The 1,153,433-nt window shown below is 46.1% G+C and overlaps 1 protein-coding gene across 1 annotated transcript; it reads right to left on the reverse strand.

Annotated features, from left to right (window-relative positions):
• Positions 1–77,066: 77,066 nt before the first annotated feature.
• On the reverse strand, positions 77,067–687,275 carry LOC139279662 (ethanolamine kinase 1-like). Its single transcript, XM_070898767.1, has 8 exons — positions 687,132–687,275; positions 532,588–532,847; positions 509,226–509,366; positions 340,141–340,289; positions 332,487–332,570; positions 296,094–296,254; positions 154,096–154,169; positions 77,067–77,245 (listed from the first exon to the last, which is right to left on the reverse strand). Exons 1-8 carry the CDS (start codon positions 687,273–687,275, stop codon positions 77,173–77,175), a joined length of 1,086 nt encoding a protein of 361 aa, XP_070754868.1. The 3' UTR covers positions 77,067–77,172.
• Positions 687,276–1,153,433: the final 466,158 nt, after the last annotated feature.

The following is a 1,153,433-nucleotide window of genomic DNA, read 5'->3' on the forward strand; positions in this document are numbered from 1 at the left end:
AGCACAATTCAATCAAGCAGAGTCAGCATGGTTTTATGAAAGGGAAATCATGTTTGACAAATTTGCTGGAGCTCTTTGAGGATGTAACGAGCAGGGTGGATAAGGGGGAACCAGTGGATGTGGTGTATTTGGATTTCCAGACACCATTCGATAACGTGCCACATAAAAGGTTACTGCATAAGATAAAATTTTACACGGTTGGGGGTAATATATTAGCAAGAATAGAGCATTGGCTAACTAACAGAAAACAGAGAGTCAGCATAAATGGGTCATTTTCCGGTTGACAAACTGTAACTAGTATGGTGCCTCAGCGATCGGTGCTGGGGCCTCAACTATTTACAATCTATATTAATAACTTGGATGAAGAGACTGAGTGTAATGTAGGTAAATTTGCTGATGATACAAAGATGGGTGGGACACAAAAAATCTGCAAAAGGATATAGACAAGCTAAGTGAGTGGGCAAAAATTTGGCAGATGGAGTATTATGTGAGAAATGTGAAGTTATCCACTTTGGCAGAAAAAATAGAAAAGCAAATTATAATTTAAATGGAGAACAATTGCAAAGTGCTGCAGTACAGAGGGACCTGGGGTCCTTGTGCATGAAACACAAAAATTTAGTATGCAAGTACAGCAAGTAATCAGGAAGGCAAACAAAGAAACATAGAAATTAGGTGCAGGAGCAGGCCATTCGGCCCTTCGAGCCTGCACCGTCATTCAATAGATCATGGCTGATCATTCAACCTCAGTATCCCTTTCCTGCTTTCTCTCCATACCCCTTGATCCCTTTGGCTGTAAGGGCCATATCTAACTCCCATGTCTAACGAACTGGCCTCAACAACTTTCTGCGGTAGAGAATTCCACAGGTTAACCACTCTCTGAGTGAAGAAGTTTCTCCTCATTTTGGTCCTAAATGGCTTACCCCTTATTGTTAGATTGTGAACCCTGGTTCTGGAACTCCCCAGCAATGGGAACATTCTTCCTGCCTCTAACCTGTCCAATCCCATCAGAATGTTATATGTTTCTATGAGATCCCCTCTCATTATTCTAAACTCCAGTGAATACAAGCCCAGTCGATCCAGTCTCTCCTCATATGTCAGTCGTGCCATCCCGGGAATCAGTCTGGTGAACCTTCGCTGTACTCCTTCAATAGCAAGAACGTCCTTCCTCAGATTAGGAGACCAAAACTGAACACAATATTCTAGGTGTGGCCTCACCAAAGCCCTGTACAACTGCAGTAAGACCTCCCTGCTCCTATACTCAAATCCTGTAGCTATGAAGGCCAAAATGCCATTTGCCTTCTTCACCGCCTGCTGTACCTGCTTGCCAAACTTCAATGACTGATGTACCATGACACCCAGGTCTCTTTGCATCTCCCCTTTTACTAATCTGTCACCATTTAGATAATATTCTGTCTTCCTGTTTTTGCCACCAAAGTGGATAACCTCACATTTATCCACATTATACTACATCTGCCATGCATTTGCCCACTCACCTAACCTGTCCAAGTCACCCTGCAGTCTTTTAGCATCCTCCTCACAGCTCACACTGCTACCCAGCTTAGTGTCATCTGTAAACTTGGAGATATTACATTCAATTCCTTCGTCTAAATCATTGATGTATATTGTAAATAGCTGGGGTCCCAGCACTGAATCCTGCGGCACCCCACTGGTCACTGCCTGCCATTCTGAAAAGGACCAGTTTATTCCGATTCTCTGCTTCCTGTCTGCCAACCAGTTCTCTATCCACGTCAATACATTACCCCCAATACCATGTGCTTTAATTTTGCACACTAATCTCTTTTGTGGGACCTTGTCAAAGGCCTTTTGAAAGTCCAAATACACCACATGCACTGGTTCACCCCAGTCCACTCTACTAGTTACATTCTCAAAAAATTCTAGAAGATTTGTCAAGCATGATTTCCCTTTCATAAATCCATGCTGACTTGGACCGATCCTGTCACTGCTTTCCAAATGCGCTGCTATTTCATCTTTAATAATTGATTCCAACATTTTCCCCACCACCGATGTCAGGCCAATTTGGTCTATAATTCCCCATTTTCTCTCCCTCCTTTTTTAAAAAGTGCTGTTACATTAGCTACTCTCCAGTCCATAGGAACTGATCCAGAGTCAATAGAATGTTGGAAAATGATCACCAATGCATCCACTATTTCTAGGGCCACTTCCTTAAGTACTCTGGGATGCAGCCTATCAGGCCCCGGAGATTTATCAGCCTTCAATCCCATCAATTTCCCTAACACAATTTCCTGACTAATAAGAATTTCCTTCAGTTCCTTCTTTTCGCTAGACCCTCGAACCCTTAGTATTTCCGGAAGGTTTTGTGTGTCTTCCTTAGTGAAGACAGAACCAAAGTATTTGTTCAATTGGTCCGCCATTTCTTTGTTCCCCATTATAAATTCACCTGATTCTGTCTGCAAAAGACCTACATTGGTCTTCACTAATCTTTTTCTCTTCACATATCTATAGAAGCTTTTGCAGTCAGTTTTTATGTTCCCTGCAAGTTTCCTCTCATACCTTATTTTCCCCCTCCTAATTAGACCCTTTGCCCTCCTCTGCTGAATTCTAAATTTCTCCCATTCCTCAGGTTTGCTGCTTTTTCTGGCCTATTTATATGCCTCTTCCTTGGATTTAACACTATCCCTAATTTCCCTTGTTAGCCACGGTTGAGCCACCTTCCCCTTTTTATTTTTACTCCAGACAGGGATGTACAATTGTTGTAGTTCATTCATGTAATCTATAAATGTCTGCCATTGCCTATCCACTGTCAACCGTTTAAGTATCATTGGCAGTCTATCTGAGCCAATTCAAGTCTCATATCATTGAAGTTACCTTTCCTTAATTTCAGGACCCTAGTCTCTGAATTAACATTGTCACTCTCCATCTTAATAAAGAATTCTACCATATTATGGTCACTCTTCCCCAGGGGGCCTCACACAACAAGATTGCTAATTAGTCCTCTCTCATTACGCAACACACAGTCGAGGATGGGCAGCTCTCTAGTTGGTTCCTCAACATATTGGTCTAGAAAATCATCCCCAATACACTCCAGGAAATCCTCCTCCACCGCATTGTTACCAACTTGGTTAATCCAATCTATAAGTAGATTAAAGTCACCCATGATAACTGCTGTACCTTGATTGCACACATCCCTAATTTCTTGTTTGATGCCATCCCCAACCTCACTACTACTGTTTGGTGGTCTGTACAAAACTCCCACTAGCGTTTTCTGCCCTTTGGTATTCCGCAGCTCTATCCATACAGATTCCACATCGTCCAGGCTAATGTCCTTTCTTACTATTGCGTTAATATCCTCTTTAACCAGCAACGCTACCCCACCTCCTTTTCCTTTCTGTCTATCCTTCCTAAATGCTGAATACCCCTGGATGTTGAGTTCCCAGCCTTGGTCATCCTGGAGCCATGTCTCCGTAATCCCAATTATATCATAATCGTTAACAGCTATCTGCGCAGTTAATTCATCCACCTTATTACGAATACTCCTCGCATCGAGACTCAGAGCCTTCAGGCTTGTCTTTTGAACACTCTTTGTCCCTTTGGAATTTTGCTGTATTGTGGCCCTTTTTGATTTTTGCTGTGGGTTTCTCTGCCCTCCACTTTTATTTTTCTCCTTTCTATCTTTTGCTTCTGCCTCCATTTTATTTCCCTCTCTCTCCCTGCATAGGTTCCCATCCCCCTGCCATAGTAGTTTAACCCCTCCCCAACTAGTAAACACTCCCCCGAGGACATTGGTTCTGGTCCTGCCCAGGTGCAGACCGTCCGGTTTGTACTGGTCCCACCTCCCCCAGAACCGGTTCCGATGTCCCAAGAATTTGAATCCCTCCCTCTTGCACCACTCCTCAAGCCACGTATTCATCTGAGGTATCCTGCAATTCCTACTCTGACTAGCATGTGGCACTGGTAACAATCCTGAGATTACTATCTTTGAGGCCCTACTTTTTAAATTAACTTCTAGCTCCCTAAATTCAGCTTGTAGGACCTCATCCCACTTTTTACCTGTATTGTTGGTACCTATATGCACCACGACAACTGGCTGTTCACCCTCCCCCTTCAGAATGCCCTGCAGCCGCTCTGAGACATCCTTGACCCTTGCACCAGGGAGGCAACATACCATCCTGGATTCTCGGTTGCGACCACAGAAATACCTATCTATCTCCCTTACAATAGAATCCGCTCTCACTATAGCTCTTCCACTCTTTTTCCTGCCCATGGTGCCATGAACTTGGCTGCTGCTGCCTTCCCCTGGTGAGCCATCTCCCCTAACAATATCCAAAGCAGTGTATCTGTTTTGGAGGGAGATGACCGCAGGGGACTCCTGCACTACCTTCCTACTCCTGCTCTGCCTGGTGGTCACCCATCCCCTATCTGCCTTTGTAACCTTTACCTGCGGTGTGACCAACTCACTGAACGTGCTATCCACGGCATCCTCAGCATCGCGCATGCTCCAGAGTGAATCCATCCGCAACTCCAATGCCGTCATGTGGTCTAACAGACAAATGGAATGTTGGCCTTTATTGCAAGGGGGATAGAGTATAAAAGCAGAGATGTCCTGCTATAACTGTATAGGGTTTGGTGAGGCCACACCTAGAGTACTGCGTATAGTTTTGGTCTCTGTATTTAAGGAAGGATATATGTGCATTAGAGGCTGTTCAGAGAAGGTTCACTAGGTTGATTTCAGAGATGACCGGGTTGACTTATGAAGAGTAGGTTAGGCGTATACTCATTGGAGTTCAGAAGAATGAGAGGTGATCTTATCGAAACTAATGAGGGGACTTGACAACGTGGTGTAGAGAGGATATTTCCATTTATAGGGGAAACTAAAACTAGGGGACATAGTCTCAGAATAAGGGGCCGCCCATTTAAAACTGAGAGGAGGAAGAACTTCTTCTCTCAGAGGGTTATAAATCTATGGAATTCTCTGCCTCAGAGGCTGGTCATTGAATATATTTAAGGCGGAGATAGACAGATTTTTAAGCGATAAGGGAATAAAGGTTCATGGGGAGCGGGCAGGGAAGTGGAGCTGAGTCCATGATCAGATCAGCCATGATCTTAATAATTGGCGGAGCAGGCTCAAGGGACAAAATGGCCTGCTCCTGCTTCTATTTCTTATGTTCTTAGCATCAACCCCTGTACATGGCCTTCTTTGACCTCACAAAGGCCTTTTTTACACTGTCAACCACGAGGGACTATGGAGCGTCCTCCTCCGTTTCAGCTGCCCTCAAAAGTTTGTCGCCATCCTCCGCCTGCTCCACGACAACATGCAGGCCGTGATCCTTACCAACGGATCCACCGCTGACCCAATCCACGTCCGGACTGGCATCAAGCAGGGCGGCTTCATCGCGCCAACCTTCTTCTCGATCTTCCTCATTGCAATGCTTCATCTCACTCTCAACAAGCTTCACGCTAGAGTGGAACTAAACTACAGAACAAATGGGAATCTGTTCAACCTCCGCCACCTCTAGGCTAGATCCAAGGTCGTCCCATCCTCTGTCATCGAACTACAGTATGCGGACGGCGCTTGTGTCTGTGCTCACTCAAAGGCTGAACTGCAAGCCATCTTCAGCACCACCAAGGTGTACAAAAGCATGGGCCTTACTCTAAACATCCGTAAGACAAAGGTCCTCCACGAATCTTACCCCCCCCCCCCAACCCGGTCATCAAAATGCATGGCGTGGCCTTGGACAACGTGGACCATTTTCCATACCTCGGGAGCCTACTATCAGCAAGGGCAGACATCGATGACGAAGTCCAACACAACATCCAGTGCACCAGCGCAGCCTTCGGTCACCTGAGGAAGAGAGTGAAGACCAGGACCTCACATCTGGCACCAAGCTCATGGTCTACAGGGCAGTAGTGATACCCGCTCTCCTATATGGTTCAGAGACATGGACTATATACAGCAGACATCTCAAAGCGCTGGTGAAGTACCACTAGCGTTGCCTCCGCAAGATCCTGCAAATCCACTGGAAGGACAGACGCTCCAACGTCAGTGTTCTCGTTCAGGCCAACATCCCCAGCGTTGAATGCACTGACATCACTCAACCAGCTCCGTTGGGTGGGCTGCATCGTCCGCACGTCCGACATGAGACTCCCAAGGCAAGCGCTCCACTTGGAACTCCTACATGGCAAGCGAGCCCCAGGTGGGTCGAGGAAATGTTTCAAGGACACCCCCTCAAAGTCTCCTTGATTCGTGCAACATCCCCACCGGCACCTGGGAATCCCTGGCCAAAGACCGCCCAAAGTGAAGGAAGAGCATCCGGGAGGGCGCTGAGCACCTCGAGTCTCATCGCCAAGAACGTGCGGAAACCAAGTGTAGACAGCAGAAGGAGCGTGCGGTAAACCAGTCCCACCCACCCTTTCCTTCAACCACTGTCTACCCCACCTGTGACAGAGACTGTAATTCCTACATTGGACTGCACAGCCACCTGAGAACTCACTTTTAGAATGGAAGCAAGTCTTCCTTGATTTCGAGGGACTGCCTATGATATAGAAACATAGAAACATAGAAAATAGGTGCAGGAGTAGGCCATTCGGCCCTTCTAGCCTGCACCGCCATTCAATGAGTTCATGGCTGAACATTCAACTTCAGTACCCCATTCCTGCTTTCTCACCATACCCCTTGATCCCCCTAGCAGTAAGGACTTCATCTAACTCCTTTTTGAATATATTTAGTGAATTGGCCTCAACAACTTTCTGTGGTAGAGAATTCCACAGGTTCACCACTCTCTGGGTGAAGAAGTTCCTCCGCATCTCGGTCCTAAATGGCTTACCCCTTATCCTTAGACTGTGACCCCTGGTTCTGGACTTCCCCAACATTGGGAACATTCTTCCTGCATCTAACCTGTCTAACCCCGTCAGAATTTTATATGTTTCTATGAGGTCCCCTCTCATTCTTCTGAACTCCAGTGAATACAAGCCCAGTTGATCCAGTCTTTCTTGATAGGTCAGTCCCGCCATCCCGGGAATCAGTCTGGTGAACCTTCGCTGCACTCCCTCAATAGCAAGAATGTCCTTCCTCAGGTTAGGAGACCAAAACTGTACACAATACTCCAGGTGTGGCCTCACCAATGCCCTGTACAACTGTAGCAACACCTCCCTGCCCCTGTACTTGCTATGAAGGCCAACATGCCATTTGCTTTCTTAACCGCCTGCTGCACCTGCATGCCAACCTTCAATGACTGATGTACCATGACACCCAGGTCTCTTTGCACCTCCCCTTTTCCTAATCTGTCACCATTCAGATAATAGTCTGTCTCTCTGTTTTTACCACCAAAGTGGATAACCTCACATTTATCCACATTATACTTCATCTGCCATGCATTTGCCCACTCACCTAACCTATCCAAGTCGCTCTGCAGCCTCACAGCATCCTCCTCGCAGCTCACACTGCCACCCAACTTAGTGTCATCCGCAAATTTGGAGATACTACATTTAATCCCCTCATCTAAATCATTAATGTACAGTGTAAACAGCTGGGGCCCCAGCACAGAACCTTGCGGTACCCCACTAGTCACTGCCTGCCATTCTGAAAAGTACCCATTTACTCCTACTCTTTGCTTCCTGTCTGACAACCAGTTCTCAATCCATGTCAGTACACTACCCCCAATCCCATGTGCTCTAACTTTGCACATCAATCTCTTGTGTGGGACCTTGTTGAACGCCTTCTGAAAGTCCAAATATACCACATCAACTGGTTCTCCCTTATCCACTCTACTGGAAACATCCTCAAAAAATTCCAGAAGATTTGTCAAGCATGATTTCCCTTTCACAAATCCATGCTGACTTGGACCTATCATGTCACCTCTTTCCAAATGCACTGCTATGACATCCTTAATAATTGATTCCATCATTTTACCCACTACCGATGTCAGGCTGACCGGTCTATAATTCCCTGTTTTCTCTCTCCCTCCTTTTTTAAAAAGTGGGGTTACATTGGCTACCCTCCACTCCATAGGAACTGATCCAGAGTCAATGGAATGTTGGAAAATGACTGTCAACGCATCCACTATTTCCAAGGCCACCTCCTTAAGTACTCTGGGATGCAGTCCATCAGGCCCTGGGGATTTATCGGCCTTCAATCCCATCAATTTCCCCAACACAATTTCCCGGCTAATAAGGATTTCCCTCAGTTCCTCCTCCTTACTAGACCCCCCGACCCCTTTTATAACCGGAAGGTTGTTCGTGTCCTCCTTCGTGAATACCGAACCAAAGTACTTGTTCAATTGGTCCGCCATTTCTTTGTTCCCCGTTATGACTTCCCCTGATTCTGACTGCAGGGGACCTACGTTTGTCTTTACTAACCTTTTTCTCTTTACATATCTATAGAAAGTTTTGCAATCCGTCTTAATGTTCCCTGCAAGCTTCTTCTCATACTCCATTTTCCCTGCCCTAATCAAACCCTTTGTCCTCCTCTGCTGAGTTCTAAATTTCTCCCAGTCCCCAGGTTCGCTGCTATTTCTGGCCAATTTGTATGCCACTTCCTTGGCTTTAATACTATCCCTGATTTCCCTTGATAGCCACGGTTGAGCCACCTTCCCTTTTTTATTTCTATGCCAGACAGGAATGTACAATTGTTGTAGTTCATCCATGCGGTCTCTAAATGTCTGCCATTGCCCATCCACAGTCAACCCCTTAAGTATCATTCGCCAATCCATCTCAGCCAATTCACGCCTCATACCTTCAAAGTTAGCCTTCTTTAAGTTCTGGACCATGGTCTCTGAATTAACTGTTTCATTCTCCATCCTAATGCAGAATTCCACCATATTATGGTCACTCTTCCCCAAGGGGCCTCGCACAACGAGATTGCTAATTAATCCTTTCTCATTACATAACACCCAGTCTAAGATGGCCTCCCCCCTAGTTGGTTCCTCGACATATTGGTCTAAAAAACCATCCCTTATGCACTCCAGAAAATCCTCCTCCACCGTATTGCTTCCAGTTTGGTTAGCCCAATCTATGTGCATATTAAAGTCACCCATTATAACTGCTGCACCTTTATTGCACGCACCCCTAATTTCCTGTTTGATGCCCTCCCCAACATCACTACTACTGTTTGGAGGTCTGTACACAACTCCCACTAACGTTTTTTGCCCTTTGGTGTTCTGCAGCTCTACCCATATAGATTCCACATCATCCAAGCTAATGTCCTTCCTAACTATTGCCTTAATCTCCTCCTTAACCAGCAATGCTACCCCACCTCCTTTTCCTTTTATTCTATCCTTCCTGAATGTTGAATACCCCTGGATGTTGAGTTCCCAGCCCTGCTCATCCTGGAGCCACGTCTCCGTAATCCCAATCACATCATATTTGTTAACATCTATTTGCACAGTTAATTCATCCACCTTATTGCGGATACTCCTTGCATTAAGACACAAAGCCTTTAGGCTTGTTTTTTTAACACCCTCTGTCCTTTTAGAATTTTGCTGTACAATGGCCCTTTTTGTTCTTTGCCTTGGGTTTCTCTGCCCTCCACTTTTCCTCATCTCCTTTCTGTCTTTTGTTTTTGCCTCCTTTTTGTTTCCCTCTATCTCCCTGCATTGGTTCCCATCCCCCTGCCATATTAGTTTAACTCCTCCCCAACAGCACTAGCAAACCAACTACTTGCATTTATATCGCACTTTTAGCATAGTAACAGAAACAGTTGGCAAGCAGCAAGAGAAGAGATAAGACAGAAAACTGAAAGTATAGTTTTGAAGAATCTTTTAAAGGTAGGGGGAGGGAATGTAGGAATGTAGGAATGAAGGAATTCGCCCCTGCCTCAACCTTTCTGCTGCTGAAACCCTCATCCATGCTGTTGTTACCTCGAGACATGACTACTCCAACTCACTCCTGGCTGGCCTCCCACATTCTACACTAAACTTGAGGTCATCTAAAACTCGGCAGCCCATGTCCTAACTTGCACCAAGTCACAATCACCCATCATCCCTGTGCTCGCTGGCCTACATTGGCTCCCGGTTAAACAATGCCTCAATTTCAAAATTCTCATCCTTGTTTGCAAATCACTCCATGGCCTCGCCCCTCCCTATCTCTGTAATCTATTTCAGCCTCACAAGATGTCTGCGCTCCTTAAACTCTGCCCTTTTGAGCATCCCTGATTTAACTGCTCAACCATCGGTGGCCGTGCCTTCAGCTGTTTGGGCCCTAAGTTATGGAACTCCCTCCCTAAACCTCTCCACCTCTCTACCTCTCTTTCCTCCTTTAAGGCTCTCCTTAAAACCTACCTCTTTAAACAAGCTTTTGGTCATCTGCCGTAATTTCTTCTTATGTGGCTCGGTGTCAAATTTATTTGTTTTGTCTTTTAACACTGCTGTGAAACGCCTTGGGACGTTTTACTATGTTAAAAGCGCTTTATAAATAAAAGTTGTTGTTGTAGTGTGGAGGAACCTAGGGAGAGAGTTTCAGACAATACGGCTGGCATGGTGGAGTGCAGGAAACGTGCTTGCACGGAGTTGGAAGATCCAAGGGATTGGGCTGGGCCATAGGGCTGCAGGAGGTTGCAACGCCACGAGGAAAATGGGAAATGAGAATGCAAATTTTGAATTCAGTGTGTTTGGAACAGGGAGACAAAAAGGTAAGCAATGATCAAGGTGAGTGGACCACAGTTTTTGATAAATTGAAGTTTGTGCAGGGTGGAGATTGAGAGACGAACAAGGAGAAAAGTAGAGAAGTCAAGTCTGGTGCTAGTAAGAGCATGGATAAAAGTTTCAGTGCTGGTCGGCGTGAGGAGAGGCGTGTGTTGTGGTTAACGTACTTTGTCATAAGATATGGGGTTTGAAGCTCAGCTCAGACTCAAGGTTGTGCATGGTCTGGTTCAGCTTGAGCTAGCAGCTGCATAGAATTGGGGGTAAAGGCAGCAAGTTTTTAACGGGAGAAAAATAAGTTTTTATGGGTGGAAGTTCTGACCATTCCACGACCTGATGTCAGGCTGACAACACAGATGCGATTGTGGAGTTAAGGGTGGTCTTAGAGAGGTAGAGGAAGGTGTTATTAGCATTTACATGACAAGTGATTCAATGCCTGTGGATAATATTGCTGAAGTGCAAGATGTAAACAAGGGAAAAGAGAAGGCCAAGGATGGAACCTTCGTGTACTCTGGAAATGACTGTGTAGGAAGGAGAAATTATTGCTGTAGATATGCTGGTTACATTGGGACGGGTGGAACTAAAGTAGGGCTGAGGTGAGCCACAGAGGTGAGGCAGTGAATGAGGATGTACTGGTTGATCAAGCTGAATGCTTGATTACTGATTACACTTACTGTTGCAATCACAAAGCACGCAATTGGTGACTTTGATGAGATAGCCTCAGTTCTGTAAGCAGGATAGAAGCCACACTGAAGGGGCTGGACAGCAAAATTGTGGGAGAAATGAGCAAAGAGCTGGGTGGTGATGACATGCTAAAGGACCACCCCTGTCTTTGTTGACTTCCATTCGCTTCCTGTTCCTAATGCACTAAAATGTAAACATATAAAATTCTGATGGAATTGGACAGGTTAGATGCAGGAAGAATGTTCCCGATGTTGGGGAAGTCCACAACCAGGGGTCACAGTCTAAGGTTAAGGGGTAAGCCATATAGGACCGAGATGAGGAGAAACTTTTCCACCCAGAGAATTGCGAACCTGTGGAATTCTCTACCACAGAAAGTTGTTGAGACCGGATCATTGGACATATTCAAAAGGGAGTGAAATGTGGCCCTTACGGCTAAAGGGATCAAGGGGTATGGAGAGAAGGCAGGAGTGGGATACTGAAGCTGCATGATCAGCCATGATCATATTGAATGGTGGTGCAGGCTCGAAGGGCCGAATGGCCTGCTCCTGCATCTATTTTCTATGTTTCTATGTTTCTAATCAAGAGGAAAGGGGATGGTTACAGATGGAGTGCTATTGCAGAGTGCAGAGGGTTCAAAGGTGAGTTTTTGAAATTGGCAGTGACTACTGTTTTGAAGGAGAAGAGAATGTGACATTGCAATTACTCAAGGAGTGGTCAGAGTTTGGGTGGGAAGGAATCAAAGGCAACAAGGAGATGAGCCTGATAAGGACTGGGGCAGAGATAGAGAAGAAATTAGAATTATATGGAATCAGCGCTGCGATGAGGGAGCATTAGAATTGGGATGCAGAGTAGAGAGAGCAGCAGCTGAAACAACCGTGTAGATAACACTGTTCAAGTGTCTCCCCAACTCCTGATCCAAATGTGTATTGCCTTGCCTTGACATACTCATCAGCATTATAATGAACACAATGGCAGGCCTGTGACAAAATAAAAGCTCAAAAAGCATTGTAATACATATGAGGATTGAATGTATTATAGTGAGGGTGAAATAACAAGGGTAGGGTTCATCTGGATTAAACAGACTAGTTAGTTGAGTAGATAAAATGCAAACCATGTTTATATGTAAAATCCCATCGTCATTTCCATTCACGTAGCCAATGAATTTGCTTTTTATAGCCTAGCTAGCTGTGGAGCCTTGACAGAACAGGAGTTCAGAAGTAATCCCTCTCAATTTCTTGCTGTTCGAGAAGAGAAAATGAGGGAATGCTATGAAGAGCAGGGTTACCCCAGCATCAAGACAGCAAGTCAAAGGGCTCCATTAAAACCACAGAACCTCCACGCCCCTGTGCTCTAAAGTGAAGTGTGTTGGAAAGCTATTGAGAATGACCCTTGAGTGAGATGCTGCGTGGGCTTGTGATCCTTGAGAAAACACTTGTCCCACCTCACACGTGAAGAATGACCAATTGAGAGGGTTCCTGGAGATCCACTAGGATCCATTGTACCGGGATCCTAGCAGGATATAGCAACTTCAGGAAAGGAGGGCAGAAAATTAGGGAAGAAATAAAGTGCCATTCTTTTGTGTGAGTGTTCTGAGTGCACGGGAACATTAAGTATTATGATTCTGTGTCCAATACTGACAACTGCTGCTGGCACAGAGACTGACCAAAAACAGAGTAAAACCCCCACATAAAATGAAAACAGTACATTTTATAAGTAAGAACAGATACCAGGCAGTGATCTCAAGACTATAATCTAATCTTGTGGTTCAGCTGAAGGCCCCAAACTACTTGAGCTACGCACATGCGGTTTACAACGTCATCTGAATGCCTTGATCCGACCAGTGCCTTGTAATCACTCCCAGGTATTCGGTATTCTGTGTGTTGTATGTGCTGCTAAACTCCATTCCTGCTATTTAATGAGGATTACTCTGCCTGTTAATTAACAGCAGCTTTTCTGCTTGTGATTTTTTTAAAAACGTATTACTGTTACCAATCCTGGTTGGAATATCTTTGCTTCTGTCCCAATATATTATTTTCAGTGCTAGACTTAAGTGATCTGGGATGTGCAGAATCCATCAATATAAGTCAATTCAAGGGTCTTAATTCCATATAAACAAGGACACACAGAACCAACTTGTAAACTCTGCACTGTGTCCCTTCAGTGTACTCAAACTACTATCACCAATGATTAAATCATTATAAAATATTTTAAAACTATTTAAAAACCATTTTTCTTTCCAAAAATTGAAACATTAATTAAAGCATTTTATGTGTCTGGTTTATTTAGGGTTTTTTTAATTTATTTTTTTTATTTCAAAATATACTTTATTCATATAAAAATTTGCACAATACATTGGAAAGCAGTTCAGTACATTTGGATGCAGTCAGCAATTCGATACAATACATTTGGATGCTGACGGCAGTTCCGTTCAATACATTTGCTTGCTTTACATTTCGAGGTACAATTCAGTAATACAGTCATCAAATTACGTCACATGTGGCACTTTACGGTAGACGGGATGGGTGAGAGTACAGTTACATTTCTTTGCAACATACCTTACTAAACACAACTTTAGGGGTTTTTTTTATGGTGAGTGTCAAGGTGTGATCTGCCGGTGTATGGAATGGAACAATATCCCATATCAAGAACAGTATATGAGAACGAACCACTCCTAGGTCAGGTAGCGAGCAGTCAGCTGTCGAGTAAAACTGTCTGTACTTGGCCCCAATAATGTGCCATTTCCTTTGTTGAAGTTCAGGCTTATCCCCAGGACTTTGTCTCATGCTCATGGGGAAAAAAAATCAGTTTCTATAAGCAGGCTAAGTCTTCTATTAAGTAAACCCTTGACGTTATGCATGCGGTGAATGGGATAACATGCCATGGGATTAAGAATGACACTCTTATTATGGTACATTGTGCATCAGGAATCATGTGGGTCGGTCACCAGGCTCCCATTTCTTCTCTGAAAGGTGATAAATACCACATTAATCCAGTGCACATAGGTTAATAATCATAGATTTACTTACAAGTAAAATAATATAGCGAGCAATAAACACAGCATGAAACTAATATTATAGTGCTTTGTAATGTCTGTAGCTCCACACGGTGGATGTGGACGTATTGTGTTACTGCAACGAAAGGGAATAAAGAGTCCGCTTGCAAGAACCAGGAAGTTCCGGAGACTTCTGAAGCGGCATCCATTTTAGGAAGCTGTGTGCGCTTGTGGTCTGTGAATCTATCACATTTGGCGAGATGGGATTTTTCGGATGACTTAAAGCTGAAATTTTGTTGCTGAAGGATTCAGCCAGTTGGAAGCGTCTCTGTCTTTGGAAATAGCTACAACATCCGAGGGGAAAAAAAAACGAGCACACTAGTTTAAACTGCAGAGTCAAAAACGGCTGCACCTGTAGGGGTCATGAGGCATTTAGGTGAACATAAACGCGACTAGGAAGGTTTAAAGCGTGTGTGGATCGGCTAGAAATGTATTTCACTGCAAATAATATAATCGAAGTTCCATAGAATGCAGATCAGAACCGGGCTGTGTTGGAATGGAAGAGAGCTATCTTCTTACTGGAAGGGGATCCGGAATTATATGAAACGCTGATAAATCTGCTTGTGCCTGATGAGCCAAAGGACACAACGCTTAAAAAGATTTTAATGAAGCTGGAGCAGCACTACAACGCGGTACCGTTAGAAATTGCTGAAAGCTATAATTTCACTATATGAAATCAAAAGACTGATGAAAATATCAATGAGAGAGGCGGGAGTCGAGAGAGGCAGCGGCCTATAAAAGGCTCAGCAGTCCGGGGAGCGTCGAGAGAGGCGGGAGTCAAGAGAGGCAGCGGCCTATAAAAGGCTCAGCAGTCCGGGGAGCGTCGAGAGAGGTGGGAGTCGAGAGAGGCGTACTTGTGCAGCTCCAGCTGGGAGAGAAGGCAAAAAAGAAGTAGAAAGAAATCAAAAGGTGACGTCACAGCCAACGTGGTAAGTGATTGGCTGCTGATTGGTGAGTAGTTTTTCTTTTTCTTTTTCTTTATTAGTCAGTAACTTTTAACATTGTTGTCGCCAATTTAAATGTATCTAAGGGTTAAGTCATGGCAGGACAGCTCGGTCACGTGATATGCTCCTCCTGTACCATGTGGGAACTCGGGGACAACACCAGTGTCCCTGACGACTACATGTGCGTGAAGTATATCCACCTCCGGCTCCTGACGGTCCGCGTTGCGGAGTTGGAGCTAAGGGTGGATTCACTCTGGAGCATCCACGATGCTGAGAATGACGTGAGTAGCACGTGTAGCGAGTTGGTCGTACCACAGGGAAAGGGTCCACAGCCAGCGAGGGAATTGAAGACCAGCAGGAAGAGTAGTGCAAGGAAGGTAGTGCAGGGGTCCCCTGTGGTCATCCCACTGCAAAACAGATACACTGCTTTGAGTACTGTTGAGGGGGATGACTCATCAGGAGAGGGCAGCAGCAGCCAAGTTCATGGCACCATGGCTGGCTCTGTTGTACAGGAGGGCAGGAAAAAGAGTGGGGGAGCGATAGTGATAGGGGATTCAATTGTAAGGGGAATAGATAGGCGTTTCTGCGGCCGCAACCGAGACTCCAGGATGGTATGTTGCCTCCCTGGTGCAAGGGTCAAGGATGTCTCGGAGCGGGTGCAGGACATTCTAAAAAGGGAGGGAGAACAGCCAGTTGTCGTGGTGCACATTGGTACCAACAACATAGGTAAAAAAAGGGATGAGGTCCTACGAAATGAATTTAAGGAGCTAGGAGCTAAATTAAAAAGTAGGACCTCAAAAGTAGTAATCTCGGGATTGCTACCAGTGCCACGTGCTAGTCAGAGTAGGAATCGCAGGATAGCTCAGATGAATACGTGGCTTGAGCAATGGTGCAGCAGGGATAGATTCAAATTCCTGGGGCATTGGAACCGGTTCTGGGGGAGGTGGGACCAGTACAATCCGGATGGTCTGCACCTGGGCAGAATCGGAACCAATGTCCTCGGGGGAGTGTTTGCTAGTGCTGTTGGGGAGGAGTTAAACTAATATGGCAGGGGGATGGGAGCCAATGCAGGGAGATAGAGGGAAACAAAAAGGAGGCAAAAGCAAAAGACAGAAAGGAGATGAGGAAAAGTGGAGGGCAGAGAAACCCAAGGCAAAGAACAAAAAGGGCCATTGTACAGCAAAATTCTAAAAGGACAGAGGGTGTTAAAAAAACAAGCCTAAAGGCTTTGTGTCTTAATGCAAGGAGTATCCGCAATAAGGTGGATTAATTAACTGTGCAAATGGATGTTAACAAATATGATGTGATTGGGATTACGGAGACGTGGCTCCAGGATGATCAGGGCTGGGAACTCAACATCCAGGGGTATTCAACATTCAGGAAGGATAGAATAAAAGGAAAAGGAGGTGGGGTAGCATTGCTGGTTAAGGAGGAGATTAAGGCAATAGTTAGGAAGGACATTAGCTTGGATGATGTGGAATCTATATGGGTAGAGCTGCAGAACACTAAAAGGCAAAAAATGTTACTGGGAGTTGTGTACAGACCTCCAAACAGTAGTAGTGATGTTCGGGAGGGCATCAAACAGGAAATTAGGGGTGCATGCAATAAAGGTGCAGCAGTTATAATGGGTGACTTTAATATGCACATAGATTGTGCTAACCAAACTGGAAGCAATACGGTGGAGGAGGATTTCCTGGAGTGCATAAGGGATGGTTTTTTAGACCAATATGTCGAGGAACCAACTAGGGGGGAGGCCATCTTAGACTGGGTGTTATGTAATGAGAGAGGATTAATTAGCAATCTCGTTGTGCGAGGCCCCTTGAGGAAGAGTGACCATAATATGGTGGAATTCTGCATTAGGATGGAGAATGAAACAGTTAATTCAGAGACCATGGTCCAGAACTTAAAGAAGGGTAACTTTGAAGGTATGAGGCGTGAATTGGCTGGGATGGATTGGCGAATGATACTTAAGGGGTTGACTGTGGATGGGCAATGGCAGACATTTAGAGACCGCATGGATGAACTGCAACAATTGTACATTCCTGTCTGGCATAAAAATAAAAAAGGGAAGGTGGCTCAACCGTTGCTATCAAGGGAAATCAGGGATAGTATTAAAGCCAAGGAAGTGGCATACAAATTGGCCAGAAATAGCAGCGAACCTGGGGACTGGGAGAAATTTAGAACTCAGCAGAGGAGGACAAAGGGTTTGATTAGGGCAGGGAAAATGGAGTATGAGAAGAAGCTTGCAGGGAACATTAAGACGGATTGCAAAACTTTCTATAGATATGTAAAGAGAAAAAGGTTAGTAAAGACAAATGTAGGTCCCCTGCAGTCAGAATCAGGGGAAGTCATAACGGGGAACAAAGAAATGGCGGACCAATTGAACAAGTACTTTGGTTCGGTATTCACGAAGGAGGACACAAACAACCTTCCAGTTATAAAAGGGGTCGGGGGGTCTAGTAAGGAGGAGGAACTGAGGGAAATCCTTATTAGCCGGGAAATTGTGTTGGGGAAATTGATGGGATTGAAGGCCGATAAATCCCCAGGGCCTGATGGACTGCATCCCAGAGTACTTAAGGAGGTGGCCTTGGAAATAGTGGATGCATTGACAGTCATTTTTCAACATTCCATTGACTCTGGATCAGTTCCTGTCGAGTGGAGGGTAGCCAATGTAACCCCACTTTTTAAAAAAGGAGGGAGAGAGAAAACAGGGAATTATAGACCGGTCAGCCTGACATCGGTAGTGGGTAAAATGATGGAATCAATTATTAAGGATGTCATAGCAGCGCATTTGGAAAATGGTGACATGATAGGTCCAAGTCAGCATGGATTTGTGAAAGGGAAATCATGCTTGACAAATCTTCTGGAATTTTTTGAGGATGTTTCCAGTAAAGTGGACAAAGGAGAACCAGTTGATGTGGTATATTTGGACTTTCAGAAGGCGTTCGACAAGGTCCCACACAAGAGATTGATGTGCAAAGTTAGAGCACATGGGATTGGGGGTAGTGTGCTGACATGGATTGAGAACTGGTTGTCAGACAGGAAGCAAAGAGTAGGAGTAAATGGGGACTTTTCAGAATGGCAGGCAGTGACTAGTGGGGTACCGCAAGGTTCTGTGCTGGGGCCCCAGCTGTTTACACTGTACATTAATGATTTAGATGAGGGGATTAAATGTAGTATCTCCAAATTTGCGGATGACACTAAGTTGGGTGGCAGTGTGAGCTGCGAGGAGGATGCTGTGAGGCTGCAGAGCGACTTGGATAGGTTAGGTGAGTGGGCAAATGCATGGCAGATGAAGTATAATGTGGATAAATGTGAGGTTATCCACTTTGGTGGTAAAAACAGAGAGGCAGACTATTATCTGAATGGTGACAGATTAGGAAAAGGGGAGGTGCAAAGAGACCTGGGTGTCATGGTACATCAGTCATTGAAGATTGGCATGCAGGTGCAGCAGGCGGTTAAGAAAGCAAATGGCATGTTGGCCTTCATAGCAAGGGGATTTGAGTACAGGGGCAGGGAGGTGTTGCTACAGTTGTACAGGGCATTGGTGAGGCCACACCTGGAGTATTGTGTACAGTTTTGGTCTCCTAACCTGAGGAAGGACATTCTTGCTATTGAGGGAGTGCAGCGAAGGTTCACCAGACTGATTCCCGGGATGGCGGGACTGACCTATCAAGAAAGACTGGATCAACTGGGCTTGTATTCACTGGAGTTCAGAAGAATGAGAGGGGACCTCATAGAAACATTTAAAATTCTGACGGGGTTAGACAGGTTAGATGCAGGAAGAATGTTCCCAATGTTGGGGAAGTCCAGAACCAGAGGTCACAGTCTAAGGATAAGGGGTAAGCCATTTAGGACCGAGATGCGGAGGAACTTCTTCACCCAGAGAGTGGTGAACCTGTGGAATTCTCTACCACAGAAAGTAGTTGAGGCCAATTCACTAAATATATTCAAAAAGGAGTTCGATGAGGTCCTTACTACTCGGGGGATCAAGGGGTATGGCAAGAAAGCAGGAATGGGGTACTGAAGTTGAATGTTCAGCCATGAACTCATTGAATGGCGGTGCAGGCTAGAAGAGCCGAATGGCCTACTCCTGCACCTATTTTCTATGTTTCTATGTTTCTATGAGTACATTATAGCATTAAAAAATCTATCCATTCACTTTAATTTCGGAAACTTTCAAAACTGAGCATTGCGGGACTGTTTTGTTTGTGGGATGAGAAACGATGCGATCAGAAGAAAGTTATTGACGACGGATGACTTGACTTTTGAGATTGCTTGTCAGACAGTGAGGTCAATGAGCATGGCCGAACAGTATTCCTGAGAATTTCATAATAATTACGGTCGTCAGACAACCGAGGTGAATCGCCTGCAGATTCAAAATAAAAGGCAGTGGGGGCCCAAAGTCTCAGAAATTCTAACAGAGCACCAAAGTCATGCTATAGGTGCCTGGGACAACACATTGCTCAAAGTTGTCCATATATGAAGGCAGAATTTTTCTTCTGCAGAAAGATTGGGCATCTTGTGAAGGCATGCCGACTGAAGGGTAAATCAGCTTTTAAAACTGAGTCCAGCGTTCAGAGCTATGAGTAGAAATCCCCAGAGACTACATAGCATGGAAGAACAACAACAGGACTTGGAGATGTTAGAGTTACACGTCATCAGGAGCACGAGGTTAACGGACAGCGATTCGAAAAGTATCAAATTCCACATAGATGTTGCAGGATTCAAGATACCAATGGAATTCGACATTGCTGCATCCGTGAGTGTAGTACTGGAGTCACTATGCCTTGATCAATTGCGTGATTTCCCATTGGAGAAATCCAAGATGGAACTGCGAGGCTACTCGGGAGAGAAAATTCCTGTGGTAGGTCATATCACCGTACCGGTGAAATACAGGATCAGTTTCAGAATTTGTCTCTAATAGTAGTGAAAGGAGACAAGCCTGCCTTACTAGGAAGAAATTGGCTGAGATCACTGAAGCTAGATTGGAGTGAGATTTTTCGTGTTGAAGCGAGATTTGCATCAACGGATGATGTTATCAAGAGTTATCTGAAGGTGTTCTGCGAAACGGGCAGTCCGATCCAAGGCTTCAAGGCAAGTGTCAGGGTACAGAAGGACGCTAGATCGGTTTACTGCAAGCCACGTTCCGTACCATATACACTCAAGGAGAAAGTTGAGCAAGAACTCAAAAGACTAGAGACTGAGAACATTATTTCTAAGATAGATCGATGTAATTGGGCTAAACCCATTGTTGTTGTACCTAAGTCCGATGGTAAGGTAAGATTGTGTAAGATTATAAAATAACCGTAAACCAGGTTCTAAAGGGTAATGTCCCCAATACATTGCTGAATATAGAAGATTTGTTCACAATACTGATAGGTAGTCAGATTTTCTCAAAACTGGATCTTACGAATGCCTACTTACAGCTTGAACTAGATGAGGAGTCCAAGTCATGCTTGACTATAAATACTCATCTCGGCCTATATCAATTTAATAGGCTACCGTTTGGAGTGTCTTCCACCCCTGCCATATTCCAAGGGGTGATGAACCAGATTTTGCAAGGTATTGAAGGGGTAGTATGTTATTTGGATGAATGCTAATTTCAGCACCAAATAGGCAAATCCATAATAACATCTTGAATGAAGTCCTCAAATGGCTGAGAAGCAGAGTATGAGTGTCTGCTCATAAGTGTGAGTTATTTAAAAACTCAGTGGAGTATTTAGGGTACAGAGTGGACAAAGATGGTTTACATCCTACCATGGGAAAGCTGGATGCAATCAGAAATGCACCCACTCCCAAGAATGTCACTGAATTTCAATGATTTTGGGGTTTTTTGAACTATTATGGGAAGTTCCTACCAAATTTGGCTACAGTATTAGATCCACTGAATGAACTATTGAAAAAACAGGTCCATTGGAAGTGGTCAAAAGAATGCGATACAGCATTCAAGGAGTGTAAAAGCAAATTGGTAGAAAGCACCATGTTAGTTCACTATGACGTATCTAAGGAGATTAAACTAGCATGCGATGCCTCTCCATATGGAGTTGGGGCAGTAATCTCTCATGTATTATGTAGTGGGGAGGAGAGACCAATTGCTTTCGCTTCATGCACTCTCAATGCCAGTGAGTGTAATTATGCGCAAATCGAAAGGGAAGCTTTGGCATTAATTTTTGGGGTCAAGAAGTTTCACAAATACTTATATGGTCATAAGTTTACCATCGTTATGGACCATAAGCCCCTAACAGCAATCTTCCATCCCTGAAGAAATCGTTTTGGATAATGGACGACAATTTCATTCAGAAGAATTTGCACAGTTCACGAGCAAAAATGGCGTGAAACATTCCAAGGTTCCACTATACCAGCCTGCTTCAAATGGTGCAGCAGAGTGCAATTAACAAATTATAAAACATGCCGTCATAAAACAAATGTTAGATCCAAATCCAAAGAAACGACAGTTGTCATTGGATCACAAATTGGCTAATTTTCTAATAACGTATCATAATACTCCTCATACAACTTCTGGTAGAACACCAGCAGAGTTGTTTCTCAAACGACAACCATGAACCAGATTCTCTTTGTTAAAACCAAATTTGGCACAGTCCGTAGAAGAGACACAATTAAGTCAGAAAGAGAATCATGATAGAGGTAGAGTAAAAGAGAGAAGTGTGAAATTAAATCAGAAGGTGAGAGTGAATTGTAAAGTAAATGGGTAAAGTGGTTACTAGTAAGAGTAGTGAAGATATGTGGTCCTTGCACATATTTGGTAAAGATGTTTGATAATGAACAGGTTAGGTTTGTTCACATTGATCATATTTTACCTACAGACATGGAAGGAGTTGAAGATTCAATTATTTCTGACTCACCAGATAGTTTTGATACACCAGTAGCATATCCTACCTCTAATGTACTGGAAACAAATCCAAGAGAAAGTCAGAATGAAAGTCTGAGTCCGAGTCAGGAAAACAAACAGTCTGAAGGTAGAGTGAGTTCAAATGAAAATCAAAGAAATCCCTTGGAGGAAAATCCCAGGATGAGCCTCGAATGAGTTTAGATTCGACACCATGTTTGGAAGGTTCTGTTCGAGAGTGGAGATATCCTCTTCGAAACAGAAAACAAGTGATTAAGCTAAATTTGTAAATATGGCAAAATAATTCCATAGCCTCTGTTATGTATAAACATGCAAGTTATGTTTGATGTTTGTTATAATAACTTCTTCATTAAGGAGGGAGAAGTGTAATGTCTGTAGCTCCACACTATGGAGTTGACGTATTTTGTTACTGCAACTAAAGGGAATAAAGAGTCAGCTTACAAGAACCAGGAAGTTCCGGAGACTTCTGAAGCTGCATCCATTTTAGGAAGCTGTGTATGCTTGTGGTCTGTGAATCTATCACATGCTTGAAACAGTAAAGATAAAATCAGCCCACAAGGGGTTAAAATATCCCTTTCAAATGCATTTCTTTCACAGTTAATTAATTGACAAAGCTTTTGAATGAAGCAGTTGTAGACCTTCAGGATGTGATGTACATGGGTGAGGTAATCCTGGTGAACTGCACAGAGATCCGATGTCAGTTCGGAACTAAAATAAACGATGTAAGCGCCGTCTCAGGAATATATTTCAGACGGAAGGTAAAAGTTTAAAAGGAATAGCAGGGCAGAGAGGCATCGGGATTCAGACACAAGAAATAACAAGTAAGGAAAAGCATATGGTATCCTAGGTTTTATAAATAGGAGCATAAAGTACAAAATCAAAGATGTAGGTTCATTATCATCAGTGAGAATGATGATTAAAAACCTCTACCTACACATAGTGCAACTTAAAAAGTCCAATGAACATCTTAAAATTATATACAGCAACTCAAATGTCATTATTTCAGTCAATTTCTCATCCATAAAGCCACACCAACTTACAACTTGTGTAAAAATGGTTGATATTCGATAGGTCAACTCTTATAAACTCCAATTTTGCTGAAAGGAAAATTGGTGGGGCGTATAACAGGTGGCCAATCCACTATCACCCGTTTAATATTCTCACTGAAGCTGAACGTTCCACCGGTAATGTTAAACCTATACACGTCATTGTTCTAACTGTAGTTAGAATAATGTGTCCTATATTGAGCGTCTTACTTTAGGAAGGATGTCAAGGCCATGAAGGTATGGAATAGATTTTCTAAGCTGATATCAGAGATGACAGGTTTTAGTTATGAATGATGAGTAGAAACTTGGGCTTTTTTCACTCGAAGAAAGAAAGCTGAGGAGATCTGATAGAGGTGTTAAAATATTCTGGAGTATTTTGAGTTTTTAGAGATAACTGTAGAGAAGGCATTAGTTCTGTAAAAAATGAGCTGAACTCAAGTTGGATACGTTATGTAAGATGGCATGTACTCCAGGTTGTTGCTGCAAGTCAGAGAGAAGAGAGCAAAGATTCTGATCACATTTTTTTCAGTCCTCCTTAGATATGCAAATTGAACTAGGGGCTGGAGTGCAACCTGTATAACACGTCTGTTCAAGAGGGAGAGACAATAAACAGGGTAACTATAGACCAGTTAGTCAAAGGTCAATTGTGGCCAAACTTCTAAAGAATTTCTAATCGGAGGTCAAATTAAGAAGCATCTAGAAGTGTATGAGACAATCAATGTTGCCAACGTGGACTTGTTAATGTTTGATCATTTTTGACAAATTTAATAGATTTATTTGAAGAAGTGACCAATGTAATAGATAAAGCGAATACAATAGATGTGACGTATATGGATTTTCAAAAAGTGTTTGATTAGGTGTCTTGTTACAAAAATCCAGGCATATGGTAAGAAAAAAAATATAATAGCGTGACAGATATGGAACAAAGGATTAGAATTAATGGGTTATTTTATGTGGGTTGAAAATCGGATATTTAACTGTTGCCTGATCCATTCCCAAAACAGCCAAAATTACTTCCTGAACGATACTTTTTGTATCTTAAGTTAGTTTGTTGTCCACTGGGGTTAGCCGCATGGTAGGTCTCTTGAAGCAGAATACCTACTCTTCCTCCTTTTATCTTCTGCAATCTCTTATTCCAGTCTGTACTTAATCAATTACTGTTGGCCCTCCCCCGTCAGCAAAGAATCCAGTGTCGTGGATTTAAAAAAAATCATCGATTGGTGATACTAAAGATTCCACAACCAACTACGCAGATCCAGCTCCTGCCTTCTCCTTTGATCCTGCCAATACCCTCTCTCTACGATAACTAGTCAACAAGTGCTAGTTTCTCATGCCATAGTATGGGGCAGATTTTCAAACAGGCATTGTGTATCGACTGCCCAATATAGAGACCCTCCAATCTTCCTTTTCATTGAAATCAATAGCAATGAAAATCAGACAGTTTCTATAATGGGTGGCAGATCCACAATGCCAGTTTTATGCCCGAGAGGCAAATTGAAAACGAACCCCATGTATGTCACCTAGTAGAGCTTCAATCACTTAACCCTCCTTAAGGATTAATCATTCAGCAAGTGCAGCCTAAAAGATAATTAAAGAAAAGATCATTATTTTTTAAATTTATAAATAAAGGGTACTCGTCACCAACATTCTTTTACTATAAGGCCAGCTGTAATGACTGCACCTTATAAATTACATAGCCAGGCTCACATGTTCAATGAAAAAGTTTTAATCTGTTACATGTTCATTTTCTGCAATTTATTGGACAATGGACCCTGAGGTTGGATTTACTGATGTGTTTAGATTTCATAAAGTAACATTTTAAATTGGGATAAGAACATTTCAAAGCCTCAAGGAGCAGATTAGAAAAAATGAGAAATTGGCTGGATATTAAGTCTATTTATATTTTACATGTCCCCATTCTTAAGACTACACAAGAGAAGAAATGTTGCTTTACACCTTGCGCATGGATAGTTATATGTGCCTAACTTTTTTTACTGAAGCCATTTGTAAAGGCTTTTCAGTCAATAGGGGTATAACTGCACAAAACACACACACACACACACACACATACACATATCTCAGCTGAGCCTTGTTAGCCAAGCTGCAAACTCCAGATGATATTTCATTTTGAATTTGGACAATTTTGTGATGTCTTAAAGCTCCAATTTGTTATTATGTTTATCACGACTGATTCTACATTCACAATCTAATCTAACTGGGACGTTGTAACATTGTAATGTATTCTACTCTTTGACGCACTTTATTTGCTGTAAGTCTATGGCAGTGGGCTCTGAATGATGGTGTGTGCTGGACATATAACAGATATCCGGCAAAATCCCAATTGGCGGTGGGTGGGGGGGTCTAACCTGTTTTTAATGTATTTGTACTGCATTACGTATGGTACAGTAGACACCAATTAATGGCCACATTCATTTAAAGGGTACACTTGTACAGTTACTAGTTCTTTCACCAAACATCCAGCATTTTCTGTTTAAAGAGGATCCTTTATGAGTAACAGGTAATGATACACACCCTTACAGGTAAGGATTTATGTAAAAATAAGTATAGCTCATTCCTAATAGGGGCATGAAGTAGGTACTGACATAAACATGTCATTTGTTACAGGGATACAGGAGTACATCTTTCCATATCATTTACCCCCAACTTAAAATTTCCGTTAAATGAGGGAAAAGTGACTCAGTACATTTTCTGGTATGGTACTGAAAGACAAGAAAGAACCCAGGTTTGATTCCCTGATCTATATTAGCTCATCTTTGCTGGGGTTCTACGACTGGCTCCAGCACAGAATGGGGGGGATATACCTTTGAGTGCACTGAGGAGCTCTTGATATCACTCTGGGCAACGGCCACGCACAGAACAAGAGACAATATACGCACAACTGATACTGTACGGAAATGATATGACCTAACATTTTAATGGAGCTCTTTCGTGTACTCTATGACTGTGATTGCACTGTTATTTCTTCTTGTTGTCCTTGGTTTCTTAACAACAACAACTTTAACACAGTGAAACATCCTAAGGCGTTTCACAGAAACAATTATCAAACAAAATTTGATACCGAGCCAATAAGGAGATGTTAGGACAGGGGGCCAAAAGCTTGGAAAAGAGATAGGTGTTAACGAGTGCCTTAAAGGAGGAAAGGGGGTCAGAGAGGCGACAAGATTTAGGGAGGCAATCCCAGACCTCAGGGCCTCAGCAGCTGAAGGCGCAGCCGTCAATGGTGGAGCGAAGAAAACTGAAGGTGTGCAAGAGATCAGAATTGGAGAAGCGCAAAGATTTTGGAGGGTGGGAGGGTTGGAGGAGCTTACCACGATAGTTGGAGGTGGCCATGGAGGGATTTAAGAACAATATAAATGCAAGGGTTGTTTTAACAAGGATGAGAATTTTAAAATCGAGCCATTCCTGGTCTGGGAGCCAATGCGGGTCAATGAGCCCAGGGGTGATGGGTGAACGGGACTTGGTGTGAATTATGATACAGGCAGCAGAGTTTTGGATGAATTCAAGTTTATGGAGGGTTCAAGGTGGGAGGCCAGCCAGGAGAGCATTGGAATAGTTCAATATAGAAGTAACAAAGGCATGGGTGAGGGTTTTGGTAGCAGAAGAGCTGAGGCAGCACCATAGTGTTTGATGTGGCTGACTACACATTCTTCCTCCATCACCTCTTCTACATTGTCTAAATTTGTGGGACTGCCTTTATATGATTCAGCTTCTATCTGCTCAAGCACATCTTCTGCCATGGCTTCTCGCCCTGCCCCACACTATCATCCTGGAATCTCCCAAAGATTTATCCTTGGCCCCTTGTTCTTCCTCAACTAAATGCTACTTCTTGGTGACATCGTCCAGTGCCATATATATATCCTGATGATACCCACTCTGCCTTTCCACAACTTCCCTTTTTTGAGCAGGGTATGGGTTGTCCATAAATTTCAAAAGGTGTCAGCCTGGGCTCAGTGGTAGTATTTCTACCTCTGAGTCAAAAGGTTGTGGGTTCAAGCCCCACGCTGCAGACTTGAGCACTTAATCTAGGCTGACACTGCTGTGAAGTAGTAAGCGAGTGCGACACAGTCAGAGTTGTCGTCTCTCAGATGAGACATTAAACTGAGGCCCCATCTGTCCTCTCAGGTGGGTCGGCCATTTATGACTGAGACAAGAAGACATTTCTTCACTCAGAGGGTGGTGAATCTTTGGAATCCTCTACCCCAGAGTACTGTGGAGGCTCAGTCTTTGAGTATATTCAAGATGGAGATCGAAACATTTTTGAATATTAAGGGAATCACGGGATATGGGGATAGTGCAGGAAAGTAGAGTTGAGGTAGAAGATCAGCCATGATCTTATTGAATAGCGGAGCAGGCTTGAGGGGCCGAATGGCCTACTCCTGCTCCTAATTCTTGTGTTCTTATGTTCTTAGAAGATCCAATAGCATTTTTCAAAGAAGAATAAGCGAGTTCACATGGTATCCTAGAAAATATTTGTTCTTCAACCAACATTACTAAAACAGATTATCTAGTTATTTATCACATTAGTGTTTGTGGCAGCTTGCTGTGCTGAAATTGGCTACCCATGTTTCCCTCCATCACAACAGTGACTACATTTCTAAAGTACTTAATTGGCTGTAAAGTACTCTGGAATGCCTTGTCATTGTGTGAGGTTTCATATAAATGCAAATTATTTTTTTCCTTTGACTTCATGACCAACTCTGTGCTGTCAGACAGCATGTCTGACATCATGGATAAATCAATGTTTCCCCGAACTTAGCATTGGAAACCAGCACCTCCAGAACAGATGTCATCTATCTCATTGCTGTTTGTGGGACCTTGCTTTGCGCAAATTGGCTGACACATTTGTCTACAAAACAACAGTGGTTATATTTCAATATTTATTCATTGGCTGTAAAGTACTTCAGACCATCTTGAAATCATGAAAGATACTCTATAAATATGCGGTCTTTCTTTCTTTAGAACCTGCTCCTGATGTCTTATGGTTGCAGAAATCGCCTGCACTGCCACTCTCACCAGATATTCTGCATGCCCTGACATTGTTTTGCTGATGCAGGGTGTGGACACCTCCAACTTGTCTGCAGCACATGAGAAGAAATTGTCTCCACTGCCTACATATGAGATCTATGCTCCTGAATCATACATCTTTTAAGATTTGGCCTCTTCAGCTGAGATCAATCATTTCGAACTCCCTGGGAAGAGGTGGCTAGTTCCTCATCATCTCCTCCCAGTTCCTCTGCACTGGTGTCTTGTGTTTCATCCTGTGATATACCTTCTGTCTTACTAATTACAGCCTCTCAAGTAGCTGCATCTGGTATGATGCTTGAATAAATAAAGTGCCTTGACTGGATCTGGTGTAGGAATGTGTTCCCTGGAGCTGCCAGGCTGCTTATCAGATCCTACAGATCAGAGCCAACACTTGCGAGAGATACAAAGGTCATTCACTTTAGGAGGGAGCACTGTCATTTGTGATTCAGTAGAACTGACTGAGCCATGATCGGAGGCCTTTCAGTTTCTCAGAAGGTTCAAGAATGCGATCGCTCACAGTACTGCAAGCACGTCACTCCCTTGCCAACCTGAACCTCGACAGCGCTCCTTCAACTTCTCCATCTCCCACTGCCTCCCTGATGTGTCCGTCCAGGAGTTGTCGAGATTCCTCCTCCTTTGTGCTAAAAGGTCTGACAGTTGCCCTTCCTCCACGTGTGGCACTTTGACGATGGCTGACCTTTCCCTTTGCAAAGAGCGTGAAGATATACAAAGGCTAGGGATTAATTCATGATTGAATGTCACCAAACAATTCCATTGTGATCATGCTTTCAGGTGCAGGCCAAGCAGCAATTATTTTTCACTCAACCACCACCGGCCTTGCTCTTAAAGTGGGATAAGGAACAGCGACAAAACAGGAGGGGAATTTGTGACTGTGAGAGGGAATGTTGATGAGCTGTCTGATGCACATCATCTCTTGATTTACACTGATGGACGTGAATAGTGTGGAGGTGAATCACGGGTGGAATTTTAACCCTCCCAACCATCAGAAACGAGGGGGTAATTTTTAACACCTCAAAACAGATGGGTATGGGTCGGGTCATTAAAATTGAAAAAATCTCAAACCCGAACCCTACCCATCTCGAACCTGCCCACTTTTGGTTTTAACGGATGCAGGATGGGGCGGGGGGGGGGCGGGGAGGGGGGGGCGCGCAGGTGATCAACCCTCTCCCAGGAGGTGAGTTGCTCATTTAAATAACTAAAATGAGGCTGCATACCTCAGATTTTATGCCTCTTTCAGCTTAACGCTGGCTGGCCGGGTTCCCCGGACCTCGGAAAACCCAGCACTTAAAGGGAGACAAGGACTGTGCATGGAAGAGATAAATGCTATTCCAGCACTGCTTGAGGGCCAGGAGAAGCGGGAGTGCTTCCCCTGGCCCCCCTCCCAAGCTAATCTACTTCCCTCCCTACGATCGTTCTACACTCACGGATTCTCCAGTGTCGATTTCCATGGGTAGCGTGGTTCCTGCAACGTCTACTTGGATGGCGATACTTCGCAAATCGCTGTTAGATACCTTTATGTTCCGGATGACATCCATCTCTAGAACCTTCTCGTCCTGTTGCTCCTCTTCAATGCTATGTAGTGTCTGACAATTTCTACTTCTCGCATTGAAAGCTGGTTTATTCTTCAGTCGGCACACCTTTGCAAGATGCCCAGTTTTCCTGCAGCAGAAACATTCTGCCTTCACATATGGACAATTTTGAGTAATGTGTTGTCCTGGGCACTGATAGCATGACTTGAATGTACTGTTACCTTGGCCAGTTGTTGAGCCCTTGGGGCCCAACTGCCTTTTACTTTTAGCCTGTAGCCAATTCACCTCAGTCTGACGACTGGAAGTGGCATGAAATTCTCGGGAGTACTGATCGGCCATATCCATTGTCATAGCTGTCTGACAAGCTAAATCAAAAGTCAAGTTAGGGGTTGTCAACAATTTCCTTCTGATTCCTTCATTTTTCACCCCACAAGCAAAGGTGTCATGCAATGCGCGGTCCTAAAAGTTTCTGAAATGAGAGTGAATGTATAGCCTTTTTAATGCTACAACGTAATCATTGATACCCTCATCATTTAATTGATTTTGTGTTCCGAAATGATAACTCCACCTATTTCCAGAGGCTCAGGGCTGCAGTCCTGTTCTAACCGGGTTAGGATCTCCATCAGTGGTGTGTCCTTTGGCTTGATAGGAGCAAACAAATTTTTTAGGGTTTCATACACCTCGAGGGTCTGCTTTAGTCAAGAAAATAGCCTGTTTATTTTCTAAAATCACTCGGTCACGGTTCACATCATCGGGGACTTTGACGATACTATTTGCGGTGAAAGTCTCTCTGTCACGATGGAACACACACAACGCACTATTATTCCCATAGGCATGGCCATCTGGACTCTGCAATGTCGACAGTTCAACCAAGTGTGCTTGTAACTTACCTTGGATTTTTAGCTGTTCTGCAAAACAAAGAACGTCTCAAAGTTTCTCCGTCAGATGACAGGATTATGCACCCACATAAATATCAGCTAGGGAATCCAAAAATCACATCCTTGTGGCCACTCTGTGATATCTTTGACCCAGTTACACAGGCACACACACTACAAGATAGCTCCTAACAGAACTGTAATCTCATAAACTTGTCACATGACCGTTTATTGTTATGCCATTAGTAGTTGTTATTACATCAGTAGTCCACTAGGTGGAGCGCTATTTTATATATATGCATACATGTTTAACATCACAAAACTAAAACCAAATAGCCAGCTTTTAAAGCTTGGCACAGCTCCCATGATGCTTTTCTGCAATGGCACCATGATGCTGAGCCATACAGATTAAAAAGGTTCCAGGTTTGAACCCTGATCTATGCTGAGGTAGCTGACACCAGCAGAGGTGATGGTAAGGGCATTACAATTGCCCTCAGTATACCTGGGCGAGGGAGGGGAAAAAATTTGAGCAAGTTTCCCAGTCTGATTTCTGTCCATTTTCCCCTACTGTCTACGTGCATGTATATCAGGTTGGGACACGATTGGGTTGAGCTCTGATGCTCACAATGCAGGAATAACTTGTTGATACTCGCTGTCGAGGTTCACACCTAGGAAGAATACCTATTTGTGCAAGGTACCATCATCATCATCATCATAGGCAGTCCTTTGGAATCGAGGAAGACTTGCTTCCACTCTTAGAAAGAATCCTTAGGTGGCTGAACAGTCCAATACGAGAGCTACAGTCCCTGTCACAGGTGGGACAGATAGTCGTCGAGGGTAAGGGTGGGTGGGACTAGTTTGCCGCACGCTCTTTCCGCTGCCCTCGCTTGATTTCTGCATGCTCTTGGCGACGAGGCTCGAGGTGCTCAGCGCCCTCCAGGATGTACTTCCTCCATTTAGGACGATCTTTGGCCAGGGACTCCCAGGTGTCAGTGGGAATGTGCACTTTTTCAGGGAGGCTTTGAGGGGGTCCCTGTAACCCAGCTATTTACAATATACATTAATGATTTAGACAAAGAAATTGAGTGCAATATCTCCAAGTTTGCAGATGACACTAAGCTGGGTGAGAGTGTGAGCTGTGAGGAGGATACGAAGAGGCTACAGGGTGACTTGGACAGGTTAGGTGAGTAGGCAAATGCATGGTAAATGCAGTATAATGTAGATAAATGTGAGGTTATCCACTTTGGTGGAAAAAACAGGAAGGCAGAATATTATCTGAATGGTGACAGATTAGGAAAAGGGGAGGTGCAACGAGACCTGGGTGTCATGGTACATTAGTCATTGAAAGTTGGCATGCAGGTACAGCAGGCGGTGAAGAAGGCAAATGGTATGTTGGCCTTCATAGCGAGGGAAATTGAGTATAGGAGCAGGGAGGTCTTACTGCAGTTATACAGGGCCTTGGTGAGGCCTTAAATATTGTGTTCAGTTTTGGTCTCCTAATCTGTTGAAGGACATTCTTGCTATTGAGGGAGTGCAGCGAAGGTTCACCAGACTGAGTCCTGGGATGACAGGACTGACATATGAAGAAAGATTGGATCGACTAGGCTGATATTCACTGAAGTTTAGAAGAATGAGAGGGGATCTCATAGAAACATAGAAAATTCTGATGGGATTGGACAGGTTAGATGCAGGAAGAATGTTCCTGATGTTGGGGAAGTCCAGTAACGGGGTCACAGTCTATGGATAAGGGGGTAAGCCATTTAGGACTGTGATGAGGAGAAACTTCTTCACTCAGAGAATTGTGAACCTGTGGAATTCTCTACCACAGAAAGTTGTTGAGGCCAGTTCGTTGGATATATTCAAAAGGGAGTTAGATGTGGCCCTTACGGCTAAAGGGATCAAGGGGTATGGAGAGAAAGCAGGAATGGGGTACTGAGGTGAATGATCAGCCATGATCATATTGAATGGTGCTGCAGGCTCGAAGGGCTGAATGACCGACTCCTGCGTCTACTTTCTATGTTTCTATGTTTCCTCTGCCCACCTTTGGCTCGTTTGCCATGAAGGAGTTCTGAGTAGAGCGCTTGCTTTGGGAGTCTCGTGCCTGGCATGCGAACGATGTGGCCTGCCCAGCGGAGCTGATCAAGTGTGGTCAGGGCTTCGATGCTGGAGATGTTGGGAGAATAGGAAGAAAAGGGAGAATGCTGATTTGTACAAGGCATCAAGAGAGATGGGATAAGCGGGTGGGGATGGGGAGTGAGCACGCGGGCAGTGGGAACTGGAGGTGAAAAAAGCACTTTGTTAGCGGTCCTGGATGTGAACAAACCAAGCTATTTACTTTTGCCATATTTTTTAAAACACCTGTTCAGCATCTGAACTGCAGAAATAACTATACATTTTTCCAGAGCTCTGCTAAAAAGATTGACATTTCAATGAACTAATGATAATTACCAACACTTTGATATGCAGAGTTGTACAATGGCTGTTGCTACATACCAGAGCTGGTGGCTTTTCAAAAAAAAAAATCATTTGCTGCTTCTGGGTGATCTTTGTTCTGAAGAAGCTGTTCCTCTGGGCACAATTTACTTTTATTTCAAATATAATTTTTTTAGCAGCAAATTTTCCTTAAGTTCAAGGGAATTTTAAATCATTTTTACACAGCAAGACACTTCAAACATTTTGTCAAAGCTTTCAGTGCACTGAGCATCAGAGGCAATCCTGCAATTCATGGTTGTAACACTGGCTTCTATCCATTCATTAGTTCTTTAAAGATTTCTGCCATCATATTATTAACATGCCTCTTAACTTACAAGGTTTCTACTTAATTAAATTATTTTTCTTGAACCAGTAAGGAGCTTTCTTTAACAGTGTAAATAAAATAATTGATATTAATTTAAGAAAGAGACACATAAGCATGCCTTCTAGAACATTTAGAGCATTTATTCATTAAGACAAAGACTAAAATTCCATGTGCACGGGAATTTCACCTTTTACTTTGTTTACTGCAGTAAGACTTAGTGCTAAGGGAACTGTACCACAGCGAGAGTCAGTGCCAGGGGAATCGTACCACAGCGAGAGTCAGTGCCAGGGGAATCGTACCACAGCAAGAGTCTGCACCAGGGGACCCGTACCACAGCGAGAGTCAGTGCCAGGGGAATCGTACCACAGCAAGAGTCTGCACCAGGGGACCCGTACCACAGCGAGAGTCAGTGCCAGGGGAATCGTACCACAGCGAGAGTTAGTGCCAGGGGACCGATACCACAGCAAGAGTCTGCACCAGGGGACCGATATCACAGTAAGAGTTAGTGCCTGGGGAACCATACCACAGCAAGAGTCTGCACCAGGGGACCGATATCACAGTAAGAGTTAGTGTCTGGGGACCGATATCACAGCAAGATTTAGTGCCTGTTGAACCCGTGCCACAGTAAGAGTCAGCACCTGGGGAACTGTACCACAGCAAGAGTTTGTGCCTGTTGAACCCGTACCACAGTAAGAGTCAGTGCCAGGGGATCGATACCACAGTAAGAGTCAGTTCCTGGGGAACTGTACCACAGTAAGAGTTAATGCCAGGGGAACCATACCACAGCAAGATTGAGTGCCTGGGGAACCCATATCACAGTAAGAGCCAGCACCCGGGGAACCGTACCACAATAAGAGTCAGTGCCTGGGAGCCATACCACAGTACGAGTTAGCACCTGGGGAACCCATACCACAGCGAGAGTCAGTGCTAGGGGAACCTTACCACAGCGAGAGTTGGTGCTAAGGGAACTGTATCTCAGCGACAGTTAGTGCCTCCCAGGGAAGGGGGGAAAACATTGGAGAAAAGTACCAAAAGAAGCAAACAGAAATGGTCTTGGGAAGCAGAAGTATTATATTGGGGAAAACTAATTTTCTCTTTGAACACTGGGCTAATTACATAATCGCTGTCCCTTTCGGAGCCGTTGGGTTGCTGACTTTTCTGGTTTGTGGTTAAAAGCGTTCATCTTGTGTCTCAGGAGCTGAAAGCCACTGAGTTAGATTGAATGGTCCTTCACTCAGATTGAGTAAGTCTGTTTAAATTTGAGGTGGAAGGCCAGCCGCAGAAATTCCCTCGTGTCTCTGAGCCACCTTTGTGATGTTGAAGAATGCCTTTTAGCTGCACAAGCTATTGGGCAAGCAGACCCACACCAGAAGCAGCGGTATGTCCCGTCGTTGATGCGCAGCATGGCCTCCACGTTCCAACTTCCCGCGGGCACAACTAGAGGCAGCCCGAGAAGTGAAAGTGCGCGGGTGTGAAGTGCGCCAGGGATGAATCTTTGATTCCAGGAGACTCACAGGCTATTCGGGAGGGTTGGCAAATCTAATACCTCAATAAAGATTAATGGGAATAGTTGAAACGCAGAGATAAATGAAAAACTATAGAATCCTATGGTACAGAAACAGGGCATATAGCCTTTCAAGTCTACGCCCGTTTTTCTTGACATGTGCCACCTAGTATAATCCTACTTTGTTGCCTGTTCCTCAAGCCCTTCAACATCCTCATTTTCAAGCACTTGTCTAATTCATTTTAGAAAGATTTATGCTTCATTAACAGCAGAGAATTGCACATTTTAGCCACCCTCTGTGAGGAAATGTTTACAACTTTCCCTCTAATCCTTTCCGTGATTATTTTAAATGTGCGCCCTCCTGTTACCATCTTGCCAACTAGTGTGTACAATCTATCAACCCACTTGCCCCTTTTCACAGCACTTCACAATCTTGAAGATGGGTGGGAATCCTTCACGAACTCTTTGGCGTGAGGCCCAGGCCGTTTTAACTCCCGGGCTTCATTGAAATTTGTCTGGACTGTCTCCTGCCCGAAGTCGGCAAAGGGGAGTTGGAAATTGGGCAGCAGGCCGACGCTGCTTGGGAGCCGAGGGAACCTTTTCCAGCATAAGGTTAGTGCTGGGAGGGGCGCCGCTAAAGAGCTGCTGGTGGTGGGAGGGAGAGGGAAGGCTGGATTTGAGGCAGCCCAAGGATTCCGTGGGGATCCCAGAGGAGTATTCCTATTCCTTCTCGTTCATAAGCAATCCTCACAAACATGTTAAAAATCAAACTTAACTTGGCCTCTTCTGGCCACGCTGCTTAAGGTTTCGCTGGCTGGTTTGGCACCATGTGGGCCTCCCAATATCTTTTAGTTAAAATGGGGCTGCAATGCCAGTGATGCAGCTTTTCCATTTAAAGTAGGCCCCTGCTTGCCCGGTACGGGTGGTACATTCCTGTGCCTGATCTGAGATCAGTTAAAATGGCGGGGGGGCATGGGAATGTGTCGGGAAGGTGGTGCCATTCCTCTCCCACCATCTTAACCCCAGCCCTGTGCCCGCACCTTTCCTGCCAGGCAGCGAGGGATAACATTGATCCTCTAACCCCGCTACTTTCTCACCCTCACTGCGGGCCTCTCATTCCTGGTAAAAATATCAATGCTGTGAGATGAAACACGACTGCCCCACTTCCGTCTTCCACCACCAAGTGCTAACAAGTCATCATCATCATCACAGGCAGTCCCTCGGGATCGAGGAACACTTGCTTCCACTCTTAAAATGAGTCCTTTGGTGGCTGAACAGTCCAATACGAGAGCCACAGTCCCTGTCACAGGTGGGACAGATAGTCGTTGAGGGAAGGGGTGGGTGGGACAGGTTTGCCGCACGCTCCTTCCGCTGCCTGCGCTTGATTTCTGCATGCTCTCGGCGATGAGACTCGAGGTGCTCGCCTTCCTCCCGGATGCACTTCTTCCACTTAGGGCTGTCATTGGCCAGGGACTCCCAGGTGTCCAGGTGGGGATGTTGTACTTTATCAGGGAGGCTTTGAGGGTGTCCTTGTGACGTTTCCTCTGCCCACCTTTGGCTCGTTTGCCGTGAAGGAGTTCCGAGTAGAGCGCTTGCTTTGGGAGTCTCGTGTCTGGCTTGCAAACAGTGTGGCCCTGCCCAGCGGAGCTGGTCGAGTGTGGTCAGTGCTTCAATGCTGGGGATGTTGGCCTGGTCGAGGACGCTAACGTTGGTGCGTATGTCCTCCCACAGGATTTGCAGGATCTTGTGGAGACATCGTTGGTGGTATTTCTCCAGCGACTTGAGGTGTCTACTGTACAGCTAAAGAGTAATCCTCCGCTAGGTGTAGCATGGGCAAGATACAAACCTAAAATATTGCCTCCTCTTTCCCAACAATGTGCCTTATTAAGAAGCTCAGCAAACTGCCACCCAATGTAATATTGTGGCATTCCAAACTTCACACTGGCCATACTTATGGAGTGTCTGAAAGAGATTAAAACTTGGTTCAGAATTGGCAACAGGTTGCTGCTGTGGACTTCCAGCCAGCCAAATGGGAAATTGTTTGAGACTAACCCACCACACTGCACATGGGACAGTAACAACAAACAAGACTCAAGACCGCAATTCACCCCCTGTAAAACTTTATTGTTTCCTATAATAACTATTGGAACCTTTTCCATTTCATTTCCATTCCTGGGAAATGGCGAGCGCAAAGTGTCTCTGAAGTGAGGAGTGAACTTCAAAAATTTGGGGGCTTAGCAAAAGAAATAGGGGTTAATTTTCAGCTCCGAGATGGCCAAGTTGGGGTCTTGAGCTGAAACACCATCTTTGTAAAGAAGTTGAAGCTTGCACTAGGAATGTTTGCCCAGAGGCCCGTTAAAGAGCTGATTGCCTCGTAAAATGCCTGTTAGCACTCATTAAGGAGGCTGCACAGGATTTTGGTGGCTAGTGCTTTTCCTAAAGCCCTCTCCCGACAGCGGACAGCTGATTGGGAGTAAACTAGTCATTGGAGAGGATTTTATTCACTACTTACTGTTCACTTGCTGCTGAAGGTTTGAAGGGGACTTTTGAAACACATCGGGAGACTTTCTGGGACCCTTTATCAAGGCTTCACCAGCACTCTATCAACATTTATTCTGGAAATTCTCTGAGGACCTCACTCTGAGGATTGAGCCGGCAGGAATCTCTGCTGTGAAGCTGTGTGGCTGCAGCGTGGCGATCGTTCTGAATTGCCACCTGTTGGCTCCAGCTTGCATTTGCACGGTTATTGTCTCGTCGCAGCTATGGCTCAGTGGTTGGAACACTCAGCCTCTCAATCAGGAGGTTGTGGGTTCAAGTCCCACTCCAGGAACTTGAGCACAAAAATCTAGGCTGACACTCCAGTGCAGTGCTGACGACGTTAAACCGAGGCCCGTCTGCTCTCTCAGGTGGATGTGAAAGATCCCTTGGCACTATTTCGAAGAAGAGCAGGGAGAGATATCCATGGTGTCCTGGCCAATATTTATCCCTCAATCAGCATAACAAAAACAGATTATCTGATCATTATCACATTGCTGTTTGTGGGAGTTTGCTGTGCGCAAGTTAGCTGCCACATTTCCCACACTACAACACTGACTACACTCCAAAAGTATTTAATTGGCTGTGAAGTACTTTGAGACGTCTGGTGGTTGTGAAAGGTGCTATATAAATGCAAGTCCTCTTTCTTTCTAAAAAGAGTATGCACTGTGCTACTCTACCTTATTGGGCACCTTATAGGAGTCACCAGGAGAAAGCGAGTGCTTGGTCATCGGCATCTTGCTAGGGGTCCCCCTTGCTCTGGAGGGGAACATGAAGCCAGGCAGAGTAGCACTAGATGCTGCAGGCGAGAGGGACAGGAGGGCAAGGTTGTCACCTCTCCTCCTCTGGACCTGCACTGCCACGTCTGAGAACCTGTGCGCCCTCTCACTCAGTCCCTGAGCCATCCTGAAACGTGCTGCTACATCTCAGCCAGCGCACTCCACCTTCAGTGGAAGTGAATGAGTGGAACCCACATATGCAGCTCCACAAAAATTGAGTCTAGTCAGGACTTGAGTGCTAAACCTGCAGCGGAGAGGGACAGAACGGCAAGGGTGGACTCCTTCCTCCCTGTGGGTACAGGACATCCCTCCTTCTCTGGACCTCCTCCACCACGACCTCCAATGTTGCATCTGAAAACCTGCGCACCCTCTCCCTTGGTCCCTGAGCCATCCTGAAACCTGCCGTTGCCAGCCAGAGTACTCCATACCTTCAGTGGAGGTGGGTGCGAGGAGCTAACATATACTACTCCACGAAAATTGTGTCTATTCAGCACTGCATGCTAATGCCGCAGGTTTCTGGTTGAGCACATTATGGTATTCAGTAATTAGGACCAAAATTGTGTGCTAAATCCAGACTTCCAAACAGGTGTGTCTTATTAGCATTGCACCCATTTAGCACTTGTTTTCACCCTTTGACTAAAATAACCCCTTTAGCATTTTATATAATCCCTAATTATATGCCCTTTCCCTTAATTACCATAAAACAACATGTGCTTTCCCCCCTATTATCTGATAACTTATTTAAAATGTTTAATTTGTGTAAATTTTTGATTCATGGGGGAAAGTCTATTTAGTACTGTCTATTTACAAATTAGTACTGGATATGCAATTTAGATTTAATTTGCATATTAATTCATATATTATATCATTAGCATGATAACATTGCCCCACGCTCAGTGAAACTAGGGCTCCCATCTTTTGAGTTAATGTGGAAAGTCTATTTCTAATTAAACTAGTCTGCATATGTAAATTAGCATAATTAGCATTATTAATGTATTATCTCTAACAGCATAATGGTTGTACCCAAACATTGTAAAGATAGGAGTTTCCTCAGTTGTGGGAAAAAGTCTATATTCTAATTAACTATTCAGAGTATGCAAATTATATCCAATTAGCTTAACTGATTAATATGGGTCCTATGCTGCACAAGGAAAAGGAAATATTGTCTAGAGAATGTAGTGTTGTGAAGATGAATAACTATTCTGTAGTTTTGCTCAATTGACTTTAGGGATCAGGGGTATTTATGCAGAACATACCCCAAGGAGATTATGTGGGTGGGTTAGAGTTCATGATAAGATAGGTTCTATATGGTCTGTGGAAGAACTGAACTTAATGGACTGAATGACCTTTTCATACTCCATACATTATCGGATGAAAATTAATCCTTGAACACTGTACCCAGGCTAGGGTACTACCAATGTTATTTTTTGGGTCACAGCACATATAGTGCTGCTGGGCCCAATTTCTACTCCAGAGGTAATGAAAGGAGGTCATTGAAAGACTTACTTTATTTTTAAAGGAATGAATCTCACAAAACAAATTCACAGAATAAATGATTTACATGATGGACAACTGTAAAATACAGAGCTCCCACAGTCACAAACCATGACATAGCCTATTGACAGTGTTGTTGTGTGTGGATTTTGGGATAGCGTCATAAGAGAATGCTTTGTAAATTGTTTTGTGTAACAAGGTATCCCCTACATTGCTAGCATCAAAGTATGCATAAATTGTAGAGATTAGGCAGCACAGTAGAAAGGCAAGCAAAGGTTTATTTTTTGAGGCCGTGGTTGACGGGGATGCAAATTGGGTGTTAGAGGTTAGTAAATGGAGTTGGGAATCAATAGTGCCGATCCAGAGGGCCAATTCTCTCATTTGTGCTCCTGTTGAGTGAAGATACGCACACTGGAACTAGAGCCTTGCAACATTTACCTTACTATCCTTTTCACCTCGAGGATCTAGTTTAAAACCAGTGCCAGTGCCTGAGGTGATTTTTATTTCTCTGCTGGCTGTGAAGGACTGAGTAGTAGGAATTTGAGCGATCTCAACCTACTTTCTAATGGGTAAGGAACCATGGCACAAAACTGCCTCTAATTAGGAATGAAATTGGCAATCTCACTCAGAAAGATGGCTGATATGGGAAATGGAAATATCTCGCAGAGTGCTGATGTGAGTTTGGGGCTGGTCCATATTGATGTAAAGTAGAGCGAGCCTTATTCAATCCATTCTATACGTGAACAGGTCGTGCTTGATGCTGACACAGGGTGCCTGAAATGTGAAAGTGTTCCATTTCCCTGGGCTAACATACCCCAATTTTTTTTAAAAGGAAAGGCTTATGTTTTTTTGATTCAATAAAGAAAACTTGAAACGTGTCCCATCAACACCTCATTCCACTCCTGGGCTCTAGGCTTTGCCTTTTTAAACAGGCAAAGTCAAAATTATATGTTACAAGCTAAGCATGAAGCAACATTGGAAACGTTCCAGGGTACAAGGAGTAAACATGTAACAGTACAAAAAAAATTGGCTCAGGTAGTTGGCAGCACAAGCTTACGTGTAAAAAGGTAAGCTAGAAAAACAGTGATTGAGTGTCTGGGATTGGGCTCTGCCTCTGGAAGAGAGCTTTGGATTGTCCTGCAGGCAAAGTGAAGTTCATTGTTGTTGAAGCTCAATCTGAATTTCAGACATTCTTGAATGAACTGGCTCTCCGAACACTCAACTTTGGAAACATGCTGAAACATGGTGGAAACCTGAATATGCTTCCATAGAAACATTACATTGGCTTGAGTTCGCATTAGACCTGCAAAAATCTCTTCACGAGTTGACAGTGGAGTTATTTTCCAGTTTAGTCCATAACAAAGGATTTAGTTTGCAAGTGACCTGGTAAAAGGCACACATTGCAATAGAGAGTAGATACAAAAGGATTCAAATTTGGGTCTTTCACAATCTGTCCTCCCGTTTCCTGATTTGATTCTGATCATCTCTTCTTTGCCAGGATTTTTGATATGGCAACCTATCCTAAGTTTCCCTTTCTATAGATTTCCTGTCACCTCCTGTTGTTCACCATTCTGTTACTGCACCTTTCCTATCAGATATAATAATTCTCCCAGTACTTCCACATATTTTTCAGCCACCTCTGATAAAGGAAGTGAGGAGAAAAGGGGGAGGAAAGAGAAATATAGGAGGTAAAGAAATATGCAAGGTGAAAACAAAACAGATAAAAATGAAAGACAAAGCCAACAAAAGCACTACTGTACACTGTACTTTTTTCCTCCAAATTGTACCAGTGATGGTGCAGGGAATCCTTTGTAGGAACGTACTTATTGGTAATGGTACTGGGCAAACTCTGATCAATAAAAAGTTCCTTTAAGAGAAGGTGGACATGGGCAGGAATAAAGGTTAGAAATAATTGCTGGCACTATTAGCAGAAGAACAATTATACCTGATTTTAAACTAACCTGCCCAACGAAAACGGGGTGGGTTCAGGTCGGATGCCCGATTTATACACCGCCCGATCTGTCGCTCCATTGAAATCAGTGGAGTGTAAAATGGGGTGGGGCATAAATCGGGGCTTTAAGATGTGTTTGCATGACATTCCTCCATCTGTTATTTTAACAGAGATATGAACCTACTTAAAATAAATGGATATTCCGTCATCTACAGAACCTTTATGTGTACATCATCTCACACAGATCTCCTTTCCAACACCTCATTAAAGCCACTGCCAAACTAATGTCTGCATGGAAAACAACTTTAGTGCAATTGCCAGCACTGGCCTCAAATTCAAATGAACAGATTGTGACATCAATCGGTGTGCAACACCTGATTTGACACATGACTGCTATTTTTGACGTCGCCGCACAGCATAACGCCTTCTCCAAATCATGCATGGAAGAAAGTGTGTGTAGCAGCGCTTTTTAAAGGTATACACTTAACTTTCAGGTAAGTTTGGATTTCAGCTTTTGGACTTTTAAAATATTTTATTGAAGTACTGGCTTGGTGCAAAACATTTAAAAAGTTGTTAAAAGGTGCAGGGAGTGAGGCTGGATGCTTGCAAAGCTTTGGATGGTAAAGGAAAACCTCTGGGAAGAAAGAAAATGCTGGAAATACTCAGCAGACCAGACAGCCTCTGCGGACCAAGAAACAGAGTTTACATTTCAGGTTGAGATGCTGCCTGACTTGCTGAGGATTTCCAGGTTTTTTCTGATTGTATTTCAGATTTCCAGCATCTGCAATATTTTGCCTCTGCGAAGACCACTTCCTCACAATCATGGAGGGCACATGGAGATGAAGTAAAGGCAGCAAAGGGGACAAGCTGCCCACAGAGGGAAAAGGAAGAAGCAGAGGGGGAAGACGCAGAAGAGGAGGAAGTGGAAGGAAGAAAGCAACCTAGACATCCCCTTTCTGGTCTGGAAATCCGGGACCGAATCATTTGCCTGCAGCACCAGTGACTACAACCCAAATACCACATTCAACATTTGTCTCACACCTTACCTTCCTGCTGTTACGACCATCACAGTGTTCTATAAACAACATAAGAACATAAGAAATATGAGCAGGAGTAGGCCACCTGGCCCCTCGAGCCTGCTCCGCCATTCAATAAGATCATGGCTGATCTGATCATGGACTCAGCTCCACTTCCCTGCCTGCTCCCCATAACCCTTTATTCCCTTATCGCTCAAAAATCTGTCTACCTCCGCCTTAAATATATTCAATGACCCAGCCTCCACAGCTCTCTAGGGCAGAGAATTCCATAGATTTACAACCCGCTGAAAGAAGAAATTCCTCCCCATCTCAGTTTTAAATGGGTGGCCCCTTATTCTGAGACTATGTCTCCTCATTTTAGTTTCCCCTATGAATGGAAATATCCTCTCTACATCCGCCTTGTCGAGGCTCCTCATTATCTTATATGTTTCGATAAGATCACCTCTCATTCTTCTGAACTCCAATGTGTATAGGCCTAACCTACTCAACCTATCTTCATAACTCAACCCACTCATCTCCAGAATCAACCTAGTGAACCTTCTCTGAATAGCCTCCAATGCAAGTATATCCTTCCTTAAATACGGAGACCAAAACTGTATGCAGTACTCTAGGTGTGGCCTCACCAATACCCTGTACAGTTGTAGCAGGACTTCTCTGCTTTTATACTCTATCCCCCTTAGAATAAAGGCCAACATTCCATTTGCCTTCCTGATTACTTGCTTTCCTGCATAATAACTTTTTGTGTTTCATGCACAAGGACCCCCAGGTCCCACTGCACTGCAGCACTTTTCAATTTTTCTCCATTTAAATTATAATTTGCTTTTCTATTTTTTTCTGCCAAAGTGGATAGCCTCACATTTTCCCACATTATACTCTATCTGCCAAATTTTTGCCCACTCACTTAGCCTGTCTATATCCCTTTGCAGATTTTTGTGTCCTCCTCACAATTTGCTTTCCCACCCATCGGTCGGTCCCTTCATCCAAGTCATTAATATAGATTGTAAATAGTTGAGGACCCAGCACCGATCCCTGCGGCACCCCACTAGTTACTGTTTGCCAACCAGAAAATGACCCATTTATCCCGACTGTCTGCTTTCTGTTAGTTAGCCAATTCTCTATCCATGCTAATATACTAACCCCAACCCCGTGAAATTTTATCTTGTGCAGTAACCTCTTATATGACACCTTATCGAATGACTTCTGGAAATCCAAATACACCACATGCACTGGTTCTCCCTTATCCACCCTGCTCGTTACATCCTCAAAACCTCGAGCAAATTTATCAAACATGATTTCCCTTTCATAAAACCATACTGACTCTGCCTGATTGAATTATGTTTTTCCACATGGCCCGCTACTGCTTCCTTAATAATGTATTCCAGCATTTTCCCAACGACAGATGTTAGGCTAACTGGTCTATAGTTTCCTGCTTTTTTTCTGCCTCCTTTTTTAATTAGGGGCGTTACATTTGCGGTTTTCCAATCCGCTGGGACTACCCCAGAAACCAGGGAATATTGGTAAATTACAACCAATGCATCCACTATCTCTGCAGCCACTTCTTTTAAGACCCTACGATGTAAACCATCAGGTCCTGGGGACTTGTCCACCTTTAGTCCCATTACTTTACAGATGATAGTGATTGTATTAAGTTCTTCCTTCCCTATAGCCCTTTGATTATCTACTATTGGGATTTTTTAGTGTCTTCTATCGTGCAGACCGATACAAAATATTTGTTCAACATCTCTGCCATTTCCCTGTTCTGCATTATTAATTCCTGAGTCTCATCCTCTAGGGAACCAATATTTAAGTTAGCCACTCTTTTCCTTTTTATGTACCTGTAGGAAATATTTTCATATTTCGTGCTAGTTTACCTTCATAATCTATCTTCCCTCTCTTTATTTATTTCTTTAGTCGTTCTGAGCTGGCTTTTAAAAGTTTCCCAATCCTCTGGCCTCCCACTGGTCTTGGCCACATTGTACGCCCTTGTTTTCAATTTGATACCATCCATTATTTCCTTAGATAGCCACGGATGGCTATCCCTTCTCTTACCGTCTTTCCTTCTCATTGGGATATATTTTTGTTGCGAGTTATGAAATATCTCCTCTTGGCACAATGCTGAAATAAAACCCACTACAAAGCAAACTTTCCGAATCCAACTTTATCCATATATTATTCCAACATGAAATCAAGAAATCAACCAATCACCCTTGTGCATTCCCTTAGTGACTGTCTTGCGTATGACTTTGGCTTTCATAGTGATGTCACACAGTGCTACCGCAGTGGCTGGTGGAAGTCTGCTGATTTTTAGTGGGGGAGACTGCATACAGCTTTGCAGGACCATCTCGAGGAGCAGGTGGCTGGGAGTGTCAAATCGAGAGACGGTGTTTCCTTTTCTTCTTCTTCACCACTCTCCTCTTCCTCTTGATCAACCACTGGCTGGGCAGGCTTGCATTTCTTAGGTGTCTGAAATGAGGAAGGCACAAGGGTGGAGTTTTGGTGAGGGGAGGGTGTGAAAACAAGAGCTGCATGCTTACACCATGCGCAGTGTCTACATCAGAAGATATTGTGGGGTGAGAGGGAAGCGGGATGTGAAAAGGGGATAACGTACGAGAATAGCAGCATCTTGTGTCCTGTCAGCCCCGCCACTGGCCAAGGGCACAGCCATGTCCATGCCAAGAATGGTCAGCATTGTCTCCCCCAAGGGGGTGAGGTGAAGCTAGGAATGTGTGATGTGCCTTGTGTTTTGTAGAGATTGTTGATGGGGGTGGGTGGGTTGATGTTGTTCATTGAGCAGTGTTTGAAGCTCGTGGTGCAGTTGGTAGGAGATGGCTTTTGAAGATGCATTCCCTGATCTTGACCACTGATCTGAGGTCATGAAACCTCTTTGGGCACTGGAGCCAGGTGGTGGGAGCGACACAGTGATGGCTTCAGCAATCTCGTCCCACATTCTTCTTTTCTCCTGGCCCCCTGTGGGTAGAGCACCACTCTTCCACGTTTAACCTCCTGCACAAAGCTGGAGTGCTGCCTGCAAGACCCTGGGTGCCCTTTCCCTGGCCTGTCAAGTCATTTATGTTAGTGCTCAAGCACTTTTACCATTTTCACCAGCAGAAGGCAGTTCAGCTTTAAGAGCAGAACACTGTCATTTTGGAAGTTTTTTTTCTTCAGAAGGCAGTTGAGCTCTAAGGACTCGAGACTGCCTATTTTTAAATTTTTTTTTTTAGAAGACAGTTCCCCTTTAAGGGCTGGAGACTGCTTTCTAAAATTACGGCCTTGTTTTAAGAAAATGCTGTCTCGCTTCTGGGACCCTATGGCCGCGTTACGTTGGGCTTCCTGCAGAGCGCACAGCCTGAGGCAGCGTGTTCCTCGCTGTGCTGTGCACTCCGATCATTCAAATCGGCACCAAAATAACAGCGCTGCCTGTGATCTTTTTACAGACGTGAGCAAGCCTCGCCCCTCGGTGGCACTGCCCCATTTTCGGGTCTTATCGGATTTCTAGGGCACAATAAATGCAAGTCTTTCCTTTTTCCCTGAACCATTTGTATTCACAGCATCTGTGTTGGTTTAGTTACTCAGGATGATGCCTGAACAGAGAGGTGAAAAGCTATAACATATAATACAGCCAGGAACGATAACTTGCAGCAGAAATGCAAAGACAAGTTTTTATCTATTATTTACTGATAGAAGAATAATTTATGAAGTATTTGATCATTAATATTACTGTGCAAATTTTTGTACATTTTGAAATGCTCCCAATATTATAAATTATTCTACTAAAATAAACTGGCAACTGCATGCTCTGGTTAAAGGAATAGCAATTGGAAAGCAAAAATAATTCTTATTAACTGAGTATCTTTGACTATAAATTCCATTATGCATACCACTCTTTTAAGCATCGATTTCACATTTGATCTTATGTAAGTCCCAAATTACAGACATTCGCACACTGTTGCTATGGTTGGCATTTTGTTAAATTTGCAGCAACATGCAGGAAGCAAAAAATAAAGATTACAGCATTTTCTTTTTATGTGTATAGAATAAACCTTTAACTGGAGTTGAAAGCAAGTCAGCAATTTACTGCAGAACACACAAATGAGTATTTCAGCACGAACTTCTACTAAGTGATTTTTCCTGATAAATCATTAAACATTTTTCAATAAATGTTGCATACACCTAATGGAAACAGAAAGTACATAAAAAGGTTGTAAATGTACTTTGTATTTTGTTTTGAAGGTGTAGGTTGTCTGTGAGGTTTTAGCCAAACACTGGCTGCTACCCAATGACAACAGAATGTAACAAAGGAAGGTTAGGCAAACAACAATAAAACTCTTTAGTTACGGGGTCGAATGAATTCTCTTTGACATTGGAATTTATTAATGGTTGTGCAATTAATATGAGAAAAAGCCAACTGAAAATAATCAGAGTTTGGTGAATAGGTTCAATGAAAGTGGTGCAAATGAGGCTCAGTCTAGTGACTGATGAAACCTAAAGCTTACATTCTTGGTAGGAAGAATGAGGAGAGACAATTATTGGGCGAGAAATTCAGTTTTGGTTTATGGCGTTTTTCTTGGCGGAAAAAAACCGCTCTGACTCCGCTATGATTTTGAGACGGAAGATTCGGGAAACAATGGGGGAAAAAAATCCGTCCGGCGCGAAAAATCAGCGTTGCACAAAGATTCGTGTCGTAAACCGTAAATTTTATGCAACTTTTCTCCGAAGCGGATACCGCTGCGAGTTTTGGCCGAGGGAGGGGCGAAAACACCAAAAAATGTTTTTCCAAAAAATAAAAAAAATTGCTAAACATTCACAGGACCCTTTTCTAATGAATCGCTGCAAAAGGATTTAGAAGTAAACTTTAACTTGCCTTGTTTTGCAGGTTTTCATACCTACCGCAGTTTCCGAGGGCTGCACCAACAGGTTTTGCCTCGCCGTTTTTTTCTACCCTATCTACGGGTCACCCGTTGTGGCCACACTCGGGCGAAAGCACTTTTCCCAGTCTTGCACGCCGACGGTCCGCTCCCCAACGGTATTTCAAGACCGCCGGTGGAAGACTTCAGGGACTTTCCCCGCTGCACCGTTTTACGCCCTAAACGGCGAGATACCGCCGAAAACCATGGTGGAAGGTGAGTGAATTTCCAGCCCAAGACATGCTAAATGGGACAATTTTACAGGGGGTGCAAGGAGAGGCAGACCTAGGAGTGCTTGTGCACAAAACTTTGAAAGTGGCTGGATAGGTTAACAATGCAGTTAATAAAGCACATGGGATCCTGGGCTTTTTAAGCAGAGGCATAGAATACAAAAGCCTGGAAGTTTCGCTAAACCTGTACGAAACACTAGTTCTTACCCCAGCTGGAGTATTGTGTTCAATTCCGGGCACCAGGAAGAACGTGCAGGCTTTGGAAGGGAGGCAGAAGAGATTTACTAGAATGATCTAGAGATGAGGGATTACAGTTAACTTGTGAAGCTGGGGTTGTTCTCCTTGGAGCAGAGAAGTCTAAGAGGAGATGAGATAAAGGTGTTTAAAATCATGTCATTTTTAGATATAGTAATAAAGAGAAATTGTTTCCAATGGCTGAAGGGTCGATAACCAGAGGGCATAGATTTAAGGTGATTGGCAAAAGACCCAGCGGCAACATGAGGAAAAAAAATGTAACGCAACAAGTGGTTAGGATTTGGAGTGCACTGCCTGACAGGGCGGTGGATATAGCTTCAACAGTAGGCTTCAAAAAGGAATTAGATAAATACTTGAAAGAGAAAAAAAAATAGAGGAATATGGGGAAAGAGTGTGGCAGTGGGCCTAACTGTATTGCTCTTTGAAAGAGCTGGCGCAGACTCGATGGACCAAATGCCTTTCTTCTGTGATGTAGTATTCTATGATTCCATGATTGTGTCAGCTCAGGTGCTCGCACTCTCGCCTCTGGGTCAGAATGTTGTGGGTTCAAATCCCACTCCAGAGACTTAAGTATAAAATTGTAGGTTGACACTCCAGTGCAGTACTGAGTGTCAGAGGGCCCGTTTTTTGGTTGAGACTTTAAACCGAGGCCGCGTCTGCTATCTCAAGTGGACGTAAAAGATCTCATGGCACTATTTTGAAGAATAGTAGGGGAGAAATCCTGGTGTCCTGACCAATATTTATCCCTAAATCAACTGTTGGGGTAAAAAGAAGACTTCTCTTCTTCAAGATGGACTCCCTGATATAAGGAATCGATCCCCGCCTGTATAGCGAGCACGAAATCACTCAGACGAAACTCGGTTCAACCGGTCTTTATTCAAGCATGCAGGGGAAGTGTTCACGGATGAACCTTTTCAGAACAGAGGTTTTTACACCTACAGTTATACATTTGTCGAGGTGTGCGGCCCTCCTACAAAACCACCGATTGGCCGACTGCTATCTGCAAAGTTACATTGATTTGTTGACCCTTATCAGACTGGCTCTGACTGAATGGTTCCCTCCACCTGTCCATCTCCCATCACATGTCAGTCTTGTGGAATGTGTGGTTCAGTGGTGTCAACTTTGCCTCAGTTCCTCATGACGTGTTGATCAACCTTGTTTCCCAGGGTTTGCTATCTTGTTCCCAAACACCGGCTTTCTTATCCTGTTCCAAAGAAAACTCCAGTCAAAATGTTCTAGTTCTCATGAGATCCCATGAGATTCAGATGCTGTTACAATCTATGTTCTAGACTGTTGACTCTCCACTGCCCTTGGGGGATGTTATTCTGTACTGAATGTAAGTTTCCCTCAGTCTGTATTAAGGTTAACACAACAGATGGTTCATTAACCATCAAGCTTTGCTGTATAGCAAGCTTTGTTGCTTCCCTTTCTTAAAACTCCATTGTAAGCGAGTGTATAAGTGTGCTTTACATACAAAAGCAAGTTTTACATACAATTGGTCAATTTACGATTACAATCCCTACCGTAAGACAGAGGAACTCCAGATTCCTCAGAACCTCTCAATACTGATAAGCCTTACAATCTGGACCAGGGGTCAGATCAATTAATTACCTTCACTATCCACTTTAGTGACAGTATTTTATCCCCTTACATCAACCATCACTAAAGAAACAGATTATCTGGTTATTATCTGTTTGTGGGAGCCTGCTGTGCACAAATTGGTGGCTGCTTTTCCTACATTACAACAGTGACTACACTCCAAAAGTACTTCGTTGGCTGGAAAGTGCTTTGTGGTCATGAAATGCGCTATATAAATGCAAGTCCTTTTTCTTGAGGCTGCCGCTGAATAAAGCATTGTAAGGTAAACATGACATCATACTGCTTGTTGCTCATTGTCAAGTTGGGAGTGCAGGGAGCGGTTGAAGCGAATAGTATAAATGCATTTATGGGGAGGCAAGTATGTGAGGGAGAAGGGAATAGAGGGTTATGCTGATAGAATCAGATGAGGAAAGACGTGAGGAGGCTCGAGTGGAGCATAACCGGCGGAATGGACTGGTTGGGCCTGTTTCTGCGCCGTATATTCTGTGTAATACTATGTAATCCTCTGTAAGTTTTGTCAGTAAATGGACAGCCAGGAAGTGTTAACTCCAGATGACAAGCACCTACTGGAGAGCAGGACGAGGTGTAGGTGCCAAGTTCTCAGCAGATAGGCTATATGCTACAATCTTTAATTGTTAGATGCGTGCATCTTGTGATGAACCACAATCTCAGTAGTACCCAAACAAGTTTGGCACTTTAACATTTTTCATTATTGAACCTGTTCATTCACCTAGCACAATAACAAAAAGGTAGAATGATGTGAGATTTTTCCATTCCTCCTTTAGCTATGATAAATTAAATGGATACAAGCTTCTCATACCTCCACTTTGCTGCTCTAGAATGGCAGCATAATGGTTATGTTACTGGACTAGTAATCCAGAGGTGCCTGGACTAATGATGCAGAGTCGTGAGTTCAAATCTTACTATGGCAGCTGAGGAATTTAAATTCAGTTCATTAAATAAATCTGGAATAAAAAGCTAGTATTAATAATGGTGACTATGAAACCACTGGATTGTCATATAAAACCCATCTGGCTCACAAGTGTGCCGTCCTTACCCGGTCTGGTCGACACGTGGTACCAGACCCACAGCAATGTGGTTGACTCTTAACTCCTCTCTGAAGTGGCCTAGCAAGCCATTCACTTGTGCAAACTGCCATGGCAAAGTCACTGTGAGAGTACCTTCACCACACGGACTGCAGCGGTACAAGAAGGCGGCTCACCACCACTTTCTCAAGGGCAATTAGGGATGGGCAATAAATGCCGGCCTTGCCAGCAACACCCACATCCTGTGAATAAAAAAACCACAACAGTGCAATTTTCTCCTACAGGAATGGAGGTAACTTCATCCTGGGATGGTAAGTTTAAGCCACAACGAGATAGTTCTTTATTCTGAAGTTAGACTTTGAATTCTCTCGTGTGTTCTTTTGCTTTTAATGTATCAATTTTCTGTTCCATGACATGCCGCTAGTAGAATTGCAATCTATAGGTGGCTAGAATGTAAAAACGAATTGATCATAATTTCAAATAATAGGCAGCACTCAAATTACAGATTTACTGAATTATATACCAAAACATCAAAAAGAAAGAGGGAAAAAAGTAATTGTAAACATATTGTGAAGTGTATTTCTACTAATTCTTTTATTTATTTCACTCTTATATTCAGTTGCTATCTCTTCTGGTATTTATTAAAATACCGGTTGAATTGTAGAGTCAGCTTCCTCTCGGCGAGTTAATTACAACTTGTCTCTTTTGTTCCAATTTCAAATGTTTTAACTTGTGTGCTCAAGTCGCCTTTGATTTGTCCCTCACCAATGACTCGCCCCTTAACTTGCAGGCAAAGTTTGAGGAGACAGGGAGTGACGAGTGACTGGGGGTCAATAAACAAAGAAAAGGTTAAACAGCCATCAAGGACCTGGTGGAAATAAGTGGAAATGGCCAACTAAGAAGAGAAAAAGCACACCGCAAGGCAATTCGTTTCAGGGATGCAGAGGTGCAGCATCTGGCTGAAGAAGTACTCAAATAGCTCAAATCAGAACCGCTACAGAACACAAAACTGCCTGGAGGGGCATTGCAAATACAATACGCGTAGTGTCCCCAGTGAAACAGGATGGGAAAGACTGAAGGAAACATCTGAATGATGTTAAGTAAACAGAATGGGAAGTGTCACAGCAAATAAAAAGCCTCAGAAAGCCAGTGAGGATATAGGCTGCCTGCTGAGGGGGGTTATAGTCAATGTAATGTACGGAATGAAATAAACATGCGTATGAAACCAAGAATGAAAAAGGAATCGTATAAGTGCATTCAAATAGTTGCTTATCAGAGGATATAACAATGCAGCCAGCAATAATTTAAGTGTATCCACCAAGGAAAATTAGGGATTGTGTTAAATCCAAGGAAGAGGCATATAAATTGGCCAGAAAAAAGCAGCAAATCTGAGGACTGGGAGAAATTTAGAATGGCAAATGGCATGTTGGCCTTCATAGTGAGAGGATTCAAGTATAGAAGCAGGGAGGTCTTACTACAGTTGTACAGGGCCTTGGTAAGGCCACACCTTGAATATTGTGTACAGTTTTGGTCTCCTAATCTGAGGAAGGACATTCTTGCTATTGAGGGAGTGCAGCAAAGGTTCACCAGACTGATTCCCGGGATGACAGGACTAACATATGAAGAAAGACTGGATCGACTAGGCTTGTATTCAATGGAATTTAGAAGAATGAGAGGGGATCTCATAGAAACATATAAAATTCTGACGGGATTGGACAGGTTAGATGCAGGAGGAATGTTCCCGATGTTGGGGAAGTCCAGAACCAGGGGTCACCGTCTAAGGATAAGGGGTAAGCCATTTAGGACTGAGATGAGGAGAAACTTCTTCACCCAGAGTGTTGTGGGCATGTGGAATTCTCGACCACAGAAATTTGTTGAGGCCAGTTCGTTAGGTGTAGTCAAAAGGGAGTTAGATGTGGCCCTTATGGCTAAAGGGATCAGGGGGTACGGAGAGAAAGCAGGAATGGGGTACTGAAGTTGCATGATCAGCCATGATCTTATTGAATGGTGGTGCAGGCTCGAAGAGCCGAATGGCCTGCTCCTGCACCTATTTTCCATGTTTCTATGTTTCTTTGTTTCTATGATCACCTGTAGAAGTGAAATACCCTATAAATATTGTCAAAACAGTTTGTGATATCTGCCAATAGCCGCATGGATTTTCAAAATGTGGCACCCACCCACAGCCAAAGCCGAAGTACAAATACTGTTCCTCAGCTGTCTACAAATGAAATTGATCTGTCAGGGTTTTCAGAAAGGTTCCTTCCAATACAGAGGTGTATGTAAGGGACTTGATCAGGGAGATCAAGGGTACTGGGAGGAAGTCTGTGTCACCCGAAATCATTTTTAACTGTTAAGGAATAGGAGGACCAACAGAAGAGTTACAACAAATACTTTCAAAAGAAGAGCAGCTTTCACTGAGACAGGAGACACACTCAATGGGAATTTCCCTTTAAGGTATAGCTGTGACGCCCGTAAAGTCACCAAATAAACCTGGAAAACGAGGAGAGGGACGAGGTCAGCACACAATGGGCTGGATAAGCAGCAGCACATGAGTGGCAGTGCATTGCAGCACCAGGTTGCTGCACTGCCTATATGTGCAATTGTTTGAGGAAAGAGACTTCGGTAAGAGAAGTAGCCAAACACCTTGCTGCAATTGAATTCCAGCCTCACCATCTCCAATGCATTGCATCATCCCTGTGCCAATAATCTCCTCCCTTGGACTAAGGACTTGGATGGTGGCTGGATGGCCCCTGGTTCTTGTCCTCTCTCTTCTGTTGCTCACCAGCTTGCCCCGCCAGAAGAGTGAAAGCAAGTTAGGGTGTAGTTCTTTGAAAGAGTTGCGCAGATGTGCGATGGTAGCTTCATATAAAGTGGGCATGGTGAAAGGGAGAAGCAGCAGGTTGTGGGCAAGATGGGGAAGTGGCTATGTGCAAGGAAGTGGCTGTAGTGTGAAATGTGAGTTAGCATTCCAGTTGTCACCATGTAAAAGCAGAATGCTGTTTGTGCCTGTTCTGAGGACTGGCAAGTGTGTGATTATAATCAGGAGGGTTGGAGCAGTATCCTGTTGTGATTGGAGGAGAAGCGGGGAAAGGAAGGGTTGTGAGAGCTGGGGAGGAGGTGGAGGTAGGGGGTTGGCGGGGCGGAGGGGGCTGAGTATGACGTGTTGTGGCAAATCGTCATTCTGAGAAAAAGACAAATGAACAAATCATTCTCACCTTTGCTGTATGTATAAGGTCATTAAATATTTTTCAGCATTGCAGCCAGGTCCTTGAGATTATGCTGCAGGCATTGATATTCTCTGCTATATTTTTCTAAGCCTGCCTGGGCACACGTATGCCATCTGAGGGATACACAAGCTCTCCTCAGCCACTTCCTCAGCTTATACAACCACCCAGCATTGCTGAAACAGGGTGCCCTGGTAGTAGACATTCTTCCCCACAAATTCAAAAATCCCACCAACAAGACTTCTGAAATGAAAAAACACCTCTGCTTTGCGAGGTGCAATTTCACATTGAATATGCATCAGGAATTCAGGAATTCCCGCTCTTCCAAACAGTGAGATGCCTATCAGTACTAGAAACATGCCATAAAATTTAAATGAAACCCGATCATAAAAATGGTTTGGGCCTCTCGATGTTAACCACCCACCCCATGTGCACCACAGATGAAAATCAACCCCAGGGTGTTGCCTAGTGCCTATGATTAATTTTATGTTTTGATCTATCAAGATTTGAAAGCCTGGTTTAGTTAGTTTAGAATATTGCAACAGGGATTAAAGAGGAAGTATCCAATTTTGCAAACAACGTGAATTACATATTAGAAAAGTCACAAAAAGTTCTGACACTTGGATTGAAATCCCATTGTGTAATATTAATGACACAGATTCTAATGTGTTCATCTGAAATTCCTTCAGCCATTATTTTAACAAAGGAACTCACTCATTTAAATTTAAAATAGGGTTAGATGAATTTTACTGAATGCGTTAACACATTAGTTACTCGTATCACAATGACAATTTCAATGCCTCATATTTCTAAATTTCAGCTGTCACAACCAAATAAAATAATGGAATTAGAAATTGTTACATTATTTGTATAATGGATTTGTATGTTGGAAAACAATTTGAGCTGAGCAAAAAAAAAAATTGGGTTAGAAATTGCACAGCGCCCCGTTTGGAGTGATAACTTTTCAGGGAGCGCAAAAATATTGGCAGGCGAAAAATAATTTTTGCTGCCGGGAACTTTCGCCTGAGCACTCTAAGAAGGAGGTGGGCAGTAAATCAAGCACTATCACTTCCCTGAGAGTGCTAAAGCGAATGAGAGGGGCAGTAGTGGCAGAGCGCACCACAATGTTCCGTGCAGCACTGCTGTCTTTGGCGATCCTCCCCTCGCTTACAGGGGAGGGCCAATGTTGGTTTGAATCAATCCTCGTGCTATTGCCGTGGGGTCACGGGACCTGTGCTATGTGCAGGGCTGAGGAATCATGGCATCAAAACTAATCAGGAGGCTCCAGATTGGGGAGATGAATACATTTTGTTCTACCTGACCACCCACAGCGCTCCCCAAGTGGCCAGCCGAGGTGACAACGCCTCTTGCAGCTGCTGTTGCTGATGTCCGGGGCGGGAGCGAATATTACATCGGGGGCTGTGCACCGGAAGGCGTCACGATCTCCGGGGCACAAGAGAGCGAGGCGGTAATATTAGCGCCAGCGCAAAACCGGCGGGGAAGTTCACGGGTGCCGGTGAATGCGCTGTGCCAGGTCGGTACTCCCTTACCGCCCAGTTACCGCCCTCCGCAGGCACTAACGAGAGGCGCAAACCAGGCCAATTTCTCCCGCTATGAACACTCAAGCGTTCTGAAATCTTAGTTTAATCTCACTGCAAAGTGATGTGACATGGCAACTTTAAAAAGAGTTGTTTTCACATCATTCTGGAAAGGTTGAAAATCTAACTGTTCCTTATAAACAGCAGCATTTGTCACAAACCAATCATCAAAAAAAAACACAAGTAATGAAACTTTTAAAATGAGCAAATTAAGAAAACAACCAAACTCCCCCTAGACAGGCATGGAATTCCTCTGGAATGTCAGTGAGGAAGGCATGTTTAGGAGATTGAATTTTTGATTGTCCTAAATTGCATCCAGGGTTGATAAACAAATGGATGCTGTTTCTTTTAAGAAATTGGCACAATTTATGAAATTTAAAGCACCAAAAGATGTGATGTATACCTTTTAAAATTCATGATTTTGGCAGAACCAAGTAATATGAATTTTAAAATAAAAGTTGTATTTTTTCCCAAACTTTTATTTGCAAAAGCCAATAGAACTTAAAACATATAAAATAAATCATTTCAAAGTCTCCAGCCTTATTACCTGCCATTGGCCCTCTGCCCTTCCTCCTCCTGTCTGCAATTAAAGGGCAACAGCTCATGGGGTGGAACTGTTGAGGAGATGTGGTCTGCAGTCTGCCTTCCTATCACATCCCCCCAATCTCTTTTGCTTCTCCCACCATACTCCTTACACCTTTAACTTCCTATTACCCATTCCTCTTCCAACGAACCCCCCCACCCTCGCCCCCTCCCCCGCTGCCCCTTTGACATACCCACTCAAAATCTGTATCCATCCCTTCCCCTTGCTTTGCTGTTAGGCACTCATTTGTCACTCAAATCTGGAACCAAACTTATGGTCTACAGGGCTGTAGTGATACCCGCCCTCCTGTATGGCTCAGAGACATGGACCATATACAGTAGCCACCTCAAATCGCTGGAGAAATACCACCAGCGATGTCTCCGCAAGATCCTGCAAATCCTCTGGGAGGACAGACGCACCAACGTTAGTGTCCTCGATCAGGCCAACATCCCCAGCATCGAAGCACTGACCACACTCGAACAGCTCCGTTGGGCGGGCCACATTGTTCGCATGCCGGACACAAGACTCCCAAAGCAAGCGCTCTACTCGGAACTCCCTACACGGCAGGCGAGCCCCAGGTGGGCAGAGGAAACATTTCAAGGACACCCTCAAAGCCTCCCTTACAAAATGAAACATTCCCACCAAAACCTGGGAGTACCTGGCCAAAGACCGCCCTAAGTGAAGGAAGAGCATCCAGGAGGGCGCTGAGCATCTCGAGTCTCGTCGCCGAGAGCATGCAGAAAGCAAGTGCAGACAGCGGAAGGAGCGTGCAGCAAACCAGACTCCCCACCCACCCTTTCCATCAATGACTGTCTGTCCCACCTGTGACAGAGACTGTACTTCCCATACTGGACTGTTCAGTCACCTGAGAACTCACTTTTAGAATGGAAGCAAGTCTTCCTCGATTTCGAGGGACTGCCGATGAATGATTGTAATCTTTCATCCACTTTTCCTCACTCACTTTCCCAAGGGGTTGTTCAGAGAGGCCAGCGACACCCTCACCATCAACTCTCTGCCCCATTTTCTCTCCTTTCCCATCTACTTAAAAAATTAAACATCCTTTTTCAAAAAAAATCTATCTAGAAATCCTATCTCTTTCTCTTGTCTGTCTGCCTCATAGGTGTTAGAATTAGCATCTTTGCCACATGGGTGTAAGGAATTAGCAATTACCGATTCCAACTGTCAGCAAAACACTGGTGGATAATTACCGAAAATGCTGCAAACACTCAGCAGCGCAGGCAACCTCCGTGGAGAGAGGATTGTGCTAACTTTTCAGTTTAGTGACCTTTTGTCATCAGAGTTCTGATGAAAGGTCATCAACCTGAAATGTTAACACTACCCTCCTCTCCCCACAGATGCTGCCTGCCTCCTATGTGTTTCCAGCATTTTCTGTTTTTATTTCCGATTTCCAGCATCTGTAGTAATTTTGTTTTGGGCCTGTGGATAATTAGTTGGTTTCAGATGTTGTTTTCTTTGCCCGCTGTCTCTCAATACCACCCCTCCACAGTCACTCGCTCTTACCTCCCTTCCTGTCAGCTTAATGCACTTTTTGAAATTTATAGAACATACAACAAAAGCTACTACATGTATATCGTTAACAAAGTCATTTTATTTTACACACCGCTACAGATACACAGACAGCCATTCTATTTTATTAATTTAAAAACCACCATTTCAATTTTACCTCAATTAAGCTTTTGCAATGTGTCCTCTGTATTTCAAAATTGTTTGAAGAACATATATTGAGTAGAAAGTGCGAGAAGCCAATAAACAATTCCATCAGTACAGCTGCCACTGGTTGCATCCTAGTAAATTAGGCATAATGCAGATGCTCAGGCCACACAATCAGAGCCACAGCACTCGGCAAAATGTCAGGTCCAAGCCCAAGTTTTTGGAAGAGGATGAGGGCATCAGGTAAAAAATCTTTAAAAAAAGCATTGAAAGAGTAGTCAATGGATAGATTTAATCAGTTTATTGCAGGGAATACAGATATGCCGAATTATATTTCTCAGTAGTAAATAAAAAATTAGTAATAGATGCCATTGTTGGGCATATGAACATAAGAACATAAGAATTAGGAACAGGAGTAGGCCATCTAGCCCCTCGAGCCTGCTCTGCCATTCAACAAGATCATGGCTGATCTGGCCGTGGACTCAGCTCCACTTACCCGCCCGCTCCCCGTAACCCTTAATTCCCTTATTGGTTAAAAATCTATCTATCTGTGATTTGAATACATTCAATGAGCTAGCCTCAACTGCTTCCTTGGGCAGAGAATTCCACAGATTCACAACCCTCTGGGAGAAGAAATTCCTTCTCAACTCGGTTTTAAATTGGCTCCTCCGAATTTTGAGGCTGTGCCCCCTAGTTCTAGTCTCCCCGACCAGTGGAAACAACCTCTCTGCCTCTATCTTGTCTATCCCTTTCATTATTTTAAATGTTTCTGTAAGATCACCCCTCATCCTTCTGAACTCCAACGAGTAAAGACCCAGTCTACTCAATCTATCATCATAAGGTAACCCCCTCATCTCCGGAATCAGCCGAGTGAATCGTCTCTGTACCCCTCAAAGGCTAGTATATCTTTCCTTAAGTAAGGTGACCAAAACTGCATGCAGTACTCTGCTATAACTTCCGCCATCTCTTTTAATACCCTAGGATGCATTTCATCAAGACCAGGGAACTTGTCTACCTTGAGTCCCATTAGCCTGTCCAGCACTACCTCCCTAGTGACAGTGATTGTCTCAAGTTCCTCCCTTCCCACATTTCTGTGACCAGCAATTTTTGGTATGGTTTTTGTGTCTTCCACTGTGAAGACCGAAGCAAAATAATTGTTTAAGGTCTCAGCCATTTCCACATTTCCCATTATTAAATCCCCCTTCTCATCTTCTAAGGGACCAACATTTACTTTCGTCACTTTCTTCCGTTTTATATATCGGTAAAAGCTTTTTCTATCTGTTTTTATGTTTTGCGCAAGTTTACTTTCGTAATCTATCTTTCCTTTCTTTATTGCTTTCTTAGTCATTCTTTGCTGTCGTTTAAAATGTTCACAATCTTCTAGTTTCCCACTTACCTTGGCCACCTTATACGCATTGGTTTTTAATTTGATACTCTCCTTTATTTACTTAGTTATCCACGGCTGGTTATCCCTTCTCTTACCGCACTTTTTTTTCACTGGAATATATTTTTTTTGAGCACTATGAAAGAGCTCCTTAAAAGTCCTCCACTGTTCCTCAATTGTACCACCATTTAGTCTGTGTTCTCAGTCTACTTTAGCTAACTCTGCCCTCATCCCACTGTAGTCCCCTTTGTTTAAGCATAGTACGCTCATTTGAGACACTACTTCCTCACCCTCAATCTATATTACAAATTCAACCATACTGTGATCACTCATTCCGAGAGGATCTTTTACGAGGAGATCGTTTATTATTCCTGTCTCATTACACAGGACCAGATCTAAGATAGCTTGCTCCCTTGTAGCTTCTGTAACATACTGTTCTAAGAAACAATCCCGTATGCATTCTATGAATTCCTCCTCCAGGCTACCCCGTGCGATTTGATTTGACCAATCGATATGTGGGTTCAAATCCCCCATGATTACTGCCATTCCTTTTTCACATGCCTCTATTATTCCCTTGATTATTGTCCACCCCACCGTGAAGTTATTATTTGGGGGCCTATAAACTACGCCCACCAGTGACTTTTTCCCCTTACTATCTCTAATCTCCACCCACAATGATTCAACATTTTGTTCATTAGAGCCAATATCGTCTCTCACAACTGCCCTGATATCATCCTTTGTAAACAGAGCTACTCCACCTCCTTTCCCTTCTTGTCTATCCTTCCGAATTGTCAGATACCCCTTTATGTTTAATTCCCAGTCTTGGCCACCCTGCAACCACGTTTCTGTAATGGCCACCAAATCATACCCATTTGTAATGATTTGTGCCGTCAACTCATTTATTTTATTTCGAATGCTGCGTGTGTTTAGGTAGAGTGTTTTAATACTAGTTTTTAAACCATGATTTTTAGTTTTGACCCCTCCTGCAGCCGCTTTATATTCATACATATTGTCCCTTCCTATCACCTTGTGGTTTACACTTACCCCAGTGCTACTCTGCTCTGTTGCCTCCTGCCTTTTGCATTCTTTCTTGTGGTCCTGTTCATCTGCGCTCTCCCCCACTCTAACTAGCTCAGAGCCCTCTCCTGGGTTCCGAATACTCCTCGCATTGAGGCACCGAGCTTTCAGGCTTGCCTTTTTATTACACTTTGACCCTTTACAATTTTGCTGTACATTGGTCCTTTTTGTTTTTTTGCCTTGGGTTTCTCTGCCCTCCACTTTTACTCATCTCCTTTCTGTCTTTTGCTTCTGTCTCCATTTTTTTTCCCTCTGTCTCCCTGCATTGGTTCTCATCCCCCTGCCATATTAGTTTAACTCCTTCCCAACAGCACTGGCAAACACTCCCCCTAGGACATTGGTTCCAGTCCTCCCTAGGTGCAGACCATCCGGTTTGTACTGGTCCCACCTCCCCCAGAACCTGTTCCAATGCCCCAGGAATTTGAATCCCTCTCTGCTGCACCACTGCTCAAGCCACATATTCATCTGAGCTATCCTGCGATTCCTACTCTGACTAGCACGTGGCACTGGTAGCAATCCTGAGATTACTACTTTTGAGGTCCTACTTTTTAATTTAGCTCCTAGCTCCTTAAATTCGTCTCGTAGGACCTCATCCTTTTTTTATCTACGTCGTTGGTACCAATGTGCATCACGACAACTAGCTGTTCACCCTCCCTTTTCAGAATGTGCTGCACCCGCTCCGAGACATCCTTGATCCTTGCACCAGGGAGGCAACATACCATCCTGGAGTCTCGGTTGCGGCCGCAGAAACGCCTATCTATTCCCCTTACAATTGAATCCCCTATCACTATCGCTCTCCCACTCTTTTTCCTGCCCTCCTGTGCAACAGAGCCAGCCACAGTGCCATGAACTTGGCTGCTGCTACTCTCCCCTGATGAGTCATCCCTCTCAACAGTACTCAAAGCAGCGTATCTGTTTTGCAGGGGGATGACCGCGGGGGACCCCTGCACTACCTTCCTTGCACTGCTCTTCCTGCTGGTCTTCCATTCCCTAGCTGGCTGTGGACCCTTCACCTGCGGTAAGACCAACTCGCTACATGTGCTACTCACGACATTCTCAGCATCGTGGATGCTCCAGAGTGAATCCACCCTCAGCTCCAAATCCACAACGCGGTCCGTCAGGAGCTGGAGGCCGATACACTTTCTGCACACGTAGTCATCTGGGACACCGGAAGTGTCCCTGAGTTCCCACATGGTACAGGAGGAGCATATCACGTGACCGAGCTCTCCTGCCATGCCTTAACCCTTCGATACACTTAAATTGGCGACAACAATGTTGACAGGTTACTTACTGATATAAAAAAGAAAAAGACAAAAATGTTAACGGCTTACTTACTGATATAAAAAAGAAAAAGAAAAGCTACTCACCAATCACCAGCCAATCACTTACTCCTTTGGCTGTGACATCACCTTTTGATTCCTTTCTACTTCTTTTTTGCTTTTTCTCCTGGCTGGAGCTGTACAAGCTGGGCCTTTATAGGCCTCACTCACGCTGCTCCCTCTCCACACACCCCGGACTCGCGCTGCTCGAACTTCCGCTCCTCCTCCGATGTTGGGCCTTTATAGGCCTCTCCACGCACCCCGAACTCACGCTGCTCGAACTCCAAATACTGTATCATATTTGGACAGCATATGCATGTGTACTTTAACCTTTTTGTGCGTTTGTTAGTAAGATGATAAGATGAAAAGCAGAGTGTGCTAGCCAGGTGACCTTTGGAGCAATTGGAATAGAAATTGACACGCACTGTACCCGTTTTTCAGGCCGACAACGGGTGTAAAGCAAACCAATTTCGCACTGGAATGATTTGTGCCCATTCTTGCAACAACAACAACTTGTATTTATATAGCGCCTTTAACATAGTGGAACATCCCAAGTCGCTTCACAGAAGTATTGTGAGATAAAAAATTTGACACTGAGCCGCATAAGGACAAATTAGAGCCGGTGAAGAAAAACTTGGTCAAAGAGATATGTTTTAAGGAGTGTCTTGAAGGAGGAAAGAGAGGTAGAGAGGCAGAGAGATTTAGGCAGGCTAGTCCAGAGCTTAGGACCTAGGCAACAGAAGGTACAGCCACCAATGGTTGAGCGATTATAATTAGGGCTGCTCAAGACGGCAACATTAGAGGAGCGCATACATCTCGGGGGGGCGGGGGGAGGGTTGTGGGTTCAGCCTCAGACAGAAGTTGGGGAGAGGGATTGGGTCAGTGGCTCGGGAATGGAGTTTGTGGCGGGGACAAAAAAACAATGGCTTCAGTCTTCCCAATATACATTTGGTGAAAATTTCTGCTCATCCAGAACTGGATGTTGGACAAGCATTGGGGGGGGGGTCGAGAGAAATGGTAGTGAGGTGGATCTGGGTGTCATCAGTGTACATGTGGAAACTGACGCTGTGGAGAAGGCAATAGAGCAGGGTAGCAATGGGAGAAATGAAAACCAGAGCTTGACGGGAAAGGACAGAATGTATAAACATCAAAGTGTATCAGAAAGTGGGGTCAAAGCAGGAAAAAATGGCAAAAAAACAAATTTAAAAGCTCTTTATCTGAATCCACACAGCATTCGTAATAAATTAGGTGAGTTAACGGCACAAATAGACACAATTGGGTATGATCTGATAGCCATTACGGAGACATGGTTGCAAGGTGACCAAGGGTGGGAACTAAATATTCAGGGGTAGTTGACAATTTGGAAGGACAGACAGAAAGGAAAAGGAGGTAGGGTAGCTCTGTTAATAATGAGATCGGTGCGTTAGTGAGAAACGATATTGGCTCAGAAAATCAAGATGTTGAATCAGTTTGGGTGGAGATAATGAATAATAAGGAGAAAAAGTCGCTGGTGGGCGTGGTATATAGGCTCCCGAATAGTAGCTACACTGTTGGACTTTGTATAAATCAAGAAATAATGGAAGCTTGGAATAAAGGAACAGTAATAATCATGGGCGATTTTAACCTTCATATTGATTGAACAAAACAAATTGGCCAAGGTAGCCTTGAGGAAGAATTCATAGAGTGTATCCGGGATAGTTTCCTTGAACAGTATGTTGCGGAACCAACCAGGGAGCAGGCTATCTTAGTTCTGGTACTGTGTAATGAGACAGGATTAATAAGCGATCTCTTAGTAAAGGATCCTCTAGGAATGGGTGACCATAGAATGGTTTAATTTTAAATTCAGTTGGAGGATGAGAAAGTTGGATCTCAAACGAGTGTCCTAAGCTTAAATAAAAGAGACAACAAAGGTATAAGGGCAGAGTTGCCTAAATTGGACTGGGAAAATAGATAAAAGTGTGGGACAGTTGATGGGCAGATATTTAAGGAGATATTTCATAACTCGCAACAAAAATAAATCCCAATGAGAAGGAAAGACTGTAAGAGAAGGGATAACCATCCGTGGCTAACTAAGGAAATAAGGGATGGTATCAGATTGAAAACAAGGGCATACAAAGTGGCCAAGACCAGTGGGCAATAACTTTAAAAGTCAGCAAAGAACGACCAAAAAAATAATAATGTGAGGGAAAATAGATTATGAATGCAAACTATAAAAACAGATAGTGAGAGTTTCTACAGGTACATAAAAAGGAAAAGAGTGGCTAAAGTAAATGTTGGTCCCTGAGAGGATGAGACTGGGGAATAATAATGGAGAACAGGGAATGGCAGAGTCTTTGAATAAATATTTTGTATCGGTCTTCATGGTAGAAGACACTAAAAACATCCCAATGGTGGATAATCAAGGGGCAATAGGGAGGGAGGAACTTAATACAACCACTATCACTAAAGAAGTAGTATTCGGTAAAATAATGGGACTAAAGGTGGAAAGGTCTCCTAGATCTGATGGCTTGCATCCTAGGGTCTTAAAAGAAATGAATGCAGAGATAGTGGATGTATTGATTGTAATCTACCAAAATTCGCTAGATTCTGGGGAGCTCCCTGCAGATTGGAAAACCGCAAATCTAACGTCTCTATTTAAAAAAGGGGGCAGACAGAAAGCAGGAAACTATAGACCAGTTAGCCTAAGATCTGTTGTTGGGAAAATGCTGGAGTCCATTATTAAGGAAGCAGTAGTGGGACATTTAGAAAAGCATAATTCAATCAAGCAGAGTCAGCATGGTTTTATGAAAGGGAAATCATGTTGGACAAATTTGCTGGAGTTCTTTGAGGATATAATGAGTAGGGTGGATAAGGGGGAACCAGTGGATGTGATGTATTTGGATTTCCAGAAGGCATTCGATAAGCTGCCACATAAAAGGTTACTGCACAAGATTAAAGTTCATGGGTTTGGGAGTAATATATTAGCATGGATAGAGGGTTGGCTAACTAACACAAAACAGAGAGTCGGGATGAATGGGTCATTTTCCGGTTGGCAAACTGTAACTAGTGGGGTGCCCACAGGGATCAATGCTGGGGCCTCAACTATTTACAATCTATATTAATGACTTGGATGAAGGGACCGAGTGTAATGTAGCCAAGTTTGCTGATGATACAAAGATGGGTGGGACAGCAAATTGTGAGGAGGACACAAAAAATCTGCAAAGAAATACAGACAGGCTAAGTGAGTGGGCAAAAATTTGGCAGATGGAGTATAATGTGGTAAAGTGTGAGGTTATCCACATTAGCAGAAAAAATAGAAAAGCAAATTATTATTTAAATGGAGAAAAATTGAAAAGTGCTGCAGTACAGAGGACCTGGGAGGCCTTGTGCATGAAACACACAAAGTTATTATGCAGGTAAAGCAAGTAATCAGGAAGTCAAATGGAATGTTGGCCTTTATCGCAAGGGGAATGGAGTATATAAACAGAAAAGTCCTTCTACAACTTTACAGGGTATTGGTGAGGCCACACCTGGAGTACTGCGTACAGTTTTGGTCTCCGTATTTATGGAAAGATATACTTGCATTGGACACTGTTCAGAGAAGTTTCACTGGGTTGATTCCGGAGATGAGGGGGTTGACTTATGAAGATAGGTTGAGTAGGTTGGGCCTATACTCATTGGAGTTCAATGAGAGTGATCTTATCAAAACATATAAGATAATGAGGGAGCTCGACAAGGTGGATGCAGAGAGGATATTTCCACTCATAGGGGAAACTAAAACTAGGGGTCATAATCTCAGAATAAGGGGCCGCTCATTTAAAACTAAGATGAGGAGGAATTTCTTTTCTCAGAGGGTTGTAAATCTGTGGAATTCTCTGCCCCAGAGAGCTGTGGAGACTGGGTCATTGAATATACTTAAGGCGGAGATAAACAGATATTTGAGTGATAAGGGAATAAAGGGTTATGGGGAGCGGGCAGGGAAGTGGAGCTGAGTCCATGATCGGATCAGTCATGATCTTATTAAATGGTGGAGCAGGCTTGAGAGGCCAAATGGCCTACTCCTGCTCCTATTTCTTATGTTCTTATGTTTTTGGATGATGTCGCCAATGGGCAACATGTCGATAAGAAATGGGAGGGTGCCAAGGATTGATCCTTGGGGGACACCAGAGGTGAAGATGGCAAGGTTGAGGGGATGGCCATGGATATGGATTGGGGAGTTTACATGCAGGCAGAGATTAAGGCATTGGTCCCACTGCTAAATGTATGAGGACAATGTTTTAGGCATCCTTGGTGGATGGCTAAAACAGGTGTTATCTCCCGGAATATGGAATTTATGGGCCTAATGCCTGTTACAGGAAGGGCATCAGGCCTGCCCTGCTCAGGATTCTCCAGTGGCACTCGCAGTCGCCAATGACAGGTAAGTTATACATTTTGTTTTTTAACAAACCCTCGCTGTGAAGCCAGGAGGAGCAGGAACGCTCCTCTGACTCCACAGGCATTGCGATTCCAACCCCCAACCCGTAGCCCACTCCAACTCCACCTCCTGGGAGTTACCCGAGGGCCATTGCTGATGTCGCAGTGCCCCACATTAATGTCTGCTTCGTCGCGAGCTGCCGGGCGACACGCAGCAGACGTCAGCAGCTCACCGGGATCGTTCCCTGCACTCAGTTCTCGGCACGGGCCAGTGCTGGGCCGTTGCCTCTGGAGGTGGTGACAGGAAGCATGATGGCGTCAATAGCAGACTGACTGAGGTCGGAGCAGAGGGTGCCGGTGTTTATGGAGATGGAAGTAGGCTGTCTTTGTGATGGAGGAGATATGGAGTCAATGAGGATGGTGAGATTGCAAAGAGTTTGGGTCAGCCTGAGACAAAGGCCATAAGAACATAAGAAATAGGAGCAGGAGTAGGCCATACGGCCCCTCAAGCCTGCTCCACCGTTGAATAAGATCCTGGCTGATCCGATCATGGACTCAGCTCCACTTCCCTGCCCGCTCCCCATAACCCTTTATCCCCTTATCGTTTAAGAAACTGTCTATCTCAGTTTTAAATCCAATCAACGTCCCAGCTTCCACAGCTCTCCGGGGCAGCGAATTCCATAGATTTACAACCCTCAGAGAAGAAATTCCTCCTCATCTCAGTTTTAAATGGGCGGCCCCTTATTCTAAATTCTAGTCTCCCTCATCAGTGGAAACATCCTCTCTGCATCCACCTTGTCAAGCCCCCTCATAACCGTTTCCCAGGTTGGGGAATGGAGTCTGTGGTGGCGGTTCAAAGGTGATGCTTTTGGTCAGTCCAATGCAGATTAGTAAAGTCCCAGGCTGGGATGTTTTTGTCTATACTGACTGGGTGTTAAGCACTGCCTGAACAAAGCGCAAAAGCAAAAAGGTGGTGTGGTGTGCGGGGCAGTTTCTGTGCTCCTTTGGAACCCACCGGATTTTTTTTCTTCCACGCAAATTATTAAAAGGAATATTTGGCAGGTTCTGTAAGGGCTGTGCAGTCCTCTCTGCCAGATTATCCTTTCTACCCAGGTGTTGAGGACAGAAATCTAGCCCAAGGTCTGTGCTGAATGAGCTGGTCTCAGCCAGAGCAATAGTGGATCACTTATCTTCATCATCCCTGAGCGAATGAGGGAAAGCATTTGCCAGGGCTCTCGCTTCTGATTATCATTGAGTGACCTGAAGGAAAGTGTATGGGTGTCAGATGAGAACAGCACTGGGCTGGGCTGGGCTGTGATGTCCTCTCCCTGTCAAATAGCCTGTCAGCACTCACTGTCTGGGCTTACACTTCAAGAACAATTAGTTGGGTAAGGCAGCAAAAGTTAGCTGGCACCTGTGGTGCATGCACACAGCATGACCTGGGAGAGAAAATTGAGAGGAACTACAAATCTTAGCTGGAGAATGGTTACCGAATCTAACAACATTGTCCTTTTATAGTGTGATTACTCACCAGGAACTCAAGATAAGAAAGCATGGTGAAAAACCATCCATAAAGGCAGCTCCTAATATGAAGCCCATCACCTGTGGTGCTGAATGTAAAGGCCAGCTGAGGAAGTCTCACTTGACAAATCAAGATTCACAACCTGGTGTATTCGGGATCCACTGTTCAATCAGTGGACGCTTATTCTGACCAAAAATAGGTCCCATCCGTCAAATGAGATGACAATCGGGCTTTCTTCTTCGATATCGAAGGAGGAGCGACAACTTACAGACACAGTTCATTTCCATTCAGCTCATCACAAGAAAAATGTTGCAAAATCACGGTATGCTATTTCACAGTTTGCAGTCCATCTACTACCAGTCCATAAGAGCAGGAATCGATCAATCTGCCCCTCGAGCTTGTTCTACAATTCAACGAGACCATGGCCTAACTCCATTCGTGCATGACCATTGCTCCATATCCCTTAATACTCTTGGCTAGCAAAAATCTTAGCGATCTCAGATTTAAAATTATTAATTGATCCAACATCTACCGTTTTTTGTGGGGGAGTGTTCCACACTTCTGCCATCCTAACTTCTCTCCTGAATGGCCTGGCTCTGATTTTAAGATTGCGTCCCCTTGTTCTAGACACCCCCAGCAGCGGAAAAAGTTTCTTTCAATCTACCCTATTAATTCCTTTCAAAATCCTAAAATCCTCAATCAGATTACCCTTAACCTTCTATATTCCAGGGAATACAAGCCTGGTTTATTTAATCTCTCTTCCTCATCTAACTCTTGGGGGGACTGGTGAACATGTTCTAAATAAATATGTTTAATTGCAAATATTGAGTACATTTCATTTCCAGCAATGGTACTATTCAAAGCGAGGATAGCCATGATTGGATAAGTGGCTAACTGTACAAGCTCAGGATTGCAATGAACTACATCATGTTCCATTAACTCCTGTTTCACAGAATTACCAATCCAAACCATCCAGTTTTTATTGCTCAGTGCAACAGATCAATCAATTTACTGTTACATAGAACCAGCACCCCATTTCTGAAATCTAAGTACTCCTAAGATATATATATAAAACTGTTTCCTGTTTTTTGTTTCAATTGAATTACAGTGATTAAAGGGGCTACAAAGATTTTCAAATTGCACAATTTTATCTGCAGATTATAAAAATCTCGATTCTTGGCAAAATAAGTTACAGGTTAATTGGAATAAAGCCTTATATTTCAATTATTGATAATGGATCCCAGTCCACAGCTACCAAAACCTGTGAGAAGAAAAATATCAACTGCAAAATCGGAAATGTAACTTTCAATTTTGTAGAAATTCAGATTTTAAAAGGACACTAATGGACTGAAATCATACTGAGTGACGTTAGTAATAGGTGCGCCTGAATGGACTTGGTCTGTCTGCCGTTTTTACCAATTCGATGTATTTGTTAAAATAGTGGACAGAGGAATTTTATACAAATGAGTTCAAGTGTCCATCACAAATATTGCACAGCATCACTTCAACCCATGAAGCATTTGAGTTAATAAAAGGGTTGAAAAATAATGTTTTAAAGTTAGCCGTAGATTTGTTGTGTATGGAGAAAGAGTCAGACTGAACACTGTGAACTCAAAGTAAAGTGTGACCTTAGTCTTTTATTGCAGGTCTCCAGAGTGCCTTGCCAACCTGTGAAGCCGACTTAAATACCCCTGTTCCCAAGGGATTATGAAATCCCTTGAGATTCCAGGGGATGAGCCCTCTGGTGGCTGTACAGAGTAAATACAAGTCCACATATATAACAACACTACCCCCCTCCAAAGTCAGTAGTGTAACTATTTACAATGTGAGTCGAACTGGGGCCCTTCTTGCCCTGGTTGAGCGTCTCGGTGTGAAAGCTGGTGTTGTTGAATCATTTGTTGGGCCCTCGCTGGGCTGCTGAGCAGCTGGCCTTGCTGGGCTGCCAGGTGTGTTGAGCCTGCAGGGTTGTTGTGGATGATGGGTTCTGCTTCGTGGTCAACCGTGGTGCCGGTTGCCACTGGTGTGTATGTTGGGGGATCAAAAGGTTAGGGTCCAAGGTGGGATGTTCAGGATAGTCCGTGAATCTGAGTTTGATTTGGTCCAAGTGTTTCCGGTGAATGAGTCCATTTGAAAGTTTGACCCGAAACACCCTGCTTCCCTCTTTGGCCATCACAGTGCCAGGAAGCCACTTGGGACCTTGTCCATAATTTAATACAAATACAGGATCATTGATTTCAATCTCGCGTGACATATTTGCACTATCATGGTATGCACTTTTTTGAAACCGCCTGTTCTCTACCTGTTCATGTAGGTCAGGGTGAACTAACGAGAGCCTTGTCTTAAGTGCTCTTTTCATGAGCAGTTCAGCAGATGGGATCCCAGTGAGTGAGTGTGGTCTCGTGCGGTAGCTAAGCAGGACTCGGGATAGGCGAGTCTGCAGTGAGCCTTCAGTTACCCTCTTCAAGCCTTGCTTGATGGTTTGCACTGTTCTCTCTACCTGACCATTGGACGCTGGTTTAAACGGGGAAGTTGTGACATGTTTGATCCCGTTACAGGTCATGAATTCTTTGAACTCAGCACTGGTAAAACATGGCCCGTTGTTGCTCATGAGGACATTGGGTAAGCCGTGAGTGGCAATCATGGCCTGCAGGCTTTCAGTAGTGGCAGCGGACGTGCGAGCTGACATTATCTCACATTCAATCCACTTGGAGTATGCGTTTACAACCACAAGGAACATTTTACCCAAGAACGGGCCTGCATAGTCAATGTGTACCCTAGATCAAGGTTTGGAGGGCCAAGACCATAAACTTAGCGGCGCCTCCCTGGGTACATTGCTTAACTGCGAGCATGTATTACATCTGTGAACGCAGGACTCTAAGTCCGCATCGATACCGGGCCACCACACATGGGATCTGGCTATCGCTTTCATCATTACGATGCCTGGGTGGGTATGTGGAGGTCATTGATGAAGGTGTCTCTGCCCTTCTTGGGGACCACTACCCGATTGCCCCACAGAAGGCAGTCTGCCTGTATAGACATTTCATGTTTGTGCCGCTGGAACGACTTTATCTCTTCCTGCATTTCCACTGGGACACTGGACCAGCTCCCGTGAAGCACACAGCTTTTGACTAGAGATAATAAGGGGTCCTGGCTTGTCCAGGTTTTGATCTGCCAGGCAGTGACGGGTGATTGATCACTCTCAAATGCTTCCATAACCATGGCTAGATCTGCGGGCTGCACCATTTCCACACCCGTGGTGGGTAATGGCAGCCTACTGAGAGCATCGGCGCAGTTTTCTGTGCCTGGCCTGTGGCAGATGGCGTAGTTGTATGTGGACAACGTGAGCGCCCATCTCTGGATGCGGGCCGATGCGTTGGTATTTATCCCTTTACTCTCGGAAAACAGGGATACAAGTGGCTTATGATCAGTTTCCAATTCGAATTTTAGCCTAAACAGGTATTGATGCATTTTCTTTACCCCATAGACACACGGTAACGCTTCTTTTTCAATCATGCTGCAGGCTCTCTCAGCCTTAGACAGACTTCTGGATGCATAAGCAACCGGTTTCAGTTTCCCGAAATAATTAGCTTGTTGCAATACACACCCGACGCCATATGACGACGCACCAAGATGCTAGTACAAAACGCTTGCATGGATCATACAACACAAGCAATTTGTGTGAGCATAACAATTTTATCACTTTCGCAAAGGCATTTTCTTGGCTTTTGCCCCAAACCCATTCGCCCCCTGTTCGTAGTAAGACATGTAGAGGTTCTAGCAGTGTGCTGAGACCCGGTAAGAAGTTACCAAAGTAGTTCAAGAGTCCCAGAAACGACCGCAGCTCCGTCACATTCTGTGGCCTCGGTGCGTTCTCGATTGCCTCCGTCTTCGCGTTGGCGATGCTGTCCACCGCAATCCTCCTTACTAAGAACTCAACTTTAGGCACCAGGAAAACGCACTTCGAGCGTTTTAACCTGAGCCCAACACGGTTGAGTCGACTAAGAACCTCCTCCAGGTTCTTGCAGATGCTCGACTGTGTTCCAACCTGTGACCAAGATGTCATCCTGGAAGACCACGGTGTGCGGGACTGACTTCAGTAAGCTTTCCATGTTTCTCTGGAATATTGCTGCCGCTGATCGGATTCCAAATGGGCATCTGTTATAAACAAAAATACCCTTGTGCGTGTTGATGCAGGTGAAGGCCTTCGATGATTCCTCCAGTTCTTGTGTCATGTAGGCTGAAGTCAGATTCAGCTTCGTGAACGTCTTTCCTCCCACCAGCATTGCAAAGAGGTCGTCGCCCTTTGGTAGTGGGTATTGGTCCTGCAGGGAGAAACGATTGATAGTGACTTTGTAATCGCCACAGATTCTGACGGTGCCATCTCCGTTGAGGACTGGGACCATAGGACTGGCCAACTCGCTGAACTCGATTGGTGAAATGATGCCCTCTCTTTGCAGCCGGTCTAGCTCGATCTCTACCCTCTCTCTCATCATGTGCGGTACTGCTTTCGCCTTGTGATGGATGCATCGCATCCCCGGAATTAGGTGGATCTGCACTTTTGCTCTTTGGAATTTCCCGATGCCTGGTTCAAACAGCGAAGGAAATTTGTTCAAGACCTGGGCACACGAAGTGTTATCAGCGGGCGATAGCGCTCGGACGTCGTCCCAGTTCCAGTGTACCTTTCCCAGCCAGCTCCTGCCGAGCAGCGTGGGACCATCGCCCGGTACCACCCAGAGTGGTAGCTTGTGCACTGCTCCATCATAGGAGACCTTTATGGTAGCACTGCCGATTACAGGAATCAGTTCTTTAGTGTAAGTTTCTGGTTTCGTGTGAATTGGAATTAAGACTGGCCTTGAGGCCTTGTTGCACCAAAACCTTTCGAAAGTCTTTTTCTCCATGATGGACTGGCTCGCCCTTGTGTCCAGCTGCATTGACACCGGGAGTCCATTTAGTTCAACATTCAGCATTATGTGTGCACCCCATGTACCTCTGCCTCCCCTATCTGAGGCTCTGGTTCATCGTGATCCTCTGTTGATCTGTCCTTCTCTGCAACATGGTGGTTTGCAGGTTTAACAGGCTTAGCAGTTCGCCTGCACACATATTGGAGGTGTCCAATTGTTCCACAGCCCTTGCAAACGTATCCTTTGAATCGGCATGAATGGAAACGATGATCACCCCCGCAGCACCAACAAGGTGTTAATGGCCTTGTATTCATCACCCTTGATGGTGGACTCTGAGACATCTGCGGACGTGTAGCTGCAGGTATGTGTGACCTGCCCTGTACGTTACGATTCGAAAACAATATTACTTTGTTCACAGTACTTGTAGCAGCACTTGTGTGCTGAGAGATTTGCTTCGTATTGTCACTGGTGGCAATGAACACCTGGGCTATCGCTATGGCCTTACTCAAGGTTGGGGTCTCTACAGTCAAAGGTTTGTGAAGTATGGTTTCGTGGCCAATGCCAAGTATGAGCTCCAAATGTCCTTCAAATTCGCAATGTCCTGCGAGGCATCTCAGCTCGGCGACATAACTTGCCACTTCCTGGCCTTCAGACCTTTTGTCAGCATGGATTTGTGAAAGGGAAATCATGCTTGACAAATCTTCTGGAATTTTTTGAGGATGTTTCCAGTAGAGTGGACAAGGGAGAACCAGTTGATGTGGTATATTTGGACTTTCAGAAGGCTTTCGACAAGGTCCCACACAAGAGATTAATGTGCAAAGTTAAAGCACATGGGATTGGGGGTAGTGTACTGACATGGATTGAGAACTGGTTGTCAGACAGGAAGCAAAGAATAGGAGTAAATGGGGACTTTTCAGAATGGCAGGCAGTGACTAGTGGGGTACCACAAGGTTCTGTGCTGGGGCCCCAGCTGTTTACACTGTACATTAATGATTTAGACGAGGGGATTAAATGTAGTATCTCCAAATTTGCGGATGACACTAAGTTGGGTGACAGTGTGAGCTGCGAGGAGGATGCTATGAGGCTGCAGAGTGACTTGGATAGGTTAGGTGAGTGGGCAAATGCATGGCAGATGAAGTATAATGTGGATAAATGTGAGGTTATCCACTTTGGTGGTAAAAACAGAGAGACAGACTATTATCTGAATGGTGACAGATTAGGAAAAGGGGAGGTGCAAAGAGACCTGGGTGTCATGGTACATCAGTCATTGAAGGTTGGCATGCAGGTACAGCAGGCGGTTAAGAAAGCAAATGGCATGTTGGCCTTCATAGCGAGGGGATTTGAGTACAGGGGCAGGGAGGTGTTGCTACAGTTGTACAGGGCCTTGGTGAGGCCACACCTGGAGTATTGTGTACAGTTTTGGTCTCCTAACCTGAGGAAGGACATTCTTGCTATTGAGGGAGTGCAGCGAAGGTTCACCAGACTGATTTCCCGAGATGGCGGGACTGACCTATCAAGAAAGATTGGATCAACTGGGCTTGTATTCACTGGAGTTCAGAAGAATGAGAGGGGACCTCATAGAAACGTTTAAAATTCTGACAGGTTTAGACAGGTTAGATGCAGGAAGAATGTTCCCAATGTTGGGGAGGTCCGGAACCGGGGGGCACAGTCTAGGGATGGGGGGGGAAGCCGTTTGGGACCGAGATGAGGAGGAATTTCTTCACCCGGAGAGTGGTGAACCTGTGGAATTCTCTACCATAGAAAGTTGTTGAGGCCAATTCACTAAATATATTCAAAAATGTGTTAGATGAAGTCCTTACTAATAGGGGAATCAAGGGGTATGGTGAGAAAGCAGGAATGGGGTCCTGAAGTTGCATGTTCAGCCATGAACTCATTGAATGGCGGTGCAGGCTAGAAGGGCCGAATGGCCTACTCCTGCTCCTATTTTCTATGTTTCTATGTTTCTAGAACCGGTACCTCGCCATCAGAACGCTTTCCTTCGGGTTCAAATCTTCTTGGACCAGTGTGCACAAATCGTCGTACGATTTCTTCGTGAGTTTCGCTGGAGTGAGCAGATTTTTCATGAGGCCATATGTTGGTGCCCCACAGACGGTGAGGAGGATCGCCCTTCGTTTGGCAGCGCTTTCTTCCCCATCTTGCTCATTGGCCACGAAGTATTGGTCGAGTCGCTCCACAAAAGTTTCCCAATCATCTCCCTCCAAAAATTTCTCCAGGATGCCCACTGTTCTCTGCATCTTTGGGTTCGCTATCTGTTTCTCGTCGCCAGTTGTTTATGGAGAAAGAGTCAGACTGAACACTGTGAGCTCAAAGTAAAAGTGTGACCTTAGTCTTTTATTGCAGGTCTCCAGAGTGCCTCTCCAACCTGTGAAGCCTCCTTAAATACCTGTGCTCCCAAGGGATTATGGGATCCCTTGTGACTCCAGGCGATGAGCCCTCTGATGGCTGTACAGAGTAAATACAAGTCCACATATATAACAAGATTGCTTACAGAATTTAACAGCATTATCCTTTTATAGACTCATTATTCATTTAGAGACCGGCATTCCTCTGTGCGCTACTTTTCGTGCATCGATTAACGAATTCGCATGAAACTTTTGTGTGTCTTACTTTAACAATGTCATTAACCCATTAATTTTAAATGAATCAAAAAACCAAAAGTAGTGCACGCAGGAATTTGAAGTCCGAACACAACTCGCATCCTTTCAGTGTTACAAAGTGAAAATGCTGCAGTCACTGTATATTATTTTACAGTTTGCTGTTCTTCAACTGACAGTATGTTATAAATATCTATAATGCTAATATTGAGTCAGCTTCATTTCCAGCTTTTAATATTTTCATTCTGTTAACCTGAATAGAAGTGAATTTGATTAGTGAATAATAAGGGGAATGGTGTTATATTCTAGTCAATCCACAGCTAACTTTTTAAAAACATTATTATTTTTAATTATTAGCAAAATAATTTTTTTTAACATTCATTTTTAACACCTTAAATAACTCAAATATTTCAGTGTCCTTGTGGATTTGACTGATAACCCATTCAAAAATCTCAAAAGAGCACAGAACATTTCAGGGATTGTATTTTTTTGCAATATCAAAGATTTGAGCTGTTTTAATATAAAAGCACAAAATATGATTTGAGACCAGTGCACTTGCAGCATAAATTATGCTTTTAAGTCTATCTAAAGCTATAAGTTATTTTAATTTCTAAAAATCTTTAAATTAATCAATACCAGTGATAATGACACAGTACACAGTATACTTTCCATAGCTAAATTTAGCAAAATTATTACAGCATTTATGAACAGAATAAGGAATGTCACAGAGCAAAAGAGTGGAATAGTGAATAATAAACTGCATGTATCTGGAGTATTGAGGCTTGCAACAGCATTTGTGTCAAATTCAAAACTGCAGCCGGATAGACTATTATAAAGAAAGGGTAATGTTTTGGGTAGGATCTTGATGGAAGGATGAATCTGAGGAGGGACGTTCTTGCTATTGAGGGAGTGCAGCGAAGGTTCACCAGACTGATTCCCGGGATGGCAGGACTGACATATGAGGAGAGACTGGATCGACTGGGCCTGTACTCACTGGAGTTTAGAAGGATGAGAGGGGATCTCATAGAAACATATAAAATTCTGACAGGATGGGACAGGTTAGATGCAGGAAGAATGTTCCCGGTGTTGGGGAAGTCCAGAACCAGGGGTCACAGTCTAAGGATAAGGGGTAAGCCATTTAGGACTGAGATGAGGAGAAACTTCTTCACTCAGAGAGTTGTGAACCTGTGGAATTCTCTACCGCAGAGAGTTGTTGATGCCAGTTCGTTAGATATATTCAAGAGGGAGTTAGATATGGCCCTTACGGCTAAAGGGATCAAGGGGTATGGAGAGAAAGCAGGAAAGGGGTACTGAGGGAATGATCAGCCATGATCTTATTGAATGGTGGTGCAGGCTCAAAGGGCCGAATGACCTACTCCTGCACCTATTTTCTATGTTTCTATGTTAAAGATCTGATGCAGTGTCCAATGTTCCCTTTCAGATGCCGATCGACTTGCTGTGCATTTCCAATTTTTGGTTCAGATTTCCAGAATTTACATATTTTTAGTATTTCTAGGACATTAGAAGTTGAGATTTTTGAGCACTTTAAAATTTTCACTTATAAAAGCCATTGCTATAAAAAGGATGGCTGCAGAGCATTAATGAAAGAAAATATGAGCATAGTTTGCACTGAGTTTTTCCTACAAGAGGGCTAAATATGTAACAGTTAACAACATTCCAATAATTATTTCAAATGGCCAATCACAAAACATTTGTTTGAAGATAACACAAAACTTGTCAACTGAAGTATTTGCCTCAAGTCGTTCCAACATCAGTACATAAATGAGAAATGTGAATGATACAATGATCTGCAGCATTAATGATTATCTTATTGATCCACTTATAATAATTTACTTGTCTTGATTATGGCTAATTATCCAAAGTGAATCTCACTGTCCAGTTATGAGGCTAACAATAGTAGTTGAATTGCACTGATGCTGTATGACTACAGAAACATACAACTGGTACATTAAATGTTTAGTAGTTTGTCATCTAGTAGCTTTAACTGTTCCCTGTTTCCAGCTTGTGCCAGCTTTCCCATAGCAGTGAATGAGAATCCAGCTGTTCTCCGTCATCAACAAGGAAGCTGCAAGGCCAGGATTTCATCCTTCTTCTTGAAGTACTGTTTGAAACGTTCCCTGGCATACCTGTTCATTACAAAATTGTACATCATTAGCCAATCATTTATTTTTCCTTTTTTTATGATCTATTTGTTAAACCACTATTCAAGAAAGTGGAAAGGGACAAACCAGGAAAGTACAGGCCAGTCAGCCTAACATCAGTGGTGGGAAGTTTTTAGAAACCATTATCAGGGATAAAATAAACTTTCATTTGGTTAATCAAAGAGTTTGTTAAAGGCAAATCGTGTCTGACTAACTTGATTGAATTCTTTAATGAGGTAATGGAGTAGGTAGATGCTGTAATTATGGGCTTTCAGAAGACATTCGATAAAGTGCCACACAGGAGGCTTGTTAAGAAGGTGGAAGCCCATGGAGTTAAGAGGAAAGTGGTGACATGGATATAAAATTGCCTCAGTGACAGGAAGCAGAGTGTGATGGTGGATGGATGTTTTACAGACTGGGAGATGGTTTACAGTGGTGTTCCCCAAGGGTCAGTTTTGGGTCCATTAGTTTTTTCAATTTTTTAAAACAACCTAGTTTCGGGTGTAGGGAGCAGCATTATAAAGTTTGCAGATGATACAAAACTTGGCAAAGTAGCAAATTATGAGGATAGTTACATGATTCAGGATGATAGAGACAAGATGGCAGATGGAGTTCGATCTTTGGGAGGACTAATATGGAAAGACAGTATACTATAAATGGCACGATTTTGAAAAGTGTAGATGAGCAGATAGACCTTGGTGTCCATAGCCACAAATCGTTAAAGGTGACAGGGCTAGTTGATAAGCTGGTTAAAATAGCATATGAGTTACTTGGGTTTATGAATAGAGGAATTGAATATAAAAGCAAAGAGATCATGCGAGAGCTTTATGAACCACTGGTTAGGCCTCAGCTGGAGTATTGTAGACAGTTCTGGTCATCACACTTCAGGGGAGATATAAAGGCCTTAGAAAGGATACAGAGGAGGTTTACCAGGATGTTCCCAGGGATGTGGGACTTCAGTTATAAGGAGAGGTTGGAAAGGTTAGGGATGTTCTCCTTGGAACAGAGAAGGTTAAGAGGTGACCTAATATAGGGTTTCAAGATAATGAGAGGTTTTGATAGAGTAGGTAAAGAAAAATGATCCCTTCTGGTGAAAGGGTCAATAACCAGAGGTCATGGATTTAAAATCATTGGCAAAAGATCTAGAGGGGAGATGAGGAGAAATGTTTTCACTCTGAGTGTTATCGGGATCTGGAATGCTCTCCCTGAAAAGGTGGTGGAAGCTGATTCTATAAATAATTTTAAAAGGGAGTTGGACAGGTACTTGAGGATGATGAACTTACAGGGTTACGGACAAAAAAACGGGAATTTGGGACTAAGCATGACAGCTCTTTCAAAGAGCCAGCACAAGCATCATGGGCCGAATGGCCTCTTTCTGTGCTGTAAGTTTACATGATTCTATAATTTGTTCAGAGTACAAAGGCAAAGGTGCAGCTTCTTATTTACAGTGCTCACACTGAAATGTTGTACTTAAAGTATTGTAAAATCCTATGGGGGTTATTTTGGGGAACGGGTGAAAACTAGCACTATGTGGGTGCTGTGCGAATCAGATACGCCTGTTATCTTGGGGCAATATTGGGGATAATTGATGATTACCAAGATTTAACCATTCCTGGCGGCGCTAAAATGGACACCTGCATGTTCAGCACTCAAAATGCTGATTAGGAGCAATTTTTGTAGAGTGGTATATGTAGCCTCCACGCACGCACTTTCACTGAAAGTGCAGAATATGCTGGCTCACAGACAATGGCATATATCAGGATGGCTCAGGGTTCTCGGACATGGCACTGGAGGTCCTGGTGCAGGAGGTCCAGAGGAAAAAGGATGTCCTGTATTTGCAGGAGGGGGGGGGGAAGGAAACCACAGAGGAAAATAATGCAGCGGATGTGGGAGAAGTTCGCCAAGGAGGTCACAGACTGGAGCACTGCCCCCAGGACATGGCTCCAGTGCCACAAAAAAATTAACGATTTGACAGGAGCAGTCAAGGTAAGATCCATATCACTTCTTAATAACTGCATCATCAACACCAGCATCAGAACCTCAACACACTTCATCCAAAACTGACTATACACTGACATTGACACACCCTACACTATTGCATCCTCCAGAGGCACTACTCGCACCTCAGACACATCTCACAGCTCTTCAACCCTGTGAGGCACCAAATACACACAAAACACACCTGCCAATACATTCATTCACAATCACTACTCTTTCTCTACCAGGACAAGATAGCACATAACAGGCAGGAGCCAGATCTGATTGGGGGAGGGAAAGCATGACTCCATGAAATCACTCGCCTTGAGGATTCAGCGCTGGTAGTGATCGGAAGAAGGGTGGCAGACACCGTGGCCACAGGCAGAGCAGGGGACCTCTCGCCCAGAGGTATGTGGCCACTCCAGATTGCTTACATATCCACACCTATTCCTGATCCCTAATCCCCAAACTTATCCTCACTCACAAGCTCCATATGGTCTCATCACACACATCATCCTATAGCGGCCACAAGCACTGCACCCCAACCTTTCTAGCTTTATCAGTGTAGGCTCCCAGGAGCAAGGTCCACCTCGGCCCCCCCCCACCCCTGGATGAACTGGAAGAGGAGGCCATCATAGCCCACAGCCTCCGGCGGGCATCTCAGGAGGTCATCCGAACTGCCCTCTTCAGATTCATCTTGCGTGCTGCTGCCATGTGTGTTGCGCTTTGTAGGATCACCATAGCAGGCAAGAACACTTATAGAATAGCCACTAAGGGTAAGCACCAGGCTGAATAGTTTAATATTTGTAATAGCTGTTGGTTGTGTCGTGTTTATATTGTTTGCTTTTGCTCCAGATAAAGACTGATTATGGTAATTGGGTAGTGATGGAATTGGTGCTCTTTCTTATTGTGTTGTTCATGGGGAAGGGGTTTGAAAGGATGAGGTGCAGATGGTGGATGTATTGAGGGATCCTCAGTCATGGAAGGGAGGACATTTGGCGACAGTGCTCCGGAGTCTGATGGTGGAGGAGGTCTCTCAATAGTGGTCTTCAATTAGATGGCCGAGGGCTTCCCTCCCAGGTGTGGGCCATCTACCTGGAACCCTCTGGTGCTCCCCCTGGTCCCCCTCATCTTCCTCATCCTCCTCCTCCTCTTCTTGTAACTCCCGAGCTTTACCCACTGGCACAATTGTTGGTGGCAATGGCTGGTCTCTGTTGATTGGCAGATTGTGCGGTATGCAGCAAGTCACCACGAATCTGGAGCCCGCGTTTCCCTGCTGTCCCTTTCTCCTGCTCTGCTTGGCCTCATCTCCTCCTCCCAATCCTTCTCCAGACCAAAGGGGATCCCAAGCACGATCCCCATGAAAAAGCACTCCCTTTCTCCTGGTGACTCCTTTAAGGACTCCCATAAGTAGCGCAGCACTCACTCTCTTTAGGTGAAGTCCTCAGAGAATTTCTCGAATAAATATTGATAGAGTGTTGGTGAAGTCTTGGCAAAGTGTCCCAGAAAGTCTCCCGATGAGTATCAAAAGTCCTTTTCAAATGCAGTGTAGTCAGTCCCGCTCCAACAGCAAGTGAACAGTGGAAGCTGAGCATGGCTTTAAGCGGCGCTCTCAATCCTCACCAACGTCTTCTTTACTCCTATTCAGCAGGTCGCTGTTAGGAAAGGTCATTAATTGTAGTGCTAGCCCGCAAAATAGCATGCAACCTCTTTAATGAGCATTAGGAGCCAATTTTAATTGGTCATCAGACCCTTAATCAGCCTCGGGGCAGCTGTTCCGAGCACGCACTTCAACTCCTTTACCAAGATGGCATCTTGCGCTAAAGGTGGGCTAACCAGGCGTTGCAGTTCAAGACTCCATCTTGGCCACCTCAGAAACTCTTTAGTGCCTAAAGTATTTGGGGAAAATAGCCCACTATATGTCTCCTGAAACTGCACATTCTAGATTATCTTTATATCTTGCAACAGCATCCCCTCTCCCTTCTCTTCAGTCACAACCGAAAAGGCCTCAGAATATTATTAAAGTCCATTCCATCGTACCAGTAACACACAGCACATCAGCTACATCCAGTGTCCTAACTGGAACGATTAACTTGGATGACTGTTATGTTTTTGGGCCTTTTCCAATCTTTGCATCTTAGACATTTCAGCTCCAGTATCTTAGATCATTCGCACAGACGAGTCCCAACTCTCTGTATCTTGGAGAGTCTCCATCCTTGTGTTAAGATCTGGGTAAACTTTTGATAACATGCCAGAAAATGAACAATAAATCCTGTTTGGTAATTGCTTCTAACTACTGGGCTTACTGTATCCCTCCAAGGGCTTGCATCGCTTCCCAGAATTTGAAACTGATCAGATCCTTCTCTGATATTTTTAAATAGACTCCTTCATTTGAACAGAGCAGATATTTTGAAATCTTGCAGAAGAGTGACTCAAGTTTGATAATCCCACCACTTAAAAGTCAAAATGAACTGTCAGTAACATACAAACAGAGCAAATCATGTTCATGCTGAATTAATCCTCTCTTCAGTTTGTAATCCACAAAATTTACAACATTCTATCAAAATAAGCCTTTTAAGTTGCTTATGAAGATGCACTGAAACAAAACTAGACAGAATCATTTACTTTATGTCACAATCACCAATCTGTTGATTGGTTACAAATATTTAAGTAAAAAAATTGCAGGCACAAAGACTGTTGAGATGTACAGCAAACAGGCAACGCGGATCTTTTAAAACCCAGCCCTTAGTAATTGAGCTATTTCATTGCTGGGTGAGTCAGAAATCATCCAGCAGGCCTTTTCTCCAATGGTTCAATGGAGACATGGATGACCCAGTGTGACATTTAGTGACAGGGACTGAGAACGTTCCATGTTTTGTCTTTGATGGGCTTGTCCCCAGATGAGCTTTTCAGAAAGCCACATCCTTCTCAAACATGGATGCTGATCTTCATATGTAAAGGTAGGGGCTGAATTTGCCCCCCCTTTTTAAGGCCTGTTCCCACCTCGAAGAGGTAACCCTAACCCTAACCCGCCTTTAAGAGTCAGTACCGACCAGGAGGAAGGCAGATGATGCAACCCATCCGCAATTGCCCCCGGGCCTGGGGCGGCGCAAACGGGTTTCAGCTGCGCCCTGACTTTCCACCCAAGCGACGTTCCGACCCCTTGTTGGCCTCGCGCCGACCCCTTACTGCCCGGTGGTGACCCCCTTTCCACAGCGCGGGGGAAATTGCCTCGTCTGAGCGCGGCCATCGCCGGTCGGTGTCCCCTGACAGCTTCACGAGGTGGGAACATAAGAACATAAGAAATAGGAGCAGGAGTAGGCATAAACGGCCCCTCGAGCCTGCTCCCACCATTCAATAAGATCATGGCTGATCTGATCATGGACTCAGCTCCACTTGCCCACCGGCTCTCCATAGCCCCTTATCCCCTTATCGTTTAAGAAACTGTCTATTTCTGTCTTAAATTTATTCAATGTCCCAGCTTCCACGGCTCTCTGAGGCAGCGAATTCCACAAATTTACAACCCTCAGAGAAGAAATTTCTCCTCATCTCAGTTTTAACTGGGCGGCCCCTTATTCTAAGATCATGCCCTCTAGTTCTAGTCTCCCCCATCAGTGGAAACATCCTCTTTGTATCCACCTTGTCGAGCCCCCTCATAATCTTATACGTTTCGATAAGGTCACCTCTCATTCTTCTGAATTCCAATGAGTAGAGGCCCAACCTACTCAACCTTTCCTCATAAGTCAACCCCCTCATCCCCAGAATCAACTTAGTGAACCTTCTCTGAACTGGCTTCAAAGCAAGTATATCATTTTATCAATATGGAAATCAAAACTGCACGCAGTATTCCAGGTGTGGCCTCACCAATACATTGTATAACTGTAGCAATACTTCCCTGCTTTTATACTCCATACCCTTCGCAATAAAGGCCAAGATTCCATTGGCCTTCCTGATCACTTGCTGTACCTGCATACTATCCTTTTGTGTTTCATGCACAAGTACCCCCAGGTCCCGCTGTACTGCAGCACTTTGCAATCTTTCTCCATTTAAATAATAACTTGCGCTTTGATTTTTTTTCTGCCAAAGTACATGACTTCACACGTTCCAACAATATACTGCATCTGCCAAATTTTTCCCACTCACTTAGCCTGTTTATGTCCTTTTGCAGATTTTTTGTGTCCTCCTCACACATTGCTTTTCCTCCCATCTTTGTATCATCACCAAACTTGGCTACATTACACTCAGTCCCTTCTTCCAAGTCGCTAATATAGATTGTAAATAGTTGGGGCCCCAGCACTGATCCCTGCGGCACTGCACTAGCTACTGGTTGCAAACCAGAGAATGAACCATTTATCCTGACACTCTGCTCTCTGTTAGTTAGCCAATCCTCTATCCATGCTAATATATTACCCCCAATCCCGTGAACTTTTATCTTGTGCAGTAACCTTTTATGTGGCACCTTGTCAAATGCCTTCTGGAAGCTGCCGTTAGCTGGGCGGTGCGGCCGCCCCTAAAGGGGAGGGCACACTGTCGCGGCCGCCATTTTGTTTTAATTGTCGGTGGCCACTGGCCAGGCCGAACCTATGCCTGGTGGCCAAGGAGGCCTCACGAGGCCTCACAGCATCCCTCCCCTTTAAGCGAAGGGGAGGAATGTTGCTATGCGTCAGTGCTCAGCATGGCAGTGAGGGAGCAGTGTGCGGCGGCCCGGCCCAGAAATCGGCATGGTCCCGGCCTGCAAGACCATCATCAGGCTGGGGCCACTGCAGGGAGCAGCGCGTGCTGCTGCAGGAGGGCAACGGCTACGAAGCCAGGTCGCTGATTGCAGTGCGGGCAGGTGCAGCAGGACCAACGGGGTTGGGGCGAAGGAGCGGCACGAGTTCGTAGAGGGATGTGATCGGGGCCCAGGAGAGGTGAAAGCTCGGGGCCCAGAAGAGGCGAGGGCCCAGGGGCAGCACGGGCCCAGCCCACACTGCGATATGTGCGCGCACTGGGTCCGTGCAGCAGAGCTGGTCTCCGGTCGTCTTGGGTAATCCTTGCCACTGGACCAAGACAAAGCCCGTGTGGTGGCTGGGGTGTAACGGCCGCCACACGTTAAAGAAAGTCCACTCGCAGGCGTCTTCCACCCTTCAGGATGTAGTTCGGGATCCGGAATATCATTGAAACACCTGTGAGCTCATCCGTTCTCGGCATGGAAGCAAGTCATCCTCGTTTCGAGGGACTGCCTATGATGATGATGATGAGAGACACCGCCCCACTCCCGACCACAAACCCGCTCCTACACCACCTCAAGCAGCGCCCCAAAACGCTAGGAATCGGTGGCAAAGTTTAAGATTCGAATTTCCCGCCTCATCCCTCCAACTCCCGCCGGATGGTCATAATCCGATTTATCCGCCCCAAACGGGACGGAAGGCAATTTCCAGCCGTAGTGTTTTCACCTGGTACTGGACACAGGGCTCTGATAATTGTGCGGATCCTCACTAGGGGTAAGCACAAGTTGCATTTTATGCTGAAGAAAAATCCGTACATTTTCAGCACTATACATAGTAATTTCAAGTGACTTTGTCTCTCGATGATGACTTCCTTGCAACTTTCTCAGCGGAAGCACTACTCTTTGAAAACGCTGTGTAGATGGCCGGGAATGTAGAGGCAGTGTTCTTAAACATGAAGTACATTTTTACATTTTTAGTTGACAGGCTACATTTTCTCTCTTTGGTTATTATATTTCTTTATCCACACTTTTAATAGTCCATTAAATGTTGTTGCTGTTTAGGCCTGATTTTTCCATTGTATAACATTTATTTCCAACTCCATTACTTGCAATCGTCTTACTTTCAGCTACAATTTTCCTTTCAAGAAAGTGGACAGGATGGGAATTCTTATAGAGGTTCCTTTGTGTTCCTGGATTTGGAAGTTGAAAAGCAGTTCTTGCGGGAACAAGAAAGACAGGTGTGACTTTATCACACAAATTTCGTATCTTACTCTAAGACCAGCAATTATTCAATCAGTAAGTCTGTCCTTAACATGCCAGAGGAGATTGCCTTCAGCAACTCCATTTCACAAAGGGCGCTGCCATATAGCTATGCTATACTCTGGAGGAAAATATACAGAGAATTTATATGCAGAGAATTTATATCAAAAGGGTGGCTCCTCTCATGGATTTTACAGTCACTACTGCATTTAGTTTTTATACCACTGGAGCATTCCAAACCACCACTACTGATGTATGTCAGTCAGTTGGTAGTCCAGAGATGCATCACGCAAGTGACAGATAATTTTAAGTGGGAAGACTTCAGCTCTAAAGAGCATAGAGCTTTGCTTGAATTGTAAGGTTCCCAAGAATAGAGAGCATCATAGATAACAACAACAACTTGTATTTATATAGCACCTTTAACATAGTAAAATGTCCCAAGGCGCTTCACAGGAGTATTATAAGACAAAAAATTTGACACCGAGCCACAAAAGGAGAAATTAGGACAGATGGCCAAAAGCTTGTTCAAAGAGGTAGGTTTGAAGGAGAGCCTTAAAGAAGGAAAGAGAGGCAGAGAGGTTTCGGCACAGAATTCCAGAGTTTAGGGCCTAGGTAACAGACGGATAGCCACCAATATGAGTGATTATAATCAGGGATGCTCAAGAGGGCAGAATTAGAGGAGCGCAGATATCTCGGGGGCTGGAGGAGATTACAGAGACAGGGAGGGGTGAGGCCATGAAGGAATTTGAAAACAAGGATGATAATTTTGAAATGGAAGGCAATGTAGGTCAGTGTGCACAGGGGTGGTGGGTGAATGGGACTTTGTGTGAGATGGCACCAATTTACTGATGGACCATGGAGCTTCAATCGCACATCCTCGTTAGCAACCTGCTTGGAAGAGCTGGAGCACTAAACATAGCAACCCTCCTCACACTCAGCTCCTGCAGCCGTGTGTCCATTTTGCCAGCCATCAAATATTGTATTGGGCATTGGGCTGCTCCATCACGTCCACTGACTCTTTTTGTGCCGTCACATTGGATTTCCTTTCATTTTATTTTCCATAGTTTAAGCAACTGAAAATATTTTGAATCCATTTGAATCTTCATAATGACTTGAAAAACCACACTCATCCCCATTTGTATCTTCAAGTGACCACATCCCATTACTCTTGAGCTGCCAGCCATATTTTCCACCTTTCCTATTAGGCTAACTACTGGCACAAAGCTAAAGTTTAGGCTAATTATTGAATTAGCTTCACCATGCTAGATTGTACACAGTCAGCACAACTGTGGACCAACTTGGCCTTGCCAGGCAGCCATACCTAGCAGACATTTTTCAGGGCATGCTAAATCTGGGCTTGTGTGGCCATGGGGGTCTTCATGTGGTTACTTTAACACGAGCTAAAATATCTCCTTTCAGGGAGGGGACATTCTTTTTTTTTATTTGTCCACTGGCAAGACTGGAATTTATTGCCCATCTCTAATTGCCCTCAAGAAGATGGTGTTGAGCCGTCTTTTTAACAGAGGGACAATGAAGAGTCAATCACATTAATCACGGCCAGACCGGGTAAGGGCGGCAGGTTTCCTTCCCTAAAGAACATTGGTGAACCAGTTAGGTTTTTATGACAATCCAGTAGATGCATGGTCACCATTACTGATACTAGCTTTTTAGTCCCGATTTATTTAATTAACTGAATTTAAATTCCCCAGCTGCTGTGGTGGGATTTGAAGCCACATCTTCAGATCATTGGACCAGACCTGCTGGATTACTAGTGCAGTAACATAACCACTATGCTACTGTACCACGAATCATCCTACCACAGTACAAACCAGGTTAGAAACATAGAAACATAGAAACATAGAAAATAGGTGCAGGAGTAGGCCATTCGGCCCTTCTAGCCTGCACCGCCATTCAATGAGTTCATGGCTGAACATGCAACTTCAGTACCCCATTCCTGCTTTCTCACCATACCCCTTGATTACCCTAGTAGTAAGGACTTCATCTAACTCCTTTTTGAATATATTTAGTGAATTGGCCTCAACAACTTTCTGTGGTAGAGAATTCCACAGGTTCACCACTCTCTGGGTGAAGAAATTCCTCCTCATCTCGGTCCTAAATGGCTTCCCCCTTATCCTTAGACTGTGTCCCCTGGTTCTGGACTTCCCCAACATTAGGAACATTCTTCCTGCATCTAATCTGTCTGAAGCCATCAGAATTTTAAATGTTTCTATGAGGTCCCCTCTCATTCTTCTGAACTCCAGTGAATACAAGCCCAGTTGATCCAGTCTTTCTTGATAGGTCAGTCCCGCCATCCCGGGAATCAGTCTGGTGAACCTTCGCTGCACTCCCTCAATAGCAAGAATGTCCTTCCTCAGGTTAGGAGACAAAAACTGTACACAATACTCCAGGTGTGGCCTCACCAAGGCCCTGTACAATTGTAGCAACACCTCCCTGCCCTTGTACTCAAATCCCCTCGCTATGAAGGCCAACATGCCATTTGCTTTCTTAACCGCCTGCTGTACCTGCATGCCAACCTTCAATGACTGATGTACCATGACACCCAGGTCTCTTTGCACCTCCCCTTTTCCTAATCTGTCACCATTCAGATAATAGTCTGTCTCTCTGTTTTTACCACCAAAGTGGATAACCTCACATTTATCCACATTATACTTCATCTGCCATGCATTTGCCCACTCACCTAACCTATCCAAGTCGCTCTGCAGCCTCATAGAATCCTCCTTGCAGCTCACACTGCCACCCAACTTAGTGTCATCCGCAAATTTGGAGATACTACATTTAATCCCCTCGTCTAAATCATTAATGTACAGTGTAAACAGCTGGGGCCCCAGCACAGAACCTTGCGGTACCCCACTAGTCACTGCCTGCCATTCTGAAAAGTCCCCATTTACTCCTACTCTTTGCTTCCTGTCTGACAACCAGTTCTCAATCCATGTCAGCACACTACCCCCAATCCCATGTGCTTTAACTATGCACATTAATCTCTTGTGTGGGACCTTGTCGAAAGCCTTCTGAAAGTCCAAATATACCACATCAACTGGTTCTCCCTTGTCCACTCTACTGGAAACATCCTCAAAAAATTCCAGAAGATTTGTCAAGCATGATTTCCCTTTCACAAATCCATGCTGACTTGGACCTATCATATTACCTCTTTCCAAATGCACTGCGATGACATCCTTAATAATTGATTCCATCATTTTACCCACTACCGATGTCAGGCTGACCGGTCTGTAATTCCCTGTTTTCTCTCTCCCTCCTTTTTTAAAAAGTGGGGTTACATTGGCTACCCTCCACTCCATAGGAACTGATCCAGAGTCAATGGAATGTTGGAAAATGACTGTCAATGCATCCACTATTTCCAAGGCCACCTCCTTAAGTACTCTGGGATGCAGTCCATCAGGCCCTGGGGATTTATCGGCCTTCAATCCCATCAATTTCCCCAACACAATTTCCCGACTAATAAGGATTTCCCTCAGTTCCTCCTCCTTACTGGACCCTCCGACCCCTTTTATATCCGGAAGGTTGTTTGTGTCCTCCTCAGTGAATACCGAACCAAAGTACTTGTTCAATTGGTCCGCCATTTCTTTGTTCCCCGTTATGACTTCCCCTGATTCTGACTGCAGGGGACCAACGTTTGTCTTTACCAACCTTTTTCTCTTTACATATCTATAGAAACTTTTGCAATCCGTCTTAATGTTCCCTGCAAGCTTCTTCTCGTACTCCATTTTCCCTGCCCTAATCAAACCCTTTGTCCTCCTCTGCTGAGTTCTAAATTTCTCCCAGTCCCCGGGTTCTCTGCTATTTCTGGCCAATTTGTATGCCACTTCCTTGGCTTTAATGCTATCCCTGATTTCCCTTGATAGCCACGGTTGAGCCACCTTCCCTTTTTTATTTTTACGACAGACAGGAATATACAATTGTTGTAGTTCATCCATGCGGTCTCTAAATGTCTGCCATTGCCCATCCACAGTCAACCCCTTCAGTATCATTCGCCAATCTATCCTAGCCAATTCACGCCTCATACCTTCAAAGTTACCCTTCTTTAAGTTCTGGACCATGGTCTCTGAATTAACTGTTTCATTCTCCATCCTAATGCAGAATTCCACCATATTATGGTCACTCTTCCCCAAGGGGCCTCGCACAACGAGATTGCTAATTAATCCTCTCTCATTACACAACACCCAGTCTAAGATGGCCTCCCCCCTAGTTGGTTCCTCGACATATTGGTCTAGAAAACCATCCCTTATGCACTCCAGGAAATCCTCCTCTACCGTATTGCTTCCAGTTTGGTTAACCCAATCTATGTGCATATTAAAGTCACCCATTATAACTGCTGCACCTTTATTGCACGCACCCCTAATTTCATGTTTGATGCCCTCCCCAACATTACTACTACTGTTTGGAGGTCTGTACACAACTCCCACTAACGTTTTTTGTCCTTTGGTATTCTGCAGCTCTACCCATATAGATTCCACATCATCCAAGCTAATGTCCTTCCGAACTATTGCCTTAATTTGCTCCTTAACCAGCAATGCTACCCCACCTCCTTTTCCTTTTATTCTATCTTTCCTGAACGTTGAATACCCCTGGATGTTGAGTTCCCAGCCCTGATCATCCTGGAGCCACGTCTCCGTAATCCCAATCACATCATATTTGTTAACATCTATTTGCACAGTTAATTCATCCACTTTATTGCGGATACTCCTTGCATTAAGACACAAAGCCTTCAGGCTTGTTCTTTTAACACCCTTTGTCCTTTTAGAATTTTGCTGTACAGTGGCCCTTTTTGTTCTTTGCCTTGGGTTTCTCTGCCCTCCACTTTTCCTCATCTCCTTTCTGTCTTTTGCTTTTGTCTCCTTTTTGTTCCCTCTGTCTCCCTGCATTGGTTCCCATCCCCCTGCCATATCAGTTTAAATCCTCCCCAACAGCACTAGCAAACACTCCCCCTAGGACATTGGTTCCGGTCCTGCCCAGGTGCAGACCGTCCGGTTTGTACTGGTCCCACCTCCCCAGAACCGGTTCCAATGCCCCAGGAATTTGAATCCCTCCCTGTTGCACCACTGCTCAAGCCACGTATTCATCTGCGCTATCCTGCGATTCCTACTCTGACGATCACGTGGCACTGGTAGCAATCCCGAGATTACTACTTTTGAGGTCCTACTTTTTAATTTAGCTCCTAGCTCCTTAAATTCGTTTCGTAGGACCTCATCCCTCTTTTTACCTATGTCGTTGGTACCAATGTGCACCACGACAACTGGCTGTTCTCCCTCCCTTTTTAGAATGTCCTGCACCCGCTCCGAGACATCCTTGACCCTTGCACCAGGGAGGCAACATACCATCCTGGAGTCTCGGTTGCGGCCGCAGAAACGCCTATCTATTCCCCTCACCATTGAATCCCCAATCACTATTGCTCTCCCACTCTTTTTCCTGCCCTCCTGTGCAGCAGAGCCAGCCATGGTGCCATGAACTTGGCTGCTGCTGCCCTCCCCTGATGAGTCATCCCCCTCAACAGTACCCAAAGCAGTGTATCTGTTTTGCAGGGGGATGACCACAGGGGACTCCTGCACTACCTTCCTTGCACTGCTCTTCCTGTTGGTTACATTCTCTATAACCTTATCTATCTTGTATATCTTCAAATCACCTCTCAGATACCTCCTCTCCAGACTGAATAGCTCAAGTTTCTCAAGTCTTTCCTCATAACTCAATCCCTGACATTAGAGATTAGTCTTGTGCCTTTCCTTTGCATTGCCTCCAGCACTTGAATGTCTCTCTTGTTTCTTGGTGATCAGAACTGGGCACATGTGCGATCTAACTCGAGTATTATAAAATGCGGTCACTGGTTATATTGTGCTGGTTATATTTGACTATTTAACAACAACTTAATTCAAAATGTTATTATCTTTGCTGCTCTGCATTGGTTGAACATATCAGTCTCGAGTCTACTAGATCTATTTCAACTTCATCCTCAGCTATTTTAACACCATTCATGAAATATGTATGCCATTTACATTTTCTCTATGTTCAGCATTTGTACACTTTATACTTTGGGTTAAATTGAATCTGCCATTGCTCTACCCACTTCCATATTTTACTTTGTTCAATTCATTCTGTAATTTCTCAGCTGCCTTCTCCCATCTCCTCCTAAGTCTCTCTCAGAATCCTGGGATAAATACTATCTATGCCATGAGATTTATGTGTTTTGAGCCCATTTCACCTGTCGAGGTCTTCTATCTTACTCGTTACGAAATGACTGATTTTCTTTGGGTTATCTTTGGTTAGAGAGCAATACTAGTTCCAACAAAATGAATGTTCAGGCAGTGCACTATATCTCAATACATGCAATTGTCACATCTCAACTAAAGCTAAAGAATACAACACAGTGAACCACGGGTCCGGGGCGGTCGGGATCAGTAGCGGAATGTGACCCCGTTCCTGGCTCCAGCCCGCACTGTGAAAAGAATCTTCTCGAGATTGGGCTTGTTAAGCCCACCCTGCAAGGTTCCTGACCAATTAAAAAGAAGCGGGTCTGATGACATCATTTGATGAAGTGTCATCAGCTGGTTTCCTTAAAGGAACCATGGCCGCATTGAGATGTTGCAAACACTGACAAGCATTGCACAAAGGTGCACCCAGGCTCTCCCATGACTGCCTGCAGATGCTTATGGAGGGAGTCACAGCACACAGGGAGGTCAGGGAAGTTATTTCCCTTCCAATGAGCGGAAGAGACCGCCCCAGGACACCAACGCAGCCTGTGTGCACATTGCACAGGAGGACACAAGCAGGGATGTCGTCAGGAGGACCAGGCTGCAGTGGCACAAACCTTTTAATGATCTCAGTAGATCACGAAATGTTACTGCAAAGCCACACTCAACCTCATCCTGCTGTGCCACTCAACACATCCCCATCACTCTGTCTTCCCTCCCCTACTCCTGCACATCCTTACTCACACCAACTTACCTTGCACCTCTACCCATCCTCTCTATGGACATTATCACATCCCCATCTAACTAGCCACATCTCACACTCACCCTCATCCTTGTCCAATTGTACCAACTAACAACACACAAGGGTAGGCACTTGGATCTTTTAGCCAATATTCATGTAGAGTTTTTACTAATGTGTTGTCATATATTGAAATTAATATTTTGAACACTTTGCCTTCTTGGACAGATGTGTGTGCACCTTTGGAAGTGGCTTAGTGAGTTGTAGTGAATGGTGAGACATAACGGTACCCCCCCGCGATGGTGATGAGTGGGAAAGGAATGGCTTGGGTATTGCAGGGATGTTTTATGGAGCTGGTGTCGGGTGGTGCCAACCTGGTGCATCATGTGGCAGCCAGGGTGTGCAGCATCAAGTGAAGTAAATCTGCCATGGTGAGGCCACCACTGGCATCCCGGGCAACAATGTGGTTGGGTGCTGATGCTCTGTGTCCTCTGCAACATCAAATGATTGTGGAGGAGGTTGGTGTTGTTGTTGGTGATGCTGGTGTGCCTGATGCTGCTGGTGTTGGGGCTGATTGTACTGGGATTCTGAGGTCCAAGGTAAGATTTTTTTCAAGGGCTGATCAACGCTGATGGAATAGATGGCAGCTGAAGTTGAGATGGATGACAGAAGCAATCTGTCAATGGTGAGAGAGATTGCTTGAAGAGGTGACACTGGATAGAGAGTTCACTGCAAACACTTCCAACCACAGGCAGTTCAAATGTGTCTTCCAATTCCTGAAGACTTCAGCTTCTGAGATTCGAAAATGAACAGCTGTGAAATGGTAGCTTTTATATCACTTCTGCAGCTGTCAACCAGCCAAAGCAATAGTGAGTCATTGAGAACCCGACTCCACTTTCCTGATGTGATCCCCAAGGGACGTGAACTGCCTTAAAAGAACTTGGAAAAATGGTAAGTATCTGGTTAAGGTATCTGGTTATTCTAACAGTTAATGTATCTGCATGAAACTTCTTTGCTTTTTAATACATCTGTTAATCCATTTACATTAAACATGTTAACCACTGTGTTAAAGTTAAAGAAAATAGAATTATATGCATTATATATTAATGATGTTAATTGGCTGATCCGCCGCTTGGTTTCGGATCTGAAAACCACAGCCAGATCCGGCACTTTGGAAACTTACAAGGAGGTGGGTTCAGTGCAGGCTCCCGCCCTGCTGTCAATCACGGCCATTTTGACAGCGGGACCACCTCCAAACCTACCCCACTCGCAGGGCTGGTAAGATTCCGGCCATAGTGTGGGCCTCCTATTTAAAATGGAAACATTTTTTATAGGTTTGTTTTCTCAACTATAAAGACAAGATCAATGGAAAGTTCCATTTTTAAAGAGAATTCAATAGGCTGTAATTTTGGAGCAGTTTATTCTACTTCCTGAAAAGGAAATTTAAATTGAACCTAACAACTTAGTTCTTGGCTCCACCTAAGTGCTGCCAACAGTTCCAGACTAGCTCTAGGTTTAATTTATTCTAACTGGTAATTTATCTGCATGAAATCTCTTTGCTTTTTAATACATTTGTTCACCCATTTACATTGAACATGTTAATGACTGTGTTAAATTTATAGACAATAGAATTATATACAGCATATATTAACTGGAGTGCTACCACAGGAAATTAAAGCCTTTGGAGTCAAGTTATGAGTTGGAATCATTGCTCCCAGATCAGAGTTGATCAAGGCATTTGAATCCATCTCAATAACTCTTAAAGTTTCTTTGGCTAACATTTCAGAGAAGGCCTAACAGGCATATCCCGTAGGAGTAGGGAATAGTTGTTTCATAGGCTGACAATTACACAAGTTAACTGGGACCATTTGACTAATTGTATGAACATAGATTGGAGAGCCGCCCAGTTGCCCATATAATTTTTCCACACACCTCAGAGATGCTGCCTGCCAGACGTCATAAAATAGCTAGATAAACATTAGAGAAAAGTTAGAGATTGCTCCATCTTATTTGGTCATAAATGTACATTATTATAGATACAAATGTATTTGCATTAACTTTTGTGATCGTTAAAGATGAGGATGACAGTGTTGGGGAATGGAATATCTGAGGCCAAAAATACACTTTCCAGCATTTTTTCTTTTGATTTCAGGCTCAAGAGGATTTTCTGCACCCCACCCCTTCATTTCATCAAATCTTCTCAGATCATGAACATCATGGCCAGATGCCAAGTGCTGTACCCTCTCTATCACCCCAACAAATGTATCTTTTCAGCTCTCCAGAAGGCAAATTGATTGCAGCATTAGAGGGACCTGGCTAATCTTGGAGATCTTTCTCAACATGTCCTTCACAAGCACAAAATGTTTAAGGAGAAAATTTGTCATTGTTCTGGTACCAACGGTACCAAAACGATTTAACTCATTGACGATAATCTACACTTAAAGTTTTTTTAGTTTAGATAGAGAAAGCCCGCAACAGTATTAGTTACTCATCATCATCATAGGCAGGCCCTCGGGATCGAGAAAGACTTGCTTCCACTCTAAAAATGAGTCCTTGGGTGGCTGAACAGTCCAATATGGGAACCACAGTCCCTGTCACAGGTGGGGCAGATAGTCGTTGAGGGAAAGGGTGGGTGGGACAGGTTTGCTGCACGCTCTTTCTGCTGCCTGCACTTGGTTTCTGCACGCTCTTGGCGATGAGAGTCAAGGTGCTCAGTGCCCTCCCGGTTGCACTTCCTCCACTTAGGGCGGACTGGTCTTTGACCAGGGACTCCCAGGTGTCGGTGGGGATGTCGCACTTTATCAGGGAGGTTTTGAGAGTGTCCTTGTAACATTTCCTCTGCCCACCTTTGGCTCGTTTGCCGTGAAGGAGTTCCGAGTAGAGCACTTGCTTTGTTACTGTATACTTGGGTTCCATCCCTGCAAACATACATAATCTGGACATGCAGAAAAAATGTGTAGCCATCTCATTACCTCAGTATAGGAATTTTGAATCAAGTTTAGAATGGTTAACAATACTGGCCCACCTCTCAACTATTGCAGCACAGTCTCACACGTTTAGCATGGGTTACAGCACTTAAAAGGCACAGTGAATTTGATGCAAGTGAATTCATGGCTGACTCACAAAAGCTCTTAAAGTTTTGAATTTCAGGTTACCTGACAGCTCAGTTGATCTAAGTTATACAGACCAGGAAGGCTGCAGGTTTGATCCTTGATCTGTGCTGAATTGCCTGATCTGCGTCAGGATGGTGGTAAGGCGATTACATTTGACATTGGCTACCAGAACTAAGGAGGGGACATTTAGTGATTGTTATGTAGTGCCCCCTACAGGGAAATTTGTCCTGCGTGGAAGTTGGGTGACTGCAGCATCGGGAGCAGCTGTGATTCTCCCTCATGATCAAACAGACTGCTGACAGTCTCTCTCTATAGTCACAATGGGCACTTGGGTGAAATACCAGAGCAGGGGCAACATCTGTGGAATCACATTCCAGCATTCGTCCTTCAAGAAAGGAGGAGATTGGAATGAAATAAAATAAACTGAAATATCTTTGTTTGTATGAAAGATGTGTAATCTCCCGCCTGCCTTCCACTTCAAACAACAATTCAATGTGACATAGATCAGCGTCATAGTCTTGAAATTGTGCACTTTTGTTTCTGAAGACTTTTAACTTTGACTTGCCATCTAAACTTTTCCATTTCAGTGTCAGCTTAACACAGCGCTGATCTCAGTTCCGTGCTGAGAACGTGAAATGAGCAAGGTGGCTGTGTGATTGAATACTAGCAAAGAAGAAATCTGTTACAACTTTATTAAGGCAGAAACAATATTTGGTCTATTCAATATTGTTAATAACATAAATTTGAAGATTAAGGTGGGATTAAGCTAAACCCGAGTGATGAAAGAAAAGCTGAATCTAATCAAAGCTAAGACAACAATGAAAATACTTCAAGGAAGCAGAAGGACACACCCAAAATGCTGTTTGAATTTTCTCCTTGCTACAGTGATTACCGTTAAAAGTACTCTGGAATAGGATACTCCTTAATAAAGATAGTAATTAGTGTAAAACAATTCTGTCGCTCGGTTTGCCATGCAGACCAGCTTTAGTCCCAGGTCTGTGCTGAATTAGCTGCTCTCTCAGCTGGGATAGCCAGAGAAGTGCTGCAATTAGCATGGGGAACACAATTAGCCAGGCTTCTCAATCCTGATTTCTATTGTGGATGTTGGGTGAGGGCTTACATATACAATGGTAACTTGAGCAAGTACTGAAGAGCTTTGATATCTGTGGTATGGTGTTCCAGCATAAGTCAGTACCTTCAGGAAAGGAGTGAGAAAATCCAATGAGGAAAAAAGACAGACTTGCATTTATATAGTGCCTTCCACGACCACTGGACGTCTCAAAGAGCTTTACAGCCAATGAAGGAAGGGAAAATATAGTTTGTAGAAATATCTTTGAGAGGCTCTTTGGTTTTTATTTCCTCTCGACCTTTGTCTCCTAATCTGTATAACTGCCCTGGACAGAAAAATAGCTGATCCCAGACTGCCACCATTGCTGCTCTGACCCAGTTACTCGGAGATACACAGTGGCACATTGACCAAATCAAGAACTGGGTGAGTGGAGGCCACAGGCTTCGCCATGATGAGAGCTATTCATGGGCATGTCCAACATTGGTGGAGGTCTGGAGTAGGTTGCCTGATTGGCCTATTCATTGCAGTTGATGAACGCCCCTCCCTCCCCCACCCTCAAGAACACTTATGAATGGCAAGAACATAGTTGTATTCTTGAGCAATCATTTTAAGAAACCTGCAGTGTGAAAATCATAAAGCAATGATAGCATCAGCATTGAGAGCTGCTGCTCACACTAAACCAAAGCTGCATCAAAACTGCCACATCTGGATTTCAAAGAGGACTACAAACTTTGCTCTCTGGAGTCATTTACCATCTGACCCACTCGATAAGATTACTTGCTTTTGTTATAAGGAGTACAGTGTACAATTTCATTATTCACCAACCGAAATAATCTCGTGGTGTCCTACGCAATGCCCCATGGAAGCCGTGCAGCTTAGCGGGAACATTCGGCCTATGTCAAGTGGCAGATACCAAAAGCAAAGTTATAAATATTGGTGCTGTAAAATGACTTACTATAAAAAATATGTTGCTGACCTCTATATATTGCATATCAAAACCAGCACATGGATCGCAACATTCCATTTCAGAATACATTGGAGAGTCCTATGCCATCCTATCTCAATGGGAAAAATATCAATATTTACTTGCAGTACCAGTTACGCCTGTAGGTGTTCCAGCAACTGCTATCTATAATGGTACAAGGCCCATTAGGTAATGTCAGCTCAGCAGCACCTTAGCTCCAGCCTTCCTCTCAGAGCCTGTGTTAGTATGCAACGATCCCCCCCCCAAAAAAACTGATGGTATAAAAATCTCCCTCAGTGCTTTTAATAATCAAACCTCCCAAAGGATCGATCCCTGAACCCACTCCTTTTCTCAACTAGGATGGGTGCTTTCCAACAATGAACAGCAAGTTGTTAACTTGCCACCAAATCTCTGCATCTCACCTGGATCTAATTTGTGAGCCAGGTGAAGATGACTGTGGCACCTGGACAACTGACAGCACTGCACTCTCTCCTGTCTGCAGACTGAAGCAGGAATGAATCTTAAGCCCCATTGCATCTTCTCACCAGCAGACATACTTCAATGCCTCAACCCCAGCCTGCCCACTCCCCCCATTCTTTTGAATGTAATTTTGGGCTGGCAGCTTCTAACTGCGTCCCACAACATACAGTATTTGTTGGATGGTCAAAGACCGCCCCCCCTCTCTGTCTGAACAACTTTTTGGGGCTGACAACTTAACTCTCTCTCCTACCGCTCTCCTACATCTCCCTGTCCCCTCCTGCTTTCCATTTCCTCTGACTCTCACAGTCCCCCTCTGCACATCCTCTTGCTTGCCCTCGTTCACTGTCCCCCTCTCAAGTCTCATTTCATACTTCTCTTCCTTTCCTCTCATTCTTCTTCTCAATTCCCTTGCGTTCTCCTCTTTTCTCCACTCCATTTCCCTCCGCTCACCTCTCTCCATCTTCCCTTTCCCCTCCATCCTCATTCCCCCACTCCTCCATTCCCATCCATTCTTCCATCTCCTACTCACCCCCCTCCCCCATTTTTCCCTCTCTCCTTCTTCCATCTCTTACGTCCCATCTTCCTCCTCTCCCTCACTTTGGTCCAGTCATGTCCCTACCCTCTAACCCTCCATGTGCAATATCTTGGGAGACAGACGAGTATAATACAAATACCTGTATATAATATAGACTAGAAGGCACTCAGTGAATTACAACCAGTAACCCAATCGCAGAGTTCAGCTGATTAACAAAGCAAATGACCTTTGCCTTTGTGGTTTACGACATTGTACAAACTCCTTGATTGGGCTACGTCATGTAACATGCTGATAGCAGTCCAGAGTCTTCTGGATAATCGCCTCCAGGTATTCATTATTTTCCAGTTAACCACTTCAGTGCTGATTTAAATTGCATTTTAAAAGTAATTTATTACACCCTTGGCCTGTCCCTGCTAAACATGATTAACTAAAGAGTCGTCATGGTTTAGAAAAACAGTTTTTAACTATTGACGGCTACTGCAGTGGTCAACAGAGTTCTGTGAGCAATATTAATGGTTAATAAAATAAAAATGATTGCTCACTGAGGTCACAAACCGCAGGTGTGCTTGGATTTTGTGCTCATTATGGTGAGGGATGTCAGAGCTGAACAGTGGAACATTTTTCCATTAATTTGGACATCATGCACTCCCAGGTCAGCGTTAGCAGGGATGAGATGTAGAATAAAGCAGCATGAGCTCCTCGGCTGTATGTCCACCTGCGACTGGAGCAGCAGTGACACTTTAATCCCCCACGTTAGCAACCCTTGTGACATCGAATTGAACTTTCCAAAAAAATGTCCTTGTGTCCTTTCTGAGTGAGACTGCCGTATTACAGAAACATAGAAACATAGTATTGTGTTCCTGACACACATGATGCTGCACACAGGGAGGTTAAAGTAACAGTGACCTCAGTCTTTAACAAGACACTCTAGATGCTGGGATCCCTTGGGACTTCAGGGAATGAGCGGAACATGGGAGTGCATGCTTTACAGATACACATCACTCCTCCCGCAAAGTCAAAGTGAAAACTATTTACAAGGTGAGGCGGTTGGGAGCCTTTCTTTCCCTGGTGGACCGCCTCGGTACAAATGTCTGTTCTGGTGTGTTGGCTGTGCCCTCGCTGGGCTGGCGTGTTGTTGGCCCTGCAGGGCTGCTGGGTGAGCCTGGCCTTGCTGGGCTGTTGAGCATGATGGGTTCGATTTCCTGGTCCGGCGTGGTGCCATTGATCCTTTGGGGTGTGTTGTGGGCTCGAAAAAGGTGGTGTCTGCTGTGGGTTGTTCAGGGCAGTCTGTGAACCGCAGCCTCGTTTGGTCCAGGTGCTTTGTGCAAATTTGTCCATTGTCTAGTTTGACTACAAACACCCTACTCCCTTCTTCAGCTTTCACCGTGCCCGCGATCCACTTGGGACCATGTCCATAGTTTAGCACATACACAGGGTCATTCAGATCAATTTCCCGTGACACAGTGGCGCGACCATCGTTTACATTTTGTTGCTGCCGCCTGCTCTCCACTTGATCATGCAGGTTGGGGTGAACCAGCGAGAGTCTGGTTTTAAGTGTCCTTTTCATGAGTAGCTCAGCCGGGGGCACCCCTGTGAGCGAGTGGGGTCTCGTGCGGTAGCTGAGCAGTACTCGGGACAGGCGGGTTTGGAGTGAGCCTTCTGTGACTCGTTTAAGGCTCTGTTTGATGGTTTGTACTGCCCGCTCTGCCTGCCCATTGGAGGCTGGTTTAAACGGGGCCGAGGTGACATGTTTGATCCCATTGTGGCTCATGAATTCTTTAAATTCAGCACTGGTGAAACATGGCCCATTGTCACTGACCAGTATGTCAGGCAGGCCGTGGGTGGCAAACATGGCCCTCAGGCTTTCAATGGTGGCGGTGGTGGTGCTTCCCGACATTATTTCACATTCAATCCATTTTGAAAAAGCATCCACCACCACCAGAAACATTTTACCGAGAAACGGGCCCGCATAGTCGACATGGTCTGGAGGGCCAGGACCACAAACTTAGTGGTGTTTCTCTGGGCGCGTTGCTCAACTGAGCACATACGCTGCATTGCCGTACACAGGACTCGAAGTCAGAGTCGATACCGGGCCACCACACGTGGGATCTGGCTATCGCTTTCATCATTATTATACCCGGGTGTGTGCTGTGGAGATCCGAGATGAAAGTCTCCCCGCCCTTTTTGGGTAGCACTACGCGGTTACCCCACAACAGGCAGTCTGCCTGAATGGACAGCTCGTCCTTTCGCCGCTGGAACGGCTTGATTAGCTCTTGCATTTCAACGGGGATGCTGGCCCAGCTCCCATGTAGTACACAGTTTTTTACTAGGGACAGCAGAGGATCTTGGCTGGTCCCAGTCCTAATCTGGCAGGCCGTGACAGGTGATTTATCATTTTCAAACGCTTCCATGACCATCAACAAGTCTGCGGGCTGCACCACCATCAACAAGTTTGCAGGCTGCGCCATTTTCACCCCCGTGGTGGGCAATGGTAGTCGACTGAGAGCATCTGCACAGTTCTCGGTGCCTGGCCTGTGGCGGATGGTATAGTTATACGCTGATAGCGCGAGTGCCCACCTTTGTATGCGGGCTGAGGCATTAGTATTTATCCCCTTGTTTTCAGCGAACAGGGATGTGAGGGGCTTGTGATCGGTTTCCACCTCAAATTTGAGGCCAAACAGGTACTGATGCATTTTCTTTACCCTGAACACACACGCTAATGCCTCTTTCTCAATCATGCTGTAGGCCCTCTCGGCCTCAGACAAGCTCCTGGAGGCATAGGCGACAGGTTGCAACTTCCCCGCAACGTTAGCTTGTTGTAATACACACCCGACTCCTTACGACGACGCGTCACATGCTGGCACAAGTCTTTTACACGGGTTATACAATACAAGCAGCTTGTTAGAGCATAAAATGTTTCTGGCTTTCTCAAAAGCAATTTCTTGGTTTTTTTCCCCATACCCAGTTCTCACCTTTGCGCAATAACACATGTAGGGTCTCTAAGAGGGTGCTTAACCCCGGAAGGAAGTTACCAAAATAGTTGAGGAGTCCCAGGAACGACCGCAGCTCCGTGACGTTCTGTGGCTGGGCGCATTCCTGATAGCCTCTGTCTTGGCATCTGTGGGCCGAATGCCGTCCGCCGCGATCTTTCTCCCCAAAAACTCCACTTCTGTTGCCATGAAGACGCATTTCGACCTCGTCAGCCGCAGCCCTACGCGATCCAGTCGCTGGAGGACCTCCTCCAGGTTTTGCAGGTGCTCGGCGGTGTCCCGACCCGTGACCAATATGTCGTCCTGAAAGACCACCGTGTGTGGTACCGACTTGAGTAGGCTCTCCATGTTTCTCTGGAAGATCGCTGCAGGCGACCGAATACCAAAAGGCCATCTGTTGGAGATGAACAGTCCCTAGTGCATGTTGATGCAGGTGAGGCCCTTCCAAAACTCCTCCAGTTCCTGCGTCATGTAGGCCGAAGTCAGATCGAGCTTCGTGAACGTCTTGCCTCCTGCCAGCGTCGCAAATAGGTCGTCTACCTTAGGTAGCGGGTATTGGTCTTGTCGCGAGAAACGATTAATAGCTACTTTATAATCGCCGCAAATTCTGACTGTGCCATCACTTTTGAGTACTGGAACAATCGGGCTGGCCCACTCGCTGAATTCCACTGGAGAGATGATGCCCTCGCGTTGCAGCCTGTCCAGCTCGATTTCCACTCTCTCCCTCATCATGTGAGGTACCGCTCGCGCCTTGTGGTGTATGGGTCGTGCCTCTGGGACCAAGTGGATCCGCACCTTCGCCCCGGAAAAGTTTCCAATGCCTGGCTCAAAAAGGGAAGAAAATTTGTTAAGAACCTGGGTACATGAGGCCTCATCGACATGTGATAGCGCTCGGATATCATCCCAGTTCCAGCGGATTTTGCCCAGCCAGCTCCTTCCAAGCAGTGTGGGGCCATCGCCCGGGACAATCCAGAGTGGCAGTTCGTGCACCGTGCCCTCGTAGGTGACCTTGAACACGGCGCTGCCCAGGACAGTGATGAGCTTTTTGGTGTACGTTCTCAGTTTCGTGTGAATGGGGCTCAGGGCTGGTCTGAGTGCCTTGTTGCACCACAGTCTCTCAAACATCTTTTTACTCATGATGGATTGGCTAGCGCCAGTGTCCAGTTCCATGGCTACGGGTAAGCCATTCAATTTTATGTTTCGCATTATAGGTGGACATTTCGTCGAAAATGTGTGTACCCCATGTACTTCAGCATCTGCCTCCTCTCTCTGAGGCTCGAAATTGCTTTGATCGACCATGGACCGATCTTCCTCTGCCACGTGGTGGTTCGCAGGTTTTGCAGAGCTTTCAGCTCATTTGCAAGCTTGTTGGAGGTGCCCCATTGTTCCACAGCTCTTGCAAACATACCCTTTGAAGCGGCATGAATAGGCTGAATGGAAGCCTCCACAACGCCAACAAGGTGTGAATTGCCTTGTATTCATCCTTTGTTGCGGACTCTGAGTCTAATAGGTCACCTGAGGCCTGCTGGCAGTTGCAGACTCATAGGTTCTGCCCTTTACATTTCTGCTCACAAACACAGTTCCAGTTAATTTATGAACATTGCTAGCACTTGTATGCTGAGAGATTTGTTTGGTGTTATCACTGGTGGACATAAACGCCTGTGCTATTGCAATGGCCTTACTGAGGGTCGGTGTCTCTACAGTCAAAAGTTTTCGTAGGATGGTCTCGTGGCCAATGCCCAGTACAAAAAAGTTTCTGAGCATTTGCTCCAGGTAGCTATCAAACTCACATTATCCTGCAAGGCGCCTTAGCTCGGCGACGTAGCTCGCCACTTCCTGAACTTCAGATCGCTGGTACGTGTAGAACCGATACCCCGCCATCAGCACGCTCTCCCTCAGGTTAAGATGCTCCCGAACCAGTGTACACAGCTCCTCATACGACTTATCTGTGGGTTTCACCGGAGCCAGAAGATTCTTCATGAGGCTGTAAGTCGGTGCCCTGCAGACTGTGAGGAGGACCGCTCTCCTTTTTGCAGCGCTTCCTTCTCCGTCCAGCTCGTTGGCTACAAAGTACTGGTCTAGCTGTTTGACATAGGCTTCCCAGTCCTCACCCTCCGAGAACTTCTCCAGGATGCCCACAGTTTGCTGCATCTTTGCGTTGGATTCGTATACTCGTCGTCAGTTATTATGTTCTTAACACGGATGAGGTTACACACAGGGAGGTTAAAGTAACAGTGACCTCAGTCTTTAATAAGACACTCCAGAGTGAGGAACAGGCCTTAGGAGTCAGCTTATATACAGCGCTTCCAAGGGATGCTGGGATCCCTTGGGACTTCAGGGGATGAGCTCTCTTGTGGCGGAACATGGAAGTGCATGCTTTACAGATACACAACACATAGAAAATAGGTGCAGGAGTAGGCCATTCGGCCCTTCGAGCCTGCACCACCATTCAACAAGATCATGGCTGATCATTCACCTCAGTACCCCTTTCCTGCTTTCTCTCCATACCCCTTGATCACTTTAGCCGTAAGGGCCATATCTAACTCTCTCTTGAATATATCTAATGAACTGGCATCAACAACTCTCTGCAGTAGAGAATTCCACAGGTTAACAATTCTCTGAGTGAAGAAGTTTCTCCTCATCTCAGTCCTAAATGGCTTACCCCTTATCCTTAGACTGTGACTCCTGGTTCGGGACTTCCACAACATCAGGAACATTCTCCCTGTCCAGTCCCATCAGAATTTTATCTGTTTCTATGAGATCCCCTCTCATTCTTCTAAACTCCAGTGAATACAGGCCCAGTCGATCCAGTCTCTCCTCATATGTCAGTCCTGCCATCCCGGGAATCATTCTGATGAACCTTCGCTGCACTCCCTCAAAAGCAACAACGTCCTTCCTCAGATTAGGAGACCAAAACTGAACACAATATTCCAGGTGAGGCTTGTACAACTGCAGTAAGACTTCCCTGTTCCTATACTCAAATCCCCTAGCTATGAAGGCCAACATACCATTTGCCTTCTTCACCGCCTGCTGTACTTGCATGCCAACTTTCAGTGACTGATGTACCATGACACCCAGGTCTCATTGCACCTCCCCTTTTCCGAATCTGCCGCCATTCAGATAATATTCTGTCTTCACGCTTTTGCCCCCAAAGTGGATAACCTCACATTTATCCACATTATACTGCATCTGCCATGCATTTGTCCACTCACGTAACCTGTCCAAGTCACCCTGCAGCCTCTTAGCGTCCTCCTCACAGCTCACACTGCCACCCAGCTTCGTGTCATCTGCAAAACTTGGAGATAGTACTCTCAATTCCTTCATCTAAATCATTAATGTCTATTGTAAATGGCTGGGGTCCCAGCACTAAGCCCTGTTGATTACTACTAAATAATGTCTAGTTCTTTATCTTGGATTTACCAGGAATTACGTAGGGACTATTTAACCTGTCTTTCTGCCTCATGTGCTGACCAACTTACTGTGCATTTGCAGCATGTTCTGTTTCTATGTCAGACCACTTCAATTCATATCAGGGCCCTTGCAGCCAGCAAAACGGAAATCCCTTTCATCCCACATGTCCAGCTGAAGTTTGAATACATATCGCAGAGGTTAAAGGACAGTGTTTTGACCCAATGCATGACTAAGGCAGTAGGAATTCCTCTGGCTGCTGTGTGTGGTTGCATTGTAAATTAATTCATGAAGATTTCCTGTTTGGTGTTTTCAGCAAAGTTGTAAACATGTTCCTTCAGAACATGCTTAAAATATCGCTGGAAATACCAAACAGAGGAAGTCTTCACAACTCATAGGGACAAGAGGAATTCTTACCCCCAGCGTTCTTTCAGCATTTCATATTGCATCAAATGAAACTCAGCCAAGGGCATTATAAATCAGACAGCGACTGTAATCTTTAGGCCACAGTTGGCTAACTGATGTACTAAGGGTTACAAAGTGACTGTACATTAATTCTTTCAGTCTTTAGTTTCAAGCACTGTAATATATTTGTTGTTTTTGTAATACTTTCAGGGTATCAATTTAATGATATAGCCACACAATACCCCTGAACTGCAGTCAATAGCATATAATTATTTTAATTTAGAGTACAGTTCTCGCCCACTCCCTTTAAGGCTCTTCTCCACAATGCAGTCTTATTTGTAACACGACTGATAGTTAAATCTCATTTGTCCTTTTGATTTTTTTGTACATATTTAATAGCAGGGCCGAATTTTTAAAATATGCATAATCACATAACATAGTAAAGTTTTGTGGCAGAAAATTGCTTGTAGCAGTAGGTTTTTATATAGAATAGAGAACATTAGTTTGTCAATCTTTGTTTTCAGATGTTTGCGAGTAGAGAATTAACTCTAGAATAAATTGATAATGCAAAATATTGAGTGGAATTAGCAGGAGTAGAGCAGGTAAAAAATATATTGTGGACATTAAAGAATGGTGATTATTCCTTTTGCAACTAGAGTGTATCAAGTTCTGTCGTGTGTATCTTAATAGCCATTCTGTTCCCTCACTCGTACAATGCCAGTGTTTAAAGTTCAGAGTTGTACTGCCTGCAGTTTAAAAAAAAAGGTTAAATGTGGCACACAAGAGGTTGAGTTCAAACAGAAAAAACAGGCAAAGAGCAGGGAATATAAATCGGGCCCAAAAGGTTTAACAGTTGTTGGCTCCAGGAGAAAATACTAATCATGAAGAAGTGGGGGCATATGAAATGACAAGACCTGTAGAAGAGACAGGCTGGCAGGTACAAAGCACAGAAAAAGTGAGATAGGCCAGGGAGTAGGAAGATTAAGAAACACGCCAAGAGGTACCAAAGATATTAGGACCAAAGACAGAAGTACAGGCTGAGGTCTGAACAATGGCAGCAGGGCATTTTTTCTTTTGGCTGCATTAATTTCATGTTAATATATGGCCATTCTCTGTCATCGAACCGCGGTACGCGGACAATGCTTGCGTCTGCGCGCACTCAGAGGCCGAACTCCAAGCCATCGCCAACATCCTCACCGATGCGCACGACAGCACAGGCCTTAAGCTAAACATCCACAAGACAAAGGTCCTCATCGAACCGGCCGCATTACACCCACACACATAGGGAAAATCAGCCACCACATGTCTTGCTGGCTGCGTCCAGGCAACGAAATGCGAACAAGCTACTGTTCTGTTGCCCCGATTTATACATGGTGAGGGGACGGAAGGAGCTCCTTATAGAATAGCAAGAAAGGTGCCATACCAAATGAAAAAAAGGAATGTCGTTTCGATAATGCATGTGCTGAGCTGTTGGAGATAGTGGTATCATTTCTTCTGGTGGGGCACTGCTTAACATTTAAACAGGATAATGACTGTGTTAAAATAATGCACAAAGGAATTTTATGCAATTACATTTACCAGTGCGCTACCAGAGAAAATTAAACCCCTGAGTGTGTAGCCTTCAGGAGCTCCATTCGTAAATTAATTTAAAAGTTAATTTGATACTTCTTAATGCTCATGAAATTTCCTCTGGCATGCCAACAATATCTAGTGGTAGAAAACTGATACTGCATGAACTATATCTAATTCCTCGCTGGGAGCTCGACAGATCACTGCTCCTGTGAGAAGAGACATGCCTGTAATGTTCAAGGCCCAGCTTATTTGCACGGCCAGGCACACTCCTGCCACAAGCCATTCCCTGGCAGGGTCTTCCGCTAGGTTTGGTGGGTGGAATTTGGAGCGCAGCTGTGGGCCCGAGCAGCCTACAGCTGTGCTCCTGGCCTCGAGGCCCAAAGTTCATCCCGGGACAGCCTTGCCACCAGAGTTTCTTTGTGCGCACCTCCGCTTGGATGAATGATGAGGAGAGTGAGGTGGAAGTCTGAGATTGTTACCTCCTGGCTCAGTTGGATGTTTATGCTGGGCCTGGAACTACTGCAGATCCAGGTGCAGTTACATTTAGTCGGGGAAGCCCCAGCAATCTCAGGAGAACATAGTGGAGTTAGAGACCTGACACTTTGGGTCTCCAAGTAAGCAAGGCCATTCATCCATTTCAGCTCAGCCATTCAGAAAGAACCTACAGTTTGCCCAGCTCTATTTACCACCAGCCGAGCCCTGGAACATTGTGGGCCGTCCCGAACTGTGTGAGAACAGCACCGCAGGTCGGGGCTATAAATAGAGCTGGACGCCGGGCCCTGGAACATTGTGGGAGAAGGTGCGGCGAATGAGGGTACGGGGCCCAGAAGAGGCGAGGGCCCAGGGGCAGCACAGGCCTGCCCACACTGCGATAAGTGTACACACTAGGTCCGTGCAGCAGAGCAGGTCTCCAGTCATCCTGGTTCAACCCTTGCCACTGGATAAAGGCCTAGCTCTGTCGAGCCTGTGTGGTGGCTGGTGTGCAATGGTCATCACACGTTAAAAAAATCCACACACAGGAATCTTCCACCCCCTCAATTGGAGTTCAGGACTGGAACATTGCGTCCTTCATCGAAACATCTGTGGACTCATGTGGAAGCAAGGCATCCTCGTTTGGGGGACTGCCTATGATGATGATGATGATGAGAGTTCCCCAGCACACCATGCAGGCAGCTGTCTCTTAAGATTTATTTTGCATCTGTTACTATATCATTACAATCAAGGTGTTAAAATGATGCATATAAAGATGTACTACTTTGGCAGCACATCCCAAATCTGCAACCTCCACCAACTAACCACCAGGCTATTACACAAGATAAGAGATCATGGGATTGGAGGTAAAGTATTAGCATGGCTAACAGACAGAAAACAGAGAGTAGGGATAAACGGGTCTGTTTCAGTTTGACAGGCTGTAACTAGTGGGGTGCCATAAGGAAGGACCAGTGCTGGGGCCTCAGCTATTTACAATCTATATTAATGACCGAGATGAAGGGACCGAGTGCAATGTATCCACGTTCGCTGACGATACAAAGCTCGGTGGGACAGTAAGCTGTGAGGAGAACACAAAGCGTCTGCAAAGGGATATAGATAGACTAAGTGAGTGGGCAGTAAGGTGGCAGATTGAGTATAATGCGGGGAAATGTGAGGTTATTCACTTTGATAGGAAGAATAGAAAACAGAATAGTTTTTTAAAATTGTGTGAAACTTTTAAATATTGGTGTTCAGAGAGATTTGGGTGTCCTTGGACATGAAACACAGAAAGCTAGCAAGCAGTAAGGAAGGCAAATGGCATGTTGTCCTTTATTGTAAGGAATATAAGAGTAAGGAAGTCTTGCTATAATTGTATAGGGCCTTGGCGAGACCACACCTGGAGTACTGTGCACAGGTTTGGTCTCCGTATCTAAGGAAGGACATACTTCCCTTGGAGGCGTGCAATGGACCTTCACTAGATTGATTCCTAGGATGAGAGAGCTGTTTTATGATGAGAGATTGAGTAGAGTGAGCCTATAATCTCTGGAGGTGATCTCATTGAAACATACAAGATTCTGGAGAGGACTGACAGGGTAGATGCTGAGGGGTTGTTTCCCCCTGGCTGGAGTGTCCAGAAATAGGGGGCACACTCTCAGAATAAGGGGAAGGCCATTTAAGACAGACATGATGAGGTACTTCTTCACTCAGAGGGTTGTGAATCTTTGAAATTCTCTGCCCCAGAGAGCTGTGGATGCTGAGTCTCAGAGTCTATTCAAGGCTGAGATAGATTGATTTTTGGAGTCTAGGGGAATCAAGGGATATGGAGATCGGGCAGAAAAGTGGAGTTGAGGTCGATGATCAGCCGTGATCTTATTGAATGGTGGAGCAGGCTCAAGGGGCCATATGGCCTACTCCTGCTCCTATTTCTTATGTAACTAGAAGGGCAAGTGAAGCAGGTGCTTAGGAATACCACCATCTCCAAGTTCCCCACCATCCTGACTTGGGCGGCATATATTGCTGTTCCTTCATTATTGCTGGGTCAAAATCCTGGAACGCCCTACCTAATAGCCTTGTGGGAGTACCTTCACTGCATGAATTGCAGCGGTTCAAGAAGAATGCCAACCAGCACCCTCTCAAGAGCAATTAGAGAGGGGCAATAAATACCAGCCTCATCAGCGGTGCCCACATCCGAAGAATGAATTAAAAAAAACCTTAACCTGTCCAGCCAGGAATGTGTTTGTAAATGAAAGCTGACAGCAGCAAAAATAGTTTACATGCATATTGGCAAAGGATCAAGAGTAGTTGTGAGGGTGGGTAGAACAGTCTGTAACAGTTACTGTGATTCTGATGACGCCCCATACCACCCTTACTGTAATCTGCCAGTAGTCTAGTTCTTTTTGGCATGTAATACTAAACATGCATGCAACATTGAGGGAATGCATATAATGTCTGCTTAGCATCTTAGTGGTACTGCTGATCATTTTTGTTGTAACTTACCACAGAGATGTTAATGCTAGTTATAATAAAACATGAAAACCACAAAATATATCTACATTCTATCTGTAGCATGTAGCCTAGGTGTTGAGCAATCGGCACTTGCACTTCATCCTGTCCTCCAATAGGTGCTCGTCACTATCTCTCTGTCCATTTACTGTCCTCCAATAGGTGCTCGCCACTATCTATCTGTCCATTTACTGTCCTCCAATAGGTGCTCGTCACTATCTCTCTGTCCATTTACTGTCCTCCAATAGGTGCTCGTCACTATCTCTCTGTCCATTTACTGTCCTCCAATAGGTGCTCGTCACTATCTCTCTGTCCATTTACTGTCCTCCAATAGGTGCTCGTCACTATCTCTCTGTCCATTTACTGTCCTCCAATAGGTGCTCGCCACTATCTCTCTGTCCATTTACTGTCCTCCAATAGGTGCTCGCCACTATCTATCTGTCCATTTACTGTCCTCCAATAGGTGCTCGCCACTATCTCTCTGTCCATTTACTGCCAGAACTTGACAATGAGCAACAAGCGGTCTGATATGCTTTCTTCAGTGGCAGCCACAACAAGTGAAAGACTTGCATTTATATAGCGACCCTGGGATGTCCCAAAGCTCTTTGCAGCCAATGAAGTACTTTTGGAGTATAATCAATCTTGTAATGTAGGAAAAGTGACAGCCAATGTGCGCACAGTAAGCTCCCACAACCAGCAATGTGATAATAACCAGATAACCTGTTTTTAGTGACGTTGTTTGAAGGATCAATATTAGCCAGGGCACTGGGAATAGCTCACCTGCTTCGTACTGCGTATAGTTCTGGTCACCACATTACGGCAAGGATGTGATTGCACTAGAGAGGGTACAGAGGAGATTTATGAGGATGTTTATCAGACTGGAGAATTTTAGCTATGAGAAAAGATTGGATAGGCTGGGTTTGTTTTCTTTGGAACACAGGAAGATGAGGGGGACTTAATTGAGGGGAATAAAATTATGAGGGATCGAGATAGAGTGATAAGGAAGTACCTATTTCCCTTCGCAGAGAGGTAATAACCAGGAGGCATAGATTTAAAGTAATTGATAGGAGGATTATAGGGGAGTTGAGGAGAAATGTTTTCACCCAATGGGTGGCGGGGGTCTGGAACTCACTGCCTGAAAGGATCATTGAGGCAGAAACACTCATCACATTTTAAAAGTGCTTGGATGTATACTTGAAGTGACTTAACCTACAGGGCTACGGACCAAGAGCTGCAAAGTGGGATTAGGCTGGGTAGCTCTTTTTCAGGCGGCACAGACACGACAGGCTGAATGGCTTCCTCCTGTGCCATAAACTTCAGTGGGCCCCCGAGTTTGGTCAAACCTAAATTCCGCCCACATACCGTCGAAAGGACTGCTAAGGTGCTGACGGTACTTTTGGCGGAAGTTTGGTGGAAAAATGGGGAAGAAACCGCCCGGCGGAAATAAATGGGTCTTACACGCCGATTCTGGGAGGCAGCGGGCGGTAGGTCGTACTCTGGGCGGCAAATGCGATTCTCGGCAAAGTAAAGGCGAGGATAGAGTCGGGCCAAGGGAAGGGGGAATGGGAAAAGAAATTCTCAACAATTGGAAAAAAAACTTTTACAAATCCTTCAGAGGACCTTATCCATCAAAATCGCTGCAAAAACAAATGAAGAAAACAAGTGCACTGACCCTTTCTTGCAGGTCTTTATATTTACCGTTCAGGTAAGACCTGCCTCCAAGCGGCGTTCTCTTCTGCTGCTGAAGCGGAGCACTGCCCGGACCAATCTGGGGAGTGAGTGGGCGGGAGGACCTCTGTCGGTGTCGCACGCCGGCGCACGCGACCCAGCGGTCTTCCCTCCCCGCCGCCATGAGGAGCACACCAAACTCGCTCTGAGGGGAGAGCGCCCAGAAACCAGGGAGACCGCCGAGAAAACTCGGCGACAGCCAGCTGCAAGTCCACCAAATTCGGGTCCATATACGATCCTCTGAAATAGTGCGTTGGGAGCTCAGGTTTCTGGAGTCGGACTTGAACCCACAACCTTCTGCTGCAGAGGCGAGATTATTACGATTGTGTTCCGAACACAGATGAGGCTGCGCACAGGGAGGTTAAAGTAACCGTGACCTCAGTCTTTAATAAGACACTCCAGAGTGAGGAACGGGCCTTAGGGGCCGGCTGATATACAGTGCTCCCAAGGGATGCTGGGATCCCTTGGGACTTCAGGGGATGCGCTCCCTGGTGGTGGAACATGGGAGTGCATGATTTACAGATACACAACATCACTCCCCCGCCAAAGTCAAAGTGAAACTATTTACAAGGTGAGGCGGTCGGGAGCTTTCTTTCCCTGGTGGACTGCCTCGGTACAAATGTCTGTTCTGGTGTGTTGGCTGTGCCCTCGCTGGGCTGGCGTGTTGTTGGTCCTGCAGGGCTGCTAGATGAGCCTGGTCTTGCTGGGCTGTTGGGCGTGATGGGTTCAATTTCCTGGTCCGGTGTGGTGTCGTTGATCCTGTGGGGGTGTATTGTGGGCTCAATAAGGTGGTGTCTACTGTGGCAGTCTGTGAACCGCAGCCTCATTTGGTCCAGGTGCTTTCTGCAAATTTGTCCATTGTCTAGTTTGACTACAAACACCCTATTCCCTTCTTTAGTTATCACCGTGCCCGCGATCCACTTGGGACCATGTCCATAGTTTAGCACATACCAGGGTCATTCAGATCAATTTCCCGTGACATAGTGGTGCGACCATCGTTTACATTTTGTTGCTGCTCTCTACCTGATCATGCAGGTTGGGGTGAACCAGCGAGAGTCTGGTTTAAGTGTCCTTTTCATGAGTAGCTCAGCCGGGGGAACCTCTGTGAGCGAGTGGGGGTCTCGTGCGGTAGCTGAGCAGTACTCGGGACAGGCGGGTTTGGAGTGAGCCTTCTGTGACTCATTTAAGGCTCTGTTTGATTGTTTGTACTGCCCGCTCTGCCTGCCCATTGGAGGCTGGTTTAAACGGGGTCGAGGTGACGGTTTGATCCCATTGCGGGTCATGAATTCTTTAAATTCGGCACTGGTGAAACATGGCCCGTTGTCACTGACCAGTATGTCAGGCAGGCCGTGGGTGGCAAACATGGCCCTCAGGCTTTCAATGGTGACCGTGGCAGTGCTTCCCGACATTATTTCACATTCAATCCATTTTGAAAAAGCATCCACCACCACCAGGAACATTTTACCGAGAAACGGGCCTGCATAGTCGAGATGGATCCTCGACCATGGTCTGGAGGGCCAGGACCACAAACTTAGTGGTGCCTCTCTGGGCGCGTTGCTCAACTGAGCACAAACGCTGCATTGCCGTACACAGGACTCTAAGTCAGAGTCGATACCGGGCCACCACACGTGGGATCTGGCTATCGCTTTCATCATTACTATACCCGGGTGTGCGCTGTGGAGATCCGAGATGAATGTCTCAATGCCCATTTTTGATAGCACTACGCGGTTACCCCACAACAGGCAGTCTGCCTGAATGGACAGCTCGTCCTTTCACCGCTGGAAGGGCTTGATTAGCTTTTGCATTTCAACGGGGATGCTAGCCCAGCTCCCATACAGTACACAGTTTTTTTACTAGGGACAGCAGAGGATCTTGGCTGGTCCCAGTCCTAATCTGGTGGGCCGTGACAGGTGATTTATCATTTTCAAACGCTTCCATGACCATCAACAAGTCTGCGGGCTGCGCCACCATCAACAAGTTTGCAGGCTGCACCATTTCCACCCCCGTGGTGGGCAATGTTAGCCAACTGAGAGCATCCGCATAGTTCTTGGTGCCTGGCCTGTGGCGGATGGTTTAGTTATACGCTGATAGCACGAGTGCCCACCTTTGTATGCGGGCTGAGGCATTCGTATTTATCCCCATGGTTTCAGCAAACATGGATGTGAGGGGCTTGTGATCGGTTTCCAGCTCAGATTTGAGGCCAAACAGGTACTAATGCATTTTCTTTACCCCGAACACAAATGCTAATGCCTCTTTCTCAATCATGCTGTAGGCCCTCTCGGCCTTAGACAAGCTCCTGGAAGCATAGGCGACAGGTTGCAACTTCCCCACAACATTAGCTTGTTGTAATACACACCCAGCTCCGTACGACGGTACGTCACATGCTAGCACAAGTCTTTTACATGGGTTATACAATACAAGCAGCTTGTTGGAGCATAAAATGTTTCTGGCTTTCTCAAAAGCAATTACTTGTTTTTTTCCCCCATACCCAGTTCTCACCTTTGTGCAATAACACATGTAAGGGCTCTAAGAGGGTGCTTAACCCCGGTAGGAAGTTACCAAAATAGTTGAGGAGTCCCAGGAAGACTGCAGCTCCGTGACGTTCTGTGGCCTGGATGCGTTCTTGGTAGCCTCTGTCTTGGCATTTGTGGGCCGAATGCCGTCCGCCGCGATCTTTCTCCCCAAAATCTCCACTTCTGTTGCCATGAAGATGCATTTCGACCTCTTCAGCCGCAGCCCTACGCAATCCAGTCGCTGGAGGACCTCCTCCAGGTTTTGTAGGTGCTCGGAGGTGTCCCGACCCGTGACCAATATGTCGTCCTGAAAGACCACCGCGTGTGGTACCGACTTGAGTAGGCTCTCCGTGTTTCTCTGGAAGATCGCTGCAGCCGACCGAATTCCAAACGGGCATCTGTTGTAGATGATCAATCACTTGTGCGTGTTGATGTAGGTGAGGCCCTTCGAAGACTCCTCCAGCTCCTGCATCATGTAGGCCGAAGTCAGGTCGAGCTTGGTGAACGTCTTGCCTCCTGCCAGCGTCGCAAATAGGTCGTCTGCCTTAGGTAGCGGGTATTGGTCCTGTAGCGAGAAACGATTAATAGTTACTTTATAATCACCGCAAATCCTGACCGTGCCAACACCTTTGAGTATCGGCCTGGCCCACTCGCTGAATTCCACTGGGGAAATAATGCCCTCGCGTTACAGCCTGTCCAGCTCGATTTCCACTCTCTCCCTCATCATGTGAGGTACCGCTCATGCCTTGTGGTGAATGGGTCGTGCCTCTGGGACCAAGTGGATCCGCACCTTTGCCCTGGAAAAGTTTCCAATGCCTGGCTCAAAAAGGGAAGGAAATTTGTGAAGAACCTGGACACATGAGGCCTCAGCGAAATGTGATAGCGCTCGGATGTCATCCCAGTTCCAGCGGGTTTTGCCCTGCCAGCTCCTTCCAAGCAGTGTGGGGCCATCGCCCAGGACAATCCAGAGCGGCAGTTCATGCACCGTGCCCTCGTAGGTGACCTTGACCATGGCGCTGCCCAGGACAGTGATGATCTCTTTGGTGTACGTTCTCAGTTTCGTGTGGATGGGCCTCAGGGCTGGTCTGAATGCTTTGTTGCACCACAGTCCCTCAAATATCTTTTTACTCATGATAGATTGGCTAGCGCCAGTGTCCAGTTCCATGGCTATAGGTAAGCCTTTCAAGTTTACGTTTAGCATTATAGGTGGACATTTCGACGAAAATGTGTGCACCCCATGTACTTCAGCATCTGCCTCCTCTCTCTGAGGCTCGAAATTGCTTTGATCCACCATGGACCGATCTTCTTCTGCCACATGGTGGTTAGCAGGTTTTGCAGAGCTTGCAGCTCGTTTGCAAGCTCGTTGGAGGTGCCCCATTGTTCCACAGCTCTTGCAAACATATCCTTTGAAGCGGCATGAATAGACTGAATGGGAGCCTCCACAACGCCAATAAAGGTGTGAATTGCCTTGTTTTCTTCCTTTGTCGGGGACTCTGAGTCATCTGGGTCACCTGAGGCCTGCTGGCAGTTGCAGACTCGTGATTTCTGCCCTGTAGATTTTTGCTCGCAAACACAGTTCCAGTTCATTTATGAACATTGCTAGCACTTGTGTGCTGAGAGATTTGTTTGATGTTATCACTGGTGGACATAAATGCCTGTGCTATCGCAATGGCCTTCCTGAGGGTCGGTGTCTCTACAGTCAAAAGTTTTCGTAGGCTGGTCTCGTGGCCAATGCCCAGTACATAAAAGTCTCTGAGCATTTGCTCCAGGTAACCATCAAACTCACATTGTCCTGCAAGTCGCCTTAGCTCGGTGACGTAGCTCGCCACTTCCTGACCTTCAGATCGCTGGCACGTGTAGAACCGATACCTCACCATCAGCACGCTCTCCCTCGGGTTAAGATGCTCCCGAACCAGTGTACACAGCTCCTCATACGACTTATCTGTGGGTTTCACCGGAGCCAGAAGATTCTTCATGAGGCTGTAGGTCGGTGCCCTGCAGACCGTGAGGAGGACCGCTCTCCTTTTTGCAGCGCTTCCTTCTCCGTCCAGCTCGTTGGCTACAAAGTACTGGTCTAGCTGTTTGACATAGGCTTCCCAATCCTCACCCTCTGAGAACTTCTCCAGGATGCCCACAGTTTGCTGCATCTTTGTGTTGGATTCGTATTCTCGTCGCCAGTTATTGTGTTACAAACACAGATGAGGCTGCACACAGGGAGGTTAAAGTAACAGTGATTTCAGTCTTTATTAAGACACCCCAGAGTGAGGAACAGGCCTCAGGGGCCGGCTTATATACAGTGCTCCCAAGGGATGCTGGGATCCCTTGGGACTTCAGAGAATGAGCTTCCTGGTGGCCCAACTTGGGAGTGCATGCTTTACAGATACACAACAATTACCCACTCCGTCACGGCTGTCACTGACTCTGGCGGCAGCGGTGCAGTGTAGACAAAGTGGTGGTGTGACTTCGAGATGGCTTCTCTTTCAACGCCAGAGATGTAATACCACGAGCCGGAAATGTAAACGAGTGCTGTGAAACCACCTGCTGCCATTTTGGCCAACGCTCAGGTTATGTTAATTAGCTTTATCTCCCACAGTTAAGGATTAGAAAATGTGTGTTCGTTTGCTCAGTGGCACAACTTGTGCCCGACGTGGTGTGAAGCAGTACAGACCAGGAAATTCTCACATTCAATCTCCGGCCTGTGCTGAGTTAGCCGAGCTCAGTCCTGCAGGGCAGGAGAGGTGTTAGAATTGGCTTCCAAGATCCTCTGTCAAAAAAACACTCAGCCAGGATTCCTGCTGTCAAGGTCACCTGTGTACAAGCCGGCAAAGTTCTTTTTCAATTCCTAAGATTCACTGGGGAAAGTTTGCTGCCAGGAAATTGAAGTCGTGAATGGACCATTTCAACAACACCTGGCACAGACTGCAGAACTGCAATATCGATGTAGCATAAATGGCACTCCTGTTGATGGCCACACGATCGCAGGGTGTTGCCTCTTTGAATTTTATTGGACGTTATGCTGAGGTGAGTCTATGGGGGGGATTTTAACAGCCCCACGACGACCAGTTTGGTAGCAGAGGGTAGGTTAAAATATCAAAACTGGGAAACTAGACTCCAAGTGGCCTCCACCACGTCCACTTCCGGTTTTAACGCAGGCGGGTTTGGGTACGGCGGAGTAATCCGACCATGTGAGGCGGGTCTGCCACTGAATATTTTAATGAGGGTCCTCCCCTCAAATTTTGACTGCGATTTGAGATTAAAGGCCTCCAGCACACCAGCTGGGACCCAGGAAACTCGGCAGTAAATTGGGAGCGAGATTGAGCGGCACTTCGTGGGGATGGTTAAAGGGCAGGTGTCCTGATGTGAATAAAGGCTCCTTGCTCACAGCTCTTTCTCAGTTCTCTCTGGAAAACGATTTGCCGAGAGTACACATGTTGACAGACGTGTTAGTAAAGTTTGGAGATGTTCACACAGAGAGCATTAGGATGGATGCTGCTGTTGCAGCGTAGAAACATAGAAAATAGGTGCAGTAGGCCATTCGACCCTTCGAGCCTGCACCACCATTCAATAAGATCATGGCGGATCATTCAACCTCAGTACCCCTTTCCTGCTTTCTCTCCATACGCCTTGATCTCTTCAGCCGTAAGGGCCACATCTAACTCCCTCTTGAATATATCCAATGAACTGGCATCAACAACTCTCTGCAGCAGGGAATTCCATAGGTTAACAACTCTCTGAGTGAAGAAGTTTCTCCTCATCTCAGTCCTAAATGGCTTACCCCTTATCCTAAGACTGTATCCCTTGGTTCTGGACTTTCCCAACATCGGGAACATTCTTCCTGCATCTAACCTGTCCAGTCCCATCAGAATTTTATGTTTCTATGAGATCCCCTCTCATCCTTCTAAACTCCAGTGAATAAAGGCCCAGTCGATCCAGTCTCTCCTCATATGTCAGTCCTGCCATCCCGGGAATCAGTCTGATGAACCTTCGCTGCACTCCCTCAATAGCAAGAACGCCCTTCCTCAGATTAGGAGACCAAAACTGGACACAATATTCCAGGTGAGGCCTCACCAAGGCCCTGTACAACTGCAGTAAGACCTCCCTGCTCCTATACTGAAAACCTCTAGCTATGAAGGCCAACATACCATTTGCCTTCTTCACCGCCTGCTGTACCTGCATGCCAGCTTTCAATGACTGATGTACCATGACACCCAGGTCTCGTTGCACCTCCCCTTTTCCTAATCTGCCGCTATTCAGATAATATTCTGCCTTTGTGTTTTTTCCACCAAAGTGGATAACTTCACATTTATCCACATTATACTGCATCTGCCTTGCATTTGCCCACTCACCTAACCTGTCCAAGTCACCCTGCAGTCTCTTAATGTCCTCCTCACAGCTCACACCGCCACCCAGCTTAGTGTCATCTACAAACTTGGAGATATTACACTCAATTCCTTCATCCAAATCATTAATGTATATTGTAAATAGCTGGGGTCCCAGCACTGAGCCCTGCGGCACTCCACTAGTCACTCCCTGCCATTCTGAAAAGGCCCGTTTATCCCGAATCTCTGCTTCCTGTCTGCCAACCAGTTCTCGATCCACATCAGTACATCACCCCCAATACCATGTGCTTTAATTTTGCACACCAATCTCTTGTGTGGGTCTTTGTCAAAACCTTTTGAAAGTCCAAATACACCACATCCACTGGTTCTCCCTTGTCCACTCTACTTGTTACATCCTCAAAAAATTATAGAAGATTTGTCAAGCATGATTTCCCTTTCATAAATCCATGTTGACTTGGACCGATCCTGTCACTGCTTTCCAAATGAGCTGTTATTTCATCTTTAATAATTTTCCCCGCTACTGATGTCAGGCTAACCGGTCTATAATTACCAGTTTTCTCTCTCCCTCCTTTTTTAAAAAGTGGTGTTACATTAGCTACATAGGAACTGATCCAGAGTCGATAGATTGTTGGAAAATGATCACCAATGCATCCACTATTTCTCGGGCCACTTTCTTAAGTACTCTGGGATGCAGACTCTCAGGCCCCGGGGATTTATCGGCCTTCAATCCCATCAATTTCCCTAACACAATTTCCCGCCTAATAGGATATCCTTAGACCTTGGACGAGGAAGACAATCGCCAACCACAGCAGCAAGGTCATGCTCTGGTGGGAGTCGCAGCTGGACAATAGAGAGGTGGGCAAGAGAGGGGAGAGCAACAGAGAGGAGAGTAACAGAGGGGCCACTACCCATCCAACAGTGTCTACGGACAGAAGCTCAGCTGAAGAGCAGTGCTTCTGGAGGATCAGATTGACAGGTCAGGTGGTCACAGAAATCTGCAGCCTTCTATACGTGCTGCTCCTTACTGGACCTGTTGGCTACACATTGCCCGTCACTGACCTCAATTTCTCGGCCTCTGGGTCCTTCCAGGGCCACACCGGAAACATATTGAGCGTCTCCCAGTCAGCTACACACCAATGGATGGATGGGTTGTGTACCAGAGCTGCAGGTTATGTCAACTTCCCCAGCGACAAAAGTAGCCAAAATGAGCAAGCACTCTCATTCGCGTCTGCGGCTGGCTTCTGACAGGTGCAGGGTGTCATCGACTGCACCGTGTCGCCGTGGCAATCTGAGCACCTCCAGCTCAAGCAGCAACATTTGTGAACAGCAAGGAATTTCATACCATCAACAGCTGGTGTGCATCCACAAGGGAAGGTTCATGCAGATGTGTGCCAGATTCCTGGGGAGCTGGCATGATGCTTTCATTCTGCGGCAGTCCAAGAAATCCTGGGGATCTTCGCGCCTGCAAGCAGACTTAAGGGATGGCTGTTCGGAGACAATGGATGCCCGCGCCGAACTTGGCTGGTGACACCCATGAGGAACCGCATCAATGAACCCCAAGAGTGGTAACAACAACAGCCCATACGAGCACCAGATGCGTCATGGAGCAAGCCTTCGGCATGTTCAAGGTGTGCTTCAGGTGCCTGGTCAGGTCTGGAGGTGCCCTTCACTACTCGCCAGGAAAGTCTCTCGATCGATTGTGGTGTGCTGTGTTCTGTACAACATTGTGCAGCTGCGAGGATTAGAGCTGGAGGAGGAACCAGGCGCTGGGCACACATCGTCTGCAGACGAATCCAAGGAGGCGGACAAGGAGAAGGATGTGAAGATGGCGCCCCCAACGACAGATCAGCCATTCACATTGCTTCTCAGTTAGTCGCTCATATTGGACCAAAGCAACTATCACGTTTCTCCCCGCTTCCCCCCCCCCCACCTCACCCACCCAAAGCAGCTCTGTAACTAACCACACACCCACTGCACATTCCCCAATTCGTCCCATCAATTCATGTCTTCACATTCATCACCGAGCAACTCAGAGGGCAAGTTGCCACTTGGCACACAAGAATGGGCAGCAAAGGGAAGTGGTGTGGATGAGTACATTTTATGGGAACCAGTAGCCAAAAGAAACTTAACAACATAACACTTTCAGAAACACCCATGTGCATACCCTTGGTGAATTACAATGGCCCCGATTTTGTGGTCTTAGAAATGGACAGCAAGATCGGGATTGCACAAGCGCTAAATCCTGAACTTGCGATCTGTGAAGTTCCAACTTGACAGATGCTCCACACCAACATGGAAATCTTAATTGCTGGTGCAGATTTGGGCTAATTGTCTACCAACTGCCCAGAAATTATGCCTGAAAATTTTACGGCTGGTGCAAACTGGCGTAGCAGCCTGTCTGCACAGCATGAGGGGAAAGTCTTCATTTTGGTGAAAATCTTTTCCTTTAATGGTTATTTAGCTGTCTGCAGACTTTGACATTTAAAGAGGATTTGGAGAAAGAACACAGATCAGCAATGGATATTATTGCATTGTATGAATTGTTTTATTGTGAGGACTTCACAGTAATCTTACTTTGTCCCATTTTCCAAACTGGAACCAGCTGGCCATCAACTATGTACAGCCAAGAGGCCAGACAAGTGACTTGCTCCCTGGCCTTTCTCCAAAGCCACTCCGCTTGAGTCACTGGGAGATGTACAAACTGACCGGTGCATGGTCCACGTGATCCCAGGTACGCTTCCACACATGGTGCCCCGCTGGGATCCCGGGGCCACTATCATCACCCCCCAGGATCTATGGGCCACGATCCTCACTCCCTGGATCAGTGGGCCATTATCCTACCCACCCCCCCCAGGATAACTGGGCCACTATCCTGCCCCCCTGGATCCCTGGGCCATTATCCTCACCCCTCGGGATCCCTGGGCCACGATCCTCACTCCCTGGATCAGTGGGCCACTATCCTGCCCACCCCGCCCAGGATAACTGGGCCACTATCCTGCCCTCCATGGATCCCTGGGCCACTATCCTCGCCCCTCGGGATCCCTGGGCCACGATCCTCACTCCCTGGATCCCTGGGCCACAATCCTCGCCCCCTGGATCCCTGGGCCATGATCCTCACTCCCTGGATCCCTGGGCCATGATCCTCACTCCCTGGATCCCTGGGCCACGATCCTCGCCCCTTGGGACCCCTGGGCCACTATCCTCACTCCCTGGATCAGTGGGCCACTATCCTGCCCACACCCTCCAGGATAACTGGGCCACTATCCTGCCCCCCCTGGATCCCTGGGCCACTATCCTCATTCCCTGGATCCCTGGGCCACTATCCTCACTCCCTGGATCAGTGGGCCACTATCCTGCCCCTCGGGATCCCTGGGCCACAATCCTCGCCCCTCGGGATCCCTGGGCCACTATCCTCGCCCCTTGGGATCCCTGGGCCACTATCCTCACTCCCTGGATCAGTGGGCCACTATCCTGCCCCTCGGGATCCCTGGGCCATGATCCTCGCCCCTTGGATCCCTGGGCCACTATCCTCACTCCCTGGATCAGTGGGCCACTATCCTGCCCCTCGGGAGCCCTGGGCCACGATCCTCGCCCCCTGGATCCCTGGGCCATGATCCTCCCCCCCTGGATCCCTGGGCCACTATCCTCGCCCCCTGGATCCCTGGGCCATGATCCTCACTCCCTGGATCCCTGGGCCATGATCCTCACTCCCTGGATCCCTGGGCCACGATCCTCGCCCCTTGGGACCCCTGGGCCACTATCCTCACTCCCTGGATCAGTGGGCCACTATCCTGCCCACACCCTCCAGGATAACTGGGCCACTATCCTGCCCCCCCTGGATCCCTGGGCCACTATCCTCACTCCCTGGATCCCTGGGCCACAATCCTCGCCCCCTGGATCCCTGGGCCATGATCCTCACTCCCTGGATCCCTGGGCCATGATCCTCACTCCCTGGATCCCTGGGCCACGATCCTCGCCCCTTGGGACCCCTGGGCCACTATCCTCACTCCCTGGATCAGTGGGCCACTATCCTGCCCACACCCTCCAGGATAACTGGGCCACTATCCTGCCCCCCCTGGATCCCTGGGCCACTATCCTCACTCCCTGGATCCCTGGGCCACTATCCTCACTCCCTGGATCAGTGGGCCACTATCCTGCCCCTCGGGATCCCTGGGCCACAATCCTCGCCCCTCGGGATCCCTGGGCCACTATCCTCGCCCCTTGGGATCTCTGGGCCACTATCCTCACTCCCTGGATCAGTGGGCCACTATCCTGCCCCTCGGGATCCCTGGGCCATGATCCTCGCCCCTTGGATCCCTGGGCCACTATCCTCACTCCCTGGATCAGTGGGCCACTATCCTGCCCCTCGGGAGCCCTGGGCCACGATCCTCGCCCCCTGGATCCCTGGGCCATGATCCTCCCCCCCTGGATCCCTGGGCCACTATCCTCACTCCCTGGATTAGTGGGCCACTATCCTGCCCCTCGGGATCCCTGGGCCACTATCCTCACTCACTGGATCCCTGGGCCACTATCCTGCCCCTCGGGATCCCTGGGCCACTATCCTCACTCCCTGGATCAGTGGGCCACTATCCTCACTCCCTGGATCAGTGGGCCACTATCCTGCCCCTCGGGATCCCTGGGCCACAATCCTCGCCCCTCGGGATCCCTGGGCCACTATCCTCGCCCCTTGGGATCCCTGGGCCACTATCCTCACTCCCTGGATCAGTGGGCCACTATCCTGCCCCTCGGAATCCCTGGGCCATGATCCTCGCCCCTTGGATCCCTGGGCCACTATCCTCACTCCCTGGATCAGTGGGCCACTATCCTGCCCCTCGGGAGCCCTGGGCCACGATCCTCGCCCCCTGGATCCCTGGGCCATGATCCTCCCCCCCTGGATCCCTGGGCCACTATCCTCACTCCCTGGATTAGTGGGCCACTATCCTGCCCCTCGGGATCCCTGGGCCACTATCCTCACTCACTGGATCCCTGGGCCACTATCCTGCCCCTCGGGATCCCTGGGCCACTATCCTCACTCCCTGGATCAGTGGGCCACTATCCTGGCCACACCCCCCAGGATAACTGGGCCACTATCCTGCCCCCCCTGGATCCCTGGGCCACTATCCTCACTCCCTGGATCCCTGGGCCACGATCCTCACTCCCTGAATCCCTGGGCCACAATCCTCACTCCCTGGATCCCTGGGCCACTATCCTGCCCCCCCTGGATCCCTGGGCCACTATCCTCACCCCTCGGGATCCCTGGGCCATGATCCTCGCTCCCTGGATCCCTGGGCCACGATCCTCACTCCCTGGATCCCTGGGCCACGATCCTCACCCCTTGGGATCCCTGGGCCACTATTCTCACTCCCTGGATCAGTGGGCCACTATCCTGCCCCTCGGGATCCCTGGGCCATGATCCTCGCCCCTTGGATCCCTGGGCCACTATCCTCACTCACTGGATCCCTGGGCCACTATCCTGCCCCTCGGGATCCCTGGGCCACGATCCTCGCCCCCTGGATCCCTGGGCCATTATCCTGCCCCTTGGGATCCCTGGGCCACGATCCTCGCCTCTTGGATCCCTGGGCCACTATCCTCACTCCCTGGATCAGTGGGCCACTATCCTGCCCCTCGGGATTCCTGAGCCATGATCCTCGCCCCCTGGATCCCTGGGCCACTATCCTCACTCCCTGGATCAGTGGGCCACTATCCTGCCCCTCGGGATCCCTGGGCCACGATCCTCGCCCCCTGGATCCCTGGGCCACTATCCTCACTCCCTGGATCAGTGGGCCACTATCCTGCCCCACGGGAGCCCTGGGCCACTATCCTCACTCCCTGGATCAGTGGGCCACTATCCTGCCCACACCCCCCAGGATAACTGGGCCACTATCCTGCCCTCCCTGGATCCCTGGGCCACTATCCTCACTCCCTGGATCCCTGGGCCACGATCCTCACTCCCTGGATCCCTGGGCCACAATCCTCACTCCCTGGATCCCTGGGCCACGATCATCACTCCCTGGATCCCTGGGCCACTATCCTGCCCCCCCTGGATCCCTGGGCCACTATTCTCACCCCTCGGGATGCCTGGGCCATGATCCTCACTCCCTGGATCCCTGGGCCACGATCCTCACTCCCTGGATCCCTGGGCCACGATCCTCGCCCCTTGGGATCCCTGGGCCACTATTCTCACTCCCTGGATCAGTGGGCCACTATCCTGCCCCTCGGGATCCCTGGGCCATGATCCTCGCCTCTTGGATCCCTGGGCCACTATCCTCACTCACTGGATCCCTGGGCCACTATCCTGCCCCTCGGGATCCCTGGGCCACGATCCTCGCCCCCTGGATCCCTGGGCCACTATCCTGCCCCTTGGGATCCCTGGGCCACGATCCTCGCCTCTTGGATCCCTGGGCCACTATCCTCACTCCCTGGATCAGTGGGCCACTATCCTGCCCCTCGGGATCCCTGATCCATGATCCTCGCCCCCTGGATCCCTGGGCCACTATCCTCACTCCCTGGATCAGTGGGCCACTATCCTGCCCCTCGGGATCCCTGGGCCACGATCCTCGCCCCCTGGATCCCTGGGCCACTATCCTCACTCCCTGGATCAGTGGGCCACTATCCTGCCCCTCGGGATCCCTGGGCCACGATCCTCGCCCCCTGGATCCCTGGGCCACTATCCTCACTCCCTGGATCAGTGGGCCACTATCCTGCCCCACGGGAGCCTTGGGCCACGATCCTCGCCCCCTGGATCCCTGGGCCATGATCCTCGCCCCCTGGATCCCTGGGCCACTATCCTCACTCCCTGGATCAGTGGGCCACTATCCTGCCCCTCGGGATCCCTGGGCCACGATCCTCGCCCCCTGGATCCCTGGGCCATTATCCTCGCCCCCTGGATCCCTGGGCCACTATCCTCACTCCCTGGATCAGTGGGCCACTATCCTGCCCCTTGGGATCCCTGGGCCACTATCCTCACTCCCTGGATCAGTGGGCCACTATCCTGCCCCTCGGGATCCCTGGGCCACTATCCTGCCCTCGATTCCACAGCATGTGAGAGGAACTTTTCGTTTGAGGCCTGGCAACAGGTAAGTGTGCATTCAGTTCGGATGCTGGCGGTGAAATCCTCAAAACCGGAGCCAATGTTTTTATCTTCCTTTGCCTACCGCTCCGACATCGTGTAAACCCTGTGGCTTCAGCAGAGGTAGGGAAAGGCTGCTCAGATCTCAGCTTTGACTGCTAAGCTGCTCTTGGCCGAGGACCTTTGGGTTTTGGAGCCTGTGAGGGCCCAGCAAGGACTGTTCCACCTGCAGGGGCAGACTCGGCCTTTGGGAGATAAGGCAGCACTGGGGGGTCACTCACTGTGGGAAGGCGCAACGAGCGGGACATGGGATCGCTTTGAGTAGACCACTTCCATCAGCCCATTCGCCATCATCCTTCTGGGCCAGTGGCACATCACGCCTAACTCTCTGCTGGGGGATTAGCTTGGAGCAGATCAGTGTCACGTTGCAATGCCACGGATAAGGTATCCGTCATTCTGTTTAAGACACGCTGCTATCCAAAGTCTGCATGGCTGTGGTCAAGGCCTACATGAACTGGTTTGATAGCCATGAGTGACGTTCCACACAGGCAGCCACTAGCTCCCTGGCAGACATTCTTGCAATGGTCTGTGACCTCACTCCACAAGTGTTAGAGCTGGAAACCACCAGCCCCTGTGCTACCGTGGAGAGTGTGTGTGGCACGGTCTGCTTTTTATCGATGGCTCTGGGGTTCAGCATGTGTCCAGCTGAGCAGTGGTTGGAGAGGATTGTGCCTCCCAATGTGGAGTCTCCACAGCTGCCTCTGCCACCAGTGTCTGCTCGTACTCACTTGTAAACTGTGGCTCACCAGGTAAAATCTCAACTAGCAGTCTAACAGGACCGACTGTAGTGAGAGTACTTGCACTGGTGCCTGGTAGTATGTCCTGTGATGGTGCACCCTCAGAAGAAAACAGATCCTCTGAGGTATTGTCGTCAGGAAAGTCAACAGACTGCTGCTCTTCACATGAAGGCCCTCGAGGATAGAAGAAATGGATATGAAGTAGTAACAACAATGTAAATATGTTACCACTCACCATAATTACGCTTATCATTTTTCATTTGTTGCTGAAATTAAGTCAGCGTGACTGAGTCTTGTCTGAGATGTGGATCAGAGATATTTAATTCTGTCACCAAGCAGCTGTAAATCTCCGATGGTCAGGGGCGCAGAAGTGCCACTGATATTCATTGCCTCTTCCTCTGCAGCCGTAAGCTACAGAATCTGTGGCAGGCTTCTACCAGTCCTCTCCCTCGTGTTTTGTGCAACGGACCGACGAGTGACTGTTCGGGTATGTGCTCACCCGATAGACGTGGTGTATTCGGTGAGGGTGACTATCGGGCAGATGCGTCACATCGCGTAAGGATTGGGGTGAGTGGCAGTGGTGGATGGATAAATGGGGATGTGAGCGAGTGCATAGAAAGTGAACGATTGGTGTTGTTGAAACGTAAGTCGGTGTGAGGATTGATGTGGACAGAGTGAGGATGGGAGCGTTAGTGTGCACTGCAGGATGGATATCAATCTCGATCTGTACTCCTACCTGTCCTGACCTGGTAGGACGTTGACGCACTTCCTGCACTGGATTCAGAAGTGCACTGGGTTATGTTCTGTGGACGGTGACAGCTTTGTGGAAGCTCAACCGTTTTTCACATACGAGTCTAGGCAATGAGGACTGGCAGGCCATTTGACTATGGGGGGGCGGTACAAGACTCTAATCCTGCCCTCATCTCAGGTTCATCATCATCATCATCATCATAGGCAGTCCCATGGAATCGAGGAAGACTTACTTCCACTCTTAAAATGAGTCCTTAGGTGGCTGAACAGTCCAATACGAGAACCACACTCCCTGTCACAGGTGGGACAGAGAGTCGTTGAGGGTAAGAGAGGGTGGGACAGTTTGTCGCACACTCCTTCTGCTGCCTGCGTTTGATTTCTGCATGCTCTCGGCGATGAGACTCGAGGAGCACTTCCTCCATTTAGGACGGTCTTTGGCCAGGAACCCCCAGGTGTCAGTGGGGATGTTGCACTTTATCAGGGAGGCTTTGAGGGTGTCCTTGTAATGTTTCCTCTGCCCACCTTTGGCTCGTTTGCCATGAAGGAGTTCTGAGTAGAGCACTTCCTTTGGGAGTCTCGTGTCTGGCATGTGGACAATGTGGCCTGCCCAGCGGAGCTGATCAAGTGTGGTCAGTGCTTCAGTGCTGGGGATGTTGGCTTGGTCGAGGACACTAATGTTGGTGCGTCTGTCCTCCCACAGGATTTGTAGGATCTTGCGGAGACTTCATTGGTGGTATTGAGGGCCGGCAGGCTATTTGACTATGGGGGCCGGCACAAGACTCTAATCCTGCCCTAATCTCAGGCTCACACAGGTGAACTTGACAACAAGGATCCTGGCTGTTTTTCCACCCCTCTTTGGCACAGTGTCTTGGAGGTCAATTGCAACACCTCCACTGCCTATTAAGACTGAGATTGGTTAACTCAGCACAGACCAGAGATTGAACATAAGAACTTCTGTAGTGCTTCATACCATGTTAGATGCGTAATTATAAGTTCTGCCACTGAATAATTGAACAAACATTTCTAAACATAGAATCATAGAATGATACGGCACAGAAGCAGGCCAATCGGCCCATCATACCTGTGTTGGCTCTTTGAAAGATCGATTGATTAGTCCCACTCACCCGCTCTTTCCTCAGAGCTCTGCAAATGTCTCCTTTTCAAGTTATATATCCAATTCCCATCTGAAAGTTGCCATTGAATCTGCTTCTACCACCCATTCAGGCAGTACATTTCAGATCATAGCAACCAGCAGTGTAAAATAAATCCACCTCATCTCTCCCTTTGATGTTGGTAGATAAAACCAGTCTACAATGGTATTAACATAGTCTGAGAATTGTCCATATTCTTGCACCGAGGTCTTTCCTTACCAATAAGTAATCCATACCACAGGACCATCTGCAAGGGTCTTTCCTCTGATTGCTAATGCAAGAGAAAATACCATAAAAAAAACAGGAGAACATCGTTTGTAATGCATGCCATTTTCCCTCATACTGGCAACTGAAGAAAGTATACCTACTGGAGTTTAACGGCATTAAGCTAATTATAACCAGTTGCTGCAGCTTAAAGTAATTGCCTGATTTTCTTTAGCTAAGTTTCAAACAATTTCCTGAGTGCATTGTCCCAATATAGAGTCTCGTCTGCCAAGAGCAAACATCTTCAATGGAATATCACATGCACCTGTGATTGGACAGAAAATCACCTTTTTGGAAATTTGGCTTTTAGAAACATTAGTCGGAATAACCGCATTTTCAGAAGCATGTTTAATCATGTAATTAGTATGAAATGCAAAATGTTGATGCTTCTTAATCCAGCAAAGGTACTAGTTTTCTGGAAGTGGATTACAAGCAGCAATCCAATCAAGGGGTTCCGATTACACTATAAACCACATGCCCGTGGTTTGTTCATCAACTGAACCAAGAAACTGAATCACAGGCTTAATCCTCTGCCACCCATCCACTGTTCTATTTATTATATGGAGTCAAACATTTTTTTTAAAAACCGCTGCTTCTTTTGATGCCCCAATTGGGGCCGTGATTCAGGACCTCACAGGATGTTGAGTTGTGAGGTGACCCAACCCGCACAGAACAGCTCAGCTTGCGGGGCCGGTATTTGCTGTCATGGAGGGTTATATTGAATGCGCTAGAACCTAGCAGGTATTGAATCATCATGCCTGATTTTGCAGCATATTGTTTCATGATGCAGGGCCATGGCCAATACAGGATTCTGTCGCAGGGCCCCACAATGTATTGGACCATGATACAAAGCTACGAAACTGGGAGACCTGCACTGCAGGACCTCCTTCTTCTTAGGCTGTCCGTTGTATCGAGGATGACTTGCTTCCACACCAAAAAGGGATGAGCTCTCGGGTGTTTCAGTGAAGGACCTAATATTCCAGGTCCCGAACTACATGTTGAAGGGTGGAAGATGCCTGTGCGTGGATTTGTTTAATGTGTGCTGGCCACCACACGGGTTTGACAGAGCTAGGTCTTGGTCCAGTGGCAAGGATTACCCAAGAGACCAGCTCTGCTGCATGGACTTAGTGAGCACGCATATCACAGTGTGGGCTGGGCCCGTGCTGCCCCTGGGCCCTCGGCTCTTCTGGGCCCCGAACTCACGCCTCTCCTGGGCCCCCATCACGTCACTCTACAATCTCTCACCGCTCCTTCGCCCTGATCTTGCCACTCTTCTATTGCTTGCTGCGGGTCCTGCTGTACCTGCCCACGCTCCAATCGCTGACCTGTATTATGGTGATGTCCAAACCAGTCGCCCGCTTCACTGCCGTCGCCCTCCTGCACCAGCTCGCACTGCTCCCTGGAGTGGAATGCTCTTTTTAAGGCCCCCTGACCTGCTGCAGATGTTTCTTATTGTTCCTCCACAGATGTAGGATGGCACAGGTCACAGGTCCACCTTGCAGAGCCATGGTGCAGGGCACAGAACTAATTATACAATGAATTATGGAACAATTTTTCATAATTCACTCTTAAATGAGACTTCTTTATATCGGCCTGGCATTTCATGGCGGTTCTCCGGCGGGAGCCTCACAGAACCTTTGGAGGAACGGCGTCAAGTCCTAAAAACCATCACTTAACGCCACTTCTCCAGGGTTTGTACCGAAATTATGGTGGGAGCGATCGGTAGACCCTCCCATGGAAATCAGGTAGCCAGGAGACTACAGCTCACATCTTACCTACTTAAGTTAGAAATAGTTAAATTCTTAATCGGCTGACCATTCAGAAGAATTTGTTCGATCATACTTTAGATTGCCCGAATATCAAAGTAAAGGCAGACATAATTGAGCAGCATCGCTGTGGTCCCCATTTCCCTGCTTTACACGACTAATAATTTATCGTTCAGTTGTAAGCTGCTGAAAAGAACTACAAAGGTTTTTTTGGACATTTTCTTTTGAAAGAGTTTATTTATTGTGAAAGTCAAACAATGTACCATTAGTTCCTGCAGTGTAGTTCTGGTTCAGTGTCATTATCTTATTTGGAAATAAAACTGACTACTATTGTTACCAGAGTATAATATCCTGACAATATGGTATTTACCACCTTGTGGAACACACAAGAAAACATGGTGGGCATCCCACACGGTCTCCAGTGTGTTCTATCATAATTAGGGGGTAATTGTTACTCCTACGACATGCTACCTGACACATAGCATGCGTAAGGGTGCAGGTTTCCATTCATAGAAGCCTTGATCGTTTTTTAGAAAGAAAGAACTTGCACTTATGTAGCATCTTTCTCAACTTCATGATGCCCCGAGTGCTTTTTAGCCAGTGAAGTACTCTTGAAGTGTTGTCACGGTTGTAATGTAGGAAACGCAGTAACCGGTGTGCACACAGCAAGCTCCCACAAATATGGTAACGACCAGATAATCTGTTTGTTTTTAAGTGATGTTGATTGAGGGATAAATATTGACCAGGGCACCGGGACAATTCCCCTATTCTTCTTTCAGTAGTGTGAAGTGATCTTTTACTTCCGCTTACGAGGGCAGACAAGGCGTCGGCTTAACGTCTCGTCTGAAAGACAGCACCTCTGGCACCCCAGCACACCCCTCAGCACTGCATTAAATGTCAGCCTAGATTATGTGCTCAAGTCTTTGGCGTGGGACTTGAACCCACAACCTTCTGACTCAAGAGACAAGAGTGCTACCCACTGAGCCATCGTTGGCACCTTTATGGAAACTGTCTCCCTGTCATGACTGCTGGATAAAATTACTGGGAGAAAGCTCAAACCATAACAAGTACACTTTCCGATGTTGCTCGCAAGCAGGCACCTGTCCATTCTCCCTGTTCCGAGTCATAGGTAAAATCTTGCTTCCCTGTTGGAAGGAACTGGCTTTTTGGGTAGAGTCAGCTTCATTTCAATTATTATTGTTCCTAGATGTCATTCTCCATGGTGGTATAACTCCCACACATCCAGGCACATCTGACTGCCACAGGGGGGCAGCTAGTAAACACTAGTCTATATGGCTTCAAAGGGGTCGATTCTGCCTGAACTGCCTCTTTGACCACTTTGAGGAAGTGACAACCCAGGTGGACTGTGGAAAACCCTACCCTCTGCTGTAACCCAACTTCCAAAAGGCATTAGATCCACGTGAAATTAATCTCAAAGCTGTGGTGATTCATGATAAATCTTATGAACAGGTAAGAAATTGGCTGAAGATGAGAGAACAAGAGTGTGTTAGTGGAGTTATGTCTCGGCAAGATCCTACAAATCCCCTGGGAGGACAGACGCACATTAGCGTCCTCGACCAGGCCAACATCCCCAGCATTGAAGCACTGACCACACTTGATCAGCTCTGCTGGGCAGGCCACATCGTTTGCATGTCAGACATGAGACTCCCAAGGCAAGCGCTCTACTCGGAACTCCTTCACGGCAAACGAGCCAAAGGTGGGCAGAGGAAACGTTACAAGGACACCCTCAAAGCCTCCCTGATAAAGTGCAACATCCCCACTGACACCTGGGAGTCCCTGGCCAAAGACCGTCCTAAGTGGAGGAAGTGCATCTGGAAGGGCACTGAGCACCTCGAGTCTCATCGCCGAGAGCATGCAGAAATCAAGCGCGGGCAGCGGAAAGAGTGTGCGGCAAACCAGTCCCACCCACCCCTTTCCCTCAACGATTATCTGTCCCACCTGTGACAGAGACTGTGGCTCTCGTATTGGACTGTTCAGCCACTTAAGAACTCATGTTTAGAGTGGAAGCAAGTCTTCCCTCGATCCCGAAGGACTACCTATGATGATGATATGGCGGGTAAGGGGAAGTACTATGTGGGGTGCCTCAGGGCTCAGTGTTGGGACCACTACTGTTTCTAATTTACGTAAGTGATTTGGATTCAGAAACTCAATGCAAATTAGTCACATTTTCAGATGATATCAAACTAGAACCATCAGTGGAATCAAAAGAGGCAGCTCATAAATTAAAGAATGAGTCGGAGAAAATGTGTAAACGGGCTAAACAATAGCAGATGAAATTTAATGTAGACAAGTGGAAAGTACTGAACATAGGAAGGAAAACTGAGCAACACGTACTCCAGAAGTACTGTTGAAATATTATGGATGAATTTGAAAGAGAAGAAGTCTTAATAGACTCGACGCTCAAGATGTCCAGAAGTATTTAATAAACCCAACATAATGTTGAATTACACGGCCAAATCTGTAGAATACAAGTCAGAGGAATCTATGATCAAACTGTACAATGAGTAACAAGGGAGACATTCCAAGTACTGAACACCGTGCAGAAAAAAGCCACGAGGCTGATTCTTAATGCCAAAGGACTGAGTTATGAGGAAACTTAAGCTTTTCAACCTGGAACAGAGCCAGTTGAGAGGTGATCTTACACAGGTTTACAAGAGAGATAAATCCAGAATATTGGCCCAGAAATTCCGACGTCCCGAGCCCATACAAAGTTTCTACGGATCCAGGAAGGCATCGGAAAAGCCAGTTTGCAGCACGCAATGCGCATGCGCTGAAAACCGGCTTTTCTGATGTGTCAAGTTGGAATTTGACGGATCCCAGACATATCGGGAGCGAGGACATTTGCATGGGCAAGATTGCGGGATTTACCCATATCTTGCCCAGCAAATGTCCTCAAAAATCTTGCGCCTGATAAAAGCAGGCGCATAGCCTACTTTTACAGGCGGAAGTGTTTTAAAATACATAAAAACATGTAAAAATAAAATTATAAATGCATATTTTATTGTTAAAAACCCTCCCCACTATGGAAAGTTTATTTTTAACCATTAAAAAAACTTTTTATAAGATCAGAAAAATATTTTTTTTATAAGACATTATTAACATTAATTTAAAAGAATCTTAAATATATAGTCTATTTTCTATTTTTGTTAGTGTTTTGGGTGTTTGTGAGGGGGGTGGGTTCTCATTCACAGTAATAGGAGTTCCAGACTTACGGCCGGTACACGTCCCGACGTGCACGTGCTGCGATGCTCAGTCATGAGAGGCCTTAGGACCAGGATCTCAAGCGGGCCTAGCAGCTTAAGATAAGTGCGCATTTTCTGTCCTTTCTACAGTGGTTTGCCCAGGGAAGACCTCGAGAGGAATTTCTGGGTCATTACTTCAAATTAAATTACAAGTCTGGGACAAGAGGATATAGATTCATACTACCTATAGAAAAAGGTAAATTTAAGACTGATATCAGGAAGCTCTTCACACAAAAAGCGATCAGAAAGAAAGTCCTGTATTTATATAGTTCCTTTTGTTAAGAACTCCACAAGACTGAGTACTGTGAGCTAAAACTGATGTGACCTCAGTTTCTTTAATACAACTCCAGAGTGCCTAAGCAGCATGGCAGACAACTTTTTATAGTTCCTTGCAGGTGACCCTTGGACCTCCAACAGTTGCGCCCTCTGGTGGCAAGTCTTACACAGTTACAATGTTTACCTACATAACATCACTCCACCATTCCCCCCCCACCTCTGCAAGTCTTTGATACAAATTATTTCCAAGTTGAGACGATCCGGGGCCCTACGCTCCCTGGTTGATCGTCTGAGTTCAAACTCCGGCATGGGTGAGTTGGTCAGACCATTGCTGCACTGCAGCGCAGCTGGTCTGACAGGACGGTTGGGAATGGTGGGTTCATTCTCTTGATTGACGGTGAGGTCGATTGCTGGTTGGGTGTGTGCTGGTGGATCGATGATGGTGATGTCCTCTTCAGGTTGTTCCTGGTTGTCGGTGAACCGCAGTTTGGTCTGATCCAAATGCTTTCTGCACGTTTGTCCATTCAATAGTTTGACAATAAACACTCTCTTCCCCTCCTTGGCCAAAACAGTGCCAGCAACCCATTTGGAACCATGACCATAGTTCAGGACAAACACGGGGTTGTTAACATCAATGTCACGCGATACAGCCGCGCGATTGTGGTACGTTTTGCCGGTGACGCCGGGTTTCCACATGATCTTTTAGATCCGGGTGGACTAGGGAGAGCCTGGTTTTGAGTGCTCTCTTCATTAACAATTCTGCAGGGGGAACCTCAGTGAGCAAGTGGGGTCACGTCCAGTAGCTGAGCAGAACTCGAGATAAGCGGGTCTGCAAGGAGCCTTCCGTCATGTGTTTCAAGCTCTGTTTGATAATTTGGACTGTCCATTCCGCTTGACCATTGGATGTGGGCTTAAACGGGGCAGACCTGACATGATTGATGCCATTGCAGGTCATAAACTCGTTGATTTCCGAGCTGGTATCACATGGTCCATTATCACTGACAAGGACTTTGGGCAAGCCATCAGTGGCGAACATAGCCCGGGAGCTTTCAATGGTGGCAGTGGATGTGCTGGATGACATGATTACGCATTCAATCCATTTAGAGTAAGCGTCCACTACAACTAAAAACATCTTTCCGAGAAAGGGGCCAGCAAAATCTATGTGGATCCTGGACCACGGTTTTGAGGGCCATGACCACAGACTCAATGGAGCCTCCCTTGGTGCATTGCTCAGTTGTGAGCACATGTTACATTGGTGTCGGAGGAGTTCAGGCAGTCCGGGGAGCGTCGAGCGGCCTATAAAGGCCCAGCACGTCAGTGAGGCGGCAGTCGGAGGAGTTCGGGCAGTCCAGGGAGCGTCGAGCAGCCTATAAAAGCCAACCGGTGCAGCTGCAGCAGGGTGAGAAGGCAAAAAAGAAGTAGAAAGAAATCGAAAAGTGACGTCACAGCCAAGGGGGTAAGTGATTGGTAAGCAGTTTATCTTTTTTCTTTTCTATATCAGTAATTAACCTTTTAGCCTTGTTGCCAAGTTAAGTTTATCTAGGGGTTAAGTCATGGCAGGACAGCTTGGACTCATGTTATGCTCCTTCTGTACTATGTGGGAAGTCAGGGACGCTTCCGGTGTCCCTGACAACTACGTGTGCGGGAAGTGTATCCGGCTGCAGCTCCTGACGGACCGCATTGCGGCACTGGAGCTGCGGGTGGATTCACTCTGGAGCATGCACGATGCTGAGAATGACGTGAATAGCACGTTTAGTGAGTTGGTCTTACCGCAGGAAAAGGTTACTCAGGCAGATAGGGAATGGATGACCAACAGGAAGAGCAGTGGAAGGAAGGTAGTGCAGGGTTCCCCTGCAGTCATCCCAGTGCAAAACAGATATACCGCTTTGGGTACTGTTGAGGGGGATGACTCATCAGGGGAGGGCAGCATCAGCCGCCAAGTTCATGGCACCGTGGCTGGCTCTGCTGCACAAGAGGGCAGGAAAAAGAGTGGGAGAGCGATAGTGATAGGGGATTCAATTGTAAAGGGAATAGATAGACGTTTCTGCGGCCGCAATCGAGACTCCAGGATGGTATGTTGCCTCCCTGGTGTAAGGCTCAAGGATATCTCGGAGCAGGTGCAGGACATTCTGAAAAGGGAGGGTGAACAGCCAGTTGTCATGGTGCATATAGGTACCAACGATATAGGTAAAAAAAAGAATGAGGTCCTACAAGACGAATTTAGGGAGCTAGGAGCTAAATTAAAAAGTAGGATCTCAAAAGTAGTAATCTCAGGATTGCTACCAGTGCCACGTGCTAGTCAGAGTAGGAATCGCAGGATAGCTCAGATAAATACGTGGCTTGAGGAGTGGTGCAGAAGGGAGGGATTCAAATTCCTGGGGCATTGGAACCGGTTCTGGGGGAGGTGGGACCAGTATAAACCGGACGGTCTGCACCTGGGCAGGACTGGAACCAATGTCGTAGGGGATGTGTTTGCTAGTTCTGTTGTGGAGGAGTTAAACTAATATGGCAGTGGGATGGGAACCTATGCAGGGAGACAGAGGGAAGTAGAATGGGGGCAGGAGCAAAAGATAGAAAGAAGAAAAGTAAAATTGGAGGGCAGAGAAACCCAAGGCAAAAGGCAAAAAGGGCCTCATTACAGCAAAATTCTAAAGGGGCAAAATGTGTTAGAAAGACAAGCCTGAAGGCTCTGTGCCTCAATGCGAGGAGTATTCGGAATAAGGTGGACGAATTAACTGCGCAGATAGCAGTTAACGGGTATGATGTAATTGGCATCACGGAGACATGGCTCCAGGGTGACCAAGGCTGGGAACTCAACATCCACGGGTATTCAACATTTAGGAAGGATAGACAGAAAGGAAAAGGAGGTGAGGTGGTATTGCTGGTTAAAGGGGAAATTAATGCAATACTAAGGAAGGACATCAGCTTGGATGGTGTGGAATCGGTATGGTTGGAGCTGAGGAATACTAAGGGGCAGAAAACGCTAGTGGGAGTTGTGTACAGACCACCAAATAGTAGTAGTAAGGTTGGGGACAGCATCAAACAAGAAATAAGGGATGCATGTAATAAAGTTACAGCAGTTATCATGGGTGACTTTAATCTACAGATTGATTGGCCTAACCAAACTGGTAGCAATGTGGTGGAGGAGGATTTCCTGGAGTGTATTAGGGATGGTTTTCTAGACCAATATGTCGAGGAACCAACCAGGGAGCTGGCCATCCTAGACTGGGTGATGTGTAATGAGAAAGGACTAATTAGCAATCGTGTTGTGCGAGACCCCTTGGGGAAGAGTGACCATAACATGGTAGAACTCTTTTTTAGGATGGAGAGTGACACAGTTAATTCAGAAACTAGGGTCCTGAAATTAAGCAAAGGTAACTTCGATGGTTTGAGGCGTGAATTGGCTAGAATAGACTGCCAAATGATACTTAAAGGGTTGACGGTGGATAGGCAATGGCAAACATTTAAAGATCACATGGATGAGCTTCAGCAATTGTACATCCCTGTCTGGAGTAAAAATAAAACAGGGAAGGTGGCTCAACCGTGGCTAACAAGGGAAATTAAGGATTGTGTTAAATCCAAGGAAGAGGTACATAAATTGGCCAGAAAAAGCAGCAAATCTGAGGACTAGGAGAGATTTAGAATTCAGCAGAGGGGGACAAAGGGTTTAATTAAGAGGGGGAAAATAGAGTACGAGAAGAAGCTTGCCGGGAACATAAAAACTGACTGCAAAAGCTTCTGTGAAGAGAAAGAGATTAGTGAAGACAAACGTAGGTCCCTTACAGTCGGATTCAGGTGAATTTACAATGGGGAACAAAGAAATGGCGGACCAATTGAACAAATGCTTTGGTTCTGTCTTCACTAGGGAATAGACAAATAACCTTCCGAAAGTACTAGGGGACCGAGGGTTTAATGAGAAGGAGGAACTGAAGGATATCCTTATTAGGTGGGAAATTGAGTTAGGGAAATTGATGGGATTGAAGGCCGATAAATTCCCGGGGCCTGATAGGCTGCATCCCAGAGTACTCAAGAAAGTGGTCCTAGAAATAGTGCATGCATTGCTGATCATTTTCCAACAGTCAATTGACTCGGGATCAGTTCCTATCGACTGGAGGGTAGCTAATGTAACACCACTTTTAAAAAAGGGAGGGAGAGAGAAAGCGGGTAATTATAGACCGGTTAGACTGACATCAGTGGTGGGGAAAATGTTGGAATCAATTATTAAGGATGAAATAGCAGCGCATTTGGAAAGCAGTGACAGGATAGGTCCAAGTCAGCATGGATTTATGAAGGGGAAATCATACTTGACAAATCTTCTGGAATTTTTTGAGGATGTAACTAGTAGAGTGGACAAGGGAGAACCAGTGAATGTGGTGTATTTGGACTTACAAAAGGATTTTGACAAGGTCCCACACAAGACATTGGTGTGCAAAATCAAAGCACATGGTGTTGGGGGTAATGTACTGATGTGGATAGAGAACTGGTTGGCAGACAGGAAGCAGAGAGTTGGGATAAACGGATCCTTTTCAGAATGGCAGGCAGTGACTAGTGGAGTGCCGCAGGGCTCAGTGCTGGGACCTCAGCTCTTTACAATATATATTAACGATTTGGATGAAGGAATTGGGTGCAATATCTCCAAGTTTGCAGATGACACTAAACTGGGTGGTGGTGTGAGCTGTGAGGGGGATGCTAAGAGGCTACTTGGACAGAGGGTGACTTGGACAGATTAGGTGAGTGGACAAATGCATGGCAGATGCAGTATAATGTGGATAAATGTGAGGTTATCCACTTTGGTGGCAAAAACACAAAGGCAGAATATTATCTGAATAGCGGCAGATTAGGAAAAGGGGAGGTGCAACGAGACCTGGGTGTCATGGTTCAGCAGCCATTGAAAGTTGGCATGCAGGTGCAGCAGGTGGTAAAGAAGGCAAATGGTATGTTGGCCTTCATAGCTAGGGGATTTGAGTATAGGAGCAGGGAGGTCTTACTGCAGTTGTACAGGGCATTGGTGAGGCCTCACCTGGAATATTGTGTTCAGTTTTGGTCTCCTAATCTGAGGTAGGACGTTCTTGCTATTGAGGGAGTGCAGCGAAGTTTCACCAGACTGATTCCCGGGATGGCAGGACTAACATATGAGGAGAGATTGGATCAACTGGGCCTTTATTCCCTGGAGTTTAGAAGGATGAGAGGGGATCTCATAGAAACATATAAAATTCTGACGGGACGGGACAGGTTAGATGCGGGTGGATTGTTCTCGATGTTGGGGAAGTCCAGAACCAGGGGACACAGTCTAAGGATAAGGGGTAGGCCATTTAGGACTGAGATGAGGAGAAACTTCTTCACTCAGAGAGTTGTTAACCTGTGGAATTCCCTGCCGTAGAGAGTTGTTGATGCCAGTTTATTGGATGTATTCAAGAGGGAGTTCGATATGGCCCTTACGGCTAAAGGGATGAAGGCGTATGGAGAGAAAGCAGGAAAGGGGTATGGAGGGAATGATCAGCCTGATCTTATTGAATGGTGGTGTTGGCTCGAAAGGCTGAATGGTCTACTCCTGCACCTATTTTCTATGTTTCTATGTTTCTATGTTCGCATGACTCTAAGTCCGAGTCAATGCCGGGCCACCAAATATGCGACCTGGCTATAACCTTCATCATGACTATGCCTGGGTGGGTATTGTGTAGGTCGCGTATAAATGTTTGCCTGCCTTTTTTTGGCAAAACCACGTGATTACCCCATAAGAGACAATCCGACTGGATGGACATTTCATCTTTGCGTTGGTGAAACGGCTTAATTTCATCTTGCATTTCCCCGGGAACGGCCGACCAGCTCCCATTGAGCAGCTTTTTACAAGTGATAGCACAGGGTCCTGGCTGGTCCAGGTCCTGATCTGGCGAGCAGTGACCGGTGACCCCTCGCTCTCAAAAGCATCCATAACCAGAAGCAAGTCTGCGGGCTGTGCCATTTCCATCCCGGTAGTGGGCAATGGAGCCGACTGAGGGCATCAGCACAGTTCTCCGTGCCTGGTCTGTGGCGGATAACAGTCATAGGCGGACAATGTTAGTTAGTGCCCATCTTTGGATGCGGGAGAAAGCATTGGTGTTTATACCTTTGCGCTCTGAAAACAGCGAAATGAGTGGCTTGTGGTCGGTTTCAAGCTCAAACCGAAGTACAAATAGGTATTGGTGCATTTTCTTAACCCCATATACACATGCTAACACCTCTTTCATGACCATACTGTAGGCTCTTTCAGCCTTAGACAGACTTCTAGACGCGTATGCAACCGGTTGAAGTTTGCCCGATACATTGGTTTGCTGTAACACACAGCCGACCCCATATGAAGATGCATCACAAGCTCGCACTAATGGTTTACACAGGTCATACAGTACAAGTAACTTATTAGAACAAAGTAGGTTTCTGGCCTTCTCAAAGGCTGTCTCTTCAGATTTACCCCAAACCCAGTCATCACCCTTAAGTTGCAACATGTGCAACAGTTCTAGCAAAGTGCTTAACCCGGGTAGAAAGTTACCAAAATAGTTGAGGAGTCCCAGGAACGAATGCAGCTCCATCACATTCTGTGGTCTGGGTGCATTCTTGATGGTCTCTGTCTTTGAGTCTGTGGATCTGATGTCGTCTGCCGCAATCTTTTGCCCCAAAAATTCGACCTCTGGCGCCAGGAAAGCACACTTGGAGCGTTTCAGCCTGAGTCCCACTCTGTCTAGTCGACTTTGAACCTCCTCTAGGTTGTGCAGGTGTTCGGTGATGTCACGACCAGTGATCAGGATGTTGTCTTGAAACACAACTGTGCGCAGAACTGATTTCAGCAGACTCTCCATGTTCCTCTGGAAGATGGTAGCAGCCGAGCGAATCCCCAAAGGGCACCTGTGGTATATAAACAGTCCTTTGTGCGTGTTGATGCATGTCAATCTTTTTGAAGATTCAGCCAGCTCCAGTGTCATTTAGGCAGAGGTTAGGTCCAACTTGGTGAACAATTTCCCCCTGCTAACGTTGCGAACAGGTCATCCGTCTTGGGTAGCGGGTACTGGTCCTGTAACGAGACTCGGTTGATCGTTACCTTGTAGTCTCCGCAGATTCTGACTGTGCCATCGCTCTTCAACAGCGGAACAATCGGACTGGCCCACTCGTTGAACTCGACTGGCGATATGATTCCCTCTCGTTGAAGTCTGTCCAGTTCGATCTCGACTTTCTCCCTCATCGTATATGGAATCGCTCGAGCCTTGTGATGAATGGGCCTTGCGTCGGGCACTAGATCGATCTGCACCTTGGCGCCTGTGAAATTGCCGATGCCTGGTTCAAATAGCGACGGAAACTTGCTCTGCACTTGGGTGCACGAGGCATCATCCACTGAAGATAGGGTTTTCTTGTCGTCCCAGTTCCATCGAGTCTTTCCCAGCCAGCTTCTGTCGAATAGCGTTGGGCCATCGCCTGGTACAATCCACAGTGAGAAATCATGCACAGCTCCATTGTACGATACCTTAACTGCTGCACTGCAAATGACTGGTATGAACTCTTTGGTGTAGGTGCACAGCTTTGTCTGAATCGGGCTCAGTTTGGGCCTTTGTGTCTTGTTGCCCCACAGTTTCTTAAAAGCCTTCTAGTTCATAATTGATTGATTTGCCGCCGTGTCCAACTCCATTGATACCGGAATACCGTTCAATTTGACTTTCAGCATGATAGGAGGGCTCTTGGTGGTGAAGGTGTGTACCCCATACACTTCTGCCTCGGGTTGAGTTGCCTCTCGTTTGTTCTGCGTGATCTGCGCGGATCAATCATCCTCTGCCGACTCTGCCCCGTGGTGAGTCGCAGCTCTCTTGCACATTCGCTGGAGGTGCCCCTTTGTTTCGCAGCCTTTGCACACGTCGTGCTTGAATCGATATTGATGGGCTCGATGATTACCCCCGCAGCGCTAACATGGTGCTAATGGATTTGCATTCACGCCCGATGGCGGACTCGGAGTCATCCTCGGTCTTGCAGCTGCAGATGTGTAGGCCCTGCCATATGCAGTTCTGCCTGCTAGCGACGTTATTTTATGCACAGTACTTGCCGGTGAGCTTCGATGCTGGGAAGATATCTGGCTGGTATTATCGCTCGTGGATAAGAATGCCTGGGCTATAGTGATGGCCTTGCTCAGGTCTAGGGATTCGGCGACAGCAGCTTGCGGAGAATGACCTCGTGGCCGATGCCAAGCACAAAAAATGTCCCGTAGCATTTCCCCCAAAAATCCAGCAAATTCGCAAGTTCCCGCAAGGCATCTCAGGTCGGCGACATAACTCGCCATGTCCTGGTCTTCGGAGCGGTGGTGCGTGTAGAAGCGATACCTGGCCTTCGGCTTGAGGTGTTCCCGAACCAGCGTACACAGCTCTGTATACGTCTTCTCCGCTGGTTTTTCCGGTGCTAGCAGATTCTTGAGGCCGTATATTGTGGACCCACACACAGTGAGGAGAATCGCCCTGCGCTTGATCGCTGTATCGTCCCATCCAGCTCGTTGGCCACGAAGTACTGGTCGAGACACTCAACGAAGGCTTCCCAATCATCACCCTCTACAAATCTCTCTAGAATATAAACGGCAGCCATGACCGCGTGAAAGTTCGTAATCTGTTACTCGTCGCCAATTGTTAAGTATGGAAGAACTCCACAAGACTGAGTACTGTGAGCTAAAACTGATGTGACATTAGTCGCTTTAATACAACTCCAGAGTGCCTAAGCAGCATGGCAGACAACCTTTTATACTCCCTTGCACGAAATGTGCAAGTGACCTTTGAGACTCCAACAGTTGCGCCCTCTGGTGGCAAATCTTACACAGTTACAATGTTTACCTGCATAATACCTTTAATGACCGCAAAGCGCTTTACAGCCAACAAAGTACTTTTTTGAAGTGTAGTTACTTGTAATATAGGAAACACAGCAGCCAATTTGCACACAGCTAGGTCCAGCAAACAGCAATGTGATAATGACCAGATAATCTGTTTTTTTTAAGTGATGTTGATTGAGGGATAAATATTGGCCAGGACACTGGGAATAACTCGCCTGCTCTTCTTTGAAATAGTGTCATGGGATATTTTGCATCGACCTCAGAGCAGACGAGGCATTGGATTAATTTATTATCTAAAAGACAGTGGGGCCGAAATTCAGGCCAGCCCGAAACCTGGCGCACTGACCATTTTTGAAGTGTTTTCGCCTCCGTGTCGGATGTGGTCGCCTCGTTCACGAAATTCAGCTCCTTGTTGTTTTTTTTTTTCAGGCGGACCGGAAATCAAATCACAATACGGGCGGAAATGGGGCGGTAAGCAGCAGATTGCCAACAAGAGGGGCGGAAGTAGAGGCGGGACAGAGTCACCGCCGCTGTCAATCATTAGCGGAGCGGTGATGATGTAATGACGGGTGTGCGTCACCAGGTCCCTCCCCTTCGCTTAAAGGGGAGAGCTGCTGCGAGCTCTGCGATTCTTTTAGTTTGGTCCACCAGGCCACCAGGAAGGGCTTCAGCCGGGCCAGCGGCCTGGCACCCAAGGAGGGGTTGCCAGCAGGCTGCCTGTTGGCGGCCCGGCCCGAACCCAGGGGCATATTTGTCCGGTCGATCTGGAAGTCAGCCGGCAAAAAAAAAAATAACATGGCGACCGGCGCAGTGCGCCCTCGCCTTTAATGGCCGCAGTGCGACCATGCCCCACTCACAGAGAACAAGGTGCACCGACAGGAAAAGCTGTCGGGGGGCCCCGCTCGGCGGATCGAAGATTTTTCACGCTGAGTTTGGCTGGAGGTGCAGTGGATCGACGGTGCACCCTTTGATGATGCGCTGAGGACCAGTCGGCAGTGGGAATCGCCGGAAAATCCACCAGGGTGAATTTCGCTAGCGGTGGCCATTCGACCGCAAATCGGCGGCCACTGGACTCCGCCGCTTTCTGGCGGTAAGAGACCTGTTCGGGAGGCTGAATTTCATCTCTGACAGTGCAGCACTCCCTCGGTCCTGCCCTAGAGTATCAGCCGAGATTTTTGTGCTCGGGTCTCTGGAGTGGGACTTGAACCCACAAGCTTCTGACTCAGAGGCAAGAGTGCTACCCACTGAGCCACAGAAATGGACTTCCAGACAGAACAATGCAGCGGGAAAGTCTGGAGTCATTTAAGAAACAATTAGATGCTGCAATGGGAGGACTGAGGGGTGTTTCTGGATAGATAAATAAGATGGTTCATTCATAATTACCTTGTGATAAGGCGACCCGCATCTTTATCAGATGTCTGATTCTGATCTGTTGACTTCTGAGGAGGCAGGGATTCAAACTTTAAATAAATCCAAGTGGTCACACTTAAAGAGTGTTAGTTCCCCTTCGCTTATTCTATTTAAAGGTAATGTCAGTAACTTCAGAAATAAGGGGCGGGATTTTCAGTTTTCAGCAAAAACTGTAGTTTTACGTGAAAATTACAGTTTTTGCTACACTGCCGTTTTTTGGTCGATCTTTCGGCCTTTACGTCTGCACGGTAAAGGAGGCATTGCACAACTATATTCGCGGCGCACAACGCAAATTTAATTAACCTTAATCCGTGGTCATTTGTGCTGCGATAGAGGCCTTGGGGGGGGGGTGGGCCGGGGGGGGAGGAAATTTGCAAAAAACTTTCCAAAAACATTCATAAAACCCTTAGCTACTAAATCGCTGAAAAAGAATCAAAAAATAAAAACTTTAACTTACCTTTGTTGCAAGTTTTCATACTTACCGCTGCTGGCAGGGCTGCACCAACAGGTCAGTACGCTGGGCGCTGCATACAGGTTGGGAGTGTGCCAAAAGTACGACGGTAACACAATCCGCGCCTCTCCCCGGCGGTATCGCAAACAGCGAGCCCAGTATCCCGCCCGGGCTCCGTGACTGTGTCTTCGCCGTAGGAGGGTCAAACGGCGGTGAAAACCCGTGTCGCAAACCAGCCAAAAATCCGGCCAATCTATTATTTTACTTGCGGGCATCTTCAAGAACTTGCGATGGTTTTAGTTAAACTGATTTTTTTTTTGTTTCTGAATCCGGACACAAGATTGAAATTTGATCCCAGTTGGCCGAACGAAAGACGCAGGGCTAAAAATGAGTTAGCGGCCATTTTGAGGCTCCAACATGGATTGTTCAGTAGGTTTAGCGCTTGGCGATAATTAGCGCCGTCGGCGCGATATTCAGTTTTAGCGCCTCGAGAGGGAAGAGTGCTAAATCAAGCCTTACTCCCTCCTCTTAGGGCGATACAGTCGGCAAGCGGAGCGCTATGGTCACAGCGCTAATGAAGTCCAGGCGCGCCAATCAGAGAGTCATCAGACATAATGGCGCCATCCGATTCTTAAAGGGGAGGATCAATGTTGCTGCACAGCCTCATTCTCATCACGGCAGCCTGTGCACTGGTCTTGCAATAAGCAAGTGCAGAGGCTTCACCAGTGTGCCCACCGGTTTTCTGAGCCCAACCTGGAAGCTCTGATTGAGGCGGCGGAAAGGCAACGGGCTCTGTTATTTCCTTACACTGATAGGAAGCCACTGCCCAACATGTTTCGTTGTCGATGGGGGGAGGTGGCACAGTACGGTGCCGGCCAGAAGCGCGGTGCCCAGAACTCCCACGCAATGCCGCAAATAAATTCCAACAACCTCTCTCAGGTCGTCAGGGGGAGAGTACCTTCTTCAGAAAGCTCAACACTCCACGATCTCAACCTCACTGTCTCACACACTGTATAAACCGTAACGTCTCAGCGCTCACGCACCAACTGTGTCCACCTCGTGAAAGCAACATTGACATCTGACGCTTCCCGTACAGTAACACAGCTAGCCAACTGTGGTCGGCACATCTGACAACGTGTAGCTGCACACTCACTCACACGTCCTGGTTTTTTCCTGCAGGCCAAGCTTGCTCACAACGGGAGGACTTGCAGCCCTTGACCGACCTCGAGGAGCGAGTGGCTGCAGTCATCGGGGCACACGTGACGGGTGTGGTTGCCGTGGGAGAAGTCGACACCCCCTGGGGACCACAGCGGTATTTTCATCACCGCTCCCTCTTCTATCAGACCACTTTCCCCTTCACACCACAACCCTTTCCCACTTTACATCTAACTGTGCTGTCCCAATACCTTGCTGCCCCCCTCTCCTGCACTTAGCCACAACACTTCTGCCTTTATGCTTTCAGATAATGAGCCAGCAGCCCAGGGTCCTGTCTCTCAGCCTTCGAGTGCCAGCGACGTAGGAGAGGAGGAGGAAGGGGAGGACTCAGTACCTGCCTGTGTCAGACCAGCCAGCTGCCTCTCAGAGTGCGGACACGACGTCGGTGGGGGAGGCCATGTTCTGGGGGTCTGATGTGGGTGAAGCTTTGGGACCCAGCAGCAGGCAGCAACGCCCGGGGAAAGGGAAGCTCGGGGGCCAGCTCCCGAGAGGGTGAGTTTGCGTGTGAATTCTGCTCGGCGGGACTCAAATGAGGACCTCGATGTTGAGGCTGTGGCCAAATGGTCAATTACGATACACAGCGAGCTTCTGGATGCAATGGGCAAGGGTGCTCGAGAGCATGGACGCACTTGCTAGGAGTTTGGAGGAGTCCACCTCCAGCATTGCGCGTCTCTCCCAGCACACCTTCGAGCCCATCCTTGACAGCTGACAAACGATGGTGGGCTCGCAGATGGTACGTGGGGACCTGGACTTCATGCTGCGTGTCATGGGTGAGGTGGCAGCAGCTATTGCAGCACAGGCCGAAACAACGCAACCGCTTAGTGCTGTAACGGAGTCAGTGCTTGGTGGCATCCAATCTCAGACGCTCTCGTGCAGACTCAGATTGATGCCACTGCAAACACTGCCTGCTGCCATTGTCTCTGGGTTCCCCGCAGTAAAACGGGGAAGGCACGGTGCCGGAGCAGGCCAGCAATTCTGTGCTCCAGCAGATTGCTCCGGATGCTGAGGCTCGACCCCGGGGGGAGTGGCAGTGTGTCGGGTCGAAATGGAAGGTGCTGCCCTCTCTCTCAGGGTGACAGCATTCCGGCTCCCACCACTGCCACTTCCCCATTGCACTTGGCACTGTCTGCACCCCAGCCATCCGAGACTGCTGCCGCCCAGCCCGAGGTGGTGCAGTCTGCAGCCGGGCCTTCCAGGCCCAGAGCTGGTCGAGAGCGTCCTGCAAGGCCATCTGTAGTCTCTGTGTCGCAGAGTGAGCGGTCTTGCTGCAGGCACTGGGGCCCCGTTAAGGAGGAGCAGTAGGGCGGGGAGAGGGAGAAGCAAAGGGAAGGGAAATAATGAAAAAAGGCCCAATCAATCAGAGAGAATTTCTTTTTGTTCTTTCTTATATTTCAAAGGGGAGGACTGTTTGTTTGTATATTGTAGGTCTGCTTTGCAGGTAGTTATGCTTAACAGGAGATAGTTGTGCATGAAATTAAATTTATCATTTGCCATTTCTGTTTTGGTCATCTTTCTCATTGGACCTTTCCAAGGTGATAGGGCTTGCCACCTGCAGATAGCCAGGTCTTTATGCTTTTTAATCGCCATCTCAGCGTTGATTTATTGGAAGCGGTGCCTGATGAGCCACTCATGCACGGCCATTACAGCTCCAATATTGCCATGGTCCTTCCTCTGTGGCTGCTGCACCTCCTTCTCTGCATCGTCATGCTCTGTCTCCTGCTCCTCCTCTCCCTCTTCCTCCTCCTCCTCCTCCTCCTCCTGAGGTGGACCTGCAATCCATGTTGGCAATGGCTGGGCCCTCATAATGGCCAGGTTGTGCAGCGTGCAGTAAACAGCGAAGAAGAGGGAGACTCGATCAGGGGAGTACTGAAGGCTCTCTCCAGGGCAGCCAAGGCAGCGGAACTGCTGCATCAGCACCCCGACAGTCTGCCTGATGGAGTTCCTGGCGGCGACAGGGCTCTCATTGTAACAGTGCTCAGCAGGGGTGTCATCAGCCAGGTGGCGAGAGGATAACCCTCCTCCCCGAGCTGCCAGCTGCGAATTTCATGTGGTGGCTGGAAGAGTGCTGGCATAGTGGTCTCTCGCAGGATGAATGCATCGTGTCTGTTGCCAGGATGGTGGGCATTGATGGAGAATATGAGTTGCCTGTGGTCGCTCAGAGGGTGGTAGCCTTTGCGGTTATGGAAGACCTCTGCATTCCGCTGAGGTGACCGCAATGCCACGTGGGTGCAGTCAATGGTGCCGTGAACCATGGGGTAAGGGGTAAGCCATTTAGGACCGAGATGCGGAGGAACTTCTTCACCCAGAGAGTGGTGAACCTGTGGAATTCTCTACCACAGAAAGTTGTTGAGGCCAATTCACTAAATATATTCAAAAAGGAGTTAGATGAGGTCCTTACTGCTAGGGGGATCAAGGGGTATGGCGAGAAAGCAGGAATGGGGTACTGAAGTTGAATGTTCAGCCATGAACTCATTGAATGGCGGTGCAGGCTAGAAGGGCCGAATGGCCTACTCCTGCACCTATTTTCTATGTTTCTATGTTTCTAAACCCGCAATCCTGGCAAAGCCACATGAGCGCTCCCTCCTGTTTCTCCCTCGTCATGCTGAAGGTGATGTACTTCCTTCTCTTGCGGTACAGAGCCTCGGTGGCTTTCCAGATGCAGCAATGGACTGCAAATTGGGAGATGTTGGAGATGTGGCAGAGCTCTGTGACGAGCTCCTTGCTGAAGCTCAGCCTTCTTAGGCACTGCTCTTCCAACAGATTAATGTAGGAGAAGTGCTCCCGGCAAACCCTGGGAGGTGGGGTAAGGCGTCCTGTTGTGACCTTTATGGGCCCTCCTCAACCCTCGGCCCACATTTCCCATATTCTCTCCCTACAAAGTAGTTGGCGCGTTGGCAAGGTGCAATACCAGTACAGCCCCCATCAATGTGGAAAGGGACGAGGTGCAAATGGGTTGGTAAATGCCGAGGAAAGCAATTTAACAGCCGCAGCAAGGCAAGAGCTACAAATTGTGCGTACATACTAGCTAGCACTCACTATGACCTCTCAATGACCCGGTTGTGCAGCGGCAATCAGAGGTATGAACGCCAGCTTTCTGTGGCGTGTTTAGCGCCAGGCGGTAAGTGAGGCGAAGCAACTGAAGTTCACGTCTCGGGCGCTAACGGGGCATTGCACACTCAGTAATGTCACGATCTGGGCGGTGATACAGGGTGAGGCACAAACTGTTAGTGCCACTGCTAACACGCAACTGAAGTTCATGGGCGGTGCTAAATTCGTCACGCCTGGGCGGTAAGCCATTAGCGACCCTTTACCGCCCCGCCCGGGCGCTAACCAACTGAATTTCTAGCGCACTGTTTCTTTACATTAGAACATATACTTGGGCAATTGGAACATTTTTTACAAAAGCATTCTCCAGCAGTTTTTCGAATTGAATATACACTTTCTTTAGTTTAATGGGATACATCAGACAGAAGCATGCATAGACCTTAAAAGCGATGACCACATTGTCCTTACTTTTTTTTTTGCTAAAGTCTAACTCATCTTATTTAAGGCCCAAATCAAAGCAAGGGGCAAAGAACAAGTCTGCCACATACAGTAATAAAGTATTTCATCAGCAAATCTAAATCAGTATCAAGACACATGCACAAAAATCCCTGCTGGGTTTGAACCCTGCCTGATGAAATAACTCATGACAGGGTGCCCCATTATATTTTTAAATGAATGATAAATGCTCATTCAAATCTAAAGTGTAACTGCATACCTGCCAATGTTCAGAAACTCAGCAACTGGTAATGGTCCTGATGATGGGCAAGTGCTCGGAGAAATGTCGGGAGAGTTTTTTTCTGAGTCTGTGCATGCCTGCAAAGGAAGCCACACTATTTTAACTTCCATTTCAATGAATGGAAGGAAGATTGGGCACTTACAGGGTCGTGGTATGAACTGCCCGATGTTCTGATATTCACTGTTCCCAGGCAATCCAGTGTGTGCTGGACAACGCATACAAATAAAAGCCCTCCCCCTTAATATCTGGAGATTGCTCTGTTGCGCTCCCCCCACCCCCCCGCCCCCCGCCCCCCTGCTTCCTACCGTCTGTGAAATCTAACTCACACCTCAGTGTCCCCAGTTTTGATACAGGTCACTGCTGGATGATTCAGAAGTTTTCATGTTTATTGCTGCAGGTAGTAACGTTGAACATTTGTGCAAGTCAATCTTGCTATCTACAAATAAGCCAATAATGACTGAGAAAGCCTGCATACAATCAAGAATGGTACCACACCTGGGATTGCTTTGGCCAGAAGTAAACTGAACACTGAAGCAATTGTTGAGCTAAAGCCTCAATATACACATACCTTAAGTTAATTACTGCCACCAGCAATATTCTTCATCATATCCTGTTATATAATTATTTTGCAATATAGTTATTGTGCAATAAATGAGTTGAAGTTAAAACTAAAAAGATGTAAGATACTCGACCACACGAGCACTGGGAACAAGAGGTGAGCAGAGAAGTTGACTGAAGTTGATTTGACAACACTGTAATGGGCCGGCATTGCATTTTGGGGTTGCTTAGCATGTGTTTCCTATTTTTCTTTCCTATGTGCCGCACTTTATACTTGCCCAGAATAAATTACACCTGCCATTCCTCTACCCACTTGCATAGTTCATCCAAGTCATTCTGTAAGTTCTGAGCTGCCTCCTCCAAGGTGTCAGGGGAGGACAGAATTCAGTTCGGCAGTGATGGCCCCACAGCTGAATATTGGCCGACAATCCCTAGACCTACACATGAGGAATGATCATTTTGGTAAGGTGCCAGGAGGCTAGTGGCAGCAATGGAACCATAGCCCATACAATTACGGCTCCGGATTTGATCCCCGGCACCACTCCATGCTTACAGGAAAGGAAAAACAATCGAAAAGAATAAAAGAGTAGGATGGGAAGTGTCTCGTCATTTTTCTGTTCAGCCCTTCCTGCAGCCCTACAAGGCCTCGCAGACTTTCTGACACCTAAGGGAAATGGTGGAATTGGAGGAGACAATACATGAAAGTGAGCAGATCAATGGCAAATGAAATTTAGTGTAGACAACTGTAGAGCACTGCACATCGATGACTAGGTTCAACACCACCTGCAGTGCGCCAGCACAGCCTTCGGTCGCCTGAGGAAGAGAATGTTCGCAGACCAAGCCCTCAAATCTGGCACCAAGCTTATGGTCTACAAGGCTGTAGTGATACCCGCCTTCCTGTATGGCTCAGAGACATGGACCATATACAGTAGACAGCTCAAAACGCAGGAGAAATACCACCAACAATGTCTCGGCAAGATCCTACAAATCCCTTGGGAGGATAGATGCACTAACGTCAGTGTTCTCGATCAGGCCAACATCCCCAGTATCGAAGCACTGACCACACTCAACCAGTTCCGTTGGGCGGGCCACATCGTCCACATGCCTGACACGAGACTCCCAAAGCGAGCGCTCTACTTGGAACTCCTACACCGCAAGCGAGCCCCAGGTGGGCAAAGCCCCCTTGATAAAGTGCAACATCCCCACTGACACCTCAGAATCCCTGGCCCAAGACGGCCCTAAGTGGAGGAAGAGCATCCGGGAGGGCGTTGAGCATCTCGAGTCTCGTCGCCGAGAGCATGCAGAAAACAAGCGCAGGCAGCGGAAGGAGCGTGTGACAAACCAGACTCCCCACCCACCCTTTCCTCCAACCACTGTCTGTCCCACCTGTGACAGAGACTGTAATTCCTGTATTGGACTGTTCATTCACCCGAGAACTCATTTTAGAGTGGAAGCAAGTCTTCCTCGATTTTGAGGGACTGCCTATGATGATGATGATGACTGCACATAGGATGAAAGAATAAGTGGCTGACAGACTCCATGAATAGTGTTGAAGCCAAATGAGAACTAGGATTCTTAGTAGACTTGATAGTAAACATGTCTAACCAATGCAGAGCAGCAAGCAACAAAGCCAGTAGATAGTTGATCAATATAACCACAATACAAGTGGGAGGTAGTTATGATTGAACTGTACAATGCTCTGATCAGGCTGCACCTTGATTACTGTGTCCAGTTCTCGCTGCTGAGAATTTTAAGCAGTAGAGGCAATGCTGAGTAGAGTCACGAGGCTGATCCCAAGTGCGAAAGGTTAGAGTTATGGGGAAAGGCAGGAAAGGTGAGAGGTGATCTTATGGAGGTATGTAGGATAGTTATAGGAATGGAAAAGGTACACCGAAGTAACAGATTAGAGTTTACAGACAGCTTGAGACACACACTGAAAGTGCCGTGGGATAGAAACAACAGCCTAACAATATAATAAGAAACTAAAAATGTAATAAAAAAAAAATTTATATAACACTTAGGCCTGGATTTTCGGCTGTGCTCATTTCGGGGCGGTAATGGTGTTGGGGCGGTAAAGTTTGCGCCCGGGAATAGTTTGCGTCTCAGTCAGCAAAATTGGGCAGCTGGGCCCCGAGTGTGGGGCGGAGCGTTAAGGGAGGAGTTACACACCACTTAGGGCGCTCGGCCAGCTGAACATGTGAAATTCCGGATTTAAACAGCCGGCTTGGGAGTGCTCTAAGAGAGGCCTGGGGAGAAACAAAATCCCGGAAAAACTCCCCCCACCAAAAACATTTCCAATACATAGCCCAACGCCACCACAACATAAATCTCAAAAATAAAAGATAAAACAATCACACTTCCCTGAGGTAGACATTACTTTACCTCACTGTTTTCACAGGCGGTCCCAGCAAGGTACATTTCTCGGCGCTATGGGTCGGGCGGGAGTCAAAAATCGAACCGGTGTCACAACCCCAGGGCCGTGTTGCTCGCCCCTTCCGGGCGGTAATGCTCCGTGTCCCACCGAGACCGACCCTGAAAACCCCGGCGGGGCACTAGAAGCTGGCAGCCCGCCCGGAGGAACATATACTGAGAGAGTTGAAAGAGACCATTTGAATGGCTCAGGGTGTTTGACAGAATCTTTTATTATCTTGCCTGCTTAATATTAAATGCATTCACAAAAAATAAAATTAAACAATGGTTACATTTGTAATTAAATATTAATTTACCACATGAATTAAATGAATTGGCAAGAAGCAAATACTTTTAAGTGAGGCACTAAACTGTAAATGGCAACAATTATGAGGGGCATCGCCACATTTTGTACAGTTGGGAGAGCACTACATTAGTGCCAAACCTTGTGCACATACTAACCATATTTCATGCCACTGGCGTAAGTGCCACTTTAGTGATATATTGGTACACCTAACCTTTTAAAAGAATTGCTGAATTGAAAACCATACAAGATAAAATAATAGGGAAATAGTAAAAAACATTTACATGCTTTAAAGTAAAGTTTTACAGTAGCCAAACCGAGTGTCGAACTTTGCAGCATCTTTTGCTGTACACAGCTGAAACATTAATAAAAATCTATGTACTTACTGCAGGGTAGGTTTGACAGTACACTACATTCATCCAATAAAAATTTTGAGATATCTGATAGTCTAAGTACCCATTTAGCCCTGTCATTATTAAAGGTTTGGCACACACACATCCAAACTACAAGTGAATTATCAGTTCCTCCCTTAAGTGTAGTAAGTATATTGAGTTTATTTTTATAAAAGAAATAAAGTGATCGAATGGAGAATTTTCCATGCTTCTCCATGATTGTTCTATTGTCACGTGCATGTGGATTTAATTATGAGCTTGCCCGAGGCGCCTTTAGACTTATACCTAAGCCAACAGTAATTCGGTTTATGGAGATCATATGGCAGTGAAACAGAGCTTGAAAGACAGAACTCCAAGAACCATATTTGATGAATTTCCTATGATTTGAGTCTGGGTTTATTCTTTCCTGTTGTGGAACAGACACCCTACAGCACACGCGCCGAACTTGGATGAGCGACAGTAAGAGCCAATTAAACTACAATATACGCACTGTTTTCGCACGTCTCATATTGCATTTCCTATCAGGAAAAAGACCCTGTAAATGATCCAAATGTGGGCAGGAAACCACACAGAGTGAAGGTTGCCTTTGTCATTAACAATTAATGTAACCACCAAAGCTGGAAAGAACTACTGGAACAGTACTGTGCGTTGAGTGGTTACGTTAGAAAAAGATGAGTTATGAGCAGGACAATACATGAAATGTATTGCAAAATAAATCAAATAGGCCGCTTCGAACGATTACATTTTTTTTTTGTTGAGTTTTTAATCAAAGCATTTAAATATTCAAATTATATTTTTAAAGTTTTTTAATATACTCCTAAAAAGGAGGTTGGGCATAGGGAGAGAAACACACCAGGGTATTTCAATCTTTTGATTGATTTGTCCTAATCGGTATAAATGCCAGTTTTCATTAACGTGACCAAAATGTCATCAAGTAGTTTAAAGTGCTTTAATGCTGTTTTATCGTTTACATTTTTGGAGCAGGGTGGAAATGAATCCCATCTGTGGGTTACAAAACATTAAAGAAAACATGACAGACTATTTAGACGTACTGCTTCCAATTGCATTAGAGTTCACATTGTCAGCAACAATGAGCCAGACACAGGCTAGGTTTTGTTTTCTTTCACTTTGTCTAAAAAAAGCAGGGCACTTACCTCAGGAAATCAAAGTCAATGGTGGAATATCTGGCCTGGAGAATTGACCAGAGGCCCCAGGAAAAGTGGGAAGCCTAAACAGAGAAGAAAATGATTCAGGCAATAAAAATAAAATCAAGCTTCAAAAAATAGTGACCAATGTTACACTACAGGTTTATTAAAAAAAATGCACTTTTAAATTCCAAACTGTGAGATAGCAAACTATTTTTCTTTAGTTAATGTCCATCTTGGACAGCGACTACACGTGCAGCCAACGTAGAACTTTATACTTTATATTAGAAAACGATTAAACTCTTGTTGATACAGCCTGACTTGGCAAAACATTTACTGTCTCCCCACTATAAAACCAGACATTGTTACAATATGACATTTCCTTTCCCTCGATACCTCATAGATTTATTTCCTATTTTAAAAATAGTAATAATCCAGGTTCGAAAGCAAGATATTGCACATGCTGGAATCTGAAATAAAAACAGAAAATGCTGGAAATCTCAGCGGGTCAGGCAGCGTCTGTGGAGGGAAACACAGAGTTAACGTTTTGGGTCTGTGACCCTTTGTCAGAACTGGAAAAGTTTGAGATGTAACAGATTCTTCAGTAAGTGCCGGGGCAGTGAAAGGGGGAAGAGGAGGGAAGAACAAAAGGGAAGGTCTGTGATCGGGTGGAAGGTAGAAGAGATTTAAGAGACAAAAGGGATGATGGACAAAAGTGAGATGATAATGGAACAAGTTAAGAAACAAAGGATGAGTCTAGACAGGGTGTGAATGGCAGAATCATCACCAGTTGCCATAGAAAAGAGAAAAAAAGGCGGCGGTTGTTTAAAAAAAAGGAGTAAAGAGAAAAAAAATATGGCCAGAGGTTATGGTCTGAAATTGTCGAACTCGATATTGAGTCCAGAAGGCTGTAAAGTGTCTAAATGGAAGATGAGGTGCTGTCCCTCGAGCTTGCATTGAGCTTCATTGGAACAGTGCGGGAGGCTGAGGACGGAGAGGTCAGAATGGGAATGGAGCGGGGAATTAAAGTGACAGGCGACTGGAAGCACGGGGTCACGCTTACAGAATGAACAAAGGTGTTCTGCAAAGCTGTCACCCAATCTGCGTTTGGTCTCCCCAGTGTAGAGGAGACCACATCGTGAGCAGCGAACATAATATAGTAAATTGAAAGAAGTACAGGTAAATCGCTGTTTCACCTGGAAGGAGTGTTTGGGGCCCTGGACAGTGGGAAGGGAGGAAGTAAAAGGGCAGGTGTTGCATCTCCTGCGCTTACGAACATACGACCAATGATGGACGGGTAAAGACCATTTGGTCCATCAAGTCTGTCCCACACAATTTCCTGCAGTACCTACCTTCTGTAAGAGGTCATCTCTGCCGCAGCCAGAAACAAATCCAACTTTCACTTGAAGGAATTCAGTGAATCTGCATCCACCACATGAAATGGCAGCTTGTTCCAGAGATCTACTATTCTCTGGGAAAAAACCCACCTCCTGACATCTCACCTAGATCTAGCCTTATACAACTTAAATTTGTGCCCCCTGGTCCTGCCTAACCTATTTAATTGAAATAAACTGTCAGCTGGAACACTGTCTATTCCCTTCATTATCTTATAAACCTCAATCATATCCCCCTTAAGTCTACGCTGCTTTAAGGTATAGAGTCCTAACTCTTTTTACCTATCTTGATAACTAAGATGCTTTAGACTTGGAATTAGTCTAGTGGCCCTCTTCTACACCCTTTCCAGAGCCTCAATATCATCCACCATGTGAGGAGACTGAAACTGGACACAGTATTCCAAGTGCGGCCTAACAAGGACAAAACAGTACCCCTCGTCTTACTCAATTGTCCTATGGATACAGCCCAACATCCTATTTGCTGCAGCTATCGCTGCACGGTATTGCTCATGTACCTTTAAGGATGTATGCACTAGAATGCCCAAATCTCTTTCCATCTCCACCATGTTTAATGCCTTTCCCTGGAGGGTGTATGAATGTTGAGCATTTGCCCTGCCCACATGCAGAACATTGCACTTATCTACGTAAAACATAATTTTCCAGTCTTGAGCCCAATCTCCCAACATTACGTTCTGCCTCAATCAGACGAGCCTCTTCTACAGTTCTAACACTTACACACATCTTTGTATCATCTGCAAATTTGTAAATTGTGCCACTAACCCCTGAATCCAGATCATTAATAAAAATAGTAAAAAGCAACGGTCCAAATACAATACCACTGCTGACAGGTCTCCAAACAGATCCAAATCCATCCATAATTACTCTTCACCTGCATCCTGCCAGCCAGTTCTGAATCCAGTTCAATATATTTCCACTAATACCACAGGTTCCGATCTTATAGAGAAGCCTCTTAAGAACATAAGAAGTAGGACAGGAGTAGGCCATTTGGCCCCACGAGCCTGCTCCGCCATTCAATAAGATCATGGCTGATCTGATCTTGGGTTCAACTCCACTTCCCTGCTTGCTCCCCATAATCCTTAACTCCCTTATCTCTCAAAAATCTGTCTATCTCCATCTTAAATATATACCATGATCCAGCCTCCACAGCTCTAGGGCAGAGAAATCCACAGATTTACAACCCTCAGAGAGAAGAAATTCCTCCTCATCTCAGTTTTAAATGGGCGACCCATTATTCTGAAACTATGCCCCCTAGTTCTAGATTCCCCCATGAGGGAAAACATCCTCTCTGCATGTATCTTGTCGAGCCCCCTCAGTATCTCATATGTTTAAATAAGATCACCTCTGATTCTTCTAAACTCCAATGAATATCGGCCCAACCTACTCAACCTTTCTTTATAAGTCAACCCCTTCATCTCAGGAATCATCCTTGTGAACCTTCTCTGAAATGTCTCCAATGTAAGTATATCCCTCCTTAAATACGGAGACCAAAACTGTACACAGTACTCTAGGTGTGGCCTCACAATACCCTGTACAGTTATAGCTGGACTTCTCTGCTTTTATACTCCATCCCCTTTGCAATAAAGGCCAACATTCCATTTGCCTGCCTGATTACTTGCTGTACCTGCATGCTAACTTTTTGTGTTTCATGAACAAGGACCCCCAGGTCCCTCTGTACTGCAGCATTTTGTAATCTCTCTCACATTATACTCCACCTGCCAAATGTTTGCCCACTCACTTAGCCTGTCTTTGCAGATTTTTTGTGTCCTCCTCACAACTTGCTTTCCCACCCATCTTTGTATCATCAGCAAACTTGTTTACATTACACTTAGTCCCTTCATCCAAGCCATTAATATAGATTGTAAATAGTTGAGGAGCCAGCACTAGTTACCGTTTGCCAACCGGAAAATTACCCATTTATCCCGACTCTCTGTTTTCTGTTAGTTAGCCAATCCTCTATCCATGCTAATATATTACCCCCAACCCCGTGAGCTTTTATCTTGTGCAGTAATCTTTTGTGTGGCACCTTCTCAAATGCCTTCTGGAAATCCAAATACAGCACATCCACTGGTTCCCCCTTATCCATCCTGCTCGTTACATCCTCACAGATCTCTGTCAAATTTGTCAAACATGATTTCCCTTTCATAAAACCACGCTGACTCTGCTTGACTGTATTATGCTTTTCCAAATGTCCTACGACTGCTTGCTTAATAATGGACTAATTTTCCCAATGACACATGTTAGGCTAACTGGTCTATAGTTTCCTGCTTTTTGTCTGCCTCCTTTTCTAAATAGGGGTGTTACATTTGTGGTTTTCCAATCCGCTGGGACCGCCCCAGAATCCAGCAAATTTTGGTAGATTACAACCAATGCATCCACTATCTCTGCAGCCACTTCTTTTAAGACCCTAGGATGCAGGCCATCAGGTCCAGGGGACTTGTCCACCTTTAGTCCCATTATTGTACCAAGTACTTTTTCTTTAGTGAAAAGTAATTGTTTTAAGTTCCTCCCTTCCTATAGCCCCTTGATTATCCATTATTGGGATGTTTTTAATGTCTTCTACCGCGAAGACTGATACAAAAAAAATTGTTTAAAGTCTCTGCCATTTCCCTGTTCCCCGTTATTAATTTCCCAGCCTCATCCTCTAAGGGACCAACCTCTTATGCAGTACCTTATCAAAAGCTTTTTGCAAATTTAAGTAGATAATGTCTATTGTGCTTCTTTCATCCAATAATTTAGTAACTTTTTCAAAAATGTAATGAGATTTGAGAGATATGACCCCTTTTTTATGAAGACATGTTGGGTGCCCCTAATACGTCCCTACCTATCCAAGTATACATATATTGCATCCCTTATGATTCTTTCAAACATCTTATCTATTACTGATGTTAAACTGATGGGCCTATAGTTACCCGGGTCTACCTTGTCACCTTTTTAAAAAATGGGGTTAACATTACCCTCTTTCCAATCTGTAGGAACCAGTCCAGAGTGCAGTGAGCTGTTTAACATACAGGCCAGGGGCTCGCACAGCACATGTCCCATCTCCCGGAGGGGCTCACATAGCACATGTCCCATCTCCCGGAGGGGCTCACACAGCACATGTCCCATCTCCCGGAGGGGCTCACACAGCACATGTCCTATCTCCTGGAGGGGCTCACACAGCACATGTCCCATCTCCCGGAGGACCCTTGGATGGATATCATCCAGTCCTGCTGCTCTATCTAGTTTTGTTCTTAATTCTTTCTAAAACAATATACTTATCTATGTTAATGTTATTGATAAAACTGGTATTATTAAATTCTAATATTCGAGCATCATCTTCAAGGGTGAATACTGATGCAAAGCACGCATTTAATATTTCCGCCATGCTCAGTGTGTCATTTGCAACCTGTTCTTGAACATCCTTCAATGGCCCAATACTGTCTTTGATAGTTCTCTGACTCTTCACATAGCTAAAAATGCTCTTCCCATTACTGCCACAATCCTTTTTCCATTAGCCTTTTTGCTGATCTAATAGCAGCCTTAGTTTTCTCGATCAGGCCAACATCCCCAGCATTGAAGCACTGACCACACTTGATCAGCTCCACTGGGCAGGCCAAACCGTTCGCATGCAAGGCACGAGACTCCCAAAGCAAGCCCTCTACTCGGAACTGCTACACAGCAAGTGAGCCCAAGGTGGGCAGAGGAAACATTTCAAGGACACCCTCAAAGTCTCCTTGAAAAATGCAACATCCCCACCAACACCTGGGAGTCCCTGGCCAAAAACCGCCCTAGGTGGAGGACGTGCATCCGGGAGGGCGCTGAGCACTTCGAATCTCGTTGCCGAGAGCATGCAGAAAACAGGCGCAGGCAGCGGAAGAAGCGTGCAGCAAACCAGTCCCAACCACCCTTTCCTTCAACGACTGTCTGTCCCACCTGTGACAGAGGCTGTGGTTCCTGTATTGGACTGTTCAGCCACCTAAGAACTCACTTTTAGAGTGGAAGCAAGTCTTCCTCGATTTCGAAGGACTGCCTATGATGATGGGAAGTAAATCTACATTGAAACATAGAAACATAGAAACATAGAAACATAGAAACATAGAAATTAGGTGCAGGAGTAGGCCATTCGGCCCTTCGAGCCTGAACCACCATTCAATAAGATCATGGCTTATCATTCAACCTCAATACCCCTTTCCTGCTTTCTCTCCATACCCCTTGATCCCTTTAGCCATAAGGGCCATATCGAACTCCCTTTTGAATATATCTAACGAACTGGCCTCAACAATTTTCTGCGGTAGAGAATTCCACAGGTTAACAACTCTCTGAGTGAAGAAGTTTCTCCTCATCTCGGTCCTAAATGGCTTATCCCTTATTCTTAGACTGTGACCCCTGGTTCTGGAACTCCCCAGCAACGGGAACATTCTTCCTGCCTTTAACTTGTCCAATCCCGTCAGAATTTTATATGTTTCTATGAGATCCCCTCTCATTCATCTAAACTCCAGTGGATACCTGCCCAGTTGATCCAGTCTCTCCTCTTATGTCAGTCCTGCCATCCCGGGAATCAGTCTGGTGAACCTTCGCTGCACTCTCTCAATAGCAAGAATGTCCTTCCTCAGATTAGGAGACCAAAACTGAAGACAATATTTCAGGTGAGGCCTCACCAAGGCTCTGTACAATTGCAGTAAGACCTCCCTGCTCCTATACTCAAATCCTCTAACTATGAAGGCCAACATGCTATTTGCCTTCTTCACCGCCTGCTGTACCTGCATGCCAACTTTCAATGACTGATGTACCATGACACCCAGGTCTCGTTGCACCTCCCCTTTTCCTAATCTGTCACCATTCAGATAATATTCTGTCTTCCTGTTTTTGCTACCAAAGTAGATAACCTCACATTTATCCACATTATATTGCATCTGCCATGCATTTGCCCACTCACCTAACCTGTCCAAGTCACCCTGCAGCCTCTTAGCATCCTCCTCATAGCTCACAACTCCACCCAGCTTAGTGTCATCTGCAAACTTGGAGATATTACATTCAATTCCTTCATCTAAATCATTGATATACATTGTAAATAGCTGGGGTCCCAGCACTGAACCCTGCGGCACCCCACTGGTCACTCCCTGCCATTCTGAAAAGGACCCATTTATTCTGACTCTCTGCTTCCTGTCTGCCAACCAGTTCTCTATCCACGTCAATACATTACCCTCAATACCATGTGCTTTAATTTTGTACACTAATCTCTTTTGTGGGACCTTGTCAAAAACCTTTTGAAAGTCCAAATACACCACATCCACTGGTTCTCCCTTGTCCACTCTACTAGTTACATCCTCAAAAAATTCTAGATTTGTCAAGCATGATTTCCCTTTCATAAATCCATGCTGACTTGGACCGACCCTGTCACTGCTTTCCAAATGCGCTGCTATTTCATCTTTAATAATTGATTCCAACATTTTCCCCAACAGTAACCGGTCTATAATTCCCTGTTTTTTCTCTCCCTCCTTTTTTAAAAAGTGGTGTTACATTAGCTACCCTCCTGTCCTTAGGAACTGATCCAGAGTCAATAGAATGAGTCAGCATTGAGTAATGAAGCTAATTTCTAAATAGGTGGACTACAAAATATTCATGTTTTATTTGCACAATTAGGCATCTTACCAATTAAAGTAGCTCGCACAAACTGAGAGAATTTCTAATGCTCTGCCTAGGATGTGAGCAAAGAATGTAAGAGAGAGTATGGTCGGGTAATTGTTGTGCTAATGGACTAGTAATCCGAAAGCCAGAGAATATGGCCAGAATGTTTTGCCGTCTGTACAGGCGCAAGTGGAGGCGGGTCCGGTGGGAAATTTTGAAATAAGTTGGATCGGGTCGGGAACCCGCCATAATCCCGCCCCCACGCACCTTTCCCTCCGGCGCGTTTTCCAGCACAGCCGCTACCCAACCGGCAGAGACCGAGCTAACTCAAAAGGATTATGAGGTACTTGTCAGGACCTTATGAGTCTTTTTAACTTTACCTTACACATTTCCGTGGATGAGCACGGGAACCACATAGATTGCAAACTTCGTCTGTGAACCTGAGGTGGAAGTTGAGTGGCCATTGATCCAGCTGATTCGTGCACAGCATGGAAATTAAAATAACAACTCCCACCTGACACCTGGTCACTTTCCCAAGGCAGATACTTTTGCTGACTGCATTGCTGGCACAGATTTACCTTTCTAGAGGTTGCAAGTCTTTTCAGTAAAGTCGAGATCCACTGCCACCTCATTGGTACCACCCATCACACCATTGACAGATTGCTTCCGTCATCTCTACTTAACCTGCCATCTATTAAATCAGCATAGGTGCTATCTATACTGATTCACCTTGGTCCTCAGAATCAGACCACGATGAGCCCCAACACCAGCAGCAACAGGCACACCAGCAGCACCACCAACCTTCTCCTCAACCACCTGATGCTGCACAGGACAGAGGATAGGGTTGCACCCAACACAGGGTATACAGGCTGAGGTTGAGCTTCCTCAACATGACTGGGCAGCAGTGCCAAAGGAGGCTCAGGCTATTGTGTCAAGTCGTTGCAGATATTCGTAGCTTGTTGGAGCAAGTCTTGTAGCCTAGAGGAATGGGTGGACACGCCTTACTAGTGGCTGTCAAAGTCATCAGCATCCTCAACCTCTTCACCTCTGGCTCCTTTCAGAGATCTGCAGCAGACATTTGTGGTACACGCAGTCGGCCACCCACAGATGCATCAACAGGTCACCGATGCCATGTTTGAAAAGTCAGTCAATTATATCAATTTTGCCACTGATGAAGCCAGACTTACTGAGTGGGTGCTCAACTTTGCCACTCTGGCTGGCTTCCCACGGGTGCAAGGTGTCAACGACTGCACACATGTGGCCATCAGGGCACCCCGTCATCAGCCAGGAGTCTTTGTCAACCGCACGTGCTTCCACTCCCTCTATGTGGAGCTGGTCTGCAACCGTAGTAAGATCATCATGCATGCACCAAATTTCCTGGCAACTGACATGACTCTTCCATCCTGCACTAATCCACCCTTCCACAGCTCTTCGCTCCTCCAAAAACACTTTCCGACTGGCTGCTTGGAGACAAGGGCTAGCCATTGAAGACATGGCTCATGACACCTGAAGGGATGCAAAATTCACAAGAAACCACCCCCCCTCCCCAGTGTTTGGGCTCATTCAAAAGGAAATTTAATTTGGGACTATCTACCGAAAAGTTTGGAACTCTAAAGTGCTTATGGAAGAAACTACGAACTTTAATAACATTTTAGATTTTAAAAGACAACCTCAAGACTGTGGGCGGACCTATGGAACTAGCAAGAGACAGTCTAATTAAGTGAAGCTACCTGGATGTGAGGACTAAGTTAACCTGTCTGGAAGAATGAGTATTCGAAAATCCTTCCCCCACAAGAGACATTAACATCACAAAATCTACCCATCAACATGGGTCTGGACAACCATTTCAGCATATACATTACAAATAGGCCCAAACCAGCCTGTATGCGAAAGACTAAACACAAAAGGACATTGCAATTACCAAACTAATATTTCCATCAGGAAACAGTTTTCGAACATCAACTCACCCAAAACATATCAACTTGTGACGAGCCCACCAAAATATTACAAAGAAGAACCAAGCCTGCCAAAATTATACAAAGGGTTTTGAAGAGATTTGGCGCCAAAATTAGAACAGTGACATCGTATAACTGGCCCCTGTTTTCAATAGAGGTTAGGTGGTTGCTAAGTAGCTACAAGGCTGCTACTACCTCAGGTGCCATACTACACCAGGTGCTATGCTGCGAGTATGTCATCACGACAAGGAGAGAAACCAACGCGACAGTTGTCAACTAACTTCTCCAGCTTCGAAGTCCTGAAGTCCTGAAGGAAGGAAGAACATCACCATCGCAGCAGCGACGGACCACAGTCAACATGGCATCAAGGGAAAAACAACCGCAATTTACAGTTAACTATCAAAAGAATTGGTAAGCATAGTCCCTGCATGCCCTGGAGTCCGACCTAGCTAGATTTAGGTATTGGGAGGTGGGAGGTATAATTTTACTGTAACCCCCTTTGAATATGTAGTATATGGTTCTTTATTAGAGTGATTTTAAGTTTGACCTTGTACCTTTCCTTGCATTGTCCTTTATTAGAGTGATTGTAAGTTTGGCCGTGTATTTTCTTACTAGAGTAATAAGCCTGTATTACTTTGACTGTAATAAAACTAAAAGTTCTTTTGCATCAAACCAGAGTCACCCCCCCCAAATAAATCCAGAGTACAGAACCCAAGGGAGTGGGAGTGATTCGAGCTGCTCAAGTTGGTCAGAAGGGAACCTGACCCCCTCATAGAGACCACCCCCTTACAAAATGGCAACCGCAGCAGGACTCTGGTACAAGGGGTGCGATGTGGGGGAGTGCTGGTTTGGGGCAAAGAACCAAAAGGGAAGAGAGGATTTCTTCTTATGTGTACAAGGTCAATGTAACTAAAGAATGGGTGCTTAGTCTATTGCGCGCTGAGCGCCCAGCTGACGCTGCAGCCCAGTGGACAGCAAGCAAAGATCACAAAGAAGCAATAGAGAAAGCAATTTGTCTGGTCTGCCTACAGCATCAGGTCCAAGTCCGAGACAGAATGAATGAAACATTACAGACAGAGTTATGGGAATGCGCAGAGGATTACCAGGAAAGGGTTATGTCAGAAGAAAGATTATCAGGAGAACTCCGCAAGCTAAAACAGGAAAGGATCCAAATAATGGAAAGGTTTAAAAACAGTCAGGACTATTTTCAATGTCAGGTTACCGACGCCAAGAGTAATGAAAAGACACTGAGGGAGGAAAGCACTCGCCTCACCCTACAAGTAAAAGAGCTCCAGGAAAGATTAAAAGATGTGCAGGCAGCGTATAAAGTAGCTAGCACTAATGGGTTTGAATCGGGAGACCACGGTCCCTGCCAGCAACAAATCAAGAGTTTAACCCTTGCTCTGTCCAAGGCAAAAGGCATGGTACGCCTAATAAGCCCGGGTATGCCCCAGGTAAACCTGGAAGAGAAGGAAGAAACTACCTGGCCACCACCTGTGGCACCGGTGACTACACCGGTTCAGCAGCAGGACGGGCAAATCAGTTGCGGGGTGGACAGAGATAGTGAAACAACACTACCTGTAGCACCGAGTTTCAGCTCGGCTTGGCCGCAGGGAGGTGAGGGAGGTGAGCCAGAACAGGGAGAGCCAGAACCAGAGCCAATGTGCCCGGTCCGGCAACAGAAGTTTGGCCCGCCCACCCTTAACGGGGGTCCTGGGCCCCTGGAAAGTCAGTTTGTGGTCCCCCACACTGTCCACCAGCTTAGGGCTATGATAAGCCACCTGGGAAAGCTCACTCCAAAGGGAGACCCCTCGGTTCACTTTGTGGAAGTGGAACAGGCAGGGGATATTAATGGGTGTGCGATGATGCAGAAATGGCAAAGATTCTTCTCAAATCCCGAGACTGCAAACTGTACCAGTGCCTCTCTACTTAGAGCAAAAGAGGACAGAAATCAAACACTTGCTGCCGTCCAAAAGGACATTTTAGAAGCTATGGGCTGCAATGACAGGAGTCCCCTTCTCTAGAATAGAGAAAACGGTGCAGCTCACAGGAGAAACCCCACAGGTTTTCACAGACCGACTGTGGCCGGTGTACAAAAGCGCCTGTAGTGGAGACATAGACAGAGATCACTTAAACCCGGACGAATTAGCACACTGGCTCCGAAGCCTAGTAGCTAACAGTTTACCCAGAATAAGAACCAAGGCTGAGGCCTGGTTCGACCCCAGAGATCCCCAAGCCACAGAACAAGGAGTGCTTAGGTAACTGACCCTAGCTTACAGAAACGGCAGAGGGACAGAAGAGCACCCACAAAAGGGAAGGGTGCACGAAATCCGACCTAACCAAGATAAGAGGGAATGGCGCCATGAGGGAGCCAACCCCTCCAATACAAAATGTACCTGCTTTGGGTGCGGAAAGAGTGGGCACTGGAGAAAGGATTGTAAAAATCCATGGAAGAATAGTGCAGGAAAGAGTTCTCCAGCCCCGGCCAAAAAGGCCGAGACCGAGAAGCCAGTCCCTCCCCACTTATTTGATATCCTTTTAACTGCGCTCTGAGCCATGTTAGATGGCCCGGGAAAGGTAGCCACCGCCACCGGTACCGAGATCCCATCTGCCCCCTCCCAACCAAAACCGTGACTAGGACAGGCACAGTCTGTCCACCTGTGTGCCCTCGAGTATGATACGTGGGGGAGACCGACCGTACAGATGGAAATGGAAAAGGTGAAAGGGACTTACCTGCTGGACACCGGGGCCTCAAGCACCCTTGTCTATGCAGCTAACCCCGCCGCCTCACCTCTGTCTAACGGGGTCCCCTACAGCTTGGTGGGTTTCACAGGCACTGAACAGACTGGCTCATTCTCCGTTCCGCTCTCCATTCATTTAGGTACACTCCACACTAAGTGAACTTGTGTCCTGATGAAGTGGGAGCAGGAAGGGAGAGGGATCCTCGGGGCTGACTTCATCCTAGGCCACGGGATCCTGGTGGATTTAAGAAACCACTGTATTTGGGGGTCAGTCTGTACGGGACAGGAGAGTGAGGTGATGGTTATCCTGGGAAAACAGGGAAAAGGGACGGTGTGCACCATGAAACGAAAGGAGGGTTACGACCTTGAATCACTGGTCAGTAACACCCCTGAAGAATATCAAGAATATGTGAGGAATACCTTGCAGCTTTTGCCACTCACAAACACGACTGTGGGAGAATAAATGGGGTCGAGGTTAGTATAAATGGGGACCCCATGACCCGGCCACAGAAACAGTACAACTTCCCCAGGGAGGTGGAGGCAGACATGGAAACAGCCTTGGGTTCGCTGGTTAAACAGCGGATATTGTGACCAATAGCCACCCATGTGAACTCTCCATTGTGGCCGGTTAAGAAACCAGACAACTCCTCGAGAGCCACGGTGGGCTATTGAGTATTGAACCGTAACATCCCCGCTTGTGCACCCACCGTTGCTGCTGTCGCCGACCTCATTGGAAGTATCCCAGCCTCCGCGACCATCTTCATGGTGCTGGATATTTCCAACAGGTTCAGGTCCATCCCTTTAAGAAGGGAAGATCAGTACAAGTTTGCTTTTACCTTTAAAGGGCAGCAATACACTTGGAACTGTCTCCCTCAGGGCTTCCACAACAGCCCCAGTATTTTCCACCAGTGTATGGCCAACTGTTTAAAGAGTTTCAGCAGACCCCAGCAGTTGGTGCAGTATGTGGATGACCTGCTCCTGTTCACCGATCAGGGGGAGGAACATGGCCCACTGCTGGCTGAACTGCTGGAGCTGCTGAAAGAAGAAGGATTTGAAGTAAACCCCAAGAAGGCACAGATCGGCCTGAAGGAAGTAAAATTCCTGGGACTGGCTGTGCGCGCTGGGGAAAGAGCCATGGACAAAGCTAGAAGGGAAGCAGTGCAGAAGTTACCCGCCCCCAACACAGTGACAGGAGTAAGATATTTTCTCGGGCTAACCGGGTACTGCAGAGATTTCATTGAGGATTATGCAGCCACCGCAGCCCCTCTGCTCCGAGTCCTACACAAGGGAGTGGAGTGGGAATGGGACAAAGGTTGCGAGGCAGCATTTATCCAACTCAAGAAAGACCTGCAGGCCTTGCCAGCTCTAGGGGCCATCAATGGGGGTAAAGAGTTTTTCCTGGAGGTAGCAACCAGTGGGGACAGCCTGAGTGCAGTACTGCTCCAAGAGCGGCATGGCCGGCTGAGACCAGTGGTCTACTCCTCCAGGATATTACCGGATGTGGAGAAGGGATACTCCAACTGTGAGCGGCACCTCCTAGCCACTCACTGGGCTGTGAAAAGATCACTGATCTTCACAGGGGGGTCCCCGATCACACGCCTTACCCACCATACACCCACCCAAATGCTCCTGGATGGGAGAATCAAGGATGGCATAGTGAGCAGTGCCCTCTTGCTCACTGGACCCTGCTCCTCTTTCAAATGGACTTACGGGTAAGGGTCTCTGCGAGCCAGGACTCGCAGCCAACATGATTTATCCAGGGACAGCCCACCGGTGTTCCATAGAAAGGGTATGGGAAATTAACATAGGCTTTCGGGCTGGGTTACACCCCACAGCCTGAGAAATCTACGTGGATGGGTTCAAGCACGGTATCTGCAGGTGAACGACTCACAGGCTGCGGTGTTTATGACCCCGGGGCAGGCAGTGCCCTGGCGATTAAACTCCCCAGTACTATGAGCACCCAGCACGCTGCACTGTCTGCGGTGGTGTACGTAGTCACACACCCCGAAGAATCCCCTACCCCATACACGATTTGCTCAGACTGTATGTTCACATGCAATTCGTGTACGGAGTACCTGGCTATTTGGTCCCGCCGCGGATACACATCCGCAGACGGGAGACCCCTGGCAATTAAACCCCTACTGGAAAAGATCATAAAAGCCGTAGGGGAGGAAGGGAATATCTACATACATAAGGTGAAGGCACATTCCACCACCGAACCCTGTAGCGAGGGAAACCAGCAGGCTGACATGTTAGCCAAGCAGGGAGCCTGCACGGGCAAGCTCTGGGATCCGTACAACTCAGGACCCATAGCAGCAATCAGGGGTAGGATGGGGACGGCAGGGAAGGCAGGGATAGCTTTGTCCCCAGTCCTAAAGACGGTCCAGAACCAAGACTCCGTCCTCAAAACTGTCCTGAACAGGTTAGCTAAAGGTGAAAGGATAGACGGCCCGTACGGCACCGCAGCGATTGCCATTAAAGAAGGCATGCTGTTCAGGGGGGAGCAATGGGTAGTACCGCAACAACACCGGAGAGAATTCCTCCAGCTGGCCCACGAGGGTCCAGGAGCAGGACACCCCGGACCTCAGACCACTTGGCAACGAGTGGAACAGGCAGGATGGTGGCCAGGACTCAGGGAAGACGTCCGCGAGTTCTGTGCTAGCTGTCTGGTGTGCATGGCCAACAACCCCGACCCCCAGAAAAGAAAGGTGTCTATGGGACGTATCAGGAGGGTAGAGGGACCCTGGCAATCGATCCAGATCGATTACATCGGGCCCCTATCCACTGCCCAGGGAGGTTACAAGTACTGCCTAGTATTGGTGGATGTGTTCACCAAATGGGTGGAAGCCTTCCCATGCCGAACAGCCACTGCCCTGGGAACAGCTAGGATTCTGGTCAGAGAAGTGTTCTTTCGATGGGGACTACCACAATATGTGGAGTCCGACCAAGGGAGTCACTTCACCGGGCAGGTGATGCAGGAGACACTTAAGATACTCGGCATCAAAGGGAAATGGCATGTCGCCCACAACCCGCAGTCATCTGGGCCTGTGGAGCGTTTAAACCGCACCATCAAAAAAAGGCTGCGCAAAGAGACAGGGGACTCACCCAAAGGGGTGGGTAGAGGTCCTACCACTGGTCCTCATGGGGATCCGGGCCAGCCAGTCAAAGAGCACGGGGTACTCCCCGTACGAGCTCATGACCGGCAGAGCCATGCGAACCCCTACCCATGTATTAGCCCCGGTACTCACGGAAGGTCAGCTTAGGGAAGCGAGCCGGGACAGCTTTGTCAGGAATCTGTTTGAACACCTTAAACAGATTCACTGACAGGCTGCTAACAACATGGGAAAACAGCATCGGAGCAACCGACTGCTGCTAGAACCCCGCAAGCACCATGAATGGGAGATAGGGGACCAGGTCATGGTGAGGGACTGCACTAGAGTAGGGGTCTTTGAGACACTGTATATGGGACCGTACCACATTGTCGACAAGGCAAGCCTCATGGTCTATGCCATAAAACTGCCCCACCGTACAAAGTGGTTCCACATAAATCAGTGTAAACTTTTCAACCCAGGGACAGCAGCTAAACGTAAGGGACAGCCAAAAACTGTAAACCGTGCTAAAGACAGGGACCCCCAGCCAACAGCCCCCGACTGTGGAAATCCCACAGGGGGCGTGTCAGACCCACAGACTGCACCTAGAGGGGTGGTGGACTGTGTTACTGGAGGAGCTGACCCCCCACTCATTTGGGACTCGGACGCACCCCCAGCAGCCGGAGCCTTAAGAAGGACTCCCCGCACACCACGGCCAAAGGCACCGTGGTCACCAGCGCCCCAGTTTAAATGGTTCAGCCCCGGGAAAGGGACCAGCCGCAAAAGGGTACCTAAGGTCAGAGACCAGCCCGCGAGCAGGGATGCCCAGCCGGTAACCTTGGGCAACGAGGGACTCCCAGAAGAGATAGCGATGGACCAGCCACCAAGTGCCAAGTCCCTGTCTGCCCTCAACCAGGCAGAACCCCCAGGGGAAGAAAGGAACCAGTCAGCCACCCCCAAAGGAGCGGTGTGCTGCAGCACCGGAGGGAACGTTCCCCCGATAGTGTGGGACTCAAACCCACATCCAGTCAGGGTACTTAGGGTTAGTGGGTGCAGACCGACCTATCACCTACCTCGCTGGACACCCAGCGAAAGAAGAAAGAAAGAGAGCAGGAATTAACCTGGCCACCCGGAGACGGGTGGCAGATGTACATATATAGCGATATGGATTTAAGAATGTTTAGTAATAAGTTAGAATAGAGTAAGATTATCTGTGAAATGATAAGTGTATATGTATTAGTTACTGGAGTAAGGAAAAGAATCTACCTGTGGAGCTGTTAAAAGAGGCATAGGCCGAGTAATCCCTGGGGAGTTGGAAGAATCTACCAGTATGGCTATTAAGGAAGCACCGGTGAGATAACAAGCAGAACAACTGTGAGATAAAGTTAAAAGCAATCAGTCCACAAGGAACTGAATAAGACAGCCAGTCAATTAAAGACTATGAGCCCAACTTGGAACTCGGTCACCTTTGTCAAGCCAGAGAATTTCTCAGGGCTAGACAATCTGTTTTATGTGCCCCGACAGGAAAAAGAGAGCAGCATGAGAAGGATCCTGTTCCTGCTCGCCCTGATAAAGGATGAGCAGCGGTGATTGAGGAGATGTGGAAGAATCCCTCATCGGGAAGATGGCCAGGATGGCTGGGATCTAACTCTACCCGCTACTCCAGCCAGGAAGGCTTTACCTACGGGGAGGCCTCACTCCCATGCTCCCGGATGCGGATCATCGCTGCCCGAGTCAGTGTTACAGAGGGGAAAGCGTGTGTGTTTGACTTGCAAAGGGAACATTCCCCTGGGAAGATGATGGTGGCTCAGAAAACTTAACAAGGACGCATGGGACCAGGATTCGGACTGGGAAAGACTGGGTGATGATACGTACCGCACCATCACGGGGACACGGGGAGGAGTAACAGTGTGTTGGGACAAATGGTGGGAATCCGAACAAGGAATTTGTTTGCATGTGTGGATCAGAGAGTATTTGTCCCGCAGGCATATCGATCGCCTTCGCCAGGCATTGACAAGATGATGGGGAAGGGATGGGGTGGGATTCTAGCCTACACAGGTGCACGGTTCCACACTCCCCACTCCCAATTAACACCACCGAACTAAGAGCACACATTAAGAAACCGCTGTCCACAACCCCACCAATACGCACAGTAATAGAAAGGTGTCCTACCAGCACCAAGGGACCTGGGAACGGATTAGTATTGGTCCCGACCAAAAAGGTGTTATATCAGGGGGTACATTATGCAGTAGCTTCAGTAATATTAAACCTTACCGAGGTACACCTATCTGCATGGTGTCCGAAGGAAACAGAGCTGCTATACCAGGCCCTACTTAGAGACATGTTTAAGAAATTTTATGAGTTAGACTGTGGAAATGTAGACAAAGCAGACTTATACACCCTAAACACTAGGGACACCATGGGCTCAGGGAGACCTAGAAGGGGAATCATGAACGACTTTTTCACTACCTACAATAAAGCATCCTCATTCATAAATAGCCCAGATGACATAGAACTGCAAACATAGATAAACAGTTTAAAGACCCAATTGAGAAAAATCCTGAAACGAGAACACTGTAGTGGGTTCAGAACTACACAAAGACCAGGCTATGACTGTCCATTTAAAAAAAATAGTGGGTGAGCTGGAAAAACATGCACAGGCAGTGAATGCACTCATACAGGAGAATAGAAACGCTTCTGACCAGGCTGCACAGAACGAGGTGTGCGTACTATATGGTGGCATGGTTGTTGGGTGAGGGCCGCAACAACCTGGAGGATTTAAAACAAGGTGTGGTCCCCTCTTGGATCAGGAACAAGCACCTCGCAGCCCTCCACCTGTACAGCAATTCACTAAGCCCGTGCCAGCTCCGCCTAGCCTCTGAAGCCTACCCTGTCCCAATAGACTGTGGGAAATCTAACCACACTATTATGGGGATAGTATTAAGGATGCCGGTCATGGGTGGGACAGCCCGACCCGCACCGGTATACCGGGTGGAGAACATTGGAGTTATTCAGGGAGGTGCACACATTCGTTTTGCAGTGGTCCCACCCTGTGTCATAAAGTGGGAGCACCCTGTGACGGGTACTGAACTCTCCGTGTGCCGGAGCCGGGATGCACATGTAATACTATGTCCCCAGTACTTGAGTGCCCATTCAAAGTCAAAGCTGCTGGAGCACAGCCTGCTAACTGCACCATGGAAGTAACGACACAAGACCAGGTCCCTCCACAGGTAGCATACATAGGGGCTGGGACATATTGTGTCACCACCAGTGCGCCCCACTACCAACATGGACACTTCTGGTGTCCAGTGAGTGACAGCAGTTTTTGCTTCAAACCTGAGGCATCAGTTCAAGTGGCCCAGGAACGGATTGTCCCCATTCCTGAACCATCCACTTTCCACCTCACTGTGAAGGAAAACATTACAAACCTGCAGGATTATGTTGTACATTTTGGCTATGCAATTTCCCCCTCTACCCGAACATCTCACCGCTCTGCTAAAATCTGTAATTATCTCACAAAAACACTTCTACACTCGAGAACAAAAAACAATTGAGATAGGTGATACGTCCTTACGATACAGTATAAATGCACACGAGGCCCATGCTTGAGAGAAGGTCAGTCTGTGACCTGTCCTTTATTTCAAAGCACTCAAGTGCAGGAAGTGGGTGGAGCTTCCCTTTTATATCTGAAGGTCGAGGTTAAGAGTGTCACCCACAAGTTCACCACCTAGTGGTCAGTGTTCTCACAGTGTACAACTTAGGTCAGTTTATACATGGGTTACAATGCTGGTTGAATACATGACATCACCTCCCCCCCCCAAAGTCTTATTGGGATCACAGGTTGTGTCTCTCTGGTGGTTTACGTTCCCTTGTAGAGCGCCTGAGTTGGGGCTCCGGTTGTTGGGCGCTGGCCTGAGTGTCTGCTGTTTGCGGTGCCTCAGGCCTGTCCGGACTGCCCACAGTGACTGGGCTCTCCTCCCTTTGGTTCTGGTGTTCGATCACCTGTGGTGGAGTGAACTCTACATCGTGTTCTTCCTCTGCTTCTTCTATGGGGTTGCTGAACCTCCTTTTTGTTTGATCCACATGTTTGCGGCAGATTTGTCCATTGGTAAGTTTAACTACCAGAATCCTATTTCCCTCTTTGGCAACCACAGTGCCTGCGAGCCATTTGGGCCCTGCAGCGTAGTTGAAGACAAAATCAGGGTCATTTACATCAATACATCGCGCCCTCGCATTCCTGTCATGGTAGTCATATTGTGACTGGCGCCTGCTCTCGACAATTTCTTTCATGGTGGGGTGTATAAGGGATAACCGGGTTTTGAGCGTCCTTTTCATTAGCAGCTCTGCGGGTGGAACCCTTGTGAGCGAGTGTGGTTGGGATCTATAGGCCAACAGGAGGCGTGATAAGCGGCATTGTAGGGAACCTCCTTGGATTCTGAGCATCCCCTGTTTGATTATCTGCACTGCTCGTTCTGCCTGGCCGTTTGAGGCCGGCTTGAACGGCGCCGTTCTAACATGGTTAATTCCATTGCCTGCCATGAAGTCCTAGATTTCAGTGCTTGTGAAGCACGGGCAATTGTCGCTGACCAAGATGTCCGGTAGACCGTGGGCGGCGAACATTGCCCGTAGGCTTTCTACCGTGGCAGAGGATGTGCTTGAATTTAAAATGTCACACTCGATCCATTTGGAGTAGGCGTCTACTACAACCAAAAACATTTTCCCCATGAAAGGACCTGCGTAGTCCACATGGATGCATGACCAAGGCTTGGCGGGCCATGGCTTGGGGCTAAGGGGGGCTTCCCTGGGCGCATTGCCCAGCTGGGCACACGTGTTGCACCTGTGAACACAAAGTTCCAGATCTGCGTCTATCCCTGGCCACCAAACGTGTGACCTGGCAATTGCCTTCATTGTGTCAATGCCCGGGTGCCCATTGTGGAGTTCTCTGATGAACACCTCTCTGCCCATCTGGGGCATGACTACGCGGTTTCCCCACAGTAGGCAATCGGCCTGAATCGAGAGTTCATCCTTGCGCCTGTGAAATGGTTTAAATGCCTCAGGGCATGCCCTGTACGTGGCTGCCCAGTCCCCATTCAGGACACATTTTTTGACTAGAGACAATCGCGGGTCTCTATTTGTCCAGACTTTGATCTGACGGGCTGTCACGGGTGAGCCTTCGCTTCCGAAAGCTTCAATAGCCATGACCATCTCAGCAGCATGCTCGGTAACCCCCTCAGTGGTGGCTAGTGGGAGCCTGCTGAGTGCATTGGCGCAGTTTTCGGTGCCCGGTCTGTGCCGAATTGTGTAGTCATAGGCGGCTAAAGTGAGTGCCCACCTCTGTATGTGGGCCGATGCATTTGCATTTATGGCCTTGTTGTCGGCCAAAAGGGATGTTAGGGGTTTGTGATCTGTCTCCAGCTCAAATTTCCTGCCAAACAGGTACTGGTGCATTTTCTTTACCGCACATACACATGCGAGCGCCTCCTTTTCTACCATCCCGTAGCCCCTTTCTGCCTGGGACAGACTTCTGGAGGCATAAGCTACCGGCTGTAACTGACCCTTGGCATTGACATGCTGCAACACACACCCGACACCATAGGACGACGCATCGCACGTTAACACAAGTTTCTTACATGGGTCATATAGCGTTAACAGAGTGTTGGAACATAACAAATTGCGTGCTCTATTAAAAGCCCTTTCCTGGCTGTCCCCCCAGACCCATTCGTGACCTTTGCGTAGGAGCATGTGTAGTGGCTCTAGCAGCGTGCTCAATTTTGGAAGAAAGTTACCAAAATAGTTCAGGAGACCCAGGAATGAATGCAGCTATGTCTTGTTACGGGGTCTGGGTGCTCTCTGGATCGCTTCTGTCTTGGACGCAGTAGGGCTGATCCCGTCTGCAGCTAGCCTCATCCCCAGGAATTCTACCTCTGGAGCTAGGAAGACGCACTTCGCCTATTTCAGTCGCAGCCCTACCCGGTCCAGTCTGCGTAGCACCTCCTCCAGTTTGTGGAGGTGTTCTTCAGTATCGTAACCCATAATGAGGATGTCGTCCTGAAAAACCACCGTCCCTGGAATCGACTTGAGGAGGCTTTCCATATTTCGTTGGAAAATCGCGGCGGCTGAGCGAATCCCGAACGGACATCTGTTGTACTCAAACAACCCCTTGTGTGTCGTGATGGTGGTCAGCTTCTTCGACTCACTCGCCAGCTCCTGGGTCATGTAAGCTGAGGTCATGTCCAATTTTGAAAAAAGTTTGCCACCGGATAGCGTCTCGGTAGCGGGTACTGGTCTTGGAGTGACACCCGATTGATGGTGGCCTTGTAATCGCCACATATCCTGACCAACCATCCGCCTTGAGCACCGGCACAATCGGGCTCGCCCAGTCACTGAATTCGACTGGCGAGATGATGCCTTCCTTCAGCAGGTGGTCCAATTCGCCTTCTATCTTTTCCCGCATCACGTACGGCACCACTCTGGCCTTGTGGTGTACTGGCCTGGCGTCCGGGTTTATGTGAATCACTACCTTGGCCCCCATGAAAGTGCCAATGCCGGGTTGAAATAATGAGTCAAATTTGTCCAGGACCTGTGAGCATGATACTCGCTCCACAGAGGAAATTGCATTGACATCGCTCCATTTCCAGTTCATCACAGCAAGCCAACTCCTCCCCAGTAGTGCGGGACCATCCCCTGGGACAGAGTGGCAGTCTGTTCTCTGAATCTTTGTGGGTCACGACTACCGTGGCGCTGCCTAGCACTGGAATGATCTCCTTTGTGTAAGTCCGTAGCTGTGCGTCAATCGGCGATAATTTTGGCCTCCTGGCCTTGGACACCCACAACGTTTCGAACTGTTTGATACCCATCAGGGACTGGCTGGCCCCCGTGTCTAACTCCATTGATACTGGGGTGCCATTGAGGAGCACTTTCTTCATTATCGGTGGCATCCTGGTGTATGAACTGTATACGTGCTCCACATGAACTCGCTGAACTTCAGCTTCCAGCGATTTTCCCCAGCATTCATTTCTGCAATTTCTGCAGGTATTTTGCTCACCTCTGTAAACTCCGGCTGAGTGTGTGCCTCCATGCCTCCAGCATGAGCTGCGGTTTGAAACAAAAGGTCCCTTGCCAGTCGATCGTCCCTGACTGCCCCTGTTATTGCTAGTAGCCATGCTCGCGTGGTTTAAATCCCAGTTTCTTGTCGCCATTGATACGTCCTTACTATACAGTATAAATGCACACGAGGCCCATGCTTGAGAGAAGGTCAGTCTGTGACCTGTCCTTTATTCCATAGCACTCAAGTGCAGGAAGTGGGTGGAGCTTCCCCTTTTATATCTGAAGGTCTAGGTTAGGAGTGTCTCCCACAAGTTCACCAGCTAGTGGTCATTGTTTTCAGTGTACAACTTAGGTCAGTTTATACATGGGTTACAATGCTGGTTGAATACATGACACTAGGGAAAAAGATTCTCGAGATCACCATTCCGCCTTGGTGGGACCTTTTCAGAAATATAGAAGTCCCAGTCTGGATCAGAATCACTCCCCACACTTTAGTCACCTGCCAACTCGCGATTATACTTTACTTATGGTGTCTCACTTGCCAAGTGAAACACAGAGGCCGTCAGGTCAGGCACCAAAGGGTGCTATACGCTCCTTGACCAAACTTGGGAATCGCGCAGAGAGGGGTGACACCATACTGCTATGTTTAATTTGTGTTTGATTTTACCTGCTGTAAACCGCAAAAATCTTGAGTGTTGTGAGAGTGTTACTTGAAATGTTTTAACTATGTACTGAACTTAAAATGTGTCTGACTATGGACCTTTCTGTTACCTGAGAATGTGTTTGACTATGTGCTTTTACTTGTTTTGCTTTGAACTGTGTTTGGTCATGTACCGTTTTTCCACTGTGAAAATTAAGTAAAAGAGGGGCAGCATACCCCCTCTATACCGCAACCGAATTGTAACCACTGTATTCGCCTGTAAATTGCATTTGCTTTTCAACGGGGGATGCAGGTTAATGTTTAGCCAGTGTAAATGCAGGGAAGGTTGACTCTCGGGAGCAGGAATTTTGCTTACCTTGATTGACACTCAAGAGTGTGAAGTGTCAACAGGGGGAATGAAGGGGTGCAAAATTCACAAGAAACCCCCCCCCCCCCAGTGTTTGGGGCATTCGAAAGGAAATTTAATTTGGGACTATCTACCGAAAAGTTTGGAACTCTAAAGTGCTTATGGAAGAAACTACGCACTTTAATAGAATTTTGGATTTTAAAAGACAAACTCAAGTCTGTGGGCGGGCCTACGGCACTAGCAAGAGACAGTCTAATTACGCGAAGCTACCTGGGTGTGAGGACTAAGTTAACCTGTCTGGAATGAGTATTTGAAAATCCTTACCCCACAAGAGACATTAACATCACAAAATTACCCAGAGATAGCTAGCCACCTGGACAACCATTTCAGCATATACATCACAAAGAGGCCCAAACCAGCCTGTATGCGAAAGACGAAACACAAAAGGACATTGCAATTACCAAACTAATGTTTCCATCAGGAAACAGTTTTCGAACATCAACCCACCCAAAACATATCAACTTGTAACGAGCCCACCAAAATATTACAAAGAAGAAACAAGCCTGCCAAAATTATACAAAGGGTTTTGAAGAGATTTGGTGCCAAGATTAGAACACTGAAATCGATTAACTGGCCCCTGTTTTCAACAGAGTTAGGTGGTTGCTAAGTAGCTACAAGGCTGCTACTACTTCAGGTGCCATACTACACCAGGTGCTATACTGCGAGTATGTCAGCACGACAAGGAGAGAAACCAACGCGACAATTGTCAACTAACTTCTCCAGCTTCGAAGTCCTGAAGCAGCGACGGACCACAGTCAACATGGTATCAAGGGAAAAACAACCGCAATCTACAGTTAACTATCAAAAGAATTGGTAAGCATAGTCCCTGCATGCCCTGGAGTCCGACCTAGCTAGATTTAGGTATTGGGAGGTGGGAGGTATAATTTTACTGTAACCCCCTTTGAATATGTAGTGTATGGTTCTTTATTAGAGTGATTTTAAGTTTGACCTTGTACCTTTCCTTGCATTGTCCTTTATTAGAGTGATTGTAAGTTTGGCCGTGTATTTTCTTACTAGAGTAATAAGCCTGTATTACTTTGACTGTAATAAAACCAAAGTTCTTTTGCATCAAACTAGTGTCCTCTGCACTTTTGTCACAACCCCCAAATAAATCCAGAGTACAGAACCCAAGGGAGTGGGAGTGATTCGAGCTGCTCAAGTTGGTCAGAAGGGAACCTGACCCCCTCATAGAGACCACCCCCCCCTTACACACCCTTGAAAAGGCCAAATATTGAGGCACAGGAGAGATATAATGAAAGCCACGTTTCCAGCAGATGTGTCATAGAGCAGACAATAGGCATGCTGAAAATGCACTTCAGATGCCTTGACAGTTCAGGAGGACCCCTTCAATTTGCACCATCGCATGCAACATGGTCTTCTGGGGAGGTCTCTTCCGCTCGTCGGAAGGGAAGATGATGTTGCTGCCTGCTCTCACTCCATCCACAAGCATATGGAGGGAATGATCTGAGAACCTGAGTGCAGCCCTTTGTCCCTGTGCAGTCATCTCTGGCACTGTTTGGAACACTCCAATGGTGCAGTGTAGTGGCTGCACACTCCTAGATGAACCTTCAAATGTAATGTGTGTTATATATGTGGACTTGTATTTACTCTGTACAGCCACCAGAGGGCTCATCCCCTAGAGTCCCAAGGGACCCTATAATCCCTTGGGAGCACAGGTATTTAAGGAGGCTTCACAGGTTGGAGAGGCAGACCTGCAATAATAGACTAAGGTCACACTTTACTTGGAGCTCACAGTGTTCAGTCTGACTCTTTCTCCATACACTACAACTGGCGACGAGAAACAGATAGCGAACCCAAAGATGCAGAGAACAGTGGGCATCCTGGAGAAATTTTCGGAGGGAGATGATTGGGAAACTTTTGTCGAGCGACTTGACCAATACTTCATGGCCAACGAGCTAGATGGGGAAGAGAGCGCTGCCAAACGAAGGGCGATCCTCCTCACCGTCTGTGGGGCACCAACGTATGGCCTCATGAAGAATCTGCTCACTCGAGCAAAATCCATGGAGAAATCATACGACGATTTGTGCACACTGGTCCGAGAGCATTTGAACCCGAAGGAAAGCGTTCTGATGGCGAGGTACCGGTTCTACACAGACAAAAGATCTGAAGGCCAGTAAGTGGGGAGTTATGTTGCCGAGCTAAGACGCCTTGCAGTACATTGCGAATTTGAAGGACATTTGGAGCACATGCTCAGAGACTTTTTCCTACTTGGCATTGGCCACAAAACCATACTTCGCAAACTTTTGACTGTAGAGACCATAGGCCATAGCGATAGCCCAGGTGTTCATTGCCACCAGTGACAATACGAAGCAAATCTCTTAGCACACAAGTGCTGCTACAAGTACTGTGAACAAAGTGATGTTGTTTTCGAATCGTAACGTACAGGGCAGGTCACACATACCTGCAGCTGCACATCCGCAGATGTCTCAGAGTCCACCATCAAGGGTGATGAATGCAAGGCCATTAACACCTTGTTGGTGCTGCGGGGGTGATCATCATTTCCATTCATGCCGATTCAAAGAGTGTGTTTGCAAGGGCTGTGGATCAATGGGACACCTCCAAGGAGTATGCAGGCAAGCTGCTAAGCCTGTTAAACCTGCAAACCACCATGTTGCAGAGGAGGACAGATCAACAAAGGATCATGACGAACCAGAGCCTCAGATAGAGGAGACAGAGGTACATGGGGTGCACACATTCACCAGAATTGTCCCCCGATAATGCTGAATGTGGAACTAAATGGACTCCTGGTGTCACTGGAGCGGGACACGGGCGCGACCCAGTCCATCATGGGCAAAAATACTTTCGAAAGGTTGTGGTGCAACAAGGCCTCAAGGCCAGTTTTAACTCCAGTTTGCACGAAACTAAGAACTTACATGAAAGAACTGATTCCTGTAATCGGCAGTGCTACTGTAAAGCTCTCCTACGATGGAGCGATGCACAAGCTACCATTCTGGGTGGTACTGGGCGATGGTCCCACGCTGCTCGGCAGGAGCTGGCTGGGAAAGATACGCTGGAACTGGGGCGACGTCTGAGCACTCTCGCTCACTGACGGCACTTCGTGTGCCCAGGTCTTAAACAAATTTCCTTCGCTGTTTGAACCAGGCATCAGGAAATTCCAAGGAGCAAAAGTGCAGATCCACCTAATTCCGGGGGCGTGACCCATCCATCACAAGGCGAGAGCAGTACCGTAAATGATGAGAGTAAGGGTAGAGATCGAGCTAGACCGGCTGCAACGAGAGGGCATCATTTCACCGATCGAGTTCAACAAGTGGGCCAGCCCGATCGTTCCTGTCCTCAAGGGAGACGGCACCGTCAGAATCTGTGGCGATTACAAAGTAACTATCAATTGTTATTCCCTGCAGGAGCAATACCCACTACCAAAGGCCGACGACCTCTTTGCAACGCTGGCAGGAGGAAAGACTTTCACGAAGCTGGATCTGACTTCAGCCGACATGACGCAGGAACTCGAGGAATCATCAAAAAGCTCTCACCTGCATCAACACGCATAAGGGTCTTTTTGTTTATAACAGATGCCCGTTTGGAATACGATCAGCGGCAGCGATATTCCAGAGAAACAAAGTTTACTGAAGTTGGTCCCGCACACCGTGGTCTTCGAGGCCGACATCTTGGTCACAGGTCAGAACAGGTATTGATGCATTTTCTTTACCCCATAGAAACACGCTAACGCTTTTTTTTCAATCATGCTGCAGGCTCTCTCAGCCTTAGACGAGTACCTGCAGAACCTGGAGGAGGTTCTTAGTCGAGTCAACTGCTTGGGGCTCAGGTTAAAACGCTCGAAGTGCGTTTTCCTGGCGCCTGAAGTGGAGTTCTTGGGAAGGAGGATTGGGCGGACGGCATCAAACCCACCAACACGAAGACAGAGGCAAGTGAGAGCGCACCGAGGCCACAGAACGTGACGGAGCTGCAGTCATTTCTAGGACTCTTGAACTACTTTTGTAACTTCTTACCGGGTCTCAGCACATTGCTAGAACCACTACATCTTACTACCAAAAAGGGGGCGAATGGGTTTGGGGCAAAAGCCAAGAAAATGCCTTTGTAAAAGTGAGAAAATTATTATGCTGAAAGAAATTGCTTGTGTTGTATGATCCATGTAAGCGTTTGGTACTAGCATGTGATGCGTCATCATATGGCGTCGGGTGTGTATTGCAACAAGCTAATGGTTTCGGGAAACTGCAACCGGTTGCTTATGCATCCAGGAGTCTGTCTAAGGCTGAGAGAGCCTGCAGCATGATTGAAAAAAAAGCGTTAGCGTGTTTCTATGGGGTAAAGAAAATGCATCAATACCTGTTTGGGCTAAAATTCAAATTGGAAACTGACCATGAAAACTGCGCCGATGCTCTCAGTAGGCTGCCATTGCCCACCACGGATGTGGAAATGGTGCAGCCCGCAGATCTAGCCATGGTTATGGAAGCATTTGAGAGTGAGCAATCACCCGTCACTGTCTGGCAGATCAAAACCTGGACAAGCCAGGACCCCTTATTATCTCTAGTCAAAAGCTGTGTGCTTCACGGGAGCTGGTCCAGTGTCCCAGTGGAAATGCAGGAAGAGATAAAGTCGTTCCAGTGGCGCAAAGGTGAAATGTCTATACAGGCAGAATGCCTTCTGTGGGGCAATCGGGTAGTGGTCCCCAAGAAGGGCAGAGACACCTTCATAAATGATCTCCACAGAACCCACCCAGGCATCGCAATGATGAAAGCGATAGCCAGATCCCATGTGTGGTGGCCCGGTATCGGTGCGGACTTAGAGTCCTGCGTTCACAGATGTAATACATGCTTGCAGTTAAGCAATGTACCCAGGGAGGCACTGCTAAGTTTATGGTGTTGGCCTTCCAAACCGTGGTCTAGGGTACACGTCGACTATGCAGGCCCGTACTTGGGTAAAATGTTCCTTGTGGTTGTAGGCACGTACTCCAAGTGGATTGAATGTGAGATAATGTCGGCCAGCACGTCCACTGCCACTACTGAAAGTCTGCGGGCCATGTTTGCCACACACGGCTTACCTGATGTCCTGGTGAGCGACAACGGGCCATGTTTTACCAGTGATGAGTTCAAAGAATTCATGACCTGTAACGGGATCAAACATGTCACATCTGCCCCGTTTAAACCAGCGTCCAATGGTCAGGCAGAGAGAGCGGTGCAAACCATCAAGCAAGGCTTGAAGAGGGTAACTGAAGGCTCACTGCAGACTCGCCTATCCCGAGTCCTGCTTAGCTACCGCACGAGACCCAACTCACTCACTGAGATCTCACCTGCTGAACTGCTCATGAAAAGAGCTCTTAAGACAAGGCTCTCGCTAGTTCACCCTGACCTACATGAACAGGTAGAGAGCAGGCGGCTTCAACAAAGTGCATACCATGATAGCGCAAATGTGTCACGCGAGATTGAAATCAATGAAACCAATGATATTTTTTTCAATTATGGACAAGGTCGAAATGGCTTCCCAGCACTGTCGTGGCCAAAGAGGGGAGCAGGGTGTTTTGGGTCAAACTTTCAAATGGACTCATTCACCAGAAACACTTGGACCAAATCAAACTCAGATTCACGGACTATCCTGAGCAACCTACCTTGGACCCTACCTTTTTTGATCCCCCAACATATACACCAGTGGCAACCGGCACCACGGTTGACCACGAAGCAGAACCCATCATCCACAGCAGCCCTGCAGGGCCCAACACACCAGGCAGCCCAGCAAGGCCAGCTGCATAGCAGCCCAGCGAGGGCCCAACAAATGATTCAACAACACCAGCTTTCACACCGATACACTCAACCAGGGCAAGAAGGGCCCCAGATCGACTCACATTGTAAATAGTTACACTACTGACTTTGAGGGGGAGTGTTGTTATATATGTGAGAACATAAGAACATAAGAATTAGGAACAGGAGTAGGCCATCTAGCCCCTCGAGCCTGCTCCGCCATTCAACAAGATCATGGCTGATTGGCCGTGGAATCAGCTCCACTTACCCGCCCGCTCCCCGTAACCCTTAATTCCCTTATTGGTTAAAAATCTATCTATCTGTGACTTGAATACATTCAATGAGCTAGCCTCAACTGCTTCCTTGGGCAGCGAATTTCACAGATTCACAACCCTCTGGGAGAAGAAATTCCTTCTCAACTCGGTTTTAAATTGGCAACCCCGTATTTTGAGGCTGTGCCCCCTAGTTCTAGCCTCCCCTATCAGTGGAAACAACCTCTCTGCCTCTATCTTGTCTATCCCTTTCATTATTTTAAATGTTTCTATAAGATCACCCCTCATCCTTCTGAACTCCAACGAGTAAAGACCCAGTCTACTCAATCTATCATCATAAGGTAACCCTGTCATCTCCGGAATCAGCCTAGTGAATCGTCTCTGTACCCCCTCCAAAGCTAGTATATCCTTCCTTAAGTAAGGTGACCAAAACTGCACGCAGTACTCCAGGTGCGGCCTTACCAATACCCTATACAGTTGCAGCAGGGCCTCCCTGTTTTTGGACTTGTATTTACTCTGTACAGCCACCAGAGGGCTCATCCCCTGGAGTCCCAAGGGATCCCATAATCCCTTGGGAGCACAGGTATTTAAGGAGGCTTCACAGATTGGAGAGGCACTCTGGAGGCCTGCAATAAAAGACTAAGGTCACACTTTGCTTTGAGCTCACAGTGTTCAGTCTGACTCTTTCTCCATACATTACAATGTGGACGTGGCTCCTTTAAATATCCCAGCTGATAACGTGTCATGGGTGACTTCATCAGACCCGCACCATTTATTTGGGCTGGGTAATGTGCAGGGCAGCCTTAATAGACGCCACTGATGGAAAGTCGATCTCAGCAGTGGAATGGAATGAAGAATGGGGTCACGACACGCCACGGCAACCATCCGGACCCGACCCACCCAGGTATAGAAAATTCTGGCCTATGAGATCAAAACACATTGTACGATGGGAAGTTGAATTCAGTTTTTTTTAAATTCTACAAATAAAAAGCTGGTACAGGTTGCACTTCCCTTATCCGGAACCCTCGGGACCTGGCCTGTTCTGGATAAGGGATTTTTTTTTCAGACAGGGGTGGTCACATTAAATTGGATGGTATAGGTACTGAGCAAGGGGATAGCGGGGCTGGCTGGCTTGGGGCTGGGAGTGTGACAGAGAGATCAAGGGCGGGGCAGCGGTGGAGGTGGATCGCGGGGTCAGGCCAGCGTTGCGGGAGTCAGCAGCGAGGAAGGACTTCAAATTGTTCAATCTGTTCATGTTGGACTGCTGCGCATGCGCCACCCGGTGGTCGGGAATGGTTCTGGATGAGGGGTGGTTCTGGATAACAGAGTTCTGGATAAGGGAGGTTCAACCTGTATCAGTAAAAGTGACCCTGAAGCTGTCGGATTGTCGTCAAAACCCAACTGGTTCACTAATATCCTTCAGGGAAGGAAACTTGCTGTTATTACCTGATCTGACCTCCATGCGACTCCAGTCTCACATCAATATAGTTGACCTATAACTGCCCTCTGAAATGGCCTCGAGATTGCAGTGGTTCAAGAAGAAGGGTAACCAAGGCTAGGCAATAAATACTGACCTTGCCAGTGACACTCATATCCAAGAATGAATTAAAAAAGGAGTAAATCAGTGAAGGAACGAAGCTACACAAAATATTAACTAGTGAGTGAGGAAATTGGCCAAAGCTGGAAAGTCAAAGATCATATTCTGTATAAATGACCTGCTGCTCCACACTACAGTGCATGCTCCAACTGCACTAAGGTGGAAGGCCAGCCAATGTTAGGTTTTTAGGGGAGCAGATGAGACAAATCTAGTTAAACACCAGGGGGCCGAGATTGGTCGAACAGATGGTCTGCCGGTTTTTTGGCGGTCTGCGAGCTGGGCGTTGGTTTTTACCGCCCGGTACCGCTGGGGCGGAGTGTGCGGGATTTTGATAAATGTTTTCTCGCAGGTAAGCCGAACGGAGTGCAGCCGGTGATGTGCGACGGAGAGGCGTTTTCCCTCGGAATCTTCGGCTCCCGAATCGTGCGCACGGAGCATGCTGCTGTGAAGCTCCGCCCCCCCGAGAGGCATTGACAAGAGGCCAGAGACTGTTTGGAGTTCCTGATACACAGGAATGAGTTTAACCTTAAATACATTGCCCTTTCTTAATGTAGTTCTCCAAATTATTACCTATTTTAACAGTGAATGTGCTTTCAATGCATAGAGGACAGCATGTTGGTGTCTGATCCCACACTGCATAACATAACGCCCACAGTTGGTACTTTTAATTGTGTGTCCATTATTTGTATATCTCCCATTCACCAGACAATCCTCTGAAAGATCAAAGCTACAGTGCATCTTAATGTTTCTCTACTCTCTCCCCTACTCATGACATTGTGGGGCGGCCTGAGATTGCTGTGTGTGTGTGTTTGTGTGTGTGTATGTGTGTGGGGGGGGGGGGGGGTGAGATCGGTGCCGAGGGAGAGATCGCTACGGGTGGGGGTGGGGTGGTTGAGATCGCTGCAGTGTGTAGGGATCGCTGTGGTGGGGAGGGGGGGGGGGGAAGAGACTGGGCGGGGGGTGGGGGGGTGGGCAGTGAGAGAGACTGGGATGTGGGAGAGACTATGGTGTGTGAGAGACAACATTTTTATTAAAATTAAAGATGACCTGCCAGCTGTGTCTACATACCGCCCACTGAAGATTGACTTAAAACCACCTTTTCCAGGACGGTCTGCAGCTCCGGTGGTAAGTCACGAATTTTGTAATTTTGGGCGATATGTTGGCAGTCTGCATGGGTGGGCGGTAAGCGCCCCTGATGAATTTTCCGCCGGGCGGCATGTGGGCGGTATGTAGGTGTTTTGTGATGAATTTTGTCATTTTGGGCGGTATGCAGCAGTATGTCGACCAATTTCAGTCCCCATAGTTCAATCATCGAAGACAGATGATAAGAGTTTTGACTGAGACAAGAACAGCTTAGTTAATAACATTTTTAAAGGTTAATGCAGTTTTTCTAGCTGAAACTAATATTAGTCAAAAATTGATCTGTGATTGAAGCACTTCCAGAGCCTTCATAAATTTGCCCTTTTGCAAAATAACTAAAAATAAAACTTTACATTTTTTATACTTCTTGTACAAAGATGAAATTTGTTTAAGGGGAGTAAGGAATAATTTTTAGCTAAAATAAATACAATTTTTAATTATATCATGCAGGTTTTATCCAGGATATATCAACAACAACAACAACTGACATATATAGAGCACCTTTAATGTAGTAAAACTTCCCATGGTGCTTCACAGGAGCGTAATCAAACAGAATTTGACACCAAGGCATCAGGGCAGGCAGCCAAATGTTTGGTCGAAGAGGTAATGGGGTGGGGGTTGTGAAGGAACATTATGAGAAAATTGCATGGTAAAATGTTCACAGTGGTGATATGCCCCACCTTTACGTCTGACGTTCATCAATAACTTCCCAATGTCACTGCTGGAAATGTAATGGTGTTGTTTCTTTTGCTGAGATTCTCTTAAAGCACAGATGTTAAGTGTGCTGAAAGGGACACTCACGCGTCAAACAGACAAACGAGGAAGGCTCCCTGTTTCAATTGCTGGTATGTGCTGAGTTAGCTAATCTGATCCAGGGAGGCAGTGCAAGGCTGAAGTCTAGGTATCCCCGCATGCAAGTGGAGATTCAACTCCACAGAATGCATCTTTTAGCACTGACAGGTTCCCCGCCCGGAAGTTAGCACCGGGACCTGGTAGGTTCGATCACCAACCTTGCGGGTGGGGTGGGGTTTCGATCCCAGGAAGGGTCCGATCCTCAACCCCGGGGAGGAGGGGGTCCAATCCTGGGGGGAGGGAGTGGGGCTCCAATCCTAGGGGGGGGGGGGCAATCCCCAAACCCAAGGGGCTTGGTCCGATCCCAGGGAGGATCCAATCACCGACTCTGGGGAGGGGAATCCGGATTCCGGGGTTGGGGATTTGTATGTGGGGGAGTGGGGGGTGGTGGGGTCTGATGGTGGGAGAGCTTGGGGGGCCGGGAGGAAGCATTCCTGCTCCTCCTGGCCCACAAGGAGTGTTGCCCGAAACTGTCTTCTCCTCACTGCAGCTACTGGGTATCCCAAGGTCAATGAGCCCGAGCTGGTCACAGGTAAACCGGGAAAGCAGGCTAAATCCAAGGCCTCCAGCCTCATTAACATATTCCTGGGGGCAGTGGGGGGGAGTTGGCTGCCTGCCCCTTGTCCCGCCTGAATAAAAGCCAGAAGTCAACGGGTTGGAACTGGCTTCCTGACATGCTTCCATTTTATTGCCCATTTAATCCCCCCCCCCACCCCCCACCCCACCTGCACCCAATCACACACGCTCCCCCATGTTAATTTCTCCCTCACTGTCCAGGCTCATATGTGAAAAATGGCCTCTTGGACAAGGCAGTGGAGGTTTGCCATCATCCATGGAACTGTATCCTGTCATGTATCTTACATTATTATATATAAACATAGAAACATAGAAACATAGAAAATAGGTACAGGAGTAGGCCATTCAGCCCTTCTAGCCTGCACCGCCATTCAATGAGTTCATGGCTGAACATGCAACTTCAGTACCCCCTTCCTGCTTTCTCGCCATACCCCTTGATCCCCCGAGTAGTAAGGACTTCATCTAACTCCCTTTTGAATATATTTAGTGAATTGGCCTCAACAACTTTCTGTGGTAGAGAATTCCACAGGTTCACCACTCTCTGGGTGAAGAAGTTTCTCCTCATCTCGGTCCGAAATGGCTTACCCCTTATCCTTCGACTGTGACCCCTGGTTCTGGACTTCCCCAACATTGGGAACATTCTTCCTGCATCTAACCTGTCTAAACCCGTCAGAATTTTAAACGTTTATATGAGGTCCCCTCTCATTCTTCTGAACTCCAGTGAATACAAGCCCAGTTGATCCAGTCTTTCTTGATAGGTCAGTCCCACCATCCCGGGAATCAGTCTGATGAATCTTCGCTGCACTCCCTCAATAGCAAGAATGTCCTTCCTCAAGTTAGGAGACCAAAACTGTACACAATACTCCAGGTGTGGCCTCACCAAGGCCCTGTACAACTGTAGCAACACCTCCCTGCCCCTGTACTCAAATCCCCTCGCTATGAAGGCCAACATGCCATTTGCTTTCTTAACCGCCTGCTGTACCTGCATGCCAACCTTATCCTAACATGCTATACATGACTGTAATAAGATATGACCTGTAACCACCAGTATACCTTACCACCAGGGGTGCACTTGCAAGAGACAGGTATATAAGGACAGGTCTCAGGCAAGTGCAGCATTCCAGAGCTGTGAAATAAAGGTGCAGGTCCAGAGTGACCTTGACTTCACTACATGCCTCGTGTGAATCTGTACTGAGGGGACAGGACTTTACATATCCAAAACAGAGTCGGTGCCTTCAGGAGTGGAGAAGAGAACATTGAGGAAGAAATACTGTTGGTTTTTACAATGGACATAACCAGCCTGCAGCCTGCCACAAAATGGTATTACATTCTCTCACCAAGGCAGCAACCAAAATGAAATACAAAGCACCATGGTCTCTGTAATGCTGAAGCAATATTAAATTTCAACTAAAATCTGAACCTATCAACATGCTGAATAAAACCTCAAGCACAGAACAAGAAATATTAGATGGCAATGAAATAACAATGTTCCCGAGTGCTTTTGGCTCATGCATTTGGTAAAAAATAGAACCCGTAAAGGGATATTGAGAACAAATATTGGGCAAAACCACCAAAGCTTCTGATTGCCCAGCTTGGTGAGAAAAGGTGATGCCAGCACAGTAATCGGAAATGAATCTGTCATCCACAGATGGTATTATAGGAACAAAGACGATGGGAGAATTTTCCAAATGCTTGGCCTAGTGCAAAGAGTTTAAAAAAAATGTTTATTCTGATATAAGGGCTGATTGTAACTCTCTTCATCCTGCAGAAACCGGGCAGTAGCAGAATTAAAATCATAGTGGTGGACTTATCGCCTCACTTCCTGTCTATCGCCATCGTGCCTCCTGTGTTTTCATGGACAGCCAAAGCCACCAAAAGCCTATCTTTCCTCTCTAAGGTCCTCGAACCTCACCTCACTGGTTCTATGCCCATCTCGCCAAAAAATCCCTATTCAAATCCCTTCAGTCTGGCTTCCAAAATGCATTCAGCACCAAGACCACTCTAGCCAAAGTTACAAATGAAATCCTCTGTGATGGTGATGGCCCTGAACTTTCCATTATTTTCCCATGTTGACTCTAAAGGATTGGTGTCTAATAATTTTGGGCACCAGATAATCAATCTCACAACAAGAAGTTAGTTCAATAATGTAGTCAAAGTATAGTTGACCAGTGCAGAGAACAGAGCTACAGTGTCTTTGGAGCTTTAGATTCGATTTCTTCAATGCCCTCTTTGCTGGACTCTCATCCTCTATCTGACATAAACTATAACTTATCCAAACTCAGCAGTCCTGATCCTGTCCCACACTAAATCCTGCTTTCCCAACACTGCTGCTGTCCTTGCTGACCAACACTGGCCTCCTGCCCAATACAGCAAATGTAAAATCTTTGTCCGCACCTGCAAATCAGTCTAATATAGTGTTGTCCAAGAGAAATCACTGACTGTGGCTACAGTGAGACCATTTTGGTTCGCAAGCAGACTGAAAAATTTTGTGAGCGCATGAATTCGGTGGACAGCAGGATGATGGTGGAGACATCTGACTGAAAAGGAGGAGTGGAGCTACAGAACCCAAGGTCTCTAAGTTAAAAGACACGAGAGCAGACCTGCAGGACATCAAAAGGAACGGACACAGATAAAGGTAGACCAAAGAGCCCAGAGGCGATTTTATTCTTCACATAGATTTTCCAAATCAAATTGTCAAAGGTAGCTTTGAAGATGAGTTCAAAGAGTGTATTCGGGATGGTTTCTTAGCATAATATGTTGTGGAACCAACCAAGGAGCAGGCTATTTTAGATCTAGTAATGTGCAATGGGGTAGGATTAATTAATGATCTCATAGTAAAGGATCCTCAAGGGAAGAGTGATCCTAGCACGTTAGAATTTCAAAATCAGATTGAGGCTGAGAAACTTCAGTCTCAAACTAATGGCCTGAACTTAAATAAAGGCAAGCACAAAAGTATGAAGACAGAGTTGGCTAAAATGGGCTGGGAAAATAGATTAAAAGGTAAGACGGTAGATAAGCAGTGGCAGACATTTAAGAAGATATCTCAGCACTCTCAGCAAAGATATATTCCAGTGAGAAAGAAAGAGTCTAAGAGAAGGATGAACCATCCATGGCTAACTAAGGAAGTTAAAGATGGTATCGAATTGAAAACATAGGCATACAATGTTGCGACGATTAGTGGTAGGCCAGAGGATTGGGAAAATTTTAGAAATTAGCAAAGGCAACTAAAAAATAATAAACAGAGAGAAGATAGATTATCAGGGTAAACGAGCAAGAAATATAAAAACAGACAATAAGAGCTTCAACAGGTATATAAAAAGAGAATAGCTAAAGTAAACATTAGAGAATGAGACTGGGGAATTAATAATGGAAAACAGAGAAATGGCAGAGACTTTGAACAAATATTTTGTATTCATGGACAAGACACTCAAAGCATCCCAATAATTGATAATCAAAGGACGATTGGGAGGGGGGAACCTAAAACAATTACTATCACGAGAGAAAAAGTACTAGGCAAACAAATGGAACTAAAGGTGAACAAGCCCCTTGGACCTGATGGCCTGCATCTTGTGGTTTTAAAAGAAGTTGCTGCAGAGATAGTGGATGCATTGGTTGTAATCCATCAGCATTCCCTGGATTCTGGAGAGGGCCCAGCGGATTGGAAAACCGCAAATGTAACGCCCCTATTCAAAAAAGGAGGGAGTCAGAAAGCAGGAAACTATAGACCAGTTAGCCTAACATCTGTCATTGGGAACATTCTGGAGCCTTTATTAAGAAAGTAGTAGCAGGACATTTAGAAAATCATAATAGAATCAAGCAGAGTCAGCATCGTTTTATGAAAGGGAAATCAAGTTTGACAAATTTGCTGGAATTCTTTGAGGATGTAACAAGTAGGGTGGATAAAGGGGAACCAGTGGATGTAGTGTTTTTAGGTTTCCAGAAGGCATTCGATAAGGTTACTGCACAAGGTTAGAGCTAACGGGGTTGGGGGTAATATATTAGCATGGATAGAGGATTGGCTAACTAACAGAAAATAGAGAGTCGGGATAAATGGGTCATTTCCAGAGCGAATCCACCCTCAGCTCCAACTCCGCAACGCGGACAGTCAGGAGCTGGAGGTGGATACACTTCCTGCACACGTAGTCGTCAGGGACACCGGAAGTGTCCCTGAGTTCCCACATGGTACAGGAGGAGCATAACACCCGACCGAGCTCTCCTGCCATGTCTTAACCCTTAGATACACTTAAATTTGCTAATGATAGAGAGATGTGTGGGAAAGAAAGTTGTGAAGAGGATACAAAGAATCTGCAAAGGGATAGAGATGGGTTAAGTGAATGGACAAACATTTGGCAGATGGAGTATAATGTGGGAAACTGTGAGGTTAATCCACTTTGGTAGGAAGAATAAAAAAGCAAATTATTATTTAAATGGCAAGAGACTACAAAATGCTGTAACACAAAGGGACTTGGGGGTCCTTGTGCATGAAAAACAAAAGGTTAGCATGCAGATACAGCAAGTAATCAGGAAGGCAAATAGAATGTTGGCCTTTATTGCAAGGGGGATAGAGTATAAAAGTAGGGAAGTCATGCTGCAACTGTACAGGGTATTGGTGAGACCACACCTGGAGCATTGCATACAGTTTTGGTGTCCGTATTTAAGGAGAGATCTACTTACATTGGAGGCAGTTCAGAGAAGATTCACGAGGTTGATTCCTGAGATGAAGAGGTTGTCTTATGAAGAAAGGTTGAGCAGGTTGGCCCTATACTCATTGGAGTTTAGAAGAATGAGAGGTGATCTTATTGAAACATATACGATTCTGAAGGGGCTCGACAGGGTAGATGCAGAGAGGATGTTTTCCAGAACTAGGGGGCATAGTTTTAGAATAAGTGGTTGCACATTTAAAATGAAATTTCTCCTCACAGAGGGTCACGAATCTTTGGAATTCTCTGCCACAGAGAGTTCTGGAGGCTGGGCCATTGAATATATTTAAGGTGGAGATAGACAGATTTTTGAACAATAGGGGAGTCAAGGGTTATGGGGAGTTGGCAGGAAAGTGGACTTGAGTCCATGATCAGATCAGCCATGATCGTATTGAATGGCGGAGCAGGCTCGAGGGGCCAAATGGCCCACTCCTGCTCCTATTTCTTATGTTCTTATGTTCAAGATGACATAGACAATGGGTGGACATGTGGCAGATAAAATTTAATGCAGAAAAGTGTGAAGTGACACATTTTGGTAGCAAGAATGATGAGAGGAAATATAAACTAATATAAACTAAAGTACAATCCCAAAGGGAGTGCATGAACAGAGAGACCTAGGGGTATATGTGCACAAATCATTGAAAGTGGCAGGGCAGGTTGAGAAAGCGGTTAAAAAAGCTTATGGGTTCCTGGGCATCATGAATACAGGTATAGAGTACAAAAGCGTGGGAATTATGATAAGGGATGAGAGACTTCAGTTACGTGGATAGACTGGAGAAGGTGGGATGGTTCTCCTTGGAGCCGAGAAGATTGAGAGGAGATTTCATGGAGCTTTTCAAAATCATGAGGGGTCTGGACAGAGTAGATCGAGAGAAACTGTTCCCATTATCAGGAGGGTCGAGAACCAGAGGACACCGATTTACGGTGATTGGCAAAAGAACCAAAGGCGACGTAAGAAAAAATGTTTTTACACAGTGAGTGTTTAGGATCTGAAAAAGTGGTGGAGACAGACTCAATCACTGCTTTCAAAAGGGAGTTGGATAAGTAACTGAAGGAGAGAAATTTGCAGGGCTACAGGGAAACGGCAGGGGAGTGGAACTACCTGAAGTGCTCTTGCAGAGAGCCGGCACGGGCTCAACAAGCCGAGTGACCTTCTTCCCTGCTATAACCATTGTATGATTGTATTTTCTATGATTTTAGTCACATGCACTAATTTTAGTAGAAAGCACCTCAAACGCAATCTAGGTAAATTTATATCACACATATATTCATGTGATCTCATTGGTGGTATCTTCTGCTGAAAATTTACTGATCAAAAATGTATTTAGCCATACCCCTTGATCTCCCTAGTAGTAAGGACTACATCGAACTCCTTTTCGAATATATTTAGTGAATTGGCCTCAACAACTTCCTGTGGTAGAGAATTCCACAGGTTCACCACTCTCTGAATGAAGAAGTTTCTCCTCATCTCAGTCCTAAATGGCTTACCCCTTATCCTTAGACTGTGACCCCTGGTTCTGGACTTCCCCAACATTGGGAACATTCTTCCTGCATCTAACCTGTCTAAACCCGTCAGAATTTTAAACGTTTCTATGAGATCCCCCCTCATTCTTCTGAACTCCAGTGAATACAAGCCCAGTTGATCCAGTCTTTCTTGATATGTCAGTCCCGCCATCCCGGGAATCAGTCTGGTGAACCTTCGCTGCACTCCATCAATAGCAAGAATGTCCTTCCTCAAGTTAGGAGACCAAAACTGTACACAATACTCCAGCTGTGGCCTCACCAAGGCCCTGTACAACTGTACTAACACCTCCCTGCCCCTGTACTCAAATCCCCTCGCTATGAAGGCCAACATGCCATTTGCTTTCTTAACCGCCTGCTGTACCTGCATGCCAACCTTCAATGACTGATGTACCATGACACCCAGGTCTCGTTGCACCTCCCCTTTTCCTAATCTGTCACCATTCAGATAATATTCTGTCTCTCTGTTTTTACCACCAAAGTGGATAACCTCACATTTATCCACATTATACTTCATCTGCCATGCATTTGCCCACTCACCTAACCTATCCAAGTCACTCTGCAGCCTCATAGCATCCTGCTCGCAGCTCACACTGCCACCCAACTTAGTGTCATCTGCAAATTTGGAGATACTACATTTAATCCCCTCGTCTAAATCATTAATGTACAATGTAAACAGCTGGGGCCCCAGCACAGAACCTTGCGGTACCCCACTAGTCACTGCCTGTCATTCTGAAAAGTACCCATTTACTCCTACTCTTTGCTTCCTGTCTGCCAACCAGTTCTCAATCCACGTCAGCACACTACCCCCAATCCCATGTGCTTTAACTTTGCACATTAATCTCCTGTGTGGGACCTTGTCGAAAGCCTTCTGAAAGTCCAAATACAGCACATCAACTGGTTCTCCCTTGTCCACTCTACTGGAAACATCCTCAAAAAAAGTGGGGTTACATTGGCTACCCTCCACTCCATAGGATCTGATCCAGAGTCTATGGAATGTTGGAAAATGACTGTCAATGCATCCGCTATTTCTAAGGCCACCTCCTTAAGTAATCTAGGATGCAGACCATCAGGCCCTGGGGATTTATCGGCCTTCAATCCCATCAATTTCCCCAACACAATTTCCCGACTAATAAGGATTTCCTTCAGTTCCTCCTTCTTACTAGACCCTCTGACCCCTTTTATATCCGGAAGGTTGTTTGTGTCCTCCTTAGTGAATACCGAACCAAAGTACTTGTTCAATTGGTCTGCCATTTCTTTGCTCCCCGTTATGACTTCCCCTGATTCTGACTGCAGGGGACCTACGTTTGTCTTTACTAACCTTTTTCTCTTTACATATCTATAGAAGTTTTTGCAGTCCGTTTTAATGTTCCCTGCAAGCTTCCTTTCGTACTCTATTTTCCCTGCCCTAATCAAACCCTTTGTCCTCCTCTGCTGAGTTCTAAATTTCTCCCAGTCCCCGGGTTCGTTGCTATTTCTGGCCAATTTGTATGCCACTTCCTTGGCTTTAATACTATCCCTGATTTCCCTTGATAGCCACGGTTGAGCCACCTTCCCTTTTTTATTTTTACGCCTCGTTAAAACCCTTCGGGCTAGAATCTCCATCTTTTGTATGCATGCTTAATGCCCACTTAATGCCCATTTTACTGCTGAAATGATGTATAACGTCCATGTATCGCCCATTTTGGCACAAAATGGAAACTGACTGGCATTTTTCAGAAACTTATCGGCGAGCGTTACTTTCCCCATGTGCTTAACGGCAGGAAAAAATATAACCACCTGCCCACTTTTTTTGGGCGGCATCATCAGAATGGGCTAAATCAACGCCCATAATATCACCCAGCATTACTTTCCGCACAGATTTAATGCTGATATTCAATATTAACGCCCGCCTAATGTTTTTTGTCGTAAAGAGCATATTTACTGAAACTAGCGCCCATGAGATCGCACAGCGTCAATTTCACCACCTCGCACACAAATCGCCCACAATATCGCTTGCCCACAAAAACGCCCAGAAAAAGTGGAACTAACCGGAACTACTCACAGCGGTATGGACGCCATGTTCTAGATCACATGTCGCGTCCTTTAAAAGGCCGCTGTGCTTCAACCTCGGGGGAGTTTGGATATACTCTGCGGGTCGTTGGAGTTGATGTGAACATCTGTAAAAACATCTTGACCATACTGTGACCGACTGAAATTGAAGAGGTGTATTCGTCGGGACATTCCTTGTTTATGACCAATCGGTGGAAAACAGAGAGCTATTGCAAGGGGACCTGTCCTTCTTCACCCTCTCTTGGTGACCAATTACATGCAGCAGACTCGAGATCGCCGAAGGAACGCTCCACTGCATTATATGCCCAATGTAAGACATGACAGACTGATGAGGATGACCAGACGTTACACCCCCCGCAAGTACAAGGAGAAGCATTCTTACCTCGACTTGCCCGACATCACCTGCCTTCGGAGACTGCACTTCCACAAAGAGGTTATCACTGAGGTATGCCAGCTGATAAAGGGAGATCTGCAGCCTGCCTCCACCATCAATACTGCACTGTCCGTCGAGGTCAAAATCAAATAGGCACTGTCGTTATATGCCTCGGGTTCTTTTCAGGCCACAGCTGGAGACATTTGCGGACTTTCTCAGCATGCCACACATCGCTGCATTAGACAGGTCACTGAAGCCCTGTAGGGACTTGATCAGCATGCAGGAGGGACTTGATCAGCTTCCCTATGACCAGTGAAGCACAGAGTGAGAGGATTCTAGAATTCTCCAGAATTGCAAACTTCCCAAGGTGCAGGGAGCAACAGACTGTACGCACATCGCGATGTGGGCACCTTTTCAGGATGTTGCGGTTTTCAGAAACTGCAAGGGATTCCACTCCTTGAATGTCCAACTGATTGTCAACCACCAGCAAATTATGCTGGCAGTGAATGCTCATACCATCGAACAACACACAAGGGTAACCACTTGGGTGTTTTATCCAATGTTTATGTAAAGTTTCTGTTAATGTGATGTTAAACGTAAAAATCTTTATTTTCAAAACTTCCTGGTCTTGGACAGATTTGTGTGCATTTTTGGAAGTGACGGAGTGAGTTGCAGTAAATGGTGAGACATAACCGTACCCCCGCAATGGTGATGAGTGTGGAAATAAAAGGCTTGGACATTGTCAGGATACTTTATGGGGTTGGTATGGGGTCGTGCCAACCTGGTGCATCATATGGCAGACAATGTGCACAGTGTAAAGTTAACTAAATCTGGCCGTGATGAGGCCATCCCTGGCCTCCCAGGCAGCAGTGTGCTCAGGTGCTGATGCCCCCTGTCCTGTGCGGCAGCAGGTGATTGTGGAGAAGGTTGGTTTTGTTGCTGGTGCTGCTGGTGTGCCTGATGCTGCTGGTGCTGGGGCTGATTGTGCCCGATTCTGAGGACCAAGGTGAGAGAGTATAAATGCTACCCATGTTGATGGAATAAATGGCAGGTGAAGTATAGATGATTGAAGCAATCTGTCAATGGTGAGAAATTTCTTCCAATCAGGTGAGTCTGGATGGAGACTTTGCTGGAAACACTTGCAGCCTGCAGAATCTGTGTTGGAAATGAACTGAGGATTCCGTTGAGGAAAGTCATTCTCTGTCATGTGGGAGCTTTTCCTGTACATTTGATGCTGTCAAGTAATCAGCTGGAGCAATGGCCACTGAACTCCCGTCTCAGGTTGACAGATGTGGTTCCCAAACTAAGTGAATCCTGTCGCTATGCTCTTAAGTGCCTGTAAACTACCTGATAATGATTTCAATTGGTTCCTGACCCATTGTCAAAAATAACAACTTTCCACCTGACCCACCACCACTGCCACCAGAGAATTCCGGCCACTGTGTCAGACTAAATATGGGACACTTTTAATTATCCCCCATTTTCTACGTCTACTGCAGACACTAAAATCTACTGTTACCATCTCATTTAAATACACACATACGGAATGTTTACAGCAATACAATAAATAATTCAATTATCCTTAAAGTAGTGAATGTCCCAACTAGCTGCTAACACAATGATGCAATTCATGTCACTGACGCATTGAAAGATTCCTTCCATCTCTTAAATTGAAGGGCCATTGATGCAGGCTCTGCTAAAGAAGACTTACCTTCTCCCGATCAACGCCTCCTGCAGCTGTCAGTATTTTCTCCCGATGACGCTGCAGCAGGCAGAATGCATGTTTTGTTCCGGGGCATTACCGGGGCGATGTGCACGCTGATGACACCCCAATCTCCGAGTGCAGGAGATCGGGGTGCAAAATTCCTGCCAAATTCAGCGGAAGTCGCTACGGCCATTTGCTCCCTATTATCGCCCCCCTGGAGGCGCTAATGGGAGGCACAAAGGAGACCAATTTCTGCCCCCATGTCTTTACTTTTCCACAGGTCAAACAAGAGCCCCCCCCCCCCCCCCGTCCCCACTGTCCAACCGAAGCAGGAAGACAACTCCTCAGAGGAGTCTCCAGCCTCTGAGGGTGCACCGTCAGCAGACCCAGCATCGGTACAGATATGCACACCTCGGCAAGATAGAGTAGAGTTGTCACCCGGTAACTGACACTTCACAAGTGAGCAAGAACAGGTGGTGTTGACAGTAACAGCAGTGGAGACTCCTCGCCAGAGGGCCAGGACATTCCAAGCTCTGCTGAGCTGCATGCAGGTGCTGAGTCTCGGGGGCCATCGAGAAAGAGGGCGATCTTGGAGGGGCAACAAGAAATTCAGGAGGTTTTGGCAGGTTTTGCGATGTCTGAAAATGTGCAGAGAATGGAGGAGTCCACCTCCAACATGAGCACCACAATCTCGCAGGCAATGGCGAGAATATGCTCTTCCATGGAAAGGATGGACACTTGCAAGGCGTATCTAATGTGCCACTCACATGAGCACAGGCTACATATGGAGCTGGCAGAGGCTCATAGACCTCACTTCCAGGAGGTATCTAAATGTAGACTTGGGTCATCATGGCCCCACTGCTATGCAGCAAGGTGCTCTCCAGCTCCTTGCTAGCAGGGTAGTGCTGGTGGCCAATGAGAGGGATGATGGTGAGAGGGGACATAGAAGTGGGGGCTCATCACAAAACGCTCACACGTCTCCTCTGTTGCCACCCCCCCCCACCCCCGCCTCAGTCAAAGCCCCAGATGCTTCCTCGGATTGCCAAGGCTGAGTCTACCCCTGCACAATCGCAGGAGGAGCAGACTTTGACGGGCCATCACAGAAGATGTCCGCCAAAAGTGTCTTTGCAGCCGCAGCAGGGAAGTGAGCAGCCTGTGGCTGAAGCCACAGGGGCTGTGACTGCGAGAAGCATGCGTAAAAGAAAAATGACAGATTAGTAGATGCACAAGGGTAAGCACAAAAGAGTGCTATTTTTAAGGTTGTGTTACATGATATTACCCATTTAAAACCATTTATTTTCACTACTTTCTGGTAAAGCCCATTTTTGTCTGCTACTTTGGAAGTGGCTTAGTGAGTTGGAGTGAATGGTGAGACATAACGTTACCTCCAGCAATGGGGGTCATGAAAAGAATGGGTTGGTCATTGTTGGGATGCTTTATGGTGTTGTTGGGTGTTTGGGGGGTGCGGGGGGGGGTGTGTGGTTGGAGACTTGGCACAGCATGTGGCAGCCCTATAGGTACAATGCAGGAAGTTACGTATATCTGGCCATGTTGAGGCCATCCCTGGCCTCCCGGGCAGCTGATGCCCTCTGGACCTCAGGTCCCTCCTGCTCCTCCTCCTTGTCCCTCAACTGATGCTCCTCCTCCTCTGAGGAGGCTGTGCACTCTGCCAGCCTTCCCTCCTTGCTTCTCCTGCAGCTCTAATCCTCGTTGCTGAGCTAAGTTGTGCAGCACGCAGAAGACAACGATGATTCTGGAGACCCTGGCTGGTGCGTACTGAAGGGCTCCTCCAGATCTGTCAAGGCATCTGAAGCGCATCTTCCAAGACATTTGAAGCTCATCTTCAGGATGCCTATTGTTTGCTCCATGACGCATCTGGTGGACGTGTGGCTCTCATTATAACACTCCTCGGCCTCATTTCTTGGCCTCCTCAAGGGGGTCATGAGCCACGTCTTCAGCGCATAGCCCTTGTCTCCGAGCAGCCAGCCGGTAAATCTGTTTGGCGGTTCAAAGAGCTGAGGGAGGGTGTACTGGTGCAGCACGAAAGAGTCATGACAGCTACCAGGGAATCTGGCGCACACATACATGATTATCTTTTTATGGTTGCAGACCAGCTTCACATTGAAGGAGTGGAAGCCCTTGGGGTTCACAAACATTCCTGGGTGATGTGGGGGGGGGGGGGGGCGGGTGCCCTGATTTCCACATGCGTGCAGTCGATGTTGCCCTGCACCTGTGGGAAGCCAGCTAGAGCTGCAAAGCCGAGCGCCCGCTCAGTAACACTGGCTTCGTCAGCGGCAAAGTTCACATAATTGGCTGACTTGTGAAACCATGGCATCAGTGACCTGCTTTGATGCATCTGTGGGCGGCCACAAATGTCTGCTGCAGGTCCCTGGATGGAGCCTGAGGTGAAGAAGTTGAGGGCGCTGGTGACTGTGACAGCGACTGGTAAGGAGTGTCCACCAGGTCCTCTGGGCAGCAGGTTTTGCTCCAGAAAGGTGCAAATGTCTGCAATGACCTGGCACCATAGCCTGAGCCTCCTTTGGCACTGCTGCTCAGACATGTTGAAGAAGCCCATGCTCTGCCCGCTGTCCTGTGGAGCATCAGGCTATCGAGGAGAAGGTTGGTGGTGTTGTTGTTGTTGGTGGTGGTGGGGCTCATCTTGGTTTGGTTCTGAGGACCAAGGTGAGACAGTATAAGTGGCACCCATGTTGATGTAATAGATGGCAGGTCAAGTAGAGAGCAGAAGAGCAAAAGAACAATCTTTCAATGCTGTGATAGTTACTAGCAATGTGGTGAGAATGACTTCTGAGGTTGCAGACTTGCAAACTCTAGACACCTAAATCTGTGCTCAAAATGCACTCAGCAAGAGTCTTTCCCTTAGGTACGTAATGAGGTATCATGTGGGAGTATTTATTGGGATTTCCATGCTCTGCATTAATGACCTCGATCAATGGCCACTGAACTGCCGCCTCAGGTTGACAGACGTGATTCCTGCGGTCACCCAGTAAATATCAAAGATCAAAATTAAAATCCCTGCTAAGGGTCTCACAACAAGGATTTAATGAGCTTAACCAGGTCGCCCGCCTCTGCTGTTCGGGTTCGTGGCGGATTGGCAAACACGCCCGCGTTTACGGCATGAGGAGGTGGGATGACGGCGTATTCCCAACCCGCCCACAATTTCTGCATCTTTTATCGCCGACCGCTCTCTAAACCCGCTCACACGACAGAGGGAAAATTCTGGCCATTGTGTTGTATGGAAACATAACCATGCCAGGTTTGTCTGATGTAATAGTATCACTAATAACGGCACCCAGCTGCGTTACTTCTTTTGCTTTCCCTGATACCGAATGCAGTATCTCTTTAATATGCCATGCAGTTGCTTTGTTGTCAAAAACGTAATACCAATTATATATGATTTTGAATTCTCCATATGCAATGCTTGAAATTTTTCTTCATTCCAGCCAGTTTGCCTTGTAGTTGAGGCTATTTCACGAACAGGAATACTATACTTCAAACACTGGCTCTGTAGGATATAAACATATTGATCTTTGTCACAGTTATGTTCAGTGCACATTTTCAGAGACAGATGCAAACAGAAGATCTAATGAAGCATAATTGAGTTCCCAAGTGATAAATTTTAAGGGAGCGTTCCTTCATAACTAGGGTTCCAGATAATATAATCACAACTCGAGCTATCTGAAAACAAGTTTTGAGCATAATTCATCAGTTTCATTCTCATTGCTGCAAATGCTCCATTTATTATATAGAACTGCTATATATTTAAACCAAAGTGACTCACCCACTGGCAAAAGCAGCTGAGGTTGAGATAATTAAATCCTTTAAAAATATAGATAAATGGAATGAGATTGGAATAGTCTGAGATGATGGAGTACTCCATGGGATACCATGGAGGAGAATGTTGTCTAGAACACACTAAGGCCGAGTTTAGTGGTAGAGATGTGAAGATGAATGGATATACTGAGGCTTCACTCGATTAGCTTTATCGATCAGGCAATATTCATGCAGCATTTTCCCTTTGGAGAGTAAATGGGCGGGGATAGAATCCCTAAAAGGGCAGATTACGGTCTCTGAAATGAGCAGGCTTGATAGATTGAATAGCCATGTTTTTTTTATTTTCTTATGTCAGAAGGTCTGTCATTTTATGCAGAGCACTAATGTCGAACAGACTCTATGCATTGCGAGCACAGAACTCACACACACCAATCCATTGCAACCACTGCACAATGTCTCAAATATTCAAAATGGCATATCCAGGGTTAATTCATGAATTTGAGTTGCACTGCGGAAAAACATTTTTAAAACTTTTCAAAGATTAATAACATATTCAGGTTCCTGTGTAAAGCCTCTTAAAAGGGAGGGGGAAATTGTATATTCTACTAGGATCAGTTGGAATGTCCTACCATTGGATCAAGACAGGGCGTGTGATGCATACTCTCAGATTTAGACTTCCAAGTTTTATTTTTTATTATTATATTCATCTGAAACTATGAAAGCGTATAGTCTCAGATAACTAGTTGTAACAAACACTGGCCCTGAAATTCCGACCTCGCCGGGTCGGTATGAAGTGTGCACGGATCCGGCGAGGCTTCGCAAAAGCCGGTTTTCGAGGCGAGATGCACATGTGCAAAACACCAGCTTTTCCGATCTGTCAAGATCCTCCGCATCCCCAGGAGAAGGACATTCGTATGGGCGAGATTGGGCTATTGGCCCTTCTCTTGTCCAGAGAATGTCCTTCAAACTTTTACGCCTGGTAAAAGCAGGCGCATAGCTTACTTTTACCAGCGTAAAAGTTTTATAACATATAAAAATAAAATTTAAATTACATTTTTATAATAAAAACCCTGTCCACTAAGGTAAGTTTATTTTAAACCCTATTAAAACACATTTCTAAAACATTAACTTTAATTTTAAATATGTGTGGTGTTTTTTGTATTTATTATGTTGTGTTTTGGGGCTAGAACTTCTACTTTTTTAGACTGCTTAACACCCACTTAACACCCATTTTACTTCTGAAATGACGAATATCACCCATTCTGGCACAAAATGGAAACTGACAGGCTTTTTTCGGAGACCTATCGGCGAGCGTTATTTTCCCAATGGGCTTAATGCCGAGAAACAATATGACCTCCCGCCCCCTTTTTTTGGGCGGAATCAGCAGAATGGGCGAATTCAACGCCCATAATATCGCCTAGCATTACTTTCCGCGTGGAAATAACAATAGTAACGCCCGGCGACTGTTTTTTGTCGTAAACAGCGTTTTTACCCAAACTGGCGGCCATGGAGATTGCCCATCTTCAATTTCACCACCTTGCACACATATCGCCCACAACATCGCTCGCTCAAAAAACCGGCCACAAGAGGTGGAACTAACCGGAACGAATCACCGCGTTATGGACGCCATGTTGTAGATCACATGTCGCGTCCTTTAAAAGGCCGCTGTGCTTCAACCTCGGTGGAGCTCGGATGTACTCTGCAGGTCGTTGGAGTTGATGTGAACATCTGTAAAAACATCTTGAGCACACTATGACCAATTGGAATTGAAGAGGTGTGCTCATCGGGTCATTCCTGGTTTGTGAGCAATCGGTGGCAAACAGAGAGCTACTGCAATGGGGCCTGTCCTTTCTCACCCTCTCTTGGTGACCAGGTACATGCAGCAGAGTTGACATCGCTGAAGGAACGCTGGACTGCATTATGTGCCCAATGAACGAAGCGACAGACAGATGAGGAGGACCAGACGTTACAACCCCGCAAGTACCAGGAGAAGCATTCTAACCTCGACTTTCCCGACACCGGCTGCCTTCGGTGACTGCGCTTCCACAAAGAGGCTCTCACTGAGGTATGCCAGCTGATAAGGGCAGACCTGCAACCTGCCAGCACCATCAGTACTGCACTGTCCGTCAAGGTCAAAGTCACCGCGGCACTGTCGTTCTACGCCTCGGGTTCTTTTCTGGCCACAGCTGGCGACATTTGCAGACTTTCTCAGCATGCCACACATCGCTGCATTAGACAGGTCACTGAAGCTCTGTACGCATGCAGGAGGGACTTGATCAGCTTCCCTATGATCAGGGAGGCATCGCGTGAGAGGGCTCTAGGATTCTCCAGAATTGCAAACTTCCCCAAGGTGCAGGGAGCAATAGACTGCATTTACATCACGATGCGGGCATCTTTTCATGCTGAGGTTTTCAGGAAATGCAAGGGATTCCACTCCCTGAATGTCCAACTGGTTGTTGACCACCAGCAAATTATACTGGCTGTGAATGCTCAATTTACGTGCAGTATCCAAGATGCTCACGTGCTGCATGAGAGCACTGTATCTGACTTGTTGAACAATGAGCCACAAGGTCAATGCTGGGTGCTTGGGGACAAAGAAAATGGCCTCGCCACCTGGCTGATAACCCCCTTGCATGACACCCACACCGAGGCCGAGAGGCGAAACAATGAGAGCCACAGAGCAAATCGCAATATCGTGGAGAAAACCATTGGAGTGCTGAAGCAACACTTCAGACGCCTGGACCACTCAGGAGGCGAGCTCCAATACTACCCTGAACAGGTAGCTCAATTCGTGGTGGTGTGCTCCATGCTACACAATTTGGCTATCAGGAGGGGGCAAGAATTGCCTGATGAGTCTGACAGTCCATCTCACCTGAGGGAGGAAGAGGAGGATGAGGAGGCGGACGCTGACATCGACCCAGACAATCAGGCTGACGCTGAAGCCATGCCCCCGCCCCCGCTGTAGACCGCATGAAAGGGCCCATGGTGGCATGATAGCTGCAAGAGCCTTATGCCAGGAGCTCATCAATAATCGCTTTGCCTGAAAGGACATTGGCATTAATTCCAAGGCTGACACACTGCTGGGTGTGCAGATCATACATCAATGGTGGGCATCACCTTGGTGACAGTGAAAGTTTACATTGGTTGAAGTTAAGTGCGATTATTCCCTTTGATGATAAGGAATCACTAGCGTGTAATGGTGCAGTTATCTGAGCCAATGAGCTGCAAGGTTTTGTAAAATAATAAACATTTAAACCGAACATTAGTCTGAAATCATCAGTATTTCAGTACAAACCAGCCCTTCCCCCCCACCCTCTCTCTTCTCTTCCCCACTTCTAACCCTTCCCCTTCCCCAAGCCGCCTGGCTGAGGAGCTCCTCAGGCGATGCTTCATTGGTGGGGGGCTGGGGGGAAAGGGGTGATGGCTGAAGCGCTGCTTGGACAGATACGGGAGAGGACGGTATTGAGGTGGGAACGTGCTCCGAGCAGAGGCAAGATGTTGCTGCTGGCTCTCATGTGTGGTTGGCAATGGGGGTGCGTCACCTTGGGGTGCAATGCCACACTCCGGGACCACTGGGAGCCCTCTGCCACCAGTGTTCCTGGCTACCAGCTCCAGGGCCTCCTCCATCCCTTCCATTTTATATCTTATTTGTTGGACAAAAACTCGGTGCCAACTATGTTCTTGGTGCTTAGTAGGCTTTTTGCTGCTGGTGAATCTCCGTCGTGCCTCCCACAACAGCCAGACGAGCACACACCACAGCCACACACACTTTCATTGCCTCTGAGCTCCCTCTCTCTCTGTCTCCTCTTCTGCGCATGTCATGATGGTCCTTGAACTCCTGAATTGCGGGAATCGAGCGTTGCCATGCCGTTGCTAAGGACGGCGACACTTTACGGCAGAAGGTCAGCAAAATTTAACGCTACTGCCCATTTAATATCACTCACGGTAACGCCCATTTTCAAAAATGTAAACTAGGTGTTTTGAGAATGGGTGAGAAGCCGACGATCTGAAAATCCTTTTTTACCGCCCACGCTGGAAATAACGCCCATTTTTGGGCGATAAGCACAGAAGTGGGGTTTCTAGCCCTTGGTATTTTAGGGAGTTATTCTCATTGATAGCAATGGGAACTCTTAAAAACGGAGTTCCCTTTACTATCAATGAGAGTACTGCAGAGTGATTGGTGGTCCAGGCTCACGTGACTCCAGTTTCTCCATCCGTATCTAGAAGACGTGAACGGGCTACGAAGCGCGGGGAAAGAAGACCTCCGACCGGAATCCAAGGCACCTCCAGGACTATCAGGTACATTCATAGAGAAATTTCAGGTCGGAGGCGTTTGTCCGAAGGAAGCTCTGACCGGAATTTCAGGACCAATAGGTCGTAGGAACAGAGATGTTCATAGGACCGAGCATGGTCAACCATCCAAGAGAACCCCCGGCTACTATTCTAACCGTCTTCTTAAACCCCTCTCCCCTGTCTCCATCACATTCACCTCCAACAAGAAGTGCAAGGAGCTCATGGACTTCTTTGTCTCAAAGATTGAGACCATCCGATCAACTGCCTCTGTCACTTCCCGTCCTTCTCCTAGCCCATCGGGCCAAACTTCCTCTGCGGTTTCCCCCTGCCCAAGCCCTGAACTCGCATCTTTCTTCAGCCTCTCTCTGATCTCCCCTCTTGACCTCTCCACTCTCATCTTGTCCATGAGACCCACTTCCTGCTCCCTTGACCCTATTCCCACTAAACTGCCGACCACCTAACTTCCGTTTCTGGCTCCCATGTTAGCCGACATTGTTAATGGTTCTCTCTCCTCAGGTATGGTTCTCCTCTCCTTCGAATGTGCTGTCACCACCCCTCCCCTCAAAAAAACAACCCTTGACCCCCACTGTGCTTGCAAGCTACCGGCCCATCTGCAGCCTCCCTTTCCTCCCCAAAGTCCTGAAAGAGTTGCTGCTTCCCAAATATATGCCCAGCTTTCCCGCAATTCCATGTTTGAATCCCTTCAATCTGGTTTCCGCCCCTGCCGCAGTACCAAAACGGCTCTCATCAAAGTCACAAATTACATCCTTTGTGAATGTGACAAAGGTAAACTATCCCTCCTCATCCTTCTCGACCTGTCTGCAGCAGTTAACCTCTCCATCCTCCTCCAACACCTCTCCACCATTGTCCAGCTGGGTGGGACTGCACTCACCTGGTTTCATTCTTATCTCTCTAATCTTAGCCAGAAAATCACCTGCAACGGCTTCTCTTCCCACTCTCGCATCATTCCCTCTGGTGTCCCCCAAGGATCTGTCTTTGGCTCCCTCCTATTTCTCATCTATATGCTGTTCCTTGGCGACATCATCCGAAAACGCCGTCAGTTTCCACATGTGCACTGACGACATCCAGATCTACCTCACCCCACTTCTCTCGACCGCTCCACGGTCTCTAAATTGTCAGGCTGCTTGTCCCACATCCAGTTCTGGATGAGCAGAAATTTTTTCCAATTAAATATTGGGAAGACCGAAGCCATTGTCTTTGGCCCCCGCCACAAACGCCGTTCGCTAGCCACCGACTCCATCCCTCTCCCTAGCATCTGTCGGTGGCTAAACCAGACTATTCACAAACTAGGTGTCATAGTTGACCCAGAAATGAGCTTTCGACCACATATCTGCAGCATAACTAAAAGCGGCTATTTCCACCTCCGTAACATTGCCTGTCTCCGCCCCTGCCTCAGCTCATCTGCTGCTGAAACCCTCATCCGTGCAGTTCTTACTGCTAAACTTGACTACTCCAATACACTCCCGGCTGGCCTCCCACATTCTACCCTATGTAAACTTGAGATCATTCAAAACTCGCACCAAGTCCCGCTCACCCATCACCCCTGTGCTCGCTGACCTACATTGGCTGCTGGTTCAGCAATGCCTCGATTTCAAAATTCTCATCCTTGTTTACAAATCCCTCCATGGCCTCGCCCCTCCCTATCTCTTTAATCTCCTTCAGCCTCACAACACCCCCGAGATATTTCCGCTCCTCAAATTCTGCCCTCTTCAGCATGCCTGATTATAACTGCTCAACCGTTGGTGGCCGTGCCTTCAGCTGCCTGAGCCATAAGCTCTGAAACTCCCTCCCTAAATCTCTCCGCCTCTCTTTCCTCCTTCAAGACGCTCCTGAAAACATACCTCTTTGACGGCGCTTTTGGTCATCTGCCGTAATTTCTTCTTATCTGGCTCGGTGTCAAATTTTTTTTTTGTCTTATAACACTGCTGTAAAGCGCCTTTGGATATTTTACTATGTTAAAGACACTACATAAATGCAAGTTGTTGTTGTTGTCTATAGCTTCTCTAGAAAAGCCAAAAATAATGTGGCTGTCACCATAACCAGATTAATGCATTTACGCATAAACGCATGGGTAATAACTAGACCAATTATCATAGGATTATTTTGTATAGGATTTCATATATATACTTTCATATAGGATGCTGCACATCCCATAATTTTCATTATTTTCGCATAGTAATAACTTTTTAAAAAAGTGTTATGCTTTGATTAATTTTTTAACAATAAAGAAAAATGCTGAACACAACTAAGCTCAGCTTTTTCTCCAGAGCACAGATAGGAGAGCTGATTGAGGAGAGGAAATGGGTCATCCTTCTCTGAATGAACACTTTTAGGGGTAGAAATGTGTCAGGGCCCATTTACTGACCCAGACTGGGCATTGCAAAGACAGCACAATCAAAACAAGGTGTCCGAGGATCAATAGAAATTGTCCGCTCACTCGGGGCAAGCTGTCGGCACTGGCCTTGCCTCCACAGGCTGCTCGCCCCCATGGGAGAACCAACTCCGGCCATCAGGTAAGTCCCGGGATAGGGACAATCACATATCCTGTCCTCCTGGCTCCATAGGAAGTTGTTTTTGAAAAGAATTTTCAAAAGCTTACATTTTTGATCGGCTGCTTAGAAATCCTGAGCGGGGCAGGTCCGACACCTGCAACTAATGTCTATCCCTTTCTATCCTTAAATTAAATTTACTCCCAATCTAGGCGTCTCCGTCTAAGCTCAGCTTTCATGTTATTTTAGACTTTCAAAACTGAATCAGAACTTACTGCAGCTTTTTTTCCCTTTTATTCCAGAATGTCATTGCAAATCAATTCTTCTAAGTATTACAGATTTTATTTCAAAATGCATCTCAAAATAAGCTAATCTTTTCATTGGAACATTGCTTCGAAATCTACAATCATTTTTGTGCCGTAAAAACATAAAATGTTATAAATGCAGTCAATCAGTGACTCAAAGAAAGATAGATTAACGTTTTGGGTGGGACCCTGCATCAGAACTCGCACACTCAAAATATTAAATTAACTTTCTTTTTTTCAAACACTCATCAACCTGCTATGCAATACAAGCATTTTCTGTTTTAATTCCAAATTTCCAGCAATTGTGGTTTTCATTTTACTTCTACATTTTCTTTGTCCACAGACTTGGCCAAATATGATTTTCTTTTTGTGTCACAGTTAAGCTGTGCTGGCTTTTTGTCGAAATGCAAGCACTGTGCTACTCCGTGTGGGCTGGCCTGACAAAAAAAGGAAACAGACCAACTACTAGTGGCCACGGTCAAGATCATTTCTGTGTGTTGAGTTTTGGAGAGCTTTGCATGATCTGCAGTTGCATTCGACAGGAGAACCCAGGTATGAATCTACCTCCAAAACAAACAAGGAAACAAACTGGCTAACAACACTATAAATGAAAACATATTTAACACCACTGAATCTTCCATGATGTGGAAAATGGCATAACTTTGGCAAAACAATCTTCAGCCAAATTATAATGTTCATACTTTGCATGCTACAAAAACAGAGATATAGAGCACATAAATTCTGTACTGTTGGAATCTAAATAAAGAACTGAAAATTGCATCTTTTTGGCACGATGCAAACTTGTCACCAGAGAGTAAGTGAAGGTTAATCTGTTCAAAGTATTTAAATCCTCCCACAGACAGTGTGTTGCATACTTATTCAAGAAGCAGCAAGAGTTTAGGGCAGCTTTTATTTTGTTCTTTTTAAAATTTGAATTCTGAGAGACTGATATCTATAAATGCGCTGTTAATACCATTAAGTCCATTTTCTGTAGCCTGCCCAGTAAGAGCATAGACTCAGTCCATGATCTAATATGTCACTGGGCTGCAGAAAATGGAGTGGATGAACAGCATAAATGACTCCTGGTGCTGGGTTCCTGACTGAAAAGAACAGCATGAAGACTGCTTAGGTTTTCTGATATTATTTATGTTGAATGCTTGCAAAATCTTCAACCTAGCAACATTTATACTCATTTAAAAATAAAAGAAAGAATGAAAAAGAAAAGCTTGCATTTATATAGTATCTTTCACAACCTTCAGGTGCTTTGCAGCCTATTAAGTTACTTTTGAAGTGCAGTCACTGTTGTAATGTGGGAAACATGGCAGCCAAGTTTCCACAAACAGCAATATGATAATGACCAGATCATTTTAGTGCTATTGGTTTAGGGACAAATATTGGCCAGGATACCAGGGAGAACTCCCATGCTCTTCTTCGAAACAGTGCCATGGGATATTTTATATCAACCTGAGAGGACAGACGGGACCTGGGTTTAACATCTCATCCAAAAGAGGGCACCTCCGACAGTGCAGCACTCTCTCAGTGTTGCACTAGAGTGTCAGCCTAGATTTTGTGCTCAAGTCTCTGGAGTGGGACTTGAACCCACAATCTTCTTGACGCAGAGGTGAGATTCCTACCACTGAGCCATGGCTAGCATCATAAATAAAAATTATATTTACTATTAAAAACTGAAATGGCTTGCAATAACGTGGTGGAATAATAGGGGCCGAAATGACCCACCGCTGGAAACGGGGCGCACTTACCCGGTTTTTACTGGTGCGGTGTTTATGGTGGCCTCCTGAGCGAAATTCTGCTCTTTGACTTGTTTTTTCCAGTGGACCGGAAGTTGGTCATAATAGGGGCGGGCGTGCGGAGGTGAGCGGAAGTTCGCAGTCTAGCGGGGCGGAAGTTGGGGGTGGGCGTAGCGCTGATGACGTCATCATGGTGCTGCATCACCATGGCTCCCTCTTCACTTAAAGGGGAGAGCCTGGGCAATTTTTTAAGTTCGATCCACTGGGCCACCAGGGAGGGTTTCGTTCAGGCCAGCAACCTGGCACCCGGGCGTATAATTGTTGACCCGACAAAACTAACATGGCCCCAGTAGGCCCTCTCCTTTAATGGGAGCCGCACCGCCATTTTAGAAGGATTCCAAGCTCAGTGCACTGCCACAAAAAGCTGCTTTTGGCACCGCACGGCGGGCGCGAGATTTTTTCGGCAGAAGCCCACCATCGGGGGGGGGGGGGGGTGGGGGGGGGGTAGGGAAATCGGCGGTGCATGCTCTAATGACGCATTCAGGATGGATCGGCAGCAGCGGAGCAGTAGGAGGAGAGCGGGTCTACTCCGGCATACCGCAGGAGTGGAATTTTCAAAATGGCGGCCATTACACGAAGAATCGGCGACCATTGCACTCCACAACATGGCCGCCAATTTCCAGTGGTAACAGGTCTTAAGGGAAGAGGCAATTTTGGCCCCATAGTGTATAAACTCGGTGCATAGTGCCCAATTATCGCCCCGGATGTAAGGTTCGTTTCCGCCTCCTGTATTATCGCCCGGGGTCAACAACGGCAGCTGCAGGAGGTGTTGTCACCTCGGCTGGCCATTTGGGAAGCGTTAATTAAAGGCAGTGGTGATCAGGTAGGCTAAAATCTGTGTGCTGTGTTTTGATTTGTTTCCAACCCATGATTGATCAGCCCTGCACTCTCTTCGAGTGTTTGGGGCTGCTATGCTTGTATCGCAGGTGTTGTCAACAACCAATTCCAGCCTTCGCCTTCAATGGCCGTAGCTTTGGCCCTTCCCTTTAACATCGGGAAAGAGCCTGTGAAATCGGCAGTGCTCTGCTGATATTATCCCTCTCGTTCCCTTTAGCGCTCTAAGGGAATGGTAGCCATTGATTTTATGCTCCACTTCCCTCTTGGAACGCTAAAACAGAAGTTCCTGTTGGAATCAACCGTTGGCGCCTGGCAATACTTTCGCGCTCCAGCAAAAGTTATCACCCCAAATGGGGCACTACGCAATATCGAGCCCTTTGCATGTTGGTCAGAAATTCCTTTTCTCCCTATATTGGTTGAGGCATTAGCCCACTTTATTTAAGTGGATGAAACCCTTTGCTAAAATGGGAGAAAAAAGGAATTCAGACAAATATGTTGGAAATATAATTTCAGGATCCAAATGTGATAAAGTTGAATACAAGCAGCAAAGGGATAGTATGCAGGTACAGCAAATGATCAGGAAGGCAAATGGTATCTTGGCCTTTATTGCAAAGGAGTATAAAAGCAGGGAAGTCTTACTACAGCTATATAAGAGTATTCCAGGTGAGACCACACCTGGAATACTGCGTGTAGTTTTGGTTTCCATATTTATGAAAGGATATACTTGCTTTGGAGTCAGTTCAGAGAAGGTTCACTGGGTTGATTCCGGGGAGGAGGAGGTTGACTTTTGAGTAGGTTGGGCCTCTACTTATTGGAATTCAGAAGAATGAGAGGTGATCTTATCGAAACGTATAAGATTATGAGGGGGCTTGACAAGGTGGATGCAGAGAGGATGTTTCCACTGATGGGGGACACTAGAACTAGAGGGCATGATCTTAGAATAAGGGGCCATCCATTTAAAACAGAGATGAGGAGAAATTTCTTCTCAGAGTTGTGAATCTGTGGAATTCTCTGCCTCAGGGAGCTGTGGAAGCTGGGATATTGAATAAATTTAAGACAGAAATAGACGGTTTCTTAATTGATAAGGGGATAAGGGGCTATTGGGAGCGGGCAGGGAAGTCCATGATCAGATCAGCCATGATCTTATTGAATGGTGGAGCAGGCTCGAGGGGCCTTATGGTCTACTCCTGCTCCTATTTCTTATGTTCTTATGTAAAGTTTGAGAAACATTTTGGAGAACATTTTGAAGGTTTCAGACAGTTCCTAAAAAAAAATCTGAAAAAAAAACAAAAAGCAATTTGATTCCTTGCTTTTAGCATTTTTGCAAATTCTGGAAAAAATGAATGTGCCACCACAATATAAATCTGTAAAAAATTATTGCATGTGGAGTGTTCCATCTGGGCTGCTCGTGGTGGTTTTGTTGCATATGGGCTGCTTTTAAAAGCACTTCATCATAATTTACTTGTAATTTAAGGCAACTGGCTTGAAATGCAAGGGGGGTCCATAAGACAATTCAATACATTGTACACATGGTGAAGGAGGAAAAAAACACTTTGGAATGGAACAAACCATGACACAGGATTCCAAAAAAGGAAGATAGATCTTCAGACCAGATTATTACTTGTGGGTGAATTGAACTTTCAGCACTGCATTTCCTATGTGCTTTAGTGAGACCAAAATTGATTATAAAGAGAAGCATGGTATTTATGCAGAAACATTCAATTAAACTAGCATAAAGGCTAAAAGCTACACTTCACCTATTAACTAACTTCCAGCACATGTATGACATGTCATTCACTGCAGGAAATTAAGCTCTTAATGCAACTGAAGACTTTAAATTGGGATTCTTTTGTGGGAATTAAATTGACTCAATTCATCATATTGCCCACATTAAGAAAATCCCACGAGTACTGAATTAAACACAGTGTGTAATAAAAACAGAAAACACTGCAAATATATAATAGATCTGTCAGCATCTGAAAGGAGAAAGACAGATCAATGTTTTGATGGATAGGGGTCTAATGTCGTTCAGGAGGATCACATGGAGAAAATATTTTGATGGCAACCCTGCTTTGGAATAGACAAATAATGTCCACCTGACATGTTAATCTATCTTTTCCCATTCAAGATGCTGAGGGGTTCACAATCCACTTTCAGGATTCTATGTTATAATTTCAGATTTAAGCATTTACAAATTCACAAATTGCTCTTAAAAACATTTTTTATAAGTAAATATAGAATCTGACAGCAGTCATTTAATCACTTTCAATAATAATCTGATAAAAATTATTTAAATTATTGAGAGGGGACTGGTCTGGTTCAGGAGGGTCATATGGACACAACAATGTTCAAAACAGCATAAAATACAAGCCTCCAGAAAGACTTTTTAAAATAAATGTGTTAGTGAAAGATTCTAAATTATATCGGGCTAAAAAAATGTAACTTGCTGTAATAAGAGTTCGGGCTCGGACATAAAATATTTCCTCAATTACTGAGGTCACAGATTAGTGTTGAAAGGTTCAGTGTGTATGGACACACGGTTGGATGTACTGATTGGATGCAGCAGCCTTGTTTATTTAAGCTACTTGGACAGACAGACAAACCCATATCATAATCCCTCCCACCACATTGCTTGCATAGATTGGGGAGAACAAAAATGTTTCATGCAAATTTTCCAAGCCAGAAGTTTTTTTTTTTTTTAAGGACCAAAAAATGTACTTTATTCCACTGCCCAACATTTCTCATCCTCTTCTCAAAGGGTTCAGTCTTGCTGGGGTAAGATTTAATGAGCAGGAGTCCTTCAGCACCTCCACCCAAGTAACCATTCTTTATGAGCACAGGTATTGAGTGTTGGCAGGCCATTCATTCATGGGGAACATTACAATGGAGTCACTCATGCACACTTTGAATAAGGTGGCATTATATGGCAAGCAGACCATGAATACACAGCTGTATTTGCCTCTCTGATCAAATAATCCTCCAGCATTCACTGACACAAGGGTCACATGTGAATAATGATTAGTTGGGCAATGTAGATCATTTGGCGCCCATGGAACTGTACCCAGCAAGGAGTCAGTGCCTTCAGAAGAGGGAAGAAATTTGGTGAGAAATGGAAAATTAAATCATTTCGGTCATTAAACAGTGCCAGTGCTAATCCTGGTTACAAATTGTGGTAATCTCTCAGAACCTGGAGTGAAAAATCCGCCCTTTCATTTTTAGGTGTGGTGTGAAGGAAAGCTTGTTTAGTATGAGTGTATGAAAGGAATTCTTTTCTATTCAAAACATGATAAATGTCTGTGGTCCACTTGTGAATGCAATACTCTGTCCAGTGTACTGAACTAACTGCTGCATGTTTTTAGCATTGTGTTTGAGGACACCGTTGCTGCTTCTTCATTCAACAACAACACATCTTGCATTTATATAGCACCTTTATTGTATCACTGTGGCATAATCAGACAAATATGGACTCCAACACAAAGAAGGAGATATTACGTGGGATGACTAAAACCTTGGTTAAAGAAATGGGTTTTAAGGAAGGTCTTAAAGGAGGAGAGGGAGGTGGAGAGGCAGAGGGGTTTAAGGAGGGAGTTCCAGAGCATGAGGCAGGGCCACCAATGGTGTGGGGGGTGGGTGCATTTAGGCATCACCAATGGTGGGGTGAAGGGAGTGGGGGTTGCATATGTAGGTGATAAAGGCATAGACAAGATTTCAGCAGTAGGTGGGCATAAATTAGAAATGTTATGGAGGTGGAAGTAGTCAGTCTCTGTGTGATGGAAGTTATGTGGGGTTGGAAGCTCATCTCGGGCACGAATAGTATGTTGTGATTGCAAATGGTCAAGTTCAGCCTGAGACAGTGGCCGGGGAGGTGCACAGAATCGGTGGTGATAGTACAGAATTTGTGGGAGAGACCAAAAGCGATGGTTTCAGTATTTCCAATATTCTAATGTTGGAAATCACTGAAACAAGAACAGAAAATGCTGGAAACACTGAGCAGGTCAGTCAGCGTCTGTAGAGCAAACAGACAATTTAATATTGTAGGTGTGAACCTCACACCAGCAACATTAACCTGTCTGACATTTTTGCATTGTCACTTGTTCAGTTTGAATGCCAGGACAGTGGTGTCTGTGAATTGGCAATCTGCGGATACATTGCTAAAACTTATACCCCTACAAACTTATACCTGCGTGAGAACACCAGCGGCAGGTTGGGGCCATAAAAGGAGCAGAGGTGCAGCGTGGAGGCATGCCACTCCAGGGAGCAGCGTGAGCTGGTGCAGGAGGGCGACGGCAGCGAAGAGTGACGTCATCAAGGCCCAGGTCAGTGATTGGAGCGTGGGCAGATACGCAGGAGCGGCGAGAGACTGTGGGGGGATGTGATTGGGGCCCAGGAAAGACGTGAGTTCGGGGCCAGGGACCCAGGGGCAGCATGGGCCCAGCCCACACTGTGATATGTGCGCGCACTGGGCCTGTGCAGCAGAGCAGGTCTCCAGTCGTCTTGGATAACCCTTGCCACTGGACCAAGACCGAGCTCTGTCAAGCCCCGTGTGGTGGCTGGTGTGCAACGGCCAACGCACGTTAAAAAAATCCACCCTTCAACATGTAGTCAGGACCTGGAATATTAGGTCGTTCATTGAAACACCTGTGAACTCATCCCTTTTTGGCGTGGAAGCAAGTCATCCTCATTTCGAGGGCCTGCCTATGATGATGATGATGAACCACACAAAAATGCGAATTTAGGTTAAGAGAACCAGCTTTTGCATTGTATATGCAGGTGCATTGACCCTATTCCCTGCCAATCTGAATCAAACAAGAGCCAACATAACTGTGCCTTAAGAGTTAATGGCAAATTAGGTTTATGATAACTAATTCTGCTCTTGACTCCAATGTTCTGAGCATTTCACCTTTTCTGTATTACCAATTGATCAGAAAGCCAGTGCTTGGGTGTAAATTGCCATTAAGTGACTTCCTCATTAGCAGAGTCATTTGTAAAAGGTAAAACAGAATTCGGAAAAAGAAGCCTTTATTTAAAGGTCTCAGCTAGTTGCCGAATTAAAGAAGGAAAACAATTGTGTGCCATTGACATAAGCTGCCGGAACTACTCCTTCTCACCTTTTAAGAATAGCTATTACCACATTATAAGGCTTGAATCTGGATGATTAATGTAGAAAGGAATGAGGTCCCTTGATAATCAGAGTTAGCAAAACATAATTGGTTAAAAACTGGAAGGTGTAAGAGTCCCATCTTTCTTACCTCCGGCCAAACCCTGTATCCCCAATTTACATTCCTGCATTAAAACAGTTACTTCAAAAGTACTTCATTGGCCGTAAAGTGCATTGGGATATCCTGAGGTCTTGAAAGGAGCTACAAAAATGTAAGCTCTTTCCTTCTGTCTTTAAAAGTAGTTGTGGAAGGTTCTTTTACTCCACATGAACACAATTAATTACAGGTGTGCAGGTCTTCCTCCATTGGCTGGCTTCCAAATTGTAGATAAGCTCAAGCTCAGGTTCCGGAAACTTACAACATCATAGAGCTATTAAAATGTGGGTTTTCTGTACACCAGCCCAGGGAAACATTGGAGTCCAGCTCCTGACTTTGGGCTAGAAATTCCATTTTTGGGCATTTTTCTGCCAAAAATAACGCCATGACTCTGCTTTGATTCCGAGGCCTAACATTCGAGAGAAAATGCACCCAGCGGTAAAGATCGGTGTTGCACAAGGATTCGCGCCGCAAACTGCGATCCTCGCCAACTTTAGTCCGAGGCCAATACCGCTGCAAGTTGGGCCTCGGGAGAGCGGAAAAACACCTGAAAATAAATTGGAAAAAAGAAAAAAAAAATCACAAAAAAAAGACACTTATCTAGCAAATCGCTGCAAAATAATTAAAAAATATAAATATTAACTTACCTTTTTTTCAGATCTTCATACCTATTATCCACGTTGGTGGCAAAAACAGGAAGGCAGATTATTATCTGAATGGTGACAGATTACTAAAAGGGGAGGTGCAGCGAGACCTGGGTGTCATCAGTCATTGAAGGTTGGCATGCAGGTACAGCAGGCAGTAAAGAAAGCAAATGGCATGTTGGCCTCCATAGCGAGGGGATTTGAATATAGGAGCAGGGAGGTTTTGCTGCAGTTGTACAGGGCCTTGGTGAGACCACACCTGGAGTACTGTGCACAGTTTTGGTCTCCTAATCTGAGGAAGGACATGCTTGCTATTGAGGGAGTGCAGCGAAGGTTCACCAGACTGATTCCCGGGATGACAGGACTGACATATGAAGAAAGACTGGATCGACTAGGCTTATACTCACTGGAACTTCGAAGAATGAGAGGAGATCTCATAGAAACATATAAAATTCTGACGGGACTGGACAGGTTAGATGCAGGAAGAATGTTCCCGATGTTGGGGAAGTCCAGAACCAGGGGACACAGCCTAAGGATAAGGGGGTAAGGGGTAGGAGCGAGATGAGGAGAAACTTCTTCACTCAGAGAATTGTGAACCCGTGGAATTCTCTGCCACAGAAAGTTGTTGAGGCCAGATCGTTGGACATATTCAGAAGAGAGTTAGATGTGGCCCTTACGGCTAAAAGGATCAGGGGGTATGGAGTGAAGGCGGGAGTGGGGTACTGAAGTTGAATGATCAGCCATGATCATATTGATTGGCGGTGCAGGCTCGAGGGACCGAATGGCCTACTCCTGCACCTATTTTTTATGTTTCTATGTTTCTACCTCTGTTACAAGGGCTGCAACGCAGGTTTTTCCCGGGTGTTTTTTGGTCCTATCTATGGGTGCACTGCGAGCCAAATTTTAGGCAAAAGCGCTTTTTCGAGTCTTGCACACCGGCAGTCCGCTCCCCAGCGATATTTAAAAACCACCGCCGTAAGATTTCAGCAAATTTTCCGATTCACCGTTTTTCGCCAAAAATGGTGAAATATCGCCGAAAAACCCAGCGCAAAGTTGGGAAATTTCTAGCCCCTAGAGTCCAAAAGCAGAGAGCAGGGTGGCTATTGTCCTGGGGAATAAATCAAAATGCCGAAGGATTTTCTTGAGGCATCCAAGAAGTGACCAAATGTATCATAGTACATACAATGTGAGAAGCCAAAGTCACATTGGTCTCGAGGCAAGGATTGAGCCTTCCCAACAGTTTATGGATGCAAGATTTCCTGGAACTGGCAATCTGCTATTGGATTCAGCGCCTTCATTTCTGCCTCACTAAAGGCACTGAGTTGATTCAGTGAGCTTGGCTCATGGGGCACACAACTGGCTCCACCTGAATTTCCAGACATAATGTAACTTTTCCTAACTTTGGTTCCCAGAGCTGCACCCCCACCATGACTCAGCATTTGGCCATTGCTGCAGTAAAATAAATCCGGATTTGTAATGCCCTGTGCATAACATAGTTCTCTCTATTTTGCATTGCAGCATATCAGGCCGATGGCACCCAATTTTCCCCAACCCCTTTTTTCAGCGCACTTACCCTAAATGCGGCGATTTTGCACGCTGGAAATGGCAGCGAAAAAAAAAGTGGCCCCCATCCTGCCCGCTTTGCCGAGTCTCCCGTGTCCTAGCGCGGCGTACATAGTGAATTGGGGGGGCGGAGCAACAGCCCAACGCAGAAAACACTGCCGGCAGCTGTCCGCATGCGCAGTGGAGTCTGCGCGCATGCTCCTCACCCTCCCAGTGTGTCCTGCGGGCTGTGAGCAGGACCCGATGCTCGCAGCCCCTATCCCTGACCAAAGGGACACCCTGACGTTCGCCGCACCCTATCCCCGGCCAAAGAGATGCCCAGATGTTCGCCTGGTGAGTGGGCAATATCCTGCAGTATTTATTCAGGGTCGTACAGAGTTGTCAGAAACGGAGTGCAAAAGTTGGGAATTTGGTAAGTGGGAATTCGATGCAGAGAAGGGAAGCAGGTTCTGTTTTTTGGCTTCAATATTTGTAGTGGTTCATGTTACATATTTAAATATTTCATATAATCTACCTATAACTTAAACTTGATCAAGTTATGAGTTAAAAAAAATAAGCTAAGTTGATTAAGTGTTGAAAGATTGTTTCTCCTGGCTGAGATTATCCACTTTGGACCCAAGAAATAAACGGTGTGAAGCTTTAAATGTACTAACCTGCGCTGAGTTCTTAACTGCCCGCAATGTTTTTCAGAGCTGGCCACATACGCTGACCTAAGTCGATTTGGAGTAAGTTTTAGCTGGCCAAAGTGGCATAAATGGCCAAAACTGACGTAAGTGTCTGGGAACGCCCACTTTTGGAAAAAAAACTCAACTAAAAAAAATCGTAGCCGACTGAGTTACTCTGGACCAAGTTTATTGGGGAAAATGGCGTTTTTTAACTTACGGCAGAAAAACCAATTAACTCCAAAAAAATTGGAGCAAGTCATGGCCAAAATTGGGCCCCATATAGAGTCCGGTACTGACCACAAAGACGATGGAAGAAGATTGGCACATCGAGGACTCTCTCCTGAGACAGGAACAAAACAAAGGTCAAGTAAAAGTGCCTTCAGATGTTAAATTTGAAGGGATAATTGCGTGCTTCTATAAAAAATAAGGGATAGAATTTCTGCTTTGGGCGCAATCGGCAATCTGGGCACAAATTCCGCTTGAAAATACACTGGTTTTCCAAATTGATTTTATGGTTCAAGTTTCCGCTCAAACTTATTTGCATAATCACAAACGGAAAATCTTCCATGAACCAGCACAATCGGGCAGCGTAATAAAATGTAATTTTTTTTTTTGTCCTTGTATTAAAAACTATTAATTGAGTGGTAACTTGGTGCAGTTTTATTAATACGGCTGAAAATGGGATTATCACAAAAAAAAAGCATTTTTAATAAGAGTGCCTAGTCCACCACCTTTGGGTAACCCAATTTTAAATCACTGCAAATGACTTTAAAAAAAAAACTATACTGAACCATTTACTGGTTTCATTGGTGTATACCAGTCAGTTTCTATCCGGTCTAGCCCAAATATAACTACAGTCACACACGGTATGATTGACTCTCAGTGCCCCTTCAATGACCTAGCAAGCCACTAAGTTGTACAAACAATTGTAACAAACCAGAAGGCAACTAGGGATGTGGCCTTGACAGTATCAGTCACATTCTGCAAACAAATCAATTAAAAATAAAATAAATAGGAAAAGTCCTTTGGTTTATTTTTAAAATGAAAAAAAAAGTTAACCTACTGGTGTTATCTCCCACCTTTGGTGGTGGAGTCATCAGCGGCCATGATGTTGTCTCCGTACACCTCGCAGCCTCTCCACCTCTTTCTCTATCTTTAAAAATCTTACATTGCAAAAAACTATTGGCCACCCTTCTTAACCACTCCCTCCAGGGCTCGGCATCCATTTCCTCGCTCTCCATGGAATGCTTGGGGCACTCTCTACATTACAGGCGCTATTTGAAAGAAGGTGGTTTTGTTTTCCATGGTTGGATGTACCATGGTCCAATGACTGTTGTTTGGTTTCTTCAGTCGATAAGTTTAACTCCTTAACAATCTAGTGGGGGAAATCAGTCTGACTTCGTGGGTGGTCTAGTGGGTACATTCAATCCTCCTTCCCTTCATACAACCTTTGGCTTTAGTGGTGAGGCGATTAGAACTAAAACCCAGATTAATCCAAATTCTCATCGCCAGCTTCCACTGTGGGTTTTGCTAGTTGAAAGATCAGACACACTTTATATAGAAAATATGGAAAGTAACATAAATAACTACATGTTTTTGTGTCAGTCCCTTACAGTTTATTGTACAAGTAGCTTGAGAATTCAATACTAACTAATAAAATAAAGGTAAAATAAAACATGGCTACTAAGAATTGGCATTGATGAGTGGCCTGGTAGCCTCCCTGTATGGCTCAGAGACATGGACCATGTACAGTAGACACCTTAAGTCACTGGAGAAATACCACCAACGATGTCTCTGCAAGATCCTACAAATTCCCTGGGAGGATAGATGCACCAACATTAGCGTCCTCGACCAGGCCAATATCCCCAGCATTGAAGCACTGACCACACTTGATCAGCTCCGCTGGGCAGGCCACATAGTCCGCATGCCAGACACGAGACTCCCAAAGCAAGCGCTCTTCGCGGAACTCCTTCACGGCAAACGAGCCAAAGGTGGGCAGAGGAAACGTTACAAGGACACCCTCAAAGCTTCCCTGATAAAGTGCAACATCCCCACTGACACCTGGGAGGCCCTGGCCAAAGAACGCCCTAAGTGGAGGAAGTGCATCCGGGAGGGCACCGAGCACCTCAAGTCTTATCGCCGAGAACATGCAGAAATCAAGCGTGGGCAGCGGAAAGAGCGTGCGGCAAACCTGTCCCACCCTCCCCTTCCCTCAACGACTATCTGTCCCACCTGTGACAGGGACTGTGGCTCTCATATTGAACTGTTCAGCCACCTAAGGACTCATTTTTAGAGTGGAAGCAAGTCTTCCTCGATTCCGAGGGACTGCCTATGATGATGATGAATAATAAACTGCTAGGCTCCTGAAAAATATTCAAATTAGAGTACTGACCAACATCCATGCTTAGCTAATTCCTTTGGGAAAAGTTTTGCCTGTAGAGAGCACTTTTCAGGTCTGATTGAGCACATCTACTGGTGGTTCAATCGAAGAATGGCAGCGTTTAAGAAGGTGTCTCTAGAATGAACCTATATGCCTACAACTCACACCCAGACACTCACACTTCCAGCTCTCCCTATTCCAAGGATGCTGAGGTCAATTCTGCTGTGAGATCTAGTAGCTTAGCACTGACCATCAATCAAATTCAAGAGCTTCCTCGTCCAAATGGCTCAGTACTACATCAGGTAGTGTTTTAATCAATGAGCTATCAGACATGACATCGAACAAAATCTAAAATTAAAAATAATGACTGCATTTAAAATGTTTATACGAACATAAGGACATAAGAATGGCCTGCTCCTGCACCTAATTTCTATGTTTCTATGTTTCTATGAAGTAGGCCATTCGGCCCCTCGAGCCTGCTCTGCCATTCAATAAGATCATGGCTGATATTCTAACTCCACTTTCCTGCACTGTCCCCATATCCCTTGATTCCCTTAATATCCAAAAATCTACTGATATCAGTCTTGAATATCAAAGACTAAGCCTCCACAGCCCTCTGAGTGAAGAAGTTTCTCGTCATCTCAGTCCTAAATGGCCGACCCCTTATTCTGAGACCCTGACCCCTGCTTCTGGACTCCACACCCTTACAGCTAAAGGGATCAGGGGATATGGAGAGAAGGCAGGGGTGGGGTACTGAAGTTGCATGATCAGCCATGATCATATTGAATGGTGGTGCAGGCTCGAAGGGCCGAATGGCCTGTTCCTGCACCTATTTTCTATGTTTCTAAACATCCTCCCTGCATCTACCCTGTCAAGCCCTGTAAGAATTTTATATGTTTCAATTAGATCACCTCTCAGTCTTCAAAACTCTAGAGAATATAGGCCTAATCTGCTCAATCTCTCCTCATAGGACAATACCCCCATCTAAGGAATCAGTCTGGTGAACCTTTGTTGCACTCCCTCTATGGCAAATATATCCTTCCTTAGGTAAGGAGACCAAAACTGTACACAATACTCCAGGTGCGGTCTCACCAGGGCCCTATATAATTGCAATAATATGTCTTTACTCTTATACTCAAATCCTCTTGTAATAAAGACCAACATGCCATTTGCTTTCTTAATCACTTGCTCACTGCAGGTCAACTTTCAGTGATTCGTGTACAAGGACACCCAGGTCCCTGTGAACACCAACATTTCCCAATCTCTCACCATTTAAAAAATACTCTGCTTTTATATTTTTCCTACCAAAGAGTTTACTTCACATTTCTCCACATTATATTCCATTTGCCATGTTCTTGCCCACTCACTTAGCCTGTCTCTATCCCCTTGAAGTCCCTTTGCATCCTCCTCACAACTTACATTCCCACCTAGCTTTGTATCATCAGCAGATTAGATGGTCCCCTCATTCAAATCATTGATATAGATTGGGAATAGCTGGGGCCCCAGCACTGATCCTTGTGGCACTCCACTAGTTACAGCCTGCCAACCCGAAAATGACCCATTTATCATGAAGTTGTAGCTAGATTACAATTTCTACACACTTTCTGCTTATATTTTATAACTTACAGCAACAAAACATATCGCCAAAATTGCTGAATAATATTAATGCTCTCATTATTAATGTACCATACAATGCAAAAAATTGTCCTACAATTAGATTAGCTATAACATTCAGTTGAATAAATAGCTTTTTAAATTAAGCATGAATCAGTAAACATGTGGCTAATTAGCTTTTAACATTTGTCTTTGCAATATTCAACAGTACTTGTAATTTTAAAATTCTCATCCTTGTTTTGAAATCACTCCATGGCCTCAACGCTTCCTATCTCTGTAACCTCCTCCACTACGCTATGGTAAATGCGCTGTATAAATACCAGTTATTGTTATTAAAAATGTGAAGAGATTCTACCTTAACTCACATGTAGTCTATTGCTTTTAAACATACCGGGGTAGAAATTGCCCTCTGTCCGAAACGGGGCGCACCTAGCGTTTTTGAAGTGTTCTGGCCACCACAATGGTTGCAGTGGCCTATCCATCGAAATTCAGCTCTTCATGATTTTGTTTCCAGCGGGGCGGAAGTGACCTCATCATTGAGCGGAAGCAGGGGCGAAGCGGAGTGGCCAGCACTAGCGGGGCGCAAGTGTGGGCAGGACGGAATAGCTGAGGCTGTCAGTCATTGCGCTGGCGCATCACAACGTCTCGAGATCCCCTTCAGTTAAAGGGGAGGGCCGCTTCGAAGGTCCACTGGGCCACCAGGGAGGATTTTGTCCAGGCCAGTGGCTCGGCACCCAAGAGCGGGTGCTAGGCTGCCGATTGGCCATGCCGCCATTTCACAGAGAGTGTACCGACAGCAAAAGCTGTCAGGGGCACTGGCCAGTGCCGGCTTCACTCTGGCGGGGCAATTTCAGGTACGGGGCAATTTCAGGTACAGCGACAATTTCAGGTACAGGGGCAATTTCAGGTACAGCGACAATTTCAGTTACAGGGGCAATTTCAGGTACGGGGCAATTTCAGGTACAGCGACAATTTCAGGTACAGGGGCAATTTCAGGTACAGCGACAATTTCAGGTACAGGGGCAATTTCAGTTACAGGGGCAATTTCAGGTACAGGGGCAATTTCAGGTACAGGGGCAATTTCAGGTACAGGGGCAATTTCAGGTACAGGGGCAATTTCAGGTACAGGGGCAATTTCAGGTACAGGGGCAATTTCGGGTACAGGGGCAATTTCAGGTACAGGGGCAATTTGAGGTACAGGGGCAATTTCAGGTACAGCGACAATTTCAGGTACAGGGGTAATTTCAGGTACAGGGGCAATTTCAGGTAGAGGGACAATTTCAGGTAGAGGGACAATTTCAGGTACAGGGACAATTTCAGGTACAGGGACAATTTCAGGTACAGGGGCAATTTCAGGTAGAGGGACAATTTCAGGTAGAGGGACAATTTCAGTTACAGGGGCAATTTCAGGTACAGGGGCAATTTCAGGTACAGGGGCAATTTCAGGTACAGGGGCAATTTCAGGTACAGGGGCAATTTCAGGTACAGGGGCAATTTCAGGTAGAGGGACAATTTCAGGTAGAGGGACAATTTCAGGTACAGCGACAATTTCAGGTACAGGGGCAATTTCAGGTACAGGGGCAATTTCAGGTAGAGGGACAATTTCAGGTAGAGGGACAATTTCAGGTACAGCGACAATTTCAGGTACAGCGACAATTTCAGGTACAGGGACAATTTCAGGTACAGGGGCAATTTCAGGTACAGGGACAATTTCAGGTACAGGGACAATTTCAGGTACAGGGGCAATTTCAGGTACAGGGACAATTTCAGGTACAGGGACAATTTCGGCCAGGCAATTTTACGAGGGGGTCCCCGCCAGACGGTAAGGGGTTGGCGCATGCATGCCGTGGTGGGAAAATGGGCAGAGCGGTCCCGGACACTGCTCCGTTCCTGATGAAGGGCAATTTACAAAATGGCGGCCCCTCCACGGAGATTCGGCGGCCATTCCGCGCTGCCCCGTGGCCACCGCTTTTGGGCGGTGAGAGGCCCAGTGGAGGAGGCAATTTCGGCCCCACCATGTTTTGCGAATACTTTATCCTGATGACTCAATAAAAAGCTCAGTGTTTACACGATTGAGATCTTTCATCTCAATCATGTTTGAGGAGTTCCAGCTATGTAGTCCTCTGATTGTATTACTCCTCCTTTCCTGTCTGCTGGTCTACCACCTTATAGAAGCTTATAAAGCGGCTATTCTCCATATGTACACCGAAACCATGAGTGTTAGCAGGCTATTTGACCATAGCAAGAGTCACAACCAAACCCAATCCTGTTCTCACCCATAATCCACAAATGAACACCACACAATAGCATCATTGGATAGCAGTCTCTAGTGGGATACTTGGTTGACTTTTCTTTTCCTAGCCAGGGTGCTGAGGCCAATTGTATTGGCCCTACAACAGCCCCCCAGAATCATAGAATCAAAGATATTTACAGCACAGAAAGGGGCCCTTCAGTCCATCGTGTCCATGCTATCCGACAAAGAGCTATCCAGCCGAATTCCACTTTCCAGCTCTTGGTCCGTAGCCCTGTAGGTTACGGCACTTTAAGTACTTTTTACATGTGATGAGGGTTTCTGCCTCTACAACCCTCTCAGGCAGTGAGTTCTGGGTGAAAACATTTCTCAAGTCCCCTCTAATCCTTCTACCAATTACTTTAAAGCTATGCCCCCTGGTTATTGACCTCTCCACGAAGGGAAATAGATCCTTCCTGTCCACTCTATCTGGGCCCATCATAATGTTATACGCCTCAATTAAATATTCTCTCAGCCTCCTCTGTTCCAAAGAAAACAACCCCAGCCAATCCAATCTCATCTCAGATCAGGGATCTCAACATACACCAGGCATCAATCCTAATGTGCCTCAGTTCCACACTGAGCAATACACACAGCAACAGAGCCATTGGGGGAATCTTACAATTCCTAGTGAGAATTCATTTGAGACTGCATCTTTCTTCTCCTGGGAGTCTACTGGTTTACGTCCTAGATTGTGGACTGAAGTCCTGGTGCGGGACTCAAACCCACACTCTGCTGCAGTCATGAACGTGCTATTAACTGAGTAAAGCTGACACACAGGCAAGTTAGATGCGGGAAGAATGTTTCCGATGTTGGGGAAGTCCAGAACCAGGGGACACAGTCTTAGGATAAGGGGTAGGCCATTTAGGACTGAGATGAGGAGAAACTTCTTCACTCAGAGAGTGGTTATCCTGTGAAATTCCCTACCGCAGAGAGTTGTTGATGCCAGTTCATTGGATACATTCAAGAGGGAGTTAGATATGGCCCTTACGGCTAAGAGGATCAAGGGTATGGAGAGAAAGCAGGAAAGGGGTACTGAGGGAATGATCAGCCATGATCTTATTGAATGGCGGTGCAGGCTCGAAGGGCCGAATGGCCTACTCCTGTACCTATTTTCTATGTTTCTATGGTACAGTAAATTTTACTATAGTACAGTTTTGCCAAATGTATTGTATGCCAGGCAAGTGCAAACTCATATATTCAGCATATTTCTCAGCTCTTACTTTTCTTGACTCTTGCTCTACACTTGAGAGAGAATGTGGTTAAAAGAGCTAATTAATTGTACCAAAAAGATGAACTGTCAAAAGCTACGAGACTGTTTTCAGCAGTGAAATTAAGAGTACAGCTGTGCATTTAATTTTTTTTTCAAATAAAACACCTCAGAGTTTGTGCTGACAGGGAAATGGTTTGGAGAGTGAATACATGAGATTCCAAAGAACACATAGCATTGTTCAATGCATCTGTTCCAGCCTGCAGCTAGATTCCGAGGTATCAGATAATACTGTGTCAGCTTCTTGGTGGAATTGCCAACACAAAGGAATTAGTGGTCAGGGAGTATGTTAAATGCAACATGCCTAGAGAATGCCCTTTGTCCTTCCTAATAGCTTCATACATTCAGACAAATACCTATTCACTGTTAGTTGATGCAGTTTATTTATGATACCAATTTTTTTTTTTTTAATTCGTTCTGGGATGTGGGCATCGCTGGCAAAGCCAGCATTTATTGCCCATTCCTAATTGCCCTGGAGAAGGTGGTGGTGAACCACCTTCTTGAACTGCTGCAGTCCTTGTGGTGAAGGTACTCCCACAATGCTGTTCGGGAGGGAGTTCCCGAATTTTGACCCAGCGACGATGAAGGAACGGCCGATATATTTCCAACTCAGGATGGTGTGTGACTGGGAGGGGAACGTGGAGGTGGTGGTGCTCCCATGCGCCTGCTGCCCTTGTCCTTCTAGATGGTAGAGGTTGTGGGCTTGGGAGGTGTTGCCGAAGAAGCCATGGTGAGTTGCTGCGGTGCATCTTGTAGATGGTGCACACTGCAGCCACGGTGTGCCGGTGGTGGAGGAAATGAATGCTTAAGGTGATGGATGGGGTCCAATCAAGCGGGCTGCTTTGTCCTGGATGGTGTCGAGCTTCTTGAGTGTTGTTGAAGCTGCACTCATCCAGGCAAAGTAGAAAGTATTAAATCAAACTCCTAACTTGTGCCTTGTAGATGGTGGAAAGGCTTTGGAGAGTTAGAAGGTGAGTCACTTGCCGCAGAATACCCAGCCTCTGACCTGCTCTTGTTGCCACAGAATTGATGTGGCTGGTCCAGTTAAGCTTTTGGTCAATGATGACCCCCAGGATGTTAATGGGGGTCTGGATTCGGCGATGGTAATGCCATTGTATGTCAAGGGGAGATGGTTAGACTCTTGAGAATTGAGAATTGAGGTACTGACATTTGTGCAATAAAATGAAATATCAATTAAATGCTGCAAGTTTCTCAAAAACATGGTCTTAATATAGCCTGTTCTTCATAGGAACAGGAGTGGGCCATTTAGCCCCTCGAGCCTATTCCATCATTCAATTAGATCATGGCTGATCTGTATCTTAATTCTATTTACCCTTACCCAACAAAAATCTATTAGGTAACTGTGCTCTGCCTAATACGATAATATTCCAGCAGTTACCGAAGAATTTCCCTTTGGTATTCAACAGGTCAATAATTATTAAGTTCAGCTCTGTTTAAGTAATGGCGCTGTTTGTGGCAGTTAGCTGTTTTAAAGTGGTGCAACCCAGTAGCGTTGAGTTATACTACCACTTTCGGTTTGCTTTCTAGCCAGGCAAAACTGGATATTTTATTAGACACGGAGCTCCACTCATCAGTATACAAATGCCGGCTAGATATTTAATGTTACAATAGAGCATTTCGTCCTTTACTGAGATTAAGAGCCCTTATTTTCCACTTCCTGTGTGCATGTGAATAATTTGGTCAAACTTCTTCCAAAGTACGAACTGCATCAAATTCCTACCTTCTGCTTGCCACAAAGATGGGCCCTGGCCCCAGTGGATTTTCTTGCTTTGTTGCCTTGCAGGCATTTGCATAACATTGGCAGACCCCCCAGTCTCCACCAGGATTTGTGTTTGTTTGTCGGGATGGAGAATGACTGCGGTAGGCCTCAGAGCCTGCCAGACGCAGTGTTGCCTGCAGCATCCAATGATCCCACAGTGTTTGGCTCCATTCACAACTTCCTTGATAATGCAGCAGCTTGAGCCAGCCCACAACAGGACCTAGATAATTGGGTTGACAGTTGTAGGCAACAATCACACTTCAATAAGTGACCAATTAGAGCAAGAGAAGGACCTGCCATCTCGTCTTGATTTTGCACGGCGTCATTTTCACCGAGACCTCTGTCATTCATGTCTTAACGGGTCACCATTGACCAGAAGCTTAACTGGGCCAGCCATATCAACATTGCAACTACAAATGCAGGTACTCTGTATGTAATGTATGTACATAAGGTCTGCCCACCAACAGGGGGCACTACCGTCGGAGGTCCTAGGGTCATAGGTACACTGGGCCCGGTATATAACCTGAACTTCACCTTTGTATCTTCACTTCTGGAAGCCATTAAAGACTGACCAGGTTACACCTAGCCACTGGCTCACAGTACGGAGTTCATTGTATCATTTCATACACTACACTGTGATAATTGGCTCACCTCTTGACCTCTCAAAATCTATCCAGCATCTACAAAGCTCAAGTCAAAGAGTGTGAGGAAACACTCACCACTTGCCTGGTTGAGTGCTGCCCTGCCACTGGACTCCTTACCTATCACCGACACACTGTGCTGCAGTATGTACGATCTATCAGATGCACTGCAGCAACTCACTAAGTTTACTTTGACAACACCTCCATCTCCTGTGACCGCTGTCACCAAGAACAAGAGCAGCAAAGTTGTAGGAAGATCAACTCCTTCAAGTCACACACTGCCCTAACTTGGACATATGTCACTGTTCCTTCATCAGCGTTGGGTCAGTGTCCTGGAATCTCCAACCTGCCAGCACCATTGGTGCACCGTCACCATCAGGCTTGCAATAGTTCAAGAGAAGACCCACCACCATTTTCTTAGGGTCACTCGGGATGGACAATAAATGCAGCCTGGCCAGTGTTGCCAGGCAGCCGGAGAAATTTTTAAAAACTTGATCACTCCCATTAAATTTTAAATGTGCCCATGTAGGAACATTGCACAGCAGACACCAGCAAACGCCCTTTGCACCCAGCATTGCTATCGTGCAAATGGAGGAAAATATGTCATACGAGTAGTTCTGGTGTAACTTTACAATACACCCACCCGTAAATTACAGGTGCATTGTACAACAGTGGTCCTGCCTGTGTAAAGTCAGGGGGATATATAAATAGGCGGTGATGCAGCAGATCACACTCTTGGCCCAAGTCCTGCCTCCAACCAGCCTAATACCACAAAATATTCAGCTCAAAGAGGGCAGAAAACTCCTGTTAATAAGTTTAACAATAACATTTATAAGTACAGTCTAGTTCATGGAGAGCTTTGATAAAAAATAATATAATACAACTTCTGAATGTATATACAATATACTCAAACTTTAAAAGGAAGGAGTAAAGAGTATTTTTTTTTAAATGTTGTATGTTTTTCAGACTATAGAGATGATTTTAGGAAATTGTGCTCCCAATGCAAAGCCTACCGCTCTGGGAGAATCAATCATAGAATCATAGAAGTTTACAGCACAGAAGGAGGCCATTTCAACCCATCGTGTCCATGACGGCCAACATGCCTAATCCCTCTTTCCAGCTCTAGGTCCATAACCCTGCAGGTTACAGCACTTCAGGTGCACATCCAAGTACTTTTTAAATGTGGTGAGGGTTTCTGCCTCTACCACCCTTTCAGGCAGTGAGCTCCAGATCCCCACAACCCTCTGGGTGAAGAAATTTCCTCTCAAATCCCCACCAAACCTTCTACCAATTACTTTAAATTTATACCCCCGGTTATTGACCCCTCTGCTAAGGGAAATGGGTCCTTTCTATCCACTATATCTAGGCCCCTCATAATTTTATACACCTCAATGAGGTCTCCCCTAAGCCTCCTCTGTTCCAATGAAAACAAACCCAGCCTATCTAATCTATCCTCATAGCTTAGATTCTCCACTCCCGGCAACATCCACGTAAATCTCCTCTGTAGCCTCTCCAGTGCAATCATGTCCTTCCTCTAATGCAGTGACCAGAACTGCACGCAGTACTCCAGCTGTGGCTTAACCAGTGTTTTATACATTTCAAGCATAACCCCACTGCTCTTGTGTTCTATGCCTCGGCTAATAAAGGCAAGCATTCCGTATGCCTTCTTAACCACCTTATCTACCTGGCCTGCTACTTTCAGGGATCTGTGGACCTGCACTCCAGGGTCCCTTTGTTCCTCTACACATCTCAGTGTCCTACCATTTAATGTCTATTCACTTTCCTTGTTAGCCCTCCCCAAATGCATTAATTCACACTTCTCTAGATTAAATTCCATTTGCCACTGCTCTGCCCACCTGACCAGTTGATTGATATCTTCCTGCAGTCTGCAGCTTTCTTCTTCATTATCAATCATACAGCCGATTTTGGTATCAACTGCAAACTTCTTAATCATACCCCCTATATTTAAGTCATGAATTCAGGTACATGCTCCCCGATGATTTTCCATCCATTAAAATTGATAAAATCAGCCCTTATATGCAAGCTGTTCTTATGCTGTGCTGTTTATATTTTAACCTGGTGAGTAACCTTGTCTGCATTAATTTTTACAAAATGTCTGATTTCAATTTTCAGGCTTGAAAGGGGATTGAAAAATTACACCAAGCAGACCATCTATGTTGCTCCCCAGGCATGGAACAAAAGCAATCAGGCAATCTTCTTCTCAGCCTACAGAAATGCTACTCTGGATTAGCCCCTAAGAGATATTTTATTTTTCTTTGCCAAGCTTCTGTACAACGCCCTTTTTCCTCTGAAAACGTTGGCTCTTTGCTGGGGGATGGTTTCTGAGGTGCCGAGTCTTCTCTGACTTTGGCAGGTGGCCATTATTCACACGTGAGCCTCAACAGTGGCTGTTGGCAGGCTATTCGACTGTTGGGGGCACCGCAGCCGAGCCTGACCCTGTCCTCAGCCAACATCCACGCCTGTGCCATCCAGCACTCGACAGTAACCCTGACCAATTCCCCCTCCCTAAACCAGATTGTTGAGGCCAATTGTTGACCTCTTCATCAAGGTGGCTTTTACCTTCTGTTGATTTAAGAGTGACAACAGGTAAATTAAAATACAATAAAATTAGGAAACCCGTTGTATAAAGTTTCAATTCTAAAGCCTAGCATTTACCGCTGCTGACAGTAAGCGACAAACGCTGTATGCATTCAAACGGCATTCCTCTATCTGCTATTTTAATCGAGGAGTTTATTTAAAATGGATTAATGTCTCTGTTAAATAGCCGGCAGAGGAATGCCCTATGAATGCTTTAAGCACTTGTCCTGGAGTATCTAGTTGTTAACTCTGAACCTTCTGCCTTTCTATCTCCCCCCCCACCCCCCACCCCCAGCCCCCCTTGTTATTTCCCATTGTTAGAAATTGCCGTTCTGATTCCTTCCATCAGAAGGGAGGGCAAGATGGTCCGTACCAGGCGTATCACCATGATGCAAGTAAATGCACCAGTCAACAGCTGATAGTCAGTGTGCTTATATCCCTTCCCCTTCCGTCCTGTCGCAGATGGAACACCCACCATAGCCACATACTCCACCTACTGGCCTGGCATAAAACTTGTAAAAGTCAATCCTTGATGGTTAGAGCTCCGGGACTTGAGCCCACAAAAAAAAATGATTTGGTATGTTGTCATTCTCTGTCTCAGCTACTGCACTATGTATATCTCAGTGACCTCTGTTACAAATAGGATCTTCGTGATTAATATGAACTGCCTTCTTATTTTCTGGAAATCTCAGATCACCGGTTACACTCATTGCCGAGTGAGTGGCGATTTACACTTTCAAGGATATTGAAAGTTTTGCAAAACAACAAAAACTTGCATTTATATAACAAACAAAATTTGACACCGAGCCACATCAGGAGATATTAGGACAGATGACAAGTGGTAGTTTTAAGGAGCATCATAAAGTAGGAGAGTGAGCGAGAAAGTCGATGGGGATTGGAGAGTGAATTCCAGAGCTTAGGGCCTTGGCAACTGAAGGTACTGCAGGCAATAGTGGCGTAATGAAACTCAGATATGCGCAAGAGGCTAGAATTGGAGGAGCACAGAGATCTCGGAGGGCTGTAAAGCTGGAAGAGGTTACAGAGATAGGAAGGGGCGAGGGCATGGAGGGATATGAAAACAAGGGTGAGAATGTTAAAATTGAGGCGTAGCCGGACTGGGAGCCAATGTAAGTCATTGAGCACAGGTGTGATGGGTGAATGGGACTTGGTGCGCGTTAGCAGAGTTCTGGATGAGCTCAAGTTTATGTAGTGGAAGATGGGAGGCCGACCAGGAGTGCATTGGAATAGTCAAGTTTAGAGGTAACAAAGGCATGGATGAGGGCTTCAGCAGCGGATGAGCTGAGGCAGGGGCGGAGATGGGTGGACGAAAATGCAAGTAGGCGGTCTTAGTGATGGCACAGATATGTGGTTGGATGCTCATCTCGGGGTGAAATCCAACACCAAGGTTGCGAATGTTCTGGTTCAGCCTCAGACAGTTGCCAGGGAGAGGGACGGAGTGGGTGGCTTGGGGATGGAATTTGTGGCGGGGACAGAAGATAATGGCTTCAGTCTTCTCAGTATTTATTTGAAGGAAATTTCTGCTCATCCAGTCGGACAAGCCACGTGCCAATTCAGAGACAGTGGAGGGGGTCAAGAGAAGTGGTGGTGAGGTAGGTGACACTGGGTGTTATCAGCGTACATGTGGAAGCTGATGTTTTGTTTTGGGATTATGTAGCTGAGGGGCAGGTGAGAAATAGGATGGGTGGTCACTTTGGGCGACTCCAGAGATAACGGGACAGGAGCGGGAAGAGAAGCCATTGCAGGTGATGTTCTGGCTCTGACTGGATAGATGAGAATGTAACCAGGCGAGTGCAATCCCACCCAGCTGGATGACGGAGGAGAGGTGTTGGAGGAGAATGGTATGGTCAACCGTGTCCAAGACTGCAGACAGGTTGAGAAGGACGGGATGGATGGTGTGCCTTTGACAGTCACATCGGATGTCAATTGTGACTTTGATAAGGACTGTGGCGGGGCAGAGACCTGATTGGAGGGATTTAAACCTGGAGTTGTGGGAATGATGAGCAGGGAACATGTAGTTTTACAGCAACAATTTCAAAATAGCATTCAGGACAGAAAATGGTGGAAATATAAAGAAAACTAATCAATCTTTGAAAGGTTCTCCAGTTCCACTTCATTCCTTGTGGACTTCAGTTAAAATGTTACCTCTCTATTTTGGGACCACTGACATCTGATGTATTTAATGCTGTTCTTGCGACTGTGCTTACTGTGGATCCCTCCCATGCAACTTACTTAGCTTATTCTTTCAGATGTTAACTTACCTGCTGTGCAATTTCCCTCCATTCCCGGTTTTTGTTTTGGATTTTGAACATTCATGGTCATGTCTGAAACTATAAGGGTCAATTTTAACTCCCTTGGGCCAGCAGAAAGCAGGCGGAGCAGGAGTTAAATCCCAGGCTTCTTAAGTGCCCATGATCATATTAATGCTGTTATTTTCTTGGGCAGTTGAGACGCCTGCTTGACTCGGGCAGGAACCTCACGTAAACATTTCAATCAGGGCCCTGTGATGTCTGTAGGACCTTGGAGCTATTTTAATGGCCCTCTGCTCAGTAAAATCCGGTGGACAAGGAGACCTTTACAGGCAAGTGTGAACATTGTGCCAAAGGTTCCCGCCTCGCCGGGTCCGTAAGGAGTGCGCACGGACTCGCAAAAGCGGGTTTTCAGGGCGCAATGTGCAGGCGCCAAAATCCAGATCTGTCAAGACATTCGTGCGGGAGAGATTGCTCATGCCCAGCGAATGTCCTTCAAACTCTTACACCTGGTAAAAGCAGGCGCATAGCTTACTTTTATCACCATAAGTTTTAAAACATATAAAAATTAAATTTGATCAGACATTTTTATGTTTAAAAACCCATTAAGGTAAGTTTATTTTAAACCCTACTAAATACACAATTAAAAAAATCCCCCAAATATATTTTTTTCTAAACCATTTAATTAACTTTAATTTCAATCAATTTTAAATATGTGAGGTGTATTTTTAATTTATTATGTGGTGTTTCTTGTTTTAGGGGGTTATTCTCATTGATAGTAATGGGATCTCGTGTTCCCATTATTATCAATGAGAAGGCCTCAGAGTGATTGGTTGTCTAGGCCCACGTGACTCCAGCATTTTCGTACGTACGGGGAAGTCATCTTCCTGTGCGCTACGCAAGGAATGAAGGTCTCCGACCGCAATCGAAGGTGCCTCCGGAACCACCATGTATTTTCGTAAAAAGATTTTGGGTTGGAGGCGTTCGTCCGAAGGAAATCTCCGACTGAAATTTTCTCCCCATTATTTTTGCAGGGCACAAATGCTCCTCTCGGCCCCACACTGGATGGTTGGGCCACTCCTTCCCTTGCAGATTGACAAATCTCTTCAAAACTTCCTCCACCCCTGCCCCCACCGATGACTTACCCAAGTGTCGGCCTGGTGGGACGTTCACTCGATATTTGCCCGCCAGAACCGGGCCCCAGTTATGGGCAGACAGCTTACCACATCTATACTTATGAGGGCCGGTTGTAAAAATGGACCCCAGATCACTCGCTGCATCGCTAGGGCGACAGGGCGCGTTCTGAGGGCCCATCGCCATGGAGAGTTAAAATTGCCCCGATAGTCTGCAGCTGTGACCACCAGCACTGTCACAGAATATACCCTGGAACAGGCAGTTAGCCCTGGTGGGTGAAATAAAAAACAGAAGATGCGCAAAATATACAGCAACTGCATCAACATCTAACAAAAAAACAATTGCTTACAGTTTCAGGTGTACACCCTTTGGCAAGAACTCTACTCTGGTTACAACTGCAATCTGGTTCTGAATCTTTCAATAAGGTGCACAGTTAACCAGTTAGACTTAAAAGCTTTAGTTGCGGCACTGAAACCATTGAACTAAAAGCTTTATACTGTAATCTATCAAGAACATGCGATTCCCATTTTAGCATTTGATCCTTTTTGCCCACTGGACAGAGAAAGAAACTGATAAAATTTTACTTGATATTTGTTTCTTCTGAATGAGTGGCCATTTTCTACATGCATCCAGCAGCACACCTCCCCTGTGCTTTCATCCTCACAACTGCATTTGCAGGAGATGTGTTTACTTGGCTGTTTGCTCTACTCTTTGATAAATGTTAAAGGCACACGTTTACTTAAAGTGTGAACTGTTGGTAAGAACTAAAGTGCCAGGATCAAAATGTAAACTCCAGACAAACCCCCACTTTAATAAAAACATCAATAAAAAAGCAAGTTCCCCATATGACTCAATGAGAGTAATTTTGACTTTGGTGATAGTGTGATATCAGATTGACCACCCCTCCTGATTTTAATATCCAAGGCTTCAATCGAAATGAAAATCAGGAGAGGATTTTGATGGGCAGCTGAGCCAATAGAGCATGATTTACTCCATTGGCAAATGTTATCATTACCCCCAGTGGGTAAATGCACCTGGTGTGGAACTAGCCAACTAATCCACAAAAGTCCCAAGTTTGATTCCCAGTCAGCATTAAGTTAGCTGCTCTCAGTTGAGCTGTCAGTAGATGCAATACATATTTGGCTCAGCCCCCTCGGATATGGGAAGGGGAAAACCGGACAGGAATCTTCCTCCTCGTCGCGATCGAGGGCCTCTTGCTGAAGACGGAATCAGGCTCAATTGTGAGTTCCACATGGTCGAATAACCTGCGGATATGAAAAATGGCAACTTGGACAAATTACTCATCATCATCATAGGTAGTCCCTCGAAACGAGGATGACTTGCTTCCACGCCAAAAAAGGATGAGTTCACAGGTGTTTCAATGAAGGAACTAATATTCCAGATCCTGAACTACATCCTGAAGGGTGGAAGATGCCTGTGCGTGGATTTTTTTAACGTGGGCTGGCCGTTGCACACCAGCCACCACACGGGCTTGACAGAGCTAGGTCTTGGTCCAGTGGCAAGGATTAACCAAGACGACTGGAGACCAGCTCTGCTGCACGGACCTAGTGCGCGCACATATCGCAGTGTGGGCTGGGCCCATGCTGCCTCTGGACCTGCCCGACAAAGTACGAGAGGGCTGCTGACCTCGCAGAATCATACCCCAGCACGAGTAAATGGGGGGGAAATTGTGGTCGGAGGCTTCCTGCGGCCTCCAACTGAAAGTTTTTAACAAAAATACCCGGTGGTCATGAAAGTGTGTAGGATTGCGCTCCGAGGCCTAGTTTCGCAGTCCAGCGTACAGGAACCTGTGTTCCATGATTGTAAGCGTATCCTGGGATCGCGTGGACCTGCACCACCAATTATTGTGTCGTATTCGCATTCATAGTAATGGGATCTCCAAGCTCCCATTACTATCAAAGAATACACCTAAAATCAAATAAAACACAAACATGAATAAAAAAAACACTTCACTTTTAAAAAATTGATAGAAATTCCATTAAATTAAATGTTTTAGAGAAAAAAATATTTTTTTGAAATTAAAAAAAATATATTTTAATCGTGTTAAAAATAAACTGTTATACAGGGCTTTAGTGAGGCCTCACCTGGAATATTGTGTTCAGTTTTGGTCTCCTAATCTGAGGAAGGACGTTCTTGCTATTGAGAGAGTGCAGCGAAGGTTCACCAGACTGATTCCCGGGATGGCGGGACTGACATATGAGGAGAGACTGGATCGACTGGGCCTGTATTCACTGTTGTTTAGTAAGATGAGAGGGGATCTCATTGAAAAATATAAAATTCTGACGGGACTGGACAGGTTCGATGCAGGAAGAATGTTCCCGATGTTGGAGAGGTCCAGAACCAGGGGACATAGTCTAATGATAAAGGCCATTTAGGACCGAGATGAGGAGAAACTTCTTCACTCAGAGAGTTGTTAACCTGTGGAATTCCCTACCACAGAGAGTTGCTGAGGCCAGTTCATTGGATATATTCAAGAGAGAGTTAGATATGGCCCTTATGGCTAAAGGGATCAAGGGGTATGAAGACAAAGCAGGAAAGGGGTACTGAGGGAATGATCAGCCATAATTTTACTGAATGGTGGTGCAGGCTCGAAGGGCCGAATGGCCTACTCCTGCACCTATTTTCTATGTTTCTATGTAAACTTATCTTCATAGACAGGGTTTTTAATATGAAAATAAGTAGTAACATAACATTTTTCTATGTTTTAAAACTCTTACGCTAGTAAAAGTAGGCTATACGCCTGCTTTTATCAGGCGTAAGAGTTTGAAGGCAAGAGTTGGGCAAATATCCCAAATCTCCGCCTGTGAATGTCCTTCCTCCTGCGGATGCTTGTGATCTGTCGAAACACATTTGGACAGATCGTGAAAGCCAGTTCTTGCTGCATGCGCATCGCGCGGCGTTTGCGGGGCCTCTCCGGGAGCGTGTGCACATCGTCCGCACCCAGAGAGGCTGCAAGCTTTGGCCCAATGTCTTTAGCAGAGGTAGGGAGAAAGTGAACTCAGTCAGGTGCAGCTTAAAATAACAACAGAGCAAAAGAAAAATGGGATCAAATTAAAGGAACATTCCAGGTTTAGAACAAATTATATTTAATCCTTTGTAACCTAGTTGTTAATGTTGTTTCATTTCTGTGCTTTCATCTTAGAGTAAAAACAGAAGCTGATGTATCATTTACCTGTTAGCAGCTATTAAATGCTTAAACATGCTTAGATAAAACAATTCAAATGAGTTCCCGCAAGGAAAGTGACATCAAAAAAGTGTTCTATTTACTAAGTCAAGTTGCTTCAAACCAGATTTTTTAAAAGTAATAATTTGCCAAGAAGAAATTTGCTACGTGCAAACAGCAACAAAAATAAATTCATTTCTGTAATTGCCATCTCATTTAAATCATGTAATGCACAGCAAGGGATTAACCCATTTAAAATAAACAGGTTGACAACTACATTCAAATAATGCAGACAAGATTTTAACAAACTCATTAACCCAGTGCATTAGATATAGCACACAAAGTAAATTTGTGTAATAATGTGCAACGCATTTGCATGGAATTCCTTTGTCTTCCATTTTAATAGAGGCTTTAATGGATATTTGAGTACAAGTGCTTTAAGATCTCACAGCAAAATTGCACACTTTATAGCTGCTGTCATCACAAATTGGTTTAAAAGGGACCTACGGGTTAGTTCACGCACATGGGAAGTTGTGTGTCTTTGCAAAGAAAAGCCTTGAAGAAAATAACCTCACAACTGTCCATATATAACGGCCTTCAAATCGGTACAGCATCATTTCAACTTTGGCCTACAAGTACAAACCACCCTGGAATGAAGAGATGTTTCAGTCCAAAATGGGAGGAAGGAATGAACAATATGTGGAGGAAATGGTTTATCTGAAGACAGATGGTTACTGATGATTAACCTTTCCTTTCGTTTTTACTTCAAGGTCTCTCCCACAGAACTATGGGTCATTCAGTACCAAAGCACTCCCAAAGCCCATGAAAGGAGCCATATTTTTTAACTCCTCTTGCACTGCAGCCTGATGAGAAACTGTGGACAGAGTTGTTTTTCTGAATGAACAATCTCTTGGTTTTGACATGTACAGGTAGCAGTATTTTGTGACAGTGAGCTTGATATTTTAAATAGACTGCCGTATAAATTATAATGATCAGGATGGAACAAAGATTTGATCAAGTGGGGTGAGGTGGGAGTGCTTTTCACCCCTTGAGTGCTGCTGGAGTTCAAGTCCCACTGAGATCAGCTCAGTCAGTACAGATTAAACTGGATTCCTTTCTTTTATGTATGTCTCAGTTCCACACTGGGTAAGTGCATTTACTCACTAGGCCAAGGGGCAAGATTTTTAAAGTTCAATCACATAGGCAATGAATTTCCATCAATTGAAAGGGGAAAATACTCATACTTTGTGTACGTTTATATATATATATGTGAGTGTGTGTTTGCATGTGTCTGTGCAGTAACAAGTGAGCAAAGGAGTCACATCACATTATAAGTTATTTTACCTTAATTAAAACCTTGCGAAGCAGCCGATAATATTTCAGTCAGTGAGTAACTTCTTTGTTTTTTTGTCTTATAAAGGAATAGATATATCTGTTTACATGGAGAACTCCTCCAAAAAAGAGTGATTTGTAAAACTGATGCTGCCCTTAGGAAAAACATTTATCCCACTTAGCACCACGTTTCATTGTTGCCATGTCAGCAGTTACATTACTGCAGCAGAAAAAAAACATTAAAAAAATAACACTGCACCTGTTCTTTATTAAGCAAAACAAACTTTCCGAGTCCCCACGCAGAGCAGAGCAATGCAAACTATTCATCTTGAGAACAAGTTCTCAGCCTTCTCGATGTCAAGGAAATGGGCCAAGTTCTGAATGAAATAGAGCAATGATAACAAAGCATCTATAATTTAATATAACTGATCAGAAGTCTCTTCTCTTGAGCTATATTTAGTTTAGCAATTGTATCTTTAGTCACTGTGGGGTGGAAATCCTTGTGAATGAACAATGGAGGCAATGCCTGCTTGTCTCTGTAATTAAGGGCCCACCAATGAATGTACAGTTCACATTTAACAGCAGCACATTCCTGTAATTGTTAATTACAGAGGAAAGCAAGTAATCTCCTGTTTTTGACCGAATGAGGAATTTCAGGCCCAATGACTTTTCCTTATTAAAATTAAAATGTGTGTGTGTATTTTTACAAAGGCGGGGAAGGGGATGTCATCTCTGATCACATCACAGGTTTAGTGATGCTCAAATCCCAATCCAGGGACTTGAGCACGTTAAATCCAGGCCAACACTCCAATGCACTGCTGAGGGAGTGCTGCACTGTCGGAGGTGCCGTCTTTTGGATGAGACATTAAACCGAGGCCCTGTCTGCCTCTCTCAGGTGAACGTAAAAGATCCCATGGCACTAGTTCGAAGAAGAGCAGGGGAGATATCCCCGGTGTCCTGGCCAATATTCATCCCTCAATCAACATAACAAAACCAGTTTATCTGGTCATTATCAGCTGTTTATGGAAACTTGCTGTGTTCACATTGGCTGCTGCATTTCCCACATTACAACAGTGAGAACACTCCAAAAGTACTTCATTGGCTGTAAAGCGCTTTGCGACATCCTGTGGTTGTGAAAGGCGCTATATAAATGTAAGTCTTTCTTTCTTTCTTTACAATGTCACCAGTATATAGTAACTAGAGGAGAGTGTTGCCTATAGTGGCTTCGATATACACACCCCAATTTAAATTCAAGTTGCCATGTTATGGTATTGGTATAAATAAAGATTACCAATGATCAATAGCCGCGGTTTAAAGGTGGCAGTAAAATTATGGCAAAAGCGTGAAATGAGTTTCAAAATAAACTACAGATCCTGCGCAAAAATAAGTGATAAAGCTTTACCAACATGATTAAACACATGCTATGTCCATCCTGTAGCGAAATCAAATACAGGTTGAACCTCCTTTATCCGACACCCTCGGGATCTGGCCGGTGCCGAATAAGGGATTTTGCTGGATGAGAGGTGGCCAGCAGCCCGAGCTCAGGGAGGTAGGGAGGAGTTCGGCGCTCTGGGCGGGCCCATAGTGTCGACGGGCCGAGTGTCGGTGCGGCCCCAGTGGGCCGCGTGTCAGCGGGCTCCAAAGTCGGGGTGAAGGTCGGTCGCGTTCTGCTCATGCACCCCCAGCTGCCGGAATCATGCCGGACGAGGGGTGGTGCCGGATAAGGGAGTCCCGGATAAGGGAAGTCCAACCTGTTTACTTATAGTTGAGTATCTAACGGTATGAAGGAACAGACAATATGGTTTCTCTGGTTAAAATGTTTGATATTTTGATATGGTACTCTCTAGCTTTTAATTATTTCATCCATTTCCCAAGACTCCAAATCATTCTGTTCATTAACATCCATGAAAGCTAATGTTACTTTGAGAACACTTCACAACCCAATGGTCTTGACCTACATAAATTAAGAATGTCAGGCTATGTCACTGGAAAGCACTAAACATTGGCCACCTCAGGTTGGATGTGAGGATTTTATTTATCCTTGTGTAAAGTAGGGTTAAAACATATTAAAAGCATGTGTCATATATTTTGTTGTAATATAAATATATATATATATATATACACATACATATATTGAGGAATGAGATTATGGAATATACAGATGTAGAACCAACTCCCCAATGGGAATTACAGGAAAATCATTCACCATGGAAACTTATCTTTTTTGAAAAATTATTTTAACATTAATAGCTTTGCCTGCTGGAGGCAATTTATTTTACCAGAGTTGGAAAGCTCATCACTCAAAACTACAATTGTGTCGACTGATTACATTTTGAGCTGATTATTATCACTAAATATTAAAATGATTCCTTTAACATTTGTTCCTGGACTTTTTTCAGTGTGACACGTTATGCAGTGTGCACAGGAGATCAGAGAGTGGTACAAATGGGTCATTGGTCTTTGGAATACAGTCTCCACTGCTTATAGCGGACACATCGGTGCTAATACAATTTGCCCACTATACCCATTGGACTGTTTACCCCCTCCATCTACAACGCCCATGATGTTTAGAAGAACTGAAATATCAATGGAATAGATTTAATGCTAAAATGTTGACAGTTATGTATATATAAAAAAAAGTTCTTGAGATTCAGCTATTCCTTTGTAGAGGAACATGAGAATTTGGGATATTTCAGAATATTCCTGAGGTAAATATAGTCAGAAAGCTGAAAAACAAATGATGATAACTGAAGCACAGTAGCAATGGCCGTACAACAGAGATGGAAGAGTACCTTCCGGCTACTTCATACTTTGGACCTTAACGAGATACTATTTACTTTGTTACTGGGGTCAGTGCTGAAAGTGCAAGCTGTAACCTGACACCAGTTAGAGGTGATTAAGGATACAAAGAAACTGCACCTGGTCAAGGTGCGAACTACTGAGTAAGCACCTGTTTCTGCCCAAAATACACCGCGCATTTAACATGCTGTGAACCCCAACTTTGTAGTCGACTGTAAAGGCAATGGAAAGTGGTTGGCGCTTTTTGGCCGATTTGAATGGTTGCCCAATGTAAGCGTGGGTAGTTTAAATGGGGACTATGTTTTTTTCAATCAATATATAAGTTGATTGTCCAGTGAGTGAACAAGACTAAAAGATAACCACTGATTTTCAGCTGTTAATTTTTTTCCCAAAATTTGGGGTAAAAGAAAAGATCAGGCAGATCAGGTCATTATCTCATGGTAAAGGGCAGGGTTGAGGTGCTCCCAGAGAGAGGAGCGAGGGGAGGGTGATCTTACACAACTTTCAGCAGATGGAGGGGTGTAAGCAGGTTGTCGACCCACCTTCTAGATTGGGTATGGTACAGGCAGACCCAAGAAAAGATAACAGGTAATACTTATTCTGAAAGCAAACATACAAAAAATACTTGCCAGTCTTAACAGAAGAATGGTTTAGATGGGAAGATGGTATCCATGAAATGATACCAAAGTGCGCATGATGGAAGATATGGATTTTGATCCACGTAGCAAAAAGAACATGTTTCGCAGGATAAAGATAAGCAGTTGAATTGTACCCATCCAGCATAATCAATCTTAATCTTGGATGTCAGGCCTATTCCCTGAATGTACATAACTCCTTAAATGTTCACCCATAGAATCTGCGTAATAAAGGATAAGAATGGAATAGTTATAAAAGTGAGACAAAGAAGCAAATTGTTGATTTTCTAATGTGGTAGGATGCAGTTTCATGTTCATGAATCCCCCATTTCTCAGTTGTAGGGCCCCCCAAAATAAATCAAAATGCAACAGTTGCCTCCAAAAGTAAAAAAGATAATTGATCACAGGATAGAACATTTCAGTCATCTAATGTGAAACATAGCCATGGGCCATCTGTTCTGACACAAGTATTAGCAGCACAATGCCACAGATCTCACTGTGAAGACAGAAAGCTTATGTGAACAATCTCCAGAGCTGTGAATGCCAAAAATGGAAAAGAAACAGACTCAGCTCAGATCTCACTCAACCATCCTAAAACAAGAGGCGATGTCATGGTGAAGAACATGCAAATTTCTATATTTATTTTACCTGATTTTATAAATAACTTATCATCATCATAGGCAGTCCCTCAAATCGAGGATAACTTGCTTCCATGTCAAAAAGTTCACAGGTGTTTCAATGAAGGACCAGATCCCGAATTACATCCTGAAGGGTGGAAGATGCCTGTGCGTGAATTTTTTTAACGTGGGGTGACCGTTGCACATCAGCCACCACATGGGCTTGACAGAGCTAGATCTTGGTCCAGTGGCAAGGATTAACCAAGACGACTGGAGACCAGCTCTGCTGCATGGATCTAGTGCGCACACATATCGCAGTGTGGGCTGGCCCGTGCTGCCCATGGGCTCTCGCCTCATCTAGGCCCCGAACTTGTGCCTCTCCTGGGCCCCGATCACATCCCTCTACACTGGCCCAGCAGTCTGAGCGGCCCCCAGCCTGCAAGCACCATCGGAGCAGGCCGGGGAGCGGAAGGAACAGTGTAGCAGCATACCACTCCAGAGAGCAGCACGTGCTGGGGCAGGAGAGCAACGGTAGTGAAGAGTGACAACACCAAGATCCAGGTCGGTGATTGGAGCGTGGGCAGGTACAGCAGGAGCGGCGAGATAAATAACTATGGTTAGGATGGAAGGTGCACTCTCTTCCACTGATTTTCAAAAAGAAGTCCGAAGACTGCCTTTAAAGAACGGGAAAAATGCTTTTTGTTCAGAAATCAATTAAGGTAAAGATTGTTCATCGCCTGGTGACAGGCTTAAAAGGTATTGATGCATACAGATTTGCAAATGAAAACATAATTTGTATGGGTACAGTAGCATCGCGAGATAACTGCTAAATACAGATGGTCCTAGGTTCCATGAACACTGAGCAATTAGTGATCCATTGGAAAATCTGATTTAGGATTGTGGTCATTATCACAGGGCAAGACGCCATTGTTGCTTTGAAGTCTAATGCAATCCAAACGGTTGTCATCTTCAGAAAATGTGCCTGAACTTCAAAGGAAAAGGCACCTGTATAATCTAGGGACCCTCTTTGTATTTGGTTAGCCTCTTTAGTGTAGAGGAAATAGGAAGAAATAAATCTTATGGGTGTACACTCATAGACAGCGTTTCTAAGAACATGTTGAGCAGAGTTGTAAGAATTTTTGATGTTGCATTTATTTTTGAACAGTCCACGCAGTTTGTGTAAAGTATATGTTTGATTATTGTACTGGTAACATGGTACTGATCTTTCTGCTTCTGTATATTATGTTATCTTAAATTAATCTGGACAAGTAGTTTGGCCTTCATGCAGTGGTTTGGCAGTGTGCTATTTCTCAACCTTCTGGGGGAGGAGATTTTTGTCGCATTAACAATCATTATGCAGGACACAGACTAACATGACACTTCTATTTAAAATGGATGACAAATCAGACACAGGCCTTACTTCAATCCCTTGTAAAATGTGCAGGTGAAGATTTGCTGCACAACAATAACTGAGTTAACAGAGGTCAATATAGATTCACAAGGGGAAGATCCTACCTGACCAACTTCCTTGACTTCTTTGAGGAACTGATATCCCAAGTCGACTGTAGTAGCTCGAAGATGTGTTGTGCCTAGACTTCCAAATGATGTTTGACAGTTCCACATGTAAGACTCAAAGCTATGTGTATTCAGGATAGATCATGGACGTGAATAAGTAATTTAGCTGAAGGATATAAAACAATGGATATTTGCTGGAGGAGTTACATCAGATTGGGTCTAATTACTGAATGGGATAGCTCAGAGATGAGTGTTGGGACAAATATTTCTATTTATATCAATGACTTGGACTCAGAAACTCAATACTAATTGGTTCAGTTACAGATGATAAACCAGGGAGGGGAAGTTGAATTGCAGATTACAGAATGAAGTGGACAAAATATGGGAGTGGGCATAAAATGTTTGAGGAAATTACTGCTGATAAGTGAAAAATAGGAAGAAAAAATTGATATTACACACATTTGATGAATGGTGTTGAAATAGCTAAGGATGGAGTTCAAAAAGATCCGAGGAGTCTTAATGGATGTGATGATTAACATATGCAACCAATGCAGAGCAGCAATCACCAGAGCCAATCGAAGGTTGAACGAACAGAAAACAGAGAGTTGGGATAAATGGGTCATTCTCGGGTTGGCAATCAGTAACCAGTGGGGTGCCGCAGGGATCAGTGCTGGGACCCCAACTATTTACAATCTATATTAACGACTTGGAGGAAGGGATTGAGTGTAACATAGCCAAGTTTGACGATGATACAAAGATGGGAGGAAAAGCAATGTGTGAGGAGGACACACAAAATCTGTAAAAGGACATAGACAGGCTAAGTGAGTGGGCAACAATTTGGCAGATGGAGTATAATGTTGGAAAGTGTGAGGTCATGTACTTTGGCAGAAAAAAAATCAAAGAGCAAGTTATTATTTAAATGGAGAAAGATTGCAAAGTGCTGCAGTACAGTAGCACTTGGGGGTACTTGTGCATGAAACACAAAAGGTTAGTATGCAGGTACAGCAAGTGATCAAGAAGGCCAATTGAATCTTGGCCTTTATTGCAAAGGGGATGGAGTATAAAAGCAGGGAAGTCTTGCTACAGTTGTACAAGATTTTGGTGAGGCCACACCTGGAGTACTGCGTGCAATTTTGGTTTCCATATTTATGGAAGGATATATTTGCTTTGGAGGCAGTTCAGAGAAAGTTCACAAGTTTGATTCCGGAGATGAGGGGGTTGACTTATGAGGAAAAGTTGAGTAGGTTGGGCCTCTACTCATTGGAATTCAAAAGAATGAGAGATGATCTTATCGAAACGTATAAGATTATGAGGGGGCTTGACAAGGTGGATGCAGAGAGGATGTTTCCGCCGATACGGAAGACTAGAACTAGAGGGCATAATCTTAGAATAAGGGGCCGCCTATTTAAAACTGAGATGAGGAGAAATACATTTCTTCTCTCTGAGGGTTTTAGCTCTTTGGAATTCGCTGCCTCAGAGAGCTGTGGAAGCTGGGACATTGAATAAATTTAAGACAGAAGTAGACAGTTTCTTAAACGATAAGGGGATAAGGGGTAATGGAGAGCGGGCAGGGAAGTGGAGCTGAGTCCATGATTGGATCAGCCATGATCTTATTAAATGGCGGACCAGGCTCAAGGGGCCGTATGATCTTCTCCTGCTCCTATTTCTTATGTTCTTATGTACATAGCCAAAACAATTGAATACAAATTGGGCAATGTCCTGACCAGACTGTACAGTGCTCTAGTCAGATCACAAATCGAGTACTATGTCCAATACAGAGATACAACGGAGACATTCAAATTTTGGAGGCAGTGCATAGAAGGTCTATGAGGCTGATTCCCAGTCTGAGAGGTCTCAGTTATGAGGAAAAACTGGAGTAACTTAGGTTTTTCAGCCTGTAAAGGAAGCATTGGAGAGGTGATCTTATGGAAAAGTTCTATCTGGAAAATTACTTTAAATTAAATTGGACTGCGGGACAAGCGGCCAAAGGCTCAAATTTAGAACTGATATCGGGAAGTGCTTCTTCTCACAGAGTGATCAACAATTGAAATGGTCTCCTCGATAGAGCAATGGAGGGAAATTCACTGGAATCATTTAAGAACCACCTTGGTGCTGCAATGTTGGGAGTTTAGGGTCATTCTGGATGGTCTTCCTCAACCAAAATGAACTAATGATCTTATTGGCTTGGCTGCTGTCACCTTAAGGGCACTGCACAACTTTGTGAACGTGTGATAGAAGACCATGGTGGGCGTCCCACATATTTTCCACCAAGCAATTTACTGTGATTTGAATTTGTTGATAGATCTGGACAATACTAACCCATACACGGTGGAGAATAAGGATGCAGTTGTCAGTTCACAAGAGGCTTCAACCCGCTTGTGAAAACTGTAGTCTCATTGCAACACCAACAAGGTGTGGAGAAAAAAGCTCAAGTACTAGCAGTCTTGATTAACATTTTTGCATATCATTATTATCCACAGGATCGGTGATAAACAACAAAATGTAAATTGTGAAGTTTTCTGCCTCTTTTCACAATTAGGGTCCGAAATTCATCGACATACCGCCCAAAAATACAAGTTTCATCAAAAAAACAGGTACATAGCGCCGGCATACTGCTCGGTGGAAGATTCATCATTGACATATCGCTGAGCGGTATGCATACCGTTCACCATGTAGAACCGTTCGCATACTGCCCAAAAAATGCAAGTTTCATAACATACTGCCGACATATCACCGGAGCTGCATACCGCCCTGGAAAGGGTGGTTTTACTCGATTTTAAGTGGGCGGGAATGGGCAGTAGTGCTTGGTGCCACCATTTTGAAATCGGGAACAGTCAACAAAAGCAACACCCCAGTATTTCAGAGGTGAACAGTAATTTACAGCGCGATTTACAGCGCGGTTTACAGCGCGGTTTACACTGCGATTTACAGCGCGATTTACAGCGCGATTTACAGCGCGATTTACAGCATGATTTACTGTGCGATTTACAGCGCGATTTACAGCGCGATTTACAGCATGATTTACAGCGCGATTTACAGCGCGATTTACAGCGCGATTTACAGCATGATTTACAGCGCGATTTACAGCGCGATTTACAGCATGATTTACTGTGCGATTTACAGCGCGGTTTACTGTGCGATTTACAGCGCGATTTACAGTGGGAAAGGTATTTTTATTTGTACTGAGTACATTATTAAGATAGAAGGCATTTGAGTTAATATTTTTTTCATTGAAAATTCATTTCAGTTTATCTCAGGATATTTGAGGAGATTCTGGAGATTTAAAAAGAATGGGCCTCTACTATCTCAGCCTGTATTGCTGACTACTTGTCTAATGCAGGATCCAGATGGGAGAAGGTTCATTGAGCAGAGTTATCAGGGTAATGGAGGAGGTTGCAGACTGTTGAGGAGGCCTGTTCCCCAAAGGATTTTCAGGGAGAAGCGCTCATACTTGGACCTGACCGATCGACAGTGCGTTTGAAGGCTGTGATTCCAAAAAGAGGTGATCAATGAGATTTTCCAGCTCATTAATGCTGACCTGCAGCCCAGTACCACCAACACTACTGCACTCTCTGTCGAGATGAAGGTGACTGCAGCACTTCCCTTTTATGCATGCGGCTCTTTTCAGGGATCAGCTGGAGACATATGCTGCATTTCCCAGCATGCTACTCATCGCTGCATTCGACAGGTAACCGAAGCACTGTATACACGCCGGATGGAATTTATAAACTTCCCAATGACCAGGGAGGCACAGAGTGAGAGGGCTTTGGGTTTTGCACGCAATGCCAGCTGCCCCAAGGTGCAGGGTGCTATTGACTGTACCCATGTTGCCCTGCGAGCACCATTACAGGAGGCGGAGGTGTACCGAAACCACAAGGGATTCCACTCCCTCAACGTGCAGCTCGTCTGTGACCATTCACAGCGCATAATGGCAGTGAATGCCTACTATCCAGGGAGCATCCATGATGCGCACATCTTGCGTGAGATCACTGTGTCTGACCTGTTGCAGTCTGAGCCACAAGGTAAATGCTGGATGCTGGGGGACAGAGGATACGACCTCGTCATCTGGCTCCTGACCCCCCCTGCAGAACCCTCAGACAGAAGCTGAACAACGATATAATAAGAGCCATATAGCCACACGTAATATTATCGAACAATGGGAGTGCTGAAGCAGTGCTTTCGATGCTTGGACCACTCGGGGGGCAGGCTGTAATAGCACTCTGAGCAGGTTGCTCAGTTCACAGTGGTGTGTTACATGTTGTATAATTTAGTAATCATGCGGGGACAGGAATTGTTACAGGGGACTGCGGGACCACCTGAGGAGAGAGTGCAGGAGACGGAGGAGGAAGAAGAGGACAATGAGGGGGAGGAGGATGAGGAAGAGCTTCCAGCTGAACCCATGACACCCCCCCACCCCCCCCGAACACCACAGCGGAAGGCACGCGGAGCGTATGCCACTGCAAAATTGTTACGTCAGCAGCTCATAAATAAACACTTTGCTTGAATGTGGAGAGCTGCATTGTGGGATCCTGATGACTGTTAGCCCAAAAGTTTGACCCTGTACAAACTTAAATTCAAACTTAAATTAAATTCAATTCAAACGTTTAAGTAAAAATGTAAAAAATATAGAACAATTATAAAACTTTGTAAAACTTATAACGATAACTTTGAACAACTGTAACAACTTTAACAACTTGAAATAAACTTTTAAAACTCAAACTTCAACTATTTTAAATTAACAATGAACAATTCAGTACAACAAAATACCCTTTACTGTCCTCGACCTCAACTGTATACTCCCACACCCTTCGGACTCACCCCCCCACTCCCCTTCTTACTCCCAGCCTTCCCTTTCCCACTACCTCTGAGCCTGGACCTCTCCATGGTGGTACCAAGCCAGTGTGCAGCAGTGCACCCCGAGTGCTGTTGCTGTTGTTGGGGGTCAGACATTGCAGGCGCAATGAATGGGGCCTCAGGAGAAGCTCGTGATCCGGAAGGCATGGCTTCAGGGCTGGAATCTTCTGGCAGTTCCCCATCCTCAGGTACTGTCAACCCGACTACTAAGGCACAAGGGGATTCCATGCCATATCCTGATCCCGTCGATTGCCGCATAGCATCGATAGAGTCGTGGGTTCGCTCCATCGCCGTGATCTGACGCAACATGTCCTCCGACTGTCGTTCTGATAGCGCTGCAATGTTTCCGGCTATCGTAGCCATGACCTTGAGCAGCTCTCGAACCATGTCGACGCTGGCCTGTGACAGACACACCATGTCCTGGTGCGCGCCTCTCTGACTTACAGCAACGGACTTTTTGTGCACCGACCTCCGTCGCTGCGGCAAAGGCGCTGCAACACTGAGGGTGCATTACTGCGCACTGCTTGGTCCCGCAGAATCCGAGGATACATGGGGGAATCCCCTGAATACAGACTCTGTGGTGGGGGATGTTCCAGCTGGCCCACATGGAGCTGGTGTAACCTCCTCTGTCCCCACCCCCCACCTCCACCCTCACTGGCTCCAGGATCAGCGGCTCTTCCTCTTCCTCTTCATCTTCATCATCTCTGCCAGGGGTGAAGCCGGGAGAGGGCTGGGTGATGCCAGAGGTGGAGGCAGTGGGTCTGTTGTCTGGTCCCTTTGCGGAGGTCTGGTCTGAATTCTGGAAGTACAAAACAACATTTAATAGTGCTTGCCACCAGGGGCGGGGTCAGGGTTACATGAGTAAATGAGTACAGTGACGTAGCGTAGTCTTACTTAAATGTCCACCACTGCTGCATTACTGCATTACATATCGCAGACAGACAATACATATATACATTGCGTTACATGCCCCAACATTGCAGTACATCACATGAGCCCAAAATTACAGTGCAATAAACTTACATTACATTACATGAGGCCATCATTACAGTTACATTACAGTTACATTATAGGACCGCAACACAGACCGGAGATAGTATTGAACTGACCATCCTGTGTGGGTGGGTCAGCCCCAACGCCGGTGGTAGTACGGTTGCTATCGCTGACCAGTGACAGGGCACGGATCTCCATTTCTTTCAAGGGTTCTTGCATTGGGGGTCTTCCCCCCCCCACCCCATACGCCACTGATCCGCTGCTATTACAGATGTCTTCTTCTGCAGAAAGTAAGGTATCTGGGCTCAAATTTCCCCAGTGTTTTGCGCTGTTTGTTGGAGCAGGCTGCATTTTTTGGCCTAAGTTTGAAAAAAAACACAGTTTTCCCGATCAATTTGCACCAGCGTAACTCAGTTAGTTACGATTTTTTTTAGGTACATTTTTTTTCAGGCAAAGGGGGCGTAACCTGCCACCCACGCCAATTCTGGCCATTTAGGCAAGTTTGGCCAGCTGAGAGTTACTCCAGTTCTGTTTAGACTGGCGTATGTGGCCTCTGCAGAAAAACCTTCTGAAGACGTAAAGAAATCGGCGCAGGTAAGTGCAGCAGATGACCTGACAGCAGCAGCAGGAAAGGTGAGGGGGGGGGTGAGAGAGAGAGGTGGGGGGGAAGAGAGAGGTGGGGGTGGGGGGGGGAAGAGAGGGAGTGGGGGGAAGTCTTTCGGGTGTAGTTAGGTGCGGGGACCGGGAGGGAGGAGGCCATTCGGCCTGGGCTAGGGGCGGGAGAGGCTTTACTAATTGGAGGTAATTTGCTACAAAATATTTTAACGTGTTTTTAAATTGATGTAATGTATTTTAATGTGTTGGGAGCTGGCTGTATATTTCACTTTGCAGCCTCAGCTCGCATTGTGTCCCTGGTTACCGTGGCAACACGATCTTTTTGGTGCAGATCAAGGCTCCACCCCCAAAACTAAAGGACAGGTTAGGCCACGCCAAAATGAAGAAATCCAACGGGGAAACTTAGAACATTTTTTTTGGGATACTTGGGCCCCCAAAAAATGAGCGTAACTCTTCAAGTACGCCAAAAAAAAATCTTTGTGGAAAATTGAGCCCTATGAAAGTAAAAATCTTCGATCCATTTAACATCGCACACACACAGGTTCACACACACACACACACACACACACGCGCGCACACATACACACACACACACACACACACACAGGTTCACACACACACACACACATACACACCCACACACACACACACACACAGGTTCACACACACACACAGACACACACACAGCTTCACCCACACACGCACACATACACACACACACATACACAGACACACACACAGCTTCACCCACACACGCACACATACACACACACACATACACAGGTTCACACACACGCACACACACACACACACACGCACACACACACAGGTTCACAGACACACACACACGTTCACACACACACACACACACACACACAGGTTCACACATATACACACACACACTCACACACATATACACACACACACACACATACATACACACACACACACACACATCAAAACACTGCGTTGATCCTCTTGTCATTGCCTGAAAGCGCAAATACATCGCCGTAACCTTGGGATAAATAACATAATTCCTGTGTCACTGAACCTACATTTACACGGTACATGGCACATGGGAGGGTGCATAAATAAAAGCATTACTTACTCTTGTTACCCTCACCAGGTCGTTCCGCCTCCTTCGACACCTTTCCCCGGTGCGTACCATGGAACTTGTGGAGGAGACAGCCTCCCCGATCTCGTCCCATATTCTGTTCTACTCCTTTGTGGGCGGACTTTCCACGACCATCCTTCGTTAGCTCAGAGTATCTCTCCGTGACGTTCTCCAGCAGGGCAGGTAGCTCCGTCTCGTCGAAGGTGGGCGCCCTCAACCTCCCGTCCTTCTCGCTGTTCCTGCGCTTAGACTTCTTTTTCAGCATTTCCATTATATTTATATTTATTATAATAATTGCATGATTTTTTATTTATAAAATATGTATTATTATTGTTGCTATTGTATTATTATTCTTTGTTATTAATATTATTTGACTCTGGAATCTCTGATGAAACCAACTGACCCTCGAATACTTTGCTGCTCCTTCTCACTCTCTCTCCCTCCCCCGACTTCAACTCTCTGCGCACGTGCAGGTGACCCCTGACCCCCGAAATCGCGGGAAAAAAAGCATCTGTGCACAAACGGCAAAAAAAAATGTTGCGCATGCGCAGTACAGTCCCACACCGTCCATCAACAAGAAAGTCGATCTCGATTGACTACTATGTTGCATACCGCCCGCTGCACACCACTCGCATACCGCCAAAAAGCTTTTCACCAAACTAGCGCTCTTCGGTTTCAGCGGTATTCTGGCGGTTTTAAACGACACACCACCGGGATACCCACCGAGAAATGGGCGGACCTTATATCCTGATGAATTTTGGGCCCTTAGGCTTTTTGGCAATGCCTCAGGGGCCAGTAGATAATCAACTGCGCTTCAGACTTCTCAAAAATCTTAGGCCCCTTTCTGATAATCATCAAAGCAACCACATTCCAACCAACAGCAAAGTACTTGACTTTCAAGCAAACCTTCAAATTTGGTGTGTCCTGAAAAATATTGTTATGTACTCAACATAGAACATAAGATCATAAACATCAGAACATAAGAAGTAGCAGCAGGAGTAGGCCATTTGGCCCCTCATGGCTGATATGATCATGGGCTCAGCTCCACTTATAAGAACATAAGAACAATAGAATTAGGAACAGGAGTAGGCCATCTAGCCCCTCGAGCCTGATCCACCATTCAACAAGATCATGGCTGACCTGGCCGTGGACTCAGTTCTACTTACCCGCCCGCTCCCCATAACCCTTAATTCCCTTATTGGTTAAAAATCCATCTGTCTGTGATTTGAGTACATTCAGTGAGCTAGCCTCAACTGCTTCCTTGGGCAGAGAAGTCCATAGATTTACAATGCTCTGAGAGAAGAAATTCCTCCTCATCTCAGTTTTAAATGGATGACACCTTATTCTAAAACTATGCTCCCTTGTTCTAGATTTTCCCACGAGGGGAAACATCCTCTTTGCATCTACCTTGTCGAGCCCCCTCATTATCTTATATGTCTTAATAAGATCACCTCTCATTCTTCTGAACTCCAATGAGTACAGGCACAAGCTGCTCAATCTTTCTTCATAAGTTAATCCCTTTATCTCAGGAGTCAACCAAGTGAACCTCCTCTGAACTGCATCTAATGCAAGTATATCCCTCCTTAAATAAGGAGACCAAAACTGCACGCAGTACTCTAGGTGTGGCCTCACCAATACCCTGCACAGTTGTAGCAGGACTTCTCTGCTTTTATACTCTACCCCACTTTGCAATAAAAGTCAACATTCCATTTGCCTTCCTGATTACTTGCTGTACCTGCAAACTGACTTTTTGTGTTTCAACACAAGGACCCCCAGATCCCTCTGTACTGCAGCATTTTTGTAATTTTTCTACAATTAAATAATAATTTGCTTTTTTATTTTTTCTGTCAAAGTGGATAACTTCACACTTTCCCGCATTATACTCCACCTGTCAAATGTTTGCCCACTCACTTAGCCTGGCTATATCCCTTTGTAGATTTTTTGTGTCCTCCTCACAGCTTTCTGACCCATCTTTGTATCATCAGCAAATTTGGTTACATTACACTCGGTCCCTTCATCCAAATCATTAATATAGATTGTAAATAGTTGAGGCCCCAGCACCGATCCCTGTGGCACCCCATTAGTTAGTGTTTGCCAACTGGAAAATGACCCATTTATCCCACCTCTCTGTTTTCTGTTAGTTAGCCAATCCTCTATCCAGGCTAATATATTACCCCCAACCCCGTGAGCTCTTATCTTGTGCAGTAACCTTTTATGTGGCACCTTATTGAATGCCTTCTGGAAATCCAAATACACCACTTTCACTGATTCCCCCTTATCCACGCTGCTCGTTACATCCTCAAAGAGCTCCAGCAAATTTGTCAAACATGATTTCCCTTTCATAAAACAATGCTGACTCTGCTTGGCTAAATTATGCTTTTCCCAATGTCCTGCTACTGCTTCTTTAATAATGGACGCCAGCATTTTCCAAATGACAGATGTTAGGCTAACTGGTTTATAGTTTCATGCTTTCTGTCTGCCTCCTTTTTTAAATAGGGGCATTACATTTGCGGTTTTCCAATCCACTGGGACCTTACTAGAATCCAGGGAATTTTGGTAGATTACAACTAAGACCCTAGAATGCAAGCAATCAGGTCCAGGGGACTTGTCCACCTTTAGTTCCATTATTTCTCAGAGTGTCAGCTCACTACTGCTTGGTCTCACTGCTTTAACAGGCATGCTGTCATCAAATTACCAGTGAAGAAGTATTTTATTAACTCTACCAAATTAATTTACTAATTAGACAGATTGTGAAAATTCAATGTTACTGCTTTGGTCATGTGTTGAGCAAGATGAGTGATAGATTAACAAGGGTTTATTGCAGGCAAAAGGAAAGAGGGCTGACCCAGGATTTCCTGGATTTTAAACATCAAAATTGTGACTGGAAAGTCTTGTGATGAATAAAAAAATTTGGTTTAAGACCACCCAGTATGGAAAGGCAATGATAAAGACATTCTTAAATGGATGAGTATAATTAAGTGCTATAATCAGCAAGAATTTACTGGGGGTACGGGTTTAATAATGAAAATGTTTTACTTGTCCTGACTTAAAAATGGTTCTTGTTTTGTTTGAGCTGAATTGGCAGGTGCAGTGAGAGAGTTGGCTGGTCACAAAGAGCATTGAAGTCAGTGGGGTATATCGCAACAGAAGTCTGATGAATGAATTACAAAATTACAGTCAAACTGATCTGCATATTATATGTAAGAACTGTAAATCAAAGATATAATTTTCAAAAAATGCAGTGTTAATATAAATGAATATTCTGCCAACTTTATTCTGTAAATATCACAATAATCTAATGTATAAGATATTATGTTATCCAAGAGAAGGTTAAAGTAAAAAGAAGGAACCATTTTTAGGTATTAATTACACAGAATGTTCAGACTATAAGTTATTTCATTATGTATAGTACAAGTATACCTTGCTATAAAATCAAATAATAGGCCTCTAGGCTATAATTAAACTGAATTGAGATTTAACAATGAAGCCTTAATAATGTAATTGAAATGTAGCGAATGTAGCTATGTACTTACCTTAAAAAGTGTGATCACATCTCCCAATGTAACTATATTTTAGTTATCGGCACTATTCATCATTGCATGTATAGTGGCAAACTGTTGCTATCAAAGCCCAGTTTGGAAGATGTTTCCTTGTCTGATGACACTGTGCCATAGGTGTTGAAAATGACAGAAATGCCACCTTTATTGCACTGCGGTGATGTGTTATTGAATCTATCATGTCAGTACTTAGGAAAAAGAGTTTGGTTTTCCACCTTATTAGATATCATGAATATGGCAGCACACTCAATCAATAGCTGTAGACCAGAAATATTTTTAAACCCCCACAGCAAAGGATTAATGAGTTAACATGCTGCATGGTTTAGTACAAATGCCATGTAGACCAGAATATCGCTATAGTCTGTTGTGTGATTGCTGGAGAAGCGCTGTAGTTCACCCAAGAGGGCGGGGAAACAGCGGACTGCTCCGTTCTGATTGCTGGAATTTCGGAGTTTTCTTCACCTACTGCACAATGCTACCAGACAAGAAAACGTATGCCTGTGTGCATATCAGCTGAAGACAGATTTAAGTTCGCCAGTGATTCCCTTCACAAGCGAATAGCCTGCCAACACTTGAGCTGCCAGAGGGCAAACGGCCGCTTCGGAACAATACCCCAGCAAGAATCAGCACCTGGAAAGAATATTATCACTTACACTTCAACTATTAGTGACCCAATGCTAAATTTACTGGAGTTGGTCTTCGTTTCAAATCCTGCTCTTGTAAATGAGTCAATTTTCCAGCCACTGAAATAGTTGGGAATCTGTCACTCAATTGGAAACAGCTATTTGTATAACCAAAAGCAGAGTACTGGGGAGGAGTTCCAAGCACAGTTCGTGAAACTCACAGCGTGCTTATTTCCCAGTGGTGATGGAACTGAGAACTTTAAAATCGGGCTGGCTCAGAGTGGTGGTCATTTTCTCACATTGGCTGACAACCTAAGGAATTGGTAATTAAAAAGATATGTGTATTTCTTTGTTTCAAAACATTTCTGGGGTGAAAAGCAAAAACTTTAACAGAACAGAACTCTTTTTAAAAAAAAAAGACCAGAAATCTATGCATTGTCAGAGAATCCTATCAGCCTGTGATGGATAGAGCAAATGATTTGCTGCAGCAAGTGACTTATTATGGCCCGGGTTCATCTGAAACCTTAATTTTCAGTAACTTTGTGACTTCTAATGCAAACCTGTAGCCCTCAGCCCACACACAATAATTACAGAAATATACAGGATTTGACATGACAAATTGTGCAGCACCAATCGCTTTCCTTAATAATGAACAACAGTAAAACAAGGTGCCCCAGTAAACAGATCAGCATCTTTTGAGATAAATAATCAAATGCCTTGTGACAATCTATAGATACTACATCTACTTCATTCACTTTATATATACACTCAGTCACTTCTTCAAAAAAACTTAACAAGCCTTTAACAAGTCCATGTAGGCTGTCTTTGACCAACCCATTTATTATATCTGTGATGTACTTATGAATGACTCCACGAGGCAATGTGTTGTACTCAAACTGTAGAGACCGTGGTCCTTTATTCCTAACTCCAGAGTGAGGCACAAGCATAGTGGGCAGCCTTTTATACTGGGCCCGGCCACCAGGGCAGGAAACGCTGGTCCCCACCAGTTGCACCCTCTAGTGGTGCCAGCATGTATATACACAGTGTAAACCTTATTGAAAGTACATCAGGCAAACAAGTCTCCATCTTATGCAACCACACATTGACTACACAGAGAGTACATCCATAGTCTGCATATACAACACCATTAATTTCCAAATGCTTACTAATTTTATCTCAATTTAAAGATTCTAATCGTTTGTCCACATCTGATGTTAGACCAAGTGGTTTATAGTTACTCGGTTTATCCTTCTCTCCTTTCTTGAACATTCTTGTTACATCAGCCACTCTCCAGTCCTGTGACAATTTACATATTTAAAGAAGGAAGAATTGCAGCCAGAACCTCTGCTATCTCTTCTCTGGCTTCTTTCAAGAGTCGAGGTTGCATAATTACAGACTTATCCATCTTGTGTTCTGCTAATTGTTTTAGAATCAATTCATTTTTGGAAGTTAGCCATCAATTATTCGTATCCTATTTTAGTACATTCGGTGTCAGCCGTGGCTCAGTGGAAAGCACTCTCACCTTTGAGCCAGAAGGTTATGGGTTCAAGTCCCATTCCAGAGACTTGAGCACAAAATCTAGGCTGACAGTGCAGTCCTGAGGGAGTGCTGCACTGTCGGAGGTGCCGTCTTTCAGATGAGTCAATAAACTGAGTTCCCTTCAGGAGGACATAAAATATCCCACAGCATTAGAAGAGCAGGGGAGGTCACCTGCAGGATCTTTCTTTTCTTTTACATCCATGTTTTCACTTCCAGCATCAGTTGTAAATGCTTAAATATAGAATCACAGAATGGTTACAGAACAGAAGGAGGCCATTCGGCCCATCGAGCCCGTGCTGACTCTCTGCAAGAGCACTTCAGCTTGTCCCACTACCCTGCCTTTTCCCTGCAGCCCTGCAAATCTTTTTTCTTCGGGTACTTATCCAATTCTCTTTTGAAAGCCACGAATGAATCTGCCTCCACCACCCTTCAAGGCAGTGCATTCCAGTTCCTAACCACTTACTGCATAAAAAAGTTTTTCCTTATGTCGCCTTTGTTTCTTCTGCCAATCGCCTTAAATCTGTGTCCTCTGGTTCTCGACCCTTCCACCAATGGGAACAGTTTCTCTCTATCTACTCTATCGACACCCCTCATGATTTTGAAGACCTCCATCAAATCTCCTCTCAACCATCTCTGCTGTAAGGAGAACAACCCCAGCTTCTCCAGTCTATCCACATAACTGAAGTCCCTCATCCCTGGAACCATTCTTGTAAATCTTTTCTACACCCTCTCTAAGGCCTTCACATCCTTCCTAAAGTGCGGGGCCCAGAATTGGACACAATACTCCAGTTGAGGCCGAACCGGTGTTGTATACAGGTACACCATAACTTCCTTGCTTTTGTACTCTATGCCTCTAGTTATGAAGCACAGGATCCCAGAGGCTTTTTTAACCGCTTTCTCAACCTGCTCTGCCATCTTCAACGATTTGTGCACATATACCCCCAGGCCTCTCTGTTCATGCATCCTCTTTAAAATTGTACCCTTTAGTTTATATTGCCTCTCCTTGTTCTTCCGACCAAAATGTATCACTTTGCACTTTTATATTTATTTGATATCACTGCCATTTTTAATCTTCCACAAGTATAGTATGTTCTTCATCTTTAAGTGATCCCAGCCACCCTTTAACCTTTTGGCCCAGAAATTGGGCTACTTACCACCATCCGTTAGCGTTGGAATCCTGGCGAAAAATGATGGCCGCCACTCGAACACCTTTCTGTTGTGTGGGATTTGGTGGCCACCATTTTGGTGAGGATTTTAGCACTGTCGATAGCAGCATGCGCCCTGGAGATGCAAATTACGAGAGCGTGATGTCAAATGTCAAACGTCACGCTCTGCGAACTTTGACCTTAGCACTGAGTTTAGCACTGGGTCCTAAACTTGCTTTGAAAAACAAGCATACAGCAGACTGACAGAGATGCTGTCAGCACTTCTAAAAGGGACACATACATCTTTCAGGTAAGTTTGCATTTAAGCTTTTGGACTGGATTAAAAAAAATTATATTGAAGTAGTGGCTTGGTGTTAAAAGTTTTTTAAGTGTGCAGGGAGCGCTGCTAGATGTTTGCAAGGCCTCAAATGATAAAGGAAAGCCTCTGTGAAGACAGAAAATGTTGGAAATACTCAGCGGATTCGGCAGTGTCCGAGGGGTAGAAACAGAGTTCACATCTCAGGGTGAGATGCTGGCTGACCAGCTGATTATTTCCAGTATTTTATGCTTTTATTTCACATTTCCAACATCTGCTTGCAGACCGAAGAGGTAGACACAGAAGAGGAAGATGCAGAAGAGAAGGAATCAGAAGGAAGAATGCAACCCAGACAGACCCTTTTCTGGCCAGGATGGAATTATCTGCCTGCCATACCAGTGACCATAAGCCCAATTCCCCTTTCAACATTTGTCCCACTCCTGACCTTCCCTCTGTGACTGACCACCATGGCATCCTCTTGGCCACAATGCTGAAATAAAAGCCACCACAAAGCAAACTTTCTAATCCAATTTTATACATCTATCCATCCAATAGGACATCAAGAAATCAACATGTGATGCTTATGTATTCCCTTAGTAGCTGTCTTGTGTGTGCCTTTGCCTACCGTAAATAGGCCTACTGGCTGTAGCATGACTGGTGGAAGGTGGCTGAATGGCCTTGCTGGTCAACCTTAAGGAGTTGGTGCTGGGACTGTGAAAATGAGTGATGGTCATCTTCGTCATCTTCTTCATATTCTTCTTCTCTCCCGCTTCTTAGTAAGCCACTGGCTGGGCAGATTGCATTTTTTGGGTGTGTGAAATGAGGAAGGCAGAAGGGTAGAGTTGTGGTGAGAGGAGAGCGGGAAAGCAAGAGGTGTATGTGAGAAAGAGGATAACCTATGAGGGTACCAGCATCGTGTATCCTTTCAGCCCCACTGCTGGTCAGGGGCTTAGCCATGCCAAGAATGGCCTGCACCGTCTCCTCCAAGGGGGTGAGGTGAGGCTAGGAATGGGAGGTGTTCCTCGTGTTTTGTGCAGATTGTTGGCAGGTGAGTGATTGGGGTGAGTGGGGGGGGGGGGCGGGTACAATGAGCAGTGTGTGAGTCTAGTGATACAATTGGTAGGAGATGGCCTTTGAAGATGCATTCACTGACCTTGTCCATTGGTCTGAGGTCATGAAGCTTCTGTGGGCACTGGAGCCAGGTAGTGCAGGTGATACTGCTGGCAGTGACGGCCTCGGCATTCTAGTCCCACATTGTTCTTTCTGCAGGGTCTCCTGGCCCCTGTGGGTAGAAGACCTCTCATGCACTGTTGACCCTCTGCACAAAGTCGGAGTGCTGCGTGCGATACCTTGGGCACCCCTGGCTTGCTAAACAATTTGTTTCAGTGCTGAGCATTTTATTTTAAGTGTGGAAGGCAATTCAGCTTCAAGAGCTGAAGACTCCCACTTGGCAATTCATTTTAACGTTAATTTTTTTTTCCTAGTCGGCAGTTAAGCTGCATGGGCTAAAAACAGCCTATTTTGACATGATTTTTATTTTTTTCATTGAGGAAGGCCTCTTTCTGAAATGTCAGCCTTGCTTTAAGAGAAGGCTGTTCTTGCTGCAATGCTGCTATGACCAAACTACTTTGGGGCTTCCTGTCAGAACGAATGCCACCTGAAGGGCATTGAACAGTAAGTTTTGCGTTGGGCTAATGTTGCCCCAACTTACCAGTCCTGCCAGCGCCACCATTTGCGACGGTATTGGCAGGCTTTTACTGATATCGAATTTCTAGGCCATTATTTTTATAGAATCATAGAAATTTATACCATTCAGCCCATCATGACTGCACCAGTCAAAAAAGAGCTATCCAGTTTATCCCACTTTCCAGCTCTTGATCCGTAGCCTTGCCGTTTACAGCACTTCGAGTGCACATCCAAGTACTTTTCAAATGTGATAAGGGGTTTTTGCTTCTACCACCCTTTCAGGCAGTGAGTTCCAGACCCCCACCACCCTCTAGGTGAAAAAAGTTCTCCTCAACTCCCCTCCAATCCTTCTACCAATTACTTTGGAAATAAAGACTTGTCAGTGACTGCAGTCAAGGCTCTGGCATTCTCTCCTTTACAAGCTGGTTATCCGACTTTTACAGGGCCTCCCTCCCCAGCTTACTCAATGTGAGTTGCTTGTGCCAGCAGCACCTCCTCAGCCAGCTCGCCCCAGGAACAAGATCAATGTCAGGCTGCTTGCCTTGCCATCAGTGGCCCTCAGGTAAGTCCTGGGTTGAGGGTTTGGAGGCACTGATGGGGGTCGCGGGGAATTGATCGTGACTCCTGTGGAATCGGTGAGGCAGTCCTGCTCCTCCTGATTCCACAGGAAGGGCTTTAAAAGAAATGTTTTTAAGCGTACCTTTCATTGACAGCCGCAGGGACCACTGAAGAATCAATGGTGGGGTAGGCCTGACCCCGGCCCCACTCATCGCTGACTCATTTTGAAAAAGGGTCCTTTAACAGGGGTTGGGTTCTAATTTACACATTGGAGGGCCCTATTGTCTGTTTTAGACAGCCGCCTCTGACACCTAAAATGAGGGCCCCACAAATTTAGCCCTCCCACCAATAAATTGATATGCTTTGCACCTATCTTGCACCCTAAAAGTCGGTGCCAAGCTTACCAATTTTGATCTCTTCGACTGCTTGCTGTGCTATTTTTTAAAAAGAGGGAGAGAGAAGACGGGTAATTATCGACCGGTTAGCCTGACATCAGTAGTGGGGAAAATGTTGGAATCAATTATTAAAGATGAAATAACAGCGCATTTGGAAAGCAGTGACAGGATTGGTCCAATTCAACATGCATTTATGAAAGGAAAATCATGCTTGACAAATCTTCTGGAATTTTTTGAGGATGTAACTAGTAGAGTGGACATCAGCCCCGGATACTGCCATTAACGACCATCTGTGACCCTTGACCACAAAAGCTGATAGGCCATTCCACTGTCCACTGCATCAGAGCCAAATCTGTTCCTATCCTCGCCCAGCAAACAAATAGGGTGTTTCAACGAGGGTTGCTGATTAACCAGTAGGTGTTAGAGTCCTGGATAATTTCCTTCATTTTCAATGAGGGCTGCTGAGAGCAGCTGGAGCATCCCTAACTCAGCACAGATCGGGGAATCTGCCTGGAACTGGATTTAACGGCCCGAAAACTGTGGTCGGAGGCTTCCTACAGGCGGATGCCTCTGACTCAAATTTTTTTAACGAAAGTGCTGGTGATCCCGGAGGAACGTAGACTTACGCTCCAAGGCCTAGTTGCATAGTACAGCGTAGGGGCCCTCATATTCCAGGAGCATATGCTGATCTTGGGGTCACGTGGGCCTGGACCACCAATCACAATGTAGTATTCTCCTTCATAGTAATGGGATCTCCAAGTTTCCATTACTATCAATGAGAATACCCCTAAAATCAAATAATATACCAACATAAATTTTTAAAAATTAATAGAAATTGCATTAAATTAAATGTTTTAGATAAAAATGGATCTTTTTTCAAATTAAAAAAAAAATGTTTTAATAATGTTAAAAATAAACTTATCTTCATAGACAGAATTTTACTAATAATTTTAAAAATAAGTAATGACATTTCATTTTTCGATGTTTTAAACCTCTTACCCTGGTAAAACTAGGCTATACGCCTGCTTTTACCAGGCGCAAGAGTTTGAAGGACATTCGCTGGGCAAGAGTTGGGTAAATAGCCCAAATCTCCACCCGCGAATGTCCTCCTCCTGGGGATGCGCGCAATTTGACAGATTGCAAAAGCTGGTTCTTGGCACATCGCACGCCGAGAACCAGCATTTGCGAGGCCTCTTCGGGAGCGTGTATATCGTACACACCCGGAGAGGCCTCAATTTTCATGCCAATAGTTCAGCTACTCACTAGATTAAGTCTTTCCGCCAGCCGGAGCATCCAAAGATCCCTTGCATTGTTAATTTCTGACCTAAATGGAGATAGACTACAAATAGAATGGACATCCTGCTGTCCTTTGTATATTGTATAAGGCATGATATTTATAGGCATGATGTTTATACACAATTACTATCTATTTGAAGTTAATTCTCAAGACGAACATACTTGTTTTGTAAAGATGTAAAACATGAGGGCTTAATGCAGTTCTATTAAATGTACTTGTAGAATTGGGATTAAAAGCATAAAAGTAACATATCTGTGACACAGGGCAGCAAAAAAAAAACCATTGTGCCATTCACTATAAAGAAGAGCCTTAAGTGAACATCACATTTTATATCCTGGTCCACTGCAGTCATAACTGCATCAATTTCTGACAAGAGATAATGGAGCATCTTTATGTTTGGTCACCATTCAACGTAACAAGCCCTGCATAAGGTGCACTATGGTCAGGAACAGACACAAAAGTAACAACAGCCAACCTGATGAATTGAGCTTTGAAAGATGTTAAGGTCACTGTCAGCAAAAAAGGCCTTTTGTAGTGGATTCCTTTGTTATGAAAGGTAAAAAGCAAGTTGCTTAGCAACTTTTCCAATAAATGAAAAGCGTTTTACACGGCACTTGCATTGCTTTCCTCTTTTCTTTATATAGCTTTAAAATCCAAATGACTGTCTCCAATGTTGCCACCATGTATTCTGGGAATGCACAAAACCACATTAACCAGGACAATGTCACACTACAGAACCTTGTCCTGCAACCTTCTTTTTTTCTTGGGTACAGACTATCAGCTCCCGCACTTGGTGGTTTTGGCTCCTGTTGCAAGCGTTAATAGATGCCTTGGGCCTGCAGGCATAGATTGCTCTGAGTCTAACTGGCATCGTCACCGGTGTAGTGTATGCAGGCACCTTTAGTAATGACTCCACGAGACAGGGTATGGTACTTAAACTCTGCAGACTTGCAGTCTTTTATTAGCAGCTCCTGAGTGCCAACAACAAGCTGTGTGTTCCTTTTTATACTGGGTTACCTGCCGTGTGCAGGCAACCCCCTGGGTCTCCAGCAACAGCACCCTCTAGTGTACCGGTAAGGTGTGTATAGTACAAGGGTACATTCAATGTTGCATACAGTGTTACAGACATCACACAGCAAACAGGCATGCATACACAACAACCGAGAAGCCACTGCTACTGCACCATGGCAGAACTAGGCTGGAGGAATGTATGAATGGAATGGAATGGGGGTGGGGAGGGTGGGAGATGGGGTGGAGAGGAAGTCCATGGACCCACCTTTCCTAGTGGGTGCAAAGAGGGTGAATTTGGTCTTTAACAATACAAATTGCTCAAAATACAAGTTAAGTCCAGAAAAATAATGTTAAATGTCTCATGAAATCATTTATGCTGCCATCTCTTCTCGTCCCATCTGTATTTAGTTTGCATAACTCTGACTGCAATAAATACAGCAGGTGGGTGGGCAGTTCTGGCACTCATTGTGCAGTAGAACAAGCACAGATGCAGGCTTCCTAGTTGAGTCCCTGATCGGAGCTGTGTCAAACAAAGAGACTATATCCATGGTGATTGCGGCAAGGCAAATGGCCCGAAATACGTCTATGTGTTGGCAGCTCGCCCAAGTTATCGAAATGAGGCCCAAAGCCCAATTTTGGATAGTTTACTATAAAGTTTCAGGCTAATACCAACATTTCATGGATGCAGCAGCAAAAGTAAAAAAAAAACAACCGTGTCACACAAATCTCTCCCACTCCTTCTGGGTCTCTCACTGCACATTCTGCCACTTCCTCTCCTGCTGCTGATTCTGCCACATCTAAAGCAAAGGAAGTATCGGTGGGGTAGGTGACTGAGGCAAGTGCATGCTGATGCTCACAGCTACCAAAATATCAGCAGATATTCCCATTCAAAAATTAAGGTGAGTAAATACCAGCAGATATCTTTCACCACCCCCGCCCCCCCCCTACCTATCAGACGTTCAAAAAGGAGTTAGATGAAGTCGTTACTACTAGGGGGATCAAGGGGTATGGCGAGAAAGCAGGAATGGGGTACTGAAGTTGCATGTTCAGCCATGAACTCATTGAATGGCGGTGCAGGCTAGAAGGGCCGAATGGCCTACTCCTGCACCTATTTTCTATGTTTCTATGTTTCTCAGTAGTTGGGGTGTTCATGACGATATAAGCGATTGCCCATTTTAAAAGAAGCTGTTTTAAGTGGTGGAGACTGCATTAAGGGAATGAAGGGAGAAACCGATGGCAATGTAGGAGCAGAAGCTGTACGTAGCACCTTGAGAGGCAAGAGGGGTGAAGCTTGGAGTGAGGAAGAAGAAGAATACTCGCAATAAACTGGGAGGGGTGAGAAAAGTGCTGACTTCAATTCAGGACGTGGAAGAGAGGAGTCCTAGCTATAGTATACTGAAGACAAGTGGAACACATTTACAGGTATCATGCTGAGCATACATATATTCCCAAGATCAACAAGTGAGAATCTCATGATATTAATTGGATTAACAAACAAATTAAAGTTCAGCCTATACTTTGAACCGATACACTTTGAGATGTCCGGTGGTTGTGAAAGACGCTATAGAAATCCACATCTTTCTTTCTTTCTTTCTTTCTTTCTTTCATCACAGTGAGCACCTTCCCCTTTCTCTGAGGGATTTATATCGGCAACCTTTCTTCGTTATAAGAACATAAGAACTAGGAGCAGGAGTAGGTCATTTGGCTCTTCGAGCCTGCTCCGCCATTCAATAAGATCATGGCTGATCTGATCATGGGTTCAGCTTCACTTGCCTGCCCACTCCCCATAACCCTTTACTCACTTATCGCTCAAAAAGCCATCTGGGGCAGAGAATTCCATAGATGTATAACCCTCTCAGAGAAGAAATTTCTCCTCATTTCAGTTTTAAATGGGCGGCCCCTTATTTTGAGACTATGTCCCCTAGTTTTAGTTTACCCTGAGTAGAAATATCCTCTCGGCATCATCCTTGTCGAGCCCCCTCAGTATCTTATATGTTATATTCTTCTGAATGCCAATCTGCCCAACCTACTCAACCTATCTTCATAAATCAACCCCCTCATTTCTGGAATCAACCTAGTGAACCTTCTCTGAACAGGGTCCAGTGCAAGTATATCCTTCCATAAATATGGAGACCAAAACTGTATGCAGTTCTCCAGGTGTGGCCTCACCAATACCCTGTGCAGTTGTAGCAGGACTTCTCTGCTTTTATACTCTATCGCCCTTAGAATAAAGGCCAACATTCCATTTGCCTTCCTGATTACTTGCTGTACCTACATATTAACTTGTTGTGTTTCATGCACAAGGACCCCCAGGTCCCTCTGTACTGCAGCATTTTGCAATTTTTCTCCATTTGAATTATAATTTGTTTTTCTATTTTTTCTGCCAAAGTGGATAACCTCACACTTTCCCATATTATACTCTATCTGCCAAATGATTGCCCACTCACTTAGCCTGTCTATATCCCTTTGCAGATTTTTTGTGTACTCCTCACAATTTGCTTTCCCATCCATCTTTGTAGCATCAGCAAACTTGGCTACATTACACTCGGTCCCTTCATCCAAGTCATTAATATAGATTGTAAATAGTTGAGGACCCAGCATTGATCCCTGCGGCACCCCACTAGTCACTGTTTGCCAACCGGAAAATGACCCATTTATCCCTACTCTCAGTTTTTTGTTAGTTAGCCAATCCTCTATCCATGATAATATGTTACCCCCAACCCTGTGAACTTTTATCTTGTGCAGAAATCTTTTATGCGGCACCGTATCGAATGCCTTCTGGAAATCCAAATACATCACATCTACTGGTTCCCCCTTATCCACCCTGCTCCTTACTTCCTCGAAGAACTCTAGCAAATTTGTTAAACATGATTCCCCTTTCATAAATCCATGCTGACTCTGCTTGATTGAATTATGCTTTTCCAAATGTCCCGCTACTGCTTCCTTAATAATGGACTCCAGTATTTTCCCAACGATAGATGTTAGGCTAACTGTTCTATAGTTTCCTGCTTTTTGTCTGCCTCCTTCTTTAAATAGGGGCATAACACTTGCGGTTTTCCAATCTGCTGGGACTTCCCCAGAATCCAGGGAATTTTGGTAGATTACAACCAATGCATCCACTATCTCTGCAGCCACTTCTTTTAAGACCCTAGGATTTAAGCCATTAGGTCCAGGGGACTTGTCTGCCTTTAGTCCCATTATTTTACTCCATTCTATGTAAAATAATGGAATCGATTATCACGAACAAGCTGGAGGGTCAATGTCCATCAATAGCCTAGTTAACAGCAATCAACATGGACTCAGAGAAGGAAGGTCCTGCCTGACTAATATTCTTGACTTGTGGAAGTGACAACCCAAATGAACTGTGGTAAGCTCCATGATGTAGTGTACCTCAACTTCCAAAAAAGTTTTATGATAAAGTTCCATATAAAAGGCTATTTATTCAAATCAAAGGCCTAGAAATTGACCTCCTTATTGCCTCCCGTTATTGCCAATAACAATTAGTCCCGCCATATTGGGTGGGAGGTTTGCAGTAGCGGTGTGGCATTGTGCCATGAGTACAAGGCATCCTGGCAACACCGTCGCTCCAAGCATTGGCATCTGCTTGACTACGTCTTCGTTCGAGCGAGGGACCGCAAGGACGTGCGCATCACCCACGCCATGACAGGAACTGACGACTGCTGGACGGACCACCGCCTAATCCGTTCTATCATCTCCATCAAGGTAGCCCCATAACAGCGGTGGCAACAGAAACAATGCCGCAGGAAAATCAATGCTGGGGCACTCAAAGAACCTGCTAAGAAAGCCACATTCAGCCAGCGCCTCACAACCAACTTGCCGATCCTCAATGACCCTGAGACGCAAAGTGTCCACAGTGCCTGGTCTGCCCTCAAGGCCTCCATAATGAGCACCTGTGAAGAGACGCTCGGTCACTCGACCAGGAAACACCAAGACTGCTTCGACAAGAATGACCAGAAAATCCAGGAGCTAATATGCTGCAAACACAAGGAATTCTTGAACTGGAAACTGCAACACAACTCGAGGGCACGAGAACAACGCTACAGGCGTCCGAAGGCCGAGGTCCAACAAAAAACGCTTGACCTAAAGAACAGATGGTGGGTGGAGAAAGTGCTGGAGATCCAGCAACTAGCCGACAACCACAACATGCGGGATTCTTCAGCGCAGTCAAGACCACCTACGGCCCAAGCATTCAAGGCCCTACCCCATTGCGGGCCAAGAACGGAGATGTGCTCATCAAGGACCGAGAGGCAATCAGTGTCCATTGGAAGGAGCACTTTGAAGATCTTCTTAACTGAGACTCTGTCTTCAATGCAAGTGTCCGCGACTCCATTCCGCAGCATGCTACCCGCCACCATCTCAGCACAGCCCAGCCCGGCAGGAGGTTGAGAATGCCATCCGACAACTGAAGAACAGGAGCAGATGAAATCCCCGCCAAAGCAATAAAACGTGGCGGAGAAGCACTACTGGCACGAATACACAAACTCATCTCTCTTATTTGGAAGGAGGAGAGCATGCCAGGGGATCTCAGAGATGCCGTAATCGTGACCATCTTCAAGAAAGGTGACAAGTCCAATTGCGGTAATTACAGAGGAGTTTCCCTGCTGTCTGCCACAGGGAAAGTCATCGCAAGAATCCTGCTCAATTGCCTTCTCCCAGTGGCTGAAAAGCTCCTCCCAGAGTCGCAATGCAGATTCCGCCCACTAAGGGGCATAGTGGACATGATCTTCACCGCACGTGAAATTCAAGAAAAATGCAGGCAACAGCACCAACCCTTGTACATGGCTTTCTTTGACCTCACAAAAGCCTTCGACACGGTCAACTGTGAGGGGTTATGGAGTGTCCTCCTCAAGTTCGGCTGCCTTCAAAAGTTTGTCACCATCATCTGTCTGCTTCATGATGACATGCACGCCGTGATCCTGACCAACGGATCCATCACAGATCCAATTCACAAGCGGACTGGGTCAACACCAATGCTTTTCTCCATCTTCCTTGCTGCAATGCTCCATTTTACCTTCAGTAAGCTCCCTGCTGGGGAGCTAAGCTACAGAACAAACGGGAAACTGTTCAACCTCCATTGCCTTCAGTCCAGATCCAAGGTCATCCCATCCTCTGTCATTGATTCACAGTGTGTAGGCGACGCTTGCGCCTGCGCACACTCGGAGGCCGAACTCCAAACCATCGTCAACACCTTCACTGAAGCGTAATGAGAGCGTGGGCCTTACACTAAACATCCGTAATATAAAGGTCCTCTATCAACCTGTCCCCGCCACACACCACTGCCCCCCCCCGATTATAGAAATGCACGACAAGGCCCCAGACAACGTGACCCATTTTCCATACCTCGGGAGCCCACTGTTAACAAGGGCTGTCGTTGATGATGAAGTCCAACACCGCCTTCAGTGCACCAGTGCAGCCTTCGGGCATCTGAGGAAGAGAATGTTTGAAGACCAGGACCTCAAACCCGGCACCAAGCCCATGGCCTATGGAGCAGTAGTGATACCCGCCCTCCTATATGCTTCAGAGACATGGACTATGTACAGCAGGCACCTCAAAGCACTGGAGAAGTACCACCAATGCTGCCTCCGCAAGATCCTGCAAATCAATTGGCAGGATAGGTGCACCAATGTCAGTGTTCTCGCTCAGGCCAACATCCCCAGCATCGAAGCATTGACCACGCTCGACCAGCTCCGATGGACCGGCCGCATTATCCGCATGCCCGATATGAGGCTCCCAAAACAAGCGCTCTACTCGGAGCTCCGACACGGCAAGCAAGCCACAGGTGGGCAGAAGAAATGCTTCAAGGACACCCTCAAAGCCTCCTTGAAAAAGTGCAACAACCCCACCATAACTTGGGAGTTCCTGACCCAACACCACTCAAAGTGGAGGAGAAGCATCTGGGAAGGCGCTGAACACCTCGAGTCTCTTTGCCGGAAGCAAGCGGACGCCAAGCGCAAACAGCGAAAGGAGCACCCCATCCACCCATCCCTTCAAGCAGCGTCCCTTCAACCACCATCTGCCCCACCTGTGACAGAGACTGTAGGACCCGCATCGGATTCTTCAGTCACCCGAGAACTCACTTTTTGTGTGGAAGCAAGTCATCCTCGACTCCGAGGGACTGCCTAAGAAGGAGAAGAGGAGAAGAACTTGTTTGATGATGAGTATGAAGATATGAATTGATGGAGACCGATAAGGGGATGTTCAAGGGTGGTTGGTTGGTTGCATGACTGCTTTGTTTCAGTGGCATTAGAGGTGTTGGTGGTGGGCATAGAAACATAGAAACATAGAAAGTAGGTGCAGGAGTAGGCCATTCGGACCCTCGAGCCTGCACCACCATTCAATATGATCATGGCTGATCATGCAACTTCAGTACCCCATTCCTGCTTTCTCATCAAACCCCTTGACCCCTTTAGTCATAAGGACCACATCTAACTCCCTTTTGAATATATCTAACGAACTGGCCTCAACAACTTTCTGTGGAAGAGAATTCCACAGGTTCATAATTCTCTGAGTGAAGAAGTTTCTTCTCATCTCAGTCCTAAATGTCTTACTCCTTATCCTTAGACTGTGACCCCTGGTTCTGGACTTCCCCAACATCGGGAAATTCTTCCTGCATCTAAGCTGTCCAATCCTGTCAGAATTTTATGTTTCTATGAGATCCCTTCTCATTCTTCTAAACTCCAGTGAATATAAGCCAGTCTTTCTTCATATGTCAGTCCTGCCATCCCGGGAATCAATTTGGTGAATCTTCGCTGCATTCCCCCAATAGCAAGAATGTCCTTCCTCAGATTAGGAGACCAAAACTACACGCAATATTCAAGGTGTGGCCTCACCAAGGCCCTATACAACTGCAGTAACACCTCCCTGCTCCTATACTCAAATCCCCTCGCTATGAAGGCCACATGCCATTTGCCTTCTTCACCGCCTGCTGTACCTGCATGACTGATGTACCATGACACCCAGGTCTTGTTGCACCTCCCCTTTTCCGAATCTGTTACCATTCAGATAATATTCTGCCTTCCTGTTTTTGCCACCAAAGTAGATAATCTCACATTTATCCACATTATACTGCATCTGCCATGCATTTGCCCACTCACCTAACCTGTCCAAGTCACCCTGCAGCCTCTTAGCATCCTCCTCACAGCTCACACTGTCACCCAGCTTAGTGTCATCTGCAAACTTGGAGATATTACTTTCAATTCCTTCGTCTAAATCATTCATGTATATTGTAAATAGCTGGGGTCCCAGCAATGAACCCTGGGTACCCCACTAGTCACTGCCTGCCATTCTGAAAAGGACCCGTTTATTCCTACTCTTTGCTTCATGTCTGCCAACCAGTTCTCTATCCACGTCAATACATTACCCCCATAATGTATAATGTATTTTTACCATGTGCTTTAATTTTTCACACGAATCTCTTGTGTGGGACCTTGTCAAAAGCCTTTTGAAAGTCCAAATACATCACATCCACTGGTTCTCCCTTATTCACTCTACTAGTTACATCCTCAAAAAATTCTAGAAGACTTGTCAAGCATGATTTCCCTTTCATAAACCCATGCTGACTTGGACCGATTCTGAAGCAGGGTGGTGATTGCATTTTCTGGTGGCAATGGGGGCACTGGTGCAATTTAAGTGAACCTTGTTTTACTAAGGGCACACCTGCATCCCTGGCAGCAACATGAGCCCTCAGCACCCTCCTCCTCTTCTTCCTTCTCCACACCAAATCATCCAAGGAGGATCTTTGCTTCTTCCTCCTGTAAGTCCAAGCCTCCCTCGTTCGGTGATGTTGTGCAGAGCACAGCAAACTCCGACCATTCTGGAGACCCTGGCTGTTGTGACTTGAAGGGCGCCTCCAGATCTGTCAAAGCACCCAAAGCACACCGATGACCTGTTCAATCACACATCTCGTGGTGATGTGGCTGTCACTGTAGCTCTGTTGGGCTTAGGTTTTTGGTGTTCCCGACGGGTGTCATGAGCCAAGTTTGCAGTGGGGTATCCCTTGTTGCCGAGCAACCACCCGCCATGTCTGCTTCCAGGTGCGAAGACATCGGGGAGCTTGGATTGCCACAGGACAAAAGCATCAATGGCAGCTGTGCACAAACCTTGCGCACACCTGCAGAAACATCTTTTTGTGGTTGCACACCAGCTGCGCATTACTGAAGTGGAAGCCCCTGCTGTTGTTCTGGGGATGCTCGGATTGCTGCGTGTGTGCAGTCGATGGCGCCCTGCCCCTGTGGGAAACCAGCCAGAGCCGCAAAGCCGAGCCCCCACTCGTTCTGACTGGCATCACCAGTGGCAAAGTTGACATAATTGAGGGCCCTGGTAAACAACCCATCAGTGACCTGTCTGATGCATAAGAACATAAGAATTAGGAACAGGAGTAGGCCATCTAGCCCCTCGAGCCTGCTCCGCCATTTAACAAGATCATGGCTGATCTGGCCGTGGACTCAGCTCCACTTACCCGCCCGCTCCCCATAACCCTTAATTCCCTTATTGGTTAAAAATCTATCTATCTGTGACTTGAAAACATTCAATGAGCTAGCCTCAACTGCTTCCTTGGGCAGAGAATTCCACATATTCACAACCCTCTGGGAGAAGAAATTCCTTCTCAACTCGGTTTTAAATTGGCTCCCCCGTATTTTGAGGCTGTGCCCCCTAGTTCTAGTCTCCCCGACCAGTGGAAACAACCTTTCTGCCTCTATCTTGTCTATCCCTTTCATTATTTTAAATGTTTCTATAAGATCACCCCTCATGCATTTGTGGGTGACAGACTGAGAGATCCTGGACATGTCTGTGACAGGGCCCTGGAAGGATCTGGATGCAAAAAGGTTGAGAGTGGTGGTGACTTTGACAGCTCCTGGTAATGTGTGGCCACCAGGTCCAGCAGGCAGCAGGACTTCCTCTTGGAGCCTGCGGATGTCTGCCACCACCTGACGTGACAACCTGCGCCTCCTGGCACACTAGTTTTCAGACATGTCGAGATAACTGAGGGCCCGAAATTCAGTACCACTGGAAAACTGGTGCTGCCCCCCACCTCTTCGTATCTATTAACGCCAACATTTTTTTCGTGGCTGGGCCACCCCATATTCAGCTCCAAAAGTGAACAAATGGGTTCCAGCGCTAATGAACCCTTCCAAAGTGGATTTTTCAGCGGTGTGCCTGTCTTAATTTGAGTGTTATCACCACTGAGAAATTCAGCATGCAGTTAAGGGTTTCTAATGAGCCAGCTGCTCCCTGGCCTGAGGGGGGAAGGAGGATGGAAGGATGGCGGGTGTAAGAGGTGCAAGGAGAGCCAACAGGTTCACTGATACGAAGCTGGAGACAATGATGGACGGTGTGGAGGACAGAAGAAGAATACTACTTCCTGACGTGGGGAGACCTGGCAGACTGCCAGTACGTAATGCATGGAGGGAGATTGCAGGGGAGGTGTCAGGCACCTCCATATAAGTGAGGACGCACCCTCTCAGGAGGGTGCTGGCCAGTCTGTACCCGGCCCTTCCAGGCTCTGGGGCGACAGGGATCCTCCTCCTCCACCTGCACCTCCTCCTCCTCAGGTGGTACTGCTGGCTCGAGCTCCAGCCGCTGTCCCCTCATGGTGGCCAGGTTGTGCAGCATGCAGCAGACCACGACGATGATGGAGACCCGTTGAGGCGAGTACTGCAAGGTGCCGCCAGAGTGGTCCAGGAAACGGAATCTCTGTTTAAGGATGCCTATGCACTGCTCGATGAGGCACCTGGTGGCACAATGAGCGTCATTGTATGCATGCTCTGGCACTGTCCTGGGGTTCCACAGAGGAGTGAGCAGCCAAGTGGACAGGGGATATCCCTTGTCCCCAAGCAGCAAACTGCAATCCTGATTCGGACCGGTGAAGACGGCGGGCACACTGGTCTGGTGCAGAATGAATGAATCATGGCCGCTGTCTCCCTTGCCCGCTGCCTGTCTGCACGGTGCTGATGCCTTCTCCTGACGTGCTGCCCTGCTTCTGAACAGGTGTCCCAGGAGAGTCGGGATAAATGGGTCCTTTTCAGAATTCCACAGATTTACAACCCTCTGAGAGAAGAAATTTCTCCTCATCTCTGTCTTAAATGGGCAGCCCCTTATTCTAAGTGTTATGTATGCAACCCTTGTAACCAGTATTCTACCACCATCGGAGGGCGTATCTGTTGGAGTCCCAAGGGATCCCAGCATTTCTTGGGAGCACTGTATATAAGCAGGCCTCCCATGCTGTACCGGTACTCTGGAGTTAGAATAAAGAGACTATGGTCACACTTACTCACATCTGCAGTACTCAATCACATTACTTTATTATGGACGCAACAACTGGCGACGAGATAATGAACCATCACACGGAAATGCAGAGAACTGTTGTATTCTGGAGAAATTCTTAGAAGGGGACGATTGGGAGACCCTCGTGCAGCAACTCGACCAATACTTCATGGCCAATGAGCTGGAAGGGGATGAGAACGCTGCCAAACGAAGGGCGATCCTCCTCACCGTCTGCGGGGCAACAACCTATGGCCTCATGAAGAAATTTCTCACTCCGGTGAAACCAACAACCAGATCATATGAAGAACTGTATACGCTGGTCCGGGAGCACTTAACTCCGAAGGAGAGCGTTCTGATGGCAAGGTATCGATTCTACACATGTCAACGGTCTGAAGGCCAGGAAGTGGTGAGCTATGTCGCCGAACTAAGGCGCCTTGCAGGACATTGCGAATTTGATGGATTCCTCGAGCAAATGCTAAGAGAGTTTTTTGTGCTTGGCATTGGCCATGAGGTTATCCTTCACAAACTATTGACTGTTGAAACACCGAACCTGAGCAAAGCCATAACGATAGCCCAGGCATTTATGTCCAGCAGCGATAACACCAAACAAATTTCGCAGCATAAAGGTGTTTCGGCAAGTACTGAACACAAAGTAACTTTGTTTTCAGGCAGGAATGCATATGGCAGAACGTACACGCCTGCAGCTGCACGACCTCAGATGACTCAGAGTCCGCCATCAAGTGTGAATGTGAGGCAATTAACATCTTGTTGGTGCTGCGGAGGTGATCATCGAGCCCAACAATGCAGCTTCAAACACTATGCGTGCAAAGGCTGTGGAACAATGGGACACCTCCAGCGAATGTGCAGAAGAGCTGCAAACCCTGCAAACCACCACGTTGCAAAGGAAGATCGATCCATGGCAGATCAAACTGAACCAGAGACTCGAACCGAGGAGGCAGAAGTGTACGGGGTACACACCTTCACCACAAGATGTACACCGATCATGTTAAAAGTCAAACTGAATGGAATTCCAGTATCCATGGAACTGGACATGGGTGCAAGTCAGCCTATCATGAGCAAAAAAACCTTCGACAGGCTGTGGTGCAACAAGGCACACAGGCCCAAGCTGAGCCCTATTCACACCAAGCTGAAAACTTACACTAAAGAACTGATCCCTGTTATTGGCAGCTCAGCAGTAAAAGTCTCCTATGATGGAGCAGTGCACAAACTACCACTATGGATAGTACCAGAAGATGGCCCCACATTGTTCGACAGAAGCTGGCTGGGAAAAATCCACTGGAACTGGGACGACATCCGAGCGCTTTCGTCTGCCGCCGACGCCTCGTGTGCCCAGGTTCTGAGCAAGTTTCCATCATTGTTTGAGCCAGCTTCAGAAGTTTCTCGGGGGCGAAGGTGCAGATCCACTTGACTCCTGGTACACGACCCATCCACCACAAGGTATGGGCGGTATTGTATATGATGTCAGAGACAGTGGAGATCGAGCTGGGCAGGCTGCAATGAGAGAGCATCATTGCGCCGGTGGAGTTCAACGGGTGGGCCAATCCGATTGTTCCAGTTCTCAAGGGCGATGGTACAATCAGAATTTGTGGGGACGATAAAGTAATGATTGATCATTTTTCGCTGCAGGACCAGCACTCGCTACCAAAGGCAGATGACCTATTTGAGAACCTGGCTGGAGGAAAGACGTTCACCAAGTTGGACCTGACCTCGGCCTACATGATGTGGGAACTGGCGGAATCTTCGAATGGCCTCACCTGCATCAACATGCGCAAAGATCTGTTCATCTACAATAGATGCCCATTTGGGATTCGATCGGCCGCGGCTATTTTTCAAAGGAACATGGAGAGTCTGCTAAAGTCAGTTCCGCGCACCGTGGTTTTCCAGTACGACATATTGATCACAGGTCGGGACACCATCGAACACATGAAGAATCCGGAAGAGGTTCTAAGTTGGCTAGATCGTGTGGGACTCAGGTTGAAATGCTCGAAGTGTGTTTTCCTGGCACCAGAGGTCAAGTTCTTAGGGAGAAGAATCGCGGCAGATGGCATCATACCCACCGACGCCAAGACGGAGGCCCATCAAGAACGCGCCGATACCACAGAACGTGATAGAGCTGCGGTCGTTCCTGGGACTCAATTATTTTGGTAATTTCCTACCCGGGTTAAGCACCTTGCTAGAACCCCTACATGTGTTGCTACGCAAGGGAGATGACTGGATATGGGGGAAATCACAAAAGGCTGCTTTTGAGAAAGCCAGAAATCTGTTAGGTTCCAACAAACTGTTTGTTCTGTATGACCCATGTAAACGTTTAGTGCTAGCTTGCGATGCTTCTTCGTACGGGGTCGGGTGTGTGTTACAACAAGCAAACGAATCGGGAACATTGCAACCAGTTGCCTATGCGTCCAGGAGTTTGTCCAAGGCCAAGTTCTTGGCACCATGGGTGGCTTTGCTGCACAGTAGGCCAGGAAAAAGAGTGGGAGAACTACAGTGGTAGGGGATTCTATTGTCAGGGGAATAGATAGATGTTCCTGCGGCCGCAATCGAGACTCCAGGTTGGTATGTTGCCTCCCTGGTGCAAGGGTCAAGGATGTTTCGGAGCGTCTGCAGGGCATTTTGGAGGGGGAGGGTGTGCCTCAATGTGAGGACTATTCGTAATAAGGTGGACGAATTAACTGCTCAGGCAGCTATTAACGAAAAGATATAATTGGGATTACGAAGACATGGCTCCAGGGTGACCAAGGCTGGGAACTCAACATCCAGGGGTATTCAACATTTAGGAAGGATAGACAGAAAGGAAAATGAGGTGGGGTAACATTGCTGATTAAAAAGGAAATTAACGCAATAGTGAGGATGATGTAGAATCGGTATGGGTAGAGCTGTGGAATACCAAAGGGCAGAAAACGCTAGTGGGAGTTGTGTACAGACCACCAAACAGTAGTAGTGAGGTTGGGGACAGCATCAAACAAGAACTTAGGGATGCGTGCAATAAAGGTACAGCAGTTATCATGGGCGACTTTAATCGACACATAAATTGGGCTAACCAAATTGGTAGCAATACAGTGCAGGAGGATTTCCTGGAGTGTATTAGGGATGGTTTTCGAGACCAATATGTCGAGGAACCAACGAGAGAGCTGGCCATCCTAGACTGGGTGATGTGTCATGAGAAAAGACTAATTAGCAATCTTGTTATGCGAGGCCCCTTGAGGAAGAGTGACCATAATATGGTAGAATTCTTTATTAAGATGGAGAGTGACACAGTTAATTCAGAGACTAGTGTCGTGAACTTAAGGAAAGGTAACTTCGATGGTATGAGACGTGAATTGGCTAGAATAGACTGGCGAATGATACTTATAGGTATGATGGTGGATAGGCAAAGGCAAACATTTAAAGATCACGTGGATGAACTTCAGCAATTGTACATCCCTGTCTGGAGTAAAAATAAAACGGGGAAAGTGGCTCAACCGTGGCTAACAAGGGAAATTAAGGATAGTGTTAAATCCAAGGGAGAGGCATATAAATTGGCCAGAAAAAGCAGCAAACCTGAGGAATGGGAGAAATTTAGAATTCAGCAGAGGAGGACAAAGGGTTTAATTAGGAGGGGGGAAATAGAGTATGACAGGAAGTTTGCTGGGAACATGAAAACTAACTGCAAAAGCTTCTATAAATATGTGAAGAGAAAAAGATTAGTGAAGACAAACGTAGGTCCCTTGCAGTCAGATTCAGGTGAATTTATAATGGGGAACTAAGAAATGGCAGACCAATTGAACAAATACTTGGGTTCTGTCTTCACGAAGGAAAACACAAATAACCTTCCGGAAATACAAGGGGACCGAGGGTCTAGCGAGAAGGATGAACTGAAGGAAATCCTTATTAGTCAGGAAATTGTGTTCGGGAAATTGATGGGATTGAAGGCCGGTAAAGCCATGAACTCATTGAATGGCGGTGCAGGCTAGAAGGGCCGAATGGCTTACTCCTGCACCTATTTTCTATGTCTATGATCGTCTGCATCCCAGAGTACTTAAGGAAGTGGCAGTAGAAATAGTGGATGCATTGGTGATCATTTTCGAACAGTCTATCGAATCTGGATCAGTTCCAATGGACTGGAGGGTAGCTAATGTCACACCACTTTTTAAAAAAGGAGGGAGAAAGAAAATGGGTAATTATAGACCGGTCAGCCTGACATCATTAGTGGGGAAAATGTTGGAATCAATTATTAAAGATGAAATAGCAGCGCATTTGGAAAGCAGTGACAGGATCGGTCCAAGTCAGCATGGATTTATGAAAGGGAAATCATGCTTGACAAATCTTCTAGAATTTTTTGAGGATGTAACTAGTAGAGTGGACAAGGGAGAACCAGTGGATGTGGTGTATTTGGACTTTCAAAAGGCTTTCTTTCGACAAGGTCCCACTCAAGAGATTGGTGTGAAAAATTAAAGCACATGGTATTGTGGGTAATGTATTAATGTGGATAGAGAACTGGTTGGCAGACAAGAAGCAGAAAGTCGGGATTAGCGGGTCCTTTTCAGAATGGCAGGCAGTGACTAGTGGGGTGCCGCAGGGCTCAGTGCTGGGACCTCAGCTATTTACAAAGTACATCAATGATTTAGATGAAGGAATTGAGTGTAATATCTCCAAGTTTTCAGATGACACTAAGCTGGGTTGCAGTGTGAGCTATGAGGAGGATGCTAAGAGGCTGCAGGGTGACTTGGACAGGTTAGGTGAGTGGGAAAATGCATTGCAGATGCAGTATAATGTGGATAAATGTGAGGCTATCTACTTTGGTGGCAAAAGCGTGAAGGCAGAATATTATCTGAATGGCGGCAGATTAGGAAAAGGGGAGGTGCAACGAGACCTGGGTGTCATGGTACATCAGTCATTGAAGGTTGGCATGCAGGTACAACAGGCGGTGAAGAAGGCAAATGGCATGTTGGCCTTCATAGCTAGGGGATTTGAGTATAGGAGCAAGGAGGTCTTACTGCAGTTGTACAGGGCCTTGGTGAGACCTCACCTGGAATATTGTGTTCAGTTTTGGTCTCCTAATCTGAGGAAGGATGTTCTTGCTATTGAGGGAGTGCAGCGAAGGTTCACCAGACTGATTCACGGGATGGCAGAACTGACATATGAGCAGAGATTGGATCGACTGGGCCTGTATTCACTGGAGTTTAGAAGAATGAGAGGGAATCTCATAGAAACATATAAAATTCTGATGGGACTGGACATGTTAGATGCAGGAAGAATGTTCCCGATATTGGGGAAGTCCAAAACCAGGTGTCACAGTCTAAGGATAAGGGGTAAGCTATTTAGGACCGAGATGAGGAGAAACTTCCTCACTCAGAGATGTTAACCTGTGGAATTCTCTACCGCAGAGAGTTGTTGATGCCAGTTCATTGGATATATTCAAGAGGGAGTTAGAGATGGCCCTAACGGCTAAAGGGATCAAGGGGTATAGAGAGAAAGCAGGAAAGGGGTACTGAGGTGAATGATCAGCCATGATCTTATTGAATGATGGTGCAGGCTCTTAGGGTCGAATTTTCTAATCATGCACCTATTTTCAATGTTTATATGTCTCTATGCAAGGGCCTAATGCATGATTGAAAAAGAAGCTGTGGCATGTGTTTACGGGGTATAAAGAATGCAACAGTGTCTGTTTGGGTTTAAGTCTGAGTCAGAAACTGACCATAAGCCGATCGTATCGCTATTCGCAGAGAGCAAAGGTATTAATATCAATGCCTCTGCTCACATCCAAAGATGGGCGCTCACGCTGTCTGCATATAACTGCGTAATTTGCCACAGACCAGGCACAGAGAACTGCGCTGATGCTCTCAGTTGGTTACCATTGCCCACCACCGGGTTGGAAATAGCACAGCCTGCAGACTTGCTCTTGGTGATGGATGCATTTGGAAAATGAAAAGTCACCCGTTACGGCCCGCCAGATCAGGACCTGGACCAACCAGGATCCTTTATGGTCCCTGGTAAAAAAACTGTGTCCTCCATAGAAGCTGGTCCAGCATCCCAGTGGAGATGCATGAAGAGATCAAGCCGTTCCAGAGGCGCAAAGACGAAATGTCCATACAGGCGGACTGTCTTTTGTGGGGTAATCGCGTGGTTTTGCCAAAGAAAGGAAGGGAAATGTTCATACGTGACCTACACAGTACCCACCCAGGCATCGTAATGATGAGAGCTATAGCCAGATCCCATGTGTGGTGCCCGACATCGACTCAGATTTGGAGTCTTTCGTGCACCAATCCATCACTTGCTCTCAACTGAGCAATGCACTTAGGGAGGCACTGCTAAGTTTATGGTCACGGCCCTCCAAACCTTGGTCTAGGATCCATGTTGACTTTGCTGGCCAGCTTCTAGGCAAAATGTTTCTGGTTGTTGTGGATGCTTATTCAAAATGGATTGAGTGTGTAATAATGTCTGTAAGCACGTCCACGGCCACCATCAAAAGTCTACGAGCCATGTTTGCCACTCACGGCCTGCCTGATGTCCTTGTCAGCGACAATGGGCCACGCTTCACCAGCGCTGAATTCAAGGAATTCATGACCCGCAATGGGATCAAGCACGTCATAACTGCCCCGTTCAAGCCCGCATCATTGACTTTGCGGAGGGAGTCATGTTATGCATGCAACCCTATGTAACCAGCATTCTCCTGCCACCAGAGGGCATATCTATTGGAGTCCCAAGGGATCCCAGCATTCCTTGGGAGCACTGTATATAAGCAGGCCTCTTATATGGTGTACCGGCACTCTGGAGTTAGAATAAAGAGACTAAGGTCACACTTACTCACGTCTGCAGTACTCAATCACATTACTTTATTATGGACGTAACACTAAGATTGTGCCCTCTAGCTCTAGTCTCCCCCATCAGTGGAAACATCCTCTCTGCATCCACCTTGTCAAGTCCCCTCATAATCTTATACATTTCGATACGATCACCTCTCATTCTTCTGAATTCCAATGAGTAGAGGCCCAACCTACTCAACCTTTTCTTATAAGTCAACCCCCTCATCTCCGGAATCAACCTTGTGAACCTTCTCTGAACTGCCTCCAAAGCAAGTATATCCTTTCGTAAATATGGAAACCAAAGCTGCACACAGTATTCCAGATGTTGCCTCACCAATACCCTGTATAACTGTAACAAGACTTCCCTGCTTTTATACGCCATCCCCTTTGCAATAAAGGCCAAGATTCCATTGGCCTTTCTGATCACTTGCTGTACCTGCATACTAACCTTTTGTGTTTCATGCACAAGTACCCCGAGGTCCCGCTGTACTGCAGCACTTTGCAATCTTTATCCATTTAAATAATAACTTGCTCTTTGATTTTTTTCTGCCAAAGTGCATAACCTCACACTTTCCAACATTATACTCCGTCTGCCAAATTTTTGGGTACTCACTTAGCCTGTCTATGTCCTTTTGCAGATGCTTTGTTTTCTCCTCACACATTCCTTTTCCACCCATCTTTGTATCATTGGCAAACTTGGCTACGTTACATTCGGTCCCTTCCTCCAAGTCATTAATATAGATTGTAAATAGTTGGGGTCCCAGCACTGATCCCTGCGGCACCCCACTGGTTACTGATTGCCAACCCGAGAATAAACCATTTAGCCCGACTCTCTGTTCTCTGTTAGTTAGCCAATCCTCTATCCATGCTAATATATTACCCCCAACCCCGTGAAATGTTATCTTATCTGCCTGACCGAATTTTGCTTTTCCAAATGTGATTGCATATAATAGCATAATTGCATATGAACATCTAGCACATCATTTGAATGCAATGACTCCATCTGCTATTTTACTGGAGAGGTTAAGCTGTGTATTTTAGTGACATTGAACTCATTCAAAGAAAAATCAAACTGAAAATGAACTTGAAAATGAATCTTGCCTATATCTTAATTCTATGCAAATTGACTTGACTAAATTTCATAATGACGTCAGCGATTAAAAACCAGCACCTTGTAGTCGTGTGCAATGCCCGTCACAGCAAACATTATAAATTCCCTGTAGCCAGATTTTCAGTTAATTGCTAAATGAAGAAAATGTTCTGCTTTATTATGAAAAACAATAAAAATCGACAATGAAAAGGTGACTGTTAGGCTTTTATGGGCCCTTAAGGAGCTCTTTGGAAATGAAGAGTGTACTTACACCCAAGAGTGTCGCCAGCACCCATGAGTTCATTGTGATTTTCACACATTTGTTGACAGACAAAGGCAACCTTTTATAGCATTCTCGAGGAGAAGGAGTGCTCAGCTGTGGAGGTCCAAACACAATGCAGTCATTGTATGCTCTGGCAGAATTGAGAAGGGCCTCTCAGAGACTATATTGCATCAAGCTAGATTTCTATATTTACAGCTGTTTCTCCTAGCGTAATAGATTTACACTTGGCAATTAAAGAAGGGGCTTATTCCTGGATTCCCAGTGCTCACATCAGGACTCCTGCTTCTTGCAAGCGGATGATGGTGAAAAAGCAAGGTATTGTTCTTGTCTGATGAGAGTTTTATATTGTGTACACTAAGTTTGAGACTCAAACTAATTATTACAGTGCTCTCAAAATATGCGTCCTGAAGATACTGGGAGCAATCAGACTAATTACCAGATAGATAACGCTAAGTACTTCACCTAAGGATTACCAAAACAGTTCATGACAAACAAGCTCACAAGGAAGATACGGATCAGTACAGCTATACAGCCCATCCTAACTCATCCGTCCAGAAAACACCCACAGTTCCCACATCACAACATCCAATCGTTTGTTGTGCCTCCATCACCCACCTATTTCAACTATTGATCACTCTTTATGTGGAAAAACTTCTGCTATCACACCTAATATTGTCTTTCATCACCAAGAATTGGGTATCCAATACCCAGGAGCAGTTCAGCGCTGTTGCTTACCAAGAAACTTGACATCATTCTATCTATCACCTCATAAAACTTTTGCTGGGGGATTTTGCTAACAAGCAAATCTGTTTATTCACTACCCTCACTGGAAGCCTTATTGCGTAAATGTTGTTTCTTGACCTCAAGATGGCCTAATGTGACTTTGATGAGACAATTCATGGGCTGAGTATACCCCCCCCCAAGTAAGGTAGAAAAGAGTTGAGTCAATCTTGGCAGTTTTCAACTCGTTCCTAGAACTCTTCATGGAGCCAAGAGGGTTTCAAGGTAGGAAAGTACGAAATCAAACCCTCTATAGATTTGGAATGTGGAATCACATTAATGCTTTGGCCGTATATTAATATATTAGTGCGTTAAAAGCTATTGCACCATCAAAGAAATGAATACTCAGATTGGATGTCCCTAATGCAGTCTGACTGCAGGACTGGTATCTCCGACACCCACTGAAATAACCCACTGAAGTAAAACTGGTTCTCATGCAATATAGCACCATAGAGTCATTATAAGCGCTTCTGTTATTTTCATGTAGGAAACATGGACACAAGCCTTCTGTGTGACTACTTGTGGGCAGGCTGAATAGTGAGGAAGGAGCATGAGTGTTCGAGTCAGAATCAATTAACTATACTTTCTGGATGATCGACTGACTGAGCAACATGCTGCAATTGATCTATTATTGATATTAAGACAGCACAAAACTTTGGAATCATTGGAAGAGCATTCTCTTTAAGAACATTTCCAGGTCCATTTGAGAGTTGCTCCAGCAACCTTTTAATAGTGCCTTCAGACTTCTAGGAAGAATCTATGGGCTAGAAATTTGGCAGGTTTGAGCACATTTATCGGCATGGCGAATCGGAAAATGTACATTTTTGGGGCGCAAAACGAGTCGCACAAAATTTAATGCCCTGGCAGAAAATTCAGCAGTAGTTTTGTGACGGTGCTAAAAATGATCGCCAGTGTCATGTATCTTACATTATTATATATAACTGTATCCTGACATGCTATACATGACTGTAATAAGATATGACCTGTAACCACCAGCATACCTTACCACCAGGGGTGCACTTGCAAGAGACAGGTATATAAGGACAGGTCTCAGGCAAGTGCAGCATTCCAGAGCTGTGAAATAAAGGTGCAGGTGCAGAGTGACCTTGACTTCACTACATGCCTCGTGTGAATCTGTACTGAGGGGACAGAACTTTACAGTGGCGACAGGTTAAGGGATTACAGAATCCACAGAATGCCGAACAACGGATCAGATGAAAAGTACAATGCGGGAGACAATTGGTAGAACTTTATAGAAAGGCTCCAGCAAAGCTTTGTAACCAAAGACTGGTTAGGCGACGATAAGGTAGACAAGAGAAGAGCCCATCTCTTGACCAGCTGTGGCTCGAAAACATACGCTTTAATGAAGGATCTGTTGGCACCCGAGAAACCAGCAAGCAAGTCGTTTGAAGAATTGAGCACACTGGTAAGAGACTACCTGAAGCCAGCGAGCAGCCTACACATGGCCAGACACAGGTTCTACAACTACAGACGCTGTGTGGGCCAGAGCATACCCGACTTCGTGGCGGAACTTCAGAGGTTGGCTAGTTTATGTGAGTTCGCCGATGAACTGAGGGGAGAAATGCTGAGAGACTTTTTCATTGAAGGAATAGGCCACGCAGGCATATTTCGAAAGCTCATAGAGACCAAGAACCTGACCTTAGAGGCAGCAGCACTGGTTGCACAGACATTCTTGGTAGGGGAAGAAGAAATGAGGTTGATTTACAATGCAGGTATGAAAACTAACGAAATATCGGAACAAGAAGTTCACAGCACTAAACAAGCCGCTACCCCCACACACAGACAAAACTGGGAGAACAGGCTCTCAACAGTATGCAGAAGCCATCAAGGGCCACAGGAACGGCCGTTCACACCTCATCAACCCACAATGCGAGCAATCAACTACAAACTGAGAGAAGCTCAAGAGAGATCAGCCAGACGCAGCTCATTCTTTGGGAACACTTTGAACAATAGAACAGGTCTGTGCTGGAGGTGTGGGGGTGGGCACTCGTCAAGGGGATGTCGATTTCAACAGGCTGTTTGCAGAAATTGTGAATGTACAGGGCATTTGGCCCGCATGTGCAAAAAAATGGCAGCTCGGCTGGTATACGAATCGGATGGGTCGGAAAGCGGACCAGAAGATGGTGGGGACAGTACCCGGGACACCGATGTACAGCAGGTCAACACGATCAATGGCCGCTGCTCCTACAACAGGCGTCTCCTATAATGATGAGGGTCCTACTCAACGGGATATCTGTCAACATGGAGCTGGATACGGGAGCGAGTCAATCTCTCATGGGCGCTCAACAATTTGAACAACTGTGGCCGCATAAAAGAGACAGACCAAAACTCACAAGGGTCGACACCAAACTAAGGACCTATACCAAATAAATCATACCAGTCCTCGGCAGCGCCATGCTCTCTGTCACACACAAAGGGACAGTGAACCGACTTCCCCTGTGGATTGTCCCCGGAGACCCCCAGCACTGCTGGGGAGAAGCTGGCTGGCAAAACTGAAATGGAAATGGAATGATGTCCATGCCATGTCATTAGAGGAATGGACCTCCTGCTCAACAGTTATAAAGTGATTTGAACATCTCTTTCAGCCAGGTGTGGGCACTTTCAAAGGGGCCAAAGTCAAAATCTACATCACACAGGATGCTAGACCGGTCCATCACAAGGCCAGAGCTATACCCTATGTGATGAGGGAAAAGATTGAACACGAACTAGACAGGCTTCTGCGGGAAGGCATTATATCACCTGTGGAATTTAGCGACTGGGCAAGTCCCATCATCCCAGTCATGAAGCCTGATGGATCCGTACGAATCTGTGGGGACTACAAATCTACCATAAACAGAGTCTCCCTACAGGACCAATACCCGCTGCCCAGAGTGGAGGACTTATTTGCCACATTGGCTGGAGGTAAACTTTTCTCAAAATTAGACCTCACATCTGCGTCTATGACGCAAGAATTGACCGAGGAATCCAAGCTACTCACCACCATCAACACACATCGAGGCCTTTTCATGTACAATCGATGCCCATTCGGCATCAGGTCGGCAGCTGCCATATTCCAGCGCAACATGGAGAGTCTGCTCAAGTCCATCCCGGGGATGGTTGTATTTCAAGACGACATACTTATCACGGGTAGGGACACCGACTCCCATATCCGTAATTTGGAGGAAGTACTAAAGCGGTTGGATCGGGTAGGCCTACGAGTCAAGAAATCCAAGTGCCTGTTTCTCGCACCCGAGGTTGAATTTTTGGGCAGAAGGATTGCCGCTGATGGAATCCGCCCAACAGAGTCCAAAACAGAAGCAATTCGCCTGGCACCCAGGCCCCGGAATGTCTCAGAACTGTGCGCCTTTCTCGGGCTACTCAATTACTTTGGGAACTTTATGTAGAACTTAAGAACGCTGCTAGAGCCTCTCCACGTGCTACTCAGGAAGGGGTGCGATTGGTTTTGGGGGGACGCCCAGGAGCGTGCCTTCAATAAGGCATGCAACCTTCTTCGTTCCAACAGTGTTTTGACTTTCTTTGACCCAGGTAAAAAGTTAGTTCTCACATGCGATGCGTCAGCGTATGGGGTCGGGTGCGTTTTGCAACATGTCAATAGTGCGGGCAAATTACAACCCATAGCTTATGCCTCCAGGTCACTTTCGTGGGCAGAGCGCAGGCACGGAATGGTAGAGAAGGAGGCGCCCGCGTGCGTGTACGGTGTCAAAAAGATGCACCAATACCTTTCCGGGGCCAAGTTCGCATTAGAAACTGACCACAAGCCCCTCACGTCCCTCCTATCCGAGAGCAAGGCAATAAATGCCAACGCCTCGGCGCGAATTCAACGGTGGGCACTCATGCTGGCGTCCTACGACTATACCATAAGGCACAGACCAGGCACAGACAACTGTGCCGACGCGCTCAGCAGGCTACCCCTGGCGACCACGGAAGGTTCTGATGAACAGGACTGTGAGATAGTCATGGCAATCAATGCCTTTGAGTCCACAGGTTCGCCCATGACGGCTCGCCAAATCAGACCCTGGACGGCCAGCGACCCCACGTTATCCTTAGTAAAAAGATGTGTCCTAACCGGTGACTGGGCAGAGGCTCGTGATGCCTGCCCCGAGGAATTAAAACCCTTTCACAGGCGCATGCATGAGCTATCACTACAAGCAGACTGCCTGATGTGGGGCAGCCGAGTAGTTATGCCTCTGCGAGGCAGAGGCATTTGTCCGGGAGCTCCACCGCGAGCACCTGGGGATCATTCTCATGAAGGCCATAGCCAGATCCCACGTCTGATGGCCTGGTATTGACGCGGACTTGGAGCTCTGCGTCCGAAGGTGCACCATTTGTGCCCAACTCAGCAATGCCCCCAGGGAGGCTCCACTGAGCCCCTGGCCCTGGCCTAGCAAACTGTGGTCACGGGTGCACGTAGACTATGTGGGCCCATTCATGGGCAAAATGTTCCTCGTAGTTGTAGATGCATTTTCAAAGTGGATCGAATGCACCATTTTAAACTCGAGCACAACCTCCACCATTGTGGAGAGCCTCACAACCATGTTTGCAACGCACGGAATCCCTGACATATTGGTCAGTGACAATGGTCCGTGCTTCACTAGTGCAGAATTCCAAGACTTTATAATTGACCACGGCATAAATCACGTCAAGACGGCACTGTTCAAGCCGGCCTCCAACGGCCAGGTGGAGAGAGCAGTGCAAATCATTAAACAAGGCATGCTTAATATCCAAGGTCCCACGCTGCAGGGTCGCCTGTCTCGACTGCTGCTAGCATACAGATCTTGTCCGCACTCACTGACTGATGAAAAGGACTTTAAAAACAAGGCTTTCATTTATCCTCCCAGACATGCACGAAATCATTGAGGCAAAGCGCCGTAAGCTGACTGAGTACCATGATAGAAATTCGAGGGGGAGATGGAATGTGATAGGGGACAAAGTATTTGTACTAAACTATAGCAGGGGTCCCAAATGGCTTTCCGGGACAGTAATGGGCAAGGAAGGAAACAGGCTACTGGTAGTACAAATGGACAATGGCAAAGCCCCCCGGAGACATGTAGACCAAGTCAAAAGCAGATTTACCAACAACACTGCGGAAGCAGAGGCAGACTACAATGTGGAACTCGCACCACACCTGGTGGACAGACAGAGGGAACAACCTGAGGAAAGGGCAATCCCAACAGACAGCCCAGGCGAGTCAACAACAATCACACCAATTGAAACAGACAGCCCAGGCGAGATACCAGCAACCACACCCAAAGAAAAACAGACACCAAGGCAAACAACTGAACCACAACTCAGACACTCCACGCGAGAGCGTAGACCACCTGAGAGACTGAACCTATAAAGACAATAAGACCTTGGGGGAGAATGATGTCATGTATCTTACATTATTATATATAACTGTATCCTAACATGCTATACATGACTGTAATAAGATATGACCTGTAACCACCAGCATACCTTACCACCAGGGGTGCACTTGCAAGAGACAGGTATATAAGGACAGGTCTCAGGCAAGTGCAGCATTCCAGAGCTGGGAAATAAAGGTGCAGGTCCAGAGTGACCTTGACTTCACTACATGCCTCGTGTGAATCGTGTGAGCCATTTTTATGATGTCAATTGGCGTGCAACACTGCGCTATTGCCGGCACGGAAAATTCACCGATATCGCCATTTTTACCGCCTGCCCAAAAGCATGCCCGAAAAAAATCAAGCCTTATCAGGTCAGATCCAGGGAGCACTTGGCGTGAACGGTGCTATCTTGAAAAACGGAGCAGAAGTTCATTGCATAAAAAGATTACACAATGAGCTTTATGTGAGTTTATAGTTCACAGAAGCCTTAGCAGTGCTGGGAGGGTTTTACTGACACCCCTCCTATTAAAATCCCCCCAGCTACTTTGCACAGCAAAGATGAGGGCCTCATTTGCCTCATCACTGAACTTTTCGCTCTCTGCCTGCTGGAGTCCCCTTCCATCGTGGATGCTTGCTCTGTGAAAATTAGCGGACTCAGCCCTGGAAGTCCTGGAAGTTCATGTGTGGACAGCTGACCAGAATCACGGGAAGAAAAAAAAAAATCGGGGAAATTAAAAAAAAAAAATTTGCACATGCGCAGAATGTCAGTTTTATTTAGATCGCAAATTTCAGCTCTGGCACACAAATTCACTCGTGCAAGGCTGGATTTACCACTATCGCTGGTCAGCGTTTGGTGAATTTTGCGATGTCCAGCGATAGCAGTACCCTGGCGGTAAAAAAAAATTACTCTGCAATTATCGCTCAAAAATGGGCAAAATTGCTAAAATGCGAATTTCTCGTGTGGATTTTAACTATGCTTGATTACATAAACTGCAATTTCTGGTCCAGTTCCAATTTGCCAAAATCCAAATTTGACATAGCTTGAATTCATGTTCAACTAATTCTATTTAATGAATGTAACTCCCTTCACACAGTACTTAATTAACTTATATCTGCAGTTATTTATTTATGCACAATATCATTTGCAGTTGAAGTGAAGGTTTGGCACTTTTCACATGTCCATGGTCAGTTAGTTGAGAATAACTACAAAATATTGTTCCATTTGTACTCCACATGCTATGATATATTCTATGATCTAACAAACATTAACTGTTGCTCAACAGCAAGTCACTAAAGTACTATCTAGGGTCTTAGTGGAATCTTAGCCTGAGGTGATTTGTAGCCTGGTCCTCTGTTAGGAACACACATTGCCCACTGCTGGAAGTGGGGCATACCTACCCTGTTTCTGTTGATTTTACCGGTGCAGTGGATGCAGTGACCTCTTGAGCGAAATTCTGCTCTTTGGCTTTTTTTCCGACGGACCGAAAGGCGGCCATAGTGTGGGGCGGTAAGCGGAAGTTCAGAGTCTAGAGGGGCAGAAGTTGGGGGCGGGGGGAGTGGCCGCTGTTGTCAGTCATCAGCGTAGCGCTGATGACATCATCACGGTGCCGCATCACCAAGCTCGCCCCTTCACTCAAAGGGGAGAGCCTGCGCGATTTTTTAAGTTCAATCCACTGGGCCACGAAGGGAGGTTTTTGGTCGGGCCAGCGGCCTGGAACCCAAGATGGGGTGCCAGGCTGCCTGTTGTTGGCTCAACATGGCAGTCAGCTGACAAGAAAAACATGGCGGAGCGGCAATAGTCCTCCCCTTTAATGGGAGCCGCACCGCAATTTCACAAGGACTACGACCTCACTGCACCGCCAGAAAAAAGCAGCTATTGGCACCGCTCGGCGGTGGCAAGATTTTTTCCGGTGGAATTTTGCCATCCGGGGAGGGGGACATCTGTGGTGGGCACTCTGCGGATCTTAGGACGGATCGGCAGCAGCAGAGCAGCGGTGGGGTAGCGGGTGACCACCGGGATACCGCAGGAGCGCAATTTTCAAAATGGCGACCATTGCATAAACAATCGGCCACCATTCCACTCTGCAGCATGGCCCCGGCGGTAACAGGCCTTCTGGGAAGGGGCAATTTCAATGACAGAAAATGTGAGATTAACTCTTTTTGTGCTCAGACAAAAAACAGCAAAACGCCATGGACCTTTCCTTGACTACAAGCAAATTCCAACACATGAGCCACTAAATCAACAAAGAATTTGAATAGATAAATTCTCTATTCCCTCCCCTTCCTCCCAATCCCAACATACACACTAAGGAATTTGAATTAAACTGTGAGAATTCAGATACATCTCGCTCAAGCCCAAAAGAAATTGGCAATGGACTAAGATGTTTCTACCTCCCAATTTTCTGGGGTATACTATTGGGTTTGTAGTCAATTTTCAGGTAGTCCACTCTGTGTGCCTGGAGGGGTGGGGTGGTGTTTCTTAATTTCCTTAGTCTAGTCCACTATTTTAAACGCATTAAAATTCTTTATTTGTCGATAGAGACTCCTTCCATCTTGCAATTTTGGCAACTCCAAATCCAGATGTAAAGTTCAAACTGATGCCAATGCTCATGTAACCTTACAGCATTAGCGTCTTTGTAAAGAAAAGGGAAGTGATGAATTCGACCTGGAACAGCATGGGAGTCCAAGGAAATGTGGTAAATGTGACAATGCGAGAAGTTAAATTGAATATTAATATGGGAAGCGAGGTTATATTTGACACATGATAAGGAAATGATTGTGCCTGTGGCTTAGATGACATGTAGTGTTTGTTGAAAAAATGTTTAACTGAAAACACAAGTGTACTCCCATTTCCAGTCTGCTGATGTCATGATCCATCCGTGTGTGGAGGAGGCCAATAAATTGCAGAAAACAACTCAATCATTGTATACTACAGGACCTGTTCCAAATGGATTGATGAGTAATATGGTAATTCAATATTATAATGTGAAATAATGTGATTAAGACTGCAACTAAAACATTTTTCACCTCTCGGGAACTCATCATCATTATAGGCAGTCCCTCGGAATCGAGGAAGACTTGCTTCCACTCTTAGCATGAGTTCTTAGGTGGCTGTACAGTCTAATACGAGAACCACGTTCTCTGTCACAGGTCGGACAGATAGTCGTTGAGGGAAACGGTGGGCAGGGAATCTGGTTTGCCGCACGCTCCTTCCGCTGCCTGCGTTTGATTTCTGCATGCTCTCGGCGATGAGACTCGAGGAGCTCAGCGCCCTCCCGGATGCACTTCCTCCACTTAGGGCGGTCTATGGCCAAGGACTCCCAGGTGTCAATGGGGATGTCGCACTTTATCAGGGAGGCTTTGAGGGTGTCCCTGTAACGTTTCCTCTGCTCACCTTTGGCTCGTTTGCCGTGGACGAGTTCCGAGTAGAGCGCTTGCTTTGGGAGTCTCGTGTCTGGCATGTGAAATATGTGGCCTGCCCAGCGGAGCTGATCAAGTGTGGTCAGTGCTTCAATGCTGGGGATGTTGGCTTGGACAAGGAAATTAATGTCAGTGCGTCTGTCCTCCCAGGGGATTTGTAGGATCTTGTGGAGACATCGCTGGTGGTATTTCTCCAGCGACTTGGTCCACGTCTCTGAGCCATACAGGAGGGTGGGTATTACTATGCTCCTGTAGACCTTTTAAAAAAGTACTCTTTTAAAAAAAACTTTTTTCTAAAGTGCAAAGCTACCCTGAAGTCAACACATCATTTATCAGTCTTAACCGTAATAACACTAGGAATGTACATTGTTAAATAAATACTTGTCATACAGTACAGTAAAGGGCACATACTGTGATATCATCAGAACAATGTGATAAGCCAAGTGATACCAGATAGCTGTCCAGTGTCCTTGTCAACATTCCATCAACCAATACCACCAAAATAAATTCAGTTCATTGCTGCTTGCGGGATGTTGTGGATTTATCTTCATAATAATAGTTACTGTAAAATTATACATGACTTGTCAAAATTATGATGTTTATATTAAAATGGTTCAACAGCCAGAAACAAATCTGAGAAACATCTAAATTTTAAAGATTAATTCAATTGCTTCTTACTTATTAGGAGTTCAATTAGTTTTAATGAAGGTTATGCAGATAGGATTAGATGGTGAGGTGCGAGGAAGCTTGTGTGGAGCATAAACACCAGCCTGGATCAGTTGGGCCGAATGGCCTGTTTCTGTACTGAACCTTCTATGTAATTCTATGCAAGCTCTGATGTTGCGGGACTGTACTCACTTTTGATAGATCCTTACTATACAGTATAAATGCACACGAGGCCCATGCTTGAGAGAAGGTCAGTCTGTGACCTGTCCTTTATTCCTTAGCACTCAAGTGATGAAGGTGGGTGGAGCTTCCCCTTTTATACCTGAAGGTCCAGGTTAGGAGTGCCTCCCACCTAGTGGTCATTGTTCTCACGGTGTACAACTTAGGTCAGATTATACATGGGTTACAATGCTGGTTGAATACATGACAACTTTCACTGTGGGCACTCTCACACCGCCGGTGCAAGTGGGTGGGGTCGGGAGTTGTTGGTCTTGCTGAGTTTTTCAAGGCAAGCCTCTCACCTTCGATAGAATAGGCTCCTTGTGCATGCAGTATTTGCACAGAATGTCAGACCACGAGTGCTATTGGCTACCAGTCACAAAAATCAGCTAGCCGGCACCTCTTAATGGGCTGCTACCAGCCTTTAAAAGGCAAATAATTTCTGGATCTGCAAATCAACCTTGTGTAGAAAGGAGAAAAGTGGTGAATGAGTTCCTTCTTTGATAATGGGTGGAACTTTCACATTTGGGGGAAAGCGCAAAATGGGCTGATATACAACCCGTCCGATTTACTGCAGCTCGTTTTACACCCCCATCACAATTGAACATTGCGGCCAAAGTTTTGGAAGTCCTGCTACAGGTGCAGAAAAGGAGGGTGCATCTTGTTGGAGAATAAGATTACTCTCCTGTTAAGACAGAAGTGCAAGTTGAGTGGACGGAGGTGGCAAACATCCTTTGGTATCTTGAGACGGGCCAAGATAAGCGTACCGTACTTTTTATATATGCTTGCTTGTCCTCCATGAAAGGCGTGGCCCCAATACAGATGCTTCTCTCCTGCATTCTCAGAGAACAGCATTCACAGAACATGTACCAATCGTCATAGTGCTCTTGCATACAACGGTAATGTGAAGGGTGTAATCGCAGTGCAATATAATTGCACAATAATACCTCGCCCACAGCAGTTCATTGAGAACTGGCTGCAGAAATACCATGCTAGTCATTTGCAAATCTTGGCCTCAGGAGGAAGGTGGTCTGCGCACAGGGGTGTTCAGCGACTTCCTATCATCTGTTAATGTGTTCTGTTTACAAGCCAGCTGCACACAATCAGGCAGGGACCAGTAAAGTAGGGGAGCCCCTAACTAAGAGAGTTAGCGAACAATTCCAGAAGAGCATTCTCTCATATTCACTGTGCCTGGTGCTGTTGAGATCTTGGGTGCCCAGTTATACGAGTACATCATTGGTGCTTTATATAGAATGGCACATCATTTTGGAAAAACAGTGCAGCTGGCTTTGCCCACATTGGCCACACCCTGTAGGCAGCTCTCATGGTGACCCCTGGCCTGTAGCTGTGGCCAGCGAACAACATGGAAACACCATTTTGCAAGCAAGTATGAAGCATGCAATCAAATTGTGTTGCCTAAGGCAGTCAATTATTTTTAATATACTGCAAGAGTCACTTTGTACGTAATTAATTTAGTTGGCTGAAGTAAGAACAATTACTTTGACAACAATTACTCTCCAAGCGTTCTCACATATCAAAGAGTATTTGCATCTGTATGCAACCATGAATATGTGTTATATAAATATGAATGTTTTCTTTCTTCTTTCTTATATATTTAACATATCAACACATCCTCAAGATGTCCCAAAGCAGTTCACCACTAATGAATTACTTTTGAAGTGCAGTCCTTCTTCTTATTTAAGCAAATGTAGACAACTAATGTGATTTAAAAGGAATGGATAATGTAAGCTTTCAAGGAATATGGATGCTAATATCTTTCTAATGCATCCTATTACAGAACAGTGACCAACGTTTAAATATCTATGCCGTCACACACAATCAAATAAAATATTTCTTATAAAGAATGCGTTCTGAGCCACAAATGTGATTCTGTTCCATATTTTGCCTTGTGATTCTAATTTGTTCATTTTCTGTTGACAGTGCCATATACTACTGCCAACACCGCCTGACAATGGAAAGGAGAAGAACCCAGAACCTCTGATAGTGACCAGGGCTTACATTTGTGTAGGCCCTGAACACTGTTGTTTGAGGCAGTGCAAACCATGGTCCTCCATCCCTACTGGATCTCCCTCAGGCCCAGCAGCATACTGCAAGCAAAATACGAGAAGGCTTATAGCTTCTCGATTTCCACTTGAAAATCATTCTCACACAGCCCAAATCTAAAACGTAAAAATGGCATTAAGCACTTGTTACTCACCAATGTAAATTTGTTCACTTGTACATACAGCTTCTGCACTTCCAGTTGGGTCGCCACAGGTTCACAGCCAGTACATTCTTTATATACCTCCAGGTAGGACTTGAGCCACTCCAGCTGCATTTCCTGAGGCGGGTACATGCTGAAGTCCAATTCACTCACACCTAAATGGAAGCAAAATTTTTATTCCTACAGTCATTAAAATGGATAATTATGCCTGGAAGAGGCTGGAATTTTAGGAGTGAAATTTATAACTGAGTCATGTAAACCATCATTGCTTCGATTCCAGGAGCCAGCTGTTACTCATTCTACCAACCGAGATCCTATTTCAGGGCCTAATGTGTTCATTTTCACCTTTTTCCTGCACAAGGTGGTTTATAATAAGAACGTAAGAAATAGGAGCAGGAGTAGGCCATTCGGCCCTTCGAGCCTGCACTGCCATTTAACAAGATCATGGCTGATCTTCTACCACAACTCTACCTTCCTGCACTATCCCCATGTCCCTTAATTCCCTTAGTTCCCCAAAAGATTATCGACCTCTGCCTTGAATATACTCAACGACCGAGCATCCAGCTCTCTGGGGTAGAGAATTTCATTCTTTGAGTGAAGAAATTTCTCCTCATCTCAGTCTTAAATGGCCAACCCCTTATTCTGAGACTGTGACCCCGGGTTCTAGATTCCCCAGCCAGGGGAAACATCCTCACAGCATTAACTCTGCCAAGTCCCTATATGTTTCAGTTATAATGCTATTGGTGCCCTCTCATGGTCTATTATCTTGTACTGCAGACCAACCATTGTGGCATCTAATAAAGGCACACTTCTGCAATGGTCATGTTTGTTTCTGTCACAGCCACATTTTGTTAATTGAATCAAAGTAAAACAGCAGCAAATTAGAACTGAAGAGATAGGGGACGTGTGGATCAAAACGACTAGAAAACCACCAACCAGAAACTACTAAGGCCTTATGCAAACAACCAATCCTGAATAACTAGTCAGGAAGGTCGAGCAATAATAAAGATAAAATAAATAAATGGAATCAATGGAATCACGCAATATGCTTTGTGAAAAAAAATTCCCTCAGCCAATTTTTTCCTGAGTAACTGAAATTTCTAACATCCCAAATAAAGTTATAAACAAAATAAAAACATAAAAAAATTTATATTTCGTAATAACATGCTTATATATACGCACACAGATTGTCTTTGCGTTTTTACTTCAAGGCATCAGCCTAACTCAAAAGCCTCGTGAATATTTTCTTGCAGCAGATCATCATCATCATAGGTAGTTCCACGGAATTGAGGAAGACTTGCTTCCACTCTTAAAATGAGTCTTTAGGTGGCTGAATAGTCCACTATGAGAACCACAGTCCGTGTCACAGGTGGGACAGATAGTCGTTGAGGGAAGGGGAGGACAGGTTTGCCGCATGATCCTTCCGCTGCCTGCGCTTGATTTCTGCATGCTCTCGGCGATGAGACTCGAGGTGCTCAGCGCTCTCCTGGATACGCTTCCTCCACTGAGGGCGGTCTTTGGCCAGGGACTCCCAGGTGTCGGTGGGGATGTTGCACCTTATCAGGGAGGCTTTGAGGGTGTCCCTGTAACGTTTCCTCTGCCCACCTTTGGCTCGTTTGCCATGTTGGAGTTCCGACTAGAGCGCTTGCTTTGGGAGTCTCGTGTCTGGCATGCGAACAATGTGGCCTGCCCAGCGGAGCTGATCGAGTGTGGTCAGTGCTTCAATGCTGGGGATGTTGGCCTGGTCGAGGACGCTAACGTTGGTGCATCTGTCCTCCCAGGGGATTTGCAGGATCTTGTGGAGGCATCGTTGGTGATATTTCTCCAGCGACCTGAGGTGTTTTGCAGCAGAAAGTTAATGGTAGTTACCAACCAGACCCCTGCAATCTGAAAATGTGCAGATTGTAGAATTTCGCAACGTACAATCTGCACATCCGGATCATATGCAGTGTCCATGCTTCAGTAGATTTCTGAGTTGAAGCAGAGGGTTGTAGCCCCTCATCTTGTGAGAATTTGCAAGTTTCTTTGCTTTTTCCAAAAAGATTTCAAAACAAACTGGAGTATGAATTCTCAGGGCCTTATTTTGTGAATGTTTCACATTTGAAATATTAACATCTATACCATTTTGTTGTGAACTGATCAAATTTAGCTTCGAAAAAGTTAGACAACACGGGCCCGAAATTCGGGGTCCCGTTAAGGCCCGTTAACGTGGGTTTGCGGTGGCCATGCGGTGGAATCGAGTGGCTGCCACGTTGCAGTTGATTGGCCCCCGCGACACGTATTCAACGCGGGGGGATTTTTGGGGCGGAGTCAACTTCCGCCCCAAACCGCTGACTTCCGCTGCGGTGTGGGGCTTGCGGCCGTGATGACATCATTCGAATGCGCACTGCTGCTACGCGGTCGCACCACCTATATTCGCTATAAAAAAAACAGCTTTTTTTTCCTGCCAGTGCCCCCACCAGCTTTTTGGTCGGTGCACTTTGCCAGGCTGCTTGAGAGCGCCAGAAGAGGAGAATGGAGGTTTTGTGCGATCGGGTATTTTTTGTCCGAACTTTTTCGGATTTCTCTGCGGGGATTTGGCAAACCCGCAGCGGACTTTTCAGAACTTTCTGTGAGTTTAGAAAACTTTTTCACTCTCACTGATTAATCGAGGCCGCTGGGCCTCGTTCTCTGCTCCACCAAGGTCTGCTTGTGAGGGTCCAGCCTTCAGACAGAAAGGGCTCAGTGTTGGCAGGGCAACGCCTTGTGCATCTTGTGAGAGGCAGGGACGCACACAGGAGAAGGTGGCACCGTCAGCAACGGGTACAGAGGCAGCGGGCAAGGGAGGCAGCAGCCCAACCTGGAGAAGGGGCCTGCAGATGGCCGCAGACCTCAACGAGGGTGGCCAGGAGGGAGATGGCATGAGGAAGAGGCTCAAGTACGCTGACCCCTCGCACCACAAACTGGGCCAAGAGCCTTGCCAGCAGCAGCCTGCAGAGGCTGAGGAACATCAGCAGGAACAGGGAGAAGGTGATCAGCCAGCTGCCATTGGAGGAGCCCAGCACAGGCCTGGGGGAAGGGTGTACTGACATCAGTTTTCCTTCCTGGAGTTCAGTGATGATCAATATTTGCGAAGGCTGTGGTTTAGAAAGGACGTACTGAGGGAGCTGTGCAATGTCCTGATCTACAGCCTCACACAAGGCTCAGGACAGCTCTGACTGTTGAGCCAAGGTCACCATAGCTCTGAAGTTTTACGCGACGGGGTCTTTCCAGTCTGCAACTGCAGACATATCGAACATCTCCCAATTCTCTGTCCATCGCGCCATCCAGCAGGCGACCAATGCTCTGTATAGGAGAAGAGTCGAAGATATCTCCTTCCCCATGACCAGAGAGAAGCAGGTGGAGTGGTAGGCTGGATTTGTCTGGATTACGGGGTTCTCCAGGGTGCAGGGTACCATCGGCTGCGCACATGTTGGCCTGAGGGTGCCAATGAACAATCCCAAACTCTTTATCAACAGAAAGGGATTCCACTCCCTGGATGTGCAGCTGGTGTGTGATCACCAGCGTAGGATCCTGGCAGTTGATGCTAGGTATCCAGGCAGCAGCCGTGATTCCTTCATCCTGCACCAGAGCAGTGTGCCCGCTGTCTTCACTGGCCAAATCAGGATTGTGGTTGGCTGCTTGGCGACAAGGGATATCCCCTGTCCACTTGGCTGCTGGCTCCACCAAGGAACCCCAGGACAGCGGCTGAGCATGCTCACAATGACACTCATTCTGCCACCAGATGCATCATCGAGCACTGCATCGGGATGCTCAAATAGAGGTTCCATTACCTGGACCAGTCTGGTGGCACCTTGCAGTACTCCCCCTGAACGGGTCTCCATATTCATGGCGGTCGGCTGCATGCTGCACAACCTGAGGGGCCAGCCGCTGGAGGTTGAACCAGCAGTACCACCTGAGGAGGAGGCGCAGGAGGAGGAGGAAGAGGAGGACCAGGAGGAGGCTCAACAGGAGGAGGAGGAGGACCAGAATCCCCGTCGCCACCCAGCCAGGAGGCATCATCGCCATCGCGACTCTGCAAGGGAGGTGCAGACATGACTGATTGGTGCTCGATTCACATAATCTCATCTCCACATGACCCTTCAGCCCCTCTTTTCCATGGCCATCCCAATGAGTGCCTTCACACATAATTGCCCACTTCTAAATGAAATACCTGCCCGGATATACGTGCAACAAATAAAGATTTATGACATCATCCAAATCAGTGCAAAAAGCCAACAATACAAAAAACAGTCCAAAAAACGTACACAAAAACATCATTTCTCACCCTTGTGCATCTCCTTATAACCCCTCATACGCATGCCTAACCTACTACTTCACCTCAGTGTCTCCCCTGTGGCTGCCACATGGGTCTGGGAAGCCTGCTATGTTTCTTGTGTGGAAGTTACAGATGTCCTTCTAGTACCAGCTCTGGCCCTGAAAGGGCTGTCTGCAGACTGATCAGTACCTTCCTGGGAGCATTCAGTCTGGCTTGGCTTGGGCGAGTCCTTGGTTGGATGCAATGGCGGAGTTACAGGTCTGGGGTCAGGAATGGTGTGACCCTGAGAGAGCGCTTCATCCGTATCCTGGTCCGAGGAGCCTGCATCACTCCCACCACCACCAATCTGAGGGAGCTTAGGTCGGTGCTGTGGCACCACACCAGAAGGTCCCCCATGGCCTGTAGTGGACCCAGCCGTGAAGGCAACACGAACGTTTTGGGTGGCATTGAGCTGAGACTACAGGAGAACATCCAGAGTCTCGATGCCAGCAGACATGACAGCAGTTTGACGCTCCGTAGCAGCACTAAGATGCTCCGTGGCCTGTTGCCTAGAGTGCATATGAGCATTCTGAGCTTACAGGACCACGGCCATCCTCTCCAATCCAGCATCGATGCACTCGTTCCCTCGCGCCTGTGCTGAAATGGCAGCTGCCACATCACCTGCAGGTTGCAGCATCACAGCTGGATCCACACGGTCACTCTGGGAGTCCACCATCGCCTGCACACTGGCAATGATGGGCTCCATGGAGTGCATAGAGTTGTCAACTATGCGGGAGGCACGCTCCTGACCACTTCTGACAGCCTCTCCGGCACCCTTGACAGTGCCCCCAACATCTGGCAATGAAGGCCTGCACCCTTCTCTCATAAGCCGCAACATCGATGGACTCGTCTGAGTCCCCTTCAGCAGAACTCTGGTGCAGACTTGCTCCCCCGGAGAGATGGCACCCGAGATTCCCTTTGCCCATCACAATGCTGCAGCCCACTAGGCCCCGGTGCAGACCCCTGTACTATCTGCGCTAGATCGGACCGCGCACTCCCAGGCGTGTGTGGGTGGAAGTGGTGACCCAGTGTTGCCGGCAGTATCCTCCTCTTCCTCTTCCTCATCACTGAGATCTCCACTCCACAGTATCAGCACATCTGGACCTCTCAATGTCCTCAATGATCTCATTAGACATCTCTGTGTCGTCAAGGGTTTCATCAAGACCTCTCTCTCTCCTGTGCTGCCTGTGCTGCCACTCAGACTCTCATCTGCAAGCATAAATGGGAGAAGGGCTGCCGTGAGGGGAGATGGGGAATTGACGCATAGAGGCTGCAACTAGCAGACTTCCAGAAGGAAAGGCACAGTAAGTACTGGAGCATTCAGGGAGAGATAGCATTAAATGAGGGCCCTCACTTACCCACATCGGCATCAGCAGTACCCTGGCCCACGTGGGAGGCACCATGTCTGCCCATGAGCGCCTCGACCCTCTCCTCCAAGGGTGTGAGGACCTGTATATGTGCCCCGCCACCCCCAGTTCTCCTTTGCTCCATTCTATTGTCAGCCAGTTTGGCCTGCAAAACAAAGCATGGTTGGTGAGCACCACTGTGATGGTGCATCAGAAATAAGTGCACAAGTGTTTGTCCCTGACATGCAGCTGTAAGTGTCAGATGAAAGGGAGCCTCCATTGCGAGAACACACACAGATATATATATATATATAGAGAGAGAGAGAGAGAGAGAGAGGCATCAACAATGAAATGCTGCTTCAGTGACTAAACAATGAAGATGGGAAATAAGAGAAGGATGAAGGAGAAGCTTGCAAATGCAAAGTCAGCAGTTGTTGAAACAGGTACTCACTTTCATCAGATGGATGATGTCACTGAACGTTTTCTGCACTGTGTCACGACCCGGTTATGAATGGAGGTTCCTGAGACCTCCACACCAATTTCCCTCCATTCATTCATGAACACCTCACGAGTGGGTCTCCCCATGTCTGGATAAAGCACTTGCCTCCTGCCCGCGACAGCCTGAATCAGGGTCTCCAGCTCTGCGTCGGAAAATCGGCTTGCTCTCTTTGGTAGAGCAGCACCAGCCATCCTTCAAGCCAACTCCTTCCCTCCTCAGGGCCTAGCGGCAAACCGTGGCCTTTAAGGCCAGGGAGCAGCTGGTTCGTTATCTGCACATGACCAGAATGCTTAATTTCTCAGAGATTATCCCGCTCCAATCAAGCCACCTACACCGCTGTAAACTCCCAATTCCTGCCGCTCATTACCGCAGGAAACCATTTAAAAATAAATGACTGAATATGGATCAAGTGGCTGCCGCAAATATAGCGGCGGTAATGGGCCAAAAAAGTCGGTGTGTACGCCAGGTTTCTGGCAGGCCTGAATTTCAGCCCTCACGTATAATTTAAACAACAGCTCCTGTCGTCTCTTTTGCTGCTCCTGAGAAAATCAAACAAAGCTTGTTTCAAGCATGGATTTTTGTTTTTCTCAATGGAAAAGCTGAACAAGGTCTCAATTACGTCCTCCAAGTACTTCAAACCTTGCTGGAAGATAAAGTTGAATTAGTGTCTTCCTCCTGAATGGCCAATATCTGTGGCAAACACAGCAAGGGCCCTCTCATCTTTGTTTTGGGTCCGAATTCAGTTGAAAAATCTTTCTCTTCTGGAAAAAGTTATTTTTTTTCCTGCACGAAAACTGGGAAACTGTTAAAATAACACACTGCTACGCATTTTGTGAGGTATTTTTGTTTGTTTATGGAAATTTGTGTTTATTAAAGACTTTGGCCTTGATTTTGCCGGCCAAGGCGGCTTCGGTGTGGCCAGGGTCCGTAGAGAGGTCCCAGCCCAGTGCCCGCTCCATCCCACCCTGTACCAGTCATTTTGCCCTGATGGGGCCGGTTAAGCCGGCCCAGTGAGGTGTCCGACCAATTAAAAGGAAGCGGGTTTGATTACGTCATTTGATGACACATCATCACCCAGTTTCCTTAAAGGGACCCATGTACAAATTGATTTTGACAGTTATGCTTCAATGTGCTACTGCACAGAGGTGCATGGTTACACCCAGGCTCTCCCATGACTCACTCCATATGCTTATAGAGAATCACAGCACGCAGGGAGGGTCTCTTCCCTTCCAATGAGCGGAAGAGACCTCCCCAGGACACCAACGCAGCCTGGTTGCACATTGCACAGGAGGACACAAGCAAGGATGTGGTCAGGAGGACCAGGCTGCAGTGGCACAAACCTTTCAATGATCTCAGCAGATCACAAAACGTTACTGCAAAGCCACACTCAACCTCATCCTGATGGGCCACTCATCACATCCCCATCTATCTGCCTTTCCTATCCTACTCCTACACATCCTTACTCACACCAACTTACCTTGCACTTCCAACCATCCCTCATTCTCTATCTACATTATCTCTTTCCCATCTCACAAGCCACCTCTCACACTGACCCTCATCCTAGTCCAATCATACCAACTAATAACACATCAGGGTACGCACTTGGGTGTTTTCAGCAATGTTCATGTAAAGTTTCTGTTATTGTGTTGTCAAATATTGAAATCTTTATTGTTAACACTTTGTGTTCTCAGACAGATTTGTGTGCACCTTTGGAAGTGGCTTAGTGAGTTGCAGTGAATGGTGAGACATAAGGGTACCGCTGTTTTGTATGGAGAAAGAGTCAGACTGAACACAGTGAGCTCAAAGTAAAGTGTGACCGTAATCTTTTATTGTAGGTCTCCAGAATGCCTCTCCAACCTGTGAAGCCTTCTTAAATACCTGTGCTCCCAAGGGATTATGGGATCCTTTGGGACTCCGGGGAATGAGCCCTCTGATGGCCGTACAGAGTAAATACGTCCACATATATAACAACATTCCCCCCCCCCCAAAGTCAATAGTGTAACTATTTACAATGTGAGTTGATCTGGGGCCCTTCTTGCCCTGGTTGATCGTCTCGGTGTGAAAGCTGGTGTTGTTGAATCATTTGTTGGGCCCACGCTGGGCTGCTGTGCAGCTGGCCTTGCTGGGCTGCCTGGTGTGTTGGGCCCTGCTGGGCTGCTGTGGATGATGGGTTCTGCTTCGTGGTCAACCGTGGTGCCGGTTGCCACTGGTGTGTATGTTGGGGGTCAAAAAAGGTAGGGTCCAAGGTGGGTTGCTCAGGGTAGTCCATGAATCTGAGTTTGATTTGGTCCAAGTGTTTCCGGTGAATGAGTCCATTTGAAAGTTTGACCCGAAACACCCTGCTTCCCTCTTTGGCCACAACAGTGCCGGGAAGCCACTTGGGACCTTGTCCATAATTTAATACAAGTACAGGATCATTGATTTCAATCTCGCGTGACACATTTGCGCTATCATGGTATGCACTTTGTTGAAGCCGCCTGCTCTCTACCTGTTCATGTAGATCAGGGTGAACTAACGAGAGCTTTGTCTTAAGTGCTCTTTTCATGAGCAGTTCAGCAGGTGGGATCTCAGTGAGTGAGTGTGGTCTCATGCGGTAGCTAAGCAGGACACGGGATAGGCGAGTCTGCAGTGAGCCTTCAGTTACCCTCTTTAAGCCTTGCTTGATGGTTTGCACCGCTCTCTCTGCCTGATCATTGGATGCTGGTTTAAACGGGGCAGATGTGACATGTTTGATCCCGTTACAGGTCATGAATTCTTTGAACTTAGCACTGGTAAAATATGGCCCGTTGTCGCTCACCAGGACATCGGGTAAGCCGTGTGTGGCAAACATGGCCCGCAGGCTTTCAGTGGTGGCAGCAGACGTGCTAGCCGACATTATCTCACATTCAATCCACTTGGAGTACGCGTCTACAACCACAAGGAATATTTTACCCAAGTACGGGCCTGCATAGTCGACATGTACCCTAGACCACGGTTTGGAGGGCCAAGACCATAAACTTAGTGGCGCATCCCTGGTTACATTGCTTAACTGCGAGCATGTATTACATCTGTGAATGCAGGACTCTAAGTCCGCATCAATACCGGGCCACCACATGTGGGATCTGGCTATCGCTTTCATCATTACGATGCCTGGGTGGGTACTGTGGAGATCACTTATGAAAGTGTCTCTACCCTTCTAGGGGACCACTACTCGATTGCCCCACAGAAGGCAGTCTGCTTGTATCGACATTTCATCTTTGCGCTGCTGGAACTGCGTTATCTCTTCCTGTATTTCCACTGGGACACTGGACCAGCTCCCATGAAGCACACAGCTTTTGACTAGAGATAATAAGGGGTCCTGGTTTGTCCAGGTTTTGATCTGCCGGGCAGTGACGGGTGATTGCTCACTCTCAAATGCTTCCATAACCATGGCTAGATCTGCGGGCTGTGCCATTTCCACCCCCGTGGTGGGCAATGGCAGCCTACTGAGAGCATCTGCGCAGTTTTCTGTGCCTGGCCTGTGGCGGATGGCGTTGTTGTATGCGGACAATGTGAGCGCCCATCTCTGGATGCGGGCCGATGCGTTGGTATTTATCCCTTTGCTCTCGGGAAACAGGGATATAAGTGGCTTATAGTCAGTTTCCAATTCAAATTTTAGTCCAAACAGGTATTGGTGCATTTTCTATACCCCATAGACACACGGTAATGCTTCTTTTTCAATCATGCTGTAGGCTCTCTCGGCCTTAGACAGACTCCTGGATGCATAAGTAACCGGTTGCAGTTTCCCAAAATAATTAGCTTGTTGCAATACACACCCAACGCCATATGACGACGCATCACATGCTCGTACCAAACGCTTACATGGATCATACAACACAAGCAATTTGTTTGAGTATAACAATTTTCTTGCTTTTACAAAGGCATTTTCTTGGCTTTGGCTCCAAACCCATTCGCCCCCTTTATGTAGTAAGACATGCAGTGGTTCTAGCAGTGTGCTGAGATCTGGTAAGAAGTTACCAAAGTAGTTCAAGAGTCCCAGAAATGACCGCAGCTCCGTCACGTTCTGTGGCCTCGGTGCGTTCTCGATTGCCTCCGTTTTCGCGTTGGTGGGTTTGATGCTGTCTGCCGCAATCCTCCTTCCCAGGAACTCCACTTTAGGCACCAAGAAAACGCACTTCGAGCGTTTTACCGGAGCCCCATGTGGTTGAATCGACTAAGAACTTCCTCCAGGTTCTGCAGGTGCGCGACTGTGTTCCGACCTGTGACCAAGATATCATCCTGGAAGACCACGGTGTGTGGGACCGACTTCCGTAAGCTTTGCATGCTTCTCTGGAATATTGCCACCGCTGATCGGATTCCAAACGGGCATCTGTTATAAACAAGAAGACCTTTGTGCGTGTTGACGGAGGTGAGGGCCTTCGATGATTTCTCCGGTTCCTGCGTCATGTAGGCTGAAGTCAGATCCAGCTTCGTGAAAGTCTTTCCTCCCGCCAGCGTTGCAAAGAGGTCGTCGGTTTTTGGTAGTTTGTATTGGTCCTGCAGGGAGAAACGATTGATAGTTACTTTGTAATCGCCACAGATTCTGATGGTGCCTTCTCCCTTGAGAACTGGGCCAACTCGCTGAACTCGATTGGTGAAATGATGCCCTCTCGTAGCAGTCGGTCTAGATCGATCTCTTCCCTTTCTCTCATCATGTACGGTACTGCTCTCGCCTTGTGATGAATGGGTCGCGCCCCCGGAATAAGTTTGATCTGCACTTTTGCTCCTTGGAATTTCCCGATGCCTGGTTCGAACAGCGAAGGAAATTTGTTTAAGCCCTGGGCACACGAAGTGTCATCAGCGGGCGATAGCGCTCGGACGTTGTCCCAGTCCCAGCGTATCTTTCCCAGCCAGCTCCTGCCGAGCAGCATGGGACCATCGCCCGGTACCACCCAGAGTGGTAGCTTGTGCACCGCTCCATCATAGGAGACCTTTACGGTAGCACTGCCAATTACAGGAATCAGTTCTTTTGTGTATGTTCTTAGTCTCGCGCGAACTGGAGTTAAGACTGGCCTTGAGGTCTTGTTGCACCACAACCTTTCGAAAGTCTTTTTGCCCATGTGGACTGGCTCGCACCCGTGTCCAGCTCCATTGACACCGGGAGTCCATTTAGTTCAACATTCAGCATTATCGGGGGACAATTCGTGGTGAATGTGTGCACCCCATGTACCTCTGCCTCCTCGGCCTGAGGCTCTGGTTCGTAGTGATCCTCCGTGGATCTGTCCTCCTCTGCAACATGGTGGTTTGCAGGTTTAACAGGTTTAGCTGCTCGCCTGCACACTCCTTGGAGGTGTCCTATTGTTCCACAGCCCTTGCAAACGTATCCTTTGAATCGGCATGAATGGAAACGATGATCACCCCTGCAGCGCCAACAAGGTGTTAATGGCCTTGCATTCATCACCCTTGATGATGGACTCTGAGACATCTGCGGACGTGTAGTTGCAGGTATGTGTGACCTGCCCTGTACATTACGATTCGAAAACAACATCACTTTGTTCACAGTACTCGTAGCAGCACTTGTGTGCTGAGAGATTTGCTTCGTATTGTCACTGGTGGCAATGAACGCCTGGGCTATCGCTATGGCCTTACTCAAGGTTGGGCTCTCTACAGTCAAAAGTTTGTGAAGTATGGTTTCGTGGCCAATGGCAAGTACGAAAAAGTCTCTGAGCATGTGCTCCAAATGTCCTTCAAATTCGCAATGTCCTGCAAGGTGTCTTAGCTCGGCGACATAACTCACCACTTCCTGGCCTTCAGACCTTTTGTAGGTGTAGAACCGGTACCTCGCCATCAGAACGCTTTCCTTCGGGTTCAACTGCTCTCGGACCAGTGTGCACAAATCGTCGTACGATTTCTCCATGGGTTTCGTTGGAGTGAGCAGATTCTTCATGAGGCCATATGTTGGTGCCCCACAGACGGTGAGGAGGATCGCCCTTCATTTGGCAGCGCTCTCTTCCCCATCTAGCTCGCTGGCCACGAAGTATTGGTCGTGTCGTTCCACAAAAGTTTTCCAATCATCTTCCTCCGAGAATTTTTCCAGGATGCCCACTGTTCTCTGAATCTTTGGGTTCGCTATCTGTATCTCGTCGCCAGCTGTTGTGTATGGAGAAAGAGTCAAACTGAACATTGTGAGTTCAAAGTAAACTGTGACCTTAATCTTTTATTGCAGGTCTCCAGAGTGCCTCTCCAACCTGTGAAGCCTCCTTAAATACCTGTGCTCCCAAGGTATTATGGGATCCTTTGGGACTCTGGGGAATGAGCCCTCTGGTGGCTGTACAGAGTAAATACAAGTCCACATATATAACAATCCCTTCTCCCCATCCCCCACCCCCACAATGGTAATGAGTATGAAAGGAATAGCTCGGGCATTGCAGGGATGCTTCATGGTGTTAGCATGGTCAAACCTGACACATCATGTGGCAGCCAGAGTGTACAGTGTCAAGTGAAGTAAAATCTGACCATGGTGAGGCCATCCCTGGCAGCAATATGGTCAGATGCTGATGCCCTGTGTTCTGTACAGCATCAGGTGATTGTGGAGAAGGTTGGTGTTTTTGTTGGTGCTGCTGATGTGCCTGGTGCTGCTGTTGTTGGGGCTGATCGTGGTGGGATTTTGAGGCCCAAGGTGAGAGTTTTTCAAGGGCACTGATGCCGATGGAATAGATGGCAGCTGAGGTTGAGATGACAGAAGCGATGTCAATATTGAGAGTGGTTGTTCCAATGAGGTAATACTGGATAGAGTGTTTCCTCCAAATACTTGCTCGCTGCATAAATCTCAATCTGTCTACCAAATGCAGTAAGCAACAGCTTCTAACCTTGGACAGTGAACATGCATGAAATGGAAGCTTTTATAGGCCATTTGCAGCTGTCAAGTTAAAAAATCAACCCATTCTGACACAACACCCGATCTCCTTACCTGACATGATCCCCGAGGAGTGGGGAAGCCATTGCCGAACACTTAAAATCTAAAGGTGAGCTTAAACTATTTTTAAGTACCTGTTAACAAGCTCTTAATTATCCACACTGCTTCCCCTGCCGCTTGGTGTCGGGTCTGTTCAGTGTCACACCCGACACCTGGGAGATTAGTTTGGGGGCGGGTTGACAGTCATTTCAAATTTCACAGCTGAACCCGCCTCCGATTCCGTCGACCCAGCGCTGGTAAAGCTCCAGACTTTAAACTCACTAATAGTACATGGAATGACTTAAGACAGGGATTGACAATAGGAAAGCATTTGAAGGGGTGAGTGGCCAAAAGGGGCATTGGATGGGTCAGAAAAGAAAGCCGAGAAGCAGGAAGCTAGTGGCAGGGGAGGTTGATGGTCTGAAAAAGGCCATGGGCATTTTAGTTCCATTCTCCTGTGCCCTCTCCCCCTCGAGGCTGATAAACTCTGTACGGCGGCACTACTAGGCTCTAGCAACCCCCAATTAAAGCCAGTGTGTTTGGCCCCACCAATGCTCAAAGAACTTCTGGACTCCACAATTTTTTTCCCTTAGGGCTCTGTTCCCGCACTTCAGGAACCCACGACTCTCTCCCAGTGCCCACAAATACCTAGACTGTTCTCTCAGAGGAATTCCAGACCTCAGAGCCACGACAAATGCTTCTGGACCCCAGGACATTCCACCCCCAATGCTCCCAGATCACAGAGCTCCTACCAGTGACACCAGACCTCAAGTATCTGTCCCAGTGTTCCGGAACTTTTCTGTGCAGTGATTTTAGATCCCAATGTCACCCTCTCAGAGCTCCCAGATCCAAAGACCCTTCTCAAAACATTGCTCGGTCCCCAGTGCTGCTATTGGTGGTCCCACTTCCCAACGCTCTCAAATCCCAGGGATGCCCGAAAGCTGCTAAATCAATATCGCTAAACATAATACTCGGTTCTCATAAAACTGTGCGCAAAGCCAGGGGACATCCGCGGATGTGTACAGTTAGGTTCAGTGCTTAAGCGTAATTATTTAAATGATAAAAGGAAAGAGCATTTATCTGTGTTATATTTAGCAAAGTTACTAGTGCTTAAGGAAGTCCTGCAGAAAAACCTGGCAGGAAAATACTTATTTCACTTAAATATCATTTATCTTTGTAAAAATGCAAAAGTTACAGGGATACAGAAGTTTGGCAGACTGCCATTCCAGAATCAGTAATCCCGAGGTGGGAGCTAACTTGATGTCAAGATACCGGTGTCGAGAATTCCTTTTATCACTTGCTCTTGACTTTCTAAACATTTCACATGTATTTTTCCTCATTAGTGTCTGAGCTTTGTATCGTGACAATTAAAAATGAATGTCTGACACAATGTAATATTAATGACAGGTGGATCTGTAACTTCTTGCAAATTCAGCTGGCTTTTTGTATCAATTGTTTTATCTTTCACCATCAGTTTAAAATGTTTCTTCCAAAAATACAAAAGGATAAACATTACAAAATGCTTTTGTGTTTCATCATTATTCTGATGTCAGTGCAGAACCATTCAGAATTTTTCAAATAGTAAGATAGAAACTCTACATCCAAAAATCTAAATGGACCTGAAATCCCGGGTCCGTACGGAGTGTGTACGGTCCCAGGGAGGCATCACACAAGCCGGTTTTCGGCACCCAATGCACATGCGGCATAAACCGGCTTTTCCGATCTGTCGAGTTCTGGCTTGACAGATCGCACGCATCTCGGCAGCCAGGACATTCGCATGGGCAAAATTGCGGTATTTGCCCAACTCTTGCCCAGCGAATGTCCTTAAAACTCTTGTGCCTGGTAAAAACAGCGTAAGAGTTTTAAAACATATAAAAACATATAACAATACAATTTAAAAACACATTTTTATATTAAAACCCTGTCCACTAAGGTAAGTTTATTTTAAACCCTAAATTACAAAACTTTTTTTTTAAATCGGAAAAATATTTTTTTTTCGAACGCATTTATTAACTGTAATTTAAATCAATTTTATTTATGTGAGGTGTGTTTTTTATTTTTTATGTTGTGTTTAGTGTGTCTGGGTTTGTTTCCTCATCAATCGATACGGAGTTCTCATTGCTATTAATGAGAATACTGTACCTGATTGGTTGTGCGGTCACACGTCCAAACGTTAAGGACAATACGGGGGGGGCCAATTTAAAACCGAGTTGAGAAGGAATTTCTTCTCCCAGAGGGTTGTGAATCTGTGGAATTCTCTGCCCAAGGAAGCAGTTGAGGCTAGCTCATTGAATGTATTCAAGTCACAGATAGATTTTTAACCAATAAGGGAATTAAGGGTTACGGGGAGCAGGCGGGTAAGTGGAGCTGAGTCCACGGCCAGATCAGCCATGATCTTGTTAAATGGCGGAGCAGGCTCGAGGGGCTAGATGGCCTACTCCTGTTCCTAATTCTTATGTTCTTATGACAGGAGCGCGCTCCGATGCACGGGAAGAGAAGGCCTAACCACCGGAATCGCAAGCGCCTCCGGAACCACCAGGTAAATTCATTAAAAATTCTCGGGTCGGAGATGTTCATCTGAAAGAAGCCTCCGACCAGAATTTCAGGCCCAATATGTATTTTGTTGTGGATAGAGAACATGAATCTAACTCCAGAGCAGTCAGTGTAGCCTAGTATTCTTTAGAAACACTTGAAACCCTTTTGCATCCCTGATTTTCATCACTCAACCACTGGCGGCCATGCCTTCAGCTGCCTCAATCTAAGCTTTGGGATTCCCTCCTTAAACCTCTCCACCTCTCTTCATCCTTTAAAATGCTCCTTCAACCTTTGACGCAGCTTTTGATCACCTGTTTATCTGGCTCAGCGTCAAATCTTATTTGATAGCATTCCTGTGGAGTGCCTTGGGGCGTTTTACTACGTTAAAGGAGCTGCAAGAATGCAGTTTGTTGTTGTTGTATCATTCACAATTTTTCTTATTTATTTAACTTCACCATCAGCAATTGCGATCTGCTTCTTCTCATGACTTGGGGCATGTTAGAATGAGGTCAACTGTGTTAGAAATCACACTCAGTAACGTCTCCTAACCCCATCTTGTGATAGGAATCATAACAAGTAAAGTTCCCCATCCCCACCTCATCTTCCAATGCAACAAAGACTCAGGAAATTCCCTGTGAAGCTCAGTTAAATTGTATTAAAGTAGCAATGCACACAAGACTGATTACAGCATTTTTCTGCATTAAGACCAAAAGTGCTGGACCAACACAAAGCAGTTTAAAACAAGATACATTGGAGACAATTTGATGTTGGCCCTACATTTGTACCCATGTCGGGCGATGCAATGCTAGCCTGCACCTGACACATAGCGGGAATTTTAACCTAAAAGAAAATGGGTGGGTTGGGGGCATGGGGATAGTTATATTGTTAAAAATGGAATTCCTGAACTGAACCTGCCCCCAAGCCGTCCACTTTGGTTTTAACGGTGGGGGTGGGTTGGGTCGGGCAACCAATCCGCTCCCAGGAGGCGGAATGGCAATTTAAATATTATAATGAGGATGGAAGCCTCTTTTTTAACCTCCATTTTGTTTTTAACTGCATGTGGCCGGGTTTTGCACACTTTGTAAAATCTGGCAGTTACAACAAGATGGGGACTGCTGGATCCAAGAGGTAAGTGCCTTTATACCTGTTACGTATGCAACACCTTGTAACCAGCATTCCACCGCCACCAGAGGGTGCATCTGTTGGAGTCCCAGGGGATCCTAGCATCCCTAGGTAGCACTGTATATAAGCAGGCCTCCCATGCTGTGAAGGCACTCTTGAGTTACAATAAAGAGGCTTAGGTCACGGCAGCTCAAGCACAGCACTAGGCCTCGTGGAGTTATTCTGCAGATAAGTGGTGACATATTAACTGGCGACGAGAACAGATCACGGACTTACATGCAGAGATGGCTGCCATTGGTAGTTTAGAAAAGTTTACAGAGGGTGAAGCCTTTACTCGGGTTTCGCTGGCCAGCTTTCGCTTCTACACACATCACCGCACCGAGGGCCAGGGTTTAGCGGAATATGTCGCAGACCTACGAAGGCTCGCGGAACCGTGCGAATTTGGTGAACTCCTCAACAATGTGTTGCGGGACGTTTTCACAACAGGACGGGACGTGATGCAGAACATCACCTTAAGCCAGGCGTTCACGACCTCAACGTTGAGATTCTCCCGGAATCAAAACTCACTGGCAAGTACTGTGCAGAAAATAACTGTTGATCAAAAAATTAGTCCGACTCAGAGTCCGCCAAGGGGTGTAAATGTGAATGGTTTAACATGCTGGCGTTGCAGGGGTAACGATCGGGTCCGTCTGTGTCGATTCAGACACTATGTTTGCAAAGGCTGCGGCCAAAATGGCCACCCACAGCGAATGTGCAGAAGAACTGCGACTCAAAACGTGGCAGAGGAGACAACTGGATTTGGGGTCAAAATCAAGAGGCCGCCTTCAAAAAGGCCAGAAATTTGCTGTGTTCGAACAAGCTTGTGTTGTATGATGTCTAGTTTTAGCATGTGATGCATCGTTGTACGGTGTCGGGTGTGTTTTACAGCCAGCAAATGCAGCGGGCAAACTCCAACCGATTGCATATGCGTCTAGAAGTCTATCCAAGGCCGAAAGAGCCTACAGTATGGTAGAGAAAGAGGCTTTGGCCTGTGTCTATGAGGTAAAAAAAAGCACCAGTATTTGTTTGGATTCAGGTTCGAGTTAGAAACAGACCACAAGCCCCTAATCTCACTATTTTCGGAAAGCAAAGGCATAAACACCAATGCTTCATCGCGAATCCAAAGATGGGCACTTACACTGTCAGCCTACGATTATACAATCCGCCACAGGCCAGGCACTGAGAACAGCGCCGATGCCCTCAACCGGCTACTGTTGCCCACCACCGGGGTGGAAATGGCGCAGCCCGCAGACCTGTGCCTGGTCATGGATGTCTTCGAAAGCGCAGGGTCACCCGTAACGGCCCGCCAGATCAGGACCTGGGCCAACCAGGACCCTGTGTCATCTCTTGTAAAAAGTTGAGTCCTCAATGGGGGCTGGTCAGCGGTCCTAAGAGAAATGCAAGACGAGATAAAGCCGTTTCACGGTCATAAAGATGAAACGTCCATCCAATCGGATTGCCTCTTATGGGGGAAACCGTGTCGTCCTGCCAAAAAAAGACAGGGCAACCTTCATACGCGACCTGCACAGTGCCCATCCAGGCATAGTCATGATGAAGGCTATCGCCTGGTGGCCTGGCATTGACTCGGATTTGGAGTCGTGCGTGCGCCAGTATAACACTTGCTCATAATTGAGCAATGCCCCCAGGAAGGCTCCACTTAGTCTGTGGTCCTGGTCCTCAAAACCATGGTCCAGGATCCACAAAGATTATGCGGGCCCCTTTCTAGGAAAAATGTTCTTTATTGTAGTGGACGCTTACTCGACCTGGATCGAATGTGTAATAATGGCATCCAGCACGTCCACTGCCACCATTGAAAGCCTCAGGGGCATGTTTGCCACCCACGGCTTGCCCGACATTCTGGTCAGCGACAATGGTCCGTGGTTCACCAGCTCAGAATTCGATGAATTCATGACCCGCAATGGCATCAAGCATGCATCCAACGGCCAAGCGGAGCGTGCAGTCCAAACCATCAAGCAAAGCTTGAAACGCGTGTCGTAAGGCTCCCTGCAGACCCGCCTGTCCCGAGTCCTGCTCAGCTACCGCGCAAGACCCCACTCGCTCACCAGGGATCCCCCTGCCAAACTGCTCATGAAAAGGGCACTCAAAACAAGGCTCTCTCTAGTTCACCCTGATCTCCATGATCATGTCAAGGGCAGACAGCATCAACAAAGCATGTACCATGATCGCGCAAATTTGTCACGCGATATTGAAGTCAATGACCGTGTATTTGTACTCAACTATGGACATGGTCCAAAATGGCTTGCTGGCACTGTCATAGCCAAAGAAGGGAGTGGGGTCAAACTCGCAAATGGACTAACCTGCAGAAAGCATTTGGACTAAACCAAACAGCACAGACAGCCACGAGCAACCTGAAGAGGACACCACCAACTTCGACCCTCCGATACACACACAAGTGGCAACCGACATCACGGTTGATCATGAAGCTGAACTCACCATCCCCAGCAGCCCAGCAAAGCCAGCTGTGCAGCAGCCCAGCGAAGGCCCAACCAGCTCACCTGCACCTGTGTTTGTACCGGGACGATCGACTAGGGAGTGGAAAGCACCAGATCGACTCACCGTGTAAGTAAGTGTACTATTTACTTTGGCGGGGGGGGCGGGGGGGAGTGATGTTATGTAGGCAACACCTTGTAACCAGCATTCCACTGCTACCAGAGGGCACCTCTGCTGAAGTCCCAAGGGATCCCAGCATCCCTTGGGAGCATTGTATATAAGCAGGCTTCCCATGCTGTGCAGGCACTCTGAGTTACAAGAAAGAGGCTTAGGTCACAGCAGCTCAAGCACAGCATTAGGCCTCATGAAGTTATTCTACAGATAAGTAGAGACATATTAATACCAAACCCCTGGATCCAGGGTCCCGACGTAACCCACCTCCCGCAATCGCAGACCCACTCACGAGGCCTCCGATCACCCCCCGCCCCCCCCACCCCCAGCCACTGCTCGGGCTTTTGATCATCCCCCCGAGGCCCCTCCCCCCCTCCCCCATTCCCACTGATGATGCTGAGGCCGGCCATGATCCTCCGGTGGCTAACCATTATCTTCCCTTCACCACTCCGAATATCGACCCGACCCCCCACCGCCCCCCCCCCCTCTACGCTGATCCTTTTAATGGCACGGCCTTACCCCTGCCCGACCCCCCCCCCCACCCCACCACCCTCTTGGGATGTGTGGGCCTGTGCGGTAGGCTGCACATCTAGGCCTCGGAGCGCAAGTATTTGTTCCTCCGAGACCACCAGGTACTTTTGTGATTTTTTTTTTTCCAGTCAGAGGCGTCCGCCTGCAGGAAGCCTCCGACCACAATGTTTGGCCCGTTGTTTACAAAACCTGGCAGAGAGCGTGAAGAGGCCAAGCGCCGGCAGCGGAAGGAGCGCGCGGCAAACCAGCCCCATCCACCCCTTCCCTCGACGAATGTCTGTCCCACCTGTAACAGGGTCTGTGGTTCTCGTATCGGACTGTTCAGCCACCAAAGAAATCACTTTGGGAGTGGAAGCAAGTCCTCCTCGATTCCGAGGGACTGCCTTTGATGATGAGAGCGTAATGCCCGATAAGCACATTCCTCCTTTCATGGAATCCAGCTTGCTTTGCACCCTCCTCCTCCTTTTCTTTGTCCAGGTCGCGCAAATAAAAAAGGTTTCCAATAGCGAGAGCAAGCATCGCAAGGGGTAGGTTGCCATCAATATTGGTCCAACAAAATCCTGCCTAAAAATCTCTTCACCCACAGAGTTGACCACTCAAAAAAAATAAGATCAGTAAAAGTTTAAAAAAACATCACACCTAAAGGTTGCTGCCTGTCCCTTTAAATACCATTTTATTGACAGGCACAGCTGAATGACCCTGTGCACTCATAGAATCATAAACATTTACAGCGCAGAAGGAAGCCATTTGGTCCATCATGTCTGTGCTGGCCGAAAAAGAGCTTTCCAGCCTAATCCCATGTTCCAGCTCAGTCCGTAGCCCTGCAGGTTACAGCACTTCAAGTGCATATCCAAGTATATTTTAAATGCAATAAGGGTTTCTGCCTCTATCATCCTTTCAGGCAGTGAGTTCCAGACCCACACCACCCTCTGGGCGAAAAATGTCTTCTTAACTCTCCTCAAATCCTATGAATTACTTTAAATCTATATCCCCTGCTTATTGAGATCTCTGCTCAGAGAAGTAAGTCCTTTCCACCCACTCTATCTAGGGCCCTCGTAATTTTACACACCTCAATCAAATCTTCCTTCAGCCTCCTCTGTTCTAAAGAAAACAATCCTATCCTCGTAAGTCTCCTCTGTACCATCTCTGGTGCAGTCTGTAATGTGGTGACCAGAACTGCACACAGTACTCTAGCTGTGGTCTAACTAGTGTTTTATACAGGACAAGCATAACCCCCCTGCTCTCACATTCTATGCCTCACGTTTATACGGTAAGATTAAGTTGTGCACTTTCAGCAGAAAAGATGGAAATCACGTCGACCACTAAATGATCTCACTCACTTCCCTGCCATTAAAATATATTAATGAAGCCCCCAGCTATTTCTGGCAGGAGATTTTGGTGCTTGAACTAGAAATGTGCACCATTTGCAAACTCATCAGAGATTGGGTAACATCACGCAGCGCACATTATCTGTTCCATTGTTCTGTGTGTGTGTGTGTGCGCCTGTTTGTGGGATATAATGGATACAAATGTAGGAATGTTCACCTAAAAAAAAAGGTATGGGTTTGGGGGCGTGGAGGTAATTAAAGTGTTAAAAATCACAATCCCGACCTGAACCCGCCTCCAACCCGCGCTCTTCCGGTTTTAATGGAAGTGGGATAGGAAGCGGGATGGGGTGGCCGACCAATCTGCTGCCAGGGGGGCAGGCTGTCTATTTAAATATTATAATGAGGCTGGAAGCATCTTCTTTAACCTCCATTTTGTCTTTAACTTTAGCTGGTTGGATTGTACACACCTCGTGCCTTTACACTTACCTCCTGGATCTAGGGTCCCTTCTTAACCCATCCCCCGCGATCGGAAACCCCCCACAAGGCCTCTGATCACCTGCCCAGGCCTCCAATTACCCCTCCTCACTAAGCCCACCAATTCCCCCTCTCCCCTGCCCAGGCTTCTGATCCCCCCCCTCAGGCCTACGATTCCCCCCCCCCCCACCCACCCCCATGCTGGTACCAATCCCCAATTCTCCTCACATCCCCCCACAACCCCCCCCCCCTCCCCGAACCTTAGCTGGCCGCCGATCCTCCTCACACCCTCCTGATCCTTAGCGACCCCATCCCCCCACCCCCCCCCCCTGTGCTGGTCCCGGCCCACCCTGTATTCCTCCCGAAGCCCCCTATCCGCAATGCTCATCTGAATGCCCCCACTTTGTTGGCCCAGCTCCCCCCCCACCTCCCCCAGCCCCCCACGTGAACCCTCCTCCCTCCTCTAGTGCGGCCTAGTGCTGCAGGCCTTCCTGCCCACAGCCAGCCAGCCTCTCAATTTGACTGGCTGTGGGTGGGAAACAGAGGGATCCCATTCAAATCAGTCCGCTCTCCTGGGTTTTCCGATTGCCTCAGTGCCTCCTGCCCCCAACCTGCCTTCCCCTTTAAAATTCAGCCCAAACATTGTCGCCATTTTAAACTAAAAATATGATTGAAATGTTTGGTGCATAAACTCTGTATTCTGTGTTGTTTGTGATTCAACATTCTCTTTCACTAATAAAATGCCATGTTCACCCTTGTTACTCCGAACCTGCAAATATCTCAGAATGTATGTGCTCTTTCATGCTGTCCTTCTTTTGATAACTGCAGTACTCCTTACTTCGCTCAATCACCCCTTCCTTTTACATGCTTTTTTAAACCTAGGTTTGGCATTACCTAACCACTGTTTCTTGGTTTCTCTCCTACTCTGGTCAACCTTGGTAGTGTCCTGCACTCTGACCCTCGGCCTTGCCTTCGTATCTCAACAGCAACAAAAATGAATGCCAGCACCATTTTATCCACAAAGAGTAAAAGTGGATTATAATACTTGCAGCAAAATAAGGAATTTATTTTCCTTTAGGAAACCATTAATTAGTGATGATTTCTGTTTGCACCAAGATAACTATTTGCCATTACAAGTCCTGTCAGTGTTGAGATTACTTCAGACTTAACAAGATGCTGTTGTGGACAGTGATTTGTCTGAATCATACAACTGACAAGAATAAGTCCGGCTGGTCATAAGCCACCAGCCTGGAGACCACACATGTGGGCCATAAACGTAGTTATCAACAGGCTTACTTTATCATATTTTTTAAACAAATCGCACTGCATTTGTCTGTGGAGGTAGCAGTGTTGCACTCTCTCTCCCCAATTGTCATTTTACAAAGCAGCCTGGTTTCGTTTTGTTGAATGCGAGCACAGTGCTGAGGCCAAATGGTTAATAACACAAAAAAACTCACAACTCTAGCAATCACTGTCACTATTCATAAAGCTCATACACACTTATAATAATTAAAAATAAAATAGAAGATAATGACTGCATGATTAATGATTCATGATTAATTACAGGAGGCAACTTCTGGATGTCACGTCAGTGAATTGTATGTCATAACAATGCTGTCTTCAATCGTTTAAATATATTCCATAAATTATGATGTTAGTCATAAAAAGAATGGAGGGGAAACAATGCTGTTAAATGGACAACCATGGCATAATTTCATTTGAGGTCATATTCATTATCATGTTAAAAATGGTGACTGAATGATTCACTGTGTTATCCATTACTGTCCATTAAACATCTATCCATGTTCGTCCTGTAGCAATATCCAAGGTAAGTCAAAGATATGCACAGCTTCCCTTAGATTAGATTCATAAATCTGCTTGAATCTTAACCTCTCTCTTAATTAGTTTGCAGGTGCAGCAGGTAATCAGGAAGGCGAATGGAATGTTGGCCTTCATTGCGAGAGGGATGGAGTACAAAAGCAGGGAGGTCCTGCTGCAACTGTACAGGGTATTGGTGAGGCCGCACCTGGAGTACTGCGTGCAGTTTTGGTCATCTTACTTAAGGAAGGATATACTAGCTTTGGAGGGGGTACAGAGACGATTCACTAGGCTGATTCCGGAGATGAGGGGGTTACCTTAATGATAGATTGAGTAGACTGGGTCTTTACTCATTGGAGTTCAGAAGGATGAGGGGTGATCTTATAGAAACATTTCAAATAATGAAAGGGATAGACAGGATAGGGGCAGAGACGTTGTTTTCACTGGTCGGGGAGACTAGAACTAGGGGGCACAGCCTCAAAATACGGGGGAGCCAATTTAAAACCGAGTTGAGAAGGAATTTCTTCTCCCAGAGGGTTGTGAATCTGTGGAATTCTCTGCCCAAGGAAGCAGTTGAGGCTAGCTCATTGAATTTATTCAAGTCACAGATAGATAGATTTTTAACCAATAAGGGAATTAAGGGTTACGGGGAGCGGGCAGGTAAGTGGAGCTGAGTCCACGGCCAGATCAGCCATGATCTTGTTGAATGGCGGAGCAGGCTTGAAGGGCTAGATGGTCTACTCCTGTTCCTAATTCTTATGTTCTTATGTAAATGGACAGGCAGAGGTTTGCTGCTCTGCATACTCTGTATCTTTTTTTTCTCCCTTGTGCTGTGGTACAATTCCTCAGAGACTGACAACCCTCCATGACTGTGCCCGAGTGCCCATCGTACATGTAGACGCTGTGTCAACAACAGGCATAGGGCAGAAATTACTCTGATCCAGGTTTCAGCACAAATTGCTCCCCCTCAGTGTGTGCCAGCCTTAGAGGAGTCCACTATTCATATTTGTGCAGTGATGATTGACTACCTAACTGAGCCATCGGGAGAGAATGGCCAATCGAGGGTCACCTGCAGTGATAGAAGTCCTGAACCCAAGTGTAGTCTTTCTGATAAATGTGCTGGCTGGGGCTATAGCTGCCGTAGATTTGAATGTACAGTTGTCTCTCTTGTCTAATTTCAACATGCTGATCCATAGGACTAAGAGAGCTACAATTCAGGGCTTCAACATCTTCATTTATGTTCAGCAATCTGCTCCAACACAGACATCCCGATGGAGTTCCCAGTATCAAGGGAATGGCAGGAGTTGGCATATATCTTGGAGCTGTCTCAAGGTGACTCCACATCTATCCCAGACAGTCACTCCACACAAATGAATTGCAATATGCCATATAGTGTGTGGGACCAGGCAGAGACAGCACTATTAGATGTAGCACCAGCAGTTGTAGGACCATCTCAAGACCCAGCACAGGAAGTTGAGAGACCACTTTCATGTCAAGCGACACATACTGACATCAAGTAGGTGGCTACAACATTTCCTTCTTCCAACAGAGAATTACTTAGATAGAGCATTAGGTTGGGTAATAAAAAACATGCAACTTACACTTTAAGAATGGGGAAGATAGCAAAATAATGCATTGCATCCATGGTCATTGAGGGAAAAGGTGTAGCTAGTACATTAGTCCACTTTATTGGGCAAGTATGGACAAGAATGGCTGTGTATGGTGTGGATCAGACACAGGTGAAGGGATCATTGATAACAGCCCGCCTTAGGACCCTTTCAGCCTTTAACGAAGATTCAGCAGGTGTGCGCCTTCTCCCGAAGTTTTATTGTCCTGTGCCAATGGTGCTGGATAGGCCTCCTCTTCGATCATGGTAATGTTTCTTTATATGGTGGAGGTTCTGCACCAGGCAACAGAAAGCAATGGGCCACAAATTGCGACCTCTCTTGGACTATTCGCCCAAATCTTGCCAAGCGAATGTCCTTAAAACTTTTACACCTGGTAAAAGCAGGCGTAAGGTCAGCTTTTACCACCCCAAGGGCTAGAACCTCCACTTTTGTGGTTATCGCCCCAAAATGGGCAATATTTCCAGCGTCGGTATTAAAAAAAGATTTTCAGATCATCGGCTTCTCGCCCATTCTCAAAGCACCTAGTTTCCACTTTTGAAAATGGGCGTTAAATTTTTTTGACCTTCTGCCATAAAGTGTGGTCGTCCTTGGCAATGGCATTGCAATGCTCGATTCCCGTGATTCTGGGGGTCACGAGTCATCATGACATGCACAGAAGAGGAGACAAAGAGAGAGGGAGCTCAGAAGGATTGAAGGCGTCTGTGGGTTTGGTGTGGCTGCTTTGGGAGGAAGGAGACTTTAGAGCTTCACAGCAAGTAGACAAACAAAAAGTAGCTGTTACCTGCCACATATTTGACCGAATTTGGCCTACAATGGAGAGAGAGGAGGAGGCATCACAGCACGCTGTGGAGACTGACGCTGGAGAGAGCAGTGAGGTGGGAGAGGAGCTAATTGGAGGGTGCAAAAGAGCCAGGAGGATCTCGGACAAGGCAAATGCCTCCCCCCTGTCAATACGCTGGGGTGATTTGACACAGGGAGGTCGTGGGAAGCCCACCCCAAAGGCTTACCAGGAGATATGGACCGAGATAGCAGAGGTGGTCTCGTCGGCGACAAAAGAGGTGCGTGAGGGCAACCAATGTCTCAAACGATGGAACGAACTTGTGGAATCCGCAAGAGTAAGTATTACATTGATTTACATGTATTTATGTATTTACATAATTTGATTAGTAACAGTCATGAGTGACCATCATCAGATGTAAGTTCTTTCACTTTTACCGGGAATGTTTTGCTCAAAGCCTGCGGTCACGGTGTACATCTTTAGGCAAAGTATGAAAATGATCATAATAATCATGTCGGTTATGTGTTGTATCAGTGTCTGTGACAGTGCCTAGCGATGATATCATGCAATGATCTCATGCCATGTCGTCCTGTCACCTTTTACAGAAGAAGCTATCGACGATGAAGTCCGTGCAGAGGCGAACGGGTGGGGGGCCACCAGTCCCCAGCGACATCACTGAGATGGAGGAGCGGGCGCTCGCACTCGTGGGGAAGCACCCCCGGACAGCCACGGATGCATCTGCAGATCCTGAAGTGATGCCACGCGAGTAAAGCTTACACCATTGTGTGATGTAAAGTCAAGAGATGCCGCACCCACTCATATTCGAATAATCATTTATGATCGATGATTTCTAAAATTGTCTGAGTAATAATGATGGCCTAATGAAAATCATTGCAATGCAAATGTGCTGATGGTCATGAAATGTGATGTCTGCGATGATTTTGATAGTGGTGGTGCTTTTGTCGTGTATATGCTGCGTGTAGCGGCGTTCTCACCTTGTCACCCAAGCACCCCCTTCTCCTCTAATAACCTCATTTGTGTTTTGCAGCTCAGCCAGCAACACGTCCCAGGGCAGGACCACAGAGGCCAGAAGGTGGGGGCGCGGGGCAGGAGTCGACGGACGATCCTACTACATCTGGTGCTGAGGGGCTCCGATTCTCACCCGTCAATCCGCTGGGTCTGTTCTCCATGGATGAGAGCGCGGACTTCGAGGAACCTGCAGCACCACGCTCCAGAAGCCATTCCACCCCAAGGCCATCTAGTGGTCCTCCGGTCATTCCCACCTTCACTCTGGAGGTATCGGCCCCAAGCACCTCACCACAGGGCACCCCATTTGTCCCCAGGACAGCGCCGACCCCGCGGAGGTCTCGTGGACGCGGCAGGTCTGTTCCACGAGCGCCACATGAGAGCGGAGAGAGGGTACAGTTGTCCAGGAGGACTGTAGACATTGGTGACCAGCTCATCGAAACATTTGGGGGGCATATCCCGACAGCTGGCCACCATGACTGAGTACATTCCGCGGATGGCGGAGGCCCTGGATGCGATAGCCAGGAACACTGCTGGCACAGGCCTCCCAGTGGTCCCCGAGCGCGGCACTCCACCCCTCGGTTCCGCACCACCACTGCAAGCGACAAATGAGAGCAAGGACCAAGATCCTGCTTCTGCATCAGAGAATGTTGCCCCCTCGGCACCCCCCACTCCCGTAACCGTGCAACCACCGCATCTGCCTTCATCCCCCCCAATGAGGGGCCGCCTGAGGAGCTCCTCGGCCAGGCATTGTGGAGTGAGGAGGGGAAGGGGTAGAGTTGGGGAGGGGGGAAAGAAAGTGAGGTGTATGTCCACAGGTGATGGCTGTGTTATATCTCCATCAGGGTGAATGTAATTTGTTGCAATGTATGGGGGCTGGGGACCATGCTCCTGCTTTGCCTTTGTATTCTGTGTGCTGGACACGTTGAACATGTGATTTATGTCAATGGTGGAAAAAGTGGGGTGTGAGCGGGGGTTGGGTGTTATTGCCTGTGATGCTTATGATTTCAGACCAATGTTGGTATAAATTTTTTGTTATTGAACATAACCTTGTTGCGCATTGTCTCAGATAGCTGGACCGTTACACACTGGTGATTCCTTAACATGAAAGGGTTAAATACAACTTAACATCAATCAACGTAAACTTTAACTGACACCAAGGAGATGGGCACCATTGATGTCTGAGCTGCACACACAGCAGTGTGTCAGCGTTGTCACTCACATTAATGCTCTTTCAGACAAATCGTTCAGATATCAGCTCCTCATGTAAGAGTGGGATTTAAAAAATGCCAGCCACACCGCTGGCGTTCGTTCAGAACAGTTCCACTTTTTCTGGGCGGTTTTTTGGGCGAGCGATATTGTGGGCGATATGTGTGCGAGGTGGTGAAATTGACGCTGGGCGATCTCATGGGCGCTAGTTTCGATAAATATGCTCTTCATGACAAAAAAAAGTGGGTGGGCGGTATTATTGAATCTTGGCATTAAATCAGTGCGGAAATTAACGCTGGGCGATATTATGGCCGTTAATTTAGCCTATTCTGATGTTTCCACCCAAAATAAGTGGACCGGCGGTAATATTTTCTCCCGGAGTTAAGCACATTGGGAAAGTAATGCTCGCCGATAAATTTCCAAAAAATACCCGCCAGTTTCCATTTTGTGGCTAAATGGGCGATATCTGGGCGTTATATGTTATTTTAGCGGTAAAATGGGCATTAAGTGGGCATTAAGCATGCAAACAAAGTGCAGGTTCTAGTCCTAAGAGTTTTAAAAGATAGAAAAAAGAATGTAAGAATAAATTTTATATTAAATACCCTGTCCATTGAGGTAAGTTTATTTTTAACACTATTAAAACATATAATGTAAAAAAAAATTGTTTTCTAAAACATTTAATTGAATTAAATTTCTATTCATTTTAAATAAATTAGGTGTTTTTTTAAATTCATGCCAAGTGATTTCTTTGTTTTTGGGGAATTCCCATTCATAGTAATGGCAGCTCCATACAACAAGACTGTGGAGTTAAAAAGAAATCGGGGACGTGACCTATTCAGGTGATCTTTTTTGACGGGTCTTGTGGGCGGTACTATTTTCCGACCGAAGCCACAGGCTTTCCAGAGCGGCGTGATGTCATGCACTGCCCAGGACTCTGCCGGTTCAAACCGGAATTCTCTGTGTGCGTAAGGACTGCAGGTCGGTGGGCATCGTATTCGGTGGGCAGAGGTGGGCAGAGGCTTGCATCTGCGGGAAGCCAACAACTGCAATTTTTGGGCCATTGAGTTTTGAAGATCTTGGTAGGACTATTCTGCAATACTCTCCCCACTTGACCTGTCTCAATCTTTGTTTCATCACTCTGCTAGTCATAGATTGTAGAAACTTATTACACTGTAGGAAGCCATTCGGCTTCTGTGCCAGCTGAAAAAGAGCTGTCCAGTCAAAACCCACTTTCCAGCTCTTGGTCTGCATATCCATCTACTTTATAAATGTGATGAGGGTTTCTGCCTCTATCACCATTTCAGGCAGTGCATTGCAGACCCCCACTGCCCTTTGGGTGTAACAAGTTCTCCTCAACTCCCCTCGAATCCTTCCACCAATTAATTGGAATGTTGGCCTTCATTGCGAGAGGGATGGAGTACAAAAGCAGGGAGGTCCTTCTGCAACTGTACAGGGTATTGGTGAGGCCGCACCTGCAGTACTGCGTGCAGTTTTGGTCACCTGACTTAAGGAAGGATATACTAGCTTTGGAGGGGGTACAGAGACGATTCACGAGGCTGATTCCAGAGATGAGGGGGCTACCTTCTGATGATAGATTGAGTAGACTGGGTCTTTACTCAGAGTTCAGAAGGATGAGGGGTGATCTTACAGAAACATTTAAAATCATGAAAGTGATAGACAAGATAGAGGCAGAGAGGTTGTTTCCACTGGTCGGGGAGACTAGAACTAGGGGGCACAGCCTCAAAATACGGGGGAGCCAATTTAAAACTGAGTTGAGAAGGAATTTCTTCTCCCAGAGGGTTGTGAATCTGTGGAATTCTCTGCCCAAGGAAGCAGTTGAGGCTAGCTCATTGAATGTATTCAAGTCACAGATAGATAGATTTTTAACCAATAAGGGAATTAAGGGTTACGGGGAGAGGGCGGGTAAGTGGAGCTGAGTCCACGGCCAGATCAGCCATGATCTTATTGAATGGCGGAGCAGGCTCGAGGGGCTAGATGGCCTACTCCTGTTCCTAATTCTTATGTTCTTATGTTCTTATTACCAATTATGGTTATTGACCTCTATCTATAGTCTATTCAACCAGGAACTTGTGCCTCATGTTATCAAGTTTCAGCTCTGGTTCATGGGTATCTCAAGTGCATATTTAGAAAGGGCTGTAGAGATTTTCTTGGTTGCTAATGCGCCAACCACCCAGTTTTTAAGCTCTTTCAACAAATAGTGGCATCACAGATTGTAAAATGAAGGAGTCATAACTGCTCGTGGGTAGGAGATCATGCCAGAAGATTTCAGAGACGCTGCATTCGTGACCATCTTCAAGAAAGGTGACAAGTCCGACTGCGGTAACTACAGAGGAATCTCCCTGCTGTTGACCACCGGGAAAGTCATCGCAAGAATCCTCCTCAATCATCTTCTCCCCATGGCTGAAGAGCTGCTCTCAGAGTCGCAATGCGGATTCTGCCCACTGAGGGGCACAGTAGACATGATCTTTTCTGCTCGACAACTACAAGAGAAATGCAGGGAACAGCAGCAACCTTTGTAAATGGCCTTCTTTGACCTCAAAAAAGCCTTCGATACTGGATTATGGGAGCGTTCTCCGCAGATTCAGCTACCCTCAAAAGTTTGTCACCATCCTCCGCCTGCTCCATGATGATATGCAAGCTGTGATCCTGACCAACAGATCCACCACAGACCCATTCCACGTACGGACCGGGGTCAAGCAAGTCTGTATCATCGCACCAACACTCTTCTCGATCTTCCTTGCTGCAATGCTCCATCTCACCCTGAGCAAGCTCCCCGCTGGAGTGGAGCTAAATTACAGGACAAACGAGAATCTGTTCAACCTCTGCCGCTTCGAGACCAGATCCAAGGTCATCCCATTCTCCGTCAGCGAATTACAGTACACAGATGATGCTTGCTTCTGCACACACTCGGAGGCCGAGCTCCAATCCATCGTCAACACATTCACCGAGGCGTACAAGAGCATGGACCTTACATCATCATCATAGGCAGTCCCTCGAAATCGAGGAAGACTTGCTTCCACTCTAAAAGTGAGTTCTCAGGTGACTGTACAATCCAATACGGGAATTGCAGTTTCTGTCACAGGTGGGACAGACAGTGGTTGAAGGAAAGGGTGGGTGGGGAGTCTGGTTTGCCGCACGCTCCTTCCGCTGCCTGTGCTTGTTTTCTGCATGCTCTCGGCAACGAGACTTGAGGTGCTCAACGCCCTCCCAGATGCTTTTCCTCCACTTAGGAAAGTTTTGGGCCAGGGATTCCAAAGTGCCGGTGGGGACGTTATCAGGGAGGCTTTGAGGGTGTCCCTCAAATGTTTCCTCTGCCCACCTGGGGCTCGCATGCCATGTAGGAGTTCCGAGTAGAGCGCTTGCTTTGGAAGTCTCGTGTTGGGCATGTGGACAATGTGGCCCACCCATTGGAGCTGATCGAGTGTGGTCAGTGCTTCGATGCTGGGGATGTTGGCCTGAGTGAGAACAATGACGTTGGTGCATCTGTCCTCCCAGTGGATTTGCATGACCTTGCGGAGGCAGTGCTGGTGGTACTTCTCCAGCGTATTGCGATGTCTACTGTCTATGGTCCACGTCTCTGAGCCATACAGAAGGGCGGATATTACTACTGTCCTGTAGACCATAAGCTTGGTGTCAGATTTTAGGTCCTGGTCTTCAAACACTCTCTTCCTCAGGTGACCGAAGGCTGCGCTGGCACACTGGAGGTGGTATTGTACCTCGTCGACACTGTACATCCATAAGACAAAGGTCCTCTACCAACCTGCCCCCACCACAAAGCTCTGTCCCTCGGTTATCAAAATTCAATATGAGGCCTTGGACAACGTGGACCATTTTCCATACCTCAGGAGACTACTGTCAACAAGGACAGACATCAACAACGAGGTCCAACACCGCCTTCAGTGTGCCAGCGCAGCCTTTGGTCGTCTGAGGAAGAGAGTGTTTGAGGACCAGGACCTCAAACCTTGCACCAAGCTCATGGTCTACAGAGCAATGGTGATACCCGACCTCCTATATGGCTCAGAGACATGGACTATGTACAGCAGGCACCTCAAAGCGCTGGAGAAGTACCACCCACGCTGCCTCCACAAGATCCTGCAAATCCATTGGCAGGATAGGTGCACCAACATCAGTGTTCTTGCTCAGGCCAACATCCCCAGCATCGAAGCATTGATCATGCTCGATCAGCTCCTCTGGAGGGGCCACATCGTCTGTATGCCTGACATGAGACTCCCTAAGCAAGCGCTTTACTTGGAGCTCCGACACGGCAAGCGAGCCCCAGGTGGACAGAGGAAACATTTCATGGGCACCCTTAAAGCATCCTTGAAAAAATGTAACATTCCCACTGACTCCTGGGAATCCCTGGCCCAAGACCGCCCAAAGTGGAGGAAAAGCATCCGGGAAGGCGCTGAACACCTCTAGTCTTTTCGCTGAGAGCAAGCTGAAGCCAAGCGACGACAGCAGAAGGAGAGCGTGACAACCCAGGCCCCCCACCCACCCGTTCCTTCAACCATCATCTGCTCCACCTGTGACCGAGACTGTAGGTCCCACATTGGACTCCTCAGTCACCTGAGAACTTACTTTTGGTGTGGAAGCAAGTCATCCTCGACTCCGAGGGACTGCCTAAGATGATGGTTGAGGGTAAATCTTGGCCTGGACATCAGTGATAATCCCTCAGGTTTTCTTTGAAACAGTGCCTCTCAAGTCCACCCAAAAGCACAGGTGGGGCCTTGGTTTAGCATCTCATCTGAAAGACAGCCTCTCTGGCAGGGCAGCGATACCTCATTATTGCACTGGAATGTCAGTCTTACTTTTGTGCTCAAATCTCCTGAGCAGGATTATGAACCCACAACCTTCAGATACATAGACGAGCTTGCTACCAACTGAGTCACGGCTTACACCCTGAACGCATAGCACTAAAGCACGATTGCCCTCTTCTCTTAAAATGCAGTATGGTACAGAATGCTCGCCTTTGTGTATCAGGCGAGAAACAAGCCTATGGCTTGTACACCTGATCGGTGCTGGTACTAGAGTTGTACCAACTGTATAATTGGTCCTCAATTATCTAAGGACAGTCCAAAATTGAACCAAAAACCTTCCTGATCTATTTGACTCAGTGCCACACAACATTTACTCAGTAATTGGGATTCCTCCCCCCTCCCCACCTCCCCCCGCTACAAATGTCCTCAACCCCTGTTGTACATTTGAGTGACTGACCAACACTAACAAATGTATGTTGTTGCCAAACTGACAATATTTTGTACTCTGGACACATCCACAAGAAGCTGGAGCGATCCTTTGACAACTCCTTTTATATAGGATACAAAACAACCCAACTCGTTACCCATTTTACCAGTGGTTCTATTCCATGGATGGTAGTGATTCAGAATTTACAATGCAACAAACATTTTACTATTCAGTAATAAACGGGCAGCAATAAAGACAGTCATAAAACTTGGCACAATAAATTTTGTCCATCAGAGATTATTACATTTATTTAAGTGATAAAGTCTGTTATGGGACAGGGTACGAGGTAATAAAAGTTGATTTCCACTAATCAAACAAATAAATAGTTAATTAAACAATAACATTTTAAAATAAAAACTGTAAAGACTACAGTGGCAATGCCAAGTGAACCACATTTTTCCAATCCTGCTTTTTGTGTTAAATCCTGATGGAGTTGTTATATTACAATGGCCGCTGAACCTGTCACAAGCCTAACGATATACAACATGCTCACAAGTTGAATTTTACAGGCTCTCTTCCATTTTACAGATGACAATTTCTTGAGCAAATGAAATGGAATCATGCGACGTATTTCTTGAGTTGCGAATGACGGATTTGCATGTTCATGTAACTTTAGAACAAAAGTACTATCTTACTATTCTCTGCAACACTGGGAACTGAATTTCCCTTCCTTACACGTTTTGGGAAATTAAAAGTAAACAGCCAAGGTTACTTATTTTGTCATAGGGCACTAGGAGATAAAATTGGAACATTATGATATGTAAATTGGATGTTTGGTGGCCATCTCTGATCTGTGAATGGGAGAAAAGCTAAGTGTCAGTTTTGCCATCAATATTTCTGTTCTTAAAGACTAACTAGGAATTAGCTAGGGTAATATCGTTGGTCTCACTGTCCCTGTGCTAGGGAGTAAAAAATCGACCCAAGTTCCCATATTTTAACTGCGATGCAGTGACTACTGCAGGAACGTGTGCATGTGTGGCAGTTGGATGAGGGTAGGATACAGGTTGGTTACAAAGCCCTTCACAGTCTAACAACCTACCAGAATGCAATGTCTGGGTTCACACATGGCCACTTGGCAAAAGCTACCAGAGGCCTGCTTGCTCCCATGGAACCAACAACTTGCATTCATATAGCGCCTTTAATATAATAATGTCCCAAGGCATTGCACACAGGGCGAGTTAAAATTTGACACTGAGCCACACATTGAGATATTAGGTCAGGTGACCAAAAGCTTGTTCAAAGAGGTAGGTTTTAAAAAGTTCCATAAAAGAGAGAGAGAGGTCAGGCTGGATTTTAGGCTATTATTATTTTGGGGTGATAATGGCGGCGGGGCGGGAAAGTTAGCAGCTGGGAATAGTTTGCGCCATTTTCGTTAAATTTGGCCATCTGGGCCCGGCTGCTGGGGGTGCAGCATTAAGGGAGGCACTGTACATCTCTCTTGGCCCGTACTGCTCAGACTGCGATATGTGTGTGCGCTAGGTACGTGCAGCAGAGCTGGTTTCCAGTCGTCTTGGGGAATCCTTGCCACTGGACCAAGACCTAGCTCTGTCAAGCCCGTGTGGTGGCTGGTGTGCAACGGCCACCCCACGTTAAAAAAATCCACGCACGGGCATCTTCCACCCTTCTGGATGTAGTTCAAGACCTGGAATATTAGGTCCTTCATTGAAACACCTGTGAACTCATCCTTTTTGGCATTGAAGCAAGTCATCCTCGTTTCGAGGGACCGCCTATGATGCTGACATCTCTCTTGGTGCAAGGATGATAAAATCCCAAGCTAAGGAGCCGGGCCGGGAGCGCGTCAAGAGACGTATGGTGGGGGTTTAAGGCTAAAAGCAACCTTTTCCAAACCTTCGGGCGCTCAAAATTCCTCACATTGTATCAGCAAACACTGAAACACCGCATAATAAATAAATAAAACACCTCACATGTTTAAAATTAATTGAAATTAAATGTAATTAAATATTTTTGAAAAAAATAAATATTTTGGAATTTTTTTTACTGGCGGTAAAATCCTTGCCTTGCCGGGTCGGTATGGAGTATATGCGAGCCTGGCAAGGCATTGCAAAAGTCAGTTTTTGGTGCACAATGCGCATGTGCCAAAAACCGGCTTTTCCAATCTGTCAAGCAATGGAGCAGAAGTTTGAAGGACATGCGCTGGGCATGAGTTGGGCAAATAGCCCAATCTCTCCCGCGCGGCTGTCCTTCTACCGGGGATGCGGAGGAACTGTCTAGAGAAATCGTGACAGATCGGAAAAGCCGGTTTTCGGCGCATGCGCATCACGCCCCGAAAACCGGCTTTGGCGAGGCCTCGCCGGGTCCATGTGCACTTTGTACACACCCGGCCAGGCCGGACTTTTCGGCCCGATATGTTCATTCCTTTTTAAATATTGAAATATTTTTAATGATATTAAAAAGAAACTGTGTGATACAGCGTTGCATTGATCTCACTGTACTTATTTCAACACTAAATTTCCCTTTGAAATAGGGCTTTTTCCGTAGCAATTACCTTGCTTCCTTTCTGCATTTCTCTTCTCAGTTATTTTTTTGGCTCTTTTCTGCTCCATTGAAATAATGTCCATTTTTGCCTTTTAAACATTTAACAGGGCCTGGGGTAGACTTGGATCTTTCTGCAATACTGTGTGCAGGAGATAGATGTAGCATTCAGTTGTAGCCAGGTGTGGAGTCAGCCACGTACCCTCTCAAATGTAGTCAACTGACTTGTGTGTGTGACCTCCTGTCACAGGTAAAAGAAGGGAAAGGAAATTGGTTGAAGTGTGCACGAGTCGTATGATATTGGCACATAAGAACGGTTGGGATATCATCCTGTATCGATGCACAATTCCACTTACCGGTAACTCATTTCTTAGGGCCTCGGTTTAAAATGATAGCTCTATTCAAATTGGCAATCTGTATCTTACCTGCAAATTCATTAAAGTGGTTTCCGATGTCATATGCTTGGTAGTTGTAGCCAGTATATTCATAATCAATGAATTTTACAACTCCTAAGAAAGAGTGAATATTTATCAGTTATTATTTCGAAGACTGTTGTGCAACCTTCAAGTACTAATTCCCTTTATATACAATGTTCTCTGAGAGTAATGCAGCATGTAGGCACGTAGTTCTGAGTTCAACAAAAAAAATTAATTTCCAAGAGCTGCAGCCAATCTCGTGATATGGCCAAAAGTCTCCTCAAGCAAGCTCACTTCAGCAGTTTCCTTTTAGTTAATACACTGAGACATATAAACTGACATGCATGATTCACAGGGCAATATGTAATATATGGGTCAAGAAACAGAGAGGGAAACATAATCCCTTAATAGCCGATTATGATGGGAATTTAAATATACAAGTAACCTATCTTTCCAGTCATGGTACAAACTGTGTTCCTTGTTACTTTACTGTCTGTTCAGATAAAATGTTGTGTATAAACAAAGGCTGGGAATGCACAGGCTAAGCTGCTAACTAGTCAGATCACTTTGGGATAGATCCCTTGAACCAGTGATGATACGCAGACCATGTGAACAGCTCATTGTATAGGGTAGAGTTTCCTGTACAGCAATGAGGTGTGACAGCCTGGCAGGGTGGTAGGGCTTATTGCAAACTTGGGCACAAGTTGCTCCAGAGTATCCATTCATTGGAATTAAGATGCTGCTTTGACTCTGTGGTCGCATTTTCCCCTGAGTTAGAAAGTTGTGGGTTCAATGCTTTCCTTCAGTATTGAAGTACATAATCACCACTGACACTTCAGTACCGTACTGAGGAAGCACTACCTCTCCGATGAGATGTTAAACCCAGGCTCCATCTGCCTGTTGAGGTGGATGTAAAGGATTCAATGATTTATTTTTCGAAGAGGAGCAGAGAATGTCCCCAGTGTTCAAGTCAATATTTGTCTTTCAACCAACACGACTAAAAGCAGATTAACTGCTCGCTGATCCCATTGCTGTTCGTACCACTCCTTGCGCTGTGCAAACTGGCACCCGCGTTTATCTATAAAACTACATTTTAAAAGTAATTCATTGACTCTGAAGTGCTTCAGCGCATCCTGAGGATGTGAAAGGTGCCATTTATATTTAAGTTTTCTCTTTCTTTAACGTGGCTCAATACTATCAACTTTCAGTTTCGATCACTTTGGTGTTTACCCGAGTTAAATATGAATCCTCTGGACCGATATGCCAGTCTTGCTACTCTTTAAATGAAGCCCGGCTAGAAACTTGAATGCATGCGCTGTGGGACTGGGATACAACAACCCCTTTTGCCCCTCCCCATCCCCAGGCCAACATGACTTGGACAAAGATCAAAACAGGAGTCAAACGTCAGTATCTCTTTAACAACAGCAACTTACCTTTAATGTAAGGCTCACAGGAGCCTTATCGAACAACATTTGACACTGGGCCACATAAGGAGATATTAGGACCAAATGCTTGGCCAAAGAGGTAGGTTTTAAGGAGCATCTTAAAGTAGGAGAGAGATGTAGAGAGGTGGAGAGGTTTCGGGAGGGAATTCCAGAGCTTAGGGCCCAGATAGCTGAAGGCACAACCACTAAGTTGAAATAAATTCTTATTAATTCAGAGGGTTTCTGTCTGCATGAGAAAATGATAGAAAAAAACGAATCGTTTACCAATGAGATAATGCAGTGCTGTGTTTTGATGCCATTTTGCATTAATTGCATTATTTCCATGCAACACCTTTCTGATGAAAGTGACACATGGCTCATCTGATTAGGATGTTAAAGTTAAAGACAGATAAAAGGCATTGAGCGGAAAGCACTCACAATGTACGTAATCGGGTCCCTTCCGCTTTTGGTTTCTTCTGCTTCGGTTGGGAAACCCATAACCTTTGACCACATATCCACACCATCACTAAGACCACCTATTTCCACCTCTGTAACAGTGTCTCCTCCCCTGCCTCAGCTCATCGCATGCTGAAGCCCCCATCCATGCCTTTGTTTCCTATAGACTTGACTATTTCTGGCCGGACTCCTATCCTCCGCCCTCCATAAACTTGAGGTCATCCAAAACTCTGCCCACATGTCCTAACTCACGCCAAGTCCTGTTCACTCATCACCCTTCTGCTTGCTGACCTAGATTGGCTCCTAATTGAGCAATGGCTCCATGTCAAATTTCTCAACCTTGTTTTCAAATCCCTCCATGAACTTGCCCCTCCCTATCATTGTAATCTCCTCAATCTCTCCAATGCGCACCTCCAATTCTGGCCTCTTGCACATTCCCCACTTTTAATTGCTCCACCGTTGGTGATCATGCCTTCAGCTGCCTGGGTCCCAAGCTCGGGAATTCCCTCCCCAAACCTCTCCTCCTCTCTTCCCTCCTTCAAGGTGCTCCTTTAGTCATCTGCTCCAGTATAGCCTTACGTGGCTTGGTGTCAAATTTTGTTTGATAACGCTCCTGTGAAGCACCTTGGGATGTTTTCTGACAGCGTGTGTCTTTTTTATCTACAGGATTCCCGTCCGGAAGTCAGCCTGATTGACAGGCTTGGCTCCCTGTTGAGCAGGGAGCATTCCAGAGGAAGATGTAGGCACAGGAGCAGGTAACGAGTGTGCTGCTGGATTAGTGGGAGCGCGGAGGGCATGTCCAAACTCCCATCCAGCAGGGGAGGGTCCAAATCTCGATCTGGGATGGTCTGATTTTTGATCCTGGGGAGCAGAACAATTCCAGAGGCCGGTCTGGTCACCGTTCTGTGGGCGGGGTCTTTGGATGGAGGGGATTTCAATGGCCAGGACAAAGGGAAGCTTGGGGGGCTCGGGGAAAGTATTCCTGCTCCCTCTGGCCCACAAGCAGGGCTGTAAATGCACTTACCTTTCCCCAAGGCTGTCTTCGCTTCCCTTGAGCTGCTGAGTTTCCCTCGTTATATTATTTAAATAGTCACCCCGTCCCCTGTCCTGCCTTCAGTAAACTCAGAAGTGAGCGCGTTGGAATTGGTTTGAGATTTTTTGACAGAAGCAGAGTACAAAAGCAAGGAAGTTAGGTGAAACTTTATGAATCACTGGTTAGGCCTCAGCAGGAGTATTGTGTTCAACTCTGGGCTCCACACGTTAGGAAGGATATCAAGGCCTTGGAAAGGGTGCAGAGATTTACTGGAACCAGGAAAGAATGACTTCAGTTACTAGCGAAGCTGGGATTGTTCTCCTTAGAGCAGATAAGGTGAAGGGAAGATTTAATAGAAGCATCCAGAATCATGAAGGGTTTAGATAGAGTAAATAAGGAGAAAGTGTATCCACTGGCAGAAGGGTTGGTAACCAAAGGACACAAATTTAAGGTCATTGGCAGAGCGAGATATTATGCTCTGGAATGCATTACTTTTAAGGGCAGGAGAAGCAGATTCAATGTAACTTTCAAAAGGGAATTGGATAAATACTTGAAGGGAAGAACATTTCAGGGCTGTGGGGAAAGAGCAGCGAGGTAGGACTAATGGGGTAGCTCTTTTAAAGAGCCAGCACAGGTATGATGGGCCGAATGGTCTCCTTCTGTACTGTCAGATTCTATGATTTATCTCAAGACTTTGCGCCCAAATTTGACCCACCCGTTTTTTCGGCACACTCAAGTGAGATGCGCCAACTTCCTGGGCTCAAAATGGCGCCAAAAAGATGTCCCTGGATTCTGGCTGCTCTGTTGACTCTCCCGGGACTTGGGGTGGCATGGCGATTCCATTGGGGGTGGGGGGGGGGCGGAGCTAGGGCCCTGCGCGTGAAAGAGTGCCGCCAGCTGTCCGCATGCGCATTAGAGCATTTGCGCATGCGCAGTAGCTCCTGCCGATGATGATGATGATGATGATGCGTGCTGCAGCATGGGACCTGATGTGTCCCACCCCTATCCCGGGCCGAGTGGCTTGTTGCACCGTAACGAGAGAAGCCTGCCTTCTTGGTTCTTTTGTTGGCTGTCTGCATTATATTCTACACACAACTTGAAGACTTGAGGACATTGCCATGCAAAGGTTCAGGTAGAATTGTCTCTTTTGAAATCCATCTCCAAAGTTTGATGGGGGGGGGGGGGTGGCGGGGGGGGAGAGTTTTGATTGGGTGGGGGAAGAGTTTTGATCCCGGGGGGAATTTTGATCGGGGTGATAGGGTGTGATAACTGTGTAGCCAGTAATTTTAGTGAGTTTACTCAAGATTTTCCTTAACCCTATTGATGAAAATATTTTCCTACATAAGAGCAGGAAGTACTTCTATTTTTTATTTGGATATTTTGAAAAAATTATGTAAATAAGTTTTGTCTCTTTACTTCTTTTACTTTTGTAGTTTAAGCTTCCATGAATGTTTCTGTTGTACAGTAAATTAACTTTGCAAAGTTTGTCATATGATGTCCTAGATAGCTGTTTGATCCTATTCACATTCTTTAGTCAAGTCATTAAGTACTTACCTGCACTGATTTTTTAACTCTCCGCAAAGGTTTTCTGTGCGGCCACAAGTGGCCACATATGCTGGCCTAAGTTAGTTTGGAGCAACTATTAGCAGTCCAAACTGGCTTAAATGGCCAAAACAGGCATAGGTGGCTGGTAATGCCCCCTTTTGAACAATACAAAACAAAATGTAAAAATCCTAACTAACTCACACAATGGCGCAAATTGAATGTGCAAAACGGGGATTTTTAAGGTACTCCAGAAAAATCAAGTTGCTCCAAAAAAAATGGAGCAACTCCTGGGCAATTTTGGGCCCTATATGTGGGATTTTGCTGTGTACAAAATGTCTGTCATGTTTCCCATCATAACAACACCTTCTGTACTTTGACCGTGTCCATGAAACACTTATAAAAATGATCAAACACTTGTGAACTCATCCCTTTTTGGCGTGGAAGCAAGTCGTTCTCGCTTCGAGGGACTGCCTATGATGATGATGATATAAATTATCGAATCATGGAATCATAGATTAGTACAGCACTGATGGAGGTGATTCGCCCCATCGCTTTTACAAAGAGCTATCCCGTTAGTCCCACTCCCCAGCGCTTTCCTCATATCCCTGGAATTTTTCACTCGTTGCGTAAAAATGTTTTTCCTCCTGTCGCCTCTGGTTCTGTTGCCAATCACCTTAAATCTGTGTCCTCTGGTTATCAACCGTTCCAGCCATTGGAAACAGTTTTTCTTTATTTACTCTATCTAAACCCTTCATGATTTTAAATACCTCTATCAAATCTCCTCCTAGCCTTCTCTGCTCTAAGGAGAATAACCGCAATTTCTCCAGTCAGTCCACATAAGTGCAACTCCTCATCCCTGGAGCCATTCTAGTAAATCTCTTCTATACCCTCCCCAAAGCCTGCATGTCCTTCCTAAAGCGTGGTGCCCAGAATTGGACACAATACTCCAGCTGTGGGCAAACTAATGTTTTATATAGGTTTAACATAACATCCTGGTTTTTGTACTCTATGCCTCTATTTATAAAGCCCAGGATCCCATACATATTATTAACCTCTCCTGCCATCTTCAAAGACATGTGCACAAACACACCCAGGTCTCTCTGTTCTTGCACCCACTTTAAAATTGTACCATTTAGCTTATATTGTCGCTCCTCATTCTTCCTACCAAAATGTATTACCTCACACTTTTCTGCAGTGAATTTAATCTGCCATCCTCCCATTCCACCAGCCTGTCTATGTCTTTTTGAACGCTATTACGATCTTCCTCACTGTTTGCTACACTTCCAAGTTTCGTCTCATCGCAAATTTCACAATTGTGTCCTGTACCCGCCCCCACCAAGTCCAAGTCATTAATGTATATCAAAAACAGCAGTGGTCCTAGTACTGGACCCAGGGTAACACCACAGCATTCCGCCCTCCAATCCGCAAAGCTATTCGCCACATTGGTGCCTCTGGGGGACACTAATGGTGTGCAAGATACTCCTCACCTGGGGCTGGGGGGCTCGGGAGGTATGGTGGTACTACCGGCTCCTGGGAAATTCCCCGGGAGTTTTGCGGAGGCGTAGCACCCCGGGCCGCCATGCAACCGCCGATGACATCATTGCCGTGCGCATCATTACCCCTCCACGCTGAGGGCCAACCCCTTACCGCCCCGCATGGGAAATTGCCCCGCGGCACGCCATCGAGCAGGTCGACACTCCGTTTTGGGCGCTGGGCTGCAGGCCCGGTACCTCGCTGCCCTGGTGGGGTAGTGGAGGCCACCAAAGGCCTTGCAGAGTGCACACTGTGGCCCTCCCCTTTAAGCGAAGGGGAGGGGCGTTGAAGTGTGTCAGCATTACAGGGAACATCCGCGTAGCGCTGCACTATTGGCCCCAGCCTCGCCCCGGGACCGGCCCCTAAAGGAAGGGGAGTGCGCGAGATTGCGCTTCACTTTCTTTGGGGGGGGGGGGGGGGATAGAGGGGGGATTTAAGCCCAATTCAGCGGCCGGGGCTGGACTTCTGTGCAGGGCAGAGGAAGTCCCGGCCCCAGCAGGTTACCGCCCCCAATCTCGCAGGGCAATTTCGCCCCATTGTTTTCTATCCCTTAGCCAATTTTGTATCCATGCTGCTACTGGCTCCTTTATCCCATGGACTTCAATTTTGCTAACAAGCCTAGTATGTGATACTTTATCAAACGCCACTTGAAAGTCCATATACACAACATCAGCTATACTGCCTCATCCACCCTCTCTGTTATCTCATCAAAAAACTCAATAAAGTTAATACATTAAACAATTAGGGGGTGTAAACCCTGTGCCCCCATTTGGGGGAGGGTAATCTTCTGGGGCAGGGACTTTAAGTCCGTGGTGCAAAATTCCCACCCCGCCGTGGAATTGCCCTTACCGCCACAATCTCGTGCACTCCACTTCCTCTGGGGGCGGTAACCGGCGTGCTGAGGAAAGCGCTACGCGGATGATCCATGTCGCGCTGACGCGCTTCAACGCCCCTCCCCTTCGATTAAAGGGGAGGGCCACGGCACACTCTGCACGGCCTCTGATGGTCTCCGCTGGGGCCCCCAGGGGCAGCGTGCGACTGGCTGCCAGCTCGGCACACAAGGCGGAGTGGCGGGCTGCACCGTGGCGGCCGGGTCCATACTCGAGGGCGTCATCGTTGAGCCAATCCGAGAGTCGGCAGACAAAAGAAAGATGGCGCCAGCCCTTTAAGGAGAGCGGATGTTGGCCAGCTCACGCCAGTCTCATGGCACTTGGGGCAATTTCCCCCATGGGGCATTAAGGGGTCGGCGCAGGGCGCTGAGAGGTCATCGCGCACGGCGATTATGTCATCAACTATTGTGCAGCGGCCTGGAGCACTAACCGCGGGGCACGGTGCTACTGTGGCACTGCCTCCACAAACTCCCGGGGAATTTGAGAAGGTAGCGCCCCCCCCCTCCCTCAGGCGAAAAGTGTCATGCCCCCCGGAGGCGCCAATGGGGCTTTAAAAAGGGGCAATTATGCCCCCTTAATTTCTTTCCATAACAGTACCCATGTTCAACTGTTAACATTTCAGGTGTTACTTAGCAAAAGTAAAGCTTTAACATTATTTTCTGTAATAGTCACTGCACTTCAAAAAATAATTTATTATGCGTAGAGCTTTGAGACAGTTTGACATAATAAGGCACTATATCAATACAAGTATTATTATTTTTATTTAAACATTTTAAACCTACCTTTTGCTTCAGTGTAGATTATATTCTTACACAGTAGATCATTATGACACAGGACCACTGGGGATTTAATTTGGGAAAGGTGTTCTTTGAGTCCTTCAATTTCACTGACAAGAATGTCAAAACTTGGCATGTCAGTCATTTCCATGGAACTGGGGATAAAATATATATATATATATAGTCAAGTGCAAAAAAATCGAATAACTCTAGAGGTTTATTTTATGGGATTGCATAAAACATTTAAGAAATATTAGCTAACTTAAATTTTCCAGTCAGAAGGCGCTCTTACTAAATGAAGTGTGGGAGGCATATATTCATTAGCAAGCAGAAAATAACAAATACACAGTGATTTTTGGCAGTGTTTTTTTTATATAGGAAATACTATGCCAACTCTTGATGATTTTACCATGGTTACCATGGTCCACCACAGAAAGAACTGGATTTTATTTTATCTGCTTCAGTCTGCTCCATGGTCAATATTCTCCTTTTTCTTAGTATGGTGCGTGTATTTTTAGTTGTTGTAATAGTTCTTCAGCTGCAACATAGTTATACATCCATTCATTCATACATATGGCAAGCTGTATTATCCTCGAAATGAAATGTATCTATATCTATCAGTCTTACTGTCTATCTAACACAGAACAGTGACTGTATAATAGTCTACCTAATTTACAATATGTGTTATTTTTCCATAACATACTGGCAAACATATTCTTGAATCACTGACCCTTCCTGTCACGTTATGTGATAGATCTCATGACCCACCTACATTACACGTTCGCTGTCAACAGCACTGCGAAAATCAGTGGCAAATTCATCGTATCAACCCAGTTGCAAAGAAACGGTCCCTCGAAATGTTGGAAGCCTGCACAGCTGTTATTTAGCAACAGAGGCCATGTGGAAACATGGTGGGCATGCTGCTAATGTACAGCATTTATAAACCGCGAGGGTAAACCAGCCGGGTGCAGCATGGGTGCTGCCCCTTGGAACAGTTCCCACCCCCAGCTGGGTATGTAGAAATGCATTCTCCGGTTTCTGCCACTGCTTCTGTTCCACCACCTCATCCTGTAACATAATGCTGCATCTACTTCCAACCTAACATGATTGATATGGAAGATAATTGCTGGTCAGGCTTCATTCCATAACACCACAGGGCTGAACTTTCGGTCTTCTGCTACCTCTGTTAGACCCCCGGAGGGGGCAGCAATGGGGGTGGTAAGCACTTGTGCCCGGGCAGCCAGCTTCCGGCGCCCCGCTGGGACATTCGGTGCCGGTTTCGAGGTGGCGGGGAGCATTACCGCCTGGAAGTAGCGAGCCGGTGTGCAACGCCCCTGGTTGCGACATCGGCTTGATTTTTGGCTCCAGCTCCGATCCGTCGCGCTCCATCGGGCGCCCTGGTGGGACCGCCTGTGAAAGCTGGTGTCCTGAGCTGTCGCGGTCTCAGTGAGGTAAGTAATGCTGGCCACGGGTAAATGTGATTGTTTTTTTTTTTGTGATTTATGTTGTGGTGGCGTGAGTTATGTATTGGGAATGTTTTTGGTGGTTTTTTTTTCAGGGTTTTTTTCCTGCCGAAGCATCTCTTATGGCGCCCCGAGGTCAGCTGTTTAGCTCGAGATTTTTGCTTGCTCAGCCGGTCTAGTGCCCTAAAAGAGGTGTGCAATGCCCCCCTTGGCACTCCAATCCAAACTCTGGGCCCAGCTGATGAATTTTGCGGCTGCAGACGCAATCAATTTGCCGGCGCTAAATTTACCGCTCCGCGCAGGACAATGCTGCAACAAAAACGCGGCTGAACTTCCCCCCCATTACTCTAACCAGTGACATCATCACAATATAGCAGAATTTTGAGGGCTTCTGTTGCTGCTAGTAACTGCTCGAGCTTTTCTCTCCTGAAAGTTACCTGAACCTCTCCATTGCATAACAGCTTTGAAATATACTCCAATCTTCCTGTTCTTTCAGGTATAGTCCCGCTGAACAAAGTATTACATACCATGTTAAAATTACTGCAGTAATTGCTATCAGAAGATACAGCAATGTAAAGGACTATTACCAGTGTAGTGGTGTTCAAACATTTCCTCAGGAATTATGCAATGGAGATATATAGGACAGAGAGGCTCTCAGTAAAGCATTGGTGCTTTCACTGTTTCCAGATAAATCATATAAACAAATGCGCAGGGCTGATTAAATTGTTTAGGACTGATGGCACCAGGAAGACATTACTGTGAAACAACGTTTTATTTAAATACCAAAGCAAAATTCTGCAGATGCTGGAAATCTGAAATAACAAGAGAAAATGCTGGAAATACTCAGCAAGTCAGGCAGCATCTGTGGAGAGAAAAACAGAGTTAACATTTCAAGTCTGATGAAAGGTCATCGGCCTGAAACGTTGGGCTAAATTTTACCTGGGGTGAAGCGTGGGTTTGGGGGCCGGGGGGGTGGGGGGGGGTGGTGTTTGCGGGGAAGGTGTGAGAGGGTGGGGTTAAAACTGGCAAAATTGACAGCGCATGAGGAGGCTGGCTCCAACCTGCCGACTTCTGCATTTCACTCGAACACGTCAGGCTGCGTGCACGCAACCCCCCTCGGGAGAGACGGGTTGTCATTTTCCATATGCTAATCACTCAATTAGAGCGATATTGAGGCACTGTTTTCAGGTTAACGTCGGGTCCATGGGTTTCCTGGGCTTCCTGAATGTCGCCTGTGAAACCAAGGCAATTGCACAGCGGCAATTGAGGGGACAGCAGCAAACTCAGGCAAAGGCGCCAATAAATGCTCAGTGCTCACAGCTGCATTCTTATTTGCTAGTGGGAAAGGGTTTGTACACGGTACCTTTGCTGAGAGGTTATTTGTACAACCAAGGCTCTGTCACAGACATACGCAGGATTTCCTGGTCGGCTGCACACAAATGCATAAGACAAGTGACTGATGGGTTATTTGCCAGGGCCGGTAATTATGTCAACTTTGCCGTCGGTGATATCAGTCAGAATAAGCGGGCGCTGGGCTTTGCAGCTCTGGCTGGCTTCCGACATGTGCAGGGCACCATCGACTGCACACACATGGCAATCCGGGCACCCCCAGAAAGCCAGCAGTATTTGTCAAGTGCAAGGGCTTCCTCTCCATCAATGTGCAGCTGGTGAGCTACCATAAAAAGATCCTTATGCGAGTGTGTGCAAGATTCCCGGGCAGCTGCCGTGATGCTTTCGTCCTGCAGCAGTCCAAACTCCCTGATCACTTTGGGCCTGAGAGCAGACTTAAGGGCTGGCGCCAAGGGGCACCCCACTGCAAACTTGGCAGATGACACCCATCACAAACCAAACCACTGAAACCCAACAGTGCTACAGTGAATGTCGCCATCAGATGTGTGACTGAATAGGCCAGCAGCATGCGGAAGGACCACTTCAGGTGCCGGACAGATCCGGAGGCACCAATCGGGATCTCTAGAATGGTCAGGGTTTGTGGTGCTCTGCACAATATTACGCAACAGTCAGGCTTGGACCTGCAGGAGGAACCAGGCGACGAGCTCAGATCCTCCTCGGACGATTCGGAGGGGAGGAGGAAGGAGAGGAGGAGGGTGTTGAGGGCAGTGCACTCCCAGCTGCTCACATTGCTGCTCAGGATGCCATTATCAAAACAAGGTTCACTTAGGTTGCACCAGTGCACCTATGTCACCAGAAAATGCAATGGCCACTCTCCCCTCTCCCTGCCCTCCCATGACGCTGACACCAAGAGATTCTGCAACCAACCAACCACACCTTCAGCATCCTCCCATTTGTCCCTCTCAACTTATGTCCACTATTCATCACCAAACAAGTTAGAAGGCCACTTACCACCAAGCACCCAAGAACAGACGGGAAAGTGGTGAAAAGAACATGTACGTGAGCTAAATAAAGAACGAAAACTTACCAAAACAACTTTTGCTCCATACCCTTGTGCAGCTACAAAGTCTTACTCTGCCTTTTCCTGCTACTCCCGTGTTGTGCAGCCTGTGTGGCTCCAGCAGAGGTAGCGGTAGGCTACTCAGATCCCTGGCCTGACTGTTGAGATGCTCTTGGCCGACGCCCTCTGGGTTTTGGACCCAGTGAGGGCTCCGCCAAAGACTGCTCCACCTGCACCTGTGCAGGGGTAGACTCGGGCATCGGAACACGAGGCAGCGTGTGGGCTACTGACTGAGAGGTGGGCTGTGGGTGAGCAGTGGAAGCGCTTTGAGTAGAGTCTGTGACCCCTTTTGCCATCATCCCACTCATGGCCCAGCCATACTTCACTGCTAACACAGTGCTGGTGAGCACTTTTGGTGCAGATCAAGGCTGATGAATCGGTCAACCTATTTAAGGTGGCAGACATGTTGGCATCCAGAGTCATGTTGTCATGCTGAAAGCGTGCATGTTCTCAATTAATTGGCATGTATGATGGCCCATGGCACTGGCCACTCTATCCATGGAAGAAGACATCATTTCAATAGCCTGTGACATCAACCCCTCATGCTTGAAGTGGATTCCTCCAATCTCACTGCAATCATGGTGATTCCACTTTGCAGGCCCGTCAGTTCATCACACATTATCTGCTACTGCACAATGATTCTCATCGATGGCCCCCGAGGCACAGCATCTGTGCCCAGCTGAGCAGAGCTTGAGGGCTGTGCCCTCCAACTCAGGACTCTCCACTGTCCCTGTCTCCATCATCTGCTCTTGCTCACGTGTGAAGCTTCAGTCATCAGGTGACAACCCAACTCTCTGCGCTGGTGCATGGTCTGCATGAGTTCTGCGATGGTGCACCCTCAGAGAACTCAGCTCCTCTGAGGAATCGGCGTCAGCGACCTCCACCGACTGCTGCTGCATGTGTGAAAACCCTGGCGGAGATACAAGGACATGAATTAGTCCTGGGTAAGGTAAGAATATAGTACAAGTTATCATTATGAAAATGATAATTTTCAACTCGATTTTGAAATCTAGTCAATCTGCCATGTGGGTGGCTGTTATGCAAATGTGTCACCAGGTAGCTTGGAGCTCCTCATCTCCCGATCTCCAATGGCCAGGGTTGCCAAAACTCGACTGATGTCCAATGCCTCCTCCTCTGTGGTCGTCAGTTGCAATATGTTTCGAGGACCTCCTCCGATTCTCTCCCTCTCCCTGGTGTTCTGTGCTCTTTTTGCCTGGACAATGTCCTTGCTCTTCTTCCAATAGTACCATTGGATCTTATATGTCCACCTGAGAGAGCAGAGAAACCCTCAGGTTAACATCTCCATAATATAGAGCTCCACCTCGTGGACTAGTTTGGTAATGCAATTGCTGACGTAAATACAATAAAAGGGTCATGATGGCAAGTTCCTGTAGAGCCACTTTGTGTAATGTGTGTGTGAGTGATGTCATAAAGAATATATCACGTTGGCGAAGTAGGCTAGGATAATCGGATTCCCAGCTGAAATTCTTGTTGGTGGATCATTCAGCCAAACAACAGAGAGATTTTGAGAGGTTCTTTGTTTTGAAGCACAGCTAAAAATCCAAGGTAAATTTCAAGCACACTGTTGACATTGCCAGAGTCCAGATGGCTGTGCCTATGGGAATAATGCAGTGCTTGGGTGAGTTCCAATGTGACCAAGAGAATTTTAGAGTATATGGAGAGCGGCTCGAAATGTTTTTCACTGCACATAGTATCGTTGATGTCCCCGATGATGAAATCCGTAACTGGGTTAGAAAGAAAATGGTCTATTTTCCTGACTGAAGCAGGCCCCGAGGCCTCAGCAACTGGCCATGGTAACAATACATTGAAGTCGTGCTATCGGTGCCTAGGGCAACACATCGCTCAAAGCTGTCCCTATGTGAAGGCAGCATGTTTTTTCTGGAAGAAAACTGGGCACCTTGCAAAGGCATGCTGAGTGAAGAATAAATCGATGTTCAATGCTAGAAGTAGAAATCGTCAGAGACTACATAGCATTGCAGAGAAGCAAAAGGATGAGGAGGTTTTGGAGATACACGTCATCAGGAGCACGAGGGTATCTAACAATGATTCGCGATGTATCGTCATACAAGTAGATGTTGCAGGAACCAGGATACCCATGGAAATCGACACTGGTGCATCTGTGTGCATAGTACCGGAATTGCTATATCTTGACAAGTTGCGTGATTTTCCACTGGAGAAGTCGAAGATAGAGCTGCGAGGTTACTCAGGAGAGCAAATCCCTGTGGTAGGATGTATCGCCATACCGGTAAAATACAAGGATCAGTTTCAGGGCTTGCTTCTCTTAGTCGTGGCAGGAGACAAGCCTGCCTTGATAGGTAGAAATTGGTTAGGATCACTGAAGCAGGATTGGAATGAGATTTTTCGTGTTGAAATGAGATTTGCATCGAATGATGATGTCATCAAACAGTATTCAAAGGTGTTCCGTGAAACAGGCAGTTCAATCCTAGGCTTGAAGGCGAGTGTCAGAGTGCAGAACAATGCTAAACCAGTTTACTGCAAGCCATGTCACATACCATGCACACTCAAGGAGAAAGTTGAGCAAGAACTCAAAAGATTAGAAACTGAAAACATTATCTCTAAGGTTGAAGAAGTGTTCTATTTTTCATACATTGCTGAGCTGCCAGTCACAGCTGAAGAAATTGATAGAGCAACCAAACGTGACCCAGTTATGTCAAAGGTGTATGATTACATAGCAAATGGTTGGCCAAACCAGGTATCAGAGAAAGATATTCATCCATACTTCATTCATAGGAATGAATTATCAGTGGATAAAGATTGTATCATGGGGTGCAAGACTGGTTATCCCAAATAAGTTCAGGTCCAAATTGTTAGGAGATCTTCATGACCAGCACCTGGGAATGTGCTTGACCAAGAGTTTTGCAGGTAGTTACTTATGGTGGTCAGGTCGAGATAAAGATATAGGGCCCAACTTGGTGGAAGCCCAAGTGCCGTCCAAACGACAGCCGATGGCCGCTGAGAGGCTGGGCGGTCCTTTGCCAGGAAGATCCCTCAAAAAGAGATGGCAGTACAGCCCGATGACAAAATGATGGCTCATGCCGTCAATCTGGGCGGTAGGGGCGAGAGCTCACAATCTTGACGGCAAATGCATTCCTCGCCAAAGTGTCGACGAGGGATTGAGTTGGCCCCAGGGAGGGGGGGAACACTGAAAAATAAAAATCTTCACAAAAAAAAAAAAAATCACCGGAGCACCTTCAGGGGACCCCTTACAGATAAAATGCTGAAAGAAAAAAAATTGAAAAATTATCACTAACCTTTTTTTGCAGGTCTTCTTACTTACCGTTGGGGTTAGACCTACCTCCATGCAGCAGTCCTTCCCCCTGCTGCCGCTGACTCCCGCACGCACCAATATGCCAGCTTGGTGAACGGGAAGTCACTTACGTGACTTGTTTGCCAGAGGCTGTCAGCGGGCATCATCGGCCAATTCCCGGCGGTACTCCTCTCCCACCGGACGCAGACCTGGAGAAATCTGTTACTGAGTGAACAGTGGCTATAAAACTTGGTGTTGGCAGTAAGGCCACCAATTTCGCCCCCATAGAGTACTTTGTTCGTCAGTGTACAACACTCTAATCAATAAGCAAGAAACCACCATCAGTACCATTACTGCCATGGAACTGGCCTCCTAGGGTGTGGCAAAGTTTACATCTAGATTTTGCTGAGCAGAAAAGACAGCAATTGTTCATTGTGATTGATAGCCATTCGAAATGGGTAGAGGTGTTTCTGATGCGTAAAATAACACCAAGTAAAACACTAGACAATGTGCAAAGTTTGTTTTCTTCATATGGTCTCCTCGAAGAAATTGTGTCTGATAAGGGGCCACAATTTTAGTCAGAAGAATTTGCACAGATCATGAGCAGAAACGGTGTGAAACATACCAAAGTTCCACCATACCATCCTGCTTCAAATGGTACAAATTAAAAAACATGCTCTCATCAAGCAAATGTTGAATCCAAATTCAAAGAAACGGCAGTTGACATTGGACCACAAACTGGCAAAAATAATTCTGATTACTTATCATATTACTGCTCATACAACTACTGGTAGAACACCAGCAGAGTTGTTTCTCAAATGACAGCCACGAACCAGGTTCTCGTTGTTAAAGCCAAACTTGGCACAATCAGTAGAAGAGAAACAATTAAGACAGAAAGAGAATCATGATAGAACAGAATAAGAGAGAGAAGTGTGAAATTGAATCAGAAGGTTAGAGTGAAGAACCATCACCATAAATGGTTAAAATGGTTAGCAGGAAGAATAGTGAAGATATGTGGCCCTCGCACATATTTGGTCAAGATGTTTGATCATGGAAAGGTTAGGTTTGTTCATATTGATCATATTTTACCTACAGATGTGGAAGGAGTTGAACATTGGAATGATTCAATTATTTATTATGAGTTAGATAGCCTTGTTACAAATAGAGTACCAATAACAAATCCTACATCAGATGTACTCGAAACAAGTCCAAGAGAAAGTCAGAATTTAAGTCTGAGTCCGAGTCAGACAGACAAATAGTCTGAAGTTGTAGAGAATCCATATGTAGATCAAAGATTGCCCTTGAATTCTCCTCAGGCTCAGCCTAGAATGAATCTAAGTTTGACACTGAGTTTGGGAAGTTCTGTTCAAGAGCGAAGGTATCCTCTTCAAATCAGAAAATGAGTCATAACGTTTGATTTGTAAATATGGCAAAATAAGTCCATATCTTTTGTTGTGTATAATCATGCAAGTTATGTATGATGATTATTTTGTTATGATTACTTCTTCATTCAGGAGGGAGAAGTGTAATATAGAACTCTACCTAGTGGACTATTGCTCCGCCTAGTGGACTACTGTGGCAATGCAACTGCTGATGTGTAACAATAAAAGGATCATGTCACATGATGATAAGTTCCTGTAGAGCCATCTTGTGTAAGTGTGTTTTAGTGATGTCGACAAGCATATATCACAATCTCACCACAAAGACAATGCAGCATTCCCTTAGTTCTGCACGGGAGTGTCAGTCCAGATTGTGCACTCAAGTCTTTGAGTAGGCCTTGAACCGCACACACTTTTGACTCAGAGGTGAGTGTTACAATTGGGTCAAGGGTTAAACAACATTCCCAAAACATATTTCAAATCGAAAATCGCAAAATTTTGGTTCAAATTTACAACTCGTCATGTGAAGTATTTTCTTCAAAACATATAAATTTGTGGAATGTCAGTACATAACTGTGCTGTGCAAAGGAAATGTCTTTTCTTTTTTAATGAGCACATTCTAGTTCTATTCCTTTCCCTGTTCTAAGGCATTGTACCGAAGTCAGAAACTGGAACAGTTGCTTGTTATGATCAAAGTAACACAGATAATTGCAGATAAGGGTGGTCATTTGGTCCATTTGGTTCCACTATCATAGAAAGCTACTAACTTTCTCATGAAAGTCAAGAGTTTTTGCCTGCACTGTCCTACCTAGCAAACCATTGCTGTGATCAACCTCTTTTATATAAACAAGTGTTTGCTGATATCCATCATATTTGTACTTATATCCTTTTGTCCTGCAGTCAAGGCTTAACTTAAAACAGTGCCCTGAATCTATCTGCTTAGTTCAGTATGAATTAAATTTTGTGTAGCGTGGAAACACAGATGATTTTTGTTTAAACTATAATGCTAATTTGTATAAATAGATCAGTGATGTATTTCAACAGCTTGCCAATGTAATATCAAATGGGTCAGGTTGCTTATGAAAATTGTTTCATCCATATATTATTTCCCTTTAAAATTCATCTTAAAGCTTGAATAACAAGTTGGTTTACAAAAACAGAAAAGTAAAACTAAATACATGAAAGTCATGGGATTGATGTTTACAGGTAGCTCTTTCAGGATGACAGGAGAGGGCTAACATTTTGCAACCAATTACATGGTTGTTTGCTTCCAATATATATTTTGTGAATCTTATTTTAGGAATTTTTGGATAAAACTGCTACAGCATTAGAAAAAGAATTGCAATCTTCACATATACACACGAATCACTGACTAAACAAGAAATCTGACTCTCGCTAACAACGTCAGTCACATATTCCTTAATAAATTAAAGGCATACAAACCAAGAAGGTGCTGGGCTCGATCCCTGGTTAGTGCTGAGCTAGTTGTAGTCTGTGTCATGACTCACTCACCTTAATACCAATGAGTTAGGGAGAACAGAAAAAAAATGAGCTCATGTTTCCATTCCTCATCGCTATCTAGTGACGTCAGCTGTTTGCTGGATGAGGAGAGTAATGCGCTTGGCTGTGTGGTCCTCCACTGTTGAATAGTCTGCTCTCATGTCTTCTGAACCCGTATATGTGCGTGGAACCATACTTGGACCAGCGTCAGTGGCGGTCATTTGTGTCTTCACCGCTTGAGCGGTAAACGGATGGGGGAGGCCAGCTAGTTATAGAAACCACCTGATTGTCACTTCCATTCAAATCATCGGAAATGAAAGTTGGGGCAGTTGCTGTTGTGAGCTGGCGATCCACCCGGTTTCCTTACCGCTCATGCCATGAAGACGAAACCTGCCCCCACCCCGGCCTCTCCAAAAGTGAAGGGAAAAAAACTGAATACAAAGATAAAAGCACAAAGGGCAAAATTCCCTCTCTTCACTCACACAAACCTGAGTGCTACAAGTGCAGAGGGAGTTCTGCCCAAGATATCACGGTACCCCAAACGAATGCAATAAAAATAGGGGGTGAGTCTTTAAAAAAAAAAACGTATCATTTTAAATTCCATTAAAATTATTTACAAGGCAACTTGCTAACCTGGATATGCCAGACTGGCAGTTTATTACACTGCAGCTAGGTTTACTATGATTTTACTGTACTTTTTAAATTTTTTTTTTTCAATGGCAATTGAATCAAAGGACCATTGCGGTGTTATGCGCTCACTTTTAAGACACAATAAAAGATACCCTACTGTGCCAGCATTGTTCCCAAGCCTTGTTATCCTCATTACTTTTTATGCCTTTCCCCTTTAAGCAAAAATATCAGACAGCAATTTAAACCTGTAAATGCTTTCAATATTTATATTTGGAACAAACATTTTAAAAAGTATTATATACAGATGTCTGAATAACATCATCCACAGTCACTAGAGGGAACAAAAATATATCTTGCACATTCTGCTGGATTTTATAGAGATTATACACGCAACCCCTTGAGTTGAAATAAAACTGTAGGTTTGATACATGGTTTGAAATTAAATCTTCAGGCCAAAAAAGAGAATTTGCAGGAGAATTCAAAACCTTCATTTCAACTGGTGAAAATATGAAGGCCGCTCTCCAAACTGTGTTTTGATCCTTGCATAGTGAAACAGTGGTACCAAAAACCTATTGTGTGTCTCAGCATCACCAATCTGTGACTTAGCATGTGAACCTTCGAATTACACTGCGAACGAACCCCGCTTTGGCATGCCCTAATAAAATCCCGTGGTCTATTTTAGTGCAGTTTTTAACCCGTTTGAAATAAATTACCCCTGTTAAAATAGCAGGCAAAGGAATTTCACATCAACAGGTTAAACATTCGTATGTTAATCTTCACTGCGTTTCATTATGAGGTCACTGGAACAAGCTGAGTATCATTCGGTCAAGTCATGGGAGATGTTAATAGGTATCTGTGATGAAAACTGTTTGGATAATTACTTCAGTCACAGAATGTTCCAGGAAGATTCTGACAGGAAATGTGGAAGTTTTACCGAAGTTTCTCAATAAATTCTGGCTGACTACAGCCCCAGGTTTGGTTATTCTAGTTCAATAATATAACTGTTCCATAAAAAAACCTTCAGTATAGAAGTGCTTTAAAGCACAAGCTCTTATATACTGAAGGATTTTTTTATTCCAGTGTTCCCTTAAGTAACTCAAGGGAATAATTGTGGGATGCAAGTGACCTATGAACTTATTTTTGTGATTGTAAGCATGATTACATACTGGAAAATGCCCCCGATAAAGGATTTGGGTTTATAATTTTTGTGGGTCTAGTGATCCACAATAGGAATAATGACCTGGAATTTGTAGTGACAGCAATATTGGCAAGGGATGCCATAGGTTAGACCGTTGTGCTCCCTGAGTGAGCACAGCGGTCAGTTCCGGAGTCGCACGGCCAATGTCTGATACACATCCAAGGTATCAGGGCCTGATACAGAATGAAACAATACGTTTAATGGCAACGGCTCTGATCTGATAACATGGGGATCGGCTGAATTCTGTACAGAGGCCAGAATTTTATGTACCTGGGCGGGTCAGGTGCGGGCACTCGCCATGGCAGGTCGCGACCCCATTCATCATTCCATCCTGCTCCCGAGATCGATTTTCTGTTAATGGCAGCCCTGAGCATTACCCGGCCCTATTAAATGATGCGGGTCTGATGACGTCATCCATGACACGTTTTCAGCCGGGATATTTAAAGGAGCCATGGCCACGTTGCATTTGGAGGTTCATCTAGGATAGTGCAGGTATTGCACTGCACCATTGGAGTGCTGTACTGAGTTGCAAACATGACTGCACAGAGACAGAAGGCTTCACCCAGGTTCCCAGATGAATCCCTCCATATGCTTGTGGAGGGAGTGAGAGCATGCAGGGAAGCCCTCTTCCCTTCCAATGAGCGGAAGAGACCTCCCCAACAGACCAAACGAGCCTGGCTCCAAATAGCAGAGAATATCAGCAGCAGGGATGTGTTCAGGGGGACCTGGCTGCAGTGCTGCAAACGTTTCAATTATCTCATTAGATTGGGAAAGGTGTGTGCAAAGCCAAACTCAACTTCATCCTGCTGTGCCTCTCATCACATCCCCATCACTCTGCCTTCCCTACCCTACTTCTGCACATCCTTACTCAAGCCAACATACCTGGCATGTCCACCCATCCCTCTCTCTCTATCTACATTGTCACTTCCCCAGCTGACTAATCACACCTCACACTCACCCTAATGCAATTATACCAACTAACAACACACAAGGAGGCTATTTGGTATTGCCATCCCACTCCATCATAGTCAGCCACTAAAGATGTAACCCATCCATTCTTACACTCATTCCATCAGTCTCACTCAACCTTCTCTTCTTTCTCTCTTTGCAGGAAAAGAGAGCCCACAACAAGAGGGAAAGGGAGACAACTGGAGGTGGCCCTTCATCATTGGCCACATTAACAGCTGCAGAGGAGGTTGCCTTGGTAGGCTCTGGAGTCGCAGAGCAGCTGGCAGTAGTAGACAGGAGAGAGGGGGACATCTCAGCAACCTGGTGACAGAATTACATTGCATACAGCCACATAGCATACAACAGTCACTCATATGGGGATTGATGTCAGCAGCTAGTGAGTGTTCATCATGTGTATACTGGTATCTGTACCCATTCTTGATATGACATATCTATCTCATCTCGTTACTCTCACACAGGTCCAGCAAGAGCCTCCCCTACTGTCCAGGAAGACAGCTCCTGAGAGGAGCCTCCAGCCTCTGAGGGCGCACCATTATCAGACATGAGCACACCCAGCACCAGCGCATAGACACACAGCTCGGTGGATCCCAGGCGAGATAGAGTAGGGTTGTCACCTGGTGTCTCACAACTCACAAGGGAGCAAGAGCAGATGGTGGAATCAGGGACAGCAGTGGAGACCCCTCGCCGGAGGGCACAGGATGCTCCCAGCTCTGCTCAGCTGCAGGCAGACACTGAGCCTCGGGGGCCATCCAGAAAGAGGGCAATCCTGGGAGTGCAGGAAGAAATGCAGGAAGCTTGGACAGGTTATGTGGCCACGATGTCTGCAAAAGTGCAGAGAATGGAGGAGTCCATCTCCAACATGAGCAGCACCATGTCACAGGTGATGCCGTTTGTAGGCTCTTCCATGGGAAGGATGGTAACCAACGAGGAGCAGCTAATGCGCCACTCACAGAAGCACATGCTATCTATAGAGAATAGAGGACAGGTGTTCATAGGCCTTCTGTCTAGGAGGGATGTCAACATAGACGTGGGTCCTCATGATGTGCAGCAAGGTGCTCTCCAGCTCCTTGCTCGCAGTGAAGTGCAGGTGGCCCATGAGAGGGATGATGGTTAGAGGGGACATTGAAGTAGGGGCTCCTCTCACTTCTCCTCCGATCTCCCCCCGCCCCCCCGCCCCCCCATCCCTTAGTCAGAGCCCCAGATAGCTGCTTGGATCGCAATGACACAGCCGCAGGAGGAGCAGACTTTGGCGGATGCCTGCCACAAGTGTTTATGCAGTCGCAGCAGGGAAATGAGCGGGCTGCTTGTACCTCTGCTGAAGCCACAGGGTTAGGACCTCATAGAGGCACGGGGAAGAGAAAGAGGAAACACAAGTAGATGCACAATGGTAGCCACTTGGGTGTTTTGTTAAATGTTTGTGTAAAGTTTCCGTTGCTGTGATGTCAAAACTATTTACTTTCACCACTTACCAGTCATGAACAAATTTGTGTGCAACTTTGGAAGTGGCTTGGTGAGTTGGAGTGAAGTTAATGTAATGCAAGAAGTTAAGTATATCTGGCCATGATGAGGCCATCCCTGACCTCCCAGGCAGCAATATGCTCGGGCGCTGGTGGGATCCTCCAGCTCTCGCTCATCCGAGTCGTCCAGCTGATGCTCCTCCTCCTCTTGCTCCGCCTCCACTGAAGAGGCTGTGTGCTCACAGCCGAGCTCCTCACGCAGCGCTAATCCTCGCTACTGCGCTATGTTGTGCAGCGCGGCAGACCACAATGATTCTGGAGACCCTGGCTGGTGCGTACTGAAGGGCAAGATATCTGAAGCGCATTTTCAGTATACCTATTGCTTGCTCTATGACACATCTGGTGGAAATGTGGTTTTCACCATAATGCTCCTCGGCCTCAGTACTTGGCTTCCACAAGTGTGTCATGAGCCACGTCTTCAGTGGATAGCCCTTGTCTCCAAGCAGTGAGCTGGGAGGTCTGTTTTGAGGAAAAAAGAGCTGAGGAAGGGTGGACTGGCGCAGGACTAAAGAGTCATAGAAACATAGGGCCCAAGTTTCCACATGATTCGCGCCTGATTTTTAGGAGCAACTGGTGGAGAACGGACTATTTTAGAAATCGCAATTCTCCACATTTTTTTTTCTGCAGTTCCAGTCAGGTAGAACAGTTCTACTTTAGAACAGAATTTTTTCTTCAAAAGGGGGCGTGTCCGGCCACTGACGCCTGATTTGAAAGTTTCCACAGTGAAAATGTACTCCAAACTAAAGTAGAATGGAGCCAGTGAAGATTTTTGTGGAACTGAAAAAACCTGTTCTACACATTAAAAAATCAGACGCAGGTTACAAATTAGGCGTCCAGAACGAGGTGGGGGGAAGGGAAGTCATTAAATTCGACAATAAATCCTTATTTATACTTCTACAAATATTATACAAATAAATCCAACCTGAATAAACATTTATAAGCCAAGAAAAGATTAAATAAACCAGCTTCCTACCTGTGTGAAAGTGCTTCAGCCAGGGAGAATTCTGCAGCCGTTCGTGCCGCTGAGCGGGAGGGGGAGAGAGAGAGAGAGAGAGTGTGGGGGGGAGGGAGAGAGAGAGGGGAGGGGGGGAGGGAGAGAGAGAGAGGGGGGGGGAGGGAGAGAGAGAGAGGGGGGGGGAGAGAGAGAGAGAGAGAGGGGGGGAGGGAGAGAGAGAGATGAGAGAGAGGGGGAGGGAGGGAGAGAGAGGGAGGGGGAGGGAGAGAGAGAGAGAGAGGGGGAGGGAGAGAGGTGGGGAGAGCGGGTGTCGGGTCCGGCCAGGGGCGGGGGGGGGGAGCAGGAGTCGAGTCGGGTCGGCAGGAAGCAGGAGCTGGCCGTGGGAGGAGCCTTATTCACGCAGCCCCAGTGAGGCCATTGGGCCAGGGCTAGGGGCTGCGTGCTTCGGGCCCCTCCCACACAGTTCGGCGCCTGGAGCTACTGCACTTGCGTGCCGACTGTAGCGCGCAATTGCAGAGGTCCCGGCACTGTTTTCAGCGCCGGGACCTGGCTCCGCCCCCCCACAGCTCGTGCTGGCTGCGCCGAGGGCCAGAGGACCTGCAGGGAGGTGGAGAATACCGAGGATTTTTTTAGGCGCCGTTTTAGGCGCGAAAAACGGGCGCCCAGCTCGGAGGGGCGCCCGTTTTTTTTCTTGTGGAAACTTGGGCCCATAGAAACATAGAAAATCGATGCAGGAGTAGGCCATTCGGCCCTTCGAGCCTGCACCACCATTCAATATGATCATGGCTGATCATGCAACTCCAGTATCCCATTCCTGCTTTCTCTCTATACCCCTTGATCCCTTTAGCAGTAAGGGCCACATCTAACTCCATTTTGATTATATCTAATGAACTGGCCTCAACAACTTTCTGTGGTAGATAATTCCACAGGTTCACAATTCTCTGAGTGAAGAAGTTTCTTCTCATCTCGGTCCTAAATGGCTTAACCCTTATCTTTAGACTGTGACCCCTGGTTCTGGACTTCCCCAACATCGGGAACATTCTTCCTGCATATAACCTGTCCAATCCCATCAGAATGTTATATGTTTCGATGAGATCCCCTCTCATTCTTCTAAATTCCAGTGAATATAAGCCGAGTCGATCCAGTCTTTCTTCATATGTCAGTCCTGCATTCCGGGAATCAGAATGGTGAACCTTCACTGCACTCCCTCAATAGCAAGAATGTCTTTCATCAGATTAGGAGACCAAAACTGTACACAATATTCAAGGTGTGGCCTCACCAAGGCCCTGTACAACTGCAATAAGACCTCCCTGCTCCTATACTCAAATCCTCTCGCTATGAAGGCCAACATGCCATTTGCCTTCTTCACCGCCTGCTGTACCTACATGCCAACTTTCAATGACTGATGTACCATGACACCCAGGTCTCATTGCACCTCCCCTTTTCCTAATCTGTCACCATTCAGATAATATTCTGGCGGCTGCCAGCGAATCAGGTGCACACATGCATGATGATCTTCCTATGGTTGCAGACGAGCTGCACATTGAGGCAGTGGAAGCACTTGCGGATGACAAAGGCACCTGAGTTATGACGGGGTGCCCTGATGGCCACATGCATGCAGTTGATGATGCCCTGCACCTGTGTGAAGCCAGTCAGAGCGGCAAAGCCGAACGTCCGCTCAGTAACACTGGCTTCATCAGTGGCAAAGTTGATATCATTGGCTGACTTGTCAAAGGGGGCATCGGTGACCTGTGTGATGCATCTGTGGGCAGCTGACTGCGAGATGCCGAAAATGTCTGCTGCAGATCCCTGGAAGGAGCTTGAGGCGAAGAAATTCAGCGAGCGGGTGAGTTTGACCATCACTGGTAAGGTGTGTCCACCCGATCCTCTGGGCAGCAGGTCTTGCTCTAGCAATATGCAAATGTCTGCCACGACCTGGCGCGATGGCCTGAGCCTCCTGAAGCACTGCTGCTCCGTCATGTTGAGGAAGCTCATCCTCTGCCTGTATACCCTGTGTTGGGGGTATCGCCTCCGGTGTAGTGCAGCCCTGTGTCGATGCCCTCTGTCCTGTGCAACATCGGGTGGTTGAGAAGGTCGGAAGTGTCGTTGTTGGTGCTGTTGATGTGCCTGGTGCTACTGGTCATAGAACCATAGAAATTTACAGCACGGGAGGAGGCCATTTCGGCCCATCATGTTTGTGCCGGCCGACAAAGAGTTATCCAACCTAATCCCACTTTTCAACTTTGGTCTGTACGCTTGTCGGTTACGGCATTTCAAGTGCACGTCCACACACTTGTTAAATGTGGTGAGGGTTTCTGCCACTACCACCCTTTCAGGCAGTGAGTTCCAGACCCCCACCGCCCTCTGGGTGAAAACAGTTCCCCTCAAATCCCCTCTAAACCTCCTCCCAATTACTTTAAATCTATACGGCTGGTTGTTGACCCCTCTGCTAAGGGAAATAGGTCCTTCCTATCCATTCTGTCTGGGCCCCTCATAATTGTGTACACCTCAATATGGTCTTCCCTCAGCTTCCTCTGCTCCAAAGAAAACAAACCCAGGCTATTCAATCTTTCCTCATAAAAGTATCTAGTCCAGGCAACATCCTCATAAATCTCCTCTGTACCCTGTCTAGTGCAATCACATCTTTCCTGCAATGTGATGACCAGAACTGCATGCAGTACTATAGCTGTGGCCGAACTAGTTTTTTATACAGTTCAAGCATAACCTCTCTGCTCTTGTATTCTATGCCTCGGCTAGTAAAGGAAAGTATTCCGTATGCCTGTGTAACCACCTCAGTATCCCTTTCCTGCTTTCTCTCCATAGCCCTTGACCCCCTTAGCCGTAAGGGTCATATCTAACTCCCTCTTGAATATATCTAACGAACTGGCATCAACAACTCTCTGCGGCAGGGAATTCCACAGGTTAACAACTCTCTGAGTGAAGAAGTTTCTCCTCATCTCGGTCCTAAATGGCCTACCCCTTATCCTAAGACTCTGTCCCCTGATTCTGGACTTCCCCAACATCGGGAACAATCTACCCGCATCTAACCTGTCCAGTCCCGTCAGAATCTTGTATGTTTCTATGAGAACCCCTTTCATCCTTCTAAACTCCAATGTATAAAAGCCCAGTTGATCCAGTTTCTCCTCATATGTCAGCCCAGCCATCCCGGGAATCAGTCTGGTGAACCTTCGCTCCACTCCATCAATAGCAAGAACGTCCTTCCTCAGATTAGGAGACCAAAACTGAACACAATATTCCAGGTGAGGCCTCACCAAGGCCCTGTACAACTGGAGTAAGACCTCCCTGCTCCTATACTCAAATCCCCTAGCTATGAAGGCCAACATACCATTTGCCTTCTTCACCACCTACCGTACCTGTATGCCAACTTTCAATGACTGATGAACCAGGACACCCAGGTCTCGTTGCACCTCCCCTTTTCCTAATCTGCCGCCATTCAAATAATATTCTGTCTTCGCGTTTTTGCCACCAAAGTGGATAACCTAACATTTATCCACATTATACTGCATCTGCATTGCATTTGTCCACTCACCTAACCTGTCCAAGTCACCCTGCAGCCTCTTAGCGTCCCCCTCACAGCTCACACCACCACCCAGTTTAGTGTCATCTGCAAACTTGGAAATATTACAGTCAATTCCTTCATCCAAATCATTGATGTAGAAACATAGAAACATAGAAAATAGGTGCAGGAGCAGGCCATTCAGCCCTTCTAGCCTGCACCGCCATTCAATGAGTTCATGGCTGAACATGAAACTTCAGTACCCCCTTCCTGCTTTCTCGCCATAACCCTTGATCCCCCGAGTAGTAAGGACTTCATCTAACTCCCTTTTGAATATATTTAGTGAATTGGCCTCAACTACTTTCTGTGGTAGAGAATTCCACAGGTTCACCACTCTCTGGGTGAAGAAGTTTCTCCTCATCTCGGTCCTAAATGGCTTACCCCTTATCCTCAGACTGTGACCCCTGGTTCTGGACCTCCCCAACATTGGGAACATTCTTTCTGCATCTAACCTGTCTAAACCCGTCAGAATTTTAAACGTTTCTATGAGGTCCCCTCTCATTCTTCTGAACTCCAGTGAATACAAGCCCAATTGATCCAATCTTTCTTGATAGGTCAGTCCCGCCATCCCGGGAATCAGTCTGGTATATTGTAAAGAGCTAGGGTCCCAGCACTGAGCCCTGCGGCACTCCACTAGTCACTGCCTGCCATTCTGAAAGGGACCAGTTTATCCCAACTCTCTGCTTCCTGTCTGCCAACCAGTTCTCTATCCATGTCAGTATATTACCCCCAATACCATGTGCTTTAATTTTTCACACCAATCTCTTGTGTGGGACCTTGTCAAAAGCTTTTTGAAAGTCCAAATACACCACATCCACTGGTTCTCCCTGTCCACGCTAGTTACATCCTCAAAAAATTCCAGAAGATTTGTCAAGCACGATTCCCCCTTCATAAATCCATGCTGACTTGGACCGATCCTGTCACTGCTTTCCAAATGTGCTGCTATTTCATCCTTACTAATTGATTCCAACATTTTCCCCACCACTGATGTCAGGCTAACTGGTCTATAATTACCCACTTTCTCTCTCCCTCCCTTTTTAAAAAGTGGTGTTACATTAGCTACCCTCCAGTCCATAGGAACTGATCCAGAGTCGATAGACTGTTGGAAAATGATCACCAATGCATCCACTATTTCTAGGGCCACTTCCTTAAGTACTCTGGGATGCAGACTATCAGGCCCTGGGGATTTATCGGCCTTCAATCCCATCAATTTCCCTAACACAATTTCCTGCCTAATAAGGATATCCTTCAGTTCCTCCTTCTCACTAGACTCACGGTCTCCTAGTACTTCTGGAAGGTTATTTGTGTCTTTCTTCGTGAAGACAGAACCAAAGTATTTGTTCAATTGGTCTGCCATTTCTTTGTTGCCCATTATAAATTCACCTGAATCCGACTGCAAGGGACCTACGTTTGTCTTCACTAATATTTTTCTCTTCACATATTTATAGAAGCTTTTGCAGTCAGTTTTTATGTTCCCAGCAAGCTTCTTCGTGTAATCTATTTTCCCCCTCTTAATTAAACCCTTTGTCCTCCTATGCTGAATTCTAAATTTCTCCCAGTCCTCAGGTTTGCTGTTTTTTCTGGCCAATTTATATGCCTCTTCCTTGGAATTAACACTATCCGTAATTTCTCTTGTTAGCCACGGTTGAGCCACCTTCCCCGTTTTATTTTTACTCCAGACAGGGATGTACAATGACTGAAGTTCATCCATGTGATCTTTAAATGTTTGCCATTGCCTATCCACCGACAACCCTTTAAGAATCATTTGCCAGTCTATTCTAGCCAATTCACGCCTCAAACCATCGAAGTTACCTTTCCTTAAGTTCAGGACCCTAGTTTCTGAATTAACTGTGTCACTCTCCATCCTAATGAGTAATTCTACCATATTATGGTCACTCTTCCCCAAGGGGTCACGCACAACAAGATTGCTAATTAGTCCTTTCTCGTTACACATTACCCAGTCTAGGATGGCCAGCTCCCTGGTTGGTTCCTCGACATATTGGTCTAGAAAACCATCCCTAATACACACCAGGAAATCCTCCTCCACCGCATTGCTACCAGTTTGGTTAGCCTAATCAATATGTAGATTAAAGTCACCCATGATAACTGCTGTACCTTTATTGCATGTATCCCTAATTTCTTGTTTGATGCTGTCCCCAGCCTTACTACTACTGATTGGTGGTCTGTACACAACTCCCACTAGCGTTTTCTGCCCCTTGGTATTCTGTAACTCCACCCATACCGATTCCACATCATCCAAGCTAATGTCCTTTCTTATTATTGCATTAATTTCCTCTTTAACCAGCAATGCCACCCCGCCTCCTTTTCCTTTCTGTCTATCCTTCCTAAACGTTGAAGACACCTGGATGTTGAGTTCCCAGCCTTGGTCACCCTGGAGCCATATCTCCGTGATGCCAATTACATCATACCCATTAACTGCTATCTGCGCAGTTAATTCGTCCACCTTATTCCGAATACTCCTCGCATTGAGGCACAGAGCCTTCAGGCTTGTCTTTCTAACACACTTTGCCCTTTAGAATTTTGCTGTAATGTGGCCCTTTTTGCTTTTTGCCTTAGGTTTCTCTGTCCTCCACTTTTACTTTTCTTCTTTCTATCTTTTACTTCTGCCCCCATTCTACTTCCCTCTGTCTCCCTGCACAGGTTCCCATCCCCCTGCCATATTAGTTTAACTCCTCCCCAACAGCACGAGCAAACACTCACTATGCTGATGTGATAGATGGCAGGTCAAGTGGAGATGACAGAAGGAAGTTGTCATAGGCTCTACCAATGAGGTGGCAGACTTTGCTGGAACCACCTGCAACCTCGAGAAAGCTAAACCTGTGCTGACAATGTACTCAGCAACAGCACTTGCTTTAGGACAGTGGCCAGCTGTCAGCTGGGAGTTTTTATTGTACTTTCCATGCTGTGCACTAATAAGCTGGATCAATAACCACTCAGTTTCCACCTCAGGTTCACAGACGAGGTTCCCAAGCTGCGTGATTACTGTGCTCATCCATGGAAATTTGTACGGTCGGGTAAAAAAAGACTCCTAAGTTTCTGACAAGTACTGAAACTATAAAGATATAAATCAGAGTTAACAAGAGACCCGTGTGCATTGGCTTGCCTCCCGAACTGCGATGATTCCTAGTCATATTCCAATATTTCAATGAAGTTTCTAGAACATGTCAGTAAAAATGGTATCTTCGAGCAAGATGCTGAGTGATTGAATATTCTGCTGATTCCGAGCTCACCAGCGTTGTTCTGTAACGGTCGAAGTGGCTGTGGCAACTGGCAATCACAGTGGCGTTAATTCAGCAAACTCAATCTCACCATTGATGCAGGAGCGGAGCTATGATAATTTGGCATTGAACTTTTTCGAAGACGGGCTCTGTGATGCAGTGCAAAAGTCCCAGCAAATGACGGCAGGGTGTAAGTAACACTCACGCCATAACTTCCTGGAAGTTCTGCACCATATAGGAGGGCAGGAAAAAGAGTGGGAGAGCGATAGTGAGAGGGGATTCAATTGTAAGGGGAATTGATAGGCGTTTCTGCGGCCGCAACCGAGACTCCAGGATGGTATGTTCCCTCCCTGGTGCAAGGGTCAAGGATGTCTCAGAGCGGGTGCAGGACATGCTGAAAATGAAGGATGAACAGCCAGTTGTCGCGGTGTACATTGGTACCAACGATATAAGTAAAAAAAGGGATGAGGTTCTACGAGACGAATTTAAGGAGCTAGGCGCTAAATTAAAAAGTAGGACCTCAAAAGTAGTAATCTAGGGATTGCTACCAGTGCCACGAGCTAGTCAGAGTAGGAATCACAGGATAGCTCACATGAATACGTGGCTTGAGCAGTGGTGCAGCAGGGAGGGATTCAAATTCCTGGGGCATTGGAACCGGTTCTGGGGGAGGTGGGACCAGTACAAACTGGACGGTCTGCACCTGGGCAGGACCGGAACCAATGTCCTAGGGGGAGTGTTTGCTAGTGCTGTTGGGGAGGAGTTAAACTAATATGGCAGGGGGATGAGAACCAATGCAGGGAGACAGAGGGAAAAAAAATGGAGACAGAAGCAAAAGACAGAAAGGAGATGAGTAAAAGTGGAGGGCAGAGAAACCCAAGGCAAAAAACAAAAAGGGCCATTGTACAGCAAAATTCTAAAGGGTCAAAGTTTATTAAAAAGGCAAGCCTGATAGCTCAGTGCCTCAATGCGAGGAGTATTCGGAACCCAGGAGAGGGCTCTGAGCTAGTTAGAGTGGGTGAGAGCTCAGATGAACAGGACCACAAGAAAGAATGCAAAAGGCAGGAGGCAACAGAGCAGAGTAGCACTGGGGTAAGTGTAAACTACAAGGTGATAGGAAGGGACAATATGTATGAATATAAAGGAGCTGCAGGAGGGGTCAAAACTAAAAATCATGGTTTAAAAACTAGTATTAAAACACTCTACCTAAATGCACGCAGCATTCGAAATAAAGTAAATGAGTTGACGGCACAAATCATTACAAATGGGTATGATTTGGTGGAGATTACAGAAACGTGGTTGCAGGGTGGCCAAGACTGGGAATTAAACATACAGGAGTATCTGAAAATTTGGAAAGATAGACAAGAAGGGAAAGGAAGTAGGGTAGCTCTGTTAATAAAGGATGACATCAGGGCAGTTGTGAGAGACGATATTGGCTCTAATGAACAAAATGTTGAATCATTGTGGGTGGAGATTAGAGATAGTAAGGGGAAAAAGTCACTGGTGGGCGTAGTTTATAGGCCCCCAAATAATAACTTCACGGTGGGGTGGACAATAATCAAGGGAATAATAGATGCTTGTGAAAAAGGAATGGCAGTAATCATGGGGGATTTTAACCGACATATCGATTGGTCAAATCAAATCGCACGGGGTAGCCTGGAGGAGGAATTCATAGAATGCAGACGGAATTGTTTCTTAGAACAGTATGTAACAGAACCTACAAGGGAACAAGCTATCTTAGATCTGGTCCTGTGTAATGAGACAGGAATAATAAACGATCTCCTCGTAAAAGATCCTCTCGGAATGAGTGATCACAGTATGGTTGAATTTGTAATACAGATTGAGGGTGAGGAATTAGTGTCTCAAACAAGCATACTATGCTTAAACAAAGGGGACTACAGTGGGATGAGGGCAGAGTTAGCTAAAGTAGACTGGGAACACAGACTAAACGGTGGCACAATTGAGGAACAGTGGAGGACTTTTAAGGAGCTCTTTCATAGTGCTCAACAAAAATATATTCCAGTGAAAAAGAAGGGTGGTAAGAAAAGGGATAACCAGCCGTGGATAACCAAGGAAATAAAGGAGAGTATCAAATTAAAAACCAATGCGTATAAGGTGGCCAAGGTTAGTGGGAAACTAGAAGATTGGGAAAATTTTAAACGACAGCAAAGAATGCATAAGAAAGCAATAAAGAAAGGAAAGATAGATTACGAAAGTAAACTTGCGCAAAACATAAAAACAGATAGTAAAAGCTTTTACCGATATATAAAACGGAAAAGAGTGACTAAAGTAAATGTTGGTCCCTTAGAAGATGAGAAGGGGGATTTAATAATGGGAAATGTGGAAATGGCTGAGACATTAAACAATTATTTTGCTTCGGCCTTCACAGTGGAAGACACAAAAACCATGCCAAAAATTGCTGGTTACGGGAATGTGGGAAGGGAGGACCTTGAGACAATCACTATCACTAGGGAGGTAGTGCTGGACAGGCTAATGGGACTCAAGGTAGACAAGTCCGCTGCTCCTGATGAAATGCATCCCAGGGTATTAAAAGAGATGGCGGAAGTTATAGCGGATGCATTCGTTATAATCTACCCCAAAATTCTCTGGACTCTGGGGAGGTACCAGCGGATTGGAAAGCAGCTAATGTAACGACTCTGTTTAAAAAAGGGGGCAGACAAAAGGCAGGTAACTATAGGCTGGTTAGTTTAACATCTGTAGTGGGGAAAATGCTTGAAGCTATCATTAAGGAAGATATAGCGGGACATCTAGATAGGAATAGTGCAATCAAGCAGACGCAACATGGATTCATGAAGGGGAAATCATGTTTAACTAATTTACTGGAATTCTTTGAGGATATAACGAGCATGGTGGATAGAGGTGTACCGATGGATGTGGTGTATTTAGATTTCCAAAAGGCATTCGATAAGGTGCCACACAAAAGGTTACTGCAAAAGATAAAGGTGCGCGCAGTCAGAGGAAATTTATTAGCATGGATCGAGAATTGGCTGGCGAACAGAAAGCAGAGAGTCGGGATAAATGGGTCCTTTTCGGGTTGGAAATCGGTGGTTAGTGGTGTGCCACAGGGATCGGTGCTGGGACCACAACTGTTTACAATATACATAGATGACCTGGAAGAGGGGACAGAGTATATTGTAACAAAATTTGCAGATGACACAAAGATTAATGGGAAAGCGGGTTGTGTAGAGGACACAGAGAGGCTGCAAAGAGAGTTAGATAGGTTAAGCGAATGGGCTAAGGTTTGGCAGATGGAATACAATGTCGGAAAATGTGAGGTCATCCACCTTGGAAAAAAAAAACAGTAAAAGGGAATATTATTTGAATGGGGAGAAATTACAACATGCTGCGGTGCAGAGGGACCTGGGGGTCCTTGTGCATGAATCCCAAAAAGTTAGTTTGCAGGTGCAGCAGGTAATCAGGAAGGCAAATGGAATGTTGGCCTTCATTGGGAGAGGGATGGAGTACAAAAGCAGGGAGGTCCTGCTGCAACTGTACAGGGTATTGGTGAGGCCGCACCTGGAGTACTGCGTGTAGTTTTGGTCACCTTACTTAAGGAAGGATATACTAGCTTTGGAGGGGGTACAGAAACGATTCACGAGGCTGATTCCAGAGATGAGGGGGTTACCTTATGATGATAGATTGAGTAGACTGGTTCTTTACTCATTGGAGTTCAGAAGTATGAGGGGTGATCTTATAGAAACATTTAAAATAATGAAAGGGATAGACAAGATAGAGGCAGAGAGGTTGTTTCCACTGGTCGGGGAGACTAGAACTAGGGGGCACAGCCTCAAAATACGGGGGAGCCAATTTAAAACCGAATTGAGAAGGAATTTCTTCTCCCAGAGGGTTGTGAATCTGTGGAATTCTCTGCCCAAGGAAGCAGTTGAGGCTAGCTCATTGAATGTATTCAAATCACAGATAGATAGATTTTTAACTAATAAGGGAATTAAGGGTTATGGGGAGCGGGCGGGTAAGTGGAGCTGAGTCCATGGCCAAATCAGCCATGACCTTGTTGAATGGCGGAGCAGGCTCGAGGGGCTAGATGGCCTACTCCTATTCCTAATTCTTATGTTCTTATGTATAATGATGACATACGCCGTGCGCAAGTTTTCACCAAATTCAGGCCCGATATTCAATGGAAAACTTTCTGCAGCTCAAGTCTGGTTTTCCTTTGAGTCGAATGTATTATCACACGGTTTGGTATGAGCATGCTCAGTTCACTCTGGCTTAATAAAGCAAGCACATGGAGAAGCAACTTATTGTGTCTCTCTACTTCAGTATTTCTCCCCGACCAAGTGTGTTACATTTTGGCGATGAGGACGGGATCCCAAAACCATTTTTTGATCATGGAAGGACAGGGTGTTCAACCTTTGAGTGGACAAGTTTGATGAACTTGTGACACCTAAGCTGATATTTTGTGATGTTTTTCCATCACTGCCCATGCAGAATCATCTGTGCTTCACCTCTGCGTGTTTGTATACACAGCAACATCGGTGTTGATTCTCACAGGGACACAGGTAGCGTGCTGAGTCACTTGTTTGATGGGACCGGGACAATCATGGCCGCGCCTATGGGATTCATCCGAAACCTCGGCATGTATGACCGAGCTCGCGAACCATTTAGTTCTTACATTGAGCAGATGGAGATGTTTTTAGGTCCAATTACATTACTGAGACCGAAGGTGCAGATGAGAATGTTCAAGCTCAAAATAAAGTAATTCGTGAACAGAAGAAAGCAATTTTTCTGACGGAGATTGGGCCAGATATCTAATGTTTGACATAGCATGCAAACTTGCCCTAAAGCTGTGAGACCGAGTCAAAAGCATGTCGGTGAAAGCAGTTCAGTGAATTGTTATCACTGCAATAGAAATCACTCACCACAGTCCTGCCAATACAGAAATGTGAAGTGTTTTCACTGCCAGAAGCAAGGCCATATTTCAACAGCTTGCAGAGCTAGATCTAAAGCAGGAATTAAGAACTGTTCGAGAGGCAATGTAAAGCAGTGACAACAAAAGGGAGGAGTTCACAATATTGAAGTGAACATACCTGATGTTGAAGAACTGGGCATCTACAGTATGTATGCCACTAGTGGCAACTCTAGCAGTCATGAGAAAGACTTCCATGCAAAACCTTTGATCAACGAGCAATATATTGATATGTGTATTGACGTGGCAGCAGACTGCTGAAGGACGTAGATGAGAGTAGGTTTAATCTGGTACCACTTACAAGTCCAGAGAAATCCTAGAGACATATGGACAAATAGAATGTGCAGTTCAACATAATAGCCAGTTAGTAAAGCTGCCCATTATTAAAGCGAGCTACAACAACAGACCAACTCTCATGAGCAAAGACTAGGTGAGAAAGTTAAAACGAGGCTGGATGCATAAAGAAGTGACTCGACACAATGCTGAACAACTACAAAAGCATGTTGACAGACAGTTATGACGGCATCACTGCATATAACGCGCATATCTGCATCAAGTGCGACACAAAGCCTATCTATTGTAAGGCAAGGCATGAAAAGGCCTTGAATGGATGGACTGATCAGTGTATGGACATAGAATTGAAACCATTCCATAACCCGTTGTACTGAATTGTCTTGTGAGCAAGCTTGTGTCATGTGGGGAAACAGAGTGGTGGTACCTACTTCTTTGAGAGACAGAATTCTGGCCGAACTTCATACTGAACAGCCAGGGCTTGTCAGTATGAAACCAATTGCAAGAAGCTTTGTTTACTGGCCTGGATTGGACAGTGATCTTGAATTACTTGTCAGCAAATGCAGCATTTGCCAAAATTGCAGAAACAAACCACCCCAAACTCCACAATAACCCTGGTCATGGCCAAGTAGACCTTTTCAGAAAGTACATGTAGACTTCTGTGAGAAAGCAAATGATTATTTCCTTGTATTTGTAGATTGTCACTCAAAGGGTATTGAAGTGAAACACTTGGGTTCAAATACTACAACTGAACGTGCCATGGATGAGTTGAGGTCTATCTTCGCATGTCATGGCTTACCTGAAGAGCTTGATTCAAACAATGGCCCTCATTTCCATTCTGCCCTATTCCAAGAATTCATGGAGCGGAATGGTATCAAACACACTCTCGTTCCACCATAGCATCTAGCTTCAAAGGGAGTAGCCGAAAGATCAGTCAGAATAGTGAAAAAAACTCTCAAATAGCATGACTTGTAGGGTTGTTCGGGACTCAGCATGAAGTAATATTTGGCAAATTTCTTGCTGAAGTACAGCACTACTCCACACACTACAACTGGACATACCTCAGCAGAACTCTTGATGAAAAGGAGATTGAGAATACGATTGAGTCTTGTTCAACTGAATTTGGCCTCAAGTGCTAAACAGAAACAGTTGAGCCAGAAACATTATCATGACAGCAATCAGAAAGAATGCATTTCAAACAAAACAAGTGTGTTTGTGTTCTCAATGCCCCTGGCAAGTTGCGTTCACACAAGTGGGATGTAGGAACCAGAAACACATAGATGTTTGTGGAACCAAGAGATATTTGGTTGAAATTGGTGAAAAATCTGAATTGTTCATGTAGATCAAATGATGTTTGCTAGAGATTAACCAAGGCATAATCATGATCGACTTGATCATGAACACAAAAATGAGCGTTATTTCCGGTGTGGGCGGTAAAAATGGATTTTCAGATCGCTGGCTTCTTGCCCATTCTCAAAGCACCTAGTCTCCATTTTTGAAATTGGGCGTTACCGCGAGCGATATGAAATGGGCGGTAGTGTTAAATCTCACTAACCTTCTGCCGTAAAGTGTCGCCGTCCTTGGCAACGGCATGGCAACGCTCGATTCCCGTGATTCAGGAGGTCAAGTGTCATCATGAAATGCGCAGAAGAGGAGACAGAGAGAGAGGGAGCTGAGAGGGACTGAAGGCATGTGTGGATGTGGTGTGACTGCTTTGGGAGGAAGGAGGGAGAATTTGGAGCTTCACAGCAAATAAGGAAACAAAAATTAGCTGTTACCAGCCACATATTTGCCCGAATTTGGCCTATAATGGAGGGAGAGGAGGAGGCATCACAACACGCTGTGAAGACTGATGCTGGAGAGAGCAGTGAGGTGGGAGAGGAGCACATTGGAGGGCGCAAAAGAATGAGGAGGTTCTCGGACAAGGCAAGTGCCTCCCTCCTGCAGGAGGTCGAGTTACGCTGGGGTGATTTGACACAGGGAGGGCGTGGGAAGCCCACCCCAAAGGCTTACCAGAAGATATGGACCGAGATAGCAGAGGTGGTCTCGTCGGCGACCAACGAGGTGCGTGAGGGCAACCAATGCCGCAAACGATGGAACGACCTTGTGGGATCCGCAAGAGTAAGTATTACATTGATTTCCATGTAATTATGTATTTATATAATTTGATTTGTAACAGTCATTAGTGACTATCAGCAGATGTGAGGTCTTCCATTTTTACCGGGAATGTTTTACTCAAAGCCTGCGGTCATGCTGCACGTCTTTAGGTAAAGAATGCTAATTATCATAATAACCATGATTCCATCTGTCGGTTATGTGTTGTATCAGTCTCTGTGACAGTACCTAGCGATGATATCATGCAATGATCTCATGCCATGTCGTCTTGTCACTTTTTACAGAAGAAGCTATCGATGATGAGGTCCGTGCAGAGGTGAACGGGTGGGGTCCACCAGTCCCCAGCGATATCACTGACACGGTGGAGTGGGCGCTCGCACTCGTGGGGAAGCACCCCCGGACAGCCATGGATGCATCTGCAGACCTTGAAGTGATGCCACGTGAGTAAAGCTTACACCATTGCGCGATGTAAAGTCAATAGATGCCACACCCACTCATATCCAAACAATCATATATGATAGATAATTGCTAAAATTGTCATAGAAATAATGCTGGCCTAACGAAAATCATTGCAATGCAAATGGGTTGATGGTCATGAAATGTGATATCTGCGATGATTTTGAGAGCGGTGGTGCTTTTGTCGGCATATGCTGTGTGTAGCGCTGGACTCACATTGTCACCCTAGCACCCCTTTCTCCTCTAATAACCTCATTTGTGTTTTGCAGCTCAGCCAGTAGCGCAGCCCCACGCAAGATCACAGAGGCCAGAAGGTGGGTGCGCGGGGCCCGGCTCTCCGAATGATGTTACATCTGGTGCTGAGGGGCTCCGATTGTCGCCCGTCAATCCGCTGGGTCTGTTCTCCACGGATGATAGCGCGGACTTCGAGGAACCTGCATCGCCACGCTCCAGAACCCAGTCCACCCCAAGGCCATCTAGTGGTCCTCCAGTCATTCCCGCCTCCACTCTGGAGGTACCGGCCCCAAGCACCTCTCCACAGGGCACCCCATGTGTCCCCAGGACGGCGCCGACCCCGCGGAGGTCCCGTGGACGCGGCTGGTCTGGTCCACGAGCGCCACATGAGAGCGGAGAGATGGTGCAGTTGTCCAGGAGGACTGTAGACATTGGTGACCAGCTCATCAAAGCATTGGGGGGCATATCCCGACAGCTGGCCACCATGACTGAGTACATTCCGCGGATGGCAAAGGCCCTGGATGGCGATAGCCAGGAACACTGCTGGCACAGACCTCCCAGTGGTCCCCGAGCACGGCACTCCATCCCTCGGTTCCGCACCACCACTGCAAATGACAGTAGAGCAAGGACCAAGATCCTGCTTCTGCATCAGAGAATGTTGCCCCCTCGGCACCCCCCGCTCCCGTATCCGTGCAACCACCGCATCTGCCTTCAACCCCCTCAATGAGGCACCGCCTGAGGAGCTCCTCGGCCAGGTGCCATGGAGCGAGGAGGGGAAGGGGTAGATATGGGGAGAAGAAGGGGAGGGGGGGCGGAAAGTGAGGTGCATGTCCGCAGCTGATGGCTGTGTTATATCTCCATCTGGGTGTATGTAATTTGTTGTAATGTATGGGGGGAGGGGACCACGCTCCTGCTTTGCCTTTGTATTCTGTGTTATTGAACATGTTGAACATGAGGATTTATGTCAATGGTGGAAAAAGTGGGGTGTGGGCGGGGGTTGGGTGTTATTGCCTGTGATACTTATGATTTTAGACCAATGTTGGTATAAAATTTTTGTTCTTGAACATAACCTTGTTGCGCATTGTCTCAGATAGCTGGACCATTACATACTGGTGTTTCCTTCACATGAAAGGGTTGAATAAAACTTAACTTCAATCAACGTAAACTTTAACTGGCACCAAGGTGATGGGCACCATTGATGTCTGAGCTGCACACATACAGCAGTGTGTCAGCGTTGTCACACACATCAACGCTCTTTCAGGCAAATTGTTCAGATATCAGCTCCGCACATAAGAGTCTTGCAGCTATGTAGCCACCACGGGCCCTTCCCTGCGGTCTGGTAGGGGTCGTGGGTATGGTTGCATAGCCAGCCTGATTGTCTGGCCCTAGGTCAGCGTCCAGCCTCTCATCGTCCTCTTCCTCTCTCTCCTGAGATGGAACATCAGTCCCTTCTGGCAATTCTTGGCCCCTCCTGATAGCCTGGTTGTGCAGCATGGAGCACACCACCACGAATTTACCGACTTACTCAGGGTTGTATTGTAGCTCCCCTCCTGAGTAGTCCAGACATCTGAAGCTCTGCTTAAGCAAGGTTATTGTTTTGTGGACCACATTGCGTGTGTCTCTGTGGCTCTGGTTGCATTGCTTCTCGACCTCGGTGTGTCTGGTTTCTGGACTACTCAGGAGGGGAGCTACAATACAACCCTGAGCAAGTCGGTAAATTCGTGGTGGTGTGCTCCATGCTGCACAACCTGGCTATCAGGAGGGGCCAAGAATTGCCAGAAGGGACTGATGTTCCATCTCAGGAGAGAGAGGAAGAGGACGCAGGGGGGTCATCAGCCAGGTGGCTAGGCCATATCGGTAATCATCAAGCATCCAGCATTGTCCTTGTGACTGACTCTTAAAGATGTCAGAGACAGCGCTCTCATGCAGGATGTGAGCCTCATCGAAGGTGCCCGGACATTTGGCATTCACTGCCATTATGATCTGGTTGTGGTCGACAACTAGTTGGACCTTCAGGGAGTGAAATCCTTTTCTGTTATGAAAACGCTCCGGGTCCTGAGAAGGTGGCCGCATGGCGATGTGAGTGCACTGTATTGTTTCCTGCACCCTGGGGAACTTAGCAATGCAGTAGAATGCTCCAGCCCTGTCAGTCTGAGCCTCCATGGTCATGGGGAAGTTGATAAAGTGCATCCTTCTCGTGTAAAGGGCTTCTGTGACCTGTCTAAGGCAGCGATGGGTTTCATGGTGATACAGAGGGCAAATCTCGACCACAGAGGCCCGAAAGGAACCGGACGCGTAGAAGGACAGTGCCGCGGTGACCTTGACCTCAACCGACATTGGTGTCCTGATGGCAGGCTGCATATTTGGCCGAATGAGCTCACATATTTCTGATATGTCCTTACTATACAGTATAAATGCACACAAGGCCCATACTTGAGAGAAGGTCACTCTGTGACCAATTACCTTTATTACCAAGACCTCAAGTGATGAAGGTGGGTGGAGCTTCTCCTTTTATAGCTGAAAGTCTAGGTTAGGAGTGGCTCCCATAAGTTCGCCCCCTTGTGGTCAATGTTCTCAAGGTGTACAGCTTAGGTCAGCTTATACATGGGTTACAATGATAGTTGGATACATGACATCACCTCCCCCCCCAAAGTCTTATTGGGATCACAGGTTAAGTCTCTCTGGTGGCTTACGCTCCCTTGTAGAGCGCCTGAGTTGGGGCTCTGGTTGTGGGGCGCTGGCCTGAGTGTCTGCTGTTTGCGGTGCCTCAGGCCTGTCCGGACTGCCCACAGTGACTGGGCTCTCCTCCACTTGGTTCCGGTGTTCGGTCACCTGTGGTGGAGTGAACTCGACATCGTGTTCTTCCTCTGCTTCTTCTATGGGGTTGCTGAACCTCCTTTTAGTTTGAGCCACGTGTTTGCGGCAGATTTGTCCATTGGTAAGTTTAACTACCAAAACCCTATTCCGCTCTTTTGCAATCACGGGGCCTGCGAACCATTTGGGTCCTGCAGCGTAATTAAGGACAAAACCAGGGTCATTGACATCAATACATCGCGCCCTCGCATTCCTGTCATGGTAGTCACATTGTGACTGATGCCTGCTCTCAACAATTTCTTTCATAGTAGGGTGAATAAGGGATAACCGGGTTTTGAGCGTCCTTTTCATTAGCAGATCTGCGGGTGGAACCCCTGTGAGCGAGTGTGATCGGAATCTATTGGCCAACAGGTGGCGTGATAAGCGGCTTTGTAGGGAACCCCCTTGGATTCTGAGCATCCCCTGTTTGATTATCTGCACTGCTTGTTCCGCCTGACCATTTGAGGCCGGCTTGAACGGTGCCGTTCTGACATGGTTGATTCAATTGCCTGCCATGAAGTCATGGAATTCAGTGCTTGTGAAGCATGGGCCATTGTCGCTGACCAAGACATCCGGTAGACCATGGGTGGCGAACATTGCCTGTAGACTTTCTACCGTGGTAGAGGATGTGCTTGAATTTAAAATGGCACACTCAATCCATTTGGAATAGGCGTCTATCACAACCAAAAACATTTTTCCCATGAAAGAACCTGCGTAGTCCACATGGATGCGTGACCATGGCTTGGCGGGCCAGGACCAAGGACTAAGGGGAGCTTCCCTAGACGCATTGCCCAGCTGGGCACATGTGTTGCACCTGCGAACACAAAGTTCCAGGTCTGCATCTACCCCTGGCCACGAAACGTGTTACCTGGCAATTGCCTTCATCATGACAATGCCCGGGTGCTCATTGTGGAGTTCTCTGATGAACACCTCTCTGCCGATCTGGGGCATGACTACTCGGTTTCCCCACAGTAGGCAATCAGCCTGAATCGAGAGTTCATCCTTGTGCCTATGAAACGGTTTAAATTCCTCAGGGCATGACCCGTACGTGGCTGCCCAGTCCCCATTCAGGACACATTTCTTAACTAAAGACAGTAGCGGGTCTTTATTTGTCCAGACTTTAATCTGATGGGCTGTCACAGGTGAGCCTTCGCTTTCAAAAGCTTCAACAGCCATGACCATCTCAGCATCATGCTCGGTAGCCCCCTCAGTGGTGGCTAGTGGGAGCCTGCTGAGTGCATCGGCGCAGTTTTCGGTGCCCGGTCGTTGCTGAATTGTGTAGTCATAGGTGGCTAACGTGAGTGCCCACCTCTGTATGCGGGCCGATCCATTCGCATTTCTGGCCTTGTTGTCAGCCAAAAGGGATGTTAGGGGTTTGTAACCTGTCTCCAGCTCAAATTTCCTGCCAAACAGGTACTGGTGCATTTTTTTTACTGCATATACACATGCGAGCGCCTCCTTTTCTACCATCCCGTAGCCCCTTTCTGCCTGGGACAGACTGCTGGAGGCATAAGCTACCGGCTGTAACTGACCATTGGCATTCACATGCTGCAACACACACCCGACCCCATAGGACGACGCATCTCACGTTAAAAAACAAGTTTCTTACATGGGTCATATAATGTTAACAGTTTGTTGGAGCATAATAAATTGTGTGCTCTATCAAAAGCCCTTTCCTGGCTGTCCCCCCAGACCCAATCACGACCTTGTCATAGGAGCATGTGTAGCGGTTCTAACAGCGTGCTCAATTTGGGAAGAAAGTTACCAAAATAATTCAGGAGCCCCAGGAACGAACACAGCTCCATCGTGTTACGGGATCTGGGTGCTCTCTGGATCGCTTCCGTTTTGGATGCAGTGGGTCTGATCCTGTCTGCTGCTACCCTCCTCCCCAGGAATTCTACCTCTGGAGCTAGGAAGATGCACTTCGCCTTTTTCAGTCGCAGCCCTACCTGGTCCAGTCTGCGTAGCACCTCCTCCAGGTTGTGGAGGTGTTCTTCAGTATCGTAACCCATGATGAGGATGTCGTCTTGAAAAACCACCGTCCTTGGAATTGACTTGAGGAGGCTTTCCATATTTCGCTGAAAGATCGTGGCGGCCGAACGAATCCCGAACGGACATCTGTTGTACACAAACAACCCCTTGTGTATCGTGATGGTGGTCAGCTTCTTCGACTCACTCGCCAGCTCCTGGGTCATATAAGCTAAGGTCAGGTCCAATTTTGAAAAAAGTTTGTCACCAGATAGCGTCGCAAAGAGGTCCTCCGCTCTCGGTAGCGGGTACTGGTCTTGGAGTGACACCCGATTGATGGTGGCCTTGTAATCACCACATATCCTGACCGATCCATCCGCCTTGAGCACCGGCACAATCGGGCTCGCCCAGTCACTGAATTCGACTGGCGAGATGATGCCTTCCCTCAGCAGGCGGTCCAATTCGCCTTCTATCTTTTCCCACATCACGTACGGCACCGCTCTGGCCTTGTGGTGTACTGGCCTGGCGTCCGGGTTTATGTGAATCACTACCTTGGCCCCCATGAAAGTGCCGATGCTGGGTTGAAATAATGAGTCAAATTTGTCCAGGATCTGTGAGCATGATACTCACTCTACAGAAGAAATTGCATTGACATCGCCCCATTTCCAGTTTATGACAGCAAGCCAACTCCTCCCCAGTAGTGCGGGACCGTCCCCCGGGACAATCCGGAGTGGCAACCTGTTCTTTGAATCTTTGTTGGTCACGACTACCGTGGCGCTGCCTAGCACCGGAATGATCTGCTTTGTGTAAGTCCGTAGCTGTGCGTCAATCGGCGATAACTTTGGCCTCCTGGCCTTGGACGCCCACAACTTTTCGAACTGTTTGATACTCATCAGGGACTGGCTGGCCCCCGTGTCTATCTCCATTGATACTGGGATACCACTGAGGAGCACTTTCATCATTATCGGTGGCATCCTGGTATATGAACTGTAAATGTGCTCCACATGAACTCGCTGAACTTCAGCTTCCAGCGATTTCCCCCAGTATTCATTTGGCCTCGTAGGGCTTACATCGGGCCCATCCTCCTCGTACATCAACCTGGCTGCAGGCTTCCTGCACATACGCGTCAAGTGACCGCTGACGTTGCAGTTTCTGCAGGTATATTGCTGATATCTGCAAGCTCTGGCTGGGAGTTTGCCTCCACACCTCCAGCATGAGCAGGAGGCCCCATTGTTGGAAACAAAAGGTCTATTACCAGTCGATCGTCTCTGACTGTCTCTGTAACTGCACTTAAGCGCACCATTAACAGGTGTTGATGGCTCCATTACTGGCCGCATTTTCCATTGCGATGGCATGAATCGCCGTTCAGCTAGCCATTGTCTCTGTTGAATTCCCCCTTTGGGTTCGACTACATGCTGGGGCATGTCCGATTGCCCTTGTCTGCCGAGAGAACTGTGTGTCGCATTAACAATGTTGACTCCCTGGTCGTTTGCCGCATTTGAGCCAAGATTTTTGTCATACATCATTCTGGTCTCTTCCTCCCCGAGATAAATGTCTGGGCTATCAGAGCCGCTGCTTCCAAGGTCAAGTCTTTGGTCTCAATCAGTTTCCTGAAAACCCCAGCATGCCCTCAATAAAAAAAGTCTCGCAGCATCTCCGCTCTGCGTGCATCTGGGAACTTACATAGGCTCGCCAGTCGCCGGAGATCTGCCACGGAGTCTAGAACACTTTGCCCTTCTCGCCGCTGGTGCGTGTAAAACCGGTGTCTCACCATGTGCATGCTGCTCGCCGGTTTAAGGTGTTCCCCGATCAACTTACTGAGCTCTTCGAACGTCTTGTCCGCCGGCTTCTCTGGCGTTAGAAGGTCCTTCATCAGGGAGTACGTTCTGGATCCACAAACCGTCAGGAGATGAGCCCTGCGTTTGTCGGCCGAATCCTCTCCCAACCATTCTTTAATGACAAAACTTTGCTGTCGTCTCTCAATAAAGTCGTCCCAATCATCACCAACACAGTACCTCTCTTCTGTGCTGCTCGTGGCCATGCTCGCGTGGTTTAAATCCCAGTTTCTTGTCGCCAATGATATGTCCTTACTATACAGTATAAATGCACACGAGGCCCATACTTGAGAGAAGGTCACTCTGTGACCAATTACCTTTATTACCAAGACCTCAAGTGATGAAGGTGGGTGGAGCTTCTACTTTTATACCTGAAAGTCCAGGTTAGGAGTGTCTCCCACAAGTTCGCTCCTTGTGGTCAATGTTCTCAAGGTGTACAGCTTAGGTCAGCTTATACATGGGTTACAATGATAGTTGAATACATGACAATTTCATTGATCACCACCTTGTGGAAGCGCAGTCTCCGAAGGCAGGTCTGGTCGGAGACGTCAAGGTAAGACCTCTTTTCTCTGTTCGTTCCGGGTGTGGCCCTCCTCCTCATTCTTGCATGTCTTAAATTGGGGACTTAATGATATGCAACACACATTGAGCCATCTGCACTCTGCAGCATCTGCGTATTAATCGATGCAGGCTGAGAAATGGCTGGCCCCATTGCAGTGAAAATATAATAGCGCTTGATCAGAAGCAATAATTTCCTCACTAAAATACACCTACAGTGAACCCCCAATAGTCCAGAGTCTGAAAATACATCTGTTGAGACCTGAGAAGAACTCCAGAGTCAATGCAAACTCCCCCATAGTTGAAGCAACCTTTTGAATGAAGCGACCTGCGATTTTAAAACTGGCAGCCATATCGCTGGCTTTAGTTCAGAGTAGTTCCACTTTTTCTGGGCGGATTTTTGGGCGAGCGATATTGGGGGCGATATGTGTGCGAGGTGGTGAAAGTGTCGGAGGGCATTAGTTTCGCCAAATGTGGTCTTTACGACAAAAAAAAATAGGCGTGCGGTATTATTGAATCTCGGCGTTAATTCCATGCGGAAAGTAACGCTGGGATATATTATGGGCGTTGATTTCGCCCATTCTGATGATTCCATCCAAAAAAAGTGGGCGGGCGGTATTATTTTTTTCCCGGCGTTAAGCACATGGGGAAAGTAACACTCGGCGATAAGTTTCCGAAAAATGCCCGTCAGTTTCCATTTTGTGGTTAAATGGCCGATATATGGGCGTTATACGGTAGTGCAGCGGAAAAATGGGCGTTAAGTGGGCGTTAAGCAGGCAAACAAAGTGGGAAGTCTAGCCCCATGAGTTTGACTCAGTTCAGGCTTCAGTAACTGAAGTACCAGGTTCAAATTACTCTGAGATAGAAACAGGATCATCTTTGAGTTTGGAACCAAAACAAAACAGCCCGAAAATTGGTTCAACACCAACACCTCTATAAAGAGATCAGGAAGGCTCGGCCCAACATAAGAACATAAATAAGAACATAAGAATTAGGAACAGGAGTAGGCCATCTAGCCCCTCGAGCCTGCTCCGCCATTCAACAAGATCATGGCTGATCTGGCCGTGGACTCAGCTCCACTTACCCGCCCGCTCCCCATAACCCTTAATTCCCTTATTGGTTAAAAATCTATCGATCTGTGACTTGAATACATTCAATGAGCTAGCCTCAACTGCTTCCTTGGGCAGAGAATTCCAAAGATTCACAACCCTCTGGGAGAAGAAATTCCTTCTCAACTCGGTTTTAAATTGGCTCGCCCGTATTTTGAGGCTGTGCTCCCTAGTTCTAGTCTCCCCGACCAGTGGAAACAACCTCTCTGCCTCTATCTTGTCTATCCCTTTCATTATTTTAAATGTTTCTATAAGATCACCCCTCATCCTTCTGAACTCCAACGAGTAAAGCCCCAGTCTACTCAATCTATCAACTGTTACTAAACTGGGTTTGTCGGTCATTTAAAAGAAAAAAAGCCAGGAGTTTGCGTTATGTGGTACATGTAATGCTGGGAAAGGTGGGACCATAGTTTTGTTGTATTTGAGAGGGGAATACATACATTTTTTTGAGGGGAAATGCAGTGTAATGTATTATCACATGGTTTGTTACATGATTTGGTATGAGCATGCTCAGTTCGCTCTGGCCTAATAAAGCAAGCACATGGACTGGCAACCCATTGTGTCGCTGTCCTTCATTCGTTCTACCCAAGTATATTACATTGAGGAACTCAGGACTAAAAGCAGCTACATATTTTATTTTACTTTAAGTAATTCTAACAAACATCATATTATAAAAACACTACCTTAATTGTACTTTATAGCTAATGCAGTAACAGTTTATCTTTAATTACAATATCCAGTCTGTTATGTATTTAACCCTTGGCAACCTGTATCACACCACCACCAGAGGGCCTACCTGTTGGAGTCCCAAGGTATCTCAGCATCCCTTGGGAGCACGGCCACCCACACTGTACCTGCACTCTGGAGTCTAATTAAAGGAGCTAAGGTCACACTTACTCATTGCGTGCAGTACTCAGTTTCATCCTTTATTATGAAAGTAATAGTCAACAGCACATAACACCCAGCTAGATACGTACGCAGGTGACTAGGCCTTTTAAATTAATGAAACATGACAATCTGGGAATTTATTGCCTATTTGGGTGGAGGGTAGTTACACAAGTGCTTTTGAAGCCTGAGCATCAAAAACAAAGCTTTCTCTTTCTTCTTTTTTGATTAATTTATGTGCTCGAGATGAGAGATATTGGTGCTGGGAGTGGAAAGCTTTTTCCAGTTTTAGCACCCAGTATCCATATAAGGCACTCCCAGGTCAGGCCAGGTCAGAGGTCAGATGCAGGGTGAGGTTTTCTTTGCTGCCACAGAAATGTGCCTCAACCACCACCCTCTCCTGAGTAACATTTTCATTTTCCAAGCTAGCCATGCTTATAGTCTTTGAGCAAGACTGGGATTTAGTGCCAAACTACAGCCACTTTAATTCTGTGCCCAGGAGAAAATCAGTAGTGAAGAAGTGGACCACGGTGACCCAAGTCACCTGATGTGGAGCCACTATCTCCCCAGTGTCTCTCAAAATGCTGCTTGGACTGGCACTTGATTTTTATCACCTAATAAAGAAGTATTCACCTCAGTGCTGTCAGTTTTAACTTTTTTTTTGTATCCAATTTTGTTGATATACTTTGCCTACTTCAGATTGATGCCTTTACCCAGTAAACTATTTGGACAAGAGGACAGATGAGAGATTGGTGCCTTTGTCCACGAAACACACCAAGACAAAGGACAACTTCTGTTGGATTTGTAAGCCTTACTTTACAGATTGATTTCGTGTTTGGAGAGATTGTTGATGCAGTGAGGTTTTGTTGATTAATTGGACATTGTAACATTTATTCATAACAGTAAAGTATCAAAGGTTCTTAAGCGTAACAACGGCTTGTACTTTGCGGTCAGTAGCGAAGCAAAGGTGTTCGCCACTGGCCACGAATTAAGCTTTGCACAAAGCTCTCGTGATCTTTGTGGCGAGAAGTTTGGGTTTTTCGACGCCTAATTGAAATCCCATGAACAGCTGCTGTGACATCACCGAGCTGTCTAAGCAGCCAATCACAATGCAGAATTCTCACAGACAGCGAACCAAGAAATGAGTAAACTCCTTTTGATTCTAACTTTTTTTTAAATGTTAGAGAGAGAAAAGCAAAGATTGGGGCTCTGACATGGGGAAAAGGCAAACCTGAAATAAAGATGAACAAACAAAAAAATAAATATATTTTTTAAAGATTCTTAAAAATTTTAATTTTTTTATCAAACGGATAAATTTGACACTCCTCAACATTAAAATGCATTTTTCAGGGCCATTACCTTTGTCTAGCAATCATTATGTTGTTAAAACCCCAGTTGCACCTAATGCAAAAGGGTCGAACTTTTATTGGGGTATTTAACAGCGATATTACCATGGAAGAGCTAAAGATTTTGTCAGTTTCTGTGATTTGATAAGTTACACTGATTGCCAGCGCTGTGGGGGTGGGGTATACAGAGTAATGTGTGGAGGAGCAGTCAACAAAAGGCCACAACTTCAGGATTTCCATGTTAGGCTGCACAGGCGCTAAATCCTGAAGTTGCGGTCAGGTTCATCATCATCATCATCATAGGCAGTCCCGCGGAATCGAGAAAGACTTGCTTCCACTTTAAAAGTGAGTTCGTAGGTGACTGAACAGTCCAATACGGGAATGACAGTCTCTGTCACAGGTGGGACAGACAGTCGTTGAGGGAAAGGGAGGGTGGGACTGGTTTGCCGCACGCTCCTTCCGCTGCCTGCGCTTAATTTCTGCATGCTCTCGGCGACGAGACTCGAGGTGCTCAGCGCCCTCCCGGATGCACCTCCTCCACCTAGGGCGGTCTTTGGCCAGGGACTCCCAGGTGTCGGTGGGGATGTTGCATTTTATCAAGGAGGCTTTGAGGGTGTCCTTGAAACATTTCCTCCGTCAGGTCCAAAGGCGAAATGACAGCGAACGCTGACAGTTCATTGCCATCAGGACTGCAAATTCCGGGGGCCAATGTTTATTCCACCTGATACAAGGCACCTGAAGCAAGGGGGGTGGTTCTATGTTTACAACCAGGATATGTCTCTTCTAATACAAAAGCAAAATGCTGTGGATGCTGGAAATCAGAAATAAAAAATAGAAAACACTGGAAATATTCAACAGGCCAGGCAGCAGTTGTAGAGAGAGAAACAGAGTTAACGTTTCAGGTCGGTGACCTTTCAACAGAACATCTCTCTCCACCGATGCTGCTTGATCTGCTGAGTATTTCCAGCATTTTCTGTTTGTATTTGACGTCTCTTCTAATCTCTGCCATGCCTGTGTAACCGATTACTTTGATCTCCGTTTCCTTTTACTCTTGGACCCTCTCGGGCTCTACTCTTCTGCCTCCTCCTATCACGTCACCTTTAATTTCACTCCTCTTGCACCCTAAGTGCTATCCCAGCCCACCACTACTCATCCTTGACGCCTCCCAAATCCTTCTCCACCTTTCCTGCATCTCCATGTTTGAATCTTTCCAATCAGGTTCCTTGCCCCTGCACTGACAAGGCCCTAATCAAAGTCACAAATGGTCTCCTCTGTGACGGTGACCATGGTGCATTATCCCTCCTCATCCTCTCTCTTTGCGGGCTTTGATACGGTCGTTAGTCTTCCGAGTGGACTGCCCTTGCTCGGTTCCACACTTACCTAACCAATTGTAGCCATAGAATTTCTAGAAAAAGCTTCTCGTTCCGAAGGCAGTATTGTTCATTTGGGTGTTCCTTTTTTACTTTGGGATCAGAGTGGAGAAACTCAGACAGAAACACACACAAAATAATTTTCTAATTTGAACTAAATTGCAGTGGATTCGTTACCTCTATACCAAGCTTCTCCACTAAGTCCTCAGGAGTTACTACTGAGATCAAGGGCTAGAACCACCACTTTTTCTGCCTGCTTAACGGCCACTCAACGCCCATTTTACCGCTAAAATTACATATAACGCCCATATATCGCCCACTTTGGCACAAAATGGAAACTGCCGGGCATTTTTCAGAAACTTATCGCCGAGTATTACTTTCCCAATGTGCTTAACGGCGAGAAAAAATATTACTGCCCGTCCACTTTTTTGGGGCGGAATCATCAGAATGGGCAAAATTAACGCCCGTAATATCGGCCATCGTTACTTTCCGCACGGAATTAACACCGAGATTCAATATTAATGCCCACCCACTGTTTTTTGTCGTAAAGAGCATATTTACACAAAGTAGAGGCCATGGAGATCGTCAATTTCACCACCTCGCACACATTTTACCCACAATATTGATCGCTCAAAACACCACCCACAAAAAGTGGAACAAACCGGAACGAATCACAGCGTTATGGACGTCATGTTGTAGATCACATGTCGCTTCCTTTAAAAGGCTGCTGTGCTTCAACCTCGGGGGAGTTCGGATGTACTCTGCAGGTCATTGGAGTTGATGTGAACATCTCTAAAAACATCTTGACCACACTGTGACCGATTGGAATTGAAGAGGTGTGTTCGTCGAGACATTCCTGGTTTGTGAGCAATTGGTGGAAAACAGAGAGCTACTGCAATGGGGTCTGTCCTTTCTCACCCTCTCTTGGTGACCAAATACATGCAGTAGACTCAACATCACCAAAGGAAACCTCCACTGCATTATGTGCCCAATGTACGAAGTGACAGACAGATGAGGAGGACCCCCACAAGAAAGGGCCCATGGTAGCATGATAACTGCAAGAGCCTTACATCAGGAGCTCATCAATGATCGCTTTGCCTGAAAGAACGTTGGTGTTATTTCCAAGGCTGACACACTGCTGGGTGTGCAGGTCATACATCAATGGTGGGCATCACTTTGGTGACAGTTAAAATTTAAGTTGATTGAAGTTAAGTGTGATTATACCCTTTGATGTCAAGGAATCACCAGCGTGTAATGGTGCAGCTATCTGAGCCAATATGCTACAAGGTTTTGTTAAATAAAAAACATTTAAACTGAACATTAGTCTGAAATCATCAGTATTTCTGTACAAACCAAGCCTCCCCAACCCACCCCCCCCACCGCCACCCCTTCCCCGCTTCTCCTCCCGACCTCTACCCCTTCCCCTTACCCTCCTGACTCCAAGCTGCCTGGCCAAGGAGGTCCTCAGGCGATGCTTCATTGGGGGGGGTGGAATGACCGAAGTGCTGCTTGGACGGATACGGGAGCGGACGGTCCCGAGGTGGGAATGTGCTCCGAGCCATAAGCAAGATGCTGCTGCTGGCTCTCATGTGCGGTTGGCAATGAGGGTGTGTCACCTTGGAGTGCAGTGCCACGCTCTGGGACCACTGGGAGCCCGTGTTCCTGGCTACCAGCTCCAGGGCCCCCTCCATCCCTTCCATGTTCTTTCTTATTTGTTGGATAAAAACTCGGTGCCAACTATGTTCTTGGTGCTTAGTGGGCTTTTTGCTGCTGGTGAATCTCCGTCGTGCCTCCCACAACAGCCAGACAAGCACACACCACAGCCACACATGCTTTCAGTGCTCTCTGAGCTCCCTCTCTCTCTGTCTCCTCTTCTGCGCATGTCATGATGACCCTTGATCTCCTGAATCGTGGGAATCGAGCGTTGCCGTGCCATTGCTAAGGACGGCCACACTTTACGGCAGAAGGTCAAAAAAATTTAACGCTACTGCCCATTTGATATCGCTCGTGGTAACGCCCATTTTCAAAAATGTAAACTAGGTGTTTTGAGAATGGGCGAGAAGCCGGCGAACTGAAAACCCATTTTTAATGCCCACGCTGGAAATAATGCCCATTTTTGGGCGATAAGCACAAATGTGGAAGTTCAAGCCCCAAGTCTTTTTTCCTTTTAAAAAACTGTCCAAATTGCTCGCTTTACAATTGCTCAACTTTCGTTGGACGAGTGATGATCTATTCATATCACTGGTTAAAGATGTGCAAGTATCCTAAAAATATGAGCTGAGCACATACTCCTTCAGATGTTACCCTCCAAATTGTTCATACAATATTTCTCATCTGCTTCCCATTTTGTATTTGATTAATGTTCTGCGCCATTCTAATTCAATACAGTACGGTGCTAATTCTGAATGTCAATTCATCAGAATCAATAAAATACTTAAGCTGTGATAGAACAGGTATACAGTCCCATTCTCAAATAACAAAATGATTTGCAACAATAGCCAAACAGCCACCTCTCTTAATATGATCCTGAGAGCCTGTGTTTCATACATTGTAGATCTATATATTTAAACTTGAGGTAAGAGTTATATGTCACTTGTGTAACGTGAGTAGCAAAAAACACACAATGAAGAATGCATGCCCTATCTGGAGTATTGGTTGGGTTACTAACTAGAAATTCTGCATAACATCTGTTACCAGTTACTCCACTCCCTAGTCTTAACTGTCCAACAGCTTTGAAGGAGAGGAAAGTAGGATGTAGGTATGTGTAGGAGATCTACACACAGAAAATGAGGATTGATCTCTGCACGATAAGTAATCTATCTTTCTACTTCTTTGTCTGGTCTCCTCCACATACCAAGGGTTACCTATAATAAAGCAGTGTCTCATCAGGAGCAGGGCACATTTATCTGCTTTAAAGTGTTGGCCTAGAAGGTCATGGAAGACAAAAAAGTTCTACCACATTCCAAGTCCCTAGAGATAAATAAAGGCAGTGGTACTACAGACCGCACAGGAAGTAGCCCTGCAAATGTGTCCAGGGTGGACTGCTTTGAAACTCATCAAAAGGTCACACAGTGGAGCTCGACTTGTTGACTGATAGCAATGAAGAAGACATTCAACCAGATCCCGAGCAATTCGCCATTTGGAAAGGAGACATCCAAAGCTGTTTGGCATTCTTCAGTGTCATTTGATCTCTGGCCCAGAGACACACGTCAACATAATAGAAACTTCTGTATCCATCTTATGAGAGGCAGAAAAGAATGATAAACCAGTGGTGTCCTGCACCAGATCGAACAGAGAGGTGTCCATCAGTTACTGCAAAGAAGGCTTGTGCTTACTACGGTGCCTTCTATGGGAGTGATCAAAACTCTTATGGGACATGTCATGCTTGATGCTAAAGTTCTGTGCACTTATAGGAGGCACTTCAAATCCTGTATAGTATTTTAGCCTTCCATCCGTATTCATTCATCATTCAGTTCTTCTCCCAACCAGAACATCTGAAACATCACAGCCTGTTTTTTGCCTTTTTAAAGATGCTGACTGACATAGAAACATAGAAACATAGAAAATAGGTGCAGGAGTAGGCCATTCGGCCCTTCGAGCCTGCACCACCATTCAATATGATCATGGCTGATCATTCACTTCAGTACCCCTTTCCTGCTTTCTCTCCATACCCCTTGCTCCCTTTAGCCATAAGGGCCACATCTAACTCCCTTTTGAATATATCTAACCAACTGGCCTCAACAATTTTCTGTGGTAGAGAATTCCACAGGTTCACAACTCTCTGAACGAAGAAGTTTCTCCTCATCTCGGTCCTAAATGGCTTACCCCCTTATCATTAGGCTGTGACCCCTGGTTCTGGATTTCCCCAACATTGGGAATTCTTTCTGCATCTAACCTGCTGTGTGTTTCCAGTATTTATTGCTGTGACAGGAATGTTCTGTTACATGGTCAGATTTAGGCACGGAACAAATCACTGTTGACTCAATGACTTGGGGACATGTTTTACTGCAGCAGCCAATGCAAACCTTGAAACCGCTGCTGTTCAGCATTCACAGACGCACAGTTCCTTCCTGGGACCAAAAGTTGAAAAAGCCACAAAAAGATTTGCTAATTGTGCTGCTTGTGCTATATGCAGAAAATTTAAACATGAAACTGTAAAGTCATTAAAGGAGTTGGGCTAGTCGGTCTGAGGCGAATTTTCTCAAGTCCTGATACACAATGGTGCCGGAATTCATGGTCCGGATAAGGCCCGTTACCGGCAGAAAGCAGCGGCCAGGCAGCAGAGTCCAACAGCTACCGACTTCCGGTCCATTAGCCACCACAGTGGTTCTTCAAGGGGAGGGCGCACTGCCGAGGCCGCCATGTTGTTTTTTTTGCCAGCTGACTTCCCGATCGGCTGGACAATTATGCCCCCCGCGTTCGGCCGGACCGCCAACAGGCAGCCTGGCTCCCCCTCTTGGGTGCCAGGCCGCTGGCCAGGCTGAAACCCTCCCTGGTGGCCCAGGGAGGCCAATCCTAATTATTCGCTGCTTCTCTCCTCTTTAACGCAGGGGAAAGATGTGGTGACGCAGACACGCGCTGATGTCACCATCGCTCCGCTGGTGAGTAACAGCGGCGAAGAATTTGTCCCACCTCCACTCCCGCCCCTCACCAGCACTTACCGCTGCACTTCTGCCCCCATTATGACCGGCTTCCGGTCCGAAAAACGGCAAAGAGAAGAAAATCCATCGAGAGCCCGCCTCATCGGACCCGACGTTAATAACCTAAAAAAAACGGAATGAGCCCCAGCTTTCTGGCGGACAAGAATTTCAGCCCAAATGCCTCCTAATCTGTACGCCCCTTTCTCTCTGTCATTCCACAGGACTGCACATCTGCACTCACTTCCTTGTTCATCAACCATCAGCCTCACCCCATTTAACAACAAGTAGCATTTATACGGCACTTTTGATGAAGTGCGCTGAAATGAGCTACCGACCACAGATCCACAGCATAACTAAAACCACCTTTTTCCACCTCCGTAACATCGGCCATCTTCAACCCTGCCTCAGCTCATCTGCTGCTGAAACCCTCATCCATACCTTTGCTACCTCTAGACTTGACTACTCCAATGCTCTCTTGGCTGGCCTCCCACATTCTACCCTACGTATACTTGAGGTCATCCAAAACTCGGCACCCCGTGTCCTAACTCGCACCAAGTCCCGTTCACCCATCACCACTGTGCTCGCTGACCTACATTGGCTCCCGGTTAAGAACTGCCTCATCTCATCTTTGTTTACAAATCTCTCCATGGCTTCACCCCTTCCCTAACTCTGTAATCTTCAGCCTCACAAACCCCCGAGATGTCTCCGCTCCTCAAATTCTTCCCTCTTAAGCATCCCTGATTATAATCGCTCACCCATCGGTGGCCATGCCTTCATCTCCAACTTCCCTTTCCACTCCAAAGTCCTCGAATGTGGTGTTGACTCCCAAATCCGTGCCTATCTTTCCCGCAATTCTGTGTTTGAATCCCTCCAATCCGGTTTCCGCGCCTGCCACAGTACCGAAACGGCTCTCATCAAAGTCACAAATGACATCCTTTGCGGCTGTGACAAAGGCAAACTATCCCACGTTGTCCTTCTTGACTTGTCTGCAGCCTTTGACACAGTTCACCACTCTATCCTTCTCCAACACCTCTCCACCGCCATCCAGTTGGGTGCGACTGCACTTGCCTGGTACCATTCTTATCTATTTAATCGCAGCCACAGAATCACCTGCAATGGCTTCTCTTCTTGTCCCCACATCATTACCTCTGGTGACCCCCTTGGCCCATTCCTATTTCTCATCTACATGTTGCCCCTTGGCGACATCATCCCGAAAACACAGCCTCAGTTTCCACATGTACGCTGACGACACCCAGTTCTACATCACTACCACTTCCCTCGACCCCTCCGCGGTCTCTAAATTGTCAGACTGCTTGTCCAAAAACATAAGAACATAAGAAATAGGAGCAGGAGTAAGCCATTTGGCCCCTTGAGCCTGCTCCGCCATTTAATAAGATCGTGGCTGATCTGATCTTGGGCTTAGCTCCACTTCCATGCCCGCTCCCTTATTGTTCAAAAATCTCCACCTCAAATATATTCAGTGACCCAGCCTCCACAACTCTCTGGGGCAGAGAATTCCACAGATTCACAACCCTCTGAGAGAAGAAATTCCTCCTCATCTGAGTTCTAAAAGGGCGACCACTTATTTTTAAACTATGCCCCCTAATTCTAGATTCCTCCACGAGGGGAAACATCCTCTTTGCATCTACCTTGCCGAGCACCCTCAGTATCTTATATGTTTCAATAAGATCACCTTTCATTCTTCTAAATGCTAATGAATATAGGCCCAACCGGCTCAATCTTTCTTCATAAGTCAACCCCTTCATCTCAGGAATCAACCTAGTGAACCTCCTCTGAACTACCACCAATGCAAGTATATCCCTCCTTAAATACGGAGACCAAAACTGTACACAGTACTCTAGGTGTGGCCTCACAATATCCTGTACAGTTATAGCTGGACTTCTCTGCTTTTATACTCCATCCCCTTTGCAATAAAGGCCAACATTCCATTTGCCTTCCTGATTACTTGCTGTACCTCCATACTAACTTTTTGTGTTTCATGCACAAGGACCCCCGGGTCCCTCTGTACTGCAGCACTTTGTAATCTCTCACTCCATTTAAATAATCATTTGCTTTGTTATTTTTCTTGACAAAGTGGATAACGTCACACTTTCCCACATTCTACTTTAACTGCCAAATGTTTGCCCACTCACTTAGCCTGTCTATATCACTTTGCATATTTTTTGTGATCTCCTCACAATTTGCTTTCCCACCCATCTTTGTGTCATCAGCAAACTTGGCCACATTACACTCGGTCCCTTCATCCAAGTTATTAATATAGATGGTAAATAGTTGAGGCCCCAGCACCGATCCCTGTGGCATCCCACTAGTTACTGTTTGCCAACTGGAAAAAGACCCATTTATCCCAACTCTCTGTTTTCTGTTCGTTAGCCAATCCTCGCTCCATGCTAATATATTACTCCCAACCTCGTGAGCTCTTACATTGGGCACTAACCTTTTATGTGGCACCTTATGGAATGCCTTCTGGAAATCCAAATACACCACATCCACTGGTTCCCCCCTTATCCACTCTGTTTGTTACATCCTCAAAGAACTCCAGCAAATTTGCCAACATGATTTCCCTGTCATAAAACCATGCTGACTCTGCTTGACTATATTATGTTTTTCCAAATGTCCTGCTACTGCTTCCTTAATGATGGACTCCAGCATTTTCCCAAGGACAGATGTTAGGCTAACTGGTCTGTAGTTTCCTGCTTTCGGCCTCCTTTTTTAAATAACATCCAGTTCTGGATGAGCAGGAATTTTCTCCAATTAAATATTGGGAAGACCAAAGCCATTGTTTTCGGTCCCCGCCAAAAACTCCGTTCCCTAGCCACTGACTCCATCCCTCTCCCCAACTTCTGTCTGAGGTGGAACCAGACTGTTTGCAACCTTGGTGACATATTTGACCCAGAAATGAGCTTTCAACCACATATCTGCAGCATAACTAAGACCACCTGTTTTCACTTCTGTAACATCGCCCGTCTCCGTCCTTGCCTCAGCTCATCTGCTGCTGAAGCCCTCATTCATGCCTTTGTCACCTCGATTAGACTTAACTATTCCAACGCACTCCTGGCTGGCCTCCCACATTCTACCCTACGTAAACTAGAGGTGATCCAAAACTCGGCTGCCTGTGTCCTAACTCGCACCAAGTCTCACCCATCACCCCTGTGAAACACAAAAAGTTAGTATGCAGGTACAGCAAGTAATCAGGAAAGCAAATGGAATGTTGGCCTTTATTGCAAGGGGGGTAGAGTATAAAAGCAGAGAAGTCCTGCTACAACTGTACAGGATATTGGTGAGACCACACCTGGGGTACTGCGTACAGTTTTGGTTTCCGTATTTAAGGAAGGATATAATTGTATTGGAGGCTGTTCAGAGAAGCTTCACTAGGTTGATTCCAGAGATGAGGGAGTTGACTTATGAAGATAGGTTGAGTAGGTTGGGCCCATACTCAGTGAAGTTCAGAAGAATGAGAGGTGATCTGATCGAAACATAATGAGGGGGCTCGACAAGGTGGATGCAGAGAGGATATTTTCACTCATAGGGGAAACTAAAACTAGGGAACATGGGGCTCAATTTTCCCCAGTATTTGCCCCAGTTTTTTTGGAGTAGGGGCTGCTTTGTTTGCTCAACTTAAAAATTCCCAGTTTCCCCAATCAATTAGCACCAGCATAACTGACTTAGTTATTTTTTTTAGGTACTTTTTTTGCTCAAAAGGGGGCATTACCAGCCATCTATGCCAATTCTGCCCCTTTAGGCAACTTTGGCCAGTTACTCCGTTTCTACTCAGGCCAACGTATGTGGCCACTCGAGAAAACACTTCAGAGAGTTAAAGAAATCGGCACAGGTAAGTGCAGCGGATGCCTGGACAGCAGCAGCAGCAGGAAAGGTAAGAGGCGGGGGTGAGAGAGAAAGAGAGAAGGGGCAAAAGAGAATGGGGCAGGGGTGTGGGGGAGGGAGAGAGAGGGGTGCAGTTAAGTGCTGGGACCGGGAGGGAGGAGGCCACTCGGCCTGGGTTAGGGGCTGGAGAATGCACCAGGGGGCCAACTCGGCCTGGGTTAGGGGCAGGAGAATGCACCAGGGGGCCACTCGGCCTGGGCTAGGGGCTGGAGAATGCACCAGGAGGCCAACTCGGCCTGGGTTAGGGGCTGGAGAATGCACCAGGGGGCCACTCGGCCTGGGCTAGGGGCTGGAGAATGCACCAGGAGGCCAACTCGGCCTGGGTTAGGGGCAGGAGGGAGTGAATTGGCCGGCATCGGGGGCCACAGGGCGGCGGCAATTCAACGGAGGGGCTGCGGGGGTGGGGAGTGCGGGGAGGGAGTGCGGGGAGGGAGGGGCGGGTGGAGGGTACTCAATGCAAGAACAAGTATCATTATTAACTGAGTAAATCATACCTTCCTCTTGTGGACTTAAGCTCTTCTAATCCTCTGGTGTGGGGATAATGGCCAATTGCCAACTTGGAGCGCTACTGCGCATGCATGGCCATATCAGTGACATCAGGAACGTCACCTTTTTCCACTGCACTTGTGCAGACGTCCCGGCACATTTTCCAGCGCAGAACGCAGGCTCCACCCCCGCGAGGCGATTGGCCATGCTGCGCAGCTGCAGAGTAGAGGCCAAATAGCGACGAAAGTACGAAGATTTTTTTTCTGGAGCATCTACTGACGTAATGAAGCGCCGCAACTCGGGCAAGTACGCTAGAAATCGGGCTCGGGGAAAATTGAGCCCATAGTCTCAGAATAAGAGGTCACGCATTTAAAACTGAGATGAGGAGGAATTTCTTCTCTCAGAGGGTTGTAAATCTATGGAATTCTCTACCCCAGAGAGCTTGAAGGCTGGGTCATTGAATATATTTAAGGCGGAGATAGACAGATTTTTGAGCGATAAGGGATGAAGGGTTATGGGGAGCGGGCGGGGAAGTGGAGCTGAGTCCATGATCAGATCAGCCATATTGAATGGCAGAGCAGGCTCAAGTGGCCAAATGGCCTACACCTGCTCCTACTTCTTATGTTCTTAGGTTTTGTGCTCGCTGACCTACATTGGCACCCGGTTAAGCAATGCCTCAATTTCAAAATTCTCTTCCTTGTTTTCAAATCCCTCCATGGCCTCGCCCCTCCCTATCTCTGTAATCTCCTCCAGCCCCAACCCCACCCCACCCTGCCACCCCGAGATGTCTACATTCCTCTAAATCTGCCCTCTTGAGCATCCCTGATTATAATCGCTCAACCATTGGTGGCCGTGCCTTCTGTTGCCTCAACCCCAAGCTCTGGAATTCTCTGTCTAAACCTCTCCGCCTCTCGACCTCTCTTCCCTCCTTCAACACGTTCTTAAAACCTACATCTTTGAACAAGCTTTTGGTCACCTGACCTAATTTCTCCTTATGCGGCTCGGTGTCAAAATTTTTTATCTCATAATACTCCTGTGAAGCGCCTTGGGACATTTCACTCTGTTAAAGTTGCCACATAAATTCACATTGTTGTTGTTGTAGTTGTTGTAGGCATGTTTTAAAAGGTTTTGATTGTCATTTTTTTAATTTGCTAAGAAATTACCGACTGTACCCAATACAATTAGCAAATGGTTCTCTATATTTTTTTGAGTAATTTTCAATCATTTGAAATCAGGTTAGTCACAGATTGACAATCTGATTAAAAACACGTAGTTTTTTGATAAACCCATTTTCAGCTGTGTAAATCAAAATGCACCAAGTTGTGGCTTAAATATATCAAGGAATATTTTTTAAAGCAAAATGTTTTCTTTTTAAACGTTGCCCAATTGCGCTGGTTCATGGCACCTTCTGCCTTCGGCAATATGCAAATGAGTTAGAGCAGAAACTCAAGAAAAAAAAAACACTTCTCAAAACGGGCGCAGTTTTTGGGCGCACTTTGCACCCGGATCGGCAATTGTGCCCAAAGCAGAAACTGTACCCCGTTATCTTTTCTTCCCTCCTCTTCTTACACTGTGGAGCTGAAACTATTTGGGTACATTGATCAAACTGCCCTACTTGTACTGAGCAGATTATATTTCCTGCGGTGAGCTTGCCCAAAACATCCGAAACATACAACACCTATTGTGCGCATTCGGGCACGTACCCACTGCGTGCCTTTTGGTGTGGGTTTGAGTTTCGGTGGAAAGGCGAATGCCTAGCAGAAGTGTATCCAGGTTAACCGATTGCAGTGGTCTGACTCATGCCGGGAAATATCAGACGAGCTTTAATGCACATCACAGCATGCTTTGGTTTTTTTGAAATGCGACTGTGGCACTAGGGAGTCTTGGCGGGGCGGAGCAGGGTGGTTTAGTTACCCTAAACTTGCAAGCTTGGGCTGAACTCCCAATAATACACACAAGGATAACAAAAGCGGCTTAATATTGAGCTCTCCTCGGCATGAACAGCAACAGAATGACTGAAGACTTGCTGTAATGTCTAGTGAAAATAAACCAAATTTAATATTTGTGGTACTGCCGTCAATAATGCAAGAAAGGTCTAGTCTGTTCTGCATACTTTTTTAAGCGGGCAGGTATATAGTTTTTCCCAGTTACAATACTGAGATAAAATATGCTGAAATGGCCTTACACTGAACCAGAAGGTTACTTTTAGCATGTGGAAAATCATTAGTGGCCTCTCAATGAATATTAGCTCTGTGAATATTAGCATTTGAATACTTACCATGTTCCTATGGAAAACCTTTAGTCATTATTTAAACAGACACTAACCCATTAAAATGATCTACATTGTGGGGTGGAAATAACATTGTGCAATATTAGTACTGAGCACATTAGTATGGAATTGCTTTGTGTTTTAATTTTAACAAAGGTTATACTGTTCCGCTAGTAAAGTAGTCGACAAACAAACTGCATTCTAATGTATTAAGTGTTCATAGGCTAATATTCGTAGAATGTCACTTCAAGGTGTTCGTTCTTAATATCATGCAAATTTCAACCTTATACTGTAGATAAATACACACTATGTGCACGGTCATCTCCACTTTGAGTGTTATACACAGTAGGGGAGAGTTTCCACTTTGGCCGCAATTGGCAATTCCGATCCAAACTGCGCCCAAAATTGCGCCCATTTTGAAAAGTGTTTTTCTTCTCCCAAGTTTCGGTTCAAACTCATTTGCATATCACCAAATGCAAAATCTGCCATGAACCAGTGCATTTGAGCAGCGTTTTTTAAAACGCAATTTAAAATTAAAAATTTGCTTTACAAAATTTTCCTTGATATATTTAAGAGTTTGATTAAAACAGTTGAAAATGGGTATATCATGAAAAATAGGCATTTTAAATCAAAGTGTCAATTTGCCACCTGTAAGTCACCCGATCGTAACTGACTGAAAATGGCCTTTAAAATATATACAAAACTATTTTCTCATTAGATAGGGTACAGTCGTCAGTTCCTTAGTAACTTTTCTTAAAAAAGTAATTCAAAAGTTTATAAAACGTGTCTATTAGTGACGTTGTGCCCAAAAGATCCAGCTTAATTTTTTTGGAGAATCCTCGAAGGCCTGCAAACGAATGAAATGAGAGGAAATGGCCAATGGTGATTTAATCACCCTGGTGGGGGAGGGGGGGGGGGGGAAGGCGTGGTCAGTGTGGTGGGCGGGGCCTGCTTCGAGATGTTTTTTAAATTAGCGCAAATGATCGTGGAAACTCGAGTTGCACCGAAGACAATTTGCTCTTAAAATTCCGCAGTCTTTTGCGGGGTTATGCCGATATCGAGGGAATTGTGCCGAAAAAAACAGCACGATCAAGCGGCAACTCGGGAGCAGTATTTTTCACCAGGCAATAGGCTATCCATTGTGCGCACACACAGTACTTTCCCGTCGTGAGTGTCTGCAATTGCTGTTTGCGCTGCCGTCTAAACGCAAACAGATTTTAATCAGTTTGGACGATGGGGGGGGGCTTCGATTTTAATTCCAGGTATGGAATGGGCAGGCAGCAGGCAGTACGCTGGCCCATTCTTGCCAGCAGGAGGCCCCGGTCCATTGCGAGGGTCAGGCCTCGTTACCATAACACCAGGGAGGAGGACTGGGGCAGCACTATTCTGGTGGAGACCGGAGGAGCACTCTTACTCCTCTTGGCCCAACAAACACAACTCTAAACTTAACACTGTGGGCCTTTTTTTTGCTTCACTGCCCAGTATAACTGAGCGAAACATGCATGGCACATGCTCCGTCCAGTGGCCCCACAAAATTGCATCAAGGCCCGACGTACATCTCAGCAACTCGATTTACATGCAGGAACGAGGCTACTGCCTGTTTCAGTCAGCGTCCGAACTCCCCTGCAGAGGGCGGTGGGGGGGGGGGGGAGAATATGGTGGTGGGTGGAAACCGAATGCGGAGGGAGTGCAGCACAGCTATTTTAGAGGTTGCTTCTGACCCATTTCCGAAGGGCGGCTCTGTTTTAATTCTCACTTAACAAGTCCCATTTTATCCATATCCATTTCAGTGCAAGGAGACAAAAGTAATAAAATTGCATTTTGCTTCACATAACAGATTCATTTGATCCTAAAAAATGTGAACATAGCAAATTCTCTCTAAAATTGTTATTCTGTCATAGGCAATAATTACATATTTAACACCACGTTTAAGTTTGGTATACTGGTTTCTTTTAAACACGCTATAATAATTTTTTTGATACTTGGGAGCCTTGTCGGCCCTGAATAAATCAAGCCATGTACAGTAAGCTGCCTCTCTGTGATGACTAAAGCCCTTGTATTTGCAATACAAAAGCTTCATTTTCTTGAGTTGCCCATAGTTACTGCAGTGTAAACAAAAAACAAAAGAACGGAAATTTTTCCAAGTCAAACAAAATGTCAGATTGCTAACGGACTAGCTTAGTTACTTCAATAGCAGTTAATAATGGTTTTGTTTGTCAGTAAAATAATACTAATTAAGAAGTAACAAACTCACTGACATTCAGTATGCAATATATGCTGCACACCTAAAACTCCGTCAATGCAATTGGTTTGTTTATCTGAAATCCCTTTTAATAGCTTTGTTCTAATCAGATTTGAAATCCTAAACAGGAAAAAAATATCCTGGGATTATGCTTATGTGGCCAGAATATAAAGCTGGAATACATTAGCCTGGAAATTATAACGTGCAATAATAGCGCATGATGCATGCTCATATCAAATTCCTCTATTCGCTATTTGAACAAAGTTTAACATGCTCATTTTAATGCATTCATTAAAATAGTGAATAGGGATGAGAGTTAATGAAAAAACGACAGGCCATCCAGTTTTAATTAGGAATTTATAGCTTACCTATTTTGTAATATGTTTAAAAGTATCTTCTGTGACTGTGACCAGAACACTTTCATGGGGAAGATGCGAAATATCTTTCTGCTTGTCTAGCTTCTTTTCAAAAATAGTGTAACTTTGTTTTTTTGTTCTTCTCTGCTGACTCTAGCATGTGGCTTGAATTTCCTCTACGCCCGATTTTACACCCACTTGTACGACAATTTTGCTGAGATCAGCTTACGGCAGAATTCCCTGTGCATCGAATTAGACTACGCCCAGTCGTAAAAAACCAGCCTGATTACAACTTAATGTAAAAAATGTCTTCTAGCATTGTCGCGACATGCACTGATCTATTACAGCTCTTCATTTCTCCTAATGACCAGCCAGTCTCTGTCAAAGGTACAGTTAGTGCTTTTTTAATGATTTATTTATCTGGCTAATATTCACCAGAGAAAATAGAATTTAGTCAAGTTCCAAATCACCCAACAGAAAGTAAAGTGTTTTCTAAAAACTGCTTTAAACAATTAATAGCAATGCTGTCAACTTCGCTGAATTAGAAAGGTCTATCGCTAGTTCCAAACACTATTAACTTCAATTCAACACACTTCAATCAAACTAACTGAAATAGAAGGGAGAATATAGACTTTTTTTAAAACCTTGGTCATTCAGCACAAAAACCTCATTTCACTTTTTTTGATTTGTGAAACCTATGCAAAATGGTCTCTCAGAGAAATACTGTTTCCTAGTTTCCTCATTTCATTGCACCGGTCTCCTGAGATTTACAATGGCAGCCATACATGCCAGAGTCTTCAACCAGGATTCTGACCCTCTGCATTTCAGCATCCAAAATCCGAAGCAAAGAATGTGCAGAACCAATAAACGCAACTCCTAAGGAAATCTTACACTGTGCTCTTACCCACTTCCTCCTCAACATATTGGGCTAGTAATATGAAGATCACTTGCTGACTCTTACACTTTGTCTGCTTCTGATTTCTTTACAAACATGTATTATTTACGTAAAGAGATCAGCAGCAAACCAAGTTTAAGGGCAGGCAAGTGATCTTCATATTAACCCAATGGGCTGAAAATTCCGACCTCGCCGGGTCCTTACAAAGTGCTTACGGACCCGGCGAGGCCTCGCAAATGCCGGTTCACGAGGCGCGATGCGCATGCGCCGAAACCCGGCTTTTCCGATCTGTCCAGATTTCTCTAGACAGATCCTCCGCATCCCCGGGAGAAGGACATCCGCGCGGGAGAGATTGGGCTATTTGCCCAAATCATGCCCAGCGAATGTCCTTCAAACTTTTACGCCTGATAAAAGCAAGCGCTTAGCTTACTTTTACTAACATAAAAGTTTTAAAACATATAAAAATTTAATTTGAACACTCACTTTTATATTAAAAACCATGTCCATTAAGGTAAGTTTATTATTAACACTATTAAAACATGTTAAAAAAAAATCCAAAAAATACTTTTTTTTCTTAAACATTTAATTACATTTAATCTCAATTAATTTTAAATATGTGAGGTGTTTTATTTATTATGCTCCGTTTCGGTGTTTTAGGGGTATTTCTCATTGATAGCAATGAGAGTCCGTACAAATAGAGCTCCCATTTTTATCAATGAGAATACTGCATAATGATTGGTGGTCCAGGCCCACGTGACTCCAGCCTATATGTACGTACCTGAAAGGCATCTTCCCATGCACTACTCAGCAAATCTAGGCCTCCGACCTGGATCCTACGTTCCTCCAGGACCACCAGCTACTTTCGTAGATTTTTTTCGGGTCGGAGATGTTTGTACAAATAAATCCTCCCACCGCTATTTTCCCCCCAATAACACGTTGAGGAGGAAGTGGGCATGTATTGTTTCCCATTATGAAGGGGCATCTAGTCTGATTGGTTTTGATTCAAATTACTTTGTGTTTTATATGCCACTGAACTATTATTCTGACAATCACAACCAGTTCTCAATAAGCATAAATTAAAAGGAGGCCTGTGCCCCTAAAAATGTTGGTGCAAATTTATAGCTGCACTGAACTTGCATAAATGATGGAAATTCACATTGTCTTCTGCTTCGGATGGGCGAAGGCTATGCTGATGAATGTCTGTGCGAAGATTTCAAAGAACTAGCACAAAAGATCAAGGAAATTCAAACATAGAATAAGTAGGACCATTAGTTACCTATGTACAAGTTTCCCTTTGCATCGGAAATTGGCATTGCACTGGCATTGCACTGTGATTCTGGTGTTTTATGGCCACAAACTGACAGGAAATTGTCGGCCCTTCGATATGTTTACCAGCTGCGTGAACTGGAAGTTTTCTCATCCTATTCTTTTCAAGGTGATGCCAGAGACAGGAAGTTTGTTCTGGTAATTAACAAGGTAAGAACGAGAGAACAAGCAACCAGCCATTCTCAAACCAGAACAATGCTACTATTTAAAAGCTTTAATTACCAGAGTGCCAATGTCCTAAATCCTACAGTTGAGGACTCTGATGCCTTGTAATCTATTTTGGTTGACAGTTTTGATTAACTGTAAAGGTATCTTTATCTGTAATCTGTTACTTGTACGAGCCTGATTTTAAAGATAAAGGTAGAATATAATTGACAGAGCAGGCAGCATCTATGGAAAGAGAATGGTAGGGTATATGTTTCACATCTTATGATGAATAATAGGTTCTGATTCAGTGAGATAAAACCTCATCCTAGTAGCTCACTGCTGGAACATAATCAGTCGGAGCTGGGAAAGGTCCAGTATTTAATGCTTCACCATTCTTAAACGGATTTCAAGGTGGCAGCCATTCACTTCTGGAGTAAGAGATAGATCACATGACCCATTGAGTACTGCTATGTGTACTTAGCAAAGTTCTCACTAATGTAAACCAAAAATACCTATAAAAAATTACACTTCAAAATGTATTTAGACACAAGTAATCTAAAGGTAGCATTTACAGGGTGTGCATTTTCGATAGCTTGCTTCAGTCTTGGACTAAATGACTATCTCTGCAACTCATTGACACTGTAAAGATAAATATATTTGAAATTGGCCATTTGAGAAGTAATTGAAGTGGAGAGTATGTTCCCATTACTACTGGTTAGAAATCATCAGTATTTATATTCTCGTTAAATCACTATACATCCTATACCCAAGTTGTCTTGGGTAACCCTTGCCACTGGACCAAGACCTAGCTCTGTCAAGCCCGTGTGGTGGCTGGTGTGCAACGGCCACCACACGTTAAAAAAGTTCACGCACAGGCATCTTCCACTCTTCAGGATGTGGTTCAGGTCCTTCATTGAAACACCTGTGAACTCGTCCTTTTTTTTGGTTTGGAAGCAAGTCATCCTCGTTTCGAGGGACCACCTGTGATGATGATGAAATCACTATCATTGCTAGGACTACAGTTGTGTTACCTGCAGAATATACCTGGTCAGCATGGTAGATATATGTTAAAAGGCTGCTTCAAGGTATATATACAGAAGAAAATACCATCCTTACCAGATATTTCTTCGACTCTCTTTTTCATGCCAATTTTAGTGCCAGTATGAAGACCTTTGAGTCAGATGTCCTGCTCTACTGCTGACATCAATTTATGGGGAGTGTCTCAGAGAGGATTGATCCAGATAGCAAGGATGTGACTTCAGAGCAGACAGAGAGATGCTCTATAGCCACCTGACCCCGGAAACAACCTTCAAGGGCAATCTCCACTGCAGTAATGCTGCTCAATGGCACAAAAGATTGTTCCTCATAATTAATGTCATGGAGTCGCCTAACAGAGAAGGGCAGCCTAAGGGAGGGCTGCCAGGCAGCCCTATATTTAAAAATAAAGTTCAAAGACATTTTTGGTAAGCATAGTAGTTCATTCTACAAAAATAGGAGCACCTTGAATAAAAAGTACTTCTCCTAGTACTTTTCCTTCCCCATTAATATTGAGTTTTCATTATATTTTGGCGCCTGGTTGAAATTTCATTGCTTGTTGGATGCTTCTTTCAAGAGATTGAATGAATGGCTGTTTCTCTTTCCATACTCCCTCTTACTATTTTCAGGTGGAACTGGATCTATTCATTGGCTGAGAATAGTTGGGTCTCAAATGAAACTGATGTGAAACAAACTTTCATTTTGTTGCATCAATGACCGTTGCGTTATTGTCAAAGAGCAAAAGGTCTCTGACATTACAACACAAACTGAAAGAGTTGGGGAAGCGGTGGAGGAAATGAGAGAATGTTTATTTTTCTACCATCCAAGATGGACGATACAATTAGGCTGTCTGTTAACAGATATTTGTAACTGTTTATTTATAAAATTATCATGGAGCAGTCAAGCAAAATACTCTTCCCCCTTCCCCATTTTATTTTTGTTGCCTCTTGCTAAATTTCTTGGTGGCAAAAGCAGATCTTACCTCACGTGGACTCTTTAACGTTTCATTAAACTCTACATTATAAAGAGACAGAATTTCAAGCAAATACATTTAGTGTAATAAGTTCTAAGAGTTAAAAAAAATGGATGAATAATTGTAGCAATTTATCAAGTCCATGAAATATAAGAAAATAACATATTCACAGGGTGGGGGTTGTGATTAGTTCCCTCTATATTCTCCATTTTTAGCAGACTGCAAAGTGGGTTCATATGAGTTTCTGTCTTCACTACTTTAATACAGATGTTAGTTTGAAGGACACTGGAAAATACTTGTATTACAATAGTCCGGACAGCAAATATATTAATGAGTGCATTAAAAATAGCACAGAGAGGAAATGAGACCCACAACATGCTGACCAATGGTGAATTATAGACATATATTGAACCTCTCCATCACTTTCTGGTTGTGTGAACCTAGATTATACGACTAGATTGAGAAAGGTCACTATCCTGTTGGACCTCCGCCTTCCAAAATAGACTGTACAAACTTGGCTGTCATAGACTCTCATTTATTTCATCTCTTGAGGGAGACAAGTAGCCACACATAAAACTTCCATGAAGCAAAATAAATTCCTCCAACCCCCAAAGGTGAAAACTGAAGGATATGTATCTAACACCGTCATGTATATTATTCAAACGTGACTGCTTCCATACTAGGCCGAAGTCAATTCAGGGCTGAATGCACATCTGTAAAGCACCCACGAGCCAGTCCTTCTCTATATACAAACATACAAATTGGCCAGAAATAGCAGCGAACCCGGGGACTGGGAGAAATTTAGAACTCAGCAGAGGAGGACAAAGGGTTTGATTAGGGCAGGGAAAATAGAGTACGAGAGGAAGCTTGCAGGGAACATTAAGACGGACTGCAAAAGCTTCTATAGATATGTAAAGAGAAAAAGGTTAGCAAAGACAAACATAGGTCCTCTGCAGTCAGAATCAGGGGAAGTCATAACGGGGAACAAAGAAATGGCAGACCAATTGAACAAGTACTTTGGTTCGGTATTCACTAAGGAGGACACAAACAACCTTCCGGATATAAAAGGGGTCAGAGGGTCTAGTAAGAAGGAGGAACTGAGGGAAATCCTTATTAGTCGGGAAATTGTGTTGGGGAAATTGATGGGATTGAAGGCCGATAAATCCCCAGGGCCTGATGGACTGCATCCCAGAGTATTTAAGGAGGTGGCCTTGGAAATAGCGGATGCATTGACATTCATTTTCCAACATTCCATAGACTCTGGATCAGTTCCTATGGAGTGGAGGGTAGCCAATGTAACCCCACTTTTTAAAAAAGGAGGGAGAGAGAAAACAGGGAATTATAGACCGGTCTGCCTGACATCGGTGGTGGGTAAAATGATGGAATCAATTATTAAGGATGTCATAGCAGCGCATTTGGAAATAGGTGACATGATAGGTCCAAGTCAGCATGGATTTGTGAAAGGGAAATCATGCTTGAAAAATCTTCTGGAATTATTTGAGGATGTTTCCAGTAGAGTGGACAAGGGAGAACCAATTGATGTGGTGTATTTGGACTTTCAGAAGGCTTTCAACAAGGTCCCACACAAGAGATTAATGTGCAAAGTTAAAGCACATGGGATTGGGAGTAGTGTGCTGACGTGGATTGAGAACTGGTTGGCAGACAGGAAGCAAAGAGTAGGAGTAAATGGATACTTTTCAGAATGGCAGGCAGTGACTAGTGGGGTACCGCAAGGTTCTGTGCTGGGGCCCCAGCTGTTTACGTTGTACATTAATGATTTAGACGAGGGGATTAAATGTAGTATCTCCAAATTTGCAGATGGCACTAAGTTGGGTGGCAGTGTGAGCTGCGAGGAGGATGCTATGAGGCTGCAGAGTGACTTGGATAGGTTAGGTGAGTGGGCAAATGCATGGCAGATGAAGTATAATGTGGATAAATGTGAGATTATCCATTTTGGTGGTAAAAACAGAGAGACAGACTATTATCTGAATGGTGACAGATTAGGAAAAGGGGAGGTGCAACGAGACCTGGGTGTCATGGTACATTAGTCATTGAAGGTTGGCATGCAGGTACAGCAGGCGGTTAAGAAAGCAAATGGCATGTTGGCCTTCACAGCAAGGGGATTTGAGTACAGGGCAGAGAGGTGTTTGGTGAGGCCACACCTGGAGTATTGTGTACAGTTTTGGTCTCCTAACTTGAGGAAGAACATTCTTGCTATTGAGGGAGTGCAGCGAAGGTTCACCAGACTGATTCCCGGGATGGCGGGACTGACATATCAAGAAAGACTGGATCAACTGGGCTTGTATTCACTGGAGTTCAGAAGAATCAGAGGGGATCTCATAGAAACGTTTAAAATTCTGATGGGTTTAAAAGACAGGTTCGATGCAGGAAGAATGTTCCCAATGTTGGGGAAGTCCAGAAGCAGGGGTCACAGTCTAAGGATAAAGGGTAAGCCATTTAGGACCGAGATGAGGAGAAACTTCTTCACCCAGAGAGTGGTGAACCTGTGGAATTCTCTACCACAGAAAGTTGTTGAGGCCAATTCACTAAATATATTCAAAAAGGAGTTAGATGTAGTCCTTACTACTAGGGGGATCAAGGGGTATGGCGAGAAAGCAGGAATGGGGTACTGAAGTTGCATGTTCAGTCATGAACTCATTGAATGGCGGTGCAGGCTCGAAGGACCGAATGGCCTACTCCTGCACCTATTTTCTATGTTTCTATGTTTAGAAACATAGAAACATAGATACCTGGGATTTTGTACTTTCTGTAAATAACATTTGCCACAGAAATCCAAAGAGTTTTCGACTTTTACAATAATCAGGTGTTTTTCTTCAGAATATTACTTCATAATGCATGTTAGATGTGGAACGCTGTAGGAAAACGTGTAATCCAGTAATGGAGAGAAAGAGAAGAATAAAATTCTCTTGTAAAGCAGACGTTGTGTATTTTCATTACCCTCCCTATGAAGTCCTTATTTGTAAACCCAAATATAGCATTACATTGTCTATCCCCACAAGCTGCTGGGTATAGGTTGTCCCTCGCTCCCTCGCCTGAATGCTTTGGAAATAAAGCCTGCTGTTCTGCTTGCCTTTTCAATACTATCTCAGTGGCACAGAACACATTGGCCGCACGCTATTCCCACACCCACTCGAACAGCCCTGGGGATAAGCACAGCACAATTGATAGAAAGTGTATTCTTTTCCATAGGTTCCCACCAGCATGTAGCTAGCAATTTCCTGGGTTTTATCTGAGAACAAATACTTTGAAAACTGAAAACAAGACGTCCAGCTACATTGTTATATGGAGTTGATTAGCATCCAGCTTCATTGTTACATTCACTGAATTAATCTGTGTTTTCCATCACTGCTGAAATACAGCCTACAGGCTCCGCTTAATAGGGCGACGAACAACTGGTTCACAGGATGCATAAGCTTATCGATAAATATATTTAAGCCCTTTTAATAAAATACAACCTTATAGACTTAAAAAAATATATTTAACTTGTTTCATTGTGCTGGATGTTATTAACCCACAGTCTCCCACACATACAGGAAGTTGCCTGGTTACTGTAACTAAGGTTTTCAATCTGGAGTCAGAGGACCCAAAACAGTCTGTAATGATATGCCATAAAGTTTCCACAGTCATCAGACCTCTATATTTTTTCTATATTGGCATGTTGTTGCTGTTGTTAGACATAATTTTTTTTTTCAATTCTGTTTTCCTTTGAGTAGCTGACATTGGGCTGTAATATTGCGGCCTCTGTGGGTGTGTGCGATGTGCGATGTGCGCACACACCTGAAGAGGCCCCGCACGTTCTGGGTTTAGGCGTGCACGGCACATGCTCCGAAGCCCGGCACTTGCAATCTGTCAAAATTTCTTTTGACAGGTCATACGACTGCAAAAGTAAAGGGCCTCCGCGGGCAGAGAGTTGGGCTATTTGCCCAACTCCTGCCCAGCGAATATCCTTAAATCTCTTGCGCCGGGATAACAGCAGGCGTACGGCCTGCTTTTACCAGCGTAAGGGTTTTAAAAGATAGAAACAATACATGTTTTAACCAATTTTTACATTAAGATAAGTTTTTTTTGTAACAATTAAAACACATTGGGGGAAAATTGTGGTTCGAGGCTTCCTTTGGACAAACACCTCCGACCCGAAAACATTTACGAAAGTACCTGGTGTTCCCGGAGGAACGTAGGATTCCGGTCGGAGGCCTCCGTTCACTGTGCAGCGCACGGGAACATGTCCTCCTGGTACATATTGGTATCACGTGAGCCTGGACCACCAGTCACGATGCAGTATTCTCATTGATAATATTGGGAGTTCTGTTTGTGCAGACTCCCATTAATATCAATGAGAACCCCCCCCCCCCACCCCAAACAAACACAATAAATTAAAAAAAACACCTCACATATTTAAAATTAATTGAAATTGAATGTAATTAAATGTTTTAGAACAAAAAATATATTATTTTTTTGTGTTTTAATAGGGTTAAAAATAAACTTAACTTAATGGACAGTGTTTTTAATATTAAAATGAATGATTAAATTTAATTTTTCTAAGTTTTAAAACTCTTACACTGGTAAAAGTAAGCCACATGCCTGTTTTTACCAGGCATAAAAGTTTGAAGGACATTTGCTGGGCAAGAGTTGTGCAAATAGCCTAAATCTCTGCCCGCGGATGTCCTTCCTGCGGGGATGCGTTAGATCTGTCAAAATCACAGAAGCCGGTTCTCGAGAACCAGCATTTGCGAGGCCGCGCCGGGTGTGTGCGCATATCGTACGTACCCCGCGAGGCCTCAATTAAAAAAAAGTCAATAACATTTTATTTTCTAAAACATTTCATTTATTTCAATTATTATTAATTTTAAATAAGTGAGGTGTTTTTTTTATTCATGGAAAGTGTTTTTTTTTGTTTTTGGGGGTATTCTCACGATGAATGGGAATATGACATTTTCATTGGTGGTCCAGGCCCACGTGATCCCAGGATGCACTTGCGTTCCTGGGATGTGTGGGCCTCTGCGCTGGGCTGCACAGCGAGGCCTCGGAGTGCAAGTGTTCGTTCCTGTGGGACACCCAGGTACTTTCCCAATTTTTTTTGCAGTCGGAGGCATCCGCCTGCAGGAAGCCTCCAACCGCAATTTCTGGGCCGTTGTCTATTGATACTAAGGACAGTGGGCCCAAAGCAGGGTATCCATATTGATTGGGGGGTGGGGGGCTAGTGGGAGGCCTCAGAAGAGTGTCTATATTTATCGTAGGTCTCGGGAGAGTGTCTATATTTATGGGTGGGGTCTCGGGAGAGTGTCTATATTTAATGGGGGGGGGGATTCTCAGGAGTGTCCATATTTATGGGGGGGATCGGGACAGTGTCTATATTTATGGGTGGGGGATTCTCAGGAGAGTGTCTATATTTATGGGGGGTCTTGGGACAGTATCTATATTTATGGGGGGGTCTCGGGAGAGTGTCTATAGTTATTGGGGGTCTCGGGAGAGTGTCTATATTTATGGGGGGGTCTCGGGAGAGTGTCTATATTTCTGGGGGTTCTCGGGAGAGTGTCTATATTTATGGGGGGGTCTCGGGAGAGTGTCCATATTTATGGAGGGGTCTTGGGCAAGTGTCTATATTTATGGGGGATTCTTGGGAGAGTGTCCATATTTATGGGGGGGTCTCGGGAGAGTGTCCATATTTATGGGGGGGTCTCGGGAGAGTGTCTATATTTATGGGGGATTCTTGGGAGAGTGTCTATATTTATGGGTGGGTCTCGGGAGAGTGTCTATATTTATGGGGGGGTCTCGGGAGAGTGTCCATATTTATGGGGGGGTCTCGGGAGAGTGTCTATATTTATGGGGGATTCTTGGGAGAGTGTCTATATTTATGGGTGGGTCTCGGGAGAGTGTCTATATTTATGGGGGAGGGGATTCTCAGGAGAGTGTCTATATTTATGGGGGAACCTTGGGAGAATGTCTATATTTATCGGAGGGGTCTCGGGAGAGTGTCTATATTTATGGGGGTGTCTCAGGAGAGTGTCTATATTTATCGGGAGTGTCTTGGGAGAGTGTCTATATTTATTGGGGGGTCTCGGGAGAGTATCTATATTTATGGGGGTGCCTCAGGAGAGTGTCTATATTTAAGTGTGGGGTCGGGGGAGGGGAAAGGTGCCTCAGAAGAGTGTCTATATTTATCGGGGGGTGTCTTGGGAGAGTGTCTATATTTATCAGGGGGGTCTCAGGAGCGTATCTATATTTATGGGGGTGTCTCAGGAGAGTGTCTATATTTGCTGGTGTGTGGATGCCTTCAATAACCATTATGCCTTATGGATGTTGGCCGGTAAAGTAGAGTAGTTAAACATTCAAGTATTACTAAGCTTAGACAATGCAACAAACCAAAGGGAAGAATTAATGGCCCAGAAGTTCCCCATCTTACTGCCACAAGTTAGCGCCCCAATACTAACAAAAAATGGCAGCAGCCACGCTAACACCCTTTCTGGTGCGCGACTCAGTGGCCGCCATTTTGTTGAGAGCCTTAGCGCTGCTGTTCGTAGCGCTGGCCCTAGGAGATGCAAATATGGGGAGCGTGACATCAATCGCAGTGCAACGATGACTTAACATCATGCTTTGCGAACTGCAACATTAGTGCTAAGTTTAGCACTGGCTCCTAAGCTCGCTCTGTAAAGCGAGCGTGCAGCAGACTGACAGAGATGCTGTCAGCGCTTCTTAAAGGGACACATTCATCTTTCAGATACGTTTGCATTTAAGCATTTCCACTGGATTAAGAAAAATGTTTTGTTGAAGTAGTGGCGTGATTTTATTTGTGCAGGAAGTGCTGCTGGATGCTTACAAGGCTTCGGATGGTAATAAATAATAATAATAACTTTTAGTTATATAGTGCCTTTAATGTAGTGAAGTATCCCAAGATGCTTCACAGCAGTGTAACAAGATAAAACAGATAAATTTGACAACGAGCCACAGAAGAAGAAATTAAGGCAGATGACCAAAAGTTTGGTTAAAGAGGAAGTTTTGAAGGAGAACCTTAAAGGAGGAAAGAGAGGTCGAGAGGCGGAAAGGTTTAGGGAGCTAGTTCCAGAGCTGAGGGCCCAAACAGCTGATAGCACGGCCACCGATGGTTGAGCAGTTTACAATATGGGATGTTCAAGCGGGCAGAATTTGAGGAGCGCAGCCCTCTTGTGGGGTTGTGAGGCTGGAAAAGATTACAGAGATAGGGAGGGACAAGGCCGTGGAATGATTTGTAAACAAGGATGAGAATTTTGAAATCGAGGCATTGTTTAACCGGGGGAGCCAATGGAGGTCAGCGAGCACAGGGATGATGGGTGATTGTGACTTGGTGCGAGTTAGGACACGGGCTGCTGAGTTTTGGATGACCTCAAGTTTATGTAGTATAGAATGTGGGAGGCCAGCCAGGAGTGAGTTGGAGTAGTCGAGACTAGAGGTAACAAAGGCATGAATGAGGGTTTCAGCAGCAGAAGAGCTGAGGCAGGGGCGGAGGCGGGCAATGTTACGGAGGTGGAAATAGGCGGCTTTAGTCATGCCGCAGATATGTGGCTGGAAACTCATTTCGGGGTCAAATATGACACCTCTGTTATGAACAGTCTTGTTCACCCTCAAATTGATGCTCGGGAGAGGTATAGAGTCAATGGTTAGGGTACGCAGTTTGTGGCGGGGACCAAAGATAATGGTTTCGTTCTTCCCAATATTTAATTGGAGAAAATTTCTGCTTATCCAGTACTGAATGTCGGAGAAGCAATGTGACAATTTACATACTAAGCAGGGGTCGTGAGAAGTGGTGGTGAGAGTGTCGTCAGCGTACATGTGGAAACTGACTCCGTGTTTTCGGATGAAAGTGCCAAGGGGCAGCATATACATGAGAAATAAGAGGGGGGGGCCAAGGATAGATCCTTGGGGAACATCAGAGGTAATGATGCGGGAATGGGAAGAGATGCCATTGCAGGAGGTTTTCTGGTTACGATTAGATAGTTAAGAAAGGAACAGATGCATATAATAATAAACAAATGCATCTGAGAAGAGAGAAAATGCTGGAAGTACCCAGCAGGTCAGGCAGTATTCAGGGAGAGAGAAACAGAGTTAACGTTTCAGGGAGAGATGCTGCCTGACCATTTAATGCTTTTATTTCCAAGTTACAGTATCTGCTCACAGAGGGAAGAGGAAGATGCAGAAGAGGAGGAAACAGACGGAAGGATGCATCCCAGAAAGTCCCTTTGTGGCCGGAATATGTGGAATGGAATCATCCGCCTGAGGTCCCAGTGACTACAGCCCCAAATCCCCTTTCCCCATTTGTCCCACACCTTAACTTCCCTCTGTTATTGACCATCACAGCATCCTCTTGGCCACAATGCTGAAATTAAAACCAGCAAAAAGCAAACTTTCCAATCCAACTTTATAAATCTATCCATCCAATATCACATCAAGAAATCAGCTAATCACCCTATGCATTCCCTTAGTGACTGTCTGGTGTGTGCCTTTGCAACCCTAGATGATGTCATGAAGTGCTACCCCAGTGGCTGCAGCAAGGCTGGTGGGAGGCTGCTGACTGTCAATGGGGGACACTACAAATGGCCTTGGTGGCCGACCTTGAGGAGCTGGGAGTGCGAAATCGAGTGACGGTGTTTCTTCTTCTTTTTCACTCTCCTCGCCCTCTTCTTGGCCAACCGGTGCATTTCTTGAGTGTGTGAAATGAGGAAGGCACAAGGGTGGAGTTGTGGTGAGGGTGGGTGGGGGAGGATGGGAAAGCAAGAGGTGTATGCGAGAAGGAGGGTAACCTGTGAGGATACCAGCATCGTGTATCCTTTCAGCCTCGCGGCTGGCCAGGGACTTAGCCGTGCCCCTGCCAAGAATGGCCAGCACCGTCTCCTCCAAGGGGGTGAGGTGAGGCTAGGAATGGGAGGTGTTCCTCGTGTTTGGTACAGACTGATGGTAGATGAGTGATGGGGGGGGGGGGGGTCATGCATTGAGAAATGTGTGAGGCTGGTGGTGCAGTTGGTAGGAGACGGCTTTTGAAGATGCATTCACTGATGTTGACCAGTGGTCTGAGGTCATGAAGCTTCTTTGGATACTGAAGCCAGGCTGTGAGGGCGACACTGCTTGTAGTGAGGGCCTCGGTGATCTGGTCCCACATCATTCTATCTGAAGGGTCTCCTGGCCCCTGTGGGTAGAGGACCTCCCTTGCAGTGTTGACCCCTGCACAAAGCTGGAGTGCTGCGTGCAACACCCTGGCTGCCCTTTCTCTGGCCTGCTGAGCCATTTGTGTTAGTGCTGAAGCACGTTGCTCATTTTCTTTTTCAGGCAATTCAGTTTTACGAGCTGAAGACTTCCACTTGGGAATTCTTTCTGATGTTAACTTTTTTCCAGAGGACAGTTGAGCTGTATGGGCTAAAACCTGGCAATTTTTATCTGATTTTAATTTTTTTTCATTTTAGAAGGCAGTTCCCCTTTAAGGGACCGCACTGCTCTCTAAAATGACAGCCTTGCTTTAAGAGAAGATTGTTCTTGCTGCAGTATTGCTACATTGGGACCTCCTGATGGGATTAGCGCACGAAAACGGCCTTGCACAGTAAGTTTAGCGCTGGGCTAATGTTAATTAGCAACTAGCGCCAATTTACCGGTCCTGCCAGCGCCATCAATTTGGGCGGCCATTAACCCTGGCCTGCTGTTGGCACCGACAGGTTTTTAACGATCTCCAATTTCTCGGCCAGTATCTGCACAAATGCTTTGTTTCAAACTTGGTTGTTCGATCTTGGAAGAACTATTGCTGTACCAACCAGCTGTAGCAATATTATAGATTCACTCAAAGTGAGGGTGCACAGTTAGCAAACAGAACAGTTCTTCCTCCTTCTCCACCCATTTAGCATTTAGCAACAATTGTTAGTTTTAAAAATTACAATTTTTCAAAATTATGCAGAACAAATATTAGTGCACGTTTCAACTTTTTAAAATTCTTTATTGTTACATGTGACTTTCCGTTATTTTTCAGTGTACAATAAGCCTGTGCGAGGTTGAGTTAACAAAACACAAGGCGTGAAGTTGGTCTTCCATGGTATCACAAAACTTGCAAAAGCAAACCTTTTACAAGGAAATGAAAGTTGGCTGGGTTGTAAAACAGGCTGCGATTTCCTCTCACCTGTTAGGTGGTTAATGCCACTGATGTTCCCTGTAATGGTTTTTGGGATGCAAGGCTCCTTTAAGTGGCTGCGCAGCCCATTCACCTGTTCGCGCATGCGCAGTTTTTTCAACTGGAAAGCCTGCAAGCAGCCTGTGTGGGAGCTCCAGATCGCTGCCTGGCCATGCAGCCGCTCTGTGTAACGGCAACATTGCTCAAGGCCAATTTCAGCCCTATAGAATTTTAGTTTTTCGACTGGAAAATAACTAGAAACTAAACAGAAATGAGAAAAAAAGATTTTGTGCAATTTCCAACCAAGAGCCCTCCTTATATGTCATTGAAGGAAGTAGTTGGCTGTGATGCAGATTTATCTGCGCTTTTCAGGTTACCAAATCCTTCTATTTTCTGTCCAAATTCTTTGGGTTCGACAGGCAGCTTGAACACAGTATCACTCTCTTATAAGTTGTCGGCTGGGAGATGTACCGGTGTCTGTCTGTGGCAAGCTAGCCAAACTCCACTTAGCAGCTCAATTCTGATTAGAACCTCAATGCCACACGCAGGGGAAACATTGAACCAGTGCTCGCCACTGGCAGGGAACATCTGTCGGAATGACTTGCACATTCAATGTTCTTGTTTTGCTACAGCATATTTACCACAGCATATGCAAAGCATCATTTTTTTATTCCAATTTTCCCCCTCCTCAAACAAAGTACATTCCCATGGATACTGGGCATCCATGTAGTCTGGTAACATAGAAACATAGAAACATAGAAAATAGGTGCAGGAGTAGGCCATTCGGCCCTTCTAGCCTGCACCGCCATTCAATGAGTTCATGGCTGAACATTCAACTTCAGTACCCCATTCCTGCTTTCTCGCCATACCCCTTGATCCCCCTAGCAGTAAGGACCTCATCTAACTCCTTTTTGAATATATTTAGTGAATTGGCCTCAACAACTTTCTGTGGTAGAGAATTCCACAGGTTCACCACTCTCTGGGTGAAGAAGTTCCTCCGCATCTCGGTCCTAAATGGCTTACCCCTTATCCTTAGACTACACCCAAGGGTCCATGATTGGTGAGGCTTGATTGTAAGCACTTGTTATCCATTGAACTGTGGAGGATCTCATAGCAGAGTTGAACCTTGTAATGCCATGACGTGCACCCATTAGTATTGTGTATGTAGGCACTCTGTTAATGACTCCATGAGGCAGGGTATGGTATTAAAACTGTGAGGACTATCGTCCTTTATTGCAGCTCCTAGAGTGAGGACACCAAGAGGTGAGCTCCATTTTAGACTGGGTTACCTGCAGTGTGCAGGTGACCCTTGGGTCTCCAGCAGCAGCACCCTCTGGTGTACAGGTAAGGTGTATACAGGGTGAAGGTACATTCAGTGTTACAGTACATCATAACCATCAACCTCATCCTCTGGTGAGCTGGAACCTGTGCTATCTTTGCCTCCTGCCCTGGCTGCAGCGAACTTGTGCCCACTGTCACACTATGTGCAGATCCCGCCTCGAATCCAGCCTCTAAGATATGTGCAATGTCAGTATCTGGGCCATAAAAGTAGCAGCGTGTGGAGGCCCAGAGAGCAGCGTGGAGGCATACCACTACAAGGTCCGGCGCGAGCTGGTGCAGGAGGGCGACGGCTGTGAAGAGTGACGTCATCAAGATCCAGGTCGGTGATTGGAGCGTGGGCAGACACAGCAGGAGTGGCGAGGTCGGGGCGAAGGAGCGGCGAGAGACTGTAGAGGGACGTGATCGGGACCCAGGGGAGACGTGAGTTCTGGGCCAGGGGCCCAGGGGCACCATGGGCCAGCCCACACTGCGATACGTGTGCGCACTAGGTCTGTGCAGCAGAGCTGGTCTCCAGTTGTCTTGGATAACCCTGGCCAGTGGACCGACACCTAGCTCTGTCAAGCCCGTGTGGTGGCTGGTGTGCAATGGCCACCACACGTTAAAAAAATCCACGCACAGGCATCTTCCACCCTTCAGGATGTAGTTCGGGTCCTTCATTGAAACACCTGTGACCTCGTCCTTTTTTGGCGTGGAAGCAAGTCATCCTCGTTTCGAGGGACTGCCTATGACGATGATGATGACATCATAACATTGTAAGCTTGCATACATAACAATTAGCACTTCTAATCATTGGATAATGAGCAAGAATGAGAATCCAGACCAATTTTCCTCTCCCAAATCCTAGCACCCTGACTACAGCCTCACCTGAGCTCAGCTAAAGCAGCATCAACCAATGATTTAACCTGGGACTTTTCTGTCATGAGAAGCATTAATAAATGCTCATCATGTTAGGAGATACTATGAAAACATCTTCAAATGGATAATGTAAATTCAATCAGCCTAATTTGTTCTATTTTTGTCCACAACTTGTCTTCTTGCACCAGAGTTACAATACATTTGTTACCAATGCAGTACCAGCAATAACAAAGCGACATCATGGTACTTTACAGCATAAAACCAAATGCTACAGAATACTGTTCCCCTCCTTCTCATCAGTAATAGATGAGGATTTCTGCACCATGTTGCTGTGGAGAGTGGACAACAATGGACAATTGCCCAGAGTTGTGAAAATCCTTAGCAGCTAGATGGGCTTTAGAAGCAACATGGTTATTAAAAAAAAGAATTTGTTCCTGGGATGTGGGCATCGCTGGCAAGGCCAGCATTTATTGCCCATCTCTAATTATCCTTGAGAAGGTGGTGGTGAGCCGCCTTCTTGAACCGCTGCAGTCTGTGTGGTGAAGGAGTTCCAAGATTTTGACCCAGCAACAATGAAGGAAGGGCGATACACTTCCAAGTCAGGATGGTATATGACTTGGAGGGGAACTTGCAGGTGATGGTGTTCCTATGCCTTTCTAGATGGTAGAGGTTGTGGGTTTGGGAGGTGCTGCCGAAGAAGCCTTGGCGAGTTGCTGTAGTACATCTTGTAGATGGTACACACTGCAGCCACGGTGCGCCGGTGGTGGAGGGAGTGAATGTTGAAGGTGGGGGATGGGGGGCCAATCAAGCGGCTGCTTTGTCCTGGATGGTGTCGAGCTTCTTGAGTGTTGTTGGAGCTGCACTCATCTCGGCAAGTGGAGAGTGTTCCATCACACTCCTGATTTGTGCCTTGTAGATGGTGGGAAGGTAATGGCACTACTATCAATCTCACAGCAAATGTGAAAGAACAGAAAAGTCAATACGTTATGGGCCACTAACCCTGAAGGAGATGCATTCCAAACAATCTTTCTAAAGCAAGGGAAATTAGGGATAGTGTTAAATTCAAGGAAGACTCAAATAAATTGGCCAGAAAAAGCAGAAAACCTGAGGACTGTGAGAAATTTAGAATTCAGCAGAGGAGGAAAAAGGGTTTAATTAGGAGGGGGAAAATAGAGTATGAGCAGAAGCTTGCTGGGAACATAAAAACTGACAGCAAAAGCTTCTATAGCTATGTGAAGAGAAAAAGATTCGTGAAGACAAACGAAGGTCCCTTGCAGTCAGAATCAGGTGAATTTATAACGGGGAACTAAGAAATGGCAGACCAATTGAACAAATACTTTGGTTCTGTCTTCACGAAGGAAGACACAAATAACTGTCCGGAAATACTAGGGGACCAAGGGTCCAGTGAGAAGGTGGAACTGAAGGAAATCCTTATTAGTCAGGAAATTGTATTACGGAAATTGATGGGATTGAAGGCCGATAAATCCCCAGGGCCTGATAGTCTGCATCCCAGAGTATTAAGGAAGTGGTCCTAGAAATAATGGATGCATTGGTGATCATTTTCCAACAGTCTATCAACTCTGGATCAGTTCCTATGGACTGGAGGGTAGCTAATGTAACACCACTTTTTAAAAAAGGAGGGAGAGAAAACAGGGAATTATAGACCGGTTAGCCTGACATCAGTAGTGGGGAAAATGTTGGAATCAATTATTAAAGATGAAATAGCAGCGCATTTGGAAAGCAGTGATAGGATCAGTCCAAGTCAGCATGGATTTATGAAAGGCAAATCATGCTTGACAAATCTTTTAGAATTTTTTGAGGATGTAACTGGTAGAGTGGACAAGGGAGAACCAGTGGATGTGATGTATTTGGACTTTCAATAGGCATTTGACAAGGTCCCACACAAGTGATTGGTATGCAAAATTAAAGCACATGGTATTGGGGGTAATGTCTTGAAATGGGTAGAGAACTGGTTGGCAGGCAGGAAGCAGAGAGTCAAGATAAATGGGTCCTTTTCAGAATGGCGGGCAGTGATTAGTGGGGTGCAGCAGGGCTCAGTGCTGGGATCCCAGCTATTTACAATATACATCAATGATTTAGATGAAGGAATTGAGTGTAATATCTCCAAGTTTGCAGATGACACTAAGCTGGGTGGCAGTGTGAGCTGTGAGGAGGATGCTAAGAGGCTGCAGGGTGACTTGGACAGGTTAGGTGAGTGGGCAAATGCATGGCAGATGCAGTATAATGTGGATAAATGTGAGGTTATCCACTTTGGTAGCAAAAACAGAAAGGCAGAATATTATCTGAATGGCGACAGATTAGGAAAAGGGGAGGTGCAACGAGACCTGGGTGTCATGGTACATCAGTCATTGAAAGTTGGCATGCAGGTACAGCAGGCTGTGAAGAAGGCAAATGGCATGTTGGCCTTCAAAGTGCAAGGATTTGAGTATAGGAGCAGGGAGGTCTTACTCCAGTTGTACAGGGCCTTGGTGAGGCCTCATCTGGAATATTGTGTTCAGTTTTGGTCTCCTAATTTGAGGAAGGACATTCTTACTATTGAGGGAGTGCAGCAAAGGTTCACCAGACTGATTCCCGGGATGGCAGGACTGACATATGAGGAGAGACTGGATCAACTGGGCCTGTATTCTTTGGAGTTTAGAAGAATGAGAGGGGATCTCATAGATACATATAAAATTCTGACGGGTCTGGACAAGTAAGATGCAGGAAGAATGTTCCCGATGTTGGGGAAGTCCAGAACCAGGGGTCACAGTCTAAGGATAACGGGTAAACCATTTAGGACTGAGATGAGTAGAAACTTCTTCACTCAGAGAGTTGTTAACCTGTGGAATTCCCTGCCGCAGAGAGTTGTTGATGCCAGTTCATTGGATATATTCAAGAGGGAGTTAGATATGACTCTTACGGCTAAAGGGATCAAGGGGTATGGAAAGAAAGCAGGAAAGGGGTACTGAGGTGAATGATCAGCCATGATCATATTGAATGGTGGTGCAGGCTCGAAGGGCTGAATGGCCTACTCCTGCACCTATTTTCTATGTTTCTATATTTCCATATGTGGTGCTAGTGTGGTGTTGGTGGTGATGATGGTGGAGAGGATTGATGATGCTTTAATATCTGATGTAATTTCCTATTCCTTCCTTATGCTGGAGCCAAAGCAAAATACTGAATATTTATGTCACACCAGAAAAAAATGACACAATAAATCAAACTGATTTTAGTGTTGGGATGTACTAATTCCCTTTAGTGCCTGCACTATAAAACAGTTAAACTGAAGTTAGCTCACTTCACTTTAAACAAGCAAAAGTGTTAAAATCTAATGTGTTACACTTCAACATTACATATTTCAGAAAATACAATACCCCCCCTTACAGGAGAAGAAACTGGCACGCTTTCTGGTATTTGAATAAATTCTTTATTGGCTACAACGTGTCAGAGAAATTTTAATTTTGCAAAATAAATTACATCATACAAATGGAGTGTTTTAACTTACAACAGAGATCCTTAGTCACTGAGTTGCAAATCTGTCTTCCTCCACTCAGACATGATGTCAGTTACATCATAACAATGTTCTTGTCATAATATTTTAACAGGACTGTGATCAGACACTCCAAATCTCAATAAAAGATTTACATCCATTTGCTGCTTGAAAATAATTCTGAAAACAGAAATCAGAGATGTTTGGTTTCTGCAGCAATGAATCTGCAGTCTCACAGAAGGAGGCGAGAAATACTAGTGTAAGGTTCGAAAATCCAAAGCCGCATTTTATTGGAACACCCTAAGGACAAGAAAACTAAATGGGATCGTTCTATACATTTTAAATGAACATTTTTGACCAAGTAAAATCCTCAGACCAGGCAGGCTGGGACACGTGTGGGCGGATACAGATATTGTGGAGTCTGGCTCACAAGCGAGACAGAGGCTCTGACCAATGGGGGAAAAGTGCATTCTGGCAGGCCAATCAGGGGTCGAGTCGGCCCTGAAGCGGGGAAATTCTCAACCAATGGGGACTACCCGGCCCAGTTTGAAAATATGACTCACCCCTAATCAAATTATGAATGTGGACCATTATCTACCTAATCAATATGGACAGTGGACAATCGCCCTGAGATCACTGCAGTGACTGACTCCCAGGACTGTTACAATGGGCCAGCAGATGTTGAGGCACCAATGTGCACGGAAACAATACCCCTGTCCTCACACCTACCTGTACCTGTGACATCTTCTAATTACATTGTGGAGTCTGGCTCACAAGCGAGACAGAGGCACTGGCCAATGGGGAAAAAGTACATTCTGGCAGGCCAATCAGGGGTCGAGTCGGGCCTGAAGTGGGGAAATCCTCAACCAATGGGGACTACCTGGCCCAGTTTGAAAATATGACTCACCCCTAATCAAATTATGAACATCTTCTGATTAAACATTCAAAGCTATCTCCCTGCCCAAACTTACACAATTGGGTACAAATATAGGACCTAGAGAACCACTGGGAGAACAGAGAGGAAGCCGCTGGAACAGTGAGGAAGGAGAGAAGCCGCTGGAGAAGTAGGAGAAGGAGTCGAGGAGCAGCAGCAGTCACAGACAGACAGAAACCGAGAGAGAACGGAGACGGACTGTTACCGGCTGGGAAACCTACCATGGAACGGGCCCTGGACTCGACTTGTGTGCAGAATATACAACCCAACTATCGAGAGGCCCAACATCGTCTCAAGAAGCCGAGCCGCACACCGAACAACGCTCCGAGGCCAACCAGCTGAAGAACCGGAGACCGAAGTAACTGGGAGAGGCAACATTCACTCTGGCTACCCCGTAAACCAACCATCCTAAGGCTAAAAAAATAACTGTCAAAAGGGATCGTAATTATTATCCTGGGGTTTTCTTTTCCCAACTGTCAGCCTCGGTCAGTCAGGTAAAAAGGGGGGTGGGGGTGGTGTTAGAACTGTCTTGCAAAGGTAAAATTGTGTAAGGTTTTCGTTGTGTCCGTTTCTTCCCATAGATTTTCATAGTTTATAAGTGTGCGTCAGATATGTGTTTTGATGAAGTTTGACCGATTTGGAAACTTACCGTGGTTAATAAATGGGACTTAGCAGGTTTTTTTTGTTCCAAGGACCACTTGTCTCTGAGTGTTTTGTTTTCCCTTGTGGAAGCTCATAATCCACCAAAATTCTGAGCTTAGAACCAGATAGGGGTGCTAGGGCGCTTCGAAACCGCCAGTTTAGTGGTCAGCGAGCCATAAGCTGCTGGACCGTCCCCTAGAAGGGACAGAGAGGCCCAATACACCAACAGCCACCAAAGGCCCCCGTAATTGGGCAGAGCAAAAAACCCCTACACTAACAATATATAATAAATCTTTTGAAACTCTGCAACAGAAAATACATGAATTGTAAACTGATTGAAGAGAGTGCAAACACAATAGTGACGATGTACTCGTCTTGGCATTAAAACATTAAGACTGAATGTTCAGTGGCCTTTCTGCTCTCAGGCACAAAGCTAGAGGCTTACTTCAAACTATGGCTTTATATATCCTGTTCTTATTTCTTCCTCATCTTCTCACTTAGTCCTATGCAGATATGCACATAAACCACATACATAGTAATCTTACTATGTTAATGGCGTCATATTAATCAAAGTTGTTATTGCACCCCCCCGACCGCCCCCATTTACAGATTCCAGAACTTCCCTTGCAGTGCTCCCAACCCCTTCGCCACCCTCGCAGCACTCCAAAACAGCAGGACCACCCCCAATGATCTCAGAACCCTCGTTCTCCAATGCTCCCACTTTGTGGGGCTCTCTCCCAGTGATCAGAGATACTGGGACCTGTCCCAATGTTCCTTGAGTCCATCTCTGCCGTGCTTCTAGACCCTGCCCCCTACCACGGTGTTTTCAGATCACAGGGCCCCCTCAAATTAATGCTAGACATTTTAGTCCCATTCCAGTACTGCTCGACCCCAGACCCTCTTTCCAGATTGCAGGACTGCCCTTTATACCCTGTACTACTACTTTGCATAATATCCCTGTTCTAATAAAACTCAAACTCATTGTAAGTAATTCCATGGGAGTATATATAAAAGCAGTCACTGCACTTCAAAAATAATTAATTTGATGAAACGATCCTTTTTGACTTAACAATATGCTATATATATATTAAGTACCGGTTTAAGGTAGCAATGTACCTCAATGTTTAAGCTTCTTGTGGCTTAGAACATGATCTGAACTCCTCAACTGGACCACTGTTGTGTTGCTAACCAAGGGATAACCATTATCCTCCAAATATTTTAGCTAAACATATTTAAGGTAAGCTGTATCAGTAACAATGCAGCAAGTCACGTAAAGGGAGGACATATTTAGAACAGAACAACACAGGAGGTTCAACAGCCATTGGTCTTCAACAGATACATCAGTCCTGTAAACTAACAACTAGGATCTTCTGAGACCGAATCTCATTGTTCGCTTTCAAAACAATTTAATCCACAATTCAGATATGTTTGAAATCATTATTATGCATTTATTTACCAAAAGAACACGAGAATAAGTGGTTCTTTTAAAAGGCGCATTTGTTACAGTTTAAACTACAAAGTTCTTCGGCTCCTGAAGTTTTATGGCATGTGTTCCATTCTTTCAGATCTTTGATTTGGTATAGAATCAATGTACTTTTCAGTGCCATGACATTGATGTATTTTGAAGTGCTCTTGCTAGAAACCATTTGCTCAACATTTTCTGAAATTGAGTTTAGTCATTCAGTACTTTTTCCTTGGTACAAGTATTGTAATTTTTTTTTAAAGGTTAAACGTTCATTTTTGATGCCATTATATTGCACAGACCAGTTTGAAATTGCTACCTATTTACAGTGATATAGATCTGATTTGTACTGCTGACTCTCTCACCATTAAATACAATTTACATTTTCAACATTAGCAGAGAGTTGGCTGTCCTGTCAACTCCGTGCTAACAGTAAAAGGATTACTAGGCGATCCCACCTGGGAAACTATTTAAACTTCATTTCACACCGGTTACTGTTATGCTGCAGGAAGTGTGAAGCTGAAGGGATGAGATACTAACCTCTTGAGATGGCTGTACCACTATCCCAATGTGAATTCAGGCAATTTGACACCTGAATTACACTAGACAATTTTCATTGATGCCAAGGTGAAAGTTGCCTCCCATTGATGGTGTCATGTATGTATGCTGGGAGTTACTAGCCACCAGGTGGCGCCAATTTTGGAGGTCATTGGGCTGTACGCACGTGTGTGCGGTACCAGGTATAAAAGGCAAGCCATCATGTAATGCAATCACTTTGGGCCCTAATAAAGCAGAGCCAGGTGTGTACCTGTGTTAGTTTACAGTATTCAGTCTATCGAGTTATTACATACATAACATTTGGTGATGAGGTAACTTAAGAACCTCTGCATGCAAAACTGAGCACAATCGGAATTCTGGAGAGATTCTTGGAGGGAGAGGAAGAGGCAGATTTTGTAGCTCACCTGGACCAATACTTCATAGCCAACAAAATGGAGGAACACACTGACGCAGTTAGGCGGAGGGCGGTCTTCCTCATGGTTTGTGGTCCGAAAATCTATGGATTCATAAAGAATCTTCTCTCGCCTGCAAGTCCAACGGACAAGGACTATGAGGAATTGTGTGGTCTGGTACATGACCATCTCAAACCAGAAGAAGGCATCATCATCTCACGATATCGATTCTACACGCACGTTCGTTCTGAGGGCCAGGATGTGTCGGAATTCGTTGTTGACCTAAGACGTCTAGCTGGACCATGTAAGTTCGAAAACACGTTGGGAGACATGCTGCGGGAATCTTTGTAATCGGCATCAACCACAAGGTGATCCTGCATAAGCTACTGGCGGCGGAGACACTGGATTTGAGCAAGGCCATCACGATTGCCCAGGCATGCATGACGACAGACAAAAACTTAAAGCAGATATCATCGAAAAATTGGAACTCGGCAAGTACTGTAAACAAGATTGTATCGTCGTTTGGCGGAGCTGCATATGGCAGGGCCTACTCGACTGCGTATGCGAAACCTGTGGCTGCCCAAAGTCTGCCAATGGGAATGAATCCGATTTCACCACATTAGCATTGTGGGGGCAATCATCAGCCTCATCAGTGTTGGTTTGTAAAGGCTGTTCGAGACTGGGGCATCTCCAGCGCATGTGTCCGTAACTGAGTAAGCGTGCTGCGACACATCATGTGGAGGATGATGAGCAGTATAGCACGGATCCAGATATGCAATCCGAGATACCAGAGGAGGAAGTGTATGGACTGTATTCGTTCCTAACAAAGAGCCAACCGCTAATGATTAATGTGAAACTTAACGGTGTGCCGGTACTGATGAAATTGGACACGGGTGCGAGTCAATCAATAATGAGCCAGAGGACATTTGACAAGCTGTGGGATACTAAGGCTGTGAGGCCTAAGCTGAGTCCAGTCAATGCCAAGTTGCATACGTACACTAAAAAACTCATAACGGTGATTGGCAGTGCAGTAGTCAAGGTGTTGTATGATGGTGCGGTTCATGATTTACCATTATGGATTGTTCCAGGCAATGGTCCAACGCTGTTTGACAGGAATTGGCTCGAAAAAATCAAATGGAATTGGAACGATATCAAAGCATTGTCATCAGAGGATATTACTCCATGTGCTCAAGTGCTGAGCAAGTTCCCCTCGCAGTTTGAACCAGGCATCGGCAATTTCACGGGAGCCAAGGTGCAGATTAACATGGACTCGGATGAAAGACCCATTCATCATAAAGCTCGGGCAGTTCCGTACATGTTGAGGGAGGAAGTCGAAATTGAACTGGACAGACTCTAGCATGAAGGGTTCATATCACCGGTCGAATTTAACGAATGGGCCAGCCCCATTGTTCCTGTGTTGAGGAGTGATGGCACTGTCAGGATTTGTGGAGATTACAAGGTTACGATCAACCGAGTTTCGAAACAGGATCAATACCCTTTACCGAAGGCTGATGACCTGTTTGCAATGCTAGCTGGGGGGAAGTCATTCACTAAACTAGATCTGATGTCGGCCTACATGACACAGGAGCTGGTCGAGACGTCGAAGAAACTTATGTGCATCAACACTCATAAAGCACTGTTTATCTACAACAGGTGTCCTTTTGGAATTCGCTCAGCTGCAGCCATATTTCAGAGGAACATGGAGAGTCTACTGAAGTCCGTCGTGTTCCAAGATGACATCCTGGTCACAGGTCGTGACACCACTGAACATCTGAACAACCTGGAAGAGGCTCTACATCATCTGGACAAAGTGGGACTCAGACTGAAGCGTTCGAAGTGCATCTTCATGGCACCGGAATTTGAATTCCTGGGGAGGAAAATTGCTGCTGACGGCATCAGGTCCACGGACTCGAAAACCAAGGCCATCAAAAATCCACTCAAGCCTCAGAATGTGACGGAGCTGCGTTCGTTCCTTGGTCTACTCAACTACTTCGGTAATTTCTTACCTAGATTGAGCACTTCATTAGAGCCATTGCACATGCTGCGAAAAAAAGGCGACAACTGGGTTTGGGGTGCATCTCAAGATAGAGCTGAGAAAGCTACTAATCTGCTTTGCTCTAACCAGCTGCTGGTACGTTATAATCCGTGTAAGCGTCTAGTATTGGCCTGTGATGCTTCGTCATATGGAGTTGGTTGCGTGCTCCAACAAGCTAATGAGTCGGGTAAACTACAACCTGTTGTGTATGTTTCTAAAAGTTTGTCAAAGGTGGAAAAAGCCTACAGCATGGTAGAAGAAGAAGCATTAGCCTGTGTATATGGGGTTAAAAAGATGCATCAGTACCTGTTTGGTCTTTGGTTTGAACTGGAAACAGATCATAAGCCACTCATTTCATTGTTTTCAGAAAACAAAGGTATAAATACCAATGCATCGTCCCGCATCCAGAGGTGGGCACTGACATTATCTGCCTATGATTATGTCATTCGCCATCGACCTGGCACCGAGAATTGTGCCGATGCACTGAGCCGTCTGCCATTGCCCACACCGGAGGTGGAGAGGCCACAACCTGCAGACCTACTGTTAGTTATGGATGCTTTTGAAAGTGAATGAACCCCTGTCACGGCTCAACAAGTTAAAACCTGGACCAGCCAGGACCCGATATTATTGGTTGTGAAATGTTGTGTCCTTAGTGGTGATTGGTCTGCCATACCCAAGCAAATGGGTGATGAGACCAAATCTTACAACCGTCGCAAAGATGAACTTTCCATTCAGATTGTTTACTGTGGGGTAATCGTGGTGTAATGCCTAAGAAAGGCAGAGAGAAATTTATACATGATCTATATAGCATTCATCCCGGTATTGTCATGATGAAAGCCATTGCCAGGTCTCATGTATGGTGGGCTGGAATTGACTCTGATCTGGAATCATGTGTGCATCAGAATCACTGCTGAGTCTGTGGTCATGGCCATCTAAACCATGGTCCAGGATCCACATCGACTTTGCAGGTCCCTTCCTGGGAAAGATGTTCTTAGTTGTGGTGGATGCATATTCCAAGTGGATAGAGTGTATAATCATGTCATCCAATACATCCACAGCTACCATTGAGAGCGTTCGTGTCATGTTTGCCAGGCATGGTCTGCCCGACATCGTTGTAAGCGACAACAGACCTTGCTTCACTAGTCTGGAGTTTCAAGAGTTAACGTAACTCAATGGTATCAAACATGTGAGGTCAGCACCATTCAAACCAGCAGCTAATGGTCAAGCAGAGCGTACTGTCCAAACCATCAAGCAGAGTATGAAACGTGTAACTCAAGGTTCACTGCAAACTCGCTTGTCATGCATATTGCTTAGTTACAGGACAAGATCCCACACGCTTACCGGGGTCCCCCCTGCTGAACTATTGATGAAGAGAGGACTCAAGACCAACCTCTCTCTTGTCCACCATGACTTGAACGATCATGTTGAATACAGACGTCGAAGTCATCAGTGGCATCGTGATCGCGCTGCTGTGTCACGTGACATTTCTGTTAACGATCCTGTGTATGTACTAAATTATGGTCAAGGTCCCAAGTGGATCGCCGGTACTGTTACGGCCAAGGAGGGTAACAGAGTATTTATCGTCAAGCTCAAGAATGGGCAAACATGCAGGAAACAAGTTGATCAGATAAAGCTGCAGCACACGGATGAATTGGAACAGACTGAGGAAGACACAATCAGTGACCAACCAACCTACCCTCAGTCATCAGAGGACTCCGCTGTCAGCAATGAATCTGGACTTTCAATCCCTGACATGGTCATTGCCACTCCCATCAGATCGGCCCCAGCCCCCAGTCATAACAGACTCGGAACACTCGCCCAAGGCTGGAGTTGAACTGAGACGATCAACTCGGGAGCGGAAAGCCCCGGACCATCTCAATTTGTAAAAAGACCGTTACTAATATCTTAAAGGGAGATATTGTCATGTATGTATGCTTGGGGTTACTAGCCACCAGGTGGTGCCACTGTCGGAGGTCATTGGGCTGTACCCACGTGTGTGGCCCAGGTATAAAAGGCAAGCCATCATGTAATGTAATCACTTTGGGCCCTAATAAAGCAGAGCCTGGTGTGTACCTGTGTTAGTTTACAGTATTCAGTCTATCGAGTTATACATACATAACAGATGGAAACTATGCCACATAACTTTCCTGCATGATAGTGTTCAATGGTGCAGGCTTGTGTATCACAGTCAACTACAAACCATTTGCTTATGAGGAAAAGATTGCTGTAGACAAATAGCGATTTAGTGAAGGTGATCAGAATGACAATCATTGTTTTCATTGAGAGTACAACCGGCAGAGCCAAAAGGGGAATGAAATTCATAGCAAATTCTTTTTGATTGAATCTGATGTTGCTTGTTAAGATCTTGTTAATGGGTGTTCAGTGAAAAGTGTTTCAGTTTTCCAGTGAAGAATATTAGAATGTTGAAGTATTAGTTACCTTACTCAGTGAGCTGCAATGAATTCAATGATGGGGCGGTTAAACTCTGGCATATTATCTGCTCAGCATGGAGTTTGTGTAATATTGTAATAACTGGCTCAGTGTCAGCAGCTGTGGGGGAGTTCTCCTGGGAAGCAGGCGCCACCAAAGATTAAGCACTCACATCACCCACTGATTGTTCAGTAAACAGTTTAAAAACCTTCATGCACTGTCCAACTGCATATTTAATTTTCCATCATGAAATAATTTTGATGTCTTTAGCTCACTCAAAGTTGCCAGTGATGATATCAGCACCACGAATCAATCCGTGGTTCATAGTCATCATCATCATAGGCAGTCCCTCAGTATTGAGGAAGACGCTTCCACTCTTAAAATGAGTCCTTAGGTGGCTGAACAGTCCAATACGAGAAGCACAGTCCCTGTCACAGGTGGGACAGATAGTCGTTGGGGGAAAGGGGAGGGTGGGACTGGTTTGCCGCACGCTCTTTCCGCTGCCTGCGCTTGGTTTCTGCATGCTCTCGGCGATGAGACTCGAGGTGCTCAGCGCCCTCCCAGATGCACTTCCTCCACTTAGGGCGGTCTTTGACCAGGGACTCCCAGGTGTCGGTGGGGATGTTGCACTTTTTCAGGGAGGTTTTGAGGGTGTCCCTGTAACGTTTCCTCTGTCCACCTTTGGCTCGTTTGCGGTGAAGGAGTTCCGAGTAGAGCGCTTGCTTTGGGAGTCTCGTAGGTGTATCAAGCAGGAGTTTAATTGTGACATCCTGTGTGTGGGTACTACTCTGAAACCAGAAGACAGGAACTTGGACAGAGCTTGGCCATGCAATAGGAATGACCTTTGATGCAGCATTAGATCTTGCTTTCACTCCGCGAGGCTCTCCACCATTTCCCCCAGCGAGTTAAAGATGGTCTTGACATCGTTAGAGACTCTGTTGCGCAATGCATAAAGCAAAGTTGTTGTGGAAATCCTGGGCTTGCACAACTTGTACCTGTGCTCTTGGAGCCGAGCATAATGTGTATTGTGCCAGCTTGCTGCATGCTTTAGGATAGTTGCCTATATTGGTGGACTTCTGAATCATGCACTCCCAACATGCTCTATGGAATTGAAAGACCTTTCCTCACTCGCAACATGCATCACCATCCTCTGTTCCAAGACCCTCACTGAGGTCTCCATCCATTTGCATCATCATCACAGGCAGTTCCTCGAAATCGAGGAAGACTTACTTCCACTCCAAAAGTGAGTTCTCAGTTGACTGTACAATCCAATACGGGAATTACAGTCTCGGTCGCAGATGGGACAGACAGTCATTAGAGGAAAGGGTGGGGGGAGAGTCTGGTTTGCCGCACGCTCCTTCCATTGCCTGCGCTTGTTTTCTGCATGCTCTCGGCGACAAGCAATCCAGGAGTGGCAACAAGTAAATTGAACTTCTGCAACGGGCCTGCTCCCATCACTCAAGCCTGCCTTGGATACACCTCCTGTCTTGTGCAGTGCCACCAGCACTGGTTGAAGACTTGTTTGCAAAGTGAGGCACCGTAGGGCCCAAGGGAAGTACTCTACGAAAGACACAGTGGCAGTGACAGTTGTTCAGTGGATGAGTGAGGCTTTTCAATCCCAGCTTCCTGGCCTGGACTGCGCCGGTGGGGCCCACGTACATCCTAGTGTCAGCCAGCACGTCTCCACTCACTCAGTGTACCGGCCGCCCACGGAAAACTCTGGATCACACCAGCGCCTGAGGCGTGGCAACGTCTGACTTAGCGAGCTCCCGTCCCCAGTCCTTAGCCCCAGCTGCCATTTGCTTTGTAAGTGGTGGACTAATGTTCTAACCCATACAAGGCATAGTGGTAACTCACGGAAATGATGGAAGACCAGCATAACCATATCTCTGCCGTTTTCCTAGTAATTGTGCTAGATTTGCAGCAAGATACCAGCAGAAACACTCCCACCCCTGGAATTCTGGAGCCAATGCATCTACACGATCCAAAATAGTGCAGAATAGAAGTTTACATAAGATGCCCTTTGGTGACCTTCTGATTGTCTGGACATTTCTTCTGGCCTCCTCAACTATCCTCCTGGTTTGTAACAGTATTCCTCGGTATGTCACCTCCTCTCACCCTTGCTCTCAGCAAGCCTTGGTGGATGTGTTAAACACTGACCCAAAGAAAACCTGCTGTTTGAGCCAGCACTTCATCCACAAATGCTTTTTTGCAGCCATGGCCCTGAAGTGGGCTTTCATGCAGGATTCAGCCATGACGACACTAACACTGAAGTGTCTGCTTCTCACAATTATTTCCTGACCACAGCCGCTTTAATTCCAATTATGAAGGAATTTAATAGATGCTTAACAACTGCCTTCTCATTCCCTTTTGCCCCTAACATGTGACATAGTGTGTTAAATGATGCCAAAGCAGAGGTCAAGAATATGATCAGTTCCTGCTGGTCAAAATTTTGTTTTAACTTTTAATGGCATCAGTACCACTGTTGTCTTTAGACAGAGTGAACTTAGCCCAGATCTCTGCACTTAACTCTTCAACACTGCGATACATTTTCCTCAATTCACTAATGTTAGCAAAAATGTTGGCAGGATTGTAAAAAGCAAAATATAAGTCCAAAAAATGTAGTAGCTAATTGTTAATTGCACTGGCAAAAGCTGAATCTTACACATGCTGTACAGAAATTAAATGAGACATTGGCAGTATGGTTATTTATAAGTCACTGTAATACAAATGGCTGCCATTTTGGTGGGTGGAAACAAGTTTTGACCGGTATATCTTAATACAAACTTCCAGCATTCATGATTCCTTTGATCCAATGTTCTCCCTACATTTTCTTTCTTACCCTACTTAGGGCAGAGAAAGATTACTGAATTATTTTAGAAAACAATGAGAAAACAACAACCTTTTATCCAGGAAAATATGGCAAAACTGAATTTATAAACAGTCAAGGAGGCTTTCTGTTCCTTTAAATGTTCTCTTCTACTCTCCAGTTAGCAGTAAGGCCTAGAAATTCGATTAAGCCCGAAATTGCGTAGTGCCTCTGTGGGCCAAGGTTAACGGCCGCCTGCAAAACGAGCGCAGGCGGGTATTTTGGTGCTGCCCGCTGATTTAAATGATTGCAGCGCAGAAGATCCCTTGCAATGCACTCTTTCTGGCGGAGGTCAAAGCTCGGGTCCAAAGGATCTTCGAGCAGTGTACTCGGGCAGCCATTTCCAAGTGAAAGAATGTGGCATAGATGCCAAACGGAGCAGAACATGTTTGAACTAATGCTTTAATCACTTCGTACAGTTTGCAATTCAAGACATTAAGTGGGGCCCACCAATTAGGTTATCACAATACAAAACAATGTTGAACCTGCACTGCCCCCTCCCAATTCCCCAGACAATGCAAATTGCTATTTCCCATCTTTATGAGATATGGGGCTCGTTGAGGTTAAGATTTTCAATACGAACAAATAAACCCTCTATAAATGTTAATATTTCTTTGTTTAGCAGACTCATCAGCATTTTCTTGATGTAAACTGGATCTTGATGAAAAAAAAAACAAAAAAATAAATTAAATTAAGCAACAACGAGAAAGAAGTCAGCTCGATCTGGATCATATTAAAGAATGTTTGCAACAAACTGAAAGACAATTGAAGTCAGTTATTTGTGTGTAACTTATTTAAAAGCAGCACAGTAAATGTGAATTGTACAGATTGTTCATAAGTAAGTTTCTCGCTCACCGCCGTTTTCTCCCAGCTCTCGCCCCTGTTGACGGCTACACGCACGGGAATGCTTAAGAGAGGAGCGGCAAAGACCAAAATTCGCTGAGTGTGCGTCAATTTGGTGTTGCACGCCGAGTGACGTCACGCTTCCGGTAATTAAAATACTTGCCGGTGAACGCACGCAATGGCAGCACTGCCGGACTGCCCAGTATGGCGGCTGCAGTGTTCCCTGCCAAATGCGGGTGTAATGAGGCGCTCGCCATTTTGCCTTCAAAACTGGCCTTAACAGCCGGCGCTAAAGGTTCAAATTTCTAAGCCGAAAGCTTTACATTTGCTGCTCAACAGTTCTTCATATAAAATGCAATAGCAGTATTAATTTAAACTTGGACTGTGGGTAGAGCTTTCACAATTTGATTTTCTTGGCAGTACAAGAATATGGGCATAATCACGGTTTCCACTGGAGTTTAAACTAAAGCCCATAGAGTTAAAGCATGTCTAAGATTCATTTCCCATACAATTAAAGTCACATCCGAGGAAAGATTGGCCTGGATATTAACAGGGGCGGGTTGCGTAGGTAAAGGGTGGGGGAGTGGGGGTAGAGTTCGGAAGGGAATCCCGAAAATCCGGGTTGCCTCACATGCTGTGATATTTTGACTTACGGGGGTTGACTCCCAACTTTGGATTATAGGCACCGATCGGCTTTCATTGCTATTGAAACCACTAGAAATGAAAATCAAACATAGTTTCCATAAAGGGGGCCCATCCACAACGTCAGTTTGACGCCTGGGAGGCAAGTTGAAAATCAACCCTCTGCCTTTTGATGGTTGCGTCATTTTTGAAATTTTCCGGCTGTTTTCCCTTTTCCTTTTCTCAAAAAGCCTTAAAAATGTGAGCAAGCATTTTTTATCTTTATTCACCTTGCTAGACCAATTGAGTTCATTCCAAACACGTATGAATTGACAGCAATTAATTCAGGCAACCCAAACATTAATCTGGAATCAGAGTGAGTTCAGATAGTCTCATAGGAAACATGCATTCAGGGAAAAGCAAAACCTGGAGTGCAGAGAAGGAGAAGGGAGTTAAAGACTCGAAGCATTTTAGAAACATAGAAACATAGAAAATAGATGCAGGAGTAGGCCATTCGGCCCTTCGAGCCTGCACCGCCATTCAATATGATCATGGCTGATCATGCAACTTCAGTACCCCTTTCCTGCTTTCTCTCCATACCCCTTGATCCCTTTAGCCGTAAGGGCCACATCTAACTCCCTTTTGAATATATCTAACGGACTGGCCTCAACAACTTTCTGTGGTAGAGAATTCCATAGATTAACAACTCTCTGAGTGAAGAAGTTTCTCCGCATCTCAGTCCTAAATGGCTTAACCCTTATCCTCAGACTGTGACCCCTGGTTCTAGACTTCCCCAACATTGGGAACATTCTTCCTGCATCTAACCTGTCCAGTCCCGTCAGAATGTTATATGTTTCTATGAGATCCCCTCTCAATCTTCTAAATTCCAGTGCATACAGGCCCAGTCGATCCAGTCTCTCCTCATATGTCAGTCCAGCCATCCCGGGAATCAGTCTGGTAAACCTTCGCTGCACTCCCTCAATAGCAAGAATGTCCTTCCTCAGATTAGGACTACATTAAGGAGTGCAGACAAAAGTAAAACTCTCTCACATCAAACCAAGCATGTTCCCATAAGGAGGAAAGACAGAGCGTCCAAAGATCGAGCTCCCTGGACGGCAAAGGAACTAGAGGTTAAAATAAAACAGAAAAAGGAGGCTTATGGCAAATGTCAAGTACAGAATACGATCAAAAACCAGGCAGAATACAGAGAGTGCAGGAGGAAATTGAAAGAAGAAATAGGAAGGGCAAAGATTAGCAGGTAACATAAAATGGAACCCCAAAATATTTTATGAACATATAAAAAAGTAAAATAATAGTTAAAGGAATGGTGGGGCCAATTAGCGACAAAAAGGGAAATATCCTTGTGGATGTGGAGAGCTTGACTGAGGTACCGAATCAGTACGTTGCATCTGTCTTCACAAAAGAGGATGACATTAATTTCACAGTAGTGATGGAGGGAATAGAGATATTGGATAGGATAAAAATAGATAGAAAGAACGTGCTAAATAGGCTGGCATCACTCAAAGTCAACAAGTCATCTGGTCAGATGCTATGTATCGTCGGTTGCTGAGGGAAGCTAGGATGGCGATAGCAGAAGCTCTGACAACAATCTTTCAATCCTCCTTCGATATTGGAGTGATGCCGAGGACTGGAGGATTGACAATGTTATACCTCTGTTCAAAAAAGGAGAGAGGGATAAACCTGGTAACTACAGGCTAACCAGTCAAAGATCAGTGGCGGGAAAACTACTAGAGACCATTATCAAGAACAAAGTTAATTCTCACTTGGAGGAGCATGGGTTAATAAGGGCCAGCCAGCCAGTTAAAGGCAAATTGTGTCTGACTCACTTGATTGAGTTGTTTGATGAAGTAACAGAAAGAGTTGATGAAGATAACGCAGTAGATGTTGTATTTATGGACTTTCAAAAGACATTTGATAAAATACCGTATATCAGACTTATTTGGAAAATAGAAGTAACTTGGGTACGAAATTGGCTAAGGGATAGGAGGCAGAGCGAAGTGGTTAATGGATGTTTTTCTGACTGTAGAGAAGTATACAGTGGGGACTTCCAGGACCATTACTTTACTTGTTTATGGTCTCGCCGCTGAGAGCATGCAGAAATCAAGCGCGGGCAGCGGAAGGAGCGTGCGGCAAACCAGTCCCACCCACCCTTTCATTCAACGACAGTCTGTCCCACCTGTTTCAGGGACTGAGGTTCTCGCGTTGGACTGTTCAGTCACCTAAGAACTCATTTTTGGAGTGGAAGCAAGTCTTCCTCGATTCCGAGAGACTGCCTGTGATGGTGACTTGGTATATATAAGTGACCTGGACTTGGGTGTAGCGAGTACAATTTTGAAGTTTGCAGACAATACAAAACTTGACAACTTGACAACGTAATAAATAGTGAGCATGATAGTAGCTGACTTCAAGAGGACATAGCCACCCTGGTGGAATGGGCAGATACAATTTATTGCAGATAAGTGTGAAGTGATGCACTACAGGAGAAACAACATGGATTAACAGTATAATCCTAATCATACTATTTTTAGGGGGTGCAAAGGCAAAGGGACCGGGGGTGCATATTCACAAATCTTTGAAGGTGGTAGCGCATGTTGAGAAGGTGTTAAGAAAGCATATGGGACAACTGGCTTTGTAAATATGGGCATTGAATACAGAAACAAGGAAGTCATGTGAAACCTTAACAAATCTTATTCGGCTTCAGCTGGAGTATTGTGTACAATTGTGGGCACCACACCGCCTGAAGGATGTTAGGGCCCTAGAGAGAGTGCAGAGGAGGTTTACCGGAATGACACCAGGGATGAGGGAATAGAGTTATGTGGAGAGATTAGAGCAGCTGAGAAGGTTAAGGGGAGACCTTAACCTTCTCATAGAGGTATTCAAAATTACGAGGGGTTTTAATAGAGCACGTAGGGAGAAACTATTTCCACTGGCAAGTGCGACAGTAACCAGAGTCATAAAATAATTGGTAAAAACACTAGAGGAGAAATGAGGAGACAATTCCTCACACAGAGGGCTGTTAAGATTGAAATGTATTGCCTGAAAGTTAAACCTTTTCAAAGAATGGGCACAGGCATACCGGGCTGAATAGCTTCCTGTTGTGCTGTCAGAGTCAATGGGCCCAAGTTCCCACAAGAAAAAAACGGGCGCCCCTCCGAGCTGGGCGCCCGTTTTTCGCGCCTAAAACGGCGCCTAAAAAAATCCTTGGTATTCTCCACCTACTTACAGGTCCTCTGGCCCTCGGCACAGCCAGCACGAGCTGTGGGGGGGCGGAGCCAGGTCCCGGCGCTGAAAACAGTGCCGGGACCTCTGCACATGCACGCTACAGTCGGCACGCAAGTGCAGTAGCTCCAGGCGCCGAACTGTGTGGGAGGGGCCCGAAGCACGCAGCCCCTAGCCCTGGCCCAATGGCCTCACTGGGGCTGCGTGAATAAGGTTCCTCCCACGGCCAGCTCCTGCTCCCCGCCCGACCAGACCCGACACCCGCTCCCCCCCGCCCCGACTGAGACCCGACACCCGCTCCCCCCCGCCCGAGACCCGACACCCGAGACCCACTCCCCACCCCGACCCGACCCGAAGCCTGCTCTCCCCCCCCCCGACCCGACCCGACACCCGCTCTCCCCCCCAACCCCCCCGCCCCGACCCGACACCCGAGACCCGCTCCCCCCCCGCCCCGACCGACACCCGCTCTCCCCCCCCCGACCCGACCCGAGACCCGCTCCCCCCCCCCCCGCGACCCGACCCGACACCAGCTCCTGTTCCCCGACCCCCCCTCTCCCTCTCCCTCTCCCTCCCTCTCTCCCTCTCCCCTTCTCTCTCTCCCTCCCTCTCTCCCCTCTCTCCCTCCCTCTCTCCCCTCTCTCCCTCCCTCTCTCCCTCTCCCTCCCTCTCTCCCTCTCCCCTTCTCCTTCTCCCTCCCTCTCTCCCCTCTCTCCCTCCCTCTCTCTCTCTCTCTCCCTCCCTCTCTCCCCTCTCTCCCTCCCTCTCTCTCTCTCTCTCCCTCCCTCTCTCGCTCAGCAGCACGAACGGCTGCAGAATTCTCCCTGGCTGAAGCACTTTCACACAGGTAGGAAGATGATTTATTTAATCTTTTCTTGGCTTATAAATGTTTATTCAGGTTGGATTTATTTGTATAATATTTGTAGAAGTATAAATAAGGATTTATTGTAGAATTTAATGAGTTTCCTTCCCCCCACCTCGTTCTGGACGCCTAATTTGTAACCTGCGCCTGATTTTTTAATGTGTCGAACAGGTTTTTTCAGTTCTACAAAAATCTTCACTGGCTCCATTCTACTTTAGTTTGGAGTACGTTTTCACTGTGGAAACTTTCAAATCAGGCGTCAGTGGCTGAACACGCCCCCTTTTGAAGAAAAAATTCTGTTCTAAAGTAGAACTGTTCTACCTGACTAGAACTGCAGAAAAAAAAATGTGGAGAATTGCGATTTCTAAAATAGTCCGTTCTCCACCAGTTGCTCCTAAAAATCAGGCGCGAATCATGTGGAAACTTGGGCCCTATGATTCTATCATGGTCTATCAATCCCACCTCAGTTTCTTTACTTGTAACTGTGTCTCCTTCTCCACATTCAAACACCTCACCCTCCTTCAAGATCTTTCTCATTTACTGTGTGCCACCACCCTCCAGACCACAGGTGCCTTTATCACTCAATTCTCCTCTTGGCTCCCAGTCTGTGCACCGTGACATTGCTCTTTCTCAGTGACTTCAACCTCCACCTCAACTCACCCTACTCTGGCATGGTTCATTTTGTTGCCTCCTTGTCTACTTCACATTTAGCCCTCGCGTGAACCCCCGCCGAACCCAGATACATGGCTACTCTGTCGCACAGGGCCTTGAGATCTCGGAGGTCTCCAAACAACTTAAATCAGTTCCCCATCATCTTTCTCCTACCTATCTCCTTGCCCGCCCCAGGAAAAACTTGACAACCAAACTCTTGCACAGAAGGCTTCTCATGCTGCAACCTCCCTAAACCGTGGCTCTCGACTCAGGAGGGCACCCCCATTCCATCGCCTGACTATTCAACTTCTCCTTCTCAATCGTACGATAACTGAACCATTAAGCTATCCTTATCCTCTCGCTCAGTCACTCTGGCCAAAACGTTCCTTACCTCGGTGGGTCCGGTCCGGCTGGGGTCGGTGGTGGTTTGCGGCCCTACTGCGAGATCCATCCCGCTCTGGAAAGTGAATTTCCGTTGGTTGGGCTTGTTCAGCCCGCCCAGCATGGTTTCCCGATCCAATTAGAGTAAGCGGGTCCGGCGACGTCTGGGTCTGGGAAGTCCCGCCCCGCCACGAAATTGTGGTTACCGCCCCTCACGGGAATCCCGCACGTTCCACTTCCTGTCGGGGCACTTCTGGGGGCGCGTTGGTCAGCCCGACGCAGCTGCTCCACATAGCGCTAATGCGTTTCAATGCTCCTCCTCTTCGGTTAAAGGGGAGGGCCACTGCATACTCTGCCAGGCCTCTGACAGCCTCCACCGGACCACCAGGTGCTAAGTCCGCAGCCCGACACCCAAAACGGAGCGCCGGGCTGCAATGATGGCGGCCCGGACCACGCAACAGAGTGAGAGGTCGGGCCGACCGGCGAGTCGACCAGAACGGCGCTCCCGACCTCTTTAACTTCTGCCCCGCGAACGGATGACGGCCTGGGTCCGCGACCCGCAGAGGCTGGGGCTGACACCGCTCGCGGGGCACCGGCTTATATCCGCTGCGGGGTGGAAAGGGGTTGGCACATGGCGCTGTGGGCTCGCCACGCACGCCGATCACATCACCAGCGGTTGCACGCCGGCCCGGTGCGCTACCGGTGGGGCACGGCGCTACTGTAGCAGCGCACCCACTAACTCCCGCGCAGCAGCTGGTAACCCCCACCCCGGGTGAAAACTGTTTCATGCCTCGGTAGTGCCCCCCAGAGGCACACACAGGCAATTTCAACTATTTGTTCCAATGGTTTCTCCTGCCATGCCCACACTGTCACCTGTGGTGTACACCAGGACTGTTTTTTCGGCTCACTCTTTTACATCACTTACATGCTAGCCTTGGAAATGTTAAATGGAAGCTTGGGATCAGTTTTTGCATACACACTTTCTGATCTTCGCCATCTCCTCGGTCAACCCCACAGCTGTCGCCACCAGGATAAAGCAGAACCTCCTTCAGCTTAATGTAGAAATAAATGCTATCGTCTTCACTTCACCACAAGTATCTGTGTGCTTCCAGCCTGAACTCTCCCTCCACCCCAGACTGCCAACTCAGGCTCAGCCAAGTGGTGAGGGACCTTGGCTTACTGCTCAACTCCAGGCTCAGCTTTCTCACTGAATCTGACATGTCACCAAGACCATTTTCTTTTATCTTTGCAACACAGCCCGCCTCCACCCTTTCCTCTTCCCCTCCACTGTCAAAACCCTAATCTATATTTTTATCACTGTTGCTGGAAATATCAGACTAATGAATTACAAACATGTGCAAGTATTTCTTGGGATTCTCCCATTTGGCCACAGTGACTATGATGGAAGATCGGCAGAAACCCCAATATACTGCGTAAACAGTTCTTCTTCCGATCTTCTAAGCTATGGCAGCTGAACTGGAACCCCACCAATCCCCACCCCACCCAAGGAAATTCCCGGTGATAATATTGCATTGATATGCTAATATCGCACCGCATGATTTCACTCCATTACAAATTCATTGAAGCCTCATGACAGATCAGCCATGAACAAACTGAATGGCAGAACAGGCTCGAGGGCCTGAATGTTCGACTCCTGTTCCTAATGTTCCTATTAACATTTTGTATTTTTTGTCAATTTTTACCATTACCACATTTAAATTTTATTTAAACAGTATAACATTTTCATGTTCTTATATTAGACTGCTTTTTTGTACCAAGACGGCTAGAATTTTGGTATCGCCCATTTTGAGGTGTTCATCTTTTCAGGGCGGTAACTGTAGCGCCCTCTGAAAATGTGCACTTCCTACCGTGAAATTAGGTTTCAGCGCCCCAAGAGGGAAAGTGAGCACAAAATCAGTCGTTGTACAATTCTCTTAGGGTTGTGGAACCGAAAATCTCAGCAATAAATTTCAAGAACGAATGAGCTTGCTGCGAAGGCCGCGATACATCCCGTGGACAGCCGATTCTTCAAGGCGTGGTAAGATAAGTATGCACTCGCGCAGTTCCAACTTTTCAGTCTGCTCAGAAAATGGAGGAGCAAGCAGGTCACCATCGTGCCCACCGTTTCTCGCCCACAGCCGTCGAGGAATGAGTGGAGGCAGTGGAGAGGAGGTGGAATGTTCTGCAACGTCCCAGTGGAAGGAGGCCTGCACCTAGAGTATTCAGGAGGCTATGGAAGGAGGTGACCCAGCACACCTCCGCCAGGAACACGGTGGCCATAACTGCCACGCAATGTCACAAGAAGTTCAACGACCTCACTGGGGTCATCAGGGTGAGTACCCTTTCTATGTGAACCTCACTGTCTCACACAATGTCAAGTCTTTGCAGTACCTGCTCCTTCCCTGCGTGTACCAGGCCATGGTCATCATCGGTGAAGCCACCATAAAAGTTCAGGCTCAGTTCGGCAGCCATGCCCTGGCCATCCAATCGTTGGTGACCTGCTTGTTCCTGACTCAGCCTGACCCCTCCTCGCACTACTGTTTCACTCTCGATATGTGTTCGCAAGACTTCAATCTCATCCTTCATCTTAGGTGGTCGTCACCTAATCCCATCGTTCACACAGCCACTCTGTGCAGTCACACAGATTCAAATGGAGATTTCCACACTTCCATGCAGTAGCAGCTATTCAACTATGGAAGGCACATGTGGCACACGATGAGCTGCACACTCACTCACACCTTGTGTATGTTATTGCAATTATCAAAACTGGCCCACAACAGGCGCGAACAGAGGCGCACTGCAGGAGGGGAGCCTGACATCCAGGACCTCACGGAGGTGGAGGAGTGAGTATCCGCCCTCATGAGCACACCAGTTGGTGCAGTAGCAGTCGGTAAAGCCAATCCCCCCGGGGACAGTGATGGTATGTTAATGCTGTTTGTGTTTTATGTGAGACCCTTTGCCCTTGATACCACATGCCTTACCCCCTTTTACATATAAATGTCCAATGCCACCTCCTTCTTCCCTTCCTGCCCCCTCCCCTGCTGCTAACCACAGTTCTCTTGCTTTGAGCTTACAGATGATGAGCCAGAAGCACAGCAGCCTGCCCGTGAGCCGTCGGCTTCGAACGATGGGGGTGACGAGGAGGAAGGGGACAAAAGTCCTGCGACAGAGCGGGACCCTCCATCAGCTGCACCGAGTGGGGACACCACATCGGTGGAAGACACGCCGTTCCTGGGCTTTGAAGAGCCTGAGGCTCCTGGCCCCAGTAGCCTGCAGCAACGCCCAGCGCGAGGGGAGGCTCGAGGGCCAGCTCCCCGGAGGGTGTCGGCCCATGAGTCCTGCTCAGAGACACCCAGGTGTGGACCTGGACTTGGAGGCTATGTTGAGAGAGCCCATGAGCTTGTGGGTGCATTGGAAAGGGTCCCACAGAGCATGGCTGCACTTGCTGTGAGGTTGGCGGAGGGTGCCTCAAGCATTGCCCGTGCCTCTCAGCAGCCCATCGAGCCCATTCTTGCCCGGTTACAGAGGGAGATGGGCCCAACGAGTGACAGTGGAATCCCAGAGGTGATGGCGCGTACCATGGTTGATGTGACAGCAGCTATCACATCACAGGCCAAAGCCACGCAAGGCCTTCGCGATGTGATACAGTCACTGGTTGCTGGCTTCAACTCTCAGACTATGATTCAGACTCAGTGTGCTGTGAGTCAGTCTCAGGTTGATGCCATGCAAACGCTGACTGCTACCATTCTTTCTGTGTTCCCCACAGTCCAATGGGGAAGTGACAGTGACGAAGGAGGCCAACAATCTGTGCTCACACATATTGCCCCGGATGCTGAGGCTCTGCCCCGGGGGAGTGGCAGTGGGCCCCTGGAAATGGAAGGGGCTGTTCTTGCTCAAGATGACAGCATTCCAGATCCCACCACTGCCACTCCGCCTTTGCACCTGCCGCAGTCTACACCCGAGCCATCCCAGACTGCTGCCACCGATGCTGAGGCGGTACAGTTCGCAGCTGGGCCTTTTAGGCCCAGGGCTGGCCCAGGGTCTCTTGCTCGGACGTCTGTAGTGTCTGCCTTACAGACACAGCTGCCTTCAAGCAGGCACTGTGTCCCCATTAAGGAGGAGCAGTAGGTGTGGGAGGGACATTAAGGAAAGGGGTGGGAAATCAGAGGGAAAATTGTGAGAGGGGGACACAAAAAATCTGCAAAGGGATATAGACAGGCTAAGTGAGTGGGCAAACATTTGGCAGATGGAGTATAATGTGGGAAAATGTGAGGTTATCCACTTTGGCAGAAATAATAGAAAAGCAAGTTATAATTTAAATGGAGAAAAATTGCAGAGATACCTGAGGGTCCTTGTGCATGAAATACAAAAAGTTAGTATGCAGGTACAGCAAGTAATCATGAAGGCAGATGGAATGTTGGCCTTTATTGCAAGGGAGATAGAGTATAAAAGCAGAAAAGTCCTGTTACAACTGTACAGGGTATTGGTGAGGCCACATCTATAGTACAATTTTGGTCTCCGGCTGTTCAGAGAAGGTTCACAAGGTTTATTCCGGAGATGAGGGGTTTGACTTATGAGGATAGGTTGAGTAGGTTGGGCCTATACACATTGGAGTTCAGAAGAATGAGAGGTGATCTTATTGAAACTTATAAGATAATGAGGGGGCTCGACAAGGTGGATGCAGAGAGGATATTTCTTAAGGGAAACTAAAACTAGGGGACATAGTCTCAAAATAAGGGGCTGCCCATTTAAAGCTGAGATGAGGAGAAATTTCTTCTCTCAGAGGGTTGTAAACCTGTGGAATTCTCTGCCCCAGAGAGCTGTGGAGGCTGGGTCATTGAATATATTTAAGGCGGAGATATTTTGAGCGATAAGGGAATAAAGGGTTATTGGGATCGGGCTGAGTCCGAGTGGAGCTGAGTCCATGATCAGATCAGCCATGATCTTATTAAATGGTGGAGCAGGCACGAGGGGCCAAATGGTCTACTCCTGCTCCTATTTCTTATGTTCTTAAGTCGCAATTAATGCTTTGGCCACCATGGACAGATGTCGTCATCCTGTAAAAATCATTGTAAACATCTCGTTACTGTTGTTTGACGCCTGCTATTGGTGTATTGGTCGGGGCCATAAAAGGAGCGGAGGTACGGAGGCCCGGGAGCAGCGTGGAGGCGTACTACTCCAGGGAGCAGCGCGAGCTGGTGCAGGAGGGCGACAGCAGCGAAGAGTGACGTCATCAAGGTCCAGGTCAGTGATTGAAGTATGGGCAGGTACAGCAGAAGTGGCGAGAGACTGGGAAGGGACGTGGTCGGGGCCCAGGGGAGGCGTGAGTTCGGGGCCAGGGGCCCAGGGGCAGCACGGGCCCAGCCCACACTGCGATATGTGCGCGCACTAGGCCCGTGCAGCAGAGCTGGTCTTCAGTCGTCTTGGGTAACCCTTGCCAATGGACCAAGACCTAGCTCTGTCAAGCCCGTGTGGTGGCTGGTGTGCAATGGCCACCCCACGTTAAAAAAAATCCACGCACAGGCATCTTCCACCCTTCAGGATGTAATTCGGGACCTGGAATATTAGGTCCTTCATTGAAACACCTGGGAACTCATCCTTTTTTGGTGTGGAAGCAAGTCATCCTCGTTTCGAGGGACTGCCTCAGATGATGATGATGGCGTATGGGTCTGGGCCTAATATGGAATGTGGAAGCTGTTGTGGAATTTCAACTGGTCGGGGCGTTTGTACACATATTGCTGAAGTTGATTATGTGTTATGCTGTTTCAAGGGACATTTATTGGTTGCTGGTGAGGAGTTGTTGGTGTGCTGTGTGAGGCGAGACTTTTAATGGAGTTATTAAAATGTTAATTTGATAGTTTGTATTCCCGCCTTGTGTATTAATGTGGAATGTCACCGAGATGTGCCCATTATCGTAGCACATAGCCCGGGTAATATCAGCTGCATCCGTCAGCACACCACAATGAATAGCAACAGCTGTTAAGAGCAATATTGAAGGCTGCCTCCAGACTGGTCCAGGTGTCAGAAATACTGCTTGAGCACCCCTACTATCTGCACGATGACGTTGCAGGTGGCTGCATGGCTGTCGTTGTAGCGATGCTCCGCTTGAGTAGTGGGGTTGCGGAGGGGGGGGCGGGGGTCATTAGCCAGGTGGCTAGACCGTATCCTTTGTCCCCGAGCAGCCAGCCGTGCCCTTCCTGTGGTGGCTCAAACAATCGTGGCACAGTGCCCTCATGCAGGATGAACACATCAGGTGCTCTGCCAGGATAGCGGGCATCCACTGCAAGGATGCACTGCGTGTGGTCGCACAGCAGCTGCACATTCAGGGTGCCGTATCCCTTTCGGTTTCGGAAGACCTCGCTATTCTGGAATGGTGCTCGCAAGGCCAAGTGTGTGCAGTCAATTGCTCCTTGAACCCTTGGGAAGCCCGCTATCCTGGCAAAGCCACATGCCCACTCATCCTGTTTATCCCTGCTCATTGGGAATGTTATGAACTCCATTCTCCGTCTGTACAGAGCCTGTGTCACGTGGTGGACACAGCGATGTGTTGCGAATTGAGAAACACAGCGTATGTCCCCTGATGTGGCCACAGTGACCTTCACTGCGACGGGCAGTGCAGCCCTGGTGCTGATGTTAGACTGCAGGTCTGCTTGCAGGTGATGGCATATCTCTGTCAGGACCTCCTTTCAGAAACCCAGCCTTCTGACACATTACTCTTCCAACATGAGCGATGCTCCCAGTAAACCCGTGGGGGGTAAGGCCTCCTATCCCGATATCTATGGGGTCTCCTCAGTCATGGGCCGACACGGTTAATGGGGGCCCTTCCATCTTGACATCGCCTGACAAGAGCATGTAGAAGGCAATGCTGGCGTGCTAGTCATGCACCCAGTTAATTCTTAAACTCAAGTTGCCAGGAACCTGTATGGTCAGATAAGTCTGCCGCTGCAAAGTCAGAGGTTCACGCACAATGCTTCGTCGAAACATTGCACTCACAGTGATCTCCGATTAATCCTGTTGCTTCTCCCTTCAAACAGCCTCCTGCTACGGCCTAAAGTAGGTGGGGCCGCCTGGTTTCTCCGGCATGTTCAGTGGCGAATGCTAAATGAGGCAGACACACCTAATTTTGCGACGCCATGATCTGACTGAAGTTAGACGACGAGACGGTAACGTTCTGTCCCGCTGGGAAACCCCAACCAAATTTCCCAGCGGGACGCTACAACTCATGTGGCCGGGTGGTGAGCCATTTGAGACGCATTACTGCCTCTCTGGGCCGCGAACTGAGGCAACCAAATTTCTCGCCCAATCAGTTTCAATGTTTGTACCCCACAGTTGAATGAAAAACATGATCAAAATCTCCACAAGGTTTTAGTACCAGTCAAGAGAAAAGCAACTTACTAGCTACATACAGTAGTAAGCATTTTGACGGAATCACTTTAAACCTTTTTACTTACTGACACTTACTGTTACTTGATCTGCTGGCAAATTTAAAAAGCCAATATCAGAAATTCCCCTGTATAGTGGAGCATTATAATAGTCCCTGCAAGAATGGACAGAATAGATGTGAAATTTTATTATTATGATACCACAGCTCCAGGCTGCACCAGTTTCAAATTCACGCTGCCCCCTCTATTTCTTGTGTACTGCACTGCAGTTATTTATTAAATAAATTGAAAGAATTTCAGGCATATCTGTAACACAGAATCCTCTTTAGCAATGACCTTTAAACAGTCTTGTAAAATAATGATCTAATTATGTGGAATAATCTGAAAGTGAGCTAATAAATGAAAGCGCTACTGTGACCACTAGTTTGCCTATATTTACCTCATTAATGCAGCACAATCAGAGGGAAAAGGAAACGGCAATGTAATATTATAGGAAAGATAACAGTAATATAGCTATGTACACGAGTACAACATTGCTAATTGCAGCGTAGGTGATACATGTTACAATAGGTCACGGGTAGTTATGTTGTCAAAATATACAATACAACTGAATGGCATGTAGTAAATTTGAAATTAAAGGAACGATTACTCACCAGAAGTTCTCTGAAGAGAAAGGGCTTCTCCACATACCATGGGTCACTGAATCCTATCAGTAATCATCACATGAGAAGATGCATGCTTGCACTTTTAAATTTGAGCGTACCCAAATGCTCTCAGGAGACCCCACTCAACCACACTCTGGTAAATGGATATAAATGCACACTCACCATTTTCAGTTAAACGCAACCAATGTAGGCAAGTTCTCATAGGCTTGTTTAAATTGAAGTGTTCAGCCATAGGTTTTTAAATTGGGATCCCGAGACACCATGGGGACTTTTTAATCATTGGATTCCTTCATTTTTTTAAATGTTTGTTTGGAAACATGTTGGCCTCGATATTAACCCTCCCCACGATGGGCGGGAGAGAGTTGAGTGGGAGGGATGGGTGGGGGCAGGGGACGGGGGTGGGGGCAGGGGACGGGGGTGGGGGGGAGGGTGCGGGGGATTAAAAATATTTTAAAAATGGGGAGTCAGAAGATGCTGGCTAATAATGCTAAGTGCCTTTTACAGAACAATGTGTGAACCAGGGGTGGGAGTGCTCCCCCTGACCGTCAAGGAAGCCTGCCGATTGTGTCCTCCCTCCACCCAACCCCCCCCCCACCATGATCGCAGACCTCCCCCCCCCACCATGATCACAGACCTCCCCTCCACCCCACCATGATCACAGACCTCCCCCCCCCAACCATGATCACAGACATCTCCCCCCTCCACCTCCACCATGATCACAAACCTCCCCTCCCCCTCACCATGATCACAGACCTCCCCTCCACCCCCACCATGATCACATACCTCCCCTCCCCCCCACCATGATCACAGACCTCCCCCCCCCCCCCAACCATGATCACAGACATCTCCCCCCTCCACCTCCACCATGATCGCAGACCTCCCCCCCCCCACCATGATCACATACCTCCCCTCCCCCCCACCATGATCGCAGACCTCCCCCCCCCCACCATGATCACAGATCTCTCCCCCCACCATGATCACAGACCTTCCCCCCCCCCACCATGATCACAAACCTCCCCTCCCCCCCACCATGATCACAGACCTCCCCTCCCCCCACCATGATCACAGACCTCCCCTCCCCCCACCATGATCACAGACCTCTCACCTCCCCACCATGATCACAAACCTCCCCTCCCCCCCACCATGATCACAGACCTCTCACCTCCCCCCACCATGATCACAGACCTCCCCTCCCCCCACCATGATCACAGACCTCCCCTCCCCCCACCATGATCACAGACCTCCCCTCCCCCCACCATGATCACAGACCTCTCACCTCCCCCCATCATGATCACAAACCTCCCCTCCCCCCACCATGATCACAGACCTCTCCCCCCCCCACCATGATCACAGACCTCTCCCCCCCACCATGATCACAAACCTCCCCTCCCCCCACCATGATCACAGACCTCTCCCCCCCCCACCATGATCACAGACCTCTCCCCCCCACCATGATCACAGACCTTTCCCCCCCCCACCATGATCACAGACCTCTCCCCCCCCCACCATGATCGCAGACCTCTCCCCTCCCCCCCACCATGATCACAGACCTCCCCTCCCCCCCACCATGATCACAGACCTCTCCCCCCTCCCCCCATAATCACAGACCTCTCTCCCCCCGCCCCCCACCATGATCACAGACCTCCCCTTCCCCCCCACCATGATCACAGACCTTTCCCCACCATCGCCCCCCCACCACTACCTATGTCCTCTCCCTGGGCAATTGTGGCCAACCTCCCCCACCTAAGCTCCGATCTCCGGCCTTCTCCCCTCCCTCGATGGCCTCTTTCTCCCCTCTCACACACCCAAGCCCCGATCTCCAGCCTTCCCTCCTCCTCCCGTTGGTTTTCCCCGCCCAGTAGCCAGCCAGACTGTCAATTTGCCTGCTATCTGGCAGGAAGCTGAAGAAAAAAATTATCACGATTACCTGCCATTAAATTCGAGGGACCTCCCCATCTTTGGCCTTCACTCGTTCCCCCATTGTTTCCTCCCTCCCCCGCATCCTCCCTGCCTCCCCAATAATACCAGGGCCTTTGTTTCTGCTGCTGTGTATGATAAAAATAATTTCTGTATTAAAAGTACTGTACTATAATTTTTTTGGATGGCAAACTTTTTAAAAACTACTTAGCATTGGGAGGAGGGTGTAGGGGAAGGGGGATAGAAATGTGCCAATATTCTCATGGGGTCCCTCACACAAAGCCACTGTAGCAGACTGTATTTAGACACACTGAAACATTCACTTGCCCAGAAGATGCCATTCGGTGAAAAGAGCTCCGCCTGGAGTGACCACTGTCCTTGGACAATGACTTTTAATGAAAGATTAGTAACTGCAATTGTGTTGAGCTCTCACCACCAACAATTTTTTCCTATCTCCTTTTGGCCGCTGGTTGACCTAGAGTACACGTTCTATAGTGATGAACAAATGTTTGGAAATTTATGTCCTATGCATATTCATCATATCATAGGCAGTCCCTCGGAATCGAGGAGGACTTGCTGACACTCCCAAAGTGAGTTCTTTGATGGCTGAACAATCCGACAGGAGAGCCACAGACCCTGTTACAGGCGTGACAGACATTCGTTGAGGGAAGGGGTTGGCGAGGCTGGTTTGCCACACACTCCTTCTGCTGCCTGCGCCTGGCCTCTTCACGCTCTTTGCGCAGGTCCAAGATCACCCCAACCTCTGTCGTTGAGCTGCAGTATGCGGACAACGTCTGCGTCTGCGCACATTCAGAGGCTGAACTCCAGGATATAGTCAATGTATTCACTGAGGCATGTGAAAGCATGGGCCTTACGCTTAACGTCCGTAAGACAAAGGTCCTCCGCCAGCCTGTCCTCGCCGCACAGCACTGCCCTCCAATCATCAAGATTCATGGTGTGACCCTCGACAACGTGGACCATTTACCATATCTCGGGAGCCTCTTATCAACAAAGGCAGACATTGATGCTGAGATTCAACATCGCCTCCAGTGCGCCAGTGCAGCCTTCGGCCGTCTGAGGAAAAGAGTGTATGCATATTCAACCAGCTATAGGACTGTACATTTAACCTCTGACTTGAAAGATCAATGCGATCAAAATCTTGTGAACCAAATGGAAGTTTGTAAACACCATGGGCACAAAACAAAGGGCCAAGCCTAAAGCACTGCCACAAATATAACATCTTGGGCATCTGCTATGACAGCAAGTTTGAATCAATGAGTGTCCTGGCCAAGACTAAGGCTGCTGGAGAAGTTATTTTCCTAGATTGGAACAAAATGTTGCTTGTGGGCACTGGCAACATGAAGTTCCAATCATGTATCCTTAAATCTTTCCATCAAGAAGCTTTCGTCTCATAGAATTGCATCACAGTTTAAACAGTCCACAAGCTGTACCACCAGAGGGTCTGTGCTCATGTACTACCATTAATTGGTAAATGAAAGGCTGATATTGCTGCCATTCTTAATTCTGCTTGACTTTTTAGATATTCTGGCACTACTAGGATCCCACACGTCCTTCAGTTAGCTCCATGGTTACAGCAGTAAAGGTCAAACCTCACCCACATCACATGTTGGGAGGCTACTTCAGACCCATTGGAATGTCATTTACCCGAGTGAGCAAGCCTGGGACACTCCGCTCTGTCAATCTATCTCAACTGATACAGAGGTTGTCCTGGTCTGGTAAAGAAATCAGCTGCTTATTGTAACCAGGATGGTTTGCTCTGAGCTGTTTCTAATTTATGATTTGATAAATGGGCAGTCAAACTTGAAAAGATACATCTAATACCAATTTATATAGTATGAAGAAACTAAGGCGGGTTCCGACTCGATGCTGTCTCCATCCCGGCCTCTGAAATGAATTTCCCTTGATTGGGCTTGTTACGCCCACCTAGCAGGTTTGCCAGCCAATTAGTGGAAGCGGTTCTGATGACGTCATTTGATGATGTGTCATCAGCCAGTTTCCTTAAAGGGACCGTGGCCAACTTTATTCTGACAAGTGTGCTGTCAGTTTTATACAGCATTGAGGTGCTGCAAACACTGACCAGCATTGCACAGAGGTGCACGGCTGGACCCAGGTTCTCCCATGACTCCCTCCATATACTTATGGAGGGAGTCACAGCACGCAAGGAGGTCCTCTTCCCTTCCAATGGGCAGAAGAGACCACCCCAGGAGATCAACACAGCCTGGTTGCACATTGCACAGGAGGGCACAAGCAAGGACGTGGTCAGGAGGACCTAGCTGCAGTGCTGCAAACCTTTCAGTGATCTCATTAGATCAGGAAACATTATACAAAGCCACACTCAACCTCATCCTGCTGTGCCACTCATCACATCCCATCACTCTGCCTTCCCTACCCTACTCCTGCACATCCTTACTCACACCAACTTACCTTGCACCTTCACTCATCCCTCTCTATCACTACATTAACACATCCCATCTCACTAGCCACCCCTCACACTCGCTCTCATCCTAGTCCAATCATACCAACTAACAGCACACTTGGGTGTTTTATGCAATGTTCATGTAAAGTTTCTGTTAATGTGCTGTCACACATTGAAACCTTTATTTTTCAACACTTTGCATTCTTGGATAGATTTGTGTGCACCTTTGGAAGTGACTCAGTGAGCTGTGGTGAATGGTGAGACATAAGGGTACACCCCACCATGGTGATGAGTGCGAAAGGAATGGCTCGGGCATTGTAGAGATGTTTATGGTGTTGGTGTGGGGTAGTGCCAACCTGACACATCATGTGGCAGCCAGAGTGTACAGCGTCAAGTGAAGCAAATCTGGCCATGGTGAGGCCATCCCTGGCCTCCTGGGCAGCAATGTGGCCGGGTGCTGATGCCCTGCATCCTGGCCAACATCAGTTAATTGCGGAGAAGGTTGGTGTTGTTGTCGGTGCTGCTGGCTTTGGGGTTGATCGTGGTGGGATTCTGAGGACTCAGGGGAGAAAGTGTAAAGGGCACCCATGCTGATGGAATGTGTTATGTATGTATGTAAACCTCCCCAATATATAAGACTTGCCACTAGGGGGCACACTTGTGGGAGACCTAAGGGTCACCTGTGCACCCTGGGGCAAACAGGTATAAAAGGTGATTCACCATGCTGCTTCCTCACTCTGGAGTCTGAATAAAGAGACCAAGGTCACAACAGTTTGAACTTACAATACTGTCCGGTGGATTTATTCTGAACATAACAGAATAGATGGCAGGTGAAGTAGAGGTGACAAAAGAGATCTGTCAATGATGAGAGGTAATGAGGTCAGATGGGATGGAGACTTATATAAAGACCTGCAGCATGGTGAATCTGTTGTGGAAATTAAGTGAGAAAGAGCTTGTGGCTGAGGGAAAATATCTCTGTAAGGTGGGAGTTTTCACTTTACATTTGAAGCTGTCAACTCAACAGCCGATTCAATGGCTTCCAAACGCCCGCCTCAGCTTAACAGATGTGATCCCCGAGCAGAGGGAACCCCGTGGGTGAGGACGTAAAAGCAAAAGGTGAGCTGAAATGTGCTCTGAATCATCTCTAAGCAAAGAACTGAATTGGGTCGCTCGCCAATGTGTGTCTGGTCTGCCCAGCGCTGACTGACCCGACATCGGGGAAAGGTGCGTGGTGGCAGATTCACAGCGGGGTCCCGACCTGCTGGGGGAAAAAAAACACTTTCCCATTCGACCCGCAAAATACAGCCCGAAGAATAATGGCAATTTGCCACTGCTTCCAAAGTGACTCTATTTGTTTAATTGGAGTTTGTGTGTGTCCAACTAAACCTTCTTCACCCTTTCATTTGTGGAGTTAATGCTACCTCATCTTAGTGACAAACTTCTGCCCATTAAGAAGGTCAAAGCTACTTGAAAAGAGGACGCCATCAGGACACCACTGAAACTCAAATGATTATAAAGAATCCTAATTAAAACAAATTTCCTTTACCTTTGTTGATTTTTTGATGATTTTATAAAGTTTATAACATTTTTGAATTTAAAAAAAAAATCAATCTGCGAGTGTTGATGACATCATTGAGGTATTGGCTAGAGGGAGTTACTAAGGCTGACAATTCAGCTGACAAGGGCTGAAATGAATCATAAGTGATAGAGATATAGTTATAAACCATGGGATTGTTTATCATTTGACCAGGTACATTAATTTATCCCATCATACTGTCAGATTCAGTGCCAGCAGCACTCCCAGCTCAAACAAAAGTAATAACAAAATGAGAAAACGTCAAGGATCTATTAGTCCATCAAGCTCCTCCCTTTAGCATTTCCAGTCACCCAATCTAACATCCCGGACTCCCCTAACATATTTGATTCCGTTATTTTACCTGACGGTTTATTCCAAATATTTATTATCCTTGCAGTAAAAACATGTTCAAGCATTTGTTTTAAATTTACTAATTTAAATTTATGCCCCCTTGTCCTACAAGCCTGAGTAATCTTTGTGATATTTTGGGTTTGCTTTATTTAGTACTTTATGTTGCCTCTTTAACCTTCTCATAACTAGGCTGGATAATTTAAGCTTCTCTGATCTTTTTCCTGGCTCATCCCCATTTGATCATTTTTGTTCATCTCTGCATCCACTGAATGCATTGATGTCCCATAGGTTCATTTAAAAACATGATTGAATGAGACAGAATGAAATAAAAAGTATGTTATTGTGGGTCTGACTCTCTTTGTAACATTTGATTTTTAAAACTTTTCCAAGGAATGAGAGGAAATGCGGAGGAGAACGCTGGCTAGAAAGTGGTAAAAAAGAGAGACTATAATGTTCACAGATGCTGGTGCATGTTAAAAGCAGTTTTAAAGTTTTGTTTTATATTGTATTTGTAACCCTTTAAGTTTTATTACACATATATTTAAATATTACAGCATAGTAAACCATTCAAAAGAGAATTATAGCGTGGCTTAAGGTAACAACATTTATATCAAATAAAACCACAGTAGAGGCTTAGATGTCATTATATGCAGCAGGATTAAGTTAAAGCCTCCACTGATAAACATCATCAAAGAGGAGCCAATAGGAGATAAAAGACCATCAGGTATTTGTACTTTATTTACATAGGACACGCTTACGATGTAGATCACTAAGGATTAACAGATGCATGATGCTCTATATTACTCACATATCACTAATCATTAAAAATATAATGTGGCAGATGAAATAACGTAATAATTCCTAAAACTTGTTTGTTTTTGTTGTAGAGACTGGAGCTTTCTCCAGATTCTCCAATAATTAGTACATTCAGTTTACCCACCCTGTTAATCCATTCCTGTTTCTCATCTCTCCCAGTACCTGTTCTGCTTTGGTCATATTCCCATTGATACACCAACAAAAAAAAAAATGAAGCAGAACAAAAAAATAGCTTTTTGGGGAAAGAAATTGACCTTTTCACAATATGAGCTTTATATGGCATGCTATGAATCTGCCATTTACACAGCCTTTCAGTGTGGACATGAGAGATATTTCACCTTGCACCATTTATCACTGCTGCTCTTGAAAATGAGAATAAACATGGCAACAAAAATATAGATGATACGGGGGTGAAATGGCTCCGCGCCCCCGATTAGGGGTGGTAACATTGCGGGGCCGGGACTTTTATTGCCCGGACGGAAGTCCCGCCCTGATGTGGGACCGGGGTCAGCAGTCCAGCGCCCAAGACGGAGTGCCGGGCTGCACGATGACAGCCCAGTCCACGCTCGGGCTGCCATGGTCGGGCTGACCCAAGAGTCGACCGACCAACAAAGATAGCGGCCCCGGGGCATTGTAGGCTTCCCCTTTAAACAGCACCCCGGGAGCGGCATTGACATCTGCCCAGATTTCCCCGACAATTCCCCCCCCCGCGGAGTGTTAAGGGTCGGCCTGGGGTGGTGAGTGTTCACAGCGCATGTGTTGACCTCATTGCCGGTTACATGGCAGCCCGGGGTGCTAACTGCGGAGCACGTCACTGCCGGGACAGCGCCTCTCAAACCTCCAGGGCAATTTCCCGGGAGGCAGTCGTGCCCCCTCCCCAATGGTGAAAAGTGCCTTGTGTCCCACTAGCGCTCCCAGGAGACGCTAACGTAGCTATACAGAGAGGCAATTTCGCTCCATTCTTCTTTAAACACGCAATGCTATTCTTTCATTTTTTTAAAGTACTGCAGATGGGTCTGCCACAAAAAATGTGTTTTGCTTCACCTGTTAAAGGTTTCTGATTTAATATATTTAGACATCAAATACGTACATTACAAGGAGTATTTGTTTTCCAAGTAATGTGTTTTGCAACCACTTTATTCTTTTAAGCCTTTATTCAGCCCATTTGGATGACTTTGAAGCTCCAACAGACAGCAAAACGCGATTCTCGTCCCTCCCACATTGGGAGAGCTTTCCAATTGCAACCAAAACTTGGGCAAGCGATGTTGCTGCAGTGCAACATCCTGCAAATTTCGAACAGATTTGGGCCAAGTACTGCAATTATGTATATGGAGTCCCAGGGCCAGTGAAAATGCCAGTTACTGAGTGGATCAGAGTTATTACAAATCCCTTGCCTTAATAATAGCCACTAACCATGTCCCATTGGTTCCTGAATGGGAAATATGGCGGATATTAAAAGTCACACGGGGAGGAAAGAAAATAAGCCAAATGCCAAGGTCGATAGTTCAAAAGCTTACATGCCATTTTCATCCTAACACTTTCCCCACATACTTAAATCAAATGAATTACAGAATAAAAGTGATTAGTATTTTTGGATGGATAACTAAAAAAATAGACTGCATGCGTTTGACAGCTTCTATTTTCTACATTAGTTTCTCCATTATTTACATGCACTGCTGATTGTCACTGGAGCTGCCCTCTTTCCCAGCACTGACTGCACCTATAAATAACACACATTTAAAATAAATGTAGCGCACATTTCTGTAACCTATATCCACACAATTTGAAAGTCTAAACACACTAAATCACTGGTAGCTTTACCATAGGCATTGTTCTTAATTCTAAACAATCATCATCAGTTTCTTTGTGGCATGAGTGAATGATTGCATACCATTTTGTTCCACCTTGACCACTGAACCACATCACACAGAAAGCTACACAAGTGTCAGGATTAGAACCAGCTGTATCAGCAAAGAAAACACTCTGGGCTGAGTGATATTGAGGATATGCAACAAGGAACCGTGGAATGCACAGGGTGTCATACTCGTCAGATGATCCAGTGACTTACAAGTAATGAAGTTAGAAGACAGTCCTGAAGATTCACACACCCTTGGAGTATTCTCTTTATTTCATTGTGAATATTTGTTATACCAAAAATACACCTATTAAAACTTTTGCTGAATTCAAATTTAAAGCGAAATAATTTGTGAAGCCATTCTGCTATTTTGAATTGGTTTGATTTATTTACTCCAAAAAATCCTTACATACATTTATGTACACTTATGTTACACTGTCATTCCAGGAGATTACAATGACACATTGAAGTTGTTGTTATTTAAAAGGAGACTACAGAATTCTGCAGTACAGAAGGATCTGGGTGTCCTCGTACATGAAACACAAAAAGTTAGCATGCAGGTACAACAAGTAATTAGGAAGGCAAATGGAATGTTGGCATTTATTGCAAAGGGGATGGAGTATAAAAGCAGGGAAGTCTTGTTACAACAGCACAGGGCGTTGGTGAGGTCACACCTAGAGTACTGCGTGCAGTTTTGGTCCCCTTATTTAAGGAGGGATATACTTGTATTGGAGGCAGTTCAGACAAGGTTCACTCGGATGATTCCTGAGATGAAAGGGCCGTCTTATGAGGAAAGGTTGAGCAGGTTGGGCCTATATTCATTGGAGTTTAGAAGAATGAGAGGTGATCTTATTGAAACATATAAGATTCTGAGAGGGGGCTTGATAAGGTAGATGCAGAGAGGATGTTTCCGCTCATGGGGGGATCTAGAACTAGGGGGCATCGTTTCAGAATAAGGGGTCGCACATTTAAGATGGAGATGAGAAGGAATTTCTTCTCTCAGAGGGTTGTAAATCTATGGAATTCTCTGCCCCAGAGAGCTGTGGAGGCTGGGTCATTGAATATATAGAAACATAGAAACATAGAAAAATAGGTGCAGGAGTAGGCCATTCGGCCCTTATAGCCTGCACCGCCATTCAATGAGTTCATGGCTGAACATGCAACTTCAGTACCTCCTTCCTGCTTTCTCGCCATACCCTTTGATCCCCCTAGTAGTAAGGACTTCATCTAACTCCCTTTTGAATATATTTAGCGAATTGGCCTCAACAACTTTCTGTGGTAGAGAATTCCACAGGTTCACCACTCTCTGGGTGAAGAAGTTTCTCCTCATCTCGGTCCTAAATGGCTTACCCCTTATCCTTAGACTGTGACCCCTGCTTCTGGACTTCCCCAACATTGGGAACATTCTTCCTGCATCTAACCTGTCTAAACCTGTCAAATTTTAAACGTTTCCATGAGGTCCCCTCTCATTCTTCTGAACTCCAGTGAATACAAGCCCAGTTGATCCAGTCTTTCTTGATAGGTCAGTCCCGCCATCCCGGGAATCAGTCTGGTGAATGTACACTGTACTCCCTCAATAGCAAGAACGTCCTTCCTCAGGTTAGGAGACCAAAACTGTACACAATACTCCAGGTGTGGCCTCACCAAGGCCCTGTACAACTGTAGCAACACCTCCCTGCCCATGTACTCAAATCCCCTCGCTATGAAGGCCAACATGCCATTTGCTTTCTTAACCGCCTGCTGTACCTGCATGCCAACCTTCAATGACTGATGTACCATGACACCCAGGGCTCTTTGCACCTCCCCTTTTCCTAATCTGTCACCATTCAGATAATAGTCTGTCTCTCTGTTTTTACCACCAAAGTGGATAACCTCACATTTATCCACATTATACTTCATCTGCCATGCATTTGCCCACTCACCTAACCTATCCAAGTCACTCTGCAGCCTCATAGCATCCTCCTCGCAGCTCACACTGCCACCCAACTTAGTGTCATCCACAAATTTGGAGATACTACATTTAATCCCCTCGTCTAAATCATTAATGTACAATGTAAACAGCTGGGGCCCCAGCACAGAACCTTGCGGTACCCCACTAGTCACTGCCTGCCATTCTGAAAAGTACCCATTTACTCCTACTCTTTGCTTCCTGTCTGACAACCAGTTCTCAATCCATGTCAGTACACTACCCCCAATCCCATGTGCTTTAACTTTGCACATTAATCTCTTGTGTGGGACCTTGTCGAAAGCCTTCTGAAAGTCCAAATATACCACATCAACTGGTTCTCTCTTGTCCACTCTACTGGAAACATCCTCAAAAAATTCCAGAAAATTTGTCAAGCATGATTTCCCTTTCACAAATCCATGCTGACTTGGACCTATCATGTCACCTCTTTCCAAATGTGCTGCTATGACATCCTTAATAATTGATTCCATCATTTTACCCACTACTGAGGTCAGGCTGACCGGTCTATAATTCCCTGTTTTCTCTCTCCCTCCTTTTTAAAAAAGTGGGGTTACATTGGCTACCCTCCACTCGATAGGAACTGATCCAGAGTCAATGGAATGTTGGAAAATGACTGTCAATGCATCCGCTATTTCCAAGGCCACCTCCTTAAGTACTCTGGGATGCAATCCATCAGGCCCTGGGGATTTATCGGCCTTCATGGTGGAGATAGACAGATTTTGAACTGCAGGGGAGTCAAGGGTTATGGGGGACAGGCAGGAAAATGGACTTGAGGCCAAGATCAGATCAGCAATGATCTAATTGAATGGCAGAGCAGGCTCGAGGGGCTAAATGGCCTACTCCTCCTCCTATTTCTTATGTTCTTATGCTGTTAAGACTAGCTGGGAACCATAATCTCCGGGGTCAGGCAGATCTCTCGTGTCCTGCCTCAACAGTGAGTCACAAGGAGCTGGGTCATTAGCCTGTATGGGGCTTTCATGGCCTAGTTGAGAGAAGGACAACTCTTGATAGCTTGCAAATCTGCTCCAAGTTAAGCCATTCTTACCATCCTGTGGAGCAGTCGAGGTGTGTGGTGGGGATGTCTGGATAGAGGTAATTTCCAGGAAAAGACTCCACACTGTGCAGTGCTTCCAAAGTGCTTTTTTGAGCAATGGCTGAAAAAACACTTCGATGCTCCCAATCACTTCAACTGTGATTCTATTTACGTGTCCCAAAGGTTTGGCTGCAATATTAAGCAGTTATTTCACAAGGAGTATTATTTTAATTTATTTTGGATTATTTGCTCTGCTGCTTATTTAAATATATTTAAAAGGCCGGGAAATTCCTTAGAGCTGCTCCTGTCACCCTGTCACTACTTTGGCAGGTCTGCAGTGGAAACCCTGTAAAGGTCGTCTCCCCCATAGTTCCAGCAAAGTAACATTGGTGAAGCAGGAGCAGCCTCGAGGAATTTTGCAGCCAATGACTCCTCTGGGAGACCTAAGCTTTCCTTGTGGTCGTTCCTTTTTAAAGCTATTAATAATTTTTTTCCAAATCCTTTCTGTGGAGGAAAAGGTCAAAAATCCTTGACAGCCTCAAATTTAAAATTCTCAATATTCTGTTTAAATCCCTTCATGGGTTCATCCTTTCCTTTCTATGCAACTTACTCCAGCTCTACAAACCCTCCCCCTAACTCTCCGTTCCTCTGACTCCAGTCTCTTGTGCATCCCTCCCCTCCTTTCACCAGGCCAATGGCAGCCAAGTCTTCGGTCACCGAGGCCCGATGCTATGGCGTTCCCTCTCTATATCCTGCCAACTCTCTCTCCTTCTTTAAGAACACCCCCCCCCCCCACCTTAAATCACAAATCTTTGAACTAGCTTTTGGTCTTTCTTTGACATGGGATCTGTTTGTCTTTGTGCCTCTGGGAAACAACTTGGGATATTTTTCCACATTAAAGGTGCTATATTAGCACCTTTCTACATAAAAGGTGCAAGTTATTATTTTTCGCCAAGGGGAGGCATAGTGGTAGTCAGTAGAAACATTATGTAAATATCACCTAATAAATTTTGAGCACTTTATTTGGCGTGTACCTGTTGGGAAGTGCATGTTAAGGCTTCAAATCAGGATAGGGTGGTATGAGACAGTAGATGGAAACGTATAGCATATTGGGGTAGACTTTTGTCTTTATGACTTGAGCAGCAATCTGAAATGAATGGAATGAAAATCAGGCAGGTTCTATAAAGGGCAGGTGACCCAGCGCAACGCTGCTTTATCAGAGAAACTCTTGCTAAGCTCACCATCTGCTCCTGTAAGAGATCGCAACAGGGGAGACCTAAAATTTCCTTGTGAGTTCCGAAGGAGCAATCCTGCTCATTGTGTCTCCACAAGGATAGTTAAAAACATGTAAAACTTATCTTTTTGGGCCTCTTCTGGGCCTGATCCACTCCTCGCTTAATTAGCTCAGGCCATTGGCGGGTGCCAATGACGTCATCAAGACCTGACAGGCATATGTAAAACAGGACTTTGGATGGGTCTGCTGAAGAGGTTAAAATAGCAATCATTCGGTTGCCGGCAGATAACTAACTTGGACGATTTGACCTGCCCTTTCTGCTCGGCGGGCTGAGTTACCACCCTCACACTTCTGCGTGGTAAAAGAAACAAATGCAGGGAGTTACATGCAACTAAATAGCAATGCTGCTACCAAAGAAACAGATGCACCCCATGAATAAACTTTGGGAATGATAAATTAGTTTGAAGAATCCAACTTCAGCATACCAGGCCAGTGGATTAGTCAGGGGGTGAGATGAACACTTGGAGTAGGGTTCACCAAACAGAGCTTTGCATGGGACCTCATTACCTCCACTCCTTCTTCACCAGGAAGTTGGTGCTGGCCACCAGAACAGCCTTTCTTTGGTATAAAAACAGAGTGGGCTGGAAATCTCAGCATGTCAGGCAGCATTCTGTGGAAGATCCATTGAACATGGAGGTGGTGGGGGTGAAAGGTGAGGACAAGGGGAGCCCTGTCATGGTTCTGAGAGGAAGGGGAAGCGGTGAGAACAGAAGTGTGGGAAATAGAGCGAACATGGTTGAGCGGACACAGTCAAGGGCCATGTTAACCACGGTGGAGGGGAAGCCTCTCTTTGGTTTCCTTTTTTGATGGTTATAAATTGTAGCATGCACCAACTCGCGCACCTAAAATGATGACCTTCACGCACCCACATCATTGCTGAGCTGAGAGCATAGCATTTCAGGGCCATCATTTCATACGTTTTTATTTATGCATTTGTATTTTGTTTTTGTTTTTGAATATTCTTCTTGTTTCACATTTGGCATCGATTTTATGCTTGAAATAATATATTCAGATTTACCAAACAATCAAAAAGCCTAGATTTGGGAAACTTTCAACGACCTAACTACCCAATACAAGCTCTCTCATGTAAAGGGAAGTTCTGGCTCTCAAATACACATTCTTCTGGCTGGAGGTCAAAGGCTTACTTATCACAGCTACTGATTCAACATTTTTATTTTATTTTTATCAAAAAGAAAGACCGGTCTTTTAAGAACTTCTATCTCTGTCTCATTTACTGCTTCACTTAAGTTTTGCTTTGCTTCCACTTGTCCTTCAGAATTTGTAACCCCTCCCCTCCCACGTCAGGGTCTGTTTGAAATAGAGGAGCAAAGAAGTTGTTTTTAATGGCTTAGTCTCTTTTTCCTCAAATACTCAATACACATAAGGTAAACATCAAATCTTCAAAGGTGTCTTCACTAGTGATTGCAACAAGATCAAAAACATGGAATGCTTCTCTGAACGCTTTTGTTGTTGCAGATTACACAAGGGTAGCCTGGTTTACAGCGATATAACTAGCAGCACACCATTTATACTGGAACAATGTATTGCAGTACAGAGAGCAGCTCACTGGAAAACCTGACACTTCCCCAGCTTTGTTTTGAAGCTCTGCCTGACCAGCTGATATCATTAATAAAAGATGCAACATTTTTAATTTCTAACAAGAACTTACTTGCAATCTTAAATTTAAAAAATAAAATAACCTGCCATTTCCCTTTAATTAACGCAGAAAGCAAATGATTCCAGCTTTAAAACTTAAGCAGGTTGAAAAATCTTTTGATGGCCTGGAAAAACTTGACAACCATAAATTACTCTTAAATCCAGACTCCTTTTTGTCATTAAAATCCCAAACTGTCTGGATCTGAATTAGCATCAGGGTCAGTAAGATCTGTCTCAGGAAGGGGCCTCATCCCCAGATCCATTCAGATGCAGATGGCCTTGTTCCAGCGAATATTTATCTCTCAATCAACGTCACTAAAAATAAAACAGATTATCCTGGTCAATCTTTATCCCTCAATCAACATCACTAAAAAAACAAATTATCTGGTCATTATCACACTGCTGTTTGTGGGAGTTTGCTGTGCGCAAATTGACTTCCGCGTTTCCTACAGTACAACAATGACTACACTTCAAAAAGTACTTCAATGGTTGTAAAGCGCTTTGGGACGTCTAGTGATCGTGAAATCATCGTCATAGTCCCTCGGAATCAAGGAAGACTTGCTTCCACCCTTAAAATGAGTCCTTAGGTGGCTGAACAGTCCAATGCGAGAACTACAGACTCTGTCACAGTTGAGGGAAAGGGTGGGTGGGGAGTCTGGTTTGCCGCACGCTCTTTCCGCTGCCTGCGCTTGGTTTCTGCATGCTCTCGGCGATGAGACTCGAGATGCTCAGCGCCCTCCCGGATGCACTTCCTCCACTTAGGGCGGTCTTTGGCTAGGGACTCCCAGGTGTCGGTGGGGATGTTGCACTTTTTCAGGGCGGCTTTGAGGATATTCCTGTGACGTTTCCTCTGCCCACCTTTGGCTCGTTTGCCGTGAAGGAATTCCGAGTACAGCGCTTGCTTTGGGAGTCTCGTGTCTGGCATGCGGACGATGTGGCCTGCCCAGCGGAGCTGATCAAGTGTGGTCAGTGCTTCAATGCTGGGGGTGTTGGTCTGGTCGAGGACGCTAACGTTGGTGCGTCTGTCCTCCCAGGGGATTTGTAGGATCTTGCGGGGACATTGTTGGTGGTATTTCTCCAGCAACTTGAGATGTCTACTGTACATGGTCCATGTCTCTGAGCTACACAGGAGGGCGGGTATTACTACAGCCCTGTAAACCATGAAAGGTACTATATAAATGCACGTCTTCTGGCATAAACTGCCAGGTGAATTCACTAATGAAATCGTAGTGATTTTTAAAAACATTTTTTTTGTTTAGATTTTAAATTTACCTTGCCAAGAGGAGAACTGGTAGACAAAGAACAAAACTGCCTAGTGGGAGGGTAGAAACAGCCGGTGTTAAGGGGACACTATTTAGTGTACTCTGATTCACAGTTGTGCACGACTTTATTAAAAAGGCAGTTTCACGAAACAAAAGGCTCTTTGAAAGAGGAAACCTGACTTCAGTTTCAGTTTTATTTTCTGGATCTGGTCTGATAAAATATAATTCGCCCAACTTTATTAACTGCAAAGGTGAACAGCAACATTACAGGGATAATGCCAATCAGAAAAAACCCAGACTTTACAAAAACCATATTAATCTAGGTGTCTACACTGAGATCATTAAAATTCTAACCTACACTAATGACCAATCGGATCATTGTATTTCCTGTGCCTTTTTTTAACGTTACAATAAAATGATTTGCCGTTCCATTAAAAGAAACCTACCATCTGGTATAAAGCAACCAATGGTGCATCACATTGGTGCCAGACACGAGACTCCCAAAGCAAGCGCTCTACTCGGAACTTCTTCATGGCAAACGACCGAAAGGTGGGCAGAGGAAACATTACAAGGACACCCTCAAAGCCTCCCTGATAAAGTGTAACATCCCCACTGACACCTGGGAGTCCCTGGCCAAAGACCGCCCTAAGTGGAGGAAGTGCAACCGGGAGGGCTCTGAGCACGAGTCTCATCGCCGAGAGCATGCAGAAATCAAGCGCAGGCAGCGGAAAGAGCATGTGGCAAACCAGTCCCACCCTCCCTTACCCTCAACGACTGTCTGCCCCACCTGTGACAGGGACTGCGGTTCTCATATTGGACTGTTCAGCCACCTAAGGACTCATTTTAAGAGTGGAAGCAAGTCTTCCTCGATTCCGAGGGACTGCCTATGATCCTGACATCGAATGGTAAGAAGTAACTGTAGTTTTAGGCTTGTCTTTGATTGCAAAAGTTCTACAAGGCTTACTGTTAAATATCTCAACAATTCTACAGATATTTTCAGAGTGATTCAGGTAAACCTGCTCTAAAGCAGGATTGGGAACTGTAACCAGATGGCAGAGGGAAACATCACTGGAAAAAAATAGATTTCATGCAAAGCAAGTCCAAGCCAACGGGACTGCTGTTGATAGTAGGAAAGTGGCCTCCAACCGCAATGATTTAACAAGCGGCCTCTAACCACACTAATTTGACAAATATAACCCAAGTGCTGTGGATTTTGTACAACACCAAGATGAGATAATTACATTTTTTGGAGAATATATGCAACAACCCGGAGGAGTGTGAATGCACTGCAGATCTCATGGGCAATCTCCACCCTGCAGGAAACATAAACCTCCGGTCTCCTTTCCAACAAGTGATTTGGTTCAAAGCAACCTGGGAAATGAATGGATAGCCTTATTCATGTTTAGACACTTTTCTTACAATTAAGAAAACATCTAATTAATCAAGCAAATGGATTTGGGCTCTTAAATGCCGACAAATTGTTCAATTATATGCAAACTTATGCATTTGTAAAATATACCTCCAGCCTTACATACACTGTGTAATTTAATATTCTACTCAACAGCATCGCTGCAAATTTTTAGTTTCTTTTTATTTATGAAAATGCCTACACTGTGGGGGGGGGGGGGCACTAGCTTCAACTTTACAACTTTAGTTACAGTAACACTTAGAAAAAGGATATTAAGGGTAGCTCGGATGGAAAACCTTCCGAGGACCACAAATGTAACTGATTCTAGTTCTTGGCTCTCAATATTCCACAACACAAAACAGTAATCATATTTGGCACTTACAGGCACTGTTGATCAATCTCACTGACAGTGCTGTAGTACTGGTTGAAATTAAGATGAATTATTCTATGAGAAGCAGCTTGTTGCATCTATCTGTGCCAAACCTGTACTAATCCCATGATGTAACTGGATGTAAAGTGGAAAAAGGTCCCATTCCTCAGAACTAATCAACAACAGAAATACACAAAATAAAAGTCAAATGAGACTGGCGGTGAATGGGCCAGTGAGGACGTAAGACCTGGGTTATAATATTGGAAGATATTTACGTTGGAAGCTCACACAATCAGTCCAGGTTGGCAGATGCAGGAGCAAAAACCAGTCATTGGCCCTGTTATGTATGCAACACCCTGTAACCAGCATTCTACCACCACCAGAGGGCGCATCTGTTGGAGTCCCAAGGGATCCCAGCATCCCTTGAGAGCACTGTATATAAGCAGGCCTCCCATGCTGTGCCAGCACTCTGGAGTCAGAATAAAGAGACTAAGGTCACACTTACTCAAGTCTACAGTACTCAGTCACATTGCTTTATTTGAGACATAGCAGGCCCGGCTGAAACCCTCCCTGGTGGCCCAGTGGACCGATGTTTGTGAATGCCGAATGCTCTCCACTTTAAGTGAAGGGGCGAGCATGGCGTCGTAAACGCACCGTGACGTTATCTCTGCCTCGCCGCTGAGTGACAGCGGCAGAGACTCGGTCCCGCCCCTCAACAGGACTTACCGCCGCACTTCCGTCCCCACTATGTAGTCCTAGACTCGCGGTCCAACGAGAAAAACATTTTTGTTAAGTTGAAAAAATCTCTCGGCAGGCCGTCTCATCGTACCCGGCGGTGAATAAAGGTAAAATATCGTGGGTGTGCCAGCTTTCTGGCATGCCTGAATTTCAGCCCCCTTGGTCTCAGGAAGGAAATACTTGCAGAAGAGAGTGCAACAAATGGTTCACTAGAATGAGATGGCTGTCCTATGAGGAGAGATTGAGTAGAATGTGCCCACATTCTTTGAAGTTTAGAAGAATGAACGATGATCTCATTGAAACATAGGACATTAGTAGAGGGCTTAACAATCAATCAATCAATCATAGGCAATCCCTCATATCAAGGATGACTTGCTTCCACGCCAAAAAGGGATGAGTTCACAGGTGTTTCAATGAAGGACCTAATATTCCAGATCCCAATCTACATCCTGAAGGGTGGAAGATGCCTGTGTGTGGATTTTTTTAATGTGGGGTGGCCGTTGCACACCAGCCACCACACGGGCCTGACAGAGCTAGGTCTTGGTCCAGCGGCAAGGGTTACCTAAGACGACTGGAGACCAGCTCTGCTGCACGGGACCTAGTGCGCGCACGTATCGCAGTGTGGGCTGGGCCCGTGCTGCCCCTGGGCCCTCGCCTCTTCTGGCCCCGAACTCACACCTCTCCCGGGTCCCGATCACGTCCGATCAAACTAACAAGTTCAACGGCTATCACTCCAGTACTTCTGGCCTCCCAAGGATGTAAGAAATTACTAACAGGTCAGCAATTATGTGCAGAAACACAGCCAAATGTATCATCCCATAACCATGTAGACCAAGTCAATATAATTCCACATGCACTACAGACAACATACTCAACTGCTGACCTCAAACAGGGTAGATGCTGAGAGGCTGTTTCCCCTGGCTGGAGTCTAGAACTAGGAGTCATGGTCTCAGGATAAGGCGTCGGCCATTTAGGACTGGGATGCGGAGAATTTTTTCACTCAGAGGGTTGTGAATCTTTGGAATTCTCTACCCCAGACTGCTGCAGATACCCAGTCATTGAGTATATTCCACACTGAGGTTGATAGATTTTTGGGCACAAAGGGAATCAAGCAATATGGGGATAGGACAGAAAAGTGAAGTTGAGGTCGAAGATCAGCCATGAACTATTTGAATGCCGGAGCAGGCTCGAGGGGCAGCATGGCCTAATCCTGCTCCTATTTCTTATGCTCACCCTACACAACTCTAACTTAACTTGGCTGCCCAAATCATATCCTGCACAAATTCTCACTCACCTATATTTACTATTCTTATCGACCTCTGCTGGTTCCTTGCGTCTTAGTAGTGACCTCAGAATTCTCATCTGATGATCTCATTCCATCCGAGATGTGAATTGTCTCCAGCCCGATGTCACAGCTCACACCCTCTGCATTACTGTGCAACTTTGCAATCCACTTCCCTGCACTCTGAAATTCTCTTCCTAAACCTCTTCACCTTGCTACCTCTCCCGTCACCTTCAAAAACCTGCTCAGAACTTGTCCCTTTCACCATTTTTTCAGTCAACTCACCTAATCATTCCGCCTACTGAGGATCTGGATCTGCCTTCCCCCAGTTATATGGATTGGGACCCTTTATCACATGGATTTGAAAATAATAGTGGGTTGAGATTCTGGTGCAGATTTTCACTTGTACTACGACATACTGAACTGCAGTGACTGCTGGAAGGGCCATTATAATATATGAAAATATATTTCCAACTTCCTGCCGATTTGATGTCAGCATAAATTTACTGGTGAATGAGTATTGCAATCTGTTTATTGTAATGATTGGCTTCTTGAACTTAAATCTTTCATATAAAAAAAAGAAAGAAAAATGTCTTAACCGAGATGTCACAGTAGATCAGAGATTTATGGGTGAGTGGGGTTAACCTTGTTTGCAAAACGCTAAATAGATGGTTATTGAAGGCCTGCCATCAAAACTTGAATGCTTTCTCGAAAAGAATAAAGAGAAGGAAACACTTTGTATCCAAATATATGCATGATCGTGACAGACTATATGAATAATTTCTCCAGCTCAACCAGTCAACGATGGCCAATTGATATGGAGTAGACTGCAACCCAGGAAGATGGTGTCACATTTGCAAGGGTCTGCTTAGGGCAATGGAAAATCTAAGATTTAAATTCATTCAGTTAAACATTTTCAAACAGATTCCATCTAACCCCGAGCAGCCTAAACGAGATGAGTACTGTGGACCAGTCCAGGTGATGGATATACATCATCATTATCATAGGCAGTCCCTCGGGATCGATGAAGACTTGCTACCATTCTTAGAATGAGTCCTTAGGTGGCTGAACAGTCCAATATGAGAACCACAGTCCCTGCCACAGGTGGGACAGACAGTCATTGAGGGTAAGGGAGGGTGGGACTGGTTTGCCGTGCGTTCCTTCCGCTGCCTGCGCTTGTTTCCTGCATGCGCTCGGCGATGAGACTCGAGGCGCTCAGCGCCCTCCCGGATGCACTTCCTCCACTCAGGGTGGTCTTTGGCCAGCAGTGAGGAGATTCAACACCGCCTCCAGTGCACCAGTGCAGCCTTCGGCCACCTGAGGAAAAGAGTGTTCGAAGACCAGGCCCTCAAATCTACCACCAAGCTCATGGTCGATAAGGCTGTAGTAATACCTGCCCTCATGTATGACGGATATACAATACCTCTAAGGGCAGCTTTTTCCAGCTCCCATTGGGAATACTCACTAAATCATAAAACGGTACAGATCTTAAACAACTGCTGCTTAACATGGCGGTGCAAAATGAAACAATGCTGCATGCTCCCAATGGTGACTATGGTATTCATATTGGATTTCTGAACTTCAAGGAAGTTCTCAATAAGCAGCTGGAAAAGCTGACACTCATTTCTTCTCTTGTTGAGAACCGTGAAGAATTGCGGTGCGTAAGCTTAACCCAGAGAGATGATGCAACAGATGTGCTAGGTGTTTTGTTGGTGAAATGATACAAGAAGCCACATTGCAGTAACTGATTCATAAATTTAGTGCTGCTCCAGGGAGAGTGAGAGGGAGGTGTGTAATTCTCAGAGACAATGCCATCAAACCAACTGGTTGAGAGTTCAGGACCTAACTCTACAAGGCTTTCAACATTCCCCAGTATATTGGCCCTGAAATTCCGAGGAGGGTTTCCCAGGGGTAAATCCTGAAAAAATAGAAATAAACTGTGCACTTACCTGGAGCTGCTGCACGCGTTGGGACTTCTGATTCACGGGCCTCCTCTCCCAACGACACGCAGCTTGTGCACGTCGGGATGTCCGCAGGAGTCACGTGGGCCTGGACACCCAATCACAGATAAGTATTTTCTCATTCATAGTAATAGGAGATTCGCTCTTATACTATGAATGAGAAAAACCCTAAAACGCACAAACACTATACAAAACATTTAAAAAACACATCACACAATAAACTAATAGAAATTAAAAATGTTACACGTGTTTTTTAAATTAAAAAAAATTTCCCGATTTTTAAAAAAAGTTAGGGTTAGGGTTTAAAATAAAATTATCTGAGTGGGCAGGGTTTTAACATAAATGTGTTTTTTACATTTTTATTTTAATCATGCTTTTTCTATGTTTCTAAACTCCGACGTCTGTAAAAGTAGGCTATACGCCTGCTTTTTCAGGCACAAGATTTTAAAGGACATTCGCAGGGCAAGATATTCCTAAATATCGGAAATCTTGCCCTGCAAGTGTCCTCGCTCCCGAGATATGGAGGATCTGTCAAGCCAGAAACTTGACAGATCGGAAAAGCCGGTTTTCAGCGTATGCGCATTGCGCGCTGAAAATTGGCTTTTCCGATGCCTTCCCGGGTCCATAGAAACTTCGTACGGACCCAGGACGTCGGAATTTCGGGGAATATGTAAGGAAAGTATTTGTTCTAGAACTTTACTGATCATGGACATAGAAAGTGCTCTGATTTATAAGATACAGGCCCAGAAATAGGTTTGTGCCAGAAAGCGGATGAAGCTGGGATACTCCTGTAAAACGGGAAAGGCAGCCATATTCCTGTAAAACAGGTGAGCTGGGATATTCCTGTAAAACGGGCAAGCTGGGATATTCCTGTAAAACAGGAAAGGCAGTGATACTCCTGTCAAACGGGCGAGGCTGAGATATTCCTGTAAAACGGGCGAGCTGGGATATTCCTGTAAAACGGGCAAGCTAGGATATTCCTGTAAAACAGGAAAGGCAGTGATACTCCTGTCAAACGGGCGAGGCTGAATATTCCTGTAAAACGGGCAAGCTGGGATATTCCTGTAAAACGGGAAAGGCAGTGATACTCCTGTCAAACGGGCGAGGCTGAGCTATTCCTGTAAAACGGGCGAGCTAGGATATTCCTGTAAAACGGGAAAGGCTGAGATACTCCCGTAAAATGGGTGAATTTGAGATAATCCTGTGCAACGGGCAAGATGGGATACTCCTCTAAAACAGGCATGCTGCAACCAATTCCACGAGCATGTTCTTTATTCATAGTTTCCCGTTTTGTAACCTCCAATGGTGCCAGTATGTCTGCATATGGCAGCAAACAACTGGCTTGCATTGTAAGATGAACTGAAACAGAGGAACACGGGAACACCTGTTTAAAAATGAACTATGTTTATTTGAAATGCTGCATGTATTGCTGTAAATATGCACATTTACCAGTGCCTCACTGTCGTCCTTGTTCTTGTGTTTAAAAGTTTGAAACTTGTCGGAGTTAATCTCGGAAATGGAAAATGTGTGTAGCACTCTCCCCTGCATTGAACCCACCGCTGAGGTCAGCTGGTTGCAGGCAATGCTACCATTGTGTAGTTGCTGCAGGGGGACTCCATATAAAATGTCTGTTACAAAGCTGACTCTGAACAGATGGCAGCAATGCCTCTGAATCAGAAGGTTGCCGGTTCATGTCACGCTGCAGAACTTAAACACAATCCAGGCTGGCACACGGTACAGTACTGGCGGAGGTGCCATCCTTTGGATGAGACCATAAACTGAGGTCCTTTCTTCCTATTCAAGTAGACAATGAACATCCAGGTCACTACTTGAAGAAGATCAAGACGTTCTCACAGTCTCCTGGCTAATGTTCCACTTTACAATGTACCCGTGTCCAGAGATAAGCTCACTCCTGGCTGAGCTATGCAAGTGAGAGCTCCCACCATGGGGAATCACCACCTCTGATGAGATTTGCCTTGTAAGAGATGATTAGAGGGTCCGGCCCTTAGAAGGTTATAACTCTTAGAATCTGAAAAGTTGTCTCACAGGAGACCGTCAGAGCTTCTGCAGATTTTTGGGGCCTGTTATCTTCTCATACTTTCCCATCAGAATTAAATGGGAAAGTGTTGTGTATGGAGAGTCAGACTGAACACTGTGAGAAAGCAAAGTGTGACAGGTCCCCAGAGTGCCTCTCCAACCTGTGACGTCTTCTTAAATACCTGTGCTCCCAAGGGATTATGGATCACTTGGGGCTCCAGGGAGTGAGCCCTCTGGTGGCTGTACAGAGTAAATACAGGTCCACATATATAACAGAAAGTCAATTAATTCTGTAGGGTCATGCATCACATTATACACCACGTGTGCACATGTAAATTCATTTTTCATAGGAATGAACCTGTTCAACTTTCGTCATCTCCAGGCCAGATCCAAGGCCGTCCCATCCTCTGTCGTCGAGCTACAGTACGTGGACGACGCTTGCGCCTGCGCACATTCAGAGGCTGAACTCTGAGCCATCGTCAACATCTTCACTGAGGCGTACGAAAGCATGGACTTTACACTAAACATCCGTAAGACAAAGGTCCTCCGCCAACCTGACTCCGCTACACAGTACTGCCCCCTCCCCGGTCATCAAAATCCACAGTGCGGCCTTGGACAATGTGGACCTCTTTCCATATCTCGGGAGCATACTATCAGCAAGGGCAGACATCAAAGACGAGGTTCAACACTGCCTCCAGTGCTCCAGCGCAGCCTTCGGTCGCCTGAGGGTGTTCAAGAATCAGATCTGGCACCAAGCTCATGGTCTACAGGGCAGTAGTGATACCCACTCTCCTGTTTGGCTCAGAGATGTGGACCATATACAGCAGACACCTCAAATTGCTGGAGAAATACCACCAACGATGTCTCCGCATGATCCTGCAAATTCCCTGGGAAGACAGACGCACCTACATCAGTGTTCTCAATCAGGCCAACATCCCCAACATCGAAGCACTGACCACACTCGACCAGCTCCGTTGGGCGGGCCACATTGTTCACATGCCCGACACAAGACTCCCAAAGCAAGCGCTACCTGGCAAGCGAGCCCTAGGTGAGCAGAGGAAGTGTTTCAAGGACACCCTCAAAGCCTCCTTAATAAAGTGCAACATCCCCACCGACACCAGGGAGTCCCTGGCCAAAGATCGCCCTAAGTGGAGGAAGAGCATCCGGGAGGGCGCTGAGCACCTCGAGTCTCGTCGTCGAGAGCATGCAGAAAACAAGCGCAGGCAGCGAAAGGAGCTTGCGGCAAACCAGACTCACCACTCACCCTTTCCTTCAACGACTGTCTGTCCCACTCGTGACAGAGACTGTAATTCCCATATGGGAATGTACAGTCACCTGAGAACTCACTTTTAGAGTGGAAGCAAGTCTTCCTTGATTTCGAGGGACTGCCTATGATGACACCAGGTATGCACATGTAAGTTCATTTTTGCAATTTTCTTAACTGGCAAGTTCCCAATCTCAGTCACATCATTAATGGAAGACAAGCATAAACCAAACAATCAACTATAGGAAAGAGCAGGCACTGAAAATTTATATTTTCATTCCAATCTATTCTTATGTCTCTTCATATGACTAGCTAAAGTTCAACATTGATACAGATATTGGCACACAATGGGGAATGCTAAAGAGGAGATAAAAGGACACAATGGTGGAGAAAAATGTGAAGGAATTGAAGCTTCCTGTATAACCTTCAAAAGCCTCAAATCCCTGCCAATGCACAAGTGCACTTTGAACATTCAGTTAATCCTCTAAAATATGAAAGTTGAAGCTCTGGTAAAAAACAGACACCATTTTTTTTTTTACTTCCCATGACATTAGTGTTTCCAAGTATTCATTTGCATGAAAGCTAGCTGGTGTTTTTCAAAAGAATCAAAGGATTATAAACAGCACAAACAAATGCAGAAACTAATGGCTTTTTTCTTAATAATTGTCAAAGCTACAGACATATTGCAACATCACTTAAAACCATCTTACTTTGAACCTAATTCTCTACAAAGCAGCAGAGCGGGGAAACAAGACAGACTTTGGGCACGGAATCTCACCCAAAAGATAGATAAATACACTATATTCTTCAAACAGTTTCAAAAGCACCATTTCATCAAACTGAACTAGATAAAGCAGTGCAACTTGGAAAGTCTAAATACAACAGCTACGGAAAATTAGCAAACATTGACAAACATCTTCAAAGAAGTCGCAAACTGCCCTGATTAAAAACCTCTGACATATAAAAGCAATTAGTTAGACTGAAAGTGCATGGGGACATGCACTTATAACTCAACAGCATGCCAAAAATACCTGTACTTTAAGTATATGAAAGCCAGAGAGGTGTTACATGGGGGAAAAGGACAAGGGGCATTATGCCCCTTAGAAAATGTTGCCTTTGACATTTGTTCATTTGCTGCATTTTCCAGAACTTTGCAATCTACAATGAGGAAAGTAAAAAGGCTTCCATTTATATAGTGCCTTTGATGACCTCAGGATGTCCCAAAGCACTATACAGTCAACAAAGTACTTTTGGAGTGTACTCAATGTGGTAATGTAGAAAACGTGGCCCCCAATTTGTGCACATCAAGGACCCACAAACAGCAATGTGATAATAAGCAGATAATAAATATTACTGGTGCAGGTTGAGCGATAAATATTGGCCAGGATCAAAGAGAACTTCCCTGCACTTGTTCGAAATTCTGCCGTGGGATCTTTTACATCCACCTGAGAGGGCAGATGGGGCCTCGGTTTAACGCCTCATTGCAAAGATGACACTTTAGACAGTGCAGCACTCCCTCAGTATTGCACTGAAGTGTAAGTCTAGAGTTTGTGCTCAAGTGCCTGGAGTGGGACTTGAACCCACAACTTTCTGACTCAGAGACGTGTAACAAAGGCATTGCATGTTTTCTAGCTGCCATTCTTGATATTAATTATTCAGATTATAAAACTTCTTTCTTCAAGTTGCAGCCAGATGATCCATTTACTTTCATAAAAATACTGCAGAATACAAGGGAATTCCAACCCAGTCTTATTGACCATAGAATAATTTCAGTCAGGGCTGTAGGCAGCAAATTTAATATTCGAACAGTCCGTGGTTGTTCTTCCTTCTTTTAAGATTAAAAAGCGAAGACCTTTGGGTTTTCAATAAATCAACCAGACCCAGCTTTCCCAAGTCCTGATTCCCAAAGCCCCTTCAACACATCCCTAGGAACCAATCTCCTCGGGGGAGTGTTTGCTAGTGCTGTTGGGGAGGAGTTAAACTAATATGGCAGGGGGATGGGAACCAATGCAGGGAGACAGAGGGAAACAAAAAGGAGACAAAAGCAAAAGACAGAAAGGAGATGAGTAAAAGTGGAGGGCAGAGAAACCCTAGGCAAAAAACAAAAAGGGCCACTGTACAGCAAAATTCTAAAGGGTCAAAGTGTAATAAAAAGGCAAGCCTGAAAGCTTGGTGCCTCAATGCAAGGAGTATTCGGAACACAGGAGAGGGCTCTGAGCTAGTTAGAGTGGGTGAGAGCTCAGATGAACAGGATCCCAAGAAAGAATGCAAAAGGCAGGAGGCAACAGAGCAGAGTAGCACTGGGGTAAGTGTAAACAACAAGGTGATAAGAAGGGACAATATGTATGAATATAAAGGGGCTGCAGGAGGGGTCAAAACTAAAAATCATGGTTTAAAAACTAGTATTAAAACACTCTACCTAAACGCACACAGCATTCGAAATAAAGTAAATGAGTTGACGGCATAAATCATTACAAATGGGTATGATTTGGTGACCATTACAGAAACGTGGTTGCAGGGTGGCCAAGACTGGGAATTAAACATACAGGGGTATCTGACAATTCGGAAAGATAGACAAGAAGGGAAAGGAGATGGGGTAGCTCTGTTAATAAAGGATGATATCAGGGCAGTTGTGAGAAACGATATTGGCTCTAATGAACAAAATGTTGAATCATTGTGGGTGGAGATTAGAGATAGTAAAGGGAAAAAGTCACTGGTGGGTGTAGTTTATAGGTCCCCAAATAATAACTTCATGGTGGGGCGGGCAATAATCAAGGGAATAATGGAGGCATGTGAAAAAGGAACGGCAGTAATCATGGGGGATTTTAACTTACATATCGATTGGTCAAATCAAATCGCACGGGGTAGCCTTGAGGATGAATTCATAGAATGCACATGGGATTGTTTCTTAGAATAGTATGTTACAGAACCTACAAGGGAGCAAGCGATCTTAGATCTGGTCCTGTGTAATGAGACAGGAATAATAAACGATCTCCGAGTAAAAGATCCTCTCGGAATGAGTGATCACAGTATGGTTGAATTTGTAATACAGATTGAGGGTGAGGAAGTAGTGTCTCAAACGAGCGTACTATGCTTAAACAAAGGGGACTACAGTGGGATGAGGACAGAGTTGGCTAAAGTAGACTGGAAACACAGACTAAACGGTGGCACAATTGAGGAACAGTGGAGGACTTTTAAGGAGCGCTTTCATAGTGCTCAACAAAAATATATTCCAGTGAAAAAGAAGGACGGGAAGAGAAGGGATAACCAGCCGTGGATAACCAAGGAAATAAAGGAGACTATCAAATTAAAAACCAATGCGTATAAGGTGGCCAAGGTTAGTGGGACACTAGAAGATTGGGAAAATTTTAAACGACAGCAAAGAATGATTAAGAAAGCAATAAAGAAAGGAAAGATAGATTACGAAAGTAAACTTGCGCAAAACATAAAAACAGATAGTAAAAGCTTGTACAGATATATAAAACAGAAAAGAGTGACTAAAGTAAATGTTGGTCCCTTAGAAGATGAGAAGGGGGATTTAATAATGGGAAATGTGGAAATGGCTGAGACCTTAAACAATTATTTTGCTTCGGTCTTCACAGTGGAAGACACAAAAACCATGCCAAAAATTTCTGGTCACAGGAATGTGGGAAGGGAGGACCTTGAGACAATCACTATCACTAGGGGGATAGTGCTGGACAGGCTAATGGGACTCAAAGTAGACAAATCCCCTGGTCCTGATGAAATGCATCCCAGGGTATTAAAAGAGATGGCGGCAGTTATAGCAGATGCATTCGGTGTAATCTACCAAAATACTCTGGACTCCGGGGGGGTACCAGCGGATTGGAAAGCAGCTAATGTAACGCCTCTGTTTAAAAAAGGGGGAAGACAAAAGGCAGGTAACTATAGGCCGGTTAGTTTAACATCTGTAGTGGGGAAAATGCTTGAAGCTATCATTAAGGAAGAAATAGCGGGACATCTAGATAGGAATAGTGCAATCAAGCAGATGCAGCATGGATTCATGAAGGGGAAATCATGTTTAACTTATTTACTGGAATTCTTTGAGGATATAATGAGCATGGTGGATAGAGGTGTACCGATGGATATGGTGTATTTAGATTTCCAAAAGGCATTCGATAAGGTGCCACACAAAAATTTACTGTGGAAGATAAAGGTACGCGGAGTCAGAGGAAATGTATTAGCATGGATCGAGAATTGGCTGGCGAACAGAAAGCAGAGAGTCGGATAAATGGGTCCTTTTCGGGTTGGAAATCGGTGGTTAGTGGTGTGCCACAGGGATCGGTGCTGGGACCACAACTGTTTACAATATACATAGATGACCTGGAAGAGAGGACAGAGTGTAGTGTAACAAAATTTGCAGATGACACAAAGATTAGTGGGAAAGCGGGTTGTGTAGAGGACACAGAGAGGCTGCAAAGAGATTTAGATAGGTTAAGCGAATGGGCTAAGGTTTGGCAGATGGAATACAATGTCGGAAAGTGTGAGGTCATCCACCTTGGAAAAAAAAACAGTAAAAGGGAATATTATTTGAATGGGGAGAAATTACAACATGCTGCGGTGCAGAGGGACCTGGAGGTCCTTATGCATGAATCCCAAAAAGTTAGTTTGCAGGTGCAGCAGGTAATCAGGAAGGTGAATGGAATGTTGGCCTTCATTGCGAGAGGGATGGAGTACAAAAGCAGGGAGGTCCTGCTGCAACTGTATAAGGTATTGGTGAGGCTGCACCTGGAGTACTGCGTGCAGTTTTGGTCACCTTACTTAAGGAAGGATATACTAGCTTTGGAGGGGGTACACAGACGATTCACTAGGCTGATTAAGGAAATGAGGGGGTTACCTTATGATGATAGATTGAGTAGACTGGGTCTTTACTCGTTGGAGTTCAGAAGGATGAGGGGTGATCTTATAGAAACATTTAAGATAATGAAAGGGATAGACAAGATAGAGGCAGAGAGGTTGTTTCCACTGGTCTGGGAGACTAGAACTCGGGGGCACAGCCTCAAAATACGGAGGAGCCAATTTAAAACCGAGTTGAGAAGGAATTTCTTCTCCCAGAGGGTTGTGAATCTGTGGAATTCTCTGCCCAAGGAAGCAGTTGAGGCTAGCTCATTGAATGTATTCAAATCACAGATAGATAGATTTTTAATCAATAAGGGAATTAAGGGTTACGGGGAGCGGGCGGGTAAGTGGAGCTGAGTCCACGGCCAGATCAGCCATGATCTTGTTGAATGGCGGAGCAGGCTCGAGGGGCTAGATGGCCTACTCCTGTTCCTAATTCTTATGTTCTTATGTTCTCCCCCTCACCAATTGCTGCTTGTTTTTCTTCCATCTCCCTCAAAGTCATGCTGGTTTGTCTCTCTCTCTCTTCCCTCCGAATAACGCTGTCTTCTCTCTCCCGCTCTCTGCGACATTCTCCTAAAAAAAAATACTGGCCCTGCTAATTCCCGCTCTGCCACCAAAATGTGCTGCTCCCACTTTACCCCTCTCGTTGCACTCTCGATAGTCACCTCTCCCCCTTCCGAGGGCTGGCCAGGGGCTCCTCACTGCTCACACTTCTGATCACACTGTGACAGGAAATTCCTGACCTCGTAAGGATGCCTGTCACGATGTACAGCAGCTTCAATGACAGCAGGAGTCAGAGTCAGAACTGGATCAGTTGCAGTGCTCAGGGGAGGGACCCGGTCTGTGCTGGTTGTCGCCTACAAAAGTGGACACAGTGACAGACCACCTGGAACGCTCACTGCCTGCATCAAATGTGGACGCTAGCATGCAGGTGGTTCTAACTTCCCTTCACTTTATTTCCTCCTTTCCCCCAACCACCTTGTGGTTTCTAGTTTTGTATTACCTCATCATTATTGTCTGATTTACCTGATTTTCATCGAATCTTGTAGCACTGGATTAGTGAAGTTGTGTGCCCCCTCCCCACCATGGAGACTCCCAGTCAGCTGGCTCACCAGCCTCCCGCTCGCAGTTAAAATTCCCTCTTAAATAGCAACATTGGTCGAAACACTATTTACCGGCAAGCTCTAAATAACTGAAACAATTAAACCGTTAAAAATGCAACTGAAGTGCGCTGCTGTAGTTATAGATCAACCTGCTACATAATACTGTGTGCTTTGTCATCGTCATCATCATCACAGGCAGTCCCACGGAGTCAAGGAAGACTTGCTTCCACTTGAAAAGTCAGTTCTCAGGTGACTGTACAGTCCAATGCGGGACCTCCAGTCTCTGTCACAGGCGGGGCAGACAGTGGTTGAAGGAACGGGTGGTCGGGGAGCCTGGGTTAACACACGCTCCCTCCGCTGCCTGCGCTTGGTTTCTGCTTGTTCTCGGTGAAGGGACTCGAGGTGCTCAGCGCCCTCCCGGATGCACTTCCTCCACTTTGAGCAGTCGTGGACCAGCGATTCCCAGGTATCAGCGGGGATGTTACACTTCATCAAGGAGGGTTTAAGGGTGTCCTTGAAGCATTTCCTCTGCCCACCTGGGGCTCGCTTGCCGTGTCGAAGCTCCGAGTAGAGCGCTTGCTTTGGGACTCTCGAGTCGGGCATGTGGACGATGTGGCCCTGCCCAATGGAGCTGATCTAGCGTGGTCATTCCTTCGATACTGGGGATGTTGGCCTGAGCGAGGATACTGCCGTTGGTGCATCTATCCTTCCAATGGATTTGCAGCATCTTGCGGAGGCAGCGCTGGTGGTACTTCTCCAGTGTTTTGAGGTGTCTACTGTATATGGTCCACATCTCTGAGCCATACAAGAGGGCGGGTATCACTACTGCCCTGTAGAACACAAGCTTGGTGCCGGATCTGAGGTCCTGGTCTTCAAACACTCCTTTTCTCAGGCGACCGAAGGCTGCGCTGGCGCACTGGAGGCGGTGCTGGACCTCGTTGTCAATGTCTGCTCTGGCTGACAGTAGGTTCCCGAGGTATGGAAAATGGTCCACATTGCCCAAGACCTCGTCATGGATTTTGATAACCGGGGGGGGCAGTGCTGTGCGGCGGGATCAGGTTGGTGGAGGAACTTTGTCTTACGGATGTTTGGCGCAAGGCCCATGCTCTCGTGCACCTCGGTGAAGATGATGACGAAGGCTTGGAGTTCTGCCTCCGAGTGTGCGCAGACACAAGCGTCGTCTGTGTACTGTAGTTAAATGATCGAGGATGGGATGGCCTTGGATCTGGCCTAGAGGTGGCGGAGGTTGAACAGATTCCCATCTGTTCTATAATTTAGCTCCACTCCAGCTTTGCAAAACCATTATGGCAACTGCAGGCCTGATACCATATTAAAGGCTGCAGCCAACAAAACCATGTTATTTTAATTTTACCAATTTAATGTGAACTAAACTCCGTTTAGTGATTTTTTTGCCATACCAGTTTTTATTATTAACAACATATTATAAATTCTGTTGACAACCATGACAGAAGCATTCTTCATAACTCCATATGTTCCTAATTCAGTTATTTATGGTTTTTATACAGAACGGTGCAGGGATTTTTATTGTGTCTACTAAAGACTCGTCATAATCCAGACTCCTGATGTTAGAATGATAAAATATATGAAGACTGGTTTGAATATTATTTTAAAACTAGGGCTAGATATGATCAAAAAATTAGTTCACAATATTGTACATAGTTATGGTTACATTACATTCATATTTTAAAACAAGCACATCTCCTGTGGCGTTGCTCAAGGTGAGGGCCAGCTTCTGTCATTGTAAGGGTGGATGCTGAGCAGGAATGAACATGGCTGTTAAAAGACTTTGGAAGGAGGTGTATGTGAAGCTCAGTAACAGTAATTGCCTTTTCATTGCCTCACTGAGATGATCTTTAGTATCTTTTCATAGGTTCCTAGTTCTATAATTAAGCAATTGGCTGGTCATTCAACTTAGTAACCTTGTCTCAGTGACTGGTGTATCGGCTGTAACTTTTCCTCCCCCGCTTTCCATTTTCTCTTCCTTCCACCCTGCAAAGAGGCTGGTTTATCTTTCAGTGTCCAGTTCTGAAGGAGACCACACCAAAACAGTTACCAATACTTCTTGCAGCTACTAGTTGACCTGTTGCATATATCCAGTAACATCTGTTTTGTAGTGTATGCAGGCACCTTTAGTAATGACTCCATGAGGCAGGGTATGATACTTAAACTGTGCAGACCTGCAGTCCTTTATTTGCAGCTCCTGAGTGCCAACAACCAGCTGTGAGTTCCCTTTTATACTGGGTTGCCTGCTGTGTGCAGGCAAACCCTGGGTCTCCAGCAACATCACCCTCTGGTGTACCGGTAAGGTATCTACAGTACAAGGGTACATTCAACGTGTTACAGACACCGCACAGTGAACAGGCATGCTTACACAACATGTTTTTAATTCCAATTTCCTCTATTTGGAGTTTAAATCAGCTTTGTGAGAAAGCAAGATGGCAGCCAAAACGATGTTCAAACACTGCTTGAAGTGATTTCTTTGGTTCCAGTTCTCCACCTTGCTTTGTTTTATTGATAACCATTTTCTTCCTGCTGATTTTGATTGGCTGTTTTCATAAGTTTAGATTGGGTGCTGTTTTATGAATATTAAAGTTGAGCCAGTCAGGTGCAAGTGTAACACAGAAATCTGAATGTGTATAAGTTTGATATCCAAAGTACAATCGATACGAGGATGCAAGATGTTTTTACAAAAAGATGCTACAATTTCTTTTTTGACAACAGGTATATAAAAAGGAAGAGAGTAGCTAAAGTAAATGTTGGTCCCTTAGAGGATGAGACTGGGGAATTAACAAGGGAAAATAGGGAAATGGCGGAGATTTTGAACAAATATTTTGTATCGGTCTTCACGGTAGAAGACACTAAAAACATCCCAATAATTGATAATCAAGGGCTATTGGGGGGGCGGAGGGAAGTTAAAACAATCACTGTCACTAGAGAAAAAGTACAAGGCAACCTAATGCGACTAAAGGTGGACAAGCCCCCGACACCTGATGGCCTGCATCCTAGGGTCTTAAAACAGGTGGCTGCAGAGACAGTGGATGCATTGGTTGTAATATACCAAAAGTTCCTGGAATCTGGAGAGGTCCCAGCAGATTGGAAAACCGCAAATATAACACCCCTATTTAAGAAAGGAGGGAGACAGAAAGCAGGAAACTATAGACCAGTTAGCCTAACATCTGTCATTGGGAAATGCTGGAGTCCATCATTAAGGAAGTAATAACAGGACATTTAGAAAATCATAATACAGTCAAGCAGAGTCAGTATGGTTTTATGAAAGGGAAATCATATTTGACAAATTTGCTAGAGTTCTTTGAGGATGTAACGAGCAGGGCGAATAAAGGGAAACCAGTGGATGTCATATATTTGGATCTTCAAAAAGCATTCCATATGGTGCCACATAAAAGGTTACTGCATAAGATAAGAGTTCACGGAGTTAGGGGTAATATATTAGCGTGGATAGAGGATTGGTTAACTAACAGAAAACAGAGAGAGTTGGGATAAATGGGTAATTTTCAGGTTAGTAAACTGCAACTAGTGGGGTGCCACAGGGATCAGTGCTGGGGCCTCAACTATTTACAATCTATATTATTGATTGGATGAAGGGACTGAGTGTAATGTGGCAAAATGTTTTGATGATACAAAGATAGATGGGAAAGCAAGTCGTGAGGAGGATGCAAAGAATCTACAAAGGGATATAGACAGGCTAAGTGAATGGGCAAACATGTGGCAGATGGAGTATAATGTGGGAAAATGTGAGGTTATCCACTTTGGTAGGAAAAATAAAAAAGCAAGTTATTATTTAAATGGGAGAGATTACAAAATGCTGCGGTACAGAGGGATCTGGGGATCCTTGTACATGAAATACAAAAAGTTAGCATGCAGCTACAGCAAGTAATTGGGAAAGCAAATGGAATGTTGGCCTTTATTGCAAGGGGGATGGAGTAAAAAGTAGCGAAGACCTGCTACAACTGTACAGGGTGTTGGTGAGACCACACCTGGAGTACTGTGTACAGTTTTAGTCTCCGTATTTAATAAAGGATCTCACTCTCTTAGGCAATCCTTCGGAATCGAGGATGACTTGCTTCCACAATAAAAATGAGTTCACAGGTGACTGAAGAGTCCAATGTGGGACCTACAGTCTCTGTCACATGTGGGCAGACGTTGGTTGAAGGGACGGGTGGGTGAGGTGCTTGGGCTGTGCACTCCTTCCGCAGTTTGCGCTTGGCTTCCGCTTGCTCCCGGTGAAGAGACTCGAGGTGCTTGGTGTCTTCCCGGATACTTCTCCTCCACTTTGAGCGGTCTTGGGTTGGGGATTCCTAGGTGTCGGTGGGGATGTTGCACTTTTTCAAGGAGGCTTCGAGGGTGTTCTTGAAGCGTTTACTCTGTCCACCTGGGGCTCGCTTGCCGTGTCGGAGCTCCGAGTGGAGCGCTTGTTTTGGGAGTCTCGTATCGGGCATGCGGACGATGTGGCCATTCCATCGGAGCTGATCGAGCGTGGTCAGTGCTTCGATGCTGGGGATGTTGGCCTGAGCGAGAACACTGACATTGGTACACCTATCCTGCCAATGGATTTGCAGGATCTTGCGGAGGCAGCGTTGGTGGTACTTCTCCAGTGTTTTGAGGTGCCTGCTGTACATAGTCCATGTCTCTGAAGCATATAGGAGGACGGGTATCACTACTGCCCTGTAGACCATGAGCTTGGTGCTGGGTTTGAGGTCCTGGTCTTCAAACACTCTTTTCCTCAGGCGACCGAAGGCTGCACTGGTACACTGGTGGTCTTGGCAGGATATACTTCCATTGGAGGCACTTCAGAGAAGGTTCATGAGGTTGATTCCTGAGATGAAGGGGTTATTATATGAAGAAAGGTTGAGCAGGTTGGACCTATACTCATTGGAGTTTAGAAGACTGAGAGGTGATCTTATTGAAACATATAAGATTTTGATGGGCTGGACAGGGTAGATGCAGAGAGGATGTTTCCCTTTGTGGGGGAATCTAGAACGAGGGGACATAGTCTCAGAATAAGGGGTCGCCCATTTAATATGGAAATAAGGAGGAATTTCTTCTCTCATACGGTTGTGAATCTTTGGAATTCTCTACCCCAAAGAGCTGTGGAGGCTGGGTCATTGAATATATTTAAGGTGGAGATAGACAGATTTTTGAATGATAAGGGAATCATGGGTTATGGGGAGCGGGCAGTGAGGTGAAGTTGAGGCCAAGATTAGATCAGCCATGATCCGACTGAATGGCGGAGCAGGCTCGTGGGGTCAAATGGCCTACTCCTGCTATTATTTCTTATGTTATGTATTCACACATTCACAGGCAGGAATGCCCTTCACTAACCTGTCCAATTGGGCATTCTTCACCTGCGACTCTAGAATCTAGATAATGAGTGTAATCTGTCTATTTATTCATGGAGAGCATCATAGTTGAGAATTGAGTCCAGTCCTGTCACACATGCTCACATTTTTGCAGGAATTACTGGATAGCTTTCAGAAGTAGGGACCCTGATTTGTTTCCCGATCCTAATACAGATGCATTTAGACCAATTGTAGCGCTCAGCAGATGTAAGTTAACTCAGTACAGACCAGAGAACAAACCAAAGCTTGGCTCTGTGGCAACACTCTTGTGTCCAAGTTAGAAGGTGTGGGTTCAAGTCCCATTCCAGCACTTGAGCGCATGATCTATCTGACACTTCATTGCAGTACTGAAGGAGTGCTGTATTCCTGGATGTGCAGTCTTTTGGATGTTAAAGCGAGCTCCTGTCTGCCTGTTCAAGTGGATGTAAATGATCTTTGGGACTATTTGAAGCAGAGTTTCTCTGATGTCCTGGACAACAATTATCCCTCAATAAACAACTACAAAAACAGATTGAGGAGAATTCCTACAAGGTTCTCCCATAAATCTTCCAGAAGACGCTGAAATCCAGGGTTTCCGTGGCATTATAACAGACGAGAGGAGAACACCTGTGGAAATTCACTCATGTTGGATCACAAACTAGCAGATTTTCTGATTACTTATCATAATACTCCTCATACAACTACTGGTAGAACACCAGCAGAGTTGTTTCTCAAACCAAGTTCTCGTTGTTAAAGACAAACTTGGCACAGTCAGTAGAAGAGAAGCAATTAAGACAGAAGGAGAGTCCTGATATAGGTAGAGTAAGAGAGAGAAGTGGGACATTGAATCAAAAGGTTAGAGTGAAGAACCATCACCATAAATGGTTAAAGTGGTTAGCAGGAAGAGCAGTGAAGATATATGGTCCTCGCACCTATCTGGTCAAGATGTTTGATCATGGAAAGATTAGGTTTGTTCACATTGATCATATTTTACCTACAGATGTGGAAGGAGTTGAAAGTTGGAATGGTTCGATTATTGCTGATGAGTCAGATAGCCTTGTTACAAGTACAGTACCAGTAGTAAATCCTTGCTATTGAGGGAGTGCAGTGAAGATTCACCAGACTGATTCCCGGGATGGTGGGACTGACCTATCAAGAAAGGCTGGATCAACTGGGCTTGTATTCACTGGAGTTCAGAAGAATGAGAGGGGACCTCATGGAAACGTTTAAAATTCTGACGGGTTTAGACAGGTTAGATGCAGGAAGAATGTTCCCAATGTTGGGGAAGTCCAGAACCAGGGGTCACAGTCTGAAGATAAGGGGTAAGCCATTTAGGACCGAGATGAGGAGAAACTTCTTCACCCAGAGAGTGGTGAACCTGTGGAATTCTCTACCACAGAAAGTAGTTGAGGCCAATTCACTAAATATATTCAAAAGGGAGTTAGATGAAGTCCTTACTACTCGGGGGATCAAGGGTTATGGCGAGAAAGCAGGAAGGGGGTACTGAAGTTGCATGTTCAGCCATGAACTCATTGAATGGCGGTGCAGGCTAGAAGGGCTGAATGGCCTGCTCCTGCACCTATTTTCTATGTTTCTATGTTTCTACATCAGATGTACTAGAAACCAGTCCAAGAGAAAGTCAAAATTTAAATCTGAGTCCGAGTCAGGCAGACAAACAGTCTGAAGTTGTAGAGAATCCAAATATAGATCAAGGGTTGCCCTTGAAGAAAAACTCTCCTCAGGATCAGCCTAGAATGAGTCTAAGTTCGACACCAAGTTTGGAAAGTTCTGTTCGAGAGTGAAGGTATCCTTTTCGAAAAGAAAACCAGTGGTTAAGTTTGATTTGGAAATATGGCAAAATAAGGCCATATCTTTTGTAGTGTATAATCATGCAAGTTAAGTACGATGATTATTTTGTTATGATTACTTCTTCATTAAGGAGGGAGCAGTGTATTATAGAACTCCACCTCGGAATTAGAGCTCCACCTAGTGGATCACTGTGGTAATGCAACTGCTGATGTAGAACAATATAAGGGTCATGTGACAAGTCACATGACAAGGTTCCTGTAGAGCCATCTTGTGTGTGTTTATGTGTGTGAGTTCGTAATGAATATATTACAAAAATGGTAAGATGCAGCTTGCAATTGCTATTCTTAAGTAATGAAATAACCTGGCTTGAAAGGCGAAGGTGACAAGCTGAGGCAAGCCAGCATGTAAAGAGGGAGGCAGAGTCAGAACACTATTGCACCCAGGCTGCAATGAAGTATCGGCTGAATTAAAACAAAGTTAAGACAGGAGGCGCGGGAGTGCTGAAGCGGAATGTCACAGAACAGGATGGATGCATGTTCTAGCTCCATTCAGTTCCAGATCTAAGCCACACTGAGGGGGGAGAGCAGGGACTTCAGTGTCTCTCAGTGAGAGAGGGAAGGAAGGGAGACTCTGACCTGGGTGGTCCCCAGTCTCCTCTGAATGATTGTTATATTGAGTTTTGGTCACAGCCTAGGTGGCGACGGTATGAGATTTTAGGCCAGGCTGGTTAACAATAAAAAAAACAGAAAAAGGGGGGAAATCACCTCTAAAATATCCTCATGAGAATATGTTTAAAAAAGTCGGAATACAGCTTCCGTCTCGCCTCCCGCACTGGACTGAAAATCATCTGAACAGGGAGTTGAATTAAATGCAGCTCAAACATGATGGTTTAATGTTCGTCCCAGAGTTGGTCAAACAACCATGTCAGGAATTTCCTCAAATGGAGTCCCACTGCTGTTGCAGCTGTGGGAAGTGTTGCGTTTGCCAGTGGCCTCGAGAGACGAATGCATGCTAGTTTCCTGGCTCTGCTCATTTGCATTCCCATCGCTACCAGTAACGGCAAAAGCATCCCGCCTCGCTGGGAGGTGAGTTTCATCAAGGTTTCTCCCTCTCCGCTGCCGTAACTTTGACGGAAACCCTGCTTCAGAAGGAAATTCACCCTCCCCGTGGAAACTTCTGTGCGGCCTCGAAAAAGACAGCTGCACGATATCGCTGCCTCTCGTGACCTGTCTGCACATGTCTGGCCCCCAGCTGTCCCACTCAGAGCGCTGCACCAGTGAAACATGGGGGAGGGGGCAGGGGGGGGGACCAAGCTGCCCAAGGACAAGCTGACATGAGATAAGGGCCACCTCAGTCCCATGAGCCTTCTGTAGTTCATGGGTAGCCAGCCACCTTGTGCGATTTTGACCCTCAGGTGGCACCTTGAGGAAGCACGAGATTAAGTGCCCAGAGGGAATTGTTATTGTATGAATAAAGAGTCTGACCAGATACTGTGAGCTCAAAGTAAAGTGTGACCTTAGTCTTTCATTACAGGTCTCCAGAGGGCCTCTCCAGCCTGTGAGGCCTCCTTAAGTACAGGTGCTCCCAAGAACTTAGAAAGGTGGAACGGATTTTTAATCAGTATATTTACTTTTGCTGTGTAATGCTGTGCAGACAGAGCTGAAAGTTTTCATCATCTCTATGACCAGCAAGAAAACCATTGTAATCTTTTAACTTGCAATATACAACCCAAATTTTCACTCAGTCGGCTTTCAAACAGGCAAGCACTTTTGCAGAACACATACATTCCAAGTGTCAGTATTTGACACTACAGTCAGTGTTTTCAGGGTCCAATCAGCATGACGGTGCTTTCTGACAAAAATAAGTGTAGACTGGACCCCTGTTTATCCGTTACTGCCATTCAATCTGTTCTATTGCACTGGACTGCGACCCCCCCAGATCCCCGTGAGCTGCCCAGCACCTGTCTAAGTCTAGCTGCTAATAGACTTGAACTGGAGCCTCTGTCTCCTCAATGCCACTCCAAACACCAGTGATCTTGCACAATGTAGACGAGAACTCTTGTGCGAACAGGAATTCCTACCTCTGGAGTAGAGAGTCTGTGAAGGGATGTCGAGGAGATAGGGGCCCTAGTTTACTCCATCTTTAGCTGAACTCAAGTAGGAGCGGCTGAGGGGCAGGAGAATGGGTGGCAATTGGGGGGGTGCATTCGATGGTGTTGAAGGGGGAAAATTATTTTAATAAAGGGGGAAATGAATGGTAATTAAGTGGAGAGGAGAGATAAAGGGAATAGGGAAGGGAAGAAACCAAGACAAATGTTTTGGGGTGAGGAGGAAGGAGAATGCCAGCATTAATGGGAATGGAAAAAGGGAAGATTGTTGGCTTAAACTAACGGGAAAAAGCTTCCAGCATGAACGGGAAGGGGATGAGGGGGGGAGATTGCCAATTCGGAGAATATCCAAAGAAGACTTTTAAAAAAGTATTAAAAATCTATTAATTGTGAAATATTAAAGTACTTTAGATGAATCAGAAAGCATCATTTTTCATGTAAAAATGAAACATTTTCTGGAAGAGCCCACTCCAAGAAACACACCTTCAATGTTGTGCATTTAACATTTGGATTAACCCCTTCAAGCTTTCATTTACAATTTAATCGTTTTAATTGGAGATCACTGGATTGAAGTTCCTTAGCACTTTGTTCCCACTTTGCTGTGTTATTTATGTTTTGAGATCATTCTAATTTTTTGGCTCTAACAATGAATTCTGTCTAGTTCCTTTCACTCCACGTGAAGGAATGTTGGGTATACCTACAGCCTAAATGACAAAGCCTCATGTAACTACTTGCTTTCACATGCCATAGGCTTATAATTAGAGCCATTCTCAAGTTGTCAGTTTTGTTGAAGCTGTTGAGAAGCTATTGTTGAGTTTCTCGATTGGCATGTATAAAAGAGTTGGAAAAAGTTTCATATGACATGGACACGGTTAAAGCAATCTATTTAGTAATAATAATTATTTTGTTCCTAACACAGATGAGACTGCACACAGGGAGGTTAAAGTAACAGTGACCTCAGTCTTTAATAAGACACTCCAGAGTGAGGAACAGGTCTTAGGGGCTGTTTTATATACAGTGCTCCCAAGGGATGCTGGGATCCCCTGCGGCTTCAGGGGATGCACTCCCTGGTGGCGGAACATGGGAGTGCATGCTTCACAGATACACAACATCATTCCCCCGCAAAGTCAAAGTGAAAACTATTTACAAGGTGAGGCAGTCGGGAGTCTTTCTTTCCCTGGTGAACCGCCTCGGTACAAATGTCTGTTCTGGTTTGTTGGCTGTGCCCTCGCTGGGCTGGCGTGTTGTGGGCCCTGCAGGGCTGCAGGGTGAGCCTGGTCTTGCTGGGCTGTTGGGAGTGATGAGTTCGATTTCCTGGTCCGGGGTGGTGTCATTGATCCTTTGGGGTGTGTTGTGGGCTCGATAAAGGTGGTGTCTGCTGTGGGTTGTTCAGGGCAGTCTGTGAACCGCAGCCTCGTTTGGTCCAGGTGCTTTCTGCAAATTTGTCCATTGTCTAGTTTGACCACAAACACCCTACTCCCTTCATTAGCTATCACCGTGCCCGCGATCCACTTGGGACCATGTCCATAGTTTAGTACATACACAGGGTCATTCAGATCAATTTCCCGTGACACAGTGGCGTGACCATCGTTTACATTTTGTTGCTGCAGGTTGGGGTGAACCAGCGAGAGTCTGGTTTTAAGTGTCCTTTTCATGAGTAGCTCAGCCGGGTGCACCCCTGTGAACGAGTGGGGTCTCGTGCGGTAGCTGAGCAGTACTCGGGACAGGTGGGTTTGGAGTGAGCCTTCTGTGACTCGTTTAAGGCTCTGTTTGATGGTTTGTACTGCCCGCTCTGCCTGCCCATTGGAGGCTGGTTTAAACGGGGGCCGAGGTGACATGTTTGATCCCATTGCGGGTCATGAATTCTTTAAATTCGGCACTGGTGAAACATGGCCCGTTGTCACTGACCAGTATGTCAGGCAGGCCGTGGGTGGCAAACATGGCCCTCAGGCTTTCAATGGTGGCGGTGGCAGTGCTTCCCGACATTATTTCACATTCAATCCATTTTGAAAAATCATCCACCACCACCAGGAAAATTTTACCGAGAAACGGGCCCGCATAGTCGACATGGATCCTCGACCATGGTCTGGAGGGCCAGGACCACAAACTTAGTGGTGTGTCTCTGGGCGCGTTGCTCAACTGAGCACATACGCTGCATTGCCATACACAGGACTCTAAGTCAGAGTCGATACCAGGCCACCACACGTGGGATCTGGCTATCGCTTTTATCATTACTATACCTGGGTGTGTGCTGTGGAGATCCGAGATGAACGTCTCCCCGCCCTTTTTGGGTAGCACTATGCGGTTACCCCACAACAGGCAGTCTGCCTGAATGGACAGCTCATCCTTTTGCCGCTGGAACGGCTTGATTAGCTCTTGCATTTCAACGGGGATGCTGGCCCAGCTCCCATGCAGTACACAGATCTTTACTCGGGACAGCAGAGGTTCTTGGCTGGTCCAAGTCCTAATCTGGTGGGCCGTGACAGGTGATTTATCATTTTCAAACGCTTCCATGACCATCAACAAGTCTGCGAGATGCGCCACCATCAACAAGTTTGCAGGCTGCGCCATTTCCACCCCCGTGGTGGGCAATGGTAGCCGACTGAGAGCATCCGCACAGTTCTCGGTGCCTGGCATGTGGCGGAAGGTATAGTTATATGCTGATAGCACGAGTGCCCATCTTTGTATGCGGGCTGAGGCATTAGTAATTATCCCCTTGTTTTCAGCGAACATGGATGTGAGGGGCTTGTGATCGGTTTCCAGCTCAAATTTGAGGCCAAACAGGTACTGATGCATTTTCTTTACCCCGAACACACACGCTAATGCCTCTTTCTCAATCACGCTGTAGGCCCTCTCGGCCTTAGACAAACTGCTATAGGCATAGGCGACAGGTTGCAACTTCCCCGCAACGTTAGCTTGTTGTAATACACACCCAGCTCCGTACGACGACGCGGGTTATACAATACAAGCAGCTTGTTAGAGCATAAAATGTTTCTGGCTTTCTCAAAAGCAATTACTTGTTTTTTTTCCCATACCCAGTTCTCACATTTACGCAATAACACATGTAGGGGCTCTAAGAGGGTGCTTAACCCCGGTAGGAAGTTACCAAAATAGTTGAGGATCCCAGGAACGACCGCAGCTCCGTGACATTCTGTGGCCTGGGTGCGTTCCTGATAGCCTCTGTCTTGGCGTCTGTGGGCCGAATGCCGTCCGCTGTGATCTTTCTCCCCAAAAACTCCACTTCTGTTGCCATGAAGATGCATTTCGACCTCTTCAGCCGCAGCCCTACGCGATCCAGTCGCTGGAGGACCTCCTCCAGGTTTTGTAGGTGCTCGGTGGTGTCCCGACCCGTGACCAATATGTCGTCCTGAAAAACCACCGTGTGTGGTACCGACTTGAGTAGGCTCTCCATGTTTCTCTGGAAGATCGCTGCAGCCGACCGAATTCCAAACGGGCATCTGTTGTAGATGAACAGTCACTTGTGTGTGTTGATGCAGGTGAGGCCCTTCGAAGACTCCTCCAGCTCTGCGTCATGTAGGCCGAAGTCAGGTTGAGCTTGGTGAACGTCTTGCCTTCTGCCTGCGTCGCAGGTATTGGTCCTGTAGCGAGAAATAATTAATAGTTACTTTATAATCGCCGCAAATCCTGACCGTGCCAACACTTTTGAGTACTGGAACAATCGGGCTGGCCCACTTGCTGAATTCCACTGGGGAGATGATGCCCTCATGTTGTAGCATGTCCAGCTCGATTTCCACTCTCTCCCTCATCATGTGAGGTACCGCTCGTGCCTTGTGGTGAATGGGTCGTGCCTCTGGGACCAAATGGATCCGCACCTTCGCCCCGGAAACATTTCCAATGCCTGGCTCAAAAAAGGAAGGAAATTTGTTAAGAACTTGGGTACATGAGGCCTCATCGACATAGCGCTCGGATGTCATCCCAGTTCCAGCGGATTTTGCCCAGCCAGGTCCTTCCAAGCAGTATAGGGCCATCGGCTGGGACAATCCAGAGTGGCAGTTCATGCACCATGCCCTCGTAGGTGACCTTGACCATGGCGCTGCCCAGGACAGTGATAAGCTCTTTGGTGTACGTTCTCAGTTTCGTGTGGATGGGGTTCAAGGCTGGTCTGAGTGCCTTGTTGCACCATAGTCTCTCAAACATCTTTTTACTCATGATGGATTGGCTAGCACCAGTGTCCAGTTCCATGGCTACGGGCAAGCTATTCAATTTTACATTTAGCATTATATGTGGACATTTCGTCGAAAATGTGTGCACCCCGTGTACTTCCACATCTGCCTCCTCTCTCTGAGGCTCGAAATTGCTTTGATCCACCATGGACCGATCTTCCTCTGCCACGTGGTGGTTAGCAGGTTTTGTCGAGCTTGCAGCTCGTTTGCAAGCTCGTTGGAGGTGCCCCATTGTTCCACAGCTCTTGCAAACATACCCTTTGAAGCGGCATGAATTGGCTGAATGGAAGCCGCTACAACACCAACAAGGTGTGAATTGCCTTGCATTCATCCTTTGTTGCGGACTCTGAGTCATCTGGGTCACCTGAGGCCTGCTGGCAGTTGCAGACTCGTGGTTTCTGCCCTGTACATTTCTGCTCGCAAACACAGTTCCAGTTAATTTAAAAACATTGCTAGCACTTGTGTGCTGGGAGATTTGTTTGGTGTTATCACTAGTGGACATAAATGCCTGTGCTATCGCAATGGCCTTACTGAGGGTTGGTGTCTCTACAGTCAGAAGTTTTCGTAGGATGGTCTCGTGGCCAGTGCCCAGTACAAAAAAGTCTCTGAGCATTTGCTCCAGGTAGCCATCAAACTCACATTGTCCTGCAAGTCGCCTTAGCTCGGCGACGTAGCTCGCCACTTCCTGACCTTCAGATCGCTGGCACGTGTTGAACCGATACCTCGCCATCAGCACGCTCTCTCTCAGGTTAAGATGCTCCCGAACCAGTGTACACTGCTCCTTATACGACTTATCTGTGGGTTTCACCGGAGTCAGAAGATTCTTCATGAGGCTGTAGGTCGGTGCCCCGCAGACCGTGAGGAGGATCGCTCTCCTTTTTGCAGCGCTTCCTTCTCCGTCCAGCTCGTTGGCTACAAAGTACTGGTCTAACCATTCGACATAGGCTTCCCAGTCCTCACGCTCCGAGAACTTCTCCAGGATGCCCACAGTTTGCTGCATCTTTGCGTTGGATTTGTATACTCGTCGCCAGTTATTGTGTTCCTAACACAGATGAGACTGCACACAGGCAGGTTAAAGTAACAGTGACCTCAGTCTTTATTAAGACACTCCAGAGTGAGGAACAGGCCTTAGGGGCCGTCTTATATACAGTGCTCCCAAGGGATGCTGGGATCCCTTGGGACTTCAGCGGATGCGCTCCCTGGTGGCGGAACATGGGAGTGCATGCTTTACAGATACATAATAATAATAACCACTGAAGTTAAATTAAAAGATTTCCCCCTAATTTTATCCCCTTTTCTGAAGGTGTTGATTCACAATCAGATACAGTTCCACAAGTACCAGCAGTCCTCACCCCAATAGCCATGCTTCATGTTTAAGCTTAGTGTTGGCAGGTCATTGCATCATGGGGAGCATCATAGCTGAACTCAATACTTTGCTCACTGGACCTTGAAACATACGCACTTGCCAACAGGAATTACTGGATAGTGGGAACTCCGGCTGATTTTTTTCCCTACCTTAGCCCAAGGGCGCTGAGGCCAATTGTACTGCTGCTACTGCCAAACTGCTGAAATCAATGATCTCAACACAGACCAGCAATCAAACCTAGGTCTTGCTTGGTCTGCATGGCTCAGCCTTCACCCTCTGACCCATGAAGAACGTTCTTCAAAAGTTATACCCACCCTCCTGTATGGCTCAGAGACATGGACCACGTACAGTAGACACCTCAAGTCGCTGGAGAAATGCCACCAACGATATCTCTGCAAGATCTTACAAATCCCCTGAGAGGACAGATGCACCAACGTTAGCGTCCTCAATCAGGCCAACATCCCCAGCATTGAAGCACTGACCACACTTGATCAGCTCCACTGGGCAGGCCACATTGTCCGCATGCCAGACACGAGAATCCCAAAGCAAGCGCTCTACTCGGAACTCAATCACGGCAAACGAGCCAAAGGTGGGCAGAGGAAACATTACAAGAACACCCTCAAAGCCTCCCTGATAAAGTGCAACATCCCCACTGACACCTGGGAATCCTTGGCCATAGACCGCCCTCAGTGGAGGAAGTGCATCCGGGAGAGCGCTGAGCACCTTGAGTCTCGTTGCCGAGAGCATGCAGAAATCAAGCGCAGGCAGCGGAAAGAGCGTGCAGCAAACCAGTCCCACCCACCCCTCCCCTCAACGACTGTCTGTCCCACCTGTGACAGAGACTGTGGCTTTCGCATTGGACTGTTCAGCCACCTAAGGACTCATTAAGAGTGGAAGCAAGTCTTCCTGGATTCCGAGGGACTGCCTATGATGATGATGAAAAGTTAAGTTAAAAACAAATTACTTGGATAACTATGGAAAAACCTCTTTTAATCCAAGCCATCTGATTTTCATTTCCATTCAAATTAATAGAAATTAAAATCTGGGGGAGGGGGTGTTCTCTAATGGATGGCACATCCACAACACCAGTTTTACGGTTGGCGTTAAGTTGAAAGTTGACTCCAATAGCTTTGCCCAGCTTCCTCGGGAACGACCTGAATTCTACAGTGGTGTAAACGGCATATGTCTCAGATGGGTTCCTGGTGCAAGCTTGGATCAGAGCAAGTGGAAATGCCGTGATTTATGTTGTGCATGACACATTGCACTTTCACACAACTTCCACAAAGCCAGTGCCATCTGCTGCAATCCCAAATGTATTACACCTGAACTTGTTTTAGGCTACAGAGCATATTTTACACACAGAGAAGCTGGAATTTGTAATGCAGATCCAGTAACACTTGTGCAATGATTAATCAGTTGAAACCACAATCAGTGCACTGAAAGCTCAGTTTTATTTTACATTCATGATCTGTCAATTATTAAACGATTGAACAAAAAATGACTGCAGCACAACCATTAATTCAACTCAATGAGACCTATCTGACTCAAAACATAATATAACGACTCCCAACAAGGTTCTCAGAAACTTACTTACAATAGAAGCGTTATATGCTAATTACTTCAAGGCTGGAATCACAGTTTGGAATTCAGATGATGATAAATTGCTTGAGCTTTGCTCTTGAAGTTTCTGATGTTCTTTAAACTGTCTTGTTTAAGTTGCTTAGAGCATTCTTGGACTGGTACTTTAAGTTAAAGCACAACATAAGAATAATGGGGCACAGGATCAAACTAACAAATGGAAAATTTGGGACTGATGTCATAAGGTTCTTCCTCACACAATTTCCCAATATCAGGATAAATGGAATGGAGCTGACCCAATGTCCAAGTTCACCTGAAGTACAGAGGATAGGTGTGGCCCAATATTCTGACAGGAGTCTCACTCCCTAATTTGAATAGGCTATAGGCAAAGAAAAACGCTTGTTAGAGAGTTTGTCCTGGAGCACACTCGGTTGAAGATCGAAAAGTCCAGTGAAGCAGTAGCTTTTAAAGGGCTGCAGCTAGTCCTTAATGGGGAAATGATACTGATGACAAAACATTGGAGAAATTGATCACAATGGCACAGTGGAGACATGTGAGCAATATTGGTGATGAATAGTTGGAGATCCTACTGTGGAAGAAAGGAGCTAAAGACCAATAAAATCACTGGTGTAAGCTGCACGGAGAGAAGTTGTCACCTGCGTCAATGCAGGTTCCTTGCATCTGGCTGAAACAAGGACATATTTTTCTAACATCAGGGGGAAAGTGATGGCATGGCAACAGACCTATGACAGAACTCTCACATCCTCCGGAAGGCACCATTCCAAGCACTGTACACACTCACTGCCTTTTTGCACACACTCTCTCATTGTGCCAAAGCTGGATGACACATTTATCCTGTCAGTGGAGGTGGTGGACGTGGAACAGTTTACACTTCCAGTATGAGACTATCTACTACGTCCTTACTATACAGTATAAATGCACACGAGGCACACGAAGAACAGGTTGCTACTCTGGGTTGTCCCGGGGGACGGTCCCGCACTACTAAGGGGAGGAGTTGGCTTGCTGTCATGAACTGGAAATGGGGCGATGTCAATGCAATCTCCTCTGTGGAGCAAGTATCATGCTCACAGATCCTGGACAAATTTGACTCATTATTTCAACCCAGCATTGGCACTTTCATGGGGGCCAAGGTAGTGATTCACATAAACCCGGACGCCAGGCCAGTACACCACAAGGCCAGAGCGGTGCCGTACATGATGCGGGAAAAGATAGAAGGCGATTGGACCGCCTGCTGAGGGAAGGCATCATCTCGCCAGTCGAATTCAGTGACTGGGCGAGCCCGATTGCGCCGGTGCTCAAGGCGGATGGGTCGGTCAGGATATGTGGCGATTACAAGGCCACCATCAATCAGGTGTCACTCCAAGACCAGTACCCGCTACCGAGAGTGGAGGATCTCTTTGCGACTGAAGGTCGAGGTTAGGAGTGTCTCCCACAAGTTCACCACCTAGTGGTCAGTGTTCTCACAGTGTACAACTTAGGTCAGATTATACATGGGTTACAATGCTGGTTGAATACATGACACTATCCTCTGCTATTAAGGGGATTTTTCATGAGGTCAGCAACCATGAACAAAGAGGGAAGCTCTGATCTCCTCGGAGCCACTTCTCATAATCAATTCCCCATGTTCTTTTCTCATCTAAGAATTCAACCACATTGATTCTCACTTAATGATGATATCAAGACTGCTTCCTGCACAACAGTCATTGATGTGTACAATGACATTTCTGTCCAGATGCCACCTGAAGATTACTATGCAAAGCCACTCTCGGTCATGGGGTTGACATGAGGCACTCTGATGCCCACATGAGTATAATCTACAAAACGTCACACTGGAGAGAAACGATTTGCCTGGCGAAAGCTCAGCTGATGCTTGCTTACCACAGTGAAAGCGATGAAGATGTTGTCCCTTGTAAACATCACTTGCTATCAATGGGTGTGCACTACAGAGTGCCTGATGTGGTAACTGTCCGTGGGTGACTTATAAGAATCCAGTACCATGAAAGTTTCTTGCTGCCTTAACCTTCACTTCTACGTGAAGAGCTGTCCTGTCCCAGATGTAGGTCACCTTGCAGCAAATGGCACAATTGTGTGACAGCCTGTCTTATGAAACATTGGTCGTGAAGACAACTGACCTCTGACATGCTTTAGATACATGGCGAAGAGCCTGTAAATACGGTTCCCAGGGCAATGATTGGTGCGGACAAAATGCCTCAACCTTTGCAACCTGCACTTGTTGGCACCTCATGAACTCCTTTTCCTCATCTAAAGCAATTAGCCTATTTGGAACCCTGAAAGGAACGCCCATACTCCACATTGCATACAGTGTGATTTAAATGGCAGCAGCCAAGAATAATGAAGGAATGTTTTGGCAGTAACAAAACCCCCAAATTAGCAGAGTTCCCAGCAAAGCCAACATGGAGCAAATGCAACAAAAACAAATATTGCAAAAAAAAACTCTACATAACAATAGTATAAAAGTAATCTACCTTTAAGAAGCCAACTTGAGCAAATAGGCCGCATCTTACCCCTTCCATTTTCTCATTAAAATACTGAAGTTATGATGACAGAGCGGATACTCCTGGGCAAAAAAATGCCATGATAGGATAATGCACTCTGGATTTACACCCTAACCCTACAATAATAACTTGCAATATGTTCATTCTCACTGCACAGACTCATGTGTTATTTAATACAGATGCACTGATATTTTTCTGCGCAGTTTAATACTGGTTGGTACAAACGTTAGACAAAGTACTCTTTCCCTGTCAGCTCTGTGCTTTCACTACAATATAACTGCTGCTGGTGTTAAGTTCACTGTTTAACACTGAGGTTTGCACTACACTGATGTTCAATTTTAGTAACAGAAACAAGCTGACTATCAGCCATGTGGTACTAGACCACATGAACCAGGCAGGTCATTGGCATAATAACTGTTTATGATAAGTTAGCTGATCTCAGCCAGGGTGGTAATGAAGTTGCTGTAATTGCCCTGAGCGAGGGAGGGGTAAAATAAACAAGGGCTCCAGCTGTGATCATTATCCAGAGAGCCCTGCTGGAAAGTGTGGGCGTGAAAGTTGGGCGAGGACAGGATTAGGTCAGAAATGATGCCCCACAGTCCCTCTAGCCTAATCCAAATGTCACCCATCATCATGCGTACATTTTCCAGGTCACTATTTGGCCTTGCATGTGAACAATGATTACATGAGTGAAGTAGCAGAGGGCTGCTGGCATCTGTGAAACCACATCCCAGTATGAATTCGCAACTGCAGGGGAGCAAATCAGAAAAATGAAAAAAATAAAATGGCTGCCAGTCAGAAACTGGTCAATAATGGCCCAACCCTAACCCTAAATGCAGAGCACACACATTCAACAATGATGGGAGAACTCAAGATATTGAGCGTAGTTTCTGTTTCTACTGGTGCGAGTGCAATTTCAATTACAATTCTGGCTAAATTCCATCCCCGTCCAAAATAATAGCTTTCAGCCTAGTGCATATAAATAATGGTCCAAAAATTGCAGTCGGCACATAGCTACAGAGTACGCTGCCAACCTCCGAAAAGAATATGAACTTACCTTGAACGAGGCCCAGAACGTAAAGTTGCTGTTCTGCACTGCAGAGTTGTGCACAGCTTATTAAATCTTGAAGGCCAGGAGTGCAGCGCACATGTAAGGCAAGACGCACCCACAAAATCTATCAAATCTAAGCCACACCAAGGAAACTTCTTTCAAGTCTCTTCCATTGAAATTACATTTAAAAAAAATGTTTATAAAAAATTAAAAACTTTTAATTAATCTGACATTTGGACTTATTTCAAAATTATGTAACAAATAGCAACAATAATTTGGTATCTGTTTTCCACTTTGAAGGTTAAAAAAGATCATTTGAGGACAATAGAAATATTCTCGTCCTTTGTTTACTAAAGTGAAATAAATTGTTTCGCTGTTCAACCTTCGATTGAGATTAAAACAGTTTCTATCACTTGCGAAGTGTATTAAATGTTACATTATTTATATTTCATACCAAGAATCATGTTCCTTTTCTTATTTGCAATAAGGAGCATTGCAGAATGTTGTTGGGGATTTTGCTAGCCCAAAGAATTACCTGTGCTGTACTTCAGACATCCCCGCTTTTTAAATTAAGGATATGTTTGGATTTATTTTATGTAAATCAGGTAAGTTTTTTTATTCTTATGAGTCTAGCATTTAATATTCTGTCAAAGGTCCATTACGACAGATTGCGATTCAACAGCACTGAAGCACATGGCACACCAGCTGTGGGGCAGCTTTAAATGTATTATATAAAATAATTAAATAGCAAAATGGTTTTATTTCATACATTTGGAGGCAGTCGAGATGATCTGTGCCGACTGCTCAGTTCTTGATCATACCATTGGAGTGCAGAAAACATTGATAATTTTAAATATTAATTGTCATATTTTATAATTTGAATGTTTCTAAATGTTGCCACTAGGTCCATGTATTTCAGTGTGACGTGATACCAGAGCAGTTAACAATCCTTTCAGCCGCACTCCACTGGGTTCCTTTCACAGTGAAACAGGTTCCTGCGTCTGCTTTCACTAACCGTAAAATCTTCGGGCATAATTGCTGGGCTGTTGCTGGGCAATTAGCCTAATTCTGCAGCAGCAATGAGTACTTCCCAGTCGGTGTGGATCATCTGTCAGGGTGTACCTTAACAGATCGCAAGTTTGGGGTTTAGCGCAAGCACGTGCGGAAATCCCGAACTTGTACTCAATTTCAAAGATGGTATGACGGCGAAGTACTCTGGGAGTCTCATCGCCGAGAGCGTGCAGAAGCCAAGCGCAGGCAGCGGAAGGAGCGTGTGGCAAACCAGTCCCACCCTCCATTTCCTCCAACCACTGTCTGTCCCACCTGTGACAGAGACTGTAATTCTCTGTATTGGACTGTTCAGTCACCTAAGAACTCATTTTTGGAGTGGAAGCAAGTCTTCCTCGAATTCAAGGGACTGCCTATGATGATGTCTCTGGGAGTACACCGTCATAGCCACCACAAAATCGGACTCATTTGTAACTGGTGATAATCTCTACTGGTATGTCTGTGGTATGTCTGTGGGAAATGTCGTGGTGAAGTAGCCTACAACAGGTTACTTTCTGATCCCATAGGTTGTTCCCTCGCCCCATGTCTAAAATGTGGTGCAGTACTCTTGTTAGATCACATAATATCTAGTGATATTCACAATTCCAAATAATCACTAATGCACCCGAAAGCATTCTTGAACTAGTCGAACAGGGTCCTCATTGGCAGATCAACCACAACTCGAATCTACTCAATACTTTCCGATTGCACCTATACAGCATCTGTTTTGCCCAGATGTTTGCAGGTTGTTAAATGTATTTGATCCTTCAAACTATTCAGGCTTAATATAACTGCATCGCTATTTCTGCTCATCTAGCACTGGTTTCCAAGCTGGGATTCACTGACCGCTGATGTTCCATGAATCATCGGATTTCTGTGCATTGAGGGCCACTGCCAGCAGAGTCTCAAGAATTCTGTATTTTTTTTGTATTTATTGCCTTGTTTCCACATTATTTCTGTTGCTGTATATCTATCATATACAATATATTGAAAATCTTAAGTCTGTATGCACTTCCTGTATGAAAAATGTGCTTCTTATTGTCAACTTTATCCATTATAAATTTTAATTAAATATCCATATTTAAAATGGAAAATACCGATGTAAACTAGTCATACTGCAGAGGAAAGAGCCAGTACTGGTGCTGTAATGCTGCAGTTTAGTATCTCCCAGCTCTTCAGCCTATACTATAGAGCAACTCTGCTGCTCCAACTAACACTACTTCTCTGTTTCCCAGATTGCCATCAGTTTTGCTATTTAACGATAAATGATAAGAGAAAATCAAAGAACGATATAAAAATAAGGTCAGAATATACATGCTTGATTTTTATCTTGAGCATTTACTGAGCGGGCGATAGCCACAATGATCAGAACGCTCCCCAGATGTCACCAGTGACAGGATTGAGCCATTTGTGATGGTTGGACTCCTTTTGGATACTATTGGCAAAGTCCTTGCACGTTTCCTGCACTGATAGGCAGCTCGCCATTTGGGAGGGCAGAAAATCTAATGGGGCAACTACACAGCATAAGCCTGCAGCATCAGATTAAAGGGGTAGGCTGGGCTAACTAGGGGGGGGGGGCGCGGGGTGTGGGAGGGGAGGGGGGAGGAAAGAGCATGAGACAGCATTACAAAAAGGACAGAGGATTATGAGCAAGGAGCAGGGAGGACAATTATACTAAAGCCAAAGACCCAAAACTGTCTAATACTTTAAGCGACAATGAACCTGGCCGTGGTTAGTGGGTAGGTCCAACATGTAATGGGCGCTGCGTTGAACCCTACCAAAATGGCATTGGGGTTTTAACAATGTCATTGGATCCTAATTTTCATGTTTTAATGAAGCTTGTGCCTTTTTCTGGCGGGAGTACCAGCTGCATAAATCGTGGCTTGCTCGAAAATAGCAGTAGGCCAGAAGTTAGAGGTAAGTGTTTTATTTATGTAAGCGTGCAAATATTTGCAGGGGTTTCCTAGGAGTGTTTCAATATTTGCAGGTTTCCCTGAGAGTGTGTCAATATTTGCAGGGGGTGCCTGTGAGTACGTCAATATTAGCAGGGGGGTCCTAGTGTTAATTTTGAAGGCCATTGATACAGAATTATCACCTACAGTACCATATGCACCAAGCACCACTATAACTTCATTAATTTAACACTTCACTTTTTATCTCTATCTGTGTCAAAATATCAATGTAATTATGGTACCAGCAGTTTAAAAAAAAATATGGTCACATGCTAACAAGCTCTGGTAAAAAAAAAATGTCAAGGGGAAAAGCGTGTTTTCATTTCCATTATGGTTTCGAAAATGATTGTGCAGATTCAGTTGTGTTCTCATTTTTTCATGTGACATTATCATGCAGCTGGTGATATGCAAAATAGACTCATTGTAATCCCTCAGCTCACATCAAAGTTTATCCGCATGACTATTAAATAGCTTCAACTTGGGCTTGAAATTGAATTAAAGTGTTTCTATGCTACTTCTTCTATTTTTACTAATAGTTAAAGACAGTTTTATCTTTGTAGAAAGTGACTCAAGAGATGTTTGATGGTTTCCCAGTTGACAACTTAATACACTGAATGACACAATGGCCACAACCAGTAAGATAACAAAATAGACAGCAATTTTGAAAAAATAAATCCAGTTATTCAGACTGTTTGGGACTAAATTGACATAAAATCCAACTTGACAGTTATTGGTGTACAGCAGCCTAATGCAACCCTGCTGGCCCAGTCCTCTCTTGAAACATCTGCTATCAATATTGTAGGTGCTGCTAACTGTATCTGTTAGTCTGTAACTGTACAACTTTTGTGAATTTCTTCTGTAAAGTTCACGCTACCAGCGTTGAACTCTTTTAGAACAAGTCGCGCATGGAAACAGACTGAACTACACTATGCCAAGAGTTTCAAACACAAGCACACAAGTAACGTTTAGATTAAGTTTTCACTCAAACCACAATAGAGTTGCAGAGGAATGTGGACAGTATTAATGGATCCGAGACACAATGAGAACTGTTTCTGGAGAGAGATAAGATGTGGTGAGAAGGTGGATAGGTAAGGTTGATTTGACAGAAAGGGCTATTGATCACAGCTTTTCCTGTTCAGTCTTATGTACAGGTGAATGATGGTATCAATAAAGCACAAACATCCAGATTTATCCAGCTTCCTTGAACTCATTTACTACTTATTTATCAATTATAATAAATATGCCTTGCATATGGTGCACACTTCTTGTACGCATTACCCTTACTTCCTCTATCATGATTTTTGAGTTAGACTTTTATGACAACATTTATACTGAATAAACCCAATGTCAACATGGGCTCGTCACATTGTACTTGCAAGCCTTCAGTTACTTGCTGGTTCCCCAATCATGCATCCACCTCCTCTAGCTCTAATACAACACAAACCTGCTTTTCCTCCCTCTACCCAGCTCTTGTCTCACAACTCTGGACCTTCCCATTCTTTATTGGGATGTTTTAGACTCTACTCCCTTTTCATCTTACAGTCTTTGCCTGATCTCAGGCACTTTATGCCCTATTCTTCCTTCTGCCTTGCTGGTTCTACCATTCTCACCTGCATAAAGGCCACTTCCATTTCCCCTCTTGCTGCTCTCATGCTGCAACTTGCTACTTTATATCGCATTCCCCTTCTTCTCCACTCCCAGCCATTCTACCCCTCTTGTGGCCATTTCCGATTAGGTCTTCAACCATTTCCTACCCAGTTCCCGTATGCCAGTGATCTACTTCCTGCTCCTGCTTCTTTGCCACTGATGACCAGTCTGTTGCACTGTTCGCCCTTTCCTTCTTCATTGCCACAGTCTTATCTGTTTTCGCTACTCTCCCCTTATCCTGCCCTCCTCCTCTATCTTGGGAAAAATCTTTAGTATTTCTGTCCTTCAGCCGCTCCCGAAGGTGGAGGCATCAGTGGACCAGCAAGTAACTGAAGGCTTGCAAGTACAATGTGACGAGCCCATGTTGACATTGGGTTTTTTCAGTGAAAAATACAGCCTTACTGCTGAGTCTTACCAAACTTCAACTAAGACATGTTCTAAGAGTCATCCAAGATATTCGAAGTTTAATGCTGTGTTTATAATAAAGGCAATTCGACAGTTTCCAATTCTCCTGCCCCTTTGCATTCCATATCTTAAACATTTTATTTAACATGTTTCCAAGATGGTTTTAAGTTGATGTCTTCACAGATTTAGAAAGGCAAGTAAAAGAGATTCATCAACATCTTTCATGAACAAGATACAAACTGATTTGTGAATGGTGCTTTAAAGAAAATATCTTACTGGCTGCAATTCAATCTGAGAGGATATGAACACTACAGGATTTTAAACTCAGTGTGCATCACTCCGTTTTTTTTTTCTCTATCGCTGGAATCTGGACCAAGGCCCATAGTGCTGAAAACAGTACAGATAAGACTAAGTAGAAAGGATAAACTGAAGAAGATATGAAGTTCACAATCTGAGGTTGTGAGCAAGAATGACCGGCTAATTGGGCTGGATATTTCCTTGCGCAATTGCGAATCAGCTCACATCTCAGTAAGATGCAACAAAAGGGTAGACAGATGTAACATAGCTACAACAGGTACTTATGGAAGAAGCAACAAATAGGGAGTTGCAAATGGCTTGCTAAAATCTGTAAGCTGCATTTTTCCCACACCCACCAGAAAAGCAACCTTCAGCACTCGACAGCTCGATCTCTTCCAGATTAGTAAATCAATGTCAGTAAATGTTCAATGACCTGAGCAGATCAGGCAAGGTAACAGACCAACCACTTTGCCTTTTCTGACTTGGCATTAGTACACTGTTCATCCTCGAAATTGAGGAGTTGGGAGAGGGTGAATATGTGCCAGCTTCCCCATAGAAAATGCTGCCCTGACTTTGGAATAGTGGGCCATAAATCTTATGTGTACTGACCTGAAAAGAAGGATGTTCAAGGACCATCCATCTCCGTGGATGTGTGGCAACAGACACCTGTGACTCTAGAATCCACTGACTTCATTTAGGGAAGAATCATAACATAAAAACATAAGAAATAGGAGCAGGAGCCTGCTCCGCCATTCAATAAGATCATGGCTGATCTGATAATGGACTCAGCTCCACTTCTCCGCCCGCTCCCCATAACCCCTCATTGGCCCATCACTCAAGAAACTGTCTATTTCGGTCTTAAATTTATTTACTGTCCCAGCTTCCACAGCTCTCTGAGGCAGCGAATTCCACAGATTTACAACCCTCTGAGAGAATAAATTTCTCCTCATCTCAGTTCTAAATGGGCGGCCCCTTATTCTAAGATCATGCCCCCTAGTTCTAGTCACCCTCATCAGTGGAAACATCCTCTCTGCATCCACCTTGTCAAGCCCCCTCATAATCTTAGATGTTTCTATAAGATCATCTCTCATTCTTCTGAATTCCAATGAGTAGAGGCCCAAACTACTCAACCTATCCTCATCCCCGGGATCAACCTATTGAACCTTCTCTGAACTGCCTCCAAAGCAAATATATCCTTTCGTAAATATGGAAACCAAAACTGCACGCAGTATTCCAGGTGTGGCCTCATCAATACCCTGTACAGCTATAACAAGACTTCCCTGCTTTTATATTCCATCCCCTTTGCAATAAAGGCCAAGATACCATTGGCCTTCCTGATCACTTGCTGTACCTGCATACTATCCTTTTGTGTTTCATGCACAACTACCCCCAGGTCCCGCTGTACTGCAGCACTTTGCAATCTTTCTCCATTTAAATAATAACTTGCTCTTTGATTGTTTTTCTGCCCAAGTGCATGACCTCACACTTTCCATCATTATACTCCATCTGCCAAATTCTTGCCCACTCACTTAGCCTGTCTATGTCCTCCTGCAGCCCCTTTATGTCCTCCTCACACATTGCCCTTCCTCCCATCTTTGTATCGTCAGCAAACTTGGCTACGTTACACTCAGTTCCCTCTTCCAAGTCGCTAATATAGATTGTAAATAGTTGACATCCCAGCACTGATCCCTGCGGCACCCCACTGGTTACTGATTTGCCAACCAATGGAAGGTTGATTGCAGGTATGAATGGATGATGGGGAAGCTTCATTGGAATCTTTGCCAATACCCCCCACCATCCCACCCTCCCACCCACAGACCACTGCCTCCTCCTCTAGGTAATCACAGACCACTACTCTTGTGGCGTTTGGGGACAGATTAGGCAGCACATTGTGCACCAGCTTTCAGGCACTTGTGGCTGGGATGCAGGCAGCTGGTACCAATTAAACTGTACTCCACGGGGCCGAACTTGGTGAAGGCCAAGTCCCTCCCAAGTGCCGCCCAAAAGACCGCCGATAGCTGCCGAGACACCGGGCGGCACTTTGGGCGGGAAATTGATGAAAAATAATTTAAAAGTTGGGCCGTCGGCAAACGAGAGACGTACGCCATCAAACTGGGCGGGAGCGGGCGGGAGCTCTCAATGTCAGCGGCAAAGGCTCTTGTCGCCGAAGTGCCGCCGAGGATAGAGTCGGGCCCACGGAGGGTCGAAAACGTTCATATAAAAATGATTGGAAAAAAACATTACCCAGAAGACCTTCAGTCGCCGTGAAAAAAAATGTACTAAAAAGTTCAGTAACCGTTTTTTTTCAGTTTTTTAAACTTACCATGGGGGTTAGACCAGCCTCCTCGCGACGATCCTTCCCCCTGCTGGCACCGACTCCCACCGACTCCCGCCCACACCAATCTGGCATCTCAGCGGGCAGGAGGTCACTTGGGCCACTTGGCCATCCGCTGACATCAGCGGGCGGATCCCAGCAGTTCTCCCCTCCTGCCCGCTCCAGCCCAAGTGCAAACTGGCACTGGGCGCGATCCGGAGAGGAATGTCAGCGGAGGCAGTGGGCAGTAAGGCCATCAATTTCAGCCCCCATGAATTTGCAGTTTCAAGAGAGCAGGGCTGTAGTGTGCAGTCATCCGTGTTCTTTGCTACAACAGGGTAAAGTGAACCCACTGCTAAATGTTTTAATTATCTCAAAAGGTGGTTTTCTCCAGCAAAGAACAAGTACAATTGCAAACTGTACCCATTAGTGCAGAGTTCAAAATACCCATGGTACCAATTTGAAATTCAAATTGCGTTCTGAGAAAGTGGAATTAGTCTCTGCTCATTAAGCATGCGATCACTAGATTTTCAATATCTGTTAATCTGTAATGTTAATTGAGAAAGAAGGCAAGATCTTAACTCTTTGCAGCTCCGGTCCTATCTAAACTGAACCTGGCATTATAGCAGTAATTCTCCAAATTTGCACTGTCAGAGGAGAGGCTTGGCTGACGGGGGCACAGAGCAGGGCGATTTTAACCCGACCAGCAGAAACCAGGCAGGTGGGCAGTTAAAATTGCCCTGGCTCTTACATGTCTGATAGCCACCATGATACCAACATCTGCAATTTTAATCTGCTCTCCTGAGCAAGCGGCAAGGACCCAGAGCCAATCGGTTCCTTCTTTACAGATGCATGTTGCGGCCCGATGACATAATTGAGACCTAACTGTAATTTTAACTCAGGCCTGAGTGGGGAATCAACGTGGAGTTCAAATCGGGGCCCAGATATTTGGGTGCATGCTATGCATAAACTTCCACAGAAAATTGTCTTGATTGCACTCCTGGTAGCTGAGGCTACCTGTTGGGAGCACGAATTCAGAAAATGAGGCCTGTGTGTACAAGTCCAGAGCTCACCCAAAGGTGCATTGGTACAGAATTGAGTCATACAGACCAAGAAGGTGCTATTTTAATTGCCATCCATACTGATATTACTGACGTTATTTGAGGCAAAAGTCGGAAGTCTACAATTAACCTCTGCATTCCGGGGCTACGGAGTGGTAAAGTTAAAGGTTACTCTTGATTGTTAACTATTGACATCCATTAGAAAGACCAATTAAGTGTATGCAAAATGAGGATGGATTCAGGCTTGACAAGAATGCCCCTCTCTCACAGTCAGATAGCTTATTGACACTCACAGTCTAAGCTCTCAGAGCACTCATTTCAGCAAAATACTCAAAGGTCACTGGTGCCCATGGAATGATAGTCCAGCATGAATCAGCCCTTCAGGAGAGATGGGGGTGCGGGGCAGGGGTAAAATCAGGGAAATAGTGCAAAGATGTGATTTAATGACTTGCAACATATCTATACAAAAGCAAAATACTGCGGGTGTTGGAATCTGAAATAAAAACAGAAAATGCTGGAAATCTCAGCGGGTCAGGCAGCATCTGTGGAGAGAGAGACGGAGTTAACGTTAATGTTAACTCTGTTTCTCTCTCCACAGATGCTGCCTGACCTGCTGAGACCGGCAGCATTTTCTGTACAACATATCTTTAACTCACGAAAGGTACTTGGGTATTTGTGGCCACTGTGACAAACTTAATAATCCACTAGGGCCGGAATTTTCACAGGTAAGAACAGGTGGGATGGAGGCATGGGGGCGAACTGAAAGTTGTAAAAATGTAAAACACGACCCCAACGCACCATTAGCCCGCTCACGTTGACCTTTCGATCGAGCGGCAGAGTGTGACACGGTCCTGGTGGAGTTGGTGCTGGCAGCAAGCCCCAATATGGCGTGTCCAAGTGACTTTGCTGCTTCAACGGCCTCTGATAGTGAGGCTGCGATTTCACAAAGCATCTGAAAGGGGCAATAAATTGTTGTTTTCTTAAAAGGGCCTTCTGAAATGAAAAATAAAAATTATGTTTTTTTTTTAGCCCATATAGGTCAACTGTGTTCTGAAAATAAATTAACATTAAAAGGAATTCTAAATTGGAGTCTTCATCTCTTCAAGCTGAATTGCCTTCCATACCTAAACAAAATGGTCGTTCAGCACCAACACAAATGGCACAGCAAGCCAGGGAATGGACACCCAGCGTCTCGCACACAGCACTCCAGCTTTGTGCAGGGGGTCAACACTCCTCTGTTGAGTTTCTGTTGAACTGTGCACAATGGCTGTGGCCACTCTGACCTCTCTGACCTCTCCTCCTTCCACGAAGTGGACCTCTGACCAAGCCAATGCCTGCCCTCAGACAGGCCCAGGTTTTCTCACCACCTCACCGAAGGTGCGCGGCTCAGCTTACGGGTCGCTACCCCCCCGGTAGCCAACTAGGCCCCTACAGCAGTGCCTGGTCTCCAGTCGTCTTGGACCTCCTTGCCACTGGACCAGGATCTTGCTCTGCTAAGCCCGTGTGGTAGCTGGTCTGCAACGGCCACCCCACGTTAAAAGAACTCACGCACAGGCATCTTCCTCCCTTCAAAATGAAGTTTGGGACCTGGAACGTCAGGACCCTCATGGACAACTCCCACAGCGACAGGCTGGAATGCTGCACTGCCATAGTTGCCCAGGAACTTAGACGTTTCGATGTCGAAATCGCCTCCCTAAACGAGACCCGGCGGGCAGGGGAAGGCCATCTCAAAGAACAAGTTGGAGGTTGCACCTTCTTCTGGATAGGCAAACCAGACGAAGAACGCTGCCTCCATGGAGTTGGTTTGGCCATCAAGAACGAGCTGGTCGACTGCCTCAGAGACTCACCCTGCGGGATTAGCGAATGTCTCGTGTCTCTCCGACTCACCCTATCCTGGAACCAGTGCGCCGCAGTTATCAGTGTGTACGCCCCAACACTCGAAGCAACAGATGAGGCCAAAGAGGTATTCTCCTCCAGCCTCGAACAATCCCTGTCCTGCGTCCCCGCGGACAACAAACTGATCCTCCTTGGCGACTTCAACACCAGAGTCGGTAAGGACACAGCCCTCTGGGGAGGCGTGATCAGCAGAGAGGGGGAAGAGAAAACCAACTCCAGCAGTACCCTGCTCCTGACAAAATACCTCGAACACGACCTTGTCATCACTAACACCTTGTTCCACCAGAGGGACAAGTACAAGGCATCGTGGCAACACCCTCGCTCCAAGCACTGGCACCTGCCCGACAACGTCATCATTCGAGCGAGGGATCGCAAGGATGTGTGCATCACCCGCGCCATGACAGGAGCCAACGACTACTGGACGGACCACCGCCTAATTCGTTCCATTATCAACATTAATATAGCCCCAAAGTGATGACGTCAACAGAAGCAATGCCGCAGAAAAATCAATGCTGGGGCACTCAAAGACCCAGCTACAAGAGCCCTGTATAGCCAGCGCCTCACTGCCAAACTGTCGACCCTCGATGACCCGAGATGCAGAGTGCCCACTGCGCTTGGTCTGCCCTCCAGGCCACCATAACCAATGTTTGCGAATAGACGCTCGGCCACTCAACCAGGAAACACCAGGACTGGTTTGATGAGAATGACCAGGAGATCCAGGAGCTAATAAACTGCGAGCACAGGACATTTCTGAACCTGAAGCAACAACCCAACTCGGGAGCAGCAAAGCAGCGCTACAGAAAGCTGAAGGCCGAGGTCCAATAAAACCCGCGACCTAAAAATAGATGGTTGTTGGAGAAAGCACAGCAGATTCAGCAGCTGGCTGACAGCCATGACGTGCGAGGATTCTTCACCGCACTCAAGTCGACCTATGGCGCAAGCACCCAAGGCCCCACCTCCACTGCTGGCCAAGAACGGGGAGACACTTATCAAGGACACCGAGGCAGTCAGGACCCACTGGAAGGAGAACTTCGAAGATCTCCTTAATCGAGACTGCCTTTGACTCGAGTGTCCTCGACTCCAACCCGCAGCATGATACGCTTCACCTTCTCAGCAAAACCCCAGCCCTGCACAAGGTAGAAAAGGCCATCCGCCAGCTTAAGAACAACAAGGCATCGGGAGCGGATGGAATCCCCGCTGAGGCACTAAAGTATGGCGGAGAGGCACTGTTGGCGCGGATACATGACCTCATCTCTCTCATCTGGAAGGAGGAGAGCATGCTGGGAGATTTCAGAGATGCAGTAATCATGACCATCTTTAAAAAATTGGACCAGTCCGACTGCGGCAACTACAGAAGAATCTCCCTGTTATCAGCCACTGGGAAAGTCAATGCTAGAATCTTCCTCAACCGTCTTCTCCCTATGGCTGAGAAGCTCCTCCCAGAGTCACAGTGTGGATTTCATCCATTACGGGGCACAACGGACAGGATCTTCACGGCGCGACAACTGCAAGAGAAATGCAGGGAACAGCACCAACCCTTGTACATGGCCTGCTTTGACCTCACAAAGGCCTTTGACACTGTTAACCGCAAGGGACTATGGAGCATCCTCCTCCATTTCGGCTGCCCCCAAAAGTCTGTTGCCATCCTCCGCCTGCTCCACAACGACATGCAGGCCATGATCCTTACCAATGGATCCACCACAAACCCAGTGCATGTCCGGGCTGGGGTCAAGCAGGGCTGCGGCATCGCCCCAACCGTCTTCTCGATCTTCCTCGCTGCAATGCTCCATTTCATGCTCAATAAGCTCCCCGCTGGCATGGAACTAAACTATAAAACCAGTAGAAACCTGTTCAACCTTTGTCGCCTCCAGGCTAGATCCAAGATCGACCCATCCTCTGTCGTCGAGCTACAGTACGCGGACGACGCTTGCGTCTGCGCACATTCAGAGACTGAACTCCAAGTCATTGTCCACATCTTCTCCGAGGCGTACGAAAGCATGGGCCTTACACTAAACATCCGTAAGACAAAGGTCCTCCACCAACCTGACCCCGCCACACAGCACTGCCCCTCCCCCGGTCATCGAAATCCTCGGTGTGGCCTTGGACAACGTGGACCACTTTCCATACCTCGGGAGCAAAGGCAGACATCGACGACGAGGTCCAACACCACCTCCAGTGCACCAGCGCAGCCTTCGGCCGCCTGAGGAAGAGAGTGTTCAAAGACCAGGAGCTCAAATCTGGCACCAAGCTTATGGTCTACAGGGACCATATACCGTAGACACCTCAAATCACTGGAGAAATACCGCCAACGATGTCGCTGCAAGATTCTGCAAATCCCCTGGGAAGATAGACGCACCAATGTCAGTGTTCTCGATCAGGCCAACATCCCCAGCATCAAAGCACTGACCACACTCGACCAGCTCCGTTGGACGGGCCACATCGTCCGCATGCCCAACACAAGACTCCCAAAGCTTTGATGCTGGGGATGTTGGCCTGATCGAGAACGCTGACGTTGGTGCGTCTATCCTCCCAGGGGATTGGCAGGATCTTGCGGTGACATCGTTGGCGGTATTTCTCCAGTGATTTGAGGTGTCTACGGTATATGGTCCCTGTAGACCATAAGCTTGGTGCCAGATTTGAGCTCCTGGTCTTTGAACACTCTCTTCCTCAGGCGGCTGAAGGCTGCGCTGGTGCACTGGAGGTGGTATTGGACCTCGTCGTCGACGTCTGCCTTTGCTCCCGAGGTATGGAACTCCCACACTGCAAGTGAGCCCCAGGAGGGAAGAGGAAAAGATTCAAGGACCCCCCCCCAAGTGGAGGAAGAGCATCCGGGAGGGCGCTGAGCACCTTGAGTCTCGTCGCTGAGAGCATGCAGAAATCAAGCGAAGACAGCGAAAGGAGACTCCCCACCCACCCTTTCCTTCAACGACTGTCTGTCCCACCTGTGACAGAGACTGTAATTCCTGTATTGAACTGTACAGTCACCTGAGAACTCACTTTTAGAGTGGAAGCAACTCTTCCTCGATTTTGAGGGACTGCCTATGATGATGATGATGTATAATTGTAGTAAGGCTTCTTTACTCTTATACTCTAAATGTTGAAAGGGGAATTGTGGTTGTGGTCACTAGTTCAGCAGGTGGATGATTCCATCCCGCATATCCCGGCCAGAAAGGTGCTGTTTGGGATGCATCCTTCCTTCTGCTTCCTGCTCTTCTGCTCCTCCTCTTCTGCGTCTTTCTCTTTTGCTACTTACTCTTCCTGCTGCAAGCAAATGTTGTAAATCTGAAATAAAAGCATAAAATGCTGGAAGTACTCACCAGGTCGACCTGAGACATGAACTGTTTGTCTCTTCACAGATGTTGCCTGACCTGCTGAGTATTTCCAGCATTTTCTGTCTTCACAGAGGCTTTCCTTTATCATTTGAGGCCTTGCAGACATGCAGCAGTGCTCCCTGCACACTTAAAAAAAACTTTTAACATGTAATGCACCAAGCCACTACTTCATTAAAAAAAAAGCCCCAGTCCAAACACTTAAATGCAAACTTACCTAAAAGATGTGTGTGTCCCTTTAAGAGGTGCTGACAGCGCCTCTCTGTCAGTCTGCTGAATGCTGGGTTTTCACGGTGAGCTTAGGACCTAGCACTGAATTCAGTGCTAAAGTCAAAGTTCACTGAGGTGACATTAAGTCAACATGCGATGCCATCCTCTTTTAATTTACATTTCCAGAGCCCTCGCCAAATTGGCGGCCAACGAGTCATGCACTAGTGAAGGGTGCTGGAGTGGCGGCTGCCATTTTGAGACTAGATCGTGGCGAAAACTCGTGGCGGTAAGAGGGCGAATTTCTCAGCCAGCGTATCTTGTTTAACTCAAGAAGGCTAAATTTGACAATGAGTATTCAGAACATGGTAAAACTTATATAGACCACAAATTCTAACAAACCACTTTTTAATATTGAATTATTTTCTTAAACTATTCCCTGCTCGTCTATAAAACAAATTCATTGCCATTTAGAACTGTAACAGTGTATTTGAACAGCTTGCATTAGCCATCATCTTTTATTTTCCATTAATTCTTTATTTCAATTTTTTTTGCCCTTTCTTTCCTTCATTTAGTATTCATTTCTACTGTCTCTCTCTGTTAATCATTTTAGTTCTGGCTTTGTTCCTTTATCAAGTTTTAATTATTTAAACAAAATGCTTCCATACACGTCCCTTCTTCTCACTTTTATTATTTCTAGGACCTGAATGGACTATCTTTATTGTCTTGCTAACTGGATGCCTTGTGGCAGTCGTATTGAATGCGATTTTCAATGTTTTCTCAGCATACAGAAAGCAGGTAAGTTCTGCTGCACTATAATATTACAGGTCGCATATCACTATGCACATGACATAGTGTGATGATCAGAGGCTTGCTTTGTGAAGTCAGTATATGGTCAAATACCAAAATAACCCTATGTAAATCATACACGCTCCTTCAGTCTATTGAAATAAAACAGACATAGATACTGCTCAGTCCTGACTTTAATCAGATGATGGCATGAATATTTCAAAAGAGCCGCTAAAGTAAATAAAAGTGAACATTTTAACTGATAAAGCTATCATCTGAGAAAGCCTCAGAAAATATTCATTTTGTGCTGTCTGAAGGATCACTTTAGTTTTCCCTCCTCCCAGAAGTGAAAAGTGACCCATCATTGCTCCTTATCCAATATTGGCATCCACCACTGATCTTTTAATCTACATCCTGTTTCATTTAACTTACCATTAGTTTTTAATTGCCGCAACAATTTTCTTTTCCTCTGTTTTTGACTTTTGTTAATTAAAATACCTTTCACTCTCCAGTTAAACAGTTTGCACTATATGTAAACATATCTGCAACATTTGTATGAGAAATGGCTTGAAGTTAGGCGTTGCAAAAATTACTACAGGAATTCTCAGTGTTTATGCAATTGCTTTGTTTGCTACTTCTATTGAGGCACTAACCCATTAAAACAGTTGAAAAAGAATTTTGACATGAATGCATTAAGTAGTACATTAATATTTAAAGAGCTGCATTTCAGGGGAAAAAAATATTGATTTTGCTCCTACCTCACATCTGCCGTTGGTTTAGACTGGCTGTTATTAAGTAAAGTCATGTACTTGGAGAGGGTCTTCCACAGGACAGGTTCAGAAGGATAGCCATTATCAAGTTGAACAGAATGAAATTGAGCCATTGCCTTTGCGACAAGTCTGCAGAGAACAAAATAAAATAATGCATGTATTATTAATTTATATATTATTCATGTATTATTAATTAGTGTATTAATACTATTATGAATTATGTTTTGAGCTTCTAAATCTTTCACAAAAATATGGAAAAAAATCAGTACTTATTTGTATTTTGTTGCTAATGATGACGCTTTAAAGTACTGCATTTTCAGGCCTATCACATACACACCTTTACTGTTAGTCCAGACGAACAACATGCAATTAAAGGGACATTATACAGATCACTTCATTAAATGCACACCGTATGGTATAAGTGCTTTGATGAGTATCTGTGTGTGCCACAACAGCAGAAGGCCCCTCTCTTAAAAATATCTATTGCCATCTTTGCAGAGAAGGTTGCCCGAGAACCAGCGACAGCAGCGGAAAACTGGTAAGGGTCCGGCAAGACTGTTCCCAATCACAGCCCTGGAAAGTTGAATTGCAGGTCTCACTGGGGCGTCGCAGAGATCGCCCACCTGAGCGGGTGCTGAGCCCAGGTTCGAGAGAGAGGGTAAGTCCTGCAAAATCCACAATCTGGGTTGGCTCGATGTTAAGTACTGTGTGGGCTACCCGTCGGCTTATGTGATGTACTCTCCGTCGGCTCGGCTTCGGTTTATGCGATGTACTATCATTCACTGTGGTCCTTCAAATGAGCCTGCGCTATGGCGAGCCTGCCCCCTCCCCTTGCTGCTAACCATTTGTCTGTTCTTTTATATTTTGCGGATGTTTCAGATACATCCAGTAACGGAGAAGACCCCGCCACAGCTCGCCACAAGCGGTAATGGATGACACCGAACTCAGCCATCCTGCAGAAGCTCCACAGGAGGAGGAGGAGGAGGAGGAAGATGCTTTTGGGGGGGGGGGGGAGGAGAATGATCAGTCGGTGGTATTGAATTTGGAGGAGGTCGATGCCACGGAGGGAGAAAGGGTTTTAGCCTGCCCTACGCAAGAGGAGACATATGTCGGTTATGCACCATCCGAGGTCCCGGGTCCCAGTGGGTTGAAGGATCCCACACCCAGGGCAGCAACAGGTCCATCGGTACAGAGGCAGAGATGTGAAGAGCGCTCTCGCAAGATGCAGGCTCCACGGGAGGTGGTAGAGCTGACAGGAGTGACTGGGGAGAGCGTCCGGCTCACCAGATCACTCCTTGTGGGCCATGGGTGGGATCTCGGCAAGCACAGCAGCACTATCTGCTGACATTCGGGAGCGCAGGTCTGAGATGGTCACTGCAACTCGGGGAAAACACCGAGGCTGGGCGGCAATTGACGGTCTCGAGTGATGTGACTCCAATCCCCAGACCAACCTCACCAGTCAGCATGTAGATCGATCCACAGGCAGGAGAGTCCGAGGCCAGAGGTTTTCAGGGGCTTCCATTGGCGTCTCCTTCGTCTGTCCCCCAACATGCAGAGGGCCGCACCTGACAAACTAATAAGAAGCTTGGGCTCACTGGGACTAGGGCTAAGCCGGCGGTAATGGGCAAGGCTGATGGCAAGGGCAAGCAAGACGGGCAGCACAGCGGTGTTTAAATAAGGGGGTGGGGGAGAGGTGACTGCAGCTGCTGTCCTTCTTGTTGTTGGTGTTACCGTCATTTTTCTGTTCTTTTGTTCTTCTTTCATGTTGTTGTTGTGGTTGGTTGTTTGCATTATTGTTATTTATGTGACGTTAATGTAAAAGTTTAATATAATACCAAAAGTTTTTATGAAGGTTAAGTACAAGTGTACAAATGTTTAATAAATTTCAACTTATTTTTTCAAAGAAACCAAACTTCTGCAGTGTCTCATTCGCAGAATAACTGGGGGAAATAGTCAACGTGGTGGGATACAATGGGCACTCCATGATGAAATGGCCATTCAGCCTTCATGCAAAGCAGTGAAGTATCAGCTGCCGATGTAAGGCTCTTGCAATGGCGTAAGGTCCATGAGGCCCCCTCCTGTGTCCTCCTGGGGATGGTCATGGTGGCATGGGTTCGTCGTCCTCCTCCTCCTCCTCCTCATCCTCCTCCTTCTCCTCCTCCTCATCCTCCTCCTTCTCCTCCTCCTCCTCCCCCCCTCTCTCCTGAGGTGGTTCTGCAATCCCCATTGGCAAATCCTGTTTCCTCATGCTGGCTAAGTTGGGTAGCATGCAGCACACCACAGTGAACTCATTGTGCTGAAGGGAGTATTGCAGGGAGCCGGCAGAGTGGTCCAGGCATCGGAAGCGCTGCTTCTGCACTCCAATTATCTTTTTGACAGTGTTGTGTGTGGCTATATGGCTGCTATTGTAGCGATGCTCGGCTTGTGTCTGAGGGTTGCGGAGGGAGGTCATGAGCCAGGTGGCGAGCCTGTAACCTTTGTTCCCCAGCATCCAGCTCTGGCACTCTGGCCTTCCATTCTGGTGCAAACAGCTGTGAGACACAGCTCTCACGCAAGATGAAAGCATCATGGATGCTCCCTGGAAATTTTGCATTTACTGACATGATGCACCGAGTATGGTGGCAGACAACCTGAACGTTCAGTGACTAGAATTGCTTTCGGTTTCGGTAAATCTCCGGATCCTTAAAATGTGCTCGCAAGGCGATATGCGTACAGTCAATGACCGCCTGTACCTTCGGGAAGCCAGCAATTCATGCAAAGCCTGCAGCCCTCTCATTCAGTAAGTTGATGAAATCCTTCCTGCGTTGCAAACAGAGCATTAGACACCTGCCGAAAGCAGCCGCAGGCATAGAAGGCAAGTGCCGCAGTCACCTTGATCTCGATGGTCAGTGCAATCCTCCTTACGCTTGTAAGCTGTATGTCTGCCTATATGAGCTGGCATATCTCTGTGACCACCTCTTTTTGAAAGCACAGCCTTCTAACGGACTGTGCCTCAGTCAGGTGGAGGTATGGCGATGTTCCCTGTAAACTCGTCGGGGGTAATGCCTCCTCCCCATAAGTCTGCGACCTCTTTGATTATGCTGATAATGCTGTCGAATAAGCCTTCTTCTATGATTATCCTGGATAGCATAAGCAGTCACTAAATATAGCACAGATAGAATAGGCCCAATTCTTATAATGTCCTTAAATGCTCTTAAATGTCCCTAGAAACGAATTAAAAACTCACTAATCTCTAAATGCAGCCTTCCCTCCAAAACCTTCAACTCAGCTCCATTTTCCAAGGTGGCACCATTATATCCGATTTCGATCCGACTCGACCAGGTAAGACAAGCTTTTTCAGATCGGTATTTATCACTGTCCTTAAAAATGTCGTTATTGGCCAAATTCACAAAAACAGCGATATCGTTATTTTTGACGCCAAGTGACGTCATAAAAACGGTTCTGAAAAAAGGCGGTCGTTATTTTTTAATGACGGCGTTAAACCACTGGCCAAATTTGAAAGATGTCCTTAAATTTTTTTCACGGCAAAAAAAACATTTTAACGTGAAAAGATGCGTTAAAATGTGCGATAGGCTGGGGAATTTCTAGCCTAAGAGATTTGCAACACGGGGCAGGAGAAATTTCACATAGAGAATTAGAATGCTGTGAAATTCACTTCTAGAGTCAGCGATTGAGGCTGAAACTGTCAACGTTTAAGCTTAGACTCTATAGTTAGATGAAGCAAAATGGGTTGAAGGGATATGGGTGCAGGATGGATAAATGTAATTCAGTATTTACTTGCACGGAGGGCAAATGCAGAAATGGATTAGTTGGACCGAATGGCCTGTTGCTGTGCAGTAGTTTCTATGTACAGCCCTGGAGGACATCACTTCCAACCCTTGTCAAAATCTTCTCCAATAAGATCAATACGCATTATTCCTAAACAAGGGTTGTATAACAACTGGATCATCAGATTGTGATCAGGGCTCCAAGCCAAGATCAAGGAGGCAATTTTCATCGAACTCACTTGGGAGGAAACTGACAGGACTGGATTGGCCACCCATTTTATAACACAGCTCAATTTTGCTATCAATTGACTTCACTAGGCAGTAAGGTTGGCGGGGTGTTAAACAGGCAGCTGCTCTGAGTTTGTCAGTTTCTTCCTGAGCGGGTTAGGTTAAAATGACCCCCCAACTGTTGTGCCTCAGTTTAAATAATCTCATCATCATCATCATCATCATAGGCGGTCCCTCGGACGAGGATGACTCGCTTCCACGAGAGTTCACAGATGTTTCAGTGAAGGACCCGATGTTCCAGTCCTGAACTCCAATTGAGGGGGTGGAAGATGCCTGTGCGTGGATTTTTTTAACGTGAGGTGACCGTTGCACACCAGCCACCACACGGGCTTGACAGAGCTAGGTCTTGGTCCAGTGGCAAGGATTAACCAAGACGACTGGAGACCTGCTCTGCTGCACGGACCTAGTGCGCACACATATCGCAGTGTGGGCTGGCCCGTGCTGCCCCTGGGCCCTCGGCTCTTCTGGGCCCCGTACCCTCAATCGCCACACCTCCGCCACGATCTCTCGCCGCTCCTCCGTCACAAACATTCACCGCATCTCACCACAAGCACTCACCTCTTATCCGCTCCGACCTTCCCACTCCTCCGTATCTGGGCCCTGCCGATGCTCCTGCCCACACTCCAAAACGGTGACCAGATAGCATTTACTCACTGAGCTATCGGTGGAGCTAATTTGATCTTTTTATTTGATGAATGGTGAGATCGACCAATACCGGTTCTGACGAAGTGTCATCAACCTGAAACGTTAACTCTGTTTCTCACTCCACAGGTGCTGCCTGACCTGCTGAGTATTTTCAGCATTTTCTGTTTTTATTTCAGATTTCCAGCCTCTGCAGTATTTTGCTTTTGTGTTCGACCAATACCTCTGTTGGGTGTAAAGCATTGCTAAATTTCCTCCTCTGGGTGATGTACGCAGACCTGCCAGGTGTAACTCAATAGCAGTGATGACTGTATATATTAATTTGACATGGCAACCTCGTTGTGATGATATTATTAGATTTAACTTGTCCAACCAAACCAGCGGTGCTGAAACTGTAATCTCATAGAAACGTTTAAAATTCTGACGGGTTTAGACAGGTTAGATGCGGGAAGAATGTTGTCAATGTTGGGGAAGTCCAGAACCAGGGGTCACAGTCTAAGGATAAGGGGTAAGCCATTTAGGACCGAGATGAGGAGAAACTTCTTCACTCAGAGAGTGGTGAACCTGTGGAATTCTCTACCACAGAAAGTTGTTGAGGCCAATTCACTAAATATATTCAAAAAGGAGTTAGATGAAGTCCTTACTACTTGGGGAATCAAGGGGTATGGTGAGAAAGCAGGAATGGGGTACTGAAGTTACATGTTCAGCCATGAACTCATTGAATGGCGGTGCAGGCTCGAAGGGCCGAATGGCCTACTCCTGCACCTATTTTCTATGTTTCTAACCACGTTATAAAGGGGCTAAATTTGCAAAGATGGCAGATGACTTGAGCAAGATTGATTGAGTTGTGCTGCTAAGCAGGGTTAACAACATTGGCAAAAAGTGGAATGCTTAAGCAGAAAGAAACCATGTTTGTCTCTTAGTTAAAAGAAGGGCACATAGTAAAACCAAACCAAATTGGCCATCTGGTCATGTCCAAATATAAATTAGACTAAAGCATAAATATTTCTACTGGGAAAAGGAAAATAGCCCAAGAGAACAAGGGTAGGTATCAAATTCAGCTGAGGACAATGAAAGGTGCTATCAGAACAGTCAAAGAACACTGGGAAAGAGAATGGGTGTGGTAGTAATAGTCTTTCCCAGCTATGTTAGGTGTCAGATGGCCATTAAGAACTGTAAAAGGCCATTGAAGGATTGCACAGGGCCAATTAAGGTGCAGTTCCAAGGTATAGCAGATGCTTTAAATGGCTACTTTGCGTCAGTCTTCACTACCAATAACATAACATGGGATTACTGCTGCAATTCAGTATGTTAAAATAGATGTGGATACAGTCCTTGTTAGATTTAATGATCACAAAATGGATCGGGCTGCTGGCCCCGATGGCATTCACGCTCATCGAAGTGGGAGGTGTGCTCTGTGAGGCACGTGCTCATGTAGCTAATGGCCAAGAAATACCAGCCTCCCCGGGTCCGTACGGAGTGTGTACGGAGTGTGTACGGGGCGTGTACAGAGTGTGTACGGAGTGTGTACGGAGTGTGTACAGAGTGTGTACGGGGCGTGTACAGAGTGTGTACAGAGTGTGTACGGGTACGGAGTGTGTACGGAGTGTGTACGGGGCGTGTACAGAGTGTGTACGGAGTGTGTACGGAGTGTGTACAGAGTGTGTACGGGGCGTGTACAGAGTGTGTACAGAGTGTGTACGGGGCGTGTACAGAGTGTGTACGGTGTGTGTACGGAGCGTGTACAGAGCGTGTACGGAGTGTGTACGTGTGTACAGAGTGTGTACGGGGCGTGTACAGAGTGTGTACGGAGCGTGTACGGAGCGTGTACGGAGCGTGTACGGAGTGTGTACGGAGTGTGTACAGAGTGTGTACGGGGCGTGTACAGAGTGTGTACCGAGTGTGTACGGGGCATGTACAGAGTGTGTACGGAGTGTGTACAGAGTGCGTACCGAGTGTGTACGGAGTGCGTACAGAGTGTGTACGGAGTGTGTACAGACCCGGGAAGGCATCGCAAAAGCCGGCTTTCAGCACACAACGCGCATGTGCTGAAAACCGGCTTTTCCAATCTGTCAAGCTCCAGCTTGACAGATCCTCCACATCTCCACATCCAGGACATTCGCATGGGCAAGATTGCGGTATTTGCCCATATCTTGCCCAGTGGATGTCCTGAAAACTCTTGTGCCTGATAAAAGCAAACGCATAGTCTACTTTTACAGGCATAAAAGTTTTAAAACACACTTAAAACACAAAAGATAAAATTAAAAAAACACATTTTATTTTTAAAAACCCTGCCCACTATGTTAAATTTATTTTAAAGCATAATTTAAAAAACTTTTTAAAAAATCGGAAAAATATATTATTTTAATAATACATAAATAACTTTAATTTAAATTAATGTTAAATATGTAGTGTATTTTTTCTATTTTTTATTACTGTTTTTTGTGTTTGTTGGGGGGGGGGGGGTTCTCATTCATAATAATGGGAACTCCAACTTACGGAGTTCCCATTGTGATGAATGAGAACATACTGTACCTTGATTGGCTGCCCAGAGCCATGTGACTGCAGCTGCAGCCCTGGCCTGTCCCGATGTGCACGCGCTGCGACGCACAGTCAGGGGAGGCCTCAGGACTGGGGTCGCTCGTGGGCGCAGCAGCTACGGGTAGGTGCGCTTCTTTTTTCTCGAATCCAGTCGAACGCCCGCGGGAAGGAGAAACCGGGATTTCTGGGCCAATAACTTGCTGGACTCTGGGATTGTTCCCATGGGCCGGGCAGAGGCCCATGTGGTAGCTGTATTTAAAAAGCTAAATAGGTCAGAACCAGGAATCTGTACACCTATTAGTTTGACTTCAGTTATAGACAGTTTATTAGACAGGATCATTCGAGATGCAGTGTATAATCAGCTTGAAAGAGAAAGGGTTATTTGGGAACAGGAGTAGGCCATCAAGCTCCTTCAGGCCTGCTGTGCCATTCAATTAGGCCATGCACCTGTACCTCAACTCCATTTGTTCCATGTCCCTTCCATAAACTTACCTAATAAGAATCAGTAGATCTTGAAAGTTTCAATTGACCCAGCATTCACAACCTTTTGGGGGGAGAGAGTTCCAGATTTCCACTCCTTTAGTGTGAAAAATACTCACTCCTGGATGGCCGAGATCTAATGTTAAATTTGTGCCCCTTGTTCTGGAATCCCCCACCAGAGAAAATCGTTTCTCTGTACCTATTCTATTAAATCCTCATATCATTTTAAACACCTCAATTAGATCAACCATCAACCTACTAAACACAAGCAAATACAAACCAACTTTATACAATCTGTCCGCATAACTTAACTCCTAAAGCCCCAGTACCATTCTGGCGAAAGGCCAATATATCTTTCCTGAGGGGCAGTGCCCAAAACTCAACGCAGAACTCCAGACGGGATCTGATCAAGGCTCTGTTCAGCTGAAGCATCACTTACTCACTTTTGAATTCCAACCCTCTTGAGACAAAGGCTAATATGCCATTTGATTATTTTTTTGTGCCTATGCACTAGCTTTTATTGATTTGTGTACATGGACACCCAAATCCCCTTGCGTCAACTGGTGGAAGGCAAGTCACCTGTCCAACTGTGCTCATGGTTTGTGCTGAACTCAATTACTTACAGTAGAAAATAGCAGCCACATCACAATAGCAGTGGTTCACTGCCTGGCTACTGATTCTGGTCAAATCCCCAATTTAAGCTGAGAAGGTCTGGTGTCAAAGACATTCAGAACAGTGCTTGCCTTGAGTTCAGACAACAGTGTTAATGCTCCTTGTTAACCTTGGCTACAGATATTCCTGTATTGACCTTCTCTCCTTGTCCTGAGCCTTGTCAAATTTGATGTGTTATCAGTATGGTATAAACAAAATTATTAAAGTATTGAAAGTCCAAAATTTGACACCCAGTATTTGTTACGTTAGAGAACTCGGTCAGGATTGCAATACAAACCCCAATTTTCCACTGCATCTGATGTTAGAGAAGGAAAAATAGCCACTATATCCAGTGTTCCTGGCTGAAAACGTGTACATGATGAGGTCAAGTTGGGCTTGGATGTGAGGGCCAACAAGGAACGCTACAAGGACACGTTCAAAGCCTCCCTGATAAAGTGCAATATCCCCACTGACACCTGGGAGTCCCTGGCCCAAGACCGCCCTAAGTGGAGGAAGTGCATCCGAGAGGGCGCTGAGCAGCTCGAGTCTCAACGCCGAGAGCATCCAGAAATCAAGCATAGGCAGCGGAAAGAGCGTGCGGCAAACCAGTCTCACCCGACCCTTCCCTCAATGACTATCTGTCCCACCTGTGACAGAGACTGTGGCTCTCGTATTGGACTGTTCAACCACCAAAGGAGCGGAAGCAAGTCTTCCTCGATTCCAAGGGACTGCCGATGATGATGAGTAGAATAGCCTACTGGTGCTTACTGGATAAGCTCACACATGAAGAACGTCCTCTTGTTGCAGTACTGGAAGGCGACTGGCACCTATGGAATCATCGGGCAGATTCCACGCTCCCACGATCCCAGCCAGCAGCGGCGCTCACAGGGAATGACTGGTTCGAAATCGCATTCACGTTAATAGAAGGAAAACCATGGCCTGTGCACACCTGACTTTCTGCCATACCCTCCCTGCCTGCCCTGCTCCCTGCTGGATTTTTGGGAGCATGGAATTAACCCTCATGTCCTGGCGAAGATTCAGCACCTTCAGGGGAGGGGGAGAGAAAATTGCAGATGGTGGTGGGGGAGGTAGAATTTGTGCTGAGGAATCCTGCTATCTTGCTTTACACAGAACTGAACCAAATATGCTTTGTGTTTTTTTGATCGTCCCACGTCAAAAGAAGAATACAAGAAAGAGTCTTGGATCCTCAGCGCGTACACTTTATGTAGTAGCGTGAGTGGATGAAGGATATCGACCATAAACACTTGTGACCTCTGACCCTGCTTTCAAAGTAAACTTTTCAAGACCCCTTTTATAGCAATAACTTTTTTTTTGAACAAAATACATTAAAAGTGTTCTGTTCTGTCTCAGTGCAAGAATCCGTGGTTTTACTGATTCTCTCAAAAATGTAAGGGCACTCATAACCCCAGTCATTAGGTTTTCTTTCATTTCCAGAGATTTTAGGGTTATTAGGGTTTAAAGAAAACACATTAATAATGATTGTTGATTTACTGGAAAAGAATATTAACCGAACGTACATTTAACCTTTTAAGAACAGCAGGGACATTATTGCACTGCAAGAAAAAAGCAATTGGTGCTTCATCTGTCATTAAAGCTTACAGTAAAACATTGATTGATGAACACAGACAAGCATGCATTTTCATGGACATCAAATTATTGTTGAATGCTACTATTGTGTTCCTAACACAGATGAGACTGCACACAGGGAGATTAACGTAACAGTGACCTCAGTCTTTATTAAGACACTCCAGAGTGAGAACACAAGAACATAAGAATTAGGAACAGGAGTAGGCCATCTAGCCCCTCGAGCCTGCTCCGCCATTCAACAAAATCATGGCTGATCTGGCCGTGGACTCAGCTCCACTTACCCACCCGCTCCCCGAAACCTTAATTCCCTTATTGGTTAAAAATCTATCTATCTGTGATTTGAATACATTCAATGAGCTAGCCTCAACTGCTTCCTTGGGCAGAGAATTCCACAGATTCACAACCCTCTGGGAGAAGAAATTCCTTCTCAACTCGGTTTTAAATTGGCTCCCCCGTATTTTGAGGCTGTGCCCCCTAGTTCTAGTCTCCCCGACCAGTGGAAACAACCTCTCTGCCTCTATCTTGTCTATCTCTTTCATTATTTTAAATGTTTCTATAAGATCACCCCTCATCCTTCTGAACTCCAACGAGTAAAGACCCAGTCTACTCAATCTATCATCATAAGGTAACCCCCTCATCTCCGGAATCAACCGAGTGAATCGTCTCTGTACCCCCTCCAAAGCTAGTATATCCTTCCTGAAGAAAGGTGACCAAAACTGCACACAGTACTCCAGGTGCGGCCTCACCCATATCCGATACAGTTGCAGCAGGACCTCCCTGCTTTTGTACTCCATCCCTCTCGCAATGAAGGCCAACATTCCATTTGCCTTCCTGATTACCTGCTGCACCTGCAAACTAACTTTTTGGGATTCACGCACAAGGACCCCCAGCTCCCTCTGCACCGCAGCATGTTGTAATTTCTCCCCATTCAAATAATATTCCCTTTTACTGTTTTTTTTTCCAAGGTGGATGACCTCACATTTTCCGACATTGTATTCCATCTGCCAAACCTTAGCCCATTCGCTTAACCTATCTAAATCTCTTTGCAGCCTCTCTGTGTCCTCTACACAACCCGCTTTCCCACTAATCTTTGTGTCATCTGCAAATTTTGTTACACTATACTCTGTCCCCTCTTCCAGGTCATCTATGTATATTGTAAACAGTTGTGGTCCCAGCACCGATCCCTGTGGCACACCACTAACCATCGATTTCCAACCCGAAAAGGACCCATTTATCCCAACTCTCTGCTTTCTGTTAGCTAGCCAATTCTCTATCCATGCTAATACATTTCCTCTGACTCCGCGTACCTTTATCTTCTGCAGTAACCTTTTGTGTGGCACTTTATCGAATGCCTTTTGGAAATCTAAATACACCACATCCATCGGTACACCTCTATCCACCATGTTCGTTATATCCTCAAAGAATTCCAGTAAATTAGTTAAACATGATTTCCCCTTCATGAATCCATGTTGTGTCTGCTTGATTGCACTATTCCTATCTAGATGTCCCGCTATTTCTTCCTTAATGATAGCTTCAAGCATTTTCCCCACTACAGATGTTAAACTAACTGACCTATAGTTACTTGCCTTTTGTCTGCCCCCTTAGAGGCCGGTTTATACACAGCGCTCCCAAGGGATGCTGGGATTCCTTGGGACTTCAGGGGATGCGCTCCCTGGTGGCGGAACATGGGAGTGCATGCTTTACAGATATACAACATCACGCCCCCCCCAAAGTCAAAGTGAAAACTATTTACAAAGTGAGGTGGTCGGGAGCCTTTCTTTCCCTGGTGGACCGCCTCGGTACAAATGTCTGTTCTGGTGTATTGGCTGTGCCCTCGCTGGGCTGGCGTGTTGTTGGCCCTGCAGGGCTGCTGGGTGAGCCTGGCCTTGCTGGGCTGTTGGGCGTGATGGGTACGATTTCCTGGTCCGGTGTGGTGTCGTTGATCCTTTGGGTGTGTGTTGTGGGCTCGAAAAAGGTGGTGTCTGCTGTGGGTTGTTCAGGGCAGTCTGTGAACCGCAGCCTCATTTGGTCCAGGTGCAAATTTGTCCATTGTCTAGTTTGACTACAAACACCCTACTCCCTTCTTTAGCTATCACCATGCCCACGATCCACTTGGGACCATGTCCATAGTTTAGTACATACACAGGGTCATTCAGATCAATTTCCCGTGACATAGTGGCGCGACCATCGTTTACATTTTGTTCCTGCCGCCTGCTCTCTACCTGATCATGCAGGTTGGGGTGAACCAGCGAGAGTCTGGTTTTAAGTGTCCTTTTCATGAGTAGCTCAGCCGGGGGCACCCCTGTGAGCGAGTGGGGTCTCGTGCGGTAGCTGAGCAGTACTCAGGACAGGTGGGTTTGGAGTGAGTTCCTTGACTTGTTTAAGGCTCTGTTTGATTGTTTGTACTGCCCGCTCTGCCTGCCCATTGGAGGCTGGTTTAAACGGGGGCCGAGGTGACATGTTTGATCCCATTGCGGGTCATGAATTCTTTAAATTCGGCACTGGTGAAACATGGCCCATTGTCACTGACCAGTATGTCAGGTAGGCCGTGGGTGGCAAACATAGCCCTCAGGCTTTCAATGGTGGCGGTGGCGGTGCTTCCCGACATTATTTCACATTCAATCCATTTTGAAAAAGCATCCACAACCACCAGGAACATTTTACCAAGAAACAGGCCTGCATAGTCGACATGGCTCCTTGACCTTGGTCTGGAGGGCCAGGACCACAAACTTAGTGGTACCTCTCTGGGCGCATTGCTCAACTGAGCACACACGCTGCATTGCCGTACACAGAATTCTAAGTCAGAGTCGATACCGGGCCACCACACGTGGGATCTGGCTATCGCTTTCATCATTACTATACCCGGGTGTGTGCTGTGGAGATGACAGATGAACATCTCCCCGCCCTTTTTTGGTAGCACTACGCAGTTCCCCACAACAGGCAGTCTGCCTGAATGGACAGCTCGTTGTTTCGCCGCTGGAACGGCTTGATTAGCTCTTGCATTTCAATGGGGATGCTGGCCCAGCTCCCATGCAGTACACAGCTTTTTACTAGGGACAGCAGAGGATCTTGGCTGGTCCAAGTCCTAATCTGGTGGGCCGTGACAGGTGATTTATCATTTTCAAACGCTTCCATGACCATCAACAAGTCTGCGGGCTGCGCCACCATCAACAAGTTTGCAGGCTGCGCCATTTCCACCCCCGTGGTGGGCAATGGTTGCCGAATGAGAGCATCCGCATAGTTCTCGGTGCCTGGCCTGTGGCGGATGGTATAGTTATACGCTGATAGCGCGAGTGCCCACCTTTGTATGTGGGCTGAGGCATGAGTATTTATCCCCTTGTTTTCAGCGAACAGGGATATGAGGGGCTTGTGATCGATTTCCAGCTCAAATTTGAGGCCAAACAGGTACTGATGCATTTTCTTTATCCCGAACGCACACGCTAATGCCTCTTTCTCAATCATGCTGTAGGCTCTCTCGGCCTTAGACAAGCTCCTGGAGGCATAGGCGACAGGTTGCAACTTCCCCGCAACGTTAGCTTGTTGTAATACAGACCCAACTCCATACGACGACGCATCACATACTACCACAAGTCTTTTACACGGGTTATACAATACAAGCAGCTTGGTGGAGCATAAAATGTTTCTGGCTTTCTCAAAAGCAATTACTTGGTTCTTTCCCCCATACGCAGTTCTCACCTTTACACAATAACACATGTAGGGGCTCTAAGGGTGCTTAACCCCGGTAGGAAGTTACCAAAATAGTTGAGGAGTCCCAGGAACGACCGCAGCTCCGTGATGTTCTGTGGCCTGGGCGCGTTCCTGATAGCCTCTGTCTTGGCATCTGTGGGCCGAATGCCGTCCGCCGCAATCTTTCTCCCCAAAAACTCCACTTCTGTTCCCATGAAGATGCATTTCGACCTCTTCAGCCGCAGCCCTACGCAACCCAGTCGCTGGAGAACCTCCTCCAGGTTTTCTAGGTGCTCGATGTTGTCCTGACCCATGCCCAGTATGTCGTCCTGAAAGACCACTGTGTGTGGTACCGACTTGAGTAGGCTCTCCATGTTTCTCTGGAAGATCGCCGCAGCCGACCGAATTCCAAACGGGCATCTGTTGTAGATGAACAGTCCCTTGTGCGTGTTGATGCAGGTGAGGCCCTTCGAAGACTCCTCCAGCTCCTGCGTCATGTAGGCCGAAGTTAGGTCGAGCTTGGTGAACGTCTTGCCTCCTGCCAGCGTCGCAAACAGGTCATCTGCCTTAGGTAGCGGGTATTGGTCCTGTAGCGAGAAACGATTAATAGTTACTTTATAATCGCCGCAAATCCTGACCGTGCCATCACTTTTGAGTACTGGAACAATCAGGCTGGCACACTCACTAAATTCCACTGGGGAAATGATGCCCTCGCGTTGCAGCCGGTCCAGTTCGATTTCCACTCCCTCCCTCATCATGTGAGGTATCACTCGTGCCTTGTGGTGAATGGGTCGTGCCTCTGGGACCAAGTGGATCCGCACCTTCGCCCCGGAAAAGTTTCCAATGTCTGGCTCAAAAAGGGAAGGAAATTTGTTGAGAACCTGGGTACATGAGGCCTCATCGACATTCTGAGTCATCTGGGTCACCTGAGGCCTGCTGGCAGTTGCAGACTCGTGGTTTCTGCCCTGTTCATTTCTGTTCGCAAACACAGTTCCAGTTAATTTATGAACATTGCTAGCACTTGTGTGCTGAGAGATTTGTTTGGTGTTATCACTGGTGGACATAAACGCCTGTGCTATCGCAATGGCCTTACTGAGGGTCGGTGTCTCTCCAGTCAAACGTTTTCGTAGGATGGTCTCGTGGCCAATGCCAAGTACAAAAAAGTCTCTGAGCATTTGCTCTAGGTAGCCATCAAACTCACATTGTCCTGCAAGTCACCTTAGCTCGGCGACATAGCTCGCCACTTCCTGACCTTCAGATCACTGGCACGTGTAGAACCAATACCTCGCCATCAGCACGCTCTCCCTCGGGTTACGATGCTCCCGAACCAGTGTACACAGCTCCTCATACGACTTATCTGTGGGTTTCACCAGAGCCAGAAGATTGTTCATGAGGCTGTAGGTCGGTGCCCCACAGACTATGAGGAGGACCGCTCTCCTTTTTGCAGCGCTTCCTTCTCTGTCCAGCTCGTTGGCTACAAAGTACTGGTCTAGCCGTTCGACCCAGTCCTCACCCTCTGAGAACTTCTCCAGGATGCCCACAGTTTGCTGCATCTTTGCGTTGGATTCGTATACTCGTCGCCAGTTATTGTGTTCCTAACACAGATGAGACTGCACACGGGGAGGTTAAAGTAACCGTGACCTCAGTCTTTATTAAGACACTCCAGAGTGAGGAACAGGCCTTAGGGGCCGGCTTATATACAGTGCGCCCAAGGGATGCTGGCATCTCTTAGGACTTCAGGGAATGCGCTCCCTGGTGGTGGAACATGGGAGTGCATGCTTTACAGATACACAACAGCTACATCTCCCCTCTTTCCACATCAAATTATTGCAGAATGCTCCATCTCCCCTCTCTCCACGCTGCATCGTTACGTCTGGTGTCCCCCAAGGATCTATCCTTGGCCCCGTCCAATTTCTCATCTGCATGATGCCCTTTGGCAACATCATCCAAAAACACAGCGTCAGTTGCCACATCTACATGTACCAGCTCTACCTCACTACCATTTCTCTCGACCCCCGTTCTCCAAATTGTCAGACTGCTTGATGGACATCCAGTTGTGGTTGTGCAGAAATTTTCTCCAATTGAATATTAGGAAGACCGAAGCCATTTTTTTTGGTCCCCTCCACAAACTGTGCTCCCTAGCCACTGACTCCATCCCTCTCCCCAACTTCTGTCTGAGGCTGAATCAGACTGTTCACAACCTTGGTGTCATATTTGACCCTGAAATGAGCTTTCGACCACATATCCGCAGCATAACTAAGACCGCCGATTTCCACCTCCATAACATCGCCCGTCTCCGCCCTTGCCTCAGCTCATCCGCTGCTGAAACCCTCATCCATGCCTTTGTTTCCTGTCGACTTGACTATTCCAACGCTCTCCTGGCTGGCCTCCCACATTTTACCCTCCATAAACTAGAGGCGATGCATAACTCGGCTGTCCCTGTCCTAACTCGCACCAAGTCCCGCTCACCCATCACCCCTGTGTTCGTTGACCTATATTGGCTCCCGGTTAAGCAACGCCTCGATTTCAAAATTCTCATTCTTATTTTCAAATTCCTCCATGGCCTCGCCCCTCCCTATCTCTGTAATCTCCTTCAGACCTACAACCCCCCAAGATGTCTGCGCTCCTCTAATTTTTCCCTCTTGAGCATTCCTGATTATAATCACTCAACCATTGGTGGCCGTGCCTTCTGTTGCCTCGGCTCCAAGCTCTGGAATTCCCTGCCTAAACCTCTCCGTCTCTCTACTTCTCTTTCCTCCTTCAAGACGCTCCTTAAAACCTACCTCTTTGACCCAGCTTTTGGTCACTTGCAATTATTTCTCCTTATGCAGCTCGGTGGCGATTTTAAAAATCTCATAATACTCCTATGAAGCACCTTGGGACTTTTCACTATGTTAAAGGTGCTATATAAATCAAGTTGTTGTTGTTATTGCAGAAATCAAGCGCAGGCAGTGGAAGGAGCGTGCGGCAAACCTGTCCCACCCACCCCTTCCCTCAACGACTATCTGTCCCACCTGTGACGGGGAGTGTGGTTCTCGTATTGGACTGTTCAGCCACCTAAGGACTCATTTTTAGAGTGGAAGCAAGTCTTCCTCGATTCCGAGGGACTGCCTATGATGATGATGCTGTTGTTCCGAGGGATTGCCTATGATGATGATGCTGTTGTACCTCTACAAAATGAACTATAGTCTGAACTGACAAACACACCAACTGTAGTGTGAACTCCACTCAGACACATCAAACAAAATCTTAAAATTGATCAACAAGACTTTATTAACTTTCAGTGATTGTGTTGCACATTTTCTGGACAGTCTGATTTGTGTGATCAGTGTTCGTCTTATTAACATTACATTACTCAGATGCAACTGCATCATTAATGACATCATCCTCATTGATTGCAAACTTTCCTCTCTTATTCTTCTTAAGTTCCAAATATGCCTTCTGACACTCCGTCCTATTTCTCATGTGGAGTTAAACACCGGCTTAGACCAGTTGGGCTGAATTGTCTGTTTCTGTGCCGTACATTCTACGTAATTTCTCACTACCCTGATTCCATTGTCTAACTCATTCTTTCCCAGGGTAGAAAAAACTCCTTCGTTCCCTCAGTTTTTGCTTCCTTCGCCAATCAATAGGCTCTTAAGACAGTAACTTACCCTAATGCAGAACCTTTGTATATAGATGTAGTGAAATCCCTCAAGGTGCTTTAGTGAGGTGAGTGGGGGAGACACTGAGCATGAGAGTTCGGGAAGAGATGTAGTAAGATGATGAGGGTTTGAATGAGTTCCAGTGAATATGCCCAAGTGACTGAACAGTCTATTCCTGATGTTGCAGCAGAACATAAGAAATAGGAGCAGGAGTAGGCCTTTTGGCCCCCTCGAGTCTGCGGGAAGTGAGCGGGAAGAGAACATGTGCAATTTACGAAAGGATATACCTGCTTTGGAGGCAGTTCAGAGACTGTTCACTAGGTTGATTCCGGAGATGACTTATGAGGAAAGGTTGAGGAGGTTGGGCCTCTACTCATTGGAATTCAGAAGAATGAGAGGTGATCTTATCAAAACATATAAGATTATGAGGGGGCTTGACAAGGTGGATGCAGAGAGGATGTTTCCACTGATCGGGGAGACTAGAACTAGGGGGCATAATCTTAGAAAAGGGGCCACCCATTTAAAAATGAGGTGAGGAGGAATTTCTTCTCTCTGGAATTCAATGCCTCAGAGAGCTGTGGAAGCTGGGATACTGAATAAATTTAAGACAGGGATAGGCAGTTTCTTAACCGATAGGGGATTAAGGTGTTATGGGGAGCGGGCAGGGAAGTGGATAATCGTCCATGATCGGATCAGCCATGGTCGTATTAAATGCTGGAGCAGGCTCAGGGGGCCATATGGCCTACTCCTGCTCCTATTTCTTATGTTCTTAATTTGCACTCAGAGGGGCGGTGGGTGAAAGCTAACATGTAGGATTGGAGGTGGTTGATGAGGTAGTGTGGAGTGAGGTCATAAAGGGATTCATAAAAGAGCAAGGATTTTGAAATCAACACGTTGGAGGATGGGAACCCACAGGAGGACTGCGATGATAGGTGAGCAGATCTTAGTCTTCTTCTTTCGTATGGTAGTAGCAGAGCAAATCAAATGTCAATATTTAAGTCAGATATCCAGGCCGAAGCTTCCGGTGTAATAGCATGAATATCTTGTAGGCTGCCTGAGAATTTCCTCGGAGGGCAGTGCTCAATGATGTGCTCCAGGGTCTGATTAGAAGCTCCACAGTCACATGATCGGGGTGCTTTAATCTTCCATCTATGAAGAATGTGGTTTTGACGTGGTTGATGGTTGTCCACTGTTTGCAAGGCAAGTTTGATCCTTCAGGTTGTCCTGTGGGGTCCTCTATAAGGGATCCGTTCGGTACGGCACAGTTCTTCCAAGCATTTCGCCACCGGACATCAAGGCTGAGGGGAGATCACTGAAGGGCTTCGGCAACAGTCCAAAATGGCCTTCTAGATTTGAGACGGGTTGGCGGTAGGTTGTTCAAGTCGGCCTGGATCGGCATGGCTTTGCTGGTGTAGCGGTTGTATTCTCTGGAGACTGTATATTCGCGGTGTAGGTATGGTGATGCGATGTTTGCAAGCACGGGCTGCCAAGGTGTTGGTGTCGCTAAAAGCGTACCGGTGATAATTCTCACAGTACATTTCAGCTGGACATCAACGGATTTGACATGCGGACTTGATAGCCATGCTGGAGAGCAGTACTCAGCTGTAGAGTACTACCAGGGAGAGTGCTGTTGTACGGAGGGTTCGAGCGCCTGCTTCCCGTGTGGATCCGGCGGGTTTCTCGAGGCTGAGCCTCTTGTACCAATCCAGCAACCAATTACACTTCACCATGCTGTCTCTCAGATGGTAGCTAGATGCAGCAGCGATATTAATAAAGCACTTCTCGGTACCCAGGGCACACACCGTGACATGCTGCAAATTTGACCAATTATTGTTAAACACATAGGCTGGATTTTCGGTTTGTTGCCGCCTGTTTTCGCCCCGGAGGAGTGGTAATGGTGGCGGAAAGCATTTCTGGGTGGATGGCCAGCTTCCAATGCCCCACTGGGACATTCGGTGCAGGGTTTACGGGGGCATAGAGCAGTACTGCCCGAGAGAGGCGAGCCGGTGTGTGGAACATCCCTGGTTGCAACCAGCTTGAAATTTGAAACTCGCCTGATCCATAGTGCCGCCCGAGTGGGACCGTCTGTGAAAGCTGCCGGTTCCAGCTGTACCGGCAAGCGTGATGTGATTTAAAATATATACATATATATATATATATATTTGCGATTTATGTTGATGTGTTGGGAATGATTTTGGTGCATTTTTTCCAATTTTCTTTTTTCCACGGAAGCCTCTCTTCAGGCGCTCCGAGGCCGGCTGTTTATCTTGGGACGTTCAGTCGCTCAGCCGGCCTAGCTCCCTAAAAGAGGTGTAGAACGCCTCCCTTAGCACTCCGCTCCACACTCAGTGCCCAGTTGGTGAATTTTGCAGCTGGAGACACAAACCGTTTCCCGGCGCACAATTTACCGCTCCGCCCGGATCAATGCCACAGCAGAGGCACAAACAAATTTCCACCCCGTATCTTGTTGTGCTTTGACTTACCTCTTGGATACCTTCTTGGATTCAGTGACACTAAATGCTCCGGTAAGTGGTCTGAGCATCTTACTTTATTTAAACCAGTGTGAATTCATGTTGTTTCAAAATGCAAGACTTAAACATAGCTCAACCCCAGTACGAGTTCAATCGCCCGGTGGTTATGGCATAGGACCGGCTGAAGTCAGAAACTCAAATCCCACCATGGCAGGTTATGAAACTGAATTCAATAAATCGGACCCTTTCTGGGCTGGCAGCAGAAAGCCTGACATAAAAACCCAACTGGTTCATTGATGTCTTCCATGAAGAAACGAATGCTCAAAAATCTTGGTTATAATGCTGAAGGGAAAATAACAAAAGTAGGGAAGAAAAAAGTATATAACCTGTGTTAAGGGATCTGACAACTTAGGTTTGCCAACATTTTGCTCAGCTGTTGACAAAACCCTCAGAGGCCCTCTCCTAAACACAGCTGGTTGTACTTCCTTGTTGTCTTTCCCACAGTAAGTGGATCATTAGCTGCGTGAGAAGTGGGAAAGTGATAATCATTGCAAGTGCATACTGATTGACCGCGTTCTCACAAGAAAGACTTACAACCTGGAGACCCCCAATCGGAAACCGGGGGCAACCGCCAGGTTGATTGAGAAGTGCATTGGTTCTGACTTCTCCCAAAAATGGGGAAAAATGTCACTGAAAGACGCACGAGTTTCATTTCCTTTGCGTTTTCTTTTTACATTTTAACCCAGAATATAAATCAGAAAGGTATTTGCTTTGGTACTGTGGGTTGTAGAATGATTGAAATTCCAAACCTATTTGTGATTGTGTTTCAGACTGCTATATTTGAACTTGTTTTCTTAAGAACTGCGCTACACGATTTGTGGAAAGTTGGCGCGCAGTCATTTCTTGGCAACTGCTCCCACGCAAAACTGTAGCAAGATGTGGCAATCTGCACAGTGGTTTGATCATTTATTGCCAAGCATATGTGTAAAAGAGAGTGGCATTTACCAGCGGATGACAATTTTCAGTTTTCAAAACACCATATTTTTGTTTATCATAGATTTTATTCCTTTTTCAGTGGTAAACCAAAGGAATCCAATTCAATAGTAACTCTAGTACACTCATAAAGTGACCCAACATCAAATCATAGTTTCCAATGTGCAATACACTGGAACAACTTCAGAATCAACGCTCTAAAGCAAGAGTACAATAAATACTCCTTTTGGCATGGAACACAAAAAAGTGAATAAATTCTCTTTTGCTCCCCAGAGGTTAGCATGCTAACCAAAAAATGCACACTTAAACCCAGGTCAGCAAAAGGATTAATTTGCCAACCAAATTGCCACACCCTGTGACTAAAGTCTACATTTCTGTCGTACCTTTAAAAACCTCAACGTATTGTGGAAACTTACGATTTCAAGATTACATTGTCATTCATACTACAATTTTGAAATGGTATCTCAAATTTCAATTCAAGGCAATGACACAAAGTACATTTTAAAATTTTGCCCACAAAAGCAATAGAAAAGTACTCCGTTTCTCTTTCTATACTTTTTATTCTACTACAACAGCACTGTATTATATTTCTTGGAGCATAGCAACATAATATTTTCATGCCTTTGAAAAGGTAAATATAACCCGATGGTGGGGAATTCATAAAATAATGCAATAAGCCTTTGGCTGCATTATAAAACTTCAATTGTGTTCTTTATTGGCTATGTGATTCCAAGTGGCAAATGAAGTGGAAGGACTGCAGGCAGTTGATGACAACTACCAAACACTGTGGAATATGTAAGCAAAAGCAAAATACTGCGGATGCTGAAATCTGGAATAAAAACAGAAAATGCCGGCAATCTCAGTGGATCAAGCAACGACTCGAAACGTTAACTCTGCTTTCTCTCCACAGATGCTGCCTGACCCACTGAGATTTCCAGCATTTTCTGTTTATATTACTGTGGAATACGTAATGTGCAAAAAAGCTTTTTGTCGCACATATTGCATCGTATTCTGCTACAACGTATATATATGTACATACTTGTAGATTGTAGATTCGCTTTTCCAGCAGGTAAATATATTGGACTGGATTTTCCAGGGCCTATGTGTGTACGTGGTGGTAAGTGCCCCGCAAGCTCTGGGTTTCTGCATGCTCATGTGCAAAAACCCGTAACTTGTGATCTGTCAAGTTTAAGCTTGGCAGATCGTACCCATCCTCAGGAAATGGACCTCCGCTGGCAGAGAGTTGGGCTATTTGCCCAACGACTGCCCAGCAAATGCCCACGAGACACTTACGCCTGGTAAAAACAGGTGTAAGGCCTTCTTTTACCAGCGTAAGGGGTAAACTAAATATTAAATCAACATATTTAAATGCTTTTAACCATACAAAAACTTAAAAAATTAGTTTAGGTTACTTTTTGGCCCCTTGAAAAATCTTGAAATGTATTTTTCAAAAAATTTAATTTTTGTTTTAAATGTTTAACTAAATTGTATTTTCATTAATTTTGACCATATGGTGATTTATTTTTATTTAAGTGCTGTGAAATTGTGTTTTTTAGGGGATTCCTATTATGCTTATGGGGATTTTGTACGTAAATAGAATCTCCCGTAAACGGAAACATAATGGGAGTCGCCCTTTGTGATTTGTTGGACTGGCCCACGTGATCCCAGGGACACTTGTGAACTGCATGCACCCCTGGGATACGTGGGCCTTTACCCCTGAAGGCCCAGGAGCACGAGTCTTCGAAGATAAGGATGCACCATGTAGGCATGGAGTTTACTTGCGGTTCAGAGGTATTCGCCCGCGGGAAGACTCCGACCGCAATTTCCAGACCATAGTTTCCAAGTGTAAAGTGTTAAATTATGAAAGGATGGGACAGGGTAGATAGAAGAAGTTTCCATTAGTTGAGGGGTCAAGAACAAACAGCCACAGGTACAAGATTAAAAGTAATAGATTTAGAGCACAGGGCAGGAAAAACCTCTTTGCACAGACAGCTGTGAGACTCTATAATTCACTTCCAGGGTTAGTGTTTGAGGCAGAAACATTCAATATGAGATTGGATAGATGGATGATGGAAAGAGGTTGACGAGATATAGGAACAGTACATGTGATTAGAACTATTTGCTTGCATGGAGGGTAAATGCTGACACGGATTGGTTTGGCGAATGGTCTCTTTCAGAAAGAGACCATCAAAGCAGCTGCCTCTGCCGGTTTTGTTCTTCTCCTTAGCCACTAAGCAAAACTTCCCCTGAGGTCCTCCTATCCTATCCTTGAACTCCCATCTCTCTCTAGCTTCTCTCCCATCTCCCACAAGCTCTCTCCAAGCTCATCTCATCCATGAGAGCCAATTCCGCCTCCCTTGATCACATTCCCATTAAACTACTGATCACCCAACATTACTGTCTGGCTCCCAAATGACTCTGTGTGGAAGCCCTAATCTGAAAGGAAACCACATAAATATTCAAACTAGATTATGCTAGTTTCACCCCTGTAACAGCTGGAGTGGAAGATTATACAATGTCTTAGCAAAACAATATTATTAGCTGCAAAAAGACAATATGATAATTTAACGTTTGTTACCTGTAAATGGAAGGCTCCCTGAGCAGCCTCATGTCTAAGACTGTTCCTTGGATGAATTCATAGCATATTCCATTCTGAAAAGTACAGTAAAGTTCTGGAGCACAGTGGTGATCGTGAAGAACCTGAAAGCTTTTCACCTCATTATCGCGGTTTACAAAGAGTTCCGTCATGTTGCCATACATTCTGACTAGAACAACATCTTCCATAGATGAATCCACGTGACAACCGACAAGCTTGTTTGTGATTCCATCTGTGAAAGTCTAGGAACAAAAGTCAAAGAGGTCAGTTTCTTCTGAAGTTCTGGACTCAATGCCGAGGGTTACATTTCCACAGGTAATGACCACCCTTTGCTATCTGTTCAAGTGAGTCTATGTAAAGCAAGACAACTATAACTTACTAGAAAACACCTAAACTTAACAGTAGGTGAGTAGAAATCGATTCATCTGATTGTTTGCAATTACTGAACCAAAATAAACAGAGCAATTTATACAAGTTGGAAATTAGAATGAATCTTAAATGTACAAGTCCACACTTCAGATGTAATATTCAACTATTTTTGAGCCACACGCAGCATATTACCTTTTACACGACTGCCATCACTTTCCTGTACAGTTAACACAAAAAGGAAAACAAAATAATCCTTAATTACAAAAACACTGTTCTAATACAGAAGTACAAATGAAATGTAAATGAATGGTCAGAGAATCGTGGACAGTCGGTGACAAATTTCCGATTTGTGCTACAAATGGGTCTCCAGTGGCAGCAAAGACTGGTACAATTATCCCGACCCTCTGACTGTTGTAGTACTGTAAGAATTTCACTGTACAATTGAGGGCATTCTCTCTCTGCATTTAAACCAGAAAGCAGATATTGTGTGTTATTAGTGTCTGGCACGGTGTAAAATTACAAGCCCAGTATGTAAGCGTCACTTATAATTGATGAATATCAGCCATTAAAAACTCAGTTTTGAAAGCTACATTTCCAAGAAAATTCTTATTCTTAAATTCTGATGATAGTTGATCACATGGGATTTAATGAGCACAACACTCACGCTCCAGAGGCATTGTAGTGTAAGCTGTAAGTTCGATGTGCAAATGGTGAATCAAATGAAAAGCCTTACTTAGGTCTACGGAAACATACACAGCGCCAAGATTCTTTCAACTTAAGCAGCTTAGACAGTAGTCAGCTTTATGATTACAATTATATACTGTCACAACTTTGGTCAGATTGAGAATTAATGTCTCAACCAGGTGCTCACATACAGTCTTTGAAATATCTTCAATATTTTGACAAACAGATAATGGGCATGAAAATCACGTTACTCAAGGTCTTTCTTCTTCAAAGAATGTGGTGTTGCAAATTGCTTTCTGATTGGTCCATGCTAACCATGTGCTCATGTGAGGCAAGATCTTAACTTTGGGCAAGTTTCAAGCGGATGGGTTACACTTTAGTTTACACAAACCTTAATATAACTGTGTTCTTTTCCAGAACCTTCATTATATTTAGGGGTTGAAATTGCCCCCTCTTTAAGGCCTATTACCGCCTCTAAGAGGTGGCAATGGGGCGGTAAGGCCTTTCCAACCAGGATGGGGGGGGGGACGACAGGTGGATGGTCTGAAATTGCCCCCCGGGCTGGGGGGGATGGCAGAAACGGGTTCTGCCGTGCCCCGTGTTCCCGCCACATTGGGCACGCGCCGACCCCTTACCGCCCCCGGCCAGTGCTCCCGACAGCTTATCCCAGCAGGAAGTTGCCAGTGGCTGGGCAGTGCATCCTGATCTCTTGCTGTACCTGCATACTATTCTTTTGTGTTTCATGCACAAGTACCCCCAGGTCCCGCTGTACTGCGGCACTTTGCAATCTTTCTCCATTTAAATAATAACTTGCTCTTCGATTTTTTCTGCTAAAGTGCATGATCTCACACTTTCCAACATTATACTCCATCTGCCAAATTTTTGCCCACTCACTTAGCCTGTCAATGTCCTTCTGCTGATTTTTTGTGTCCTCCTCACACATTGCTGTTCCTCCCATCTTTGTATTGTCAGCAAACTTGGCTACGTTACACTCAGTCCCTTCTTCCAAGTCGTTAATATAGATTGTAAATAGTTGGGGTCCCAGCACTGATCCCTGCGGCACCCCACTAGTTACTGGTTACCAATCAGAGAATGAACCATTTATCCTGGCTCTCTGTTCTCTGTCAGCTATTAAACCAACACTTACACAACTAACCCTTCACAATGCTCTCTGGATATGGGCACCACTATCACCCTATCCTGCACTATGGCTACACAACTCCTCCAACATACAGCAACTGCCTTGCACAACTCCAAAACATCTTCCACCGGTGTAACATCCTCACATCCCCACATCTCTGACTTCATCTCCCCATGGCAATAGCCAACCACTCCTTAACTGCCGGCCTTACCCTCACTGACTTATCTCTTTGCAGGAAAAGATAGCATATAATGAATGCCCAGCAAAAGGCAGGCAAATGGAGGGGGCACCCCTAGCTTCAAACCCCTCACCCCTCATGAGGATAAGGCCATGAAGCTCATGACGATGCATTCAGCTATTGAAGAGTTTGGTGATGCCAGGGTAGGCAAGGAGGAATGAGACAGTTAGCTTGCTAAACCTGGTCTACAGTATTATCAGGTTTGCAAACGATCCTCTGTAATGAACTATAATGTCACTCTGCCAGCCCTTTCCATTTTATATGAGTGAGCTTATGATTATTATTCCGGTGCAAACTCATCAGGACTCATTATATGCTGCAACTGGGAAACTGCTGGCTAACTTCAGTTCTACTTGAAAACCCAACGGAGATGTTAATTGGATGTGGATGTGGCATAAATGATTTCTATCCATATTTCCAATTGGTTATGCCGACCTTACATCTAGTTATCACAGAATCTAACATCGTGGGGCTGAATTTGCGGTCAGAAACTTCCTGCGGGCGGCTGTCTCCGACCTGCAAAAAATCTATGAACTTACCCTTTGGTCCCGGAGGTTGGGACACTTACCAGGCTTACGCATAGAGGCCCAGGTATCCCAGGGACGCACACAGTTCGCAAGCGCCCCAGGAATCACATGGGCCAGCCCAACCAATGAAAAATGAGGGATCCCCATTCATACTTATGGGGATTCTGTATGTACGGAACTCCCATAAGTATGAATGGGGATCACATAAAAAATACCTCTACACATCAAATAAATGAAAAAACATTACATATTTAAAATTAATTAAAATGGCATTTAATTAAATATTTAAAACAAAAATTTAATTTTTTTGAGAAATGAATTGATATGTTTTAATGGGGCTAAAAATAAACATATCTTATTGAAGAGGGTTTTTAAATGATTGAAACAAAATTATTTTTATGGTTTTTTAAAACTTTAACGCTATCAGGTGTAAGAATTTCATAGGCATTCGCTGACCAAAAGTTGGGCAAATAGCCCAACTCACTGTCCCCGGAGTCCCTTTCCCGAGGGATTCGTACGATGACAGATCTCAAGTTCTGGGTTTTAGCGCATGCACAGCGCATACCTAAACCAAGAACTTGTGCGGGGGCCCCTAAGGGCGTTTGGGTGGGGGCTGCAAATTCAGCCCCTGTCTATCCTAACTCTGGTTAAATAATCCATTTGAAAATCTAGCCAATTTAAAAAAAATTATTTAAAAGCAAAATGAGCTTTACTAAAAGCACTATTTTTGCAAGTCATACAAGGCTCACTAGCATTATTGCCGTAACATCCCATCAAAGTAGAGCAGTGTTTTAAAAATGTTGATTATGGTACTGTATGAGCCAGGACCACACCGGTTATGAATAATTGAAAGCCAGTGAGTGTTTCTATATTTCTTTTGTACATGTTCTAACTGTTTTTTTTTGCATTAGACTGCAAGCATTGAAGCCACTTGTACATTTACAGTGTAGGCAGCTTCAAATAACTTGATAGAGAATCCTATATAATTAAATACCCAGCAAATGTGACACAAATTAAAATGTACTGCAGGTATTGTGAATTAGGATTGTGCTGGAAACTGAACTCTTGTGCATTTCATCTGTGACCCAGCCTTCCGGACGTTCTTCTGCCTGGGCCAAGCAGTACAGTTGTGAAGAATATTTCGGAGAGCAATGGGAGACTAGAGCCATGATTGTACTGCCAGCTTCCATCCTGTTGAGAGAAGCCAAACTCTGCCATTCATTTAATGCATGGCTCAGCTCTATTTACTGGTTCTGGACTGTTGGTGCAACTTCCAACATTGGAAAGAGCTAGCACGATAGCTCCTTACTGTAATTTATGGGAATTCCTCTGGATCCTCGCATTGTTTTTTATACTTTAAGTTTAGAAGTCACCTGTGTGCAAGGCTGCAGGGACATGCATCACCAGTGGATAGGATTACCAAATTAGGGGTGGGGGGAGGAAGATTTCTTCTAGTCACTATGGAAACAACGTAAACACAGCAAGAATGTTGCTGGGCTGGCTTTTCAGTTGGAGGCTTTTTCAGGCGAACATTCATCAGCTGGGTCCTGCGTGCGGAGCGGAACGCTAAGGGAAACATTTCACACCTCTCTTAAGGCACTAGGCCAGCTGAGAAACTGAAAATCTATTGCTAAACAGCCAGATTTGGAGTGCCCTAAAAGAGGCTTCACTGAAAATGAAATCGCCACAAAAAACATTCCCAGTCCCTTGCTCACCCCCGATAAAGATAAATCGCAAAAAAAAAAAAAACCCCAAAACAATCACACTTACCTCAGGTAGTCATTCCTTCCCTCACCGTCACCGGGACAGCTCTGACCGCCTGGCCTTTCAGGCGGCTTGGCTACGGGGCACTACTGGATCAGCGCAAAACAGATTTCGGGATTGGGGTGATAACGGTGGTGTTGCACACCGGCTCGGCGCTCCCGGGCCGTACTGCTCAGCGCCACCGCAATACTGGCAGCAAATTTCCCGGTGGAGCGCCAGAAGCTGGCCGCCCGTGTAGAAATCATTGGCAGACACGTTACCGCCTCTCCGGGCCACTAACAGAGGCCCAAGCCCAACAAAAGTCCAGTCCACTGTACACTAAAAGGACATAGGATTCTTCCTACTATCTTTATGATGTTGCCAACATGCAGCGATCAAGAATAATCTTGGACAGCTAACATTGCCAGCCCTCTAGGATTGACCTGCAGTCTCCATCAATTGAAGATTAGTCTCCAGGAAAAAGCTGCACACAACCCTGGAGAACAAAAATCATCGTGGCATTTTTACACAGAGTGTATTTTTCATTTTCTTTGAACACTTCTGTTTATCAGTTAGAAAAATATTGCAGATGGGTAAAATGGACGTATCACTGACAATCATCCAATTGGGTAATGAAGGGTCTATTTGAATCATAGAATGGTTACAGCACGGAAGAAGGCCATTCGGCCCATCGAGCCTGTGCCAGTTCTCAGCTAGTCCCACTCCCCTGCCCTTTTCCCGTATCCCAGATACTTATCCAGCTCCGTTTTGAAAGATGAAATTGAGTCTGTCTCCACCACCCTTTCAGGCAGTGCCTTCCACATCTTAACCACTCGCTGTGTACAAACGTTTTTTCTGACATCGCCTTTGGTTCTTTTGCCAATCACCTTAAATCTGTGTCCTCTGGTTCTCGACCCTTCTGCCAATGGGAACAGTTTCTCTCGATCTACTCTGTCCAGACCCCCTCATGATTTTGAACACCTCCATCAAATCTCCTCTCAACCTTCTCTGCTCCAAGGAGAACAACCCCAGCTTCTCCAGTCTATCCACGTAACTGAAGTCCCTCATCCCTGGAACCATTCTCGTAAATCTCCCTCTGCACCCTCTCTAAGGCCTTCACATCCTTCCTAAAGTGTAGTGCCCAGAATTGGACACAATACTCCAGTTGGGGCCAAATCAGTGTTTTATACAGGTTCACCATAATTTCCACACTTTTGTACTCTATACCTCTATTTATGAAACTCAGGATCCCATAAGCCATTTTAACTGCTTTCTCAACCTGCCCTGCCAACTTCAACGATTTATGCACACGTACCCCCAGGTCTCTCTGTTCGTGCACTCCCTTTAATTTGTACCATTTAGTTTACATGTCCTCTCCTCATTCTTTCTACCAAAATGCATCACTTCACACTTTTCTGCATTAAACATCATCTGCCACATGTCTGGCCCATTTCACCAGCCTGTCTATGTCTTCCACACTGTTCACTATACTTCCAAGTTTTGTGACATCTTCAAATTTTGAAATTATGCCCCGTACACCCACGTCCAAGTCATTAATATATATCACGAAAAGCAGTGGTTCTCGAACCGACCCCTGGGGAACATCACTGTATACCTTTCTCCAGTCTGAAAAGCCACCGTTCACCACTACTCTCTGTATCCTGTCACTGAGCCAATTTCGTATCCAGGCTACCACTGTCCCTTTTATTCCATGGGCTTCACCTTTGCTACAAGCCTATTATGTGGCACTTTGTCGAATGCCTTTTGCAAATGCATGTACACCACGTCAACTGCATTACCCTCAACAAACCTCTCTGTTACCTCATCAAAAAACTTGATCAGGTTGGTTAAACACGATTTGCCTTTAACAAATCTGTGCTGGCTTTTCTTAATTAAGCCACCCCTATCCAAGTGACTGTTAATTTTGTCCCTGATTACTGTTTCTAAAAGCTTCCCCACTAACAAGGTTAAACTGGCTGGGTTTATCTTTATTCCCTTTTCTGAACAATGGTGTAACATTTGCAATTCTCCAGTTTTCTCATACCACCCCGTATCTATGGAGGATGGAATATTATGGCCAGTACGTCTGTGATTTCTGCCCTCAATTCCCTCAGCATCCTAGAATGCATCCCATCCACTCCTGGTGATTTATCTACTTAAGTACAGCCAGCCTTTCTAATACCTCTTCTTTATCAATTTTTATCCTATCAAGTGTCTCCACTATCTTCTCCTTCACTATGCCTATGGCAGCATCCTCTTCCTTGGTTATCATCATAGGCAGTCCTTTGAAATCGAGGAAGACTTGTTTCCACTCTAAAAGTGAGTTCTTAGGTGATTGAACATTCCAATTTGGGAATTACAGTCTCTGTCACAGGTGGGACAGACAGTGGTTGAAGGAAAGGGTGAGTGGGGAGTCTGGTTTGCCGCACGCTCCTTCCGCTGCCTGCGCTTGTTTTCTGCATGCTCTCGGCGACGAGACTCGAGGTGCTCAGCGCCCTCCCGGATGCTCTTCCTCCACTTAGGGCAGTCTTTGACCAGGGACTCGCAGGTGTTGGCGGGGATGTTGCAAAGGAGGCTTTGAGGGTGTCCTTGGTGAAGACAGATGCAAGGTGCTCATTTTGTACCTCAGCCATACCCTCTGCCTCCATGCATAGGTCTCCTTTTTGGTCCCTAATCGACCCCACCTTTCCTTACTACCCTTTTACTATTTATATGACTATAGAATACTTTTGTATTACCTTTTATGTTGCCATTCTATTCTCATACCCTCACTTTGCCCCTTTTATTTTCTTTTTCACTTCTCCTCTGACCTTTCTATATATAGCCTGTTTCTCAGATGTATTTACAAACTGACATTTATCATATATGCTCTTTTTCTGCATCATCATATTCTCTATCCGTTTTGTCATTCAGGGAGCTCTGACTTTCGTTGCCCTACCTTTCCCCCTCGTGGGAATGTACCTCGACTGTACCCAGACTATTTCCTCTTTAAAGGTAGCCCATTGTTCCACTACAGTTTTGCCTGCCAATCTTTGATTCTAGTTTACTCAGGCCAGATCTGAACTCGTCCCACTGAAATTGGCCTTCCCCCCCAGTTAAAAATGTTTTACTCTAGATTGCTCCCTGTCCTTATCCATAGCTAATCTAAACCTTATGATACTCTGATCACTGTTCTCTAAATGTTCACCTATTGACACTTGCTCCAGTTGACCGATCTCATCCTTCAGAACCAGATCCAGCAATGCCTCCTCCCTCGTCGGGCCGAAACATATTAATCAACGAAGTTCTCCTGAACACACTTCAGAAATTCTTCCCCTTCTCTGCCCTTAACACTATGACGATTCCAGTCTATATTAGGATAGTTGAAGTCCCCCATTATTACGACTCTTTGGGCCCGAAATTGGTGAAAGCTAAGTTCCGGCCAAGTACTATCCAAAGGACCGCTGAGATCCTGATGGTACTTTGGGCGGAAGTTGAATGGAAAATTCTGGGCAAGACTGCCCGGCGGCAAAAATGGGACTTATGCGCCGAATCTCGGCGGCAGTGGGCGGTAGCTCCCATTCTGGACGGCAAATGCAATCCTCGGCAAAGTACCGCCAAGGATTGAGTCAGGCCCAGGGAGGGGGGAACTGTTAAAATAAAAAATGTTCAACACATTAAAAAAAACACTACAAATCCTTCAGGGGACCCCATCCACCTGAATCCCAACAAAAGAATTATAGAAAAGAAGTGGACTAACCTTTTTTTGCAGGTCTTTATACTTACCATTGAGGTCAAGACCTGCCTCCACACGGCGGTCTTTTCCCCTGCTGCAGGGGAGGACCACCCTGACCAAACTGGCAGCTCAGCGGGTGGGAGGACTCTTGTGGGCATTGCACGCTGGCGGACGTCAGTGGACGGTACCCAGGGGTCTTCTCCCCCCACCGGCGGGAGGACTCCACCAAACTCACTCAGACGGGAGACCGCCCAGAAGCCAGGGAGACGGGGCAGAAAACTCGGCGGCAGCAGACGGTAAGTCCACAAATTTCGGGCCCTATAGTTCTTGCACCTCTCTGTAATTTCTCCACAGATTTGCACCCCCATATCTTTCCCACTATCTGGTGGTCTATAGAATAGTGTAATGGCATCTCTATTATTTCTTAACTCGAGCCATATAGATTCTGTCCTTGACCCCTCCAAGACAACCTCCCTCTCCAATACGGTAACATTCTCCTTAACCAATAGTGCCACACCACCTCCTTTGCTTGCCAATTAGCGTGGGAAGATGGTGCGCTGTGGGTGACCAATAGCAGGTGTATGACGATGGGATAGTTGGTGGCAGCAGGTAATGTGATGAAACCTCAAGGAATACATTTAACCAAAGTTTGGCAGCCTATGGACAGCAGGAAATGGAGAGGAGATACAAAGAGAGAATGACACGGTGGAACAATTCCTCCCCCCCCGCCCCCCCTGAAAAATTGCCACAGAATTGGCAGAAAGCATCTGAAAAATCTAGGCCTCAGTGTCTGCTTAGGCCTGTCCACTGTTTGACACTGCTCTTCTACTACAGTCCACTTGTAATGTGGGGTGGGGCGGGGGTTCCTTCCAAGCTCACAACCTACGGATAGATATTGAGTGGTATTTTATTACAGCCTCTTATTTCATCATCATCATAGGCAGTCCCTCCGGGTCGAGGATGACTTGCTTCCACACTAAAAATGAGCATTCAGGTGACTGATGAATTCATTTTAAATGGTGGAAGGTGCCTGTGTGTGAATTCTTTTAACATGGGGTGGCCGTTGCACACCAGCCACCACACGGGCTTGACGGAGCAAGATCTTGGTCCAGTGGTAAGGGGATCCAAGACAACTGGAGACCAGGCTCCACCGCATGTGCCAATACATACACACACAAACTCAAACATACTCCTACTGTCCTCCTTCTTCCCTCCTTCCCACAGGACCTCTCTCTCCGTGGAATTCATAGTACGCATAGCATGCTGGGCACAGCTGGATAAAATAAAAGCAGTTTATTGCAGCACAGAAAGAGGATTATCAATTATTACACAAAACCCAAATACCATGCTAGAATTAAGCTCAACAATATTCATAATTAGTTGTGTTTCAACAGGCTTCCCGCAGCATTCAGCTGAACAGGACAAGTTGAATCAAATAAATCCTCTTGTTTTATGCACAATGGCATCTCAACAAAACTAGCAGCATCCAAGACATCAGTGAACCTGTTGTCGATATCCCCCTTAAATAATCGCACAATATCTGGTGAAAGAGACAATAGGGCACCTCTTGACTTTGCACGATAGTGTCAAACGGGTGATAGTGAGTCGGTAGCCTGTGTTACATTTCTCTTGATTCTTATTTCCATTGAAGTCATTTCCCATCAACATCTCCATTTTTCTAGTAACAATATTCATATCATGCATGACACGCCTTCCGCGCCCCCCATCCATCCCCTCAGAATTAAAGGTCAAAATAATAATCTCCAAGAATGGCCTGGTTAGCAGCTATAAAACATCAAGTAAGACAAATCAGCACCGATTTCTTCCAATAACGGGATAATAAAATAACCGCAGCATTCTCCCAGTAATACGCAGGACAGATGGGATATGCCAACACTAGAACCATAATGAAAACCACGATACTCATAACTATCTACAATTCCAAGTGATTCGGAGGTTTGACATTTGAGGTTATCTTCGATTAGGATTGACAATGGGTGAGCAATAGATGGGGGCTTCTTTGTTTCGATTTCAACATTGCCAAGGCTCACAACTTTCTTCAGAGACTGTCCTGGAGTTTTCATCAGAATCATGTCGTTTGAAGTGATTGGTTTGTTACACATGAGAACAGGCGATGCATCTGCAGCTTTCTGAAGAGTTGTAACAGCTACTACCTAAATATCAATTGTCAGTTCCTGAGCCTGCTTCATTAACTGTTGAAGCATAAGAACATAAGAACATAAGAAATAGAACAGGAGTAGGCCATACGGCCCCTTGAGCCTGTTCCGCCATTCAATAAGATCATGGTTGATCTGATCATGGACTCAGCTCCACTTCCCTGCCTGCTCCCCATAACCTCTTATCCCCTTATCGTTTAAGAAACTCTCTATTTCTGTCTTAAATTTATTCAATGTCCCAGCTTCCACGGCTCTCTGAGGCAGCGAATTCCACAGATTTACAACCCTCTGAGAGAAAAAATTTCTCCTCATCTCTGTTTTAAATGGGCGGCCCCATATTCTAAGATCATGCCCTCTAGTTCTAGTCTCCCCCATCAGTGGAAACATCCTCTCCGCATTCACCCTTTATAGCCCCCTCATAATCTTATACATTTCGATAAGATCAGCTCTCATTCTTCTAAATTCCAATGAGTAGAGGCCCAACCTACTCAACCTTTCCTCATAAGTCAAGGCCCCCATCCCCAGAATTAAACTATGAACCTTCTCTGAACAGCTTCCAAAGCAAGTATATCCTTTCGTAAATATGGAAACCAAAACTGCACGCAGTATTCCAGGTGTGGCCTCACCAATACCCTGTATAACTGTAGCAGCTTTTATACTCCATCCCCTTTGCAATAAAGGCTAAGATACCACTGGTCTTCCTGATCACTTGCTGTACCTGCATACTATCCTTTTGTGTTTCATGCACAAGTACCCCCAGGTCCTGCTGTACTGCAGCACTTTGCAATCTTTCTCCATTTAAATAATAACTTGCGCTTTGATTTATTTCTGCCAAAGTGCATGACCTCACACTTTCCAACATTATACTCCATCTGCCAAATTCTTGCCCACTCACTTAGCCTGTCTATGTCCTTTTGCAGATTTTTTGTGTCCTCCTCACACATTGCTTTTCCTCCCATCTTTGTATCGTCAGCAAACTTGGCTACGTTACACTCGGTCCCTTCTTCCAAGTCGTTAATGTAGATTGTAAATAGTTGGGGTCCCAGCACTGATCCCTGCGGCACCCCACTAGTTACTGATTGCCAACCAGAGAATGAACCATTTATCCCGACTCTCTGTTCTCTGTTAGTTAGACAATCCATGCTAATATATTACCCTCAAACCCCGTGAACTTTTATCTTGTGCAGTAACCTTTTATGTGGCACCTTGTCAAATGCCTTCTGTGGTATGAACTTGTTCAGTATGCTTTTCACTCTTTGGTATAGTTCTTGATTTCTTTTTGTATTTCAGGATCATCAGAAATTCCCTCTCATTCACTTTTGGACCGTATTCCAAAATATACATCGCCTGTCCCCTGGGCAGATTTGATGGGGGTTCCGAGCGTCTTGTCATTAGTTTGGTCTGCTTAGTCTTGACAAGAACAACATTATTGATTGCTGACAAACCATCTGGTTTTTGTACACTAGCTTGCATGAACTGGAATCCAAGGAGAAATTCCCGAGAAACCAACACACAAAACTGGCCTCAGGGCTTCCTTTGGTGTTGGTCTCAGTGCCTTCACTTTCAGAGATGGTCACCGCACTGTTCTGTTCCAGTTTTACCGCAGGCACGATTGGGCTTGCCCAGTCTCTGTGGTAGATTTTCTCAATTATGCCCTCAGGCTCCATGCAATCTAATTCCACTGATATTCTTTCCTATGGAGCAAATGGTATTGCGCTGGGCTTAGCAAATGCTGGCTTTGCCCCCTCCTTCATATTAAGTCGTACCTGGACACTCTTTTGCTGTACCAAGTTTTGGACTGAAATGGACTGGTACTCTTTCATGAGTACGATCATGGGTGATCTGATTGACACTGGCCTAGTTTAACTTCAGGCTGTGAAAGCAATCACGGCTTGAGCATAAAGTTTTAAGTTAATTTTTGTGTATGCTTGTAACCTTTTGCCATTGGACGATAATACAGAAAGTCTAGACTTCTGTATTATGAAGGAAATAGGGTGTGTGTGCATGTGGGTGTGTGTGTGGGGGGGGCAGGGGTGGGGTTGGCGGTGGTCGGAATGGAAGAATAAGCAGAAGGGATGCGACTTTATTTGGTGTGTCAACTTTTATTCATTGAATTATCGAATCATAGAAATTTGCGGCACGGCAGGAGGCCATTTCGGCCCATCGTGTCCGAGCCAGATTGAGAGCATTGGATTACAATTTGTCTCTTACTTTCTCTGGTTGCTGGCACTGCACTTTTGGGGCACCTGAGATGAAGGTGAACCACACAAGAACGATCTGCCCAGACCATTTGTATAATCTGGGTGCACTGCAGAGCTTGTCCCCAGAATATCGAGCAGGAATTAGAAGTGCAGCCGTATTCCTGGATGCTCTCATCCACATTTTTATATCATTTGGGGGGAGGGGGCGAGATGGGCGGGGAAGGTTGTAAAAAAAATTGTTCAGCTTGCCCCTGGGATGCCTCACAGGTCCTGGGGCAAATGTGTGTATCCTCAGGTGTGCCTATGCTTGGATACCCAATGGTCAAAAGCTTAGGAAATTGAGACGGGAGGTTGAAAACCCTATCCTTCTGCCTCATTATAATGGAAACGATGGGCCTGAACCTAATTTAAGTCACCTGCAAAATCTCTGGTGAATTCCAGAGCAACACAAGGGCATCATGCAGGTGGGGGAACGAGTGGTGGGCAAGGAACATGATGTAATGGGTCTCCAGCCCTTTTTCCTCTTTACTGTGTGTGGGTACACCAGTTTCCCAAGTGCAGTGAAGAGGACAATCTATCCTCTTGACTTCTTGGTGGGTATGGTTGTTTAATCACCTCCAATCAAAAAACTGGACCATAGCTCCCTTATCAGAAAATTAAAACCATCACGTTAATTGCCATGGTGTCATTTTTATGGCATTTGATAGTAATAAAGTAGCTGTATTTTCTCCAGATGATGTGTTATCAAATGGGGTGGAAAAAGTTTATAAATCTGAATTTATAAATGGGCATTAGCAATGACTTTTGATGGGAAAAATATCCTACTGTCCTCTGAGGAAATTTAGTTGATAACTCAAAGCATTGAAGAATTATTGGAACAACTTGTTCTAACTAGCTGACTCCAATAAAAAATGATAACTCCATTAAAAGGACGGTTCCTTCACACAAGGAATGATCTTGTGATAAATATGAGAAGCCCAATCTAAAGGATAGAGCATTGTGTTAAGCTGAAAAATGAACCTTAAGCAAGTAGAAAAAGCTGCAACCCTGGAAAATCATTGACCAAAAATGTAGTGCAGCCAAACCTGTTGAACTTAAGTGTCCATCTCTTCCACAATCCATTTTATGTTCCAACACGGGATATTTATTATAGTATGCTCAGTGGAGCACGCAAAACACTTGGGGTCTGAATTTCCACTAGTCTGCTGTAACTTCAGCGAAAGAGCCATGGAAACCCAAGAAAATGGCGTAAAACATTGTTCTGGATTGAATTAAAATCTGGATAAAGCAGGTGAAAGCCATTCCTCAAACTAGTTTTAATAAGGCTATAATTTGGATTTACAGACAGAACAGCTCCTTTAAAAGAAACACCACCAAATGGTTGAATAATTCACCAGTATAAAGTCATATCTGCAAATTATTCACATACTTTTTACAATATTTTATATAATTCATATCAACAAATATATATTTAATCATGAAATCTTTTAACATTATTTTAGTGATTTTTTTTGTGCTCATCAGGGTGACAGGTGCCACTGTTAGAAAAGCAAATGACTGCGGATGCTGGAAATCTGATATTAAAACAGAAAATGCTGGAAATACTCAGCAGGTCAGGTAGAGAGACCTGTGGAGAGAGAAATAGAGTTATCATCATCATCGTTTCAGGTCACTGATCATTTGTCAGAACTGTCAGAACTTTTGATCTGAAATGGTAGCTCTGTTAAGCAGTGTTCCCCATGGGTCACTGTTGGATCCATTTTTGCTTTCAGAGTAAGTATGTATGTATGTATGTGTGTATATTTTATATACATTACATGCGCACACGTACATATGATTTGTATTTAGATATAGGGAACATAATATCATAAATTTCCGATAATGCAAAAGCAGAGCAGGAGGATTATAAAAGAAGGGAGAGATGGACAGGATAATAGATGAGGCAGCTGGGTTGTAGTTGCAGAGAAAGGTGAGATGGTGCATTTCGTTGAATGCAAAAACTCTGAAAGATATGGAGAAACAGAAACACCTGTGGGTGCAAATACATACACATAGATTAAGCCATAAGAAAAAAGGCCATTGGTAATTTTAATTTTATAATGGAAACTTACAGTGCAAAAGTACAGAGTTAAGGATGAATTTTATGAGGTGATCCTTAGGTCAGCAACATTACAACAGTGACTACACTCCCAAACTACTTCATTGGCTGTAAAGCGCTTTGGGGCTTCCGGTGGTTGTGAAAGACGCTTTCAATGCAAGTATTTCTTTCTTTTTTCTTTAGGTCACAGATGGGGTGCAGTTTTGGGAGTCTCATCATAGAAAAGAGATGAAATACAAGGGGCTAGAAATCTATCAAATCCTGCTACCACCAGTTTTTCGGAGGTATTTCGGCAGTATTTGCGGATCGAGATTTTTTTAACCGCCGTAATACCACTTAAGAACATAAGAACATAAGAAATAGGAGCAGGAATAGGCCTTTTGGCCCCTCGAGCTGCTCCACCATTTCATAAGATCATGGCTGATCTGATCATGGACTCAGCTCCATTTCCCTGCCCGCTCCCCATAACCTTTTATTCCTTTATTGCTTAAAAATCTGTCTATCTCCGCCTTAAATATATTCAATGCCCCAGCCTCCACGCCTCTCTGGGGCTGAGAATTCCATAGATTTAAAACCCTCTGAGACAAGAAATTCCTCCTCATCTCAGTTCTAAATGGGTGGGCCCTTATTCTGAGACTATGTCCCCTAGTTTTAGTTCCCCTATGAGTGGAAATATCCTCTCTGCATCCACCTTGTCGAGCCCCCGCATTATCTTATATGTATTGATAAGATCATCTCTCATTCTTCTGAACTCCAGTTACTATAGGCCCAACCTACTCAACCTATCTTCATAAGTCACCCCTTAATCTCCGGAATCAACCTAGTGAACCTTCTTTGAACTGCCTCCAATGCAAGTATATCCTTTCTTAAGTATGGAGACCAAAATTGTACGCAGCACTATAGGTGTGGCCTCACCAATACCCTGTACAGTTGTAGCAGGACTTCTCTGCTTTTATACTCTATCCCCCTTGCAATAAAGGCCAACATTCCATTTGCCTTCCTGATTACTTGCAGTACCTGCATACTAACCTTTTGTGTTTCATGCACAAGGACCCCCAGATCCCTCTGTACTGCAACACTTTGCAATTTTTCTCCATTTAAATTATAATTTACTTTTATATTTTTTCTGCCAAAGTGGATAACCTCACATTTTCCCACATTATACTCCATCTGCCAAAATTTTGCGCTCTCACTTAGCCTGTCTATATCCCTTTGCAGATTTTTTGTGTCCTCCTCACAATTGGCTTTCCCATCCATCTTTGTATCATCAGCAAACTTGGCTACATTACACTCAGTCCCTTCATCCAAGTCATTAATATATATTGTAAATAGTTGAGGCCCCAGCACCGATCCCTGCAACGCCCCACTAAACACTGTTTGTGAACCGGGAAATGACCCGTTTACCCCGACTCCCTGTTTTCTGTTAGTTAGCCAATCCCCTATCCATGCTAATATATTACCCCCAACCCCGTGAACTTTTATCTTGTGCAGTAACCTTTTATCTGGCAACTTATTGAATGCCTTCTGGAAATCCAAGTACACCTTGGATGAAGGGACCGATTATAATGTAGCCAAGTTTGCTGATGTCTGCGCCAGCTTTGATCATTTGTCACAGTTTGCCCCAAAACATTTTCTGCTAGGTCGGCATATCTGGCCCCTCCCGAAAAACCTTCTGGTGAGTTCACAGAAAGCAGAGCACATTGAGAAATTGACGCAGAAAGACGCCATTGTTTATCATCAAAGTTTTTGAAGGGACTTAAGAATACTTTAAATATCCATAATAAAGATAACATTTCTTTTACCGTTCAATGGACTACATGGAAGTTTGATAGAATTCTGAAGTTTTCATTTTTTGAGCAGTCACAAGACTGCAATGAGCCTGGGGGGGACACAAGACTGCTGAGACCTGGGTGTGCTCAATACAGACATTGGGGAGAGACAACAAAGAACCTGCCTTCCTGCCATTTTGAGCTTCTTGCAAAGGTAAAATTAACGATGGGGACAATACTGACAATGCTATAGCATGTGCGAGCCTTCTGCATCATGGTGCTACAGAGGAGATAAATGAGTCAATGTCACTGCATGAGGAACCGCAGAGCCCGTAGGGTGCTGGGCAGGAGGCCTTACCCACCTCGGGTATATTGAGACAGGCGTTCGTACCTGCACCTGAGAGTTGTAGACTGTGTCAGAAAGCTGTATTTCTGCAAATAAGTTGTAATTGAGATCTGTGAGTTGGTGAAAGCAGATCTGTAACCTATAAGAGTCAGGAGGTCAGCTTTGTCAGTTGAAGTGAAGGTTACAGCTGCACTTTCATTCTATGCCTCCAGATCATTTCAAGCTACAACTGGGGATATGTGCGCCATTTCTCAACATGCAACACATGTCTGCATTCGGCAGGTGATAGCTGCACTATATGCCCAGAAGAATAACTACATAAAGTTCCCCATGACTGCCCAAGCAATGCCAGACAGCGCTGTGGGCTTCTCCAGGATTACTGGCTTCCCAGTGGAGCTTTTAAATTTGTTTTTCACCATTATTTCTTGCTTTGACCCCACTTTCTGATAGACTTTTATATTTATACATTCGGTCTCTTCCTGGCACGCTCTGGTTTTCATTTCCCCCAGTACTACCCTGCTGTACTTCCATCTCCTTGTCCTTTGATTTTTTAGATTTCTGCTCACCTGAACCCTCCCCCCCATTATTTAGTTTAAAGCCCTCTCTACAGCTCGAGTTATTTGATTCGCCAGGACCCTAGTCCCAGCACGGTCTAAGTGGAGCCCGCCCCAATGGAACAGCTCACTCTTACTGCCAGTGTCCCACCAAAATCAAAACCCATTTCTCCCACACCCGTCTTTGAGCCATGTATTTAACTCTCTGATCTTATTTACCCTATGCAAATTTACTCGTGGCTCAGGTAGTAATCCAGCGATTATTACCTTTGTGGTTCTGCTTTTTAATTTGGCCCCTAGCTGCTCATACTCTCTCAGCAGAATCTCTTTCTTTGTTCTCCCTTTGTCATTGGTGCCCACGTGGACCACGACAACTGGACCTTCTCCCTTCCACTCCGAGTTCCTCTCCAGCCCAGAGGTGATGTCCTTAACCCTGGCACCGGGCAGGCAACACAGTCTTTGGGACTCATGCTCTCGGCTGCAGAGAACCGTATCTATCCCCTAAATGATACTGTCTCCTACTACTACAACTTTTCTTTTCACCACCCCCCCTGACTTGAATGGCCCCCTGGACCATGGTGCTGTGGTCAGTTTGCTCTCGTCCACACAAAGCGTAAGAGCCTTGAAACTGTTGGACAAGAGCAAGGGCTGAGGCTCCTCCATCGTTTCGTCCTGGGTTCCCTTATCTTCCTCACTTGTAGTCACACCTTCCTGTCCCTGATCAGGGACCACCAAATTTGAATTAATTAATCTAAGGGGTAATCTAAGCTATGACTGAATGCCACTCGTTTGGCCAAAAGTTGACCAATGGTAGCGGTAGAGGTATTTTCATTTTTGCACGACTCAGGTTTTTAACGCCAAAAAGAAATGGACCTTCTGCGCATGCGCAATTTTTTTCACGATTTTTTACCCCCGCAATTCTGGTCAGGTGTGAAGGCCAGGGTTCGCCCGCGCATGTGCAGAGCACCCAGCAGTCATCCAGTTTGGAGAGAGAGAAAAAGAGATAATAGGAGATAATTGGAGAGATAATAAGAGATATAGGTGCAGTGTCCAAAATCTGGAGTTCTGGAATCCGGAATGTTCCGGAATCCGGACCGATCAGTGGCAGGGTTGTCCGGAATCTGTAAAATGTTCCGGAATCTGGACCCGCCGACCCTGCCGACCTCGAGGTGCGTCCGCTGCTCAACCTCGGGCCTCGCCTCACCGCCCCTTGCCGCCACTGTCCTTACCTTGGGGCCTCCTCACCGGCCTGCCCAAACAGCTCCTCCTCGGTGGGCCCGCCCGAACATTTCCTCAGTGGCGGGGCCCCGCCCGGCAACCTCATCGATGGTGTCGGTGACCTGAATAGCTCCTCAGTGAGCAGCCCCCCCCACCCCCCTCCCCCTCCCCCTTTCTGATGTTCCAAAATTTGGAAATACCTGAACCTGGGCTCAGGTATTTCTGGACTCGTGACGTCAGAAAGACGTTCCAAAGTCGGGAAAAACACGGAATGCGGAATGGCCTCGGTCCCGAGGGTTCCGGATTCTGGACACTGCTTCTGTAATAGGAGATCATCGGAGAAAAATGCAGCATCCAGAAGTAGCTAAGCAGACGGCACGAAAATTCAGCCTAGATGCCCAAGAGACACGGGTAACAGCAGCGGAGGCCAGGCGGGAACAATTGTTTCGCGATGGACGAGCAAAACTCGCCCCAGCTGTAGGCAGAAGAATATGGACTGCTATTTGTGAAGAGATGACATCCACAGGGCCCCCAGCAGTGCAGGAAGAAACGGAGTGACCTTTGCGCATCCGCGAGAGTATGTAATATTTTTAGTTATGCACTCCTTGATTACTTACAATGTTGCTGTAGGTAGGCTTAGTGTTGCACGTTATTTGCCATGAATGATCTTTACACATTATTAAGATGGCTGTCTGAGATCTTAAAAGATATTTCTGCACTTCGATGCCTTCCTCATGAATCATGTACAACTACCAGGGCCATTAAACTGAGGACTGTATTAAATGCACACAAGTGTGTTATAAGTATCTGTGTGTGCCACAAGAGCAGAAGGGCAATTCGGTTAAGCATTGCTATTGTCATTTTTGCAGAAGAAACTGCCTCACAATCGAAATGAGCAGTGACACACAGGGGGAGGTCCACCTGACATCCAGCCTTTAACAGAGGTGGAGGAACGTGTGGCAGCCCTGGTGGGTGCCCTCAACCAATCGACTACCATGGGGGTGCTGATCCTATGACTTCAACTGAGGGTAAGTCCTGCAAAATCCCCGGGCTATGTTGAGGGTCATGTAATATAATGTCATGTAGTGTCTGTGGACTCGGGTTCGGGTCATGTGATGCGGTGTTTCTCGACGGCATATAGTGCAGTGGTGGTGGTCCTTCAAATAGGCTTGCGCTATGTGACCGTGCTCATGTCACCCTGCCCCCTACCCTGCTGCTAACCACTCGTCTGCTGTTTTCTATTTCCAGATGAGGAGTCACATGCGTCGCATCCCACCATGGAAGCCTTCATCTCCAGGTCATACCTTCGTGCTTGGTTCAACGAGGAGGATGAGGAGGAAGAAGAGACGGATGAGGGGCACCCAGAGGACCCTATGGAGGAAACAGCTATTGCTGGGGGGTTCGTTGTTAGAGTCAGTGAGCGTGGAGGGGGGAGGTGTAAGAGGAGCTGTGCATTGAGGGGGAGGTGGGGTTGGAGCGGTTGGACGAGGCAGCACCTATTTTAGCTGTGGCCACAACTCCCTCAGAGGCATCCACATTTCAAGGGATCCCCGCCTCCAAGGCAGGGGGACCAAGCGGTGTGCAGCAACGCACCCCAAGGGTAGAACCCATATGCCGCCTCTACGGTGGTCGAGTTGGCAAAGCCGGTCTGCTGAGAGACAGGCAGGCACACACCTGGACTTGGTGGGATTGGCAAGGTCGAGAGTTCCTCCAGGCCCTGGGTGGAATTTCCGGCAACATCACCGCACAATCTGCCAGACAACCGGCGCACATGTCGCCGATGTGGCTGCGGTGTGGGAAAACACCCAGTCAGTCAATGCCCTGCAGCAATTGATGGTTTCGGCTTTTGGGACTGCAGCCCCCAGTGTCACATCACCCAGACTGGCAGCACCTGAGGGTGGGGAGCTAGAACAGCCTTCCGACTCACAAGCCGAGTCTTCCATACCCCGAGCTTTTCCAGTGGATCCATACATAGCGTCTCCATCATCTATCCCCGACAACAACAGCGCTCTGGACGCCTTGCTGCACAACTTTCTGGTCCCAACGCGGGTAGGGATAGGGGTAGGCGTGGCGGGAGCAAGAAATGGGGGGTTAAGGTCGGGAGGCTGGCGGGGGGGAGTTAGTGGGAGAGGTGGCCACAGTAAAAATAGGTGCAAGGGGGATGGTGGTGGTTGTTGTTGTTACTGTTGTTGTTATTGTTGTGTTGTTATGTCATTATTGTTCTTTCGCAAAAAATGTACAAATTTACAAATTATTTGAAGAGAAAAAACTATTTATTTATTTTCAAAGTTTTCAATGTTTCACAAATTTAACATTTGTTACAAATCGTTTTGTTCACCTTAACCATTCTTGTACAGTGTCTCACTTTTAGAATAAGAGGGGTAATAGTCAACATGGTGGGAGAGCGCGGGCAGGCAAAGATGAAACATAACTCTCACTGTTCAAGCAAAGCGTTGACTTATGAGCTGCTGACGTAATTAGTTTTGCAATGACGAAAGCTCCAATGAGACTTCCCCTGTGGTCGTGGGCGGGGGGGTGGGGTTGGCGGGGGGGGGGGGTTGGGAGGGGCGGGTGGTGGTGGCATGGGTTCATCGCCAGGCTCCTTATCCTCCGCCTGCTCCCGCTCCTCCTCGGGTGGTCCTGCAGTCCCCAGTGGTAATTCCTGTCCCCGCATGATGACTAAGTTGTGTAGCATGCAGCACAGCACAATAAACTCAGCGACCTGCTCAGGGTCGGATAGCAGGCTGCCTCCAGAGTGGTCCAGGCAGCGGAAGTGCTGCTTGAGCACTCCAATTGTCTTCGCGACGATGTTGCGTGTGGCTATACGATTGTCATTGTAGCTCGGCTTGTGTCTGAGGGTTCCGGAGGGGGGGATTCATGAGCCAGGAGGCGAGGCCGTAACCTTTGTCCCCCAGCATCCAGCTGTGACCTTGTGGCTGATGCTTAAACAGGTCAGAGGCACAGCTCTCACGCAAGATGAAAGCATCATGGATGCTCCCTGGAAACTGGGCATCGACTGCCATGATGCTCTGCGTATGGTCAGAAACGATCTGTACATTCAGGGAGTGGAATCCCATTCAGTTTCGGTAAACTTCTGGGTTATGCAAAGGTGCTCACAGGGCGACGTGCATAGAGGCAATGGCAGCCTGAACGTTGGGGAAGCCAACAATTCGATCAAAATCCACAGCCCTCTCATTCTGTGCCTCCCTGGTCATTGGCAAGTTTATAAAGTCCATCCTGCATGCAGTGCAGCAGTCACCTGGCGAATGCAGCGATGTGTAGCCTGCTGCAAAATGGAGCATATGTCCTCTGGTGATGCCTGAAAGGAGCCGGAGGCATAGAAGGCAAGTGCCACAGTCACCTTCACCTCGACAGGCAGTGCAGTCCTGTTGGTGCTGATGGGCTGCAGGTCTGCCTTTATGACCTGGCATTTCTCTGTGACCACCTCTTTTCAAAAGCGCAGCCTTCTAACGCACTATGCCTCAGACAGGTATGAACGTTTCTCTCTGAAAAGTCATTGGGGGTAAGGCCTCCTCCTCATAAGTCTGCAAGCTCTTTGATTACGCTCATAATGCTCTTGAATAAACCTTCTTCCAGCTCTATTCTGCATACAATAAGTAGCCAGCATTACTGGCAGAGAAATTATAGGCCACATTCTTTTAAATGTCCTCAAGTAGTCTCAAATAGCCTGAAACAGCCTTAAAATCAAACTCTGAACTCACATAAGGCTCCCTGTGTAAAACTCAGCCTTCTCTCAAAATCCTTTCATGCAATGAATTTGGGCTCCGTTTTCAAAATAACATTTTACTGCTCGGTCCGAGGAGGTAAGACTACAGTTTTCATGCCGTTATTTTAGACCAGTGGTAAAAATGGTGGTATTGACGAATTTACCGCCAGCGGTATTTCGGGTGCCATAAAAATGGTGAAAAAATAGAGCCGCCGGTATTTTTTATCGCTGATGGATAATCACTGATGGATTTACGGTTGGTGGTATTTCGGCGATAAATTATTAGATCAGCGGCATTTCAGTGATTTTTAAGCAATTTTTCGGCGGTAAAACGGCGGTAAAATGGGTGGAAAATGGACAGAATACTGATGAATTTCCAGCCCATAATGTACAAGATTAACGTAAGAACATAAGAAATAAGAGCAGGAGTAGGCCATATGGCCCCTCGAGCCTGCTCCGCCATTTAATATGATCATGGCTGATCCGGTTATTGACTCGGGTCCATTTCCCTGCCCGCTCCCCATAACCCCTTATTCCCTTATCGTTTAAGAAACTGTCTATTTTTGTCTTAAATATATTCAATGACCCAGCTTCCACAGCTCTCTGAGGCAGTGAATTCCACAGAGCCACAATCCTCTGAAAGAAGAAATTTCTCCTCATCTCAGTTTTAAATGGGCGGCCCTTTACTCTAAGATTATGCCCCCTAGTTCTAGTCTCCCCTATCAGTGGAAACATCCTCTCTGCATCCATCTTCTCGAGCCCCCGCATAATCTTATACATTTCGATAAGATCACCTCTCATTCTTCTGAATTCCAATGAGTAGAGGCCCAACCTACTCAACCTTTCCTCATAAGTCAACCCCTTCATCTCCAGTATCAGGCAAGTGAACCTTCTTTGATGTAGATTGTAAATAGTTGGGGTCCCAGCACTGATCCCTGCGGCACCCCATTAGTTACCAACCTGAGAATGAACCATTAATATTACCCCCAACCCCGTGAACTTTTATCTTGTGCAGTAACCTTTTATGTGGCACCTTGTCAAATGCCTTCTGGAAATCCAAATATACCACATCCACTGGTTCCCCTTTATCCACCCTGTTCGTTACATCCTCAAAGAATTCCAGCAAATTTGTCAAATATGACTTCCCCTTCATAAATCCATGCTGACTCTGAGATTATACTGGATAGATTCATCAGGATGATATCAGGGCTGGAAAACTATAGGTATAAGGAGACACTCAAAATACTCAGAGTATTTCCACTAGAGCAACAAAAACTACGAGATTTAATTGAGGTTTTTAAAATGATGAAAGGTGAATAGGGAAAGGCTATACCCTGCGGTGTACTAAGAGTAAGGGGAGGATAGGAGAAGCTAATTTATGAAAGAAAGAAAGACTTACATTTATATAGCGTCTTTCACGACCGCCGGGCGTCCCAAAATGCTTTACAGCCAATGAGGTACTTTTTGAAGTGCACTGTCAAAATGTAGGAAATGCAGTAGCCAATTTGCACACAGCAAGCTCCCACAAACAGCAATGTGATAATGACCTGTTTTAGAGATGCTGAATGGGGAATAAATATTGGCTAGGACATTCCCCTGCTTTTCTTCAAAATAGTGCCATAGGATCTTTTACATCCTTGAGAGGGCAGACGGAGCCTTGGTTTTAATGTCTCATCTGAAAGACGGCACCTCTGACAGTGCAGCACTCCCGCAATACTGCACTGGAGTGTCAAACTAGATTTTTGTGCTCAAGTCCCGAGAGTGGGACTTGAACCCACAACCTTCTGACTCAGAGGTGAGAGTGCTACCCACTAAACTACAGCTGACACTTACAATTATGAAATAATTTGTACAAAGTAGTAGGAGTAGTCAAGGCAGAGGTGATTGCTTTTTGAGGGAAGAGTAGATAAAACTCACCACCGGTGTCCAGCTGGGACTGCACTCGCCTGGTTCCAATCTTACTTACCTAATCGTAGTCAGAGAATCACCAGCAAGGGCTTCTCTCTCCACCCCCCGCATCATTACCTCTGGTGTCCACCAAGGATCTATCCTTGGCCCCCTCCTATTTCTCATCTACATGTTGCCCCTTGGCGACATCATCCGGAGACACAGCGTCAGTTTCCACATGTACGCTGATGACATCCAGCTCTACCTCACTACCAGTTCCCTCAACCCCTCCATTGTCAGACTGCTTGTCCAACATCCAGTTCTGGATGAGCAGAAATGTTCTCCAATTGAATATTGGGAAGAACGAAGCCATTGTTTTCGGTTCCCGCCACAAACTCCGTTCCCTAGCCACTGACTCCATCCCTCTCCCCAACTCCTGTCTGAGGCTGAACCAGACGGTTCGCAACTTTGGTGTCATATTTGACCCTGAAATGAGCTTTCAACCACATATCCACAGTATAACTATGACCACCTATTTCCACCTCCGTAAAATCGTGCGTCTCCGCTCTTGCATCAGCTCATTCGCTGCGGAAGCCCTCATCCATGCCTTTATTACCTCTAGACTTGACTATTCCAACGCACTCCTGGCTGGCACCCACATTCCACCCTACGTAAACTAGAGGTGATCCAAAACTCGGTTGCCCATGTCCTAACTCGCACCAAGTCCCGCTCACCCATCACCCCTGTGATCACTGACCTACATTGGCTTCCGGTTAAGCAACGCCTCGATTTCAAAATACTCATCCTTATTTTCAAATCCCTCCGTGGCCTCGCCCCTCCCTGTCTCTGTAATCTCCTCCAGCCCCACAAACCCCCTCCCCCCACCCAAGATGGCTGCGCTCCTCTAATTCTGCTCTCTTGAGCATCCCTGATTACAATCGCTCAACCATTGGTGGCCATGCCTTCTGTTGCCTCGGCCCCAAGCTCTGGAACTCCCTGCCTAAACCCCTCCAACTCTCCTTCAATACGCTCCTTAAAACATACCCCTTTGACCAAGCTTTTGGTCACCTGTGCTAATTTCTGCTTATGCAGCTCGCCGTCTAGTTTTTATCTCATAATACTCTTGTGAAGCACCGTGGGATGTTTCGCTATGTTAAAGGTGCTATAAAAATACAAGTTGTTGTTGTTATATAAATGCAAATCTTTTATAGCCTGATTCTCAGATGTATTAGCAACCTGACATCTGTCATACGTGCTCTTTTTCTGCTTCAACATATTCCCTCTCTGTTTTGTCATCCAGGGTGCCCTGACTTTTTAGTTGCCCTGCCTTTCCCCCCAGTTGAAAAGTACGTCAACTGTGCCTGAACTATTTCCTCCTTAAAGGCAGCCTGTTCTTCCATTTCAGTTTTGCCTGCCAATCTTTGATTCCCGTTTACCCGGGCCAGATCCATTCTCATCCCACTGAAATTGAGTCTTTTAGCCAATGTTCGTGTCGAGTTTCTGCTAATGTGTTGTCAAACATTGAGATCTTTATTTTGAAAACTTGCTTTCCAGAAGCGGTCCCAATTCCTCAGGAATCTAAAGCCCTCCCGCCTGCACCACCTCTCCAGCCATGCATTCATCTTCTCTATCCTCCTATTTCTGTACTCACCAGCATGTAGCGCCAGGAGTAATCCGGAGATTACTACCTTTGAGGTCCTGCTTTTTAATCTCTCTCCTAGCTCCATAAACTCTGCCTGCAGAACCTCATCCCTCTTTCTACCTATGTCATTGGTCCCGATATGGACCACGACCTCTGGCTGTTCTCTTTCTCCACCCAGAATGCCTTGCAGCTGCTCGTTGATATCCTTGACCCTGGCACCAGGGAGGCAACATACCATCCTGGAGTCATGTCTGCGACCACAGATACACCTGTCCACTCCCTTGACTATTGAATCCCCTACCACTATTGCTCTTCCATTTTTCTACCTCGCCGCTGTGCAGCTGAGCCACCTTGTGGCGCTGTGGACTTGGCTCTGGCTGCACTCCCCAGAGGCACCATCGCCCCCACCAGCACTCAGAGCAGAGTACTGGTTGGAGAGCAAGATGGACTCGGGGGCTCCTGTACTACCTGCCTGGTCCTCCTGCTCTGTCTGGTGGTCGCCCACTTCCTCTCTGCCTGCACATTCTTAAGCTGCGGGGTGACCACCTCCTGAAATGTGCTATCCATGAAATTCTCAGTCTCGCGGATGCACCGCAGTGACTCCAGCCGCCATTCAAGAGAAGTTCGAGTTGCTGCAGCTGGAGACACCTCCTGCACACGTGGTCATTCAGGTTGAGCGAAAGGTCCAGGACTTCCCACATGCCACAGGATGTGCAATCCACGGGACTGAGCTGCCCAGCCATCCCTCTAGTTAATAGGCTTGGAACTATCGAGCAGAAATAAACTCTAAAACTTAGCAAAACACACCCAGCAGCTACTTAGCTGATTTAATTCATGAGGTTTTGTTTAGATTAGAAATATCACCTATCTATGTTTACTTTTTTTAATTGATTTTAATCTTCCCCGAATTCCCACTCTTTCCAAATTCCCAAATAAACCACTCTGCTTAAGTCCACTCCTTTTAAGACCTCTTTGTGCTCTGAAAAACTGTAGACATTTAAACTCTGAGGAATTATACCCAATTTACAGGTGTTGACTCAGCTCCCCTATTCTCTGTGATTAACACCTATTCAAGACAATTAACTTTGGTATTTACCAGTTCTATTGCTAATAACATTTTAAACAATCATAAACCCTAGCATTTAGAGATTTATCCGAATAAAATAGCCGAACTGTGAATTGTTCTTGCATGTATACTTTATATGAAAATGCTCATATTCCCCAGTGGCTTATTGTGCATATGTATACAGCTCATTCAACTATTTTAGTTGTGCACTGTCGGCAGACATTTGTTTACAATTGTTATTCAAATCAATAAATATTTGTGTTAGGACGTGTATATATACTTTGATGTATAGTAAACTTCATCTAGTTAAGGTGTTAAAAAGGTCGAGCTGCCAGGCAGATTTTAAATTCCCTTACCAACAGCAGCTTTATATCTGTGCACATATTAATCAACAAAGATTGGAGCTTAAAGGAAGGGGAACTCTGATGTATCTGTCATACAGTTGTATAAAGAACTTAGATTTATATAGCGCCTCTCACAACATCCCAAAATGCTTCACAGCCAATTAACTACTTTTTAAAAATGGAGTAACTGTTCTAATGTCGGAAAAGCGGCAGCCAATTTACCCACGGAAAGGTCACAGAAACAACATTGAGATAATGATCCAGATAATCTGTTTTTTTTTAAAAGCGATTTTGGTTGACCAGGACACCATGGAGAACTCCCCTATTCTTCTATTGAACAGTACAATGAAATCTTTTACATCCACCTGAGAGGGCACACGTGGTTTCAGCTTAAAGTCTCATCCGAAAAACGGCTTCTCCGACAGTGTTGTATTCCCTCAGTATTGTACTGTCAGCCTAGATGTTGTACTCCAATCACTGGAGTGGGAATTAAACTGACAACCTTCTGACTCAGAAGTAAGAGTACTACCAACTGAGTCATGGCTGACATCTGTATAGTAGCCTATCATGTCCTTATTGCAGCCCAAAGGGCTGTATAACCCATGGATTAATTTTTTTGGTACAAACATTTTTGTTAGGCAGGCAAAGACAGCCAAATTGAACACAGGTCCCACAAGCACAAATGCACAGTTAATCCAGTTTTGATTGTGATGGAATGCTAGCCAAGGAAAACTGCCTGCTCTTCTTCTAATAGCACCATGGGATCTACATCCACCTGGCTTTAGTTTAATGTCTCATCTGAAAGATGACACCTCCAACAACGCAGCACGTCATCAGTACTGTGCTGAAGGCCAAAGCTTTGCTAACTTTCAGCCGATGCGATGGGTGGAAGGTCAGATGTTAAATTTAAAATGATCAACAATGGATCGGGACCCCGCTATCAACCCGCTACTAATCTACTTTCCCAGATGTCGGTTCTGTTAACGCTGAACGCAGGGCCGGTGGAGGCAACTTAGATCATTATGACCTTGTCAAGAGCCTATTAAAAAGAATTTTGAGCTGAACTAACCATTTTACCAGGTTGTCCACAGGGTTTACGCTGCTCGGGAATCACATCAGGTAACGATATCGGGAGTTGTGTGACCATGAATTCATTTCTTTACTCAACAGCTGTAATTGTGCTGTAAAACTCCCATCTCATGGCTGTTCACTTTCCAAGGTCAAAAGCTGTGGCTTACTGTATTTGAAAGGCCGATTGAGCGTTATGCAGGTTGCAAGTGTTTGGAGCAAACTCGTTATCCAGGCTCACCTCATTGGAACAACATCTCTCACCATTGACAGATCGCTTCTATCATCTCAAGTTCACCTGCCATCTATTACATTAGCATCGGTGCCCTTGAAACTATCTCACCTTGGCTCTCAGAATCCCACCACAATCAGCCCCAACACCAGCCACACCAGCAGCACTAACAACAACACAAATATTCTCCACAATCAATTAATGCTGCACAGGACACAGGGCATCAGTAACCGAGCACACTGCTTCCCGGGTGGCCAGGGATGGCCTCACCATGGCCAGATTTACTTCACTTGGCGCTGTACACCCTGGCTGCCACATGTTGCACCAGGTTGGCACCACCCCACACCAACACCATAAAGCATCCCTACAATACCCAAGCGATTCCTTTCACACTCATCACTGTTCCAGGAGGTACCCTTATGTCTCACCATTCACTGCAACTCACTAAACCACTTCCAAAGGTGCACACAAATCTGTCCAAGAATGCAAAGTGTTGAAAATAAAGATTTCAATGTTTGACAGCACATTAACAGAAACTTTACATGAACATTGGCTATAACATCAAAGTGCCTACCATTGTGTGTTGTTAATTCGTATGATTGGACAAGGATGAAGGTGAGTGTGAGCGGTGGCTAGAGAGATGCGTATGTGATAATGTAGATCGAGAGAGATGGGTGGAGCTGCAAGGTAAGTTGGTGTGAGTAAGGATGTGTAGGAGTAGGATAGGGAAGGCAGAGTGATGGGGGAATGTGATGATGGCACAGCAGGATGAGGTTGAGTGTGGCTTTGCAGTAACGTTTTGTGATCGACTGAGATCATTGAAAGGTTTGCGCCACTGCAGTCTGGTCCTCCTGATGACATCTCTTCTTGTGTCCCCCTGTGCAATGTGCAAACTGCTCTTTTGGTCTCCTGGGGAGATCGTCTCCGCCCATTGGAAGGGAAGAGAACCTCTCTGCATGTTGTGACTCTCTCCATAAGTATATGGAGGGAGTCATGGGAGAGCCTGGGTGAAGCTGTGCGCCTCTGTGCAATGCTGGTCAGTGTTTGCAGCACCTCAATGCTGTAGAACACTGAGAGCACAACTGTCAAAATAAATTTGGACATAGTCCCTTTAACGAAACCAGCTGATGATGCGTCCATCAATTGCCTGGAAAACATGCTGGGCAGGCTCAACAAGCCAAATTAGCATAAAATCATTTCTATACAGCGGGCTGGAGCTAGCAGCAAGGTCGGAACCTGCCACCGATCCTGGCCACACCAGACCCGCCGAGGAAGGGGAAATCGCAGTTGAAATGTCAGCTTGGATGTATGTAGTGCATCTTAACATATGTAGTGCGTCTTAAACCCACAACCTTCTGACTCAGACAAAGTGCTATCAACTCAACCAAGTTGACGTTTGAGTACTAAATTATTGACTCGTGTGAATATAAATGTTAGGTAGTTTCATTATTGAATTTGAAATTTTTGTCAAATATCAATTATTTCACAGAAATCTACAGGAACATCTGAAAATATCTGAAAAATATTTTTAATATTAATAGGCAGTTTTAAACAGAGGCAGTGGAATCAGGTGGACAGACTGCAAAGGAAGAGGAAAGACAAGTAGTGTGGGATGGAACATGCCGTGTGACGCACGCACAAGTGATCAATGGGAAAATCAAGGGGTGGATAAGACACTATATCATAGTCTTCCCTGGATCAGTTATTTGTTTTTAATTAAGGGGACTCTCCATACCCCTTGATCCCTTTAACCGTAAGGGCCATATCTAACTCCGTCTTGAATATATCCAATGGACTGGCATCAACAACTGGTAGGGAATTCCACAGGTTAACAACTCTCTGAGTGAAGAAGTTTCTCCTCATCTCAGTCCTAAATGGCCGACCCCTTCTCCTAAGACTGTGTCCCCTGGTTCTGGACTTCCCCATCATCGGGAACATTCTTCCCGCATCTAACCTGTCCAGTCCCGTCAGAATCTTGTATGTTTCTATGAGATCCTCTCTCATCCTTCCAAACTTCAGTGTATAAAAGCCCAGTTGATCCAGTCTCTCCTCATATGTCAGTCCAGCCATCCCGGGAATCAGTCTGGTGAACCTTCGTTGCACTCCCTCAATAGCAAGAACGTCCTTCCTCAGACTAGGAGACCAAAACTGAACACAATATTCCAGGTGAGGCCTCACCAAGGCCCTGTACAACTGCAGTAAGACCTCCCTGCTGCTATACTCAAAACCTCTAGCTATGAAGGCCAACATACCATTTGTCTTCTTCACCGCCTGCTGTAGCAGCATGCCAACTTTCAATGACTGATGTACCATGAAACCCAGGTCTCGTTGCACCTCCCCCTTTTTCTAATCTGCCACCATTCAGATAATATTCTGCCTTTGTGTTTTTGCTCCCAAAGTGGATAACCTCACATTTATCCACATTATACTGCATCTGCCATGCATTTGCCCACTCACCTAACCTGCCCAAGTCACCCTGCAGCCTTTTAGCGTCATCCTCACAGTTCACACCGCCACCCAGTTTAGTGTCATCCGCAAACTTGGAGATATTACACTCAATTCCTTCATCCAAATCATTAATGTATATTGTAAAGAGCTGGGGTCCCAGCACTGAGCCCTGCGGCACCCCACTAGTCACTGCCTGCCATTCTGAAAAGGCCCGTTTATCCCGACTCTCTGCTTCCTGTCTGCCAACCAGTTCTCTATCCACGTCAGTACATTACCCCCAACACCATGTGCTTTAATTTTGCACACCAATCTCTTGTGTGGGGCCTTGTTAAAAGCCTTTTGAAAGTCTAAATACACCACATCCTCTGGTTCTCCCTTGTCCACTCTACTAGTTACATCCTCAAAACATTCCAGAAGATTTGTCAAGCATGATTTCCCTTTCATAAATCCATGCTGACTTGGACCGATCATGTCACTAATTTCCAAATGCGTTGCTATTTCATCTTTAATAATTGATTCCAACATTTTCCCCACTACTGATATCAGGATAACCGATCTATAATTACCCATTTTGTCTCTCCTTCCTTTTTTAAACAGTGGTGTCTCATTAGCAATCCTCCAGTCCACAGGAACTGATCCAGAGTCGATAGACTGTTGGAAAATGACCATCAATGCATCCACTATTTCCAGGGCCACTTCCTTAAGTACTCTGGGATGCAGACTATCAGGCCCCGGGGACTTATCGGGCTTCAATACCATCAATTTCCCGAACACAATTTCCCGCTTTTTAAGATTATCCTTCAGTTCCTCCTTCTCACTAGACCCTCGGTCCCCAATATTTGCGGAAGGTTATTTGTGTCTTCCTTCGTGAAAACAGCACCAAAGTATTTGTTTAACTGGTCTGCCATTTCTTTGTTCCCCATTATAAATTCACCTGAATCTGACTACAAGTGACCTACATTTGTTTTCAGTAAACTTTTTCTCTTCATATATCTGCAGAAGATTTTGCAGTCAGTTTTTATGATCCCAGCAAGCTTCCTCTCAAACTCTATTTTCCCCCTCCTAATTAAACCCTTTGTCCTCCTCTGCTGTATTACAAAATTCTCCCAGTTTTCAGATTTGCTGCTTTTTCTGGCCAATTTATATGCCTCTCCTTGGATTTAAAACTATTCTTAATTTCCCTTGTTAGCCACGGTTGAGCCACCTTCTCCGTTTTATTTTTACTCCAGACAGGGATGTATAATTGTTGAAGTTCATCCATGTGATCTTTAAATGTTTGCCATTGCCTATCCACCATCACTCACCAGTATCACTCACCAGTCTATTCTAACCAATTCATGTCTCATACTATCGAAGTTACCTTTCCTTAAGTCCAGGACCCTAGTCTCTGAATTAACTGTGTCACTCTCCATCTTAATAAAGAATTCTACCATATTATGGTCACTCTTCCCCAAGGGGCCTCGCACAACAAGATTGTTAATTTGTCCTTTCTCATTACACATCACCCAGTCTAGGATGGCCAGCCCTCTAGTTGGGTCCTCGACATAGTGGTCTAGAAAACCATCCCTAATACACTCCATGAAATCCTCCTCCACCGCATTGCTACCAGTTTGGTTAGCCCAGTCAATATGTAGATTGAAGTTGCCCATGATAACTGCTGTACCTTTATTGCACGCATCCCTAATTTCTTGTTTGATGCTGTCCCCATCCTCATTACTACTGTTTGGTGGTCTGTACACAACTCCCACTAGCGTTTTCTGCCCTTTGGTATTCCGCAGCTCCATCCATACAGATTCCACATCATCCAAGCTAATGTCCTTCCTTGTTATTGCATTAATTTCCTCTTTAACCAGCAACACTCCCCACCTCCTTTTCCTATCTGTCTATCCTTCCTAAATGTTGAATAACCCTGGATGTTGAGTTCCCAGCCTTGGTCACCCTGGAGCAATGTTTCCGTGATGCCAATTATATAATATCCATTAACTGCTATCTGCGCAGTTAATTCGTCCACCTTATTCCGAATACTCCTCGCACTGAGGCACAGAGCCTTGAGGCTTGTCTTTCTAACACCCTTTGCCCCTTTAGGATTTTGCTGTAATGTGGCCCTTTTTGCTTTTTGCCTTGGGTTTCTCTGCCCTCCACTTTTACTTTTCTTCTTTTTATCTTTTGCTTCTACCCCAATTCTACTTCCCTCTGTCTCCCTACATAGCTTCCCATCCCCCTGCCACATTAGTTTAACCCCTCCCCAACAGCACTAACAAACACTCCCCCTAGGACATTGGTTCCAGTCCTGCCCAGGTGCAGACTGTCCGATTTGTACTAGTCCCACCTCCCCCAGAAGCGGTTCTAATGTCCCAGGAATTTGAATCCCTCCCTTCTGCACCACTCCTCAAGCCACGTATTCATCTGAGCTATCCTGCAATTCCTACTCTGACTAGCACGTGGCACTGGTAGCAATCCTGAGATAAACAATAAAAATTCTTACACCATGTCATCATCATCATAGGCAGTCCCTCGAAGCAAGGATGACTGGCTTCCACGCCAAAAAGTGATGAGTTCACAGGTTTTTCAATGAAGGACCTAATATTCCAGGTCCTGAACTACATCCTGAAGGGTGGAAGATGCCTGTGCTTGGATTTTTTTAATGTGTGGTGGCCATTGCACACCAGCCACCACACGGGCTTGACAGAGCTAGGTCTTGGTTCAGTGGCAAGGATTACCCAGGACAACTGGACACCAGCTCTGCTGCACGGACCTCGTGTGTACACATAACGCAATGTGCCTCAGTAATGTTGACGTTACTCTATAAAGCATGTTGATTGATATAACCTGTATAGAAACATAGGCAAAGAATTCCAGTAAGAACTTAAGAACATAAGAACTAGGAGCAAGAATAGGCTATTCGGCCCCTCGAGCCTGCTCTGCCATTCAATAAGATCATGGCTGATCTGATCATGGACTCAGCTCCACTTCCCTGCCCGTTCCTCAATACCTTTTACTCACTTATCACTCAAAAATCTGTCTATCTCCGCCTTACATACATTCAATAACCCAGCTTCCACAGCACTTTGAGGCAGAGAATTCCATTGATTTACAACCCTCTGAGAGAAGACATTTCTCCTCATCTCAGTTTTAAATGGGCCACCCCTTATTCTAAGACTATGTCCCCTAGTTTTAGGTTCCCCTATGAGTGGAAATATCCTTTCTGCATCCACCTTGTGGAGCCTCCTCATTATCTTATAAGTTTCAATAAGATTATTACTCTTATAATAAAGGCTGAGACTGAGTACAGTCTGTAATGAGCAAGTGTGACCTTAGCTCCTTTAATAAGATTCCAGAGTGCACCTCATGGGTGGCCTGCTTATATACTGCGCTCCCAAGGGATGCTGGGATCCCTTGGAACTCCAACAGGCGGGCCCTCTGGTGGTCAGGTGTCATGCAGGTTACAAAGACTTAAATACATAACAAAGATCACCTCTCATTCTTCTGAACTCCAATGTGTATAGGCCCAACCTACTCAACCTACCCTCATAAGTCAACCCCCTCATCTCCAGAATCAACCTAGTGAACCTTCTCTGAACAGCCTCGAATGTAAGTATATTCTTCCTTAAATACGGAGACCAAAACTGTACGCAGTACTCCAGGTGTGGCCTCACCAATACCCTGTACAGTTGGAGACCAAAACTGTATGCATTACTCCAGGTGTGGCCTCACCAATACCCTGTACAGTTGTAGCAGGACTTCTCTGCTTTTATACTCTATCCTCCTTGCAATAAAAGCCAACATTCCATTTGCCTTCCTGATTACTTGCTGTACCTGCGTACTAACTTTTTGTGTTTCATGCACAAGGACCCCCAGGTCTCTCTGTACTGCAGCACTTTGCAATTTTTCTCCATTTAAATTATAATTTGCTTTGTATTTTTTCTGCCAAAGTGGATAATCTCACTTTTTTCCACATTATACTCCATCTGCCAAATGTTTGCCCACTCAATTAGCCTGTCTATATCACTTTGCAGATTTTTTGTGTCCTCACAATTTGCTTTCCCACCCATCTTTGTATCATCAGCAAACTTGGCTACATTACACTCGGTCCCTTCATCCAAGATATTAATATAGATTGTAAATAGTTGAGGCCCCAGCACCGATCCCTGCGGCACCCCACTAGTCACTGTCCGCCAACCAGAAAATTACCTATTTATCCTGACTCTCTGTTTTCTGTTAGTTAGTCAATTCTCTATCCATGCTGATATATTAGCCCCAACCCCGTGAGCTTTTATCTTGTGCAGTAACCTCTTATGTGGCACCTTATCAAATGCCTTCTGGATGTCCAAATACACCACATCCACTGGTTCCCCCTTATCCACCCTGCTCGTTACATCCTCAAAGAACTCCAGTAAATTTGGCAAACATGATTACCCTTTCATAAAACCGTGCTAACTCTGCTTGATTGAATCACGCTTTTCCAAATGTCCTGCTACTGCTTCCTTAATAATGGACTCCAGCATTTTCCCAATGCCAGATGTTAGGCTAACTGGTCTATAGTTTCCTGCTTTCTGTCTGCCTCCTTTTTTAAATAGGGGCATTACATTTGCGGTTTTCCAATCTGCTGGGACCGCCCCAGAATCCAGGGAATTTTGGTAGATTACAACCAATGCATCCACTATCTCTGCAGCCACAATCTAGCTTCATTCTCTAATCATTTTTTTATTCATTCTCTGCTGGCTTTTAAAAATGTCCCAATCCTCTGGCCTACCACTCATCTTGGCCACATTGTATGCCTTTGATTTCAATTTGATACCCTCCCTTATTTCCTTAGTTAGCCACGGATGGTTGTCCCTTCTCTTAAAATCTTTCCTTTTCATTGGGATATATTTTTGTTGCGAGTTATGAAAGATCTCCTTAAATTTCTGCCACTGCTCATCAACTGTCCCATTCTTTAGTCTATTTTCCCAGTCCACTTTAGCCAACTCTCCCCTCACACCTTTGTAGTCTCCTTTATATTTAAGCTTAGGACCCTGGTTTGAGAACCAAGTTTCTCACCCTCCAACTGAATTGGAAATTCAACCATGTTATGGTCACTCATTCCTAGAGGATCTTTTACTGCGAGATCATTTATTAATCCTGTCTCATTACACAGTACCAGATCTCAGATAGCCTGCTGCCTGGTTGGTTCCGCAATGTGCTGTTCAAGGAAACTATCTCGGATACACTCTATGAACTCCTCCTCAAGGCTACCCTTGCCAATTTGCTTTGTCCAAACAATATGAAGGTTAAAATCACTCATGATTAGTGATGTTCCTTTATTACAAGCCATTATTTCTTGATTTATACTCCGTCCAACAGTGTAGCTACTATTAGGGGGCCTATAGACTACGCCCACGAGCAACTTTTTCCCTTTGTTATTCCTTATCTCCACCCAAATTGATTCAACATCTTGATCCTCTGAGCCAATATCGTATCTCACTAACACACTGATGCCATCCTTTATTATCAGTGCTACCCCACCTCCTTTTCCTTTCTGTCTGTCCTTCCGAATTGTCAAATACCCCATAATGTTTAGTTCCCAGTCCTGATCACCTTGCAACCATATCTCTAATGGCTATCAGATCATATCCATTTGTATCTATTTGTGACGTCAACTCATCTATCTTGTTACGAATGTTACGTGCATTTAGACAAAGAGCTTTAAATTTGTTTTTTTTACCCTTTTTTCCTGCTTGTTTTCTCTGTCCTTCAAACTCACTTTCTACACTTTGGACTTGAGCCTGATATACTGTGAAAGCATGAGAAACTACTACTGAACTGAATCTCAAAGGCCTACTGACTGTTCAACTATAATAGGGAGTTTTCAGAATCTTGCATCATTCACTATTACATGGGTAAAACTGTTTTATATTGCAAAGTTATTAAGGCAAAGTCCTATCTAGCAGTTCTGGTGATACAAATAGATGCCAAAGATTCCATGGTGCCATATGAAGAAGCACGGGATGTCCTGGCCAACATTCTTCCCTCAACCAATCAGCAGCATCATCATCATAGGCGGTTCCTCATAACGAGGATGACTTGCTTCCACACTAAAAAGGGATGAGTTCACAGGTGTTTCAATGAAGGACCTAATATTCCAGGTCAAGAACTACCTGTTGAAGGGTGGAAGATGCCTGTGTGTGGATTTTTTTAACGTGGGGTGGCCGTTGCACACCAGCCACCACACGCGCTTGACAGAGCTAGGTCTTGGTCCAGTGGCAAGGGTTAACCAAGACGACTGGAGACCAGCTCTGCTGCATGGAACTAGTGCGCACACATATCGCAGTGTGGGCTGGCCCGTGCTGCCCCTCAACCAATACCATCAGTGAACTGGTCATTCATCTTATTTCTGTTCATGGAAAATTGCTGTGTGCCAAATGGCTGCCGTATTTACTGATATAACAGTCAGCATATTTTAAGCAAATACATTGTATGTATCTGAGAGATGTGTTAAGGGGTTCTATAAGTCTTCCCTTATATAAAAGAACTATTGCCCTTTTAACTTGTGGAGTACTTCTGATATAATCACCTGTCAAACCTTATCTCTTAAAGCTACAAACCACACTGATTTTCATGGTTACTTTTCCCATTGTGTGTTGAATATTGGTGAAAATGATCTTGTAAAATACATAACAGTGTGACTTTTAAACAATGTGCACTTCTAATACAGCAATCAGTTTGAAAAGAAACAGTCGGCAAGAATGCGATATCTTAGCTGGGAAGATCAATGAAAATAATAGGGTCAAATAATTAATGCATTAACTGAGATATAATTATGAAGTCTGTGCCTTCGTTTCCAACATAGTTCATTTTGCCCAGACAGGTCCAGCTCATTTCTGTACCACACAGAACCACTGCTATCCAAATTGTAATAAAATAAGAAGTCATTTTTCACTGTTCCCCTTTACAGTTTTGTAGACACGTCTAAAGCTCATTACCTGGCCTCTCGATACAGAACGTGTAAAAAAAAATGGACTGCAATACTGTAAAAAGAGTAATTTTTCATCAACAGTTTCCAGCTCCATAAGCAGACCTCTGATTTTTAAAAGTCACTCTCAACTCTCGCTACAGTGCACACTGCACAGCCAAGCAGCCCATATAGTAATACTATTTACAAGCGGTAATTTTTCAGTCTCTTTCTTTTCCAGCTCCATAGATAGATCTGCTTGCTGCAGTGTGCAGACGACCCAGCCAAGCAGACACTAATAAAATAAATACCTTTTTAACACAGATCCTATCAAACCCACAAATTTTCACAAACTTGTTCTCTGGTTACCGTTGGGTGAATGATTTCTTACACTCAATGCCTGGATTCTTGCTACACCATCTACGTCACTATAATGCGCAGAACATTGGCTCTTGTGAGGGTGAATTGTACCTATGATTTATACAGTGCAAATATTGTGCATGTTCAAGCTATGCATTTGCACTGCAGCTTCAGTTAAGCAACTCAAACTATTCATTATAGATCTTTCAGTGATGCTGGGTTTCTGACCAACCCTACAATGTAATATATCATGTGGGGATTAAATTTAAATACTATTTAGTGTAACTTTAATATTGTTGTCTGCATTTCCAAAAAGTTTCTAAGTTTTCTTGCAGATAACTATCTCTGTACCTACTGTTAATTTTAGGGGAAATTTTTCCCTGTTTTCTCAGGACTCTCAAGGCAGAAATGAATATTAAAACAAGTGCAAAATTGGGAGATGAATAGAAATGAAATCCACAATTTCCCCTTCCTCGGCAGGTCCAGTGCAGCAGGGATTGGTGGCAGGTCCCGGCCTCGCTGTTGGCTCCAGCCTACTGTCCAAAATTATTTTACTGTGATTGGGCTTGTTAAGCCAGCCCAGCGCATTTCCCAGCCAATTGAAGGAAGCAGGTCTGATGACTACATTTCATGACGCATCATTAGCCGGTTTCCTTAAAGGGGCCGTGATCAAATTTAATTTGACAGTTGTGCTGTCAGTGTTCTACGGCATTGAGGTGCTGCAAACACTGACAAGCATTGCACAGAGGTGCACAGCTTCACTCAGGCTCTCCCATGACTCTCTCAAGGTTCTTATGGAGAGAATCACAGCATGCAGCGAGATTGTCTTCCCTGCCAATGGACGGAAGAGACCTCCCTGGGAGATCAGCGCAGCCTAGTTACAAATTGCACAGGAGGACACAAGCAGGGATGACATCAGTAAACCACTCTAACCACTCTCTGGGTAAAGGTGTTAATGAGACTTGACAGTTTTCCACTGAAGGAAAATTATAATGACAATCATAGGATCGTACAGCATAGAAGGAGGCCATTCGGCCCATCTTGGCTGTACCAGCTCTTTGAAACAGCTATCCATTTAGTCCCACTCCCCTGCCCTTTCCCCATAGCCGTGCAAATCTCTCCTTTTCAAGTACAAATCCAATTACGTTTTGAATGTTAGTACTGAATCTGCTATCACCACACTTTCAGGTCGTGCATTCCAGATCATAACAATTTGCTGCATACAAAAAATTCTCCTCCTCTCGTCCTGGTTCTTTTGTCAATGATCTTAAATCTGTGTACTCTGGATGTCGCCCTCCTGCAGTGAAAACAGTTTCTCCCTATCTACTCGATCAAAACCTTTCATCATTTTTATCATCATCATAGGCATCATAGGCAGTCCCTTGGAATCGAGGAAGACTTGCTTCAACTCCTGAAGTGAGTTCTTTGGTGGCTGAACAGTCCAAGGTGGGACAGATAGTTATTGAGGGAAGGGTTGGGTGGGACTGGTTTGCCGCACGCTCTTTCCGCTGTCTGCGCTTGATTTCCGCATGCTCTCAGCGTTGAACACCTCTATTAAATCTCCCCTTAACCTTCTCTACTCTGAGGAGAACAATCCCAGCTTCTTTAATCTCTCCATACAACTGAAGTCCCTCGTCCCTGGCATTATTCTAGTAAATCTCCTCTGCACCCTCTCGAAGGCCTTGACATCCTTCCGAAAGTGCGGTGCCCCTAATTGGACACAATGGACCTGAAATTGTGGTCGGAGGCTTCCCACAAGCAGATGCCGCCAACCTGCACAAAATCTACAAACCTACCTGGTGGTCCTGGAAGCTCGGGCACTTGCGCGCCTGGGCCCCCACGCGTAGGCCTGCGCAGAGGCCCGCTGTATCCCGGGGCGCATGCGGTTCGCAAGTGCCCTTGGGATCACATGGGCCGGCCTAACCAATGAAAGAAGGAGGGATCCCCATTCATACTTCTGAGGTTCCATATGTACAGAACCCCCTTTAAGTTTAAATGGGAGTACCCACAAAAACACTCATAAAATATATATGTTTTAATTAAATCAGGTATTTAAAATTAATCAAAATGGCTAATTAAATATTGAAATATTTAAAACAAAACAGTAGCAACTCTGTTGATTGGAGCATAAACCAAGAAATAGTGGGGGCTTGTAAAAAGGGAACAGCAATAATCATGGGTGGTTTTAACCTTCGTATTGATTGGAAAAATGAAATTGGTCAGGGTAGCCTTGAGGAGGAGTTCATAGAGTGCGTAAGGGACAGGTTCCTTGAGCAGTACGTAATGGAGCCAACCAGAGGGCAGGCTATCTTAGATCTGGTCCTGTGTAATGAGACAGGATTAATAAACAATCTCCTAGTAAAGGATCCCCTTGGAATGAGTGATCATAGCATGGTTGAAGTTCAAATTCAGATGCAGCACGAGAAAGTTGATCTCCATCCAGCGTACTAAGCTTAAATAAAGAAGATTACAAAGGTATGAGGGCAGAGTTGGCGGAAGTGGACTGGGAAAATAGATTAAAGTGTAGGATGGTTGATGAACAGTGGTGTACATTTAAGGAAATATTTAATAACTCTCAAGAAAAATATATTCCAGTGAGGAGGAAAGGGTTTAAATAAAAGATAGCCATCCGAGGCTAACTAAAGAAATAAAGGATGGTATCCAATTAAAAACAAGGGCATACAAAGTAGCCAAAACTACTGGGAGGACAGAAGATTGGGAAGCTTTGAATAACTAGCAAAGAACGACAAAAAAATGATTAAGAAATGGATGATAGACAACAGGTCCAAAATTGCCCAGGAGTTGCCCTGTTTTTTTTGGAGCAGCTTGATTTTTCTGCAGTAGCTTAAAAATGGCAGGCAGTGACTAGTGGGGTACTTTTGAGAATGGCAGGCAGTGACTAGTGGGGTACCACAAGGTTCTGTGCTGGGGCCCCAGCTGTTTACATTGTATATTAATGAGTTAGATGAGGGGATTAAATGTAGTATCTCCAAATTTGCGGACGACACTAAGTTGGTGGCAATGTGAGCTGCGAGGAGGATGCAATGAGGCTGCAGAGTGACTTGGATAGGTTAGGTGAGTGGGCAAATGCATGGCAGATGAAGTATAATGTGGATAAATGTGAGGTTATCCACTTTGGTGGTAAAAACAGAGAGACAGACTATTATCTGAATGGTGACAGATTAGGAAAAGGGGAGGTGCAACGAGACCTGGGTGTCATGGTACATCAGTCATTGAAGGTTGGCATGCAGGTACAGCAGGCGGTTAAGAAAGCAAATGGCATGTTGGCCTTCATAGCGAGGGGATTTGAGTACAGAGGCAGGAAGGTGTTACTACAGTTGTACAGGGCCTTGCTGAGGCCACACCTGGAGTATTGTGTACAGTTTTGGTCTCCTAACCTGAGGAAGGACATTCTTGCTATTGAGGGAGTGCAGTGAAGGTTCACCAGACTGATTCCGGGATGGCAGGACTGACATATCAAGAAAGACTGGATCAACTGGGCTTGTATTCACTGGAGTTCAAAAGAATGAGAGGGGACCTCATAGAAACGTTTAAAATTCTGATGGGTTTAGACAGGTTAGATGCAGGAAGAATGTTCTCAATGTTGGGGAAGTCCAGAACCAGGGGTCACAGTCTAAGGATAAGGGGTAAGCCATTTAGGATCGAGATGAGGAGAAACTTTTTCACCCAGAGAGTGGTGAACCTGTGGAATTCTCTACCACAGAAAGTTGTTGAGGCCAATTCACTTAACATATTCAAAAAGGAGTTAGATGCAGTCCTTACTACTAGGGGGATCAAGGGGTATGGCGAGAAAGCAGGAATGGGGTACTGAAGTTGCATGTTCAGCCATGAACTCATTGAATGGCGGTGCAGGCTCGAAGGACCGAATGGCCTGCTCCTGCACCTATTTTCTATGTTTCTAAAAATCCCCATTCTGCACATTCAATTTTCGCCAGTGTATGTGAGTTAGTTAGGATTTTTTTTTGGTTTCGTTTTTTTTTCAAAAGGAGGTGTTACCGGCCACTTACGCCTGTTTTGACCATTTAATCCACTTTGCACAGCTAATAGTTGCTCCAAACTCACATAGGCCAGCGTAAGCGGCCACTTGTGGCCACATAGAAAACCCTTGCGGAGAGTTAAGAAATCAGCGCAGGTAGGTACTTAATGACATGACTAAAGAATTTAAATCGGATCAAACAGCTATACAGGACTGGCAAACTTCGCAAAGTTAATTTACTATACAACAGAAGCATTCATGGAAGCTTAAACTACAAAAAAAGAAGTAAAGAGACAAAACATATGTACATAATTTTTTCAAAATGTCCAACTAAAAAATAGAAGTACTTTCTGCTCGTAATTCTTATGTTCTTATGGAAGAAAGTATTTTCATCAGCTGGCTTAAGGAAAGTCTTGAGTAAGCTCATTAAAATTATTGGCTACAACAGTTATCACCCCCCTCATCAAAACTCCCCCCCCCCGATCAAAACTCCCCCCCACCATCAAAACTCCTCTCCCCCATCAAAACTCCCCCACACCATCAAAATTCCTCTCTCTTCCCCCCATCAAAACTCTCCCCCCACCCCCCGCCGATCAAAACTCCACCCCCCCCCGATCAAAACTCGCTCCCCAGCTGGATCAAAACTCCCCCCCTCCCCCCCCCCCCTCCCCATCGCCCCCCATCAAAACTCTCCTCACTAAACAAAGCACAACCGTCAATAATAAATAAAAAATAAAATTTAAGTCCTACCTCGGCCCGGGAAGTCAGCGGACCGGCCGGCTGGTGCGGGAGGCCACTCGGCTCGGGATAGGGCAGGACATCGGGTCCCACACTGCAAAGGAGCTGCTGCGCATGCACAAAACCTCCTGTGCGCATGCGTTGAGCTGCCGGCACTGTTTTAAGTGCAGGGCTCTAGCTCCGTACCCCCTAATTCAATTGCCATGCCGTGCCAAGCCCCGGGAGAGTCGGCAGAGGGGCCAGAATCCGGTAACATCTTTTTGGTGCCATTTGGATCGTAGGAAGTCAGCACATCTCAAGTGATTGTGCCGAAAAAACGGGTGGGCCAAATTTGGGCCCTATGAAACTCAATTAGCATGAAATATAAAAACAGATAGCAAGAGTTTCTACATGTATATAAAAAGGAAAAGAGTGACAAAAGTAAATGTTGGTCCCTTAGAGGACAATACTGGGGAATTAGTAATGGGGAACATGGGGATGGCAAAAACTCTGAACAAATATTTTGTATCAGTCTTTACGGTAGAGGACACTAAAAACATCCCAACAGTGAAGGGGTGATAGATGGGGAGGAACTTACCACAATCACAATCACTAAGGAGGTGGTACTCAGTAAGATAATGGGACAAAAGGCAGATAAATCCCCTGGACCTGATGGCTTGCATCCTAGGGTCTTAAGAGAAGTAGTGGCAGGGACAGTGGATGCATTGTTGTAATTTACCAAAATTCCCTGGATTCTGGGGAGGTCCCAGCAGACTGGAAAACTGCAAATGTAATGCCTTTATTTAAAAAAGGAGGCAAACAAAAAGCAGGAGACTATAGACCAGTTAGCCTAACATCTGTGGTTGGGAAAATGTTGGAGTCCATTATTAAAGAAGCAGTAGCAGGACATTTGGAAAAGCATAATTCAGTCAGGCAGAGTCAGCATGGATTTATGAAGGGGAAGACAAATTTGCTGGAATTCTTTGAGGATGTAGTGAAAAGGTGGATAAAGGGGACCCAGTGGATGTAGTGTATTTGGACTTCCAGAAGGCATTTGACAAGGTGCCACATAAAAGCTTACTGTACAAGATAAAAGTTCACACATTTGGGGGTAATATATTAGCATGGATAGAGGATTGGCTAACTAACAGAAAACAGAGAGTAGGGATAAATGGTTCATTCTCGGGTTGGCAACCAGTAACCAGTGGGGTGCCACAGGGATCAGTGCTGGGACCCCAACTATTTACAATCTATATTAACGACTTGGGTGAAGGGATCGAGTGTAACAGAGCCAAGTTTGCTGACGATACAAAGATGGGAGGAAAAGCAATGTGTGAGGAGGACACAAAAAATCTGCAAAAGGACATAGACAGGTTAAGTGAGTGGGCAAAGATTTGGCAGATGGAGTATAATGTTGGAAAGTGAGAGGTCATGAACTTTGGCAGAAAAAAATCGAAGAGCAAGTTATTATTTAAATGGAGAAAGATTGCAAAGTGCTGCAGTACAGCAGGACCTGTGGGTCCTGGTACATGAAACACAAAAGGTTAGTATGCAGGTACAGCAAGTGATCAGGAAGGCCAATGGTATCTTGGCCTTTATTGCAAAGGGGATGGAGTATAAAAGCAGGGAAGTCTTGCTACAGTTATCCAGGTTATTGGTGAGACCACACCTGGAGTACTGCGTACAGTTTTGATTTCCATATTTATGAAAGGATATACTTGCTTTGGAGGCAGTTCAGAGAAGGTTCACTTGGTTGATTTGGAGAAGAGGCGGTTGACTTATGAGGAAAGGTTGAGGAGGTTGGGCCTCTACTCATTGGAATTCAGAAGAATGAGAGGTGATCTTATCGAAACGTATAAGATTATGAGGAGGTTTGACAAGGTGGATACAAAGAGGATGTTTTCACTGATGGGGAGACTAGAACTAGAGGGCATGATCTTAGAATAAGGGGCTGCCCATTTAAAACTGAGATGAGGAGGAATTTCTTCTCTCAGAGGGTTGTAAATCTGTGGAATTTGCTGCCTCAGAGAGCTGTGGAAGCCGGGACATTGAATAAATTTGAGACAGAGATAGACAGTTTCTTAAACAATAAGGGAATAAAGGGTTATGGGGAGCGGGCGGGGAAGTGGACCCGAGTCTATGATCGGATCAGCCATGATCTTATTGAATGGCGGAGCAGGCTCGAGGGGCCGTATGGCCTGCTCCTGTTCCTATTTCTTATGTTCTTATATTCACAAAAATTAATGTTTTGAAAAATAGATTTACACATTTCAAAGGGTCTAAAAAGAAACTTACCTTATTTTACATGTATTTTAATGTTTAAATTAATTAAAAACAAATATCTTTATGTCCTTTGAAAGTCTTATGCTGGTAAAAGCAGACATAATGCCTGTTTTTACGAGTTGTAAAAATTTCACGGGCATTCGATGGACAAAGGCCCTTTTCCCGGGAATGCGTGCAATCTGTCAAGAAAATTCTTGACAGATTGCGAGTTCTGGGTTTTAGCCCATGCACCGCGTATGCCTAAACCCGGAACATGCGTGGCCTCTACGGGCACGTGCACAGCTCGTACATGCCCATAAGAGCCGCAAGTTGTGGCCCAATCGTCCAGCTGAGGCCTAACCAGTGATTTATAAAGGATTAGCAGAACTTCCTTGCTTTTCATAGAATCATAGAAATTTACAGCACGAAAGGAGGCCATTTCGGCCAACCAAGAGTTATCCCGCCTAATCCCACTATCCAGCTCGTGGTCCGTAGCCCTGTAGGTTACGGCACTTTAACTGCACATCCAAGTATCTTTTAAATGTGGTGAGGGTTTCTGCCTCTACCACTCTTTTAGGCAGTGAGTTCCAGACCCCTACCACCCTCTGATTGAAGAAATTTCCTCTCATATCTCCTCTAAACCCCCCTCCCCTGCCAATTACTTTAAATCTATGCCCACTGGTTGTTGACCCATCTGCCAAGGGAAACAGGTCCTTCCTATCCACTCTATCCTTGCCCCTCATAATTTTATGCACCTCAATCAGGTCTCCCCTTAGCCTCCCCTGTTCCTTGAGAACAGCTCCGCAGATCGGGAAGTAAAGAGCTGGAGTGGCATACCACTTCAACCTCCAGCGCGAGCTGCTCCAAGTATTTGACAATTTTGAGATGGTCGACTGGGTGACGTCATCAAAACCCTGGTCGCCGTTTTGGAGCGATGGCAGGAACATCGGCAGATCCCAGGTCCAGAGGAGTGGGAAGGTCGGGGCGGATGAACCGGGAGTGTTTGTGGCGAGATGCAGTGAATGGTTATGGCAGAGGAGCGGTGAGAGATTGTGGAAGAGGTGCGACAGATGAGGGTTTGGGGCCTAGAAGAGCCGAGGGCCCAGGGGCAGCACGGGCCAGCCCACACTGCGATATGTGCATGCACTGGGTCCGTACAGCAAAGCTTGGTCTCCAGTCGTCCTGGTTAACCCTTGCCACTGGACCAAGACCTCGCTCTGTCAAGCCCGTGTGGTGGCTGGTTTGCAACGGCCACCACACGTTATATAAATCCACGCACAGGCATCTTCCAGCCCCTCAATTGGAGTTCAGGACTGAAACATCGGGTCCTTCATCGAAACACCTGTGGACTCTTGGAAGCAAGTCATCCTCATTCGAGGGGCCGCCTATGATGGTGATGAAAGAAAACAGACCCAGCGTCTCCAATCTTTCCTCATAGCCAAAATTCTCCAGTCCAGGCAACATTCTTGTAAATTTCCTCTGCACCCTTTCCAGTACAATCACATCTTTCCTGTAATGTGGTGACCAGAACTGCACACAGTACTCCAGCTGCGGCCTGACCAGTGTTTTATACTGTTCAAGCATAACCTCCTTGCTCTTGTATTGCATGCCTCAACCTATAAAGGCAAGTCTTCCATATGCCTTCTTAACAACCTTATCTACCTGGCCTGCAACCTTCAGGGATCTGTGGATCTGCATTCCACGGTCACTTTGTTCCTCTACACTTCTCAGTGTCGTACCATTTAATGTGTATTCTCTTGCCTTGTTAGACCTCCCCAAATGCATTACCTCACACTTATCCGGAATGAATTCCATTTGCCACTGTTCTGCCCACCTGACCAGTACATTGATATCTTCATGCAGTCCACAGCTTTCTTCTTCATTATCAAACATACAGCCTTCTATGTCTCTACTTATCTGTAGAATAACTCCACGAGGCCTAGTGCTGTGCTTGAACTGCTGTGACCTTAGTCTCTTTATTGTAACCCAGAGTGCCTTCACCGCGTGGTGACCAGCTTTTTATACAGCTCCTGCCTGGGCCTCCCACAGTTGCACCCTCTAGTGGTACCAGCATAGTATATACACAGAGTATACATATATGACAACATTCCCACTCAAAGTCTTTGATGCGAGTTAGTTACAGGTTGAGGCGATCCGGAACTCTGCACTCCCTGTTTGATCGTCTGAGTGCCACTTCTGGCATGGGTGAGTTGGCCGGGCCACTGCTGTCTTGCGGCGCTGTTGGTGTGACTGGACTGTTGGAGATGGTGGGATCATCCTCGTGGTTGACAGCTTGGTCTGTTGCTGATTGGGTGTGTGTAGGTGGATCGCTGAAGGTAAGATCCTCTCTCGGTAATTTCTGGTTACCTGTAAATCGCAATTTGGTCTGGTCCAAATGCTTTATGAACGTTTGTCACTTAAGCAGTTTGACAACAAACACTATATTCCTATCCATGGCTAAAACAATGCCAGCAACCCATTTGGGGCCATGACCATGATTCAGCACAAACACCGGGTCATTTACAGAGATGTCGCGTGATACAGCCGCGCGATCATGGTACATGTTTTGCCGATAACGCCTGGTTTCCACCTGATCATTGAGGTCAGGGTGGACTGAGGAGAGCCTTGTTTTGAGTGCACGTTTCATTAGTAACTGCGCAGGGGTACCCTGGTAAGCGAGTGGGGTTGTATCCTGTAATTGATCAGCACCCAGGATAGGCGGCCTTCCGTGTAAGGAGCCTTCTGTGCCGTGTTTCAAGCTCTGCTTTATGGTTTGGACTGCCCGCTCCGCTTGGCCGTTGGATGCGGGCTTGAACGGGGCAGACCTGACATGCTTGATGCCATTGCGGGTCATGAATTCATTGAATTCCGAGTTGGTGAAACACGGACCAGAATGTTGGGCAAGCCATGTGTGGCGAACATGGCCCTGAGGCTTTCAATGGTGGCGGTAAACATGCTGGATGCCATTATTACACATTCAATCCACTTGGAGCAGGCGTCCACTACAACAAAGAACATCTTTCCTAGAAAGGGGCCCTCATAGTCTACATGGATCCTGGACCATGGTTTTGAGGACCAGGACCACAGACTAAGTGGAGCCTCCCTGGGGGCAATGCTCAATTGTGAGCAAGTGTTACACTGGTGCACGCACGACTTCAAGTCCGAGTCAATGCCGGGCCACCAGACGTGGGACCTGGCGATAGCCTTCATCATGACTATGCCTGGGTGGGCACTGTGTAGGTCGCGTATGAAGGTTGCCTTGTCTTTTTTTGGAAGGATGACGCGGTTGTCTCATAAGAGGCAATCCAATTGGATGGACATTTCGTCTTTACGATGGGGAAACGGCTTTATCTCGTCTTGCATTTCTCTTGGGACCGCTGACCAGCCCCCATTGAGGATGCAACTTTCTACAAGAGATAACACAGGGTCCTGGTTGGTCCAGGTCCTGATCTGGCGGGCCGTTACGGGTGACCCTTCACTTTCGAAGACGTCCATGACCAGGCACAGGTCTGCGGGCTGCACCAAGTCCACTCCGGTGGTGGGTAATAATAGCAGGCTGAGGGATTCGGTGCAGTTCTCAGTGCCTGGCCTGAGAACTGCACCAATAACCGTAGGCCGACAGTGTTAGTGCCCATCTTTGGATTTGTGATGAAGCATTGGTGCTTATGCCTTTTTTTTCCGTAAACAGTGAGATCAGGGGCTTGTGGTCGGTTTCTAACTCGAACCGGAGTCCGAACAAATACTGGTGCATTTTTTTTACCCCATAGACACAGGCCAAAGCCTCCTTCTCGACCATACTGTAGGCTCTTTCAGCCTTGGATAGACTTCTAGACGCATATGCAACCGGTTGGAGTTTGCCCGCTACATTTGCTTGCTGTAAAACACAACTGACACCATCGGACGACAAGTCACATGCTAAAACTAGACGTTTACCTGGGTCATACAATACAAGCAACTTGTTCGAACACAGCAAGTTTCTGGCCTTTTTGAAAATGGCCTCTTGATTTGACCCCAAACCCAATCATCTCCCTTGCGTAGCAACTTGTGCAGCGGTTCGAGCAAGGTGCTCAACCCTGGAAGAGAGTTACCGAAATAGTTGAGAAGTCCCAGGAACGAGCGCAGCTCCGTTACATTGCATGGTCTGGATGCATTTTTGATGGCCTGTCTTCGAGCCCATGAGCCTGATGCCATCTGCTGCAATCTTCCTCCAAGGAATTCTACCTCTGGCGCCAGGAAGACACACTTGGATCGTTTCAGCCGGAGTCCGACTCTGTTTAGTCGACTTAAAACCTCTTGCATGTTGTGCAGGTGTTTGGTGGTGCCGTGACCAGTGATTAGGATGTCATCCTGAAATACAACGGTGCGTGGAACCGATTTCAACAGACTCTCCATGTTCCTTTGGAAGATGGCTGCAGTTGAGCGGATACTGAACGGGCACCTGTGATACAAAAACAGTCCCTTTTGTGTGTTAATGCACGATAATTTTTTCGATGACTCAGCCAGCTCCTGGGTCATGTAAGCGGAGGTTAGATCCAGCTTGGTGAATGCCTTTCCCCCTGCTAATGTCGCAAAGAGATCATTGGCTTTGGGTAGCGGGTACTGGTCCTGTAACGGAACTCGGTTTGATCGTTACCTTGTAGTCGCCGCAGATTCTGACCGTGCCATCGCTCTTTAGTACCGGAACAATCGGGCTGGCCCACTCGTTGAATTCGACTGCTGATATGATTCCCTCGCGTTGAAGTCTGTCCAATTCGATCTCCACTTTCTCCCTCATTATGTGGGGGACCGCTCGAGCCTTGTGATGAACAGGCCGTGCCTCGGGGACCAAGTGGATCTGCACTTTGGCGCCTGTGAAGTTGCCGATGTCTGGTTCAAATAGGGATGGGAACTTGCTCAGCACTTGAGCACAGGAAGCATCGTCCACTGAAGATAGTGCTTTGACATCATCCCAGTTCCACCGAATCTTCCCCATCCAGCTTCTGCCAAGCAGCGTTGGCCCGTCGCCTGGTACAACCCACAGTGGCAATTCGTGTATCTCTCCATCATAGGATACCTTTACGTTTGCGCTGCCAAAATCTGGGATCAGTTCCTTGGTGTAAGTGCACAGCTTTGCCTGAATCGGGCTCAGCTTGGGTCTTTGTTCTTTGTTGCCCCACAGCCTCTCAAATGCCTTCTGGCTCATAAGTGACTGACTCGCCCCCGTGTCCAAATCCATGGAAACAGGAATGCCATTTATCTTGAATTTCATCACCATGGGAGGACTTTTGGTAGTGAAGGTGTGCAGCCTGTGTACTGCTTCCTCGGACTGAGTCACCTCTCTAGCTTGTACTTCATGATCCTTGCAGGATCGGAAACCTCCTGCTAACTCCTCTGCCACGTTTTGAGTCGCAGTTCTTCTGCACGTTCGCTGTGGGTGGCCCTTTTGGCCGCAGTCTTTGCAAACATAGTGTCTGAATCGACACAGACGGGCCCGATCGTTACCCCTGCAATGCTAGCATTTTAAACGATTCACATTTACACCCCTTGGCGGACTCTGAGTCGGACTAATTCTTTGATCAACAGTTATTTTCTGCACAGTACTTGCCAGTGAGTTTTGATTCTGGGAGAATCTCAACGTTCAGGCCGTGAATGCCTGGCTTAAGGTAATGTTCCGCTTCACATCCCGTTCCGTCGTGAAAACGTCCCGCAACACATTGTTGAGGAGTTTGCCAAATTTGCATGGTTCTGCGAGCCTTCGTAGATCTGCAACATATTCCGCTAAACCCTGGCCCTCGGTGCGGTGATGTGTGTAGAAGCGATACCTGGCCAGCGAAATCCAAGTAAAGGCTTCACCCTCTGTAAACTTTTCTAAACTACCAACGGCAGCCATCTCTGTGTGTAAGTCCGTGATCTGTTCTCGTCGCCAGTTAATATGTCTCTACTGATCTGTAGAATCACTCCAAGAGGCCTAGTGCTGTGCTTGAACTGCTGTGACCTTAGTCTCTTTATTGTAACTGCAGAGTGCCTTCACCGCATGGTGACCAGCCTTTTATACAGCTCCTGCCTGGGCCTCCCACAGTTGCACCCTCTAGTGGTACCAGCATAGTATATACACAAAGTATACATATATGACACAGCCTATTTTAATGTCATCTGCAAACTTCTTAATCATACCCCCAACATTTAAGTCCAAGTCATTGATATATACCACAAAAAGCAAGGGACCCAGCACTGAGCCATGTGGAACCCCATTGGATACAGCCTTCCAGTTACAAAAACACCCATCAACCATCACCCTTTGCTTCCTGCCTCTGAGCCAATTTTGGGTCCAACTTGCCACTTTGCCCTGGATCCCATGAGCTATTACTTTTGTGACCAGTCTGCCATGTGGGGCCTTATCAAAAGCTTTGCTAAAAATCCATATACACTGCATCATATGTACTGCCCTCATTGACTCTCCTGGTTACCTCCTCGAAAAATTTAATCAGGTTAGTCAGACACGACCTTCCCTTAACAAATCCATGCTGACTATCCTTGATTAATCCATGTCTTTCCAAATGAAGATTTATCCTGTCCCTCAGGATATTTACCAATAAATTTCCCACCACTGAGGTTAGCCTGACTGGCCTGTAATTACTCGGTCTATCCCTTTCTCCCTTTTTAAACAAAAGTACATTAGCAGTCCTCCAGTCCTCTAGCACACCTGTAGCCAGAGAGGATTGGAAAATGATGGTCAGAGCCTCTGCTATTTCCTCCTTTGCTTCTCTTTACAACCTGGCATACATTTCATCCAGATGTGGCGATTTATCCACTTTCAAAACTGCTAATCCTTGTAACACTTCCTCTCTCACTATGTTTATCTCATCTAATATTTCACACTCCTCCTCCCTCATTGTAAAGTCTGCATCACCCCTCTCTTTTGTGAAAACAGATGCAAAGTATTCATTAAGAACCATACCCACGTCTTCCGCCTCCATAGACACTTTTCCTTTATGGTCTCTAATAGGCCCCACCATTTCTCTAGTTTGCCTCTTGTTCTTAATATATTTATAAAACATTTTTGGGTTTTCCCTGATTTTACTTGCCATCTCTTTTGTACTCTTGCCTCTATTTCCAAAGCCCAGGATCCTGCATGCATTTTTAAAAGCCTTGTCAACTTGTCCCGCCACCTTCAAAGATTTGTTTTTGTGAAGATTTGTATATGACAAGTTAAGAATTAGCTTACCTTCTTAGGAATTAATGAAATGATCAAACAGCCGAACTCTTTGGAAGACTATCTGTTCAATGTGAATTTTGCTGTAATTGTCGCATGAATTGGTTCAACACAGATTTTGTCGCAGTTATTACATTAGTTGCCACTGTGTTGCCATTGGTGAGAAAGGCTGACCAGGGAACAGGCTCCAGTGAGGACCAAACACCCACCCCACTAACTACCTCCAGACTGTGAAACAGTTCGCCGTATTAGACAGTTTCTTAAACGATAAGGGGATAAGGGGTTACGGGGAGCGGGCGGGGAAGTGGAGCTGAGTCCATGATCGGATCAGCCATGATCTTATTGAATGGTGGGGCAGGCTCGAGGGGCCGTATGGCCAACTCCTGCTCCTATTTCTGATGTTATGTTCTTATGTGTTGTGATCAATTGAACGGAGCTTGGCTTGGGCCACTTTAAACACATAAGCTGTAAACTGTTTATCAGCCATCGTTGCTGGCCACCTTTATATTTCAATATCCCCACGGAAAATCGCAAAACAATCTCAAGTTACGGATGTTAAAGTAATTATATGCAAACACGATGATGGGCAGAACTAACGAAAATATAATTTAAATAAAATCTTCGATACAAACTTCGTAAGCAGATGAGGCATATGTTTTTAAGACTTGAATTGTAGTTTGCTCTTTGCCAGAACACATAAGTTGGTACCACACATAAAAGTAAGTACTATGGTCCCAATTCCATTATTCGATAATCATTCTAACTGTGTTAATAAATAGAGATGTACAAATTTGCAGTTCAGCTTAATTTCCTAGTTTCCTGCTCTCCAGAGCTGAATTAATGTCCCAGTCCATTATTTCACTAGTTGAGTGGCTTTAAGCTACTTGAGATGAAATTACGAAGCACTTATTCACAGAGAGGGAAGCAGAAATCTGGAACTCTCGCCCCCAAAAGGCTGTAGATGTTCAGTTACTTGATGCTTTCAAGACTGAAACGATAGATTTTTGCTGGATAGAGGTCTCAAGAAATATGGAGCAAAAGCAGCTAAATGGCGTTGAGGTATAGATCAGCCATGATCTAATTGAATGGTTGAGGGGCTGAATGGCCTACCCCTGTTGGTAATGAATTAAACAAGTTTCATGATTTAGTACTGAATTTCTAAAATCAGAACTTTAAAAAATAAATTCAAAAGAAAAGAAAGTAAGCCACTTTATTAAAAGGTGCAGCAGCAACATCGAAAGGGCTAGAACCTCCACTTTCTTTGCATGCTTAATGCCCACTTAATGCCCCTTTAATCGCTGAAATGACGTATCACGCCCAGATATCACCCATTTAGCTACAAAATGGAAACTGAGGCCCATTTTTAGGAAACTTATCACCGAATGTTACTTTCCCCATGTGCTTAACGTCAGGAAAAAATATTACCAGCTGTCCATTTTTTGGGGGGTGGAATCATCAGAATGGGCAAAATCAACGCCCATAATATCGCCCAGCGTTAATTTCCACTCTGATTTAACGCCGAGATTCAATAATACCGCCCGCCCACTTTTTTTTGTCGTGAAGAGCATATTTATCGAAACTAGCGGCCATGAGATCGCCCAGCGTCAATTTCACCACCTCGCACACATATCGCCCACAATATCGCTCGCCCAAAAAACCGCCCACAAAAAGTGGAACTGTTCTGAATGAACGCCAGCGGTGTGGCTGGCATTTGTTAAATCCCACTCTTACATGAGGAGCTGATATCTGAACGATTTGTCTGAAAGAGCGTTAATGTGAGTGACAACGCTGACACACTGCTGTGTGTGCAGCTCAGACATCAATGGTGCCCATCTCCTTGGTGCCAGTTAAAGTTTACGTTGATTGATGTTAAGTTGTATTTAACCCTTTCATGTTAAGGAATCACCAGTGTGTAACGGTCCAGCTATCTGAGACAATGCGCAACAAGGTTATGTTCAATAACAAAAATTTTATACCAACATTGGTCTGAAATCATAAGCATCACAGGCAATAACACCCAACTCCCGCCCACACCCCATTTTTTCCACCATTGACATAAATCACATGTTCAACGTGTCCAGCACACAGAATACAAAGGCAAAGCAGGAGCATGGTCCCCAGCCCCCATACATTGCAACAAATTACATACACCCAGATGGAGATATAACACAGCCATCACTTGTGGACATACACCTCACTTTCCTTCCCCCCTCCCCAACTCTACCCCTTCCCTTCCTCGCTCCATGGCGCCTGGCCGAGGAGCTCCTCAGGCGGTGCCTCATTGGGGGGGATGAAGGCAGATGCGGTGGTTCCAAGGGTACGGGAGTGGGGGGTGCCGAGAGGGCAACATTCTCTGATGCAGAAGCAGGATCTTGGTCCTTGCTCTCATCTGTCGCTCGCAGTGGTGGTGCGGAACCGAGGGGTGGAGTGCCGCGCTCGGGGACCACTGGGAGGTCTGTGCCAGCAGTGTTCCTGGCTATCGCATCCAGGGCCTCCGCCATCCGCCAATGCTCCTCGGCCAGGCGCCATGGAGCGAGGAAGGGAAGGGGTAGAGGTGGGGAGGGGGGAAGGAAAGTGAGATGCATGTGCGCAGGTGATGGCTGCGTTATGGTGGCCAGTTGTCGGGATATGCCCCCCCAATGCTTTGATGAGCTGGTCACCAATGTCTACAGTCCTCCTGGACAACTGCACCATCTCTCCGCTCTCATGTGGCGCTCGTGGACCAGACCTGCCGCATCCACGGGACCTCCGCGGGGTCGGCGCCGTCCTGGGGACAAATGGGGTGCCCTGAGGAGAGGTGCTTGGGGCCGGTACCTCCAGAGTGGAGGCGGGAATGACTGGAGGACCACTAGATGGCCTTGGGGTGGAATGGCATCTGGAGCGTGGTGCTGCAGGTTCCTCGAAGTCCGCGCTCTCATCCATGGAGAACAGACCCAGCGGATTGACGGTGAGAATCGGAGCCCCTCAGCACCAGATGTAGTAGGATCGTCCGTCGACTCCTGCCCCGCGCCCCCACCTTCTGGCCTCTGTGGTCCTGCCCTGGGACGTGCTGCTGGCTGAGCTGCAAAACACAAATGTGGTTATTAGAGGAGAAGGGGGTGCTAGGGTCACAAGGTGAGTACGCCGCTACATGCAGCATATACACGACAAAAACACCACCACTCTCAAAATCATCGCAGTCATCACATTTCATGACCATCAGCACATTTGCATTGCAATGATTTTCATTTGGCCAGCATTATTTCTATGACAATTTTAGAAATCATCGATCATATATGATTGTTCGGATATGAGTGGGTGTGGCATCTATAGACTTTACATCACGCAGTGGTGTAGGCCTTACTCACGCGGCATCACTTCAGTGCCTGCAGATGCGTCCGTGGCGGTCCGGGTGTGATTCCCCACGAGTGCGAGCACACACTCCTCCATGTCAGTGATGTCGCTGGGGACTGGTGGCCCCCCACCCATTCACCTCTGCACGGACCTCATCGTCGATAGCTTCTTCTGTAAAAGGTGACAGGATGACATGGCATGAGATCATTGCATGATATCACCGCTAGGTACTGTCACAGACACTGATACAACACATAAACTTGCTTTGGAGGCAGTTCAGAGAAGGTTCACTCGGTTGATTCCGGGGTTGAGGGGGTTCACTTATGAGGAAAGTTTGAGTAAGTTGGGCCTCTACTCATTGGAATTCAGAAGAATGAGAGGTGATCTTTTCAAAACGTATAATACTATGAGGGGGCTTGACAAGGTGGATGCAGAGAGGATGTTTCCACTGATGGGGGAGACTAGAAGTAGAGGGCAAGATCTTAGAATAAGGGGCTGCCCATTTAAAACTGAGATGATTAGAAATTTCTTCTCTTAGAGGCTTGTAAATCTATGGAATTTGCTGCCTCAGAGAGCTGTGGAAGCTGGGACATTGAATAAATTTAAGACAGAAATAGACAGTTTCTTAAACGATAAGGGGATAAGGGGTTATGGGGGCGGGCAGGGAAGTGGAGCTGAGTCCATGATCAGATCAGCCATGGTCTTATTGAATGGCGGAGCAGGCTCGAGGGGCCGTATAGCCTATTCCTGTTCCTATTTCTTATGTTCTTATGTTCTTATAACCGACAGATGTAATCATGATTAACATGAAAATTATCATTCTTTACCTAAAGACGTACACCGTGACCGCAGGCTTTGAGTAAAACATTCCTGGTAAAAGTGAAAGACCTCACATCTGATGATAGTCACTCATGACTGTTACAAATCAAATTATATAAATACATAAGTACATGTAAATAAATGTAATACTTACTCTTGCGGATCCCACAAGGTCGTTCCATCATTTGCGGCATTGGTTGCCCTCATGCACCTTGTTGGTCGCCGACGAGACCACCTCTGCTGTCTCGGTCCATATCTTCTGGTATGCCTTTGGGGTGGGCTTCCCACGCCCTCCCTGTGTCAAATCACCCCAGCGTGACCCGACCTCCTGCAGGAGGGAGGCATTTGCCTTGTCCAAGAACCACCTGGCTCATTGCGCCCTCCAATGTGCTCCTCTCCCACCTCACTGCTCTCTCCAACGTCAGTCTCCACAGCGTGCTGTGATGCCTCCTCCTCTCTCTCCATTATAGGCCAAATTCGGGCAAATATGTGGCTGGTAACAGCTAATTTTTGTTTGCCTACTTGCTGTGAAGCTCTAAAGTCTCCCTCCTTCTTCCCAAAGCAGCCACACCATACCCAGGCACGCCTTCAGTCCCTCTGAGCTCCCTCTCTCTCTGTCTCATTCTCTGCGCATGACCCTTGACCTCCTGAATCGCGGGAATTGAGCTTTGCCATTCAGTTGCTAAGGACGGCTACACTTTGCGGCAAAAGGTCAAAAAAATTAGCAGTAAGGCCCATTTTCAAAAGTGGAGACTAGGGGCCCAAATCTGGCCCTCCGGTTTGTTCGGCGCACCTCCGAGCTCCACACTGATATTTTACATCAGAACCAGCGCCAAAAAAAATCCGTGCGATCATGTCCGATTCGCCGGCCGTCTGTGGAGCTGGCATGGCACAGAAGAGAGGGGGGCGGAGCTAGGTCCCGGCACTCTGCACATGCGCACTAGAGTCTGCGCGCATGTGCAGTAACTCCTGGCAGGCCGTTTCGGCAAACGTGCTCTGCAGGCTGTGTGGGAGGGGCCCGAAGCACACCGTCCCTAGCCCTGGCCGAATGGGCTCCCTCATCGGCTGCCTGCTGCGTTCCCTAAGGTAGGACTTCTATTTTTTATTTGTTATTTAGTGATTGATTTTGGTGCTTTAGGGGCAGGGTTCCTTCTATTTTATTTGTTAACTAATTGCTTATTACTTTTTGTGCTTTGTTTGGTGCTTGGTGGTGCTTTAAATGTAGTTATTTGCGCCGATTCCTTAACTGTAAGTAAGGTCTTTCTGTGCAGACAAAAGTGGACACATACGCTGCCCTAAGTTAGTTTAGTACAACTTTTTTCTGGCCAAATTGGCATAAATGGTGTAAGTGGCTGGGAATGCCCCCTTTTGAAAAAAAAACTGACCCAACAAAAACCTAACTAACTCACTTACACTGGCACAAATTAAATCGCCGTATTTGCAACTAAAAAGATACACCAGAAAAATCAAGTTACACCAAAAAAAACAGTGCAACTCCTGGGGAAATTTGGGCCCATAGTGCTTTGAGAATGGGCGAGAAGCCGGCGACCTGAAAACCCTTTTTTAACGCCCACGCCGAAATATCGCCCAAGTGGAGGTTCTAGCCCATAGAGTTTATGCGTTGTTGAGGTAAAATATATTATTAACATGCAAGTGACAGTCTGCAGCAAACAGCAAAGCAAATAGAATGCTAAACTACACAGCCAAAACAGTAAATTAATTCATACTAAATTGTATTGTGGTGTGTCCAGTTTTGGTCACCGAGACATAATAAAGACATTCAAGTTCTGGAAGTACCTCAGAGAAGAGTCACATGACTGACCCCTGGTGTTAGAAATCTAAGTTATGAACAAAGATTGGACAGACTTTGCTTTTTGGCCGAAAAAGGAGGAATCTGAGAAGTGATCTTCTAGGGGTGTATAAGATATTAATGATACTGACAAGGTGTCCTTTCCGACTCTGGCGTTAAAGTTGGCAAGAAGGATCAGCTTGTCGTCCGTTGGGACTTGGGACAGGGATCGTTCGAGGCTGGAGTAGAATTCCTCTTTGGTCTCATCTGTAGTGTCCAGTGTTGGGGCGTATGCACTGATGACCATCGCGCACTGGTTCTGGGCTAGAGTGAGTCAAAGAGTCATGAGACATTCGCTTATCCCGCAAAGGGAGTCTCTGAGCTGGCCCACCACCTCATTCTCGATGGCGAAGCCCACTCTGTGGAGGCGGCGTTCTTCTTCTGGTTTGCCTTTCCAGAAGAAGGTGTAACCATCACCTTACTCTTTGAGCTGGCCTTCCCCCTGCCCGTCGGGTCTCACTTAGGGCGGCAATTTCAACGGTGAAGAGTCTGAGCTGCCGGGCAACGATGGCGGTGCGGTGCCAGTCTGTCGCTGTTGGAGTTGTCCAAGGGCGCTCCTGACATTCCAGGTCCGGAACTTCATTTTGAAGAGTGGAAGATGCCTGTGCCTGAGCTCTTTAAACATGGGGTGGTTGTTGCACACTGGCTACCACACGGGCTTAGCAGAGCGAGGTCTTGGCCCAGTGGCAAGGAGGTCCAAGATGAGTGGAGACCAAGCTCTTCTGTGTGGGTCTAATTGCCTACGGCAGAGTGTGAGCTGTAAGCTCGGCACTGAGCAGCGTCTTTCAGAGAGATGGTGAGAGATCCGAGGTGTGGAGAGTGTGAGTGAGAGATTTGAGGTAATGCTTCCCTCTCCCAGGTATTAGCTCCTGGTTGAGGGCAGGCATTGGGATGGCCAGAGATCCACTTCGTGGGAGGAGGAGGAGGAGGATGGGGAGAATCATATTAGGCACTAATACATGACCTAATTTCTCTTATCTGGAAGGAGGAGAGCATGCCAGGAGATCTCAGAGGTGCCGTAATCGTGACCATCTTCAAAAAAGGGGACGTCCGACAGCAGTAACTAAAAAAGAACCTACCTGCTGTCGGCCACAGGGAAAATCATTGCAAGAATCCTCCTCAATCATCTTCTCCCAGTGGCTGAAGAGCTCCTCCCAGAGTCGCAATGTGGATTCCGCCCACTAAGGGGGACAACGGACATGATCTTCACTGCACGATGATTACAAGAGAACTGCAGGGAACATCACCAAGCCTTGTACATGGCCTTCTTTGACCTCACAAAGACCTTTGATACTGTCAACCGTAAGGGACTATGGAGCACCCTCCTCCGTTTCGGATGCCCTCAAAAGTTTGTCACCATCCCCCACCTGCTCCACGATGATGACATGCAGGCCATGATCCTGATCAATGGATCCACCAAAGACCCACGTCCAGACCGGGATCAAGCAGGGCTGTGTCATCGCACCAACGCTTTTTTCGATCTTCCTTGCTGCAATATTACATCTTACCCTTAGCAAGCTTCCTGCCAGAGTGGAGTTAAATTATACAACAGATGGGAATCTGTTCAACCTCTGCTGCCTCCAGGCCAGATCCAATGTTGTCCCATCCTCTTTTATTGAACTACAGTACGCAGACGACGCTTGTGTCTACGCACACTCGGTGACCGAACTCCAAGCCATTGTCAACACCTTCATTGAGGCGTACAAGAGCATGGGCCTTACGCTAAACATCCGTAAGACAAAAGTCCTCTACCAACCTGATCCCGCCACACAGCACTGCCCCCCAATTATCAAATTCCACGATGAGGCCATGGACAATGTGGACCATTTTCCATACGTCGGGAGCCTACTGTCAGCAAGAGCAGACATTGACAACGAGATCCAACACCGCCTTCAATGTGCCAGCACAGCCTGCAGTCGCCTGAGGAAGAGAGTATTTGAAGACCAGGACCTCAAACCCGGCACCGAGCTCATGGTCTACAGGGCGGTAGTGATACCCACCTTCCTTTATGGCTCAGAGACGTGGACTATATAGCAGACACCTCAAAGCGCTGGAGAAGTACCACCAACGCTGCCTGTGCAAGATCTTGCAAATCCATTGGCAGGATAGATGCACCAACGTCCCCAGCATCGAAGCATTGACCATGCTCAATCAGCTCCATTGGGCGGCCACATCAGCTGCATGCCCGACACGACACTCCCAAAGCAAGTGCTATACGTGAAGCTTTGACACAGCAAGCGAGCCCCAGGTGGGCAGAGAAAACACTTCAAAGATACCCTCAAAGTCTCCTTGATAAAATGCAACATCCCCACCGATTCCTGAGAATCCCTGTCCCCAAGACCGCCCAAAGTGGAGGAAGAGCATCCGGGAGGGCGCTGAGCACCTCAAGCCTCGCTGCCGAGGGCGTGCAGGAATCAAGCGCAGGCAGCGGAAGGAGTGTACGGCAAACCAGACTCCCCACCCACCCTTTCCTTCAACCACTGTCTGCCCCACCTGTGACAGAGACTGTAATTCCTGCATTGGATTCAAGTCATCCTCGATTCTGAAGGACTGCCTATGATGATGATGACTGACAAGGTAAACCTAAATACTGCAGGTTTTAAATTAATGAAAGGGAAATTTAGGAATGATGTCAGGAAGCTGATTACAAATAATGATCAATACATGAAATTACCTTGTAGTTATGGAGGTAAAATCCCTTGAATCAGTTGAAAAAAATCGAAAATGGATACCGTCATGGGGGAACTTTAGGCTCTTTCTGGATGGATGGAATGGGCTAGGACAAATGGACTTCCTCACTCAGGTGTATCTTGTGAACCTGCCAATATGCTGCACTAAATCCTGTATTCAACATCTCAACAGCCAGTGTTCTATTGGCCCCAAACATTTGATAAGAATTGAAATTCTAGTAGCTTTTTCTAAAATTTTAGATGGCTTATGAGGGTAACATAGAAGGCAAGCGAACTCCACTGATGATACTGGAATGTATGTTATGATGAACAGACAGCCACCAGTACAAGGTATGAATATGAGCAAACTGTAATGTTGCCCTTATTTGAGAGGCTGACATATGCAAGTAATGTTGGTCTTCAGAATCAGTGGCAGCTTCCTCATTGCACGGAAGTGTTCTAATTGAGTGGATTGTGTGACAGATCTTTCTGATTGGTTCGTGATTATCAAGCACCATTAAGCAGAGTGCTTATTGCAAATGGTTTGTATAAAAAGGGGGACTGTTTTTAATACATTTTGTAATACTTGCGCTTACAACATAAACATCATCATCATCATAGGCAGTCCCTCGGAATCGAGGAAGACTTACTTCCACTCTTAAAATGAGTCCTTAGGTGGCTGAACAGTCCAATACGAGAACCACAGTCCCTGTCACAGGTGGGTCAGGCAGTCGTTGACGGAAGGGGTGGGTGGGACAGGTTTGCCACACGCTCTTTCCGCTGCCTGCGTTTGATTTCTGCATGCTCTCGGCGATGAGACTCGAGGTGCTCAGCTCCCTCCCGGATGCATTTCCTCCACATAAACACACACACATCATACCTCAATGAATTCTCTCTTGGAACCACCATCATGTAACTCATGGAAACTGGCATGGAAATGTGATGCTATGGAAATAACTTGTCTTGGTGACAATCATTCCTTTATATTGTGGGGTAATTTCACTGCCAGTCCACTTTTATATCTGTTCTAATTGTAACTGAGGCATTTTTCTTGAAATATAAACCTGAGAAACACTTCTTTTATGTATGTTTAAAACACAGAAGGATTTTACCTAACCTCCGTTAATATTTATAAAGGAAACTTTTATTTCCTTCAACCAATAAACTTCAGCAGGACTCAACCAATATTGAGGTCTCATGCCTTAAATACTTTCTGATTGGCATCCAGTGGGGAATTCTGCTCATCTGTTTGCTGGCTAATCTTTCACTGAATATCTTTCTGCTCCATCTGGCAACCTGAAATAGCTGATCTTTATTTTTCTGGAGTTGGCGAAAATATTTCAAATTATAACAAGAAAAAGGTAAAGGCAAGTTTAACACAGAAGGACATCCCAAGTAGTTCAAAGAGGAATAGATGTTGAGCTATAGTTGAAGAGTTAAGAGAGTTGTCTGAAAGCTTGATCAAAAAGATGGGTTTTTAGAAGGCTTTTAAAAGTGAGGAGAGAAGTAGACAGGGGCCTAGGAGACTGTCACCAATGTTGGGCTGAAGGTATGGAATGCACAGAAAGCCACAGTGGTAATAATCGTTTCAGTAGCAGCGGGGGTGAAGTAGGGGTGGGTGATATTGCAGCGGCAGAAGTAAAACATCTTGATGATAGATAGGATGTGTGTTTGAAAATCAACTCTGGGTTGAACAGGACCCTAAGGTTTCTCATGGCATGATTCAGCCCGAGCAAATGAGCAAGAAGTGGAATAAAATTAGTGGCAAGGGAGTCGAATTTACGGTGGGAGCCAAAAATAAACTTTGGTCTTCCCTGCGGTCAGTTGGAAGAATTTGACTTGTCAACGTAATGCCAGTCAGGCAGCCTGATAGAACAGAGGTGGTTATAGGGTTCAAGGAAGTAATTGTCAGATACTGAATGCCATCAGCTGACAGGTCTATGTACATGATGCTGACGAGGAACCGGAGGGGCCCATTAACGCTTCGGGATCTATAAAGGTGATTACAGGTGAGAAGAGTGGAGCAAACATGCTTGTCTTCAGCCCAGCAATGTGTTATTGCTTTGGAATTGCCTCACAAAAAGATGGATAACCTTCTCAATTATGCTGGTATCATGATGATCAGAGACTTTGCACGACACAGATTACTGTCCACCAGGTCGGGAGTTGCCACAATAAGTACCGATCAGTCGTTATCAAATGGCTAATAGCCACCACTAGCATTCAACAAGATACCAGCGGCTTTGAATGAAGGACAGCTAGACTTTCGGATTAGCGGTTGATCTCTGGCCAGTTGTTGCCATATTGCTACTGAGACTCTCCTGACTTACTAATCGTATCAACATGGTTTCCCACTAAATATTGCCCACTAAAAACGGACAGATATTACAAGCTGAGAAGAATAGAAAATTATGTGTTTTCTCCCCAAATCAATGCCCCTAAGAGGACTGAATTCCACTTCAAATTTCAGCTTTAAATAAGGATTTTTTAAGGTGGAGATATCCTGGAGCTTTTTGGAAATGTGCTCCAGATGCATTGTGCAGTTGAATTTTAATGGCACCCGGTAAAGTAAGAGTAACCATCAGAAACTGTAAAGTGTAGAATTTTAATGAGCTTCATGAAAAGAATCTAAAGATAAAAGATGAAGCAGCTGATATTTAAGAAAGAAATCCAGGAACAAGTCACATAGAAATCAAACAAAACAGTCCATCATCAAAGAAATACAGTGCCCAAAAGAAAAGCGCCCAACTAGGAACCAGAAGCGAAGTCAAAACTTAGACCAAACCCTCAGGGAAATAAATGTGAGGTGCACTTCAAAGAAAAAAAAAATCGAAGTTTGACTGTTGGGATAAAATGAAGAGACTGGATTGCTCAGTGGATTGAAGCACGTATATTTTATGGATATGGTCACTGGCCACAGGATGAATAATTCTCATATATAAAAATCAAAAATGATAACTCTACTTTTTAACTAATACTCTGCAAAAATATATAGTGCTCAAGACTGATTTAAAGGAGTTGTTATTGCACCAAACACAGGCTAATGTACAAGTGGCACGGTGTACTTTGCGTAAGAATGTCGTAACTAGCAGCCTTTTGCTCCCAAGATTACACTGCACTCACTTGCAAAGCTATCTACCATGTTCTGTGGTAATATTCAAATCCTTCTGGGACCCCAGATACTTTCCAGCTGATGAAGCTGATCTGAAAGTGTTCTCTCATCACCTGTGCAATTAGCAAGAGAAGGCAGAAGATGTATGATAACTCCAGTAATAGTGACAGGTCATGCACATTTCCAGTTAGTGTGTCCTGCTACACAACTTTGGAACTAGATGATGAATGCCGAACATTGACAGACTGACATAATTGGCCTAGAAATGAACAGATATTATGGTAAATTCCAAGATCCCATTCTCACAGTGAAAAATCCTTCTCAAAAAGAGCACAGATCAGAGGCAGGTCTACCACATTGTCAAAGCTGCATTTCCATCGAGCATGGGATTAGTGAATTTGCCTTATAATTCCTTCCGAAAATACTCAGAGGTGCATTTTCGATCCTTATGTCAGATTAGCCAGCTTCCCTCAAGTGGTTCTTTTATAACTTTCTATTAAAATATTGGCCATTTTCACAGCGAAGACAAGGAATATGCAAAGCTCCACTCCTGGTAAAGGGCGTAGATCGGTCGAGAGCCTGACCTGACAGAATTTACAAGTTCTCAAGTCTGATGGTAGATGACCAAAATTGGAGATTAGGATCTGGTATCTGGTCTCAAAAGCCACCTAAAGTTAATTCATTTATTTTAAACTGCTTATCAAATACATAAAATAGCTCACGGAAGAACTGTATGCAAAGGTCTTAATCAGTGTGTTATCAGAGCAAACTCATGTTTCCTTTACCCCTGCAATGAACACTAAAATTACCTTTAATCCTAGGTGTTGTAACAGTTCACAAAAGTTTAGTCAGGGAACTATTTAGGGAATTTTCTATATAGCTGCCAAAAACTGCCAAAGAAATGTTAGCAGCTGCATAGGAGTGTCGTAAGAGAACTGAAGTGATCTGCACCCTTATAACTTTCTTCTCTTAGGTGGTCCCTCATATCGAGGATGACTTGCTTCCACACGAAAATGGGATGAGTTCACAGGTGTTTCAATGAACTACATGTGAAACGGTGGAAGATGCCTGTGCGTGGACTTTTTTAACGTGTGGTGGCCGTTGAACACCAGCCACCACACGGGCTTAACAGAGCTAAGTCTTGGTCCAGTGGCAAGGATTAACCAAGATGACTAGAGACCAGCTCTGCTGCATGGATCTAGTGTGCACACATATCGCAGTGTGGGCTGGGCCCGTGCTGCCCCTGGGCCCTCGCCTCTTCTCGGCCCTGAACTCACGCCTCTCCTGGGCCCCCGTCACTTCCCCCTACAATCTTGTGCCGCTCCTTCGCCCCAACCTCGCCGCTCCTACTGTACCTGCCCACGCTCCAATCAGCGACCTGGATTTTGGTGAGGTCCAATCCAGTCGCCCTCCTCCAAGTCGTCGTCCTCCTGAACCGGCTCGCGCTGTACCTTGCAGTGGTATGCCGTCGCTTAAAAAGAGCAGCGAGTAAAAGTTAAAGGGAGGGCAGAGAAACCCAAAGCAAAAATCAAAAAAGGCCACATTACAGCAAAATTCTCAAGGGGCAAAGTGTGTTAAAAAGACAAGCCTGAAGGCTCTGTGCTTCAATGCGAGCAGTATTCGTAATAAGGTGGACGAATTAACTGTGCAGGCAGCAATTAACGAATATGATATAATTGGCATCACGGAGACATGGCTCCAGGGTGACCAAGGCTGAGAACTCAATGTCCAGGAGTATTCAACATTCAGGAAGGATAGTCAGAAAGGAAAAGGAGGTGGGGTAGCGTTGCTGGTTAAAGAGGAAATTAATGCAATAGTAAGGAAGGACATTAGCTTGGATGATGTGGAATCTGTATGGGTGGAGCTACGGAATACCAAAGGGCAGAAAACGCCAGTGGGAGTTCTGTACAGACCACCAAACAGCAGTAGTGAGGTTGGGGACAGCATCAAACAAGAAATTAGGGATGCATGCAATAAAGGTACCGCAGTTATCATGGGCGACTTTAATCTACATATAGATTGGGCCACCCAAACTGGTAGCAATATGGTGGAGGAGGATTTCCTGGAGTGTATTAGGGATGGTTTTCTAGACCAATATGTCGAGGAACCAACTAGAGGGCTGGCCATCCTAGACTGGGTGATGTGTAATGAGAAAGGACAAATTAGCAATCTTGTTGTGCGAGGCCCCTTGGGGAAGAGTGACCATAATATGGTAGAATTCTTTATTAAGATGGAGAGTGACACAATTAATTCAGAGACTAGGGTCCTGAACTTGGGGAATAGTAACTTCGATGGTATGAGACATGAATTGGCTAGAATAGACTGGCGAATGATACTTAAAGGGTTGATGGTGGATAGGCAATGGCAAACATTTAAAGATCACGTGGATGAACTTCAACAATTGTACATCCCTGTCTGGAGTAAAAATAAAACGGGGAAAGTGGCTCAACCGTGGCTCACAAGGGAAATTAAGGATAGTGTTAAATCAACGGAAGAGGCATATAAATTGGCCAGAATAAGCAGAAAATCTGAGGACTGGGAGAAATTTAGAATTCAGCAGAGGAGGACAAAGGGTTTAATTAGGAGGGGAAAATAGAGTATGAGAGGAAGCTTGCTGGGAACATAAAAACTGACTGTACCAGCTTCTATAAATATGTGAAGAGAAAAAGATTAGTGAAGACAAACGTAGGTCCCTTGCAGTCAGAATAAGGTAAATTTATAATGGGGAACAAAGAAATGGCAGACCAGTTGAACAAGTACTTTGGTCCTGTCTTCACGAAGGAAGACACAAATAACCTACCGGAAATACTAGGGGACCGAGGGTCTAGTAAGAAGGAGGAACTGAAGGAAATCCTTATTAGTCGGGAAATTGTGTTTGGGAAATTGATGGGATTGAAGGCCGATAAATCCCTGGGGCTTGATAGTCTGCATCCTAGAGTCCTTAACGAAGTGGTCCTTGAAATAGTTGAGCATTGGTGATCATTTTCCAACAGTCTTGATTCTAGATCAGTTCCTATGGATTAGAGGTTAGCTCATGTAATACCACTTTTTAAAAAAGGAGGGAGAGAGAAAATGAGTAATTATAGACCAGTTAGCCTGACATCAGTAGTGGGGAAAATGTTGCAATCAATTAATAAAGATGAAATAGCAGCGTATTTGGAAAGCAGTGACAGGATCGGTCTAAGTCAGCATGGATTTATGAAAGGGAAATCATGCTTGACAAATCTTCTGGAACTTTTTGAGGATTTAACTAGTAGAGTGGACAAGAGAGAACCAGTGGATGTGATGTATTTGGACTTTCAAAAGGCTTTTGACAAGGTCCCATACAAGAGATTGGTGTGCAAAATTAAAGCACATGGTATTGGGGGTAATGTACTGACGTGGATAGAGAACTGGTTGGCAGACAGGAAGCAAAGAGTAGGAATAAATGGGTCCTTTTCAGAATGGCAGGCAGTGATTAGTGGGGTGCCGCAGGGCTCAGTGCTGGGACCCCAGCTTTTTACAATATACATCAATTATTTAGATGAAGGAATTGAGTGTAATATCTCCAAGTTTGCAGATGACACTAAGCTGGGTGGCGGTGTGAGCTGTGAGGAGGATGCTAAGAGGCTGCAGGGTGACTTGGACAGGTTAGGTGAATGGGCAAATGCATGGCAGATGCAGTATAATGTGGATAAATGTGAGGTTATCCACTTTGGTGGCAAAAACACGAAGACAGAATATTATCTGAATGGCGGCAGATTAGGAAAAGGGGAGGTGCAACGAGACCTGGGTGTCATGGTACATCAGTCATTGAAAGTTGGCATGCAGGTACAGCAGGCGGTGAAGAAGGCAAATGGTATGTAGGGGATTTGAGTATAGGAGCAGGGAGGTCTTACTGCAGGTGTACAGGGCCTTGGTGAGGCCTCACCTGGAATATTGTGTTCAGTTTTGGTCTCCTAATCTGAGGAAGGACGTTCTTGCTATTGAGGGAGTGCAGCGAAGGTTCACCAGACTGATTCCCGGGATGGCAGGACTGACATATGAGGAGAGACTGGATCGACTGGGCCTGTATTCACTGGAGTTTAGAAGGATGAGAGGGGATCGCATAGAAACATATAAGATTCTGACGGGACTGGACAGGTTAGATGCTGGAAGAATGTTCCCGATGTTTGGGAAGTCCAGAACCAGGGACAGAGTCTAAGGATAAGGAGGTAAGCCATTTAGGACTGAGATGAGGAGAAACCTCTTCACTCAGAGAGTTGTTAATCTGTGGAATTCTCTACCGCAGAGAGTTGTTGATGCCAGTTCGTTGGATATATTCAAGAGGGAGTTAGATATGGCCCTTATGGCTAAAGGCATCAAGGGGTATGGAGAGAAAGCAGGAAAGGGGTACTGAGGTGAATGATCAGCCATGATCTTATTGAATGGCGATGTAGACTCGAAGGGCCGAATGGCCTACTCCAGCACCTATTTTCTATGTTTCTATGTTTCAATGTTTATAACTAGTGCTCAAATCATGAGCATGCAAGTCTTAAAACACAAGTGCAACCAGGATTTTTATGTACCAGATGTTGATACAAGATATACTTAGCTAAGTGCCTAAGCCACTCTCTTAAGAAACGCTCCGGTTTACATATTAACATAAAGCGACCTTAAACACCAGTGTTTTCCGCACTTCCTCAATTACAAATAAATCCTTTGCTGCACTGATACCTTGGCTGCCATGTTTCCCTACATTGGCCCCAAGTTTCCCCAACCCCTTTTTCCAGGCACCCAAAATGTAGCTGCTGATTCTCCCCGCTCCGTGGACCGTCCGAGGGCTTGGCCTGGAGTGGCAATCACATTGGGGGGCAGAGCTACAGCCCTGCGCCGAAAACAGTGCTGGCGGCTGTGCGCATGCGCAGTGGAGTCTGCGTGTATGCGCAGTAGCTCCTCGCCCTCCCAGTGCGCCTCGATACTCGCTGCCTTATCCCTGGCCGAAGGGACGACCCGATTTTCGCCAAGCGGCCTGCCGCACATCCCAGCTGCTGCCTTCCCGCGCTCACTTAGACTGCAGTTCAGTGTGTGCACGGTGTGTGCCGAGGGAAGCTTGCCGGGCGGGCCTGGGGGAGCAGGAGCAGGAGCTGGAAGAGCCCAGAGGAGCAGGAGCAGGAGCTGGAGGAGCTCAGGGTAGCAGCAGCAGGAGCTGGAGGAGCCTGGGGGAGCAGGAGCAGGAGCTGGAGGAGCCCAGAGGAGCAGGAGCAGGAGCTGGAGGAGCCCAGAGGAGCAGGAGCAGGAGCTGGAGGAGCCTTGAGGGAGCAGGAGCAGGAGCTGGAGGAGCTCAGAGGAGCAGGAGCAGGAGCTGGAGGAGCCCAGAGGAGCAGGAGCAGGAGCTGGAGGAGCCCAGAGGAGCAGGAGCAGGAGCTGGAGGAGCCCAGAGGAGCAGGAGCAGGAGCTGGAGGAGCCTGGGGGAGCAGGAGCAGGAGCTGGAGGAGCTCAGAGGAGCAGGAGCAGGAGCTGGAGGAGCCCAGAGGAGCAGGAGCAGGAGCTGGAGGAGCCCAGAGGAGCAGGAGCAGGAGCTGGAGGAGCCCAGAGGACCAGGAGCAGGAGCTGGAGGAGCCTCGAGGGAGCAGGAGCAGGAGCTGGAGGAGCCCAGAGGAGCAGGAGCAGGAGCTGGAGGAGCTCAGAGGAGCAGGAGCAGGAGCTGGAGGAGCCTGGGGGAGCAGGAGCAGGAGCTGGAGGAGCCTGGGGGAGCAGGAGCAGGAGCTGGAGGAGCCTGGGGGAGCAGGAGCAGGAGCTGGAGGAGCCCAGGGGAGCAGGAGCAGGAGCTGGAGGAGCCCAGGGGAGCAGGAGCAGGAGCTGGAGGAGCCTCGGGGGGATGCGGCTTGAGTCCAGTGTTTGCACCTTTCAAATAGTTCCATTGACATGCCCCGGGGGGCTCTCCTGCTGCTTGTTGCAAGCCTCCCGCCCCTAGCCCTGGCCAGTGCATGCTGCAGTTGGCGAGGTCGGACTTTTTATTTTTTAGTAATTGATTTATTTTTCATTTATTATTGATGATGGTTTTTATGCTTCTTTAATGTTGTTGTGAAGGTGTTCAGTGCCTTGCAAAATCCTTTCACTTCCCTCCCCCGCCTCCCCCTCCCCACCCCCGCACCCCATCTCTGGCTACCTGCGCTGATTTCTTAATTCACCGCAAGGTTTTTCTGAGTGGACACAAGTGAACATAAGAACATAAGAACATAAGAATTAGGAACAGGAGTAGGCCATCTAGCCCCTTGAGCCTGCTCCGCCATTCAATAAGGTCATGGCTGATCTGGCCGTGGACTCAGCTCCACTTACCCGCCCGCTCCCCGTAACCCTTAATTCCCTTATTGGTTAAAAATCTATCTATCTGTGACTTGATAAGTGGCAACATACGCTGGCCTAAGTTAGTTTGGAGTAACTTTTAGCTGGCTAAACTTGCTTAAATGACCAAAACAGGCATAAGTGGCTGGTAACACCCGCTTTTGAAAAAAAACGAAACTAAAAAAAATCTAACAAACTCACTTACACTGGAGCAAATTAAATGGAGAGAATTGCGATTTTTAAGTTACTCCAAAAAAATCTAGTTGCTCGAAAAAAAAAACGGAGCAACTCCTGGGGAAACTTGGGGCCCATTATAACAGTGACTACACTTCAAAAGTAACGTCAGTAAAGCTCTTTGGGACACCTTGAGGACATCATAGGTAGTATATAAATGCAAGATTTTTCCACTTGCCCTTATTCTATACAGTCACCAAGAAATCTCAGCACAAAGTAGAAATTGAGTGTAATCAGTTTATTTTCCTACATGTGTAAGTGATGTGAGTGTATTGGACCATGGGACATCCCCAAAGTTCTGGTGGCTTGTGTACATCATATGCAATCTTCGAATAGAATTAAAGAGTGGTTACAGCACAAAAGGAGTCTGTATCGGCTCTCTGCAAGAGCATGTCAACTAGTCCCACTTCCCCATTCTTTCCCCATAGCCCTGCAATTTCTTTCCTTCACTTTATATCTAATTCACTTTTGAAAGCGGTGATTGAATCTGCCTCCACCATTCTTTCACGCAATGCATTCCAGATCCTAACCACTCGCGGCATAAAAACATTTTTCCTCATGTCGCCTTTTGTTCATCTGCCATTCACCTTAAATCTGTGTCCTCTGGTTCTTGACCCTTCTGCCAATGGGAACAGTTTCTCTCCATCTAATCTGTCTAGATACCTCAAGATTTTGAACACTTTTATCAAATCTCCTCTCAACATTCTCTGTTCGAAGGAGAACCCAGCTTCTCCAGTCTATCCATACAACTGAAGTCCCTCTTCCCTGGAACCATTGTTGTAAATCATTTCTGCGCCCTCTCTAAGGCCTTCACATACTTCCAAAAATGCCGAGCCCAGAATTTGACACAATATTCCAGTTGAGGCCGAACCAGTGTTTTATAAAGGTTCATTGTAACTTCCTAACCCCATAATTATTAAATCTTCTAAATGGTTTCCATGTGGAAGGAGTAAATGTGCTGGCTGGCTTCCGCATTTCATGGACAGGAAGCTGGGACTCTGCTGGCCCTGTACCTCACTGGTGGTCCTTGAGCTGTTTCATGCAATGGTCCAGCTGTTATTGCTGAAAAAGGAGGGAGAGAGAAAACAGGGAATTATAGACCGGTCAGCCTGACATCGGTAGTGGGTAAAATGATGGAATCAATTATTAAGGATGTCATAGCAGCGCATTTGGAAAGAGGTGACATGATAGGTCCAAGTCAGCATGGATTTGTGAAAGGGAAATCATGCTTGACAAATCTTCTGGTATTTTTTGAGGATGTTTCCAGTAGAGTGGACAAGGGAGAACCAGTTGATGTGGTATATTTGGACTTTCAGAAGGCGTTCGACAAGGTCCCACACAAGAGATTGATGTGCAAAGTTAGAGCACATGGGATTGGGGGTAGTGTGCTGACATGGATTGAGAACTGGTTGTCAGACAGGAAGCAAAGAGTAGGAGTAAATGGGTACTTTTCAGAATGGCAGGCAGTGACTAGTGGGGTACCGCAAGGTTCTGTGCTGGGGCCCCAGCTGTTTACACTGTACATTAATGATTTAGATGAGGGGATTAAATGTAGTATCTCCAAATTTGCGGATGACACTAAGTTGGGTGGCAGTGTGAGCTGCGAGGAGGATGTTGTGAGGCTGCAGAGCGACTTGGATAGGTTAGGTGAGTGGGCAAATGCATGGCAGATGAAGTGTAATGTGGATAAATGTGAGGTTATCCACTTTGGTGGTAAAAACAGAGAGACAGACTATTATCTGAATGGTGACAGATTAGGAAAAGGGGAGGTGCAACGAGACCCAGGTGTCATGGTACATCAGTCATTGAAGGTTGGCATGCAGGTGCAGCAGGCGGTTAAGAAAGCAAATGGCATGTTGGCCTTCATAGCGAGGGGATTTGAGTACAGGGGCAGGGAGATGTTGCTACAGTTGTACAGGGCATTGGTGAGGCCACACCTGGAGTATTGTGTACAGTTTTGGTCTCCTAACCTGAGGAAGGACATTCTTGCTATTGAGGGAGTGCAGCGAAGGTTCACTAGACTGATTCCCGGGATGGCGGGACTGACCTATCAAGAAAGACTGGATCAACTGGGCTTGTATTCACTGGAGTTCAGAAGAATGAGAGGGGACCTCATACAAACATTTAAAATTCTGACGGGGTTAGACAGGTTAGATGCAGGAAGAATGTTCCCAATGTTGGGGAAGTCCAGAACCAGAGGTCACAGTCTAAGGATAAGGGGTAAGCCATTTAGGACCGAGATGCGGAGGAACTTCTTCACCCAGAGAGTGGTGAACCTGTGGAATTCTCTACCACAGAAAGTTGTTGAGGCCAATTCACTAAATATATTCAAAAAGGAGTTAGATGAGGTCCTTACTACTAGGGGGATCAAGGGGTATGGCGAGAAAGCAGGAATGGGGTACTGAAGTTGAATGTTCAGCCATGAACTCATTGAATGGTGGTGCAGGCTAGAAGGGCCGAATGGCCTACTCCTGCACCTATTTTCTATGTTTCTATGTCTATGTTTCTGTGTTGAATAGTCTTGCCTGTCCTGTGGCACACCTCATCATCATGATCATCATAGGCGGTCCCTCGCATCGAGGATGACTTGCTTCCACGCCAAAAAAGGGATGAGTTTGCAGGGGTTTCAATGAAGGACCTTATATTCCAGGTCCCGAACTAAATGTTGAAGGGTGGAAGATGCCTGTGCGTGGATTTTATTAATGTGTGGTGGCCGTTACACACCAGCCACCACACCGGCTTGACAGAGTGGCAAGGATTAACCAAGACGACTGGAGACCAGCTCTGCTGCACGGGCCAAGTGCACGCACATATATATCGCAGTGTGCACCGACAGCGACTGTCACTGCGAGGAATGCCAGATGGGCCAGATGTAGAGGCACCCTGAGAGGCAGAAGCCTCTTCTGTATCTATTTTAGCCACACAGTGCTGCTGGACAGGCCCTCAGCCTGTCCACTGACCCATGTGGGCAGCAATGATGTCTGTGAATTTCTGCCTCAATGTTCTCTCTATCCAATCATATTAACGCAGACTCGAAAACCTCTTTTAGATTGGAGCTCAAGGCCTTTACAGCAGCTGTCTGAGCATTGGTGGCAGATACTTCAGTGCGCAGGACCTGTGGCACTGAGAGCTGCATTGCAGATGTTGCCACACTCTCCGTGCTCGGGTGCTGCAATTCAGAAAAACACTTATAAGAACATAAGAAATAGGAGCAGGAGTAGGCCATACAGCCACTCGAGCCTGCTCTGCCATGTAATACGATCTTGGCTGATCCGATCATGGACTCAGGACCACTTTCCTGGCCGCTCCCCATAGCCCCTTATTCCCTTATTGGTTAAGAAACTGTCTATCTCTGTCTTAAATTTATTCAATGTCCCAGCTTCCACAGCTCTCTGAGGCAGTGAATTCCACAGATCCATAACCGTCTGAGAAAATAAATTTCTCCTCATCTCAGTTTTAAATGGGCGGCCCCTTATTCGAAGATCATGCCCTCTAGTTCCAGTCTCCCCCATCAGTGGAAACATTCTCTCTGTATCCACCATGTCAAGCTCCCTCATAATCTTATAAGTTTCTATAAGATCACCTCTCAATCTTCAGTATTCCAATGAGTAGAGGCCCAACCTACTCAACATTTCCTCAGAAGTCAACCCCCTCATCTCCGGAATCAACCTAATGAACCTTCTCTGAACTGCCTCCAAAGCAAGTATATCCTTTCGTAAATATGGAAACCAAAACTGCACGCAATATTCCAAGTGTGACCTCACCAATACCCTGTATAACTGTAGCAAGACTTCCCATCTTTTATACTCCATCCCCTTTGCAATAAAGGCCAAGATTCCATTGGCCTTCCTGATCACTTGCTGTACCTGCATACTAACCTTTTGTGTTCCATGCACAAGTACCCCCAGGTCCCACTGTACTGCAGCACTTTGCAATCTCTCTCCATTTAAATAATAACTTGCTCTTTGATTTTTTTCTGCCAAAGTGCATAACCTCACACTTTCCAATATTATACTCCATCTGTCAAATTTTTGCCCATTCATTTAGCCTGTCTATGCCCTTTTGCAGATTTTTTGTGTTCTCCTCACACATTGCTTTTCCTCCCATCTTTGTATCATCAGCAAACTTGGCTACATTACACTCAGTCCCTTCTTCCAAGTCATTAATATAGATTGTAAATAGTTGGGGTCCCAGCACTGATCCCCACGGCACCCCACTAGTTACTGGTTGCCGACCCGAGAATGAACCATTTATCCCGACTCTCTGTTTTCTGTTCGTTAGCCAATCCTCTATCCCTGCTAATATATTACCCCAATCCCGTGAACTTTTATCTTGTGCAGTAACCTTTTATGTGGCACCATGTCAACTGCCTTCTGGAAGTCCAAATGCACCACATCCACTGGTTCCCCTTTATCCACCCTCTTCGTTACATCCTCAAAGAATTCCAGCAAATTTGTAAAACATGCCTTCCCCTTCATAAATCCATCCATTGTCTCTGGCTGTAGGTCCAGCGAGTTGGGTCCTCCATACTCCAGACCTTGCAATGTATTTTGCATTAGCACAAGTGATTCCTGCAGGTGAACCTGCTCAGAGATCAACCTCCTTTTCCAAGCAGATCCTATGAGTCCCTAGGCGCTGTGTCAGAGGTGGAAACCCTGATAACTCTGCAGGCAGCAGGTGCCTGCTCTTCAGATGTAACCAGCACTTCCTCCTCCTCACCCTTGCACTTTGACTCACCCACTACTAGCTCCTCAAACTCTCTATCTTAGTCATCCAGTGTTTATGTAGCTATGCTGGTGCTTGGCACTGATAGTGAGAGTAATGTAGGATGTTGTGTGATGCTTGCTTGCTAAGGGACACTGACTCACTATTCTTTCAGGCCCAGAGAAACTGAAGGGGAACAATGTCAACATACTGCCCTAAAGAAATGCCTTCAAACAGTCTCTGCATTGCTAATGTGTGGTAAATTATTGAAGTTTGGTATAATATGCAGATAAGACAGAAGAAGATCAGAATGGTATTAGATCTGAAGCTAGAGGAAGTCTCCATCTTCAAACTTCCTTGCCCCCTCAGTGCTCTCATACCCAAAGATGTCCCAGGTATCCTCCTCAAATGGAGTAAAGTGCCTGGGCTCTACTCCAGATCTTGGTCCAGAATTTACAGTTATAATGATGGCGGAACTTTCAGTGCTTGCCATCATTACTCTGTAAAACTGTCAGCAACTTCTGGAGTCTGCCTATACGCAGTTAAATACGGAAATTCAGAAGTTGCTGTCAGTGATACCCTGCCTCCACAGGGTGTACTGTTGCAGTTCTCGTAGATGGAATCAATTAGAAATCACTTGATTTGATGTAAACTTCAACTTTTTACATGTTATTCTCGCTGTAAAAATCCTTGAAAAAGTTAAACCTTGTTTAATGAGGTGCAACTGAGTTTTTAATGGTGTACCAAGTGATAAATACTGCTGAACAGCCTCTTAGGCTGTAAAAAAACAAAATTAAATTGTGGAGCGTCATTTTATCCATTCCATAGATTTTTAAAATAATTTTTTTTAATGTTTTAAATTTGTTTATTACGTTTACCTTAGTCCCATGTATATGTCTCAATCTGTATTTTGCTTTCTGTAAAATGATTAAAAAGTAAATGATAAAACCTGCTTTTTACTTCCTGGTTTGCTGTCATTGAGAATTCTTCAATGTCATTGGCTTCTCAGCATGCTTGATGATATCACTCCTGCTGGACAGCATAGATCCCCTGTGGATGCTGCCAGATGGAAAGTCACATTGGAAAAGGGTAAATCGATGCTATGGAGCTAAATCTTTATGGGGCGCTTTAAACGAGGTCAGCGGTGAGCTGCTGACCGTAAAATCTGGACCAATGTCTACTCTTTTCTATTATATGCCTTTTTCTCCCTACATGCAGATAAGTATTCTGAAGATTGTGCAAGTTTAGGTGGCACAGACCGTGACAAATAACCCCATCTTGTCTGACACTAAACAAACATGTATCATGTACCACTTGGTTTGTTTACAAGGATTTCTAATGTCCCTTTAAGATTTTTTAGGTGCCGGCAGTTTGAGTTCGACAATTGCTGTTTGCATTTCTTGAAAGCAGCGAGATTACCACACATGGTAAGCATTCAGTGCTCCGTTTCTCACAGCAAGGCTACACAGAATAAGCTGCTACTGCGTATTATGGTTCAGCACAAAATGATTTATGGCTTATGAGGGTTCACTCTGTGACATATGTACTTGGAACAGGTGCTTGGAAATGCAGACTTCACTGTAAACTTACCGTAGCTGCTTTATTGAGATCAGCTGACTACTTCTTGATGTATGTCGAGGTCTACTGTGTTCTTACTGGTTTGTTCTCAAGCCTGCGGCACTGGATGCTTCTGAAGATGCTCTTCTTTGCCGCAGAGAACTGACCTGCTTGTCCCTTATTTGCTGGATGGCCACCTTGAGCCCTCGTCATCAAAAAAAGCTCTTATGAGCCCTAGATGTCTGCACTTTCCAGAAATACTGCAAAGTAAATCACTGGCCAGCTCTCCGCCTTGACAACCAGGGGTGTAAATTCCAACTTAATGTAGTTATCAGCTGCTCAACTTAATTGTTTCACTTACCATTGCACTATGTGCAGTTTTGTGCTCAGCGCTATAGGAAGGATGTTGTGGCAAAACAGCATGGATTCACTCAGATACTGCCGAGTATGAGGAAATAGGATACAAAACTTGAAAAACTGGGGCTGTTTTTGTTAGAGAGGAGATTATGGGGTGATTTGATAGAGCTGTTTAAAATTATGAAGGGATGGGCTGGAGCAATTAGAAACAGACTGTTTCCAGTGATTGAGGGAGCTAGAAGGAGGAAACATAGATATAAGATTAACTGTCAAAGATCTGGGATAGAGAGTAGGAGATATCATTTTACAGAGAGTTGCGAGGCTGTGGAATATGCTACCGGAGTTGGTGATTGAAGCAGAGACCTTGTAAATGGTTAAGAAAAGATTAGATAGGTGGTTGAAAGAAAGGGAGATAAATGCATATAACAACAGGGTGGTCACATGGGATTATTACTACTGCTCCTGTACAGGATAAACACCAAAATGGACTGAATGATCCATTTCAATGTTGTAAATTCTATATAAGGCTAGAAGTTGGCCAGCCTTGCACCCGTTTTTTTGGCGATAGTTTGCCTTTTTTGACGGTAAAAGGTGTTCACCTAAATTGGCCAAAGTTGCGCGTGGCGGTTTTGAAATACCGCCGAAAAGTGGACCGTCAGCGTACAACGCCAAAAAAATGCGACCGCTTAAAATTGACCATTTGGTGCACCCGTAGATGGGAAGAAAAAAACGCCCGAGAACAGCCTGCGTTACAGCCCCAGAAACAACGGTAAGTATGAAGACCTGCTAATAAAGTAAGTTAAAGTTTTTACGTTTTAATTCTTTTTCAGCGATTCGCTGGAGAAGTTCCTTGTAAATATTTTGTGATTTTTTTTTTGCCAGAGCCTGTCTTTTTAGCGGTAATCGGCCCCGAGCTAAAGTTGGCAAGGACCGTGGTTTCCACCGCGAATCCTTGTGCAACGCCGATTCTTACCGTCGGGCGCATTTTGTTGCCAATTTTACCCCTTTAAAAAATAACGGTATTTTTGGCGACAAATGCCCCAAAAAAATCCACAATCACCAAAAGACCAATTTCTAGCCCATTATATAATTAGCCAACCCACTGTGCAGGTATTGTAGTGCAAAATTTACTCTTGTACTGAAACCAACAAATCGTGGGTTAATAGACAGGCATTCAGTCCCAAAACTTTTGTAAGCCACAGGCTATTCCCAAATAACAATCCAACAACAATTTTCAGACTTATGTACGTGAGTATGTGTACATGCCGCATAAACACCTGAGGAGCAGAAGACCAGCAGAAAGGTAGTGACAGGAAGAGCTAGACAATTATTCTCTGTTTGAAGCATCAGGAACAGGTGGGATGCTGACAGAATAACACCGCAGTGAAATTCTTCCCCTGCGCGTCCTGCCACTGACCAAACAACAACAACAACAACTTGCACTTATATAGCACCTATAAAGCGTCCCAAGGCGTTTCACAGGAGCATTACCAAACAACATTTGACACAGAGCCACATGAGAAAGTAGGCCAGATGATCAAATGCTTAGTCAAAGAGGTAGGTTTTAAGAACATAAGAAATAGAAGCAGGAGTAGGCCCTATGGCCCCTCAGGCCTTCTCCTCCATTCAATAAGATCATGGCTGATCATCGATCTTAACTCCACTTTCCCGCCTCAGGAGCATCTTAAAGGAGGAAAGAAAGGTATAGAGGCGGAAAGGTGTAGGAAGGGAATTCTAGAACAACTGAAGGTCCGGTGGCCAATGGCGGAGCACTTAACATCAGGGATGCGCAAGAGGCCAGAATTGGAGGAGCGCAGATATCTTGGAGGGTTGTAGAACTGGAGGAGGTTACAGAGATAGGGAGGGGTGAGGCCATAGAGGGATTTGAAAACAAGGATGAGAGTTTTAAAATTGAGATGTTGCTTAATTGTGAGCCAATGTAGGTCAGCGAGCACATGATGATGGGTGAACGGGACTTGGTGCGGGTTAGGATACGGGTGAGAGAGTTTGGATGAGTTTAAGTTTATGGCGGGTGGAAGATGGGAGACTGGTCAGGGGAGCGATGGAATAGTCAAGTCTAGAGGTAACAAAGGCATGGATGATGGTTTCAGCAGCAGATGAGCTGAGGCAGAGGCTGGATCGGGCAAAGTTATGGAGGTGGAAATAGGCGTTCTTAGTGATGGCATGAATATGTGGTCAGAAGCTCAACTCGGGATCAAATACAACACCAAGCCTCAGACTGCTGCCAAGGAAACAGATGGAGCTCGTGGCTAGGAAATGGAGTTTGTGATGGGGAATGGAGACAACGGCATCGGTCTTCCCAATATTTAGTTGGAGGAAATTTCTGCTCATCCAGTACTGGCTGTCAGACAAGCAGTCTGATTATTTAGAGACATTGGTGGGGTCGAGATAGGTCCTAGTGAGGTGGAGCTGGTGTCATCAGCGTACAGCCCAGAAATAGGCAGTAATGGGGGGGAATCACTCAGCTCCGTAAGTCTAGAGTTTAACTTTAAAAAGGGAAGTACTTAGAATAGCTGCAAAATGAATTGCAAGAGACAGACATCCAAAAGAAACGATAAATAGAAGTAGAGAAAGAAAGGTTGGAGTAAACTGGTAAACAAATGTAAAAATGCAACACGGAGGAAATTTTACTTCCTTCAATTATTTTTCACGTTTTCTTCCATCAGATTTATTTTCAATTGCATTTATTTTTTTTCTTTCCCCCCCCACCCACCCCCTTCCTCTGCCTCGACACTGTAGATATATTTTTCATCATATTCTATTTTTCTGTTTGCTTTTTTGCCATTTGGCCAATGTGCCTTTATTTCATTGCACAATTTTCATTCCTTCCTCTGAAGTTTTTTTTCGAACTTTCACTGGTGTTCTGTTTTCATTTTCGGAGACAGATCGATTCAGATCGATGCCGGCTGTTCCACAACCAGAATGAGAAAGGGCTGGCGTGGCAACAGAACTTTGGGCAGGTCTGTGAGAGGAGAAGCAATGAAAGCAGCATTGAAATGGCAGGATGAAAAAATGAGCAAAAGCTCAGGGAGATAACTCTGGTCAAGAAATATGGACAATGCAATTGCCCGCCTTTTATCTGCTTTTCAAGGATTTTTATGGTTGGCCAGTGGCTTATCTTGACATTCAGATTTGATCTGATCTGTCGTGAATAAGGAAAGAATGCCAAAAAGCTGGTAGAAAAAGTGGACATCTTCAAGAACATTCACCCCACACTTGCCACTATCAGCCACTTATATCCACCCAGTTATACAGTAATATAACTGAAAATAAAACCCAACACTGCGACAAACGGCAAATGAAGCACCAGATAATCTGTTCCTAGTTGTGTTAGTTGAGGGAAGAATGTTGGTCAGGATATCAGGAGAACTGCCATCTCTTCTTTGAAAATGTGCCATGGGATCTTTCACAGTCACCAGAATAGGCTGCTGAGGGTCTCAGTTCAACGCTGCCAGCCACAAACTTTCAAAAACAAAAGTGTCTGAAAGAGAGGACAACTTCATCTTAGAGAACCTACATTTGTTTTCTTTTCCAGACTGACTACTTGGAGCACTTGCTGTCTTTGTGTCCACAGTTGAATGTGCCTCACAAGCAAAGAGAAGTGTGAGCGAAGGTTGGGCAACTCACGTTTTCTTTCCACCTGTCATTTGGTCTTTTGTTCTCTCCTGGATTCTGGGAGGATTCTCTTTCAGTCATTTCACTGTGTGTGGGACAGTCATCAAGAGATTGATGTGCAAAGTTAGAGCACATGGGATTGGGAGTAGTGTGCTGACATGGATTGAGAACTGGTTGTCAGACAGGAAGCAAAGAGTAGGAGTAAATGGGTACTTTTCAGAATGGCAGGCAGTGACTAGTGGGGTACCGCAAGGTTCTGTGCTGGGGCCCCAGCTGTTTACACTGTACATTAATGATTTAGACGAGGGGATTAAATGTAGTATCTCCAAATTTGCGGATGACACTAAGTTGGGTGGCAGTGTGAGCTGCGAGGAGGATGCTGTGAGGCTGCAGAGCGACTTGGGTAGGTTAGGTGAGTGGGCAAATGCATGGCAGATGAAGTATAATGTGGATAAATGTGAGGTTATCCACTTTGGTGGTAAAAACAGAGAGACAGACTATTATCTGAATGGTGACAGATTAGGAAAAGGGGAGGTGCAAAGAGACCTGGGTGTCATGGTACATCAGTCATTGAAGGTTGGCATGCAGGTGCAGCAGGCGGTTAAGAAAGCAAATGGCATGTTGGCCTTCATAGCAAGGGGATTTGAGTACAGAGGCAGGGAGGTGTTGCTACAGTTGTACAGGGCATTGGTGAGGCCACACCTGGAGTATTGTGTACAGTTTTGGTCTCCTAACCTGAGGAAGGACATTCTTGCTATTGAGGGAGTGCAGCGAAGGTTCACCAGACTGATTCCCGGGATGGCGGGACTGAACTATCAAGAAAGACTGGATCAACTGGGCTTGTATTCACTGGAGTTCAGAAGAATGAGAGGGGACCTCATAGAAACATTTAAAATTCTGACGGGGTTAGACAGGTTAGATGCAGGAAGAATGTTCCCAATGTTGGGGAAGTCCAGAACCAGAGGTCACAGTCTAAGGATAAGGGGTAAGCCATTTAGGACCGAGATGCGGAGGAACTTCTTCACCCAGAGAGTGGTGAACCTATGGAATTCTCTACCACAGAAAGTTGTTGAGGCCAATTCACTAAATATATTCAAAAAGTAGTTAGATGAGGTCCTTACTACTAGGGGGATCAAGGGGTATGGCGAGAAAGCAGGAATGGGGTACTGAAGTTGAATGTTCAGCCATGAACTCATTGAATGGCGGTGCAGGCTAGAAGGGCCGAATGGCCTACTCCTGCACCTATTTTTCTATGTTTCTATGTTTCTTAATAGAGCAACCGTTAATAGTCCGCAGCAATTCATACTGCTTCAGAATTCACTGGCATAAAGGTACATTGGATGGTGCAGCCCATAGAACAGCCATAGAATCATAGAATGACACAGCACAGAAGGAGGCCACTTGGCCTATCGTGCCCATGATGGCTTTTTGAAAGAGCTATCCAATTAGTCCCATTCCACTGCCCTATCCTCACAGTAAATAATTACAATAATATATATGCAGTGTATAAAGACATTTAGCCCTTCCTGAAGCTGTGACCAATACTGGTATGCTAACATGATGTTATAGAAAACACATTGAAAATACACAATTGTAAAATGGCTAAATGGACAAGGTAGCCTGAGAAAGAGACATCAGGGAAAAAACTGGTATAGGCCCAATTTTGGCATGGAATAGGTGGCGTGCTCAGAACCTAATTACATAGGCGCAAGAAACACACCAAATTGGTCCCTCGCTCTCATTTGCCGAGAATAGGCAGGTTGCTGGTGCTGCTCATGCTGTTTATTGGCAGCTTGCTCAATGGGGGCGGGGGTGTGCCTGAATATCGGACATCCCTTTTAAAGGCAGCCAGCACCTCTTAAAGGGGAGCCACACTTTAGCTGCAATGAGCTACAATGACAGATGTCTATAAATGGCAGGCAGATGAGCGACTGGAAGGGCTCCCTTGTTTTCAGATGCTGCGTTGGAGGTGCTGGTGGATCATCTGACCCCTCATTCCATTCTCACTGAAATCTCACCCTCGCACACTATGTCAGACAGATTGCTGCTGCCTTGAGCAGTCACTCATCTGCCACTAAAGGCTAACTCTTGTCCCTCTTTTCCATTTCATGCTCAGAAGCTCAAGAGGGCCCTGAGGGAGCAGAGAGAGAAGAGTAAACATCACTCAACCTTACCCTTGCAGCTACCAGCTCAGAGGCTGACACCCTGTGTAGTTCACAGGGTAGGCTAGAGGAGTCTGCACTGGGAGTCACACCCAGCACTAGTGGGCAGAAGGAAGGGCAGGGGAATAGGATGGCCCATGCAACGGTTCCATATAGGTAGAGCTCGAATATTAGCTCTGCTACAGAGGGCAAAAATAAAGAATTCAAGGGCCCAGCATACAGAAGGTGACTAATGGCTATACACCAGGACCTTCGAAGTGCACTGGCCTGCCGACCAGTGAACTTACGCATAATACTGGAGAGCATGGAGAAATACAGCTCCAACTTGTCTGGGATCTTTGCCCACTGAATTGAGACCATGCACTCAACCATGGAGTAAGTAGTCAGCTTTATGAGCATTGCAATGGACCCACGGTGATGGAGACTCTGGTGACAGATCTGACAGCTTCGATGGATGCTCAGACTGATGTCATCTTGGCCCTGGAGACCAGCATCTCTTCAGGCTATCAAACCGTGATGGAGAGTCTGAGTAAGGGCTTAGAGAGTACCACACACCATTGAACTCTTTTCTAGTGCACAGCAATGGAAATGTTGAGGTGCGAATGCATAACATTGGCATTGGCTCCATGGGAGAGGCAGATGCTGTTCTCACTAATGATGACAGCATGTCTGCTCATTCACAAGTCTCTGACCCAGTGCTCCTCTTGGTGCCAGACAGCTAGCTGGACCAGATTTCCCTGGCTGACGACAAGAAGCAGCAGTCTGCAACCGGGCCACCTCGGCCCAGAGCTCCATGAGGTTGACCACCACAACTATCTCAAGTGCCCTCACCAGAAGATCAGCAGCCTTCCACATCCCAAGTTGTAGCCATTGCTGAACTACCTCATAGGAGCACCAGAATAGGTAAACAAACACAGCAAAAAGGCACCAGGGCTTTGCACAAGGATGATTTTTAGCTCCCTGTCTTCAATAAAAGCAGTTTTCATATGAAGAGTGATGAAGTATGTTGGAGTAGTAAACCTTTTTTGGATTGCTGTTGGTTTTGATATTCTTAGTAATATAAGAGCAAAACTCATGAAATCATACCGAATGAGGGCATTCAGATGGTGGGTGTAAGGGCTGGGTGAAATGACAGTGGGGACTGTTGGCGTTTTTGGGGAGGGGAAGAATTCTTCAAGTGAACCTCTCTTCAATAATGTGCTGCCTTAGAGCTCCAGTAGGTGCAGCACTACTGGGTTTCCACTTCCTCTGGAGCATCAGCTTCCTCATCCTCTTTTCATTGTTCCTCCAGTTCTTCCTCCTCTGGCAGCTCCGAGCCTTTCCCCTTTTGCATTTCAAAGTTGTACAGCATGCAACAGATGACGACGAATCGAGAGAAACACTTTGGGACTGTACTGAAAGATGCCTCTAGACGTGTCCAGACAGTGGAGCTTTTGCTTTAAGTCTCCAATGGTCTGCTCTATGGGAACTCTTGCTCTTGCGTGGGTCTTGTTATATCAAAGCTCCACATCTGTGCCCAGGTTCCTGACAGGAGTCGTGAGCGAGATGTTGAGGGGGATACCCCTTGTCCCCAGCAGCCAGCCTCTGAGCCGATGGTCCAGGTGGAAGAGAGTGAGGACTGCAGAGTGGTGCATGATGAAAGCATCATGACTACCACCAGGGAACAGACCTGCATGATTCTCTCCCTGTGGTCACAGACGACTGGAACATTCAAGGAATGAAAGCCCTTCCCAATATAGAACATTGCTGATCGATGATAGGGAGCATGCAGAGCTACATGGGCGCAGTCTATGATTCTTTGTACCTGTGGAAATCCAGCAATTGCACAGCTCTGTCCTCATGCTTGGCAGCCATCAGGAAGGTGAAGGATTGTTGCTGCTTTGCAAAGAGTGCATCTGGTGATCTCTCTGATTGGACAATGCACAGCAAACTTACTTTCATTGCTATTGTCCCCTGATGGAGTCTGGGATGACCCAGAGGCATGAAAGTTGAGAGCTACAGTGATCTTCACTGCGACAGGCCATGCTGTCCATGCCCTGGGGCTGGGCTCCCATTCTTGACGCGACAGCTCAGTCACTGCCTCTATGCTGAAGCGGAGCCACTCGACACACTGCTCCACTGTCAAGCTCAGGTCAGATAGTTGGTTCCTGAAGACCCACCTGATGTAAGGCCTCCTGCACCCTCCCATCCTTTGTCCTCTTCTCGCAGTGTCACCCGGTCTGTGCTACCTCCATTGCTGCTGCTGATGCTCTCCCTGCTCACTTGGCATCTTCAAAGGCAACCTAAGCAGCATACCCATCTTTCACAATTGTGCTGAAGCCAATAGCACATCACAAAGCTCAATCTCCAAAAACTAACAAACAGCGAAATAAAAGCCAAAATAACAACGATTGGTTCAAAAACACACAAGCGTGGTAGAAAGTCTAACCAGAGACCTCCCTTAACAGAGGTGAGGATCCCTTTAAATTTTGATTGAACACAGCCTGCTTTCTAACTGTGGTTTACTGGGCAGTTTTACCAATTGACAAATCAGGTGCTCCCAGAGACCAATTTTACAAAAGGGTCTTGATTCAGGTGCAGGACACTTACTTCGATATTTTAATTACGCCAGCGTAGCCACTGGGGATGCCTAAAAAACACCTGACCCAAGATGGCACCAGATAGACCTCTGGCGTCATTCAGGCATGGGACATTGTACTGCCAAATTGTTCATTTTTGCCCCCATTTTACACCCACAAATTAGGGTCCATTTTCTCACCCATTGAGTATATTGTTTTATATATGCTATTAATAAATCTTGAGGTGAGACAAAATGAATGCCAGTCACTAACCAGGCACGGGATGGTGAAAGAAGGGGATAAGTGATTGGCTGGTGATTGGTGAGTAGTTTTTCTCTTTTCTATTCTATATCAGTGAGTAAATTTTAGCATTGTTGGTGCCAAATTAAGTGTATCTAAGGGTTAAGTCATGGCAGGAGAGCTCGCTCACGTGATATGCTCCTCCTGTACCATGTGGGAACTCAGGGAGACTTCCGGTGTCCCTGACGACTACGCGTGCGGGAAGTGTATCCACCTCCAGCTCCTGACAGACCGCGTTGCGGAATTGGAGCTGAGGGTGGATTCACTCAGGAGCATCCACAATGCTGAGAATGACGTGAGTAGCACGTGTAGCGAGTTGGTCTTACCGCAGGTGAAGGGTCCACAGCCAGCTAGGGAATGGAAGACCAGCAGGAAGGGCAGTGCAAGGAAGATAGTGCAGGGGTCCCCCGCGGTCATCCCCCTGCAAAACAGATACACCGTTTTGAGTATTGTTGAGGGGGATGACTCATCAGGGGAGGGCAGCAGCAGCCAAGTTCATGGCACCATGGCAGGCTCTGCTGCACAGGAGGGCAGGAAAAAGAGTGAGAGAGCGATAGTGATAGGGGATTCGATTGTAAGGGAAATAGATAGGCGTTTCTGCGGCCGCAACCGAGACTCCAGGATGGTATGTTGCCTCCCTGGTGCAAGGGTCAAGGATGTCTCAGAGCAGGTGCAGGACATTCTGAAATGGGAGGGTGAACAGCCAGTTGTCGTGGTGCACACTGGTACCAACGACATAGGTAAAAAAAGGGATGAGGTCCTACGAGACGAATTTAAGGAGCTAGGAGCTAAATTAAAAAGTAGGACCTCAAAAGTAGTAATCTCAGGATTGCTACCAGTGCCACGTGCTAGTCAGAGTAGTAATCCCAGGATTGCGCAGATGAATATGTGGCTTTAGCAGTGGTGCATCAGAGAGGGATTCAAATTCCTGGGGCATTGAAACAGGTTCTGGGAGAGGTGGGACCAGTACAAACCAGATGGTCTGCACCTGGGCAGGACTGGAACCAATGTCTGAGGGGGAGTGTTTGCTAGTGCTGTTGGGGAGGAGTTAAACTAATATGGCAGGGGGATGGGAACCAATGCAGGGAGACAGAGGGAAACAAAAAGGAGACAAAAGCAAAAGACAGAAAGGAGATGAGTAAAAGTGGAGGGCAGAGAAACACAAGGCAAAAAACAAAAAGGGCCACTGAATATAAAGGGGCTGCAGGAGGGGTCAAAATAAAAATCATGGTTTAAAAACTAGTATTAAAACACTCGACCTAAACGCACGCAGCATTCGAAATAAAGTAAATGAGTTGACGGCACAAATCATTACAAATGATTATGATTTGGTGGCCATTACAGAAACGTGGTTGCAGGGTGGCCAAGACTGGGAATTAAACATACAGGGGTATCTGACGATTCGGAAAGATAGACAAGAGGAAAGGAGGTGGGGTAGCTCTGTTAATAAAGGATGATATCAGAGCAGTTGTGAGAGACGATATTGGCTCTAATGAACAAAATGTTGAATCATTGTGGGTGGAGATTAGAGATAGTAAGGGGAAAAGGTCACTGGTGGGCATAGTTTATAGGCCCCCAAATAATAACTTCACGGTCGGGCGGGCAATAATCAAGGGAATAATGGAGGGATGTGAAAAAGGAACCGCAGTAATCATGGGGGATTTTAACCGACATATCGCTTGGTCAAATCAAATCGCACGGGGTAGCTTGGAGGAGGAATTCATAGAATGCATATGGGATTGTTTCTCAGAACAGTATGTTACAGAACCTACAAGGGAGCAAGCTATCTTAGATCTGGTCCTGTGTAATGAGACAGGAATAATAAACGATCTCCTATTAAAAGATCCTCTCGGAATGAGTGATCACAGTATGATTGAATTTGTAATACAGATTGAGGGTGAAGAAGTTGTGTCAGAAACGAGCGTACTATGCTTAAACAAAGGGGACTACAGTGGGTTGAGGGCAGAGTTGGCTAAAGTAGACTGGAAACACAGACTAAACGTGGCACAATTGAGGAACAGTGGAGGACTTTTAAGGAGCTCTTTCATAGTGCTCAACAAAAATATATTCCAGTGAAAAAGAAGGGCGGTAAGAGAAGGGATAACCAGCCGTGGATAAACAAGGAAATAAAGGAGAGTATCAAATTAAAAACCAATGCGTATAAGGTGGCCAAGGTTAGTGGGAAAATAGAAGATTGGGAAAATTTTAAATGACAGCAAAGAATGACCAAGCAAGCAATAAAGAAAGGAAAGATAGATTATGAAGGTAAACTTGCGCAAAACATAAAAACGGATCGTAAAAGCTTTTACAGAGATATAAAATGGAAAAGAGTGACTAAAGTAAATGTTGGTCCCTTAGAAGATGAGAAGGGGGATTTAATAATGGGAAATGTGGAAATGGCTGAGGCATTAAACAATTATTTTGCTTCGGTCTTCACAGTGGAAGACATAAAAACCATGCCAAAAACTGCTGGTCACAGGAATGTGGGAAGGGAGGACCTTTGAGACAATCACTATCACTAGGGGGGTAGTGCTGGACAGGCTAATGGGACTCAAGGTAGACAAGTCCCCTGGTCCTGATGAAATGCATCCCAGGGTATTAAAAGAGATGGGGGAAGTTTTAGCAGATGCATTTGTTATAATCTACCAAAATTCTCTGGACTCTGGGGAGGTACCAGCAGATTGGAAAGCAGCTAATGTAACGCCTCTGTTTAAAAAAGGGGGCAGACAAAAGGCAGGTAACGATAGGCCGGTAAGTTTAACATCTGTAGTGTGGAAAATGCTTGAAACTATCATTAAGGAAGAAATAGCGGGACATCTAGATAGGAATAGTGCAATCAAGCAATCATAGATTCATGAAGGGGAAATCATGTTTAACTAATTTACTGGAATTCTTTGAGGATATAACGAGCATGGTGGATAGAGGTGTACCGATGGATATGGTGTATTTAGATTTTCAAAAGGCATTCGATAAGGTGCCACACAAAAGGTTACTGCAGAAGATAAAGGTACGCGGAGTCAGAGGAAATGTATTAGCATGGATAGAGAATTGGCTGGCTAACAGAAAGCAGAGAGTCGGGATAAATGGGTCCTTTTCGGGTTGGGAATCGGTGGTTAGGGGTGTGCCACAGGGATCGGTGCTGGGACCACAACTGTTTACAATATACATAGATGACCTGGAAGAGGGGACAGAGTATAGTGTAACAAAATTTGCAGATGACACAAAGATTAGTGGGAAAGCGGGTTGTGTGGAGGACACAGAGAGGCTGCAAAGCGATTTAGATAGGTTAAGCGAATGGGCTAAGGTTTGGCAGATGGAATACAATGTCGGAAAGTGTGAGGTCATCCACCTTGGGAAAAAAAACAGTAAAAGGGAATATTATTTGAATGGGGAGAAATTACAACATGCTGCGGTGCAGAGGGACCTGGGGGTCTTTGTGCATGAATCCCAAAAAGTTAGTTTGCAGGTGCAGCAGGTAATCAGGAAGGCAAATGGAATGGTGGCCTTCATTGCGAGAGGGATGGAGTACAAAAGCAGGGAGGTCCTTCTGCAACTGTATAGGTTAGGCCGCACCTGGAGTACTGCATGCAGTTTTGGTCACCTTACTTAAGGAAGGATATACTAGCTTTGGAGGGGGTACAGAGATGATTCACTAGGCTGATTCCGGAGATGAGGGGGTTACCTTATGATAATAGATTGAGTAGACTGGGTCTTTACTCGTTGGAGTTCAGAAGGATGAGGGGTGATCTTATAGAAACATTTTAAATAATGAAAGGGCTAGACAAGATAGAGGCAGAGAGGTTGTTTCCACTGGTCGGAGCACAGCCTCAAAATATGGGGGAGCCAATTTAAAACCAAGTTGAGAAGGAATTTCTTCTCCCAGAGGGTTGTGAATCTGTGGAATTCTCTGCCGAAGGAAGCAGTTGAGGCTAGCTCATTGAATGTATTCAAGTCACAGATAGATAGATTTTTAACCAATAAGGGAATTAAGGGTTACGGGGAGCGGGCGGGTAAGTGGAGCTGAGTCCACGGCCAGATCAGCCATGATCTTGTTGAATGGCGGAGCAGGCTCGAGGGGCTAGATGGCCTACTCCTGTTCCTAATTCTTATGTTCTTATGTTCTTATGTTTAAGAAAACTTTTATTGTTGATTTATTGATCTCTGTTCAGTAAGGCGGTGGGGATGGCGGGGGGAGAGCAGGGGGCGGTGGGGAATAAAGAAAAGGTGAAATGTCTTTTGTTAACTACAAATAGGTATTCATAATTTTATTTTCTAAAGAAGGGTTGGTAAAATGCACCTTCCCTTTGTTTATCTGGACGGGCTATTATGTTACAGAGTATGAGCTTTGCAATTTTCCATAAATCATGCAAACAGCTGAGAAAACGACGCCTGCACTGTCACAATGAATATGCTAATATCTACCGTGAAAACACCTCAGCAAGAACATTTAGCATATTCACACAGTACATGGAGATACAAGTCTGACAACAAATGTTGTCCCAGAGAAAGTGTTTATGTCGAAAAATGTTGCAGTCTCGTTTGAAAAACATGACCACTTTAATCTAAAATGGTCCCTTATTTGTTGTACGTCTACTTGACTTACTCAGTACACTGGTGCAGTGACAGTCTTATTTACTTTGCAAAGAACTGGCAGTCGCCCACGGACATACAGTGCTAGTGGCGTTTGTTACAAATGACTAGTTCTTTCCAATAACGCAGTAAGAACAAAATAAAGAATATTTTAAATTTCCAAACCTCTTGGCATACTGACGCTGCTTTTCTTAAGACTAGTGAATGGAGGATCTGGTTAGGCTCACACAATGATCTTTGGGCACAAACTAAAAAGACACCCTCAGCTAAAAAAGATGCTGATGAGATCCTATTACTCTCCAGCTGGACAAGGATCAAGCAGCGAGACGTCAAAGCATGATAATGAACTGTTCAGTCACAGATTCTGTTTTGAACAAAAAGGAGCTGCAGTAAAAATGGCAATAATCTCCTGTCGATTTTTACTGTAGAGTATACCAAAAAATACCCCTTTTTATGTAAAGTAGGACAAAGATTTTTATTTTGGAATTTTCTCGGGCAACCATATTCAAAACGCTTTGCACTCTCACTGTACAGTATATCGCATTTGTTGCCAATTTGATGCATGCTGTTCCATCCCCTTAAAACATCCTGTGTGTGTAGCGTTCAGGTATGTGCTGGATAACATGCCCTGATGATTGTGGGATCAAAACCAAAATGCAATTCGGAGAAGAAAGGATCAGCTTATAGAGGTACAGGTCTAACCACACAGAATTAAAGGTTAAAAATAAATCGTTTTCCTTTGAGGTTGATATCTTTGGGTACATCACAAGTCCAAAACTGCTGTCCCAACCCTAATAAATATTTTTTTAACTTTTTCACATGTATCCAATACAAAATGGCTCCTAAAATAAGCACCCAAGGAGAGCCGAATAATGTAGCAGCTGGGCTGCTCGCTTCTGTAACAAGTGTAAGTCTAACAGCACACGCATTACCATTTATTAGTCGAGTGATCACTATAATGGATGTCAGGTATCACACCTCAGGAGGTTCAAATGAAACACCCTCCATTTAAGTATATCTTTGTCACAGGGGCGCTGACACCAAAATCTATGTAAGATTGTGCAACCTACTCCTCCAAATGAAAGAAGAGTTGGGGAGCTCTGGGATGAAACATGGAAAATAGGGGTGGAAAGAAAATACTTCAAACTTATAAAAAAACAACTCTTTACATATAAATTAACCAAAATTAAATATAATTAATACACTGGAGAGAGAGACATTTAGGCTGATCCTTCAGTAAAAATATGCACGCGGAAATTCTGCTCCTGCCTGGGTTAAAATTCTAGTGCATTGAGGTGGAGGCATTGAAATTTGGCGTGGAAACTGGAACTGCCAGGTATTTGGCAGTTCGGTTCACCAGTAGCAAACTCCAATTGCCCAGTGGCCCAACAAAGATCATCAACATAGGCAGTCCCTCGGAATCGAGGAAGACTTGCTTCCACTCTAAAAGTGAGTTGTCAGGTGACTGTACAGTCCAATGCGGGAATTACAGTCTCTGTCTACAGTCTCACAGTGGTTGAAGGAAAGGGTGGATGGGACTGGTTTGCCGCACGCTCCTTCCGCATGCTCTTAGCGATGAGACTCGAGGTGCTCAGCGCCCTCCCGGATGCTCTTCCTCCACTTTGGGCGGTCTTGGGCCAGGGATTCCCAGGTGCCGGTGGGGATGTTGAACTTTATCAAGGAGGCTTTGAGGGTGTGCTTGAAACGTTTCCTTTGCCCACCTGGGGCTCGCTTGCCGTGTCGGAGCTCCAAGTAGAGCGTGTTGGGCATGCGGACGATGTGGCCCGCCCAACGGAGCTGGTCGAGCGTGGTCAGTGCTTCGATGCTGGGGATGTTGGCCTGAGCGAGAATACTGACGTTAGTGTGTAGAGCCAATGATGACCTGGGTGCCTGCCCCTGATATGGTAATGACCCCATACCTGGGATTTAACCCCATTTAGCCAACACCATTTTTACTCGATAACCTGTGTAAAACAAATTTGCCATGGATTTCTTTCCACATATAAATTTACAGAAAGTCAACAGCATCTGTTGAGGCCAAGAATAACCAAGTATCGTTCTGCACTATCATTGTTGTATAATGTGACGATCAAAATAGTCGAATGCAAACTAGAAGGAACTTGGTCTTTTCTCATCTAGCAATTCCTCTGTTCTGATGTTCAACTCATGTACTTTTCATATGTTTCCACTGTGTAGAAGAAATTTGTTTACCTGGTTAGGATTTCCCAACATTTGTTAAATATAAATAACAAAATAAATCAGTTGATTTTTTTGCAAGAGTATTGTCAATATTGTACATCTTTTGCAAATAGACCTAGGGCCCCAAATGGGGCACTAACTTTTGAAAAGTAGAATAAGTAGCACCAGGCGCTAATGATCCTCTTCTGCCAGAAAATTCAGCTTTAGCTCTCCAGGAGGGAATTGGAGCGCTAAATCAAGCACGAACTACTTCTCTTAGGGTGCTAAAGTCCAAGAGCGGGGCAATAGCGACAGTGCGCTGAACAATGTGGAGCATGTAATGTCCTTACTCTACAGCATGAAACCACACGAGGCACATTCCAGGGACAAGGCCACTCTGTGACCTTAACTCTTTATTACAGGACTCCAGAAGTGATGACCCTGCGTGGGACCTCCCTTTATATACCTGTGTGATTAGGTAAGGAGTGGCTCCCACAAGTTCACCACCTGTGGTCAAGGTGTGCATCTACGTTGAGTGTATACAGTAATACAGTGGTGTTACATTGTGGTTACAAACATGACATCACCTTCCCCGCCCCCCGCCGCCCCCCCGCCACAAAAGTCTTATTGGGATCATAGGTTTGGTCTTTCAGGTGGTCTACGCTCCCTCGTGGAGCGCCGCAGTTGGGGCTCTGGTTGTTGGACACTGACGTCAGTGTCTGTCACCTGTGGTGATTCCGGCCTGTCCGGGCTGACCGCAGGGACTTTGCATTCTTCTGATTGCTCTTGTTGCTCGTTCACTGGTGGTGTTGTGAGCTCCATCTCATGGTCTTCTTCAGGTTCCTCCGTGTCCAGATGCTTACGGCATATCTGGCCATTGTTGAGTTTTACCGCGATGATCCTGTTCCCCTCTTTGCCAATTACAGTACCCTCAAGTCATTTGGGCCCCATGGCGTGATTGAGGATGAATACAGCATCATTTATTTCTATACATCTCCCCCTTGAATTTCGGTCATGGTACTCATTTTGTGACTTGCGCTTGCCCTCAACTATGTCGGTCAGGACTGGGTGGATGAGGGACAACCGAGTTTTGAGTGTCCGTTTCATGAGTAGCTCTGTGGGCGGGACCCCCGTGAGCGAGTGCGGGCGGGATCTATAGGCCAGCAGGAGGCGCGATAGGCGGCATTGTAGGGAGGGTCCTTGAATCCTGAGCATACCTTGCTTAATGATTTGGACTGCCCGTTCCGCCTGGCCATTGGAGGCCGGCTTGAACAGCACAGTCCTGACGTGGTTGATGTTATTGTCCGTCATAAACTCCCGGAATTCATACTCGTGAAACATGGGCCATTGTCATTAACTAGGATGTCCGGCAAGCCATGGGTTGCAAAGATCGCACGTAGGCTTTCCATGGTGGTGGATGACGTGCATGAATTCAGAATGTTGCACTCGATCCATTTCGAGTACGCATCTACTACAATGAGGAACATCTTCCCCATGAACGGGCCCATGTAGTTAACGTGAATGCGTGACCATGGTTTGGTGGGCCAGGGCCACGGGCTGAGCGGGGCCTCCCTGGGGGCATTACCCAGCTGGGCACAGGTTGTGAACTTGCGAACACGATGTTCTAGGTCTGAATCAATTCCAGGCCACCAAACGTGTGACCGGGCAATGGTCTTCATCATCACAATGCCTGGGTGCTCGCTGTGGAGCTCCCTGATGAATGCCTCCGTGCCCTTCTGGAGCATGACTACCTGGCTGCCCCATAAATCTTCTGGAATTTTTTGAGGATGTTTCCAGTAGAGTGGACAAGGGAGAACCAGTTGATGTGATATATTTGGACTTTCAGAAGGCTTTCGACAAGGTCCCACACAAGCGATTAATGTGCAAAGTTAAAGCACATGGGATTGGGGGTAGTGTGCTGACGTGGATTGAGAACTGGTTGTCAGACAGGAAGCAAAGAGTAGGAGTAAATGGGTACTTTTCAGAATGGCATGCAGTGACTAGTGGGGTACCGCAGGGTTCTGTGCTGGGGCCCCAGCTGTTTACATTGTACATTAATGATTTAGACGAGGGGATTAAATGTAGTATCTCCAAATTTGCGGATGACACTAAGTTGGGTGGCAGTGTGAGCTGCGAGGAGGATGCTATGAGGCTGCAGAGTGACTTGGATAGGTTAGGGGAGTGGGCAAATGCATGGCAGATGATGTATAATGTGGATAAATGTGAGGTTATCCACTTTGGTGGTAAAAACAGAGAGACAGACTATTATCTGAATGGTGACAGATTAGGAAAAGGGGAGGTGCAACGAGACCTGGGTGTCATGGTACATCAGTCATTGAAGGTTGGCATGCAGGTACAGCAGGCAGTTAAGAAAGCAAATGGCATGTTGGCCTTCATAGCGAGGGGATTTGAATACAGAGGCAGGGAGGTGTTGCTACAGTTGTGTACAGGGCCTTGGTGAGGCCACACCTGGAGTATTGTGTACAGTTTTGGTCTCCTAACTTGAGGAAGGACATTCTTGCTATTGAGGGAGTGCAGCGAAGGTTCACCGAACTGATTCCCGGGATGGCAGGACTGACCTATCAAGAAAGACTGGATCAACTGGGCTTGTATTCACTGGAGTTCAGAAGAATGAGAGGGGATCTCATAGAAACATTTAAAATTCTGACGGGTTTAGACAGGTTAGATGCAGGAAGAATGTTCCCAACGTTGGTGATGTCCAGAACCAGGTGTCACAGTCTAAGGATAAGGGGTAAGCCATTTAGGACCGAGATGAGGAGAAACTTCTTCACCCAGAGAGTGGTGAACCTGTGGAATTCTCTACCACAGAAAGTTGTTGAGGCCAATTCACTAAATATATTCAAAAAGGAGTTAGATGTAGTCCTTACTACTAGGGGGATCAAGGGGTATGGCGAGAAAGCAGGAATGGGGTACTGAAGTTGCATGTTCAGCCATGAACTCATTGAAAAGCGGTGCAGGCTCGAAGGGCCGAATGGCCTACTCCTGCACCTATTTTCTATGTTTCTATGTTTCTAGTAGGCAGTCGGCTTGGATGGAGAGCTCATCCATCCGCCTGTGGAACGGTCTGACCTCCTCAGGGCATGCTCCGTGTGCGGGCACCCAATCCCCAGTCAGGACACATTTCTTAATCAAGGATAGGAGGGGATCTCTGTTTGTCCAGATTTTGATCTGGTGGGCTGTGGTGGGGGAGCCTGCACATCAAAGGCATCGACAGACATGACCATCTCAGCAGTTTGCTCAGCTGCCCCCTCAGTGGTGGCCAGTGGGAGCCTGCTGAGCGCGTCAGCGCAGTTTTCAGTGCCGGACCGGTGCCGGATGGAGTAGTCATAAGCAGCCAGCGTGAGAGCCCACCGTTGTATGCGAGCTGATGTGTTGGCATTGACAGCCTTGCTGTCTGACAACAGGGATGTGAGTGGCTTGTGGTCCGTCTCTAATTCAAACTTTCTACCAAAGAGGTACTGATGCATTTTTTTTACACCATAGACACATGCAAGCACTTCCTTCGCGACCATCCCATATCCCCGTTCTGCTTGAGAGAGCGACCTGGAGGCATAAGCCACAGGTTGTAGTTGACCCTCAGCATTGCCCTGCTACAACACGCACCCAACCCCATAGGACGATGCATCACATGTCAGAACTAAACGTTTACAGGGGTCGTACAGGGTCAACAATTTGTTTGAACAAAGTAGGTTCCGCGCCCGATCAAAAGCCTGTTCCTGACAGTCCCCCCAAAACCAATCACAACCCTTACGCAGGAGCACATGTAGCAGCCCCAACAACGTGCTCAAGTTCGGCAGAAAGTTTCCGAAATAGTTCAACAGTCCCAGGAATGAACGCAACTCCGATGTGTTGCAGGGCCTGGGTGCTCGTCGAATCGCCTCTGTTTTGGATTCGGTAGGCCGAATTCCATCTGCAGCAACCCTCCTGCCCAGAAACTCAACCTCAGAAGCTAAGAATATGCATTTAGACTTCTTGAGTCACAGGCCTACCCGGTCCAGTCGGCGTAGCACCTCCTCCAGGTTGTGGAGATGTTCCTCGGTGTCTCGACCCGTGATGAGGATGCGTCCTGGAATACGATCGTTCCAGGAATGGATTTAAGCAGGCTTTCCATGTTATGTTGAAAAATCACGGCCGCTGATCGAATACCAAACAGGTACCTGCTATACGCAAACAGTCCCTTGTGCGTGGTGATGGTGGTCAGTAGTTTGGATTCGTCGGCCAGTTCCTGGGTCATATAGGCTGACGTGAGGTCCAACTTGGTGAACAGCTTGCCGCCTGCCAGCGTAGCGAAGAGGTCCTCTGCTCTCGGGAGCGGGTATTGATCTTGTAGGGACACCCGATTGATGGTGGCCTTATAGTCGCCACAAATCCTGACAGAGCCATCCGCTTTTAGAACGAGAACGATGGGGCTCACCCAGTCGCTGAATTCAACAGGCGAGATGATGCCCTCTAGCAACAGCCGGTCCAATTCGCTCTCGATTTTATCCCGCATCACATACGGCACCGCTCTGGCTTTGTGGTGCACTGGCCTGGCGTCCGGGATGATGTGTATCCTTACTTTAGTGCCTTTGAAAGTCCCGATGCCCAGTTGAAATAGTGAATCGAATTGTTGTAGGACTTGTGAGCACGAACTTCTCTCCACCGAGGACATTGCGTGAACATCCCCCCATTTCCAGTTCATCTCGGCTAACCAGCTCCTCCCCAACAGTGCGGGACCATTGCCCGGGACAATCCAGGGTGGCAGCCGGTTCACTAGCCCATTGTGTGTGACAGCCATCATTGCACTGCCAAGCACCGGAATGATTTCCTTGGTGTAAGTCCATAATTGTGTCTCAATATGTTCTAATTTGGATCTCCTGGCTTTGAGTGGCCATAGCTTCTTGAATTGCTGAATGCCCATGAGTGACTGGCTGGCTTTAGTGTCCAGCTCCTTGCGTACTGGGATGCCGTTCAACAAAACCCTTATCATCATTGGTGGCGTTTTGGTGTATGAACTGTGAATACTCGCCACATGGACCCGCTGAACCTCGGCACCCATCGATTTGCCCCAAAAGTCATCCTGCCTCACAGAACCCTCTTCTGGTCCCTCTGTCTCATATATTAGTCTGGTTGCAGGTTTTCTACACCTTTGAGCTAAATGGCCACTGAGATTGCAGTTTCCGCAGACTAACTGTTGAAATCTGCACGATCTAGCTGAGTGTTTTCCCCCACACCTCCAACATGAGTTAAAGTTTCCATTGTTGGGGACAAAGGGACCAAGGCCAGGAATTCCGCGCTGACTGTCCCTTTGACTGCTCTTAAGTACCCTATTAGTGGGTGTCAATGGCCCCATCCCGGCCGCATTGTCCACTGTGATGGCGTGAACGTCCGTTCAGCCTGTCGTTGTCTCTGTTGAGATCCTGCTCTGTGATCTATTGCTGCCTGGTAAATGTCGGACTGCCCCTGCCTGCCTGCGGGGCTCTGAGTAGCATTTATGATGTTGACTCCCTGATCCATCGCCGCGTTAGAGGCAGAATTACGCGCGTAAATCATTTTCGTCTCTTCCTCCCCCGCCAATGAAAGTTTGAGCCAACAACGCTGCCGCTTCCAAGGTCAAGTCTTTGGTCTCAATTAACTTGTGAAAAATTCCCGCATGAGCGATACCCTTGATGAAGAAGTCCCTTAGCATCTCCCCGCTGCAGGCATCTGTGAACTTACAGAGGCTGGCCAAACACCGGAGGTCCGCTACAAAGTCCAGTATGCTCTGTCCTTCACGACGTCGGTGGGTATAGAATCTGTGTCGAGCCGTGTGTATGCTGCTCGCCGGTTTGAGGTGCACCCCGATTAGTTTGCTGAGCTCTTCAAAGGTTTTGTCCGCCGGCTTTTCGGGTGCCAGTAAGTCCTTCATGAGCGGATAAGGCTTTGGCGCGCAGTTCGTCAGGAGATGAGCCCGTCGCTTGTCGGCCGCTGCATCCCCCAGACATTCTTTAGTTACGAAGCTTTGCTGAAGCCTCTCGACAAAATCATCCTAGTCTTCCCCGACACAATACCGTTCCTCTGTGCTACCGGTGGCCATTCTCGTGGGTTGTGAATTCCCGTTTCTCGTCGCCAATGTAAAGTCCTTACTCGACAGCATGAAACCACACGAGGCACATCCCAGGGACAAGGCCACTCTGTGACCTTGACTCTTTATTACAGGACTCCAGAAGTGATGACCCTGCGTGGGGTCTCCCTTTATATACCTGTGTGATCAGGTAAGGAGTGTCTCCCACAAGTTCACCCCCTGTGGTCAAGGTGTGCATCTACGTTGAGTTTATACAGTAATACAGTGGTAGTTACAAACATGACAGAGCACACTGCTAACGGCATCAGAGGCTGCTTTCCTCGCTGAAAGGGAAGGGCCAATGATGGCACACAACGTACTTGTCAGCAGTTCTGCGTTGTCAGGCAAACTGCCTCAATGCCATTACAGTCCCAAACACTCTCACAAAATGGAGGGCTTGGTCATCTTGCAGCAACGAAACATCGAAAACTTTGAGCAGGCACCAGACTGATGCAAATAATAAAGGTTGGCCTTCCTGAAAACCATTCCCTTTACCTAGTGCTCCCCAAGCGGCCCACTGAGTTGCCAACGCCTCCTCTACCTGCCTTTGTTCACGTCCGGCAATACAGCTGGGGGCAAGAGGCAATTTCACATCTGGGGCGGTAACGGGGTGCCGCGCACTTTATGACATCACGATCTGCGAGCTAGAGGCCCAGGCGGTAAGAATTACCGCCAGCACTAAACTGGCACTGGCGTTCGCGGGCATCGCTGCATTCGCCGCGCCGCTAACCTCTTAGCACCCCGTTAACGCCCCCCGCCCCAGCGCTAACAGGAGGCACAAAGCAGCCTATTTCTCACACTTAATGTTGAAACAAGGGCACAAAGTAAATGGCAGATGATAATAGTTCCCAGAAAATAAATTGGTAAATACCTTTATTAAAATAGGAGACAAAAAAAATTCATAGGAAAGCATTAATTACTAATATTGCACTTCACAATTTCCTAAGAGTTCAGGATTAATTTTCAACGGTCATAATATTTTTTCACTTAATACAGTAACTGCTATTGAAAGATTTCTAATTCATGTATTTTCCTATCCTGATTAGCACATACAGGTACAACGTCCCGAATCTGGAATTATAAAAACCGTAATTGTCTGAAAACCGGACATTGTGCGGATCACAGGAGTCGTCGTCCAGAATCCGGAAATATTTTCCGAAAACTGGACTTTTAAGCTGTACATACCTTTCCAAAGATAAATCCAGGAAAATACGCAATCCGGCGCAGCCTAGCCCGCCCTCGATGTTGCCGGATTCGGGCCTTCGGGTTTTCTGCTCCGAAATCCGGAAATACCCGAAACTCGGCTCAAGGGTTTCCAGATTCGGGACGTCAGATTGTCTCTGAAATCCGGTAATACCCGAAAGTCGGCCCAGGGATTTCTGGATTCAGAATGTCGGAGTTCTTCTCCGAAATCTGGAAAAGCTCAAAAAACTGGAACGGCCTCGGTCCAGAGGTTTCTGGTTTCAGGACATTGTACCTGTATTAACACTAGTATAACTTTGGTCCCAAATAGCTAGCTTTATTGAAACAATGCAATTTCCTCACGTTGGACATGCATCTCCCTTTAAGAAACGCTGCTCCAGACTGATGGGATTGTGTTTCTGCTTTAACTCAACCCATTTATTCTCGCTCCCTTGCAACCTTTCTCACTTTACTGCCGATGTCTGAAAACTATGCAATGGTTGGCGATGGTACAAATAAATAATATTTCCATTTATGTAGCTCTTTACTTTGTCAACTGTCTCAAAGCACGTCACACAATAAATACTTCTCAGCTAGAGACTATTTGGGCAAATACTCATGACGAGGAAAGTAAAAGTAAAGTGAGTGATGTGACTGCTATCTCAGTACCTTGCATTTAGAATACGGAAGGCGTGAGCTTCGACAGGCTGAGTAGTCCTTTCAAATCTCTGACTTTGTTACGTTGTTATAGATTCTCAACATGATGAATTACAGAAAGAATACAAAATTTAATGCCCCTGAAATAGCACGGGCCCCCATTCCTGGCAGAGCTTGTGGGGTCAGTGGGAAGATGCCTCAATAGCATGGGGTAAGCTGGCGCAGGTGTTACTTGTGGTTCATCTTTGCCATCCATCTGTCCATGCCTGCTGGAAACTCTGGAAACTGCCTGCCATTGGAGGGGGATGGGGTGAGAAGTGGGCAGGCAGGTTGGAGACAACATTCCTCTGCCTAAGTCCATCCAATATCTCTTCAGGAAGGTGGGTAGCACTCCGAATTTAACAAGGAAATTATGAGTTTCACTGGTTTCCTAACTTGGAGCCCACCAGTGGGGCCCCTATATGCCCTCCACTTACTCAGCACACTGGCCACCTTTGCTCCACTATTCCTGACTGAGGATCAGAAGCAGGTATTCCCAGTTTAAGGAGTTCTGCCCCCCCACCCCCCCCCCCCCCCGCTCCCTGGACCCAGCCCAGCCCCTGCCTCTCGTTGGCTATGTAAAGGATGAACGGAAGTTCACCCTGCGCAAGGCATTAACAAAAACTCCTGTAAAAAGTTCACACTGGCACAGTTGGATTTGAGTCATTTCCCTGTGGGTTCTGCCAGGCTCCGATCGTGGGATTTTACAGCCAAGATTTAAAACATGAATAATAGACTCTACCCTTTATTTTAAATTCTTTCCAGTCACAGAAAAAACTTAAGGGCCTGAAACTGATGCATTGCCGGCAACATTCCTCCTGGTGTTCCGCCCAGTGTCAGTTCCGATGTGGTGTGGAGCGAGCGGGAAGGGAGAGCGGCCGGGAAGCGCCCGCAGACGTCAGCGGACGGCCGAGTGGCGTAAGTGGACTCCCGCCTGCTGAGGTGCCAGATTGGCGTGGGCGGGAGTCGGAGGGAGTCAGCGCTAGAACAGGGATGGGCTGCTGCGAGGAAGCTGGTCTGTCCCCGACGGTAGGTACGAGGAGCTGAAAATAAAGGTCAGTAAACATTTTTTAATTTTTATCCATACAGTGACTTTACCTGTATGGGGGTCCCCTGAAGGCGTTCCGATGTTTTTTTTTTAATGCTATTTCTTTGCAGGTCTTCCACCCTCCGTGGGCCCGACTCCATCATCGGCGGCACTTTGGCCACCGAGGTTGGGAGCTCCCGCCGGCTGCCGCCCAGATTGGCGGCGTAAGTCCCTCAATTGCCGCCCGCCAACCTGCGAGGGACCTTGTTGATGAAAACCCGCCTAGAGTATCGTCAGGTACCTCAGCGGCCATCGGCAATCCTTTGGGCAGCACTTGGGTGGGTGGAGGCCTTCATCAAATTCGGGCCCATAGATTAATGTTCCAACTATCTGCATGCTGCATTGGAGCAGATAGAATGAAATCCAAGCACCGTGGTCTCCATCACTGATGAAGTTAATTCATCAAACAGGACATACACTATCACTTAAAAACATGCACTTAATTTTTCTTTAATCCTCCGAAGAGTGTAGTAAACAGGATCAGCACTTTCTACCAGGTCCAAAATTAGATGGGGACTGAGTAGAGTGGGGGCTGAGGAGCAATCATTACTTAAAATCTCATGTTTTTTTGCCAATTTTGAGAACTCATCAATTTTTTCTTTTGTCCAGAGTGAATGGTGCTGGATAAGACCAACGCTACTGGGACACCCACAAGCAACTCCCGAAAGGACGACATGGCCAATAAAAAAAATTGATATCCTGTCCGAACCGAAAAAAAATGTGATTAAAAATATCGATATATCACAACTTGGAGGTTGCCTCTTAATCACAAAGGACTGGGTTCAAGTATGACGAGTACATAATCTCGGCTGACCCTCCTGTACCGTGCTGAGGAAGTGCTGCATTGTTTTGTCCTTTCAATGAGATGTAAAACCAAGGCGCCATTTACCTGTTCAGGTGGTTATTTAAAATTTCATACACTAGTCATCATGCCAAAATTTCTCCTTCAGCCATTCCTTTCAAAATCAGATTCATCTTTTCTATCATTGAAATCGTGCTGTGAATAAAATGGCCACTGCATTTTTCTACAAAGCAAGAGCCACAGAACATCAAAGCAATTCATTGAATGTGAAGCACTTTGGGGACATTTCTGAGGGACAGCTAAAGGTGTTACATAAAAGCATGTGTTTATTTCTTCGAAAGAAATTGTCCTTCCTAATGCAACCTATCCCTAAAAATGTAAAACCTTATATTTATTTTATTTCTTCTTCGTCTTGTCTACTAACACCTTGTTTATTTTTGGGTTGGGTGTGTGTGGTCAGCGTGGCAAGTCGCAAACCCGTTCTTGCTCCCATCCCAGCTGCAGAAATTGACTTTGCGCTAATGGGACCCAACCTGTGCATTACCTGGCCCTATTCGATGGTGCAGGTCTGAGGCACAGAGCGGCATCCAGGTTCTCCGAAGACTTCCTCCATATGCTGGTGGAGGGAGTCAGAGTGTGCAAGAGATCCTCTTCTCTTCGAATCGATAGAAGATATGTCCCCAGGAGACAAAAAGAGCATGGCTCCAAACTGCAGAGGAGGTCAACAGCAGGGATGTGTTCAGGAGGACCTGGGTGCAGTGCTAGAAATGTTTCAATGATCTCATTAGATTGGGAAAGGTGAGTGCAAAGCCAAACTCAACTTCATCCTGCTGTGCCTCTCATCACATCCCCATCACTCTGCATTTCCAACCCTACTCCTACACATCCTTCCTCACACAAACATGCCTTGCACCGCCACCCATCCCTCTCTCTCTATCTACATTATCACATCCGCATCTTACTAGCCACCCCTCACACTCACCCTCACTCTCATCTTAATGCAATCATACCAACTAACAACATGCAAGGAGGCCATTTGGATTGCCACCCCACTCCATTATAGTCTCTCTCTAAAGATATAACCCACCCATTGTTTACATCATTCTACCACGCTCACTCAACTTTATCTTCTTTCCCTCCTTGCAAGAAAAGAGAGTGCACAATAAAAGGGAGAGAGAGAGAACCAGAGGTGGGCCTCCAGCATTTGCCACCCTCACAACAGCAGAGGCTGCTTTAGAAGTATCGGGACTGGCCGAGCAGCTGGAGGTGGGAGATAGAGAGAGGGGTCATCTCAGCAACCTGGTGACAGAACTACATATCATTACAGCTACATGGCATACAGCAATCATTCATATGGGGACTGATGTTATCAGCCACTGAAAGGTCACAAGAACACAAGAATACAAGAAATAGGAGCAGGAGTAGGCCATTTGACCCCTCGAGCCTGCTCCGCCATTTAATAAGATCATGGCTGATCTGATCATGGACTCAGTTCCACTTCCCTGCCCGCTCCCCATAACCCTTTACTCCCTTATCACTCAAAAATCTGTCTTTCTCCGCCTTAAATATATTCAATGACCCAGCCTCCACAGCTCTCTGGGGCAGAGAATTCCACAGATTTACAACCCTTTGAGAGACAAAATTCCTCCTCATCTCAGTTTAAAATGGGCGGCCCCTTATTCTGAGACTACGTAACCTAGTGTTAGTTTCCCCTATGAATGGAAATATCCTCTCTGCATCCAACTTGTCAAGCCCCCTCATTATCTTACATGCTTTGATAAGATCATCTCTCATTCTTCTGAACTCCAATGCTTATAGGCCCAACCTACTGAAGCTATCCTCATAAATCAACTCCCTCATCTCCGGAATCAACCTAGTGAACCTTCTATGAACAGCCTCCAATGCAAATATATTCTTCCTTAAGTATGGAGGCCAAAACTGCACGCAGTACTCCAGGTGTGGCCTCACCAATACCCTGTACAGTTGTAGCAGGACTTCTCTGCTTTTATACTCTATCCCCCTTGCAATAAAGGCCAACAATCCATTTGTCTTCCTGATTACTTGCTGTACCTGCATACTAACTTTTTGTGTTTCATGCACAAGAACCCCAAGTCCCTCTGTACTGAAGCACTTTGCAATTTTTCTCCATTTAAATTCTAATTTGCTTTTCTATTTTTTCTGCCAAAGTGGATAACCTCACATTTTCCCACATTATACTCCATCTGCAAAAGTTTTGCCCACTCACTTAGCCTGTCTATATCCCTTTGCAGATTTTTTGTGTCCTCCTCACAATTTGCTTTCCCATCCATCTTTGTATCATCAGCAAACTTGGCTACATTACACTCGATCCCTTCATCCAAGTCATTAATGTAGATTGTAAATAGTTGAGATCCCAGCACCCATCCTGGTGGTACCCCACTAGTTACTGTTTGACAACCAGAAAATTAACCGTTTATCCCGACTCTCTGTTTTCTGTTTGTTAGCCAATCCTCAATCCATGCTAATATATTAACCCCAACCCCGTGAACTTTTATTTTGTGCAGTAACCTTTTAAGTGGCACCTTATCGAATGCCTTCTGCAAATCTCAATACACCACATTCATTGGTTCCCTCTTATCCACCCTGCACGTTACTTCCTCAAAGAACTCCAGCAAATTTGTCAAACATGATTTCCCTTTCATAAATCCATGTTGACTCTGCTTAAATGAATTATGCTTTTCCAAATGTCCTGCTACTGCTTCCTTAATAATGGACTCCAGCATTTTCCCAACCACAGATGTTAGGCTAACCATTCCGTAGTTTCCTGCTTCCTGTCACCCTCCTTTTTTAAATAGGGTCATTGTCTATCTGTATCCATTCTTCATATGGCATATCTGACTCATCTCTTTATTCTCCCACAGGTCCATCAAGAGCCCCATCCCCCCACCCACCACTGCACTGTCCAGGAGGAAGAGGAAGATGACTTTTCAGAGGGCGCACTGTCACCAGACATGAACGCACCCAGCACCAGCGCATAGACGCACACCTCAGTGGATCCCAGGCGAGATAGAGTAGTGTTGTCATCTGGCGTGTCACAAGTCACACGTGAGCAAGAGCAGATGGTGGAGACAGAGACAGTAGTGGAGACCCCTCGCCGGAGGGCGCAGGACGCTCCCAGCTCTGTTCAGCTGCAGGCAGACACTGAGCCTCGGGGGCCATACAGAAAGAGGGCAATCCTAAATGTGCAGGAAGAAGTATAGGAGGCTTTGACGTGTTTTGCAACTCCGATGTCTGCAAAAGTGCAGAGAATGGAGGAGTCCATCTCCAACATGAGCAGCACCATGTCGCAGGTGATGCCGTTTGTAGGCTCTTCCATGGAAAGGATGGTCACAAAGAAGGAGAAGCTAATGTGCCACAGCATGCTACCTATGAAGAATAGAGGGTAGGTGCTCATAGACTTCCTGTCTAGGAGGGATGCCAACATAGATGCGCTGGACCCACTGATGTGTAGCAAGGCGTTCTCTGTGTCCTTGCTAGCAGAGACATGTCGGTGGCCCATGAGAGGGATGACGGTGAGAGGGGATGTGGAAGTGTGGGCTCCTCTCAAAGCGCTTACACTTCTCCCTCGGTGCCACTCCCTCAGTCAGAGCCCCAGATGCCCCCTCAGACACCGATGGTCAAGACTGCCCCTGCACCATCGCAGGAGGAGCAGACTTTGGCAGGGCCCTCACAGGCTTCAAAGCCCAGAGATCGTCTGCTAAGAGTGTCTAAGGAGTCGCAGCAGGGAAGTGAGCAGGCTACCTCCACCTCTGCTGAAGCCACAGGGGTAGCACCTCATAGAAGCACGATAAGAGAATGATGACGCACAAGTGGATTTACAATAACAATCACTTGGGTGTTTTATTCAATGTTGATGTCAAGTTTCCGCTAATGTGATATCAACCATAAAAATCTTTATTTTCATCACTTTCCGGTTTTCTACAAATTTGTGTGCACCTTTGAAAGTGGCTTAGTGAGTTGCAGTGAATTGTGAAATGGTACCTACAGCAATGGTAGTCAGTGTGAAAGGAATGGCTTGGTCATTGTTGGGATTCTTTATGGTGTTGCTGTGGGGTCGTGCCAACCTGGCACAGCATACGACAGCCATATGGGTGTACTGCATAAATCTGGCCACAATGAGGCTGTCCCTGGCCTCCCGGGCAACAATGTGCTCGAGTGCTGGTGGAAACTGGGCCGTAGGTTCTTCCTGTCCTCCTCCTCTGAAGAGACTGTGCACTCAGTGCTTTGCTCCTCAAGCAGTGCTAATCCTCACTACTGCGCTATGTTTTGGAGACCCTGCTTGGTGCATACTGAACGGCTCCTCCAGATCGGTCAAGGCAGCTGAAGCAAATTTTGAGCATGCCTATTGTCTGCTCTATGATACATCTGGTGGAAATGTGGCTTGCATTATACCTCTGCTGGGCCTCAGTACTTGGCCTCCTCGAGGCTGTCAGGAGCTACGTGTTCAGTGGCTACTCCTCGTCTCCAAGCAGCCAGCTGCAAAGTCAATTTGGAGGAGTGACGAGCTGAGGGAGGTGAACTGGTGAAGCACGAAAGAGTCATCGCGGCTGCCAGGGAATCTGGCGCACACATGCGTGACGATCTTCCTATGGTTGCGGCACATTGAGGAAGTTGAAACCCTTACAGTTGGCAAAGATTCCTGGATGATGACGGGCTGCCCTGATGGTCACACGTGTGCAATCGATGACGCCCTGCACCCGTGGGAAGCCAGCCAGAGTGGCAAAGTTGAGCACCCGCTCAGTAACACTGGTTTCATCGAGTGGCAAATTTGATATATTTGGCTGACGTGTCAAAGAGAGCATTGATGACCTGCATGATGCATCTGCGGGCACACTCGACTGCAAGATGCAGCAAATGTCCGCTACAGATCCCTGTAAGGAGCCTGAGGCAAAGAGGTTCAGGGCGCTGGTGAGTTTGACAACCACTTGCTCCTCTGGGCTGCAAGTCTTGCTCATGCAATCTGCAAATGTCTGGTGCAATAGCCTAAGCCTCCTTTGGCACTGCTGCTCAGTCATGTTGAGAAGCTCATCCTCTGCCTGTATACCCTGTGTTGGAAGTACAGCCCCGGCACGGTGCGGCTCTGCACTGATGCTCTCTGTTCTGTGCCGCATCAGATGGTTGAGGTTGAACTTTGGTGGTGTTGTTGTTGGTGCTGCTGGTGTGCCTGGTGCCGCTGGTGTTGGGGCTCATCGTGGTCCGATTCTGAGGACCAAGGTGAGACAGTATAAAAGACACCCATGCTGATGGAATAGATGGCAGGTCAAGTAGAGATGAAAGAAGCAATCTGTCAATGGTGTGATAGGTTCTACCATGAGGTGAGACTGGGCGGTGACTTTGCTGCAAACACATGCAGCCTGTCGAAAACTCAATCTGTGCTGGGGATGCAATCTGCAACAGCTTCTGCCTGAGGAAAGTGACCAGCTGTGAGGTGGGAGCTTTTATAATACATTTCCTGTTGTCAACTAATCAGCTGTATATATAGCCACTCAACTCCCGCCTCAGGCTGACTGACATGGTTCCCGAGCTGCGTGAATCCTGTGGTCAGCGAGGGAAATTTTAAAGGTAGGCTAAAAAAGGCACTTAAGGGTCTGACAACAAGTTGATAATGATTTGAATTAGGTCGCCCACCTGTGCCATTCGGGTCACTGCCACACCGGCAAACGTCCCAAGGGAAAGGTGCATGGAGGCAGGATGACAGCAGGTATCCCAACCACTCCAACTCATTTCCCACCCGACCCGCCTCACGGACCCTAGAAAATTCCGGCCTCTCTCTCTCTGTCTACTTTATCAAAACCTTTCATTATTTTAAAGATGTCTATTAGGTTACCCCCTCAGCCTTCTGTTTTCAAAAGAAAAGAGACCCAGTCTGTTTGTCCTATCCTGATAGGTATACCCTCGTATTTCTGGTGTCATCCTTGTAATTCTTTTATGCACCCGCTCCAGTGCCTCTCAATTCTTTTTATAATACGGCGACCAGAATTGTACGCATTACTCCAAGTGTGGTCTAGCCAAAGTTCAATACAAGTTTAGCATAACTTCTCTACTTTTTAATCCTATCCCTCTCGAAATAAACTCTCGGCTTGCTTTTTATGGCCTTGTTAACCTGGATCACTAGTTTTAGTGATTTGTGTATTTGCACTCCGAGATCCCTTTGCTCCTCTACCCCAAATTTCCAAGTAATATGTGACCTGCCTATTTTTGTTACCAAAATGTAATACCTCACATTTATCTATGTTTAAATTCATTTGCCAATTATATGCCCATTATGCAAATTTAATAATGTCTTCTTGTAATTTGTTGCAGTCCTCCTCAGTATTGGCTAACCCCGCCCCCCACCTCCCTCCAATTTGGTTTCATCCACAAAGTTAGAAATTGTGCTTCTGATTCCAAAGCCTAAATCATTGATATAAATTGTGAACAACATTAGTCCCAGCACTGATCCGTGTGGAACAACACTTCCCATCTTCTGCCACTCTGAATAACTACCTTTTACACCCTAGTCACTGCTGCCTGTCTTGAAGCAAGCTATCCATTCTGCTACTTGTCGCCTGACTGCTTTCTCTGACCTTATTCATCAGCCTATTATATGGTCTTTTATCGAAGGCTATTTTATCGAAGAAAATCTAGATAAATTACATCTACTGCATTACCCTTGTCAAAATTTGAGTAGGGAAATAAACTGATTGCACTTTCTTTGGAATGTACTGTGTAGATTTATTGTCAGAAGGGATGTATGAATGATACAGATGGTGGTAAACAGGCAGGGAAGGTAGTAAAGGAATGCAATTCGGCTGATAATTTTCAATACCTTCTCAGAGGTGTGGTGCAGCATTACACCTGATCTGTTCAGATGGAAGAATCATGCCAATTGTATGTTTAAGCATGATTTGGAAGGAGGCTTGACCTTCACTGTTTTTCCCGTTGACCTCTGTTCGACTGTCCCTCACTGGAGATAGAAGCCTGGGCAGGACTCTGGTCTCTTCACAACCATCCAGGGTGCCCGCTTCTTGGCATAGTGGACAGGTATTGTTGCTGCCGCTGGGGTATCACACATTCACCCACATTATTCTATTCTTGTGGCCCAATTGATCTGTATGGTCATGAAATGAAAGCCTTTCATATTCATATGTTCCATTGGGTTGTTATTAGGAGCTTTGAATGGCTCCATGTGTGCCATCAATGAGGCTCTGCACTTCAGGAACTTCTGCCACCTGGCTAGAGTTCTCCATCCTCAAGTGCTGCTGCTTTAGGTAAGTCTGGGCCGACATCCTTGAATCCTTGGCCGAGTCCAAATGCGCGGGGGAAGACTATGGGAGGCTTCGCCTCAGCAACGGTTGACGATTACTGAGCAACCTGTTCATGTCAGCATCCGCCAGTTTAGTAGAGGGATCCTAAAACAGATGTTAAGCCTCTCATTTACATTTTTAAGGGACCTCATCTGCCAAGGATGCCTGCAACATTACCCGACTCAATATGCATAACATTACTTTTAACAATAAATTGAATATTTAATTGTTTTAGCTTATGTTACCATGTCTGATTGTGTGGTGTGGTGTTTCTGTGTCAATTCAAAGTGATCAGTATATAAGTTGCATTCTACTCTATATCTGGTAAATACCCGCATGATATAATGGTTCACTGTGTACCCTGTCTCACACGATCTTGGCTAGTTCACACATGAGTTTAAATTTCAGTTCATAGGAAATATAGGGTTGTCTATGAAAGCTGGCCTGTTGCAGAATCTATGAAAAAAATAGCATTGGAAAGTAACATGAAATGTTCCAATTTTATTGCTTTGTAACATACTCAGGCTGTGCACTATCTCACATGTAGTCTGTATTAGTTCGAGTCACGAGACATATGCTTGTTATCATATATTGTGGTCCAGCAAATATTGGAAAAAGTCATTGTCATCGTGCTGTGAAACTTTCAAACAGACTTCATGTCTGGGACCGCCAGGAATAACTAGCTCCAAACGCTCAGCTGAAAGTTTGCCATGCTGGCTGTTGACTCAGATTTGCATTGTAGCAGACACTAGACACTAAGTCTGTTGTAATACAAACCTTTTGCCAATGCATTCTTTTTTAATATGCCTTTGTTTTGCAATCCAATATGGCAAAGTAACCAACCCCCTTTGCAGTAATATGCTCCAAGATAAGGTTCAACCATGGCCTTTAGCTATGGCTATTCACTTGAAAAATACCCCAGAGATTTCAAAATAACTATTAAAAAATTGTATCTTTTGACATTCTTTGATTTCCAATATTCTTTTGTTCATGTAAAACGGTATAAATAAAATGTTTTTTTTAAACTTCAAGCCTGTGAATAAACCACAGATTGTCACACATCTGCAGCACACACTCAATCCATATGCTGGCAATATTCTGATGGGCAATTTCTAGCAGTTCAAAGCCAGTTTGTTTCTTTCTTCTCTGTCAGCTTTTTTCTTCCCGTTCTCTTTTGTCTTTTTTCAATACGATTATAATTATCCTGTTTATCTAAAAAAAACTTTTGTATTTTTCTTATTTTCTACTTATTGTCTATTTTTTCCATCTTCGCCACTTCTCATTTTCTCTCTTTCAATTTCTCTTATTTCACTCTCATAACATAAAAACAACAGATGCAAAGAAAGATCAAGAGTAGGACTGCCTCGAAGGACTGTGGGTGGCCAGGACCCCACAGGGCTGGTTACTGAGTGCTGAATGGGAAGGATTGAAGCTGGCAACAGTTAAAAATGACAGGGATCAGAGGATGCAGCAAATAGAAGAATCACACCTGGTTCCACAACCTGAAAACTCCATGTTGTAGTCTTCTTGGCTTGGTACTCAGTCCCACTTGATCAGACAGTTTTCTTTGCTGCCTTGCTTACCATCCCATGTTTTCAGATACCCATGCACTCTGTGATTAATTGAAGGAATGAGTGTCTGGATTTATTGGAGACAGTTACATTTTAGGAATTTAAATTCTGTGTTTTTTTTAAATCATTGTGTTTTTGTCTTTGCATTTTATTTTCTGTTCTCTTTTCCATTTCTGATGCACTTTGTTCTTTGCTTATTTTCCGTTCTCTTATTTCTGTTTATTTTTCTCTGTCATATTTTACCTGTTTCCTTCACTCTTCTGCTATTTTCATATATTATTGTTTTCCTGATTTTGGAGTTGTTTATCTCATTTCCTTTCATTAAAGCTACTTGTCACTATTTGACTTTGTCCTGAACAGAGCAGGAATTTCTAAGAAACCTAAACCAGATATTATAGTCTGTTTTTTTAAATGCAAATTAACTTCTTTCATGTCTTATGAATCATAGTCATTAATTATTAAAGTTTCCTCAACACTTTGCCATCAGCATAGTAAACATCAGAACTCAAGTCATGATTTCATCTAACTCTCTGTCCAATTTTAGTTGTGGCCAAAGAGAGTAGCCACTGTTTTCTTTACACTTTTTTTTATCAAGAATAAGTGGAGAACCTAGTACCCAACTGCAATAAACATATATCTCCCTCAAGAACAATGTCCTTCTTCACATAGCACTATTGCATTTTATCATTAACCTGAACCACCAGATTAGACAATTGGGACTTATATTTAGTATCTCAATCAAAGGATGACAGCTCTGATAATACAGCACTTTCTCACTAAATTGTGTGGAGTGAATTCAAACTAATGTTGGGTTCAAACTCACCCAGACCTGCGAGCAAAAATCTGCAAACTAAGCCAAACTAATCAACTTTGTAACACACAACTGTTTACACAAACACTCCGGACTCACGTGTCTCTGCATCATGTACTGCTATGTTATATAATGAAGCTCATAAGCAATTAAAACTCTGGGCATCTTCCATCCCCAATATACAGCCAAATTCTGTATTCTTCAATCAGAAATCAAACAACTGTTTCATTATGAAGGGAAGCTGAAAATGCAGGCTTCAATTATCGAAGCATTCTAATAATAAATCATTAGTTGGTAGCACTTTTGCCTCTAGGTCAGAGGTTCTGGGTTCAAACGCACATCAGAGATTGAAACCTAGGCTGAACTTCAGTGTAATATGAGAGAGCGCTGTATTGTGGGAGGTGCCAAACTTCAGATGAGATACTGAGCCAAGGTTTTACTTGTTGACTCCTGTGATTTATGCGGACACTAAAATGTATTCGGGTACTTGCTTGTAAGTTTTTTACATTATAAATTAGCAAGTATGAATAGAGAAAAATAAGATCATTAAAAATATCAATTGTGAAAAGCAATTCAACATGATACTATGAATGATCAGAGCTTGGATACTTATTTTCGAGAGTCTGGGAATGGAGTCACCTCACATTCCCTCTATATCGTGCAGAGGCTGAACGCCAAGCCATCGCAGTGATATAAAATTGTGATATAGTTCTGCAGTGTGTTATAATGGAGTATGGGTTTGCATATCTTCAATGTGCCAAGTCACTAATTGTAAGAAGAATGGGGGAGATATTAAGGCCAAGAAGTGATTAAATCCAGAACATCTAAAAAAGCAGCTAAGGAAGAATGAAAGAATTTACACGTATCATTATCATCATCGGCAGTCCCTCAAAATCGAAGAAGACTTGCTTCCACTCTAAAAGTGAGTTCTCAGGTGACTATACAGTCCAATATGGGAATTACAGTCTCTGTCACAGGTGGGACAGACAATGGTTGAGGGAAGGGGTGGGTGGGACTGGTTTGCCGCACATTCTTTCTGCTGCCCGTGTTTGATTTCTGCATGCTCTGGCGATGAGACTCGAGGTGCTCAGCGCCCTCCCGGATGCTCTTCCTCCACTTAGGGCGATCTTTGACCAGGGACTCCCAGTCGTTGGTGGGGATGTTGCACTTTATCAAGGAGGCTTTGAGGGTGTCCTTGAAACATTTCCTCTGCCCATCTGGAGATCGCGTGCCATGTAGGAGTTCCAAGTAGAGCGCTTGCTTTGGGGATCTTGTGTCGGGCATACGGACAATGCGGCCCGCCCAACGGAGCTGGTCGAGTGTGGTCAGTGCTTCGATGCTGGGTATGTTGGCCGGATCGAGAACACTGACGTTGGTGCATTTATCCTCCCAGGGGATGTGCAGAATCTTGGGAAGACAGCACTGGTGGTATTTCTCCAGCGATTTAAGATGTCTAATGTATATGGTCCACGTCTCTGAGCCATACAGGAGGGCGGTTATCACTACAGCCCTGTAGACGATAAGCTTGGTGCCAGATCTGAGGGCCTGGTCTTCAAACACTCTCTTCCTCAGGCGACCGAAGGCTGCACTGGCGCACTGGAGGCGGTGTTGGACCTCGTTGTCGATGTCTGCCCTTGTTGACAGTAGGCTCCTAAGGTATGGAAAATGGTCCACGTTGTCCAAGACTACGCCGTGGATTTTCATGACCGGGGGGCAGTGCTGTGTGGTGGGGTCCGGTTGGTGGAGGACATTTGTCTTATGGGTGTTTAGTGTAAGGCCCATGCTTTCGTACGTCTCGGTGAAGATGTTGACGATGGCTTCGAGTTCAGCCTCTGCATGTGTGCAGATGCAAGCGTCGTCCACTTAATAGAGTTTGATGACAGAGGATGGGACGGTCTTGGATCTAGCCTGGAGGTGATGAAGGTTGAACAGGTTCCCACTGGTTCTATAGTTTAGTTCCACTCCAGCGGGGAGCTTGTTGAGTGTGAGGTGGAGCATTGCAGCGGGGAAGATCCAGAGGTTTGGCAAGATGATGCAGCCCTGCTTGATCCCGGTCCGGATGTTGATTGGATCTGTGGTGGGTCCGTTGGTCAGGATCACGGCCTGCATGTCGTCGTGGAGCAGGTGGATGAAGGTGACAAACTTTTGGGGTCAGCCGAAACGGAGGAGGATGCTCCATAATCCCTCACGGTTGACAGTGTCAAAGGTCTTTGTGAAGCCAAAGAAGGCCATGTACAAGGGTTGATGCTGTTCCTTGCATTTCTCTTGCAGTTGTTGCGCCGTGAAGATCCTGACCGTTGTACACTGTGGACGGAATCTGCATTGTGACTCTGGGAGGAGCTCCTCAGCCACAGGGAGAAGACAGTTGAGGAGGATTCGAGCAATGACATTCCCAGTGGCCGACAACAGGGAGATTCCTCTATGGTTGCTGCAGTCGGACTTGTCCCCTTTTTTAAAGATGGTCACGATTACTGCATCTCTGAGATCTCCCGGCATGCTCTCCTCCTTCCAGATGAGAGAGATGAGGTCATGCATTGATGCCAACAGTGCCTCTCTGCCATACTTTCGTGCCTCAGCAGGGATTCCATCTGCTCTTGATGCCTTGTTGTTCTTGAGCTGATGGATGGCCTTTTCTACCTCGTGCAGGGCTGGAGTTTTGCTGAAATGGTGGCGGGTAGCATGCTGCGGGATGGAGTCGAGGACACTCGTGTCAAGGCAGAGTCTCAGTTAAGGGATCTTCAAAGTGCTCCTTCCAGCGGGTCCTGACTGCCTCGCTGTCCTTGATGAGTGTCTCCCCGTTCTTGGCCAGCTGTGGGGTGGGGCCTTGGGTGCTTGCGCCATAGGTGAACTTGACTGCGTGAAGAATCCTCGCACGTCATGGCTGTTGGCCAGCTGCTGGATCTCCTGTGCTTTCTCCACCCACCATCTGTTCTTTAGGTTGCGGGTTTTTTGTTGGACCATGGCCTTAAGCCGTCTGTTGTAGGGGAGGACGAAAACCCCTCATTTTACCCAGAAGAAAAGGAGCTGTGGGATCTGCCTGTGCTGCAATAAAACAGAAGGCCGGTGTCCTGGAAGGAACAGAGTACCCAGATCCAGGCGTGGGTTGCGACTGAGACGATGTGGCCTTGGCAGAGCAGTGATTGGATGGGGGAGGACACCAGAGGGCCAATGGTGCGACAGAGTTAGTCCAAAGCAAGGGGCTTCAAGCCAATGGGAGAGCACTTGCGTGAAAACTGTGGGACTGACTCATCACCATTATCGGGCTATTATCTTCCCCATGTTTACACCATAATCGGGAAATTATGCAGACCTTCAGAAAACTAGGGAACCCAAAACAAACCAAGGGCCTACACAATGGCTACAGGAGGCCCACACCCTGCCAACCCAATCAATACCTACTCAACCCTTGAGTAGGTTAACATCTGAATGGTCAGTGGAAAAAACCCGCAAAATCTAACACTGCTGCATTTTTCAAAATCACAAAGCCCACCAATGGGAAAGATCGATTTCAGCACGAGAGGCGGTCGGGATATCTGGCTATAAGAAGGGGGTTCTGACCCAGTGTGTGTGTGTGTGTGTGTGTTCTGCTCTCGTGATCCAGCAACCAGCAAGCCTCTCGACACAGAAAAAAGACCAGTGTCCGAAGACACCGAAGACAGAAGAAACAAACCACCAGACTGCAAAAGGCACAGTAGTGAGTACTGCCTCTGGTCCCCAGAACTCCCAACTCAGTTCGGTCAGGAAAGGTGGGAGGTTGGGCATTGTACTGCTAATACTTGTGTAAAGATTTTTGTTGTGTCCGTTTAGTGGGATTTAGGGGGATTGTTTTGTTGGTGTATTGCTGTTTGTTGAGATACACCTTGTCAAATAAATTGGAAGCTTATAGTTCCTCTTGGAATCGCCTCGTCTCAGTTCTGTTGTATTACATCTCCTGATCGTGAGTCTTGTGTCAGAACAGTGTAAGGGAAGCCAGGAGCACCTCGAAAATGCTCCACTCTGTGCCACAGACCAGGGAAGAAAGGGGTTAGGAGTATTTGACACTCACAGGTGCCTCACAGGCTAGTCATAAGCTGTGGGGACACACGAGTCTCAAAACCCCTTTCATAAGCTGTGGACACAGTCTCTCCAGGGGTGCTCTTGCAGCACTCAGGGTACCTCACAGGCCAGGTATAAGCTGTGAGGGCAGAAGCCCAGAGAGAGACACCCAAGGTCGGGGGTAAGGTCTTTCCTGGGAATCACTGGCTACTGTAGGGACTTCATCGAGGACTATGCAGCCACTGCCGCCCCTCTGCTCAGACTCCTACATAAGGGGGTCGAGTGGGAGTGGGACGAGGGCTGTGAGGCAGCATTTGTCCGTCTTAAGAGAGATTTGCAGGTAGCACCAGCCCTCGGGGCAATTGATGGGGGGGAGGAACTCTTCCTGGAGGTGGCAGCCAGTGGCAACAGCTTAAGTGTCATGCTGCTCCAGGGGTGAAACGGTCAGCTGAGACCAGTGGTGTACTCCTCCAGGGTCCTCACGGAGGTAGAAAAGGGAGGCACTTGCTTGCCACCCACTGGGCAGTAAAGAGAGCTCAGATCTTTACCGGAATATCCCCCATTACACTCCTCACCCATCATACCCCGACGCAGATGCTGTTGGACGGGAGAATTAAGGACGGGACAGTGAGCAGCGGGACAATCACTCGCTGGACCCTCCTCCTCTCCCAAATGGCATTAAAGGTCAAGGGCCTCTGCGAACCCAGGCTCACAGCAAATTTAATCTATCCAGGGCAGCCGCATCGATGCTCTGTGGAGGGAGTATGGGACATTAACTTTGGATTTTGGGCAGGGATACACCCCACAGGCCGCGAGATCTACGTTGATGGCTCCAGTTCAGTGTCCGCGGGTACAAGACTCACGGGCTGCGGAGTTTGGGATCCCAAGGCAGGGATTGCCTTGGCTCTTAAACTCCCATGCACCCTGAGCGCCCAGCAGGCGGAACTCTCGGCGGTGATGTATGTGGTCACACACCCCGAGGAATTCCCTACCCCATACACGATTTGCTCGGACAGCATGTTCACTTGCAATTCGTGTACAGAGTATCTGGCGATTTGGTCACACCGGGGGTACACCTCTGCGGCTGGGAAGCCCCTTGTGACCAAACCCCTGCTAGAAAAGATCGTGGCTGCAGTGGGAGAAACCGGGGATGTGTATATCCATAAGGTATAGGCCCACTCCAAAACTGAGCCACGGGGGGAAGGTAACCAGCAGGCAGACCTGCTGGCAAGGGAAGGTGCTCGCACAGGTCGCCCATGGGACCCATACGAGGCAGGCAGGACAGCAGCAGCAAGAAGCAAGCCAGGGACACAAGGGAGTGTTGGGGCGGCTGCGGCCCCGGACCTTAAAGTAGTCCAGATGCAGGATCCGATCCTGAAGGCTGCCTTGGCTGTTATCAAAAAGGGGGGAAAGGCGGAGGGCCCATACAGTGCTGCAGATATTGCTGTGCGGAAAACATGTTGTTTAAAGGGGACAAATGGGTAGTGCCGCCACAACACCGGAGGGAATTCCTTCAGCTGGCCCATGAGGGTCCAGGTGTGGGACACCCTGGGCCGGAATCTACCTGGCAACTGGTAGAAAAGGCAGGGTGGCGGCCAGGCCTCCGGGAAGACGTCCGCGACTTCCGTGCGGGCTATCTGGTTTGTGCTGCAAACAACCCAGACCCTCAGAAAAGGAAGGTGTCCATGGGACACGTCAGGCGGGTAGAGGGACCATGGCAGTCGATCCAGATCGACTACATCGGACCCCTACCGGCCGCCCAGGGAGGTTATAAATACTGCCTCGTCCTGGTGGATGTGTTTTCCAAGTGGGTGGAAGCCTTCCCTTGCCGAACAGCTACCGCGGTGGGGACTGCAAAAATCCTGGTGAGGGAGGTGTTCTCTCGGTGGGGTCTACCTCAAATCGTGGAGTCCAACCGAGGAAGCCACTTCACCGGCCAGGTGATGCAGGCCACCCTAAAGGTGCTGGGGATAAGGGCCAAATGGCATGTCGCCTACAACCCTCAGTCCTCAGGTCCCGTAGAACGCCTGAACCGGACCCGAAAGGAAAGGCTGCTCAAGGAGACGGGAGACTCACCGAACAAGTGGGTGGAGGTCTTACCGTTGGTCCTCATGGGAATCCGGGCCAGTCAGTCAAAGAGCACAGGGTACTCACCCCATGAGCTGATGACGGGCCGGACCATGAGAACACCAGTGCATGTGTTGGCGCCGGTTCTCACCGAAGGGCAGCTCCGAGAGGTGAACCGGGACCGCTTTGTCAGGAATCTGTTTGAACAGCTTCAACAGATTCACTGGCAGGCGGCCAACAACATGGGTAAACAGCACCGTGCCAATCGGCTGCTGCTGGAACCCCGCAGTCACCATGATTGGGAGGTGGGCGACCAGGTGATGGTGAGAAGCTTCGCCCGGGTCGGGGTATTTGAACCACTGTATATGGGACCATACAGCATAGTCGACAGGGCCAGCCCTATGGTCTATGTGGTTCGACTGCCTCGCCGGGTGAAGTGGTATCACATTAATCAGTGTAAATTGTTTGACCCCAAAAGAGGTAAAAAACAGAGGGGACGAGCAAGGGAAGGGAACCAGGCACTGGGGGAATAACAGGCCCCGGTGGATTTGGATGCTCCGGAGGAGGCAGCGGGCCTCAAACCTCTACAGCCGGGGATGGTTCACTGCTCCTGTAAGGCTATCCCACCACTGGGTAGAGGTTCCCAGCCCACTAACAGAAGTAGGGAGAAAGACTCTACCATTAGCAAGGTCCAAGGGGAAGCTGAACCTCCCATGGTGGATCAGCTGGGGCTAGCCCAAGAGGTGGAGGAGATAGCATTGCAGCCCATAACGTGGGACTCTGCACCGACAGTAAGGAGGAGTAATAGAGTGCTACAGACCAGGGCGCCATGGTCCCCTGTTTACATAGCTCCCCGCCCCAGACCGAGAAGGCGAAAGACAACAGGGAGGGTGCTCTGTTGCGCCAGCAAGGGTCTTCCACCGATTATCCGAGGCTCGGGAGGGCCTTGGAGGGCAGCACCAGATCCATTAAGGGGGACTATACGAGCCCCTCAGTGAAGGGCATCCTGGTCCCCAGGGTACGGTCAGCCGAGTGGTCGACGATGCCTGTACAGTGACAGGATGTAGCCTGGCCACCCGGGGATGGGTGGCGGTGTATATATTTTCCCTTCCTGTTTTGTTACTTTGCGTTGTGTGCATATGTGTTTAGGTAAGGCAGTGACGGTTGGGTACAGCATTTTATGTTTGGAACATGTTAAGTGGGCCGAGCCTGGAGAGGTCTCTCAGGGCAAGGTCATGTTCTTCTTGCTTTTCAGATGTCAACACCTCCCTACTGGATGTTAGTGATGCTGGTATCGCTAAGGATCTGCACCGGGCACCGAGGGGACACCGAGGACTCCCTGGTTTTCGGATGCTCCGGGGGCAGAGCGCCGACAGTGACCACAGGAGAAGGGACTCCGGCGGCGGATGGCCGGGTCACCTACTCCCACGAGGGGAGATGGCCTGGGTGGTTGGGATCGAACTCCACCAAGTACTCCAACCATAAGGACTTTACCTACGGAGAGACCTCCATCCCCTGCCCGGAGATCACTGTGGCCACTTCCAGAGTGAGAGTGACAGAAGGCAGGAAGGTATGCCTAACTTGCCGAGGGGACATACCTCTGGGACGGTGGTGGTGGCTCAGAAAGCTCAAGAGGGACATGGGAGACCGACACTCGGACTGGGAACGTCTGGATAATGATACCTACCGAACCATCATGGGGTCATCTGGCGGGGTCACGGTGTGCTGGGAGAAATGGTGGGCGTACGACCAAGGAATTTATGTGTGAATGTGGGGATCCACTCGCGTGTGTTCAGAGGGGGTCTCCATTGCTTTCTATAGGTGGTGGCAGGATGTCGGGGATGGGGTGGGATGGGATCGCAGCGGGGAGGCGTGTGTGACCCCCAATCCCCGGGTACCAGTAAACGCCACCGAACTTGTAGTTCGGGAAAGAAAACCCTCCACCTACGGCCAAGCCCACCACCCCACACGGGTGCCCGACAATAACCAGGGGGCCGGGGAATGGTTTAGTGTTGGTCCCTACCGAGAAACTACTTTATACACGGTGGCATCAGTGGTGCTAAATCTGACAGAAGTCCGCCTACCTACGTGGTGTCCCCGGGAAACCGAGCTGTTATACCAGGCTCTGCTGCGGGAGATGTTCCGGAAGTTCTATGAACTGGACTTCGGGGATGTCAGTGTGACAGACCTGTATAAACAGTGGGATAGGGCCGAACCAGGCAGGCAGAGGCGTGGCACTTTAAATGACATTTTCACGGGGTTTAACACTGGTAAGCGTCCACCATAAACAGTTTGGATAACATGCAGCTGGCCCTCCAGATAAATGGGTTAAAGAATCAGCTGCGCAAAATCCTGGGGGACGAGAATACCGTCGTGGGATCCGCGCTCCACGAAGAGATGGCAATGACAGTTCACTTAAAGGAGATTATCTCTCAATTGGAGGCACAGGCCAGGGCTGTAAACGCCTTGATTCGGGAGGATAGAAACGCCTCCGATCAAGCCGCCCAAAATGAGGTGTGCGTGCTCTATGGGGCCTGGTTGCTGGGAGAGGGACGGAGTAACCTCGAGGATCTGAGACAGGGACAGGTCCCCTCCTGGATCAGCAACCAGCACTTAGCAGCACTGCACCCTTATGATAATGTTTTGAGTCCTTGCCAACTTCGTGTAGCGTCGGAAGCCTACCCGGTACCGGTGGACTGTGGAAAGTCAAACCATACCACCATGGGTGTGGTGGTCAGGATGCCCGTGATGGGGGCGTCCCCACGACCAGCACCCCTGTACCGAGTGGAGAATGTGGGAGTCATTCGTGGAGGGGTGCATGTTCGATTCCAAGAGGTCCCACCTTATGTCACAATGTGGGAGCACACTGTGACAGGTACAGACCTCTCGGGTTGTCGGAGCAGGGGAGCACAGGTAATCCTGTGCCCCCAGCACTTGAATGCTTTTGCAAGGCCACAATGCAGGTTCAGCACTGCTGGGGCAGAGCCTATCAATTGCACAATGGAGGTAATGGCCCCTAACCACATGCCTCCACTGGTAGCATATGTAGGCGGTGGGACATATTATGTCACCACAAGTGCCCAACGGTATGAACACGGACCGGGAAGGTGGTGTCCAATACCGTACAGCAGCTTTTGCTTTAAACCCAGGGCAGAGGTTTAAGTGGCACACACCAGAATCACACCCATCCCTGAACCTTCCACGATTCACCTCACGGTACAAAACAACCTCAGTCACCTACAACAATATGTCGCCCATTTTGGCTATCCCATTGCCCCACTACCTGAGAAACTTACAGCCCTCCTCCAGGCAGTGGATTTGTCTCAAAAACATTTTTACACCATGGAGCAGAAAACTGAAGTTCTAGCAGGGGAGATTGCCCAGATTAAACCCCCAGCATGGTGGGATTTGGGGATACGGGCAGACATACCTGCGTGGATCCAGGTAGGATCACATGTCTTGGTAATCGGCCAACTCCTGATTGTAGCATATCTGCTAGCTATAAGCTGTAAGCTCAGGAGAAAAAGAAAAGAAAGCAGTTCCTCAGGCTACTACACAGACAGGAGAGCCGTTGCTAAACACTCAAGGCGTGTAAACAAAGCTTGACCGCAACACTCAGGCAGTTTTGTTGTTTCCAGGGATGACCGCGTTTTCATAAATGGCCCCTGGAGAGCTTACAGGGCAGGTTTGTTTGTTTTGCGGTTAAGACTGAAATGAGACTCAATGTACAATTACTGCTGTAACCTTAAGTATATATATGTATATTGCTGTTGTATATTGTAACCTGTTGGATTCTGTGTTTTGCACCGCGTTAAAAGGAATTCCGATATATATCGACGGAATCAGTTTAGAGTTAAACTGGGGAAAGTTGGGCAATTTGGGAGACCAAGGGTTTTCTCACCACCCTGAACTTTGACACACTCGAGTGGTGTCTGACAGTGTCAGATGGGGGCTTATGTAGGGGAGGATGAAAACCCCTCATTTTATCCAGAAGAAAAGGAGCTGTGGGATCTGCCTGTGCTGCAATAAAACAGAAGGCCAGTGTCCTGGAAGGAACAGAGAACCCAGTTCCAGGCGTGGGTTGCAACTGAGACGATGTGGCCTTGGCAGAGCAGTGATTGGATCGGGGAGGACACCGGAGGGCCAATGGTGGGACAGAGTTAGCTCCAAGCAAGGGGCTTCAAGCCAATGGGGGAGCACTTGCTCGAAAACTGTGGGACTGACTCATCGCCATTATCGGGCTATTGTCTTCCCCATGTTTACATCATTATCGGGAAATTATGCAAACCTTCAGAAAACTAGGGAACCCAAAACAAACCAAGGGCCTACACAATGGCTACAGGAGGCCCACACCCTGCCAACCCAATCAATACCTACTCAAGCCTTGAGTAGGTTAACATCTGAATGGCCAGTGGGAAAAAAAATGCGAAATCTAACTGCTGCATTTTTCAAAATCACAAAGTCAACCAATGGGAAGGATCGATTTCAGCACGAGAGGCGGTCTGGATATCTGGCTATAAGAAGGGCGTTCCGACCCAGTGTGTGCGTGTGTTCTGCTCTCGTGATCCAGCAACCAGCAAGCCTCTCGACACAGAAGGAAGACCAGTGTCCAAAGACACCGAATACAGAAGAAACAAACCACCAGACTGCAAAAGGCACAGTAGTAAGTACTACCTCTGGTCCCCAGAACTCCCAACTCAGTTCGGTCAGGAAAGGTGGGAGGTTGGGCATTGTACTGCTAATACTTGTGTAAAGATTTTTGTTGTGTCCGTTTAGTGGGATTTAGGGGATTGTTTTGTTGGTGTATTGCTGTTTGTTGAGATACACCTTGTCATATAAATTGGAAGCTTAAAGTTCGACTTGGAATCGCCTCGTCTCAGTTCTATTGTATTACATCTCCTGATCGTGAGTCTTATGTCAGAACAGTGTAAGGAAAGCCAGGAGCGCCTCAAAAACACTCAATTGTGTGCCACAGACCAGGGAAGAAGGGGTTAGGAGTGTTTGACACTCACAGGTGCCTCACAGGCTAGTCATAAGCTGTGGGGATGCACGAGTCACAAAACCCCCTTCATAAGCGGTGGACACAGTCTCTCCAGGAGTGCTCTTGCAGCACTCAGGGTACCTCACAGGCCAGGCATAAGCTGTGAGGGCAGAAGCCCAGAGAGAGACACCCAAGGCACAACACTCCCCAGAACCACTTACACTGTAGAGCTGCTTTGCTGCTCCTGAGTTGGGTTGTTGCTTTAGGTTCAGAAATGCCCTGCACTTGCAGTTTATTAGCTCCTGGATCTCTTGGCCATTCTCATCAAACCAGCCCTGGTGTTTCCTGGTTGCGTGACCGAGCATCTCTTCGCGGGCACTGGTTATCATGGCCTGAAGGGCAGACCAAGCGCTGTGGGCACTCTGCGTCTCAGGGTCATCGAGGGTTGCCAGGTTAGCAGTGAGGTGCTGGCTGTATAGGGCTCTCTTAGCTGTGTCTTTGAGTGCCCCAACATTGATTTTTCTGCGGCATTGTTTCTGTTGCCGTCGCTGCTTTGGGGCTATGTTGATGTCGATGATGGATCGGATTAGATGGTGGTGCATCCAGCAGTCGGCGGCTCCTGTCATGGCGCGGGTGATGCGCACATCCTTGCGATCCCTCGCTCGAGCGATGACGTAGTTGAGCAGGTGGCAGTGCTTGGAGCGAGGGTGTTGCCACGATGCCTTGTACTTGTCGCTCTGGCGGAACAAGGTGTTGGTGGTGACAAGGTCATGCTCTCGGCATTTTGTCAGGAGCAGGGTACCGCTGGAGTTGGTTTTCCCTTCCCCCTCTCGGCTGATCACGCCTCCCCAGAGATCTGTGTCCTTACCGGCCCTGGCGTTGAAGTCACCGAGGAGGATCAGTTTGTTGTCCAGAGGGACGCGGGACAGTGATTGTTCGAGACTGGAGCAAAATCTCTCTTTGGCCTCATCTGTTGCGTCGAGTGTTGGGGCGTACGCACTGATGACTGTGGCTCACCAGGGTACAGTGAGCCGGAGAGTCATGAGATGTTCGCTACTCCCGCAGAGGGAGTCTCTGAGGCGGTTAACCTGCTCATTCAGGATAGTGAAATCGACTCCATGGAGGCAGCGTTCTTCTTTCCAGAAGAAGGTGAAACCTCCAACCATGTTCTTGGAGCTGGCCTGCCCTTGGCCGCCGAGTCTTGTTTCGGGTGGCAATGTCGAAGCGTTTAAGTTCCCGGGCAACTATGACGGTGCAGCGTTGCGGTCTGTTGCTGTTGGAGTTGTCCATGAGGGTCCTGACGTTCCAGGTGCAGAACTTCATTTTGAAGGGTGGAAGATGCCTGTGCGTGAGTTCTTTTAATGGGGGGTGACCGTTGTACACCAGCTACCACACGGGCTTAGCAGAGCAAGGTCTTGGTCCTGTGGCAAGGAGGTCCAAGACTATGGAGACCAGGCACAGCTGTATGAGCTTAGTTGCCTACGGCAGGGTGCGAGCTTTAAGCTCGGCGCGGAGCAGCGCCCTTCGGCGAGGTGGCGAGAAAACCGAGGCCTGGCTGAGGGCAGGCATTGGGATGGTCAGAGGTCCATTTTGTGGAAGGAGGGGAGGTGAGAGAGGTCAGAGTGGCCACAGCCATTGTGCACACCACGTGCTCGACAGAGACTCTGCCGTTGAGTGGGGCCAGCTGCCGGGGGGAGGCCCGGATGTCGCCGGTGGGATAGCGGTCCGAACATCGCCGGAGCGATGGAGGTCCGAGGGATGGGGGAAGGCCCGTGCGTGAGGGCGAGGAGTGAAGTTAGGGCCCAAACAGACGGTTGGAGCTGGTCGGAGGCTGACCGCCGTTGAGATCACCGGGGATCGGTTGGAGCAACTGAGTCAGCCAATGGGGAGTGAGAAGCGAGAGTCCAGTTGGAGGGACTTGGCAGCAGGGAGGTCGATCTGGAAGGTAAGTCATGATTGGGGAATGGGGGGTGGGCAGTGGATTTTCGGGGTAAGAAAATACTTTGGGGGTCGAAGTGCACCCACTGTTAGGTCCGGGCTTAAACAGTTGCGGGGGTTGGGAGATTGAAGGAGAGGGGCAGCAGATGGCCAGAGGAAGATTTGCTGAGGGAGAGCTCCCACGGGAGCTGCTATCCTACCCGCCATTTCTCAGTATACCGATACATGTACACATATAGTATAGTATTCGGCAGTTCCTCTTATCGAATATGACCTGCTTCCACACGAAAAATAGATGAGTTCACAGATATTTCAATGAGGGACCTGACATTCTCGGTCCCGAACTACATACTGAAGGGTGGAAGATGCCTGTGCATGGATTATTTTAACGTGTGGTGGCCGTTGCACACCAGCCACAACACATAGAAACATAGAAAATAGGTGCAGGAGTAGGCCATTCGGCCCTTCGAGCCTGCACCGCCATTCAACAAGATCATGGCTGATCATCCACCCCAGCACCTCCCCCCCACTCCCCCTCCACCCCCCCCCCGACCCCCCCCAGCCGCAAGGACCACATCCAACGCCCTCCCGAACACAACCAATGAACTGGCATCAACAACTCTCAGCGGCAGGGAACCCCACAGGCCAACAACTCCCCGAGTGAAGAAGTCTCTCCCAATCCCAGCACCAAACAGCCCACCCCCCATCCCAAGAGCGTACCACCCCCCCGGCTCCGGACCCACCCAACACCGGGAACACTCCCCCCGCACCCAACCCGCCCCGTCCCGTCAGAATCCTTCCCAAATGCCGAACACCCCCGGATGTCGGGCCCCCAGCCCCGGCCACCCCGGAGCCACGCCCCCGCGACACCAACCACACCACATCCACCAACCGCCATCTGCGCAGTCAACCCGTCCATCCCACTCCGAACACTCCCCGCACCGAGGCACAGAGCCCCCAGGCCCGCCCCTCCAACACACTTCACCCCCCCAGACCTTCGCTGCAATGTGGTCTCTCCTGTCCCCCACCCTGGGTTTCTCCGTCCCCCCCACCTCCACCACTCTCCCCTCCATCCCCCGCCCCCGTCTCCCCTCATCTTCCCTCTGCCTCCCCGCACAGGCTCCCATCTTGGGGGCGGTAACCTTCTGGGGCCGGGAATTTTAGCCCCCAGCATGGAAGTCCTGCTCCCGCCGCAGAATTGGCCTTACCCCCCCTCAATGGAAGCGGAGTGCAATTTCCCACACTCCACTTTCCTTGGGGGCAGTTACCGGGGCACGACTGGATGCTCCTGTGACAGTTGGAACTGGGCTTGACTGAGCTAGGTGTTGATCCAGTGGCAAGGGTTAACCAAGACGACTGGAGACCAAGCTCTGCTGCACGCACTATCCATAGATCCAGTGTGGGTTGGTCTGTGCTGCCCCTGGGCCCTCGCCTCTCCTGGGCCCCGAACCCTCGCCTCTCCTGGGCCCCGAACCCTCGCCTCTCCTAAGCCCCGATCACGACGCTCCTGAGCCCCGAGCTCTCACTGTTCCTCCGCCCCGATCAAAAACAGAGCAGTCAAAAACAGGACATCAATTAGTCTCCTCTTATCTTGGAGACATCAAATATCAACACTGTTATTTGAAATATCAAAATACTAAAATACTAAATAAAATACTAGTTGAAGGGTTATTAACATCCAGAAACAAACGGCAACTCACAGAATGAACACGATTCAGTAGGTTGTATAGCACTTGGCACAACCTCAGGACGACAATGGAAAGATGAAAAGATTGGTGTTCTGGAGAGATTAAATTTAATAGGCCAATGGACTTTTTTTCATCTAAACCTATCTTGCAAGACTCATTCCTGGGCTGCTCGAGAGGGCAGACAACCTGTTGACAAGCCTCTGTCAATATTATGCACCGCTCAGTGGTTGACTTCAAAGCAGCAGTGGCGGAGGATTGTAAATAGACAGGGTGTGTGTGGCACAGAGAGGGTGTATGAAATAAGGAGAGAAAAGCAGCAAATATAGAAGGAATTTCGACCTGCAACAAAAGAAAAGCACACAGTAGAATTGATACAATGCCTGTCATCGAAGCTCGTGACATTAAAAAAAGCACACTGGAACAGAAATGCCTTTTTTTTTAATCCTTAATATGGTGCAGAAAAACTCTTTGTCAGTTCGGTTGCCCACTTGAATAGGTCAGCAAAAGTGTCTGAGATAACAAGGGGGCCAATCACTGTGTTATTGCATTCCTCATTGTAATACAGAATACGGAATTCCCGAGTGTGTGTAAAACACACCTTAAATATCTGATGCACTGGAGAAGGGAACCAAGTTTAGAAAGAAACCAATGCTGTCAATAATATCACAAATGCTCACAAACTGCTAGTCAAGGTTGTACAGCAATGGGTGAAAAAATGAGAACCATGCTTATTTTAGAACAGAAACTGGACTTCATGAGAAGTTTATGAAAGACATTACCTGGAAAATGTTGCATTTGAGAAACTGGAATGCTCATGTAGTAGACAGTCAGGAAACATGCAATTTATCTCAACGCTGGTATCCTCCTGGGCAGTCTGAGAAAACTACTGCAGCTATTATCCGGCAGAGGCTCGATGGGCCGAATGGCCTCCTTCTGTGTTGTAACCATGGTATGATGCTATGATTCTATGAGTGTGAACTTAAAGTAAACAGCTTGAATAGGGGAGAAATAGAAAGCATGGAAAGTCACACGAAGGATCACATAAAGACTCAGCTGGTAGTAGAACATGCAGTTCATCGCATATTGACGAAACTCGCTGAGAAACAGCTCTTCAGATAAAGAATGTTTTCAAACATGGCTTGGGATGATCAGCAGCGAAGTCAGCAGCAGAATAAAATGGAGAAATGCAGCTTTGTCAGTAAAGATTCAGACAACTGTGATCCAAAGGTCCAACAGTGATGTAGAATCACAGAGAGTTCTATTTCTGAAACCTTGAAAGGAGGTGACTGTTTGGTTGAAGCTAAACTCCTGTGAATCTGTTTTCACACAGGCAACATGATGTTATGTAACGAACACCATGCGTTTTCCACACAGGCAACATGATGTTATGTAACGAACACCATGCGTTTTTTCCTCCAAATTTTTCAGAGGCAAATTTTGTGTTCATCAAAGGGAAACAGCTCATTGTAGGAGAGTGGACCTATTAATTTAGCTCCTTCTATTCTGCCCAGCAATGTACCTTAGCCCCAGACTCAGAAGATCATCGATATTTCATTTTTCACTCTTAATTAAGGTGACCAATTAATGTCCACTAGAGACTGGATTGTGACTTCCCAAACTCATTTCACATGGGACCCTTACAGCTAGGGGAGAGAACACAGACTTTTGTCCTAGTCAACTAAAACTGAAAGCAAGTCTGGCAGCAGGACCCTCGCTCTAGTAAAGGAACATGCTAGCCTGAACTCAAAAACAGACTGGCAAGATAGTGTTCCCTTCATGTTGATAAACCTGCCTCTCTGTGCAAATTCTGATACAATCAGCTCAGTTTACTTTAAAACAAACACAACTGAATATAACTCTCATGTGACTCAGATTGTTCAAGCTGGCCAATACAAGTGGCAAAATAAACTTTTGCCCTAATTGCTTGATCTGCCCTAGTACATCCTGGTTCAAAGACAGACCATTTTTCTCTTGTGCATGGTCATTGCTAAAGCATTGTGGTAATGAGAAAAGGCTGCAATATTGGGTACAGTGTGGACACCACGGTACAACGTATCAAGCACAGTTCCGAACTTCAACAAAACTGCTGCAGAGCAAAAACCAAGTGAGAACACCAATGCATTCAGATCGCTGGATGGATTAATAAACGGGTCACATTGAATCTTTAAGGAGGACTCACTCCATACTGCTGTAGGAATGCATCGTTGGTGTTATGTGTCCCTCTCACTCAGATGAAACAGGCATTCAGGGAAAGGCTGCAGGGACAAAGCTGGAGTTTGTATTTAAAAATAAACTGAATCAATTTCCGCCCCCCCCAACTAATTTCCAGATTTCTGAACACTATAATATCTGCATTATTAAGGATGAAATAGCAGCACATTTGGAAAGCAGTGACAGGATCGGACCAAGTCAGCATGGATTTATGAAAGGGAAATCATGCTTGACAAATCTTCTGGAATTTTTTGAGGATGTAACTAGTAGAGTGGACAAGGGAGAACCAGTGGATGTGGTGTATTTGGATTTTCAAAAGGCTTTTGACAAGGCCCCACACAAGAGATTGGTGTGCAAAATCAAAGCACATGGTATTGGGGGTAATATACTGACGTGGATAGAGAACTGGTTGGCAAACAGGAAGCAGAGAGTCGGGATAAACGGGTCCTTTTTGGAAGGCAGTGACTAGTGGAGTGCCGCAGGGCTCAGTGCTGGGACCCCAGCTCTTTACAATATACATCAATGATTTAGATGAAGGAATTGAGTGTAATATCTCCAAGTTTGCAGATGACACTAAACTGGGTGACAGTGTGAGCTGTATGGGGGATGCTAAGAGGCTGCAGGGTGACTTGGACAGTTTAGGTGAGTGGGCAAATGCATGGCAGATGCAGTATAATGTGGATAAATGTGAGGTTATCCACTTTGGGGGCAAAAACGCGAAGACAGAATATTATCTGAATGGCGGCAGATTCGGAAAAGGGAGGTGCAACGAGACCTGGGTGTCATGGTTCATCAGTCATTGAAATTTGGCATACAGGTACAGCAGGTGGTGAAGAAGGCAAATGGTATGTTGGCCTTCATAGCTAGGGGATTTGAGTATAGGAGCAGAGAGGTCTTACTGCAGTTGTACAGGGCCTTGGTGAGACCTCACCTGGAATATTGTGTTCCATTTTGGTCTCCGAATCTGAGGAAGGATGTTCTTGCTATTGAGGGAGTGCAGTGAAGGTTCACCAGACTGATTCCCGGGATGGCTAGACTGACATATGAGGAGAGACTGGATCAACTGGGCCTTTATACATTGGAGTTTAGAAGGATGAGAGGGCATCTCATAGAAACATATAAGATTCTGACGGGACGGGACAGGTTAGATACGGGTAGAATGTTCCCGATGTTGGGGAAGTCCAGAACCAGGGGACACAGTCTTAGGATAAGTGGAAGGCCATTTAGGACTGAGATGAGGAGAAACTTCTTCACTCAGAGAGTTGCTAACTTGTGGAATTCCCTGCCGTGGAGAGTTGTTGATGCCAGTTCATTGGATATATTCAAGAGGGAGTTAGATATGGCCCTTGCGGCTAAGGGGATCAAGGGGTATGGAGAGAAAGCAGGAAAGGGGTACTGAGGGAATGATCAGTTAATTGAATTGCAGGCTCGAAGGGCCAAATGGTCTACTCCTGCACCTATTTTCTATGTTTCTATGCATACAGTACTCTAGCTGTACTCGACTTGAAGTGCCATCAAGAGAAGGAAAGGGCTGTCAATGATGTCAAGTGACATACATGGCATACGTCAAGTCATGCCATTATGCGACACGGCAGGTTACCTGTACCAGACAGAACTACCTGATAACAAGAGTAGAGATGCTTTTAGGGAGGCTTAGGTTTAGCAGGAAGGCAATGACAGAGCTGTGCTTTCAAGATGACCGCCGCATAACATATAACATAAACACAGCACTGCCAGAGGCAGTCAAAGTCAGCATGACACTCCATTTGGGGGAACTGGGCTCCTTTCAGGCAAACATCGAGGATAAATTCAATGCCAGCTTCCTGCCCGTACATGCATCAAGGAAGTTAAATATACATTATTCAGCAAGGCCAACAACTTCATAAATGTCTCCATTTATCAACATCAATAACATGAGAAGAAAAGAGTATTCTGCAGAAATGGTTTTCCAAAGCCCACAGGAAGACCAGCTGCAGCCAAATTGCCATTTGAGCACCTGGGCACAGTGTTGTGCCCTATATGACACTATGTTCTTTAACTCAACAGTATGGGGGCCGAAATTGTCCACCATCTGAAACCAGGCGTACCCTTTTAAAGTTTTTCTCTGCCGTAACCCATGCGGCGGAGGTGCCGTCAATATTTGGCACTTGGCAGTTTTCTTTGGGTCGGGGCGAAAGGCGTGGTGGCTGAGTGGCGGAAGTGCCCTTGTAGCGGGCCAGCTGACCCGATCAGTCATCAGCACCGCAGTGATGGCATCAGCGCCAATGCGCATTGTCCCTTAGTTAGAGGGGAGGGCTGCTGCGAGCTCTGCGCACTTTTAAGTTAGGTCCACTGGGCCACCAGGGAGGGTGTCAGCCGAGCCAGTGGCCAGGCACTTAAGAGGTGGTGCCTGTTTTCGACCCGGCCGAAACTGGGTCATAATTGTCGGGCAGACCTGGCAGTCGGCCGACAAAAAGAAATAACATGGCGGCCACGGCAGTGCACCCTCCCCTTTAAGGGGTGGGCAGGGCCTCCATGCCACAGAGAGTGTACCAAAACAAAAAGCTGACGGGGGCATCGACCTGCAGCGGGGCAATACCGGGTGAGGGGCCAGTTCCTGAGTGCCAATTTCGTGAGGGGGGGTCCCTGCTGGTTGGTGAGCGGTTGGCACATGCACGGCGTGGTGAGAAATGGACGGAGCGGTCCCAGGCACCGCTCCGAGACTCACGAAGGACAATTTACAAAATGGCGGCCCCCTCCGCGGAGAGTCGGTGGCCATTCCGCACCGCCATTTTCAGGCGGCCAGAGTCCTTATCGGGAAGGGGCAAATTCAGCCCCGGTTTGTAGTAGAGTGCAGGTAAATAAAGCTCAAGCTACAGCCAGAATTATAAAACAAACCACTGGGGAGAAAATTGCAGGGAAATGACCATAAAAGCTACCAGATTGTTGTGAAAACCCAACTGGTTCACTTCTGTATCCTTTGGGCGAACGCCTCTGAACCGAAAAAATTTAAGGAAAATACCTGGTGGTCCCGGAGAAACGTAAGATGCCAGTCAGAGGCTTCCATTCACTGTGCAGCGCACAGGAACATGTCCTCCAGGTATGTATTGATATCCTGTCATCACATGGGGCTGGACCACCAATCACTATGTAGCATTCTCATCGATTCTATTGGGAGCTCTGTTTGTATGGTCTCCCATTACTATCAATAAGAATACCTCCCCAAAACAATAAACACAACATAATAAGTAAAAAAAACGCCTCACATATTTTAAATTAATTGAAATTGAATGTAATTAAATGTTTTAGAAAATAACATTTTATTTTTTTTGAATTTTTTTTGTAAATATGTTTTAATAAGGTTAAAAATAAACTTACCTTAATGGATAGGGTTTTTAATGTAAAAATGAGTGATTAAATTTAATTTTTCTATGTTTTAAAACTCTTACGCTGGTAAAATTAGGCTATACGCCTGGTGAGTTTGAAGGACATTCTCTGGGCAAGAGTTGGACAAATAGCCCAATCTCTGCCCCGCGGATGTCCTTGCTGCGGGGATGCGTTGGATCTGTCTAAAGAAATTTTAACAGATCGCAAAAGCTGGTTCTCGGTGCATGCACATCGCACCCCGAGAACCGGCATTTGCGAGGCCTCTTCGTGTGCCCGCACACACCGTACGCACCTGCAGAGGCCACATTTTCGGCCCACGGTTACATTGAAGCAGAGCTTCACATATCTAGACTAATCAGGAGCAGCCATGCAGTACACTCCCACTTCCTCCAAAGGGGTTCAAGAATTATTCTTGTCTGCTGCATGTTCCGTAACTTTTCCCTGAATAAAGATGTTACCATGCAGCTCGATAGCCAGGTTAGCCAAGTCGCGGCAGGGTAAAAGGATGAAAACGCAAGTAAGAACATAAGAACATGAGAAATAGGAGCAAGAGAAGGCCATACTGCCCCTTGAGCCTGCTCTGCCATTTAATACGATCATGGCTGATCTGATCATGGATTCAGGTCCACTTCGCTGCCCGCTTCCCTTATCGTTTAAGAAACTGTCTATTTCTATCTTAAATTTATTCAATGTCCCAGCTTACACAGCTCTCTGAGGCAGCGAATTCCACAGATCCACAACCCTCAGAGAGAAGAAATTTCTCCTCATCTGAGTTTTAAATGGGGGCCACTTATTCTAAGATTATTCCCTCTAGTTCTAGTCTCCCCCATCAGTGGAAACATCCTCTCTGCATCCACCTTGTCAAGCCCCCTCATAATCTTATACATTTCGATAAGATCACCTCTCATTCTTCTGAATTCCAATGAGTAGAAGCCCAACCTACTCAACCTTTCCTCATAAGTCAACACCCTCATCTCTGGAATCAACCTAGTGAATCTTCTCTGAACTGCCTCCAAAGCAAGTATATCCTTTCATAAATTTGGAAACCAAAACTGCACGCAGTATTCCAGGTGTGGCCTCACCAATACCCTGTACAACTGTAGCAAGACTTCCCTGCTTTTATACTCCATCCCCTTTGCAATAAAGGCCAAGAAACCCGCTGTACTGCAGCACTTTGCAATCTTTCTCTATTTAAATAATAGCTTGCTCTTTGATTTTGTTTCTGCCAAAGTGCATGACCTCACACTTTCCAACATTATACTCCATCTGCCAAATTTTTGCCCACTCAATTAGCCTGTCTATGTCCTTTTGCAGATTTTGTGTGTCCTCCTCATGCATTGCTTTCCCTCCCATCTTTGTAAAGTCGGCAAACTTGGCTATGTTACACTCAGTCCCTTCTTCCGAGTCATTAATATAGATTGTAAATAGTTGGGGTCCCAGCACTGATCCCTGCAGCACCCCACTGGTTGCTGATTACCAACCCGAGAATGAACCATTTATCCCGACTCTCTATTTTCTGTTCGTTAGCCAATCCTCTATCCATGCTAATATATTACCTCCAACCTCGTAATCTTTTATCTGGTGCAGTAACCTTTTATGTGGCACCTTGTCAAATGCCTTCAGAAGTCCAAATACACCACACCCACTGGTTCCCCTTTATCCACCCTCAAAGACTTCTAGCAAATTTGTCAAACATGACTTTCCCTTCATAAATCCATGCTGACTCTGCCTGACCAAATTTTGCTTTTCCAAATGTCCTGCTACTGCTTCTTTAATAATGGACTCCAACATCTTCCCAACCACAGATGTTAGGTTAACTGGTCTATAGTTTCCTGCTTTTTGTCTACCTCCTTTTTTAAATAGGGGCGTTGCATTTGCAGTTTTCCAATTTGCTAGGACCTCCCCAGAATCCAGGGAATTTTGGTAAATTAAAACCAATCCACTATCCCTGCCGCTACTTCTCTTAAGACCCTAGGATGCAAGCCATCTGGTCCAGGGGATTTATCTGCCTTTAGTCCCATTATCTTACTGAGTACCACCTCCTTAGTGATTGTGATTGTGTTAAGTTCCTCCCCCCCTATAGCCCCTTGATATTGAAATATTATTAGTGTCCTCTACCATAAAGACTGATACAAAATATTTGTTCAGAGTTTCTGCTATCTCCATGTTCTCCATTACTAACTCCCTGGTCTCGTTCTCCAAGGCCACCAGCATTTACTTTAGCCACTCTTTTCCTTTTTATATACCAATAGAAACTCTTGCTATCTGTTTTTATATTTTGTGCTAGTTTACTTTCATAGTCTATCTTCCCTTTCTTAATCACTTTTTTAGTCATTCTTTGTTGACTTTTAAATGCTTCCCAATCTTCTGTTAGCAGCAATACTGGCAATGCATGAAGGAAGAGTGATGTGGCAGACACTAATTCTAAACTGCTTCCAAGAACTACCACCTTTGCAACATTTCTTAAAGGGGACAGCCACATCTGCATAATCATACCCAAACTACACTTTCATACTCAGTTCTTCATCTATTTCTATATTCTACTGGGCTTCTTCTATACTGTAACCATCGGCAAATAAATACTGAGCATAATGCTCGAGTCGCATGCTGGGTATTATTTCCTCTATTGTGTAGTATATGAATGTTGGCAGCTTGAATAAATATGGTATTCCCTTGGTACTTATACTTCAGATACGTGACAGTTATTGATTCTAAATGATTTCCTTGTAGAAAGAGTTAGTGTGTTGGTTAGTTACAGGGTTTCACTGGCAGTCTGCTTGGGATCTGGTGGCTCTAGACCTCCCTGAGTTGTGCATTACCAGAACCCTGCATATAAATTAATCAAACCTGTGATGGTTGACTGGTGTTGGCTGTTTTCAGTTACCTCTCGCTTGCCTGGTGTGTGGAAAGTGGTAACTTATAGAAGCTTCTTGGGGTGATAGTCACCACCAACAAGAAGTTACTTTGTTATTGCACCAGTCAGTTGAAGGCATATAGCACCTTTTATTACCTTAGGCTGTTCCAAAGCGTTTTATAGTCAATGAAGTACTTTAAAGTGTAGTCACTGCCTTAATATAGGTAAACACAGCAGCCAATTTGCACACAGCAAGGCCCCACAAACAGTAATGAAATAAATGACCAGATAATCTGTTTTAGTGAGGCCAAGAAAGGCTTCCTCCTGTTCTAAAATGTCTATGTTTCTAAAATTGTGGCCATTCCTTATATCAGTGCAAATGTTAAAAGCTCCTGGTCTAAGCTCTATGATATATTTATTTTGTGGCCAGATCACCAGGTCTCATTTTAAACCCAATGAAAAATTCTGTAATATTGCACTGCACTGTTTAATGTCTGCAATTTAAAGACAAAAATATGTATTTATTCAGTACAGTAAACTACTGGCACCTAGTGGCAGTATCTAAGTATTACAACAATACTGCGCTAAATGGTCCTATACATTTTGACTCAGGACCGAAATGTTTTCACTAGTTTAAGTCCTCCACCATTCAGAGGAATGTTCAACCCACGAAGAGTCAATTGCCCAAGGCTTTACATATGTTAAAGAGGCATCATCCTCTTAAAAAAACTGTGCACAAACCTTTGGGTTACTGGTGTAAATGCTCCTTCCTGTGCAATATGTCATGAAACTGTAAACTCATTTATTAAAAAGGAGCTTACGACTACACATAGTGTACACAGAAATCATCTGCCAAAATGTAATTTTTCAGTCTACACAGATATTACTTACATCACAAATGTTGCTACTGTAATTCAACATGCCAGAGTGACAATCATTCTCTGGGTCCTTCCCTTACTCAAAAATCACAACCTCCCTCTCCCCTTTAGGAAGAAAATGTACCTGAAGAAACCTAGTCAAATCAACCTAATGAAATGTATCCACGGCAGATAACGTCAGTAACACCTTTACCGATTTAAGACCATGGATTCCTGCCTTAAGTAACACCTATACTCATTTTAGATCTTCTCAATGGTCCAGCATTCAGAAGCAGCTGGATAATCTGTACATTGGTGTGCGGAAAATTGTGCTCATCTAATTTAATTCTTCGCTCACCAAAAACTGCTTCTTGAACTTTAACCCACAGAACAATAATGCTAAACAAAACCTTGTGTTGACAGGGGGGTGGTCAGTGGGATTGCAGATACCTGCAACAGTTCACGAAGCTGAGGCAACAAAAGAGTAACAATTAATTTGAGGAGGTGAGTGCTTAGATATTACTTGCATGTTTATAAGGGTTCGTTTACATCTACAGTGGTAACATCAGTGTGAAGCAGGATTACTTTGGACTGATGGTAAAGCTTCAGTGCATGTTTTTTATTTAGTCTTGGGATGTGGGCAGTGTTGGCAAAGCAGCAAATTACCCATCCCTAGTGGCTCTGATAGTATTAAGAGTCAACCGCATAGTGTAGGCCTGGAGTCATGTGCAGGCCAGATGAAAAACACAGAAGTGAACCAGTTGGGTTTTCACAACAATCTGGTAGCTTTTATGGTCATTTTTCCTCAATTTATTGAATTCAATTCGGAACGTATTGCGATGGGATTTGTTTTTACTCACAGCCTCTGGGTTATTGGTCGAGTGACATAACCGCCTCTGATACTAAAGTTTTGTGTTGCAAATCCCAAATCAGAGCCCAACCTGACTCCACTGTAAAGCAGAGTGAGACACTGAAGAAGGGAGTCACACTCCATTTGACTCTGGAGTCAGGCGGGACTCCAGCTCCAGATTGACATAAGTAAATTTAAACATTGTTGTCAAAATTATGGGCTCAATTTTCCCCAATTATCTGCGCCTTTCTTTAGCATGCACCGCTTTTTTTTTTGGAGTAAATTCAAATCTCCAAGTTCCCCCAAGGTTTCTGTGCTAGCGTAATCCACTGAGATAGGATTTTTTTTAGGCTACGATTTGTTTACCTCATTGGGGGTGTAACCTGTCACCCGTGCCAATTCTGGCCACTTAAGCAAGTTTGGTCAGGTCCGGTTTACTCCAATTTTTCTGAGGACGGCTGATGTGACTACTCTAGAAAAACCTTCTGGGCAGTTAACAAAATCGGCGCAGATACGAGAATCAGCGCAGTTCCACGGTCCGGACAGCAGAAGCAAAGAGAGGTGGGTGAGGGGAGAGAGGAAAGCGGGGGGGGGGGTTAGGAGTGGCACCGGGAGGGGAGGGAAGCCTTTCGACCAGGGTTAGGAGCGGCACTCGGCATCAGCAGGGGAGGGAGGCCTTTCGGCCGGGGAGGGGCGGGGGAGGGAGGGATGGACTTTTGGTATAAACTCTTGAATAATTTAATGCTGGTAAGTTGCTGCAATGTACAGGGTGCTTGTGCAGGTTGCTGTGAGCTGGCCAGAATGTCTTGTATGTTTCACTTTCCAGCCGCAGCCTACAGTGTGTCCCTCGTTACCCTGGCAACCCGATCTTTTTGGCGCAGATCTTAGGCTTCACCCCCAAAGCTAAAGGACAGTCTAGGCGGCGTCAAAATTAACAATTCAAACGGGGAAAGTTGGATGATTTTTTTAGCCGTAGTTGGGCCCCCAAAAAAACGGGTGTAACTCTTCAAGTGCACCAAAAAAACGGCTTTGGGGAAAGTTGAGCTCAAAGTACCTAGCCTATCTAAACTTTACTAGTTGTGTAAATGCACCCTTAGTTACAATGCTGTTCAGCTTTGCTTAAATTTAGAGGTAACTTACCCTCTAATGAAAAAAGCAACTGTAAATAAACATAGTGACAGTGACACACTGAAATCTCAGCAATAATATTGTCCTTCTCAAACCCTAGTGGAAATCACACTAGCAAACAAGTTGCACTGGTGGACAAAAATGTACGCAAGGTTCAACTAATACACTGAATTTGACTGTAGTTTATGAAGCAATTCTATGCTTAACTCAGTACAGCAGTGTTTGAAACATCACTTCATATAATCCTTGAAGCTGTAAAGACTGTAAAGGGAATTAAGGGTTACGGGGAGCGGGCGGGTAAGTGGAGCTGAGTCCACGGCCAGATCAGCCATGATCTTGTTGAATGGTGGAGCAGGCTCGAGGGGCTAGATGGCCTACTCCTGTTCCTAATTCTTATGTTCTTCTTATGTTTAAAGCCAAGCAATTACTGTGTACAAATCATTTGCTACTTCAGTTAAAATACCTGACAAAGTAATGACACTCAACATGTTAAGTGTTTGACAAGTAATATTGCACGCAATAATTTCTAGCCTTAACTTACATATATATATATATATATGTACACTTAATTTCCTTTACAGATTATCTGTATAAATGATTTAATGTGACACACTGGTGCAAATGATGCGACTGAAAGAACTGAAGAACATATTTTTTGTTTATTTATTCTCCACATTTACAAAACAATTGTCATGTGTATTTTTTATTCATATTTTGATGTAAAAATATATCAACTATTCAAAATATTGAACGGCCTTTGTTCTCTGGTAAACAATTCTGAATAACACTTTGCCAATTCTGTAAATAGAGATATGAGAAATATCTGGGACTGCTGATGCAGTCATGATCACCTTTGCTCCAACAAATCTTTAGTAAGGTTTCTACTAGCAAATCAGATTAGCCAAAGCATTCACCCCTTCAAAATAACAGTGAACGATTGGAGTTTGCTGATTAGGAAAGCATTTCTGTGAACTTGAATGTGGACTAGTGTGGAAGTCTGCAAATACAAATAAGTTTTTTTTTTAAGTTGCTGGAGTATCATTTGAGGTTCATAAACCCTCTTACTCTGTAAAGTGCAAACATAGTACAAGTCAATCTTTGCTCAGGGTCAGAACTAACTTTATCAAATGCACGTCTTTGTAATCAACAGCACTGTCTGTTTTCAAACATTTGCACAGAAAAACACTTAGAAATCTTTCTGCCCATGGACCACATTCAATGTAGTCTTTTTTGGTTGGATTAAATTAATTGACGATTTAAATTTACAACTATAGATTTGAACTCAATTAATCTGTGGAGACTGTAATCTTTGATGCCTTATTGTAGGTAGCATCAAGAAAAAAAGCAACATAGCAGTGCATTACAAAGTGGAAACATCTATTAGAATTCAGATGAAGTTGATAAACTACTTAAACATCACACTCATGATTTTGACACATTACTCTGTTGTAGCACCTTCCTAGTTGCTGTTGTATTACAGCAGGTGCAGGCCTGGGGCGGTCTGAGATTGCTCTTCAAGGTGTTCTCACACCTCTTGCTTAAATACAGTGTGGCTGACACCACACTCGAATTAAACAACACAGTTTTCGATGACACAAAGCCAAAAGTACTTTACACAAAACTGTCAATTCTAAGTGGTCTGTTATATTTCACATTCCATTTGTCAGGTAATTTTTGTTAACAATAAGCAAGCTCATAAAACAAAGGAAGAATTAAACGAATAATCAGATGTAGTTAGTACTTGTTATTAAAAAGTCCTGCATTTCTAAGCAAATCAAGTCATAATATATCATTCATTAGTCCCAAGAGGATATTCATTTTGTTAAGCAAATAATGCAATAATGATAATTCATTGTTACTAATCTACTGTCATGTCAACGTAGCTTCCCACTGAATTTCTTTTCATTATTACACTAATGACATCTCAGTAGTGAACGATGATAGCTGTCAGTTGGATTTGCAAGAGACATGAAGAAACTTTGAAGAGCACAAATGCTGATAATGTCTAGGGAACTGTCAAAGAATTGGTTTCTAAGCCCAAAGGCACAAGTGTAACGGATTAACACACATGCAGTGCCGAAATGATACAAATATGAAAGCATTCAAAGGTTAATGACTGTTTCCTGAATCATCCTGGGTGCAGCACTGATACCTCACATTGAATAGGGACTGCCTCTGTTAGTGTTGGGGGAAATACAGCACTTATTAGAATTGCTACTATTCTGCATAATTTTTCATCTGGCTGCAATAGAATACTGAAAGTTGACGTCTAACCCAATTAAGCTAATTACTAGAGTGCAGATCTCATAGAATAAGCTTTCTACATTCCAGAGGACACTAAGGCCTAGAAATTCAAGCGCACCCAAAGTACGGGGGTGTCTAACTGGTGAGGCCTGAAACATCCCCGATATTGGGCCGCAGACCTCATTTGCATTAAGAGGTCACTCACACTGTGAAGCATGGTTGAAGATTGGGCCACTACAACGCTGGCAGCAGCTCTCAGGTAAATGAGGAAGGGGGGCGGTGGGGGCGATGGGGGCGATGGGGCCAGGGCTATCGGGGGTCGGGGGATGATTGCTGGACAGGTATTGGTACTTGGAAGAATAGTAGCTGGAGCAGCAGGACAAACATTCCTGCCACATGTCCACCTGGCTTGCTCTCAACTCTATCTTGCAGTGGGGGCCTCGAATAGGCATTAGGCCTATTTCATGCATGGGCACGATATGCCAATGTTTTGCCTTTTACCAATAAGGTGGACTGTGCACATTGGGCTCAGAGTGAGTGTGTACGTCCAGCCCACCATATTCAAGGCTCAGGAAGTCGTTAGCACCCATAAAATGGGCGTTATGCGGCTACATTTCTGAGCTTAAATACACAATAAGGTAAATGTTATGATGTTTCCAGTGGGGATAGGCATATAATTGGGCTGACGAGCGCGTGCACCTGATTTGCTGCGTGTGGCATTCGAAAAAATGTGACTTCAGGGACAGAATGAGGTTCCGCGACAGGCACTCGTGAGCCTTATTTCAATTGTATGTTTATTTAATTGCAGTCCCATGCAGAATTTCATGACACCATCTACTGCTTTCCAGAGAGGGGAATCTAGCATACCCCTGCACCTGGCATTCCACAGCAATGTTTCCAGGATCTTCAACAAGGGGCATCACGGATACACTCCCAAAGAAAGATTGCTCCTGCAGGCTCTTTCCGTTGACCCTGAAAGCTCAGTGGGTCAGTGGTAGGATTTTGCGGCTGGTACAAACCAGCGGAACTGCCAGGATCACAATCCCGCGGATATTTGCGGCCAATGTTAAGTCTGCAATATGAGTTTCCTGGGACTCATTGGGCTAGAGTTTCCACTTCACATCGCCCATCTAAGGCCCATCTATCGCCCAAAAATGGGCATGGTACCAGCGATCAGCAAGGCTGAGACGTCCCACATCGCTGGAACAAGGCCCATTTTTTGGGGGCCTTGGCCCCTAGTGGAAAGTCGAGCCCAATTTCATCCTTCAGCAGTTCAATGCCTCTGCACTTTTGCAGAATGAAGCACAAAACAAAGGCTGACTTCTTGCAGATGAGGAGTATCCAATACTATTGTGGTTTCTAACATCAGAAGGAACACTAACGTAGCACAAGAATATGACAAGGCTCAAACCTTCACTCAAATGCAAATTGAGCAGGGCACTGGCGTACTGAAGGGAACATTTCAGACACTCTGGAGGTCCAGGAGCTCCCTCCAGTATTCTCCCAATGTTGTTTCACAAAGTTTTGTCCCCCACAATTTTGTTACTCCAAAAGGTCTAGAAATTAAGTTTCACAAGGTACAGACAGTCAAAAGCTGACCCCACTGAGACAGAGAAAGGCGGACATGAGAACAACATAACTGAGTCATGACAGCTGCTCAGAGAAGCTCAGAGAGATCTTCAGTATTGTCCAATCATATTATGTCTATACAACATTTGTAACATCCAGGATTCTCCACATATTTGAAATATACAACCTTTTAGAATATCACCTTTATCATTAAAAATAGATGGGCCACAAGGTTCTAAGTTCACAAACATACTTTTAATATCCTGTGCAACTTTGTGTTTTCAATTAAAAAATGAACCTCTTCTGTGCTGTAACCATTCTATTCGATGATTGTATGATCTTAACAATAATTTTTTATAGCTAAACAGTCAAATAAAGATTTCTGTAACTTTATAACTAAGAGGATAATTTGGCACACCACAGTGCACTTTGCTTTTGGCTTTTCAATTTTCCTCAGACCTATTCTAACAGTTCTTCTAAGTGCTAACTGTGAGCCTGTAGTGTGAACAACTGCTCCATATGGCAATGAACCTCTTGGGACGTAGGTGGCCCAGAAAATGACTACTTCCCAGGGCTTGGAATCTTCACACCTTGACCGATTAATTTTATTTCACCTACAACGGCATCTGAGGGGACAGATGCTGTAGTCCTGAGAAAATGTTGAATTTTTAGAGTCATCTCCTGTTCTCCCACTAGGTATAGCATTAGGATATCGGTTGCCAATGATCTGCAAGAAAATAGACCTAATGGAATTACTAATGTCCCGTAATTCCTAGGAAAGACTATCCTGAATTATTTTATTGTATTTATTCATTCACGAGATGTGAGTGTCGCTGGCACTTATTGCCCATCCCTAATTGCCCCTTGAGAAGGTGGTGGTGAACCACTTGAACCGCTGCAGTCCGTGTGGTGAAGGTGCTCCCACAGTGCTGTTAGGATTGTAACCCAGCATTTCTGAAGCAATGGTGATACATTTCCAAGTCAGGATGGCGTGTGACTTGAAGGGGAACTTGGAGCCTGCTGCCCTTGTCCTTCTAGGTGGTAGAGTTTGAGAGTTTGCGAGTTGCTGCAGTGCATCTTGTAAATAGTACACACTGCAGCCTTATTGCGCTGATGGTGGAGGGAATGAATGTTTAAGGTGATGGACGGGATGCCGATCAATGGGCTGCTTTGTTCTGGGTGGTGTCGAGCTTCTTGAGTGTTGATGGAGCTGCACTCATCCAGTCAAGTGGAGAGTATTCCATCACACTCCTGACTTGTGCTTTGTGGATGGTGGAAAGGCTTTGGGGAGTCAGGAGGTGAGTCAGTCACTGAAGAATACCCAACCTCTGACCTGCTCTTGTAGCCACAGTATTTATGTGACTGGTTCAGTTAAGTTACTGGTCAATTGTGATGCCCAACATGTTGATGGTGAGGGATTCAATGATGGTAATGCCATTCAGTGGCAAGGGGCAGTGGTTAGACTCTCTCTTGTTGGAGATGATCATTTTCTGGCATTTGTGTGGTGCGAATGCTAATTGTCGCCTAGCAGCCCAAGCTTGGATGTCTTACTGCAGGTGGGCATAGATTGCTTCATTATCTGAGGAATTACAAATAGAACTGAATACTGCGCAATCATCAGCGACCATCCCCATTTCTGACCTTATGATGGAGGGAAGGTCATTGATGAAACAGCTGAAGCTGGTTGGAACTAGGACACTGCCCTGAGGAACTCCTGCAGCGATGTCCCAGGGCTGGGATGTTTGGCCTCCAACAACCACAACCATCTTCCTTTGTGCGAGGTATGACTCCAACCAGTAGAGAGTTTAACCTCGATCCTTATTGACTTCAATTTTACTCGGGCTCCTTGGTGCCACACTCGGTCAAATGCGGCCTTGATGGCAAGAGCAGTTATCTGACTTCCCCTACTGGAATTCAGCTCTTTTGCCCATGTTTGGACCAAGGCTACACTGAATGAGTGGTTTGGACAGAACCAAAACTGAGCATCGGTGAGCAGGTTATTGGTAAGTGTCACTTGATCGCACTGTCGACAAAACCTTCCATCACTTTGCTGATGATTGTGAGTAGGCTGATGGGGTGATAATTGGCCAGATTGGATTTGTGCTGCTTTTTATGTACAGGAGATACATGGGCGACCTTCCACTTTGTTGGATAGATGCCAGCATTGTAGCTGTACTGGAACAGCTTGGCTAGAGGCGCAGCTAGTTCTGAAGTATTCAACATGACAGCCTTTGCTGCATCCAGTGTGCTCAGCCTTTTAATGATATCACATGGAGTGAATAGAATTGGCTGAAGACTGGCATCTTTGATGGTGGGGACCTCAGGGTCAAGCCGAGATAGATCATCCACTTGGCACTTCTGGCTGAAGATGGTTGTGAATGCATCAGCCTTGTCTTTTACACTCACGTGGTGAGCTCCTCCATCATTGAGGATGGGAATGTTCATGGTATCTCCTCCGCTGGTTAGTTATTTAATTATCCACCACCATTCACAATTGGATATGGCAGGATTTCAGAGCTTTGATCTTAGCCATTGATTGTGGGATCACTTAGCTCTGTCTATAGCATGCTGCTTCTGCTGTTTAGTCCTGTGTTGGCGATTCATTTTTAGGTATGCTTGGTGCTGCTCCTGGAAAGCTCTTCTACAGTTCTCATTGAACCAGGGCTGGTTGCCTGGTAACGGTAGAGTGAGGGATATGCCGGGCCATGAGGTTATAGATTGTGGTGGAATACAATTCTGCTGCTGCTGATGGCCCACAGTGCTTCATGGATGCCCAGTTTTGAGCTGCTAGATCTGTTCTTAAACTATCCCATTTGGCATGGTGTTAGTGCCACATAGCATGCTGGAGGATGTCCTCAGGGTGAAGACGGAACTTTGTCTCCACAAGGACTGTGCAGTGGTCACTCCTACAAATACGGATGCATCTGCAACAGATAGTTTGGTGAGGACAAGATCAAGTAGGTTTTCCCTCTGATGGTGCTTCTCTCATCACGTGCCGCAAGCACAGTCTGGCAGCTATGTTTTTCAGGACTCGAGCAGCTCAGTCAGTATTGGTACTATTGAGCTACCCTTGATGATAGACTTTGAAGTCTCTCACCCAGAGTATATTCTGTGCCCTTTCGACCTTCAGTGCATCTTCCAAGTGGTGTTCAACATGGAGGGCGACTGTGTCATCTGCTGAGAGAGGTTGGAATGTGGTAATCAGAAGGGTATTTCCTTGCCCATGTTTGACCTGATGCCATGGGGTCCGGAGTCAATGTTGAGGACTCCCAGGGCCTCTCCCTCCTGACTATATACTACTGAGCCACCACCTCTGATCTGTCTTGCTGGAGGGGCTGGACATACCCAGGGATGGTGATGGAGGAGTCTGGGACATTGGCTGAAAGGTATGTTTCTGCGAGTATGACTATGTCAGGCTGTTGCTTGACGAGTCTGTGGGTCAGCTCTCCCAATTTTGGCACAAGTCCCCAGATGTTTGTGAGGAGGACTTTGCCGGGTCGACTGTGCTTTTGTCATTTCCGAATCTAATGACTCGGTAGATGTCGGGTGGTCCATCCGGGTTTATTCTTATTAAACCTCTTTGTTGTGATTTGATACAACTGGATGGTATGTTAGTCCATTTCAGAGAGCAGCTAAAAGTCAATTACATTGCAGTGAGGCGAGGGTTAGATATTGGCAGGCCAGCCAACCAGTCAAGGACACCAAGTTTCCTTCCCTAAAGGACCAGTTGGGTTTTTATCCAATAGCTGCATGCTCACCACTACATTTTTATTCCATATTTATGTTAATCAATTGAACAAACTGTCATGTTGGGATTTGAACCCGTGTCTCTGGATTATTAGTCCAGGCCTCGAGATTATTAGTTCAGTAACATAACTACTATGCCACCGTACCTTGCTATATTCTGCAAACCTTCCAAATTGGTGTCCTGGAGATTTTGGAAACTGCAGTCTATCACCCAAGACCTGAATGTCTGTAGTCAAAGCCTACACAAGGGAGCCTCTGTATTCTTTGGGATAGAAGCAGAGGTTCCTGCAGCTGCCATTCACTCCAGTCTATTCTGCATTGTGGAGAAGCACTCTATAATGTTGCCGGCAAGGATGGCATTGATCTCTGCCACAAGCCCTGTTATCTGCTACACATTTGCAGAGAAGCTTTTCAGTGTCTTCATGCTCTCTTAGCTTTCTTATTTTTCACACAGGTCACCAGAGATCATCACGCTAAAAATCTCTTCAGCTGGGGCTAACAATTCCTTAGCCTCCACTCTGGAGCACCCTTCTCCACTTACACTATCTCTTTCTCTGCATTGCTTGTGGGCTGTGCACATCCCTCATCTAAACTTTCTAGATCGTAACTTTGGCTGGTGAGTGTGAATGAGAACGTGAGTGATAATGCAAGCAAGTTTCTGTCGGCTGGAAACATCCTCTCTGCATCCCACCTTGACAAGCCCCCTCATAATCTCATACGTTTCGATAAGATCACCTCTCATTCTTCTCAATTCCAATGAGTAGAGGCCCAACCTACTCAACATTTCCTCATAAGTCGACCCCCTCATTCCGGAATCAAGCTCGTGAACCTTCTCTGAACTGCCTCCAAAGCAAGTATATCCTTTCATAAATATGGAAACTAAAACTGCATGCAGTATTCCAGGTGTGGCCTCACCAATACCCTGTATAACTGTAGCAAGACTTCCCTGCTTTTATACTCCATCCCCTTTGCAATAAAGGCCAAGATTCCATTGGCCTTCCTGATCACTTGCTGTACCTGAATACTATCCTTTTGTGTTTCATGCACAAGTACCCCCAGGTCCCGCTGTACTGCAGCACTTTGCAATCTTTCTCCATTTAAACAATAACTTGCTCTTTGATTTTTTTTCTGCCAAAGTGCATGACCTCACACTTTCCAACATTATATTCCATCTGCCAAATTTTTGCCCACTCACTTAGCCTGTCTATGTCCTTTTACAGATTTTGTGTGTCCTCCTCACACATTGCTTTGTCTCTCAACTTTGTATCGTCGGCAAACTTGGCTACGTTACACTCAGTCCCTTCCACCAAGTCGATAATATAGATTGCAAATAGTTGGGGTCCCAGCACTGATCCTTGCCGTACACCACTGTTACTGATTGCCAACCAAAGAATGAACCATTTATCCCTACTTTCTGTTTTCTGTTAGTTAGCCAATCCTCTATCTATGCTAACATATTAACCCAAACCCTGTGAACTTTTATCTTGTGCAGTAACTTTTTATGTGGCACCTTGTCAAATGCCTTCTGGAAGTCCAAATACACCACATCCACTGGTTCCCCTTTATCCACCCTGTTTGTTACATCCTCAAAGAATTACAGCAAATTTCTCAAACATGATTTCCCCTTCATAAATCCATGCTGACTCTGCCTGACCAAATTTTGCTTTTCCAAATGTCCTGCTACTGCTTCTTTAATAATGGACTCCAACATCTTCCCAACCACAGATGTTAGGCTAATTTGAGTACAGGGGCAGGGAGGTGTTGCTACAGTTGTACAGGGCATTGGTGAGGCCACACCTGGAGTATTGTGTACAGTTTTGGTCTCCTAACCTGAGGAAAGACATTCTTGCTATTGAGGGAGTGCAGCGAAGGTTCACCAGACTGATTCCCGGGATGGCGGGACTGACCTATCAAGAAAGACTGGATCAACTGGGCTTGTATTCACTGGAGTTCAGAAGAATGAGAGGGGACCTCATAGAAACATTTAAAATTCTGACGGGGTTAGACAGGTTAGATGCAGGAAGAATGTTCCCAATGTTGGGGAAGTCCAGAACCAGAGGTCATGATCTAAGGATAAGGGGTAAGCCATTTAGGACCGAGATGCGGAGGAACTTCTTCACCCAGAGAGTGGTGAACCTGTGGAATTCTCTACCACAGAAAGTTGTTGAGGCCAATTCACTAAATATATTCAAAAAGGAGTTAGATGAGGTCCTTACTACTAGGGGGATCAAGGGGTATGGCGAGAAAGCAGGAATGGGGTACTGAAGTTGAATGTTCAGCCATGAACTCATTGAATGGCGGTGCAGGCTAGAAGGGCCGAATGGCCTACTCCTGCACCTATTTTCTATGTTTCTATGTTTCTATGTTTCTATAGTTTCCTGCTTTTTGTCTGCCTCCTTTTTTAAATAGGTGCGTTACATTTGCAATTTTCCAGTCTGCTGGGACCTCCCCAGAATCCAGATAATTTTGGTAAATTACAACCAATGTTTCCACTATCCCTGCTGCTACTTCTCTTAAGACCCTAGGATGCAAGCCATCAGATCCAGGGGATTTATCCACCTTTAGTATCATTATCTTAATGAGTACCACCTCCATAGTGATGTGATTGTGTTAAGTTCCTCCCCCCCACAGTCCCTTGACTATCCACTTGTGGAATATTGTTAGTGTCCTCTACTGTAAAGACTGATACAAAATATTTGTTCAGAGTTTCTGCCATCTCCATGTTCTCCATTACTAATTCCCGGTCTCGTCCTCCAAGAGACTAACATTTACTTTAGCCACTCTTTTCCTTTTCATATACCTATAGAAACTTTTGCTACCTTTTTTTATATTTTGTGCTAGTTTACTTTCATAGTCTATCTTCCCTTTCTTAATCATTTTTTTAGTCATTCTTTGTTGGCTTTTAAATGCTTCCCAATCTTCTGTCCTCCCACTAGTTTTGGCCACATTGTATGCCCTTGTTTTTAATTGGATACCGTCCTTTATTTCTTTAGTTAGCCACGGATGGCTATCTTTTCTCTTACACCCTTTCCTCCTCACTGGAATATATTTTTCTTGAGAGTTGTGAAATATCTCCTTAAATGTGCACCACTGTTTATCAACCGTCCTACACTTTAATCTCTTTTCCCAGTCCACTTTACCCAACTCTGCCCTCAAACCTTCATAGTCTTCTTTATTTAAATTGGTTAGAGATCCAACTTTCTCACCCTCCATCTGAATTTGAAATTCAATCATGCTATGATCATGCTTCCAGTTCCTGTGACAAATGCACTGAATTTCCTGCTATTCACTTATTCCCTCCTAGTTCTGCTAATATAAGGGACTTCCTCAGAGTACGAGGAGGAGAATTCACTATCGTCCCATTTGGGGCGCTATATTTTAAAAGGTTAAAAAGTTAACTTTAAAAAAATTTGCTGTTTGCGCACCAAGAAGGAAGTGGGGTGCTAAATCAAGTGCTCCACTTCCTTCTTGGAATGCAATCGGCAGCAGGTGACTTCAGCAGTGCTGTTGCGTTGAAAGGCTCCTTTCCCCCCTTAAAGGGAAGGGCCATCGCTGCAGGCTCAGCAAAATAAAAAGTACCTACCTGGACCACAACGGCAGCTGTGATCCCGTGCGATCAGCTCAGCACTCAAGCAGGAACCCACAGAAAAAACTCAAAGGAATAAGGTACGTTTTTTTTGCCTTTAATCATCGCCCCCAAAGCGGCCGGCCGTCAGATGCACACCTCCTGCAGCTGTTGGTGTTTTCGCCCGGTGGGGCTGCAGGGGGCAGAAGTCAGTTTTGGGTCCGGGGCGCTACCGGGTCGATGCGCACGGTGATGACATCACGATCCCCGGGTGAAGGAGCTCAGGGCACAACGCCGTAGCGCTGCCATAAAACCCCTGCCGAATGTGGCGGGAGTCGATGTAATCACCGTGCCCAGTCACAAAGCCATTTGCACCCCGTTAATGCCACCCCCGGTGACGCTAACTGGAGGCACAAAGGCACCAATTTCATCCCCTGAATGTCAGAACGCTGACATTTTTTTTACTCTTTGAACGTCATAACTTCCTCTGCACAAACAATCTCCTTCCCCAGCATTTCAGCCGAATGTGATCCCAGTATCTCAATTGCCTCTTTCTGCTAGCTTTCTATTCCCATGAATTATTTGCACTTTTCTCCTGAATGAGAACAGAGTGGTTGTTACTTTCAGGTGAAATTGCTTTATTAGCCGATTATTGGAGAACTCATATTACTTCTCTTATGGATTTTGCATAGCGGATGTGATTCTGCACTGGGCTTACATGCCTCAGTGGTTTAATATAATTGCTGCCTGTGAAGGAGTCTGTACAGTTTATTTAGTTCACAAGGTTATACCCTTAATTTTGTTGCTGCAAAATAGGGTTAATATTGGCTTGTAGTCTGAAAAGCTTAAAATATAGAATGGCTGTTTATGAGGTCATTAATCTTCTTCCTCCAACAGAGGGGAATCCTGATAGTTAGGGAATTGCTACTCACTGCTGTGCTACCTCCTTTTGCATGGTCCTCACTGCTACATTGGTAGATAGGTCTCTCACCACCCACACATACCGTTTCAACCTTCTGTGCTTAATTTCAGTCAGAGAAAATTTATATAACTTTGCTGCTCTCCTATTATTGTTCCTGTTGCAACCATTTCTTCATTTTCCTGCCTGCTGGTCCTGCTTTAAGTCCAGCCTAGTTTTAAATGCCGTTGCCTCTTCTTTCTGAATGACAATCCTCTGTCTTATGAAATTTCTGGGCCTTCCAGTTATGCTGTACAAATTACCGGCAGAATTTGTACCTTGTCCCATCTGGCAATACTGAAATTAACTGCCCCTGCATTTTCTGATGGGGTTTGAGTCAGGGCCTTTGGGAGGACAGAAGTTCCGCCCCGCCAAACTTCCAGTGATGGATATTGGGATTCCAAATGCTGGGACTAAATAATTAGCATAAAAGAAAACTTGACCATAGGTTCATGTAGCTTTTCCAGGATTCACAAAGAAAGAAAGAACTTGTATTTCTATAATGCCTTTAATGTTCTTAAGATGGCCCAAAGAATTTCACAGTCATATAAATTATTTTGAAGTGCAGTAACTGTTATTACATAAGAAGGAAGTTGTTGAGGCCAATTCACTAAATATATTCAAAAAGGAGTTAGATGTAGTCCTTACTACTACGGAGATCAAGGGGTATGGCGAAAAAGCAGGAATGGGGTACTGAAGTTGCATGTTCAGCCATGAACTCATTGAATGGTGGTGCAGGCTCGAAGGGCCGAATGGCCTACTCCTGCACCTATTTTCTATGTTTCTATGTTTCTATGAAACCGGGGCAGCCAATCAGTTGGCCTATTCACTACTTTGATGCTCCATGTTTATTTGTGAGAGTGGCTCTGGGTCACTCTCCTCTCTCCCAGGTCACAGAGGTGAGATGGCAAACACAATGCGTTGGCTCCATGCATTGCAATATTAAAATATAAAGGAGGCGCATGTGATGGTCTGTGTGACAGACTTTGGCTTATTCAACAAGATCTACGGCAGGACGATTACAGATTGCTACGATGCCACTAAAATAGTTTGCCCTGAAGAGTCTGGCTGATCACACTTTCATAATTATAAAACAAGTGCTGCAAAAAAGACTTGCATTTATATAGCATCTTTCACGACCATCGGATGTCCCAAAGTGCTTTGCAGACAATGAAATGCTTTTTGGAGCGTAATCACTGTTGTAATGTAGGAACTTTAAAATGTCATGCTTTTCAGATCTTTTCCAGGGGTCTTTTGCATTTGTTCTGAATTAAGTCCATCACTGATGCTTTGAAAATACATTTATTCGCTCCTTAATCATTAGATAACATTGATTAAGGCGTTGCATTGATTGTTAATTACACACGGGGCCTGAGTACTAGTTGCATTCAGCAGGTGGTCTTCCGTCGGAAGTCGGAGAACCTTTCCAGCCAAACGTTCATAATTTCAGATGACAGGTGGTCTCTCATAAGAGAGGTCTTAAATGACAGGGTTCCACTATATGTCCATATATATCCACTATATTTATCTGTCTGTATCACATAAACTTTTTAAAATTGAAATTCAGCAATTGTGACACAGAAATTTCCTGAAGTATGATGGATTTAAACACCTGCACTTATACAGCATCTTTATCATAAGAAGAAATTCCAAGGTACTTCATGAAGAGGGATAGTTGGGGGAGATGGAGGGAGAGATTCGCAAAGGGGACCCAAAGCTTAGCTGAAAAGATGGGTTTTGGGAATCTTTTTAAACGTGAACAACAATTTGCATTTATATAGCACCTTTAACATAGTAAGACATCCCAAGGAGCGTTACTAAAAAAAAATTGACACACAAGAAGATATTAGGACATATTAGAGCAAAAGCTTGGTCAAAGAGGTGTCTTAAAGGAGGAGAGGGAGATAGAGAGGCAGAGAGGTTTAGGGAGGGAATAAGAAAGAAGTGGCGATGCAGAAGAGTTTTAGACAAGGAGTTCCAGAGTGCAGGGCCAAAGTGGCTGAAGACTGATGCCACTAGTGGTGTGGTAAAGGGAGGAGGTGATGCATAAAACCCAGAGTCAAAGAACCAAAGTGTGCATTAGGGGAGCTAAGACTTATGTAGGTTATAGAAATGAGATGGGACTAGGCCATGGAGGAATTTGAAGATGAGAATATGGCTTTCAATCCTAATGTGTTGGAGACTGAGAGCCAAGTTGGGTCAGAGAAGATGGAACATTGCAGGAAAAGGCAGTTAAGGTTTAGACAAATTGGCATTTATAGAGCGTTTATAATGGGAGAACTGTGGAGTCTGGGTCACTGAATATATTTAAGGCGGAGATAGAAAGATTTTTGAGTGATAAGGGAGTAAAGGGTTATGGGGTGTGGGCGGGGAAATGGAGCTGATTCCATGATCAGATCAGCCACGATCTTATTAAATGGCGGAGCAGGCTCGAGGGGCCAGAGGCCTACACCTGCTTCTATTTCTTATGTTGTTATGTTCTTATGGATATCAGCAAGGAAGGTATCAGGGTAATCAAATCTAGTGGTGACATAATCATGAATAAGGATTGCAGTGGTGGAGGGATTCATATAAGTGCAGATGTGGGCAATGTTGCAGAGATAGAAATGGCACTGGATAGTACTTGGAGTTTGATGCTCACCTATGGGTTCCATTGTAACAGACTTACTGCTGTCCCTGCCAGATTTCCAAGCCAAACATAGAAACATAGAAACATAGAAAATAGGTGCAGGAGTAGGCCATTCGGCCCTTCGAGCCTGCACCGCCATTCAATGAGTTCATGGCTGAACCTACCACCATACTTCTACAATTTCAGATTCTTCCCCGCCCTTTAAAATATTGAACCACTGGACCCACAAAATCTTACCAAAAGACCTAAAACAGAGTTGCTAAGTCTCAATGGCTCACAATTCTCGAAGATTTGTGTGTATTATAACTATTTACAATCGCCACATTATGGCTAATATTGAGTCAATTGTGATAAGTGCTAATTGATTGTATTACCCACCTCACCTTGTCAGTAAGCCTCTCGAGTATTTTTTAAAGTCCACTTATCCTTTAAACCAGCCGATATCTAAACCCAATGGGGTTCTCTTTCAAAGCAGACTTACGTCTTTGTTACTTGAACCGCATTTGATCAGATTCACTCACTACATTAATAACCAACTAATTAGATCCTCACTGTCTGTTCTTTGTTTCAATCTTTGCATATCTGCCAAAATTATATTTTCACTGATCTATTTTCTTGTGTGTGTGTGTGTGTGTTCCTAATTACAGGGAACTAACAGTTGGATACTGCAGTTCTTTATTAATACATTCAGTTATAAGCTTAAATATCTCTAATGTATACAAAATCAATAAAAGGTCACGAAAGGGATCTTTAAGATGTGATCCTTTTTAATAGACGACTGCATAAGCAGTCCCTTGTCTGATTCCTGGCTATAATTTTGCCTGTTGAGGTTCTCTCATTGACTGGTGCGGTGGAAGTGGTGCCAGCCTTGACTGTGTGTCACTGACAGCTCCGGGGCAAACTCAACTTGAATACAGTCACGTCCAGCTGCCCACTGTTCCAGCTCCCTTTTCTGCCCCCTCCCTCTCCAAGTCAAGACGCCTTTTTTTTTTTTAGCAACAAATACATTACTTTTAAAACACGACATCGATTTCAATCTCAGCACAGGGTGTTATTTTGCAAGAGTTGGTGCTGGGGACTTTGAAAGGAAATCTCAAAAAACACTGTTGTGCTCAAACAACCTGTCTGACATGGCCGCCCTTCCAAGTCCGTGCTACAAGTAAGTAAGGATTTTTTTTTTGACGTGGTTTAAATTCAGAGGCTGGCTCCACCCTGCGGCTTTGATCCAATTGACTTTTTACTTACCTTCAACTTAATGTCCGTCGGTTTCCAAAGTGGCCGCAGTTCACTCAGGAGCGCTTCAGCGCCGTTTCTGGGCTCCTTCTCGTCCACAAAAACGTCGAGGTGTTTGGTGCCAGTGACCGGGCTGGCTGCAGGAGAGCTCGCCATGCTGCCCAAGCAAGCATTGACTGGCAATTCGAGCGACTTTCTGTGCGTGCACAGCGTTCTGATAGCAGCGACGGGCGGCCACTGACCTGCAGGACAAGGTGGCAGCCGGCTCTCTGGAAGAGGCCGACGAGGACACCCAACTGGATTCCAGGATGGGACACCCCAAGGGCAGCCTGAACACCTCTCTTCTTCCAGGAGCTACGTGCCAAAGGTAGCAGGCACCAGCATCCTTCTTATTGCAGGAAGGACAAGCCAGAACCCCCCACAGCTACCTGCACTCCAGCAGAGATGTAAGATGCACTCAGCATTTTCCCACAACTCCACTCCAAAGTGCTCCTTGTAAAGGTCTTCAAGGCAGCTGACACCCAACTATCAGAGGCAGTCCCTCGAAACGAGGATGACTTGCTTCCACGCCAAAAAAAGGATGAGTTCACAGGTGTTTTAATGAAGGACCTAATATTCCAGGTCCTGAACTCCATCTTGAAGGGTGGAAGATACCTGTGCGTGGATTTTTTTAATGAGTGGTGGCCGTTGCACACCAGCCATCACACGGGCCTGACAGAGCTAGGTCTTGGTCCAATGGCAAGGATTAACCAAAACGACTGGAGACCAGCTCTGCTGCACGGACCTAGTGTGCAAACACGTTCTTGCTATTGAGGGAGTGCAGCGAAGGTTCACCAGACTGATTCCTGGGATGGCAGGACTGACATATGAGCAGAGACTGGATCGACTGGGCCTGTATTAACTGGAGTTTAGAAGAATGGCTCCAGGGTGACCAAGGCTGGGAACTCAACATCCAGGGGTATTCAACATTTAGGAAGGATAGGCAGAAAGGAAAGGAGGTGGGGTGGCGTTGCTGGTTGAAGAGGAAATTAATGCAATAGTAAGGAAGGACATTAGCTTGGATGATGTGGAATCTGTATGGGTGGAGCTACGGAATACCAAAGGGCAGAAAACACTAGTGGGAGTTGTGTACAGACCACCAAACAGTAATAATGAGGATGGAGACAGCATCAAACAAGAAATTAGGGATGCGCGCAATAAAGATACAGCAGTTATCATGGGCAACTTTAATCTACATATTGACTGGGCTAACCAAACTGGTAGCAATGCGGTGGAGGAGGATTTCCTGGATTGTATTAGCGATGGTTTCCTAGACCAATATGTCGAGGAACCAACTAGAGAGCTGGCCATCCTAGACTGGATGATGTGCAATGAGAAAGGACTAATTAACAATCTTGTTGTGCGAGGCCCCTTGAGGAAGAATGACCATAATATCATAGAATTCTTTATTAAGATGGAGAGTGACACAGTTAATTCAGAGACTAGGGTCCTGAACTTGGGGAAAGATAACTTCGATGGTTTGAGATGTGAATTGGCTAGAATAGACTGGCGAGTGATAATTAAAGGGTTGACGGTGGATAGGCAATGGCAAACATTTAAAGATCACATGGATGAACTTCAACAATTGTACATTCCTGTCTGAAGTAAAAATAAAATGGGGAAGGTGGCTCAACCGTGGCTAACAAGGGAAATTAAGCATAGTGTTAAATCCAAGGATTGGCCAGAAAAAGCAGCAAACCTGAGGACTGGGAGAATTTTGTAATACAGCAGAGGAGGACAAAGGGTTTAATTAGGAGGGGGGAAATAGAGTATGAGAGGAAGCTTGCAGGGAATATAAAAACTGACTGCAAAAGCTTCTATAGATATGTGAAGAGAAAAAGATTCGTGAAAACAAACATAGGTCCCTTGCAGTCAGATTCAGGTGAATTTATAATAGGAAACAAAGAAATGGCGGACCAGTTAAACAAATACTTTGGTTCTGTTTTCATGAAGGCAGGCACAAATAACCTTCCGGAAATACTAGGGGACCGAGGGTCTAGTGAGAAGGAGCAACTGAAGGATATCCTTATAAAGTGGGAAATTGTGTTAGGGAAATTGATGGGATTGAAGGCCGATAAATCCCCGGGGCCTGATAGTCTGCATCCCAGAGTACTTAAGGAAGTGGCCATAGAAATAGTGGATGCATTGGTGATCATTTCCCAACAGTCTAATGACTCTGAATCAGTTCCTATGGACTGGAGGGTTGCTAATGAAACACCACTGTTTAAAAAAGGAGCGAGAGAGAAAATTGGTAATTATCAACCAGTTAGCCTGACATCAGTAGTGGGGAAAATGTTGGAATCAATTATTAAAGATGAAATAGCAGCGTATTTGCAAAGCAGTGACAGGATTGATCCAAGTCAGCATGGATTTCTGAAAGGGAAATCATACTTGACAAATCTTCTGGAAATTTTTGAGGATGTAACTAGTAGAGTGGACAAGGGAGAACCAGTGAATGTGGTGTATTTGGACTTTCAAAAGGCTTTTGACAAGTTCACACACAAGAGATTGGTGTGCAAAGTCAAAGCACATGGTATTGGTGGTAATGTACTGACGTGGATAGAGAGCTGCTTGGCAGATAGGAAGCAGAGAGTCGGGATAAACGGGTCTTTTTCAGAATGGCAGGCAGTGACTAGTGGAGTGCCGCAGGACTCAGTGCTGGGACCCCAGCTCTTTACAATATACATTAATGATTTAGATGAAGGAATTGAGTGTAATATCTCCAAGTTTGCAGATGACAGTAAACTGGGTGGCGGTGTGAGCTGTGAGGAGGATGCTAAAAGGCTGCAGGTTAGGTAAGTGGGTAAATGCATGGCAGATGCAGTATAATGTGGATAAATGTGAGGTTATCCACTTTGGGGGCAAAAACACGAAGGCAGAATATTATCTGAATGGCAGCAGATTAGGAAAAGGGGAGATGCAATGAGACCTGGATGTCATGGTTCATCAGTCATTGAAAGTTGGCATGCAGGTGCAGCAGGCGGTGAAGAAGGCAAATGGTATGTTGGCCTTCATAGCTAGGGGATTTGAGTATAGCAGCAGGGAGGTCTTACTGCAGTTGTACAGGGCCTTGGTGAGGCCTCACCTGGAATATTGTGTTCAGTTTTGGTCTCCTAATCTGAGGAAGGACGTTTGAGGGAGTGCAGCGAAGGTTCACCAGACTGATTCCCGGGATGGTGGGACTGACATATGAGGAGAGACTGGATCAACTGGGCCTTTATACACTGGAGTTTAGAAGGATGACAGGGGATCTCATAGAAACTTGCAAGATTCTGACGGGACTGGACAGGTTAGATGCGGGAAGAATGTACCCGATGATGGGGAAGTCCAGAACCAGGGAACACAGTCTTAGGATAAGGGGTAGGCCATTTAGGACTGAGATGAGGAGAAACTTCTTCACTCAGAGAGTTGTTAACCTGTGGAATTCCCTACCGCAGAGAGTTGTTGATGCCAGTTCGTTAGATATATTCAAGAGGGAGTTAGATATGGCCCTTATGGCTAAAGGGATCAAGGGGTATGGAGAGAAAGCAGGAAAGGGGTACTGAGGGAATGATCAGCCATGATCTTATTGAATGGTGGTGCTGGCTCGAAGGGCCGAATGTCCTACTCCTGCACCTATTTTCTATGTTTCCATGTTTCTCTATCGCAGTGTGGGCTGGCCCGTGCTGCCCCTGGACCCTCGCCTCTTCTGGCCCCGACAGCCAACTATAATCTAATAGCGATACACAAAGACATCCCACACGCTGATGACACTAACACCTAACCAACTCTGCACCAGTAGCTTTTGATTACATCCAACTCCCAGCACACACTAGGAAGGTCCTGTGAGTACACCCTACACCCAAACATATCGCAGGAGTGACACATGAGGGCACCTCAAAACTAACTATACTCCAAGAGCACCATACACCCAAGCATATCCAGAGTGGAATGTACAATAGTACATCGAAATCAATTGTCCTCCTGAAGGGACACACATATGGGCGCAGTCCACTCAGCCTGAGGGATAATATGGACATCCAACATCCAGTCACATTCCAGAAGGGACAGGCAAGGGCGTGCACCACTAAACCATACTCCATGAAAGGCACTAGGAGGCAGCAAAGCCCAACCACACTGGGGTACGCACACGGGCACCCTGTGCCTAGCCATGGTGTGGAAGGGACGTGCAAGGATATTAATGCTCAAATGCACTCCACGACTCATAGCGACCAATTTTAGTTTCTGTTAATCCCAAAAATGGATGCAGATGTGCTGTAAAGGACAGCAGTAATTGGTCTTATCAGTCAAGTCTGAGGTGGGCAATGGATCCACACCTGTATTTCAAGAGGGACAGAGTATAAAAGGAAAGAAGCCCTGCTGCAACTGGAGTACTGCGTACAGCATTGCTCTCCTTATTTAAGGAAGGATATACTTGCAATGGAGGCAGTTCAGACAAGGGTCATGAGGTTGATTCCTGAGATGAAGGGGTTGTCATATGAAGAAAGGTTGAGCAGGTTGGGCCTATACTCATTGAGTTTAGAAGAATGAGAGATGATCTTATTGAAACGTATAAGATTCTGAGGGGGCTGAGCAGGTTGGATGCAGAGAGGATGTTTCCCCTCATAGGGAAATCTAGGACGAGGGGCAACAGTCTCAGAATAAGGGATCGCCCATTTAAAACAGAAATGAGGAAGAATGTCTTCTCTCAGAGGGTCATGAATCTTTGGAATTCTCTACCCAGAGAGCTGTGGAGGCTGGGTCATTGAGTACATTTATGGTAGAGATAAGACAGATTTTTGAAGGATAAGGGAGTCAAGAGTTATGGGGAGAGGGCAGGGAAGTGGAGTTGGGGCCAGTATCAGATCAGCCATGATCTTATTGAATGGTGGAGCAGGCTCAAGGGGCCAGATGGCCTACTCCTGCTCCTATTTCTTATGTTCTTATGTTCTCCATTCAAGGCAAGTCAGAGCTTCCCTTACTACTAAAACAGGGAAGGGAGTGTCCTACATATACTTTCCCAGTATGCAGGCGAACTGGACACCAAGTCTAATCCAGGATCTAGAAACAAAATATACAGGGTTGCAGAAAGTCATTTAAAGGGCACAGAATGTTCCGGGAAGGGCAACATCCAACTGCATACTAGCAAAGTCCACGAAGACATTCAGCTTTTGGGAGAGATACATTAAACTACCTAATTCCATCCTTGGAGAAACATGTGAGGACACTCAACATCCAATCACATGTTCTAAGTGATCTGCAAGAGCACACGACCACATTCTAAGAGGTACTTGCTGAGGCATCAAACGCACAATTCCCAATTAAAGAGACATATGTGAAGGAATTCAATATTCACTAAGGGATAGGCGTGTTTACCTAACTCAATTCTAGAATGGAACTGTAAAGGCACCCAAAATCCAATTGCATTACAGGAAAATACACCCAACTGCTTACCAGGAAAGGTATGTGAGAGCATTCAACCCAAATACAGGAGGTGGGAACATGTGAAGACACCCGACATCCAACTTCCTTCCAGGGTGGGCCCAAGAGGGCATCCAATGTCCAATCACTGTCAAAGAGAGACATGAAAAGTCACTACTGTTAGATCTCTTAATTTCCAATGAAATACGAACTCCGATTGTCGTTTTAATGTAACTTTATTCCGGCAGCAGCAACAAGCTCTTGGCTTTAAGCCAGGCCTTTGTCCTTCTGAGACCACATGGCCAAAATGGCTGTACTTATACCTGGTTCAATTTACAGAAAAGAACTTGCCTTCTTTGACCTTATTGGCTCAATTGATAGTCTTTTAACCTTTAATTGGCTCGCTACCCAAGGTCCTAAAATGTCAAGTTGATTGATGACTTAATGCAATGTGGTCTGTGTTCTTTCAAAACTGCAGCCAGGCTGCAGAGCTTGAATTCTCGATCAACTACTCTACATTCCAGATGGACACAAAAGAGCGCCCAACCCTGTTTGGAGAAGGCAGCCTCCACATGCTAGTCATACATACACAGGCAATTTTATGGCCCGTTTAGGTAGCACCAAACATGCAAAAAGTTTGGTTCTTCCTCCCACACAGCACAAAGCATCTATGCCACTCTGTTTAGTACATAATAGGTGGGCAGAGGAAACGTTACAGGGACACCCTGAAAGCCTCCCTGAAAAAGTGCAACATCCCCACTGACACCTGGGAGTCCCTGGCCAAAGACCGCCCTAAGTGGAGGAAGTGCATCCGGGAGGGCGCTGAGCACCTCGAGTCTCGTCGCCGAGAACATGCAGAAATCAAGTGCAGACAGCGGAAAGAGCGTGCGGCAAACCAGTCCCACCCACCCTTTCCCTCAACGCCTATCTGTCCCACCTGTGACAGGGACTATGGTTCTCGTATTGGACTGTTCAGCCACCTAAGGACTCATTTTTAAGAGTGGAAGCAAGTCTTCCTCGATTCCGAGGGACTGCCTATGATGATGATGAGTAGGTGTCCATGTTGTAGAGCTCAAGATTGCAAACAACCCTTTAGATATACATTGTAGAAGGCAAAAGTTCATGATAGAATGTAACACATCCGCATTGTCACAAATTTCCAGCTTTGTTAAACAAAATTAACCCAAAATACAGCTTAAAAAAGTGTCCATACTACACCAAATCTTGACCTCAAATGTTTATACATTGATTAAATCTGAATGTATGGGTTTATTCTAATGGCAGTATTGTTGCTTTATCCACACTCCAATTAGTCCCAGGGCCATACCCAGAAAACTTCTCCCTTGTATGGATTCGATTAGCAATTGATGTTGAGTTTACATTGGTAGATTTTTTTCAGTCCAACACCTTTTATTTTGATTTCATTTTTTTCTTTATTCTTACTGTAAACCTAATTACGTTACATAAGAACATAAGAAATAGGCCATACGGCCCCTCGAGCCTGCTCCACCATTCAATACGATCATGGCTGATCTGATCATGGACTCAGCTCCACGTCCCCACCCGCTCCCCAAAACCCCTTATCCCCTTATGGTTTAAGAAACTATCTATTTCTGTCTTAAATTTATTCAATGTCCCAGCTTCCACAGCTCTCTGAGGCAGCGAATTCCACAGATTTACAACCCTCTGAGAGAAGAAATTCCTCCTCATCTCTGCTTTAAATGGGTGGCCCCTTATTTTAAGATCGTGCCCTCTAGTTCTAGTCTTGACATCCACCTTGTCAAGCCCCTTCATAATCGTATACGTTTCGATAAGATCACCTCTCATTCTTCTCAATTCCAATGAGTAGAGGCCCAACCTATTCAACCTTTCCTCATAAGTCAACCCCCTCATCCCCAGAATCAATCTAGTGAACCTTCTCTGAACTGCCTCCAAAGCTAGTTATCATCACTGGCCTTTAAATATCCTCTGACCTTTATACCACTTACTTATGCTGATTTGTTACTCAAAGCCAGGTTTAGTGCTGCATTTTTCCTCATTGGACTCTAGCATTCTGACTGAGGAAATAATCCTGAATGCTCTCCATGAACTTCATTCCCCATTTCGAGTGTCATTGTTCGCAATATCTCAGCTATGTCTGGATAGTTAAAGCCTATCCCATTATTACAGTCCTATTACTGCTGCAAATCACTTTAAGTGGTCTAGAAATCTCTTCATCTATTTCTTTCTCACTGTACAGTGGTCTATAATGGATGTCCAATTTTGTTGCAAAGCAGTTCTTATTTCGCAATTCAATACAGAAAGATTCAGTTTGAACAACACCTTCGAAAATATCCTTCAGCCACAGTGTCAGCTGAGGCTTAGTGGGTAGCACATTCACCTCTGAGTCAGAAGGTTGTGGGCTCAAGTCCTACTCTAGGGACCCGAGCACATAAATGTAGTGCTGAGGAAGTGCTGCATTGTCGGAGGTGCCATCTTTCGGATGAGACATTAAACCGCTCTCTTAGGTGGATGTAAAGGATCCCATAGCACTATTTCGAAGAAGAGTAGGGGAGTTATCCCCAGTGTCCTGGCCAATATTTATCCCTCAATCAACATAACTGTTATGTATTTAACCTCCTGTAGCCTGCATCACACCTGACCACCAGAGGGCCTACCTGTTGGAGTCCCAAGGGATCCCAGCATCCCTTGGGAGCACAGTATATAAGCAGGTCATCCACAAGGTACCTGCACTCTGGAACCTTAATAAAGGAGTTAAGGTCACACTTGCTCATTACACACAGTACTCAGTCTGACCATTATTATGAGTGTAACAATTGGCGACGAGGTAATGAACAACTGCGCGAAAGTGTAAAGAACAGTCGGCATCCTGGAGAAGTTCTCAGAGGGGGACAATTGGGAGGCCTTCGTGGAGAGACTCGTTTCAATACTTCATGGCCAACGAGCTGGAAGGGGACGAGAATGCGACCAAACGAAGGGCGATCCTCCTAACTGTCTGTGGGGCAACAACCTATGGCCTCATGAAGAATCTCCTGGCTCCGGTAAAACCAACAGAGAAATCCTACGAAGAACTGTGTATGCTGGTCCGGGAGCACCTAAATCCTAAGGAAAGCATTTTTGATGGAGAGATACCGGTTCTACACGTGTCAATGATCGGAGGGCCAGGAAGTGGAGAGCTATGTCGCTGAACTAAGGCGCCTTGCAGGACATTGAGATTTTGAGGGATTCCTAGGACAAATGCTGAGAGACTTTTTTGTATTGGGCATCGGACATCAGACAATCCTTCGCAAACTGTTGACTGTAGAAACTCCGAATCTGAGTAAAGCCATAACGATAGCGCGGGCATTTATGTCCACCAGCGACAACACCAAGCAGATTTCGCAGAACAAAGAAGTTTCAGCCAGTACGATGCATAAATTAACGTTGGTTTTGAGCAGAAATGTACAGGACAGAATGTACACGCCGGCTGCTGTAGCCCGACCTCAATTGACCCAGAGTCCGCCATCATCTGTTAACGCGAGGCAGTTAACACCCTGTTGGCGCTGCGGAGGTGATCATCGGCCCCATCAATGCCCTATGTGTGCAATGACTGCAGAACAATGGGACGCCTCCAACGAATGTGCAGGCGAGCTGCAAACCCTGCAAACCACCACGTTGCAGAGGAAGATCGATCCACAGTGTAGTGTGTGTAGCACTCAAATCACTGACTCCACGCAGTCTGGTGTTGTAGTAACTGGTGTGGCCTTAGTCCTTTATTGTGTAACTCCAGAGTGCCTCTCAGGTGTGGTGGGCAGCCTTTTATACTCTGTCTCGCAGGTACTTTCAGGTCTCCCACCACAGTGCCCTCTGTGGCGCACCATTGTACTTCTACATTTAACGTACCTGGACAATACATAACATCTCACTCCCCCCCTCCAGTTCCAGAAGCCATTGCTGGCGACCTCGGCCTTGTTCGTCCTGGTTGATTTGTGAGTGTGAGTCCATGACCATCCACTTCCCTCTTCTCCCCCATGTAGAGGTTATGCTTGCGATCTGGTGCAAGCCCGTGGTGTTTGCAGTCCTTACATGGGTGATGAAGTACACAAGCATAACCTCCAACAGAAAACAGGTATACATACACAGTACATTTGTATGGTACATATAAAATGTGGTACAGATGTTGCAGGTACACTGAACAGTTATTTAATCCCAGCTCCTCTGGGTGAGGTGCAGTGGCGGTATAGTGCCCCTTTTTGCCCGAGGTAACGGACTGCGCTGAGACAGGGTATCCCAACTGGTGCGTTGCCTCTGTTCGCAGGAAGTGATCACCGACGGCTCATCTGCAGCTGCTGAACCATTGCATGAATCACATAGATCGAGAATCGCATTGGTCCATTAATCATGTTAGTCACGGATCCAGTTACCCTTCTACTGTACCTTGTGGTATTAACTCTTTTCGTAATGCATATCCCTTATTTTAAACACCTACCCCTTCAGCATCAAAATATTAACTCTTATCATAACTCACGTCATCATACAAATCACATTGCTCATTTAGACTCGCTCTTGCCTTACAAAAGTCTCTTTGTGGGACCCGCCACGGTGTAAAGCCCTTTTAAGACTCCCGGGTGCATTTCCCTTTTAAGACGCCATCTTGTGGTTCCCACGAGGCTTCCCTTGGGCGCCGCCATTTTAGTTGCTCTGCTTGCCTTTGTCTGCAGAGCTCTGCTGCCAGGAGGCCCGCCACCATCTTGAGCTCGCTGGCATGATGTTTTACTCTCTGGAATAGAAAGATTAAAGAGGAAAGAAGAAAGGAAAATGGCCAAAACAATTTTATCGTGGTTCTTTGGATTCAATCAGTCACAGTCCCTGTGAGAGCGGCCTCCATAATTGCTGCCGCATCCGCCGCTCTAGCTCTTGTGCCCACCCGAGTAGCTGTCGCGTTTTCCCGAGTCATACCTGCCGCCGCTGTAGCCTCCGCTCCTGCCGTTGTCCCAGTAACTGCCACCTCTCTTGCGGCCGCCATAGCCGCCAGCACTGGCGCCGCTGTCCCGGCCTCCACCGTAGCCGTGACCGCCGCCCAACTTTTTCTCCGCGTGGGCCCCCCCCCACCTGGATTTGTCGGCCATCGATGGATTTCCCACTCATCACCTGCAGCGGGTCGCCGGCTCGCACCTCAGCGATCAGCCCGCACCTACAAAACTGCTCTTCCAGGGTCTGCTCACCTGTGTGGGGATTTCTCCTCCAGCTCGGTCGGCTCTGCTCTTTGGGAACCCGGGGAACAGCGGTCTGTGGAGGAATGGAGTCTTTCCAGCTCCCACGGACTATCCCCATCCACCTCCTGCTGAGAAGTGGCGGACCATCGCCTGCAATGACCCACAAAGGTGAACCGTGCGTCTCGCCCCCGTGAGATACCTGCACATCCGCTCTGCCAAGAACATATATCAGTTCTTTGGTGTAGGTGCGCAGCTTTGCCGTGACCGGGACCAGCTCGGGTCGTGCAGCTGGGTTGATCCACAGTTTATCAAAAGTTTCCTGACTCATCAAAGACGGACCCGATCCAGTGTCCACTTCCATACTCACTGGGACTTCCTTAATCTTGACTTCCATAGTCACTGGGGCCGAACCGTCGGTACACGTATACAGTCCAAACGCATCATCTTCTTCTGCCTGCTCCTCGCTGGAAGATCCTCTACCATCTCCTCAGCCACACGGTGAGTCAGGTTTCTTTTGCACATACGCTGAAGGTGGCCTTTCGTGTGGCAGGTATTACACGTATACTCCGTAAACCTGCACCGGCGAGCCCCTTGGCTTCCTCCACAGCGCCAGCATGGTGCTGCTTGATTGGCCCCCTCAGCGGACTCTGAGTTCCAGGACCCCGAGGTCCATGCTCTCTGCCCCGGGCAGAGCCACGTTCTGCAGTTTTGGCCATGGTGGGCACTATCCTGTGACTAGTACCTGCGGGTTCGAGATTGTGTAGGTCACCTGCTTGGTGCTGCAAGTCGAGGTCATAAATGCCTTGCTGATGGTGATGGCTTGCTTCAGGCTGATTTTAGGTTCAGTGGATAGCAGCCTGTGAAGGAGACCCTCATGTCTAATCCCCATAACAAAGACGTCTCGCAACGCCTCGTCAAGGTGTGTGCCAAAATCACATGGCGCCGTGAGTCTCCTGATGTCCGCAGCATATTTGGTGACATCTTGGCCCTCAGGCCTGCAGTGGTGGTAGAATTTGTGTCTGGCCGTGAGGATGCTCTCCTTCGGTTTCAGTTGGTCACGAATAAGTTCAATCGGCTCCTCATATGACTTGCCCTTGGCGCTCGCGGGTGCCAGTAAATCCCTGACGAGACAGTAAACCTCATCACCACAACTGGAGAGCAGTATCGCCTTACGCTTCTCTCTCAGTGCGTCCATGTTCCCCGTCAGGTCGTTTGCTGCAAAGTAGTACTCGAGCCTTTCCGTAAAGGCCTCCCAATCATTGCCCACCGTAAAATCCTTTAACGGGCCCAGTGTAGCCATGGTTGCGTGAAGCTCGTCCGTGTCCTCGTCGCCAATGTAATGTATGCAGCACTCAAATCACTGACTCCACGCAGTCTGGTGTTGTAGTAACTGCTGTGACCTTGGTCCTTTATTGTGTAACTCCAGAGTGCCTCTCAGGTGTGGTGGGCAGCCTTTTATACTCTGTCTCGCAGGTACTTTCAGGTCTCCCACCACAGCGCCCTCTGTGGCGCACCATTGTACTTCTACATTTAACATACCTGGACAATACATAACACACAATGGATCAGACGGAATTGGAAACTCGTACGGAGGAGACAGAGGTGTACGGGGCACACATGTTCACAACGAAATGCCCACCAATAATGTTGAATGTTGAACTGAACGGTATTCCAGTGCCTATGGAGCTGGACACGGGGGCAAGTCAGTCCATAATGAATAAAATGGCCTTCGACAGGCTGTGGGGAAAGAAGGCACATCGGCACGAGCTCAGCCCCATTCACACCAAACTAAGGACTTACACAAAGGAACTAATCCCTATAATTGGCAATGCTGAAGTCAAAGTCTCCTTTGACGGAGCAGTACACGAACTCCCGCTGAGGATTGTGCCAGGGGATGGCCCCACATTGTTTGGCAGCAGCTGGCTGGGAAAAATCCGCTGGAACTGGGATGCCATCCAAGCGCTCGCGTCCGTCGACAACACTGCATGTACCCAGGTTCTCAGCAAGTTCCCTTCGTTATTCGAGCCAGGCATTGGAAGCTTTTCGGGGGCGAAAGTGCAGATCCACTTGGTTCCCGGATGCCACAAGGCTCGGGCGGTACCGTACATGATGCGTGAAAAAGTGGAAATCGAGTTGGACAGGCTGCAACGCAAAGGCATCATCGCGCCGGTGGAATTCAACGACTGGGCCAGTCCAATTGTTCCGGTACTCAAGGAGGACAGTACGGTTAGAATTTGTGGGGACTATAAAGTAATGATTGACCGTTTTTCGCTGCAGGACCTGTACCCGCTACCCAAGGCAGATGACCTATTCGCGACCCTGGCTGGAGGGAAGATGTTCACCAAGCTGGACCTGACCTCGGCCTACATGACGCAGGAGCTGGAGGAGTCCTCGACCGCAGTTTGGATAGCACGGTCACAGCCAAAGAGGGGAGTAGGGTATTCCAGGTCAAACTGACCAATGGACAAACGCACAGAAAACACTTGGACCAAATCAAATTGCGGTTCACCAACAGCTACGAACAACCTGAAGAGGACACAACCAACTTTGACCCTCCAACACACACACAAGTGGCAACTGACATTAGAGTTGACCACGAAACCGAACTCATCATCCCCAGCAGCCTGGCAAGGCCAGCTGCCCAACAGCCCAGTGAAGAACTGACCGACCCAACCACACCAGCATTTGTAGCGAGACGATCGACAAGGGAGCGAAAAGCCCCAGATCGCCTCACCTTGTAAATAAGTGTACTGTTGACTTCACGGGGGAGTGATGTTATGTATTTAACCCTTTGTAACCTGCATCACACCTGACCACCAGAGGGCCCTACCTGTTGGAGTCCCAAGGGATCCCAGCATCCCTTGGGAACACAGTATATAAGCAGGCCACCCACGAGGTACCTGCACTCTGGAACCTTAATAAAGGAGCTAAGGTCACACTTGCTCATTACACACAGTACTCAGTCTGACCATTTATTATGAGTGTAACAATAACAAAAATAGTTTGTGGGAGCTTGCTGTGCGCAAATTGGCTGCCGCATTTCCCACAATACAACACTGACTACACTCTAAAAGTACTTCATTGGCTGTAAAGCACTTTGAGACATCTTGTGTAATTGAAAGGCGCTATATAAATGTAAACCTTTCTTTCTTCCTGATACTCTGTCAGCAATTAACTGGTAATGTGAATGAGGTCGAGTTTCTACTGCTGAAAGCAGCATACACCATCAAAAAGATTGGGTTGGCGAGCATCTCTGATGGTAACATACACACAAAGTGGAGTTCAGCTAAAGGCGGAGGCGGCCATGTTTTTGACTGCCAATGATCAGAAGTGACATGAGCACTCCCATCTGCTCCCAACTAAAGAAAGAAAGAAATTGCATTGATACAAATAGGCCAATTAAACATTTTAGTGATCTCTGGCTTATATTGATCTTCCATAGCCTTGTGTACAATTTTAAATTGCCTACACACAAAAGCTCTTGTGCACACCAGGAACAATGCTTCACCCCAATTTTCATCAGCAATCGAAGCATTTGGATTTTTGCTGCAAAATGTTTTAAGCAAAACATAATTACTTGTGTATATATCTGTTATTACATTGAAATTAATTTAATCTTCAACTCATTTTTGCATGAGAGACTTAGCCATTGCAGCCTGCTGTTGATTAATAAAATAGCACAGGTATATTTATAGAAAGACTTGAAATCAATTATTAATTCTACATTGAATTGCTGGAAAGATTTAAGTACACTCTTATCAAAGTGACTTAGAAATCTATAAATCCCCAGCCAAGCATTCGGCAAACATTAACAACACTCAGAACTAGCCCAAATTAAGGAAATGGAGAAAGACAGACAAAATTTTCCCCAGTGACTTGCGCCATTTATTTGCACGCGCCGCTTTTTTTGGCGTAAGTTAGAAAACTAAAGTTTCCCCAAGCAATGTGCGCCAACGTACCTCGGTTAGATACGATTTTTTTTAGTTTTTATTTGTGTCATAGACATAGGCATAACCTGAGGTCTGCGCCAGTTTTTTCAATTATGGAAGTTTACCCCCCCAAAAATTCTCCCAGGTCGGCATATGTGACCACTCTCGAAAAACCTTCTGGTGAGTTAAGATTAAGCAGCGCATGTTGAAAATTCGGCGTAGAAAAGACACCATTGTTTTTCAGTCAGCGAAGTTTTGGAGGGAGTCTAGAAGACTTAAATATGCATCGTAAAGATTACATTTTTTAACCTTACAACGCAGTAAATGGAAGTTTGATGGAATTCTGTAAGTTTGAATATTTTTTCAACTGACACGCCACTACTGAACGTCTGCAAACAGGACTGGAGGGTCGGAGCGTCAGCCAGCAGAATCAGCCCCACGCCTGGCTGCAAGGGCTCTGGATTCAGCTACAAAAGAAGCCCGGAGGGGGAGGTAGGGTCCTGTGGAAGGTGATTGGAAGGCATCAGAAGCCTGCACAACCCATCAAATGTAGCCCGGGGGATTGGTGGGGATAGGGGGGGGGGCGGGCTGGTGGGGGTAGGGAGTTCCCGATCACTGCGCCTTCTCAGACCTGGGTGTGGTCCATACAGACCTGTGGGGAGAGAGAACAAAGAACCTTGTCCTGCCTGCCTGCCATTTTGAGCTTCTTGCAAAGGTCCAATTTAATCATGGGACCAATACTGACAATGCCACAACTTGTGCAAGCCTTTTGCATGATGGTGCCGCGAAGGAGACAATTGATTCGACGTCATCGCATGAGGAACCTCATGATGGGCGGGGGGCCTTACCCACATCGGGCATTCGGACCTGCACCTGAGTGGTGCAGACTGTGTCAGAAGGCTGCGTTTTCGCAAAGAAGTTGTAACTGAGATCTGTGAGTTGGTAAAAGCAGACCGACAACCTAGAAGTGTCAGGAGGACTGCTATGTCAGTTGAAGTGAAGGTTACAGCTGCACTTTCATTCCATGCATCTGGATTGTTCCAAGCTACAACTGGGGACATGTGCGCCATTTCTCAACAAGCAACACATGTCTGCATTCGGCAGGTGACTGCTGCACTATATGCCCAGCGGAACGACGACATAAAGTTCCCCAGGCAATGAGTGACAGGGCTGTGGGCTTCTCCAGGATTGCTGGCTTCCCAAAGGTACAGGGCTACATTGATTGTACCCACATCGCCTTGCGAGCACCTTTGGAGCATTCTGAGATGTACAGAAACAGAAAAGGCTTCCACTGCATTAATGAGCAGCTCGTGTGTGACGACATGCATCGCATCGTGTCAGTTGATGCAAGACACCCTGGAAGCATCTATGATGCATTTATCCTACGCGAGAGCGTTATATCTGACATGTTTCAGCAGCAGCCAGAAGGGCAGAGCTGGCTACTGGGAGACAAAGGGTACGGCCTCGCCACCTGGCTCATGACGCCCCTACGCGTAACCCGGACGGAAGCTAACTGTCAGTACAACATGTCGCACATTGCGACGCGCAGCATCAGAGAGAGGACCATTGGCATCTTGAAACAATGTTTCCGATGCCTGGACCATTCCGGAGGCTACTTGCTGTATTCCCCTGAGATTGTCGGTCAGTTCACTGTTGTGTGCGGCATGCTGCATAACTTAGCCATCATGAGGCAGCAGCAGATGGTAGTGGAAGACCCACCTGAGGTGAGAGTGGCTGATGATAATGATGAGGAAGATGCAGATGATGAGGAGAAGGATGAGGAAGTCATGCAACTACCTGAACCCGGAGCACGATGGCGTAGGTGTGTGGGCCGTCATGCCGCTTTAATGATTACTCGAGCCTTGCGCCAGCAGTTCATCTGTGAACGCTTTGCTGCCTGAAGGCTCAGCGGCAACTGTTCCACGTGGACCATGTTTACTGTTTGGACCTTTTCTGTAATGTTGTGCTGTGTTAATGGAACAAATGATGGAAATGATTCTTCTTTACTTCAAAAGTTTTGTTAATAATCAAACAAATAATGTAAATGATTCTTCTTGAGTTCCAAAAGTTGTGTTAATAATGGAACAAATAATATAAATGATTCAGTTATAATTTAAAATATATATTTTTCAAAGGTTTAACAAATATTTGTTTGTATTTAACTTAACTTTAATAAACATATTCTTGTATCAAACTTTAAAGTTTTCACTTAAGATCACTTAAAAACTTTAAGTTCGCTTACTAACTTTTAAACTTGTAAATTTACATAACTTACAAAAAACTTTAAATTTGTGAACAGTTACAACAGTAACAACAATAATAAAAACAACAGCAAAAAAAGGCTGCACCCATCTCTCCTCCACCTTATTTTAAGACCGTCCACTGTGCTTGGTCTTGGTGACTCCAGCCCTGCCTGTGGAGTAGCGTTTCTCGGGTTGGTACCAAGCTTATTCTTTCGAACATCTCGGGTAATGCGCACTTCTTGTTGGGGGGTGTGGCCAGGCGGTAATGTGGAAGGTCCGGCTTGGGCCTCTTCAGAGGTGGGACTGGGGATTGGAGTGAGAATGGCAGTTGATTCTGTCAATGGGCACGGGATCTGGGCGTGTTCCCTTATTGCAGCAGCTAACTCCAAAATTTCTTCCCTCATGTGCCCTGACAGTATCTCAGCTACCTCCAACATTCCCTCTCTCATGTTTATCATTAGTATCTCAGCTACCTCATGTTGAGCAACAGTGTGTCAACGACCTGCAACTTTCCCTCCTTCATGTTCACTGAGAGTGTTTGAACTACCTGCGACATTCCCTTCCTCATGTTCACTGACAGCGCATCAGCTACCTCCAACAATCCCCCCCTCATGTGCACCGAGGTTTTCGCAGACTGAGATATTCCCTCCCTCATGTTCCCGGACAGCGTTCCTATTTCTCGTGAGAGTGTTGTTACTTCTCCCGACAGACCTTATCACCCACCCCACTGATGGTGTCCAGGAGTGATCGCGCACTCATTGTCATCATTTGAACCACATCTGTTAGATCCTGCACCTCAGGAGAGTGCTGTTGAGCTCTCCTGCCGCTCTTCACTGCCTTTCTGCACCCCACTGGGACCCGCAACCTCAAACGGTGGGGTCCTGGGTGTGTCTCACTGCACCCCACTGGAATCCCCAGCCTTAGAAACATAGAAACATAGAAAATAGGTGCAGGAGTAGGCCATTCGGCCCTTCTAGCCTGCACCACCATTCAATGAGTTCAGTACCCCATTCCTGCTTTCTCACCATACCCCTTGATCCCCCTAGTAGTAAGGACTTCATCTAACTCCTTTTTGAATATATTTAGTGAATTGGCCTCAACAACTTTCTGTGGTAGAGAATTCCACAGGTTCACCACTCTCTGGGTGAAGAAATTCCTCCTCATCTCGATCCTAAATGGCTTACCCCTTATCCTTAGACTGTGTCCCCTGGTTCTGGACTTCCCCAACATTGGGAACATTCTTTCTGCAACTAACCTGTCTAACCCCGTCAGAATTTTAAACGTTTCTATGAGGTCCCCTCTCATTCTTCTGAACTCCAGTGAATACAAGCCCAGTTGATCCAGTCTTTCTTGATAGGTCAGTCCCACCATCCCAGGAATCAATCTGGTGAACCTTCGCTGCACTCCCTCAATAGCAAGAATGTCCTTCCTCAGGTTAGGAGACCAAAACTGTACACAATACTCCAGGTGTGGATGGTGGAAAACCATGGAATGTCCCACCAACATTCAAACCACTCAGAGAATGGGGCTGGTACCTCAATGGGCAGCACCTGCACCTCCTCCAAAGTGAGTACAAGAGTGGGGACTTCATCCATAACCTCCCTCTCAACCCCATGCTCTTAGTCTGGAAGGTGGGATTGGACGATGTTCTCCTCTTCAGGCTCGTCCTCATCTGAATCTTCTTCTGCATCTTCAGGGTTGGCCTCAAGTTCTGCAAAATAAAACAGAACAGACAAATGGTTAGCAGCAGAGGAGGGGGCAGGGTGGGTGGAATGAGTAGGCTCACACAGCGCAGGCAGCAGGCTGATTTGAAGGACCACAATGAATGATAGCACATTGCATCAACTGAAGCGTAGCTGACGGAGACATCCCCAAGAACCGAAGCACGGCTAGCCCGCCCAGTACTTAACATTTAGCAAAGCCAGACTGTGGAATTTGAAGGACTTACCCTCTCCCTCAAGTGTGGGCCCAACTTGTGCAGTGGTGGTTGCTTTTTCCCAGGCAGAACCCTCTCTTCCAAGTGTGTGATTGGGTGCAGATTTGCCGGGCCTCCTCCTGTTCGAGTTCTTTCTCGTTTGTTGTGTGCCATTTTCCTCTGCAAAGATGAAAATATAACTTTTAGAGAGGGTGTCTTTCTGCTGCGTAGGACATATACAGCTGGTCACATTCACAATTGCAATTCCAGTGAATAAATAAAAATATTACTTACACTAACTACTGGACCAAGGTCCTGCCACTTCTTTTTGCACTGGCCTCCAGACCTCGGGGTGGTCACCATTGAACAGTAAACCTTGTGCAAATTGATTCCAGCGTTTCCACATTTCTTTGGGTGGAACTTTTATGTGACCTTTACTGGTGTCCAGCTCCTGCCATCTGGCCTCAATCACAGTAACCAGTGCCTCCACTTCATCCTGTAAGAAATTCTTGGTCCTTGTGCCGCGTTGCATCTTGTATTGCAGCTCTGATTTTTCCACTGAGAATTAAAGTTCTCACACACAACTGGCTCTTCAAAAGTAGCCGATTGCAGACCGAGTGCTGTACTGCGCATGCGCGCCCATAGGAATCATGTCAAAAACGTCCTTTTTCCCGCGCATGCGTTTTTTCGGCTCAGACAGTAGGCTCCATCCCCCCGAGACTACAGGACAGGCTGCACAGTGCCAATTTTGAAAAATAGAGTGGGGAAACTTGGCACATTTATTTTTGGAGTAGTTCTGGCCTTGAAAAATGGGTGTAACATAGAAACATAGAAACATAGAAACATGGAAAATAGGTGCAGGAGTAGGCCATTCGGCCCTTCTAGCCTGCACCGCCATTCAATGAGTTCATGGCTGAACATGCAACTTCAGTACCCCATTCCTGCTTTCTCGCCATACCCCTTGATCCCCCTAGTAGTAAGGACTTCATCTAACTCCTTTTTGAATATATTTAGTGAATTGGCCTCAACAACTTTCTGTGGTAGAGAATTCCACAGGTTCACCACTCTCTGGGTGAAGAAATTCCTCCTCATCTCGGTCCTAAATGGCTTACCCCTTATCCTTAGACTGTGTCCCCTGATTCTGGACTTCCCCAACATTGGGAACATTTTTCCTGCATCTAACCTGTCTAACCCCGTCAGAATTTTAAACGTTTCTATGAGGTCCCCTCTCATTCTTCTGAACTCCAGTGAATACAAGCCCAGTTGATCCAGTCTTTCTTGATAGGTCAGTCCCGCCATCCCGGGAACCAGTCTGGTGAACCTTCGCTGCACTCCCTCAATAGCAAGAATGTCCTTCCTCAGGTTAGCAATACGCCAAAAAACGGCTTTGGGCAAAATTGAGCCCAATAAAACTGCAGTTATCTTTCAAAACATAATATTGTAGGATAAATATTGGGGGAAAGGCGTAACAGAGCTTAGAATGTATATCGGCTTGGCATTTGGCACTGCAGACTGAGAGCCCAGGTTGCAACAACCACTGAACATAGGATACATTCTCTAATAAATGTGTGCCACACAATATTAATAGGTCTTAAACACTCTGAGGTCACGTTTCTAAGAAGACATGGGCTTGAACGTCACCATATATTAATCTGAGTATCGTCTTTCTGACCAATGGAATAGAGTTATTAGGAAGATAGAGAAATAGATTTAAAAAAAATTATTGACTATTCCTTTTCCATTCCTTGCACCATTTCTCAGCCATAAAGGTGGGGAAGCAAGCAATCTTTTCCAAGGCATCTGTAATGATATTAGGAAAGACTAGAGATGATGAGATAAGGCCCAACCAAAATCCACAATTTATTTCGAGCCTTAGAAATCAAAATCAAAGAAGTAATGTTGAAGTTGCACAAGACCTTAGTTGGGCGACAGCTGGAGTATGATGTGCAGTTATGGGCACTCCTGCCCCCTTCCCCTTCTAGGAAGAATGTCAGAGCAATGGCAACATAGATTCACTCGGATATTGGCATGGATGAGCCTTTCAAGAATGAAGAGAGACTTGAGAAGTTAAGGCTTTTCATCTGAGAGCTGAAAATATTAAGGAGTCACCTCATGGAGGTCTTCAAGTTTATGAAGGACTATATTTGGGTAAATGGTGATAGATTGTTTCCATTAGTCCATAAGTTGGTAATTATGAGGGCACAAATTTAAGATAATTACAAATGGAATTAAAGAGGAGCTGAGAAAACAATCTCTATACCATGGGTAGTTAGATTTTAAATGTGACAAACCACTGTTGAAGCAGAGTCCATCAATTCTTCTAAAAGGAAACTAGACCGTTGCTGAAAAAGAAATGCTTTATTAAAGAGCATGGGGAGTAGATGAGATGGATGATGTGGAAACAACACCAGTGGATTGATGGATAAATGGCCTAATTCTGTACAGCAACTTTCTGTGATTCTCTAACAGGGAGTCACAATGTAAAGCCTCATCCCACCACACCCTGGCAACGTGCTGATAATGCACTGCAACACTGAGCTGCCTAAGAATACTAATTTTCTCTACGTTGATCAAGCCCATAAGAGACAAGGAAGGTGAGTCCACTGATCAAGAATAGTGCAGACCTGTGCAAGTATTTTGGAATATTTGGCCTTACGCAGATGGAAAAGGGAGGGAGTAACTTAAATACCAATATGCTTCTAACCTCATGCAGCCCATTTAAGTGAGCAGCCCTGAGGCATTAAACCAGAAGCGTGGTCTCAGACTTGTTAGGATAAGTTTTTCTATTGTCGCAGGAAACATTCTTGTTCTTTGAGCTCATTCTATAAACACCTGGAACTGAGAGAAGGCATTCAGCATCAAAAGTTGCCACAGGGATTTCAAGTTATATTCTTGCCAACATGTCACACTGCTGCTACTCAGGTCATTCAACACAATGGAACTGTGGTAAAGCTGAATTCAGACAAGTACAGCTACATTTTGTTCATCCCATCATTTGATGTGTTTTTCTCTTACAGACCAAAATCAGAAGTCTCTATTGTTTTGACTCGTTATTTTTCAATCCCTTTTTCTCACCTCCTGAAGATAACAGTTCATCCTGGGGAGGGGGTTTCACCTCAGATAGTTACCACTCTGCATCTCTGAGCCTAGTCAGTGAATGTCAGCAGGCTCTTTTACCGCGGGGGGCATCCCATCCAAATCAATCCTGCGTTTAACTGGTGCTCATAAAGGTGCGGTTTCTAGCAGGAAGTTAAGAGCAGGATTGCTGGCTGGGTTTTCCCCTCCCTATCGCAGGAACACAGAGGTCAGTTGTAGTGCCCCCGTTGCCACTCTGACTGAGTTCACTAACTGCACTGTTGCATATAAGCCAACTCTCTGTGTTTTTGTTGAGAAACAGCAAGTCAGCTTGTCAGCAGATGCCAACATATATTTCCTTTATCTGTCTTTAACCGAAACACATTTGTCCTGTGCAGTTGAAGTTTGAAAGTACTCACTACAAAGCTGCATCCATATTTCTCTGGATTTAGACTGGAACAGAAATAGAGGATTAATTTCCTTGCCGTTTTCAGTGCTTTAGTGAGGTATATAAAAGGTGCAGGAAATTTCTTTAGCATGGAAACTCAGGTGGAAGTAATTTCTGCCAATGGTGTTCCCTTAACACACTTCCCCCGTGTATCCCCTTGAATCTTGCTGCGATCCACTAGCCGGGTACACTCTGGCCTCATTGGCTGTGGCATAGCAGTTACAAGTTTCTTGGTTTCACGCGACCATTGCACAATGGGTAATTTAAACTGAGGTTTATGAGGTATGGTTTTTATTACGGGCACAGCACTCTGCCATTAACACGGAGGAGGAGAGGAGCAGCAGAGAATGGAACTAATCAGAGTCAGGCACCATTCCAGGAACAAACAGCCCACCAAGTACTGAACGTAGGGAGCATTATCTAATAAATGTGTGATACGACCAAGCCGTGCCACACAGTACTAAGAATAGGTCTTAAATACCCTGAGGTCACGTTTCTAAGAAGGCACAGGCTTGCCACTATTGCTTGAACATCACCATATATTAATCTGAGTATCATCTTTTTGACCAATGGAATAGAGCTACCCCCTACCCTCACCCCCAAAGAATATACAGGCAGCACAGGTCATATCAGCACCTCTCTCAGGATCCTCATTGTCAAAGCCCGATAGGTAAAGCCCGAGAGGCTGCCATGATGTCTTTGTCATTTGTCCCTCCCTGACATTTTTGGGGAAGAGCATCAGATCCATGGATGACTTCCGGGAAACAAAGCATAGCCCCATCGCCCATGGCTAATGACCCCAATCAGCAGCAGAAAAGCACCACATTGAGGCACTTGCAGCGACCCGGCTGGTGACAGAGCAGCAAGATGATTTCAAAAGGGCGCTTTCAGTACCTGGAAGGGTTCGGGAGGTGTTCTACAGTATGTTCCAGATCAGGTGTCTAGAATAGTGCACGCCTACTGTGCCCTTCACATAAGAACATAAGAACAGAAGAACATAAGAGCATAAGAATTAGGAACAGGAGTAAACCATCTAGCCCCTTGAGCCTGCTCCGCCATTCAACAAGATCATGGCTGATCTGGCCGTGGACTCAGCTCCACTTACCCGCCCGCTCCCCATAACCTTAATTCCCTTATTGGTTAAAAATCTATCTATCTGTGACTTGAATACATTCAATGAGCTAGCCTCAACTGCTTCCTTGGGCAGAGAATTTCACAGATTCACAACCCCCTGGGAGAAGAAATTCCTTCTCAACTTGGTTTTAAATTGGCTCCCCCATATTTTGAGGCTGTGCCCCCTAGTTCTAGTCTCCCCGACCAGTGGAAACAACCTCTCTGCCTCTATCTTGTCTATCCCTTTCATGATTTTAAATGTTTCGATAAGATCACCCCTCATCCTTCTGAACGCCAACGAGTAAAGACCCAGTCTACTCAATCTATCATCATAAGGTAACCCCCTCATCTCCGGAATCAGCCTAGTGAATCGTCTCTGTACCCCCTCCAAAGCTAGTATATCCTTCCTTAAGTCAGGTGACCAAAACTGCACGCAGTACTCCAGATGCGGCCTCACCAATACCCTATATCCTATACAATTGCAGCAGGACCTCCCTGCTTTTGTACTCCATCCCTCTCGCAATGAAGGCCAACATTCCATTCGCCTTCCTGATTACCTGCTGCACCTGCAAACTAACTTTTTGGGGTTCATGCACAAGGCGAGGGAGCCTGGCCGGCGAACTGGCAGGAGCTGGAGGCCAAGGTCGCCGCTCGCCTAGGACGCTGGACAGGACTGCTCCGAGTGCTGTCCTACAGGGGTCGAGCGCTAGTCATAAACCAGCTGGTGGCCGCAATGTTGTGGTACCGGCTGGTCACTTTGACCCCTCCCTCTGCGTTTGTCGCCAAGATACAGAAGAAGCTGGTGGACTTCTTCTGGAACAACAGGAAGCACTGGGTCTCTGCTGCGGTCTTGAGTCTCCTGCTTGAGGAGGGCGGTCAGTCGTTGGTGTGCGTTAGCGCCCAGCTCGTGACTTTCCGTCTTCAGACCCTGCAGAGATACCTTTACGTCGAGCCCCCTCCTAGGTGGTGTGCTCTGGCGACGTATTTCTTCCGCCAGCAGCGCGACCTCAATTACGACACGCAGCTCCTGTTTGTGAACTTGGGGGCTGTCAGGACCGCCCTCCGGGAGCTGCCTGTCTTTTACAAGGAACTCATCAGGGTCTGGAACAAAGTCTCCACCAAGCGCAGCTCTCCGCCGGCTGGAGTGGCGGCCGTCCTGCAGGAGCCGCTGCTCGGGAATCCGTACCTCCACGACCGAGGTTTTATGTGGCGGTCGGAAGAGAGGGCTGTGGCTGGTGAGGTGACCAGGGTCAGGGACCTGCTCGATGGCGGAGGAGCGGGCTGGATGGTGCCAGACACGCTGGCGCGGCGCCTAAATTCTGCCAACGTCCGCCACGCGGCCGATGCCATCGAGTCGCTAAAAACAGCTCTGGGCCCTGACTCCGTTAGGTGCATCGAGGAGGCTCAAGCACGTGGGGAGATCACGTCCGAACTGACCCCCGTCCGGACGGAATTCCTCATCGGCGCCAAACCCCGGAACCTCCCTCGGGGGCCGGCGCCTCACAACTTGAGCCGCCTCGGGGAAATCCCCTCCGTGCCTTTCAGTTCCGCGCGGAGGGGTTTCCTGTACGGGCTGCTCCTGCACACTCTCAACTTTGCCATCCTCGCCGGCCGTCCGGACGCGCCATGGCGTACCATCTTGCCGTCCAGAGGAGGCGGGGGTCCCCGATGGAGGGCACTCTACGCAGGGGTCCTCCCACTATTCATCGGGGACTTGGCCTGGAGGGTGGTGCAGGGAGCAGTGCCGTGCAACAAATTTTTAAGCCGGTTCACGGACTCCCAGGCCACCTGCAATTTCTGCGGTCTGGAAGAGTCCGTGTTCCATGTTTTTATGGAATGCACGAGGTTGCAGCCCCTGTTTTATTATTTGAAGGGGCTGCTCCTGAAATTCTGGCTGCACTTCAGTCCCACTCTCCTGATCTTTGGGCACCCTGTGCGGAGGGGAGCGGGTAGTTCCGAAGGCCTCCTCGTAGGACTGCTCCTGGGCACGGCCAAGGGTGCCATCAGTCGGTCCAGGCAGCGGGCGGTCGAGGGGGTCGTTCAACCTGACTGCCTGCCTCTCTTCCGCTCTTACATCCGGTCCAGGGTGTCCTTGGAGATGGAGCACGCGGTGTCCACCGGTATGCTCGCGGCCTTTCGCGAGAGGTGGGCACCGGAGGGACTGGAGTGCATCATCACGCCCGGCAACCAAATTTTAATTTGATTTTACGTTTTAAAGTTTAATTTGTTTTAATTGCCGGTGCTTTTAGTGTCCCCCTCCCCTTTTATAGGGGGCACTTGGAAAAATTTGATTTTAGCGCCCAAAAAAAAAAACAAAAAAAAAAGAAAGAAAAAAACACAAAAAAGGAAAAAAAAAAGGGCCTTGTAAATGTCTGCTGTGTCATCCAGGGCGGGTGGCATGGTTTAATGTTTTTTTATTTTACAGATAAACTCAAAAGAGTTTCATGCACAAGGACCCCCAGGTCCCTCTGCACCGCAGCATGTTGTAATTTCTCCCCATTCAAATAATATTCCCTTTTACTGTTTTTTTCCCCAAGGTGGATGACCTCACACTTTCCGCCAAACCTTAGCCCATTCGCTTAACCTATCTAAATCTCTTTGCAGCCTCTCTGTGTCCTCTACGCAACCCGCTTTCCCACGAATCTTTGTGTCATCTGCAAATTTTGTTACACTACACTCTGTCCCCTCTTCCAGGTCATCTATGTATATTGTAAACAGTTGTGGTCCCAGCACCGATCCCTGTGGCACACCACTAACCACCGATTTCCAACCCGAAAAGGACCCATTTATCCCGACTCGCTGCTTTCTGTTAGCCAGCCAATTCTCTATCCATGCTAATACATTTCCACTGACTCCACGTACCTTTATCTTCTGCAGTAACCTTTTGTGTGGCACCTTATCGAATGCCTTTTGGAAATCTAAATACACCACATCCATCGGTACACCTCTATCCACCATGCTCGTTATATCCTCAAAGAATTCCAGCAAATTAGTTAAACATGATTTCCCCTTCATGAATCCATGCTGCGTCTGCTTGATTGCACTATTCCTATCTAGATTTCCCGCTATTTCTTCCTTAATGATAGTTTCAAGCATTTTCCCCACTATAGATGTTAAACTAACCGGCCTATAGTTACCTGCCTTTTGTCTGCCCCCTTTTTTAAACAGAGGCATTACATTAGCTGTTTTCCAATCCGCTGGTACCTCCCCAGAGTCCAGAGAATTTTGGTAGATTATAACGAATGCATCTGCAATAACTTCCGCCATCTCTTTTAATACCCTGGGATGCATCTCATCAGGACCAGGGGACTTGTCTACCTTGAGTCCCATTAGCCTGTCCAGCACTACCCCGCTAGTGATAGTGATTGTCTCAAGGTCCTCCCTTCCCACATTCCTGTGACCAGCAATTTTTGGCATGGTTTTTGTGTCTTCCACTGTGAAGACCAAAGCAAAATAATTGTTTAAGGTCTCAGCCATTTCCACATTTCCCATTATTAAATCCCCCTTCTCATCTTCTAAGGGACCAACATTTACTTCAGTCTCTCTTTTCCGTTTTATATATCTGTAAAAGCTTTTACTATCCGTTTTTATGTTTTGCGCAAGTTTTCCTTCGTAATCTATCTTTCCTTTCTTTATTGCTTTCTTGGTCATTCTTTGCTGTCGTTTAAAATTTTCCCAATCTTCTATTTTCCCACTAACCTTGGCCACCTTATACGCATTGGTTTTTAATTTTTAATTCACATCTTTGCTATTCAGCAAGGGTTGCACTTTGACATGGCTGAGCAGGAGGCCCGGGCTTCAGTGAATCCAAAAGTACATGGAGCAGACCATCAGGATGATTTGCACTCACAGGAGTCCTCGTTGATTTTTAGGCATTGCTCTGCAATCCTGGGATTGGGAGAATTGGGACTCAGTGCCACGACCACCTGCAATGAGTTCTTTTTCTGGCAAGCTTGGTGGGACCCGTACCCAGGAGTCTTTGCCTCCTGCTTTCAATCTTCTTGAGGAAAGCTTGAATCGGTGAATTTCTGTGTTCACCTCCTGCTTGGTGCCGTGCTCTGCTGCTCACTGGGTCCAGATGGTGTCTGTGTCGTCATCATTCTGTACATGTATAATAAAAATTATTCTTAAGACTTGCAGTGAAGTTATGTGGAAGTTAATTGAAAGAGTCAAGTACTGTTCCTCTCTTACTTGGTTGTTCCCCAGTCTGCTGCTGAAGAGTGCAGGCTGAACTATATTTTTGAAGGCTACACAGAAGTTTCCTGATCGATCAGCTGCTGACACCCATTTTACCTGGGAATGCAAATGAGCAGACCCAGGAAACTCGAGTGTCATTTCCTCTCGCGGCCTCTGGTGGTCACATTTTTTTTAAGGTGCAGCAGCAGTTTAATTCACTTCAAGAACATTCTAAAACACGGCATTGAATAATTTTCATGACAAAAACAGATCGTACTCAAAAATGTAACCTAAGTGTGCAGGACAGTGCCATCTATTTTTGCATTTCTCAGCTAATTCTAACATAGTTTGAACCAATAAACTTTTAATTAGAAAATTGAGAACTGCGGTAGCAAAGCAGGCAACAGCTGCTGTTCAAATGTCGACAAAAACAACAGTAACTGAACTGATGCGTATGCATCTGCGTCACTGGTTGGATCGTAAGATAGATGATTCAGTGTTTTGGCAGATAGCAGGGCAAGAGGAGGGATTATGATTACAGTCATTTGCCAAAGGATATAAAAGTCAATAACGGCAATCACATGGAATAACGTGAACAATCAGATGCAATTAGATGTGTGTTGTGAGGGATTGAGGGATATAGTGAGGAAGCAAGTTGGGGGAGTTGAGCTGTTGAAAGCAAACAGTGGTGTTGGGCTTAATAGCTTTTTCCTGTTCCTAAAAGTTGTTGACCTGGAATTTTTGGCGGGGCTCTCCAGTAAAAGATCGGTGGAACCCCCGGAGAAAAGGCTAACAACAGGCATTTGCGCTGTTTTTGCTGAAGTTACAGTGAGAGACTGCAAGAACCCTGCAGGAATTCAGGGCCCTTAGGTTCTTAATACGAAAGACAGTGAGTTTGCGAAAGAGTGTGAATTAGACCAGCAGAGACAAGTCTCAAAAAGCTCTGGCTCAAGTTCTGCCAGATATATTCCAATTATAAGGAAACACTACTTTAATTTTCTTGCCATATTTTGCTGTTCATAAAAAATAAATACTTTAATGTTTTGTGATAATTATGGAACTAAATGTCATTCACTGGTTTTCCAATTAGACACAAAGTAACTCAATTTCTTAGAGTTTCTCTCTTCCCAAATATTTTCTGACGGATTGCCTTACAGGTTTCAGTGCACACTGTGGCTCAGAAAATTACTTTTAGCGTTGTGCAGCCTGCTTTCCCCACAGATTTTACAGCATGATTCTTTTTCTCACTATTTTTTCATTGTTTGCATCAATGGGATACAAATTTTCAACATAAAAATGAATGGCATTCCACAAATATTAAACCAAAGTAACACAAAATGTCATTTACAATGAAAGAAACAGTGTTGCATATCGTGTGTTCGCACAATCATCGCTCACTCCTGGGATCTGGGTCTAAATCCTACTCAAACTGACCATCCGTTCAGCTGCCTGGCTGCTTCCTCCCTTTCCCGCCAAGCCAAATCTCCCCCCAGATACTCCCTGTCCACCAGAGCCCTCAAGCCTCACCTCACTCTCTTCCATCTCCCCCAAGGCTCACTTTACCGATGAGACCCACCTCCTGCTCCTTTGACTGTTCACGAGTTCAACATCCTATTCAGTCCGAAGCTAAGCTTCTGACCCCATATCCTTACGGCTAAAGGGATCAGGGGGTATGGAGAGAAAGCAGGAATGGGGTACTAAAGTTGAATGATCAGCCATGATCATATTGAATGGCGGTGCAGGCTCGAAGGGCCGAATGGCCTACTCCTGCACCTATTTTCTATGTTTCTATGTTTCTATGTATTACAAAGACTGCTAATTTCCACCTCCATAGCATTGTCTACTTCTCTTCCTACCCCAGCCTGTCTGCTGCCGAAACACTCATCCACATCTTTGTCACCTCCAGACTTGCCCATTCCAATGCTCTCAGAGCTGGCCTTCCATTCTCCTTTCTCTTTAAATTTCAGTTTATCCAAACATTTGCTACCCATTGCACCAAGTACCCATCAATCCTGTACTCACTTATTTATAGTGTCTCAAATTTAAAATTCTCATCCTCATATTTAAATCCCTTTGTGACCTCCCACCACCAAACTATCCATTCCTGACTCTGGCCTTTTATGCATCCCTCCCTCCATTCACTCCACCATTGGTGGCTGTGCCTTTAGACACCTAAGTCCCATGCTCTGGAATTCCACACCTCCTCCTCATCTCGCTCTCCTCCCTTAAACCCCCTCCCTGACCAAGCTTTTGCCTACCCCATCTACCATCTTTTCTTTGCTCAGAGTTTCTAGTTACAACTCTGTGGGATATTTGTCTACATTAAAGACGCTATATAAGTGCCAGCTGTAGATGATAATGATGATGAGATGAAAGTCTCCTCCATGTGTTGGCTGCAAGTTTCCTTTGTGAAATAAGTTTGGGCACCCTCTGCCCAGTTCTCTGCGTATTGGCCGACAGCAGAAAATGATCCTTAATTTGGTGTCAATTGCCGATCTTACTCGGCAACACCACAGAATAACTGGTATGAAGCACAGAAAATATGATGATGCAACAGGAGATACTCTTTTGATAATGGGGTTGAGGCAAATTGTTAAGAGAGAATAAAAAGAGATTCATTGTGTATCTAACTGTTTTACTTCATGGTTACACTGGGGTACCCCAAATGGGAAAGTATTCAATTCTCTTCACTAAAATCTGAGCAGGAGGACAAAATTCACTTCCCCAAAAAACAGAAAGAAAATCATCCCTCACATTTGTTCTGTGCATTAGCTATAACAAATTTGGAAACACGTTTAGAAGTTTGTTGCAACTAAAGTAGGGCTCAATTTTCCCCAGTTATCTGCACTGTTTTGTTGGCACATGCCGCTTATTTTGGTCTAAATTAAAATATCCACGTTTCCCCAAAGATTGTGAGCCAGCGTAACTCAGTTAGTAACGATTTTTTTAGGGGTTTTTTTTACGTCATAGGGGACGTAACCTGATGTCTGTGCCAGTATTTCACATCTATGCAAGTTTGGCCAAATTACATTTTTCCGAGGATGCCGTATGTCACCACTCCCAAAAAAACATCTGGGCTCTTAAGAAAAACCAGGGCACATTAAAAAATCGGCACAGAAAGACGCCATTGTTTTTACGTGACGTTTTGGAGGGAGTCAAGAATACATAAATTTGCATCATGAAGCTTCATTTTTTTCAAACTTAAAATGCAGAAAATGGAAGTCTAATGCAATTCTTTAAATTTGGATTTTTTTCAAAGTGCCACACCACCACTGAACGTCTCCAAACCGGGCTCAAGGGTCGGAGGGTTGGCCGGCAGAGTCGGACACAGGGGCTTGGGGCTCGGCTTGAAAAGAAGTCCGGGGGGGAGGGTGGAGGGGCGGGGGGGGGGGGTATGGAAACCAAACTGAAGGGATGAGAACCCTTACACTATGCGGCAGCTTCAAAAGAAGCCTGGGGGCAGGGGCGGGGGAGGGGTGGGTATTTGCTGAGCCCCTGTGTCCGGGCGAGGGAGCGATTCTGTCGGCTGACCCTCGAGGCCGGTGAGGAGATGTTCAGTTGGTGGTGGGCTGGTACTTTGAAAAAAATCTGAAATTAATGAATTGCATTAGACTTTGATGCCCTAAATGTCTTCATTTGAATGCCTAGCTTCCCGTTCTAAGCAAGCCTATTGTGCAGGCGCAGACCTACCTGGGTGTGGCCCATACTGGGGCGTCGACCTTGGGGAGAGAAAGAACAAAGAAACTTGTCCTGCTGTTTTGAGCTTCTTGCAAAGGTACAATTTAATCATGGGGGCAAGACTGACAATGCCATACTTCGTGCATACCTTCTGCATGATGATGCTGTGAAGGAGATGATTGATTAGATGTCATCGCATGAGGAACCTCACAGCACGTAGGATAATGGGCAGGAGGCCTTACCCACGTCGGGTATATTGAGACAGGCGTTCATACCTGTACCTGAGTGATGCAGACTGTGTGAGAAGGTTGTGTTTCCGCAAAGAAGTTGTAACCGAGATCTGTGAGCTTGTAAAAGCAGACCTGCAACCTGGAAGCATCAGGAGGACTGCTGTGTCAGTTGAAGTGAAGGTTACAGCTGCACTTTCATTCTATGCATCTGGATCATTCCAAGCCACAACTGGGGACGTGTGCACCATTTCTCAACATCCAACACATATCTGCATTCGGCAGGTGATTGCTGCACTGTATGCCCGGAGGAATGACAACATAAAGTTCCCCATGACTGCTCAGGCAACCCATGACATGGCTGTGGGCTTCTCCAGGATTGCTGGTTTCCCAAAGACACAGGGCTGCATTGAATGTACCCACATCGCCTTGCGAGCACCTTTGGAGGATTCCGACATGTAAAGGAACAGAAAAGGCTTCCACTCCATTAATGTGCAGCTCATGTGTGACGACATGCATCATATCATGTCAGTTGATGCAAGATACCCTGGGAGCACCCATGATGCATTCATCCTACATGCGAGCGCTATATCTGCCATGTTTCAGCAGACAAAGGGTACGGCCTCACCACCTGGCTCACGACGCCTCTACGCGTAACCCAGACGGGAGCTGACTGTCAATACAACGTGTCGCACATTGCGACACTCAGCGTAATAGAGAGGACCATTGGCATCTTGAAACAACGTTTCCAATGCCTGGACCACTCAGGAGGCTACTTGCTATACTCCCCTGAGATTGTCGGTCAGTTCACTGTTGTGTGGTACATAGTGCATAACTTAGCCATCATGAGGCAGCAGCAGCAGCTGGTAGTAGAAGACCCACCTGAGGTGAGAGTGGCTGATGATGAGGAGGAAGATGCAGATGATGATGAGGAGGAGGACAAGGAAGCCATGCAATTACCTGAACCCGGAGCAGGATGGCAGAGGAGGGCGGGCCGTCGTGCCCCTTTAACAATTGCTCGAGCCTTGGGTCAGCAGCTCATCCGTGAACGCTTTGCTGCCTGAAGGCTCAGCGGCAACTATTCCAAATGGACCATGTTTAATAATGGAACAAATAATGGAATTGATTCAGTTATTATTTAAAATATGTTTTATTCAAAAGTTTAACACTTGTTTGTACTTAACTTAACTTTTATACAAATATTCTTGCATCAAACTTTAAAGTTTTCAGTTAAGATCACTTACAAAATTTAAGATCACTTACAAACTCTAAGATCATTTAAAAACTTTAAAATTTGTAAATTTACATAACTTACAAAAAACTTTTAATTTGAGAACAGTTACAACAATAACAACAATAACAACAACAACAACAACAGCAGCAAAGAAAGGCTGCACCCATCTCTCCTCCACCTTATTCGAAGACCGCCCGCTAAGCCTGGTCCTGTTGACTCCATCCCTGTCTGCAGGCAGTGACGCAGCATTTCTCGGGTCGGTACCAAGCTTATTCTTTCGAACATCTTGGGTAATGTGCACTTCTTGATGGGGGAGCAGGGGTGCAGGCGGTAACGTGGAAGGCCCGGCTTTGGCCTTTTCAGAGACTGGTCTGGGGATTGGAGTGGGAGTGAGAGTTGATTCTGTCATTGGGCACGGGGTCTGGGTGTGTTCCCTTATTGCAGCAGCTACCTCTGACATTCCCTCCCTCATGTGCCCGGACAGTGTTCCCATTTCTCGTGAGAGTATTGTTAATTTTCCCGAGAGTCCCGATACCTCACCATCCACCCCACTGATGGTATCCAGGAGTGATCGTGCAAGTTCAATGTTCTCCACACTCGTTGCCATCATCTGAACCACATCTGTTAGATCCTGCAACTCAGGAGAGCGCTGTCGAGCTCTCTTTCCCCTGGGTGTGCCTCGCTGAATCCCACTAGAATCTCCAGCTTCGGACTGTGAGAAACCATGTAATATCCCAACACTTACACCACTCAGGAAAGGGCCTGGCACCTCAATGGGCGGCACCTGCACCTCCTCCAGAGTGAGTACAACAGTGTGGGCTTCATCCTCCCCCTCCCCCTCACCCCCACGCTCTTGGTCTGGAAGCTGGGATTGGAAGATGTTCTCCTCTTCAGTCTGGTCCGCGTCTCAATCTTCTTCTGCATCGGCTTCAGCCTCATCAGGGTCGGTCTCAAGTTCTGCAAAATATAACAGAACAGACAAATGGTTAGCAGCAGAGGAGGGGCCAGGGTGGGTGGTATGAGTCGGCTCACACAGCGCAGGCAGCAGGCTCATTTGAAGGACCATGATGAATAATAGCACATTGCATCAACCGAAGTGTAGCAGACGGAGACATCCCCATGAACCGAAGCAGGGCTAGCCCGCGCAGTACTTAACATTTAGCAAAGCCAGACTGTGGAATTTTCAGGACTTACCCTCTCCCTCGAGTGTGGGCCCAGCTTGTGCAGTGGTGGTTGCTTTTCTCCAGGCAGGACCCATCAAAGCAGCGACCCTGTCTTCCAAGGGTGACAGTGGGTGCAGATTTGCTGGGCCTCATCCTGTTCGAGTTACATAAGAAACATAAGAACATAAGAAATAGGAACAGGAGTAGGCCATGTGGCCCCTCGAGCCTGCTCCACCATTTAATACGATCATGGCTGATCTGATCATGGACTCAGCTCCACTTCCCTGCCCGGCCCCCATAACGCCTTATTCCCTTATCGGTTAAGAAATTGTCTATTTCTGTCTTAAATTTATTCCAATGTCCCAGCTTCCACAGCTCTCTGAGGCAGCAAATTCCACAGATTTATGACCCTCTGAGAGAATAAATTCCTGCTGATCTCAGTTTTAAATGGGCGGCCCCTTATTCTAAGATTATGCTCTCTAGTTCTAGTCTCCCCCATCAGTGGAAACATCCTCTCTGCATCCACCTTATTAAGTTCCCTCATAATGTTATACGTTTCGATAAGATCAACTCTCATTCTTCTGAATTCCAATGAGTAGAGGCCCAACCTCCTCAACCTTTCCTCTTATGTCAACCCCCTCATCCCCGGAATCAAGCTAGTGAACCTTCTCTGAGCTGCCTCCAAAGCAAGTATATCCTTTCTTAAATATGGAAACCAAAACTGCACACAGTATTCTAGGTGTGGACTCACCAATATCCTGTATAACTGTAGCAAGACTTCCCTGCTTTTATACTCCATCCCCTTTGCAATATAGGCCAAGATTTCATTGGCCTTCCTGATCACTTGCTGTACCTGCATACTAACCTTTTGTTTTTCATGCACAAGTACCCCCAGGTCCCGCTGTACTGCAGCATTTTGCAATCTTTCTACGTTTAAATAATAACTTACTCTTTGATTTTTTTCTACAAACCTGCATAACCTCACAGTTTCCAAAATTATATTTCATCTGCCAAATTTTTGCCCACTCACCTAGCCTGTCTGTATCCTTTTGCAGGTTTTTTGTGTCCTCCTCACACGTTGCTTTTCCTCCCATATTTGTATCATCAGCAAACTCGGCTACATTACACTCAGTCCCTTCATCCAAGTCGTTAATATAGATTGTAAATAGTAGGGGCCCAGCACTGATCCCTGCGGCACTAGTTACTGATTGCCAACCCGAGAATGAAACATTTATCCTGACTCTCTGTTTTCTGTTAGTTAGCCAATCCTCGATCCATACCAATATATTAAACGAGCGTACTATGCTTAAACAAAAGGGACTACAGTGGGATGAGGGCAGAGTTGGCTAAAGTAGACTGGGAACACAGACTAAACGGTGGCACAATTGAGGAACAGTGGAGGACTTTAAGGAGCTCTTTCATAGTGCTCAACAAAAATATATTCCAGTGAAAAAGAAGGGTGGTAAGAGAAGGGATAACCAGCCATGGATAACCAAGGAAATAAAGGAGAGTATCAAATTAAAAACCAATGCATATAAGGTGGTCAAGGTTAGTGGGAAAATAGAAGATTGGGAAAATTTTAAATGACAGCAAAGAATGACTAAGAAAGCAATAAAGAAAGTAAAGATAGATTACGAAGGTAAACTTGCGCAAAACATAAAAACGGATAGTAAACATAGAAACATAGAAACATAGAAAATAGGTGCAGGAGTAGGCCATTCGGCCCTTCTAACCTGCACCGCCATTCAATGAGTTCATGGCTGAACATGCAACTTCAGTACCCCATTCCTGCTTTCTCGCCATACCCCTTGATCCCGCTAGTAGTAAGGACTTCATCTAACTCTTTTACAGAGTTGTAACTCTGTTACAAAAGCTTTTACCGATATATAAAACGGAAAAGAGTGACTAGAGTAAATGTTGGTCCCTTAGAAGATGAGAAGGGGGATTTAATAATGGGAAATGTGGAAATGTCTGAGATCTTAAACAATTATTTTGCTTCGGTCTTCACAGTGGAAGACACAAAAACCATGCCAAAAATTGCTGGTCACAGGAATGTGGGAAGGGAGGACCTTGAGACAATCACTATCACTAGGGAGGTAGTGCTGGACAGGCTAATGGGACTCAAGGTAGACAAATCCCCTGGTCCTAATGAAATGCATCCCAAGGTATTAAAAGAGATGGCTGAAGTTATAGCAGATGCATTCGTTATAATCTACCAAAATTCTCTGGACTCTGGGGAGGTACCAGTGGATTGGAAAGCAGCTAATGTAACGCCTCTGTTTAAAAAAGTGGGCAGACAAAAGGCAGGTAACTATAGGCCGGTTAATTTAACATCTGTCGTGGGAAAAATGCTTGAAACTATCATTAAGGAAGAAATAGCGGGACATCTAGATAGGAATAGTGCAATCAAGCAGACGCAGCATGGATTCATGAAAGGGAAATCATGTTTAACTAATTTACTGGAATTCTTTGAGGATATAACAAGCATGGTGGATAGAGGTGTACCGATGGATGTGGTGTATTTAGATTTCCAAAAGGCATTCGATAAGGTGCCACACAAAAGGTTACTGCAGAAGATAAAAGTACGCACAGTCAGAGGAAATGTATTAGCATGGATAGAGAATTGGCTGGCTAACAGAAAGCAGAGAGTCAGGATAAATGGGTCCTTTTCGGGTTGGGAATCGGTGGTTAGGGGTGTGCCACAGGGATCGGTGCTGGGACCACAATTGTTTACAATATACATAGATGACCTGGAAGAGGGGACAGAGTGTAGTGTAACAAAATTTGCAGATGACTCAAAGATTAGTGGGAAAGCGGGTTGTGTAGAGGACACAGAGAGGCTGCAAAGAGATTTAGATAGGTTAAGCGAATGGGCTAAGGTTTGGCAGATGGAATACAATGTCGGAAAATGTGAGGTCATCCACCTTGGGAAAAAAAACAGTAAAAGGCAATATTATTTGAATGGGGAGAAATTACAACATGCTGCGGTGCAGAGGGACCTGGCCCAAAAAGTTAGTTTGCAGGTGCAACAGGTAATCAGGAAGGCGAATGGAATGTTGGCCTTCATTGCGAGAGGGATGGAGTACAAAAGCAGGGAGGTCCTTCTGCAACTGTATAGGGTATTGGTGAGGCCGCACTTGGAGTACTGCGTGCAGTTTTGGTCACCTTACTTAAGGAAGGATATACTAGCTTTGGAGGGGGTACAGAGACGATTCACTAGGCTGATTCCGAGATGAGGGGTTTACCTTATGATGATAGATTGAGTAGACTGGGTCTTTACTCGTTGGAGTTCAGAAGGATGAGGGGTGATCTTATAGAAACATTTAAAATAATGAAAGCGATAGACAAGATAGAGGCAGAGAGGTTGTTTCCACTGGTAGGGGAGACTAGAACTCGGGAGCACAGCCTCAAAATAAAAGGGAGTCAATTTAAAACCGAGTTGAGAAGGAATTTCTTCTCCCAGAGGGTTGTGAATCTGTGGAATTCTCTGCCCAAGGAAGCAGTTGAGGCTAGCTCATTGAATGTATTCAAATCACATATAGATAGATTTTTAACCAATAAGGGAATTAAGGGTTACGGGGAGCGGGCGGGTAAGTGGAGCTGAGTCCACGGCCAGATCAGCCATGATCTTGTTGAATGGCGGAGCAGGCTCGAGTGGCTAGAAGGCCTACTCCTGTTCCTAATTCTTATGTTCTTATGTTCTTATTATATATTATTGATATATCTTACCCCCAACCCCGTGAACTTTTATCTTGTGCAATAACCTTTTATGTGGCTCCTTGTCAAATGCCTTCTGGAAGTCCAAATACACCACATCCACTGGTTCCCCTTTATCCACCCTGTTCGTTACATCCTCAAAAAATTACATCAAATTTGTCCACATGACTTCCCCTTCATAAATCCATGCTGACTCTGCCTGACCAAATTATGCTTTTCCACATGTCCTGCTACTGCTTCTTTAATAATGGACTCCAACATTTTCCCAACCACAGATGTTAGCCTAACTGGTCTATAGTTTCCTGATTTTTGTCTGCCTCCTTTTTTAAATAGTTCTTTCCCATTTGTTATGTGCCACCTTCCTCTGCATGATGAAAGTATAACTTTTTAGGGAGGGTGTCTTTCTGCTGGGTGGAACATATACAGATGGTCACATGTACAATTGCAATTCCAGTGCATAAATGGAAACATTACTAACATAGAAACATAGAAACATAGAAAATAGGTGCAGGAGTAGGCCATTCGGCCCTTCTAGCCTGCACCGCCATTCAATGAGTTCATGGCTGAACATGCAACTTCAGTACCCCATTCCTGCTTTCTCGCCATACCCCTTGATCCCCCTAGTAGTAAGGACTTCATCTAACTCCTTTTTGAATATATTTAGTGAATTGGCCTCAACAACATTCTGTGGTAGAGAATTCCACAGGTTCACCACTCTCTGGGTGAAGAAGTTTCTCCTCATCTCGGTCCTAAATGGCTTACCCCTTATCCTTAGACTGTGACCCCTGGTTATAGACTTCCCCAACATTGGGAACATTCTTCCTGCATCTAACCTGTCTAAACCCATCAGAATTTTAAACATTTCTATGAGATCCCCTCTTATTCTTCTGAACTTCAGTGTATACAAGCCCAGTTGATCCAGTTTTTGTTGATAGGTCAGTCCCGCCATCCCGGGAATTAGTCTGGTGAACCTTCGCTGCACTCCCTCAATAGCAATAATGTCCTTCCTCAGGTTAGGAGACCAAAACTGTACACTAACTGTTTGACCAAGGTCCTGCCATTTCTTTTTGCACTGGTCTCCAGATCTTGGGGTGATCACCAGTGCACAGTAACCTTGTGCAAGTTGGTTCCAGCGTATCTTCATTTCTTTGCATGGAACTTTTAAGTGACCTTTGCTGGTGTCCAGCTTGTGCCATCTAGCCTCAATTACAGTAACTAGTGCCTTCACTTCATCATGTCAGAAATTCTTGGTCCTTGAGCTGCGTTGCTTATGGTATTGCAGCTCCGATTTTTCCAATGAGAATTAAAGTTCTCACACACAACTGGCTCTTTAAAAATGGCCGAATGCCGACCGGGAGTTGTACTGGGTATGCGCGCCCATAGCAGTCATGTCATAAACCTCCTTTTTTTTTTGCGCACACGCAAAAGGGGGGCATCGTTTTTTTGGCGCAGACATTAGGCTCCACCCCTGCGGCGCCAATTTCAAAAAATAGAACGGAGACTCTTGCTATTTATTCTTTTGAAGTAGTTGCAGCCAAAAAAAAAGGGCGCAACTGTTGCAATACACCAAAAAACAGCATTGTGGAAAATTGAGCCCCAAACAGAGGAACAGACCAAGTATGTTTTTTAAATCTGCCGATGATGGAAATCTAAAATAAAAACAAACATTCTGCAAAATACCAGACAGCATCTGTAAAGATAGGGAAAAGAAAAACACAGGCAATGATATTTTAAGTGTGAACCTTTCATTAGAACTGGAACAGATAAAAACGCACACATCGCCTCATGAGCCTCCTGGCCCCGAAATTCAGTTTCACTCCCTCCAGCAGCGCCGTGTGAAATCACCGGCAGCTAGCGGCGCGAAAATTAATGGCGAGGTGGCCGATTGAAAAATGTTTTTAAAAACTTACCTTCTTGTTGGCGCTGCTGATCCGATTTCTTCATCGGGTCCTGACCGCAGTCACTCAGCCTGGCACTCCTTCCCTTTAAGGGAGGGAGGGACCCCTCGGATGTGGCAGCGATGCTGAGGCGTCCGCCCCCCTCAGCGGCCCAGGAAGGAAGTGGGGCGCTTGTTTTCGCACTACACTTCCTTCCGGAGGCGGCAACCCAAATTTTTTGGAGAGAGGCGAGAGTTCGGTGCCTGCCGCTAAGTCTCGGGCCTGCCAACTGTTACCTGCCCCAAACTGAATTTCTACCTGAAATACTGTTAACAAGAGTTTCAATTTTAAAATGTATTCATTTGTGCAAGTTAAAAAAAAAAAGTGATTAATATCTGTGTGCACCCAGACTTATATATAGTCACCACATCTTTCACTCTCTATTTTCAATGCTTGCAGCACCTGTTGTGTGATATTAGATAGGTACAGTCAAAGAGAAGACTGCTTTTATGGTTGCACAACCTAGATGCCACATGACCTGATGGCAAACTACGATTGGGCGTAGCATCTGTGTCATGATTATGGTCTGACAAGATTCGAACAATGTCAGCAATATACACTGTGCAGTCTGTACAGTGTATCAAGTATCTCTAAATGAGTGCGGCTTGAAAAGCTCACTACTCCTGGCTGTGTTTCATCTTTAGCAGACCCTCATAGTTTTGATCTAAACTGACCCACTTGTTTCAGAAGTAACAGCTAACTGTATTGCGATTTGTGGCACTTGGATAAATATTTATAATGTTTAACATATGCAGGTAAAGTGGGTAATACTATGTGAAAACACAATATAATAAACAGATCCAAAACAGTGTCACAAGGAGCTGAACAAGAACTGTTAGGCACTTCAAGTTTAGGCAGATGTTGTACACATTAGGGCAATATGAAGTGTAAAATTATAGTGCGGTACATTAAACATGAGACTCATACTTCATCGTGCATAAAATTATATATAACCTGTTGTAATGAACACTCTACATTACAGGGTCAGCAGCTGCCTGCTGGTTACACTTTCCTGAACGGCCCACAGGTCATTCCAAACATCCATTCATAGTATGACAATTCTTTTATTCTGCTAACCAATGTGTCACAACCTATTAGTCTTCTTTTTCCAGCCCTCCCCTAAATAATGTCCTCCCCGTCTATTTTGAAGGCTTTGATTTGTTCTGGGGTATAGTTCCAAGGAGGCTGCAGCAGCCCCCCGGCACTGCCCCCCCCTGACCACCCACTAGTAACTCACTACAGTGACAATATTTTAAGTAGAGGCTAGACAGTGGGCACTGTCAGATTATTCAACCATGGGCCCATTGCAGCTGAACTGAATCCAGTCCGTACACCACATTCACCGATGTGTAGGGCTGGATTTTTGGATCATTTGAGCCTCAGCTTGCGCCCCGGTGGGGTGTTAAATGCTGCTTTTCGGCATTATGCCGGGCGCCCAGGATTTAGCACCCGGCTGGAAGATTCGGCTATTGGTTTGCGCCAACGCAAATACTTCAAGTCCCGCCCTCCGTTGTTAGCGTGATTATGACGTCGATAGTCGTGCAAAGTTGTGCGAGCGCCCCAGATGGAGCGTTTGGCCTTAACGCCTCATTTAACGCCTGCCCCAGGAAACGCCTGAAATAAACAGGCGGTCCCAGGGTGCAACAGGCACTGTTGGTGGCATATTTAAATGGAGGCTGGAGGATCTTATATCGCAGTTGTCAGTGACGACTACGGCTGCGCGCAGGACCCTGTATGAGGCTGCGAGTTGCGAACAGCACTTTTATGTGCCATGAGACTTTGCTTATAAGGTCAATGAGAGATTTGAATGGGGGGCAATAGTCGTTCACCAGCGTATAATGCTGGTTGTTATTGGCAGGCGGCTTCAAGCTGGAAAAAAGGGTTCTTGGCCATGTTGGGCCACGGATTCGAAGAGGTCGCAGATGTATGGAGTGGCCTTACCCCCCCCCCCCCCACACAGGTGTACCCAGGAACATCGCTCATACCTCCAGCTCTCGGAGGCGCAGTGCATTCGAAGGCTGTACTTCCGAAAATAAGTGCTGACAGAGATATGCCAGCTCCTACAGGCAGACCTACAGCCTACCAGCACCAACAGGACTGCGCTGCCCATTGAGCTGAAGGTGACTGTGGCGCTGGCCTTCTATGCCTCTGGCTCCTTCCAGGCAGCAGCAGGGGACATATACAACATCTCTCAGCATGCTGCATCTTGCTGCATTCGCCAGGATACAAGGGCACTGTACACATGCAGAATGGACTTCATAAAGTTCCCAACGAGCAGGGACAGCCAGAATGCGAGGGCTTGAGAGCTTGGAAGAATTTCAGGCTTCCAAGGTTCAAGGAGCCATTGACTGCACACACATCGCCTTGCGAGCACCTTTACACAATGCAGAGGTCTTTGGAAACAGAAAGCGATACAACTCCCTAAACGTACAGCTGGTCTGCGACCACATGCAGCACATCCTCACAGTGAATGCCCGCGTTCCAGGGAGCGCACATGATGCTTTCAAATGCGTGAGAGGCAGTGGGTCACGAATGTTTCAGCGACAAAGACAAGGGCAGGTCTGGCTGATCGGGGGGCAAAGGTTACGGCTTAGCCACCTGGCTCATGAACCCCCTCCACAACCCCACCACAGAAGCGGAGCAGCGCTCCAATGAGAGCCACGCAGCCACCCGCAACATCATCGAACAGACAATTGGGGTGCTCAAGCAGCGCTTCCGATGCCTGGACCACTCTGGAGGCAGTCTTCAAAACTCCCCTCAACAGGTCTCCAAATTTATTGTGGTGTGCTGCATGCTACAAAACTTAGCTACCATGAGGGGCCAGGCATTGCCAGTGGGGATTGTAGGACCACCTCAGGAGGAGGAGGATGAGAAGACAAGCCTGGCGAGGAACCCATTGCGGATCCACCATAACCACAGAGGAGGCAGCGTGGAGATGTGGCCGCAGCAAGAACCTTACGTCGCCAGCTCATCATTGAGCGGTTTGCTTGAATGGGGAAGGTGGGGTTGCAGCTTTGACTCATGACTCTGTGCTCCCACGACAGCTCATCTGCACTGAATTCTGCAATGAGACACAAGACACCAATGGCAAAGGTCCAGGAAACATTTTTATAAACATCTATAATGAACAATGCCTCCCATTAACTCAAAACAATACAATGATTAAACCAAAACTAACTAAACACAAAACTGCTTCCTGCAGCAAGTCAATGCAAAATCATCAAGCCCATAGGCAGTCCCTCGGGATCGAGGAAGACTTGCTTCCACTCTTAGCACGAGTTCATAGATGGCTGTACAGTCCAATACGAGAACCACGGTCTCTGTCACAGGTCGGACAGATAGTTATTGAGGGAAAGGGTGGGCAGGGAGTCTGGTTTGCCGCACGCTCCTTCCGCTGCCTGCGTTTAATTTCTGCATGCTCTCGGCAATGAGACTCGAGGAGCTCAGCGCCCTCCCGAATGCACTTCCTCCACTTAGGGCGGTCTTTGGCCAAGGACTCCCAGATGTCAGTGGGGATGTTGCACTTTATCAGGGAGGCTTTGAGGGTGTCCTTTTAACGTTTCCTCTGCCCACCTTTGGCTCGTTTGCCGTGGACGAGTTCCGAGTAGAGCGCTTGCTTTGGGAGTCTCCTGTCTGGCATGCGGACTAAGTGGCCTGCCCAGCGGAGCTGATCAAGTGTGTCAGTGCTTCAATGCTGGGGATGTTGGCCTGGACGAGGACGCTAATGTTTGTGCATCTGTCCTCCCAGGAGATTTGCAGGATCTTGCGGAGACATCGCTGATGGTACTTCTCCAGTGACTTGAGATGTCTACAGTACATGGTCCATGTCTCTGAGCCATACAGGAGCGTGGGTATTACTAGGGCCCTGTAGACCATGAGCTTGGTGACAGTTTTGAGGGACTGATCTTCAAACACTCTTTTCCTCAGGCGGCCGAAGGCTGCACTGATGCACTGGAGGCGGTGTTGGATCTCATCATCAATGCCTGCTCTTGTTGATAGGAGGCTCCCGAGATAGGGGAAATGGTCCATGTTGTCCAGGGCCACACCGTGGATATTGATGTTTGGGGGGCAATGCTGTGCGGCGAGGACAGGCTGGTGTAGGACCTTTGTCTTACTAATGTTTAGCGTGACGCTCATGCTTTTCATACGCTTCGGTAAATACATCGACTATGTCCTGGAAAAAGCCATTTATGAACACACAACTATTTACAATTTGAACAATTTGACATAAATGCATGAGCTCAACCTTGTGCCAGCCCTTTATGGCTCTTAGCCACACTTCCGCCCCCGCCACCCCCACCCCCCCCGCTCCATTAATTTCAGCCCCCTTCCACACCTGCTGCTTCTCCTCAATGTGGCTTCAGTGCCTACAGCAAGGCTGCTAGAGGGCTGCTGTGTTGGGGGGGAAGACAACGCAGACAGTGTCTCAGGATGCCCTGGACTAGCTCTTTGCCTGGAAGGCTTGGCTATGGACAGCTGCGCCTCATCATCGGCGAAAGCAGTTACTGGTGGTTGGGGTGTGGACCGTGTATGGTACATGGTTGGCGAGTCAATGGTGGGAGGCAGAATGCTGTCATCCTGAGGAAACATAGAAACATAGAAAATAGTTGCAGGAGTAGGCCATTCGGCCCATCAACCCTGCACCACCATTCAATATGATCATGGCTGATCATGCAACTTCAGTACCCCACTCCTGCCTTCTCTCCATACCCCTTGATCCCTTTAGCCGTAAGGGCCACATCTACCTCCCTTTTGAATATAGCCAACGAACTGGCCTCAACAACTTGCTGTGGTGGAGAATTCCATAGGTTCACAATTCTCTGGGTGAAAAAGTTTCTCCTCAACTCAATCCGAGATGGCTTACCCCTTATCCTTAGACTGTGACCCCTGGTTCTTGACTTCCCCAACATCGGGAACATTCTTCCTGCATCTAACCTGTCCAATCCTGTCATAATTTTATATGCTTCTATGGGATCCCCTCTCATTCTTCTAAATTCCAGTGAATATGAGCGTAGTCGATCCAGTCTTTCTTCATATGTCAGTTCTGCCATCCCGGGAATCGGTCTGGTGAACCTTCGCTGCACTCCCTCAATAGCAAGAATGTCCTTCCTCAGATAAGGAGACCAAAGCTGCACACAATACTCAAGGTGTGGTCTCACCAAGGCCCTGTACAACTGCAGTAAGACCTCTCTGCTCCTATTCTCAATCCTCTCACTATGAAGGCCAACATGCTAATTGCTTTCTTTACTGCTTGCTGTACCTGCATGCCAACTTTCAATGACTGATGTAGCATGCCACCCAGGTCTCGTTGCACCTCCCCTTTTCCTAATCTGTCACCATTCAGATAATAGTCTGTCTCTCTGTTTTTGCCACCAAAGTGGATAACCTCACATTTATCCACATTATACTGCATCTGCCATGCATTTGCCCACTCACCTAACCTGTCCAAGTCACCCTGCAGCCTCTTAGCATCCTCTTCACAGCTCACACTGCCACCCAGCTTTGTGTCATCTGCAAACTTGGAGATATTACATTCAATTCCTTCATCTAAATCATTAATATATATATTGTAAATAGCTGATGCCCCAGCACTGAACCTTGCTTTCTCTCTCCCCACTAGTCACTGCCTGCCATTCTGAAAAGAACCCGTTTATTCCCAATCTTCGCTTCCTCTCTGCTAACCAGTTCTCTATCCATGTCAATACATTACACCCAACACCATGTGCCTTAATTTTGCACACTAATCTCTTGTGAAAAGCCTTTGGAAAGTCCAAATACACAACATCCACTGGTTCTCCCTTATCCACTCTACTAGTTACACCCTTAAAAAATTCTAGAAGATTTGCCAAGCATGATTTCCCTTTCATAAATCCATGCTGACTTGGACCAATCCTGTCACTGCTTTCCAAATGCGCTGCTATTACATCTTTAATAATTGATTCCTGCATTTTCCCCACTACTGATGTCAGGCTAACCGGTCTATAATTCCCTGTTTTCTCTCTCCCTCCTTTTTTAAAAAATGGGGTTACATTAGCAACCTCGCAGCACTGTGTGAAAGCACCTTCCATTTCCTGGGAGCCACTGACTCTCTGACGGGGCTGGGCCTCAGCATCCGGAGCACCATGTGTCTCCACAACTTGCTGGTCTGTTTCAGCACCATCCCTTCCCCGTTGGACAGTGGGGAACGCAGAGAGATTGGCATCAGTCATTGACCGCATCACATCACCAAGCTACAGCGTAGCTTGTGCCTGCGATTCGCCCTATTCTGCGACGTTATCAAGGGCACGCGCCACACACTCTGTCGCTGCTCAAGGCCGCCAGCCTCTGTGAGTGGGCAATGATGGCCTCGCTGGACTCCTGAGTTGCTTTGATAATCCATGACACTACCTCCGCAATAGTCGCAGTAAGCTTGTCGACGCATCCATGTGGTCATGGTGCATTCCTGTGTTTTCCCTGGACATTTTCATCAAGTCCAGTTCCATGTCTGCCTGCCTTTGAGCAGGCCAACTTTGCCGACTCACCTGCCAGAGAGCTGGCCTGGGAGATTGCCCTCTCGTACTGCGTTGCTGTCGGCAACTGGAGCTAGAAGCCTCTGAAGATGAAAATCCCTGAAAATTCTCTTGTCGCCAGATGAGGAATGTTGAGAAGAGGCAACAGGTGGGCTCAGTGGCTCAGTGATGTTGGTTGTGTCCACAGCCTCGTCATCACCGAAATGGCCTGAGGTTGATGCGTCCCGGGAAGGCTGTCGCGATTGTGGCTGATCTTCGGCAAGCTCAAAAACACGTACGTGTGGTTAGCAGCAGGGGCGGGGGCAAGGTGACATGAGCAAGGTGCCATTGCACATGTTCATTTGAAGGCCCGCTGCCACTTCATTATACACCTCAATGTAGTCTCTTCAGGCGCCCTATCCATTTACATACCCTCACTACCCGAAGGGGGCTCAGTATCACCCCCGGCAACTGCCCTAGCTGCTACTCCAATGAGGGCCGACACCCGTTCCTCGACATCGGTAAATGGTAGTATTTGATGCGGCCCCCTCCCGCCTATGTGCAGATGCTCACTCCTGCTGTGGGAGTGCTTCGACTGCAAAGAGAAAAATAGGAAGGGGTCAGAAAGGCTTTCCCTCCTGTTGTGGCACATGTGCCAACAATGGACTGTGTGAATGTTCGAGTGGCTTCTGTTCAATCTGTTTGGATATTGCATGAGCTTCGTGAACGATTGTTGGGAGATTAGTGGGATGTGACATAGAGGCTGCAGGTGATCTTTCTGAAAGCCATTGCAGCAGTGGGAGTGTATTGCGAGGAAGGGTTGTGAGTTCATGTGTATCGGTCATTGGAAGGCAATGGGTGCAGAAGTAAGTCTTCATCTTTCCTATGCATTGTGAAAGCCAGCCCACAGACAGCAAGAGCTTTGAGAAGGAAAGGAGGCATACATAAATGTGAATGGTACTTACCCTGATGAGTCTGGTAATGTTGTTGAACTTTTTTCGACATTATGTCCCAGTTCTGGGCACAGTGTCTAGGGCAGAGATCTCCTATGCTGTCTACCTCCACAGACTCTTAAATGCAGTTGCGAGTGGTCTGGCTCCCCCAGCTAGATGGAGTGAGGACCACTTCCACTCCATTGCGTGGACTAAGGCCTCACTCGCCTCATTACAGAAGTGCCTGGCACACTGCCTGCCTTCCTGCTCCTCCATCTCTGCAGAAGTGGCTGAAGTAGGGCGGTTTATATTCGCATGTGTGCAGGAACCTGCCGCGACCTGCACTGGCGTTTGCGCCCGGGAAAAACATTTTTTCACTGCGCATGTGCAAAATGGCCGCCTTCTTTAACGCCGCAATTTTTGGCTCGGGCACGCAAAGTCCGTTATGCAACACCTGACTTAACGCCAACGCTCCTCCAACTTACATTTTTGCTGAAACTCGCAGCCACAGGTGCAAACTATTTTCAGGCGCTAACTTTAACGCCCCGAAATCCAAAAAGCCCAAAATCGAGCCCTATGTCCTTTCCAGCAGGAGACACTGGACAGCGATTGGAATGGAGGACCCCAGCTGCTTTTATCCCCTCTCTAGGCAAGGGGTTCTGAGGCCAAATCAATCTAGTGTGTTCATCTGGCTCAGCAAAGATAAAAGTTGGACCTGGGGCCTTTCTGGCCTGTATACGCACGATAACCACAAGCCTTATTGCTATTCATCTTGAAATCTTTAGTTTTGAAATTCTTAAGCAATTTTGCCCCACTGGGAAAGTTATACAGGACTTTAAAAAAAAAAATCTTTTAATTCAAAACATCAATTTGTAAGATGTGCATTTCAAGGACACCTACTTTTAAAGACATCTTTTTTTTCTCATTTTTCTGTTTAATTTTTTTAACATTGCTTTGGCTTGTTCTCACTAGATTCCAATGCATTTAGAAATAGCTGGTGCACGTCTAGACTGAAAATATAATGGTCTAAAATTTCTTCAAAGTCAGTTATACCACTGTTGCAACTTGAAAAAGAAATTGCACCCGTCAGGGGTCTCTGGAAGGGGTTACACACTGGATTCCTGGGTTCGTTTTTTGGCATCCTCACTGGTACATTCATTGGTGTAAAACCCGTGTAAAACAGGTGTAAGCAGCTGGATTACATGAGAACTTTGTATTCAGCCTTATAAAAGACAGATCAGCCTGTATGCTTCAGCAGCAGACTGGAGGAAAACCAGGTAAGGAATGAACAGTGCTTAGCTCGATCATGTCAGTGCCGAATAGCTGCAACGTAGACACCAAGCCAGAGAAAGACAATGTTGAACTTCACTGATTCACACCTCCAAACCCTCCGAGGAAATCAAAGGCAGGAGGCACGAAGCCCTGGTTGTGGGTGCCACCCAGCCTCTCACAAATGTAACTTGTGCCACAGGGAAGGTGATAGCACGGGCACTGAGCGCATCCCAGGAATAGGGAGCAGTGCTGTAAAAAACTCAACAATTTTGACAGGGTTGGCATGGTAACACACTGGGCACTCTCCTTGCCCACCCTGTGAACCAGCACACTCCTTCACCCTCTCAAAGCAACACTTCCACAACTAATGCTTCAAACGACACTCTGGTTAATGGCAACTCTAACTTAGCATTTTTGACTGTGGCTAACTGGCTGCCCTCACAAACACAACCCAAAAGACCGAGCGTTCAATTTAACAGGGCATAATCCCGCATCTCTTATTTCATCTCTCCCATGCCACTTGGATCACACACTCCTCAACTGCTGGTCTTACTCTAAGTTACCCGATTTTCTTGCAGGACAAATTGGCAGGCCACTGATGGGAGAGTCCTCACCTTTAAACCCCTCACCCTTTCAGGGAGCTCCTTGGCACGTACTCTGGGAGATGGCATCTTACGGCTGCCAGGTTAGTAACTGAGCACCTGTACTGCTGCCATGGCATCCTCCTGTAGCATCAAAGAACTTCTACCTTCTTCCTCTGTCTCCTTAATTAAGAGGGACCAATGCTCCCCAGTCTTGCCTTCTACCAGCCTTGCCTGAAGATCCAGCACAACAGAGGGTACAGAAGGAGGCAGGTAATGAAGAGGAAGAGGAGTCGATGAAGAGTTTTCTCTTTCTCGCCATGTATGGCAATGATGATGAAGAAGAGCAAGATGTTATTAATGGAGGTTAAAGTCACACAAGAAAGTGTAGACTTATGTGGTGCTGACGCCTTCACTCAGATGATGATCATGCATAAAATGCTAATGTGTTGTCATGTGGTATGATAAAAGAACATAAGAACGTAAGAAATAGGAGCAGGAGTAGGCCATATGGCCCCTCGAGCCTGCTCTGCCATTTAATACGATCATGGCTGATCCAATCATGGACTCAGCTCCACTTCCCTGCCCGCTCCCCATAACCCCTTATTCCCTTATCAGTTAAGAAACTGTGTATCTCTGTCTTAAATTTATTCAATGACCCAGCCTCCACAGCTCTCTGTGGCAGCGAATTCCACAGATTTACAACCCTCTGAGAGAAGAAATTCCTCCTCATCTCAGTTTTGGCTTTATTTAAAGTGGGTCGTGGAAGACTGTGGTGCCAAAGGTAGACTTCGTTCCATCTTCGTTCCAAGAGAAGACAACTGTGATAAGATATGCTGTGAAGACTCTTGCAGTTAATTCCACCTGAATCTACTTTACCCCATCCTGTGCTGCTCCTCCTCCTCTATGATAATGGTGAACAAGCCCATAGGGAATGTCATATCTTCTCCTGGGAACCCGTGAGTGTGGATAGGGCTCAGGGTAAGGGAAAGTTAAAATTTGTCAGTGGTCCAACCCTGTGAGAAGCAACTCCAGGGATGTGTAAACATAATTGCAAAAAGAAAAGATTTATAAAGTATTTCCCAGTTGCAGAAATGTATATGCACAATCTCCGGACTCTCCTGTGTCAGGAATGTTTCACTTTTGCCCGTATCAGCTGATCGTGGCAGCTGCTGCACCCCAGAACTCTCGGTCTAGGTTGTCCAGAGTGCATCGACTGTGCAAACCTCGGAAACGTGAAGCTGACATCACTGACTCTCACTCTGAAAACTACAAATGTGGTCAATGGGGACACTCGCTAAACAGAGTGAGCCTCTAAAAATACAAGGGGAGAGAAATTGGCGTCGTTTGCCCTGGGGGGCACTAACGGGGCGCAAACGACTTTTCGCCCGGGTGCAGCGGCGCTAACTACTGCCGCTACATTCTGCGGGAGTTTAGCGGTGGCGGTGACTGGTAGTGCCCCGCTCCACTGCGCCGGCGATGACAACATCATCACCGTGCACGGCTCCCCATTTTTGTTCCGGAGCAAAAACTTGGTATAGGCTCCTGAAGCTGTGCAGGGCGTTGACCAATGACACCATCAGGGGGCGCGTACCTTGCTGCAGGTCGTTCGCAGGGTGCTAGTGAAAGGGGAGGTGGCGTGCGGAAAAAGAATCGTCCAACTTACCGGTCGTGGGCTGCTGCATCGCTGAACGCGGGGTCCACGCTTTGGAGGGGGTACAGAGACGATTCATCAAACTGATTCCGGAGATGAGGGGGTTACCTTATGATGATAGATTGAGTAGACTGGGTCTTTACTCGTTGGAGTTCAGAAGGATGAGGGGTGATTTTATAGAAACATTTAAAATAATGAAAGGGATAGACAAGATAGAGGCAGAGAGGTTGTGTCCACTGGTCGGGGAGACTAGAACTAGGGGGCACAGCCTCAAAATACGGGGGAGCCAATTTAAAACCGAGTTGAGAAGGAATTTCTTCTCCCAGAGGGTTGTGAATCTGTGGAATTCTCTGCCCAAGGAAGCAGTTGAGGCTAGCTCATTGAATGTATTCAAGTCACGGATAGATAGATTTTTAACCAATAAGGGAATTAGGGGTTACGGGGAGCGGGTGGGTAAGTGGAGCTGAGTCCACGGCCAGATCAGCCATGATCTTGTTGAATGGCGGAGCAGGCTCGAGAGGCTAGATGTCCTACTCCTGTTCCTAATTCTTATGTTCTTATGTTGTTATGATCCGGCATCCCGGTACTCTGCTTGAGTGCCGGGCTTATGCCACGGCACCCCGCTCCCCGATGGCCCAGGTAGGGTCAGCAGCTTGGCCCTCTCCTTTAATGAAGGGGAGGGCCCCTTCTACCCGGCAGTACTACGCCTCCCAGCGCTGCACCCCGCCCCTTGAACTTCCGCCCCGCTAGCGCCCCACAGAGGAAGTGAAGCACATTGTGCTCCAATTGCTCTCAGGGGCGGTAACCTCAGTATTGAGAGCGGGTGGGACTTCCTCGCAGATGTTACTGCCCCCAAACGGGGCGCTGCACAATTTCAGCCCCAAGGAAACTCAGGGCAAAAGTGGTGGAAACAACCTCTGTTCAAGTTTCCTCACTAAAAGATTGCTGTCCCGTTTACACATCACGCTGAGAACGGTGATAACATTCACCCCTAATGTGTTTTACCTGCAATTCAATCCTCATAAGGCATTTAGTGAAGGAGTACTTACTTTGCAAAGTGAGCAAGTGTAATAACTGGCTCATAATGCATGCAATTTCCCACTCATTTACAATAAAAAAAGTACATCGTGCCTACACCATCTCTCTGCATCTTATGCTCCATATTTTTTATCATTACAAAGCAGTGACAGCTGTACAACAGTTCAGAATTTGCACTATAACTAAATCTGAATCATTTGCAGTTTGAAAACTAGCTTCAACCACATGGCTACCATGAGCAGGTAGTATCACATGAACGTTTGGACTTCACACCATTTAACTGCAGTGCAAACATTAAAGTTTAAAGAGTTCCTCAGATTGTATTCCACTTTTGTTGCTGTTACCAAAGAGGCAACAAGATAGTATGTACAGATGTGCTCTGCTTTCCCCCAAATCCAACAAAGATTCGGAGGCAGCTGACTGCTGACTCACATCATTCTGAAGCAAGTGTACACTATGGCGTTATCTACAGCTAAAACCTGAATTCGACAGTATGCTTTTTTACTGATGGGGGTACTAAAGTCTGCATCTGTGACAATCTAAAAGCAGGCCAATGAAAAACACTTATACTAAAAAATATTTTTAATGGAAACTAAATTTCTGAGAAGATGCAGAGCACGATATAAAAAGGATTGATTTTTAATATATTTTTTAGAAGAGTTCTTGTGTCAGCTATTCGTGCTTTAAGTGAACTGCTAATTGCCGTTGCATAATTAATCTTAGTTAGCCCTTCACAATTTGTCATGTGAGCTTGACTTATGATAGTTCCACCCTTCAATCAATTGTAAATAGCTCAGAATGAGTAACCATGTATCAGCTGTACATTACCTTCAGGCTTGAATTTTCCCCTCCTCTCCTAAAAGATAGATTCCTTGCTGGGCATGGATTCATGGATTCTAGCAGCCCTTGTTAAAGTGCCCAGTCTTCATTTGTGAGTCTGAAAAGAGAGTTTTGGCAAACTATTAAATCATGGAAGGTATAGGCCCAATCCAATCTTGGCCTCACCTGATATCCAAATATATGTGCATGGGTAGTGTCACCGGTAGCTCTGTAGTTGGGAGCAGTGTGCGGCCCAGCCTGGCCCAGAAATCAGCGCGGTCCCAGCCTGCAAGACCGTCAGCAGGCCGGGGCCATCAGAGGGAGCAGCGTGCGGTAGTATACCACTGCAGGAGGGCGACAGCTGCGAAGCCAGGTCGCTGATTGCAGTGCGGGCAGGCACAGCAGGAGGGGCGAAGGAGCGGCGAGAGTTTGTAGAAGAAGGTGACCGGGGCCCAGGAGAGACGAGAGTCTGGGGCCCAGAAGAGGCGACGGCCCAGGGGCAGCACGGGCCAGCCCACACTGCGATATGTGTGCACTCGGTCCGTGCAGCAGAGCTGGTCTCCAGTCTTCTTGGGTAATCCTTGCCACTGGACCAAGACCTAGCTCTGTCAAGCCCGTGTGGTGGCTGGTGTGCAACGGCCACCACAGGTTAAAAAAAATCCAAGCACAGGCATCTTCCACCTCCAAGATGTAGTTCGGGATCTAGAATATTAGGTCCTTCATTTAAACACTTGTCAACTCATTCCTTTTTGGTGTGGAAGCAAGTCATCCTTGCTTTGAGGGACTGCCTATGAGGATGAGTTGCCTTTGAGCACGAAGGTTGTGGGTACAAATTGCACGCCAGAGACTTGAGCAGATAATCAAGGCTGGACTTCCAGTGTGGTACTGAGGGAGCGCTGTACCACACTGGAGGGAAGTGCTGTCTTTCAGAAGAAGGATTAAACTGAGGCCCTGTCTACCCTCTCAGGTGGACATAAAAGATTCCATGGCTCTATTTTGAAGAAGAGCAGGGGGGGTTCCCTCTGGTATCCTGGCTAATATTTTATCCCTTAACCAACTTCACTAAAACAGATGATCAGCTGATTTATCACATTGGTGTTTGTGGGATTGCACTGTGCACAAACTAGCTGCCACGTTTTCTATATTACAACAGTGACTCCACTTCAACAGTACTTAATTGGATGTAAAGCTTCATTGAATGTCCTGAGGTAATTAAAGACGCGATATAAATTCTTTATTTTCAGCATTGGTACAACCAGGAGTAGGAACCAGGTTTTTCCCCTCCCTGGTTCCTGAGTAAACTGTAGAACCTCTGCTATCGCTGGCCTGAGACTAGCTAACCCAATGCACGGAATGGACCTGGGAACATCCTAGTCTTCATAGCTCAATAAACAAGTGGTAGGAAATTGACCTGTGGAGCCATTGGGGGCTGCTGAAGGGTTCTTTACCCTGAAAGCCCACTTAATCGTATTTGCATTGAATCATAGGCCGATATTTTCTGTCCTGGGCGGGTCGGGTGCGGGCGCTCAGCGTGGAGGATCGCGATTCCATTCTTGCTTCCACCCCGCTGCAGAAATTGACTTTGTGCTGATGGGGCCTATTAATCCAGCCCTGCACGATACCCAGCCCTATTAGACAGTGTGAGTCTGATGACATCATCCACGATGCATTTTCAGTCAGGATATTTCTAGGAGCATGGCCACATAAAAGAAAAGAAAGACTTGCATTTATATAGCGCCTTTCACGACCACCGGATGCCTCAAAGCGCTTTACAGCCAATGAAGTACTTTTGGAGTGTAGTCACTGTTGTAATGTGGGAATGTGCATTTGAAGGTTCATCTCGGAGTGTGCAGCCACTGCACTGGAGGTTTTGATTGCTCCAAACACTTGGAGAGATGGCTGCACAGAGGAAGTGGGCTGCACCCAGGTTCTCCGATGACTCCCTCCATATGCTTGTGGAGGGAGCCAGAGCAGGCAGAGAGGTCCTCTTTCCTTCTAGAACAATGCCAGAAACATTTTGATGATCTCATTAGATTGGGAAAGGTGAGTACAAAGCCACACTCAACTTCATCCTGCTGTGCCTCTTATCATATCCCTATCACTCTGCTTTCCCTACCCTACTCCTGCACTTCCTTACTCACACCAACATACCTTGCATGTCCAGCCATCCCTCTCTCTCTCTCTATTATCACATCCCCATCTTACTAGCCACCCCTCACACTCCCCCTCATTCTAGTGCAATCATAGCAACTAACAACATGCAAGGAGGCCATTTGGCATTGCCATCCCAATCCATCATAGTTTCTGTCTAAAGATGTAACCCATCCATTCCTTACATCATTCCATCACTCTCATTCAATCTTCTCTTCTTTCCCTCCTTACAGGAGAAAAGGGTGCACAATAAGAGGGAGAGAACTGGAGGTGGGCCTCCAGCATTTGCCACCCTCATAACAGCAGAGGCTGTGTTAGAATTATCGGGACTGGCCGAGGAGCTGGAGGTGGGAGATAGAGAGAGGGGGACATCTCAGCGACCTGATGACAGAACTACATATCATTATAACTACATAAGAACATAAGAAATAAGATCTGGAGTAAGCCATTTGGCCCTTCGACCCTGCTCCACCATTCAACAAGATCATGGCTGACCCTCTACCTCAAATCTACCTTCCCGCACTATCCCCATATCCCTTAATTCATTAGTTCCCAAAAATGTATCGACCTCAGTCTTGAATATACTCAATGACTGAGCATCTACAGTCCTCTGGGGTCGAGAATTCAAAAGATTCACAACCCTTTGAATGAAGAAATTTCTCCTTATCTCAGTCCCAAATGGCTAACCCCTTATTCTGTGATAGTGACCTCAAGTTCTAGATTGCCCAGCCAGGGGAAGCATTTCCCCAGCATCAACCCTGTCAAGCTCCTTAAGAACTTTATATGTTTCAATTGGATCACCTCTCATTCTTCTAAACCCAAGGGAATATAGGCCTAGTCTACTCAATTTCTCCTCACAGGACAATCCCCCTCATCCCAGGAACCAGTCGAGTGAACCTTTGTTGCACTCCCTCTAAGGCAAGTAGGTATTTCCTTTGGTAAGGAGACCAGAACTGTACACAGTATTGTAGTCCATTGCCCTGTATCATTGTAGTCAGACTTCTTTATTCTTATACTCTAATCCCTTTGAAACAAAAGCTAACATTCCGTTTGATTTCCTAATTGCTTGCTGTACCTGCAAGTTAACATTCTGTGATTCATGCACAAGGATACCCAGATCCCTCTGGATGCAAACGTTTCCCCGTCTCTCACCATTCAAAAAATATTCTGCTTTTTTGTTTTTCCTCCAAAAGTGGATAACTTCACACTTCCCCATATTGTATTCCATTTGCCATTTGTCCTTGCCCACTCAGTTAACCTGTCTACATCTCCCTGCAGCCTCTTTGCGTCTTCCTCACAGCTCACTTTCTCACCTAACTTTGTACATGGCATACATTAGTCACTCCTATGGGGACTGATGTCATCAGCCACTGAATGATCATCATTTGCATAATGGTGTATGTACCCATTCTTCATATGGCGTATCTAACTCATCTCTTTACTCTCTCACAGGTCCATCAAGAACCCCAACCCTCCACTCACCACCGCACTGTCCAGGAGGAAGAGGAAGACGACTCCTCAGAGGAGCCACCAGCCTCCAAGGGCGCACTGTCACCAGACATGAGCACACCCAGCACCAGCGCATAGACGCACAGCTCGGTGGGTCCCAGGCGAGATAGAGTAGGGTTGTCACCTGGTGTCTCCCAAGACACAAGTGAGCAAGAGCAGATGGTGGAGACAGGGACAGCAGTGGAGACCCCTCGACGGAGGGCGCAGGACGCTCCCAGCTCTGCTCGGCTACAGGCAGACACTGAGCCTCGGGGGCCATACAGAAAAAGGGTGATCCTGGAAGTGCAGCAAGAAGTGCAGGAGGCTTTGACAGGTTGTGCAATGTCTGCAAAAGTGCAAAGAATGGAGGAGTCCATCTCCAACATGAGCAGGCGATGGCGACTGTCGGCTCTTCAATGTAAAGGATGGTCACCTGCATGGTGCAGCTAATGCGTCTATGGAGAATAGATGGCAGAGGCTCTTAGACCTCCTGTCTAGGAGGGATATCAGCATAGACATGGGTCCTCATGGCCTGGCCCTACTGATGTGCAGCAAGGTGCTCTCCAGCCGCTTGCTGGCAGGGAAGTGCAGGTGGCCCATGAGAGGGACGATGGTGAGAGGGGACATGGAAGTGGGGGCTCCTCTCAATGCGCTCAGAATTCTCCCCTGTTTGCCACCCGCTCAGTCAGAGCCCCAGATGCTGCCTCGGATCGCGATGGCCGAGTCTGCCCCTGCACAGTCGCATGAGGAGCAGACTTTGGTGGGGCCCTCACAGGCTCCAAAACTCAGAGGACGTCCACCATAAGTGTCTAAGCAATCACAACAGGGAAATGAGCAGGCTGCCTCTACCTCTACTGAAGCCACAGGGGCTGCATCTCATAGAAGCACATGTAAGAGAAAGATGACACAAGTAGATTCACAAGGGTAGCTACTTGGCTGTTTTAGTCAATGTTAAAGTCAAGTATCCGTTAATGTGTTGTCAACCATACAAATCTTTATTTTCATCACTTTCTCATCCTGGCCACATTTGGAAGTGGATTAGTGAGATGCAGTGAATGGTGAAACATAACAGTACCTCCAGCAATGGTGGTCAGTGTGAAAGGAATGGCTTGGTCATTGTAGGATCTTTTACGGGGTTGTGCCAACCTGGCACAGCCTGTGGCAGCCATATGGGTGTACTGCATAAAGTTAAGTAAATCTGGCCATGGTGCGGCCACCCCTGACCTTCTGCACAGCAATATGCTCAGGTGCTGGTGGGATCTGGGCCACAGATTCCTCCTGCTCTTTCTCCTCCTCTGAAAAGGCTGTGTGTTCAGTGCCATGCGCCTCATGCAGCACTAATCCTCGCGGCTGCACTATGTTGTGCAGGGCACTGCAGACCACGACGATTCTGGAAACCCTGGCTGGTGCATATTGAAGGGCTCCTCCAGATCTGCCAAGGCATCTGAAGCACATTTTGAGCATGCCTATTGTCTGCTCTATGACACATCTGGTGGAAATGTGGCTTTCATTATTTCTCTGCTGGGCCTCAATACTTAGCCTCCTCGAGGGTGTCATGAGCCACGTGTTCAGTGGCTAGCCCTTGTCTCCAAGCAGCCAGCTGGAAAGACTTTGGAGGAATGAAGGAGCTGAGGGAGGGTGGACTGGCAAAGGACTGGCGTACACATGCATGATGATCTTCCTATGGTTGCAGACCAGTTGCACATTGAGGGAATGGAAGCACTTGCAGTTGACAAAGACTCCTGGGTTATGACGGGGTACCCTGATGGCTACATGTGTGCAATTGACAACGCTCTGCACACGTGGGAAGCCAGCCAGAGTGGCAAAGTCGAGCAGCAACTCAGTAACACTAGCTTCATCGAGTGGCAAAGTTATTATAATTGGCTGACGTGTCAAACAGGGCATCGGTGACTTGAGAAATGCATCGAGATGCTGCAAATGTTTGCTGCAGATCCCTGGAAGAAGCCTGAGGTGAAGGAGTTGTGGGTGCTGGTGACATTGACAGCCACAGGTAAAGCACGTCCACCCATTCTTCTGGGCTGCAGTCTTGCTCAAGCAATGTGCAAATGTCTGTGACAACCTGCCACGATAGCCTGAGCCTCCTTTGTCACTGCTGCTCTGTCATGTTGAGGAAGCTCACCCTCTGCCTGTATACCCCTGTGTTGGGGGTATCGCCTCTGGCATGGTGCAGCTCTGCGCTGATGCCCTCGTGTCCTGTGTGGCATCAAGTGGTTGAGGAGAAGTTTGGAGGTGTTGATGCTGGTGCTGATTGTGTACCTGTGCTGCTGGTGTTGGGGCTGATCGTGGTCGGATTCTGAGGACCAAGGTGACACAGGACAAACGGCGCCCATGCTGATGGGCTAGATGGCAGGTCAGGTAGAGACCGGAGGAGCAAGCTGTCAATGGTGTGATTGGTTCTAACAATGAGGCGACAGTGGACTTTGCTTGAAACACTTGCAGGCTGTAGAATGCAGGCAGCAACAGCTTTTGCCTGAGGAAAGTCACCAGCTGTGAGGTGGGAAGTTTTGTAATATAGTTCATGCTGTCAGCTAATCAGCTGCAGCAATGGCCACTCAAATCCCATCCAAGGCTGGTAGATGTGGTTACCGAGTTGCATGAATCCCGTGGGCAGCCAGGGAAATTTGAAAGGTAGGCTGAAAATTTGCTCTTAAGTGTCTGACAACTACCTGTTGATGATTTGAATTTGGTCGCCCGCCTCTGCTGGTCAGATCGCTGCTGCACCAGGAAAGTTGTGTGGGGATGGGATGATGGCAACTTGCTCCTCCGGTCTCCAATTGACCTGCCATCTATCCCATCAGCATGGGCGCCGTTTGTCCTGTGTCACCTGGGTCCTCAGAATCTGACCACGATCAGCCCCAACACCAGCAGCACAGGTACAGAATCAGCACCAACATCTACCCCTCCAACCTTCTCAACCATTTGATGCCACACAGGACAGAGGGCATCAGCGCAGGGCTGCACCATGCCAGAGGTGATACCCCCAGGGCTGCAACTTATTTCAAATTTTCCACCCGACCCGCCTCCGATCGCCTCCGCACAGACCCCAGAAAACTCTGGCCACAGTTACTGGGAGAAAATGTTTATTTCTGACTTTTTTCCAGCGCCACATCACTCACAATACCAATAACATATTTGTAATAATACCGCAAGTATTAAGGAATGTCAATAAAAGTCAGCTCTGTGACACAACACTACACAGGCCAAGTATGTACAGATCGCAAGCTTGAAACACTGCAGCAGATTCAGACTTCAGGTGAGGAGATTTTATCTTTACACAGCGAGTTGTTATGATCTGGAATGCCCAGCCTGAAATTGTATTGAAAGCAGATTCAAAGATAACTTTCAAAAGGGAATTGGACAAATACTTGAAAAAGAAAAAAAATCAGGGTTATGGGGAAAGATGTGACTGATTGGATAGCACTTTCAAAGAGCCAGCACAGGCACAATGGGCTGAATTGCCTCCTCTTGTGTCGTAAGATTGATTCTCATGACTAAACTTTGGGGCAAACAATAGTGAGGTGCACTGGATAAATTCCTGGTAAGTTGGTGTATTAAAGCTAGAACACATTTCCAAATTTGTTGGTAAGCATAATTTGAATAGATACATTTACAAGGTTTTCAAAATATATTTATTTATCAGATAGGACATTATATTTTAGTGTAATAATCATGTTGTTCATGTCAAACCCTTTATTTTGAGCTGGCATATGTGTGATGTGTCATTTTTGCATACATATGGTTCAGTTACCAAGCAGATTGAAGATAAAGTTTTCTATTTAAATATTGCACAGATGTATTGGTGTCCATGTGTTTCAAAGGGTGAATTTGCCAAATCCTGGCACAATGCGATTCATCCAGCATTCTGCTTAGAGTGCATGTGGTAAGTGCAAAATATGGTCTGCAAATTCTCTATCTACTATCAGACTTGTGTGCATTACTGTGCTTTTGTTTACGTTATAGAGGGCTATCAGATGGGCTACTTTTAAGCTTTTTGTTGACATTTTATTACATGGCCAAAGGCCCACGAATATCTGAGTCATTTAATTACAGCACAGCCTGGTTGTAATATGGATGGGCATACTGGAGTGTGGAATGATAACCTTATGTTTCAGTGTAGTCATTAACTGTTCAGTGTGTAGAGTTTTCCAAAATATGAGTGTGTTATCATTGTCTGAGTCAGCCACATGACCCAATATCTGTGGTATGACAGGAAATGAGAGGCAGGGGGACTACTCATCGTTATTGTGGTTGCTGTTCATCCTTCTGAGTCCCCCTTTTTACTCTTACAGATGATAACACGAATATTGCAAGTCAGGAGCTCTTAAACAATCTATGGGCTTTATTTTCGCCACCATTGGGCGCCATTTTTTTGGAGTCGGCTAATTATTTTTGAGCAATCTTAATTTTTCAACTTCCCTCAGAGTTTGTACGCTGGCGGCAACTGTCAGCACCGATATTTTTGTACGCCAGATTTTTTGGTACAGGTCTGGTTGAAGACTGATTTCCGTGCTGATTTTGGCCCTTTTTTCAGCACAACGCAGAGTGACCTTAAGTACCGATCAGAAAAACCCTACATTAACTGAAGGAAATCGGCGTTGAGTATATTTCTGGGGTTTTGGTGCGAGGGAAGAAGACAATTTAAAAGACAAAATCATGATGATTTTTGCAGAGGGAACTCGGAAACTAACTTGGAAAGTTAATTTTTCCCACAGAATGATAGAAATTAAATTTTTTCCATGTTATGTGAGAAGGCAAATTGCAACTCCACCCCAGCACAGAATCCACCACAGAATACAAGCGCCGAGCTCATGTGCTTCTGTCCAGCCGAGGAAGCGATCCTGCTGGCATGTACTCCGAACTGTGCATCGGAAATGGCGCTATACAACAGCAAATGTATGCATTTAAGCAAAAGCTCTTAGTGCCATACATCGCCGTGCATCGCATCTCCACAGAGACAGAGCTTAGTGTTGCGCATGCGCAGATCAGGGTGTGGTCCGTTCTACTAGGGCGTCATTCAGCAAAGGTGTGTGTGCTGTGCTTCAGTAAGTACTGTCTCACAATAACAAGAATAACAAAATTAAGAATAATAATTCTTGGTGCAAATATTAGTATGCCTCACGTAGTAAGGTAGGTTTACATGCATGTCATGCAGAGGCAACAGATAATACGACGCCACCATCGCACAAACCAGATTGCTCGGGGATTGATGGGGAGAAGGCCATTTCCTGATCGAATGTACAGGGACAGGCGCTTATACCTACACCTGAGTGAGGCAGACTGCATTCGCAGGCTGCGATTTAGAAAGGACGTCATCACCGAGATCTGCCAGCTAGTCAGGGCAGACATACAGCCAAGAAATGGCAGGAGGACTGCTCTACCTGTGGAAGTGAAGGTCACTGCAGCACTTGCCTTCTATATCTGTGGCTCATTTCAAGCAGCAACTGGGGACATGTGCTGCATCTCGCAGCACACCACACATTGCTGCATTCGACAAGTGACTGTTGCACTATATGCCAAAAGGGACCAGTTCATCAATTTCCCTATGACCATGCAGGCAATGCGAGACAGGGCTGTGGGGTTCTCCAGAATTGCTGGCGTTCCAAGGTACAGGGTGCAATTGACTGTACCCACATCGCCTTGAGAGCACCTTTGGATGACGCTGAGGTTTATCGCAACGAGAAAGGGTTCGACTCCCTAAATGTGCAGCTCATCTGCAACGATCTGCATCGGATCATGGCAGCGGATGCCAAATACTCAGGTAGCATCCATGATGCTTTCATCCTACGTGAGAGCGTTATATCTACCATGTTTCAGGAGCTGCCAGAAGGGCAGAGCTGGTTGCTCAGGGACAAAGGGTACGGACTCGCCACCTGACTTATGACCTCTGTAAGATCTCTAAATCTCTGGCATTAAATTGACAGCGAGACCGATTCTTTTAACACAATTCGGAACAGTTTATTAAACACACACACATGCACATTTATCAGCAGTCGTTAGCTACCCTACAGATCTACTTAGTTACAACAGACACAAAGTTACAATAATGATTTACAAAAAGGTCTATGTCACTTTCCTCTGGCTGGCTGGCTGAGCTCATGGCCTGCTGTTTTGGCTGGTTTTGAGCAGGCGGTTTGCTGTGTGCTCAGGAGAGAAGGAGAGAAAGAGCAATCTGTGCTTGGGTTTTTATATCGCTTATATAAAGTCCTTACGCAATACCACAAACCCACACAAGGCACATTCTATGGACAAGGCCACTCCATGACCTGAACCTTTATTCCCAGGACCAAGAAGTGATGACCCAGCATGGGACCTCCCTTTATATACCTGGATGACCAGGTGAGGAGTGTCTCCCACAAGTTCACCCCCTGTGGTCAAGCTGTGCATTTCTCAAGTATATACAGTATTGCAGTGTTGTTACATGAAGGTTACATACATGACATCACCTCCCCCCTCAACGTCTTATTGGGATCACAGGTTAAGTCTCTCGGATGGTCTGCACTCTCTCGTGGAGCGCCGCAGTTGGGGCTCTGGTTGTTGAGCCTTGGCCTGCGTGTCTGTCCCCTGTGGTGATTCCGGCCTGTCCGGGCTGACCACAGGGACTGTGCATGCTGCTGAATGTTCTTGTTGCTCGTTCACTGCCGGTGGTGTGAATACCATCTCATGATCTTCCTCAGGTTCCTCAGAGTCCATGCTGAACCTTTTTTTTACTTGGTCCAGATGCTTGCAACATATCTGCCCATGGTTAAGTTTAACCACGATGACCCTATTCCCCTCTTTGTCTATTACAGTACCTTCAAGCCATTTGGGCCCCAAAGCGTAATTGAGAACAAATACGGGGTCACCAATTTCTATACATCTCCCCCTTGAATTACGGTCATGGTATTCATTTTGGAACTGGTGCTTGCCCTCAACAATGTCGGACAAGACAGGATGAATGAGGGACAGCCGAGTTTTGAGTGTTCGTTTCATGAGTAGCTCAGCGGGCGGGACCCCCGTGAGCGAGTGCGGTCGGGATCTATAGGCCAGCAGGAGGCGCGATAGGCGGCATTGTAGGGAGGGACCTTGAATCCTGAGCATGCCTTGTTTTATGATTTGGACCGCACGTTCCGCCTGGCCATTGGAGGCCGGCTTGAACGTTGCTGACCTGATATGGTTAATGCCATTACCCGACATGAACTCCCGGGATTTGTAGCTTGTGAAATATGGGCCATTATCGCTAACAAGGATGTCCGGCAAGCCGTGGGTCGCAAAGACCGCACGCAGACTCTCCACAGTGGTGGATGTCTTGCACGAATTCAAAATGATGCACTCGATCAATTTCGAGTACGCATCAAGCACAATGAGAAACATTTTCCCCATGAACGGGCCCTTGTAGTCTACGTGAATGCGTGACCATGGCCTGGTGGGCCAGGGCCACGGGCTGAGCAGGGCCTCCCTGGAGACATTTCCCAGCTGAGCACACGTCGTGCACCTGCGAACATATTGTTCCAGGTCTGAATCAATTCCCGGCCACCAAACGTGTGACCGGGCAATAGCCTTCATCAGCACGGTGCCTGGGTGCTTGTTGTGGAGTTCCCTGATGAAAGCTTCCCTGCTCCTCTGAGGCATGACTACCCGGCTGCCCCATAGTAGGCAGTCGGCTTGGATGGAGAGCTCATCCATCCGCCTGTGAAACGGTCTGACCTCCTCAGGGCATGCTCCGTGTGCGGGCGCCCAATCCCCACTCAGGACATATTTCTTAATCAAAGATAGGAGGGGATCTCTGTTGGTCCAGATTTTGATCTGGCGGGCTGTGATGGGGGAGCCTGCACTGTCAAAGGTATCACTGGCCATGATCATCTCAGTGCTTTGCTCTGCTGCCCCCTCAGTGGTGGCCAGTGGAAGCCTGCTGAGCATGTCAGCGCAATTTTCGGTGCCAGGCCAGTGCCGGATGGAGTAGTCATAAGCAGCCAGCGTGAGAGCCCATCGCTGTATGCGAGCTGACGCATTGGCATTGACAGCCTTGCTGTCTGACAACAGGGATGTTAACGGCTTGTGGTCCATTTCTAATTCGAACCTCCTGCCAAAAAGGTACTGGTGCATCTTTTTCACCCCGTAAACACATGCGAGTGCTTCCTTCTCAACCATCCCATATCCCCGTTCAGCTTGAGAGAGCGACCTGGAGGCATAAGCCACAGGTTGGAGTTACCCCATAGGACGATGCATCACATGTCAGAACCAATTTCTTACAGGGATCGTACAGGGTCAACAACTTATTTGAACAGAGTAGGTTACGCGGCCGATTGAAAGCCCGTTCTTGACAGTCCCCCCAAAACCAATCGCAATCCTTACGCAGGAGCACGTGTAGCGGCTCCAACAATGTGCTTAAGTTCGGCAGAAAGTTCCCGAAATAGTTCAAGAGTCCCAGAAGAGAACACAACTCAGATGTGTTGCCGGGCCTGGGCGCTCGTCGAATTGCCTCTGTTTTGGATTTGGTAGGCCGAATCCTGCCTGCAGCAACCCTCCTGCCCAGAAACTCAACTTCGGGAGCCAAAAACACACACTTAAGCTTCTTGAGTCGCAGGCCTACCCGGTCCAGTCGGCGTAGCACCTCGTCTAGGTTGTGGAGGTGTTCCTCGGTGTCCTGACCCGTGATGAGGATAGCATCCTGGAATACAATCATTCCAGGAATGGATTTGAGCAGGCTTTCCATGTTTCTTTGAAAGATCGCGGCCGCTGATCGAATGCCAAATGGGCACCTGTTGTAAACAAACAGTCCCTGGTGCGTGGTGATTGTGGTCAGTAGTTTGGATTCATCGGCCAGTTCTTGGGTCATGTAGGCTGAAGTGAGGTCCAACTTGGTGAACAGCTTGCCGCCTGCCAGCGTGGAAAAAAGATCCTCCGCTCTCAGAAGCGGGTATTGGTCTTGTAGTGACACTCGGTTGATAGTGGCCTTGTAGTCGCCACAGATCCTGACCAAGCCATCCGCTTTTAGGACGGGAACAATGGGGCTCACCCAGTTGCTGAATTCAATGGGCGAGATGATGCCCTCTCTCAGCAAATGGTCCGATTCACTTTCAATTTTCTCCCGCATCACATACGGCACAGCTCTGGCTCTGTGGTGCACTGGTCTGGCGTACGGGGTGATGCGAATCACTACTTTGGTACCTTTAAACGTCCTGACACCAGGTTGGAATAGTGACTCAAAAGGACCTGTGAGCATGAACTTCGCTCCACAGATGACACTGCGTGCACATCCCCCCATTTCCAGTTCATCTCAGCTAGCCAGCTCTTCCCCAACAGTGCGGGACCATTGCCCGGGACAATCCAGAGTGGCAGCCGGTTCACTGATCCATTGTGTGTGACCGCCAACATTGCACTGCCTAGCACTGGAATGGTTTCTTTGGTGTACGTCCGTAATTGAGTCTCAATGCGTTCTAGTTTGGGTCTGCTGGCTTTGAGTGGCCATAGCTTTTCGAATTGTTGAACGCTCATGAGTGACTGGCTGACCCCCGTGTCCAGCTCCATGTGTACCGGAATGCTGTTTAATAGGACTTTCATCACCATAGGTGGCGTTTTGGTATACGAGTTGTGAATGTTTGCCACATGAACCCGCTGAACTTCAGCGTCCATTGATTTTCCCCACGCGTCATCCTGCCTCGCAGACCGCTCTTCTGGTCCATCCGCCTCGTATATTAGCCTGGTTACAGGCTTTCTGCACATTCTGGCTAAATGGCCACTGAGGTTACAATTTCTGCAGACGAACTGTTGAAACCTGCAAGTCCTGGCAGTAGTTCTGTCCCCACACCTCCAGCATGAACTGAGATTCTCATTGTTGTGAACAAAAGAGCTGTTACAAGGCATTCCTTGCTGATTGTCCCTTTGACTGCTCTTGAGTGCCCTGTTAGTGGGTGTCAATGGCCCCATCCCAGAATGCATTGTCCACTGGGATGGCGTAAATGTCCTTTCAGCCTGCCATTGTCTGTGTTGAAAACCTGTTCTGGGGTCTATTGCTGCCTGGGGTGTGTCGAACTGCCCTTGCCTGTCTGCTGGGCTCTGAGTCACGTTTATGATATTGACCCCCTGATCCATCGCCACGTTGGAGTCAGAGTTGCGCACGTATATTATCTTGGTTTCCTCCTCCCCCGCCATAAAAGTCTGAGCCAGCAATGCCGCCACTTCCAAGGTCAAGTCCTTGGTCTCGATTAACATTCTGAAAATCCCGGCATGACCGATGCTCTCAATAAAGAAATCCCTTAGCATCTCCCCCCTGCAGGCTTCTGTGAACTTACAGAGGCTGGCCAAGCGCCGGAGGTCCGCAACGAAGTCCGGTATGCTCTGTCCTTCCCGACGTCGGTGGGTATAAAATGTTGGGCCATGCGTATGCTGCTCGCCGGTTTGAGGCGCTCACTGATTAGCTTGCTGAGCTCTTCAAAAGTTTTGTCCGCCGGCTTCTCGGGTGCTAGCAGGTCTTTCATGAGCGCGTAAGTCTTAGATCCACAGCTGGTCAGCAGATGAGCCCTTCGCTTGTCGGCCGCTGCATCTCGCAGCCAGTCCTTCGTGACAAAGCTCTGCTGAAGCCTCTCAATGAAATCATTCCAGTCCTCACCAACACAGTGCCGTTCTTCTGTGCTACCGGTGGCCATTCTCGTGGGTCGTTGATTCCCGTTTCTCGTCGCCACTGTAAAGTCCTCACACATTACCACAAATCCACACGAGGCACATTTTATGGACAAGGTCACTCTGTGACCCTAACCTTTATTCACAGGACCAAGAAGTGATGACCCTGCGTGGGACCTCTCTTTATATACCTGGATGACCAGGTGAGGAGTGTCTCCCACAAGTTCACCCCCTGTGGTCAAGGTGTGCATTTCTCAAGTATATACAGTATTGCAGTGTTGTTACATGAAGGTTACATACATGACACCTTAAGTCCATTGTTCCTCCGAAAGCCTCAGGATTGGACCTTGATTCCAGGGCTTTTCCTTATTGGCTCTCCTCACACATGTGTCTGTCTGGAGGGGAGTAATTAGGTTTATTAAACATTTGTACAGTTTTACTTAACTTCAATAAAAATTTTGTATCAAATTGTAAACTTTTCAATGAAGAAAACAACAAGTAGCAGCAACAAACAAACAAACAAACTCTAGCTGCAGCCATCTCTCCTCCCCCTTACTCAAAGACCTTAGCGCAGTGCGCCCCTCTTGCCCCTGTTTTTGCCTCTACCCCTACCTGTGCCCATTGTCTTCCTTCCCCTGAACCCTAAGTTTTTTCTGTTTTCTGCGTGAAGGCGCATTTGTTGTTGGTGGGGTTGGACAGGGACAGACCTAGCAGACAGCAATGTGGAAGGCCCGCGTTCCTCTTCGGTCTCTTCTTCAGCCTGTGGATCAACCCGTGGCACACTACCTGAGGTTGGTCTGGGGATTGGAATGCGGGTGTCAGCAGTTGATGCTGCCAATTGCTGTTGAGCAATGACAGCCTGGGTGTGTCCACTTATTGCAGCAGCTATCTCTGACATTCACTCCCTAATCTCTGACATCTCCTCCCCCATCTGTCCCAACACTGCTCCCATTCCTTCAGACAATGTTGCTACTTTTACTGACAGTCCCGCTAATTCTACCCTCACCCCACCCATGGTATCCAGGAGCGATCTTGTTAGATCAATGTTCTCCCCACTCATTCCTATGAGCTGTCCTATTCCCCCGAGATCCTGCATTTCAGGTTGAGTGCTCTGTCCCACCCTCCTCGACCATCTCCGAAGTGTGGCTTGCTGCAACCCACTGGGGCTCGCAGCCTCAGACTGTACCCCATGAAATGTCACGTTGGTTGTATCACTCAGCAAAGGGCTTGGGACCCTCGGGGGCTCCACCGGCTCCAATTCCAATGTAACCATCTCAGTATTGGGGTCTTCCTGCTGCCCTTCATTCTCCAGCTCATCCTCGTCCTGATAATGAAGAATATCTGGACTGACAGCTTCCTGATCATGCTCTGCTTCTATTTCTGCTTCCGCTTCTGTCTCTTCCTGATACACAGCATCTGCAAAACATAACCGAGCAGATGTTTGGTTAGCAGCAGGGGAGGGGGTAGGGTGACATGAGTACACGGGTCACACAGCACAGGCTCTTTTCAAAGACCACGATGCCAACCCAGACTCTGCAATTTGCAGGGCTTACCCTCGGTAACCTGGGCCCAGCGTCCACATTGGTGATCGATTTTCTCTTGCGAGATTTAATCATATCAGCGATCCTCTGTCCCACGGCTGTTAGTTGCAGCCTACTTGGTGCACCTCCTCCAGTTTTTGACCTTTCTCGGTTGATCTGTGACACCTTTCTCTGCAATGATGAAAATAGAACTTTTTAAGAAAGGGTCCTTCTGCTGTGGTGGCCACACACACACACACACATATTAGTCACGTTTACAAATTGAATTGCAGTGCATAAATAAAAATATTACTTATAGTAACTGCTTGGCCAAGGGTCTGCCACTTCTTTTTGACCTGTGTTGCCGCTTCTCGGGATCACGGTCACTGCATTAAACTCTTTTGCAACTTGGTCCAAAAGATTTGATGGTAGAGAGGTTTTCAGTATCTTTTGTCCCATTCTCCCTTTGTTCTCAAGCACATCCCATCACCTCTCAATGATGTCTACCAGGGGCTCAATTTCTTCTGCTAGAAATCGCTTGGTCCTTCCCCCTTCTCCTTCCCCTTCCCTCGGATCTATCGTTTGCAGCTAAAATTTAAATGTCCACATCCAGCTCCGATCCGAATGCGTTCTCACAAGCTGCTGATCCAGACCAGGAAGCTCACTGTTGATGCGTGGACACACCCATCAAGTGAGAAAAGTTTTTTTCCCCCGAGGCATGCTCACAGAGTATCAAATTAAAAACCAATGCGTATAAGGTGGCCAAGATTAGTGGGAAACTAGCAGATTGGGAAAATTTTAAACGACAGCAAAGAATGACTAAGAAAGCAATAAAGAAAGGAAAGATAGATTACGAAAGTAAACTTGCACAAAACATAAAAACAGATAGTAAAAGCTTTTACCGATATATAAAACAGAAAAGATTGACTAAAGTAAATGTTGGTCCCCTAGAAGATGAGAAGGGGGATTTAATAATGGGAAATGTGGAAATGGCTGAGACCTTAAACAATTATTTTGCTTCGGTCTTCACAGTGGAAGACACAAAAACCATGCCAAAAATTGCTGGTCACGGGAATGTGGGAAGGGAGGATCTTGAGATAATCACTATCACTAGGGGGGTAGTGCTGGACAGGCTAATGGGACTCAAGGTAGACAAGTCCCCTGGTCCTGATGAAATGCAACCCAGGGTATTAAAAGAGATGGCGGAAGTTATAGCAGATGCATTCGTTATAATCTACCAAAATTCTCTGGATTCTGGGGAGGTACCAGTGGATTGGAAAGCAGCTAATGTAACGCCTCTGATTAAAAAAGGGGGCAGACAAAAGGCAGGTAACTATAGGCCGGTTAGTTTAACATCTGTAGTGGGGAAAATGCTTGAAGTTATCATTTAGGAAGAAATAGCGGGTCATCTAGATAGGAATAGTGCAATCAAGCAGACGCAACATGGATTCATGAAGGGGAAATCATGTTTAACTAATTTACTGGAATTCTTTGAGGATATAACGAGCATGGTGGATAGAGGTGTACCGATGGATGTGGTGTATTCAGATTTCCAAAAGGCATTCGATAAGGTGCCACACAAAAGGTTACTGCAGAAGATAAAGGTATGCGGAGTCAGAGGAAATTTATTAGCATGGATTGAGAATTGGTTGGCTAACAGAAGCAGAGAGTCGGGATAAATGGGTCCTTTTCGGGTTGGAAATTGGTGGTTAGTGGTGTGCCACAGGGATCGGTGCTGGGACCACAACTGTTTACAATATACATAGATGACCTGGAAGAGGGGACAGAGTGTAGTGTAACAAAATTTGAAGATGACACAAAGATTAGTGGGAAAGCGGGTTGTGTAGAGGACACAGAGAGGCTGCAAAGAGATTTAGATAGGTTCAGTGAATGGGCTAAGGTTTGGCAGATGGAATACAATGTCAGAAAATGTGTGGTCATCCACCTTGGAAAAAAAAACAGTAAAAGGGAATATTATTTGAATGGGGAGAAATTACAACATGCTGCGGTGCAGAGGGACCTGGGGGTCCTTGTGCATGAATCCCAAAAAGTTAGTTTGCAGGTGCAGCAGGTAATCAGGAAGGCGAATGGAATGTTGGCCTTCATTGCGAGAGGGATGGAGTACAAAAGCAGGGAGGTCCTGCTGCAACTGTACAGGATATTGGTGAGGCTGCACCTGGAGTACTGCGTGCAGTTTTGGTCACCTTACTTAAGGAAGGATATACTAGCTTTGGAGGGGGTACAGAGACAATTCACTGGGCTGATTCCGGAGATGAGGGGGTTACCTTATGATGATAGATTGAGTAGACTGGGTCTTTACTCGTTGGCGTTCAGAAGGATGAGGGGTGATCTTATCGAAACATTTAAAATCATGAAAGGGATAGACAAGATAGAGGCAGAGAGGTTGTTTCCACTGGTCAGGGAGACTAGAACTAGGGGGCACAGCCTCAAAATACAGGGGAGCCAATTTAAAACCAAGTTGAGAAGGAATTTCTTCTCCCAGAGGGTTGTGAATCTGTGGAATTCTCTGCCCAAGGAAGCAGTTGAGACTAGCTCATTGAATGTATTCAAATCACAGATAGATAGATTTTTAACCAATAAGGGAATTAAGGGTTACAGGGAGCGGGCGGGTAAGTGGAGCTGAGTCCACGGCCAGATCAGCCATGATTTTGTTGAATGGCGGAGCAGGCTCGAGGGGCTAGATGGCCTACTCCTGTTCCTAATTCTTATGTTCTTATGTTCACAGACTTTTCGGCGCACACTTGAAGCTCCCCCCTGAGATTTAACTTCGAGTACCGCAACGCCAAAATTACATTTTACTTTGGCGAAAGTTGTACTTTTTTTTTCGGCGCAATCAGGCACAAAAATAAATCCTCCTGTGTGCCAAAGATCGGCAAAGAGGAAAATCGAAGCCTGTATTACGATATTATCCTGACCAAGTCAATAATCTGTTTTGAGAAAAGATGTTGGTGAAATTTGGACAGTTGTGCAAAACGGGTGATGACTTCAATGGAAAAAACATCCTGCCAGTTCTCCATCACCCGCTTGCTGCTATTTCACCCCCTGCATCCCTGCCCCACCGAGCTGTGCGAAAAGATCAAGGCAAATGTGTATTTAGATTTTTAATCATATTGTCCTCCAACTAAGAAACCCATGTGGAAAGTCAAACCTTAGTGCAGGACATCACAAGGATTCAAAAGAGTATGAGAGAAGCCAATTTAAATCAAGAAGTAGTCAAATTCTGAAGAGCATTCAAAGAAAATAATAGGAGGCAGTGGAGACAGAAGGAGGTACGAAGTTCCAATAGTTTTACGTTACCTGAGATTCTCATCATGAGAACAAGAGAAAGCATGGAACTAGGCTAGCCGGTTGTCATCAAGCCTGCGCGCCCCACAGGACACATTAGGCTAGACTTTCCATCGGGTTCGCCCAGATAACGCACAGTTACTGCCCCGTTACCGCCCATTTAACCGCTGAGATTGAATTTAACGCCCATATTTGATTAAAAATGGAAACTGACACCCAATTATCGTCCTTTCGGCCTTGAAACTCAATAACTTGCACCCATTTTACGGTGTAAAATGGCACAAAAGCAACCAATATGGGGGCGGTGTGCGCGCGTGAGCATTCTGAAATGTAAGTGTGGCATAGGCAGCAAAATCGGCGTGCAGGACCCACATCTAAAACAGGCATTATACAGCTTTGCATATGGAAATAAAGGGCCTGACACCTGTGTGATACCACCTTTATCAAATTGATTTAGCCACTGTAATCAGGAAAACCAGGTCTACATGCGACCTACCCTGTGGTCCTTTAAGGGACCATTGCAGGAAGCCATCATAAATGTTAAGTTTTAAAAAAATACTTAACCTGATTGTGGAGCCAGGACGTGCAGGAGTACTCCTCCTGGCTCCGCATTAAAATCACAGCTTGCCGAATGCCACTGCTCGCCCCCTCTCCCGATGGCTTCCACCTCTCTCCCTGTCACCCACTTCATGCCAATCGCTCAACCCTTTCTTCCAAGGCATACCTGACACTCCCAAGACAGTCACTACCACCATCGCATTGGCCAAAAATCCAAACCGTCTTCACCGGCGAGCTTCTTGGTGTTCAGCCAGTCGGCAATATTCCCTCAAATGTTTTGTTTCCAATGCGCCCACTAAAACTTTCACGCATGCCTGGTTTCTTCGATGTAAAAGCCAGTGAGCAACCTGTACGGGAGCTCCTCAGACCGCCGCGCAGCTTAGCGGGAACGTTGCCAGCAGGTGACTGCAGCTCGCCAGTCTGATGTAGATGAGATCTGAGGCATTCCTGTGAATCGCCTTAGGACGTTAAAGGTGCTATATTAATGCAAGATATTTTTGCTGTTGTCTATTCTGCTGCAATTTACAAGCATTTAAAACCCAAACTAAGTGGAACCGAGGTGACCCTTGAATTTTAATTGCTATGGACTGGATCTTGAGCTTTGATGATTTCGGGGCGGTAATGGCGACGGGGCGGTAAAGTTTGCGCCCGGGAACAGTTTACGCCTCAGTCATCAAAATTGGGCAGCTGGGCCCTGAGTCTGGGGCACAGCGCTAAGGGACGATGTACAGAAGACACCTCAAGTCGTTGGTGAGAGGGGAGCGACCTGTCAAAAGCCCAGCGGGAGATCGAGAGCCAGCGGCAGTTGGTGAGAGGGGAGCGACCTATCAAAAGCCCAGCGGGAGATCGAGAGCCAGCGGCAGTTGGTGAGAGGGGAGCGACCTGTCAAAAAGCGACCGGTGCAGCTACAGCGGGAGAGAAAGCAAAATAGAAGTAGAAAATTATCAAAAAGTGACGTCACAGCCAATGGGGTAAGTGATTGGCTGGTGATTGATGAGTAGCTTTTCTTTTATTTTTTATATCAGTAAGTGAACTATAACATTGTTATTACCAATTTAAGGGTATCTAAGGTTAAGACATGGCAGGAGAGCTCGGTCATGTGATATGCTCCTCCTGTACCATGTGGGAACTCGGGGACACTTCCGGTGTCCCTGACGACTACGTGTGTGGGAAGTGTATCCGCCTCGAGCTCTTGACGGTCCGCGTTGCGGAATTGGAGCTGAAGGTGGATTCACTCTGGAGCATCCACGATGCTGAGAATGACGTGAGTATCACGTGTAGTGAGTTGGTCTTACCGCAGGAGAAGGGTCCACAGCCAGATAGGGAATGGAAGACCAACAGGAAGAGCAGTGCAAGAAAGATAGTGCAGGAGTCCCCTGTGGTCATCCCCCTGCAAAACAGATACACTGCTTTGAGTACTGTTGGGGAGGATGACTCATCAGGGGAGGGCAGCAGCAGCCAAGTTCATGGCACCGTAGGTGGCTCTGCTGCAAAGGAGGGCAGGAAAAAGAGTGGGAGCGCGATAGTGATAGGGGATTCGATGGTGAGGGGAATAGATAGGCGTTTCTGCGGACGCAACCGAGACTCCAGGATGGTATGTTGCCTCCCTGGTGCAAGGGTCAAGGATGTCTCGGAGCGGGTGCAGGACATTCTGAAATGGGAGGGAGAACAGCCAGTTGTCGTGGTGCACATTGGTACCAACGACATAGGTAAAAAAAGGGATGAGGTCCTACGAAAAGAATTTAAGGAGCTAGGAGCTAAATTAAAAAGTAGGACCTCAAAAGTAGTAATCTCGGGATTGCTACCAGTGCCACGTGCTAGTCAGAGTAGGAATCGCAGGATAGCGCAGATGAATACATGGCTTGAGCAGTGGTGCAGCAGGGAGGGATTCAAATTCTTGGGGCATTGGAACCGGTTCTGGGGGAGGTGGGACCAGTACAAACCGGACGGTCTGCACCTGGGCAGGTCCGGAACCAATGTCCTAGGGGGAGTGTTTGCTAGTGCTGTTGGGGAGGAGTTAAACTAATATTGCAGGGGGATGGGAACCTATACAGGGAGACAGAGGGAGACAAAAAGGAGGCAAAAGCAAAAGACAGAAAGGAGATGAGGAAAAGTGGAGGGCAGAGAAACCCAAGGCAAAGAACAAAAAGGGCCACTGTACAGCAAAATTCTAAAAGGACAAAGGGTGTTAAAAAAACAAGCCTGAAGGCTTTGTGTCTTAATGCAAGGAGTATCCGCAATAAGGTGGATGAATTAATTGTGCAAATAGATGTTAACAAATATGATGTGATTGGGATTACAGAGACGTGGCTCCAGGATGATCAGGGCTGGGAACTCAACATCCAGGGGTATTCAACATTCAGGAAGGATAGAATAAAAGGAAAAGGAGGTGGGGTAGCATTGCTGGTTAAAGAGGAGATTAATGCCATAGTTAGGAAAGACATTAGCTTGGATGATGTGGAATCTATATGGGTAGAGCTGCAGAACACTAAAGGGCAAAAATCGTTAGTGGGAGTTGTGTACAGACCTCCAAACAGTAGTAGTGATGTTGGGGAGGGCATCAAACAGGAAATTAGGAGTGCATGCAATAAAGGTGCAGCAGTTATAATGGGTGACTTTAATATGCACATAGATTGGGCTAGCCAAACTGGAAGCAATACGGTGGAGGAGGATTTCCTGGAATGCATAAGGGATGGTTTTCTAGACCAATATGTCGAGGAACCAACTAGGGGGGAGGCCATCTTAGACTGGGTGTTGTGTAATGAGAGAGGATTAATTAGCAATCTCATTGTGCGAGGCCCCTTGGGGAAGAGTGACCATAATATGGTGGAATTCTGCATTAGGATGGAGAATGAAACAGTTAATTCAGAGACCATGGTCCAGAACTTAAAGAAGAGTAACTTTGAAGGTATGAGGCATGAATTGGCTAAGATAGATTGGCTAATGATACTTAAGGGGTTGACTGTGGATGGGCAATGGCAGACATTTAGAGAACGCATGGATGAATTACAACAATTGTACATTCCTGTCTGGCGTAAAAATAAAAAAGGGAAGGTGGCTCAACCGTGGCTATCTAGGGAAATCAGGGATAGTATTAAAGCCAAGGAAGTGGCATACAAATTGGCCAGAAATAGCAGCGAACCTGGGGACTGGGAGAAATTTAGAACTCAGCAGAGGAGGACAAAGGGTTTGATTAGGGTAGGGAAAATGGAGTACGAGAAGAAGCTTGCAGGGAACATTAAGGCGGATTGCAAAAGTTTCTATAGGTATGTAAAGAGAAAGAGGTTAGTAAAGACAAACGTAGGTCCCCTGCAGTCAGAATCAGGGGAAGTCATAACGGGGAACAAAGAAATGGCAGACCAATTGAACAAGTACTTTGGTTCAGTATTCACTAAGGAGGACACAAACAACCTTCCGGATATAAAAGTGGTCAGAGGGTCTATTAAGGATGAGGAACTGAGGGAAATCTTTATTAGTCGGGAAATTGTGTTGGGGAAATTGATGGGATTGAAGGCCGATAAATCCCCAGGGCCTGATGGACTGCATCCCAGAGTACTTAAGGAGGTGGCCTTGGAAATAGCGGATGCATTGACAGTCATTTTCCAACATTCCATTGACTCTGGATCAGTTCCTATCGAGTGGAGGGTAGCCAATGTAACCCCACTTTTTAAAAAAGGAGGGAGAGAGAAAGCAGGGAATTATAGACCGGTCAGCCTGACCTCAGTAGTGGGTAAAATGATGGAATCAATTATTAAGGATGTCATAGCAGCGCATTTGGAAAATGGTGACATGATAGGTCCAAGTCAGCATGGATTTGTAAAAGGGAGATCATGCTTGACAAATCTTCTGGAATTTTTTGAGGATGTTTCCAATAAAGTGGACAAAGGAGTACCAGTTGATGTGGTATATTTGGACTTTCAGAAGGCTTTCGACAAGGTCCCACACAGGAGATTAATGTGCAAAGTTAAAGCACATGGGATTGGGGGTAGTGTGCTGACGTGGATTGAGAACTGGTTGTCAGACAGGAAGCAAAGAGTAGGAGTAAATGGGTACTTTTCGGAATGGCAGGCAGTGACTAGTGGGGTACCGCAGGGTTCTGTGCTGGGGCCCCAGCTGTTTACATTATACATTAATGATTTAGACGAAGGGATTAAATGTAGTATCTCCAAATTTGCGGATGACACTAAGTTGGGTGGCAGTGTGAGCTGCGAGGAGGATGCTATGAGGCTACAGAGTGACTTGGATAGGTTAGGTGAGTGGGCAAATGCGTGGCAGATGAAGTATAATGTGGATAAATGTGAGGTTATCCACTTTGGTGGTAAAAACAGAGAGACAGACTATTATCTGAATGGTGACAGATTAGGAAAAGGGAAGGTGCAACGAGACCTGGGTGTCATGGTACATCAGTCATTGAAGGTTGGCATGCAGGTACAGCAGGCGGTTAAGAAAGCAAATGGCATGTTGGCCTTCATAGCGAGGGGATTTGAGTACAGGGGCAGGGAGGTGTTGCTACAGTTGTACAGGTCCTTGGTGAGGCCACACCTGGAGTATTGTGTACAGTTTTGGTCTCCTAACTTGAGGAAGGACATACTTGCTGTTGAGGGAGTGCAGCGAAGATTCACCAGACTGATTCCCGGGATGGTGGGACTGACCTATCAAGAAAGACTGAATCAACTGGGCTTGTATTCACTGGAGTTCAGAAGAGTGAGAGGGGACCTCATAGAAACGTTTAAAATTCTGACGGGTTTGGACAGGTTGGATGCAGGAAGAATGTTCCCAATGTTGGGGAAGTCCAGAACCAGGGGTCACAGTCTAAGGATAAGGGGTAAGCCATTTAGGACCGAGATAAGGAGAAACTTCTTCACCCAGAGAGTGGTGAACCTGTGGAATTCTCTACCACAGGAAGTAGTTGAGGCCAATTCACTAAATATATTCAAAAGGGAGTTAGATGAAGTCCTTACTACTCGGGGATCAAGGGGTATGGCGTGAAAGCAGGAAGTGGGTACTGAAGTTTCATGTTCAGCCATGATCTCGTTGAATGGCGGTGCAGGCTAGAAGGGCTGAATGGCCTGCTCCTGCACCTATTTTCTATGTTTCTATGTTTCTAAATCACTAACGATGTCTCCGCAAGATCCTGCAAATCCTCTGGGAGGACAGGTGCACCAACATCACTGTCCTCGCCCAGGCTAACATCCCCAGTATTGAAGCACTGACCACACTTGATCAGCTTTGCTGGGCAGGCCACATAGTTCGCATGCCAGACATGAGACTCCCCAAGCAATTGCTATATGCGGAGCTCCTTCACGGCAAACGAGCCAAAGGTGGGCAGCGAAAGCGTTACAAGGACACCCTCAAAGCCTCCCTGATGAAGTGTGACATCACCACTGACACCTGGGAGTCCCTGGCCGAAGACTGCCCGAGGTGGAGAAAGTGCATCCGGGAGGACGTTGAGCTCTTCGAATCTCAACGCAGCGAGTGTGAAGAGATCAGGCGCAGACAGCGGAAGGAGCGCGCGGCAAATCAGTTCCACCCCTCCTTCCCCCGACGAATGTCTGTCCCACCTGTGACAGGGTCTGTGGCTCTCGTGTTGGTCTGTTCAGCCATCAAAGGACTCACTTTAGGAGTGGAAGCAAGTCTTCCTCGATTCCGCGGGACTGCCTATGATGATGGGCTAAGGGAGGTGTTGTACACCTCTCTTAGGGGATTCGCGTGGGAAAATCCCGAGCTAAAGAGCCGGCCTGGGAACACTCCGAAAGACGCCTGGGGAGAACCCCCCCCACCCCCACCCGCAAAAAACCCAAAAAACCATTCCCAATACGTAGCCCATGCCACTACAACATAAATCGCAAAAAAATTAAAAGAAAAAACAATCACACTTTACTAAGGATGGCATTACTTACCTCTCTGCATTCAGTACAGGTGGAACCACCCGATTTCCCCGGCGGTTACTGTGGGCACAGGGCGGACGGGTCAGGCGGGAGTCAAAAAGCGTGGCGGTGTCGCAACCAGGGGCGTTGCACACCGGCGCAGCTCTTCCGTGCGTTACTGCTCCGCGCCACCGCAAAACCAGACCCGAAATCACCTGCAGGGTGCTGGAGGCTGGCCGCCCGCCCAGGAGACTACACCGCCGGCATTGCCACCCGTCCGGGGCTCTTGCAGCCTCAGTGTCCTCTCGCACTATGGGCCTGGGTCCGCCACCTATGTTCCTTCGTCTGAAGAACTACTGCTTCTGGTAGCTGGATGCTTTTCCTCTGCACCGTCAACTTAACACACAGCAATGTCACCAAGAGAAATCTTCTATCTGTCGTTTCCAAACCGTTTGTGAAATTATGCATTTCAGTGGGACTGATAACAGATATTTAAAATTGCAAATTGTAATAAATCACCAACCTCTCTTTTCTAATATTGTAATTGTCAATGTTAAAACAGTTAAGCAAATGAACAGCTTTAAAAATAAAACACCCAGCCAGTGCTCTCTGCCTACTCTGAATGATATGGAAGCATGACTGATTGTAAAGAGATGATCGTAATAATATGTAGAGGCATTTAAAAGAAAAAAACAAATCAGATAAATTAATTGCAGAGCTTCAAACAGGCGGGTCTGTCATTTTCAATATAGGCCTATAATTGGACCAAGAACATGAAACCAGATTTTCAAAAGTGCTCTGAGAAGACATGATGAGGGCAACTTTCACTTGCAATCAAAATATGTTTTCTGAAGTGTTGCGAATGTACTATTTTCAGGATTTTTTTGAGTCTGAGTTACATGTTAAAATGTTACTGTGTCAGACACATGCTAGTGCTGAAAATGTCACAAGAAGGAGATGTTTGCAGCATTTCCCCCCCATCTTATTCCTTCTCTATCACAAGTAGCATGGCTGTGACAGGTTGGGAAGATTTGGAAGATGCTTATCGCCAATTAAAAAAATAATTAAAGGAAATAAATCTTGCTCCCTACACAGGCTGCCCCAATGGCACAGTTGGTAAATGCAGAGCCCAATGTGATTGTATATGACATAGACCAGCAGACCATAGATTTAATTCTTGGTCGGTACTGAATTAGCTGATCACAGGTCAGTGGGTGGGGGGGGGGGGAAGAGGGTGTGGGGTGGGGGGCAGCCTCATAACTGATCTTCGTATCCCAGGCTGACTCGTGGGTCAATGGGGCCTGTTCCTGCTCACTATTCAGGGGACTCCAATTGGAAGTATGAATGTTTGGTTAAAAACAGGACAAGGCAAGGTTGTGTTATCGCCCATGGGAAATATATCCTGTTGGCATTCACTGTCTCGGTGAAGCAGTGTGGAGGCCCCGACCTACGTGAGAATACCAGCAGTAGGTCGGGGCCATAAAAGGAGCGGAGGTACGGAGGCCCGGGAGCAGCGTGGAGGCATACTACTCCAGGGAGCAGCGCGAGCTGGTGCAGGAGGGCGACAGCAGCGAAGAGTGACGTCATCAAGGTCCAGGTCAGTGATTGGAGCGTGGGCAGGTACAGCAGGAGCGGCAAGAGACTGTAGGGATGTGATCGGGGCCCAGGGGAGGCGTGAGTTCGGGGCCAGGGGCCCAGGGGCAGCACGGGCCCAGCCCACACTGCGATATGTGCGCGCACTAGGCCCGTGCAGCAGAGCAGGTCTCCAGTCGTCTTGGGTAACCCTTGCCACTGGACCAAGACCTAGCTCTGTCAAGACCGTGTGGTGGCTGGTGTGCAACGGCCACCACAAGTTAAAAAAATCCACCCACAGGCATCTTCCACCCTTCAACATGTAGTTCAGGACTGGAATATTAGATCCTTCATTGAAACACCTGTGAACTCATCCTTTTTTGGCGTGGAAGCAAGTCATCCTCGTTTCGAGAGACCGCCGATGATGGATGAAGGAGGAGTGAGATATCAAAGGGCTGCTGGATTTGTACCTCAGCATGGGCCTCTGTCAAACAGATTTCTCAGACCAAATTATAAGAAATAATTCTCCGCAAGGTGATATTCAAAGTTCTTTGTGCCAGCTGCATTATTAATTACTTTCCACCTATGAAGCGCCGTGTGGACTATTTCCTGTTATATTAATTGAATTGAGGGAGAGGAACAAGGTTTAGCTCTTAAAATGAAAAGAAGCATATTCACTGCTGCCCTGGCTACTGATATTTATATGCTTGTTTTTATTTTAATATTGATGAATGTACCAGTAGCACTCGACTATTCTGATGTTATGCTAATCCATGCATTTAAAATATTATATATTCAATCCAACAAGCCCCAGGAAAATATATTTGAAACATCCGGAACGTTGTCACTTTAATAATTGTGCTGATGGCCTATTATGTTGTATTGTGAATCAATCTAGTATCATTTGTGGGCTCTTGAGGTATCAAGCATTGGCAAGAGGCCAGCTCTCGATATGCTATCGAGTAGCTGCAGGTGCATCTGAAACCCATTTGTCATTCGCCATTGATAAATAGAATGGCTCGGCAACAATGGTGGCCAAGCTCTTCATGTAATGGTGCACAAGCATTCATTTGTAAATTGCTATTTGTTCATCATGTGCCATGTCTGTGCCTTACAAAAAAAAATGCTGAAGGATACAGACAGGCAAGGGAGCTGAATTGAACAGTGATTTCCACCCACAGCTGTTCAGAGCTGAAAAAGGACAATATTACCTGCACTGCTGTAATGAGCACTGATTAAAAGTTTGTTTTCTATTGTGGGGCAAATTATTTCCCGGTGCTGTCAAGCTGAATGCATTTTATGTTTTCTCCACACAACAATTGACAATATGTTTATATGGAGGGAACATTTTTTACACTGACTGACTGGAGGTAGCGAGCTAATGTTCATAATTTCCCATTAAAGAGTTGAGTTGATTTGTAATAAGGCAGAGAAAATGTCATAATTCGCCACTACCTGCAACCGATCAACCTCAATTTGCATCATTAAGACAAGTGTGGAACATTCTCTTCTCGACAATATACAAGGCAAACATTACACCCTTCCTGACTGCACATGTTCAGATGTTTAAAAAATGACTTAATTCTGAGACTCCTGACATTGATTGGATTTTTTTTTTTCTGGTTGAAAATTTTAAATTGCAGCATCCTGATAACTTGGTGAGTTTAGCCGATGGGTACCTGGGTCACACAGACCAGCGATATTCCAGCTTCCATTCCTAACCTGGACTGGTCTCATTTGTAGTGGTGGTACGAGGCGCTGCTGTTGATCTTGGTGCTTGAGTACAGGAGTGAAAAATTGACCAGGGTTCCTGCTTCTGATCGCTATCCAGTGACCTCCTGCTGGGAAAGTTTGGGCTCTCTATCCAGTTTCACCTTCATAACATCGACCCCTGCCTCAGCTCACCTGCTACTGAAAACTTCACCCTTGCCTTTGATACCTCTACACTTGACTATTCCAACGGTCTCATGGCCGGACTCCCATCTTCCACCCTCCATGAACTTGAGCTCCTCCAAAACTCAGCTGCCTGTGTCCTAAATCGCACCAAGTCCCATTTAACCATCATGCCTGTGCTCGTTGACCTTGTTTGGCTCACAGTCTGGCAACGCTGCAATTTTAAAATTCTCATCCTTGTTTTCAAATTCCTCCATGGCCTTCCCTTTCCCTATCTCTGTGACCTCCTCCACCCCTATAACCTTCCGAGATATCTACGCTCCAGTCACTGCCTGCCATTCTGAAAAGGACCTGTTTAACCCGACTCTCTGCTTCCTGTCTGCCAACCAGTTCTCTATCCACGTCAGTACATTACCCCCAATACCATGTGCTTTGATTTTGCACACTGATCTCTTGTTTGGGACCTTGTCAAAAGCTTTTTGAAAGTCCAAATACACCACATCCACTGGTTCTCCCTTGCCCACTCTACTAGTTACATCCTCAAAAAATTCCAGATTTGTCAAGCATGATTTCCCCTTCATAAATCCATGTTGACTTGGACCGATCCTGTCACTGCTTTCCAAATGTGCTGCTATTTCATCCTTAATAATTGATTCCAACATTTTCCCCACTACTGATGTCAGGCTAACCGGTCTTTAATTAGCCGTTTTCTCTCTCCCTCTCTTTTTAAACAGTGGTGTTACATTAGCTACCCTCCAGTCCATAGGAACTGACCCAGAGTTGATAGACTGTTGGAAGATGATCACCAATGCATCCACTATTTCTAGGGCCACTTCCTTAAGTACTCTGGGATGCAGACTATCAGGCCTCGGGGATTTATCGGCCTTCATTACATTACTACATTAAAAGCGCTATATAAATGTTAGTTGTTGTTGTTGATGCTTCTAATGATCCAATAACTGTTCAAGCTCATGAAATAAATAAAGACTATTTGGATAAGGTGAGAGAAGTTAGCTGATAACTGTGGAACCATAACCCTTCGAGGAGAAATGGGAGCGAGTGGGAGAGAAAATTGACAAGGAAGGGAAGAAAAAAAATCAATGCTTAATTATGTCTTTTTGATATGCAGGCTTTAAATATATTGTCTGTGATACAATAGAGCATAACATAGTGCCCACGTGCAAACAAGTCTGAAATCCATGCAGATTTGTTTCATGAAATAGCAGGAGATTTGGCTATGTCTTTATCTTATATATTTTTTTTAATAGCCTTTTTTTCATATTTGATTGATCCAGATCATTAAAATGTGTTTGAAGTTCAAATGAAAGTTTGCCATGCTGCAAGACATTCAAACACGCACTTAATGAAAAGTTTTAAAACTAAAGTAGGGAAACAGTATATCAAAATGAAGTAGTCAGCTCTCTAATGTAACTATCTTAACATTGCACTTAGTTGCGGAAGAGTCTTAGGGTTATCTGGATTTAGAAATAATTGAAAGGTTGATGCAGTGGTGGTGAGGTGTTGATAACACTCACTGCCATTGGGCAGAGATAAGTGCAGCTTCTCTTCCGTTCTGATCTAAACTATGTTGAGTGAGGGGCCATTAAGCACAAGCTATTATATCTGCTAGCAGGGAGAGAAAATGTGAGAAAGGTGTTCTGTGACAACACCTGTGGACCAGCTACAGGGATCATTGTCAACCCTCCACATTGCAGCTGGCAGACTGGTGGACAAAAAAAGGGGAATAAAAGGACAAAATTAAAAGTGAAGGCAAGTGACAGATGAGTTGAATGGATGTTTACCCAAAACATAAACCTCTGATGTACTTTGCAATCAGATCAGCCCGATCTGACTATCAATGGAGTCATGCTGTCCCAACATTGTGAAAGTGTTTGCACTTTCATCACGGTTCGCCTCAGAGGTCATGGCCTAGACTTTCCTCCGCCGTCCTGCCTCAGATTGGATGGGAGAGTGATGAAAGCAGCAGAGCCAACATCGGGGTAATGGGGCGGTTAGGCCTATCTCTGCTTTCCTCCCCTAGCTCCATCAGGATGTCGCAGGCTGCACACACCCCAGCCATTGCATGTAAATTATGACAGGGAAGTGGGGTCTATGCAGCCACCCTATTTCCCCACCTTCAGCTGTCGACAGGGAACACTAAAATATTCGCAGCGGCAGAGACGACAAAACCCTGGTGCATTTTTTGCGAGGAAGGCCCTACAAGGGGTACCTCTCCTTTCCATTAGGCTGCATTCCCTTACCAGGTTGAGGCCTAGAAAGTGCCTGACCATCCTTCATCTTCAACGTTCTTCTGCCCCATTAACTTATCCTGACTCATCAGTTGCTGCAGCGACAGTCCTGCTACAATTATTTTGTTGCAAACTTTAATAAAAGTGCCCCCTGATTAAAGGGGGGCATTAAAACCGACACATTAATCAAATTAAACTTTTGCCGGTAACTTAAGTCAAATTAAAATTTGGTTGCCGGGGGGGGGATAATGCACTCCAGTCACTCCGGCGCCCAGCTCTCGCAGAAGGCCGCGAGCGTACTGGTGGACGCCGCATGTTCCATCTCCAGGGACACCCTGGCTCGGATGTAACCGTGGAAGAGAGGCAGGCAGTCGGGCTGAACGACCCCACAGTCCTGCTGCAACACTGCCGGACTTTTGCCAGGCAAGCTCCCACTTGCCAGCGGTGAGCCCCACTGGGAGCCCACCATAAGTAGATAATGAGCCCGGCCTAAGAAACTAGGCCAGGGTCAAGTTGGGATTGGAGTGAAACACAGCAGTCCCTGGGCAGGAAAAATAAAACTCTGGGCCAATATGTCTCTTTATACTCAGCAGATGACTTTTAGTTTTATGCCTGTGGCCACACAATGTCGCTTTCTTCTCACTTATTTTCTCTGTCAATTTTTCTCTCAAACAGTTCAAAAGGATTGATTCTTTCCTGAGCGAAAGGTCCATGGATGCCAAATGCTCTCCAGTACCCAGCTGGTACTCAAATCAGACTTAAGAATGAGTGTTAGTAGGCTATTTGACTTGGGTACATCACAGCTAAGCAGAGCCTGTCCTTGTCTGTCATCCAAATATGTACTTCCAATAGAAAGAAATAGCTTGCATTTATATAGAACCTTTTACATCCATAGGATTTCCACTCTTGATTATCCGTACATGGGAAACCATTGTAACGGGATTTAAAATTCTGTTGCTAACAAGTGAAAAGACAGCTCCAAATAATAAGGAAAAATCGCCTTCCAAACACTGTGCTCATTTGTATTTGCTTATTCTCTCTCTGACGCACTCTCTCACATTCGCACATTCTCTCTCGCACACTCTCTCTCTCTCTCACTCACCGTAAAAATCACCCTCCTCGGCCCTTGCTTTGCTGGTGTGTGTGTGTGTGTGTGTGTGTGTGTGTGTGTGCACGCTGCTGCAACCGCTGTCTCTCGCGGCTGCCGCTGACGTTGGGCACGGGGGCAGTGCTGGCACGGGATCCAGGAACAGAACCTGTCCATGCATACTGGTAATGTCCATCCTTTGTAACTGTCTGTGGCTGTTTATATTGATTCATTAAAGTTTTAACTTTAAAATGTAGACTCACCCTAATGGAAAAATTGTTTACCCGGAATAGCCCAATTCCCCGAGTGACCCGGACAATCGAGAGTTGCCTGTACTTATAAGATGTAAATGCAGCAGGCAATTTGCAGACCACAAGGTTCGACAAATAATAATGAGATAATGATCAGTTAATCTGTTTTTGGTGGTGTTGGTTGGGGGATAAATGTTGGCCAGAACACCAGGGGAACCCCTTCTGCTCTTCTTCGAATCGTGCCATGGGATTCTTTTTACAGCCACCTGAACAAGTTGACGGGGCCTCAGTTTAATGCCCGATGTGATGGATGGGAAACTCCGATAAGGCTGCACTCCCTCATTACCACAGTGACATTTCAGCTTCGATTGTGTGCTCAACTCCTGGCCTGGGGCACTGACTCAGAAGCAAGAATGCTACTATTGAGCCAAGCCGGCACTGTAAGAAGTCTTTCATTGTGATAAGGTTTAGAAAGTGCATTATAACAGAATTTATATGCTCAACCTGAACCTATGGCGGGGCCTTTTCCCCAGTGTACTCATCTAATATCACCATCTTTAATTCAAGATTACAATTGTAGCAGGCAGATCCTCGACCAACTTTCCAAAAACTTAATAGCATGCACATAGTAATTTAGCAATTCACGTTTACAAAAGCTGTTCTCAATTGTTAGTAATCATACTTAATTTAACATGTAATTTCATTCAACGATCTACAAGACAACAACACACCTGTTCACAACAATACAAGAGTATACCAGGTGATGAATATTATTGAAAATTATACCAACAAAGATGCTTTTCCATTGGTTTGTTGGCTTTCTTTTATTTGTAAAAGTCATTATTATATTTTTACTTTCAGCAAAAGAAACGGCTGTAATGATTGCATTTAGTATGATTTGTTGTGTTGTGCCTGAGGCAAAAGCTTCAATATTTTTGACTGAAAGGGTGTGCATCTCCAGAAAATTGAGCTCAAATCTTAACATGCCATTTACTTATCAGTTTACTTCTGTTAATATTTATCCAGTGACTCTTTCTGGAAAGCATATATAAGAACATAAGAAATAGGAACAGGAGTGGGCCATAAGGCCCCTCGAGCCTGCTCTGCCATTCAATAAGATCATGGCTGATCTGATCATGGACTCAGCTCCACTTCCCTGCCCGCTCCCCATAACCCCTTATCGTTTAAGAAACTGTCTATTTCTGTCTTAAATTTATTTAATGTCCCAGCTTTCCACAGCTCTGAGACAGCGAATTCCACAGATTCAAAACCCACTGAGAGAAGAAATTTCTCCTCATCTCTGTTTTAAATGGGCGGCCCCTAATTCTAAAATCATGCCCTCTAGTTCTAGTCTCCCCCACCAGTGGAAACATCCTCTCTGCTTCCACCTTGTCAAGCCCCCTCATAATCTTACACGTTTCGATAAGATCACCTCTCATTCTTCTGAATTCTTCTGAATTATGTGTGGACATCAAGCAAAGACAGGAGGAAACTCGGCTGTGATGCTCTACAGAGTTGAAGAGCAGCTGCCTCTTATTGCACAAGCTCACACGTGAATAATGGCCACTTGTGTGATGCACTGGAAGATGCCTCACACCCATGGAACTTAACCCAAGCTTAAATCAGCACCTTCAGGAAGGGGAAAAAGAACAAATACGTGTGGCTCAATTTCACCACTACCCCTTTTACTGAGTTTCTTATCCGTTTGGTCAAATATCCATATTCTACTATGATCGGGTTAAATGCCGGCAAAAGCAGGTTGAGTAATTCTACAAGCCGGTGATGTATTTGTCAGAGGCCATAGTCTCAGCTGCTGTACTTTCTTATTGGCCCTGTCATTCATCGCGGCTCAACAGGCAGCTCACCTGAGCAAAGACAGTAGTGCGGAGCCACCTGCCTCTCTGGCAGCGGCTCTTGGGTGAGTCCCCGAGGGGGATTGGAGTGGGCTATGGGGGGAGGGCCTGGTGGTGACTCGTGAGGACTCAGAGGAGCACTCCTGCTCCTCACGGCTCCACAGGAAGGGCTTTTTTACTTGCATTATTTTTATTACTTACCTTTAGTTGGCAGCTGCAGGAACCACAGAAGAATCCTGAGTGGAGTAGGCCCAACACCTGCCCCGATTACTCTCAACGACTTTAAACATGCAGTAGGCCCTCAATTTACATACTTTTGATGCCTAATGACTGTTTTAGGTGTCGGCCTGAGACACCTAAAAAAAAGGGCCCCATGAAATTAGCAGTTTGGGTACAGACTGTTCCACTGCTAAATTGATATACTCGGTGACCATTTTACACTGGAAAAATGAGCGCAGCGTATTCCAATTTCTACCCCCAATATGTCCTTACGTATCTGTAAAGAGGCAATCAAAAAGATTAAAGGGAGATTGCTGGCATTTTTAGAAAATAAATTTTAGTCAGTCACTTCTGGACAACTGAATGTAATTTAAATTGTTCCAATGCCATACATATGTGGCACAATAATATTTTAGGGGGACAACATTTTTGGAATACCACAAATTTATAAATAGAAAATGGGATGGGAAAGAACACCAGATTTGCTTGGTTGTGATTGTTTTGGATGGAGGAATCAGATTTTCCGGACCATGAGATGCGGAGTAGAGTATTGGTTTTGTCCAAAGAATTACAATATCTTGGAGCACTTGGCATTGTGTCTGAGTTGTGGGACTCAAAACCACAAACACATGGTTGTGAAATAGATGTTGTGCCAACTATAGTGCTCAACTAATACGGAAATGTATTTTTTAAAGGGAACATACAGGTGGAATGAAGCTCTGTGCCTGCAGTTCCCCACAAAACAGTACCGTTTGATCTTGGCATTGTTGTCAGGTGTGAGGAGGTTGCTCTGGCTGAAGGTGGTAGAGGCAGAAACCTTTACCACATTTAAAAAGTACTTGCATGTGCACTTGAAGTGCCATAACCTACAGGGGTTACGGGCCTAGAGCTGGAAAGTGAGATTAGGCTGGAGAGCCTCTTGTCGGCCGGCATGGACACGATGGACCGAAATGGCCTCCTTCCGTGCTGTAAACTTCTATGATTCTATGAGGTGATACCAGAAAAGCTGCATTTTGATAGCTCATGCCTGAGAAGGTGGTGGTGGCCCTTTTCCTTGAAGCACTGTAGTTTTCATGCTGTTTTATGACTCATTCCATCATTTTCCATATGATTGGGAGGAGGTTGTTAGGGCAATAACCGGTCCTTTTTTTGTGAATAGGTCATACTTGGGCAATTTTTCACTTTGCTGCACTAGCTTGTGTCGGAGGGTAGGCAGATCTGGTGTGTCGTTCTTCAGCACTACAGCTAGGACTACAAAGCCTTTGCTGTGTCCAGCATACTTAGCCATTTCTCAGTGTCATGCGGACTGAACTAAATTGGCATTAATGATGGTTGGAACCTCAGGTGAAGGCAGAGTAGGATTGTCTACTTGGCACATAAAGCTCTTAAAATATTTGCAAACACTTCAGTCTGGTCTGTTGTTCTTATGAGCTGGGCTCTTCCCTCTTTGAGGATGGGGAAGCGTATTGGGCTTTCTTCTCCCATTATTAATCTAATCTTTGTTCCCTGGTTGTGGCAGGGGCATAGACATATGCTCTGCTCTGTTGGCTATAGGACCACTTATCTGTCTCTATAGTCTTGCCATTTTGGTCTTTAGCATGCAGCACATCTCAAGTTGCTGGAAAAATATCACCAGCGACGTCTCCGCAAGATCCGACAAATCCCCTGGGAGGAGAGGCTCACCAACATCAGCTTCCTCATTCAGGCCAACATCCCCAGTATTGAAGCACTGACCACACTCGATCAGCTCCGCTGGGCAGGGCCACATAGCTCGCATGCCAGAAGCGAGACTCCCAAAGCAAGTACTCTACTCGGAGTTCCTTCACAGCAAACGAGCCAAAGGCGGGCAGCGGAAACGCTACAAGGACACCCTCACAGCCTCCCTGATAAAGTGCGGCATCCCCACCGACACCTGGGAGTCCCTGGCCCAAGACCGCCCTAAGCGGAGGAAGTGCATCCGAGAGGGCGCTGAGCACCTCGAGTCTCAACGCCGAGAGCCTGCAGAAACCAAGCGCAGGCAACAGAAAGAGCGTGTGGCAAACCAGTCCCACCCACCCCTTCCCTCAACGACTATCTGTCCCACCTGTGACAGAGTCTGTGTGGCTCTCGTATTGAACTGTTCAGCTACCAAATAACTCACTTCAGGAGTGGAAGCAAGTCTTCCTCGATTCCGAGGGACTGCCTATGATGATGCGCCCTATGTTGCAGCTTTACTAGATTGTTGCTTCATTCTAAGGTATGCCTGGTGTTGCTTCTGATATGTCCTTGTACCGTCTCCACTGAACCAGGGTTTGTCTCTTCATTGATGATGGTGGCAGAGAGGTTAAAGATATGATGAGGTTACAGATGGTGGTGGTATACAATTCTGCTGCTCATGGTTGCCCACATTGTCCAATTAAATTGTACTTGCATGATAACATCTTTATGTATGATGAGCTATTATGGACACGAGATCATATTTTCTCACGAAAGGTCATCGAGCTGAAACGTTAACTCTGTGTCTCTCTCCACAGAAGCTGCCTGACCGACTGGGCATTTCCAGCACTTTCTGTTTTTATTTCAGATTTCCAGCATCTGCAGTATTTTGCTTTTGGATCAGATTTTCTCATTTGTTTGTATGCCTCATCTGACATTCACACCATTGTGGGTCTGAAGTTTGGGATGGGCCAACGCATTGACACCTCCAAGAACACTGCGCTCAGTTGACTGGCAAGAGGTCGGTTTGCGGGAGGGAATCCTTCCTCCACCCAGTTTCCTTTCCCGAGCACAGAAAGCACCACCAACATTGACCACGGCACCTTTGAGTAGCAACTGGTGTGACGAGCAAATGAGAGTCAGTCAGATCTGAGACAGAAGTCCAACACTTTCCCACTGTAATTATCAGGAATTTCCTGATTAAAAAGTACTTGACATAGAGGAAAAAACACCCAAACTTGGCTGGACGACGGTTACAATGGAAACTTGGATCCCACAGGAAGTACGTGCAACTGATCATTTCCATCCCCACCTACATCATCACGTTGGAAAACTGCACCACAGTTTTCTGCAAGAACAAAATGAAGATGTTTGGATACCATTTCCCAGCTCACAACTACATTGCTCAGACAAAACAAACTGACCAGAATAGAAAGTAGTCTTTCAGGCTGTTCCAGCTCTCCCTTTCAGTGAAACACTCTTGATAATAGAGTAAAAGTTTATGGCAGATGATTTAGTTTTTAGCCTATTGCCAAGTTGAAAATCCCATGGTGACTAAATATTTTGCAGAGCTTCAAACATGTGCTGTATATTTTGTGTAATTTGTTAGTTTTTTCTGTTTGGCAAATCAAGCCCATTTTGTAAAATGCAAATATGTCACAGTTTTTAGCATGCTGTAATTAACCAGTAACAATGTAGTATTTTCCTGTGCTGCATTATGTAGTACTCATTAAGGGCTTTCAAAGCTTAACAATGACAAACCACCTGGTCTTGTTACCACAGTTAAATTCATAAAACTCTTTTCTTCTACAGTGAATCAGGGTGTAATTGTATGAGATACATCAGGTCAGAGATGCTATATTGTACACAGATATAATTAGCCCAGCCAGCAAGCTTCATATTTTAAGGGCAGTCGGCTATGCTGATTATTAAGAAGTCTGCAAAACATGTAGGCTGCTGCATATCAGGAGCTTGCTGTGCTATCGTTAATATACACACATTTAAAAGGAAGAAAACATTGCACATAACTATTAAAGACTCAGTGGTTTCAAACTGTGGTACTTTCATGCTGCCATTATCTGCATTTCATGCAAAGGGTCTTTGACCCCAGAGAACAGCTTTTGATGCAGCGGGTGATTTAAGTTGAATTAATGCGATGAAATCAAAGCAACAAAATGTATGAATAAACTTTTCATCTGCATGAAACAAAGTTAAAGTTTAAAAAAAAACAGTAAGAAAGGTAAAGGGGGAATTATGATATTGCCATTCCCAAATATTGCTACAATTTAATTATTACGTCTCCAATTCCTTATGACCTGTCCTTGGGAATTTTAAATTACGTTATAGAGTTTGATGTTTGCTACCTGTTAGAAGAACATGGAAAACCTTGTAACTCCACTTATTCAGCTCTAGTTTCTGCTTGTAGTAAGATAGTTTCAACCCTTAGAGTAATTAATTTCTTATACAGCTTCTAGCAAAAATACATCTTTTATTCCATATAATATCAAAATTGGATTTGTGAGAAAGCATTATCATAACTACAATCAATACCAAAAGTAAGAACAGTACCCAGGTGGGAGAGAGGGAGTCGTTTGCTCTGACATTTTATATCTAAATCAAAGGTAGATATGAATGCTGAACTAGATTGAGAATTTAAATCAGCTTCTGTATTAACATATTCCAAAGGCAAAAAAATTTCAACAAGTAGGTGTGACCAATATGCCATATGTATAATTTCAACTTGCAGGACAGCTCAAGTTCTGGGTATGGCTTATACACACATCAATACTGTAATTTGGATAATTTCCTGAAAATTTAGATTTTGGTTGATTTTCAAAATAGCATTTTTTTCTGGTTATTTTGATAATGGCTCTATTCTATCTAAAGGTAGTTGAAAAAACCTACTAACTTGTTCATTTGGGACCTGTATATTTCTAAGCAAGTCAACTTTTGTGGTAAGCCTAGACAGTGGGCCTAGGCAAGCATCCGAGCTAAAACCACTGTTCATTCATCCCCTGAATGATTTGCATCTTCCGAATCCAACAGCATTGAGGTCGATTGTGGTGCACCTACCATCATCATCATCATAGACAGTCCCTCGGAATCAAGGAAGACTTGCTTCCACTCTTAACATATGTCCTTAGGTGGCTGAACAGTCCAATACGAGAACCAGTCTCTGTCACAGGTGAGGCAGATAGTCGTTGAGGGAAGGGGTGGGTGGGACTGGTTTGCCACACGCTCTTTCCGCTGCCTGCACTTGATTTCTGCATGTTCTCGTTGACGAGACTCGAGGTGCTCAGCGCCCGCCCGGATGCGCTTCCTCCACTTAGGGTGGTCTTGGGCCAGGGACTACCAGGTGTCAGTGCGGATGTTGCATTTTATCAGGGAGGCTTTGAGGGTGTCCTTGTAACGTTTTCGCTGCCCACCTTTGGCTCGTTTGCCGTGAAGGAGTTCTGAGTAGAGCGCTTGCTTTGGGAGTCTCGTGTCTGGCATTCAAACTATGTGGCCTGCCCAGCGGAGCTGATCAAGTGTGGTCAGTGTTTCGATGCTGGAGATGTTGGTCTGGTCGAGAACGCTAATGTTGGTGCATCTGTCCTCCCAGGGGATTTGTAGGACCTTGCGGAGACATTGTTGGTGGTATTTCTCCAGCGACTTGAGGTGTCTACTGTACATAGTCCATATTTCTGAGCCATACATGAGGGCGAGTATTACTAAAACCCTGTAGACCATGAGCTCAGTGGCAGTTTTGAGGGCCTGGTCTTCAAACATTCTTTTCCTCAGGCGGCCGAAGGCTGCACTGGCGCACTGGAGGCGGTGTTGGATCTCGTCGTCAATGTCTGCTCTTGTTCATAGGAGGCTCCCGAGATATGGGATGTGGTCCACGTTGTCCAGGGCCGCGCCATGGATCTTGATGATTGGGAGACAGTGTTGTGCGATAAGGACAGGCTGGTGGAGGACCTTTGTCTTGCTAAAGTTTAACATAAGGCACATGCTTTCGTACGCCTCAGTAAATACATCGACTATGTCCTGGAGTTCAGCCTCTGTATGAGCGCAGATGCAGGTGTCGTCCGCGTACTGTAGCTCGACGACAGAGGTTGGGATGGAAGACACAAATAACCTTCCGGAAGTACTAGGGAACCGAGGGTCTAGTGAGATGGAGGAACTGAAGGATATCCTTATTAGGCGGGAAATTGTGTTCGGAAAATTGATGGGATTGAAGGCCGATAAATCCCGGGGCCTGATAGCCTGCATCCCAGAGTACTTAAGGAAGAGGCCCTAGAAATAGTGGATGCATTGGTGATCATTTTCCAACAGTCTTCCGACTCTGGATCAGTTCTTATGGACTGAAGGGTAGCTAATGTAACACCACTTTTTAAAAAGGGAGGGAGAGAGAAAGTGGGTAATTATAGATTGGTTAGTCTGACATCAGTAGTGGGGAAAATGTTGGAATCAATTATTAAAGATGAAATAGCAGCGCACTTGGAAAGCAGTGACAGGATCAGTCCAAGTCAGCATGGATTTATGAAGGGGAAATCATGCTTGACAAATCTTCTGGAATTTTTTGAGGATGTTAGTAGTAGAGTGGACAAGGGAGAACCAGTGGATGTGGTGTATTTGGACTTTCAAAAGACATTTGATAAGGACCCACACAAGAGATTGGTGTGCAAAATCAAAGCACATGGTATTGGAGGTAATATACTGACCTGGATAGAGAATGAGTTGGCAGTCAGGAAGCAGAGAGTCGGGATAAACGGATTCTTTTCAGAATGGCAGGCAGTGACTAGTGGAGTGCTGTGGGGTTCAGTGCTGGGACCCCAGCTCTTTACAATACATATTAATGATTTAGATGAAGGAATTGAGTGTAATAGCTCCAAGTTTGCAGATGACACTAAACTGGGTGGCGGTGTGAGCTGTGAGGGGGATGCTAGGAGGCTGCAGGGTGACTTGGACAGGTTAGGTGAATGGGCAAATGCATGGCAGATGCAGTATAATGTGGATAAATGTGAGGTTATCCACTTTGGGGGCAAAAACGCGAAGACAGAATATTATCTGAATGGCGGCAGATTTGGAAAAGGGGAGGTGCAACGAGACCTGGGTGTCATGGTTCATCAGTCTTTGAAAGTTGGCATACAGGTACAGCAGACGGTGAAGAAGGCAAATGGTAAGTTGGCCTTCATAGCTAGGAGATTTGAGTATAGGAACAGGGAGGTCTTACTGCAGTTGTACAGGGCCTTGGTGAGGTGTTCAGTTTTGGTCTCCTAATCTGAGGAAGGACGTTCTTGCTATTGAGGGAGTGCAGCAAAGGTTCACCAGACTGATTCCAGGGATGGCAGGACTGACATATGAGGAGAGACTGGATCAACTGGGCCTTTATACACTGGAGTTTAGAAGGATGAGAGGGGATCTCATAGAAACATATAAGATTCTGATGGGACAGGACAGGTTAGATGCGGGAAGAATGTTCCCGATGTTGGGGAAGTCCAGAACCAGGGGAGACAGTCTTAGGATAAGTGTAGGCCATTTAGGACTGAGATGAGGAAAAACTTCTTCACTCAGAGAGCTGTTAACCTGTGGAATACCCTACCGCAGAGAGTTGTTGATGCCAGTTCATTGGATATATTCAAGAGGGAGTTAGATATGGCCCTTACGGCTAAGGGGATCAAGGGATATGGAGAAAAAGCAGGAAAGGGATACTGAGGGAATGATCAGCCATGATCTTATTGAATGATGGTGTAGGCTCGAAGGGCCGAATGGCCTACTCCTGCACCTATTTTCTATGTTTCTGTGGCCTGGAGATGGCGAAGGTTGAACAGTTTCCCACTGGTTCTGTAGTTTAGTTCCACTCCAGCGGGGAGCTTGTTAACTGTGAGGCGGAGCATGGCAGCGAGGAAGATTTCGAAGAGGGTTGGGGCGATGACGCAGCCCTGTTTGACCCCTGTCCGGGCTTGGATTGGGTCTGTGATGGGTCCGTTGGTAAGGATCACGGCCTGCATGTCATCGTGGAGCAGGCGGAGGATGGTGACGAACTTTTGGGGGCATCCGAAATGGAGGAGGATGCTCCATAGACCCTCGCGGTTGACAGTGTCAAAGGCCTTTGTAAAGTTGAAGAAGGCCATGTATAAGGGCTGGTGCTGCTCCCTGCATTTTTCCTGCAGCTGTCGCGCTGTAAAGATCATGTCCGTTGTGCCCCGTAGGGGACGAAATCCGCACTGTGACTCCGGGAGGAGCTCCTCAGTCACAGAGAGAAGACGGTTGAGGAGGACTCTAGCGGCAACTTTCCCAGTGGCTGATAACAGGGAGATTCCTCTGTAGTTGCCGCAGTCGGACTTGTCCCCTTTTTTAAAGGTGGTCACGATCACTGCATCTCTGAGATCTCCCGGCATGCTCTCCTCCCTCCAGATGAGAAAGATGAGGTCATGTATTTGCGTCAGTAGTGCTTCTCCGCCATACTTCAGTGCCTCAGCAGGGATTCCATCCATTCCCATAGGCTTGTTCTTAAGCTGCCTTATGGCTTTTTCTACCTCGTGCAGTGTTAGGGTTTTAATGAGGTGGTGGCGAGTAGCATGCTGCGGGATGGAGTCGAGAACACTCGAGTCAAGGGCAGAGTCTACCACTTTCCCCTGCTGAGTACTCAGTAGACATTTCAACCAGATTCTTCTTGATCTGTATGGATCATATTGAGTATTTCAATTACCCAGTAAACCATCAGTGGAGCTGTTCAACAATCCTGCCACTTAATACGGGCTACCGAGATCAAGTAAAGCTATTTTTACAAGTCACCTGAAGTCCTTCTAACTGTTTTACAATCCTAATATCTTGGTATATTTATGTTTTCCTAGTAAACATACAGGTAAACCTGGCTGATAGTGGCGATGTCAGCATCTCTAAAAAGGGACACCCTTCGGATAAGTTTGGATTTACGCTTTTGGATTGTTTTTTATCACATTTTATTGAAGTGGTGGCTTGCTGCAATAGCTTTTAAAAGTTATTTTAAGTGTTTAGGGAGTGCTGCTGGATGCTTGCAAGGCCTCGGATGGTAAAGGAAGGCCTCTGAGAGAATGCTGTAAATACTCAGCAGGTCAGGTAACATCTGCGGAGAGAGAAACAGAGTTCATGTCTCAGGTCAAGATGTTGCGTGACCAGCTGAGTATTTCCAGCATTTTATGCTGTCATTTCAGATTTACAGCATCTGCTCGCAGAGGGAAGAGGAAGCCACAGAAGAGGAAGAAGCCGATTAGGAGGAAGCAGAAGGAAGGATGCAACACAGATATCTGGGATGGAATCATCTTCTGAGGTACTAATGACCATAACCCCAATTCCTCTTTCCACATTTGTCCCACACCTTACCTTCCCTCTGTTATTGATCCTCTTGGGCACGATGCTGAAATAAAAGCCATCACAAATCAATCATTCCAATCCAATTTTATACATCTGTCCATCCAATATGACATCAAGGGTTAGAAATTGCCCTCCGCCGGCAGTGGGGCAGACTTAACGTTTTTGAAGTGTTCTAGCTGCCGCAATGGATCTGGCGAAATTCAGCTCCCTGAGGTTTTTTTTCCAGTGGGGCGGAAGTGGATCATCATTGGGTTGGAAGTGGGAGTAGAGCGCAGTGGCTGTCACTAGCGGGGCGGAGGTGGGAGCAGGACGGAGTGTCCGTAGCGGTCCGTCATCAGCGCCACACTGATGATGTCATCTCACTGGTGTGTCACCACATCTCAGTTAAAGGGGAGGGGCCGCTGAGAACTCTGCAATCATTTTCGTTCGGTCCACTGGGTCACCAGGCAGGGTTTTGGCCGGGCCAGTGGCCTGGCACCCAAAAAGTGGGTGACAGACTGCCTGTTGGCGGCCCGGCCAAACCAGGGAGGCATAATTGGTCGGCCCAACCAGGTAGACAGCCGCCAAAAAAAAAAAAATAACGCGGCGGCTGCAGCAGTGCGCCCTCCCCTTTAATAGCGGCCGTGTGCTACCATTGCATAGAGTGCACCGACAGACACGGGCACTGGCCGTTGGTGGGGCAGCTCCCCCGGGGCAATTTTGGGGAAGGGGCAAGTTCTCGAGGGCAATTCCGCGAGGGGGTCCCCGCCAGACGGTAAGGGGTTGGCGAGTTCACGCCGCGGAACGAAAATGGGCAGAGCAGTCCCGAACACCACTCCGCTCCTGAGGAAGAGCAATTTCTAAACTCCGTGGTCAGGGGCAATTTCACACCCCCCCAAGAAATCAACTTATCACCCTTCTGCATTCTTTTAGTGACTGTCTTGTGTGTGCCTTTGCCTATCCTACTGATGTCATGCAGTGCTACCCTAGTTGCTGCAGCATGGTTGGTGGAAGGCTGCTGACTTTCAGTAGGGGAGACAGCAAATGGCCTTGCTGGTCAACCTCGAGGAGCTGCTTGATGGGGGTTCCTCCTCCCCCTCCTCCACCTCCTCCTCAAGGGTGGAGTTGTGGGGAGGGCGGGAAAGCAAGAGGTGTAGGCGAGAAGGAGGACAACGAATGAGGATATCAGCATCTTGTATCCTTTCAGCCCTGCCATTGGCCAATGGCTCAGAATGGCCTGCAGCGACTCCTCCAAGAGGGTGAGGTGAGGCTATGAATGGGGGATCTGCCATGTGATTGGTACAGATTTTTTGGTAGGTGAGTGATGGAGGGGGGGGGGGGGTGGGTGGGGTGAATCATGCATTGAGCAGTGTGTGAGGTTAGTGATACAGTTGGCTGTTGAAGATGCATCCACTGACCTTGACCAGTGTTCTGAGGGCATGAAGCTTCTATGGGCACTGGAACCAGGTTGTGGGGCATGACACTGATGGCCGTAATGGCCTTGGTGATGTGGTCCCACATCGTTATTTCTGCTGGGCTTCCTGGCCCCTATGGGTAGAGGACCTCTCTTGTACTGTTGGCCCCCTGCACAAAGCTGGAGTGCTGCTTCTGAGACCCTTGTTGCCCTTTCTGTAATGTATTTGTTTTGTGGGTTCTTTGCTTAAAAATTCTTAGCAACACATTGCTATTAAGAACTAGTTGGTTTATTAGCAAAAGGTTTAACAATCACACTGCACATTACCAGTTCATCCACCAGGCTCACACCCACCTGCCTCATTGTGGATTCCCCAAACCCAACTGGCTGGGGTTTTATTGAGTCTTGTGAACATCACGTGACTGGTTAAGCCACTCCCAAGTTAACAGCTCAACAACTTCAAACATTTTTCAAATGCCCTTTTTCTTGTTTTTTTGGGGGTATTTTTTTGAGGGCATTATAATACACAAATTTTACAAGTGCCCCTTGGCTAAAAGGGGGGGGGCACTAAAACCGGCAATCAAAAAATTAGACTTTAAACAATAATAATCAAATTAAAATTTGGTTGCCGGGCGTGATGATGCACTCCAGTCCCTCCGGCGCCCACCTCTCGCGGAAGGCCGCGAGCGTACCGGTGGACACTGCGTGCTCCATCTCCTGCGACACCCTGGCTCGGATGTACCCGTGGAAGAGAGGTGGGCAGTCGGGCTGAATGACCCCCTCGACCGTCCGCTGCCTGGACCGGCTGATGGCCCAATTGGCCGTGCCCAGGAGCAGTCCTACGAGGAGGCCCTCAGACCTACCCACTCCCCTCCACACAGGGTGCCCAAAGATCGGGAGTGTGGGACTGAAGTGCAACTAGAATTTGAGGAGCAGCCCCTTTAAATAATGAAACAGGGGCTGCAACCTCGTGCATTCAATAAAAACATGGAACACGGACTCCTCCAGACCGCAGAAATTGCAGGCGGCCTGGGAGCCCGTGAACCGGCTTAAAAATTTATTGCACGGGACTGCTCCGTGCACCACCCTCCAGGCCAAGTCCCCGATAAATAATGGGAGGACTCCCGCATAGAGTGCCCTCCATCGGGGACCCCCGCCTCCTCCGGACGGCAAGATGGTACGCCATGGCGTGTCCGGACGGCAGGTGAGGATGGCAAAGTTGAGAGTGTGCAGGAGCAGCCCGTACAGGAAACCCCTCCTCGTGGAACTGAAAGGCACGGAGGGGATTTCCCCGAGGCGGCTCAAGTTGTGAGGCGCCGGCTCCCGAGGGAGGTTCCGGGGTTTGGCGCCGATGAGGAATTCCGTCCGGATGGGAGTCAGGGCCCAGAGCTGTTTTTAGCGACTCGATGGCATCGGCCGCACGGCGGACGTCGGCCCAATTTCGGCGCCGTGCCAGCGTGTCTGGCGCCATCAATAGCTCAACAAACCTATGAGCATCCTCACAGGTGCATACATTACACCTTCCCTGGCTTGCTGAGTACCATTTTCTGAGGTGTGGAAGACAATTCAGCTTTAAGAGCTGAAGACTGCCATTTGGGAATTCTTTTTAATATTTACGTTTTTTTTTAAAGTCAGTATGGGCGGAAAAATGCATTTTTTCACTTGATTTAAATTTGTATTCGATTTGAATGCATTGGCCCTTTAATTAATGCCCCCTTTAATTGACCACACTGCCTTACGAACTCCACAGTCTCGCTCCCACAGGCTGTAAGAAGCAGCAACGCTGACTGTGGACGGGAACTTCGGGTCGGAGGCCTCCAATAACACCACCCAGAAGGCATTGCACTATACGTTAGCGTTGTGCTCCACATCATCAACCTCCAGAACCATTTTGTCAATGGTAGCGCTGCTGCCATTTCCGGTGGCTATTAACTCTAGTTGCCAGTGAAACCGGCAATTCTGTTGGCCCGCACAAATGTTTCCCCCTTAATCTGCAGTGAAGTAGGTCTGAACACTGTATGAGTGATATCAAAAACATATTGTACTAGAGGAAGTGGCTGGGGAATTTGATCTTAAATTATTATGGAAGTATTATGGAAATTATAATGCAAATAGTGTCACCTTAAAAGAGTCAATTTTAATCTTACAGAATTGACTCTTCTTACAGTGATAAGAAATATTTCAATGCAGGCATCTTTATTTTAGTACCTTATCAAAGTTTCTCTGTGGCCTTGCAGAATTCCTGTGGATTTTGCTGCCTGGACCCTGGAATCAATATAGCATTTTTCACTGGGCAGAAACAACAGAGATTATAATTCTTAATCAGGTCCATTTCCCTTATCCAGCTGATCCCAGTTAATGGAGGGGTACTTAATGGGAGAATTACTTTACAGACAACATTTTCTCAGGCACCAATTAATTCTCATAGTACATAAATCAGTTCTGATGGATTTTGCTTAATGGGAACAATCTAATATAAATGGAACAATTCTAGCGCATTTTAATTAATAGGATACGACTGTAAGTGAGTGGGACAGTAGTTTGTGAAAATGTCACTGTGCCAGTGACGTGGTTAAATACCCTGCTTGATTAGGAGATATTTGGGCAGCTCAGTAGTTGTGTGTTTTTTTAATATAAAAGTAATTAGATTTATTTTTGCTATTCATTGTTATACATTCTGATATCAATAACTATTGGACATTGTAGTGCCTCGTTGCGAGAACACACACACACACACACACACACAGTATTCTATGGGAAAGTGCACAATGTGAAATGTTACAACAAGCCTTTCAATGTTGCAACATCTCATAGCTGTCACAAATCCACCTGTGGTTTACAAGGAATTTTCTTGCATTATTAACCCAGAAATTCCAGCCTCCCGGGTCCGCATGGAGTGTATCGACCTGGGAAGGCATCGCAAAAAACGGTTTTCAGCACACAGTGCACATGCGCTGAAAACCGGCTTTTCCGATCTGTCAAGCTGGAGCTCGACACATCCTCCGTATATTGGGAACGAGGACATTTGCAAGGGCAAGATTGCAGGATTTACCCTTATCTTGCCCAGCAAATGTCCTCAAAACTCTTACGCCTGATAAAAGCAGGCACATAGCCTACTTTTACAGGCATAAGAGTTTCAAAATACACAAAAACATTATAAAATAAAATTTACAAAACACTTTATTGTTAAAAAAAACCTGCCCAATACGGTAAGTTTATTTTAAGCCATGAATAAAAAAACTTTTTTAAAAATTGGAAAAATATCTATTTTTTTTACAATACATAAATAACTTTAATTTAAATTAATAAAAATATGTGGTGTATTTTTTCTGTTTTTTATTAGAGCTTTGTGTATTGGGGGGGATGGTGGGTTTCTCATTCATAATAATGGGAACTCCAACTTACGGAGTTCCCATTATTATGAATGAGAACATACTTTACCTGATTGGCTGCTCAGAGCCATGTGACTGCAGCTCCAGCCCTGTGCACGTCCTGACGTGCTCGCACTCCAGTGCGCAGTCAGTGGAGGCCTCAGGGCAGAGGTCGCACGTGGGCGCAGCAGGAACAGGTAGGTGCGCTTCTTTTTTAACGTTTTTACCCGATTGGCCGCGGGAAGCAGCCGACCGGGATTTCTGAGCCATTATATAGCTCAACTGCAGCAAACATTATTGTCTTTCATATAGCATTCTGAAGATTTTGTTTAGGGTTAATGAACATCCTACTTTTTTAAACTTGTTTTTAAAAGCACATTCATGATACCATGCACCCTATGCAATTTATTAGTAATTGCTTAAGAGAAAACACTAAAAGTTATTTGCTCACTAACCTGCCAGCCAATATATTCCATTATTTTGTTAATGTAACTGCATGGACTGGATATTACATTTTGCAGCATTTACTTGAAGTATTTTGCCACTTCTCCCCTAATTGTCACTCTTTTTATCTCATCTTCTCCTCAATGCACAGGAGGACCTAGAATCCTTTCAGTTCTTCACCCAAGTGACCATTCTTCACATTTTAATTTAGACTGATGGCTAGAAATTTGCCAGGTGTGCGCCTGTTTTAGCGCCATTTTTGAGTGCTAAAAATGTGTTTTTTGGCGCTAAAAAAATGTATCGTCATTTTGCACGTTTCGGCAGTGATTTAGTGTTGGCGATAAAAATTAGCGGCCGCCTTTTTTTGGGGCGTTTTTATGACATCAATCGTCGTACAATGCTCCGCGAGCACCGTTTTTGCAAAATTCGGTGGTATCGCCATTTTTGGCATCGGCGACAAAACCCACCGGAAAAAAAATCAAGTGTTACCAGCTCAGACTCACGACGCACTCGGCGTTTAAGGAGCGGGCGGGAAAGTGAAGCTGAGGTTGTAGATCAGCCATGATCTTATTGAATGGCGGAGCAGACGCCATATTGCCTACGCCTGCTCCTAATTCTTATGTTCTTATATTCTTATGCCATTAAACAAAAATAAAAGTGTGAAAGAGATAAACACACCCTATGGGCTGCAATCTAGATCGCTTCCTAGTCTCCCTCATTTGGGACCAATCCACATCTCTTCCACATGCCCTTTGGATTGTTTTATATCTTAGGTATTTTATAAACCACATGCAGCATCAATGGCTGTGTAACTGTGTGCTGTATTTCTTTCAATGTCAGTAAGTGTGAGAGTTTTTAAGGTAACAATTAGAAGAAACGTCCTTTCTAACACAGCAATGAAAAGTATGTATTGATTGTGCTCCCAAAATAAGTCGGACAAAGATTTTTCTTGTTTTTCTCTCTTTTCCCTCCAATTCCCTTCTCTAAAGGTGTTGACTTGTGCTAAGGTACAGTACCACTAAAATCTCTCAAGCGTTCATGCATGAGCCTCGATAATGGGGCTGAAATTCCCATCGGAGGTTTCCCGCGGGCAATTGCCTCCGAAACATTTCTACGAATTTACCTGGTGGTCCGGGAGGAACGTGGGATTCCGGGGGGGGGCCTTCTCTTCCCGCGCTGCAAAGCGCACTCCCATCCTCCTGGTTCCCACACAGAAGGCGCAGTCATGTGTGACTGCTCAGCCAATCAGGTACTGTATTCCACAGCATTCTCATTAATAGCAATGAGAACACCGTATCTACCAGTTCTCATTGCTATTAATGAGGAAAAAAAAACAAAGATACTAAACGCATGTAATAAAAAATAAAAAACACACCTTACATCATTAAAATTAATTGAAATTAAAGTTAATAAATATCTTAGAGAAAAAATGTTTTTCCGAGTTTTTAAAAGTTTTTAAAATTATGGTTAAAAATAAATGTAACGTAGTGGGCAGGGTTTTTAAAAATAATATGTGCTTTTTAAATTTAATTTAATTATATTTTTGTATGTTTTTACACATTTACGCCTGTAAAAGTAGCCTGTGTGCCTGCTTTTATCAGGCGCAAGAGTTTTGAGGACATTTGCTGGGTAAGATATGGGTAAATACCGCAATCTTGCCCTTGCAAATGTCCTCTCTCCCAATCTGCGTTGGATCTGTCAAGCTCCAGCTTGAGAGATTGGAAAAGCAAGCTTTCAGTGCATGCGCAGTGTGCGCTGAAAACCGGCTTTTCCGATGCCTTCCCAGGTCCGTAGAAACTCGTACGGTCCCGGGGAGGCCAGAATTTCAGGGCCAATGAGTGTCGGTATGAGTATTACTGTAAACATAGGAACAGGAGTAGGCCATTTAGCCCCTCGAGCCTGTTCTGCCATTCAATGAGATCATGGCTGATGTGTGACCTAACTCCATATGTCTTTGCTCCCTATTTCTTAATACATTTAGTTAACAGAACTCTACCTCTCACCTGTGGAGAGCACCACAGCCAAGTCTAATCTTTTATGACCACACACACTTGTCTGGCAGGTGTTCCTGAAAGTGGTCAGGAGCTGGAACCCTAGACAAGTCAATTAAATAAGTGAATCCAGAGAAAACACTACGCATTGTAAGCACTGCTCAAGCTGTACTTTAGACAAACGTCCATAGTGTTAATTTTTCTGACTCATGCACTTACTTGCTGCAATTCTCTTCCAAAACCACAGCACCTCCCTGCCTTCAAGAATATTCAGAAATTTTAATGAATCATTTGTTTAGCTACTTTAAAAGGGAAATGTGCCCAATAACTCAACTGAGGAAAAAATACAACTTACACATTTACTTAATAAACAGTTACTAGGAACATATTTGAAAATATTGGTATTTTCATGTCACTAGTATAGCCATCTAAACACCATAAATTGTCCAGGATTGTGCCCGTTTTATTGCCATTTTTTTGTGGGACAAGTTTGTTTTTTGGCGCTAACATTTTTTTCTGTCATTTTGCTATATTGGCCAGTGGTTTACCACCGGCGGTAAAAATAAAGCATCCGCCTTTTTTTTGGACCGTTTTCGTGACTTCGCTCAGCGGTGGGATGCTTTCTATGCCTTCGGCTCCTTTCAGGCATCAGCAGGGGACATATGTTCCATCTCGCAGTACGCGACACATCGCTGCATTTGCCAGGTGACTACTGCACTGTATGCACGCAAGAAGGACTTCATTAACTTAGCAATGGCCAGGGAGGCACAGAATTGCTGACTTCCCCAAGGTAGAGGCTGCCATTGACTGTACGCACCTCGCCCTGCGAGCACCTTTTGACGATTCGGCGGTTTACTGAAACCGAAAGGGTTCCACTCGCTGAATGCACAGATAGTGTGCGACCACACTCAGCACATCATGGCAGTAAATGCCCAAGTTCCAGGGAGCATCCATGATGCTTTCATCTTGCATGAGAGCAGTGTCTCACAACTGTTTGAGCATCAGCCAGTAGGCCAGAGCTGGATGCTGGGGTACAAAGGTTACGGGCTCGCCACCTGGCTCATGAATCCCCTCCGCAACCCTCAGACAGAAGCCAAGCATCGCTACAATAACAGCCTTATAGCCACACGCAACATGCCATGGTCGAGGACTCTGACCTCAGCCCTGCTGAGGAACCGCTACAGACAATTGGAGTGCTTCCGATGCCTGGACCACTCTGGAGGCTCCCTGCAATACTCCCCTCAGCAGGTCGCTTAGTTCATTGTGGTGTGCTGCATGCTGCACAACTTAGCCATCATGACGGGACAGGATTTGCCAATGGGGATTGCAGGAACACCTCAGGAGAGAGGGGGGAGGAGGAGGGGGAGGGGGACAAGGAACCCATGACACCACCACCCCCACGACGACAGGGGAGGGGACCTCGTGCAGCTTTCCCCGCTGCAAAAGCCCTATGTCAGCAGTTGATAATTGAAGGCTTTGCATGAAGGCTGAACGACACGTTTCATCATTGACTGCCCACTCCATCCCACCATGTTGACTATTTCCCCCTGTTATTGTGCAAATGAGACACTGCACAAGTTTGGCTTAGGTGAAAAAATAAATATAAATTTGTTAAACATTTGTACAGTTGCACATCAATGAAACATTGTAAACATTAATTTACTAACTTCAATAAAATGTTTGAATGTTAAAACTTTTGAAATGTAAACTTTACTTAAATAACAAAAGAACAGCAAAATAACAACCGCTGCCCAAACATCCTTCAGCTGCAGTCACCTTTCACCCCTTAATTTTAACCCACCCCCACCCCGCCTCTTCCTTTGTTGCCCTTGCCCTTAGCCTTGACCTTGCCCTTGCCTTGCCCCTACCCCCCGGTGATCCCAGGACGTTAATTAGCAGTGTGGACAGGGCACTGTTGTTGTTGGGGGAGTGATGTAGGAGACGCCATTGGACCCCCTGGAGAAGTTGAGGCTGTGGAAGGCCCGGCCTCTGAGTGATGAGCCTGTTGCTCAGCCTCACCATTCACTGGTGCTGCCACCAGTCTGGGTGGTATGGCTCTGGGGACTGGGGCGCCATGAGTCGAGACCGTCAATTGCCGCTGGGCATTGACAGCCTCGGTGTTCTCGCTTGTTGCAACTACAAGCTGCAACATGTCCTCGCTTATGTCCGCAGAGAGTGCTGCAATGTTTCCCGAGATCCCACCCAGGATTTCGAGGTACTGTCGGCTGAGCTGGATGCTCTCCCCAGACAGTCCCACCAAATCCAGGTGCACGTCTGCCTGCCTTTCACCCGACCGGCTTTAGCGACTCAGCCTCCGCACAGACGGCATACAGGATTCAACCCTCGGAGTGCTTTGCTGCAATCCACTGGGACCCGGGGCCTTGGATGCTGGATAACCGAGGAATGTGGTGTGTGCAGCTGAAGTTGTTAGTGCCTGCGTGGGCCCGCCCCCCCCGACACCTTGTTACTCCTCCTGCTGCTCCTCCTGTGGACGTTCCTCAGCAGGGCTGAGGTCAGTGTCCTCGACCATGACATCCGTCGAGCTGGGGGCTTCCTCTGCTGCATTTGAGGACTCAGAATCCACATCTGCCAAATAGAAAACAATGGACGACTGGTTAGCAGCAGGGAAGGGGGTAGGGTGACATCAGTAGGCTCACATAGCGCAGCCACCACTACTGCATTACATGTCGACGACTGACAGTACATTCTTGCTATTGAGGGAGTGCAGCGAAGGTTCACCAGACTGATTCCCGGGATGGCGGGACTGACCTATCAAGAAAGACTGGATCAACTGGGCTTGTATTCACTGGAGTTCAGAAGAATGAGAGGGGACCTCATAGAAACATTAAAAATTCTGACGGGGTTAGACAGGTTAGATGCAGGAAGAATGTTCCCAATGTTGGGGAAGTCCAGAACCAGAGGTCACAGTCTAAGGATAAGGGGGAAGCCATTTAGGACCGAGATGCGGAGGAACTTCTTCACCCAGAGAGTGGTGAACCTGTGGAATTCTCTACCACAGAAAGTTGTTGAGGCCAATTCACTAAATATATTCAAAAAGGAGTGAGATGAGGTCCTTACTACTAGGGGGATCAAGTGGTATGGCGAGAAAGCAGGAATGGGGTACTGAATTTGAATGTTCAGCCATGAACTCATTGAATGGCGGTGCAGGCTAGAAGGGCCAAATGGCCTACTCCCGCACCTATTTTCTATGTTTCTATGTTTCTATTGCATTAATTGAACCCCAGCACGCAGATCAGTCCATCGCATAAACCAAAGCCTAGCCCGCAGACAGTACATAACATTGAGCCAAGCCAGACCGTGCAGGACTTACCCTCTCTCTCCAACATGGAGTCAGCACCCCCACAGGAAGTCGATCTCTACGAGGCACCCGTCAGACCTGCCACGTGACTGTCAAGGTGGGTGAGTGGGACCAGTTTTGCTGGACTGCTGCCTGTTTTCCACTGCTCTCGCTGGTTGTACGACAACTTTCCCTGCAAATATGACAATAGAAATTTTTAACAGAGGGCTCTTCTGCTCTTGTGGCACACACAGATAGTCATCAAAGCACTTATACCATACTGTGTGCATTTAATACAGTGCTCTGTTTAATGGCCATGATAGTTGCATGTGGTTCATCAGGCAAACATCGAAGTGCAGAAACATATTTTAAGATGTCAAAAAGCAGTCTTTATAATGTGTTACAATCATTCATGGCAAATAAGGTGCAACACTAAGCCTAGCGATACCAACATATGTCACATTTACAATTTAAGTAATTGGAGTGCATAAATAAAAATATTACTTACTTTGACGACCCTGCAATGGTCATTCCACCTCTTCCTGCACTGGACATGGTCCCTCTGGATAGAGACCACTGAGGAAACCTGCTCAGCCATACTTTTCATAGCAGATGTGTAGTTTTCCATGACCCTTGAAATCTCCCCCCATCTGCTTTCTACAGCAGTGATAAGGGCCTCATGTGTATCTTGAGTAAATTTCCCGGCCCTCTTCCTTGCTGAATCACCCAGTATTTTTAATTTTTGATGAACAGCGCTGAACTCTGCTGATGTTTAAATCCCCTCTCAAAAATGTCTGATTCAGCCCTGGGTGTACTGCACATGCACAAGCGCGCCCTGCACGTAACCTGGAAGGTGCCAGAAAGATCGGAAGAAAGAAATGGGTGAAAAAAAAATGTGGCACAGGCGCAGAACGGCCATTTTTTTTTTAACGGCAAAAAATTGACTTTCATCGCACAAAAGTTTTTGAAAATGCTGCTATTTTACCACTATAGTGATCGTCAAAAAGCGTTTGAACAATTCTGCGCGTTTATCTTTTGACGCTATTTCGGCGCTAAAAACAGACGTTAAACGTGATTAGCACCAAACAAAAACGGTGCTAGTACCATTTGGCCAATTGCTAGCCCCATAGGTCTTCCACTTGATCTTCAGCAGTTTCATTGTATAATACAATTTTGAAATAGAAGGTGTAATTAATTCATACAAAAATTGAATTTTGTAAGTTGTCCTCATTCATATTGTTGTCCTACTGTTTACACTGCACCAAGCTTACTGATACAAATAACACTGTCCTTTCCACTTATTTGTCAAGAAATAAATGTCCCAGTTTGGAGGGGAAGACAGCATATATAAAAATTAGCATATTAGAAGCTGATATAATTTTGTTTTTCAGCTGGCTGCTTCTGAGCGGTGTGGCCCAAATAAGAGATCTGTACACAACTGCACGTAGCATAATAAATAAAACCAGTGAGTTAGAAACACAATTTCAGCTCAAAGGGTATGATTTAGTAGCCATTACAGAGACCTGGCTACAAGCTTGGCATAATTGGGAGCTAAATATTCCAGGCTCTATGATCTCATGAAAAGTTCAGAGGTGATCTAATCAAGGTGTTTACAATGATACAGGGTTTTGATAGGGTAGATATAGGGAAACATTTGCCTTTGGTGGGGGAATCCACAACAATCGGGCATCATCTTAACATTAGAGCCAGGCCAGTTGGGAGTGAAATAAGGAAGCATTTCTTTCACATAAAAGGTAATGGTGACCTGGAAATCTCTCCCCCAATAAGGCTGCTTTAATTGAAATTTTCAAGACTGAGATCAATAGATTCTTGTGAGGTAAGGGTACCAAGAGATATGGAGAAAAGACAGGGGTTGAGGTACAAATCAGCCAAGATCTCGTAGAATGGAGGAACAGGTTCAAGAGCCTGAATGGCCTACCCTTTTTCTAGGGTTGTCAACTTTGGTTGAAGGTATTCCAGAAGATCGGGGCATAATGGGGGTGTCTGAACATGGAAGGAAGGCAATGATTGCAGGTTTGTGGCGGGTTGAGGTCAACTGAGGAGAGGCCACGATCAGCAGAAGGTTTGCTTGAGGCATCCCAGAGTACTTAAGGAAGTGGCCCTAGAAATAGTGGATGCATTGGTGATCATTTTCCAACAGTCAATCGACTCTGGATCAGTTCCTATGGACTGGAGGGTAGTTAATGTAATACCACTTTTTAAGAAAGGAGGGAGAGAGCAAACCGGTAATTACAGGGTATTGGTGAGGCCGCACCTGGAGTACTGCGTGCAGTTTTGGTCACCTTACTTAAGGAAGGATATACTAGCTTTGGTGGGGGTACAGAGACGATTCACTAGGCTGATTCCGGAGATGAGGGGGTTATCTTATGATGATAGATTGAGTAGACTGGGTCTTTACTCGGAGTTCAGAAGGATGAGGGGTGATCTTATAGAAACATTTAAAATAATGAAAAGGATAGACAAGATAGAGGCAGTGAGGTTGTTTCCACTGGTCGGGGAGACTAGAACTAGGGGGCACAGCCTCAAAATATGGGGGAGCCAATTTAAAACCGAGTTGAGAAGGAATTTCTTCTCCCAGAGGGTTGTGAATCTGTGGAATTCTCTGCTCGGAAGCAGTTGAGGTTAGCTCATTGAATGTATTCAAATCACAGATAGATAGATTTTTAACCAACAAGGGAATTAAGGGTTATAGGGAGCAGGCGGGTAAGTGGAGCTGAGTCCACAGCCAGATCAGCCATGATCTTGTTGAGTGGCGGAGCAGGCTCGAGGGGCTAGATGGCCTACTCCTGTTCCTAATTCTTATGTTCTTATGTTCTTATGTTCATTTAGAAAGTAGTGACAGGATCGGTCCAAGTCAGCATGGATTTATGAAAGGGAAATCATGCTTGACAAATCTTCTACAATTTTTTGAGGATGTAACTGGTAGAGTGGTCAAGAGAGAACCAGTGGATGTGGTGTATTTGGACTTTCAAAAGGCTTTTGACAAGGTCCCACACAAGAGATTGGTGTGCAAAAGTAAAGCATGTGGTATTGGGGGTAATATACTGCCGTGGATAGAGAACTGGTTGGCAGACAGAAAGAAAAGAGTTGGGATAAATGGGTCCTTTTCAGAATGGCAGGCAGTGACTAGTGGAGTGCCGCAGGGCTCAGTGCTGGGACCCCAGCTATTTACAAAATACATTAATGATTTAGATGAAGGAATTGTGTGTAATATATCCAAGTTTGTAGATGACACTAAGCTGGGTGGCGGTGTGAGCTGTGAGGAGGATGCTAAAAGGCTGCAGGGTGACTTGGACGGGTTAGGTGAATAGGCAAACACATAGCAGAAGCAGTATAATGTGGATAAATGTGAGGTTATCCACTTTGATGGCAAAAACACGAAGGCAGAATATTATCTGAATGGCTGCAGATTAGGAAAAGGAGAGGTGCAACGAGACCTGGGTGTCATGGTACATCAGTCATTGAAAGTTGGCATGCAGGTACAGCAGGCGGTGAAGATTGCAAATGGTATGTTGACCTTCATAGCTAGGGAATTTGAGTATAGGAGCAGGGAGATCTTACTGCAATTGTACAGGGCCTTAATGAGGCCTCACCTGAAATATTGTCTTCAGTTTTGGTCTCCTAATCTGAGGAAGGACGTTCTTGCTATTGAAGGTTCACCAGACTGATTCCCGGGATGGCAGGGCTGACATATGAGGAGAGACTGGATCAACTGGGCCTGTATTCACTGGAATTTAGAAGGATGAGAGGGGATCTCATAGAAACATATAAAATTCTGACGTGACTGGACAGGTTAGAAGTCCAGAACCAGGGGACGTTGTCTAAGGATAAGGGGTAAGACATTTAGGACCGAGATGAGGAGAAACTTCTTCACTCAGAGAGTTGTTAACCTGTGGAATTCCCTGCCGCAGAGAGTTGTTGATGCCAGTTCATTGGATATATTCAAGAGGGAGTTAGATATGGCCCTTACGGCTAAAGGGATCAAGGGGTATGGAGACAAAGCAGGAAAGGGGTACTGAGGTGAATGATCAGCCATGATCTTATTGAATGGTGGTGCAGGCTCGAAGGGCCGAATGGCCTACTCCTGCACCTATTTTCTATGTTTCTATGTTTCTATGTCTCTAAGCACTTCTGCTCCTCCTGCCTTGCGAGTAGTGCTATGAAAGGCATTTACCTACTTGATCTGGCTGCTCCCATCTACATTTAGCTGCCAGGTTTCTTGAGTCCTGGGAAACCCAGCTGGTCAGCGCTAAATTTAAATTAGGCTCCCAACTGCACTGTGGGAGCCTGATTTAAATATTATAATGAACTGTCTCACCTCTGGAGAGTGGCAAACAGACACGCCACGCAACCCACCAGCGTAACAATGGTGGTAGGCATGTACGAGGCAGCTTGGGGTTGTGTTCTGTGATTTTTTTATTTTTATCTCCCCCAACCCTCTCAGGCCAATCGTTGGGAGGTTAATGTCGACTTTTTTGTTACCCAATTGGATAATTCTTGACTTTTAGTCAAACTGCCTTCTTTACCCTATCTCTATTATTTGTATAACTATTAAACAAAAGTGTTCAAAGAAAATTAAAAAAATGTTTTTAATGATCCTCCCCTTGCAGCATAGAAACATAGAAACATAGAAAATAGGTGCAGGAGTAGGCCATTCAGCCCTTCGAGCCTGCACCACCATTCAATATGATCATGGCTGATCATGCAAATTTAGTACCCCATTCCTGCTTTCTCTCTATACCCCCTGATCCCTTTAGCCGTAAGGGTTACATCTAACTCCCTTTTGAATATATCTAACGAACTGGCCTTAACAACTTTCTGTGGTAGAAAATTCCAAATGTTCACAATTCTCTGAGTGAAGAAGCTTCTCCTCATCTCGGTCCTAAATGGCTTACCCCTTATCCTTAGACTGTGATCCCTGGTTCTGGACTTCCCCAACATCGGGAACATTCTTCCTACATCTAACCTGTCCAATCCCATCAGAATTTTCTATGTTTCTATGAGATCCCCTTACATTCTTTTAAATTCCAGTGAATATAAGCCTAGCCAATCCAATCTTTCTTCATATGTCAGTCCTGCCATTCCGGGAATCAGTCTGGTGAACCTTCGCTGCACTCCCTCAATAGCAAGAATGTCCTTCCTTAGATTAAGAGACCAAAACTGTTCACAATATTCAAGGTGTGGCCTCACCAAGGCCCTGTACAACTGCAGTAAGACCTCCCTGCTCCTATATTCAAATCCTCTTGCTATGAAGGCCAACATGCCATTTGCCTTCTTCACCGCCTGCTGTACCTGCATGCCAAACTTCAATGACTGATGTAGCATGAAACCCAGGTCTCGTTGCACCTCCCCTGTTCCTAATCTGTCACCATTCAGATAATATTTTGCCTTCCTGTTTTTGCCACCAAAGTGGATAACCTCACATTTATCTACATTATACTGCATTTACCCATTCACCTAACCTGTCCAAGTCACCCTGCATCCTCCTCACAGTTCACACTGCCACCCAGCTTAGTGTCATCAGCAAACTTGGAGATATTACATTCAATTCCTTCATCTGAATCATTGATGTATATTGTAAATAGCTGGGGTCCCAGCACTGAACCTTATGGTACCCCACGAGTCACTGCCTGCTATTCTGAAAAGGACCCATTTATTCCTACTGTTTGCTTCCTGTCTGCCAACCAGTTCTCTATCCATGTCAATACATGACCCCCAATACCATGTGCTTTAATTTTGCACACTAATCTCTTGTGTGGGACCTTGTCAAAAGCCTTTTGAAAGTCCAAATGCACCACATCCACTGGTTCTCCCTTGTTCACTCTACCAGTTACATCCTCAAAAAATTGTAGAAGATTTGTCAAGCATGATTTCCCTTTCATAAATCCATGCTGACTTTGACCAATCCTGTCACTGCTTTCCAAATGCGCTGCTATTTCATCTTTAATAATTGATTCCAAGATTTTCCCCACTACCGATGTCAGGCTAACCTGTCTATAATTACCTGCTTTCTCTCTCCCTCCTTTTTTAAAAAGTGGGGTTACATTAGCTACCCTCCAATCCATAGGAACTGATCCAGAGTCAATAGAATGTTGGAAAATGATCACCAATGCATCCACTATTTCTGGGGCCACTTCCTTAACTACTCTGGGATGCAGACAATCAGGCCCTGGGGATTTATCGGCCTTCAATCCCATCAATTTCCCTAACATAATTTCCTGACAAATAAGGATTTCCTTCAGTTCCTCTTTCTCGCTAGACCCGCGGTCCCATATTATTTTTGGGAGGTTATTCGTGTCTTCCTCAGTGAAGACAGAACCAAAGTATTGCCATTACCTTATTCCCCATTATGAATTCAGCAGTGTCCTGGAGCTTAACCTTTAATTCCTGGAGACTCCAGTCCGTTCCTGGAGGGTTGGCAAGCCTACATTGTTCCTATCTCGCTCAGGTCTCATGCAGCCAGCGGCAACTTGAAGATAAACTTGAGGAACTTTTTAAGGCTGGTGGCATGAAAGATCTGTTTCTTATTGGGTCATGGTGCCAGCACTTCCCGCTGGTGCACCATTCAAACTGTCGCAGTCAGTCCACACCTGTGCATAACAGTTGGTTTGCAGGAATCCAAGCTACACTATCTACTGGTACACGCAGCAGGATAATGGGCCGGAATCTTCCCAGCCCTGCGAGTTCGGGTTTGGAGGCGGGCCCGCTCTCAAAATGGCCCTGATTGACCCTGCTCTGACCCTGCCTTCGTGTGAGTTTCTGACCTGTCAGATCTGTGTTCGGATAGCAGACACGACCTCAAGCGGTGGGGCAGGTCATTAACATCATTAAGAGGTACTTAACTGCTAGTTAAGAGGCTTGAAAGTAGGCATTACTTGCAATTTTACCAAACTTTTGATGGGTTTGCCGTGTCTCGGGTTCCACGCCAGTTAAGTGGAGTCAGGTTCTTCGTGACCCTCCATTGCTTTGGCTAGTTGACTGCTGCAGAAGTGGTATAAAGGCTACCATCTCACAGCTGTTCATTTTCCAATGCCAGAATGAAGCCTTCAGGGTTTGGAAGACACTTTTGAGCTGTATGCAGTTTGGACGTGCTGGCAGTGAACTCTCTATTCACTATCACCTCCTTGGAGGAACCGCTCTCACCATTGACAGGGCGCTTTTGTCATCGCAACCTCACCTGCCGTCTATTGCAGCAGCATTGGTGCCCTTGAAAAATCTCCCCTTGGTCCTTAGAATCCCATCACGATCAGCCCCAACACCAACATCACTAAACACATTAACATCACCAACAACAACACAAACTTTCTCCGCAATCACCTGATGCTGCACAGGACACAGGGCATCAGCACCTGACCACACTGCTGCCCAGGAGGCCAGGCACGGCCTCACCATGGTCACATTTACTTCACTTGGCGCTGTACACCCTGGCTGCCACATGATGCGCCAGGTTGGCACCACCCCACACCAACACCATAAAGCATCCCTGCAATGTCCAACCCATTCCTTTCACACTCATCACCATTATGGGGGTACACTTCCATTAACTACAGCTCATTATACCACTTCCAAAGGTGCCCCCAAATCTGTCCAAGAACGCAAAGTGCTGAAAATAAAGATTTCAATGTTTGACAACACATCAACATTAACTATACATGAACATTGGCTAAAGGACCCAATGCCTACCCCTGTGTGTTGTTAGTTGGTATGATTGGACAAGGATGAGGGTGTGTGTGAGGGGTGGCGAGTGAGATGGGGATGTAATAATGTAGGTAGAGAAAGAGAGGGATTGGTGGAGGAGCAACCTAAGTTGGTGTGAGTAAGGATGTGCATGGGTAGATTAGCGAAAGCAGAATGATGGGAATGTGATGAGTGGCACAGCAGGTTGAGGTTGAGTGTGGCTTTACAGTAACGTTTCGTAATCTACTGAGTTCATTGAAAGGTTTGCGCCACTGCAGCCTGGTCCTCCTGATGACATCCTTGCTTGTGCCCTCCTGTGCAGTGTGCAACCAGCCTGCGTTGGTGTCCTAGGGAGGTCTCTTCTGCCTATGGGAAGGGAAGAGAACCTCCCTACATGCTGAGATTCCATCCATAAGCATCTGAAGGGAAGATGAGAGATCCTGGTGCAGTCGTGTACCTCTGTGCAGTGATTGTCAGTGCTGCAGAACACTGACAGCACAACTGTCAAAAGCAATCTGGGCACGGTCCCTTTAAGGAAATTGGCTGATGGTGCATCATAAAATGACATCATCAGACTGGCTTCCTCTTAATTAGCTGGGGAGCATGCAGGGCGGGCTTAACAAGCCCAATCATCGGAAGAGTCGGGACAAAGAACGGGCTCGAGTCGGGAGCGTGTTTATCACATGCCATCATCCCCAGCCACATCGATCCCGCCTCGTGTGGTGAAATCATGGCCATGCAGTGAGATTACTCATCTAAGGCCTAAGCTGCAAAATAAAATAAATGTTCCCTTTGAGGAACAATGTGTGTTCAATTGAATAAAATGATCATCTTTGAAGAAAAATCCCAATTTATTAGGACTTAACTGCCAACATAGTTCATTCAATACACACTGGTCATCACTGCAGTCCTTACAGATAAACATGAAGCAATTTTTTCAGTCCGACATACTCAGCATCCTTCCTTTTGCTGAGCTTCACTTGCTCTCTGTGCCCCACTGAATCAAGTTCAAGATCCGTGATTTGATTCCTTCCATGATCACTCCCTCCCCTCCATTTCATACATTGCAAAAAGTGACTCAGAGGGAATTTTAACTTGCTGATGCACTGGGAGCAAGGGTACCCTGCCTGGAAGTCAGTCTCATTCACAGGCTTGGCTTCCAGTCGGGTGGGTGGCCGCAAGACCAGGTAGGTCTGATCCCTGACCCCAGGGGGTGGGGAAGGGCTCCGATCCTGGGGGGGGTGTCTGATGGGGGAGGGAGCATGGGGGGGGGGGCGCTGGGAGGGAACCACTCCTGCTCCTCCTAGCCCACAGGAGTGCTGTGAAGTCACTTATCTTCTCCCCGAGGCCGATCTCGACTCACTGCAGCTGCAGGGAGGCCACAGTAAAACCTGCAAAGCAGGTTAAATCTGAGGCTTCCAGCCCCACTAACATACCCCTTGTCCCACCTCAGTACAACCCGGGAGTCGGCGGGTTAGAGCCGACAGCGACACGTTTTGAATTTTGCCCTTATAACCCACCCCCCTCCCACATCCATGTTAAAATTTCCCCCTACATTTCAAAAGTACCTCAGTGGCTGTAAAGTGCTTGAGGATGTCCTGAGGTCGTGAGAAGTACTATATAAATGTAAGTTCTTTACCCTAGCTCAGTAGTCTTCTCCAGCTGTACAACCCTTGTCTGCATTCCCCACTCGAACTCCACATTGCTGCTCGACTCCCGGCTCCCCTGCTCCCCCATTGAAGTCTGATCAGTCAATCACAACAGCCCCGTCCGCAGGAATTCTCTTCCAAAACCACCTCCTCTCACTTCTTATCTTCAAAAGCCTCCTAAAACTCATTCTTTGGTCTCTTCCTTCCCCACACTAAATATATTCTTTCCCTCCCTGCTTACGATCCACTTTCCACCCTGTTCACTCTTTGAGGCATTTCATTTGTACGTGGTCACAGGTTATATTTTTACTTTCTCTACTCTTTCAATAATGTAACTGAGCTCATCAAATAAATTGTCACTTACTCTCCTGCACCCTTAGCGCCTGCCCCCGACCTCCCAACAAAAGGTTTGAACCATCAGTATTATGGACTGCTCAAGGCATTCTACTGGCACAGCCCCTACAGCAGTCATCAGTCACCATAATGCAGTCTAAAGCTGCTAGGATGATAGAGTTGTAGCTGGTGACTGCATTCTCACTAATGCCATAAAGCAGCCAAGTGAGAACTGACAGTCCTTCACTGAAGACTGTGGTTCCAGCAGTTGCCACTGTTATTGTGAATCTGAATAAAATTGATCGTAATATGTAATTAATTTCAATGTAAATGTATTCAGTTAATAGCCATTGAATGCTTTGATTCTGTAACTAAAATTCAGAGAGTTGCAAGTACTGAACTGTTCAATGGTTAGCACACTTATTTCAACTGGTATCTTAATCTCAAACATTATTGCAGCTCACTCAATGCTGTGATTTGTAAATTCACTCTCCAGTGCGGAATTAAAACACTTTGGCTTTGCTCATTTCGGGGCTGTAATGGCGGCGGAGCGGTAAAGTTTGCGCCTGGGAACAGTTTGCGCCTCAGTCAGCAAAATTGGGCAGCTGGTCACTGAATGTGGGGAGGAGCACTAAGGAAGGCGTTGTACACCTCTCTTAGGCCGGCTGAGAATGCAAAAATCCCGAGCTAAACAGCCGGCACGGGTGTGCTCTAAGACAGGCCTGGGGAGAGAAAAAAAACCTGAAACAAAGCACCAAAAACATTCCCAATACATAGCCCATGCCACCACAACATAAATCGCCGAAAAAAAGATTAAAGAAAAAAAATCAATCACACTGTCCTGAGGCGGCCATTACTTACCTCACGGCAGCTGGTATAGGTTGGACTGCCCATTTTCACAGTAGGCGCTACGGGTCGGGTGGGACTCAAAAGGTGAGCCGGTGTGGCAAACGGGTGTGGCACACTGGCTCGCTTCTTCAGGGCGGTAATGCTTCGTGTCCTACCAAAATCGGCCCCGAAAACCCCGAAGGGGGCACTGGTCGCCCGCCCTCCGGGGCGAAAACAAAGGTGGACAGGACCGGAAAATAGACTGTAACCTGCCAGGTTTGATCTTGAACTGTACTGAGTTAAGAAAGAAAGGACTTGCATTTATATATCACCTTTCACAACCTCAGGATGTCCCAAAACACTTTACCGCTAATGAAGTACTTTTTGAAATTTTGGGCCCAAGTTTCCACACGATAAAAAACGGGCGCCCCTCCGAGCTGGGTGCCCGTTTTCCGCACCTAAAACGGCGCCTAAAAAAAAAAATCACGATTCTGGAGCGTTCTGCAGCTCCTTGTCTGTTTGGCGCGGCGCCCAGGGGGGCGGAGCCTACACTCGCGCCGATTTTGTAAGTGGGAGGGGGCGGGCACTATTTAAATTAGTTTTTTTCCTGCCGGCAACGCTGCGCGTGCGCGTTGGAGCGTTCGCGCATGCTCGGTGAAAAAAACATTGGCACTCGGCCATTTTTGTAGTTCTTTGTAGCTGTTTCATTTTTGAATATTTTTAAAATAAAAGCACATTGCCATCAGCACATCAGCCACTTGCAGCCTTCTCACTGTCTCCTTCCCCCCATCCCCCCGCGGGAAGAACGGGCGCCTCCTTCCCCCCCAGCGGGAAAGAACGGGCACCTCCTCTCCCCTCCCCCCCCCCCCCGCGGGAAAGAACGGGCGCCTCCTCTCCCCTCCCCCACCCCTCCCCCCCTCCGCGGGAAGAACGGGCGCCTCAGGCTGATTGCAGGATTCTCTGTGCCTGAAGCACTTTCACACAGGTAGGAAGATGGTTTATTTAATCTTTTCTTTGCTTATAAATGTTTATTCAGGTTGGATTTATTTGTATAATATTTGTAGAAGTATAAATAAGGATTTATTGTAGAATTTAATGACTTCCCTTCCACCCCCCCTCCCCCAACACCTCGTTCTGGACGCCTAATTTGTAACCTGTGCCTGATTTTTTAATGTGTAGAACAGGTTTTTTCAGTTCTACAAAAATCTTCACTTGCTCCATTCTACTTTAGTTTGGAGTACGTTTTCACTGTGGAAACTTTCAAATCAGGCGTCAGTGGCCGGACACGCTCCCTTTTGAAGAAAAAATTCTGTTCCAAAGTAGAACTGGTCTACCAAAGTAGAACTGTTCTACCTGACTAGAACTGCAGAAAAAAAAATGTGGAGAATTGCGATTTCTAAGATAGTCCATTCTCCACCAGTTGCTCCTAAAAATCAGGCGCAAATCATGTGGAAACTTGGGCCCATAGAAACATAGAAAATAGGTGCAGGAGCAAGCAATTCGGCCCTTCGAGCCTGCACCGCCATTCAATATGATCATGGCTGATCATGGAACCTCAGTACCCCTTCCTGCCTTCTCTCCATACACCCTGATCCCTTTAGCCGTAAGAGCCACATCTAACTCCCTTTTGAATATGTCCAACAAACTGGACTCAACAACTTTCTGAGCAGAGAATTCCACAGGTTCATAACTGTCACTGTTAGCAGAAATTGCAGTTAGGCTCTGCAATTGGCTCCAACATCCCTGGGTTTGGAAGGGGGGAAATACTGCCAGGGTTTATGTTCCTGTGTGCTGGAAAGCACATGTGTGCAAATATCAAGGGAGGATCGGATAGAGTTTGCAAGAATACCGTGGAACTGTGCCCAAGTATGAATCAATTCCTTCATGACCGGAGGAAAGAGAATTAGAAAGCCAATAAAAATACATTAATATTATTTAAGGATATTAGTCATCAATTGTTTTAACTGTAAAGTTCACAGGTTAAAGTCATAAGAAATGAGCAGCTAGACAACTCGTACGTTTTAAATTAATTGATTCATACAGAACCTTATTTAGCCATTAGGCTAATTCTAAACAAAACACTATTGGGAGAACAGTAGGTAGGATAAAAAACAAATATAAACTAGGATTGGAAAAGGCAGTATAAAAGAAGAAATATTCACAGAATAACAGAATCCAATAGGTTAAAATAACACAGTTATTCTTAAATGTTTGCAGGTAAAGAAATCATTTGTTTTAACAGGACATGTGAAGGAAGCTTTGTGTTAGCTTGGCTCAATTGGTTGCACAATCATCTCTGGATCAAAGGTTTGTGAGTGTGAGCCTCACTCCAGCATTTGAGCACAGAGTCCAGGCTGACATCCAGTGCAGTACTGAAGGAGTGCTGCACTGTTGGAGATGCTGCCTTTCAGCTGAGACATTACACACAGGTCCCATCTGCCGACTCACATTGACCTTAAAGACCCCACAGCACTACTTGAAGAAGAACAGGGCACTCTCCCAGTAAACCGGGCCATTATTCTCCTTCAACCAAACAACGAGATTAACTGTTCATCTAATTGTTGTTTGTGGAATGTTCCTGACACAGAATGGTTGCCACGTCACATCATCCTAAAATCAATTAATTGAGTGAAATGCTTTAAGAAATTTTGATGACACTATATAGAATCGTACTGCACAGAAGGAGACCATTCAGCCTATCATTCCTGTGCCGGCTCTTTGAAAGACCTGTCCAATTCGTCCCAATTTCCTGCTCTTTCCCCATAGCCCTGCATTTTCTTTTCCTTTTCAAGTATATATCCAATTGCCTTTTGAAGTTACTATTGAATCTGATGCCACCGCCCTTTTGAGGTAGTGCATTCCAGATCACAACAATGCATTGCGTTAAAAATTTCCTTATTTTCCCCTTGGTTCTTTTGCCAATTATCTTAAATCTATGTCTTCTGGTTATCATAGAATCATAGAATGGTTACAACACAGAAGAATGCCATTCAGCCTGTTGAGCCTGTACTGACGCCCAGCTAGTCCCACTCCCTTGCCCTTTCCCCCTAGCCCTGAAATGTTTTTCTTTCCGATACTTATCCCACTCTCTTTTGAAAGATGAAATTGAGTCTGCCTCCACCACACTTTCAGGCAGTGCGTTCCACATCTTAAACACTCGTGTAAAAACGTTTTTTTCTTATGTCACCGTTGGTTCTTTTGCCAATCACCTTAAATCTGTGTCCTCTGGTTCTTGACCCTTCTGCCAATGGGAACAGTTTCTCTCTATCTATTCTGTCCAGACTCCTCATGACTTTGAACACCTCTATCAAATTTCCTCTCAATCTCTCTGCACCAAGGAGAACAACCCCAGCTTCTCCAGTCTACCATCGTAACTGAAGTCCCTCATTGCTGGAATCATTCTTGTAAATCTTTTCTGCATCTTCTCCATGACCTTCACATCCTTCCGAAAGTGTGGTGCCCAGAATTGGACACAATACTCCAGTTGGGGCCAAACCAGTGTTTTATAAAGGTTCGCTATAATTTCCACACTTTTGTACTCTATACCTCTATTTATGAAGCCCAGAATCCCATAAGCCTTTTTAACTGCTTTCTCAACCTGCCCTACCACCATCAACAATTTATGTACACCTACCCCCAGGTCTCTCTGTTTGTGTACCCACTTTAGGATTTGTACTATTTAGTTTATATGTCCTCTCCTCTTTCTTTTGAACAAAATGTATCACTTCACACTTTTCTGCGTTAAATTTCATCAGTCTGTCTATGTCTTCCTGAAGTCTATGCCTCTCCTCCGCACTGTTCACTATACTTCCAAGTTTTGTGTCATCTGCAAATTTTGAAATTGTGCCCTGTACACCCACGTCCAAGTCATTAATATATATCAAGAAAATGAAATGGTCCTAGAACCGATCCCTTGGGAACACCACTGCATTACTCCCTCCAGTCCGAAAAACAACTGTTCACCACTACTCTCGGTTTCCTATCACTTAACCAATTTCGTATCCATGCTGCCAGTGTCCCTTTTATTCCATGAGCTTCAACTTTGCTGGCAAACCTATTAAGTAGCACTTTATCAAACGCCTTTTGGAAATCCATGTACACTATGTCAACCGCATTACCCTCAACAACCCTTTGTTAAAACCCTCGTCAAAAAACTCGATCAAGTTGGTTAAACATGATTTGCCTTCAACAAATCCGTGCTGGCTTTCCTTAATTAATCCACCCCTATCCAAGTGACTGTTAATTTTGTCCCTGATTACTGTTTCTAAAAGCTTCCCCACTAGCAAGGTTAAACTGACTGGCCTGTAGTTTCTGGGTTTATCGTTACACTCTTTTTTGAAGCATTGTGGAAATACTTACGTAGCAGTAAGCCAAGCTCCAACCCTATTCTCCCCAGTCAGGGGAAGTTACGAGAGATTCTCTAACACAGTATAATGGTATTCATTGGGAAAAGAAAGCATATCCATGACAACAGCATTGCAGAGAAAATGACGGTATGGTCCAGTTGAACTACAATATCAGTGTTGATGTACCATGGTCATCACATCTCATTCACACTGAAATTAAGTACACCTGAAATAAAAACAGAAAATGCTGGAAATATCCTGCGTCTGTAAATAGAAAAGTCAGGGTCAATTCTCAAGTATCATTCCTTTATCAGAATTGAAGCAAGAAGGCTGATAATCCCCTTAGTCAATACAGTGAAGGGAGAACAGCGGTTAAAGATTGCTGAATCAAGTATGTCAAATATGAGCACAAAAAAGCAACTAAGAGTTTAGTAACTTGGGAATGCTTTCTTTCAGACCTGCTGTATACTTCCAGCATTTTCTTTTCTCATTTCAATTTTGCAGGGTTTTTTTGAAATTGTTGATCTAAGGGTGATCTGAATTTTGGCCAGTGATGCGGAGATAGAATTATATCACTTGGGCCTCCCATCAATGACAGTAAAATCAGTGAAAAGTAATTTCTTTCATCAAAAGATCCCTGTGCCCCAAGTTTGTATTTTAATGTTTGTAAAAAGCAGATAGAACAGACAGCTCTCCATTCACATAAAAAGTGTCATTAGCGTTCCCAAACCAGTGAGTGGACCTTTGCTCTTACATTTGAGTAAATGTGGGCAGATCTTCACTTTGCCTGTATTATAACTCAATACTGCCAGCTCGCAATGCTCCATAGCAAGTGCCAATGTCATATTGATAACTGTAAGTATAAAAGAGGCAGTTTAACCAGTTAATCATGTTTGACAAATTTACTAGCGTTCTTTGAGGATATAATGAGCAGGATGGACAAGACGGAACCAGTGGATGCAGTGTATTTGGATTTCCAAAAGGCATTCGATAAGGTGCCACATAAAAGGTTACTGCACAAGATAAGAGCTCATGGGGTTGGGGATAATATATTAGTGTGGATAGAGGATTGGCTAACTAACAGAAGACAAAGATTTGGGATAAATGGGTCATTTTCAGGTTGGCAAACTGTAACTAGTGGGGTGCCACAGGGATCAGTGCAGGGGCCTCAACTATTTACAATTTATATTAATGACTTGGATGAAGGCAGCGAGTGTACTGTAGCCAAATTTTCTGATGATACAAAGATAGGTGGGAAAGCAAGTTGTGAGGAGGACACAAAGAATCTGCAAAGGGATATAGACAGGTTAAGTGAGTAGACACAAATTTGGCAGATGAAATATGATGTGGGAAAATGTGAGGTTATCCACTTTGGTAGGAAGAATAAAAAAGCTAATTATTATTTAAATGGAGAGACTACAAAATGATACGGTACAGAGGGATCTGGGGGTCCTTGTATATAAAACACAAAAAGTTTGCATGCAGTTACAGCAAATAATTCGGATTGCAAGGGGGATAGAATAAAAAAGTAGGGAAGTCTTGCTACAACTGTGCAGAGCGTTGGTGAGACCACACTTGGAGTACTGCGTACAGTTTTGGTCTCCTTATTTAAGAAGGGATATACTTGCATTGGAGGCAGTTCAGAGCAGGTTCACTAGGTTGATTCCTGAGATGAAGGGGTTGTCTTATAAAGAAAGATTGAGCAGGTTGGGCCTATACTCATTGGAGTTTAGAAGAATGAGAGTTGATCTTATTGAAACATATAAGATTCTGAAGGGACTTGACAGGGTAGATGCAGAGAGGTTGTTTCCCCTCATGGGGGAATCTAGAACTAGGGGCCATAGTTTCAGAATAAGGGGTCGCCCATTTAAAACAGAGATGAGGAGGAATTTCTTCTCTCAGAGGGTCGTGAATCTTTAGAATTCTCTACCCCAGAGAGCTGTGGAGGCTGCGTCTTTGAATATATTTAAGGTGGAAATAGACAGATTTTTGAATGATAATTCAATCAAGGGTTATGGGGAGCGGGCAGGGAAGTGGAGTTGAAGCCAGGATCAGATCAGCCATGATCTTATTGAATGGCGGAGCAGGCTCGAGGGGCCAAATGGCCTACTCCTGCTCCTATTTCTTGTGTTCTTATGTTCTTGTGTTAATACAATTCTGAAAGCAAGTACAATAAATTCCTGTCCAGTATTTGTATCGTGGTGATAGGATTTTATTTATTGCAATTGCATGAACATGGACAGTCAAGTCAAGCATGTTAGTCTCAGTGTTCTAACCATTCAGGAGCTGACTGAAGGACATTGTGAAAGTCTATTAGGGAACCAGGTTGCCCTTGCTGATGGGTGCAGCCAGCAGTATATGGCATACTTCTTCTAACTGGTCCCAGCAGCAAAGGGGGAGTCACAAAAGCCCCACTTCTAATCATTTGCAGCTGTTCATTCCTCAACTGGATTGTTTGAACCTTACCCACAGACGGCACAAAACCTTAGAAGCATGGCCTGTTGAATTTATCACTAACTAGGCATTGGCTCTGTTTGATGCTTGTTCTTGCCACCTACTATGCCATCCAGAGCAGACATCAAGGTTCCTTAGAGGAATTATCCAGAGTGTCTTGAGCTAAGATGGTAGTTCGGTTTAGGTATGCACTATTTGTATTGTCACCATTTCTCCTTCACCTCTCTTTCAAATGTTTTGTCCTATCTGTCTTCGTGACATTTATCAGGTGGGTAGAAATGCTATTTTGAGAGACTGGATACACATTTTCTGATTATCACCCAGGCTTTGTGGTTGGATCTTGTCATGTTTACTTCCGTGGTAGCCTGCTCCCATCTTGCTCTTCTGGAAGCATTCAAGCTGTCTAAAAGATTTGTGGCGATGGCTGGATCACCACTTTCTTCATATTGCTTGAATAGTTCTCCATGTGTCTCCTCTGGGTGGGAAATGTATATTCTTAAAACAACCTCTTGGAATTGCCTTGGTGGCAAGGGTGTAAATGGCGCCTGTGACCCACACGTAAGCTTCTTTACTAGAGATGTCATGCGGGGTACAGTTCGTATAGTGGTTGGTGAATTATGTAAAGCTGGGCCAAATTGCTTTCCGACAGTTCTGGCTAAGGATTTTATTAGTGTTCATAATAAGTATGGTAACTTCAACTTTGGTAGAGGTCGGGCTGTGGAAAGTTTTTCAATACACTGTTTATAACTTGAAATGTATGATTGGCTGGTGATCCAGGTGAGGACAGGAGAGTATTCTTGCTTCTGTTTGGCAGAATGAAAAGTATCGCCTTGTTTTGAGTCATGGATGAGGTGAAGGTCATGGAGCATGACCCAATGTAAAAGGTCAACTCCATTTTGATCTGACTATCTCCTGGTGGTTTGGCAGCTATTAAAATCTCCAATATAGATAGCTGAGTTTGGGAACTTAGGAAGAATATTTGGTGTAGGCGAAAGTTAGCTAAGAGGCTTGTACACATTTGCGTCTCTGCAGTGACCGCCTCTCACAATATCACATGTATACGAATTACATGTGAATGCTTCCGTATCAGCAAGATCTGCTCCAACATAGGTAGAACGAACATATTTGCTATGCAGAAATTAACTCACAAGTTTAGAACCTTTTATGGCCAGTGTCCAAAGTTTCTAGACCATGGTCAGAATAGCTGAGATTATTTGAGAGCCCATTCTGGCCAGGATTGGTAACATCTGCAGCTTTGGCTTCCCTTGCCGTTGGGAATGTCACTGCATTCTTCCCCAGTGATAGGATAATAAAATCTGGGAGAAAAAACACATGCACAGTCAAGAAAATGTTTCGACTTGTGGGGAAGAGCATAACTAGAAACCATCAATATGAGATACTCACCAAGAAATGCAATAGGGAATTCAGAAGAAATTTTTTACCGAAAGAGTGGTGAGAATGTGGAACTCGCTACCACAGGGAATGGTTGAAGCGAATAGAATAGATGCATTTACGGGGCGGCTAGACAAACATATGAGGGCAAAGGGAATAGAGGATAGATTTAGATGAGGAAAGACGGGAGAAGGCTCGAATGGAGCATAAATGTTGACATTGACTAGTTGGGCCTGTTTCTGTGCCGTATATCCTACGTAATCCTATGTAAAATAAAAAAGCACCATGACATTTTTGGGTTGGAATTGCACTGTACAATATTATCAATGAACCCATTAACATCTTTTTCAAAATGTCTCTGCCTGATATTTCAATGTGAGCATTAACCTGAAAAAAACAGGTAAATCCTTCATTTCAAAAATGGACCGAGGAATTTTGTTACGAATGTCGCACTGCGATTTCAACCCACTTAACTTCAAACTAGCCTGCACAGTGGAACAATTTCAATGCTGCACTCAGTTCTGGGTCTCTGCCACTCAGTACAGATTTCCATTTTTTTTTTTCTAATCCTTTTCCTGTTTGCTTAAAATGTATGAAATCTTTGTATCTGATCCCTTGAGTCAACCTATCATTATTATTTTGTGACTCAATTTAACATGAGCACTGTTCACTCACTGAACAAATTTAGTTCTGGTCAACTGGGACAACAGTGCAGCAATTTATTAATTTTATTTTATACACGAATGAAAATTAATTTGGATTAAAGAAGAAATTGAAAGCATCAGCTATTCTGTGTCCAGGCCTTAATTTTTCACCTCATCTCACTTCGCACATAACTGAATTCTAAATGTTTCCACAGTTTCCAGAGATGGTGCTAGTACTAAGTGTTGACTCATTTAACATAATCACCATCTTATAATGAAACAGTTAATATTAGGGTGACAACTACCATTTCTTTTTTGCCGAGGGCATCGAGCAGCAGTTAGACAGAGGCGACAGTAGTGTAATTACCGGGCCTGACAGACCTTGTTCATTTCTTGCCACCTTTTTTTATTCTCGCGTGCAGATGATGCAGTGAGGCACAATGTCAACAATCAGAATGGAAATGAAGGGAGTGTGAAGAGCCAGGTGAGCAATTACCAAGGGTTGGAGACCTGTGATACCTCCTCAAGTGTCAGGGTTGACAAGGTGCCGATTTTTTTTTTTGTTGCTCTTGCTGTGTGAAGCACGCTGACTTGCTGTTGATGGACTGAGTCAGTGATATCAATTAAAATATATGCAAGTGCTATCTAGCTCGCAATTCTTTTTTTTTAAAGCCTTGACACATGTATTAAATGCAACCTATCTAAATTACCATTAACCCTTTATTGTAAAGTGTTACCTCTGCACTCACTAATAGGAGGTTGTCAAGCTCCGTCTTTTGGATGAGACATTAAACCGAGGCCCCGTCTATTCTCTCAGCTGGACATAAAAGATCCCATGGCACTATTTCGAAGAAGAGCAGGGGAGTTATCCCTGGTGCCTTGGCCAATATTTATCCCTCAATCAACATAACAAAAACAGATTACCTGTTCATTATCACAGTGTTGTTCGTGGGAGCTTGCTGTGCGTAAATTGGTTGCCGTGTCTCCCACATTACATCAGTGACTGCACTCCAAAAGTACTCCATTGGGTGTAAAGCACTTTGGTCATGAAAGGCGCTATATAAATGCAAGTCAGTCATTTTCTTTCTTTCTTTCTTTACATTTCTTTCTTCCTTTCTTTCTCACAACTGCCTGTTAGCAAAATTATTGAGAGATAGGGCCTGAATATTCCAGTACTAGGTGAAATCCTGCTGGATCTCTGGTTTGGGGGCTGAAAAGTTTTGCAGAAGCCAGTTCCACCGGGATGCTACTTTTTTGGGGTTGCTACTTTCCGATGGGGGCTCACAAGCAGATCACCTGCATTTTAAAAAGCCCCAGACCTTACCTAAGGTATACTAATGTACATTTTCCTGCACTATGGTAATCACTCCCAGAGGGGCTCAATTAAGACAAAATGGTTCCTTATGGCACCGAAGACTGTCACAGCTACTATTCGGCAGGAAGGGTCTGGGGACAGCTGAGGGCTGCTCCATCCAGATTGGGACTGGAGTGTCTGTGCAGGAACCATTGAATTACAGAATCAGACAGTACAGGAGGAGACCATTTGGTCCATCATGTCCATGCTGGCTCTTTGAAAGAGCTGTCCAATTAGTCTCACTCTCCTGCTCTTTTCCCAATACCCTACAAATTACATAAGGACATCAGAAATAGGAGCAGGAGTAGGCTGTACGGCTCCTCGAGCCTGCTCCGCCATTCAATAAGATCATGGCTGATCTGATCATGGACTCAGCTCCACTTCCCTGCCCGCTCCCCATAACCCCTTCTCCCCTTATCGTTTAAGAAACTGTCTATTTCTGTCTTAAATTTATTCAATGTCTCAGCTTTCCACAGCTCTCTGAGGCAGCGAATTCCACAGATTTACAAACTTCTGAGAGAAGAAATTCCTCCTCATCTCAGTTTTAAATGGCCGGCCCCTTATTCTAAGATCATGCCCTCTAGTTCTAGTCTCCCCTATGAGTGGAAATATCCTCTCTGCATCCACCTTGTCAAGCCCCCTCACAATCTTATATGTTTCGAGAAGATCACCTCTCATTCTTCTGAATTCCAATGAGTAGAAGCCCAACCTCCTCAACCTTTCCTCATAAGTCAACCCCCTCATCTCCAGAATCAACATAATGAACCTTCTCTGAACTGCTTCCAAAGCAAAGATATCCTTTCGTAAATATGGAAACCAAACCTGTACACAGTATTCCATGTGTAGCCTCACCAATACCCTGTATAACTGTAGCAAGACTTCCCTGCTTTTATACTCCATCCCCTTTGCAATAAAGGCCAAGATTCCATTGGTCTTCCTGATCACTTGCTGTACCTGCATACTAACCTTTTGTGTTTCATGCACAAGTACCCCCAGGTCCCGCTGTACTCTTTTTCAAATATGTATCCAATTCCCTTTAGAAAGTTACTGTTGAATCTGCTTCCAACACCATCTTTTCAGGCAGTGCTTTGCAAATTTGACAACTCGCTGCGTAAAACAAAATTCTCCTCATTTCCCCCTTGGATTTTGATACAACCATACATGACAATGCAAATGACCCCATCCCCATAATTTAGAATAGGGATGGCAGTCAAGCCTGTAGTTCTGCTCTGCTGCTCTTCTGCCAGTGCTGTGGCCCATTGAAAATAAAATAGAGGCTCTTTGACCAATGATTGTTTATGATACGAACTTTTTCTCATTTATAAGATGCAGGAGACCACAGTGCTACTGCATCTGTTCCAATATAAAATTGATCCCAACATATGAAATGATCATGCACTAGTTTTCCTAATTTCCTCTCTTTCTCTCCTCAAGAAACTGAGCAATGCTAAAGTATTGTCCCACAGATGCCATCTCACACCTCACTCAACTCGTCAATTTTCTTAAATAGTCCTAGATGGTGAATGCCAAGTTCTTTGACTGCAGGGTGCATCACAACTGAACCAGAACTTGTCCTAACCCAACGTAAACTTCCAAAAGTGGTTATTGAATAGTGATGAGGAGAAGGAAGACCCTGGCTAATGTTCCCTAATCCTGGGGCACTGAAATCAATTGTAGCACTTGTACCACTGGCCTAGCTGAAATGAGTAAATTCAACATAGACGGTGAATCGAACATGGATCGTTGTCGCTCACCTCACACCCACAGTTAAAATCTGGGCTTTACATTTTCCCGCATCTTTGCTCACAATTTTCCAGTGTTTTTGGAGCACACTGATTTGAAGCATTTAAAAAAAATAGACTTTGATATTGTCATTGTCACTAAGCAATGGCCCAACCATCTAACTCTATGAAGATAATTGTCAAACTTAGGATACTTGTGCAGTCAAAATTACAACAGTTAAATTCTCGAAAGAGGATTTAAGATTACAAGAAAACGATTACTGATACATTTTTATTTTAATTCCTTTAAAATAAAATCTTTAATTCCTAGAGTATGTCTTGTTGCAAAAAAGGATTTGGGCTAGTAATCATTGCTCACATTTTCTGAGTGTGAAACATGCGCAACATGGCCCAATTTCAGGGAACAATATCTGTAATATATTTGCTTCACGGGTCTCTGCTTAAGAATTCATAGCAACACATTGCTATTAAGAACTAGTTGATTTATTAGCAAAAGGTTTAACAATCACACTTTACATTCCCAGTTCATCCACCAGACTCACAACCACCTGTCCCGTCATGGATCCCCCTGAACCCAACTGGCTGGGGTTTTATTGAGTCTTGTGAACATCACGTGACTGGCTAAGCCACCCCCAACTCAACAGCTCCACAAACATTACAATATCCTGCATCCCAACGACACCTGAAAGACATCCAACTTGAAAATGGAATAGTCCATTTTACAGGCGCCCCTGGCGGCCACCTAAAGCAGGCGTTCGGTGTCTTACTTATGTAAAAGAGGGGCCTAGAGCTTGTTTCGGATCCCCTCACGGAAATTTATCTGACGTGAGTGGGACAGGTGTTAGGCTCAGCATTCTCCTGCAGCCAACTAAAGGCAAGTTTTACTTTTGAAAAAGCTGACCTGTGGAGCCAGGAGAAGCAGTGCCCTCCGCCCAGCTCCACAGGACTGCTGACAGCCACTGTCAGAGGCGATCCCGTTGTCCACCTCCCCGCACTTCCCTCAAGCTGCTCCTGGTGAGGCAGGAGGCCTGAAATTCATTGCTGCAAAAGTGCAAGTTGCCTGTGGAAGCGCAGCACGTGTTGGTAGCTCATCCGAATTATTTAGAAGAGGCCTAATTTCGGGCTGGTCTTGGGCCTCCTGATTGGGGTGTGCATTGTGGTCACATCGAATGCCCACCCCCTTTATCTTTCAAAAGACAGGCTGGAACCGAATCTAAGACGGCCGCAAGTCTGAGCATGCTGCCTTGTGAAGCACATTCAAATGTCCTCAAAAATAGCCGAAGAGCACCACCGTACAACAGCACTTGCAAATGAAGGGCAGGGGGTTTGTGATTGGTATGAAACAAGTGCCAGAGGAAATGCAAATTAAATCAATGTAGGAGTGTAAAAAGAAAATTCTTCTTCTTAAACACAGAGAGAATCTATAATAAGATCTTTGATAGCGGTGTTGCACGAACAGTCCTGTGAGCTGGTGGCAGCAGGGCAGTGACAAGAGCAAGCGCGACATTACTCCACTCCTCAGCACATTGTAGATCTGCTAATTAAATTCATTTCTCCTCGCCCCTAAACAACTCAGATCAAGTCGTGATACAGAGAACATCGGCTCCAGGCTGTTTGCAAAAATCATCATCCAATTCCATTGAAGAAAAGAAAAATCTGATTTTTTTTCCATCTCCTGAGCATTGTAAATTTATACCATAATTGCATTTCATTTTTTTACAGTTAACAGAATATTTGATAACATTTTTATATTTTCAATGTAATATTTATTATGCAAGGAATTGCATTCTTAAGGGAGCACAGGATTACATCCAAAAATGGGAAGAGACCACAGGCAACTGGTGCTTCCGGCTCATTTTAATTAAGCAGGCATGCAGCCAGTGCTACCCGTGGTATTCATTGGCTGCACACTTGGTTAAGCAGGCAGAAAATTGGGCTTCACTGATGTCATATAAAAGTAGCTAGCGCCTCTTAAAGGGGAGGTGCGCTCTGGCTGCAGACAGCAGGGAACATTTGAGAAACGGTTGCAAGACCTGCAGGTCCTTACTACTGGGGGGGGATCAAGGGGTATGGCGAGAAAGCAGGAAGGGGGTACTGAAGTTGCATTTTCAGCCATGAACTCATTGAATGGTGGTGCAGGCTCGAAGGGCCGAATGGCCTACTCCTGCATTCCTATGTTTCTAGGTCAGACCTCCAGGTTATCCAATGCTGCTTTGGAGGCCGCAGCCATGGCAGTTTTCAGGAGGAGGGAGATCCTGTTATCCCTTGGGGGCAGAAAGGCCTCTAGGCAATACTTCCATCTGGCAGTGAGAAGAGCTTGCAGAGGAGCTTAGCACCCAGTCCACAGCTACAATGCAGGAAAAAGTCCAATGACCTCACCAGATTTGTCAAGGAAAGAATCTTAGCTCTCATCTCCTCAATTACTCTCTCCTCACAGCTCCACCACCTGCAGTCTCACGACTCACGACACTTACCTACCCAGCTTCCGTTCACTTTCCTCCAATCTCAGCCTGGTCACCACAAGGTCTTGAGTCCCCCTTGCCATTGGACCAAGACCTTGCTCTGCCATGCCCGTGTGGTAGCTGGTGTGCAACAGCCACCCCATGTTTAAAATAAGTCACGCACGGGCATCTTCCACCCCTTTGAAATGAAGTTCTGGACCTGGAACGTCAGGACTACCCCACCAGACCGAAACGCCGTGCTGCTATCGTTGCCTGGGAACTCAAATATTTCGACATAGACATCGCCGCCCTAAGCGAGACTCGGTGGGCAGGGGAAGGCCAGCTCAAGGAACAAGGTGGTGGTTACATCTTCTTCTGGGAAGGTAAACCACAAGACGAACACTGCCTCCATGGGTAGTCTTCACCATAAAACATGAACTAGTTGGGTGACCCAGAGACTCCCCTTGCAGGATAAATGAACACCTCTTGACCCTTCGGCTCACCCTAGCCCAGAACTAGTACACTATGGTCATCAGTGCATACGCCCCAACACTGGAAGCTACAGACAAGACCAAAGAGTAATTCTACTCCAGCCTGGAACAATTCCTGTCCCGGGTCCCAATGGGCAACAAGCTGATCCTCCTTGGCGACTTTAGCGCCAGAGTTGGAAAGGACACAGACCTCTGGGGAGGTATGATCGGCAGAGATGGGGTAGCGAAAGCCAATTCCAATGTTCCAATTTCCTCCTCCTGACGAAATACTTTGAACATGGTCTTGTCATAACCAACACCTTGTTCTGCCAGAGAGGCAAGTACAAGGGCTCATGGCAACACCCTCGCTCCAAACACTGGCACCTGCTAAACTACGTCATCATCCGAGCAAGGACGTCCACATCACCGGCGCCTTGACAGGAGCTGATGACTGATGGACGGACCACCGTCCTGCCACTAATCCGCTCTGTCATTTCTATCAATGTAGCCCCAAAACAGCGGCGGTAACAGAAACAATGCCACAGGAAAATCAACGCTGGAGCACTCAAAGACCCTGCTATGAAAGCCCTAGTCAGCCAGCGCCTCAAAACCAACCTGACGACTTCCAGTGAACTGGAGATACATAATGTCCACAGTGCCTGGTCTGCCCTCAAGGACGCCATAATTAGTACCTGTGAAGAGACACTTGGTCACTCCACCGGGAAACATCAAGACTGGTTCGACGAGAACGACCAGGAGATCCAGGAGCTAATAAGCTGCAAGTGCAAGGCATTCTGGAACTGGAAACAGCAACACAACTCGAGAACAAGGAAGCATCTCTACAGATGTCTGAAGGCTGAGGTCCAACATAAAATTTGTGACTTAAAGAACAGATGGTGGGTGGAGAAAGTGCAGGAGATCCAGCAACTAGCCGACATCCACAACGTGCGTGGATTCTTCAGCGCAGTCAAAACCACCTACGGCCCAAGCACCCGAGGTCCTACCCCACTGAGGGCCAAGAACAGAGAGGTACTCATCAAGGACAGAGAGGCAGTCAGTGCCCGCTGAAATGAGCACTTCGAAGATCTCCTCAACTGAGACTCTGCCTTCGATGTGAGTGTCCTCGACTCCATCCTGCAGCATGCTACCCGCCACCATCTCAGCACAACCCCAGCCCGGCATGAGGTTGAGAAGGCCATCCAACAATGAAGAAAATAAGGTCTCAGGAGCAGATAGAATTCCCGCCAAAGCACAAAAGCATGGTGGAGAAGCACTATTGGCGTGAATCCCTGAACTCATTTCTCTTATTTGGAAGGAGGAGAGCATGCCATGGGATCTCAGAGAGGCTGTAATCGTGACCATCTTCAAGAAAGGTGACAAGTCCGATTGCGGTAATTACAGAGGAGTTTCTCTGCTGTCTGCCACAGGGAAAGTCATCGCAAGATTCCTCCTCAATCGCCTTCTCCCAGTGGTTGAAGAGCTCCTCCCAGAGTCGCAATGTGGATTCCGCCCACTAAGGGGCACAATGGACATGATCTTCACCGCACGTCAAATTCAAGAAAAGTGCAGGGAGCAGCACCAATCTCTGTACTTGGCCTTCTTTGACCTCACAAAGGCCTTTGACATTGTCAACCATGAGGGATTATGGAGTGTCCTCCTCAAATTTGGCTGCCCTCAAAAGTTTGGCACGATCCACCACCTGCTTCACAATGACATGCAAGCTGTGATCCTGACCAACTGATCCACCACAGACCCAATACATGTGTAGACCGGGGTCGAGCAGGGCTGTGTCATCGCACCAACGCTCTTCTTGATCTTCTTTGCTGTAATACTCCATCTCATCCTCAGTAAGCTCCTCGCTAGAGTAGAGCTAATCTATAGAACAAACAGGAAACTATTCAACCTCCGACACATCCAGTCCAGATCTCAGGTCGGCCCATCCTCGGTCATTGAATTACAGTACGCAGGCGATGCTTGTGTCTGCGCACACTCGGAGGTCGAACTCCAAGCCATCGCCAACACCTTCACCGCAGCATACAAGAGCATGGGCCTTATACTAAACATCCGTAGAACAAAGTATCAACCTGCCCCCGCCACACAGCACTGCCCCCGATTATCAAGATCCATGACGAGGCCTTGGACAACATGGACCATTTTCCATATCTCGAGAGTCTACTTTCAACAAGGGCAGACATCGATGACGAAATCCAACACCACCTTCAGTGTGTCAGTGCAGCCTTCGGTCACCTGAGGAAGAGAGTGTTTGAAGACCAGGACCTAAAACCCGGCACCAAGCTTATGGCCTACAGAGCAATGGTGATACCCGCCCTCCTGTATGCTTCAGAGACATGGACCATGTACAGCAGGCAGCTCAAAGTACTGGAGGAGTACCACCAATGCTGCCTCCGCAAGATCCTGCAAATCCATTAGCAGGATAGGCGCACCAACATCAGTGTTCTCGCTCAGGCCATGCTCGGACAGCTCCGAGGGATGGGCCACATCGTCTGCATGCCTGATACTAGACTCCCAAAACAAGCGCTCCACTCAGAACCCTGACACGGCAAGCGAGCCCCAAGTGTGCAGAGTAATCACTTCAAGGTCACCCTCAAAGCCTCCTTGGAAAAAGTGTAACATCGCCACCGACACCTGGGAATCCCTGGCCCAAGACTGCTCAAAGTGGAGGAGAAGTATCCGGGAAGGCACCAAACACCTCGAGTCTCTTTGCCGGTAGCAAGCGATGGCCAAGCGCCAACAGCGGAAGGTGCGCACGGCAACCCAGACACCCCACCCACTCCTCCCTCCAACGACCGTCTGCCCCACCTGTGACAGAGACTGTAGGTCGCGCATTGGACTCATCAGTCACCTGAGAACTCACATTAGTGTGGTAGCTAGTCATCCTCGACTCCGAGGGACTGCCTTGTCACTATTGCAACCCTCAGCTCACATCTTCCACACAGCATACAAACTAGTTGACCAAGCGAGGCATATTCTGCAAACAGCTCATAATGCTGTCACTAATGCACTTCTTTCCAGCAGAACAAAGTCACACACAACATGCAGCACGAGGCGATAAAGAGAGGGGGCCAAGTCTGCCTGCACATCCTGACCCCTCTGGAAGAAAACCTGCTGACCATAATGGGCTGAGGTGTCATGGCCGTGGCAAGTGGCAGTGCTGGAGGAGATGTCTGGACCTCAAGGGTTAAGTTACGAGGAGAGATTAAACAAATTAGGGTTGTATTCCCTAGAATTTAGAATGTTAAGGGGTGATCTGATCAAAGTTTTTTTAGGATATTAAGGGGGAACAGATAGGGTAGATAGAGAGAAACTATTTCCGCTGGTTGGGGATTCTGGGACTGGAGGCATAGTCTGAACGTTAGAGCCAGACCTGTCAGGAGTGAAATTAGGAAACACACAGGGTGGTAGAGGTTTGGAACTCACTTCTGCAAACGACAATTGATACCAGATCAATTGTTAATTTTAAATCAGAGATTACTAGCTTTTTGTTAACCAAAGGTATTAAGGGATACGGGGTTATTTGGAGTTAGGTCGCAGATCAACCATGATCTCATTGAATGGCGGAGCAGGCTTGAGGGGCTGAATGGCCTATCTTCCTATGTTCCATATGTGTATGTATGTCATGCAGTGTTTATTCACACCTTATCTTAATTTTCCTTATTTCTATCTCACCATCCACATTCTGCATGACAAACTGCAGCAGCCACTCAAGTTCCTTGTGGCTGTATGGCTCTCGTTGTGGACCTGCTGTGCAGCTGCGCCCTGGTTTCTGACGGGAGCCAGGTCTGAAGGGGACAGCACTTGTTGCCCAGTAGCCAGCCTATGACCTGACAGCCTGGTTGGAATAAAGGCGGCACGAAGGACTGGCACAGGCTGAATGAATCGAGACTGCTGCCAGGAACCTGGGCACAGATCTGCATGATGTTTGGCCTGTGGTCGCAAACAAGCTGGACATTGAGGGAGTGGAATTCCTTTGTGTTCAGAAAGATGCCAGGATGATGATGGGGAGCACACAATGCAATGTGGGTACAATCCATGGCACCTTGTACCCTGGGGATGCCTGCAAAGTGGGCAAAATCTTGTACTCTCTTGTTTCACTCTGTCCATTGGGAGGGTGATGTAGTTGTTCCTCCTGGCATAAAGAGCCTTTTGTAGCTGTTGTGTATGTCGGCACCTTTGGTAATGACTCCACGAGATAGGGTATGGTACTTAAACTGTGCAGACTGTAGTCCTTTATTTGCAGCTCTTTGAGTGAGGACACCAAGCTATGAGCTTCCTTTTATACTGGGTTACCTGCAGTGTACAGGTAACCCTAAGGTCTCCAGCAGCAGCACCCTCTGGTGTACATGTTAGGTGCCTACAGTGTAAAGATATATTCAGTGTTACAGGCATCATACAACAATACAAGCATGCATACATAACAGTGACGGTACTCAGCCAACTGGGAGATGTCGCTGATCTCACCTGCTGAAGCATGGAAGGTGCCTGTTACATAGAAGTTAAGCGCCATGATGACATTGACAGCCGCGGTTATTGCTACCCTTGCCCTGTTTTGAGGCTCAAGTTGTAACTGAAGCGAGTGACATAGCTCGCTGATATCCTTTTTGGTGCCTCACCCATTGCTCCTCAGTGAAGGTAAGGTAGGAGGACTGCTCCTTGAAGATCCACTGTGCGCAGCGCCCTCCTCCTTCCTCTTCTCCCAGACCCACCTGTCTCTCTCCTTTCTTCTTTACTGCCTCCCCTCCTCCTCCAGCCACAACAACAGGTGTACCAGACCATCCACGGCTGCAATAAAACGACTTTGAAGGCAGCTAAACACGGTCCAGCACTAGCAACAGGTTGTGAACAGAAGTCAGAATCAAGTTGTGAAAGGCAGGAAATAATTCAAAAAACACCAAGACGTTAACCACCTGTATGGAGGGATGAGCCCTTTAAATGGTGTTGCTGCAGGGTCTTTGCAGCCTGTTGTTGCCATGATCTGCTGGGCCTGCTTACCATTTGTCACAAGTCAGGTACTGGGGCAGCCAATTTCACAGAAGGTTTCTACAACATCCGTAGGACCCTTATTTTAAAGAGTACAATGAAACTATTGCACACTTCCAGCATGCACCCTGGATGTCTGCAGAGGGGCCCGATCCAATATGGTGGTCAACACGCTTCAGTACAGAGGAAGAGTATGCACGCACCATATTGGACTTTTAGGCACCCAATTTAAGCCTGTAAAATGGGCACTGTGCAATCAAATTGCTACACTTCGTTGAAGTGTTTTTTTAATTTGCTTACAAGCACAATGTAAACTCATAAAAACACATTATTGTATCACATGCACAGGGTGTAATTGTGCTGACAATAGTATACAGCTCTTGCCTTTTCAAACAGAACAAGTTTGAAAAATACTTTTTTCATGAAGACCCTGCCCCTTTAAGCACGCATAAGAGGTAATAGTTATGTAGTTCTTCCCTCTGCCTGTATGTGTACTAGAGCAGGCAAAGTTTTTTTTAATTTGTGCTAAGTTAGGCATAACTTTGTCAAACTATTCTTCTGAAGGAAATACCATGAAATCAAGCTGTACATGATCCTACCTGGCAATAACATGTCCTATAAATGCCTGTTACAAATATGTGGATGGTGTTCATTTCATTTTTAACTTCAGTACAAACAATGCTGATCAAGAGATTGAAGTAGTCTTTTGATCTTGGATCAGATTTGGTAGCTGATTTAAATTGCTAATCTATGTGTAAATTGCAAGAGTTTCCAGTGAGGTGAATGAGCTGATAGTTTATCCATTGTGAATTCTGTTAATTTGCGTAGTGAGAGAATCCTAACAGTATCTGCTGTCTGATCCAGGAATTTGTTTAAACTCCGTGTTCCTATGTGTCTATTCATATTGTTCATTATGGCTTTTGTACTTGTGAATTGTGTTATTGTTCAGTTGGCTGAGAAAGCAGAAGGCAGCAACTAACCTGTATGTAAAGGATTGAGCCATTAAACAGCACTGCTGCAGGGTCCTGGCTGCCTGTTAGTGCCATGATCTTCAAACAACTTTAATACTTAGAAAATCAAGTTCTTCATTATATTCTGATGACTGATTCAGATGGGACATTCTCATTGGATTTGCTTATTTGAGGAACAAAGCATGATAAGAGACACTGAATTATAAAAAGTAGTACAAAAGTGTGAGATTAGTCAGAATTTGCCGTTCAGAGACTGGCTCTTTATATAGGAAAATGTTTCTTATGAGGAGTAATTAATCCATTACAGACCTTCTACTTGTATTTATATTTAGTAATTATGTGTAGCCTTGGCTCAATGGTGGAAATCTCACCTCTGAGTCAGGAATAAAGATAAAAAAAGGAATGATTTATATAGCGCCATTCACGACCACCGGACATCTCAAAGCGCTTTACAGCCAATGAAGTACTTTTTGGAGTGTAGTCACTGTTGTAATGTGGGAAGCGCGGCAGTCAATTTACCCACAAGCAAGTTCCCACAAACAGCAATTTGATAATGACCAGATAATCTGTTTCTTTAATGTTGATTGAGGGATACATATTGGCCAGGACACTGGGGATAACTCCCCTGCTCTTGTTCAAAATAGTGCCTGGGATTTTTTTACATCCATTTGAGAGAGTGGTTTAACGTCTCATCCGAAAGACGGCCCCTCCGACAGTGCAGCACTCCCTCAGTCAGAGGCACGAGTGCTACCCACTGAGCCACAGCTGACACCGAAGGTACTAACACAGAAGGTTGTGGGTTCAAGCTGCCTCCCAGAGACTTGAGTATATAATCTAGATTTGTATTTCAGTGCAGTATTGAGGGAGTGCTGCACTGTTGGGGTGCCATCTTTTAGATGTGATGTTAAACTGAGACCTTATATAGGCCTAGAAATTTATGACTGCCATGAAAGCTGCCAGTGCCACTGTGGCTGGGGTTAATGGCCACTGAAACTAATGGCGCAGGGGGCTAATGATCCTTAGCCCTGCGCTAAATTCACTGTGTTCGTGCTTCACATGCCTCTGAAAGGGAAGCTGTGATTTCGTAAAGCATTGCGGGATCTTAAAAGGGCAATGCATTGTTGTTTTCTTAAAAGGGCAATGCATTGTTGTTTTCTTAAAAGGGCAATGCATTGTTGTTTTCTTAAAAGGGCAATGCATTGTTGTTTTCTTAAAAGGGCAATGCATTGTTGTTTTCTTAAAAGGGCAATGCATTGTTGTTTTCTTAAAAGGGCAATGCATTGTTGTTTTCTTAAAAGGGCAATGCATTGTTGTTTTCTTAAAAGGGCAATGCATTGTTGTTTTCTTAAAAGGGCAATGCATTGTTGTTTTCTTAAAAGGGCGATGCCTACTGAAATGATAAAAATAATAATGATGTAAAAATATGCAGTTTTCAGCCTTTACAGATCAACAACCTTTTGGAAAAAATTAACATTAAAAAGAATTCCCAAATAGGAGTGTACAGCTCTTTAAAGCGGAATTGCCTTCTGCACTTAAAAAAAACATGTGAAAAGTGCTTCAGCACTAACACAAAATTCTCAGCAAGTCAGGGAACAGGCATCCACGGTTTCGCATGCAAGCACTCCAGCTTTGAGCAGAGGCTCAACATGCAAGAGAGGTCCTCTACCCATAGGGGCCAGGAGACCCTCCAGAAAGAAGCATTTGGGACCAGATCACCGTGGCCGTTACAGCCAGCAGTGTCATCCACACCACCTGGCTCCAGTGCCCAAAGAAGTTTCATGACCTCAGATCGCTGGTCAAGGTCAGTGAATGCATCTTCAAAAGCCATCTCCTACCAACTGCATCTCTAGCCTGACACACATTTCAATGCACAACTCCCTCCCCCACTCATCTACCATCAGTCTGTACCAAACACGAGGAACACCTCCCATTCCTAGCTTCACCTCACTTCTTTGGAGGAGATGGTGCTGACCATTCATGGCAGGGGCACGGCTGAGCCCTTGGTCAGCGGCGGCATATAATACTGCAAGAACGTTCCTTGTAAACCACAGGTAGATTTGACAGCTATGAGATGTTGCAACATTGAAAGGCTTGTTGTAACATTTCACATTGTGCACTTTCCCATAGAATACAGTGTATGTGTGTGTGTTCTCACAAAACACAGGCACAACGATGTCCAATAGTTATGGACATCAGAATGTATAACAATGAATTTGCTGCTAGCAAAAATAAATCAAATTATTTTTATATTAAAAAAAGAGGATGCTGTGATGGTCAGTAACGGAGGGAAGATAAGGTGTGGGACAAATGTTGAAAGAGGAATTGGGGTTTTAGTCACTGGTACAGCAGGTGGATCATTCCATCACGGATATTCTGGCCAGAAAGGGACTGTCTGTGTTGCATCCTTTCTTCAGCTTCCTCCTCTTCTGCATCTTTCTCTTCTGTGTCTTCCTCTTTCCTCTGTAAACAGATGCTGTAAATCTGATATAAAAGCATAAATGCTGGAAATACTTAGCAGGTTAGGCAATATCTCGACCTGAGACGTGAACTCTGTTTCTCTCTCCACAGATGTTGCCCGACCTGCTGAGTATTTCCAGCATTTTCTGTCTTCTCAGTGGCCTTTCTTTACCATCTGAGGCCTTGCAAATGTCCAGCAGCACTCCCTGCACACTTAAAAATGTTTTTAACATGTATTGCACCAAGCCACCACTTCAATAAAAAGTCCAAAAGCTTAAATGAGACCTTACCTGAAAGATGTGTGGGTCCCTTTAAGAGGTGATGACAGCACCTCTGTCAATTTGCTGAATGTTGGGTTTTCATGGCGAGCTAAGGACCCAGCACTGAACCCAGCGCTAATGTCCAAGTTTGCTGAGGTGACATTAAGTTGGTGTTGCAATTTCCTGGCCCATCTGTTTATTCTAACAATTTATTCACTGAACTCTTCCCTTGCTCATCATTTTCTCTGACTTCATTGTCCTTTAATAGTTAGTTTATATTCTCTGCACACCACATAATACTCCAGCCCAAAAGAGAGCCCGCTGACCTTTTCCCATATTTCTGCTAATTCTGCCGTACAGTCAGTGACTAGGAAATACGTCAGTCACTTCTGGGGGTGACATTCCCTTTTTTCTTTCTATCTTCAACCTCCTCACTAAGAGGAACCCTCTGTTTGTCATTTTGTGCCTCCTTATGGTGGTACAGCTGTGGTCAGGAACTCTACATGTGCAGAATTAAAAGCAAAATCTTGTATCTTATTATTCCAAACAGAATGTATAGGAATATCAGTGACTGCACTATTATTGTTTGGCTTGTCTCTTCACTTTTTACGCCGATTTTCTCTTTGATCTCTCTTTTACCAAAATGTTGATTGTATGAAAGGTTAATAGGCATGTAATTCACAGTCTGCACTTAGTTACACTGTCCAACTAAATGCACACATACTACTTTCTCTATGGATTTCTCACTCTCTTTATTCCCTTTCCACTTTTTCTTATTCTGAGACCCCCTTTCTATCATCTTTTGCCTACTTTGGTTTCTCTCAGTTTATTTCCCCTCAGATATCTGTGTTTCTCTTCCCTTGTAGTCTCTGTTCTCCTTTTTCATTCTCACTATCAGGTCTTTACAGACGAATTCTAGCAGGGATTTTATTGCTGCTCCTGTTGTCTGTCTGGCCACAATCTTACTCTAATTCATCATTTACTAAGATGTTAAAACTCTGTAGCTTATTATCTCCATCAGCCTTCGCTTCCTCTGACAGTCTTTAGTCCTATTGCGGCCAAGTTTCGGCCTGAGTTGCTCCTGTTTTTTGGAGCAACTAGTTTAGAATGGAGTATCTTAGAAATTTGAATTCTCGGCATTTAGTTTGCTCCAGTTCTAGTCAGTTAGAACAGTTTCACTTTGGAACAGAATTTTCTTTTCAAAAGGGGGCGTGTCTGGCCACTTACGCCTGTTTTGAAAGTTTAGGCAGTGAAAACTTACTCCAAACTAACTTAGAATGGAGTAAGTGAAGATTTTTGTACGTTCGAAAAAACCTTGTCTACACTTTAAAAATCAGGCGTAGGTTACAAATCAGGCGTAGGGAATGGGGGGGAGGTGGTTAAAGGGAAGTTTACAAACATTAAACACTACAGTTTTACAAATAAAGAGCCATCATCAATAATAAATGATAAATACATCAATAAATCAACCAATAAATCAATCAAAAAAAATTAATAAAAAATAATTTAAAAAAAAAAATCAATAAATAAAAAATGTTCTACTTACCGACTGCAGTACCGGGAGTCCTCCAATAGCATGCTGGCACGGCCCTCCCCAGTGTGTCTCTGTCAGTGTCTCTCACTCTCTGTCTGTCTGTGTGTATCTCTCACTCTCTGTCTGTCAGTGTCTGTGTTTCTGACAGCGAGGGGAGGGGGAGGAGGGGAGGAGGGGGAGGGGGAGAAGGGGGTGGTAGGGGGAGGGGGAGAAGGGGGTGGGGGAGAAGGGGGAGTAGGAGGAGGAGAGGGGTGGGGGGAGGAGTGGGGGAGGAGGAGTGGGTGGGAGGAGGAGAGGAGGGGCAAGGAGAAAGGGGGGAGGAGAAGGGGGGGAGGAGAAGAGTGGGGGAAGGAGAGGAGAGGGGGAGAAAGGAGAGAGGATGGAGGGAGGGAAGGAGAGAGGAGGGAGAGGGGGAGAAAGGAGAGAGGTTGGAGGGAGGGAAGGAGAGAGGAGGGAGGGAGGGAAGGAGAGAGGAGGGAGGGAGGGAAGGAGAGAGGGAAGGAGAGAGGAGGGAGGGAGGGAAGGAGAGAGGAGGGAGGGAGGGAAGGAGAGAGGAGGGAGGGAGGGAAGGAGAGAGGAGGGAAGGAGAGAGGAGGGAGGGAGGGAGGGAAGGAGAGGAGGGAGGGAGGGAGAGAGGAGGGAGGGAGTGAGAGAAGGAAGGAGAGAGGATGGAAGGAGGGAGGGAAGGAGAGAGGAGGGAGGGGAGGAGAGAGGAGGGAAGGAGAGAGGAGGGAAGGAGAGAGGGAGGGAGGGAAGGAGAGGGGAGGGAAGGAGAGGGGAGGAAAGGAGAGAGAGAAGGAGGCTGAACGGCCGGGCCTAAGACTTCGGGCTGGATTTACAGGTAGATGGCGTCGGGTCTCGGGGGGGGTCGCGGAGGTCTGGGGGCGGGGGGGGGGAGAGTCGCGGAGGTTGGGGAGGGGGAGAGTCGCGGAGATCCGGGGGGGCGGGGGGAGAGCGGGGGTCGGGTCGGGTCCAGTCGGATGGGAGGTGAGCCTTATCCACACAGCCCCAGTGAGGCCATTCGGCCAGGGCTAGGGGCTGCGTGCTTCGGGCCCCTCCCACACAGTTTTGGGTGCCTGGAGCTGCTGCATATGCATGCCCAATGTAGCGCGCCTGTGCAGAGGTCCCGGCACTGTTTTCAGCGCAGGAACCTAGCTCCGCCCCCCTCAGTTCATGCTGCGCCGCGCCCAGCTCCAGAGGATGTGCAGGGAGCCGGAGAATAGGTGAGTTTTTTTTAGGAGCACTTTGTGGCGCGAAAAACGGGCGTTCAGGCCCGGTCTGCGCCGTTTTAGGCGCGGCCCGAAACTTGGGCCCATTAAAACTAAAGCTGGGCATCGTGCCACCATTAGTTGTTGGTTTATCCCATTTTCTCTCCTACTTGTTTTGTCCAGTTTTGGTCTCCTCACATAGGGGTGATATAGAGGCTGCAGAGGAGAGCCACGAGACTAATTCCCACTTTAAAGCATCTTAGTTATCAAGATAGGCTAAAAGAGTTGGGACTCTACACTTTAGATATAGGAGTGATCTGATTGAGGTTTATAAGATAATGAAGGGAATTGAATATGTTCCAGTTGACAGTTTGTTTCAATTAAATAGATTAGGGATGACTAGTTGTCACAAAGTTAAGTTGTATAAGGCTAGATCTAAGTTAGATGTCAGGAGGTGGTTCTTTTCCCAGAGACGAGTAGACCTTTGGAATAGGCTGCCGTCTCGTCCGGTGATGCTGATTTGCTGAATTCCTTCAAGCGAAAGCTGGACGTGTTTCTGACTGGGGTGGAGATCACCTCTTACAGAAGGTAAGTACTGCATGGAATTCAGGGCCAGAGTGATCTCCTGGACTAGTTTTTAATCACCTGAATAGGTCGGAGAGGAATGTCCCAAATGTTTTTTTCCCCCAAATTGGCCTGGTTTTTTTAAAATCAGTATTTTGCCTCTCCCAGCAGATCACATGGTTTTGGCTAAGGTGGAATGTATATATTGGACCATAAATTGCAATGTACAATGTGTGCATGCGCCCTAAAAAGGCCTCGCAAATGCGGGGTTTAGGTGCATGCACTTCATGCAACTAAACCTGGCACTTGTGATCTATCCCAAAACTTCTTTTGACAGATCGTATGCATCCCCGGGAGAAGGACCTCCGTGGGCGAAGATTTGGTCTATTTGCCCAACTCCTGCCCAGCGAATGTCATTAAAAATCTTCCGCCTGGTACAAGCAGGCGTAAGGCCTGCTTTGACCAGTGCAAGAGTTTTAAAAGAAAGGAAAATTAAATTTATCACTCATTTTTATCTTAAAAACCTTGTCCATTAAGGTAAGTTTACTTTCAACCCTATTAAAACATTTTTTTTTTGGAATTCAAGAAAATAAAAATAAAAATTCAAAAGCATTTAATTTCAATTTCGATTAATTTTGAATATGTGAGGTGTTTTTAAATTTATGGATTGTGTTTCTGTGCTTTTGGGGGTATTCTCATTGATAGTAATGGGAGCTCCAAACGAACGGAAGCTACCATTACTATCAATGAGATTTCTCCATGGTCATTGGTGGTGCAGGCCCATGTGATCCCAGGATGCGTGGGCCTTGCCGCTGTGCTGCACGTCTAGACCTCGGAGCGCAAGTGTTCATTCCTCCAGGACCACCAGGTACTTTCGTATCAAAAATGTTGGTCGGAGTCATCGGTCCGCGGGAAGCCTCCGACCGCAACTTCTGGCCCAATATAACTGTAAATGATCTATCATCTTATCACAGTTTAACAGAGTATTGGTCATTGTGTTTGCGGAAACTTGCTGTGTGCGAATTGGCTGCCGCTTTTCCTAGTGACGAGACTTCAAAAAGTCCTTCATTGGCTGGAAAGCGCCTTGGGACATCCTGAGGTTGTGAAAGGCGCTATATAACTAACCCTAACCCTAACCCTAACCCTTTCTTTCTGTCTCAGCTCACCTACTCATTTAATTAGACAGAAATCAACTCTTCTGAAAAATGTTTACTCTTATGACATTGCATTGATTTCCGAGTCAACCTTTCTCCCACAGCCAGCAAAGTTAATAATGGCCCGAAACTTGCAGTTGGAGGCTTCCTGCAGACCAAGTTTTTTTTTTAACGATAATACCTTGTGGTCCCGGAGGAACATAGACTTGCGCTACGATGCACAGCCCAGCCCATGTCTTCCAGGGGTGTATGTGTATCCTGTGTTCACATGGGCCTGGTAATCCCGGCCTCCCCAGGTCCGTACGGAGTGTGTACGGACCCGCGAAGGCATCGCAAAAGCTGGTTTTCAGCGCACAAGGCTTTTCCGATCTGTCAAGCTCTAGCTCGACAAAATCCTCCACACCTCCACATCCAGGACATCCACATGGGCAAGATTGCGAGATTTACCCATATCTTGCCCAGCGGATGTCCTGAATACTCTTGCACCTGATAAAAGCTAGTGCATAGCCTACAGGCGTAAGAGTTTTAAAACACACAAAAACATCGTAAAATAAAAATTTTAAAACACATTTTATTGTTAAAAACCCTGCCCACTAAGGTAAGTTTATTTTAAACCATAATAAAAAAAACTTTTTAACAATCGGAAAAATATATATTTTTTTATGACATAAATAACTTTAATTTAAATTAATGTTAAATATATGGTGTATTTTTTCTATTTTTTATTAGTGCTTTGAGTGTTTGGGGGGCGTTTCTCAATCATAACAGAGAGTTGTTGAGGCCAGTTCGTTGGATATATTCAAAAGGGAGTTAGCTGTGACCCTTACGGCTAAAGGGATCAGGGGGTATGAAGAGAAAGCAGGAATGGGGTACTGAAGTTGCATGATCAGCCATGATCATATTGAATGGTGGTGCATGCTCGAGGGGCTGAATGGCCTACTCCTGCACCTGTTTTCTATGTTTCTATGTTTCTATATTAATGGGAACTCCAGCTTAGGTGGCACAAAACAAGTAAGTATGAGTCCAATGTACAACAATTGTCCATAATTCAGTACTAAGTTGATAAACTTATTTATAAAGGTAGCTGGAGGCAGAATGGAAAATGCAGACTAGTGTGGTGTGATACTTTTCTATGGCAGGGTTTAAAATATGTTCTTGGGCCGGAGAGAAGGGACTTCAGTTTGCATCTGTACCTACTGCATCCAATTCCTGTTTGTGGGATCACCAGACTGATTCCCGGGATGGCAGGACTGACATATGAAGAAAGATTGGATTAACTAGGCTTATACTCACTGGAATTTAGAAGAATGAGAGGGGATCTCATAGAAACATCTAAAATTCTGATGGGACTGGACAGGTTAGATGCAGGAAGAATGTTCCCGATGTTGGGGAAGTCCAGTAACGGGGTCACAGTCTAAGGATAAGGGGTAAGCCATTTAGGACCGAGATGAGGAGAAACTTCTTCACTCAGAGCATTCTGAACCTGTGGAATTATCTACCACAGAGAGTTGTTGAAGCCAGTTCGTTGGATATATTCAAAAGGGAGTTAGATGTGGCCCTTACGTCTAAAGGGATCAAGGGGTAAGGAGAGAAAGCAGGAGTGGGGTATTGAAGTTGCATGATCAGCCATGATCATATTGAATGGTGGTGCAGGCTCGAAGGGCCGAATGGCCTACTCCTGCAACTATTTTCTATGTTTCTATGTTTCCTGTGTTCTAAAGTACTCCATTACCTCTGAAGTGGCCTGGGTTGCGCTGAGGATGTGAAAGATGCTATACAAATGTAATTTATTTCTTTATTTTTTTTAGGACACACAACTAAAGAGAAGCTTTTGTCTCATCGACACAGTAAGCTGATCACCTACACAGATCAAAAGGTGGAGTGACAGTGCACTCACCCATTCTCCCAACAGTACAGTCCTCCCAGCAAGTTGCATCATTTCAGAGGGAACTTGACTATTTGATTCTGGCTGGATTGCTCGGATGAGGGTTAAATCAGCAGGCGGAGGAGAAATATTGTTACTTCTAGAAAATATTAAGACCTGACCCTAGGTACAGTTGTAGGTGTCTGAATGTCGAAGGATGACTATATTGAGCACTTTGTGATTCAAAATAAATGAATGTAGATGGAAAGTCTATGCGTTACCAGATGGACATGTTATAGAAAGAAAACTGACCACCTGTTTGTGCCTAGCAGACAAGATGGTCTCATGTAATGTAATGTGCCTTCTATACACAGACACCTGCGCAGGCACTGATGGATTAAACTGACAATCTAGCAGTGCAGAGATGATACATGAACATACAAAAAGGTATTTGCACATTCTACAAAATCAAAGGGTTTGCACATTCTACAAAATCAAAGGGTTTTAACAAGCTCATTAGTCATTTATTAATGACCAAAATTCATGGCAACAACATAACTTTTCACAAAATGTTCTAGGATATAGGAAAAGTAATATTGTACAATTATTAAGCAATGTAGTGTAGCATAATACAGCTGTACCACACAATGACATGTGAAAATAATGTTAAAAGGAGAGATCTGCATAAACTGTTTCAGCACCAGTGTCACAGATGCTTACACTATTGCGATGTACACAGTGCCGATTGAACCTCTCAAATCCGACACTCTTTTATCCGGCTACCTCCCTCGTCTGGCATCATTCCCGGCGGGGGGTCGCGACCCGTGCTTTGTCCTGGGACTGGCTGCTCCTCTTCTCCCCGCCGCCTCCGGTGCTCTCTCCGAGGCCGGGTCGGTGTGCTGCGTCCCGCGACCAGCCACATTTCGGGCCCAGCTTGGCCCTGGCAATCCTCCTGCCACGCCGCACAGCCACTGCTCGCAGACGCAGATCTTGGTGCCGCCCTGGAATTTTCCCCGGCTGGCAGTCCTTCTCATCGGAGCCGTCGGGGCAGTTCTTCTGGCTGTCGCAGCGGTCTGCCAGCGGGTAGCACGTGCCGCTGGCGCCCCCCCCCGCAGCGGGTACCTCGGTCCTTCTGGCAGGCCGCGATGCTCTCCTCGTCCTTGCCGTCCGGGCAGTGCCGCCACCCGGTCGCAGCGCTGCGCATCGGCGAAGCAGTCCCCGTCGTTGCCGCACAGCCGCTCCCGCGGGAAGCAGTAGGCGGCGGCGTTGAAACCGTGACCGGTGCTGCCGTGCTCGGTGTGGTGGGAGACGGCGATCTGACCCCGGGAGGGCTCGAGGGTGGCGGGGCACCGGTTGTTGCGGAAGGACAGGGTTTGTAGCAGCCTCCTGGGTCACTCGTCATACTCACATACCCAGAGGGGCGGTGAAGAATGTCTAAATGCTTACCGCCCAGGCGGACAGCTTCTAGCGCCCCGCCAGGAAATTCGGTGCCGGTTTTTCAGCGACCCAAAACGCTACCGCCTCGATCTATAGTTTCTTTCGGCTCCTATTTTTTTGGAGCAACTAGTTTAGAATGGAGCATCTTAGAAATCGCAATTCTCGGCATTTAGTTTGCTCCAGTTCGAGTGGGTTAGAACAGTTTCAGTTTACAACAGATTTTTTTTTTTCAATAGGGAGCTGTCCAGCCACTTACGCCTGTTTTGCAAGTTTAGGCAGCGAAAACTTACTCCAAACTAACTTGTAGGTGTAGATTTTTGTACGCTCAGCAAAACCTTACCTACACTTAGAAATCAGGCGTAGGGAACGAGCGATGGCGGGGGGGGGGGGAAGGGAAGTTTACAACATTAAACACTTCACTTTTACAAATAAAGAGCCATCATCAATAATAAATGTTAAATAAATTAATAACTCAACCAATAATTCAATCAAAAAAAATAAAAAAAATTAAAAAATAAAACAAAAAAAATTAAAAACTAAAACTCAAAGAAATAATTTAAAAAATCAATCAATAAATAAAAAATTAAGTTTCTACTCACCTACTGCAGCACCGGGAGCCCTCCAACAGTGTGCTGTGATGGGGCCCCCCAGGAGATGCCGGTCAGGCGTACCCCACTGTCCCCGCTGACGCCACTTTGGAGGGGGGGGCCCGCACCCAGCAGATGATCACCGCCGCGGAGGACTTCGGGCGGGACCCGCCCCCCAGCGAGATGCCGGGCGGGCGAGCCCCGCAACCGACGAGGTAAGAGGTGTCAGGCCACTCGGCCCAGGATAGGGGCGACGTCCCTTCGGCCAGGGATAGGGTCGTCGCCCAGAGACAGGTTGCGCTGGGAGAGCCAGGAGCTACTGCGCAGCTGTCTGAGAATCGCGAGGTAAGAATTCGGCACAATTTCTGTTCTACAAATTAGGCGGGCCTCTCCGAGTGTGCACCATGCTAGCGGGGGTCCGAAACTTGAGCCCCATAGAAACATTCAAAATAGGCGCAGGAGTAGGCCATTCGGCCCTTCGAGCCTGCACCACCATTCAATAAGATCATGGCTGATCATTCACCTCAGTACACCTTTCCTGCTTTCTCTCCATACCCCTCGATCCCTTTAGCTGTAAGGGCCATATCTAACTCCCTCTTGAATATATCCAATGAACTGGCATCAACAACTCTCTGCAGCAGGGAATTCCACAAGTTAACAACTCTCTGGGTGAAGAAGTTTCTCCTCATCTCGGTCCTAAATGGCTTACCCCTTATCCTTAGACTGTGACCCCTGGATCTGGACTTCCCCAACATCGGGAACATTCTTCCTGCATCTAACCTGTCCAGTCCCGTCAGAGTTTCATTTAGATCATGACGTCAGTCGTTGGGCAACGTCCCCGCTCGCGCCCCAGTGACTAAATTAGGTTGTAATGCCACAGTTAACGTCCGCCCCAAGTCACACCTGAAAAACCAGGGGTGCCACGATCGAATAGGTGCTACTTGCAGCGTCTTTAAATTGAGGGAGGAGGATCCTATATCGGAGGTCACATTGACTGCAACGTTTAGGCACAGCATGAACCTCAGACTTTAAAGCGGCAGATTTCTCTGCCATTACAGGTTCCTTACAACTAGTTCACCAGTGTCTTCTACTTCATGCTCCATGTTAGGCGGCATCAAGATAGAAGGGTTGTTGGCCATGTCGGGCCATGGATGTGGAGAGGCCATAGACGTCTGGACAGGAGGGCTTACCCCCCATGGGTTTATAGGCAGCAACGCTCATACCTCCAGCTCTCTGAGGAGCTGTGTGTGAGAAGGCTGCACTTCCGAAAGGAAGTGCTGACAGAGATAAGCCAGCTCATACGGGCAGACCTACAGCCTCACGTTGGCAACAGGACTACGCTGCCCGTCGCAGTGAAAGTCACTGTGGTGCTGGCCTTCTATGCCTCCAGCTCCTTCCAGGCTGCAGCAGGGGACAAATGCAGCGTCTCTCAAAACGCTGCATATTGCTGCATTCGCCGTGTCACAAGGACTATCTATGCCTGCAGAATGGACTTCATAATGTTCCCAATGAGCAGGGAGAGCCAGAAAGAGCAGGCATGTGGGTTTGGCAGGATTGCGGGCTTCCCGAGGGTTCAAGGAGCCATTGACTGCGCACATGTGGCCTTGCGAGCACCATTCCACAAGGCCGAAGTGTTCAGAAACTGAAAGGGATATCCCTAAACGTGCAGCTGGTGTGCAACCACACGCAATGCATCCTCGCAGTGAATGCCCGCTATCCAGGGAGCGCACGTGATGCTTTCATCCTGCGTGAGAGCACCGTGCCACGATTGTTTCAGCCGCCACGGGAAGGGTGCGGCTGGCTGCTCGGGGACAAAGGATACGGTCTAGCCACCTGGCTCAGGACCCCCCCTCCACAACCCCCACCACAGAAGGGGAGCATCGCTACAATGAGAGCCTTGCGGCCAGCCACAACATCATCGAACAGACAATCGGGGTGCTCAAGCAGCGCTTCCGATGCCTGGACCGCTCTGGAGGCAGCCTTCAATACTCCCCTCTATAGATGTCGCTATTCTTTGTGGTGTGCTGCATGCTCCACAACTTGGCCATCATGAGGGGCCAGGCAATGCCAATGGGGATTGCATCCCTACCTCAGGAGGAGGATAGGATGAGGAACAGGAGTCTGGTGAGGCCCCGAATGGCCAGCCACACCAGGAGCACCATCCATGGAGATGCTGCTGGACCAAGAGACGCATGTCAGTGGCTCAGAATGGATCAGTTCTCTTGAATGGAGGAAGGTGAAGGATGCAACTAATACTGACCACGCTATGTGCCATGAAAATGGCAAATCTCCGTTAAACTCTACAATAATATCCAAGACGCCACTGCAAAACAGTCAAAGTAATATTTAACGAACAACGCAACGTCATCACCTCAACCAACAGAACCAACCCCCCCGTCCCCCGCAACAAGTAACAAAACCAAAGACAATGAGCTTCACCTGACATTTCTCACCCCCTTTCCTCTCACCTTTATCCCTCTCTCACGCCTACTGCTCTTCCTCAATGTGGCCTCAGTGCCTACAGCAAGGCTGCTTAAGGGCTGCTGTGTTTGTAAGGCAGACCAGGATGCCTTGGACCAGTTCTGGCCCTGGAAGGGCCGGCTGTAGGCTCCACCAACTCAGCATCGGTGGCAGCAGTCTGTGGTGGCTCGGGTTTAGACCGCAGTAGGTGCAAGGGCAGAGGGGCAGAGGTGGGAGCCGGAATGCCGTCACCTGGAGGAAGGACAGCACCTTCCATTTCCAGGGGCCCACTGCCACTCCCACGGGGTGGAGCATCAGCATTTGAAGCCCGATGTGTGAGCACACATTGCTGGCCTGCTTCGGCACTGTCACTTCCCCGGCGGACTGTGGGGAACACAGAGAGGATGGCAGCAGTCAGTGACTGCATGGCATTACACTGAGACTGAGTCAGAGCACACGGAGCCTGAAACTCAGCAGTCTGTCAGTACATGCCGGCAATCACTGACAGCATCACATCACAAAGCTCTTGCGTGGCTTCAGCCTGTGATGCGATTGCTGCTGTCACATCAACCATGGCACGCGCCATTCCCTCTGGGACTCCACTATCGCTCGTTGAGCCCATCTCTCTCTGTGAACGGGCAAGAGTGAGCTCATTGGACTCCTGAGAGGCCCGGGCAATGCTTGAGGTGGCCTCCGCCACAGGCACAGCATGTGCGTCGATGCTCTGCGGGACCCTATCCAATGGACCTGGTCTCCCTGGACAGAGCCACCAAGTCCAGGTCCACATCTGCCTGTCTCTGAGCAGGACGCCTGGGCTGACTCACCCTCCACGGAGCTGGCCTCTGAGCTTCCCCTCCCGCTGGGCATTAGTGTAGGCCACCGGGGCCAGGATTCTCAGAGTCCTCAAACCTTTCGAAATCAGGCTCGTTCACCGATATGGTCTCCCCACTTGGTGGGACTGCTGGGGTCTCCCGTTCATGGAGCACAAAGTCGACCCCTCCCTCATCATCTCCCCGTCCCCAGATCTTGACGTGACAGGGGCAGGCTGCTGTGCTTTTGGCTGGTCATCTGTAAGCACAAAGCAACAGACGTGTGGTTAGCAGCAGCCGAGGGGGCAGGGAGATTAGAGGAAAGTGGCATTAGACATCGATATGTAAAGGGTATAGTCCACTTGATATTGGGGTCAAGAAACCTATAAATTGCTAACGCCATTCACATATCTTCACTACCCATAGGGGGGTTTGCCTCACCGGACGTCACCGCACAAACGAGTGTACCTATGAGGGCCGACAATCGCTGCTCCACCTCAGTGAGGTCCTGCAGATCATGCTCTCCACCTCCGGTCCGCTGCTGCTCCCGGCGATTATACGCCAATTTCGCCTACAATAAGAAGAAGAAGAAGGTGTCAGTGAGTGTGCAGCTCATCGTGTGGCACATGTGCCTTCCATTGTAGATCAGCTGCTACCGTCTGGAAGTGTAAAGATGCGCATTATAATCTGTGTGGCTGTGCACTGAGCAGGTGGGACGGCTTGGAGGAGGTGACAGGCAGCTAGGACTGCGGCTCAGGGTGATGCTTGGCCAACGCATATCAAGAGTCAAAGGGTAGTGTGAGGAGGGGTGAAAGTGAATAGGGGACAAGAGGGTCCCCTATACAGAGGGCATGGCTGGAGAACTGAGCCTCCAGCTTTCAGGTGGCTTCACCAACCCACACCATGGCCTGGAACACATGGAGAAGGGGAAGCTCCGTGAAAGACTTTACATTGTGTGAGACAGTGATGTTGCAACCATGGCAGGGCTGCATAAATGTAAAGGGTACACGCCCTGACGACCCTTGTGAGGTCGTTAAACTTCTTGCGACATTGGGTAGCGGTTCTAGGCATCGTGTCTGTCGCGGACACCTCCGGTGCAATCTCCTTCCAAATCCTTCTAAACACTCTTGGCAGGGGCCTCCTTCCTCCAGCGAGATGCAAGGCAGGCTACCTCCTCTCAATGGCCTGTATTAGTGCCTCAGCGGCCATGACAGGGAAGCAGCGTGCTCTCTGGCATCCTTGCTGCTGCGCCATTTCTCCCGCTCTGTTCGAAGTGCACAGGTGGATCTGCACAGGCCCAAAACTTATATTGCCGCGCCCTAAACACGCGGCTGGATTCGGGAACGATAGCACGCCTCTGCGCGTGCGCGAGGAACGGAGCTTTTTTATGTGTGGCAGTTTTCGCTTGTGTTGGCCGAGCACTGGTGTGTAATGTCAGATCTAGTGCCCCCGATCATTGCCTCTGAGTTTCAGGCGAATTTTCCGGACGGAGCCACAAACTTTTATAGGGCGCCAAATTTACCGCCCCGCTGCCATTAGCGCCCTTAGAAGCCTCCAACTGAAAATCCAGTCCCAAAACTTTCACAGGTTTATTGGTAAATAATGGTAGAAATACACCAAGTGATATAAATAATCCCATAGCAGCCATGACCAAGAAATCTAACATTCAGTGACCCTGTCTGGTTCTGGACAGAAATCCCTCATTGGTAATTTCCCAGTTGTCCTTTATGCGGGATTAGATTATACTCACACAAAATATGACTGCTTAATTAGAATGCACTCTGCATGCAAATAAAGGGCCTTTGCCTACAACACAGAATTGTTCTTTTGGTGGAAGTCCCACCCAGCTTATGTCTGGCCCTCCTCCAATGGGTGTTATGGTTCTGCAGAAAAGAGGTCTTAAAGATTTTTTTGTTTATTTTTGGATTTTGGGAGACAATTATGTTTTCTTTTTTTACATCAGAATATGTAGAAGCTGCTTACGTTGATAGAAAATTAGCCAAATCACTGCATCCAAAACCACTGAAAAGCAGATGTAAATAAAACATTTCCAATAGTTCAGCAGAACAAGGAAGTGTCTCAATCCAAAAAGAAATTCCACAGTACAGAAATAATACCCAAATAAGAGTTGAGTGTTATCATTCACCCACATGTTCAGTATAACAATGCACTGTTCATTTTAGAGGCAATCTGCAAGGCAATATGGTTGAAGCAGAATAGGTCTAGTTGATGCCTTTATAACCTAATGTCATGTATACTATGGTAGGCAAAACAGGATATGTGAAGACCCACTCACACGCTACATTTTTTCTTGCATGTATAAAAATAGGCCAAGTCACTTCAGTGGAACTACACTATATTTCTATTTCTGCTCAATTGGAATTCATATGTCATTCCTAAAACATTTTCTGAGGAGATTCTCTGCTTTCACTATAATTTCCTCCGAAAATTTGTCTCCAAATGTGGTAATAGACGCATTTATAACATCTGAAAGATTCAATTTCCCTTTCAATCAAAGTACAGTATGAATAGCTTTTCCCATTGAATGCAACAATGAGGAGCTATTACTGCACTATGAGAGATGGGCTGCCTCAGCTGGCTTTTATTAAAGTATGCCAAACAGTTTACAATATCTAGAATTTGTTCTGGTTTGCCTGCACTTTGATACAGTTTTGTCTCTAATTCGTTGTCAACACATTGCCTTGTTTAATAAATAATACATTCTATGCCCCATACACAATGTTATTTAATGCAAATGACACCATTTTTTTTTTGTTTAAACAGAACTTATTTTCTAAAGCACGTCATACTTTAGGTTAAGAATGACAGCGATGCAGACGTTCTTAATCACTGGAAGTAACATTTACTTACAGATTCCAGAGAGGGGGGGCCTGTGCTTATCTCAGCGAGCACAGCAGTTGCAGCAGTACAGTTAGCTGCAGTGTCCTCGGGCTAGGGAGGGGAGAAAGCAGCCAGCGACCCCCATCTAATGCCTTTTGCCAACAGTTTGTACATGTGTGGCTATTAGGTGAAGACCGAATCAGGTTCAGTGGTGAATGGCCTCATAGGCAAACACCTTATCAACATGAAGTATAGTCACTTGGGCATCATCATAGGCAGTCCCTCAGAATCGAGGAAGACTTGCTTACACTCCTGAAGTGAGTTCTTTGGTGGCTGAACAGTCCAATATGAGAGCCACAGACTCTGTCACATGTGGGACAGACAATCGTTGAGGGAAGGGGTGGGTGGGACTGGTTTGCCGCATGCTCTTTCCGCTGCCTGCGCTTGATTTTTGCATGCTCTCAGCTTTGAGACTCGAGGTGCTCAGCGCCCTCCCGGATGCACTTCCTCCACTTAGGGCGATCTTGAGCCAGGGTCTCCCAGGTGTCAGTGGAGATGTCGCACTTTATCAGGGAGGCTTTGAGGGTGTCCTTGTAACGTTTCCGCTAACCACCTTTGGCTCGTTTGCTGTGAAGGAGCTCCAAGTAGAGCACTTGCTTTGGGGGTCTCATGTCTGGCATGTGGACAATGTGACCTGCCCAGCGGAGCTGATCGAGTGTGGTCAGTGCTTCAATACTGGGGATGTTAGCCTGAATGAGGACGCTAATGTTGGTGCACCTATCCTCCCAGGATCTTGCGGAGACATCGTTGGTGATATTTCTCCAGCAACTTGAGGTGTCTACTGTACATGGTCCATGTCTCTGAGCCATACAGGTGGACAGGTATTACTACAGCCCTGTAGACCATGAGCTTGGTGGCAGTTTTGAGGGCCTGGTCCTCAAACACTCTTTTCCTCAGGCAGCCGAAGACTGCACTGGCGCACTGGGGGTGGTGTTGGATCTCGTCGTTGATGCCTGCTCTTGTTGATAGGAGGCTCCCGAGATAGGGGAAGTGGTCCACAGTGTCCAGGGCCGTGCCGTTGATCTTGATGACTGGAGGGCAGTGCTGTGCGGTGAGGACAGGCTGGTGGAGGACCTTTGTCTTGCTAATGTTTAGCAAAAGGCCTATGCTTTCGTACGCCTCAGTAAATACGTCGACTATATCCTGGAGTTCAGCCTCTGTGTGCGCAATCGCAGACGCAAGGTATCAGAGAGCTGTCAGCATCAGTGGACCTCTACCCCAGCAACAGTAAGCTTGTTTAGGTGCGAAAGGGGAGAAAACTGAAACAAAAAATGGGATCGATCTTGACTTTGTGCACTCGTGTAAATAGATGACATTGAGTCGGCAACCTGCTTTACACCTCTCCTGATTTTTATTTATGCTGACTTCAATGGAAATAAAAATCGGGAGAGATGTAAAATGAGCTGCCGACTTGCTATCACCCATTTTACATTATTTTGCGGAGTCAAGATCTGCCTCAACATGTCAGTCAAATGTGAGGGGAAAAGTGGCAACGAGATGGCGAGAGGGGGTAACAGTATAGCTCCACAATTGCCTCAATAAAATAAGTTACTAAAACAGAGCAAAGCCACAAATTAATAGCAATCAAGACTACACAAACACAAGACTCTGGACAACACTGGGGAGTGATCCTAGCAACTGAATCAATACTACATTAAAAAAAGTTATTGACATTCTAACCACAAGAAGAGAAAGGCAAATCAAACTATTCCAAACTACCTACAAAAGCAGAGCAATAATAAAACTGCAGACATCCAAACTACTGCAGCAACAAAGGGAAATCTAAAAAGGAAACAGTGATCAGAGTATTCCACAACAAAAGAGCCAAGTACAAAGCAAGCTGGGAGTCAAAAGATTATAACCCTGAAGATGAATCAAACACCTCATGACAAAAGCAAACCATTAACAGGCAGATTAGTACATTCACCTGTCAATCAAGGGATTAGATCAGATCTCCCAGGAATGCAATTATGAAACAGGAAACATTAAAGTTGTTCTTTAACTGGTGCAATGACTTTTGCTGCAGTTGATCAAAATCTGAACTAGCAGAGGAATGTTCTGAAGTAATCATCGTTCAACAATGATTAGAACTCAATTTTTCCCAGGGTCTCAAGGTATCCTTATTTTTTCGTTCATTTAAACAAATCACAGAACAAATCATGATAGATACATTAATGTTAAACCGCTATTGTGAGCGGTGCCAATAAAATCAAATTGAGTAGAGTGTAGTTAATTGCACAATAAATAACTATTTATTTGTCTCTTAAAACCCTGAAACCCTTCTCGTCTTTATTTTATCTAACAATCTAGTTTTGGATTAAATAATCGCTGTTTCATGATGTATTTGATCTTCTCTCCTACTCTTTTCAATCTTTGTGTTGTCCAGCACTATGGGCTTGCCCCTTCAGCTAAGATACTCCTTTATCCTGTCGACTGCTCCTTCCATATTACATGTATAGTCTACACTTTCAGTAAATAAACTGTGGAACTCTCAATTTCTCTGATCAGCGTTGCTGATTCCAGACTGAGTGCTAGATTGATTACCTCTCCTTATCAGCCCCTCCTCTATGCCTAACCCTCTGACTTGTTTGTAATCTAAGATTTTCCCCGCATTGACCTAGATGCTATCCGAGCTGGAACAAAAGAGCATAGGAACAGCGGGAGGACATTCAGCCCCTCAAGCCTGTTTTGCCATTCAATTAGATCATGGCTGATGGAGTATCTTAACCCGCATTGTTGACCATGACTGTTTTATTTAGTAAGTAGAACTCTTGTCCCTAACGGGTATATACTGGTACCATATTAAGTTAATTTCTTTTTTGAACATCTCCCATTGTTCATCTGTAGTTTTATCCGATAATAGTTTTGATCAGTTTGCTGTCGTCAGTCTTGGTCTAATCTTGTTGAAGTTAGCCTCAGCAACATCTAAAATCTTAGTAACTGTGTTACGTTTCTCCTTTTCAAACCTAACACTGAATTTGATCATATTCTGATCACTGTTAGATAAATATTCCCTTACTGTTAGATTATTAATTAAGTCTGGCTCATTACGTATTACTAAATTTCGTATGGCTTGCCCTCTTGTTGATTCTAGAACATATTGCTCCAGAAAACTCTCGAGTATCTCCTTAAGACACATACATGTGATATGAATGGCTTCCCCCTGCTTCACTGCAACCATCATTGTACCCATCGCTGGCTCTCCCAGAGTAGCAACCTGATCCCCTACTCCCACTGATTATCCCAGCCAGTCCATTCCATGAAGTTAACCTGTCTAATCTTCTTCTCTATTTTCAATTCACTGTTTCCCTCCCAAGCCCCACCAGTCATCAACTGGCGGCCTGTTCTGTATCATCCTCTTGAACGGTCACACTTTAGCAAAGAAAAATGTCACCATCCCTGACCTTATAATAGATGAATTAATTGACATCCTGGTGCTCACAGGAATCTGGTTTATAGACAGTGACTTATTTCCTCCCTCATCAAAATCTCCTTGCCAGGGCTACACATGTTACTATGTGACCACCACAGGGATAGTCTCACTGCCAAGTCCCTCTTAAGACTCTTCTGTTATAAATCCCACATGTACCCGTGCTACAGAGCCAAGTTCAGGTATGCACTTCAGATACTCCTCAGGTTCCTTTTCCTCATTTGAGCATTTTACATTTTACATCACACCTTGTCTTTAACCTATGCCAGCTACTGCTCCCCCAAGTCCCATGATGATTTCCATGCAATGATCCTCCTTTTCTCCGCTCACATCCGTGGAGACTTTCACGGCCACTTAAATGCCTTTGTCCTTTTCGTCTTACATTTTTGCTCTTTTGTTACTCTGTAACTTCACCCCACACAGCAACTCCACCAGCCACACCCATGGCCAACCACATAGATTTTTCCCATCTCACTCTGAAATCTTGATCACTGATATACCTTTAACCACTTCCTTAAAATGCATGTCACATTGTCTACCTCCAAGCCCCCTTTTGCCTTACACTCCGACTCTGGAAAAATACAATCTCCAAGTTATAGAATCATAGAATGGTTACAGAACAGAACGAGGTCATTCAGCCTGTCAAGCCCTTGCCGGCTCTCTGCAAGAGAATGTCAGCTAGTCCCTCTCCCCCACCCTTTCCTCAGAGCCTTGCAATTATTTTCCTTCAGATACTTATCCAATTCCCTTTTGAAAACCACGATTGAGTCTGCCTTCTCCACCCTTTCAGGCAGTGTATTCCAGATTCTAACCACTCTGCATAAAAAGGTTTTTTCTCTTGTCGCATTTGTTCTTTTGCCAATCACCTTAAAACTGTGTCCTCCGGTTCTCGAACCTTCTGCCAATGGGAACAATTTCTATCTACTCTCTCTGGACCCCTCATGATTTTGAACGCCTCTAATCAAATCTCCTCTAATGATACAACAGCACTTGCAAACCCCTCTGTTGAGGTGCAACCCGTCCGGCCTGTACAGGTCCCACCTCCCCCAAAAGCAGTGCCAATGTCCCAGGAATCTAAAGTCCTCTCTCCTGCACCATCACATTCATCTTCCCTATCCACTTATTTCTATACTCACTAGCTCATGGCACGACAGTAATCCAGAGATTACTACCTTTGAGGTCCTGCTTTTTAATCTTTTTCCTAGCTCCCTAAACTCTGCCTGCAGGACCTCATCCCTTTTTCTACCTATGCCATTGATGCCGATATGGACCATGATCTCTGGCTGTTCACCCTCTCCCTCAGAATGTTTTGCAGCCGCTCTGTGACATCCTTGACCCTGGCACCGGGGAGGCAACATACCATCCTGGAATCACATCTACGGCCGCAGAAATGCCCATCTATTCCCCTAACTATCAAATTCCCCACCACTATTGCTTTCCCAATCTTCCTCCTCCCCTCTTTACAGCTGAGCCACCTGTGGTGCCTTGGACCTGGCTCTGGCTGTACTCCCCAGTGGAACCATCGCCCTCACCAGTGTACTAAATACTGTTTAGAGAGTGAGATGCACTCAGGGGTCTCCTGCACTACCTGCCTGGTCCTTCCTGTCTGTCTGACGGTCACCCATTCCGTCTCTGCCTGCACAATCATACACTGTGGGGTGACCACATCCTGAAACATGCTATCCATGTAGCTCTCAGCCTCATGGATGCACTGCACTGACAGCAGCTGCAGCTCAAGCTCCGAAACCCGGAGCTCCTCCCGCTGACGACACCTCCTGCACACACGGTTGTCCAAGACACTGGAAGCATCCTGGAATTCCCACAAGGCACAGGATGCGCATTTCGGAACTGAGGTGTTCTGCTATGCCTCAATTTATTCGACTATTAACTAACTTACAGAAATAAACTTAAGACTAAGGGTTGGAAATTCATTATAGCCAAGAAATGGGCAATGCGAGGAGGATGCTATTAGGCTGCAGAGTGACTTGGATAGGTTAGGTGAGTGGGCAAATGCATGGCAGATGAAGTATAATGTGGATAAATGTGAGGTTATCCACTTTGGTGGTAAAAACAGAGAGACAGACTATTATCTGAATGGTGACAGATTAGGAAAAGGGAAGGTGCAACGAGACCTGGGTGTCATGGTACATCAGTCATTGAAGGTTAGCATGCAGGTACAGCAGGCGGTTAAGAAAGCAAATGGCATGTTGGCCTTCATAGCGAGGGGATTTGAATACAGGGGCAGGGAGGTGTTGCTACAGTTGTACAGGGCCTTGGTGAGGCCACACCTGGCGTATTGTGTACAGTTTTGGTCTCCTAACTTGAGGAAGGACATTCTTGCTATTGAGGGAGTGCAGCGAAGGTTCACCAGACTGATTCCCGGGATGGCAGGACTGACCTATCAAGAAAGATTGGATCAACTGGGCTTGTATTCACTGGAGTTCAGAAGAATGAGAGGGGACCTCATAGAAACGTTTAAAATTCTGACGGGTTTAGACAGGTTAGATGCAGAAAGAATGTTCCCAATGTTGGGGAAGTCCAGAACCAGGGGTCACAGTCTGAGGATAAGGGGTAAGCCATTTAGGACCGAGATGAGGAGAAACTTCTTCACCCAGAGAGTGGTGAACCTGTGGAATTCTCTACCACAGAAAGTAGTTGAGGCCAATTCACTAAATATATTCAAAAAGGAGTTAGATGGAGTCCTTACTAATAGGGGAATCAAGGGGTATGGTGAGAAAGCAGGAATGGGGTACTGAAGTTGCATGTTCAGCCATGAACTCATTGAATGGCGGTGCAGGCTAGAAGGGCTGAATGGCCTACTCCTGCACCTATTTTCTATGTTTCTATGTAATAAAAGGGGACAAAATTGGCCTCCTCTGAGCCTGCCATTACCGCTTACAGGGCACAAATGGTTTTTCGTCTGGGGGCCACGAGAGCAGCACCCTCCCCGCAGAATTGGATGGGGTTTTGTGGAGGCGAGCGCCTCGATAAGGCTGGCAGCACTCCGTTTGGCTGTGCCTGGCGATTGATGACGTCATCATTGTTCGCAGCGTCCCGTTACCGTCCCGGAAGAGAAGTTCCGCCACGGCCCCCTTTACCACATGGCGCTGACAACGACAGTTTCAGCTGTCGAGCTGCGGTCAGGACTCGGCTGGAGGACTCGGCTGGAGCTATTTAAAGGTGCCACCGTTACTAACAATTTTTGTCGGCCATTACTCTGTGCAGTTTGCGAACACATAAGCAGAGTGGCTGGTGGATAGATTGCAGCGATTAGCACTTCAAGGACTGTTCTGCCTCCTAACTATTCCCTTGTATCATTGAGGACAGATTTGAAAACACAACATTTACATAGCTTCATGGGGGCTGTGTTGGCACTTGACCTCCTGCTCCGATGTCGCCGGCAGAGGCCACTTAGGCGGAGACAAAGGTGGAGACAAATGCAGAGAGAAAGGTAGAGAGAATGACAGGGGGCAGGACATGGAGAAGGACAGGGAGAAGCACAAGAGCAAGGTTAGGGAGTAGCACCGGGAGCCAGGCAGAGAGGATGGCAGGGAACAAGGCAGCGAGAAGGATAGGGAGCAGGACAAGGAGAAGATCAGGGAGAAAGGCAGAGAGAAGGATAGGGAGCAGGACAAGGAGTAGGTCAGGGAGAAAGGCAGAGAGAAGGATAGGGAGCAGGACAATGAGAAGGTCAGGGATCAAGGCAGAGAGAAGGATAGGGAGAAGGTCAGTGAGAAGGTCAGGGAGCAAGGCAGAGAGAAAGGCTGCAAAATGTGGCCAGAGGGAGAAGGCCTAATAGGGATGGCAACAGGAGACCTTACCCTCCCAGGGTATTCTGGCAACAATTCTCCTACATCAATTTCACTGAGGAACAGTGGCTCCGGTTTTCATGAGCTGCAAGGCCCGCACATTTGCCGCCGAGAGACCGGGCGGTACTTTGCCTGAAAGATTCCTCTAAAAGAGGTGACGGTACTGACCGGCGGCAAAATAACGGCTTACGCCATCAATCTGGGCGGCAGCGGGCTGGAGATCACAATCTCGGCGGCAAATGAGATTGCTGCCCAAGTGCCGCTGAGGATGGAGTCGGGTCCAGGGAGGATGGAAGACTTGAAAAGTGAAAAACATTACCAAAAAATAAACACGGAACACCTTCAGGGGACCCCATCCAGGTAAGTCGCTGTAAACATTATTTTTGAAGATTTTCACGAACTTTTTCTTGCAGGTCTTCATACCTACCGCCGGGGTGAGAACAGCCTCCATGTAGCAGTCCTTCTCCCTGCTGGCGCTGACTCCAGCCCTCACCAACAATCATCTAGGCTGCATGCAAAATTCGTCCTCACTCCTCATTCGTGTCTAAAAACCCAAGGTCATTGGCATTACGCTGAAAATATATCGTTATAGCTTTCAACTAACATGTGGCGCAAACCACATGAATTTCTAGCCCTAGGAGTCTTAAAAGTCGGGCCTACCTTTATCTCCAGTCGCTTCCCGCGCTCTCTTAGTTAAAGTCTTAATTCAAATGATTATTTATAGTTATATTAATTAGTTTATCTAGTTAAGTTAAAGAGAAAAGAAATGCGAATACTCACCCACCAATCAATTACCTGCTGTCTTGTCATGTCACTCCTTGATTTTTTTTTGCTGTTCTTTTGGAATTTGGCGGATTGTCCTGTCGCCTCCGATACCGACTGCCTCCAGGTGCAGCCAGCGAAGTTCCCTCACCAAATCACCAATTCACCAATTCAAATTCCTCATCCACTGGATCTTCACCCCGCTTGGCACTGCTAAACAACGTGCTCGCCTTTGTTGATGCCTTCACCGCCAACAAGCCACTCACATCATTCCCCCAGTACAGCACCCACCTCCACACACAACTGGTCTGATGGTCTTAGAAACACAGAAATTTACAGCGCAGAAGGAGGCCAGTCTGGCCCATCGTGTCCGCGCCGGCCGACAAAGAGCCGCACGGCCCTCGGTCAGCAGCCCTGAAGGCTACATATAAACCCATGAACAATGACGGAAAGGCAAAGAGCAACTAGCCCAACCAGTCCGCCTCACCACAACTGCGACACTCCTTACACTGAAACATTCTACACTCCACCCCAACCAGAGCCATGTGATCTCCTGGGAGAGGCAAAAACCAGATAAAAACCCAGGTCAATTTAGGGAGAAAAAAATCTGGGAAAATTCCTCTCCGACCCATCCAGCCGATCGAAACTAGTCCAGGAGATCACCCTGGCCGTTTTCTATTCCCTGCAGTACTTACCATTATATCTGCACCGTCCAACAAAAGGTCATCCAGTCTAATCCCAATTACCAGCACTAGGTCCATAACCCTGCAGGTTACTGCACTTTAAGTGCCCATCCAACCATCTCTTAAAAGTGGTGAGGGTTTCTGCATCCACCACTCTTCCAAGCAGCGAGTTCCAGATCCCCACAACCTTCTGCGTAAAGAAGCCCCCCGTCAAATCCCCTCTAAACCTTCCATCAACCACCTTAAAACTATGCCCCCTCATAATAGACCCCTCCACCGTGGCAAGAGACCCTTACTCTCCACTATATCCAGGCCCCTCAATATTTTGTACACCTCAATGAGGTCTCCTCTCAACCTCCTCTGTTCCAATGAGAACAAACCCAGCCTATTCAATCTGTCCTCATAACTAAGATTCTCCATTCCAGGCAGCATCCTAGTAAATCTCCTCTGCACCCTCTCGAGTGCAATCACATCCTTCCTATAATATGATGACCAGAACTGCATGCAATATTCCAGCTGTGGCCTAACCGAAGTATTATACAATTTAAGCATACCCTCCCTGCTCTTATATTCTATGCCTCGGCCAATAAAGGCAAGCATTCCGTATGCCTTCTTAACCACCTTATCCATCTGGCCTGCTACTTTCAAGGATCTGTGGACAAGCACTCTAAGGTCCTTTTATTCATCTACACTATTGTGGCCTGCCGCTTAATGTGTATATCCTTTCCTTATTAGCCCTCCCAAAGCGCATTACCTCACACGTCTCTGAATTAAATTCCATTTGCCACAGCTCTGCCCACCTGACCAGTAGATTGATATCCTCCTGCAGCCCACGACTTTCCTCTTCATTATCAACCACACAGCCAATTTTAGTGTCGTCTGAAAACTTCTTAATCATACTCCCTATATTCAAATCCAAATCGTTGATACACCACAAAAACCAATGGACCCAGCACTGAGCCCTGCAGAAACCCACTGGAAACATCCTTCCAGTCACAAAAACATCCATCCATCAATCATTACCCTTTGCTTCCTACCTCCGAGCCAATTTTGGATCTAACCCACTACTTTGCCCTGGATCCCATGGGCTTTAACCTTCACAACCAGTCTACCATGTGGGACCTTAACAAAAGCCTTGCTAAAGTCTACATATACTACATCGTACGCACTACCCTCATCGACCCTCTTGGTTACCTCCTCAAAAAATTCAATCAGGTTAGTCAAGCATGATCTTCCCTTCACAAATCTGTGCTGACTGTCCCTAATTAATCCTTGCCTATCCAAATGCAGATTTATCCTGTCTTTCAGGGTTTTTTCTAATAGTTTTCTCACCGCTGACTGGCCTGTAATTACTCGGCCTATCCCTTTTTCCCTTCTTAAACAAGGGTACTACATTAGCAGCCCTCCAGTCCTCTGGCACTATGCCCATATCCAAAGAGGATTGGAAAATGATGGTCAAGGCCTCTGCTATTTCCTCTTTTACTTCGCTAAACAGCCTGGGATGCATTTCATCTGTACCTGAGGACTTAACTACTTTCAAAGCTGCTAAACCCCTTAATACTATCACTATATTTATTTCATCCAGAATATCACACTCCTCCTCGATAGCAGTATCTGCATTACCTCTTTCCTTTGTGAAAACAGATGCAAAATATTAGTTAAGAACCCTACCAACATCTTCCGCCTCCACACAAAGATTACCCTCATGGTCTCTAATAGGCCCTACCCTTTCTTGAGTTACCCTCTTACTCTTAATATATTTATCGAACATCTTAGGGTTTTCCTTAATTTTACTGGCCAAGAATTTCTTGTGCTCTCTCTTAGCATTCCTAATATCTTTTTTAATTTTGCCTCTTAACTTTTTATATTCCTCTAAAGATTCTAAAGTATTTAGCCATTGATATATGACATAAGCATCCCTTTTTTTCTTAATCCTCCCCTGTAAGCCCCTAAACATCCAGGGGGCTCTAGAATTAGTTTGGTTGGGCCATGTGAAGCACTATCGTATGTCTGACTCCATGGCCCTTCCCTCTGTGACAAACTGCCTTCTCAGAACCCCTCCCCCTGCCTCTTACACCTTAACCTCTAACCCCAGTGGGAGGACTCATGGAATTGTTCATCTCAAATAGTGAGATCATCTGCAGGACTGCCACAGGTGCCAACTTCCCCAACATAAGGTAAGCAGTTAGGGAGGTGACGATTGTGGTTGGAAGAAAGGGAAGGAAGCCAAGGGCAGGGGGCGGGCCCAAGGTTAAAATCAGGCCTTACATTTCTAAAACACATATCCCTTCCCCTTAATATGTTAGCTTGTTCATATTTGGTAAATGAAAAAGTATCACACCTTTCTTTCCTCCCCATCTTCCCAATTTACCTGCCTCTTTTTATCGAGTGCATTATTACAAGCAAAACTTGAGTCCACTGTAGCTCTTCTTCAAAGATCAAGATGATGTTACTCTGTATACCTTTCTGCAAACATACAGCTTTGGCTGAGTATATGTTCATTATCAATACCTCATCAGAAGTCTTAATAATCTCAATAGCAACACTGTCCTAAAAGTTTGACAAACGCAGACAACGTTGAGTTATACAATCTCATCGCATTACTCTCTGCTTTGGCAAAGCCGAGTTGCGCATATATCCTCAGTATATATACACATCTCTGCTCATTGGTGTGCAACTGCCCGTGAAACGTCCAAAGTTAGGAAATAGCTTCCAAGATAATCGGCTCTTTTTAGCAGTAGAAATTCAAAGAGAGTTCATGTGGTCGGAATTGACCCTCTTCGTAAGGCCTTTTACCACCGCAAATCCTTGGTCTCGCTGTGGAGTGGAGTGGCTGCCAACTCTTCGTGGAATGGCCACTGTTGGCCCAATTGCCCTTCCGAGGTTTCCTGGCGGTGTCCGGATCCCCCCCACCCCATCGCTCCGCTGCTGTCGATCCGTGTTAAATGCACCATCACCATGTGCACCTCCGATCTAATCTGCCCCGCCCCCTCCCCACCCCCACCGATGGCGAAAATCCGCTCTGAAAATCTTCGGCCCGCCCTGCGGTGCCACAACAAGCTTTTCCCCGGCGGTCCAGCGAGGCTGTGGCCTTCTGCAGCGACGGTGTGGCTTCCCTCAAAGGGGAGGATGCACTGCCGCTGCCGCCATTTTTGTTTTGTCGGCCGACTACCGTCACGGTAATCACTCCGCACCGCCCCCCAACCTCCGCCCCTCAGGTGTTGCCACTGCCACGTATCCATCTCTCTCGTGTACTTACCGCCCCCGTTAAGAGCGACTTCCGGATCCAAGTTAAAAAAAAAACAACAAGGAGCAGAATTTCGCTCAAGGGGCGACCTCAACCATTGCTGCGATACAAACCATTGAAATGGGGGGCGTGCGCGCCATTTTGGGCAGGGGGGCAATTTCAGCCCCATTATTAAAGTTAAAATTTGAAAAGTTGCCTTTGTAGTGATTGCTATTATATTGTTGAAACTGAAGTGCTATGAGACGTCCTTACATGTACGGGCTCTTTAGAGGCACAAAGCACTGAAATGAAACCAATTTGGCTTCTGTGGTAGTATTTATTTTGTGTTGCCATGCAGCAGAAGTCACTTTGCAGTGATACAAAATGCAAGCTTACAGTTAATAGAATTACTGCAGCGTTGGACATCTGTTGTGACTAAGAAGCACTTTTACTGTGTCAGTCCGCTGTAGAATTATACAGTAATGCACTCCTTAAACATATCTCCTATTATTGGACTCTCATCTCGAATATCTAACCGAACATCCTATCCCATTATACATGGTGCACAGAACATTTGTACATCTTCCACACTTACTGTGCTTACATAATTTATTTCCACGTACTTCACAGTCCTAGTTATATGCCGTATAATCTATTTTACAAATCACCTCATGGTGGATTTCATTGACTCTGACGTTTGGGTATGCAAGTGTAAGTGAGTATTCAGCTTCATAGAAAAGAGACATTGTGGATTTGGGCCACACTTCAATTTGTAACAGCCTCGTCCTTAACATACCCCGACCACCAGACAATTCAAATACATTCTGTTTTAGCCCCAGGAGACGAGTTTCCCTAATGCTCTCAACAGTTTCACTTCTAATGCAAGCATAATGTGAACAACATTGCACCTGACAGCACTTTTATTTTGTTTCTAAGTGAATTACAATGGTAGGTAATGCCCTTTAGGATGGATAATTGTAGATTGGGTCAACTACACAACACAGAATAAAATATATATGTGTAACAGAATGAAATACATCAACCAGTATAAAAAATACATTAAAAGCCATTCTCCTTTCTTTAAAATCACAGTTCTGTCTCCTTTTGTCACTCCAGCTCTGCTCACTGTCACCTTTTGAGGCAAGGTTTGGCGATGCTGTTGTTTGAGACAGTCGACAGGAACTGACATTAATGCAGCTGTGTTCAAGCTGTTCTTAAAAAAACGACCATCCCACTGTGTAAAGCCATCAGCTATTAATGCAATGCATAGGTCAATTTAACCATGCAAGAACTCTCCAATGTTAAAGTTTGAGATACAATTTAAGCTTATGCAGGCACAAAGAAATAGCACAAAACCAGTTTTAAAACATTCTAAAGACAAAGAGGAAAAGGCAGCAAAGGACAAACAGCAAAATGGGGTACAAACCTAAAAGGTGAATTAAACACACTCACGGATTACAAGAAAGGTTGGTTGGAGATCTTGTAAATTTTTCATTGATGTGACTCTCTGCGAATGACATTTGCTGTCAAGAAGAATGTATGCCAGTAAAGAAGTTGCTAAAATACATTCAAGAAAATCTGTCCTGATGTAAATAACCTGAGCACTGATGCATTGATGAGCATTGAAGTGACCGCTTGAAAAGTTGGCTTCTGAATATTTAATGTTAATGTATTCAATCTGTATCACTAATACGCAAGAAAACAAATAAAAAGAAAACAAATCTTTACTTAAAAACTTTGCTGCTGTCACACCCCAAATACATTCTTAAAAAATGCTCGAGGTGTTTGAGTCTTCAATTCTACAATTAAACTTTCCACACACTCAAGGACAGGAACAGCTAGTAGTTTGATAAGTGATCTTTCTCTAATTTCTAGCTTTTAATCTCTATCTCTTTCCCTCTTCTCTTTCTTTTTTTATCTGTAGTACTATAGTCATTGACGAATGTTTCCTGTTTTATTCTCCCTAAGCTCTAAATGTACTGCCCTATGTGTTATACAAACCTTGCTGAAGTTGAGTGTTCCTGGAGGCTTTCAGCATCCAAGGGAAACACATTTGCAGGAAACGTGTTTTCCTCAGGCACACCGTAAGCATGAGTCCCAAAATGCCTCCCACGTGACAGGGTAAGGGCATAACAAATTGGGTGCAGAGGCTGTTCATAGAAGGGGCATTAGCTGAAGTTGTGTTTCATGCTGGCAGAGGGAAGAATAGGATTCTCATCCTGAAAGGAAAAGGTTCCTGAAGTTCGGAAATACGTTAAGAAACAGGGGGCTGAAATTGCCCCTCTCCTTAAGGCCTGTTGCCACGGCGAATCAGCGGCCACACTGCGGAGTGGAGTGGCCGCCGGCTTTTCGTGGAATGGCCGCTGATAGCCCAGTTGGCCTCCTGAGTTGTCCCGGCAATGCCCCGATCTATCCCTTACCGCTCCGCTGCTGGCGATCGATGCTAAACACACCATCACCGTGCACACCGCCAGCGACATTCCCCTCGGAAAATCTTCGACCCGCCCGGCGATGCCGAAACAAGCTTTTCCCCGGTGGGCCAGTGAGGCTGAAGCCTTCTGCAATGGCAGTGTGGCTTCCCTTAAAGGGGAGGGCCGACTGCTGCTGCCGCCACGGTTTTCTTTCCGGCCGACTGCCGTGTCAGCCCGACAATTGTGCCCCCAGCTTCGGCCGGGCAGCCAACAGGCAGCCTGGCACCCGCCCGGCCAAAACCCTCCCTGGTGGCCCAGCGGACCGAAGTTTAAAAATCGCAAAGTAAAGGGGAGATCTGTGGTGACGTGGTGCTGTGATGACGTCACTCAGTCGCTGTCACTGCTGCATCTTTTGCCCCTCAGATGTAGTCACCGCCCCCATTATGATCGACTTCTGGATCAAAACAAAAAATAAACAAAGAGCGAAATCTCGCGAGAGAGTCGTCCTGAACCGCAGCTGCGGAAAAAGACATCGAATCGGGGTGGGAGCGCCCCATTTCGAGCGGGAGGGGCAATTTCTACCCCAGGATCTCAGCAGCAATATTCTCAGGATTAGTAGCAGCGTCACACATGAGCCAGTGTAAGAACATAAGAAATAGGAGCAGGGGCAGGCCATTTGGCCCTTCGAGCCTGCTCTCTCCTCTCTCACAATCCCTCCTACTCTCTCTCTCCCTCTCGCCTCTTTCACACTCCCTCTCTCTCTCTCTCTCTCTCTCTCTCTCACATTCCCTCTCTCTCTTGCTCCTCTCTCACATGCACACTCCTCTCTCACACTCCCTCTCTCTCTCCTCTCTCACATTCTCCCTCTCCTCTTTCACACTCCCTCTCTCTGTCCTCTCTCACACTTCTCTCTCTCCTCTCTCACACTCCCTCTCTCTCACTTCTCTTTCACCCTCTTTCTATCTCCCTTCTCTCTCACACTCTTCTCTCACACAACCTCTCTCCCCCTCTCTCTCTCTCATAAGAATATAAGAAGTATTTTGGGAACGAATATAAGAATATAAGTAATATTTGGGGAACAAAGGGAATTAAGGGATATGGGGACAGTGCAGGAAGGTGGAGTTGACATAGATCAACCATGACATTTTTGAATGGCAGAGCAGGCTCAAAGGACCAAATGGCCTAATCCAGCTCCTACTTCTTATGTTCTTATTTTAGGAGTAGGCCATTCGGCCCTTCAAGCCTGCTCTCTCTCCTCTCACACTCCATCCCTCACACTCTCTCCTCTCTCACACTCCCCCTCTCACACTCCCTCTCTCTCATTCCCTCCTCTCTCTTCTCCCTCTCTCTCACTCCCTCTCTCCTCTCACACTCCCGCTCTCTCTCCTTACTCAGACTTCCTCTCTATCTCTCTCCTATCTCAAACTTCCCCTCTCTCTCTCTCTCTCATTCCTCTCTCACATCCCCTCTCTCTTTCTCTCCTCTCACACTCCCTTTCACTCCCTCTTTCTCTCTCCTCTCCCACTCTCCCTCTCTCTCCTCTATTGCACATCCTCCTTCTCTCTCCCCTCCTTTACACACCCTTCCTCTCTTTCCTATGTTGTACTCCCCCTCTCTCTCTCTCTATCCTCTCTCATGCTCTCTCCATCCCTCCATCTCTCCTCTCTTTTAAAGGGAAGGTGCATTGTGGCTGCAAGAAGTGGTGGGATTTTGCCAAAAGTCAGTCTGGCCTGTGATACTTTGAGCAATGGCTGAACCTGCGAGAGAGTGACCTCCAAGGTTTTCAGACAATGCACTGCCGGTCTTGGTGGAAAAGCTGGAGAGAACGAGTTTAGGGAGGTAAATGTGTGGCTAGATATTTAGCGAAATAACTGTGTGGCTAAAGATACAGGTGCGCATGCACAGAACAACTCAAAGATCTCTGTGTCAACAATCACTTGTGGAAGAGCTAAAACCTTAGACTCATTCAAGAGTCAGTTAGAATTGTGATGGGAGGATGGTAGAGCTTTTATTTGGGCTGTGGAGCTAAATAAACAGTCTCATCTGTATCTACTTTGGAATCTTGTGCTGTGAGACAGACATTAGGAACTATAATTTTCTGCATCTGAACCAAAACAGTATGGGCATCTGCCAGATTAAGACGTGTAGTTTGGGGAATTATTGTGAGAATTCAAGAAATCCAAGCCAAGCTGGACTGAGCCAAGTCAGTTGTGTATTGAACGATGCACATGTATTTCCTAGTTGGAAACTTGAAACTTGTTCATCTATTATAGGGACTCCAATATCCAGGTCTGAACAAAAAAGAAAAATCTTACGGGTCGAAATTCATTTTGTATCACCACCAGTTGCTGCTGGAGAAGTGCGGCTAATGGGTGGCTAGGTCTTTACCGTCGGCGGTGAACGGGTTACTGAGCTGACTGCAAATTTACTTGGGCGATGGGGGCAACGGCAAGACGTACCACTGCGCGCTCGGCCGCAACTCACGTGGTGATGTCATCGAGCGGGCAACGCCCCCTTGCCACCGCGGCTCTGAGATTCGGTGAGCACGGTGGCCTTACCGGCAGGCGAATGTACAGCCTGGGAAAGGTGATGGGACATCGGGGATCCCGGGGCAGGAGCGTCCAGGGATCAAGGTGAGTGTTGATGTTTATTTTCTAGGTATGAATGGGACCAGTGGGGAAATGTGAGTGGGGTGAGGGAAAGTGTTGGAAACCTTTTTTTTTCATTTTTAAAAAAAGTCGCATGCCGGCAGCCTATGTCAGAAAATTCGGTCGGCCTCCTGAGGTGCCGTTCCGTTGGCGCCCGAGGATGCGTGTGCAATGCCACTTTTAGAGCCGCTCTCTCATCGTTGGGCGGCAAAACTGAATTTTGCAGTTTGAGGCGGCACCTACCGCCCGGCGTTAAAATAGGCGCTCAGCCGGCGACACCATCTCAAAACAGCAGGACCCAACTTTGACCCCTTAAGCTCTTGAATGATGCACACGTACTTCCCAGTTAGAAACTTGAAACTTGTAGGTAGCCAAGCTTCATGTTAAAAAAGGTTGGTTTACTTCAGTCCAGGCCCTCATTCCAAAGAGCATGGGTGAGAAATTTGGTTGTGAGGCGCCTCAGTTAGTGGCCCAGAGAGGCGTGAATGCATCTCAAGTGGCTCACTGCCCGGCCACACAGGTTGTAGCGTCCCACTGGGAAATTTGGTTCTGGTTTACTAGCGACGCAACATCATTACCACCATCACGGGGTCACAGTCTAAGGATAAGGGGTAAGCCATTTAGGACCCGAGATGAGGAGAAACTTCTTCACCCAGAGAGTGGTGAACCTGTGGAATTCTCTACCACAGAAAGTTGTTGAGGCCAATTCACTAAATATATTCAAAAAGGGAGTTAGATGTAGTCCTTACTACTAGGGGGATCAAGGGGTATGGCGAGAAAGCAGGAATGGGGTGCTGAAGTTGCATGTTCAGCCATGAATTCATTGAATGGCGGTGCAGGCTAGAAGGGCCGAATGGCCTATTCCTGCACCTATTTTCTATGTTTCTATGTTTCTATCTAACTTCAGTCAGATCATGACATCAGTACGCGTGCAACAACCCGCGAGCGCCCCACTTGAAAAATTAGGTGTGTCCGCCTCATTTAGCGACCGCCGCTGAACACGCCAGAGAAACCCACCTGCTTTAGGCGATACCCTGGGGCTATTTGAAGGGAGGAGCAACAGGATTAATCGGAGGTCACAGTGGGTGCAACATTTCGACAGGGCACGGTGCATGAACCTCTTACTTTGCAGCGGCTGATTTAGCTGACCTTACAGTTCCTAGCAACTTGTGTTTGAGAATTAAATGGGTGCATGATTAACATGCCAGTGTTGCCTTCTACATGCTCTGCCCAAGTGGAGCATCGCTACAACGACAGCCATGCGACCACCCGCAACATAATCGAGCAGACAATAGGGATGCTGAAGCAGCGTTTCCAATGCCTGGACTACTTGGGTTGTGGAGGGGGTCATTAGACAGGCGGCTAGGCCAGACCCTTTGTAATGGCACAGAAGAATATAAAATCATAAGAAATAGGAACAGGAGTAGGCCATACGGACATTCGAACCTGCTCTGCCATTCAATAAGATCATGGCTGATCTGATCATGGACTAAGCTCCACTTCCCCACCCACTCCCCATAACCCCTTATCCCCTTATCGTTTAAGAAACTGTCTATTTTTGTCTTAAATGCATTCAATGTCCCAGCTTTCACAGCTCTCTGAGGGAGCAAATTCCACAGATTCACAACCCTCTGAGAGAAGAAATTTCTCCTCATCTCTGTTTTAAATGGGTGGCCCCTTATTCTAAGATCATGCCCCCTAGTTCTAGTCTCCCCCATCAGTGGAAACATCCTCTCTGCATCCACCTTGTCAAGCCCCCTCATAATCTTATACCTTTCGATAAGACCACCTCTCATTCTTCTGAATTCCAATGAGTAGAGGCGCAAACTACTCAACCTTTTCTCATAAGTCAACCCCCTCATACCCGGAATCAACCTAGTGAACCTTCTCTGAACTGCCTCCAAAGCAAGTATATCCTTTCATAAATATGGAAACCAAAACTGCATGCAGTATTCCAGGTGTGGCCTCACCAATACCATGTACAACTGTAGCAAGACTGCCCTACTTTTATACTCCATCCCCTTTGCAATAATGGCCAAGGTTCCATTGGCCTTCCTGGTCATTTGCTGTACCTGCATGCTATCCTTCTGTGTTTTATGCCCAAGTACCCCCAGGTCCTGCTATATTGCAGCACTTTGCAATCATTCTCCATTTTCAGAATGGCAGGCAGTGACTAGTGGGGTACCGAAAGGTTCTGTGCTGGGGCCCCAGCTGTTTACATTGTACATTAATGATTTAGGCGAGGGGTTTAAATGTATCTCCAAATTTGCGGATGACACTAAGTTGGGTGGCAGTGTGAGCTGCGAGGAGGATGCTATGAGGCTGCAGAGTGACTTGGATACGTTAGGTGAGTGGGCAAATACATGGCAGATGAAGTATAATGTGGATAAATGTGAGGTTATCCACTTTGGTGGTAAAAACAGAGAGACAGACTATTATCTGAATGGTGACAGATTAGGAAAAGGGAAGGTGCAATGAGACCTGGGTGTCATGGTACATCAGTCATTGAAGGTTGGCATGCAGGTACAGCAGGCGGTTAAGAAAGCAAATGGCATGTTGGCCTTCATAGCGAGGGGATTTGAGTACAGGGGCAGGGAGGTGTTGCTACAGTTGTACAGGGCCTTGGTGAGGCCACACCTGGAGTATTGTGTACAGTTTTGGTCTCCTAACTTGAGGAAGGACATTCTTGCTATTGAGGGAGTGCAGCGAAGATTCACCAGACTGATTCCCGGGATGGTGGGACTGACCTATCAAGAAAAACTGGATCAACTGGGCTTGTATTCACTGGAGTTCAGAAGAATGAGAGGGGACCTCATAGAAACGTTTAAAATTCTGACGGGTTTAGACAGGTTAGATGCAGGAAGAATGTTCCGAATGTTGGGAAAGTCCAGAACCAGGGGTCACAGTCTAAGGATAAGGGGTAAGCCATTTAGGACCGAGATGAGGAGAAACTTCTTCACCCAGAGAGTGGTGAACCTGTGGAATTCTCTACCACAGAAAGTAGTTGAGGCCAATTCACTAAATATATTCAAAAGGGAGTTAGATGAAGTCCTTACTACTCGGGGGATCAAGGGGTATGGCGAGAAAGCAGGAAGGGGGTACTGAAGTTTCATGTTCAGCCATGAACTCATTGAATGGTGGTGCAGGCTAGAAGGGCTGAATGGCCTGCTCCTGCACCTATTTTCTATGTTTCTATGTTTCCAAATAATAACCTGCTCATTGATTTTTTTCTGCCAAAGTGCATGACCTCACACTTTCCAACATTATACTCCAGCTGCCAAATTTTTGCCCACTCACTTAGCCTGTCTATGTCCTTTTGCAGATTTTTTATGTTCTCCTCACACATTGCTTTTCCTCCCATCTTTGTATCATCAGCAAACTTGGCTATGTTACACACAGCCACTTCTTCCAAGTCGTTAATATAGATTGTAAATAGTTGGGGTCCCAGCACTGATCCCTGCGGCACCCCATTCGTTACTGATTGCCAACCAGAGAATGAACCATTTATCCCAACTCTCTGTTCTCTGTTAGTTAGCCAATCTTCTATTCATGCTAATATATTACCCCCAACCCCGTGAACTTTTGTCTTGTGCAGTAACCTTTTATGTGGCACCTTGTAAAATGCCTTCTGGAAGTCCAAATACACCACATCCACTGGTTCCCCTTTATCCACCCTGTTTGTTACATCCTCAAAGAATTCCAGCAAATTTGTCAAACATGACTTCCCCTTCATAAATCCATGCTGAATCTGCCTGACCAAATTTTGCTTTTCCAAATGTCCTTCTCGGTGAAATTCCACATTAATGTACAAGACGGCATTGCAAACAGACAAATGAACATTTTAATAACCGCAGGATAGCTCAGATGAATACGTGGCTTGAGCAGTGGTGCAGCAGGGAGGGATTCAAATTCCTGGGGCATTGGAACCGGTTCTGGGGGAGGTGGGACCAGTACAAACTGAACGGTCTGCACCTGGGCAGGACCGGAACAATGTCCTAGGGGGAGTGTTTGCTAGTGCTGTTGGGGAGGAGTTAAACTAATATGGCAGGGGGATGGGAACCAATGCAGGGAGACAGAGGGAAAAAAAGGAGACGAAAGCAAAAGACAGAAAGGAGATGAGTAAAAGTGGAGGGCAGAGAAACCCAAGGCAAAAAACAAAAAGGGCCACTGAATATAAAGGGGCTGCAGGAGGGGTCAAAACTAAAAATCATGGTTTAAAAATTAGTATTAAAACACTCAACCAAAATGCGAGCAGCATTCGAAATAAAGTAAATGAATTGACGGCACAAATCATTACAAATGGGTATGATTTGGTGGCCATTACAGAAATGTGGTTGCAGGGTGGCCAAGACTGGGAATTAAACATACAGGGGTATCTGACGATTCGGAAAGATAGACAAGAAGGGAAAGGAGGTAGGGTAGCTCTGTTAATAAAGGATGATATCAGGGCAGTTGTGAGAGAAGATATTGGCTCTAATGAACAAAATGTTTAATCGTTGTGGGTGGAGATTAGAGATAGTAAGGGGAAAAAGTCACTGGTGGGTGTAGTTTATAGGCCCCCAAATAATAACTTCATGATGGGGAGGGCAATAATCAAGGGAATAATGGAGAAATGTGAAAAAGGAACGGCAGTAATCATGGGGGATTTTAACCTACATATCGATTGGTCAAATCAAATCGCACGGGGTAGCCTAGAGGAGGAATTCATAGAATGCATACGGGATTGTTTCTTAGAACAGTATGTTACAGAACCTACAAGGGAGCAAGCTATCTTAGATCTGGTCCTGTGTCATGAGACAGGAATAATAAACAATCTCCTCGTAAAAGATCCTCTCGGAATGAGTGATCACAATATTTTTGAATTTGTAATACAGATTGAGGCTGAGGAAGTAGTGTCTCAAACGAGCGTACTATGCTTAAACAAAGGGGACTACAGTGGGATGAAGGCAGAGTTGGCTAAAGTAGACTGGAAACACAGACTAAACGGTAGCACAATTGAGGAACAGTGGAGGACTTTTAAGGAGCTCTTTCATAGTGCTCAACAAAAATATATTCCAGTGAAAAAGAAGGGCGGTAAGAGAAGGGATAACCAGCTGTGGATAACCAACGAAATAAAAGAGAGTATCAAATTAAAAACTAATGCATATAAGGTGGTCAAGGAGAGTGGGAAAATAGAAGATTGGGAAAAATTTAAATGACAGCAAAGAATGACTAAAAAAGCAATAAAGAAAGGAAAGATAGATTATGAAGGTAAACTTGCGCAAAACATAAAAACAAATAGTAAAAGCTTTTACAAATATATAAAACGGAAAAGAGTGACTAAAGTAAATGTTGTCCCTTAGAAGATGAGAAGGGGGATTTAATAATGGGAAATGTGGAAATGGCTGAGACATTAAACAATTATTTTGCTTCGGTCTTCACAGTGGAAGACACAAAAACCATGCCAAAAATCGCTGGTCACAGGAATGTGGGAAGGGAGGACCTTGAGACAATCACTATCACTAGGGAGGTAGTGCTGGACAGGCTAATGGGACTCAAGGCAGACAAGTCCCCTGGTCCTAATGAAATGCATCCCAGGGTATTAAAAGAGATGGCTGAAGTTATAGCAGATGCATTCGTTATAATCTACCAAAATTCTCTGGACTCTGGGGAGGTACCAGCGGATTGGAAAGCAGCTAATGTAACGCCTCTGTTTAAAAAAGGGGGCAGACAAAAGGCAGGTAACTATAGGCTGGTTAGTTTAATATCTGTAGTGGGGAAAATGCTTGAAACTATCATTAAGGAAGAAATAGCGGGACATCTAGATAGGAATAGTGCAATCAAGCAGACGCAGCATGGATTCATGAATGGGAAATCATGTTTAACTAATTTACTGGAATTCTTTGAGGATATAACGAGCATGGTGGATAGAGGTGTACCGATGGATGTGGTGTATTTAGATTTTCAAAAGGCATTCGATAAGGTGCCACAAAAAAGGTTACTGCAGAAGATAAAGGTACGCAGAGTCAGAGGAAATGTATTAGCATGGATAGAGAATTGGCTGATGAACAAAAAGCAGAGAGTCGGGATAAATGGGTCCTTTTCGGGTTGGAAATCGGTGGTTAGTGGTGTGCCACAGGGATCGGTGCTGGGACCACAACTGTTTACAATATACATAGATGACCTGGAAGAGGGGACAGAGTGTAGTGTAACAAAATTTGCAGATGACACAAAGATTAGTGGGAAAGCGGGTTGTGTAGAGGACACAGAGGCTGCAAAGAGATTTAGATAGGTTAAGCGAATGGGCTAAGGTTTGGCAGATGGAATACAATTTCGGAAAGTGTGAGGTCATCCACATTGGGAAATAAAACAGTAAAAGGGAATATTATTTGAATGGAGAGAAATTACAACATGCTGCGGTGCAGAGGGTCCAGGGGGTCCTTGTGCATGAATCCCAAAAAGTTAGTTTGCAGGTGCAGCAGGTAATCAGGAAGGTGAATGGAATGTTGACCTTCATTGCGAGAGGGATGGAGTACAAAAGCAGGGAGGTCCTTCTGCAACTGTATAGGGTATTGGTGAGGCCGCACCTGGAGTACTGCGTGCAGTTTTGGTCACCTTACTTAAGGAAGGATATACTAGCTTTGGAGGGGGTACAGAGACGATTCACGAGGCTGATTCCGGAGATGAGGGGGTTACCTTATGGTGATAGATTGAGTAGACTGGGTCTTTACTCGTTGGAGTTCAGAAGGATGAGGGGTGATCTTATAGAAACATTTAAAATAATGAAAGGGATAGACAAGATCGAGGCAGAGAGGTTGTTTCCACTGGTCGGGGAGACTAGAACTAGGGGGTACAGCCTCAAAATATGGGGGAGCCAATTTAAAACTGAGTTGAGAAGGAATTTCTTCTCCCAGAGGGTTGTGAATCTGAGGAATTCTCTGCCCAAGGAAGCAGTTGAGGCTCGCTCATTGAATGTATTCAAGTCAAAGATAGATAGATTTTTAACCAATAAGGGAATTAAGGGTTACGGGGAGCGGGCGGGTAAGTGGGGCTGAGTCCACGGCCAGATCAGCCATGATCTTGTTGAATGGCGGAGCAGGCTCGAGGGGCTAGATGGCCTACTCCTGTTCCTAATTCTTATGTTCTTATGTTCTTATGTTATCAAAAGTCTCGGCACAAGCAGCAAACCAAAAACCCACACCAGCAACTAATAAAAATGTAACAAATGCCCCTTGAACCAGCATAACACACAATCAACTTGAGCAATATGTGTACAAATGCCCCTGCCATTCGTAATTCCATATCAGCTTCCATGTGCCATATTAGGCCCAGACACATACACCAATAGCAGGCGTCAAACAACAGCAAGAGATATTTACAATGATATTTACAGGATGTGGACCTCTGTCTATGGTGGCAAACATCTTTATTGAGACTTGCTCTCTGATTTCCCATCTCTTTCCTTAATCGCCCTGCCACGCCTACTGCTCCTCCTTAATGGGGCTGCAGTGCCTGCAGCAAGGCTGCTTGAAGGCTGCTGTGTCTGTAAGGCAGACACTACAGATGGTCTAGCAGGATGCCCCGGACCTGCTCTGGGCCTGTGGTCTAGCAGGATGCCCCGGACCTGCTCTGGGCCTGTAAGGCCCAGCTGCAGATTGCACCACCACAGCAGGAGCTGGAATACTGTCATCTTGACTAAGAACAGCCCCTTCCATTTCCAGCGGCCCACTGCCTTTCCCCCGGGGCAGAGCCTCAGCATCCGGGGCAATATGTGTGAGCACAGTTTGTTGGCCTCCTTCGTCACTGTCTCTTCCCCATTGGGCTGTGGGGAACACAGAAAGAATGGCAGCAGTCAGCGTTTGCATGGCATCAACCTGAGACTGACTCACAGCACACTGAGTCTGAATCATACCAGCCTGAGAGTTGATGCCAGCAACCAGTGACTGTATCACGTCGCGAAGGCCTTGCGTGGCTTTGGCCTGTGATGTGATAGCTGCTGTCACGTCGATCATGGTACGCGCCATCACCTCTGACACTCCACTGTCGCTCGTTGGGCCCATCTCCCTCTGTAACCGGGCAAAAATGGGCTCGATGGGCTGCTGAGGGTCACGGGCAATGCTTGAGGCACCCTCCGCCAACCTCACAGCAAGTGCAGCCATGCTCTGCGGGACCCTTTCCAATGCACCCACAAGCTCATGGGCTCTCTCAACATAGCCTCCAAGTCCAGGTCCACACCTGGGTGTCTCTGAGCAGGACTCATGGGCCGACACCCTCCGGGGAGCTGGCCCTCGAGCCTCCCCTCGCACTGGGCGTTGCTGCAGGCCACTGGGGCCAGGAGCCTCAGGCTCTTCAAAGCCCAGGAACGGCGTGTCTTCCACTGATGTGGTGTCCCCACTCGGTGCAGCTGATGGAGGGTCCCGCTCTGTCGCAGAACTTTTGTCCCCTTCCTCCTCGTCACCCCCATCGTTCGAAGCCGACGGCTCACGGGCAGGCTGCTGTGCTTCTGGCTCATCATCTGTAAGCTCAAAGCAAGAGAACTGTGGCTAGCAGCAGGGGAGGGGGCAGGAAGGGAAGAAGGAGGTGGCATTGGACATTTATATGTAAAAGGGGGTAAGGCATGTGGTATCAAGGGTAAAGGGTCTCACATAAAACACAAACAGCATTAACATACCATCACTGTCCCCAGGGGGCTTGGCTTTACCGACTGCTACTGCACCAACTGGTGTGCTCATGAGGGCGGATACTCACTCCTCCACCTCCGTGAGGTCCTGGATGTCAGGCTCCCCTCCTGCAGTGCGCCTCTGTTCGCGCCTGTTGTGGGCCAGTTTTGATAATTGCAATAACATACACAAGGTGTGAGTGAGTGTGCAGCTCATCGTGTGCCACATGTGCCTTCCATAGTTGAATAGCTGCTACTGCAGATCTCCATTTGAATCTGTGTGACTGCGCAGAGTGGCTGTGTGAACGGTGGGATTAGGTGACGACCACCTAAGATGAAGGATGAGATTGAAGTCTTGCGAACACATATCGAGAGTGAAACAGTAGTGCGAGGAGGGGTCAGGCTGAGTAGGGAACAAGTAGGTCACCAACGATTGGATGGCCAGGGCATGGCTGCCGAACTGAGCCTGAACTTTTATGGTGGCTTCACCGATGATGACCATGGCCTGGTACACGCAGGGAAGGAGCAGGTACTGCAAAGACTTGACATTGTGTGAGACAGTGAGGTTCACATAGAAAGGGTACTCACCCTGATGACCCCAGTGAGGTCGTTGAACTGCTTGTGACATTGCGTGGCAGTTATGGCCACCGTGTTCCTGGCGGAGGTGTGCTGGGCCACCTCCCTCCATAGCCTCCTGAATACTCTAGGTGCAGGCCTCCTTCCACTGGGACGTTGCAGAACATTCCACCTGCTCTCCACTGCCTCCACTCATTCCTCGACGGCTGTGGGTGAGAAACGGTGGGCACGATGGTGACCTGCTTGCTCCTCCATTTTCTGAGCAGACTGAGAAGTTGGAACTGCGCGAGTGCATACTTATCTTACCACGCCTTGAAAAATCGGCTGTCCACGGGATGTATCGCGGCCTTCGCAGCAAGCTCATTCGTTCTTGAAATTTATTGCTGAGATTTTCGGTTCCACAACCCTAAGAGAATTGTACAACGACTGGTTTAATGCTCCCTTTCCCTCTTGGGGCGCTGAAACCTAATTTCGCAGTAGGCGGCACAAACTATCAGAGGGCGCTACAGTTACCGCCTCAACAAGATTAACGCCTCAAAATGGGCAATAACAAATTTCTAGCCCCATATCTCTTATTCAAATCGAGATGCCAGCTTTTTCACAACATTTTAGCTTCTGTTACTTCAAATGTATTCTTGTACTTCACAGCTACAAAAGTCAGAAGATTTGAGAGAAACTGACATGAGCTCTGACAGGCCGGGCCCCAAATCCCCACACATCAGCGTTAAAAATAGTTTAACCAAATCTAATTGCACAATGCTAAATAGTTCCATGTGTCACGCACTTTGTTTGAGGTTAATAGCTCAAATATGGTGACAAAATCTGACAAAACTAAGGAAGAATAAATCATCCAACATCATCTCCCACTGGCTTTGCAGAGAAGCAGACTGCAGAATCAAGTGCAAAGATCAACAGTGTAGCAATTGAGATGTTGAAAGCCATGGCTGCCAATGTGATTAAAGCAAGCTGGAAGAAGTAGTCAACATTATTTGAGAGATTTTCGCAACCTGTACTCACAGACTGGAGTACAGAAAGGTGTTCCTTGATAAATTGCTGGAGAGTGGGAATGAAAAAGTAAAATGGGGAACTAAACTCTGAGCTCCAATATGGAAAAGAAACAACATCAAAGGCGTAAGCTGTTGCTGGAACATAAGAATACTGGGTCAACTCCGCGGGGCTGAATAAACTGCTTCAGTAAAATATACAAGCAAGTGGTTTTCTAGACCAGACAAGACTGGTGACATATTGCTGGGCGTGAACGAAAGTGCAATTATCAGTCATTGGGGGAAAAACTGGCTAACCCCTCAAAACGGGCATGTGGATTGTGGTACGCAAGTAACCTCCGCCCGTTCATTGCAAACCAGGTAGCAGGTTAAATTGGTGCTGCCAGCTCTTCTAAATGATTGTTGTGTGCAGCCAGTGCTCCCCGTGCTGGTCACTGGCTGCACGTATCAGCAGCGGGCCCAATAGTGCAAGTGGCTAGTGCTACTTAAAGGCAGCCTGCACCTCTTAAAGGGGAGGTGCATTGTGGCTGCAAGAAGTGATGGGATTTTTCCAAATGAAAATCTGGCCTGTGGCAGTTTGAGCGATGGCAGAACATGCGAGAGAGCGAGCACCAAGGTTTTCAGACAATGCACTGGGGCTCTTGGTGGGAGGGGGATGGGGGGATGGGAATAGGTCCTCCAGACACATGGTCAGGAGGCAGTGGGAACAAGTAGCAGTGGAGGTCAATGCCAGGAGTGTTGCTCTTAGAACATGGATGCAGTGCAGGAAGAAGTTTAACGATCTGATATGAATTGTCAAGGTGGGTTCACCTTCAAATGGCATATCCTATCAACTACAACACTATCCTAATCCATTGCTCAATTCTCTGCACCCCCATCACCCACCTACCAACAATTTCTATCAATCCGTACCCAACCCTAAAATTCATATGCTTTACCTTACTCTGACACATCTAGCACTGTTGCAAGCCTCACACCCACAACTCACAGTTCAAACACACTGGCAGCTATTCAACCATGACAGCCACATCACTCTAACATATTGCAGGAAACTCACTGACATACTTCTCTCTTTCTTGCAAGCGAAGGTGGCACTTAACAGCAGGCAACAGGAAATAACTGGATGAGGACAAGCTGACTGGAAGAGTGGTGGATGCAGAAACACTTGCCACTTTTAAGAGATGGTTGGATGGGCACTTAAAGTGCAGTAACCTGCAGGGTTATTGACTTAGAGCTGGTAATTGGGATTAGACTGGGTGACCTTTTGTTGGACAGTGCAGATATAATGGTAAGCACTGCAGGGAAAAGAATATGGCCAGGCTGATATCCTGGACTAGTTTCGATTGTCTGGATGGGTTGGAGAGGAATTCTCCCACATTATTTTCTCCCTAAATTGGTCTGGGTTTTTATCTGGTTTTTGCCTCTCCCAGGAGATCACATGGCTCCAGTTAGGGTGGAGTGTAGAATGTTTTCAGTATAAAGGGGGGCCCAGTTGTGTTGGGTGGACTGGTTGGGCTGGGTGCTCTTTGCCGTTCCGTCATTGTTCATAGGTTTATATGTAACCTTTAGGGCTACTGACCGAAGGCCATGTGGCTCTTTGTCGGCCGGCGCGGACACGATGGGCCGAAATGGCCACCTTCTGCGTTGGAAATTTCTATGTTTCTATATTTCTAAGTGTGTCTGCATGTTTTAAAGACCATGGAAGAGACAGTGCTGGCCATCATGGGAAGGAGCATCGCTAAGGTTGTGGCCACTGGTGGGACTGGAGGCATTGATGATAAAGATATTTGCTAACCTAATCCTCCTTCTTCATCCCATTTCTCTTTCATCCCACAATCTCTTCCAACTCACAAGCTGCAGATGGCGTAAATAAATACTTCCTCCTTTCTCTTCTTCCATCACCACAACCCAATCCTTGTCCCTTTTTCATTTCCGATACCCAAGAACAGGAACTGGTCCAGCTGTCATGTATCTTACATTATTATATATATCTGTATCCCAACATGCTATACATGACTGTAATAAGATATGACCTGTAACCACCAGCATACCTTACCACCAGGGGTGCACTTGCAAGAGACAGGTAAATAAGGACAGGTCTCAGGCAAGTGCAGCATTCCAGAGCTGTGAAATAAAGGTGCAGGTCCAGAGTGACCTTGACTTCACTACATGCCTCGTGTGAATCTGTACTGAGGGGACAGGACTTTACAGTGGCGACGGGTTACGGGATTACAGAATCCACAGAATGGCGAACAACGGATCAGATGAAAAGTACAATGCGGGAGACAATTGGGAGGACTTTATAGAAAGGCTCCAGCAAACCTTTGTAACCAAAGACTGGTTAGGCGATGATAAGGCAGACAAGAGAAGAGCCCATCTCTTGACCAGCTGTGGCTCGAAAACATACGCTTTAATGAAGGATCTGTTGGCACCCGAGAAACCAGCAAGCAAGTCATTTGAAGAATTGAGCACACTGGTAAGAGACCACCTGAAGCCAGCGAGCAGCCTACACATAGCCAGACACAGGTTCTACAACTACAGACACTGTGTGGGCCAGAGCATACCCGACTTCGTGGCGGAACTTCGGAGGTTGGCTAGTTTATGTGAATTCTCCAATGAACTGAGGAGAGAAATGCTGAGAGACTTTTTCATTGAAGGAATAGGCCATGCAGGCATATTCCGAAAGCTCATAGAGACCAAGAACCTGACCTTAGAGGCAGCAGCACTGGTTGCACAGACATTCTTGGTAGGGGAAGAAGAAACGAGGTTGATTTACAATGCAGGTACGCAACTAACGAAATATTGGAACAAGAAGTTCACAGCACTAAACAAGCTGCTACCCCCACACACAGACAAAACCAGGAGAACAGGCTCTCAACAGCAGGCAGAAGCCATCAAGGGCCACAGGAACGGCCGTTCACACCTCATCAACCCACAATGCGAGCAATCAACTAAAAACTGAGAGAAACTCAAGAGAGATCAGCCAGACGCAGCTCATTCTTTGGGAACACTTTGAACAATGGTACAGGTCCATACTGGAGGTGTGGGGGTGGGCACTCGTCAAGGGGATGTCGATTTCAGCAGGCTGTTTGCAGAAATTGTGAATATAGAGGGCATTTGGCCCGCATGTGCAAAAAAACGGCAGCTCAGCTGGTATACGAATCGGATGGGTAGGAAAGCGGACCAGAAAATGGTGGGGACAGTATCCGGGACACTGATGTACATCGGGTAAACACGATCAATGGCCACTGCTCCTACAACAGGAAGCCTCCAATTATGATGAGGGTCCTACTCAACGGGATAACTGTCAACATGGAGCTGGATACGGGAGCGAGTCAATCTCTCATGGGCGCTCAACAATTTGAACAACTGTGGCCGCATAAAAAAGACAGACCAATACTCACAAGGGTCGACACCAAACTAAGGACCGATACCAAAGAAATCGTACCAGTCCTCGGCAGCGCCATGCTCTCTGTCACACACAAAGGGTCAGTGAACCGACTTCACCTGTGGATTGTCCCCGGAGACCCGCTGCCCAGAGCAGAGGACTTATTTGCCACATTGGCTGGAGGTAAACTTTTCTCAAAATTAGACCTCACATCTGCGTCTATGACGCAAGAATTGACCTAGGAATCCAAGCTACTCACCACCAGCAACACACATCGAGACCTTTTCATGTACAATCGATGCCCATTCGGCATCAGGTCGGCAGCTGCCATATTCCAGCGCAACATGGAGAGTCTGCTCAAGTCCATCCCGGGGACGGTTGTATTTCAAGACGACATACTTATCATGGGCAGGGACACCGACTCACATCTCTGTAATTTGGAAGTACTAAAGCGGTTGGATCGGGTAGGCCTACGAGTCAAGAAATCCAAGTGCCTGTTTCTCGCACCCGAGGTTGAATTTTTGGGCAGAAAGATTGCCGCTGATGGAATCCGCCAAACTGAGTCCAAAACAGAAGCAATTCGCCTGGCACTCAGCCCCCGCAATGTCTCAGAACTGCACGCCTGTCTCAGAACTGCACGCCTTTCTCATGCTACGCAATTACTTTGGGAACTTTATGCAGAACTTAAGCACACTGCTGGAGCCTCTCCACATGCTACTCAGGAAGTGGTTCGATTGGTTTTGGGGGGACGACCAGGAACGCGCCTTCAATAAGGCACGCAACCTTCTGTGTTCCAACAGTGTTTTGACTTTCTTTGACCCAGGTAAAAAGCTAGTTCTCACATGCGATGCGTCAGCGTATGGGGTCGGGTGCATTTTGCAACATGTCAATAGTGCGGGCAAATTACAACCCATAGCTTATGCCTCCAGGTCACTTTCGAGGGCGGAGCGCGGGTACGGAATGGAAGAGAAGGAGGCGCTCGCGTGCATGTACAGTGTCAAAAAGATGCACCAATACTTTCTCGGGGCCAAGTTCGCGTTCGAAACTGACCACAAGCCCCTCACGTCCCTCCTATTCGAGAACAAGCCAATAAACGGCAACGCCTCGGCGCGAATTCAACGGTGGGCACTCATGCTGGCATCCTACGACTATACCATAAGGCACAGACCAGGCACAGACAACTGTGCTGACGTGCTCAGCAGGCTACCCCTGGCGACCACGGAAGGGTCTGACGAACAGGTCTGTGAGATAGTCATGGCAATCATGCCTTTGAGTCCACAGGTTCGCCAATGACGGCTCGCCAAATCAGAGCCTGGACGGCCAGCGACCCCACGTTATCCTTAGTAAAAAGATGTGTCCTAACCGGTGACTGGGCAGAGGCTCACGATGCCTGCCCCGAGGAATTAAAACCCTTTCACAGGCGCATGTATGAGCTATCACTACAAGCAGACTGCCTGATGTGGGGCAGCCGAGCAGTCATGCCTCTGCGAGCCAGAGAGGCATTTGTCCGGGAGCTCCACCGCGAGCACCCGGGGATCGTTCTCATGAAGACCATAGCCAGATCCCACGTCTGGTGGCCTGGTATTGATGCGGACTTGGAGCTCTGCGTCCGAAGGTGCACCATTTGTGCCCAACTCAGCAATGCCCCCAGGGAGGCTCCACTGAGCCCCTGGCCCTGGCCTACCAAACTGTGGTCGCGGGTGCACGTAGACTATGCAGGCCCGTTCATGGGCAAAATGTTCCTCGTAGTTGTAGATGTATTTTCAAAGTGGATCGAGTGCACCATTTTAAACTCGAGCACAACCTCCATCACTGTGGAGAGCCTCGCAAGCATGTTTGCAACGCACGGAATCCGTGACATATTGGTCAGTGACAATGGTCCGTGCTTCACCAGCACAGAATTCCAAGACTTTATAATTGACCACGGCATAAATCACGTCAAGACGGCACCATTCAAGCCGGCCTCCAACGGCCAGGCAGAGAGAGCAGTGCAAATCATTAAACAAGGCATGTTTAAAATCTAAGGTCCCACGCTGCAGGGTTGCCTGTCGCGACTGCTGCTGGCATACAGATCTCGTCCGCACTCACTGACTGGGATCTGCCCTGCGCAACTGTTGATGAAAGGACTTTAAAAACAAGGCTCTCATTAATCCTCCCAGACATGCACGAAATCGTTGAGGCAAAGCGCCATAAGCTGACTGAATACCATGATAGAAATTAGAGGGGGAGATGGAATGAGATAGGGGCAAAGTGTTTGTATTAAACTATGGCTGGGTTCCCAAATGGCTTGCAGGGACAGTAACGGGCAAGGAAGGAAATAGGCTACTGGAAGTACAAATGGACAATGGCAAAACCTGCATGTAGACCAAGTCAAAAGCAGACTTACCAACAACACTGCGGAATCAGAGGCAGACCACAATTTGGAACTCGCACCATACCTGGTGGACAGACAGAGGGAACCACCTGAGGAAAGGGCAATCCCAACAGACAGCCCAGGCGAGTCAACAACAATCACACAAATCGAAACAGACAGCCCAGGCGAGATACCAGCAACCACACCCAAAGAAAAACAGACACCAAGGCAAACAACTGAACCAGAATTCAGACGCTCCACGCGAGAGTGTAGACCACCTGAGAGACTGAACCTATAAAGACAATAAACCTTGGGGGAGGGTGATGTCATGTATCTTACATTATTATATATAACTGTATCCTAACATGCTATACATGACTGTAATAAGATATGACCTGTAACCACCAGTATACCTTACCACCAGGGGTGCACTTGCAAGAGACAGGTATATAAGGACAGGTCTCAGGCAAGTGCAGCATTCCAGAGCTGGGAAATAAAGGTGCAGGTCCAGAGTGACCTTGACTTCACTACATGCCTCGTGTGAATCTGTACTGAGGGGACAGGACTTTACACCAGTCAGTGGAGGAAGAGGAAGAAGACAGTAAATGTGAAGCGACACTGTCACTCGATCTTACAGTCACAGCCACCAGCTCAGAAACTGACACTGTGCGTAATTTAGAGAATAAGATCGAAGAGGGATCCGCACGTGATGAAAAATCGGCTCAAATGCGCAGGAGCCGCGACAGGAGAAAGGATCGAGCGGGTGCTGGCCTAATGAAAGGCGTTACACGCCACACAATGGATGGGTAAGGCAAGCTAAGTAAATAGCTTACGATGAACATGACATCAGTGATAATCTACCCAGAAGACAATTCACTCAGGAATGAACTATGGGAAGTAAATAGTCATGCAATGCAGCTATAGGTTGAAGTATTTACTGTTTCTGCTCTGTCCACTAAATTCACCTGGAATGCCTCCTTATCACATCAGTGCACACTGCAAAAAAACAAAACTAGGCCAACTAAGTGCCACTTCTGAGGCACTCATTTTGGTTTCAAATTGCAACCTGCTAAAATATATGTAGCCTATGGGCGAGAAATTGGACTCAGTAAATATAGAAACATAGAAACATAGAAAATAGGTGCAGGAGCAGGCCATTCGGCCCTTCGAGCCTGCACCACCATTCAATATGATCATGGCTGATCATGCAACTTCAGTACCTCATTCCTGCCTTCTCTCCATAGCCCCTGATCCCCTTAGCCGTAAGGGCCACATCTAACTCCTTCTTGAGTAGAGAGCTCGGGTTTTTTTACTTTGGAAAAGCATAGACTTCGAGTAGTTATGATTGCAGTCTTTAAGGTTATAAAAGGATTAGATTCTGTCCACATGGATGGGATATTTGAGCTTTTTAGTTAGGGATATCCAGTGGACCAGAGTACAAGTTGCGAAAGTGTACAAGCAGGTTAGATGCCGGGGGGCACTTCTTTTCGCAGATAGATGTCGATCCCTAGAATAAGTTGCTTGTATTTGCAGTAACTGGAAGGGAGGTGGATGAGTTCCTACGAGTGGTAACCATCTCTACATATAGAAGGTAAGTGAGTCATTGGAGCTTAGTGTCAGCAGTCATTGTGATCTCCGGAGCTTGCTTGATTCTGTTAGGACTGCAGAGGGATCTGCCAGAGTTATTTTCTTAAATTGATCGAAGGCTTTCTGTTTTTTGCCTTTCCCAGGATATTGCGTGCGAGGGCGGGGGGGGGTGGAAGGGGGAGCATTGTGTGGAGGGTGCAGGGGGAAGGTGTAGGGTAATGGTGTCTAAGTTACAGCGACTTGAGGTGTCTACTGTACATGGTACACTATGCTGGGACACAACTCTTTCTAACTCTCAGAGACACAGCATGCAGGACAAAGTTGGGAATATGTCACATGGGGAAAACAACCAATCACAGGTAAGTACAAGTAGCAGGTTGGTTTAAAAAAACATTCACAATTAAAGTGCTTTTAAGATGACAACAAAATGTGACACCAAGGGAATGACTGATAAGCATGACACACTTAATGTGGCCTAAAAGCAAGAGAAATATCATAACACACAGAAAGTAAGCATGACATAAAGAAAGTGTGTGCTAGATGCAAGAATGAATATGTTATACATATATTAGATTTATGATAAATATCCAAGACTTGCAGTATAATTTCTGTTTGTTTGCATTGACAACAGTTAGGTAAAAAGGATATTCATGTTTTCCAATGCAAACTTTAATCTTAAATTGTAATAAGAGCGCAGCTTTTACAGCACACTTGCCTGATATTGCATTGGAGGTTTAAATGCTGCACACATCAGCCTTTTGAAAATCATTACAAATGAGCAAGTAAAAAAACTCAAAACAAGTTGGTCTTGTCACTATGTGCATAATCTATACTTTTCTTTTCCTTGATTTAGAAACCAAAAGAGGTATATTTTCTTCCATTTGCTAATGTTAGTGAAAAGGTTGGCATGAATGTAAAGAGGACATTAACAAAGGAAAATATACCCCAATGTTGGCAATTTTTATAAACTCACAGTTCATTAAGTGACCCATACAGTAGAAAATTCTTGCTGACTTGCCTCTATATTCTGCATAATTTGATAAACATGAAAACATTCATGAATAATGATACTGGTATTAATTAGAACATTACAGTACTAACGGTCGGGTTTATAGCTTATACGTTGTATGCTACATAACAGTCAGTGTACTTCAAATTAATTCATTGCTGCGGTGCAGAGGGACCTGGGGGTCCTTGTGCATGAATCCCAAAAAGTTAGCTTGCAGGTGCAGCAGGTAATCAGGAGGGCGAATGGAATGTTGGCCTTCATTGCGAGAGGGATGGAGTACAAAAGCAGGGAGGTCCTGCTGCAACTGTATAGGGTATTGGTAAGGCCGCACCTGGAGTACTGCGTGCAGTTTTGGTCACCTTACTTAAGGAAGGATATACTAGCTTTGGAGGGGGTACAGAGACGATTCACTAGACTGATTCCGGAGATGAGGGGGTTACCTTATGATGATAGATTGAGTAGACTGGGTGTCTACTCATTGGAGTTCAGAAGGATGAGGGGTGATCTTACAGAAACATTTAAAATAATGAAAGGGATAGACAAGATAGAGGCGGAGAGGTTGTTTCCACTGGTCGGGGAGACTAGAACTAGGGGGCACAGCCTCAAAATACGGGGGAGCCAATTTAAAACTGAGTTGAGAAGGAATTTCTTCTCCCAGAGGGTTGTGAATCTGTGGAATTCTCTGCCCTAGGAAGCAGTTGAGGCTAGCTCATTGAATGTATTCAAATCATGGATAGATAGATTTTTAACCAATAAGGGAATTAAGGGTTACGGGGAGAGGGCAGGTAAGTGGAGCTGAGTCTACGGCCAGATCAGCCATGATCTTGTTGAATGGCGGAGCAGGCTCGAGGGGCTAGAGGGCCTACTCCTGTTCCTAATTCTTATGTTCTTATGTTCTTATTGTGAAGTGTTCGGAGATGTTTCTGGGAGAGGTGATGAAGCTCAATATAATTGAAAATGCCCATTTTTGCTACTTGAGCCCTTAAGTTTCCAAAATGGGATCCATGCCGGACGCCATCATGGTAAAGGGGTTAGTGTGCACGCAGTTAGCATCCCCCTCCAGCCGTCACCCTCTTAACCTCGCACAGCTGACCACGTGTTAAGCAGTATGAAGGAACCTCCGTGTCCACCGGTACGCTCGCGGCCTTCCGCGAGAGGTGGGCGCCGGAGAGACTGGAGTGCATCATCACACCCGGCTACCAAATTTTAATTTGATTTTATACATTTCAAAGTTTAATTTGTTTTAAATGCTGGTTTTAGTGTCCCCCTCCCCTTTTATAGGGGGCACTTGTAAATTATGGTTTTAGAACCCCCCAAAAAAACACAAAAAAAATCTACAAAAATACAAAAAAAAACAATAAAAAGGGCCTTGTAAAATGTTTGGAGTGTCCCCCAGATTGGGGGTCACTTGACCTTATGTTTATTTGTCTCCTCTAAAAGAGTTGAAGGAACCTCCACCAGCACAATTTATAGGGATCATCAACTACTTACAGGTTAGTTGGGGGTTGATTTACTCTGGACAGTTGCTGCATTTCTGCACGTTTTTGATGCTTTCCATAGTTGTTTCAAGTTTCAAAAGTCTACAGAGAGTGGTGCAGCAGATGCTAAAATACTTTTTGCTGGTTTCAAGGCTCCTGCACAAACCAGTCGCTCCCAGAAATGGACGCACTTCCACTTGGAACCAAGCATGACTGGGAGAATGAGCAGAGGCCACGCAGAGCAGGACATAAAAACATAGACATAGAAACATAGAAAATAGGTGCAGGAGTAGGCCATTCGGCCCTTCTAGCCTGCACCGCCATTCAATGAGTTCATGGCTGAACATGCAACTTCAGTACCCCATTCCTGCTTTCTTGCCATACCCCTTGATCCCCCGAGTAGTAAGGACTTCATCTAACTCCCTTCTGAATATATTTAGTGAATTGGCCTCAACAACTTTCTGTGGTCGAGAATTCCACAGGTTCACCACTCTCTGGGTGAAGAAGTTTCTCCTCATCTCGGTCCTAAATGGCTTACCCCTTATCCTTAGACTGTGACTCCTGGTTCTGGACTTCCCCAACATTGGGAACATTCTTCCTGCATCTAACCTGTCTAAACCCATCAGAATTTTAAACGTTTCTATGAGGTCCCCTCTCATTCTTCTGAACTCCAGTGAATACAAGCCCAGTTGATCCAGTCTTTCTTGATAGGTCGGTCCCGCCATCCCGGGCATCAGTCTGGTGAACCTTCGCTGCACTCCCTCAATAGCAAGAATGTCCTTCCTCAAGTTAGGAGACCAAAACTGTACACAGTACTCCAGGTGTGGCCTCACCAAGGCCCTGTACAACTGTAGCAACACCTCCCTGCCCCTGTACTCAAATCCCCTCGCTATGAAGGCCAACATGCCATTTGCTTTCTTAACCACCTGCTGTAACTGCATGCCAACCTTCAATGACTGATGTACCATGACACCCAGGTCTCGTTGCACCTCCCCTTTTCCTAAATCTGTCAGATAATAGTCTGTCTCTCTGTTTTTACATGCTGCTAGAAGAAGGTGGAGGAGGAGGGGGAGGAAGAAGAGGATGAGGATGAGGAGAAGGAGGAAGCAGGAGCAGAAGACGAGGAAGAGGAAGGGAGATGGCAACCTCGACATCCCCTTTCTGCCCGGGCTGTACCTGAAGTGTGATACCATTAACCTCCATCCTAATTTGCCATTCACCAGCAGCTCCACACTTCCCTCTGTCACTGACTATCACATCATCCTCTTGGCCACAGTGCAATAATAAAAGCCGACACAAAATAAACATTCCAAACCAAATTTATAAATTAAATCGTTCCATAATACAAACTTTAACAAATCATTCTTGGCCATCACTATGTGCCTGTCTTCCGTGTGCCTTTGCATGTCCTAGTGCTCCTTCAAAGTGCTACATTCCCTTTAAGCTACACCGCGCTCTTTAGATCCCATGCAGCTGGTGAGCCAACTTTTAAATTGAAAATTTTGAATGGGTTGCGCAGCCCATCAAATATGGGCGCGGCCAAAAATAATTAAAAGCAACATTGCCCCAGCAGCTGCAGCATGGCTGGTGGGAAGTCTCTGGCTTTCAGTGGCGGGCTCTGCAGATCGTCTTGGAGTACAACCTCAAGCAGCTCTGGGCCGAGAAAGCCCAGCTTCAGGCTGCACCATCTCAGTATGTGGGGGGGGGGGGGCGGGGTGGGGGGGGGCAGCAGTCAGGGCTGGCTGGCTGACAGGCAACAGCAAGGACACTGGCGGAGTGGCAGGGGTGGTATCACGAATGCTGTCACCCTGAGAGAGGACAGCTGGCTTGTCGTCCACAGACCATTGCCATTCCCCGGGCCGGCACATGAGCAATCTGTCGGGGGGGCAGATTGGTGGACTGTTGTGTGATACCCTGCAAGCCCCTTTGAACACTGCTATTGATGGCCATGATGGCAGCAAGCTGAGCTTGCATGACCTCGGTCTGAGCTTCCACTGCAGCACTCACACTCTTGGTGGAAGCTGCTTATGCTGTAATGGAAGTTGTGCCATCAGCCGTCAGATGCTGCACCATGATTGGCTCCACAAGTGTGTTGATGGATTTGGCCACCCCCTTCCATGCTGGAAAGGATGGGCTCTGAGATCTGCGCAAAGCCCTGTGCCAAGTTGGTGCCGGAGGCCTCCATGCTCTTTGACATTGAACAGTTCTGGCAGGTTTGCCAATGCACCGAGCATTTTGCTGTGTGCATCCATCAGCCTTCTTCTGTAGCCTGGCACTTCGAAGTCCCCTTCTGAATCCTGTGCAGCAGAATTCGTGTGCAACCTCACCCTCAGGCATGCTGGCACCTGCGCTATCATTGTCCCCTGCTCGGGCTGTAGTGCACATGTGCCCAATGTCTCCCCATGTTCAGATCCTGCCCATCTGCTATCCTCTGCAGATACATGCAGTGTCAATATCTCAGCGGTGAGTGTGAAATCAAGTAATGGTGTTTCTTCATCATCACCTGTCTTCTTGGTCTTCCTCCACTGTCATTTTGTACTTCTTCAGTATCTTAAAGGAAAAAGGCACAAGGGTAATGTTGTGGTGAGGGGAGAGGGAGAAATAAGAAGTGCATGCTTACACCAGCTGCAGTTTCTCAGTCAGAAGCGATTGTAGAATGAGGGTAAAGTGGGATGTGAGAAGGATGATTAGGTATGAAGATTCAGCCCTGACACTAGGCATGGCCTCAGCAATGGCCCTTTGATAATAAGAACATAAGAACATAAGAAATAGGAACAGGAGTAGGATATACGGCCCCTCGAGCCTGCTCCACCATTCAATACGATCATGGCTCATCTGATCATGGACTCAGCTCCACTTCCCTGCCCGCCCCCATAACCCCTTATCCCCTTATCTTTTAAGAAACTGTCTATTTCTGTCTTAACTTCATTCAATGTCCCAGCTTCCACAGCTCTCTGAGGCAGCGAATTCCACAGATTTACAACCCTCTGAGAGAAGAAATTTCTCCTCATCTCAGTTTTAAATGGGCGGCCCCTTATTCTAAGATCTAGTTCTAGTCTCCCCCATCAGTGGAAACATCCTCTCTGAATCCACCTTGTCAAGCCCCCTCATAATCTTATACCTTTCAATAAGATCGCCTCTCATTCTTCTGAATTCCAATGAGTAGAGGCCCAACCTACTCAACCTTTCCTCATAAATCAACCCCCTCATCCACGGAATCAACCGAGTGAACCTTCTCTGAACTGTCTCCAAAGCAAGTATATCCTTTCATAAATATGGAAACCAAAACTGCATGCAGTATTCCAGGTGTGGCCTCACCAATACCTTATATAGCTCTAGCGGGACTTCCCTGCTTTTATACTCCATCTCCTTTGCAATAAAGGCCAAGATACCATTGGCCTTCCTGATCACTTGCTGTACCTGCATACTAACCGTTTGTGTTTCATGCACAAGTACCCCCAGGTCCCGCCGTACTGCCATGATAATGGCCAGCACCATCTCTTCCATGGCAGTTAGAACATACAGGCCTGCTCTCCCCCTCTGGTTAGTTCCTGCTGTCTCTGGTTGTGCGCCACCTTCTCCAGCAAGAGAGAGGGAAGAGTGTCAGTGAATGTCATTCAATATGCTGGGTGATGTGGCTGTCTTGGTTGAATAGCTGGCAATGTTTGCAAGCTGTGAAATGCGGCCAGGGGGCTTGCAACAGTGCGAAGTGTGTGGGGGTGAGGTGACGCATATAAATTTTACGTATGAGTCCTGCTTGATGGAGATTGTTGGTAAGGTAATCGGGGTGTGGTGAATTCTGTAGTGGCTGAGTCTAGTAATGCAGTTGGTAGGATATGGCATTTGAAGATTCATTTACTGACCTGGACCACTTATGTGAGATCATTAAACTTTTTGTGGCATTACATCCTGGTCCTCGGGGCTAAATCTCTGGCATTGACCTCTGTGGCTATCTGTTTCCACTCCCGTGTGTCTGGACGGCCTCCTGCCCCCCTCAGATACAGGACATATCTCTTCTATTCCACCTCTTCCACCAAGACCTCCAGTGCAACGTCTGAAAACTTTGGTGCACACTCTCTTCCATGGTCAGCCATTGTTCTTTCACTAATCCCAGTAATATCAGCACCTCAAGCAGCCATAATGAATACACCATCCCTTTCAGCAGTGCAGGCTAGCTTTTAGCAGTGCTAGCAAGTTGACAGCACCAAGATCCTTCACCTTAGCTGTGGACTTATTTGTGACTTTAAGGGGTATGAAATCCCTGCAAACTCAGCAGGCTACAGTGCTTGTGTTGTGGGATTTGATCAGAATGTCTGGTACACAAGAGTTGAAGGAACTATTTGCAGCTCTTATCCCGATAGCTCCTAATATGTTTATGACATTGAACCTCGTCAACTAGACAGCAACAGTCAGACATTCATGCACATATAAACTCACCTCCTGCAAAAAAAACTCACTTCTTGAAATTTCCTTCATTTCTTGTAAAATGGTTTAAACAGTAGCAAAAACAATCTCTATTCTTCACTAATAATTTTTACACTTGTCATTTCATTGTAATCCGCTGCCCAACTAGCCCCCAAACCAGGTCTTTTTATAAAACCCAAACTCCTACTAATGGATATGTAAAAAGGTAATTATTTGTATATGCAAATATCATGGGGGGAAAATTGCAGTCAGAAGCTTCCTTCGTACGAACGCATCCGACCCGAAAAAAATCTACCTGTTGGTCCCGGAAAAACGTACGATTCCAGTCTGAGACCTTCATTCGCGCGCAGTATACGGGGATCTGTCTTTCAGGTTCAGACGTCTATGTTGCAGTCACGTGGGCCTGGACCACCAATCACTAGTTAATCTCATTGATAATGGTATGTTGGCCTTCATAGCGAGGGGCTTTGAATATAGGAGCAGGGAAGTCTTACTGCAGTTGTACAGGGCCTTGGTGAGGCCTCGCCTGGAATATTGTGTTCAGTTTTGGTCTCCTAATCTGAGGAAGGACGTTCTTGCTATTGAGGGAGTGTAGCGAAGGTTCACCAGACTGATTCCCAGGATGGCAGGACTGACATATGAGGAGAGACTGGATCAACTGGGCCTTTATACATTGGAGGATGAGAGGGGATCTCATAGAAACATACAAGATTCTGACGGGACGGGACAGGTTAGATGCGGGTAGAATGTTCCTGATGTTGGGGAAGTCCAGAACCAGGGGACACAGTCTTAGAATAAGGGGTAAGCCATTTAGGACTGAGATGAGGAAAAACTTCTTCACTCAGAGAGTTGTTAACCTGTGGAATTCCCTGCCACAGAGTTGTTGATGCCAGTTCATTGGATATATTCAAGAATGGGTTAGATATGGCCCTTCCAGCTAAGGGGATCAAGGGGTATGGAGAGAAAGCAGGAAAGGGGTACTGAGGGAATGATCAGCCATGATCTTATTGAACGGCGGTGCAGGCTCGAAGGGCCGAAGGGCCTACTCCTGCACCTATTTTCTATGTTTCTATAATAATGGGAACTCCGTTTGTACGAGTTCCCATTACTATCAGAGAATAACTCCCTAAAACACAGTACAATAAATAAAAAAAAAATCACATATTTAAAATTAATTGAAATTAAATGCAATTAAATGTTTTGAAAAAAAAAAGTTGGGGGGAATTTTTTTAAATGCGTTTTAATAGGGTTAAAATTAAACTTACCTTAATGGATTGGGGTTCTAAGATAAAATTGAGTGATTACATTTAATTTTTCTATGTTTTAAAAGTGTTACGCTGGTAAAAATAAGCTATGCGCCTGCCTCTACCAGGCGCAAAAGTTTAAAGGACATTCGCTGGGTATGAGTTGGGCAAATAGCCCAATCTCTCCTGTGTGGATGTTCTCCCTGCGGGGTTACGTAGGATCTGTCAAAAGAAGTTTTGACAAGATGGAAAAGTCGATTTTTGCCGCATACGCATCGCGCCCCGAGAACTGGATTTTGCGAGTCCTCGCGGGTCCGTGCTCAACTTTCGTCCCCATATTATTAGTAGCATAGCACGTATTCTGTAATCTATCATGGCCTGAGAAAGCTTGAATCAAAAACAAAAAGTTGTATACCCTTGCTTTTGAAACTTCCGACCTGATTTTAACCCAGTTCACTTGGTATGATGGTGGCGGATGGGTGGTTCAAATGGCAGTTGAAGGAATCGGCACACATTCCCAACACATTTGCCCCTGGGATACCAGTATTATGGAGTCTACCTGCTTATAGTACCTGCCCCACTTGCACTGAACCGGCCCCAAGCTAAAATTGGGGCTTTTGTAATTGTTGCATTCCAAAGTCCTGTGGCCCAGAAATTGTGCGCAGCGCCCTATTAGCGCCCCGAACCCTAACTTGGGTCTCGGCCCCCTGAAGCTGTGCCTGCCAATATCAGTGACAGCTTCAGGGGACGTGAACTGGGCAGCAGGCCACTCGCTGGGCTTAAACTTAAAATGGAGGTGGCGACCATTTTTTTTTAAATGCCAAATTCCTCCTGCACCCCATTGTGGCTGCACTCTGCCTGAGCGCTAGGCTGTTGGCACAGCACTCCCGCTCCCTGGTGGTCCAGGAGCACCGTTTCCTCACTGCAGAGTTTGTAGCTTGGACCTTTACCTTTAAGTATGGGAAGAGACCCTTCTGCGTGGCGGCTTTACGCGCCCAGTGCCTAGTGCTGCACCCCGCTCCCGACCCAGAAAGGAGATGGATCCCGTTATGTTGTGCTCCATTTCCTACCGGGGACGGTAAGCTGAATTTTTGAGCGGGGCAGGACTTCCGCGCCTGGCGCTAAATGTTCTGGCCTCCCATTTGTTATCGCCCCCATAGGGTGCAACGGAATTTTACTCCCACAGTTTCTAAGCTGTACCAGACATCGTTGTCAATGTAACTTCATTGATAGAGTAAGAGCATTAAGTGGGGGCGAAATTGACCTTTTTTAAAGCCCCTCCAGGAGGCGCTAACGGGGCGGAGGAGACATTTTGCCCAGGAGAGGGGGGGTGTGACCACCTCCTGGGAAGTGGCCCGGGTGTTTGCGGAGGCCGCGCCTCGCAGTTAGCGCCCACGGGCCGCCGCGCAAGCGGCAATGGCGCCATCATCATGCACAGCGACCTTTCACCGCCCTGAGCTGACCCCCTTACTGCCCCCCGCGGGGGGAAATTGCCCCGCGGGCCTGAAGCAGCCACGAGCAGATGTGTCAACGTCAGCTTCACGGGTCGCCGCCGACTTTTGGGTCGGCTCAACGATGGTGGCCCTAGCATGGTCCGGGCTGTCATCGTACAGCGTTTTGGATGCCGTGCTGCGGGCCTGGTACAACACTGCCCTGGTGGCCTAATGGAGGCCGTCAGAGGCTTTGCAGAGTGTGCCCTACCCTTTAATCAAAGTGGAGGGGCATTCAAGCGCATCACGCTATGTGGAGCATCCGCCCCAGTAGCGCCACGGTAAGAACATAAGAATTAGGAACAGAGTAGGCCATCTAGTTCCTCGAGCCTGCTCCGCCATTCAACAAGATCATGGCTGATCTGGCCGTGGACTCAGCTCCACTTACCCGCCCGCTCCCCGTAACACTTAATTCCCTTATTGGTTAAAAATCTATCTATCTGTGACTTGAATACATTCAGTGAGCTAGCCCCAACTGCTTCCTTGGGCAGAGAATTCCACAGATTCACAACCCTCTGGGAGAAGAAATTCCTTCTCAACTTGGCTTTAAATTGGCTCCCCCGTATTTTGAGGCTGTGCCCCCTAGTTCTAGTCTCCCCGACCCGTGGAAACAACCTCTCCGCCTCTATCTTGTCTATCCCTTTCATTATTTTAAATGTTTCTATAAGATCACCCCTCATCCTTCTGAACTCCAACGAGTAAAGACCCAGTCTACTCAATCTATCATCATAAGGTAACCCCCTCATCTCCGGAATCAGCCTAGTGAATCGTCTCTGTACCCCCTCCAAAGCTAGGATATCCTTCTTCCCAACTTCCCCCAAAGGAAGTGGAGCTAGCGAGATTGTGCCCCGCTTCCTTTGAGGAGCGTTAAGCTGAATCCAGCGATGGAGGTGGGACTTCTGCACTGGCCGTGGAAAGTCCCGGCCCCAGATGGTTACTGCCCCCTCTTGGAGCCCAGGGAAATTTCGCACTCACCAAGTTTTAGAATGCAGCAAACAAATTGGAGGATACAGTACTGCAATTCTTTATCCCAGCAAAGAAATCGAATTGACAAGAAAGCCACACCCTGGGCTGATTGTCTTATATGTTGATAATTCTTCTTTACTCGAAAAACAGTACTCTCTCGATTTGATGAGGTATTGTTGGCTTATATCTGTTGAACTGTCAGCCAAGAACAAGGTGTACTGAGGTTTTGTTTCCCCAGGAAGTGTTCAAGGTCTCTTAGTACTGGTGAGGTCAATATTTGTGAAGTGTGTCCATGGATCAACATCAGGCAGCAGCAGGGTATAAATGTATAAATAGAAACATTCCTGACCTGGGAATGCCCAGCACTGACACACAACTTAACATAAAAAAACAAAATCGTTCCATTATCCAGAAGTGATAAACACGATAACATGTACATATATATAAAAACACAAAAATCTTTTGTCCAATTAACTTTTTGTCTGTTACACATCTGGCATCACACTTGTAACACATGCAAATTTATGTGTCACACATGCACCCGATTGGTTCAAATTTTAGTTTCATAAACCAGCAAAAAATTGCACCTGAATAGGTTGGAAATGTAGCAATCAAAAGCCGGAACAAAAGATATTGATTCAACAGTACTAAGGACTGAAAGCGAAAATCAGGACGCTTGAAATTATGAATCAAAGTCATCAGTAAACAAACAGTTACTAATAAAACAATAGCAAGGAGGAGAATAGGATGCAACAAAACTGCCCCAAATTGGCAGACATTGATAGCCACTGCTGGTTATACTGGGACTTCTGACGAGCTCACCCTTCCAAAAAATGAATACTATGTGGGAACAAGAAAATGGGGTTGGGGATGGTGGAATTGGACATAACTAGAAAGAACCAAAATTTAAATAACAGTAAAAGAACATAACAAAAATACATTTATGGTAAATCTGAGCTGTAACTGACACCAGCCCAAAATACCAACTGCACTCACCAAAGCAACGGCATGTCACTGCTTGACGTCAGCCCCACAGTCCACGGTCTATCAGGATCTCCAATCAGCATTCGCTCATTCTTCTCTGAGTTAAATTGAAGATATTTTTTTCAATGAAGTAACATCCAGAATTAATCACTGTACAAAAAGCATCACATTTTCCGATTGGGCACAAACTCGATCAGAAGTGCAACGTTGTTCAATTTGCAGCAATTCAACATCATTGGGGGGGTACAACAGCCATAGTGGTTATATTACTGGGAATAGTAACCCAGAGGCCTGGACCTAATGATCTGGAGACAGGAGTTCAAATCCCACCACAGTAGCTGGGGAAATTAAATTCAGTTAATTAAATATATCTGGAATAAATCAGTAACGGGAAGGAAATCTGCTGTCTTTGTCTGGTCTGGCCTGTATGTGACTCCAGACCCATAACAAAGTGGTTAACTCTTAACCACCCTCTGAAATGGCCAGGCAAGCCAGTTAAGGGCAACTAGGGATGGGCAATAAATGCTGGCCTTATCAGTGTTGCCCACATCCCATGAATGAATAATTAAAAAAATGAGGAAACACCAGGCTAATCCTGGAAACTTTTAAGAAACAACTTTGGGTGACCTTAGGATTTTTATGGTTGGATGAATTAAGATGGACTGAATGGCCCTCCTCATCTACAAAAATCTTGTGACCTTGTAACTATACTGCAGGGTACCCCAGTTCAAACCAAGCAACTGAAGCATACCTTAACACGCCAATGATGCACTCAATTATTTCTCTTGCACATGAATGGACCTCATCACACTGGTATATCTTGCAAAACTATGCAGATGTCATGAACCATGGCTACAAAAGTTAAGCTTTGTTCTCCCAAGATTTGAATTATGTGTTTTCAGTGATAATAACTTTGGAGATCGAAAATGGAGACCAGAAAGGAAAGGGTTAATCAACGGTAGCAGCCAGAATCCTGCTGCCAGCTTGAGTAGTTTGATGCAATTTGCTTGACTAGTACTGCTTTGCTTTGTTCTTATATAATAAGATTTCTGAGCATATTGTACAGTGTGAAATTTTAACTTTTTGTTTGTGAAGCATGCTAGTATAGTCTTTAAACCACAACATCTTGAATTAACTAATCAATGCCTAGTTAGTATTCTGAAATTGTGAGCAAAGGGGGATGTTTGAGCAGATGGTCCTTGCATGGGAAATTAATAAGGAAGCATTGGGCAACATAGAAATGTCCTTGTAATAAGAATGCTGAGGTTGGGAAAACAGGTGCGTCTGTATTTGCAGTGAAATAGCAGGGAATATAGGGTTAATCTACTAATGAAATATTGAACAAATATATTAGAAGGTAGCACAAACACTGGAACATAGAATTGTTATAATATGGGTAGTGGGGAGATGTGAAATATGGAAATAGACTTGGTGGTCGACAGGTTCCGAAGACTGAATAGTAACCAGAGATAGAAAAGAATGTGCTGGGTGATGAGCTAACTGATATTTACTGATAGCAAGGACATCATTTGGTTACACGTAGCATCTGATGTTGAGTTCCATTGACTGCAATGGAATTGAATATCAGACGCTGCCTATAATGAGCAGACGATCCCATACTGTCCATTTTGCACCACCACCCGCGACAAATTTCTAGGCCCCAGCCTTCATGTCATAAAGTTTATGTAAAGTTTGGGAACAAAGTGAAATTGTTGATAGAGAGATTTGCTGGCTGTCACGTGACAGTGATAAGAAAGGGTATATAGGAAGAGATTCTGCAACAGGTGGCAAGCTGCAGTAAAGCTCTGGAAGCTCGAGATGTTGGCTCCCAGGATAAGTTAACTGCTATATCCTGTAAGTAAGGTTACCCTATAATATGCATGGGCTGCAAAATTTGGCTCCATAGCGCCCGTTGTTACAGGTTAGTTGTTGATAGATTTCTATTGGCTCTTGCTGTGATTGTAGAAGTGTTTGGCGGCTTCTAGAGTTATTTAAAGTTGTAAAAGTCGAAAGGGAGTGGCGTGACAGGTGCTGAAGGACTTTGTTGTGACTTCAAGGATTCTGCACAGACCACTTGCTCCCAGATCGAGGTGCAGTAGTAGGCTTGGCCGACAGCAGGGAGAATGAGCAGAGCTGACACAGAGCAGGACAAGCTGCTGGCAGAGGAAGGAGGGCGGGAAGCGTTCTCAGCAGGAGGCCATATTGCGCCCAGGGTGTTCAGGGAGCAATACTCCGACCTAAACCTCAGCGAGGAACAGTGGGTCAGACGTCTGCGCTTCACCCAGCAAATCCTCACTGAAATCTGCCACCTGCAGCAGCCACAACTGCATCGTCAGAGCAGGGTGAGGTCAACATTGCCAGTGGCTGTGAAGGTCACAGTGGCCACGACCTTTTATGCGTCGGTTGCTCCCAGGCTGCAACAACTCCCAGTTTGCCATGCACTGTTGCATGAGGGAGGTAACTGAGGCTCTGTATTCCAAGAGAGCTGAATACATTTCCTTCTCTCTGGCCAGAGAGCAGCAGGCGGAGCGAGCACATGGCTTTGTGAGGATTGCAAGCTTTCCCATGGCACAGGGTGCCATTGAAGGCATGCACGCTGCTTTGCACAAGCAAACTTTGGAATGTCCTGCAACCGAAAGGCATTCCACTCCTGGCATTGACTGCCATGGCTATCTGCTCCCACTGCCTTCACAGAGTTTGTCTGAAGGGCCTCCTGGCCCACTTCCGGATAGAGGACCTCTCTCCTCCTGTCCACCTCCTCCACCAAGGCCCCCAGTGCAGCTTCTGAGAATCCTGGCGTATGCTCTCTCCCCTATTGTACCATTACTCACTATCTTTACAGGTCAGTCTTTCCTCCCCAGCCACTTCCAGCACCTGCTCCAGCCAGAATGCCCCTCCCTTTAAGAGGTGCAGGCTGGCTTTAAGTAGTGAAGGCTAGCTTTATGTGGTGCGAGCCTTGCACAAACTTGGGCCACCGCTGAGGCATGTAGCCACTCAACAACGTCTCGTGCTGGGCGGTATGCTGCAATCCTTTAAATTAGCAGGCAGCACGAAGTTTGTGTTTATATTATAGTCAATGATGCTGTATTTTTGGACTTGGAGCATCTATCATTGAAAAAAGATTTGATTGATTCATATAATATATTTGTGCCTAATTGTGAGGGCTGAACTCAAAAAGCATATTGAGACAAAGTTATTAATTCTCCAACAGCAGGGTTCACTGCCATAAAATTAATCTCAGTGTTGCACTCCTGTCTCTGATTCAGAAGGTTGTGGGTTTAAGGCCTACTCCAGACTTGAGCAAAATGTCCAGGCTGACTGAGCAGTACTGAGCGAGTGTTGTACTATCAGAGAGGCTTTCAGATGAGACGATAAACCGAGGCCCCTCCTGCCCGCTCAGGTGGACATAAAAGATCGGATGGCACTACAAGAGCAGATAAATTCTCCCCGGTATCCTGGCCAATATTTATCCATTAACCAACAAACAGATTATTCAGTTGTCTTCACATTGCAGTTTGTGGAACCTGGCTGTGCGCAATTTGACTGCCGCATTTCCCACATTCCGACAGTGACTATAAAAGTACTTCATTGGCTGTAAAGCGCTTTTGTAAAGGGTCTCAAGATTCTTTCTTGCTTTCCTTCCTTGTTTCCCATTGGTAATGATGGTGGAAAGTGGGGCAGGCACTGTAAATGGGCAAAGTTACAGCGGAATGCGACACTGGTCCCCTATCCAATCAGAGCCATCTGAACCATGCCAATAAAAGGGATAGTCCCAATTGGTAAATTTAGGTTAGTGTGTCTTTTTCTTCCATTTTATTATATCCTCACCTCTTTTCACCACTCCCTTTTTGATCTGTGTCATACCTGATGCCCTCTCTTGTTTGTTTTTTTTCATGCTGTTTTACTATGGGAAATATGTTCAAAATTAGAAGGTTAGAAATAAAAAGGAAAATCAAAGAGCAGAAGACATGTTGTATAAGGCACTTGGGAAAATACTGAAAAAAATAGCATAAGTGGGTTAAGAAGGTAAAGCAATGTATTTATACAGAGAGAAGGGATTGAGGGATATGGCGAGTTGCTGGGTTAAACAGATTGAATTCAAGCAATAAGAGGCAAGCATGTTGCTAGCTTGTTTTTGTTCTTACTGTGTGTCTTGCAAACAGGGGAGTGCTGAACAGTTCTGGTCTCCATATTATTATAAAAGGATTAATCTGTGCCTTTGGTACCTCTAGACTTGACGATTCCAATGCACTCTCAGCTGCCCATGTCCTAACTTGCAACAAGATGTTGCTCACCCATTGCCCCTGTGCTGGCCCAGAAGAGCCGAAGGCCCTGGGGGCAGCACGGGCCCAGCCCACACTGTGTGATATGTGCACGCTCGGTTTGTGCAGCAGAGCAGGTCTCCAGTTAGTCTTGGGTAATCCTTGCCACTGGACCAAGACCTAACTCTGTCAAGCCCGTGTGGTGGCTGGTGTGCAACGGTCACGCACAGGCATCTTCCACCCTTCAGGATGTAGTTCTGGATCTGGTATATTAGGTCCTTCATTGAAACACCTGTGAACTCATCCCTTTTTTGGCGTGGAAGCAAGTCATCCTCGCTTCGAGGGACTGCCTATGATGTTCTTACTAATTCTTATGTTATTTTCTTGCTTTCTTTATCATTATGTGGGTACCACAAGGATCAGTGCTCGGGCCTCTATTCACAATCTGTATCAATGACTTGGATGAAGGGACCAAAAGTAATATGTCCAGGTTTGCTGCTGATACAAAGCTAACTTGGAATCTAAGTTGTCTGGAGGATGCAAAGAGACTGCAAGGGGATACAGACAGGTTAAGTGAGTGGGCAAGAACATGGCCAATGGAATATAATGTGGAGAAATGTGAAATTATCCACTTTGCTAGGGAAAATAGAAAAGCAAAGTATTTTTTAAATGGTAAGAGACTGTGAAATGTTGGTGTTCAGTGGGACCTGGGTGTCCTTGTACACAGATCGCTGAAAGTTAATATGCAGGTACAGCAAGCAATTAGGAAAGCAAATGGTGTGTTGGCCTTTATTACAAAAGGATTTGAGTGTTAGAGTAAAGACATCTTACTGCAGTTATATAGGGTCTTGGTGAGACCACATGTGTGTAGAGTTTTGGTCTCCTTACCTAGGAATAAAGGAAGTGCAACGAAGGTTCACCAGACTGATTCCTGGGATGGGGGGATTGTCCGATGAGGAAAGTTTGAGTAGACTAGGCCTATGTTCTCGAGAGTTTAGAAGACTGAGAGGCGATCTCATTGAAACATACAACATTCTTACAGGGCTTGACAGGCTAGATGCAGGGAGGATGTTTCCCCGGGGCTGGGGACTCTAGAACCAGGGGTCACAGTCTCAGAATAAGGGGTCGGCCATTTAGGACTGAGATGAGGAGAAATTTCTTCACTCAGAGGGTTGTGAATCTTTAGAATTCTCTACCTCAGAGGGCTGTGGATGCTTAGTCGCTGAGTATATTCAAGGCAGAGATCAACAGATGTTTGGATATTAAGGGAATCAAGGGATATGGGGATAGTGCAGGAAAGTGGAGTTGTGTTAGAAGATCAGCCATGATCTTATTGAATGGCAGAGCAGACTTAAAGGGCCGAATGGCCGACTCCTGCTCCTATTTCTTATGTACTTCTTACCTTTAGTTTTATTTTGTTTGTCTCTATCTCACTTTTTGTTTCTCATGCCCTTGCCTCGTTCATCTGTGCCTCTTTCATTTCTTTTACATAACTTGCGTGGCCATTTTTATTTCCCTATTGTCAGTCTCTCTCAGTGGGAGATTGAAAAATGTCATTTAATTACAGGTTTCAAACATAATGATGTTTGTTTGTTTAAATTTACTTTCATACAATGATTTAGAACCATCATATCATGGTTAATTTCATTTCAACAGAGAGTTTTAAAAATTCAAATGTTGAAAGAAGATATTAGCTTGTCTAGCCCCGTGACTTCGCTCAGCTAATTTTTCTAAACAACTACATGTTCTTGTTTAATTTGTGGTTGTGTTTCTTCCTTACCCATAAATAAAAACACAGCTTGATATATTCAATCACACTGAACAATATTGCTTCTAAACTGATGCCTCAAGCGTTATAATTTCCGAGATATTTATTGTAATATAATCAGCTCCACTTACATTAAGCTGGATGGGGGTGGGGGGGGGGCGAGGGGCTGGTGGATTGGACACGGCTTACAACAGAAAAAAATCACATATAAACTCCAGAGAATTCATTGGAAATTATTCTTTACAACTGACAACAATGCTTATTTAATCTGCCAGTTAGCACCCGATGTAAGCAATGGTTTGCGATTCAAGGTTTTACATAAGAACATAAGAATTAGGAACAGGAGTAGGCCATCTAGCCCCTCGAGCCTGCTCTGCCATTCAACAAGATCATGGCTGATCTGGCCGTGGACTCAGCTCCACTTACCCGCCCGCTCCCCGTAACCCTTAATTCCCTGATTGGTTAAAAATCTATCTATCTGTGACTTGAATACATTCAATGAGCTAGCCTCAACTGCTTCCTTGGGCAGAGAACGCTCTGGGAGAAGAAATTCCTTCTCAACTCGGTTTTAAATTGGCTCCCCCGTATTTTGAGGCTGTGCCCCCAAGCTCTTATCCAAGATTCTTCAATTTAGACACGAGAATCAGCTGTAATGTGCTAGTAAGATCAGTTGTACTGCGAGGACCAGCTCATACTAGAGTTACAGCTGATTTTCTTGGCGCATTGCTCAAAGGAAGAATGTTACCTATTTAAACTTGAGTTTGTGCCACTTTAACAGAACAAGCATGACTTCGCTCAGACCTCAGGAAATAGAAGTATTTGTGTGAAGGGGAAGGGGCAGAGATTCAAAGACTTCATGTATGCTACACAGCATTTGTTCTTGTAGTTGCCAATACACCTGTTTAACTAAAGGTTACTGCACAAGATAAGAGCTCACGGGGTTGGGGGTAATATAGCAGCATGGATAGAGGATTGGCTAACTAATAGAAAACAGAGAGTCGGGATAAATGGGTCATTTTAAGGCTGGCAAACTGTAACTAGTGGGGTGCCGCAGGGATCTGTGCTGGGGCCTCAGCTATTTACAGTTTATATTAATGACTTGGATGAAGGGACCGAGTGTACTGTAGCTAAATTTGCTGATGATACAAAGATAGGTGGGAAAGCAAGTTGTGAAGATGACACAAATAATCTACAAAGGGATATAGACAGGTTCAGTGAGTGGGCAAAAATTTGGCAGATGGACTATAATGTGGGAAAATGTGAGGTTATTCACTTTGGTAGGAAAAATAAAAAAAATAATTATAATTTAATGGGGAGAGATTACAAAATATTGCGGTACAGAGGGATCTGGGGGTTCTTGTGCATGAAACGCAAAAAGTTAGCATGAAGATACAGCAAGTAATCAGGAAGGCAAATGGAATGCTGGCCTTTATTGCAAGGGGATGGAGTATAAAAGTAGGGAAGTTCTGCTCCAACTGTATAGGATATTGGTGAGACCACACCTGGAGTACAGAGTACAGTTTTGGTCTCCATATTTAAGGAAGGATAAACTTGCATTGGACATCCGAAATCCGGAATTTTTTTATAACGGCACTAGCGGTATTTTTGCAGAATTTTGTGCCAAATATCCCGCTAATCACTCCGCTATTTTTTAAAGACCCAGCTGTAAAAATCAGCGGAAACCATGGTCGGTCCTTGCCAACATTACTCCGAGGCCGATTACCGCTGCGGGTTGGGTCTTGGGAGGGGGGAAAACACAAAAAAAAAATTGCAAAAAACAAAAAATTAAAAATCACAAAACATTCACAAGACACTTAACTATCTAATCACTGCAAAAGAATTAAAACATAAAAACATTAATTTACCTTTTTTGCAGGTTTTCATACTTACCGCTATCCTAATGGCTGCAACGCAGGTTTTTCCCAGGCAGTTTTTTCTACCTAACTATGGGTCATCGCTGAGCCAAATAGTTTTTTTCGCAACAGTAAATAAGCCCCCCCACCCCCCCCCCACACACACACACACACAACAAATGAAATGGCAAAAAATAAAAAAATTTAAAATCACAAAACATTCACAAGACTTGTAACTTGTCACTGCAAAAGAATTAATAAATAAAAACTTTAACTGGCCTTTTTTGCAAGTGTTCATACCTACCGCTGTTCTTGGGGCTGCAATGCAGGTTATTCTTGGGTGGGTTTTTTTCCGTCCAAATTACAGCCGGCCGAAGGGTTCCGAAATCCAGAAATACCTGAACCTCGGCCCAGGTGTTTCCGGATTCGGGACGTCGGAAATACGTTCTGAAATCCAGAAATACCCTAAATCCGGAACGGCCTCAGTCCCGAAGTTTCCGAATTTCGGAGGTTGGACCTGTACATTTAACTAAGGGTGTGATTATATCACTACCCGCCTGGTGAAAACTTAGCATGTGGGCAAATCAAATCGCCCAGGTTATTTAACTGCTCCGGGAACTGATGGTTCCTGATTTTAACGTGTTCAACTCAGCAGTCTGCAAGACTTCCCCCTCCACCCCCACCCCACAAAAGCCGGAGGGTCCCTCTTTTACAATACATGTCAGGTCCCAATGCCATTGATGTTAACTCGGTGGCCTGAGCAAGATGCCGCAATGAGTCTCTTGCCAGATGAAGACAGTGGGGAAGAGGATCGAGACCAGAGGAGGCCCAAAATGGCTTTGGATTTTTCTACACTTTCCTCATGGGACCAGGAGGTGCAAGAGTGCTCCTCCAACCTCCGCAAGGAGAGCTTAGGACTCCTCGGCCACAGACACTCACCTCTTCCTGATCACGAATCCCCCACAGGATGGCACCAGCAGCCGATCCCACCACCGAGCAGGTCTCGACGGGTGGCCTTTAGGCTGCACAATTTTCCGTTGTGGTATTTAAATGAGGCCCAGGTGTTAAATGCCTTGGGCATCTTTCGGGAGCAGCGGGTGAGTTTCTAACTCACAGCAGTTAAACTGAGCCTTAAGTGCCAAACTTGGTGGAGATAGCAGGCCACTGATGGTGTCAAAGCAAGCGCTCTACTCGGAACTCCTTCACGGCAAACGAGCCAAAGGTGGGCAGAGGAAACGTTACGGGGACACCCTCAAAGCCTCCCTGAAAAACATCCCCACTGACACCTGGGAGTCCCTGGCCAAAGACCGCCCTAAGTGGAGGAAGTGCATCCGGGAGGGCGCTGAGCACCTCGAGTCATCGCCGAGAGCATGCAGAAATCAAGCGCAGGCAGCGGAAGGAGCGTGCGGCAAACCAGTCCCACCCACCCCTTCCCTCAACGACTATCTGTCCCACCTGTGACAGGGACTGTAGTTCTCATATTGGACTGTTCAGCCACCTAAGGACTCATTTTTAAGAGTGGAAGCAAATCTTCCTCGATTCCGAGGGACTGCCTATGATGATGATGATGATGATGGTGTCACAGTCTTAAGCTGAGCCTGGTCTTCAGCAATATAAAGGAAAAGTACAGATAGGTTGATCAGAATATCTGCTGAAATGTAGCAGGGAGTAGTAATATTATTGTTTCTGCTTCCTTATTTTCTGCTAAATTTAATAACAAATGTTTTTGTTTTGTTTTATAAAACTCCTGTGAAGTGCCTTGGGACGGTTTACTACGTTAAAGGCGCTATATAAATAAAGTTGTTGTTGTTGTTATGAATATTGTTTGGTCAAATTTAAACATGAAAAGCATTATATTTTTGTACGTGATAATAATATGAAACAAATTAACACTTTCCTATTCCACTGTCCACTATTTAACAAAGGCATTAACTCAATTAAAATGAACCAGTTAACACTTTAAAATTGCAGAGGAATTTCAAATGAATGTGCTAACACACTTGCTAACATATTTTCTTATCTAAAATAGATCAGTCTATTCGAATTACATTTCATTTATGCTTACTGAATTAGCATGTGACTGCAGAGCTTTTGAAAGTTTACATCTATATTAAGAAATAGTGGTCCAACAAAAAAGTTTTGTAATAATGTTTTAAATTTTAGAATTAACGGCCGAGAAATTCAATGAGGCTGGGAAACGGCCGGTGCTTCCGTGGGATGATGTTAACGGCCGGCCACAAAAAGAGCACAGGTGGCTCTGATATTTTGGTGCTGCCTGCTGATTTAAATGATCCGAGTGCAAAACCTACTGTGTAACGCACAGTTTTCAGTGGTAGCCTCAGCAGGAAGCCCAATGTAGCATTGCCGTAGTGTCCCTGGAGCGAGGCAGCGTTATCTTAAAGCTAGCCTGTAATGTTAGAATGCAATTTCGAGCTCTTAAAGGGGAACTGCCTTCTAAAATGAAAAAATAAAAACCATGTAAAAATAGGGAGTCTTTAGCCCTTAGAGTTCAACTGCCTTCTGGCAGAAAAACACTAAAAATAATTCCAAAATGGCAGGCTTCAGCTCTTAAAGCTGAACTTCTGCACGTAAATATATGGTAAAAATGCTTCAGCACTAACACAAATGGCTCAACAAGTCAGGGAGGGGGAACCCAGGGTCTCACACGCAGCGCTCCAGCTTTGTGCAGATGGACAACACTGCAAGAAAGGTCCTTTACCTACAGACGCCAGGAGGCCCTCCAGAAAGAACGGTGTGGGATCAGATCACCAAGGCCATCACTGCCGCCACAACCTGGCTCCAGTATCTAAAGAAGTTTCATGAGCTCAGAACAATGGTCAAGGTCAGTGAATGCATCTTTCAAAGCCATATCCTATCAACTGCAGCACGAGCCTCAGACATTGTTCACTGCACAATTCCTCCCCCCCCCCCCCCCCACAAACACGAGGCACACCTCACATTCCTAACTTCACCTCACTCCCTTGGAGGAGATGGTGCAGGCCATTCTTGGCAGGGGTATGGCTGAGCCTTTGTCCAGCATTGGAGCTGAAAGGATACACGATGTTGGTATCCTCGTATGTTATCCCCCTTCTTACATCCCACTTCATCCTCATCCCACAATATCTTCTGATGTGCATACTGCGCATGGTGTAAGCATGCAGCTCTTGCTTTACCACTTTCCCCTCGCCTCAATCCTGCCCTTGTACTGTCCTCATTTCAGTCAACCAAGAAATGCAGCCTGCCCAGCCAGTGGTTGACCAAGGAAGAGAAGAAGAAGAAGGAGGAGGAGAAGAAGGAGGAGGAGGCGAGGAGGAGAAGGAGGAGAAAGAGGAGGAGAAGGAGGAGGAGAAGGCAAGGAGGAGGAGGGCAGTGAAGATGAACACAGTTAAAGCATCACATTTTTGGGCCAATGTTTTCAACATAAATTAGCTGTATTTATTAAATATAGTGAATACTAGGAACAAACTCAGCAATGGTAGACATCATTAGAGGATTAAAAAAAAACATTAAACTCTTGATTGCAATTAAGTGAAGTGCCACTTTGCTGCAGAATTGTATTCATTTATTTGGATTTCAGTGTACAATGCTCGTAAACTTCCTCCATCAAAACATTTCCTGCACACTTGTAACTATTATGGAATATATTCCAACAGGCAAATTGTTGTTACTTTTAATTATCTGTAATTGGGTGGACTATAGAGATAATAGAGGTTATGCAACACACTGTGTACAAAATAACTGTGTAATTCCGAACAAGAGTCTTAAAATTAATAATTTGTTCAAAGAGAAACAGTTTCTCTGAAGGGACTGAATGCCTGGGGTTAACAATTTGTTCGCCTGGGAGCCCATCCAGAGCTGTGTAATCCTGGGAAACATGTTGCCAGAGTCCAATGAACAAATGTTCCAGGACACATACACCTTCTTCCCGCCAGTTATCATGAGAGATGTAAAGAAAGAAATTCTAAATGGCACATCAGCCACCAACAACACCAACAGGGTTAAATCTGCTGTGGGATGGGAAGCGAGCGGCAAACAGAACTGTTTAATTTTAACTCCCAATCCATCCTGCTTCTGCCGTTTGCAGCGAGTCAAAATTTCCCCTGAAACCTTTCATGTCACTGGTATTAAATTTTGGGACAAGTGGGTCAACTTTTATAGATAATGAACTGTGCCTAATGAATTTGGCCAAACAATCTTGACCATACGCAGTTAATAAGTTAGTAACACCCCTCTGGGAGGTAGATTGGGCTAAAGCCTGTATCCCGATAATAAGAGCTGCCTATAGCCATTATTGTACAGTTACCCCACCTTCAGGCTGCAAGATAAAAGCGATCCTTTCGGAAAGCAGCTAATAGACGTGATAATTTAGCTTAGCTATAAAATTCAGATACAAAAAATATAATACAGAGCTTTTACAATATGAAACAGGACTGAGTTTGGTGTCTGTCATAGACATAACCAGAAAAATGATGGACGTCTCATTTCCTCCCCAGAGAGAGCTCCTTTAACATAAATACTGATCAGATATTCACTTCAGCGGGATCTGTTGTAATAGGTGCATGTGTCCTACATGATAAGCAGCAAGGGGTCATGACAGATGCAGAAACAACGACCCTTTTTATTATAAACAGTACAGTGAACAACCCTGTGACTTACTGGACAGAATGCTGCTGTTACACCCTGTTATTTGACTTCTGATCAATAAAGTGACATTGCTGACGTGGAACGAATCAGATGACCATGGTCATAATGACAGCAGAAGAGCTCTCTTTATTCTAATGGCTAGGCAGCATTTTTTATTTCACTCGTTTTATTGTTAATTCACTAAAGCAATGGAGATGCTGGAATTAATGGTTAAATTTTTTTTTTCCTTTCAACTGAGAATTCTAAAGCCTTTAATGCAGGACTGCAACAAACGTGAAAAAAAGCAAAAAAGAAGACAAAGTAAATCAAGAAACTTGATCTTTTGTAGCGGGTAATCCTGTGTTACGGAACTCCTGACATGGCTACAGTTTTAACCTGTGGGGGGATTGCACAACACATTTAATGTCAACAAATGTGCTGAAGTTGCCGTAGCAATGTATCGGTGCTGTTAACGTACAACTACGTCAGTACCTCTCGAGTCAATTTTGACATTTCTGAATTGATTTTCTTTCACGTTTTCCTGTTTCTGCAAGAAACCTTGTGCAAGGCTAAACAATTCTCATGGGTTATCTAACTGAACTTGATCACACAAGATTTTTCGCTATTGTCCCCAGCAGCTTGTTCAGAGTATAAATTATTTCATTCTTATCCCAGGTCACAATTGTGTGTTTTTCTTGATGGTTTCAGCAAAATGCTTACTGCATTATTAAGGTCTCTATTAAATAACAAATTGATTGAAGGAAGTTTACTTATATCTCGGATTTCTTATAACATTGTGTATTTTTAGTTGTTTAACTGAACTTAAAACCTTAATTATACAATTGAATTTGGGAGTAATCATTGTGAAAGCTAATGTCATTCATAAATTGCTGCCCTGTTCCTCAGACATCACTTTGTCAGTCTTAAAGGGAGCACTACTTTAAGTTGTGGCCTGGGAGTAAGACAATTTGTTCACCTTGCCAACCCTTGCTCTGAAATTATGGGCAGGGAAAGGTAACGGTTTTTTACATGGAACTATATAGAATATTGTGTTTTGCCATGGGTACACAATACTTGAATGAAGAAAGGCAATGGACAGAAAGGTTGAATGGTGACATGGAGATAGCACAAGAATGATGTCTTGTGACACCTCTCTCATTCAGGAAACATAGAAACATAGAAAATAGGTGCGGGAGTAGGACATTCGGCCCTTCTAGCCTGCACCACCATTCAATGAGTTCATGGCTAAACATGCAACTTCAGTACCCCATTCCTGCTTTCTCGCCATACCCCTTGATCCCCCTAGTAGTAAGGACTTCATCTAACTCCTTTTTGAATATATTTAGTGAATTGGCCTCAATAACTTTCTGTGGTAGAGAATTCCACAGATTCACCACTCTCTGGGTGAAGAAGTTTCTCCTCATCTCGGTCCTAAATGGCTTCCCCCTTATCCTTAGACTGTGTCCCCTGGTTCTGGACTTCCCCAACATTGGGAACATTCTTCCTGCATCTAACCTGTCTAACCCCGTCAGAATTTTAAACGTTTCTATGAGGTCCCCTCTCATTCTTCTGAACTCCAGTGAATACAAGCCCAGTTGATCCAGTCTTTCTTGATAGGTCAGTCCCGCCATCCCGGGAATCAGTCTGGTGAACCTTCGCTGCACTCAGGTTAGGCGACCAAAACTGTACAGGGACTTGAGCTCAAACATCTAGGCTGACATGCCATGCAATGCTGAGGGAGTGCTGCACTGTCGGAGGTGCCGTCTTTCGGATGAGGCATTAAACTGAGGCCCCGTCTGCTCTCTCCGGTGGACTTAAAAAGCCCATGGCACTATTTCAAAGAAGAGCAGGGGAGTTATTTCCGGTGTCCTGGCAAATATTTATCAACATAAGAAAAAAACAGATTATCTGGTCATTATCACATTGCTGTTTGTGGGATCTTGCTGTGCACAATTGGCTGCTGAGTTTCCTACATTACAACAGTGACTACACTCCAAAAAGCACTTCATTGGCTGTAAAGCACTTTGAGACATCTAGTGGTCATGAAAGGCGCTATATAAATGCAAGTCTTTCTTAATTATGGCTGACTGATTGACAGTCATCATTTCAAGATAATCCAGTTCCAGTCTTTGTATTTCAACTATTCCTGTTTCTCCCATTTTCCGCGCTTTTACCTTCCTTTTACCTCTATTTATTTTTTAACCTTCCTACTGGAATGTATAAATGTCGGACTGAAATGAAACCATACACACAATGTCTATGGGCCCAAATTTGGCCCTATGGTTTTTTCGATGCACTCACGTGAGGTGCACCAACTTTCCACGCTCAAAACGGCGGCGAAAAGATATCCCCGTATTCTCCCCGCTCAGTCGACTGTCCTTGTGCTTGGCGCGGCATGGCAATTCAATTAGGGGGCGGAGCTAGGGCCTTAGAAACATAGAAACATAGAAAATAGGTGCAGGAGTAGGCCATTCGGCCCTTCTAGCCTGCACCACCATTCAATGAGTTCATGGCTGAACAACTTCAGTACCCCCTTCCTGCTTTCTCGCCATACCCCTTGATCCCCCTAGTAGTAAGCACTTCATCTAACTCCTTTTTGAATATATTTAGTGAATTGGCCTCAACAACTTTCTGTGGTAGAGAATTCCACAGGTTCACCACTCCCTGGGTGAAGAAGTTCCTCCGCATCTCGGTCCTAAATGGCTTACCCCTTATCCTTAGACTGTGACCTCTGGTTCTGGACTTTCCCCAACATTGGGAACATTCTTCCTGCATCTAACCTGTCTAACCCCGTCAGAATTTTAAATGTTTCTATGAGGTCCCCTCTCATTCTTCTGAACTCCAGTGAATACAAGCCCAGTTGATCCAGTCTTTCTTGATAGGTCAGTCCCGCCATCCCGGGAATCAGTCTGGTGAACCTTCGCTGCACTCCCTCAATTGCAAGAATGTCCTTCCTCAGGTTAGGAGACCAAAACTGTACACAATACGCCAGGTGTGGCCTCACCAAGGCCCTGTACAACTGTAGCAACACCTCCCTGCCCCTGTACTCAAATCCCCTCGCTATGAAGGCCAACATGCCATTTGCTTTCTTAACCACCTGCTGCACCTGCATGCCAACCTTCAATGACTGATGTACCATGACACCCAGGTCTCTTTGCACCTCACCTTTTCCTAATCTGTCACCATTCAGATAATAGTCTGTCTCTCTGTTTTTACCACCAAAGTGGATAACCTCACATTTATCCACATTATACTTCATCTGCCATGCATTTGCCCACTCACCTAACCTATCCAAGTCGCTGGCAGCTCAGCGCATGCACACTGGAGGTTTCGCGCATGCGCAGTAGCTCCTCTGCAGCGTGGGACCCGATGTCCCGTCCCTATCCAAGGCCGAGTGGCCTCACAATGTGCGTCGGGCTGCTGCACGTCATAGAGAGAGTCCCGCACCTATCCCCGGCCGAATGGCCTCCCTCACCGACCGGCTGGCCCGCTGACTTCCCAGGCCGAGTTATGAAGGTAGGTATTTTTTATTATTTATTTTTAAAAAATTTATTATTGATGGTTTTTATGCTTCTTGAATGTTGTTGTGAAGGTGTTTAGTGCTTTGCAAGGTGCTCTCTGCTTCCCTCCCTCCCCTCCCCATCTCTGGCTACCTGCGCTGATTTCTTAACTCTCTGCAAGGGTTTTCTCTGCGGCCACAAGTGGCCACATATGCTGACCTAAGTTAGTTTGGAGCAACTATTAGCTGTCCAAACTGGCTTAAATGGCCAAAACAGGCATAGGTGGCTGGTAACGCCCCCCTTTGAAAAAAAAACTAAACTTAAAAAAAAAATCCTAACTAACTCACTTACACTGGCGCAAATTAAATGTGCAGTTTGGGGATTTTTAAGATACTCCAGAAAAATCAAGTTGCTCCAAAAAAAACGGAGCAACTCCTGGGCAAATTTGGGCCCTATATGCGGACAAGTGGGGTCCAGAGCATTTTAAAATCCTGAGAAATAAGTAACCTGCCATCAGTCCATTTATAGTTATCTGACGAGCATAACTGTATCGTGTCATCTGGAAAATATGCCCCTGTCTGAGTCTACTTTAAAATGGAAAGTTGAACAATCGGTGTCCCTAGGGCAGTAAGAGGAAAGATCAGCCAGCATTCCTGCTCATGATTACCATTCGGTGAGCGCTGCTGGAAAATGTACGGTTGAGAACAGGATGGGGCTATGCTGTGGTGTCCCCCGTAAAGTTGTACAGCGTGCCAATTCTGCCTAAACTCACACATGCAGAATGGCCACTTGGGTGAGCCAGCCCCCATGGAACCATACCCCAGACTGAGTCAGTGGCTGTAGGAGAAAGTGGGATGGAAATTGGAGAGGAAAGCAAAATAGTAAACATGAAAACATCTTAATTTTCATGTTGTGAGTGAGCTGCGAGAGGGACTCCTTGGTTCTATTAAGTGAACGAGAGCAGTCAGGCTGTATTAACAATCCCAGGGATGAGAGATGACTGCTTTGTGTGGTGGTTTCTCTGCCAATAGATAAGGCTCGGCAGTCTCTCGTACTGCAGTACTTGGCTGCCCTTTAGGGAAGGGCTGGGTGAACTGTACACACCTGTCAAAGAAAGCGGTGCTTTCGGGAATCCGCTTTGGCTTTTTACTTAAGTTGAACATGATGATTATAATCAGCAGTGTCGTGCTGTGCACTGGAGTATTCTACAGCATCTGTGTGCATCAAAATGTGGCATGATATAGGGGATGGGAACGGGACAGCTATTAAATATCCATCAAGCTATTTTGCATCAGTCTTAATGCAATCAGAAACACTTGACTACATCGACTAATCCCTTTCAATCTAAAATGATTAAGTAAGTCTTTAATTCTGAAGACAAATGAAAGTGTAGCTGCATTTATAAATGGTGATGTCCAGTCTTTTTAAATGAATTTCTAGAAAATTCCTAATGTCAATCTTTTTCTCCGAATCTTCTGTCTTCCTCTCCTGAAGGCGTTGATTTTTGCTGCAGTATAGGTGTCAGAGGCCCTCCAATAACTCGCCAAAGTGACCAATCTTCATTTGTGAGCTTAATGAACAGGTGTCTGCAATCTATTTCACAGCGGAGGAAGGTATTCGAGCAGAGTCGAATCCAGCATCTACACTCTGCACTGCCAAGTTGCATGGGGGGGTCGCTGGATAATAATCTGGGGAGGGAACCCGGACTGATTTCCCCCCTCCCAAAAGCCAACTCAAACTATAGAGGTAGAGCCTGGGACCTTCAGAGCTTTGTAGCTCAAAACCACGCTAGATTGTGCTTTTAGCCACTCAGCCATGTGGGACGTTCAGATCCTCCCACATGGTGCCCGCTGGCGAGGTATTTCTTCCGCCAACTGCACTGCCTCAATTAAAACACGCAGCTCCTGTTTATAAAATTGGAGTGTAGTCATGCCTCCTTGCGGGAGCTGCCTGCCTTTTACCAGGAACTGATCAGGATCTGGTACACTGTCGCCGTCAGCCAGAGTGCCCTGTCAGGAGCGGTGGCTATCCTCCACGAGTCGCTATTCAGGAACACCCATCCCCCATGATCGCGGTTTCAGGTGGCTGATGAAGGGGAGGCCTCTGGCTGGCAAGGTGACCAGAGTCGGGAACACATTGGATGGTGGAGGGAGCAGGCTGGATGTTGCCAGAGGAACTGGTATAGCGCATGTCCTGGCACGGCAACCAGTCCGCGGCCAAAGGCATCGAGGTGCTAAAAGAGGCACTTGGCCCTGACTCCAATAGGTGCGTCGAGGAGGCTCAAGCGCGTGGAGCGATCCCGTCTGAACTGACCCCCGTTCGGACGGAATTTCTCATCGGTGCCAGGCCCCCGGAACCTCCCTCGGGAGCTGCCGCCTCACAGCTTGAGCCATCTCTCGGAAATCCCTTCCATATCTTTCTACTCTGCACGGAGGGGGATTCCTGTATGGGCTGCTCTTGCACAGTCCTCACTTTGTCTTCCTCGTCTGCCATCCAGACACTTCTTGCCGTCCGGAGGAGACGGGGGTCCCCAGTGGAGCGCTCACTTTTCCTATTGAGGACTTGGCGTGGGGGCTGTTGCATGGAGCAGTCCCATGCAACAAATTTTTAAGTGGGTCCACGGACGCCCAGGGTGCCTGCAATTCCTGTGGCCTGGAGCAGTCTGTGTTCCATGTGTTCATTGAGTGTGAGAGGTTGCAGCCCCTCTTCCAATCTTTGAAGTTGCTGCTCCTCAACTTTTGCTGGCATTTCAGCCAAAATCTCCTGACACTTGGGCACCTGATGCGGAGGGGAGCGGGCAGATCGGTCCTCCTTGTTGGACTGCCCCTGGGCCTGCTCAAGGTGGCCATTAACAGATCCAAGCTGCGGGCGGTCAAGGGGGTCATTCGGCTCGATTACTTGCCTCTCTTCCGTGGTTCTGTTCGCTCCCGGGTGTCCCTGGAGATGGAATACGCTGTGCCCACCGGTACGCCTGAGGCCTTCGGTGACTATTGCGCACTGGAGTGACTGGAGTGCTTCATCACCCCCAGAAATAAAATTTTGATTTGATTTGTTAAGTTTTATTTAAATTTGGTTGTATTTGCGGTTTATTGGTTGTGCCCCGTTAAAAGGGGGCTCTGGCTTACTGTCTTATTGGTGATGGCACCAGCCATCAATTACTAAATTTCAACGTAACAGGCATTGGAAGTTCAGTCTTTTCTCCCCTGGAAACATTGGGCGCAGTGATTGTTCACTGTGAAATACTTTCCGGTTTTAGCTCATCAGTTCCCTTCACTTTGCTAGAGCTATTTAGTAAAACCCTTATGTCAGCTTGATCAAGGTAATTTCATTAAGCCATTGTTACCATTATGACTCGGGCAATTTGTGATCTATAAAAATAAATTTACAGCAATCAGTAATTGAGGCACATTCACAGTAGTCAAGATATAATAAGCTCCAATCAATTTTTTCATTTAATATGTAGGCTATGACCCTATTTTTCACAAGAATGTTCAGCTATTTCAACTCCAAATGAAGAGACTGTCTGAAAGCAATTACATGGGTGTGTTAATTGGGTATGTTATCTTCGAACCCTATAATCCATTAACCCCTGAGGTACAGAATTATCGTACTGTGTGTAATAGTAACTACAGTAAACACATTATTTCAGAAAGACACTGCCCCTGTGCTCTTGAATATTTATGAGTTAACGTAAACAAACATCAAGCCATCGTTTCCCAGACTGTCACTGACCTCATCTCCTCTGGAGATCTTCCCTCCACGGCCGTCAACCTCATAGTCCCCTAACCCCGCACAGCCCACTTCTATCTCCTTCCTAAGATCCACAAAGAGGACTGCCATGGTACACCCATCATTTCAGCCTGTTCTTGCTCCACAGAACTGATTTCTTCCTATCCCGACTCTATTTTTTTCTTAATACATCTGAAGGAAATTGTGGAAGAAAAGCACTAAGCCTACAACTGAAATAGAAAACCAGAGGAAAAGACTTAGTTTCAGCTTTTTTCCAAAAAAAAGCATATATATTCTATATGTATTTTTTTATGGCAGCAATTGCGCCACAGAATGATGACACAGAATCTATGCAAGCACAAGAATTAACCACAAAACCTACACCCATGACTATTCTGATACCCTCTGCCACTTAAACAGTTTACAGTTCCATGGCCCTAACCGTCTCCTTTTCACTGTGGATCTCCAATCCCTCTACACCTCCATCTCCCACCAGGATGGCCTGAGAGCGCTCCGCTTCTTCCTTGAACAGAGGCTCAACCAGTCCCCATCGCCGCCACCCGTTTCCGCCTGGCTGAACTTGTTCTCACATTGAACTACTTCTCCACTGACTTCACTCACTTCCTCCAAATTAAAGGTGTTGCTATGGGAACCTGCATAGATCCTAGCTATGCCTGCCTTTTCGTGGGATACATGGAACATTCTTTGTTCCAGTCCTACTCGAGTTCCCTCCCTTAACTCTTTTTCCAGTACATTGGTGCCATTTCCTGCTCCCGCCCTGAACTGGAAAATGTCATCAACATTACTTCCAATTTCTATTGCTCCCTCGCCATTTTCCAGCTCCAACTCTTCCCTTCCCTTCCTCGACTTCTCCATCTCCATTTCTGGGGATAGGCTGTTGACCAATGTCTACTATAAGCCCACTGATCACACAGCTGCCTTGATTACACTTCCTCCCACCCTGCTTCCTCTATTCCACTCTATTCCATTCTCCGCGTTTCTCTGTCTCCGTTGCATCTGTTCTGACGATGCCACATTCCATACCAGTGCTTCTGGTGCTTCTAACTGGTGTGTCTCAGTCCCCTCTCCCTCAGGGTGATATGAGGGAGAGAGAAAACGGGGAACTACAGACCGGTTAGCCTAACGTCAGTAATAGGGAAAATGCTAGAATCTATCATAAAGGATGTGATAACGTGACACTTGATTAATATCAACGGGATTAGACAAAGTCAACATGGAGTTACGAAAGGAAAATCGTGTTTTACAAACCTACTGGAGTTTTTTGAGGATGTAATTGATAGAATAGATAAGGGAGAACCAGTGGATGTAATGTACTTGGATTTTCAGAAGGCCTTTGATGAAGTACCACATAAGAGGTTAGTGTGCAAAATTAAAGCACATAGGATTGGGGGTAATGTACTGGCATGGATTGAAAATTGGTTAACTGACAGGAAACAGAGAGTAGGAATAAACGAGTCTTTTTCAGGGTGGTGGGTAGTGACTAGTGGGGTCAGTGCTTGGGCCCCAGCTATTCACAATATAAATAAAGGTTTTGGATGAGGGAACCAAATGTAATATTTTCAAGTTTGCTGACGACATAAAACTAGGTGGGATTGTGAGCTGTGAGGAGGATGCAAAGACACTGCAAGATGATTTAGATAGGTTAAGTGAGTGGGCAAACAATGGCAGATGCAGTATAATGTAGATAAATGTGAAGTTATCCACTTTGGTAGGAAACACATAAGGACAAAGTATTATTTAAATGATGATGGCTTGGGAAGTGTGGATGTACAGAGGGATCTGGGTGTCCTTGTTCACCAGTCAGTGAAAGCAAACATGCCGGTGCAGCAAGCAGTTAGGAAGGCAAATGGTATGTTGGTCTTCATTGCAAGAGGATTTGAGTACAGGAGCAAGGATGTCTTACTACAGTTATACAGGGCCTTGGTGAGACCACACCTGGAGTATTGCGTGCAGTTTTGGTCTCCTTATCTAAGAAAGGATATACTTGCCATAGAGGGAGTGCAGCAAAGGTTCACCAGACTGATTTCTGGGATGGCAGGACTGTCTTATGAGGAGAGATTGGGTCAACTAGGCCTGTATTCACTAGCATGTAGAAGAATGAGAGGGGATCTCAATGACACATATAACATTCTGACTGGGTTGGACATACTGAATGAGGGGAGGATAGTTCCCTGGTTGGGAAGTCTAGATCAAGGGGTCACAGTCTCAGGATACGGGGTAGGAAGTTTAGGGCTGAGATGAGGAGAAATTTCTTCACTCAGAGGGTGGTGAACCTGTGGAATTCTCTACCACAGAATGCTGTGGAGGCCAAGTCACTGAATATATTTAAGAAGGAGATAGAAAGATTTCTAGACACAAAAGGCATCAAGTGGTATGGGGAGAAAGCGGGATTATGATCTTGAGATAGAGGATCAGCCATGAACATATTGAATGGCGGTGCAGGCTCGAAGGGCCGAATGGCCTACTACTACTACTATTTTCTATGTTTCTATGTTTCCTTCTTTCTCCACCGTGGTTGACAGGGTCCTGCCCATTCCCACACGTTTGCTCTCACCCCCTCCCTCCCGGAATCATTACAGGGTTTCCCTTGTCCTCACCTTTCACCCCATCAACCTCCAGATTCAACGAATCATCCTCCGCCATTTCTGCCACCTCCAGCGTGATCCCACCACCAATCACATCTTCCCCTTCCCTCCCCTTTCAGCATTCCAAAGGGACCATTCGCTCCGCAACACTCTGTTCCACTCCTCGATCAGCTGCGAAACCCACACCCACTCCCCCTCCCCATGGCTCCTTGCCACGCAAGCACAGGAGATACAACACCTGCCCTTTTACCTCCTCACTTCCCAGCTTCCAGGGCCCCATACACTTCTTCCAGGTTAAACAGTGGTTTATTCGTACTTCTTTCAATTCAGCATACTCTGTTCACTGCTCTCCTCTACACTGGGGGACCAAATGCAGATTGGGTGATCATTTTGCGGAACACCTCTGTTCAGTCCGCAAGCGTAACCGCGAGCTTCCAGTCGCCTGTCATTTTAATTCTCTGACCCACTCCCACAGTGATTTCTCTGTCCTCAGCCTCTTACAATATTCTAAAGAAGCTCAACAGAAGCTTGAGGAAACAGCACTTCATTGTTCGATTCGACATTTTATAGCCTTCCATACTCAACATTGAGTTGAACAATTTAAGATCATAACCACTGCTCCCAGTTTTTTGGATAGGATATGCTGGTAACGATTCTGCTGCTGCCAGTTACAGCTCCTCTCGATCCATCTTTTGATCCTTTTCTCATCCCATTACCCCCCCCATTTTGCCTCGCATCATCATCCCTTTTGTCTCTCCAATCTCTTCTGCCTTCCATGCTAACACCGACCTTCACTTCTGTTCCATTCTCCCCTCCCTTCTTTTCCTGCTTTTGTACTTGCTTAAAATTTATTACACATCTCTAACTTTCTCCAGTTCTGCTGAATGGCCATTGACCTGAAAGGCTAACTTTGTTTCTCTCTCCACAGATGCTGCCTGACCTGCTGAGTATTTCCAGCATTTTCTATTTTTACTAACTTAAATACTTGCTTTCCAAAACAGTTTTTTGATTTCCAGCTCCTCCCCATCCCCAACTGTCTACCGTCAAGCTCTGCAGATTACATACACTCTGCAGTTCAGAGATTCTTCATGTGAGTGCCAGCAGGTTATCCGACCATGAGTGGCATCACTGTCAAACCCAATCCTATTCCAAGCAGGCATCCTCACATCGCAGTTTCCAGCAATGTTCATTGGACTGTGGTCAGGAGTGGCGACCTTGGTCAACTTTATTCCTTCCCTATCCTGGGGATGATAAGGTCAATTGTAGCATCTACCTTGGCTGAAATCAGCCAATACAGCAAAGAGCAAGAATTGAAATGTCCTGTTCTGAATGTCTCAGTACCACAATAGGTGGTACATTCAAGCGCAAAACCATTAGGGAAGTTGACTTTTGTTTCGATAAGACCTGAATTGCTGTACGCATTGAAAGTAAGGTGAGTGTATCTCATTCTTCACCCCTACCTTTATGTTCTCAACACATGAACTAAGATGAAAATTCAATCACAGTACAAGGATTACCAAGTACTGAAATTAAATCTTTGGGCTGAATCTTAATTCCCAGAAAGAGATGAGTTGGGGTCATGTTAGAGATTACAATGCAAAAAATGTGGAACAAGAACTGAATCAGCCTCGAACCTTCTCACTTCTGGTTGTAACGGAGGTGAGGGGCGGGTGACCAATCCGCTCGCGGGAATGGGTTGGTCATTAAAATATTATAATGAAGCTGCCTGCCTTCACTTTAACAGTGATTCTATTTTTAACCAGAGGTGGCCGGGTTTCCTGGGCTTCAGGAAACTTGGCAGCTGAAACCAGGCAGGACCCCCAGACCACCATCGGACTCTCCTCCACAATCGGGACCCCCAGACCACTATTGTATCCCCCCCCCCCCCTGCAGCCCCCACCCCCTCACCCACCGGACCACCGCACTAGCTCTCTCACTTCCCCTTGTGAAGCAGGCTTCTCGACTGCAAGGCCTCCAGCCTGTCAATCATGCTGCCTGTGGGCAGGAACCTCACTTAAAGGAGCCTTGCAGTTAAATTCTGCAGGACATTTGGGAAACCCGTTCTTCCAGGTTTCCCGACCTCACAACAGCACCTCCCCTCTCCCTTCCTCCCCCCCCCCCCCAACCCCCCACCGCCCCCTGCACAGACTCGCCTTTATCTCAGTTTGTCAGCTTGAAGATGTTTGTGATTCTGAATAGCTGGAGTTGGGGGAACAACTGGCTAGAATTCCACATTTCTCACAATACCTACTGAGTGGAATAGCCATTAACAGCAGACAAATTCTCATTGCATATGTTTTGTGGATTTTTATCACATTGACTGAGAGAGGTCGTTTCCTTGTCCAGTTGCGTTAAATATTGAGTTATTGTTAATCTATATAATAGGTGCCTGTACTGTCATTTAGTGGTTATGTTACTGGACTATAAACCAGAGGCCTCGACTAATAAACCAGAGAAACCAGTTTGAGAATTTGAATTCAGTTTAAAAAGTCTGAAAGTAAACAGCTTGTAGCAGTAGAAAACCATGCAGCCATCAGATTATCGTAAAACCCAACTGATTCACTGCTCTTCTTTCGGGAAGGAAATCTGACATCCTCCAGTCCCGTACCAAAGTGGTTGACTCTTAACTGTTCTCTAACAAGACAGAGCAAGTCAGTCAGTTGTATCACCACCTTCTCAGGGCAACCTCTTCTTGAGTGGCCCCTCGGATCGAGGAGGACATACTTCCACACCAAAATGGGATGAGTTCAATGAGTCCAAAGGTGTTTCAATGAAGGACCTAATATTCCGGATCCCGAACTACATGTTGAAGGGTGGAAGATGCCTGTGCGTGGATTTTTTTTTAACGTGTGGTGACCGTTGCACACCAGCCACCACACGGGCTTGACAGAGCTAGGTCTTGGTCCAGTGGCAAGGATTACCCAAGACGATTAGAGACCAGCTCTGCTGCACGGACCTAATGCACACACATATCGCAGTGTGGGTTGGGCCCATGCTGCCCCTGGGTCCTCGCCTCTCCTGGGCCCTGAACTCACGCCTCTCCTGGGCCCCGATCACATCACTCGCTACTCCTTTGCCCCGACCTCGCCGCTCCTGCTGTACCTGCCCACGCTCCAATCACCGACCTGGCTTATGGTGACGTCCAATCCAGTTGCCCTCTTCACAGCCGTCGCCCTCCTGCAGCAGCTCGCCCTGCTCCCTGGAGTGGTATGCTCCTTTTAAAGGCCCCGATCTGCCACAGATGTCCCCTCGCAGGTCGGGGCCACCACACTGGTTCCAGGGGCCGCTGGCCGCTCCTTTTAAAGGGCAACTAGGCATGGGCAATATCCTTACATCCTGAGAATGAATAATAAAAAAATTGAAGCTGCATGGAATCAATCTAATGGCTGCAGGGATCCCATGGTATAAACAGAATAGCTTGCCAGTGGCACTGAGCACCATTCGTGTGAAAGGCCATCATAACTCACTCCTCTCAGCAGTACTCAATGGTTAAGGCTCTTTCACACTCATGAAAGAATGTCATTAGCTGACTGTCACTGCTGAGATATCCTCTATTTAATTTCTCATGCAGAATGATATAAAGCGGAACAGGATAGCTGTACCGTTCCGCAAAGTAGTTCCGCATTGTCCCGTTCCTCACAGCAACTGAAAGCTTATAATCTTGCATTTCTGTAAAAGATAAAGTTAAATAGTTAAGCTTCAGAGCATTAGATTCTTCTCAAATTTTAATTACTTAAATCCATTAAAAATCACAAGATTTCCAATATAAATACAAAGGAATTGTTTGGTCCAATGGAACCTTTGTAACAAATATTAACCACAGCCTGAAATAAAACTGGCAGTTGGGAATAATAAATGCATCTGTCAATAATTTTAAAATGTTAAAAAAAACATGGTGATTTTGTAAGACACAGAACTATTGATTTTTTGGGGTAAAATATTGAATGTAGATGCTGCACAGGAGGAATGAAATCAAAGAGACCATGGGAACACACATGAATTGTATATAAATGGCTGCTGTCTACAGCAAAGATAACAAAACAGTTAGCTATTGTTCAAAATGATTTTACTGTGGATGGATTACATGACAACAGTTCATTCCGAGTGGAACTGAAATACTTTAACAAATTGCAATGAGTAGCAACCTCAAGCTATTTAGATTTGTAGCAAAAAAAACAACCCAGTCAATTCACAAAGTTAACAAATTTAATTCAGAATCTGACTTGTGGCACAATTGGACCTATCAGTCAGTAAAATAAGAGGTACTGGCCGTTGCAATTTAGGATGATCCACTGGGCCTGACATCTGCACTCAAGGCAGACACCGTTAGCACGACGAGAGAGAGTTTGAACAGAGATAACAGAGATAAATCTGAATTCATTCTGGAAGCAGTCACACTCAATGACATATTCACTGACTGCTTCAACAGCTCATTTGAAAATGTCCTTTCTGCGCCATTCATTTTTGTGAAAGATGAAAGCTTGCTGAAGATCTCATCTGCTCAGTCAGGCAGGCAAGAGAATTTGATATTAACAGAAAATAAAAAGGGAGGGAGGGAGGAGGGAATGGGCAAAGCAACTACTTCTGATTAATTAACAGTTTCTTAGCCCTGACATAGACAACTAAATGTCCCACCTCTTTTGGTGCATCTTCAATTAGACACGCGTCATAATTCAACAACGTGTCAATGGGCCTGTTCTGCCTCATGGAATTATGCTTGAGAAAAGGGAATACATTAATCACAATAATTAATTGCTTGTGGAGTGGGAACATTGTTTTCTGTCTGGGCATGTAATGTGATATATACTTTAGAAAGTGTTTCCGATGACTGCCCTCAGAATGTTTGATTTGAAAATAGGTTTAGGAGTAGGCTGGAGAGGTGAGGGTCAGAGCCAGTTATAAGGGCTGTTCAGGGAACCAAGATTCCCCATGCACAATCCTCGCTTTTTCAAGGGGCACTCGTATTTGAATAATATCATGCTGGAGCGTGCCAACAGTACTGTAGGATTAATTAGGTTCCAACGTTTAGGAAACTCAGGATTTATTTGTTTATTGCCTAAACTAACAGCAATCACATGGTTCAAACATCTTCCTCCCCTCCTTTAACCTGGAGCAAGTTGTAAAAAATCTAATTGTACAGTTCTACTGCTGATACTGCTGCAAAACCGTTACTCTCTCTGAAGCAGTGTGAGCAGACAACACGGAATTATACTGTCCGCTCCTAATGCTCTGCAAGCTGGAAAAGCCGTGCTCTGCATGTGTGCATTTAATGAACGTGCAGAGTTCTTCTCACCAGCTCCAACTATTGTTAAAATGTTGACATTTATGCGGATAAATAGAAAAGACTTTGCAGCCTCAGACCAATTTTGTGAACTAAATCTTGCCCTGTGATTTATACACAACACCCCCTTTGTGAAAGTAGTTCGTAGATTTTAATTCTTTACCTCCTCTATTGTCCTCTCCTCCCCTCCTTGTTTCCGAGGGTATGTTCTATAGGCACATAGGAACAGGCGTTGGTCATTCAGCCCCTCGGGCCTTTCCGCCATTCAATTAGATCATGGCTGATCTGCTCCTCCACTCCAGTTAGCCGCCTTTGTTCCCTACCACTTAATATCCTTATAAAACAAAAAACTATTGATCTCAGTCTTGAAAACTTCAATTGACCCAGCATCCACAGGCTGTTGGAGCAACGAGTTCCAGATTTCCAATACCCTTTGTATGAAAAAATTTATCTTGATTTCACTCCTATATGACCTGGCTCTAATTTTAAGAATAAGCCCTCTTGTTCTGGATTCCCCCCAACAGAAGAAATAGTGGCCCTGAAATTCCAGCCTCCCCAGGTCCGTACAGAGTTCCTACAGACCCGGGAAGGCATCGGAAATGCTAGTTTCCAGCGTATGCACATACAAGTTCCTGGCTTGACAGATGGCCACATCTCGGGGACTTGTAAGTGGAAATTTCCGATATTTACACTGACAAATGTCCTCAAAATTCTTGCGCCTGAAAAAGCCGGTGCATAGCCTACTGTTACAGGCACAAGTGTTTTAAAAAACATATAAAAATAAAGTTATTAAAACATATTTTATCATTAAAACCCTCCCCACAACGGTAAGCTTATTTGAAAAAAACTTTTTAAAAAATCAGGCAAACATTTTTTTTAAAACATTAATAACTTTCATTTAAATGAATGTAGTGTAATTATTTTCTATTTTTTATTAGTGCTTTGGGTGTTTGGGAGTGTGCCTTGTGTGTTTTGGGCTCTATCACAATCATGGTAATAGGAGTTTAGGAACCTGTGGAACAACTATGACAATGATACTTTACCTGATTGGCTGCCCAGAGCCATGTGACTCCAGCTCGAGGCCTGCTCTCGCGTTGATGTGCATGCGCTGTGAATCGCAGCCGAAGGAGGCCTCAGCATCGGAAAGTCCCACGTGGGCACCAGCCTAAGGTAGGTACGTATTTTTTCTCTAAAATGCCCGCGGGAAGGCCAAACCGGAATTTCAGTGCCAGTATCTCTATACCTACCCTATTAAATCCTTTAATCAGTTCAACTACATCAGCACAGCAAAGTGCCGCTCCCCCACCTCTGAGAGCCATCACATTGGCATTGGTACTGGCATGCTCAGTACCAATAAATACTTACATGCTCCTGACCCTGCGAAATCGTAGGCAGTCCCTCGAAACGAGGATGACTTGCTTCCACGCCAAAAAGGGATGAGTTTACAGGTGTAATGTCTGTAAGCTTGTAATGTTTGCAGGACTTCCACGCTGGGGGCTAAAATTCCCGGCCCCAGAAGGTTACCGCCCCCAAGATGGGAGCCTGTGCGGGGAGTCAGAGGGAAGATGAGGGGAAACGGGGGCAGGGGATGGAGGGGAGAGTGGTGGAGGTGGGGGGGGGGGAGAGAAACCCAGGGCGGGGGACAGGAGGGGCCACATTGCAGCGAAGGTCTGGGGGGTGGGTGAAGTGTGATGGAGGGGCGGGCCTGGGGGCTCTGTGCCTCGGTGCGGGGAGTGTTCGGAGTGGGGTGGACGGGTTGACTGCGCAGATGGCGGTTGGTGGATGTGGTGTGGTTGGTGTCGCGGGGGCGTGGCTCCGGGGTGGCCGGGGCTGGGGGCCCGACATCCGGGGGTGTTCGGCATTTGGGAAGGATTCAAACGGGACGGGGCGGGTTGGGTGCGGGGGGAGTGTTCCCAGTGTTGGGTGGGTCCGGAGCCAGGGGGGGGGGTATGCTCTTGGGATGGGGGTGGGCTGTTTGGAGCTGGGATTGGGAGAGACTTCTTCACTCGGGGAGTTGTTGGCCTGTGGGGTTCCCTGCCACCGAGAGTTGTTGATGCCAGGTCATTGGTTGTGTTCAGGAGGGAGTTGGATGTGGTCCTTGCGGCTGGGGGGGTCTGGGGAGGTGTGGAGGGGGCGTGGGGGGGGAGGTGCTGGGGTGGGTGATCAGCCATGATCATATTGAATGATGGTGCAGGCTCGCAGGGCCGAATGGCCTACTCCTGCACCTATTTTCTATGTTTCTATGTTTCTATGTAGCTCCACACTGTGCAGAGTTAATCATTAAACAGAACCAGGTAATTCCGGAGACTTCTGAGATAGCTGCCTGCCATGTTAGGAAGCTGTGTGTGCTGTGCTCTGTGAATATATCACATTTGGCGACGAGGATGGGATTTTTTGGATGATTTAAAGCTTAATTTTTGTTGGTAAAGGATTCAGCCAGCCGACAGAGAGACTTTGAAAGTTTCTGTCTTTGGAAAAAAGCTACAAAATCCGAGGTAAAATACAGCACATGGTGTGAACAGCTAGAGATTAAAATGGCAGGTGTATTGGTATATTTGGGTGAATATAGACACGACCGGGAACGTTTTAAAGCGTATGTGGATCGGCTAGAAATGTATTTCATTGCAAATAACATAATCGAAGTTCCAGACAATGCAGTCCAGAACCGGGCTGTGTTCGAATGTAAGGAAGCGATCTTCTTATTGGAGGCAGGTCCGGCATTATTATGACACTCTTGTAAATCTGCTTGTACCTAACGAGCCAAAGGACACAACGCTCAAAGAGATTTTAATGAAGATGGAGCAGCACTATAACCCCAAACCGTTAGAAATTGCTGAAAGCTATTGTTTCAGGATTCGGAATCAAAAGGCTAATGAAAGTATCAGTGAGTACATCATAGCATTAAAAAAGCTATCGATGCACTGTAATTTTGGAAACTTTCAAAACCGAGCATTACGGGATCGGTTTGTTTGTGGGGTGAAAAATGATGCGATCCGAAGGAAGTTATTGAGGACGGATGATTTGACTTTTGAGATTGCTTGTCAGACAGCGAGGTCGATGAGCATGGCCGAACAAAATTTCAGAGAATTAAATAATGATTACGGTCGTCAGTCAACCGAAGTAAATCACCTGTAGGTTCGAAGTAAAAGACGGGCATGGCCGAAAGTCTCAGAAACTGGAAATTCTACCAGAGCATTGAAGTCATGCTATAGGTGCCTGGGATAACACATTGCTCAAAGTTGTCCATACGTGAAGGCAGAGTGTTTCTTCTGCAGGAAGACTGGGCATCTTGCGAAGGCATGCCGACTGAAGGGTAAATCTGCGTTCAAAGCTATGAGTCCAGCGCTCAAAGCTATGAGTAGAAATCCCAAAAGACTACATAGCATGGAAGAACAACAGCAGGATGAGGAGATGTTAGAGTTACACGTCATCAGGAGCACGAGGTTAACGGACAGCGATTCGGAAAGCATCAAAATCCACATAGATGTTGCGGGATTCAAGATACCAATGGAAATTGACATGAGTGCATCCATGAGTGTAGTACTGGAGTCACTGTGCCGCGACAAATTCCGTGATTTTCAACTGGAGAAATCCAAGATAGAGCTGCGAGGCTACTCGGGAGAGAAAATTCCTGTGGTAGGTCGTATCACCGTACCGGTGAAGTATAAAGATTAATTTCAGAACTTGCCTCTAACAGTAGTGAAAGGAGACAAGTCTGCCTTACTAGGAAGAAATTGGTTGAACTCACTGAAGCTGGATTGGAGTAAGATTTTCTGTGTGGATGCAAGATTTTCATCAACGGATGAGGTTATCAAGAAGTATCCGAAAGTGTTCTGTGAAACAGGCAGTCCAATCCAAGGCTTCAAGGTGAGTGTCAGGGTACAGAAAGAAGCTAGATCGGTTTAAGACAAGCCACGTTCCGTACCATATGCACTCAAGGAGAAAGTTGAGCAAGAACTCAAAAGACTAGAGACTGAGAACATTATTTGTAAGATAGATCGATGTAATTGGGCTACACCCATTGTTGTTATACCTCAGTCCGACGGTAAGGTAAGATTGTGTGGTGATTATAAAGTAACTGTGAACCAGGTTCCAGAGGGTAATGTCGCTAATATATTGCTGAATATAGAAGATTTTTAGACAACACTGACAGGTGGTCAGATCTTCTCACAGTAAATGTTGGTCCCTTAGAAGATGAGAAGGGGGATTTAATAATGGGAAATGTGGAAATGGCTGAGACCTTAAACAATTATTTTGCTTCGGTCTTCACAGTGGAAGACACAAAAACCATGCCAAAAATTGCTGGTCACGGGAATGTGGGAAGGGAGGATCTTGAGACAATCACTATCACTAGCGGGGTAGTGCTGGACAGGCTAATGGGACTCAAGGTAGACAAGTCCCCTCGTCCTGATGAAATGCATCCCAGGGTATTAAAAGAGATGGCGGAAGTTATAGCAGATGCATTCGTTATAATCTACCAAAATTCTCTGGACTCTGGGGAGGTACCAGCGGATTGGAAAGCAGCTAATGTAACGCCTCGGTTTAAAAAAGGGGGCAGACAAAAGGCAGGTAACTATAGGCCGGTTAGTTTAACATCTGTAGTGGGGAAAATGCTTGAAGCTATCATTAAGGAAGAAATAGCGGGACATCTAGATAGGAATAGTGCAATCAAGCAGACGCAGCATGGATTCATGAAGGGGAAATCATGTTTAACTAATTTACTGGAATTTTTTGAGGATATAACGAGCATGGTGGATAGAGGTGTACCGATGGATGTGGTGTATTTAGATTTCCAAAAGGCATTCAATAAGGTGCCACACAAAAGGTTACTGCAGAAGATAAAGGTACACGGAGTCAGAGGAAATGTATTAGCATGGATCGAGAATTGGCTGGCGAACAGTTCCAACTGTCACAGGACAGAGAGTGGAGAGCGCCAGTTCCCACTGTCACAGGACAGAGAGTGGAGAGCACCAGTTCCCATTGTCACAGGACAGAGAGTGGAGAGCACCAGTTCCCACTGTCACAGGGCAGAGAGTGGAGAGCACCAGTTCCCACTGTCACAGGACAGAGAGTGGAGAGCACCAGTTCCCACTGTCACAGGGCAGAGAGTGGAGAGCACCAGTTCCCACTGTCACAGGACAGAGAGTGGAGAGCACCAGTTCCCACTGTCACAGGACAGAGAGTGGAGAGCACCAGTTCCCACTGTCACAGGACGGGAGAGTGGAGAGCACCAGTTCCAACTGTCACAGGAGCATCCAGTCGTGCCCTGGTAATTGCCCCCAAGGGAAGTGGAGTGTGGGAAATTGCACTCCGCTTCCATTGAGGGGGGGTAAGGCCAATTCTGCAGCGGGAGCAGGACTTCCACGCTGGGGGCTAAAATTCCCGGCCCCAGAAGGTTACCGCCCCAAGATGGGAACCTGTGCGGGGAGGCAGAGGGAAGATGAGGGGAGACGGGGGCGGGGGATGGAGGGGAGAGTGGTGGAGGTGGGGGGGGGAGAAACCCAGGGCGGGGGACAGGAGGGGCCACATTGCAGCGAAGGTCTGGGGGGGAGTGGTGAAGTGTGTTGGAGGGGCGGGCCTGTGGGCTCTGTGCCTCGGTGCGGGGAGTGTTCGGAGTGGGGTGGACGGGTTGACTGCGCAGATGGCGGTTGGTGGATGTGGTGTGGTTGGCGTCGCGGGGGCGTGGCTCCGGGGTGGCCGGGGCTGGGGGCCCGTCATCCGGGGGTGTTCGGCATTTGGGAAGGATTCTGACGGGATGGGGCGGGTTGGGTGTGGGGGGAGTGTTCCCGGTGTTGGGTGGGTCCGGAGCCGGGGGGGCGGGGGGGATGCTCTTGGGATGGGGGGTGGGCTGTTTGGTGCTGGGATTGGGAGAGACTTCTTCACTCGGGGAGTTGTTGGCCTGTGGTTCCCTGCCGCGGAGAGTTGTTGATGCCAGTTCATTGGATGTGTTCGGGAGGGAGTTGGATGTGGTTCTTGTGGCTGGGGGGGTTGGGGGGGTGTGGAGGGGGCGTGGGGGGGGGAGGTGCTGGGGTGGGTGATCAGCCATGATCTTGTTGAATGGCGGTGCAGGCTCGAAGGGCCGAATGGGCTAATCCTACACCTATTTTCTATGTTTATGTTTAACAGAAAGCAGAGAGTCAGGATAAATGGGTCCTTTTCGGGTTGGGGATCGGTGGTTAGTGGTGTGCCACAGGGATCGGTGCTGGGACCACAACTGTTTACAATATACAAAGATGACCTGGAAGAGGGGACAGAGATGACACAAAGATTAGTGGGAAAGTGGGTTGTGTAGAGGACACAGAGAGGCTGCAAAGAGATTTAGATAGGTTAAGCGAATGGGCTAAGGTTTGGCAGATGGAATACAATGTCGGAAAATGTGAGATCATCCACCTTGGAAAAAAAAACAGTAAAAGGGAATATTATTTGAATGGGGAGAAATTACAACATGCTGTGGTGCAGAGGGACCTGGGGGTCCTTGTGTATGAAACTCTTTTGGATTCTTTTATCAAGATTTGAACTCGGATCACTGGATTCAAAGTCCAGAGTGCTCACCATTACACCATTTAACCAACGGTTAAACGGAAGGCACAGAAGTGTATGCTGTATCACTACAACGAATGATGCGCTGCTGATGGTTGGGGCAGCAAGAGTGCAGTGAGCTGTAAATTTGTTCAGGAACAGCCTTGCAGTTCAAACGGCCGAAAAAACAATGTTCCCTGACCAGGAATCAAACCCGGGCCGCAGCAGTGAAAGCGCCGAATCCTAACCACTAGACCACCAGGGAAGCTACTAAATGAAGGAAACGCAACATCACCAGATATTGCCGAAACCCGGGAATCCCAAAAAGTTAGTTTGCAGGTGCAGCAGGTAATCAGGAAGGCGAATGGAATGTTGGACTTCATTGCGAGAGGGATGGAGTACAAAAGCAGGGAGGTCCTGCTGCAACTGTATAGGGTATTAGTGAGGCTGCACCTGGAGTACTGTGTGCAGTTTTGGTCACCTTACTTAAGGAAGGATATACTGGCTTTGGAGGGGGTACAGAGACGATTCACTAAGCTGATTCCAGAGATGAGGGGGTTACCTTATGATGATAGATTGAGTAGACTGGGTCTTTACTCGTTGGAGTTCAGTAGGATGAGGGGTGATCTCACAGAAACATTTAAAATAATGAAAGGGATAAACAAGATAGAGACAGAGAGGTTGTTTCCACTGGTCGGGGAGACTAGAACTAGGGGGCACAGCCTCAAAATACGGGGGAGCCAATTTAAAGCCGAGTTGAGAAGGAGTTTCTTCTCCCAGAGGGTTGTGAATCTGTGGAATTCTCTGCCCAAGGAAGCAGTTGAGGCTAGCTCATTGAATGTATTCAAGTCACAGATAGATAGATTTTTAACCAATAAGGAATTAAGGGTTATGGGGAGCGGGCGGGTAAGTGGAGCTGAGTCCACGGCCAGATCAGCCATGATCTTGTTGAATGGCGGAGCAGGCTCGAGGGGCTAGATGGCCTTCTCCTGTTCCTAATTCTTATGTTCTTATGTTCTTATGTAAAACTGGATCTTACGAATGCCTACTTACAACTTGAACTAGATGCGGAGTCCAAGTCATGTTTGACTATAAATACTCATCTAGGCCTATATCAGTTCAATAGGCTACCGTTTGGACTGTCTTCCGCCCCTTCCATATTCCAAGGGGTGATGAACCAGATTTTGCAAGGTATTGAAGGGGTAGTATGTTATTTGGATGACATACTAATTTCCGCACCAAATAGGCAAATTCATAACATATTGAATGAAGTCCTCAAACTGCTAGAGAAGCAGAGTACGAGTGTCTGCTCGTAAGTGTGAGTTATTTAAAAACTCAGTGGAGTACTTAGGGTACAGATTAGACAAAGATAGTTTACATCCAACCATGGAAAAATTGGATGCAATTAGAAATGCACCCACTCCCAGAAATGTCTCTGAACTTCGTTCATTCTTGGGTCTTTTGAAATATTATGGGAAGTTCCTACCAAATTTGGCTACAGTATTACATCCACTGAATGAACTTTTGAAAAAACAGGTCCATTGGAAGTGGTCAAAAGAATGCGATACAGCATTCAAGGATTGTAAAAGCAAATTGGTAGAGAGCACCATGTTAGTTCACTATGACATATCTAAGGAGATTAAGCTAGCATGTGATGCTTCTCCGTATGGAGTTGGGGTAGTGGAGAGGAGAGACCAATTGTTTTTGCTTCATGCACTCTCAGTGCCAGTGAGAGTAATTATGCGCAAATTGAAAGGGAAGCTTTGGCATTAATTTTTAGGGTCAAGAAGTTTACAAATACTTGTATGGTCGTAAGTTTACCATCGTTACGGATCATAAGCCCCTAACAGCAATCCTCCATCCAAAGTCCCCAGTTTCAACATTAGCTGCAGCCCGAATGCAGAGATGGGCTTTGATTTTGTCAGCATATACATATGATATTGAATACAGACGATCAACTGATCACAGTAATGCTGATGCAATGTCTAGATTGCCTTCCCCATCACAAGTTACACCCAATAGGGAATGATTCAATTATTTCTGTCTCATCAGATAGTTTTGATACACCAGTAGCAAATCCTAAATCCAATATACTGGAAACAAATCCAGGAGAGAATCAGAATGAAAGTCTGAGTCTGAGTCAGGAAAACAAAGAGCCTGAAGTTAGAGTGAGTTCAAATGAAAATCAAGGAAATTCCGTGGAGGAAAACATTCCTCAGGATGAGCCTCGAATGAGTTTAGATTCAACACCATTTTTGGAAGGTTCTGTTTGAGAGCGAAGGTATCCTCTTCGAAACAAAAAAACAAGTGGTAAAGTTAAATTTGTAAATATGGAAAAAAAAAAGTTTATATTCTGTGTTATGTGTAAACATGAAAGTTATATATGATGTTTGTTATGATGGCTTCCTCATTAAGGAGGGAGAAGTGTAATGTCTGTAAGCTTGTAATGTTTGTAGCTCCACACTGTGGATGTGGATGTATTGTGTACTGCAAGTGCAGGGTTAATCATTAAACAGAACCAGGCAATTCTGGAGACTTCCGAGAGAGCTGCCTGCCATGTTAGGAAGCTGTGTGTGCTGTGCTCTGTGAATATATCACAACAGGTGTTTCAATGAAGGACCTAATATTCCAGATCCCGAACTACATCCTGAAGGGTGGAAGATGCCTGTGCCTGTGCGAAAATGCCTGGGAAATAGGCCAGGGTTAGGGGCACAGGCAAGGGCGATCAAACGACCCACCTTACTGAAGATGTGTTGCATTTGCTGGGTCTCTTTAGGATCAGCTTTTAATTTTCCAAAAAGGAAAAATTTGTAGCAGAACAAATAAAGAGACAAGCTGTCATGTTGACTGTCAATTCCAATAGTTTCATGCTGGGGTACATTCAAATTGAACCAAATACTGAAACCCATGACAGTTCTTTCAGCCTTAGTTAGCAGGTTACCTTACATTACTAACTGGTTATGATTGAACCTTTTAGGCACCAACTTTAGCAGCCCTAATACATCAACAGTGGGCTATTCCTTATGATATGTTTCCAGAATTTAAATACATCCTGGACTAAATGTGGCTTAGAACGGTAGCTAGGTGCTAATCGGAAGCCTGTTGGGTACAGTACTGCAGGTCTGTCAGCATCGGTGCAACTAAAGCCCAGGATGAATGGTGCTTTGCGTTAGATTCCAATAAGATGCAGATCAGTGAATGTCCTGCAGTCCTCATGTATTCTGCCTGCAGACTGTGGGCTTAACGTGTCTTTGACATTATTGTTTTTTTGTTCCAAATAGAAAAATAAAAAAGGAATAAATTATGTTTGATAACTCATATTTTGACAGAAAAATAAAATTACAAATTTTGATATACCTATTGAAGTGCAAAACAACTGGATTACTTCTTACTGAAGTATTCTGAATCAATATTTATACGTTTAATCATTTTTACATTTTACATGCATACATTAGCAGTGCCTAATGCAGCCGTTCAAATTATTACCAAGTGATTAACATGGGTGTTGATTCAGCAAAAAGTGGTAATCAAATAAAAATGTATCCGCACACTGGTCTGTTACTAATATTAACATATTTCTGCTGTTATGTAATCACTTTAATACTTATTTAACTATATTCACAAATTTTCATTAATTATTACCTTTTCAATCTTTCAAAGTAGTCCATTTCTTTTGCGGACCACAGCACATAATGCATATTTTATCCAAGATAATTTTATGAAGTATAATATTTTGTTTTTGAAAGAGGGGATTGCTGCCAACATGACTTACTTTATAAGCCAGAGAAGAGGCATTGAGGTTAGCAAGCATTTTCCCATGTTTTCACCCCCGGGGTCAGCAGTCAGCACACCCTGTATACAAAGCCAAACTTCCGTAGCTCCAAACCAGTATGCCTAAGTTGCATGCAGGGGCAAGCTTTTCTTTAACTTTTACCCACAACTTTTATCCCTAAATCTTTCCTTCTTCCGATGATTTGCACTCTTTTGAGACTTAAGTTTGATGCCACCTAATCATTGAATCCTTATTCACTTTGTCTCCATTTTTCAACCTTGTTGGTGTCCTGCACAACAAACCACGGTCCTTTATAAGGTAATGAGGGGGCTCGACAAGGTGGATGCAGGGAGGATATTTCCACTCATAGGGAAAATTAAAACTAGGGGACATAGTCTCAGAATAAGGAGCCGCCCCTTTAAAACTGAGATGTGGAGGAGTTTCTTCTATTAAATCTGTGGAATTCTCTGCCCCAGAGAGCTGTGGAGGCTGGGTCATTGAATATATTTAAAGTGGAGATAGACATATTTTTGAGCGATAAGAGAATAAAGGGTCATGGGGAGCGGGCAGGGCAGTGGAGCTGAGTCCATGATCAGATCAGCCATGATCTGATTAAATGGTGGAGCCGGTTCGAGGGGCCGAATGGCCTACTCCTGCACCTATTTGTTATGTTCCTTATCGAGGTTATTCAACAATAAAAACCCTTCCTGCAAATCCAGTCCATGTTCCCCAAATTCTGACCCCAATCTTGATCACAACTTGAAGGGTCTCTGAATACTACTCTGTGGAAACAAAAGACATATGGCATTAATGGTGCACTAACTGAGGGGATAGAGGAAAATGGTTAATTATATGTATTGTACTCCCTTTTCCGAGTTGCAGGTCTGCTTCAGATGAAAAGGCCTGTATTTATATCAAGCGAGTAATGAACTTTACTTTGTGCACCTACAACTACCAGACTTCCCTCCATGTATTATGCTGTATTCAGTGTTGCATATCTTGAGAAATTGATAATTATGTGTGTCTTTTCATCACAGCCATTTGTATAAAGAAGCTCTGCCCTCTCATTAGTAATGTTTGGATTGTTTAAGAGGAGGGGAAAGTGATTTGAAGGTAAGGAGTAGGGTGCGTTCTACTTAGATCCTGTATCAATCTCGAGTGTTATGCTTTAGTTAACTCTGAGAACCAATATTTTAAAGCTTTTAGAAATGATAAAAGAAAGGGCACAAAATTTGTATCCTTAGCGCCCGTTTTTTTTCAGCACTACGAGTGACATTTTGGTTCCACGCACACTTGTGGGGCTAATTACACCAGACGCCATATTGGTGATGGCGTTAACGCGCACAGTGAATGTCCACCGGAAGTATGCAGAGCAGGCCAATCATGACGTCAATCAGCATGCAACGCTGATTTGACACCAGCACTGCCATTTTGGAGCTCAATGTCCCAGCTAATGCCATCTCTTAACCTCACACAGCTGACCAAGCATTCAGCAGCGGGAAGGAACCCTCACCAGTGCTATTTAATGTGGATCAACACCCCCTACTTATAGGCTAGCTACTGATTGATTTCGACTGGTTGTTGCTCTGATTCTACAAGAGTTTGGTGCTTTTTGGAGTTATTGAAGTTGCTAAAGTCCACAGAGAGTGATTTGGCAGCTGGTGAAGGATCTTTTTCCTGACTTCAAGGCTTCTGCACAAATCACTTGTACTAGTAAGCATTCCCTTTGGATTACAGCATGACTTGGAGAATGAATGGAGGGCATGCAGAGCAGGACAATCTGCTGAAAGAGGGAGAAGGAGGAGAGGGAGACGGCCACTAAAAAGAAGGCCATATCCGCACAGGGTGGTCATGGAGCAATTCTCCTACCTGAACCTCAGTGAGAAACAGTCTGCGAGAAGGTCTGCGCTTGAATAAGGACATCCTCGCTGAAATCTGTCACCTGTTGCTGCCACAACTGCAACCTCAGAACAGGGCGAAGACTGCATTGCCAAAGGCTGTGAAGGTGACCGTAACAAGTTTTAAACATCTGGCTCCTCCAAGGCTAGAGCTGGAGATAAAAACATAGAAACATAGAAAACAGGTGCAGGAGTAGGCCATTCGGCCCTTCGAGCCTGCACCGCCATTCAATATGATCATGGCTGATCATGCAACTTCAGTATCCCATTCCTGCTTTCTCTCCATAACCCTTGATCCTTTTAGCTGTAAGGGCCACATCTAACTCCCTTTTGAATATATCTAACGAACTGGCCTCAACAACTTTCTGCGGTAGACAATTCCACAGGTTCACAATTCTCTGAATGAAGAAGTTTCTCCTCATCTCGGCCCTAAACGGCTTACCCCTTAACCTTAGACTGTGACCCCAGTTCTGGACTTCCCCAACATCGCGAACATTCTTCCTGCATCTAACCTGTCCAATCCTGTCAGAATTTTACATGTTTCTATGAGATCCCCTCTCATTCTTCTAAATTCCAGTGAAAAAAAGCCTCGTCGATCCAATCTTTCTTCATATGTCAGTCCTGTCATCCCGGGAATTAGTCTGGTGAACCTTCGCTGCACTCCCTCAATAGCAAGAATGTCCTTCTTCAGATATTTGCAACATCTTACAGATTGCTACCTACTGTCGCATAAGGGAGGTCACTGAGGCTCTCTGGTCAAAGCGAGCTGACTACATTTCATTCTCTCTTGCCAGAGACCAGCAAGCAGACCGAGCACATGGTTTTTCTAGAATTGCAGGTTCACCATGGTGCAGGGTGCGACTGCTTTGCGGACACTGTATATCAACTCTGCCATATACCGGAACCAAAAGGGATTCCATTCCCTCAATATTTAGCTGGTGTTCGACCATGGGCAATGCATCATGCAGGTCTATGCCCAGTATCCTCGCAGCAGTAATGACGTTTCCATTCTGCGGTAGTCCGCTGCGCCGGCTGCATTTCGGATACCATAGCAAACCAAAGGGTAGCTACTGTGTGGACTGCTCCATCTCGGCATGGGTGGCTGGCTGGCTGACAGGCAACAGCAAGGGCACTGGCGGAGAGGCAGTGATGGGAGGATGACTGCTGTCCTCCTGAGAGAGGACAGAAGGTTGTGATCCATGGAGCCACTGCACTCCACCGGGGCTGTGCCTCACCAATCCTAGAAATGTGTTGGACGATAGATTGCTAGCCGGCTACGATACCCTGCATGCCTCTTTGAACGCTGTAATCTACAGCTGAAATGCCAGCAGTCTGAGCTTGCATAGCAGCGAGCTAACCTTGCATGCCAGCAGTCTGAGCTCCTTCTGCCGCACTCAGATGTTGGGTGGCTGTTGCTTGTACTGCAATGGAAGCCGAGAACACCAGCCGTCAGACGCTGCATCCTGACTGGGTCCACAAGTGAGCCAATAGAGTTGGCCATCACTTTCATGCTGGAAAGGATGGGCTGAATGCATAAAGTTTTATTTTATTCATTCATGGGATGTGGGCATCAGTGGGAAACCAAGCATTTATTGCCCATCCCGAATTGCCCTCGAGAAGGAGATGGTGAGACTACTTGTTAATAACTAGGGCATTGCACAAGGCAGTTAAGAGTCAACCACTTTGCTGAGGCTCTGAAGTCACACGTAGGTCAGACCGGATAAGGACGGCAGATTTCCTTCCTTAAAGGACATTAGTTGAACCAGATGGATTTTGAAGAAAATCCAGTAGTTTCATGGTCACCATTACTGACACTAGCTTATTATTCCAGATTTATTTAGTTGAAATTAAAATCCGCTGTCACCGTGGTGGGATCTGAATTCTGGTGCCGGAACTTTCCTGCTGGCGTGTGCGTGAGTTTGGAGGCGGGCCAGCAGTGAAAGTCACGAAAAATGGGAGCATGTCAGGTACCCGTCATCATCCTGCCGACTCGCGCCTTAACCTCGGGCATGTTTGCCAGTGCGGCCGGAACCGAACAGCAGAGGTGGCTGATCTTATTTGCTCATTAAAACCTTGTTGTCAGACCGCTAACAGTGCTTTTAAGCAGACTATTGTGTTCCTAACACAGATGAGGCTGCACACAGGGAGGTTAAAGTAACCGTGACCTCAGTCTTTATTAAGACACTCCAGAGTGAGGAACAGACCTTTGGGGCCGGCTTCTATACAGTGCTCCCAAGGGATGCTGGGATCCCTTGGGACTTCAGGGGATGAGCTCCCTGGTGGCGGAACATGGGAGTGCATGCTTTACAGATACACAACATCACTCCCCACCCCCCTCAAAGTCAAAGTGAAAACTATTTACAAGATGAGGTGGTCGGAGCCTTTCTTTCCCTGGTGGACCGCCTCGGTACAAATGTCTGTTCTGGTGTATTGGCTGTGCCCTCGCTGGGCTGGCGTGTTGTTGGCCCTGCAGGGCTGCTAGGTGAGCCTGGCCTTGCTGGGCTGTTGGGCATGATGGGTTCGATTTCCTGGTCCGGCGTGGTGCCATTGATCCTTTGGGTGTGTGTTGTGGACTCAAAAAATGTGATGTCTGCTGTGGGTTGTTCAGGGCAGTCTGTGAACCGCAGCCTCGTTTGATCCAGGTGCTTCCTGCAAATTTTTCCATTGTCTAGTTTGACTACAAACACCCTACTCCCTTCTTTAGCTATCACCGTGCCCGCGATCCACTTGGGACCATGTCCATAGTTTAGCACATAAACAGGGTCATTCAGATCAATTTCCCGTGACACAGTGGCGCGACCATCGTTTACATTTTGTTGCTGCCGCCTGCTCTCTACCTGATCATGCAGATTGGGGTGAACCAGCGAGAGTCTGGTTTTAAGTGTCCTTTTCATGAGTAGCTCAGCCGGGGGCACCCCTGTGAGTGAGTGGGGTCTCGTGCGGTAGCTGAGCAGTACTCAGGACAGGTGGGTTTGGAGTGAGTTCCGTGACTTGTTTAAGGCTCTGTTTGATTGTTTGTACTGCCCGCTCTGCCTGCCCATTGGAGGCTGGTTTAAACGGGGCCGAGGTGACATGTTTGATCCCATTGCGGGTCATGAATTCTTTAAATTCGGCACTGGTGAAACATGGCCCGTTGTCACTGACCAGTATGTCAGACAGGCCGTGGGTGGCAAACATGGCCCTCAGGCTTTCAATGGTGGCGGTGGCGGTGCTTCCCGACATTATTTCACATTCAATCCATTTTGAAAAAGCATCCACCACCACCAGGAACATTTTACCGAGAAACGGGCCCGCATAGTCGACATGGATCCTCGACCATGGTCTGGAGGGCCAGGACCACAAACTTAGTGGTGCCTCTCTGGGCGCGTTGCTCAACTGAGCACATACGCTGCATTGCCGTACACAGGACTCTAAGTCAGAGTCGATACCGGGCCACCACACGTGGGATCTGGCTATCGCTTTCATCATTACTATACCCGGGTGTGTGCTGTGGAGATCCCAGATGAACGTCTCCCTGCCCTTTTCTGGTAGCACTACACAGTTACCCCACAACAGGCAGTCTGCCTGAATGGACAGCTCGTCCTTTCGCCGCTGGAACGGCTTGATTAGCTCTTGCATTTCAACGGGGATGCTGGCCCAGCTCCCATGCAGTACACAGTTTTTTACTAGGGACAGCAGAGGATCTTGGCTTGTCCAAGTCCTAATCTGGCGGGCCGTGACAGGTGATTTATCATTTTTAAATGCTTCCATGACCATCAACAAGTTTGCAGGCTGCGCCATTTCCACCCCCGTGGTGGGCAATGGTAGCCGACTGAGAGCATCTGCACAGTTCTCGGTGCCTGGCCTGTGGCGGATGGTATAGTTATACGCTGATAGCGTGAGTGCCCACCTTTGTATGCGGGCTGAGGCATTAGTATTTATCCCCTTGTTTTCAGCGAGCAGGGATCTGAGGGGCTTGTGATCGGTTTCCAGCTCAAATTTGAGGCCAAACAGGTACTGATGCATTTTCTTTACCCCGAACACACACGTTAATGCCTCTTTCTCAATCATGCTGTAGGCCCTCTCGGCCTTAGACAAGCTCCTGGAAGCATAGGCGACAGGTTGCAACTTCCCCGCATCATTAGCTTGTTGTACGATACACCCGACTCCGTACAACGACGCGTCACATGATAGCACAAGTCTTTTACACGGGTTATACAATACAAGCAGCTTGGTGGAGCATAAAATGTTTCTGGCTTTCTCAAAAGCAATTACTTGATTTTTTTCTCCATACCCAGTTCTCACCTTTGCGCAATAACACATGTAGGGGCTCTAAAAGGGTGCTTTACCCCGGTAGGAAGTTACCAAAATAGTTGAGGAGTCCCAGGAACAACCGCAGCCCCATGACGTTCTGTGGCCTGGGCACGTTCCTGATAGCCTCTGTCTTGGCGTCTGTGGGCTGAATGCCGTCCGCCGCGATCTTTCTCCCCAAAAACTCCACTTCTGTTGCCATGAAGACGCATTTCGACCTCTTCAGCCGCAGCCCTACGCGATTCAGTCGCTGGAGGAACTCCTCCAGGTTTTGTAGGTGCTCGGCGGTGTCCCGACCCATGACCAATATGTCGTCCTGAAAGACCACCGTGTGTGGTACCGACTTGAGTAGTCTCTCCATGTTTCTCTGGAAGATCGCTGCAGCCGACCAAATTCCAAACGGGCATCTGTTGCAGATGAACAATCCCTTGTGCGTGTTGATGCAGGTGAGGCCCTTCGAAGACTCCTCCAGCTCCTGCGTCATGTAGGCCGAAGTCAGGTCGAGCTTGGTGAATGTCTTGCCTCCTGCCAGCGTCGAAAATAGGTCGTCTGCCTTAGGTAGCGGGTATTGGTCCTGTAGCGAGAAACGATTAATAGTTACTTTATAATCGCTGCAAATCCTGACCGTGCCATCACTTTTGAGTATTGGAACTATTGGGCTGGCCCACTCCCTGAATTCCACTGGAGAGATGATGCCCTCGCGTTGCAGCCTGTCCAGCTCGATTTCCACTCTCTCCCTCATCATGTGAGGTACTGCTCGCGCCTTGTGGTGAATGGGTCATGCCTCTGGGACCAAGTGGATCCGCACCTTCGCCCCGGAAAAGTTTCCAATGCCTGGCTCAAAAAGGGAAGGAAATTTGTTAAGAACCTGGGTACATGAGGCCTCATCGACATGTGATAGCGCTCGGATGTCATCCAGCGGATTTTTCCCAGCCAGCTCCTTTCAAGCAGTGTAGGGCCATCGCCCGGGTCAATCCAGAGTGGCAGTTCGTGCACCGAGCCCTCATAGGGACCTTGACCATGGCACTGCCCAGGACAGTGATAAGCTCTTTGGTGTACGTTCTCAGTTTCGTGTGGATGGAGTTCAGGGATAGTCTGAGTGCCTTATTGCACCACAGTCTCTCAAACATCTTTTTACTCATGATGGATTGGCTAGCGCCAGTGTTCACTTCCATGGCTACAGGTAAGCCATTCAATTTTATGTTTAGCATTATAGGTGGACATTTCGTCGAAAATGTGTGCATCCCGTGTACTTCAGCTTCTGCCTCCTCTCGCTGAGGCTCAAAATTACTTTGATCCACCATGGACCGATCTTCCTCTGCCACGTGGTGGTTAGCAGGTTTTGCAGAGTTTGCAGCTCGTTTGCAAGTTCGTTGGAGGTGCCCCATTGTTCCACAGTTCTTGCAAACATACCCTTTGAAGCGGCATGAATAGGCTGAATGGAAGCCTCCACAACGGCAACAAGGTGTGAATTGCTTTGCATTCATCCTTTGTTGCGGACTCTGAGTCATCTGGGTCACCTGAGGCCTGCTGGCAGTTACAGATTCGTGGGTTCTGCCCTGTACATTTCTGCTTGCAAACACAGTTCCACTTAATTTATGAACATTGCTAGCACTTGTGTGCTGAGAGATTTGTTTGATGTTATCACTGGTGGACATAAACGCCTGTGCTATCGCAATGGCCTTACTGAGGGTCGGTGCCTCTACAGTCAAAAGTTTTCGTAGGATGGTCTCGTGGCCAATGCCCAGTACAAAAAAGTCTCTGAGCATTTGCTCCAGACAAACTCACATTGTCCTGCAAATCGCCTTAGCTCGGCGACGTAGCTCGCCACTTCCTGACCTTCAGATTGCTGGCATGTGTAGAACCGATACCTCGCCATCAGCACGCTCTCCCTCGGGTTAAGATGCTCCCAAACCAGTGTACACAGCTCCTTATATGACTTATCTGTGGGTTTCACCGGAGCCAGAAGATTCTTCATGAGGCTGTAGGTCGGTGCCCCACAGACTATGAGGAGGACCGCTCTCCTTTTTGCAGCACCTCCTTCTCTGTCCAGCTCATTAGCTACAAAGTACTGGTGTAGCCGTTCGACATAGGCTTCCCAGTCCTCACCTTCCGAGAACTTCTCCAGGATGTTCACAGTTTGCTGCATCTTTGCGTTAGATTCGTATTCTCGTCACCTGTTATTGTGTTCCTAACACAGATGAGACTGCACACAGGGAGGTTAAAGTAACAGTGACCTCAGTCTTTATTGAGACACTCCAGAGTGAGGAACAGGCCTTAGGGGCCGGCTTATATACAGTGCTCCCAAGGGATGCTGGGATCCCTTGGAACTTTAGGGGATGAGCTCCCTGGTGGCGGAACATGGGAGTGCATGCTTTACAGATACACAACACAGACCTTTTAAATTTCGCTGCACGACCATGGCCGCTCGGGAACCACGTCTGTCAACCTGAGTCAGAAGCCATTGATCGAGGTCATTAATGCAGAGCATGGAAATCCCAATAAATACTCCCACATGGCATCTCATTAGTAGCCTCAGGGAAAGGCTTTTGCCGACTCTATTTTGAGCACAGATTTAGGTGTCTCGTGTCTGCACGTCTTTTCTGCAACCTCAGAAGCCACTCTGATCTCATTGCTGATAACTATCACAGCAGATTGCTCCCCAATTCTCGACTAACACACCAGCAGCAGCAGCAAAAACACAAGCAGTCTGTCTTCTCCACAATGACCTGATGCTGCACAGGACAGAGGGCATCAGTGCAGGGCTCCCCCGCGTCAGAGGCGATACCCCCAACACAGGGTACAAAGGCAGAGAATGAGCTTCCTCAACATGACTGAGCAGCAGTGCTAAAGGAGGCTCAGGCTATCGTGTAGGTCAGTGCAGACATTTGCAGCTTGCTGGAGCCTAGAGAAGCTGGTGGACATGTCTTACCATCGTTATCATCGGCAGTCCCTCGAAATCGAGGAAGACTTGCTTCCACTCCAAAAGTGCATTCTCAGGTGGCTGTACAATCTAATACGGGAATTACAGTCTCTGTCATAGGTGGGACAGACAGTGGTTGAGGGAGAGGGTGGGTGGGACTGATTTGCCGCACGCTCCTTCCGCTGTCTGCGCTTGGTTTCTGCATGCTCTCGGCGATGAGACTCGAGGTGCTCAACACCCTCCCGGATGTTCTTCCTCCACTTTGGGAGGTTTTGGGCCCGGGATTCCCAGGTGTCGGTGGGGATGTTGCACTTCATCAAGGAGGCTTTGAGGGTGTCCTTGAAACATTTCCTCTGCCCACGTGGGGTTCGCTTGCCACGTAGGAGTTCCGAGTAGAGCGCTTGCTTTGTGAGTCTCGTATCGGGCATGCAGACAATGTGGCCCACCCAACGGAGCTGGTCGAGTGTGGTCAGTGCTTCGATGCCGGGGATGTTGGCCTGAGTGAGAACACTGACGTTGGTGTGTCTGTCCTCCCAGTGGATTTGCAGGAACTTGCGGAGGCAGCACTGGTGGTACTTCTCCAACAATTTGAGGGTGTCTGCTGTACATGGTCCACATCTATGAGCCATTTGGAGGGCGGGTATCACTACTGCCCTGTCGACCCTAAGCATGGTGCCAGATTTGAAGTCCTGGTCTTCAAACACTCTCTTCCTCGGGCGACCGAAGGCTGCGCTGGCGCACTGGAGGCCGTGTTGGACCTTGTCATCGATGCCTGCCCTTGCTGATAGTAGGTGCCCGAGGTATGGAAAATAACCCACATTGTCCAAGGCCGCACCTTACCAGTAGCTGTCAAAGTCACCATCACCCACAACTTCTTTCCTCAGGCTCTTTAAAGAATCATAGAATAGTTACAGCACAGAAGGAGGCCATTCAGCCCGTCGAGCCCATGCCGACTCTCAGCTAGTTGCACTCCTCCGCCCTTTCCCCGTAGCCCTGCAATTATTTTCCTTCAGATATTTATCCAACTTCCTTTTGAAAGATAAGATTGAGTCTGCCTCCACCACCCTCTCAGGCAGTGCATTCCAGATCTCAACCGTTCACTGTGTAAAAAAAGCTTTTTCCTACATCGCTTTTGGTTCTTTTGCCAATCACCTTTAATCTCTGACCTCTAGTTCTCAATACTTCTGCCAATGGGAACAGTTTCTCTCTATCTACTTTGTCCAGACCCCTCATGATTTTGAACACCTCTATCAAATCTCCTCTCAACCTTCTCTGGTCTGAGGAGAACAACCCCGGCTTCTCCAGTCTATCAACGTAACTGATGTCCCTCATCCCTGGAACCATTCTCGTCAATCTTTTCTGCACTGTCTCTAAGGCCTTCACATCCTTCCCAAAGTGTGGTGCCCAGAATTGGACACAGCACTCTAGTTGGGGCCGAACCCGTGTTTTACACAGTTTCATCATAACTTCCACACTTTTGTACTCTATATCTCTATTTATGAAGCTCAGGATCCCGTAAGCCTGTTTATCTGCTTTCTCAACCTGCCCTGCCACCTTCAACGATTTGTGCACACACACCCACATGTCTCTCTGTTCATGCACCCCCTTTAGGATTAGATGTCCTCTCCTCATTATTTCTACCACAATGTATCACTTCACACTTTTCTGCATTAAATTTCATCTGCCACGTGTCTGTCAATTTCACCAGCCTGTCTATGTTTTGCTGAAGGCTCATTGTTCACTATACTTCCAATTTTGTGTCATCTGCAAATTTTGAAATGATGCCCTGTACACCCACGTCCAAGTTATTAATATATATCAAGAAAAGCAGTGGTCCTCCAGCCCAAAAAACACCCGTTCACTAGTTTCCTGTCACTTAGCCAATTTCGTATCTATGCTGCCACTGTCCCATTTATTCCATGGGCTTCACCTTTGCTGGCAAGGCTATTATGTAGCACTTTTCGAACGCCTTTTGGAAATCCATGTACACTACGTCAATTCGCACTTACTCACCAATAATCTGCTCACCCCTGCTCAGTTTGGGTTCCATCAAGTCAACTCGGCTCCTGACCTCAGCACAGCCTTAGTCCAAACATGGACAAGAGAGCTGAGTTCCAGAGGTGAGGTGAGAGTGCCTGCCCTTGACATTAAGGCAGCATTTGACCGAGTGTTGCATCAAGGAGCCCTCATAAAATTGAAGTCAATGGGAATCAGGGGGAAATCTTTCCACTGGCTGGAGTCATACCCAGCACAAAGGAAGATGGTTGTGGTGGTTGGAGGTCAATCATCACATCCCCAATACATAGCTGCAGGAGTTCCTCAGGGCAGTGTCCTAGGCCCAACCATCTTCAACTGCTTCATCAATGACCTTCCCTCCATCATAAGGTCAGAAGTGAGGATGTTCGCTGATGACTGCACAGTGTTCAGTTCCATTCACAACTCCTCAGATAATGAAGCAGTTCATGCCGGCATGCAGCAAGGCCTGGACAACACTCGGGCTTGGGCTGATAAGTGGCAAGTAACATTTGCGGCTCACAAGTGCCCGGCAATGACCATCTCCAACATACGAGAGTCCACCCACCTCACCATGATATTCAACGGCATTACCATCGCCAAATCCACCATCATCAACATCCTGGCGGTCACCATTAACCAAAACATTAACTGGACCAGCCACATATATACTGTGGCAACAAGAGCAGGTCAGAGGCTGGGTATTCTGGGGCATGTGTCTCACCTCCTGACTCCCCAAAGCCTTTCCATCATCTACAAGGCACAAGTCAGGAGTGTGATGGAATACTCTCCACTTGCCTGGATGAGTGCAGCTCCAACAACACTCAAGAAGCTCGACACCATCCAGGACAAAGCAGCCCGCTTGATGGCAACTCATCCATCGCATTGAACATTCACTCCCTCTACCACTGGCGCAGTTCGCAATGGCTTCTTCGGCAGCACCTCCCAAACCCGCGACGTCTACCACCTAGAAGGACAAGGGCAGCAGGCGCATGAGAACACCACCACCTCCACGTTCCCCTCCAAGTTACATACCATCCTGACTTGGAAATATATCACCATTCTTTTATTGTTGCTGGGTCAAAATCCTAGAACTCCCTCCCTAACAGCACTGTGGGAGTACCTCCACCATAAGGACTGCAGCGGTTCAAAAGGGCAGCTCATCGCCACCTTCTCAGGGTAATTAGGGCCGGGCAATTAATGCTGGCCTTGCCAGCGACACCCACGTCCTGGTACGAATTTTTAAATAAACGCATTACCCTCATCAACCCTCTCTGTTACCTCATCAAAAAACTCGAACAAGTTGATTAAACACGATTTGTCTTCAACAAATCCGTGCAGGCTTTCCTTAATTAATCCACACCTATTCAAGTGACTGGTAATTTTGACCCTGATTACTAATAGCTTCCCCACTACCGAGGTTAAACTTACTGGCCTGTAGTTGATGGATTTATCCTTACAACCTTTTTTGAACAATGGTGTAACATTTGCAATTCTCCAGTCCTCTGACCACCACCCCCAGATCTATGGAGGATTCCAGGGATCTGCATCTGATATTTGCAGGATCTCGCAGTCAGCCGCCCACAGATGCATCACACAGGTCACCGATGCCATGTTTCACAAGTCAGACAATTACGTGAATTTTGACACTGATGAAGCCTGTGTTACTTAACTCCCTGCATTACACCCACATGGCTGCCACATGCTGTGCCAGGCTCACCCCGCAAACAACACCACAAAGCATCCCTGCAATGACCAGGCCATTCCTTTCATACTAACCCCCATTGCTGTTGGTAACGTTATGTCTCAACATTCATCGCAACTCACTACTCACCTTTGCTGATCTCATGAGATCATTAAAGCGTTTGCGGCACTGCACCCAGGTCTTCCTCATCACATCCCTACTGTTGACCTCCTCTGCTATGTGGAGCCAGGCTCTTTCTGTTTCCTGGGGTGGTCCTCTTCCGACCATCAGCAGGGAAGAGGACCTCCCTGTGTGCTCTGACTGCCTCGACAAGGCTATGTAGGGAGTCACCTGAAAATTTGGGTGCAGCCCTCTGCCTTTGCAAGCCTGAGCAATAACCAGATCATGATATGTCCCCCCCCTGCACACTCTTTCAATTCGATGTGGCCAAGGTTGCTTTAACTATCCCCACTAGATATGAGTCATCGATGACATCATCAGACCCACACCTTTTAACAGGGCCGGGTAATGCACAGGCCTGCCTTAATAGGCGCCATTAACTGAAAGTCGCTGTAAAGAGCAGGTTGATAAGAACAACGCGATCCCGACCTGACACGCGTTCCGCAAACACCCGATCCGTCTGGGTAAGGAAAATTCTGGCCTGGATCATTAGTCCAAACCTCTGTATTACTAGTCCAGTAATATTACCACTATGCTACCACTTCCGTACGTTTTTGCCGGACTCTTCCATGTTCCTGGACATTGCACGCAGCGTTTCTGGCAGATGCCAAATACACCAAGCATTTCATTATGCACACCCATCAGCCTTCTTCTGCAGCCTGGCACATTGATGCCCTGTGCAGTAAAACCTGTCTGCGACCTCGCCCTCTGGCGAGCTGGCACCTGCGCTATCCTTGTCCCCTGCCCTGGCAGCAGGCCACTCGGTGCCCGGTGTCTCACCACGTGCCGATCCCACGTCTAAGATATCCTCTAAATTACACGCAGTGTCAGCATATAAGGTGATGGTTGCGAGCGTGAAATCATCATCACGATCTTCTTGCAGTCCCTCCATTGCCCGGCCAGGTGGCACTTCTTGGCTATCGGAAAGTAGAAAGGCGCAAAGGTAAGGTTGTGGTGAGGGGAGGTGGGAAATTAAGAGGTGCATGCTTACACCATGTGCAGTCAGAAGAAATTGTGGGATGAGGAGGAAGTGGGATGTGAGCTGGAGGATTAGGTGTGAGGATACTGAGATCTTCATTTGATTCAGTCTCGCCACTGGCCATGGGCTCAGCAATGGCCATCGCATTAATGGCCAGCATCGACTCCTCCATGGGGGTTAGGACATACAGGCGTGCTGTCCCCCTTTGGTTAGCTACTGCTGCCTCCAGTCGTGCTCTACCTTGTCCTGCAAGAGAGAGGGAAGTGCATCAGTGAGTGTCTGTCATGGTTGAATAGCTGGCAGTGTGTGGAAACTGTGAGATGTGGGTGTGAGGCTTGCAGCAGTGCCGAGGGTGAAGTGAAGCATATGAATGCTGGGTATGAGGCCTGATTGATAGAGATTGATGGTTAAGTGAGTGTTGGGGGTGTGGTGAATTGAGGATGAGTGTGGCTGAGGCTAGTGGTGCAGTTGGTATTTGAAGATGCATTCACTGACCTTGACCATTCGTGTGAGGTCATTGAACTTCTTGCAGCATCGCTCTCGGGCATTGACCTCCATGGCTATCTGCTCTGACTGTCTTTTGACCATTTATCTGGAGGGCAGCCTTCCCCGCTGAGAATACAAGACATCGCGCCTCCTTTTCACCTCCTCCACCAAGACCTCCAGTGCAGCAACCAAAAACCTTGGATCACACTCTCTCCCCTGTTGTGCCATTCCTCACTCTTTCCCAGATCAGAATTTCTTCAAACACGACTCCCAGCACCTCGCCTTTACGAGGTGCAGGATTAGCTTTAAACAGTGCAGGCTAGATTTTACTGGTGTTAGCCTCTCACGATAATGGTCCCTGCTGATGTGTGCAGCCAATGAAAAGCGCGGTTAGCGTCGGCTGGACTCTACATTGATTTAAACTAGTAGGCAGCACGAAGTTGGCATGCTGCCTGCATTGGAATCACCAGGCATAGGTTAATTGTGGATTGCGATCCCTGTGCCCATTTTTGGAGCTATCAAATTTAGCGGCCAAAGTATTCTGGTTATGCATGTAAGCCTAGTAATTACTATTACCGATATCAGTGGTTGAAAGCTTAACTGATTTATATGGCACTCCTCTGTTGGCAATTTTGTGTTAATGCAGCAGTTAAACCATTTATTTTGACACCTCTGCTAAAGTTTGATAGAGGAATGTCCTACGAGTGTGTTAATCATTCATCTGCTGATATCAACAACAACAATTTCCAGGCTGTAACTCTATTAACTCACTCTTTGAAGTTATTTATTGGTTCCCTAGTCTCGCAATGCAATGTAACCACTGTGTGAGTGGTTGAGTGGGCTGGCAACCTGTTCTCAAGCCCTATTTATACTGAAGCTGCAAGACGTGTATGAAACCCGTCCAGTGAGAACATGCTCTGATTTTGATTCCATTGCTCCCTGGGAACTTGGTGCTTTACCACAGTGACATTGCTGAGATTGGTGACCCAGCACAATGGGCCGTAGTGGGCGGAAGCTTACGTTGTACCATATTACATCAGATAGTGGTGCTACACTGCACTCTATCACCATTCTCCAAATTATTATCCATGATAGGGAACATTAAAAACCATGGCACTATTTTGAAGAGCAGGGGAGTTATCCCCAGTGCCCTGGCCAATATTTATCCTTCACTCAACATCACAAAAAAAACAGATTAGCTGATCATTATTACGTTGCTGTTTGTGGGGCTGTTGTGCGCAAATTGGCTGCCGTGTTTCCTACATTACAACAGTGACTACACTTTCAAAAGAACTTAAAGTGCTTTGGGACATCTGGTGGTCATGAAAGGTGTTATATGAATCTTCAATTTCCCTGTCTCATCTGGAGGAGATTTTAATGGACACATGTCATACCTTTTTACAATGCTTGCTGTTATTCTCCACTAATCAGCCATTGAGTATCACTTTTTAAACGGAGCAGTTAGATAACGATTAATCCTTCAGATTGGATCCTCACACATTACTGTAACACCCAGAACCAGCAACCAAACAAAGGCAGTGCTCCCATGAACTTGAATGAAACATTCATTTATATGACGAAAACTGATTTCTTTCTGTTGAGGACGACAGATGAAGAGCCATTATCCTAAATGCAGGACAAAGAATAGGCAAGAGAATGAGGTAAATTAATCAGTTCTCGTTAGTTGATGCCAAGTGTGGGTTTTCAAAGTTAATAGATTGCAGGAGTATGTAGTAAGAGAGCTAAGGAGTTATCGGGGGAGAAATTCGGGAGTACCCTGTTTGGGGTGCTAATTTTTAAAAGTTGGAAAAATTAGTGCCAGGCGCTAATGTTTTCTAACTTTTAAAACATTCGGCGTTTACGCTCCAAGGAGGACTTCCTTCCTGGAGCACAAGAGGCAATAGACGGGGCGATAGTTGTGCAGTGCTGCACAATGGGCCGTGCAGTGCTGCCGCATTGGGAGTCTCCTTCCCTCCCATAAAGGGAAGGGCCATTGCTGCAGGCTCTACAAAAGAAGAACTTACCTTCTCCCCGCAGGCAGTCGCGATCTGGCCCGATTAGCCCGATGCACTGCAGCAGAGTGCCGGGCCGATCGATCGCGAGCAAAGAGGATCTGAAAGAAATCAAAGAGAGGTGTGACAATGTTTCCTTACTTACATCACCTTTAAGCATTCCCCCCCCGATGCAACCAGCCTCCTGATGAACGCCTCCTGCGGCTGCCGGTGTTTTTCGCACGCCGATGTTGCAGGCGGTGAGCCCGAAGTTCGAGTCAGGGGTGTTAGTGGGGCGATGACGTCGTGATATCGGGGCGAAGGAGGTCAGGGCGCAATGCCATACCGCCGCCACAAACCTCCTGCCAAATATGGCGGGAGTCAATCTACTCACTGCGTCTGGTCGTGAAGTGGTTAGCGCCTCGTTATTGCCCCCCGGAAGCAATAATGGGAGGCACTAAGGAGGCCAATTTCTCGGCCATATAGTTTTGAATAAGAATCTCGTTGTATTTGCACCCAGAATATCAGCTAAAGCTGCTTTGTGATGTCACTTTGTCACTGTGATGTCTTGATTTGGATGGATATTTCTCCGATAATGGTGTCATAAATCAACATAATTGGCAGATATTCGAAAGGCTGACAGTGCTATTATTTTTGCAGAAATCTCCATGTGTATCAAACACATTTCCGACTGTATTATTGGAGAGAAGGTCCCCAATTGCTCTCTTTTATATATACTATTATGGACAACATAACGACATAGGAGCATTTCAATCCATGAATGAACTAAAAAAAAACTATTCCAGCTTTTGGTTGATCACTCATTTGGGACCAAATTCTAAAATTGGAAAAGGCACAGTGACTGTGATGTGATTATCCTGAATTATGCCAAGAGCGACACACATAATTATAATCGTTCCCAGTCTTTGGTTCTCCCCACCTCTCCTTTCCAGGAAATGCGGAGTCATGTTGGGCAGTGGTTCCACAGGTACTGGCCACTGTCTGCTATGTTATCCAAATAGCAAATCTCTATGTGTAAGCCTAGACAATGAGCCTTGGGAGACTATTCGATTTGAGGGGAAGGGATATTGCAACCCAACCTGATCCTGTCCTCCCTTAGCATACAGCTCCCAGCTGGAGTTATTGGATAGTAATTGCAGTAGAATCCTTGGCTGATTTCCCCCGCCTTAGCGCAGGAACATTGAGGCCAATCATAACATCCTTAGCACTGCTCCAACTGAGATTAGCAATGGAGTGAATCTGAGATCTTCTAAATACCAAACGATGCAGTGCATTTATCAACAAAGCCATCGGGGGTATGTTTAATTTTAATGGGGTGTCACCTTCATTGAAAAGTCTTTGAAACCTTTATTTTTGATGGTGTAGAATTACATTGCATCAAAACTCACCAATGTATTTAATATGTCCTTGCTATACAGTACAAATGCACACAAGGCCCATACTAGAGAGAAGGTCACTCTTTATTTGCCAGCACTGAAGTGATGAAGGTGGGTGGAGCTTCCCCTTTTATACCTGAAAGTCTGGGTTAGGAGTGTTTCCCACAAGTTCGCCACCTAGTGGTCAGTGTTCTCACAGTGTACAACTTAGGTCAGTTTATACATGGATCACAATGACAGTAGAATACATGACATCACCTCCCCCCCAAAGTCTTATTGGGATCACAGGTTGAGTCTCTCTGGTGGTTTACGCTCCCTTGTAGAGCGCCAGAGTTGGGGCTCCGGTTGTTGGGCGCTGGTTTGAGTGTCTGCTGTTTGCGGTGCTTCAGGCCTGTCCGGACTGCCCACAGTGACTCGCCTCTCCTCCACTTGCTTCTGGTGTTCGGTCACCTGTGGTGGAGTGAACTCTACGTCGACTTCTTCCTCTGCTTCTTCTATGGGGTTGCTAAACCTTCTTTTTGTTTGATCCACGTGTTTGCGATAGATTTGTCCATTGGTAAGTTTAACTACCAGAATCCTATTCCCCTCTTTGGCAATCACAGTGCCTGCGAGCCATTTGGGCCCTGCAGCGTAGTTGAGGACAAAGACAGGGTCATTGACATCAATACATCGCGCCCTCGCATTCCTGTCATGGTAGTCATATTGTGACCGGCGCCTGCTCTCGACAATTTCTTTCATGGTCGGGTGTATAAGGGATAATCGGGTTTTGAGTATCCTTTTCATTAGCAGCTCTGTGGTTGGAACCCCTGTGAGTGAGTGTGGTCAGGATCTATTGGCCAACAGGAGGCATGATAAGTGGTTTTGTAGGGAACTCCCTTGGATTCTGAGCATCCCTTGTTTGATTTTCTGCACTGCTCGTTCCGCCTGGCCATTTGAGGCCGGCTTGAATGGTGCCGTTCTGACAAGGTTGATACCATTGCCTGCCATGAAGTCCTGGAATTCAATGCTTGTAAAGCACAAGCATAGGCGGTGAATATTGCCCATAGACTTTCTACCATGGTAGAGGATGTGCTTGAATTGAGAATGTCACACTCGATCCATTTGGAGTAGGCGTCTACCACAACCAAAAACATTTTTCCCATGAAAGGACCTGCGTAGTCCATATGAATGCGTGACCAAGGCTTGGCGGGCCAGGACCAGGGGCTAAGGGGGGCTTCCCTGGGCGCATTGCCCAGCTGGGCGCACGTGTTGCGAACACAAAGTTCCAGGTCTGCATCTATTCCTGGCCACCAAACGTGTGACCTGGCAATTGCCTTCATCATGACAATGCCCGGGTGCTCATTGTGGAGTTCTCGGATGAATGCTTCTCTGCCCATCTGGGGCATGACTACTCAGTTATCCCATAGTAGGCAATCGGCCTGAATCGAGAGTTTATCCTTGCGCCTGTGAAATGGTTTAAATTCCTCAGGGCATGCCCTGTACGTGGCTGCCCAGTCCCCATTCAGGACACATTTCTTGACTAGAGACAATAGTGGGTCTCTATTTGATCTGACGGGCTGTCACAGGTGAGCCTTCGCTTTCGAAAGCTTCAACAGCCATGACCATCTCAGCACCATGCTCGGTAGCCCCCTCAGTAGTGGCTAGTGGGAGCCTGCTGAGTGCATCGGCGCAGTTTTCGGTGCCCGGTCTGTGCCGAATTGTGTAGTCATAGGCAGCTAACGTGAGTGCCCACCTCTGTATGCGGGCCGATGCATTTGCATTTATGGCCTTGTTGTCGGCCAAAAGGGATGTTAGGGGTTTGTGATCTGTCTCCAGCTCAAATTTCCTGCCAAACAGGTACTCGTGCATTTTTTTTACAGCATATACACATGCAAGCGCTTCCTTTTCCAGCATCCTGTAGCCCCTTTCTGCCTGGTACTGACTTCTGGAGGCATAAGCTACTGGCTGTAACTGACTCTTGGCATTGACATGCTGCAACACACACCCGACACCATAGGACGACGCATCGCACGTTAACACAAGTTTCTTACATGGGTCATATAGTGTTAATAGACTGTTGGAACATAACAAATTGCGTGCTCTGTCAAAAGCCCTTTCCTGGCTGTCCCCCCAGACCCATTCACGACCTTTGCGTAGGAGCACGTGTAGCGGCTCTAACAGTGTGCTCAATTTGGCAAGAAAGTTACCAAAATAGTTCAGGAGCCCCAGGAACGAACGCAGCTCCGTCGTGTTACGGGGTCTGGGTGCTCTCTGGATCACTTCCATTTTGGACGCAGTAGGTCTGATCCCATCTGCTGCTACCCTCATCCCCAGGAATTCTACCTCTGGAGCTAGGAAGATGCACTTCGCCTTTTTCAGTCGCCGACCTACCCTGTCCAGTTTGTGTAGCACCTCCTCCAGGTTGTGGAGGTGTTCTTCAGTATCGCAACCCATGATGAGGATGTCGTCTTGAAAAACCACCATCCCTGGAATCGACTTGAGGAGGCTTTCCATGTTTCGTTGGAAGATCGCGGCGGCCGAGCGAATTCCGAACGGACATCTGTTGTACTCAAACAACCCCTTGTGTGTCGTGATGGTGGTCAGCTTCTTCGACTCACTCGCCAGCTCCTGGGTCATGTAAGCTGAGGTCAGGTCCAATTTTGAAAAATGTTTGCCACCGGAAAGCGTCGCAAAGAGGTCCTCCACTCTCGGTAGCGGGTACTGGTCTTGGAGTGACACCCGATTGATGGTGGCCTTGTAATCACCACATATCCTGACCGACCCATCCGCCTTGAGCACCGGCACAATCGGGCTCACCCAGTCACTGAATTCGACTGGCGAGATGATGCCTTCCCTCAGCAGGTGGTCCAATTCGCCTTCTATCTTTTTCCGCATCACATACGGCACCGCTCTGGCCTGGTGGTGTACTGGCCTGGCGTCCGGGTTTATGTGAATCACTACCTTGGCCCCCATGAAAATACCGATGCCGGGTTGAAATAGTGAGTCAAATTTTCCAGGACCTGTGAACATGATACTCGCTCCACAGAAGAAATTGCATTGACATCGCCCCATTTCCAGTTCATGACAGCAAGCCAACTCCTCCCCAGCAGTGCGGGACCGTTCCCCGGGACAATCCAGAATGGCAACCTGTTCTCCGAATCTTTGTTGTTCACGACTACCATGGCGCTGCCTAGCACCGGAATGATCTCCTTTTTTTATGTCCGTAGCTGTGCGTCAATCGGCAATAATTTTGGCCTCCTGGCCTTGGACGCCCACAACTTGTCGAATTGTTTGATACTCATCAGGGACTGGCTGGCCCCTGTGTCTAGCTCCATTGATACTGGAATGCCATTGAGGAGCACTTTCATCATTATCGGTGGCATCCTGGTGTATGAACTGTATATGTGCTTCACATGAACTCGCTGAACTTCAGCTTCCAGCGATTTCCCCCAGTGTCCATTTGGCCTCGTAGGGCTTACATCGGGCCCGTCCTCCTCGTACATCAACCTGGCTGCAGGCTTCCTGCACATATGCGTCAAGTGACTGCTGATGTTGCAATTTCTGCAGGTATATTGCTGATACCTGCAAGCCCTGGCTGTGTGTTTGCCTCCACACCCCCAACATGAGCCGTTATTGGAAACAAAAGCTCCATTACCAGTCAATCGTCTCTGACTATCTCTGTAACTGTCCTTAAACGCACCATTGACAGGTGTTGATGGCCCCATTACTGGCCGCATTGTCCCTTGCGATGGCATGAATCGCCATTCAGCTAGCCATTGCCTCTGTTGAATTCCCCCTTTGGGTTCGATTACATGCTCGGACATCTCCGATTGCCCCTGTCTGCCTGGAGAACTGTGTGTCGCGTTAACAATGTTGACTCCCTCTCCATTTGTTGCATTTAAACCAACATTTTTGTCAAACATCATTCTGGTCTCTTTCTCCCCTGAGATAAATGTCTGGGCCATCAAAGGTCAAGTCTTTGGTCTCAATCAGTTTCCTGAAAACCCCAGCGTGCCCGATGCCCTCAATAAAAAAGTCTCGCAGCATCTCCGCCCTGCATGTATCTGGGAACTTACATAGGCTCGCCAGTCGCCGGAGGTCTGCCATGAAGTCTGGAACGCTTTGCCCTTCTCGCCGCCGGTGCGTGTAAAACCGGTGTCTCACCATGTGCATGCTGCTCGCCGGTTTAAAGTGTTCCCCGATCAACTTACTGAGCTCTTCAAAAGTCTTGTCCGCTGGCTTCTCTGGCACTAGAAGGTCCTTCATCAGGGAGTACGTCCTGGATCCACAAACCGTCAGGAGATGAGCCCTGCGTTTGTCGGCCGAATCCTGTCCCAGCCATTCCTTAGTGAAGAAACTTTGCTGTAGTCTCTCAATAAAATCATCCCAATCATCACCAACACAGTATCTCTTGTCTGTGCTGCTCGTGGCCATGCTCACGTGGTTTAAATCCAAGTTTCTCGTCGCCAAAGTATGTCCTTGCTATACAGTACAAATGCACACGAGGCCCATACTAGAGAGAAGGTCACTCTGTGACCAGTAACCTTTATTTGCCAGCACTGAAGTGGAGAAGATGGGTGGAGCTTCCCCTTTTATACCTGAAAGTCCAGGTTAGGAGTATCTCCCGCAAGTTCACCACCTAGTGGTCAGTTTTCTCACAGTGTACAACTTAGGTCAGCTTATACATGGATTACAATGACAGTAGAATACATGACAGTATTATTTCAACAAAGATGTTGTCTTATGGAAAAACATCTTGTCACGTCCCTGTGAAATCATTGCAGCAAAAATGATTCATGGCTCTTTGCCCAGCAATGGAGACAATCCCCCTTGAATACAGTTACACAAGATTCACATTGAAACGCATTGTGAACCAAAAAGCTTACTAAGCACAGCTAATTTATGTTGTGACAGATTTAATGAGATACATTTGATGTGTTGATTTACATCCTGATTAGAATTGGGCCTCGAGTCTAATAAGCATGTGCATGAAGTTAGTTACTATCAGCTTGGACTGAAAGGTCCAAAGTTGGCTGAAAGTGAGCTGCCTTCAGATCCTTCAGTGAACAGCATGGCTTTTCTCTGTCAATCTGCAATGTTCCGCTGGAGAACCTGAGAATATCAGCTCCGCTGACAGTTCCAGAATTGACAAATTATGAAAGCGCATTCCAGTGAAATTAATGGCCGAGGCAGGGATAATTCTCCTCTCCTCTCTTCTCCTCACCCATAAAAAGATTTTGAAATGTTTAATTCAGTGCTAAAATCACTGTTTACTTGCTTTGTTCGCAGTTTCTGCAGTGAAATTTGCTGAAATTGATACAAAATACTTTTAATTTATCATAGAAAAAGTTTCACATTCAAGCAAATAAATAATGCATTATGTACAGGCTTCAGAAACACAATATAAGTTTTGATATATTTTTTGTGATAACTTGAGAACAGAATATGACCCATTGAGACTTAGTAACCCTGTATTTAGATGACCCAGTTTATTATTCTCATTTGTATATGTATTGCAATTATTCTAATGTTGCAACATATTGACACTTATATAATATCTAGAAGATAATATAGTATACATGGTACATGGTAGTAAGTTTCACTGAGTCATTCATAGGCAGTCCCTCTAGTTATTGAGGGAAAGGGTGGGTGGGACAGGTTTGCCGCACACCCTTTCCACTGCCTATGCTTGATTTCTGCATGCTCTTGGCGATGAGACTCGAGATCAAATTCACTGAGTCGCTAGATTATGGACAACTGTGGGAGCAATGGCCATGGTGCTCACATGGTACTTACCTGCTGGGTTTTGGCTATCCCGCCAGGGTCTGACACCTGCCCTGTTTCAGTGGGATGGAGCACATTCCAGGCACGCCCCCTCCCTGCCACTGCGGATTGAGACTCTGTGGAAGAGAGCCAAGTCAGAGACCAGCAGGTATTTCCAGAGGCTGAACCAGGTGAAATTCTTTCACATTTGGCTCTTACTCCCACATTTTACCCTAGTAAACTTGAGGTCATCCAAAACTCGGTTGCCTTCACCATCACCACTGTGTTCACTGACCCACGTTGGCTCCCGGTTAAGCAACGCCTTGATTTTAAAATTTTAATCCTTGTTTTCAAATCACTCGCCCCTCCCTATTTCTGAAATCTACTCCAGCCCCACAACCCCCTGAGATGTCTGCACTCTGGCCCCTTGAGCATCCCTGACTTTAATCGGTCAAGCATTGGTGGCCGTGTCTTCAGCTGTCGAGGGCTTGAGCTCTGGAATTCTCTCCCTAAACCTCTCTGCCTCTTTACCTCTCTTTCCTCCTTTAAGATGCTTCTTAACATAAAGCTTGACAAGCTCTTGACCATCGGCCCTAATTTCTGCTCTTGTGGCTTGGTGTCAGATTTTATTTCATTACACTCCTGTGAAGCACCTTGTGACGTTTTACTGGGTTAAAGGCACTATATAAATACAAGTTGTTGTTGTTCCTGGCCCACTGCCAGTGACCGACAGACATCACCCCACAGTATTAAGGTTTAAAAAAAAAATCACAGGATCTATCACAATAAATGGGGAGGAAAATACTGTTCCATGGGGTATTTGTAAACTTAGCCCCTCGAGCCTGCTCCGCCATTTAATAAGATCATGGCTGATCTGATCATGGACTCAGCTCCACTTCCCCGCCCACTCCCCATAACCCTTTACTCCATTATTACTCAAAAATCTGTCTACCTCTGCCTTAAATATATTCAATGACCCAGCCTCCACAGCTCTCTGGGGTAGAGAATTCCACAGATTTACAACCCTCTGAGAGAAGAAATTCTTCCTCATCTCAGTTTTAAATGGGCAGCCCCTTATTCTGAGACTATGTCCCCTAGTTTTAGTTTCCCCTATGAGTGGAAATATCCTCTCTGCTTCCACCTTGTTGAGCCCCCTCATTATCTTGCATGTTTCGATAAGATTACCTCTCATTCTTCTGAACTCCAATGAGTATAGGCCCAACCTACTCAACCTATCCTCATAAGTCAACCCCCTCATCTCCAGAATCAACCTAGTGAACCTTCTCTGAACAGTGTCCAATGCAAGTATATCCTTCTTTAAATACAGAGACCAAAACTATATGCAGTACTCTAGGCGTTGCTTCACCAATACCCTATATAGTTGTAGCAGGACTTCTCTGCTTTTATACTCTATCCCTCTTGCAATAAAGGCCAACATTCAATTTGCCTTCCTGATTACTTTCTGTACCTGCATACTAACTTTTTGTGTTTCATGCACAAGTACCTCCAGATCCCTCTGTACTGCAGCACTTTGCAATTTTTCTCCATTAAATTATAATTTGCTTTTTTATTTTATCTGCCAAAGTGGATAACCTCTCATTTTCCCACATTATACTCCACCTGCCAAACATTTGCCCACTCACTTAGCCTGTCTCTATCCCTTTGCAGATTTTTTGTGTCCTCCTCACAATTTGTTTTCCCACCCATCTTTGTATCATCAGCAAACTTGGTTACATTACACTTGGTCCCTTCATCCAAGTCATTAATACAGATTGCAAATAGTTGAGGACCCAGCACTGATCCCTGCGGCACCCCACTAGTTGCTGTTTGCCAACCGGAAAATGACCCATTTATCCCAACTCTCTGTTTTCTGTTAGTTAGCCAATCCTCTATCCATGCTAATATATTACCCCCAACCCCGTGAACTTTTATCTTGTGCAGTAACCTTTTATGTGGCACCTTATCGAATGCCATTGTAGTAAATTTAGTAAGATGGATAATAACAAAAACAATGTATCAAAGATATTATAAGCCACTTCTATAGAGATCTATTTTTGTTATTTATTTCAGCGCATTAAAGTGGGGTGGTTTGGGCTGGGTTGCGTTGGATCAGTAGGACCCTGCCTATTCTGCAACTTGAATCGCTTGGATGCAATGTTGCCGTTCTGTGCTGAGACTTTTCAGATTATTGGAGCTGGCAGGAAAAGTAATAATGTGATTCATAACACTTGCACTTTTATCTTCTGAATACAGTTTTAAAGAGATGCTAGCTGTTGGCATGAAGATCTCCCTTTCAGATAGATAACAATCACAACTAAATGGAGTCCAGGGATTCTCAATCCGCATTGGGAATAAGGGCTAATTCCGTGAGATGAACCTACTGGCATGGAGCCTTGTTAGTGCGAGAGGTGGTCATCAAACAAGGCCAGAGGCATAGCGTGTCGCATTCTATAACGAACAAATGTTGGACTGCTGGAGCGATTGTGCTGCAGGAGAACATAAGCCTCATTAGAGGCATGAGAATTATGCAAATGTACTCTCCCAGAGCCTCTCCGTGTAAAATGATTTTTTATGAATCTCTAATCATCTTGAAATCTTAAAGCAAGATTACTGTTGCAAAATGTTGTTAGTTTTCTTTTAACCTGGTTGTTCGCTCACATTTTACATTGTGCGTTGGTATTTGTTGCTGCAGCATGTGCTATTTGTGTATTTTTGCATTATCTTTTTTGGCAATAATTTCTTAAAATATTGTTTGCTGCTGCTGCAATTGAAACAGTGGCAAACAAAGTGGTAAAGGCGGGATGGGAAGTCTTTGGAGTTCTGTGAGTGCTGCATGAGGATGTTTATTTAATGAGACCACAACAAATGCAGTTGTAATGACACCCGGAGCATGAAGTCCGCATTTGGCCTTACCCCAAGACTCACATTTTCAGACTCATCCAGCCCTTTCTGAACATGCCTTCAAGTGTCCCCACTCACAAAGGAATGGCCACATAGCTATGCTATTTCCTGGAGGCCAACTTGCAGGCAAATTATTCCACACACCTCTTCTCATGGACTACCATTAAAAACTTTGCATCACCAGATCCTACCTAGCACCGCTGGATACATCTGCCAAATTATTCAGTCAGCTGCTCACAAAGACCTGGAGGCAAAATTCGATTAGGCCTGAAAATGGGGATCAATTTGTGTGATCCCCCTCCTCCCCTCACAACAACCCGACCCTTGTGCGTTTCTCCTTTCGGATGCCCAAGAATAGCCAGCTGCCCCACCTGTGCAACAAGAAGTAGAGTCGGAGAGTGATGGAGAAGAGGCATCATCACTCGATCTGACACACCCAGGGCACCAGCTCAGAAAATGGCACTGCGCGTACTTTAGAAGGGAGCATGGATGCAGGATCTGTGCGTGGTGAGTCACCAGGCATAAGTGAGGCCAGGGGGAAAGGGTCGCTCAAGTGCCAGCTCCCCAGAGGCTGAGTTCACGCAGGAGTTCTGCTGCATAGGATTCAGATGAGGACTTTGAGGGGCGGCTTTGAGAAGAAGAGTGATACGCATTGCACAAGGAAAAGCTTTGTGCAATGGCAGGCCTCTTGTCAGTGTCAAGGAGCACGGAGGAGTCCAGCTCCAATATTGCACGGGGTTTAGCGCGGAGCTTGGAGCCCATGATTTGCAGGATGGAAGTGCCTGCTTCTCTTTCTCCTCTTCTTCAGGTGGTCGCAGAATCCATGGTGGCAAGGGCCAAGTTGTGGAGGATGGCCAAGTTGTGGAGGATGCAGCAGACTATCACAAAATGGGACACGCACTCCTGCATATACTGGAGGGTGTTTCGCGGGCAGACAAGGCAGTGGAACCATTGCTTCAGCACCCGATGGTCTGTTCGTTGAGGTTCCTTGTGGCAACATTGCTCTCATTCTATAAGTGCTGGCCACGAGTGTTGGGATTACAGAGAGGAGTCATCAGCCAGATGGATAGGCCTTGTCTCCGAGCAGTCACCATCGGGTTTGATGTGGGAGCTCGAAGATTGCTAGCACACAGGACTGGCGCAGATGAAAGCAGGGTGACTCCTGCCTGGATACCGGGCATTCACCATCATGATGCGCTGGGTGTGGTCGCACAACAATTGCACGTTAAGTGAGTGGTAGCCTTTGTCTTTGCAGTACATCTCAGGATTCATATGCAGCACCCGCAAAGCTACATGTGTGCAGTCGATTGTGCCCTGCACCGTGGGGAAGCCCGATATCCTGGCAAAGCCACATGCGCATTCCTCCTGCTTCTCTCTGTTCAGAGAGAAGATAATGAAGTCCCTTGCTCTGTACAGAGCCTCTGTGACCTCCCAGATGCAGCGACGGATGGCGAATTGGGAGATGTTAGCTATGTTCCCAGAGGCGGGAAAATTGAGGGATACAGTGACCATCGTCGCCCTGCTCTGAGGCTGCAGGTACTGGTTGCAGGAGGTGGCAGAGTTCTGTGACCTCCAAATACACTGCTTCTGGCGACTAAAGTGCAGGTAGGAGAATTGCTCTCGGAATACCCTAGGTGGGCAAGACCTACTGCTGACAGCCCTCCCCCTCCTCCCTCTGCGAGCAGCTTGTTCTCTTCTTCGTTGTCTCTGCTCCAGCTCCCTGTCATGCTCCAGCGTGAGGGGGACTGCAACTCACATCTCCTTTACCACGAGCAAGTGGTCTGGGCAGAACCCTTGGATTCAGAAGCAAAGTCCTTTTCCACTTGCAGCATCACTCCCTGCCACCACGCCAACTTTCAATAACTGTAGAAAGCTCCAAACAGTTGCACAAACTTGCAGAGCTAGTAGAAATCAAAAAGCAAGCCACTTGCAAGTTGCCGACGCGGCCTTTAAATACCACTGGTGAGGGGACCCTCGTGCAGCTGGACACATGTTCAGCTGTTCGCGTTTTGCCAAGAACGTTGAATGGAGTGGCGACGTCCAAAATGGCATGCCGTGCGTCAAATCAGCGCTGCACACAGACTGATGTCACGAGCTGACTGATTAGCATTTTTTATGGCGAACGCAGGCAACGGCCGCTCTGCCACCTGCCCAAAATGGCGGCCACCTCGGACCGCGCCGGAAGTGGACGGAAGCAAAGCAGCTGCCATTTTAATGCCGAAACCGGCCTTAACAGCTGGCCCTAAGGTGTTGCATTTCACGACCTACTTCTCCAATTGCCTATAAGTTTATTTTTCTATAGATAATAATATAAGACCAAAGTATTGGATAAAAACAAGGAATGTATGATTGAATTATATCTGCGTCCGCTGGGCCAATTACCCCCTTACCCTCCACCCCTGCTTCGACTGAAGACTAAACTTGGGCCTGGATTTTCCACATTGGGCGCAATCAGCGAACCGGCTGTAAATTGTGCTCGAAATTGCGCTTATTTTTAGAGTTTCTTTTGCTCAAGGTTTCCGCTCAAACTTATTTGCATATCTGCCATGAACCAGCGCAGTTTTAGAACGTAATATTGTTAATTTTTTAAAATTTGCATTAAAAACTGTTCTTTGACATATTTAAGAGTGGTAACCTGGAGCCGCTTTATTAACACAGCTGATAATGGGTTAATCACAAAATATAAGTATTTTTAATCAGTGTCTAGTCCACCACCTGTGAGTAACCCAATTTTAAATCACTGCAAGTTACTTTAAAAAAAACAATACAAAACCATTTCTTAGTAAATTTTTCAAAACATTTGAGCTTTTAAAACGTGCCTATTAGGATTAGTGTCCTTGTACCTAAAAATAACAGCTTCATTTCAAGAGCCTCGTCGAAGGCCCGCAAACAGGCTCAATTAGCGGAAACCCACCATGGTGATTAATTGGATCGGGGGGCATGACCGGTTTTGTGGGTGGGGCCGGCTTGTTCTTTTAAACTTGCGCAAGAGGTTGCGGAAACTCCATTTGCGCTGCATGTAATTTGCGCTTGAAATTCCGCCTTCTTTTGCATTGGTTTGGATCATTTGGGGCGAATTTGCTGAAAAAAAGGGGCTGCCTAGCGTTAAGTCCTGCCCTTGGTCTTCACGCCACCCACCACCATGGGAAATCAACCACTATCCCTTTAAATTTGAGCAGCTGGCCAGGTTTTGCACATTCCCCCAATTAGGCGAGCAGCCAGCACAAGGCCAACATTATGCTTGGAGCTTATGCTAATTATTCAGATGAGCTGACCCAGCATATCTTTGGGCAAGGCAGCCAACCATTCCTGGCATGCACCGTGCACTTCTTGCAAATTTGGGGTGTTAAAGTCTAAGGCACTGTGATTACTGTCCTTACTAAGTCCCAGTGACTGAGGCATGAGCATGATAATAATCATACTGTTACTTAGCTTACGTGTCTCCCTGTTACATTTGTTTCAATGAGAAACAGCTCCTGTGAAATTACACTTACCAGTTTCTGATAATCATTCTTCTTATGGTATGAACTCCAGAGAATTCCTCACTGAGGACCAGTACAGACATTCACATAGGAAGCCTATATTTCACAGACACACACGCATGCCACTGCAGCAAAATGGTCTTATGCGAAGCTCCATTCAAGTTTCTACTTACCGCCACTCCATCGCGCCATGAATGGCGATAAAATGGCGGCCGCCACTCTTTTGCCAGCCGGTGGTGGGTCCCATGACAGCTGCCATATTGCTCTCCCCTTTTGAGCTGCTGGTAACTGGCAGCGCGGCGCGGTGATGTCAATCGGTGTGCAATGCCGGCTGAATGTCATCAACGCGAACTTCGACCCCGGCACTGAATTCATCGCTGGATCCGAAGCACGTCAGGTTAAACTGGCATGTAAGCAGGCTGACAGTGGTGATCCCTGCAGCTCTTAAAGGGGCACACACACCATTCAGGTAAGTTTGAATTTAAGGGATTGGTCTGTTTTTTTAGTGGTGGCTTGCTACAATAGATGTGAAAGATTTTTTTAAGTGTATAGGTAGGGGAGTGCTGCTGGATGCTTGCAAGGGCTCAGATGGCGAGTGAAGGCCTTTGAGAAGTGAGAACTCAGCAAGTCGCGCAAAATCAGTGGATAGAAAAACAGAGTTCACATCTCAAAGCAACATGCTGCCTGACCAACTGAGTATTTTCAGCATTTTATGATGTCATTTCACATTTACAGCATCTGTTGGCAGAGGGAAGAGGAAGATACAGAAGAGGAGGAAGCCAAAGAGCGGATGACATTAAGTTGGGTGGCAGTGTGAGCTGCGAGGAGGATGCTGTGAGGCTGCAGAGCGACTTGGATAGGTTAGGTGAGTGGGCAAATGCATGGCAGATGAAGTATAATGTGGATAAATGTGAGGTTATCCACTTTGGTGGTAAAAACAGAGAGACAGACTATTATCTGAATGGTGACAGATTAGGAAAAGGGAAGGTGCAACGAGACCTGGGTGTCATGGTACATCAGTCATTGAAGGTTGGCATGCAGGTGTAGCAGGCGGTTAAGAAAGCAAATGGCATGTTGGCCTTCATAGCGAGGGGATTTGAGTACAGGGGCAGGGAGGTGTTGCTACAGTTGTACAGGGCCTTGGTGAGGCCACACCTGGAGTATTGTGTACAGTTTTGGTCTCCTAACCTGAGGAAGGACATTCTTGCTATTGAGGGAGTGCAGCGAAGGTTCACCAGACTGATTCCCGGGATGGCGGGACTGACCTATCAAGAAAGACTGGGTCAACTGGGCTTGTATTCACTGGAGTTCAGAAGAATGAGAGGGGACCTCATAGAAACATTTAAAATTCTGACGGGGTTAGACAGGTTAGATGCAGGAAGAATGTTCCCAATGTTGGGGAAGTCCAGAACCAGAGGTCACAGTCTAAGGATAAGGGGTAAGCCATTTAAGACCGAGATGCGGAGGAACTTCTTCACCCAGAGAGTGGTGAACCTGTGGAATTCTCTACCACAGAAAGTTGTTGAGGCCAATTCACTAAATATATTCAAAAAGGAGTTAGATGAGGTCCTTACTACTAGGGGGATCAAGGGGTATGGTGATAAAGCAGGAATGGGGTACTGAAGTTGAATGTTCAGCCATGAACTCATTGAATGGCGGTGCAGGCTAGAAGGGTCGAATGGCCTACTCCTGCACCTATTTTCTATGTTTCTATGAATCAGATGGAGGGATGCATTGCAGACAGCCCCTTTGTGATCGAGATATCTGGAATGGAATCATCCGCCTGCGATCCAACTGGCTGGGCAGGCTGCAATCCTTGGATGTATGAAATGAGGAAGGCACAAGGGTGGAGTTGTGCTGACAAGGGCGGGAAAGCAAGAGGTGCATGCCTGAAGGAGGATGATGTGTGAGGATACCGACATCTTGTACTCTGTCTGCCCCACGGCTGGCCAAGGGCTCAGCCATGCCCCTGCCAAGAATGGCCAGCACCGTCTCTTCCAAGGGGATGAGGTGAGGCTAGGAATGAGAGATGTGCCTCGTCATTGTTGCAAATTGTTGGTAGATAAGTGACTGGGGGTTGTGCATTCAGCAGTGTGCGAGGCTTGAAGTGCAATTGGTAAAGACGGCTTTTGACGATGCTTTTACTGACCTTGACCAGTGGTCTGAAGTCATGAAGCTTCTTTGGGCACTGGAGCCAGGTGGTGGGGCTGACACTGCTGGTAGTGAGGGCCTTAGAGATAGAATCATAGATATTTACAGTATGGAAGGAGGCCATTTCAGCCCATCGTGTCCGCGCTGGCCGACAAAGAACTATCCAGCCTACTCCCACTTTCCAGCTCTTGATCCGTTGCCCTGTAAGTTACGGCACTTCAAGTGCACATCCAAGCACTTTTTAAATGTGGTGAGGGTTTCTGCCTCTACCACCCTTTCAGGCAGTGAGCTCCAGACCTCCATCACCCTCTGGGTGAAGACATTTCCCCGCATATCTCCTCTAAACCTCTCACGAATTACTTTAAAACTATGCCTCCTTGTTGTTCACCCCTCTGCTAAGGGAAATAGGTCCTTCCTATCCACTCTATCCAGGGCCCCCATAATTTTATACTGTTCAATAAGGTCTCCCCTCAGCCACCTCTGTTCCAAAGATAACAACTCCAGCCTATCCAATCTTTCCTCATAGCTAAAATTCTCCAGTCCAGGCAACATCCTCGTGAATCTCCTCTGCACCCTTTCTAGTGCCATCACATCTTTCCTGTAAAGTGGTGACCAGAACTGCACGCAGTACTCCAGCTATGGCCTAACCAGTGTTTTATACAGTTCAAGACCCCCCCTGCTCTTGTATTCTATGTCTCGGCTAATAAAGGCAAGTATTCCATATGCCTCTTAACCACCTTATCTACCTGTCCTGCCACCTTCAGGGATCTGTGGACATGCATTCCAAGGTCCCCCTGTTCCTGTATGCTTCTCAGTGTCCTACCATTTAATGTGCATTCCCTTGTCTTGTTAGATGTACTCCCACATTGTTCTTTCTGGAGGCCCTCCTGGCTCCTGTGGGTAAAGGGGGGTCAGTAGAGTGTTGACCCCCTGCATAAAGTTGGAGCGCTGCATGCTAGACCCTCGGTGCCCATTCCCTGGCTTCATGAGGCATTTGTTAGTTCTGAGGCAGTTTTCCCATTTGTTGAGGTTAGGAAGGTCATTCGGAAAGTCATTCTGCTTCAACAGCCGAATATTCACATTCGGAATTTCTTTTATATATGTTGAATATTTCTTAAAAAGCAGGAATGGCTCAAAAATGTATTGATTCACTGCATGATATTTTGCATTGTTTCAGTGTGCATGGCTCCTTTAATTCTCATATCTCTTCATTGCCCACAATTCCTTGCGAGCTCCTCAGCTTCGCTCACCGAGGCTGTGGGAAGCTGCAACTTTGTCCCGGATCCCTCCAGCAACGCCACCAGGACAACGTTGCATGGAAGGTGAGCGCTGTGCCACATATCTCCAAGTGCCCCAGACCAATTTCACTCGCTTAGCATTGCGGCCATTTCCAGTGGACATTACCGGCAGTTGTCTGTAATACCTGTAACTGTGCTGGCCAACACAAATTTTTCCCCCAAAGAATTTTATACCTAACAGGAGTAAGTTTAGAACAAATATACCTGTTTATATATCTATCCACTATACATTCCAAACAAGCAAAAGCTGACCAATGGGAGGGAAGTTTTTGCGGGGTCAGCGGACGCGATTGGTCGTGGATTGGGTGGGACAATATGTTTTTTTTGATGGTGGTTTGAGATCCCACTGTCAACCCGTCACCACACGCCTTTCCCAAATGTCTGGTATATCAGCGCTGAACAGATCTGACACACAGCAGTGGGGGCACCAGTTGAGCCAATTATTGGCTTGTTTAGAAGTAATATTTTACTCACCTTTCAACTTTACCAGGTTGCCCATGGATTTCACACTGCTCCTGTGTTCATCTGAGGCAGAGATTGTGTGGCCATTAAAGCAGATGATTGGTGGCAGTGTTAAAACTTGTATAAAACCTTCATATTTTCAAAACCCAGAGATTCTTTGGTTTCTCCCTGGGAAGACAGATTGTGCTTCAGCTGCTATGTACTCTATCAAGATGGGAACCATTTACACTCTGTCACCTTGGCCCTCAGAATCTGACCATGATGAACCCAAACGCCAGCAGCACCAACAATAACACCAACCTTCTCCACAATCACCTGATGCTGCACAGGACACGGGGCATCAGCACCAGACCTCATTACTGCCCGGGATGCCAGGGATGGCCTCACCATGGCCAGATTTACTTCACTTGATGCTGTACACCCTGGCTGCCACATGGTGCACCAGGTTGGCACCACCCCACACCAATATCATAAAGCATCCCTACAATGCCCAAGCCATTTCTTTCACATTCATCACCATTGCGGGGGTTACTGTTATGTCTCACCATTCACTGCAGCTCACTAAGCCACTTCTAAAGGTGTCCAAGAATGAAAAATGTTGAAAATAAAGGTTGCAATGTTTGACACCGCATTAACAGAAATTTTACATGAACATTGCATCAAACACCCAAGTGCCTACCCTTGTGTGTTATTAGTTGGTTTCCACATTCATTTGAGAGCTGAAATTATACTTTGTGACAGCAAACAAGTTCCGCACCTGGAATTTCTGCCAATCCCTCATTGCAATGTTGGCAGAAGATTGGCAGAAGCAGCACAAAGGACTCACCATTTATGGCGTTTCTGACAATGTGGAAATGTGTAGTTCAAATGCGTACTTTCACAGCCGGGGTTGGCATGTCTTCATATTGTATGTGAAGATTATGGTGCATGTAAGGTAGGTAGGTGTGGACCTACCGAGGAAGTACCAGTGGTAGGTCAGGGCCATACAAGGCGAGCGGCCCTGGAGTAGTGTGGCGGCATACCACTTCAGGGAGCAGTGCGAGCTGGTGCAAGAGAGCGACGGCAGCGAAGAGGGCAACTGGATTGGATGTCACCAAGGTCCAGGTTGGTGACTGGAGCGTGGGCAGGTACAGCGGAAGCAGCGAGGTCGGGGCGAAGGAGCGGCGACTGATCGTGGAGCGATGCGATTGGAGTCCAGGAGAGGCGTGGGTTCTGGGCTCAGCAGAGGCGAGGGCCCTGGGGCAGCATGGGCCCAGCCCACACTGCGATATGTGCACGCACTAGACTTGTGCAGCAGAGCTGGTCTCCAATCGTCTTGGTCAATCCTTGCCACTGAACCAAGACCGAGCTCTGTCAAGCCCATGTGGTGGCTGGTGTGCAACGGCCACCCCACGTTAAAAAAATCCACGCACAGGCATCTTCCACCCTTTAACATGTAGTTCGGGATCTGGAATATTAGGTCCTCTATCGAAACACCTGTGAACTCATCCCTTTTTGGCGTGGAAGCAAGTCATCCTCAATACAAGGGACCGCCTGAGAAGAATTAGTTGGTATGATTGCACTAGGATGAGGGTGAGTGTGAGGTGTGGCTACTGAGATGGGGAAGTGATAATGTAGATAGAGAGGGATGGGTGGAGGTGCAAGGTAAGTTGGGTGTGAGTAAGGATGTGCAGGAGTAGGGTAGGGAAGGCAGAGTGATGGGATGTGATGAGTGACACAGCAGGATGAGGTTGAGTGTGGCTTTGCAATAGATTTTCGTGATCTACTGAGATCTTGGAAAGGTTTTCACCACTGCAGCCTGGTCCTCCTGACGATATCCCTGCTTGTGCCCTTCTGGGCAATGTGCAACCAGGCTGCGTTGGTCTCCTGGGGAGGTCTCTTCCGCCCATCGGAAGGAAAGAGAATCTCCCTGCATGCTGTGACATAAGCATATGGGCCTGGGTACAGCCATGCACCTCTGAGCAGTGATTGTCAGTGTCAATGGTGTCGAACACTGCCAGCACAACCATCAAACTATATTTGCGCATGGTCCATTCAGGGAAAGCAGCTGATGACGCATCATTGACACTCGCTGGGCAGGCTTAACAAGTCCAATCAACAGAAAATCATTTTGGACAGCGGACTAGAGCCAGCTGCGGGGTCGGGACCCCCCACCGACATTGCCCACCGCGGACCCGCTGAGGTAAGGGAAATCACGGCCATAGTCTCAAAACATTGACACAGGCTCAAAAACATCCGATAAATTCAAGAACAGCCTTGAGCATAAACCTTTAATATGTAGTTGCACTGAAAGTGCAGCATCATCTCTTAAACTACAGGGGCACCCAACATTCCATCCCTTGTGTAGCAGAAAACTATGGTTTTCAGAATCCCTCCCTTATGGTTGCTTTTATGCATTCTCCAACTCAGTTTAGCAGGGGGTGGCAAAATCTTGATACAATCACATTCCATTACTTTGCAAATTGATGCGTGGCGGGTAATGCTCATTCAAATGTTGCAATGTCTCATATGTGAAATCAGATTCAAAATATTAGTGTCCTGATAAAATTGGAGGGTGTTAGGCAGACCTGCCCTGTTTGTCCTTCATCATCCCCATCTCTTCTACCCCTTCATCACCTGCACATTTAATACAAACTAGTCAACTTCACACTCATATGTAACTGATACCTTTTTTTGGATCAGATCAGGAGGCATTTTCAATTTAATTCACACTTCACTGTTTGAAAGAAGTGATATAATTTCACATCCATATATGGTGCTTTTCTCGTCTCTGTCCTTAGCCTTACCTTGGCTGCCTTTTCTTACATCACAAAACTTTTTACACACTTCCTGACTGGTTCTCCTTATGTGGGAGCTGTAATATATAGCTCCATCTAGTGGACTATTATGGTAATGCAGCCATTGCTGTTTACAATAAAAAGATCAGGTCACCTGACAAGTTCCTGTGTTAACAGCCATCTTGCAAAGTCTGTGTGTTGTGAGGTCATAAAGAAGACATCACATTGAAGACAAGGATGGGATAATCAGATTCCCTAGCTGAAATTTTTGTTGGTGAATGATTCCAGTCAAACAACAGAGAGACTAGAGAAGTCCATTATGTTGCAGAACAGCTAAAAATCCAAGGTAAATTAGAAGCACACTTGGCTGAACTGAAGAGACCAGACAGCGGCACCTATGGAAACAATAGGTCGCTTGGGTGCCTTTCAATGTGACCAAAAGACTTTCGGAGCATATGTGGAGCGGCTAGAAATGTTTTTCACAGCAAATAGTATCATCGAAGTCCCCAATGAAGAAAACCATAACCAGATGGTGTTGGAAACAAAACGGGCTTTTTCCTGACTGAAGCAGGCTCCGAGGTGTATGAAACACTGAAAGATGTGCTTTTTCCCGTCAAGCCAAAGGACACATCACTTACAGAGATTCTAAGCAAGTTAGAACAAAACTACAGTTCTGAGCCTCTGGAAATTTCTGAAAGTTATCGTTTCGGAATACGAGATCAGTGAATTGATGAAAGTATCAATGAGTATTAAAGAAGCTATCAATTCACTATCATTTTGGAAACTTTCAGGACCGAGCATTGCATGACCGCTTTGATTATGGGATGAAGAATGAAGCGATCAGTTGTTGACAATTCCTAACTTGATTTTGATTTAGCTTGTCAGATAGCTATGTCGATCGATATGGCCGACCAATACTCCCGAGAATTTCAAGCCAATTCCTGTCATCAGACAACCGAGGTGAATCGCCTGCAGCTTAAAAGAAAAAGGCAGTTAGGCCCTAAGGCCTCAGCAACTGGCAATGGTAACAGTACATTGAAGTCATGCTATCGGTGTCTGAGACAACACATTGCTCAAAGTTGTCCACACGTGAAGGCAGAGTGTTTCTTCAGCAGGAGAACTGGGCATCTTGCAAAGGTCTGCCAACTGAAGGGTAAACCGACTTTCACAGCTATGAGTAGAACTCCCCAGAGATTACACAGCATGGAAGAACAACAACAAGACAAAGATATACATGGCATCAGGAGCATGAGAGTATCTAATAAAAGCGATTCAAAAAGTCTCATCATCCAAGTAGATGTTGCAGGAACCAGGATACCCATGGAAATCAACACTGGTGCATCCGTCAGCGTAGTACAGGAATCAATATATCTCAACGAGTTGAGTGATTTTTCACTGGAAAATTCGAAGATAGAGCTGCGCAGCTACACAGGAGAGCAAATTTCTGTGGTAGGACGTATCGCCATACCGGTGAAATACAAGGATCAATTTCAGAGCTGGCCTCTTTCAGTAGTGTCAGAAAACAAGCCTGCCTTACTAGGTAGAAATTGTTTGGGATCACTGAAGCTAGATTGGAATGAGATTTTTCGTGTTGAAACGAGATTTGCATCAAAGGATGATGTCATCAAGAATTATCCGAAGGTGTTCTGTGAATCGGGCAATCCGATCCAAGGCTTCAAGGCGAGTGTCAGAGTACAGAAGGATGTGAGACCAGTTTACTCCAAGCCACGTCCTGTACCATATGCACCCAAGGAAAAAGTTGAGCAAAAACTCAAAAGACTAGAGACTGAGAACATAAGAAATAGGAACAGGAGTCGGCCATACGGCCCCTCGAGCTTGCTCCGCCATTCAATAAGATCATGGCTGATCTGATCATGGACACAGCTCCACCTCCTCGCCCGCTCCCCATAATCCCTTATCCCCTTATCATTTAAGAAACTGTCTATTTCTGTCTTAAATGTATTCAATGTCCCAGCTTCCACAGCTCTCTGAGGCAGCGAATTCCACAGATTTACAACTCTCTGAGAGAAGAAATTTCTCCTCATCTCAGTTTTAAATGGGCGGTCCCTTATTCTAAGACCATGCCCTCTAGCTCTAGTCTCCCCCATCAGTGGAAACATTCTCTCTGCATCCACCTTGTCAAGCCCCCTCATAATCTTATACGTTTCGATAAGATCACCTCTTGTTCTTCTGAATTCCAATGAGTAGAGGCCCAACCTACTCAACCTTTCCTCATAGGTCAAGCCCCTCATCTCTGAAGTCAACCTCATGAAATTTCTCTGAACTGCCTCCAAAGCAAGTATATCCTTTCATAAATATGGAAACCAAAACTGCACGCAATATTCCAGGTGTGGCCTCACCAATACCCTGTATAGCTGTAGCAAGACTTCCCTGCTTTTATACTCCATCCCCTTTGCAATAAAGGCCATGGTTTCATTGGCCTTCCTGATCACTTGCTGTCTCTGCATACTATCCTTTTGTGTTTCATGCACAATACCCCCAGGTCCTGCTGTACTGCAGCACTTTGCAATCTTTATCCATTTAAATAATAACTTGCTCTTTGATTTTTTTTCTGCCAAAGTGCATGACCTCCAACATTATACTCCATCTGCCAAATTTTTGCCCACTCACTTAATCTGTCTATGTCCTTTTGCAGATTTTGTGTGTCCTCCTCACACATTGCTTTTCCTCCCATCTTTGTATCGTCAGCAAAATTGGCTTCATTACACTCAGTCCCTTCTTCCAAGTCATTAATATAGATTGTAAATAGTTGGGGTCCCAGCACTGATCCCTGCGGCACCCCACTGGTTACTGATTGCCAACCAGAGAATGAACCATTTATCCCGACTCTCTGTTTTCTGTTAGTTAGCCAATCCGCTATCCATGCTAATATATTACCCCCAACTCCGTGAACTTTTATCTTGTGCAGTAACCTTTTATGTGGCACCTTGTCAAATGCCTTCTGGAAGACCTAATACACCACATCCACTGGTTCCCCTTTATCCACCCTGTTCGTTGCATCTTTAAAGAATTGTAGCAAATTTGTCAAACGTGACTTCCCCTTCATAAATCCATGCTGACTCTGCCTGACCAATAGATCTATCTAATTGTGCTACATCCATTGTTGCTGTACCTAAGTCAGATGGTAAGGTAAGGTTGTGTGGTGATTATAAAGTAACCGCAAACCAGGTTCAAGAGGGTTATCTACCCAATACATTGCCTAATGTAGAAGATTTGTTCACAACACTGACAGGTGGTCAGATCTTCTCAAAGTTAGATCTTACGAATGCCTACTTACAACTTGAACTCGATGAGGAGTCCAAGTTCTGTTTGACTATAAATACTCATCTAGGCCTAAATCAATTTAACAGGTTACCATTTGGAATGTCTTCCCCCGCCCCCCCCCCCACCGCCGCCATATTTCATGGGGTGGTGAACCAGATTTTGTAAGGCATTGAAGTAGTAGTATGTTAATTAGATGACATACTCATTTCAGTACCCAACAGGCAAATCCATAATAGCGTATTGAATGAAGTGCTCAAATGGCTAGGGAAGCAGAGTACAAGTGACTGCTCACAAGCGTGCGTTATTTCAAAACTCAGTGGAGTACTTAGCGCACAGAGTAGACAAAGATGGAGTACTTGTTCCGTCAGAGGGACAAATACAAGGCATCGAGGCAACACCCTCGCTCCAAACACAGGCATCTGCTCGACTATGTCATCGTCCGAGCCAGTGATCGCAAGAATGTACGCATCACCCGCACCATGACAGGAGCTGACGACTGCTGGACGGACCACCACCTAATCCGATCCATCATTGACATCAATATAGCTCCAAAGCGGTGCGGGCAGCAGAAGCAGTGCTGCAAAAAAGTAAATGCCAGGGCACTCAAAGACCCAGCTAAAAGAGCCCTATACAATCAGCGCCTCACAGCTAACCTGGCATGCCTTGATGACCCCGAGACGCAGAATGTCCACCGTGCTTGGTCTGTTCTCCAGGGCCTCTATAACCAGTGCCTGCGAAGAGATGCTCGGACACTCAACCAGAAAACACCAGGACCGGTTTGATGAGAATGACCAGGAGATCCAAGAGCTAATAGATCGCAAGCGCAGGGCATTTCTGAGCCTTAAACAACAAAACAACTAGGGAGTAGCAAGGCAGCATTACAGACGGCTTAAGGCTGCGGTCCAACAAAAAACTCGGGGCCTAAAGAACAGATGGTGGATGGAGAAAGCACAGGAGATACAGCAGCTGGCCGACAGCCATGATATGTGAGGATTCTTCACTGCAATCAAGGTCACCTGCGGTCCAAACACCCAAGGCCCCACCCCACTGCTGGCCAAGAACGGGGAAACACTCATCAAGGAGACCGAGGCAGTCAGGGCCCGCTGGAAGGAGCATTTCGAAGATCTCCTCAATCGAGACGCATCCTTTGACTCGAGTGTCCTCGACTCCATCCCGCAGCATGCTACTCGCCACCACCTCAGTGAGACCCCAACACTACATGAGGTAGAAAAGGCCATAAGACAGCATAAGAACAACAAGGCTACAGGAGCGGATGGAATCCCTGCTGAGGCACTAAAGTATGGCGGAGAGGCACTGTTGGCGCGAATGCATGACCTCATTTCTCTCATCTGGAGGGAGGAGAGCATGCCAGGAGATCTCAGAGATGCAGTGATCGTGACCATCTTTAAAAAAGGGGACAAGTCCGACTGCGGCAACGACAGAGGAATCTCCCTGTTATCAGCCACTGGGAAAGTTGTCGCTCGAGTCCTCCTCAACCGTCTTCCCCCTGTGGCTGAGGAACTCCTCCTGGAGTCACAGTGCGGATTTTGTCCCCTACGGGGTACAACGGACATGATATTTTCAGTGCGACAGCTGCAGGATAAATGCAGGGAGCAGCGCCAGCCCTTATACATGGCCTTCTTCGAACTTACAAAGGCCTTTGACACTGTTAACCACGAGGGTCTATGGAGCGTCCTCCTCCGTTTCAGATGCCCGCAAAAGTTTGTCATCATCTTCTGCCTGCTCCATGATGGCATGCAGGCCGTGATCCTTACCAACGGATCCATTACAGACCCAATCCATATCCGGACCGGGGTCAAACAGTGCTGCGTCATCGCCCCAACACTCTTCTCAATCTTCCTCCCTGCCATGCTCCATCTCACTGTCAACAAGCTCCCCGCTGAAGTGGAACTAAACTACAGAACCTATTGTGTTCCTAACACAGATGAGACTGAACACAGGGAGGTTAAAGTAACAGTGACCTCAGTCTTTATTAAGACACTCCAGAGTGAGGAACAGGCCTTAGGGGCTGGCTTATATACAGTGCTCCCAAGGGATGCTGCGATCCCTTGGGACTTCAGGGGATGAGCTCCCTGGTGGCAGAACATGGGAGTGCATGCTTTATAGATACACAACATCACTCCCCCCAGAAATTAAAATTGAAAACTATTTACAAGGTGAGGCGGTAGGGAGCCTTTCTTTCCCTGGTGGACCGCCTCGGTACAAATGTCTGTTCTGGTGTGTTGGCTGTGCCCTCGCTGGGCTGGCGTGTTGTTGGACCTGCAGGGCTGCTGGGTGAGCCTGGCCTTGCTGGGCTGTTGGGCGTGATGGGTTTGATTTCCTGGTCCGGGGTGGTGCCATTGAACCTTTGGGTGTGTGTTGTGGGCTCGAAAAAGGTGGTGTCTGCTGTGGGTTGTTCAGGGCAGTCTGTGAACCGCAGCCTCGTTTGGTCCAGGTGCTTTCTGCAAATGTGTCCATTGTCTAGTTTGACTACAAACACTCTATTCCCTTCTTTAGCTATCCGCGATCCACTTGGGACCATGTCCATAGTTTAGCACATACACAGGGTCATTCAGATCAATTTCCCGTGACACAGTGGCGCGACCATCGTTTACATTTTGTTGCTGCTGCCTACTCTCTACCTGATCATGCAGGTTGGGGTGAACCAGCGAGAGTCTGGTTTTAAGTGTCCTTTTCATGAGTAACTCAGCCGGGGGCACCCCTGTGAGTGAGTGGGCTCTCGTGCGGTAGCTGAGCAGTACTCGGGACAGGCGGGTTTGGAGTGAACCTTCTGTGACTCGTTTAAGGCTCTGTTTGATTGTTTGCACTGCCCGCTCTGCCTGTCCATTGGAGGCTTGTTTAAACGGGGCCGAGATGACATGTTTGATCCCATTGCGAGTCATGAATTCTTTAAATTCGGCACTGGTGAAACATGGCCCGTTGTCACTGACCAGTATGTCAGGCAGACCGTGGGTGACAAACATGGCCCTCAGGCTTTCAATGGTGGCGGTGGCAGTGCTTCCCGACATTATTTCATATTCAATCCATTTTGAAAAAGCATCCACCACCACCAGGAACATTTTACTGAGAAACGGGCCCGCATAGACCACATGGATCCTCGTCCATGGTCTGGAGGGCCAGGGCCACAAACTTAGTGGTGCCTCTCTGGGTGCGTTGCTCAACTGAGCACATATGCTGCATTGCCGTACACAGAACTCTAAGTCAGAGTCGATACCGGGCCACCACATGTGGGATCTGGCTATCGCTTTCATCATTACTGTACCTGGGTGTGTGCTATGGAGATCCGAGATGAACGTCTCCCTGCCCTTTTTGGGTAACGCTACATGGTTACCCCACAACAGGCAGTCTGCCTGAATTGACAGCTCATCCTTTCACTGCTGGAACGGCTTGATTAGCTCTTGCATTTCAACGGGGATGCTGGCCCAGCTCCCATGCAGTACACAGTTTTTTGCTCGAGACAGCAGAGGATCTTGGCTGGTCCAAGTCCTAATCTGACGGGCCGTGACAGGTGATTTATCATTTTCAAACGCTTCAGGAACATCAACAAGTCTGCGGGCTGCGCCACCATCAACAAGTTTGCAGGCTGCGCCATTTCCACCCCCGTGGTGGGCATTGGTAGCCGACTGAGATAATCCGCACAGTTCTCGGTGCCTGGCCTGTGGCGGAAGGTATAGTTATATGCTGATAGCGCGAGTGCCCATCTTTGTATGCGGGCTGAGGCATTAGTATTTATCCCCTTGTTTTCAGCGAACAGGGAGAGAAGGGTCTTGTGATCGGTTTCCAGCTCAAATCTGAGGCCAAACAGGTACTGATGTATTTTCTTTACCCCGAACATACATGCTAATGCCTCTTTCTCAATCATGCTGTAGGCCCTCTCGGCCTTAGACAAGCTCCTGGAGGCATAGGCGACAGGTTGCAACTTCCCCGCAACGTTAACTTGTTGTAATACACATCTGACTCCGTACGACGATGCATCACATGCTAGCACAAGTCTTTTACACGGGTTATACAATACAAGCAGCTTGTTAGAGCATAAAATGTTTCTGGCTTTCTCAAAAGTAATTACTTGTTTTTTTCCCATACCCAGTTCTCACCTTTACGCAATAACACATGTAGGGGCTCTAAGAGGGTGTTTAACCCCAGTAGGAAGTTACCAAAATAGTTGAGGAGTCCCAGGAACAACCGCAGCTCCGTGACGTTCTGTGGCCTGGGCGCGTTCCTGATAGCCTCTGTCTTGGCATCTGTGGGCCGAATGCTGTCCGCCGTGATCTTTCTCCCCAAAAACTCCACTTCTGTTGCCATGAAGACGCATTTCGACCTCTTCAGCTGCATTCCTACGCGATCCAGTCGCTGGAGGACCTCCTCCAGGTTTTGTAGGCGCTTAACGGTGTCCCAACCCATGACCAATATGTCGTCCTGAAAAACCAACTTGTGTGGTACCGACTTGCGTAGGCTCTCCATGTTTCTCTGGAAGATCGCTGCAGCCGACCGAATTCCAAACGGGCATCTGTTGTAGATGAACAGTCCCTAGTGTGTGTTGATGCAGGTGAGGCCCTTCGAAGACTCCTCCAGCTCCTGCGTCATGTAGGCCGAAGTCAGGTCGAGCTTGGTGAATGTCTTGCCTCCTGCCTGCGTCGCAAGTAGGTCGTCTGCCTTCAGTAACGGGTATTGGTCCTGTAGCGAGAAACGATTAATAGTTACTTTATAATCGGCGCAAATCCTGACCGTCCCATCACTTTTGAGTACTGAAACAATTGGGCTGGCCCACTCGCTGAATTCCACTGGGGAGATGATGCCCTCGCGTTGCAGCCTGTCCAGCTCGATTTCCACTCTTTCCCTCATCATGTGAGGTACCGCTCGCGCCTTGTGGTGAATGGGTTGTGCCTCTGGGACCAAGTGGATCCACACCTTCGCCCCAGAAAAGTTTCCAATGCTTGGCTCAAAAAGGGAAGGACATTTGTTAAGATAGCGCTCGGATGTCATCCCAGTTCCAGCGGATTTAGCCCAGCCAGCTCCTTCCAAATAGTTTGGGGCCATCGCCCGGGTCAATCCAGAGTGGCAGTTCATTCACCGTGCCCTCGTAGGTGACCTTGACCATGGCACTGCCCAGGACAGTGATAAGCTCTTTGGTGTACGTTCTCAGTTTCATGTGGATGGGTCTCAGGGCTGGTCTGAGTGTCTTGTTGCTCCACAGTCTCTCAAACATCTTTTTACTCATGATGGATTGGCTAGTGCCAGTGTCCAGTTCAATGGCTACGGGTAAGCCATTCAATTTTACATTTAGCATTATAGGTGGACATTTCGTCGAAAATGTGTGCAACCCGTGTACTTCAGCATCTGCCTCCCCTCTCTGAGGTTCAAAATTGCTTTGATCCACCATGGACCAATCTTCCTCTGCCACGTGGTGGTTTGCAGGTTTTGCAGAGCTTGCAGCTCATCTGTAAGCATGTTGGAGGTGCCCCATTGTTCCACAGCTCTTGCAAACATACCCTTTGAAGCAGCATGAATAGGCTGAATGGAAGCTTCCACAACGCCAACAAGGTGTGAATTGCTTTGCATTCATCCTTTGTTGCGGACACTGAGTCATCTGGGTCACCTGAGGCCTGCTGGCAGTTGCAGACATGTGGGTTCTGCCCTGTACATTTTTGCTCGCAAACACAGTTCCAGTACATTTAGGAACTTTGCTAGCACTTGTGTGCTGAGAGATTTGTTTGGTGTTATCACTGGTGGACATAAACGCCTGTGCTATCGCAATGGCCTTACTGAGGGTCAGTGTCTCTACAGTCAAAAGTTTTCATAGGATGGTCTCGTGGCCAATGCCCAGTACATAAAAGTCTCTGAGCATTTGCTCCAAGTAGCCATCAAACTCACATTGTCCTGCAAGTCGCCTTAGCTCGGCGACGTAACTCGCCACTTCCTAACCTTCAGATCACTGGCACATGTAGAACCGATACCTCGCCATCAGCACGCTCTCCCTCGGGTTAAGATGATCCCGAACCAGTGTACACAGCTCCTCATACGACTTATCTGTGGGTTTCACCGGAGCCAGAAGATTCTTCATGAGGCTGTAGGTCGGTGCCCCGCAGACCGTGAGGAGGTCCACTCTCCTTTTTGCAGCGCTTCCTTCTCCGTCCAGCTCATTGGCTACAAAGTACTGGTCTAGCCGTTCGACATAGGCTTCCCAGTCCTTACCCTTCAAGAACTTCTGCAGGATGCCCACAGTTTGCTGCATTTTTGCATTGGATTCGTATTCTTGTCGCCAGTTATTGTGTTCCTAACACAGATGAGACTGCACAAAGGGAGGTTAAAGTAACAGTGACCTCAGTCTTTATTAAGACACTCCAGAGTGAGGAACAGGCCTTAGGGGCCGGCTTATATACAGTGCTCCCAAGGGATGTTGGGATCCCTTGGGACTTCAGGGGATGCGCTCCCTGGTTGCGGAACATGGGAGTGCATGCTTTACAGATACACAACAGAACCAGTTGGAACCTGTTCAACCTTTGTCGTCTCCAGGCCAGGTCCACGCCAACCTCTGTCGTCGAATTACAATACACGGATGATGTCTGCGTCTGAGCACATAAAGGCTGAACATCCAACCATGGGAAAATTGGATGCAATCAGAAAAGCACCCACTCCCAAGAATGTTACTGAACTTCACTCATTTTTGGGTCTTTTGCACTATTATGGGAAGTTCCTACCAAATTTGGCTACAGTGTTACATCCACAGAATGAGCTGTTGAAAAAACAGGTCCATTGGAAGTGGTCAGAAGAATGCGACACAGCATTCAAGGAGTGTAAAAGCCAATTGGCAGAAAGCACCATGTTAGTTCACTGTGATGTATCTAAAGAGATCAAGCTAGCAAGTGACGCTTCTCCATATAGAGTTTGTGCACTGATCTCTCATGTAGTACATGGAGGGGAGGAGAGACCAATTCCTCTTGCTTCATGCACTCTCTGTGCCAGTGAGCGTAATTATATGCAAATCGAAAGGAAAACTTTGCCATTAATTTTTGGGGTCAAGAAATTCCATAATTACTGTATGGTTGTAAGTTTATGAATTATTAGTGGATAAAGATTGTATCATGTGGGGTGCAAGAGTGGTTATGCCAAATAAATTCAAGTCCAAATTATTCGGAGATCTTTATGACCAGCACCTGGGAATGTGCTTGACCAAGAATTTTGCACACAGTTACTTATGGTGGCCAGATCTCGATAAAGATATAGTGGCCGAAATTGATCAAAGCCAAGTTCTGCCCATTTACCGTCAAAAAGACCGCTAAGATCCTGATGGTACTTTGGGCGGAAGTTTGGTGAAAAAGGGAAAAAGAAACGCCTGGCAGAAAAAATGGGCATTACACGGTGATTCTGGGCAGTAGTGGGCGATAGGTCGGATTCTGGGTGGCAAATGTGATTCTCGACAAAGTAACGCCGAAGCTGGAGGGGGAACTCCAAAAAACATTTTCACCAATTAAAAAAACAAAACATGACAAAACCTCAAAACCTTCAGAGGACCCTTTCAAACAAAATCACTGCAAAAGAATTAAAGAAAAACATCTCACTAACCTTTTCTTGCAGGTCTTCATACTTTCAGCCCAGATAAGACTTGCTTCCACGCGGTGGTCTTTTCTCCTGCGGGGCAGAGGACCACTCGGATGAATCTCGGACGGAGCGGATGGGAGGGCTTTTTTCGGCATTGCACACGAGTGGATGCTCCCCAGTGGTCCTTTCAAACCGCTGCCGTGAGGGTCTCACCAATCTCGCACGGAGGGGAGAGTGCCAAGAAAACAGGGAGACCATCGAGAAAACTCAGATGATCAAATTTGGGCCCATAGAGTACATCGTTAGTCAGTGTACAACATGTCAATTGGTAAGCAAGAAACCACCATCAGTACCATTATAGCCAGGGAAATGGCCTCCCAGGATAAGGCAAAGGTTACATATCAATTTTGCTGAGCTAGAAGGACAGCAATTGTTCATTGTGATTGATAGCCATTCGAAGTGGGTAGAGGTGTTTCCAATGTGGAAAATTTGCGAAGATTATTTTCTTCGTATGGCCTCCCAGAAGAGATTGTTTCTGATAATGGGCCGCAATTTTGTTCAGAAGAATTTACACAGTTCACGAGCAAAAATGGTGTGAAACATATCAAGGTTCCACCGTACCACCCTGCTTCAAATGGTGCAGCAGAGCACACAGTACAAATTGTAAAACATGCCCTCATCAAGCAAATGGTGGATCCACATCCAAAAAAATGACAGTTGGCGTTGGACCACAAATTGGCAAATGTTCTGATTACTTAACATAATACTTCTCATAGAACTACTGGTAAAACACCAGCAGAGTTGTTTCTCAAACGACAGACACGAACCAGATTTTCGTTGTTATAACCAAACTTGGCACGGTCAGTAGAAGAGAAACAATTAAGACAGAAAGAGAATCATGATAGAGGTAGAGTAAGAGAGAGAAGTGTAAAATTAAATCAGAAGGTGAGAGTGAAGAACCATCACCATAAATGGGTAAAGTGGTTACCAGGAAGAGTGGTGAAGATATGTGGCCCTTGGCCCTTGACCAAGATGTTTGATCATAGACAGGTTAGGTTTGTTCACATTGATCATATTTTACCTACAGATGTGGAAGGAGTTGAAGTTTGGAATGATTCGATTATTTCTGACTCATCAGATAGTCTTGTTACAGGTACAGTACCAATAGTATATCCTATATCAAATGTATTAGAACAAGTCCCAGAATTTAACTCTGAGACCGAGTCAAGCAGACAAACAGTCTGAAGTTGAAAAGAGTTCAAATGTCGATCAAGGACATCCCTTGGAGGAAAACTTTCCTCAGGCTCAGCCTAGAATGAGTCTAAGTTCAACACCATGTTTGGAAAGTTCTGTTCGAGTGCGAAGGTATCCTCTTCGAAACCGAAAACAAGTGGTTAAGTTTGATTTGTAAATATGGCGAAATATGTCCATATCTTTTGTTATGTATAACCATGCAAGTTATGTATGATGATTATTTTGTTCATTAAGGAGGGAGAAGTGTAATATATCACTCCATCTAGTGACTACTGTTCCACTTAGTGGACTACCATAGTAATGCAACCATTGCTGATTACAATAAAAATGTCAGGTCACCTGACAAGTTCCTATGTTAAGAGCCATCTTGTAAAATCTGTGTGTTGTGAGGTCGTAAGGAAGATACCACAGGAGCCAGGGTTCATCCGGTCAGTGATTTGTTGCCAGGTTTGCTGTCTCCACTCTGTCTGGCTTCTCAAAAAATATTGCCCTGTTTAGCAAGTCATCCAGCTACTATTATCTCTATGTCTCTGACCCTGAATCTGCATTTCAGTTTCTTCTGTCTTCCACAAGGAACTTGCTTTGCTATATCCTGTGCGCTCCACGGTTGGATTAATTAATCTCTATGGTTTGGTACCAATTTAGCCCACTGGAAACTGTGAAACCAACATAATTAAAGGCAAGTTCCGGGTAAATGATTTTCCACCACTAATAATAGCGAATTCACTATTCAGACATGCAAAAAGGGTAAAAAGCTGCTCCACTAGTTCACAATGACTGACTTAGCCAGAATAAAAATTGGAAGAAAAATATTCTAATGTTTGGAGCAAACTCTAGCCACAGGTTCCAGCCCGTCTGATGTCTTTGCTGAGCCTAAATCAGACAGCTGTCCCATTGCCAAGAATCGCTGTCATCAAACTTTAATGAACATGGGGGAAAAAAAAATATGTTTGACAGATTTCCAATCAGCTTTTATATTCAACTCTACTGGGAACCTGACTAAACTGATACAACCCCCATTCCCATAATCCTTTCGAATCGAAAATTTGTGTGCAACTTACAGATGTCGTGTAAGAATTTGCGAGAAAACAGGTTTCAAAATTTATACCAGCTGCAGCAAACATCTCACTGCACATTAATTAGGAAAATGGATTTAAAAGATAAAAAGTAAGGATGGCAAAAAGCTTTTTTTTTTGCAGCTCATTTTAATGCAATTCATATTCATTTGATTTTCAGCATTAACAAGTACTTTGGGTAAGTGATGAGAGGAAACATTGGGACCAGAAATTTCTCACCATTAACTCAACCTTTCTCAGTCAATTTTCAAAGTTCTCACTGACTGAAAAACCACGGGAAAAAATCCAGCACTAAGGGAATGTTAATGTGACAAAAATGCTCTCTAATTTATTGTGAAAACACAGTTAAGAAGCAGTCTATCATCAGAGTTGCTGTTCATTTCTTGAAGCTCCCCCCCTTCCCTCTATGAATTTATATAGAAGGCAGATTACTTCATAGAGTAATGGGCTCAGACATCCGAATGTGCATACAATAACAGTGTTGTAATTTTTACTGTCACAGAGCAATGAACGCTCCATGTTATTCTGCGTGTTGACTATGTGTAGGAAGCAATTTACATGGAGACATTAATGTAACTGTCATGTTACATCTAAGGGCAATGATGCAGAACTGGTTTGAGACAGCACTGTATAATGCTGATGCTCATGGCAGACAGGATTTAGACACGTGGAAGTTTTAAACACTGTTAAATAATTTCCTTATTGTCAGGCAGCCTGGATCGCACCAGCATCAGACACAACAGAAATGAAACAACAAAACTGAATACTGCAGATTAATATCTACAATTTCATATTTGCTGTATAGGGAAGTTAAAGCTTTACTCCTGATCAGAAACAACGCAAAATAGATATATTATACAATGTAAAAATTGTCTTCAGACAGTGATATCTGCTGCACATTGCTTTTCATATTTATTTTTTGTCCTGTCTATCTAAATGAATATCACATATGACAGATGATGACATTGCTTTTATTCATATTTTGCACATAAAAGTACACATTTTTATTGTATGCAATTTTCCCATATGCAGGAAGAGAATGCTATTCAAATGGAATTCAGAAGTGGAACATTTTACAACTATCTCTGCTTCCTTCGGGAGCCATCACAAGCTGTTTGCTCATTGCATGCTCCTTTAGATTCTACAAGATCTTGGGCAACTATCTCTTGCAGAGCGAATGTAAATTATATTGTCTGAACTATCTGGGGCATGACTTTTATGTGGCTGAGCAATGTTTTATTTCTTTTTTAAGTTATACGACTGTGATTATTTAAAGTCAAACCCTCAAATCTACTTTATTTTGACTTAACTATTTTTGGACACAACTTATCACATAATGTTCACTGCACTTCAAAGTAATCCATTGTATGTGAAGTGCTTAGAGATGTTTCTGACAGGCGTGATAAGGCATTATATAAATGCAAGTCTTTTTTTTCTTTTTTATGAATTAATAATTAAGAGTATGGTGGTGTCTTTGGGAGGTCACTGGTTGAATCTCTAGTCACTAGTTTGAAAGACCAATCATTTTTTTTAAATTGGGAATTAGAAATTGTCTTCAATCTGAGTCAAATAGACAATGTAAATGCAGAGTTGCAAACCATAAATCAATTCTGTCATAATATAATGACACCTCCCAAATAGGCTTCATGCGAGGACCAATTTTGAAGTAGAGTAGATTTTTAATCCTACTCCCATTTGCCAGGAACAAGTTCATTTTGCATTCTGATCCCTGCCCCAGCTCCAGTCTCCACATGAGTTTCATTCTTGCAGCTCTATAAAAGAAAGATTTTGCATTTATATAGTGCTTTTCATGATCTCAGGATGCCCCACAGCGCTTCACAGCCAACGAAGTACCTTTCAAGTCTGTTTGCAACCTTGGTGTCAAAGATGATCACAAATTGAGCTTCCAACCTCATATCCAATCTATCACTAAGACTGCCCATTTCCACCTTCGTATATCGCTCGTCTCCACCCTTACTTCAACTTATCTGCTGCTGAAACCCTCATCCGTGCCTTTATCACCTCTAGACTTGACTATTCCAATGCACTCCTGGCCGGATTCCCACGTTCTACCCTCCATAAACCTGAAGTCATCCAAAACTCTGCCGCCTGTGTCCTAACTCTCACCAAGTCCCGCTCACTCATCTTCCCTGTGCTTGCTGATCTACATTGGCTCCCAACTAAGCAACACTTCAATTTTAATATTCTTGTCCTTGTTTTCAAATCCCTCCATGGCCTCGCCCCTCCATATCTCTATAATCTCCTCCTGTCCTATAATTTCCCTAGACCATTGCGCTCCACCTATTCTGGACTTTTGAACATCCCCGATTTTAAATACTCCACCATTGGCAGTTGTGCCTTCAGCTGTCTAAGGCCTAAGCTCTGGAATTCCCTCCCTAAATCTCTCCACCTCTCTACTTCTCCTTCCTCCTTAAAGACGCTCCTTAAAACTTACCTCTTCGACCAAGCTTTTGGTCATCTGCCCTAACATCTCCTTCGATGGCTCGGTGTCAATTTTTTTTAATATAACGCTCCTGTGAAGTGCCTTGGTATGTTTTAGTACATTAAAAGCACTATATAAATATAAGTTGTTGTTGTTGAAGTGTAGTCACCATTGTAAAGTAGGAAAACGTAAATCTTATATAAAGTTCAAAAAATAACTGGACCTTAGTTCTCTTTGCATATAAGTATTGAATTGCCCTAACTGAAAGGCAGTGATGTTAATGAACAGCCCTTCTCAACCTAACACTATATTATTCTGGAAAATGATGAATTGGTTTGCTGTTTCCAATGGTTGGCCTCATCACCAATGAGGGTTGGAGATGATTTTTGTGACCGGGGATCTCTGAGTTAGCCAGAGGTTTCTTTTTTCTTTGCTTGTTCCTGGAAGTTGTGGGGGTGGTGGGGAGCTGGAGTAAGGAAGGAGGGTAGGTATAAGGATGAAATCAAGAAAGGATGTGAACAGAGAGTGCTGGAATTCTCAGAGAGTCAGGCAGCATCTGTGGTGAGAAACAGAGTTAACGTTTCAAGTCGCTGACCCTTCGTCAGAACTGGCAAAAGTTTGAAATGTAACAGATTCTTAAGAAAGTGCTTCCACAGATGCTGCGTGACCCACTGAGATTTCCAGCATTTTCTCTTTATATTTCAGATTTCCAGCATCCGCAGTATTTTGCTTTTGTAAGGATGGGAACAAGTACATATGGACCTAATGGCCTTTTCTTATCCTCAATACATAAGTACACAACTCTGACATTGTCCATTCAGCTGATGGACTTTCATAAAGCACTAGTATTCATTATAAATAAGGTATAAACTCCTTCTTTTCCCCACAACACACACATGTATTTGTTTCCCCCATCCCCCATGCATAATCCACAAATGCTGTTTTCCCCTAATTTAATTAAATCTTAATGATTTAGGATATGTGATTATTTTTGCACCGATGGACACCCAAGGGAAAAGTGAATTTTCGCAGCTCAGCAAAACCTTCATAATTGAGGAGCTGAGCTGCAAATACAAAAAAACTGGTGTTCAATTTGTAGACTGACAGTTCTCTGAATGGACCCATAAGTAGAAGATTGTTACTCATATCAGCAATTTTTCTCTTTTACCCATCTATGGGTTGCATCAAATTCTTTGCCTCACTTCTATATTAATTCATATTCATATATATTCCTTACATAGCCTTGAACAAATTACAAACTGCTAGGTTTTTATGATTTGAATAATATGCTTTCTTTCCACAAACAAATCAACAGTGCTCCTTCACAGTGCCATTGTGTTTCCTGTTTTCACGAATGCTTTCATTGTTCTCCCAGTTTCTTTCCCCTACAACACTGAAATTCCTCAATGCATCACTTTTAACAAATTGGTTAATGCATTTGGAAGAATTTCCTCTGTTTGCTATTTTAACAAGGGCAATGACACACCATTTCAAATAATTTGTTAAAAACAGCGCCCAGAGGATTACTATCACATATCGTTCCAAGATGTCACTACTTCAAAACGATTGTAAGGATAAGAATCAAACTGGAAGGTGAATTCCAAGTGACCTGAATCGAATCAGCTTGGCTTAATTGAACAATTACCCAAATTTTGCCCAGTCCAAATCTTACCCAGCCTGGAGAAGATGTAGGTAGCTTCATAGTGTTGATCAGATCTTCTAGCCTGATGATAAATTTATATGTATAAGATCTAGCCAATTGCTGAAGATATAAGCGTATTAAAATTTTCCGCCGATTCAGGTGCAACTTTACGTCCTCATACTTTTGGACTGTCACAAACAACTCAGAGTCTATTTGACATAAAACCTACTAGTAAATTAAGAATTAAGGTAAGTTTATGTACAATAAAAATGTGGTTGATTGCTCAGAAATTAGGATGAGTTAGAAGATTTGATAATGAGTCCAGATGAGCCAAATTACAGAATTCTTTAAATTAGCATAATAGGATCTGAATTTCTGACCATTCAAAAGAGAATCTCAACCTAAACTGAATGAACCAAAATTTCCCATCTCCTCCATTTTAAAAACAAGGTTTAGATTTGTTTTTGGAGTGGCAGCATTTACTGCCCATCTCTGCAGTGATTGTTTTCACAACTGAGTGGCTTGCCAGGTCACTGAAATATCAACCACATAAACTGGAGTCATGTGTAGACTAGACTGGGTAAGGACGGCAGATGACCTTCCCTGAAGGACATTAGTGTGACAGTTGGGTTTTTACAACAATTTGGTATCTTCCATGTTCCAGTACAAATTATCAGATTTATTGAATTAAATCACACATGTTACACTAGGATTGAAAGTTGCTAGTCCAGTTCCATAAACACTATATTAGTATAATCCAAACTTTTCAGTTCCTTAATACTGCCTTTGACTAGCATTAGTAATGGTACAAGTAATTCAGCCTTTCCTTTCAGTTGCTTTATAATTTATATAGTGTTGGCTAACAATATCTCAATGGATCTATAGGTGCCCACAATTAAATCGCCCCACAAATATATTAGAGCCAATTCTCTCAAAAGTAAAGCCAGAGGAGATACACTGTTATGTATGTAAACTTTACTAGTCTCTAAGACTTGCCACCAGGGGGCGCACCTGTTGGAGACCCAAGGGTCACCTGCACATCCCGGGCAAGCAGGTATAAAAGGCAGTCTACCATGCTGCTTCCTCACTCTGGAATTACATTAAAGAGACCAAGGTCACAACAGTTTGAGCTTACAGTATACAGTCTTGTGGAGTTATTCTGAACATAACAATTGGTGACGAGTAACAGATCACGAACTTTCATGTGGTTATGGCTGCCATTGGTTTTCTTGAGTGATTTTGTTGAGGGTGATGATTGGGAAGCCTTCATTGAGCGTTTGACCAGTATTTCGTGGCCAACGAGCTGGATAAGGACAGTAACGCGATCAAGCGCAGGGCGATTCTCCTCACCGTTTGTGGGTCCACGATATAGGGCCTCATCAAAAATCTGCTAGCACCAACGAAACCAACGGACAAGACATATGAAGAGTTGTACACGCTGGTTCTGGAACACCTCAAGCCGAAGGAGAGCATCTTAATGGCCAGGTATCGCTTTTATATGCACCATCGCTCTGAGGGCTAGGATGTGGTGAGCTATGTTGCTGACCTAAGACGCCTTGTGGGACCGTGCGAATTTGCTGGATTTTTGGGGGAAATGTTGCGGGACTTTCTCATGCTTGGAATCGGCCACGAGCTCATTCTTCGCAAACTGCTGTCTGCCGGATCCCTAGATCTGAGCAAGGCCATCACGATAGCCCAGGCTTTCATGTCCATTAACGATAACACTAAACAGATATCTTTGCAGCATCGAAGCTCACTGGCAAGTGTTGTGCATAAACTAACGCCTTCATCAGGCAGAACTGTATATGGCAGGGCCTACATGCCTGCAGAGGCCAGACCTAGGATGACTCAGAGTCCGCCGTGGGGCGTGAATGCGAATCCATTAACAGCATGGTGGCGCTGCAGGGGTAATCATCGGGCCCTTCAATGTCGATTCAAGCACTACGTGTGCAAGGGCTTTGAAACAATGGGACAGTTCCAGCGAATGTGCAAACGTACTGTGACTCACCACGTGGCAGAGTCGGCAGAAGATGACCGATCCGGCGCGGATCACGTTGAATGAGTAAGAGAGGCAACTCAACCCGAGGCTGAAGAGGAAGTGTTTGGGGTACACACCTTCACCACCAAAAGTCCGCCGGTGATATTGAAAGTCAAATTAAACATCATTCCAGTTTCCATGGAATTGGACACGGGGGCGAGTCAGTCAATTATGTGCCAGAAGGCTTTTGAGAAACTGTGGGGCAACAAGGCATAAAGGCCAAAACTGAGCCCGATTCACACAAAGCTGCACACCAAAGAGCTCATACCAGTCATTGGCAGTGTGGCAGTGAAGGTATCGTACGATGGAGCTGTGCATGATTTATCACTATGGATTGTACCAGGCGATGGCCCAACGCTGTTCGTCAGAAACTGGCTAGGAAAGATCCGATGGAACTGGGACTACATCAAAGCACTGTCTTTGGAGGATGACGCCTCGTGCGCCTAAGTGCTAAACAAATTCCTGTCGTTATTTGAGCCAGGCATCGGCAACTTCACAGGCACCAAAGTACAGATCCATCTAGTTCCTGAAGCATGACCCATTCATCAGAAGGCCCGGGGGCTTCCATATATGAGGCAAGAGAAAGTCGAGCTGAACAGACTTCAATGAGAGGGAATCATATCGCCAGTCGAGTTTAATGAGTGGGCCAGTCCAATTGTTCCGGTGTTGAAAAGCGATGGGACGGTCAGAATCTGCGGGGACTACAAGGTAACGATCAACCGAGTCTCGTTACACGACCAGTACCCGCTACCAAAAGTGGATGACCTGTTCGCAATGTTCACCAAGCTGGATCTAACCTCTCCTTACATGACACAGGTGCTGACTGAACCTTTGAAAAAGTTGACGTGCATCAACACACACAGATGACTGTTCATATACCACAGATGCCCCTTTGGGATTCGCTCGGCTGCGGCCGTCTTCCAGAGGAACATGGAGAGTCGGCTGAAATCTGATCCGCGTACCGTGGTGTTTCAAGACGACATCCTGATCACTGGTCGCAACACGACCGAACATTTGCACAACCTGGAAGAGGTTCTAAAGCGACTGGACGGAGTGGGACTCAGGCTGAAACGCTCCAAATGTGTTTTCCTGGCGCCAGAGGTCGAATTTTGGGGAGAAAGATTGTGGCAGACGGCATCAGAGCCACGGACTCCAAGACGGAGGCTATCAAGAATGCACCAGACCACAGAATGTGACGGAGCTGCATTCGTTCCTATTTTGGTAACTTTCTACCGGGATTGAGCACTTTGCTGAAACCTTTGCATTTATTGCTACGCAAGGGTGATAACTAGGTTTGGGGTAAATCTCAAGAGACAGCCTTTAATAAGGCCAGAAACCTGCTATGTTCTAACAAGTTACTTGTATTGTATAACCCGTGTAAACGTTTAGTACTAACTTGTGATGCGTCGTCATACGGGGTCGATTGTGTGTTACAGCAAGCCAATGGGTCAGGCAAACTGCAACCGGTTGCACATGCATCCAGAAGTTTATCTAAGGCTGAAAGAGCCTACAGTATGGTTGAGAAAGAAGCATTAGCATGCGTAAGGGTTAAGAAAATGCACCAATATCTATTTGGACTCCGGTTCGAGCTCGAAACCGACCACAAGCCGCTCATTTCGCTGTTCTCAGAAAGCAAAGGTATTAACACCAACGCTTCGTCCTGCATCCAAAGATGGGCACTAACGTTATCTGCGTATGACTATGTAATCTGCCACAGACCGGGCACGGAGAACTGTGCTGATTCCCGCAGTCGGCTACCATTGCCCACATCCGAGTGGAAATGGCGCAACCCGCAGACTTGCTTCTTGTAATGGATGTTTTTGAGAGTGAGGGGTCACCCGTCATGGCTTGCCAGATCAGGACCTGGACTAGCCAGGACCCTGTGCTATCACTAGTAAAAAGCTGCTTCCTTAATGGGAGCTGGTCGGCTGTTCCCAGGGAAATGCAAGATGAAATTAAGCTGTTTTACCAACACAAGGATGAAATGTCCATCCATTCGGATTGTCTCCTATGGGGGAATAGCGTGGTTTTGCCAAAAAAAGCAGGGAAACGTTTATACGCGACCTACACAGTACCCACCCAGGCATAGTCATGATGAAGGCTATCGCCAGGTCGCATGTTTGGTGGCCCGGCATTGACTCGGAATGGGAGTACACCAATGTAACACTTGCTCACAGTTGAGCAATACACCAAGGGAGGCCCCACTGAATCTGTGGTCATGGTCCTCCAAACCGTGGTTCGCTGGCCCCTTTCTAGGAAAGATGTTCTAATAGCACTGGACGCTTACTCTAAATGGATTGAATGAATAATAATGTCGTCATGTACATCCACTGCCACCATTGAAAGCCTCCGGGCCATGTTCGCCACCCATGGTTTGCCCGACGTCCTTGTTAGTGACAATGGGTGATGTTTCACCAGCTCGGATTTAAACGAGTTCATGACCCGTAATGGCATCAAGCATGTCAGGTCTGTCCCGTTTAAGCCCGCATCCAATGGTCAAGTGGAATGGGCAGTCCAACCTATCAAGCAGAGCTCGAAACGCTTGACGGACGGTTTCCTGCAGACCCGGTTATCTCGTGTACTGCTCAGCTACCGGGCACGACCCCACTCGCTTACCAGGGTTCCCCGGCAGAATTGTTAATGAGGAGAGCACTCAAAACCAGGCTCTCCTTAGTCCACCCAGATCTCAATGATCACGTAGAAACCCAGCGTCACCGGCATAACACGTACCACGATCGCGCAGCTGTATTGCGTGACATTGAGGTCAATGACTCTGTATTTGTTCTTAATTACAGTCTTGGTCCCAAATGGGTTGCTGGCACTGTTTTAGCCAGGGAGGGGAATAGAGTGTTTGTTGTCAAACTTTTGAATGGACAAATGTGCAGAAAGCACTTGGTTCAGACCAAACTGTGATTCACTGACAACCAAGAACAGTTTGAAGAGGACATTACCATCATTGATCCACCAACACACACCCAACCAGCAACCGACCTCACTGTCAACCATGAGGATGAACCCACCAAGCCCGACAGTCCGATCAGACCAGCCACACCGCAGTGCAGCCATGATCCGACCAACTCACCCAGGCCAGGACTTCAACTCAGGCGACCAACCCGGGAACGCAGAGCCCCGGATCGCCTCAACTTGTAAATAATTTGCATCTAAGACTTTGGGGGTGGAGTGATGTTATGTATGTAAACTTTATTAGTAAGATTTGCCATCAGGGGGGTATGCACCTGTTGGAGACCCAAGGGTCACCGGCCCACCCTGGACAAGCAGGTATAAAAGGCAGTCTACCATGCTGCTTCCTCACTCTGGAGTTACATTAAAGAGTCCAAGGTCACAACTGTTTGAGCCTACAATATACAGTCTTGTGGAGCTATTCTGAACATAACATACACATGGAGATTTTTTTAACCCAATATTTTTGACATGTGTCATTATTTGTAAGCAAAAACAGGAAGGCAGAATATTATCTGAATGGTGACAAAGTAATAAAAGGGGAGGTGCAATGAGACCTGTGTGTCATGGTACATCAGTCATTGAAAGTTGGTATGCAGGTGCAGCAGGCAGTAAAGAAAGCAAATGGCATGCTGGCCTTCATAGCGAGGGGATTTGAGTATAGGAGCAGGGAGGTCTTGCTGCAGTTGTACAGGGCCTTGGTGAGACCACACCTTGAGTATTGTGTGCAGTTTGGTCTCCTAATCTGAGCAAGGACGTGCTTGCTATTGAGGGAGTGCAGCGAAGGTTCACCAGACTGATTCCTGGGATGGCAGGACTGACATATGAAGAGAGACTGGATCAATTAGGCTTATATTCACTGGAATTTAGAAGAATGAGAGGGGATCTCATAGAAACATATAAAATTCTGACGGGACTGGACAGCTTAGATGCAGGAAGAATGTTCCCGATGTTTGGGAAGTCCCGAACCAGGGGTCACAGTCTAAGGATAAGTGGTAAGCCATTTAGGACCGAGATGAGGAGAAACATTCTTAGCCAGAGAATTGTGAACCTGTGGAATTCTCTACCACAGAAAGTTGTTGAGACCAGTTCGTTGGATATATTCAAAAGGGAGTTAGATGTGGCCCTTACGGCTAAAGGGATCAGGGGGTATGGAGAGAAGGCAGAAGTGGGATACTGAAATTGAATGATCAACCATGATCATATTGAATGGTGGTGCAGGCTCGAAGGGCCGAATGGCCTACTCCTGCACCTATTTTCTATGTTTCTATGTTTCTATATTTCACTCGAAAATGCTGACTGGGGTCCAATAATTCCCAAGGAGCATTTTTAATCAAATTGTTTAATTGGTATTTGATGTACAAGCCTCCCTTACCCCTGCATTCCAATTGAATGCAATTTCTTCGTGCAGCTGAATACTTTTAAAGTCCCTATACCACTTAACACCGAGGCCATAAAACGTGTTACTGTTCAGAGTTATCAGGTCCTGATAAATTCTGATGGCCAGGTGTCTTTTATTGGCTTTTTCTGCAAAGATCTCGAGCAGGATACAGGCTCGATTCCCTCCCCAAGCTGCCATTACCACAGCAGGAGATGGCTGGAATTCTTTTGGGTACTGGTTGCATATATGTTTTAAAATACATCTGGCTGAATGTTCAGGGCTTGTCTCCTTGATACATAGATTTAAAGCTCCCATGTCATCTATTTCCATGCTTGCAAGCAATAACATGTAGCATTGGTAAACATTGTGATGTGCTGAGATGACCTATAAGTGTTAATGTCATTGGATATTGACCATGCATCAGGAGCAATTACTCAGGGCTTAATTTCTCCAAGTTTTAATTTCAACAACCCTAGAATTTGAATGACTCTCAAATTTGACATTATCGGATGTGATTGAAACTAGGCTAAAAGAAAGAAGAAAAGAAAAACTTGAGTTTATGTAGCGCCTTTCATGATCTCAGGACGTCCCAAAACATTTTACAGGCAATGAAGTACTATTGAAGTGTAGTCAGTATTGTAATGTAGGAAATGCGGCAGCCAATTTGCACACAGCAAGTTTCCACAAGCCGCAATGCGAAAGTTACCAGCTAATCTGTTTTAGTGATTGTGGGATAAATATTGATGAGGACACCAGGGATAACACCTCTGCTCTTTCAAAATAGTGACATGGAATCATTTACGTCCACTTGAGAGAGCAGATGGGGCCTTAGTTTAATATCTCATTCAAAACACAGCATCTCCAACAGTGCAGCACTCCCTCAGTGCTGCATTGGAGTGTTAGTCTAGATTTTTATGTTCCTGTTTCTGGAGTGGGATATGAACCCACAATCTTCTGACTCAGAGGTGAGTGGGCTACCAACTGAGCCATGGCTAACACAAACAGTTTGTTTCAATATGAGATCTGAACTTAGTCCAGAGCTTATCCGTACTGAACATGTGTATGTAGAGATGTAGCAATGACCATTAGTGCAGGACAGCACCAAGATTAAAAAGAGGAGATTGGATGAGGTAAATTAAGGAGTAGTAGTTAGACAATGTCAAGCTTTGGATTCAAAAGTCTGTGGCAGAAAGGCAAGACTGAGGGGTAAAACTGAAAGACGCCACTGTTCTGGAAAAGAGTTTGGCTTACTCAAAGTCTGCTATAATAATTATATGAATGTTTTGGATATCCCACAGAATGACAGGGAGCTGTTGAGAATAATTGCATCACTCTCTTTCCTTGTTTCAAGAGAGATGGCCTGATTGCTTATTTAAACATAAGGGAAATACCTAAACATATGAAAAAATGGGGCTCCGTTATTTGTTACCCTAAACTGACTGTGGGAAATGACTGACCGTTTTGGAGAAATATGCTTTAATCATAAAGAAAGCGATACAGAGAGCTCAATGATTTTGTCTTTTGTGTGACATTTAAAAGGTCTTCTGAATTAATAGTCGACAGAGTAGAGATTGACTCGAGAAAGAGAGTCTGATTATTTTAGGAAGACTAATAATCCCTAATTAAATTATGTCTGTGATCGTATGTTCTCCTTTCTCACAGTTTAATTGCTCTATAACTTTTATTGCAGCTCTATTTAAACAGGGCTGCTGGCAACCACTGGCACAGCCACTCATTACAGAGACAGTGACCTCTGTTTAAACATGTGGGATCTTCAGTGTTAAATGGCTTTCCTGTCACGCTGAGGTGCTACGCTTTGACTTCCACAGTCACTGTTGCACAATATCACTTTATTACATTAGAATAGTTTTAGCCAGTGAAAATAATTACAAATGGTGAAAACAGACAGATACACAATTGCAGCTATTTGATAATGAGTTCAGCACAATATCGAACAACAGTTACCCTGAGGAAAAGCAGATTCCGCACAGACATATTCTGAGCATGACCAATCTTTACAAGAGCAACTACTGAGGGAGACCAATGTCCACAGGGACAACTTCTCATGTTGATCAGTGTCCACAAGGGGAAATACTGAGTGAGACCAATATCTGCAGGAGCAAATATTCAGAGAGACCAGTGTTCACAGTGTTCACTGACTGAGATCAATGTCTTGAGGGCAAACAGTATGTAAGGCCAGTATCAATGGGGACAACTGCTAAACAAGACCATTGTCCATTTGCAACCTTCCCTTCCTACCTAATCAATTCTTCACACACTGCTCTCACCAGTTCCTCTTGGAATCCATTCAGTCCATCCCCACAACATGGAAACTGTCCTGGTTAAAGCCACCTAAAATATCCTATATAAAGGTAATCATAGCACATTATCGCCACCCAGCCCCTTAATTTCTCCATGGCTTTCAATACAATTGACCACTCCCATCTGCTCCATTGCCTATCCTCTGAGGTATTGCCATTTCATAGCTGCATTCTTACTTGTCCTTATGCAGCCAGAACATCTCACGCAACAGCTTCTCCTCCAGTTCTTGCACAGTCACCTCCAATATGTGACAGAATTCCAATTTTGGCCCCTCCTGTTACTCATTTACATGCTGCCACCAGGTGACACAGGCTCAGCTTCCATGCATAAGTCAATGATGCCCAGCTAGAACCAATGATACTCAGCCTGCAGCCTAGATTCCATGGGGCCAGAAGGCGGTCCTCCCACTTAAAGGGCCATAAATTAGATTGCGGCCTAGATATGCCTGATCCTGATCTTTTCTCAGAGATCCATCCAGCCTTGTGGGGCTGAGCTTCTGCCCGCACCAAACAAGCCCATTGACACAGGAGGGGGTAATAATTCTCTACATTAGGAGTTCTTCTAAGCCTGGCAATCGACGGTTGGTACAGGTGGTGTTATGTCTTTAATACTCTTATAAATGACTCCACGAGGTCTAGTGTTGTACTTGAGATGTTGTGACCTTAGTCCCATTTATTGTAACTCCAGAGTGAGGCACAAGCACGGTGAGCAGCCTTTTATACTGGGCCCTGCACACCTATGCAGGTGACCCTCAGGTCTCCCACCGCAGTGCCCTCTGGCGGCACACCTTATGTGACTATACAGTTAGTATACATGGTCTACATACATGAAACCTGGTAAAACCAGGTTGCTGAGTGGCAAATATACAGCCAGCTTGTGGATCCAGGTAAGGAACTAATCCCCTGAAGTTGAAGATCTACTTATTTCAGCAACAAACTTTGAGCGAAAGTTTGCAGCGAAAGCTTGATAGTTATGGGAGGTGGGTGAAAGCCCGGCCTGCCTGTTATTTCAGCCTCCCCACATGGCAGGCACCTACCATTTGAATGACCCATTATGACTGCGACTGTGTTGTCCAATGTCAGCTTGTGGATGGGCAGAGCTTCTTGTAGTCAAACATTGGTAATAGCAAAGCCATCATCAGAAACTCCACCCCTTCATCCACAATCCTGGCACAGGCTCAACGGGCTGAATGGCCTCCTTCTGTGCTGTAACCAATCTATGATTCTGTGGGGCTGAAATTGCCCCTCTCGATAAGGCCACTGGCTGCCTGAAAGCAGCGGCCATGGGGTGGCGCAGAATGGCCACTGACACTCCGCGGAGGGGCAGCCATTTTGTGAATTGCCCTTCGTGAGTCCGTGGCCGGGATCGCTCCGCGCGTTTTCCCGCCACGCTGTGCATGTGCAGACCTCTTACCAACTGGCAGGGGCCCCCTCACGAAATTGCAACTCGGGAAATGGCCCCTTTCTCGGTATTGCCCCGCAGGTCGGTGCCCCCGACAGCTTTTGCTGTCGGTACACTATCTGTGGCATGGTGGTTCAGCCACCCTCAAAGGGGCGGGCGCACTGCCGTGGTTGCCATGTTATTATTTGCCAGGTCGGCCTAACAATTATGGCCCCGGGTTTGGCCAGGCCGAAAACAAGCAGCCCCGACACCTCCACTTGGGTGCCAGGCCGCTGGCCAGGCCAAAACCTTCCCTGGTAGCCCAGTGGACCTTTGATAAAAGTGTGCAGCGCTAACGACGGCTATCCACTTTAACTGAAGGGGAGAGACTTTGCGGCACTGATAATTGGTCGGGCCAACGGACCCGCTGCAAGGGGGCTTCTGCCCCTCAGCCACCACGACATCCGCCCCGAGCAAAAAAAAAACTTCTAAGTGCCGAATGTCAACTATACCGCATGGGTTGCGGTGGAGAAAAACTTTTAAAAAACGGAGGGTGCGCCTCGTTTCGGGTGGTGGACAATTTCAGCCCCTATGATTCTAATTCCACCTCCTTCCCAGATTGCACATATAACATCTCCTTCAATAAATGTCTATTTCCACCCATGCAAAATATGGGGGGTCAGTGAAATTATGTGAACTGGATGCAATGGGAGATAGTTAGTGTTAAACTAATACCATACTTGGAAAATTGCATTAAATTTATATCTGTTCCTGTTGAAGGTTAGCATTTGTGAACATCATAATTTCAGCCCCCTTGAACATTTAATGAAAGTAATGAAGCTCTGATGCCTACCCCCACCCCATTTCAAGGTCAAATAACTTGCTAATTCTGAATGTTTCGGCTCACACATAAAGAACGGTCACTTGGGTAAGGTACAAGAGTGCTGCCAGCACTCATGGACCTATGCTGTAGCACGCTATATTGAAAGGATGAACTAGTCCATGGATGTAATATAAAGCTATGTATTTACCAATGGTTGCCCTTACTCATATGGTTACTTTCTCCTTCCAGTGTTGTAAAGTAACACTCCATCTAGTTAACTGACAAATCACGTACCCAACAGGTCAGGCTCAAAGCACAGGAAGACCTAATGCAGCCGTCGTATCTATTTGGGAGGGGCCTGGTATCCTACAGTTTGGCTTATCAACTCCTCCTATTACATTCGCACAGTTATTATCCACACGCCAAGTATCCACAAGAGTTTTATGGGACAAGATACAGCATTGCATAGACCAATTATATTTCTTCCCTTATTTGTATTTCATCTCCTTTTGTTGATGAATAAAACGATAGTGTTTAGTTTTTGTATTGCACATGCCCACATTCCCAAGCCTGGAGTTCTATCACATGTGTAAGACCAGAATTTGAGAATGTTTGATTTCCCACCTGTTGCCATTACAGATCTGAGAGGAACCCTCTTCTTGGTGGACAACAGTGGCTCCATCATCTTGGGTGATCTATTTTAAACATGGGTTTTACATCTTTTCTTGGAGCTGGCATTTATACAGACAGGTCCATTTAAATCAGCCATAGGTTAATGTGCTGGATGAATGACAGTGTATATTGGAATTACCAAGATTTGCCCAACCACTATCAGAAATGAAGCACAGATATTCTGGAGGGAGCCAACATTAGATTGATTCAGAAATACACTCAAGAGGGTGTAACTGCATCCAACGTGGCTGTTATTATTGAAAAGCTGTAAGTACAGTGGTAGGCTGGGGAGCAGTTAAATGCTGCTTTCCCGAACTCCCACTCGACATTTAAATGGGGGGGGGGCGGGGGACGGGGTGGGGGGGGGGGAGTCATTTGTGTGTGTGTACTTCAACGTTAAGCATTTTAAAACATTTTACACAGGGGTACAAATAGAACTGTGGAGAGCAAATGGAGTGCATACTGGTCCAATTTGTACAAGAGTGAACCCACTGGATAAACATGGGCCATGAGCAGGTCTAGAAATGAAGCTTTATAAGTATCACCCTTTTAACTTTTTTACCCAGCGAGTGAAGTGAATTCAATTAAGAATGCCATTCATTTTACTGCCTGCACATCAGAGCTTTTAAAGGGAAAAAAATCAATAGAGAACATTCTCCTCAAACGTGCAAATAGAGCACGACTTTATCAATATGAGAGTTTAAAGTTTTCTCTGAACTGGGAATATTGTAATCAATAAATACCTACAGAAACGTACCGAGGGGTTTCCCCTCATAACAAGGTTGACAATGGAAACACCTGACAGTCTTGGGAGCTTGTTAGTGGAGTAAGACCCTGATAAAAACCATTAAACAGAATAATGGACGATTTATCGATTTTAAACAAGAGAAAACAAGTCATAGGCATCTTTTGAAAATATACCTTTGACAGTATAGTATATTCAAAACAATTATGGCATGAAAAATAAATCCTTAAGTAGATCCTTCTCATTCTATGGTTCACTCTACATGGTTTCCAAGATTCATAACTATATTCCTCTGTCTTTGAACAGAAAAAGACAGTGTATGTCAATATATGTACCAGATTCCTCATTCTACACATGGGTTTTTTGTATACTGGAATTGTGCTTACAGATTATATAAATTCATGATTCTCCTTTGTACATATGGATTTGTCAAGATTTGAGATTTTCCAATGCCCCAATACTTTAGTATTGAACAAAGGTTTCCCTTTGTCAATGCATCTTTGTATAGATTCGAGAGTTCCTGCTGTCCACACTAATTTGGAATGGTAAATGCCGGTAAGAACCAGAAACTTCACTTCATCACAAGTAGGGCCCTATTTTACGCCAATACTTTGCCGCAGCAGTGTTGCACTGTGGGGATGGAGGCCATTTAACTGTTCATAGAATCATAGAAATTTACAGCACAGAAGGAGGCCACTTTGCTAAGATGAGGAGTGATTTGGCCACAGTGGACTGGAAACTGCTACTTGTAGGTAAATCAGTGTCGGAACAGTGGGAGGCATTCAAGGAGGAGATCTGGAGGGCTCAGGCTCTTAAAGAAAAAGGATGGGAATAACAATTCTAGAGCACCCTGGAGTCACCCAGGGACTTACAGGGGAGGATAAAGAAAAAAAGGGAAGCTTATGTCATATACCGATGGCTAAATACTGTAGAATCTTTGGAGGAATATAGAATGTCCAGAGGTGAAATTAAAAAGGATATTAGGAATGCTAAGAGAGAGCATGAAAAATTCTTGGCAAGTAAAACTAAGGAAAACCCAAAGATGTTCTATAAATATATTAAGAGCAAGAGGATAACTAAACAAAGGGTAGAGCCGATTAGCGACCATGAGAGTAATGTGTGTGTGGAGGCGGAAGGTGTGGGTATGGTTCTTAATGAATATTTTGCGTCTGTTTTTAAAAGGAAAGGGGCAATGCAGATACTGCTATCGAGGAGGAGTGTGATATTCTGGATGAAAGAGGAGGTATTAAGCGGTTTAACAGCTTTGAAAGTGGATAAGTCCCCAGGGCCGGATGAAATGCATCCCAGGCTGTTGAACAAAGTAAAAGAGGAAATAGCAGAGGCCTTGACCATCATTTTCCAGTCCTCTTTGGATTTGGGCATGGTGCCGGAGGACTGGAGGACTGCTAATGTAGTAACCTTGTTTAAGACGGGAGAAAGGGATAGGCCGAGTAATTACAGGCCAGTCAGCCTAACCTCAGCGGTGGGAAAATTATTGGAAAAAATCCTGAAGGACAGGATAAATCTACATTTAGAAGGGCAAGGATTAATTAGGGACAGTCAGTGCGGATTTGTTAAGGGAAGATCGTGTTTGACTAACCTGATTGAAATTTTCGAGGAGATAACCAGGAGGGTTGATGAGGGTAGTGCGTACGATGTAGTATGTATAGACTTTAGCAAAGCTTTTGATAAGGTCCCAAATTGTAGACTGATCACGAAGGTTAAAGCCCATGGGATCCAGGGCAAAGTGGCAAGTTGGATCCAAAATTGGCTTAGAGGTAGGAAGCAAAGGGTAATGGTTTATGGATGTTTTTGTGACTGGAATAATTTTTCCAGTTGGGTTCCACAGGGCTCAATACTGGCTCTCTTGCTTTTTGTGGTATACATCTATGATCTAGATTTGAATATAGGGAGTATGATTAAAAAGTTTTCAGATGACACTAAAATTGGCTGTGTGGTTGATAATGAAGAGGGAAGTCATGGACAACAGGAGGATATCAATCTATTGATCAGGTGGGCAGAGCAGTGGCAACTGGAATTTAATTTAGAGAAGTGTGAGGTAATGCACTTGAGAAGGGCTAATAGGGAAAGGGTATACACATTACACATTAAATGGTAGGCCACTTAAAAGTGTAGATGAACAAAAGGACCTTGGAGTACTTGTCCACAGATCCCTGAAAGTAGCAGACGAGGTGGCAGTCAGAGGCAGGAGTTCGTGGTGTTGGTGAGGCCTACAAAAGGCCCAGCAGCAGCGAGAGGTGGCGGCAGTCAGAGGCGGGAGTTCGTGGCGTTGGTGAGGCCTATAAAGGCCCAGCCGGTGCAGCTCCAGCCGGGAGAAAAAGCAAAAAAGAAGTAGAAAGAAATCAAATGGTGACGTCACAGCCAAAGGGGTAAGTGACTGGCTGGTGATTGGTGAGTAGCTTTTCTTTTTTTTTATATCAGTAAGTAACCTGTTAACATTGTTGTCGCCAAATTAAGTGTATTGAAGGGTTAAGTCATGGCAGGAGAGCTCGGACACGTGATATGCTCCTCCTGCACTATGTGGGAACTCAGGGACACTTCCGGTGTCCCTGACGACTACATGTGCGGGAAGTGTATCCGCCTCCAGCTCCTGACGGAGCACGTTGCGGAATTGGAGCTGAGGGTGGATTCACTCTGGAGCATCCACGATACTGAGAATGATGTGAGTAGCACATGTAGCGAGTTGGTCTTACCGCAGGTAAAGGGTCCACAGCCAGATAGGGAATGGAAGACCAGCAGGAAGAGCAGTGCAAGGAAGGTAGTGCAGGGGTCCCCCGCGGTCATCCCCCTGCAAAACAGATACACCGCTTTGAGTGCTGTTGAGGGGGATAACTCATCAGGGGAGAGTAGCAGCAGCAGCCAAGTTCATGGCACCGTGGCTGGCTCTGCTGCACAGGAAGGCAGGAAAAAGAGTGGGAGAGCGATAGTGATAGGGGATTCAATTGTAAGGGGAATAGATAGGCGATTCTGCGGCCGCAACTGAGACTCCAGGATGGTATGTTGTCTCCCTGGTGCAAGGGTCAAGGATGTCTCGGAGTGGGTGCAGGACATTCTGAAAATGGAGGGTGAACAGCTAGTTGTCGTGGTGCACATTGGTACCAACGATATAGGTACAAAATGGGATGAGGTCCTCAGAGATGAATTTAAGGAGCTAGGAGATGAATTAAAAAGTAGGACCACAAAAGTAGTAATCTCGGGATTGCTACCAGTGCCACATGCTAGTCAGGGTAGGAATTGCTGGATAGCTCAGATGAATACGTGGCTTGAGCAGTGGTGCAGCAGGGAGGGATTCAAATTCCTGGGGCATTGGAACCGGTTCTGGGGGAGGTGGGACCAGTACAAACCGGACGGTCTGCACCTGGGCAGGACCGAAACCAATGTCCTTGGGGGAGTGTTTGCTAATGCTGTTGGGGAAGAGTTAAATTAATATGGCAGGGGGATGGGAACCAATGCAGGGAGCCGGAGGGAAGCAAAATGGAGACAGAAGCAAAAGACAGAAAGGAGATGAGTAAAAGGGGAGGGCAGAGAAACCCAAGGCAAAAAACAAAAAGAGCCACTTTACAGCAATATTCTAAAGGGTCAAAATGTATTAAAAAGGCAAGCCTGAAGGCTCTGTGCCTCAATGCGAGGAGTATTCGGAATAAGGTGGACGAATTAACTGTGCTGATAGAAGTTAACGGATACGATGTGGTTGGCATGACGGAGACATGGCTCCAGGGTGACCAAGGCTGGGAACTCAACATCCAGGGTTATTCAACTTTTAGGAAGGATAGACAGAAAGGAAAAGGAGGCGGGGTGGCGTTGCTGGTTAAAGAGGAAATTATGCAATTGTAAGGAGGGACATTAGCTTGGATGATGTGGAATCTATATGGGTGGAGCTACGGAATACCAAAGGGCAGAAAACGCTAGTGGGAGTTGTGTACAGACCTCGAAACAGTAGTGGTGATGTTGGGGAGGGCATCAAACAGGAAATTAGGGGTGCATGCAATAAAGGTGCAGCAGTTATCATGGGTGACTTTAATGTGCATATAGATTGGGCTAATCAAACTGGAAACAATACGGTGGAGGAGGATTTCCTGGAGTGCATAAGGGATGGTTTTCTAGACCAATATGTTGAGGAACCAACTAGGGTGGAGGCCATCTTAGACTGGGTGTTGTGTAATGAGAGAGGATTAATTAGCAATCTCGTTGTGCGAGGCCCCTTGGAAAAGAGTGACCATAATATAGTGGAATTCTACATTAGGATGGAGAAGGAAACAGTTAATTCAGAGGTCATGGTCCAGAACTTAAAGAAGGGTAAGTTTGGCGAGAGGTGCGTGGAGAGGCACCGAGGAGGTCCGTTGGTGAGGCCTATAAAAGGCGTACTTGTGCAGCTACAGGGAGAAGGCAAAAAAGAAGTAGAAAGAAACAGAAAGGTGACGTCACAGCCAAGGGGGTAAGTGATTGGTTGGTGATTGGTGAGTAGTTTTTCTTTTTTCTTTTTTCTCTTCGATAACAGTGAGTAAACATTAGCATTGTTGTCGCCTATCTAAAGGTTAAGTCATGGCAGGACAGCTCAGTCATGTGTTATGCTCCTCCTGTACCATGTGGGAACTCAGGGACGACTCCAGTGTCCCTGACGACTACGTGTACGGGAAGTGTATCCGCCTCCAGCTCCTGACGGACCGTGTTGCGGAGTTGGAGCTGAGGGTGAATTCACTCTGGAGCATCCACGATGCTGAGAATGACGTGAGTAGCACGTGTAGTGAGTTGGTCGTACCGCAGGTAAAGGGTGAACAGCCAGCTAGGGAATGAAGACCAGCTGGAAGAGCAGTGCAAGGAAGGTAATGCAGGGGTCCCCTGTGGTCATCCCCCTGCAAAACAGATACACTGCTTTGAGTACTGTTGAGGGGGATGACTCATCAGGGGAGGGCAGCAGCAGCCAAGTTCATGGCACCGTGGCTGGCTCTGTTGCACAGGAGGGCAGGAAAAAGAGTGGGAGAGCGATAGTGATAGGGGATTCAATTGTAAGGGGAATAGACAGGCGTTTCTGCGGCCACAACCGAGACTCCAGGATGGTATGTTGCCTCCCTGGTGCAAGGGTCAAGGATGTCTCGGAGCGGGTGCAGGACATTCTAAAAAGGGAGGGAGAACAGCCAGTTGTTGTGGTGCACATTGGTACCAACGACATAGGTAAAAAAAGGGATGAGGTCCTACGAAAAGAATTTAAGGAGCTTGGAGCTAAATTAAAAAGTAGGACCTCAAAAGTAGTAATCTCGTGATTGCTACCAGTGCCACGTGCTAGTCAGAGTAGGAATCGCAGGATAGCTCAGATGAATACGTGGCTTGAGCAGTGGTGCAGCAGGGAGGGATTCAAATTCCTGGGGCATTGGAACCGGTTCTGGGGGAGGTGGGACCAGTACAAACCGGACGGTCTGCACCTGGGCAGGACCGGAACCAATGTCCTAGGGGGTAGTGTTTGCTAGTGCTGTTGGGGAGGAGTGAAACTAATATGGCAGGGGGATGGGAACCAATGCAGGGAGATAGAGGGAAACAAAAAGGAGACAAAAGCAAAAGACAGAAAGGAGATGAGGAAAAGTGGAGGGCAGAGAAACCCAAGGCAAAGAACAAAAAGGGCCACTGTACAGCAAAATTCGAAAAGGACAAAGGGTGTTAAAAAAACAAGCCTAAAGGCTTTGTGTCTTAATGCAAGGAGTATCCGCAATAAGGTGGATGAATTAACTGTGCCAATAGATGTTAACAAATATAATGTGATTGGGATTACGGAGACGTGCCTCCAGGATGATCAGGGCTGGGAACTCAACATCTAGGGGTATTCAACATTCAGGAAGGATAGAATAAAAGGAAAAGGAGATGGGGTAGCATTGCTGGTTAAAGAGGAGATTAATGCAATAGTTAGGAAGGACATTAGCTTGGATGATGTGGAATCTATATGGGTAGAGCTGCAGGACAGCAAAGGGCAAAAAACGTTAGTGGGAGCTGTGTACAGACCTCCAAACAGTAGTAGTGATGGGTGGCAATGTGAGTTGCGAGGAGGATGCTATGAGGCTGCAGAGTGACTTGGATAGGTTAGGTGAGTGGGCAAATGCATGGCAGATGAAGTATAATGTGGATAAATGTGAGGTTATCCACTTTGTGGGAAAAACAGAGAGACAGACTATTATCTGAATGGTGACAGATTAGGAAAAGGGGAGGTGCAACGAGACTTGGGTGTCATGGTACATCAGTCATTGAAGGTTGGCATGCAGGTACAGCAGGCAGTTAAGAAAGCAAATGGCATGTTGGCCTTCATATCGAGGGGATTTGAGTACAGGGGCAGGGAGGTGTTGCTACAGTTGTACAGGGCCTTGGTGAGGCCACACCTGGAGTATTGTGTACAGTTTTGGTCTCCTAACCTGAGGAAGGACATTCTTGCTATTGAGGGAGTGCAGCGAAGGTTCACCAGACTGATTCCCAGGATGGCGGGACTGACCTATCAAGAAGACTGGATCAACTGGGCTTGTATTCACTGGAGTTCATATGAATGAGAGGGGACCTCACAGAAACGTTTAAAATTCTGATGGGTTTAGACAGATTAAATGCAGGAAGAATGTTCCCAATGTTGGGGAAGTCCAGAACCAGGGGTCACAGTCTAAGGATAAGGGGTAAGGCATTTAGGACCGAGATGAGGAGAAACTTCTTCACCTAGAGAGTGGTGAACCTGTGGAATTCTCTACCACAGAAAGTTGTTGAGGCCAATTCACTAACTATATTCAAAAAGGAGTTAGATGTAGTCCTTACTACTAGGGGGATCAAGGGGTATGGCTAGAAAGCAGGAATGGGGTACTGAAGTTGCATGCTCAGCCATGAACTCATTGAATGGCGGTGCAGGCTAGAAGGGCCGAATGGCCTACTCCTGCATCTATTTTCTATGTTTCTATGTTTCTATGTAACTTTGAAGGTATGAGACGTGAATTGTCCAGGATAGATTGACGAATGATACTTACGGGGTCGACAGTGGATGGGCAATGGCAGACATTTAGAGACCGCATGGATGAACTACAACAATTGTACATCCCTGTCTGGCGTAAAAATAAAAAAGGGAAGGTGGCTCAACCGTGGCTATCAAGGGAAATCAGGGATAGTATTAAATCCAAGGAAGTGGGACAAAGGGTTTGATTAGGGCCGGGAAAATAGAGTACGAGAGGAAGCTTGCAGGGAACATTAAAATGGACTGCAAAAGCTTCTCTAGATATGTAAAGAGAAAAAGGTTAGTAAAGACAAATGTAGGTCCCCTGCAGTCAGAATCAGGGGAAGTCATAACTGGGAACAAAGAAATGGCAGACCAATTGAACAAGTACTTTGGTTCGGTATGCACTAAGGAGGACACAAACAACCTTCCGAATATAAAAGGGGTCAGAGGGTCTAGTAAGAAGGAGGAACTGAGGGAAGTCCTTATTAGTTGGGAAATTGTGTGGGTAAATTAATGGGATTGAAGGCCGATAAATCCCCAGGGCCTGATGGTCTGCATCCCAGAGTACTTAAGGAGGTGGCCTTTGGAAATAGCAGATGCATTGACAGTCATTTTCCAACATTCCATAGACTCTGGATCAGTTCCTATGGAGTGGAGGATAGCCAATGTAATCCCACTTTTTAAAAAAGGAGGGAGACAGAAAATAGGGAATTATAGACTGGTCAGCCTGACATCCGTAGTGGGTAAAATGATGGAATCAATTATTAAGGATGTCATATCAGCGCATTTGGAAAGAGGTGACATGATAGGTCCAAGTCAGCATGGATTTGTGAAAGGGAAATCATGTTTGACAAATCTTCTGGAATTTTTTGAGGATGTTTCCAGTAGAGTGGACAAGAGAGAACCAGTTGATATGGTGTATTTGTACTTTCAGAAGGCTTTCGACAAGGTCCCACACAAGAGATTAATGTGCAAAGTTAAAGCACATGGGACTGGGGGTAATGTACTGACATGGATTGAGAACTGGTTGGCAGACAGGAAGCAGAGAGTAGGAGTAAATGGGTACTTTTCAGAATGGCAGGCAGTGACTAGTGGGGTACCGCAGGGTTCTGTGCTGGGGCCCCAGCTGTTTACACTGTACATTAATGATTTAGACGAGGGGATTAAATGTCGTATCTCCAAATTTGCGGATGACACTAAGTTGGGTGGCAGTGTGAGCTGCGAGGAGGATGCTATGAAGCTGCAGAGTGACTTGGATAGGTTAGGTGAGTGGGCAAATGCATGGCAGATGAAGTATAATGTGGATAAATGTGAGGTTATCCACTTTGGTTGTAAGAACAGAGAGACAGACTATTATCTGAATGGTGACAGATTAGGAAAAGCGGGGGTGCAACAAGACCTGGGTGTCATGGTGCATCAGTCATTGAAGGTTGGCATGCAGGTACAGCAGGCAGTTAAGAAGGCAAATGGAATGTTGGCCTTCATAGTGAGGGGATTTGAGTACAGGGGCAGGGATGTGTTACTACAGTTATACAGGGCCTTGGTGAGGCCACACCTGGAGTATTGTGTACAGTTTTGGTCTCCTAACTTGAGGAAGGACATTCTTGCTATTGAGGGAGTGCAGTGAAGGTTCATCAGACTGATTCCCGGGATGGCGGGACTGACATATCAAGAAAGACTGGATCAACTGGGCTTGTATTCACTGGAGTTCAGAAGAATGAGAGGGGATCTCATGGAAACGTTTAAAATTCTGACGGGTTTAGACAGGTTAGATGCAGGAAGAATGTTCCCAATGTTGGGGAAGTCCAGAACCAGGGGTCACAGTCTAAGGATAAGGAGTAAGCCATTTAGGACTGAGATGAGGAGAAACTTCTTCACCCAGAGAGTGGTGAACCTGTGGAATTCTCTACCACAGAAAGTTGTTGAGGCCAATTCACTAAATATATTCAAAAAGGAGTTAGATGAAGTCCTTACTACTCGGGGGATCAAGGGGTATGGCGAGAAAGCAGGAATGGGGTACTGAAGTTGCATGTTCAGCCATGAACTCATTGAATGCCGGTGCAGGCTCGAAGGGCCGAATGGCCTACTCCTGCACCTATTTTCTATGTTTCTATGTTTCTCAAGTAGTTAAGAAGGAATACGGAATGCTTGCCTTTATTGGCCGAGGCATAGAATACTAGAGCAGGGAGATTATGCTTAATTTTATAATACACTGGTTAGGCCACAGCTGGAGTACTGCGTGCAGTTCTGGTTGGAGTATTATAGGAAGGACTTGATTGCACTGGAGAGGATGCAGAGGAGATTTATGAGAATGCTGCCTGGAATGGATAATCTTAGCTATGAGGACAGATTGGATAAGCTGGGTTTGTTCTCATTGGAACAGAGGAGCCTGAGAAGGGACCACAATGAGGTGTATAAAATTTGGGGGGAGCTGGATCTAGTGGAGAGCAAGGGCCTATTTCCCTTGGTGGAGGTGTCAATGAGGAGGGGACATAGGTTTAAGGTGGTTGGTGGAAGGTTCAGAGGGGATTTGAGGAGAGGCTTCTTCACGCAGAGTGTTGTGGTGGTCTGGAACTCACTGCCTGGAATGGTGGTGGATGCAGAAACCCTCACCACATTTAAAAGATGTTTGGATGGGCACTTGAAGTGTTGTAACCTGCAGGGTTACCAACCTCGAGCTGGTAAGTGGGATTAGACTGGATAATCTTTGTTGGCTGGCGCAGATACGATGGTAAGTACTTCAGGGAATCGAATACGGCCAGCGTGATCTCCTGGGCTAGTTTTGATCGCCTGGATGGGTCGGAGAGGAATTTTCCTCGATTCTTTTCCCCAATTGGCCTGTTTTTTTTTAGCTGGGTTTATGTCTCTCCCCGGCGATCACATGGCTCCGATTGAGGGGGTGGGGGCCCAGTGTAGAATGTTCCGGTGCAAGGGGTGTCGCAGTTTTGTGGGGCGGACTGGTTGGACCAGATGCTCTTTACCTCTCCGCCATTGTTCATAGGTTTATATGTAACCTTCAGGGCTGCTGACCGAGGGCCGTGCGGCTCTTTGTCGGCCGGCACGGACACGATGGGCCAAAATGGCCTCCTTCTGAGCTGTAGATTTCTATGTTTCTATTCAGCTCATCGTGTACATGCCAGTCAACAAAGAGCTATCCAGTCAATCCCACTTTCCAGCTCTTGGTCCATATCCTTGTAGGTTACGGCACTGCAAGTGCATATCCAAGTATTTTTAAATGCTATGAGGGTTTCTGCTTCTACCACTCTGTCAGGCAGCGAGTTCCAGACCCCCATCACCTTCTGGGTGAAGCAATTTCTCCTCAAATACCCTCTAAACGTTCCACTATTTACTTTAAATCTATGCCCCTGGTTATTGACCCCCCTGCTAATGGATATAAGTCCTTCCTATCCACTTTATCTAGGCCTCTCATCATTTTATACACCTCAATTAGGACTCCCCTCAGCCTCCTCTGTTCTAAAGAACATAACCCCAACCTATCCAACCTTTCCTCATGGCTAAAATTCTCCAGTCCAAGCAACATCCTCGTAAATCTCCTTTGTACCCTCTCTAGTGCAATTACATCTTTCCTGTAATGTGGTGACCTGAACTGCATGCAGTACTCTAGCAGTGGCCTAACTAGTGCTTCATACCATTCAAGCATAACCTCCCTGCTCTTATATTCTATGCCTTGGCTAAAAAAGGCAAGTGTCATGTATGCCTTCTTAACCACCTTATCTACCTGTCCTGCTACCTTCGGGGATCTGTAGACATGCACTCCAAGTTCCATCTATTCCTCTAAATTTTTCAGTGTCCTACCATTTATTGTGTATTCTCTTTCATTGTTAGCTATCCCCAAATGCATTACCTCACACTTCTCTGGATTGAATTCCATTTGCCACTATTCCGGCCAGCTGACCAGTCCATTGATATCTTTTTCATTATCAACCACACGGCCAACATTTGTATCATCTGCAAACTTCTTAATTATACCCTCTACATTCAAGTCCAAATCATCCACAAAAAGCAAAGGACCGAGTATTGAGCCCTGCGGAACCCCACTGGAAATAGCCTTCCAGACACAAAAACACCCGTTGATCATTACCCTTTGCTTCCTGCCTCTGAGCCAATTTGGATCCAACTTGCCACTTTGCCTTGGATCCCATGGGCTTTTACTTTCACGATCAGTCTGCCATGTGGGACCATGTTAAAAGCTTTCCTAAAATTCATATACATCAAACGCACTACCCTCATTGACCCTCCTTCTTAAAATTTAATCAAGTTAGTCAACCATGACCATCCCTTAACAAATCCTTGATTAATCTGTGTCTTTCTAAATGAAGATTTGTCATGTTCCAGAGACGTTTTTCCAATAATTTTCCCACCACTGAGGTTAGGATGATTGGCCTGTAATTACTCGGTCTATTCCTTCTTCCCTTTTTAAACAAAGGTTTAACATTAGCTGTCCTCTAATCCTCCAGCACCACACCTGGAGCCAGAGAGGATTGGAAAATGATGGCCTCTGCTATTTCCTCTCTTGCTTCTCTTAACAGCCTGGGATACAGTTAATCCAGGCCTGAGGATTTTATCCACTTTCAAAGATGCTAAAACCCTTAACATTTCTTCTCTCATTATGTTTATTTCATCTAATGTTTCACACTCCTCTCCGATTGCAATGTCTGCATCATCCCTCTCTTTTGTCTGTTGTTTCAAACTGCACAACCAGGTCAAAACTACACTTTAGACTGCTGAAGTTCTTTAAGGACCTACAAAGTGTACAACCTTGCATCTTCTATCTTGAGCAAGCGCCAATTCCGGATGTGCTTATCAAATACATGCAAAGTTGTTGAATCCATAAAGCACTCAGATCCAGCAGAGGTCAAGTTGGATGTGTGTGAAAAGTGCACCATTATATGCAGGCTTATATTTCTTATTTACTAGTTGTACGATTTGAAAGTCAAGGACCTGGAGGTTGTTTTTTGGTGCCATTGCCCCATTGGAGAATAGATCCTAAATCAGAACACTAAAGTCTGTTACTAACTGTACCTTCAGATATATGCAAAATAATGGGAACATGTATTTGCACTTTATATGTGGCTCCCAACACACCAGGGCGCACACCTGCATGACCCATGCATACACCTTTGGTGTAAAATATACTTTTTTGAGTTTTCAGTTGGAATAACATTGAACAGGGAATGGGGGAGATGGAAGGCATGGAAAAATTGAGGGATCAGGTTAGGAATTAAAGCAGAAGATGGTATCAAAATATAGTAGATCCACCAGCTCTGAAAAGAGAAAGAACATTTCAACCAAGAAGACATAGTCTCCCTGCTAACATCATATTCTGAGGAAGAGTCTCCACCAGCCAAAACACCCAGCCTGTCTCCACTCCTACCAAACACTGACAGACCCACTCCTTCCCCTCCGTGTTTTTCTGATTCCATTATTATGCTTGTACATCTCTTATTTTTCAATGTTGAAGAAGAATGCTAATCCAAAACGTCAACTGCCCACTCTCACCGCAGATGCTGACTGACTTGCTGTGTGTTTCCAATGTTTTCTGATTTGTGTTTCAGATTTCCAACATTTGCAGTATTTCGCTTTTATTAACATCCAGCAGGACCTGCACTGTTTTACAGGAGAATATTAGTACACCTGCAGCACATATCTTCAATGTGGAGCCAGAACAGGGGTGTAATAGATTGTTCAAGTTCATTATAACAATGTCCATTTTTAAAAGGCTTATTCTAAAAAAGGTATTTTCCCGGGTTCTGGAGAATCTTGCATAGAAACATAGAAAATAGGTGCAGGAGTAGGCCATTCAGCCCTTTGAGCCTGCACCACTATTCAATATGATCATGCCTGATCATGCAACTTCAGTACCCCATTCCTGCTTTTTCTCCATACCCCTTGATCCATTTAGCCGTAAGAGCCACATCTAACTCCCTTTTGAATATAACTAACAAAATGGCCTTAACAACTTTCTGTGGTAGAGAATTCCACAGGTTCACAATTCTCTGAGTGAAGAAGTTTCTCCTCATCTCGGTCCTAAATGGCTTACCGCTTATCCTTAGACTGTGACCCCTGGTTCTGGACTTCCCCAACATTGAGAACATTCTTCCTGCATCCAACCTGTCCAATCCTGTCATAATTTTATATGTTTCTATGAGATCCCCTCTCATTCTTCTAAATTCCAGTGAATATAAGCCTAATCGATCCAGTCTTTCTTTATATGTCAGTCCTGCCATCCCAGGAATCAGTCTGGTGAACCTTCGCTGCACTCCCTCAATAGCAAGAATGTCCTTCCTCAGATTAGGAGAACAAAACTGTACACAATAGTCAAGGTGTGGCCTCACCAAGGCCCTGTACAACCGCAGTAAGACCTCCCTGCTCTTATACTCAAATCCTCTTGCTATGAAGGCCAACATGCCATTTGCCTTCTTCACCACCTGCCGTACCTGCATGCCAACTTTCAATGACTGATGTACCATGACACCCAGGTCTTGTTGCACCTCCCCTTTTCCTAATCTGTCACCATTCAGATAATATTCTGCCTTCCTGTTTTTGCCACCAAAGTGGATAACCTCACATGTATCTACATTATACTGCATCTGCCATGCATTTGCCCACTCACCTAACCTGTCCAAGTCACCCTGCAGCCTCTTGTCATCCTCCTCATAGCTCACACTGCCACCCACTCTGCAAACTTGGAGATATTACATTCAATTCCTTTGTCTAAATCATTAATATATATTGTAAATAGCTGGGGTCCCAGCACTGAACCTTGCGGTACCCCACTAGTCACTGCCTGCCATTCTGAAAAGGACCTGTTTATTCCTACTCTTTGCTTCCTGTCTGCCAACCAGTTCTCTATCCACGTCAATACATTACCACCAATACCATGTGCTTTAATTTTGCACACTAATCTCTTGTGTAGGACCTCGTCAAAAGCCTTTTGAAAGTCCAAATACACCACATCCACTGGTTCTCCCTTATTCACTCTACTAGTTACATCCTCAAAAAATTCTAGAAGATTTGGCAAGCATGATTTCCCTTTCATAAATCCATGTTGAGTAGGACCGATCCTGTCATTGCTTTCTAAATGTGCTGCTATTACATCTTTAATAATTGAAGAGAATTACAATGAAGAGATAAACAGCTGTTTAAAATTTAGTACTTAAATCAGATTTACCTTTGTCGTCCTTAAACAAAGTTGAGCAGAGGCTTATGAGAAAAACAAATTTGAAAGACATTGCAACCACATAATCTCTATTTGAAGTGTTGAGGGTCACAGAGACACAATTTCACAAGGGAATTCATTTTTAGTAACACCTCCTACCCCATTGAAAGTCCATGATTGATTTTTATAACAAGTGTTTAGACAGTTTGGGTAAAAATAAACCTATAGCTCCAAAAGACCATAATTATTGTCACAACTTTCAAAGAAATTGAATATATAGCATATAATATGTGTTTAGAAGAAAATCACATTAAAACTTATTAGTTTCAAGTTGTTATATTTAAAAATTCTGTTGTCACTCAGCAGTTCTTGTTTAATTTGTAACCTCTTCATATATTGACATGTAGGAAATGGGTAAAGTTTCCCCAAGATCAATTCGAACACAATCCAGTCAGCAGACAGATGAGACATTCAATATACCTACCTGGGCCAGACTCATGTCATGGAAATAATAGAACAGGGTCTGTCCTCCTTCACTACTCAGTCCTCTTTTATTTAGGAGATTGTGCATATGAGCATGTTTGTACAAGCGTATATGCATTTGTGTGCTTGCCAGGGTACATGTTTGCTTATATGTTACACAAATGTAATTCACTTACACACATACGGCTCATATTCATCACTTAATTGACTGCACGCACTGCAGCAGTGATTTCAGTAACAGCTTCACTTCAAACTTAAAGATGGTTCCATCCTGGTGAACAGATGAAAATAAGTAATCTTCAATGGCAGCTGATGTAGAAGGATAAAAAGATCACATTTTCTTAACTGCTTAATTAAAATATTTCAATAAATATCAATCATAAATCCGTCATGATCTTCATGTTGCCTATTAATTAAAAAATCAAATTGAAATAGCAGTTCCCACTGGAATTTAAAAAAAAGTTTAATAATGAAATCTATGTATGTTTGTCAGCGTCTTGTATATTTTGCATCAGTAAATATATAGATATAAAATAAAAATTCAAATGATCTTCCCTACAGGTATGCAAAGGCTGCTGTAGACTTTCTCTCTCTCTCTCGACAACTATCTACATGTCCATTTCAAATTACCTGTGAGTGACAATAAATTACCAGAGGGCATCAACACTAATAAGAGGTGACAGCATTAAAGCACTCTGGGTAACCCTTACAATACAGCTTAAAGAACAAGCAGAAGGGGATCATGTGCTTTTGTCTGCAGGCATAAAGCTAGTCAGAGTCAGCTGCAGGTAAAGCTTCACCAAATTATGGCCTTGGGGTATGTTTTTTGGAATCTTGTTCTATGCTGTTTGAAGCTGCCTGACTGGAATTTATGAAACTCACAGTCTCGCTGGGTGGGTTTGTTTTACTTTTAACTCTTGAAATATTACGTTTACATTATAAATTACACTGGTAGCGACAGTAACTATCAATTTAGAAGAGGCTGAAATGTACAATTAAAAATATGTATACATTGCAATCATTTGAATGAAAAAATAGTTATAATTAGATTTCTAAAAATAATCATTTAAACGATTGAAAAAGTATTTCACCACACATAATCATGTTATCCCAGAGAGATACCAGAGAAATTTGAATTTACTGAGAATTTACGAAACAAATGTAATTCACACCAATGTTTTAAGTCCGTCAAATACTCTACAGCTCTCTTGCTCTCTCTCTTGCTCTGTCTCTCTGGTGATGTTGAACCATCTATAGCTTTTGGCGGTCCCTACAGTATTCACTCTTTCCACTTACAAAATGCAAAATACAAAATTAATAAAAACACCCTTTGAAACTGACAAATCTGCCTCGGGCAAAATATCTGCTTGTCAGAAGCTTAAAAATTAATCAGTATTTTTTGTACTGCTGCTCAGGTTTTGCGAAGCACCATTGCTTAATAATGACCAGTGTTTTCTAATGGAATAACAAGGACTCACAATACACACCATTCCTCTCATCTCAGCCGAGATGGAACACGATTTACAACAGACAACTAATTGCTCTCCTTTTCAAGAAAAATAAATAGCAAATAAAACAAATGAGAATATGGAACTTTTAACCAAGAATATTTTCAGTTGGAGGCTTTCTTGGGTGATAATGGCGGCGGGATGGTAAATTTTGTGTCAGGAAACAGTTTGCGTCTGCAGCCACAAATTTCAGCAGCTGGCCCTGAGTGTGGAGCGGAGCGCTAAGGGAGGCATTCCACACCTCTCTCAGGGCGCTAGGCCGACTGACCAGCTGAAACTTCGTTGCTAAGGAGCCGGCCTCGGAGCGCCCTGAGAGAGACTTCCCGGGAAAAAAAAAATCACCACACAAAAAATATTCCCATTCCCTTGCTCACCCCACATAAAGAAAAATCGCAAAAAATAAAACAATAAAAAACAATCACGCTTACCTCATGTAGTCATTCCTTCCCTCACCACCACCGGGACAGCTCTGACCACCTGTTTTTTGGCTACGGGGCACTACAGGGTCAGCGCAAAACAAATTTCAAAATCGGGACAATAACGGGGCGCAGCTGGTGTGAAAAATCAGTTGTCGGTTCTGTTGAAATTTTTCACAAAGAACATTGCTACTTGTGTTATAAAGATAGAGGAGTTGACACCACTAGTTGAGGCAAGTGAGGCGATTCATTGCTTACAGGTACAAGGCCCAAGAGAGACCTAGGGTTGGATTCTCCTCTGCAATCCCACCCAGATTGATGGGACCATGGTGGAAAATGAAGGAAAATTGAGGTGGCGAGGCCTCACTGGCCTGACCTGCATTTTCCTCCCCCACTTCCGTTGGCAATAGCCCTGGTCATTCCTTCTCTGTGCACCGCATGCATGTCCATGATGGGTCGGGGGGGGGGCTGGGTCTCTGGAATCTTGGCATCTACCCAACTTACCATCGACTCCCAGGACTATCTTGAGGTATGTGGTGGTTAGCCTCAAAAAATGGTGCTAATGGCTACGACGTCCTTCAAAGGACTGGGTCCCTAGGTCTTCCCTACAATCTACAGACTTCATCTGAGGCTCTATTCTTTTCAATCTTGGTAATGTCCACTACTAAAGTTTCTCAACTTAAAACATCTATGGCTTGCAATATGGTTGGAGAACAAAGGTTTTCCAAGATGGTGAGTTTACAACAAACCTGCTGCTCTTTGCATACACCGCAACCATAATTTTCACTACAATCTATTAATTTTATCGAAGTACACAGCAATATAATGCACATAACTAAGCAGTGAACTATATTGTGATACTTGTTTTCCAAGTTGTTGCTGCAGCGTAGAACATCTGTCGTTGCTACATCAAGGTTCCTGTACTTTCTATTGATATTTTGAACGTTAAAGCTTTTAGTGGCTGGGCAACCAGGGAAAAGAATTATTTCAAGTTCACAGGTTATAAATATTAATTTAGGATATATTATGCACATCATTATTTAAATAACTTGTAAAATGCCTTTCTTGGGTGAATGATCTTAATTATACATATGCTTTTTTAGCAATATTCATTAAAACATGTATTCCCTCTAATTGACAGCCAGAACAGCTCTCATTTTGTAAATGAAATTACTAGCAATCCTCTAGGATCCTCAGTGACATTTGTGCTTCTTGTTCTTACATGTGAGGAGAGTGGCAATTCTTGGTCCATCTGGAGTTTCCTTGTATTAAAATACATTCCAAATTTAACCCGAGATCAAACTTCACACTAACAGGTATTTGAATATTGGGGAGTTTAGATTACTGTAAAGGGACTAAGTGAGTGGGGTGCTGGGGTGGGGAGAGTGATCATCATAGGCAGTCCCTCGAAAATGAGGAAGACTTGCTTCCACTCCAAAAATGAGTTCTTAGGTGACTGAACAGTCCAATACTGGAATTACAGTCTCTGTCACAGGTGGGACAGGTCGCCGTTGAGGGAAGGGGTGGGTGGGACAGATCGTCGTTGAGGGAAAAGGTGGGTGGGACTGGTTTGCTGCACGCTCCTTCCGCTGCCTGAGCCTAGTTTCTGCATGCTCTCAACGATGAGACTCGAGGTGCTCAGCGCCCTCCCGGATGCACTTCCTCCACTTAGGGCGGCCTTTGGCCAGGGACTCCCAGGTGTCGGTGGGGATGTTGCACTTTATCAGGGAGGCTTTGAAGGTGTCCTTGTAACGGTTTCCTCTGCCCACCTTGGGCTCGTTTGCCATGTAGGAGTTGTGAGTAGAGCGCTTGCTTTGGGAGTCTCGTGTCGGGCATGCGGACAATGTGGCCTGCCCAGCGGAGCTGGTCGAGTGTGGTCAGCGCTTCAATGCTGGGGATGTTGGCCTGGTCGAGGATGCTAACGTTGGTGCGTCTGTCGTCCCAGGGCATTTGCAGGATCTGGAGAGGGATAAATGTGTGGGCAACACAGTTTCCAGAGCATATACTGTGAAGCTGCAAAATAAACAGAAACAAAACTGATGAAGGGTCATCGACCTGAAACATTAACTCTGTTTCTCTCTCCACTGTTGCTGTCTGACCAGCATTTTCTGTTTTATTTCAGATTTCCAGCAGTCACATTATTTTTCTTTTGTAGAAACCAAACTGTTCTCGTTGCATTTGGTCCAGTGTAGATGTTTATGAAGCTTTTTTATGGGGCAAACCCACCCTGACTGTACAAAGCACACATCATTAGCAGAGGTAATGGACAATCGGTACCTCCAGAAGTAAGGCCGACCAAGGGTTCTGTCAGCTACACTAGTGAAGAGATTAAACATCACTCCACAACACTGATGTACATGACATATTCTATTTATGACGCTTGTAATACGTTTCCAACTGAATTCATTTTCACTTGTATTTGTTGCGAGATGCAGTCCTCCTGAGTCAACCACTTTGCATGTTATAATGACTTGTGTGCTGCACAGAACTTCCCATGAAACAGTACAATAAGAGGATACATTAGTGAGCTCAAAACCAATATTTCTGCAATCTTTTAGACAGGCTCCCATTCCCAGTTGTCTCTCCCATAAGACCTTTAAGAAACATAATTCAGCTAACAAGATGAGACATCCAGGCCACAGGCTCGACCATGATTGGCATCAATTCTAGTCTGTGCAGTTGACGAGAAGTCTATCTATTGCAAAGGGACATGGGTGATGCAGCAGCATTTTGTTTTGTAGACCCAAAGTGTTCTGATGCTGTGAGGCCCTTCTCCATCAGCAAAGTTATGAACTGACAGAGCTTAGTACAACTTTGGCTGATGGTTTCACCCGGCAGCAAACCAAGTGCTGAGACGAGTTGCCTGCCTTCTGGTATATCGAACTGTCATGGGTTGATGCAAATCTTCGACATCACTCCTTTTTAAAAAAAATCAATGATTAAATTGGGGCAGAACACAATGGAACAGTGCTCCTCAGAATTGCTCTGGATCCTAAACTCTCACCGCAGAAAAACAGAATGCCACTTCCTTTGAAATGTCCACTTTAACTCTGCTGTATATTCAAACCCCGGAAGTTACTAAGTGCGATTCAGAGTGAGCTGATCTCAGCCATGCTGGTGGTTGCTGTATTACAATTGGATTCAATGGGCTCAATTTTCCCCAATGCCGTTTTTTGGCATATTACAAGAGTTACACCTGTCTTTTTTTGGCCCCAACTACTCCAAAAAAAATAACTTGCAAGTTTCCCCGTTCTATTTTTTGAAGTTGGTGCCGCACAGTCTGTCATTTAGCTTCCGGGGGTGGAGTCTGTCATGTATCTTACATTATTATATATATCTGTATTCCAACATGCTATACATTACTGTAATAAGATATGACCTGTAACCACCAGCATACCTTACCACCAGGGGTGCACTTGCAAGAGACAGGTATATAAGGGCAGGTCTCAGGCAAGTGCAGCATTCCAGAGCTGTGAAATAAAGGTGCAGGTCCAGAGTGACCTTGACTTCACTACATGCCTCGTGTGAGTCTGTACTGAGGGGACAGGACTTTACAGTGGCGACGAGTTACGGGATTACAGAATCCACAGAATGGCGAACAACGGATCAGATGAAAAGTACAATGCGGGAGACAATTGGGAGGACTTTATAGAAAGGTTCCAGCAAAGCTTTGTAACCAAAGACTGGTTAGGCGACGATAAGGCAGACAAGAGAAGAGCCCATCTCTTGACCAGCTGTGGCTCGAAAACATACGCTTTAATGAAGGATCTGTTGGCACCCAAGAAACCAGCAAGCAAGTCATTTGAAGAATTGAGCACACTGGTAAGAGACCACCTGAAGCCAGCGAGCAGCCTACACATGGCCAGACACAGGCTACAACCACAGACGCTGTGTGGGCCAGAGCATACCCGACTTCGTGGCGGAACTTCGGAGGTTGGCTAGTTTATGTGAGTTCTCCGATGAACTGAGGAGAGAAATGCTGAGAGACTTTTTCATTGAAGGAATAGGCCACGCAGGCATATTCCGAAAGCTCATAGAGACCAAGAACCTGACCTTAGAGGCAGCAGCACTGGTTGCACAGACATTCTTGGTAGGGGAAGAAGAAACGAGGTTGATTTACAATGCAGGTACGACAACTAACGAAATATCGGAACAAGAAGTTCACAGCACTAAACAAGCTGCTACCCCCACACACAGACAAAACTGGGAGAACAGGCTCTCGACAACAGGCAGAAGCCATCAAGGGCCACAGGAACGGCCGTTCACACCTCATCAACCTACAATGCGAGCAATCAACTACAAATTGAGAGAAGCTCAAGAGAGATCAGCCAGACGCAGCTCATTCTTTGGGAACACTTTGAACAATGGAACAGGTCTGTGCTGGAGGTGTGGGGGTGGGCACTCGTCAAGGGGATGTTGATTTCAGCAGGCTGTTTGCAGAAATTGTGAATATACAGAGCATTTGGCCCGCATGTGCAAACAAACGGCAGCTTGGCTGGTATACGAATCAGATGGGTCGGAAAGCGGACCAGAAGATGGTGGGGACAGTACCCGGGACACCGATGTACAGCAGGTCAACACGATCAATGGCCGTTGCTCCTACAACAGGATGCCTCCTATAATGATGAGGGTCCTACTCAACGAGATATCTGTCAACATGGAGCTGGATACGGGAGCGAGTCAATCTCTCATGGGCGCTCAACAATTTGAACTGTGGCCGCATAAAAAAGACAGACCAAAACTCACAAGGGTCGACACCACACTAAGGACCGATACCAAAGAAATCGTACCAGTCCTCGGCAGCGCCATGCTCTCTGTCACACACAAAAGGACAGTGAACCGACTTCCCCTGTGGATTGTCCCCAGAGATCCCCCAGCACTGCTGGGGAGAAGCTGGCTGGCAAAACTAAACTGGAAATGGGATGATGTCCATGCCATGTCATTAGAGGAACGGACCTCCTGCTCAACAGTTATAAGGCAATTTGAACATCTCTTTCAGCCAGGTGTGGGCACTTTCAAAGGGGCCAAAGTCAAAATCTACATCACACAGGATGCCAGACCGGTCCATCACAAGGCCAGAGCTGTACCCTATGTGATGAGGGAAAAGATTGAACACGAACTAGACAGGCTTCTGCGGGAAGGCATTATATCACCTGTGGAATTTAGCGACTGGGCAAGTCCCATCGTCCCAGTCATGAAGCCTGATGGATCCGTACGAATCTGTGGGGACTACAAATCTACCATAAACAGAGTCTCCCTACAGGACCAGTACCCGCTGCCCAGAGCGGAGGACTTATTTGCCACATTGGCTGGAGGTAAACTTTTCTCAAAATTAGACCTCACATCTGCGTATATGACGCAAGAATTGACCGAGGAATCCAAGCTACTCACCACCATCAACACACATCGAGGCCTTTTCATGTACAATCGATGCCCATTTGGCATCAGGTCGGCAGCTGCCATATTCCAGCGCAACATGGAGAGTCTGCTCAAGTCCATCCCGGGGACGGTTGTATTAAAGACGACATACTTATCATGGGCAGGGACACCGATTCCCATCTCTGTAATTTGGAGGAAGTACTAAAGCGGTTGGATCAGGTAGGCCTATGAGTCAAGAAATCCAAGTGCCTGTTTCTCGCACCCGAGGTTGAATTTTTGGGCAGAAGGATTGCCACTGATGGAATCCGCCCAACAGAGTCCAAAACAGAAGCAATTCGCCTGGCACCCAGGCCCCGGAATGTCTCAGAACTGTGCGCCTTTCTCGGGCTACTCAATTACTTTGGGAACTTTATGCAGAACTTAAGCATGCTGCTGGAGCCTCTCCATGTGCTACTCAGGAAGGAGTGCGATTGGTTTTGGGGGGACGCCCAGGAACGCGCCTTCAATAAGGCACGCAACCTTCTGTGTTCCAACAGTGTTTTGACTTTCTTTGACCCAGGTAATAAGCTAGTTCTCACATGCGATGCATCAGCATATGGGGTTGGGTGTGTTTTACAACATGTCAATAGTGCGGGAAAATTACAACCCATAGCTTATGCCTCCAGGTCACTTTCGCGGGCGGAGCGCGGGTACGGAATGGTAGAGAAGGAGGCGCTCGCGTACGTGTACGGTGTCAAAAAGATGCACCAATACCTTTTCGGGGTCAAGTTCGCTTTAGAAACTGATCACAAGCCCCTCACGTCCCTCCTATCTGAGAGCAAGGCAATTAATGCCAACGCCTCGGCGCGAATTCAACGGTGGGCACTCATGCTGGAGTCCTACGACTATACCATAAGGCACAGACCAGGCACAGACAACTGTGCCGACGCGCTCAGCAGGCTACCCCTGGCGACCACGGAAGGGTCTGACGAACAGGACTGTGAGATAGTCATGGCAATCAATGCCTTTGAGTCCACAGGTTCGCCCATGACGGCTCGCCAAATCAGAGCCTGGACGGCCAGCGACCCCACGTTATCCTTAGCAAAAAGATGTGTCCTAACCGTTGACTGGGCAGAGGCTCGCGTTGCCTGCCCCGAGGAATTAAAACCCTTTCACAGGCGCATGCATGAGCTATCACTACAAGCAGACTGCCTGATGTGGGGCAGCCGAGTAGTCATGCCTCTGTGAGGCAGAGAGGCGTTTGTCTGGGAGATCCACTGCGAGCACCCGGGGATCGTTCTCATGAAGGCCATAGCCAGATCCCATGTCTGGTGGCCTGGTATTGACGTGGACTTGGAGCTCTGCGTCAAAAGATACACCATTTGTGCCCAACTCAGCAATGCCCCCAGGGAGGCTCCACTGAGCCCCTGGCCCTGGCCTACCAAACCGTGGTTGCGGGTGCACTTAGACTATGTGGGCCCATTCATGGGCAAAATGTTCCTCGTAGTTGTAGATGCATTTTCAAAGTGGATCGAATGCACCATTTTAAACTCGAGCACAACCTCCACCACTGTGGAGAGCCTCGCAACCCTGTTTGCAACGCAGGGAATCCCTGACACATTGGTCAGTGACAATGGTCCCTGCTTCACCAGCGCAGAATTCCAAGACTTTATAATTGACCACGGCATAAATCACGTCAAGACAGCACTGTTCAAGCCAGCCTCCAACGGCCAGGCGGAGAGAGCAGTGCAAATCATTAAACAAGGCATGCTTAAAATCCAAGGTCCCACGCTGCAGGGTCGCCTGTCGCGACTGCTGCTGGCATACAGATCTCGTCCACACTCACTGACTGGGATCCCCCCCGCGCAACTGTTGATGAAAAGGACTTTCAAAACAAGGCTCTCATTAATCCTCCCAGACATGCACGAAATCGTTGAGGCAAAGCGCCGTAAGCTGACTGAGTACCATGACAGAAATTCGAGGGGGAGATGGAATGAGATAGGGGACAAAGTGTTTGTACTAACTATGGCAGGGGTCCCAAATGGCTTGCAGGGACAGTAACAGGCAAGGAAGGAAACAGGCTACTGGTAGTACAAATGGACAATGGCAAAACCAGCCGGAGGCATGTAGACCAAGTCAAAAGCAGATTTACCAACAACACTGCGGAACCAGAGGCAGACTACAATGTGGAACTCGCACCACACCTGGTGGACAGACAGAGGGAACAACCTGAGGAAAGGGCAATCCCAACAGACAGCTCAGGTGAGTCAACAACAATCACACCAATCGAAACAGACAGCCCAGGCGAGATACCAGCAACCACACCCAAAGAAAAACAGACACCAAGGCAAACAACTGAACCACAACTCAGACGCTCCACGCGAGAGCGCAGACCACCTGAGAGACTGAACCTATAAAGACAATAAGACCTTGGGGGAGGGTGATGTCATGTATCTTACATTATTATATATAACTGTATCCGAACATGCTATACATGAATGTAATAAGATGTGACCTGTAACCACCAGCATACCTTACCACCTGGGGTGCACTTGCAAGAGACAGGTATATAAGGACAGGTCTCAGGCAAATGCAGCATTCCAGAGCTGTGAAATAAAGGTGCAGGTCCAGAGTGACCTTGACTTCACTACATGCCTCGTGTGAGTCTGTACTGAGGGGACAGGACTTTACAGAGTCTAAAGTCTGCGCTGAAATAATGATGCATCCCTCCCCCCCACTTCTGCGCATGCACGAAAAAAAAATGATGTTTTTTACATGACTGCTATGGGCGCACATGCTCAGTCCAGCTCCCGGTCTACATTTGGCCATTTTTAAAGAGCCGGTTGTGTGTGAGAACTTTAAGTCTCAGTGGAAAAATCAGAGCTGCAATCCAATATGCAACGCGGCTCAAGGACCAAAATTTCTCACAGGATGAAGTGGAGGCACTGGTTACTGTAATTGAGGCCAGATGACACGAGCTGGACACCAGCAGAGGTCACATAGATTCACCAAAAGAAATGTTGGAATCAAGTTGCAGAAGATTACTGTGCAAAGGTGACCACCCCGCGGTCTGGAGGCCAGTGCAAAAATAAATGGCAGGTCCTTGGTCAAGTAGATAGTGAAAATAATATTTTCATTTATTCACTGGAATTGCAATTGTAAATGTGACCATCTGTATATGTTCCATCCGGCAGAAAGACACCCTCTCTAAAAAGTTATATTTTCATCTATGCAGAGGAAGGTGGCACACAACAAAAGGGCAGTAATAGTCGGGGATTTCAACTATCCTAATATTGATTGGGACAAATATAGTGTGAAGGGTATAGAGGGTGTGGAATTCCTAAAATATATTCAAGAGAGCTTTTTTAGTCAGTATGTAACAAGCCCAACACGGGAGGGGACGGTTCTGGATTTAGTTTTGGGGAATGAAGCTGGGCAGGTGGAAGGGCTATCAGTGGGAGAGCACTTGGGAACCAGTGACCATAATTCAGTCAGATTCAAGGTAGTTATGGATAAGGACAAGGTTCGACCAGGAATAAAAGTCCCAAATTGGGGAAAATCTAACTTTGCTAAGGTTAAGAAGTGATTTGGCCATAGTGGACTGGAAACAGCTACTTGAAGGTAAATCAGTGTTGGAACAGTGGGAGGCATTCAGGGAGGAGATCCGGAGGGCTCAGGCCAAACATGTGCCCTTAAAGAAAAAGGATGAGAATAACAATTCTAGAGCCCCCTGGATGTCTCGGGACTTACAGGGGAGGATTAAGAAAAACAGGGAAGCTTATGTCATATACTGATGGCTAAATACTGTAGAATCTCTGGGGAATATAGAAAGTTCAGAGGTGAAATTAAAAAGGATATTAGGAATGCTAAGAGAGAGCGTGAAAAATTCTTGGCAAGTAAAATTAAGGAAACCCTAAAGATGTTCTATAAATATATTAAGATCAAGAGGATAATTAAAGAAAGGATAGGGCCTATTCAAAGCTCAAAATGGAGAAAATGGAAGTCGAATGCAATTCTTTAATTTTGGATTTTTTTCAAAGTGCCACACCACCGACCGATCGTCTTCTCACTGGGCTCAAGGGTCGGCCGGCAGAATCGCTCCCTCGCCCTGACACAGGGGCTCGGCAAACACCCACCACCCCCCTCACCCACCCCCCCCAGGCTTCCTTTGAAGCTGCTGTATAGTGTAAGGCTTCTCATCCCTTCAGTTCAGCTTCCACCCCCCCCCCCCATCTCTTGAAGCCAAGCCCCGAGCCCCTGCGTCCAGGCGAGGGAGCGATTGTGCCGGCTGGCGCTCCGACCCTCGAGCCCGGTGAGGAGACGTTCGATGGTGGCGTGGCACTTTGGGGAAAAAAAAATCAAAAATTAAAGAATTGCATTTGTCTTCCATTCTCTCCATTTTGAGTTTGAAAAAAATTAAGCTTCATGAAGCATATTTATGTGTTCTTGACTCCCTCCAAAACTTCGCATAAAAACAGTGGTGGCTTTCTGCGCCGATTTTTTAATGTGCGCTGGTTTTTCTCTAAATGCCCAGAAGGGTTTTTGGGAGTGGTGACATACGCCACCTCGGAAAAATGTAAGTTGGCCAAACTTGCAAAAATGTGAAAAACTGGCGCAGATATCAAATTACGCCCCCATGACACAAAAAAATACTAACCTAAAAAAATCGTAGCTAACTGAACTACGCTGGCGCAGAAACTTTGAGGAGACGCGGATATTTTAATTTACGCCAGAAAAAGCGGCGCACGCCACAAAAACAGCGCAGATAACTGGTGAGGCCACACCTGGAGTATTGTGTACAGTTTTGGTCTCCTAACTTGAGGAAGGACATTCTTGCTATTGAGGGAGTGCAGCGAAGGTTCACCAGACTGATTCCCGGGATGGCGGGACTGACCTATCAAGAAAGACTGGATCAACTGGGCTTGTATTCACTGGAGTTCAGAAGAATGAGAGGGGACCTCATAGAAACGTTTAAAGTTCTGACGGGTTTAGACAGGTTAGATGCAGGAAGAATGTTCCCAATGTTGGGGAAGTCCAGAACCAGGGGTCACAGTCTGAGGATAAGGGGTAAGCCATTTAGGACCGAGATGAGGAGAAACTTCTTCACCCAGAGAGTGGTGAACCTGTGGAATTCTCTACCACAGAAAGTTGTTGAGGCCAATTCACTAAATATTTTCAAAAGGGAGTTAGATGAAGTCCTTACTACTCGGGGGATCAAGGGTTATGGCGAGAAAGCAGGAAGGGGGTACTGAAGTTTCATGTTCAGCCATGAACTCATTGAATGGCGGTGCAGGCTAGAAGGGCTGAATGGCCTACTCCTGCACCTATTTTCTATGTTTCTATGTTTCTAATTGAGCCCATAGTTCCGAAGTTAGGCACGGGAAAATGGTCCAATGTTCCACTCCTGATGGCCGTACAGTGAGGATAGATTCCTGCTTGGCTTTGTTTCAAAATCAGCAAAACAAACAATCAGCATATCGCATCAAAGCTGCATTAAGCGATGCAACTCTGTGAATTTCTCCCCCACAGTATCCCTGCTGCTTTACAATGGGCAGGTTGGGCAGCAGCTCTGCTCCCACAAGGCCATACAGGAAACTCAATCTTATGGATGGGACTCAGTGCCTACAGGTCTCAGTCAAGTTTGGAGCCATTCCAATGGACTCCTGCCAAATGTATAGTCCAGCAGAATAATCCCAGGTTTTCAGGACCAACATGTTTACAACACAATTTGCTATGGAGTTTTTTTTAATGCTATAAATTTGTTGAGTAATAAATATAGTACCATCTTAATGTAAAGAACCATCAACCCGATTGCCTTTTCTACCATTCCTATAACACTTCGCAATTCTAACTTCCCAAGTTGAAACACAAAAGGATTGATAATTGGGTGCCAACTGGCATTATCCTTATTTTGAGCATTTACCCCACAATAACTTGCAAATAATGAACTGAGATCAGAAAAGAACAATTGTAAATTTTAAACACATTTGCAAACTTCACACATGTATTTCTGATTGGATCATTGATGCATGAGTATAAAGATAAGTCCCCCAGGCTTTTGGGGGACTATCTATGTCACAAAGATGGCGGGACTGTAATTCGGCCTCCTGATAAGGCCTCATGTTGCCGGACAGCTGCGGCCATGGGGGCGGCGTGGAATGGCTGCCGACTTGCAGCGGAATGGCCGTCATTAGCAAAATTCAGCTCAGGGCTTTTTGCTGCGGTGTGGAGATCTGCCCCGCTCCCCCCACTTCCGCTACCGTTCCTGCTGATGCGTTATTAAAGACGTCATCAGAGCGCGCACCGCAACGGAGCCATCCCGGGAGGGACAGTCACCCCCAAAAGTCTTCCGGCCACCGATCGGTGCCCCCGACAGCTTTTTGTGTCGTTGCACTCTGTGTTGATCGGTGGCACAGCCACGCTTAAAGGGGCAGTGGCGTTGATGGTGACGCCATTTTATTTTTGTTGTTGGCCGACTGCCAGAACGGCCCGACAGTTATAGAAACATAGAAACATAGAAAATAGGTGCAGGAGTAGGCCATTCGGCCCTTCGAGCCTGCACCACCATTCAATAAGATCATGGCTGATCATTCCCTCAGTACCCCTTTCCTGCTTTCTCTCCATACCCCTTGATCCCCTTAGCCGTAAGGGCCACATCTAACTCCCTTTCGAATATATCCAATGAACTGGCCTCAACAACTCTCTGCGGCAGGGAATTCCACAGGTTAACAACTCTCTGAGTGAAGACGTTTCTCCACATCTCGGTCCTAAATGGCTTACCCCTTATCCTAAGACTGTGCCCCCTGGTTCTGGACTTCCCCAACATCGGGAACAATCTACCCGCATCTAACCTGTCCCGTCCTGTCAGAATCTTGTATGCCCCCGGGTTTGGCCGGTCCACCAACAGGCAGCCTGGCACCCCCTCGAGGCCTGGAAAACCCTGTAGGCTAGAGTTAAAACTGGAACGGAGAACAAGTCGGGAGACATGCGGCCTCATTAAAATATTTAAACGAGAGGCTGTCTCTTGGGAGCGAGTTGGTCGCCCGCCTGCCCCCCCCACCCCCCCCTCCCGTCCTGCCTTTGTTCAAACCGGTAATAGATGGGTTTGAGGTGGGTTGGGTTTGGGTTCAAGATTTTAAAATTTTTTACATCCCACCCGACCCAAATTCTCCTGTTTTTGGGGGTTAAAATCTCCCTTGTTAACTCTGTTTCTCTCCACAGATGCTGAGTATTTCCAACATTTTTGTTTTTATTTCAGATTGCCAGCATCCACAGTATTTTGCTTTTATTTTAAGCTTATGTTGAATTGATTAAATGATTACAGAAGCGGAGCTCAGAACTGCAAGACACATGTTCAGTAAATTACATACAACGAACACTTATTTCCTAGCACTTTTATTGTTTGCTAACATTTTTAACGCCTTTTAAAATGAGCACGTTGTCTCAGACTCTTACACCTACTGAATTCAACTATATTTGCTTTCTGTGGATCTTTCCACTGTGTGTCGAAAAAGTTTAGGTAAAAATAGGGGAAAAATGTCACAAGCGAGACAGAGCTGATGGGGTGATTGCGCAATCACACACTCACAAAGGGGAGTCTTGCTTGACACGAGCACGGGCTGGAGAATGAAGAACTGGGCCCTGCCTGAGACCAGCACTCCCGATGAGTGCAGCTTCTCCATCAGAAGCACAAATCACGCCTGGACGATCATCAGTAGGAAAATCACAAATGTGAGATTGTGATTTGTGCTCTCGTTTTTCGGGATTTTGTTTCAGACCATTTTTCGACAAAAAGGATTCGGAAAATGTTGGACTTTTAAAGCAAAGTGCATGCACACAAGTTTAAAAACAGTGCGGAGATAATAGGTGGTTAAATACTGTAAACAATAAGCAATCTGTTAAGCCTGTCTCAGTAATTGGTAAACACCAATTAGGCTGGATTTTAAAGCGCAGACGCGCTGGGAGCCAAGGTAGGGGGCGCAATAGCACCTGAGAAACACAGAAGTAGGCAGCACGTCAGTCAGTGGCTTTTTAACTCAGTCACCTCATTGTCATTTTACTTCCGGGTTAGGCATCCAATCAGCATCAGCGAGAATGATGACAATGGGCATGATGCAATTTCAACTGTAGTATTTAAAGGAACACTCCAAACATATAAGTTGAAGGAGTTTGTAGTTGGGTTGAAGAGCCACAGTCCTACTGCTATGGAGTTGAGATGCACAACGGCTGTAACCTGCTTCAGTGACATCTCTCCAGATGTGTTGTTGGGGGCTGTAAGGGCCCGAGGGAGATAGTCTTCCCGAGTGACAGGAGGAAGAAAACAGAGAGTTGGGATAAATGGGTCAGGTTGGCAAATTGGTTGGAGGTTGCGGAGGAGGTCAGTGTCAAATTCTTGGATTCAATGCAGGACGTGACTTAATCACTTCAGCAGTGCAGGGCAGGTCAGAGCTATGGCAATTGCCTTACATCCTGATGAGCATGTCACACCAATCGCCCCACTCTGCCTACTCAAGCCTAATCCAGCACATCACTCCTCACATCAACTTAATCTTGCAGGTGTACCCATTGCTCTCTGTTATTCGCTTACTCACATCTCCATCCATCGCTGACATAAGAACATAAGAAATAGGAGCAGGAGTAGGCCATTTGGCCCCTCGAGCCTGCTCTGCCATTCAATGAGATCATGGCTGATCTGATCTTGGGCTCAGCTTCACTTTCCTACCCGCTCCCCATAACCCTTGACTCCCTTATCATTCAAAAATCTGTCTATCTCCGCCTTAAATATATTCAATGACCCAGCCTCCACAGCTCTCTGGGGAAGAGAATTCCAAAGATTCACGACCCTCTGAGAGATGAAATTCCTCCTCATCTCCGTTTTAAATGGGTGACCCCTTATTCTGAAATTATGACCCCTAGTTCTAGATTCCCCCACGAGGGAAAACATCCTCTCTGCATCTACCCTGTCAAGCCCCTTCTGAATCTTTTCTGTTTCAATAACATCACCTCTCCTTCTTCTAAACTTCAATGAGTATAGGCCGAACCTGCTCGACCTTTCTTCATAAGACAACCCCTTCAACTCAGGAATCAATCTCGTGAACCTTCTCTGAACTGCCTCCAATGCAAGTATATTCCTCCTTAAATAAAGAGACTAAACCTGTACACAGTACTCCTGGTGTGGTCACACACCCTGTACAGATGTAGCAGGACTTCCCTACTAGTTATAGTTTGCCAACCTGTAAATGAGCCATTTATCCCGACTCTCTGTTTTCTGTTAGTTAGCCAATCCTCTATCCAGGCTAATATATTACCCCCAACCCCGTGAGCTCTTATTTTGTGCAGTAATCTTTTATGTGTCACCTTATCGAATGCCTTCTGGAAATCCAAATACATGACATCTAGTTTCCCTTTCTCCACTCTGCTCGTTACATCCTCAAAGAACTCCAGCAAATATGTCAAACATGATTTCCCTTTCATAAAACAACTCTGACTCTGCTTGATTGAATTATGCTTTTCCCAATGTCCCGCTGCTACTTCCTTAATAATGGACTCCAGCATTTTCCCAACGACAGATGTTAAGCTAACTGATCTATAGTTTTCTGTTTTTTGTCTGCCTCTTTGTTTAAATAGGGGCGTTACATTTGCAGTTTTCCAATCTGCTGGGACTGCCCCAGAATCCAGGGACTTTTGGTAGATTATAACCAATGTGTCCACTATCTCTGCAGCCACTTCTTTTAAGACCCGAGGATTCAGGCCAACAGGTCCAGGGGACTTGTCCATTTTTAGTCCCATTAGTTTAGCTAGTACTTTTTCTCTAGTGATAGTGATTGGTTTAAGCTCCTCCCTCCCAATCGCCCCTTGATTACCAATTATTGGGATGCTTTTAGCGTCTTCTACCGAGAAGACCGATACAAAATATTTGTTCAAAGTCTCTGCCATTTCCCTGTTTCTCATTATTAATTCCCCAGACTCAACCTCCAAGGGACCAATATTTACTTTAGAAATATAGAAACATAGAAAATAGGTGCAGGAGTAGGCCATTCGGCCCTTCGAGCCTGCACCACCATTCAAGAGGATCATGCCTGATCATGCACTTCAGTACCCCATTCCTGCTTTCTCTCCATACCCTTTGATCCCTTTAGCCGTAAGGGCCACATCTAACTCCCTTTTGAATATATCTAATGAACTGGCCTCAACAACTTTCTGTGGTAGAGAATTCCACAGGTTCACCACTCTCTGAGTGAAGAAGTTTCTCTTCATCTCGGCCCTAAATGGCTTACCCCTTATCCTTAGACTGTGACCCCTGGTTCTGGACTTCCCCAACATCGGGAACATTCTTCCTGCATCTAACCTGTCCAATCCCGTCAGAATTTTATATGTTTCTATGAGATCCCCTCTCATTCTTCTAAATTCCGTTGAATATAAGCCTAGTCGATCCAGTCATTCTTCATATGTCAGTCCTGTCATCCCGGGAATCAGTCTGGTGAACCTTCTTTGCACGCCCTCAATAGTTAATGTAACACCACTTTTTAAAAAAGGAGGAGAGAAAACAGAGAATTATAGACCGGTTAGCCTGACATCAGTGGTGGGGAAAATGTTGGAATCAATTATTAAAGATGAAATAAGCAGCACATTTTGGAAAGCAGTGACAGGATTGGTCCAAGTCAGCATGGATTTATGAAAGGGAAATCATGCTTGACAAAACTTCTAGAATTTTTTGAGGATGTAACTAGTAGAGTGGATAAGGGAGAACCAGTGGATGTGGTGTATTTGGACTTTCAAGAGATTAATGTGCAAAATTAAAGCACATGGTATTGGGGGCAATGTATTGACGTGGATAGAAAACTGGTTGGCAGACAGGAAGCAGAGAGTGGGAATAAATGGGTCCTTTTCAGAATGTCAAGCAGTGACTAGTGGGGTGCCGCAGGGTTCAGTGCTGGGACCCCAGCTATTTACAATATACATCAATGATTTAGATGAAGGAATTGAATGTAATATCTCCAAGTTTGCAGATGACACTAAGCTGGGAGGTGGTGTGAGCTGTGAGGAGGATGATAAGAGGCTGCAGGGCGATTGGACAGGTTAGGTGAATGGGCAAATGCATGGCAGATGCAGTATAATGTGGACATTTACCCCAATACCATGTGCTTTAATTTTGCACACTAATCTCGTGTGTGGAACCTTGTCTAAAGCCTTTTGAAAGTCTAAATACACCACATTCACTGGCTCCCCCTTGTCCACTCTACTAGTTACATCCTCAAAAAATTTTATAAGATTTGTCAAGCATGATTTCCTTTTCATAAATCGATGCTGACTTGGACCGATCATGTCACTACTTTCCAAATGCGTTGCTATTACATCATTAATAATTGATTCCAATCTTTTCCCCACCACCGATGTCAGGCTGACCGGTCTATAATTCCCTGTTTTCTCTCTCCCACCTTTTTAAAAAAGTGGGGTTACATTAGCTACCCTCCAGTCGATAGGAACTGATCCAGAGTCTATAGAACGTTGGAAAATGACCACCATTGCATCCACTATTTCTGGGGCCACTTCCTTAAGTACTCTGGGATGCAGACTATCAGGCCCTGGGGATTTATTGGCCTTCAATCCCATCAATTTTCCTAACACAATTTGCTGACTAATAAGGATTTCCTTTAGTTCCTCCTTCTCGCTGGACCCTCGGTCCCCTAGTATTTCCCGAAGGTTATTTGTGTCTTCCTTCGTGAAGACAGAACCAAAGTATTTGTTCAATTGGTCTGCCATTTATTTGTTCCCCACTATAAATTCACCTGAATCTGACTGCAAGGGACCCACATTTGTCTTCACTAATCTTTTTCTCTTCACGTATCTGTAGAAGCTTTTGCAGACAGTTTTTATGTACCCTTCAAGCTTACTCTCATATTCTATTTTTCCCCTCCTAATTAAACCCTGAATTCTAAACTTCTCCCAGTCCACAGGTTTGCTGCTTTTTTTGGCCACTTTATATGCCTCTTCCTTGGATTTAACACTCTCCCTAATTTCCCTTGTAAGCCACGGTTGAGCCACCTTTCCCATTTTATTTTTACGCCAAACAGGTATGTACAATTGTTGAAGTTCATCCATGTGATCTTTAAATGTCTGCCATTGCCTATCCACCGTCAACCCTTTAAGTATCATTCGCCAGTCTATCCTAGCCAATTCACGTCTCATATCATCGTAGTTACCTTTCTTTAAGTTCTGGACTCTAGTCTCTGAATTAACTGTGTCGCTCTCCAGCTTAATGAAGAATTCTACAATGTTATGGTCACTCTTCCCGAAGGGGCCTTGCACAACAAGATTGCTAATTAATCCTCTCTCATTATACAACACCCAGTCTAGGATGGCCAGCTCCCTAGTTGGTTCCTCGACATATTGGTCTAGAAAACCATCCGTTATACACTCCAGGAAATCCTCTTCCACCGTATTGCTACCAGTTTGTTTAGCCCAATCTCTATGTCGATTCAAGTCATCCATGATAACTGCTGTATCTTTATTGCACGCATCCCTAATTTCCTGTTTGATGCCATCCCCAATCTCAAGACCACTGTTTGGTGGTCGGTCCATAGGCAGTCCCTCGAATTGAGGATGACTTGCTTCCACGTCAAATTTGTTCACAGGTGTTTCAATGATGGACCTAAACTTCCAGGTCTGAACATAAATCTTGAAGTGTGGAAGATGCCTGTGCGTGGATTTTTTTAACGTGTGGTGGTTGTTACACACCAGCCACCACACGGGCTTGACAGAGCTAGGTCTTGGTCCAGTAGCAAGGATTAACCAAGACGACTGCATGGACCTCGTGCCCACACATATTGCACTGTGGGCTGGCCCGTGCTGCCCCTGGGCCCTCACCTCTTCTGGGCCCCGACCTCGCCACTCCTGCAGTACCTGCCCTCGCTGCAATCACCAACCTGGATCTTGGCGACGTCCTATTTGGCTGCCGTTGCTCTCCTCCTCCAGCTCCCGTTGCTTCCTGGAGTGGTATGCTGCCACTCTGCTCCTTCCGCTCCCCGACCTGCTCCGATAGTGCTCGCAGGCTGGGGGCCGCACAGACTGCTGCCCTTTAGTGTTCCGCAGCTCTACCCATACAGATTCCACCTCATCCAAAATAAATGTCCTTCCTTACCATTGCGTTAATCTCCTCTTTAAAAAGCAATGCTACCCCACCTCCTTTTCCTTTCTGTCTGTCCTTCCTGAATATTGAATACCCCTGGATGTTGAGTTCCCAGCCTTGGTCAACCTGGAGCCATGTCTCCGTAATCCCAATTACATCATATCCGTTAACAGCTATCTGCGCAGTTAATTCAACCACCTTATTATGAATGCTTCTCGCATTGAGACACAGAGCCTTCAGGCTTGTTTTTTTTTTAACTCTTTGTCCTTTTAGAATTATGTTGTAATGTGGCCCTTTTTGATTTTAGCCTTTGATTTTTCTGCCCTCCACTTCTTCTTTTCTCCTTTATATCTTTTGCTTCTGACCCCATTTTACTTCCCTCTGTCTCTCTGCATAGGTTCCCATCCCCCTGCCCAATAGTTTAAATCCTCCCCAACAACACCAACAAACACTCCCCCGAGGACATTGGTTCTGGTCCTGCCCAGGTGCAGACCGTCCGGTTTGTACTGGTCCCACCACCCCCAGAACCTTTAGCTACTCTCTTTCTTTTAATATACCCATAGAAGCTCACTGTCCGTTTTTATATTTCTTGCTAATTTACTCTCATAAACTATCTTCTCTCTCTTTATTATTTGTAGTCATCCTTTGCTGGTTTCTAAAAAAATCCCAATCCTCTGGCCTTCCACTATTCTTTGCAACATTGTATGCCTTTGTTTTCATAGAAACATAGAAACATAGAAAATAGGTGCAGGAGCAGGCCATTCAGCCCTTCTAGCCTGCACCGCCATTCAATGAGTTCATGGCTGAACATGAAACTTCAGTACCCCCTTCCTGCTTTCTCGCCATAACCCTTGATCCCCCGAGTAGTAAGGACTTCATCTAACTCCCTTTTGAATATATTTAGTGAATTGGCCTCAACTACTTTCTGTGGTAGAGAATTCCACAGGTTCACCACTCTCTGGGTGAAGAAGTTTCTCCTCATCTCGGTCCTAAATGGCTTACCCCTTATCCTCAGACTGTGACCCCTGGTTATGGACTTCCCCAACATTGGGAACATTCTTTCTGCATCTAACCTGTCTAAACCCGTCAGAATTTTAAACGTTTCTATGAGGTCCCCTCTCATTCTTCTGAACTCCAGTGAATACAAGCCCAATTGATCCAATCTTTCTTAATAGGTCAGTCCCGCCATCCCGGGAATCAGTCCGGTGAACCTTCGCTGCACTCCCTCAATAGCAAGAATGTCCTTCCTCAAGTTAGGAGACCAAAACTGTACACAATACTCCAGGTGTGGCCTCACCAAGGCCCTGTACAACTGTAGCAACACCTCCCTGCCCCTGTATTCAAATCCCCTCGCTATGAAGGCCAACATGCCATTTGCTTTCTTAACCGCCTGCTGTACCTGCATGCCAACCTTCAATGACTGATGTACCATGACACCCAGGTCTCGTTGCACCTTCCCTTTTCCTAATCTGTCACCATTCAGATAATAGTCTGTCTCTCTGTTTTTACCACCAAAGTGGATAACCTCACATTTATCCACATTATACTTCATCTGCCATGCATTTGCCCACTCACCTAACCTATCCAAGTCACTCTGCAGCCTAATAGCATCCTCCTCGCAGCTCACACTGCCACCCAACTTAGTATCATCCGCAAATTTGGAGATACTGCATTTAATCCCCTCGTCTAAATCATTAATGTACAATGTAAACAGCTGGGGCCCCAGCACAGAACCTTGCGGCACTCCACTAGTCACTGCCTGCCATTCTGAAAAGTACCCGTTTACTCCTACTCTTTGCTTCCTGTCTGACAACCAGTTCTCAATCCACGTCAGCACACTACCCCCAATCCCATGTGCTTTAACTTTGCACATTAATCTCTTGTGTGGGACCTTGTCGAAAGCCTTCTGAAAGTCCAAATATACCACATCAACTGGTTCTCCTTTGTCCACTTTACTGGAAACATCCTCAAAAAATTCCAGAAGATTTGTCAAGCATGATTTCCCTTTCACAAATCCATGCTGACTTGGACCTATCATGTCACCATTTTCCAGATGCACTGCTATGACATCCTTTCAATTTGATCTCATCCTTTACTTCTTTAGTTAGCCACGGATGGTTCATCCTTCCCTTAGAGTCTTTCTTTCTCACTGGAATATATCTTCGTTGAGAGTTATAAAATATCTCCTTAAATGTTTGCCTCTGCTCATCTACCATTTTACCCTTTAATCTATTTTTCCAGTCCACTTTAGCCAACTCTGCCAACATAACTTTATCATTTCCTTTAGTTAAGTTCAGAACATTAGTTTAAGGTCTGGCTTTCTCACCATCAAACTGAATTTGAAATTCTATAGTGCTATGATCACTCTTCCCAAGAGGATCCTTTACTATGAGATCATTAATTAATCCAGTCTCATTACACATTACCAGATCTAAAATAGTCTGCTCTCTGGTTAGTTCCACAATGTATTGTTCTAAGAAACTATAAGAACATAAGAACATAAGAACATAAGAATTAGGAACAGGAGTAGGCCATCTAGCCCTTCGAGCCTGCTCCGCCATTCAACGAGATCATGGCTGATCTGGCCGTGGACTCAGCTCCACTTACCCGCCCGCTCTTCGTAACCCTTAATTCCCTTATTGGTTAAACCATCCTGAATACACTCTCTGAAATCTTCCTCAAGACCACCATTGCTCATTTGATTTGGCCAATCAATATGAAGATTAAAATCACCCATGATTATTGCTGTACCTTTCTTACAAGCCTCCATTATTTATTGATTTATACTCTTTCCTGCAGTGTAGTTACTGTTAGAGGGCCTGTAGATCACTCCCACCAGTGACTTATTTCCCTTATTATTTCTTATCTCCACCCAAACATTCTATGGGCCGACTTTGATGGCCGCCCATTTCTCAGCGGCCACCGGGCGGGAGGTCTGCTTTTGGCACCCGCTGCCACCGAGTCCTGTTGGGAGCAGATTTCATCACCATTGTGTGGGTGGCGGCGGGAGCGGCAGTCGGCGGGCGGGACTCAGCGGCAAGCGGCATTAGAGTGCGTCAGGTGGAGGCCTCTCCACTTGGGTATTTTCAGAGGGCCTCCACTGCGCATGCGTAGGTCTTTGGCTGGTTTCTTCTGTAGTTTTGGGGGATGGGACTTGTAGTCCTTTTGCGGTCCTTGCAGGCTAATTGAGGAAGTGCTCATGGCCATAAAAGGAGAGCACTCAATTGCACCTGCGAGGAGAGAGGAGCGAGAGGAGCGAGAGAAGAGAGAGGAGAGAGAGAAGACAGGAAAGAGAAGGAGAGAGAGGAGAGGAGAGAGAGGAGCCAGAGAAGGGAGGAGAGAGAGGGGAGAGAGGAGAGAGCGAGAGAGAGGAGCCAGAGGAGACAGAGGACAGAGAGGAAGTTGGAGGTTAGCCAGCAGAGGTGGCATTGGAGAGGGGCCAGTCTGAGTTGCAGAGGGAGCAGTGTGACATATTTATACCCAGACTGTTGAGCAGCCAGTCCTTTCATTATAGAGGATGAGTGGGCAGAAATCGTCAATGAAGACTGCCAGAAGCAGGCCCAGAGCTCCGTGGTTCAATGAGCAGGAGTTGGAGGAGCTAGTGACAGAGGTGGACCGCAGGTACAGCGATCTCACCCGGGATGGGCATGGCAAGCCTCCACCAGCCCAATACCAATGTCTTTGGATGGACGTAGGTCAGATGGTCAGTGCAATGGGCAACGTGGAGCGGGACAGCGACCAATGCCGCAAATGGTGGAATGACTTGGTGGCGGCAGCTAAAGTGAGCACAAATTTATTCGCCCCATCCTGACCAAGGCCAAAAAGGTTGTGCACACGATGTGTGTGTGTGTGTGTGTGTGGGAGTGTGTGTGGGGGGCATGAGCAAAGCTGGTAAAGGCTGCAATGTTTCTTTGTGCAGAGAAAACAAGCAGCCAACCAAGAAAGACTGAGTGCGACCGAAGGGGCCCTAGAAGATGTGGTCCAATTCACCGGGCTGGAGGAGCTTGCATTGGTATTGGTGGACCTTCGCCTGTTTCCAACCACAAAATGTTATGCAGATCCGGTGCTACCGCAGGGTAAGGCTACACTCGTCTCTGGTGTCAGCGACAGTCATGGCATGAAAATACTTGCAATCTTAAGGCACTCGTGGTTGAACACACACTTTGTCGCCCATTATTGGTGTGGATATGTAGAGATGGAACTCCTTGCTGGCACAATGTGAGATGGAACGGCTCACAGCTCACTTTCACCACTACCCCACAGACTGAAGTTTTGTTCGCTACTTGCAGGTGCTGAGTCGGACATCATTGACCTCTGGAGGGACCATCGACCTCTGGCCTTCATATTAACCGTCACACCCCAGCATCTCCCACCCTGATGTTCTCCACACCCGAGGACACTGGATCCTTCCTGCCCCCCCAGCCTACATCACCCGTGTCCACCGCTCCCACCTCCACCACCCAGGGCCAGGAAGGAGAAGAGAGTGGTGGGAGAAGGGCCCCATATTTGTGTCCCTTTACCTGGAGGATCCAGAAGCGGCTGACATCAGCCTCCTGCCAAGTCAGCCAAGTGTCTGCGGAACCTCAGCGTTGGGCTCAGAATTTCTGGGGTTTCCAAGAGGCTCCACTCCAGCACGTTCAAGCAAGCGCAGAGGCTGTGGCTCAAAGGAAAGCAAGGCCACACCACCCAGCAGCGAGCAACCACCTGCGGATACAGCACGGCTCACTCTAATGAGCCTGATGGTCCAGCTATCAACCACTGACGTGGAGGTAGGTCGCGGGATGCTGCTGACCATTGCTGGGATAGCTGCCAGCATCGCCACATTCACCCAGCACCATGATGAAAGGGTGGAGCGCCTCCTCACAGTGTTGGAGCGCACAACAGAAAGCGTCGAGGCCATAAGGCAGGAGATGGCTTCTGCACGCATGGTGCCAGCCCCCGACCACACACCCTCATGGCACACAGAAGCGGAGGAGCAGGAGATTCCGACGCCTTCGGTCCCGTGCCCTACGTTCCCACCGATACACACATGTCTGCACACATCCCGCTGCCCTCCTGCACGACCTCCTGAACCAGAGGCACTGAGGTGCAGCGGCGGGCCACTCCATCGTGTAGGCGTGGGGAGGAAGAGGAACTCGGGCATCACTGCAAGGCGGGGGGAAGAGAGGTGATGGTGCCGGGTAGAGAGGTGGGTGTTGCTTTCTGGTCTAAATGTATGTATATGTCATAATGTTATGCAATGTTTCTCATTGCGCACTTGCAAATACGCTCACATTGTTGACCCTCTGTTTGTGTGTGTTTCATTTTAATGTCATGTGTGGTGCATTGCGTGAAACACATCTGTCCCTCAGGTCATCTGCTTCATTTGGAATATCTTCCCATCCACATCTGACTGCAGTGTATAATGGGTCCTTTCATCAGGCTGTCGCAAGACAACAATGAATCGCATGACAACAAGGAAGGCTGCCATTCAGTGACTCTAGTTTACCAAGTTGCAGGGCAGACCTTAAGGCTTGAACTTCAACTCTCTTTTTGCGAGGCCAAAGATGGAGGAGTGCCACCCCTGAGATGACATAGTCATCAGTTACATTGCAGTACATTGTGCAAGACAATTAATGAATCAACTTGGATGTGCAAAATGTGAGATGCTGCACATTTTTCATTCATAATAATTTTCCCTTCTCCATTGGCCTTCTCAATGAAGGACTTTCAGCAAGATGCAACAAAAAAGTCTCCATTAGTTTCGAGACATCTCAGTCGGTTTTATGACATCCAATTTAAACATCACCATCAGCAATAAAGTAATGCAACATTGACCTAACTTCTTTCGAGCAGTCCCACTGATATGGTGCAGAATCCAATTGGCTGCCATGATGTAATGGCCACCAGCACTCCCTCCCAGCCGATGTGCGAGTGCTGCCCCATTGTACTGCATCTCTCCCTCCCTCCCTCCCTCCCGATGTGCCAGAGCTGCCCCATTGTACTCCACCTCTCCCTCCCTCCCTCCCAGCCGATGTGCCAGAGCTGCCCCATTGTACTCCACCTCTCCCTCCCTCCCTCCCAGCCGATGTGCGAGTGCTGCCCCATTGTACTGCATCTCTCCCTCCCTCCCTCCCTCCCGATGTGCGAGTGCTGCCCCATTGTACTGCATCTCTCCCTCCCTCCCTCCCTCCCGATGTGCGAGTGCTGTTCCATTGCACTCCACCTCTGTCTCTCTCCCTCCCACTGACCCGATGTGCGATTGCTGGCCGACTGCCGCCCAGCTCAGACCGGTTTTTCCAGAGCGGTCCTTCTGGAGGGCGGCAGGTCGACGGGAGACCAGAAAAAATCACCAAAATGGCCATTCACGGACATCCGGCAGGGGCGGATGGGCAGGCCAACTGGGAGAAATTTAGAACTCAGCAGAGGAGGACAAAGGGTTTGATTAGGGCAGGGAAAATGGAGTACGAGAGGAAGCTTGCAGGGAACAAGCGGATTGCAAAAGTTTCTATAGATATGTAAAGAGAAAAAGGTTAATAAAGACAAACGTAGGTCCCCTGCAGTCAGAATCAGGGGAAGTCATAACGGGGAACAAAGAAATGGCAGACCAATTGAACAAGTACTTTGGTTCGGTATTCACTAAGGAGGACACAAACAACATTCCGATATAGAAGGGGTCAGAGGGTCTAGTAAGGAGGAGGAACTGAGGGAAATCTTTATTAGTCGGGAAATTGAGTTGGGGAAATTGATGGGATTGAAGGCTGATAAATCCCCAGGGCCTGATGGACTGCATCCCAGAGTACTTAAGGAGGTGGCCTTGGAAATAGCGGATACATTGACAGTCATTTTCCAACATTCCATTGACTCTGGATCAGTTCCTATTGAGTGGAGGGTAGCCAATGAAACCCCACTTTTTAAAAAAGGAGGGAGAGAGAAAACAGGGAATTATAGACCGGTCAGCTTGACCTCAGTAGTGGGTAAAATGATGAAATCAATTATTAAGGATGTCATAGCAGCGCATTTGGAAAGAGGTGACATGATAGGTCCAAGTCAGCATGGATTTGTGAAAGGGAAATCATGCTTGACAAATCTTCTGGAATTTTTTGAGGATGTTTCCAGTAAAGTGGACAAGGGAGAACCAGTTGATGTGGTATATTTGGACTTTCAGAATGCTTTCGACAAGGTCCCACACAAGAAATTAATGTGCAAAGTTAAAGCACATGGGATTGGGGGTAGTGTGCTGACGTGGATTGAGAACTGGTTGTCAGACAGGAAGCAAAGAGTAGGAGTAAATGGGTACTTTTCAGGATGGCAGGCAGTGACTAGTGGGGTACCGCAAGGTTCTGTGCTGGGGCCCCAGCTGTTTACATTGTACATTTATGATTTAGACGAGGGGATTAAATGTAGTATCTCCAAATTTGCGGATGACACTAAGTTGGGTGGCAGTGTGAGCTGCGAGGAGGATGCTATGAGGCTGCAGAGTGACTTGGATAGGTTAGGTGAGTGGGCAAATGCATGGCAGATGAAGTATAATGTGGATAAATGTGAGGTTATCCACTTTGGTGGTAAAAACAGAGAGACAGACTATTATCTGAATGGTGACAGATTAGGAAAAGGGGAGGTGCAAAGAGACCTGGGTGTCATGGTACATCAGTCATTGAAGGTTGGCATGCAGGTACAGCAGGCGGTTAAGAAAGCAAATGGCATGTTGGCCTTCATAGCGAGGGGATTTGAGTACAGGGGTAGGGAGGTGTTGCTACAGTTGTACAGGGCCTTGGTGAGGCCACACCTGGAGTATTGTGTACAGTTTTGGTCTCCTAACTTGAGGAAGGACATTCTTGCTATTGAGGGAGTGCAGCGAAGATTCACCAGACTGATTCCCGGGATGGCGGGACTGACCTATCAAGAAAGACTGGGCTTGTATTCACTGGAGTTCAGAAGAATGAGAGGGGATCTCATAGAAACGTTTAAAATTCTGACGGGTTTCGACAGGTTAGATGCAGGAAGAATGTTCCCAATGTTGGGGAAGTCCAGAACCAGGGGTCACAGTCTGAGGATAAGGGGTAAGCCATTTAGGACCGAGATGAGGAGAAACTTCTTCACCCAGAGAGTGGTGAACCTGTGGAATTCTCTACCACAGAAAGTTGTTGAGGCCAATTCACTAACTATATTCAAAAAGGAGTTAGATGTAGTCCTTACTACTCGGGGGATCAAGGGGTATGGCGAGAAAGCAGGAATGGGGTACTGAAGTTGCATGTTCAGCCATGAACTCATTGAATGGCGGTGCAGGCTAGAAGGGCTGAATGGCCTACTCCTGCACCTATTTTCTATGTTTCTATGTTTCTATGTGACGTGGGCGGAACCCTTCCACAGAAGGTTCTGACGGGCGGAACCTCGACGGCAGACAATGGCCATTTCCGGAAGGACCTTGGCGGCTGCGGGCAGGACAGCGACGAAAATCGGGCCCTACATCTTGATCTTCTGAGCCAATATAATTTCTTACTATGGCACTGATCTCATCCTTTATTAACAGAGCTACCCCTCCTCCTTTTCCTTTCTGTCTATCCTTCCGAAATGCCAAATACCCCTGAATATTCAGTTCTCAGCCTTGGTCGCCTTACAACCACGTCTCTGTAATGGCTATCAGATCACACCCATTTATTTCTACTTGTGCTGTCAATTCATCGAGTAAGGAATGCTGCATGCATTCAGATAAAGAGCTGTTAATTTTGTCTTTTTACCATTTTTCCCTACTCTGACTTTACTTTCTGATGCACTCATGTTTATACGCTCTGTCCCTTCCTGTCACACTCTGAATATAATTACCCCTATTGCTACCCTGCTCTATTGCCTTTTCCTTTTTTTTTTCCTTTTTACATTTCCACTCACCTGCACCCTCCCCCTCACTATTTAGTTTAAAGTCCTATCCTACAGCCTAGTTCATCGATTCGCCAGGACACTGGTCCCAGCCTGTTTTAAATGAAACTTGTCCCGACGGAACAGCTCCCTCTTATCCCAGTACTGATGCCAGTGCTCCAAGAATCAAAACCCATTTCTCCATACCAATCTTTGAGCCGCGCATCCATCTCTCTGATCTTATTTACTCTATGCAAATTTGCTCGTGTCTCAGGTAGTAATCCAGAGGTTGTTACCTTTGTGGTTCTGCTTTTTAATTTAGCCCCTCGTTAGCCCCTGACACTCACCCTCATCCTTATGCAATATTATGCCTATCCCTCATAGTCATCCTCAAAAAATGCTCTCCATCCATTGGTGAACACATCCCATTACTCTCACTCATTGGTGTCTTCTTTCCCTCCTTGCAGGAGAAGACAGCAGAAAACACCAGGAAGAGGCAGAGAACCAAGGTGGCCCTCCAGCATTTTCTCAATTAACACCTGCAGAGGAGGAGGCACTGGAGATCAGCCGAGTCTCGGCATGCCTGGCCGTCAGAGATGGGGAGATGGGGGCCTTAAACATCAGGCAGCCAGATGGCATACAATACTCAATCATTGTTGATTTGATGTCAACAGCCGCTGAAATATGATCATGTGCATAGTGAGAACTTCAAGCATTCTTACTTTCTTTCACACGACTCATTCATGTCTGTTATCTCCAACAGGGCATTCACGCGTCCAGCAGGAGTTAGTCCAGGTTGCCCACGATGATGACGACGACTCATCAGAAGAGATCAATCCCTCTGAGGGTGCACAGTCACAGGACTGAGGCAGACCATGCACCAGCTCAGATACTCACACTTCCGTGGGACAAGTTAGAAAGATAGTTAGATTTTCACATGGTGACTCGCACTTCACAAGTGAACAAGAGCAGATGGTGGAGTCAGGGACAGCAGTGGAGATTCCTTGTTGGAGGGCGCAGGCCTCTCCAAGGTCTGGGGGGCGGGGTGGGGGGAGGCGATGGTGGCCACAAGTGGCTTTTGCATGTGGTTGTTTGATGGCTACACTCATGGAATCTAAGTGAACCTCGCAATAATGAGGGAATCCCAGCAGCCATGTGTGCCGCTGGTGGTGCATTGCCTGCATCACCTTCCAACTCCTCGTCTTCCTCCTCCTCCTCGGAATCGTCTGAAGAGGCTCTGTGATCTGCACCTTGTTCCTCCTGCAGGTCCAAACCTTACTGCTACGCAATGTTGTGCAGAGCACAGCACACCACAACCATTCTTGAGACCCTGGCCGGTGCGTACTGAAGGGCACCTCCAGATCTGTCCAGGCACATGAAGCATATCTTCAGCATGCCGATGGCTTGTTCGATGACACACCTGGTGGTCATATGGCATTTATTGTAGTGCTATTGGTCTTCATTGGTCGGGTTTATGAGAGGTGTCATCAGCCATGTGTTAAATGGGTACCACTTGACTCCGAGTAGTCAGTCGGTAACTCTGCTTCGAGGTGCGAAGAGATCAGGGAGGGTGGAATGCCGCAGAACAAAAGCATTATGGCAGCTGCCCAGGAATCTTGCGCACACCTGCAGATCATTTTGTAGTTGGACTAAGGCTGCACATTGCTGGGGTGGAAGTCCTTGCAGTTGACGAACACTCCTGGATGATGTGGGGATGCCTTAATTGCCACGTTCTGACCGGTATCACCATGGCCATTGTTGACATAACTGGCAGCCCTAGGAAACAAGCCATTAGTCACCTGTCTTATGCACTTGAGTGCCTCTGACTGGAAGATCCTGCAAATGTCTCCGGCAGTGCCCTGGAAGGATCCAGAGGCACAAATGTTGAGGGCGGTGGTGATTTTGTCAGCCATTGGTAAAGCGTGACCACCAGGTCCAGCTGGCAGTAGGTCTTGTTCCAGTAGACTGCAAATGTCTGTCACCACCTGATACAACATCCTGAGCCTCCCGAGACACTGGTGTTCCGACATGTCGAGGGAGCTTATCCTCTGCCTGTAAACCTGGTGTGCTGGGTATGGCCTCTGGCAAACTGCACCTCTTTGCTGATCCCCTCACTCCCCTCTTCTGTGGAGCTGCAGGTCTATGAGCAGTAGGCAGCCTATGGTGCTACTGCAGAGGTCCAATCTAAGACAGCACCCATGCTGATCTGATCGATCAAAGCTCCAAATTGCAGATCAGCCCTCAAACCTCCAAAGTGTGAAAAGTCACCTCTCAGCACAAGTACTGTGAACAAACCCTTTCACTCAAGGAGCTAAGACAGCAGGCTGTGAGTACTGAGTACTTATTGGTATTTTTCCCTGTCAAGTCTTCAGCTCCCTCAATTGCCACTGTTTTAAACATAGAAACATAGAAATTTACAGCGCAGAAGGAGGCCATTCCGGCCCATCGTGTCCGCGCCGGCCGACAAAGAGCCGCACGGCCCTCGGTCAGCAGCCCTGAAGGTTACATATAAACCGATGAACAATGAACAATGGTGGAAAGGTAAAGAGCACCCGGTCCAACCAGTCTGCCCCACACAACTGCGACACCCCTTATATTGAAACATTCTACACTCCACCCCAACTCACTTTGCTTTCACTGGTGAGTTCCAGGAAACTCGGGAAACCCATAGACTCAAGGATAATGTGCAAAACCCATGCTAATGTCGATCAACATGGAGAACCAGCCTCTCCCGAGGGGTCGCCACGCACGCGCTGGAGTGAAATGTGGAAGTCGGCGGGTTGGAGCTGGCTTTCCGGTGAACACGCATTTTTGTCAGATTTTACCCCCAGGGAGAAGCAGCATGCCATAGACAGGGCTAAGCGATCCCACAATCAACGGATCAGATCCAAGCTCTGCAGTCCGGCCACAACCAGCCGTGAATGGTGGTGGACCATTAAACAACCCCAGAAAGTATCTGACCTGGAGCACTCAGCAGGGCTGATCTGGCAGACCTTCTCTTCTGGCTGTGAGCACAGGGACAGAGACAGAGGCACGGATAAGCAGTCAGGTTCAGCAAAGGCTGCAAACTCAGTCAGGGTCGAAGCAGAAAGGTACGACCAGGTTCAGAAGGAGAACCTGAGAGTAATTAGTGGCTATTTTGGTTAAGTCAAGTAAGATGACCCACTGATGTGGGGAAGCATAAATGTGTTTTATTGCACAAAGACAAGTTGTAATGAGTGAATTAAGTGAGTCCAGTCATGACATTGCTCTATATGTTCACTCAGTGAATCTCGCAGCTTGACGATTTTTATCATCCAACCATGTGTTTTCTCAGTCTGGATTCAGAATGATTGGAGTGATATTTGGGTGATCACAAGGCGGTAAAACTATTGCATCCTTGTGTTATGCTATCATATAAGTAGATATTATAAGGGGGAGGTGATCTGCTTACAGGGGTGACTGGTGCTACTGAACCAGAGAAGATAACTATGGCTGCCCTGAATTTATAACACTCACCTTTTCAAATGTGTTAAACTGGGCAAAATATTCTTACCATGGTGTATTCTGTTCCTGCAATGTGTGAGAGACTAATTTTTCTTATTCCAATGTTTCCTCTTAATCCCTCCCTCTCTTGAAACTTAACATGTGGTATATTTCATAAAGCAGCCCTCTGCTACCTTGCCCCATGGTGAGCCTGTACAATGAATATTGGTGGGCAATTTGACTGCAGGTGCCATCACAACCAAGTCCAATCATGTTTTCTCCTGTTGTCCACGCTCTTACACTTTCAGATTGGCTCACAGACAGCAATTAGGAGTGGTAACCCTGAGTGATACTTGGGGGATCCTGAGGTAAATTGTCGATTGCCACTTGGGTGAAATTGAGCAATTCAGCACAGTCCAGGGATGAGATCTTTAAGACATTAGCCAGAAGTTTCCCATTGCCGTGCATGCGAGTTAGGTTGTGGGCTGGCTGTAAAAGTTGCAGAAATAGTCAGCGTGTTGGCAACCGCTGTAATCCCACCTCCTCGCGGCTTTAACCCGCCGCGTTTCCAAGCACACCACGGACAAGATCGGCAGAGACGGGCGACCCAATTCAACTCATTAACTGCTTGCTATCAGATCCTAATGAGGGTTTTTAAACTGCAGCTTCTGAATATAGCGGCATGAACACAGGAAGCACACAGCTTGGGAACCTTGCCTGTGAAGGGGAGGTGGAAAATCTGTGGCCATTGTGCGAGTGCATTCATTGACAGCTGGGAATACCACATAAAATCAGGAACGGTAGCACAATGGTAATGTTACGGGACTCGTGATCCAGAGTCCTGGACTGATGATCGAGAGACGTCCCACCACGGCAGCTGGGGAGTTTAAATTCAGTTCATTAAATAAATCTGGAAATAAAGCTAGTATCAGTAATGGTGACCATGGGCCCGAAATTGGTGGACTCACCGTCCGCTGCTGCCGAGCTTTCTCGGCGATCTCCCTGGTCTCCCAGGACCGGAACCAATGTCCTAGGGGTAGAGTTTGTGAGTGCTGTTGGGGAGGGGTTAAACTAATATGGCAGGGGGATGGGAACCAATGCAGGGAGACAGGGGGAAGTAGAATGGGGGCAGAAGCAAAAGATAGAAAGAAGTAAAGTAAAAGTGGAGGGCAGAGAAACCTAAGGCAAAAAGCAAAAAGGGCCACATTACGGCCAAATTCTAAAGGGGCAAAGGGTGTTAAAAAAAACAAGCCTGAAGGCTCTGTGCCTCAATGCGAGGAGTATTCGCAATAAGGTGGACAAATTAACTGTGCAGATAGCAGTTAACGGGTATGATGTAATTGGCATCACGGAGACATGGCTCCAGGGTGACCAAGGCTGGGAACTCAACATCCAGGGGAATTCAACATTTAGGAAGGATAGACAGAAAGGAAAAGGAGGTGAGGTGGAGTTGCTGGTTAAAGAGGAAATTAATGCAATAGTAAGGAAGGACATTAGCTTGGATGATGTGGAATCTGTATGGGTGGAGCTACGGAATACCAAAGAGAAGAAAACGCTAGTGGGAGTTGTGTACAGACCACCAAACAGTAGTAGTAAGGTTGGGGACAGCATCAAATAAGAAATTAGGGATGCGTGCAATAAAAGTACAGCAGTTATCATGGGCAACTTTAATCTACATATTGATTGGGCTAACCTAACTGGTAGCAATGCGGTGGAGGAAGATTTCCTGGAGTGTATTAGGGATGGTTTTCTCGAAGATTATGTCGAGGAGCCAACTAGAGGGCTGGCCATTCTAGACTGGGTGATGTGTAACGAGAAAGGACTAATTAGCAATCTTGTTGTGCGAGGCCCCTTGGGGAAGAGTGACCATAATATGGTAGAATTCTTTATTAAGATGGAGAGTGACACAGTTAATTCAGAGACTAGGGTCCTGAATTTAAGGAAAGGTAACTTCGATGGTATGAGACGTGAATTGGCGAGAATAGACCGGCGAGTGATACTTAAAGGGTTGACGGTGGATAGGCAATGGCAAACATTTAACGATCACATGGATGAACTTCAACAATTGTACATCCCTGTCTGGAGTAAAAATAAAATGGGGAAGGTGACTCAACCGTGGCTAACAAGGGAAATTAAGGATAGTGTTAAATCCAAGGAAGAGGCATATAAATTGGCCAGAAAAAGCAGCAAACCTGAGGACTGGGAGAATTTTATAATACAGCAGAGGAGGACAAAGGGTTTAATTAGAGGGGGAAAATAGAGTATGAGAGGAAGCTTGCTGGGAACATAAAAACTGACTGCAAAGGCTTCAATAGATATGTGAAGAGAAAAAGATTAGTGAAGACAAACGTAGGTCCCTTGCAGTCAGATTCAGGTGAATTTATAATGGGGAACAAAGAAATGGCAGACCAGTTAAACAAATACTTTGGTTCTGTCTTCACGAAGGAAGAAACAAATAACCTTTCAGAAATACTAAGGGTCCGAGGGTCTAGTGAGAAGGAGGAACTGAAGGAAATCCTTATTAGGTGGGAAATTGTGTTTGGGAAATTGATGGGATTGAAGGCTGATAAATCCCCAGGGCCTGATAGTCTGCATCCCAGAGTACTTAAGGAAGTAGCCCTAGAAATAGTGGATGCATTGGTGATCATTTTCCAGCAGTCTATCGACTCTGGATCAGTGCCTATGGACTGGAGGGTAGCTAATGTAACACCACTTTTTAAGAAGGGAGCGAGAGAGAAAGCGGGTAATTATAGACCGGTTAGCCTGACATCAGTAGTGGGGAAAATGTTGGAATCAATTATTAAAGGTGAAATAGCAGCACATTTGGAAAGCAGTGACAGGATCGGTCCAAGTCAGCATGGATTTATGAAAGGGAAATCCTGCTTGACAAAACTTCTCGAATTTTTTGAGGATGTAACTGGTAGAGTGGACAAATGAGAACCAGTGGATGTGGTGTATTTGGACTTTCAAAAGGGTTTTGACAAGGTCCCACACAAGAGATTGGTGTGCAAAATCAAAGCACATGGTATTGGGGGTAATGTACTGGCATGGATAGAGAACTGGTTGGCAGACAGGAAGCAGAGAGTCGGGATAAACAGGTCCTTTTCAGAATGTCAGGCAGTGACTAGTGGGGTGCCGCAGGGCTCAGTGCTGAGACCCCAGCTATTTACAATATAAATGAATGACTTGGATGAGGAAATTGAGTGTAATATCTCCAAGTTTGCAGATGATACTAAGCTGGGTGGCGGTGTGAGCTGTGAGGAGGATGCTAAAAGGCTGCAGGATGACTTGGACAGGTTCGGTGAGTGGGCAAACGAGTGGCAGATGCAGTATAATGTGGATAAATGTGAGGTTATCCACTTTGGTGGCAAAAACACGAAGGCAGAATATTATCTGAATGGAGGCAGATTAGGAAAAGGGGAGGTGCAACAAGACCTGGGTGTCATGGTACATCAGTCATTGAAAGTTGGCATGCAGGTACAGCAGGTGGTGAAGAAGGCAAATGGTATGTTGGCCTTCATAGCTAGGGGATTTGAGTATAGGAGCAGGGAGGTCTTACTGCAGTTGTAAAGGGCCTTAATGAGGCCTCATCTGGAATATTGTGTTCAGTTTTCGTCTCCCAATCTGAGAAAGGATGCTCTTGCTATTGAGGGAGTGCAGCAAAGATTCACCAGACTGATTCCCGGGATGGCAGGGCTGACATATGAGGAGAGACTGGATCGACTGGGCCTGTATTCACTGGAGTTTAGAAGGATGAATTCTGACGGGACTGGACAGGTTAGATGCAGGAAGATTGTTCCAATGTTGGGGAAGTCCAGAACCAGGGGACATAGTCTTAGGATAAGGGGTAGGCCATTTAGGACTGAGATGAGGAGAAACATCTTCACTCAGAGAGTTGTTAACCTGTGGAATTCCCTGCCGCAGAGAGTTGTTGATGCCAGTTCATTGGATATATTCAAGAGGGAGTTAGATGTGGCCCTTATGGCTAAAGGGATCAAGGGATATGGAGAGAAAGCAGGAAAGGGGTACTGAGGTGAATGATCAGCCATGATCTTATTGAATGGCGGTGCAGGCTCAAAGGGCCGAATGGCCTACTCCTGCACCTATTTTCTATGTTTCTATATTTCTATGGTTTCTGGGCGGTCTCCCCTCTGAGTGAGTTTGGTGGATTCCTCCGACCAGCGTGGAGGGAAGACCGCTGGGTACTGTCCGCTGACGTCCGCTGACGTCCGCTGGCGTGCAGCGCACAGAAGAGTCCTCTCACGCTCTGCGTTCCCAGTTTGGTCCGGGCGGTCCTCTGTTGCAGCAGGGGAAAAGACTGCCACGTGGAGGCAGGTCTATCCTCAATGGTAAGTAAGAAGACCTGCAAAAAAAGGGTAGTCCACTTCTTTTCTTTAATTTTTTTGCAGGGATTCGGATGGATGTGTTCCCCTGAAGGATTTCTAGGGTGGCTTTGTTTTGAAAGTTTTTTATTGCATCAGTTTCCCCTTCCCTGGGCCCAACTCAATCCTCGGCCGTACTTTGCCGAGGATTGCATTTGCCGTCAAGAATGGGAGGTACTGCCCGTTGCCGCCCAGAATCGGCACGCGAGTCCCATTTTTGCCGCCGGGTGGTCTTTACCAGATCTTTCCATGAAACCTCCGCCCAAAGTACCGTCAGGACCTCAGTGGTCCTTTGGACAGTACTTGGGCGGGGCTTAGCTTTCACCAATTTCAGGCCCCATGAAACTATCGGATTGTCGTGAAAACCCATCCGGTTCACTAATGTCCTTTAGGGAAGGGAATCTGCCGTCCTTATCCAGTCTGCCCGATATGTGACTCCAGACCCACAGCAATGTGATTTACTCTTAACTGCCCTCTGAAATGGCCTAGCAAGCCACTCAGTTGTAAGAAACCGCTACAAGAAACGATAATAAGAATAAAACTGGGCAGACCACCCGGGATTGACCTAAGCACCGGTTGCTGACACGTCAACGGCACACCCAGCCTAGTCTACCCGGCAAAGTCCTCCTCACCAACATCTGGGGACTTGTGCCAACATTGGGAGAGCTGTCCCACAGGCTAGTCAAGCAACAGCCTGACATAGTCATTCTCACAGAATCATATCTTTCAGCCAATGTCCCAGACTCCTCCATCACCATCCCTGGGTATGTCCTGTCTCATGGCAAGACAGATCCACATGGCATGGTGGCACAGTGGTCTACAGTCGGGAAGGAAAGTGGCCTTAGGAGTCCTCAACCTAGTCTCATGGCTTCAAGTCAAGCATTGGCAAGGAAAACTCCTGCTGATTACCACCTACCGCCCTCCATCAGCTGACGACTCAGTACTCCTCCATGTCCACTTGAAAGAAGTACTGAGAGTAGCAAGGGCACAGAATGTACTCTGGGTGGGGGACTTCAATGTCCATCACCAACACTGGCTCGGTAGCACCACTACTGACCGAGCTGGCCGAGACCTGAAGGACATAGCTGCCAGACTGGGGAAAAACCTACTTGACCTCGTCCTTAACAATTTACCTGTTGCAGATGCATCTGTCCATGAGAGCATTTGTAGCAGTGACCACTGCACAGTCATTGGGGAGACCATCTTCACACCGAGGACACCTTCCATCTTGTTGTGTGACACTATCACCGTGCTAAATGGGGTAAATTCAGAACAGATCTAGCAGCTCAAAACTGGGCATCCATGAGGCACTGTGGGCCATCAGCAGCAGCAGAATTGTATTCCACCACAATCTGTAACCTCATGGTCCGGCATATCCCTCACTCTACCATTACCATCAAGCCAGGGAACCAACCCTGGTTCAGTGAGGAGTACAGAAGCGTATGCCAGGAGCAGCACCAGGCATACCTAAAAAAGAGGTGCCAACCTGGGGAAGCTGCAACACAGCACTACATGCATGCTTAAAAAGCGGAAGCAGCATACTATAGACAAGGCTAAGCGATCCCACAATCAGCAGATCAGATCCAAGTTCTGCAGTGCGGCCACAACCAGCCGTGAATGGTGGTGGACAACTAACGGGAGGAGGAGGCTCCATGAAATGAATATCCATATCCTCAACGATGGCGGAGCCCAGCACGTGAGTGCAAAAGACAAGGCTGAAGCGTTTGCAACCACCTTCAGCCAGAAGTGTCGAGTGGATGATCTACATCGACTTCCTCCTGAGGTCCCCACCATCACAGAAGCCAGTCTTCAGTCAATTCGATTCACTCCACGTGATATCAAGACGCTGCTGAGCGCACTGGATACAGGAAAGGCTCTGGGCCCCCGACAACATCCTGGCTGTGGTGCTGAAGACTTGTGCTCCAGAACTAGCCGTGTCTCTAGCCAAGCTGTTCCAATACAGCTACAGCACTGACATCTATCCGATAATGTGGAAAATGGCCCAGGAATGTCCTGTCCACAAAAATCAAGACAAATCCAATCCGGCCAATTACCGCCTCATCAGTCTACTCTCAATCATCAGCAAAGTGTGGGAAGGTGTCATCGTCAGTGCTATCAAGCGGCACTTACCAATAACCTGCTCACCGATGCCTAGTTTGAGTTCCACCAGGACTACTTGGCTCCAGGCCTCATTACAGCTTTGGCCTTAAAATGGACAAAAATGCTGAATTCCAGAGGTGAGGTGAGAATATCTGCCCTTGACATCAAGGCAGCATTTGACCGAGTGGCATCAAGGAGCCCTAGTAAAACTGAAGTCAATGGGAATCAGTGGGAAAACTCTCCACTGGCTGGAGTCATACCTACCACAAAGGAATATGGTTGTGGTGGTTGGAGGTCAATCATCACAGTCCCATCACTGCAGGAGTTCCTCAGGGCAGTGTCCTAGACTCAACCATCTTCAGCTGCTTCATCAATGACCTTCTCTCCATCATAAGGTCAGAAGTGGGGATGTTCGCTAATGACCACACAGTGTTCAGTGCCATTCACAACTCCTTAGATAATGAAGCAGTCCATGCCCATATGCAGCAAGATCTGGACGACATTCAGGCTTGGGCTGATAAGTGGCAAATAACATTCGCACCACACACGTGCCAGGCAATGACTATCCCAACAAGCGACAGTCTAACCACCTCCCCATGACATTTAAAAGCATTGCCATCACCGACTTCCCCACCATCAACATCCGGGGGTCACCATTGACCAGAAACTTAACTGGACCAGCCACACAAACACTGTGGCAACAAGAGCAGGTCAGAGGCTGGGTATTCTGCGACGAGTGTCTCACCTCCTGACTCCCAAAGCCTGCCCACCATCTACAAGGCACAAGTCAGGAGAGTGACGGAATACTCTTCACTTGCCTGCAGCTCCCACAACACTCAAGAAGCTTAACAGCATCCAGGACAAAGTAGCCTGCTTGATTGGCCCCCCATCCACCACTTTCAACGTTCACTCCCTCCACCACAGGTGTACTGTGGCTGCAGTGTGTACCATCTACAAGATGCATTGCAGCAACTCACCAAGGCATCTTCAGCAGCACCTCCTAAACCAATGATCTCTACCACCTAGAAGGTCAAGGGCATCAAGCGCATGACCCACAGCAAGGTGGTTGACTCTTAACTGCCCTCCGAAATGGCAGCTCACCATCACCTTCTCAAGGGCAATTAGGGATGGGAAATAAATACACAGATTTAGGTTTCTGGAGTTTACAGGTCATTTGTCCAAACTCAGAAGCTACTCTCAGCACATTGCTAGTCAGTATTAGAACATTCAGGAATTTACCTGCCATCTACGACACCAGCATGGGTACCACTTTCACTGTCTCACCTTGGTCCTCAGAATCAGACCAAGCTAAGCACCACCACCAACAACACCAGCCACACCAGCAGCAACAGCAACCACAACACCAGGCTTCTCCTCAATGATCTGATGCTGTCACAGGAGAGAGAGGATCAGCACAGGGCTGCACAGTGCCTGAGGTGACACCCCCAACACAGGGTATACAGGCAGAGGATGAGCTTCCTCAACATGACTGAGCATCAGTGCGTCAGGAGGCTCAGGCCATCGCGCCAGGTCGCCACAGGTATTTGTAGCTTGCTGGAACAAGACCTGCTGCCCAGAGGTCCTGGTGGACACTCCTTACCAGTGGCTGTCAAAGTCACCACCGCCCTCAACTTCTTCGCCTCAGGCTCCTTCCAGCGATCTGCAGCAGACATTTGCGGGATCGCTTGTTGGCCGCCCACAGATATATCACCCAGGTGACCGATGCCATGTTTCATAAGTCAGCCAATGATATCAGCTTGGCCACCGATGAGGCCAGTGTTCCTGAGCGAGCACTCAGCTTTGCGGCGCTGGCTGACTTCCCACATGTGCAGGGCGTCATTGACTGCACACATGTGGCCATGAAGGCACCCCCACATCACCCAGGAGTGTTTGTGAACCACAAAGGCTTCCACTCCCTTAATGTGCAGCTCATTTACAACCATAAAAAGATGATTACGCATGTGTGCGCCAGATTCCCTGGCAACTGTCATGAATCTTCCATCCTGTGCCAGTCCACCCTCCCTCAGCTCTTTGCACCTCCAAACATACTTACTGGCTGCCTATTTGGAGACAAGAGCTATCCACTGAAGACGTGGTTCATGACCCCCCTGAAGAGGCTAAGTACTGAGGCTGAGGAGTGTTATGATGAGAGCCACATCTTCACCAGAGGTGCCATAGAACAAGCAGTAGGCATGCTGAAGATGCGCGTCAGATGCCTTGACAGATCTGGAGGAGCCCTTCAGTACGCACCAGCCAAGGTCTCCAGGGTCATCGTCGTATGCTGCGCGCTGCACAACATACCGCAGTAGTGAGGATTGAAGCTGCAGGAGGAGCACGGCGCATAGCTTCTTCAGAGGAAGAGAAGGAGGAGGATGAGTAAGCGGAAGATGAGCAGGAGGAGGAGGAGGAACCTGAGATGCAGATACCACCAGCAGCGGCACACATTGTTGCTCGGGAAGCCCGGGCCAGGCCTCATCATGTTCAGATTTAGTTAACTTGCTCCAATGCAGCCACAGGCCTGCCACATGATGTACTAAGCTCCCAGCCCCAACACCCCCTTCCCCAGCCAACAATCCCTTAAAGCATCCCTAAAATGACAATGCCATTCCTCTCATCCAAAGCCTCAATGCTCGAGGTTAAGTAATGTGTCACCATTCACTCCAAGTGAGAAAGCCACATTTAAGGTTTGAGGCAGAAATAGACAAGACCCGAAAGTGGTGCAAAGAAAAACATTTGTCTGTGCAATCAACACAACCAAGACTTAGTGCTAGCATTTTTTGACACACCCATGTGCATATCCTTGTGTATCTACTGAGTGCTTCTATGCAGTGCAGCCCCTGCAGTTTCAGCAGAGGTAGTTGCAGACAGCTCACTTGCACGCTGTTACATGTCAGACACTTTTGGCGGACGTCCTCTGGGTTTTGGAGACTGTGAGTGCCCCACCAGAGTCTGCTCCTCCCGCGACTGTGCAGGGCAGGCTCGGTCACCATGATCCGAGGAAGCATGTGGGGCTGTAACTGAGGGGAGGCAATGGGGGAGAAGTGGGAGCGCTTTGAGAAGAGCCCCCACTTCCATGTCCCCTCTCACCATTATCCCTCTCATGGGTCACCTGTACTTTCCTGCTAGCAAGGGGCTGGCGAGCACCTTGCTGCACATCAGTGGGGCGATGAAGGCCCAAGTCTATGTTTACATCCCTCCTAGAGAGGAGGTCTATCACCGTCTGCCTTCTGCTGTCCACAGCTAACATGCTCTCGTGTGACTGGCACATTAGCTGCTCCATCCAGGTGACCATCCTTTCCATGGAACAGCAATCATCACCATCGCCAGCGAGATGATGGCGCTCATGTTGGAGATGGACTGCTTCATTCTCTGAACATCCGCAGACATCGTGGCTGCAAAAGATGCCAGAGCCTCATGCAATTGTTGCTATATTAGAATATCTCCCTCTTTCTCGATGGCCCCCCGAGGCTCGTCATCTGCATGCAGCTCAGCAGAACTTGGAGCAGCCTGCACCTTCTGTCAAGGAGTTTTCACCGCCTTCCCTGTTAACACCACCTGCTCTTGCTCACTTGTGAATTGTGAGACACCAGGTGACAACTCTGCTCTGTGGCACAAAGGACCCACCGAAGTTTGCGTATGTGTGCTGGTGCTGGCTGCATTTGGGTCTGTAACGCTGCACCCTCAGAGGTTGGAGATTCCTCTGAGTACTCGTCTTTGTCCTCTGGCTGGACAGTGAGGAGGCACAGTTAATGGACCCATGCAAGAGACAAGAGATGAATTAAAATAAGAATGGGTAACATTACCATTATGCACATGATGAACATTCACCGGCAGCTGACATCAGTCACCATATGAGTGACTGCTGCATGCCATGAGGCTGTATGAAATGTGATTCTGTTCCCCAGGTTACTGGGATGTCACCCTCTCTCCGTCTCCCACCGCCAGTAGCTCTCGAGCTCCTGACCTTTCCCAGACCGCCTCCTCTGCTGCTGAAGGATGTGCGATTACTGGAGGGCCACCTCCGATTCTCTCCTTCTCCCTGTTGTGGGCTCTCTTCTCCTGCAAGGAGGCAAAGAAGAGTAGTTTGAATGAGAGTGATGGAATGAGTGTAAAGAATGGATGGGTTACCCCTGGAGAGGGAGACTGTGAGGGAGTGGGGCGCGAATGCCAAATGGCCTCCTGCTGGAATGTGTTACTTGCTGTGATTGCATTAGGATGAGGGTGAGTGTAAGGGCTGATTAGTCAGATGGGGATGTGAATATGTACATGGAGAGGGAGGGCTGGGTGGACATGCAAGGTATGTTGGTGTGAGGAATGATGTGCAGGAGTAGGCTTGGGAAGGCAGAGTGATGGGGACTGGGTGAGAGGCACATCAGGATGGAGGTGAGTGTGGCATTGCACTCACCTTTCCTGACCTGATGAGATCATTGAAGCGTTTCCTGCACTGTATCCAGGTCCTCCTCACCACATCCCTGCTGCTGACCTCATCAGCTATATCCAGCCAGGCTCTGTTTGTTTCTTGTGGAGGTCTCCTTCGCCTATCTACAGGGAAGAGGGCCTCCCGCGTGCTCTGACAGCCTCCACCAGAGTATGCAGCAATGAGTCTGAGAAGCGTGGTGCAACCCCCAATCGCTAGCTGTCCCCACTCACCCCGCAATCCCTGATCCTCCTTCCTGCTGATCGCCTCCCCCCTCACCCCCCCCCCAGCCGCCGATCACCGACCCCCCCCTTCCCCGATCGCTGACCTCATCCATCAATCCTCGACCCCTCGGACCCTCGATCCTCGACTCCCTCACACGATTCCGGACTACGGACCGCTGATCTTTGAAATCCCCTCCCGTGATTCCGGACACCGGACCGGTGATCCAAACTGAAGCCTACCCGCCCACAACCAGTCAACCTCTCAAGCTGGCCGGCTGCATGTGGGAACGCGAACCCTCACATTCAAAATAGGCCCTGCCGGTAAAATCAGAAAGGTCTGCGGGAAACTCGGCCTCACGGGTTTCCCGCCTGTCTTGAGCCACCTCCCGCCCCGCCCACCTGGGGAAAATTCTGGCCATAGAATTTATAGAAACAGGGCATTTAGCGCAACAGGTCAATGCCAGGGTTTATACTCCACACGCGCCTCCTCCCATTCTAATTACCTCTTCTCACCCTGCCCCCAAATACTCTTTATTCCCTTCTCCCTCAGTTATGCATTAAGCCATCCCTTAAATGTATCAAGCCTTCCCTTACTAATGACTTATCACTACAGTTTTGATGACCAAATTTCACAGTGTGTTGAAGTTGTCCCTTTAAAACAAAGGGAATATGCCACCAATACACATTTCTCAGCATTAGTTGCCTGCTGTGCTCGCTTCAAATAAAAAAAAAAACTATATGGGATCTTAGTGCATGTTATCACTTCCAAAATGTATACCAATAACTACAAGAGATAAGTTGTGTGCTAAGTGTCTGACTGACTTTCCATTGACCATTTCCAGTGCAGCCATGTGGGTGAATTTTGTTTTAACATTGAGAAACTTAATGGTGCTCAACCTTACCAAAACTGAAAATAATAGGATATAAAATGAGATAAATGAAAGATTGATGGTTAGGTCAGCTTTTAATAGTCTATCGATAATAAGGTGAAAGGAAGACTGGGAAATGTAATAAGTTCCAAAATCTTATTAAGGTCTTGAGAAGGAATGAGTTGAAGAAGAGACCTGACTTCATTGAGAGTGCCCGGAAAAAGGAGGAATGAGAGAGAAAGATTAAGAAGGGCAATGGCCATTATAGTATCCCTGATAAAGTGCAACATCCCCACTGACACCTGGGAGTCCCTGGCCAAAGACCGCCCTAAGTGGAGAAAATGCATCCGGGAGGACGCTGAGCACCTCGAGTCTCATCGCCGAGAGCATGCAGAAATTAAGTGCAGGCAGCGGAAAGAGTGTGCGGCAAACCTGTCCCACCCTCCCCTTTCCCTTAACGACTATCTGTCCCACCTGTGACAGGGACTGTGGTTCTCGTATTGGACTGTAAAGCCACCTAAGGACTCATTTTTAGAGTGGAAGCAAGTCTTCCTCGATTCTGAGGGACTGCCTATGATGATGATCAATAAACTAGAGAAACAAGATCGAGAAAATAGGTTGGAGACTAGTGGAAGAAGGATTGCTTATTAGAAGATAAGGTCCGATTCTTAAAGACAATTTAATACTGTATTGCATTGGTATGATAAACTAAATGCACCATTTCATTCTTGTAATGTAATTTTAGGGGAATGGAAAGAAGCCAACATTACATAATTTGAACAAAGAATGAAGAGTTCACATTTGTCCAATACAGACCACATTCCCGGAGAAAAAAATTCTCTACATGCTCCTGCAATACTAAATTTATCTTAAAATCATAATCCCATTACATTTCAAATAATGAGCATTTAATTATTGACAGCAAATAAATTTTTTAACACGGACAGAATTTTTTCCCCTTTGATGTGTATTAGCATTAGTAAATCAAAAAAGAGCAAATTCAATTCTCAAGCCAGGAGTCAGTGAAACCCTCCAATGCTACAGAGCCAGTGACTGGCTCCTGCTACATGTAACCTACCTACCTGTGCTACTTCACACAGTGGGGATAAAGAGACAGGTGCGTGATGGTGCAGATGGTAGGCGCTTCTTCTGACTGCACCAGCTTGTGAAAATGCTCCCCAGAAGTACCCATAGTTTTTTTTCATAATCATGCACTTAAGTTAAATAATACATTAAATATGTCACAACCAGGAGGACTTTCATGATAAAATGTGATTTAACCCCTCTTTTACTCCACTCGATAATACTTTCTGTTATCTTGGGACTATTGGTCATATATAATTTCTAACCTTGGGAGACATAATGGACTTGCGATGAGTCTTAGATGCTATGCAAAGTGAAGCTGAGATACAGGATATCAGCGCCCCTTACATTACGAGACAAAAAAGCATTATTTCCACCTCAGAGCTCCTGAATCCTTATATCATACATGCGTGTGACTATAAAAGCTTTCAAACAAGGTCATTGTTTGCCTTAAACTGAATTGGATGAGCACTTTGTTTATGTACACTCATTTCATAGTATGTTGCACCTTTTATTTCTCTAGTCTCTTCATTAGGAAGCATATATGGTTCATTTAGTACTGTCAAACTAAACCAACAATTTTAATGCAATCTGCAACAACAGTGAGAAATCAATTGGACTGAAATGACTGGAGGCAGTAATAGGAAGCAAATATTCAGTTATCCAAAATCATAGCGTTAAGTTCATTCCAGTGCAGCAACATTGTGTTCCATGGAAATTGTGCGGTTTCATTGTGTTGCTGCAACATTTGTGAAGCAGTTGAACACCAAGGCCCCAGAAATCTCTTAGGTCACAATCCAGACGATTACACTAGAATAATGCCTGACAGCGGCCACCAGCGCTGACCCTGTTGGAGATTTAGGGATCAGTGATCGGCACCTCATTAATACACAGCAGGCAGGCACAAGCGCCATTTTGGGTACATATCTCATGCTTGCCTGCCCCGTGCCCAGTGTTATTCTGCTTACTGTAGGAAGGAGGGGTTTTTCCAAGCCTTGCTCTAACTCCACAATCATCCTATCAGCCCTCTGACCAAGCGGCCAATCTACAAAAGCGTTGACAAAAAATATCTGGGTGGTCTTTTCTGGTTCAGGCCACTTGGCTGGTGTGAAGCCCTTAGGTAGGACTCCCATGCACCCTTGCGGAAACCAGTATGCTTCCAGATCCTTGAGATAACAGCATTGCATAAGCCCCGAGGCCCAACTGTGGAGCAGCGCAGGAACGTCCAATTTAGGGAGTTCATGCTCGACATTTGCTGTGGAGTGAGGGTATGGAAATAACTGCGGTTTCTCTGGGGGTTTGTGCTGATCTCTTTCTGGAGAACCCACCACAGAATATCAAGCCCTAAGTGTTTAACATCGATGGAAAAGTGATCATCACCACCTGCTTCTTGAACCAACTCTGAAAGCAGCAGCACAGGCATTAACTGCTGAATGATGGGACTGTAATAAACTGGACCAGTAGAATTCCATAATGAGGCAATCGCCAGTGGTCTCAATTACATAACTTACTCTTACTCTCGCATGTTATAGCTCATCTTTGCAGTCTTCCCGGTTCCTCCATCCCGCAAATGGAAAAAAAAAAACAAGGCCCACACAATGTGTCCTTTTCCTATTTGTCTCCACATGTCAGCTGGTCTGGATAATACTTCCAGAGTGAGTGCCAGGCAACATTATAAATAAAACCTATTTTTCTCTACTTTGCCATTCCCATGATATCCCGAGTCTGTCCTCCAGCTCCCATTTTTGATCCCCTTCCTATTTTCTAACTCAGTCCTCCTTTTTCAAATCCCTATCTTAACTCTGTCTCCATTCTAACAATATTCCTTTGACTTTTTCCGAACCAATTCCTCCCAATTTTAGATCACTGGTGAGCTCATTATAACATATTTATAAGCCTCAAGAAAACAACAAGAAAACAAGAAATAGAACAAGAAGTAAATAAACATAAGAACATAATAATATAAGAAATAGGAGCGGGAGTAGGCCATTTGACCCCTCAAGCCTGCTCCACCATTTAATAAAATCATGGCTGATCTGATCATGGACTCAGCTCCACTTCCCTGCTCCCCATAACCCTTACAGCTCAAAGATCTGTCTATCTCTGCCTTAAATATATTCAAAGACTCACCTTACACAGCTCTCTAGGGCAGAGAATTCAACAGATTTACAACCCTCTGAGAGAAGAAATTTCTCCTCATCTCAGTTTCAAATGGACGGCCCCTTATTCTGAGACTATGCCCTCTAGTTTTTCTTTCCCTTATGAGTGGAAACACCCTCTCTGCATCCAACTTGTTGATCCCTCTCATTATCTTATTTGTTTCGATAAGATCACCTCTCATTTTTTTGAACTCCAATGAATATAGTCCCAACCTACTCAATCTATCTTCATAAGTCAACCCCCTCATCTCCAAAATCAACCTGGTGAACCTTCTCTGAACAGTCTCCATTGCAAGTATATCCTTCCTTAAATACAGAGACCAAAACTGCATGCTGTACTCCAGGTGTGGCCTCACCAATACCCTGTACAGTTGTAGAAGGACTTCTCTGCTTTTATACTCTATCCCCCTTGCAATCAAGGCCAACATTCCATTTGCCTTCCTGATCACTTGCTGTACCTGCATACTAACTTATGTGTTTCATGCACAAGGACCCCCAGGTCCCTCTGTACTGAAGCACTTTGCAATTTTTCTCCATTTAAATTATAATTAGTTTTTCTATTTTTTCTACAAAAGTGGATAACCTCACATTTTCCTACATTATACTCCATCTGCCACATTTTTGCCCACTCACTTAGCCTGTCTATATCCCTTTGCAGATTTTCTGTGTCCTCCTCACAATTTGCTTTGCTGCCCATCTTTGTATCATCAGCAAACTTGTCTACATTACATTCACTCCCTTCATCCAAGTCATTAATATAGATTGTAAATAGTTGAGGCCCCAGCACTGATCCCTGCGCCACCCCACTCGTTACTGTTTGCCAACCGGAAAATGATCCATTTATCCCGACTCTCTGTTTTCTGTTAGTTAGCCAATCCTCTATCCATGCTAATATATTACCCCCAACCCCGTGAACTTTTATCTTATGCAGTCACCTTTTATGTGGCACCTTATCGAATGCCTTCTGGAAATCCAAATACACCACATCCACTGGTTCCCCCTTATCCACTCTGCTCGTTACATCCTCAAAGAACTGCAGCAAATTTGTCAAAAATGATTTCTCTTTCATAATACCATGCTGACTCTGAATTATGCTTTTCCAAATGTCCTGCTACTGCTTCCTTAATAATGGACTCCAGCATTTTCCCAACGACAGATGTTAGGCTAACTGGTCTATAGTTTCCTGTTTTCTGTCTGCCTCCTTTTTTAAATAGGGATGGTACATTTGCGGTTTTCCAATCCGCTGGGACCTCCCCAGAATCCAGGGAATTTTGGTAGATTATAACCAAGGTATCCACTATCTCTGCAGCCACTTCTTTTATGACCCAAGGATGCAAGCCATTAGGTCCAGGGGACTTGTCCGTCTTTAGTCCCATTATTTCACCGAGTACTACTTCTTTAGTGATAGTGATTGTATTAAGTTCCTCCCTCCCTATAGCCCCTTGATTATCCCTTATTGGGATGTTTTTAATGTCGGTGCTACAATTGTGACTTTGCAACCACTGCTACTGCTCTTGCTCCAATCTTCATTGTTTACCACAGATTTTAAACGTTACTCTTTGTTAGGCACAGTTGCTCCAACCGTGGAATGGACAACAGCACCAACTTGTATGTAACACCTTTAGCATAGTAAAATGTCCCAAGGTGTTTCACAGGAACATTATCAAACAAAATTTGACATTGAATTATGAAAAGGTAAGAAGCAGCTTCATGGGGAGAGGGCGGGTAAGTAGGGCTGAGTTCATGGCCAGATCAGCCATGATCTTATTGAATGGCGGAGCAGGCTCGAGGGGCTCGATGGCCTACTCCTGTTCCTAATTCTTATGTTCTTATGTTCTTATGTTATGTCTGTGTTTCACTTATAGTGAGCTCTTATAATAATTCTCAGCAGTACCATTAGGGCAAGTAACAGTCACAAATTAGGCACTTCTCTATCGAAATTGGAACAGATTACTCCAGGTTGCTCAACATGCCTCCAGCATTGACAGAGGCCTTGGACAGCTCTTGGACCTCTTTGTCCTCTTGATGGGGAATAAGATGACATTGGGAGATCTAAAAGATACAACCTAAAGGCAAGTGAGTCATACAGGCCCGCCTCACTACTCGTTTGATTTTTTTTCACAAACCACCAAGTCCTGGGATGTGTTTTATTTATACCAAACATTAGACACTTATTAATAGACCTAAGACTGCCCTTTTAATCCCTAAGTTATGTTAGAAAAGATAAGGTAGGTTAGAAAAAATATGATAACATAATGGTCCAGAAATTCCAGCCTCCCGGGCCCATACGGAGTGTGTACGGACCCGGGAAGGCATCGCAAAAGTCGGTTTCCAGCGCACAAAGAGCATGCACTGAAAACCGACTTTTCTGATTTGTCAAGCTTGAGCTTGATAGAACTTCCATATCATAATTTTTAAAACTTTTTAAAAATTGAAAAAATATTTTTTTTTATAATACATAAATAACTTTAATTTAAATTAATAAAAATATGTGGTGTATTTTTTCTATTTTTTATTTGTGTTTTGGGTGTTTGGGAGGGTTTCTCAATCATAATAATGGGAAGTCCAACTTACGGAGTTCCCATTACTATGAATGAGGACATACTTTACATGGATTGGCTGCCCAGAGCCATGTGACTGCAGCTCCAGCCCTGTGGACATCCTGACATGCAAGCACTTCGACGCGCAGTCAGTGGAGGCCTCAGGACCGGGATCGCTCGTGGACACAGCAGCTTCAGCTAAGTGCGCATCTTTTTAAACATTTTTTACCTGATTGCCCGCGGGAAGCAGCCACCCGGGATTTCTGGGCCACTGGTGCTAAAATTGTCTTTCCCGTTGACTAAGAATGCATCGAAAATCTAGCCCTAATTATTTTATTACTCCCGACTCTCTCAAGGCATTGCAACGGTAGTCTTAGGTCTAGTAATATTTAACACCTCGGGGGAGAAATTGGGGTCGTTTGTGTCTCCCATTAGCGCCCCCTCGACGCGTTGCCGCTAATGATTCATGCTAAATTCCGCGGGAGTTTAGCGGCGGCGGTAACCGGTGGCGCCCCACTGTGCCGGCGATGACAACGTCATCACCACGGGCCGTATCCCGTTTTCGCCCCGGAACAAAAATTGTCCCTCGACTCCTGAAGCTGCACCGGGCAATGACAGCAATAGCTTCTGTGGAGTGAATCGCAGGATGCAAGTTAAAGGGGAAGGAGCGGGCGGATCGATTAAAAAATGTGCCGACTTACTTGTCGCAGCCCATTGCTGCTTTGAACGTGGGTTTTTTGCCGCGATCTGGTATGTTGGCCTTCATAGCTAGGGGTTTTGCGTATAGGAGCAGGGTGGTCTTACTGCAGTTGTATAGGGCCTTAGTGAGGTCTCACCTGGAATATTGTGTACAGTTTTGGTCACCTAATCTGAGGAAGGACGTTCTTGCTATTGAGGGAGTGCAGCGAAGGTTCACCTGACTGATTCTAGGAATGGCTGGGCTGACATATGAGGAGAGACTGGATCAACTGGGCCTTTATTCACTGGAGTTTAGAAGGATGAGAAGGGATCTCATAGAAGCATATAAGATTCTGACGGGGCCGGACAGGTTAGATGCGGGAAGAATGTTCCCGATGTTGGGGAAGTCCAGAACCAGAGGACATAGTCTTAGGATAAGGGGTAGGCCATTTAGGACTGAGAAGAGGAGAAACTTCTTCACTCAGAGAATTGTTAATCGATGGAATTCCCTGCCGCAGAGAGCTGTTGATGCCAGTTTATTGGATATATTCAAGAGGGAGTTAGATATGGCCCTTTACGGCTAAAGAGATCGAGGGGTATGGATAGAAAGCAGGAAAGGGATACTGAGGGAATGATCAGCCATGATCATATTGAATGGTGGTGCAGGCTCGAAGGGCCGAATGGCCTACTCCTGCACCTATTTTTTATGTTTCTATGTTTCTATGTTTATACATTGCAACAAATCTCCCGTGGCTTTGCTCATGGTATATCAGATGATGCAATCTTTTATAAAGACAGGAGTGTTAGTCCAGTGTATAATGTTTACCTTAATAAATCTTTTGAAATTTGACCTCTAACTTTTCTTCAAATAATTGTGAAAAACAACTGAGAATCTGAAGAAAAATATTCCAGCAACTCAGCTGATTAAATGTTAATGCTACATCCTAGAAAATTTGGTACACTACAAATGCTCAGCTTACACAATTTACATTGAGCTAACAGTCACCCATCTGAACTAAAATATTAGGCCTAACCACAGGCTTTTTGCAGAGGTTGTGGTCTTCAAGTATAACATTTAATGAAGGCAAAAAAGACACATAAACAATTCAACAGCTAAAGTTGTGAAATATGGATTTTTTTTGTAAATGTTGTTTAAGACATTATTTTGGACGTTGGAAATTACAGTTACTGAGAAATAAATGCAGATGATTTTTTTTTCAGAATGCATTTTGAGTGATTTATGGGGGTGGGGAGGATTAATATGGCACCTAGTGGCATGACAGACAATCGTTACAGGTAAGGGTTTTTCATTTAATATTGAAAGTCTCATGATAGTGGCATGAGGGTTAATACAGTTAAGTGCGGCAGGTAAGTGTGAACATTTTAACATTGGATTTCGCAAGGAAGTGTTTACATAGGTTTCAACGGAGTATGTAACATGTGGAAGAATTTTAATATATGATAAATAAAGATGTGGAGATTTAGCTAATAGGGAATGATATGTGATACTCTTTGATACACAGGTATCCTACTATGGTTTAGGTGCAATGATGAGTTCAGCGTTGAGGTAGTTTAGTAAAAGTAAATAATAGCAGGCGATGTTTTTCCTCCTGATTAGGACAGATGCCTAGACACTGGGAAGCATCAACCTTTGCTATGTGGAGTGCTGCAGTCTATTGTATATTGTTTATGTGGGCAGGTACAGCAGGAGCGGCGAAGTCAGGACGAAGGAGCGGCAAGAGTTCATAGAGGGATGTGATCGGGGCCCAGTAGAGGCGCGAGTTTGGGGCCCAGGAGAGGCGAGGGCCCAGGGGCAGCATGGGCCCAGCCCACACTGAGATATGTGTGCGCACTGGGTCCGTGCAGCAGAGCTGGTCTTCAGTCGTCCTGGTAAACCCTTGCCACTGGACCAAGACCTCGCTCTGTCAAGCCCGTGTGGTGGCTGGTGTGCAACGGTCAACCCACGTTAAAAAAATCGACGCTCAGGCATCTTCCACCCTTCAGGATGTAGTTCAGGACCTGGAATATTAGGTCCTTCATTGAAACACCTGTGGACTCATCCCTTTTTTGCCGTGGAAGCAAGTCATCCTCGTTTCGAGGGACTGTCTATGATGGTGATTGTTTATATTGATCTGGTAAGATGATCATTTACAACTTTGCAATTAACAGGTCCTCGTGCATATATCACATAATGGCCCAGAAATTGCAGTTGGAGGCCTGCGACCTGAAAACTTTCGACGAATTTAGCTGGTGATCCTGGAGGTACGGAGACTTGTGGTCCTGGTCCTCTATGTGAAGGCCTGTGTAGAGGACCACGTATCTCAAGCATGTAAGTGCTTTGTATGCGTCCCTGTATCACGTGCGCCGGCCCAACTGTTCAAAGTAGGGGGATCCGACGGAACTCACCACAAGTATGAATGGGAATACCCCAAAACACATAAACACAAAATAAAAAAAATAAAAATCGCATATTTAAAATGAATCAAAATGGAATTTAATTAATAATTTAAAACAAATATTTAAATTTTGAAAAATAAAGTTGTATATTTTAAAGAGTCTAAAAATAAACTTACCATTTTTAATAAGATTTTAAATGTTGAAATTATTGGAAAAAAAAACGTTCCCGTCCTTTAAAAGTCAGTCGTAAGAACTTCATGGGCATTCGCTGGGCAGAAGTTGGGCAATTAGTCCAACTCTCCGCCCGCAGAGGCCTTTACCTTCAGATGGGAGGATTCTTGACAGATCGCAAGTTCCGGGTTTAGGCGCATGCACATTGCCCCGACGAGCACATGCGCACCTCGTACTCGCCCGTAGGGGCAGCAAATTCAGGGCCAACGTGTTCCATAGTTTCAGGAGACCAAACAGTGCCAGGCTTAAACAATTTCAACATAAGTCCTCTATCAATATTCATTCTTCTACAACAACAACTTGTATTTATATAGCGCCTTTAACATAGTAAAATGTCCCAAGGCGCTTCACAGAAGCGTGATAAAACAAAATTTGACACCAAGTCACATAAGGGGATCTTAAGGCCGATGGCCAAAAGTTTGGTAAAGCGGTACAAGGTATACATCTATGTTATTGAACATATACTTCAAGAATATTTGGAATGACTGAGAACAGGCAAATTCAATACAAAAATATTAATGCTATTACTTATATTGAGTTCCATTTTCAAATTAATTATTAACTTCACGTATAAATTATTTGATACTGTTATGATGATGCAGGTGGAAATAGGCAGCTCAGTAATGAATACTTTCATGCCTCACTAAAAGGTATTCATTTCATCGACAACTGCAACAGAAACAAAGTATTAATGACTGTGCGTAATCTTCATTCATGTAGTTAACATATTATGCAATTAATTATGCTTCATTTTAGCATTAATTATCCTAATGTCTACCCTTTGAAAATTTGCACCAATAGTTTAAAAAAGCTAACACTACAAGCTTTAATAACTCTACTGAATGAAATTTATGTTTCAAATTGGCCTCATAAGCCCCTCAACTGTATCAAACTGCTACAAAAACGTACAACAAGAATCAACCCAGAAGGACCACTCGGCTGTGACATAGGCATCGGATCAGGTCACGACAAAACAGACGCAACCTATTCAACCCTACAAAGTCATCCTCGTTAAGGTCTGGGGACAGGTGCCAAAGCTGGGAGAGCTGTCCCACAAACTAGTCGAACAACAGCCTGAAATTGTTGTAGCTACAGAATAATTTCCTAATAGCCTTATTCGAGCATCTTCACCACACGGACTGCCGTGGTTCAAGAGCAGCTGGGGATAGGCAATAACTGTGGGCCTTGTTAGTGACGCCCACATCCCAAGGGCAAAAAAAAAGATGCATTTTATTCAGTGTTTTAGGTATATCCTTTTTCCATTAAATAAGTTATTTTCCATCTTTAGGTTTTTCTTCGTCTAAGAGAGCAAATAAGCATCTATTGTTAGGCCTCTGCCAATGTCACTTGAGTGAGATCACTTTGAGGTAGGCAAGATGGCCAAGATCTCAACATTGGTTTTCCTCCATTTCCTGAGATAATAATTAGAGGCGAGGGATTTAAGGGGCTCATCCCACAAGCTCCCACCTCTGCACTTATCCATAGCCATCTTCCATATCTTGGTCCTGCACCATGTCGCCACTCCATTCTTACATCCTCCAATCTCTGCCCTTCTCCAAGGTCCATTCCCACAATATCCATCTCTGTCTTTCTCAATCTCCCAGATGTATCCCTATAATCCACAACATACTTGCCAGTCTCTCAGATGAGCTCTAAAGATCTCCTAGCAATACTTGTCCAACTGATCCATGGAACAGACTGCAAATACACTGACCTGCATTGAAAAATTCACAATAACTGTCTATGACATCTTTGGGGGCTATAACTTACAAAGTTTAACAGTGTAAGGGAAAGGAATATTAGTAAATTCAGCGATAATCAAATGGTAGTTGCACCTGCATAGCAGCCTCTGTAACTCTGATCACCCGATGAACCATTACTGGGCGAGCATCACTCAAGATACATACTGGGCTGGCCATTTTAAACATTTCATCTTATCATTGTGATGCGCAACTATGATATATTATAGTACGACAAGGTTAGGAATAGCTGCATATCATACTGCATAGAAACATAGAAACATAGAAAATAGGTGCAGGAGTAGGCCATTCGGCCCTTCGAGCCTGCACCGCCATTCAATGAGTTCATGGCTGAACATGCAACTTCAGTACCCCATTCCTGCTTTCTCGCCATACCCCTTGATCCCCCGAGTAGTAAGGACTACATCTAACTCCTTTTTGAATATATTTAATGAATTGGCCTCAACAACTTTCTGTGGTAGAGAATTCCACAGGTTCACCACTCTCTGGGTGAAGAAGTTTTTCCTCATCTCGGTCCTAAATGATTTACCCCTTATCCTTAGACTGTGACCCCTGGTTCTGGACTTCCCCAACATTGGGAACATTCTTCCTGCATCTAACCTGTCTAAACCCATCAGAATTTTAAACGTTTCTATGAGGTCCCCTCTCATTCTTCTGAACTCCAGTGAATACAAGCCCAGTTGATCCAGTCTTTCTTGATAGGTCAGTCCCGCCATCCCGGGAATCAGTCTGGTGAACCTTCGCTGCACTCCCTCAACAGCAAGAATGTCCTTTCCAAAGTTAGGAGACCAAAACTGTACACAATACTCCAGGTGTGGCCTCACCAAGGCCCTGTACAACTGTAGTAACACATCCCTGCCCCTGTACTCAAATCCCCTCTCTATGAAGGCCAACATGCCATTTGCCTTCTTAACCACCTGAATGTACCTGCATGCCAACCTTCAATGACTGATGTACCATGACAACCAGGTCTCGTTGCACCTCCCCTTTTCCTAATCTGCCACCATTCAGATAATAGTCTGTCTCTCTGTTTTTACAACCAAAGTGGATAACCTCACATTTATCCACATTATACTTCATCTGCCATGCATTTACCCACTCACCTAACCTATCCAAGTCACTCTGCAGTCTCATAGCATCCTCCTCACAGCTCACACTGCCACCCAACTTAGTGTCATCCACAAATTTGGAGATACTACATTTAATCCCCTCATCTAAATCATTAATGTACAATGTAAACAGCTGGGGCCCCAGCACAGAACCTTGCGGTACCCCATTAGTCACTGCCTGTTATTCTGAAAAGTACCCATTTACTCGTACTCTTTGCTTCCTGTCTGCCAACCAGTTCTCAATCCATGTCAGCACACGACCCCCAATCCCATGTGCTTTAAATTTTGCACATTAATCTCTTGTGTGGGACCTTGTTGAAAGCCTTCTGAAAATCCAAATACACCACATCAACTGGTTCTCCCTTGCCCACTCTACTGGAAACATCCTCAAAAAATTCCAGAAGATTTGTCAAGCATGATTTCCTTTTCACAAATCCATGCTGACTTGGACCTATCATGTCATCTCTTTCCAAATGCGCTGCTATGACATCCTTAATAATTGATTCCATCATTTTACTCACTACCGATGTCAGGCTGACCGGTCTATAATTCCCTGTTTTCTCTCTCCCTCCTTTTTTAAAAAGTGGGGTTACATTGGCTGCCCTCCACTCCATAGGAACTGATCCAGAGTCTGTGGAATGTTGGAAAATGATTGTCAATGCATCCGCTATTTTCAAGGCCACCTCCTTAAGTACTCTGGGATGCAGACCATCAGGCCCTGGGGATTTATCGGCCTTCAATCCCATCAATTTCCCCAACACAATTTCCCGACTAATAAGGACTTCCCTCAGTTCCTCCTTCTCACTAGACCCTCTGACCCCTTTTATATCCGAAAGGTTGTTTGAATCCTCCTTAGTGAATACCGAACCAAAGTACTTGTTCAATTGGTCTGACATTTCTTTGTTCCCAGTTATGACTTCCCCTGATTCTAACTGCAGGGGACCTACATTTGTCTTTACTAACCTTTTTCTCTTTACATATCTATAGAAGCTTTTGCAATCTATTTTAATGTTCCCTGCAAGCTTCCTCTCATACTCTATTTTCCCTGCCCTAATCAAACCCTTTGTCCTCCTCTGCTGAGTTCTAAATTTCTCCCAGTCCCCGGATTCGCTGCTATTTCTGGCCAATTTGTAAGCCACTTCCTTGGCTTTAATACTATCCCTGATTTCCCTAGATAGCCACGGTTGAGCCACCTTCCCTTTTTTATTTTTACGCCAGACAGGGATGTACAATTGTTGTAGTTCATCCATGCGGTCTCTAAATGTCTGCCATTGCCCATCCACTGTCAACCCCTTAAGTATCATTCGCCAATCTATCCTACCCAATTCACACCTCATACCTTCAAAGTTACCCTTCTTTAAGTTCTGGACCATGGTCTCTGAATTAACTGTTTCCTTCTCCATCCTAATGTAGAATTCCACCATATTATGGTCACTCTTCCCCAAGGGGCCTCGCACAATGAGATTGCTAATTAATTCTCTCTCATTACACAACACCCAGTCTAAGATGGCCTCCTCCCTAGTTGGTTCCTCGACATATTGGTCCAAAAAACCATCCCTTATGCACTCCAGGAAATCCTCCTCCACCGTATTGCTTCCAGTTTGGTTAGGCCAATCTATATGCATATTAAAGTCACCCATGATAACTGCTGCACCTTTATTGCATGCACCCCTAATTTCCTGTTTGATGCCCTCCCCAACATCACCATTACTGTTTGGAGGTATGTAGACAACTCCCACTAACGTTTTCTGCCCTTTGGTATTCCATAGTTCCACCCATACTGATTCCACATCATCCAAGCTAATGTCTTTCCTTACAATTGCATTAATTTCCTCTTTAACCAGCAACGCCACCCCGCCTCCTTTTCCTTTCTGTCTATCTTTCCTAAATGTTGAATACCCCGGATGTTGAGTTCCCAGCCTTGGTCACCCTGGAGCCATGTCTCCGTGATGCCAACCACATCGTATCCGTTAACTTCTATCAGCACAGTTAATTCGTCCACCTTATTCCGAATACTCCTCGCATTGAGGCACAGAGCCTTCAGGCTTGCCTTTTTAACACACTTTGACCCTTTAGAATTTTGCTGTAAAATGGCCCTTTTTGTTCTTTGCCTTGGGCTTCTCTGCCCTCCACTTTTACTCATTTCCTTTCTGTCTTTTGCTTCTGTCTCCATTTTGCTTCCCTCTGTCTCCCTGCATTGGTTCCCATCCCCCTGCCATATTAGTTTAACTCCTCCCCAACAGCACGAGCAAACACTCCCAGTCGGACATTGGTTCCGGTCCTGCCCAGGTGCAGACCGTCCGGTTTGTACTGGTCCCACCTTCCCCCAGAACCGGTCCCAATGCCCCAGGAATTTGAATCCCTCCCTGCTGCACCACTGCTCAAGCCACGTATTCATCTGAGCTATTCTGCGATTCCTACCCTGACTAGCACGTGGCACTGGTAGCAATCCCGAGATTACTACTTTTGAGGTCCTACTTTTTAATTTAGCTCCTAGCTCCTTAAATTCGTCTCGTAGGACCTCATCCCGTTTTTTACCTATATCATTGGTACCAATGTGCACCACGACAACTGGCTGTTCACCCTCCCTTTTCAGAATGTCCTGCACCCACTCCGAGACATCCTTGACCCTTGCACCAGGGAGGCAACATACCATCCTGGAGTCTCGGTCGCGGCCGCAGAAACGCCTATCTATTCCCCTTACAATTGAATCCCCTATTACTATCGCTCTCCCACTCTTTTTCCTGCCCTCCTGTGCAGCAGAGCCAGCCACGGTGCCTTGAACTTGGCTGCTGCTGCCCTCCCCTGATGAGTCATCCCCCTCAACAGTACTCAAAGCAATGTATCTGTTTTGCAGGGGGATGACCGCAGGGGACCCCTACACTACCTTCCTTGCATTGCTCTTCCTGTTGGTCACCCATTTACTATCTAGCTGTGTACCCTTTACCTGCGGTGAGACCAACTCGCTAAACGTGCTATTCACGTCATTCTCAGCATCGTGGATGCTCCAGAGTGAATCCACCCTCAGCTCCAGTGCCGCAATGCGGACCGTCAGGAGCTGGAGGCGGATACACTTCCCGCACATGTAGTCGTCAGGGACACCGGAAGTGTCCCCGAGTTCCCACATGGTACAGGAGGAGCATATCACGTGTCCGAGCTCTCCTGCCATGACTTAACCCTTAGATACACTTAATTTGGCGACAACAATGTTAACAGGTTACTTACTGATATAAAAAAGAAAAAGACAACAATGTTAACAGGTTACTTACTGATATAAAAAAGAAAAAAGAAAAGCTACTCACCAATCACCAGCCAGTCACTTACCCCTTTGGCTGTGATGTTACCTTTTGATTTCTTTCTACTTCTTTTTTGCTTTTTCTCCTGGCTGGAGCTGCACCGGCTGGGCCTTTATAGGCCTCACCAACGCCACGAACTCCCGCCTCTGACTGCTGCCGCCTCTCGCTAATAAATATTTAATATTTTTACTTCTGTCTGCCATCTCTCTTTCTTTTCTATTCTCACTCTTTTCTATATCTTTTATTTTGTATTGCCCTTATATCTCTTATATTTTATTACTCCTTGCCTGTTTTTATCACACTTAACTCACCAGCACCTCTCTCGACCCCACCACTGTCTCTAATTTGTTGTTCTGCTTGTCCGATATCCAGTAGCTGTTGAGCAGAAATTTTCTCCAGCTAAATATTGGGAAGACTGAAACCATTGTCTTTGGTCCCTGCCACAAAATCTGTTCTCTAGCCACGGACTCCATCCTTCTCCCTGACAACTGTCTGAGCTGACCAGACAGCAAACTTGATGTCGTATTTGACCTCAAGATGAGCTTCCAACCACATAGCCACTCTGTGGTGTATGAAATGATACAATGAACTCCGTACTGTGAGCCAGTGACCAGGTGTAACCTGATCAGTCTTTAATAGCTTTCAGAAGTGAGGATACAAAGGTGAAGTTCAGGTTATATACCGTGCCCAGCACGAGTGTACTTGTGACCCTAGGACCTCGGACGGTAGTGCCCTCCTGGTGGTGGGCAGACCTTATGTACATACATTACATCATCCCCGCCACCCAGTTCTTGGCACAAGTCTATCTTACAAGTTCAGATGGTCCAGAGTCTTTCACTCCCTGGTTGACCGTCTCAGTACAATCCCAGTGTTTTCCGAGTCTCTCACGACTTGGGGCTGGGCGTTGACCACAGTGGGTTCTTCTGATGGTTGGACATGAGTTGGTTGGTCATCTAAGCTCACGGTGTCTTCTTCCAACTGTTCCGGTTCGTCAGTGTGTCTTAGCTTGATTTGATCAAGGTGTTTCCTGCACATCTGCCCATTCTTGAGCTTAACCATATACACCCGGTTACCCTCCTTACCTGTACATTGCCTTGGAGCCACTTGGGCTCTTGACCATGGTTAAGTACATACACTGGGTCATTTACAGATATGTCGCGTGACACTGCAGTGCGGTCGTGATACCACTGCTGGCGTTGATGTCAGGTTTCGACATGATCTTTAAGGTCAGGATGGACTAGAGAGAGCCTGGTTTTGAGGCCTCTTTTCATCAATAGTTCCGCAGGCGGGACCTCGGTGAGCGTGTGTGGCCTTGTCTTGTAACGTGACAGGCATGTCTGCAAGGAACCATGAGTTACATGTTTCAGGCTCTGCTGATGGTTTGAACTGCCCGCTCCGCTTGACCACTGGACGCGGATTTGAACGGGGCTGACCTCAAGTGTTTTATGCCATTGCGTTTCATGAACTCTTGAAACTCCAGGTTCGTGAAACACGGTCCGTTGTCGCTGACAACGATGTCTGGCAGACCATGTGTGGCAAACATGGCTCTCAGGTTCTCAATGATGGCAGTGGAAGTGCTGGATGACATGGTCACACATTCCATCCATTTGGAGTATGCGTCCATCACCACAAAAAACATTTTACCGAGGAAGGGGCCCGCAAAGTCGATGTGGATTCTAGACCATGGTTTGGATGGCCATGACCACAGACTGAGTGGAGCTTCCTTTGGGGCATTGCTTAACTGCAAGTGCTGCACTGATGCATGCATGACTCTAAGTCTGAGTCAATGCCAGGCTACCAAACATGGGACCTGGCGATGACCTTCAGCATGACAGTACCAGGATGCGTCCTATGTAACTCCCGTACAAATCTCACCCTGCCTTTCTTGAGCATTACAACATGATTACCCCACAGTAAACAGTTGGACTGGATGGAAAGCTCATCTTTGCGACGGCTGTGCGGTTTGGTTTCATCATCCATTTCCTTGGGGATGGTCGACCAGTCCCCGTTAAGAACACTACGTTTTACAATTGATAAGGTCGGATCCTGGTTGGTCCAGGTCTTAACTTGTTGAGCAGTGACAGGCGACCCTTCAGTCTCAAAGGCATCCATGACCATGAGTAGCTCTGCGGGCATTGGCGTTTCCACCTCCGGTGTGGGTAAGGGTAACCGGCTCAATGCATCAGCGCAGTTGTCGGTGCCTGGTCTATGGTGAATGACATGATCATAGGCAGATAATGTCAGCGCCCACCTCTGGATGCGGGACAACGCGTTGGTATTGATACCTTTATGTTCCGAGAACAACGATATAAATGGCTTGTGATCGGTTTCCAGCTCGAAGTGAAGCCCAAACAGATACTGGTGCAATTATTTTATCCCATAAACACATACTAAAGCATCTTTCTCTACTATGCCATAGGCTCTTTCCGCCTTGGACAGGCTTCGAGACACGTATGCAACTGATTGTCGTTTGCCTGACTCATTGGCTTGCTGGAGTATGCAACCGACCTCGTAGGACGACGCATCACAGGTCAAAACTAGACGCTTGCATGGGTCATACAGTACCAGCAGCTTGTGGGATCACAACAGATTTCTAGCCTTCTCAAAGGCTCTGTCTTTAAGTTCACCCCACACCCAGTCATCTCCTTTCCTGAGCAGCTTGTGCAAAGGCTCTAATACTGTGCTCAATTTGAGTAAGAAGTTACCGAAGTAGTTGAGAAGAACCAGGAACGAATGCAGCTCCGTCACATTCTGGGGCCGGGCGCGTTTTTGATGGCCTCTGTTTTCATGTCTGTAGGCCTGATTCCATCTGCAGCAATCCTTCGTCCAAGGAATTTGACCTCTGGTGCCATGAAAACGCACTTCGAACATTTCAGCCTGAGTCCCACTTTGTCCAGACAACTCAGAACCTCTTCCAGATTGTGCAGGTGCTCGGCAGTGTCACGACCTGCGACAAGGATGTCATCTTGGAATACCATGGTCCTAGGGAAGGATTTCTATAGGCTATCCACGTTTCTCTGAAATATGGCTGCCGCCAAACGAATGCCAAAAGGACACCTGTTGTAAATAAACAGTCCTTTGTGCGTGTTGATGCACGTAAGTTTCTTTGATGATTCAACCAGTTACTGTGTCATGTAGACTGACGTTAGATCCAATTTGGTGAACGATTTTCCCCCGGCTAGCATTGCAAACAGGTCATCAGCTTTCGGTAGCAGGTACTGATCTTGTTTCGAAACTCGGTTGACCTTACAAATCCTGATCGTGCCATCATTCTTTAACACCGGAACAATTGGGCTGGCCTATTCATTAAATTCGACCGGTGAGATGACCCCCTCGCGATGTAGCCTGTCCAATTCGAGCTCGACCTTTTCTCTCATCATGTGCGGGACCGCCCTGGCTTTGTGATGGATGGGCCTTGCGTCTGGGCCTAGGTGAATCTGCACCTTGGCTCCCTTGAAGCTGCCAATTCCCGGTTCAAACAGTGAGGGAAATTTGTTCAGCACTTGAGCACACAAATCATCATCCGCTGATGACAAAGCCTTGATATCGTACCATTTCCATTTTATTTTCTCGAGCCAACTCCTGCCGAATAACGATGGGCCGTTGCCTGGGATAATCCATAACAGTAGATCATGAACCATTCCCTCGTACAACACTCTTACTGCTGCACTATTGATCACTGGTATTGTAATGTCTTTACTCAATGGCACAAAACCCACACGAGGCACACTCTATGGACAAGGTCACTCTATGACCTGAACCTTTATTCACAGGACCAAGAAGTGATGACCCTGCATGGGACCTCCCTTTATATACCTGGATGACCAGGTAAGGAGTGTCTCCCACAAGTTCACATCCTGTGGTCAAGGTGTGCATTGCTTAAGTATATACAGTATTGCAGTGGTGTTACATAGAGGTTACATACATGATATCACCTCCCCCCCAAAATCTTATTGGGATCATAGGTTAAGTCTTTCAGGTGGTCTAGGCTCCCTTGTGGAACGCCGCAGTTGGGGCTCTGGTTGTTGAGCCTTGGCGTGAGTGTCTGTCCCCTGTGGTGATTCCGGCCTGTCCGGGCTGACCGCTGAGACTGTGCATGCTGCTGAATGTTCTTGTTGTTCGTTCACTGGCGGTGGTGTGAGCACCATCTCATGATCTTCCTCAGGTTCCTCAGTGTCCATGCTGAACCTTTTTTTTTTACTTGGTCCAGACGCTTACGGCATATCTGCCCATTGTTAAGTTTAAGCACAATGACCCTGTTCCCCTCTTTGTCCATTACAGTATCCTCAAGCCATTTGGGCCCCACGGCGTGATTGAGGACAGATACGGGGTCATTTATTTCTATACATCTCCCCCTTGAATTTCGGTCATGGTACTCGTTTTGGGACTGGCGCTTACCCTCAACTATGTCGGTAAGGACTGGGTGAATGAGGGACAACCGAGTTTTGAGTGTTCGTTTCATAAGTAGTTCCGCAGGCGGGACCCCCGTGAGCGAGTGAGATCGGGACCTATAGGTCAGCAGGAGGCGCGATAGGTGGCATTGAAGGGAGGGTCCTTGAATCCTGAGCATGCCTTGTTTAATGATTTGGACCGCACGTTCCACCTGGCCATTGGAGGCTGGCTTGAATGGTGCTGTCCTGACATGGTTGATGCCATTGCCCGACGTGAACTCCCGGAATTCGTAGCTCGTGAAACATGGGCCATTATCGCTAACAAGGATGTCCGGCAAGCCGTGGGTTGCAAAGACCGCGTGCAGACTCTCCACAGTGGTGGGTGTTGTGCACGAATTCAAAATGATGCACTCAATCCATTTCGAGTACGCATCAACCACAATGAGAAACATTTTTCCCATGAACGGGCCCGCGTAGTCTACATGAATACGTGACCATGGCCTGGTGGGCCAGGGCCACGGGCTGAGCGGGGCCTCCCTGGGGGTATTACCCAACTGGGCACACGTCGTGCACCTGCGAACACAGTGTTCCAGGTCTGAATCAATTCCCGGTCACCAAACATGTGACCAGGCAATGGCCTTCATCAGCACAATGCCTGGATGCTCGCTGTGGAGTTCCCTGATGAATGCCTCCCTGCCCCTCTGGGGCATGACTACCCGGATGCCCCATAGTAGGCAGTCAGCTTGGATGGAGAGCTCATCCATCCGCCTGTGAAACAGTCTGACCTCCTCAGGGCATGCTCCGTGTGCGGGCGCCCAATCCTCAGTCAGGACACATTTCTTAATCAGAGATAGGAGGGTATCTCTGTTTGTCCAGATTTTGATCTGGCGGGCTGTGATGGGGGAGCCTGCGCTGTCAAAGGCATCAACGGCCATGACCATCTCAGCGCTTTGTTCCGCTGCCCCCTCAGTGGTGGCCAGTGGGAGCCTGCTGAGCGCGTCAGCGCAGTTTTCGGTGTCAGGCCGGTGCTGATGGAGTAGTCATAAGCAGACAGCGTGAGAGCCCATCGCTGTATGTGAGCTGATGCGTTGGCATTGATAGCCTTGCTGTCTGACAACAGGGATGTTAACGGCTTGTGGTCTGTTTCTAATTCGAACCTCCTGCCAAAAAGGTACTGATGCATTTTTTTTACACATAGACACATGCGAGTGCCTCCTTCTCAACCATCCCATATCCCCGTTCTGTTTGAGAGAGCGACCTGGAAGCATAAGCCACAGGTTGTAGTTGGCCCTCAACATTACTCTGCTGCAACATGCACCCAACCCCATAGGACAATGCATCACATGTCAGAACCAATTTCTTACAGGGGTCTTACAGGTTCAATAACTTATTTGAACAAAGTAGGTTCCACGCCCGATTGACAGCCCGTTCTTGACAGTCCCCCCAAAACCAATCACAACCCTTACGCAGGAGCATGTGTAGTGGCTCCAACAACATGCTTAAGTTCGGCAGAAAGTTCCCGAAATAGTTCAAGAATCCCAGAAATGAACGCAACTCCGATGTGTCTTACTACTAGGGGAATCAAGGGGTATGGTGAGAAAGCAGGAATGGGGTACTGAAGTTGCATGTTCAGCCATGAACTCATTGAATGGCGGTGCAGGCTAGAAGGGCCGAATGGCCTACTCCTGCACCTATTTTCTATGTTTCTATGTATCTATGTGTTGCAGGGCCTGGGTTCTCATCGAATCGCCTCTGTTTTGGATTCGGTGGGCCGAATCCCATCTGCAGCAACCCTCCTGCCCAGAAACTCAACCTCAGGAGCTAAGAACACACATTTAGACTTCTTGAGTCGCAGGCCTACCCGGTCCAGTCGGCTTAGCACCTGCTCCAGGTTGTGAAGGTGTTCCTCGGTGTCACGACCCGTGATGAGGATGTCGTCCTGAAATACGATTGTTCCAGGAATGGATTTGAGCAGGCTTTCCATGTTTCTTTGAAAAATTGCGGCCGCTGATCGAATGCCAAACGGGCACCTGTTATAAACGAACAGTCCCTTGTGCGTGGTGATTGTGGTCAGTAGTTTAGATTCGTTGGCCAGTTCTTGGGTCATGTAGGTTGAAGTGAGATCCAACTTGTTAAACAGCTTGCTGCCTGCCAGCGTGGCGAAAAGATCCTCCGCTCTCGGGAGCGGGTATTGGTCTTGTTAGGGGCACCCGATTGATGGTGGCCTTGTCGTCGCCACAGATCCTGACAGAACCATCCGCTTTTAGGACGTGAACGATGGGGCTCGCCCAGTCGCTGAATTCAACGGGCGCGATGATGCCCTCTCTCAGCAAATGGTCCAATTCACTCTCAATTTTCTCCCGCATCACGTACGGCATGGCTCTGGCTTTGTGGTGCACTGGCCTGGCATCCGGGGTGATGCGTATCACTATTTTGGTACCTTTGAACATCCCGACGCCAGGTTGGAATACTGACTAAAATTGTTGTAGGACTTGTGAGCACGAACTTCGCTCCACAGATGACATTGCGTGCACATCCCCCCATTTCCAATTCATCTCAGCTAACCAGCTCCTCCCCAACAGTGCGGGACCGTTGCCCGGGACAATCCAGAGCGGCAGCTGGCTCACTGATCCATTGTGTGTGACAGCCAACATTGCACTGCCTAGCACTGGAATGATTTCTTTGGTATACGTCCGTAGTTGTATCTCAATGCATTCTAGTTTGGGTCTACTGGCTTTGAGTGGCCATAGCTTTTCAAATTGTTGAACGCTCATGAGTGACTGGCTGGCCCCCGTGTCCAGCTCTATGCGTACAGGGATGCCGTTTAGTAAAACCTTCATCATCATTGGTGGTGTTTTGGTATATGAGCTGTGAATGTTTGCCACATGAACCCGCTGAACTTCAGCATTCATTGATTTGCCCCAAGAGTCATCCTGCCTCACAGACCCTCCTTCTGGTCCATCCGCCTCATAAATTAGCCTGGTTAGAGGCTTCCTGCACATTCGAGCTAAATGGCCACTGAGGTTGCAAGTTCTGTAGACAAATTGTTGAAACCTGTAAGTCCTGGCAGAGTGTTTGCCCCCACACCTCCAACATGAGCTGAGATTCCCACTGTTGTGAACAAAGGAGCTATGACCTGGCATTCCTCACTGATTGTCCCTTTGACTGCTCTTGAGTACCCTGTTAATGGGTGTCAATGGCCCCATCCCGGACCGCATTGTCCACTGTGATGGCGTAAATGTCCGTTCAGCCTGCCATTGACTCTGTTGAAAACCTACTCTGGGGTCCAGTGCTGCCTGGGGTGTGTCAAATTGCCCTTGCCTGCCTGCGGGGCTCTGAGTCGCATTTATGATATTGACTCCCTGATCCCCCGCTGCATTGGAGGCAGAATTGCATGCGTATATTATTTTGGTATCCTCCTGCCCCGCCATGAAAGTCTGAGCCATCAATGCCGCTCTTCCAAAGTCAAGTCCTTGGTCTCAATTAACTTTCGGAAAATGCCCCGCATGTCCGATGCCCTCAATAAAGAAGTCCCGTAACATCGCTCCCCTGCAGACATCTGTGAACTTACAGAGGCTGGCCAAACACCGGAGGTCCGCAACGAAGTCCGGTATGCTCTGTCCTTCACGACGTCGGTGTGTATAGAATCGGTGTCAGGCCATGTGTATACTGCTCCCCGGTTTGAGGTGCACCCCGATTAGTTTGCTGAGCTCTTCAAAGGTTTTGTCCGCCGGCTTTTCGGATGCTAGTAGGTCCTTCTTGAGCGCGTAAGTCTTAGGTACGCAGCTGGTCAGCAGATGGGCCCTTCGCTTGTCGGCCGCTGCATCTCCCAGCCAGTCCTTCGTGACTGAGCTTTGCTGGAGCCTCTCAATGAAATTGTCCCAGTCCTCACCAACACAGTACCGTTCCTCTGTGCTACTGGTGGCCATTCTCGTGGGTCGTTGATTCCGTTTCTCGTCGCCAATGTAATGTCCTTACTCAATGGCACAAAACCCACACGAGGCACATTCTATGGACAAGGTCACTCTATGACCTGAACCTTTATTCACAGGACCAAGAAGAGATGACCCTGAGTGGGACCTCCCTTTATATACCTGGATGACCAGGTAAGGAGTGTCTACCACAAGTTCACCCCCTGTGGTCAAGGTGTGCATTGCTTAGGTATATACAGTATTGCAGTGGTGTTACATAGAGGTTACATACATGACAGGTATGAGCTCTTTGGTGTAGGTGCACAACTTCACATTTATCGGACTCAGCTTGCGTCTCTCTGCCTTGGTCTCCCACAGCTTTTCAAAAGTCCTCTGGTTCATTATCGATTGACTCACACCCGTGTCTAATTCCATGGATACCGGCACGCTGTTTAATTTTATCTCCATCATTATCAGTTGGTTCTTTGCTGGGAACGCACGTACGCTGTACACTTCCTCCTCGGAGCTCTCAAATGCCTCGGACTGCATCGCCAGATCCACGCTGAATTGATCATCATCCACGTGGTGTGTCGCAGCTCGCTTGCTCTGCTGTGGACATGTCCGCTGAAGATGCCCCGTCTTCGCACACCCTCTGCATGCATACTGCCTGAAGCGGCACTGATGGGGTTGGTGATTGCCCCCGCAATGCCAACACGTTGAGCTCGGATTTGCGCCCGATGGTGGGCTTTTTAGCGGCTCCCGTTCTCACATACGCAGTCGAGCAGGCCCTCGATGGCGAACTTTGAACGGCTCCCAGTCTTGCCGACCCAGTCGAGTAGGCCCTGCCATGTGCAGCTCTGCCGGCCATCGATACAATTTTGTGCACAGTACTTGCCATGGTGTTCCTGTTTTGACACGATATCTGCTTCGTGCTTTTCTGCGTGGACATGCACGCTTGGGCGATGGTGATGACCTTGCTGAGGTCCGGTGTCTCCACAGCCAGCAGTTTACTTAAGATTGCCTCGTGGTTGACCCCAATCACGAAAAAGTCACGCAGCATGTCTTCCAATGCAGGCCCAAATTTGCAAGGCCCTGCAAGATGTCTTAGGTCGGCAATGCTGACCTTCTGAACAAACGTGCGTATAGAAGCGATATCTGGATATAAGGATTCCTTCCGTGGGTTTAAGGTGTTCCCGAACTAGAGCACACAGTTCTTTGTAACCCTTTTCTGTAGGAAGAGTGGGTGAGAGCAGATTCTTGATGAGTGCATAGACCGTGGGGCCACAGACGGTGAGAAGAACTGCCCTGCGCTTCTCTGCATCCGTGTCTTTGTTTAGGTCGTTTGCCATGAAATACTGGTCAAGACAATCTGTGAAATCTCCCCAATCCTCTCCCTTATTGAATCTCTCGAGAATTCCAACAGTACTCGATCGTGCTGTGCTCGCCATACTTTTGTGTGGGTTCGTATTTGCCTCGTCGCCAGTTGTGGTGTATGAAATGATACAATGAACTCCGTACTGTGAGCCAGTGACCAGGTGTAACCTGGTCAGTCTTTAATGGCTTCCAGAAGTGAGGATACAAAAGTGAAGTTCAGGTTATATACTGAGCCCAGCAAGAGTGTACCTGTGACCCTAGTGCCCTCCGACGGTAGTGCCCCCTGGTGGTGGGCAGACCTTATGTACATACATTACACACTCCATTACCTACTTCCACCTCCATAACATTGCCCGACTCCGCCCCTACCTCAGATCATCAGCTGCTGAAACCCTCATCAGCTGTTGTTACCCCTAGACTTAACTATTCAATGCTTTCCTGGCTGACCGTTCACCTTCTACCCGGCATAAATTGAGCTCATCCAAAACTCTGCTGCCTGTATCCTAACTCACACCAAGTCCCATTCACCCATCACCCCTGTGCTCACTGACCTACATTGGTTCCCAGTCTGGCAACGCCTCCATTTTCAAATTCTCATCCATGTTTTCAAATCCCTCCACGGCCTCACCTCTCCTTATCTCTGTAACGTTTCCGGCCCTGCAACCCTTTAAGATCTCTGTGCTCCTCTAATTCTGGCCTCTTATATATCCCCAATTTTAATCGCTCCATCATTGGATATCATACCTTCAACTGCCTAAGCTCTAAGCTCTGGAATTTGCTCTCTATTCCTCTCTGCCTCTCTCTCCTCCTTGAAGACACTCCTTAAAACCTACCTCTTTTCTGCCCCACTATCTCCTTGTGTGGCTTGGTGTCAAATGTTGTTTTTTGCTCCTGTGAAGTGCCTTGGAATATTTTACTACGTTAAAGGCGCTATATAGATGCAAGCTGTTGTTGTTATTGTTATTATCATTCACCGCCGCTGCTAATTCGCTTTTCTTTTTCAGAAAGAGAAAAGAATAGTCTTGCAAACTGTTTTTTAGCCAATCAGGGGGTATTTTAAAAAGATTAGACTTGATTGGATCAATAGGTCATGTGTTTTTCAGCTGACTTAGAAAACTCCAGATTGTAAAAAAACACAGAAGAAGAGCTCAGATCTGTTGTCCTGTATATTGCGGTGGGTAATGATGGCGACCTGTCTTCGATGTCAGCGGCTATCGCCATCGCATCGCTGCTGACCGCAAATTATGGGCCAAAGTCATTGTTAAGCAAGGCTTGTTACTCCTGGCAATTGTATTGGTGCTTTCCAGTACCAACAGGGCCATCACCCAAACTAAGCTCTATCCGTCTATTCTGAGTCTTAAATATGAATTTATAAAGACAGCACAATGATCTCTCAGAGGAAGCTGGTAAGGACTGTTTAAAATAAATTCCCAAGGGACACTGTTCCACAGCATAAAACTGCAATGAAACTTGACACTTTTAGTCCTACCCAGAAAGTTTCTGCGAATAAGAATTTCTGTCCACAAGTGAATTGAATGGACAGTTCTGTGAGTGAATAAGAGTTTTTCCCATGTCACTGCCAAAGAAAAATATATAACAAGTTCCCATAGCTTATTCTAACAATTTTTAAGTACTTAATTCTGCTTTTAAATTTACAGGCGATACTTAAGTGAACCTCTGGTTGTAGAGGATACAGCACATGGCTTGTCATGTAATGTTTTTTCAGCATTTCTGATGTAGTTGTCAAGTATGTGTTATGTGGGCCCAGGGGCAGCTCGGACCAGCCCACACTGCGATATGTGTGCGCACTAGGTCCATGCAGCAGAGCAGGTCTCCAGTCATCCTGGTTTACCCTTGCCACTGGATAAAGGCCTAGCTCTGTCGAGCCCGTGTGGTGGCTGATGTGCAACGGTCACCACACATTAAATAAATCCACGTACAGGCATCTTCCACCCTTCAATTGGAGTTCAGGACTGGAACATTGGATCCTTCATTGAAGCACCTGTGAACTCTTGTGGAAGCAAGTCATCCTCGTTCGAGGGACCGCCTATGCTGATGATGGTCTGGATGTAATAAGAGTAAAACTAGGAAAGAATAGGAAAGATCGACACACAAGAAATAAAATATTAAGACTAATAAGCACATCAAACAGGTTTCTTCCAGCACACCTTTGTCATAAACTACCTCTGAATTAATTGCTGAATTTCCTACCCAACATCACTGTGGGAGCAGCATCACAACAAGGACTGTAGCTGTTAAAGGCAACAGTCCACCTCTACCGTCTCAGAGCATCTAAGCATGGGCAATAAATGCAGTCTGGCTAGCATCACATACATGCCTAGAACAAATAAAATGAGGACTGGAACCGTAATGTTCCTTCGAATAATTGATCATTTATATCTATAGCTACCTGTAAAATTTTTAGTCTACTTTCTAACTTTATATTTTGCACCTTTTTTTAAAAAAAGGTTTAATCGACATAGTATTAATAACTTTTGATGTCATTCAAATACAATCGTCTATTGGAGAAAAATACAATATTTTAATCTTTAATCTCACTGGAGGCTTTCCAATTCTGTACTCTTATGTTTTCCAGGCTAGTTATCATAGTTTAAACTAATTTGCTTACATGCAAATTACCCATATTTCTCAGCACCTTAAGGACGAGGATCATGTCCCCTCTTGATCCTTGCATCGATAACAAATTTAGTTTTGTTTCAGAGGCAATTTTATACATTATTGTGGACTATCACTTTTAGGCATCAAGTCCATTCAAGCTGTGAAACATTATGCTGCAAGTTTCAGGGATTTTAAACTGTTCATGTTTCAGGATAATAGGTTGTTAATACAAGGAAGAATGTCACATGGCTTGAGAGAAATTCCTTGGTTTCAAATAATTTTGTATAAATTCTACTAAAATGCCTGATGAATAATTTTGTCAGAATTCTATTTGATTTCATTGGTTATATTCTCCATCAAGAAAAATAACAAATAATGGTTCTGGCTGCCTCAGAGCCTTTCTGAATACTTTGGAAAATAATACTCAACTATTTGACAGCTGAAACCCAGCTAGGGTCGCCATTGTGCAGAGAGGTATGAACCAAAGGAGTGGTTTAATTTTTCATCTTGATTAAAAAAAAAGATTTACTTGTTCAAGCATATGCACATGGTGCCATTCCATACTTCAGTCATTTCCTGGGCTGGATTTATTCGATGTTTCCAGGATTGAAGGTGCTGATGAGAGAATTGTGTCTTTGACAACTGTGCCACCTAGTGCTTGTTGTAATTGCTGCACAGTTTGTGTTTTCAGTGATTGATAGATTGACTTTTGTGCTTATTGGTGTGAACAATGCCAGTGCTTTCACCCATTAACACACTGTCACTGTACACCCGGTCCTTCTAATTGCAGTACAACTAATAGATGATTGCATGTAATTGCTTGGAAATAAGTTGCTACTTTATAGTTAGGTTCTGGTTTGATTGTCATGTAACAATGCCGTTGTAAGATCACACACTGTGAATTGCACATTTGTTTTTAAAGTGCAGAAAATACATAAATATAAAACAAATGAAGTTAAAAAATATATATATTTTTGCCTGCATCGACTGATCATGGGAAGAGTTCTTCTACTATTATCTGTAATATTCAAGCAGGATGAGGTGAGACATGTGCTATGAATTGGAATGATATGTGACCTCGAGACATACATTACCATGCCCCAACACACTGGGCATAATGATTAATAATGAGATAGATAAGCATGTGATTTTGTGAATGACACACCCTGTTGTGAAGTCGGTCAGGTGGAGATGAAGGTGCAATGTTGATGGGCAGAGATAATGGCATTGGAGTTAAGTTGATGGTGCAATGTTGACTTATTGCAGCAAAAGTTTCTATTATATTAAATGGCTTTAGAAAATCAAGACATGCAAAACTACCTTGACTTTTATTCAATATTGAAGTGTTAATCAGAATATTGGGGTTTATTATCTGTGGACAGACTGCCAGCACTGATGGGTGTACAGTGGATTATAAAGAAATCTCTCTTGTCAACACTAACATGGAGAAGAATGACAATTGTAATATTATCTGGGATATTTTCCACCCTCAGTGGTTTATCTAGCTATTGCATTGTACAACGATGTAATATCCATCTTAAACTCAGATGAGAAAATGATGCTTAATAGGTACAGCACACATAATCATTATAGGTGTGTAAATGATATACCAGTTTCGGCTTGTCATAGGCATTTTGTTAAAAAAACAAGGCAAGTACAATCAAATAAAATGAATGAATAAGTAATATTTTTATGCTTATGGTGCTCAAAATTGCCATAGCAGATTTGTTTTTTACCCAGAAATGTTATTGCTTCATATAGCAACACCATTATTCCCAGCAAGAGTGGAGATGATTGGGTAATTCCCCTGTCAATCATACCAGGAGACTGTAGGGTTGTACCTGACTGGGATTGATTATATGCACATAATTTGTATGTTACTATCCTCCACTCATTACATTTTGCTTTTAGAAATCACCCTGCTTATAAGGGAAGATGTTTCTGCAGTTTGGGTCATGAGATCTGTTTGCTGTCGTTCATGGAGACCCTTTCTAACTAGACTCTGTAAACTGTTTGCTGTCGTGCCATGTTTAAACAGACTCTGTTTGCTGAGTAAATATACTTTGCTATTAAATAGAATGTTTGCTGTGAGTCCTGCCGTAAGCCCCGCCCCATCTCCAACTCATTGCCTGACACAATGGTGTTAATAGACACTCTGAAATGTTAGATTGTCCATTATTAGTATTGGGAATAAGTGGCCTCAATTGACTTTTATTTGATTTTCATTTGTCCATGGTAATTTCTTGTTTAGTAGTGTGAATGTGTGTCATTTTCTGTTGTCCAATGATTTTAACTTGCAACACTATTCTTCACCCCACACCTCCTGAAAACGGTACCTTAGACTGGGGCGCAGTTGCTTGGGCATCAGAGCCTTTCAGTGCTCAGCCTTTCTTCATGGGTAAGCCTAGACAATGAATATCATCACCTTATTTTATTGCCGGGGATATCACAGTTGAGCCAAATCTTGTCCTCGTCTGACATCCATGCTCAAGCATTTACTCACAGAAATCACTGGATAGAGATCAGGATTGGTAGCTCTTTTTTCCCGCTCTTCAGCTCAAGTCCAATAGTTGCATCCCATTGCCATCTTGGCTAAAATCAACATAAAGTAACACAAACTGCTATCAAAACTGGAACTTTCCTCCTACATATGGTTCAGCAACACCTCATATGCCCACTAAGCCCATTAATTTAAATATCAAAGTAGCAATACATTTTCACTGAGGGGAAAGGACATTTGGCCATTTATTATTAGAAAGTAGAAGCAATTTGAAAACAATTCTGCCAAGCAAGATTGTATATTTGCATTAACAGCTGTGGCTGACAGACAGCGGGAGACTCAGAAATTACAGCTCTCCTTCAATATAATACTACTCTTGGGAGCAAAGGGAAAAGAGTGTTGAATAGAGGGAGATGTTGTATGTGTAGCCTGTATTAACATTACCTGTACTGATACTTCTGTTATGCATCATAATCAGCTGTATTCTGAAGTAGCCAGACACTCCGCCAAACAGCAGACTCAAAATGTAAAATGATCTGCTCAAACTAATGAGGCGAAATCATTACCAATTGTGGTGCTTATTCATTCATTGAAATTGATCAATAGCAGTCATGCCAAAGAATAGCAGCTTTAACAAGGTGCAAAATGCTCTGTTCAATCTAATTCAGCCAAATCATTAACAAATGTAACACTTATTTATCCACTGAAATTAATCAATAGCAGACCCTGTACTAAACAGTAGACTTAGCAAGGTGCAAAATGCTCTGTTGAATTTATTTTAACTGTTGAAATTAGAAGAAAACAGTTCTGGTGACTATTGGAAAGTGGAAAAATAGTAGAAAATGCAGGGCTCAGTATAACTTTGTAACCATTTTAACACCTAAAGAATAGTGTCAAATATACAGTAAATTTGAGATCCAGATAAAGATGACATTGCATCTGAAACCGTACAGTAAAAAAGCATGTTGTATCAAGGGAGAGTTGTACATCAATACAGCAATGTAACATTTACAGAGCCTGCAGATCTTTGGCCAGACACAATATAACAGCAAAATGATACTGATGTCTTTTTTTTATCCTATGTACATCACTTTGCTTCACAAAATAATTTTTCAGGTATGATTTTGAGCATTAAATTTTATCAGATGATTTGTTCCTTTAAATAGTCCACTGTTGTAAGTTATACTTTAAGCACACACATCTGCAACCTAAAGAGCTAGCTCTAAAGCCAGTAGCTATTTTCTCCTGCAACTAAAATGTCCTGTCAACCTTGTATGTGTAATACTCATAGCTGGAGACGGACCACATCAGATATTTTATCATTCTATTATGAGGCTACTGTAATGTAATACTTTTATTTTAAAAGAATAGAAAATTACTGTCCTGACAAAATTGCTGGTGTAAAATACCAAGAATTAAACATTCCATTCATTGTTTTGGGTAAAATGTTTGAATTAGTGTCAATAGGGGCAGTTCAATTTCCTAAAGCAACGCTGGATTAGCATTAGAGAAAATAAAATGTTCCCAATTGATAGCCAGTGAGGCTTGCTGGAAATTGTGCATGTGCTTATAGGGGTTGGACAGGAATGGGCTCAACTGTGATGCCCCTGGTCATATATAAAAAATTTACACATGAACAATTATCAATCACTTGGTTGCTGTACTGGAGGCTGACCATACAACTGTACACAGCATGAGCAACAATCTTCAAGAGTGGAGGGAAAATCTGAAGAAGGGATACATAAATTAGGGAAAATAGCTTATAATTCCTTCAGCAAGAAGTCATGGCTGAGAATTTATCAGTCGCGTCATTAAAATTGAAATAATTGATTGTGTCTAAATGGACATAATACATCAACTTTACTTTGAAAACTCTCTTTACTGGGTGCCAGTGTTGTTTATATGGACCTGGTATAAGTGAAACTACAGTGGGATGCACCAAACGACCAATAAAAATTGATAAATATATGGCTGCACATTACTGTGACTGTAAAGTGCTCACATATGCTACAAATATCAATGCAAGCACTACCTCACCTGAAAATGGTGCAATACAATCTCATCAGAGAAATTGAATATTGAGCATTTGTGCTAGATTTTTTGTAGAGCAAAGGCAGTAACTGCTCATTTAACTAGGCCCCATCACTCATACAACAGCTCCACTGTCTATTTTTTTTCTAAGGTAAGGTTCACAGATAAGGATGACAACTCAGCGATTACAACATACGACCTTAGATCAATCCCTCATTTAGTTGACTGCGATTCCAGCCCCCTGTGGACCCTATATCTAATTTTTCACAACATAGCTGCCAGTCAGAACACATTTTGATTGAGCTTCCATCCATATCTCGGAACCTTGTCATGGAAGGCAGTCCTGGGCACAAGTCCAATTCACTGCAAGCTTGGAGTGACTTGGAATTGTGCCCAGGACTGGTTTCCACAGTCTATGATCATACTTTAAAAAGACAGGATGGTGATTTTTTTTTCCCGGATGGATACACTTGTGTCAATGAATGATGACTCACACCAAAGAAAAAGCACAGATGGCAAAGCTATTAGGTGATCGGTTGCGATAAGCGGCAAACCAAATTTGTAATCTTTGACAAATATAATTGGATGATATCTGGTTTAAATTGAATTCTTTAAAAAAAAGCACAGCATTGTATGTGTTACATAAGACAACTTCACCCACCCCCCACCACCCCATCCCCACCCCAACACCCCACCACCCCACCACCACTCTGAACACCACTCTCCCACCCTTCAACATGGCACTTTACCAAGTATGTAAAAAGAAAAAGAAAAAATTGGATTTATATAGCGCCTTTCACGACTACGGGTGTCCCAAAGTGCTTTACAGCCAATGAAGTACTTTTGGAGTGTAGTCACTGCTGTAATGTAGGAAACGCGGCAGCCAATTTGCACACAAGCAAGCTCCCACAAACAGCAATGTGATAATGACCAGATAATCTGTTTTTGTTATGTTGATTGAGGGATAAATATTGGCCAGGACACCGGGGATAACTCCCCTGCTCTTCTTCGAAATAGTGCCATGGGATCTTTTACGTCCCCTTGGGAGAGCAGACGGGGCTTCGGTTTAGTGTCTCATCCAAAAGCTAGCACCTCCAACAGTGCAGCACTCCCTCAGCACTGCACTGGACTGCCAGCCTAGATTTTTTTGTGCTCTAGTCCCTGGAGTAAGCCCATTGCTCCCACAGATTAGAACATAAGAACATAAGAAATCGGAGCAGGCGTAGACCATTCAGCCCTTTGAGCCTGCTCCACCATTCAATAAGGTCATGGTTGATCTTCGAGCTCAACTCCACTTTCCTGCACTATCCCCATAATCCTTGATTCGCTTAATATCCAAAAATCTATCAATCTCTGTCTTGAATATACTCAACGCCTGAGCCTCCACAGCCCTCTGGGGCAGAGAATTCCAAAGATTCACCATCCTTTGAATGAAGAAATTTCTCCTCAGCTCAGTCCTAAATGGCCGACTCCTTATTCTGAGATTGTAGCCATTGGTTCTACACTCCTCAACCAGGGGAAACATCCTCCCTGCCTTTATCCTGTTAAGCCCCAAAAGAACTTTGTATGTTTCAATGAGATCACCTCTTCTTCGACTAAATTCTAGAGAATATAGCCTAGTCTACTTAATCGCTCCTCATAGGTCGATCCCCCATGTCAGGAATCAGTCCGGTGAACTTTCGTTGCACTACCTCTATGACAATTATATCCTTCCTTAGGTAAGGGGACCAAAACATAGAAACATAGAAAGCATAGAAAATAGGTGCAGGAGTAGGCCATTCGGCCCTTCGAACTTGTACCACCATTCGATAAGATCATGGCTGATCATTGACTCAGTATCCCTTTCCTGCTTTCTCTCCATACCCCTCGATCCCTTTAGCCGTAAGGGCCCTATCTAACTCCCTCTTGAATATATCCAATGAACTGGCATCAACAACTCTCTGTGGCAGGGAATTCCACAGGTTAACAACTCTCTGAAGAAGTTTCTCCTCATCTCAGTCCTAAATGGCCTACCCCTTATCCGAAGACTGTGTCCCCTGGTTCTGGACTTCCCAACATCGGGAACAATCTACCCGCATCTAACCTGTCCCATCCCGTCAGAATGTTTTATGTTTCTATGAGATCCCCTCTCATCCTTCTAAACTCCAATGTGTAAAGGCCCAGTTGATCCAGTCTCTCCTCATATGTCAGTCCAGCCATCCTGGGAATCAGTCTGGTGAACCTTCGCTGCACTCCCTCAATAGCAAGAACGTCCTTCCTCAGATTAGGAGACCAAAATTGAACACAATATTCCAGGTGAGGCCTCACCAATGCCCTGTACAACTGCAGTAAGACCTCCCTGCTCCTATACTCAAATCCCCGAGCTATGAAGGCCAACATACCATTTGCCTTCTTTACCGCCTGCTGTACCTGCATGCCAACTTTCAATGACTGATGAACCATGACACCCAGGTCTCGTTGGACCTCCCCTTTTCCTAATCTGCCGCCATTCAGATAATATTCTGTCTTCACGCTTTTGCCCCCAAAGTGGATAACCTCACATTTATCCACATTATACTGCATCTGCCATGCATTTGTCCACTCACCTAACCTCACCTATAAAAGGCTCAGCAGTCCGGGGAGCGTCGAGAGAGGCGGGAGTTGAGAGAAGCAGTGGCCCATAAAAGGCTCAGCAGTCCGGGGAGCGTCGAGAGAGGCGGGAGTTGAGAGAAGCAGTGGCCTATAAAAGGCTCAGCAGTCCGGGGAGCGTCGAGAGAGGCGGGAGTTGAGAGAAGCAGTGGCCTATAAAAGGCTCAGCAGTCCGGGGAGCGTCGAGAGAGGCGTGAGTCGAGAGAAGCGTACCGGTGCAGCTCCAGCTGAGAGAAGTCAAAAAAGAAGTAGAAAGAAATCAAAAGGTGACGTCACAGCCAACGTGGTAAGTGATTGGCTGCTGATTGGTGAGTAGTTTTTCTTTTTCTTTATTAGTCAGTAACTTTTAACATTGTTGTCGGCAATTTAAGTGTATCTAAGGGTTAAGTCATGGCAGGACAGCTCGGTCACGTGATATGCTCCTCCTGTATCATGTGGGAACACGGGGACAACACCAGTGTCCCTGACGACTACATGTGCGGGAAGTGTGTCCACCTCCGGCTACTGACGGTCCGCGTTGCGGAGTTGGAGCTGAAGGTGGATTCACTCTGGAGCATCCACGATGCTGAGAATGACGTGAGTATCACGTGTAGCGAGTTGGTCTTACCGCAGGAGAAGGGTCCACAGCCAGATAGGGAATGGAAGACCAGCAGGAAGAGTAGTGCAAGGAAGGTAGTGCAGGGGTCCCCTGTGGTCATCCCACTGCAAAACAGATACACTGCTTTGAGTGCTGTTGAGGGGGATGACTCATCAGGAGTGGGCAGCAGCAGCCAAGTTCATGGCACCGTGGCTGGCTCTGTTGCACAGGAGGGCAGGAAAAAGAGTGGGCGAGCGATAGTGATAGGGGATTCAATTGTAAGGGGAATAGATAGGCGTTTCTGCGGCCGCAACCGAGACTCCAGGATGGTATGTTGCCTCCCTAGTGCAAGGGTCAAGGATGTCTCGGAGCGGGTGCAGGACATTCTAAAAAGGGAGGGAGAACAGCCAGTTGTCGTGGTGCACGTTGGTACCAATGACATAGGTAAAAAAAGGGATGAGTTCCTACGAAATGAATTTAAGGAGCTAGGAGCTAAATTAAAAAGTAGGACCTCAAAAGTAGTAATCTCGGGATTGCTACCAGTGCCACGTGCTAGTCAGAGTAGGAATCGCAGGATAGCTCAGATGAATACGTGGCTTGAGCAGTGGTGCAGCAGGGAGGGATTCAAATTCCTGGGGCATTGGAACCGGTTCTGGGGGAGGTGGGACCAGTACAATCCGGACGGTCTGCACCTGGGCAGAATCGGAACCAATGTCCTCGGGGGAGTGTTTGCTAGTGCTGTTGGGGAGGAGTTAAACTAATATGGCAGGGGGATGGGAACCAATGCAGGGAGATAGAGGGAAACAAAAAGGAGGCAAAAACAAAAGACAGAAAGGAGATGAGGAAAAGTGGAGGGCAGAGAAACCCAAGGCAAAGAACAAAAAGGGCCATTGTACAGCAAAATTCTAAAAGGACAGAGGGTGTTAAAAAAACAAGCCTAAAGGCTTTGTGTCTTAATGCAAGGAGTATCCGCAATAAGGTGGATGAATTAACTGTGCAAATAGATGTTAACAAATATGATGTGATTGGGATTACGGAGACGTGGCTCCAGGATGAGCAGGGCTGGGAACTCAACATCCAGGGGTATTCAACATTCAGGAAGGATAGAATAAAAGGAAAAGGAGGTGGGGTAGCATTGCTGGTTAAGGAGGAGATTAAGGCAATAGTTAGGAAGGATATTAACTTGGATGATGAGAAATCTATATGGGTAGAACTGCAGAACACCAAAGGGCAAAAAACGTTAGTGGGAGTTGTGTACAGACCTCCAAACAGTAGTAGTGATGTTGGGGAGGGCATCAAACAGGAAATTAGGGGTGTGTGCAATAAAGGTGCAGCAGTTATAATGGGTGACTTTAATATGCACATAGATTGGGCTAACCAAACTGGAAGCAATACGGTGGAGGAGGATTTTCTGGAGTGCATAAGGGATGGTTTTTTAGACCAATATGTCGAGGAACCAACTAGGGGGGAGGCCATCTTAGACTGGGTGTTATGTAATGAGAAAGGATTAATTAGCAATCTCGTTGTGCGAGGCCCCTTGGGGAAGAGTGACCATAATATGGTGGAATTCTGCATTAGGATGGAGAATGAAACAGTTAATTCAGAGACCATGGTCCAGAACTTAAAGAAGGCTAACTTTGAAGGTATGAGGCGTGAATTGGCTGAGATGGATTGGCGAATGATACTTAAGGGGTTGACTGTGGATGGGCAATGGCAGACATTTAGAGACCGCATGGATGAACTACAACAATTGTACATTCCTGTCTGGCATAGAAATAAAAAAGGGAAGGTGGCTCAACCGTGGCTATCAAGGGAAATCAGGGATAGTATTAAAGCCAAGGAAGTGGCATACAAATTGGCCAGAAATAGCAGCGAACCTGGGGACTGGGAGAAATTTAGAACTCAGCAGAGGAGGACAAAGGGTTTGATTAGGGCAGGGAAAATGGAGTACAAGAAGAAGCTTGCAGGGAACATTAAGACGGATTGCAAAAGTTTCTATAGATATGTAAAGAGAAAAAGGTTAGTAAAGACAAATGTAGGTCCCCTGCAGTCAGAATCAGGGGAAGTCATAACGGGGAACAAAGAAATGGCGGAACAATTGAACAAGTACTTTGGTTCGGTATTCACGAAGGAGGACACGAACAACCTTCCGGTTATAAAAGGGGTTGGGGGGTCTAGTAAGGAGGAGGAACTGAGGGAAATCCTTATTAGCCGGGAAATTGTGTTGGGGAAATTGATGGGATTGAAGGCCGATAAATCCCCAGGGCCTGATGGACTGCATCCCAGAGTACTTAAGGAGGTGGCCTTGGAAATAGTGGATGGATGCGTTGACAGTCATTTTCCAACATTCCATTGACTCTGGATCAGTTCCTATGGAGTGGAGGGTAGCCAATGTAACCCCACTTTTTAAAAAAGGAGGGAGAGAGAAAACAGGGAATTATAGACTGGTCAGCCTGACATCGGTAGTGGGTAAAATGATGGAATCAATTATTAAGGATGTCATAGCAGTGCATTTGGAAAGAGGTGACATGATAGGTCCAAGTCAGCATGGATTTGTGAAAGGGAAATCATGCTTGACAAATCTTCTGGAATTTTTTGAGGATGTTTCCAGTAGAGTGGATAAGGAGAACCAGTTGATGTGGTATATTTGGACTTTCAGAAGGCGTTCGACAAGGTCCCACACAAGAGATTGATGTGCAAAGTTAGAGCACATGGGATTGGGGGTAGTGTACTGACATGGATTGAGAACTGGTTGTCAGACAGGAAGCAAAGAGTAGGAGTAAATGGGTACTTTTCAGAATGGCAGGCAGTGACTAGTGGGGTACCGCAAGGTTCTGTGCTGGGGCCCCAGCTGTTTACACTGTACATTAATGATTTAGATGAGGGGATTAAATGTAGTATCTCCAAATTTGCGGATGACACTAAGTTGGGTGGCAGTGTGAGCTGCGAGGAGGATGCTGTGAGGCTGCAGAGCGACTTGGATAGGTTAGGTGAGTGGGCAAATGCATGGCAGATGAAGTATAATGTGGATAAATGTGAGGTTATCCACTTTGGTGGTAAAAACAGAGAGACAGACTATTATCTGAATGGTGACAGATTAGGAAAAGGGGAGGTGCAAAGAGACCTGGGTGTCATGGTACATCAGTCATTGAAGGTTGGCATGCAGGTGCAGCAGGCGGTTAAGAAAGCAAATGGCATGTTGGCCTTCATAGCAAGGGGATTTGAGTACAGGGGCAGGGAGGTGTTGCTACAGTTGTACAGGGCATTGGTGAGGCCACACCTGGAGTATTGTGTACAGTTTTGGTCTCCTAACCTGAGGAAGGACATTCTTGCTATTGAGGGAGTGCAGCGAAGGTTCACCAGACTGATTCCCGGGATGGCGGGACTGACCTATCAAGAAAGACTGGATCAACTGGGCTTGTATTCACTGGAGTTCAGAAGAATGAGAGGGGACCTCATAGAAACATATAAAATTCTGACGGGGTTAGACAGGTTAGATGCAGGAAGAATGTTCCCAATGTTGGGGAAGTCCAGAACCAGGGGTCACAGTCTAAGGATAAGGGGTAAGCCATTTAGGACCGAGATGCGGAGGAACTTCTTCACCCAGAGAGTGGTGAAGCTGTGGAATTCTCTACCACAGAAAGTTGTTGAGGCCAATTCACTAAATATATTCAAAAAGGAGTTAGATGAGGTCCTTACTGCTAGGGGGATCAAGGGGTATGGCGAGAAAGCAGGAATGGGGTACTGAAGTTGAATGTTCAGCCATGAACTCATTGAATGGCGGTGCAGGCTAGAAGGGCCGAATGGCCTACTCCTGCACCTATTTTCTATGTTTCTATGTTTCTATGTCTAAGTCACCCTGCAGCCTCTTAGCCTCCCCCTCACAGCTCACACCACCATCCAGCTTAGTGTCATCTGCAAACTTGGAGAGATTACACTAAATTCCTTCATCCATATCATTGATGTATATTGTAAAGAGCTGGGGTCCCAGCACTGAGCCCTGCCGCACTCCAATAGTCCCTTGTTAGGCACGGTTGAGCCACCTTCCCCGTTTTATTTTTTCTCCAGACAGGGATGTACAATTGCTGAAGTTCATCCATGTGATCTTTAAATGTTTGCCGTTGCCTATCCACCGTCAACCCTTTAAGTATCATTTGCCAATCTACTCTAGCCAATTCACACTTCAAACCAACGAAGTTACCTTTCCTTAAGTTCAGGACCCTAGTTTCCGAATTAACTGTGTCCATCCTAACAAAGAATGCTACCATGTTATGGTCACTCTTCCCCAAGGGGTCTCGCTCAACAAGATTGCTAATTAATCCTTTTTCATTACACATCACCCAGTCGAGGATGGCCAGCTCCCTGGTTGATTCCTCAACATATTGGTCGAGAAAACCATCCCTAATACACTCCAGGAAATCCTCCTCCATCGCATTGCTACCAGTTTGGTTAGCCCAATCAATATGTAGATTAAAGTCACCCATGATAACTGCTGTACCTTTATTGCATGCTTCCCTTATTTATTATTTGTTGCTGTCCCCAACCTTGCTACTACTGTTTGGTGGTCTGTACACAACTCCCACTAGTGTTTTCTGACCCTTGGTATTCTGCAGCTCCACCCATACCGATTCCACATCATCCAAGCTAATGTCCCTTCTTACTATTGCATTAATTTCCTCTTTAACCAGCAATGCCACCCCGCCTCCTTTTCCTTTCTATCTATCCTTCCTAAATGTTGAATACCCTAGATGTTGAGTTCCCAGCCTTGGTCACCCTGGAGCCATGTCTCCGTGATGCCAATTACATCATACCCGTTAACTGCTATCTGCGCAGTTAATTCGTCCACCTTATTCCGAATACTCCTCGCATTGAGGCACAGAGCCATTCATACTTGTCTTTCTAACACACTTTGTCCCTTTAGAATTTTGCTGTAATGTGGCCCTTTTTGCTTTTTGCCTTAGGTTTCTCTGCCCTCCACTTTTACTTTTATTCTTTCTATCTTTTGCTTCTGCCCCCATTCTACTTCCCTCTGTCTCCCTGCATAGATTCCCATCCCCCTGCCATATTAGTTTAACTCCTCCCCAACAGCACTAGCAAACACTCCCCCTAGGAAATTGGTTCCGGTCCTGCCCAGGCGCAGACCGTCCGGTTTGTACTGGTCCCACCTCCCCCAGAACCGGTTACAAGGCCCCAGGAATTTGAATCCCTCCCTGCTGCACCACTCCTCAAGCCACATATTCATCTGAGCTATCCTGTGATTCCTACTCTGACTAGCACGTGGCACTGGTACACAAAACTGTACACAATACTCCAGATGTGGTCTCACCAGAGCTCGATATATCTACAATTTGGTTTATCAAGGACTCTACGCCACTAATTTAATCTCCTGAGGGAGGTAACTAACTACAGGTAAAGCTTCCAAGAAGATAAGTCTCTAGGACATTTACTTTGAGATCCTGAAAGGTAATTTTGCAAATCTACAATATCAATCCTCACTACCCAAACTGTCAACCCTGACTAGAGTTGTATTCAACATTTGAATTATCCACAATCCCAGCAGCACAGAAAGCATAGTTTTCTATAAACTATTTAAACATCTCTGCCAATACTCGTGCTTAGAATGTTTTGTCCCACTCTCGAGCAGATTTTTAGCTATTTCCTTTTTGAAGAAGCTGATTGGCACAGTATTAACTACTTGTGCTGGAAATCCACAGTAGGAAAGCCTCCAATTTGTTGAGTGCATGTAATGGGACATAGGCATGTCCTCTGTAGTCTTTGAGGAGAGTGACCTATATCCAATCCCTACAAATATACTGGAGAGTTTGAACATTTCCTGGCGTGTCTCCTAAAATTGCAATTTCAAAGCAAGCAGCCAGATAATTTGTTGCTGTAGGTGATTAAAAGAACAATTCACCTTTGGTATGGAACTATAAGAATTCAGCTCCCAGAGTCCAATATCAACAACCTGATGCAAAACTGCAATTTTGAAAATCAAATCCCCCCGCCCCACCTCCCATTTAGTTGACTTACATTCTAATCAGACGCACGGCAGCCAATAGGGGAAACTAGGAGCTGATTTCCTAAATTGGGGATTTCCAGGAGATTTTCTTGTGCTATGAGCTGTGACTGGACATGCTGATGCTGTCGTTCTAAGAAAAAGGAAGAGGACTTTCCTTAAGAAGTAGGCGAGGATTGGTAAAGATAAGAACGTTACATTTTGAACAGAGCAGCTGGCTGTAGAATCTTACTCAGATTTCCAACAGAAAGATTGAAGTCAAATCCAAAAGGAATCAGCTTGAAGGGGCCTATGTAAGAACAGAGTGTGTATTGGTTTAAGAAGTTACACGAAAGAGATAGATAGCTGCAAAGCCCAGATGAATAAGTTGCGAGTCAACGGCTGGAATGGAGAGGTACTTTTTAAGGAGCGAGATAGGCAGTAGTGATTATGATGTGAATGGCAGATGCCAGACAGGCAAGGAAAGTTGTTGGCAATCCTTGCATTTCCATTGGTTCTATGCTTCAATATGATTGTTGCAATGTTTGACAGCTAATACATTATTTTCAATTCTGACCTGTGCTTTGTGCTTCTATGCAAGGTGATAAAGAGCTTCGTGACCAGTTGTCAGAGATAGCTCCTTACAGCTTTAAACATTGCTTTTAATAATTAGTAATACGGAATATTAAATTTAATTATACAAATAAAAACACAACTTCTGTTTCTATTAAAGGAAAAAGAAAGTTCACAACCCTCAGCCTATGGAGACCTTAATTTTTATAAGTGTTGGTTATGGAGCATAAATGGTGTTCCGAGACCCAATGATGTCTATCAATGAGAACACTTGTTTTGATTGGCTGACATTGTCCTTTCATAGTTAGGGCAGTGGGTAATAGGAGCACGTCAATATTTTCAGGGGCCCTCCGAGAAAACTCTTGATATTTGCAGGAGATTCCCATATTAAAAAATAAATAAAACTGCTTGTGTACAGGACTTCATGAGACACCAGAATCTCACACTTCCTGCAATATTATGGGCTAATGGCAGCACTGAGTGACGAGGTGGATTGACACACTGGCTAATCTGTTGGGACCAAATTCAAATCCAGTCAGAACAAACGTCTGCCCCAGTTAGTACCAGCGGCAGTTGGGGAGAGGCGGGAGCAGCGTCGGAGCGGCCTATAAAAGGCCCAGCGGGAGCTCGAGTACCAGCGGCAGTTGGGGAGAGGTGGGAGCAGCGTCGGAGCGGCCTATAAAGTACCGGTGCAGCTACAGCGGGAGAGAAAGCAAAATAGAAGTAGAAAGGAATCAAAAGGTGACGTCACAGCCAATGGGGTAAGTGATTGGCTGGTGATTGGTGAATAGCTTTTCTTTTTATTTTTTATATCAGTAAGTGAACTGTAACATTGTTATTACCAATTTAAGGGTATCTAAGGGTTAAGGCATGGCAGGAGAGCTCGGTCACGTGATATGCTCCTCCTGTACCATGTGGGAACTCAGGGACTCTTCCGGTGGCCCTGATGACTACGTGTGTGAGAAGTGTATCCGCCTCGAGCTCCTGACGGTCCGCGTTGCGGAATTGGAGCTGAGGGTGGATTCACTCTGGAGCATCCACGATGCTGAGAATGACGTGAGTATCACGTGTAGTGAGTTGGTCTTACCGCAGGAGAAGGGTCCACAGCCAGATAGGGAATGGAAGACCAGCAGGAAGAGCAGTGCAAGGAAGGTAGTGCAGGGGTCCCCTGTGGTCATCCCCCTGCAAAACAGATACACTGCTTTGGGTACTGTTGGGGGGGGATGACTCATCAGGGGAGGGCAGCAGCAGCCAAGTTCATGGCACCGTGGCTGGCTCTGCTGCACAGGAGGGCAGGAAAAAGAGTGGAAGCGCGATAGTGATAGGGGATTCAATGGTGAGGGGAATAGATAGGCGTTTCTGCGGCCGCAACCGAGACTCCAGGATGGTATGTTGCCTCCCTGGTGCAAGGGTCAAGGATGTCTCAGAGCGGGTGCAGGACATTCTGAAATGGGAGGGAGAACAGCCAGTTGTCGTGGTGCACATTGGTACCAACGACATAGGTAAAAAAAAGGGATGAGGTCCTACGAAACGAATTTAAGGAGCTAGGAGCTAAATTAAAAAGTAGGACCTCAAAAGTAGTAATCTCGGGATTGCTACCAGTGCCATGTGCAAGTCAGAGTAGGAATCGCAGGATAGCACAGATGAATACGTGGCTTGAGCAGTGGTGCAGCAGGGAGGGATTCAAATTCCTGGGGCATTGGAATCGGTTCTGGGGGAGGTGGGACCAGTACAAACCGGACGGTCTGCACCTGGGCAGGACCGGAAACAATGTCCTAGGGGGAGTGTTTGCTAGTGCTGTTGGGGAGGAGTGAAACTAATATGGCAGGGGGATGGGAACCAATGCAGGGAGACAGAGGGAGACAAAAGGGAGGTAGAGGCAGGAGACGGAGGGGAGATGGGGGGGGGTGGGGGGCGGAGAGGCCCGGGGCAGGGAACAGGAAGGGCCACTGTGCGGCAGAATTTTAAAAGGACAAAGGGTGTGAAAAAAACAAGCCTGAAGGCTTTGTGTCTTAATGCAAGGAGTATCCGCAATAAGGTGGATGAATTAACTGTGCAAATAGATGTTAACAAATATGATGCGATTGGGATTACGGAGACGTGGCTCCAGGATGATTAGGGCTGGGAACTCAACATCCAGGGGTATTCAACATTTAGGAAGGATAGAATAAAAGGAAAAGGAGGTGGGGTAGCATTGCTGGTTAAAGAGGAGATTAATGCAATAGTTAGGAAAGACATTAGCTTGGATGATGTGGAATCTATATGGGTAGAGCTGCAGAACACCAAAGGGCAAAAAACGTTAGTGGGAGTTGTGTACAGACCTCCAAACAGTAGTAGTGATGTTGGGGAGGGCATCAAACAGGAAATTATGGGTGCATGCAATAAAGGTGCAGCAGTTATAATGGGTGACTTTAATATGCACATAGATTGGGCTAGCCAAACTGGAAGCAATACGGTGAAGGAGGATTTCCTGGAGTGCATAAGGGATGGTTTTCTCGACCAATATGTCGAGGAACCAACTAGGGGGGAGGCCATCTTAGACTTGGTGTTGTGTAATGAGAGAGGACTAATTAGCAATCTCATTGTGCGAGACCCCTTGGGGAAGAGTGACCATAATATGGTGGAATTCTGCATTAGGATGGAGAATGATACAGTTAATTCAGAGATCATGGTCCAGAACTTAAAGAAGGGTAACTTTGAAGGTATGAGGCGTGAATTGGCTAGGATAGATTGGCGAATGATACTTAAGGGGTTGACTGTGGATGGGCAATGGCAGACATTTAGAGACCGCATGGATGAATTACAACAATTGTATATTCCTGTCTGGCGTAAAAATAAAAAAGGGAAGGTGGCTCAACCGTGGCTATCTAGGGAAATCAGGGATAGTATTAAAGCCAAGAAAGTGGCATGCAAATTGGCCAGAAATAGCAGCGAACCTGGGGACAGGGAGAAATTTAGAACTCAGCAGAGGAGGATAAAGGGTTTGATTAGGGCAGGGAAAATGGAGTACGAGAAGAAGCTTGCAGGGAACATTAAGGCGGATTGCAAAAGTTTCTATAGGTATGTAAAGAGAAAAAGGTTAGTAAAGACAAACGTAGGTCCCCTGCAGTCAGAATCAGGGGCAGTCATAACGGGGAACAAAGAAATGGCAGACCAATTGAACAAGTACTTTGGTTCAGTATTCACTAAGGAGGACACAAACAACCTTCCGGATATAAAAGGGGTCAGAGGGTCTAGTAGGGAGGAGGAACTGAGTGAAATCTTTATTAGTCAGGAAATTGTGCTGGGGAAATTGATGGGATTGAAGGCCGATAAATCTCCAGGGCCTGATGGACTGCATCCCAGAGTACTTAAGGAGGTGGCCTTGGAAATAGCGGATGCATTGACAGTCATTTTCCAACATTCCATTGACTCTGGATCAGTTCCTATGGAGTGGAGGGTAGCCAATGTAACCCACTTTTTAAAAAAGGAGGGAGAGAGAAAACAGGGAATTATAGACCGGTCAACCTGACCTCAGTAGTGGGTAAAATGATGGAATCAATTATTAAGGATGTCATAGCAGCGCATTTGGAAAATGGTGACATGATAGGTCCAAGTCAGCATGGATTTGTGAAGGGGAAATCATGCTTGACAAATCTTCTGGAATTTTTTGAGGATGTTTCCAGTAAAGTGGACAAAGGAGAACCAGTTGATGTGGTATATTTGGACTTTCAGAAGGCTTTCGACAAGGTCCCACGCAAGAGATTAATGTGCAAAGTTAAAGCACATGGGATTGGGGGTAGTGTGCTGACGTGGATTGAGAACTGGTTGTCAGACAGGAAGCAAAGAGTAGGAGTAAATGGGTACTTTTCAGAATGGCAGGCAGTGACTAGTGGGGTACTGCAAGGTTCTGTGCTGGGGCCCCAGCTGTTTACATTGTACATTAATGATTTAGACGAGGGGATTAAATGTAGTATCTCCAAATTTGCGGATGACACTAAGTTGGGTGGCAGTGTGAGCTGCGAGGAGGATGCTATGAGGCTGCAGAGTGACTTGGATAGGTTAGGTGAGTGGGCAAATGCATGGCAGATGAAGTATAATGTGGATAAATGTGAGGTTATCCACTTTGGTGGTAAAAACAGAGAGACAGACTATTATCTGAATGGTGACAGATTAGGAAAAGGGAAGGTGCAACGAGACCTGGGTGTCATGGTACATCAGTCATTGAAGGTTGGCATGCAGGTACAGCAAGCGGTTAAGAAAGCAAATGGCATGTTGGCCTTCATAGCGAGGGGATTTGAGTACAGGGGCAGGGAGATGTGGCTGCAGTTGTACAGGGCCTTGGTGAGGCCACACCTGGAGTATTGTGTACAATTTTGGTCTCCTAACTTGAGGAAGAACATTCTTGCTATTGAGGGAGTGCAGCGAAGATTCACCAGACTGATTCCCGGGATGGTAGGACTGACCTATCAAGAAAGACTGGATCAACTGGGCTTGTATTCACTGGAGTTCAGAAGAATGAGAGGGGACCTCATAGAAACGTTTAAAATTCCGACGGGTTTCGACAGGTTAGATGCAGGAAGAATGTTCCCAATGTTGGGGAAGTCCAGAACCAGGGGTCACAGTCTAAGGATAAGGGGTAAGCCATTTAGGACCGAGATGAGGAGAGACTTCTTCACCCAGAGAGTGGTGAACCTGTGGAATTCTCTGCCACAGAAAGTGGTTGGGGCCAATTCAATAAATATATTCAAAAGGGAGTTAGATGAAGTCCTTACTACTCGGGGGATCAAGGGTTATGGCGAGAAAGCAGGAATGGGGTACTGAAGTTTCATGTTCAGCCATGAACTCATTGAATGGCGGTGCAGGCTAGAAGGGCTGAATGGCCTGCTATGTTTCTATGTTTCTATGTTTCTCTGTACTAAATTGGCAATTTCACTCAGAGGTTCAGGAATGGCTAGTGGATGAAAGGGAATATGCTACATTGGTACTCTGAATGTTCATCACCCTTTCTCATTCTCCTGATGACAGGGTGCTGTTTAAAGGTGCCGAATGACCTTAAATATCTCATCCAAGTGGACATTTTTCATCTGGACAGTGACAGCTGACCACAGGATGGGGCTCATAACAGCCAAGTGCAATCCTGTTCTCACCTAACTCTAACATAGGCATATGTACCAGCAGAAACCAGGACCTAGGATTCTGACTCACTTTCTTTACCCAAGGGCGGTGAATCCAAATTTAGTTCCCTAACTGCCATCGTGGCTTAGTAAAGTTAATTTCCCACAAATCTACAATCGACCTTGAGATTGTTCGGCTCAAGCTTTTACAACCTTGACTACATAAGAACATAAGAATTAGGAGCAGGAGTAGGTCGTACATCCCTTTGAGCCTGCTCCGCCTTTCAGTAAGATTATGGCTGATCTTTGACCTCAATTGCACCTTCGCACCTGATTCCCAGAATCACTTGGTTCCCCTCGAGTCCAAAAATCCATCTATCTCAGCCTTGAATATACTCAACGCCTCAGCATCCACAGTCCTTTGAGGTAGAGAATTCCAAAGATTCATAACCCTCTGAGTGAAGAAATTCCCCCTCATCTCAGTCTTAAATGGCTGACCCCTTATTTTGAGACTATGCCCCCAGCGGTAACTGATGAGGTGCATTGGTAAGTTGGAATAGAGGGAACCTTAGTTCCGATCTAACCATGTGTCCCAGATCTGTGAGTACTTGCTGCTGACACCAGGGCCCAGAGTTTAGACTGGAGGCGAGTTATGTGCGGGGGCGGGGGCTGTTGTGAGGACGGGAAACCTGGGAAACAGGTTTTCCCGAATGTCCTGCAGAATTTAACTGTAGGCCCCCTTTAAGTAGGGTTCCCACTGACAGACAGCCTGATTGACAGGCTGGAAGCCGATCGGGCAGGCAGCCTGCTTCACAAGCCGAGGAGAGTAGGTCATTGTATTGGGGGAGAGAGAGAGAGAGAAAGATTGTCGGGGATGGGGTCAGGGTCCAAGTCACGCCAGGGCTCCCGGACTGGGGGGGGTGGGGTCCGATAGTGGTCTGGGGGATCCTGATCGTGGGAGAGGGGTACGATGATGGTCTAGGGGATTCCAATTGTGTTGGGTGGGGGGGGGGGGGCGGGGGGGAGTCCGATGGTGGTCTGTGGGGGGGGTTCCCGATTGTGAGGGGAGTCCAATACTGGTCAGGGGTGGGGGGATGGTGGGGGGCAGATGGCGGTCGGGGAGAGTAGACAGGCCACAAGGGGCGGGGTAGACTGGATAGCTGCTGGGCCTAGGTCACAAGCAGTACTGTAAAGGCACCAACCTTACGGATTCCACCTTTCCTGCCTCCTTTAAGCTGCTGGGTTTCTCGAGGCCTGTGAAACCCGGCTGCCTATGGTCAAACATAGAATGACTGTTAAAAGGAAGGTAGGCAGCCTCGTTATAATATCTAAATTACTCTTCATTATAGGTGATCCCTCGAACGAGGATCACTTGCTTCCACATGAGTTCACGAATGTTTCAATGAAGGACCCGATGTTCCAGTCCTGAACTCCAGTTCAGAAGATGGAAGATGCCTGTGTGTGGCCTTTTTTAACGTGGGGTGACCGTTGCACACCAGCCACCACACGGGCTTGACAGAGCTAGGTCTTTATCCAGTGGCAAGGGTTAACCAGGACGACTGGAGACCTGCTCTGCTGCACGGACCCAGTGCGCACACATATCGCAGTGTGGGCTGGCCCGTGCTGCCCCTGGGCCCTGGGCTCTTCTTGGCCCTGAACCTACATTTGCCTCACCTTCGCCACGATCTCTCGCCGCTCCTCCGCCACACCTCCGCTATGGTCTCTCGCCGCTTCTCCGCCACAAACATTCGCCGCACATCCGCCGCGATCTCACACCTCTCATCCGCCACAATCTCTTACCGCTCACCCGCCACGATCTCTCGCCGCTCATCCACCCCGAACTTCCCGCTCCTCCGCTGTACCTGGGCCCCGCCGATGTTCCTGCCCACGCTCCAAATGGAGACCTGGGTTTTGATGATGTCATCCAGTCACCCACCTCAAAATCGCCGCACACTTGGAGCAGCTCGCACTGGAAGTTGTTGCTCTAAATACCACTCTAAATTACTAACCCGCTTCCCAGAAGCAGATTGGTTGCCTGCCCCTAGGCTTGTCTCTGTTAAATTTGTAAATGGGTGGGTTCAACATGCGTTTGGTTCCTGGTCCAGATTTTTTGCGTTTTACCCTCTGACACAACCCCAACCCACCCGTTTTTTGAGTGCCGACTATGGCAATATATTTTATTTGGCAGTGCTTTGACAACAGCAGAAAATTTCAACAAAATATTTTTAGGAAGACAAACCTATTCTGTGCCAACGGTAATTAACTTTTAATATCTGTTACTTTCCCAACCTCGAAAGGGTTCAGAACATAAAGGACTGCAAGTGATTGAAACTGATTATCTGAGAATATGCTACACTAAAATGTATTTTTTGAAAATATACAGATCAAAGATGATTTTTTTTTAAACTAGATGTCCTTTGAAGTAGAAGGCATGTGAACTTTTCTTGCATTAAGGTTTTACTTAAGGTATATTTGCCAGTTTCATCTTTCCTTGTATGGCTTGCTATTTTAAGATGTCTTATTGGATAACAACTTAATTTGCCTGCCAACAAAATTGTAGGTCATTTGATTGGTGAACTGGTTGCCAGTGCATAGCTTTCCAAATTGAAACATCACAATGATGTGGCAATCAAATTTGAGCTTTAAAAGTGTTAAAAGGTGCAAATTCATCCTGCAGAAATCTGGTACAGGATTAAAAAATCTAACCCGTGAAAGTTGTGGTTTCCAGAAAAGCTGCAAAATAAGGTACTGACTAAATATGGAATCTTAAGAAAGAGAGAAAAATACAGCACCTTTCATAACCTCGGGATGTCCCAAAGCTTTTTACAGCCAATAAAGAACCTTTAAAGCATAGTCACTGTTGCAAGCCTTGAAAGAAAGAAAGACTTGGATTTATATAGCGCCTCTCATGCCCACTGGATGTCTCAAAGCGCTTTACAGCCAATAAAGTACTTTTGGAGTGTAGTCACTGTTGTAATGTAGGAAACATGGCAGCCAATTTGCGCACAAGCAAGCTCCCACAAACAACAAAGTGATACTGACCAGATAATCTATTTCCGTTACGTTGATTGGCACCGGGGATAACTCCCCTACTCTTCTTCAAAATAGGGCCATGGGATCTTTTATGTCCACTTGGGAGAGCAGACGGGACCTCGGTTCAACATCTTATCTGACATTGCAGCACTCCCTCCGCACTGCACTGGAGTGTCAGCTTGGATTTTTGCCCTCAGGTCACTGGAGTGGGACTTGAACACACAACCTTCTGACTAGAGGCAAAAGTGCTACCCACTGTGCGACAGCTGATATGGTGGCACTCTTGCCTTTGAGTCAGAAGGTTGTGCGTTCACATCCCACTCTGGAGACTTGAGGACAAAATGGGATGTCCTGAGGTTATGAAAGGCACTATGCAAATGCAAGTCTTTTTTTAAATGAAGGGTAACATGGCATCCAATTTGTGCAGAACAAGGTCCCACAAACAGCAATGACAAAATGGTCAGATCATCTGCTTTTTGTGTGTTGGTTGAGAGAAAAATGTTAGCCAAGACAGTGCGAGATCTGCTGTTTGTAGATGTCAACTGTGCCCCATGATTATGTTACATCTTTTGCTCCTACCTATCAGTTGTTAACATTTACACAGTGTATTAGCACAGTTGGGTAGTGGGCCACACAAAAGCTAGTGTCAGGTAATGGGACAAATGAAACTCGAGCCAGATACACTGGCACATTTGAGTGGCTGAGATTGGTGCATACAAGATCCATTTCTGTTACTATTATACAGATCAGAATTTGACTGCAGAGTAACAGTTATTGCATTCCCAAATGATTCACTGTATGCAAGACACTTATGAGATATTTCTGAGAAAGAAGATTAGGTGCTAAAAGACTTTGTTCTTTCTTACTGTCCCACCATTCACCTTTGAACACACCTGATCAGTAATACATTACACACACAGCAATTTGTAATAGAAGAACATTCAAACAAACTAAAATATCAGACTGGATTTTAACCTTGAATTTACAGAACAAAAACAGACCATTTGGCCCAACATGTCTATGCCAGTATTACTGTTCCACATGAACCTCATGCCATCTTAATTCATCTCACCCAGCACCATATCGTTCTATTCCTTTCTCCCTCATGTACTTATCTAGTTTCCCATTCAATGCATCATTTTAACATGAAATGATTACAGATTTCTTCCTCGAAATATATGTTTTTTTTCAATTGTGCCTTTGTTGATACCCGTGAAGAACAGCATAACACTGCACTAATAAGCAACATCACTAAAGGGATTACTCTCCTTGGGTATTACTGCTGCAATTCCACGGAAAACATACATGTTCGTGAAAGAGGTAAAGACTTTGTAGATGTGCTTGAATGCTTCCTGAACGGATCCTTTCAGGATGGGAAGCAATTTGATAGCTGACAGGAAATGGGAAGATACACTAAAATCATTCGCCAAGAGATGATGGTAGGCCTTACTAATTTATGCACTTCAACAACACAGGCACAATTACCTTATTATACTTACACCTCATATGTGGTGAGAAGTAGGAATTATTGCAATTAGTTAGGAAAACATTTGTTTTTGAGCGTATTTACTGTCAAATTCCATTGGTAGCTTGATGGTCTACTATCCTGGGGAAACCTCTCTAGTTGTCACAGAATGAGGTGACGATTTTGTGTGTGGCAGTTGTAACGTTGCTATAATGATGCTCACATTTTTGCAGTGCTATTCACAATCATCACGCTTTCGTTAAAAAGTCCTGGTTAATGCATAACTGACCACTAATCATCATCATCATCATAGGCAGTCCCTTGAACTAATAGAAGTTCTTAAACTGCTATTTAACAAGGAAACACAGAATGCTAACTAGTTGACTTTAATGTTGCTTCCACTGAACTGAAAATTACATGAAAATTACTCAGTTCACTGGTAGAGCACGATATTTTTCTATTTTCATTCCTTGCTTTTCTTCACCAAGTCAACTTTTAATACTGAGTTTGGAAAACAAAATTCAGCAGGTTGAAAGTTATGGATCCATTTAAAGAATGCCGTTAACAATCTTGTTGCTGAGGATGCTTTGAATGAAGTTGAATTCAATACCACCAGTGTTAGTTTAAAATAGTTGAAGAACTAAAGTGGTCCATAGAGCTCTGGAAATAGAGCCCAAAGATTGTATTTCTATATTTAATCTAAATGCTAAATTACTCACCTCAAGGGTGGCTTCTTTGTACTGTGTTTAATGACAGAAGAACAGGCAAAGTGACTCATGTGGCACTTTTAGTCTTGATAAAATGTTCTATGTTGTCCATTAGTGCATTGTTACTGAATCACCTTTCACAAAATCCCAGCATTATGTCATCTGCCAAATATCTTGACCAACCTTCCCAATTTTAGTCTTGAAAAACACCAGGCGTACCCCAATGAAATAAAGGAGTTAAAAGCATTTATGGACAATGCTTCTATGTTATTTTGATTTCTTTGTTCAGATTGAATAAAAAAAGAGAGACATAATTACATGTTTTATTTACTCTAGAGAGGACCCTCAAAATAAAGCAAGCACCACCGCATCTCCATCAGGCACCATTTATAACCACAAAAAAGTACATTTACGTACTTTGGTTATCACAATTCAATGTGTGCTTATGGCTGCAGAACCTGTTTTTCAACTTGAGCTATTCTGTGATGTTAAATGAGGACCTGTGAATATGCTTTTAAGTACTGGAGTGCACCAAAGAATGAGCTGTTTTGAGCTAACATCAAGCTGCTAATGATTTTAATGAGAGTGCCTTCTGGATTCATATTTTTTTCATAGAATACATCACACTAAAACAAAAATCAATGAGCAACATTAATTAGGGCTTTTTAAGATGCCTTCCGTGGTTTTGTTTTGGTTAAACTGCACCAGATGAAGAACGCTGTGTTTTATTTAAGCTACACTATTTGACATTTAGATGAGAGAAAAGAAAGGGAAAAATACTAACAAACGCAGGAACAGTTTTTGACAGCTCTTTGTCATGCAAGAGAGAAGAAAGGGGGCCAACTGTGAGATCCTACTTTGAAGCCCTGGAAATTTGTAATGAAAAATTTAAGATACAAGAGAGAAAAAAGATGAGCTATTCATTTGCCTCTGCATACATTAGCACTTGTAATTCAAAGGTTTGCTGTGTGTTTTTATAAATTCTAGTCTAATAAATATCTTAGAGAATTGCTTTGATATTTCAAGATTGTCTGTGTAGCCTACATCTTCTACCAATAAAACTGAAAAATATTCATCAGCCTCCCAGCTTTAATGAGAAGGTCATTGCTCTCTAATTACCAGAGACAGTTAAGCTGGATAATTTCAAAGGCATTGCTGAACACAGTGTCTATCGACAATGCGACTTGAACAGTTGTCTTTGCCTTCCTCCCAGTTTGTATCATTGACACTCTTGTCTCCTTTTCAACATCTGTCTGTCTGCTCCTCAGTCTTTCAGTTAGTCTTTCAAAAGCTTATTATTTCCTGGTATGTAATATATAGCTTTTCTGTCATATATTACAGAGGACTTATAAAGAATTACCTTATAAAGATATATAATTCCTATTATATATCTTTATAAGGTAATTCTTTATAAGACAAACTAAAGTATTTAGTTTTGCATAGGTTTTGCTTTGTAGTACATTATAATGTAATTTTCATTGCAAGAGCAAGACATATCTAACAATTTAATCACAAATGTATTATGGCAGAATCAATAGGTCTGACTCAGTTATTTGGAAGCACATCTTTATAATTGTCAGAGCTTTGCAGTACCTTTGGTTTGTTATGCAGAAAAGGAGATACAAACTTAGTTCTTGAAATTATTCTGTGTGAATATTCGAATATGAACACATTAAGTGTTATTGTAAATTAATTAAAATAGGTTACAAAGACATTTCATACAAAGATGTTGAATGTTCACGCAGTATATTCACACAACATAATTTCAAGGTTTTAGTTACTCTTTAAAGTATTGCTTTATTTTGTTAATTTGCCCAGCTATGTTTTATCCACAATTTTTCTTGTATTGCACTCTCTGCTAAATTACTATTGAGCTTTTGTTATTTTATTTTAACAATTCTTTATCACCCACCTACTCACTATATGAAGAATATATTTGCTTTGCTGATAGTCTAATGACAACATTTTCAAAATTGTGTGTTATAAGTTGCAGACAACTGCTCATCAGAGTTCCATCTGAATAAAAGATATTGTTATGACTCTCGAGCCTTTGTGATAACTTCATTCTTTTTCCAATTGTGAAACCTAGATGAATAATCTCAGACCATGGGCTCAATTTTCCTGTGTCATGTGCGCTGTTTTTTCTGGCATAATTATTTAATTCAAAGTTTCCCCCTGGAATCTGCGCCGGTGTAACTGCTTTAGGTATCATTTTTCTACATTAGTTTTTTTTTACGTTTCCTCATGTCTGCACCAGTTTTCAGCATTTTTCGCAGTTTGCCCAAAAATGTTTTATCCTAAGTTAGCGTATCTGGCCACTCCCAAAAAACCTTCTGGTGAGTAAACAGAAAACAGCGCACATTGAAAAATTGGTGCTGAAAGACACCATTGTTTATCATCGAAGTTTTTGGAGGGAGTCTCTAACACTTGAAATATCCAAACTAAAGTTCACCTTTTTTTTTACCTTTCAACGGAGTACATGGAAGTTTCTTGGATTTCTGAAGTTTTTCAATTTTTTTTTACTCACACGCCACCATCGAACATCTTCAAGCAGGGCTGGAGGGCTTAGCGTTGGCCATCAGAATCGGCCCCACGCCCGGACGCAGAGACTTGGGATTCGGCTGGAAAACAAGCCCGGGGGGTGGGGGGGAGGGGGAGAGGGGAGGGAGGTGTCGATTGGAAAGCTTCTTCACTGAGTCCGGGGAGGGAGGTGCTGATCGGAAGGCTGCTGCACTTGGCACAAGACCGCAATGAGTTGGGGGAGGGGGAGAAGGGGAGATGTTGCATGCCAGACACGAGACTCCCAAAGCAAGCACTGTACTCAGAACTCCTACATACAAACGAGCCAAAGGTGGGCAGAGGAAACGTTACAAGGACACCTTCAAAGCCTCCCTGATAAAGTGCGACATCCCCACCGACACCTGAGAGTCCCTGGCCAAAGATCGCCCTAAGTGGAGGAAGTGCAACCAGGAGGGCGTTGAGGACCTCGAGTCTCATCGCTGTGAGCATGCAGAAATCAAGCGCAGGCAGTGGAAAGAAGGTGCAGCAAATCTGTCCCACGCTCCCTTACCCTTAACGATTATCTGTCCCACCTGTGACAGGACTGTGGCTCTCGTATTGGTCTGTTCAGCCACCTAAGGACTCATTTTAATAGTGGAAGCAAGTCTTCCTTGATTCCAAGGGACTGCCCATGATGATGATGATGCAATGAGCTGGGGCTGGAGTGGGGGGGAGGGGGTGAGGAGAAGTCACAAGACCTGGGTGTGGTCCATCCATAGAGACCGTGGCGAGAGAGAACAAATAACCTGTCCTGCCTGCATTCCTGCCATTTTGAGCTTCTTGCAAAGATAAAATTTAACTGTGGGGCAATACTGATAATGCCATGCCTTGTGCGAGCCTTCTGCATGGTGCTACATAGGAGACATTTGATTCAACGTCATCGCATGAGGAACATCAGAGCCCATAGCGGCTGGGCAGGAGGCCTTACCCATGTCGGATATAAAGAGACAGGCATTCGTACCTGCACCTGAGTGATGCAGACTGTGTCAGAAGGTTGCGTTTCCGTAAAGAAGTTGTAAGTGAGACCTGTGAGTTGGTGAAAGCAGACCTGCAACATGGAAGCGTCAGGAGGACTGCTTTGTCAGTTGAAGTGAAGGATACAGCTGCACTTTTATTCTATGCCTCCGGCTCATTTCAAGCTACAACTGAGGATGTGTGCGCCATTTCTCAACATGCAGTACATGTTTGCATTCAGCAGGTGACAGCTGCAGTATATGCATGGAGGATGAAGTTCCCCATGACCGCCCAGGCAATGTGTGACAGGGCTATGGGCTTCTCCAGGATTGCTGGCTTCCCAAAAGTACAGAGCTGCATTGATTGTACCCACATCGCCTTGCGAGCATCTTTGGAGGATTCTGAGACGTACAGGAACAGAAAAGGCATTCATTCCATTAATGTACAGCATGTGTGTGATGACATGCATCGCATCATGTCAGTCGATGCAAGATACCCTGGGAGCACCCATGATGCGTTCATCCTACGCGAGAGCGTTATATCTGCCATGTTTCAACAGCAGCCAGAAGGGTGGAGTTGGTTACTGAGAGACAAAGGGTACGGCCTCGCCACCTGGCTCATGACGCCCCTACGCGTAACCCAGATGGAAGCTGACCGGGAATACAACATGTCGCATATTGCGATGCACAGCATAATAGATAGGACCATTGGCATCTTGAAACAACGTTTCTGATGTCTGGACCATTCCGGAGGCTACTTGCTGTACTCCCCTAAGATTGTCGGTCAGTTCATTGTTGTGTGCTGCATGCTGCATAACTTAGCCATCATGAGGCAGCAGCAGCTGGTAGTGGAAGACCCACCTGCGGTGAGAGTGGCTGATGATAATGATGAGGAACATGCAGAAGATGAGCAGGAGGAGGACAAGGACAAGGAAGCAATGCAACTACCTGCACCCGAGGCACGATGACAAAAGAGGGCGGGCCATCGTGCCCCTTTATCGATTGCTTGAGCCTTGCAGCAGCAGCTCATCCATGAACGCTTTGCTGCCCGAAGGCTCCGTGACAACTATTCCACATGGACCATGTTTACTGTTTGGACCTGTTCTGTAATGTGTTGTGTTAATGGAACAAATAATGGAAATTATTCTTGTTTACTTCAAAAGTAGTGTTAATAATCAAACAAATAATGGAAATGATTCAGATTTAATGTAAAATATATTTTATTCAAAAGTTTAACAAACAGTTCTTTGTACTTAATTTAAATAAGATTATTCTTGTATCAAACTTTAAAGTTTTCAGTTACGATCACTTACAAACTCTAAGATCACTTATTAACTTTTAAATTTGTAAATTTACATAACTTACAAAAATCTTTTAATTTGATAACAGTTACAACAGCAACAATAATAACAACAACAGCAGCAGCAAAGAAAGACTGCACCATCTCTCCTCCACCTTAATCTAAGACCGCCCGCCGCGCTTGTTCTTGCTGACTCCCCCACTCCATCCCGCAGACGGCGGCATAGTGTTTCTGGGGTTGGTAATAAGCTGACTCTTTCTAAGATCTCGGGTAGTGTGCACCAGTTGAGGTGGGGGGCGGGGGGGAATGCAGGTGGCAATGAGGAGAGCCTGGCTTGGGGCTCTTCAGAGGCTGGTGTGGGGATTGGAGTGGGAGTGGCAGTTGATTCTGTCAATGGGCGCGGGGTCTGGGCGTGTTCCCTTATTGCAGCAGCTAACTCCAACATGCCGTCCCTCATGCGCCCTGTCAGTGTCTCAGTGACCTGCAACACTCCCTCCCTCATGTTGAGCAAAACTGTCTCAACTACCTGTGACATTCCCTCCCTCATAGTCACTGAAATGTTTTCAGCTGACAGATATTCCCTCACTCATGGTTCCGGACATCATTCCCATTTCTCGTGAGATTGCTGTTACTTCTCCAAACAGTCCCACTATCTCATCACCCACCCCACTGATGGTGACCAGGAGTGATCGTTTAAGCTCAATGTGCTCCCCAGTCATTGCTATCATTTGAACCACATATGTTAGATCCTGCACCTCAGGAGAGCGCGATCCAGTTCTCCTTCCCCTCCTCCACGGGGATGTGGCTCGCACCCCAGCACTGGGACCCGCAGCCTCGGAAAGTGGGGCCCTGGGTGTGCCCCGCTGCACCCCACCACTGGGACCCACAGCCTTGGATATTAGGAAACCATGGAATGTCCCACCAACACTCAAACCACTAGTCATGGAAGGGGCTGGCATCTCAATGGGCGGCACCTGCACCTCCACAAATGCCAGTAAAACAGTGGGGGCTTCATCCATCTCCATCCCCTGCCCCTGCCCCTGGTCCGGAGGGTGGGATTGGAAGATGTCTCCTCTTCAGGCTCGTCCTTGTCTAAATCTTCTTCTGCATCTTCAGGGTAGTCTTCAAGTTTTGCAAAATATAACGGAACAGACAAATGGTTAGCAGCAGAGGAGGGGGCAGGGTGGGTGGCATGAGTAGGCTCACACAGCACAGGCAGTAGGCTGATTTGAAGGACCACGATAAATTATAACACATTGCATCAACTGAAGCGTAGCTGACGGAGACATCCCCATGAACTGAAGCATGGCTAGCCCGTGCAGTACTTAACATTTAGCAAAGCCAGACTGTGGAATTTGCAGGACTTACCCTCTCCCTCGAGTGTGGGCCCAGCTTGTGCAGTGGTGATTGCTGTTCTCCAGGCAGGACCCATCAAAGCAGCGACCCTCTCTTCCAATGGTGTCAGTGGCTGCAGATTTTCCGAGCCTCCTCCTGTTCGAGTTCTTTCCATTTTGTTGTGTGCCACCTTCCTCTGCAAAGATGAAAATACAACTTTTTAGAGAGGGTGTCTTTTTGATGGGTGGGACATATACAGCTGGCCATATTTACAATTGCAATTCCAGTGAATAAATGAAAATATTACTTACACTAACTACTTGACCAAGGTCCTGCCATTTCTTTTTGCACTGGCCTCCAGACCTCGGTGGTGGTCATCATTGCGCAGTAATCTTCTGCAACTTGGTTCCAGTGTTTCTTCATTTCTTTGGGCGGAACGTTTATGTGATCTCTGCTGGTGTCCAGCTCCTGCCATCTGGTCTCAATCACAGTAACTAGTGCCTCCACTTCATCCTGTATGAAATTCTTGGTCCTTACACATCGTTGCATCTTGTATTACAGCAGATCCACTTTTTCCAATGCTCTCACACAACTGGCTCTTTAAACATGGCTGATTGCCAACCCAGAGCTGTACTGCGCATGCGCGTCCATTGAAATAACAGCAACAACGGCACTTTTTTTGTCGCGCGTGTGCGGAAGGCGCGACATTGTTTTTTTCGGTGCAGACAGCAGGCTCCACCCGCCCCGCCCCCCCGCCCCCCCCCCCCCCCCCCCCCGAGGCAACTGGACAGGCTGCCCGGTGCCACCGTTTGAATTATACATCAGGGAAACTTTGACAAAATATTTCTGCCGCATTTCTAGCCTAGAAAAACGGGCGTAACTCTGGCAATACGCCAGAAAACGGGCTTGGGCAAAATTGAGCCCCATAATTCTAGCCCAGACACTCCAAGTAGACCTAGTCCTACAATAAAGCAAGGGACAATTGAACATGTGTGTTGTGGTCATGAAGTAGCCAATTTCTGGATTCGAACTTTTGGTCTTTTAAATATTTTTCCTCAATTTTTTTCTTGCTTCCTGCATGAATTTTTGTTTCCATGAACCATTCTTCACTGGGTGCTAGCAGACAGTTACAATATTGTCCATTTTTCCTCCCACACAGTGCTGAACACGGTGCTGTTCTAAGCCATTATAGTTCATTGCTACAGACAGAATCATCATAATTATCGTTAAGTTGGAAGGTTAGATAACTATGGATACAAAATTCATAACTCTGATGGATTTCAAAGCAACCATTTAACCACTGATTGGACCTTTACAAAATAAAACTACTTTGTAAAATGGAATGTGAAATTCGTGCCGTCCTAGCTGTTCCTGTTACTTTACAACAAGTCATCTCTACATGTGTAATTCTTAACTTGGCAGTCACAAACTTCTTAAAATTTACACTGTGACAAATCATTTAATGTTTTTTCTGCCCTGCTTTCAAGGATAGTAACATTTTACTTCAAATGTCATAAAGTACTATTTCTTAATTCGTGGCTGTCCTTGGAAATGAACACACTTAATTATGGAAATACAACTGTAAATGTATCTCAGGATACACGATGCTGAATAAAAAGAGCTGCAAAAAGCATCTCTGAAAACTAATATTACCACTGAGCTGAGAAGTGGAAGTGGCAGTTTTAGTGCCCAGAGTTGTCCTCATTTCAATGGGCCAATCACTCCTTTTTTTTCCCACCCATACCAATGTTCAGTGTTGCAACTGGGTACAAAGTGGAAGTTGTTTTGTTCATCACTGCCATCTCAAACCTCAACACTCTGACTATTGAGTTATCTCAACAGCTTTTAGAAATATGTACCTGAGTTATACAAAATGCATATGCTGTAAATGTTCTAATGCTGGAATTTTTGAATCAAAGATATTTAGACCCATAAAGCTATCATTTATAGTATTCTTTGAAACAAAATGAAAAGCTGCAAAATTATATCTTAATGAAAGAGAAATCTGCAATGCAGTTTTAGCCAAGGGAATATGCTACTGCTTGTTTTAATATGGCTGTTGGTGAATCAAGTGTGACTGGTTTCTGATATAATCCAGATCCTGCTCCATTGTCGAGGTGAGTGTTTTATCCATGAACATTGTTAACACTCTCAAACAAGGTGCCATCCTTCAATTCCATTTCTCATTCCCAAAACTCTTACAGGATCCTGTAGCTCTTTTTTAAAGAAAGACATTTAGCAAAATGTTAACCCTACAATTTACAGAATTTCACAATACATGATAAGACTCTAGAATATATTTTTTAAATCCTGGAGGTTTCTTGGGTGATTTAACGTAGAATTTCTTCTGGAGTTTGTTTTCCCTGCTATAAGATCCAGTTGTTGCACATATCATGTAAATTAATTTAGAATTGATTTACAGTAAAATTTGTGTAATGCTAAAGTTAATTAAAAAATCATACAGCATAAATATTCATTAACCTGGTGTCAGACTTAAAAGGCTGCAATGTAAAAGATTTATAGAAAAATGTTGTTTTCATGCTGTATATCAGATAACCCCCCCTCCCCTCCTCCAATATGTATTTCTATATTAAGAGGATTACCTGTAACAAATGCAACACTTCAGTTCAATGCTCTCTGTTTCAATCAATATATAAATATTAATGTTCTGTTAAAAATTAAAATATAAGGATTCATCAGGATTCAGGTATTCTTGAGCAACAGGGAGAAAGCTGTTTTTTTTAAACTTTCTGTTTATTCCTAGGTTTTCTTTTTTCCTAACGGTTTCCTGCTCTCGGGAATCAGTTCAGTTCAGCCCGATGCAGTGATGCTATGGAGCATGAGCTTCCCAATGAGCCGTGTGATTCTGTCCCACGAGGACAACTCAAAAAGGACATCTTGTGTCGAACAGCTCGTTTTCCCAAATTTTCACTCCAGCCAGGAATTCCCTAACTTCTGCCAAAATAAATATTGGGACTAAAGTTCTAAATTAATAAGAAAATTAATTTGGTTCTTCAATTTAAAATTTCTGTATGCCTTCTGATTTTTTAGAGATTGGCATAATCTTTTTGAGATTCAATTATTTTTTGCTTTTCTGGGCTGCATCTTATAATTCATTTCACATTCTTGAGATCTACCATAGGTCTTTAGGATGTCACTATTATTTTTGTATTTGAAGTTGTTTTTTTTCAGAAAAAAGTATGCATATTTCTGTTTTACTACAAAACAATTGTTAATAGCGATGGAATATCTCTTTTTCTTATCTCAATGAATTGCTTCAGATGTACATAAAAGACATTATGCAGAAAATCTTCAAGCATAACTGAATATTTCACTGCAGGTTGGGGCATTTAAAACTGTAATGGTGACAGGAATCTAAAAATATTGTAACGTTAATTCAATCTTCACCATTAATATTTTATTATTTTTTAAAAATCAAACTGAAAACAAGTGCAAATTGTTCAGTGAGATTTAGGAGAAGGCAGATGTTTAAAAATAATGGCCTTTCCACTGGAGTTTCCGCTAGGTTGTGGTGGTTTTTTTCAGCACAATTTGCCCCAAATTGGCCAAACCAGCGCAAAAGATCGAGGAATTTCAAATGCAAATTAGTCCAGTGCAAATCGGATTTTGTAATCTTTTGCGTTAGTTTAAAAAACAGTGTGTTAGAAGTCAGCCCCGGTCACAAAACTAGTCATATCCCCCCGATCGAATTAATCACCATAGCGAGTTTCTGCTAATTACATCTGCTTGGGGCTCTTCGAAGAGCTCTTGAAATTAAGTTAATTTTTCAGGTGCAAGGACACTAATAAGCACATTATAAACGCTTTTAAATGTGTATTTTTTAATTTACTAAGAAGCTGACTACTGTTTAGTAGTAAATGGATTGGTCTAGTTTTTAAAGTCATTTTCAGTTATTTAAAATCAGGTTACTCACAGGTGGTGGCCGAGACACAGATTAAAAATACTTATTTTTTGTGATTTACCCATTTTCAGCCGTTCTAATAAAACTGCACCAGATTACCAGTCTTAAATAGATCAAAGAAAATTTCTTAACGTATGTTTTAGAAAAAACATTATGTTGTTAAATTAAAACTCAGCCCGATTGCACTGGTTCATGGAAGATTTTACGTTTGGCGATATGCCAATGAGTTTGAGCAGAAACTTGAGCAAAAAAATCCAGTTCTAAAAACTAGCGCAATTTTGAGTGCAACTTGCGCCTGGATCGCCAATTGTATGCAAAGCGGAAACACTTGGCGAATATTTTTAGTGAATATTTAATTTTTATTTAAAATTTAAGCCCAAGAGATATGGTACTATGTGTACATTGAACTTAAAAAAACATAAGAACATAAGAATTAGGAACAGGAGTAGGCCATCTAGCCCCTCGAGCCTGCTCCGCCACTCAACAAGATCATGGCTGATCTGGCCGTGGACTCAGCTCCAATTACCCGCACGTTCCCCGTAACCCTTAATTCCCTTATTGGTTAAAAATCTATCTATCTGTGATTTGAATACATTCAATGAGCTAGCCTCAACTGCTTCCCTGGGCAGAGAATTCCACAGATTCACAACCCTCTGGGAGAAGAAATTCCTTCTCAACTCAGTTTTAAATTGGCTCCCCCCGTATTTTGGGGCTGTGCCCCCTAGTTCTAGTCTCCCCGACCAGTGGAAACAACCTCTCTGCCTCTATCTTGTCTATCCCTTTCATTATTTTAAATGTTTCTATAAGATCACCCCTCATCCTTCTGAACTCCAAGGAATAAAGACCCAGTCTACTCAATCTATCATCATAAGGTAACCCCCTCATCTCCGGAATCAGCCTAGTGAACCGTCTCTGTACCCACTCCAAAACTAGTATATCCTTCCTTAATTAATGTGACCAAAACTGCACGCAGTACTCCAGATGCGGCCTCACCAATACCCTGTACAGTTGCAGCAGGACCTCCCTGCTTTTGTACTCCATCCCTCTCGCAATGAAGGCCAACATTTCATTCGCCTTCCTGATTACTTGCTGCACCTGCAAACTAACTTTTGGGATTCATGCACAAGGACCCCCAGGTCCCTCTGCACCGCAGCATGTTGTAATTTCTCCCCATTCAAATAATATTCTCTTTTACTGTTTTTTTTTCCAAGGTGGATGACCTCACATATTCCGACATTGTATTCCATCTGTCAAACCTTAGCCCATTCGCTTAACCTATCTAACTCTCTTTGCAGCCTCTCTGTGTCCTCTACACAACCCGCTTTCCCACTAATCTTTGGGTCATCTGCAAATTTTGTTACACTACACTCTGTCCCCTCTTCCAGGTCATCTATGTATATTGTAAACAGTTGTGGTCCCAGCACCGATCCCTGTGGCACACCACTAACCACCGATTTCCAACCCGAAAAGGACCCATTTATCCCGACTCTCTGCTTTCTGTTCGCCAGCCAATTCTCTATCCATGCTAATACATTTCCTCTGACTCCGCGTACCCTTATCTTCGGCAGTAACCTTTTGTGTGGCACCTTATTGAATGCCTTTTGGAAATCTAAATACACCACATCCATCGGTACACCTCTATCCACCATGCTCGTTATATCCTCAAAGAATTCCAGTAAATTAGTTAAACATGATTTCCCCTTCATGAATCCATGCTGCGTCTGCTTGATTGCACTATTCCTATCTAGATGTCCCGCTATTTCTTCCTTAATGATAGCTTCAAGAATTTTCCCCACTACAGATGTTAAACTAACCGGCCTATAGTTACCTGCCTTTTGTCTGCCCCCTTTTTTAAACAGAGGCGTTACATTAGCTGCTTTCCAATCCGATGGTACCTCCCCAGAGTCCAGAGAATTTTGGTAGATTGTAACGAATGCATCTGCTATAACTTCCGCCATCTCTTTTAATACCCTGAGATGCATTTCATCAGGATCAGGGGACTTGTCTACCTTGAGATCCTTTAGCCTGTCCAGCACCAACCCCCCTAGTGATAGTGATTGTCTCAAGGTCCTCCCTTCCCACATTCCCGTCACCAGTAATTTTTGGCATGGTTGTTGTGTCTTCCACTGTGAAGACCGAAGCAAAATAATTGTTTAAGGTCTCAGCCATTTCCACATTTCCCATTATTAAATCCCCCTTCTCATCTTCTAAGGGACCAACATTTAATTTAGTCACTCTTTTCCGTTTTATATATCGGTAAAAGCTTTTACTATCTGTTTTTATGTTTTGCGCAAGTTTACTTTCGTAATCTATCTTTCCTTTCTTTATTGCTTTCTTAGTCATTCTTTGCTGTCGTTTAAAATTTTCCCAATCTTCTAGTTTCCCACTAACCTTGGCCACCTTATGCGCATTGGTTTTTAATTTGATACTCTCCTTTATTTCCTTGGTTATCCACGGCTGGTTATCCCTTCTCTTACCGCCCTTCTTTTTCACTGGAATATATTTTTGTTGAGCATTATGAAAGAGCTCCTTAAAAGTCCTCCACTGTTCTTCAATTGTGCCACCATTTAGTCTGTGTTTCCAGTCTACTTTAGCCAACTCTGCCCTCATCCCACAGTAGTCCCCTTGTTTAAGCATAGTACTCTCATTTGAGACACTACTTCCTCACCCTCAATCTGTATTACAAATTCAACCATACTGTGATCACTCATTCCGAGAGGATCTTTTACGAGGAGATCGTTTACTATTCCTGTCTCATTACACAGGACCAGATCTAAGATAGCTTGCTCCCTTGTAGGTTCTGTAACATACTGTTCTAAGAAACAATCCCATATGCATTCTATGAATTCCTCTTCAAGGCTACCCCGTGCAATTTGATTTGACCAATCGATATGTAGGTTAAAATCCCCCATGATTATTGCCGTTCCTTTTTCACATGCCTCCGTTATTCCCTTGATTATTGTCCGCCCCACCATTAAGTTATTATTTGGGGGCCTATAAACTATGCCCACCAGTGACTTTTTCCCCTTACTATCTCTAATCTCCTCCCACAATGATTCAACATTTTGTTCATTAGAGCCAATATCGTCTCTCACAACTGCCCTGATATCATCCTTTATTAACAGAGCTACCCCACCTCCTTTCCCTTCTTGCCTATCTTTCCGAATTTTCAGATACCCCTGTATGTTTAATTTCCAGTCTTGGCCACTCTGCAACCACGTTTTAGTAATGGCCACCAAATCATATACATTTGTAATGATTTGTGCCGTCAAATCATTTACTTTGTTTCGAATGCTGCGTGCGTTTAGGTAAAGTGTTTTAATACTAGTTTTTAAACCATAATTTTTAGTTTTGACCCCTCCTGCAGCCCCTTTATATTCATACATATTGTCCCTTCCTATCACCTTATGGTTTACACTTACCCCAGTGCTACTTTGCTCTGTTGCCTCCTGCCTTTTGCATCCTTTCTTGGGGTTCTGTTCATCTGAGCTCTCACCCACTCTAACTAGCTCAGAGCCCTCTCCTGGGTTCCCATCCCCCTGCCAAGCTAGTTTAAAGCCCTCCCAACCGCACTATCAAAACCACCCGCGAGAACATTGGTCCCGTCTCTGTTGAGGTGTAACCTGTCCGACTTGTACAGGTCCCAACTACCCCAGAAGCGGTTCCAATTGTTCAGGAAACTAAAGCCCTCCCTCCTACACCAGACCAATGGTCTGATGTAGTGTCCCAAATCTGCAAGTGAGATTCCCTAAATAATGAGGTCCTGTTCTTGGGCAAGACAGTTGTGATATGAGGGTGTCTTGTCTCAGTGGTAGCAAATAAGAACATAAGAAATAGGAGCAGGAGTAGGCCACCTGGACCCTTGAGCCTGCTCCGCCATTTAATAAGATCATGCTGATCTGATCATGGACTCAGCTCCACTTCCATGCCCGCTCCTCATAACCCTTTTTTCCCTTATCGCTCAGTCTATCTCCGCCTTAAATATATTCAATGACCCAGCCTCCACAGCTCTCTGGGGCAGAGAATTCCATAGATTTACATCCCTATGAGAGAAGAAATTCCTCCTCACCTCAGTTTTAAATGGGCAGCCCCTTATTCTGAGACTATGTCCCCTAGTTTTAGTTTCTCCTCGGAGTGGAAATATCCTCTCCACATTCACCTTGTCGAGCCCCCTCATTATCTTATATGTTTTAATAATCACTTCTCATTCCTCTAAACTCCAATGAGTATAGGCCTAAGTTATCTTCATAAGTCAACTCCCTCATCTCCGGAATCAACCTAGTGAACTTTCTTTGAACTGCCTCCAATGCAAGTATATCCTTCCTTAAATATGGAGACCAAAACTGTACACAGTACTCCAGATGTGGCCTCACCAATACCCTGTACAGTTGTAGCAGGACTTCTCTGCTTTTATACTCTATCCCTCTTGCAATAAAGGCCATCATTCCATTTGCCTTCCTGATTACTTGCTGTACCTTCATACTAATCTTTTGTGTTTCATGCACAAGGACCCCCAGGTCCGTCTGCACTGCAGCACTTTGCAATTTTTCTCCATTTAAATTATAATTTGCTTTTCTATTTTTTCTGCCAAAATGGATAACCTCACATTTTCCCACATTGTACTCTGTCTGCCAAATTTTTGCTCACTCACTTAGCCTGTCTATATCCCTTTGCAGATTTTTTGTGTCCTCTTCACAATTTGCTTTGCCACCCATCTTTGTATCATCAGCAAACTTGGCTACATTGCACTCGGTCCCTTCATCGAAGTCATTAATATAGATTGTAAATAGTTGAGGCCCCAATACCGATCCCTGCGGCACCCTACTAGTTACTGTTAGCCAACCGAAAAATGACCAATTTATCCTGACACTTTGTTTTCTGTTTGTTAGCCAATCCTCTCTTCTTTCCATGCTAATATATTACCCCCAACCCCGTGAACTTTTATCTTGCGCAGTAACCTCTTATGTGGCACCTTTGCCTTGGAGTCAGAGGATTGCAGGTTCAAACCCCAATCCAGGTATTTGAGCACAAATCTAGGCTGACACTTCAGTGCAGCACTAGGAGACTACTGTACCATTGGAGGTACAGTCATTTGGATGAGAAATTAAAGCCTCTCAGGTTGAAGAGGAGGGGAGTGCTCCCAGTGTTTTAACCAACACTCTTCTCTCAACGGACATCACATAAAAATAGCTTATCTACTTATTTATGTCACTGCTGTTCTTGGGACCTTGCTGTACACAAATTGGCTGCAATGTTTCCCTACATGGATGGGAGGAAAAGCAATGTGTGAGGAGTTCACAAAAAATCTGCAAAAGGACATAGACAGGCTAAGTGAGTGGGCAGAAATTTGGCAGATGGAGTATAATGTCGGTAAGTGTGAGGTCATGCACGATGGCAGAAAAAAATCAAAGAGCAAATTATTATTTAAATGGAGAAAGATTGCAAAGTGCCGCAGCACAGCAGGACCTGGGGGTACTTGTGCATAAAACACAAAAGGATAGTATGCAGGTACAGCAAGTGATCAGGAAAGCCAATGGTATCTTGGCCTTTATTGCAAAGGGGATGGAGTATAAAAGCAGGGAAGTCTTGCTACAGCTATATAAAAGATATTGGTGAGGCCACACCTGGAATACTGCGTGCAGTTTTGGTTTCCATATTTACGAAAGGATATACTTGCTTTGGAGGCAGTTCAGAGAAGGTTCACCAGGTTGATTCCAGGGATGAAGGGGTTGACTTATGAGGAAAGGTTGAGTAGTTTGGGCCTCTACTCATTGGAATTCAGAAGATTGAGAGGTGATCTTATTGAAACATATAAGATTATGAGGGGACTTGACAAGGTGGATGCAGAGAGGATGTTTCCACTGATGGGGGAGACTAGAACTAGGGGTCATAATCTTAGAATAAGTGGCTGCCCATTTAAAACAGAGATGAGGAGAAATTTCTTCTCAGAGGATTGTAAATCTGTGGAATTCGCTGCCTCAGAGAGCTGTGGAAGCTGGGACATTGAATGAATTTAAAACAGAAATTGACAGTTTCTTAAATGATAAGGGGATAAGGGGTTATGGGGAGCGGGGGTTGGGGTGGAGAAGTGAGCTGAGTCCATGACCAGATCAGCCATGATCTTATTGAATGGCGGAGCAGGCTCGAGGGGCCGTATGGCCTACTCCTGCTCCTATTTCTTGTATTATTATGACTATCATTAAAAATTACTTTATTGTATGTGAAATACTTTGGAACATCCTGAGGTCATGGTAGAAAGAAACAATATAAATGCAAGTTCTTTCTTTTGTGAGGTTTTCAGGTTTAGATGGGGTTTAGATTGTTTTTTGAGGGAGTCATCCAGAAATTGTTAGCACTGCTTTCAAAAACAGATTAACTGGTCATTCATATCATTGCTGTTTGAAACATAGAAACATAGAAAATAGGTGCAGGAGTAGGCCATTCGGCCCTTTGAGCCTGCACCACCATTCAACAAGATCATGGCTGATCATTCCCTCAGTATCCCTTTCCTGCTTTCTCCCGATACGTCTTGATCCCTTTAGTCATAAGGGCCATATCTAACTCCCTCTTGAATATACCCAGTGAACTGGCATCAACAACTCTCTGCGGCAGGTAATTCCACAGGTTAACAACCCTCTGAGTGAAGAAGTTTCTCCTCATCTCAGTCCTAAATGGCCTACCCCTTATCCTAAGTCTATGTACCCTGGTTCTGGACATCCCCAACATCGGAAACATTCTTCCCACATCTAACCTGTTCAGTCCCGTCAGAATCCTACACGTTTCTATGAGATCCCCTCTCATGCTTCTAAACTCCAGTGAATAAAGGCCCAGTTGATCCCGTCTCTCCTCATATGACAGTCCAGCCATCCCTGGAATCAGTCTGGTGAACTTTCGCTGCATTCCCTCAATAGCAAAAACGTCCTTCCTCAGATTAGGAAACCAAAACTGAACACAATATTCCAGGTGAGGCCTCACTAAGGCCCTGTACAACTGCAGTAAGACCTCCCTGCTTCTATACTCAAATCCCCTACCAGGAAGGCCAACATACCATTTGCCTTCTTCACCGCCTGCTGTACCTGCATGCCAACTTTCAGTGACTGATGAATCATGACACCCAGGTCTCGTTGCACCTCCCCTTTTCCTAATCTGCCGCCATTCAGATAATATTCTGCCTTCGTGTTTTTGCCCCCAAAATGGATCACCTCACATTTATCCACATTATACTGCATCTGCCATGCATTTGCCCACTCACCTAACCTGTCTAAGTCACCCTGCAGTTTCTTAGCGTCCTCCTCACAGCTCACACCGCCACCCAGTTTAGTGTCATCCGCAAACTTGGAGATATTACACTCAATGCCTTCATCTAAATCATTAATGTATATTGTAAAGAGCTGGGGTCCCAGCACTGAGCCCTGCGGCACTCCACTAGTCACTGCCTGCCATTCTGAATAGGACATGTTTATCCCGACTCTCTGCTTCCTGTCTGCCAACCAGTTCTCTATCCACGTCAGTACATTACCCCCAATACCATGTGCTTTGATTTTGCACACCAATGTCTTGTGCGGGACCTTGTCAAAAGCATTTTGAAAGTCAAAATACACCACATCCACTGGTTCTCCCTTGTCCACTCTGCTAGTTACATCCTCAAAAAATTCCAGAAGATTCGTCAAGCATGATTTCCCTTTCATAAATCCATGCTGACTTGGTCCGATCCTGTCACTGCTTTCCAAATGCGTTGCTATTTCATCCTTAATAATTGATTCCAACATTTTCCCCACTACTGATGTCAGGCTAACCGATCTATAATTACCTGTTTTCTCTCTCCCTCCTTTTTTAAAAAGTGGTGTTACATTAGCTACCTTCCAGTCCATAGGAACTGATCCAGAGTCGATAGACTGTTGGAAAATGATCACCAATGCATCCACTATTTCTAGAGCCACTTCCTTGAGCACTCTGGGATGCAGACTATCAGGCCTCGGGGATTTATCGGCCTTCAATCCCATCAATTTCCCTAACACAATTTCCCACCTAATAAGGATATCCTTCAGTTCCTCCTTTTCACTCGACCCACTGTCCCCTAGTAGATTCGGAAGGTTATTTGTGTCTTCCTTCATAAAGACAGAACCGAAGTATTGGTTCAATTGGTCTGCCATTTCTTTGCTCCCCATTATAAATTCGCCTGAATCTGACTGCAAGGGACCTACGTTTGTCTTCACTCATCTTTTTCTCTTCACATATTCACATATTTGCAGTCAGTTTTTATGTTCCCTGCAAGCTTCTTCTCGTACTCTATTTTCCCCCTCTTAATTAAACCCTTAGTCCTCCTCTGTTGAATTCTAAATTTCTCCCAGTCCTCAGGTTTGTTGCTTTTACTAGCCAATTTATATGCCTCTTCCTTGGATTTAACACTATCCTTAATTTCCCTTGTTAGCCACGATTGAACCACCTTCCCAGTTTTATTTTTACTCCAGGCAGGGATGTACAATTGCTGAAGTTCATCCATGTGACCTTTAAATGTTTGCCATTGCTTATCCCTTAGTACCCCTTTCCTGCTTTCTGTGCCTGGCCTGCGGCGGATGGCGTAGCTGTATGCGGACAACGTGAGCGCCCATCTCTGGATTTATCCCTTTATTACTTTCGGAAAACAGGGATATAAGTGGCTTATGGTCAGTTTCTAATTTGAATTTTAGCCCAAACAGCTATTGATGCATTTTCTTTACCCCACAGACACACGCTAACGCTTCTTTTTCAATCATGCTGTAGGCTCTCTCGGCCTTCGACAGACTCCTGGATGCATAAGCAACCGGTTGCAGTTTCCCGAAATTATTAGCTTGTTGCAATGCACACCCGACGCCATATGACAACGCAGCACATGCTAGTACCAAATGCTTACACAGATCATACAACACAAGCAATTTGTTTGAGCATAACAATTTTCTCGCTTTTACAAAGGCATTTTCTTGGCTTTTGCCCCAAACCCATTTGCCCCCTTTTTCATAGTAAGACATGTAGTGGTTCTAGCAGGGTGCTGAGACCCGGTAAGAAGTTACCAAAGTAGTTCAAGAGTCCCAGAAATAACCGCAGCTCCGTCACGTTCTGTGGCCTCGGTGCGTTCTCGATTGCCTCCATCTTCGCGTTGTTGGACCTGATGCCGTCCGCCGGAAACCTCTTTCCCAGGAACTCCACTTCAGGTGCCAGGAAAACACATTTTGAGCGTTTTAACCTGAGCCCCAAGCAGTTGAGTCGACTAAGAATCTCTTCCAGGTTCTGCAGGTGCTCGACTGTGTTCCGACCTGTGACCAAGATGTCGTCCTGGAAGACCATGGTGTGTGGGACCAACTTCAGTAAACTTTCCATGTTTCTCTGGAATATCGCCGCTGCTGATCGGATTCCAAACGGGCATCTATTATAAACAAAAAGACCTTTGTGAGTGTTGATGCAGGTGAGGGCCTTCGATGATTCCTCCTGTTCCTGCGTCATGTAGGCTGAAGTCAGATCCAGCTTCGTGAACATCTTTCCTCCCGCCAGCGTTGCAAAGAGGTCGTCGGCCTTTGGTAGTGGGTATTGGTCCTGCAGGGAGAAACGATTGATAATTACTTTGTAATCGCCACAGATTCTGACGATACCGTCTCCCTTGAGGACTGGTACAATAGGACTGGCCCACTCGCTGACCCCAATCAGTGAAATGATGCCCTCTCGTTGCAGCCGGTCTAGCTCGATCTCTACCCTTTCTCTCATCATGTACGGTTCTGCTCTCGCCTTGTGATGGATGGGTCGCGCCCCCGGAATTAGGTGGATCTGCACTTTTGCTCCTTGGAATTTCCCAATGCCTGGTTCGAACAGCGAAGGAAATTTGTTTAAGACTTGGGCCCACGAAGTTTCATCAGCGGGCGATAGCGCTCGGACATTGTCCCAGTTCCAGCGTATCTTTCCCAGCCAGCTCCTGCCGAGCAGCGTGGGACCATCACCCAGTACCACCCAGAATGGTAGCTTGTGCACCGCTCCATCGTAGGCGACCTTTACGGTAGCACTGCCGATTACAGGAATCAGTTCTTTTGTGTAAGTTCTTAGTCTCGTGCGAACTGGAATTAAGACTGGCCTTGAGGTCTTGTTGCACCACAACCTTTCGAAAGTTTTGTTACCCATGATGGGCTGGCTCGCGCCCGTGTCCAGCTCCATTGACACTGGGAGTCCATTTAGTTCAACATTCAGCATTATCGGGGGACAATTCGTGGTGAATGTGTGCACCCCATGTACCTCTGCCTCCTCGGCCTGAGGCTCTGGTTCGTAGTGATCCTCCGTGGATCTGTCCTCCTCTGCAACATGGTGGTTTGCAGGTTAACAGGTTTAGCAGCTCGCCTGCACACTCGTTGGAGGTGTCCCATTGTTCTACAGCCCTTGCAAACGTATCCTTTGAATCGGCATGAATGGAAACGATGATCACCCCTGCAGTGCCAACAAGTGTTGATGGCCTTGCATTCATCACCCTTGATGGTGGACTCTGAGACATCTGCGGACATGTAGCTTCAGGTATATGTGACCTGCCCTGTACATTACGATTTGAAAACATCACTTTGTTCACAGTACTTGTAGCAGCACTTGTGTGCTGAGAGATTTGCTTCGTATTGTCACTGGTGGCAATGAATGCCTGGGCTATCGCTATGGCCTTACTCAAGGTTGGGGTCTCTACAGTCAAAAGCTTGCGAAGTATGGTTTCGTGGCCAATGCCAAGTACGAAAAAGTCTCTGAGCATGTGCTCCAAATGTCCTTCAAACTCGCAATGTACTGCAAGGCGTCTCAGCTCAGCGACATAACTCCCCACTTCCTGGTCTTCAGACCTTTTGTAGGTATAGAACCGGTACCTCGCCATCAGAACGCTTTCCTTCGGGTTCAAATGCTCTCGGACCAGTGTGCACAACTTGTCGTACGATTTCTCCGTGGGTTTCGCTGGAGAGAGCAGATTCTTCATGAGGCCATACGTTGGTGCCCCACAGACGGTGAGGAGGATCGCCCTTCATTTGGCAGCGCTCTCTTCCCCATCTAGCTCATTGGCCATGAAGTATTGGTCGAGTCGCTCCACAAAAGTTTCCCAATCATCTCCCTCCAAAAATTTCTCCAGGATGCCCACTGTTCTCTGCATCTTTGGGTTCACTATCTGTATCTCGCCGCCAGTTGTTGTGTATGGAGAAAGAGCCAGACTGAACACTGTGAGCTCAAGGTAAAGTGTGACCTTAGTCTTTTATTGCAGGTCTGTAGAGTGCCTCTCCAACCTGTGAAGTCTTCTTAAATACCTGTGCTCCCAAGGGATTATGGGATCCCTTGGGACTCTGGGGAATGAGCCCCCTGGTGGCTGTACAGAGTAAATACAAGCCCACATATATAACAATGGGCATTGAAGATTAAGTCTGGGAATGGTCAGCAACGGCACCTGCGATACACGCATAGCAGCCCCAAGCACTCAGAATGCAGGACTGATCAATTGCGGGCTGGAAAAAAAAAATCAAACAACAGCATACTGGGCACATTATTACATTTTGGCCCACCTGACCACCACTGCCTTTAATTAGCGCTCCCCAAGCAGCCGCCCGATGTGACAACTCCTTCGGTAGCTGCCGTTGTTGATGCCCGGTGAAGCTGCATGGGGCGGAAGCGTATTGGACATCTGGTGCGATAACGGGGCGCTATGCACTGGATGATGTCACGATCTCCGGAGCACAAGAGATCGAGGCTGTACGTTTTAGTGTCAATGCTAACCAGCCATGGAAGTTCGCGGGCATTGGTGATTTCGCCGTGCCCAGTCGGCAAGCCCTTAGCATCCCATCAGCGCCCCCTGGAGGTGCTAACGGGAGGCGCAACGGAGGCCAATTTCTCCCCCGAAGTGGTTTGAGGTTTCTGAGAGATGTCCAGTTTAAAAATGAATTTATTTTTTATAAATTAGACATAAAAAATATTACTAAAGTGACAAGGAGAAACAATTTGGAGAAATAATTAAATTAACTGATGTTTAGTTCACTTTTTCTGTAGTTCCCACCACGTAACATCTTCTGGCGTGCACTATCCAGCTATATCGCTTGTCGCATCACTTAAAGGTACAATCTATTAGCTGCAAATAATACCAGTTCTAAAGCTCAGATCTAGCCACAATGATATGAAAGTGTCCACTCTCCAATCACTGCAGGGCATTGGGACAGATTCAGTGTTCTTAGGTTCACAGCACAAACTGCCTGCAATTTAATACAAATTGCCAATAGCACTTTAGTCTCGCTTAGAGATCGCACAAAGATGATTAATATGGGAAATAATAATATGCTGGTACAACATAGCCTCTAAAAGTATATTGTTAACTCAATGTGAATTGAATTTAACTCTACATCTTACTTGTGCCATACCTGACTTAGAAGTGCTGATCACATGCAAAAGTCAGTTAATATTCCATTCTCCAGCTCTATCATTCATCTTAATGGGCACAAACATAAAATAATACTTTCACACTTACACTGCAGAAATGAAAAGGTGAGAAGTCTCAAATCCCTTGTTTTTTTTCATTATATATACACACACACCATTGCATTCACATTATACAGCCTGTATAAAGAAAATAGAACTGTCCTGGATTTTATGCAGCCTATGACGGTGTACGCTGTCATCGTAGGTGCTGTCAATGGCCCAGCCAGTTCCGGGTTTCTGCGTGTGATGTGTATGATTTAAAACCCGGAACTTGTGATCTGTCAAGTTTCTCCATCCGCTGTAAATTCACTGTCACTGGCGCAGAGTTGAACTATTTGCCCAACTATTGCCCAGCAAACACCCATGGAAAAAAACAGGCGTAAGGACTTCTTTTACCAGTGTAATCGTTAAAATAAATTTAATTTTTTTTTAATGATTTCAACATTCACTTACGTTTAAAATTAGTTTGTCAATTTTGACCCGGTTAAAAATGTTTACATTTATTTTTCAAAAAATTAAATTTTATTGCAACTGTTTTAATTAATTTTTGAACCTGTGATCATTTATTTTTATTTAAGTGGTGTGAAAGTTTATTTATTCGTTGATTTCTATTAGGCTTACGGGGATTCCAGACGTAAATGGAATCCCCAGAAGCGTAATGGGAATCCTCCTTGGTCATTGGTTGGCCTGGGCGACGTGATCCCTGGGACGTTTGCGAACTGCATGCACCCCTGGGATGTGTGGGCCTTTACGCAGGCGTACGCCTGGAGTGCAAGAGTCCGAAGATGCGGAGACACAAGGCAAGTACGGAGTTTGCTTGCAGTTCGGAGGCGTATGCAGGTAGTAAACCTCCAACCGCAATTTCCAGGCCACTGCTTTTCACTATATTCTTTAAATAGGCGTATCCTAACACTAATAGTATTTTGTATTACTTATCAGTAATTGTCTTTAATAAACTCAGCTACATCCAATTGCATGGAGATAGAAATCAATGTGAAAATGGGTGATGAAGTGAAGAAAGGTTCTAACCCCTCTCTAATTAGCTCCTCTCTCTTGTTCATTTCTATAGCAGACAAAAGTTCATTCACATGCAGATAAGCCGAGATCCACTTTCAATGCAGATTAATGCAGTATAGTGAGCGTGTTTGGCACTTAGTTATCTGCCCCAACACACTTACAACTGTCATACCTATCAATGCCCATGAGGCAATGGATACTCTTCAAACCTTCAGCACTCACCGAGTGTTTCTTCAGTCACATCCTTGCACGCATTCAGCCCAAATGAGTCCTCTGACCTAATGTGGCTGCAAGTACATCACACACCCTACGTGGGTTATATGTTGATGCACATGTGTATTACTGCATGCTGTTAATAACTGGAACTTCTCACTTGTTTACTCATCTTGCAGAAGAAGATTCCCCGAATAGCCCAACTCTGTGCCAGCGACGGTGCTTTTATAGTAACTATAAAAATATCCAACCTAACGAAACAGTCTGTCCACAGAGACATTTGCTTCAAACTGGTTTTAAATGAACAAACCAAGCTGCATGAACTGGGAACAATTATCTGCTTTCCAAAGTGTACAGGAATTGTTCATGACCAGTAACGCAACAGTTAGTTACAATGATGGCGGTAATTGTTGGCAGGAGGGGAGAACCCTTACCTCTAAACTTTTCACAAAGAAACCCTTCAAATCATCAGGTAAAACCAAAGTGAGTGCGTTAGATGAGGAGGTAAGAGTGGAATCACCAGTTCAAGGGTTATCTTTGCACTTCCTATTTTCTCATTGACTAACTGCTAGTGAAGCACACACTGAAGCCATTCACCATGCCGCTCCTTCTGAAAGTTGTATATGAAGGATGCGCATCAAGGCACCAGTTTAACTGCCTTCCTCTTCTCTCGATGTATCAGATGTAATTAAGTCAGAGCCCGGTGCAGCACACCACAACTCATACTTGCTCCCTCCTTCGTGTAGTCTTTTTCATGGTCTCACTGCTTTGCAGTTTTCTGTTTCATTCTGAAGGACTTCATTCATTCAATGGAACTATCAATGAAAGTAAGTATAAATGTTCACTAAGCTACGCCACTGTTTTAGTTTGGATCTTGGGAGACTAATATCCATCAATCAGCTCTTGGCATTTATATTGCTATATCTGGCTCTCAGCCATTGACAGACAGGTTAAAAAAATAGATTTAGCAATGGAAATGCAGGGAACCACCTGATAGACACCAGCCACACAGAATCCAAACTAAAACAGCAGTAGATTAAAAAAAGATTAGGACTTGAAGAAAACAACTTAAGTTTTCACTAATTGTTTAATATGCCCCTGTGCCTAGTAAAGTGGAATTGTGATAAGGTGCACTCTGCTGTCTCCCCTGCCCTACATTATGTTGGAGCTGGTCTTTGCAATGCTTACTGCTGTCAACCGTTGCGATTTTGGTTGTTGGGGCAAAAAGACGACTTCTCAAGGTGTACTCCCTGATATAAGGAATCGACACCTGCCCCCTCTCGTATAGCGACCACGGAATCCCTCAGACTAAACCTTGCTTCAACCGGTTTTTATTCAAGCATGCTCAGGAAGGTTCCGATGAACACTTCTCTGATCAGAGGTTTTACAATTACAATTATACAGTTTTGTGAGGTGTGCGACCCTCCTACAAAACCACTGAATTGGCCTACTGCACAGACTCGCTCTGAGTGGTTCCCCCACCTGTCCATCTTCCATGGTGTCACCCTTCTGGAATGTGTTTTCAATTACTTCAACTTTGCCTCTGTTTCTCATGACGTGTTGATTAACTTAGTTTTCCAGGGGATGCCTCCTTATCCCTCTCCCAAGAACTCTAGTCAAAACTACCAGTCAATACCATCCTGTTCCCATGTTGCTATAATCTATGTTCCCAAATATTTGTGTCCTTCTTCTGTACTGAATATGTACACTTCCATGAGTTTGTTCGAAGATTAATCCAACAGATGGTTCATTTACCATCAGGCATTGCTACTTCCCTCTTAACCCAATGTAAGCGAGTCTATAAGCGTGCTTTACATACAGAAGCAAGTTTTACATAATCAGTCAATGTTAATTCCTACTGTAAGACAGAGGAACTCCTAATTCCTCAGAACCTCCAAATACTGATAAGCCCTTTTAATCTGAACCATTTTACATGTCAGATCAATTCATTACCTTCAGTGACCCTCGGTCTATCTCCACTCTAGTGACCGTTTTTTATCCCCTTACAGTATTTGCTGATTAGTTTGACGCCTTTGTGAATTTAGTCGTGCTTTACTAGTGGACTGTAGAAGGATTGATCAGCATCTGGTCATGTTTCAATATTACTGCATGTGATCCCGACATTTCAATATAAAGATGATTGTGTACCCTACACTATGTTGGCGTCAGCTCTGGTTCAGTGGGTGGCATGGTCGCCTTGGAGTCAGAAGGTCGTGGGTTCAAGTCCCACTCCAGGGGCTTGAGCACAAAAATCTCGGCTGACACTCCAGTGCAGTGCTGGAGGAGTTTCAGATGAGACATTAAACCGAGGCCCCGTCTGCTCTCAAGTGGATGTAAAAGATCCCATGGCACTATTTCAAAGAAGAGCAGGGGGAGTTATCCCTGGTGTCCTGGTCAATATTTATCCTTCAATCAACATAAAACAGTCTCTGGTCATTATCACATTGCTGTTTGTGGGAGCTTGCTGTGCGCAAATTGGCTGCCGCGTTTCCCACATTACAATCGTGACTACACACCAAAAGTACTTCATTGGCTGTCGAGCACTTTGAGATGTCCAGTGGTTGCGAAAGGCGCTATATAAATGCAAGTATTTCTTCAGTCTTTTTTTTCTGTGCTTGCCAGTCATGGGCCATTGTTGCCTGAGAGAGAAAAAGAAAACATGGATATTATGATTGCAATGTATGCAGCACTCAAATCACTGACTCCACACAGTCTGATGTTGTAGTAACTGCTGTGACCGTAGTCCTTCATTGTGTAACTCCAGAGTGCCTCTCAGGTGTGGTGGGCAGCCTTTTATACTCTGTCTTGCAGATACTTTCAGGTCTCCCACCACAGCGCCCTCTGTGGCGCACCATTGTACTTCTACATTTAATGTACCTGGACAATACATAACAATGATGAAGGCTGGGAAGAGATTGTGTGTTACAACAGTTTGACACTAGGTTAGAAGAGGGGCATAAAGTAAGAAAGGATCTGTGAGGGAGGTTGCATTTGTTAGTATCAGGTGAAACAAGATGGCAGAAGGAATCTGAGGTTCTGAGTAGAGACACTGAGGCCAAATAGAGGAGAGCCACAGATAAAGAGACCGCAAGGAAGGGTCAGAACGGCAGGTAGTGGACCATGACAGCTCGTCGAGATCATGAATCTTCTTCCTGCATTGCAAAGGCATCTTGGGGGTCAAGGAGGTGTCACTCACTGCCACAGCTATCTCTCACCATAGACATAGGCAGCCAAACAGGCAGTCCTTCCTGTTGCATATCTGTTGTTAGGTGGGCATATGAACCCATGAACCCTGACAGACAGGTAAAAACCATCTGGCCTAGCGAGCCACACAATTGTGACACCTCATGTATCACCACATATACACTCCACACCACTCCAAACCATGTGGTCTCCTGGGAGAAGCAAATCCAGGCCAGTTTTGGGGGAAAAAAAACTGAGATATTCCTCTCCAACCCATCTAGGCGCTTGAAACTAGTCCAGGAGATCACTCTGGCCATTATATTTCCTGCAATACCTGCCATCTAAGAGGTGATCCCCACCGCAGCCAGAAACAAATCCAGCTTTCGCTGGAAGGAATTCAACGAGTCTGCATCCACCAAATGAAATGGCAGCTTGTTCCAGAACTCTTGTATTCTCTGGGAAAAGAACCACTTCCTGACATCTAACCTGGATCTAGCCTTTTTTTGAGATATTAAATTTGTGATCCCTGGTCCTGCGTAGCTTACTTGATGGAAATAAACTGTCAGTTGGAACATTGTCTATTCCTTTCTTTATCTTATAAACATCAACCATATCTTCCCCCATCCCCAGTCTACGCTGCTCTAAGGTATAGAGTCCCAACTCTTCTAGCCTACCTTGATAACCAAGATGCTTTAGAATTAGTCGAGTGGCCCTCTTCAGCACCCTTTCCAGAGCCTCAATATCACCCATCATGAGAGGCCACCAAAACTGGACACAGTATTCCAAGTGTGGCCTGACTAAGGTTTTGTACAAGGACAAAGCAGTACTCCTCATCTTATACTCAATTGTCCTATGTATACAGCCCAACACCCTATTTGCTCCAGCTATCACTGCATGGTATTGTTCTTGTACCTTTAAGGATGTATGCACTAGAATGCCCAAATCTCTTTCGATCTCTACCATCCTTAATGCCTTTCCCTGGAGGGTGTATGACTGTTGAGCATTTGCCCTGCCCACATGCAGAACATTGAACTTATCCAAGTTATACATAATTTTCCAGTCTTAAACCCAATCTCCCAACACATTAAGATCTGCCTGAAGCAGACAAGCATCGTCTACAGTTCGAACACTCGCACAGATCTTGGTATCACCTGCAAATTGTGCCTTCAACCCCAAAATCCAAATCATTGATAAAAATAGTAAAAAGCAACAGTCCCAACACTAATCCCTGCAGGACACCACTGGTGACTGGTCTCCAAACAGATCCAAATCCATCTATAACTACTTTTTGCCTGCGTCTTGCCAGTTAGTTTTAAATTCAACTCAATATATTTCCACCAATACCAGAACCTCCAATCTAAAAGAAGCCTCTTATGTGGTACCTTGTCAAAAGCTCTTTGGAAATCCAAGTAGACAATGCCTACAGGGCTTCCCTCATCCACCAACTTTGTAACTTTTTTCAAAAAATACAATGTGGAGTTTTTTTTTTGAAGCCCATGTTGGGTGTCCCTAATATGTCCCTCCCTATCCAAATATTCATATATTATATCCCTGATGATTCCTTCAAGCATCTTGCCCATTACTGACGTTAAACTGATGGCCAATAGTTACCCGGGTCTGTCTTGTCACCTATTTTTTTAAAATGGGGACTACATTAGCCCCCTTCCAATCTGTAGGAACCATTTCAGAGTGCAGTGAGCTGTTAAAAACACAGGCCAGGGGCTCACAGAACATGTCCCGTCTTCCAGAGGACCCTCGGGTGGATATCATACCATCATCAAGGGTGAAAACTGATGCAAAGTGCAAGGGGTTTTCAGGGAGTGTTGTTGTGCCTTGGGTGTCTCTCTCTGGGCTTCTGCCCTCACAGCTTATGCCTGGCCTGTGAGGTACCCTGGGTGCTGCAAGAGCACCCCTGGAGAGACTGTGTCCACAGCTTATGAAGGGGGTTTTGAGACTCGTGCGTCCCCACAGCTTATGACTAGCCTGTGAGGCACCTGTGAGTGTCAAACACTCCTAACCCCTTCTTCCCTAGTCTGTGGCACACAGTTGAGCATTTTCGAGGCGCTCCTGGCTTCTCTTACACTGTTCTGACATAAGACTCACGATCAGGAGATGTAATACAATAGAACTGAGACAAGGTGATTCCAAGAGGAACTTAGGCTTCCAATTTATTTGACAAGGTGTATCTCAACAAACAGCAATACACCAACAAAACAATCCCCCTAAATCCCACTAAACGGACACAACGAAAATCTTTACACAAGTTTAGCAGTACAATGCCCAACCTCCCAGCTTTCCTGACCGAACTGAGTTGGGAGTTCCGGGGACCAGAGGTTATACTCACTACTGTGCCTTCTGCAGTTTGGTGGTTTGTTTCTTCTATCTTCGGTGTCTTCGGACACTGGTTTTCCTTCAGTGTCAAGAGGCTTGCTGGTTGTTGGATCATGTGGGCAGGGAAGCACACACACTACGTCAGAAACCCCTTTTTATAGCCAGATTATCCAGTCCGCCTCTCCTGCTGAAATCGATTCTTCCCATTGGTGGGCTTTGTGATTTTGAAAAATGCAGCAGTTTTAGATTATTGCGGGTTTTTTCCATTGATAACCTACTCAAGGTTTGAGTGGGGTGTTGATTGCGCTGGCCTCCTGTAGCCATTGTGTAGGCCCTTGGGTTGTTTTGGGTTTCCTGGTTTCTGAAGGTCTGCATAATTTTCCTCCAATTCAGGTTTTCTAACCTACTCAAGGTTTGAGGTATTAATTGGGTTGGCCTTCTGCAGCCATTGTGTAGGTCCTTGGTTTGTTTTGGGTTCCCTAGTTTTCTGAAGCTCTGCATAACTTCCTTCCATAGTGTAAACATGGGGAAGACAATAGTCCGATAATGGCTGTGAGTCAGTCCCATAGTTTTCGAGCAAGTGCTCTCCCATTGGCTTGAAAGCCCCATGCTTCGGGCTGACTCTGTCCCACCATTGGCCCTCTGGTGTCCTCCCCCGTCCAATCACTGCTCTGCCAAGGTCAAACAGTCTCGGTTTCAATTCACAGCACAGACCGATCCCACAGCCCTTTTCCTTCTGGGTAAAATGAGGGGGTTTTCGTCCTCCCTACACAAAGTACTCATTTAATATTTCTGTCATACTTAGTGAATCCTTTGTAACCGGTTCTTTAATACCCTTCACTGGCCCAATGTAGTCTTTAATAGTTCTTCAAATAAAAAAAAGCTCTTCTCCATTACTGCCACAGTTGACTACAATCCTTTCTCCACCCCATTAACCTTTTTGCTGACTGAATAGCAGCCTTCATTGCCTTTAGTTGTTCCTTGTATTCAACCCTTTTTATTTGTGTGTTAAATGTCTTTCTTGCACAGCCAGCCATTTTGTTTTTTTCTTACCACATTTCTTTTGATTTTGGGCACATGTTGGTTTTCCACATTGTTCTTAAAAACATGGTCAACATTGGTCAAATCACCACTGAGGAGGGTGAGCCAATTCACGCGTTTGCAAGTCATCTGCCATTTGAGGAGTTTGCTCTTCGGAAATCCAGAAAGAGTTGCAGATTCTCAGTACCTTGAGTTCGACGAGCCAATTGGAACCATATAATCACTGTTACTCAGATGTTCCCCACATGGAGGCCTGATACGAGGTCAGGTTCACTACTAAGCACCAGATCCAATGATTTAAGAACATAAGAACATAAGAACATAAGAATTAGGAACAGGAGTAGGCCATCTAGCCCCTCGAGCCTGCTCCGCCATTCAATAAGATCATGGCTGATCTGGCTGTGGACTCAGCTCCACTTACCCGCCCGCTCCCCGTAACCCTTAATTCCCTTATTGGTTAAAAATCTATCTATCTTTGACTTGAAAACATTCAATGAGCTAGCCTCAACTGCTTCCTTGGGCAGAGAATTCCACAGATTCACAACCCTCTGGGAGAAGAAATTCCTTCTCAACTCAGTTTTAAATTGGCTCTTCCGTATTTTGAGGCTGTGCCCCCTAGTTCTAGTCTCCCCCACCAGTGGAAACAACCTCTCTGCCTCTATCCTGTCTATCCCTTTCATGATTTTAAATTTTTCTATAAGATCACCCATCATCCTTCTGAACTCCAAGGAGTAAAGACCCAGTCTACTCAATCTATCATCATAAGTTAACCCCCTCATTTCCTTAATCAGCCTAGTGAATCGTCTCTGTACCCCCTCCAAAGCTAGTATATCCTTCCTTAAGTAAGGTGACCAAAACTCTCAACTTTGCCATCCTCGCCGGCCGTCCGGACACGCCATGGCGTACCATCTTGCCATCCGGAGGAGGCGGGGGTCCCCGATGGAGGGCACTCTACGCAGGGGTCCTCCCACTATTCATCGGGGACTTGGACTGGAGGGTGGTGCACGGAGCAGTGCCGTGCAACAAATTTTTAAGCTGGTTCACGGACTCCCAGGCCGCCTGCAATTTCTGCGGTCTGGAAGAGTCCGTGTTCCATGTTTTTATGGAATGCACAAGGTTGCAGCCCCTGTTTTATTATTTGAAGGGGATGCTCCTGAAATTCTGGCTGCACTTCAGTCCCACTCTCCTGATCTTTGGGCACCCTGTGCGGAGGGGAGCGGGTAGGTCCGAGGGCCTCCTCGTAGGACTGCTCCTGGGCACGGCCAAGGGTGCCATCAGCCGGTCCAGGCAGCGGGCGGTCGAGGGGGTCGTTCAACCTGACTGCCTGCCTCTCTTCCGCTCTTACATCCGGTCCAGGGTGTCCTTGGAGATGGAGCACGCGGTGTCCACCGGTACGCTCGCGGCCTTCCGCGAGAGGTGGGCACCGGAGGGACTGGAGTGCATCATCACGCCCGGCAACCAAATTTTAATTTGATTTTACGTTTTAAAGTTTAATTTGTTTTAATTGCCGGTGCTTTTAGTGTCCCCCTCCCCTTTTATAGGGGGCACTGGGGAAAAATTGTGATTTTAGTGCCCCAAAAAAAAAAACACAAAAAAAAAAAGGAAAAAAAAAAGGGCCTTGTAAATGTCTGGTGTGTCACCCAGGCGGGTGGCACGGTTTAATGTTTTTTGTTTTTGCAGATAAACTCCAAAAAGAGTTTCATGCACAAGGACCAATTGTGGAGCAGTGGAGGCGTGTCCTGCTCAGTTGGAGCTGTGAGCAGTGAGAGGAGCAGCTACCAACCTTAGCTCCTGCCTGGAAGGCCTGGAGTGAGCCCTGAGACCAGCCCAGGAAGAGGAGGAAAGGGCTAGCTTGCTACCCATTCAACATCCGGAGGGAGAGGAGGAGCACAGAAACAATTTAACATTTAATACAACGACAGAGAGTTGGGGAGAGGGGGAAAAAACAACAACCTGTGTGGAAGGAGGGAGAGTCTACAACATTCTACAGGTGGGTGTTGGTGCATTTCCCCATAAAGACTTTGCTGTATCGGTGGGGGGAGGAAAGAAGACCACTGAGGGCCGGAACATCGCGGGGGGTGTGTGTGTGTGGAAGTGTGTGTGGGGGCCTTGCTTACAACTAGGCCCCACACACAATTGACCCCCCCCCCCCAATTGCCTAGCCTGGGATAGCTGGAGCTACCAGGCTGAAGATTTTATTTACCACCTCTTTAAACATCGTTAGGAGTGTGTGCCTGGTGGCTCGAGCTGCCCCAGGTGAAGACATCTTCTCCCCTCACCCGAAGACCACCCCAAAGACTATTGTGTGTTTTGCCATCTGGGGATTGCACCCACCCACAGCTGCGAGGGGAGACCTGCCCTTGCAGTTCCCCCCCCCTTCCCACCCCCCTCTCTCTTCTCTGTTACTCTCTGTTTCTCCCCTCTCTCTCTGAGAGCCCTTTTTCTCCCAAATTAATTGAGAAAAAACAATTGAGACAACTGAGCAGAGGGAGCAAGGCCCCTCCCCAATTGCCAACTAGGGGAGAGGTGTGCCTCGTTAAGAGCTCCTCTGCTTAGTCTTACTATAAGAGGCCAATTAAGACCATTAAGGCCTGTGACTTTGGGGTGGGTGTAGCCCTTAAAGGGACCCCGTGATGGCGACCCCATCCACGCCGGTGGCAGGGCCAGCGAAGACATATGCGCAGGTGGCAACCGCTTCCACGGCACCTCCTGCACCACCCGCTGCCCTGCCACCATTCAGACTTATTACAAAAAAACACCGGGTCAAGAGCTACACTCACCCCACAATGAGCATCGAGGAGTGCGTGCGGGCGATGGCTGGGGTAGTCGGCCCCTCGGCCATTGTCGCAGCCTCCAAGATGTCTGGGAAGGCCGTGTTCTTCCTGGGGTCGGAGCGGGCGGTGTCCCTGGCCCTTGAAAAGGGGCTCACGGTGGGTGGGACGTTCCTTCTGGTGGACCCTCTCGAGGCCACCGCGCAGAGGGTCATCGTGTCGAACGTCCCGCCCTTTGTTCCCGCTGAGCTCCTCCTCCCTCACCTACACCAACTGGGGGAGGTAAGGTCGGGGATCAACCCCATACCGCTCGGCCTCAGGGAGAACAGCCTGCGCCACGTGTTCTCCTTCCGCCGCCAGCTCTTTGTCCGGCTGGCGCGGGAGGACACGACGGAGGGGAACTTTAATGTGGTGCACGAGGGGACTGCCTACCGCGTCTTCTGGACGTCGGACGGCGTGCGGTGCCATGCCTGTAGGGAGGTGGGGCATGTTCGTAAGAACTGCCCCGCCTCCAAGGCCGCCAAACCACTGAGGGCGGCCAAGGCTGGCGCCGCCGCCACCCCTCCCCCTAGTTGCGTCCGCGTGCCGGGAGCCGTAGGTGCGCGGGCATCGTCGGGGGCCTTTGTTTACACGGCCTCCGGCGGGGGGGAGAGACAGCGTCCGATCGAAAAGAAGGCACGGAAGAAGACGAGACATCTAGAGGCGGGTCCCCTCAGTGCGCCGGAAAGTTTGACCACCGCGCTCAGCCCAACCCAGTCACCGGCGAGCGCGGGGTGCCCTGAGCCCGTGCCCGAGCCCTTGACCAATACCGCAGAGGGGCTCGGGCGAGGGCAAGATAAGGAAAAGGGGGGGGCGGAGCGGGAGGCCTCGGCAGACATGGAGGTCTCCCTGCCTCAGCGCACCTCCAGCAACAAAAGGAGGCGCTGCTCCGTTGAGGCGGAGGGGGAACAACATCCCTCCGCGGAGGAATCGGTGCCCGCCGCGTGTCCCGCGTCCCCAACCAGCGCCCCCAAGCAGCGCCGTAGGCGGGAGGAGTCTGTCCCCGGGGAGGGTGAGATAGTCGAGGCTGCCCAGCCTCTGCCTCCCGGGGAGGGCGTGGAGGATCTGCCTGTCGTGGGGGGCGTGGGGCCAGCGGAGGAATGCATTGCCGCCGGGCCGGGCGTCCCGGGGACTGAGGCGGGCGGGGCCGAAAAGGCCGAACCTGAGCCCGCCCAGCCAATACCCAACTTCCCCCGGGAGTCGCTCGACCCGGCAGAAAATGAAATGAATGATTTTTATGAAACTGTAGATGCTGGGCCGGGGGGTGGCAGCGGGGAGGGGGAGGAACACCCACCCTCGCCCCTTACTTTGGAGCTGGAGCACTTGGGGAGCCTGGGGATTTCCTATGGCCGGGTCTCTCCTTGTTCCCCGGTTCCTGGGGCAGAGGGGGAACCCCTTCCGCTGTCATTTCCCGACCCAGCACCATTTTTAAAAGAGCCCAGTGGGGACTCCTCTGCCGACGATCCTGGGGGTGAGATCGGGGCAGAGCCAGGGCCGGTTGGAGCGGCCGGGTCATTTGCCGTACCTTGTGCGGTCGATGGGCCGGCTGCTGGCGGCCACCTCCCGGAGGAGGACGGGGAATCGGTGGGGGACGCGGGTGAAAATCTAGAGACCACCGCCAGCGAGGCGGTGGATCTGCTCGCGGCCGCCGCCGAGACCATTCTCATTCCTGCAAAGGAACTCCGGGACTTTTTGGCCCAGAGCCGGGGTCGCTGCGACCAAGCCCGACTGGCCCTGGAAAAATGGTCCGAGCCGGAGCTGATCAAGGGGTCCGTCCGCGCCGCCGCTAAAACCTTGGCCGCGGGCGGGCCCTTGACAAAAGCGCAACACCTTGAGCTGCGCGAGCTCGAGGGACTCCTCGCTGGGCTGCGGAGGGAGTGGAGTTCAACAAAAGACTCCGCTCCCTCCCCCAAAATAGGTTAAGGTAGAGGTTGCACTATGCTTTTGTCATGAAGATAACCATAGCCAGCCTCAACATCAACGGCGGCAGAGGGGCACGCCGTAGATTTGACAATTTTTCACTCCTGCGGGAGGGGAAATATGCGGTGTGCTTCCTGCAAGAAACCCACACCGTTCCGGGAGACGAAGCCACGTGGCTCCTGGAATGGCAAGGAGAGGTCCGCATGAGCCACCTCACTGCCATTTCTAGTGGGGTGGCCATCTTGCTGGGCCCGCATTTTCAGCCGGAGATCTTGGGGGTCGAGGAGCCCGTGCCAGGCCGCTTGCTGCACGTAACGGTTCGCCTGGGGGACGTGCCGCTCCATCTCGTGAATGTGTACGCCCCTCAGCCCGGCCCGCAGCAAACGCGCTTCTTTGAAGAGGTGTCTGCTCTTCTTGGCTCCGTCGACGTCGGCGACTGCATTGTCCTCGGGGGGGATTTTAACTGCACCCTCGAGGCAAGGGACCGCTCCGGTACCCCGCAGTGCATGACGGCGATGGAGAAGTTGAGGGACCTGGTCGGGTCCTTCGACTTGGTGGACGTCTGGCGAAATCTCACCCCAACTCCAGCGCCTTTACTTGGGTGAGGCCTGGAGTAGGATGGTCTAGAGTCGACCGCCTTTACGTGTCTCAGGCGTACGTTTCCTGCGTCCCGGCGGCCTCCATGCGGCCGGTGCCGTGTTCGGACCACCACCTGGTGTGGGCGGAGCTCGCTTCGCTCCGCGCGAGGACGGGGTCCGCGTACTGGCACTTTAACAACCGGCTGCTGGAGGACGTGCGGTTCCAGGACTCGTTCCGTCGATTCTGGTCCGACTGGAGAAGGAAGCAGGGGGGCTTCCCCTCCTTGAGGCTATGGTGGGACGTGGGCAAGGCTCACGTCCGCGTCTTCTGTCAAGAGTACACGAGGGGGTCGACCAAGAGGCGGGCGGCCAGAGTCGGGCGCCTAGAAAAAGAGGTGCTCGACCTGGAATCCCGTCTCCGTCAAGTCGTCCAGGACCCGGCCCTGCAGACGGTGTACGAAGCGAAGAAGGCCGCGCTGAAGGACCTGCAGCTCATCGGGTCCCGAGGCGCGTTCGTGAGGTCGCGGATCCGGTTCATGCGGGATCTGGACCGCGGCTCCCCCTTCTTCTACTCGCTGGAAAAAGGCAGAGTGTCCGTAAGCAGCTCTTGACGCTGCTGGCCGATGACGGCTCTCTCGTCTCGGATCCGGAGGGCGTCAACAACAGGGCCCGTGAATATTACGGGGCTCTGTTCTCTCCGGATCCGTCCAGCGAGGAAGCACGTAGAGTTTTGTGGGAGGACCTGCCGAAGGTCAGCCCGGAGGGCGCCGAAAATCTGGAAGCTCCGCTAAGCCTGGCGGAGCTGACCGGTGCCCTCGACCGGCTCTCGAGGGGAAAATCCCCGGGGCTGGACGGGCTGACCGTGGAGTTCCACAGGGCGTTCTGGGACGTCCTGGGGAGCGACTACACGCGGGTCCTGGGGGAAGGTCTGGCGACCGGGGAGATGCCCCTCTCTTGGCGCAGGGCAGTCATCATCCTGCTGCCTAAGAAGGGCGATCTCCGCCTCCTTAAGAACTGGCGCCCGGTCTCCCTCCTCAGCAAGGACTACAAAATCTTCGCCAGGGCGATGTCTGCTCGCCTTGGTGCCGTGCTGGACCACATGATCCACCCCGACCAGTCCTACACGGTCCTGGGCCGGACAATCCACGATAACATCCATCTGGTCCGGGACCTCATCCATTGTTCCCAGGAGGCTGGTCTGTCGGTCGCCTTCCTATCCCTCGACCAAGAGAAGGCGTTCGACAGGGTGGATCACGACTATCTGCTCGGAACTCTGCGCGCTTTTGGGTTCGGGACGCATTTCGTCGCCCGGATCCGACTTTTGTACGCCGCCGCGGAGTGTCTGATTAAGGTTAACGGGTCCTTGACGGCGCCCCTTCGCTTTAGGAGAGGGGTGCGCCAGGGATGCCCCATGTCCGGCCAGTTATACGCCGTTTGCGTGGAGCATTTCCTGCGCCTCTTGCGGACGAGGTTGACGGGACTGGCTCTGCAAGGGCCGGGCGTGGAGGTCGTCCTCTCGGCTTACGCCGATGACGTGCTCCTCGCAGTAGAGGATCCCGCTGACCTGCGGAGGATGCGTGAGTGCCAAGAGATTTACTCGGCCGCATCCTCCGCCAGAATCAACTGGGAGAAATGTTCCGGACTCCTGGTGGGTTAGTGGCGGGTGGACTCCCTGCCGGAGGAGCTCAGGCCTTTTGCCTGGAGCACGACCCATCTCCTCTATCTGGGAGTCTACCTTAGCCCCGACGAGGGAGCCTGGCTGGCGAACTGGCAGGAGCTGGAGGCCAAGGTCGCCACTCGCCTAGGGCGCTGGACAGGACTGCTCCGAGTGCTGTCCTACAGGGGTCGAGCGCTAGTCATAAACCAGCTGGTGGCCGCAATGTTGTGGTACCGGCTGGTCACTTTGACCCCTCCCCCTGCGTTTGTCGCCAAGATACAGAAGAAGCTGGTGGACTTCTTCTGGAACAACAGGAAGCACTGGGTCTCCCGCGGTCTTGAGTCTCCCGCTTGAGGAGGGCGGTCAGTCGTTGGTGTGCGTCAGCGCCCAGCTCGCGACTTTCCGTCTTCAGATCCTGCAGAGATACCTTTACGTCGAGCCCCCTCCTAGGTGGTGTGCTCTGGCGACGTATTTCTTCCGCCAGCAGCGCGACCTCAATTACGACACGCAGCTCCTGTTTGTGAACTTGGGGGGTGTCAGGACCGCCCTCCGGGAGCTGCCTGTCTTTTACAAGGAACTCATCAGGGTCTGGAACAAAGTCTCCACCAAGCGCAGCTCTCCGCCGGCTGGAGTGGCGGCCGTCCTGCAGGAACCGCTGCTCGGGAATCCGTACCTCCACGACCGAGGTTTTCTGTGGCGGTCGGAAGAGAGGGCTGTGGCTGGTGAGGTGACCAGGGTCAGGGACCTGCTCGATGGCGGAGGAGCGGGCTGGATGGCGCCAGACACGCTGGCGCGGCGCCTAAATTCTGCCAACGTCCGCCACGCGGCCGATGCCATCGAGTCGCTAAAAACAGCTCTGGGCCCTGACCCCGTTAGGTGCATCGAGGAGGCTCAAGCACGTGGGGAGATCCCGTCCGAACTGACCCCCGTCCGGACGGAATTCCTCATCGGCGCCAAACCCCGGAACCTCCCTCGGGGGCCGGCGCCTCACAACTTGAGCCGCCTCGGGGAAATCCCCTCCGTGCCTTTCAGTTCCGCGCGGAGGGGTTTCCTGTACGGGCTGCTCCTGCACACTCTCAACTTTGCCATCCTCGCCGGCCGTCCGGACACGCCATGGCGTACCATCTTGCCGTCCGGAGGAGGCGGGGGTCCCCGATGGAGGGCACTCTACGCAGGGGTCCTCCCACTATTCATCGGGGACTTGGCCTGGAGGGTGGTGCACGGAGCAGTGCCGTGCAACAAATTTTTAAGCCGGTTCACGGACTTCCAGGCCGCCTGCAACTTCTGCGGTCTGGAAGAGTCCGTGTTCCATGTTTTTATGGAATGCACAAGGTTGCAGCCCCTGTTTTATTATTTGAAGGGGCTGCTCCTGAAATTCTGGCTGCACTTCAGTCCCACTCTCCTGATCTTTGGGCACCCTGTGCGGAGGGGAGCGGGTAGGTCCGAAGGCCTCCTCGTAAGACTGCTCCTGGGCACGGCCAAGGGTGCCATCAGCCGGTCCAGGCAGCGGGCGGTCGAGGGGGTCGTTCAACCTGACTGCCTGCCTCTCTTCCGCTCTTACATCCGGTCCAGGGTGTCCTTGGAGATGGAGCACGCGGTGTCCACCGGTACGCTCGCGGCCTTCCGCGAGAGGTGGGCACCGGAGGGACTGGAGTGCATCATCACGCCTGGCAACCAAATTTTAATTTGATTTTACGTTTTAAAGTTTAATTTGTTTTAATTGCCGGTGCTTTTCGTGTCCCCCTCCCCTTTTATAGGGGGCACTGGAAAAAATTTGATTTTAGCGCCCAAAAAAAAACAAAAGAAAACAAAAAAAAAGGCCTTGTAAATGTCTGGTGTGTCACCCAGGTCGGGTGGCACGGTTTAATGTTTTTTTTGTTTTGCAGATAAACTCCAAAAAGAGTTTCATGCACAAGGACCCCCAGGTCCCTCTGCACCACAGCATGTTATAATTTCTCCCCATTCAAATAATATTCCCTTTTACTGTTTTTTTTACCAAGGTGGATGACCTCACACTTTCCGACATTGTATTCCATCTGCCAAACTGTAGCCCATTCGCTTAACCTATCTAAATCTCCTTGTAGCCTCTCTGAGTCCTCTACACAACCCGCTTTCCCACTAATCTTAGTGTCATCTGCAAATTTTGTTGCACTACACTCTGTCCCCTCTTCTAGGTCATCTATGTATATTGTAAACAGTTGTGGTCCCAGCACCGATCCCTGTGGCACACCACTAACCACTGATTTCCAACCGGAAAAGGACCCATTTATCCCGACTCTCTGCTTTCTGTTCGCCAGCCAATTCTCTATCCATGCTAATACATTTCCTCTGATTCCGTGTACCTTTATCTTCTGCAGTAACCTTTTGTGTGGCACCTTATTGAATGCTTTTGGAAATCTAAATACACCACATTCATCGGTATACCTCTATCCACCATGCTCGTTATATCCTCAAAGAATTCCAGTAAATTAGTTAAACATGATTTCCCCTTCATGAATCCATGCTGCGTCTGCTTGATTGCACTATTCCTATCTAGATGTCCCGCTATTTCTTCCTTAATGATAGTTTCAAGCATTTTCCCCACTACAGATGTTAAACTAACCGACCTATAGTTACCTGCCTTTTGCCTGCCCCCTTTTTTGAACAGAGGCGTTACATTAGCTGCTCTCCAATCCGCTGGTACCTCCCCAGAGTCCAGAGAATTTTGGTAGATTATAACAAATGCATCTGCTATAACTTCCGCCATCTCTTTTAATACCCTGGGATGCATTTCATCAGGACCAGGGGACTTGTCTACCTTCAATCCCATTAGTCTGTCCAGCACTACCTCCCTAGTGATAGTGATCATCTCAAGGTCCTCCCTTCCCATATTCCTATGACCAGCAATTTTTGGCATGGTTTTTGTGTCTTCCACTGTGAAGACGAAAGCAAAATAATTGTTTAAGGTCTCAGCCATTTCCACATTTCCCGTTATTAAATCCCCCTTTTCATCTTCTAAGGGACCAACATTTACTTTAGTCACTCTTTTCTGTTTTATATATCTGTAAAAGCTTTTACTATCTGTTTTTATGTTTTACGCAAGTTTACCTTCGTAATCTATCTTCCCTTTCTTTATTGCTTTTTTAGTCATTCTTTGCTGTTGCTTAAAATCTTCCCAATCCTCTAGTTTCCCACTAACCTTGGCCACCTTATACGCATTTCCCCTAGTTACTTCATTAACATGTTGAGTCAGGAAACAGTCTTATATGGTCACTGAATTTTTCAGCTCCATTTCCCCCCACAACAGCAGATAAACGATTGTGCCCCTGTGCCAGGAAAATTAAAATCACCCACCAAACAAAGATGGCATATTATATTAAAAGCATCCGTGATCTGTTTCCATAATAACTCATCACGTTCAAGTGTCTGACTCGGGGGGCCTGTAACAATTACCGATAATTAATCCCTGCCCGTGAGCTTGGTCCACTTGAACCCAGATAGCTTCAGCTGAACCGGATGAGGCAATATCAAGTCTCTCTCGCAGTTAGATTCTCACTGATAAATAGCAACCCCACCTCCCCTTTGACCTATCCCATCTTTTCTGAAACCCTTGTAACGCTTTTAGATGAATTTCTGTACCATCATTGTCATCTAGCCATGTCTCAGAAATACACAATACGTCTAAATTCTCCAACACAGCTCAGGATTGAAATTCTAACAATTTGCTTCCAACACTCCTTGCATTTACATTAAAGCATTTTAAAAGGTCCCCATCTAATTTCTTAATTTTTGTTTGCTTTCTACCTGGATCATGTTCATTGATGTAATTATCACATGCAGTAAGGATAATGTTGAACTTATTTACACTATCCCTTGCTGAATTAGTTTAAATGCTTTCTGAAAGCATGCTCAACGGCATCTCCCAGCCTTTTTGCTTCCAAGAAGTTATGTAAGCTGTCTCTCCTCAACAACTTACCTTGTCCAGGAAACACCTCCCAATTATTGATGAAGTGAAGCTTCTTTTGCAGAGGTCCTTGTCATGTATTTAACTGTCATTGTAACCCATGTATAAACTGACTAGTTGTACACTGTGAGAACACTGACCACTAGGTGGTGAACTTGTGGGAGCCACTCCTAATCTGGTCTTTCAGGTAAAAAAGGGGAAGCTCCACCCACCTTCATCACTTCAGTGCTGGAATAAAAGTTGCTGGTCACAGAGTGACCTTCTCTCAAGCATGGGCCTCATGTGCATTTGTACTGTATAGTAAGGGCATACCATTGGCGATGAGAAACTGGGATTTAAACCACGCGAGCATGGCCACCAGCAGCACAGACGAGAGGTACTGTGTTGGTGATGATTGGGACGACTTTATTGAGAGACTACAGCAAAGCTTCATCACTAAGGAATGGCTGGGACAGGATTCAGCCGACAAACGTAGGGCTCATCTCCTGACGGTTTGTGGATCTAGGACGTACTCCCTGATGAAGGACCTTCTAGCGCCAGAGAAGCCGGCGGACAAGACTTTTGAAGAGCTCAGTAAGTTGATCGGGAAACACTTTAAACTGGCAAGCAGCATGCACATGGCCAGATACCGGTTTTACACGCACCGGCAGCAAGAAGGGCAAAGCGCTCCAGACTTCGTGGCAGACCTCCGGCGACTGGCGAGCCTATGTAAGTTCCCAGATGGATGCAGAGCAGAGATGCTGCGAGACTTTTTTATTGAGGGTATCGGGCACGCTGGGGTTTTCAGGAAACTGATTGAGACCAAAGACTTGACCCTGGAAACGGCGGCTTTGATGGCCCAGACATTTATCTCAGAGGAGGAAGAGACCAGAATGATATTTAACAAAAATCTTGGTTTAAATGCAGCAAATGGACAGGGAGTCAACATTGTTAACGCAGCACACAGTTCTCCAGACAGACTAGGGCAATCGGACATGCCCGAGCATGTAGTCGAATCCAAAGGGGGAATTCAACAGAGACAATAGCTAGCTGAATGGTGATTCATGCCATCGCAAGGGACAATGCGGCCAGTAATGGGGCCATCAACACCTGTTAATGGTGTGCTTAAAAACAGTTACACAGACAGTCAGAGACGATCGACTGGTAATGCGCCTTTTGTTTCCAATAACTGTTTATGTTAGAGGTGTGGAGGCAAACACACAGCCAGAGCTTGCAGGTATCAGCAATATACCTGCAGAAATTGCAACGTCAGCGGTCACTTGGCGCGTATGTGCAGGAAGCCTGCAGCCATGTTGATGTACGAGGACGGGCCTGATGTAAGCCCTACGGAGGCCAAATGGACACTGGGGGAACTTGCTGAAGTTCAGCGAGTTCATGTGGAGCACATATACAGTTCATACACCAGGACGCCACCGATAATGATGAAAATGCTCCTCAATGGCATCCCAGTATCAATGGAGCTAGACACAGGGGCCAGCCAGTCCCTGATGAGTATCTAACAGTTCGAAAAGTTGTGGGCGTCCAAGGCCAGGAGGCCAAAATTATTGCCGATTGACGCACAGCTACGGACATATACGAAGGAGATAATTTCGGTGTTAGGCAGCGCCACGGTAGTCGTGACCCACAAAGATTCCGAGAACAGGTTGCCACTCTGGATTGTTCCGGGGGACGGTCCCGCACTTGTGGGGAGGAGTTGGCTTGCTGTCATGAACTGGAAATAGGGCGATGTCAATGCAATTTCCTCTGTGGAGCGAGTATCATGCTCACAGGTCCTGGACAAATTTGACTCACTATTTCAGCCCGGCATTGGCACTTTCATGGGGACCAAGGTAGTGATTCACATAAACCCGGACGCCAGGCCAGTACACCACAAGGCCAGAGCGGTGCCGTACGTGATGCGGGAAAAGATAGAAGGCGAATTGGACCGCCTGCTGAGGGAAGGCATCATCTCACCAGTTGAATTCAGTGACTGGGCGAGCCCGATTGTGCCAGTGCTCAAGGCGGATGGGTCGGTCAGGATATGTGGTGATTACATCAATCGGGTGTCACTCCAAGACCAGTACCCGCTACCAAGAGCGGAGGAACTCTTCGTGATGCTATCCGGTGGCAAACTTTTTTCAAAATTGGACCTGACCTCAGCTTACATGACCCAGGAGCTGGCGAGTGAGTCGAAGAAGCTGACCACCATCACAACACACAAGGGGTTGTTTGAGTACAACAGATGTCTGTTTGGGATTCGCTTGGCCGCCGCGATCTTTCAACGCAATATGGAAAGCCTCCTCAAGTCGATTCCAAGGACAGTGGTTTTTCAAGACGATATCCTCATCACGTGTTACAATACTGAAGAACACCTCCACAACCTGGAGGAGGTGCTACGCAGACTGGACCGGGTAGGGCTGCGACTGAAAAAGGCGAAGTGCATCTTCCTAGCTCCAGAGGTAGAATTCCTGGGGATGAGGGTAGCAGCAAACGGGATCAGCCCTACTGCATCCAAAACAGAAGCGATCCAGAGAGCACCCAGACCCCGTAACACGACGGAGCTGCGTTCATTCCTGGGGCTCCTGAACTATTTTGGTAACTTTCTTCCCAAATTGAGCATGCTGTTAGAGCCACTACACGTGCTCCGATGCAAAGGTTGTGAATGGGTCTGGGGGGACAGCCAGAAAAGAGCTTTTGATAGATTGTTGGAGCATAACAAATTTCGGTGCTCTGTTAACGCTATATGACCCATGTAAGAAACTTGTTTTAACGTGCGATGCGTCGTCCTATGGGGTCGGGTGTGTGTTGCAGCATGTGAATGCTCAGGGTCAGTTACAACCGGTAGCTTATGCCTCCAGAAGTCTGTCCCAGACAGAAAGGGGCTACGGGATGGTAGAAAAGGAGGCGCTCGCATGTGTATATTCAGTAAAAAAATGCACCAGGACCTGTTCGACAGGAAATTTGAGCTGGAGACAGATCACAAACCCCTAACGTCCCTTTTGGCCGGCAACAAGGCCATAAATACAAATGCATCGGCATGCATACAGAGGTGGGCACTCACGTTAGCCGCCTATGACTATAAAATTCGGCACAGACCGGGCACCGAAAACTGCATCGATGCACTCAGCAGGCTCCCACTAGCCACCACCGAGGGGGCAACCGAGCATGCTGCTGAAATGGCCATGGCTGTGGAAGCTTTCGAAAGCGAAGGCTCACCAGTGACAGTCCGTCAGATCAAAGTCTGGACAAACAGAGACCCGCTACTGCCTTTAGTCAAGAAATGTGTCCTTAATGGGGACATAAGGGGTATGCCCTGAAGAATTTAAACCATTTCACAGGCGCAAGGATGAACTCTCGATTCAGGCCGATTGCCTACTATGGAGAAACCGAGTAGTCATGCCTCAGATGGGCAGAGAGATGTTCATCAGAGAACTCCACAATGAGCACCCGGGCATTGTCATGATGAAGGCAATTGCCAGGTCACACGTTTGGTGGCCAGGGATAGATGCAGACCTGGAACTTTGTGTTCGCAGGTGCAACACGTGCGCCCAGCTGGGCAATGCGTGCAGGGAAGCTCCCTTAGCCTTTGGTCCTGGCCCGCCAAGCCTTGGTCACGCATCCATGTGGACTACGCAGGTCCTTTCATGGGAAAAATGTTTTAGGTTGTAGTGGACGCCTACTCCAAATGGATCGAGTGTGACATTCTCAATTCAAGCACATCCTCGGCTACGGTAGAAAGTCTACGGGCAATGTTCGCCGCCCATGGTCTACCTGATGTCTTGGTCAGTGACAATGGCCCGTGCTTTACAAGCATTGAATTCCAGGACTTCATGGCAGAAAATGGTATCAACCATGTCAGAATGGCACCGTTCAAGCCGGCTTCAAACGGCTAGGAGGAACGAGCAGTGCAGATAATCAAACAGGGGGTGCTCAGAATCCAAGGGGGTTCCCTACGAAGCCGCTTATCATGCCTCCTGTTGGCCAATAGATCCCGACCACACTCGCTCACAGGGGTCCCACCTGCTGGGGTGCTAATGAAAAGGACGCTCAAAACCAGGTTATCCCTTATACACCCCACCATGAAAGAAATTGTTGAGAGCAGGCGCCAGTCACTATGTGACTACCACGACGGGAATGCGAGGGCGCGATGTATTGATGTCAATGATCCTGTCTTTGTTCTCAACTACGCTGCAGGGCCCAAATAGCTCACAGGCACTGTAATTGCCAAAGAGGGGAATAGGATTCTGGTAGTTAAACTTACCAATGGACAAATCTGCCGCAAACATGTGGATCAAACAAAAAGGAGGTTCAGCAACCCCATAGAAGAAGCAGAGGAAGAACACGATGTAGTGTTCACTCCACCACAGTTGACCGAACACCGGAACCAAAGGGAGGAGAGTCCAGCCACTGTGGGCAGTCCGGACAGGCCTGAGGCACCGCAAACAGCAGACACTCAGGCCAGCGCCCAACAACCAGAGCCCCAACTCAGGCACTCTACAGGGGAGCGTAAACCATCAGAGAGACTTAACCTGTGATCCCAATAAGACTTTGGGGGGGGAGGTGATGTCATGTATTTAACTGTCATTGTAACCCATGTATAAAGTGACTAGTTGTACACCATGAGAACATTGATCACTAGGTGGTGAACTTGTGGGAGACACTCCTAACCTGGTCTTTCGGGTTTAAAAGGGGAAGCTCCACCCACCTTCACCACTTCAGTGCTGGAATAAAAGTTGCTGGTCACAGAGTGACTTTCTCTCAAGCATGGGCCTCGTATGCATTTGTACTGTATAGTAAGGACATATCAGTCCTGAAACCAGATATTGAATCCTACGGTTCTGCAATTCCTCTCAATCAATGGGGACATGATTGGTAATAGCCCAGAGACCAATACCCTTGCACCCCTTTGCTGAGGAGCATCTATGAGGCTTCTGTAAAAGAACCAGGGGCCGAAATTGCCCTGTTAAGAAATGCCCATTTGCACCTTAACCCAGCTGCTATGCTGTGGAGTCCAGTGGCCGCTGAGGTTTTGTGAAATGGCCGCCACAATAGGTATTCCCCTGACGTGGCTTAGCCGCCATGTGCAGTACTGCACTTCTTTTCTCAACCCCCACCCCATGGCGATTGACAGCACTCGAGTGAGTCATCACGCCGCCCATTGCCGAGGTCCCGGACCGGAAATACCTCTCCTTGAAAAGTGGCCTGGCCACTCGGCAGTGCAAAGAGTTGGATTCTTGAGGTGGTGCTTTGGAGATTAAAGGGTTGGTTGGTGCTTTAGGTAGATTTATTTATTCGACGACTTTGTTGCGTTGATTAAGTAGGCACTTTAGTTAGATTTATTGTCGACAACTTTGCTGCATTCTTTAAGTAGCAGTGCAAGGCTTCAGTGTGCACTACTTTTCCAGTGCTGGAGGCGCCTTCCACCTGCAGAGCAGGGAGGCCACTTCGAGCTGGTGGAGGCCTTGTCGATGGGGGGGGTAGTGCTTGAAGGCCAACGCCTCCTGCGCATTGTGCATGCCGCCAAGGCATGGAAGAGAAGACGACGCCAGGGGCGAGGGATGCTGAGGCAACGGGTAAGGGCTGCAGGCATCATAGCAGAGCATGATGGAGGAGGGAGATGGCTACAGAGGGCAAGCAAGAGAGCTGGCACACAAAACCCTTCAACAAGGGTCTCCTAAGGAAGAGAGTCAGGTTCACTGATCCACTCCAGCAGATAATGGGCGAGCAGCCCAGGAGGCAGCCTGCAGCACAGGCAGATGCTGGGAAGTACCAGCCTGCAGCTGACTATTTCCATGGCCCAACCTGGGAGCCCTCTCACATATCATTTCCACACACTTGAGACCGGATCACAAATTCCAAATACTAAATAAAGATTTATTACAATCAAAACAATGGGTCTCAAAAACACTTACATTATCCAGTATCACCCTTGTCCAACTCCTTCTTATCCCTCTTACGCAGGCCTATCCTTGAAGTATGCTGCCGTGTCTCCCCTTTGCCTGCCTCATGACTTTGGGAAGGCGGCTGTGTGCGCACAGAGGAAGCTGCAGATGTCCTTCTCAGATGCCCCTGACCGGCTCTGGCCCTGGAAGGGTCGGGCTGAAGATTAGGATGCATCCGCCTGCGTGCCTTCAGTCGGAAGTGACTGGGGCGAAGCCATGGTTGGCAGCAATTGCGCACTGGCATTTCTGGGCTGATGTGAAGCAGCACCCCACCGCCCCCACCAAGCTGCTGGACCACACAGGTCGGTGGGGTGTGGTGGAACCCTTAGGCCCCTGGTGGACCTTCGTGAACACAGCCGCAATGTCAGCAATCACGTGTCACTTGGCCTCCAGCTGACACTGCATGACAGCAGCCACACTGGAAGCCATCAAATGATAGCAGTCAAAGGCTCCGTGCCTTGTTACCCAGAGTGCATGAGCATTCTGAGCTTCCAGGACAGCAGCCAACCTGTGCAGAGAAAGGTCAAGATGAACTGAAAGCCCTTTCAGGCCAGGGAGCAGCTGCATCATAAGCATGATGGTTTTGCATCAACTGGAGATGGGGAATTTCGCAGTGCTAACAGCACATCACTGAAAACAGCCATTATCACCGGGAATTAAGACTCCGCTCCATTTACATAAGAACATAAGAAATAGGAACAGGAGTAGGCCATACGGCCTCTCGAGCCTGCTCCTCCATTTAATACGATCATGGCTGATCCGATCATGGACTCAGGTCGACTTCCCTGCCCACTCTCCATAACCCCTTATCGTTTAAGAAACCGTCTAGCTCTGTCTTAAATTTAGTCAATGTCCCAGCTTCCACAGCTCTGAGGCAGCGAATTCCACAGATCCACAACCCTCTGAGAGAAGAAATTTTTCCTCCTCAATTTTAAATGGGTGGCTCCTTATTCTAAGATCATGCCCTCTAGTTCTAGTCTCGCTTATCAGTGGAAACATCCTCTCTGCATCCACCTTGTCAAGCCCCCTCAATCTTATACGTTTCGATAAGGTCACCTCATTTTTCCGAATTCCAATGAGTAGAGGCCCAACCTACTCAACCTTTCCTGATAAGTCAACCTCCAATCTCCATCCCCTTTGCAATAAAGGCCAAGATTCCATTGGCCTTCCTGATCACTTGCTGTACCTGCATACTAACCTTGTGTTTCCTGCACAAGTACCCCCAGGTCCCGCTGTACTGCAGCACTTTGCAATCTTTCTCCATTTAAATAATAACTTGCTCTTTGATTTTTTTTGCCAAAGTGCATGACCTCTCACTTTCCAACATTATACTCCATCTGCCAAATTTTTGCTCACTCACTTAGCCTGTCTATGTCCTTTTGCAGATTTTTTGTGTTCTCCTCACACATTGCTTTTCCTCCCATCTTTGTATCGTCAGAGCTTTAGGACAGAAAAAGAGGGCAACTTCAATCTCATTACCAGCGCAGTCATATTGGTGGTAACAAATAGCCAGTGGTGGTGTGACCACCCCATTTCAGGCAAAGGGCAATTTCGGCCTCATGGACTTCCATTCATTCCAATAAAAAAACGAACTACAGTATCTTGACACAAACCTTTCATCAGTTCATCCACACAATCCTGGAGATCAGCTACCTTGGCTCCTGGAAAAGGGACTGCTCTTGACAGAGCTTTACCTCGACATAGGGTGCTGTCTGTGTGCCTGATGTGACCCTATGGAGGATATCCCCTTGCCTCTTGCTCTTCTTTGACTGTTCAAACATCCTCTTGGACTTTACAGCCTTCCCCATACCTTTTCCAAGAGGCAGATGGGAGTATTGTGGTTCAGTGTCACTGGTACTGACCTCACGGCCTGTCATGTTCTCCAAATCACGAAGCGGGACATACCTGTCTGAAGTAATATGACAAACTAAAGTGGAAAGGGATCTGGTGATTGCAATATCCAACAATGAAGACTTACTTCTTGTCCCAGTCAGAAAGTCATCAAAATCCACCAAATATATCAATTGGTCAAACTGCTCCTTTCGGGAAACAATCACCTGCTGTAGAGACAAAACCTGGACACATTTACTGCAGGTGAAAGTCCCACAATGCTTCACTTTGACAACATTTCATTAAAGGTGTACATGGAGCACACTTCACATTGAGTCATTCTCCTTTCCTTTTGGACATAGGGTTCACCATCCTTATTTTTCCAAGAAATCTACAAAGAAAGCAGAAAAGAGAAGCAGAAGAAGAAACAGACAGAAAAAGTAATCCTTACTCCTTCAGCCCAAACTCTCAGCAAAAGATGCCCATACTCTGCAATGCTCCACAAACCCAGACTTTTTATACCCTCACATGGATGAACTACAACAATTGTACATCCCTGTGTGGCGTAAGAATAAAAAAGGGAAGTTGGCTCAACCGTGGCTAACAAGGG

The sequence above is a fragment of the Pristiophorus japonicus genome, chromosome 14 (genome assembly GCF_044704955.1).
Source record: "Pristiophorus japonicus isolate sPriJap1 chromosome 14, sPriJap1.hap1, whole genome shotgun sequence".
Classification (NCBI taxonomy): domain Eukaryota; kingdom Metazoa; phylum Chordata; class Chondrichthyes; family Pristiophoridae; genus Pristiophorus; species Pristiophorus japonicus.

Bases quoted from the DNA above. Each gene is read 5' to 3' on its own strand.
- LOC139279662 (XM_070898767.1), bottom strand. From the start codon at position 687,275: ATGGCGAGCTCTCCTGCAGCCAGCCCGGTCACTGGCACCAAACACCTC. The intron at 340,290-509,225 runs GTAGGAGCAAAA...TTTTATCCCCAG, and splicing joins AAACCAACGGCAGATGTGAG to TTCCATGGAAATGACTGACA. The intron at 296,255-332,486 runs GTAAGATACAGA...GCTTCCATTTAG, and splicing joins CCACTTTAATGAATTTGCAG to GTGTGAGTGAATTGGACTTC.